At 42.5% G+C, this 1,099,330-nt stretch overlaps 6 protein-coding genes and 3 long non-coding RNA genes across 12 annotated transcripts; 5 read left to right on the top strand and 4 right to left on the bottom strand.

The window, feature by feature from the left end:
- Positions 1-2,479: 2,479 nt before the first annotated feature.
- polr2k (RNA polymerase II, I and III subunit K) lies at positions 2,480-19,767 on the bottom strand. Its single transcript, XM_059971653.1, has 4 exons — positions 19,637-19,767; positions 15,529-15,612; positions 7,279-7,371; positions 2,480-2,742 (listed from the first exon to the last, which is right to left on the bottom strand). Exons 2-4 carry the CDS (start codon positions 15,593-15,595, stop codon positions 2,720-2,722), a joined length of 183 nt encoding a protein of 60 aa, XP_059827636.1. The 5' UTR covers positions 15,596-15,612; positions 19,637-19,767; the 3' UTR covers positions 2,480-2,719.
- A 9,560-nt stretch (positions 19,768-29,327) lies between these two features.
- On the top strand, positions 29,328-44,659 carry LOC132402905 (F-box only protein 43-like). The gene is made up of 5 exons (XM_059986031.1): positions 29,328-29,444; positions 35,082-36,551; positions 39,119-39,221; positions 40,308-40,487; positions 43,888-44,659. The coding sequence occupies exons 2-5, from the start codon at positions 35,119-35,121 to the stop codon at positions 44,134-44,136; spliced, it is 1,965 nt and encodes a 654-aa protein (XP_059842014.1). The 5' UTR covers positions 29,328-29,444; positions 35,082-35,118; the 3' UTR covers positions 44,137-44,659.
- Positions 44,660-54,043: 9,384 nt separating this feature from the next.
- LOC132395275 (regulator of G-protein signaling 22-like) lies at positions 54,044-180,190 on the top strand. Its single transcript, XM_059971626.1, has 27 exons — positions 54,044-54,457; positions 69,577-69,605; positions 71,926-71,988; positions 75,617-75,838; positions 77,482-77,567; positions 78,122-78,257; positions 84,476-84,611; positions 94,126-94,813; positions 99,297-99,458; positions 103,033-103,189; positions 108,513-108,640; positions 112,348-112,459; positions 115,301-115,426; positions 116,071-116,172; positions 120,363-120,557; positions 122,397-122,483; positions 132,057-132,232; positions 133,924-134,086; positions 135,500-135,658; positions 147,560-147,628; positions 148,537-148,698; positions 152,710-152,889; positions 155,120-155,284; positions 161,987-162,145; positions 173,529-173,549; positions 176,699-176,807; positions 180,097-180,190. The coding sequence occupies exons 1-27, from the start codon at positions 54,421-54,423 to the stop codon at positions 180,102-180,104; spliced, it is 3,837 nt and encodes a 1,278-aa protein (XP_059827609.1). The 5' UTR covers positions 54,044-54,420; the 3' UTR covers positions 180,105-180,190.
- A 15,134-nt stretch (positions 180,191-195,324) lies between these two features.
- On the top strand, positions 195,325-204,855 carry LOC132395282 (cytochrome c oxidase subunit 6C-1). The gene is made up of 4 exons (XM_059971638.1): positions 195,325-195,462; positions 195,833-195,950; positions 200,107-200,247; positions 204,753-204,855. The coding sequence occupies exons 2-3, from the start codon at positions 195,840-195,842 to the stop codon at positions 200,233-200,235; spliced, it is 240 nt and encodes a 79-aa protein (XP_059827621.1). The 5' UTR covers positions 195,325-195,462; positions 195,833-195,839; the 3' UTR covers positions 200,236-200,247; positions 204,753-204,855.
- An 11,387-nt stretch (positions 204,856-216,242) lies between these two features.
- LOC132395265 (protein disulfide-isomerase TMX3-like) lies at positions 216,243-348,691 on the bottom strand. Its single transcript, XM_059971602.1, has 16 exons — positions 348,612-348,691; positions 348,410-348,464; positions 336,140-336,179; positions 328,230-328,353; positions 317,158-317,203; positions 314,815-314,895; positions 313,277-313,376; positions 308,142-308,219; positions 287,879-287,945; positions 242,855-242,953; positions 240,876-240,933; positions 235,141-235,194; positions 232,389-232,445; positions 224,024-224,153; positions 223,013-223,081; positions 216,243-221,032 (listed from the first exon to the last, which is right to left on the bottom strand). The coding sequence occupies exons 1-16, from the start codon at positions 348,649-348,651 to the stop codon at positions 220,742-220,744; spliced, it is 1,389 nt and encodes a 462-aa protein (XP_059827585.1). The 5' UTR covers positions 348,652-348,691; the 3' UTR covers positions 216,243-220,741.
- On the top strand, positions 223,117-251,735 carry LOC132395272 (uncharacterized). Its single transcript, XR_009512557.1, has 4 exons — positions 223,117-223,830; positions 246,902-247,085; positions 248,142-248,321; positions 250,083-251,735. It is a non-coding gene; the product is annotated as an uncharacterized LOC132395272 (long non-coding RNA).
- A 144,867-nt stretch (positions 348,692-493,558) lies between the features above and the next one.
- LOC132395260 (uncharacterized) lies at positions 493,559-540,106 on the bottom strand. Its single transcript, XR_009512555.1, has 3 exons — positions 539,848-540,106; positions 513,018-513,103; positions 493,559-494,094 (listed from the first exon to the last, which is right to left on the bottom strand). It is a non-coding gene; the product is annotated as an uncharacterized LOC132395260 (long non-coding RNA).
- On the top strand, positions 528,935-993,595 carry LOC132395248 (coiled-coil domain-containing protein 102A-like). 4 transcript variants are annotated; one of them, XR_009512553.1, is made up of 10 exons: positions 528,935-529,127; positions 541,737-542,420; positions 550,159-550,358; positions 593,919-594,027; positions 648,128-648,244; positions 695,398-695,607; positions 768,890-769,060; positions 812,790-812,893; positions 951,040-951,180; positions 992,366-993,595. XR_009512553.1 is itself a non-coding variant. In XM_059971586.1 (9 exons), the coding sequence occupies exons 2-9, from the start codon at positions 541,806-541,808 to the stop codon at positions 941,402-941,404; spliced, it is 1,542 nt and encodes a 513-aa protein (XP_059827569.1). In that variant the 5' UTR covers positions 528,935-529,127; positions 541,737-541,805; the 3' UTR covers positions 941,405-941,419. The 4 variants fall into 4 exon arrangements, 3 of the variants coding, with proteins under 3 accessions (XP_059827569.1, XP_059827558.1, XP_059827550.1); XM_059971586.1 differs by lacking the exons at positions 951,040-951,180; positions 992,366-993,595 and adding an exon at positions 941,389-941,419; XM_059971575.1 differs by lacking the exons at positions 951,040-951,180; positions 992,366-993,595 and adding an exon at positions 899,412-899,451.
- Positions 742,657-756,833, bottom strand: LOC132395243 (uncharacterized). The gene is made up of 3 exons (XR_009512548.1): positions 752,570-756,833; positions 746,564-747,145; positions 742,657-746,190 (listed from the first exon to the last, which is right to left on the bottom strand). It is a non-coding gene; the product is annotated as an uncharacterized LOC132395243 (long non-coding RNA).
- Positions 993,596-1,099,330: the final 105,735 nt, after the last annotated feature.

The raw sequence follows: 1,099,330 nt of genomic DNA, 5'->3' as shown, positions 1-1,099,330 counted from the left end.
CTCGCAGATTTCCACCAATTTCTCTTTATATGTTACTGTAGTAATCTGGATAAGGGACTGATGGCGTTATGGCCAAGTTTGCAGACAATAGGTGAGGGATAGGTTGTGCCATGGAGTCAGAAGGTCTGCAGAAAGACGGGCAGATTGGGAGGTGGGTAGATGGAATAAGGAAGTGTGGGATCATGCACTTTGGCAGCAAGAATAAGATGTAGGCTATTTTCTAAATGGGAAAAAAATATTCATAAATTGGAGGTACAAAGGGACTTGGGAATCCTAGTTCAGGATTCATTTTAGGTTCAGTTGCAGGTTGAGTCAGTTGTAAGGAAGGCAAGTACATGTTAGCATTTATTTGGAGAGGACTGGAACATAAAAGTCAGGATGTAATGCTGAGGCTTTTTTAAGGCATTGGTCAGATCCTATTTGGAATATCGTCAGAAGTTTTGGGTCCTGTATCTAAGGAAACTGGTACTGACCCTGGAGAGGGTCTTGAGGTTTATGAGAATGGTTCCAGGAATGAAAGGCTTAACCTATGAGGAGCGTTTACATCTCTGGGAATGTAATTGATACAGAAGGATAAGGGGAGGGCTCATTGAAATTGTGGCTTCTTCACTTCCAACAAATGGTGTAAATGTCTGTCTTAAATGTTCTTATAATCACAGGACACTGTTGGGCATTGATAATACTACAAATCCAGTTCTTTGGTGAGACTGGCGGTGGAGAGCTGTGTCGACTCGGTTGCTGCACAGACCAGGCCCCTGTGCTACAGTTTCACCTTTTACAGCCACGAGGGGAGGAGGCGGTTTGGAGAGAACAGAGGCAGGGTGGGCGTGTTGGAGTCGATGTTGTGTAGGGGGCTATCTGCTGCAGGCCGGCTCTCCCTTTAGAACTGATCTCCAGTGGAAGGCAAGTTGGATTGCCTTCATCTGCAGCTGACCCAGCTTGAGACAAGCTGTGTAATGCACACAGCATTTTGTGTGTAATACTTTGATTTCCAGCATCTGCAGATGTTCTCATTTGTGATTTGCCTTCGTCTGTGGCTGATCCAGCATTAGACAAGTAGATTTGCCTTTGTTTGCAGCTGACCCAGCAGGAGATGAGGAATTGCTGTGTTGTTTTTCTTGAAGAAACACACCTGCAGGACAACTTCCCATGTACCATCAGTCTCCAGTCCATGCCACTCAAGGGCTTGTGATGATGTTATTTTGTGACTGTTGTGCTGAATCATATGTCCTTTGGCCCTGGAGGAATGATGTTTCATTTAGCTCTATAAATGTGAATGGCTGAATGACAAACTTGAACAGCCAGGTATAGTGGATCTGGAGAAGTTTTACATCATACCAGCAACTATATTTCCTGTCATTTACCTTATGCACATAAACTCCTTTGCCTAGCAGCACTTTATGGAAATACAGATTGATTGTATATAAGTTATCTTACATGTTTATTATTTTTTTTTATGATTGTGTTCTTTATGTTATTTTTTTCCTACTGCATCAAATCCAGAGTTACAATTAATCATTCTCCTTTACACTTATGAACTGGAAATGACTTTAAATAATCTTGAATCTATTAGGAGAGCCTAGAATTTAAGGACACAGCCTCAGAATAAAGGGATGTACCTTTAAAAGTGATCTGAGGATGGTGATTCAACCAAAGGGCAGTGAATCTGTGGGCAGATATCAACAAGGTTTTTGGTTGGTAAGGGAGTAAAGTACGATGGGGAGGAGGCAGAAGAATAGCGATGAAAGAAAAATAAGACTGTGGTTATTCATGCTGATTCAGGAGCCCGATGGTTGTAGGGCAGTTGCTGTTCCTGAATCTTCTGATGAGGGACCGAAGATTCTTCTAATTCCTACCTGATGATAGTAGTGAGAAGAGTGCAGTACCTGGATGGTGGGGATCCTTGATGATAGTAATTAGTTATGCATTTGCCAACCATTATTGGTGATTGGATAGAACAGGACTGTAGAGCATTGACCTGATCTATTGCTTTTAGGACTGTTCACCTTGGCCAGCATGGATTAGTTTAAGCAAGGTTGCTCCCATACTGGGTGACAGTGGTCAGGCCACACAGTGACAGCGTCATGGAGGACATTGTTGCAGCTTTTCACCTCATGGTTGCCAACTGGAGCTGCTCAGTCAGACTTGAACTTATCCTGGTAGTGTGTAGTAAGGTTATACATATTTCCATCAGCACATTGTTCAGATTAAACACAAGGGCAATATTTTTATGTTGAAATACTTAAGGGTGGCATGGAAGCATAGCTGTTAGCAGCAGCTTTAAGATCAGTGTTCATTTCTTGTCCCGGCTACGACTGCATGGGTTTCCTCCCACATCCAAAAGACATAGGAGTTAGGGTCAGTAAGTTGTGGGTATGCCATGTATGTTGGTGCCTGAAGTGTGACAATACTTGCAGGCTGTCCTCAGCAACTCTATGGACTATGTTGGTTGTTAAAACAAATGACACATTTCACTATCTGTTTTTATGTACATGGGACAAATAAAATTAATCTTTAATCTTGAATGGAAAAGTACAGTGTAGTTGATTATTCAGTGATTGTTCCAACATCACTTTTATACCGTACAATTTGAAACATTCAAGAAATACAATAAATGTTTAATTCTAACGTAGTAAACTAAAAAGGCTTCTCTCCTGAAATTTAGAAGTTAGATTTTGAAAGAAACAAGAATTAGCAGTAAATGCTTTGGAGAAAAAGTTCATCGGGCATCAAAAACAACCACTGTGAATATTCAGGTTAAGGAAATAAAAAGCATAAATAATGAAGCTATCATTAAAAAAAAAGTAATGAGTTTCTTTTCTAACACTCATCACCTGTAAGGGTCACTAATGTTCCACAAGTGGAGAATCCAATTCCAATATGGTAAAGCTGAACTTTCATTTGGGAAAACTTACAACATAATAGGAAAAGAGAGAGCATATAATACAAAAAAAAGTGGTAGCCTTAAAAACCAACAGAAGGTAACTAAAAAAGCCATAAGGAAAGGGAAAAAAAAAATACAAAAGGTAAGCTAGGTGTAACATGGAAGAGGATACCCAGTTGTTCTTTCAGATATAAAGAGTAAAAGAGGAGCATAGTTATCAGTCCGCTGAAAACTGACATTGGAGAGGTAGTAGTCAGAGGTGAAGAAATGGTGGATGAAATTAATAAATAGTGTGCATCTATCTTCACTATGGAAGACATCAGCAATATGCTAGAAATTTGAGAAAGTTGGGCAGAAGAGAGTGCAGTTGCTATTACTAAGGAGAAGGTGTTTGGGAAGCTGAAAGATCAGAAGGTAGACAGGTCACCAGAACCAGATGGACTACAGCCCAAAGTTCTAAAAGTGATAGTTGAAGAGATTATGGAGCCATGAGTAAATTACCTTTCAAGAATCACGAGATTCTGGTATGGTTCCAGAGGACTAAAAGAAGTGCAAATGTCACTCCACTCTTTAAGAAAGGAGGGAGGCAGAAGAAAGGAAATTATAGGCCACTTAGGCTAACTTTAGTGGTTGGAAAGATGTTGGACTCCATTATTGAGGTTGAGGTTTCGGGTACTTGGAGGCATATGATAAAATAAGCCAAAGTCAGCATGGTTTCCTTAAGGGGAAATCTTGCCTAACAGATCTTTTGAAAACAACAGGCAGTATGGACAAAAGTCTGAGAGTCAGTGGATGCTGTTTACTTGCATCTTCATACTAGCATTGATATGCTAGAGTATTTCAAGGTAAAGGAGGAGGTAGTATTGGGTCTCTTAAAGAGTATTAAGGTGGATAAGACCCCGGGGCCTGATGAGATATACCTCAGGTTACAGAGGCAAGAGAAGAAATTCCTGGGGACTTCATCAGTTGTGTGCTCTATAGCCATAGGTGAGGTCCCAAAGATCTGGTGCATAATTAATATTACTCCATTATTCAAGAAGGGAACAAGGGATTTATCTTGGAAACTATAGACCAGTGAGTCTCACATCAGTGATAGGGAAGTTACTGAAAGAATTCTTAGGGATACAATTTATGAGCATTTGTAAAACTATGGCCTAATTAGGGAAAATCAGTATAATTGTGCAAAGCAAGTTGTGTTTTACCTACAAGGTTTTGACGAAGTGACAAAGGTGATTGATGAAGGTACAGCTGTGGATATTGTCTACATGGATTTTAATAAGGTGTTTAGTAAGGTCCCTCATGGTAAACTCATTCAGAAGACTAAGATGCAAAGGATCCGTGGTAAATTAGCTGTTTGGATTGAGAAATGGCTTGCCCGTAGAAAACGGAGGATAGTGGTCGAAAGGACTTATTCTAGCTGTCATCAGTGATGTTCTGCAGGGATCTGTACTGGGACCTCCGCTGTTCGTGATGTACATAAATGACCTTGTTGAAAATGTAGATGGGAGAGTTAGTAAGTTTGCTGATGATATGAAGGTTAGCGGTGTTGTGGATAATGTGGATGACTGGCAAAGAATACAAGGGGATATAGATTAGTTGCAGATATGGATGGAAAAATGGCAGATGGAGCTTAAGCCCACCAAATGTAAATATTGCAACTTGGTAGGTCAAATGCAAAGACAGAGTACACTGTTAAGGGCAAGATACTGAACTGTGTTGAGCAGAGGGACTTTGGAGAGGTTGCTGAAGAAGTTTACCAGGATGTTGCCTGGATTAGAGGGCATGGGCTACAAGTAAAGATAAAGCAAAATTAAATTTATCAAAGTACATACATGTCTCCATATACAACCCTGAGATTCAGTTTCAAGAGGTTTGACAAAATTTGGTTATTTTCTCCAGAGCAACAGAGGCTGAAGGGAAATCTAAAAGGATTACAAGTTTTTGAGGCATAGGTATACAGACAGCCAACATCTTTGTCCCCTCCCCCCAAAAGTGTTGAAATGTCTAATACCCCACGCATTTAAGGCAAGAGGGGGTAATTTCCAGGGAGATGTGAGGAGTAAGTTATTTTACACAGCTGGGTGTGGTGCTGGGGTGGTGATAGTGGCAGAATCATTAGAGACTTTTAAAAGATGTTTAGATAGGCACATGAATGTCAAAAAATAGTAAGTTACGGGCATTCGTGTAGGCAGAAGTGATTAATAATTTAGTTAGCCATTTGATTACTAATTTAATTGGTTTGGCATAACAAGCCAAAGGGCCTGTTCCTCTGGTGTACTGTTCTATGTTCTATTATTCCGGAAATGAAAGGGTTAACATACAAGGAGTGTTTCATGGCTCAGGGTCTGTACTTACTGTTTAGAGGAATGAGAGGGCATCTTATTGAAAGCTATCGAATGCTGGAAGGCCTAGATCAGGGTCTAGGACCAGAGGGCACAGCTTCGGAACAGAGGGATGTCTATTTAGACAAGAGGAGCAATTTATTTAGCCAGAGGGTGGCGAATCTGTGAAATTCACTGCCACAGACAGCTGTAGAGACCAAGTCACTGAGCCTATTTAATGCGGAAATTGGTAAGTTCTTGATTAGCCAGAGTGTCTAAGGTTACAGGAAGAAGGCAGGAGAATTGGGTTGAGAGGGATAATGGGTCAGCCATGATGGAAAGGTGGACCAAAAATCACTGGGCTAAGTGGCCTACAGAACTCTGGTCAGAAGACAAGAGAAACACAAGAGGTACTGCAATCTGCTGGAGGAACTCAGCAAGTCGAGCGGCATCCGTACAAGGCAAGATTGTCAATGTTTTGAATTACAATTGACTGGAGATGTGAGGTGGCCAGTACAAAGAGAAGGGGAGTAGTGAGACAGGAGATCAAACTGATGGATTGACAGAGGAGGGCAGCATTTAAAAAGTAAACTGGCAGGTTGCATCAGGTGGGGGGGGGGGGGTGATGATGAATGTGACAAATGGGTGGTATATTTAAAACATCAGATTTAAAAAGCGACTAGGATCTGTCAGGACTTTCTGTGAGGATTGAATTCATTCAGGTTAATAGGCACCTGGCAAGAGCAAATAAAAAGTCAGGTTTACAAGGAGCGGCTATTGTGGGAGTGGGCCAATGTTAGAGCAAGAAGGCTTCAGCAAGGAGAGGCAGAGGCTAGGTTGAGTTTTGTCCCTTATTAGTGCTGATCTAGAACAGTAATAGATCCCTGGACAGTGGTCTGGGATCTGGAAGAACTCCAATCTCCTTGATTACTACATCTGCAAGAAGTGCATCTAGGTGTAGCTCCTTACAGTCTGTGCTAGGGAACTGGAGCTGAATGAATTTTGGCTCATTCAGGAGAATGAAGAGTTGATAGGAGCTGCAGAGTGTTAGACACCCCCAAGTAGGAGGAGACAGTTAGCTGGGTGAACATCAGGAGGGAAAGGTTATAGGCAGTTAGTGAAGAGTATCCCTGTGCCTATTCCCCTCAATAATAAGTATACCGCTTTGGATACTGTTGGATTGGATAACCTACCAGGGAAATGCCACAGCAACCAGGTCCAGGACTGAGCCTAGCTCTGTAGCTTAGAAGGAATGGGGGAAGAATAGGAGAACAATGGTGATAGGGGTTTCAATTATTCAGGGATCAGACAGGAGAGTCTTTAGAAGTAAAAACATGGTATTTGCCTCCTAGGTTCCAGGGCCAGAGGCATCTCAGATGAGGTCTGCAACATTCTTTAGGGGGAAGGCAAACAGTCAGAAGTTGTGGTACATATTGATACAATAACATAGGTAGCAAAAAGGATGAGGCCCTGAAGGGGTAATATAGTGAGCCAAGAAGGAAGCTGCAAAGCAGAACATTAGGGTTGGTCATCTCTGGATTGCCACATTCCAGTGAATGATTTGACAGATGATTGCATGGATGAACAATTGGTGCAACTGGTGTAAGGGGCAGGGCTTCAGATTTGTGGATCACTAGGATCTCTTCTGAGAAAGGCCTGTCTAGATGGTAACCAGAGTGACAAGTCGGAAGATGGGGCAATTGGTGTAATATGTAGGGAGACTGTGAGAAAGGATCACAGTTGCTAGGGCAAAATAGCAATCAGTGAGTTGGGTTGAAATATGTCTATTTTAACGTGAAAAGCATCAGGAATACGGGTGATGAACTTAGAGCATGGGTCAGTATGTGGAACTACAACATTGTGGTCATTACTGAGACTTGGCAGTCACAAGGGCAGGAATGGATGCTGGACATTCCTGGGTTTAGATGTTAGTACAATCTATTGCAGGACGAAAGTGATTCTAACAATAAAGGTTCAGCTTGCATCATCATGAATAACACACTAACTTTGTAAATTGAGCAGAACACTTAAACATTGTTAAAATTATATTGTATACCACACGCTTAAGGATACATCGTTTTGTTCTCTTCTTGTACATTATTCTGTAACCACATTCTCGGCATCGGATCGGATCTCTTGCTTTAATTTCATTTTCAGTGTGACACTCTGAAATAAGTAAACAACATCTCATTGTTTAACACCACTAAATTACATTTGTGTCAACATTACCTAATTAACCATTTGTGTATATTTATCTGATAAAGGGAGAAACATTGACTTTTTGATAAAGGTTATGTAGCTGGAGGAATGACTTGGAAATTTGCTGGAGAATTACTGCCAGTCAACACTGGCACAATTTTTGTCATTGATATCGGTGTCCATTTTAAACCCTGGTATTAAGTAGAAATATTTGCTATAAACAAAGTATTCTAAAGCTGCTTTACAATTTGCAAAAATAAAAAATCCAGAGAAGTTTGTTTTATGAACCCTCGTGACAAAGCATTAAGCAATCCAGCATTGCTAAGGACTTCAGAATTGATTGGCTTTATGAAATGAATATTATTGTGGATATTATAGTCAAGGCAAAACAGATTGCTATTTGTATAAAAGTATTAGAATTTATTAAATTCCAGTCACAAGCGTCTAAATAAGTTACAGTTTTAAATCACTTGCATAATAGTTACTGCTACAAGAAAATTAGTGAAGGAAATAAAATTTATGTGCAGCAGAATCTATTCAGGTTTCTTTTACTGAATGTATAGTGGGAATAATGACCAGAATCTTAAGCTTGGATTTCACCAATTATCTAGCAAAAGTTGTTTGGAAAACTAACATCAGACACTGAGTGTTTGGTTTTCTCAGGACAGGATTATGCAGCTTTGAAAACATTCTACGGTTCTAATTGTTAGATCCAGTAGATCTATAAAAGTCAGTGACCAAGTAGGAGCTTGTTGAAGTAGATCCCAGTGGAACACGGGAATGCAAGAACTACTTAGTACTTTAACTAAAGGACATCATGGCTGATCCAACTCTATCTCCCATAACAACTTTGCTTCTGTTAACACTGAACCTAAAATTGCAGCAAAAGTATTAATTCCCCTTGGCAGGCAAAGAGTGTTCCAAATTAACCTCAACTTTTGTCAAATACCTTCCAGTAATCCTTACAATGTCCATCTGTCCACAATTTTAGTACCCACTGGGGAAAAAACATTTTTCAACCACTCCTTTCCTTTTTGTGATTCTTAATCAACTGAGTATTTGATGTCCTAAACTATCACCAGATCCAGCAATTTCTCAACATGTTTAGCTAAATGGCCTGTAATTTCCCTCCTTCACATGCCATTTTCCAAATCTGAAGGAGCAGTTTCTGAATCAACATAGTCTAGGAGATTCAGTCACTCATTTCCTTTTGAAGTCTGGAAATCATCTGATCATTTAGCACGTTATTTGATCGGATTTTTTGCATCACTATTTTTATAGAAACATTGATTCAGTCTTAATTTTCTGATATTATTGGGAATTGGCTGTCACCAGTACACCTAAACTCCTTTTTTTACTGTAAATACCAAAGTAAAATTCATTTACTTTTCGCTACAATATCATTTAATGGAGCATTTTGGTCCTGATCACTATTATTTTTATAATGTAATTGGAAAGGATATGTGATATTCTTGATATGCCTTTAACGTTTCCTTTACATTTCACCCAATTGTTGCTCTATCAATGTTTCCCCCCACTTAACTGTTGTCAGGACCTGCACCAGTCTTTGCATTTTCTTTTAATTTTACACTCCTCTCATCTTTTTGGTCATCTTTATAATATGGAACAGTCCTGCACAGGAAGAGGCCCTTCAGCCCATGATTTTGTACCCAATTAAGCTAGATATCAAATGCCTAATAAACAAATAAATCCCTTTGGCCTACATAATGTCCATGTCCCTCCATTCTCTATGCAAGAGAGTGTCTGTAGCTAATAACCTCTTAAATGCCTTTATCATAGTTGCATGCACCACAACCTCAGGCAGCACATTCCAGGCACCCACCATGGTCTGGTAAAAGAAACTTGTCCACACATCACCTTTGAACTACCCCCCCACCCCACACCATGTTAAATGCACATCCTCTATTAGACATTTTGACCCCAAGAAACAGAATTTGACTCCACTCTTCAATCTTATAAACTTTCATCAAGTCTCCCTGTTCTCTCACGGCTCCAGGTAAAACAATCCCAAGTATATCCGAGCTCTCCCTATAGAACATATCCTGTAATCTAGGCGACATCCTGGTAATACCTGGTGCAAAAAAGGTCTTGTCCACAAGGATGCATGGATTGGGAGTAATATATTAGCATGGATAGAAGATTGGTTAATTGAATAGTTAAGATAAATGGATGTTTTGATGATTGGCAGTCAGTGGGAAGTCAACAGTGGGGTGATGCTGGGCCTGCAACTGTACCTGGTATATAGTAACAATTTGGAAGAAGGATGCATGTATAGAATACTATAGGATTCTTTTCAATCTGACTCTCCTTTTCATCCTCACCCCCCCCCCCCCTCACCCCCAGCTCTCCTAATGTTCGAGTTATTTTCTAGCTTCTTTATAATCCTCAAGGGCTCCATTTCCATTTTTTTCCATAAGTAGTTTCTGTAGCACCTACCAACCGCAGCAGTACCACCTCATTTTATTAACAACCCTGCCACATTTCAAGACTTGTCATCAACCGCAATACTGAATAGCAAACATGGTTTCAGTGGGGCATTTCCACTGAAACCAAAGACAAGAGTTCACACTTTTCTTGTTGATGCTATGATTTTGGAAACTTAAAATGAAATAGCCATTCATGATATATATAAAATCATGAATTTTCTCTGCCACTTTGCATTCCTACTTTTCACTGCCCTACAGTACATCCCTAGTTACCATCATTAAGCCAGTCATTTAACTTAATCAAATGTCACTTCTTTGCAAACACACCATTCCCATATCCCTTTACTGGTCAGTATTAGCCCAAAACCTTTAGTTGAGACTGGCAACTTAGAGTTGCAAGTTCCGGTCTTCTATTCCAGAATAGTTGGTGCGGGCAGCGGAGCAGAAGTAAGGAGTGCTCGAGGTCGACAGACGACTGGAGATTGGAGGATCAGCCATTGTAGGTAGGCCGAGACCGTCGGACCTACCTGGAGAGTACCTGAGGAGGAAGGTAAAACTGCGCAGGCGCGGGTGACGTCAGTGGCGAGCGCGGGGTTTAAAAAGAGGCCCACTTTCAAGAGCGGGCAGCGGAGTGCGTGGGAGCAGAATGCTGGGCTTTCGCTTAGTGGGCTTCGGTGAGAGGAAATCAGTGAGCCTGAGTACGTGCTTGCTGAGGTAAAAAGGTAAGGTCAGTAGGTTCTTTTTTCATTTATTCTGACTAATCTGGGATCAAGTAATGGGGGAGACAGTTAGAGCAATGGTGTGCTCCGTATGCAGTATGTGGGAGGTCAGGGTCAACACAGTTGTCCCTGATGACCACACCTGCAACAGGTGCATCCAGCTGCAGCTCCTATCAGACCGAGTTAGGGAATTGGAGCAGGAGCTGGATGAACTATGGATCATTTGGGAGGCAGAGGCAGAGATAGATAAGAGATATCGGGAGGTAGTCACACCAAAAAGACAGGAGGTAGGCAAATGGGTAACAGTCAAGAGAGGCAGGGGGAGCAGACAGAGAGAGCAGAGCACCCCTGTGGCCGTTCTCATCAACAATAAGTTTACCGTTTTGGATACTGTTGGTGGGGATGACTTACCAGGAACAAGTTGCAGTGGTCCTGTCTCTGGCACTGAGGTTGGACCCTCGACTAGGAAGGGGAGGAGGGAAGAGAAGAGAGCGGTAGTGATAGGGGATTCTACAGTCAGGGGGGCGGACAGGAGATTTTGTGGGTAAGATCGGGAGTCTCGGATGGTATGTTGCTTCCCTGGTGCCGGGGTCCGAGGCATCTCAGATCGGGTGCAGGTATTTCTCGAGAGGGAGGGCAAGAATCCAGATGTTGTGGTCCACGTAGGGACCAATGACGTGGGTAGGATGAATGAGGGTGTCCTGCGTAGGGAGTTCAGGGAGTTAGGTGCGAAGCTGAAGAGCAGGACCTCCAGGGTAACAATCTCAGGATTGCTACCTGTGCCACGTGCAAGTGAGGCAAGGAACAGAAAGATTATACAGATTAATTCGTGGCTGAGACGATGGGTGCAGGAGTGAGGGCTTCAGGTTTTTAGATAATTGGGCTTTGTTCCAGGGAAGGTGGGAGCTGTTCCGAAGGGACGGTTTACACCTGAACTGCAGTGGTACTAACATTCTTGCAGGGGAGTTTGCTAGTGCTTCTTGGGGAGGTGGGGATCCAGAATGTGAGAGAGGATAGCAAGATGAAGAACAAAGGACAGGTGGGGACTACACGGTTCCGGAATATTATGTGTGTAGTACAGAAAGGTGAGGCGAAACAAGTGATAAGGAGGACACATGTACAGAGGGATGGTCTGACGGAACATGGAGTTAAATGTGCAGAAAGAATAAGTAAATTTAGGAAGGACAACAAAATTCTAGGGGTGTATAGCCCGATGGGAGTTCGGGGAGCTGGGTTAAGCACAATAGGCAGAGATTCAAACAAAGAGAGGAGAAATGGGCTAAAAATTCTATATCTGAATGCATGAAGTGTCAGAAATAAGGTGGATGAGCTTGAAGCTCAGGTGCGAATGGGTAACTATGACATTGTTGGGATAACGGAGACATGTCTGCAGGGAGATCAGACCTGGGAAATGAATGTGCAAGGGTATACGTGCTATCGTAGAGACAAAAATGTGGGCAGAGGGGGTGAGGGCCCTGTTGGTGAGGAATGAGATTCAGTCCTTTACAAAAGGGGACATAGGATCAGAAGTAGAGTCTGTGTGGATAGAACTGAGGAACAGTAAGGGCAAAAGGACCCTAATGGGTGTTGTCTACAGGCCACCAAACAGTAGCATGGATATTGGGTGCAAGTTGAATAGGGAGTTAACACTGGCATGTGGCAAAGGTAATGTCGCAGTAGTTATGGGGGATTTCAACATGCAGGTGAACTGGGAGAATCAGGTTGGTGCTGGACCCCAGGATAGGGAGTTTGTAGAGTGCCTACGGGATGCATTCCTGGAACAGCTTGTACGAGAGCCGACCAGGGACAAGACTATTCTGGATTTAGTGTTATGTAATGAACAGGATTTGATAAGTGATCTTGGAGCCATTAGGAGGTAGTGATCATAATATGATAAGTTTTTATCTGCAATTTGAGAAGGATAAGGGCAGCTCGGAGGTGTCAGTGTTGCAGTTGAACAGGGGGAACTATGGAAAAATGAGGGAGGAGCTGGCCAAAGTTAACTGGACAGATAGCCTAGCAGAAAAGACAGTGGAACAGCAATGGCAGGCATTCTTGGGAATAATGCACAAGGTGCAAAATCAGTTCATCCCCCAGAGAAGGAAGGATTCAAAGGGGGGAAAGGGGCCACAGTGGTTGACAAAGGAAGTCAGAGATTGCATAGCATTAAAAATAGGAAGTATGACAGAGCTAAGGTGATTGGGAGGACAGATAATTGGGAAATTTTTAAGGAACAACAGAACTTAACTAAAAAGGCAATACGGGGAGAAAAAATGAGGTACGACCACAAGCTAGCCAGGAATATAAAGGAGGATAGCAAAAGCTTTTTTAGGTATGTGAAGAGAAAGGAGATAGTTAAGAACAACGTTGGGCCCTTGAAGAATGAATTGGGTGAAATTGTTATGGGAAACAGAGCAATGGCAGAAGAATTTAATGAGTACTTTAGATCTGTCTTCACTAAGGAAGACACAAACAATCTCCCAAATGTATGGATGGGCCAAGGACATAGGGTAACAGAGAAGATGAAACAGATTGACATTAAGAAGGAAACAGTGATGAGAAGACTGATGGGACTGAAGGCTGACAAATCCCCAGGTCCAGATGGTCTGCATCCTAGGGTACTAAAGGAGGTGGCCCTGGAAATTGCGGAGGCATTGGTAATCATTTTCCAATGTTCCTTAGATTCAGGATCAGTTCCTGAGGATTGGAGAATGGCTAATGTTATCCCACTTTTTAAGAAAGGAGGGAAAGAGAAAACAGAGAACTATCGAACTGTCAGCCTGACATTGGTGGTGGGGAAGATGCCAGAGTCCATTATTAAAGATGAAATAGTGGCATATCTAGATAGCAGTGATAGGATTGGGCCGAGCCAGCATGGATTTACCAAGGGTAAATCATGCTTGACTAATCTGTTGGAGTTTTTCCGAGGATGTAACCAGGAAGTTCCAGTGAGATCCAGGAGATCCAGTGGATGTAGTGTACCTTGATTTTCAGAAGGCATTTGATAAGGTCCCACATAGGAGATTGGTGCGTAAAATCAAAGCTCAGGGCATCGGGGGGAAGACATTGACATGGATAGAAAACTGGTTGGCAGATAGAAAGCAAAGGGTAGCGGTGAATGGGTGTTTCTCGGAATGGCAGGTGGTGACTAGTTGGGTGCCACAGGGCTCGGTATTGGGACCACAGCTGTTTACGATTTACGTCAACGATTTAGATGAAGGCATTGAGAATAACATCAGCAAATTTGCTGATGATACTAAGCTGGGTGGCAGTGTGACATGTGGTGAGGATGTTAGGAGAATTCAGGGTGACTTGGATAGGCTGGGCGAGTGGGCAGATACTTGGCAGATGACGTTTAATGTGAATAAGTGTGAGGTTATCCACTTTGGGAATAAGAACAGGAAGGCAGATTATTATCTGAATGGTGTAGAGTTGGGTAAGGGAGAAATACAAAGAGATCTAGGAGTCCTTGTTCATCAGTCACTGAAGGTGAATGAGCAAGTGCAGCAGGCAGTGAAGAAGGCTAATGGAATGTTGTCCTTTATTACAAAGGGAATTGAGTACAAGAGCAAGGAAATCCTCTTGCATTTGTACAGAGCCCTGGTGAGACCACACCTGGAGTATTGTGTACAGTTTTGGTCTCCAGGGTTAAGGAAGGACATCCTGGCTGTAGAGGAAGTGCAGCGTAGATTCACGTGGTTAATTCCTGGGATGTCTGGACTGTCTTACGCGGAGAGGTTAGAGAGATTGGGCTTGTACACGCTGGAATTAAGGAGATTGAGAGGGGATCTGATTGAAACAAATAAGATTATTAAGGGATTGGACAAGATAAAGGCAGGAAATATGTTCCAGGTGCTGGGAGAGTCCAGTACCAGAGGGCATAGTTTGAGAATAAGGGATAAGTCATTTAGGACAGAGTTAAGGAAAAACTTCTTCTCCCAGAGAGTTGTGGGGGTCTGGAATGCACTGCCTCGGAAGGCAGTGGAGGCCAATTCTTTGGATGCTTTCAAGAAGGAGCTAGATAGGTATCTTATGGATAGGGGAATCAAGGGATATGGGGACAAGGCAGGAACCGGGTATTGATAATAGATGATCAGCCATGATCTCAGAATGGCGGTGCAGGCTCGAAGGGCCGAATGGTCTACTTCTGCACCTATTGTCTAATAGTGAAATCCCCATTTTGTTATGATAAATCAAAGATAGGAAATCTAATGGATAAGAATGCAGAATGTGCAACTTTAAGAAAAACACACAGCATGCTGAACTTTGCAAGACTGTAGGTAATGCCAAGTGATGACATGCATCTTTGAGAGTTCTCCGGATATTGGTGCTGAATACTACCAGGGATTCCGAACCTTTTTTATGCATGGACTCTGACCGTTAACAGAGGGGTCCGTGGACCCCAGGTTAGGAACCGCTGATTTAAAGTCACCAATCGACAGTTATTGCATTATGCCTGTAGTTGCACTAAATAGCTCAAAAAAAACTAACTTAACGACTTAAAAACATTTCAGACAATGCAATCCATTTGAAGAAAGCGGAAAAGAGAGTTGTATCAGTAAAAGATATTACATATTAAGAGTGAGATCTAGATATCCAAATCCTGTCATTTTGAATCAGGTGCATTTAATGTGACAGATATGATATCTTACATTTATCCTTTAAACCACTTGAAGCTTCTTGATTTAGTAAGAATTTTAAAGGTAAATTAAGTACATAAAACACCAGTTTCATCTCACTATAATCTTCATTTTGAATCAGGTGCATTTAATGTGACAGATATGATATCTTACATTTATCCTTTAAACCACTTGTAGCTTCTTGATTTAGTAAGAATTTTAAAGGTAAATTAAGTACATAAAACACCAGCTTCATCTCACTATAATCTTCATTGTAGTAAAATAAAAATGTTGATATTCAGTTCATCAATTGTGATCAAGGGATATCAAAATGATTACCTCCACAAATGTAGACCATAGGCTGTTGCTTTGGAGGCTGCAAGTCCTTCTGGATATCCATTTTCATATGCTGTTTGGTTTAAGCTGGAAATCAAGCACCCAAATTAAGCAGTATTAAACATCTCTGAGGTGGCATAACACAGGTAGAATTGTCACTCTTAGGAAAGAGATCATTGTGAAATTAATACCAATGGAAGGAAAGTGTTCCTTTACTCACAGGATCTCACAGTTTAACTGGAGCAATCATCATGAAGGTAAATACAACATCAAGATATAAATGTAGAGAAGAACTTGAAAACAATGGCTCCAAATGATATCAGTGGAAAAAGAAATTCCACTAGTATCAACATTATAAAACTAATAGAAAAGTATAAAAAAATTAATGATGGGAGAAAGATGAAACTCTGTATCTTCCAAAGCTGCTTCTAAGAACTCAGACTCTTGATGAAGGGTCTCAGCCTGAACTGTCAACTGTTTATTTCCTCCAGCATTTTGTACATGTTGCTCAAAGTATCCAGTAACTGTACAATTTATTGCATCGAAAAAACCCAATAATTTTCTTGGTTTAAAGTAGAATGTTGACTGGTGCAAGATAAATACATTAGAACAAAACCAGTAATGATCTATGTTGGGGTTGTTAACTTATCCAGTTTACTGGAATCAACAATAAAAATATTCAAATTCTATTCAAAACTAAAGATTTGAAAATTCTGTGAGATTTACATGAGGTATTAAAATTGTTCCTGTACCTAAAAAGACCAAGGCAACATGTCTGAACAACCGGTGCCCTGTCACACTCACCTCAATAATAAGCAAATGCTTTGAGAGGCTGATCAAGGAGTACATCTGCAGCTTGCTACCACCCACACTGGACCCCCTACAATTCACTTACAGGTATAACTGATCGACAGATGATGCAATAGCCACAGCTCTACACACTGTCCTTGAACAACTGTTCAGCATTCAACACCATTAATTCCCTCCAGGCTCGACAAGAAGCTCAGAGATCTTGGCCTTCACCCTGCCTTGTGTAGCTGGATCCCAGACTTCCTGTCAAATCACCGACAGGTGGTAAGAGTGGGCCTCCTCACTTCTACCCCTCAACACAGAAACCCCTCAGGTCTGTGTACTAAGCCCCCTCCTTTACTCTCTCTGTTGCCACCCACAGCTCATTGTGCTAATTAAATTTGCTGACAACCCTACACTGATTGGCCTAATCTCAAATAATAATGAGGCAGTCGACAGAGAGGAAGTCATCACCCTGACACAGCGGTGCCAGGATAATAACCTCCCTCCCAATGTCACAAAAACAAAGGAGCTGGTTGTGGACTACAGGAGGAATGCAAACAGGCTAAACACCATTGACATCAATGGATCTGGGGTTGAGAGGGTGAACAGTTTTAGGTTCCTTGGCATACACATTACCGAGGATCTCACATGGTCTGTGGTGAAAAAAGCACAAAAGCATCTCTTTCACCTCAGATGGTTGAAGAAATTTGGCACGAGTCCCCAAATCCTAAGGACTTTCTACAGGGGCACAATTGAGAACATCCTGACTGGCTGCATCACTGCCTGGTACGGAAACTGTAATTCCCTCAATTGCAGGACCCCACAGAGAGTGGTGCGGACAGCTCAGTGCATCAGTAGATGTGAATTTCCCACTGTTCAGGATATTCAGAGACAGGTGCATAAAAAGGCCCGAAGGACCACTGGGGACCCGAGTCACCCCAACCACAAACTCCCAGTTGCTATCATCTAGGAAACTGTACCACAGCATTAAAGCCAGGACCAACAGGCTCCAGGACAGCTTCTTCCACTAGGCCATCAGACTGATATAATTGTATTTCCATGCTATATTGACTGTCCTGTTGTACATATTTATTACAAATTACTATGAATTGCACATTTAGACAGAGATTTTTACACATGTATGTGAAGGATGTAAGAAATAATGTCATTTCAATACTTAAGAGTTGTTGATGCAATCCATTAAAAATTCGTAACTGAAATCAAATATCAGTTGCAAGCAGCTAATTTTAAAAAATCAATTGAACTATATTCATTAAAGCACCAATAAATTGGAATGAAAGTCCCCATTCCTACGATAGATACCCCAAAGCAACAACGTATATTCTGTTATATTTATATTTAAATTTTTTGAAGTATTAAAATGATGGAAGAATTGCAGCCAAATTTTACCAAAAATCTTCTGTAAACATCAATGGGTTAAATAACTAAATGATCCATTTAAGAGTTAATTACAGAACTAAATTTGGCAAGAATACTCGGAGAAACTTCACTTGCCTTCTTTCAAATTCAAAATCTGAAACTAGCAGCCTTTCAAAATATAACATCCATTTGGAATTAAAGTGAGATTACTTCCGTTTAACTTATAATTAACTTAGCTTAATATTAGAGAGTAGTGTAATGTTTACTAATGTCCAATTGGTACCCAATATCAGGAAGGGCAGGCCAGTAATAGTAACCTAGCTCCATCTACCCTTGTCTACGTTGGAAAACTAAAACTGGCTAATATAACCAAGGCCAAATGGGACAGCAGTCCTGTGACAATTTGTTAAAATTGGCTTGGTGCTGGGAGCATAACGGTTGAAAGTTTTTTTTTTACGATTGGTAACCTGTGATCAATTGTGTAGTGGTGGCACAGTAACGCAATGGTTGGCACAATCCCTTTACAGCACCATCGATCACTGATTGGGCTTCGATTCCCACCGATGTCTGTAAGGAGTGTGCACGTTCTTTCTGTGAATGTGTGGGTTTGCACCAGGTGCTCCGGTTTTCTTCCACATTCCAAAGATGGATAGCGAGGGTTAGTGAGTTGTTAGCATGCAACGTTGGCACTGGAAGCATGGCAACACTTGCGGGCTGCCCCCAGCACAATCATTCAACTGCGCTGGTTGCAGACGCAAAACAACGCATTTCATTGTACAGGTGACAAATAAAGCTAATGCAGTATATACTTAACATAGAGGTCAATAGTGGAACCGCCACAGTTTGTTATATGGGAGACGTAACAGTTAGCATAATGCTATCACAGGCCAGTGACCCGGGTTCAATTCCTATCGCTGTTCTTTATACATACTCCCCATGACTGCATTGGTTTCCTCCCACATTCCTAGTAGGCTAATTGGTCACATGGGTAATTTGGCAGCAAGGGCTAGTTGGGCCAGAAGGTCCTGTTATCTTGCTGTATCTCCAAATGAATTATTTAACTGGTTGGATGTAAATGCAGGAGGTGTGACTACTAAATTTCAGAAATTAGCAAATATATTTACTAAGTTTACCACCAAATGCAGTTTTTTTATTGTGACAGATTAGCTATGATTATGATAATTTAGTCCCAAAATACTGCAAGGCAATGCTGTTTCAGAGGACCAATAAAGTCAGGATACACACAATGAATGTTGGGACTCTAAAATGTAACAAGGGACAGAGGGATTTTGATGTACAAATCCAAGAATCCACGAAGTAAGCAACAAGCACATATGGTGGACATTTTCTTGTCCCCATTATCTGAGACACAGAATGTAAGCATACAGCTGAATACACGTGCAATTCTCATCACCACACTATGGGAAAGATGCAATTACACCAGTTCACCAGAATATTGCTATGGGCTATGAGGATAATCTAGGCTTGTTTTCCTTTGAACAGCAAAGCCTGAAGGAGATCCAAACGGAAGTATGCAAAACTATGAGAAGCATAAATTGGGTAGATTATGGAAAAAGTTTCCCTTTAGCAGAGATACCAATCACAGAAAAAGATATATTTAAGAGTTACAAGATTTGGAGAATCAAGATAGGATATTTTTCAATCACTAATGGTTATAATTTGGACATAAGAGACTCTACAGATACCGGAGATCCGGAGCATCACATACAAAATGCTAGGGATTAGGCAGGGGCATCATGAGCCGAAGTACATATTTCAGAGCGGTATTACTCTACAGCTAACATCATTATCAAAGCTTCATGCCACTAAGGCACCCCGGTGAAGAGTCCGCAATCCCCAGCCCCGCAGAAGCTTCTGAACTGACACAAACCGCAGAACCATCTCAGCCCACCACTATTTTAAGAAATGTTTTCCTCACCAAGCTACTGCCAGGGGGTTATTTCCACACAAAAACGATCAAATCCACAAAGCCCTCACATGAGGCCGACAACCGGTCTCCGAATAAGCTCCCGGGGGAGGGGGCCGGCGCGTAACTTCCGGGTGATCGGCAGCAAGACGGCCGGTGATTGGTCCCCTGCGCTGACAAATGAGGAACTTGGACACGAAATTCGAACGCAGTTTGCTGTCGGTCGGTGGCGGGACGTTTCTGTTGGCCTCGGCGTCAATGGATGGCCGGAGGTTCACAGCCGAAGCCGCCTTGGTTTAACCAGTGGTCGTTCCGGGGGAGGCGTCGTCTGTCGAAGTTCGACGGGGTCGTTTCACTTTGCTATTTACTGTGTGTGAGTATCTTTGGCTTTTAATGACTTGGTGAACCCGAGCACCGGGTGGATTCCGTGTTATTGTCTGTGGTCCGCGACTCCTACCTGTGGAACTTGTTACCACAGACGGCTGAGAAGACCGAGTCACTGAACGTACTTAAAGCGATTCTTGATCAGAAGGGCGTCAAACGTTGTGGGAAGAAGGGTTTGAGAGGGATAATAATTCAGCCGTGATTGAATAGACTCGATGGGCCGAATGGCCTGATTCTGCTCCTTTGTCTTATTTTAAGTACGAAGGAAGAGCTGTCTGTTGGTTTCCTTTTTCGCGTGTGTACGACTTGGTTCGTAGTTTTGGTGAAACCCGCCTGTCTTGTGGTTGAATCACAAACACGAGAAAATCTGCGGATGCTGGAAATCAAAGTACTGCTATAAGGTTTCGGTCTGAAACGTCGACAGTTTACTCTTTTCCATAGATACTGCAAAGCCTGCTGAGTTCCTCCAGTATTTTGTGTGTTACATTGTCTTGAGGTTTGAATTTTTGTGTCTGTGGCAAAGGAAAAGTGATCATTCTGAGCACTAGTTCTAGTGACAGTGCAATCCCTGAACCCCTCACTTGCAGAAAAAAGACAGCGACAATAGCAACACATCCCCAACCCTTCCCCCGCAGATAAAACAGCAACAATAACAATCCCTGACTCCCTCACACTAAAAAAAATTTAAAAAACAGCAACAGTAGCATCAAAAATCTGCAACCCCCCCCCCCCCCCCCCATCTCTCACCTGCCAATCGGCCACAAGAAAGAAAATATCAAAAGAACTGAAGGACACCAATATAAAGCACAGTCCACATAAATCTCATAACATTGAATTCTGTGACTCAGAACTCGCTCCTGTTCCTAACCTGTGTCACTGAAGCAAAATCCTTGCCTAATCACCTGTTCTTGATCAGATTAACCATCTGGGAGGGGAGACTGGAGAAGTTATCTATGTCTCTTTTCCTTGGAATAGAGGAGGTTAAGGTGGGACATGATTGAAGCATATACGTGAGATAGGATAAACTAAAGGAGAACTCCTCTCGCCACCCCTCTAATCACAGATGGATAAAACAAGAGGGCATGCCTTAATGTAAGGGGGATTCCTTTTGGGAGGAGATAGGAGGGGCAGCTTCATGCAGATGGTGATTAGTATCTGGAATGCCTGAGAGAATGGTTGAAGCTGGTTTGACGACAGCTCTTAAGTAGTACATGGATGATCTCTTCAAACACTTAGGCGCAGAGTATAATGAACTGCTTGGTGATGGGTGTCCATAGGTTGACATAATGATTTGTGCCCAATGACATATTTCTATGCTGTATTATTGAGTAGGGAAAATAGATGAGGGCATGTGAAAAAAGATGGGTTAAATTTCAACCTTTGAGGTAAGGAGCATCACCCATAGAAATATGATATTATTCTGATCATGAATTTTCCAGCTACTTTGGAGACACCAAAAGTCCAAGGTAGCCTTGTGTTGGGCATGTTTTGTGGATGCTGGAGAGGTAAGAAGAGGGGACATTGCAATATTGATTAGAGGAACCTGTTCAGACATCTTCTCTAATAAGACTATATTGGTAGAAGTTAGAAGTAAGGAAGAAGCAATTACTTGGAGCCTTGTACTATAACCCCAATAACAGTCAGTGGGAGACAAACTGCAGGAAGGCACAAGAACAATTAAGTTATAATCCAGTTTACTCTGTGCACAAGTACAGTGAGGTACAGTGAAAAACTTGTAGCAGCATCCCTGGCACAAAGATTTTCTGACAACACACAAGACACTGCCACAGGACAGTGAAGGAGGAGGATTGGTTACTGCAAATTATGACACATAGCTGTGAGGAATTTTAACTTCTCCTGTATTGACTGGTGGTTTCTTATTGTGAGGGGCTGAGATGGATGTAAATTTGTACAGTGTTTTGGAGCCAATGCCAAAGTGATCATTCCTGAGAAAGAACTGCCCTAGACATAATCTTGAAAAGTGAAACTGGGCAAGTGTCAGTGGAGAAGCATTTTTGGAAATAATTATGTAAATTTCAAAGTGGTTCAGGTGAAAGGTGAGGATGTCCTTCAAGTAGGGGTCCTAAGCAGGGGGAGAGTCAGTTTAGGAAGAGCCAGTTGATTAAGATAAATTAAATTTGTGGGTAAAACAACATCCAGCACTCTTTTCAAAAGGGAGATGGTGAGAGTTCAAGGCCAACTGGTTCCCATGAGATTGTAAGATAAAGATGGCATGATTGGGAACCTTGGATAATGAGCAATGTTGAAGGGGTGGGGTGAAACAGAAGTATATGAAAGGTATGGATTAAAGTTCAAGCTTACCATATACTATTTTGAGATGTGTTTGCTCACAATATTTAGCATTTACAGAAACAAAGAATTGCAATAACATTTTATGAATGTCTATACATAACAGATAAAGATTGACAAGCAACCAATGTGCAAAAGACAGACTGATAATAAAATTAATACTGTGAAGGTAAGTTGTAGAATGTTCTTGAAAGTGAGTCTGCAGGTTATTCACACTTGTTCAGGTTGTAAGATAACAACTTTTCCTGAATCTGGTGGTGTGGGTCCTAAAGCTCCTTTTCTTCCTTCCTGAAAGCAGCAGTGAGAAAGGAGCATGGCCATGATGATAGCTGTTGTGTTCTTGTGACAGGGCTCCATGCAAGTGTGCTCAATGGTGGGGAGTGTTTTTCTGTGATGGACAGTGCTGTGTTCACCACTTCCAATAGACTATTCCATCCCTGGGCATTGGTGTTCCCATGCCAGGCCACGATGCAATCTGACAGGATACTCTCTACAGTGCATCTACGTTCAGTGTTTGGAGATGTATAGCATAGGCAACTGAAAAAAGTGTACCTTTTGGAATATAGAGTTTAGGACATGGAACAGTATGGCCCCTATATCCAACAATATTGTGTTAACCAATAAACTACTTCATGATTGGTCTAACCTTTCCCTCCTACACAGTCCATAACCGTCCACTTCTCTCAAATCCATGAGCTTATCTAACAGTCATTAAAATATCACTCTGCCACCACCACTGGTTGTGTTCAGGTTGCACCTGAGTACCTCCGTTTCCAATTTATGTGATGCACCATCAATTACTCTGAGACGTGGGTTAAGGTAGGCTTTTATTGGCTGGAAGAAAGCACAAGCAGCAAGTGACTACCACACAACATCTTGGAGACTGAGGAAGGGTCTGTGCCTCCAACCGCCTCTATACCGGGGTCTGTGGGAGGAGCCACAGGAGCAGTCAGCGGGGGGGGGGGGGGGGGTGTGGGGGGGTTGTCCAGACAAGGTATATGTAGTTCACCGCATTATGCTCCCCATTTCCTGCCTAATACCATTATAATTAACCCTCCTCCAATCAAATCTCACCAACTTTCTAATTTATCTGCTGCTATCCTTAACCATAGCTATCCAAAAGATCATGAAGTTGTGGTTACTATCCCCAAAATGCTCGCCAACAGAGGTCTGTCGCCAGACTAGGTTCATCGCCTCATGTTAGATGCAGTAAGGCCTCTTCACTAGACTGCCTGTCCACATACTGTGTCAGGAATCTTTCCTGTATGCATTAAACAAATTCTGTTCTAACTAAACCAAGGGTTTCTAACCTGGGGTCCACTGACTCCTCAGTTAATGGTAGGGGTCCTAATCATTTTTAAATGATTAAAAATTTAATCATTTAGTTATTGTCACGTTACTGTGACAATAACTTAATTTTACACTTTTCCAAAACAGAATCTGCCGACTAATCTGCTCCTCAGCGTTTCTTGTGTGTGTGTGTGTGATGTCCATTGATTACTCCCAATCATGTTATTGCTCCCTTCCTGTTTCTGACTTCCACCCACACTGACTCAGTAGAAAATCCCTCCTCAATATCCTCCCTCTCTGCGTCTGTGATACTATCACTGAATTACAGTCACCTCCCCCCCATCCTTTACCTTCTGTCTCTTTTGAAACACCTAACTCCAGAAGATCATGCAGCAAATTCTGCCCTTGTGACAGTCAAGTGTCTAATTGCTTTGTAGGAGAGTGTTTAATCAGGAAATTGGGAGGGTTAAAAAGGCCCCACAAAGTAGTCTTGTATGCCAGTGACTCAGATTCAGATTTATTTCTCACATGTACATAGAGTGAAATGCATCATTTGTGTTAACCAACACCCAAGAATGTGCTGGGCCAGCCCACGAATGTTGCCTCTGATTCTGGTGCTAACATAGCATGCCCACAAGCAACAAAACAAGCCCCTTCCCTCCCTCCCCACCCACACATGGACTGGCTTTTAGTCCTCCAGCCTCTGGCCATCTGGCTTCAACTTCCAGATTTCTGATCAATCTTTGGGCTTTGAACTTTGGCCGATGACAGGAAACAAACTCGGGGCTTATCAAATTGTTATGGGAAACAGAGAAATGGCAGAAGAATTTAATGAGTACTTTAGATCTGTCTTCACTAAGGAAGACACAAACAATCTCCCAAATGTATAGATGGGCCAAGGACATAGGGTAACAGAGGAAATGAAACAGATTGACATTAAGAAGGAAACGTTGATGAGAAGATTGATGGGACTGAAGGCTGACAAATCCCCAGGTCCAGATGGTCTGCATCCTAGGGTACTAAAGGAGGTGGCCCTGGAAATTGCGGAGGCATTGGTAATCATTTTCCAATGTTCCTTAGATTCAGGATCAGTTCCTGAGGTTTGGAGAATGGCTAATGTTATCCCACTTTTTAAGAAAGGAGGGAGGGAGAAAACAGAGAACTATCGACCTGTCAGCCTGACATCGGTGGTGGGGAAGATGCTAGAGTCCATTATTAAAGATGAAATAGTGGCATATCTAGATAGCAGTGATAGGATTGGGCCGAGCCAGCATGGATTTACCAAGGGTAAATCATGCTTGACTAATCTGTTGGGAGTTTTTCGAGGATGCAACCAGGAAGTTAGACGGGGGGGGGGGGGGGGGGGAGATCCAGTGGATGTAGTGTACCTCGATTTTCAGAAGGCATTTGATAAGGTCCCACATAGGAGATTGGTGGGTAAAGTCAAAGCTCAGGGCATTGGGGGGAAGGCATTGACATGGATAGAAAACTGGTTGGCAGATAGAAAGCAAAGGGTAGCGGTGAATGGGTGTTTCTCAGAATGGCAGGTGGTGACTAGTGGAGTGCCACAGGGCTCGGCATTGGGACCACAGCTGTTTACAATTTATGTCAACGATTTGGATGAAGGCATTGAAAATAACATCAGCAAATTTGCTGATGATACTAAGCTGGGTGGCAGTGTGACATGTGGTGAGGATGTTAGGAGAATTCAGGGTGACTTGGATAGGCTGGGTGAGTGGGCAGATACTTGGCAGATGGCGTTTAATGTGAATAAGTGTGAGGTTATCCACTTTGGGAGTAAGAACAGGAAGGCAGATTATTATCGGAACGGTGTAGAGTTAGGTAAAGGAGAAATACAAAGAGATCTAGGAGTCCTTGTTCATCAGTCACTGAAGGTGAATGAGCAAGTGCAGAAAGCAGTGAAGAAGGCTAATGGAATGTTGGCCTTTATTACAAAGGGAATTGAGTACAAGAGCAAGGAAATCCTCTTGCATTTGTACAGAGCCCTGGTGAGACCACACCTGGAGTATTATGTACAGTTTTGGTCTCCAGGGTTAAGGAAGGACATCTTGACTGTAGAGGAAGTGCAGCGTAGATTCACGAGGTTAATTCCTGGGATGTCTGGACTGTCTTACGCAGAGAGGTTAGAGAGACTGGGGTTGTACACGCTGGAATTAAGGAGATTGAGAGGGGATCTGATTGAAACATATAAGATTATTAAGAGATTGGACAAGATAGAGGCAGGAAATATGTTCCAGATGCTGGGAGAGTCCAGTACCAGAGGGCATGGTTTGAGAATAAGGGGTAGGTCATTTAGGACAGAGTTAAGGAAAAACAACTTCTCCCAGAGAGTTGTGGGTGTCTGGAATGCACTGCCTCGGAAGGCAGTGGAGGCCAATTCTCTGATGCTTTCAAGAAGGAGCTAGATAGGTATCTTATGGATAGGGGAATCAAGGGATATGGGGACAAGGCAGGAACCGGGTATTGATAGAAGTTGATCAGCCATGATCTCAAAATGGCGGTGCAGACTTGAAGGGCCGAATGGTCTACTTCTACACCTATTGTCTATTGACTCACTGGTCCTCATGCCTCCGATCCCAGTACCCACCAACCTGGGACGCCCCAAGAGCCACAGATGTCCTTTGACGCATATCCACATTGCTGGCCTTTGAATGTGGAGCATAGACCTAGACTCTGGATGTCTTTTCCCATGTCCATATCACTAATAAATCCAAGAACATTAGGAGAAAGAGGGTAACCAAGAAATGAGCAAGTACATCTTAATCCCCCAAAGTGATGGTGGCATATGTACTGATGTGACCTTCTGATCTATATTTATTGAGGAAAACAACATGGTGGTGTAAGAGTGGAGATATGATAGAATTATACTAAATTGATGAACATTGACAGGAGGAAATGTTTCCCCCATTACTGTCAAATACCAGTGAACGTGGATAGAGGATGAATTTTTCTTTTCCATAATGTTTGGAATCTGGAATGTTATGGCCTGATGGCTGATGGAAATGTGTACTTGTTCATTTAATAATGATCACTTGAATTGCCAAGGCATAGAAACCTACAATTTAAGAACTGGTAAATGGGACTGGTGCAGATGAGTACTTGATGATCAGAATTCTAAAAGCCAACTTGCCATTTGCCTTCCTAATTGCTCACTATTCCTACACATTGGCTTTCAGTAACTTGTGTACAACAGTCATCTCTCTTCATCCATTCACATTTCTTGTTCTTTCAGCATTTACAAAAACAGACAAAGCAGTAGTACCTCATTTCTTAACTTTGTTCATCTATAAGGCATAGGTGCAGATTTAGGCCACTTGGCTCATCGAGTCTACCTTCTCCCCACAGTCTTTGATGCCCTTAATATTCAAGAACCTTTTATCCTCTGCTCTAAATATACCCAATGACTTGGACTCCACAATTGAATGTGGCAATGAATTCCACAATTCACCAGCCAATGGCTAAAGAAATTGCTCCTCATCTCTGCTCTAAAGGGACATGCTTGTATTCTGAGTCTGTGCCCTTTGATCTTGGACTCTTCCCCTGTAGGAAACCTCTTTTCCACGTTCACTCTATCTAGGCCTTTGAATATTCGATCTGTTTTAATAAGATTTCTTCCCCCCCCCCCCCAAACTCCAGTGAGTACAGGCCCCCAAGCCTTCAAACAGTCCTCATTCCCAGGGTCATTCATGTGAGCCTCCTCTGGACTTCCTCCAATGCTTTATGAAGTCTCTGCATTAAATCCTTTTATACTGTGTTCTTACTGCCCATTATGCCACTGGTGTTCAGGTTAGCAATGGAGGTCCTCCATCTCTGGCAGTATTCAGGGCTTGCTTCATCATGCCTTAGCTTTCTCTCTGTTTTCACTACTGGCAATCATGCATGTCCCGGGTGGAGACTCAGGAATACTATTGCACTCAGATGGAGAAGGATTCTTCATTGTTGCTTCCATAACAATTTTATTTTACCAGTCAGAGTTGTTAGCCTTGAGCTGAACCCTTGAACCTAGAGGACCAGTGGCCTCTATTCTTTGACCCTACCAAGAGCAAAAGAATAAAGCCCAAACTCCAACCAAGTCTCTAAACCCAATGACAGGGTTAAGGTCCTCTTGAAATGAATGCTAACATTGTGTTTGCCTTCCTTATACTGACTCAGCCTGCAAGTTAACCTTTAGGGAATCCTGTACTAGGATTCCCAAGTCCCTTTGGACTTATGATTTCTGAATTTATTCCCTCCTTAGAAACACCTTGGTTTTTTCTGACAAAGTGCATGACTATACATGTCCCTACATTGTATTCCAACTACCACTTTGTCCATTCTCCTAATCTGTCCAAGCCTTTCTGCAGGCTCCCTGTTTCCTCATCACCTTCTGGGTATCCACCTATCTTTGCAGTGTCTCTAAACTTGCCCCCGCCCCCCCAAGCCATCAGTCCATCATCCAGATCATTAAATATAATGTGAAAAGAAGTGGGTCCAACACCAAACCCTGTGGAACATCACTAGTTACCAGCAGCCAACCAAGAAAGGCCCCCCTTTGTTCCCACACTGCCTGCTGCCAGTCAGCCATATATCCATGCCAATATCTTTACTGTAATATCATGGGCTCTTAGCTTGTCTTGTTTAGCAGCTCCATGTCGTTGCCCACTCCCTCTGCTCGTCCAATACTTCCAGAATCTTCTTTACATCCTTGTCACTACCCGGATTCTCGACTACTTTATCTTCAGAAATGTTATATATGTTCCCTGCTGCCAAATCATCCACACATTGAATATTTGGCTTCCAGGTACTCCGTTAGTAGAAGTACCCGTTTGTCTTTCTGCCGGCATATGTAGTTCTCGTTTTTCTTTTGAAAGGAGCGTCGCTTCAGAGTACAGTACAGTACCTACTTGAGGTAAAGAGCGGAGTTTCTTTAGAACTTGTCAGTACTTTGGAAGCGATTACTTGGGCTTTTGTCTGCTAGAAACGGACAATTCTAATAGTTTTGTACAGAGTAATTGCTTACGTGACGGAAAGGGCAGTTTTTAATGAATTACTATGCGATGGTTTAAAGAGCAGGGTGTTTGTTGACAGTTGCTTTTTTGTTTGGCGGTCATTTAAACCTCGTTTAGCGGGCAAATGCAAACAGCTGGCTTGCATTGGAGTGGCGCAAAATTCAAATCCAAACGAGGGAACCTGCGGGAAAAAAAGCTTCGCGTGGAGATAGCATCTGGTTCCCAAGACGATGGGCGGGGGTTGGAGCGGCCGAGCGCGTTCTCGGCTCGTTACCATCACAAATTGCCCATTTGCAGCACCGGTTCTCTCTCTACCCACCCGTGCTCGAGGCTCCCGGTGTTACAAATCAACGCAGTGTTCCTCACCAGTTACAATTAACCGTGTCACTCTACGCGAGAGCTCACCGTGTGTGTGCGCTAGCTGCTCAAAGCAGCAATCGGAGCGATTCATTCTGAAAGGTGACTTTCCTTTGGAATTTGTCATTTAGAAAAAAATCAGCTATACTTGGGTTAAATATGTGCCAGTGTGTTTTCTGTTTATTTTCCCTGTTGTAGTGCCCACTTCAATATCTTCATCCTATTTTAAAGGGGTATTGCACTCCAATCGGGAAAAACGGTGGTAATATTGTATACTCGCGAACTTCTCAAAAGTAATGGTTAAATTTTCTAGAAATCAACCTACACGCCCTCGGACTGCTACATTCCAGGATGTTGAAATTCATGTTAAAGAGACGCACTGAAGCTCTCTGCAGCCACCTCAAGGGCTCGGTGGAGAAGAACCCTGAACTGTTCTCCTTCCGCTACCGAAGAGGCAGAGGCCGGGTGGGGTGAGGATTGTTGTAGAAATCTACAATTATTGTAGAAATGTACCCACCCCAGGGGGCCACATGAGTAGCAACAGCCCTATTGGTTTCAAGGAATGTAATATAACTCGACTTGGAGCATTAACAGTGAATGTAAGAATGAAAAGGAAATGAACAGTATTATTGTAAATATTTTAAATTATGAATGGTTTATTTTTATTTTTTTTTAAAGTCCATTAGTATCCCCTTTACCCCTGCTCAGTTTCATTGTTTTTATTGGGATAAATTCAAACTTTTCCACATATGACTTACTCCTGCACCAGTAAGTTTATTAGCAGGTTATTTATCCTCCCTGGGGTTGTCAATATAGACTAGGGAAAGCTGTTCGCCCCATCTGCCCGGCATAGCTGATCACAAACTATCGTTACAGTGCTATCAGGAGTTAATGACTATAAGTCTCTTGGGTGGTTTGTGCAAATAAAATAGCATGTTTGGAGGTGGTCCAGAGATGGGTCCGTAATTAGTCTGCATTTTTCAGAGAGAAGGTTCAAAGAGTAACTTTCCAAAGAGGAAGGGAATTGAAGAGTAGGTGCATGTTGTAAGATCAGTGGGTGTAGGATAGACACAAGTTGGATTGCTCTTTGCTTGTGTTTTGAAAATTAATGCCATATCTCAAATATAACATCAGCATGCAGTTGAAATTGGGCAACGAATGTTAACTTGATGTAAGAGGTGGACTCTCCCCCTTGATTAACATGAGTGATGTAATTTACACAAACTAGCATCAGTTCACTGGGAACATTTTATTGCATTATGCTCATTCAATTCTTGCTTTCCAATCGAGGAGTCGTCATATTTTTAATCATCAATGAAAACATACTATATCTCAGTAGCTTGAAACTGGATCTTGATATTAGTAAATCTATAGCATCTAGGTAGCATATAGATTCAAGGTAGATTTTATTTTCCCTCACTAGGCTTTATTTCCTATCTGGTACCCTAATGAGCACAAATTTAGAAGACTTTGTCTTTTGTGGTAACCAGAAGAAAGGAAAGGGTAGATTTAACGTAGCTTGGTATATTTGGTTAGTTTTAAAAGTAGTCTTGCACATAATTGCATCAGGGTAAGAATTGACCACTTGGTGTGTTTCATTCAATTAGTTCAGTATGTTTGTGGCCATCTCACACTAGACTGGATAATTTTGAAAACACCCGTTTCAGGTAAAAATGATAGGCATCCACACTATCCGTTTTTAAAAATATCTCAATCCACATTGAAACGGAGATATCGGCAAATCTCCTCCTACTGCGCATGCGCAGGACACATCTACCGAAAACAAGCGACATGTTTGGTGTCGAATCTCACCGTGAAAGACGGTGCGAATTTTTATCAGTTACAGACTAGAAAAACTTAAATGATGGGCAGCTGTTGGCTCTTGAGCAGGAGAACTTAAAAGTAAAACAAAACAAATACTGAAGTATATGGCAACAGACAAGGAGTTCATGGACAGATTAACCCAGTTGACGACAAACATTGAAAAACTGACTCTGTTGCATTAATAAAGCACCTTGTTAAATGTGTAAAACATGTCTGCATCAGTATTATCTTGTATTTCCATACAATGTTACATTAGGCTGTTACACATCTATTGTCAGAGAAGTACTTGCATAAATAGGTAAACCACCTTCATACAAGCAAGGACAGAAAACAGTGCAAAGTGAGTACACTTATTTATTAAGTTATGGGTCAAAGTAATTGGTGAGTAGATTTCTAACTCTTCTGGCTTCAGTCTTGTTGCCGTCTGTTCTGAAATTGTTAGGTTGCGTTCAAGAAAACAATGAAATGGCGCGCTTCCATCTGACAGCGTTTTCAAAAGTCTCCAGTTACCCTGTCCACACTGATCTGCCCAAGCAGCGTTTTCAAAATTACACACCCTAGAAAGCGTTTCTGAAAAGCTCCGGTTTTGGGGGATGAAAACGCTGTTTTAGTGTGGCCGGAGGGTAAAAACGAAGAGAAAAAGCTTCGGTTACGGATTTATCCAGTGTAGTGTGGACATAGCCTCAATTACCTTTGCACTTTAGCCCTTCATGCCTGTATATGGACACTTTTGCAACATTCCCATTCCAGGTAGCTAGACACCTTGTTTAAGAAGTAAATCTTAATGGTTCAAACTATTTAATTTTCATCCTCGTCACTGTCACTAATGTATTTCATGTTCTCTAGAGCCCCTCACCCCATGCAGAAGGATTGAGCCCACAAACATTGTTGTGTGAACCAGTAATCTTAAATTGAAGGGCAGTTGAAGCATTTTGTACACAGCAAGTTTTGTAAAGCAATGTCTCAAAGCAGAAATAGTTACAATCCCCACTTGGAAGTTTTCTTTTTTTTTAACAACATTGAATCACAGTAGATTTAATATGGCTTTTTGACACTGATCAACAGAAAGTACTGTGTCAAAGTGAAAACAAATTTTTACAAATTGGTCTAAATTTATTACAATTGTTGAACAATAATTGATTGCATAATTATTACCCCCTTCAAGTCAGTATTTATAAGATGCACCTTTGGCAGTAATGATTGCCTTGAGTCTGTGTAGATTGGTCTCTATCAGCTTGGCACATCTGGACACTAATTTTCCCCATTCTTCTTTACAAAATTGTTCAAGCTCTCTCATTGTATGGGGATTATATGTGAACAGCCTTTTTCAAGTCTAGCCACAAATTCTCAATTGCATTGAGGTCTGGCCTCCATCTAGGCCACTCTAGGACATGTTTAGTTGTTTTTAAGCTGTTTGTATGTAAATTTGGCTTTATACTTGGTCATTGTCTTGCTGGAAAACAATCTTCTCACAAGTTGCAGTTCTCTTGCAGACTGCATCATGTTTTTGTCCTGTATTTTCCTGTATTTTTGCTTCATTGTTTACTCTCTACTTCCACAAGGCTTTCAGGGCCTGCTGCAGTGAAGCATCCCCATAGCATGATGCAACCACCACCATGCTTCATGGTAGGGATAGTATGTTTTTGATGTGCGATGTTTGGCTTATCCCAAACATAGCATTTAGTCTAATGACAAAAAGTTCAATTTTGTTTTCATTTAAACCATAGAACCTTATTCCAGCTTTCTTCAGGGGTGACTCCCACATACCTTCTGGCAAACTGTAGCCAAGATTTCATGTGAGTATTTTTCAACGATGGCTTTCTCTTTCCCACTCTTCCATAAAGCTGTGACTGGTGAAGCACCCTAGCAACAGTTGTATGTGCAGTCTCTCCCATCTCAGCCACTGAAGCTTATAACTCCCCCAGAGTTGTCACACTGGTAGAGCTTCCCCACTGTTGAGTACATCTACACAAAATGTTGCCACAGGAAAGCAGCATCCATTATCAAGCACCCCTATCATCCAGGATGTGCTCTCTCAGGAGTATGAGAGTCTCAGGACCCACACTGCCAGGTTGAGGATTCTCGATGGTCTCTCACTAGTCCCCTTCATGCACGGTTATTCAGTTTGAGGATGGCCTGGTCTAGACAGATTTACAACTGCCATATTCTTTTAATTTCTTGATGAATGACTTGGCTGTACTCCAAGAGATGTTCAGTGACTTGGAAATTTTCTTGTATCCCTCTCCTGATTTGGGCTTTTCAATAACCTATTCACACCATTGCTTGGAGTGTTCCTTTGTCTTCATAGTGTAGTTTTTGCCAGGATCCTGACTCATCAGCATCTTCTACACACAGGTGTGTTTTAATTACAATCAATTGTAATACTTTGACTGCACACAGATCTCAATTTCACGACTTCTAAAACCAATTGGCAGCACCAGTGATAATTTGTTGTGTTGTATTAAAAGGGTAACTACTTATGCAAACAATTGTTTTGTATTTGTAGTTTAGATCACTTTGTAGAGATCTGCATTCAGTTTGACATGAAGTCTTTTCTGATTATCAGTGTCAAAAAAGCCAAATTAAATAGTCTGTGATTCAATGTTGTAGGTAGGCCTCCATCAGTATCGATAGACCATGGATTTGCACCTTGGAAAGTTTCCAGGGCGCAAGCCTGGGCAAGGTTGTTTTTCTGGAAGACTGGCAGTTGCCCAAGCTGCAAGTCTCCCCTCTCCACGCCACCGATGTTGTCCAAGGGAAGGGCATTAGGACCCATACAGCTTGGTACCAGTGTCATCGCAGAGCAATGTGTGGTTAAGTGCCTTGCTCAAGGATACACACGCAGCCTCAGCCAAGGCTCGAACTAGTGGCCTTCAGATATCTAGACAAACGCCTTAACCACTTGGCCATGCGCCAACTTCAATGTTGTAAAACCATCATCATCATCGGGTGCCATGCCCAGTTTGAGCTTTGACTGCCAAGGCCCCCACACTCCTGTTTCAGGTCAAGTGGATCAATTCATTGGTGTTCATTTCCAGTTCTCTGGCTGCTGTCTCCATCATCATTTGTCTTTGCCTTCCTCTTGCTTTCTTCCCTTCAATCTTTCCCATAATTACCGTGCATTCTAACTCCTCTTTCCTAATCACATGTCCAATGAAGTTACGTTGCAATTTCATGATCTCATACATTATTTCTCTTTTTGTGCTTGCTCATATTCATGACATCCTCATTAGATATTCATTTCGTCCATGATATTCTTTGCATTCTCAAAAACCACATCTCTGCTGCTTCAATTCATTTCCTCATGTTACTAGATATTGTCCAATATTCTGAGCCATATAACATAACGTGATAATGTAAAACAATAAAACATGAAAACTTCCAAGGGGGGTTGATTATAGGCATGGTATGTAATTGTTTGGGAAAGGAACTACATGGCAATAGTTCTTTGAGTTCCTTTCAATGCTGCGGTTCAAGGGGGTATGAAAGTTTTTTTACTCAGTGATGGATGCCTGGAATAGCTGCCTGATATGGTGGTAGGGGCTAATCTATCAGTGGCTTTTGAGACATTTAGATAGGCCCATGAATATGAGAAAGATGGAGGAAAGTGGACATTGTGTAGGTAGGAGGAATTGTTTTTTGGGGATTTCTTGATTTACTTTTTAGCTGGTTCAGTACAATGTTAGATGAAAGGCCTGTTCCTGTGCTGTACTCTTCTATGAACCAGCAAAAATATTTGGACTTTTAAAAAAACGGAATTTTTAAAGAACAATTGGTGGAATAAAACCCTATAATTTAATAAGGAAACTATTAAGAGCAACAAAATTCATATCTACCCAATGTACCACAGTTATTAACAAGAATTTACATTTTGGATAAAGATAGAAAAATTAGCTTTATTTTTCACACGTACTTCAAAGCATGCAGTGAAGTGCATTGTTTGAGTCAAATCTGCACGGATTGTGCTGCGGTTGCCTGCAAGTATCTGTGCTTCTGATGCCAACTTAGCATGCCCACAACCTACTAATCCGAACATTGGTCATGTCGTTGGAACATATGAGGAAACCGGAGGAAGGCCACACGGTCACAGAATACGTACAAACCCCGTACAGACAATGGCAGGAATCAAACCCTGATCGGTGAGCACTAGCACTGCAAAGCAATTGCGATAATCTCTACGCTGCTGTGCTGTCAGATCATTGCTGTTATAATAATGCAAATTCATAAAACTGTAACTTATGGAATGATGCAAACCTTTTTAAAATGCGTGTGTTTGTTTCTAGGGACTTCTGGTGACATCGTGTAGCCTGTTGTGTCGAGATGTTGAAGTTACTGAACTACTCATATGATCTGCTGACCATCTCTGACCTCCAAGGAGCTAATCCTGAAAAGTTAAAATCCTCTGACGAAGAACCATTCAGGGAGGGTGGCTATAATGAAGGAGAAAGTGAAGTACACTCACTTAAATATTTCAATGGAGCCATACAAGAGCTTGGTTCCCATACTGTTGCTCTATCTCCAGTAGTGGGAAAGGAAAGACAGTCCTGTAGTGCAAGGGCCTTTTCTATTGAAAGAAGGCTCGATGGGAAAAGAACCAACTCTCTTTCACCAATTTCATTTGAAACTCCTAGGAGAACTGGCAAGACAATCACGTTGCGGCGGAGACTTCTTGAGTCCCACCTCTCAAGTGAAAAAGTGCAGTTGCACAAAACTGTTCAATCCTCCGTGGCTGTTACAGAAGAATGGCCTTACACCGGACCATGTGATAAATTATCCTTTTCAGATAGCTCATTAAATTCTCCTGGAGACTTGAAATTTAAAGGTTTATCAACTAGTTCTCTAAGTGATGAAAGTGGTGCTTCATGTAGAACTAAAAGGTATTTGTTTGCACAACAGCGAACCTCCACAATAGATGATTTAAAGTGTAAAAATTGGTTAATTTATGAAAATGCATCTTCTGATCAATGCACTTCGTTTAGTAAACTTGATCTCAGCAGTTTCTCTTGCTCCGAAGATTGTGGTGAATGCACCCTGTCTGAATCCTTTGTAACACCAGCTAGGCAGGGAAAATTCAATCTGGTCACATCTGGAGGTGACCAGTTTGTTACTCCAGTAAATTTCAATGTAAATCTGTCAACAGGAAAAATGTTACAAAGAACTCCGTCACAGGACAAATTGGATACCTCAACAGAAGACAGTGGGTATAATTCGGTTGGTTTGGAAAAATCATCTGATTCCTTCTCAAATGAGAATTCCTTTCAAGAATTGATGAAAAATCAAAAAAAACCTAAGATGCAAGATTCTAAGAGGTCTGTTAGACAATTGGAAAGAACTAAGCGTCTGTCCACTCTCAGTGAGCGTGGCTCCCAATCTGAGACTGAAGATGAACACAAAGGAATTCTTCCAAAGGGGTCAAATTACAAACTAAAATCTCCCAGTAAAGATGATGAGTTGGTCTTTGAAGAAAGTAATTGGGAGGACTCTCTAAAACTTGGGAATTTGTCTCATACTCCTGCGTTGCAGTTAATACAGGAATTGTGCATGAGGAAAAAAAGGTCAAAAAATATCACCAGTAAGGATGAGAATGGGTTTGAGGAAAAGGCACTAGGTGAATCTATGCCTTCACTGCGTGGACTAATTGGCCGAAAAATGGGCTTAGAAAAAGTGGATATTCTGAAAGAACTATTGAACAGGAACTTGACGCATGTTCTCAATATAATTTTGTATTGCTTCACTATAGAAGATATCTGCAGGTAAGATTGGAGGAATGCAAATTGGTTTCTCCAAGTCTTTAGTCTATTTCCTCTTTGCTTTCCTGCGCCTGCACCCCTTCGTAAGAAGTCCTTCAAAGCATTTTAATACTTTGAGCTTGGATGTAAACTTAATATCATATGACCATAAGACATAGGAGCAGAATCGGGCCATTTGGCCTATTGAATCTGTTCTGCCATTTAATCATGGCGGATTTTTTTATTCCTCAATCCCATTTTCCAGCCTTCTCCTCGTAAATTACAAATATTCAGATACTTGAAGTAATAAAAGGAATGTATATGATCTTTCATACCTTACGTTTTAATCTTGCTATCTATGAGGGGTGATTGATAAGTTCATAGCCTAAGGTAGAAGGAGTCAATTTTAGAAAAGTTTGAAGTTAATAGCTCATCTCCTTATACCTTCGACCACAAACTTATCAATCACTCCTGAGGAGTTATTAACTTCAAACTTTCTGCATAATCACTCAGAGTTGAACTGCATGTGCATGTAACGAGAGCTTTATAACAATCTCCTTCTATCTTTCCATGAACTTATCAATCACCCATCTGTGGACGCTTTCTGGAGGTCCAAGATCTGTATGCTCCACAACCGCTGGACTAAGTGTGTAAATGTAGGAGGGGACTATGTTGAAAAATAAATGTGCTAGTTTTTCTAAAATTGACTCCTACCTTAGGCCACAAACTTATCAATAACCCCTAGTACATTAGGTACCTTTTTATAAGAACTTTTTGCGCTTAGGGCTGCTTCCTATCTTCCTAATTCTCCATCTACTACCCTCTCTAGCTTCCAACTTCAACATTTAGTTAACTGTACTTGTCATTACACTGCTGCAAAAGTTTGGAGACATGGAATAGACGTTTTTTTTAAAAGGAAGATGTAACTAACGACTAGAAAAGATTTTACAAGTTGCATACATCAGCATGAACCTTAAGCCTTTGACATCTTAAAAGGAAGTGATTATCATAGCCTATTCTAAATATTGTTTTTCCTAACTAGACAGAAGTGGTAAGAAAATTCACTCAGTGGCCACTTTAATAGGTACAGGAGACGTGCATTCAGCAGTGCTCGTCTGCACACCACTGTTGTAAAGCATTATTGAGTTGCTGTTTTCTTCATGTCATCTTGAACCAGTCTGACCATATCCCTGATCTCTCTCATTAATAAGGCATTTTCACCCAAACTGCTGTTCACCGGATATTTTTTGTTTTTCACAACATTCTCCATAAACTCTAGACTGCTGTGTGAAAATCTCAGGAAATCGGCCGTGTCGGGATACTGAAGCCACCCCATCTAGCTCCAACAATCATTCTACAATCAAAGTCACTTAGATTACATTTCTGTCCCATTATGATATTTGGTTAGAATGGTAACGGGACCGTTTGATCATGTCTGCATGGTTTAATGCATTGAGTTATTGCTGCGTGATTGGCTGATTAGATTTTTGCAGTAACAAGCAGGTGTGAAACTCCACCTAGTGAAGTGGTCGCTGAGTGTATAGGTCACCTCTGGGTTATGGCCACCCTACATATTAATACATTCACATTTTAAATTGTAAAGCTGAACTCGGATACGTCCATCTCTGGAAATGGCAGAACTAGTTTTCTCTCTCCCTGCCAAAGCGTCTCGGTCCGAAACATCGAATGTAATCTTTTCCACAGATGCTGCCTGGCCTGCTGAGTTCCTTCAGCATTGTTACTTCCTCTCCCATCTGTTTTAGTCATTGTTCAGTCTTGTGTGCATGATACTTTTTCATACCAATACTGTGAAGGTATGGTTACAATTTTGTGTATTTTCTGAGTTGCATACAAAATCATTTTGTGGGTGTCTATAAAGTTGGAAATGGGGACCGTTTTTTAATAACAATAATGCACACTTTTTAAAATGCTTAAAAACAAATCAGTGTTATACACTTGTTTAAATCAGATCCAGCAAACTGGCTGTTGTTCTTGTTGCTCTGGACAAATACAATGTGTCCTGATGAAGGGTCTCGGCCTGAAATGTTGACTGTTTATTCATCTCCATTGAGGTTGTTTGACCTGGTGTGTCTGGCAGAATTTATTGTATTTGATTTGATATCTTTTTGTTAATCTTGAGCACTCTTGCAATACTGGGTTCTTCAGTACTTTAGGTCTCACTGATCTCTCACATAACAGGTTGATGTAATAAACTAAAAGTAGGCTTAATATTTTATTTCATCAAGTCCTCAAACAAAAGTGGGGACTGTAATTGCCATCCATGTTCAGATGAACAAATGCACTTCATATTTCGTCAATGGTTAGAGCGACTCCTGCCAACTCAATAAGTGATAAAATAAATCTGTTCTGCCCATCTGCAGTTATTGTTGATTGATGTGGTTCACTGAGCATTACATCAGGTCCAAAATCATCAATACTTTGCATGACTTGTGCACAGAAACTTGTTTTGTCACTTTCATTTCCCTGTAGACCTTTCACTTTAAATATCATCTGGCAGCAGTGCAGGTTACCCACTAAATGCACAAGTTTTTGTCTTTATTTTTCAAATTAAATTCTTGCCTTCAAATAAGAGTATGGAAAGTGAGCAAAGTCTGGAAGAAAGTCATCAAGCAAGACCAAATGCTGTGTCTCAGAAGAAAGCAGTATCTGAATGAAGTTCAAAATCACAGAATGGTATGTTTCTTTATATAATCTTTGAAGATTCTTTGTAGATAAATCATCTCTTTTAGTTTAGAAAATCAATGAGCTATTTGCTGTAAATGTGTCACTTTTGTCCTTGATGTGAAGCAATGAGTGGTGAACTTGTATTCTTCCCAGCAGGGGAGCATTTCCATACAAATATCAGGAATCCAAAATGAAAACTGAAAATTCTGGATATGCTCAGCTATTCAGGCAACATGTAGAAAGAGATTTTGGCTAGAAGCAGTCTTTGGCCTGAAACATTAACTGAGTCTCTTTCCACATTGTTGGCTGCATGTTCCCATCACATTCTTGATATCCAGTTCATTCAGGGTGGAAAGGAAGTGTAACAGCAATAATTATGACAAATGAAATTAGGCTGCCACTATTCAAGAATCCTATTAACTATCTGCAGAAATCTGATATATCAAGTTGTAAAATAAGCTATTTTGTTCCACAGGAAGTTAAAGTGCATCTGAACATATGATAAATTAATTTCAATCAATTGGATTAGATATTGATGGATAGTTGAAATTCACAGGTCTCTGAACAGTGTTGTCGGGCAATCCTTGGAACTGATTTGATGGGAGGGGCATGTAGGTTGTGTTTAAAACAATGCAACAATCTGATAAACAAGCTTTGAACCAATAATGTTTCAAGGTAATATGAATTTTTGAATGTGTTTTGCACAAGATGGTTCTCTAATGGACTTTTAATCATGGGTATAATGGGCAAAGGGAATGGCACAGGTTTATTGAAATGACCAGCTAAATGCTTATTCCGGACATAGCTAGTCTTGGACTGAATAGCTGAAGATTTTAAATTTGTAAATGGACACCAAGTGCTTCAGTCACTTGGCAAGCTTGTCTGCATTCAATGTGGGAGAATATCAAGAAATGAATTCTTTCTATTACTGCATCAATTCATTATTTAATTTGTGGTGTTTCTACAGGAGAAAGTTATCTGTAAGTGTTCTGAAATGTTTGATTTTTAGATTTGTTAACTGATAAATTGCTTGTTCAAATTTTAATATCTCCAATTGGGAATATAAGACCTGAAAATATATTTTTTTTTCACCAGCATAACCAATTTTGGGCCACAGATGTTGAAAACAGACGTAAACACCTAGATCGCCCTGCTTTGAAATCTGTTCAGGCACAGACAAGGGTCTTCACACCAATTCTCTCTACTCGACAGGAGCTAACCACTGGATACGGTAGTGCTTCCAAGTCAATTAGTAAGCGAGAAGAATTCTTACAGGTAAATGTAAGAAAACCTATTGGAGTTTTTCATAGACAATATTTGAAATTTGCTGAGTTAGCTGGTTTGATAGAAACTGTACTTTCATTTAGATTTGTCTCTTTGAGAGATACTTTTAGTAGTATTTGTATAGCTGGTATGGAATTAGCAAAACATGCGAACAGTTTGCACATCAGTATTTCCAGCTGGCCTACAAATATTGGTGCACAAACAAAAGAAAGTCTGCAGTTGCAACACACACAAAATGCTGGAGGAACTCACTAGGCCAGACAGCATCTATGGAAAAAAGTACAGTTGACGTTTCGGGCCGAAACCCTTCAGCAGGATTGGAGGGAAAAAATGCTGAAGGAGTAGGTTTGAAAGGTGGGGGCAAGGTGAGAGAAACACCAAGCAATAGGTGAAACTTGGAGGGTGAGGGATGAAGCAAAGAGCTAGGAAATTCATTGGTGAAAGAGACAGAAGGCCATGGAAGGGGTGGGGGGGGGGGGGAATGCACCAGAGGAAGGCAATGGGTGGGCAAGGAGAGAATATGAGAAAGGGATAAGGGGATGGGAAATAGTGATTTTGGAGGGGGGGGACGAGGCATTACTGGAAATTTGAGAAATTAATGTTCATGCCATCAGTTTGGAGGCTATCCAAATGGAATATAAGGTGCTGTTCCTCCACCCAAAGTGTGGCCTTATCCCGGCATGGAAGAGGCCATGGATGGTCGTATTGGCAGTGGAAATAAAATGGATGGCCATTAGGAGATCCTGCTTGTTCTCTTGGACGGAGCATAGATGCTCTGTGAAGCGGTCTCCCAAGGCCACACTTGGGTTGGAGGAGCAACAACTTGTATTCTGTTTGGGTAGCCTCCAACCTGATGGCATGAACATTGATTTCTCAAACTTCCAGTAATGCCTTCTCCCACACCCCATCACCATTTCCCATCCCCTTGTACCTCCTTCATGTTGTCTCCTTGCCCATCCATTGCTTTCAAGTCAAGTCACTTTTTATTGTCATTTCGACCATAACTGCTGGTACAGTACATAGTAAAAATGAGACATTTTCCAGGACAATGGTGTTACATGACACAGTACAAAAACTAGACTGAACGACGTAATGGGGAAAAAAACCAGAAAGCTACACTAGACTACAGACCTACACAGGACTGCATAAAGTGCACAAAAACAGCGCAGGCATTACAATGAATAATAAACAGGACAGTAGGGCGAGGTGTCAGTCCAGGCCTTCGGGTATTGAGGAGTCTGATAGTTTGGGGGAAGAAACTGTTACAGAGTCTGGTCGTGAGAGCCCAAATGCTTTGGTACCTTTTCCCATACGGCAGGAGGGAGAAGAGTTTGTATGAGAGGTGCGTGGGGTCCTTCATAATGCTGTTTCCTTTGTGGATGCAGTGTGTAGTGTAAATGTCTGTGATGGTGGGAAGAGAGACCCCGATGATCTTCTCAGCTGACCTCACTATCCGCTGCAGGATCTTGCAATCTGAGATGGTGAAATTTCTGAACCAGGCAGTGATGCAGCTGCTCAGGATGCTCTCAATACAACCCCTGTAGAATGTGATGAGGATGGGTGATGGGAGATGGACTTTCCTCAGCCTCCGCAGAAAGTAGAGATGCTGCTGGGCTTTCTTTGCTACGAAGCTGGTGCTGAGGGACCAGGTGAGATTCTACGTCAGGTGAACACCAAGAAATTTGGTGCTCTTTACGATCTCTACTGAGGAGCCGTTGATGTTCAGCGGGGAGTGGTCGCTTCGTGCCCTCCTGAAGTCAACAACCATCTCTTTTGTTTTGTTCACATTAAGAGACAGGTTGTTGGCTCTGCACCAGTCTGTTAGCCGCTGCACCTCCTCATCTGTAAGCTGACTCATCGTTCTTGCTGATGAGACCCACCACGGACGGATCATCGGCGAACTTGATGATATGGTTTGAGCTGTGTGATGCAGCACAGTCATGGATCAGCAGAGTGAACAGCAGCGGACCGAACATGCAGCCCTGGGGAGCCCCCGTGCTCATTGTGACGGTGTTGGAAATGCTGCTCCCAATCCAGACTGACTGAGGTCTCACAGTCAGGAAGTCTAGGATCCAGTTGCAGAGGGAGGTGTTCAGGCCCAGTAGGCTCAGCTTTCCAATCAGTTTCTGATTCTTTGGCTCAACGCCGACTGTACTTTTTCCCCATTGACGCTGCCTGGCCTGCTGAGTTCCTCCAGTAACCATATAACCATATAACAATCACAACACGGAAACAGGCCATCTTGGCCCTCCTAGTCCATGCCGAACCCTCAATCTCACCTAGTCCCACCTACCCGCACTCAGCCCATAACCCTCCACTCCTTTCCTGTCCATATACCTATCCAATTTTACCTTAAATGACACAACTGAACTGGCCTCTACTACTTCTACAGGAAGCTCATTCCACACAGTTATCACTCTCTGAATAAGTGCTATAGCTACAGAGTGTAGTGCAGAGACAAAACGTGTAAGGTAAGTTATGAAGTTGAGTGAATCTTGTCATGCTAGGGAACTGTTTAGTAGTTTTATAACAGTATTAAAACTATCATTGACCCTTGGGTTGTGTGCTATCAGGGTTTCTTAATGTTCTGCTCCATATCTTCTCCCGCATGACAATGTCTGCAGTGGTTTGGGTCTGTTATTGTGTTAGTTGCTTTACCGAAGCAGTGAGAAATGTGGACAGAGTTCATGGAGAGAGAGTGGACTGGCTTCAGTGATGTGTTGAACTGAGTCCACAACACTCTGCATCTGCTTTCCGTCATGGAGGGAGCAGTTGCCATACTAAGCTGTAGTATACCACAATGGGATGTTTTCTATGTTGTATGAATTAAACATTGGTAAGGGTAAAAGGGGATGTGCTGAAAAGTAGTATTTACTGTGTAAATTGAATGTAAACTGAGTCAATTTCTTCCCAAATGAGGTACTTGATCAATCCCTAGAACTTGGTGTTCAGTTAAATTTGCGATCACTTGCTTGTTCCTAATTGCAATGCAAATACTGGAGGAACTCAGCAGGTCAGGCAGCATTAGTGAAGAGGAATAAACAGTTGATATTTTGGGCTGAGAACCTTCAAGACTCAGCCTAAAACTTTGACTATTTATTCCCCTCAATAGATGCTGCCTAACCTGCTGAGTTCCTCCAGTATTTTATGTGTTAATCTAGACTTTCAGCATCTACAGAATCTCTTGTTTACATTCCTAATTGCTTAATTTGATAGACTTTAGCTAGAAATTAGTTTTGTCCTTGGCTTTGGCTTTAACCACAATATTTTGCAATGCTTATTCATAGATAGAATTATGATTTTTTTTTTCTCCCTCTTCCCCCAACAAAATGTATTTGGTAACATTAAAGGGTGAAAATTTGGAACCTAAACTATAAATTGTTGCTACCAGGTTGCCAAGACGTTGTTTAATGATGAGGCTTTAAAACCGTGCCCACAGTGCCAGTCACCTGCCAGGTACAATCCAATGAAGAAAAGAGGTCTCTGCAGTCGAGAAGATTGCGCCTTTGACTTTTGTACACAATGCTTCTGTGTTTTCCATGGATCCAGGGAATGCAGCAGTAAGTCTGTCAAACACTTTGGCAACAAAGGTGGAACACCAGGAAGTGCTCAAAGCAAGAGGAACTTGCGAAGATTATAAACTTTAAGGAAAATGTAAACTTGTAAATGTAAATAGAACTATGCAGACTCCCTAATCCCTTCTAACACTATACTAACAATGTTTCTTAGTTGTGTGCATATGTATAAACATTTTGAAGACTTTTTAAACTATTTTCAATTTGTACAAATCATTTTTCAGAGTGGGGGAGAATGTATATCCAAGATTACAAGTTTACTGATTTTATTTGCACTAATTTATACATCTGATTTTAGCAAACAATTTGGGGGGGGGGTTGGGTCTTCAGAATAATCATAAGTAATGCTGTCATGACAGCAAGCCTGCTTCAAAATCATTGCAGTTTTTCAGGTTTCTCGAGGGCACAGTTAAAACAAACTGCATTGTAGTAATTAGTAATGGATGAATTAGAAACTAGGCGTGCAAACTGTACCTATACTTATTCTGAGCTCCCTTAATGTTTTCAAAGGCATTGGCTCCATGAATTTCTTCACTGCTTTAAATTCATCTCTCCTTTGTAATTTCTGAAATGTTGACTGCACAAAATCAAGGCAGCAGGAATGTGTCAAGATTCTTAAGACATTTTGTATATAGTTTTGTACATGTTAAGCCAGTGGACATTTTTAAGTGAATTTTAATGTTACATGCTTAATAAAAGTTTTCATGAAATAGAGTGAATGCATTTTCTTAATTGTTTGGCTGTAAAAGAACTTTCTGCCAACTTTCAAATGCATGCACAGGCATTTTGCATCATTGCAGATGTGACTTTAATTCTTTGGCAAAACTAAATGTTCTTAAATGTGACTCATAAATTTGAAGTTGAAGTATGGCCTAACCAATATCTTATACAAATGTAACATGAGGTCCCAGCTCATTCTCAATACTTCTGTTTGTGAAAGTAAGCAATCTACATCCTCCATCTCCATAGTATTTTCAAGTCAGCTAATCTGTATCCTTGGGCAGCCATCCTTACTACATGCTGCTACTCCAGTCTTTGTGTTCCCCATGCAAGTTTGCTGACACTTTCATTCTCAGAAGTTGTGTCTGTGTCCGTCCACAGCTTGGGGCCTAAGCCTCGATGTCTCCTTGTGCAATTGGGTCCTTGATTTCTGCACTTGCTGACCCCAGTCAGTCATCATGTAATAACACATTTAGTCATATAGCCAGCAGTTGTATTGTATTAGGAGGCTGGGGAGATTTGTTATGTCTCCAAAGACTACCAAATTTCTACAGTTGTACCATGGAGAACATTCTTACTGTTGCATCACTCTCTAGTGTGGAGGAGCCATACACAGGATCAGAAAAAGCTGTAAAGGATTGTAAACTCAGCCAGCTGCAATCATGGGTGTAGATTTCATCTTCAAAAGACAATGCCTCTAAAAGGTGGCATCCATCATTAAAGCCCCCACCAGCCAGGATATGCCCTCTTCTCATTACAATCAAGGAAGAGGTACAGGAGCCTGAAGGCATACTCAACATTTTAGGAACAAAAACAAAATGCTGGTGGAACACAGCAGGCCAGGTAGCATCTATAAGGAGAAGCACTGTCGATGTTTCGGGCTGAATCCCTTTGTCAGGACTAACTGAAAGGGAAGACAGTAAGAGATGGAAAAATGGTAATCTCTTAATATCTTTCCTTTCAGTTAGTCCTGACGAAGGGTCTCAGCCCAAAATGTCAACAGTGCTTCTCCCTATAGATGCTGCCCGGCCTGCTGTGTTCCACCAGCATTTTGTGTGTGTTGCTTGAATTTCCAGCATCTGCAGATTTCGTCATGTTTGCTCAAGCAAACATTTTAGGAAAAGCTTTCCCTCTGCCATCAGATTTCATAAATACTACCTCAATATTCTCGCTGTTATTGCACCATTTGTATACTATAGTATAGTTGTTATTGTAATATATTGTATCTATTGTGCTATACTGCTGTCTCAAAAGAAATTGCATGACGTGTGAGTGATAATAAACCTCATTCCAATTCTGATTACTCTTTTTTTTTCCCAAAAAAAAAACCTGTCTCTTCTGACCTTAATTAAGATATCACCATAATGTGGTGAAAGCCCTTTGAAACTCCAAGTACTCTAAATATTTTATTATTATTCCTGTGATTTCATCCAGGTTACTTTTTTGAAATCTTTGATTACTCTCAAATTTCTGGACTGAGATTGCATGACATATTTTGGCATTTGTTTAGAGGACTATTAAGCACTTGTCAAATGGTTTAAAAATAGTAAGTACTTTATTAATCCTGAGTGGGGAAATTATTTCATTACAGAAACATTTAAAAACATGAGGCAATAATAACAAAGTACAGAATAGCAATGTGCAATACTGTACAATAAGTTATGAAATAATAAAACAGACTATTGTACTATGATGAATGTTCTCCTGTTGCACAAGAGAGGAACTGTTATGTGTTATATATACTGTGTGTATGTATAACTGTGAGAAAGCTTTGAGAATTGAGCCTGGGGCTGAGGCTGCACACTATGCCAAATACATTTAGGACACGCACGTGCAATAAAATTGAAATGCCATCAAGGTACCAATACAATTTGGAATGCAATTTTCTTTAGTCTTGTGGCTTTTCCCCATTGTCTTTTTCTTGGCATCATTTGTTCTCTGAGCTTGATCTAGATTTATTTATTGCATGTCCATCAAAACATACAGTGACATGCATTATGTGCGTTAACAGCCAACACACCTACGATGTGAAACTAGAACTATTTACAGCATTGATGTTTAGAAGAATGAGGGGTGATGTCATTCTGCTGGTAAGATGGCAACACATTTTGATGCAACGGCCACTCCAGGTCCAATCAAAGCTGTAATTGTTCAGTTTCATGTCTTTTTTTTTAATGACCACAAGACACTGCTGGCCACTAAGAACATCAAGTACTGTAAAACTATCCCATCAGCAAGTTGCTCAATAGCAATGGAGCTGAACCTATTGTGCACCACTATTGTGTTGTTGCTCGGACTTATTGCACACTGTTGCTGTGCCAATACAGTGTGAGTGATTGTCTTGGATGTTTTTATTGTGCTCACAACACACTGAATATTAGTAATGTGTACTGCAAGACTGGTTCATTGGAAAGACCAACGGCGGGGGAGTTGTGTTGCCTCAGTGGTGGCAGGGTCTACTAGGCCCTCAAACTGTGGGGGTTGCATCTCTCTGCTGCCCTGGGAGAAGATGCCAGAATAGACGTGTGAGACAACAGAGGCCTGTGGGCATGCTGGAATCTGTACTGAGCTGCAGGCTGGCAGCCCCCTTCATTGGTGCTCCCTCTGGTGTTTGCTTGCTGGAAAAACAAGCTGGACCAGAACAACTTACCATCGATCTATATAGGCCATGCCACTCAGACTTGGGCAATACAGTATTTGATTTTCTTTGTGACTGTATGTTTTTCTGCTTGTGTAACCATTTGTGCTATGCCCAGTGTGCTGTTGGTAATGTGTTTTGCACCTTGGCCCCAGAGGAACACTGTTACATCGGGCTGTATTCATGTATGGTGGAATGATAATTAAACTTGAACTTGGTTGAAACCTATCAACTATTGAAAGGCCTAGATAAGGTAGACATGGAGAGGATTTTGCTTCCTATAGTGGGGCAGTCTAGAACCGAGGACACACTTCAGAATATAAGGAAGAGCTTTTAGAACAGATGAGGAATTATTTTAGCCAGAGGTAGTGAATCTATGAATTCATTGCCACAGATGGTTGTGGAGGCCAAGTCATTGGGTACATTTAAAGCAGAGGTTGATAGGTTCTTGTTAATAAAAATGTAAAGGGGAAAAGGCATGGGATAACATCTTTCCTGACTGGGGGATCACTGCTTGGCAGGTGAGACTTGCGGCTGTGAAAGAATCTCATGTACTGGGGCCTCTGTGGTGGTTGTAGGAGCTGACTGTGGGAAGTAGTTCTGACAGCTCCGCACACCTTTAGTTTTTTCTTTCTAGTTTGTGCATCTTGATCTTGGAAAGGAGCATTTGGTTTACTGGAGTATTCTCTTATTAATCCTTCTATTACTCCCTTTACAATCTGATTTCTGCTCTTGGTTTCCTCATCTACAACATTACCTGATGAATCCTCTGCCTCGTATTTCCACATGGAGTTCTACAATAACCTTAATGCACGACGAGTAGATTCTGATTCTTTATACTCACAAAAAATGAATGCTTGCAACATTCCTGAAGCTCCTTGAACTCTCCTCCAGCTTAAAACCAAGCTACATTTTAAAACTAACTGCCTGATTAACATAGCAAAAGCTTTCTCAGGTACGTTGGTTACAAAAACTGTTGTAGTCGGATCCCTGCTTTTGTCATGTTCATGTTTTCTCTGAGCAGCATAGTCCTTCCTTGGTTCAATATGCTTTCCAACCAGAGGCACAGAGGATGGCACCAACACCTGTCTGCCCTCTGTTGGGCAACAGCTCATGGTGTTCAGCATGGAGAGAGTTGTGGTATCATCCAGTACCTTTCTTAATTCACTTTTAGTTAGCTCTATTACAGGGGGCATGGCATGAAAATGCCACTCATGGTCCCACAATGCTCATTCTCCTGTTTTTACCATATTCAAGTCCAATGTGGTTTTTGCTCATTGTTGCATTTTACTGCTAGGGATGTCATTCCCACAGGAGTTAACATTTCTCCAGTATAAGTTCTTACTTGGATATCTGCAAGCTTCAGTTCAGTATCTTTGAAATGCCGTTCAAACTTATTTTGTGAAATGGCTTAAAAAAAGCTGAGCCAGAGTGCAATTTCATTTTTAATTGCTGTTCACTTCTGGTGAAAGCCATATTGTTGTCTCCTGTTAATTTTCACTTCATATATCTCAAGGCTATCCAACCCTGTGTCATTCTCCTCATTATCAGATTTTGCACCAACAGCACTGCAGTTTAGTGTTCTTTTTCCCTTTTCCTCTTCCCTATGCAGTCCATTAACTTCTGTCATGTGCTCTTTGCATGTGTCCTAATTGATGGCATTTTCAGCAAGTTTTGCCTTTAAATCCGCATTGATCAGGTGTATGTGAGGCCCTGCCACAGCGGTAACACAATTTGTTCAACTAAGCCATTTTTTGTTTCGACATTGCAATACTTTCATTCCTGGCTGCAACTCAATTGTTTCTCTGTCTGCTATTTCCATTGATACAGCTAATGCAGCTGCTCTTAAATGAAATTTGTGCTTCAGTTAGGTGCTATTTTTCAATACTTTCTTGTAAGATTCCACAAATGAAACAATCTCCCAGTGCATCATCAAGCCCATCACTGAACTGACAATACTCAGACACCTTCAATTCAGCCATGTATGCTGAAATGGATTCCCCTTTTGGTTCCACTAAAGTCCTCTGTGATCAACAATGGTTTTGGTTCTAAATGTTTCAGCATTGTTTTCACAATATCAGCAAAGCTCATTTCAGCTGGTTTGGTTGTGACAGTCAAACACCTAATCAAACTGTATGCTTTTAAATGCAATACACTCAGCAAAATTGGCACTTGATTCTCATTAGCTATTTCATTTGCTTCAAAGATACTGCTCAATATGCTCAGAATACATGAACCAGTTATCTATTGACCAATGGAATGTGTCAATCTTTCTAATGTAGCTGACCATTTCTGTTTGTTTTTGTTTATTATTATTATCATCCGGTACTCACTGTTTAGGAACCTGTCAGTTCTACCGTTTTCTGCCTTTTTGAGAACTCAATTGTCTTTCCTTTTGCAAAGAAAACGTGCTGCTCTGAAGAAAAAAAATGTGCTGTGCTTTTTAAAAGCCCTACCATTTCTCACTGAGCTTTTCTTTAACTCAAATGTTTCGCTGAACTTCAACAAGTAGGCAGATGTCTCAGGTTCATTTTTAAAAATACCGCGCCACTACTGGAGTTTTGTAACTCCAAAACACAAAAAACTAATTGAAGTAAAAACAAGGGGGTCAGGAATAATATATCTAAGAGCAAACATGAGGAAATCTGCAGATGCTGGAAATTCAAACAACAACACACACAAAATGCTGGTGGAACACAGCAGGCCAGGCAGCATCTATAGGGAGAAGCGCTGTCGATGTTTCGGGCCGAGACCCTTCGTCAGGACTAACCAAAAGGAAAGATAGTAGGGGATTTGAAAGTAGTGGGGGGAGGGGGAAATGCAAAATGATAGGAGAAGACCAGAGGGGGTGGGATGAAGCTAAGAGCTGGAAAGGTGATTGGCGAAAGTGATACCGAGTTGAAGAAGGGAAAGGATCATGGGACGGGAGGCCTTGGGGGAAAGACGGAGGGGGGGGAGGGGAAGCACCAGAGGGAGATGGAGAACAGGCAGACAACTAAATATGTCAGGGATGGGGTAAGAAGGGGAGGAGAGGCTTTAATGGAAGTTAGAGAGGTCAATGTTCATGCCATCAGGTTGGAGGCTACCCAGCTGGTATATAAGGTGTTGTTCCTCCAACCTGAGTGTGGCTTCATCTTGACAGTAGAGAAAGCCATGGATAGACATATCAGAATGGGAATGGGACGTGGAATTAAAATGTGTGGTCACTGGGAGATCCTGTTTTCTCTGGCAGACAGAGCATAGGTGTTCGGCGAAACGGTCTCCCAGTCTGCGTCAGGTCTCATCAATATATAAAAGGCCACACTGGGAGCACCGGATGCAGTATACCACACCAGCTGACTCACAGGTGAAGTGTCGCCTCACCTGGAAGGACTGTCTGGGGCCCTGAATGGTGGTGAGGGAGGAAGTGTAAGGGCAGGTGTAGCACTTGTTCTGTTTACAAGGATGAGTGCCAGGAGGGAGATCAGTGGGAAGGGATGGGGGGGGGGGAAACGAGTGGACAAGGGAGTCGCGTAGGGAGCGATCCCTGCGAAAAGCAGAAAGAGGGGGGAGGGGAAAATGTGTTTAGTAGTGGGATCCCGTTGGAGGTGGCGGAAGTTACTGAGAATTATATGTTGGACCTGGAGGCTGGTGGGGTGGTAGGTAAGGACAAGGGGAACCCTATCCCAAGTGGGGTGGCAGGTGGATGGGGTGAGGGCAGATGTGCGGGAAATGGGAGAGATGTGTTTGAGAGCAGAGTTGATGGTGGACGAAGGGAAGCCCCTTTGTTTAAAACTGGAAGACATCTCCTTCGTCCTGGAACGAAAAGCCTCATCCTGAGAGCAGATGTGGCAGAGACAGAGGAATTGTGAGAAGGAAATAGCCTTTTTGCAAGAGACGGGGTGGGCAGAGGAATAGTCCAGAGAGTCTGTAGGCTTCTAGTAGATATTAGTAGATAGGCCGTCTCCAGAGACGGAGACAGAAAGATCAAGAAAGGGGAGGGAGGTGTCAGAAATAGACCAGGTAAATTTGAGTGCAGGGTGAAAGTTGGAGGCAAAGTTAATGAAGTCGACGAGCTCAGCATGCGTGCAAGAGGCAGCATATAGCTAACTTCAAATATGCTTTAAGCAAGGTGTACACATATCACGTGGTAGCATTGTGACATGCAATTCACTTATTTTTACAAAAAACTTGTAATGAATTATTTAAACAAATGAATGCTTAATCAAACAATACATTTACAATGCTATTCAAATACTGCTGAAGTATTAAATAGACAACACTAAGGAGGGTTTATATTAGAGCAGTGTCATTCAGGTGAAGTCACTGAGAAGACATGGCTACATACAGCAACCAAAGTGTGTAGATCTAGCAATCAGGATAGCCATGTTTACAACAAAGGATCCAACAGGGCCTCTGCCTTAAATTACTTCTATTTCAATGCACATAGCTTGACAGGTAAGGCCAGGCATGGGCAAACTACGGCCCGCGGGCCATATGCGGCCCGTTAAGCTTTTTAATCCGGCCCGCAGAACTTGATGAAATTATATTAATAAACCTTGTTAACGTGTTTTCCCCACAATTCTGGCGTTTTCCCAATAGATCATGCACTCTATATACATTGACTTTTGTTGAGGTGCAGCGTATTACTCCACATTTGCGCTTTACTCTTTGTTCGGCTCGTCCTATTTGTGTGAACAGGCGTTCAGCGTCATGAACATCAACAAAGCCAGCCACAGATCCAAGTTAACTGACCAACACTTCAGATCCATCCTGAGAATCGCCACAACAAAACTAAATCCAGACTTTGATGCGCTGGCTAAAAAGGGAGACCAACAACACTGTTCCCACTGAAATTAAAAATAAGTTTCTTCGTTGTGTTATGTAAAAAATGCATTTGAAAATATTTTTTTCAATAAGCCTTACATGTTACATGTCATTTCTGTTAAGTGATGGACATGAGTAGTGCGCAGGTGCACGTACGTTCTCAAAATAAAAAATGCGCTCCAGATCAAATAACGCGCTCCGCATACTGGCGCGCTGTCACTGTTCTGTCTTTGTGCTGGTTGTTGTTGAGTTTTGGCACAGGGGATGATTGAATAAGAAGGAGCAGGACAAGTAGACCTGCATCTCCTACCGTTTTTGAAATAAAGACAGTCAGCAGGAGAGTGATGATGATAATATCTTGAAGGATAACAGAATTTTCAGTGCTTTAAAATAATAACTGTTACTATTAAAGAAAGCTGTATTTTATTCATTTAATTTTCAATGTTTTAAAAGTCATTTCAATAAATAGCTAAATACCATGGGACTTCAAAGACAGATATTTTGTTGTAATGCATTTGTTCATTTTCAATTGAAATTAAAGCACATGCTTTCCACATATCCCCTGATATTTTATTTTCTCTTATGAGGTGCATTACCAAAACACTCCGTCCATCTGCTCCTGGTCCGACCCCCCTGTCAAATTTTAGAACCCTTTGTGGCCCACAAGTCAAAAAGTTTGCCAAGTGGTACTTTTGAGACTTCTATTAAATTTGAAAAGTTATGGAGACCATTTATTCAACATTTTCATATGATGTAATATGACCCTGTGCCAAGTACATTTGATTTCCCAGCTTTTAGCTTATGTATTTTGAGAGGACCGGAAGTGACGGCATTGATGAATACTTATTTTTGTGAGATATTATAAACAGCCCACTTTTTTTTTTCCTTCTCTTTTGTTTGTTTTTTTTCTTTTATATTACTTATTAGCTATAGTTATTAGATTAGATTAGTTAGTTTTGCATTATATAAATTTTTTTTGTTTTTTTTCTTTCTTTTTTCTGTTTTTTTATATTATACATTATGAAATATTTAGATTTACTATGACCATACATATATCTTATGGCTTATGTCTTGGTAAACTCATTTATATTGTAACTATTATGTATGTTTTTTTTCATATGTAATGGAATGTGTATGTTGGTAATTTCTTTATCAATATATCATCTGTATTCTGTCCATATTATTAATATTAATAAAAAGATTTAGAAAGAAAGAAAGAAAGAAAAAGTTTGCCCACCCCTGGGTAAGGCAGATGAAATGAAGTTGTAGATTGCCTCTAGGAATTGGCTTATGGGGAGAAGGAAAGAGAATGGGGTTGAGAGGGATAATAAATCAACTATGATGGGATGGTGGAGCACACTCGATGGGCTGAATAGCCTAATTCTGCTTTTATGTCAAAGTTGTATTAATGTTTCAGAATTAATTAAGGAAATTGATAAAGTTACTTCTAAAACAAGATGTATCGAGTCTAAATCTGATTCAGAGAGGATTAATTAAGGAAATGGATGATAGCGTTACTGCTAAAACAAGATGTATCGGGTATAAATCTGATTCGGTAATGATTATGTAGATAATATAAATTTTCTTTCCCTTTCCCCTCACTCTTTAAACTGCAACGGCCTTCCTTAGCTCACGAATTGGGGTTGTGATTTGCTGCTTTGTGACGTTTGATTACTTGTTGGTGTTCTCAAATAAAGCGAAAGCAGTGTTGGAAAGATCAGCGGTGAGGGCCAAGGGAGCAACAGATGTTTAGCAGGGCTGGGCTACAGTTTAGGTTACGCGGCAGACACAGATCCCGCTGGCGGTCGCAGACATTGAAATTTGCCTGGTCATATAGATGTTAAGATTGTCAACCGAGGTTAGAGAGTTTTGGTATCCCGGTTAAAGAACGAAGATTGCGAGAGCATTTGTTTGTTTAGGGCGCGATTGAAGTTTCTCTGTCTACCTCCATAGCAACACAAATCGGCACAAAACTGCTGCTCCCATTGGGCGGGCTCAACATCACCCATTTGCCCATTTCCTGCTGAAAATTACAAAAGAAATTAATTGCAACGTGCGATACTCCTCAAGCAGAATTGAAAGCTGAAATTCTTCCTCTTCCAATTGCGTTCTCCTCCCTCGGGAACATTAACAATCGGTGCCGAGATCGCGGTAATCGAGTTTACACGGAACCCAGACGTTGCCGATGGAGCAAGAAAACGTCTCAGGCAAATTGAGCACAGGTAAGGTGATGGCAGGGAACAACACTCCTAAGGAATTAGATTTCTCAGTCCCACCGTTTGATCACCTGTCCCTTTTCACTTGAACTTCAGCGAAGAGTCTGATGTGCCAAATGAATGTTCAGCAAGTTTCCACTCAGTGGCCTCTGGTACCTGAAGTGGCCATTGAGCATATGTTCGTGATTTTCTGCTGCTGTAGTCCATCTACTTCAAGGTTCGACGTGTTGAACGTTCAGAGATGCTACGTATTCTCCACACCACTATTGTAATGCCTGGTTAATTGAGTTACTGTTCCTTCCAGTCAGCTTGAACCAATCGGGCCATTCTCCTCTGACCTCTCATTAACAGGGTGTTTTCGCCCACAGAATTGCCAGTCACTGGATTTTTATTTTGTTTTTCTCACCATTCTCTAAACTCTAGAGACTTTTGTGCTTGAAAATCCCAGGAGATTTCTACCATACTCAAACCACCTGTCAGGCACCAACAAAGTTAAAATCACTTTCATCCCCATTCTGATATTTGGTCTGAAAAAACAGCTGAACCTCTTGACCGTGTCTGCATGCTTTTATGCAATGAGTTGCTGCCACGTGATTGGCTGGTTAGATATTTACATTTAAAAGCAGGTGTACAGCTGTATCTAGTAAAGTGGCCACTGAGCGTAATTACTGATGTGTAACTTCAAGATGGGAAATATCATTAATTTCAATGGCGAATTTTTTTTAATGCTGTTTGCGATTTATCACAAGCTCTTTTATTCATTTGATACATTTTAAGAAAGTCAAAGATTTGACGATATATTTAGAATCACTGTAATTTAATTGTTTCCAATTACTGATTTCCCAATCCCACCCTCTAAGTGACCAGCAATGAATTTAGCTACTCTCTCCCTTTCAATGGAACTTTAGAAACTTTTACCATAAATTATTTTGTATTATTTGCTACTTTTTATTCTTTGCTAGTTCATAGCCATATTCTGTTTTCTTCATCATTCTTTGCCTGTTTCTAAAAAATATTCCAAATATTGCTTGCCTGCCATTAATCCTTACAACATTGTATTGTATGTCTTAAAAAAAAGTGGTGGATATGCCCCAGTCCGTCACAAGCAAAGCCCTCCCCATCAATGAGCACATTTACAAGGAATGCTGCTACAAGAAAGCAGTATCCATCATCAAGGACCCCCATAATCCAGGCCATGCTGTCTTCTCTCATCCACCACTAGGCATTTTAGGTCCCACACCACCAGGTTCAGGAAGCCTACAGCCCTATGACCATCAGGCTCCTGAACCAGAGTGGATAACTTCACTCAACTGAACATTCAATTAAACTCCACAACCTGTGGGCTCATTTTCAAGGACTCTATAACTCATGTTCTAGGTACTACTTATTTAATTTGTTTTGTATTTGCACACTTTGTCTTCTTTTGCATATTGGTTATTTGTCAGTCTTTGTAGTTTTCCATTGATTCTATTGTATTTTTTTGTTTTTCTGTGGATGTCCACGAGAAAATGAATCTCAGGGTAGTATTTGGTGACGTATATGTACTTCGATGATAAATTTGCTCTGAACTTTGAACTCCTTTCTATAGAACTGTAGGAACAACTTTTACCACGTATTTCTTGCTACTATTTATTATTTTCCAGTTTAAAGCCATATTCTATTTTCTTGGTTATTTTGCTTTATCATTCTTTGCATGAGTAGAGTCATAGAATACAGCAGCACAGAAACAGGCCCTACGGTCCATCTAGTCTGTGCCAAACATTTAATCTGCCTAGTTCTATCGACCTGTACCTGGACTATAGTGGCCCCATACCCTTTCATCCATGAACATATCTAAATTTCTCTTACATTTTGAAATCAACTCCACATCTACCATTTCTGCTGGCAGCTTGTTTTACATTCGTCACTTTGAGTGAAGAAGAACTCCCTCATGTTCCCCTCAAACTTTTCACCTTTCACCCTTAACCCATGACCTCCATTTGTAGTCTTGCCCAACAGTGGAAAAAGCCTGCTTGCATTCTATTCACCTTATCTATACTCTTCATGATTTGTTTACCTCATCAAATCTCTCCTCAGTCCCCTATGATCTAGGGAATAAAGTCCTAACCTATTCAACCTTTCCCCATAACTCAGGTCTTCAAGTCCTGGCAACATCCTTTTAGATATTCTCTGCACTCTTTCAATCTTATTTATATCTTAGACATCATCAATGTCTTGTACAATATTCCAACTCCTGTACTCAATACATTGATTTATGAAGTCCAATCTGCCAATAGCTTCCTTTATGACCCTATCTATCTGTGACACCATTTTTGAGGAATTATGGATCTGTATTTCCAGATCCTTCTGCTCTATTGCACTCCTGAGTGCCGTACTGTTCACATACCGAGCGACCTACCCTGCTTGGTCTTCCCAAAGTGCAACACCTCACACTTGTCTGAATTAAATTCCATCTGCCATTTTTCAGCCCATTTTTCCAGCTAGTCCATTTCCAGCTGCAAGCTTTGCTAATCTTCTTTGCTGTCAACTACACCCTCAATCTTGGTGTCATCCGCAAATTAGCTGATCCAGTTTACTACATTATCATCTAGATTGTTGATAGAGATGACAAACAACAGACCCAGCACCAATCTCTGCGACTCTCCACTAGTCACAGGCCTCCAGTCAGAGAAGCGACCATCTACAACCTCTCTCTGGCTTCTTCCTCGAAGCCAATGTCTAATCCAATTTACTACCTCACTGTGAATGCCAAGCAATTGAACTTTCTTGACCAACCTCCCATGTGGGGCCTTGTGAAAGTCTATGTAGGCAACATCTACTGCCTTACCTTCATCAACTTTCTTGATAACTTCCTCAAAAAACAGTATAAGACAGGCTAAACATGAGTTACCATGCAGAAAGCCATGTTGACTGTCCCTAATCAGTCCCTGTCTGTTCAAACACTTATATACTGTATCTGGTTCCTTAGAATACCTTCCAATAGCTTTCCCACTACTCATGTCAGGCTCACCGGCCTGTAATTTCCTGGCTTATTAATGGAGCCTTTCTTAAACAATGGAACACCATTATCTATTCTCTTATCCTTCAGCACCTCACCTGTAGCTAAGGATGCTTTAAATATTTCTGCTAAGGCCCCTGCAATTTCTGCACTTGCCTCCCTCAGGGTTCGAGCGAACACCTTGTCAGGCCCTGGGAAATATCCGCCTTAGTTTGCCTGCAAGACAACAAACACCTCCTTCACTGTAATCTGTATAAGATCATGACGTCACATCTTTAGATTCTGTGTCTGCCTCCTGAGTAAACACGGATGCAAACATTCCATTTAAAATCTCCCCCATCTCTTTGGCTCTCAGCATATCTTCCAGAGGACCAATTTTATCCCTTGCTATCCTTTTGCTCTTACTATATCTGTGGAAGCCCTTAGGATTCTCCTTCACCTTGTCTGCTAGAGCAGGCTCATTATTTTCTTTCAGCCCTCTTGATTTCTTTCTTAAGTGTTCTCTTGCATTTCTTATATTTCTCATGTACCTCATTTGTTCCTGCCTGCCTATACCAGCAAAGTACCTCCTTTCTTTTTCTTAAGCAGAGCCTCAATATTTCTCAAAAGCTAAGGTTCCATGTTATCCTTGCTTTTTATTCTGAACATACACAATCTGTACTCTCAAGCTGTCACTTTTAAGGGTCTCCCCCTTACCAAGTACACCTTTGCCAGAAAACAACCCGTCCCAATCCACACTTGCCAGATCCTTTCTGATATCATCAAAGTTGACCTGTCTCTAAATTGCCGTATATTCTGGAGTATGAGCCGACCCCCCCCCCACCCCATTTTCAGGGTTAAAAAAGTGACTTTTTCATGTTACCTTTTGTAGAGATTTTTGATTTAACTAGAAAAGATCACAAGATCTCTCATGCGGGTACTCAGCTTTGCCATATCGGGACCCTGGAAATTCTGTGAACCAGTACTTGCTAAGAAAACAGGCCTACACATTGTAGAGCATTATAGGCGAATTCTTAATAAATAAATCAGGGAGGGAGATTTTGGATTAGGTTTCCAATGGAAAAAAATCCTCTGAAATGTAACCCCCAGGAAACCATTTAGCACCCATCGTAATCTCTTTAAAACATAACACGGGATGGCGGGATCAGCACGTGCACTCAGTATTGAGTTTGAGACCACCATGTACAAAAGATTGAAACAAATGCGACATGATGCTGGCTTCAAGCTGAAGGTTGTTGATTTTGCTAAAGGAACGAATAATTCTGCAGCTGCTAAGAAGTTCAGTGTAAAAGTGAGAGAGAGTGGAGAAAGGCAGAGGACACGCTGAGGGAAATACCAAAGACGAAATGTGCAAACCTGGAGAAAACATACCAGTAGCCAGAACTGGAAGAAAAAGTTTTAGAGTGGGTGAATCACCAGTGATCGTCTGGATACATTGTTACCAGAGAAATGATTCAAGTCCAAGCATTGAGATGGGCTGAAAAACACCGTGAGGTCTGCGAAAATTTCAAAGCTATGTGGAGTTGGTGCACCCGATTTATGAATTGACGTGATCTTGTGTTGAGACAAAAAACAAAGATTGCTCAGAAAATTCCCGTGGGGTGTTCAAGAACTCTGCTGGATGGACTGGGTTGCTTGAAGTGGGTTAAAGAGGTGTGGCGTCGACGTCCCGAAAGTGCCAGGAAAGAAAAGTCGCTACTTGTCTGGGACATGTTCAAAGCGCACTTGTCAGATGAGGCAAAAGCAGCACTGAAAGCTGAAAATACGGACATTGCAGTCATCCCTGGTGGTTTGATGTCTGTGCTCCAGCCACCAGACGTGAGTTTAAACAAACCAAAGAATTCATGCGTTGACAGTGGAACAAATTTGACTCAAAAACAGCCAATAAATACGACCTGTCTTCCATGTGTTAGTTTTTCCAAAGTTGGCACCCTCTGTATAAGCCGACTCCCTAATTTTAGGACAAAAATTTAGGGCCAAATCCTCAGCTTATACACCTGATTCTCAATCTGAGGACCAGGCCCATCCTTTTCCATAATTACCTTGAAACTAATGGCGTTATGATCATTAGGTGCAAAATGTTCCCCTACAGAAACTTGTCACCTGCCCTGTCTCATTCCCTAATAAGAGATCTTCAGCACATTTGACAACCGCTTTCCCATCCAGCCCTTTTACAGTATGGGAGTCCCAGTCAATATACTGAAAGTTAAATTTGCCTGCTATCACAACCCTGTGTTTTTTTCGATAGTCTCTGATCTCTCTACAAATTTACAGCTCTAAATCCCGCTGGCTGATGGGTGGTCTATAATATAATCCCATTAACGTGGTCATACCTTTCTTATTCCTTAGTTCCACCCATGAAGCCTCACTACACGAGCTCTCCAGTCTGGCCTGACTCTGCACTGGCATGACATTTTCCCTGCCAAGTAACGCCACCCCTCCCCCTTTAATCCCTCCCACTCTATCATGTCTGGGACAATGAAACCTGGAACAATGTGTCCTGCCCCAGTTCTAAATAAAATCTAAATCTACCTGACTGCCATTAATCCTTGCAACATTGTACGTGTTCTTTCAGTCTTCAGTGGGGCCTTTCTCACTGGAATATACCTCTGATGATACTAATGAAGTATCTTCTTAAACGAGTATCACTGCTGACCCAATGTCTTTTCTCTTAAACATATTGCCAGTCCATTTTGTCAACTCTGTCTGCATTCTTCCTCTAATGCCTATGCCTCTCATTTACAAGTGTCATTAGCTGTGTGACTTTGCTCCTAAAACTCTGCCATGTACTGTAGTTAGAATCTTTTCTCTCCTTGACTTCAGTCATAGATTTTCTTTTCCCTTTTGCTCACTTCTATGAGCTTCATTCAGCCAAATTATAATCATGTTTAGAGCCTTCTGCTTCTTCAAAGCCAACTGTGGAATGTAGCTATGTTCTGTAATTTAACACAAAGTCTTTCTCCCCCAACCCTCTACCTTCCCCATCACCTGGTTTCACTTATAACCATATAACAATCACAGCACGGAAACAGGCCATCTCGGCCCTCCTAGTCCGTGCCGAACTCTTAATCTCACCTAGTCCCACCTACCCACACTCAGCCCATAACCCTCCACTCCTTTCCTGTCCATATACCTATCCAATTTTACCTTAAATGACACAACTGAACTGGCCTCTACTACTTCTACAGGAAGCTCATTCCACACAGCTATCACTCTCTGAGTAAAGAAATACCCCCTCGTGTTTCCCTTAAACTTCTGCCCCCTAACTCTCAAATCATGTCCTCTCGTTTGAATCTCCCCTACTCTCAATGGAAACAGCCTATTCACGTCAACTCTATCTATCCCTCTCAAAATTTTAAATACCTCGATCAAATCCCCCCTCAACCTTCTACGCTCCAATGAATAGAGACCTAACTTGTTCAACCTTTCTCTGTAACTTAAGTGCTGAAACCCAGGTAACATCCTAGTAAATCGTCTCTGCACTCTCTCTAATTTATTGATATCTTTCCTATAATTCGGTGACCAGAACTGCACACAATATTCCAAATTTGGCCTTACCAATGCCTTGTACAATTTTAACATTACATCACAACTTCTGTACTCAATGCTTTGATTTATAAAGGCCAGCATTCCAAAAGCCTTCTTCACCACCCTATCTACATGAGACTCCACCTTCAGGGAACTATGCACTGTTATTCCTAGATCTCTCTGTTCCTCTGCATTCCTCAATGCCCTACCATTTACCCTGTATGTTCTATTTGGATTATTCCAGCCAAAATGTAGAACCTCACACTTCTCAGCATTAAACTCCATCTGCCAACGTTCAGCCCATTCTTCTAACTGGCATAAATCTCCCTGCAAGCTTTGAAAACCCACCTCATTATCCACAACACCTCCTACCTTAGTATCATCGGTATACTTACTAATCCAATTTACCACCCCATCATCCAGATCATTTATGTATATTACAAACAACATTGGGCCCAAAACAGATCCCTGAGGCACCCCGCTAGTCACCGGCCTCCATCCCGATAAACAATTATCCACCACTACTCTCTGGCATCTCCCATCTAGCCGCTGTTGAATCCATTTTATTACTCCAGCATTAATACCTAACGACTGAACCTTCTTAACTAACCTTCCATGTGGAACTTTGTCAAAGGCTTTGCTGAAGTCCATATAGACTACATCCACTGCCTTACCCTCGTCAACATTCCTCGTAACTTCTTCAAAAAATTCAATTAAGTTTGTCAAACACGCACAAATCCATGCTGGCTACTCCTAATCAGATCCTGTCTCTCCAGATAATTATTAATACTATCTCTAAGAATACTTTCCATTAATTTACCCACCACTGATGTCAAACTGACAGGTCTATAAATGCTAGGCTTACTTCTAGAACCCTTTTTAAACAATGGAACCACATGAGCAATACGCCAATCCCCGTTTCTAATGACAACTTAAAGATCTCCGTCAGAGCTCCTGCTATTTCTACACAAACTTCCCTCAAGGTCCTGGGGAATATCCTGTCAGGACCCGGCGATTTATCCACTTTTAAATTTCTTAAAAGCGCCAGTACTTCCACCTCTTTAATTGTCATAGGTTCCATAACTTCCTTACTTGTTTCCCACACCTTACTCAATTCAATATCCTTCTCCTTAGTGAATACCGAAGAGAAGAAATCGTTCAAAATCTCTCCCATCTCCCTCGGATCCACACTTAGCTGACCACTCTGATTCTCTAAGGGGCCAATTTTATCCCTCACTATCCTCTTGCTTTTAATATAACTGTAGAAACCTTTCGGATTTACTTTCACCTTAATTGCCAAACCAACCTCGTATCTTCTTCTAGCTTTTCTAATCTCTTTCTTAAGATTCCTTTTACATTCTTTATATTCCTCGAGCAATTCCTTTACTCCATGCTGCCTATATCTATTGTAGACATCCCTCTTTTTCCAAACCAAATTTCTAATATCCCTTGAAAACCATGGTGCTTTCAAACCTTTAACCTTTCCTTTCAACCTAACAGGAACATAAAGATTCCCTCATAATTTCACCCTTAAATGACCTCCATTTCTCTGTTACATCCTTCCCATAAAACAACTTGTCCCAATCCACTCTCGCTAAATCCCTTCGCATCTCCTCAAAGTTAGCCTTTCTCCAATCAAAAATCTCAACTCTAGGTCCTGTCCTGTCCTGTCCTTCTCCATAATTATATTGAAGCTAATGCTATTGTGATCACTGGACCCAAAGTGCTCCCCAACACATACATCTGTCAGCTGACCTATCGCATTCCCTAACAGGAGATCCAACACTGCCCCATCTCTAGTCGGTACTTCTATGTATTGTTGCAAAAAACTATCCTGCGCACATTTCACAAACTCTAAACCATCCAGCCCTTTTACAGAATGAGCTTCCCAGTCTACATGTGGGAAATTAAAATCTCCCACAATCACCACCTTGTGTTTACTACAAATATCTGCTATCTCCTTACACATTTGGTCTTCCAACTCACACTCCCCATTAGGTGGCCTATAATACACTCCTATCAGTGTTACTACACCTTTCCCATTCCTCAATTCCACCCAAATAGCCTCCCTAGAGGAGCTCTCTAATCTATCCTTCCAAATCACCGCCATAAGATTTTCTCGGACAAGCAATGCAACACCTCCTCCTCTGGCCCCTCCTACTCTATCACACCTGAAGCAACTAAATCCAGGAATATTTAGTTGCCAATCACACCCTTCCTGCAACCATGTTTCACTAATAGCTACAACATCATAATTCCAGGTATCAATCCACGCTTTAGGCTCATCCACCTTTCTTACAATGCTGCCAGCTGCCAGCTTGTACTCCCTCCCCCTTCTTATTCTGGCTTCTTCCCACTTCCTTTCCAGCCTTAATGAAGGGTCTTGGCATAAACACCGACTGTTAATTCTCCTCCTTAGTTGCTGCCTGACCTGTTAAGTTCCTCCGACATTTTGTGTGTGTTACTCTACATTTACAGCATCTGCAGGATCTCTTGTGTTTATGATTTGATTTCTTTGTGTTAGTCTTGAACACTTTTGCAATATTCCTTTCTTCAGTGCTTTGACAAGTCTCACTGATCTCTGTGATAAACTAAATGTGTGCTAAATATTGTATTTCATAAAGCCCTCAACACAGAAGTGAGAACTTTTATCGTCATCCACGTTCAGATGAACAAATGAATTTCATAGATAAAGTCTTATCAGTATTGACTCCTCCAAACTCAAAATAAATCAACTCTGCCCATCAGTAGCTCTAATTGTTGACTGGCATGGCTCACTACACATTTCATCGAGTCCAAAGTCACCAATACTTTGCATGACTATGATTTCAAGTTCAAATATCAACTTCAAGTGATTTTAAATTTATGCTTTTAAGTTTGGCTCTTTGGGGCGGTAGCAGTTAGAATGATGCTATTACAGCTCAGGGCGTTGGAATTTGGGCTACAATCCTGACATCGTCTGTTAGGAGGCTGTATGTCTTCCCCTGTGTGTGTTTTATCCAGGTGCTCTGATTTCCTCCCAAAGTCCAAAGACACACCAGCTAATGGGTTAATTGGTCATTTTAAATTGTTCTGTGACTAGGGTAAGTTTAAATCTGGAGTTGTTGGTGGTGTGGTGGAACAGAGGGATCTGAGGATACCTTGAAAGTGGCATCACAGGTAGACAGGGTCATAAAGGAAGCTTTTGGCAGATTGGCCTTCATAAATCAAAGTACTGAGTACAGGAATTGGGATGTTATATTGTAATTCTGGTCATCTATCTACGGGAAAGTTATCAATAAGGTTGAAAGAATACAGAGAAAATGTGCAAGATATTGGTAGGACTTGAGGAACCGAGTTACACGGAAAGATTGAATAAGACCAAAAGACATAGGAGCAAAATTTGGCCACTTGGCCCAATGTGTCCTGCTCTGCCATTCCACCATGGCTGATTTATTATCCTTCTCAATCCCTTTAACGCCCTAACTAACCAAAATCATATTTACCTCTGCTTTAAATAAACTGAATGACTTGGCTTCCACAGCTGTCCGTGGCAATGAATTCCACAGATTCACCACCGTCTGGCTAAAGAAATTCTTCCTCACCTCTGTTCTAAATGCATGTCCCTCTATTCTGAGGCTGTGCCCTCTGGTCCTAGACTCACCCACTATAGGAAACATCCTCTCCACATCCACTCTATCTATGCCTTTTGATATTCAAGAGGTTTTAATGAGATCCCCCCCCCCAATTCTTCTAAATGCCAATGAGTACAGTCCCAGAGCTATCAAACACTCCTCATATGTTAACCCAATCACAAACAAGACAAAATCTGTAGATGCTGGAAATCCAAGTGACACACACAAACTGCTGGAGGAACTCAGCAGGCCAGGCAGCATCTACGGAAAAGAGTACTGTCAACGTTTCAGGCCGAGACCTTTCTGCCAAAGGGTCTTGGCCTGAAAAATCAACAGTACTCTGTTGCATAGATGCTGCCTGGCCTGCTGTGTGTGTTTCTTATACATTAACCCATTTATTCTGGGAGTCAATCTCGTGAAGCTGCCAGGACCATCTCTAATGTCAGCAATTCTTTTCTTCATTAAGAGGCCTAAAACTGCTCATAGTCTGACCAATGATTGTAAAGCCTCAGCATCATATCCTTGCTCTTATATTCTAGTCCTCTGGAAATGGACTCAACCTTCATTAACCTTTAGGGAATCCCACACATGCACTCCCAAGTCTCTTTGCACTTCTGATTTTTGATATTTCTCCCCATTTAGAAAATAGTCTATACCATTACTCTTTCTACCAAAATGCATGACCATACACTTCCCTACATAATATTCCATCTGCCACTTCTTTGCCATTTTCCCAATTTATCCAAGTCCTTCTGCCGTCTCCCTGTTTCCTCAACACTACCTGTTCCTCCACCTATCTTCATATTGTCTGTAAACTGAGCTACAAAGCCATTGATTCCATCAACCAAATAGTTGACATACAACGTGAAAATAAGTGGTCCCAATTGCAAATCACCAATTGTCACCAGCAGCCAACCAGAATAGGCCCCCTTTATTCTGACTCTCTATGTCCTGCCGATCAGCCAACCTTCTCTCCATGCTAGTATTTTTCCTGTAATACCATGGATTCCTATCTTGTTAAGCAGCCTCATGTGGGGCACCTTATCAAAGGCTTTCTAAAAATCGAAGTAAACAACATCTACTGACTGTTATAGACTTTGTCTATTATGCCCGTTATTTTCTCAAATAATTCCAACAGATTTGTCAGGCAAGATTTCCCCTTAAGGCCTACTTTATCATGTGCCTCTGAATACCCCGAAACCTCATCCTTAATAACGGACACCAACATCTTCCCAATCACTGAAGTCAGGCTAACTGGCCTATAGTTTCCCTTCTTCTGCATTCCCCACTTCTTAATGAGTGGAGTAACATTTACAATTTTCCCGTTCTCTGGCATTACAAGGATTACTCCTTCGTGATAATGATCAGTTAGGAACAGAAATAATCTGTATTCACTGAGAAATACCCTTAATATCTCAACAAAAAACTGCATGAAGTTACACAACCAAATATGTGCACACCTTGTAAGTTTCCCTGACCTTCCATGAACAGTCAAAGAATAGAAAAGGTTATACCCGGGAAAGGGGTCAATGCTCCAATGTGGAGTTCTCTGTATCTGCGATCGTTGATCTCTGGAGAGTTGTACCTGCCTCACATTCGAAGCCTCTCCTTTCCTTATCTGTTCAAATGGTGCATTTCAGTCTTGATGGCTCAAGGTCATCTGACCTGTGTCACCTTCCTATTGGCTCTGGTCCAATCCAGCACCCATTTATTACTGGTAATTTATGGCACTTTGTTCTAAATCAGTTACCAAACCAGTAACTGCTTTGAATCCCAAAAGTCTGTGTCACTCAATACTTCATTTTCCTTACCAGTATATGTCATAATAACTTGTGTACATTTAGTCCATTGATGGATTACCTCCCTTGCCTCCTCTACAACTCATGTCTAGTCTGCAGTCAAGTGAGGAATCAGTGGTAAATTGGTAACAACATATTGATCCATATCACTGTTGGATTGTGAGGTTCTCCTTCGTTACCATGTCCACTGTTAACTGAGGCAACTTTTGTCCTCCAATAGTCCGATTTGAAGTCACACTCCCAATGGTGACATTATAACTTTCCAAAGGACACGGTTTCCATCTCTTGGTATAACTTGTAGCTACTGTTGCTATATAATATATCTAACCCACCAGTGCATATTGCATGAAAGACTGATCGATTATTCACTTGCAAAATAGAGAACAAAATAATTTTCTTAAGTACTGAAACCACAATTCGTAACTTTATGCCTTGTTATTTCTTTTGGACAAGACCAGGGGTCTCCCCCTTGATGACTCCCTGTAAACTTTGGTGCTAGTGGTCTCCCAGAGAGACTACCTCTGGATAAAGGTCGATCCCTTTCCCAGTACCATTCATAACAATAGAAAGTGTTGGTGGGTTACTGAAGGATATCAAAGTCTTCTCATGATATTTGTCCACATTGTGAATCCTTTTCAAAGGGTAGGTTAACTGCACCAATATAAGACCTTCATTTACCATCATCGCAGGTACCCAGTAATCTATTGGTTAGAGTAAGACTTTGAAAGTGACACGAGGGTCCGTTTTCTCCAACCCATTCTTTCATCAAGTATCAAACTGGTTTGATACCCAGATTGGTACTTGATGTGCATTAAGTTGTAATGAATTTGTGCCAATCATGGCAAGCATCCAACTAGCATATGTAGCACAGATCTCTTTCTTATGTGTTTCTTTGTAATGTCCATGCTATCAGATTCATTGTATCTTTAAAAGGCTTCAGGAATTTAAGTGCATCCAGAGTTGCCTAGATGCACACTGACCAATTTGATTAGTCTGTATCTGACCATGATAATTTTCTCCAGTAATATCCTACATGTTTTTGCTGAAGGGACTGTATCCGTTTTGCTAATTCTACTATGTATCTGAGGTATTGACCATGGCTACCCCTGAGGCAGAACTTGCTCCCATTAATCCCAATAGCCCTCCCATCCTTCGATTTTTGACTAGTTTAAACTCATTTCTACTTAGATGAGTAAATAACTGTCTCATTGAAGCACCATTAAGGCACCATTATTTCATTTAGATTAAAATATACCTGCATGTGCTGGTGTCCTGGTACCAAAGTGAAAAATTCCCCTGTATAGACCATAAGACCACACGACACAGGAGCAGAATAAGGTCAGTTGGTCCATTGAGCCTACTCCACCAATCAATCATGGCTGATCCTTTTTTCCCCTCCTCAGCCCCACTCCCTGGCCTTCTCCCTGTAAACTTTGATGCCATGTCCAATCAAGAACCTATTGAGCTCTGCATTAAATACACCCAATGACCTGGCCTCCACAACTGTCTGGGGTAATAAATTCCACTAATTCACCACCCACTGGACAAGACCAGAGACAAACTACCTCTGGCTAAAGAAATTTCTGTGTATCTCTGTTTTAAATGGATGCCCCTCTATCCTGAGTCTATGCCATTTTGTCCTAGATTCCACCTCCATGGGAAACATCCTTTCCACATCTACTCTGTCTAGGTCTTTCAACATTTGAAAGGTTTCAATGAGACGCAGCCCCTCCCCCACTCCTTCTAAATTCCGGTGAGTACAGACCCAGAGCCATCAAACGTTCCTTGTATGAAAACACTTTAATTCCTGGAATTATCCTTGTGAACCTCCTCTGAACCCTCTCCAATGTCAGAACATCTTTTCTTAGATGAGGAGCCCAAAATTTTTCACATACTCAAGGTGAGGCCTTACCAGTGCCTTATAAAGCCTCAGCATCACAGCCCTGCTCTTACATTCTAGACCTCTTGAAATGAATGCTAACATTGCATTTGCCTTCCTCACAACTGACTCTACCAGCAAATTAACCTTTAAGGTGTTCTGCACAAGGACTCCCAAGTCCCTCTGCATCTCAGACTTTTAGATTTTCTCCCCATTTAGAAAATAATCCGCACATTTATTTCTTCTACCGAAGTGCATGACCATGCATTTTCCAACATTGTATTTCACTTGCCACTTTCTTGGCCATTCTCCTAATCTGTCTAAGCCCTTCTGCAACCTTTCTGTTTCCTCAACACTATCTGCCCCTCCTCCAGTCTTTGTATCATCTGAAAACTTGGCAACAAGGCCATCTATTCCATCATCTAATTATTGATATACAGCATAGAAAGAAGCGGTCCCAACACTGACCACTGCGGAACACTACTAGTCACTGTCAGCCAATCAGAAAAGAATACTTTTATGCCCACTCACTGCCTCCTACCAATCAGCCAGTGCTCTAACCATGTTAGTAACTTTCCTGTAATACCATGGGCTCTTAACTTGCTAAGCAGCCTCATGTGTAGCACCTTGTCAAAGGCCTTCTGAAAATCCGAATATACAACATCCACTGCATCCCTTTTGTCTATTCTACTTGTAATCTCCTCAAAGAATTCCAACAAGTTTGTCAGGCAAGATTTTCCCTGAAGGAAACCATGCTGACTTTGTCCTATCTTGTCCTGTGTCACAAAGTTCTCCATAATCTCATCCTTAACAATTGACTCCAACATCTTCCCAACCACTGAGGTCAGGCTAACTGGTTGATAATTTCTTTTCTGTTGCCTTACTCCTTTCTTAAAGAGTGGAGTGAATTTGCAGTTTTCCAGTCCTCTGGCACCTTGCCAGAGTCCAATAATTTTTGAAGATCATTACTAACACCTCCACAATCTCTGCAGCTACCTCTTTCAGAACCCTAGGGTGCAGTTCATCTAGTCCAGGTGACTTGTGTACCTTTAGTTCTTTCAGCTTTTTGGGCACCTACTCCTTTGTAACAGTAACCGTACCCACTTCTCTTCCTTCATTCACTACAACATCAGGCATACTGCTTGTGTCTTCCACAGTGAAAGTTGATGCAAAGTACTCATTTAGATCATCTGCCAACTCCTTGTCCCCTGTTCTATCGGAAGTTTACAAATTGAATTTAGTCTGGTTGATTTGAAATGATCTAGTTGGTTTATGCTCCCCTAACTTTGGAATATTTTGTTTTTCAGAGCCTCCTAATATAACACTGGATGACTTTGTAAGTATATCAAAAAGGGGTGAATTATGTGTAAGGGTGTTTTTTTTTCCTTTGAAGGAATGTCTCCAAGCAAGGATCAAGAATCATCTTTATTCACCATACAGATTTATATGTCATAGGAATTTTCTGTGGTATTTTGACATGTAACAAAAAAAAGTACATTCAACAATTATAAAGAATTATTTGAAAATATATCTAGAAGCAGAAGTACAGATGTGGAATAAAATGTGCATAAGTACATAAACAACAACATGTATTTACAATGTAAACAGCATTATAAATAACTGATTTAAGGTGTTTACAGTGAAATTTAGTGATGGGGATAATAGAGGGGGTGGGGGGGGGGCTAACTAGAATGGTTAATCAGATTAACTATCTGCAGCCAAAAACTTTTAAGATGGTATGAAAACGGCAGCCAGAACATCAAACTTCAAACCCCCAACCCCCTTCCTCACAATAAAATCTAACATATAGCTCACAAGGAGAAAAAACAGCAACAATGACATCAAACCTCCAGCCCCCTCTCTTACACACAAAAAAACTAACTGATCGCCCACCCAGAAAAACACCAACAAGAACATCAGACCCCAAATCCCCAATCTCCCCCACACAAAAGAAACTAACATATCGCAAAACTACTATATTAAAATAATACTAATATATTAAACTAATATGATGGCAGTATAGAATTGTACATCCTTTGAATTTGTCCCTAGGGCTAGGGTTCCCAACCTTTCTTATGCCATGGACCCCAGGTTGGGAACCCCTGCCCCAGAAGGACCCCTGGACCTATAAAGAGGCCATCAAAATAATTTGTTTCTTTCCACTAGAGTTACTGTAGCAAAATACTTTCATTGTAAAACTCATTCCTTTCTTGTAAAGTACTTTGTGGAAGTTTTATAGTATTCAGTGTAAAATAAAACTCTACACGGCATGAAAATGCTTGTCAAGACAAAGATGGCGATATACAGGGTAAGTGGCTCAATCTGTTTGGAAGTTGCTTTCTTAGATTTATGAAGCATTCCAAACGTTGTAGAAGTGAAAAAATAAATAGGTCGCCCAAGGCAAATGATGTTTAGCAAAAAGGACGAAAAGAGGTGACTTTTAAAAAAATTGAGATACAGCACTGAATAGGCTCTTGTGGTACTTTGAGCCACGGTGTCCAGCTATCCCCCGATTTAACCCTAGCCTAATCAGTTTACAATGACCAATTAACCTACCAACTGGTCTTTGGACTGTGGGAGGAAACTGGAACACCTGGAGGTCATGGGGAAAACATACAAACTCCTTACAGGCAGCAAAGTAATCTGTACCCGGGTGGCCTGAACTGTAAAGTGCTGTGCTAACCACTACGCCGCCATGCCAACTTGCTAGAGGTTTACAAGATGATAAGAGTAGACAGCCAGAGACTTTCCCAGGGTGGAAATGGCTGATATGAGGGGGTATAATTTACGGTGATTGGAGGAAGATATAAGGGGGAAGGAGTGGATGTCAGATGAAAGTATTTTACACAGAGAATGGTGAGTGCATAAAACATTCTGCCTGGGGTGGGGGTGAGGAATCTACATCATTTAAGATACTCTTAGATATGCACATGGATGATGGAAAAAATCATGTTGGCCTTAAAGAAGGAGAGGAAGGTAGAGAGTTTGGGCTGCATAGGATGTTGATTCTAGAGGATAGGCAGGATATGAGGGGTAAAGAGACAAGAAAGGACGTTCCAGGATAGGATCCTTCAATGGCCCCTACGTTACATATCAAAGCAATCTAACATTCATTAGTTGAGATTCTAAAAGTAAAAAACATGTTTGCAGAGCAATTGGTTAAAATTGGGAATGTGGAACTAATTGAATGGGTAATTAAAGGAGCTGGTATAGCACAGTGAACTAAATTGGTGTCTTCTGTGTTTAGTAAGAATCTATGATCATATGCTTGCTTTATATCCAAAGAAATGTCACTGGTTAAAAACAATGTACCTTCCAGAAAAGATTTACATTTAATTTTGAATATTGCCCTGATTTATGATGGTAATGAGATGTGCAGAATTGTCAATGAAAATGGCACATTGACCCAATTTTTTTGAATTTGGGTTAGGAACATTTAGCATGAGATAGATGTGCTTTTTAAGCTGCAAAACCACTATTTCTCATAAGAAAACAGGAAAGGAGATGAAGAGAGTTAAAAAAAATAACTCTGACTGCTTATTCGTCTCCATAGATGCTGCCTGACCTACTGAGTTCCTTCAGCATGTGTTGCTTAAGATTTCCAGCATCTGCAGAATCTTTTGTGTTTACTATTCCTGTTTCCTTTCTTCTTTCAGGAAGACTTTTTACTAACTGATGACCTACTCGTGGATTATTTCAATATATTTCTTGATTTGCTGGTAAGTGGTTTATTAACTATAACAGCATTACAGGCATTCTGAAACTATGGCGAGTGGCATTCCACAAATAAACACAAAAAGGTCTTCAAATTAATAGCAGGCTTGGAAAGAGATTTGTAGAAGAGGAGCTCTTTGCCGAGTGCTTATAGTGAATATAGGAGCATCTCTGTCCTTGGAGTGAAGTAGTTTTTGTCCAATGTAGATGGCTTGCTATTGCCCATGCATCCATGGTATTCACCTGCCTTTTCCGAATGTGGAGAAGCAAGCAAACTGATTCTCTGCACCTGAGATGCTCCAGCAAGGTATATAAGTGGTTGGTTTAAGCCCCCATTGGTTTATCACTGAAACTCTACCTGAGGTACCTTGACATGAAACTCTTCAGAATTTATCAGAAACCTGAAAATAAATATTCAAATAGATTTAAATACCTAAAATAAGGATAACTTTTCAAATTTAGCTTAGGGATGTGAATCATTGCCGATGAGGACAGTGTTAATTTTCTAGTCCTTTCCACTGGAATCTATTTGTAACAATTGGCTTGTTGGACCACTTCAAATGACAACCAAAAGTCAACCACACCAGGTAACACTGGAAGCATATAGACGACTACCATCTTCCACATTCCTGCCAGGTTGCTGCAAAGTACTTTTAAAGTGCTGCTTTTATTGTGACATTCAAAGATGTAAGTTTAAAGTAAAATTTATTATCAAAGCACATATATGTCACCATATACAACCTTGAGATTCATTTTCTTCCTGGCATTCACTGTAAAAAAAAATAGGGTTTTTTTTGAAGAACTACACACAACAAAGGGCAAGCAACCAATATGCAAAAAAGGCAATCTGTGCAAATAAATCAATAAATAATATTGAGAACATAAGCTGCAGAGTCCTTGAAAGTGAGTCCATAGGTCGTGGAATCAGTTCAGAGTTGAAGTTATTGGTGCTGTTATTGGAGCCCGATGTTTGTAGGGTACTAACTTCCTAAACCTGGTGCTGTGTTACCTGTGGCTCCTGTACCTCCTGCCCAGTGGTAGAACTGAGAAGAGAGCATGGCATGAATGGTGTGGGTCCTTGGTAATGGCTGCTGTTTTCCTGTGCCAGCTCTCCTTGTAGATGTGCAGATGAGCTCACTGGTGGAGAAGGCTTTTCATGTGATGGACTGAGCTGTGTCCATCACTTTTTGTAGGCTCTTCCGTGCCTGGGCATTGGTGTTTGAGAACAAAAAAGCCTTCAAAAAATTGTGACACAGATGAGAACATCACAGGCATGATCACAGATAATATTGAAAGTTTGCACAGCTGGTTCCTTTTTCTTCAGTACCATCAGTCAATTACTTTAAACAGTATATTATCTTACAGTTATTTGATGCACTCAGTGGCCACTTTATTAGATACAGGAGTGGTCTTTAGCTGCTGCAGCCCATTCACTGCAAGGTTCGAAGTGTTGTGCATTCAGAAAGGCTCTTCTTCCCGCCATATTGTAACATGTGATTATCTGAGCTTCTGTTGCCTTCCTGTCATCTTGAACCTGTCTGGCAATTCTTCAATGACTTCTCATTACAGAGCGTTCTTGCTCACAGGAACAAGATGTTTTCTTGTTCTCCCTGGATGTTTTCCATTTATCGCACCATTCTCTGTAAACTCTAGAGATTTCTGTGCATGAAAATCCCTGGAGAAACTCAAACCACCCCACCTGACACCAACAATCATTCCATGGTCAAAGTCACTTAGATCACATTTCTTCCCCATTCTGATGTTTGGTCTGAACAACAACTGAACCTCTTGACCATGTCTGCATGCTTTTGTGCATTGAGTAGCTGCCAGATGATTGGCTGATTAGATTGTTTGCATTAATGAGCAGGTGTGTCACTACCTAATAAAGTGGTCACAGAGTGTAATTACTAGTTAACAAGTTTACATAAGTGGCACATTGTGGTGACAACAGTACTACAGAATATCATTTAATTTCACTATAAGTTCTTTTCCTCAATTAAAAGGTTTCCAATTCTATTGTATATCTACTGTGCGGATAAAAACTATTCTCTGAAAGGCTGACCTTTGTGATGTAAACTGTAGAAATAGAAGTTAGATGAATTTGGTATTTTAATTACACTTGGTATAGTTTAAGTTTCATAGAACAGTGCAGGCCCTTTGGCCCACAATGTTGTGCTAATCTTTTAATCTACTTCAAGATCATTCTAACCCTTCTCTCCTACATAGTCCTCCATTTTTCTTCCAGCCATGTGCCTGTTAGATATGCCCAGAGCAAGAATGACAACAGAGTAATATTATTAAATGTTGTTACTGAGTCACGTTAGTCATGGTGCATGCTCAGCAGCTTACAGTGTGGGAGTTACAAAGCAGGCCCGTCAAGACTAAAACTTCCACACTCAAAACAGAGAGAGCCCTCTGCCAGTAGGAGGCCTATTCATTTCACTGGGTTCTCCTCATTCTTTTCTTAAACGTATGTTCATTCCACAGACCCATCACTCTCTGCATAAAACAAAACTATCTTTGACATCCCCTATATGTCCTTCCAAACACTTCGAAATTACGCCCCCTTTTACTAGCTATTTCCACCCGGGGAAAAGGAGTTTGAGGAGATTTGGTATGTCACCAAAAAGCCTTTTGCAAATTTCTGTAGAGGTACAGTGAACAGGATTTTGACTGGTTGCATCATAGGCTGGTATGGAAGCTTTAATTTCCTAAATCTGTTCATAGAAAAGATATGTAGATATATCAATCGATACTTTATCGATCCCAAAGGAAATTACAGTGTCACAGTAGCATTACAAGTGCACCGATATAGAAATATTAAAAGAGAAGTAAGAAAGAATAAAAAATAAGTTACCTCAAACAGTCTAACAGGAGGGGGGGTGGTCATCACTTCCCCAGCCAAAGGTTGACTCATTATAAAGACTCATGGCCGAGGGTAAGAAAGACCTCATATAGTGCTCGTTGGAGCAGTGCAGTTGTCTTAAGCAAAAAGATGGCATGGCAAATGCATAAGAAGTAGAAGCAGGAGTAGGCCATTCAGCCACTTAAGTCTGCTGGACCATTAAATAATAGATATTTTGCCCCAGCGCCACTTTCTCTGCTAACCAGTGTTGATCTCCAAGGCCTGAAGTGTGTCCAGAAGAAAATCCAGCATGAGATGGAATCTAGAATTTGAAGTAAGTAAAATTATCCAATACAGCATATATGACTTCACTCACCTCAACTCTGAGCTGATACCACAACCTATGGGCTGGCTTTCAAAGACCTCTCAACTCATGTTCTCAGCATTGGCTGTCTATCTATTTATTTATATTTATTTATCTATTTATGTATTTATTTATATTATTTGCAGTTCGTCCTTTACACATTAGTTGTGTTTGATTGTGTGTATTTTTGCAGTGATTTTATTCTATTTTTTTGTTCTACTGTGAATGCCTGCAAGCAAATGAATCTCAAGGTAGTATATGGTGACGTATACTTACATTGATAATAAATCTACTTTAAACTATGAACTTTGAACGTTGAAGTGAAACATTGTTAATTTCTAGATTCTGCTGAGTTGGCAAGCCTGCTGGCGAAAAATAATTTCTTCCTGTGCATAAAACCTGAAACCACTTATTTGCTTCACAGAATTTTCCAATGCCAATTTGGTTTAATAAGGCTACCGGGACATTTGAGATTGTTGACAATGCCAAGAAAAACCTTCGGAAACATTTAAAAAGTCTGGTGCAAGCCCTTTCGCCCGTGGACTCCATCTATAATGTGACGATCAAGTCTAAAAGAAAATATTCTCAGCCCAAACAAAGTGTCACCAATCTGGATGTCAAATTTGATGATACATACATTGTAATGGTAGGTATATAATGCATAGTTTCATTACATTTATTGTATGTTCAATTTCATTATAATTAAGATTAAGAAAAATAATATCAAATATATAATTAAGATAACATATATCAAAACTTTCCATGTGAAATTTGAAATTGCTTTAAATGTGACTTTTTAAAGAAAAAAAGGCACACATCTTGGCTGAACCCTTCACTGGAAATTGGAATCAGTTTGCAGTTATAAACAATCAAACTTAGTGTCTGTGAAAGCTTAAAGCTGGGAAGAGCTCATTGGCCATTTATTGTTAGTACCATGGAGTTTCCCTTCCATCAAAGTGACTGGGGAAAAAACATGTTGTGGATCAGGTAAGTCAGTCAATATGTGGTATGTGTTTCTGGTTACTTTTTTAAAATTGCTATTTTGTGCAATGGTGATCAGGGCAGACTGGCTCTGCAGTCAATGAACGACACAGCACCAAATTGAACTGAACTAAGCAGAACATTTCTAGATTGCTTCAATGACTCTATGGTTTGATGTTTTATATTATGTGGGGTTTCCACTCATTTTTTTTGCCATATGATATAGGAGCAGAATTAGACCATTCAGCATATCAAATCTGCTCTGTCATTCCATCATGGCAGCTCCCGGATCCCACTCAACCCTATACACCTGCCTTCTTGCCATATCTTTTAATGCCCTGAGCAATCAGGGAATGAACAACTTCTGCTTTAAATATATGCATGGACTTGGCTTCTACTGCAGTCTGCGGCAGAGCATTCCACACATTTACTACTCTCTGGCTAAGAAAAATCCTCCTTACCTCTGTTCTAAATGGTCATCCATTCGTGCTATTTGTTCTCTTTTTTGCATGTTGGGCGTTTGATGTTTTCTTTGAATGGGCTCCATGGTTTTCTTTGTTTCATGGCTGTCTGCGGGAAGACGAATCTCAGAGCTACATACTGCATAAATACTTTGATAATAAATGTACTGTGAATCTTTGAACTAGGGCTTCAGTCCTGCACTCCTTCCCACTGACTGGGGCCTGGTTCTTGCACTCCCTTTCAACTCTGTCCACTGGAAAAATTATTATAATACTAAAATGAAGTGAATTAAAAGGGTGTTGGAATATTATTAGAAATAACATCCAGTAGAGTCCAGAAAATCTGCTAGGCATCACCAGCAAAATATAGGATTACAGGAAATTTCATGTTAACATGAGATACAGAAAGTATATTTTGAAAAAGGTTTTAGGGTCCTTAAGTAAAATAACAATGTCCTAAATGATCTAAGTGACTAAGAGCACAATGAGAAGTTCACTGATGGGAGGGATCTGGAGGGCTATGGTTCAGGTGACAGATCAACAGGAACAGGCAGAATAATAGTTCAGCATGGGCCAAAGGGCCTATTTTTTGCTCTACGACTCTATTACAATGCATAAGAGATGGTTCAGAACACCACGTTGAAGGAATATTCTAATATTGAAGGAAGCTTCGGATGTAGACAGTGGTATGGTCTTAAATGGATTTAAACCAAAAGATGAAATTTTAAAATTTGATAATACTTGGAAGGACCAGGACTTAATACAGGACAATAATTAATAATTCAGACCTCGTTATTTGTCTCTTTTCAAAGAACATCAGATTGATAGATTTTGTTGTTAATTTTAGTGCCTCGATCACGAGCAAGGTATGGCTTGGATGAAATCTGAGAGGCTTCCAGCGTTCCTTCGGAGTGACTGTTACCTTGAGTACAGGTAAATGTTCTGAATGAAAGTGGTGTTTGCCAAAGGCTGTAAGCTTCAGATCAATCAGCATCTGTGGAGAGGAATAAAGAGTGGACGCTTTGGGCCGAGACCCTTCGTCAGGTCCTGCTGTGGGCATGAGAGCAATGAGGATCATGATTGCAATGCTTGATTGCTTATCACAGCGTCAATGTCCAACATGTTGAGTTCCATCAAATAAAGCTCCCTGGAGTGCCTCTGTCAAACCGTTAGAAATGTGATGAATTAGGCTCTGATTTATAAACATCTCCTTTATATAGTCAATATTGTTTGGTGTTTGCACAGTTTGTCATCTTTTGCAGATTGCTTGCTTGTCAGTCTTTGTGTCTGGTTTCTGTTGCGATTCAATTGTATTTCTTTGTTTTACCATGGATGCCTGCAAGAAAATGATTCTCAGAGTAGTATATGGTGACATATACTGTACATATTTTGATAAGTATATTTATTTTGAACTTTGAACAAAAAGGGGAAAAAATAATGTCTCTGTCTTGTAAGTATTATGATTTTGTTTCTGTTGCCATTTACAGGATTGCAAAACTGCTGTCTCAACTAGAATGCAGCTCTGGATCTGGCATGCCACATATAGATTCTACGTATCGCCCCTGGGCTACGGAGGTGGAAGAGAAAAGCCTGGCTGCAGACCTGATACCATTGCACCAAGAAGTATGTTTGCCAGTGATCTATCCCTTACTCTTTTATTAAACTTTTCCTAGATCTAATGATAGCTCAATAGCTCTCATCCTTTTTGACAATTGTCATACCAGTTAGATTTTATGATGAAGATTAGGATTTGAATTGGCAACAACTAGCACTGATATACCTTGTGAACACTCTATCTAGGGAACTAAAGATCACACTGGAAAACTGTTTGATCAAGGCACAAAAACCATCTTGTATGTATCAGACCTCCGTGATGTTGCAGTTATATAATACTTATGCTCTGTGATCAGCAAACAGTATAGCTAATGTGTACACCACACAATTCTGCTAATAGATATTAGGTCCATGACCAAGTGACTTACTTTCAGAATGAAAAATTCTGGTAAAAGGAATTCATCCATATTGTTCCTCAGTTAATATTGTGGAATGGGCAGCTGGCCTTTTACCCAATTTTTAGTTTAAGAAGAAGCATCCCCAATATTGAACTGGAGTAAGACAGAAACAAATTATTGCCTCACTGAGATTGGGTCCATGACCTAAAATTGTTTTACTAATTCATCACCCAAATGAGTTGAATGATACCACCCGCTTTCCATCTTCCCCAGAACATACTGGTGCAATTCTACACTGTCATCATGGAGAGCATCCTCACATCAGACATTACTGTCTGGTTTGGTGCAGCACCCTCCCACAATATATAAAAATTACAGCAAACTGTCAGGTTAGCAAAAAAGGTTAACTGTCTGCAGTCTACCATCACTGCAGGGTTTGTACGTGTCCTGGACAAAGAGTAATCACTGCAGACACTACTCACCCAGCAAACTGCCTTTTTGATAAGCTCCCTTCTGGAAAGCACTATAGGGCTATTATAACAAAATCTTTACGCCATCTAAAAAGTTTCCTCCCCAGGCACTAATCTGATCAACCATTCTACTTAGCCTCCCCTACCCCCTCTATTACCCTTGTAACTGCATGCACTGTAAACCTCTTTTTATAATGCTACTTACATCATTAATACATGTTGATATTTTTGTATTTATGCACATTTTATTCCATATTCATTATTTAACCTAACTTTATCTTTATATAATTCTATATTCTTTATGATTGTTGAATTTTTTTTGTTCCACATTGTGCTCTAATAAACACACCCACAGTAAATTCCTAATACATGTAAATATATATGGTGAATGAAGTCAATCTTGTCAAAACAACCCACTTCTCCAGGATTATCCTGGAAGATAAATATAACCCTGTTATTTTTCCCTCCAGTGCCAACCATTTTTCTAAATTCCTCTTCTCTGCAACTTCTACTCACATCCCCTAAAAATATGTACAAAGTATCCTCGTCTGGTACTTGAATAAACCTCACCTCCAGCTTAACACCAGATGAGTCTCATTTTGGAACTCTTTTGCTTCTTCCAAATCTCTTTAGTTTCTTTTCAGTCTTTGAGTCATAGAGCAACATAGCACATAACCAGGCCCTTCAGCCCATCTAGTAAATGCTAAAAATTTACTCTGCTTAGTTACATCAATCTGCACATAGACCGTAGCCTTACATACCTCTCCGAGCAATGTACTTACCCAAATTTTTCTTAAATGTTGAGATCAAACCAGATTTTGACATTTAAGAGAAATTTGGATAGGTGCTTGGCTCAGAGGGGTAGGTCAATGGGTTAGGCAGGGTAATAGTTCAGCATGAACTAGATGGAACAAGCGGTCTGTTTCTGTGCTATAATACTCTATGGGCCCACACCCGCCACTTCCACTGGCAGCATCGTTCCACACTCTCACCACCCTCTTATCCTCCTTAAATATTTCACCTTTCATCCTTAACCCGTGATCTCCAGTTCTGGTCTCATCCAACTTATGTCATCCATAAGAACTGCTTCCTGTGCAATTGATCCTTTGCTTCTGAATTGTTTATCACTCTGATGACCTTCCTGGCCTCCAAGCTAGCTGAGTTGTTCTACTTGGGCACCGTGCCCTTCTTTTAACAAACCATTGCCATACCCTCTTCTCAAGAAAGACATCCTGAACACCATTGTTGTTGCAAATTTGAGTCCTTCATGGATGTTGGTGACAGAATCTCACTATCAAACTATGGAATTTTGGCCAAAGAGATGAGATCTCCTGTATATTTCAGAATCAGAATTCAAATCAGAATTGGGTTTATTATCACTGACATACGTCGTGAAACTTGATGTTTCGCACAGCAGTACAGTGGAATACATAAAAAAGTATGATAATTTACAGTAAAAATTATATGTAAAATAATTCAGTAAGTAGTGCCATAAGTGAGGTTAGTGGTTTATTGGTTCATTGATCTTTCAGAAACCTGATGGCAGAGGGAAGAAGCTGTTTCTAAAATGTTGAGTGTGCATCTTCAGACTCCTGTATCTCATCCTCGATGGTAGTAATGAGAAAAGTGTTACATTAAAGCATTGTTACTGCAAGAAGCAATTCATATCTGGCCCAGTGTAATGGCATAGAAACGATCCATCAAATGCCCTATCCCACCATCTAAAAGCAGATGTTTCAGATGCTGAAAAAGAGAGCTTTGCAACTGGATACTCAATTTCCTCACGTGCAGACACCGGTCACTTCAAGTTGGCAACAACATCTCCTCCACAATCACCCTCAGCATAGGTGCACCACAAGGCTTAGTCCCCTGCTCTATTCATTTTATTCATTTGATTATGTGGCTAAGTACAGCTCCAATGCCATATTTAACTTTGCTGATGGCACCACTGTTGTTGGCCGAACCAAAGGTGGTGACAAATCAGCATATAGGAGGGAGATTGAAAATCTGGTTGAATGATGCCACAACAACAATCTCTTACTGAATGTCAGCCAAACCAAAGCGCTGATCATCAACTTCAGGCAGAAAAAACTGGAGGTCCATGAGCCAGTCCACAATGGGGGACTGGGGGTGGAGAGGGTCAGTAACTTTAAATTCCTTGGTGTTATCATAAAGGAGAATCTGTCCTGGGACCATTACAGAAGTGCCATCACAAAGTAGGCAGGACAACACTAAAACTTTGACAAACTTCTACAGGTGCATAGTGGAGCATGTCCTAACCAGCTGCACACAGCCTGGTATGGAAACACCAATGCCCAGGAATGGAATTGTCTACAGGAAGTGGTAGAATGAGTCCACTCCATCACGGGCAAATCCCTCCCCACCTTTGAACACATTTACAAAGGGTGCCTCAAGAAGCAGACCCCCCCCCCCCAACTTTCCAGGCCAGGCTCTCTTCTCACTACCACCATGGGTCAGGAGGAGCCTTAGTTCCAAACCACCAGGTTCAGGAACAGTTAATTACCCTTTAACCATCAGGCTCCTGAATCAACGTGGATAACTTCACTGTACCGATTTCACAAGCTATAGACTCACTTTCAAGGACTCTTCAACTCATGTGCTCAGTATTAATTTTTTTTGTACATTTTGTCTTCTTTTACACTTTGGTTGTTTGTCAGTCTTTATTTATGTATGGTTTTTCATAAATTCTATTGTATTTCTTTATTTTCCTATAAATGCCTGCAAGAAAATGAATCTCAACATTGTGTATGATGACATATATGTACTTTGATAATATATTTGCTTTGACTTTGACTTTGAATGTACAGTATGTTGACAGATAAAAGGGGAGAAGGGAAGTAAAGAGGTGCCTGACAACTGACGTAAAGGTCAGATTTCAGAGTATATTATTTACATGCAGAAAGTAAAGATACAGATCTTCACAATATAATTGTGTTGTTTAATGCTCCACTGATTTCCTGCTATAGTCCTAAAATGAGTATTTTCCATGCACTAAACATGCAACCACCCCTCCATCTTCCTGTCACTCACACACTCCTACCCCTCCCGTATTATTCCCTCCAGCTGTGCCATCTCTCCTTCCTCCCTCCCTTCAGACCACGCTCCACCTTCTTCTACAATCAAATTCCATCATCTTCAGTCCTTTAACATTTCCACTTATCACGTCCCAGCTTCTAACTCCCCCATGAACCTACTACCCCTCCTTATTTAGATCCAACAAGTGTGGTTGCCCATTAATTGGGACAAATTGGGACCGATATGTTTTGGCCCAATTAAAGAGCTGCCCTAATTGTCCAAAGTTTCATGGAAATATTAAAAAAGGTATAAAAAAGACAAACCACAAACAAGAGAAAATCTGCAGATGCTGGAAATCCAAGCAACACACAAAATGCTGGAGGAACTCGGCAGGCCAGGCAGTGTCTGTGGAAAAGAACTCAGTTCAGTTCTGATGAAGGGTCTCAGCCTGAAATGTTGAAATCTTTTCCATAGATGCTGCCTGGCCTGCTGAGTTCCTCCAGCATTTTGTGTTTTTTGTTAAAAAGACAAACTACCATTTTACTGAGTAACAAAAAATGCATTTAAATAAAATACAGAACAAATTAGAACATTACCAATATTACTACATTACTGTAAAACTATGTATTAGTTCATAATGGTTACCGATGGAGGAGCTCATCCTGTGTATGTTGGCATAGTACTCGACTGATGGACTATTTATTCTTAGCCCCTTAAAGCATCAATAACCAACAATTTATTTTTATCAATTCCTGGCATTTTTGAACAACCCTACAGTTCTGTGATCCACTGCTCTCTTTGAACCTGGTGGTGCTGCGTGTTTGTAGCAAAGGGAAATGCCTCATGTGGCACAATAACGAAAGACTGGTTTCATCTGCACTTACAGCATCAGCACTACCTTTCTCGCCGGGTGCTTTCTTCAGCTTAATGTGGTGCTTACATTTCCATCAAGACAACCTACCATCAGGTGCTTTAAAATCTTATGACTCAGCTTCTTAGCTAGCTCCTCTGATTATTTTTTTAACATTGGTCCCCACACACACACACACACACACACACACACACACACACACACACACACACACACACACTCACATACACACACACACACTCACATACACACACACACACACACACACACACACACTCACACTCACACACTCACATACACACACACACACACACACACACACACACACACACACACTCACACTCACACACACACACACACACACACACACACACACTCACACTCACATACACACACACACACTCACACACACACACACTCACACACACACACACACACACACACACACACACACACACACACACACTCACACACACACACACACACACACACACACACACACACACACACACACACACTCACATACACACACACACACACACACACACACACACACACACACACACACACACTCACACTCACACACACACACACACACACACACACACACACACACTCACACTCACATACACACACACACACACTCACACACACACACACTCACATACACACACACACACACACACACACACACCTTGTCCAGTTACAATGGAAATCCTCTTCAACATCTGGATCCTTACCTTCAGTCTTTTGTTTTTGGAATGTTCCCTGTTGTCCCTTGTGCTACGCCCAGTCTTTTCGCAGTTTATCTTGCTGATTTATTAAGCGCGCAGTTGTAGATTTTGGCACTCCAGTAATCTCTGCCAGCTGACAATGGGTGTGCTAGGCAGATGGCTTTTAATTTGGTCCAGAAGGGTAATTATTTTGGCTGGTATTAAATCTTTTCATGGCAAGGGGCAGAAAAAAATTTTAAAGTCAAATTTTTAAAAACTCAGAAATCACTGCTTTTTGAATCGGCTTCTACTGTCCCGAATGGATATCATAACACGCAATTGAAACAACTGTTGGCCCTAAGCACAGTGTAGTGTCTAACAGTCACAAAAACGCACATGACTGACCACCTCCTGCCCCAAGTAAGCGGAAGAGTGTCCCAAATAAACAAAGGCAATCCCGGCTATTTTCTCGATTTGTTTTTGTCCTCCTGTCCCAAACAAGCAGCTTCCCCGATTAACCAGAATCCACTGTATTTTTCTGCCAACCCTCGCTCCACCCCTTCCCACCACCTTTGTGTACTGACCATCATTCCTCTAACCATCAGTCCAGAGGACTCTCTACTTCCCTCCACAAAAGCTGCACCAACTGTTTGCTTTCCTCCACAGATGCTGCCTGACCGACTGACGTCTTCCATAATCTTGAGCATGGCTCCTGACTTCAGCATCTACAGTCACTTGTGTCTCTGCTGGTAAACTTGCTGTAGAGTGGAATGATTAAAATGATCACTTGTCTGTGTAGGCCTCCAGCGACCTGTCTGAGGTGTTGGTCACAGGAGAAGAGGAGGAGTTTCCAATGCGTAGCACCAAGTCTATCAGCAAAATTATTGCAGGGACTCAACATCCCACAGTGAGGCCTGCAGAGAGAGGGGCTTCAGGTAAGACATGATGGAGTGAACTGCTCTACTTTTAATGAAAATGACTTGAACCACAGAGTTACTGATTATTGTTCAGAATTCTGGCTGACATAACTAGAGGAAAAACACGAATTTATTTTTATGCTTAGGTTGTTGTAAAAACTTGAGCAACAAAATCACAATTTAGAAAGCAGAATTTCTGCAGTCCAGCTAAGTACTTCCAGATGTGTTCAAAACATAAACGTTCCTTCTTACCCCTCTGGGGTTCCCCACCTTCTTCCCACTTCCCATGTTCCACTCTCCTCCCAGATCCCACTCTCCAATCCTATGTTCCACTCTCCTACCAGATTCTACTCTCCAATCCCACGTTCTACTCTCCAATCCTAACAGATTTCACTCTCCAATCCCATGTTCCATTCTCCAATCCCATGTTTCACTCTCCAATTCTACCAGATTCCACTCTTCAATCCCGTTTCACTCTCCTACCAGATTCTACTCTCCAGTCCCATTTTCCACTCTCCTAACAGATTCCATTCTCCAATCCTAACAGATTCATTCTTCTTCAGCCCTTTACCTCTTTCACTTGCCATCATCTCTCAGCTTCTCACTCCACCCCTCCCTCCCCCACTCACCTACCTTCCCCTTCAATCAGCTGCACCTATTACCTTCCAGCTTGTTCTCCCCCCCCCATCCCACGTTTTTATTCTGGCTTCTAACCCCCTTCCGTTTCAGGCCTGATGAGGGGTCTCAGCCCAAAACATTGACAGTTTATTCCTCTCCATAGATGCTGCCTGACCTGCTGAGTTCCTCCAACATTTTGTGTGTGTTGCTATAAATGGGCCAAACACTACTTTACCTAAACAAAAGCAGTTGCCAGTGGTGACTGTGTTGTATGGCAAAGTGTTCAAACAATCAACAGCATTTTACTAAACCTTTTTACCTTGCAAGTGATTTTCCTCATGCATTCAGAATTAGTTCAATTTGTCACTCATGCATCCATTACATTTTGCCATTGTTCAAAAACAGTTTTGTTGAGATTTGTGTAACTAAGCCCCTTGATGCTGAGAACAAGAGAAGTTTTTGTAACAATCTGAAGCTGGTCTGGTTGATCTTCATTGGCTGTTCAATGTAGATTAGCAGCATCCATTTATGCTTGACCGTACAAATCTAAATGCAAGTTTAGTGAACAGGGCATCTGAGTTGTAGAGACCTGGTTGTGTGGATGCAGAAATGACTTGCTTATAGGAGGCTGAGGATGGTTATGGATTTTGCCTGGAGGTTGGGTCCAGTGGTGTTTGACAGGGATCTGTTCTGAGACCCATGCTCTTTGTGATTTTTATAAATGACCTGGATTAAGAAGTGGAAGGGTGGGTTAGTAAGTTTGCAGATGACATGAAAGTTGATGGTGTTGTGGATAATGTAGAAGGTTGTCATAGGTTTCAACGGGACATTGATAGGATACAGAGCCGGGTTGAGATGAAGCTGATGGACTTCAATCCCGAAAAGTGGGACGTGATTCGTTTTGGAAGATTGAATTTCAAGGGAAAATATAAGTTTAATGGTTGGATTCTTAGACATGTGGAGGACCAGAGGGATTTTGTGGTCCACTTCAATAGATCCCTCAAAGTTGGCACGCAAGTTGATAAAGTTGTTATGAAGGAGTATGGAGTGTTGGCCTTCAATAGTCAGGAAATTGAATCCAAGAGGTGTGAGGTAATGTAGCTGATCTATAAAACCTTGGTCAGGAAAAACCTGGAATATCGTGTTCAGCTCTGGTCACCTCATTATAGGAAGGATGTTGAAACTTAAGAGAAGGTGTAGAGGAGAATTGCCTGGATGCTGCCTGGATTGGAGAGCATATCTTTTGAGGAGAGGTTGAGTGAGCTAGGGCTTTTCTCTTTGGAGTCAAGGAAGGTGAGGGGTGACTTGATAGAGTTGTCTGTAAGATAGAGGTCTGAAGAGGCATAGATTCAGTGGATATTTTCCCAGAGTGGAAGTAACTAGTACCAAAGGGCATAATTTTAAGGTGATTGGAGAAACATGGGCAGGATGTCAGAGGTTAAGTTTTCCACAGAATAGTGAGTGTATGGAATCCCCTGCCAGGGATTATGGTAGAGGCAGTTACATCAGAGCCTTCTAAGAAACTCTGAGATAGGCACATAGGTGGTAGAAAAATGGAGGGCTATGTGGCAGGGAAGGGTAGACTGACCTTAGGATAGTTAAAAGGTTGGCACAACATGGTGAGCCAAAGGGCCTGCATTGTGCTGTAATGTTCTATGTTCTATAATCTATTTCATTTTGCTTGATAGTGGATATCTAATGTCCAGTACAGTGAACAGGGCATCTGAGTGAAATAGACTGAGAGGTAAGGAAAAATGATATTTCTGACTGTAACTGAGTACCCAATTCCAGAGTTACCTACTTCAGAGAGAAAATAGGCTAAAATTGACTTAGCAGTATTGATTAAAGAAATTGAGGAAAGAAATGAGGCTACTTGGTGCTTCGTTTAGCATCATTGCACAGAGCTCTGATTCACGGGAGTATTCTTTGTCCCATAGTTCCTGTATACACTGTCACATGCTGCCGGCTGGCATGAACCTCTGCTCTCTGCTGGTCTATAGAGCCAAGAGCAGAAAAACAACTCCCTGTTGTGGAATTACATCTGTAACATTAGGATCAGTAGCCCACCATCCTCACCATAAAATCCCTGAAACTTCTCCCTGCCTGCTCTTATGAACCAACTATAGACTTGCCTATGGCTACGCTCCCCAAAGAAGTCCTTTCCCCCCTCATTAGTATGCAGAGCCCAATAATGGTTGGATATGCCTCAAAGTTCAAAGTAAATTTATTAGTATAATATGCATACGTCAACATGTACTACTTCGATATTCATTTTCTTGCAGGCATTCACAGTAGAGCAGAGAAATGCAATAGAAGCAATGAAAACCTACTCAAAAACAAACACTGACAAACAACCACACAAAATGCTGGAGGAACTCAGCAGGCCCGGTAGCATCTATGGAAATGAATAAACAGTCGTTGTTTTAGGCTGAGATCCTTTCTCAGGACTAGAAAGGAGGTGCCAGAATAAAAAGGTGGTGGGGGGAAGGAGGCCAGCTAGAAGGAGCTAGGTGAAGGCAGGTTGGTGGGAAAAGTAAAGGGCTGGAGAAGAAGGAATTTAATAGGAGAGGAGAGTGGACCCTAGGATAAGTGAAAGGAGGGTGGTACCCAAGGGGAGGTGATAGGCTGGTGAGAAGGGGACTGAGTGGGGAATAGAAGAGGGGAGGTGGAAAGAAGTATTTTTTTACCAGAAGGAGAAGTCAATATTCATGCCGTCATGTTGGAGGTTACCAGGTGGAATGTAAGGTATTGCTTCTCCACCCTGAGGGTGGCCTCATCTTGGCACAAGAAGAGGCTATGGACCAATGTGTTGGAATGGGAAGGGGAATCGGACTTAGAGTGCTTGGCCACTGAGAACTTTTGGCTTTGGCAGATGGAGTGGAGGTGCTCAACAAAGCGGTACCCAAATTTACGACGAGTTTCAGCAATGTAGGGGAGGCCGTATCAGGTGCAATGGAGATAGTAGACTACCCCAGAAGATTCGCAGGTGAAGTGTTCACCCGGAAGGACTGTTTGTGGCCCTGAGTGGAGGTGAGGAAGGAGGCGAATGGGCAGCTGTAGCACTATGGCCACCTACAGGGATAACTGCTGGGAGGGAGATTAGTGGGGAGGGATGAGTGGACAAGGGAATCACCGGGGGAGGGGGTGGAATGATCCTTGGAGAAAGCAGAGAGTGGGAGGTAAAGATATGTTTGGTGATAGGGTTCCTTTAGAGGTGGTGGACATTGTGAAGAATGATGAGTTGATGGCTCATGGGGCAGAAGGTAAGGTCCAGGAACTAACACCGTTAAGGCGGGAAGAAGATTGGATGAGCACAGATGTTCAGGAAATGGAGGAGATGTGGATGAGGGCAGCATCAATGGTGGAGAAAGGGCTCCTTCTGGTAAAAAAATTATTCCCTCCCCTTACCCTCTTCTTGTATTCCCCACACTGGCTTCTTACATCTTCTCACCTGCCTGTTACCACCTCCTGGATCCCCTCCTCCTTCCCTTTGGTTCACATTCTGTGGTGGTTCAGTCCGAAGTCCGTGATCTGGTCCACGGACTCCGGACTCCGGGTTTTCCAGCGGTCCCTTGCTGTGGTTGGACTTAACCAGAAACACCTGAGGCTCATATTGCAACTGGGAATATAAGTGGCCCTGGTATTGAGTATGGTTGGAGGAAGTTGTTAAGTCATGGATGGCTAGAATGGGCTCTTGCCATCCTTGAGGCTGTGTTGGAGACTCATGGCTTCTGGGACCCTTGCTGGTAGTAGTCAGAGTGGTCATTGTGGTATGGATTCAGCTGTTTCCTGGGCCAGCTGGGTGGCCGTCAGCCACTCTGAGTTAGGTAGGGATCCGGTTGTTTCCGTAGCCAGCCAAGGCTGCCAGCTGTAATGGCTACTCGGAGCTACCCCGAGGCAGAGATGGAACTGTCTGTTGTTCTTTGGTGTTGGTCTCTTCCTGTCCTTGCCCCTGTGGGGCAAGTCTGACTGTTTTGCTGTTGCCCTGTGGGGGGATCTGTCTTGTCTTGCCTTTGCCTCTGTTGGGTAGGTCAGGCTGATCTGCTGTTACCTGATGGATGGTCCTGCCTCACCTTGGTGTGGAGTTATAGATGAGTCCCAGCTTGTCGGTGGATAAGTCCTGGCTCTATGCCTGTGTACTGTCCTGTCTCATGTCAGTGCCTTGTTAAAGATGAGTCCTGGCTTGTTGGAGGATAAGTCCTGGCTCCATGTTGATGTACAGTTCCTAGTCTGCCCCAAACTCTAGCCTCGTGTATCCAAGCTCCAAGACCTGAGCCTGCAGCCTCAAGCCTCAAGACCCCAAGTCCCTAGCCTAGCCTCATCACGTCCTCGCCTGTGTTTGGGGGTCTGAGCCCGAGGCAAGACCCAGGTTCTAGGTCCTTGTCCAGTCTGGGGCTTGGAGTCCACCCCAACCTCCTTGTTCCTAGTCCCTTGTCCTGGTCCTGCTTCCCCTGCCTAGACTACATCCTGTCCTGTCCTTGGGTTCTGTCTCATCCTGGTTTTGGGACTCCAGTGTCTGTGTCCTGCAGTTGGGTCCTGATTCAACACCTGACTCATGACACATTCTTCTCCTATCAGATTCTTTCCTCTCCAGCCCTTTACCTTTCCCACCCAAATGGCTTCACCTATCAACTTCCAGCTATCCTCCTTCCCCTTCCCCCAACTTTTCATTCTGTTGTCTTTCCCATTCCTTTCCCGTCCTAAGGAAGGGTCCTGGTCCAAAACGTCGATTGTTCATTTCCACGGATGCTCCCTCACCTGCTGAGTTCTTCCATCACTTTGTGTGTGTGTGTGTGTGTGTCGCTTTGGATTTCTGGCATCTGCAGAATTCCTCGTTAGTGACAGGCAACCAATGTGCAAAAAAAGGACAAACCATGCAAATAAAATAAGTCAATAAATAATATGAGAACACAAATCTTTGAATATGAGTCCAAGGGTTGTGGAACTAGTTTCTAGAACTTGTGTTCTCAGTATTATTGCCGGTGTAGGCAGTGGTCTCCTTAGCTGCCCATACAGTCTTTCTCTCTGGTAGCTACCCACATTCACTTTTGTTTCAGTCTGAATACGCTGCCCACAAACACTCAGCATTGTGGACAGACTGCCAGCACGCAGCTGTTGCTGAATGTCCGAGGCCTGCATCTCGAGATGACGCCACTTCCTGCCAGGCGAGTACCTGGAGTTCCCATGCACAGCAGCAGATTCAGATTGGGATTCATTTATTTATTGTGTGTGTGTGTGTGTATATATATCGAAACGCAAGTGAAGCATTTCACTTGCGTTAACAACTAAACACACCCAAGGATATGGTGGGGGCAGCCTGCAAGTGCCACCACACATTCCAGCACTGACGTAGCATGCCCACTATGCTCAGCAGAACAACACAGAACATAGCAAGTGAAAAACCAACAGCAAATCAAGCCCCATTCCTCCAAACATGTGTTCCAATGCTCAATCACAGACCCCTAACCCCAGGAGACAGGCTGCCTTGGGTATTCAGCCTCCAATGGACTCATTGTACCTTCATCCTCCCCAACAGACTCACTGAGATTTGCAGACTTGGGGCTCCGGCCTTTAGGTTTCGATCGGGACTTGTTATTTATTTATTGAGACGCAGTGTGGAATAGGCCCTTCCAGCTGTTCGAGCCACACTGCCCGGCAGTCCCCGTATTTAACCCTAGCCCAATCAGGGGACAATTTACAGTGACCAATTAACCTACCAAATGGTACATCTTTGGACAGTGGGAGAAAACCGGAGCACCTGGAGGAAACCAATGTGGTCACAGGGAGAATGTACAAACTCCTTACTGCCAGTAGTGGGGATTGAACCCGGTCGCCTGTACTGCAAACTCTTGTGCTAACCACTAGGCTACCATGCCATCACCATGATGGTGATCGACTTTTGGCATCGATCTTTGGTATTCACCCAGGACTCACCTGTGGCAGCAAATGAGGATCCTGGATGAGGGCCGGTTCTCCGGGCCTTGATCTCCAGACTCTATAATAATGGAATCCTGAATACAGGGCTTTAAACTGCACTCTCGCAATCCACATACCAGGGGCTCACTGGCCCTTGTTCCTCAATGGTCTGTTAACATCTGAACACATTCCCATCCCTGACCTTCAAACTCCCTCCACGTCCCTGTTCCTAAACCCTAACTCACCTCCTTGTCCCCAGAACCATCCCCATGACCCTTAAAAAAAAAAGTCAACTGTCTGTGCAGTGTCGTTGACAGAGAATGCAGCTTGGCGCCGTCATGGGAAAAAAAATTATCATAGAAACTGGTCAATGTAGACCATTCGAACTACTGAACCCATCCCAGTTCCATCATCCAAAATTTTTATTTTTTCAAACCCTACAAGTTGCTGCTCCTCAAGTGTACATCTATGTGCTTTTTAATAAGATGAGTGTTTTTCCTCTACTGCACTATTGGGTAGTAAGTCTCAGACTCCAAAACATTCCCTGGGGAGAAACCTATCTTCTCCTGTCACTGACAGATGTGGTTGTACATTGTAATCTGCTTCTGAAATTTGTTTCCTTTGTAGATAATGGAGTCAAATTTCGGATGCAGAGTAGATTAGATGGTGCCTGAGCTGCAGTCTCCATCAAGGTCACAATTCAGACTTGGCTTTTTAAGGGATTTTTTAGTTTTATTAGAGTTTTGGGGACAGAGTTGGGTGCCTGGTTAAAGTTAAGGGACAGGGTTGCGGGGGGAATTAGGGGTCTGCCAGAGTCTGCCTCCAATCCTCACTTGAAGACCAACAACATGGATGATGGGCTGTCAGACCTGTGAAGATAAGGGCTGATGGCAAGTCCAGAACTCGAGGCATGGACTTCAGGTTCTCATTCACCATCATAGGTGAGTTTGAGTCAATGCCAAAGATAGAAGCCTGAAGATCAATTGGAAATCCATTTCTAAGCCCAAAGGTCAATCGGAAGTCCAGGAGTCAAGGACTAATTGCTGGAGCCCTGAGTCTGCTGGAGAAGTTAAAAGCCAAATTTCTGCAAATCCACAAGTCTGCTATAAGCCAAAGACGGCCTGTCCTGGGGTTAGAGGACTTTTAATATGCGTGGGTGGGTGGGTGGGTGGGAGGGAGAGAAGAATGGGGCTTGATTGCTGTTCTTGCTTTGTTGCTTGACATGTTCTGTTTTGATGTGGTCTGCGCTGTTCTTCTGGGCATGGTTAGGATGCCATGGTGGGACCAGAATGCGTGGCAACACTTGCGGGCTGCCCCCATCACGCCCCTGGGTGTGTTGGCTGTTAATGTAAGCAATGCATTTCACTGTATTTTTCAATGTACGTGCATAAATAAATCTGAACATGGGCACTCACTGACATGTGTATTTTGTTGAAGAGACCAGATATGTAGTGGCCTGTCCTGTTACCTCATCCTGTGTTTTGCATTCAAAAACACTATTACTGATATAGGTAACCCCTATGTTACAGTGTTTGTGTAGCAGAAATTCATCCTTTCTGAATTTACAATTCAGTACCAAGAGACTGACATGTATAAAATCCACGTTCATTGAATTTATGTGTCAATTTTTATTTTATTTTCAACTTGCATTGAAGGACATATGTTCTGATGATGTAGCTTCAAGTTATAGAAAATTAAGATAACGAACTTTTTATGGGGAACACAAATCTGTCCCTGCAGGGGTTTCCAGCACTTCTTTCGTTAAGGTGTTCTGACATTTTGCTGATCCTTTGCCCTTTCAATAGAAACTTGAAATGACTCGAGAAGCGGTTTATATCTTAAGGGCATTGAAGATTGAGGATCTGTTTGACAGAAGTGTTCAAAATCTCAATGGAGTAAACAAGAAGAGGTAATTTCCATTGACGGAAGAGTTGGTTATCACAGGACTCAGGCTTAACTTAATCGATGTCAGGAGAAGAACATTTTAAAATATACAATGATTTGGAATCCATTGCCTAACACGCAGTGAAAACATATTCAATACTGTGTTTCAACAGGGAAATGGGTGAATATCTGTAAAAGCTGGTAGGACCTGCTGGGAAAAAGCAATGCAATTTGACTAATGATCCTCCATTAATCTCAGTACACAATGATATTTACACTCAGTGGCCACATTATAGGAAGAGGAGGTACCTAATCATGTGGCCACTGAGTGTATGTTCATGGTCTTCCGCTGTTGTAGCCCATGCATGTCAAGGTTTGACGTGTTGTGCATTCAGAGATGCTCTTCTGCATGTCACTGTTGTAATGCATGTTTTTCTGAGTTATTGTCGCCTTCCTGTCAGCTTGAACCAGTCTGTCCAATCTCTGACTTGTCTCATTAATATTAAGGCATTTTCAGCCACAGAACTGACACTCACTGTATTTTTTTTTGCTTTTCACACCATTCTTTGCAAACTCTAGACACTGCTGTGTGGGAAAATCTTGGGACATAAGCAGTTTCTGAGATAGTCAAACCACCTCATCTGGCACTGCCAATCATTCCATGGTCAAAATCACTTAGATTTCTTTCCCCATTCTGGTGTTTGGTCTGAACAGCAGCTGAACCTCTTGACCATGTCTGTATGCTTTTCTGCATTGAGTTGCTGCCACATGATTGGCTGATTAGATTTGCATGTGTACCTAATAAAATGGCAGATTTCTCAATTGTTACATGTGTGCGGAGCTGGAATGACAAGGGAGTAGTATGATTAAACACTTTTACTGAGTCATTTACTAACGGTACATGCTAGGCAGCGTACAGTGCGGGAGCAACTAATTAGAGGTGCCAAGGCAAAAAAACGTGCGCTCGAAAGCCCATGCCTAAAAGAGAGAGCGCTCTGTGTGTAGAAGGCCCATTCAATTTACTGCATGATCAGCCACATGCACACTCACCACATCCTTGCGATCAATCTGATACGATTCATTAATGATTCCTTGATTTATTGAATCACTTTAGATATTTCGATATTGGATGAAGTTATGCACAGCCTGCAAAGACAGAAAATTCTGGATAAATATGGAAGAACAAAGGTCAAATTGGAACAAGAAAGCTGCACTAGCAACTTAACTAAACCCAGAATTGTGGATGACAAACTATTTGAATTCATTCCTGAATATGCTTTGGATGCAACAGAGGTAGTTTCCTTTGAACATAAGTCAGAGAGTGAAATTAAACGAATGCAAGACATAATAGCGAAGAACAAAGAAAAAGTTGATGCTAGTTTCAATATGACAGATCATAAAGATCAGGTCAGGACTGGCGAAACAACTGAGACCAGTCTGTCCTCTGTGATCCATGAGGCAAAGCAACATTTGGATGGGAATACACAAATAGCTCCAATGCCTAATGTTTCTCAACCTGAGCAAGTCAACGTGGAACAGTCACCTGCATTGAGTAATATTAAGTCTCATGGTTTGACTGAAGGCACGGGGGCTGAAAGTACAGAGTCTGATTATTCGGACGAAGAAAATGGTATCAAAAGTTTCTGTTATGTGACCCCTCATCACAATTATAATTTCAAGAGCAGAAGCGGCATTGAAAAATTCAAAAGCTTTCTCCAAGGAACAGCTGGAGAGAAGTTCTGGTGGCTCTGGATGGACATTGAACGACTGAAGATAACCAGGGATGGTAAAAGAAAGCAAAGGTTTGTCCGTGATTCAGTTCACTAATGAGATTGTTTGTTTTTTTTTTGCTTGAAAGTGGAGACAAACATTATTCCTGCATACTTTGGAAAACTCTGAATAACATTGCATATGATTTAATTCTGAATGGACCATGAACACTTTTTGCGCTCCTTTGGCACAGCTTAGACATTGTTTTTATATGCTCAGTGGCCACTGTAGTGTACCTGATGAAGTGGACACAGGAATGCAACCCAGTGTGAGCTTCTGTTGAAGTGTTGTGCTTTCAAAGATGCTCTTCTGCACACCACAGTTATAACGAGTGGTTATTTGAGTTGCTGTCACCTTCCTGTCAGCTTGAACCAGTCTGGCCATTCTCCTCTGCCCTCTCTGATTAACATATTGCTTTTGCCCCTAGTTCTGTCACTCACTGGGCGATTTTTGTTTCTCACACCTTTCTCTGTAAACTCCAGAGACTGTTGTGTCTGAAAATCCCAGGAGATAAGCAGTTTCTGTGATACTCAAACCACCCCATCTAACCCCAAGTCATTCCATGGTCACTTAGATCACATTTTCTCCCACTCTGATGTTTGATTTGAACACCTGAACCTCTTGCCCATGTCTGCATGCTTTTATCCATTGAGTTGCTGCTGTGTGATTGGCTGATTAGATATTTGCATTAATGGCTGGTGTATCTAATAAAGTATCTAATGTGTGCACATTGCATGTGTTGTAATTCTGGATGGACCATAACCCCTACCTCACTTTTGGCTCTCTTTTTAAATATATTTCTTATAGCCGCATATTTCTTTTAATTCTCTGATGCTGTAAGAAGGCAGAGCAGCAAAGAACCATATAGAGCCTCTATTCTGAGCCACCATTGATTATTGCTGTAGCCTCTTTCTGATCCGTTTAAAGATTAAGATTCAGGATTGTTTATTGTCATTCTTCAGTACGTGAGTGTAACGGAGAAAAAAATGATTCTTACTCCAGATCTGATGCAGCAGAAAATAAAACACAATAAATATAAATACAAATGCAACAGCACAATGTAGAAGTAACAGTTTATATATGTATATGTAACGTGTACCTTTTATTTTTTGTACTGTACTGCTGCTGCAAAACAACAAATTTCATGACATACTGTATATTAGTGATTATAGTTCTGATTCTTCAACCCTAAATATTATGTCTTGTAAATGTTGTGTGAGGCACTAACATTGACTAGATTAGCAGGTGCTTTAGGTTTTAATTATCCGCTTGAATCAACTTTGTTGAATCTCTGATCCAATTCTATTCTGTATAGCTGTAATTCAATTCATCTAGAACTAGTATCATTTTAATAATAATAAAAGCCTTTTGGACTTATATAGAGATTTCAACCACAACTCACTAACCCTAACCTGTAGGTCTTTGTGAGGAAACTGGAGCATCTGGAATAAACCCATGCAATCACGAGGAGAATGTACAAACTCTTTGCGGTCAGCTACAAGAATCGAATCCCAATCTTGTAGGAGGCTTGCTTTAAAGCATTAAGTTAACTGCTATGGTAATCTACTGCCCTTTTTTTCAAATTAAAACAATCTTATAAATATTGCTTAACTTAAAAAATATAAAAATACATTATTATAAAGAATTAAAGCAGTTAAACAAAATTCAAATGATAAAACAAAATATAACTTATCCCCATTGCCCTACAACCTGCATCCAAATCAATGGGCTAGATCACAGAACATGGAAGATAGAACACTACAGCACAATATAGGTCCTTCACCCCACAATGTTAACCTCCTTTAAGATCAATCCAATCCTTCCCTGCTACCTAGTTCTCCATTTTTCTATCATCCACGTGCCTAACTAAGAGTTTCTTAAATGCTCCTAATGTATCTTCCTCTACCATTACCCCTAGCAGGACCTTCTGCACACCCATCACTCTCTGTGTAAAAAAAACTAACATCACCCCAATACTTTCCTCCAGTTAATCTACATCAGGTTAAATTTTGTATTGAATCCCAGAACAAGTTCTGGGGAATTTTGGCAAATCCCTGCTCATGGATTTGGAAAAATCTCTGCAGTGTTTTAACCAGTAGGCTCTGAAATCCCAAGTTACCCCACGCAAGGCTTATTGAGAAAGTAAGGAGGCATGGGATCCAAGGTGACATTGCTTTGTGGATCCAGAACTGGCTTGCCCACAGAAGACAGAGAGTGTTTGTAGATGGGTCATATTCTGCATGGAGGTCGGTCACCAGTGATGTGCCTCAGGGATCTGTTCTGGGACTCCCTACTCTTTTTTTATAAATGATCTGGATGAGGAAGTGGAGGGATGGGTTAGTAAATTTGCTGATGACTCAAAGGTTGGGGGCATTGTGGACAGTGTGGAGGGCTGTCAGAGGTTACAGCGGGACATTGATAGGATACAAAACTGGGCTGAGAAGTGGCAGATGCAGTTCAACCTAGATAAGTGTGAGGTGGTTCATCAAATATGATGGCAGAATATAATATTAATGGTATGACTTTTGGCAGTGTGGAGGATCAGAGTGCTGCACGGGTTGACTCTGTGGTTAAGACGCATACGGTGCATTGGCCTTCATCAATTATGGGATTGAGTTTAAGAGCTGAGAGGTAATGTTGCAGCCATATAGGACCATGGTCAGACCCCATTTGGAGTACTGTGCTCAGTTCTGGTCACCTCTCTACAGGAAGGATGTGGAAACCATAGAAAGGGCGCAGAGGAGATTTACAAGGATGTTGCCTGGATTGGGGAGCATGCCTTTATGAAAATAGGTTGAGTGAACTCGGCCTTTTTTCCTTGGAGCGACAGAGAATTAGAGGTGACCTGATAGAGGTGTATATGATGATGAGAGGATTTGATCATGTGGCTAGTCAGAAGCTTTTACCAGGTCTGAAATGGCTAGCACGCGAGGGCACAGTTTTAAGGTGCTTGGAAGTAGGTACAGAGGAGATGTCAGAGGTAAGTTTTTTCACACAGAGAGTGGTGAGTGCATGGAATGGGCTGCTGGTGACGGTGGTAGAGGTGGATGTGATAGGGTCTTTTAAGAGACTCCTGGACAGGTATATGGAGCTTAGGAAAATAAAGGCTATTGGCTTTTTGATTTAAACTGTTTACAGTGCAGTTACTGAGGTAATAGATAGAGGGGAGTAGGGTTGCTGATCAGATTAACTGCCTGGGGGAAGAATAGAGTGAAGTTCTTTTTTTAAAAGCCTGATAGTGCTTTATAGAAGGGAGCTTTTGGAAAAGGTGGTTTGCAGGGTAGGTGATTTTTTTTGCCCAGTTCTTTGTCCTGGACACATACAAGTCCTGCGGTGATGGTAGACTGCAGACAATGTCCTTTTCTGTTGTTCTCACTGTTCACTGTAGGTTTTATACATTGTGAGAGGACCCTGCTCCAAACCAGACAGTAATGGCTGATGTGACGATGTTCTCCATGATGGCAGTGTGGAATTGCACTAATATGTTCTGGGAAAGATAGGATTTTACCAACTGCTGCAGGGAGTACACATCTGCCAAGCTTTTTGCAGTGCACTTTTCTGTGGAAACAGACCACCAGAAAATCCTGGATGCTCCTAGCATCTGCATTTCCTCTTGTGTCTCTGGTGATATTATTCTGGTAAGTATAACAATGAAAACATTCAAAGTGGATTTGATTAGAATCCATTATTAATTACTCTGACACTGTGTTTATACAGCCATACGATATAGGAGCAGAAGCAGGCCATTCGGCCCATTGAGTCTGCTCCACCATTCAATCATGCCATTATCATCCCTTATAGCAAGTAATAATGTTTTAGTAAAATTATGTTTTAGTTTTAACTTCTACTGCAAATGTAAATAAATGTTGTGCTACCCAGTAAATATCTAGAACTGTATTTATTTTTGTAATATATTTAGAGTTACAGGATGGTAACAGACCCTTCTGGTCCAACAAACCCACACTGCCCAGTTACATCCCTGTAACCAATTAACCTACTAACCTGTACGTCTTTGGAATGTGGGAGGAAATCAGAGCATTTGGAAGAAACCCATGTAGTCAAGGGGAGGACGTACGAACTCCATACAGACAGTGGCAGGAATTGAACCCGAGTCACTGGCACTGTAAAACGATTCCGCTACTCACTCTGCTACTGTGCCACACTCTGCTCCATTTAAAGATGGTAATTTCTCCTCTGCTGCTATAAGGTTACATCTTTTTGGGCATTTGGAGCTTTCTGGAGTTCAGAGTTCAATTCTGGCACCGTCTCTAAGGAGTTTGTGCATTCTCCCATGGGTGCCCTGGTCTCCTCCTTTAGTCCCAAGACATATCGGTTAGTAGGTTAATTGGTCACTGTAAATTGTCCTGTGACTAGGCTAGGGTTAAATAGCTGGGCTGCTGGGTGGTGCAGCTCGTTGGGTTAGAAGGGCCTGTATCTCTAAACTAAAATAAAAATAAATAATTTGCTTCCTATTTGCACTCAGTTTGGAATGTGTCTTCCTTCTTTTGTTTAAAGCTATCTCAACAAGATACGGAGTCGCTACCTGTTCAGCGGTGGTGAATACTGTATGAATGCGGAGATACGGGAAAGGCTGGCTCTGTCAATTATTTCACAGTGGACTGTAGAAAATTTATCCAACATCCAGGCAGACATAGTGGCACCCCTGCTTCTCTACTGGTGAGTACAGACACAATCCCACGGAATTTCTTGAATAAAATGTGTACTTAAACAGAATTATGTTCCAACATTAGCACAGAGATTCAGCATCAACCTGGAAACCCAAAGTCCAATGTCCAAAGTGAATTTTATTATCAAAGTACATATATGTCACCATGTACAACACTCAGATTCACTTTCCTGTGGGAATACTCAGCAAATCTATAGAATAATAACTATAACTGAATGAAAGATCAACCAGAGTCAGAAGACAACAAACTCTGCAAGTGCAAATATAAATAAATACAAGAGGTGATTGATAAGTTCATGGCCTAGGGTAGAAGGAGTTAATTTTAGAAAACCTAGCACATTTATTTTTCAACATAGTCCCCTCCTACATTTACACACTTAGTCCAGTGGTCGTGGAGCATAGGGATCTTGGACCTCCAGGAAGGGTCCACAGATGGGTGATTGATAAGTTTGTGGCCTAAAGGAGATGAGTTATACAGCTCTCGTTACATGCACATGCAGTTCAACTCTTTGAGTGATTATGCAGTAAGTTTGGTTAATAACTCCTCGGGGTGATTGATAAGTTTATGGCCTAAGGTATAAGGAGATGAGTTATTAACTTCAAACTTTCTGCCTCATCACTCAAAGAGTTGACCTGCATGTGCATGTAACGAGAGCTGTATAACTCATCTCCTTCTACCTTAGGTCACAAACTTATCAATCACCCATCTGTGGACACTTTCTGGAGGCCCAAGATCCATATGCTCTATGACTGCTGGACTAAGTGTGTAAACGTAGGAGGGGACTATGTTAAAAAATAAATGTGCTAGGTTTTCTAAAATTGACTCCTTCTACCTTAGGCCACAAACATATCAATCACCCCTCGTAGCAATAAATGATGAGAACGTGAGATAATAAAATAAAGAGTCCTTAAAGTGAGATCACTGGTTGTGGGAACATCTCAATGACTGGGCAAATGAATGTAGACATCCCTTTTTGTTCAAGAGCCTGATGGCTGAGGGGTAGTAACTGTTCCTGAACCCAGAGGCTCCTGTACCTTCTCCTGATGGCAGCAGCGAGAAAAGAGTATGGCCTGGTTGGTGGGGATCTCTGATGATGGATGCTGCTTTCGTGTAGATGTGCTCAGTGGTTGGGAAGGTTTTACCTGTGGTGTACTGGGCTGAATCCACTACCTTTTGTAGGATTTTACAATCAACTCCACAAAATTCTGGAGGAACTCAGCAGGTCAGGCAGCATCTATAATAAAGAGTGGACATTTCAGCTGAGGTTCTTTGTCAGGACTGGAAAGAAAGGGGAATTCATCAAGACTGGTAAGGAAATCCCTTTTCCCGGCCTGGGAAATACCTGTGGTCACAAGTTAAATGTGAGAAGGGAAAAGTTTAAAGGGGATTTGTAAGAAAGTGGTGCCTGGACCATGCTGGTAGTAGAAGCAGATACGATAGCTGTATTTAAGAGACACATAAATAAGTAGAGGGAAAAGAGGAATATAGACCATATGCAGGCAGATGGGATTAGTTATCCAATGATCATGGTCATGGTGGATCATATGGCATGTTCTGTGTTCTATGTTCAAATAGTTTTGTGTAAGTACTGCATATACCTGGAGTGCCGAGAAGAATTTGGTTTGTTTTGGGATCTCAGCAGAACAGACATAAATTCACCGGCAAAATTGTTCTGCAAATACAACTAAATGTTATAGTTACTTAAGCCTATCACCCCGATTGAGGCATAGGCTGTCGGCAGCAACTCCCCAGAGTCTTCTGTCTTGAACCAGTCTTCCAAGTTGCCCCCCCAAGTGTAACCCATCATACATCATCCAGGGAAAGATCCTTGCTCTGCCAGGGATGAGGTCTTTGGAGCTTCAGTTGCTGTTTCTATAGCTGTGGGTTTTTAACAGGATGGAGTTGCTAAAGCCTTGCTCAACCGTCCTCCGTTGGCAGCTAGGCCTGGCATCATTCATGGCAGCGTTAAATACTGTCCCATTCAGGGCCCCAAATAGTCATTCCAGTTGAGGCAACACTTCACCTGTGTGTCTGTTGGGGTTATCTCCTGTATCCGGTGCTCCCGGTGTGGCCTCCTGTACATCGGTGAGACCCACATAGATTGGAAGACCGCTTTGCTGACCGCCTACGCTCCATCCACCACAAATAGCGGAATCTCCCAGTGCCCCCCATTTTAATTCCACTTCCCATTCCCATTCCAACATGTCGGTCCATGGCCTCCTCTACTGTTGTGATGGGGCCACATCCAGGTTAGAGGAGCAACACTTTAATTTCCGTCTGGGTAGCTCCAACCCGATGGCACGAGGATTGATTTCTCAAACTTCCGGTAATGTCACCTGCCCCTCTCCTTCACCATTCCCACTTCAGTTTACCTCTCTCACCTGATCTCCTTACCTGCCCGTCACCTCCCTCTGATGCTCCTCCCCCTTCCCTTTCTTCCATGGCTTTCTGTCCTCTCCTATCAGATTCCCACTTCTCCAGCCCTTTATCACTTTCAACAATCAACTGCCCAGCTCTTTACTTCACCCCTCTCCCCCTTCCGGTTTCACCTATCATCTTGTGTTTCATCATCCCCTCCCCCCATCTTCTTACTCTGACTGCTCGTCTTCTTTTCTCCGGTCCTGATGAAGGGACTCGGCCCGAAACGTTGACAGTACTCTTTTCCATAGATACTGCCTGGCCTGCTGACTTCCTCCAGCATTTGTGTGTGTTCCATGAACCCTACCTCACTTTTTTCATTTTTTCTTTGCTCCCTTTTTGCGCTACTTATTTATTTTTACATATATATTTCTTATTATAATTTATAGTTTTTTAGAACTATAATATATTGCACTGTATTGCTGCTGCAAAGTAACAAATTTCACAACATGTGCTAGTGATAGTAAACCTGATTCTGATTCTGACCTTAGCCTATTTCTTTGTTCTACTGTGAATGCCCACAAGAAAATTAATTTCAGGGAATGAATATGGTGCCATAAATGCATGTACTTACATAATAAATTTACTTTGAACTTTAAACTTTATTAAGAACCTCAAAACAGACAGTAAAGTGCATTATTTGCATCAGCAACCAACATACAGGATCAAACTACAGCGTGAACACAGTTATCAGTTTCTCAAAATAAGCCCACCAGGAGTCAGGTTTCTGGGCCAGAATTCCCAGATCTCAATGCTCCAATTGTGAAATAGTGAAAGGACTACAATTCCAACAATTTGGACAAGGAAGACGGAAAGTGAAACTAATCATCAAAAATAAATGAGCACACACTAAATACTGGAGGGATTCAGCAGGTCAGGCAACACCTGCGGAAAGGAATAAACAGTCAATGTTTTGGGCTGAGACCCTCCAGTTCTATAGATTTCCAGCATCTACAGAATCACTTGCATTGAAAACAAATGAACATTGACTTCAGTAATATTGAGGTGAAAATGCATTGTTGAGGTTAATGGAATATTGATCTTGTATTGCAGCTCCAACTCCAGTGAAGACTCACAGTAGCAATTTCTTCAATGCCTGCATGGCCACTAGAATCCCCATGTATTCATTTTTGTTTCTATTTCAGGGGTCCAAGGTATTGCATCAACCAAGGATACCCGATAAGACAAGCTGGCATTGTACTGAAGGATTGGCAAGACCGCCAGCTCAGGCCTAAACCAGTTGTAGGCCCATTTTCTGTCACACCCTTAGATCAGATAAAAATCGTTTGCATTCCTAAGGAGGTTAGTGTCACTTTGTATTTGCAGAATTCAGTGATTTCTTGAAGTCAAGCGTTCAAAATCTGAATTATACATATGAACGAAACAATTTCCCATGGACAACAACCTATCATTGCACCTCAAACTGTGTATATAAATCAATGTTGGCACGTTGCCATTGCAGGCTGTAAAATGTATTTTTATCTCTTGTAATTTCTCTTTCCTGGAGTCTTTGGGTCTAAAATTTTGAGAGGTATTTGGCACAATAGTGATTTAGTTTTAATATTACAAAAATCTGAGAAGTTAGCTAAAAATGGAGAACTGCAGAGATTCTAAACAACATAATAAGATTCAGATTTATTACATCAAAACCTACAGTGAAATACGTCATTTGGATTAACAACCAATGCGCTCAGGGACGTGCTGGTTAAAAACCTAAAAATCTACTAAGTGTGAGCTGTGACCTTGATGGAGACTGCAGCTCGGTGCCTTCTTGAACTGAACTAAGCTCCAATCAAAATGGAACACAAACAAGCCTAACCACAATTGTGTGAGCGTACATCATGATCAGGGCAAGTGGTGTTATTCTCTTGTTGAGTTACATGGTGTGGTGAACTACATATACCTGTCTGGACACGCCCCCTGCTGTCTGCTCCTGTGGCTCCTCCCACAGACCCCTGTATAAAGGCGATTGAGGCCTGAGCCCAGCCCTCAGTCTCCAGGATGTAGTATGGTGGTCACTCACTGCTTGTTCCTTCTTCCAGTCAGTAAAAGCCGATATCTTGCCTTTACGTCTCAGAGTGAGTTATTGATGGTGCATCACACGGTTCATTTGAATTAGCGCTACAGAAAAGAATAAATCAGCTGCGTGGCCTATCAAGCTGGTTAAGATCATTGACTTGTTAACATCAATTCATTCTCTTAAACATCACCATCAAGTTAAGCTAATAGAAAACTCTTCCTCAACGGGCTGACTATGAAGAAATCCTGCAGGTTTTCTTTCAAAAAACTCATCTTCCATCTTTGACGTTATGGTGGGGAGTGTATCTCATGGGTATTTCTCGGAGGCACACCCATTTCAGATTGCTGTGTGATACAGCACAGAAAAGACCCTTCCAGCTCTACAAGTCACGCCACTCAGCAACCCCAGCATAATCATCAGGCAATTTACAATGACCAGTTAACCTACCTACTGGTAGGTCTTTGGAGTAAACCGAACACTGGGAGGAAGCCCACATGGTCATGGGGCAAGCACACAAGCTCCTCACAGGCAGCGGCAGGAACTGAACCTGGGTCATTGGTACTGTAAAGTGTTGTGCTAACCACTGCACTACCATGCTGCCTATAGCCTTGAAACATACCATCCATCTCTGAGATCGTCTACAATGCCCCCACGTGGTTGTGATACTCATTCAACATACCTTTTTATAGACTAAGACCCCATGGGCCTGTGCACAAGCAGAACAGCACTGGCCCTGTCTTCACACTGTACTGAAGATTGAACAGAGAAATAGCACTTTCTATACTGAATTAACTAGCAGTTACGGATATTGACCACACGGTAAACTATGTATGTTTGATTGCTAACTTGCAAGATAAATCTCCATTCACCATCCAAGTGTTAAAAGTCAATAGAAACTACTAGAAGCTATTTTAAAGTTAGCAAAGCAATTGGCCCTTAGTTGGTCTGTGCTTTGCTCCCTTCCTTTAGATTCTTACCTCGTCACTAAGAGGGACAGTGGCTCTGAGAATCTGCTATGCAAAGGGAAGCTATGCTTTTCAAAGACCTTTTTTGCCTGGGCTGTCTGGATATTATGTTAACCCTTGTCTTACGGCAACTTCCGCAGAAATGTACAATCAAAAGCATCATTTCCATTAACAACCAGCACAAGCCAAGGAGACAGCCCACAAGTCTTCCCACACATTTCAGCACCAACATAGTATGCCTACAATACTCGGCAGAACAACATGGCCCTCAGCAGAACAGAAAGTACCAAGCAGCAAAGCAACAACAGCAAGGCAAGCCCTGTTCCTCCATACACACCCACGTACACAGTCCTCTAATGCCAGGACCGGCCCGTTTTCTTTGGACTCCAGCTGCCAGTGGATTTATAACTCATTGGTGTTTAATGATGCTTCCTCATCCTTGGCAGTGCTTCTTTATGCCATCTCCTTCAGGGCCTTGATCTTCTTTTCTAGGTCACTGAGTGTTTGAACCTTTGGATCTTTGGTTAGGTTGTTAAACGTTTTTCCAGCAAAGCACTTCAATCCCGAGTGATTGCTGCAGCCAATCATCATGGCCAGATGGGCACCTCAAGATTTGGAGGCCTCTTCCAATCCCAACATCACAACGAGTGACAGCTGTTCCATATCCCTGGGTCAGCTCGAGATATAGTAGTACAATATTGCTATTACTTTAAAGAAATAATCAAGCCCGGCTGGTGTTTGGGGTTGGTTGGGGACAGCTGGAGGCAAGCCATTTTTTTTGCCTTCAGGTGAACCTATCCTCTTGTCCCTTGCAAATATCCCTTGGGTCCTAGATCCCTTGGATATAGTACCGATAGAAAATGATGCTGGAGAGATTGTAATGGGAGATAAGGAGATGGCGGAGGAACTGAAAGAGTATTTTGCATTAGTCTTCACTAAGGAAGACATCAGCAATATACCAGACATTCAGGGGTGTCAGGGAAGAGAAATATGCGCAGTCACAATTATGACAAAGAAAGTACTCAGGAAGCTGAATAGTCTAAGGGTAGATAGATCTTCTGGACCAGATGGAACGCACCCTCATGTTCTGAAGGAAGTAGCAGTGGAGATTGTGGAGGCATTAGCAATAATCTTTCAAAAGTCAATAGATCCTGGCCTGGTTCCAGGGGACTGTAAGATTGCAAATGTCACTCCGCTATTTAAGAAGGGGGCGAGGAAGCAAAAAGGAAATTATAGACCCATTAGCTTGACATCGGTGGTTGGGAGGTTGTTGGAGTCGATTGTCAAGGATGAGGTTACGGAGTACCTGGAGGCTTATGACAAGATAGGCAGAACTCAGCATGGTTTCCTTAAAGGAAAATCCTGCCTGACAAACCTAGTGCAATTTTTTGAGGAAATTACAAGTAGGCTAGAGAAGGGAGATGCAGGGGATGTTGTGTATTTGGATTTTCAGAAGGCGTTTGACAAGGTGCCGCACATGAGGCTGCTAAACAAGATAAGAGCCCATGGAATTACAAGAAAGTTACATACGTGGATAGAGCATTGGTTGATTGGCAGGAAACAGAGAGTGGGAATAAAGGAATCCCATTCTGGTTGGCTGCTGGTTACCAGTGGTGTTCCACAGGGGTCCGTGTTGGGGATGCTTCTTTTTACATTGTATATCAACGATTTGGATTATGGAATAGATGGCTTTGTGGCTAAGATTGCTGATGATACAAAGATAGGTGCGGGGCCGGTAGTGCTGAGGAAACAGAGAGTCTGCAGAGAGACTTGGATAGATTGGGGGACTGGGCAAAGAAGTGGCGAATGAAATACAATGTTGGAAAGTGTACGGTCATGCACTTTGGTAGAAGAAATAAACAGGCAGACTATTATTTAAATGGGGAGAGAATTCAAAGTTCTGAGATCCAATGGAACTTGGGAGTCCTCGTGCAGGATACCCTTAAGGTTAACCTCAAGGTTGAGTCAGTGGTGAAGAAGGCAAATGCAATGTTGGCATTCATTCTTAGAAGAATAGAGTATAGGAGCAGGGATGTGATGTTGAGGCTCTATAAGGCGCTGGTAAGACATCACTTGGAATACTGTGTGCAGTTTTTGGCTCCTTATTTAAGAAAGGATGTGCTGACATTGGAGAGGGTTCAGAGAAGATTCACTAGAATGATTCCAGGAATGAGAGGATTAACATATGAGGAACGTTTGACTGCCTTTGGACTGTACTCCTTGGAGTTTAGAAGAATGAGGGGGACCTCATAGAAACATTTCAAATATTGAAAGGCATGGACAGAGTGGATGTGGCAAAGTTGTTTCCCATGGTGGGGGAGTCTAGTACGAGAGGACATGACTTGAGGATTGTAGGGCGCCCATTCAGAACAGAGATGTGAAAAATTTTTTTTAGCCAGATGCTGGTGAATCTATGGAACTTGTTGCCACGGGCGGCAGTGGAGGCCAAGTCATTAGGTGTATTTAAGGCAGAGATTGATAGGTATCTGAGTAGTCAGGGCATCAAAGGTTATGGTGAGAAAGGGGGGGAATGGGACTAAAAGGGAGATTGGATCAGCTCATGATGAAATGGTGGAGCAGACTCGATGGGCCGAATGGCCAACTGCTGTTCCTTTGTCTTATGGGTCATTGACAGGATGCAGAGCGGGGCTGAGAAGTGGAAGATGGAGTTCAATCCAGAGAAATGTGAAGTAATTCATTTGCTAAGGTTGAATTTGAAGGCAGAATGTGGGGTTAATGGTATGATTCTTGGCTTTGTGCAGAAACAAAAGGATCTTGGGATCCACACCCATAGATCTCTCAAAGTTGCCCCACATGTGATAGGGTTGTCAAGAAGGCGTTTGGTGTGTTGGCCTTCATGAGCCTGAGATTGAGTTCAAAAGCCGCAATGTTGCAGCTGTATGAAACCCTGGTTAGAAAGGATGCAGAATGTTTAGAGAGGGTGTAGAGGAGATTTACTGGGATGCTGGCTGGATTTTTGTATGACTTATGAAGACAGGTCGAGTAAGCTAAGGGCTTTTCTCTCTGGAGCGAAGAGGGATGAGAGGTGACTTGAGGTGTACAAGATGATTAGAAATGTAGGTAGAGTGGACAGTCATGTACTTTTTCCCAGTGTGGAAATAGCTAATATAAGGGACATAATTCTAAGGTGATTGGAGGAAAGTATAGGTGGGGGGGGGGGTATGTCAGAGGTAAGTTTTTACACAGTGAGTGGTGAATACATGGAACACCCTGCCAGGGGTGGTGGTCGACGCAGATACATTGGTACTTTAAGGCACAAGTAGTGTCAATTAATATATAAAATAACCCATGTAACATATTTCCACACTATTCCTGCCAATGTCTAAACAAAAGACATTTTGCAAATGCTGGAAATCGTAAGCAACATACACAAAATGCTGCAGGATCTACAGCAGGTCAGGCAGCATTTATGGAGAGGGCACTTTCGTGTCACTGCCAATGTATAATGTTGCTTTTATTATTAAAATGTGCACTAGGGGTAATGAAGAAATTCATGGAAGTTCAAGAAAATCTAATGAAGTCAACACATTTGGGAGAGTTTAAAGATGTCTATTGTGCAGCAGAACCATTTTCGGGCATGAATTAGATATCTATTAATATCTATTTCTATCATTAACAGAAATACCCACCAAAGAACCACAAGCTTCAACAATTCCATAGAAAAGTTTCTGTAAAAGGACAGTTACCAAAGACGTGTGGCACTCAGAACACAGCCGACACCCCTCTCAGTAACCCAGAAGGGAAAGAGTAAGTTACTTCATCATATTCCAGTGGAGAACACCTTATCAGTAGTTTAAGCCCAATGAGGCACTAGTCAAAATAGCTTTTTAGCCGTAATGAGTTTTCAAGGTGATTTTTATTGATAGAAGCGATACTTAAAGGATAAAATCCAGGCCAAAAGCTGGTGACAAGGCTTACTAGAAGGTGACACACACAAAATGCTGAAGGAACTCAGCAGGCCAGGCAGCATCTATAGAAAAAAGAACAGCCAACGTTTTGGGCTGCCTGGTCTGCTGAGTTCCTCCAGCACTTTTGTGTGTCTTTTGGATTTCCAGCATGTGCAGATTTTCTCTTGACTGTGATTGGTTTGCTAGAAAGTGTAAAGTTTTGTACGAGGCACGTGTAACAAAAAATATTTTAAAATTTGTTCTCTGCTTTTCTGATTCAGCAGGCCGAGGTATTCAGAAAGAAAGGAGGTGCGGTCTCGACCAGCACACCTTCCTCTCTTTTTAGGGCACCACCACCCAATAGGCCATAGCTGTAATATATCATCTCCTTTACCCTTCCCAGTCTGCTCCCAAAGTTCCTTGCTTGGTTTTCCGGTTGCTGGCACATAAAACAAGTCCTTTGTGACATCACAGCAGCTGCATTCACTACAGACACTTTAGAACCTCGCTTCCCCCTCCTCTGGTCTACTATCACTGAGTAGGTCAATCCCACTGTTATCCTCAAATCTAAAACTTCCTGGTCAGTTAGGAAGACTGGATCATCCCTACCAGGATTGTCCTACCCTGAATACTCATCATCTGCTTGATATTTATGCTCTGCATGACCCATGGTGGTCTCACCGACTCTCTGAACCTCAAGTGTTATCATTCCCCTATCACTCTCACCTCCCCCCAGCCACTGCTTCACTCCCCTCTTAAAAATGTGATATTTCTCCTTGTTAGTTGCCCAAGTACCATCCACATTCCCACATATTATCATACTACCCCACATATTCTTTAGGCATTTCACTTTTACCAAGACATGTACATCTTTTGAAGATATCATCTGGTGAAGTTCAATCATTTCTTCAAGCTTGCACCAGAATTCTGAATTCCCACAAGTAACTTTAAGTGAGGGCAGCTCAGATAAAATGCCCTGCTTCTCCCTGGGCATGAAGGGTCTGTGACTGGTGGTGATCAGGGTCAAGGGCTGGCTGGGATCGTCAGGATTCTTAACCAGACACTGTCTGACCTCAATAGATACACCTGGGTATATTCATTCACTCAAATACTTCTACCTAAATCCCATTCTAAATCCCACACTAAATCCCATCACATCCCAATAGATACACCTGTGTATATCCATTCACACAAATACGTCCACACTAAATCCCATTCTAAGCAAAACATTGGGATGGATAAAAATTAATCAGTACAAACTTAGGTCAAACCACAGTGTATGTACTCTGCAATCTTCCACTTCTGTCCACTGAACTCATGGTGCCTGTACCACTCCTTCTGTATACAATTCCAAAGCTTCAAACTTATTCTTAAAAAACACACAAATACACTCATAAACAAGTATACCACTATATATAGTGTCCTGAATGTCCAGAGTGTTCACAACTTGTGGTCCTGGGTCACCAAGCTACCCAAAACTGTCTGATAGCTGGTCCCTTACACAAACACACACACCTCTTTTATATCCAGCATCTCAACTGACCGTTGTGTTCTTTGATACTTTGGATCCCTTGGTCATAGGCCTGAATAGATCTAAGTGTGGGTGCTACTCTTAAGAATACTCACCCCTTTGACTGCTTAAGTCACTGCCCACACAGTGGGTCAGGAACTAAGCCCAGTTGAGCCCCCAACTGTTGTAAATGTGATCGAAGTCACCAGAGAGACACTGAAGTTGGTGATGTAGATGTTTATTCATCGCAGCAGGCAAACATTCTTCTGGAGTCTCCCAAACTCCAAAGCACATCACATTTTATACCCTTAAGATCAATGGTAACAGTACAATTCAATACTTACAAAGACATTGTATACTTCAATTCTTTCGGTTGACAATGCTTCCTTTGAAATACAAAAGTAGTGGATACAACCCAGTCCATCATGGGCAAAGCCCTCCCCACCACTGAGCATATCTACATGAAACATTGTTGCAGGAAAACAGCATCCATTATCAGGGACCCCTCCACCCAGGACATACTCTCTTCTTACTGCTGCCATCAGGAAGAACGTACAGGGACCTCAAGACTCACAGCACCAGGTTAAGGAAGAGTTATTAACTGTCAAGCATCAGGCTCTTGAACCAAAGGGGATAACTTCACTCTACTTCACCTGCCCCATCATTGAAATGTTCCCACAACCTAAAGATTTACTTTCAAGGACCCCTCATCTCATGTTCTCGATATTTATTATTATTCTTTCTTCTTCCTTTTTGCATTTGCACAATTTATTGTCTTTTGCACTTGTTGAACAACCAAGTTGGTGTAGTCTTTCATCGGTTCTGTTATGGTTATTAATTATGGATTTATTGAGTCTGCCCACAAGCAAATGAATCTCAGGGTGACATATGGTGACATATATGTATGGGTGGCCCCCGTTTTTCGAATGTTCGATTAACGTCAACTCGCTGTTACGAAAGACCTACTTTAGTTACCTGTTTTCGCTAACCAAGGAGGATTTTCGCTTTTACGAAAAAAAGAAGCCCACTTTTTACGTGTATTTACCCCAGGAAAGACTACATTGACCGTGAAGCCTTTGCAGGCATTTGTTTGCAGATGTGTGTACGTGCGTAGGTATGTATGTGCACATGCGTGTTGGTGCCGATTTTTTTTCTTCTCTGAATTGATTTTGGCTCGCTGTCTTCCCAAGTTTGATAAGTGAAACATCACAGTAATACAATATTTCTACTTTATATAGGGTGTATATTCATCATATCATTCCTGCTTTTACTATATGTTAGTGTTATTTTAGGTTTTAAGTGCTATTTGGTATGATTTTTTGGGTCTGGGAACGCTCAAAAATTGTTCCCATATAAATTAATGTTAATTGCTTCTTCGATTTATGCCATTTCGGCTTTCGAACGGTTTCATAGGAACGCTCTACCTTCGAATAGCGGGGGAAACCTGTAATAAATTTATTTGAACTTTGATTTCTATCTATACAGTGGGAGACACCTGTGAAATTTTAAAAAACCCTGCTGGGCCAAACTAATTGCAAGCTTCCTGAGTTTATTTAATTTACAGTGGTGCAAATTACTTAAACCCATAGATGTCTGGTTTGATGCAGACTTATTAACACAGCCCCAGTGTCTTAACATTTGGCTAATGCATATGCAGATATATAATGGTCACTATTTTGTAAACAATATATCTTAGTCTGTGGACCAGCTTTTGCTTTTAACTTTAATTTACTGCTTGCAATTTATAATAAGAACTGAAGACTGGTTCTTCCTTGACTTAATATCTGCTATATTCACATAACTAAACATGGGCAAAGGTGAATTAAAAATGTGTTAGAATAAATGTCCTGCTAATCTGCTAATCTAAAATCCCAAATTTGTCAGATTATCAGAATTCCATGTATTCTCATAACTGTCCACTTTTTCTTAAAATGAAGCAAATTGATCTGCCAGTAGTTCATGATACATCAGACCAGTTATGGGTTCTGCCTATGTTAAAGATTCCTTGAAATTTTTTATACTCTTTTTTTCTAGATTGTCTCTTATTTTCTTTTCAGACACATTAGCACTTCAAAATGTGATATTTCAACACAAATCTCAGAATCTATGCAAGCTTTTGAAGAGTTGGCATTACGGAAAGCAAAGGAAATCCACAATTTAAAGACATCAGTAAGTACTTGGCCAGAAACTACATTTCACAGTTCATTCTGCTGGTCAAAGGCAGATGTTACTTTGCTAAGATATTTCTCAATCCTGTTCTGTTAGTTGAAGTTTCTGGTACTTATTCTGAGCAAAATCAACATAAATCAAAAACAACTTGAAATCATGTTTAAGCTCCCACTCTATCTATACTAATCGTTTCACAGAGTACCAACAAAATAATTTTAAATATATATTGATTTACAAAGACATACAAGTCAAAAGCTCCTTGAAAGTGGCAACTCAAGAAGATTGAGTGGTAAAGAAGGACCACGGTCTGCTTTTCTTCATCGGTTGGGACATTGAGTATAAGGATGAGGAAGTTATGTTGTAGTTGTATAAAACTTTCACTAGGTTGCACCTCTGTTCTCCCTGGAGAGGAGGGAGGACGTGGAGGCTTTGGAAGGGGTGCAAAAGAGGTTTACCAGAATGCTGCCCAGGTTATTAACTATAAGACAAATTTGGGCAAACATGGATTGTTTTCACTTGAGCGTTGGAGTCTGAGAAGTTTGCAAGAAATCATGCAAGGTTCAGAAAGGCTAGACAGACATAGCTTTATTCCAAGGTAGAGATTTCAGACACTAGAGAGCATTAACGGCTGTTTCTCGCCTGTTTCAGAAAGACAGCTGAATAGATTCTTATTAAAAGTGATAGTTGTCTGGAGGTTTTGGGTGGAATTAAGTCAGATTTATGAAGTTATAATTTTGGAGACACTCAAGAATGGTATTGGCCAGTGGTGTAGGGGCATCTACACCTGACTTCGAGGCAAGTGGTCCCCAGCTTGAAACCAGCCAACTCCCTGCAAGCTTTCCATCTGTGCTGGGTTGAGTGTCGAGCTAGCAACTCGGCCTCACTTCAAACAGACAAAATGCTGAAGAAACAGCAAGGTTGCTGCCCAATGGCTCACAATGCGTGGAGAGGAACAACAACGAGTATGGTATTGGGCTGCTCAAGTGTGTGTATGAGAAATGTTTCAGTGTGTATATCAGCCCCAGGAGCAGGGAACTGAATTTCAGTAAGGTGGATGATGGCGTGATTGTGCAAGTAGGTGGTGTCAGTTACTTTCAGATCAGAACTTTGACAAATTTCTATAGATGCACGGTGAAGGGTATCCTAACTGACTGCATCATGGCCTGGTATGGAAATGCCAATGGACAGGATTACAGAATGTGGTGTTTACAGCTCAGTCCATCACAGGCAAAGCCCCCCCCCCCCCCCACCACCACCACTGAACAGTTACAATGAGTTCTGCCACAAGAAAGCAGCATCCATCCACGTTTTCTTCTGGCAGATTCTATTGTATTGTTTGAAGCACAGGAGAACAACATCCATCATTAAGGATCCCAGCCATCCACACCATGCTCTCTTCTTACTGCTGGAATCGGGCAGGAGGTACAGGGGCCTTGGGTACCACACCATCAGGTTCAGGAACAGTTATTACCCCTCAACCATCAGGCTCCTGAATCAGTGTGGATAACTTCACTCACCTCATCTCTGAACTGATTCCACAACCTACTTTCCAGGACTCTACAACTCATGTTCTTGGCATTATTTATTTATTTATTTTGTTATTTGCACAACTTGTCCTCTTTTGCAGCTTGATTGTTTGTCAGTCCTTGTTTATGTATACATTTTCACAAGTTCTATTGCATGTTTTTCCTCTAAGTGTCTGCAAAAAAAAGAAGCCTGATGATATTATACGTACCTTGTTAGTAAATTTATTTTGTTGCTGACTTTGACTCTGAATTTGAATTAGAAGAACCCGTGGGGTATACCAGCCTTATTCTGAGGGAATTGCAGGAAAACAGCAATGACAAGAGGTCGGGAGTTTTAGATGGGAGCCAGACATCATGGTTTAACCTCTGGGGCCGTGGAATTGAAGGGAATTCTTGACTAAACCCCAAAACCTATGGTGCAGTATGTTGTTTGTTTTAACAACCAACACACCCGAGGATGTGCAGTGCAGGTGGGGGGCAGCCTGCAAGAGTCACCACGCATTCCTGCTCCAGCAGAGCCTACAATGCTCGGCAGAACAACGTAGAACACAACAAAACAGAACACCGTAAAACCATTAAACACAGGAGCAGAATTTGGCTATTCAGCCCTTTGAGTCTGTGCCAGTATTCCATCATGGCAGAGCAGATAACAACAAGCAACAAAACAACACCAGCAAGGCAAGCTCCTTTCCTCTCTTACACCCACCCACCACAGGGCAGGCCCTCTTCAGCCTGCGGTGAACTCAGAGCCACAGATGTTGGGCCTTCAGCTTCTCTGGTAGGCTTACAGAGATTCCCAGCCTTGGGGCTCTGACCGGAGGGCCTCAACTTCCAGACTTCTGATCAACCTTGGGGCTTCGAACTTTCCATCGGCCCCAGGACTCATTGATGATGGCAATGAGGACCCGAGCTACAGGCCCGCCGATGATGGGGCCCCAGACACGAGGCCTCGAACTCTGGTGTCTCTGCTTCACATGCCTAGGGGTTCACTAGCTTTTTTTCAGATTCATCGGAAAGGGGAGGAGGAATTAGGGGTCAGGTTAGGGTTTGGTTCAGGGCTGTGGGGGAATTAGATATCGGGCCAGAGTCTAAGCCTTCGCCCCATGTTCAAAAGTCAGAGACATAGAGACCATATGTGGTTGGATGTCGGGCCTACAGGCCAGCTGGTGCCCTCCCACCCCCGGCTCAGTGAATTGTTAGTGGGTTCCAAGTCTGGAGTTCCATACGGGCAGGAGAAACAAGAGCCACGGAGTTCCATGCAGATTTAGAGCTTTCTGCATAACTAATTAATTAATTCTGATTGTATTTTTTTTAGGTGCATGACACAAAGTATCACGATCCACTGTGTGACTATAAAATTAATGACCTGCTGCATGCCCTTCATAATGAAAGCAGAACAGGATACTTCTTCACAAATTTTTGCAAGGAAACAGGAAATGAGGTAAGTGAAATGAACTTTTTTTTTTGGATAGGTTAGGCACCTCAAACGCCCATCCACCCACACCTCTTCCAGCCTCGTAACATAACCTCCTCCTCGTCAATGAGACCAAGCAAATGCAAGAGATTCTGTAGATGCCGGAAATCTAGAACAACAAACTCAAAATGCTGGAGGATTTCGGCGGGCCAGGCAGCATCTATGGAGAGGAATCAACAGCTGGCATTTCGGTCTGAGACCCTTCATCAGAATGGGGGAAGAAGTCAGAATAAGTTCCTGCAGCGTATTGTGTTCTTTACAAGGCAAATGTTTTCCACAGCACACACACTCTGTCTGCATCAGCCATCTTGAGCTTCCAGTTACATATCATTTTAATTCCCCTTCCCAGTCCCACGGCGATATGTCTATTCTCCATGCCACAGAGAAGCCAAAAAGCAATCTCATATTCTCTTGGGGTAACAATGGTACAAGCATTGAATCTTCCAATTTACCAATTTCAGGTCATCTCCACATGCCCCAACTCTCTCCTGCACACACACTCACTTATCTGTCCAATTTTCTCCTTAAATTCATTCAAAATGAATTCACAGCCCAGGGGCTCGCTACTGCTGTGTGATTGTGAACTAATTTGGCTTCTGCCTGTCTTACAGCTATGGTGTAATGGTGTGGACTTGTGGTTTGAGCTGAAGGAATATCAGCGACTGTTTTATGCAGAGATCTTTCAACCATTTAAGCTCAAGAGGCAAGCACAGGCAAGCATTGAAATATCTGTTGTTGGCGTTCCAATTACTGTTCTGCATGCTTGAGCTTGTGTTGAGGAATATCTTAGAATCATAAATGTAAGTGTAAGTAGACTTGAAATTCCCGGAAAATGGGCCATTCTGAGACAGTTCCAAGTTCGAAGTAAATTTATTATCAAAATCGCCATGTACTATCCTGAGATTCAATTCCTTGCAGGCATTCACAGTAGAACGAAAAAATACAATAGAATCAGTGAAAAACTAGACAAAGACTGACAACCAATGTGCAAAATAAGACAAACTGGGCAAATACAAAAAAATGATAATAATAAGTAAATAAACAATAGTAGGAACATGAATTGTAGTGTCCTTGAAAGTGAGTCTATAGTAAAGTCATAGTCAGGTGAGATATTAAAACTTTCTTATAGGTAAGTCACATGGACATCTCCTCGCCCAGTTCTACAATCAAACACCTGCCCCATGTGATTACTCTCCAGCCAATCACATCCCACGTAATGACATCCCCTCCCCCTCTCCCCAGCTCCACCCTCCTGACCTTTGAAGACATGCTAGACCTATGTGGGGTTGACAAGATTTCTTTTGTTATCTTGGCTAGGTCAGTAAACAACGTTGTATGATCAATACCAGTTTGGATGCTTGTAGCAAGATGAATTTCAATACAAATGCATGTTTCATCAGCGACAGCTAGGGATGGGTCAGACAGGATTGAATCCGTACTCTGATGCTTATGGAAAATGATGGAGACCTGTGGCTAGAATGAGGGCTTCAGTAGATCTCATTGGGGGCAGGGGCTGAAACAACAAGCTCAAACACCACACCACCAACAACGTAATCATCAGCTTGAGGCCGAACACGACATCATGTCCTGGGGTTAGAGGACTGTGTATGTTGTGGGTGGGAGGGAGGGAGGAATGGGGCTTGTTTTGCTGTTGTTTTGGTGCTAGTTGTGCTCTGTGTTATTCTGCTGAACATTGTAGGCATGCTACGTTGGTACTGGAATGTATGAAGATCATCGGGGTCTCTCTTCCTGCCATCACGGACATTTACACTACACGCTGCATCCACAAAGGAAACAGCATTATGAAGTCCTCATACAATCTCTTCTCCCTCCTGCCGTCTGGGAAAAGGCACCGAAGCATTCGGGCTCTCAAGACCAGACTATATAACAGTTTCTTCCCCCAATCTATCAGACTGCTCAATACCCGAAGCCTGGACTGACACTTTGCCCTACTGTCCTGTTTATTATTCATTGTAATGCCTGCACTGTTTTTTGTGCACTTTATGCAGTCCAGTGTAGGTCTGTAGTCCAGTATAGATTTCTCTGTATTTTTTTTATTACGTAGTTCAGTCTAGTTTTTTGTACTGTGTCATGTAAACCATGGTCCTGAAAAACGTTGTCACATTTTTACTATGCACTGTACCAGCAGTTATGGTCAAAATGACAATAAAAGTTGACTTGACTTGACTTGCCCCCAGCACATCCTTGGGTGTGTTGGTTGTTAGCATTTCACTGTATGTTTCAATGTACCTGTGATTAACAAAATTTTGAATCTTGTATCTTGAGAGGAAACTAAAACCTCATGAACTTTATACAGTTTATATATTAATTTATATATATATATTACTTTATATATTAATTTATAGATAAACTTCATAAAGTGTTTGGGATGAACTGTTAACTGAGTATATACACCAAAACGGGACTGAAGCAAAATGGCAGATCTCGACAGGCTTTTGGCTTGGTTTAGTTTGGTCTGGTTTATCTGTCTGTCTATTTATTTTGAGATTCAGCTCTGTAGCAGTCCCTTCTGGCCCAATGAGCCCATGCCACCCAATTATACCATGCCACCAACTAACCCACTAGCCCGAATGTCAAAAGGGTGTGGGAGAAAGCTGGAACACACAGGGTCAATATTACTAGAGAACCGATGCATTATGTTATCATGATCACACTAAAATAGGTGGTGTTGTGGATAACAAAGTAGGTTTTCAAAGCTTGCAGAGAGATTTAGGCCAGTTAGAAGAGTGGGCTGAAAGATGGCAGATGGTTTAATACTGATAAGTGTGAGGTGCTACATTTAGGTGGGAATAATCAAAATAGGACATACATGGTAAATGGTAGGGCATTGAAAAATGCAGTAGAACAGAGAGATCTAGGAATAATGGTGCATAGTTCACTGAAGATGGAATCTCATGTGGATAGAGTGGTGAAGGAAACTTTTGGTATGCAAGCCTTTATAAATCAGAGCATTGAGTATAGGAGTTGGGATGTAATGTTAAAATTGTACAAGGCATTGGTAAGGCCAAATTTGGAGTATTGTGTACAGTTCTGGTCATCGAATTATAGGAAAGATATCAACAAAATAGAGAGAGTACAGAGAAGATTTACTAGAATGTTAACATGAGGAAATCTGCAGATGCTGGAAATTCAGACAACACACACAAAATGCTGGTGGAATGCAGCAGGCCAGGCAGCATCTATAAGAAGAAGCACTGTCGACATTTCGGGCCGAGACCCTTCATGTTTTGTGTGTGTTACTAGAATGCTGCCTGCGTTTCAGCACCTAAGTTACAGAGAAAGGTTGAACAAGTTAGGTCTTTATTCTTTGGAGCGTAGAAGGTTGAGGGGGGGACTTGATAGAGGTATTTAAAATTATGAGGGGGATAGATAGAGTTGACGTGGATAGGCTTTTTCCATAGAGAGTAAGGGAGATTCAAACAAGAGGACATGAGTTGAGAGTTAGGGGGTAAAAGTTTAGGGGTAACACAAGGGGGAATTTCTTTACTCAGAGAGTGGTAGCTGTGTGCAACGAGCTTCCAGTAGAAGTGGTAGAGGCAGGTTTGATATTGTCATTTAAAGTAAAATTGGATAGCTATATGGACAGGAAAGAAATGGAGGGTTATGGGCTGAGTGCAGGTCGGTGGGACTAGGTGAGAGTAAGCATTCGGCATGGACTAGAAGGGCCGAGATGGCCTGTTTCCGTGCTGTAATTGTTATATGGTGATTATCATGTTGTCATATATCTGTGCCACTTCTTCCACAGTGCCTTCATCTTAGGATTTTCATGAGCTATTTCCTGAGTGACAGCTGGCCATTATAGAGTACGTCCTTCAAAGTTCCATCATTAAGGACCCCCCCCCCCCCACACCCGTGCTTCCATCAGTGAGGAAATGCAGGAGCCTGAAGACACACATTCAACATTTTAGCAACAACTTCTTCCCCCCCTCCATTAGATTTCTGAATGGTCTATGACCACTACTTCACTATTTTGCCCTCTTTTGTACTACTTATTTAATTTACTATACACACACACTGTAAATTTTTTATTGTACTTTATAGATTCTTTATATATACTTTATAGAGTATTGCAATGTACTCCTGCCACAAAACACAGTTCACAACATATACCTGTGATGTTAAACCTGACTCTCATTCTGAGGTTTTACAAGACAAGTAACCTTCTTCAACAGGATGCACACCAAGAGTCCGTCCTGTGGCCAGTCTCCTTTGGGTCTCAGCACCTCTGCTGCCCTGCACTAGCACAGAAAACAGGACTGCTGAAGTGAGCTGAAGGCTACTCTTGACTCTGGTCAGCCTGATGGTTGCTATGGAAACCATCAGATCGCTCATCACTGCTGTGTCCAATTAGATGTCCACTCAACCCTAATTAGAGTGAAAGGTCTCCCAGACTGTGACACAACATTCATAGTATCCATATCCCTAGATTGTGGCACACCATCCATTTATCCATGTCCCTAGAAGTTTAGAAGTCTTCCATGTTTTGAATGATTTTACTGAAGTGCACTGCCAGGCTTTATGAGGTTTATTCTTCTTCAGTCCTGGAGTATAATGGGAAGAAAGTTTGTAATTTTAGGGAACAGTGGAAATTGTAACTGATAAGCACAAGAGATCTCTATATGCTGGAAATCCTGACTAACACGCACAGAATGCTGAAGGAATTCTGCAGGTCAGGCATAGTTTATGGAGAGGAATATCAAGTCAACATTTTGGGCTGAGACCCAGTCCCGATGAGGAGTTTGGGTCCAAAACCTCGATGTTTTTTACTATAGATACTGCCTGACCTGTTGAGTTTCTCCAGCACTTTGTACATGAAACTCTGACTGTTTGGACATCTCCAGCTACAAGCTAATCTTTTTTGTGATTCGCCCTCCTGTTTCAGTTTATTTTTGCCAACTACACGGTTGAAGGGGCCCCAGCAGATGTCAAGTTAGATATCGAGAATCAGAAAAGCATCTACAATAAACTGGAGCCACCCTTTGAAGAGCTGTTTGATCAGCTGGAGGAGCATATACTCATCTTGTTACTGGTACCTTGGCTCAAAATGCTTGAAACGGACTCCTCAAAATATCAAAAGGTAAAGCAGTACATTATCATCATTTTAAATTAGACTGCAGAAAATGGTACATAAAGTCATGCATAATCTATTGATATTTAGTAATTCTTGTTCCTACTCTATAAGGAATACATTCAGTAAACAGTCTGAACTGACTGGAGTCCACAAGAGAGGAAACCTAGGATCCAGTTGCACAAGGGGGTATTGAGGCCCAGGTCTTGAAGAAGGAACAGGAAGGACAAAATATCTGCACGAGGACTCCCAAGTCCCTTTGCTTCTCATATTTTTTTGGATTTTCTCTCCATTTAGAAAATAGTCCACACATTTACTTCTACTTCCAAAATGCATGACCATGCATTTTCCAACTTTGTATTTCATTTGCCACTATCTTGCCCATTCTCCTAATCTGTCTAAGTTTTTCTGCAGCTTTCCTGTTTCCTCAACACTACCTGCCCCTCCACCAATCTTTGTATCATCTGCAAACTTGGCAACAAACCCAGCCATTCCATCATCTAAATCATTGACAGACAGCATTTAAAGAAGCGGTCCCAACATTGACCCCTGCGAAACACCAATAGTCACTGTCAGCCAACCAGAAAAAGGTCCTGTTCGCTGCCTCCTACCAATCAGCCAATGCTCTAACCACGCCAGTAATTTTCCTGTAATACCATGGGCCCTTAAGTTGGTAAGCAGCCTCATGTGTGGCACCTTGTCAAAGGCCTTCTGAAAGTCCAAATATACAACAAACACTGCATCCCCTTTATCTATCCTATGCATAATCTTCCCAAAGAATTCCAACAGGTTTGTCAGAAAATATTTTCCTTTAAGGAGACCATGCTGACTTTGTCCTATCTTGTCCTGTGTCACCAAATACTCCATAACCTCATCCTTAACAATTGACTCCAGTATCTTCCCAACAATAGGAAAGATGTTCAATGACATCCAGCCATTGATTCGGGTCTCCACTCTGGATTTGCTATCTGGATTTACACCCATAGCCTTAATCTCTCCCAAGGGTGTCCACAAGGCATTGGGGCTATTTACCCATCGCTGGCGATCTAGTTGGTGAGCACCACGGCACGTCCACACACCAGTGAGTCTGCATGCTACGTGTGCAAGGGTCAGAACACTGCCCTTTCTCTGACCACTGCTTCAACATTCAATCCTGGCTGATTTATTATCCCTCTCAACCCCATTCTGCAGCCTTCTCCCCTGAACCTTTGATGCCCTCACTAATCATACATTGTGTACTGCTGCCAGAATGCAACGCATTTCAGAATCAAATTACCACTGACGTATGTCATGAAATCTGTTGCTTTGCAGCACCAGTGAAGTGTTGGGTGTATGGTTCCTGTACCTCCTCCCTGATGATAGTAATGAGAAGGGGATGTGTCCTGGGTGCAGGGGTCCTTAACGATGGATGCTGCCTTCGTGAGGCATCGCCTTTTGAAGATGTCCTCAACAGTGGGGAAGTTAGTGCCCGTAATGGAGTTTACTGAATTTACAACCTTCTGTGAAACATACTGTATGTCAGAGATAATAAACCTAATTCTGATTCTTTCTTTGAGTCTCTTATTTAGAACATGGAATCAGTCATTTAAGGTGGAGGTAAGGACAATCTCCCTTTTTATGGCTATAACTGTTTGGAATTTTCCATCCTGGAGAGCTGAATATATTGAGGTCCAACATGCAGTGGATGAATTTGGCCGATGAGGAATCAGGGTCCCCGAGAATAGGCAGAAAAGCAAGCTCGAGATCAAGTTCAGAGCAGCCAGGGTCTTATTGACTCCCTCATCCTATAGATCTGCTGTTACTGTTTCAGTAATCATTGATATTAAGTGAAACTCTTTTATCTTATAGGTGGACATAGTAAGAGAGACTCGGCATTTAGATTCAAAATATTGCAAAAAACTTCGGGACCTGCAGAGAAAACATTTCCCCCACAAGGTAATTAAATCATAAGCAAAACCCTGAAGGTGCTAGAATTCTGAAGTAAATATGGAAAGTTCCGGATATATTCACCAATGGAAGTTAATGACTTGAAACTTTTCATCCTTCACAGATACTTCCTGACCTAGAAGCATAGCAACATAGACAACCTACAGCACAAAACAGGCCCTTTGGCCCACAATTCTTTAGAAATTACCTAGGATTACCCATAGCCCTCTATTTTTCTAAGCTCCGAGTACCTATCCAGGAGCCTCTTAAAAGACCCATTTGTATCTGCCTCCATCATAGTCATTGGCAGCCCATTCCATGCACTCACCAAAAAATTTACCCCTGACACCTCCGCTGTACCTGCTTCTAAGCACCTTAATACTGTGCCCTCTCATGTTAGCCATTTCAGCCCTGGGAAAAAAAGCCTCTGACTATCCACACGAACAACGCCTCTCATCATCTTATACATCTCTGTCAGGGTCACCTCTCATCCTCTGTCGCTCCAAGGAGAAAAGGCCAAGTTCACTCAACCTATTTCTGTAAGGCATGCTGTCCAATCCAGGCAATATCTTTGTAAATCTCTTCTGCATCCTTTCTATGGTTTCCATATCCTTCCTGTAGTCAGGTGACCAGAACTGAGCACAGTACTCCAAGTGGGGTCTGACCAGGGTTCTATACAGCTGTAACATTACCTCTCAGCTCTTAGACAATAGACAATAGACAGTAGGCGCAGGAGTAGGCCATTCGGCCCTTCTAGCCAGCACCACCATTCACTGTGATCATGGCTGATCATACACAATCAGTACCTCGTTCCTGCCCTCTCCCCATATCCCTTGACCCCGCTATCTATAAGAGCTCTATCTAACTCTCTCTTGAATGCATCCAGAGACGGCCTCTGCTGCCTCCTGGGGCAGAGCATTCCACATATCCACCACTCTCTGGGTGAAAAAGTTTTTCCGCATCTCTGTTCTAAATGGCCTACCCCTTATTCTTAAACTGTGGCCTCTAGTTCTGGACTCACCCATCAGCGGGAACATCCTGCCTCCAGCGTGTCCAATCCCTTAATAATCTTATGTTTCAATCAGATCCCCTCTCATTCTTCTAAATTCCAGTGTATACAAGCCCAGTCGCCCCAATCTTTCAACATATGACAGTCCTGCCATTCGGGGAATTAACCTTGTGAACCTATGCTGCACTCCCTCAATAGCAAGAATTCCTCAAATTTGGAGGCCAAAACTGCACACAATACTCCAGGTGGGGTCTCACCAGGGCCCTGTATAGCCGCAGAAGAACCTAATGGCATGCATGCCATTAGCTTTCTTCACTGCCTGCTGTACCTGCATGCTTGCTTTCATTGACTGATGTACAAGAACACCTAGATCTCATTGTACTTCCCCTTTTCCTAACTTGACTCCATTTAGATAGTAATCTGCCTTCCTGTTCTTGCCACCAAAGTGGATAACCTCACATTTATCCACATTAAACTGCATCTGCCATACATTTGCCCACTCAACCAACCTGTCCAAGTCACCCTGCATTCTCATAACATCCCCCTGACATTTCACACTGCCACCCAGCTTTGTGTCATCAGCAAATTTGCTAATGTACAATGTCCTGGGTATGTTACTCAAAATGGCCTCTTTGGTTTGTTACAAGTAGGAATGTTTCTTTGTCGGATAAGTGTTTCTCTAGCCGTTGTTTCACTTTAGAATGGCTGATATGGTAATTGTATTCATTTGTTAATCAATGGGGAATGTCATTGTGTCTTGTGATGCTGGGAACTTGGGGGAGGGGTTTTCGCGGGTTTTTTGGGAGAGGCCGAGGAAGACGCTGAGGAAGGTGGACGTGTGCTGGACTGCTCGTAAGACCACTGGGGTGGTCCCAGGTGCAACGGCCGGATGGGTCGATTGGTTCGTTGATTGAGCTCCGACGAGTGCACTAAACAGACTGAACTTTGATAAGTTGGCGCCTTTTGTTTTTTTCCTTGTATATATATATATATATATTGTATTGCCTAATATTTTTTAATTTTAGTAAACTCTTTAAAGTGTATTTCATAACGGTATTTGTTGTGGGTTTGATACTGTTGGCGGGCGTGAGGCATTAACTGGATTCTCACAGCACCTGCGTGTACGGGAGGTGGGTTGGAGAGTGGCTGGATCTCCTTTTTTTTCCCCTAGACATATACCAGCCTGTGGGTAAGGGTTACACTAATGTTACTTTTAATCCCTTCATCTAAATCATTAACGTATATTGTAAACAGCTGCGGTCCCAGCACCGAACCTTGCGGTACCCCATTGGTCACAGCCTGCCATTCTGAAAGGGACCCGTTAATCGCTACTCTTTGTTTCCTGTCAGCCAGCCAATTTTCAATCCACGTCAGTACTCTGCCCCCAATACCATGTGCCCTAATTTTGCCCACTAATCTCCTAAGTGGGACTTTATCAAAAGCTTTCTGGAAGTCCAGGTACACTACATCCACTGGCTCTCCCTTGTCCATTTTCATAGTTACATCCTCAAAAAACTCCAGAAGATTAGTCAAGCATGATTTTCCCTTCATAAATCCATGCTGACTCGGACTGATCCTTCTACTGCTATCCAAATGTGTCGTAATTTCCTCTTTTATAATTGACTCCAGCATCTTTCCCACCACTGACGTCAGGCTAACTGGTCTATAATTCCCTGTTTTCTCTCTCCCTCCTTTCTTGAAAAGTGGGACAACATTAGCCACCCTCCAATCAGCAGGAACTGTTCCTGAATCTATAGAACATTGGAAAATGATTACCAATGCGTCCACGATTTCTAGAGCCACCTCTTTAAGTCCCCTGTGATGCAGACCATCAAGTCCCAGGGTCTTATCAGCCTTCAGACTCAACAGTCAACCCAACACCATTTCTTGCCTAATATAAATTTCCTTCTGTTCATCCTTTACCCTGGTTCCTTTGGCCACTATTAGATCTGGGAGATTGTTTGTGTCTTCCCTAGTGAAGACAGATCCAAAGTACCTGTTCAACTCGTCTGCCATTTCCTTGTTCCCCATAATAAATTCACCCGTTTCTGTCTTCAATGGCCCAATTTTGTTCTTAATTTTTTTTGCTATTCACATACCTAAAGAAGCTTTTACTATCCTCCTATATATTCTTGGCTAGTTTACCTTCGTACCTCATTTTTTCTTGGCGTATTGCCTTTTTTGTTATCTTCTGTTGCTCTTTAAAAGCTTCCCAGTCCTCTGGTTTCCCACTCATCTTTGCTATGTTATACTTGTTCTCTTTTATTTTTAAACTGCCCTTTACTTCCCTCGTCAGCTACGGCCGCCCCTTACTCCCCTTAGGATCTTTCTTCCTCTTTGGAATGAACTGACCCTGCACCTTCTGCATTATTCCCAGAAATACCTACCATTGTTGTTCCATTGTCTTCCCTGCTAGGGTATTGTTCCATTGAACTTTGGCCAGCTCCTCCCTCATTGCTCCATAGTTCCCTTTGTTCAACTGTACTACTGACACATCCGATTTTCCCTTCTCCTTCTCAAATTGTAGGTTAAAACATATCATATTATGGTCACTACCTCCTAATGGTTCCTTTACCTTGAGGTCCCTGATCAAATCCGGTTCATTGCACAACACTAAATCTAGAATTGCCTTCTCCCTGGTAGGCTCCAGTACAAGCTGTTCTAAGAATCCATCTCGGAGGCACTCCACAAACTCCCTTTCTTGGGGTCCAGTACCATTCTGATTCTCCCAGTCTACCTGCATGTTGAACTTCCTCATGACAACTGTATCATTACTTTTGCGACATGCCAATTTAACCTCTTCATTCAACTTACACTCTACATCCAGACTGCTGTTTGGGGGCCTGTAGATAACTCCCATTAGGGTCTTTCTACCCTTAGAATTTCTCAGTTCTATCCATACTGACTCTACATCCCCTGATTCTATGTCCCCCCCCTTGCAAGGGACTGAATATCATTCCTCACCAACAGAGCCACCCCACACTTGAACTCAATCCCATGGTTGATGAAGGCCAATGTACCGTGTGCCTTCTTAACCACAGAGTCAACCTGCGCAGCATCTTTGAGTGTCCTATGGACTCAGACCCCAAGATCCCTCTGATCCTCCACACTGCCAAGAGTCTTACCATTAATACTATATTCTCAGCATTTATACCATTTCTGTGAAAGCAATTTGCTCCTTATTTCTAAAAAGATGCAAAAAGCAATTGAAGTAATTATCTTTCAATCCCAAATAGTTTCTGGTGAGTAATGTGGGTTTTTTTGTCATCTAAAGCTGGGATCTTATTGGCAATGAATGCTTTGAGTTGTTTCTAACACAAAACACTATTTTAAATGCTAATGTGTAGGTTTTTAAACTATATAATGCCAGAACTAAATCAAATCAAATCAAGTTTAATTACCATTCAAACCATACATAGATACAGCTGAATGAGACAGCATTCCCTCGGGGCCAAGGTGCAAAGCATTCAAAATAGCAAGCAAACTTCAAAATAGCGAGTAACATAATTCAAAATAGCAAGCAGAGAATCATGTTCACTCGGGAAAAAGAATCATATATATACCGTAGTCCAAGACCCTGAGCAGCAATGTCTGGCAATTGATGATAGTCTCCCGGCTGTGTGTAGATTCATGCAATCCAGCCTGTCATTCCACCACTTGAACACGGGAGGGCAGCACCTATGGGAGAGGTCAGGATCCAGCTGAGCATGGACACTACGCTGTAGCGCTTCCATGTCTCTCACCTGGTCTGCAGCAGCAATCAAGCCCAAGGCTTGAGGCCTGGTCCTCACTATAACCAAGGACAGCTCCCATGTCGTCTGTCCTCTCCATCTGACAAGGGTAACAGACCTGCGGCAACTTAGGTTATCACTGTCCAGTGGAGTCTCGCGATGTCCGAGACGATCTCCCACGGTTATACTGCACCAACTTCGATGCTTCTGAGTAGCAGACAGCAACATGGTGTGCAGCCAGGTCAGCTCCTCAGTAACCAAAACACCGGGCTCCTCCAATATCCCTACTGTCTCCTTCAACTTACTTCCTCAATATATGAAAATATTTAATTAAAAGAGAAAATGTTATAATAATTTTCTCTTTGGGGATAGTAGGATTCTTCCTGATTGTTCATAAGTAGTTGTCATAAGATCATAAGACCTAGAAGCAGAATTAGGCCATTCAACCCATTAAATCTAGCATGAGAGGAAACAGTCTTAAGGTGCTTGGAAGTAGGTACAGAGGAGATGTTGGGGTAAGTTTTTTATGCAAAGAGTGGTGAGTGTGTGGAATGGGCTGCCAGCAGTGGTGGTGGAGGCGGATACAATAGGGTCTTTTAAGAGACTCCTGGATGGATACATGGAGCTTAGAAAAGTAGAGGGCTATGGGTAAGCCTAGGCAGTTCTAAGGTAAGGACATGTTCAGCACAGCTTTGTGGGCCAAAGGGCCTGAATTGTGCTTTAGGTTTTCTGTGTTTCTAAATCTGCTTCAACATTCTATCATATTATCCCTCTCAACCCCATTCTCTTGCCTTCTCTCTGTAACCTTTGATGCCCTGACTAATCAAGAACTTACCAACCTCCGCTTTAAATATACCCAATGACTTAGTTTCCACATCCATCTGTGGCAATGAATTCCACAGATTCACCACCCTATTCTGAGGCTGTGCCCTCCGGCTCCAAATTTCCCCTCTATAGGACACATCCTCTCCTCTTCCACTCTATCTAGGCCTTTCGGTATTTGTTAGGTTTCAATGAGATTCCCCCTCATTTTTCCTAAACTCCACCAAGCACAGGCCCAGAGCCATCAAACACTCCTCATACATTAACCCTTTCATTCCCAGGATCATTCTCCTGAACTTCCACTAGACCTTTGTCAATGCCAGCACATTTTCTAAGATAAAGGGACCCAAAATTGCTCAGAGTACCGACAGTGTGGTCTGGCCAATGCCTTATAAAGCCACAACATTATATTGTTATTAATTATCGTTAATACTTTCTGTGGAAAAATAGCGGACTGTTCTTGTAAGAATGCCCTGATTCAGGCATTTTGTAGGCAGTAATAAACCCAGAGGTACCAAGGACTGACTTTGTTAATGAGTGGGGTTATTGCAGGAAATAGGTGCTAAAGTAGAAATTCAGTCATGAATAGTGGAGAGAGTACAAGAGCCAAAATGGCTTTCTCCAGTTTTGTAGTTCTTATGTTCATCTTGAATCCACAGAAGCTCAAGGTAAGTTGTTCTGGTAAGATAACCAGAATCAGATTTATTATCACTAAGATACCCTCAGTCGTCACTTTATTAGGAATCTTGAATACTAATAAAGTGGCTACTCAGTGTATGTCCGTGGTCTTCTGTTGCTGTAGCTTCAAGGTTCAACATGTTGTGCATTCAGAGATGCTCTTCTGCACACCACTGCTGGTTAGTTGAGATACTGTCACCTTTCTGTCAGCTTGAATCAGTCCGGTCATTCTCCTCTGAGCTCTCTGATTAACAAGCTGTTTACACCTTCAGAACTATCACTCACTGGATATTTTTTGTTTCTCACATCATTCTCTGTAAACTTCTAACCTTTTATGTCCCATTGACCCCTACCGTGGACCCCATGTTGGGTACCCCTGCCAGAGAGACGGTGTACCTGAAAACCCCAGGAGATCAGCTGTTCTGAGATCCTCAAATCAGCTCAACTGGAATCAACAATCATTCCACAATCAAAGTCACTTAAATCGCAAACAAGAGAAAATCTGCAGATGCTGGAAATCCAAGCAACACACACAAAATGCTGGAGCAACTCAGCAGGCCAGGCAAAGAGTACAGGCCAGGAAAAGAGTACAGTCGATGTTTTGGGCCGAGACCTTTCAGCAAGACTGGAGATAAAAGGATCAGGAGTCAGAGTTAGAAGGACACTTCTATCTTATGTGTGCTATGTGTGCCTTGTGCTGTGTGTGACTGTTGGTACTGTGTGTTTTGCACCTTGGCCCCAGAGTAACGCTGTTTTGTTTGACTGTATTCGTGGGTATTCATGTATAGATGAATTAAACTTGAACTTGAACTCCATGGCCTGATTGTTGCAGGACAATAATTAATAAATAAGCAAATGATACTGAGAAAATGAGCCCTTTAACGTCAGTCTTCAGGTTGTAGAATCAGTTGAGTGTTAAGACAAGTGAAGTTATCCACACTGGTTCAGGAGCCTGATTATTGAAGGGTAATACCTATTGCAGAACTTGGACTTGAACCTGAACTGGACCAGAGTGCCAACACAAGCACAGCATTTAGAATGCACTGGTGTTCTTAAAGCTGAGATTTCAATCTCGGTACAAGTGTGTTGACTGACTAACCAGAAGCTGTGACTGGGTCTTCTGTAGATCTGCTTGTTGGTGTGTTCAATGGTGTGGAGAGCTTCTCCTGTGATGGACTGGGCTGTAGCTACCACTCATTGTCGGCTTTTCCAAAATAGTTTTAATTTCTTTTATATATTCTTTTCTGTTTAGATGAATTAAGATCTAACATTACCAACGGTTAATAGCTCTTGTATGTCAGAGATTCAATAAATATGGTCATTAATACACTTGACAATTAAGGCAACTGAAGATTCAGATTTTAGCTTCAGATTTATTTATCACATGTAAATCAAAGACTACAGTGAAAAGCTTCATTTGTGTGAACAACCAACACAACCTGAGGATGTGCTGGGGGCAGTCACACATTCTGGAGCCAACGTAGCATGAACACAATGTTTGGCAGAACAACACAGAACACAACAGACAACAAAACTACAAAAGCAAAACAAACCCCATTCATCCTACACACACACACACACACCCCACACACACACACACACACACACACACACACACACACACACACACACACACACACACACACACACACACACACACACACACACACACACACACACACACACACACACACACACACACACACACACACACACACACACACACATCAAATCCTGGACAGGCCTCTTGCCTCCAGATACGGAGATAAAGGCTTTATTGACGTTGGGGTTTATTTTGGTCTCACCCATGTAAAAGGGTTTGCTGCCTTGTAAAACCTCTGCAAGATTAGACCATTGTTTGCACATGGGTTAAGGTAGAAGCTTTCATGCACCTCACCGTGCGTGAATGGTGATCTACTCTCCACAAGCTTCAGGCCAAGACTTCTGCTTTTATTTGGGTTGAGAGGAGGTAGAAACTGGAATTAGAAAGCATTACATTCTGGTATTTATAAAAGCAAGCTTTTGCTGTTGAAATTACACCAGATGCATTGTCCGTGCCTGGCACTATTTGGGCTCCTGGCATCAAGTGACACACTATCCTGACCTCACCTTGGACAAGAGTTTTGCAAGTGGAACTCCCAAATGAGAGTTAGCAACAGAGTTGCGCACTTCATGGAGTAGCTCTTCCATTACAGTGGCTTCAATAACAGTTGGACTCAAGTGTGGCCTATTGTGTTTTGCCTCGTTCCATGTTGTCACACACAATGTCAGACCCAATTTCCCCTCGAGATCAATAAAGTATGTCTGTCTGTCTGTATTAGCCAGTCTGCAGTTTCCCAGTGCTACAGCAGGGGCTAATGCTGCCTGCTCATGTTTGTAGACAATTAGATTCACCAAGAGTCTGTGGCTGCAATATGTTGAGTTAACTGCTTATGGATGAGCCAGACTGACGACAGTACAGATGTCCAAATTATCCGAGCTGCAAGAATTACATCTCAAGAGACCCAGACCTAAATCTGTCTTTTGCCTAAAGAGACAAACAAGAAAATCCCTAATCCAAAATGTGGAGGAGTCAGCCAAGATGAAGTCACGGTGAACTTTCCCTTGAATGACACTCAGTAGTCATCCTCTACCTAATAAAATGGTCACTGACTATATGCTTGTGGTCTTCTGCTGCTGTGGCCTATACCCATGGTCAAGAGGTTCAGTTGTTGTTCAGACCAAACAACAACTGAACCTCTTGACCATGTCTGCATGCTTTTGTGCATTGAGTTGTTGCCACGTGATTGGCTGATTAGGTATCGCATTAACGGGCATACAGGTATACCCAATAAAGTGGCCGCTGAGTGTGTCTTTCCAGCCAATGAGAACCATGCCAGATGAATCCACTATTGAGTCTGATTCTTCATTCACCCAAAAACTGCCTACATCTAAATCACCACATGTCCAACAAGGGTTTATACAGAACTGAAATGCCATTGCTTCTATATATTAAACATCATCCCAAGGAAAACCTTTTGGACACAGCTACAACAACATGAAAAGAATTTGTTCAATTTCACGTGATCAGTGAATGTACTTTGAGTGTGGCTTCCCCCAGAGCATTGCCATGCTAATGAAAATGTCAAATATTCCCCTTCCGAGTTTGGTGATTCCAGCAAATTATTCCCACAATTTCTTTCAGTCACAACTTATGTCCAGAGGTTTACATAATCTAAGTTATAACATTAAAACATTCAGATTGACAATTTGTTTCAGGTATGCCAGGAACTTTACAAGAGTTCTGTTGTTTTTGGTCACTGGCTGTATCCCCCGGTTTAATCTTGTCATTCCTTGTCCTAGGACTTCCCTTCTCCTGTCCGTTCAGCCAGTTACACGGAACCTCCAGAGGAACTTCAACGCTCAAGCATTTGGCAGACAGTTCCTGAGGAATTCCGTGATTACACATTTGAAGGACTGCTTCGGAATCGCTTGCTACTTGAGGACTTCCAGGAGTACCTCAAAGAGAACCTAGCGGGGTAAGTGGCCATGGCTCTTTCCATGATGAAGAGACACCCACAGAGGAAGGCTGCACAATGTAGTATTTTCTATGTGGGTTCAGAATTTTGTGCTAACCACCCTTTCACATAGAGGAAACATAACTTTAGCTAATCTGGAACATCGTTGTACAAGATCAAGACATCTTCCTGCTCATCCTGATGCAAATCCCATCTGCCCAGTGAATCTCATGCAAACTACTTGAGAAGTTGTACAGAACATCGAGCATAGAACAGTACAGCACCGTATAAGCCCTGTAGACCACAATATTGTGCCAATCTTTTAACCTGCTCTCAGATCACCACTGGGGAAAAGCCATGGCATTGGAATTGTCTGCCAGGCAGAATTATGCCATCAATAAGCGTGCCAAGTAAAGCTGATCCATTGTACATCAAAGAGCACGGCAGTCAGTGCTTGTAGGTGGCAAGAAGTCAGAGCACCGGTCAGCTGGGATGGGGAGGAATCAGAACCTTCGAGGTTAAGCAAAGGCCTCAGGTCATCGACAAGTTGTGACCAGGACAGAGTTGGTGGAAGTGATTGAGGACATCTACAAGAGGCAGTGGCTCAGGGAGGCAATATCCATCATCACAGACAACCACTATCCACACCATACCCTCTTCTCGATGCTGCCATCAGGCAGGTAATACAGGATCCTGAAGACCTCATTTTTCAACAATAGCTTCTTCGCCACTCACTCCAGGTTCTCGAATTGACTAACCCTAACACTACCTCAGACTATATTTCTTTTCTCTCTAAACTTGCACTAGTGCCATTCTCTGAATTTGTCATGCAAGCTATGTATAATTTATGTTAATATTAACTTCTGTTTGCCATTCTTGTAATGGACTAAACTGTTGCTGCAAAAAGCTAATGCTCTTGGAATGTGTACTTGTTGTATTTATCTGTATGGCAATGGCAAACTTGAGGTCTGATGAGGGAGGAGGCTGTAGGATTTGGGACCAGTGAGGGAATTGTTGTGAGGGTACATGAGGCAGTTGTGACATCGAAATCTGTGGTCAGAGTTTGACCCAAACATCAGCTCCTGTTGCTGACTGTTCATTTACTACCCCCTGACATCTAACTGTCCCTCATCCCTGTCCCTTAAACCTAACCCGAACACTAAATCCCCACTTTGTCTCCAAAACCATCGCTACACATTTCCCTGAGTGTTTCAATGTGCACATGATAAGTAGACGTGAATCTTGACACTATGATTATAACTGAAATGCTACTCTGTTACAAATACATTAGTAGCACTTCTTAATTTATTTTGATGTATTTACTGTATAATATCTATTATTAATTCTGATACAGTTTGTATTAACACAGTGCCGCTGATAAAAGTTAGAACGTTTAAAAAAGGTGGCACAGTAGTGTAGAGGTTAGCGCAATCACTTTACAACGCCAGTGGTCACTGATCGGGCTCAAATTCCTGCCGCTATCTGTTAGGATAGGACGTTCTACCTGTGACCATGTGGATTTCCTCCAGGTTCTCCAGTTTCCTCCCACATTCCAAAGATGCACAGGTTATGGTTGGCGAGGGGCAATCTATGTGGGCAACACTTGCAGGCTGCCCCCAGCACCATCCTCATTGATTTCATTTGATGCAGACTGTATGTTTCGAAGTACGTGTGACAAACACAGCTAATCTTTAATCTTTCCTTTCCCACAGCATAGATCTCAATTGCTGGTTGGACATTGAGAAATATAGAAAGATACCCAAAGATGAGAAGGAAAATAAAGCTAACAAGTCCAAAGAGATTATCAAAAAATATCTAAATCATAAGTATTTCTTCGGACCGAGCAGTCCAGCAACAAAATCACAACAGGAGGAGGTAATGGTCTGAATATTTAATGCAAAGTTGAGTTTTCATTTTGTGGTTTAGCATAGCTAAAAAGGGCAGCCTTTCCCTGTTGCCAAAGTTAGGATTTAAATTTAAGATTTTCTAACTTCCTCGACAGGTTCAAGATAAATTTGTTATTAGTAAATACTAATAAAAACCTGAATCAAGATGTACCTTCTTCCCTTTCTCCCTCCCCCCTTCTGAAACTCAAAGGTGGTGAAGCAATCAAAAATTAACATATGAATGGTAGACACAAAGAAATTATTTCCTTTAAGATAAACTGGGCTAAACGTCAAATGACCTTTTCGGGACCTACCTTAACAGTTTTCTGATAGAAAAGGCGTCAAAGGATGAAAAAAATTGAAGGTAAAATCAGCAATGAATGATAGAATTGGCTTGAATCATTAAATACAAGACCATAAGATATACGGTACTGTGCAAAAGTCTTAAGCACCATAGATTTTCCTCCATAGAGCCCTGATCTCAAAATCATTGAGGCTGTCTGTGATTACCTGGAGAAACAGAAGCAAGCAAGACAGCCAGAGTCTGCAGAACTGTGGCAAGTTCTCCAAGATGCTTGCAACAACCCACCAGCCAATTTTGTTCTAAAACAGCACGATATGTATCTAAGAGAATTGATGCAGTTTTAAAGGCACAGGCTAGTCACAACAGATATTGATTTGATTCAGTTTTTTTTTCCCCTGTTCACTGCTCTTTACAGCATTTTTTTAAATTTCAAAGTTTTTCATTTAATTATTTTTGAAAGCATCTTTGCTTTACAGAATATTTTATATGTGCTGAAGACCTCTACAAATTTCATTACACATGTGGTAATAATAAACCTGAATCAAGAACATAGCAGTTTCTACTTTAAGTATACCCTTGTCTTGGCTGTCACAGATGTCTGTGGCAATGAATTCCACAGGTTCAGCACCCTCTGGCTAAAGAATCTTGTTTACATAAAATCATTTGCTTACTTAGTAGCAGTTTGAAGGACACACTTGCGCATTTTCCTGCTTTAGAACAGAATCTTACCAAACGAATATACTGTAATATATAATGATGAGTTTATTAAAATTATTCATTTATGGAAGCATTAAGAGGCAACTCATCTTTACTAAATAACTTTGAATAATTTATTGTATTTAAAGTGTTAGGGATATAAATGGAGGGATAAATACACAGTTGACTCTTTCAATTTTAACATAAGAAAATCAAACACCAAACTGCCATAAATTCTGCCCCTTCCTTTCGATTCCCGATGAGGTGTCTTGGCTCAAAATGTCAACTGTTTATTCCTCTCCATAGATGCGGCTAAGTTGCTCCAGAATTCTGAGTGTGTTGCTCTGGATTTCCAGCATCTACAGAATCTCTGGTGCTTATAAATTTGGTTTTGTTTTCTAGGTGGTGATGCTGGCCGGAGGACGAGACAAGTTGCTGCATGATCAGTTGTCTTTACTGGTTGGGACTGAGCTACAAAATTATGCAAAGGCACGCTTGGAAAGAAAGTGGCTGCCCAAATACTTGGCTTCACCGGAGTTCCTTGAGAAGAACCACAAACAGGTACAGTAATCCTGGCTTGACCTTCTTCTTAAAGCAGGCTGTATCGAACGTAGAGCATTTGTAAACCTTGGCCAAACATGCAAATTAAACCTTTGACATATTTGGCATGCATCACTTGCAACGATAAAGCATTATTGGAAGAACATTGTTGGAAGAAAAATTAATTATATAGGTGATCAGTTAACCAAAAAAAGTCGCATGAACTATGTGTCAGTTTGTAAAGTAAATTATTTATCTATCATGTGTACATCAAAACGTACAGTGAAAAGCATTGTTTGTATCAACAACGAACAAAGTTCAGGGATATGCTGCGGGTAGCCATTAAGTTTCGCTGTGCTTCTGGTGCCATTTAGCATGCCAACAGCTTCCTAACCCGTACCTCTTCTGAATGTGGGTGGAAACTGGAGCACGCGGAGGAAACCCACATGTTGATGGAGAGAATATACAAATTCCTTACAGGCTGCAGTGAAATTGACTCCAGGTCAGATTCAGATTCACAAGTACATCAAAACATACAGTGAAATGCATCATCTGTGTTAACAACCAACACAACCTTCAAAGTCAAAGTAACATCCTTAGTAAAATCCTAAGGATATGCTAGGGGCAGCCTGGGAACATTACCACATATCCCATCGCCAACATAGCATCTTCTAAGATGGCGGTGTGTCCATTTCAACAGGATCCTACAACTAAGTGTATCTTTACCTTCCTACCCGCTTTCTGCAGAGACCACTCCTTCCATGATTTCCCCGCCCCTCCTGGCTGTCAGGTCAGCAAGAGCTGTTCTTTCCCGCACCATCAGGAAGGCAGAATAGGATTATTCACGACCATTTCTGTGACACCAGCGACACGAGATGCATGTAGCTGGGCATTCAGACAGAGTACAAATCCACCGGCGTGTCAACAATCATGACGCTTCTCTTCCTGATATGCTGAATGTCTTTTAGCTCAGTTTGACTCACAGAACGATGTGCTGGCAAGAAAGCTCACCCCCTTCACCCCACAAGGAGAAGGCATTCTGTCTCTCCACAGCTGATGTGAGAAAGACTCTAACCAGTGTCAACCCATGTAAAGCCACGAGACCCAATAGCATACCTGGTCAGTTAACTATGTATCCCAGTTAACTGAGGTTCTGACTGACATCTTCAACATCTCTCTGAAACAGTCCACTATTATCCCAGATAGAAGAGAGCGACATTAACTTTTGTTAATGACAACCTCCAGTGACACTGACCTCAACCAGAATGCTTTGAGTGGCTGATTATGGATTGCATTAAATCCCATCTTCCTGCTAGACTGGACCCTTTCCAGTTTGCTTATCACTCAAATCGGTCCACTGATGATGCCATAACCTCTACACTCCACTCCATCCTGTCCCACCTGGAAAATGGCATCTTACATGCCAAGATATTGTTTATCAACTTTACCTCAGTGTTTAGTACAATCATCCCTCAGAAGCTGATTGAATTGAATTTCGGTTTGTTGTCATTTAGAAACCACAACTGCAATGCGGTTAAAAAATGAAGCAACATTCCTCCAGAATGATATCACAAAAGCACACGACAGAACAGACTACACCAGAAAATCCAAATAACATTTGGCAATCTCCAAATCCAGAGTTCAGAGAGGCTGCTGCATATTATTATCGCGCTACCATCTTAGTGTGTTCCCCGGAAAGGAGCTCCAAAGCCACCAGACAAAACAAGTCTACCCAGACACATCAAGTCAGGAGACCAACTCTACCACCCAACAAACCAAAAACTAAAGCTACAAGACCTACACAAAACCACATAGTTACAACAGTGCAAACAATACCATAATTGATAAAAAAAACAGACCATGGGCACAATAAAAATAGTCCAAAGATGTTAAACGATTGTAAGCTCGAGAGAAACCACCACACAGTTTCCACAAGTCCTCAGGGTCCCGATAGACTCTTCACCCCATGCCGGTGGCAGAAGGGAATACCCCCGCTATGGACTTCCACGGCACCGCCGGACTCAGCCTCACAGACGCAGCACATAGTGAAAGTATCCCGACCGCAGCGGACTCCGAGTCTGTCGAACTTCCGAGCCTCCGACCATCCTCTCCGGCACATCCTCTGTTGAGCGCACTACGACGCCCCCACCACCGGCCACTGGCAACGCAACCCTGAGGACTGGGGGCCTGTTCTTCTCAGCAGAGACCCGGACCACGCAGCAGCAGCAACGAAGAAGGCCTTCTTGGAGATTTCCAGATGTTCCTCCGTGCTCCCACGTCCATTTTTCATCAGATTAGGATCGTGCACGGCACCCAGCTTGACAAATAACAGATATCAACTCCAGAGAGGCCGCTGCAAACTGCGTCGAGCTACCACCTTGAAGGAACAGCTGGTCACTCCTCACTGTACAGAAGCAACTCCTCTGTGGAGAGGACAAGCTGTTGGGTAAACTGTCCTTGTTGGGTCTCAACACTTCTTTCTGTAACTGGATCTTAGACTTCTTGGCAGAATGGCCACAGTCAGTCCATGTTGGCAGAAATATTTGTAACTCCATTACAATGAGCAGCTGTGCCCTCAGGGCTGGGTGCTCAGCCCACTGCTGTTCACGATGCTGACACATGACTGTACTGCTAGATCCAGCACAAACTGAATCATCGAGTTCGCTAATGACACAACAGCGTTTGGTCTCATCAATAACGATGAGGAGACAGCATACAGAGAAGAGGTAGGGTAGCTGGTACAATGGTGTGAGCACACCAACTTGAGTCTCACTGTGGACAAGACTAAAGAGATAATTGCAGACTTCAGGAAGGTGCAGGCTGGTCACTCCTCATTGTACAGAAACGGCTCCTCTGTGGAGAGAGTTAGGAGCTACGAGTTTATGGCAGTGTACATAATGGATAATCTTAACTGATCCCTCACACCACCTCTTTAGTCAAGAAAGCACTGCAACATTTCCACTTCCCATGGAGATTGAGGCAAGCGAGGCTCCCTGCTCCACCATTCTAACCAATTTGTACAGGAGCACTATTGAGAGTGTCCTGACTGGCTGCATCACTGGTACCGGGATTGCAACGCATCAAACCACAAGACCCTACAAAGGATTGTGAGGACTGCTGAGGGGGATTAACAGAGTCCCTATTCCACTCATCTAAGATACTTACCAGGAGTGCTGCATATGCATTGCAAATGATCTCTCTCATCTGCCCAACAGTGTCTTTGATCCCCTACCATCTGACAGGAGGTACCATAGCATTAGGACAAGCACTGTTAGGATGCAAAACAGCTTCTTCCCCTAGGCCGGGGGTCGGCAACCTGCGGCTCCCGAGCCATTTGTGGCTCTTTCACCTCTGTGCTGCGGCTCCCTGTGGCTTTGGGAAATAATTGGTCAGTATTTAATTAAAATGTATTTTATGTTAGTTTGTTAGCTTTTGAAATGTAATTCTAAATTTGAAGATTATGGTGATCTTGTACAATCTAAGTGTGGTGACACATTTCCTGGCACATCCGAAACGGCTCACAATTAGTCAGCATTCCGGCTAAGGGAGATAGCCTACGGGGGTTTGTGAGTACGCGTCTTTTGCAGCATCTGCGTCCATGGGGGCTGGGTTGAGGGAGGCTTAAAAGCAAGGCTGTTTAGTTCGAATAAAGTTATTCGACTGCAGTTTACTGACTGCGTGTGCACACCGCTACAACGTGTTTTTATCGCTATTAATATACGTCACCACTGCCAATACCTGACACCCGCCAGTGCGCGATTTCTTTAATTTTTCGATCCAAGGTAAGCCAACTATGGAGAATTCTAAAAAAAGAAAAGTGACTGAAGAAAACAGAACGTTTAATGATACGTGGACAGATTCATTTGTTTTCACTGTTGACGAGACTGGTTTACCGGTATGCTTAATATGCAATGAGAAACTAGCAAACAACAAAAAGTCAAATGTCGCAAGGCATTTCCAGAGTAAACACGCAGCCTTTGCTCAAAAATATCCGGATGGAGATGAGAGAAAAAAAGCCGTTTCGGAACTGATGCGGAAGGTTGATCTGAGCAAAAATCATTTCCAGAAATGGATGAAGTCTGGAAAATCAACGACATACGCCAGTTATATTGCCGCTCAGGAAATAGTCAGGCACGGGAAGCAGTTTACAGATGGTGAATATATAAAAGAATCTTTCATTAAGATTTCAGAACATCTATTCACGGACTTTAAAAACAAGAGTGAAATTGTGCAGAAAATCAGGGATATGCCCCTCTCTGCAAAGACTGTCAAAGACAGAACCATAAAAATGGCAGAAGACATCACAAGACAGCAAATTAAAGACATCAATTCAGCTGTGGCCTACTCGATTGCCTGTGACGAGTCTAAAGACAAAGGTGATATTGAACAAATAGCGTTGTTCTGCCGGTATGTAAACTCTGCCGGGCCACAGGAAGAACTGATTGAGTTGATACCTCTAAAAGACCAAACACGGGGGGAGGACATCTGTGAGGCTGTCTTGAATTGTTTAAGAGCCAAAGGAATAAAGACCACCCATCTGGTGTCAGTAGCTACTGATGGGGCGCCGAATATGACGGGAACGCACAAGGGATTTGTGGCTTTACTGCAGAAGTCGCTGGACAGAAAGCTGCTGACTTTTCACTGCATCTTGCACCAAGAGACACTGTGCGCTCAAACATTTCCTCCGGAATGCACAGAAGTAATGGATGTTGTCATTCAGATTGTCAATAAAATAATGGCAAAAAGTTTAAATCACCGTCAATTCCGTTTGTTACTGGACGAGATGGAAAGCGCATATTCTGATCTCCTGCTGCACAACAAAGTCCGGTGGCTGTCCAAAGGGGAGGTGCTGAAACGCTTTGTTGCGTGTCTGGAAGAAGTGAAAACTTTCCTGGGCAGCAAAGGGCTCACCTTTCCTGAGCTGGAACAGCCAGAGTGGCTGGAAAAGCTACACTTCATGGTAGACATGACAGCGCACCTGAACACGCTGAACACAGCTCTTCAACGGGGTAAGGACGTACAGCCCTGCACATGTTGGAGGATGTCTTGGCATTCGAGCGCAAGTTGACAGTGCTTGCCAGAGATTTACAGAAAGGCACATTGTCTCACTTCCCCAATTTGAGAGAGTTCAAACAAGGTCACGACATGATAAATTCGGAGTATTTACATTCTGCAATCATCGCAATGCAAACATCGTTTGGGAAACGCTTCTGTGAGTTCAGAGAGGAAAAAAACACATTATCCTTCCCGGTCACTCCCTTAAGCATCGATCCTTCCCTACTGAATACGACTGCATTGGCAGGTGTGAGTCAACCTGATCTTGAGATGGAACTGGCCGACATAGCCGACAAAGACATATGGGTGTCCAAGTTTAGACGCTTGACAGCAGACCTTGAAGATGTTGCCCGTCAGAAGGCCGTTCTTGCTCAGAATCACAAATGGAGTGATATTGAAAACCTTCCAAAACCGGACAAACTTGTGTTCGAAACATGGAATGCTATGCCCGACATTTATGTAAACATGAAAAAGTATGCGCTTGGAGTCCTGTCGATCTTTGGATCCACATATGTATGTGAGCAGGTGTTCTCCAACATGAACTTTATTAAAAACAAACATCGCGCACGCCTCACAGATGACAGCTTGCGATCCTGTGTAAAGATGAAGGTGACGTCATACAGCCCTGATGTGCAGACGCTGTGCGCTGAGGTCCAGGAGCAGAAATCCCATTAACCAAGTATGATAAATATTTTAATTGCCTATTATTTTATGTATATTCATATTTTTTCATTGTTCAGTGAAATAGTCCTTTTATTTTTCAGGCTGACAGCTGGCTGATGTTATTTTTGGTTTGCTGCTGGCGGCAAATTTAAGTTTGGCGTTTTTCGTAAATACAAGAAGGACTCAAATAGACGTTGAGTATTTTACTTAAAAGTAACCTTCAACCCAACGTCTTTTTTTCGGAGTTCAAAATGTTTTTGTTGCATGCAGAAATGTAATTTCGTTTTCTCTGCAGGAGTTCATCAATTTCATAAATGCAACACATTATAGTTTGTTTATACATAGCATAAAGGCAAAAAAAAAAGTTGTATGCAGTGTTATTTCATTTTAAATGTCAAACGGGTTTTGCGGCTCCCAGTGTTTTCTTTTCTGTGGGAAACGGGTCCAAGTGGCTCTTTCAGTGGTAAAGGTTGCTGACCCCTGCCCTAGGCCGTGAGATGACTGAACTCCCTGCCACCACATAGGTCTCACCACAAATGAAGCACCAGTAGTGTTATACTGTTTACTTCTTTACACGTGACGTAAACGTACTTTATTATTTGTGGCAATGTTACTTTATGTGTTGTGTGTGAGTTATACATACTGTGTTGTGCACCTTGGTTTGGAAGAAAGTTGTTTTGTTTGGCAATATCCATGTATGGTGCCTATAAGAAGTATTCAACCCCCTTGGAATTTCTCATGTTTTATTGTTTTACAACATTGAATCACAGGGGATTTAATTCAGATTTTTTGACACTGATCAACAGACAAGACTCTTTTGCTTCAAAGTGAAAACACATCTCTAAAAACTGGTCTAAATTTATTACAATTATTAAACACAAAATAATTGATTGCATAATTACTCACCCCCTTCAAATCAGTATTTAATAGATGCACCTTTGGTACCGATTACAGCCTTGAGTCTGTGTGGATCAGTCTCTATCAGCTTTGCACATCAGGACACTGAAATTTTTCCCCATTCTTCTCTACAAAACTGCTTGAGTTCTGTCGGATTGCATGGGGATCATGAGTGAACAGCTCTTTTCAAGTCCAGTCACAAATTCTCAATCAAGTTGAGGTCTGGACTCTGATATGGCCACTCCAGGACATTACTTGTTGTTGTTTTTATGCTATCCCTGTGTAGCGATGGCTTTATGCTTGGGGTCATTGTCTTGCTGGAAAACAAATCTTCTCCAAAGTCTCTTGCAGACTGTATCAGGTTTCCTTCCAGGATTTCCCTGTATTTTGCTGCATTCATTTTACTCTGTACCTTCCCAAGCCTTCCAGGGCCTGCTGCAGTGAAGCATCCCCACAGCATGATGCAGCCACCACCATGCTTCATGGTAGGGATGGGTGTTTTCATGATTTGTGGTGTTATGCCAAGCATAGGGTTCAGTCAGGTGGCTGAAAAGTTCACTTTTGGTCTCATCAGACCATAGAACCTTCTTTCAGTTGATGTCAGAGTCTCCCTCATGCCTTTTGCAAACTCCAGCCAAGATCTCATGTGAGTTTTTTTCAACAATGTTTTTCTCTTTGCCTCTCTGACTGCTATAGCACCTGGCTGACAGTTGTCTGCACAGCCTTTCCCATCTCAAATTTCTACAGAGCTTGTAACTCCCCCAGAGTTGACATAGGTCTCTTAGTGGCCTCCCTTGCCAGTCCCCTTCTAGCACAGACACTCAGGTTTTGAGGACAGCCTGCTCTAGGCAGATTTACAGTTGTGCCATCTTCTTTTCATTTCTTGATGATTGACTTAACTGTATTCCAAAGGACATTCAGTGACTTGGACTTGTTCTTGTATCTATCTCCCGACTTCTGCTTTTCAATAATTTTTTTGTGGAATTGCTTGGAGTGTTATTTTGTCTTTGTGGTATAGTTTTTGCCAGGACGCTGATTCAACAGATAAAGGTGTATTTTTACTACAATCAATTTAAACACCTTGACTGCACACAGGTGATCTCCATTTAACTAATTATGTGATTTCTGAAACCAGTTGGCTGCACCAGTGATGATTTAGTGTGTCATATTAAAGGGAGGTGAATACTTATATAATCAATTATTTTGTGTTTTATACTTGTAATTAATTTAGATCACTTTGTAGAGATCTGCTTTCACTTTAACACGAAAGAGTCTTTTTTTGGTAATCAGCGCCAAAAAAGCCAAATTAAATCCACTGTGATTCAATGTTGTAAAACAATAAAACATGGGATGAATGTTTTTTATAGGCACCATAATTACAATAGACTTAACATGAACTTGAACTTGATAGCATGCCCGCCATGCTTGGCAGAACAACACAGAACGCAACAAAGCACAACATCCCAAGCAACAAAACAACAGGTACAAAGCAAACCGCTTTCCTCCCTCCCACCCACCCACACACACATGTGTGGCTCCAACCCTGGGCCTCTAGACTCCAGTCTCCAACCTTTGGCCATCAAGCATTGCCTTCTGGACTTCCAATTGACTTTTGGGCTCCGACCTTCACTATCGTCTCCCCCCCACCGGACTAGCCGATGTTGGGGCACTGAACTCCAGGACAACTGACTCACCAGCCCTCACATCTTCTGCTCACATGGACATCCGATGGAGGTGTCGAACATAGACATGAAACTTTCAAATGTAAACAGCAAGTGCTGAAAATACTAAGCAGGTCAGGCATTTTCCTATGGAGAAAGCAGAATTAACATTCATGTTAATTACCTTTCATTAGAATTCATACGCTAGAAAGACACTGACCTGAAACGTTAACTCACCTGCTTTCCCCACAGATGCTGGTTAAACATCACAATTTTTATTTCAGATATGTAGCATCTTGATTTAATTATTAAAATAACTGTTAAATTTACAATTGAGTAAGGAAAATCATATGGCTACTGTAGAAACTGACGGACATGTGCTTAGTAGTTAGCACAATGCTTTACAGCACCAGCAATCACTGACCACAGCTGAATTCCGCTACCATCTGTCAGAAGTTTGTACATTCTCCCCGTGACCATGTGGGGTTCCTCCAGGTGCTTCTGTTTTCTCCCATATTCCAAAGACTTACAAGTTAGAGTTAGTAAATTGTGGTGATTCTATGTTGGTGCCAGTAGATTAGCAACACTTGTAGGCTGCCCCAGCACAATCCTCGCTGATTTAACTTGATTCAAACAATGCATTTCATTGTATGTTTCCATGCACAGGTGACAAATAAAGATAATCCTCCTTTAATATTTAAGTGGGATTGCACTAAAAAATAAAAGAGAAAATGGGTTTACATACAGAGGCATTTGGGTAAAACATTCAGCAAAGCATTCAGTAAGGAAAATATCTAGCTCTTATACCTGTGGCCAAAGTTGATTTTCCTCCCATAATGATTACAGAAGAAGGGAAGTGATGTAAATAATTCATTGGGCCGGACTGCACAGTGTTTATCAAATGTCGTATAGAGCTTCTGATTTACATTGTGGAATTCTAGCTGGATATTGGGGATAGGAACCTTGCTGATATTCATTGGGGCTAAGATTTTAATGCATATGTTATAATTTTATATGGAGAGTGAATTGTGATTGGTTCATTGATACAGTGGAGGTTAGTACTTCAAGTCAAGTCACTTTTATTGTCATTTCGACCATAACTGCTGGTACAGTGCATAGTAAAAATGAGACAATGTTTTTCAGGACCATGGTGTTACATGACACAGTACAAAAACTAGACTGAACTACATAAAAAACACAGAGAGAAAAAAAAAACACACAACTACACTAGACTACAGACCTACTCAGGACTGCATAAAGTGCACAAAACAGTGCAGGCATTACAATGAATAATAAACAGGACAATAGGGCAAGTTGTCAGTCCAGGTTCTGGGTATTAAGGAGTCTGATAGCTTGGGGGAAGAAACTATTACATGGTCTGGCCGTGAGAGCCCAAATGCTTTGGTGCCTTTTCCCAGATGACAGGAGGGAGAAGAGATTGTGTGAGGGGTGTGTAGGGTCCTTCATAATGCTGTTTGCTTTGCGGATGCAGCGTGTAGTGTAAATGTCTGTGATGGCGGGAAGAGAATGATGATCTTCTCAGCTGACCTCACTATCCGCTGCAGGGTCCAATGATCTGAGATGGTGCAATTTCTGAACCAGGCAGTGATGCAGCCACTCAGGATGCTCTCAATACAAACCCTGTAGAATGTGATGAGGATGGGGGTGGGAGATGGACTTTCCTCAGCCTTTGCAGAAAGTAGAGACGCTGCTGAGACTTTGCTATGGAGCTGGTGTTGAGGGACCAGGTGAGATTCTCTGCCAGGTGAACACCAAGAAATTTGGTGCTCTTAACGATCTCTACCGAGGAGCCGTCGATGTTCAGCGGGGAGTGGTCGCTTGAATTGTAAGCGAGAAATTTGGAGGATTATCTTTCATGGCACATTTGATTGGATTAAGAAATGCACTTCGAGTCATGGAATTATAGAGCATGGAATGAGGCTTTTTGGCTTTACATGCTGCCTTTCTAAGCTAGTCATTTTCTTTCTGTGAAGCAAGGGCAAGAGCCACTTATATAACTCTTTCAAAGAGCTGGCATAGACAGGCTGGGCTGAGTGTCCTCCTACTGTGACTACTCCAAGTGAAGTTCAAGTTTATTGTCATTTCAACCTTATACATGTATACCGCCAAACAAAGCAACTTTCCTCCAGACCAAGGTGCACAACACAGTACACATTCCTCACTCTATTACATAGAGTAATATTAACACAAATAAATTAACATATACTGGGTCTATTTATGAACTCTCTTCTCTCTGCTGTCATCAGGTAGAAGGGACAAGTGCCTCATACCTCATGCCACCAGGTTCAAGAGCAGTTACTACCCCTCAACCATCAGGCTCTTGAATAGAAGGGGGTAACTATGCTCACTTGCCCATCATTGAAATGTTCCCACAACCAATGATATCTCTTTAAGGACTCTTTATCTCATGTTCTCATTATTTTTTGAACAGTTTGTTCTCTTCTACACTCTGGTTGATCTTTCACTGATCCTGTATTGATTTGTTGAGTATGTCCACAGGAAAATGAATCCCAGGGTTGTACATGGTGAAACAGATGTACGTTGATACTGTAATAGAATTTACTTTGAACTTTGACACGAGTCAAAAAGTAAACAATAAAATGCTACGAGCGCTTCATACATGATGAGAACTGGGTGGTGCAGGGAGTTCAGTTGTCTCACGGCCGAAGGGAAGAAGCTGTTTCCCATTCTAATGTCCTAATGCTATGGTACCTGCTGCCTGATGGTAGAGGGCAAAGAGGTAGCTGGATGGGAGGGATTATTGACAATGCAAAGGGCCCTGTGTATGGTCATGCACTTTGGTAGAAGGAATAAAGTCATAGACTATTTTCTAAATGGGGAGAGAATTTGGAAATTAGAGGTGCAAAGGGACTTGAGAGTTCTAATGTAAGGTATCCTTGGAGGTTGAGTTAGTAGTAAAGAAGGCAAATGCAATGTTAGCATTCATTTCAAGAGGACTAGAATACAAGAGCAGGGATGTGATGCTGCAGTATTAGTCAGATTGTGTTTGGAATATTGTGAACCGTTTTGGGCCCCATATCTGAGGAAGGATGAGCTGGTGATGGAGAGAGTCCAGAGAAGGCTTACAAAAATTGATCCTGGGGTGGAAAGGGTTAACGTATGAGGAATATTTGATGGTTCTCTCTAAGTTTGAGGGGAAAATCTCACTGCAACTTATTGAGTATTGAAAGGCCTAGAATAAGTGGACGTGGAGAGGATGTTTCCAGGAGTGGGAGAGTAGAGGGCCAGAGGACACAGCATCAGAAGGATGTCCCTTCAGAACAGAGATGAGGAAAAATTTCTTCAGCCAGAGGGTGGTGAATCTGTGGAATCTATTGCCACAGACAACCGTGGAGGTCAAGTTATTGGGTAAATTTAAAGCAAAGATTGATAGGTTCTTGATTAGTTACAGCATCAAAGTTTATGGGGAAAAGGCAGGAGAATGGGGTTGAAAGGGAATAAAAAAATCCACCATGACCAGATGGGCTGAATGGCCTAACTTTGATCCTGTCTTATGCGCTAAAAACAGTGTAAATAGGGTTTAGAAAAAAATGCATCTAATCTTTTTTAAGATTCTGTTGTAAATACATATCCTGAAGTTTTATTTTTGGTGTCTAAACTATAGATACAGATGGAAGATGTTGTAGAGGACCAGATGTTAATCAAAAGTAAGAAGAAGCGGGAATTAATGAAGGTGAGCTCTTGTACCTGAAAAGCAATATGTGGTACATCATGTGAGTCATCATTATATCTGCAACATCAAAGTGCAATCTTTGGAAATGGAGAGAATTGGAGACATGGAAAGAAGTCATTGAGGTGAATAGAATGCTGGAGGAACTCTGCAGGTCAGATGACAAATAATGGAGAGGAATAAACAGACAATGCTTTGGGCTGAGATGGTCTCAACAATCGTTGACTGCTTATTTCTCCCCATTTTGTGTGTGTTGCTTCTGGAATTCTAGCATCTCCAGAATCTCGTGTTTATGAGAGGAATAGAGGTTTTTTGTTTGCAAAATGATCTAACTTTTTCATGAGTGTTGACACTAGAAGTGCTTTTTGAGAATTAGCTGACATAATTGTGAGCAGTTGTGGGCACCTTATCTAAGAAAAGATGTGCTAGCATTGAAGAGGGTCTAGAGAAAGTTCGCAAGTGATTCTGAGAATGAAAGAGTTAATGTTTGAGAAGCGTTTGATGGCTCTGCACCTGTACTAACTGGAATTTAGAAGGCTGGGGGCAGGGGGGCGGGAAACCTATAGAATATTATAAGACCTGGGTAGTGTGGATGTGGAGAGTATGTTTCCTATAGTGGGAGAGGGGGTGTCTGGGACCAGAGGGCACACCTCAGAGTACAAGCACTTCCCATTAGAACAGAGGATTTCTTTAGCAAGAAGGTGGTGAAGCTGTGAAAACCAAGCTATTATGTATATTTAAAGTGGAGGTTGATCGGTTCTTGATTAGTCAGAGTGTCAAAGATTACAGGGTGAAGGCAGGAGAATGGAGTTGTGAGGTAATAATGGCAGATCAGACACGATGGGGTGAATGGCCTAATTCTACTCCTATGTCTTATTGTCTTATAAACAATGACCACTTGATTCCCACAGCACATAACCAGCAAATGGACCACCTCATCAAAAGAAATCATTGCATTCCGTAAAGCATTGTTAAACCCAGTGACGGCTCTACAATTTCAGAAGTTCGTGTCAACAAAAGGAGAGCTGATGGAGAATAATGTGGTGTTTTGGCTTGAGGTTCAAAAGTACAAGGTAAGTTAAACAGAAGATCATGAAGTCAGATTAAAATGGTTAAGTAAGAATAACTACTTTCAAATGAGTCAGATATTAATTTTGAACCACAGTGAGAACATCGTTATTTAACTCATTTGGGATGTGGTGTTACGACTGTGATCTAAATCACCAGAAAGATAATGAAACTGGTGATGAAAGGTTTTTATTCACCACAACAAGCAGGTATTTTTCCTGGAGATCTGTCAGTTGCACCTTGCAAACTCAAACTACATCACATGTTTATACCTTCAACGTCAAAGGAAACAACAGGTGATTCAGTACATTTTCAGTTGTTACAATGACATCGTTTACTTCCATGTTATTGCGTTGACTTTGTTTCTTTCAATTACCTATCTACAATGGGAAATACCTCTGAACATTCAAACAGCTTTGCTGGGACAAAGTAATTCAGACAGATGGTCTAAAAGCTTCTGGGGACAGAAATCCCAGAGACCCAAAATTAATGTCAGGTCTAACTGAACACACAACTATCCCAGCTATTGGACTTCCGGTGTGGCGCAGATGCGACCAGCAGCATAATCAGTAAGGGCTCCCAGATGGTCTTATTTCCCCCTAAATAAGAAATGGTTATTTAATTAGAAAAGTGGGTCTTGTAGCATGAAAGAGGGAAATGAGAAAGACAAGAGGAAAACCGCAACAAAACCGGAAGACAAATGATAAAATACCAACCGACGGTGAGGACAATAACGTCAGCGCTAGCAACCAAGCTGAACATGAGGAAATGGAGGCTGTTCATGTGAACATCGAGGCTGAAATACAGGCGCTTCGTCCGGACATGAAAAAAGAACTGAGTGATTCCGTGGGTTTTCTAAAGAAGGAACTGGAGGATTTCAGAGAAGAAATTAACCAGAAGTTGAATGCTATTGTTGGTGATTTAAAAGAAATAACGGGCAGAGTTGAAGAGATGAAGCAAAGGGTAACAGAAGTGGAGGAATGGAAGGCTGAGGCCAGGGGGGTTCTTTCCCGTGAACTATCCCACCTATTGATTGATATATGTGACCATGTGATGAACCAAGTAACAATATTAATCTTGACTGCCAACCTCCTTAACTCCATCACAATGGTACAAAATAACTCAGGCCTTGATGCCTGATTTGATGCAGAACAATTAGCATAACCCCATTGATTTACATTTGGATGATGTATAAGAGAATGTCTCTTGGTCACTTCACTTTGCAAACCGTATCTCTTGAGCAGCCAGCATCCAGATTTGGGCCAGCAGCCTGTGCTCTGCAGACAATATCGTTTGCAAAGGTCTTCTTGAAACTTCGAACTGATGATTGGTTACGATTTACATTAAGATTGGTTCTTGCTTGATTTAATTTAAGTTATGTTTTAAGTTCAAGTTTATTGTCATTCACCCATATATCTGTATACCGCCAAATGAAGCAACATCCCTCTGGACCAAGGTGCACAACACAGTACATATAACTCACACACTTAACATATTACCACCAATAAATTAACAAATAATAAAGTGAATTTATGAATCAAGTAAAAAAGTAAACTGCATAATGCTACTGGCACTATGCATGATGAGATCTGAGTGGCAGCAGGAAGTTCAGTAGTCTTAAAGCCTGGGGGTGGAAACTATTTCCCATCCTATTAGTTCTTGTCTTAATACTATGGTCTTTCCTGTCTAATGGTAGATGGTCAAAGAGATTTTTAGAGGGATGGTAGGGATCATTGACAATGCTAAGCACCTTGTGTATGCAGCACTCCTGATAAATACCTTGGGTGGGTGGATAAGTGACCCCGATGATTATCTCAGCAGTCCTCACCGTCATCTGGAGGGATGTCCGGTCAGGTGACTGGTAATTCTCATACCAGACGGTGATGCAGCTGATCAGATGCAAAGCTCTCGATGGTGCTCCTGTAAAAATTGGTTAGAATTGGGAGGGGGGTGGAGGGAAGAGCCTCATTCGCCTCAATCTCCTCAGGAAATGGAGATGCCGCTGTGCTTTCTTGATCAAAGAGGAGGTGTTGAGGGGACCAGGTGAGATTGTTGGTTATGAGCACGCCCAGGAACTTGATGCTCCTAACTCTCTCCACGGAGGATCTGTGTACATGCAGTGAGAGTGGTCAGCCTGCGCCTTCCTAAAGTCCACAATCATCTCTTTGGTCTTGTCCACGTGGAGACTCAAGTTGTAGTGCTTGCCACTCTGCCGCCTCTGTACGCCATCTCATCCTCGCTGTTGCATCATCAGTGAACTTGATTCAGTTTGTACTGGATCCAGCAGTGTGAACAGCAGTGGGCTGAGCATGCAGCCCTACAGCGCTCAGCGCGATGGAGCTAGAGGTGTTTCTGCAACACAGAGTGACTGTGGTCTTTCTGTCAAGGAGTCCAGGATTCAGTTCCAGAGAGAAGTGTTGAGACCCAAACAGGACAGCTTATCCACCAGCTTCTGCGGGAAGATCATATTAAACGCTGAACTGAAGCCGATAAACTGCATCCTGGCATATGAGGCACCATTTTTGAGGTGGACCGGATGGAGTGAAGTGCAGAGGCTAGGTCATCAACAGTGGACCGATTTGAATGATAAGCAAACAGGAAAGGGTCCAATCTAGCAGGAAAATGGGATTTAATGTGATCCATAACCAGCCGCTCAAAGCACTTCATTATGGTTGAGTCAGTGCCACTGGGCGATAGACATTGAGGCAGGTTACTGGTGCCCTCTTGAGCACTGGGATGATGGCGGCCACTTTCAGGCCTGAGAGGTCAGTAGACTGTGCCAGAGAGATGTTGAAGTTGTCTGTTAGAACCTCTGTTAACTGGGCTCAATCCCTCAGCTCCCGACCAAGTACGCTATCAGGCCCCGCAGCTGTACATAGGTTTGACCCTGGCTAGGGTCTCCCTGATGTCAGCTGTGGCCAGACAGACTGCCTACTCTTCGGGGGGAAAGGGGGGCCTCCCTCACCAGCACAGCATTCAGTGCATCGAACCGAGCATAAAGCACATTCAGCCTATCAGGAAGAAAAGTGACACTCTCGTTGACACACAGGATGGACCTGCAGTCTGTTATGGTCTGAATTCCCTGCCATATGTGCCTCATGTGTCTGGTGTCACAGAAACAACTGTATATTTTCTGTGAACGACCCCCTTTTGCCTTCCTGATCGTGCGGGAAAGTGCCGCTCTTGACCTGAGAGCTGTCTTGTCCTCTGATCTGAAGGCAGCATCCCGTTCTCTCGACCGTGGCTGGACCTCTGCTGTCAGCCATGGCTTCTGATTTGCCCTCACAGAGATGTGCTTGATAATGGTGATTCATCAATGAATTTATCTGCTATATTCACATCATCCCATAAGTCTGGAATAATCCCTAACACTGGGAATTCATCCTTTGTGCCCATCCATGGGTTTTCCTTGAGAAGGTTTTGCTGAGCTATCTTGTTGAGTCTCTGCAACACATGTGCAAAAGATAGTCCTACATTTTGGGTTGAACATTTTAGTATTGTGACCAACAACAAAAAAAAGGACAAGTGACACCATCGAGGACATTTTCAAAAAGCGATGCCTCAAAAAGGTGACTTCCACCGTTAAGAATCCCCACCACCCAGAACACACCCTCTTCTCTTTACCACCATCAGGGAGTGGGTACAGGAGCCTGAAGACAAGCACTCAATATTTTAGAAATTGCTTCTGCTCCTCCGCCATCAGATTTCCGAATGGACAATAAACCCATGAACATTGCCTCACTAAATATCTCTGATGAGCAGAAGAGAAAACCACGAGCACACACTAACTTAGGTATTGCACTGTAGGGCTGTCACAAAACAACAAACTTACGACATGTCAGTAATAATAAACCTGATACTGAGGTAAATGCTTGGACTCTTGTTCCAAAGGTCAAAGTCTGGCACCTCGGGGCGGGGGCGGGGGCGGGTGTGTGTGTGTGTGTGTGTTTTTGGAGACTTCTGCTTCTTAAACAGGACAAAGAGAACTCGAGCCTTTACTCTGCTTATTTTCTCAGGACCTGTGTCATTCTCACGCTAGCGAGGAAATGATTCAGAAGAAGATTTGGGTCATCATTAATTGCTTCATCAACTCCAGCATTCCACCAGCTGTGCAGATTGACATCCCGTTAGAGTACGCACAGAAGATTATTAGCCACAGGCAAGAGCAGGGTCCGTACATCTTCAGAGAAGCACAGGTACGTAAGGTGAGGGAGGCCAGTGCATTTTGTGTGCATTATCAATAGCTTCCCTGGGACAAGATGATGGGAAAGCTGGACAATTAGTAAACTGCATAATTTTTGGTCAGTCTCCTCAACTACTAATCACTAATGCAGTAATACACTACATTTTTTGTGTGGAGGGTCAACTTTATAACCCAAGACAGCTTATACTATCTCGAGCTTCATTTTCTTGCAGGCAATTACAGGAAATATAAAAAATACAGTAGAATGTATAATTTTCAAAAGTTTCACTGAATTTTTTAAATTTCCTTTTTATACCTGGAAGAAAATGAATTCAGGGTGCTAGATGGTGACATATATGCACTTTCATAATAAATTTACTTTCACTTTGACTCCATGAGATTCTTAGGAATAAAATGTTTTAATTCAGCAGTAAGTAACCAGGTACTAGTAGAAAAATAGAAAATACTGGGAAAGCTCAGCAGGTCGGGCAGCATCTGTGGAAGGAGAAACATTCAATATTTTGATTCTGTGACCTTCCGTCAGAACCAAGAAAGAGAGGGTGTAGGTTAATTCAGCTTGCTGGGCAGATCCCATCACCTTACCAATAATAAATTGTTATACATACCAAGAATTTTAATGAGCTGGTGATGTCACTATTTTGATTCATCCTGTGTCAAACATTCTCTTTTGTTCTGCATATCCCTCTCCTACTGAAAACTAACTCACTTTGATGGACACGTGGGGTGGTTCCCTGAGCAGTCTGTCCATACCAGTTGGCAGAATGCCTCATCACCAGGCACCAAGACCTTGCTTGGCTGCAGAATCAGAATCAGGTTTATTATCACCGGCACGTGTCGTGAAATTTGTTAACTTAGTGAGAGGCAGTGAGATGGACCCTCCCACTAAGTTACTTCCTGCATGCCAGGAGTATCATTCCCATCATGCTATTGGACTATAGTGGGGATTTAGCTCACCTCTTTGAGGACTGTGAGTTTGCAAAAGAGGGTGTGGAAAAGGATGAGAGGACCTGATTCACGTTTCATCCCGAGCAGCGGCATGACAGAGGACTCTCTGATCTATGGGCTGGTCCCAGGGACGCACGGAAAAGTCAAAGACGCCCTTAGATCTGCCGGTGCATCAAGATGTCCATGGAGGAATGCTGCCAACTGGCACATCCCAGGAGTACGTGCAGAGGGACTCACTGAAGTTCAGTGGGGAATACCACATTATAGGGTTCTTCCACTACTGGATGTGGAGGGGCCGGGTTATGTGAGGAAGCCCCTCAATTACTGTAATAGTATACCACCCCTGGGGCCACATGAATGGCAACAGTCCTATCCATTTTAACAAATGTAATAGAACATGACATAACACATTGTCTATGAATGCAAGAATGAAAGGTATTGTACGGTTTATTCCTATAATTAAAAAAATAATGAATGAAGTTTTAAAAAGCCTTAACTCGCTTTCCCACCTCTGACAAAGCTCAGACTGAAAACGTTGACTGTTTCTCTGATGCTGCCTGAGTTTTCCAGCACTTCCGGTTTTTATTTTAGCTTCCCGGCATCTGCAGTTTCTTTGATTTTCATCTTACTGATCAGCAGATACAGAAACTGCAACATGTTCAGATACACATCTTACAATCTCACTGCTCCACTCCCTGATTCAGATTCAGATTGATTTATCACAGGTACATGGAAACATCGAGTGAAATGTGTCATTCGTGTGAACAACCAACACAATCTGAGGATGTGCTGGGGGCAGCCCACAAGTGGCGCCAACAAAGCATGGCTATGGTGTTCAGCAGAACACATAAAGCAACGTAACAACAGCAAAACAATCTCCACTCCTCCATCCCAATGCACATACATAGTCTTCTAATCTCAGGGTAGGCTGCCTTCGGCCTCCAGTCCCCAGCAGACTCATGATTCATGGACACTGGGCCTTCAATTTTCCCAGCGGACTCACAGAGATTCACAGACTTGTGATTCTGGCCTTGGGCCTCAATCTCTAGACTTCCAATCAACCTTTGGGCTTCAGTCTTCGATATTGACCCAGGACTTTCAGATTTTGGCTGTTGTATTTTAGATGTATTGCTTTTTTGCTCTGTGACATTCTGTTCACTGGAAAGTTTCACTGGTTTCAAGGCGTTCAGTTGATAATATAGTATTTTAAAGTGTGCATTTAAATCATTTGCCTGGGAGTATGGACAGCACAAAACTAATGAAGTTTTATTCCATAGATGGCAGTTTTCAATGTTCTATTCCAACTGTGGCCAGCGTTCTCTGAGTTCAGAAAGGGACTTGATCTTGATGCCACCTTGCCTGTTATGAAGAGAAAAGAATTGAGTGAACAGGATAAACAGAAAGGACTTCCAATGGACGAGAGCTCAGCTGAGAAGATGGAGGTAATTTTAAGTACAGGAAGTGGGTTCATTCTGGGTCCAATGCCAAGATCTTTAGTCTCGGACTGACTCTAAACCTCTCCTCTCACATCTGAGTAGTGACAGGACAGGAGGTGGGCAGCCAACCCACATCCAGAGTATTCAAAGTTCATTTAATAAGCCAATTCCAACACTGTTTTTCCTGATGAAACAGAATTCCTATTTTGCTCCAGTAAATACTAGCAAGCTTATTGAATTGTTATGAAGATTAGATAGTTGTCTCTGAGGTCCTGGGCAACACCACCCCTCAAAGTATTAAAAAGAAATGTCTTTGTCAAATGTTGCTCTGCACAAGCGGTCATATTTCCTAATATACAAACCAACTAGCCCCCTCTTGTCCCAAACTGTAAAATCACTACAAGTGCACTATATGAATACAAGGCTTATTTATTTCAAGAAGAAAATGAGTTTATGCAGTATCATTATAAGCAAATGGCACTAAGGGTGTTCTATTTCACCCTAGCTACCAGGTTTCCTGAGTCTCGTGGAACCTAGCGTCTGCAGCAGTTTAACGGGGGCACGACTGCACAAGCACGTGTAAATCGGACTGTGAGGCAGTGGGAGTATTTAAAGAGAACAGTTTGTGGAAGTAGGTCATTTTCTTCGGCAGTTTAACGGGGGCACGACTGCGCAAGCGCATGTAAGTTGGACCGTGAGGCAGCGGGAGTATTTAAAGAGAACAGTAGATGGAGCGGGCGACGGAGTAGAAGGGGACAGAGTAGGAAGGCTTTGTCTCCAGAGGCTTCGGCGAGCAGAGGCTGAGGACGAGCTTCACTCCAAGTGAGGTAAGGCCAGGTAAGTTCCTTTCAAAGGAGAAAGTTTCAAAAGTTGAGGCAAGTATTCGGTACGTCATGGCAGCTGAGATCGTGGTTTGTTCATCCTGCAGCATGTGTGAAATCAGGGATACTTCCAGTGTCCCTGACGACTATGTGTGCAGGAAGTGTGTCCAGCTGCAGCTTCTGGCAGACCACATTGAGCGTCTGGAGCTGCGATTGGATTCACTCTGGAGCATCCGCGATGCTGAGGAAGTCGTGAATAGCACGTTCAGTGAGTTGGCCACACCGCAGGTAAAGGCTACACAGACAGAAAGGGAAGGGGTGGCCAGTAGACAGCGTAGCAGTAGACAGGTAGTGCAGGAGTCCCCTGAGGTCATCTCCCTCCTAAACAGATATACTGTTTTGGATGCTGTTGGGGGAGATGTCTCATCAGGGGAAGGCAGCAGCAGCCGAGTTCATTGCACCTTGGGTGGCTCTGCGGCACAGGAGGGAAGGAAAAGGAGTGGGAGAGCTATAGTGATAGGGGATTCATTTGTAAGGGGAATAGATAGGCGTTTCTGCGGCTGCAAATGAGACTCCAGGATGGTATGTTGCCTCCCTGGTGCAAGGGTCAAGGATGTCTCTGAGCGGCTGCAGGACATTCTGGAATGGGAGGGTGAACAGCCAGTGGTCGTGGTGCACATAGGTAACAACGATATAGGTAAAAAAACGGGATGAGGTTCTACAAGGTGAATTTAGGGAGTTAGGAGATAAACTAAAAAGTAGGACCACAAAGGTAATAATCTCTGGATTACTACCAGTGCCACATGCTAGTCAGAGTAGAAATAGGAGGATATTTCAGATGAATACGTGGCTTGAAAAATGGTGCAAGGGGGAGGGATTCAAATTTCTGGAGCATTGGAACCAGTTCTGTGGAGGTGGGACCGGTATAAACAGGACGGTCTGCACCTGGGCTGGACTGGAACCAGTATCCTAGGGGGAGCGTTTGCTACTGCTGTTCAGGAGGATTTAAACTAATGTGGCAGGGGGATGGGAACAAGTGCAGCGAGACAGAGGGATGTAAAATGAGGGTAGAAACAAAAAGTAGTAAGGTGAAAAGTAAAAGTGGCAGGCAGGCAAATCCAGGGCAAAAAGCAAAAAGGGTCACTTTTCAACATAATTGTATAAGGGCTAAGAGTGTTGTAAAAACAAGCCTGAAGGCTTTCTGTGTCAATGCGAGGAGCATTCGTAACAAGGTGGATGAATTGAATGTGCAGATAGTTATTAATGAATATGATATAGTTGGGATCACAGAGATATGGCTCCAGGGTGACCAAGGATGGGAGCTCAACATCCAGGGATATTCAATATTCAGGAGGGATAGACAGGAAAGAAAAGGAGGTAGGGTAGCATTGCTGGTTAGAGAGGAGGTTAACACAATAGAAAAGAAGGACATTAGCCTGAAGGATGTGGAATCAATATGGGTAGAGCTGCATAACACTAAGGGGCAGAAAATGTTGGTGGGAGTTGTGTACAGGCCACTTAACAGTAGTAGAGAGGTTGGGGATGGCATTAAACAGGAAATTAGAAATGCGTGCAATAAAGTAACAGTAGTTATAATGGGTGACTTCAATCTACATATAGATTGGGTGAACCAAATTGGTAAGGGTGCTGAGGAAGAGGATTTCTTGGAATCTATGTGGGATGGTTTTCTGAACCAACATGTCGAGGAACCAACTAGAGAGCAGGCCATTCTAGATTGGGTATTGAGCAATGAGGAAGGGTTAGTTAGCAATCTTGTCGTGCAAGGCCCCTTGGGTAAGAGTGACCATAATATGGTGGAATTCTTCATTAAGATGGAGAGTGACTAGTTAATTCAGAAACAAAGCTTCTGAACTTAAAGAAGGGTAACTCTGAAGGTATGAGACGTGAATTAGCTAAGATAGACTGGCAAATGATACTTAAAGGGTTGATGGTGGATATGCAATGGCAAGCATTTAAAGATCGCATGGATGAACTACAACAATTGTTCATCCCAGTTTGGCAAAAGAATAAACCAGGGAAGGTAGTGCACCTGTGGCTGACTAGGGAAATTAGAGATAGTATCAAGTCCAAAGAAGAAACATATAAATTAGCAAAAAAAAGCGGCACACCTGAGGACTGGGAGAAATTCAGAGACCAGCAGAGGAGGACAAAGGGCTTAATTAGGAAAGGGAAAAAAGATTATGAGAGAAAGCTGGCAGGGAACATAAAAACTGACTGTAAAAGCTTTTATAGATATGTGAAAAGAAAAAGATTGGTCAAGACAAATGTAGGTCCCGTACAGTCAGAAACAGGTGAATTGATCATAGGGAACAAAGTCATGGCAGACCAATTGAATAACTACTTTGGTTCTTTCTTCACTAAGGAGGACATAAATAATCTTCCGGAAATAGTAAGGGACCGAGGGTCTAGTGAGATGGAGGAACTGAGGGAAATACATGTTAGTAGGGAAGTGGTGTTAGGTAAATTGAAGGGATTAAAGGCAGATAAATCCCCAGGGCCAGATGGTCTGCATCCCAGAGTGCTTAAGGAAGTAACCCAATAAATAGTGGATGCATTAATGATAATTTTTCAAAACTCCTTAGATTCTGGATTAGTTCCTGAGGATCGGAGGGTGGCTAATGTAACCCCACTTTTTAAAAAAGGAGGGAGAGAAAGACTGGGGAATTATAGACCAGTGAGTCTGACATCGGTGGTGGGGAAAATGCTAGAGTTGGTTATCAAAGATGTGATAACAGCACATTTGGAAAGAGGTGAAATAATTGGACAAAGTCAGCATGGATTTGTGAAAGGAAAATCATGTCTGACGAATCTTATAGAATTTTTTGAAGATGTAACTAGTAGAGTGGATAGGGGAGAGCCAGTGGATGTGGTATATTTAGATTTTCAAAAGGCTATTGACAAGGTCCCACACAGGAGATTAGTGTGCAAACTTTAAGCACAGGGTATTGGGGGTATGGTATTGATGTGGATAGAGAATTGGTTGGCAGACAGGAAGCAAAGAGTGGGAGTAAACGGGACCTTTTCAGAATGGCAGGCAGTGACTAGTGGGGTACCGCAAGGCTCAGTGCTGGGACCCTAGTTGTTTACAATATATATTAATGATTTAGACGAGGGAATTAAATGCAGCACCTCCAAGTTTGCGGATGACACGAAGCTGGGTGGTGGTGTTAGCTGTGAGGAGGATGCTAAGAGGATGCAGGGTGACTTGGATAGGTTAGGTGAGTGGGCAAATTCATGGCAGATGCAGTTTAATGTGAGGTTATCCATTTTGGTTGCAAGAACAGGAAAACAGATTATTATCTGAATGGTGGCCGATTAGGAAAAGGGGAGGTGCAACGAGACCTGGGTGTCACTGTACACCAGTCATTGAAGGTGGGCATGCAGGTACAGCAGGCGGTGAAAAAGGCAAATGGTATGTTGGCATTCATAGCAAAAGGATTTGAGTACAGGAGCAGGGAGGTTCTACTACAGTTGTACAAGACCTTGGTGAGACTGCACTGAGAATATTGTGTGCAGTTTTGGTCCCCTAATCTGAGGAAAGACATTCTTGCCATGGAGGGAGTACAAAGAAGGTTCACCAGATCGATTCCTGGGATGGCAGGACTTTCATATGAAGAAAGACTGGATCGACTAGGCTTATACTCACTAGAATTTAGAAGATTGAGGGGGTATCTTATTGAAACGTATAAAATTCTAAAGGGATTGGACAGGCTAGATGCAGGAAGATTGTTTCTGATGTTGGGCAAGTCCAGAATGAGGGGTCACAATTTAAGGATAAAGGGGAAGCCTTTTAGGACCGAGATGAGGAAAAACTTCTTCACACAGAGAGTGGTGAATCTGTGGAATTCTCTGCCACAGGAAACAGTTGAGGCCAGTTCATTGGCCATATTTAAGAGGAAGTTAGATATGGCCCTTGTGGCTAAAGAGATCAGGGGGTATGGAGAGAAAGCAGGTACAGGGTTCTGAGTTGGATGATCAGCCATAATTATACTGAATGGCGGTGCAGGCTCGAAGGGCTGAATGGCCTACTCCTGCACCTAGTTTCTATGTTAAAGGAAGGTGAGGGATATTGAATGGAAGAGTTATGCCCCCTTCCAGCACTTTGGGTCAAGAAAAGCTGTAATGTTCTCTCCCAGACCACCAAATCTTCAACCATCAAGCTCTTGAACCAAAGGGGATAACTTCACACAACTTCACTTGTCCCATTATTGAAATGTTCCCTCGACCAATGGACTTGCTTTCAAGCACTATTCATCTTGCATTCTTGATATTTCTTGCTTATTTATTTATTATTATTTCTTCTTTTGTATTTACACAGTTTGTTGTCTCCTGCACTCTGAATGCCCTTGTTGGGCGATCTTTCCTTTATTCTGTTATGGTTATTATTCTATAGATTTATTAAGTATATCCACAAGAAAAAGAATCTCAGGGTTGTATCTGGTGACATATATGTACTTTGATAATAAATTTACTTTGAATTTTGAACATTGAAGTTCCTTCACTGCCCATCCTTGGACATCTTCCTCTCCTACCCCATTCACTCAATCCAAAACTTCCAATGCAGAATAGACTTTCTGGGATCTAAACCCAAATCCCAGTCCTGGGGTTGGGAAACAGATAATCCTCTGGGATACCACCACCTTTTGCCACTATGGAGACCAGGAGTTCCCAGCCTGGGGTCCACAAACTATATTTCTAACAACACAAGTCCACAATTTGTGAAGGTTGCTTCTTCACCTCCCAACAAAGTAAGGATTGATGACCTCAGGATTTCTAAGAAATTGACCAACTTAATAGACCTACTACAATCCCTATTCCTCTGTTACTTCCCACACCCTTGCTAACCCAGCCACAGGCTCCCTATCAAGCCACCTTATAACATAGTGGAATAATTTTCCAGGACAAAGCTGACAATTGGAACATACAGTCATTCCAACCCTTCCTTCCTACATAACGCTTCAGTTTTGTATTCATCCATATGGCTATCCAAGAGTTTCTTAAATATCCCTAATGTACCTACCTTTTCCACCAAACCTGGCATGTACTGACCACTCTCCGTGTAAAAAGCTTACCTCTGACATCCTCCATGATTTCCTTTAATTACTTTAAAATGATGCCCCTTCACGTTAGCCATTTCCCCCCTGAGGAAAAAAGTCTCTGGCTGGCTACTTGATCTATGCCTCTTTTCATTTTGTATAGTACTGAGTAAAAGTCTTAGGCTCATATATATAGCTAGGGTGCCCAAGAATTTTGCACACAGCAATATAGTAATTTCATGCATTGCACTGTACTGCTGCTGTTATTAAAAGGCAAATTTCATGGCATATGTGAGTGAAGATAGATCTGATTCTGATATGGGTCTCTATTGTGGACTGGGAGTGGAAAGGGGGCAGGGAGAGGGGAACCATGGTTGGGAAAAGGGGAAGGGAGAGGGGAGGGAGGGGAAGTACCGGAGGCACTTTCTACAATGATCTATAACCCAATTGTTTGGAACCAAATGGCGTTGTGTGATGTCTCAAGGCTGGATGTGTCTGCACCAGCACGACCCACTGGCCCCTGGCACTCCTCTGCCAACTGTCCCACACCCCTCCTACAGTGCCCCAACCTCACCATTCCCACCAGATTTACAAACTCACTCTCCACTTCACGTTAACAATTACAGTACTGTGCAAAGGTCTTAGGCACCCTAGCTACAGTATGTACCTAAGAAGTTGCAGAGTGCAGTATATCTCTATCAGGTCACTACTCACCCTCCTTCACCCCAAGGAGAAAAGTTCGAGCCTGCTCAACCTATAGTGTTGTTATTTCTCACTGGTTTCTGTAAAAATTGCCTCATTGGTGATGACACTGGTATTTCATTTTGCAGTCTGGTCGGGATGCGAGAAGTGCGGAAATTGGTCACCCACGTTACCTGGGGATCAGCAGCCGGTCCAGTGGAAGCCAACACTCTGTAAAAACTGGAAGTGGAAAACTTAAAAGGGACCACAGGATCATAAAGTCCGAGAGTGAAATAGAAAATGAACAGGTCAGACATCTTTGTACAGAGCAACAAAGTTAACATGCTTACTGGGAAGTGGGAATAGGGCATCATTTATGGAAAAACAGTTATGTAATGGCATCATTATAAGATTTCAGATTTGCACTCAGTGGCCACTTTATCAAGTTTACCTGTACACCTGCTCATTAATGCAAATATCTAATCAGCCAATCATGTGGCAGCAATTCAATGCATAAAAGCATGCAGACATGGTCAAGAGGTTCAGTTGTTGTTCAGACCAAATCTCAGAATGGGGAAGAAATGTGATCTAAGTGACTTCAACTGTGGAAAGATTTTTGGTACCAGCTGGGGTGGTTTGAGTATCTCAGAAACTGCTGATCTGGCAGTTTTCATGAACTCCAGTCTCTGGAGTTTACAGAGGACAGTGCAAAAAATGAAAAACAGCCAGTGAGCATCAGTTCTGTGAGCAAACACCTTGTAAATGAGAAAGGTCAGTGGAGAATAGCCAGACTGGTTAAGGCTGACAAGAAGGACATGGTGCCCAGACATCCTCAGTGATTTCACATACCTAGACTTCAGAGCTCGGGTTATATAATAATATAATTTCATTGGCTTGAAACTTACTGAGTGAAAGAAAGCTTCAGCAAGCAATCGGAATACATGTCCTGGCAATGCATGGAGGGAGGAGGTGGGTTTGGATGAGATAAGAGGCTGCTGATTGCAACAGGGAGAAGAGGGAGGGAAGGGAGCTCTTCAGTTCGATCCACAGCACAAGTGATCCTGCGAGAGCCTGGTATAGAATCTGGAGTTTGCTGCTACAGGTACACCATGCACTCATGTGGAAGGGTTCCAGCAATCTTTCCATTGTGGGTCTGCCTCTACAACATTCAGCCATGTCTGCAGTTGAGATTTTTCACTCTACCAAGAATGAAAATGTTGCGCCTGTGACAGGAGCTGCTTCAGCTGGGGAAGAGACAGGGTCAATGGCCCTAGCCTGAGAGGGGCCTGGTTTTTGAGGGTGTTGACAGGTTGTTGGTGGGCAGGGGCAAAAGGAGATTAGGGTCTTCTCTGGAACTCTCAGGAGATCATAATTTCAGAAAATAGGAATAATATGGCCTCAGGAGGGATGGCTAGGTCAAGGGTCTTGGGAGTAAGGATAGCAGCTAAGTATCTGATCATAAGACATAAGACATCGGAGCAGAATTAGCCATTCAATCATGGCTAACTTATTTTCCCTCTCAATCCCATTCTCCAGCCATCTGTCCATTATTTTTGACACCTTTACTAATCAAGAACCAATCAACCTCTGATTTAAATATATCCAATGACTTGACCTCCACAGCAGGCTGGGCAATAAATTGCATAGATTCGCCACTCTCTGGCTGAAGAAATTCTTCCTCATGTCTGTTCTAAATGGACATCCCTCTGAACTGAGCCTGTGCCCTCCAGACTGAGACTCCCCCACTGTAGGAAGCAATCCTCTGCACATTCACTCTATCTAGGCCTTTCAATATTCAATAGATTTCGACGAGATCCTCTCTCATTCCGGGATAGGCACTGCACTATCAAACCTCACTGACCATTGTCACTTCCAGGATAACCATACCTGGATAGTGCAGTCTGATATAGAAACTGCACCAGACATATGTGTGACTACAACAAAAATTGAAAAAGGTAAACAGAACTTGGATCCACAGCACCCACTACATCATCATGTGCCAGTTTCCAACCGCCTAAGATCGAGGAAAAGCTTTGCTACAGTGGAGGAACTACCACACGGAACATCCCCCCGAACATACAGGATTGACTTCTGGCAACAAACAGAAGCCAGAACCCCACCAAACAATACAGTGCAAGACCCCACAGAAATGTTGCCAGACGGGGCACTGCTCGACAGACAGAAGTGGTGCACTCTCAACTGAGCAAGAGTGGGAGTTTGTAGGACGGGAGACAATATGGAGAAGTGGGGTTTAAAGACCAGCAAATCCTGTGAGTGTGGTGAAAGGGTGCAGAACATTGAACACGTTCTGCGCAACTGCCCACTCTCACCTGATTTAGCTGACACTGACCTGCTCAACATCAACCAAACAACATTAGAGTGGCTGGCTGTCTGGTGTGACAAGCTGTGATGATGACTACTTGAACCTCAATGACAAACAAAACAACCTGGAAATGTTTGTAATTGCACCTCACTTTGTCTAAGGTTTAGTTTTGAACAAAGAGCATTGAAATAATCAGTACCATAAATTCTTACTTCCTGCCTCCTAATCTCCCAGAGAAGGCTGCTTTCAGTTCAGTTACTTAAACCTTGGGAGTATTGGCCAGCAAACTTTACATCTGCCTACCTCTTGGCCCACTCTGAGAGTCTGATTTACTTATGTTACTAACATTTTCCACCTGTCCAAGATGTTTTAACATAGAACATACGGTACAGTACAGCCCTTCGGCCCACAATGTTGTGCTGACCCTTAAACCCTGCCTCCCATCTAACCCCCCACCTTAATTTCCTCCATATACCTGTCTTGTAGTCTCTTAATTTTCACTAGTGTATCTGCCTCCACTACTGACTCAGGCAGTGCATTCTATGCACCAACCACTCTCTGAGTAAAAATCTTTCCTCTAATATCCCCCTTGTACTTCCCACCCCTTACCTTAAAGCCATGTCCTCTTGTATTGAACAGTGGTGCTCTGGGGAAGAGGTGCTGGCTGTCCACTCTGTCTATTCCTCTTAATATCTTGCATTCCTCTATCATGTCTCCTCTCATACTCCTTCTGTCCAAAGAGTAAAGCCCTAGCTCCCTTAATCTCTGATCATAATGCATACTCTCTAAACCAGGCATCATCTCCTCTGTACCCTTTCCAATGCTTACACATCCTTCCTATAGTGAACTGGACACAGTAATCCAAGTGTGGCCTAACCAGAGTTTTATAGAGCTGCATCCCTTGACATATGAAAGCGAACACCCCATAAGCTTTCTTAACTACCTTATCTAACTATGAGGCAACTTTCAGGGATCTGTGGACATGTACCCCAAGATCCCTCTGCTCGCCACACTACCAAGTATCCTGCCATTTACTTTGTATTATGCCTTGGAGTTTGTCCTTCCAAAGTGTACCACCTCACACTTCTCCAGGTTGAACTCCATCTGCCACGTCTCAGCCCACTTCTGCATCCTATTCATGTCTCTCTGCAATCTTTGACAATCCTCTACACTATCTACAACACCACCAACCTTTGTGTCGTCTGCAAACTTGCCAACCCACCCTTCTACCCCCACATCCAGGTCGTTAATAAAAATCACGAAAAGTAGAGATCTCAGAACAGATCCCTGTGGGACTCCACTAGTCACAACCTTCCAATCCGAATGTATTCCCTCCATCATGACCCTCTGCTTTCTGCAGGCAAGCCAATTCTGAATCCACCTGGCCAAACTTCCCTGGATGCCATGCCTTCTGACTTTCTGAATAAGCCTACTGTGTGGAACCTTAACAAATGCCTTACTAAAATGCATGTAGATCACATCCACTGCACTACCCTCATCTATATACCTGGTCACTTCCTCAAAGAACTTTATCAGGCTTGTTAGACACGATCTACCCTTCACAAAGCCATGCTGACTGTCCCTGATCAGACCATGATTCTCTAAATGCCCATAGATCCTATTCTAAGAATCTTTTCCAACAGCTTTCCCACCACAGATGTAAGGCTCACTGGTCTATAATTACCTGGACTATCCCTACTACCTTTTTTGAACAAGGGGACAATATTTGCCTCCCTCCAATCCTTCACGCAGACCATCATGATAATGGCAGGAGGTGCATAAATGGAGGGATGGAAACAGTCTATCCCTATTTGAAGGTTCTTAAGACCCCACTATAACCCCATCCAGCTCTCCAGCCTGAGGAGAGTTCATATTGAAACCAGTGTGTCAATTTGAGGACATTTCAACCGAAGCTAGAAATCTAAGAGATTTTTTAAAATAAGGAAACAATAGATTGAGGATGAGGTTGGTGACAAGATGGATGACAAGAATCAGAATCTTAGAGTGTAAGGGTCATATAACAGTACAACACACAAAAATTAGGCACCCTAATCTGCCTAGTCGCTTTGACCTGCACCTGGACCATAGCCCACCATAACCCTCCCATCCATATATACACATACAAATTTCTCTTAACTATTTAATTCGAACCCAGATCCACCACTTCCACTGGCCACTTGATCCACACCCACACCACCCTCTGAGGGAATAAGTTCCCCCTCATGTTCCCATTTCACCGTTAACCCATGACCTCTATTTCCAGTTTCACTCAACCTAAAGTAAGTGGAAAAAACCTGCTTACATTTATCCTATCTACACTCCTGATAATTTTGCATACCCCTATTAAATCTCCTTTCATTCTCCTATGCTCTAGGGAATAAAGTCCTAACCTGTTCGACTTTTCCTGATAACTCAGGTCCTCAAGTCCTGGCAACATCCTTGTAAAATCCCTCTGCACTCTTTCAATCTTATTGACATCTTTCTTGTAGGTAGTTGACCAATTAGGCCCGCAATACTACAAACAATACTCCAAATTAGGCCTCATCAATGTCTTATACAACTTCAACGTAACATCCCAACTCCTGTATTCAGTACTTTTATTTATGAAGGCCAATGTGCCAAAATGTTTCTTTAAGTTGCTACCTAGCTGTGATGACACTTTCAAGGAATTATGTATCTGTATTCCCAGATCCCTCTGTTCTACCACACTGTTCAGTGTCCTACTACTGACACTGTTAAGTCCTACCCTGGTTTGTCCTCCCAAAGTGCAACACTTCACACTTGTCTTCATTACATTCAATCTGCCATTTTTCAGCCCATTTTTTCAGCTGGTTCAGATCCCACTGCAAGCCATGATTGTCTTCCTGGCTGTTCACTACACCCTCAGTCACCCTATAAGGCACTGCTAAGACCTCATTTGAAGTACTGTGTGCAGTTTTGGGCTCTTTATTTAAGAAAGGATGTGCTGACATTGGAGAGGGTTCAGAGAAGATTCACCAGAATGATTCCGGGAATGAGAGGGTTAACATATGAGGAACGTTTGACCTCTCTTGGACTGTACTCCTTGGAGTGTAGAAGAATGAGGGGGGGACCTCATAGAAACATTTTGAATATTGAAGGGCATGGACAGAATGGATGTGGCAAAGTTGTTTCCCATGGTGGGGGAGTCTAGTACAAGAGGGCATGACTTAAGGATTGAAGGGCGCCCATTCAGAACAGAGATGCAAAGAAATTTTTTTAGCCAGAGGGTGGTGAATCTGTGGAATTTGTTGCCACGGGTGGCGGTGGAGGCCAAGTCATTGGGTGTATTTAAGGTGGAGATTGATAGGTATCTGAGGAGCCAGGGCATCAAAGGTTATGGTGAGAAGGTGGGGGAGTGGGACTAAATGGGAGAATGGATCAGCTCATGATAAAATGGCAGAGCAGACTCGATGGGCCAAATAGCAGACTTCTGCTCCTTTGTCTTATGGTCAATCTTGATGTCAGCCGCAAATTTGCTGATCCAGTTTACTACAATATCATTTAGATCATCGATATAGATGACAACCAACAACAGACCCAGCACCAATCCCTGTGGCACACCACTAGTCACAGGCCTCCAGTCAGAGAGGCAACCACTCTTTGACTTGTCCCACAAAGCCAATGTCTAATCCAATTTGCTACCACTTCCTGAACATCAAGTGACTGAACTTTCTTGACCAACCCTCCATGTGGGACCTTATCAAAGATCTTGATGAAGTGCCTGCAAACAACATCCATTGGTTAGCCTTCAACTTTCCTGGTAATTTCCCCTAAAAGCTCTATAAGATTGGTTAGCTATGACCTAACAAACATAAAACCATGCTGACTATCCTTAATCAGTCCATGTCTATCCAAATACTCATATATCTGGTCCCTTAGAATATCTTCCAGTTACGGCACTTACATCAAGCTCTCCAGCCTACAATTTCCCAGCTTATTCTTAGAGCCTTTCTTAAACAATGGAACAACATTAGCTATCCTCCGGTCCTCTGGCATCTGACCCATGACTAAGAATGTATTAAATATTTTCGCTAGGCCCTGCAATTTCTGTACTAGGTTCCCACAGGGTCAGAGGAAACACCTTGTCAGGCTCTGGGGATTTCTGACTCCTCTGAAATTTGTACATGGTTTATGACTTCACTGCGGTTTTGCCTCATTTCTATAGATACAGATGCAAAAAAATCCATTTAAGATCTTCCCCATCTCTTTTGGCTCCATGCATAGATGACCACTCTGATCTTCCAGAGGACCAATTTTGTCCTTTACTATCCTTTTGCTTTTAATATCTGTGGCAGCCCTTGGGATTCTCCTTCACTTTATCTGCTAAAGCAACCTCATGTCTTCTTTTCACTCTCTTTATTTCCTTCTTAAGTGTTCTCTTGCATTTCTTATACTCATTGAGTACCTCATTTGCTCCTTCTGAGATATGCACCTTATGAGGATGTCGTGCTTAACCAGGGCCTCAATACCTCTCAAAAGCCAAGGTTCCATATTCTTCCCTTTTATTGTGACAGGCACATGCAAGCTTTGTACTTTCAACATTTCATTTTTGAAGGCTTCCCACTTAGCAAGTACACCTTTGCCAGAAAGCAGCCCGTCCCAATCCACACTTCTCAGATCCTTTCTGAGACTATCAAAATTGGCCTGTCTCTAATTTATAATCTCAACCTGACAACCAAACCTATCCTTCTCCATAAGTATCTTGAAACTAATGGCATTATAATGCAAAGTTTTCCTCTTACACAAACTTCTATCATCTGCCTTGTTTCATTGCCTAATAGGATATCTAGTATCACTCCCTCTCTTGTTGGAATCTCTGTAAATTGATGACAGAAACCTTCATGAACACATTTGATGAATTCAATCCCCTCCAGCCCTGTTACAGTGTGGGAATCCCAGTTAATATGTGGAAAGTTAAAATCACCTGCAATCACAACCTTATGTCTCTTGCAACAGGCTGTGATCTCTCTATAAATTTGCTCCTCTGAATCCCACTGACTGTTGGGTGGTCTAGAAAATAATCATATTAACGTGATCATCCCTTTCTTCTTCCTCAGTTCCACCCATACGGCCTCAGTAGACAAGCTCTTCAGCCTGTCTTGTCTGAGCATTGCTGTGTCATTTTCCCTGACTAGTAATGCCACCCCTCCCCTATAATCACTCCCACTCTAAAACAATGGAACCCTGGAACACTGAGCTGCCAGTCCTGCCCGTCCTGTAACTAATTCTCACTCATGGCTACAATGACTTAACTCCACATGTTGATCCATGCCCTAAACTCATCCACCTTTCCTACAATACACCCTGCGTTGAAATATACGCAACTAGAAGTATTAGTTCCACCTATCAACCTCTGCTTTAAATGTACCCAATGACTTGGCCTCCACAACCATCTGTGGCAATGAATTCATAGATTCACCACCCTCTGGCTAAAGAAATTTCTCTCATCTTTGTTCTAAAGGGATATCCTTATATTCTGAGGCTGTGCCCTCTGGTCCTAGACTCCCTCAATATAGGAAACATCCTCTCCATGTCAATCCAATGAGAATTGTACAATATATAAAAATAAATAAATAAATTGTGCAAAAAGAGAGCAAAAAATAGTGAGGTAATATTCATGGCTTCATTGTCCATTCAGAAATCTGATAGTGGAGGGGAAAAAGTTCATTCTAAAACATTGAGTGTGCGCCTTCAGGCTCCTAAACCTCCTCCCTGATGTTAGTAATGAGAAGAGGGCATGTGGATTTAAATGACAAGAGGGAGGGTTACGGGACAAGAAATAAAAGGTGTGATTGGAGAATACGATGTAGGAGAAGCATTTTGTACATGTTGATAGAAAAGAATGCTTATTCTAAGCAATTGGTGTTGAACTGAGACTAAAAGTGTCTAAATGAAAATGAGTGATATAATGTTTACTTGTGGCTTGCAATAATTTTCATGGAGAATCTTTTGTGAAGCTTGATTTGGGACTCAATGGGAGTGTATGATGCCTGAAGTTTTACTTCTAGGTCCTCAATAAGGCATTGACTCATATTGACATGCACACTTGGTGTCCAGTGGATGCAGCACTGGCCTGGATACCATCGTTTTTATGCATGTCATTACGCAGGATGGGGGAGTGAGCTGGAACCTGGCTGCACTGAGCTTTAAGAGGCACAACTATAAGTGTGAGTTAAAGTCAGGCCAGATTTGAAGGAAATTACATCCTCAGATTTGAGACAAGCTGTGCCTGGTTGTCCCTTCCATATACAAATGTTTAAAATCACCACTCTTTGACTTCATCCTTGTTGGATCAAATCTGCAGCGCACTAAGCCTTCTACACATCTGAAATTAGCAGAGGCAAAGTCTCAAAGGAAAATCAGAATTAATTTGTTGTCTACCAGCTTGATGTGTCGTGTGATGAATTTCCAGGCCATGGTTTAATTCCATAAGATGGCACTGAATTTGACCGTAGAATCATTACAGTGTGAGAGGAGGCAATACTACCCATTGAGTCCAAAATCAACTGACCACATTAATATAGCATTTTACAAATATCAGTTTGAAATGCACTAGTCGTTATATTGTTAAACACAGATTCCATTTTATTTATCACAAGTTATTTCTTTTTAACAAGGTGATGATGTCAGATGGAGAAGCATTGAACAGCAAAGGTGCTAGATTCTCTGGACAGGTGCAGTACTTGGGGAGATATCTGAGCATTTGAGAAAGATAGACCAGATGTAAGAGACAAAGCAGAACACCAATAACAATAGTTTAGAGGTGAAGAACAGATGAGATCCATCTCAGTCCTGAGAATTAAATGCTCATCAGAAGCTGTTGTAACTAATAATTTCTCATAATGCAAAGAACTGGAAATAATTATGTTTATTTATTAAAAAGTCTGAAAATTTACTGACTTTAAGAGTTAGGTTGTCAAGTTTTATAGTGCTTAAGTACTGAACTTAAAGATTAAGTTGAAAATCGGTTACCATAAGGCATAGAGGCAGAATTAGGCCATTTGACCTATCAAATCTGCTCCATCATTCCTTTTACCTCTTCCACCTATCACCTCCCTGCTTCTTTGTTCATCCCCTCCTCCACCTCCTACGTTCTCCCTCACCTACTATCCCTCTGAACCCCATTCTATTGTCTTGTCCCCATAACCTTTTGTGCCCTTACTAATTGATTTATGCAAGGAGATGAAGATGTGAACTTTCATCTATTTCCTTATGTTGTTGAATGAGGCAATTATGCCCATCATTGCCAATGCTGGCCCTCAGAGCAACCCTATCAATCCCATCCCCCACTTTTGCCCAGTCAACTGCTCCTTAATTCCACCACCCATACATAAAGGTCATATTTACCATAACCAGTCAACCTATCAATATATCTTCAACTGGGTTGTACCCCTCTCTGCTTTCCACTCAGATTGCTCTCTGTGGAACACCTTTGTCCATTCATCTCTCCTCGCTGATCTATCTCCTGGCACTTTCCCTGTAAGTGGGACAAGTGCTACACCTCCCCCTACACCTCCTCCCTCACCACCATTCAAGGCCGCGAACAGCCCTTCCAGGTGAGGCGACACTTCATCTGTAAGTTTATTGTGGTGATCTACTGCATCTGGTGCTCCCAGTGCAGGCTCCTGTACATTGGTAAGACATGACATAAATTGGAGGTCCGCTTCCTCGAGCACCTTCTCTCTGTCCAGAATTTCCTGGTAGCCATCCATTTCAATTCAACGTCCCACTCCCAGTCTGAAATGTTGGTCCATGGGTTCCTTTTCTGCCACAATGAGGCCACTCTCAGGTTGGAAGAGCAACACTTCATATTCTGTCTGGATAGCCTCCATCCTGATGACAGGAATATCATTTTCTCCAGCTTCCAGTGATTTCTCCCCCTCCCTTTCCTCTCTTTTTCCATTCTCTATTCTGGCTCCCCTCTTACCCTTTGCCTCTCCTTACCTGCCTATTACTTCCCTCCTTCCTCTTCTCCTATACTTCACTCTCTTATCCTATCAGATTCCTTTTTCTTCAGCCTTTTACCTCTTCCACCTATCACCTCCCTGCTTCTTTGTTCATCCCCTCACCCACCTCCCACGTTCTCCCTCACCTGGTTCACCTGCCACCTGCCAATTTGTAATCCTTTCTCTCACCCACCTTCTTAATCTGGCCTCTTTCCCCTTCACTTACAGTCCTGATGAAGGGTCTTGGCCTGAAACATTGACTGTTTATTCCTTTCTATAGATGCTACCTGACCTGCTGAGTTCATCCACCATTTTGTGTGTGTTGCTCTGGATTTCTAATATCTGCAGAACCTCTTGTGCCCAAAATTCCTCTCTAGTGATTAAATATGGCTTGCCTTTTCCAGCAGTCAAGTTAAGATCAATTAAACTGGTCTGAATTTAAGATTTATACAAGCTTGATTCATTGTAAAAGTATTCAGATTTTCTAACTTAGCTCTTTATAGTCTAAGTATGCTTTTTGTCTTACAATAGATCAATCACTTAAAAAAAATTCTCCTATGTAGGAAATCTCAAAGCAAGTTGTATCTAAGTTTCTAAACATTGCATCCATGTAAAATAAAAATCACACCATAAACATGAGTAAATTCAAAGCTTATTCTTAGAAATATCTGTGTGACAACGTAATTACACTCAAGTGAAATTAGTTTTTCTTAGAGTCAGGTAAAATGGCAAGAACTCTCAAACAGCTTTGGAATTTTCTGCATCATTACGTGCCATGCCGTATAACGTGGGCAATCATGGTTTATCCATGACTATGACTGTTCTTGGCAAATTGTCCTACAGAAGTGGTTTGTCATTGGCTTCTTCTGGGCAGTGTCTTTACAAGATGGGTGACCCCAATCATTATCAATACTCTTCAGAGATTGTCTGCCTAGTGTCAGTGGTCACATAACCAGGAATGGTGATATGCACCATCTGCTCCCATGGCTTTACGTGACCCTGATCAGGGGGTTAAGCGGGTGCCTACACCTTGCCCGAGGGTGACCTGCAGACTAGTGGAGGGAAAGAGCGCCTTACACCTTCTTTGGTAGAGATGTACTTCCACCCCACCACCCAATTTCTGCATATGAGTATTCTTTAACATGATTGGCTATTGAGCCAGCTTGATGACATTACAGCCACTGGGTGTATAAATCCCACTGATTAGCTGGCAGACGTCAGCAGGTTTTGGAATAATGCAAGTTGTCACCTCAGAATTGTTGGATCATTTTAGGCACTATTTCCTGAACCATACTGGGAGGCTTCTGAATCAAATTCTGGACCAATAATCTCCAAGAAAATGCATGAACAGTTAAAAAAAATCAGTCACTGAACTACTTTTTCTTTAAATTTTCTCTACAGGTTCAAAGTCATGGCCAAAAGGTAAGAAATTACAGAATAATATTCTTATTACCTGCTTGGTTTTCTGATAATATCTGGACCATGCGTAATGGCTACCAGGTTTAGGAAGAAGTATTTACTTCATTCATCCTGATCCAGCTTGGATAACTTCACTTACTTCAACTCTGAACTGATTCCACAAGCTATGGATTCAGTTTCAAGGATTCTCAACTTATGTTCTCTGTATTATTTATTTATTCATTATTATTTGCATTTGCGGTTTCTCTTCTTTGGCACATTGGTTCCTTGTCAGACTTAGTGTGCAGTTTTTCATCGATTCTACTGTATTTCTTTGTACTACTGTGACTGTCTGCAAGAAAATGAATCTCAGGGTAGTATATGGTGATGTATACATACTTTGATAGTAAATTTACTTTGAAGTTCAGCCAATACCATTTAAAATCTGTCTTCCCACCTTGCAACTTGCAAGGACTTTATTCCATTCTTCCTGTTTGTCCAGCTGCTCTATAGTCCCTCTGATTTTGTTAGTTTCCACATTCATGCTTCTGAGATGCCTCAACTCTAGTTTCCTCTCCACTAGATTACCTCATTATGTTTCTTCCTCTGTCGATGCTGCCTGGCTTGCTGAATATTTCCTTCATTCTACTTTCGATTCAGATTTTCAGCAAAAGACCAACATATGAAATATAAAGAATTTCCACTTAGTTGCTGACGCCTGTTCCACCGTTCAACAAGATCATGGTTGTCCTTTTATTTCAAGATCACTTTCCTGCACTAGCCCCATATCCCTTAATTCCATTAGTGTTTAAAAATCTATCCATCTCTATCTTGAAGATACTTAGGGACTGAGCCTCCACCTTCCTCTTGTGTAGAGAATTCCCAAGACTCCTTACCTGGGTGAAGACATAATTTCTTGTCTCTGGCCTGATTTGCTGATGCCCTACCTTGAAACTATGTCTTATGGTCTTAGACACTCTGAGCTGGGGAGTCACTAGCTCTACCCTGGCCCTGTCAAGTTCCTTAAAAATCATTGCACCTATCAAGGTCACTGTTCAGTCTACTAAACTCTTGGGAGCTTCAGCCTAGTACATTTTACCTGTCCTTAAATGACAAACATGCTATTCCACTAATTAATCAACATGAATCATTTGCAAATGTTGCATTATGGCATAAACATTGATTTCTCTAACTTCTGGTCATTTTTCCCACTCTCATTCTCTCTTTTTCCATTCCTCATTCTGGCTCCCCTCTTACCCTTTCTCATCTCCAACACTTCCCTCAAGTGTCCCTCCTCCCTTTTCTTCCACAGTTCACTCTCCTCTCCTATCAGATTCCTTCTTCTCCAGCACTTTACCTTTTCCCTCTTCATTTCCCATCTTCTCACTCCATCCACCTCCCCCACCCATCCATCCTCCGCCCCCCACCCACCCCCCCCGGTCTCACCTATCATTTAACTTGTGCTCCCCACCCACCCCACCTTCTTATTCTGGCTTCTACCCCTTCCTTTCCAGTCCTGATAAAGGGTCTCAGCCTGAAATGTCGACTATTTATTTTTCTATATAGATGCTAAGTTCCTCCGCCATTTTGTGTTTGTTAATGCTTTGCTTCTCTAGTTTATATTTTATAGTTCCAGTGATTTTTTTTTCTTGTTTTTTTCTTGCTCTCCCTTTCCTCTGTCTTCACTTACCTTATTTATTTATCCGTTCCAAACAGAACAACTGCAGTTAACAAGCCTCTATCACCCTTTTTCTGCAGGTGCCCTCACCACAGGTGTCAGGTGTCCATTCTGGCTCTGCACTCCATCAGAAACAGGCTTACTATCACTAACATATGTTGTGAAATGAGTTGTTCTGCAACAGCAGTACAGTCCAATGCATAAAATATAGTATAACTTTCAGGACTGAAGGTAGCTTATTGTCATTCTTCAGTACACTAGAGTAAAGGAGAACAAAGTGGTTGTTACTCCAGATCTGATGAGCATAATGAAACACCAATAAGCATAAAGAATACAATAAAAAAAACACATTAGGTATAAATGTAAAAGCAACCCTATAAAAACAATGTACAAGGGTGGATTAGACCGTTCTATGTACAGTGGTTGCGGGAGTATTTGAGCATAAGGTGGCTCTGACAAAGTGACCAAGTGACTCTCAGCAAGAGGAACAGGTTCTCTGATTAAAGAAGCTTGTTGGCAATTGATACTTAATTGCTTATTAAAAAAGGTCGCACGCCACTCGGTTCAGGAGCAGTTATTTACAGTATTGTCATACAACCATCAGGCTCCATAACCAGTGTGGATAACTTTTCTCAACTCGATGCTGAACTGATTCTACAACCTACAGACTCACTTTCAAGGTCTCTATAACTCACACGCTCCGTATTCCATGCATAATTCTGGAGGAACTCAGCAGGTCAGGGAGCACCTTGGACTCCCTTACTGATCAAGAACCTATCAACCTCTGCTTTAAATATACCCAATGACTTGTCCTCCACAACTGTCTGTGGCAATGAATTTCACAGATTCACCACACTCTGGCAAAAGAAATTTCTCATTATTTCTGTTCTAAAAGGACATCCTTTTAGTCTGAGACTGTGCCCTAGATGCTCCTATTATATCGGAAACATTCTCTCCATGTCCACTCTGTCAAGTCCTTCCAATATTCAGGCTTTCAATGAGACCCCCCCCCCCCCCATACTTCTAAACTCCAGTGAATACAAGCCCAGCGCCATCAAACACTCCTTATACATTAACCCTTTAATTCACATGTACCTCCTCAGGACACTCCCCAATGCCACCACATCCATCCTTAGATAAGAGGCCAAAAACTGCTCACAATACTCTAAGTGCAGTCTGGTCAATGCCTTATAAAACCTTAGCAATACATCCTTGCTTTTGTATTCTAGTCCTCTCAAAATGAATGCCAACATTGCATTTGCATTTGACTCTACCTAGATGTTAACCTTTAGGGAATCCTGCACAAGCACTCCCAAGTTCCTTTGTACCTCTGATTTCTGAATTCTCTCCCCATTTAGAATATTGTCTATGCCTTTATTCTTGCTACCGTACACTTCCCTACACCACATTTCATCAATAATGATGGTCATACAGTAGAAAAGGTTGCTCCTTTAAAAGTAAGCCAATGTAAAATCTTTTACTTTATCCTCTGCAGTTTTCCTGGTCTTTGTCTAAATACGTGGAGGCACTGGATAGGGAGAAGGCACTGATTTTAAGACAAAAGGCTATGCAGCAAGAACCTATATCTACATTTACAAATGCAGGTAAACTTTAAAATTCATCAGTCTTAGGATTGAGAATTCTGCCTGTGCCCTGTATTAAATTTCTCAGTCTCTCAATCTCTCCCTTTCCCTTCATTACTACATTGATTCTCCCCTCCCTCTCCCCTGAAGTAGTGTAGCACTACCCATACTTAACCAGAAAATTGCAACTTCAAAGCCCATCCCTAGACAGAAAGTTTGCTGATAATCCTTTTCAATGGAAATGATAAATATATTTGCTAATGGCCAAATACATCAGGTTACATATATGCAGCCTGCAATATTGCATCTTCTTAATGCATAAGACCATCAGACATAGGAACAGAATCAGGCATTCTATCCATCTAGTCTGCACTGCCATTCCACCATGGCTGATTTATTATGCATCTCAACCCCATTCGCCTGCATTCTCGCTGTAATCTCTGATACCCTTACTAATGAATACCCTTATCAATCTCCACTTTAAATATACCTAATTACTTGGTCTCCACAGCAGTCTGTAGCAATGAATTCCACAGATTCACCACCCTCCAACTAATGAAATTCTTCCTTATCTCTGTTCTAAAGGGACATCCGTCTATTCTGAGGCTGAGCTTTCTGGTCCTAGATTGTCAGTTAATAGTCTTCAGTGACATTTTTGAGTTCTGGGTCATCAAACTGTGTGAGAGTGTCTTCAGTAATAATTTATCTTGTAGCGCTGCCTACTTTCCCCTACAGGTACTTTATAGTAAGTTAACTTTTTTTTCACAGGCTCTTCAAAATACCATATGGCACCAAACAACTTAAGTGAATAATCTAAATATTCAAAACTGTTTTATTACCACTAGCGAGTCCAAAGTGAACTTGCCCAGTATTGAGTAATGCAAACTAGACTTTGGATGGCTTGCACAAGAGTTTGTTGAGATGGAAAAAAACACTTTTGGTCATTCACCTTCATTCTTGGAAGGAAGGAATGGAATTCATGCCATTGGAATGGATTTTAAATATTAAAATCATAAGTGAAAGAGTTTCTGCAGATGCTAAAGATCCAGAGTAACAAACACAAAATGCTGGAGGATCTCAGCAGGTCAGGTAGTAACTATGGAGAGGAACAATTCAGGCTTAGATCTTTCATATCAGGCCCTGATGAAGGGTCTGGGGCTGAAACATTGACTATTTATTCCCCTCCATAGATGCTAGAACCTGTTGAGTTCCTCCTGCATTTTGTGCATGTTAATCTGAATGTCAAAGCCATCCCTGAGACCTTTCATATCAGGTCCTGATGAAGGATCTCAGCTCAAAACGTTAACTATTTATTCCCTTCCATAGATGCTGCCTGATGTGCAGAGTTCCTCCAGTATTTTGTTTGTGTTACTCTGAATATCAAAGTTGTCTCTTTGAAGAATGCAGAAAGAGTAGACTTTGCAATAACTATATTAAACTGCAGTGACGAGGCTTTTTCCAGTAATTATTTGATATATTCTGAAATATCTTACATTTCAGTATAGACATAGAATCTCTAGTTTAAATGACATGGACGTGCTAGATTAGATGGATATTGTAAGGAATTCTGACTCCTGCCACAAATGTAATATTGCCTCAAACTTTAACGGCTCCTCTGGCCCAAAACGTTGTAGCTCTATAAAACCCTGGTTAGACCACACTTGTATTGTGTTCAGTTCTAGCCGCCTCATTTTAGAAAGTATGTAGAAGCCTCAGAGAGAGTGCAGAGGAGATTCACCAGGATGCCTCCTGGATTAGACAGCATGGTTTATAATGATAGATTAAGAGAGCAACTAGGCACGAGGCTTGGTCCTCCACTTGCATCACTGCTGCTTTGTTCAGTGGGGGGGGGGGGGAATTGGGAGAAGTGTCTGATTGGCTAGAGAGAGAAGGAGGAAGCAATCACTGTAAGGTGGGGTATCATGGAGGCAGTGTATAGGGGAATTCCACTGCATCGGAGTAAGGTTGCCAACATAATCCTTATGGACAACTCTTTAGGCATCCATGTCTCAGTAGGATATTAGGAGCAGTTAACTACTACAAATCTTAACAGAGGTCTGTTTGTAGGAGAACACTTATGTCTGATATCATGACTGTGGAGTAGACCACCGTACGGTGCAGTACCTGGTTCGATTTTGCCAGGGTCAGTAAGGAGACTGTGCATTCTCCCCATATTCCTGATGGTTTCCTCCAGGTGCTCCGGTTTCCTCCTACTTCCCAAAGATGCACGGGTTAGTAGGATAATTGATCACGACTGTAAACGGGTGGCGCAGTCTTGTTGGCTGGAAGGGCCTGTTACCATGCTACATCTTTAAATAAAAAAATCACACTGAAACTTAGAAACACTGTCCGCAGTCCACGTGCGCAATAGGCTAGCATAAATATCTTCAAAGCACACATTTCTCTGTGCATGATGCAGTAAATAAAATAAATGTCGCCTTTCTGACAGCCACACATTACAAAATTGTAGAACAGTGACAAAAGAAAAATTTCCATGCTGTTGTGTTTGTGGGAACTATGTCATAGGCACCTTACATATATATTATATGTGGCCTCCCATACGTAAAGGTATCAATGGTTATGGGCAGAATGGGGTTGGGAGAAAATAAATCAGCCTTGATGGAGTAGCAGAACAGGTTAGATGGCCTAATTCTCCTTCTACGTCTTATGGTTTTATGGTCTTAAAATGTGAGTTGCTTTAGTCCTGGGACACTAACTACCAAGGCAGCTGTAGCTGAAGACTTGAAAGTGCCCCACTGCTAATTTTAGGCCATTGTCACTTTGTTCATGCCAATTCAGATCTTTTTATGTCAGTATATTCTCTAATATACTATGTGGAGCATCATCAGTTGTCTAACAGCAGCTTTGGAATTATTCTAGAAAATAAAGTTGTAGTTCTTTCAATTGATTCATTACAGGCTACACCAACCCACTGGAACAGGCTTGTCACAAACAAGAGAAAATCTGCAGATGCTGGAATTCTGAGCAACACACACAAAATGCTGGAGGAACTCAGTAGGCCAGGCAGCACCTATGGAAAAGAGTACAGTGGGCATTTCAGGCCAAAGCGTCGACTGTACTCTTTTCCATAGATGCTGCCGGGCCTGCTGAGTTCCTACAGCATTTTGTGTGTTTTGTGTTGGAACAGTCTTGTGGTGGGCTGGGGTAAAAACAGTGTGAGGTGGGGTATCATTAACACAATAATTGGTGGGGAATGGGGGGGGGTTAACAGACATGATTGTGGTCAGCGGATGTCAATGTCAATATCAAGTAGTGAAAGTTGAGGTAACTGTAACCTTTTCTATTGCAGGAAACTAAACTCATCTAAAGCTGGCTAACTACTGAAAATAAACTTAACCAGACTTGATGGAAGAGATATCCTCCGAGTTGGAATTTCCTTTTCCTTAAATTACAGTAATCTCTTCAAATCCTTATTTATTTGCTTATTTATTTCCAGTAGGTAATTTCCTATTTAAAACAAATGACAATGAGGAACAGCCACGTGTTGGCACGTGGCCAAGTGGTTAAGGCTTTGGGCTATCGACCTGAAGGTCATTAGTTCGAGCCTCAGCCGAGGCAGCGTGTGGGGTCCTTGAGCAAGGCACTTAACCACACACTGCTCCTGCACATTTATAGCCAGTGGCAGTGGTTGGTGCAGTATGGACAAGAGAGAATGATTTGGATGTGTTGTACCCATTTTTTCAGTGCAGAAGAGTTCCAGGCTTTAGCAAATCCATATAGGGATTAGTAGCGGCAAAGGAAACATCCTTGACAAAATCTAGTGGTTTTGATTTCACTTAGACCATTTAGATTCAGATTTATTTATCACATGTCCATCGATACAAACAGTAAAATGTGTTGTTTATGTTAATAGCTTACATACCTAAGGATCTGCTGGGGGCAGCCCACAAGTGTCACCACAGAGTCCGGTGCTAACATAGCTTGCCCATAATGTTTGGCAGAACAACACCAAACACAACAGAGTATACAAGCAACAAAGCAAAACAAGCCCCGTACCTCCCTCACACATACAGAGCTCTCTAACTTCACCCCCCAGTGGACTCGTGGATACTGTGGTGAACTATGTGCCTGTCGGGACACGCCCCTGCTGACTGCTCCTGTGGCTCCTCCCACAGGCCCCTGTATAAAGGAGACCTGCGGCCTGAAGATCGGCCTCAGTCTCCAGGACCTTGTATGATAGACACTCACTCCTGGTTCCTTCTTCCAGTCAATAAAAGCCGATATCTCGCCTACGTCTCAGTGTGAGTTATTGATGGTGCATCAATTTTATTGACTGGAAGTTTTAAAACATGGAACCCGTTTTGCGTCCGGACCGGTTGGATTTGGACCCTCAAGACCCTGACGCAGCTCTCGCTTTTGAACACTGGCTTGCATGCTTCCAATCGTACTTGGCGGAGCTTCGTGCGACTGAACCCGCCGTTATGCACAGAATCCTACTCTCGAGGGTCTCCTCCAAAGTTTACTCCTTTATCCGGGACCTGCCGACCTACGAAGGGGCACTGGACGCCCTCAAACGACAGTACCTGCGGCCGGTGAACACCGTCTACGCAAGACATCGCTTAGCTACCCGGCAACAGCGGCCTGGCGAATCGTGCGCTGAGTTTCTCCGAGCACTACAGACACTCGTCCGAGCTTGTGACTGCAAGACGCTCACGGCAGAACAGCATGCGGAGCTGCTGGTGCGAGACGCCTTTGTGACGGGACTGAGGTCAGTGTACATGCGCCAGCGGCTGCTGGAGAACTCGGATCTTACCTTAAGCTCGGCGATAGAGAAGGCCAACGCTCTAGAAGCTGCGCGGCATAACGCCGACGCTGTCCAGTCGCGCGATTCCCCGCCGGTTTCGTGGACGCCTCAGACCCCGCCACCGCCGGCTCCCGGGAGCGAATTCGCCAACGCCGCCGCCAGTCGCCGTTCCACGAGCTCCCCGACCCAGACCACGGCTGTGGCCCGTAAGAAACTCGTGCTTTGTTATTTCTGTGGCCAAAAGAAACATCCTCGACAACGCTGTCCAGCGCGAGAAGCGACCTGCTCCAGCTGCGGAAAGCGGGGCCACTTCGCCAAGGTCTGTAAGTCTCAACCTCGAGCGGAGTGCAGCGCTGCGGGTGAAACGTGGGGGCCGCTATCTTGCATGCCGGGATGTGGGCGGCCATCTTTGTCGACGTCAGCACGCCCCGCCCCCGATCCTCGGATGCTGACCGGGTACCCCGGATGTGAGCGGCCATCTTTGTCGGCGTCAGCATGCCCCGCCCCCGACCCTCCGATGCTGACCGGGTACCCCGACGGCGATCCAACTCTGGCCACTGTGACTCTCGACCAAAGCGCCCCACACCAGCTTGCAAGGTCCATGATGGACATCCAGGTGGAGGGGCATTGGACTGGATGCCTGTTTGACACGGGCAGCACTGGGAGTTTTATTCACCCGGACACAGTGCAACGCTGCGGACTTGCAACGCGGCCGGTCAGTCGGAGGTTCCATTTGGCCTCTGGGTCGCAGTCCGCAGACATCCGGGCGGGTTGTGTAGCGACTTTGGTGGTGCAAGGCACAGAATATCGGGACTTTGAACTGCTGGTCATGCCTAATCTGTGTGCACCTGTGCTATTGGGGCTGGACTTCCAGAGCCATCTCGAAAGTGTGACTATGGTATACGACGGGCCCCTCCCACCACTCACTGTCAAGAATCCTCAGTTTTGTGGGACTTCTTCACATACCCCGCTACTGACCACACACACACACGGACACACACATCCCATCCAGAACCAGGCCAACAGCTGCGCTACCGACACTTGCAGCCTCTCCACTCTCAAGATCCCTCCCCCACCGCTGTTCGCCAACCTGACCCCCGACTGTAAACCTGTGGCAACCAAAAGCAGGAGGTACAGCGCGGGGGACCGGGCCTTCATTCAGTCGGAGGTGCAGCGGCTGCTCAGGGAGGGGATCATTGAGCCGAGCACAAGCCCTTGGAGGGCCCAGGTGGTTGTTGTTCGGACTGGGCAGAAAAATAGGATGGCGGTGGACTATAGTCAAACCATCAATATGTTTACGCAGCTTGACGCATACCCCCTACCCCGCATCGCGGATATGGTCAACCAGATTGCTCAGTATAAGGTGTACTCGACAATAGATCTGAAATCCGCTTATCACCAGCTCCCCATCTGCCCAGAGGACCGCCCCTACACCGCCTTCGAGGCGGGCGGCCGGCTCTATCACTTCCTGCGCGTCCCTTTCGGTGTCACGAATGGTGTCTCTGTCTTCCAGAAGGAAATGGACCGGATGGTGGACCAGTACCAACTGCAGGCCACATTTCCCTATCTGGATAACATCACCATCTGTGGTCATGACAGGCCAGATCACGACGCCAACCTCCAACGGTTTCTCCAAGTGGCCGCAGCTCTGAACCTTACTTATAACAGGGACAAGTGTGTTTTTGGTACCACCCGCCTTGCTATACTTGGGTATGTCGTGGAAAACGGGGTTATTGGGCCTGATCCCGAACGTATGCGCCCCCTGTTAGAGCTCCCTCTTCCCACCACTCTCAAGGCCCTCAGACGGTGCCTGGGGTTTTTTTCCTATTACGCCCAATGGGTCCCCCATTACGCAGACAAGGCTCGCCCCCTGGTCAAGTCTACCTCGTTTCCCCTCTCTGCTGAGGCCTGCGCGGCCTTCAACTGCATTAGAGCGGACATTGCCAAAGCTACGATGCATGCAGTGGACGAGACCGCTCCCTTCCAAGTGGAGTGTGATGCCTCCGATTTCGCTCTGGCTGCTACCCTTAATCAGGAAGGCAGACCAGTAGCATTCTTTTCTCGCACCCTCCAAGGCTCTGAAATTCGGCACTCCGCGGTGGAGAAAGAAGCCCAGGCCATAGTGGAGGCTGTTAGGCACTGGAGGCACTATCTTGCTGGCAAAAGATTCACTGTGCTGACTGACCAGCGCTCGGTTGCGTTCCTGTTCAGCAACCAACAGCGGGGCAAGATCAAAAATGATAAGATTTTGCGGTGGAGGATAGAACTCTCCACCTACACCTATGATATCCTGTACCGGCCTGGCAGACTCAATGAGCCCCCTGATGCCCTATCCCGGGGAACATGTGCTAGCACACAGCTCGACCAGCTGTACGCCCTTCATGCACAACTTTGCCATCCGGGGGTCACCCGATTTTACCATTTTGTGAAAGCTCGGAACCTGCCGTACTCCCTGGAGGACATCAGGACGATGACCAGGGACTGCCAAATTTGTGCCGAGTGCAAACCGCACTTCTACTGTCCCGACACGGCACAACTTGTCAAGGCCACCCGCCCTTTTGAACGCCTGAGTGTTGACTTTAAGGGCCCCCTTCCCTCCACTGACCGCAATGTCTATTTTCTCAGTGTTATTGACGAGTTCTCACGGTTCCCCTTTGCCATCCCCTGCCCCGACACCACTGCCACGTCCGTCATAAAAGCCCTGCGCCAGCTCTTCACTCTGTTCGGGTATCCCTGCTATATCCACAGTGATAGAGGGTCCTCCTTTATGAGTGAGGAGCTGCGCCAGTACTTGCTAGCTAGGGGCATTGCTACCAGTCGGACCACGAGTTATAATCCCCGGGGTAATGGCCAGGTAGAGCGGGAGAATGCCACAGTGTGGAAGGCCACACTTTTAGCCCTTAAGTCCAAAGGGTTGCCGGTCTCTCGATGGCAGGAGGTCCTCCCTGAGGCACTGCACTCTATCCGCTCTCTGTTATGTACGTCCACCAATGCCACCCCTCACGAACGCCTATTCTCTTTTCCCAGGAAGTCTGTCACTGGGACCACCCTACCAGTTTGGCTGACGTCCCCGGGGCCAGTGCTGCTCCGGAAACATGTGAGGAGCAATAAATACTCCCCGCTGGTGGAGAGGGTTCACCTTCTCCATGCGAACCCCCAGTATGCTTACGTGGTCTTACCTGATGGGCGGGAGGACACGGTCTCCATCCGCGACCTGGCACCCGCAGGTGCAGCAGACCACTACCCTGAAGGCTCTCCGGTAACTGTGAACCCTGCACCAGAGGTGACACCGTACTCACCAGGCCCTACACAGACTCCTCACGACACTTGTATACCGGGCGTTTCGTACGCATTTATACCAGGCGCCTCGCACATGCATGAGGGATCACCGGCGCCTAGTGGGCAAGAACACGCGCAACCCCCGTCCCCTGTGCAATCGCCAATGTTGCCGGCACCTATGCGGTCACAGCCAGTGCTACGTAGATCGCAGCGACAGATTCGACCGCCTGATCGGCTTGACTTGTAAGAACCTTCGCTACATGAGGACTTTTTCAAACGAAGGGGGGGTGAATGTGGTGAACTATGTGCCTGTCGGGACACGCCCCTGCTGACTGCTCCTGTGGCTCCTCCCACAGGCCCCTGTATAAAGGAGACCTGCGGCCTGAAGATCGGCCTCAGTCTCCAGGACCTTGTATGATAGACACTCACTCCTGGTTCCTTCTTCCAGTCAATAAAAGCCGATATCTCGCCTACGTCTCAGTGTGAGTTATTGATGGTGCATCAGATACGTAAACACTGGGCCTTCAACTTCCCTTGCTGACTTACAGAAATTCGCAGAGTTGGGGTTCCGGCCACTGGGCCTCAACTTCTGCATTCTAATTCTCCTTCAAGCTCAATATGGATATCTGATTAAACTTTATGCTTTGAATTTTTGTATCATCTCACAGCACATCAAATCTGCAGTTATCAAGTCCTTTAGGGTTTGGTACCTTTGGACCTGTAGTTATCCCCATATGCATTAGTAGCTTTGCACCTTTAGTTCCCTCCCTCCAGGTCAGTAACTAAGGACCTGTAGTTCCCTCTGCCAACCAGAACAGGCAAAAAAAAAATCTCTGGCACCTCTACTTTCTAAGGAGTTTAAGGAGGTTCAGCTTGTCATGAAACAGCCCAACAAACTTCTACACATGCACTGTTGAGAATTTCCTTACTAATCACATCATGGCTTGGTGTGGCAATTCAGAATCTGATTCATTGTTGCTGATATTTGTGCCAAAGGTTTTGCCTGGATAAACTGATCCCTTCTGCCTGCGTGTGATCATGCCCCTCCATTCCCTGCACATTTGTGGGCCTATATAGGAGCCTCTTAAACACATCAATTCAACCTTAAGACAAAAGAACAAAATAAGGCCATTTAGCCCCTTGAGTCTGCTCTGCTCTTCTATCATGGCTGATTGATTATCTCTCTCAACATTATTCTCCTGCCTTCTCCCATTAACCTTTGACACCCTTCCTAATCAAGAACCTATCAACATCCACTTTAAATATACTTAGTGACTTGGCCTCCACTGCTGTCTGTGGCAATGAATTCCACAGATTCACCACCCTCTGGCTAAAGAAATTCCTCTTCACCTCTGTTCTAAAGGGACATCCTTCAATTCTGAGGCTGTTCCCTCTGGTCCTAGACTCCCCCACTGTAGGAGACATCATCACCCCATCCATTCTATCTAGGCCTTTCAATATACAATGGATTTCATTGAGATTCACCCCCCTTCCCGATTTTTCTAAACTCCAGTGAGTACAGGCCCAGAGCCATCAAACGCTTCTCAAACATTAACCCTACTGTTCCTGGGATAATTGTTGTGAATCTCCTCTGGACCCTATCCAATGGCAGAAACTGCTCACATAACCCCAGGTGCAGCCAGACCAATACCCAAGTCAATTATTGAAGAGAGGCACTCTAATCAAGGATAAAATTGTCCCAAAGCAGCAATTACTTACAATTCTGATATACTGGAACACACATTTAGGTTACAAGCTCTGCAATACTTGCAATTAGCTCCTACTTCCCACTCAAATGTAACAGTGCTTTTTACAACTTACATTTTAGGATCCAAATATTTGCAAGGATTTTTCTGCATCTACAAGGCCCTATGATGGAATATTGTCTCCTTGTCTGGAATATCAGCATTTATTGCCCATTCCTGCTTGGGAAGCTGCCTTATTGAACCACTGCTGCCACTCTTGTGAAACTGTGCTGGGTAGGGAGGTTCAAGGTGAATTGAAGGACCAGAAGCACATTTTCAGGTCTGGATGCTGGAGGGGAACAGATAGGTGATGTTGTTCCTAGGTACACAGTACATTTATGCCTCTTTGATATAGTTGTTGTGGGTTTGGAGCAGCCTTGGAGAGTAACTGCAGTTTGTAGAAGGTGCACGTGTTACCAAGATTGTTTTATCCGTGGATGATGTCAGATTTGCCAGTTGATGGCACTGCAGTGTTCCACACAAGATGTGACTCATAGAGGCATAGACTAGTAAAGCACAGAAACAGACCCTTAGCCCATCTAGTTCATGCCAAACTGTTATTCTGCCTAATCCCATCAACCCGCACCTGGACAGTAACCCTCCATACCCCTCCCGTTCATATGCTTAGCCAAACTTCACTTCAATGGTGCAATTGACCCCCCCCCCCCAATCCACCACTTCCGCTGGAAGCTCATTCCACACTCACACCACCCTCTGAGTGAAGTTCCCCCTCAGGTTCCTCTTAAATATTTTACCTTTCACCCTTAACCTATGACCGCTAGTTCTAGTTTCGCCCAACCTGAAGGAAGAAAGTCTGCTTGTATTTATCCGACCTTTACACCTCATAATTTTGTACACCTCTATCAAATCTCCCTTCATTCTCCTATGCTTCAGGGAATAGAGCCCTCATCTATTCAACCTTTCACTGTAACTCAGGTCTTGGCTACATCCTTGCAAATTTTCCTTGACTCTTTCAATCTTACTGATCTTACCTGTAGGGAGGTGACCAGAACTGCACACAACACTCCAAATTTGGACTCACCATTGTCTGATACAACTTCAACAATACATCCCTAACTATGTGTAATGCTTCTACATTCAAGCAGAGGCAAGCTGATCACAGACAGCTCTACTTCATTAGGAACTTGAGGAGATTTGGTGTGTCACCAAAGACTCTGGCAAATTTCTACAGGTGTGCTGTGGAGATAATTCTAACTGGTGTATCAACATGTGATATAGAGGCACCAATGCACAGGGTTGTGAAAGGTGTTGTAGACTCAGAGAAATCTATCATGGGCACAACCCTCTGCATCATTAAGAACATCTTGAACAGGCTGTGCCTCAAGGCAGCAGTACCCATCACTTAAGGACCCTGAGCTGGGTTACACACATTTATTACTGTCAATAAGGAGGTGGTACAGGAGCCTGAAGATTCACATTCAATCATTCCATCATACTCCTGGCTTAGTGCCTTGTAGACGATAAAACTTTCTCAGGAATTCAGTGGAGGAATTGTAGGATTCCCAGCCTCTGATCTGCACTTGTAGATATTAGTACTTCTCTGGCTGGTCCTTTGGTGACCACAGGATACTGATGATGGAGATTTAATTTTGGTAGTGCCTTTGAGTGTCAAGGGTATGTGTTAAGACTCTTTCTTGATGTAGCTTTCATTGCCTGATAGATAATTTATTGATCCCAAGTGAAATTACAGTGACACAGTAGCATTACAAGTGTATAGTTTTGTGATATGAATGTTATTTGTCATTATTCCCTGTGAGAACACAGTGACAGTGCATAAACCTGCCATAAGACCTTAGGACCATAAGATATAGGAACAGAATTAAGCCATTTGGCCTATTGAGTTTGCTCTGTCATTCCATCATAGCTGATTTATTATCCCTCTTAACCACATTCTCCTGCCTTCTCCCCGTAAATTTTGATACCCTTAACTAATCGTGAACCTATCAAACTGCATTTTAAATAAACCTAATGACTTGGCTTCCACAGCTGGCAATGAATTCCCCATAGATTCCCCACTCTCTGGTTAAAGCAATTCCTTTTCATCTTGTGTTCTGAGGTTGTGCCCTCTGGTCCAAGACTCCCTAACAGTTGGAAACATCCTCTCCACATCATTTCTATCTAGGCTTTTCAATATTCCATAGGTTTCAATGAGAGGACCCTCATTCTTCTAAATTCTAGCATGTACAGGCGCAGAGCCATCAAAACGCTCCTCAAACCTTAATCCTTTAATTCCCGGAATAATTCTTGTGAACCTCCTCTGGACTCTTTCAGCATATTTAATAGAATGCGGTGTAAAATGCTTTTAGGTATCAACATAACTCACGGCTATTAGTCAATCATTTTAGAAGTTGGTAAGGGAAAAAAGGAAGTGATGGGTAGAATCTGATGAAAGAAAAATAAATCAGGCAGAAGCAACTTCTTATTGTAGCAAGCATCTGAAGCTGTAACTGGAATGCCCGTCTTTTCCACAGCTGTGATTGAAGCAGCCATTCTAGAGTAGCAGAAGCACAGTTCCCTGTTTAAACTACACATCTGTGTGGATGTACTCAAAACAGCCTGTGCTGAATAAAAGTGTTAGAACCGTGAATTACTGCTCCTGCTCTACCCACACAGTCACCAGAACTTTCAATGCCACCAGAGGGCACAATGTGAATAAAATTTGTCAGACCACAATGCTTTTATAATGGAATATTTATTTAAACATGAAAGATCTGCAGTTAGAGGGAGGGGTTGAGAGGGAGCCCACTTAATTAACTAGTTTGAACTTGGAGCTTGTTACTTCTATGAATGTTGATCCTCTAATTTACATTTATTTTGAGGGAAGCCTCACAATGAAATCTGCAATTTTTATTTTTTACTGGTTTTACTGGGGAAGGGGCATGGGGAGGTAGCATGGTAGCATAGCTATTGGTGCAACGCTGTAAGATCGGGGTTTGATTCTCATCCCAAACTGTAAGGAGTTTGTATGTTCTCCCTGTGGCCACGTGGGTTGCCCACAGATGCACTAGATTCCTCCTACACAGTACAGATAACTTTTGGGCATGTAGTGTTGGTGATAGGAGAATGGCAACATTTGTGAGCTGCCAGGCGCAACCCTTGCTGACTTGATCTGTCACAAACATCACATTTTGTTGTATGTTTCTATATTCATGTGATAAATAAAACTAATCTTTACTCTTTCTTTACTGTTTTATCTCTGGTGCATAATTATTCACTTACAAAGTTAATAGTCAGTTGTCCCATTAACCACACTGGGCACCAAGGAGAGGCTAACATCTGATATAGGCATATTGTGTTATTTACCAGGATTTTTAAAGTGGTTGTTAGGAATTCAGTTTTTAGACGTTGCTGTGTATTTAATATTTCAGTAATATTTTAATATATTGTTTGATTAAGCATTTTTTGTTGTTTACATAATTGATTACGGGTTATATGTAAAAGTACGTGAATGGCACACGGCATTATGCCACCACATTGTATATGCACACCTCACTAAAGTAAAAAGATGTAGACATGCATCTCTTGGTTCTGTGTTTTTCTTTCGATTAGTTTCTGGCGTTACAAAACATAACAGTGGTGATGAGTAAGTTTTAAAACAAACCCGAGACTACTACCTACCTGTTGAAGTGCAATGAGACATTTGAGCTTTAAAAAAAGCACAGCATGCTTTCTTCTCTAGAGGAGAGAAATGGTTGAGTAAAAAAAAATGAAATTGAATTGCAGACAGGAATGAAAGTGAACATGAATGATAATGTAACGTCTGAACAAAGACCTACAAATTGTGTTACCATTATGGCTGGGGCTCACATACACCAGACCAATACAGGTTTAAAGACAAAACTTGCAGAAAATGCAAAAAGTAGGACACGTACAAAGAGCATGTCAGGCAGACAAGAATCAATGCATAGAGAAGAGAAAGAGATAAAAAGTCAAGTTGCAGTTTCAGAAAGACCACTAATCTGTATGCTGTTGAAGAAAAATCTGATAATGATGAGAATGACACAGGACTGGAAGCCTTGAGATTTATAAGGTGAAAACTAACAGGAGACAATCAATACAACTTACACCAGTAGTGAACAAGAACTAAAATGCATTATCATACATTTCCCAACAAACTGTACTTTTTACTCTACTTGTGAAGCGGCCATTGAATTTTTCTCTTACTAGCAATGACAAATGCCGACCAGCAGGGGGAATTATCCCCAGACTGATGATTAAAATATGCAATCATAAATTACAAGGTCAGAAAAATAAAGTTGTGCTTAAACATTTGAGGGTTTCTATGCAGAAGGGAAACAGTTCAGGACCCTCATCCCTTAGACACAATTTAGTTAAAATTTACATCAAGGCCCCATGAGTTATTCAAGTTTGATATCTGAAGACAGGGTAATGTTAGACCTTAAGATAAAGGAGCAGAATAGGCCATTTGGTTCATTGAGTCTGCTCCATCATGGCTGATCCATTCTCTTTCAGCCCCAGTCTCTTGCCTTCTCCCATATCTCTTCATGTCCTGACTAATCAACCTCTTTCTTAAATATACCAGATGACTTGGCAACCACCACTACCTGTGGCAATGAGTTCCACAGATTCACCATGCTATGGCTAAAATAAATCCTCCTCATCTCTGTTCTATGTGGATGACCCCCTATTGTGAGGCTGTGTCCTCTGGTCTTAGACTCACCCACCAAAGGAAACATCTTCCTCACATCCACTCTATAGAGGCCTTTCAACATTCAATTGGTTTCAATGAAATCCCTTTGCATTCTTCTGAATCCTAGTGAGCAAAGGCCCAGAGCCATCAAATGCTCCTAATACAATAAGCCTCTCATTTCCAAAATCATTTTCTTGGACTTCCTTTGAATCTTCAATACCAGCACATCCTTCCTTAGATAAGTGGTCCAAAACTGTTCCCAATACTCCAGATGAAGCCTTATAAAGCCTTAACATTACATTCTTGCTTTTATATTTCAATCCTTTCGAAATGAATGCTAACATCACATTTCCCTTCCTCACCACAACCCACTTGCAAATCAACCTTTAAGGAAACCTGCTTGAGGACTTCCAAGTCTCTTTGCACATCAGATTTTTTGAATTTTCTCTCCATTTAGAAAATAGTCTATGTTTTTATTTCTTCTGCCAAATTGCATGATCATACACTTAACAACACTGTATTCCATTGACCATTTCTTTGCCCATTTTCCTAGACTGTCTAAGTCCTTTTGTAGCCTCTCTCTTTCCTAGACGCTGCCAGCCCCTCCACCTTTCTTCATATCATCTGCAAACTTGGCCACAAAGCCATTGATTCCTTCATCCACACCATTGACATATACCATAAAAAGAATCGGTAACCTTCTAAAAAGAACTTGAGGAACCACTAGTTGCCAAGAACCAACCAGAAGAGGTACTCTTTATCCTACTCTTTGCCCCCTGCCAATCAGCCACTGCTTTATCCATGCTAGAATATTTCTTGTAATACAATAGGCTCATAGCTTGTTAAGAAGCCTCATGTGTGCACCTGTCAAAGGCCTTCTGAAAATCCAAGTACACAACATCCATCGATACTCCTTTGTCTATCCTGCTTTTTATTTCTTCAAAGAACTCCAACAGATTAGTCAGGCAAGATTTTCCCTTAAGGAAAGCATGCTGACTTTGGCCTACTTTATCTTGTGTCTCCAAGTACCCTAAAACCATATCCTTAACAATCAACGTCAACATCTTTCCAACCGACCACTGAGGTTAGATTAACTGGCCCTAAAATTTCCTTTCTTCGGCCTGCCATACTTCTTGATGAATGGAGTGACATGTGCAATCTTCCAGTCCTCTGCAACCATGCCAAAATCTATTGATTCTTGAAATATCATTACTAATACCACCACAATCTCTTCAGCCATCTCTTTGAGATCAGGGGTGTAGGTCATTTGGTCCAGGTGACTTATCTAACTTCAGACCTTTCAGTTTCCCAAGCATTTTCTCCCTTGTAATCGCAACTTCACTCACTTCTGTCCTCGAAACTCTCAAACTTTTGGCATATTGCTAGTGTCTTCCACAGTGAAGACTGATGTAAAATACTTATTCAGTTCATCCATCATTTTCTTGTCCCCAATTATTACCTCTCCAGCATTATTTTCCAGCAGTCTGATATCTATTCTCACCTCTCTTTTACACTTTACATATCTGAAGAAACTTTTGGTATTCCCTTTAATACTACTGGCATTTATGTTGGTCTTGACTTCTCTTGTTAGCCATGGTTGCATCCATCATCCTGCCTTTAGAATACTTCTTCTTTGGGATGTATCTATCCTGTATCTTTTGCCTTCCCAGAAACTCCAGCCATTGCTGCTCTGCCATCATCCCTGCTAGTGTTCCCCTCCAATCAATTCTGGCCAGCTCCTCTCTCATGCCTCTGTATTTCTCTCTACTCCACTGTAGTACCGATACATCTGACTTTAGCTTCTTCTTCTCAAATTGCAGGGTGAATCCTCTCATATTATGATCATTGCCTCCTAAAGTTTACTTTAAACTCTCTGATCATTGCACAACAGCTGATCGAGAATAACTGATCTCTTAGTGGGCTCAACTACAAGCTGCTCTAAAAGGCCATTCTTGGGTATTCTACAAATTCTCCCTCTTGGGATTCAGCACCAACCTGATTTTCCCAATCCACTTGCATATTGAAATCCCCCATGACTTTGCCTTTTCTATCTCCCATTGTAATTTGTAGACCACAACTTTGCTGCTGTTTGGAGTTCTGTATATAACTCCTTTCAGAGTCTTGCAGTTTCTTAGCTCTACCCACCACAACTCTATACTTCCTGAATCTATGACAGCTCTTTCTAATGATTTTATTTTATTTTTTACCAACAGAGCTCTGCCTATCTGTCAGCCCTTTCAATACAATGTGTATCCTTGGACATTAAGTTCCCGGCTATAATCTTTCAGCCACGATCCAGTGATGCTCACAATATCATACATCCCAATCTGTAACTGTGCTACAAGTTCACCTACCTTGTTCTGTATACAGTACTGCATGCCGCCCTTACCCTGATGACTATTTTTGTGTGTGGCTCCATCAGGGTGTGTGTGTGGAACCTAAATACGTGGGCACCAAGTACCACTACATACTGAAGTTTTTTGTTGATTTCGATGAGTTGTAGAGTCTTTGAAAGGGCCCCCTTCAGCATCAGATCTGATTACATGAAGGTGCTGGGAATCTGGTTCCGGAGGTCCAGGACGTACAACAGGAATTAGCTGGAGAGGGCTGTGAAGGTAACACAGAAATTGGGAGGATGCTCCCTATTGATAATTGGGAAAAACCTGGTCATCAGGTGTGAGACGCTCTCAGAGCTGCTGTACTTGTGGTCTGTCTCCTGCTACTCCACTTTGGAAATCACCCAAGCTGTCCTCAGGTTTATCTGGGATCCAAGCTGGAGTGGTCAGACAGGGAAAAATGCACAAGACCCTGGACAGCGGGATCAAAAGCTTACCCAATGTAACTCTCACCTTGTTGAACACCTCCATCTGCAACCTTGATAAGGTTGTGTGTGGAAGTGGTACCAAGAACCACTTCTGGCCCTGGTGTTGCAAAGGATGGGTCTGGCCTTGTTGCTGTGCAACATCCCAGTCAGCTGGATGGCATCACATCACACATACTTTTGTTGAAAAGTTCTTCCGGACCAACACTTTTGACCACAAGCCCATTAGGCAGTGGTCAGTGCAGAGCGTTCTGCGGGCACTGCAGAAGGACTCAATGGACACAGTGGAGTGGTCTCCCAAGAAGACTGTTCAGACCATCTGGTGGATTGCCTCATCGCCAGGCCTCACTAATAGCCTGGCTGGGGTGAGAGGGGCCCTCCCAGTCAGATCATGCCTGGAAAATCATCCCCACAACCCATGCCTGCGTGATGACTGTAGTGGGGAAGAGACGGTAGCTCACCTCTGTGTGTGTGTTACTGTGGACTCCCTGACCTAAGGGCTACTCCCAGGGAGGCACACGGAGGCGAACATCAAGTGCTGCTGCCGGGTCATCATCTTGCTGAAAGACACTTTTTGGTCTGCTCGAATGGTCTGTCAGTACATCGAGATGTCGGTGCAGGAACGCTGTGGACTGGTACAGTCAAACTGCAGGAGTACGTGCTGAGGGATGCACTGAAACTTGGTGCAGCCACCGCAGAAGGACTCAGTGGGGGAGGACCACATGGTTCTTTGCTGCTGGACAGGGAGGTGCCTGGTTGGGCGAGGAAGCTCAATTATTGTCGTAGTGTACACCCTTGAGAGCTACAAGTGCTATTTGTGTGTAATAGAATGGTGCTGACAGCATCCACTCTGAACATAAAGGATGAATACAGTTGTGTAGTGGTTAGCACAACACTACAATTCCCACCACTGCCTGTTGGGGAGTTTGTCTGCTTTTTCCCTATGACCAAGCAGGTTGCCTCCGTGTGCTCTGGTTTCCTCCCACAGTCCAGAGAAATGCCAGTTGTACAGCTAACTGGTCATTGTAGATTGTCCCATAATGAGACTAGGGTTAAATCAGGGGATAGCTGGGTGGCACAGCTCGAAGAGCTTATTCCGTGCTGAATTTCAATAAATAAATTAATAACGTCTGACATTGGCTTTGATAGAATGCAGGTTCCAGCCATAAACGACAATTCCCTCCCCTCCCCAGCCGAGCTATTACCACGTGGTCCAGGGCAGGCTCTCTGACGTTGAAGTGTCAGTGAGGAATCCGAACCAATGGGCGGAGTCTGAGACGGGGTGATTGGCAGCGTGAGGCGGTGCCCCAGGAACGGAAATGATCGCGCGGTGAGCGGAAGTTGGTCTCAGTCGGCAGCGGGTGTCTTGTTGCCGTGTGAGAAGGACGGAGGGGGTAAGTTTTGGCGCTGGGGCTCGGAGTTTGGGGGCTGGGGGCGGCTTCTCGGGGCTCATGCGGCGGGGGCCGCCAGGAGAATGGTACGGCCGTCAGCCTAACATCATAGCCTTTGTGGGTTCCGGATCGGCGCCGGTAACCTTGGAGCCTGCGGCCAGGGTCAGGGCGGCTGGAAGAGGAAGTAACGGCGGGGCCCCGAACTGAAGAGCTTGTGGGATTGACTGGGCAGGGAATAACCCTGGAGGTGGGGAATCACTGTGTGGGAGAGTGGAGAGGGGGCTGTCTGGGCTATTAACCCATTTTGCTGTTAATGTTAAATTTATTCCGATGTTAGGGCCTGTATTAAGGTTAATTCTGTCTTTTCTTCCAGGTAAACCATGTCTTCTGTGATTGTCAAGCCTGCCATGCGAGGCCTGCTGGCCAAACGCCTGCGATTTCATTTAGCTATAGCGGTTACTCTAGCTTTCTCCGTAGCTGGCGCCTTCAGGGTAATGCATTTTGATGATCTCTGTTACTCCTCACCCCACATCCTTCTTACAGAAACTAACACCATAAAATAGTGGATGTGTCACATACAAAATTGAGATTATTGTCATATGCACAGAGTAAATGAATTACTTAAACACATACTCTGCAGATGCTGGGGTCAAAGCAACATGCACAACACGCTGGAGGAACTTAGCAGGTCGGGCAGCATCCGTGGAAACGAATAGTCAACGTTTCAGACGGCCTGCTGAGTTCCTCCAGTGTGTTGCTTTAAATGAATTACTTGCTGCAACAGAGGAGCATAATATCAGGTACATTCACAAAAAAAATAAAACATACCCAATACATTGAATAATACAGACCTAACTCCAACAAAAACAAAAACAAAAGAAATAGCAGGAGGGTCTGTCAGATCCTTAAGCCTGCTCCACCATTTATTAATCTTATGGCAGATTATCCTTGGCTCCATTTTGCAGCACTATTCCCCTAATCTGTGATTTTCTCAATGTGTGGAAATTTATTCATTGTATGTATGTAATTACTGAGCCCCCACAGTCTGATGGTAGATGGTAAAATTTGAGTTTCTCTAATGATCGTGTTTTTAATTGAAATATCCAAGTGCTGACTTAAGTTCACCAGTTTTTTTTTTCCGCTAAGGCCGCATCTAGACCAGATGTTATGCTGATCAGTTTGTAGTTACTAGGAATGCCCTTAAAAACCTCTGGCACTTTTCCCACTTCTTGAGAGAAAACAATAATGTGGGAAGGATTGGAAGGTCAGAGCATGTTCTGCTTTCTCTATCCTCACTTTCCTTCACATTCTGAGATGCAATCCGCTTTGTACTTGTGATATTTAGTCTTAGTATAGCTAACCTGACCAGTACTGATGAAGGGTTCTGCTGAAAACGTGACTGTTTGTTCCTCTTCATGGATGCTCCCTTACCTGCAGAGTTCCTCCACCATTTTGCTTGTTGCTCAAGGTTTCCACCATCTGCTGAATCTGTTAATGACATAACTACCATTAATTTTACCTTGGTCCACTACCTCTACCCTCTTCTAATATTTTGTCAGTATCTTCCTTAAGAAATACAATAAGGATTTATTGACTTTGTTCCAAGTAGCTCTTGCATTCTGTTCTTCAGGTACCAACCACATGTTTGAAAAAATTCTAGTTTTTGTAATTGATTTACTGGGAAAAGATGAGAAGGTTGTAGTTCTGATAACTTCAGATACCTTGATTGCATATAAAGAGTTTTAAGACACTTCAAGTTATGAATTGATGTTTTCAGTGGCAAGACTAATAACCAGATTAACTGATCAACAACAGTTAAGGAGACTGCAACAAATATTCAGGCAAACTTAGCAAAACAACAACATGTGCCAAAAGCAATTCCAATAATCAAATAGCAACTAAAGTTCTCGTGGAAAAAGGAATAACGTAGTTCCACAAAGATGTAGGTTCAGTGTGACAAATAATTTCAATCTTTTATTCTCTCAACTTCAAACTTTTGAGATTGAGTTTGTTCAAAATATTCTTGAAGGCGTTAGTGTCTGTTGTTGCTGTCAAGATTTCAGTAGTGGTACAATAAAAGAAGAAAACATTTTTGGATAACACTTCAATTAACAAATTTGGATAACCGCTTTCCATAACGCAATTAGTGACAACCCAAAATACTATTGGTGAAGATGCTTCTGGTACATCCGATCTAATTTATGGCTTCATTTCAATTTTTTTCTTTGCTTGTATAATCTCTTTTCAAATTTGTATCTTAGAAAATTAGGTAACTCGTGATGATGGCAATTTTGTAAAAAAGCAAGGGAGAAGTTGTATTTATTTTAGAGATACAGTGTGGAACAGGCTCTCTCTCACTCTGCCGCACCATCCAGCAACCCACCTAGTTAACACTCACCTGATGTAGCTGGTATGTCACTTGACTGTGTGAAGTAACCAGAGCACCCAAAGAAACCCATGCATTCGTGGAAGAACATTAACTCCTTACAGAGCAGTGGAATTGAAATCTGGAGCACCCTGCGCTGTAATAGTGTGCTAACCTCTGTGCTACTGTGGTGCCAAGATGCATTAATCACTGCACTGGTTTTTGTGCTAAAAGACCGAGACCAGTTGGTTAAATTCAACAATATGTGTACAGTATCACTCTAAAACTTACTTATAGGTACATATACTCATTAATGTAAATACCTATCAGCCAATCATGTAGCCTACAAGTGTAACCCTCAGGTTCGGCCAGCACGTGTTCTAGGGAAAGACAGCTGGCCCTGCCAAACTAGGAATCTCGTTTGTGTGAATGCTGCGTGATGTGTTGCCCGGTTACAAATCCACACTGCAAAATAACACAGTACACCATATGCAATTAAATGATTGAACTTTATAAATCTTAATCTGAATATAGGGTTAGTAAAGAAAATAAAAAGGGCCCATTTTAAGGAAAAAGTCAAAAGTGCATGTTGGAGCTCACTGATGTGGCCATTCAGCAACCATCGGCCTCCTCCGAGCGTCACTAACCTTCAGACTCTCACTCCCAGTCTACTCCGTCCAGTGGTCTACTAGCTGTCTCCACACGCGTCTTCCTCCTCCTCTCGCTGACAAAAGACCGTGAAAATCTCTCTTCCAGACCTACAAGGAAGAACGATAGCTCCACATTCCAAAGCCCTGTTTCTCTAGTCATAACCCAAAACATTGCTGTTACAGAGAAACCATTACATTAGCAGTGAAACATTACAGTGTATTACACAAGCATGCAGACATGATCATGGGGTTCAGTCATTGTTCAGACCAAACATCAGAATGGGGGTAAAAAATGATTCAAGTGATGTTTCAGTGGAATGATTGTTGGTGCCAGACACGGGGTGGTGTGGGTATCTCAAACTGCTGATCTCCTGGAAATTTCACACTCAGTCTTGAGGTTACAGAGAATGGTGTGGAAAAACAACAACAAAAACAGTGAGTAAAAACACACAATGCTGGCAGAACTCAGCAGGCCAGACAGCATCTATGGGAGGAGGTAGTGACGACGTTTCGGGCCGAAACCCTTCATCAGGAGTGAAGTAACATGGGATGGTCGAGGGGGATAAGAAGTGGGGGGAGGGATGAAGTAAAGAGCTAGGAAGTGATGGGCTGGGGGAAGGTGGAGAATTATGGGAAATAAAAGAGAAAGGTAGGGCTGGGGGGAGATTATGGGTGAGGGAGGGGAAAAAAGAGTGAAAGAGAACCAGACTAAAATTATAGATAAGGATGGGGTAAGGGGGGGTGGGGGGTATCAATGGAGGTCTGTGAGTTGAATGTTCATGCCGGCAGGTAGGAGGCTACCTAGGTGGGAGATAAGGTATTGCTCCATCGACCTGCACGCGGCCTCACCTTGATGGTAGAGGAGGCCATGGACTGACATATCGGCGTGGTAGTGGTCTGTGGAATTGAAGTGTGTGGCCACAGGGAGATCCCGCCACTGCTGGAGGACTGAGCGCCAGTGTTCGGCGAAACGATCTCCTAGTCTGCGGCGGGTCTCCCCAATGTATAAATGGCCACATCGGGAGCACCAGATACAGTATATCACCCCAGTTGACTCGCAGGTGAAGTGGTGCCTCACCTGAAAGGACTGTCTGGGGCCTGGGATGGTGGTGAGGGAAGAAGTTTGGAGGCAGGTGTAGCACTTCTTCCGTTTGCAGGGATAAGTGGATAAGTGCCTGGAGGGAGGTTGGTTGGGGGGAATGAATGGCCAAGGGAGTTGCGTAGGGAGCGATCCCTGTGGAAAGCCGAGAGTGGAGGGGAGGGGAAGATATGGCTGGTGGTGGAATCCCATAGGAGCTGGCAGAAACAAAAACAGTGAGCATCAGTTCTGTTGGCAAAAGTGCCTGTTAATGAGAGGTTGGAGGAAAGTGGCCAGACTGGTTTAAGCTGACAGGTAGGTGACAGTAACTCAGATAACCAGGCCTTACAACAGTGGTGTGCAAAAGAGCATCTCTGAATGCACAAAATGTCAAAACTTGGAAGTGGTTGGGCTACAGCAACAGCAGACCACATTACACTCACTGGTCACTTTATAGGGCACAGGGAGTATCTAATAAAGCGGCCATTGTGTGTGTATTCCTAAATCGGTAAAATGATAACAATGTAACCTTGTCCTGTTTCTTAAACCTTCAGCAATTTGTGGGCGAGTCCAGGAAGAAAGCGTACGCTGATTTCTACAAGAAATACGACGCTATGCAGGAGTTCGAAGCTATGAGGGAAGCTGGTATATTTCAAAGTGTGCAACCAAAGAAATCGAAGTAAATTTTTGCGAAGGTAACATTTTGTACAGGTTCACCTGCTTCAAAAGCTTTCGTAACAAATTTGCAAGTGGGGCATTTTTACTGCAGACATTTTTGGCTTTAATATCTTGAGAAGGGTGTAACAAGATTCAAGGTTAAACGGAAAAAGGTTTAGGAACTTGGATATTATATTTTAAATGATGTTTGGTCTTTGGCATGTATCAAGAAGGTATGAGTAGAGATTTTCATAAGTCATTAAATGCAGTTTTTTGCTCCATGGCTTGTGATGAAGTAGAATGTGTTGTCACAATTCTTCCCTTAGCCAGTTTTAATGTCAAATTGCGGAAAAGTTCTGAAACTTGAGTCCTTGAACAGCATATGTATGAAGTGTAAGCAAAATGATTAATTGAAAGCAATAATTGCTATGGCGGGCCAATCAACATGGCCTGATATTAAACAAAATATACATCAAAATTGATGCTGTAAATACTACTTTGGGTATTTCGGGAGAAAGTTAGTGGCTCAATGAAGTATTTTCACCAGTGCCAGCAAATATTGGAAAAAGTAAGCTTTTTTGAATTGCAGAAAAGGATTTGGGTAGAATGTCTGATACAGTGCCTATGAAAAGTATTCCCCCCCCCCCCCCAAAAAGCAGTTTTCATGTTTTATTGCATTGAATCACAGTGGGTTTATTTCTGGATACTGGTCAACAGAAAGCTCGTGTCAAAGTGAAAATAAATTTCTACAAATTGGTCCAAATTTATTGCTATTATTAAACAAAATAATTGATTGCATAATTACTGATCACCTTCAAATTGGTATTTAGTAGATGCGTCTTTGGCAGCAATTACAGCCTTTGAGTCTGTGGACAGGTCTCTATCAGCTTTGCACATCTGGGTGTCAATCTGTAACTTTTACCTGCTCATTTGAGGAAAAACACTAGAGACACAAAATTACCTCTGAAATGGTTTTTATTCAGAGAGGAGTTCGCAGCCCCATGCACTTCGGGCGTAAGGTAGCCAACTCCCAATTTGTCGGTTTACAAAGGTCATACTTATACCCAAAAGCGGGGCACTACATTTGCAAATATGGTTACCGATTCAAGTTCATCGATTGATTGGCTATTGCATAGCTAAGCACGCGAAATACTCGGAATAAGTACAGACGCAAGCGAAATACTTGGAATAGTTTTGGGTGCAAGCAAAACACTGGAAATAGTTATATAGCTCAAATACTTAGCCAGACACATTGTCTTGTGGTAAGCAAGATTCCTTTTCTTTGTGGTTGCCTCATCCATCTGGTACTCTATTTTAGTTAGCTGTTCCCTGTCCTCCTACACTTCCCCAATCACATACTCTGTCCCCAGTCCTGTACACGTACTTTGCTACACTTACCCCTCATCCCCCCTTTCTACACGTACCCCTCACCCTCTCCACATTCTCAGTGTGTTTTTCATGTATGGTGCTTGGTCTGATGGCCAAAAAGCTCAATTTTGGTTTCATCAGATCATAGAACCTTCTTCCAGCTGACTTCAGAGTTTCCCACATGCCTTCAGGCAAACTCTAGCCGAGACTTCATGTGAGTTTTTTTTTTCTACAGTGGCTTTCTCTTTGCCACTCTCCTATAAAATTGTGACTGGTGAAGCACCCAGGCAACAGTTGCTGTATGCACAGTCTCTCCCATCTCAGCCACTGAAACTTGCAACTCCTCCAGAGTTGTCCTAGGTCCCTTAGTGGCCTCCCTTACTAGTCCCCTTCTTTCACAGTCACTCAGTTTATGAAGGCAGCCTAGTCTAGGCAGATTTACAGTTGTGCCATATTCTTCCCATTTCTTGATAAACTTAACCGTACTCCAAGGGATTTCAGTGATTTGGAAATTTTCTTGTATCCGTCTCCTGACTTGTCCTTTCAATAACCTTTTTGCGGAGTTGCTTGGACTGTTCTTTTGTCTTGGTGTAGTTTTTGCCAGGATACTGACTCACCAGTAATTGGACCTCCCAGTTATAGCTTTATTGGTACTACAGCGAATTGAAGCACCTTGACTACACACAGTGATCTTCATTTAACTAATTATGTGACTTCTAAAACCAATTGGCTGCACCAGTGATGATTTAGTGAGTCATATTAAATGTGCTGAATACTTATGCAATCATTTTGTATATTTGTAATTTAGATCACTTTGCAGATGTCTGTTTTCACTTTAACACTGATCAACAGAAAAAATACTTTGTCAAAAGGCAAATTAAATACACTGTGATTCAATGTTGTAAAACAATAAAACATTAAAACTCGGGGATGAATGCTTTTTATAGGCAATGTAGCTCAATACAGCTTCAAATTGTTGCTTGTTGGGATTGATTTTGTTTTGCTAGAATTGGTTTGGCACAGGGCACCAGGGACACGGGGTAAGCAATATTGCACTGGCATTGCAGTCAACTGTCAAACAATCTGACTGAAAAATTCAGTGCCAGGTCTGAATACGGTGCAATTTTGAAAAGGTGAAGTCAACATAAAGTCAAAAGCAGAAAGGATTCTAGAACTCTTCACCAAAACATCAGCATTTCTATTACAGGTATAACTATACCACTTCCAGTAGTGATTTAGCAGAATCTTGGGGACAATTAGCTGTAGCTATTAAATAATGTCATCACTGATGCTCAATTTCAATAATTAAATAGATTGAGGAAAAAAGTTAAACTTTTTGGAAAATCAAACTTAACCTGAGGGAATGCCTTCATATTAGTAATATGTGGAGTTACTGGGCTATAAAAAAGATGAAAAATACCGTAGGACGTAATAGCAGAATTAGTCCATCAAGTCTGTTCTGCCTTTCCATCATGGTTAATTTATTATCCCTCTCAAACCCATTCCTTTACCTTCTGCCTGTAGCTTTTGACACCCTTACCAATGAAGGACCTATCAGCCTCTGCTTTAAATATTTGTCCTCCTCACCTTTCACTACTCATTGGGTTTCAATGAGATTCTCATTCTCTTCCCCTTTCCCCCACCACTTGTAAACTCCAGCGAGTACAGGCCCAGAGCCATCAAACACTCCAAACCCTTTCATTCCTGGGATCATTGCTCTGGAGCTTCTCAAATGCCAGGCCATCTTTTTGCTAAGGGGCTCAAAACTGCTCATGATACTCCAAGTGCAGTCTGACCAATGCTTTATAAACCCTCAGCATTACACCCTTGTTTTTAGTCCTCTCAAAATGAATACTGATATTTCATTTGGCTTCCTTAACTACTGACTTCACCTGCACATTAACCATTTGGGAATTCTGCACCAGCTCTCCCAAGCCTGTTGCATCAGTTTTCTGAATTTTCTACCCAGTTAGCAAACAGTCTACACCCTTACTCCTTCTACAAAAGGTACATTTGCAATTTTGCTTGTTTCCATGAGCATTCTAATGTACCCACTAACCTTAGATGGTTTTTGGTTGGGGATTAAAATCAGAGCTCCTGGAGCACTGCCAATAGAACCAACTAGGAGTCCCCAAACCTACTCTTTTTGTTTTCTGTGAATGTCTACTTTATATCCACTGAACAAGTGCCAGCGGCTTATGACATTATATGAGGAGCCATCATTCACAATGTTCTTTTTGTGATACTGAGCATGTGGTACACCTGACAACCTTTTCAATTACACATCCACTTGACCATTGTTTCAGGATATATTTTTTCACTGCTGTTAGACACCATTTTTCTTAGCAGCTTTATTACCATACGTTTGAAGAGCCATGGACATACTTCCTTTTTGCCTTCCCTTCTTTGTAACGTGTAAAGCATCCTCCAAACATAGCATGAGTTGAATATTTAAATAATTTGCTTTTTCTTTCTAAAGTGAATAATCTCACATTTTCCTGCATTTTACTTCCCATTTGGAAGTTATAAATATTTGAGTCCCTGGTGTTAATCTTAATGATATCAAAGGTTTATGAGGAGAAGGCAGGGGAATGGATTAAGAGGGATAATAGCAGATGGAATAGATTCAATGGGCTGAATGGTCTAATACTCTTGTGTCTTGTGATCTTTACAATAGAAGGGGCTAATTCAAGGTGGAGTTGTCACTAGCTTTCACTCTCACCTTTTTTCATTGCAATATGATAAAGCAGCTGCAGCAAATATGTTTGTATTTTCAGTGTAATGTTAATGATAATTCACAAATTGATCAGTTGAGCAAGTTTTATGATTTGCAAGGAACAGTGAACTGTGCAGTGCTCCCCTTTATAGGTGACAAGATAGGGATTCAATTATTTGCTGCTACTAAGAGTCATCCAATTCCAAACTAAATTTTGAGTTCAGAAACAAAGGTCAAACTTGGATCATTAATTTATCAGAAAACATAACTGTAAACTTTGTATTGATTATCAGTCGTTATTAGTTTTTTCATTCTCAAATAGTTCTAAATTTAACTTGTTTTACAGTGTGAGTTCATACGAATTTAATTCCGCAATGAACAGCTTCCCTTTTTAGGTAGATGTTGATTTTGATGCCTCTAAAATTGTGCTAATATAAATTTCTTACTCTTTTGAAACAGGCACTTTGACGGGATTATCCTCTATTCACTGAGAAAAGATGATGAAGATACAATTTGTGTATTTTCCATACTTGAAGATGTATCAATAAAATGTATTAACTTCCTTGTTGACCCTTAAAACTGAGAATTTTCTTTGAGTCCAATAATTCATTGCATTTATTTTGGTAAAACTTTATTGGGGCGGGGACAGAAATATTAGTTTCATACCATTCTGAGTATTAGTGATGACTGATTTTTTTTTATAAGAAATGAATGCATGGGGAAAAACATACGTGATCTAGAATGCATATTAGCATATCCACCAGTTTGGCAAATCAGTTTTTTAAAGAATTCTAGACTTTTTCCCAGGGTGGAAATGGCTAGTAGGAGGGGGCATAATTTTAAGTGATTGGAGAAACATATAGGGGAGATGTCAGTGACATTTTTTTAATACAGTATTTACACAGTGGTGAGTGTATGGAACAAGGGTGGTGGTGGAGGCAGATATACGAGGAACATGTAAGATACTCAATTGGGCACGTGGATGGTTTAAAAAAAAACTATGAAGGGCTATGTAGGAGGGAAGGGTTAGATTGATCTTCGGCGCAACATCGTGGGCTGAAAGGTCTATATAGGTTAAAACTAGTTTCTAATGTAATCGAGACCTACCTTTATAGTGAATAATATTCCCTAAGAGTTGACCCACAGGATTCTATATGCTTGCTTCAGTGGTTAGTAAGTTGATGGAGAAGTTCCTGAGGCACTACTTATGAATGTTTGGTGAGGCATAATATGATTAGGAATAATCAGCATGGCTTTGTCAAAGGCAGGTCGTGCCTTACGAGCCTGATTGAATTTTTTGAGGATGTAACTAAACACATCGTTGAAGGTAGAGCTGTAGATGTCGTGTATGTGCATTTAGGCAAGGCATTTGACAAGGTACCCATGCAAGGCTTATTAAGAAAATAAGGAGGCATGGGATCCAAAGGGACAGTGCTTTGTGGATCCAGAACTAGCTTGCCCACAGAAGGCAGAGTGGTTATAGACGGGTCATATTCTTTATGGGGTTGGGTGACCAATGATGTGCTTCAGGGATCTGGTCTGGGGCCCTTTCTCTGTGATTTTTATAAATGACCTGCATGAGGAAGTTGAGGGATGGGTTACTATATTTGCTGATGACACATGTTATGGGTAGTGTGGAGGGCTGTTAGAGGTTACACTGGTACATTGATAGGATGCAAAACTGGGCTGAGAAGTGGCAGATGGAGTTCAACCCAGATAAGTGTAACGTGGTTCATTTTGGTAGGTATAATATGATGGCAGAATATAGTATTAATGGTAAGACTCTTGGCAGTGTGGAGGACCAGAGGAATCTTGGGGTCCGAGTCCATAGGACACTCAAAGCTGCTGTGCAGGTTAACTCCGATTAAGAAGGCATACAGTGCATTGGCCTTCATAAATCATGGGATTGAGTTTAAGAGCTGAGAGGCAGCTATATTGGTCCCTGATCAGACCCGACTTGGAGTACTGTGCTCAATTCTGGTCGCCTCACTACAGGAGGGACGTGGAAACCATAGAAAGCGTGCAGAGCAGATTTACAAGGATGTTGCCTGAATTGGGGAGCATTCCTTATGAGAATAGGCTGAGTGAACTCGGCCTTTTCTCCTTGGAGTGACGGAGGAGGAGAGGTGACCTAATAGAGGTGTACAAGATAATGAGAGGCATTGAACCTGTGGATAGACAGAGGCTTTTTCCCAGGACTGAAATGGATAGCATGAGGGGGCATATTTTTAAGGTGCTTGGAAGTAGGTACAGAGGAGATGTTGAGTAAGTTTTTTATGCAGAGAGTGGTGAGTGTGTGGAATGGGCTGCCAGCAGTGGAGGTGGAAACGATAGGGTCTTTTAAGAGACTCCTGGATGGGTACACGGGGCTTAAAAAACTAGAGGGCTGTGGGTAAGCCTAGATAGTTCTAAGGTAAGGACATGTTCAGCACACCTTTCGGGCCGAAGGGCCTGTATTGTGTTTTCTATATTTCTATAATCCAAATTTAAAATAATTTAGCTTTTGCATTATTCAGTAAACAAAAGTTGATCAAGGAAAAAAAACTAACTATTCCCAAAATCTCTTGGTTGTGAGGTGACTCGTGCTTTGAAACTGCGTCTTATTTAAATGAAGAAATGCTTCAACAGGATTAAACTAATTCAAGTAATTTAAATTGTGTAGACCTTTATCATTTTATTGAATAGTGCTAGAGAATTAACATACTCCAACTTCATTGCTCCACTCTTACCCCTCCTATCAGATTCCTCCTTATTTCATACCTTGTCCTTTACCTTTTCCACCTATCACATGCCAAGTTGTACTCTTTCCTCTCCCTGCGCCACTTTATTTTGCTGCCCTCCCCCTTCTTTTCCAGCCCTAATGAAGGGTCTTGGCCTGAAACACTGTGCTGTTATACCCCTCCATAGATGCTGCCTTACCCCTAGGAGTTGTGGGGAGGTGAGGGATTGATGTTTGGTGGCAGCCCAGAGTTTCCTGATCTATCAGGACTGCTGGGTGTCATCACCGATTAACTGGACTCTGAACACTTGTCTTTGTTCATCAAACACACTTATGCACAAGGAGAACAGCATAGCTCCTGTTGCCACACTGTTTAAGTGTTTGAACAAATTAATTATCTTTTTACACAGAAATTGATTTGAATACAGATTTTGACCAATTGGAAACCTTCTGGATGTTCTAATTACTTTGCATAATCAATCACCAATCACACTAAGGTACTGTGTTATAGCAATGTTAAAGGCCAATCTTATTTAAGAATTAGTAAAATAACTGACCAATAGTAAGTGTTGCCCTAGAATCCTTCATTTGCATCTTGAATTTAGGAGGAATATATAGAGTGGACAGCCAGCACTTCTTCCCCATGACACCACTGCTCAATACAAGAGGTCATGGCTTTAAGGTAAGGGGAGGGAAGTTCAAGGGGGATATTAGAGGAAGGTTTTTTTTACTCAGAGAGTGGTTGGTGAGTGGAATGCACTGCCTGAGTCAGTGGTGGAGGCAGGTACACTAGTGAAATTTAAGAGACTACTAGACAGGTACATGGAGGAATTTAAGGTGGGGGGTTATATGGGAGGCAGGGTTTAAGGGTTGGTGCAACATTATGGGTTGAAGGGCCTGTACTGTGCTGTACTATTCTATGTTCTATGTAATTTGTTATGCCACGAGTTGCAAGTCCCCATCTGTGCAGAGGGAAGTCACTCTTCCAAGTCCTTTCTTGCCCGGGCTGACTGCACAGCATCTGTAAACTATCCTTGCCTGGATACTACCTTAACTCTCGCCTTGCTGTAACTTTCACACTGGCATCTTAGGAATCTCTAGCATGTGTTTTGGGTTGATGACAATATGGTTATCTGAAATAAAGAAATAAGTGGTGCTGGAAGCTCAGCATCTCAGTGAAAGATGCTCCTTGGCTGGAAACTTGTTGGTCTTCCAGCACATTGAGTTGTCTGTGGAGGAATGCTGCCAGCTGGCACATTCCAGGCTGCAGGGGTATGTGTTGAAGGGTGCACTGAAGCTGGGTCCAGCCAGTGTAAAGACTTCTGTGGGCAAGTGCCACAGTATAAGCTTTTCAGTGAAGGGTTTCATGCAGCACACAAGACGGAAGAGTAGACATTTCTTATGACTCCAGACTTGATGGGGAGACTTACCCAGCCATTAATCAGAGCAGTTGGATCCAATTTCTGGTTCTCCCTAAAACCCAGTTTGGAGAGCATAGCCACCATGTATGGTGTGATATCTTGTTGAAGGCCTTCTCCTGGTCTAAGCTGACCGGGTAGGCATCCATACGACTGTTCTCCACCCCTACTGGCCAGTCATGAACAAGGGTCACAGCCTGAAAAGCTGCTGTTTATTCCCCTTAATAAACACATAAATAGGTTTTGGGGGTGGAATAAGAAATTGCATCAAACTGCTCTACACAGGTATCTGGAGTTCAGTTCAGATTAATGGATGGGAAAGTTTCTCCATCAAGTCTGGAGTTAGGCAGGGATGTCCTCGCTCCCATCTTGCAATGAGTCCTTTGCTGAAGAGCCTACACTGTGGGCTGCTGAGCCTCCAGCATTTTGTGTGTGTTGCACAAAATACTATCAGTTTTTCTTAGCTGGACACACATTTTGTGCTGCTTTTGCATTCATTAGGTAAAGACATAAAGAACCTTGTATTCTTCGATATTCCTCTTCCCCTCCACGCTAATAAAATTAGAATCAGCATTCTTGTATAAATTCACTTTCAGAGCACATTAATTTCAATTCTAAATTTCCTGCGGTTTCTGATAGACCAGATTGCCTAAAGAAGCTGACATTAAATAATCAGATTAAACTGAGGGTGGTTAACTCAAGTCTACACTGACTAGCCTTTCCCTAGCAGTTAGGCAGCCAAATCTAATCTTAAACTCCTCTCAACTACACACAGACTTTTTATCTTTAATGTTGTTATTTTTAGTCTACATTAACGTTATAGTGTCACACAGCATGGAAAGAGGCTCTCAGCCAGCTGTATCTGCTGGTTATCAAGTGTCAATCTACTTTCACCCCATTGAGCAGATCGCGGCTCTTAGCCTTCGAAGTCTTAATGTTTGAAGTATTCATGCAAATATTTATGAAGTGTGGAGAGTGGACCACTTTGGTTGTGAGTATCAGAGTTCAATCGCCTAACCATTGCTAGTTAGGTGAAGGCTCTAGAGTTTGATTTATCATGAGATTATTTATCATTAAACATAGATGCTGAAAATCTGCAGGAAACGAAGGAAATAGCTAACTCAGGCATTTGTGGTCAGAGAACGGCTGTTAATATTTCCGTATAATGATCTTTCATAAAATTGGCACTTGATGATGCAACAGTCAGCAAAATTAGGTTTGGTGAGGGATTTATATTTCTCAGAACATCAACTGCTTTTCATCAGGGTAACAAAGGGATCTTTTCTACCTACTTGAGAAGGAAGAGAGGACTTCACTCTGATGAAAGGTAACTTCTGGATTTCAGCAACTGAAACTTCGATTGTTTATCTCCATATTCCTTGTTAGAGAATGCCTCTTTTGACATGCTAGTGTTACTCTTAAAGTTGATGTCCAAAATATTACTGTGATATTTTTTACGCTGATAGCCGATTTTGATTGTATGTCTAAGGTGCCATACCTTACAAATTCACTGAAGAGTGAAAATTTGAATAAAAGTGACCATGGCAGAAAGGAAAGGATAATGGCTGATGGGTGATTTTGTGGCTTGATAGCCATTACCAGTAGGTGTAGATTTTATTATTTTTTCAACCCAATGAGCCCAATTACAGTCATGCAACCAATTAACCTATCTTCATAAGACATTCCCTCTAGTCTAGTTAGCATTCTGGTAAATCTCCTCTGCACCTGCTCTAAAGTTTCCACATCCTTCCTATAACGAGGCAACTATTATGAAACACTGTAAACTGTGAGGCTCGAAGATTAGATTAGGCTAGGTAGTTCTTATTTTGACTACTGCAAACAAGAGGACAGAAGGACTCCCATAATGTAAACTTTTTGATTTGATCTTGAGAAACCTCATTTCATTCTCCGAATATTCCTCCCAACACTTTTTAATACTTTCTTCCTCTATATTAATATGTGGACACAGATGATTGCACAAAAATTCCAGATTTGATTAGGTTGTGTTGAGGAAGCAGAGTGTCTGCAGAAGGACTTAGATGATTAAGGGAATGGGCAAACGAGTGGCAGATGAAATACAATGTAGGGAAGTGCAGGGTCATGCACTTTGGCAGGAAGAATAAAGGATTGGATTACTTTGTAAATCAGAAAATTCAAAAATCGGAGGTGCAGAGCAACTTGGGAATTGTGCAGACTTCTCTAAAGGTTAACTTGCAGGTTGAGCCAGTGGTAAGAAATGCAAATGCATTGTTAGCATTCATTTCGAGAGGACTAGAGTACAAAAGCAACAATGTAATACTGAGGCTTTATAAGGCATTGGCCAGAATGCACTTGAATTATCGTGAACAGTTTTGGGACCCTTCTCTAAGAAAGGATGTGCTGGCGTTGGAGAGAGTCCATCAGAGATTCATAAGAATGATTCCAAGAATGAAAGAGTTAACATATGTGGAGCATTTGATGGCTCTGTGCCTGTCCTCACTGGAGAGGACAGACCTCATTGAAACCTATTGAATATTGAAAGGTCTGGACAGAGTGGATATGAAGAGGACGCTTCCTATAGTTGGGGAGTCTAGGAACAGAGGGCACAGTCTCAGAATTGAGGAATGTCCTTTTAGAAAAGATGAAGAGAAAGTTCTTTACTCGGAGGGTGGTGAATATGTGGAATTCTTTGCCACAGTTTGCTGTGCAAGTCAAATCATTAAGTTTATTTAAGGCAGTGGTTGATAGATTCTTGATTAATTAGGCTGTCAAAGGTTATGGAGAGAAATCAGGAGAATGGCATTGAGAGAGATAATAAATCAGCCATGATGGAGTGGTGAAGCAGACTCGATGGGCTGAATGGCCTAATTATACTCCTAGGTCTTATGGTGTTAATGTACATTAAACTGGCTATTTGCCTTGATTGATAACTTTAAGATCTAATTCTCACAGTGTAACCAAACTTCATTGGAACAAAGATTCCTGATGAAAGTCTTGTCCCAAAATGTCAACTGTTGATTCCCCTTCATAGATGATGCCTGACAAAACCGAGTTCTTCCAGCATTTTGTGTGTCCTCCATTTATTTTACTTATTTAGAGATAAAGGCCTTCGTTGGTCAGGGTCGTCCATGAATGTCAGGTTGTAGTTGTTTAGATATGCAAGCCAGGGCAGTACGATATGGAGAGCAAGCTGTTGCCCATGTAGCAAGCTCCCCCTCTCCATGCAGCTGATGAAACCAAAGGGACCGATACAGTTTGGCACCAGCAGCATTGCAGGAGTTGCCAGTCAGCTTTGAACCCAGTGTAGGACTGCCTTAGTGAATCCTGCTCCTGATTTTTCCCTCAGGGTTTACTCCCAAAGCCCTCCCCATGACTGGATATAGCCGCAAGGCAGCAGAGGTTTGAGAAGTTTTCCTTCTCTGCGATGATGCCAACCATGGCTGATGAGCCCCATCTGCCTAAAGTGACTGGTCTTAAGGTGCCAGTAGCCCTCCTTTGCCCATTCTCCTGTCAGTAGAGAGATTGTGCTGGGCTTAGTAGCTATACCACATGTGAAGGCCAGGAGCTGGACTTGGTTGTCAGAGGCGATTTGCAGTGCACGCCTTTGGGAGCATTTAGTAGAGAGTAGGAGCTTATATAGAGATACAGTGCAGAATAAGCCCTTCCAGTCCTTCGAACTGTACCACCCAGCAACTCCTGATTTAACCGTAGCCTAACCACAGGACAATTTACAATGATCAATTAATCTAAATATTGGTACTTCTTTGGACTCTGGGACGGAACCGGTGCACCCAGAGAAAACCCATGTATTTCACAGAGAGAATGTACAAACTCCTTGCAGGGGACGCCAGGACTGAACTTTGACACCGTGAGCTACAATAGCATCACACTAACTGTTTCGCTACCGTGGAGCTCTAAAGGTAGTTGCAGCTTAATGGAAGTCTCTTTGTTTTGAGCTCATACCATCCAGCCGTTCCCCTTTTAATACCAAGCTCCAAAGTAAATTTATTAATAAAGTATGTACTTTAAATATGTATGGTAAAGTACATTACCATATACTCCCCTGTTATTCACTTTCTTATGGGCACTCACAGCAAAATAAAGAAATGCGATAGAATCAATGAAATGCTACACACAAAGACTGACAAACAACCAATGTGCAAACAAAGACACACTGTGCAAATACAAGAATAGTAATAATAGATAAATAAATAATACTGAGAACAAGAGTTGTAGTTTCCTTGAAATGTAGGTAATTCTTTCATAGAGTCATAGAGCTTTACTGGATTGTTCTTGGCAATTTTTTCTACAGAACTGGTTTGTCATTGCCTTATTCTGGGCACTGTCTTTACGAGACTGGTGACCCCAGCCGTTATCAATACTCTTCAGAGATTGTCTGTGGATTCCCTTCAGCCCAATCAGTCCATGCCAATTATGGTCCAGACTGTGGTGCCCACCCAGCTAATCCCAATTTCCAGCATTTGGCCAATATTCCTGTAAACCACGACCCTGTATGTATCCATCCTGGTGCTTCTTAAATTATACTATTCCATCTGCCTCAATTGTTAGTGATGAAATGGAAGAATTTAAATCATAAGTGATGACCAAATCCCCTTGCTTATTATTCACTAAAATCTATATTGATTTACCAGCTTGCTGCCTGGATTGAGTTTGAAGGTGGCAGGTGGAGACATGTCTTCACGTTCCTTCCCTCCGCTAGCCTGCAGGTTGCCCTTGGACAAGATGTAGCACCTGCTTAGCCACCACCAACCCCGCCGTCAGGATCATGTGAAACCATGGGGTTAGGTGGTGATGGTCGTATGAGCAGCAGGTGCAGATCACAAGTCCACAAGTGTGACCACTGATGCCAGGCAGACAATCTCTGAAGAGTATTGATAATGGCTGGGGTCACCAGTCTCGTAAAGACATTGCCCTGAATAAGGCAATGACAAACCAGTTCTGTAGAAAAAATTGCTAAGAACAGACCGTGATCACCCATGTCATACAGCAGGCACATAATGATGATGCCTGGGTTAGATAGCGTGGTTTATGATGACAGGTTGAGTGAGCCAGGGCAATGGAGTATGAGAGGTGGCTTGATAGAGGCATTAAGATGATGAGGCAGAAATGGCTAATATGAGGGGAGGAGACATAATTTTAAGGTGATTGGAGGGAAGTTTGGGGGGAGATGTCAAACGTAAGTTTTTTTTAAACAGTGTGGAGGATGCCTGGTGGTGGTAGAGGCAGATACATAAAGGGTATTTAAGAAACTCTTAGGCACATGAATGGTAGAAAAATGGAGAGGTACATAGGAGGAAAGGGTTAGATAGATTTTAGAGTCGGGTAAAAATCGGCACAACATTGTGGGCCAAAGGACCTGTACTGTGCTGTGGTGCTCTATGTTCTATAAAGGTTATTGTATAATACATCCTGTATCTTACAGAATTCTGAAGTTGGCATGGCAAAGATTTTAAAAAAAGTTTAATGATTTAAAAGTACAGTAACGCTTTGGAATAATAATGGCAACCCCACAGCATTCCCCGGAGGATTGTCTTGAAGGCTTCATTTCTTATTCAGATGTATTCAGGTGCATCTTTAGTCAAATGATGTTCTGTCATTTTTGAGTACAGTAGTTATGTTTTTGCTGATGAGTAAAAACCTAACATCCCCCACCTTCTTTTTCCAAAACAAATACCCAAGGTGCACAATGAATTATTAAATAATGGAATAATTCTGGCTTCTACCCCCTTTCTTTCCAGACCTGATGAATGGCCTTGGCCCAAACATTGACTGTTTATTCTTCTCCATTGATGCTGCCTGACATTCAGCCAACGTTTTATATGTATTGCTCTGGATTTCCAGCATCTGCAGAATCTCGTGTTTATAATGGAGTAAATGCTTTGTTGGAATTTCATTTTCAGTATAATAAATTTTAAGATAAGGTCAAGGAGATGGGATTTAGTTTAGGTCCTAGCCTTTGTAAAGCAATCTTGAAGTGTTTTGACAAAAGAATTCCCCACAGCACAAAAGAGATGTGCATGTGCATTGGAGATGCATTTGCTTCGACACCTCCCCTGAGCTACAGCCATTATAAGGTTGTAAATTGTCAGTGATTATCACCCTACAACTATCAGGCTCTTGGTGTGGATAACTTCACTCAAAACAGCTCCAAATTGATTCTATAAACAACAGACTCACTTTCAAGCACTTGACAACACTTGCTCTCAGTGTTATTTATTTTTATTTGCAGTTTGACTTAGTTTGTACTTCAGTTGTTTGTCAGTATTTGTGTGTAGTTTTCAATGATTCCATTGTATTTCTTTGTAATACTAATCTCTGAATAGTATATGACGATAGACACTTACTTACTGCCTGTTGCGCCACTGGCATTTAGAACAGCAATGAAGGTCCTCTTTCTCTGGCGGTGTTCGAGACTTCCTTCGTTGTGTCAGTAGTTTTCTCTTGATTTTCACTACTGTCAGTCATGCAAGTCCCGCGTGGACTCTCAGGAATACCATTGCACACAGATGTAGAAGGATTCTTCATTGCTGTTTCCATAACTATTTTGTTTGACCGGTCAGGGTCATTAGCTCTGAGCTGAACCCCCCCAACCTGGAGGACCGGCGGACCACTCTTAGTCTGGCCTCTACCCTTTGACCTGTTTAGCAAAGGTGACCTTACCAAGAACCAAAGTGCAAAACCCTGACTCTAACCAGCATAGCTCTCTGTGTCATTGAGGCATGCAAGCCTCCAAGCCACGACGAGGTCGTGGTTGTCTTGGAGGATGGTGACATATATGTACTTCGATAAATTTATTTCGAATGTATATAAAAAATGGGACAACGGTTGAACTTCTAGTGAGAGTAATACAGTTTTGAGGATATTTGCAGCTAAAGATTTCACAATCTGGGAAGTCTTGCTTCATTTCCATTATATAAAATGTCTACTTTTTGGAGGGCAGTGACTAAATCATAGTACATTTCCTAGCAGGAGTACCTATTTGTGCTCAGTGGCATACAGTATCTCTGCAACTCCTTGTTTGTATTTCTGTCCTTCTCTGGAAGATGAAGTGAACTTTTCATGCTTCAGATTGGATAGAGGTTTTATTGATTGGGTGGTAAATATACCCACAGTGGCCACTTTATTAGGTACACGTGTACACCTGCTTGTTAACACACATCAATCACGTGGCAGTAACTCAATGCATAAAAGCACAGTCAAGAGGTTCAATTGTTATTCAAACCAAACATTAAATCAGGAAGAAATATGATCCAAGTGACTATGACAATGGAATGACTGTTGGTGCCAAACAGAATGTTTTGAGTTATCTCAGAAACTGCTACCTCCTGGTAATTTCATGCACAACAGTCTCTAGAGTTTACAAAAAATGCTGCAAGAAACACAAAACATCCAGGAAGTGGCAGCTCCGTGGGTGAGAGAGAGAGCTCAGAGGAGTACGAATAGACTGGTTCAAGCTGGTAGGAAGGCCACAATTACTCAGATAACCATGCATTATGACATTGGTGTGCAGAGTATCATCTCTGAAAGCACAACATGTCAAACCTCAAAGTGGATGGACTACAGCAGCAGAAGACCACCCTGGGTTCCACTCCTGTACCTAATAAAGCGACCACCTAGTGATTAATAAATACATGCAAGTTAGAAAAATGTCCTCTTTAAGTTAATGCAGAAAGTTAATTCATTTTCTGCATGTCAAAAGTTAATCAGCAAAGTCGTGCTCTTCACCTCTTCAGCAAGTTTCACCACACATTCAAAAGCGTATAATGCCAAATATAGGATGATTTTAGTAAATTTTAAAATTAAGACCAAATAAAAGTTTTCTGAACTTTATTCATTAAAAAAATGCCAAACGCATATTCCAACTTAACAAAAATGAATTCTTACATCCGTAAGTGGTACTTGACAGTCAACTTGTAACAGTAATTTTTTAATGCAAGTTTTAATTAGGTTACTTATTGGCATTCTATTAACAAACTTAGTGTGAAAAAAAATCAGACTTAACAACCAAAGAAATAGGCAAAGGTTTTCTGTAAATTTAATAAGTGGCTGTCTGTTCCCAGAACCACCAGCAGTTAAACAGTCTCACCACAAATGCTCTTGCCTCATGAAAATGAACATCACAATTTTACAAATTTTAAATTAATATTCATTTGCTCAAGTATGTAATGGGCAGTGGTAATTGCAATCTTTTATTCTTAGATTAATGTAATTCACATTACAGCAGGTATATATCTATCTTTATCAGAGAGAAAAGAATGGAAGTTATGGAACAGATCCATTTGTTGAAAGTGCTTGAATAGGGATTATAGAAACATGATTGTCAACCAATTTTTGGTCTTTATCCAGTATTAATCCGGTATACAACCATTTGAGTAATATGAAAACCTTAATTCAACATATTCTACTGAAACCTAATCCAGAGGCACATTAATTTGATGGAATAACTTTCTCTTTTAAAGTTCAAAGTTCATTTTATTATCAAAGTACGTATTATATGACACCATATACAACCCTGGATAATTTTTCAATGGATAATTTTTTCCATGAGTCCTAACAAATCCATTAAAATTTGTAAAGTAAACCTGGGTTTTATATTCCAATGCTTGGTGCAATGATGAAACACAAGGAACAAGTATGCACAATATCCCATTGAATATTGAAAGGCCTGGATAGAGTGGACATGGAGATGATGTTTTCTGTAGAGGGAGAAGTCTAAGACCAGAGGTCAGAGCCTCAGAATAGAAAACCAGAGATGAGGAGGAATCATCAAGGATGTCTGCAGATGCTGTAAACCCAAAACAACACATACAGAATGCCGCAAGAACTTCTTCAGTCCCAAAGAAGGGTCACACCCGAAATGTTGACTGTTTATTCTTTTCCATAGACGCAGCCTGACCCGAGTTCCTCCAGCTTTCTGTGTGTGTTGCTTGAGATGAGGAGAAATTTCTTTAACCAGAGGCTGGTGAATCTGTGGAAGTCATTGCGACAGGTGGCTGTGGAGGCCAAGTCATTGAGTTTACTTAAAGTGGAGGTTGATAGGTTCTTGATTAATCAGGGCTTCAAAGGTTACGGGGAGAAGATCAAATTCTGCTCCTACAGTATGTCTTATGTGCACATAAGCCACAATGTACCTTAGTTCTTCACCATCAACAGTCCCATTTTTTTTTGAAGACTAATATCTATGATCTTTATATTTAAGTGCGTTTAGCAAATTGACGTTTAGATCTGCATTTCAAGTTTGTTGTAAAAGGTACAATTTATCCTCTTCTTTCCCACTTGCATAGGTTTCTTTTTTTATCTAACCTCTTTTTAGATGCTGACCTGGAGCATGGGGTGCTTGATGATACATGCTACTGCCACAAGAGAGGAAATACAGGAGTCTTAGGTCCCACACCAGTAGGTTCAGGAACAGATACCACTATTTAACCATCAGGCTCCCGAACCAACATGCGTAACTTGACTCACCTCAACTCTGAATTGATTTCAGAAGACATGGACTCACTTTCAAGGTCACTACAACTCATTTTCTCAACTATTTATTATTTTTTTTTGCACAGTTTGTCTTTTGCATATAGATTGTCAATCTTTGTGTGTAGTTTTTCATCGATTATGTTGTATTTTCTTTGTTTTAGTGTGAAGGTCAGCAAGAAAATGAATCTCAGGGTAGTACATGGTGACATCTACGTACTTTGATAATAAATTTACTTTGAATTTTGACTCAGATCTGTTTACCATCACAAGAAATATTCTGCTGTCTCACCTAAGACCAAGAGAGGCAGCTAACTATTAGAGAGGAAATCCTATACCAACCCGATTCTGGTTTCACTCTACATTTATAGCACTGACAAGTCACTGGTTGCCAAACAGGATTAAGGATCCTGACCAGTTCTTCATTTAGTTTAAGAACTTCAAAATAATAATTTTCAACCAGAGGGTGGTGAATTAGTGGAATTCATTACTAGAGACAGCTGTGGGAGGCCAAGTCAGTGGGTATATTTAAAGAGGAGGTTGATAGGTTCTTGATTAGTAAAGGTGTCAAAAGTTACAGTGAGAAGGCAGAAGAATGGGGTTGAGATGGAATGGCGGAACAGACACGATGGGCTGGATGGCTTAATTCTGCCCCATGTCTTATGATGGTCACCTTGTCTTGGTAGAGAGGCTTCTGAGTTCCTGAGATCCCAAGAGCGATGCTGACTGGAGTTCAGCCATCTGGCACTAAGCTCCTAGTAACGGCTACTGCAGATAGCAGTTATGAGGTGGCTAACTTAAGGGAGGCAACGATGGGCGCTTTCTAAAAAAAAACTGGTCCCCATTTCAATAAAGCAATTCATTCAAAACCAATGTATTAGTAGCTTCACATCAAGTTTGGGACATAGCATAATTAACCATTGCAAACAGATAAAAATCACAAGTTTTGCATTTAGCTGGAGATACAATGTAGAAGTCAGAAGCCTGTGGTTTATTTGAGCTACTATAAATTAGATGCAAAGAGATGAGAGTAAATTAGACTGGAGGTTTTCTTTAATAGAAGAAACACATTCTACTATCTTTTGAAGGAAGTGCTTTTTATTTGTAGCTGCCAACTGGCTTAGCTGGTTCTATCACCACTATGCAAATGCAGTTAACAGCCCTCCAGATTACTAATCTGGTCTGCACTGCAATTCTTAGTTTACAGAAGCATTTTATAAAATATGTACTGCACTGACTTTAGGTTCTTCTCTCACAAGGCACAGTTTGGACTACAAATAACGCCACAGTTTAAACATCCGGCTTGAGGATGTGTATATGTTCCTGTAGAAACAAGGTGGGTACTCAGGTACAGATTTGTGGGGATCTTGTTGGCTTCCTACAGTAATTTTATTCCTTAATTGTCCATATTCATTGCTAAAGTTGGCTGTGGAGGGCCGGTCATTAAGTATATTTTAAAAAGTGGTTGAAAGGTCCTTGATTAGTGACGGAGTCGAGGGTTATGGGGAGACAGCAGGAGAATGGGGTTGAGAGGGAAAATAAATCAGACATGATTGAATGGCGGAGCAGACTTGATTGGCTGTGTGGCCTAAATCTGCACTTTTGTCTATGGTCTTGAGGTTTTATAAGAGACAATAAATCCCGGATAATCAACATGGTTGGATTTAAAGCACCCTTAAACCTCCTTTTGTTTGGAAAGATTGGCTAAAGATCCATCTTAATGTGAATCTTAAATATCAACAACTTACACTAGTCTACTCCGAGCTGCTGCAACATTAGCAGTGCACTTCCTATTAAAGCTATGATAGGGACCCAAAAGAGCATGTGCTATAGCAATTCATAAACACAAGAGATTCTGCAGTTGCTGCAAATCCTATGGCAACAGTTTGTTATATCGGAACTGCTCATTTGTGGACATTGCACATCTATAGTGGTATCATTGGATTTTACGTAAGTAATTATCAAACATGAAGTTACAAAATGGTCACAGTTTACTTTCCATTCTTCGTTCACATTGTTCCTATGACGTTACAGATAGTGGAGCTATGGTGTAAAATTAATCATTTAAAAATGGTCACTTGAGGGGACTTGATTTCATTTTAAACCAACATGCATGCATTTAAGAAAAGCTTTAAGTCTTGTGTTCAGATGATAAAGTGGCAGTATTAAGAGGAACTGCAATAAGTTTTGATCTTACTTGACCTAAAAGCGACATCTGCGCAACTTTTAAACCAGTTACCTTCTAAATATAAAACTGCCCGATGTGACAAAGTAAAATACAGTACTCTTCATTAGATTATCCAATTCTTAATCAAGGAAGTGGAAGAAGATTGATATGACTGTGAACAATATAAATCTACTCATAATGTGAACTCTTTTACTTTTGTGACAAATTCAGTGTGAACTTAAAGCTACTGAGTAAATTCTTATCCATCTCCTATTTATTTGGTGGGTCAAAGCCATCATCTAAAACATTAGACTGCAGAGATCTGTTAATGTTTAGTTGTTAACCACATGTGCCTTTGCACCTGAACCTTGGATACTATGGTCAGAAGACCAAACTGCAGGGAATCTTTGATATCCACCAATTTGTATTAACAACCAGAAATCTTCCCCGCAATGGCAGATACCAGGGATTCCACCGAAACTACCTACATCTAAAAAACAAAAGGTAATTTATGTGATCGTTAAAAGTTCTTTGGGCCCAGATGGTCTCTGTAAAAGTACTGGTCTATCTTGGAAGGCAAGTACACCACTTGCTTTTAATTTCCAACATTTTTCACTGATGTTCAAATGTCACATACACTTAATCAATTTGAAATCCTGATGGGAATTCAAATATGTTAATCTGTTTTCTTTTCTACCATGCTTTTTTCTTCCAGTTCTTCATCTTTGAGTGCTTCTAAACTTTCTTTAGTTGCATCATCCTTTTCATCTTCATTGCCATTTTCCTCCTTTTCTCCATCATGGGGTTCTGCATCTCCCTGTTCAATGGCTTCATTCTGGAGGAGTTCTCCTTCTTCAGGTTCATATTCCCCATCTGCCGTCCAGATTCCGTAACACATGATGCTAATAACTCCCAGAGGCAGACCGAAGAGAAAGCAGCCGAGGAGGGGTGAGGCCTTAAACACTGACTGATTAAGCACAAAGGGACACAGTGTCAGGATTTTTTCTATGTGAAGAAGATAGAAAAAACATGGCAAAGAATCATGCATGCATGTTTATCTAGCAAACTTTCTTAAAGTTATCAACTGTATGAGAGATTAAAGAACCAGTTTTACCATAAGACATTGGAGCAGAATTAGGCCACTTGGACCATCAAGCCTGCTCTGCCATCCCCTCCCAGCCCCATTCTCCAGCCTTCTCCCTGAAACATTTCTACTTCTGCTTTAAATATACCCAATGACCAGAGCAATCTGTGGCAATGAATTCCACAGATTCACCACTCTTTTGCTGAAGAAATTTCTCCCCATCTCTGTTCTAAAGGTATCTCCTTGTATTCTAATGCTATGTCCTCTGGTCTTCGACTCCCCGACTATCACAGTATCATATCGAGACTGTCCTACTAATGACACAAATTAACATTCACCATGATAATGACTCTAGAAGCGTCAGAGAAACAAATGGAGGTTTCAGCACCAGTTGGGCTAATTCAGGGGTAAAGCAGGGAACAGAGGTGGACACCCTGCATGTTGTCTGTGTATGCCTCGGACAAGCAAGACTTACAAGACAGATGTATGAGGTTTGTGCAAGATGGAGAAAATGGGTGTCCTCAGGTTCTGTGTGGAAAAAGTAATTTAATATTAATGAATAATGCAGCTGAAGAGAACCACCTGCATGTTGAAGTGGTGTGGGCAAGTCAAAATGTTGGGAGCGAGAAGAGAAATCATTTCAGAAAAATCCTAGACAAGTAAAAATAAAACCAAAGAGAGGCCCCAAAGTGAAACAATGGAGAAAACTGGAAAAAAATGTTGAAAGCGGAAAAGGTATAATTGGCCATCGCTGAGAGATCGAGCCGAGAAATTAAATTATTAAATTCACACTCACCAGACAGAAAATTTTAATGGTACTTATAAAGTAAATTTTTTTATTTTATGCAGGGAATTTCACAGTTGGTTGCAGATAGGGTTGTAAAGAGAGCTTTTAGCACATTTGACTTCATTAATCAAAGTATAGGAGTTCAGATGTTACGCTGAAGATGTATAAGACATTGCTGAGGTCTAGTTTGGAGTATACAGTTCTGGTCACCTACCCATGAGAAAGATATCAATAAGATTGAACAAGTTAGAACTTTATTCCCTGGAGCATAGGAGAATGAGGGAACATTTGATAGAAGGATACAAAATTATGAGGGGGTATAGACAGGGTAAACGCATAAAGGCATTTTCCTCTGAGGTTGGATGAGACTAGAACTAGAGGTCATAAAGGTGAGGTGTTTAAGGGGAACATGAAGGGAGTTTCTTCATTCAGAAGGTGAGAGTATGGAATGAGCTGCCATCAGGAGTGAAGGGTGTGGGTTCAATTTCAATGTTTAAGACAAATTCTGGTCGGTACATGGATGTGTTGGGTATAGAGGGCTATGGTTTAGATGCGGATTGATGGGACTAGGCAGAATAACAGATTGGCACAGACCAGGATGGGTCAAAATGCTTGTTTCTCTGTTGTAGTGTTCTATGATGCTCTCTGACATACAACAAAATTAAGCAGCTTGAGGGGAAAAGGAAGCTGAAGAGGGAGAGTTTGTTGGTCCTACATGGGAGAACAAGATATAACCAGTGACACCTGGATAGTTTGGAATAGTTTAAGTGCAGACAAGGCTTTAAGGGCATGATAACCTGGAGAGGAGAGAGAGGGATAAAAATGAAACTATAGGAACCTACAAAGCAAGGAAAAAGTTGGATGCAGTTTGGAAGCTTGACAGTAAAGTAGAAATTTTTCAAATGGTCTATCTTGAATTGCAATGGCACCCAAACATTTGCTTTGTAAGATCTTAACCCAATGAGCTGTAAATATATGCAATAATCAATGAATCCTTTAGTTTTATTTCTAACTAATAATAATAATTCTAGATTACAAACTTAATTGCAAATGAAACAAAATGTGCAAATACTTACTAATATAGTGGACTTCCCATCATATAACAGTCTTCTAATACGATGATACAAACTGTCTCCTCCCTGTGCCTGAATATCAAGTGAAGGAATAAATGGATTTACTGTTGAACAGGAAGTGAAAATGCAAAAGAAACTAACTCAAAACTACACTTAAGAGCTGGAAACCATCAAGAATTTTAACAACAAATTTCTAAATGTACTCGATAATCAAATCTACACAGAGTAATGGCATTTAGAGCTTGCAGGAATGAAGTGATAATTGTTTTGCGGGGCAACTGTACCATTCTTGCTTCTCTAATTAGCTGAATTATCAAATGGGGAGCAGCTCCTGTGCACTTATTATTTAGCTGTATTATTACAACCAATTAGATTTACTTCTCTCTTTTTCCATTCCCCATTCTGGCTCTCCTCACCTCACCTGCCCATTGCCGCTCTCTGGTGCCCCTCCTCCCATGGTCCATTCTCATCCCCTAACCAATTCCTTCTTTTTCAGCCCTTTACTTTTATCCACCTACCACCTCCCCACTTCTCACTTCATTACCCCTCACCCCTCACCTGGTCTCACCGATCACTTGTAGCATGTACACCTTCTCCACCTCCTACTTTCTTATTCTAACTTCTTCCCCTTCTTCCCCAGTTCTGATGAAGGGATTTGGCCTGAAACATCAACTGTTTATTACTCTCCATAAAGGCTGCCTGACCTGCTGAATTCCTCCAGCATCTGCAGAATCTCCTGAATTTAAGATTTACTTCTGAAATTGGGACAATTTCCTGATGTCCTCCTCCAAGAAAACGGTTACAAATTGAATTTTCATAAGGTAGTTTTTCTTATCATTCTCAGTATTTAGATGCTCCTGTTACCAAATAATAATCTTACACAAATTCTCTTCAATAATCTGCAATGGTTAATAAATCTGTGGTTCAGTGGAATCAGGACGTGGGAGAGGGAAAACATCATAACAAAAATAAAATTAGTCTTTTGTTAAGAATGCCAACTATTGAAAAACTTACTTCTGCTGATCCTTCCATAATCTTATTAATAAATTTGATTAGGTCCTCAGTGCTCCCAATTGGTGTTTCTGGTAAAAAGTATTGTTGGTTTGAGGTGTTCAAAACAACCATGGAAGGAACGACAACCTCACTGAAAGAAAAACAAAGGAATTTCAAGCAAACAGGGATAATGCAAAGCAATGATCTCAAAAATTGGCTCTGCATTTCTATTCAGGGTATTGTTAAATGATATTCAGTATAACTAGCAATAAACATATATGAATAATATATAGTTCAACTTGGTGGTAATAATTATAGTGATCAGAGCTCTCCCAAGCATTGAGCACATCTACATGAAACACTGTCGTAGGAAAGCAGCATCCATCATCAGAGATCGCCAGCAGCCAGGGCATGCTCTCTTCTCACTGCTGCCATCAGGTGGAAGAGACAAGAGTCTCAGGACTTGCTCCACTGGTTTCAAGAACAGTTACTATACAGGTCAGCAACAGTTATTTAAAAAGGGAGCTTTGTGGGCGTTTGTCCATTGTAAGTGGCTTATAGTGGCATCAATAGATCTCTATGAACTAAATAAAAATACAAAGGGGATAAGCGCAGCGGCCATTGTCAGGAGTAAAATCGACAGGCTTTGGTTCAAAGGAGGCTTTGGTTCTGTGTAAAGTGTCTGTTAAGATTTCCTTTCTGTTTTATTTCCTCTCTCTTACTGTACCATTTAAAGGGCTGTGCTGTGCTCTTTGTGCTGGATGTTGGAGAACTCGGAGACCCAGAGTCTCCTGGGGAGCTACATCAGCGTGAAGTGCATCTGGCTGCAGCTCCGTGAAGACAGTGTTAGGGAACTGGAGCAGCAAATGGATGGCTTTCTGCTTGAACGGGAGAGTGAGGATATAATTGATCAAAATTGCAAGGAAGTAGTCACCTTGAAGTTGCAGGAGGCGAGTAACTAGGTGATTGTCAGAAGAATTGGAAATAGTCAGTTAGAGCAGAGCATCCCTGTGGCCATTCCCCTCAAAAACAAGTATACTGGATACTTTTGTCGGGGATGACTACCCAGGAGAACGCCACGGCGACCAGGTGACAGGCACTGACCATGAGTTTGTGGTGCAGAAGGGAAAGAGAGAGAAGAAGGGAGCGGTAGTGATAGGGGACTTGATAGTGAGGGGATCAGACAGGAGGTTCTGTGAATGTGAATGGGACACCCAGTTGATATGCTGCCTCCCAGGTGCCAGTGTCAGGGATTTCTCAGATCACATCCACAACATTTTGGAGAGGGAGGGGGAGCAGCCAGATGTCTTGGTACATATTAGTACCAATGACATAGGCAGGAAAAGCAATGAGGTCCTGGAAAGAGAATTTAGAGAGCTGGGTAGAAAGCTGAGAAGCAGAACCTCGCGGGTAGTAATTTCTGGATTGCTGCCTGTGCCACGTGCCAGTAAGGGTAGAGACAGGATGATTTGGTAGATAAATGCGTGGTTGAGAAGCTGGTGCGGGGGACAGGGCTTCAGGTTCTTGGATAATTGTGATTTCTTCTAGGGAGGTATGACTTGTTCAGAAATGACGGGTTGCACCTAAACCTGAGGGGGGCCAATATTCTCCCAGACAGGTTTGTTAGGGCTGTTGGGGAGGGTTTAAACTAATTTGGCAGGGGGGTGGGAATCAGAGTGAAAGGACTCAAGATATGACGGATGGTAGAAAGGTAAAGATAGCATGCAGTCAGAACTGTCAGGAAGGGCAGGCAGGTGATGGGAGTTGCAGCCAACAGGCTGAGTGTCAAATTGTTAGGGATGCAGAATCAGAAAGGATAGCAAATTCGGTACTCAAGGTGTTTTATCTAAATGTGCATTGTATAAGAAATAAGGTGGATGATCTTGTGGCAATATTACGGACTGCCAGGTATGATGTTGAGGCCATCACTGAATTATAGCTGAAGGATAGTTGTAGTTGGGAGCTGTATGTCCAAGGTTACACATTATATCGGAGGGATAGGAAGGTAAGCAGAGGGGTTGGTTTGGCTCTACTGGTAACGAATGGCATCAAATCAGTAGAAAGATGAGACATAGGATTGGAAGATGTTGAATCCTTGTGGGTTGAGTTAAGAAACTGCATGCGTAAAAGGACATTGATGGCAGTTACATACATACAGGCCTCCCAACAATGGCTGGGAGGTGGACCACAGGTTACAACAGGAAATAAAAGAGGCGAGTCAAAAGGGCAATGTTATGGTAGTCATGGGCGATTTTAACATGCAGGTCAGTTGGAAAGATCAGGTTGGTAATGGATCTTGAGAGCGAGTTTGTTGAATGCCTATGAGATGGCTTTTTAGAGCAGTTTGTTGTTGAGCCTACTAGGGGATCAGCTATACTGAATTGGGTGTTATGTAATGAACTGGAGGTGAATAGGGAGCTTAAGGTAAAAGAACCCTTAGGAAGCAGTATGACTGAGTTCAACTTAAAATTTGATAGGGAGAAAGTAAAGTCTGATGTAGCAGTATTTCAGTGGAGTAAGGGAAATTACAGTGGTATGAGAGAGGAGTTGGTAAAGTAAATTGGAAGGAGCTGCTGGCAGGGATGTCAGCAGAGCAGCAATGATGTGCACTTATGAGAAAAATGAAGGTGGTGCAGGACATGTGTATTCCAAAAATGAAGAAATACTCAAATGGTAAAATAGTACAACCATGGCTGACAAGGAAAGTCAAAGCTATTGTAAAAGCAAAAGAAAGGGCATACAACAAAACAAAAATTAGTGGGAAGACAGAGGTTTGGGAAGTTCTAAAAAAATTTACAGAGAGCAACAAAAAAAATCATTAGAAGGGAAAAGGTGAAATGTGAAATCAAGCTAGCAAATAATATCAAAGTGAATAGTAAAAGTTTTTTCAAGTATGTTAAAAATCAAAGAGAAATGAGAATGGATATAGGACCACTATAAGATGTGGGTGGAGAAATAATAACAGGAGACAGGGGGATGGCTGATGAACTAAAAGATTATTTTGTGTCAGTCTTCACTGTGGAAGACACTAGCAGTATGCCTGATGTTGTAGTGTGTGAAGGAAGATAAGTGGATGCAATTACTGTTACAGAAGGGAAGATGCCCAAAAAGCTGCAAGACCTAAAGATACACAAGTCACCCGGACTAGAGGAACTGCACCCTAGGGTTCTGAAAGAGGTAGCGTTAGAGATTGTGGTGGCATTAGAAATGATCTTTCAAAAATCACTGGACTCTGGCATTGTGCAAATTTCACTCCACTCTTTAAGAAAGGAGGAAAACAGCAGAAAGGAAATTATAGACTAGTTAACCTGACCTCAGTGGTTGGGAAGATGTTAGAGTCAATTGTTAAGGACCATGTGATGGAGTATGTGGGGATACAGGACAAGATAGTACAAAGTCAGCACGGTTTCTTTTAGAAAAAATCTTGCCTGACGAACCTGTTGGAATTCTTTGAGGAGATTACAAGTAGGATAGATAAAGGAGATGCAGTTGATGTTGTATATTTGGACTTTCAGAAGGCCTTTGACAAGGTGCCACACAAGAGGCTGCTTAACAAGTTAAGAGCCCATGGTATTACAGGAAAATTATTAACATGGTTAGAGCATCGGCTGCTTGGTAGGAGGCAGCAAGTGGGAATTAAAGGATCCTTTTCTAGTTGGCTGCCAGTGATTAGTGGTGTTCGGCAGGGGCCGGTGTTGGAACTGATTCTTTTTATACTGTATGTAAATGATTTAGATGATGGAATAAATGGCTTTGTTGCCACATTTGCAGATGATATAAAGATTGGTGGAGGGACAGGTAGTGTTGAGGAAACAGATAGGATGCAGAAGGACTTAGACAGATTAGGAGAATGGGCAAGAAAGTGGCAAATGAAATACAATGTTGGAAAATGCACGGTTATGCACTTTGCTAGTAGAAATAAATGTGCAGCCTGTTTTCTCTTTCTTTCTTTTTCAATCTTTTTATTAAATTTCATATATAAAAAAAAAACAACACAAAATAATGAATAGATTACAGATTCAATAAACTTGAGATTACATTAGTAATAGGATAATAATATCCTATTAAAACATCCATCAACAAAAGGTGCATAAATCAATCAAGTCTATGTAAATATATATGAAAAACAAAAATAATCGTCGAAAAAAGAGAAAAAAAAAAATTGAAATTATATATGAGAAAAAATATATAATGAAAAAAAATACTAAACTAACACTAACATGGGCAATAATAACACTTTATAAATATATAAAGGTGTCAAGAAAAGAACTCCAGAACTCCATACCTGAACAAGTATAAGTAGAGAAAAGGATCTGAAATAAGCCAAATTAATTCATATGAAAGTGTCGAATAAATGGTCCCCAGGTTTCTTCAAATTTAATTGAAGAATCAAAGATAGTGCTTCTGATTTTTTCCAAACTCAAATAAGAAATAGTTTGGGAGAACCACTGAAATGTAGTAGGAGGATTTACTTCTTTCCAGTTTTGTAATATAGACCTTCTGGCAATTAATGTTACAAAGGCAATCATTCGTCTGATTGAAGGGGAAAGTTGATTGCCATCTTCATTTGGTATACCGAAAATTGCAGTAATAAAATGGGGTTGTAAATCGATATTCCATACTGAGGAAATGACATCAAAAATGTCCTTCCAATAGTTATGTAAAGTGGGACATGTCCAAAACATGTGAGTCAATGAAGCCACTTCTAAGTGACATCTGTCACATTGAGGATTGATATGCGAATAAAATCGGGCAAGTTTATCTTTAGACATATAAGCTCTATGTACAATTTTAAATTGTATTAAAGCATGTTTAGCACAAATAGAGGAGGAATTAACCATTTGTAAAATTTTTTCCCATTTATCTGTTGATATATTACATCGAAGTTCTTTTTCCCATTCTTGTCTAATTCTATCCGATATTTCTGGCTGTATCTTCATAATCATGTTATAAATAAAAGCTACTAATCCCTTCTGACAAGGATTAAAAGTAAAAATCAAATCTGAAAAATCCGATGGAGTTGAATTAGGAAAAGATGGAAGAATTTTATGTAAGAAATTTCTAATTTGTAAGTATCTAAAAAAATTAGATTTAGGTAATTCAAATTTGTTGGATAGTTGATCAAAGGACATCAAAGTACCTTCAAAAAAAAGATCACGAAAACATTTTATACCTTTCCTTTTCCATATACTAAAAGCTTGATCTGTCAATGAAGGTTTAAAAAAAAAATTACATAAAATAGGGCTGTCCAAAGCAAAGTTTTTCAGATTAAAGAATTTGCGAAATTGAAACCAAATTCGTAGTGTATGTTTAACAACAGGGTTAGATATCTGTTTATTGAATTTGGCTAAATCAATAGGGAGAAAAGAACCAAGAACGGAAAATATAGAATATCCCTTAACCTCACTACATTCCAAATTTACCCACTGTGGGCACACAGGTGAATCCAAATCTAGTTTCCAGTACATTAGGTTACGAATATTATTCGCCCAATAATAAAATCTAAAGTTAGGTAAAGCTAGACCACCATCTTTTTTAGACTTTTGTAATTGCCTTTTGCTTAACCTAGGATTTTTATTTTGCCAAACAAATGAGGAAATCTTTGAATCAATATTATCAAAAAAAGATTTAGGAATAAAAATTGGTAAAGCTTGGAATAAATATAAAAATTTCGGTAAAATCATCATTTTAATAGCATTAATAGCCTGTTTTCTAAATGGGAGAAAATTCAAGAATCCGAGATGCAGAGGGACTTGGGAGTCCTTGTGCAGAACACCCTGAATGTTAACTTGCAGGTTGGGTTGGTGGTGAGGAAGGCAAATGCCATGTTAGCATTCATTTCAAGAGGTCTAGAATACAAGAGCAAGGATGTGTTGCTGAGGCTTTATAAGGCACTCGTGAGGCCTCACCGTGAGTATTGTGAACAGTCCTGGGCTCCTCATCTTAGAAAAGATGTGCTGGCATTGGAGAGGGTCCAGAGGAGGTTCACAAGAATGATTCCAGGAATGAAAGGGTTATCACATGAGGATCATTTGATAGCTCTGGGTCTGTACTCACTGGAATTCAGAAGGATGGGGGGGGGGGGGGGGATCTCACTGAAACCTTTTGAATGTTGAATGGCCTAGACAGAGCAGATGTGGAAAGGAAGTTTCCCATGGTGGAAGAGTCTAGAACAAGAGGGCACAGCCTCAGGGTAGAGGGGCACCCTTTCAAAACAGATGCAGAGAGATTTCTTTAGACAAAGAGTGGTGAATTTGTGGAATTTGTTGCCAAATGCAGCTGTGGAGGCCAGATCCTTGGGTGTATATACAGCAGAGATTGATAGGTTCTTGATTGGACCTGGCATCAAAGGTTATGGGGAGAAGGCAGGGAAATGGGGTTGCGGAGGAGATTTTACTATGTCTTATGGTCTGTCTGTCTTACTAGCCGTCAACTATCAGGCTCCTCAATAAGATGGTCATAACTACACTTTACTTGCCCCATCATTGAAATATTTCCATAACCAGTGATCTCACTTTCAAGGACTTTATCTCATTATTTATTGTTATTTATTTATATTTGCATGTGCATAGTTTGTTGTCTTCTGCACTCTGGTAAAATTTTCATTGATCCTGTTACAGTCAATATTCTATAGATATGCTATGCATTCCCACAAGAAAATAAATTTCAGGGTTGCATGTGGGGACATATATCTGTACTTCAATAATAAAATTTACACATTTGGATAGCATTCCATATTAAAAATAGACTAGTTCTTGCTAAAGCCAGATTTTAAATGAGCATGGGAAAGAAGAAGACAAACAGGTACAAAATGGAGCATTTCACTTTGCTTTAATGCACATGTGACAAAGCTAATCTAATCATTCCAAAGTGGTCCAATTTAGATTCCTACACACATCACTGAGGGCAATCTTTGTAAATTTTACAGAACTGTTGTGGAAATTGAAGTTATGAACAAAACAAAGTAAACTAATCTAAATAAAGGTAATTAAAAACATTTCAGTAATGAACCAAATCAACTGAAGTAGGGAGGTCCAAGTTGACATGTTATTAACCTGACCAGTATGAAAGTGAAGATGCTATTCCTAATGCTGGCATTTTTGGGGTATGGAGTATAGAGTTCAACGTAAATTTATTATCAAACTACGCTTATGTCAGCATATACTATCTTGAGAAACATTTTCTTGCAGCAAATGACAGTAGAACAGAGAAATACAACAGATTCAATAAAAAAACTACACACAAAGCCACAAGCAACCAATGAGCTAACTAAACAGCACAAATAAATAAATAATATGGAGAACATGAGTTATAGAGTCCTTGGAAGTTAATCTATAGGTTATGGAATCAGTTTCTAAGGTGGATTTAGGAAGAAAATCCATTATTATTGTTCCCCGATTGCTGCCCAGCGATACCACTAAATACGTACAGTATATACAAGCAAGGGCAGGGCCTGATTACACAATTGCAAAATAACCTACTGACACTAAAATTTAATTTGACTTTGTTAATGAAGCAGTTAAATACTCTTCAAGAGGGAAGCTTCAGACAGTATTCTCAGTGTAAATTTGCAACATGAACTTCATGTAGACTCTCAAGATTCAACAATAGTTTCTATTCCTCAGGTCATCACAAAATATGCACATTAGAAGCTATTCCTCTTTATAGTAGGATTATAACATCTTCCACAAATATAAACCCTTCCAAAATATAGATTAATGGAAACTTTAAAAAAATTATTTTTTTTCTCAGTAGCTTATTCACAATGCATAACCAGTCCCTGCATATAAACCACACCCCCACTCATCCCCAAAATAGCTGTGGTATTTTAAACTCATCTAAAGAGAAACACTTGATACCTTCATTCCTCTCTCGTTGTCACTCATTGTTCTCATAATCTCTAGCTTTAGTATTCTATTTTTCTCAGCCTCTGGTTTCTTGTACTATTTCTTTGGTAATTTCTCTGTCTGCATTTCTGTCTTTATTGTCAAAGAGCCACTTTCTTTCTCTCTCCCTCTCACTCTGTAAAGTCTTCCCTTTCTCCATATATGGACTGATCCCAGCTGCAACAAAGCCAAGGGTTGAAAGGTGAACTACTTGTAATTTTATTCATGTTAAACAAAATTATAATTCCCTTTCTCTTCAAGAGCTTGACAACAAGACTTGGAAGTACTGGTACATCATGTACTGATCACAATGAGTACATTTTTTAAAAACGATTCACTCAAGTTATGACTACAAAGTCTCAGACAATAATCAACAATAAATTTCAGATACAGCAATTCTGTTGAAAACACAAATTTAAAACATGCAACTATGTGAAAAATGTCATCACATTTTAAAATTTCACAAATATAACTTTGAGATGTTTAAAAAAAACACTTACTCCATAATGACACTGTTGATGTAATCAGCTCCATCCACATACCCAAACTGGAAATCCCTGTTAATACATTTCAGTTAAATGTTTAATGGAAATAGATTTAGAGATACCTCATTATATTTCAAGAAATGTTTCTTATTTTAGCAGTGAGGGTGATGTAGGTGAGTTTTCTCCAATGGAAACAAACTGATAGGGAGTTGTACTGTCAAAGGGAAAACTTCTAGTTAAAGTAATTAAGGCCTTGCCTGCTCATACACTATTCATTTAATTGGCATGGTAGCATAGTGGTTAGCGTAACACTTTACAGCAACATCGATTAGAAGATTGGTGTTCAATTCCTGCTGTTGTGTGTAAGAAGTTTATACATTTTCCCAGTGAATGTGTGGGTTTCCTCTGGATGCAAAAAAAAACTTTGACATGCTGTCATTGATATAATGCAGGAAAGCAAGCAGAAATTTTACAAGAAATTTTATCCCACAATGTGCAATAAACAATGTGATAATTATCGGTATATTAATTAGGGCCAATTTTTGACCAGAACTCCAAGGCAATCACTCTGTATCTCTTCATAATTATTTCTAAGAAAAATCTTTTGTATCTATCCAAGTGCTGGGTTTAACACATAAACCAAAACAGTTGTGAATAGTTGTAGGGAAGGCAGACATGCATGCTGTGAGTTTTCTAGTGCTTCAGTATTTACACCATATTATAATCTTATTGCACTTTGTCTAACTAATCTACAAGGTTCCTCAAGGTTGTCAAAGCCAGCACTGTAGTTGGGACAAGCTCCCACTACATATTAAGTGCTCTCAATGGCGTACATCTTCAAATAGCCTCTGACAACCAGGTCCAGCTCCTGGCCTTTATGTGTGGCTCAGCTAATAAGCCCAACAAAACCATTTCTACAGAGAGGGAAGGGGTAAAGACAGGTTACTAGCACCTCAAAACCAGTCACTTGGGGAAGATGGGGCTTGTCAGCCGTGGTTGGCAGCGCATCTAGAAGGAGGAAAACTTTAATCTCAAACCCCTGCAACCTTGCAGCTATACCCTGCTTCAGAGTAAACTCAGATGGGAAATCTGGAGCTGGAGTCCTTAAGGCAGTCCTACGTTGAGTTGAAAGCTGACAGGCAACTCCTGCGACACTGCTGGTGCCAAATTCTATTGGTGTCTGCGTTCCTTTGGTTTCATCAGCTGCATGCAGAGGGGGAGCCTGCTGCATGGGCACCAACTCGCTGTCCATATTGTACTGCCCTGACTTGTGTACTGGCTTGAGTACAAACTTCAGCTTGGATGCAACATCTATAGTTGACCTTGGCCAATAGGCCACAAAGATTGTATTAAATGCATGTCAGTATAGAGAAACCATAAGACAAGCCTACCTCAGTCAGTATTATTGCTTACTTGCTCAATTTTTTTTAAAAAACCAGATTCAAAGAGATTGATGACAGCATAACCGAAAATCTTTGTAGTCCAAATGAATGAGTAATAATTATAGGTAATCTCCATGCTAGGATTTTTAAATAGAAACAAACACACGTATACTACCACCATGAAGTGAAATTAAGATTTCATTAGGTTTCAGTGTTAATTGAATCAGAATTATCCAATATATTCAGCTTTTCATGCCAATTATTTGAAAGTGCTACCCCCTCAAATACTCTCTCCAAAACTCACTTGACTTCCATTTCCAAGAATATACTGACTTTGAAAGTCAGTAACAGATTTTTCATGTCATTCATTCCAGAATACCTGTCACCATATAAAAAGCTTTTGGTTTTTCTGTGCCATTTATTTTAAAATTGCAATCACTGGCTACAAGTTATTTGGAATACAATAATTTTCACCTCATGAATTTGCATCAAAATTCTTTATAAATCTGAATTCTCCATTTAGTACTTTGCATTCCAAAGAATAACCCTATTTTCTCCCCTCTAAGCATATAACTGAAGTCCTTTCAGGATAACTTGCAAGGTTAAGTCAGTAAGAAGGACAGCAAATGCAACTTCAGCATTTACTTCAAGAGTACTAGAATATAAAAGCCAGGATGTAATGATGAGGTTTTATAAGGCATTGGTCAAACTTACTTAAGAAAGTATGTACTGGCATTGGAGAGGGTCCAGAGGAGATTCAGGAGAATGATCCCAGGAATGAAAGGGTTAATAAAAGAGGAGATTTTGATGGCTCTGGACCTGTACTTATTGGAGTTTAGGTGATCTCACTGAAACCTATTGAATATTGAAAGGCCAAAATAAAGTGAATAAGGAGAAGGTGCTTCCTATGATGGGGGAATCTAAAATCAGAGGGCATAGCCTCAATATACAAGACTTCACTTCAGAACAGAGATGAGGAGGAATTTCTTCTGCCAGAGGGTGTTGAAACTGTTGCCACAGATGGCTGTGGAGGTCAAGTCATTAGATCTATTTAAAGTGGAGGTTGGTATGATCTTGTTCCGTAAGGGTGTAAATAGTTAAGGGGAGAAGGCAGGAGAATGGAATTGAAGGGGATAATGAATCAGCCATGATGGAATGTCAGAGCATACTCGATGGGCCAAATGGTTTAATTCTGCTCCAATGACTTATTGTCTTATTGCTTATGTCACCACTACATTGCTTATGTAACCACTCATTCTGCTTCCCAAAACACATCAGTTTATATTTGCTATATTAAATTTCACCCGGCATTTGATTCAGTATTTCCACTCTCAAGCTTGGTGTCCTTTTCAGTTTTTTACATATGCAAGCTTTTAGCAACCAACCTGTGAAACTGCTCCCTGTAACCAGTAGCAACATCATGGGTAATGTCCTTTAGGCTGGAAAACAAGAAAACAATGAAAATGAGTTGCCAATTTCACAGTAAAGGCTGGTGTACTGCAGTTTGTTCTGCGTTGCATATCACAGGTAAAATGACTTGAACAGTTAAGTTCTAGTTCAAGTAAACTTATTATCAGAGTACATGCACGTCACCACATACAATCCTGAGATTCTTCTGCGGGCATACTTAGCAACAGTTAACAGTAACTGTAAACAGGACCACAAACTGCAAATGCAGATAAAAATAAATAATGAGCATGAAATATCACGGTGGTGCAAGTGGTGAGGCATTTATGCCTTCTACCTGGCAGAAGCGAGAAAAGAGCATGACCTGGGTGGTAAGGATCTTTGATGATGGATGTTGCTCTTCTATGTATATATGTTATACATATGTATATATGCAGGTATGCTCAATGGTTGGGAGTGTTTTACCTGTGACGTACTGGCCAGAATCCACTAGCTTTTGTAGGATTTTCTGCTCAAAGGCATTGCAATGCAGCCAATCAGCACACACAGCTATAGAAATTTGCCAACGTTTTTGGTGATGTGCCATATCTCCGCAGACTCCTGCAAAAGTAGAGGCACTGCTGTGCTTTCTTCTCAGGTCCCCTGAGATCATGACACCCAGGAGTTTAAAATTACTGACTCTCTCCACCTCTGATCCTTCGATGAGTACTGGCTAATGGACCCCTGGTTTCCCTCTACTGAAGTCTACAATCAGTCCCTTGGTCCTATTGACATTGAGTGAGAGATTGCTGTTATTACACCACTCAGCCAAATTTTCCATCTTTTTGTAAGCTGATTCATCACTACTTTTGATACAACCCACAACAGTGGTGTCATGAGCAAACTTTCATACGGTGTTGGAGTTAGCCTTCACAGTCATAGGTGTAAAGCGAGTAGAGTAGAGTAGAGGGCCAAGCACACATCTCTATGATGCTCCTGTGCTGATGGAGACTGTGGAGGAGTTGTTTTTGCCCATCTGAACTGACTAGGGTGTACAAGAAAGGAAATCCAGGATCCAATTGGACAAGGAGGTATTGAGACCCAGGTCTTGGAGTTTACTGATTAGTAACCTAGAACAGTTAACTGGAATATGCAGAATTTTATATAAATTATCAAACTAGAAGGGGCTTCTTTGAGGAATAACTGGATTAATTACATGTACAATACTCGAGCCAAGTTTGATGTTCTTGCCGGACTGTGCATGACTTTGTTTAATGTGGAGAGGCTGATGCCACTACATAGTCCTTGACAGTTCAAGGTCGGGGTCCAGTGGCATAGAATGCAAGTTGACTGGAGACCATTCCCTGCTGCAGCCTTCCTCTACCTTCACTGCCGTTGTGATGTGCCATCATTTTCCAAGGTTAAATACCTGGTCGGACTGTTCTTTGTCTGGAAGCTCCTCCTTGACCTTACCACTATGGGTGACCCTACCAGGAGATAAGCTCCATATAGCATTGCTCTCAGGAACTCACAATCTTCTCCACCAGGATAAGGTGATGTTTCTCCGAGAAGATATGTTCTATATATGAACAAGTAAGAAGGCAGCAGATGCACAATATAGGGAAATGGTATGTGTCAGCAACATATATATGGAAGAGCAGTAAGATATATGGGGAGTTCATTTATGGATTAGCTTTATTTGTCACATGTAACATTGAAACATTGAAAGAGATAGTGAAATGCATAGTTTTGCATCAACAACCAACACGGTCCGAGGATCGTGCTGGGTGAAGCTGGCCAGTGTTGTCATGGGCCTACAGCTCACACCCAAACTGTATGCCTTTGGACTGTGGGAGGAAAATGCAGCACCTGAAGAAAGCTGATGCAGTCATGGGGAAAATGTATAAACTCCTTGGAGACCAAGGTGGAATTGAACCCTGAACAGTGATCACTGGTGCTGTAAAGCTTTTGTGTACTACACTACCATGCCATTTCTCCCCACCCCCAATTAATAGCATCTCTGTGTTACTTAGGATATGAGGATACTACTGAGATGGAAAGATGTGGGCTAACATTTTAAATCTGAGTCTGCGAATGACTAGATATCTGGTCACTGCATACAGAAGGAAAGTACAGTATACAGGGAAGATTTGGATGAGCTTAAGCTTAGAGAGAGTGAATAATTGGAGGCTGACTAGAAGAACATTAAAACAATAGATATGAAGGTGACAAGCTCACATTGTTGAATTTTACTGTGGTGGCAATGTCTGAGTGAATCTTTAGCATATCATATCAAAGGATCACTCCTGGGACCAACACTTAAGTGCCATCACAAAGGCGGCATGGCAGCACCTCTACTTTCTTGCATAGATTCAGTATGTCAGTTAAAACTTTGACAAACTTCTATAGATGCACAGTGGAGATACCCATCACCGGCTAGCATGAAAACACCAATGCCCAGTCTACAAAAAATAGTGGATACAGCTCAGCCCACCACAGGCAAAGCTCTCCCCATCATTGACCACATTTACATGGAGTGCTGCCATAAGAAAGCAGCATCCATCATCAAGGACCCCCATCATCCGGGCCACGCTCTCGTCTCTACTACCATGGGGGGCAGAGGTCCCACACACCAGGTACAGGAAGTTATTGCCCCACAACTATCAGACTCCTGATTCAGCACAGATAACTTTACCCACCTCAACTCTGAACTGATTAGACAACCCACAGACTCTTCCAATTATTTTACAACTCATGCTCTCAGTATTATTTATTTACTATTTTTTATTCTTTGCATGGTTTGTATTCTTTTGCACACTGGTTGTTTGCTGGTCTTAGTTTATGTATAGTACTTAATAAATTATTTTTTATTTCTTTATCTTCCTGTAAATTCCTGCAAGAAAATGAATCTCAACTTAGTATATGATGACAAATACATACTTAGATAATAAATTTACTTTGACTTTGAAATTACTAAGCTCTAAACAGTGTAGGTCAGTCCATGAGCATGCAAGGGAGTCTGATGGAGTCAGTAGTAAGGGTACAGAGTACACTGAACAGGAATTTAAATGAGGAAAGAATCACAAAATGAGTCAAAGGACAGCATTCCTGTGTGTGTAGAGAATTACCATGAGTGTGCAGACTGTTCTCTGACAGCAGCAGAGGAGTGATTCATGGAAAGTGATAGCTCTTTTAGAGAACTTGGGACCACCCCTTCCATTCTTGCCCCTCCCCAGCATAAGCACAGCCTTGTTCAGATTCTGCAGAAGTCACTCTGTGGAAAAGAATGATGCTGGACATTACTTTGGCATCTGGAACAGGGCTCAAAGACCTGGCACCTTCATCAACTTTGGTATATAATGTAACAAGGGGAAGCATTTATTAATTTAATACTATACTTTTCACAACAAGCTTCTTATATAATGATGGACGGTCAATAACCTTAAATTCCTGGGTGTCACTATCTTAAGAGAATAAGAGGTCCTGGACCCAGCATATCAATATTATTGTGAAGAAAGTATCACAGTGCCTCTACTTCCTCAAGAGACTACAGAGGTTCAGCATGTCATCGAAAACCTTGGCAAACTTTTATAAATGTAGTGGGAAGTGGGCTGACTAGCTGATTACGGCCTGATATGGGAATATTTTGAGTGGAAAATCCTACGAAAGGTAGTGGATTCTGCACAGTACCTCATGGGTAAAACCCTTCCAACCATGGAGTTCATCTATATGAAATGCTGTAATAGAAAAGCAGCATATGTCATCAAAGATCCTCACCACCCAGGGCCATGGTCTTTTCTTACTACTGCCATCAGGTAGAAGGTACAAGAGCTTCAGGACTTGCACGACCAGGTTCAAAAACAGTTACTACCCCTCAGCTGTCGGACTCTTGAACAAAAGGGGATAGCTACACTCATTTAAGGACTCTGCTATATTGTTATTTCATGCTGATTATTTATGGCTATTTTTATATGTATCTGCATTTGTGCATTTGTTTACAATTTACAGTTGCTGATGCTTACTGTTTAGTTACTGTTCTATGCTCGCAGAAAGAACCTCAGGGTTGTATATGGTGACATGTATGTACTCTGATAATAAATTTTACTTTGAACGCTGTCCTTTGACTCATCTTGCGACTCTTTCCTCATTTAAATTCCTGTTCAGTGTACTCTGTACCCTTACTACTGACTCCATCAGTCTCCCTTGCCGAGGTCAAGGACTGACCAGTACTGGTTAGAGGTTAGCGATTTCAAAGTCAAAGTAAATTTACTATCTAAGTACGTATATGTCGTCATACACAATCCTGAAATTCATTTTCTTACAGCAATTTACAGGAACATAAAAATTGCGATAGAATTTGTGAATAACTGTACATAAACAGCCAATGTGCCAAACCAATTAAGAGGAATAGACAGAGTGGACAGCCAGCGCCTCTTCCTCAGGGCACCACTGCTCAGTACAAGAGGACATGGCTTTAAGGTAAGGGGAGGGAAGTTCAAAGGGGATATTAGGTTTTTCACTCAGAGAGTGGTTGGTGTGTGGAATGTACTGCCTGAGTCAGTGGTGGAGGCAGAGACACCAGTGAAGTTTAAGAGACCACTAGACAGGTATATGGAGGAATTTATATGGGATTATATGGGAGGCAGGGTTTGAGGGTTGGCACAACATTGTGGGCCGAAGGGCCTGAAATGTGCTGTACTATTCTATGTTCTAATGTTCCATTGCTAAGTTGCTGAGGCAGCCTAGTGTCCTTAAACCTGACTGATATAAACACAAGAGATTCTGAAGATGCTGGGAATCTAGAGGCAGAATGGGGAATGGAAAAACAGAGGGGGAATAACCGGAAATTAAAGAAATTCATGCTCATGCCATCATATTGGAGGCTACTCAGACGGAACATGAGGGGTTGCTCCTCCAGTGTGCGAGTGGCCTCATCGTGGACAGTAGAGGAGGTCATGGACCAATGTGTCGCAATGGAATTAAAATGGTTGGCCATCAGGAAATCCTGTTTGTTGTGGATGGAGCAAAGATGCTCAACAAAACCAACCCCTAGTGTAAGTCGGGTCTCATTGATGCAGATGGGGCTGTACTGGGAACACCAAAGACCGTAGAAAGCATTCCAGTTGATTACATCAAATGACTAATCCCCCCATACCCTCTTAACGCAGTAAGTTCTATCCCACTATTTCCATTAATATTCAGGGATCAAGTAATTTTATTCATCATATATTAGCATATGTTAAGAATTTGTTATGTATTGGTGCATCAAAAAACAATAATATTCAACAATTAAAAAGAACAAAAAATTATATAAAAATACATTTAGGGATTAAAATACAGATATGGAATAAAATGTGTATAAATACAAGCATGTATTTACAATGTAAATACATTATAAAAAGTAGTTTCAAGAGTTTACAGAGTAGTGTAGTGACTGAGGCAACAGATGGGGGGTGTTGGAAATGGAGTGGTTAACTAGTATGGTTGATCAGATTAACTGCCCGGGAGAAGAAACTTTTAAAATGGCATGAAGTATTTTGTTTTTATTTAATTCACTCATTAATTGATGCTTAATTAATATTTAATGCTTACATTGATAAATTCTGATTTGATAAAGACATTTTTATGCTCTAATTACTTTTAAACGAAGTACAGTATGTCTAGAAGCAGTTAGAATGTTAATTCCCAATTCTTTTAAAGTTTATAACCGTTGTGGAAGGTCAAAAAATCATACCTAGCATGTTCGTCAGATGAATTCTTGCCATCGATCACAGCAACCACCACAAGTTTTCCTGAAGAAATCATGCAGTCATTATTTCACAGGGTTCTCTTGAACCAAAACTATTCGCATCAAATGATTTAACTACCAAATCACCTCAATTCAATGCATTACACCCATAGCACAAGAAAAACTTTTTTTTAAGACCTATGTGGTCTCAGTCAACGTGTGTATTATTTTATGATCAACACTGATTTTGTCATTGAATACAGTTTTTTGTTGCTGTCTACTAATCTTGTTTGATTCTTTGTTACACCCCAAATTTCTTTCGAATGACTGCCTTCTTTCTCATTTCATTTTCTAAAGTCATCACTATTTTTCTGGATTCTTTTATAATCACTGTTTAATCATAAATATTTCTGACTATTTTCTACTACTTGAGTCCATCAAAAAGGTCCTATGATTTATAAAACCCACTCAACTATAATTTAGGTCACTATAAGTCAATTTTAAACAGTTGTATTAATAAATTACCTCAACCAATGCTGGTCAATCCATTTCTATTTTTAAATATTGCTCAACTTTGCAGAAAGCAGTCATGGGATAGACAAAAAAAAGCATTTTGCAGATTATTTCTTCCCCTCCCCAATCAGATTTCTGAATGGACTATGATCCAATTGATGAACACTACCTCACTGTTTTTAGCTCTATTTTTGTCCTACTTATTTAATTTAAATATATAATAACAACAAACAACAAATTTTCCAACATATGCCAGTGATAATAAAATTGATTTGAATTCCAAGATGTCCTATAAATTTGGATGTGACAGTAACTTTAATCAGGTATAAACACAAATGAACAAGGTATTCACTGGATGTATTACAATGCTCATAATACAAAGTCTTGATTTAATTCCATTTAAGAGTTAAACTGTCCCAAAATGGATATTTTCAAAATATCACACAACCTGTTCAAAGAAAATAATATTTCACCAATTCTTGTGTTTTGAGCTTTTAGCTTACTTCCCATCTATTGCTAAGGCAACTTGACACTACTTATTTAAGAGATTAGGAGATGAACAAGAGAGGTAGTGAGATTTTGCCACCTCACAACAATTCATGATAGCTGTGTGATGTTTCCCTACAGAAAAGGACCTAAGAATTCAGGATTGTTAAAGACCTTACTTCCCATCGCATACAGTCAGTGGCCATCTTTTCAGGTGCACCTGTACACCTGCTTGTCAATGCAAATATCTAATCTGCAACTCAATGCATAACAGCATGCAGACATGGCCAGAGGTTCAGTTGTTGTTCAGATCACACATCAGAATGGGAAGAAATGTTATATAAGTGGCTCTGACCGTGGAATGATTGTTAGTGCCAGATGGACTGGCTTGATTATCCAGAAACTGTTGATCTCCTGGGATTTTCACAAACAGTCTCTAGAGTTTACACAGAATGGTGTGAGAAACAAAAAAAACATCCAGGAAGCAGCAGTTTGTGGGTGAAAATGCCTTGTTCGAGGGGTCAGAGAATAATTGGAAGAATGGATCAAACTGACAGGAAGGTGACAGTAACACAAATAACCAGGTGTCACAACAGGTGACCAGAAAAGCTTCTCTGAATGCATAGCATGTCAAACCTATAAGTGGGTGGGCTCCAGCAGCAGAAGACCATAACGTACACTCAGTGGCCACTGAGTGTATTTAGTTTCCTCAAAGCACTTGTCATTTTTAACCAAGGTGAACCACTTACATTAATGCTCTAATACTTCTCTCATTTGTTAACTTAGTCCAGCTGTCAGTTTCTATGCAACCTGTACCTCACACTCCAGGTATCAGAAAATTATAGTACGAGCTTAACAAATATAAACCTAGCAGCAAATCAAATATAAATATTGCAATTTTATCCAGAACCATTTCAAATTAAAAAAAACATTTAAAATATTTTACTATTAAAAGTCCGATACAAAGAAATGAAATGGAAGCGTACCTGTATCTGCAAGTTCATACAAAGTGAAAGCATCAATGTAAAGATATCCCAAGAATCTTTCCTTATTCACCCATGAAGACAAGTCTCCATCTTCATATTCTGAGAGGAGAAAAGTTGAATTGAATGGTCAGTTTTGACAATGAACTCAAGTCATCACAATTACAACTTAAAACAAAAGTTAAACATTATTTCCTTAATCAAAGGTATTGAGTCTACATGAAATACTACCTACTCCTAATGCTTGGTGCCCTGTTTGGTGACGAGATGAGGGTAGAATATAAAGATTTAGGTGAGCAAGGGGGGCATAAGAAAATTGGAATGGAAAAGGCCTATTAGCCTTTCACATATGGCATACAATACTCTTTATCACAGATATTAATTTAGCAATTTTAATAGCTTTGTAAATTCTTTCTCAATATTTAGGAAGTCTGTGTCTTTTTCCATAACCAAACTCAAAGATTAATAGTAAAAATAGTAAAATATCTTATTTCTTTGAAAAAAAGTTGTGCTCAACAGCAGAGTTGGCAAATATTCTCATTACTAAGTTAAAGAAAAAGAAAACTATGGTTCTGTTTGAACTCTATGCTGATCTCAGCTGGAATAGCTCTTCAGCCTCAGCTGTTTAGACACGAGAAGGAAAAATAATATCAGTGTTCCAAGCATCCAAATGTTAGGAAATAGCTGGGATATTGAGTGCATTTGGTTCAGTTGCAATATTCCATTGTCAAATACACCTAGAAGACCAGAGGTGGTGAACTTTCTGGAGAGTGTGTCCAAACGGTGATAATTTTCTAAAAAAATTTCCCACTTGCCACGGTAATTTTGTGCAGAGAATATCATTGATGAATGAATTAGTAACAATAAATACGTACTTTTAAAAGGGAAAACAGGTGTTATAGTCATAGAGTACTACAGCACACAAGCATGCCCCAGTCTGTGCCAAACCATTAATCTACCTAGTTGCATCGACCTGCACCTGAATCATAGTCCTCCAAACCTCGGCCCATCCATGAACCTATACAAATTTCTCTTAAGTGTTGAGATTGTCCCCACATCTACCACTTGTGCTGGTAGCCCGTTCCACACTCTCACTACCCTCTGAGTTATCCCTCATGTTCCCTTTAAACATTTCATCTTTCAACCTTAAACCATGACCTCTAGCTGTAGTTTCACCCAACCTCAGTGAAAAAAACCTTCTTGCATTTACATTAGCTCTACTGCTCATAATTTTGTTTTAGCTTTATCAAATCTCCCCTCAGTCTTCTTTGTCCAAGGGAATAAAGTCCCAACCTATTCAACCTTTCCCTAGAACTCAGGACCTTAAGCCAACTTCTTTATAACTCAGGTCCTCTAGATCACAACCTTGTAAAATTTCTGTGCACTCTTTCAATCATACTTAATCTTTCTTGTAGGTAAGTGATGAATGAATTAGTAACAATAAATATGTACTGGATACAATACTCCAAATTTGCCCTCAGCAATGTCTTACTCAACTTGAACATAACATCCCAACTCCTGTACTCAGTACATTGATTCCTGAAGGCCAATGTGCCAAAAACTTTCTTTACCACCCCATCTACCTGTGTTGTCACTTTCAAGGAATTATGGAACCGTATTCCCAGATCCCTCTGTTCTACCACACTCCTCAGTGCCCTACCGCTTACTGTGTCAGACCTACCCTATCCTCCCAAAGTGCAACACCTTACACTTGTCTGCATTAAATCCCATCTGCCATTTTCAGCCCATTTTTCCAGCTGGATCAGGTCCTGCTGCAAGCTTTGATAGACTTCCTCATTGCCCACTACACCCCAATCTTAGTGTCAACTGCAAATCTGCTGATTCCGTTTACCACATTATCATTCAGGTAACTGATGGAGATGACAACCACGGATCCAGCATACAAGTTCCAGGCCTACTGTCAGAGACGCAACCACTGACAACCACTCTCTGGCTTCTGTGAAGCAATTGTCTAATCCAATTTACTCTCATCTTGAATACAAAGTGACTGAACCTTCTTAAGTGTCCTCCTGCACTTCTTATTCTTGAGTCCCTCATTTCTTCCAGCCTTTCTATACCTGCTATGCACCTCATTTTTCGAAAACTGAGGCTCCATAAACCTGTTATTCTTGCCTTTTATTCTGACAGGAACATACAAACTCAGTACTCTCAAAATTTCACTCTTGAAGGACTCCCATGAACCAAGTACATATTTGCCAGAAGACAACCTGTCCCAATCCAAACATGGCAGATCCTTTCTGATACCATCAAAATTGGCCATTCTCCAATTCCGAATCTCAACTCAAGGACCAGACCCATCCTTTTCCATAATTACCTTGAAACTAATGGCATTATGATCTCTAGATGCAAAGTCTTTCCTTGCATAAACTTCTATCACCTGCCCTGTCTCATTCCCTAATAGGAGATCTGTATCACATTCTCTACTAGGGACTTCTATGTACCGATTAAGTAACCTTTTCTGAACACATTCTCACAAACTCTTTTACAATATGGGAGTCCCAGTCAATATGTGGAAAGTTAAAATCACTTATTATCAGTCCTGTTGCTTATTTATGTGTATTCATTGTTTATTATGAATAAAAGTAAAACAGAGATTGAAATAAATGAAGCATTTTAGAAAACCTACTAAAAATTATTAATGTTAAATTTAAAAAACCTTGAAAAACATCATTTCCAAATAGTATTGTTTTACCTTATTTATAACAGAAGAAATGTAAATATGGAATTATAAACTGATAAAAGATCAAGGAAAGGAAAACACACTCACTCTCAGTCAGACAATTGCTACTGCATAATGATGATAAATATTTTATATCCAGCTTGTATATGGTTGTTTTGAGAACTATATGTGTAGCATTAGTTTCATCAGGAAGTCTACTCCTATAATTAGATGATTAAGTTCACCATCGAAAACAATGCCTTTCATGAACATGTTAATGAAAATACTGTCAATATTGCCACTGGAAGATTTTTCAGTTAAAAGTTAAAAGCTTTCAGAGTTTCAGAACCTCATTGTCTGGATTTTTAATAGTTTGATCTAGTAAATAACCTATCGTTTTCAACATTTTCTAGTTCAGCTCCTAAAAAACTTCGCCCAATCATAAATCTGATAGTGAAAGGGAAGTTCTTGAAATGTTGAGTGTGTGTCTTCAGCCTTCTGTGCCTTCCCTCAGACAGAAATAATAAGAAGAGAGCATGTCCTGGGTGATGTAGGTCCTTAATAATGAATGCCACCATTTTGAGGCATTGCCTTTTGCAGGCGCCCTTGATGGTGGGGAGGCACATGTCCATGATGAAGTTGGCTGAACTTACAACCTGCTGCAGCTTTTTTCAATCCTTTGCAGCGGCCCTTCCATACTAGTCAGTGATGTAACCAGTCAGAGTGCTCTCCATGGTATCCTTGTAGACATTTGCTAGAGTCTTTGGTGACATACCAAATCTTGTCAAACTCCTAATGAAATACAGCCACTGGTATGCCTTCTTCATGACTGCATCAATGTGTTGGGCCCAGGATAGATATTCAGATGCACTAAAGGCGCTTGAAAAAAAACTTAAGGGTCACAGGAATGGACAAGATAAAGTTTTTGTCTTTGTAGGGGAGTCTAGAATAAGGGATAAAACTTTAAAATTACAACTAGGCAATTAACAAAAATTAAATACTTACACACACCAAGGGTGACAGAAGAATGGTACTTTTGTACAAACAAAGCAGTGGATAATGTCAATTAATATTTATATTAAATCACCAGGTTATTGCTATCCAAAGATATTGAGGGAATTACTGAATACAAGTTGCGAGTAAAGTTAGACCAACAGTGATCACTGAATGACACTCTCCTGTTTCTATTGTTCCAAAGATAACCCAAACTTTATCAGTTTATCTAGGTCATGACTTATACAAAACAGGCCTACTAAGCTGTTCAATAACAAAAAGGCACCTCTTAATACTTGGTTTTGTAAATTTGAATTTGCACAGCTCAAACTTTACATGTTCAAGTATACACAGACCAACAAAAATTTCTCTTTCAGTTTTACGGAAGTCTGCGCTCCTCATGGATGAAGCTCATTGGCCAATGCATGCATAGAACTGGAAAGGAAGTAGTTCATGCCAACAGAGTAAGACCAGCCAACGTACTAAAATAAAACTGTCGGGTTGAGTCAATTCCCGATTGGTGAAGTGGGATAAAAAAGTAGTCTCAACAGATTTAATCAGGTAGGTAGTTCCATAATTAGCTTTTGGAAGATATTACTTCAAATATTTTATGGGAAGACTGAAGGCCCAAAAGGCAGTGGGTGTGAATTAAGGTTTTTGTAGTCAAATGCCTGATGTCTGATTCGTACCAAATACATTACCAGGCTGGTAGTGAAGGTATTACTGACTGATCTGCCTTTGGTTGTGGGGATGGGCAGAAAGAAAAATTCTAGGAAAAAACGCAAAGCAAATTTGCTATTACAGATATGTGAATATGGAATAAAGACACGATCAGTTGCAGCACACACAAAATTCTGCAGGAACACAGAAGGTCAGGTAGCATCTATGGAGAGGAATAAACAGTCAATGTTTTGGGCTGAGACACTTCATCAGGACTGGAAAGGAAGAGGGAAAAGGTTGTGACTTGATGTTCCCTAGGTGTTGCTGGCAAGATATAAGAAATGAATGTTCCTTAAAGACAGGAGATCCGGATTCAAATCAGACAAAATAAAATGTAAATATTTTAAAACTGAAGTTAAGTTGTAAAAGCGGCCTGATTCTCCTCCACCGGGTAAGAGGGGAAATACTGTTGGATTAATTATCTGTGGACTCCTTCATTTGATCAGAAATTTTATAAAGTAGGGGCGGAGTCCTTTTCAGAGAATTCAAAGGGTGTGTAGGTGAGGTGTGGTGGGCAGGGGAAGGAAGACTGGCTGCAGGTATGTGAATGTTAAATTTGAAATCCTGCACAATTGGAAACCATCATAGGTAAGTAGGGACAGCCAATTAATACTCAATGGAGGAAAGGACCAGTATCTGAATACACCAAGATTTGCAGAATAAAGTAGCAGTAGGGTGTCTAGCAATGACAAGGTTGTGAACAAGAATTTCAGGAGCAGACGTACTAAGGCAGGAAACTACCCATTAAGATGGTGACTGAGAGAATAGAAAGGTAAACCATCAGCAGGATTTGAGAATGACAAATGTTGCAACCCAAGATGGATTTCTAGAGAGTAAACTACAGCTTGTGTCTAAATCTTTAAGTGAACCATATTTATCATAATTATTGAATTGCAGGTTTATTATGTATGCAATCTTTTCCGTTGATCACATCTTATGCTGAAAGAAATTTATCTCATTGACCAAAATTATAATTTCAAAAATGACTTTGAATTGCGAAATCTACATCTGGACCTAAAAAGAACATCCTCCAAATGACAAAAAGCTGCAAACTGTGGGGGACCAAAACAACTTGAGGTATGTTTACGTATTAATAAAATGTCCAAGCAGGTACAAAAACCCAAAAGGTGGTGAAATTCTGGATGTTATTTCTAGTAAGAATCAGAAGCCTTGCTATAAACTAAAAGTTTAAAAAAAATAGCAGATGCTGAAAATCTTAAATAGAAAACTGGAAGCAACTCTCAGGTCGGCAACATTTGTGGAAAGAGAAATTAATGTTTCAGAATAAACTAGAAAAGAGAAGAAAATACGTTTGTTTAAAAGTGGAGAGGGATTGGATATCTATGTCAATGTAGAGTTGACCAAAAATAGGAACATGTCTGAATGGGGGGAGCTAAAGTCACCATGGGAATAAAATAATGTGCAGTGTTTATCATTCCCACAAATTGATACTAATAAAGAAATTTTTGCTAACTACATGTTTTTTTTTCAGCTTTAACTCCTCTGTCAACAAAAGCAAACATTGAAAATAACCAAGGACAAATAATAAAATTTGCCTTTCAGCTGGTTTAGCACAACACTGGTTCAGCCAGTGGCCTGTTCTGTGCTATTCTCCTCTATGCAATAAACAGCTTTAAGAAACAAAAGCTTTCACTTAAATCTTTAAAATGATTTAATACTTAAATTGCTGTCACTTTGAAATAAATGCATTAAATTAACCTCAAATGCATTTTGAAACTTCTCTTGCTGAGCTTGAACAGCTTAGCATTAGCCATCAAATTACAAACTACAAATTAAATTCTGTCATTTCTAAACAAACCAGTGAAAAGTACTACCTCATTTACAAATAAAATATATTAATATTTTTAGATTTTCTTCTGTTCTTCAAATTTAGGCCAAATTATATATCATTCATTTCTGAAAGGCCGTGATTCTATTTAGTTCTACGTGGCACTTCCATTTCTGAGACAAGTTTTGGTATCAAAATGAAATTGAGGTTAATGATGCTTCATGCATTACAAGCACAAGTATCCTTTAGGTAACATGATAAATGGTAATGACACTTAGCTCTTACTTTTGCTGCACAATCATCATCTTACACTTTCCTCAACTTTGTGGCCCAAGTTTAGTAAAGGAGTCTATATTAGTCGCCTTGCTGCAGGCAAGTTTTGGCCCTTTATCTAAGAAAAAAATGTGCTGGCATTGGAGAGGGCCCACTTGAGGATCACGAGAATGAAAGGATTAGTATATGAGGAGTGTTAATGGCTCTAGGCACATACTCCCCAGAGTTTAGAAGAATGAGGGTGGATCTCTTTGAAACCTACCAAATATTGAAGTGGATGTGGAGAGGATGTTTTCTATGGTAGGGGAGTCCAAGACCAGTGGGTACAGCCTCAGAATAGAGGGGCGTCCCTTTGGAACAGTGATGAGGAGAAATTTCTTTAGCCCAAAGATGGTGAATCTGTGGAATTTATTGCACAGACAGCTGTGGAAGCCAAGTCATTGGGTATATTTAAAGTGGAGGTTGATAGGTTTTTAATTAGTAATAGTGTCAAAGATTATATGGAGAAAGCAGGAGCAATGTGTTAAGTGGGTTGATAAATTAGCAATGATGGAATGATGGAGCAGGCTCGATGGGCTAAATTGTCTAATTCTGCTTTTATGTCTTATGGTCTAACCCATGAATGTATGCTATTTCTATTAAGAATCTGTAACAAGCACATTTGTGCAACATAAGATTCAAAGGATGCTAACATATTGGTTATCTCTGATTGTAATCCAGAAATTATTTCATATGATCCCACTTTTCATTGTCCAGATAATTCTGATGTTTTACAGGCACAGGTATTCCCACTGATTCACTTCATGGCTCAATCACACAACACGGATCATCTTTCTATCACAGTGCATGAAGACGATGTGGAAAGTTCCATGTTTGTTGTTCGGGTAACTTGTTGCAATCACATGCTGCTACAATATTGGTTAGAAAAATCGTATTTTGATAATACTCAAATCAAACAAATCCAAGCTAAGCTTTCAACCACAAATGACAGTATCCAATTTGTACTGAAAGTTGTGTGTCGGTCATCTTCATTGCAAAACTGCGACTACTGGACGCCCTTTGTAATTGGACTCATGTTGGATGCAACGTCAGGAGGCTATCAGCTGCCTTCCAGAACCACGTGGAATGGGGACGTTAGGCAGCTACTGAAAGACAAGGCCATTCTATTGACCAAGTAGCATTTCTTGTATTATGCAAGGAAATCAACTGCTCATCTCTGTTGTACTCCAAAAATATTTCTTGTGGATATTTACCAGGCCTGATTACAAAGGTACTACATGGAAAATTATTTAAATCAAAGATCAACAGAACATTTTGGGAATGGGGTGGAGGAGTTGATGGAGAAAATGTCTCGAACTCCGACCCGCCCTCATCAACATCTTCTCACAATTGTAACCTTAGTCTGTTTCACACTTGGATGCGCCCAACACTAAACAAGAGGGAGTTCTAAGAACTTCTCTGATTACTGATTATATATGGTACTTACTTAAAGTTACCTGAGAGGCTGCAAAATATTAGCTACATTAAGCATCTCTTCTTTCACTATTGATATATTTAATCTGCAGTATACACTCAGTGGTCACTATTTATGCACACCTTAACACCTGCTTATTAATGTAAATATCTAATCAGCCAATTGAATGCTGTGATGACTATTCGCTTGGTTTTTTGCAAAGCTCGCTTTCTAAACACAGCAGCTGCCACTTGCCAAGGCCAAACAATTGTTTAGTTTCTGGTCGTAAACGGGAGTCAGTCTTTAGTTCTAACTATGTAAATAGCAATCATTAATCAACTTGAAGTTATAAGCACAGCTTTGCAAACAATGTCTGTTTATAGCACAGACTTGCTGGTTCCTAGCATCCTGTCTTGCTGCTCAAAGAGGTGCATTATAAGACACTGGGTTTTTAAAATTTGGCTTGTATCACAACAGACAAGTTAACAGGGATTCTTACATATGGATAATATCATTTATAGTATCAAATGACTATGTGTTTATAGTTGAGAGTTATATGTACTCAGAGGTTAGTTTCTAGCAAATGTTGTAAAGTTATGTCTCCAACAAACTTTTAGACTGCTTGTTTAAAAAAGGGTATCTGCAGAAATATCATACATGTTTGAAGTCACCTAAGTGCCAGAATAAGTTCCCCTGGCTTCGGTTTGTGTGACGGATGATTCGTTCATCTGCAGTCTTTTCAGTTTATAGAAATTATACTTGTGTTTTGGCATCCTTTATGCTTTTGAAATGCTTTGTGATTTAGAAATGGTTTGTAATTTGGAAATGTGTAAAATAGAAACCCTCTGAGTTTTAAATGTATTTTGAGAATGTTGTTTGGACTTAAACGTGTTTTGAGAATGTTGTTTGGACTTGAACGTGTTTTGAGAATGTTGTTTGGACTTGAACGTGTTTTGAGAATGTTGTTTGGATATAAATGTGTACACTGAAAATAAATAAACTGTGTTTTAAACTACTCTGTTAGCTGGAAGTATCTTCTCCTTGGTAGGAAGAGAGGACCCATTGCTTCAGTAGTGGGTATTGGCAGCTAAGCTTGGACATGGAGAATAACTGGGTAAGTAAACTAGTCTTTGATGATTGGGTAGTTACAGTATAATCTTCCTTTAGTAAGAGTATTTGCAGCTATTTATATCGGATAGGACTTAAAGTCTTCGCTTGAGTTTAGAACTTTGCAGTCAGCAAATCCAATACCATCACAGTGGCAACAACTCAATGCATAAAAGCGTGCAGTCATGGTTAATGGTTGTTGTTCAGACCAAACTTCAGAATGGGAAGAAAAGTTATCTAAGTGACTTTGACCATGGAATGTTTATTGGTGCCAGATGGAATGGTCTGAGTATATCAGAAAATGCTAATCTCCTGGGATTTTCACACACAAGGGTAATGTGGACAAAAATGCCTTGTTAATGAGAGAGTACAAGAGGAGAAAGGCCAGACTGGTTCAAGCTGACAGGAAGGTGACAGTAACACAAATAACCACATATTTGCAACAGTGGCGTGCAGACAATCATAGAAACATAGAAAACCTACAGCACAATACAGGCCCTTTGACCCACAGAGCTGTGCCAAACATGTCCTTACCGTAGAAATTACCTAGGGTTACCCATAGCCCTCTATTATTCTGAGCTCCAAGCACCTGTCCAGGAATCTCTTAAAAGACCATATCGTATCCGCCCCTACAACTGTCACGGGCAGCCCATTCCACGCACTCACCACTCACTGCGTAAAAAAACTTACCCTGGTCACCTCCCCTGTACCTACTTCCAAGCACCTTAAAACTGTGTCCTCTCATGCTAGCAATTCAGTCCTGGGAAAAAGCCTCTGATTATCCACACGATTAATGTCTCTCATCATCTTATACACCTCTATCAGGTCACCTCTCATCCTCTGTCCTTCCAAGGAAAAAAGGCTCACTCAACCTACTCTCATAAGGCATGCTCCCCAATCCAGGCAACATCCTTGTAAATCTCCTGTGCACCCTTTCCATGGTTTCTACATCCTTGCTGTACTGAGGTGACCAGAACTGAGCACATACTCCAAGTGGTGTCTGACCAGGGTCCTATATAGCAGCAACATTACCTCTTGGTTCCTAAACTCAATCCCACAATTGATGAAGGCCACTGCACTGTATACTTTCTTAACCACAGAGTTAACCTGTGCAGCAGCTTTGAGTGTCCTATGGACTCGAACCCAAGATTCCTCTGATCCTCCAGTGCCAAGAGTCTTGCCATTAATACTATATTCTGCCATCATATTTGACCTACCAACATGAACCATCTCACAATTATCTGGGTTGAACTCCATCTGCCACTTCTCAGTCCAGTTTTGCATCCTATCAATGTTCCGCTGCAACCTCTGACAGCCCTCCACACTATCCACAATACCCCCAACCCTTGTGCCATCAGCAAGTTTACTAACAACCCATCCCTTCACTTCTTCATCCCAGTCATTTATAAAAATCACGAAGAGTAGGGATCCCAGAACAGATCCCCGAGGCACACCACTGGTCACCAACCTCTATGCAGAATATGACCCGTTTACAACCACTCTTTTCTTTCTGTGGGCAAGCCAGTTCTGGATCCACAAAGCAATGTCCCCTTGGATCCCATGCCTCCTTACTTTCTCAGTAAGCTTTGCATGGGATACCTTGTCAGATGCCTTGCTGAAATCCATATACACTACATCTACGGCTCTACCTTCATCAATGTGTTTAGTCACATCCTCAGAAAATTCAATCAGTCTTGTAAGGCATAACCTGCCCTTCACAAAGCCATGTTGACTATTCCTAATCATATTATGCCTCTCTAAATGTTCGTAAATCCTGCCTCTCAGGATCTTCTCCAGCAACCTACCAACCACTGAAGTAAGACTCAATGGTCATGTCGTAATGGACAACACATTGAACATATTGGGATACAGCAACAGAAGACTATGAACATACACTCAGTGGCCACTTTATTAGATACCTGCTGTACCTAATAAAATGTCCACTGAATGTATAGTAGCTCAAGAAATAAGAGTACTTGTTCTTCCATTCAATAAGGTCACTGTTTAACTATGTCAACTCTATGCTCCTAACCTTAATGTATTCCTATATTACTTTGAGTAATGTTATGAATGTACCACAGTTCTGAAGGGTGCGGAGTAGCCCCCTCCTTAGTGAGAATCGCAAGATCACTATTGAGTCCCTTCAGGAGACCCAGGAAATGAGAGAAAGACATGCAGAATTCACAAAGAGTGGAATGTGTCCTGGCCTCCGAGAGGCTATTGTCTCTTGGAGCCGGACTTGTGTATTGCATCCTGTGCGATGCATCAAAGCCCCAGGAAATGAACCAAGGGGAAGGTTGGTGGAGAGATTGCATCATCTCAACCTGATTGACATCTGAGACCCTGTGAGTCAGGATAAAAGAGGGTCTGGGGAACCGCCCCTCAGACGCACCAGGAGAAACGCTAGAAATCCTGTGACAGCATTTAATAGCGACAGCCGGTGGGGGGGGGGGACGACTCGCGTGCATCCTTTCCCTCGCCTGGTATTGGCAGCCTCACCACGGAAGAACGGCTTTAGCTAAAGGAGAGGCCACAAGTGAACGGCCACACTAACGGGACTCCTGACGGATCGAAATCGTAAAGGTTGGAAAACCCGCAGCGGTAACTGTTCCCATTCTATTCCTATTTCTCTCTCTCTCCAACAAAGTGCAACACAGCGACAACCAAAAGGCTGCAGCCTGCATGAACTGAGTGACTTTTATATTTCCATCGGACAATACATTTATCCCCTAGACAACGATAGAGCTTATTTCTTATTGATTATTATTATACCCGCGCTTTAGATTTAGTATTGACGACGTATATTATCTGTATGTTTACATTAATCTTATTTTTGTGCCCTTTATCAATAAATACTTTAAAAAATAGTACCATCAGACTTCAATGGACCTCTCTATCTTTGCTGGTAAGTGATCCAGTTACGGGATTTCGTAACAGAATTGGGGTTCTCGTCTCGGGATTTGACACCAAATTGGGAGGCCAGTGAATCGGGCTTGTAGGTCCAAAACTTGGATCTGGTTACGCAGGTAGCCAGACCGGAAACCAGCGAAAATGGACGTGGATGAATTTATAGAAAACCCCGACGCTGGAGGCGCTAAAGGCGGCCACCAAATCAGACTTAACAAGTTTGGCGAAGGAGTTAAATCTCGTAGGGTTGAGGTTGTCAATGAAAAAGCGGGAGGTGCGAAGGGCAATAACTCAGTATTATATTGGGAAGAATGTGTTTACAGATGAGGTATTGGAAAATATCCCTGAAGAGGTACCAGCTAGTGGGACGGCTCAGTTAGAGGTGGAGAAATTAAAGTTGGAACATGCAATTCAGTTAAAGCTGGAGGCAGCCGAGAGAGAGAAAGAGAGGGAGCATGCGCTCCAGCTAAAGGAGTTAGAGGAGAAACGAGAGCATGAAATGAGGTTAAAACAGCTGGAAGCAGCTGAGAAACAGAAACAGAGGAAACATGACTTGGAGATGGAGAAGTTACGGCAGGAGCCACGAGTTCCGGGGTCAGACCAAGAGGAGCAGTTCAATGTTAGTCGAGAGTTGAGGTTAGTATCTCCGTTCGAGGAGACGGATGTTGATAGTTACTTCTTGCTTTTTGAAAAGGTGGCTGTGAATCAGAAGTGACCCAGAGGTCAGTGGGTGGCGCTGTTACAGAGTGTGTTAAAGGGGAAGGCACAGCGGGCATATACGGCGTTGGCCATGGAGGAGGGAGAGGAGGAGAGTTATGACAAAGTAAAGGCGGCCATTCTCCGGAGTTATGAGCTAGTACCTGAGGCGTACAGACAAAAATTTAGAAATTTAAAGAAAGTTTGGAATCAGACGTCTACCGAGTTTGCCTATGAGAAAGGGGTGCTCTTGGACCGGTGGTGCACCGCAGAGAAAGTGGAAGAGGATTATGGGCGTCTCAGGGAGTTAATTCTGATTGAGGAATTTAATGGTTGTGTTTCGGAAGATATCGGGACGTATTTGAATGAGAAGCCGCATAAGTCCATCTCAGAATTTGCTACGTTCACAGATGAATATGCCCTAACCCACAAGACAAAGTCTTCCTCGAATAAAAGTTCCCAGAGAGACCGTGGGAGCGATCGAGAAAGTCCGCCGGCTGAGGCAGAGGTCCTGCTGGGAGCTAGTGGTAAGGTTGAGGGGGAAAGGCCAGACGGCCAGAGATTTCCGGGCTTGACCTGTTTTAATTGTCGAAGGGGGGGGGCATATTGCATCTCGGTGCTTTGCTCCGAGGAAAGAGACAGGAAAAGGGAAAGGAGCAGTCCTTATCGGATGTGCCGTGGTAATCAGTAAATCGAAAAGAGAGCCCCGGGTAGACAGAGTACGAGAAGGATCTGAAACTTATCTGTCACACGGAACCGTGTCTGTGAGGGAGGGGGACACACCAGTTCCTGTACGGATCTGGAGAGATACGGGAGCTGAGCTGTCGTTGATCAGCAGTAAGGTACTAGAGTTTGGTCGCCAGACGAGAATGGTAGCTGTGAAGGGAATAAGTAAAGGGACAGAAATGGTGCCCTTACATAAGGTCATTATGGATTGTGAGCTGGTATCTGGACCAGCTGAAATAGCCGTGCGATCAAAATTCCCGAGAACTGACGCGGACGTCCTTCTCGGTAACGATTTAGCAGGTGGTAAGGTTTGGGCAGCCATGATGCCGACACACCAGCTGGTGAGTGTTGTGGCCCCGCCCCTAGATTCCAAGATCGATCTCATATGCGCGGTCACTCGCAGCATGTCGAGAAAGGCAGCTGAGAACGAGAGCAGTTTAAATCTGACCAGTTTTGATTTGGCTGAGACGTTTCTACTGACCCTGTACCACGAGGGTTTAGAGGGTGGTAAAACGAAGAGTAATAAAGTGAAAGAGGGTAAGGAAGCGGAGGTAGATCTGCCCTTAGCGAGGAGAAAGGTCCTAGATGCAGGAAATAAAGATGAGGAACCGATAGAGCGGTTAAGAGGTCCAGAGTTGGACAGGGATGATCTGTCTGGTTTGGCAGAACTGTTTGAAGAAATTGAAAATTCTAAAGGTGTTCCTGATAATGAAATGAGGGCAGTCCTAGATGAAAAGGGTGCCCTTGCCTTGAAGAAGTCTGCTGGGTTGGCAGATGAGGTTGTTTCAGCCCGCGGGGTTGAGTTTACTCCGGAAGGGAGTTGCCCAGAGAGTACCTGGGAGGATCGGGGGAACTTAGAATTTGAAAAGGGTACGGGTATTGAAAGCATGGAAGAGGCCAATGTCCCGCTTGAGTGTGTCCAAGATGGTACTGAACCTAGTAACAGAGCTCAGAAAAAGTCTGAGGTATTTGATTCAGTGGAACGAGACGGCCGTCCTTGTGGGTCAGATAGACTTGGTTCAGTGAAGAAAGGGTTAACCTTGGTAATAGTGGGAAGTGAGAGTTCCCAGGTGGTTGTGCTCAAAGGTGTGTTCAAAGTTAATGCGGAGTTCAAAAATGGGGAGATATATATTATCATTGAAGAAAACGGGAAATCTGTAGTTCCCAAATCGAATGAAGAAATTTTAAACCCTGCAGATCACTTACAGATTAAGCCGGGAGATGACGGGGCCCCCCATGCTATTGTTATTCCAGAGTGTGGTGTGAAAAGGCAGAATTTGAAATGCTGCTTGAGCAAAGCGGTCGAACTAAAAACACATAGCCTGAAGGGTCCTGATGAGAGGGTTAGCCACCTGTGTAAAATTGAAGAGTAGGGTGGAAATTCAGAAGATGGTCTAAGTTTGGGGCACAGTGTTGATAAAATAATTCCTGTCTCGCCACATTACCCAAGCTTCCCACGTGGGACCTCACTGGAAAAGAGGCGAAGGTTAATGGGGACGCCATTTTTAAATAGCAAAGCCGGTTGTACGGGATTTCGACACAGCCTGTGAATAATAAAGACAATCCCCTGGAAGCCTGCCTGTTCAGTTTGAAAATGACCGAAAGATTAGTAGTTCCATAAACTTTTGTAGATGCACGGAAGCTAAGATCATACCTCCTTAGTTTTGTTGCTGAAGGAAAGAAATAAAAATAGGTGGTTATTAAATTGAAGTCTGATGCTACAAGACTTTAGTACGGTACACGATGTTAAGATATTAAAGAAAGTGACACTGTAATAGTTAACTGTTTAGATACTGAATTGAATGTATAACTGCATTACTCTGTGAAAAAAAACTTTTGTATTGTGTTAGATTCTAAAACCCTGTAAGACTCTGTACTACTTCGTTTTCACCGCTGGTGAAAACGCTTTGAAGAAAGGGGCTGTTATGAATGTACCACGGCTCTGAGGGGCCGAAGGGTGCAGAGTAGCCCCCACCTTTGTGAGAAACGCAAGATCACTATTCAGGAGACCCAGGAAATGAGAGAAAGACATGCAGAATTCACAAAGAGTGGAATGTGTCCTGGTTTCGAGAGGCGGACCCATTGATACCGGCTATTGTCTCTTGGAGCCGGACTTGTGTATTGCATCCCATACGATGCATCAAAGCCCCAGGAAATGAACCAAGGGGGAGGTTGGTGGAGAGATTGCATCATCTCAACCTGATTGACATCTGAGACCCTGTGAGTCAGGATAAAAGAGGGTCTGGGGAACAGCCCCTCAGATGCACCAGGAGAAACGCTAGAAATCCCGCGACAGCGTTTAATAGCGACAGTCAGTGGGGGCGGCTCGCGTGCGTCCTTTCCCTCGCCTGGTATTGGCAGCCTCACCACGGAAGAACGGCTTTAGCTAAAGGAGAGGCCACAAGCGAACGGCCACACCAACGGGACTCCTGACGGATTGAAATCATAAAGGTTGGAAAACCCGCAGCGGTAACTGTTCCCATTCTATTCCTATTTCTCTCTCTCTCCAACAAAGTGCAACACAGCGACAACCAAAAGGCTGCAGCCTGCATGAACTGAGTGACTTTTGTATTTCCATCAGACAACGATAGATCCATTTATCCCCTAGACAACGATAGAGCTTATTTCTTATTATTATACCCGCGCTTTAGATTTAGTATTGATGACGTATATTATCTGTATGTTTACATTAATCTTATTTTTGTGCCCTTTATCAATAAGTACTTTTAAAAATAGTACCATCAGACTTCAATGGACCTCTCTATCTTTGCTGGTAAGTGATCCAGTTACGGGATTTCGTAACAGTAATCTTAATTGTGATGAAGACACAGTAACTGAACACCCATAAATACGCCCAACCATGCAAATGCATAGGTATTCCATATCTTGGTCCTAAATGGTTAATCTCTTATCCCAAAGCCATGACACTCCAGTTCTTGGCTCTCAAATCAAAAGATACTCTTTTCTATAGCTTTCCTATTAAAACCTTCAAAGCAATATGTTTCAATTAAGATTATCTCTCATTCCTTTATGAATGTATTCTACGTGCTGTATCACATTCAAAAACTCCTCAAACTCGGACTATCCTTAAGTGAGGAAACGAAAATAATAGACAGTATTCAAATTATAATCTCACAAAAATCCAATGTAATTATTCTAGTCCTGCAGTAGGCACCATCATATCCTTTTAACTTCTTTATTGCTTGCTATACTTGCAGATCAACTTGGTAAAACCTTCATACAAGGAACCCTCTCAAATCCCTCTGAAAACTTCACACTGAATTGGTGGGCCGTTAACATCTGCCTCATTGCTTATTTTCTCCATCTGGCATTATCTTGTCACAACACTAGGATTTATTCCAGAATATCCCTCATTGACTCAATAGGAAATGTAAATAACTGATGTTCAAGCATGGAGCTCTGCAGCTTTCCAATAGCTATACATGCCACTCATTTATTTTTGTCTGTTAAACTATTCTTAAATACTAAGTAGATTTCTTAAGCTTCATGTCTTTTTTTTCATGAAACCCTGTTGACTGTCCAAGTGAAGTGTTCATATGTTCTGTACCTATATCTTATGTCTAAGACCATAAGACATAGGAATAGAACAGACCATTTTGCCTATTGAGTGTGCTCTGCCATTCAATCTTGGTTGATTATCCATGTCAACCTTTTTCCTCTGTTTTCTCCCTGTAACCTTTGATGCCCTTACAAATCAAGAACCTATCAACCTCTGTTTTAAATATACCCAATTTCTTGGCCTCCAATGCCATCTGTGGCAAAATATTCCACCAATTCACCAACTTCCATTTAAATAAAATCTACAACTCTGTTCTAAAGGAACATCTTTCTATTCTGAGGCTGGGACCTCTGGAACTAGACTCCCCACAATTTGAAACAGCCTCTCAACTTCTACTCTAATTAACATTTGCTTACTCCTACTGCAAAGGTTCCAAAGGAGGAGCAATTGGCCCAAGTATTAGTTCTGTTATGGTCTCCACAGAAGTTGCCAGACTAGTTGAATATTTCTAACATTTTCTGTGTTTTTTGACATTGGGAGTAAGAAAAATGTAAGCACTATTTTTGAATTGCATATGCCAAGATGTCAGTCAAACTGGGCTACTATTCCCTACTTTGTTTAACCCTTCTTTCAGTAGGTTTATACTTGCTACTTTTCAACTAGGAGGTCCATTCTAGGATCTAGAGAACTCTGTAATGTCAAAATCAATGTACTCATTATATTTACCACCACATTTCAACTCACAACAATATTAAAACCATAAAACATAGGAACAGAATTTGGCCATTTGGTCCACTGAGTGTATAAGTGTTACAGTAGCCACTAAAGAATCAGCACCTGAGTTTTGCTTTGCTGCTCCTCTGATTCAAAGTCCAAAAAATTACATACAATTTACAGCACTGAATGAACAGAGCCAATGAACATCTTTGAAGGAATTCAGAGAGACTTGTAAATGTTTTTGGATCTGGAGCTCAGCATGTTTATTTGATGGTGATGTTCTTCTGGAGCATCGCTTTACAAAATGATGTTATCACTGGTTTGTAGAGTAAATAGTTTTCATTAGAAGGGAAGAAATTGTACTAAATTTGTTCAATAAATATAAGGAATAAACTTGAGTGGCACAATAGTACAACTAGTAAAGCAACTGCCTCACAGCACTTCTGGTCTGTCTGTGTAGAGTCTGCGTATTCTCTGAGTGTTCATGTGTATTCTAAGTGTTCCAGTTTCCTCCTACTTCCAAAAGTCATCCAGGCTGGAGAATTGACCTTCAACCATCATCCTCTACTTACTACTCTGAATCCACCTGGCTAGCTCCCCCTGAAACCCCTGTAACCTTATCTTCCAGATCAGCCTGCCAAAGGTCTTACTAAAGTCCATATAGACAATGCCCACTGCCCTACCTTCATCCATCCCCTTAGTTACTTCTTCAAAAAACTCCAAAAGATTTGTCTAACATTATCTCCCACACACAAAACCATACTGACTATTCCTTACAAGGCTTTGACTATCCAATGGATGGTAGATTTTGTCACGCTGAATTCCCTCCAGTAACTTCCCTACTATTAAAGCCCGGCCTTACCATTGCAGGCTTAAGGTCTGTGGGTGCAATTGGTTAGGCCCTAGGGATTCACCCACCTTAATGTGCTTCAAGGCAGTGAGTACCTCTTTCCTCAGAATATGCAAATGTCTCAAGTCTTTTCTAATTATTACTTAGCCCACTTCACTCCATAAGAGGAGACCTAGTATTGTCCTGACGAATGGTCTTGGCCTGGAACGTCGACAGCGCTTTTCCCTATAGATGCTGCCTGGCCTGCTGTGTTCCACCAGCATTTTGTGTGTGTTGTTGTTTGAAATTCCAGCACCTGCAGATTTCCTCGTGTTTGTTCCTTCCTGAGTAGGTTCTATTATATAATTTTGTGAGGAACCTGTCTTGAATGTACCGCACAAATTCCACCCCCTCCAGGTCCTTTGCGCTCTGGGTCACTCAGTTAATACCAGAAAAATTGAAATCTCCCAGTGCTCCATTTCCCTCTTATATTCCAAAGGCATGTTGTCAGGGTTAGTAAGTTATGGGCATGTTATAACAGGAAGCGTGGTGACACTTGTGAGATGTCCAGCACAATTCTCACTGATTTGATGCAAATGACGCACTTAACTGTAGGTTCGATGTATGCATGACAAAGCTGGTCTTTCACCTTTGACAGTATCCATGTGCAGTTTCTCAACACAAATGCTCAAGTTCCTACTAACTATCGTAGCGGATGTCAAATATATAGCATCTGTGTGTGTGTTACTTTGGAATTCCAGCATCTGCAGAACCTCATGTTTGTGAGCAGTAATGGTCTTTTTTCTATTGTAGAATTCCATAATAAAGATAAAGGCTAACTTAAATCAAGACCAAACACTGTAAATGGAGAACAAAAATAAAACACATTAAAATATATCATTCCAATGTTAAATAAAATACAAACTCTACTTTAAATAAGTAATTAACTCAAATCCAGTTTTGAGGCAAATTAAAGTGTCTTCACACAATGGGCAGTATTTAGTTAGAATATTTGCAGTGGATTTTCACTCAATTGTACTCTAACTTGCTTTTTCCAAAAGAATCAGAGTAATTGAATAACAAATATTTTCCACAGTTTTCCTTGCAACAAGCAGGTGTATGGCAATACAATGCTACAGAAATATGTGAAGCTACAGCAAGATCAAGACTGAATTTAGAGAACAGAGGCACCATCCAAGCCAATTCTAGTATTTACTGATCTCATACCACTTCTATCACTCTGCTGGTACCACAAAATAAACAACAAACCAGAAAAGACAGCAGGGAAATTGATCTGTGCGCCTGGCCCTATACACACCATAAAAACATAAGAGCAGAATTAAGCTATTTAGGCAATTAAATTTGTTACACATGCCATCATGTTGATTTATTAACCCTCTGAACCCCATTCTCCTATCTTCACCCATAACCTTTGACACCCCTACTAATCAAGAACCTATCAATCACCACCTTAAGTATACCCAATGACTTGGGCTCAACAATGTCTCTGGCAATGAATTCAACAGATTCACCATCATCTGGCTAAAGAAATTCCTCCCCATCTCTGTTTATGAATAGCAAGCAGATGGCCAGCTGAGTTAGAAGGGGAAGGAAAACCAGGATGTGGTACCAAACTGGACATGGGCTTGGCATTACTGCAGCTTTTGCCTCTTATTCTGAAGTTACCATACAATATCACAACACAGTCACCACTGAGGAAGTGAACATGTGATTTCAAAGATAATTATTTGATTTTCAGAAGCCCAATACAATTTTCATATTTGTATATTTAATACTTCAGTATTATTTGATTAATGTTGTAAATACATTGCTTGATTAAACATTCTTTGTTGTTTACATATTTCATTAGTGGTTACATGTAAAAGTATGTGAATGGCATATGTCATTAAGGCACCATGTCATATGTACACGCCTCTCTAAAGTAAAATGAAGTACAGGTGGCCCCCGCTTTTCGAACGTTTGCTTTACGACAACTCACTGTTACGAAAGACTTACATTAGTACCTGTTTTCACTAACTAAAGAGGATTTTCGCTTTTACAAAAAAAAAGACACCTGCTTTATACATGTGTTTACCCTGAGAAAGATTACGACTGTGAAGCCTTTACAGTTGTTTACGCATGTGGGTATGTGTGGATGCGGGTATGTGCGCACGCATGTGTGTACGTGCTGATTTTTTTCTCCAAATCAATTTTGGCTCGCTGCCTTCCCAAGTTTGATAAGTGAAACTACACCGTACCTACAATATTTCTACTTTATATAGGATGTAAATTTATCATATAATTCCTGCTTTTACTATATGGCAGTGTTATTTTAGGTTTTATGTGTTATTTGCTTTGATTTGGTAGGTTTTTTTTGGGTCTGGGAATTCCCAAAAATTTTTTCCATATAAATTAATGGTAATAGCTTCTTTGCTTTATGACATTTCAGATTATAAATGGCTTCATAGGAACACTCTACTTTTGGATTGTGGGGGAAACCTGTAGATGTGTTTTTTTGGGCTCCTATGTTTTTCTTTCAATTAGTTTCTGGAGTTACAAAATATAAAAGTGGTGAAGAGTACGTTTTAAAATGAACCAGAGATGACTACCTACCTGTTGAAGTACAACACTTTTTTTTTGCAAGGGGACAGAGACAGTTGAGTAAAAAGAAAAGCAGAAAATGGACCAAATTTTCAGGTTCATAAACAGTGAGTACCAGGTAGTGATGATGATGATGATGATAATAATAATAATAAAAAGGCAGAAATGACGCTAAATATAGACTTGTTTGGTTGCACAACAGATAACAGGATCATGTATATTGAATTAATTGAACAGTATTGTTAAGCAAATGCAATAGCCAATGAACAGCAAGTGTCAGTTTTGCGAAGTGTAATAGCGAGAAAAACATACAGTTTGCTGCTTCGTTTGACCGCCCCAAATAAACCAGCTGGAATGAGCTTTACAGATATTGTGAAAATAATGCAGGAACATTTAGAACCAAAGTGAAAGTCCATTTCAGCTTATTTAGCTGATTTGAAGAGATTGTGCATCGTCAATTTAGTAATGATGCACTGAGGGATTGCTTCATTTGTGGAATCTTACTGGAAAGCATTCAAATATGGCTCCAACATTGTGGAGCTGTAAGTGGTTGAGACAACTCTAACTTGACTGGAGATCCATCTACCATTTGTATGCTACATCTACTGCAATAGAGTTAACTGAAACTGCAATAAGAAAGATACTGGATGATACCACAGTAGTGTTCAAGGATGGCATTGGAAAACTCAACCATACCAAGGGTAAAATAGTGTTAAATGAAAATGCCACACCCAAGTTTCATAAAGCCTGACAGGTTCCTTATACAATCCGTGACAAAGTAGTCAGTGAGCTCGATTGTATGGAGGTTGAAGAAATTGTTTCCAAGGTTGAGTGGAGACAATGCCAGTGGTCCCAGTAACCAAGAAGAATGAGTCTGTTAGGATCTGTGATGATTTTAAGGTCACCATCAGTAATGGAAGTAGATTGAAATCACTCTACCCAGGATAGACGATATCTTTGCGAAACTTTCTGGAGGAAAATACTTCCGCAAAGTGGTCTTAGCTGAGGCCTATTTACAGATAGAGAGGGAAGGAAGTCAAAATGTTTCTCACCATAAACACCCACAAAGGCTTTATCGCTATAACAGACTTATTTTTTGGAGTAGCATCTGTGCATGCACTCTGGCAGAAAGCTATGGACCAGGTTCTGCTAGGCTAGTCAGTGTAACCTGGATGACATCATTGTTACCAGTGAGGATGACAAGTAACATCTCCAAAATCTCAAGACAGTATTCAAAAGGGTAGAAGATTATGGGCTCAGAGCACAATGTGACAACTGTGAATTCTTCAAAGTAAACATTGCTTAGTGTGGTCACACCACTGATGAACAAAGATTACACAACTGCACTGAGAACTAATTATCAAGGAAACCAGAGACAAATGAACCAGTCCTCATCGGAGGATCAGAACTGGCAAGGGTCAGCAACTTTAAATTCATTGGTGTTATTATTTTGGAGGACCTGTCCTGGGCACAGCATGCAAGTGCAATTACGATGAAAGCGTGGCAGCTTCAGAAGATTCGGCAGGAAATCTAAAACTTTGACAAACTTCCATAGATGTGCAGTGGAAAGTGTATTAATTGGTTGCATCACAGCCTGGTATGGAAGCCCTTGAATGGAAAATCCTACAGAAAGCAGTGGATATGGTCCAGTGGATATGGTCCAGTCCAGGGGTCACCAACTTCTTTTGCACCACGGGCCGGCTTAATATTGACAATATTCTTGCGGACTGGCCAACCAGGGGTGGGGGGGGGGGGGGGTGTTAATCATGACTGGAATATAGGTGATAAGTCAACTATAAGTCCCTTTTAAGTGGCTAATCACTCAATTTTGTTTCTAAAAGGGTTTATCTAACAAATTTAATATTAAACACACAGCACATATTTTCCTCTCATGAATATAGTGATGTCAATCATAACTCACTTAAGTCAATAGCATCATAACATTTTAAGTAACGTTTAGATATTAAACACACAGCGCATATTTTCCTCGTATGAACATATAAAATCATTGCAACACACCAGTGAGAGGACAAGGTTGGAAGTCCCTGTACCGGGGCCACGGCGGTTGCAGTCCAGAGAAAGCAATCGACCGAGCGAGGATGGCGACGGAGAGCATGCCTGCCCCCCCACCCCCTGTAGGTGAGTAGAATCTATCGGCCGACAAAAGTTTGGCTCGAGGGATGACTTTCAATAGATTGCAATGAGGAAGCTGCTCTGCTACTTACGAAACCCTGAGCCCGAATTAGGTCATCTGCGAATATTTTAGCACCAGGTTCACCACGAACATTTGGTGTGCTAAACAGGTTTTGAGGCGGCGTCCATCTGTCCGTGCTCCAGGCAGTAGCAATGGTACCTCTCGCCGGCCGCGTCAGGCGGCCGGTTACTGGAGGCCAAACAGTGAACACTGGTGCGAGGGTATCACTGCGTTCATCCCTACCTAAGAAATTACTAGGTTTGCCTATAGCTCTCTATTTTACTAAGCTCCATGTATCTATCTTAAAGCCTCTTAAAAGACCCCATCATATCCGCCTCCAGCACCATTTCCGACAGCAGTGTTCTTGATATTTATTTATTAATTATTATTATTTATTTCTTTTGTATTTACACAGTTTGTGCCTTTTGCACACACCAGTTGAATACCAAGTTGATGTGGTTTTTCATTGATTCTATTATGGTTATTATTCTATTATGGATTTATTGAGTATGCCCACAAGAAAATGAATCTCAGGGCTGTATATGGTGACATATACATAGTTCGATATTCAACTTACTTTGAACTTGGGCATGAAACTGTTGCCGAACAGTTTCTATCACCTGTCACATGTATATGTGTGGCTGTTAAGATACTATACCATGCTTACAGTGAACAACTTTTAAATAGCATCAGTTTTGTGTGGCTGTGTTATGTTATCCAATGGATGCAGACTCAAAAAGGAGTGATTTTTTGTAATTTTGTTTTTACTTTGACATTAAATTTCAGACCCCCGTCAAGATGCCACGTAAAGATTTGACACTAGCCAAAACTATTACCTAAATGGACCAAATTAAAAGCCAGTGGAGTGCTGAAATCTACAATTGCACATCAGTAAGATAAACTGCGAGAAGAATGGGCATAGCAGGAGGGAAAACCGGAACATCCCAAAAACAAAAGTGGGGAAGTAAGGATCCAGATGTTGAAAAGGCCCCCAAACAATGGTTTCCATTATAACTGGATGAGAAGTACATCACAGTGAACTAAAGTTAAAAAAACAAGTCAAGGAGGTAGCTAAAAAGCTGGATCATGAAGATTTTAAAGCAACTGACAATTGATTTTCTCAATGGAAGTGTAGGTATGACATTAAATTCAAGAAAACCCAGAAAAAGATGGCACAGAAAATCAAAATCTATAAAACTCCCCGACTTCCTTAAAAAATTTTGTGCAGATGGTATCTACAATGCCAATGAAACAGGATTTTTAAAAAATCATGTCATGCTGGATGGCTCCCTTTGCTACAAACAGGCAACACTATCCGTTTCTAAGAAAGCAATGGATCGCATAACAGAAAATGTTATTCCAAAATGTCAGGAATAGGTAAGAAGAAACTTTTATCCATTATCTGCACTAAGTGCCTGCACTGATTTTGTTCATTTGTTGTCAATCAAGAGAACATGGCAGCATACACTGAATGAATTTCTCTGTCGATTACTATTAGAAAATAATACAGTTTTATAGTACTGGGGTAATATTGGTAGTGTTTTAATTTGTTCTGTATTTCACTGATATACATAATTGTTACTCAGTTAAATACTAGATTGACTTTTTAAAAATATCTTTTTAACTATTTCCATGAAACTTCAGCTAACTGGGGCAGCCACTTAATTGGGCTAAATTCTACTGGTTCTGATGGTCCCAATTAACTGGAATCCACTGTAATAACATAGGATCACTTGGACTGAATTTTGTTTTAGAAAGTATTGGTGTGATAGGTTACAAGGAAATGTTTGGTGACGCAAATGAGCTGCTACCAGAAAACCACAAGAGGATTTCAAGCCTAATGAAATGACAACCTTTGAATAAAAGCCAAAAGCAGAGAACCAAGCATAAACGAGTATTTCTCTATACAACGCTGTTTTGCACATACTTGGATTGGAACCTCCCTCCAGTTCAAGTACAATGAAAGAGTGTGAATGACAGGAAAATGAAACTATCCATAACAACAAATAAAGAGCATGGATACAATGTTGATTCTCAACTTTCCTTTACATGAAGCTACTGTAACACAAACAATAATTTGGAGAAGGAAACTCCTAGCCCATGATTACTGTCCATTTTAAATTCAGACCAAAAATTTAAAAGAGGAGGCAGCAAAACACAGCAGATTTTCCACACATACACAGAAAGTTCAAAGTACATGTAAGATATGCAACCTTGAGATTCATTTTCTTGCAGGCACCCACAGGAAAATAAAGAAGTACATGAGAAACCACGCATAAAAAAAATCAAAAAAAACATCCAATGTGTGAAGAGGACAAATCATGAAAATAATTTTAAAAAGTAAACAAATACACTGAATACATGAGCTGCAGTGTTGCTGAAGTCAAGTTTGGTGAACAAGTGCTTAAAAAATAAGCCTCATAAAAAACATTCTGCATTGGAATTGACAAAGCTGGCATTTACCTGCTGAACAGAGCCTACTCCCATTTGAATAAGCAGGGCAGCATTGTAAGGATTGTGTTTTTTGATTTCCTTCAATACCTTACAGCCTTCGTTGCCGGGGGGGGGGGGGGGGGAATTTCGTTCAATGCAGACTGGCACTTCCATTGTATCTTGGAAAATGGACTACATGACTGGCAGACTACAGTTTGTACAGCTTCAGAGCTATGTGTCAGACATGGGTATAAGCAGTACTGGAGCCCCACAGGGGACTGTATTGGCTCTCTTCCTGTTTACCCTGTATATATTGACTATAAATACAACATCTGCCGAAATTCTCTGATGACTTGGCAATAGCTGGGTGTATAAAGGGAGAATGGGAGGATGAATACAGGACCCTGGTGGAGGATTTTGTCAAATGGTGCAAGCTGAAACATCTGCAGCTCAATATTAGTAAAACAAAGGAGATGGTGATGGAATTTTAGAACACTAAGCCTGCTCTGCTCCCTGTTACTACAAATGGTGAGGACTTACCAGTATCTGGGGGTACACCTGGATGACAGACCTGAGTGGAGCACCAACACTGAGGCTGTGGTCCTTCGGACATGCAGGTCTCTCCCTCCCATGTTCTACAAACTTGTTGTTCCCAGTACAATCTTCAATGTGTTGTTGTGCTAGGGCAATGGCATTTACACAGGAGATGCCAACAAGCTCAATAAACTGATAAGAAAGGCTGGTTCTCTTATGGGGGTGAAACTGGACACACTGGAGGCCGTGGTAGAACAAAGGTCCCTACAAAAAGTCCTGGCAATTTTGGATAATATTTCTCACTCTCTGTATGCTACCCTGGCTGAACAGAGGAGCACTTATAGTAATAGAGTAAGACAACTGCTGCTCCAAAGAGCGCTCGCTATATGAGGTGATTCTTACCCTTGGCCATTAGGCTCTTTAATGAGTCAACATATAGCTGGAAAAGTGATGACCCCCTCCTGTTACACGGTTTTTGGTAACGCTATGTTTTATTCTTTCTGCTTCTCTTCTAATATTTATATTTGTGCACTTGTAATGCTACGGTGACACTGTAACTTCCTTTGCAATCAAGAAAGTATGTATCTGTCTCTATCTATCTAAGTTATACAAACAGAGACTTAAAATATTTCAGAATCTAATTTTAAATTAAGTGTAAATTACTTGGACAATTTTGAGGGATAAGGTTCTTGACTTTCACTTTTGATTTGTAATAAAATGAAACCAAGCTGATGCAACAGGATTTCCCCTAGACTCTCAGAGAAATATAAAAGCTCCAATACATCTGAAATAGTGACAGTTCAACTGCAGAGAAGAAATGTGGTTCCACATCCTTCTGCTTCTTTCCTAGTAAGTTTTCCCTTTCAAGTACAATATTCTCTTATAATTTGGTTGTCACAGATTGTTGCAAGTAAAATGTTTAACTTTTAAGTGTTAACTTATTTGTGGTTACTTTGTTTTGAGGATAAAAATCTGAGCAACTCATTTACCCTAAACCTGCTTTGTCATTCAGAAAATCTATGATCATCTTACTCAGAACCACCTTCTTGCCCTAACCCTGCATTGCTCTATTGCCTTAATATTTAAAAATCTGTTGTCCTATCATCAATATAAACAGTAATTGAGCCCCTATAGCCCTTTTGGGTAAATGATTATTTTTAGATGTTGCCTGGATTGGAGAACGTGCCTTATGAATATGGGTTGAGTAAACTTGATCTTTTCTCCTTCGAGTGACAGAGGATGAGAGGTGACCTGGTAGAGGTGCATAAGATGATGAGAGGCATTGATCGTGTCAAGAGCGAGAGGCTTTTTCCCAAAGCTGAAATGGCTAATATGAGGGGCTTAGTTATAAGGTGCTTAGAAGTAGGTACAGAGGGAATGTCAGGGTAAGTTTTTCTAACAGAGAGTGGTGGATGCATGGACTACACTGCCAGCGATGGTGGTGGTGGCGGATACAATAGGGTCTTTTAAGAGACTCTTAGGTACATGGAGCTTAGAGAAATCGAGAGCTATGTGGTAGGGTAATTCAAGGCAGTTTCTAGAGTAGGTTACATGGTTGGCACAACATTATGGGCCAAAGGGCCTGTAATGTGCTGTAGATTTCTATGTTTTATGTTCTGTGTTTTAGATCAGTAGTTTCTTGTTAGTTATGAGTCTTATTTTTAGCTAATATACACTCAATGGACACTTTATTAGGTACTATCTACACCTGATAAAGTGGCCATTTAATGTACATTCAAGTTCTTCTGATGCTGTTGCCCACTCACTTTAAGGCTTGATGTGTTGTGCATTCAGACATGCTCTTCTGCACACCACTGTTGTAATGCTTGGGCATTCTCCTCTGACCTCTCTAATTAATAAGCATTTTGGCCCACAGAACTGCCACTCACTGGAATTTTTTTTTTGCATTTTGTACCATTCTCTGTAAACTCTAGACACAGTTTTGCATGAAAATCCCAAGAGATCAGGAGTTTCTGAGATACTCAAACCACCCCACCTGGCACCAACAATCATTCCATGGTCAGTCACTTAGATCACATTTCTTGCACATTCTGATGTTTGGTTTGAACAAAATTGAGTGTCTTGACCATGTCTGCATGCTTTTATGCATAGAGTTGCTGCCATATGATTGGGTGATTAGTAATTTGCATGAGCGAGGAATACAGGTGTATCTAATAAAGTGGCTACTGTGTGTAATTTCTCATCTGTGAAACTACATCCATGACTTTGTGTATTACAAAAACTGTGATATGGACTATTTGAGGAATGTAACCTTCCTTTGATTTAGGACCTGTCTGTATCTGAAACAGAATATGCAAGAGATATTCAGTAGGTCAGATTGCATCTCAAGAGTCTGATAATTTTTCCTAGTTCTGTTGAGGCCAGGGTATTGATGATGGGAAACCAAGGATAGGGCAGAGAAAAACAGTGACACAGAAGGTGTTGGTGCTAGTTACATCAGGATGGTGAAGGCTTGTTAACTATAGCAGATGTGACTGAAAGCAAGGTAAACGGAAACAATCAACAAAAGAGAGAGAGAAAGAAAACACTGGAACTTAAAAATGCAAACTAAATTTATTATTGGAATCTGTATATGTCACCACATACCATCTTGAGTCCTTTTCTTGCAGGCATTTACAGGAAATTAAAGATATACAATAGAATTTATGAGAAAACTATAAAGAGTAACAAACAACCAATGTGCAGAAAAAGATAAGTTGTGCAAAAAAAAAACTAAGAACATGAATCGCAAAGCACTTGAAAGTGAGTCCACAGGATGTTAAATCAGTTCAGAATTGATGTGAATGAAGTTATCCATGTTAGTTTGGGAGCCTGATGGTTGAGGGGTAATAACTGTTCCTGAACCTGGTGGTGTGGAACCTAAGGTTCCTGCCCAATGCTATTAGCACAAAGAGAGATTTGGGGGGGGGGGGGTGGGTTCCTTAACCATATAACAATTACAGCACAGGAACAGGCCATCTCAGCCCTTCTAGTCCGTGCCGAACGCTTACTCTCACCTAGTGCCACTGACCTGCACTCAGCCCATAACCCTCCATTCCTTTCCTGTCCATATACCTATCCAATTTTACTCTAAATGACAATATCGAACCTGCCTCTACCACTTCTACTGGAAGCTCATTCCACACAGCTACCACTCTCTGAGTAAAGGAGTTCCCCCTCATGTTACCCCTGAACTTTTGCCCCGTAACTCTCAACTCATGTCCTCTTGTTTGAATCTCCCCTACTCTCAATGGAAAAACAACCCTATTGATGTCAACTCTATCTATCCCCCTCATAATTTTAAATACCTCTATCAAGTCCCCCCTCAACCTTCTCGACCTAACTTGTTCAGCCTTTCTCTGTAACTTAGGTGCTGAAACCCAGGTAACGTTCTAGTAAATCTCCTCTGTACTCTCTCTATTTTGTTGACATCTTTCCTATAATTCGGTGACCAGAACTGTACACGATACTCCAAATTTGGCCTCACTAATACCTTGTACAATTTTAACATTACATCCCAACTCCTATACTCAATGCTCTGATTTATAGAGGCCAGCATAACAAAAGCTTTCTTCACCACCCTATCCACATGAGGTTCCACCTTCAGGGAACTATGCACCATTATTCCTAGATCTCTCTGTTCTACTGCATTCCTCAATGCCCTACCATTTACCATGTATGTCCTATTTTGATTAGTCCTACCAAAATGTAGCACCTCAAACTTATCAGCATTAAACTCCATCTGCCATCTTTCAGCCCACTCTTCTAACTGGCCTAAATCTCTCTGCAAGCTTTGAAAATCTACTTCGTTATCCACACCACCACCTATCTCAGTATCATCTGCATACTTACTAACCCAATTTACCACCCCATCATCCAGATCATTAATGTATATGACAAACAACATTACAGATCCCTGAGACACACTACCAGTCACCAGCCTCCAACCTGACAAACAGTTATCCACTACTACTCTCTGGCATCTCCCATCCAGCCACTGTTGAATCCATTTTACTACTTCAATATTAATACCTAACGAGTGAACCTTCCTAACTAACCTTCCATCCGGAACCTTGTCAAAGGCCTTACAGAAGTCCATATAGACAACATCCACTGCTTTACCCTTGTCAACTTTCCTAGTAACCTCTTCAAAAAATTCAATAAGATTTGTCAAACATGACCTTTCACACACAAATCCATGTTGACTGTTCCTAATCAGACCCTGTCTATCCTGATAATTATATATACAATCTCTAAGAATACTTTATATTAATTTATCCACCACTGACGTCAAACTTACAGGCCTATAATTGCTAGGTTTACTCTTAGAACCTTTTTTAAACAATGGAACCACATGAGCAATACGCCAATCCTCTGGTACCATCCCCGTTTCTAATGACATTTGAAATATTTCTGTCAGAGCACCTGCTATATCTACACTAACTTCCCTCAAGGTCCTAGGGAATATCCTGTCAGGACCCGGAGAGTTATCCACTTTTATATTCTTTAAAATCACCAGTACTTCCTCTTCTTTAATCATCATAGTTTCCATAACCTCCCTACTTGTTTACCTTACACAATTCAATATCCTTCTCCTTAGTGAATACCGAAGAAAAGAAATTGTTCAAAATCTCCCCCATCTCTTTTGGCTCCACAAATAGCTGTCCACTCTGATTCTCTAAGGGACCAATTTTATCCCTCACTATACTTTTGCTATTAATAACTGTAGAAACCCTTTGGATTTATTTTCACCTTACTTGCCAAAGCAACCTCATATCTTCTTTTAGCTTTTCTAATTTCTTTCTTAGGATTCTTTTTACATTCTTTATATTCCTCGAGCACCTCATTTACTCCATGCTGCCTATATTTATTGTAGATCTCTCTCTTCTTCCAAACTAAGTTTCCAATATCCCTTGAAAACCATGGCTCTCTCAAACTTTTAACCTTTCCTTTCAACCTAACAGGAACATAAAGATTCTGTACCCTCAAAATTTCACCTTTAAATGACCTCCATTTCTCTATTACATCCTTCCCATTAAACAAATTGTCCCAATCCACTCCTTCTAAATCTTTTCACATCTCCTCAAAGTTAGCCTTTCTCCAATCAAACATCTCAACTCTTGGTCCAGACCTATCCTTCTCCATAATTATATTGAAACTAATGGCATTGTGATCACTGGACCCAAAGTGCCCCCCAACACATACCTCTGTCGCCTGACCTATCTCATTCCCTAACAGGAGATCCAACACTGCCCCTTCTTTAGTTGTATTGCTCTATGTATTGCTGCAAAAAACTATCCTGCACACATTTTACAAACTCCAAACCATCCAGCCCGTTTTTACAGAATGGGCTTCCCAGTCTATGTGTAGAAAATTAAAATCTCCCACAATCACAACCTTGTGATTACTACAAATATCTGCTATCTCCTTACAAATTTGCTGCTCCAATTCTCACTCCCCATTAGGTGGTCTATAATACACCCCTATAAGTGTTACTACACCTTTCCCGTTCCTCAATTCCACCCAAATAGCCTCCCTAGACCAGATCTCTAATCTATCCTGCCAAAGCACTGCTGTAATATTTTCTCTGACAAGCAATGCAACACCCCCCCTCTTGTCCCTCCGATTCTATCACACCTGAAGCAACGAAATCCAGGAATATTTAGTTGCCAATCACACCCCTCCTGCAACCATGTTTCACTAATAGCTACAACATCTTATTTCCAGGTATCAATCCATGCTCTAAGCTCATCCACCTTTCTTACAATGCTCCTAGCATTAAAATAAATGCATTTAAGAAATTCTCCACCTCTTACTCTCTGTTTATCCCTAACAGTGCAAACAACTACTATCTTCTTTTTCTTCCTTCTCCCCTACATCTTCAGTCTGAGCGCTCGCCATCTCTATCACCTGCCTTTGTGAACTAACCTCCTCTCTCCTAGTCTCTTCAAGGGGGGCAAACTACCATCTGGGTCACCTGACTGCGTCCACAGAGTCGCCTATCTGACCCCCTAAACTATCGAGTCCCCTATTACTACTGCCTTCCTCTTCCTTTCCTTACCCTTCTGAACAACAGGGCCAGACTCTGTGCCAGAGACACGACCACTGCCACTTCCCCCAGGTAGGCTGTGCTCCCCAACAGTACTCAAACAGGAGTACTTATTATTATGGGGTACAGCCACTGGGGTACTCTCTAGCACCTGACTCTTCCCCTTCCCTCTCCTAACTGTGACCTACTTGTCTGCCTCCTGTGGCCCCGGTGTGACCACCTGCCTGTAACTCCTCTCTATCAACTTCTCACTCTCCCTGACCAGACGAAGGTCATCGAGCTGCAGTTTCAGTTCCCTAACATGGTCCCTTAGGAGCTGCAGCTCGGCACACCTGGCACAGATATGTACATCCAGGAGGCTAGGAGACTCCAGGACCTCCCACATCTGACACAGAGAACAACAAGCTGCCCTCACACTCATAATTCCCCCCTTCCTGAAATAACGAAAACTGAAAACTAAACCTACCTTGCCTCGCCCATTTCTGCCTAAGCCCGTTGAGCCAAAGCCCTTAAGCCTTCATTCTGCTCCTGGCTCAATCTGCTGCCTGCAAACGACACTGCCCGCTGTATAAGGCTGTGCTCCTTTTAAGTATTCCGCGCTTCACTGCCTGACATCATGCACCTCCCTTAGCCCCGATGAGAAGAAAAAATCAAAATGGCTCCCGCAGCACTCCCGTTCTGATTCTCAGACTTCCTTCTCCAAATTCAGTGATGGATGCGGCTTTTCGTTTGCACAGCTTGACTCAGGGTATATATGTACTTTGATAACAACTTTCCATTGCACTTTAAACGTTATGTAGCAGGCAAGTAAAAGTGCAGGTATTGTAGCTCCTGAGGTTGTGTGTGAAGATGACTGTCTTTTTGGAAGCCTGTCATGGCAGGAATGATACTTCCGGTGATGGCAGAAATAGTGTGTGATGCACTGAATATGAAGAATGATTCTATCCTTGAAGTGAGTGGATAGAAAGGAAGTGAGAGAAGAGATGTTGGAATAAATGCATTTAAGAGCCCTTTCAATTATAGGAGAAGTCATAGACAAGAAACACTGCTGAACAAACAGTGTTAAAGAAACTCCCAAAATGTAATGGATTCCTCACAAAAAACAAGGTGAGAGGTGAGGTTCAGTCAAGATAGCTGCAGGAAACTGTGGTTATCCACAAACTTGAGATTTATTGTGTATAGTTCTGGTCACCGAATTATAGGACAGATGTCAACAAAATAGCGAGAGTACAGAGAAGATTTACTAGAATGTTACCTGGGTTTTAGCACCTAAGTTACAGAGAAAGGTTGAACAAGTTAGGTCTTTATTCTTTGGAGTGTAGAAGGTTGAGGGGGGGACTTGATTGGGGTATTTAAAATAATGAGGGGGATAGATCGAGTTGACGTGGACAGGCTTTTTCCATTGAGAGTGGGGAGATTCAAACAAGAGGTCATGATTTGAGAGTCAGGCGGCAAAAGTTTAAGGGTAACACGAGGGGGAATTTCTTTATTCAGAGAGAGGTAGCTGTGTGGAACAAGCTTCCAGTAGAAGTGGTAGTGGCAGGTTCGGTATTGTCATTTAAAGTAAAATTGGATAGGTATATGGACAGGAAAGGAATGGAGGGTTATGGGCTGAGTGCGGGCCAGTGGGACTAGGTGAGAGTAAGCATTGTCACGGACGAGAAGGGCCAAGATGGCTTGTTTCCGTGCTGTAATTGTTATATGGTTATATTATACTGCCTTGAGATTATTATTTTTATAAAGTGAAAATGAGATGGAGGTAAAGATGTCAATAAAAGTCATGTGTAGGTGATTCCAGGCTGCAAAAATGATGGAATTTTCACGTTTGGTATGTGAGCTGGAAGATGAATCAATACAGTCAATGCACTGGAAAAAAAGACTATTGAATACTGAAGCAAGATCTTTATCTGTATTCCTTTAAGGGGAAAAAATAGTTTTGACATACACTTTTGGTTTAAAGGAAGCCTTTAGAGTTCAAAGAGAAGTTGTTTAATCTTAGAATGAGTTCAGTCAACCAAAGGAGGGTGAACGAATGTTGATTAGATTCCTGCTTGAGGAAGTAGCAAAGGGTCATGATGGTGGAGATGCAGTGGCATTGGTCAGCCACGGCAAAAGTAAACACATTCACTGCAGAAACTACTAAAAATGGTACAGGGCATCAGAAGTGTTATAGATGGAAGTGGGAAGAGACTGGACAAGGTAAGGTAGTCAAGTTATGAAGTTCTCAGAAACAAAAAGCAGATTGAAACAAGATGTTAGGGTAGTTTTACTTCTGTATTTTGGGGATGAGGTAGAAGTGAGTTGTGCCTGGTCATGAGACCATAAGACTATGATGTAAAAGGTCAGTGACAATGTGGGAAACATTGAACCAGAAAATGTACGGAATAGTGTAAGGGTGCTGTTGTTGGTGACGATTTGAAGACAATACATACTGATGCTAGAGAAACCAATTGCAAATAACTATTTTGTCTCCAAGGGTGGCCCATTAGCTTCCTGTCATCTGTCCCTTTAAGTCTCCATACCGCTGCTAGTTCTGACATTGGTATTCAAAGCCCAATACATAGTTGAAGATTGGTAAAGAATGGCCTAACTCTGCTCCTATGTCTCACTTTGTCCAGTCTTTTCCCACTTCAATCTATGTCTTACATTGAATTCAACAACCTTGGATGATCAGCCATTCTAATCTGCGTCAGAAATAGCCAATTCTGACGAAAGGCTATCTATCCATACACTTACTCATTCCCCACCAATCCCCAAGATTCTGCTTGAATATTCCAGATTATCTTAATTCCAATAATTGCAGCCATTTATCTAATTTTTCACATTTTTGCTTCCTTCCCCAATTTCATATATGAATTACCATTTGCGTTTTTTCCAAATAATTCAGTTGCAATCTAGAGAAAATTTAGATTTTCTAATATAGTTATTCACAATTTGTTATGTACAATTTATTATAAATGTCTTTAAGAACCTGAATCTCAAGCTAGTAATGGTGATATATATGCACTTTGATAACAAAATTATTTCAAATTTTTGAAAAATAATTTGATAATAGTATATTTAACTAATTTAGACACAGAGACAAGTAACTTCAATTGCCTTTAAATACCTATGCCTATAAAACAATTCTTGTTTTTGTAGCCGGAAATGGTGCAACAGTCCATGTTCAGTATCTATCAGATACAAAGCCACTGAGCAAAAACTGACTTTACAAGTGTCCTGCTACGATCAAGCTATAATTGACATCTTAAAGATGAAGAAGTATAATCTGCCCAACGGCATTGAAAAAGATGTGACTATGGTTAGCAACAACATCGATCTCTCTGTTGAGTTTAATGTCTCACACAACTCATTGGATGTCATTGAACTTTACAAAGGTGAAATTATAAAGCAAACGCTAGAAGTTATGTCAAACCACGGATACAAGTTTAAGTGCAACCACCTCTTCAAGAAGCAATACTTCATACTGGCGTTTGCAAAAAACACTGAAGAATGCCTGAAGAGATTAATAATGACTAAGTGGTAGATCAACTTACTGAAAATACTGATTGCAACAAGGAACATTTTTAAACTCATTGAGATCAATGCTTCAGGAGATCTCTTCAGGAAAATGGATGGACTCTACTGTTGACAATTCCTCATACCTATCCTCCTTTACAATTATGACCTTTTGTCATGAGGAACCCCACAGTTAACTATTTTATAATCTGTTACTTATGTTTCCCAATTTAGAATACAATGGGAGGGAGATATGGATAGATTGATTATAGAGTAGGCTAGAAGCAGAGATCAAATGTATAGCAAGAGACTTTTCCCCAGGCCAGGTATGGCTAATAAGATAGAGCATCATTTTTAGGTGATTAGAGGAAAGTAGGGAAGGGAAGAGGGGCAGGGAAGAGACACAGGTATGCTTTTTTAAAAAAAAACAGAGATTAGTGGGTGTGTGGAACATCATGCCAGGGGTGGTGATAGAAGCAAATACATTAGAAACATTTAAGAAACTCTTATACAAGCACATGGATGATAGAAAACTAGAGGACTATGTGGGAGTGAAGTGTTAGATTGGTCTTAGAGCAGGTTAAAAAGGTTATGGGACGAAAGGCCTGTCCAGCGCTGCAATGTTCTAAGTTCTATGACAGTACTTTGATACCAGTATTAAAATCAGTTTAAAATATACCAGAAAATTCAACTGAAATTGTTATAAAGTTATCTTTTTTATTTTCAGTGAAGCAACAGATTTCAAGAAATTTAAATTATCTCATGTTTCTGTTTACATAAATAAGTCAGTTAAAATTTTGATATCCTGATTTATAGATACAATTTTCTCAGGTTATATTACTCTAAAACTTAATATTCAAGTTTATAATGATTACCAGAAGATCCTTTATTTTAGTATTTTTAATGGATGCTTAGTTCACAATACTAGATTAAAATAGCCCATTTCCAAGATAGTTCCTTAAAATTATTGGTCTAGAGAGATAGCTTGAATATCTTTGAACTTGTACTACAAGGTGCATCATCAATTTGGTTTGTGCAGTTCATACAAAATTATGCTTGTTATGTGATGCACAAAATAACCTTGTCTTCATTTTCTGGCTTTTCGTTACTTCATTCATCCAGTGGCTCTGCTTCACTAGGATGTTGAGGAGATTTGGTATGTCAAAGACTGTTGCAAATTTCTACACATGTATGGTGGAGAGCATTCTGACTGGTTGATCATCGCTTGGAATATAGAGGCTCCAAAATGCAAGATCAAAAGAGGCAGCAAATAGTTGCGGATTCAGCCAGCTCCACCGTGGCACAATCTTTTCCACTATTGAGGACTTATTCCAGAAGTGGTGCTTCAAGAAGGTAGCATCCTTCATTAAGGACCCTCACCATCTTGGACATACCCGCTTCTCATTACTATCAATGGGAAGGAGGTGAAAGAGCATGAAGACCCACACTCAAAAGTTTTAAGGAAAGCATCTTCCTCTCTGCCATCAGATTTCTGAACAGTCCATGAACCTATGAGCATTAACTTGTTCTACCTCTTTTGTACTATTTAGTTATTTTTGGAACTCACAGTAACTTGTATGTTTTGTACTTTATTGCTGTCATAAAACAATTAACTCTATTTGCACCATGAATTAATTTACTTTGTGAAAGGAGTTCTGTGCATTCAGAAATCTTGATCGAGAGTGCTATACTGTCATTATTAACCTCTGTCCTTTCCTGACACAGCCTCATTATTTTAAAGTTAGAATTGCTCTTTTTAATAATAATAAGTAATTTATTGATCCCAAGTGGAAAATACTTTTGATACAGCAGCAACATTTAAAAACACACTTAGCAGTGTGCAGACTTAACTAGTAATAAAACAGAGTAATAATATACACAATAATGTACTAATGTGCGATAATAATGTATGAAAAAAAGCAGAGACTATTGTACTATGACGTGTGTTTTCCTGTCACACAGAGATGAACTGCTGTATATGCTTATTGCATTTGGAAGGGAAGATTTTCTGTAACGATCCTTGCAACAGCGGATCTTCACTCTCAACTGATACTTTATACACCTTAAAGACTCATCACATATAGTTTATACGAGTTTAAAGACAGCAAGAACTCCCCACTATTCTTGATTTACAGCCAAATCACTTGACAGAAAATTCAGATATTCACACTACAGTTCAACTTTTAACTACCTACAAAAATTTGCACTTTGTTCCTTGAAATCAAAATGTTAATGTTTTAAGCTATAATTAGTCCTCAGCAATACCTTGCCACAATTTTATGTATGTGAATAATAATTTCTTTAAATTATAACTTCATAAGTTTATTGTTATTTATGTGTATGTAACTTTAATTACTTTATTATTGAAACTTTGTACAATCAAATATGATACTTTTAGCTTTAACTTCTTAGCAATTGGTATAATATTTAAAATGTTAATTAAAATTTGAACTCTGCTTTCTGATGGAGTATTCCTGAGATTTTTAAAAAAAATGTGTTTGAATGCTAGTATGTTAACATCATAGCTACAAGATGCCATGTATAGAAATTTCCCATGCTGAATAAGGTGATGACATGACAGAGGTGGAGCTTATCACCAACAACGATGAGGCAGCCCACAGAGAGGAGGTGGAAGGGCTCGAACTGGGTGCCAGTCGAACAACCTCTTACTTAATGTCAACAAGAACTTACACCACTCACACCCTGCTTTACATTGGTAAAGCAATGGAAACTGCAAGCAGTTTCAAATTCCTGGGCGTGCACGTCACACACGACCTCTCTTAGTCCCAGAACACATCCCACACAGTCAATAAAGCTCACCTATTCCTCTGCTGAAGAGAACTAGACTTTTCACATCTATACCCATGGCATTCTATCACTGCGCAGTAGAGACATCCTAACAAGCTGCACCCGTTTGGTACAGAAGCTGCTCTGCGGCTGACGGGAAGACTCCACAACTGTTAGTCAGAACTGCCCAGTGTATCACTGACACCAGCCTACCCACCATCAAGCACATATATACCAAAAAGTCAGTAAAATCGTGACGGATCACACACACCCTGCTCATGGACTGTTTCTCCCACTCCCATTGGGGAGGAGGCTATATGGTATCCACACCAGGAACACCAAAACCAGTTACTTTCCCCAAGCAGTAAAACTGATCTACATCTACACCCACTAACTCCACTATTATTTTATTATTTCCCATCAATCACCTTGTGTATAGTCTAGTGTCACTTTATAGACAATTAATCTATGTATTTAAGCTATCTTATGTATTTATATAGAAGCACAGAAAACCTATAGCACATTACAGGCCTCTCAGCCCACAATGTTGTGCCGACCATGTAATCTACTGTAGAAACTGCCTAGAATTTATTGTGTTTTTTTGTTATTATAGTGTTCCTTATTTTTTTTTATTTTTGCGCTGCATCGGATCTGGAGTAACAATTACTTTGTTCTCCTTTGTCACACTGTGGGTTTTGGAAAGGATCCCGTGCCCTTCTGAAGGTGTGGACTTTAAAAAATGGATGGCAGGCCTCAATAACACATTCAGTGCAAAGGTATTTATGGTGAGCCAGAAGAGAAAAACTTAGAACAAGTTCAAAAATATTTACAGTGCAAAAATGGCAAAATAACAAAAAGAGAAAATGCAAATATACACCATCACACCTTTAGGGCTACAATTCCAAAACATCAGTCTGAAGTAATAGACCATAAGAGATAGGAGCAGAATTAGGCCATCTGGCTCATAGAGTCTGCCTTAAATACACCCAACAACCTGGCCTCCACAGCTGCATGTGGCAACAAATTCCACAAATTCACCATCCTTTGGCTAAATTAATTTCTCTGCATCTCTGTTTTGAAAGGATACCCCTCTATTCTGAGGCTGTTCCGCCATGGGAAACATCCTTTCCACATCTACCCTGTCTGGACCTTTCAACTTTCAGAAGATTTCAGTAAGATTCCCCCTCATCTTTCTGAATTCCAGTGAGAACAGACCCAGAGCCATCAAACGTTCCTCATATGATAACCTTTTTGTTCCTGGAATCATCCTTGTGAACCTCCTCTGGACCCTCTCCAATGCCAGCACATCTTTTCTAAGATGAGAGGCCCAAAAGTGTTCAAGGTGAGGCCTCACAAGTGCCTTATAAAGCCTCAGCATCACATCCTACACAATGTCCATATCAGTACACTTTCCTCACATTCATGTGCCTATCTAAGCATCTCTTAAAATTCCCTAGGTACCTTACTCTATTACCACCCTGGTAGTGCATTCCAGGTACTCACTATACTCTGTGTTTTTTAAGAAAAAACTTGTTGCCCTACACATCCCCCTCTCACCTTAAATGCATGCCCTCTGGTATCAGATATTTCAGCCAAGGGAAAAAGATACTGTCTGTCTACTCTATCTATGCATCTCTTAATCTTGTAAACCTCTATCACATCTTCACTCAGCCTCTGCAGCTCCAGAGAAATTGTCTACCGTATCTTTCTCAAATATGATCATACACTCATTGGCCACTTTATTAGATACAGAAGTCAAAACCATGTGTGGTCTTCTGCTGCAGGCGCCCATCCACGTCAAGTTTCAACATGTGTGCATTCAGAGGTGCTCTTCTGCACACTGCATGGTTATTTGAGTTACTGTCACCTTCTTGTCAGTTTGCACAAGTCTGGCCATTCTCCTTTAACCTCTCTCATTAACAAGACAATTTTGCCCATAAAACATCCCACGGGATTGAGACAGCTCTCCCACCCGAAACCCCGGTTTGTGTGGATGCTGTATAATTTGCTACCCTGTTACAACTCAATGCTAAAAAATAACAGACATAAGACTGCTTAAGACTGAAAGAATTATTTTTGAATCGTACTTAACTGAAGGGCTAGTAAAGAAAAGAAAAAAAAACAAAGAGGGCCCATTATATTTAAAGAGTCAAATGTGCATAAGTTGGAGCTCATCTTGAACTTCTCTGTCACTCACACACTGGGCCCTCACTCTGCCTGAAAACACACACCACCTTCTGAACATCACTCGCAATCCTTCTCAAACAAACGGGTCTCCCACCAGGTCATATCCTATGACCAGTTCTCCCCATGGTCTTCTCTCTTCATCTCCTGTCAAAAAAAAATCGATCCAAGACCCTCACCAAAAAACTTTCCCCCAATTTCACCATCCTAATTGGATGGCGCACATTCCTCATCATCCCTTATAATCCAAAACCAAATAGGCTGCAAGCAGAACAGACTGCTCTTAACAGAACTGCTAAATGAAATACCTACAGCAAAACACTAAAGATGTGAACCATGGCATTACACAACCTTTGCACAGAATTCACTAGTAAATGCATAAGTTTCAGCCAAAACTACTGGCATTCACATAATTTAAAATCTAGAGGTTTAATCCTATCTTGCAGTTTTGTCCCACATGTAACTTTGAACTGGATCCTCCCTACCACCCTCTGCCCTCTCCCTAATAATTCTTGAGAAAAAGTAGTGTGTATCTAATTGTACTATATGTTGCTCTGCTTGGGTGACATGAATGCAGATTAACAAATATTCACCCCCAAAAGTTTCTGTTTGTTTCTGTTTAAAGAAAGACTTGGAATTTGAGAGGTAAACAATTTGGAAGACTCAGGCTGAGCATAACCTCTCTTTTCTGCTCTATTCCTATCTCAATGCAGAGGTGCCCAGTTTATTTTACAAACCTAATCAACACAGTGGCACAGAGCCAAAACAAGATTCAACATTGCCAAATAACTTTTGGTGTAGAAGTTGAGGAAAGTACAGAACTAAATCATGTAATAGATGAATATTGGCCTAGAATTTACAGTCAAAAATCAGTGGATCTGACCTTGGAGAGATATAACAATAAAGATTCAAGATTGTTTAATGTCATTTGCTGCACAAGGATGTGACAGGGCAAGTCATAGCTAACAAGGAAATTCAGTTATGTTCCTCAACTCTCAGTAGATGCAATTGAAACCCTGCTCGTCTCCTTGGCTGCATAAGTCTGGGAAAGACGCACTCTAGTCCTGTCAAACAGCCATTTACAGGATGTAGTTTGTTTCTTGTACCTTCTTTGTATACTTTAGAGATTGTTGTATGTGAAAATTCCAGAAGATCAGCAGTAACGTGCGAGTACAGGAGTACCGAATAAAATAGACACTAAGTATACACTGCTTTATTATTTTTGATGTTGAGCTGAGAAACCAATTTTCTCAGTCGGGTGGGTCGGGGGCGGGGCACGTTGACGCCGACAAAGATGGCCGCCCACATCCGGGCATGCAAGATGGTGGCCCCCATGTCTCACACGGGTAGGGGGCGGGGCATGTTGACACCGACAAAGATGGCCACCCACATCTGGGCATGCAAGATGGCAGCCCCCATGTCTCACACGCAGCGCTGCTCGACCCCGCTCATGGTTTAGACTTACAGACCTTGGCGAAATGGCGCTTCTTCCTGCAGCTGGAGCAGGTCGCTTCTCAGGCCGGGCAGCGTTTTCGGGGGTGCTTTTCGAGTCCGCAGAAGTAACACAGCTCAGGCTTTCGCCTGGCCGCAGCCGGGTTCGGGGAGTTTGTGGAATCACGACTGGCAGCAGCGTTGGCGAATTCGCTCGTGGGAACTGGCGGCGGCGGGGTCTGAGGTGTCCACGGAACTGGCGGGGAATCGCACGGCTGGACAGCGTCAGCGTTGTGCAGAGCAGCCTCCACCGTGTCGGCCGTCTCGATCGCCGAGCATAAGGTAAGATCAGCATTTTCCAGCAACCGCTGGCACACATACACTGACCTAATTCCTGTAACAAAGGCATCTTGTACTAGCAGCTTCGCATGCTGTTCTGCCAAGAGAGTTTTGTAGTCACAAGTTCGGACGAGTGTCTGTAGGGCTCGGAGAAACTGGGCGCTCGACTCTGCAGGGTGCTGCCGTTGGGTAGCTAAGCGATGTCTTGCATAGACGGTGTTCACCGGCCACAGGTACTGTCTTTTGAGGGCGTCCAGTGCCCCTTCGTAAGTTGGCAGGTCCCTGATAAATGAATAAACTTTTGGGGTGACCCTCGAGAGGAGAATTCTGTGCATAACAGCGGGGTCAGTTGCACGAACCTCCTCCAAGTATGAGTGGAAGCATGCAAGCCAGAGTTCAAAGGCAAGAGCTGCTTCAGGGTCTTGGGGGTCCAAATCCAATCTTTCCGTACGTAAACCGGTTTCCATGTTTTAAAACGTCCAGTCAATAAAAGCCAATATCTCGCCTTTACGTCTCAGAGTAAGTTATTGATGGTGCATCAATTGGTTAAGATGTGAATTCGTAAACTGCTTTGTTAGGCGAAATAACTTTCATTTACATAATATGCAAAATAATGAGCTTAACCTATTTCTTGGCATTCATGGACCAACAGCAGAAATCTCAGGGGGGAAAATCCCTCAGGTCAGGTAGCATCTACACAGACAGCATTTCAGTTCTACAATGCACCATTAAAACTGCTGAGCACCTGGTACCAAGGAGGGAAATTTATTTTTTATCTCATTGGGGCTATGCACATTGATGGATGTTACCTAATTGCATTTTGATGACAGTTTACGTTTGTGCAGTGCCATTCATCAAGTAAATTGCTGAAGATATTTCACAGCAATATTGCATAAAATACAATGCTGATTTAGATTCATTTATCATCTGTACATTAAAATGTAGAGTGAAATGTGCCATTTGCATTAACAACACACACAAAGATATGCTAAAGGCAGCCCGCAGAAGTCACCACACATTCTGGCACCAACACAATGACTGGCAGAACCATAAAGAGCACAACAAAACAACATCAGTGAAACAAGACCTATTCCTCCATCCCTTCAGCACAGCCATCCATGCACATAAAGTCCTCTAACCTCATGACAGGCTGAATTCTTCAACCTCCAGTAGACATAGTTTTGCAGGCACTGAGCCCTGACTTCCCAGTGATCTCGCAGACCCAAGCTCAGACCATTGACTTCTGCACTTCTGATTGACCTTCAGGCTTTGATTCCAAATCAGATGGAAAACTTAGGACATGTGGTGTTAGAGTTTTAAAAGTATAGGGAGGTGGTGAGGCTCTTGGAGAGAGATCCCGAACTTGGAATCTAACCACCAAGATGAAAACACAAACCCAAAATTGGAGAAATACTGCCTCCAAGGAAAATTGATAACAAGTTTATTAACTGATAGGAGACCATAAAATAGAACATAAAACAATATAGCACAGGAATAGGCCCTTTGGCCCACAATGTCGTACCAAACTGATTAAATTAGTAATCAAATGGCTAATTAAACTAATCTCTCTGCCTACTTGAATGTGCAGCATTGTTGAACCTATTGTACAAGTAGCTATTAGGCAGCACGGATCAAACCAAGCAACGAAGAAGGGATGCTTCAATAGGATATTTAAAACAATCAACAGAACAGGGTACTTTCAGCAGACTGGAATTCACAACAAAGCTTGAATTTGTTGCACATTTCCCTAAGTCTTTTGTGTAAGTTCAGCATTGGAAATAACACTGACGTTGTTCTCCATAGTGCTTCTGAATCTATCATATATAGTAGTTTCAAAAATAAGAAAGGGCATGGTGATTTCAGTTTTTTTCCCTCTCAAGACAAGAACAGGTAACTCAACACTTTACAATGATCAAGCAAATGAACCAAGGAATACACACTAACTTTACATCAAGCTTTTTCCAAAGATTTTTGAAATTGCAAGCAAGGTGAACAAAATAAGCCAGCATTACTTTTGATGAATACCACTAGATAAGGAGACATCCAGATCAGGTATTCTGAATATGCTAGATTGACTTGTAAGTTAGTTTCTCTTGGAGACTGGAAGTTGATGAATTTTAATTATATGGAACTTTTTAAACTGGTACCAAAACTAAGCAATTCTGGCATACAATAGTAAAAGCAAAAGCAATACACCAAAGAGAATTAAAGAATTCATACCACTTATGAACTGAACCTACTCAAAAGACTTATTGGAAATGCGCAACAAATTCAATCAGTATAGATTCACCGCTGAAAATAAATCTAAAAGTGCCATACCAAAACCATTCCAATCATGTTATTTACAGGAGTTCAGAAGCAATTGCAAAGAGTCACACTATTCTTAACACTCGTAATTTCATTAAAGTAATGGACTTTGGTGCTTCACTGTCTGAAAGTACTAAGAAAAACGTAACAAAGCCTAATTTCACTTATTTGCTTTACTTGCATCTTCTGCGTGGTCTTTTCCATAAGAATGGCATTCACACAGCTTTGAAGTAAAAACAAACCATCCCTTCTTTACTCACCATCATACATGTAGTAGGTTCCATCTTTGAACACCAACACAGCGGGAAGCTCCTGAACAGTGATATCCTGGTGGAAAAGTATCACAGTAAACTCAGAAGGGTTTGAATGTTCTGTAGTGAAGTAATAGCACTTCTACAAACCTACAGTAAGAGCCCTTTTTAAAAGGGAGGGAAGTAGACAATGAATTTTGTGAAAACAAAAAACCCAAAGATTTTTAGGAGCAATTCTGATAGAATATGTATGTCACCTTTTTGGGTGGTGGGCATTTAGCAAGGATGCTCTCAACCTAGTTAACCTTGCAGAACCTTCCTCACTGGGGAAGGTTGCAACTCAGCTGGGGGCTGATGTTTAAACTAGGACAATGCTCTATAAAAATCATGATGCGACAGACTGGCATGGGAATCTTCACATAAACATACATGATCATAAGCACAATCCCTGGGAATGTTCCATTTCTCTAGCAAAGCAGAGCCACTAGAGAAGTTGGCACAATGGTATACAGGCACAAGTAGCCCTGACAGTCTCTAGTATTGACTTTGAAGTCCAGAATCAGGAAAAGACTCCTAAAAATGCCAGAAGTAACAGTAGGCCCAAAAAGGTGTCCTAAGAGATTGGAAAAGAAAAGGTATAGAATGAGAGTAAACTGATGGCAAGCAAGAACAAATTATGAAAGACTAGTGAAGGCAAAAAAGCCCTTTATAAATAGGGATGGAATAACTAATAATGCTGAACAAGCAAACAGCATAGAAATTCTTTGCGTCCATCTTCACAGACATAAAAAACCTTCCAGAAGTACAAGACCCAAAAGGTTTTGTGAGAATAAGAAACAAACAGAAAGGAGTATTTGTATTTTACTAGAGATACAGTACTAGAGATAAACTAGATACAAGGGGGAAGGGGAACCAGAGTGTAGGAACAGATGTATGGGAGAAGGAAGAAAAAGATAGTAAAGTTGTTTGCACCGTTAGAGATAAACAGAGAGGAAGTGGAGAATTTCTTAAATGCATTTATTTTAATGCAGGGAACCTTGTAAGAAAGGTGGATGAGCTTAGAGCATGGATTGATACCTGGAAATATGATGATGTAGCTATTAGTGAAACATGGCTGCAGGAGGGGTATGATTGGCAACTAAATATTCCTAGATTTAGTTGCTTCAGGTGTGATAGAATCAGAGGGACAAGAGGGGGAGATGTTGCATTGTTTGTCAGAGAAAATATTACAGTGGTGCTCTGGCAGGATAGATTACAGGGCTCATCTAGGGAGCTATTTGGGTGGAGTTGAGGAATGGGAAAGGTGTAGTAACACTTATAGGGGTGTATTATAGACCACCTAATGGGGAACGAGAATAGCAGAAATTTGTAGAAAGCACAGGGTTGTGATTGTGGGAGATTTTAATTTTCCACACATAGACTGGGAAGCCCATTCTGTAAATGGGCTGGATGGTTTGGAGTTTGTAAAATGTGTGCAGGATGGTTTTCTGCAGCAATACATAGAGATACCAACTAGAGAAGGGGCAGTGTTGGATTTCCTGTTAGGGAATGAGATAGGTCAGGTGACAGAGGTATGTGCTGGGAAGCACTTCGGGTCCACTGATGAAAATGCCATTAGTTTCAATATAATCATGGAGAAGGATAGGACTGGACCCAGGGTTGAGATTTTTGATTGGAGAAAGGCTAACTTTGAGGAGATGCGAAAGGATTTAGAAGGAGTGGATTGGGGCAATTTGTTTTATGGGAAGGATGTAATAGAGAAATGGAGGTCATATAAAGGTGAAATTTTGAGGGTACTGAATCTTTATGTTCCTGTTAGGTTGAAAGGAAAGGTTAAAAGTTTGAGAGAGCCATGGTTTTCAAGGGATATTGGAAACTTGGTTCGGAAAAAGAGAGATATCTACAATAAATATAGGCAGCATGGAGTAAATGAGGTGCTCGAGGAATATAAAGAATGTAAAAAGAATCTTAAGAAAGAAATTAGAAAAGCTAAAAGAAGATACGAGGTTGCTTTGGCAAGTGAGGTGAAAATAAATCCAAAGGGTTTCTACGGTTATTAATAGCAAAAGGATAATGAGGGATAAAATTGGTCCCTTAGAGAATCAGAGTGGACAGCTATATGTGGAGCCAAAAGAGATGGAGGAGATTTTGAACAATTTCTTTTCTTCGGTATTCACTAAGGAGAAGGATATTGAATTGAGAAACGCGAGGGAAACAAGTAGGAAAGTTATGGAAACGATGACGATTAAAGAGGAGGAAGTACTGGCGCTGTTAAGGAATATAAAAGTGGATAAATCTCCGGGTCCTGTCAGGATATTCCCTAGGACCATGAGGGAAGTTAGTGCAGAAATAGCAGAAATATTTTAAATGTCATTAGAAACGGGGATGGTGCCAGAGGATTGGCGTATTGCTCATGTTGTTCCATTGTTTAAAAAGGGTTCTAAGAGTAAACCTAGCAATTATAGGCCTGTAGGTTTGACGTCAGTGATGGGTAAATTAATGGAAAGTATTCTTAAAGATGGTATATATAATTATCAGGATAGACAGGGTCTGATTAGGAACAGTCAACATGGATATGTGCGTGGAAGGTCATTGTGCTGTCTTTACGACAGTTATTTAGTTTATAATATTTTCGCTTAGTAATTCATTCAATAGTATTTTCTAGTTAGAATTAGGAGTGTTTAAAGTATATTCATTGCATGTAAAATATATCGGCATGCGATGACGTCACATCCGGTTTCGCCGCGTCTTGTGGGAAAACACCGGTTTGAAATTAGCGCGAGGGTGGGGGCTTTCCACGAGGCTCACCTGAGCTGAAGTTATTTTGCAGGCATGAGAAATCACAGTGAGAGCAACGCTGTAAGTTAATAGATAATCGATATATTGAACTAAGATGTTAATGCCGATCCTGTTAGAAGTAACGACGGTAGATAATGTTTATGCTTTCGTTAGTTAAAGAGTCGCAGATAGTTTGCATGGAAGTGTATTTAAAGTAGTCAATGGAGCAGGTAAACTCTCCCTGTATACTGCACCTTAGTGTAATGTAGTTATAGTCACCTTTGCAAGTATTTACACTTGAAATGTGATATTAAGGAAGGAACAAATACTGTATCAATCTTGTATTGTTTTATCAACAGTTTTCACCATATGTTAATGTGAAGAGTGAACAGTAAATGGTTAATCTTACTGCGATCTGGTTTGCATTGGCTGTGGTTTATCCGGACGTTAAATTCGGCGTTCGTTACACCCGAAGGAGAACGTTACAGTCATGTTTGACAAATCTTATTGAATTTTTTAAAGAGGTTACTAGGAAAGTTGACAAGGGTAAAGCAGTAGACGTTGTCTATATGGACTTCTGTACGGCCTTTGACAAGATTCCGCATGGAAGGTTTATTAGGAAGGTTCAATCTTTAGGTATTAATATTGAAGTAGTAAAATGGATTCAACAGTGGCTGGATGGGAGATGCCAGAGAGTAGTGGTGGATAATTGTTTGTCAGGTTGAAGGCTGGTGACTAGTGGTGTGCCTCAGGGATCTGTACTGGGTCCAGTGTTGTTTGTCATATACATTAATGCATCGTCTTTCAAAATACTTCAGACTCTAGAATCACTCTTTAGCCTGAAAAAGGTAATAAATGCAAGTCTACTACTTAAGAGGGGAGTGAAAGAGTGAAAATGGGCCTCTATCAAACTATTACTGAACATCAAAGGGGGAGAAAATGCTGGAGTCTACACTTAGTGGCAACATTATTAGGTATAGCTGCTCATTAATGCAACTATCTAATCAGCCAATCAAGAGGCAACAACTCAATGCATAAAAGCATGCTGACCACCAGGGTCAAGAACTGTTACTACCCTGCGACTTTCAAGCTCTTGAACAAAAGGGGATGACAGCACTCATCTACTGAGACATTCCCACAACCAATGATGTCACTTAAAGGACTCTTTATATCTTGTTATTTCATGCTGTTATTTATTGCTATTTATTTATATTTGCATTTGCACAGTTCGTTGCCTTCTATGCTCCTGCTCTTTCATTGATCCTGTTTACAGTTACTGTTCCATAGATTTTCTGAGTATGCTCACAGGAAAAAGAATCTCAGGGTTGTATGTGGCGACATGTATGTACTCTGATAATAAAAATTTTATTTTGAACTGTTGTTCAGTCCAAACATCAGAATGGGGAAGAAATATGATTTAAGTGATTTTAACTGTGGAATGATGGTTGATGCCAGATGAGGTGGTTTGAGTATCTCAGAAACCGCTGATCTCCTGGGATTTTCAAGCACAATAGTCTCTAGAGTTTACAGAGAATGCTGCAAAAAACAAAATAGTAAATGGGATTTTTGTGGGTGAAAATGCCTTGTTAATGAAAGAGGTCAGACTGGTGCAGGCTGACAGGAAGGCAACAGTAACTCAATTACTAAGGAATTACAACAGTGGTGTGCAGAAGAGCAACTCTGAATGCACAACACCTTGAACCTTGAAGTGGATGGGCTAAAGCAGCAGAATACCACTCCTGTACCTAATAAAGTGATCACTGAGTGTATAATGAAATAGGTGAAAACAAAACATATTGAAAAGAATAATGGGATTATGCAGTTAGGATAGACTTTTGAAAATAAGTTTGACAATCCACTGAATTTCTCTTGGAAATGGGGGGGTGGGGAGGGTGGGTTTACTCCCAGTAAAACAGATAAAGAGACACACAGAAAATATGGTATATTCAGGTTTTAGATGGCTTTCAATAAGGTCCAGTAAAGGACACTGGTCAGCAAAGTTGAAGTACATGGAACTAGGGCAATACACTGGCAAAGACCTAGAACTGGTTAACAAAAAGCAAATATTGCAAATAATAAACACAGGAGAATCTACAAATGTGAGAAATCTTGAGCGACACAAAATGCTGGAGGAACTCAACAATTCATTAAGAATCTAAAGAGGGGAATAAACTGCTGACATTTTGGGCCAAGATCCATCACCAGGACCTGATGAAGCGTCTTAGCCCAAAATGCCCACTATTTATTCCCCTCCATAAATAAAGCACATAAATGGGTCTCTCTCATTTTTGCAGACTGTAACCAATGAGGTAACATGAAATTGGTTCACAAATTGTCTTAACTATCTGGCTGACGGAACTAAAAACAATTATTTCTGAGTTTTTTGATTATATAAAGCTAGGTGGGGCTGTGAGTAGGCAGAAGGATGTGAAGAGGCTCCATTGACATAGACTAGCTGAGTGAGTGGGTGATAAAAGAACATCTGGAATATTATCTGGAAAAATGTGAAATCATCCACTTTAATCTGCAAAACCCCATTTTCCAACATCTGGTGACAAATTGATGAGATAAACTGATGTTCAGTGGGACGGGTGTCCTGTACACAAGTCACTAAGGTAACAGGTAGGAGCAGCAAGCAATTAGAAAGGCAAATGGTACATGGCCTCGAGGTCTTGTGGAGACGGCACATGGAGTATTGTGTACAATTTTGGACTCCTTACCTATGGAAAGATATAAAAGGGAATGCACTGAAGATTCTCAAGACTGAATTTTGGAGTTGGCAAGTTTTCAGAGATTGAATAGACAAAGTTCTCAGAGAACAAGTAGACAGCACTGATGTTCAGAAAAATTGAGATGATCTCACCGAAATTGACAATATTCTTCCAAGACTCAACAGGATGGTGGTGGTAGGAATGATGTTTCCCCTGGCTGAGTAGTCAAGAGCCATGTGGCTGAGTTTCAGAGTAAGAATTGAAACAAGGAAAATTTTCTACATCCAGTGAATGAGGAATTCACAGTCAGACAGCTGTGGAGGCACAGTCATTCAAAACAAGTTTGATAGATTTTGGATAAGAAAATCAAAGGATAAGGGGATGGGACCAAGGTCAAAGATGAGCTAGAAACCTAATGAATGGTTGAGCAGGCTTAAAAAGCCAAATGGCCTAAAAAGTTCAAAATAAATTTATTATCAAAGTACATATATGTCACTATATATAACCTTGAGATTCATTTTCTTGTGTGCATACTCAGTAAATCCGAGACACATAATAGAATCCATGAAAGACTACACACAGAGTGGACAAAAAAATCAATGTGCAAAAGACAAAACTGTGTGAATACAAAAGAAAAAAAATTATCTCCCATCAGGTTCAACCCCCAGATGGTGGGGTTTCCTGGTGATGGATGCTGCTTTCCTGCGACAACGCTCTGTGTAGATATGCTCAATGATGGGAGGGCTTCACCAATGATGGACTGGGCTGTGTCTACTACTCTTTGTAGGATTTTCTGTTCAAGACATTGGTGTTTCCATACCAGGCTGCGATGTAACCAGTCAGTATACTCTCCACTTCTATAGAAGTTTGTCAAAGTTTTAGATGTCATGCCAAATCTTCACAATCTTCTAAGTAGAGGTGCTGCCTTGCTTTCTTTGTACTTGCACTTAGGTGCTGTCCCAGCCCAGGTCCTCTGGAGTGATAACACGGAGGAATTCAAATTTGCTGACCCTCTCCAATTCTGATCCCTTGCTGATGGGATCATGACTGGCTCATGGACCTCTGGTTTTCCCCTCCTGAAGTCAATCGACTGCGATTGTTGTTGTGGCACATTGAGTGAGAGCAACATAAGACATAGGAGCAGAATTAGGGCATTCAGCCCAGTTAATCTGCTCCGCCATTCCATCAAGGCTGATTTATTATACCTTTGAACCCCATTCTCCTATCTTAACCCCATTAGCTTTCTCACCCTAAGTAATCACCTGTTCTTGATTTATTTGTTATGCCAAACACATGAAGGAAAGCTTCTCTTGATTATCACCTACCACTTCCTTTCAGCTGATGTATCAATGCATTTCACCAGCTCAGTTTTGAAAAACACTTGGAAGAAATTATGGTAGTGGTACATAGCAAGTATTTTGGGTGATGAACTTCATTGTTCATCATCAAATTGGTTTGGAAGAATCTTAAACCAACAGAAGAGATAGACCTATTTGCCCTCATCCTCACCAGGTTATTCAAGGCAGAATCTATCCAGGATAACATCAGTAGAAATGAATACTATTCAGATCTGCAGAGGTGGTCTGTCCTAACACCAAAGACGTCTTTCGTTATGTTGCATGGCTTCCAGCTGTGTAAATTGGGACAGACTCATTGTAGCTCAGGCAACTCAGAACTGGGTATTAGTGAGCCAACAACAGAAACAATGTTCAGCATGGCAGTTGGTAGTCTCATGCTACAGGATATCTCTCACTTTACTGTCTCCATCATGCATGACACAGAGCTAAATAATCTAACAAAGAGATCCAGTCAAAGTTCTGCAGAGTTTCCAAATCTACTGGAATAGAATGGTGGATAATTAAAATCATTAACAGGAAAAGCCAGTTCCAAAACTCCTGCATCCTCAGTGACAGCAGGGCCCAGGGTGCAAGTGCTAAAGGCTTGGCTGAAGCAGCTACAACTAGGTTCAACCATGCCAATGAACTAACAGAGAACATAGAGCATTACAGATTTTTTAGCCCACGATGTTGTACAAACCTTCTAACCTACTCTAAGATCAATCTGACCCTTCCCTCCTACATAGCTCTCCATTTTTCTAACATCCATGTGCCTGCTAAGAGTTTCTTAAATGCTCCTAATGTATCTGCTCCAACATCACCACTCTCCATATAATATACTTATCCCTGAAATCCACCCCCCGTATTCCCCCCCCCCCCGTCATCTTAAAATCATGCCCCTATGTATTAGCCATTCCCGCTCTGGAGAAAAAAAGTCTCTCTGTCTATCTACTTAACCTATTCTTCAGGAATCCATGCCATCAAGTCACCTAGTCTTTAGCTATTTGGATTCACTCCATGTTATCAAGAAGTGGCCAATCAGTACTGGATATGACAAAAAATATGGGTCCTAATAACTCTCCAGCTGTAGCACCGTAGACCTGTGGTCCTGAACTAGTTGAACCTCCAGCTAAGCTGTTGTAGTGAAGTTACAACTATGGAAATTATTCAACCATGTAGAAGACTGGCATAGTAGGCCCTGCTCATGAAATGAAATCCAATCCAATTTTGCTTGGAGTCCTAATGAAGGGTCTTGGCATAAATTGTCCACTGTTCATTCCTTTCCATGTGTATTGCCTGGCTTGCTGATTTCCTCCAGCATTTCGTGTTTGTTCCAATTTTGCTAATAACCATCCAGACTATTTTCACTCAGCAGCAATGTGACAGTGATGGCATTAACACGGGCAACAAAATGGCATTCACTAACTTAGCAATGTCCTGTTTGAGTTTCAGCAGGATGATTAGGCTCTATATCTAATTACCCTCTTGAAATCCAAACTAGGTGTTGCTAAGCACAGTATTGGTGAATGATTCAAACATGGAAGTGCTGAAGTACAGTGAGAAAGGATTTGATCACGTATGGCATGAAGAAGCTCTGGTTACTATCCTACAACCATCAGGCTCCTGAACTAGCACAGAAAACTTGACTCAACTGAACTCTTAACTGATTCCACAACCTATGGATTCACTTTCAAGAACTCTACAACTCATGTTCTTAGTGAGTTTGTTTGTTTGGCTATTTTATTTAAATTAGGTTTTATTTTATTTATTTTTCTATTTATTTTACAATTTTGTTATTATCTATCTCACTATGTGCTCCCTTGCTTGCTTGTCTTCTTTTGGAGATTGTCAATCTTTGTAGTTTTTCATTAATTCCATTTTTTTTGTTTTACTGTGAATACCTGCAAGAAAATGAATCTCAGAGCAGTATATGGTGACACACATACTTCAATAATAATTTTACTGTGAACTTTAATAAAAGTGAAATCAATGAGCATCATAAGAAAAACACACTAGTCCTTGAAATAAGAAAAAGGACTGCGATTGTTCAAGTTCCACTATCCAAGCCCCGGGCACCAATGGAGGAGAAGTTTAGGGCAGAGTCCAAGATCCAAACACCTTCAGTTTCTTCAATAATGACTGTCTTTCCATCACAAAGTCTTAAGAGGGCATGTTCGCAGATGTTTGCACAAACATACAATTCTCTCCAGTAAATTAAGAGAACAACACCGCCATGCAAAAGGAAAGCAACTTCCATGGTTGAGAGCAACACACAAAAAATGCTGGAGGAACTCAGCAGGCCAGGCAGCATCCATGGAAAAAAGTACAGTCAACGTTTCAGGCCTCCAGCATTTTGTTGATCATGCTTGGATTTCTAGCATCTGCAGATTTTCTCTTGTTCGTGATTCATAGCTGAGAAGTAGCATTTGTATCATAGAATTATCAAGCAAAGATCATCTCCAGCAGAGGGAGAGTAACTATGTCTTTTATAAAGTCCTCACTGTCAGCATCTGAGAAGAATGGGGCATGGGATAGGAAAAAACAAAACTTATCACCTCTCCATAACTAAAAACTAATTACTTGTCACCAGCAATAACAATTATTAACAGTCAAAGTATTCAATCTGCCATACTGAGAAATCCATACAAATATTTAAAGTTTCTGGAGAGGGAGGGCACCAGATATAGGTTAGGAATACCCAAATTTAGGTAACTGAAATACACTGCAATATTATGTCTAAAGCCCAGCTTCTCCAAATGTCTACAATATTCATTAGATCCGAGTAAGAATTGCACCTTCCAGTAACTGGTTTGCATTTGTTTGGTCCTCCTAATTCATGTACCAACTAGCTATAGAAGGTCAATTTAAATTCAGCCTCATGCATCTATCACACCACCAGCAGACCTGTTTACCTCGCCATTAAACATAGGCATGACAGTCATATGTAGAAAATACAACAGTTAAATGCATGATCAGAAGTCTAATTTTTAAGATTTTATTTCAGATTTTTTTCTATTTTTTTCCAGAATCAGATTATAACAGATAACTGAGTGAATTATTCATTTATAAAATATTAAAATATGCCTTTGTATATTTGTAAATTAAAAGTGCCAGAGACTTTTTCCCCCAGGGAGAAAATGGCAAATACAAAGGGGCATAATTTTAAGGCGACTGGAAGAATATTGGGGGGGAGGGGGGATGTCAGAAGTAAGGGTTTTTACACACACACACATGCGTGTGTGGAATACCCTGTGAGGGGTGATGACAAAGGCAGATAAATTAGGCACATTTAGGAAATTCTTAGCTAGGCACATGGATGAAAGAAATATCAAGTCTATGTAGGAGGGAAGGATTAGGTTAATCTAAGAGTAGGTTAAAAGGTTGGCTGACGGGCCTGTATTGTTCATTAGTGATCTATATTCTAAAATTATTGGTTTAAGGGGGTAAGAAAACCAGCAAGAACATATTAAATACTTCCCTAAATATCATTCTGCATAGTCTAAAACAAGCTCAGGCAAATCAACCAAGAGGGATATTGAAACAAAGGTGTATGAGGAAGACTAATACCATTTTCTTCTCCTGTGCAGATCTGTTAACAAACTGAATACTCTTTTTAGCTTAAATAATAGTCTTCAGCATGTTGACTGCCAGTGGGTGTGTCTGTTAAGAAGTGACTGTTAGCCACAAAACCTGTCAATGCATTCTTGATCTATGCTAATGCACAATACAGCACTAACATCATAAAACTGTACAGCACAGAAACAGGTCTTTGGCCCATCACAACAGTACAAAGCATAAAATACCAATCCACGTCTATCCCACTTGCTCCTATTGTAATCTCATCAATCCTCTCCCTTAACATCAGTATTTCTCCTGTAACCCACTTATGCTAGGGGCAATTTAAAGTAATCAATTAACTGTTTTGAAGAGCAATGCGAGGAAATTAAAACTGGAATAGCCACATCAGGATTAGAACCAGAGTGGTTACTTCGAAGACATTTCTGTTAAAAATCAAAGTTTCATTGTTCTATGTACTGTTTCCATGGTTATGAAACCAGCCATGGTTAAGGATGTAATGCTGATGCTTTATAAGGCATTTGTCAGACTGGGGTATTGTGAGCACTTTTAGGCCTATTATCTGAGAAAGGATCTGCTAGAGGGTCCAGAGGTGGTTCATGAGAATGATCCCAGGAATGAAAGGGTTAACAGATGAGGAGTGTTTGGTGGCTCTGGTCCCATATTCACTGGAGTTTAGAATAATGAGGGGAGATTTCATTGAAACCTATTGAATATTTAAAGACCTAGATGGAGTGGACATGAAGAGGATGATACTTATAGGGGGAAGACTAGGGCCAGAGGGCACAGATTCAGAATAGAAGGATGTCCTTTAAACAGAGGTGAGGAGGAATTTCTTTAGCCAGAGGGTGGTGAATCTGCGGAATTCATTGTCACTGACGGTTGCAGAGACCAAATCATTGGGTATATTTAAAGTGGAAATTAATAGGTTCTTGATCAGTAAGGGTGTCAAAGATAATGGGGCGAAGGCAGGAGAATAGGGCTGAGACAGATAATAAATCAGTCCTGATGGAATGGTGGTGCAGACTTAAGGAACTGAATGGCCTAATGTCTTATTGTTATGAAAAAGAAACAAGGACTATGCTAAAGTGTGAAATATTTAAGCAAGAGGTCTGATCATGAAACACCAGGCCCTTGAGAAAAATGGTGACCTTGTATGAATTAAGCATCCAACAGTAATGGTCAGAAGTAACCAGTCACACACTCCCCTGTATCTGATTGTAAATGGAAGGTGATAGGGTTGGCACAAAGTTGGCAGAAATGGATTGGACTTGGACCAGACTGTCAATACAGAACAAAACCACAGGATGAAAACAGAAAGGAGCACAATGGGAGCATCTGGTCCATATGGAATACCCGGTCGAGTACAGAAGACCTGTGCTGATCAACTGGCTGGAGTGTTCACTGACATCTTTAACCCCTCACTTAAAGTACCTACCTGCTTCAAGCAGCCTTCAATTATACCAGTGCCTAAGAATAATGGGGTAACCTGTCTCAATGTGTATAGTCTGGTTGCACTTACATCCACTATGATGAAGTGTTTTGAGAGGTTGGTGATAAAACGCATCAACTCCTGTCTGAGAAGCGACTTGGATCCACTCCAATTTGCCTACCGGCACAACAGGTCACAGCAGATGCAATTGCATTGGCTCTTCACTCAACCCTGGAACATTTGGACAGCAAAGATGCAGACATCAGGATGCTCTTTATCAACTACAGCTTGGCAGTCAGTACTATCTTCCCCTCAAAACTAATCAATAAGCTTCAAGGCCTTGGCCTCAACAGATCCTTGTGTAATTGAATCCTTGATTTCCGCACTCACTGACCCTAGTAAGTTCAGGATTGGCAACAACATCTCCACAAACTCCATCGGCACAGTAGAACACAAGGCTTTGGATTTAGCACCCTGTTTTACTCACTTTACACTTATGACTTCACATGTCATATTTAAGTTTGCTGACAACACCACAGTCAATGGCCGAATCAAAGGTAGTGATGAATCAGAATATAGGAGGGAGACTGAAATTGTTATTGCCCCAATAACAACCTCTCACTCAACGTCAGCAAGACCAGGGAGCTGATTATTGACTTCAAAAGCAGGAAAATGGAAGCTTATAAGCCAGTTATCATTAGGGTTCAGAGGTGGCAAGGGTCAGCAACATTTAATTCCTCGGTGTTATAATTTCAGCGGACCTGGCCTGAACCCAGCACTTAAATGCAATTAGGAAGAAAGCATGGCGAAACCTCTACTCCCTCAGGAGTGTACAGAGATTCGGATTGACATCTAAAACCGAACAACTTCCATAGGTGTGTGGTGGAGAGTATATTGACTGGTTCATCACAGGAAAAACCCTCCTCACCACTGAGCACATCTACAGGGAGTGTTGTCATAGGGGATCAGCATTCATCATCAGGGTCTGTCACCATTCAGGTCACACTCTCTTCTTGCTGATGCTATCAGGTAGGAGGTAGAGGAGCCTCAGGACTCCCGCCACCTGGTTCAGGAACTCCTATTATCCCTCAATCATCAGGCTCCTGGACCAGTGGGGATAACTTCATTCAACTTCATGTGCTCCATCACTGAACTGAATGGACATACAGACCTCCAAACCGTAGTAAGCTTGTGGTCTACAAATTACAATGGGACATACAAAATGCATGCCAAACGGGCAATGTTACAATAGTAATGGGGGATTTAAATATGCAGGTAGATTGGGAAAATCTGATTGGAGCTGGATTCCGAGAGGGGGAATTTCTAGAATGCCTATGAGACAGCTTTTTAGAGCAGCTCATGGTTGAGCCTCTAGAGGATCAGCTATTCTGAATTGGGTATTGTATAATCAACCTGGAATTGATTAGAGAGCTTAAGGTAAAAAGAACCCTTAAAAGAAAATGATCACAATATGGTGTGTGCTGGGGCAGCAGGCTGAGGGTAGCAGACACCAACAGAATTAACAAACTCATTTGTAAGGCCAGTGATGTTGTGGGGGTGGAAATGGACTCTCTGACAGTGGTGTCTGAAAAGAGGATGCTGTCCAAGCTGCATGCCATCTTGGACAATGTCTCCCATCCACTCCATAATGTACTGGTTAGGCATAGGAGTACATTCAGCCAGAGACTCATTCCACCGAGATGCAACACTGAGCGTCATAGGAAGTCATTCCTGCCTGTGGCCATCAAACTTTACAACTCCTCCCTCGGAGTGTCAGACACCCTGAGCCAATAGGCTGGTCCTGGACTTAATTCCCTTTGGCATAATTTACCTATTACTATTTAATTATTTATGGTTTTATATTGCTATATTGTCTACACTATTCTTGGTTGGTGCGACTGTAACAAAACCCAATTTCCCTAGGGATCAATAAAATATGACTGTCTGTCAAATTCACCTTGAATTTTGAAAAGAGGCTAAAGTTAGACATCAGTATTACCAGGGGTGCAGTGCTAGCCGGAGCACACCTGACACACCTTTAAGAAAAAAGCCAAACGAAACAAGCGAATTAATTAGGTGCCGCCCAGGGTGATTTGAATATCTCAGAAACTGCTAATCTCCTGGGATTTTTACGCATAACAGACTCTGGAGTTTACAAAGAATGATGCCAAAAACAAAAAAACATCCAGCGAGTGGATTTAACAAGATGTTTCATTCACAACAGCCACTCGCTGGATTTTATTTTTTTGTTTTTGGCACCATTCTTTGTAAACTCCAGAGTCTGTTGTACGTAAAAATCCCCGGAGATCAGCAGTTTGAGATATTCAAATCACCCCAGGCAGCACCTAATTAATTAGCTTGTTTAGTTCAGCTTTTTTCTTAAAGATGTGCAGAGTGTGCTCCGGCTAGCACTGCACCCTTGAGTATTACAGTTGAGTAAAGGGAATTACAGAGGCATAAGAGAAGAGTTAGCCAGAAGTGATTGGAAAAGACACTGGAAGAGATGACAGCAGAAAAGCAACGGCTGTTATTTCTGGAAGCAATTCAGAAAATACAGGATATATATCCCAAAGAGGAAGAAGTATTCTAAAGGAAAGATGACATCACTGTGGCCAACAAGAGAAGTCAAAGCCAACATAAAAGCCAAAGGGAGGGCATATAATAGAGCAAAAAATTAGTGAGAAGTTAGAGGTTTGGGAAGCTTTTAAAAACTAAAACTAAAAAAATCATTAAGGAGGTTAAGATGGAATATAAAAGTAGGCTAGCCGATAATATTAAAGAGGATACCAAAAGTTTCTTCAGATACATGAAATGAAAAAGAGGCGAGAGTGGATATTGTACCACTGGAAAACTATGCTGGAGAGGTAGTAATGGGGACAAGGAAATGGTGGTCAAACTGAATAAGTATTTTGCATCAGTTTTCACTGTGGAAGACACTAGCAGTCTGGTGGAAGTTCCAGGTGTCATCAGGGATCATGAAGTGTATGAAATTATTAGGGAGATGGTTCTTGGGAATCTGAAAGGTCTGAAGGTAGATAAGTCACTTGGACCAGATGGTGTACAACCCAGTGTTCTGAAAGATGTGGTAAAGAGATTGTGGGGGTATTAGTAATGATCTTTCAAGAATCACTAGATTCTGTAAAGGTTCTGGACGGTCCCCCATGAGAGACTCATCCAGAAAGTCATGAGGCATGGGATCAGTGGAACCTTGGCTGTTTGGACAAAAAAATTGGCTTACAGGAAGAAAGCAGACGGTAGTAGTGGAAGGAAAGTATCCTGCCTGGAGGTCGGTGACTAGTGGAGTGCTGCAAGGATCTGTCCTGGACCGCTGCTCTTTGTGATTTTTATAAATGACCTGGATGAAGAGGCAGAAGGATGGGTGAGTAAGTTTGTGGATGACATGAAGATTGGAGGAGTTGTGGATGGAGCTGTAGGTTGTCGAAGGTTACAAGAGGATATAGACAGGATGCAGAGTTGGGCAGAAAAGTGGCAGATGGGAGTTGAATCCGGACAAGTGTGAGGTGATGCATTTTGGAAGGACAAACCAGAAGGCTGCGTACAGGGTTAATGGTTGGTAACTTAAGAGTGTGGATGAACAGAGGGACCTTGGGGTTCAAATCCATACATCCCTCAAGGTCGCTGCACAGATTGATAGGATAGTTAAGAAGGCCTATGGGATGCTAGGCTTCACTAATAGGGGGATTGAGTTCGACAGTAGAGAGGTCATGTTGCAACTCTACAAATCTCTGGTGAGACCACACTTAAGAGTATTGTGTTCAGTTCTGGTCACCTCATTATAGAAAGGATGTGGAAGCTATGGAGAGGGTGCAGAGGAGATTTACCAGGATGCTGCCTGGATTGGAAAACAAGTCTGGGACTTTTCTCTTTGGAGCATAGAAGGATGAGAGGGGACTTGATAGAGGTCTACAAGATTATGAGAGGCACAGGTAGGGTGGATAGCCAGTACCTGTTTCTCAGGGTACGAATAGCAAACACCAGAGGGCATATGTACAAAGTTAAGGGAGGGAAGTTTAAGGGAGACATCAGGGGTAAGTTGGGTTTTTTTTAAATTTAATTTTTTAAATTTATTTAATATTTATTTATTTATTTTTGCACAGAAGGTTGTGGGTGCCTGGAATGTCTTGCCAGGGATGGTGGTAGAGGCTAAAACATTAGGGGTATTTCAGAGCCTCTTGGACAGGCACATGGATGAAAGAAAAATAGAGGGTTACAGGGTAGTGTCGGTTTAGTACTTTTTTTAAAAAAATATAGGGGTTGGCACATCATTGAGGGCTGAAGGGCCTGTACTGTGCTGTAGTATTCAAGGTCTAGGTCTAGGTTCTGGAAGACTGGAAAATTGCAGTTTTTTTAAGATAAAAGAGAGAGAGGCAGAAGAAAGGAAATTATAGGCCAGTTAGTCTGACCTCAGTGGTGGGAAGGTGTTGGAGTTGACTGTTAAGGATGTTGTTTTGGAGTACTTGGAGGCATATGATAAAGACAACCATTGCATGGTTTCCTCACTGAAAATCTTGCCTGACAGATCTGTTGGAAATCTTTGAAGAAATAGCAAACAGGACAGGCAAAGGAGAATCAGTTGATGTTTTGTACTTGGATTTTCAGAAAGCCTTTGACAAGGTGCCACACATGAGGCCACCTATTGAGCTACGAGCCTATTGTATTGCAGGAAAAGATTCTAGCATGGATAAAGTAGTGGCTGATTGGCAAGAGGCAGAGTGGGAATAAAGGGAGCCTTTTCTGGTTGGCTGCCGGCATAGGTCTGTGTTGGGACCAATTCTTTTTGTTATTTTATGTCAATTATTTGAATGATGGAATTAATGGCTTTGTTACAAAGTTTGTAGATGATATGAAGATAGGTGGAGGGGCAGGTAGTTTTGATGAAATAGAGAGGCTACAGAAGGACTTAGAAAAAATGAAAGGTTTGACTGTTTTCTAATACAAAAAAAATACAAAAGAAAACTGAGGCGCAAAGGGACTTGGCAGTCTTTGTGGAGGATTCCCTAAAAGGTCAATTTGCAGGTTGTGTCTATGGTGAGGAAAACAACTGCAATGTTAGCATTCAAGAGGACTAGAGTACAAAAGAAAGGATGTAATGTTGAGGCTTTATAAAGCATTTGTGAGACTTCACTTGAGTACTGTGAGCAGGGTTGGAACCCTCATCTTAAAAAGGATATGCTAAAACAGCGGAGGGTTCAAAGAAGGCTCCTAAAAATTATTCCGTGATTGAATGGTTTGTCACATGAAGAACATTTGATGGCTTGGGGCCTGTATTCACCAGAATTCAAAAAATGAATGATGACCTTATTGAAACCTATCAAATGGTGAAAGGCCTTGAAAGAGTGGATATGGAGAGGATTTTTTTTATGGTGAGAAAGTCTCAGACCAGAGTACAGAACCTCAGAATAGAGGGGTGTTGTTTTAGAACTGAGATGAGGAGGAATTTCTTTAGCCAGAGAGAGGTGAATATGAGGAATTCTTTGCGATAAGCAGCTGTGGAGGCCAAGTCTTTAAGTATATTTAAGGTAGAGATTGATAGGTTCTTGATTAGTCAGGACATGAGGGGTTAGGGGAGAAGGCAGGAGATTGGGGCTGAGGTGAAATAGATCAGCCATGGTGAAATGCCAGAGCAGGCTTAATGGACCAAATAGCCTAATTCTGCTCCAATGTCTTGTATCTTTCTAGGGCTATTCATCTCATGTTCCCAATACTTACTGCTTATTTATTTATTATTTCTTTTTTCTTTTGTCTTTGCACAGATTGTTGTTTGCTCATTGATCGTTTGTCTGCCCTGTTGGGTGCAGTCTTTCTTTGATTCTATTATGGAGAATGTCCACAAGAAAACAAATCTCAAAGTTGTATATGGTGACATATGTGTACTTTGGTAAGAAATTTACTTTGAAGTTTTGAAATTTGAAGTACTTCCACATTTCCTGCAATGCTGGAATTCAGAGTTAAAACACTATTGATGTTGGAAATATTAAATGAATGAGGATGCTGGAAATTCCCGACAGGTTAGAAACACCTACGTTAGATGTTGATCAACTTGCATCAAATTTACATAGCTAATCTAGCTAGTTGTGACATAAACAGGAAAGGCTGGTTATGTAACAATGTTGAATTTGAGCCATTCATTCATTATGTGCCATTTTGTATGATGTGGGTGATCATGTTCTTTCCATGACCCTGTCTGTTCCTGACAATTTTTTCTACAGAATCAGTTAGCCATTGCCTTCTTTAGGCAGTGTCTTTACAGGACAGGTGACCACAGCCATGATCAACATTCTTCAGAGATTTCTACTTGGCACCAGTGATCGCATAACCAGGACATGTGATATGCACCAGCTGCTTGTACAAACATCTCAACCTGCTCCCATGGCTTCACATGACTCTGATCAGGGGGTCTAAGCAGGTGCTACACCTTGCTGAGGGTGACCTGCAGGCTAGCAGAGCGAAAGATCACCTTACACCTCCTTTGGTAGAGAGGTATCTCCACCCCACCACCCTTAGATGAGGAAGTGGAAGAGTGTGTTAGTAAGTTTGCAGATGACACAAAAGTTGCTGGTAGTGTGGATAGTGTAGAAGGTTGTTGTAGGTTACAACAAGGCACAGATAGGATGAAGAACTTGGCTGAGAAGTGGCAGATGGGAGTTAAATCCAGTGAAGTATGAAGTAATTCACTTTGGAAGGTCGAACCTGAAGGCAGGATACAAGGTCAGTGGCAGCAGTCTTAATAGTGTGGAGGAACAGAGGGATCTTGGGGTTCATGTTAATAGATGGCTAAAAGATGCCATGCAAGTTGATGGTGTAGTTAAGAAGGTATATGGTATGTTGTCCTTCATTAGTTAGGGAATTGTGTTCAAGAGTCGCAAAGTAACCTTACAACTCTATACCACGCTTGGAGCATCGGGTTCGAAGGAGATTTACTAGGATGATGACTGGATTAGAAAGCATATCTTTTGAGGATAGGTTGAGCAGCTAGGGCTTTTCTCCTTGGAGGGGAGGAGGATGAGAGCTGAATTGACAGAGGTGTACAAGATAAGAGACATAGATAGATAGAGGTATTTAAAATTATGAGGGGCATAGATAGAGTTGACGTGGATAGGCTTTTTCCATTGAGAGTAGGGGAGATTCAAACAAGAGGACATAAGTTGAGAGTTAAGGGGCAAAGTTTAGGGGTAACACGAGGGGGAACTTCTTTACTCAGAGAGTGGTAGCTGTGTGGAACCAGCTTCCAGTAGAAGTGGTAGAGGCAGGTTTGATTTTGTCACTTAAAAAAAATTGGATAGGTATATGGACAGGGAAGGAATGGAGGGTTATGGGCTGAGTGCAGGTAGCTGGGACTAGGTGAGAGTAAGCATTTGGCACGGACTAGAAGGGCCGAGATGGCCTGTTTCCATGCTGTAATTGTTATATGGTTATATAGATTGAGTGGTAAGCAAGATACATTTTCCCAGGCCAGAAATGGTTAATAAAAGGGGGCATAACTTTAAGGTGCTGGGAGGAAAGTATAGAAGGGGGATGTCAGAAGCAAGTTTTTTAAAAAATATATAGAGTGGTGGGTGCATGGAATGTGCCGTCAGGCATGGTGGTGGAGGCAGATACATTAGGCACATTTAAGAGAATCTTAAGACACATAATTAGATGGATGAAAGAAAAACTGAGGGCTACTGAATGTAGGAGGGAGGTGTCAGATTGATTTTCGAGTAGGTTATCATGCTGTCACAACATCGTGGGCCAAAAAGACTGTACTGTGCTGTAGCGTTTTCCATTGCCTTTACTCATCATTGTGTTAAATTTGAGTTAACTAAAATGAAAGGTAAGCTCATGACTTATGACTAAAGTTATTTTAGCTTTTTTTTTGCTGTCCTTGTCTATAATGTCACTGATAAAAGTGCCTATTTTTTTTTATATAACAAGTCACCATTCACCAAAAGATCAACTTTGATATCACTATTTACTTTGATTTTTTTCCCCCCAAGAACTTCCACAAGTAGCTATAATGTAAGGTATGGATTGGGTCAGACTTGATAAATCAATATTTAAGCACCCAAATTAAACATCCCAAGCTCCCTGAAGTATCTTGAACTTGCATTGCAGGAAACTTATTTCTTCCACAGTGGTCAGATTTCAATTCATTCATGCAATTCTCTTTAAGTGTTAATGTAGTGGTAATGAAATAATAAATAATGTATATAAAGAATTAAACGCAACATGAATAAATCTATGACTCAAACATGAAAGGTGAGAAACTTTATAAGAATAAAAACTGTTCACCTGTAGAATCACTGAAACCATTTTAAGAAGGGAAAAAGGGCCATAATGATGCTAATATGAGGTCCTTCTAGCTATCTCCCACATAATGGCATTTATACCACTGAACAATTATCACTGGGCTTCCTCAGATAATTTGAGAAGTTTACCTGCGGCAAAGCATCCTCTGAAGCAGAAAAGAAGTAGGTGTACACAATCATTTCTGAGGCCACTTCAAAGAACTTCTCCTGAAGGGAGCAGAATGCCAAATGATTAACAACAGTTCTCCATTTCCCCTTTCCATTAAAAAAAAGCTTAGCAATTTCATAAAAATAATTAACATGTTTTCCCAGATTTACTCATCATTTATTGATTACAACTGTTAAATACATTCATGACTCAGAGACATAGGACCACCAGCATTCCTCAGTGCAAATGCTGGCAAGTTTCTGGAATTATGTGCGTGCACAGTGATGAATTAACAGGGCAAGACTGGTAGCTGGCATCAAGTAGCAGAGAGATATTTGCTGAGAGTTCCAGTACTTAAGGGTAGCACAGTAGTGTAGCAGTTTGTACAATCATTTTAAGGCACCCTTACTATTTAATTCAATGATGCAATGTAATGTTAAAACACTAGAGGAACTGATTAACATTCTGCTACATTAACACAATGAACCATACAAGTCTACAGCATGAGGCCATTTAGCCCAGAATGTTGATATTAGCTTTACTGGAACAGCTGATAGTGATGTAAACTGTTTCCCCCCATTTTTTTTTTGCATTGCTTCAATGGTTTGTATCTCAGCAAGTTCTTGCTACAACATAGTTTCCATACTGCAAACAAATATATTTAAAACAATATTGTTTGAATTCTTCCTTTAGCAAATGGTCAACCTTTCCCCACTCCCACTGTAACACCTCTGCACTGACTTAGTATTTGAGGAATGCCTTTCACCAATCTATTACCAAAATTTTATTTTTCCATTAATAAATCTCCACTTGGTCTTCTCTACTCCAATGAAAATCGTTCCAGTGAATTTCATTGAACCATTATTTCTTATATCCAACAATCAATCTGGTAAACTTGCATGATGCTTTTGTTCCTTTAACAAATTGATCTGTTTTATAGTTATTGTTATCCATTCTTCCCATTTAAAAGCAGAAGATCCTTTTATCATTTTTCAATGTCTAAATTTGTTAGCACTGACCTTCGGGTTCATTCATTCCAATTCCATTCAGCAATACCAATTTATCCAAACCCTGGTTTGGACGTGCTCCTTAACAACAGTATCTCATTGCCAATTTTATCAAAACTTCTGTACTTGTGAACTTTTAGCTTTTTATCAAATGAAATTAACTTGAACATTTCTAAGAAGCACATCAATTTTATATCATGATTTTGAATTCTAAGAGCATGCAAAAAGACCAGACTCACTGTCCTAAAATTACTCAGCTTACAGGACCGGAAGTGTTATAATTGAATGTATGAGGGATATAGAATATAGTAGATGATGTTGTAGCACAGTTTGAGTTTGGCAGGTATGACACGCAGCACCCGCAAAGCTAACAGTATTGTGAAGGACCCCATGCACCCCCCCCCCCCACACAAACTCTTCTCCCTCCTGCCATCTGGCATAAGGTGCCGAAGCATTCGGACACTCATAATCAGACTGTGTAACAGTTTCTTCCCCCAAGCCATCAGACTCCTCAATACATCTACATCATTTATTATTATATTGTAGTTTGTCCTCTACTGGGCCTATTGTCTTGTTTATTAATTATTGTACTGCCCTGCACTGTTTTCTGCACTTTATGTAGTCCTGTGCAGTTCTGTAGTCTAGTGCAGTTTTGCATGTGTAGCCTTGTGCTGTCTCACATAGTCTAGCGTAGTTTTGCATTGTTTCATGTAGGTCCTGGAGGAACACTGTTTCGTTTTTACCGTGTACTGTACCAGCAGCTTATGGTCGAAATGACAATAAACTTGACACAGTACAAGAGAGAAAGAGAAGATAAAGTCAGATGTATCAGTATTATAGTGGAGTAAAGGGAATTGCAGAGGCATGAGAGAGAAGCTATCCACAATTGATTGGAAGGGGACACTAGCAGAGGAAAGAATAACCAAAAGATTGTTCAGATATATAAAGAGTATCGAACTACTAGAAAATTACGCTGGAGAGATAGTACTAGGGAACAAAGAAATGGTGGTTGAACTCAGTAAGTATTTTGCATCAATCTTCACGTGGCAGGCACTGGCAGTATGCCAGTAATTTGAGAGTGTCCATGGGCCTAAGAGAGCATAGTAAGCCTGATTTCACTGGTTGGGAAGATGTTGGAGTCTATTAAGGATGAGGTCTTAGGGTACTTGAGGTACATGATAAAATAGGCCACCAAAGTCAGCATGGTTTCCTCAAGGGAAAATCTTGCCTGACGAATCTGTTGGAATTCTTTGAAGCAATAACAAATAAGATAGTCAAAGGAGAATCAGTGGATGTTGCAAACTTGGATTTGCAGAAGGCCTTTGACAAGGTACCACACAGGAAGCTGCTAACAAGTTAAGAGTCCAAGTTATTACAGGCAAGTTACTAGCATGGATAGGGCATTGGCTGATTGGCAGGAGGCAAAGAGTGCAACCTTTTTTGGTTGGCTGCCAGTTACTAGTGGTGTTCCACAGGGGTTGATGTTGGGATTGCATCTTTTTATGTTATATGTCAATAATTTGGATGATGGAATTGATGTCTTTGTGGCTACGTCACAAAGATAGGTTGGTGGGGCAGGTAGTGTTCAGGAAGTAGGAAGGCTGAAAGACAGACAATTCAGGAGAATGGGCAAAGTTGTGGCAAATGGAGTAGAGCATCAGGACGTGTATGGTCATGCACTTTGGTAAAAGGAACAAAAATGCAGACTATTTTCTAAACGGACAGAAAATTCAAAACCCCAAGGAACAAAGGGACTTGTAAGTCCTCGTGCAGGATTCCCTAAATGTTAACTTCCAGGTTGAGTTGCAGTGAGGGAGGCAAATACAATTTTAGCATTCATTTCAAGAGGACTAGAATATAAAAGCGAGAATGTAATGCTGAGGCTTTATAAGGCACCGGTGGGCCTCACTTGGAGAATTGGGAGCTGTTTTGGGCCCCTTATCTAAGGGAGGAGGTGCTGACATTGGAGAGGATTACTGGGAATGTACTTGCTGGAATTTAGAAGAATAGGGGTGGAATCTCATTGAATCCATTGAATGTTGAAAGGCGTAAATAGAGTGCATGTGGAGAGGATGTTTCCTATAGAGGGGGAAGTCAATCATAGAGGGACGTCCGTTTAGAATTTAAATGAGGAGGAACTTCTTCAGCAAAAGGGTGATGAATCTGTAGAATTTGTTGCCACAGGTGGCTATGGAGGCCAGGTCATTGGGTGTATTTAAAGTGGAGATTGATTAAATTCTTGATTTGTCAGGGTATGAATGGTTACAGGGATAGGCAGGAGAATGGGGTTGAGAGAGAAAATGGATCAGCCATGATGAAATGGCAGAGCAGACTCAATGGGCCAAATGGCCTAATTCTGCCCTTTTTTTTATGGTCTCATGATAACCTTTGATGCCTTGACTAATTAAGAACCTATCAAACTCCACCTTAAATATAATCAATGACCTGGCCTCCACAGCCATCTGTGGCACTGAATTCCACAGATTCACCACCCTCTGGCTAAAAGAAACTCCTCCACATCTCTGTTCTAAATGGATGTCCCTCTATTCTCAGGCTGTGACCTCTGGTCCTAGACTCACCTACTTAGGATGCATCCTCCCCATATTCACTGTATCCAGACCTTTCAATATTCGATTGGATGCAATGAGATACCCCTTCATTCTTCTAAACTCCAGCGAGTACAGACTTAGAGCCATCAAACGCTCCTTATACGTTCTCTTTCATTCTTGGACTCATTCTCATGAACCTCCTCTGGACCCTCTCCAATACCAACACCTCTTTTAGATAAGGAACATAAAATTGCTCACAATACTCCATGTAGTATGATCAATGTCTTGTAAAACCCTCAGTATCACATCCTTGCTCTTAATATTCTAGTCCTCTCGAAATTAATGCTAACGTTGCATTTGCCTTCCTTACCACCGACTCAATCTGCGTTAACTTTTAGGGAATCTTACACAAAGTCTCCCAAGTCCCTTTGCACCTCTGACTTGAATTTTCTCCCTGTTTAGTAAATATTGAATGCATTTATTCCTTCTACCAAAGTGCATGACCATACACCTCCCAATGTTATATTCCATATGATTCTTTTTTCATTCTCCCAATCTGACTAAGTCCTTTTGCAGACTCCTTGCTTCTTCAACACTATCTGCCCCTCCACCTGTCTTTGTAATGTATGCAAACTTGGCCACAAAGCCATCAAATCCGTCATCCCAACCATTGATTTATATTGTGAAAAGTATCCCAATACAGAGCTCTGCGGAACACCACTAGTCACCAGCAGCTGATCAGAAAAGGCCAACTTTATTCCCACCTCTTCCCTCATGCCAGTCAACCAATCATGCTAGTATTTTTCCTGTAATAGCATGGCTCTTGTTAAGCAATCTCATGGAGCCATCTTGTCAAAGGCCTTATGAAAATCCAAGTAAACAGCGTCAACTGACTCTCCTATGTCTATCCTGCCTGTTATTTCCTCAAATAATCCCAACAGATTTGTCAGACAAGATTTTCCCTTAAGGAAACCATGCTGGTTCAGGTGACTCTGGCCTAATTTATCATGCACTTCCAAGTACCCCAAAACCTCATCTTTAAAAAAGAACTCCAACATATTCCCAGCCACTAAAATCAGGCTAACTGGTCTAAAATTTCCTTTCTTCTGCCCCCTCCCTCCTTAAAGAGTGGAGTGACATTTGCAATTTTCCAGTCCTCCAGAATCTAGTGATTCCAAGATCATTACTAGATCCACAGCCACCTCTTAAAGAAACCTGTAGTCTATCTGGTTCAGGTAACTAATCTATCTTCATACCTTTCAGCTTCTCAAGCATCTTGTTCTTAGAAATAGCAACTGTGCTCACTTCTCCCCATTGAAACAGCAAGGTTTGATATTCTCTTGAGCAACACGATGTCCATGAGACAAGAGACACTTGATCCTCTCAATCACACAGGATGGAAATCTTTGATTTCTCTGGATTGGTCAGTGTAAACAGGATAGATCTTGAGCAAAAGTTCTACTTACATTTATATTCCTCAAAGTTTCTAAAGTTATTGCAGGCAACTGGGAAAAGATGATCAAAGCAGCTCTATGTTTAAAATAAATACTATTTTCATACCTTCAGTGGAGATTCACCTCCAACATAAACATAGAAAACCGGATGCCTCTTTTGCCAATGGTCAAAAAGTTGAGGGGTGGTAAGTGATCTCACCAGTGGCCTATTAATAAAATGAACAAAAAATGAATCAAAATAGTAACTTATCAAAGTTCAAGTAAACATTTATTGCTGGTTCCATGTGCCCCACTTACATGCGAATGACTTGGGTGCACAATAAATTGAACTCTGCAACCTTTCCTGATGCAGCCACTGTTTGTATGACTTACATTTCCTTGCTTCTATTTAACAACCATCAAAAACATGTCTATTATAAAGGACAGATCCACAAATGTAACACATAGATTCATTTAGATTATATGTAAAACTAAAATACAGTGAAACTTCATTACTTAGGCAAGCTTGGAATAGAGTCGACTACTGGAAGTTATTCCAATTAACACTAACACTTTTTTTTGGATGTTACTCAGTAGTATATTTTCCAGTCAACCTAGAAAGTTTCACAAGGGAATGCAGGAACAGGGACCTTGGCATGAGAGGGAGGGTGGAAATTAATACCTAGTGAGCCAGATGCCAAAACACAGGGACTTCTGAACAAGTAGATAGAGTATTATTTGAGCATTGCTGCAAATTAAGTGGATTCAGATTGAAAGATCCGGCAGAAATTAGGCATGGACACTCGCCTCCCCAGCATTGAGGACATCTTCAAAAGCCAATGCCTCAAAAAGGCAGCATCCATTATTAAGAACCCCCCACTAGTCAGGATATACCCTCTTTTCATAATTACCATTAGGCAAGAGGTATAGGAGCAAGTAGATTCACAGCCAACATTTTAGGAACAGCTTTTTCTCCTCCATTTCTGAAAGGATAATGTACTGATGAACATTACCTCACTATATTTGCTTACTTATTTAATGTTTTATATACTTTTTATTGTGGTTTATAGTATATTTTATAAATTGCACTGTACTGCTGCAAAATGTTTTATGATATATGTCAGTGATAATAAATCTGATTCTGAATGATATACCTAGGAAAGTGCCATACCTTTACAAACATCCACCCTTCACTGAACTATCTCCATTCACTTTCCATTCAATCTCAAGGACTGTTGGGTTTGAAGACTCATCATCTGACCCAAATTCTGATTTGCTTTGAAACAGCTTTGGCCTGTTCTCAAATTTCAGATCAAAATGTTCAAATTAGGATGATGAAATGAGGAATATTTAACCCTTTTTCATAGCCTTGTATGTGATCTCCATTCATTAAATACAGCTGACACAGATACTTCAGCTTCAAATTCTCCTGCTTCTTCTGATTTGCATGATCTTTACATCCACCCCAGGGGAGTTATGGGGGGAAAATGGGCACCTAATGTGGCATCCAAAAGATTTGGCTTTTGATAAAGCAGCACTCACTAAAACTTGCAGCAGAATACAACATAGATTTTTGTCCTCAGTTCTCTGGGTGGGACAAAAGGCCAAAATGCTTCCAACTCAACTGACCCAAGATTTTAAAAGAAAACTGGTCATTTTACTCACCCTGATACCCTGTTAGCAAATTCAATTATATCTTCTTTTGTACGAGGTCCTCTGTAATTATAGGCAAGATCTCCCTTTAATCTGTCAATACAAAAGACACATCCTGATCAAATGCAAATGCCACAGCTTATCAGGCATCACCCCTTGATGCAGGTGAGTGTTTTTTCAAACGACAAAATCTAGATGAATTCAGAAGTACATGGTTATCAATAATATATACTGAACTCATTCTTTTCATTAGATCTGTACTGCTATTAGGTTATAATAAAATAGATTAATTGTCTTACTTCTCCAACTCAAGTCATACCATGATACACCATGCAAGATGCAAAAGATACACCATGCAAGATACTCATGACCTTCTGCTTCTTTCTAATATTGCTCTGAATGATTTAATTTGCTCAAAGTTAGAGTATGACGCAGGAAAGGTTTTTAACCTAACCAAAGATCAATCTATCCCTTTTCTCTCACACAGCCTTCCATTTTGCTTTCAGCTATCTACCTAAGAGTCTCTTAAATGTTCCTAACGTATCTGCCTTCACCACCACTTGTAGCAGCACATTCTATGCAGCTACCATTCTGTGTAAAAAAAATCTGCCTCTAACATCCCACTATACTTTCCTCCAATTACCTTAAAGATACGTCCCTTGTATGAGCCACTTTCGTCCTGGGAAAAAGTCTTGGGCTGTCCATTCGATTAATATTTCTTATAATCTTGTACTCCTCTATCAAGTTACATCTCAGGTTCTTTCTCTCTGAAGAGAAAAACCCTACCTCATTCAACTGATCTTTATGTTTTTGCATCCAAGTTTCATCCTGGTAAATCATCTTCATAACTGTGAAGGTTCAAAGTAACTTTATTGTTTAAATGCTTATATGTCACCAGATACTACCTTGCCATTCATTTTCTTGCAGGTATTCACAGTAGAAGAAAAACCATAGAATCAATGAACTAAACACAAGGACTGACAAACAACTAATGTGCAAAAGACAATTTGTACAAATACAGGAAAAGAAGAAAAAATAACATTAAAAAAATAACTACATGATACCAAGTCCTTCTGATAAATTATCCACAACTTGTATCCATATCATTTTGAAACTGAACTAAAAGTTGAGTCACTGATGCTCTCATATTAAAATTGTTGCTGGCTTCAATGTATAAGCAAGATTAAAAATGGATTGAACCAAGCTTATAATGTATTACACATTAAAAATAAAGCAGGCAATCTTTAGTCCATCATCAAACTTCTCACAAGTGCTTCATTGTATCTGAGAATTTATTGAAACATGTACTCATTAAAAACACACATTCAAGAAAAGGTAATACTAGATAATTTAATTACTCCCCCCCCCCCCCCCCACTTCACTTGTGGGAAGTTATGAATATGATTCTGGAGTAACAGACAATGTTGCTCAGTGAACTCAGCGCGTCAAGTAGCATCTGTGGGCGAAAAGGAAAGGAACTGTTGATGTTTTGGGTTGGCATTGCATGTATGGAGGCCAGAAGTGTGACCATGAACACTGGTCATGTGTACCTTTGATAAAGTTTGGCACAAATAATAAAAAAATGAACCCACAACTATCAGAGCTAATCTCACAGTACAGCATGGGCCAGAGACACAGAGTATGGAAAACACATGTATTCTCTGTATAGCAGACGTGATAAGCAGTGCTCTTTAACACCTGCATCACGCCTCATATTTTCCACTCTATTTAATGAAACAATAAAATTGTACGTCTAGGTTTGCCCAATAGTGGCATAGTAAGTCATGGAAGAAATGGGAGCAGTTACAAAAAGGCCACAGACAATTTAAATAACTAGGCAAATAGAGTTTAAAAAAAATTTAAAATATGAAGTCATCCACTGACGATTAACAAAAGAAACCTGTGAAACAGTAAAATAAGTTTAGGGTCTAGATATACAAATGAACAGGCAAGCAACACACAGCTTCACAAAAAGTCAATTAAAAAGGTAATTAATCTCAGCCTTGTTGACCTTTAATAAAAACGTGAACAAATGGTTGTGTAATTGCTTTCTATATCCCACTAACATCTGCAATAATGGCAAATTTAACAAGAACTATGCCCTTTGGAGAAGAAGTTAATGCTGATTAGCTGGATTGATGTACAAAACCTATAGTTGGGGCCCCTCTTAAAAAGAAGAGCCTTAGCTTATGTAAAATTAAATCTGAATAGAATATACTTTATAGCCCCAGGAATCTTCTACATGCAACTCAGTCAATTTCCAATTCAAATCAATTCATAATGGAAGCCTTCAACAATATTCTGTCACACCAAAGGCACAATACAATAACAAACATACAACAATTCTTAACTTACAATTTGATAGTTGGATAACCTCGGACACCAAATTCAGAGGCAATACCTGGGGGGAAAGTTTAAAATAGGCTTAAAAATTATATTTCTAAATATATGTATTAGTTTACATGAGTTAATCTTTATTCAATAATACAACAGCACTACTCAGCTTGGAATTGATTGGAATGGTGCTTCACTCAATAGATATTTTATTATTAGGTCCAAGAGTGGAACCTGGAGTCCACCCATTTCAAGCTTCAACAGGTTGTGCATTCAGAAATGTTCTTCTGCACACCACTGTTGTAACGTGCGGTTATTTGAGTTACTGTTGCTTTTCTGTCAGCTTGAACCAGTCTGGAAATTCTCCTCTGACCTCTCTCATTAACAAGGCTTTTTCACCCACAGAACTGCCACTCACTGAATGTTTTTTGTTTTTCACACCATTCTCTGTAAACGCTAGAGACTGTTGTGTGTGAAAATTTCAGGAGATCAGCAGGTTCTGAGATACTCAAACCACTACGTTTATTTATTGAGATACAGCATGGAACAGGCCCTCCAAGCCTTTCGAACTGCGCTGCACAGCAACTCCTAACTTAACCCAGCCTAATCAAGGGAAAATTTACAATGTCCATTTGGACTGTGGGAGGAAACCCACATCTGGAACTAAAAGTCATTCCGCAGTCAAAGTCACTTAGATCACATTTCTTCTCCATTCTGATATTTGATCTGAACAACTGAATCTTAACAGACTTTTATGCATCGAGTTGCTGCCACATGATAGGCTGATTAGATATTTGCATTAACAAACAGGTAGTCGCCAGTGAGTGTATTTTCAAGTAAATTATTTTAATGCAACCGAAAGAAAACACATGAAGAAACTTCAATGCTTATGCCATACTCTGAGCTACAATTTCAGTGAGGTTCATCAAACCATAAAGATGGTGGCTGATGCAATCTGTTATTGGTTATTGTTTCTTATTGATCTAAATACAGGGAGTTGGTCGCTATCTTTCTAAATCTGTTAAATGCTAATAGCAGTCAAATGCAAATCAAAAGCTTTCACCAAAATCAAGGACAGAATGTCAGCATCAGTTAGGCAGTAAATGATTTTTTTTCTGCTTTTTTGGAGAAATTGACTATTTCTGAAGAGGTGCATATTGTCTGCCTACACGTTAAGCTTTCCTTGTGTGACATCAGTCTTTGTTACATTGTAAAACTTTCGTGGATTTGGTGCTATCATTTGAAAACTGTAGATTTGAACAACTAATTTGAAACCAAACTTTCAAATCTAATACCATAGTTAATAATGCATTGAACAGCAAATGTCTTTCACAAAACCCATGGTAGATGCTGAGGCTGTAATGTATGTTTTTATTGCACCATGAATTAAAAACCATATTCAAACTGCAGAGAACATCCTGCAGAGTGGGTGCAAGCTTCTAAAAAAAATGAGTGGGGCCTGTCAGGACTTTCAGCAGTCATGAGATCATTTGTCCAATGGCTAAGAGACATAATAAAGAAGCTCGTTTGATAGGATCCAGAGGTGGTTACACATAAGCTGCAGGACACAGGCAACAGGGTGACTCTCAGGATAGAGAAAGGGGATAGACAGCTAGTGCAGGCTACACCTTGTGGGCATTCCCTTTAATAAATGTATAATGTTTTAGGTAATGTTTCCAGGGGAGGGGTGATTTAGCAAAAAGAAAATCACAACAGTTAGGTCTGGCACCAAATCTGGCTCTGTACTCAGAAGAAGGGTGGGGTGAAGAGAGCCCAGCAGTAGTCATAGGGGATTGTTTGATTAGAGGGACACACACAAAGTTCTGTAGACGAGACAGAGATTCCTGATTGATAATGTTGCCTCTCAGGTGCAAGGGTCATTGACATCTTGTACTGAGCCCATAGCATCCTTTAAGTGGAAAGGTAAACAGCTAGATAACACTGGCAGAAAAGGTGATGAAATCTTGGAGAATAAGTTCAGGGAGTTCGGGGCTAAGGTTTAACATGTGGCAAAGGAGATGGTGCAGAAGGGAGAGCTGCAGATTTGTAAATCATTGGGCTCTCTTCCAAAGGAGACCTGTACAAATGGGATGGTGTACACCTGAACTGAAGGGGGGCCAATATTCCAGGAGGAAGACCATAAGATATAGGAGCAGAATTCGGCCATTTGGCCCAATGAGGCTCCTCCACCATTTCCTCATGGCTGATCCAATTTTCCTCTCCTAACTCCTGCCTTTTCCCCATATCCCTTCATGCCCTGACCACTCAAGAATGTATCAGCCTCTGCCTTAAATATACAGTGCCCATAAAAGTACTCACACCACCGCCCCCCTTTGAAATTTTCATCTTTTATAGTTTTACAACATTGAATCACAGTGGATTTAATTTGGCTTTTTTGACACTGATCAACAGAGAAAGACTCTTTTGTATCAAAGTAATCTAAATGAATTACAAATATAAAACTCATTACATAAGTGTTCATCCCCTTTAATATGACACCCCAAATCATCACTGGTGCAGCCAATTGGTTTTAGAAGTCACATAGTTAGTTAAATGGAAATCTGTGTTCAGGCAAGGTGTTTCAATTGATTATAGTAAAAATACACCTGTATTTGCAAGGTCCAACTGCTGGTGAGTCAATATCCTGGCAAAAACTACACCATGAAGACAAAAGAATGCTCCAAGCAACTCTGCAAAAAGGTTATTGAAAAGCACAAGTCAGGAGATGGATACAAGAAAATTTCCAAGTCACTGAGTCCCTTGGAGTATAGTTAAGTCAATCATCAAGAAATGGAAAGAATATGGTTGTAAAACTGCCTACAGCAGGCAGTCCTCAAAAAGTGAGTGACCGTGCGAGAAGGGGACTAGTGAGGGAAGCCATCAATATACCTATGACAACTCTGAAGGGGTTACAAGCTTCAATGACTGAGATGGGAGAGACTGGGCATACAATAACTGTTGCCCAGGTGCTTCACCAATCACAGGTTTATGGAAGGGTGGCAAAGAGAAAGCCATTGTTGAAAAAACTTAGATGAAATCTTGGCTAGGGTTTACCAAAAGGCATGTGGGAGAGTCTGAAGTCTGAAGTTAGCTGGAAGATGAAACCAGAATTGAGCTTTTCAGCCATCAGAATAAATCCTATGTTTGACTTAAAGCAGACACCGCACATCATAAACACCCATCCCTACCGTGAAGCATGGTGGTGGCTGCATCATGCTGTGGAAATGCTCCACTGGAGCAGGCCCTGGAAGGCTTGTGAAGGTAGAGGGTAAAATGAATCCAGCAAAATACAGAGAAATCCTGGAGGAAAACCTGATGCAGTATGCAAGAGAACTGCAACTAGGGAAAAGTTTTGTTTTCCAGCAAGAGAATAACCCCAAGTGTAAAGCCAAAGCTACACAGGAATGGCCTAAAAACAACTAAGTTAATGTCCTGGAGAGGCCAAGTCAGAGTTCAAACCTCAATCCAACTGAGATTTTGTGACGGGACTTAAAAAGGGCTGTTCACTCACGATCACCATGCAGTCTGACAGAGCTTGAACAATTTTGTGAAGGAGAATGGGGAAAAGTTGCAGTGTCCAGACATGCAAAGCTGATAGAGACCTATCCACAGACTCAAGGCTGTAATTGATACCAAAGGTGCATCTACTAAGTACCGACATAAAGGGAGTGAATACTTAAGCAATTAATTATTTTGTGTTTTATATTTCTAATTAATTTAGATCACTTTGTAGAGATCTGTTTTCGCTTTGACATGAAAGAGTCTTTTTCTGTTGGTCAGTGTCAAAGAAAGCCAAATTAAATCCACTGTGATTCAATGTTGTAAACAATAAAACATTAAAACTTCCTAAGGGGGTGAATTCTTTTTATAGACACTGTAAAAAAAGACTTGGCCTCCACAGCTGCCTGTGGCAAAGAATTCCACAGATACACCACTGTCTGGCTAAAGAAATTCTTCCTCATCTCCATTCTAAAAGGATGCCCCTCTATTCTGAGGCTGTGTCCTCTGCCACTATAGGAAACATCCTCTCCACATCCATTCTATCAAGGCCTTTTATCATTTGATAAATTTCAATGAGGTCACCCTTCATTCTTCTAAATTTTAGTGAATACAAGCCCAGAGACATCAAACACTTTTCATATGACAAACCATTCAATCCTGAAATAATTCTCTTGAATCTCCTTTGAACCCTTTCCAGTTTCAGCAAATCCTATCTAAGGGGCCTAAACAAGCTCACAATACCCCAAGTGAGGCCTGACCAGTGCTTTGTAAAGTCTCAACATTACATTCTTGCTTTATATTCTAAATCTCTTGAAATAAATGCTAACATCACATTTGCCTTCCTCATCACAGACTGTAAATTAACCTTTCAGGAATCCAGCACAAGGACTCCCAAGTCCCTTTGCACTTCCGTTTTTTGTATTTTCTCTCCATTTAGAAAATATGTAACCTTTTATTTCCTCTAACAAGGTGCATGAGATTTCCCAACACTGTATTTCATCTGCCATTTACTTGTCCATTCTCCTCATCTGTCTAAATCCTTCTGTAGCTTCTCTAACATATAATGTATGTTAGATAATATAATATAAGTAACATATAATGTAAAAAGAACAGAGGGCTATGGTTCAAATGCGAGTCGACGGGACTTGGCAAAAAACAGATCAGCACGGACTAGATGAGCCAAATGGCCTATTTCTGTCCTGTAAGTGTTCTATGAGTATAGCAATTTTCCATACTTATTTAGAAAACAATTGCAGCTTTTTTATTCCCCTTAGCTTCAATATTTTCTATTTTATTCTAACATTTTTTTCACAAAAAAAAACACTAAAATACCCTTCCATCCACCCAGCACCCATGTTCAGCCCAGTTTTTCTTCCAGGGGACTGTGTCATATTTTCATATATGCGAAAGTAAGACAGACTTTTGATCAGACCATGTTAGTAGATATTATTAGGTAGTCTCCACAAATGGTTGACATAAGACCAGAATTAGTTTAACTAATAAACTTCAATCTCCCCCTTGAGAAGGATGTGAAAATTACAAGAAGTAACCAAGTACATTTAGTGGACAAAGTCACTGAACACTTCACTAATTGTAAGCAAACAGAACTGTAACACGAGAATACTGTTAACCCAGTATGAAAACACATACTTTACAGAAATTTGGAAACAGTACATTTCTACTGGCTAAAAAGGGCAACTGTGCATAACAGTCAGTTGATTAACCCAAAGATAAATCGAATAAAATGAATTGCAGTTTCTAAAAAATTGCAATGCTTAAACAGAATTTAAACTTTGTGACTACTATAATACAAATCAAAATATGGTTCAAATTCTATTGATATGGAACTCACTCAAATCTTTATTCAAATATGGCACAAATGCCTCTAGAAACTCAAGACAGCAGACATGCAAGCAACACACACAAAATGCTGGTGGAATGCAGCAGGCCAGGCAGCATCTATAGGAAGAAGTACAGTTGACGTTTCAGGCCAAGACCTCTCGTCAGATTGAATTTCCAGCATCTGAAGATTTCCTCGTGTTAGAGTTGACATGCATCTTTTTTTTCGTCCAAAAGGTTAATGGCATGTCATTTTAAAGAAATTGAAAGCTTGCCTGGGGTACTTTTATAAACACGAAATTTTCTGCAGATGGAAGTCCAGAGTAGCATACACAAAGTGTGGAGGAACAGTGCAGGTCAGGTAGCATCCATGGGGGGAATAAATTTCAGGTGGGACTCTTCATCAGGACTGGAAGGGAAGGAGGAAGAAGCCAGAATAAGGTGGTGGGGGGGATGGAAAGAGGAAAAAGAACAAGCTAGAGGTGATGGGGGAATCAGGTGAGGGGGGGTGTGTTGCCTTTATGCCAGTTATTTAGTTTATAATATTTTCGCCTTAGTAATTCGTTTGTTAGCATTTTAGTTAAAGTTAGGATTGTTTAAAGTAAATTCGTTGTCTGTGATATATCGCGGCATGCGACGACGTCACATCCGGTTTCGCTGCGTCCTGTGGGAAAATACCGGTTTGGAGAAACGGGAAGGAGGGAGCCAGACATGTTCTACGCATTAGAAACATAGTGAGGCAACGCTGTAAGTTCATGAGATAGTCAATATGTTGAATTAAAATGATAACGCCAATTCCGTTAAAAGTAACGACAGTCGATAAGGTTTATGTTTTTGTTAGTTAAAGAGTTGCGGATAGTTTGTGTTGAAGTGTATTTAAAGCAGTCAATGGCATAGGTAGATTCTGACTGTATGCTCCACTTTAATGTAATGTAGTAGTTGTAGTTTTAATTTTGCAAGTATTTACGATGTAAATGTAATATCAAGAAGGAAAGAAATGCTGTACAAATCTTGTATTGTTTTATCAACAGTTTTCACCATACATTAATGTGGAAGAGTGAACAGTAAACGGTTAATCTTACTGTGATTCTGTCTTCATTGACAACGGTTTACCTTGGTGTTTAGTTCAGCGTTACCTTATACACTGAGCGAGAACACGACAGTGAAAAGGCGACATTATCAGGTGATTCAATTGCTACAATGACAACTCGATCCAACATCAAGTCGTTGCCATCCAGCGACAGGGGCAGTAGGGCATCATCAAGTAAGGCCGCCCACGCAAGAGCTAAAGCAGAATCCGCCAAGGTGCGAGTGCGCTACGCCAAACGAGAAACAAAATTGAAAATGGAAGCGGCTGCCAGAGAAGCCGAAAACCAGATGAAAAAGGCTGCCAGAGAAGCCGAAAACCAGAAGGAAGCGGCTGCCAGAGAAGCCAAAAACCAGTTGGAAAGGGCAAGGATAGCGGCAGAGTTAGAAGTGCTGACGCTGGAACGAGAAGAAGAAGCTGCCAGGGCGGAAGCAGAGTTAATAGAAGATGCTGAAGAAATGCACGATCTGGTTGACGTAAAATCTACTTCAGAAAAGACCAGATTGGAATGCACAAGCGACTATGTCCAATCTCAAATAGACTGGAAGATTTGTTCTTCCTCTCCATACATACGATAATGCCCCATGTCATGAGGAGCCTCAGAGAGGTCCGACTGCATCACATCCACCCGAGCAAGACAATTTACCCTTGCAACTCTGCGATGAAGTCAAGAATGAAAGGGCTGATGACAAATACTTCTCGACACCAAACTTACCAGATTTGGCGAGAAGAGAGGAAAAGGCTGAATTCAGAACAGCAAAGTCCATAACAGAGGTACGCCCTCGGTCATATACCCACCGACATATTTCCCCAGCCCGCATGCCACTTGCAATTGAACCCCTGGCACAGTATTTAGCACAATGAGATCTCGTCACTTCAGGACTATACCAGTTCGACAATAAACCTGAAAATTACGGTGCATGGTACTCCACATTCACCAACGCTATCGACGGAATCCAGCTCAGAGCAACCCAAGAGTTGGATCTTATGGCGAAATGGCTGGGGAAAGAATCATGCGAACAGGTGAGATGCATACGTTCCGTGTACATCAACAACCCCGAGCTAGCCTTAAGCAAAGCATGGGAGAGACTTCGGGAAGGCTATGCAGCCCCTGAAATTATTGAAGCGGCACTATACCGACGTCTGGAAAATTTTCCTAAGGTGTCAGCCAAAGATCACATTAAGTTAAGAGAGCACGGAGATTTACTCATGGAGATTCAAGGCGCCAAAGAAGATGGCTACTCAACTGGTCTAGTATACCTAGATACTCCATCCGGGATTAGACAAATCATGGACAAACTTCCATTTGGGCTGCAGGACAGGTGGGTGTCTGTTGCCTCAGAGTACAAAGAAGACCACAATGGTCGATTTCCTCTCTTTTGAGTATTTCACTAGGTTTGTGTGCAAGGAGGCGAAGAAGCGAAACGACCCTAGCCTCATGGGTCCAGGAAGCAGTACAATTTACACCAAGCCAGATAAATCCCCTTTGAATAATTTCAACATTAATAAACCCGTCCCAGTGCTTAAGACTGAAGTCTCTACAACTAACCACGACCCTCGCAAGAATTGTCCATTGCATAACAAACCCCACCCCCTCAGAAAATGCAGAACATTTAGGGAAAAACCCCTTGAAGAGAGGATGGCCCTTCTCAAAGAGAAAATAATATGTTTTAAATGCTGTTCCTCGACCTCTCACTTTGCTAGAGAGTGTACGATCACTGTGAAGTGTCTGGAATGTAATAGCATTAATCACGATGGGACCATGCATCCCGGCCCGTTAACGCAAACCGACAACTGTTGTCAGCTCGAGCTGTACAGAAGTTTGCGGTCAAGCTCAGTCAAGCCGTTCTTGTTCAAAGATCTGCCTCACTAAGGTGTACCCTATGGGAGCCAAAGACAAGGCCATCAAAGCCTATGTAATTCTGGACGATCAGAGCAATCGCTCACTAGTCAGTCCAGAGTTCTTTAACTTGTTCAACATTGAGAGTGAGCAGTTCCCATACTACCTTAGAACTTTCTCAGGCAACATGGAAACTTGTGGAAAGAAGGCAGAAGGCTTCCAGCTCGAGTCCCTGGATGGTAAAGTCGTCATCCGTCTCCCCCCACCCTTAGAGTGCAATGAGATTTTGACGAACCGCACTGAGATCCCGACGCCAAGTGCAGTGCTACACCAGCCACATCTCCACCACATCGCCAAGCACATCCCAGAACTGGATCCAAAAGCAGAAATACTCTTGCTATTAGGAAGAGATGTTCTTCAGGTGCACAAGGTTAGGCAGCAGGTCAATGGACCACACGACGCCCCCTTTGCGCAACGCCTGGATCTGGGCTGGGTGGTGGTAGGAGAGGTGTGCCTTAGCAACATACACAAACTGACAGTTAGCACACTCAAGACCAATGTGCTAGAGAGTGGCCGCCATTCAATTTTTCAACCCTGCACAAGTTTCATGTGTACCAGGGAAGCACGACAAGGCTTTAACAAATGTAAAGTAACCAACAAGACGCTGGGTCAGTCAGTCTTCGTTCAAACCGAGCATGATAATAAACTTGCTCCATCAGTTCAAGACGTCAATTTCTTAAGAATAATGGACGCCAAGGTCTTCAGAGATGAAGCAAATAATTGGGTCGCCCCACTACCTTTCAGAGAACCACGCCAGTGCTTGCCAAACAACAAAGAGCAGGCAGTCAAGCGGTTCACGCCCTTGCAAAAAACCCTGAAAAGGAAACCTGAGATGCAGCAACACACCCGATTGACCCACGAGGTACTGTGCACACTAATGGCAGAGGTCACAGCCATTATAAATGCACAACCACTTCTACCCGCGTCTTCCGACCCAGAAAACCCCTTCATACTCTCACCATCAATGCTCCTTACGCAGAAGGCAGGAGCTCCCCCTCCACCAGGGGACTTCTCTGATAAGGATTTATACTTAAAGCAATGGAGACAGGTCCAGGCTCTGGCAAATCGGTTCTGGTCTTGTTGGAGACAGGAATATCTACCTTTGTTGCAACACAGACAAAAGTGGACAGAACCCTGCAGGAATCTTCAAGTTGGAGATTTAGTCCTGCTCAGGGAAAAGCAAATCGCCCGCAACTGCTGGCCAATGGCCAGAATCACTGCTACATTCCCTAGTAGGGATGCACATGTCAGGAAGGTTGAGTTGAAAACTACCGACCAAGGTGATGTGAAAATATACCAAAGGCCAGTTACAGAAGTCATTCTATTTCTACCTAAGGACTGATTTAGAGACTGAAGTTTTGTATTATGTTCATTGTGACCTTATGAAGGTCAAGCGGGGAGCGTGTTGCTTTTATGGCAGTTATTTAGTTTATAATATTTTTGCCTTAGTAATTTGTTTGTTAGCATTTCAGTTAAAGTTAGGATTGTTTAAAGTATCACTCGTTGTCTGTGATATATCGCGGCATGCGATGACATCACATCCAGTTTCGCCGCGTCCTGTGGGTAAATACCGGTTTGGAGAAACGGGAAGGAGGGGGCTCACATGTGCGAGTCCAGCACAAGAAAAGTTGTCTTCTACGCATTAGAAACATAGTGAGGCACGCCGTAAGTTCATGAGATAGTCGATATGTTGAATTAAAATGTTAACGCCGATTCCGTTAAAAGTAACAACGGTTGATAAGGTTTATGTTTTCATTAGTTAAAGAGTTGCGGATAGTTTGTGTTGAAGTGTATTTAAAGCAGTCAATGGCGTAGGTAGATTCTGACTGTATGCTGCACTTTAATGTAATGTAGTAGTAGTTTTACTTTTGCAAGTATTTACAATGTAAATGTAATATCAAGAAGGAAAGAAATGCTGTACAAATCTTGTATTGTTTTATCAACAGTTTTCACCATACGTTAATGTGGAAGAGTGAACAGTAAACGGTTAATTTTACTGTGATCCTGTCTTCATTGACAATGGTTTACCTTGGTGTTTAGTTCAGCGTTATCTTACACGCCGAGCAAGAACACTACAGGGGGAGTTAATGTGTGAGTGGGGAAGAGGGTGGGTTTGAATCTAGGTGGTAATAGGAGAGATAAGGGCTGAAGAAGGAATTTGATAGGAGAGGAGGGTGGACCATAGGAGAAAGGGAAGGAAGAGAGGCACCAGAGGATGTTCAGTAACATGCCAACTACTCTCTTTCAGTCTATATTGCTCTTTTGGTTTCTTAACTTCCTGCCCATTCACAGCATCACAGATCTCCTCTTTCCGACTCTCCTTACCCCAACCTTATCTTTAAACTTTCATCTGTACTTTTCCCCAATTCTAATGAAGGGCAAATGTAAATTGTTAACCACTTCCCTCCAAAGATGCTGCCCTGAACATTTTCAGCTTAATTTTACATTTCCAAGAACTGGTACATTTTTTTATTGAAAAGAATTGAATTGGTTTTGTTCAATATTATTTGGAAATGAATATTATACAAGTTTGTCTCTGAAGCTCCCATGTTATCATACAACAAAAAGTTAAACTATTTTTAAATTATAATATGAAACCAACCACCACAGATTCTCAGGGAATTCTTTTGTGAAGGGACTTTAGTAATTGTAACATAATGGAACTCTTGTTTGAGCCCCTCTGGTTCCATACACAGTCACATTTATTATTTTTTTCTAACAGATGTGGACCGATTATTCAATGCAAAACTCAAAAGCATTGTTCACCTGCATAAATTGTTGCATCCATCTTCCCAACTTTCACAGGAGACCCTATGGAATGCATTTCAGCAGCTACCTCATCCCATATTGGTTCCAATTTCTTGCAGTGGCCGCACCAAGGTGCATAGAACTGAAATAAAAACAAAGCAAAGGTTAGTAGCCAATTCCACTCAGTTATTTAATTCACCTTGGACTTCTTGGGAAATTGCAGAAGTCCTTGTGGAGATATCCATTTAAGATGGCCAGCTTTAAGTTCCTTGGTATACACACCACTGAGGTTCACTTGGTCTGTGCATACTGGCTATGGTGAAAAAAGCACAACAGCGTCTCTTTCACCTCAGACGGTTGAAGAAGTTCGGCATGAGTCCCCAGATCCTATGGACTTTCCACAGGGGCACAACCGAGAGTATCCCGACTGTTGTATCACTGCCTGGTGTGGGAACTGTATTTCCCTCAATCGCAGGACTCTGCAGAGAATGGTGCTGACAATCAGTGCATCTGTGGATGTGAACTTCCTACTATTCAGAACATTTACAGGGACAGGTGCATAAAAAGGCCCACAGGATCATTGGGGATCTGAATCACCCCAACCACAAACTGTTCCAGCTGCTACCAACTGGGAAATGGTACCGCAGCATTAAAGCCAGGACGAACAAGCTCTGGGACTGCTTCTTCCACCAGGCCATCAGACCGATTAATTCATACTGACACAATTGTATTTCTAAGCTATATTGACTGTTCTGTTGTATATCTCACTGTACATACTACTTATTCTAAATTACTATGATTTGCACATTGCACATTCAGACGGAGACCTAACGTAAAGATTTTTACTCCTCATGTACGTGAAGGTTGTAAGAAATAAAAGTCAATTCAATTCATTTCATCATTAATCACAGGTGAAGGCCCTGAAGACTGTAAGGTGTCTAATATTTAAAAAAAGCAGCAAGGACAAGCCAGAGAACTATAGGTCAGTCTACCTGATATTAATAGTGGGGAAGTTACTGGAGGAAATTCTGAGGGAGAGGATCTACAGGACAGACAGAGTCTGAGTTCAAGGAGTCAGCATGGCTTTGTGTATGAGAAGTTGTGCTTAACAAATACTTTAGCTTTTTGAAGAAATTACCAAAAATGCCAGTACATGTTGTCTCTTCGGACATTAGCAAGGCCTTCAATGAGGTCCTGCATGGTAGGCTGGTCTGGAAGGTTCAGTCCATGGAATCCAGGAAGAGCTAGTTCGGTGGTTAGTCAGGTGGGAGAGTTCCTCCAGCATTTTGTGCCTTTTCCCTCTCTCACCTTATTGCCTTGCCTGCCTATTGCCTCCCTCTGGTGCTCCTCCCCCTTTTCTTGCTTCCATGGCCTTCTCTCCTCTCCGACTGGATTACCTCTTCTCCACCCCTGCATCTCTTTTACCAAACAACTTCCCAGCTTTTCACTGCACCCTTCCCCCTCCCGGTTTCACCTATGACCTTGTGTTTCTCTCTCCCCTTTCCCCACCTTTTAACACTACTCCTCCTCTTTTTTTCCTCCAGTCCTGCTGAAGGGTCTCAGCTTGAAACGCCAATTGTACTCTTTTCCATAGATGCTGCCTGGACTGCTGAGTTGCCCCAGCACTTTGTGTGCCTTGATAGTCATTGAAGCAGGTTATCCTGTTCTTCTAGGGCACTGGTATGATTGAAGCAGGTGGGTACCTCAGACTACCGGAGTGACAGGTTGAAGATGGTCATAAACACTGCAACTGCTCAATTAGCACAGGTCTTCAGATTTTGGCCAGGTAGGCCAACTGGGCCAAAAGCCTTCTGTGGATTCACTCTCGTTGAGGATTACCTCATTTCGGCCTCAGAGACGAGGATCACAGAGTAGTTAACAGTAGTTAACACTTCTGCCACACAGCTCCATAGACTGAGGCTTGATTCCAACTTTAAGTGCTGACTTCGTGGAGCCTGTGTGCTTTGATTGTGACCACGTGGGTTTCCCCCAGGTACTGCAGTTTATGGCTACTGTAAATTGTCCGTGGAGTAGGGAAGATAGCAGAAGTATTGCAGTGAGTTTGAGAGCTGATAGGGATGAGATAAGCACGTGATAGATAGGTGATTGATAACCAGTGTGAATACTCTATGTAATGCTGGTACAAACCATTATACTTTCTGAATGAAAGCCCTTCTATGTCCTAGAAAACTGCTAGAAAACTATGAAGGGAATGTAATGAGGCACTTTAAAGAAAAATCACATTAATAGACAAAATTCATCATCATCAATGACCCTCACCATCCAGGCCGTGCTCTCTTCTTGTTGCTACTATCAAAAGGAGGTACAGAATCAGGTTTATTAGCACTGGCATGAGAACTTAGCAGCAGCAGTTCAATGCATTACATAATTTGGAAGAAAATAGTAATAAATAAGTAAATCAATTACAGTATACATATATTGAATAGATAAAAAATCATCCAAAAGACAGAAATAATATATATTAAAAAAGTGAGGTAGTGTTCACAGGTTCAATGTCCATTTAGGAATCAGGTGGCAGAGGGGAAGAAGCTGTTCCTGAATCGCTGAGTTTGTGCCTTCAGGCTTCTGTACCTCCTAGCTGATGGTAACAGTGAGAAAAGGTCATGCCTTGAATGCTGGAGGTCCTTAATAATGGACGCTGTCTTTCTGAGACACCGCTCCGTGAAGATGTCCTGGGTACTTTATAAGCTAGTAACTAAGATGGAGCCGACTAAATTTACAACACACTGCAGCTTCTTTCGGTCCTGTGCAGTAGACCCCCCCACCCCCCCCCCCCCCATACCAGACAGTGATGCAGCCTGTCAGAATGCTCTCCATGGTACATCTACAGAAGTTTTTGAGTGTACCTGTTGACATTCCAAATCTCTTCAAACTCCTCAGCAAGGACCTGGACCCACTGCAATTTGCCTGTTGCCACAAAAGTCTAAAGGCATTAAAGATTACTCTTTTATTCTAGTCATGACCAACTTCTCAAAGCATTTCATCACTGTAGATGTGAGTACTACCAGACAATAGTCATTAAGGCAGCTCACATTATTCTTCTTAGGCACTGGTATAATTGTTGCCATTTTGAAATAAGAGGGAACTTCCACCCGTAGAAGTGGTTGAAAATGTCCTTGAGTACTCCTGCCAGTTGGTTGGCACAGGTTTTCAGAGTCTTACCAGGTACTCCATCAGGACCTTCCGCCTTGAGAGGGTTCACTCTCTTTAAAGACAACCTAAGAACAGCCTCTGAGACAGAGATCACAAGAACATCAGGTGCAGCAGGGATTTTCACAGCTGTAGTTATATTCTCCCTTTCAAAGTGGGCATAGAAGGCACAGGAGCCTTTAGGTCCCACACCACCAGGTTCAGGAATAATATTTTTATCCATCAGGCTCCTGAACCAGCATGGATAACTTCACTCACCTCGACTCTGAACTGATTCCACAACCAACTGTATGGACTCACTTTCAAAAGACTCTTGAACCTACATTCGCAGTTATTATTTATTTATTAATTATTTGTTTATTTTTGTATTTGCCCAGTTTGTATTCTTTTGCACGTTGGTTACTTGTCAGTCTTTGTGTAGTTTTCTATTGATTCTATTAAATATCTTTATTCTACTGTGAATGCCTATAAGAAAATGAATCTCAGTACCATATGATTTTGAGAATTTAAAATATAGTGCCAATAATCAGGGGTGCAAAGCCATTTTGAGGATCCAACAAATCAGGTTGAGAAAGGAGAAACCAATGGATATAGCACATGTTAATTTACGGTATGGTGCCACACAAAAGCTGTCTCTTTAGAGTAAGGATCATGGAATTGGTAGCAAAGTGTTACAATGGATAGCTGGTTGTTTAATTGACAGAAAGGAGAGTTGCTATGAACTTGTGCCGATCAACTGCTTCTGGTCTGATCTGTACTTAGCATTCATTTATTTGAAATTTATTTCAAAGACTTTATTGAGTATAATACATTGAAACAAAGCTTAGTAGGAAGGGAAGCTACAAGAAAGAAGCAAAAAGATACAAGCAAGCCAGCTAGGGAAAAGGACAAATTTACAGTATTAAGCACTAAAATGCTTCAGGGCAAAGAAAAACTACATAGTGCGGGCCAGAGGCTGGAAAACAGAATCTGACAGGTAGATGGATTAAAGTTTTCACTTTGGTAAATAAGTTTAAAGATCAATAAATTGTGGACAGGTTACGTTGGTGCCGAAAACTTGTCAGCTCACCCTTGGGTATGTTGGTAATTAATGCAAATCACACATGTCACTGTATGTTTTGACATATCCTTGATTTCCGCTTTAAATAATTTGTTTGCAACTATTTCTAGTTAAAGTTAAAGATAAAGTTCATTGTCTGTGATGTATCGTGGCATGTGATGATGTCACCCCCCGGTTTCGCCGCGTCTTGCGGGTAAGTTGCAGTTTGGAGTAGGTGGAAAGGTGGGGCCATGATCGTGAAGAGCTCTGTGTCTACCCACAGAGAAACGTTATAGAAGCAATGCCTTTTCACTGTACATTAATGTGAAAGAGTGAACAGTAAACGGTTAATCTTACTGCGACTCTGTCTTCATTGACTCCGATTTAACTTGGTGCTTAGTCAAGAGTTTCAACACACTGCATGAGAACACTACAAGCATTCTTACTGCAGAGGGCCAGAAAGGCACTGGAATAGGATTAAACATTTGCAATGATTAAACTCCTTTTGTCTCTCTTTCAAGATATCCCAAAATGCTGTTTAAGAAGTGATGTACTGAGCTGTTACATTACATAGAGCAGCTGACTTACCCTGGTAATTTTGATTAAGGGATAAATATTGGCTAGAACAGCTGGGACAGGTCACATTCTCTTCCCAGAGACAGAGATTACAAGTATGTGTTTTCTATATATCCAGCAGACCTCAGAATAGTCAGTACTGCTTTGATTTTTGTTTTAAGTTTCTGGAGAGGAACTTAAAGTTCACAGTCTCCAGGGCACTACAAATTCAGTTACAGCAAGTAGTCGAGGGCATCTCTTGATCCTTTAGCCAAGGATAAATCTACACAATCTGGATGGGATGCAACAGTGACTCATTAGTTTGTTTATTGATCAAGCTATCCTACAGGGAGGAATTGCAAAGAATGGGTATTCATTTTCAGGATTTCAGGGCAATTAGGAGGTGATATCATAAAGTTGCAATGATAAAAAATAATTCTTACAGTCTAGTCTTAAGCTAGGGAGCCATATACTCAAGATGATGAGGTCATATTTCTACCCTGAAGGTGATCAGAAATGAGAATTTGTCACAACAGAGAACTGCAGATGTTCAGTCATTGTAAGAATGTCAGGAAAAAGTACTAGGAAACTATCATGGGAAAACAGTACAGGTGTCAGCCACAAACTGACTGAATGGTGTGTCAAACTGTTTTTCTCTGCAATTTGACAACAATTTGATAACTTAAAGTGACATTGTCAACAATCATTTGGTCAAATCAGAGTTGCCAAAGCATAATTCAGAATGTAGAAAGTTGCAATATGCTATGGAAGTTGTGGCAAGACAAGGGTTAAGGTAATGACCAGTCAAAGACAGTTTACAGATGGTGTGCAGTCAGCCCAGGCAAGAAAGAACTTTTAAGAAAAGTCTTTGAAGAGCACAGCTTCCCTTTCCATAGCAGGGGACCAGAGCCATTTGGCACACCAAGACAAAATATGGATGTAATCAAAGGATGCAAGCTACTCACCAGCTAGGGGATAATTAATAACTTCAAAGTATCATTAGTTATTAGCTTGTAACTTCTTTTGACTTTTAAGACAAGTATTGCAAATGACGATTGATCTTGCAAATAAAGAATCTGAACATATACAGTTCACCAAATGGTCAATATCTGTAACTGATAGTTCATTCTGTATGAAAATGGAATTTCTCTGTTCAGACTGCAGAATAGCATGGTGACAGAGCCCATGTTGTTCTCCTTGTATACAAGTAAGTAAAGTCTGATTGAGGAATGAGTGTGAATCTTCAGAGTCCAGTTAATCAGCACCGACACCACCATTCAGAGAAAAACTAAACTGCTCCTTGCGAGAAAGTTAACAAGCATTTGTGCCAATTTTGTGATGCATTTCAAACTACCTCCATTTATCTACTAATTAAACCATTACATTAGAATACTTTTCAACTATTCATTTCATTGTGGCTTCCAACAGTCAGGCCATTTTATTCTGGCCCTGATAATAGCAAATGATAGTTTGATTTAAAAACAAAGAATACAAGCATAAATCCAGATACACATGTCAGAATCAAAAATAACAAGCACTTAGATATTAAGAATTGATCAGGGGAAAGCCCGCATGGGTTTGTTAAAGGAAATTGGCTTTAAACAACTTGTCAATATTTGGTAAATTGGATAGACTGGTGCAGCTGGGATTGATTTCCTTGCAAAAGAGTACATTGAAAGTGGATATAAAACCACATACTGCATTTACATAATATGTATTAAATCCATGCATTTATGACCACATTGGATCTAGGCAGAGTAGAGAAAAACTGATCCCGACAAGAGGCAGAAGAGTTAGAACCAGAAAATGAAATTAACTGACTAATAAAAACAAATGGGATGAGGATTTTTGTTTAACAAGAGTATGAGTAATTAGATTCTTAAGCATATTACCAGAGGAGTGGTGTCCAAAAGGGAACCAAGTAAGTACTTGAAAGGAAACAAATTGCAGAACTATGGAGCAGTTGTGCTATGGGGTAAGGGGCAGAGAAGGTAGGAAGTGGTTAGAAATGCGACTAATTGGCTTTCTTCCAAATGGATCAATGTACTTGCTTCACATGCTGAATGGTCTCCTGTGTTGTAAACTTTGATATAATAAAACCCAATACTACAAACTAATTAAAATAACCCAAAAAGTACACAAGTTCATTTATCTAATGAAAAGGCACGCTGCTATGTTCCAAAACAAGGTCTTAAACAACAATTCTCTCACTAGCATAGAGCCAGCATAAGTAATTAGATTTATTTATCACATGTACATCAGAATATAGAGTGAAATGTGTTGAAGGCAGCCCTCAAGTGTCACCATGTTTCAGGCGCCAACATAGCATGCCCACAACTTACTAACACTACTCCATATGTCTTTGGAATGTGGGTGGAAATCGGAGCGCTCTGTGCGGGGTATAAATTGACTGGAGAGTGGGAAACCTTTCTCTATAACAGAGATACGTGAAACCACTGAGCACAGATTGAAGTACTACAGAGGATTTGAGGAATTCTTCTCCATCAAGAGGGAAGTTGCAACTTAGAACACACTGGCTAAGAAAACAGTGGAAGCAAAGGCTCTCAGAACACTTAAAATGTACCTGGATGAGCACTTGAATTGTCAAGGGACAAAAGACTACAGAGCAATTGATAACATAAGGGATTGTTTGGATGGATAGTTAATAGCTAGCATGGGTGTGATGGGTCAAAGGGCCTGTTTTTGTATTGCATGTACACTCATAATTTGTCAGTACTCAGGTCTCTCTTCCGAAACAACAAACATCAGTTTGTAGCAGGGATGTGAATATCCTAGCTTCATATTGGTGCAATAATAAGCAAAGACCAATTTGTTTATTGATGATCCCATGATGAAGCACTTAGTTAATGGCCCTTTCCAGGGAGTACAGCAAGTAGCTTTGCCCTTCTAGCTCAATAATCTTGTCTACATAAAATAGCAAATAGTACACAGCATCAATGTGAGTATGGAGGTGTCACCTGCATAAACAAGTGAACATTAACTGAAAAACAAGCTGTTCTTAATCTCTAAAGATCACTGTCAAGCGCAGTGTTATTTTTGGTGGTTGAGACAGTCAATTAGCTGTAGTGGAAAATTAACTGACAGCATAACATGGTTCACAATTAATTTTATAATTTAAAATTAGAAATAAGTTCATACTTACATCTACCAACCAAGTGTCATCTTCTCTATTTTCTTTAAACCTGCAATAAATCACCATGGTGTCACCAATGCAGAATTTCAAGACAGATTGTATTCAAGCCAAAACTTTTTGTAATTAAAAATGTTCCTGTCTTTGATATTAACTATGAATGTTAAATAACTTATAATTGATTACCTTCAGAGTAAATTCACATTTATTTCTGAAATACACAATTTTTTTTTAAATAGGCAAGCTGCACATAGCAAGACTTGTACTTGGTCCCACAGTAACTGGGCCAAATTGTGTTTTAACTGGCAGTTCCATTAAGGACCACCAGAGGCATCCTGTGTGTGTGACAGCTTGTCACTGACACACACGCATGCACACACCATCCCGCTTCCTACTCTACTGAGTCTCGCACTAGCATATTTGCATTCTGAACTGAGGGATCAGCTGCACTTTGCAGCTGACCTTTTTGTGTTCAATCAGCCACAGGCAGAGTAAATAATACAAACTCATTCGTTGAATTCATTGATCTTGATTAGAAAGAGCTGACCTTAATTTAGGAAAATGTATGTTATTTTATTTTATAATTGTGTGATTTATTCAGCCTTTAAAGCTTAACTGTTTGGATAGTTTCAAGTCTTAGACCTCTCTCCATGCATTTCCATGTGTCTAGCCAGAGTCCACATTTTCTGAGAATCTTGCAGCTGGATAAGAACTCTTACTGCTTACAATGGGGATTCAATCCTTCCAGATGAGGGAATAAAGGAGGAGCCATGCTGCCTAGTTAAAGCAAAACACAAAACTTAACTGTACTGTGTTGATGCTTGTTTGGAAAAAAATTAATATTCACTTTAATGTTAGCAAGATTTCAAAACTTGAAATGCCTCTTAGTGTTCCAGCCATGGCTACAAACACAGCTTCAAAAAAACCTTTTTTGGAGATTTTAGGAGCAAGGTAACAGTGCTTCATTTTTAAAACTTGCAGTAATTTCTACGCCAAGCACTGAACTGTTGCCGCAAAATAACAAATTCCACAACATTTGTCAATGAGAAAACACCTGATTCTGATTCACCATGAGCCTCAAGAGTCATTCAGACCTGCCACTAGACCAGCACGGAGGGCCAAGTAGACACTGCAGGTGACCTTTTGGAGCAGCCTCCATTCCCATTTATTTTAAATTACAAAAATACATCAAGTATGTTATTTTAATTCTACAGGTTCCTGGTCCTCTTGGAAAATTGTGTGAAACAACCCAGACAGAACCATTACGGCAGAGGCAGCAGCAATTCTGCAACAATACTGGCTGCTTCGTCCAGCTGGTCCAATTTTCCTGCCTTCAAACAATTTTCCCATTTTCAAACCATTTTCCTTTCAGCACCTACTTAATTCCCCACTGATAGCCATGACTCACTCTCTTTTCAGACAATGGGCTCTAAATCATAACTGCAATTTTGCTGCCTCTCTTCACTTTACATCTTTTGTTCTAAGGCAAAACACACAAAATGCTGGAGGAATTTAGCAGGTCCAGGCAGCATCTATGCAAATGAATAAACAGTCAACGTTTCAGGCTGTGACCCTTCATCAGGACTGGAAAACAGAGATGAGAAGTCGGAGCAAGAAGATGGGGGGGGGGGGGGGAAGGAGGGGATGAACAAGTACAAGGTAGTAAGTGATAGGTGAAACCATGAGAGGGGGAAGGGTGAAGTAAAAAGCTGGGAAGTTGATTGGTGAAAGAGATAAAGGGCTGTAGGTGGGAGGGAATCTAACAGGAGAGGGAAGACCATGGAAGAGAGGAAGGGGGAGAAGCACCAGAGGGAAGTGATGGGCAGACAAGCAGATAAGGTGAGAGTTGGTAACGGGAATGGTGAGGGCGAGGGGCAACTACCAGGAGCTCAAGAGCCAAGAAGTAATGTTACGGCTATATAGGACCCTGGTCAGACCCCACTTGGAAGTGCTGTGCTCAGTTCTGGTCACCTCACTATAGGAAGGATGTGGAAACTATAGAAAGGGTGCAGAGGAGATTTACAAGGATGTTGCCTGGATTGGGGAGCATGCCTTATCAGAATAGGTTGAGTGAACTCGGCCTTTTCTCCTTGGAGCGACATAGGATGAGAGATAATCTGATAGAGGTGTGTAAGACAATGAGAGGTATTGATTGTGTGGCTTTTTTCCAGGGCTGGAATAGCTAACACGAGAGGACACTGTTTTAAGGTGCCTGGAACGAGGTGCAGAGTAGATGTCATGGATAAGTATTTTTTTTTACACAGAGTGGTGAGTGTATGGAATGGGTGCAGGTGACAGGTGATGGAGGTGGATACAACAGGGTCTTTTAAGAGGATCCTGGATAGGTACATGGAGCTTAGAAAAATGGAGGGCTCTGGGTAACCGGAGGTAATTTCTAAAGTAAGTACATGTTCGGCACAGCATTGTGGGCCGAAGGGCCTGTATTGTACTGTAGGTTTTCTATGGTTCTAAATCAATGTTCACGTTATCAGGTTGGAGGCTACCCAGATGGAATATAAGGTGTTGCTCCTCCAACCTAAGTGTGGCCTTATTGCAGCAGTAGAGGAGCCAATGGACTAATATGTCAGAATGGAAATGGGAAGTGGAATTAAAATGGGCGGCCTCTGGGAGATCCCGCTTTTTCTGGTAGACGGAGTGTAGGTGCTTCGCAAAACAGCCTCCCAATCTATGTTGGGTCTCACCAATATACAGGCGGCTACACCAGGAGCACCAAATACAGTAGATAGATGACTCCAAACGATCCAGAGGAGAAATGTTGCTGACATGTGGGAGTGGGAATGGACTGACATGTGAGAGTGGGAATGGGAAGTGGAAGTGAAATGAGTGACTATCGGGAGATCCCACTTTTTCTGCTGGGCCTCCGTAGGTGGTCGGTGAAGCAGCCTCCCAATCTTTTGTTCTAAATTTTCTATCAACAGTTCCTGGTACTTGAATCAACAGCTAATATAGCCAACTTTGTATTTACCCTGTCTAAATGAGCCATGATCTTGTACATTTCAGTCATAACAAGTTCACTTACTTTTAAACCCAATTTTTTTATCTGTAATATTTAATTTTGTTGTTTTCTTCTCAAATCTAAACACAAAAGACTTGCAAGAATTATTTTCATGATGAGGAATTCCAACCACAAAATCCATCTGGATTTGTTTTAGGTGGAACAGAAAGGGCTGAGTAGCGTTAATCACAAACAATAGAGAAAATCTACATATGCAGGAAATCCAAGGGGGCACACACAAAATGCTGGAGGAACTCAGTAGGTCAGGCAGCTTCTATGGAAAAGAGTAAACAGTCGACATGTCTGGCCGAGACCCTTCATCAGGACTGGAGAAAAAAAGATGAGAAATCTGAGTACAGTCGGCCCTCCTTATCCACGAGGGATTGGTTCTGGGACTCTTTGCGGATACTCAAGTCTTTTATTCAACCTGTCTCCATGCGGTGGACCTTAGGACCCAGCGGAACCCCAGACCTTATTTAACCTGTCTCAGTGCGGTGGACATTAGGACCCGGCGGTAGATATCTGAATCAGCAGTGTTTCTGCTCACGAAAATAATCACAATCATGATGAAAATAAAGTGGAAATAATAAAGCGATTGGAAAGATGTGAAACGCCATCGGTCATTGGAAAAGTGTTAGGCTACAGTCAGTCAATGATCGGAACAATTTTAAAGGATAAAGTGAGAAAGGCTCTGCCCCAATGAAAGCTACAATTATTACTAAGTAACGCACTGGTTTAATTATTGGGTTCTGGGGTTTTGGGTTTTTGATCCTCCACATCAACCTGACACAGTGGAGAGCACACTCTGGAGTGATCTGTCACTTCCATTCCTGAGCCCGGCGCTAAAACATACGTTCTCAAGCACTTTATATGCATAGAAAGGTAAAATATATCCTATATACTAAGACAAACATTTGACTGACACTAAATAATAGCGGATGTACTTGTTCCAACTTATTTAGTAACAGAACTTATGATTTTTTTCGATCCCGATCCACGATAACCCACACCCATCCTCCCATATACTTTAAATCATCTCTAGATTACTTATAATACCTAATACAATGTAAATGCTACGTAAAATATTCATTATACTGCATTGTTTAGGGAATAATGACAAGAAAAAAAGTCTGTACATGCTCAAACAACAAGTGCTGGGAGAGCACCTCCGGGTTTTCGCGCTTCGTGGTTGGTTGAATTCGCGCATGCGGAATTCACGGATAAGGAGGGCCGACTGTACAAAGGTGAGGGAGGGGAGGAAGAAATACAAGGTATTATGTGATAGGTGAAATCGGGAGGGGTAAGGGGTGAAGTAAAGAGCTGGGAAGTCGATTGGTGAAAGAGATAAAGGGCTGGAGGAAAGGGAATCTGACAGGAGAGGACAGAAGGCCATGGAAGAAAGAGAAGGGAGAGGAGTACCAGATGATGGTCAGGTAGGGAGAGAAGGTGAGAAGGAATTGGGTGTGGTGGGGGAGGTGGGTGCCAATTACTGAAAGTTTGAGAAATCAATGTTAATGCCATCAAGTTGGAGGCTACCAAAATGGACCATAAAGAGTTGCTCCTCCAACCTAGGTATGGCCTCATCGCGGCAGTAGAGGAGGCCATGGACTGACATGTCAGAATGGAAATGGGAAGTGGAAGTAAAATGGGTGGCCTCTGGGAGATCCCACTTTTTCTGGCAGGCAGGGTGTAGGTGCTTGGCAAAATGGCCTCCCAATCTACGTTCAGTCTCACCAATATACAGAGGCCACACCAGGAGCAACAAATACAGTAGACGACCCCAAAAGTCTTGGAGATGGAAGTGTCGCCTCACCTGGAAGGACTGTTTAGGGGCCCTGAATGGTAGTGAGGGAGGAGGTGGAGGGGCAGGTTGTTCCACTTGCAATGATAAGTGCCAGGAGGGCTATCAGTGGGGAGGGACGAAAGGACAAGGATGTCGCATGGGGAGAGATCCTTGCGGAAAGCAGAAAGTGAGGGAGGAGGGAAAGATGTATTTGGTGGTGGGTTCCCGTTGGAGATGGCAGAAGTGATGGAGAATTATGTGCTGGATGCAGTAGCTGGTGGGGTGGTAGGTGAGGAACCCTATCCCTGGTGGGCTGGCAGGAGGATGGGGTGAGGAGAGACGTGCGCAAAATGGAAGAGACGCAGTTGAAGGCAGCATTGATGGTGGAGGAAGGGAAACCCCTTTCTTTGAAGGGGGACATCTCCTTAGTTCTGGAATGAAAAGCATTATCCTGACAGCAGATGTGGCGGAGATGGGGGAATTGAGAAAATGACCCTGTACCTCCTTCACTACCATTCAGGGCCCCAAACAGTCCTTCAAGATGAGGCAACACTTCACCTCTGAATCTGTTGGGGTCATCTACTGTATCTGGTACTCCCAGAGTGGCCTCCTGTATATTGGTGAGACTCGAGATAGATTAGGAGGCTGCTTTACCAAGTACTTATGCTCTGTCCGCCTGAAAAAGCAGGATCTTCCAGAAGCCACCCATTTTAATTCCACTTCCCATTCCAATTCTGACATGTCAGTCCACAGTTTCCTCTACTGCTGCAATGAGGCCTTATATTCCATTTGGGTAGTCTCCAATCTGATGGCATGAATATTGATTTCTCAAACTTCTGGTATTGGACTACCCCCCACCTTCACTATTCGTATTTCCCTCTCTCACCTTATCAACTTATTTGACCATCACCACCTGCTGGTGCTCCTACCCCTCTCTTTCTTCCATGGCTTTCTGTCCTCTCCTATCAGATTCCCTCTCCTCCAGTCCTGTACCTCTTTCATCAATCAACTTCCCAGCCCTCTCCCAATCTCACCTATCACCTACTACTACTTCTTCCACCCCCCCTCCTCCTTATTTTGACATCTCATCTTTTTTCTCCAGTCCTGATGAAGGATCTCAGCCCAAAATGTTGACTGTTTACTCTTTTCCATAGATGGTCCCCAGCTTGCTGAGTTTCTCCAGTATTTTGTGTGTCTTGGTTGAGTAGCATTAATGCAAACTATGAACTGACTCAATAGCAAAGCACACCTACAGCATACAAACTAAATGGAGGTCCAAGAGTCTGCAGATGCTGAAATCTAAAGCAATGGGTCAGGCAGCAGTGGAAAGAAATGGACAGTCAACATTTCAGACCAAAACCTTTCATCCCGATTGAAAGATAAAGGAGGATATCTGATGACGAGGAGGGGGTGAAGAATGCTCCATGAACCCATGAACACTAAGTCACCATTATTGCATTACTTATTTTTATATCTATTACTATGACTTAGATGAAGATCAGTCCTCCTTTTATGAGTAATTAATAGAGAAAACCAGGTATCTGCAAAGAGCTCACAAACTTTTTCTTGCAGCTCTACTTTAAGCATGATAGATATAGATGCCAAGGAATTAATGTGTAATGTTTTAATGGTTTATATATAATCAAGCTGAATCATGGACTTCCATAGCAGGTACCTGAAAGCCCTGGAACCAAAGAGCCTTATGAAAGATTTTGCAGATCAGTTGGAAGGGCAGATGCACTAACATCAGTGTCCTGGAGGAGGCCAACATGAACAGTCTCTCCACCATGATAAAGCAAGACCAACTCCAATGGAAAGGTCATGTCATTTTAACTCACACCTCCCCAAACAGATCCTTTATTCCCAATTAAAGGATGGTCAGCGAGCCCCTTGTGGGCAAACAAACCTCTTCAAATATCAGAATCAGCTTGAAGCGATTCAACATTACACTAAAAAACTGGAAGAGATTGCACTCAGTAGATACACCTGGAGGAAATGTGCTCAAGAGGGAACTGCGCTGCACTGTGCTGTGAGGATTACATTCCTGGACTTCTCTAGTGCCTCTAACACCATCCAGCCCAGGATCTTAAGGCACAAACTAACGGAGATGGGAGTAGACTCACACATGGTGGCTTGGATAAGACTACTTGACAGACAGACCTCAGTATGTGTGGTTGGGAGACTGTAGGTCTGACACGGTGGTCAGCAGCACAGGAGCGCCGCAGGGGACCGTGCTCTCTCCGGTCCTGTTCACCCTGTACACATCAGACTTCCAATATAACTCGGAGTCCTGCCATGTGCAGAAGTTCGCTGATGACACGGCCATAGTGGGGTGTGTCAGGAATGGTCAGGAGGAAGAGTATAGGAAACTGATACAGGACTTTGTGATATGGTGCAACTCACACTACCTGCGTCTCAATATCACCAAGACCAAGGAGATGGTGGTGGACTTTAGGAGACCTCGGCCTCATATGGAGCCAGTGATCATTAATGGAGAATGTGTGGTGCAGGTTAAGACATACAAGTATCTGGGAGTGCAGTTAGACGAGAAGCTAGACTGGACTGCCAACACAGATGCCCTGTGCAGGAAAGCACAGAGTCGACTGTACTTCCTCAGAAGGCTGGCGTCATTCAATGTTTGTAGTGAGATGCTGAAGATGTTCTATCGGTCAGTTGTGGAGAGCGCCCTCTTCTTTGTGGTGGCGTGCTGGGGAGGCAGCATTAAGAAGAGGGACGCCTCACATCTTAATAAGCTGGTAAGGAAGGCGGGCTCTGTCGTGGGCACAGAACTGGAGAGTATGACATCGGTGGCAGAGCGGAGGGCGCTGAGTAGGCTACGGTCAATCGTGGAAAACCCTGAACATCCTCTGCACAGCACCATCCAGAGACAGAGAAGCAGCTTCAGCGGCAGGTTGCTGTCAATGCAATGCTCCTCAGACAGGATGAAGAGATCATTACCCCCTAACGCCATTCGGCTCTACCAGGGGCAAGACATGTTAAAGTGCCGGGGTTAGGACTGAGCTTAAGTTACCACTCAATGCACTTTAGTAACTATTTAAGAACTTTTTAAAAGCTATTTATTAAAGCTTTTTGGGAGGGTGATTTTAGATGCATATCATATCTATATTGAGTTAAATACTTATGTAATTAGTTTTGCTACAATAAGTGTATGGGACACTGGAAAAATGTTGAATTTCCCCTGGGGATGAATAAAGTATCTATCTATCTAAGAACAACCTCCACTGTGAGGTAGAGAACAGCAACTGCAAGACAAGACTGAAGAACCATCAACCACAGCCACCACTTACTCATGTCTACACTGCTCCAGAACATGTGGATCCTGGATCAGTGTCTACAGCCACCTAAGGACCTACCAACAGAGAACCCCTCAGGAGAACATCATACTTGACTGGAGTGATCACACTACTACTATATATAACCACATTGAGCTGAAATCATTTTTTCATATAAACAAATATTATGTTTAAAGAAAGCAGTAAGATAGTTTAAAAAAGGAAGCTAAAACTTTTAAGAGTAACACGCATATTATTGGAGGAACTCAGCAGGTCAGGCAGCATCTATGGAGATGAATAAAAAGACAACATTCAGGCTGAGACCATTCTTTATTCCTTGCCATAGATGGTGACTGACCTGCTGGACTCCTCCAGTATTTTGTGTGTTACGCAGGATTTCCAACATCTGCAAAATCTTTTGTGTGGCTAAAACCTTTTGTTTCAGAAGATTTTAGAAAACAAACATTGGCAAATGTGGTACCCGCTCATCACTTTATTTGTGTTTAAAAAAGTCAGAAACCCAAACATTAAAAGCAGCAAAAATTATACTTAAAAAAAGGATTTTAACAGCCTTTATCATCCTCTCTCAGCTTGCACCTCCTTAATCATTTGGTTTCTCTTGGTCTTCACTCTACAGAAAATGTTTCCTTTGGATTTTTCCTAGCCATCACCTGTCCGTACAATTTACTTCTAACTCTTCCTAGTTCTGAAAGAAGGTCACTGACACAAAATACTAACTCCATTTTTATCTTGTCTGATGCTGTCTGACCTATTTCACCAGTTTTGTTTTACTTTCTGAAGAACACTTCCTGTTTTGCGTCATTGTTTCATTTAAAAATTATATGTTAGTATGCAACTTCCATTCAAGAATGGACATGAAAACAAACACCTCGCAGCAAATTTATAAATAACATAGGTTAAATCTCATATTAGGTTATCCATTATCTGAAATAAATACTTGTAACACATGGGATACGAAGGACCAATGAGAAGTCTGAATCTCACATAGCAAGCCCTTACTCGCTAAACCCTTTGCTTTCATGATTATAATGCATTCAGGATATCCTAAATCAACACTGATACTTTTTTCCTTAGTTCAGCGTCTGAACTAATAATCGTACTGCTGGTTATTTACACTGGAGAACCTAACAATGATGAACAAATTCTTTCTTTTATTGTATACTTAGCTCTATTCTTTTAAAAATGTTTTGATCATGGACGCTGATTAGGGGATTGGAGGTGGAGAGTGTCAGTGGTTTAAAATTCCTTGGCACAATAATATTAGAGGATCTGTCCCGGGACTAGCACACATCTGTTATCACAAACAAGACAAGGCTTCTATTGATGAACAGTGGAGAATATCCTACACAAGTGAGATCACAAGAGAGTCTGGAGATGCTAGAGATCTGGAACAACACACACAAAACACTGGAGTAACTCGGCAGGTCAGGCAGCATCATTGGAGGGGAGTGAACCATTGACATTTCAGGCTGAGACCCTTCATCAAGGCCAGAGAATGAAGGGAGCAGAAGCCAGAATAAAAAGGGAAGATGGGGACAATGCACAAGAAGGCAGGTAGTAGAGGTTGGCGTGAGAAAAGGTTGATATGAGAAACTGAAAGGTACTGGCAGATAAATCCAGGTTTGTGGGAGAAGAGGTTGATGTGAGAAACTAAGGGATGATAGGTGGAAGAGGCAAAAGGTTTGAAAATCTGATAGAAGATGGCAGTAGACTTAGTCCACTACAACAGCCAGGATCTCCCAGTGGCCAGTCACTTTATTTCTACTTCCTATTCCCACACTGACATGCCTGTCCACAGCCTCCTCTACTGCCACATTGAGGCCAGGCAAACGTTGGAGGAGCAACACCTCATATTGTGTCTTGGTAGTTTCCAGCCCGATGACATCAACATAATTTTCCCAACTTCTGGTAACCGCTCCCTTTAGTTCCAAACTCCCAACCACCATTTCCCATGTCCCTCTGGCCCCCTTAACCCTCATATTTCCCCTCCCCCACCCTCACAACCTGCCTATCTCTTTCACCTTCCTCCCTCTGGTCTCTCATCTCTCCTTTATTCCATTCTACTGTTCTCTCCTTGTAGACTCTTTCTTCTTCAGCTTTTTGCCTCTTACACCTACCAGCTTCTCAAATGGACCCACAACATTTCCTCATTGGTCATGAAGGCACAGCAGCTTCTATATTTTCTGAGGAGATTCAGGCATGCAAGGCTCCCCACCCACATCCTAACAACTTTCTACAGGAGACCACTGAGAGTGTCCTGTCAGGTTGCATCCTTGTGTGGTATGAGAGCTGCAAGGCATCAGACTGCTAGGCCCTCCAGAGGACAAAAGAACTGCCAAGAGATCACCGGTGTCTCTCTGCAACCACCCCCGCCATTTGTGACATACACTGGAAGCATTCTAGGTGAAGGGCCCGAAGTATTGTTGAGGATCCCTACCATCCACCCACTACTGTCAGGAAGGAGGTACAAGACTACAGCTGCCAAACTGGGTAACAGCTTCTTCTCACAGGCTGTGAGAGTAATGAATACACTACCACCATGAAGGTTGTGTCATTAGGACCACGAGCTGTTTACTATATTGTTTACCTGTGCTGTGCACTACATGCATTTTGAATTATATTTTATTAACTTATTCATGGTAATATTTTGTTTTATGTTCTGTGTCTAATACATGTTTTGTTCCACCATCATCTAGAGGACCATTGCTTTGTTTGGGTGTATGTAGGTAGTCAGATGACACTAACTTGAACTTAACTCTTCCCTCCTCAGCTGGATTCACCTAACAACTGCCAGTTTGTGCTGCCCCCCCCCCCACTTTTTAAAAAAGATTCTGGCTTCTGTTCTCTTCCTTTCTGCCCACAATGGAGGGTCTCAGCCTGAAACATTGACTGTTCACTTCCCTTCATAGATGCTGCCTGAACTGTCGAGTTCCTCCAGCGTTTTGCATTAGTTGATCAGGACAGAATGGAGATGGATGATAAGCAATATAAAAGGGATGTGTAAAAAGCCAAAATTGGTGACAGATGAACTGAGAGGGGGTGAAGGATGATGTGCAGATGGATCCATTCTCCCAAAGATGTTGCCAGAATTGGTTGCTCTAGATTGCAGCATCTGCTCTCGTGTCTAATATTTGAAGTACATATTGTCCAACAAAATAACTTTTAAAATGTTCCTCAACATGGGCATGTATTCTTTAATGACAATACCAGGTTTCTGCTTTAATAACGTGAAACAGATCACTTATTTCCAGTAAAGACACAACATGAACTTCTGTGATGCGAACACAATATATAGCAACCATGCTTAAACTATTAATACAAGGGTCATACCAACTACAAGACTAAACAGTTGGAACTTAGCACATTCAAATAGCATCTTTATTTTACGGGAAGATATTTCAAATAAAACATGCATACACTGCCTAAAATCATTAGCAAAATCAATAGCATAATCACCAACATACAGTGTACCAAAGACTACCTGTAGCTTGTAAAATTTGTTTTAGATATAATAGCCAAACATTTAAAATACCATTCTTGTATATAAATATGAATTACAGAAACATATCTATGCATTAATATGCTAATTGTTGCCTGTATTCCTAATAAACAGGCATAAACAATTAAATGACCATTACATTCATTATAGAATGCTGACTTGACTACATCAGTTCTACAGAATTTGGTCCTACAAACTCAAATAGGTTAACTTTTTCAAATAACATATATTTAGGTTGACATGAAAGTAACTTAGATACCATTTAAGATAAAAGGAATGAGCTCAAAGTTGATTACTTTAGAGTCATCTGCCTTGACCTAAGTGATAGGAATTTTTAGCTCCCTAAGGAATATTATTTGCAGAATGTTTTCCAACGTTAAGGCCTCGTTATGAATTACATTTAGCTTTAGGAAAAATACCCATAATGCTTCTTTAACACTTTACAGCATCATTTTATTCATTTGACTGTTGGCCAATCCTGCACTCCTCCCAACCCCCTTCCAAAAGAAATAACGTGCCTGGAATTAATTGACATTCAATAAAATGCACAGATTGCACTTTTGACAAATGCATATGGGGATGACTGATTTGCAACTTGTCATCTAGGAATTTACACAGTTTTATACCCGAATCGACAGAGCAGTGACAGTTAACGTTACTGACAACTTACGAGTCATCCAAATCTATAGCAAAGGAAGACACCGCAGCGGTCCGGAAGACTGTAACTGCAACAGAAAAGAAATGAAAATAAACTGTAATCAAAGGCACTGAGTAAACCGATGAATTGCTTTGTTTGTGCCCTTTTCTCCCTTTGATGCCTGGTGGCACTTCATGATGCAGGAAGCACAGAACAGTCGTTAGCGCTCACTCACCTCCACACATCAGCAGGACAAATCGCGCTGCCACTGCCATCTTGCCGGTGGGACTGAGCCTTGGTCTACCGCGCAGGCGCACTCACACCACTGCTCCTCGCTGTCATAGAGACGCGGCCTATTACGGAGGCTTAAACATCCAGTAGATGGTTAATTTTTTAAAAAATAAATTCTAAAACCTATCATACTTTAAAATATATACATATATATTTAAACACTCACGTTTTAGCGTGCTAGAAATTGTCTGCTTTAAAATATTTCGACTGAAAGAGTCAAGAAACTTGGAGCTGCTTCTTAAATATGTGGAAACTTTGCCTTTGAAGATTGTTTAATATAATTTCCAGTACACACGTGTAAAGGAGAACGAAATAATTGTCATTCCGGCTCCGAAGCAGCACAAAAATAACAATAAGGTAAAGAACACAATAATAATAAAAAAGCAAAATAAATACAAATAAACAAGGTAGCTTATATACACAGATTGATTGTCCGTAAAGTGATGCTAGGCACTGGTGTGTCTGTCCTTAAGGTGAAAAACAGGAAATTATAAAGTAGTGGTGGTTGGGGATGGGTTAATCAATCTTACTGCTTTGGGAAAGTAATAGAGGTCCTGGCATGGATGCTACAAAGCTTCCTCTCTGATGGATTGGGACAAACAGTCCATGAGCTGCATGGGTGGGATCCTCATGATGATACTGGCTCTTCTGTAGCACCTTTCTGTATATATGTCCTTGTTGGCGGGTGGGCTTGTGCCAATGATGCATTGCACATTTTTGACTCAAGCTTCCAATCTGGACATTGGAAGTTTGAAGAGGAGAGGACTTAATCAGGTCCATTGCCTGAGGATAAAAGGCAGCTGCAGCAGTGTAATAGATCTTTGACAGTGACCAATCAACATCTGGGATTGATTGGTCAGAGTAAGTTAAAGGAAGGCAGGGTTAAGTGCAGCGGCTGTCATCTTAGTGATCGTGAGGCTTTAGCTCTTAGAGCCTTCCTCAAAGAGAGGCTTCAGATAAAGCAAAGGAAAGAAAAGCTCAATTTTTTTTTCATTCTCTTTATATCTGCTCAGCTAGGGACAGTAGTGATGACAGGCAAGATATTGAAATGTTCTCCCTGCAGGGTGTGGGAAGGCAAGGAGACCTCCAGTGTCCCTGATGACTACAAACCACATAATGGAGTTGGAGCTAGAACTGAGTGAACTCTGGATCATTCAGATCAGTTCTGGATTATTCACAATCATCCCTCAGAAACTGATTGGAATGTTGAGCCTACTGGGCCTGAATGCAACTGGATACCAGACTTCCTGACTGGGAGACCTCAGTCAGTCCGGATCAGAGGCAGCATCTCCAACACCATCACACTTAGCATGGGGGCCCTCAGGGCTGTGTGCTCAGTCCACTGCTGTTCACTCTGCTGACCCACGACTGTGCTGCAACACACAGCTCGAACCCCATCATCAAGTTCGCCAATGACATGACCGTGGTGGGTCTCATCAGCAAGAGCAACGAGTCAGCTTACAGAGAGGAGGTGCAGCGGCTAACGGACTGGTGCAGAGCCAACAACCTGTCCCTGAATGTGAACAAAACAAAAGAGATGGTTGTTGACTTCAGGAGGGCACGGAGTGACCACTCTCCACTGAACATCGATGGCTCCTCGGTAGAGGTCATTAAGAGCACCGAATTTCTTGGTGTTTACCTGGCTGAGAATCTCACCCGGTCCCTCAACACCAGCTCCATAGCAAAGAAAGCCCAGCAGCGTCTCTACTTTCTGCGAAGGCTGAGTAGAGTCTATCTCCCACCCGCCATCCTCATCACATTCTACAGGGGCTGTACTGAGAGCATCCTGAGTGGCTGTGTCACTGACTAGTTCAGAAATTGTACCATCTCGGATTGCAAGACGCTGCAGTGGATAGTGAGGTCAGCTGCGAAGATCATCGAAGTCTCTCTTCCTGCCATTACAGACATTTACACTACATGCTGCATCGCAAAGCAAACAGCATTATGAAGAACCCCATGCACCCCTCATACTCTTCTTCCTGCCATCTAGGAAAAGGTACCGAAGCATTCGGGCTCTCGCGACCAGACTATGTAACAGTTTCTTCCCCCAAGCTGTCAGACTCCTCAATACCCAGAGACTGGACTGACATCAAGAGTGTAGTTCTTTTCTGTGTTGTTTTTATGTAGTTCAGTGTAGTTTTTGTACTGTTTCATGTAGCACCATGGTCCTGAAAAAAGTTGTCTGGTTTTTACTGTGTACTGTACCAGCAGTTATGGTCGAAATGACAATAAAAAAGTGACTTGACTTGACTTGATTTGACTTGAGGACAAAGGGGTGATAGATAGTACATATAGAGAGGTACCAGTGGTATGTCTCAGGAATCTGTTTTGGAACCCCTACTCTTCGTGATTTTTATATATGACCTGGATGAGGAACTGGAGGGATGGGTTAGTAAATTTACTGATGACACAAAGGTTGGGGGTGTTGTGGATAGTGTGAAGGGCTGTCAGAGGTTACAGCAGGACATTGATAGGATGCAAAACTGGGCTGAGAAGTGGCAGATAGAGTTCAAACTAGATTAGTGTGAAGTGGTTCATTTTGGTAGGTCAAATATGATGGCAGAATATAGCACTAATGGCAAGACTCTTGGCAGTGTGGAGGATCAGAGGGATCTTGGGGTCCGAGTCCAAAGGATGCTCAAAGCTGCAGATTGACTCTGTGGTTATGAAGGCATATGGAGCATTGGCCTTCATCAATTGTGGAATTGAACTTAGGAGCCAAGAGGTAATGTAGCTATATGGGACCCAGGTCAGACCCCACTTTGGGTACTGTGCTCATTTCTGGTCACCTCACTACAGGAAGGATGTGGAAACCATAGAAAGAGTGCAGAGGAGATTTACAAGGATGTTGCCTGGATTGGGGAGCATGCCTTATGAGATTAGGTTGAGTGAACTCAGCCTTTTTTCCTTGGAGTGATGGAGGATGAGAGGTGACTTGATAGAGGCGTACAAGATGATGAGAAGCATTGGTCGTGTGGATAGTCAAAGGCTTTTTCCCAGGGCTGAAATGGCTAGCATTAGAGGGCATAGTTTTAAGGTGCTTGGAAAAAGGTACAGAGGAGATGTTAGAGGTAAGTCTTTACGCAGAGAATGGTGAGTGCATGAAATGGGCTGCTGGCAGCTGTGATGGAGGTGGAAACAATAGGATCTTTTAAGAGACTCCTGGATGGCTACATGGAGCTTAAAAAAATAGAGGGCTATGGGTAAGCCTAGGTAGTTCTAAGGTAAGGATATGTTTGGTACAGCTTTGTGGGCTGAAGGGCCTGTATTGTGCTTTAGGTTTTCTGTGTTTCTATGTAATTGCACCCAAGGTGCAGGACACAGGAAACTGGGTGACAGTCAGGAAGGGGAAAGGGGTTAAGAAGCCAGTGCAGAGTATCCCTGTGACAATCCCCCTCAACAACAGGTATATTTCTTTGGATACTATCAGGGAGGAATGACCTAACAGTGGTTGGGTCTCAGGCACTGAGTCTACCCCTGAGAGTCAGTGGTGGGGGGGAAGTAGCGGCATGCTGTGGTGATAGGGGATTCCTTAGGGGAATGGACAGAAGGTTCTGTGGGTGAGAACAAAATTCCCGGATGGTATGTTGCCTCCGACCGCCAGAGTCTGGGATATTTCCGATCGAGTCCTCAGCATTCTTAAGTGGGAGGGTGAACAGCCAGAAGTCGTGGTCCATGTAGGTACCAATGACATGGGTAGGATGAGTGACGACATTCTGCAAAGGGAGTTCAGGGAATTAAGTGCTAAGTTAAAGGGCTGGGCCTCCAGTGTTGTGATCTCAGGATTACTACCTGTGCCACATGCTGGTGAGGCTAGACCTAGGAAGATTATACAGTTTAATATGTGGCTAAGGAGTTGCTGTAGGAGGGAAGGCACAAGATTTTGAAATCGCTGGGCTCTCTCCCTGGGAAGGTGGGACCTGTACAGAAGGAATGATTTACACTTGAACTGGAAGGGGACGAGTGGGAAGGCTTGTTAATGCTGCACAGTGGAATAGAGTTGCAGGGGGATGGGAACCAGAGTGCCAGAACAGTTAGTGGAGAGGTTGTGGAGGCAGATGCCAGTAAGAATTCAAAGTTAGGAATCCAAAGGTTAAGCATGGTGTGACTAGTGTCCTGAGCTGCGTATACTTCAATGCATGAAGTATCATAGGAAAGGCGGATGATAGTGCTGAAGATGAGGGTAGCTGGTTTACAAACAGAGGCAACGTGTAGTGAGGAGAGGCAGCATCCGTTGAAAGGAGCAGTCAATATTTCAGGCTGAGACCCTTCGTCAGGACTGAAGAAGTAGGGGACAGGGGCCCTATAAAGAAAGTGGGGGGAGGGGGAAGATGCAGGTGAAAAACCAATCAGAGGAAAGATCAAGGGGTGGGGGAGGGGAAACAGGGAGGGGATAGGCTGGAGAGGTGAAGAAGGAATGTAAGGGGAAAGTACTATGGGTAGTAGAAGAAGGCAGAATCATGACAGAGGTGACAGGCAGTTAGAAGAGGAGGCAGTGTGATGGGGGAAGGGAGAGGGAGGGAATTACCAGAAGTTGGAGAATTCGATGTTCATACCAAGGGGCTGGAGACTACCCAGACGGTATATGAGGTGTTGCTCCTCCAACCTGAGTTTGTCCTCATCATGGCAGTAGAGGAGGCCATATCCGTATGGACATATCCGAATGGGAACGTGAAGGAGAGTTGAAGTGGGTGCAGCTAATAGGATGAGTTGCAACATAAAAAACAGACAGAATTGAAAAGAGTGAAGGACTGAAGGTGTGTCTGAATGTGTGCAGTCTGCAGAATAAGGTAGATGAACTTGCAGCACATTTGCAGATTGACAGGTATGATATTGTAGGCATCACTGAATCATGACTGAAAGATTATACCTGGGAGCTTAATGTCCATTGTAAAGAAAGGATAGGCAGGAAGATAGAGGGAGTGGCATTGCTCTGTTGGTAAAAAATGAAATCAAATCATTAGAGGTGACATAGTGTTGAAAGGTGTTGAATCATTTTCATGCCTAAAGAACTGCAAGGGTAAAAAGACCCTGATGGGAGTTGTACACAGACCCTCAAGCAGTAGTAAGGATGTGGCCTACAAATTACAATAGGAGATAGAAAATGCATGCCCAAAGGGCAATGTTACAATAGTCACAGAAGAATTCACTATCCAGGTAGATTGGAAAAATCAGGTTGGTGCTGAATTACAGGAGGAGGAATTGCCTACAAGACGGCTTTTTAGAGCAGCTTGTGATTGAGCCCACTAGAAGATCAGCTATTCTGGATTGCGTGTTGTGCAATTAGTCAGAATTGATTGGAGACCGTAAGGTAAAAGAATCTGTAAGGGAAAGTGATCGCACTTATGATTGAATTCACCTTGAATTTTGAGAAGCTAAAGTCAGAAATATCAGTATTACAGTAGAATAAAGGAAATAACAGAGGCATGAGAGAGGAGTTGGCCAGAATTGATTGGAAAAGAACACTGGCAGGGATGACGGCAGAGCGGCAATGGCTGGAATTTCTGGAAGCAATTTGGAAGGCACAGGATATATACATTCCAAAGAGGAAGAAGTATTCTAAAGGAAAGATGACACAACATGACTAACAAGAGAAGTCAAAGCCAACATAAAAGCCAAAGAAAGGGCATATAATAGAGCAAAAAGTAGAACATAACATAGAACATAGAAATCTAAAGCACATTACAGCCCCTACAGCCCACTGTGTTTGCTGACCATGTAACCTGCCCTAGAAACTGTCTAGAATTTCCATACTGCTTAGCCCTCTATTTTTCTAAACTCCACTGATGCACCATCAATAACTGACTCTGAGACGTAAAGGCGAGATATCGGCTTTTATTGACTGGAAGAAGGAACAAGCAGTGAGTGACCACCATACTACATCCTGGAGACTGAGAGGCCGGGCTCAGGCCTCAGATCTCCTTTATACCGGGGTCAGTGGGAGGAGCCACAGGAGCAGTCAGCAGGGGCTTGTCCAGACAGGTATATGTAGTTCACCACATCCACGTACCTAACTAACAGTCTCGTAAAAGACCATATTGTATTCGCCTTTACCACTGTCGCTGACAATGCATTCCATGCACCCACCACTCTCTGTGTGAAAATCCTACCTCTGACATCCCCCCTGTATCTACTTCCAAGCACCTTAAAATTATGTCCCCTTGTGTTAGTTTTTTCAGCCCTGAAAAAAAGGCTCTGCCCATCCACACGATCAATGTCTCTCATCATGTTATACACTTCTATCAGGTCACCTCTCAACCTACATCACTCCAAAGAGAAAAGGCCAAGTTGACTCAACCTATGCTCATAAGGCATACTCTCCAATCCAGGCAACATCCTTGTAAATCTCCTCTGTACCCTTTCTATGGTTTCCACATCCTTTCTGTGATAAGGCGACCAGAACTAGACACAGTACTCCAAGTGGGGTCTAACTAAGGTCTTATATAGCTGGAACATTACCTCATGGCTCTTGAACTCAATCCCGTGGTTGATGAAGGCCAACACACCATATGCCTTTTTAACAACACTGTCAACTTGTGCAACAACTTTGTGTCAGATGGACATGGATCCCAAGGTCTCCCTTGTCACTGAGCGTATATGACAAACTTGTAAGGAAAGTGCATGAATTATTAAACAAAAACAGTTAAACAAAACATTTTTCCAAATGCTTATGAATGGCACATTAAAGACTCCTTCTCACTTGCCTCTCATGCCTTCAGGATGTTCAATGAGTGTCAGCTGATAGACTGCCTGAAAATATGTGACGTGTAATCTACAATTTACAGCATTATGAACCTTTCTGCCTGCCGCAAAAGGTATTTGAGAAGAGATGAGATGGTCTAGGACCTGGACCTTACTTGAGAGCCAAACTTCAGGTGAAGACACTGGACAAATCTGGGAACTTTCCTGGTTTAGGTAGCACTCCTTCTCCTGGTGTTGTGCTGAGGGAGCACCTTATTGTTGGAGGTGCTTTCTTTCAGATCACACATTAACTGTGTTTCTCAGTGATTATTAGATGGCACTGCCGTAAGAGAGCTGTGGCCTGGAAAATACTTTTCATTTGTTGAACGGGATGTGAAAAGAGTTACAGAAGTGCAAATTTGTGTGTTTGTTTCAAGCTGCCAGTATTTTCTTTTGGAAGATCTTCTGTTATTTTAATTATGAAAATATGGTTACTTTAGGAGACTTCCTTGAAATAATCCAGACAGCAGTGCATTCCACACTTACAGAACAAAATTGGCTCACTTCGGTGTCTTTCCCTGAACTCAAAACAATCCAAAGGCAGGAATGGACTTGCTTGCATGAGAGTGTTTAATTTGCTAATTTTAAACAAGCAAATTTTATTTTGAAGTATTTGAATGACATTGAGTATATTATTGAGGTCAAACCTTGGAAATTAAAGCTGATTATTGACCACACCTAAACAGAGTTTGCCTTTTGAAACCTTTGGTTGATAATGATCTTAATCAGAATTTAAAATAATTTCTAATTGCAAATTAAAAGATGAATATTTGTCTTGCGGCTATGGCAGAGAGTGACCCTGGAGATCCTTAGGATGACTTTCAATTATGACAGACTATGGAACTTCCTCAAGTACCTCACTCAGATGATAAATCAATACTACTCTGTGCTGAACAATCCTGGAAAGAAACACTATGATAAAGAAAGTGAAAAGATGTATTCTGTGTGCTACATTTCAGTGCCCATCTCCATGAGTGGCTTGGTAGCTTCACCACTGACCTAGCTGGCTGTGTCCAGAAAGCTGCTGAACGAAATAAAATGTAAAGAATTGAAATGGACCTTAGGCACCATTATACCTGCTGAGATGTATCTGCTCATCTCAGCAGTGATAGAGTTGACCACTACACAATTATTATGGAGTCACAGTCAGCTGGAATTTGAGGACTGAATGTGTGTGTGTGGGTGGGATTTTGTGAGCGAGGGGCTTGTTTGTTGTTGTTGTTTTGTTGATTGTGCTATTGTGCTCTGTGCTGTTCTGTGGAACGTTCTGTGCATGCTGTGGTGGTAACACTTGTGGGCTGCCACAGCACATCTATATGTTGTGTTGGATGTTGATGCATGTGGCACATTTCACTTTATGTTCCGATGTGCGTGTGGTAAGTAAATCTGAATATAAATCTGTTATACTCTCTGGTATGCTGTATCATACTGCCATCGTGCTTGAAAGAATAGAGTGAAAACAGATCAAGGAGTCTAAACTGAATACTTGCGAGGCACAACAGAACTGTTTGCCTCCATGGTCTGTAATTTAGTGCTGCAGAAAGGCCCTCACGCCATCATTACACTAAAACTACTGGCCCCATGCTCTTGTATCTCATAAAGTGGCCACTGATTGTATGCTCATGGCCCAGCCACTTCAAGGTTCATTGTGTGCATTCAAAGATGCTCGTGTAACACTTGGTTACTTAAGTTACTGTTGCCTTCCTGTCAACTTGAACCAGTCTGGCCGTTCTCCTTTCTCCTTTTTAATTAACAAGGCATTTTCGTCCACAGAACTGCCGCTCATAGGATTTTTTTTTTTTTGCACCACTCTCTGTAAACTCTAGAGACTGGTGAGCCTGAAAATCCCAGGAGATCAGCAGGTTCTGAGATACTCAAACGCTTCTGTGTGGCACCAACAATCATTCCATGATCAAAGTCACTTAGATTACGTTTCTTCTCCCTTTTGATGTTTGGTCTGAACAACAATTGTACCTCTCAATCATGTCTGCATACTTGTACGCATTGAGTAGCTGCCACATGATTGAATGATTAGTAATTTGCATTAAAGAGTAGGTGTACAGGTATACCTAATAAAGTAGTTGCTGAGTGTATAAAGAGATATGGAGCTTAGAAAAATAGAGGGCTATGCGATAGGGAAATCCGAAGCAGTTTCTAGAGCAGGTTACATGGTCAGCACAACATTATGGGCTGAAGGGCCTGTAATGTGCTGTAGATTTCTATGTTATTTGTTTTTATCTTGGCCATCTCTTAATACCTAAAAGTATTCACTATTATCCTTTCACCCTTCATCCTTCTCCCTCCCTTATTCCCTCCCTGTTCATAAATTCAAATTCCTGTCTTTTGCTGTCTGTTTCTGTTACTGAACTAATATAGAAGTCTGGCCATATATCTAGAAACAGGAGTATGAATTCCATCATCATCTGGGGAATTCAATTTCAATCGATGGAATAAACCTGGAATAAAAAGCATCAGTAAAGGGTAATTTAAATCCAAACACTGGTAATGCCCATTTTACTTAACTACTTAGTAAATGAATTGAGATTATCTTGAGGGTTACTAAAAAGCTGGTTGTCACTTAACAATCCTGTAGTCATTAATGAAACTGCATGATAGTTCAGTGTTTAATACTTCAACCAACATCCTCTTCTAACAGTGATCAGCTACTTGGGAAGTAAAAATAGGGAAGATGTCACTTACATATGATATTCTTGCTGCACAGTGAGGTTTAATCTGGCTGCGCTGAATTTAAAGATCTCTTTGTGGACCAGTTCAGAATGCTATTTGCTTGTGTTTGTTGTTTGGATGATTTGCTTTTCTCTCTCTCTCTGCACATTGGGTGCTTGTCAATCTTTTTTAAATGGGTTCTTTTGAGTTTCTTTGTTTTGTGGCTGCCTGTAAGGAGATGAATCTCCAGGTTGTATAACGTATACATACTTCAATAGTAAAAGTACTTTGAACATTGATAATCGGAAAGTTTGCTTTTGATCTCATTGTCACTTGTTGCTGGAGCTGTGAAGACTGCATCTGGAAAAACTTTAGAAGTCTCTTAATATTTGAGCAGTAATTATTTTGAAAATTTGCAAAGAGCCCTATCTTAAAAATGTAAGTGCTTCATTATACCACCTTATAAAGCACACCTAGAGAAAGGGACTACTTGATTAAGATATATTGCTACTCCATCCTAATTGGTAGTTTATAGGAGTCACCAAACAAAGTGATGGCTTGGTCATGATTGCCATACTAGATCAAGGTGTGGACGAGGAATGGGATAAGGACAGGCTAAACAGAACAAGCTATCTCAGGAGATGAACTAGAGAAGGGAATGAGGAAGTAGTGGTATCCTTCACCACCCAGTCTCATGGTACGGAGTACATGTCCTTCACTAGGCTTACAAAACTGTCCCTGCAATAATCTGATTTGTGGCACAGTGTACAAAGAAGAAAAAGGAAGTGTTGTTTGATAGCAGTTGTAGTAGTGTGATGCCTGTGCATGGCTTTGTTTAACATGTGGAGGCTGATGCCCAGGCAGGCACCTTGACAGATCAGGGTCAGGATCCAGTTGCACGGAGTGCAAGACGACTGGGATCTCTTCACTGCTGCAGCTTTCCACCACCTTCACTGCCATTGTGATGTGTCATTATCTTCCATCAGCTCCACCATTGAAATCTTGGCTGGATTGTTCTTTGTCTGGAACCTCCCCGTTTGACCTTACCACCCTCAATGACCCTGCTAGGAGCCAATCACCACATGGTAACAGTCTCATGATCTCAGGAACTCACCAGCCTCTCCATCAGGACAAGGTGACCACCATAATACCATAAGATATGGGGGCAGAATTTGGCCATTCAACCCATCAAGTCTGATCTGCCATTCCAAAATGGCTGATTTATTATTCCTCTCAACCACATTTGCCTGCCTTCTCCCTGTAGCATTTGATGCCCTTACTAATCAAGAACCTATTAATCTCTACTTTAAGTATACCAAATGACTTGGCCTCCACAGCCATCTGTGGCAATGAATTCCAGCACCCCAGGTTACATTCTGAAATCTAGTGCTATACTGGTTACCTCCAACATCCCAAATATTTGCTGGCTGATAGCATAATTAACAAGATTAACTTGGTGGCTGTTGGTGTAAAAGAGTATTAATGAGCACGTGGAAGAGAATTGGTTATGGGGAAAAAGTGAAGGAATAGGATTCTGAGAGCTGTTATGTACTCAATGGACCAAACAGCCTCCTACATTGTAAAGAAATATAATATAAAGTATAACTTTGCATTCAAGCACCTGAACAAGGAAGGAAAGTTAGCAACTTTTGGTTTTCATTGAAGCATTGAAGCATCAATATTTTCAAACAAAAATAATTTTACAAGCAAGTAATTTTACTCTGAAGAGTAATGGGTAAAGTTAATGAAATAAGATTAAGTAATGCAGTCTCAGAGAACTGAATGCTCTATTCTTTCTACATTCCAAGTTCAGAGGGAGGACAATACATAAGCTCAAAGATGAAGTTACAACAAAGCTATACTTCAGATGCTTCCCATTCATGGAATTAAATAGCCTATCAATAAATTTCTTCACATCAAATGCTGGAAAATCAAACTTTCTCAAAAGTTGATGATCACTCTCCAATTTATATTTTCAACTCAATAACCATTGTGCCTGGTTCAACACTGAGCTGATACCCCAGTCAGTGTTGCCATTTGAAATCCATGGGACTATCAAAACTACCTGACAAATGTCTCTGGCAGACAGTCAATCAGCATTGTTCTGTAATTTAAATATCTATTTTGATTTATATCACCTCTAACATATGAGATCCTCCAAGTGGACCACAACCTTGTCATAGGGTTTGGAGGCTTACGTGCCTCAGTGACCCAGAGAGCTATGTTGGTTGGAGTCACGGCCTTCTGCTTTGGACTTTGATAGGATCAGCCATGTCAAACAGGTCAAACGGTAGAGGCCAGAGTAAAAGTAGTCCACCAGTCTTCCAGTTTCGGTGCTAACACTCCTTACTGGTCAAAAAAAATTATTATGGAAACAGCAATGAAGAATCCTTCTATATCTGTGAATGATGGTATGGGCAGACCAAGATGGTGGAGCTTCATTGATGCCCTAAACACCAATGGCATAATGGGCAATAAATAAATAAAAGTAAACATAACTGCCCCATTGTATCATGCATTTATTCATCACTGCACCCTCCCCACCATTGAGCACATCTACATGGAGTGCTGCCTTAGGAAAGCAGTGTCCATCATCAAGGATCCGCACCATCTGTGTCATACTCTCTTCTTGTTACTACCATCAGGCAGGAGATACAGGAGCCTTAGGTCCCACACCATCTAGTTCTGGAATAGTTATTACCCTACAAACATCAGGCTCCTGAACCTTTGATGCATTGTGGGCAAAGTGGCAATCAGGACGGGGGCAGTGCCCGTCCTGAGAGATGTGGGAGATCAGAGAACCTTGCAGCCTTCCTGACGACTACATCTGTGGGAAGTGCACCCAGGTGCAGGCTCTGAAAGACCAGGTCAGAGTCCCATTCTACCAGATTCAGGAACAGTTATTATCTTTCAACCTTCAGGCCCCTGAACCGGTGTGGATAACTTCACTCACCACAACTATGTATTGAATCCACAACCTATGGGCACACTTTCAAGGACTTAACAGCTCATGTGCTCAGTATTATTTATTTATGAATTTATTTATTTTTGTTTGCACACATTGTCTTCTTTTGCATATTGGTTGTCAGCCTTTCAAACTCCATAGAGAACGGGTCCTGGAGCTGCAGTATGCAGATGACTGTGCTCTTGTGGCCCATACTCCGGAGGATCTTCAGACTGTCTTTGCTGTGGCGGCGAGAGCATACAGCAGGATGGGGCTGACTGTCAATACCACCAACACAGAAGTGGTTTGCCAATGGAGTAATAGTGACCCACCCACCCTACCTGCCTTCACTGTTGGCGATGAAAAGCTGTCAGTAGCACCATCTTTCAAATATCTGGGGAACATTCTCTCTGAGGATAGCAGCATAGACAACGACATCCAGAGCCACATTAAACAGGCATCAGCTGCCTTTGGGGGACGTTGGCGTAGAGACTTTCAGAACAGGAGCCTTCGTCTCTCCACAAAGATCACTGTATACCAAGCGGTCTGTGTCACCACCCTCCTTTATGGCCATGAAGCTTGGGTAACCTACAGCCATCACATCAAGTCCTTAGAGCGCTTCCACATAAGCTGCCTTCAGTGCATCCTGGGCATTACTTGGTGTGAGCGGGTGCCTCACACTGAAGTACTTGTAAAGACCAACTGCAGAAGTATTGAGGCCATGATCACCCAGCATCAGCTGCAGTGGCTGGGGCATGTGATAAGGATGCCCCCATGTCAGCTACCCTGCAGAATGTTATACGGCCAGCTACATCGACGTTCAGCTGGAGGGCCCAGGAAGCTCTATAAGGATCAGATGAAGAATGCTTCAAGGAAGTGCAAGATCAGACCCAAGGACCTGGAGGATGTTGCTGCTGACTGTAACACTTGGTGACAGCTGTGTAGGGATGGGGTTCATATTCTGGAGATGGAAAGAACAACCAGAAGACAGCAGAAGAGAGCCAGGAGAAATGCAGCCATGGTTGCCATCACTACCACCACCACTACCACATATACATGTCCCACCTGCAATAGATCTTGTGGGTCCAGGATAGGACTGTATAGTCATCTAAGATCTCACCGTTAAAGGAGTGGACGTTGTCATCGGATTCCGATGGACAACCGAAGAAGTTGTTTTTCATTGATTCTATTATATTTATTTGTTTTCCTGTAAATGCCTGCTAGAAAATGTCTCTGAGGATAATATCTGGTGACATATATGTACTTTGTAATAAAACTATTCTGAACTTTGATGTTTTCATTTGGTGACTGAATCCATACAACTCCATAAACCATGAATTAATGACTAACTCAGACCTTACATTTGAAATGCATTATAACCGAGGTTAATAAAATGTCACTAAATTTCCTGACATTCAAGACCTAACTTCTGCAACTACCATGCACATATTATTACCCAGTGAATAATCAGGCTACCAGTAATTGTGGTCATATATACAGCTATAGCACTCTCTGACCCTTAGTCTTATTGGGCCTAGCAATGAGATCAGAAAAAAATGAATTACGCTTCAGATGACAAAAATCACCAGAGGCTTCTTTTGATTATTGAATCATTGCAGTTTGAATTAAATGGCAAGATCTATAAATAACAGTGGCAAATCTATACTTGTATGCTTAAATAGTCTGAGCTAGGCAGCATATGCAGATGTAATTTCTATTGTCTTAGCATTCATGTATATGTGGTAATCTGTCCAAATGAACGACCTAATATTTTCATCATTATGATTTCCTCTGAGTTGTGTTCAGGGTTGATACCAATCTGGAAACCCTTTTCCCAGAATGTTGTTAGCCTTTACGTTTATATCTAAAAGCTGTACTCCAAACGTATTAGTACATGTGAAAGTGTGGCCTTTAGTGGTTTTTATTTTATGTTTACTTGCCCTGTATCCTAAGATTGTATTTGCTTTGACTATCTCCATTTCATGTCATTTGTATGTTGCTTGTGCATGGTAAATGAAATATTGCTTCTAATTATTTAAGGACCTAAGAACCAAGAGAACATACAGATTTTATGGTCTCTTCAGTCTTTCCCAACAGTCAATTTGATCATGATTAATTTTGATCTTTGACTTATTTTTTGCTTTTTTGTCCATTCAATACCCCTTGATTTTCCGGCAGTCTAAAAATCAATTTCATCGCTAAACATAGGAGATTGGTGGGTAAAATCAGAGCTCATGGCATTGGGGGGAAGATATTGACATAGATAGAAAACTGGTTGGCAGATAGAAAGCAAAGAGTAGCAGTGAATGGGTGTTTCTCGGAATGGCAGGTGGTGACTAGTGGGGTGCCACAGGGCTCGGTATTGGGACCACAGCTGTTTACGATTTACATCAATGATTTAGATGAAGGCATTGAGAATAACATCAGCAAGTTTGCTGATGATACTAAGCTGGGTAGCAGTGTGACATGTGATGAGGATGTTAGGAGAATTCAGGGTGACTTGGATAGACTGGGTGAGTGGGCAGATACTTGGCAGATGACGTTTAATGTGAATAAGTGTGAGGTTATCCACTTTGGGAGTAAGAACAGGAAGGCAGGTTATTATCTGAATGGTGTAGAGTTAGGTAAGAGAGAAATACAAAGAGATCTAGCAGTCCTTGTTCATCAGTCACTGAAGGTGAATGAGCAAGTGCAGCAGGCAGTGAAGAAGGCTAATGGAATGTTGGCCTTTATTACAAAGGGAATTGAGTACAAGAGCAAGGAAATCCTTTTGCATTTGTACAGGGCCCTGGTGAGACCACACCTGGAGTATTGTGTACAGTTTTGGTCTCCAGGGTTAAGGAAGGACATCCTGGCTGTAGAGGAAGTGCAGCGTAAATTCACGAGGTTAATTCCAAGGATGTCTGGACTGTCTTTCGCAGAGAGGTTAGAGAAACTGGGCTTGTACACGCTGGAGTTAAGGAGACTGAGAGGGGATCTGATTGCAACATATAAGATTATTAAGTGATTGGACAAGATAGAGGCAGGAAATATGTTCCAGATGCTGGGAGAGTCCAGTACCAGAGGGCATGGTTTAAGAATAAGGGGTAGGTCATTTAAGACAGAATTAAGGAAAAACTTCTCCCAGAGAGTTGTGGGGGTGTGGAATGCACTGCCTCAGAAGGCAGTGGAGGCCAATTCTCTGGATGCTTTCAAGAAGGAGCTAGATAGGTGTCTTATGGATAGGGGAATCAAGGGATATGGGGACAAGGCAGGAACTGGGTATTGATAGTAGATGATCAGCCATGATCTGAGAATGGCAGTGCAGGCTCAAAGGGCTGAATGGTCTACTTCTGCACCTATTGTCTATTGTCTATAATGGATCATAGTCTTCTGGGGTAGGAAATTCTCATGATACACAGCTTTTTGAGAGGAAAAAAATCCTCTACATCTTTATTTTTGAAGAATTGGCACCATGCTCTAAGTCTAAGGATGATTGCTGAGTGGTGTGAATGAGCTGGATCGAAGTGGTGGAGCCCAGGTCCAAGACTGGGGAACAACCCAATGTTGGAGGCAATATGAAATGACAGAAAGAGACGAGGCAGAGTTGAGGTACCAGGGGTCAGGCTCGAGAGAAAGGAACAAGTTGAGGTTTGACCAATTTAAGCACTCAAGAGGAACCAATATACACACCAGGAGATTTACTAGTGCTCCTCAGGAGTGTTTAAACTAGAGTGTCAGAGGGATGGGAATTATGTGGGCAACAGGTGGTAGGGGTGAGGGCAAGAAAGATGGTATGACAAGTAAGAACGAATGGAAGGACAGCAAGGGCCCTCCTTGACTTCTGAAAAGTATTAAGGTGGATAGGTCTCCAGAGTCTGATGGCATTTATCCCAGAATATTGAAAGAAGCAAGTGATCTGGGGCTTTAACAAAGATCTCTGTGCCCTCACTAACAACAGCTGAGGTCCCAGAGGAATGGAAGATGGTAAATGTTGTCCCTTTGGTCAAGAAAGGAAGTAGAGATAATCCAGGTAATTATAGGCCAGTGAGGCTCATGTTAGTGGTCAAATCAAATCAAGTCAAGTCACTTTTATTGTCATTTTGACCATAACTGCTGGTACAGTACATAGTAAAAATGAGATAATGTCAGGAAGCTATTGGAGAGAATATGGAAGGATAGGATTTATGAGCATTTGGAAAGGCGTGGCCTGCTTAGGGACAGTCAGCATGGCTTTTTGCAGGGCTGGCCATGTCTTACAAACTTGATTGAGTTTTTTGAGGGGGTGACAAAGGAGTTTAATGAGGGTAAGGTAATGAATGTTATCTACATGTCATTTGGTAAAATTCCTCAACATATGTTGATTCAGAAGATAAAGATTTATGGGATCCAGACTGAATAAGCACTTTGGATTCAGGAATGGCTTGCCACAGAAGACAGAGTAGCGGTAGAAGGCTGATATTCTGGCTAGAGGTCCATGATCAATGGTGTTCCACAAGGGTCAATGTTGAGACGCCTATTGATTGTGAGATATTTCAGTAAGTTGATGAAGATGTAGATTGATGAATTAGCAAGTTTGCAGGTATTCCCAAGATTGGTGGAGTTATGGACAGTGTAAAGGACTATAAAACAATCTTGAGGGATATAGACCAATTACAGACATGGGCAGAGAAGTGGCAGACGAAGTTTAATCTGGGGAAGTATGAGATGTTGCACTTTGGTAGGTAACTCAAAAGGAGAAAGTATACAGTTAATGGTCGATCCCTTAATAGCATTGAGGTACAGTGGAATCTTGAGATCCAGCTCATTGAAAATGGCTAGGCACTGAAGATGGATAAGGTGGTAAAGATGGTGTATGGATTGCTTGTCTTCATTGGTAAGGGTTTTGATTAAAAGAGCTAGGAAGCAATGCTACAGCAACATAATACTTTAGTCAGATCACACTTGGACCATTGTGTACATTCTGGTTGACCATTATTAGAGGGATATGGAGACAATGCAGAGGACGCTGAAGAGTTTCACCAGGATGCTGTCTGGATTAGAGGATATGAGCTATAAGGAAAGGATGGATAAATTTTGGGTTGTTCTTCCTAGAGTATCAAATGCTAAAGAGGGACCTAATAGAGGTTTTTAAAATTATGAGAGATATAGGAAGTGTAGACAATCAGAATCTATCTGTCAAACATGAGAGAACATGCTTTTAAGGTGTGTGGTGTGGGAGTTTAAAGTCGACGTGAGGAGTATGACTTTTTTTGTTCAAAGAGTAGTTGATGCTTGGAACAGCTTACCAGGGATAGCAGGGGAATCAGGTCGTGTTTAAAAGCCTTTTAGATGGACACGTGAAAATGTAGGGAATGGAGGGATGTGGAAGATGCACATGAGGAGAGCAGTTTGCATAAATTGGCATCAAGACAAGCACAAGTCTTGGACTGAGTGGCCTGTCCAGTGCTGTGCCATTGTATGGTAAGGCTGAGGGAGTGTTGGCTGGAGTGTTCCTTTAGAGTTTGTTTTACTGAATACAAGAATGCACTGCAAAAGGATGCAGTTTTATTCATAACAAAAAAACACACTAGCAACCCATGTACACCCAAGTCTTGAGTAACTCTGAGAAAATGGAATAAACACCTCACTATTATTCCCATCCCCATTTAGGATATCCTCCTGATGGTATTTGGAGTAGCAAGCTCAACACGTGAAATGATGGCAGAGAAATAATGTAAATGTCTATATTTATATATTCTGAAAAGCAATTACTAACTGCTGTATAAAGGCTCTTGAACTGTCATTGATCAGGAGAGAAACTAAAATTGTTCTCATGTTTTTCCTTTCAAGACAATTCTTGAGATCAGTCTTACCTAACTGAAGTTAACTCCATCTGAGTAGATGTGCAAAGTTAATCATGCATATTTTGTGCACTCAGTTTTGCATATTAGACCTTTTATTAAACAGAATACCAGCTTATTGCAAAAGCTGTCTGGATCAGGAACACTTGTGCCAGGAAATTGACTTTATGCACATTTGGGACATGTGGCAGGATGCTGAGTATTATTTCTGATAAGTCCTTACTAATCCACATGCATATTAGCTATCCTGCACTGGCCACTTTTTAATCTCTTATTGCTGCTGCTTCATATATTTATATGACTGTTTATTTTATTCTAATAGTGCCAGTAACATTATATTTTCTTAGATAAACATTCACCCTGCACTTTGCATCAACTGTCAATCTTCAGGCCATTATGATGTGAATGTATGTACTGAACTGTAACTATGCGGTGTGTGAGCTATATGTACTATGCTTTGCACTTTGGTCCAAGAGGAATGATGTTTTGTTTGGCTACGTACGTGTCTATGGTTGAATGACAATAAACTTCATCTTGAACTTGAACAGGCTACTCAGAATTCTGTAATATTATTTATTATATTGATTAATAATTTAGTAGTCTTGCATTCAGTAATCATTTCTTGACTGACAAGCTTAATTCCCGTGTCTATTTTGACATGGATTCTTTTAGGGTAGAACTTTAAAATAATCTCTTTCCAATGATAATATTTTTAAATTGAACATGAACAAATCTTTGTGGTCTCATGTAAATTCTGTTTTCAAATTCCATCCATAGCCAGCTTTTCTTCATATAGAATGTACACTCAGTGAGCACTTTATTAGGTATACCCTGTAGCCACAGATGGTATTCTGCTGTAGTCCATCCACTTCAAAGATCAACACGTTGTGCATTCAGAGATGCTCTTCTGTACACCACTGTTGTAACACATGGGTGTCTGAGTTACTGTCACCCTCCTGTCAACTTGACCTAGTCTGACCATTGTCCTCTGACAAAAAGGCATTTTTGCCCACAGAACTGCCACCCACAGGATGTTTTTTTAAAATTTTTCACACCATTCTCTGTAAACTTTAGAGACTGCTGTGCATGAAATCCTAGGAGACCAGCACTTTCTGGCACCAACAATCCATGATCAAAGTCACTTAGATCACATCTCTTTACTATTCTGATGCTTGGTCTGAACAACAACTGAACCTCTTGATCATGTCTGCATGCTTTTATGCATTGAATCACTGCCACAAGATTAGTTATTTGCATTAACGAGCAGGTGAACCTAATAAAATAACCACTGAGTATATATTAGAAATGAATTAACTACTCAATTGAGGCTTTCTAAACATTTCACATGTCAATAATTAATTCAAGTGCTCTTCACAGGCTACCAAATCATCAGTTAATCTGGTGAATGGTCCTGAAGTAAATTATAAGAGTTAAATTTATGAAGTAAATTTACTTTTTACTTAATTATAGGAGAGAGAAGTTGGTATTTTATTGAGATTGCTATATACATTAATAAATATATGCTGTAAATAAATTATACCTTACTGAACTGTAGCGCCCAATGTTCCACTTTGATTCTCTCATTTTCATAGTTTTCACAATCATCCTTGATTAATATTAATTTCAAATTTCAAATTAGGATTTATTCCATTGCTACTACAGATGTCCCTTCACTTGCTCCTTCTCTCTCCAAAATAAGTGAAACATATCAAACCCAAGGGACACAATAGGGTTTTCAGCTGGTGGGACAATCTTCAACAAAGGGCATGACCACAAGGGGTCACTTAAAGCAAGTGTGTAGGAATTTCTTCTTGCAGAGGGTGGTAAATTTCCAGAATCTTCATGCCGTAGGGCTTTTGGAGGTTAGTTAATTGTGAGTTTTAAAGAGAGGGGATACAGTAATGGGACTGTGGTGCTTACAGCGAGAGGAAGTTTAAAGGAAGCGAGTAGGGGCAGTCAGCAAATTTTGGCTCCACAGTCCTGAGGAGACATTGGATTGAGTTAAGGGATAATACCAGGGTGTGGGCATGACCTGGCAGAGGAAAACCACAGTGGTCATGTTTGTGGCACTGAGTCTGGCCCTATGGCTCAGAAAGGAAGGGAGGAGAAGAGGTGAGATATAGTGACAGGGTAGCAGAAAAGAAGTTCTGTGGATGAGAATGAGATCCCTGGATGATTTGTTGCCTCCCGGCTGCCAGGGCCAGGGATGTCTTGGATTGAGTCCCGAGCATTCTTAAGTGGGAGAGTGAGCAGCCAGAGGTTGTGGTCCATGTTGGCACCAATGGCATGGGTAGGATTGGTGACTAGGTCCTGCAAAGTGAGTTCAGAGAGTCTGTTGCTAAATTAAAGGGCAGGATCTCCAGGGTTGTGATTTCAGCATTGCTGCATGTGCCATGTACTAGTGAGGCCAGAAACAGGAAGACCATATAGTTTAACAAATGGCTGAGGAGTTGGTGCAAGAGGAAGGACTTTAGTCTTTCAGATTATTGGGGTCTCTTCCAGGGAAGGTGGGACTTGAACAGAAAAGGCAGTTTGCACCTGAACTGGAGGAGGACTAATATCCTAGCGGGATGGTTTGCTGGTGGTGCACAGGGTGGGTGGGGCGGCTTAAACTAGACTTGGAGTGGGATGGAAACCAGAGCACCAGAACAGATTGTGGAGTGGTTGTGGAGACAGATGTTGTTAAGTCTACATACAAAGTCAGGTATCACATGGTGAGACTAATGTTCTGAGTTGAGTAGAGTATGTTGACTTTTCTTCATTCAGAAGAATAAGAGAGGATTTTGTTGACATCTATATAAGTTTGAAGGATAGACACAACATAGGCCCGAGGATGGGTTTTAATACTCAGAAGTCTTGTATTTTCTGTTTAAGGCAGAGGTGAGGAAATACTTCTTCACTAAGATAGCTTAGGTTGCTCATTAATTCAGGACAGAGATTGCTAAATAAAGCAAATTTTTGATAATCCACTTTACGATAATTTGGAAATCCCAGTAGTTTAGCACACGAATCACTAGGTAATGTTTGCCGTAATTCCCTTCCACACACTGGTGCCAGGGTTCCTGAACTCTCCCAAACACAACTGCATAATGGGGCTCCTGCACTTCCTTCCCACTCCCAGGCCCCTTGTGTCTGCACTCCTTTTCTGCTCTTCCTTCAAACCTTGGTCATGCATTCCTTCCAACTCAATGAGGCCCCAGTTCCAGTGTTCTCTTCCCACTCAATACAGCCATAATTCCCCTGTGCTGGTCCACTGGATATGTATTATAATACCATTTTAAAACAAAGTCAATTTAAAATGTGTTAAGGTATTAATTGAAGTAACAACCAGTGGTTGAGAAAATCTGCTAATCCAGCTCCTTTCAAAGTGCACCAGATTACCTGAAGTTTACTACATTTAGATGTGATGGGAATCAGTGGTGATAGTGGTGGAAGATTTGTGGTGATAGAAGCTAAGTCATGATTTTATGGAAGAGCAGTCTCAAAAGAGTGAATAGTTCCTTCTTATGTACTTTATCTAATTTTGATTATGAAACATTTTGTACAAAGATATATTGGCACCTATACTCAGTGGCCAATTTAGTAGATACCTCCTGTACCTAATGAAGTGGTTAATGAGTATAGATTTGTGGTCTTCTACTGCTGTAGACCATCCATTTCAAGATTCAATGTGTAGCGTGTTAAGAGATGCTCTTCTGCACACCACTGTTGTGATGAATGGTTTTTTGAATTACTGTCGCTTTCCTGTCAGCTTGAACTAGTTTGGCCATTCTCTGACCTCACACATTAACAAGTTATTTTTTCCACAGCACTGGATGTTTTTTTGTTTCTTGCACCATTCTCTGTGAACCCTAGTGACCGTCATGCCTAAAAATCCCAGGAGATCAGCAGTTTCTGAGATATTCAAATCCCCCCAATCTGGCACCAACAATCATTCCTGGTCAAAGTCACTTAGATCACATTTCTTCCCCATTCTGATGTTTGGTCTGAACAACAACTGAACCCCTTCATCATGTCTGCATGCTTTTATGCATAGAGTTGCTGTCACATAATGGTCTGATTGAATATTTGCATTAATAAGCAGGTGTACAGGTGTACCTAATAAAGTGGTCACTGAGTGTAGATTATGTCTCAGACATTATTATCTTGTCTCTTTATTCTTGTTGGCTTGTCAAAAAAGTAGAATCACATTTATTGATGTTATTTCACATAGCAGGTTCTCAAACATCCCATGAAAATATTTCTTTTAACATAAATATTTATGAAATTGCAGTACATTAGAGGTTTTGTTCATGTATAAACCCTGCTCATGGACTGTTTGTCCCATTCCCATCAGGGAAGAGGCTATGCAGCATACAAGCCAGAACCATCAGACTTAAGAAACAGTTCCCCCAGGCTGTCAGGCTGATTGACACTTCCCATATTAACCCACCCCACCACTACTACTTTATCATTTCCTGTCAGAGTCTCCTTATGTACAGATACTCCTGTACCTAGCATCACTTTATGTGCATATAATCAATCTAAGGACAGTATATAAGCTAATCTTATGTATTGATATTTATTGTGTTCTTTATGCTTATTTTGTTTTCTTTGGATCCTGAATAACAAACAGTTTGTTCTCCTTTACATTTGTGTACAACTAAATAACAATAAACTTGAATCTTGTATTTAATAATTAGATTTATGCTCTATATTGTACTATAGATTATTTACATAATAATTTATAGGGTCACTGTTCATCCTGATTGTGGATCAGTCGGGCTCAATCTAGCTTGAGCAAAAGTAGTTTTTTTTAACCTATAAATGCCAGGAGCTTGTTAATCTTAGAAAGGGTTGAAAGAAGTCATGAATACCCATGATCAACTTTGCACCCTCAAGGAGTGAATGAATCCTTGGTCTAAAGAGATTTTTGCATATGGCATTGACAGCTGCTTAATAGAATTAATATAATTGTCCTGTAGTTTCAAAGAGGAATTGGAATTTGGCATTAGTTTTAAATAAAGTGAAGAAGCTACGAGATTTAAAACTCAACTTTAAGACAGAGTTGACATGAAATGTGAGCACCTGTCTACAGTTGCATCCTTGCTCTCAACTGTAAATCAGCTTTATGTTGAGGCCTTCTGAATGTTGGAGGGATTTTGAGGTTGGAAAGTTCAGTGTTGGTCAAGGTCACGACAATAGCCAAACAATGTAAGAAATAATCAATTATGCAACCTTTGTAACTTGTAAAAATGTTTCCTGAAATGGCTCTGAGAGGAAGATGAAAGGTGCATTACTTCCTAGAAACGTATGTAGACTTTTAATGTATGTTTCGCAGTGGAACATCACGCCATGAATTCTCTGACATATTTATGCCTTGTACTGATAGAGTTCAAGTTTACACCAATAATTCTTCAGTGACAGAGTTCATGATCTCTTCTGAGCTGCAGTGGAGAAGGCTAGAGTATTTGCATTCCTAGCCAGCATATAAATAGCATTCTCTGATTCATTGCTTCTCCCTCTTTGGATCATACTTTTGTCTTTTTACCGTTTTACTGTTATTGTACGGTATTTAATTTTGTTCCTTTTTCTACCCTTTAAAATGTTGGTCTTGCATAATCTCTGCTCAGCCCAGTTCAGTTAGTAACTTTGTTAAACATGTTTCATTGTTCTGCTTTTACTGAAGTCAGCAAAAATATTATGCACTCAGTCAGCACCTACATTAATAAACCATTACATCAGCCTGTGATAATGCAGCCTTCTCCTGGAAACCGAGGAAGGGACAAACAAAGGTTCTTCAAAGCTTCCACTCTGATTTCGTTGATGCCAAGAAACTGAAGTGTCCGCAAGTAACTATAGATATGCAAACAGGTAGTAAAGTGGGAAGAAATCAGAGAAACTCTTGAGCCTGAATAAAGAGCAGAAATTACACTTTTTAAAAGTTTTTTTATCAATGTTATATAAAGACATCTGAATTCTGTGCAGATGAGGCACACAGCACATTCCATAAAAATATTTACTACCGCACTGTAGTTTTCTTTTTGATATTATACATTCAGTGGCACTAAAAAAGCATTCAAAGGTATACAAAATACAGTAACTTCTCGATATAGAGAAAAGAAAAGAATTGTTTCAGAATGGTTAAAATAGTGTCTTCATGGACTGCAGCGCTTAAAATGTTCCAGTTAAATTTGGCCAGAATTTGCAGAATGCAAGAGGTTCACCATCTTTGGTCATTTGCATGGTGCTGCATCAAAAATGATGCAAGTGATTGATAAACTTTGAATTGTAGACAAGTCAGATAGATGTAAATTACTTTGAAAAAATCTGTGGTTGTGTTATTCTATTGGCATGCTAATAAATTACTTTAAGTGATGCACTTGAGTAATATTTAGAGTGCCTGTTACTGCTAAGATAGGCTTTAGGAAATTGTGCATGAAATATAAAAGTTAAGTTTATTGAAGCTGTAGTTAAAAAGAGCCTGCCATTAGCCAACAGGGGGCACTTTTATACTGTGTTTAGTAAAGCTCATACAGACAGATGAGACAAGGCTTGAAAGTATACGACGTGAATGAGATTCAGGTTTGTTATCACTGACGTATGGTGATAACGGTGAGTGGTAATGGCACTGAGCAATGTAGTAAAACAGACGGATCCGGGAATACAGGTCCATAATTCCTTGAAAGTGTTGTCACAGGTAGATAGGGTCGTAAAGAAAGTTTTTGGCACATTGGCCTTTATAAATCAAAGTATTGAGTACAGGAGTAGTGATGTTGCATTGAAGTCATATAAGAGGCCTAATTTGCAGTATTGCGTGCAGTTTTGATCACCTACAGAAAAGATGTAAATAAGATTGAAAGAGTGCAGAGAAAATTTATGTATGATGTTATGACTTGAGGACCTGAGTTACTGTCTAGGGAGAAGTTTAATAGGTTCAGATTTTATTCCATACAGCTTAAAAGAATGAGGGAAGATTTGATAGAAGTATATACATATAAATATATATATATATTGTGGCAAAGTGGCAGAAGCTGTTCTTAAAACATTGTGTGTGTGTATTAGGGCTCCTATACCACCTCTCTGATGGTAATAATTAGATAAGGGTATGTCCTGGGTGGTGGGGGTCCTCAAAGGATGCCACCTTTTGCAGATGTCCTCAATAGTGCCGGGGGTGGGCGGGGGGGGGGGGGGAGGGAGGGATTGGTGGGGAGGCTAGTTCCCATGATGGAGCTAGCCTCTGCAGGTTCTTCCGGTCCTGTGCGCCTCCATACCAAGCAATAAATCTGTAGAAATTTTCCATAGGTTTTAGTGACATACCAAATATGCGGTGTGCTACATGTATATAAAATGATGTTGTTTGGCTGTAGCTACAAGTTGTCCCAGGTAATGAATGGGTTCCATTTTTCTAGACATCTGTAAGTTGATTTTATTCGTAAATTGGAAAATAAACCAAAGTGCACCATATCTTAATGACTGTCATCAAATGCACATAATAGCACATAAAAATTGCTGCCAGTAGGAAGGAGGTACAGGAACCTCATTCATTAACAGCCTAAAGACTCACTTTCAAGGACTCTACAACTCATGCTTATAACATTATCTATCTACCTGATCTTCTATTGCAAATTTGTGTGTAGCTTTTCATAAATTCTATTTTATTTCTTTATTTTTGTGTGAATGCCTGCAAGAAAATGAATTTCAAGGTAGTATGTGGTGACATATTTGTATTTTGACAACAAATTTGCTATGACTTTAACAGGTGACCTTATGGAGGTGTATAAGATCCTGAGGGGTATAGAGAGGGTGAAAGCACAAGTTTTTATTCCAGGGAAAAGGAAATAAAAACAAGAGGGCCTAGGATTAAGCTGAAAGGTGAGAGATTTAAAAGAGAGTGTAAACTTCTTCCCCAGAAGGTGGTGTGTGAATAGAATGAACTGCCAGAGAAGTGGTTGAGGCAGGTAAAACAGCAAAATTTAAAAATACATTTACTTAGAAAAATATATGGTCAGGAGGGGTTTAGAGTGATAATGGCCAAACACACACAAATGAGACTGATTTGGTGGGCACTGTGATAGGCATAGATAAGTTGGGCCAAGGGGCTTGTTTCCATGAAGTAATACATTTACCTTGAACTTTGAGAAAGCTGATAAGAAACAGCAATTATGGAGAGGGAGAGAGGGGGGAGAGAGGGAGAGAGAGAGAAAGATTGTTCTGCTGTTCACAGCATGAAACCTGTGTCTATTCATTGGACTTTTGAATTTAATAAAATAATATTATCAGAACTTGTTTGTGCATAGGGGTTGTCCATCAGTCAGAGACAGCATTTTTAGTGTACTGGTTACCAAATTTTTAAACAATTTTCACAATTGTATCTTAAATTCTTGAAATCGAAGAGTTAAAGGCAAACATTATATTGAGCTCTGCTGCACTATTGGAGATGGTAAAGACAATTACATTTAGTAACATGGCATGTTTGTGCAGCAGATTGATGTTACAGTTTTCTAGTCTCTTTTTTAAATTAAGTGCCTGCCAAAGGGTTTCAGCCCAAAACATCGAATGTACTTTTTTCCATAGATGCTGCCTGACCTTCTGGGTTCCTCCAGCACTTTGTGTGTGTGTTGCCTAATCATACTTAGATTTGAAGCAAGAGAGTGAGCATAAATGTTTGTTTGTCTATTTAGAGATACACCGTGGAACAGACCCTTCTGGCCCGATGATGTGCACCACCTAGCAAACACATATTTAACAATAACCTAATCACAAGACAATTTACAATGTTCAATTACCCTACCAACCTGTTTGTCTTTGGACTGTGGGAGGAAACCGGAGCAGCTGGAGGGAACTCACACAGTCATGGGGAAAATGTACAAAGTCCATACAGATGGCACCAGAACTGAACTCTGAACTCCGAAACCCCAAACTGTAGAAGTGTTGCACCAACTGCTATGCTACTGTGGCACCCATGATAGTACAGGAAATATCAGATGTGATTCTAGAGAGGAAAACAAGAACTCCTGGAGGACTTCAGTAGGTTAAACAGCATCTGTAGAGGCAAAGGGTTGGGTCATTTTGGGTTGAAATCCTACATTAGGACCTAAACCTGATTCAAGGATTATTGACCATTCTTTTGCCTCTGCAGATATTTCTTGACCTATTGAATTTCTCCAGTTTATTTTTTGAGCATTGATGATTCCCACTAGACAGAAAGGGAAAAAAAACCCATGGTACACACAGACATTTTCTATTGGTGATTATCAATAGAATTTCTATTATGGCTCTTGGGAACATCACCAGTTTGTGATTAGTTGCTATGCTTGAGGAAGAAATCTGTAGAAAATTAATCAAGATTCAAATTTATTTGTCATGTGTTGATTGAAACATATAGTGAAATGTGTTGTTTGTGTTAACAGCCAACACCCCTCAGGATGTGCTGGGGGCAGCCCACAAGAGTTGCTGCACATTCTGACCCTAAATGTTCAGCAGAACATGGAATAATACAAGCACGAAACACTATCAGCAAAAGCAAGTCCCGTTCCTCCATCCCACCCACACACAGACATTAGTGAGATTCATAACTAGTAAAACCACCAGATAAAATAATTGTGAATTAGACCAATATGTAATTCAAACCTTCAGTATAGCATTTGTATTTTAATCTTAGAATTCAGCTGTTATAAGGAATATAGTATTCCTGCATCTATGCACTTGAATTACCTATGGTGCAATGAAGAAACTGTGCCAAAAGGACAAAGCAAAAACCCACATCACAGCTGCATGACTCAGTGGGATGAAATTCAGCCATTCTGCATTCATTCCCCAACTTATCTGAAAACATCAAGATGTCAGTCAACTACTCTGCAGAGGTTAGATGTGGGTAACCTAACCTATTGAGAGCTATTGAATTGTCCACCATGCTACTAACGTTACACCCCCGTCATGTTGCAGTCTAGTTACACATGCCATAAGCAGGGTACAGAAAGGGATTGTGGAAACAGAGCAAGTAACAACTTATGGCTTTTCTTCTCCTTCCTTGTTAACTGCCTATAATCCAAGATGTAAGAAAACTGGATAAAAGAAGCAAGAAAAGTTAAATATATGTTGAAAACATGATCTGTTTCCTTCAATTATATCAAAGGTTATTTATTTCACAGTGCTTTTTGTTTATATGTACTTAATACACATCAAGTACAATTTTACCCATAAAATACATCTGATCTATTAACATTTTGCTGACATTTTTGGGGCCTATGCTTTTTTTGGCCTTGCTTTAAGTTAATTTCTCCCAAGAGTATACCAAGACAAGTACTGAGGTGAATATTTGGTTGGGGGAAACTATCTGTAAACCGTGGCCTCTTGAAGTTCATTTGTTCACAGATTTTGGCTTACAGCATCAGAACATGTTTCCAAGGGAGAGTAATGTTTACAAAGAAAACAGAACTTAAAATATTCTGTCTTTCAGCTTTGATTGACAGTCATTGGTACTGTAGACATGAAAGCCATTCCACTCATCATTTTAAAGCATAACACCGTAAGGCAGGAGCACAATTAGGCCATTTGGCCCATTGAGCCTGCACTGCCATTCCATAATGGCTGATTTATTATTCCAATCAAACCTATTCTCCTGCCTTCTCCATATAACATCTGTTGCCCTTACTAATCAAGAACATGTCAAACTGTCCACAGATACACCACCCTCTGGGTCAGTTGTATAATCAAACCCATCAGTTATGCCGAGATTCTATGGGGCAAAGCGTTAATCATAGATGAGGGAGGAGGAAAATACAAGTAATGCTGGGGAGCACCCTTCATCTTCCTGCCTGCCTGGTAATAATTAATGGTGGATCCTTTGAAAAGAATTCATTGACTTTTCATTGGCATTCACAGGTTGCTTAGCGGTTAGTGCAAAGTTTTACAGAGCACCAGCTGTAACATTGAGGTTTAATCCCCGCTGCTACTTGTAAGGAGTTTGTAAGTTCTCCACATGTGGCAGGACTTTCATCTGGGTCCTTCCATTCCCTCTCACATCCCAAACAGGTTTAGGGTTAGGGTTTGTAAGTCGTAGCCACGCTTTGTTGGCAGCAGAAGAATGGGGACACTTGCAGCTGCCCCCCTCCCCCCAGCACGTCACCAATGCAAATGACAAATTTCACTGCAACACACACAAAATGCTGGAGGAAATCAGTAGCCCAGGCACAGCATCCATGGAAAAGAGAACAGTCAACATTTCGAGCCGAGACAATTTGTCAGGACTGGAGAGAAAAGATGAGGAGTCCAAGTAAGAAGGTTGGGGGAAAGGTTGAAGAAACACAAGGTGACAGGTTGGGGGAGGGTAAGGGATGAAGTAAAGAGCTGGGAAGTTGATTGGTGAAGAAGATACATGGCTGAAGAAGGGGAATTCTGATAGAGGACAGAAGGGTATTGCACAGATACAGGAGACGCTTCCCACACAAGTCTGGCGAAGAGCTTTAAAAACCCAGATTCTATAAAAGAGTGGTACTGTCTAGCAGGGCAGTCATCATGGGAGTGGTCTGAGTCAGAGTGGTAAGGCTTTTGCTCAACAGGGCTTCAGCAAGAACAGGTGGAGACAAGGTAAGTAGGTAAGCTCATTCCCTATTTCTGATTTCTTCTTTCTTATTTAACTCTTGAGAGAATAGGGGGTATGTCCACAAGGCCAGTGTTCTGGTCTGGGTGTCGGATGTGGGATTTCCAGGGGGACTACCACCCTCCCCAGTGGCCACACCCACACCAGGTGCATCGAGACGCAGCCCCTTACAGACTGTGTTGAAGAACTGCAGATGCATGTCACTGATCTCCGGGTTGTCAGGGAAAGTGAAGAGGTGATGGACAGGAGCTGCAGGGAGGTAGTCAACCCAAGACTACAGGAGACAGATAAATGAAAGACTGCCAGGAGAGGGAAGGAAGAAAGTCAGATAGTGGAGAACACCCCTGTGGGAGTTCCCTTCAACAATAAGTACTCCATTTTAGTACTGTTAGTGGTGGGGGGGGGGGGTACCTGCCTGGGGTAAGAGCAGGAACTGAATCTTTGGAACTGAATCTGGCCCTAGTAAAAGCTAGTGGGAAGATAGAGGATTGGGAAGCTTTTAAAAACTTGCAGAAGGAAACTAAGAAGGTCATTAGGAAGGAAAAGATGAATTATAGAAGGAAGCTGGCAACTAATATCAAAGAAGATATTTTAAGCTTTTTTAAGTAAAAGAGAGTTGAGGGTAGATGTAGGACCAATACAAAATGACGCCGGAGATATTGTAATGAGAGATACAGAGATGGCAGAGGAACTGAATGCATATTTTGCATCATTCTTCACAGTGGAAGACACCTGCAGTACAACTGATATTCAAGAGTGTCAGGGGAGTGAAGTATGTGCAGTGAAAATTACAACTGAGAAGGTGCTCAGGAAGCTTAATGGTCTGAGGTTGGATAAATCTCCTGGACCTGATGGAATGCACCCTCGGGTTCTGAAGGAAGTAGCTGGAGATATTGCGGAGGCATTAACAATGATCTTTCAAGAATCGAGATTCTGGCATTGCACCGGATGACTGGAAAATTGCAAATGTTACTCCACTATTTAAGAAGGGTGGGAGGCAGCAGGAAGGAAACTATAGGCCTGTTAGCCTGACATCAGTGGTTGGGAAGTTGTTGGAATCAATTGCTAGGAATGAGATTATGGAACACTTGGAGGCACATGACAAGATAGGCCAAAGCCAGCATGGTATCCTGAAAGGAAAATCCTGCCTGACTAACCACCTCATTTTTTGAGGAAATTACAAGCAGGGTAGACAAAGGAGATGCAGTAGATGTGGTGTACTTGGATTTTCAGAAGGCCATTAACAAGGTGCTGCACATGAGGCTACTTAGCAAGTTAAGAGCCCATGGAATTACAGTGAAGTTACTAGCCTGGGTTGCTGATCAGCAGAAAACAAGAGAGTGGGAATAAAAGGATCCTATTCTGGCTGGCTGCCAGTTACCAGTGAAGTTCCACAGGGGTCGGTGTTGGGACTGCTGTTTTTTACAATGCATGTCAGTGATTTGGATTATGGGATTAGTGGATTTGTAACTAAATTTGCTGATGATACAAAGATAGGTGGAGGAGTGGGTAGCGTTGAGGAAACAGAGAGCCTGCAGGGAGACTTAGATACTTCAGGTGAATGGGCAAAGAAGGGGCAAATGAAATACAATGTTGGAAAGTGTATGGTCGTGCATAAGAACATAAGAAATAGGAGCAGGAGTAGGCCATCCAGCCCATCGAGCCTGCCCTGCCATTCAATAAGATCATGGCTGATCTGCCTGTAAACTCAGCTCCATCTACCTGCCTTTTCCCCATAATCCTTAATTTCCTTACTATGTAGAAACCTATCTAACTGTATCTTAAGTATATTTAGTGAAGAAGCCTCAACTGCTTCCCTGGGCAGAGAATTCCACAGATTCACCACTCTCTGGGAAAAACAGTTTCTCCTCATCTCCATCCTAAATCTTTTGCTCTGAATCTTGAGGCAACGCCCCCTAGTTCTAGTCTCATCTACCAACTTTCCTACTTCTATCTTATCTATCCCTTTCAAAATTTTGTATGTTTCTGTAAGATCCCCTCTCATTCTTCTGAATTCCAGAGAGTATAGTCCCAGGCAACTCAATCTCTCCTCAAAGGTTAACCCCTTCATCCCTGGAATCGACCTGGTGAGCTTCCTCTGCACTGCCTCCAAAGCCAGTATGCACTTTGGTGGAAGAAATAAACGGGCAGTCTAATATTTACATAGGGAGAGAATTCAAAATGCAGAGATGCAAAGGGACCTGGGAGTCCTTGTGCAGGATACCCTAAAAGTCAACCTCCAGGCTGAGTCTGTGGTGAAGAAGGTGAATGCAATGCTGGCATTCGTTTCTGGAGGTATAGAATATAAGAGCAAGGATGTGATATTGAGGCTCTATAAAGCATTTGTGACACCACACTTGGAGTATTGTGTGCAGTTTTGGCTCCTTATTTTAGAAAGGATATACTGACATTGGAAAGGGTTTAGAGAAGATTCATGAGAATGATTCCAGGAATGAAAGGGTTACCATTTGAGGAACATCTGGCAGCTCTTGGGCTGTATTCCCTGGAGTTCAAGAGAATGAGGGGAGATCTCATAGAAACATTCCAAATGTTAAAAGTCCTGAACAAATTAGATATGGCAAAGTTATTTCACATAGTAGGGGATTCTACGACAAGAGGGCATGACTTCAGGATTGAAGGATGTCCATTTAGAATAGAAATGCAGAGAAATGACTTTAGTCAGAGGGTGTTAAATCTGTGGAATTTGTTGCCACAAATGGCTGTGGAGGCCAAGACATTGGGTGTATTTAAGGCAGAGGTAGATAGGTTCTTGATTAGCCAGGGCATCAAAGGGTATAGGGAGAAGGCAGGGTAGTGGAGATGACTGGAAGAATTGGATCAGTCCATGATTGAATGGTGGAGCAGACTCGATGGGCCGAATGGCTTACTTCATCTCCTATATTTTATGGTAGTGGTCACTAACCTTTTCAAGCCCAAGATCCCCTACCTCAGCCTTAGTGAAAGGCAAGATCGACGCCAAATCGATTAGTCACCCGCGTGCACACTGGGCAGAAAAGACCGGAAGTAAAACTCCACAACCCGGAAGTAGAAATAATATATGTACACCAGGGGTCACCACCCTTTTATGCACCACAGACCGGTTTAATATCGACAATATTCTTGCAGACCGGCTGACGGGACAGGGGGTGGGGTGTTAAACACGACCGGATACTTGAACCTGGTTCCTTATGTCCAGTCTATTCCACAATTTAGTTTACATGGCTCTCAGCACTTAGCTTCTGTCCCGCTTGCTCACGTTTTTTCCGCTGAAAAAACTCAGTGGGTTTGTCTTTAAGTGCAGGGTGCTTAGACTCATGGTACCGAAGCAGTTTTGAGGGCTTCATTGCCTCATTAGACAGACTCCGGGCCCGAACTCCAGCCTCTGCCTGCCCGCGTTAGCCAGGTGCGGCTGGTCGTGGGTGGGGTGAGAGGACAAAGTAAGGTCCAGATGTCCCCGTCACGGGGCCGCAGTGGTCAGTCTGGAGAGAGTGACCAACCGAGCAAGGAGTGCATTAGGACGCGTGCCCGCCATCCCCCATAGGACCTATTAGCCAACAAAAGTTTGTCTCGAGGGACGACTTTCAGTAGATTGCACTGTAGCTACTTTCACTGTAGCTGCTCTGTTACTTATGAAACTCTGAGCCTGAATTAGGTTGTCTGTGAATATTTTAGCACCGGGTTCCCCACAAATATTTGGTGTGCTGAACAGGTTTAGAGGCGGTGCCCATCTGTCCGTGCTCCAGGCTGGTAGCAACAGCACTTCCCGCCGGCTGCGCGAGGTGGCCGGTTACCCGAGGTCAACCAGTGATCCCTGGCGTGAGGGTGTCTCTGTGTTTAAGCGACTGATGACCTCGCATGGGTACAAGTTCAACAGTGGGCATGACAGGGAATGAGGAAAGGTGCAGCTGACTCATATCGTTTCCTCGTGGCCCGGTGGTTGGGGACCACTGAAGTACACTGTAGTGCGTGGCGGGGGAGCTACACGCATGCGCACTGGGCAGAAAGAATGGAGCTAAAATCCCGCAACTCAAAAACAATCTCTCAACAGTATTTGTGTATTTCTTTTTCTTTTTTTTTTGGGATCTACTGGGCAAGTCTCAAAGATTGACCTGTCGATCGCAATCAATGGGTTGATGATAAATACTAGTCTTATGCAAAGGGAATAAGTGAGTGGGAAGTTGGATTTGGGAAGACTTTAAAATCCAACAATATCAAACAAAAAAGCTATAAGAAGGGAAAAGATGAAATATGAGGGCAAACTAGCCAATAATATAAAGCAGGATTTATAATGTTTTTTTTTCAGTTATATAAAGTGTAAAAGGAAGGTGAGAGTTGATATTGGACCACTGGAAAATGATGCTGGTGAGGTAGTTATGGGGGACAAAGAACTGGCTTTGAACTTAATGGGTACTTTGCATCAGTCTTCACTGTGGAAGACATTAGGAGTGTGCCAGAGGCCTGTGACTGTCAGGGAGCAGGAGTGAGTGCCATTGCTTTTACAAAGGGAAAAGTGTTAGGCAAACTCAAAGGTCTTAAGGTGGATAAGTCACCTGGACCAGATAGATTACATCCCAGAGTTTGCTGAAGAGATAACAGGTGCATTGGTCATGATCTTTCAAGAGTCACTTGATTCTGGCATGGTCCTGGAGGACGGGAAGATTGCAAATGTCACTCCACTCTTTGAGAATTGAGAGAGGCAAAAGGAAGGAAATTTTAGGCCAGTTAGCCGAACCTCAGTGGTTGGGAAAGAGTTGAAGTCTATTATTAAGGGAGCAGTTTCAGGGTACTTGGAGACTAATGATAAAATAAGTCAAAGCTGCATGGTTTCTGTAACAGGGAATCTTGCCTGATAAATCTGTTAGTTCTTTGAGGAAGTAACAAGTAGGGTGGACCAAGGAGAGGCAATGGATGTTATTTGACCTTTGACAAGGTGCCACATATGAGGTGGTTTAACAAGATAAAATCCTATGGCGTTACAGGAAAGATACTGGAATGGCTGATAGGCAGGAGGCAGTGAGTGGGAATAAAAGGGGCCTTTACTGGTTGGCTGCAACCAGTGTTGTTCCTCAGTATTAGGACTGCTGCTTTTCATATTGTTCGTCAGTGATTTGGATAATGGAATTGATGGCTTTGTGGCAAAGTTTGCAGATGATACGAAGATAGGTGAAGGGGTAGGTAGTACTGAGGAAGCAATGTGATTGCAAAAGAACTTAGACAAATTGGCAGAATGTGCAAGAAAGTGGCAGATGGAATACAGAGTTGGGAAATGTATGATTATGCATTTTGGTAAAAGGTACAATAGTGCAGACTATTATCTAAATGTGGAGAAGGTTCAGATATCAGAGGTGCAGAAGGACTTAGGAGTCCTCATGCAAGACTCCCAGAAGGTTAATTTACTGGTTGAATCTGTGGTAAAGAAGGCAAGTGGAATGTTGGCAGTTATTTCAAGGGGAATAGAATGTAAAAGCAAGGAGATAATGCTGACCCTTTATAAAACACTGGTCAGGCCACACTTGGAGTGTTGTCAACAGTTTTAGGCCCTATATCTGAGAAAGGATGTGTTGTCATTGGAGAGAGTCCAGAGGAGATTCATGAGGATGATTCCAGGAATGAAAGGGTTAACATATGAGGAGCATTTGGCAGCTTTGGGTTTGTACTCACTGGGATTTAGAAGAGTGAGGGCGGATCTCATTGAAACCTACCAAACATTGAAAGGACTAGATAGGGTGGATGTGGAGCGGATGTTTCCTATGGTGGGGGTATCCAGAACTAGAGGGCACTGCCTCAAGATTAAGGGGCAACCTTTTGGAAAAGAGGTAAGGAGGAATTCTTTTAGCTGGAGAGTAGTGAGTCTGTGGATTGCTCTGTCACAGACTGTGGTGGAGGCCAAGTCCATGGGTATATTTAAAGTGGAAGTTGATCGTTTCCTGATCAGTCAGGGCATCAAAGGATATGACGAGAAGGCAGGTGTATGGAGTTGAGTGGGATCCTGGATCAGCCATGATGGAATGGCAGAGCAGACTTGATGGGCCAAATGGCCTACCTATGCTCTGATGTCTTATGGTCTTAAGGTTATGGAAGAAAGAAAAGGGGGAGGAGCAGCAGATGGTGGCAAGAGTTTTATTGCTTTGTGTTAAAACACTTTTAGCAGCTCAAGGGCATAAAGAATACACTAAGCATCCAACTTGCAAATCACATTTTCCGGTCTTTTTATGCCAACTATCAACACGTGAATGTGACATTCCGTATAATTAGAATTTTTCCATTTTATTATTCCTCCTCAAGTGTGGAGTGTAATAAATTGGTAGAACTTTGAGCTTTCATGCAGATGCAGAATTCCTTTTGAATATTTCAAGATAGGGGTATATTTTTATGACCTTAAATATTACTAGCCAAGAAGCACCTATTGAAAATTGTGAAGAGCATTAGCTTTAACTTCATTAGATAATTAAGTGGTCTGGTTATCCAGAATAATTGTATTTCTATAGAGCCTTGGGCAAAACACATGAAATGTTGAAAAGTAATTCACAGGTGCATTATAAAACAGTGTTTGATTTGCTGCCATTTAAGAAAGAAGTAAATTTAGTCAAAACCATAGGTTATAATGATCATAGGAGGTACATAGAAACACACAAAATGCTGGAGGAACTCAGCAGGTCAGGCTGCATCTATGGGTTGGGCACGGTGGAATGAACAGTCAGCGTTTCAGGTCAAGGCCCTTTATCAAGTTCTGATGAAGAGTCTTGACCTGTAAAGTTGACTGTTTACTCCCCTCCATTGATGTTGCCTGGCCTGCCGAGTTCCTTCAAAATTTTATTAGTATTGCTCTGGATTCCTGGCATCAGCAGAATTTCTTGCACTTATAGGAGGTAGAAAAGTTTAAAAAGGGAACCCTAGAGTTAAGCACTGGGTAGATGAAGGGATAGCTATCAATAGATGCTAAAGTTGAAGATACTGAAGTAGCTAGAACTGGAGGAGTACAGAGACATCAGAGGGTTATGGAATTAGTGAGATAGGAAGGTGTGAGGCCACAGATTTGTCCTAGCCACTTTAGTTTCAGATTAGTTGGATCTGGAGATATGATCCACAGGCTCTTTGGAAGTCAAGAATGAGGCATAAAACTTGGTTTTATTAGGTGCTATAAGAACAAACGATGAAGAAAAGTCAATAATTAAGAACAAAGAAAACCCAACAAACAAAGAACAAAGAAGTAGTGTCATCTTATACAAGCTAGACAGATATAGCACATTCCAGTGATAAGAAATACGTATGAAATAGTCAGTATCTACTATACTGAGAATCTCTCAGGGCCGCTCTGGCAGGTATATGTTTCCCGGTGCTCTCTTGATTATCCCCTCTCTGTCAGATGTTCCCATACCATACAACCGTCTATTTCTGTATAACTCAGCACTTCAGTCTCAAGTATGTATGTCAATTTTTTCAGGAATTTCACCCTCTTATCTCCAAATAATACAGCTTTTATCTGACATCTGACTCTGTCCCACAAATTCCCTTGCAATTTTTTTCCTTTCCTGCTTTCATTCTCTTTCCTGTCTGGCAACTCCACTTTTGATGAAAAATAATATCTAAAAATCATCAGACTTCCGCTGAAGCTTTAGTGACCATAAATTGAAAAGAAGGAAAATTTTGTGTCTCAGAAAGCACACCAATATTCATTTTGAGGCACAGGCAGACTTCCTTGGATACAGTTGTTGGTATACTACATCCATATGCAATCTAAATTCTTGTCCATGAACAAATGAGTACTTAATCAATACCTTTATTATGAATGCCAGAGAGACTGGTTCTCACATTGTGGTATTTGTAAATATATATTTTTTGTTTAATCTGCACTATTTTTGTTATGCACCCAAATGCACAAAAACCCTTGAGCTGCCTTTTTAGCATCTGATAAAATAATTATCAAGCAACTATCCTGTTGAGTTTCCAAGCTGTATTTCCAAGTAACATTGCTATTCTGGAAGGATATTTAGCTTGGGGGAATATAAATTGCTTTCTGTGCTGACTCCCATTTCTTCACTGTCCATTATTATACACATCTTGGCAAAGTAGGTGTTTCTTTAGAGAAATGATTTAACAGAGGAAAGTTACTTATTTGTTTATTTCAACTTTTAGAAGCAAAAGGGGTCCTAAGTTGTAATCGCTGGCATAAGGCTATCTTGGCACTGCAAGGTTCCATATGGCTACTTGCTAAAGGCTGAACACTAAAGCATCTGTTTCTAATTACACTTCCTGGATCTGTTGCATACCAACGACGAGGAAACAGAGAAAATTCTTGTAACTCTCTAGCTTTGTACCGTCACTGAGGGCGAAATATGACTTTGGAGGAGATGCAGTACAGGTGGTTTTATATCTACTGACAACTCCATATTCTTTTCCATAAGAATCCAATAACTGAGATATCATACAGGGTAGCAGATGGGTTGGTAGCAACTTTCACCCTTACTAAAAGGTTGACCCAGACAGACTCTATTTGAAATATTCAAAACAGTCTACATGAGACAGATATTACTTTGTAATTTCATGTTGCATTTGCTTTTGTTGGTTTTCATTTAGATATAATGTTAGAATAACAAAAATTCTATTAATATTTTTATCTCTTATGTAATTGTAATAGTTGTAAGTTATTGTGCAGTTGCCAAGAATTTGTTTCTCTTAGTAATAAGACTTTAATCACTGGCATCAGAATGTCTAGGTTCAGTTATGAATATGCTACATGTCCATGGGTGGCAGGGCAGAGATATTTCTTTACCAAAGGAGGTGTAAGGTGCTCCTTCCCTCCGTTAGCCTGCAGGTCACCTTTGGGAAAGGAGTAGCACCTGCTTAATTCCCCTGATCAGGGTCATGTGAAGCCATGGGAGCAGCTGGTGGCTGGTTGTATGAGCAGTAGGTACACATCACAAGTCCTGGTTATGTGACCAATGATGTCAGGCAGTCTCTGAAGAATATTGATAGTGGCTGAGGTTGCCGTCTTGTAAAGACCCTGCTCAGAAGGCAATGGCAAACCACTTCTGCAGAAAAATCTGTCAAGAACAATCATGGTCAAAATCATGATCGCCCACATCATGAAAGCATGGCACATAATGATGATGATGATAGGTTTATAGATTAAAAGGTGGAAATCTATGAATTGATATTGTATTCAATTCTAATTTATTTGGTAGAGAGACTAGTGATTCAACTGGTGACATTTCTCAAGGTTCCCGCAAGATTTACTCTCAAAGTCTTCCCCTGAGTTAGTCTAGCTGCAAGGCAGCAAAGGTTTGAAATCAGAGTTTTTCTTCTCCTAGATGAGCTGCCAACCATGGCTGATGAGCCCCATCTACCCGAAGCGACTGGTTTTAAGGCACTAGTAACCATTTTTGCCCCTTCTCCAGTCTCTCAAGAAATGGTTTTGCAGGGCTTCATAGCTAAGCCACACATGAAGACCAGGAGCTGGAGTTGGTTGTCAGAGGCTATTTGAGGCACACGCCATTGGTAGCATTTAATAGGTAGTGGGAGCTTATCCCCGCTACCTCTCCTGGCTATAATGAGGTAGCTGCAAGGAAATCAATAATTCAGCAATTGAAAAACCTCTGCTCAAAGTCGGAATGAGAATTCCTCAGTGCATTTCACCTAAACTGGCTCGTAAGAATATTTTTGAAGGAGAAACTAAGTCAACTTTACAGGTAAAATTTAGTTTTGATGAAGGGTATTGACCTGTAACATTTCTCTCATTCAGATCTGCTATTTCCAGCATTTTACTTGTTTCAGATTTATAGCTACTGTATTTCTTTGACATTCAAGAATGTCGGTCATTGGTCCATTTTGGGATAAATAAATCAAAGTAAACAAAAACATTGCTTGGAAGAGCCAGAACCTAACTGAACCTCAAAGCATTATGCACAAGCTGTGAGAAAATTGGCTCCAGGATAAGCAGTTTGTAGAGAGGAACACATAACTGGGTATGTGGCACAGAAAAGAATGGTTCCATTTTGTGACATATTAAGACCATGGCAGAGACAAAGAGGAATTTTCCTTTTGGAAACAAGTCCATCTGAATCAGGGTAGAACTAAGCTTCTACTTCTAATTGTCAGGAAAGATTTTCCATTGAGGAAACCATACTAACTATGGCCTATGTTATCATGTGCCTCCAAGAATTGAGAGCTCATCCTTAATAATCAAATCCAACACCTTCCCAACCACTGAAGTCAGACTAACTGGCCCATAATTTCCTTTCTTTTTCCTCTCTCCCTTCTTGAAGAATGGAGTAACAGCTGAAATTTTCCAGTCTTCTGCAACCGTTGAAGAATCTTGTGATTCTTGAAAGATCATTACTAACTCTTCCATGATCTCTTCAGCTTTGGAATGTACACCATCTGGTCCAGGTGACTTATCTACATTCAAACCTTTTGGTTTCCCATGAACCTTCCCTCTAGTTATGGTAATTTCACACGCTTCATGACTCCTGACACCTGGAACTTCCACCAATTGCTGGCTTCCACAGTGAAGACTGATGCTGAATATTTATTCAGTTTGTCCACTGTTTCCTTGTCCCTCATTACTACCTCTCCAGCACCTTTTTCTGGCAGTCCAATATCCACTTTAGTCTTTCTTTTACACTTTATATATCTGAAGAAACTTTTGGTACCGTCTTTAATATTATTGGCTAGCTTACTTTCATATTCCATCTTTACTTTCTCAATAACTCTTTTTAGTTACCTTCTGTTACTTTTTTAAAAGTTTCCTAATCCTCTTTCCCACTAATTTTTGCTCTATTATATGCCCTCTCTTTGGCTTTTAAGTTGCCTTTGATTTTTCTTGTAGCCCAGTTGTGTTATCTTTCCTTTGGAATATTTCTTTTTCTTTGGGATGTGTATATCTTGTGCTTTCTGAACTGCTTCCAGCATTTCCAACCATTGCTGTTTTATCATCATCCCTGCCAGTGTTCTTTTCCAATCAATTCTGGCCAACTCCTTTCTCAAGTGTCTGTAATTCCCTTTACTCCAATGAAATACAGATACATCTTACTTTAGCTTCTCCTGGGATGGAACAGTTCAGTTATGAGGAGAGACTGTAAAGGCTTGGTCTGTGCTCCATTCAACAGAGGAGTTTAAGAGGATATGATAGGGGTATATAAAATTATAAGGGGTATACACTCAGTGGCCATTTCATTAAGTCCCTCTTGTACCCAATTGGCCACAGCTTATATTTTATTTTACTTAGTGAAACAGCATGGAGTAGGCTCTTCCAGCCCTTTGAGCCTTGCCACAGCAGCAACCCCCAACAAACCTGATCCACCCTAACCTAATCACGGGACAATTAGCCTACCCAGTACATCTCTAGACTAAGGGAGGAAAACAGAAGACCTGGAGAAACCCCACACACTCCATGGGAAAGGTGGACCAAATCTCCTTACAGAATAACGCCGGAATTGAACTCCAAACTCCAGAGCGTAGTGGTGTCACACTACCCTCTATACCATCATGCCAACTACAGAATGCTCTGAGCTGTAACAGCATCGTGCTAACCTCTAGGCTACTGTGGCACCTGTATGTTCATGGTATTCTGCTGCTGTTGCCCATCAACTTCAAGGTTCGATGTGCTGTGCTTTCAGAGATGCTCTTCTGCACATTACTGTTGTAGTACTTGGTTATTTGAGTTACTGTCACCTTCCTCACAGCTTGAACCAGCCTGGCCATTCTCCTCTGACCTCTCCCTCATTAACAAGCCATGTTCACCCAGAGAACTGTCACTTATTGAATACTTTTTGCTTTTCACTCCACTCTCTGTAAATTCTAGAGATTGCTGTGCATGAAAATCCCGGGAGACCAGCAGTTTCTGAGATAGTCAAAACACCCCATCTAGTAGCAACAATCATTTCACAGTCATGGTCACTTAGATCATATTTCTTCCCCATTCTCATGTTTGATCTGAACACCAACTGAACCTCTTGACCACGTCTGCATGCTTTTATGCATTGAGTTGTTAATTAGATATTTGCATTAACAAGCATATGTAGAGGTGTATCTAATAACAAGCATCTGAATTACTTAAACCTGGAAAGCTATGGGCCAAGGGCTGGGAAGTAGGATTAATACAGTGGGTGTCCAGTGGTCAGTGTGGAGGAGCTGAGCCAAAGGGCCTGTTTCCATGTTGTACGATTCTACTTTCTGAAACATTGAAGAGTGGAAGAAGAGCGAGTGTGGGGAGACACTCAAGTAAAGAAGGTTAAATGATAAAGGTTAACTGTATTTGTCACATGTGCCTGTACATGGCAAGATACATTGTTAATGTCAAATCAAATAAATGTGGATTGTACTGAGCAGTTCTCATGTATTCTCAATGGCTCTCTGAGCCATTGAACTTTACAACACAGAAGTAGGCCTTTTGGCCCATCTAGTCCATGCTGAACTATTAATCTGAATAGTCCCACCAGCTTATACCTGGTCCATAGTACTCCATTATCCTACCATCCATGTACCTATCCAAAGTTTTGAAATCAAATCTGTATCCACCACCTTCACTAACAGTTCATTCCACACACTCAGCCCTCTGAGCAAAGAAGTTCCCCCTTATGTTCCCCTTAAACATTTCACTTTTCACCCTTGACCAATGACCTCTTGTTCTAGTCACACCCAACCATTGTAGAAAAAGCTTACTTGCATTTACCCCATCTATACCCTTCATAATTTTGTATACCTCTATCAAACCTCCCCTCATTCTTCTACACTCTAGAGAATAAAGTGCTAACCTATTCAATCATTCCCTATAACACAGGTCCTCAAGTCCTGGCAACATCCTTGTAGACTTTCTTTGCACTCTTTCAAATTTATTGAAATCTTTCTTGTAAGTAGGTGACCAGAACCATACACGAAACTCCAAATTATGCTTCACCAACATTTCATGCAACTTCAACATAACATCCGAACTTCTGTCCTCATACTTTGATTTCTGAATGCCAATGTCCCAAAAGGTCCCTTTATGACCCTATCTACCTGTGATGCCACTTTCAAGGAATTATGAGTCTGTATTCCCAGATTCCTCTATCTACCATACTTCTGAGTGCTGTACCACTCACTGTGTATGTCCTACCTAGTTTGTCCTCCCAAAATGAAACACCCCACACTTGTCTTCATTAAATTCCATCTGCCATCTTCCAGCCCATTTTTTAGCTGGTCAAGATCCCACCTCAAGCTTCGATAGCTTTCCTTACTGTCCTCTATGCCCCCAGTCTTGGTGTCATCCAAAGATTTGCTGATCCAGTTTACAAAAATATCATCTAGATTGTTGACGTAGATGACAACCAGCAATGGACACAGTACCAATCCCTGCAGCACAGTTCTAGTCAGAGGCTACCAGTCAGGGGGGCAACCATTTGCTACACTCTGGCTTCTCCCATGAAGCCAATGTCTCATCCAATTTACTACCTTATCCTGAATGCCAAGCAACTGACCAACCTCCCATCTGGGACCTCATCAAAAGCCTTTGTAAATCCATGTAGACAACATCCACTGCCCTGCCTCCATCAACTCTCCTGGTAACTTCCTTGAAAAGCTCTGTAAGGCTGGTTAGACACGACTTACCGCACACAAAGCCATGTTGATTATCTCTAGTCAGTCCCCGTCTATCTAAATACTTGTTTACTTGCACCTTAGAATACCTTCAATAACATACCCTCTACTGATGTCAGGCTTACTGGCTTATTTTTAAGAGCCCTTCTTAAATAGTGGTACAACATTCCCTCTACCCCAGCAGTTCAGCACCTCACCTGTTGCTCAGGATATTTTAAATATTTCTGCTTGAGCCCCTGACTTTTTCTGCACTCTCGTCTCACAAGGTCCAAGGGAACATCTTGTCAGGCCATGGGGATTTGTCCACTCTAAGTTGCCTGAAGAGAGCAAACACATTCTCCTCTGTAATCTACAGACCTTCTACTGGATCCATAGCTTCAATGGTGTTTTGCGTCACTTCTATAGACTCGGTGTCTACTTCTGTAAATACAGAGGTAAACAATCCATTTAAGATCTGCCCTTCTCTTTTGGCTCCATGCATAGATGACCACTCTGATCTTTAAAAGGACCAATAATCTCCTTTGCTGTCTTTTACTCTTAATACATCTGTAGAAGCCCTTGGGATTCTCCTTCGTCTTGTCTGCCAAAGCAATCTCATGCCTTCTTATGGTGGCATAATTCCATGCCCACAACTTACTGACCTTAACTGTATGTCTTTGGAATGTGGGAGGAATCCAGAGCACCCCAAGGAAACCCACAAGGCACGGGGAGAACATACAAACTTCCTTACAGACAGTAGCGGGAATCAAGCCCTGATCTTATAGCTGGTGCTGTCAAGCGATTGAGCTAACTTTCTACAGGGGTGCAATTGAGAGCATCCTGACTGGCTGCATTACTGTTTGGTATGGAAACTGTACCTTCCTTAATCGCAGGACTCTGCAGAGAGTGGTGCGGACAGTCCAGTGCGTCTGTAGTTGTGAACTTCTGTCAGGACACTGGAGGAGGGATCCAATCGCAGACCCAGTACTGTGCACATAGTGATATTAATTGAGTAACAAATCCCAAGGCAAACAAAGTCAGCGTCAAAGTTCAGGCAGAGATCAAAACATCCACAGAAATCCAACAACCAGGAAACAGGCAGAGTTGATTTTCAGATGGACAGAGTACAGATACGAATGCTGGAAAGGCTCAGGAAAATTTGCTGGCACAATCTGGCAACAAACAGGTGAAAACACAGGACTGAAGTACACTGAGCAATAAACAGAGAGGCAGATGATAGGTGGAGCACAATGAGACACAGGTGGCAGCAATACAGGTAATAATGAGAAACAGCTGAGAGACGGAGTACTCAGTGATACAAGGGCCGGAGTAGAGCAGGAGCGGGGACAGGGACACATGGCAATACAAAACCACAGACTGACAGCTAGGGGGAAGCACACAAAAAGACAGAGTTCAACTGGAGGTGCTGACAGCTTCCCCTGATTCAGGACATTTACAAGGACAGGTGTGTAAAAAGGGCCATTAGAGAACCGAGTCACCTCAACCACAATTCCACCTGCTACCTTCTGGGAAATGGTACCACAACAAAAAAGCGAGGACCAACAGGTTCCGGGACAGCTTCTTCCACCAGGCCATCAGACTCACTAACTCATGCTGATTTGAGTGTACTCTATATTACATTGACTGCCCTATTTACTATAAATTATTATAAATTACCACGACTGTACATTGCACATTTAGAAGGAGACATAGTGTAAAGATTTTTACCCCTCATGTATGTGAAGGATATAAGAATTAAAGTCAATTCAATTCAATAACCATTATGCTACCCTTCTGTGCAATTTAATAACATAGACCGCAAGCTCGGTGTAATGGTTTCAGTGGACAAATGTGGAGGGTATAGAGAATCACAACCATTCACTAAACAGCAGGGTGTCTCAATTCAACAACACAAGGCTTTGTCAAAACTGCATTGCTGTGTAATCACCAACAATATGGTTGTGATGGTAAGAATCTTGCTCATGAGTGAACAAAGATTCCAAAAGGAACTTTGAAACATGTTGTTGATTGCAGACTTCCTCTTAGCCAAGAGGATATTGGTGAATGATTCTGTTAGGAGGAAAAAGTTACAGATACACACAGTTTCTAACCTATTCACTGTGTGCATTAGAGACTTAGAGACTGCTCAGACTGCAGGTCATTAGTAAACAGCATTGGGCCCATGGAAAATTCTAAGAAACTAAATTTGGCAGTATTTTACTGTGGAAAGAGAGGTTTTTAAAGCAAGTGAACAAAAAAAAAGTCCGTTACTGAAAGGCCAGAACACAGCTAACTTTAATTTGGGGGCCATAATAAAGGGGGCATTATTTTAAGATGTCTGGAGGAAAGTACCGAGGGAAAGTCAGAGGTAATTTTTTTTACAAGGAGAGTGGTGAGTGTGTGGAATGCTCTGCCAGGGGTGGTGGTAGAGGCAGATACATTTAAGAAACTCTTAGGTAGGCGCACGCATGATAGAAACATGGAAGTCTATGTAGGAGGGAAGGGTTAGATTGATTTTACAGTAGGTTAAAAGGTTGGCAAAACTTTGTGGGCTGAAGGGCCTGTACAATGCTGTAATGTTCTGCGTTCTCATTTCTAAAGGATACTGTGTTCCAGGATCAGCAGTAAGGGATGATCAGCCAGAATTGTGAATAACTGAAATGAAAAAAATCATACTTAATCAATTCATCTTTAAGGCTGAGAAGATACGTTTCTTGCAAAAGAAAATGAAAACTATCCTTACACTGAAGGAAAGGAAATATTGTATTGATATAATTAACTTTCTATCCTGATTTCTGAATTTTATCACACATTACCTTGTATGCTCTGAAAATATTCTGGTGCTGGGATTATTTGTGAAAGGAAAGATTTACACATTAACTTGAAGTAAGCTCTGAACCTCTGATACCTGGTTGGAGCTGATGTGGAGGGGCCAGAGCACAGGGTCAGAAAAAGCTGCAGAAGATTACAAACTCAACCAACACCATCATGGCCACAAGCTTCCCCAGCATTGAGGACAGCTTCACCAAGTGATGCCCCAAAAAAGCGGTATCCATCATTAGGGACCCCTCCACCCAGGAATTACCCTGTTCTCATTACTACTGTCGGAGAGAATGTACAGGATCCTGAAGACACCCTCAACATTTTAGGGACAGCTTCTCCCCATCCACAATCAGATTTCTGAACAGACAAAGAAATAACCCATGAACACTACCTCGCTATTTTTGTTTTCATTTTGCAATACCTATTTAATTTAATTATATGTAGATACTTCTTATTGTAATTTATAGTGTTTTTTCATTAATATTTATTTACTTATTTTATTTGTTTGTTGATAATTACACAATTTATCTTCTTTTAGAATATTGGTTGTTTGTCAGTCTTTGGGTACAGTTCTGCATTGATTCTATTGTATTTCTTTGCTTTACTCTGAATGCCTGCAAGAATATGAATCTCAGAGTTGTATTTGTTGATATATATGTCCTTCAATATTGAATTTACTTTGAACTTTGTTTAACTATGTATAAGAATGCTACTGTGATGGAAGTAAAGATTCTTTCATATTCCTGTGGTACATCGGGAATAAAGAAGAAGAAATGGGCACCCAATCAGTGCTCCAGATTTGGGTTCGAAGAAGCCTTTACTGATTCAGTAGCAGTGTGAATTAGAATCCACTTGCTGTTTCAGAAATTAAATTGTGTTACTAACTTCTGGACTTCAATTAGTCTCTGCCAGTGAAGTTTCCAGACAGCTCAGACAGGAAATCAGTGATCAAAATTATATAGATCAGACACAGGCCATTAATATCAACAGTATAGCTTAATCAGAAACCCTTTCCATAGTAACGTTGTCCTATAACTAGGAGACAAAACCCAAGGTTTACTGTAGATCCCAAAGGGGGTATTGTTTTATTGGACTTATGAGGAAAGTAAGAGACAATATTTCAATTAACCCCATTACATTCCCCTCCTTTGTCAGGTTTAAAAAAGATTGTGGCTTCTCAATCATGTACAGTAGATAACACCTCTAGGATGAGAAATGTGCAAGAAATTTAAAAAATTTAAAAAGTCAATTACAAATCTCTATAATTAATGCAAAGAGGCCTGATAGATTGCTGAGCAGGGCAATGGGCTGGTAAGCTGGCTAAAACTCCCTCTTAGAGTTCATGTAATAAAGATTTTCAGGGATTCTTTGCAAATACCAGCAAATTGTCAGTTCAAATGATCTCAGCTTGATTGCTGTGAAGGCAGCAATAATGGGAGCAACTTTGTGATTTCCGGCTTAAACTACACGTTTACACAATTCCCAAGTAATGGCAGCAAACATCCCCAGTTTCATCATCAAAATTCTTTCCCATGTGTTATTTGTCCTGCACTGTCATTAATTGACACATCTTTGAATTGAACAGATTGCTTCTTCAATTCTATCCATTTTGATTGGCTTGTTTCTTTTAAAGTCTCTGTTCAACCAAAACAATATTACAGGCAAGGGGCTTTTAACAGTCTTTATTAACACATAAAAAACATTGGAGGAACTCAGCAAGACTGGCAACATCTATGAAAAGGAATAAACAATCAACATTTCAGACTAAGGCCCTTTGTCAAAACTGGAAAGAAAGGGAGAAAAAGTTGGAATAAGAAGGTGGGAGAGGAGAACGAGTAGAAGCTATAAGATGACAGGTGGGCAAGTGAGGGGGAAGGTAGGTGGGTCAGGGAGGGCCATTAAGTGAGAAGCTGGGAGGTGATAGGTGGAAAAGGTGAAGGACTGAAGAACAAGGAATCTGAAGGGAGAGTGGACTATGGGAGAAGGGGAAGGTGGAGGGGCACCAGGGGGAGGTGATAGGCAGTTGAGGAGTAGGGTTAAGAGGTAAGAGGGGAGTCAGAGTGGGGAATAGAAGAAGAGGGAAGGGGGAGTGGGAAAATTACTGATAGTTAGAAAAATTGATGTTCATGCTATCAGGTTGGGGCTACCCAGATATGAGGTGTTGTCCAGCCAACCTGAGAGTTATTGTGATTGTATCAGAAACTTTTGAAGCATTATCTACCATATTTTCCTGTTGGTAAAAATATGCAAAAAATAGCTGCCACGGTGTTTAGTTAGTTTAGTATTGATATCACAAAATATTCTTGTGCACATTTTAAAATATACATAATTGTATGTTCATTTTCTTTTGGAATAAACTTCATAGAAATCTTTACTTCATGTTCAGGTGCAATTTAGTTCACATAAATAACAGCAGATTGATAATATAATTGGGCCCTATATTTAGTAAGTTAACTGGGGATTATATTTTTAATTGCCTTGGTGAAAAATATTTCGTTTGATAGAATTGACTTTTGGATTGTAATTTAATCCAGGTCAGAATTACTAGGTTGTTCTACAATAGTTACTGGGAGCAGTGAGGAATCAAAGATGTTTCAACTTCAAGCTTTCTATTGAACAGGGATGTCTGGCTTTTATAGTATATAAAAAAAACTAAATAGAACTGATTAAAGTCTGTCACGGTTAAGCCTAATTAAGGCAATAAAATTCTGGTGCCAATTAATTTATCTTCCCTATGCCACAGTTACATATGAAGTGTTAACAGTGCAACTTTCAGCTAGAAAATTCCTGATCATCTGATAATTGGTGAGACGTTAGGTTCTGTTTCTTTAACTGAAAGTCAAAAATGGGAAATATGTGAGTCTTGATAAAAGGTCTCAGCCTGAAACGTTGACTCTTTATTCCTTTCTATAGATGCTGCCTGACCTGCTGAGTTCCTCCAACATTTTGTATGTGTTACTCTAGATCTACAGATTTCCTGAATACCAATAGGCTTAGTGGAAAGTAACAGTAAAGAAAAAAACAGGGAATGTTCAGAGAAACTTAGCAATAAGAAATGGCCATTCAGCCCCTTAAGCCTATTCTACAAATTAGCTAGATCATGACTGATTACATCCAGTCAGTGCTGGTTTAAAATTGTTTTCTTATGTTATTGTGATCTTTGGAATCCATGAGGCAGGTAAAATATCACTGTTGAAACTTCGTATGTTTTTAAAAATACAAATCTTGGCATCGGCAACAAATACATTTATAATAGATTGCTAAAATAGAAGTTAAGCTTAGAGAAAGAAGAGGAATTCAACCTTATTTTGAAAAAGTTTTGCAAAATTAGTGTTTATTATGTTGTATGTGTGAACTGGTAAAATAAAACATAATGTTCACTGAGCTTGTGGTAAAACAAAATGTTTCCAATGAACAACTTTAAAGTAGTTCACATACAGTATAGCAGCTTGAACATCACTACGAATGTTATGGTTATGTGTCTGAGCATTGGTATTATCTAATTTACGTTTTGACCATGTATCATTACTGCCAGTACAGGTTTGCTAAATGTGCACTCATAGTGTGGTGATATGAAAAACACAAGAGATTTTGAAGATCCTGGAAATCTAACACACATCAAAATGCTGGAGGAACTTAGCAGATCAGACAGCATCTATGGATAGGGAATAAAAACGGTTGACATTTTGTGCGGAGACCTTTCATTAGGACTGGAAAGGAAGGGGAGAAGAAGCCTGAATTTGGAAGGGGGGGGGGAAACGAGTACAAGCTGGAAGGTGATAAGTGAAGCCAGGTGAGAGAGAAGGAAGTTGGATGGATGGTAACATGAAGAGTGTGATTAATTAATTGTTTCAAAGATAACTACTCATAATTGTAAAACCAGATACCATTTGGTTCATGTTTATGGGTTTGTTAATACAGCAATGGAGAAAATGTCACTGTGTATCTGTGTAGACAGTTGGGTTTATGCCATGTGAAAAGGGATAGAAATCCAATTATATACAGTATATATAGTAAATAGTTAAATAAAGAATAGCACAATAACAGAATTAATAGAAGTGAAGTAGTGTTCTTGGGTTCAAAGTGCATTTAGGAATCAGATGGCAGAGGGGAAGAAACTATTTCTGAATCTCTGAGCGTGTGCCTTCAGACTTCTGTACCTCCTTCCTGACGGTAACAATGAGAAGAGGACATGTTTCTGGGTGCCGGGTGTCGTTAACAATGGGATTCTTAATTTCTGAGTCACCTCTCCTTGAAGATGTCTTGGATACTATGGATGCTAGTCCCTATGATGGAGTTGACTAATTTTAAAACTTTCTGTAGCTTCTTATAATCCTGTGCAATAGCCACCTACCACCCCCCCCCCCCCCACCAACATACCAGACAGTGATGTCGCCTGTCAGAATGTTCTCCACATCTGTAGAAGTTTTCGAGTGTCTTAGGTGACAAAACAGATCTCCTCAAGCTCCTAATGAAATATAGCCGCTGTCTTGCCTTCTTTATAGCTGCATCAATATGTTGGGACCAAATTAGATCCTTACAGATCTTGACACCCAAGAACTTGAAATTGCTCACTCTCTTCGCTTCCGATCCCTCTATGAGGATTAGTTTGTGTTCCCTCATCCTACCCTTTCTGAGGCCTACAAACAGTTCTTTGGTCTTACTGATGTTTAGTGCCAGATTGTTGTTGTAACACCACTCAGCTAGCTGGTGTATCTTGCTTCTGGATGTCCTCTTGTCTCCATCTGAGATTCTGCCAATAATGGTTGTATCATCAACATAGATGGCATTTGAGCCATATCTAACCACACGGTCATGGTATAGAGAGAGTAGAACAGTGGCCTAAGCACATATAAAGGTCAATGTTGTTCAGAAATTCTTAGACTTTGGATAATATTCTAGTTTGTTAGGGAATATAGGCCGCATGTTGCAGTTGCAATCACAGGAAACTATTGTACTCCACTCTGGTATCATGGAATGTATAGATCCTGTTCTCAATATTATTTATTACTTATTTATCATTATTTTTGCTTGCATTTGCGCAGTTTGTCTTCTTTTGAATATTTATTGTTTGTCCATCTTTTGTGTGTAGTTTTACATTGATTCTATTGTGTTTCTTTGTTCTAAAATGAATGCCCACAAGAAAACATGAATTCATTGCCATGGATAGCTGTGGAGGCCAAGTCACTGAGTTTATTTAAAGCAGAAGTTGATAGGTCCTTGTTTAGTAAGGGTTTATAAGGTTACAGGGAGAAAGCAGGAGAATGAGGTAGAGAGGGATAATAAATCAGTCATGATGGAATGGTGGAACAGACTCGATGGTCAGAGTGGCCTATTTTGGCTCCTATGTGTTAAGGTCTTATGGTCTAAAATGGATCTCAGGGCAACATATAATGACATACATACTTTGATAATAAATTTACTTTGAAAGATTAAAATCAATATGTGAATCACACATAAATAACAAACTGTGTGCATTAATATTAAACATTGTAAGGCTTGGAACAGATTAAACAGTGACACATTGATTAGGATGCAGCCAGGATTTTAGAAGCTTAATGGCCTGAGGGAAGAAACTGTTTCTCATCCTGACCGTTCTTGTTTTTATGCATCATAGTCCCCTACATGATGGTAGCAAGTCAAAGAGGATGCTGGATAGATGGATGGATGGGTTCTTTAATAATACTATGGCTCTGCATATGCAGTGCTGCTGATAAATGTCCCAGATGGATGGTAAGGAGACCCCTATGATCTTGTCATCTGTTCTCGTAGTCCTTTGTAGAGACTTTGTAGATGCTTGACTACTCCCATACCAGATGAAGATGAGCTCAAACTGTAACATCAAATTTCTGGTTGACACAACAGTGGTTGGCCATGTCAAGCACGGTCATGAGATGGCGTATAGAATGGCTGGTGGATTGGCTCTTACCTCATTACTGAATGTTACAAAGTGTCTCTCATTGTTTGAACTACTGAAGTTTGTGTAAGGTGTAAGCTGTGTGTATGTGAGTATTATAGTGATAGCTGATTATATGTATAGTGTTCAGATTCAGATGGATTTATCACATGTACATCAAAACATACAGTGAAATGTGCCATTTGTATTAACCACCAACACACCCCAGGATGTGGTTGAGGCAGCCCCAAGTGTCGCCACACTTACACCACCAATGTTACATGCCTACTCTGCTCAGCAGCGCAACACCAAACAAGCACCTTTCCTCTCTCCCACCCTCCCACCCGTCCACACACATGGACAGTCCTTCAGTTCCAGGACTGGCCCCCAGTCTCCTGAACTCGGCCTCTAGATTTCTGATCGACCTTCATGCACTAATCTTCGCTATCGACCCCAGACCAACCGATGGCTGGACCCAGGCTGTAGGATTGAACTTTGGTCTTTTGTCTCCTGCTTGCACAGACATCTGACCCTAGGGTTCTGGGACAGTCCAACAACCATGGCTGTCCTTCATCAGCCAACCACAACCCTGGCCATCAAGCGTGGAATGGAGGTGTAGACCCTGCATGCCCTATGACACCCATCCACGTCGCTGGCCTTGAACACTGTGGAGGCCTGACCCCTAACTCCATATCTCTAAACCTCAATCTGACCTCTAACTCCCCAATATCACTATCCTTAAACCTAATCTGACCCCCAACATCGCTCTCTGTCCTCCAAAACTATCTCTACTAACTTAAAAAAGCAGCTAAGATCTCAATGGAGGCTGCAACTCAGCAGCATCTTGATTTCCTTAGCCAGGTTTAAGTGTTGACAGGTGCAATAGTTTGATGACCTTGACCCTATGAGTGAGGCTGTTCCTGTACTTGGATTAGGTTCTGAGGATATTACTCCTCCCACAGGCACTTCACCACATATGTCTGTGATACCCTAGTCTCTGAACAGACTCACTCTCTTCCCTCTGTTCCACCAGCATGTTGAGCTCCAAATTAATGTGGGCTGCACACTTTTCCCGCCAGTCCTGCCATTTATTTATTTGCGTTCCAGGCCTCAGAGTTACTTCCAGCAATGTTTGGAGTCACTGATTGCTTTTCCTTTCAAGGGCTTCAGCCCTTTAGCATGGTTAGCTTCAGCTGTGAGTGGAGCAATTGTAACTACTTGCACTCGAATGGTGTAAAGGTGAAAATTACTGCAATTCATGCTGCTGAAATCCATACAGGAAGTATCCCCATGAAAGCACAAGTCCAGATTCTGATCCTGGCAGCACTCCAGATCCCAGCTCTGGCCGAATACTCTACTTGCATTCTGGACTGTAGTCAGTGAAGAAAGTTATCAGAAATTACAGGGGGATCTTGATCAGATAGGAAAGTGAACTGAAGATTGGCAAATGGCTTTCAATTTGTGTAAGTGCCAAGTGTTACATTTTTGGAAGTCAGACCAGAGTAGGAACTTTTGTGAATGATTTGCACTCTGGGAATGTTGTGGAACAGGGAATTCAAAGGTTCAAAGTAGCCTTATTATCAAAATAGCATATGTCACCACATACTACCCTGAGATGAATTTTCTTGCAGGCATTCACTGTAAAACAAAGAAATACAACAGAATCAATGAAAAACTGCACACAATGACCGTCAAACAACCAATGTGCAAAAGAAGACAAACTATGCAAATTATTTAAAAACAAATAATAATAAATACGTAACTAAATAAATAATACAGAGAACATGAGTTGTAGAGTCCTTGAAAGTGAGTCCATAGTTTGTATTCAGTAATCAGTTCAGGGTTGAGGTGAGTGAAGTTATCCACGCTGGTTCAGGAGCCTGATGCTTGAAGGGTAATAATTGTTTCTGAACCTGGTGGGGTGGGACCTAAGCTTCTGTTCTGGGGCATCAGAGTACTCTCCACTGTGCATCCATAGAAGTTTGCCAAAGTTTTAGACAACGTGTTGAATCTGCACAAACTTCTATTAAAGTAGTGGTGTTGCCATGCCTTTACTGAAATGGCATTTACGTGCTGATCCCAAGACAGATCCTCTGCTATGATTAGACCAAGGAGTTTAAAGTTTTATCATTAAAGTGGAAAGCGTGCAGAGAAGATTGCCATGATTCGAGATCCTGAGTAATAGGGAGAGGTTGGCAGAATAAGACTTTGCTTCTTCAAAAGTAAGAGACCCAGGTATTGAGGCCCGTATCTTGAAGCTTGGTGACTAGTTTCTTAGGAGTTTGCATAGATTCAACGTGTTCAAAGTTCAAAGTAAATTTATTATTTGAGGTACATATATGTCACTATGAGATTTGTTTTCTTGTGGGCATACTTAGTAAATCCAAAGAACACAATAGAATCAATGAAAGACCACACCCAACAAGATGGCAAGCAACCAATGTGCAAAAGACACCAAACTGTGCAAATACAAATGAGAAAACAATTAACAGTAACAATGAAGTGTCCTTGAAAGTGAGTCTGTAGGTTGTGAGAACAGTTCCGTGATGGGGCAAGTGAAGTTATCCCTCCTGGGTCATTAATTGTTCCTGAACCCGGTGATGCGAGTCCTGATGCTCCTGTACCATCTTCATGATGTCAGCAGTGAGAAGAGAGCATGGCCTGGTTGGTGGGGATCCCTGATAATGGATGCTGCTTTCCCGTGACTGCGCTCCATGTCGATATACTCAATGGTGGGGAAGAATTTACCTGTGATAGACGGGGCTGCAGCAACTACTTTTGTAGGATTTTCCATTCAAAGGCATTGGGGTCTCCATACCAGGCCGTGGTGCAACCAATCAATATACTCTCCACCACACATCTCTGGAAGTCTGTCAAAGTTTTAGATGTCATACCAAATTTTTGCAAACTTCTAAGGAAGTAGAAATACTGCTGTGCTTTCTTTCTAATTGCACTTACGTGCTGGGCCCAGGGCAGATCCTCTGAAATGATAACACTGAGGAATTTAAAGTTGCTGACCCTCTCCACCTCTGATCACCCTGTGAGGACTGGGCCATGGGCCTCCTGAAGTCAATACTAAGTTCCTTGGTCTTTCTGACATTGAGTTGAGACACCACTCAGCCAGATTTTCAATCTCCCGCCTATATGCTGATTCTGTCAACAACAGTGATGTCATCAGCAAAATTAAATATAGCATTTGAGCTGTGCTTAGCCACACAGTGAAAAGCGTAAAGCAAGTAGAGCAGGAGACTACACACACAGCCTTGTGGTGCACCTGTGCTGATGGAGATTGTGGAGGAGATGTTATTGCCATTCCAAATTGGCTGGGGTCTGCAACTGGAGAAATCAAGAATCTAATTATACAAGATGGTATTGAGACTCTATTCCTAGGTTCCTAGGTTGAGTGAAGAGCCAATGAAATGGCATCGTTGTGGACCTGTGGTGCCGGTAGTCAAAATGGAATGGATCCAAGTTGCTTCTGAGGCAGGAGTTGATGTGTTTCATCATCATTCTCTTAAAACACTTCATCACTCTGGATGTAAGTCCTACTGGATGTTAGTCATTGAGGCAAGTTACCATGCTCTTCTTGGGTACCGGTGTAATTAAAGCCTGCTTGAAGCAGGTGTATTTCTCAGAATGCTGAAGTGGGAGGTTAAAGGTCTCAATGAACACTCCAGAATCTGATCAGCACAGGTTTTTAGTACTTGGCCAGGTACCCCATCTGGGCAGGATGCTTCTCATGGGTTCACCCTCCGGAAGAATGCTCTCATGTCAGCTTCAGAGACTGAATTCACAGGGTAACCAGGGGCTGTGGGAGTCTGTGAAGTTCCTCCATGTCCTGATGTTCAAAGTGAGCACGGAAGGCGTTGAGCTCATCTAGGAGTGGCCTTTTTTTTTCACCTATGTCACTTGGTTTCATTTTGTAAGAAATAATTGCGTTCAAGCTCTAACACAGCTGTTGAGTATCCTTCAGTGATTCAAGTTTGGTCCAGAATTTCCACTTCGCACAAGAGATGGCTCAGAGATCATACCTGGGCCTCTGGTATTTTACTTGGTCGCAGCACCTGAATGCCTCTGACCTGGCCCTCAGCAAAGTGCAGATATTAAGGTTCATCCAGGTTCCTCTGTTTGGGGAAGACTCTAGTCTACAACTGTTTTTATAAAGTCCATGACCACTATGGTGTATTCATTCAAGTCCTCCAATGAGTTCTTGAACATGACCCAGTCCACAGACTCCAGGCAAACCTATAAACACTGCTCTGCCTCTCGCAACCACCTCGTTGTCAGTAACTCGGGAACGTTGCTCCTTGGCCTCTACCTGTCTACAGGTAGCAGAAAGACAGCTAAGCAATCAGATTTCATGAAATGCAGTCTAGGCATGGAACAGTAGGCATTCCTTTTTGTAGTTTTGCAGTGGTGGAGTGTGTCGGATCCCCTGGTGCTGCAAGTTATATACTGATAATAATCAGGCAGAGATTTCTTCAAACAAGAATGATTGAAATCCCTGACTGATATTTGTAATGTATCAAAGGGGCTGTTTCTTGTTTGATGATAGCAGCATTCAATATCTTGAGTGCCTGATTGACATTGTCTTTTGGCAATACGTAAGATCAAGGAGGAGAACTCTCTCAGTAAGTCATTAATTATTAGCTGCTCTAGGTCAGGGGAAGAAGAATGTGACAAAACTGCCACATCTGAGCATTTTGAAGAGTTTATCATGAAACACAAAGCCCCACCTTCTGCCTTCTCCGAATCAGCAGTTCCTAAAACTTTGATGAACTTCAAAGTGAGGCTTGCACAGTGCACAGTAGAGTGTATTCCAGCTGGTTGCATTGCAGCCTGGTATGGAAACACCAATGCTCAGGTTCAAAAAATGTCTTCAGAAAGTGGTAGATACAGACCTGTCCTTCAGAGGTAAAGTCCTTCCCACCATTGAGTGCATTTACAAGGAGTGCTGCCACAAGAAAGCGGCATCCATCAACAAGGACAGCCATCACTGAGTTCACGCTCTCTTTTAACGACTACCCTTGGACAGGATAGCCTTAGCACCCCTAACACTAGGTTCAGGAACATCTTTTGAATTGATGTGGATAAGCTCACTCAACTCAATGCTGAACTGATTCCACAACCTACAGACTCACTCTCAAGGACTCTACAATTCATGTTCTGACATATACTTTCCTTGCACAGTTTGTCTTCTTTCACACATTGATTATATTTTCAGTCTTCATTTATGTCTAATTTACCATAAATTCTATGGCATTTCTTTATTTTCCTGTAAATATCTGAAACAAAATGAATCTCAAGGCACTAGAGTGGGGGTCGGCAACCCGCGGCTCCGGAGCCACATGTGGCTCTTTTACGTCTGTGCTGCGGCTCCCTGTTGCTTTGGGAAATAATTGGTCAGTATTTAATTAAAATGTATTTTATGTTAGTTTGTTAGTTTTTGAAATGTAATTCTAAATTTGAAGATTATGGTGATCTTGTACAATCTAAATAAGACGTTGTGGCGACCCATTTCCTGACACATCCGAACCGGCTCACAATTAGCCAGTGTTCAGGCTAAGGGAGATAAGGGGTTTGTGAGTACGTGTCTTTTGCAGCATCCGCGCCCATGGGGGGGCGGGTTGAGGGAGGCTTAAAAGCAAGGCTGTTTAGTTCGAATAAAGCTATCTTTGACTGCAGTTTACTGACTGCGTGTAGCACACCGCTAACAACGTGTTTTTATCGCTGGCTGTCCAGAGGGGAGGTGCTGAAACGCTTTGTCGCGTGTCTGGAAGAAGTGAAAACTTTCCTGGGCAGCAAAGGGCTCACCTTTCCTGAGCTGGAACAGCCAGAGTGGCTGGAAAAGCTATACTTCATGGTAGGCATGACAGCGCACCTGAACACGCTGAACACAGCTCTTCAGGGGTAAGGACGTACAGCCCTGCACATGTTGGAGGATGTTTTGGCATTCGAGTGCAAGTTGACAGCGCTTGCCAGAGATTTACAGAAAGGCACATTGTCTCACTTCCCCAATTTGAGAGAGTTCAAACAAGGTCACGACATGATAAATTCGGAGTATTTACATTCTGCAATCATCGCAATGCAAACATCGTTTGGGAAACGCTTCTGTGAGTTCAGAGAGGAAAAAAACACATTATCCTTCCCGGTCACTCCCCTAAGCATCGATCCATCCCTACTGAATACGACTGCATTGTCAGGTGTGAGTCAACCTGAACAAGGATGATAAATATTTTAATTGCCTATTATTTAACGTATATTCATATGTTTTCATTGTTCAGTGAAATAGTCCTTTTATTTTTCAGGTTGACAGCTGGCTGACGTTATTTTTGGTTTGCTGCTGGCGGCAAATTTAAGTTTGGCGTTTTTCATAAATACAAGAAGGACTCAAATAGACGTCGAGTATTTTACTTAAAAGTAACCTTCAACCCAACGTCTTTTTTTCGGAGGTCAAAATGTTTTTGTTGCATGCAGAAATGTAATTTCGTTTTCTCTGCAGGAGTTCATCAATTTCATAAATGCAACACATTATAGTTTGTTTATACATAGCATAAAGGCAAAACAAAACGTTGTATGCAGTGTTATTTCATTTTAAATGTCAAACGGGTTTTGCGGCTCCCAGTGTTTTCTTTTTTGTGGGAAACGGGTCCAAGTGGCTCTTTCAGTGGTAAAGGTTGCTGACCCCTGCACTAGAGTATGTACTTTGATAATAAACTTACTGTGATTTTGACCTTTGATTCTAAATTCGAGGGGTGAGTTTATTGAGGTGTATATAATTGTCAGGGGTGCAGATAGAGTGACCACAAAATTATTTTTTCCCAGGGAAGGGGAACTAAAAACAAGATGGCATAGGTTTAAACTGAAAGTTGAGAGACTTAAGATGGACGAGGGGTGAACTCCTTCACCAGAAAGTGGTGCGTAAATAGAATGAGTTGCTGGAGGAAGTGGTTGAGGCAAGGAAAATAACAACATTTGAAAAAAAATGATGCTATAAGTTGTTAGTTAAAAGGGTTTGGAAGGATTTCGGTCAAACATAGGCAAGTGGGACTGACTTTGTGGGCCCTATGGTCGGCATAGGCGAGTTGGGCCAAAGGGCCTCATTCCGTGAAATAATACACTACGGCCCATGACCCAAATAATGAACTAATGAGTGATTCATATGCTGGACTATCAGGATTTCCAAATAATCAGTGCCAGGTTATTGGAGTTTTATTGGAATTGGGACAAAGTTGTACAAGCTAAATATTAGCCCTCAACTGCGGTCTTTGGGGAAAGGCTAAGCAGTCAGGGCCAAACTTCCATCTCTCAGTATGAGAGAGTGTGAAATATTTCAGCTCAAGGCTTAATCCTGATACATAACTGTCAAAATTTTTCTAGCTCTACCCTTTTCTAAATCAACTCATTTTGACGTTAAAAAATTCAGTCTTGACCCACAGAGAAAGATGTTGGAGAATTCAAGAAATAAGACGGAAGCATTTTCCATTTCCATTTACTGTATGTGGAACCAACCAAAGGAAACATCTGGCAAATCTAAACTCATTCTCATTTTATGAGATTTCTAGCCCGTCTGTCTTAGCTTTCACTTTTAAACACACAGTCCCATTCTTGGCTTCACATATAATGTTTGAATCCCAATGAACTACTTGAAAAGTCTTTTTGTACAATTTTAAAAAGAAAAGATAGCTATAATTCCCCATGGAGCCATGAAGAAACTCAAATGCAGGTCTCCTGTCTGCATTCCTTTCTAACGATATGATCTCCTTAATCACCTGCTTCTTCTTCCTTATATACATTTGAACTAAAAGTAATGACTCTGGAGATAACAGGGTAGAAATTATTTAAGTCAAATGTACAGCAGAAAATCAACACAATGGATTTGCATTAATAGGTTTGGTTTGCAGAAGGTGAAGAAAAGTTGATGTTATTCTAAAAGAAAAGATATCAATAATTCCTTGCAGAGTCATAAAGAAGTTATGCCTGATTTTTCCCTTTCTTCTCCTGCTTATTCACGATTAAAAAATAATGGCTTTGGTAAAAGTGGTGGAAGCACATCTACAAAGAGTGTTACCACAAGAAAGCAGCATACACCATTAAGGACCTCCATGCTCTCTTCTCACTGCTGCAACTGAGAAAGAGATACAGGAGCCTTAGATCCCACACTGCCAGGTTCAGGAACAGTTATCAACATTTAACCATCTGGTTCCTGAACGAGCATGGGTAACTCCACTCACCTCAACACTGAACACAAATTGAGGATTGATTTTCAAGGATTCTATGAGTCATGGTCTCAACATTATTTATTTTTATTTATTACTATAAACACAAGAGATCCTTCAGATACAGGAAATCCAGAGCAACACACACAAAATGCTGGAAGGACTCAGGAGGTCAAGCAGTATCTATGAAAGTGAATGAACAATTAATGTAATATTATTATTATTTGTTTGTATTATAATTATGCAGTATTTATTTATTTGTTTATTTAGTTAGTTTTTACAGTTTGTCTTCTTTTACGCATTGGTTCTTTGTCAGTCTTGCGTGTAGTTTTACATTGATTCTATTGCATTTCTTTGTTCTACTGTGAGTGCCTGCAGAAAATAAATCTCAGGGTAGTATATGACACTACATACACTCATTGGCCACTTTATTAGGTACATCTGTACTCCTCATTTATGCAAATATCTAATCAGCCAATAATGTGGCAGCAACTCAATGTATAAAAGCATGTAGACATGGTCAAGAGGTTCAGTTGTTGTTCAGACCAAACATCAGAATGGGGAAAGAATGTGATCAAAGAGATTTTGACCGTGGAATGATTGTTGGTGTCAGATGGGGTGGTTTGAGTATCACAGAAAAAACAGTCCCTAGTTCAGAGAAGAATGGATAGACTGGTTCAAACTGACAAGAAGGTGAGAGTAGCACCTGTTACAATAGTGTTGTGCAGAAGAGCATCTCGGAATGCATAACACACCAAACTTTAAGTGGATAGGATGCAGCAGCAGAAGGCCATGACCATACTCTCAGTGACCACTTTATTTAGTACAGCAGGTACCTAATAAAGTAACTACAGAGTGACAAGCTAGTGACAATAATGAGGATCATAAAACTACTAGATTGTATTAAAAACCCATCTGGTTTACTAGTGTTCCTTGTAAAAAGGATTCTAATTTCCTTGCTCAGTCTGGACCACAGCTATGTAGTTGACTCTTTAGGCATTACTGACTTGTAAAGTGCAATTGGAGTGGGACTTGTTAGGAACTGCAATGCATATACCCAAGAAAATATGCTGCGAGACATTCTAACACTTGGTCACCCAAAAGCCAGGGCTGAATGTCTTTATTTCTTCTAAGTAGTTGTAACAGGGAGAATTAACTTTGAGTAGTTCTGGCATGAAAACAGGTTTTTTTTTCCTGTCTTTGTGTTGGTTTTACAGTACAAAATCAAAACAGTGCAGGTAGCAAATAAATATGCAATCACAAATGTCTGTAACAAAAACAGAAGATGCTGGAGTCAGGAATATTAGCTGTTTCTATTTGTACAGATGCTGGTGGCTTGCTGAGCTTTCTCCTGCATTTTCTCTTTTTATTTTGGATCTCCAGCGTCTGTAGATCAGTTTTGAGTTTCAAATGCTACAAAAGTCTGTAATGTTAATTTTCCACATTGTCTGAGTACAGACTGTACTAGCAACCAGAAATGCCTTTGCTGCATTGCCAGTTTATTCCCATCCTTCAGGTGTGAACAAAACAAAAGAGATTGTTGTTGACTTCAGGAGGGCACGGAGTGACCACTCCTCGCTGAACATCAACGGCTCCTCGGTAGAGATCATTAAGAACACCAAATTTCTTGGTGTTCACCTGACGGAGAATCTCACCTGGTTCCTCAACACCAGCTCCATAGTAAAGAAAGCCCAGCAGCGTCTGTACTTCTTGCGAAGGCTGAGGGAAGTCCATCTCCCACCCCCATCCTCATCACATCCTACAGGGGTTGTATTGAGAGCATCCTGAACAACTGCATCATTGCCTGGTTCAGAAATTGCACCATCTCAGATCGCAAGACCCTGCGGCGGATAGTGAGGTCAGCTGAGAAGATCATCGGGGTCTCTCTCCCTGCCATCACGGACACTTACACTACACGCTGCATCCGCAGAGGAAACAGCATTATGAAGGACCCCATGCACCCCTCATACAATCTCTTCTCCCTCCTGCCGTCTGGGAAAAGTCTTCGAAGCATTCGGGATCTCACGACCAGACTATGTAACAGTTTTTTCCCCCAAGCTATCAGACTCCTCAATAACCGAAGCCTGGACTGACACCTCGCCCTACTGTCCTGTTTATTATTTATTGTAATGTCTGCACTGTTTTTGTGCACTTTATGCAGTCCTGTGTAGGTCTGTAGTCTAGTGTAGCTTTCTCTGTGTTTTTTTATTACATAGTTCAGTCTAGTGTTTTGTACTGTGTCATGTAACATCATGGTCCTGAAAAACGTTGTCTCACTTTTACTATGCACTGTACCAGCAGTTATGGTCGAAATGACAATAAAAGTGACTTGACTTGACTTGAAGTGGTGATCTCCTGATAAAGAATCATAATTCAAAGTTCAAAGGAAATTTTATTTTCAAAGTACAAATATGTCGCAATATATTACCCTGAAATTCATTTTCTTGCAGGCATTCACAGTAGAACAAAGAAACACAATAGAATCAAAGAAAATCTATACAGAAAGATTGACAATAACCAATGTGCAAAAGAAGACAATCTGTTCAAACTCTTGCTTGTACAGGATGGCTGTTCAAAATCGATAATTGCGCCATTGAAATGGAAGAGGATTTAAAGGAATAATGTATTTTTGTTTGCGAATGAGATTTTGCTCTTGGAGTGCACCGAATCACCACATGAGAATCCCATTGTTCATTGCAAGAGGTTAGAAGAAGGCTGGAGATGGTCAAGATGTCAGGCAGCATCAGTGGAGGAGAATAAACAGTCAAGTTTCAATGTTTCAGGCCGAGACCCTTCATCAGGACTGGAATAGAAGGGGAAAGAAGTCAGAAAAAGATGGTAGGGGGATAGAAAGGAGTATGGGTTGGCAAGCGATAGGTGAAACCAGGTGGGGGGGGGGGAGGTGAGTGGGTGGGGGAGGGGTGATGAAGAAAGAAGCTAGGAGGTGATAGGTGGAAGAGCTAAAAGGTTAAAGAAGAAGGAATCTGATAGGAGTGGACCATGGGAGAAAGGAATGGGGCAGGGGGCACCAGAGGGAGGTGATGGGCAGGTGAGGAGAAGGGGAAGGGTGAGAGGGGAGCCAGGATAGGGAATGGGAAAAGAGCAAAGGGGAAGGGGAGAGAAATTGATGTTTATGCCGTCAGATTGATAGCTACTCGGATGGAATATGAGGTGGGTCCTCCAACCTGAGAATGGCTTCATCATGGCAAAGGGGCCATGGAGTGACATGTCAAAATGGAAATGTGAAGCAGAATTAGAGTAGAATTTCTCTTTGCAACTGGAAAGCCATCATTGTTAGTGGATGATGTTAAAATGAAGACTGTCTAAGTCATGAGTTCTTGCTCATGGATCCTGATTGTAAACTCACTATACAAAATAAGAAGGTGGGATGAAGGTAGAAGTAAAGGTCAGAGGAAGAAGGAATTTGATAGGAGATGAGAGTGGACCATCGGAGAAAGAGAAGAAAGATGACCACATGAAGGAAGTGATGGGCAGGTGAGGAGAAGGGAAGTGGAAAGCAGGGAGCCACAATGTGGAATGGAAAAAGAAAGAAGGCAGAGGGGGAGAAAATACTGTAAGTTAGAGAAATCAACGTTCATGCCAGCAGGTTGGAGGCCACCCAGAGGGAATATGAGATGTTTCTCCTCAAACCTGAGAATGACCTCCTTGAGGCAGTAGAAGAGGTCATGGACCAGAATGCGGGAAATGGAAGTCACTACGCATGTTACCTCTTCAATCTATTACCTCCCAGCTTCTTTCTTCACCCCACACCCTTCACCCACCCTCCCCCTCACTCGGTCTCACCTTTCACCTGCCGGCTTGTACTCCTTCCTCTCCCCCACTTTCTTATTCTGGCTTCTTCCCCCTTTCTTTCTGGACCCGGTGAAGAGCCTTGGCCTGAAATGTCAATTATGTCCTCTCCATAAATGCTACCAGACCAGCTGAGTTCCTCCAGCATCTTGGATTGGTGTAATCCATTTTTTTAAGACATTAGTACCTTCCTCATACCTTATCTCCCATTTATATTTATATAACAATAAACTTGCATACATTGCACTTAATTCTTTTGTCTAGGTTATATATATATATATAAAATTAACATAAATAATCAAAGCAGCAGCACTATCCCTGAAGGACCCCATTAATTACAGTTAATGTACCTTATCTCCTAACCAATCCTCTGTTCAAATATGTATTTTACCCCCAGCTTTATTGTGTGCAGTAGCACTTTATTGAATGGCTTCGGGAAATTCAAATTCATTACAATAATTTTCTATCGTGCTCATTATATCCTTAAGGAACTCTTAGGAATTTGTTAAACACCATTTTTCTTTCAACTAAAACCATATAGACTCTGCCTAGACATGTTCTGCTTTTCTAAGTGCCTTCTTGTTATTTACTTAATGGACTCCTGCATTTTTCTGACAACTGATGACCATGAGACACAGGAGCAAAATAAGGCCATTTGATCAGAGAGACTGCCACCCCATTTGATCAGAGAGACTGAATTTCAATGAAATGTCTGTGTATAGAAAATTATAAAATTGCTCTTTAGATATTTACATTTTATGTATTGCAAAAGCCTTTAATCTAATTTCCCAATCTGCTTCATCCAACTCACTCCTCATACCCATGCAATTATCTTTTGTAAATTTAGGATATCATCCTTGAACAAGGTTTATCATTTTCATATTGGTTGTGAAATTATATTGTTTTATTTTTTTCTGGCAATTTTTTACTTTTTGTAGTTCTGCTAGTCTCAATACAGTGATGGACATGGCCCAGTCCGTTGCACATATCTACTTGAAGCACTGCCACAAGAAAGCAGCATCTATCATCAAGGACTCCTATCATCCAGGCTGTGCTCTGTTCTCATTGCTGCCATCTGGAAGGAGCTGCCCCTTCAGTCTCACACCACCGGGTTCAGGAACAGTTGTTGCCCCTCAACCATCAGGCCCCTGAATTCACTCATTTTAACACTGAACTGATTCCACAAATATGGACTCACTTTCAAGGACTCTACGGCTCATGTCCTCAGTGTTACTTATTTACTTATCTATTTATTATTATTACTTGTTTTTTTATATTTGCGCAGTTTGTCTTTTGCACATTGGTTGCTCATCAGTCTTTGTCTGCATTGATTCCATTGTATTTCTTTTTCTACTCTGAATACCTGCAAGAAAAACGAATCTCAGGGTAGTAAATGGTGACATGTACACACTTTGATAATAAGTTTACTTTGAACTTTGAATTATTCTGAGAAATTGTTCTGAATGCATTCTGAGAACTCATCCACAAGACTAACTGCCAGTTTATTTTTCCTATCCTGTATGATGATTAAAGTCCCCCATGCTTATTATTTTTTGATTGATGGTCTGTCAACTGTATTTCAACAGTTAAAGGCCCCATAAACTGCTTCCATTTGTGCCTCCTGTCTCTTGTTATTTCTCATCATCAACAACACAGATTCTGCTTTCTGATGTGAGACAAAATGCCTTTTCCATACCGGGCTAATTTTACCTCTGTAACCTTCCCAATAACCCTGTCCCATTACTTCCCCTATATTCCATTTTTCTGAAATGCACAGAACCCAACCCTGGGATCCTTGCAAACATAGATACAAGGAAATGTTGGATCAAACACATTTGACTAAATTTGTGTTACTAATTCATCTACTTATGAAAGTGTTAAGCATTCAGAGAGAGGACCTGTAATTGCAACACTCCAATTTACCTCTCATTTGACTCATTTTACTACAAAATCTCTTTTTTTTTTAGTTTCACCATTATAATTTGTTCCAACATTTAGCAAGGTAACTGGCTTCTTGTCCCCCCTCCCCTTTCTAAGATCCTGTGTGGGCTTGAGGAAATGTCCCTAACTTTGCAGGTCCTCGACTCTTTAGATTCAATTTAAAGGCTTTAAAGGACGGTTCCTATTCTCCTGACTATACTACGTCTATCACTGCCAAATCCAGTACAGTACCCAAATCATCTGTCATCTTTGTTCATGTCTTTTCAGACAGTAAGTACCACATTGCTGTTATACAAGACCAAAGGCTGAGTCTCCTGGGTCTTCTACCTTCCCAGCTCACACTCATATTTTTTAAAAATCCCAGATCCACTGTAATTGCCTCCTGGTTAAACTGTCCAGGTAATTCCTCTCATCCCAGATGCCTTGTAATATCTTCAATGTGGATTCCAACACGTCCATCCAGAGACATATTTCCTCAAAGAGTATGCACTTACTACAGATTGGAGTCTGGCTGATGTCACCATCTCCCACATGTCATACCTAAAATATTTATTACCAGTCCTGTCTTCTCTGGTTAATATATTCACTTGGTTTGCATTTCTTTTCACTTGATATTTGGTTTATTTTAGTTAGTGAGTTTATCCATTAAAGTTAAGTACTTTTATCTACCATTCAGTCTTTAACAAGCTCTAAACAAAAAGGGTTATGACTCTATGGCCATCAGGGTTCTGAACCAGAATGGATAACTTCACTCACCTCAATGCTGAATTGACCCCACAACCCATAGGCTCACTTTCTGGGACTCAATAACTCATGTCCTCAGTGTTATTTATTTACATCTTTAATTATTTACATGATTTGTCTTCTTTTGCACATTGGTTGTTTGTCAGTCTTTGTTATTTATAGTTCTTCATGAATTTTGTTGTATTTCCTTATTTTTCTGTAAGTACTAAGTAGTGGAAAGCCACAATGCTGAGGTCTCTGGCTCTGTGGCTCAGAAGGGAAGGGGGAAGGGAAGAGGATTTGTTTGTTAGGGGAACAATAAGGAGGTTCTGTAGATGAGAACAAGATTACTGGTCAGAGTGTTGCCACCCAGGTGCCAGGATCTGTGATACCTCGGATTGAGCCCACAGCATTCTTAAGTGGGAGGGTGAGCAGCTGGAGGTCATGGTTCACATTGACATGGGTAGGATGGGTGATATGATCCTACAAAGTGAGTTCAGGGAGTTATCTGCTAAATAAAAGGATAGGACTGTCAGTGTTGTGATCTTAGGATTGCTACCTGTGCTATGTGAAATAAGAAAGATCATACAGTTTGACACATGGCTAAGGAGATGATGCAGAAGTGGGGGGGGGGGGGCTTCAAATTTTCTGGATCATTGGGCTCTCTTCCAGGGAAGGTGGGACCTGTACAAAAAGGACAGTTTGCACCTGAACTGGAGGGGGACCAATGTCCAAGTGGGATGGTTTGCTAGTACTCCATGGGTAGGTAGGGGCATTTAAACTGGAGTTGCAAGGGGGTGGGGATGGGATGAGCACCAGAATAGGTAGTGAAATAGTTGTGGAGAAAGATGTTGGTAAGCCTACGTATAAAGTCAGGCATGGTGGGACTAATGTTCTGTGTTGTGTATATTTCAATGCATGGAGTACTGCAGGAAAAGTGGTTGAACCTAGGGCATGGATCAGCACATGGAAGTATGACATTGTAACCATGAATGAGACTTAGTTGCAAGAGGGGCAGGCCTGGCAGCCGAATGGTCCGAGGCTCCATTGTTTCAGGCATGATAGAGTGGGAGGGATGAAAGGGGCTGGAGTGGCATTACTAGTCAGGGGAAATGTCATGGCAGTGCTCACACAGGACACACTGGCGAGCTCATCAAGTGAGGCTTTATGGGTGTAACTGAGGAATAGGCAAGGATTGACCACAGTAATGGGATTATTTTATAGAGAACCCAGCAGTCTGCAGGATTTAGAAGAGCAAATTTGTGGAGAGATCACAGACTGTTGCAAGAAACATAAGGTAATGATAGAAGGTAATTGTAATTTTAACTTTCCTCCTATTGACTGGGACTCACATTCTATAAAAGGGCTGGATGGGAAAGAGTTCCTCAAATGTGTTCAGAAACGTTTCCTTCATCAGTACCTAGAAATTCCAACTAGAGACGGTGAGATACTAGGTTTCCTGTTAGGGAATGAGACTGGGCCGGTGACTGAAGTTTGTATGGTGGAACACTTTGCATCTAGTGATCATAATGCCTTTAGTTTCAGGGTAATTATGGATAAGGATAGGTCTGGTCCTTGGGTTAAGATTATAAGTTGGGGAAAGGCCAATTTTGATGGTGTCAGAAAGGATCTGGCAAGTGTGGATTGGGACGGGTTGTTTTCTGACAAAAGGTGTACTTGGTAAGTGGAAGACCTTTAAATGTGAAATTTTGAGAGTACAGGGTTTATTTGGTCCTGTCAGAATAAATGGCAAGGATAATAGGTTTAGGGAACCTTGTTTGTTGGGAGATATTGAGGCCTTGATGCCCTGGTTATGAAAAAGAAGGAGGTACAAAGCAAGTATAGGCAGGCAGGAACAAATGAGGTACTTGAGGAGTATAAGAAATACAAGAGAACACTTAAGAAAGAAATCAGGAGGGTTGAAAGAAGACATGAGGTTCCTCAAGCAGACAAGGAGTAGTAGAATCCTTAGGGCTTTGACAGCTATATTAAGAGCAAAAGAATAGCAAGGGACAAAATTGGTCCTCTGAAAGATAGGGGTAATATATGTGTGGAGGCAAAGGAGATGGGGAAGATATTAAATTAATTTTCTTTGCATCTGTATTTACTCAGTGTCCATAGATGTGAGGCGATGAAGCAGCGAGGTCATGGACCCTATACAGATTATGGAGGAGGAGGTGTATACTATCTCGAGGCAAATTAGGGTGGATAAATCCCCAGGGCCAGACAATGTGTTCCCACAGACCTTGTGGGAGGCCAGTGCAGAACTTGCAAGGGCCCTAACAGAGATACTTAAAACATCCTTAGTCATGGGTGAGGTGTTGGAGAACTGGAGGATAGCTAATGTTGTCCCATTGTTTAAGAAACGCTTTAAGAATAAGCCAGGAAAGTATAGGCTAGTGAGCCTGACATCAGTAATTGGAAAGTTATTGGAAGGTATCCTAAGGGGCTGGATACATAAGCATTTGGATTGACAAAGACTGATTATGGATAGACAACATGGCTTTGTGTGTGGTGGGTCATGACTAAACAGTCTTATAGAGTTTTCAAGAAAGTTACCAGGAAAATTGATAAAGGCAAGGCAGGAGATGTTGCCTAGATGGACTATAGCAAGCCATTTGACAAAATCCTGCATGGGAGGTTGGTGAAGAAAGTTCAGTGTCTTGGCATTCAAGATGAGGTAGTAAATTGGAATTTACATTGGCTTCACAGAAGAAGCCAGAGAATGGTAGTAGATAGTTGCCTACAACCTGGAGACTGGAGACTGGATGCCTGTGACTAGTGCAGAGTCGCAGGGATTGGTGTTGGATCTGTTGTTGTTTGTCATCTCTATCAACAATCTGGATGACATTGTAGTAAACTTGATCAGCAAATTTGCAGATGACTCCAAGGTTGAGGGTGCAGTGGACAGCAAGGAAGACCACCTTGGCTTGCAGCAGGATCTGGACCAGCTGGAAAAATGGCTGAAGAGTGGCAGATGGAACTTAATGTAGCCAAATGTGAGATATGGTACTTTGGGAGGACTAACTGGGGTAGGTCTTACACAGGGAGCACCGAAGGAGTGTGGTTGAACAAAGGGATCTGGGAATACAGATCCATAATTCATTGAAAGTGGCATCACATGTTGGTACGGTTGTAAAGAAAGCTTTGGCAAATTGCCCTTCATGAATCAATGTACCGAGTACAGGAGTTGTAATGTTATATTGAAATTGTACAAGACGTCAGTGAGGCCTTATTTGGAGTATTGTGTGTAGTTTTGGTCATCTACCTATAGGAAGGATGTAAATAAAATTGAAAGAGTGCAGAGAAAGCTTACAAGGATGCTGCTGGGACTTGAGGACTTGAGTTCTAGGGAAATGATGAGTAGCTTAGGACTTTATTCCCTAGAGCACGAAAGATCAAGGGGAGATTTGCTAGTGGTATACAAAATTATGACGGCTACAGATAGGGTAAACACGAGCAGGCTCTTCGCACTGAGGTTGGGTGAGACTATAACTAGACGTCATGGGTTAAGGGTGAAAGGTGAAGTGTTTAAGAGGAACACTCGGGGATACTTCTTTACTCTGAGGGTACAAAGAGTGTGGAACAATCTGCCAGTAGAAGTGGTAGATCTAGATTCATCCTCAATATTTAAGAGCAATTTGGATCAGTACATGGATGGGAGCAGTATGGAGGGCTATGGTCCTGGTGTAGATCGACGGGCCTAGGCTGGTTAATAGTTTGGGACAGTCTAGATGGGCAAAGCACCTATCTTTAAGCTGAAGTGTTCTGTGATTCTATGAGTCTCCCTGCAAGAATATGAATCTTAAGGTAGTGTATAGTGACATATATATATATGCTTTTGATAATAAATTTACTTTGAACTTTGAAAACTTATATCAAACATTGAACAGAGTTTAAATGCTTCTTACTGTAAGCTAACACAAACCTTTATAAATATAGAATCAAGACTGAGTACCAAAAATCTAACCTTTCATTCTGTTCATGTGGTGCTCTCTATGGTTGTTTACTAATTGTTTTATCAGAAGCACAGGCTAGTGTCAAATTAGCATGAAGGTCCATCACCTCCTTGGTCTTACAGGCAATTAACCCGTGTTTGTACATATTCAATACTACAGTGAAAGGACTGAAGACGTGTATCTATAATAAGCTGAGCTTGAAGATATAAAAGGATGGCAGCACTCTCTTATTTTCCTTAGAAAACAATTGCCATTATGCTGTAGGAAAATAAATATCGTTGAAGATCATATACAGAGAACTACTCAGGTAACTAAACATGCGAAGTTGAGAACAAGTGATAGCCTCTGCTTTGACATGCATGGAGAAATATATGTCGTACACACAAACATTTACTTCCCCTTGGTAATCCTTCAGGAATGAAGTAGTGGCATTTCCTAAATAATACTTTTCTCTCAGGAAAAATTAGGGTGTTTTATTTCTTTTGAAGAGGACCAAGTTACATTTTTTTGCTCCATAAGAATGGGAAGCTTGCCTTTCTGGCACCTCTGATGTCTCTAACACACCTGCAGGTAGACATTGTAGACAACCCAACAGTACTCTGATCCAAAGTATCATCAATGCTTTTAGTTCAAAACACTCTCTTTTAAAACAGAAATAAAAGTATTTTGTTGGAAGTTCAACAGGGCTGTCAATTAACAGATAGAGCCAGAAAAATGGGGTCCTTAAATAATTAAAATGGCTTCTTTGATTTGTTAAAAGTAGGAATGTTTCTTTGTTGTGAGAGAATGCTGGAAGCTTGTTTGGGTTAAAATTTACTGATAAGGAGAATTGTATTCCTTTGTAAACCAATTGGGGTTAATGTTGTTCTTTCTTCTGAGTCCGTACGCTATTGTTGGTGGGCTTTTGGGTAGATCAGCGCGAAGGGGTGAGAGAGAGAGGACGTGATGCTGTAAACTGGGTGAGGAACGGACCCCAAGTGGGGGTCCAAGGCCAGGAGGTACCCCGAGTAGAGGCGACGAAGATAGATGTGCTTGGTTGACCACTTCGGATGGTCCTGAGCCTGCGAGTCGAGGAGTTCGGAGGGGATCAAATGGTGGCCAGAAGACTCCAGTAATTGAGCTCCAACGGTTGTGCACGAAGTGGTTTGGATTTTGATAAGTTTGGCGCCTTTTCTTTATTTTCTTTTCCTTCATGTACACTGTATCGTTATTAATTACTTAGTTATAGTAATCTTTATAAACTGTAATCATTTAATCGCATATGGTATCCTGTCTGTTCTTTGGCAAGGCGGGCACATCACATAGCATCCACACAAGCTAATTACATAAGAACATAAGAACATAAGAGATAGGAGCAGGAGTAGGCCAATCGGCCCCTCAAGCCTGCTCCGCCATTCAACAAGATCATGGCTGATCCAATCTTAACTCTAGTTTTCACTGAATCCCACAAGGCAACAGTGCCAACCAACAGGGCACTATGCCGCCCATTTTATTTTATTATTCATCCCGCCCAAACCCATGTGATCACCCGGGGAAAAAAAAAGATTTGCCAATTGAGGAGAAAAAAATCTGGAAAATTCCTCTCCGACCCATCCAGGCTATCGAAAACTGGTCCAGGAGATCACATGGCTGATCTAAACCTAGCCTCATGTCCACTTACCTGCTCGCTCACCGTATCCCCTAATGCCATTTTTATCCAGGAAAATGTCTATCTCCATTTTGAATTTATTAAGTGTAGTAGCTTCCACAGCTCTCTGGAGCAGTAAATTCCACAGCCCCACTACCATCTGAGTGAAGAATTTTCTCCTCATCTCAGTCCTGGAACGGCATCCCCTTATTTTAAGATTATGCCCCCTAGTCCTAGTTTCACCCATCATTGGGAACATTCTCCCCGCATCCACCTGATCAAGCCCCTTCACAATCTTATATGTTTTAATAAGATCGCCTCTCATTCTTCGGAACTCCAATGAGTAGAGTCCCAATCTACTCAACCTCTCATCATACATCAACCCACCCATCCCCAGAATTAACCTAGTGAACCTTCTCTGCACTGCCTCGAGAGCCTTTCTTAAATATGGACACCAGAACTGCACGCAGTACTCCAGGTGTGGTCTCACCAATACCCGGTACAACTGCAGTAAGACCTCCCTGTTCTTATACTCCATCCCGCTAGCAATAAAAGCCAGCATTCCATTGGCCTCATTACCCAGTTTGGCGGGGCCGAAGGCTGCTCCCCCTAGACAAGAACGAGCTGAGTGAGCCTGAGGCGACCCGGGGGTTACATTTGATAATAAATTTACTTTGACTTTGAGTTTGCAAACATCTGTCTCACAGATCTTTGCTGCAGTATAGGGTTTGATATACTCTTTGTAACCAGCATTTGCTTTGTTACATTGACAAATGGGGGATGTATTTCTTGCATTATGTGACTGGATTCAAATAAACTTGCTTTGTACCATGAGAACAATGGCATAAGACATAGGAGAAGAATTAGGCCATTTGGCCCATCGAGTCTGCTCTGTCATTTAATCATGGCTGATCCTTTTATCTCCTCTAAGCCCCACTCCCCAGCTTTCTCCCTGTAACCTTTGATACCATATCCAATCAAGAACTTGCCAATCTCTGCCTTAAGTACCCCTAATGACCTAACCTCCACAGCTGCCTGTGGTAATGAACCCCACAAATTCACCACCCTCTGGCTGAAGAAATTTCTCCACAGTTCTGTTTTAAATGGATGGCACTCTATCCTGAGGCTGTGCACTTTTGATCTAGACTCCCGAACCATGGGAAACACTCTTTCCACATCTACTTTGTCTATGCCTTTCAACATTTAAAATGTTTCAATGAGATCTCCCCTCACCCTTCTAAACTCCTGCGAGTGCAGACCCAGAGCCATCAAATGTTCCTCGTATGATAAGCCTTTCATTCCTGGAATCATCCTTGTGAACCTCCTCAGGGTAAGGGGTTGGCCATTCATGTTAGAGATTTCTTCATCTAATGGGTTATGCTCTACCAGTGGCAGTGGATGCTTGGTGGCTCCTCATATCGAAGGCAAAGATTGATGTATTTTGGTTATTAACGGAATTAAAAGATACAGGCTTAAATTTACAAAGTATTTCTACTAATGTTTGAAATTCTCGACTTACCAATCTTTCAAGTATCAATCTTAGCAACATGTCAAAATGATAATCATTGAAGTTTATCATTTGATAATCAAATGTTAGTGTTTACCTGATAATCTATAATGAAAGCGCCGTAAGTGTTATTAGGGTAAATACTATCAGGTTAAGGCGCAGTTATTACCCTTCAACCATCAGGCTCCCTGAACCAGCATGAGTAACCTAAACTATGAACTTATTCCACAACTTATGGATTCATTTTCAAGGACTCTACAACTCATGTTCTCAGTACTTAATTATTTCTTTATGTATTTACACAGTTTATCTTCTTTTGCACTTTGGTTGTTTGTCAGTCTGTGTGTGTATTTTCATTGATTATATTGGCACATCTCTCCCCACTATTGGTAGTATTTACAAAAGGCACCAACTTCAAGAAGGCAATGTCTGTCATCAGTCACCCCACCATCTGCGCCATCCCATCTTCCTGCGGCTACCATCACTCAGGAGGTACAGAAGACTGAATTCCCACACCACCAGGTTTAAGAACAGCTACTTCCTTTCAAACATGCAGTTCTTGAACCAACCTGCACAAACCTAATCATTACCTCAGTATAGCAATATTATGACTATTTTGATCACTTGGTAGTACAATGGACTTATTTATTAATTATTATTACATATTTTCATATTTCAACATTTTGACTTTAGCTCATTGGTGTTTGTCTGCCTGTGTTTGTATTTCTTTATTCTACTGTGAATTCTTTTTTCTTCTTTTTCCTGTTACTCCACTGGCATTTAGGGCAGCAGTGAAGGTCCTCTATCGCTGGTAGCATTCACAGCTTCCTTCATCATGTCCGTAGCTTACTCTCGTTTTACTATCATCATGCAAGTCCCAGGTGGAGACTCAGGAATACTGTTGCACACAGATGTAGAATTCATTGCTGTTTCCATAACAGTTTTGTTTGGCCAGTCAGGATTGTTTGCCCTTGAGTTGAAACCCTGAACATGGAGGACTGGTGCCTTCTACCCTTTGACCTGTTTGGCATGGGTGACCCTACCAAGAGTCAAAGCACAAAGTCCCGACTCCTTCCAGCAGAACTTTCTGGGTCAATGAAGCACGCAAACCTCTGAACCACGACAAGGCTGTGGGCCTCTTCGAGGTTTACTGTGACTGCCTGCAAGAAAATTAATCTCAAGGTCGTATATTGTGACATATATATTTTTTGATAATAAATTTTCTCTGAACAATGAACTTTGATATGGAATGTAATATAACCTAGGATTTTAACCACCCTTTTCACTGTATTTTGACTTCACCCATGAGAGAGAGATCCTACATTACATGCAAGCATATGCTTGTTGATTAATCAGTCTGACTGAAGACGTGCATTAAACCACACACTCAAAATTACAGGTGTTTGATGCTTTTGCTAGTATTAATACAGCACATAGAAAATTAGATTCGATTTTATAAGTTAAAATTCACCATAACTTTATTAATAAATTAAACATGGAAATGTTGGCAAGAGACAATAATGTAATGTTATTTCGCAGGTGTGGAGGCGCTCAAACGTGCTGGGACAGTCAGTGCAGAATCGCTCATCACAGCTTCTCAGCTGCGTTGGACTGGTCATGTCACAAGAATGAGTGATGATCGTATACACAAAGCTGTTTTCTATGGCGAGCTACATGAAGGAAAGGGACAACATGGTGGTCAGAAGCTGTGCTACAAAGATGTGCTCAAGTGCCATATGAAGAACACTGACATGAACGTCAACACCTGGGAGAAAGATGCTTTGGACAGAAGAAGTTGGAGCTGCATTGTCAAGAAGTCAATCCCAGCCACTGAGGAGAAAAGACAGAAGAAATATGAAGCAGGTCGTGAACGCAGACATTCGGTGCTAGACCAGTCACATCACAAATGCAACCGATGTGGGAGACAGTGCTGATCCATTGCTGGTCTTGTGGCCCATGAACATGCCTGCAGAGACTAAACTCTCAGCACAGTCAACATCGAAATCGATGGACAGCTGAAGGAGAATTATTTTGCATAGTTGATAAGCAGTGTCTGTTGACTGGGAGAAAGATAACTGAGGCTTGTCTGGAAATGGAAGTTTGGAACAGAGTCAGACTATCATGATAGATTTGGTCAGCCAATACAAAACATTGAAAACTACAGATACTAGTTGGTGTTAGAATCCTCTGGATCTTCTTCCATGTAATTGAGGTAAGTGCTACACTTAGTTTCCAAATCATTCCTAAGAATTCAAAAGAACCTTAAAAACTGGAGCTATCAAACAGGCATGTGGCGTTAGCATGGAAGGTAGTGAGCTTTCCAGTGCCCTGAACCTCAGCACTGCCACTAGCTGCATTCGCACGATTCTTTCACTCATCTTCTGGTGCTGTGCCCTTTTGCACCGAAAGAATGTAGAGAGAGATACCTTGGCATCCATCCTGGTTCAAGTGCAGCAGTTCAGAAAGAGTGAGCTATTCCTAGTAACATATATCAACGCAGACATCATTTGATGATGTTAGAATCTGATGCTGTTCTAGCAAAGGAGCCATCAACGATTAAAGATGCAGAAATATGTACTGTGTAATGCGTTCATACAGGATGTGGCCTAAACTGAGGTCATATGGGGGAAGGCTGTTCTATAATGTCAGTCTGGCGTAGTCTCCGTTGCACACAGTGTTTGAGAGGACTCGGCTATGTTTAAGTGATATAAGAGATTGTTCAATGTATGATGTAATATATGTTGTGTAGGCTGTGAGTATGCGTTGGGGGAAAATCAATTGATTGAAGAATTGCCTGAAACCAGGCCTATTAAAATCATTAAAGTTTTATTGTTCATCTTCAGTAGAGAAAAATTCTACGTATGTTCCAGCCAATTCTCCAGAGAACAAAGGAAAACATCTATTATTATAAACACAAGAGATTCTGCAGATGCTGGAAATCTTGAGCAACACACATAAAATGCTGAAAGAAATCTTGAATTTCTTTTCAAAAGTAAAATGTTCCAATTTCATTTTTTTGTTTTGGTGACACCTAAGTTGATATTAGGTCAAATGTTGTGCCTAAACAACTAATCAAAAATGGGTGTTATCCATGAACACAAGAGATTCTGCAGATGCTGGAAATCCAGAGCAACACACACAAAATGATGGAGGAACTCAGCAGGTCAGGCAGCATCGATAAACAGTTGGTGTTTCAAGTTGAGGCCCTTTATCAGCAATCCATAGATGCTGTCTGACTTGCTGAGTTCCTTCAGTATTTTGTATTATTTACACCATTTTTCAGTTCATCTTCAGCTAGCTACAGAACAAATATATTAGCAGATGATATCGCATACCAAACTGGATGTCTAATAAGGTATAGGACAATGTATGATGTAATAAGATGTTGAATCATCTTGTGGAATAAATGATAGACATCACTGGTCTCCCCATGATGCTTACAACACAGTCAGTTCACTGTCTCTGAGACAGTCAATAGTATTAGTATTCAGTGACCTTATGATGCCAGCTTGAACTGCCTCAGCACAGAATCAGGCCCTTTGGCCCATCTAGTCCATGCTGCTCTGATCCTCTACTTAGTCCCATCAACTTACACCCTGACCCATAGCTCTCCATACCCCTCCCATCCATGTACTTATCCAAATTTCTCTTAAATGTTGAAATTGAACGCACGTCCACCATTTCTGCTGGCAAATTGATCCACACTTGCACCACTCTCTGAGTGAAGAGGTCCCCCCTCAGATCCCCCTTAAATATTTCACCTTTCACACTTAACCCATGATCACTAGTTGCAGTCTTATCCACCCTCAGTGGAAAAAGCCTGCTTGCATTCACCTTATCTAGACCCCTCATAATTTTGTATACCTCTATCAAATCTCCCCTCATTTTCTTATGCTCCAGGGAATAATGTTCCCTGCATTTGTATGAACTGTGAGTGTACGTGTTTTTCTTGGAAATATTTTCTTTGATCCAATGCATTTTAAAAAACAAAGCAAAAATAATCTTGGCTGGATAAGCAGAGGAAAACATGTGTGTTCTGTGCTGAGATGTTGCATGATCTTAATAAATGAAAATCTAGCAGTAATCTCTGGAGTCATAGAACTGCAGATTTATTAACCAGTGCCAGAACTCAATGAATGAAGAGGAATAGATGTATTCCTAAAGTGTGCACTCTGAATTTAGCAAACTGAAATAAACCATTGCATTTTTCTTTGTAGTCGCTTAAAAATTCGTAATTATGCAGGTGGATTTTCAAAAATTAAATGACCTAGTAACCAAAGACAAAAAAAATTCATGCAATAAAATCTATTAATTTTTCTATTATTACTATTGTTACTATTTGTTGCTATGTTACGATTTCATCCTTTTTTTAGAGAATTCAATTGTGAAGTTTTTAAACGTGCTCCAAAACATCCACCTATATTCAATATGGCTACTTGGCATATATTAAGCCTCTCTTTTGGATCCTTTAGTGGCTAAGAGCATGGGCCATAGAATCCAAAGATTTCTTCCAAGTGATGAACAAAGCAACAATACTGTTTTAATTTGTAACATAAACATGAATTGTGAGTTTTTGTTCTAAGGTTTCGAAGTAGTCCTAGTCATTATACTTCTTTATATGCATTCCTTTGGGATGAATCTGGTATTGTGGGTTCTAAAATGACTAATGAAGTCAATGTGGGAATTGCAGACTTTTCTATATGGAATGGAGGTGACAGATGCAGTGGGCGGGTGTAAAGTGCTGTACTACTATTACATTTACAGGGTAACTGCCGGCTCAAGGTAGTCAAAAACATTCTTCTCCACTCTGAGTGGTCCGAGGTTCCCAGGAATCAATGGGGCTTTGGCACTTTCCAATGACACTTTGAGCGTATCCCTGAATCTTTTCATCTTTTGTGTCTTCTTGTGCTGGAGCTAGAAGTAGAGTCTTCATTTAGGGATGCTGTTTCGGGAGTGTCAGTGCTGGGGATGTGAGCACCCAGTCTATTAACTGAGTGCTTTAATATTGAGGAAAGGCTGGGAAGGACACCGGTGTTTAGTGTTCAATGTACCATGTAATTAGGAAATTAATGAGCTTTGTTGGGCTGAATGGTTTGTTCTTGTCAAAAACTTTCTAATATTCTAACATTCAGTGAATTTGGAGGATTTTTTAGAGATACCATGAACGGTATCTTTCCAATGTCTTAAGGTGCCTGTTGTAGGCAGTCCAGACCTTAGAAGACAACAGAAAGGCAGTGATCATGGAGACTGGAGATATATATCTATTCTGCAGTCATGATTTTCTGTTACTGCGTCTGTCAATCAATTAAATACAGTGCCAGCATGAAGGCAATAATGATTTGGATCATTCTTCAAAATTTAAGACTGTTTATTGTCATTCTTCAGTCCATGAGTGTAAAGGAGAACAACATTTACTTACCCATTAATAATGCACTGGGTTATACTTATGTAGTTTCTTTAAGATTTAGTAGAATATGTATATACAGACATGGACAATTAGTGTTTTGAAAAAAAATATTTGTCGAATGCTACCAATTCTAATTATATTGGTTAAACACATTAGTGTTTTAATTATATCAGCATTTAAATTTCACTACCCTGTTTAACTCTTCCAAAATACTGGCAAAACAGACTTAAACAGCAAAATTTACACAGCACTATGTGGTAAAATGAGATACAGTGTCTTCATATAAAGAGGCACCTTGATAAAGCAACATTTAGTGTGATGATAACCTAGGGCCAAGCAAACATCTAAACTCTCAAGTACAGTATCTGATTTAAAGGGATAAATATCTTACCAGACAGCACTAATACAACACAGTCTCATCTCACTTTATACTTAAAATCCAGCTTTTACTTCTCAAAGTAAAAGGAAAGAAAACCTTACAAATAGTCTATTAAACTAACGTTATTAATGAGATTTTCAGATTTGAAGATGTACTTCTGTCTTTGCTTTGTAAAGTGTATAATTTTCAAGGGAATAATGATGCCTCCTAAAATATAGATTCAATATGTGTAAAAGACTGGAAAGTGAGTTATGCAATGAACTGTAATGAAGTGAGTTGTATGTTGGGAGCAATTTCAATGAAACAGAAAACTTCAGCATTAAGTGTCAAGGAAAGGAAAGAGTAAAATTTGCAGTAGGTTATTTCCAGCTGTGATGTCAATTCTTTAACCCTTGGTTAAATAGAATCTGCCAAATGGCAAATCTTTGATCCATTTAGCACTCAAATCTCAAAATGGTGTCAATCATTAAATACATCTGTGTCACTGAATAGTAGGAAGTATTCATGGAAGTAATTAGTGCTTCTGGTGCTCTGATGCTCAATGTGCAATCTGACTCTGTTCCCTCTGACTTTATGAAGTGCACGTTCCTGCCTTTTTAACCAGATGTTGGTCTCTGGAAGATTTTACTAGAGTAAAACTGTACAAAACAGCTTGGGCATTTCCCTCATCAAATGCAATGCCTTGTCAAGGTAATTTAATGCTGGCAACCAAATCCAATGCTATTGTTTCGAATCAGAACTATAGTCTAATATATCTATGCAGACATGATGATATGTGTCAAGTACAACTTTCTTGTGCAGAATGATCTTTAAATGAGTGATAGTATAATTTTAGCTCCCTCTTCAGCATTTTCTACTTCTGGAAAGACTGTGAAACAATATGATAAAAGATTATCCTTTTGTTGTGAGCAGTCCTAATTCACAATAGCTTCAAGAATGCCTGAATGCAGACTCAGGATGTTTATATTAAGACTTCAGGGGGAAAAAAATGTAACTACAGTCCTGAAGACAGCTGTAGGAACATCTTTAGTTGTGTTTGGTAATTTGTTAAATAAAAGAAGGTTATTTATTTTTCCTAATGAATCAAGAACACATAGCCGTGGGCAGATAAATGTATTTATAGCTTGGTTTTAAGCAGAAACATAGAAAGTTAAAAACTGCATTTAAAAAAGCAGCTTGTTGTATGGATTTTTCTCTCCACAATTCTACATAATTATTTCTGGGCAGTTGCAGGAAAGGCACAGTATTGCTGATTTGTTAGCCTGACTAGCAGCTGTAGCAATGGAATGTATTGCTGAAGTCGGGCTTTGGGTGAAGAGAGACAGAGACTCTCCAGAAACTAAAAAGGCCAGGAAACTACTCTATGTAAGCTGTTCAATTACTTATTTAGAGCAAGATTTAAAGCTGCCGATGTGAACAATATATTTTGAGTCAATTTTGTAAACATGGCTTATATGAAGTAAGATTTTCTACAAGCTTTATCTGTAATACTACAGTAGAGATTGTTTGAATGAAAGCTCAAAATATTAAACAACACTGAATGGAATAGTGTTTAAGAAATGCCTTAAAGGCAAACAGAATTAGGTGGGTAGAGAGGTCAGAGAAGAGAATTGTAGGGCTTAGTTTCTTGGCACCTGAAGGCATGGTTTTGGTAGAGTGATTAAACTGATGGATATACAAGAGGCCAGGATTAGAGGAGCTCAGAGGATTACAGGACTGGATGAAATTAAGGGGCAGGCTGTGGAGAGATTGGAAAAAAAGGATAAGCAATTTTAAATCAAGATGTTGCTTAGCCAGGAGTTCAGAAATCTGTGTGGCGATTGGTGTCTGCACTTGATTGTTATAAAGTCTGGTGACACTTGCCCCCAGCACATCACCGGGTTGTGCTGGTTGTTAACGCAAATGACCCATTTCGCTGTATATTTTGATGAATGTGTGGTAAATAAATACACATGAATTTAGGCATCAGAATGACATCAGATTGACAGAGACTACAACAAACAGGAGTAAGTACATTGAAACATCAAACCCAGTGGTAATAATGACATGGCTGAACATTTCACTGACAGATAACCTGGCTCTGGGGCAGACTGTTGTATGGGGGATGGACACTGACCACAGCATGTGAGTACTCTTGTTCACCTTCAGAGGGCTGGCACAGATAGGGTGCAGTCATTGATAAATGATGGAGCTTTTGATAGAGACTAAAGGCTAGAATAATTAGAACCCTGAAGCCACTGGCTTTAATCCTAGTCAGAAATTCTCTCCTTTGCCAATCATTCAATACCCTTTTCTAGCAATAAACTGAAGCTGATCTGGAGCCTGTTGGTCCTGGCTTTTATGCTGTGATACTGTTTCCCGGATGGTAGCAGCTGGAATAGATTGTGGTTGGGATCGTACAGGCCCTTTTTACACATCTGTCCTTGTAAATGTCCTGAATCATGGGAAGTTCACAACTGCAGATGTGCTGGGCTGTCCGCACCACTCTCTGCAGAGTCCTGCGATTAAGGGAGGCACAGTTCCCATACCAGGCAGTGATGCAGCCAGTAAGGATGCTCTCAATTGTGCCCCTGTAGAAAGTTCTTAGGATTTGGGAGCCCATATCAAACTTCCTCAACCGTCTGAGGTGAAAGAGGCGCTGTTTTTTTCACCACACAGCTGGTGTGTACAGACCACGTGAGGTCCTCAATGATGTGGATACCCTCTCAATCCCAGATCCATAGAGAGTCTTTGTCACACAGTACTACATATATATCGTCTACCTGCTGAACCGTGTCTACGCCCACCTGGACAAGCTGGCGAGCACTGTGAGGGTCATGTTTTTTGACTTCTCCAGTGCGTTCAACACCATCCGCCCTGCTCTGCTGGGTGAGAAGCTGACAGTGATGCAGGTGGATGCTTCCCTGGTGCTATGGATTATTGATTACCTGACTGGCAGACCACAGTATGTGCGCTTGCAACACTGTGTGTCAGACAGAGTGGTCAGCAGCATTGGGGCTCCACAGGGGACTGTCCTGTCTCCCTTTCTCTTCACCATCTACACCTTGGACTTCAACTACAACACAGAGTCTTGCCATCTTCAGAAGTTTTCTGATGACTCTGCCATAGTTGGATGCATCAGCAAGGGAGATGAGGATGAGTACAGGGCTATGGTGGGAAACTCTGTCACATGGTGCGAGCAGAATCATCTGCAGCTTAATGTGAAAAAGACTAAGGAGCTGGTGGTGGACCTGAGGAGGGCTAAGGCACCGGTGACCCCTGTTTCCATCCAAGGGGTCAGTGTGGACATGGTGGAGGATTACAAATACCTGGGGATACGAATTGACAATAAACTGGACTGGTCAAAGAACACTGAGGCTGTCTACAAGAAGGATCAGAGCCGTCTCTTCTTCCTGAGGAGACTGAGGTCCTTTAACATCTGCCGGACGATGCTGAGGATGTTCTATGAGTCTGTGGTGGCCAGTGCTATCATGTTTGCTGTTGTGTGCTGGGGCAGCAGGCTGAGGGTAGCAGACACCAACAGAATCAACAAACTCATTCGTAAGGCCAGTGATGTTGTGGGGGTGGAACTGGACTCTCTGACGGTGGTGTCTGAAAAGAGGATGCTGTCCAAGTTGCATGCCATCTTGGACAATGTCTCCCATCCACTCCATAATGTACTGGTTAGGCACAGGAGTACATTCAGCCAGAGACTCATTCCACCGAGATGCAACACTGAGCGTCATAGGAAGTCATTCCTACCTGTGGCCATTAAACTTTACAGCTCCTCCCTCGGAGTGTCAGACACCCTGAGCCAATAGGCTGGTCCTGGACTTAATTCCCCTTGTCATAATTTACTTATCATTATTATTTAATTATTTATGGTTTTATATTGCTGTATCTCTACACTATTCTTGGTTGCTGCGACTGTAACAAAACCCAATTTCCCTCAGGATCAATAAAGTATGTCTGTCTGTCTGTTAGCCCGTCTCCATTCCTCCTGTAATCCACAACCAGCTCCTTTGTTTTTGTGACATTGAGGGAGAGGTTGTTTTCTGGACACCTCTGAGACAGAGGTGACTTCTTCCCTGTAGGCTCTGTTGTATCCTCCCTAAGCCTTTCCATTACTTTTTCTCTAATTTACCTTTAAGACACTCCTTAAAATCCACGCCTTTTGAATGACCAACCTTTTGATCATAGGGCACTACAGCACAGGCCTTTTGATTTGTCTAATTTGTGCAGAGCTGTCATCCTGCCTAATCCTATTGGCCCACAGCCCTAATGTACACTTAAATAGTTTAACCTTAGTTTTAATTTGATACTGTATTTCTACTGCATTCAGACATTTTGATATATTGAGGGTGATACATAAATGGATGTTGTCATGAAGAAGTGGAACTGACTTATCACCTCTTAATGTGTAGTCCAAAATACAAGTTGTATTTATTACAGCTATAATGCATGTGTACAAAAGAGTATTGTTATAGAACTGTAATTGGCATCAGACATTTTGTACATGAAGCTTTACTTAGATGCTTGGCTAGGCTTGGTTGGAATTACTGTCATGTGGAATCAGACGGTTCTGTGACAGACCTTTGAGTAAAAAGACTCAGCAAATAGTTCACAGTATGGTAAGAATTTGCCATGTGTCTGGTTCACTGAACTCTAAAGATTACATGGAATTGTGATAACAACTGGGTTATAGAGTCATACAACACTACAGCACAGAGGTAGCTCCTACGGGCCTTCCAGTCAATGCCTAAATAGTCAACTGTCCAGTCCCGTCAACCTGCACCCAGACCACCACCCTCCATACCCTTCTCATCTACGTACTTTTCCAAATTTCTCTTAAATGTTGAAATCGAACCCGCGTTCACCACTTGTGCTGGCAGCTTGATCCATACTCTCGCTACCCCCGAGTGAAGAAGTTCCCTTTCATGTTCCCCTTAAACATTTCACCTTTCATCCTGAACCCATGACTTCGAGTTCCAGTCTCAGTCAACCTCAATGAAAAAGCCTGCTTGCATTCACCCTATCTGTACTTCATTCATTTATTGAGATACAGCACAGTATAGACCCTTCTGTCACTTTGAGTCACAATGCCCAGCAGACTTTGATTTAACACTAGCCTAATCACGGACAATTTACAATGACCGATTAACCTACTAACTGGTACATCATTGGTCTGTGGGAGGAAACCGGAGCACCCGAGGAAACCCACACATTCTGGGGGGAGGACATACAGACTAACTAAAGATGACATCAAAATTGAACTCCAGACTCTGAAGCCCCAAGCTGTAATAGCATTGTGCTAATTGCTACACGATGTGGTGCCCATAATTTTGTATACCTCTATCAAATCTCCTCATTCTCCTATGCTGTCAGGAATAAAGTCCTAATTTCCTCAACCGTTCCACATAACTCGGGTTCTCAAGTCCTGGCAACATCCTTGTAAATTTTCTCTGCACTCTCTAAGTTCAAAGTACGAAGTAAATTTGTTGTCAAAGTACATATAAGTCATCATATACAACGCTGAGATTCATTTTCTTGCAGGCATTCACAGACACACAATACATAGACACACCATAGAATCAATGAAAAACTACACACACCAAGATGGACAAACACATATCTGAAAAAGACAACAAACTATGCAAATACGAAAAAAAAAGTTATATTGAGTACGAGATGGAGAGTCCTGGAAACTGAGTCAGTAGTTTGTGGGAACCATTCTGTGTTGGGGTGAGTGACATTGAGTGAAGTTCAAGCGCCTGATGGCTGAGGGGTCATAACTGTTCCTGAACCTGGTAGTGAGGATTGTGAGGTTCCTATCCTCCTTAGACCATAAGACATAGGAAGAAGAATTAGGCCATTCAGCCCACCGAGTCTGCTCTGTCATTCCATCATGGCTGATCCCGGATCCCACTCAATCCCATACATCTCCCTTCTAGCCATATCCTTTGATGCCTGACTGATCAGGAAACTATCAACTTCCACCTTAAATATATCCATCACAGTCTGTGGCCGAGCATTCCACAGATTCACTACTCTCTGGCTAAGAAAATTCCTCCTTAGTTCTGTTCTAAAAGGTCATCCCTCAATTTTGAGGCTGCACCCTCGAGTTCAGGGTAAAACATCCTCTCCACACCCACCCTATCTAGTCCTTTCAACATTCAGTAGGTTTCAATGCTCCTTCACGATGGCAGCAATGAGAAGAGAGCATGGCCCGGATGCTGGGGGTTCTCAATGATGGATGTTGCTTTTCTGCGACAGCGCTCCTTCTAGGTGTAGTCCGTGGTGGAGAAGGCTTAACCCGTGATGTACTGGGCTGTATCCAATACTTTTTGTAGGCTTCTCCATTCAAGGGCATTATGTTTCTATACCAGGCTGTGATGCAACCAGTCAATATACTTTCCACCACACATCTATAGAAGTTTGTCAAAGTTTTAGATGCTGAATCTTCACAAACTCCTAAGAAAGTAGAGCCACTGTCGTGCTTTCTTTGTAATGGCAGTCACATGCTGGATCCAGGACAGATCCTCTGAAAGCCAGAAATTTAAAGTTGTTGACCCCCTCCACCTCTGATCACCTGATGAAGACTGGCTCATGGACCTCAGGTTTCCTCCTGCTGAAGTCAATAGTCTGCTCCTTGGTCTTGCTGACATTGAGTGAGAGGTTGATGTTATGGCATGACTCAGCCAGATTTTCAGATTCCATTCTATATGCTGATTCATCACCATCTTTGATTTATCCAACAGCAGTGTGGAGTCAGCTGTCTTAAATATGGCATAGGAGCTGTGCTTAGCCCAGGGGTGGGCAAACTTTTTGACTTGAGGGCCACAAAGGGTTCTAAAATTTGACAGGGGGGCCGGACCAGGAGCAGATGGATGGAGTGTTTTGGTAATAGACCTCATAAGAGAAAATAAAATATCATGGGATATGTAGAAAGCATGTGCTTTAATTTCAATTGAAAATGAACAAATGCATTACAACAAAATATCTGTCTTTGAAGTCCCATGGTATTTAGCTATTTATTGACATGACTTTTAAAACACTGAAAATTAAATGAATAAAATACAGCTTTTTTTAATAGTAAGTTATTATTTTAAAGCACTGAAAATTCTGTTATCCTTCAAGATATTATCATCATCACTCTCCTCCTGACTGTCTTTATTTCAAAAACGGTAGGAGATGCAGGTCTACTTGTCCTGCTCCTTCTTATTCAATTGTCCCCTGTGCCAAAACTCAACAACGACCCGCACAATGACAGAACAGTGAGAACGCGCCAGTATGCGGAGCTCTGTGCTCGCAAATCCCCGCAGGCTATCTCCCTTAGCCGGAACGCTGGCTAATTGTGAGCCGGTTCGGATGTGCCAGGAAATGGGTCGCCACAAGGTCACAAAGTAAAGCACAAATGTGGAGTAATACGCTGCACCTCAACAAAGGTCAATGTATATAGAGTGTGTCATCTATTGGGAAAACGCCAAAATTGCGGGGAAAAAACGTTAACAAGGTTTATTAATATAATTTCATCGTTCTGTGGGCCGGATTAAAAAGCTTAACGGGCCGCATATGGCCCGCGGGCTGTAGTTTGCCCATGCCTGGCTTAGCCTCACAGTCATAAGTGTAAAGCAAGTAGAGCAGGGGACTAAGCACACGTCCTGTTGTGCACCTGTGCCGATGGAGATTGTGGAGGAGATGTTGTTACCAATCCAAACTGACTGGGGTCTGCAAGTGTGGAAATCAAGGATCTAGTTGCATAAAAAGATATGAGGCCTAGGTCTTGAATCTTATTAATTAGTTCTAAGGGGATGATAGCATTGAATGCAGAACTGCGGTCAATGAAGAGCATCCTGATGTATGTATCTTCACTGTCTCAATATTCCAGGTTTGAATGAAGAGCCAATTAAATGGCATCTGTTGCTGACCTGTTGTGACAGGATCCAAGGAACTCTTCATGCAGGAGTTGATATGTTTCATCACTGGCCTCTCAAAGCACTTCACCATATTGGGTATAAGTGCTACTGGGTGAGGCAGATTACCACGTTCCTCTTGGGCACTGGTATAATTGAAGCCTGGTTAAAGTAGGTGGGTACCTCGGACTGCTGAAGTGAGAAGTTAAAGATCTCAGTGAGCAGTCCGACCAGTTGATCAGCACAGGTCTTCAGGATTTGGCCAGATGCTTTCTGTGCCTTCACCATCCTGAAAGATGCACTCACATCAGCCTCAGAGACAGATGCTACAGGGTTGTCAAGGACTGTGGGAGCTTGTGAAGGCACTTCCATGTTTTGTTGGGCAAAGTGGGCATAAGAGGTGTTAAGCTCATCTGTGAGCAAAACCTTGCAGGTCGCTAGTTTTACTTTTTAAATTCTGCTACAGCTGTGAATCCAGTTTGGTCCAGAATTGCTATATCACCTGTGAGATGGCATTCCAGAGATTGTACCTGGATCTCCTGTACTTAGGCAGCAGACCTGAATGCCACTGTTCCGGCCCTCAGCATATTACAGATCTATTGATTTGTCTGGGGCTTTTGGTTGTGGAAGACAGTAAATGATTTTGTTGGGGACACACTCATCCATGACTGACTTTATAAAGTCTGTGACAAATGTGGTGTATTAGTTCAGACCCTCTGATGAGTCCTTGAACATGGACTTGCAGCAGTCCCATAGCTATAACATCCCAACTCCTGTACTCAGTACTTTGATTTATAAAGGCCAATGTGCCAAAAGCTTTCTTTATGACCCTATCTACCTGTGATGCCACTTTCAAGTAATTATGGATCTGTATTCCCAGATCCTACTATTCTACTGCTTTCTTCAAATGCCCTACCGCTCACCATCCTCCCAAAGTGCAACACTTCACACTTGTCTTCATTAAATTCCATCTGCCATTTTTCAGCCCATTTCACCAGCTGGTCCAGATCCCACTGCAAGCTTTGATAGTTCTCCCCCTGTCCACTATACCTGCAAACTTGGTGCCATCCACGCATTTGCTGATCCAGTTTACCACATTATCATCCAGATCATGGATATAAATGACAAACAACAATGGCCCGGCATGGATCCCTGCGGCACACCACACACCACAGACCTCCAGTCAGAGAGGCAACCATTTACTGCCAGGACAATGTTTAATCCAACTTACTACCTCACCTTGAATGCCAAGTGACTGATCCTTCTTGACCAACCTCCCATGCAGGACCTTGTCAAAGGCCTTGCTAAAGCCCATATAGACAACTTCCACTGCCTTGCCTTCATCAACTTTCCTGGTAACCTCTTTGAAAAACTCTATATGATTGGTTAGGCACAATCTAACATGCACAAAGACATGCTGTCTATTGCCAATCAGCCCCTGTGTATTCAATACTTATATAGCTGTTTCCTTAGAATACCTTCCAAAACTTTCCAACTAATGATGTCAGACTCATCTGCATACAATTTCCTGTGTTATTTTTAGAGCCTTTCTTAAACAATTGTCACGCCATCAGGTTCAAGAACAGTTACTACACCTCAATCATCAGGTTCTTGAACAAAAGGCATAGCTACACTCATCTTAGGGCTCTTTTATCTTGTTATTTCATGCTAATTATTTATTCCTATTTATTTGTTACCTGCATTTGTACAGTTTGTTTACAGTTTAGAGTTCCTGATGTTTACAGTTTACAGATCCTGCTTACAGTTACCGTTGTATAGATTTGCTAAGTATACCCACAGAGAAGGAATCTCAGAGTGTACGTGGTGACATGTATTGACTCTGATATTAAATTTTACTTTGAACTTTGAACAATGGAACAACATTATCTATCCTCCAATCCTCTGGCGCCTCACCGTTGCTAAGTATATTTTTAAATGTCTCTGCTAGGGTCCCTGCCACCTCTGTACTAGAGTCCCGCAAGTTCCGAGGGAACATCTTGTCAAGCTCTGGGGATTTATGCACCTATTTTTCCTCAAGACAGAAAGCACTTCCTCCTCTGCAGTCTGTATGACCTCCCCTGCTGCTTTGCCTCACTTCTACAGACTGTGTGTCAATCCATCTATCTACCCCTTCTCTTCTGGTTCCATGCATAAATTACCACACTGATCTTCAAAGGGACAAACGTTGTCCCTTGCTATCCTTCTGCTCTTTGGCATTCTACTTCATTTTATCTGCTAGAGCAACCTCATGCCTTCTTTTAGCTCTCCTATTTAAGTGTTCTCTTGCATTTCTTATACTTCTCAAGTACCTTGTTAGCTCCTTGCTGCCCACACCTGCAAAATACTTCCGTTTTCTTAAACAGGACCTCCGAATCTCTTGAAAACCAAGGTTCCCTCACACTTTTCCACCTAATCTTCACAGGTGAAAGGCCACACAGTAACTGAAATGTTCATGCACATATAGCCTTTGTTGTCATGCAGCCAGAATTTTCTTTTATATAATGTCAGTATAATTTTGAAATGACGCTAACATAATTTAAAAATTTATGTGAATATAATTATGAAACACCCAGTCATTATGTTTTATGAATATAATCTGTATACTTTCTGAATAATAAGTGTACCTCAACCTCTAATTTGAAATATTTTAGAGTTTCAACATATTTACAGTACATTGTTAGTGTTTCAAGTTACAACACTCTTACAAATTGTAACAATAAACACAGAAGGGAGGTTTGACTCTCTGACATCGTTTACTTGTGTTGTGAGTTGTGGTTAGAGTTTGTTTGATATGCATTTTACAAAAAAAAGCGTTTAAAGTGTCACACAGTTTTTCAGGCCAAGTACAAATTTTCTGCTCAGAGCAATGGCTTGTCTACACAGCTGTAAGAACATTAGAGAGAATGGTGTTCCCTAAACTTCTTATTCTTGCCGTTTATTCTGACAGGAACATGCAAACTCATTACTCTTAAAATTTTATTTTTGAAGTCCTCTCACTTACCAAGTACACCTTTGCTAAAAAACAGCCTATCCCAATCCACACTTGCTAGATCCTTTCTGATAACATAATAATTGGTCTTTTTCCTGTTTAGAATCTCAATCTGAGGACCAGACCTATTCTTTTCCAAGATTATCTTGAAACTAATGGCATTATGATCACTAGCTGCAAAGTGTTCTTCTAAACAAACTTCTGTCACCTGCCCTGTCTCATTCCTTAACAGTGAATCTAGCATCACACTCCCTCTTGTTGGGAACTCTATGTACCAATTCAGAGAAATTCCTTCAATACATTTGACAAACTCTATCCCATCTGGCTATTTTACAGTATAAGAGTTCCAGTCAATATGTAGAAAGTTCAAAATCACTTTTTATCACAACTTTATGTTCCTTGCAAACAGTATACAATCTCTCTACAAACTTGCTCTTCTAAATCCTGCAGACTGTTGGATGGTCTATAATATAATCCTATTAATGAGATGAGCTCTCCAGTCTGTCCTATTTGACAATCTACGGGACATTTTCCCTGACTAGTAATACCACCCCTCCCTCTTTAATCTCACTTGGTCTATCACATATAAAACAATGGAACCCTGGAACATTGAGTGGCCAATCCTGCCTCTCCTGCAACCAAGTCTCACTAACGGCTACAATGTCATAATTCCACCTAAACTTGTCCACCTTTCCTTCAATACTTCTTGCATTGAAACATACACAACTCAGAACATTAGTCCCACCATGCTCAACCTTTCGAGTCCTGACTTTTTATGTAGGCTACATAACATCTTTCCCTCTAACAATTCCGGTATCTGCTCTGGTGCTATATTCCCCATCCCCCTACAACTCTGGCTTAAGCACCATCACCCCCTCCTGTGCAGCACTAGCAAACCTCTCCAGTTCAGGTGCAAACCATCCCATCTGTACAGGTCCCACTTTCTCTGGAAGAGAACCCTCCCTCCTGCACGATCTTCTCAGCCATGTTTTAAGCTGTATGTTCTTCCTATTTTTGACCTCTAAGCATCAGGTAACAATCCTGACATCACAACCCTGATCATTAACTTAGCAGTTAACTCCCCAAGCACACCTTGTAGGACCTCGTCACCCTTCCTAGCCGTGTTATTGGTACTGACATGGACCACAACCTCTTGCTGTTCAGCCTCCCACTTATAAATGCTGTGGACATTGATCCAAGATGTCCGTGACCCTGGCACCCAGGAGGTACCCTACCAAGCAGGTCAGCAGGTCAGGCAGCATCCTTTGAAATGAGTAGTCAACGTTTCGGGCCGAGACCCTTCATCAGGACCTGACTTGTCCTGATTTGACCCCAGGATCTGCAGTGTACTTTGTGGTTAGGTAACATACCATCCTGGAACGTCATTTTCGCCCACAGAACATCCTGTCTGTTCCCCTAACCAATGAATCCCCTATCACTATCGTTTGCTTCATCTCCCCTAATCCTTTCTGAGGCACACAGCCAGGTGCATTGTGTTGCTGCTGCATGAGTGGCTGATCAGGTGTTTGCAATAACAAGCTATTGAGCCTAATAAAGTGGCCCCAGTGTGCATAGTGGCATTGGTACAATAGATTGTGTGCCAGTGTTTCATTTAACATTTACTTCCCATAGCTCAGTCAAGTATTCATTGTAAAGGTTTCTGCATGTTTTGAACTTCACACTTCAATAGTTTTGAATCTCTTTTCCTCAATTTTGTTTCAATGTGGGAGAAGTCTATTTTATATGAAGTGATGGATGGTAATTTGCAAGACTCCAAATTGTATAGCAGCTCTCAAACTTTCTGTCGGGTAATAATTTACTTCCAACACTTATTTATGCAGCCCCAGGATTTTACAACAAGATTATGACTTTAAAACCAAGTTACTGAGAACTAATTATTGTAGGCTCTAACTATCTGCAGTTTCCAACAGTTATCAGCGGAAACTGAAAGTACAATTAAAAAGATATCAACAAGTAACAAGCTATTTGTATGATATCTTTGCAATCAACATAGATTGTAAACTTTAATTATCATTAAATACTTGTAAATTGTGTTGACTGACTGAGTAATGTTACATAATTAAGTATCTGATAAGTAAATGGTTTGCTGAAAAGATTAAAATCTTGCGCTGTGAGTTGTAGGCTTAGACTTGTCATTGAGGAATGCTGGCATTACCTCAGAAGAATCAGAATCAGGTTCATTATCACTGACGTGTGTCATGAAATGTGTATTTTACTACAGCGGCTCAGTGCATACAAAAAATACTATAAATTATAATTAAAAATATGAAGTACATGTGTAAACAAATCAAATTAAATAAGTAGTGCAAAAACAATGAGGTAGTTTTCATGGGTTTATGGAGTGTTCAGAAATCTGATGGTGGAGGGGAGGCATACGTCCCTAAACCGCTGATTGTAGTAATGAGAAGACAGCATGTCCTGGGTGTTGGGGGTCCTAATGATGTAGGCTGCATTTTTGATGTATTGCATTTTGAAGATGTCCTTGATGAACTGTAAGGAAGTCAAGAACTTTGGCAAATGTGTTTATAAATATGGTTGTCATGAACTTCCTGAGGGTTTCCTGCTGTTCACATTTCTGATGATGGAGTCCAGCAACTTTCTTCAGTTGATCAACAGTTACACTGGAGAATGTATCCATAGAACTTTCCAAATTAGACCTTTATTCATTTCAGTAGAAAGGAACAGCTGAAAGGGTGAAAGAAAGAGAGAGATAAGTTTAAATAACATGTTTTCTTTGACTTAATTCACTAAAATACATTTAACTAATGAGTAAACTCCAAGACCTGGGCCTTAGTGCCTCCTTGTGCAATTGGATCCTGAATTTCCTCACTTGTAGACCCTAGTCAGTTTGGATTGTGAAAAGACACCTCCTCAATCTCCGTCTGCACAGGAGCACCACAGGGATGTGTGCTTAGCCCTTTGCTCTACTCACTGTACACCTCTGACTGTGTGGCGAAGTACAGCTCCAACACCATATACAAGTTTGCTAACGACACTGCTGTTGTGGGGCCATATCAAAGGTGGTGATGAATCAGCATACAGGAGGGAGATTGAAAATTTGCCTGAGCGGTATAATAACAGCAATCTCACACTCAATGTCAATAAGACTAAGGGACTGTTTGTAGACTTCAGGAGAGGGAAACCAAAGGTCCATGAGCCAGTACTCACCAGAGGATCAGTAACTTTAAATTCCTGGGTGTCACTATCTCAGAGTGCCTGTCCCAGACCCATGTAATTGCATAGTAATCACAACAGTACCTCTACTTCCTTGGGAGTCTACGGAGATTCAGCATCTCATCAAAAATCTTGGCAAACTTTGATAGATGTCTGGTAGGAAGTGGTTGCATTACGGTGTAGTATGGGAACACCAATGGAAAATCCTATAAAAAGTAGTGGATTCAGCCCAGTACATCATGGGTAAAGCCCTTCCAACCTTTGAGCACATCTACAGGAAACAATGCCATAGAAAAGCAACATCCACCATCAAAGATCCTCACAACCCAGGACTTGCTCTTTTCTCACTGCTGCCATCAGGTAACATTAAATTCCTGGGTGTCACAAGGTACAAGAGCCTCAGGGCTCACACCACCAGGTTCAAGAACAGTTACTACCCCTCAACCATCAGGCTCTTGAACAAAAGGGGATAACCACACTCAGTTGATTCCTGGTTTCCCACAACCAATGATCTTACTTTAAGGACTCTCTATCTTGTTATTTCATACTCGTTATTTATTTATGTTTGCATTTGCACAGTTTGTTGTTCATTGATCCTGTTTACAGTTACTGTTCTATAGATTTGCTGAGTATGCCCGCAGGAAAAAGAATCACAGGGTTGTATGTGGTGACACGTATGTACTCTGATAATAAATTTTACTTTGAACTTTTGAACTCTGACTTAACATATTACAAGTTATCACACACAAGACACTGGAGGAACTCAGCAGCTCAGGCAGCATTTATGGAAAAGAGTAAACAGTTGACATTTTGGACTGAAACCCTTCTTCACAATTATTACATGTATTTTCTAATGTATGTTTCAATTCTTAATTCTTTTAATATTTTGGGGTTTTAAAGTACCTGATCAATGCAACATTCAGACCTATTGACATCTGTAAATCATTGAGGGCATGGGAATGGGGGAAAAGGTGCATTTTTAAAGTACATAGACAATGGTTTTCTGTGGGCAGGGCTTGTTGTTTATAGTGGACCAAGCTGACCAAGGTTTAACATCACTGACATAAGTTGTGAAATCTAATGTTTTCCCACAGCAAAACAGTGCAACACATAAAAATACTATAAACTACAATAATTAAGTAAGTAGTGCAAAAATAGAGTAATAATAGTGAGGTACTGTTCATGAGATGGTTCATTGTCCATTCAGAAATCTGATGCTAGAGGGGAAAAAGCTGTTCCTAAAACATTGAGTGTGTGTTTTCAGGCTCCTGTACCTCCTCTCTGGGTGGCGGGAGTGCCTAATGATGAATGCCTCCTTTCTGAGTTATCGCCTTTTGAAGGAGTCCTTGATATGAGTGAGGCCAGTACTCGTGATGGAGCTGTTTGAGTTTGCAACCCTCTGCAGCTTTACCCGTTCCCGCTCCAGAGGGTGATGCAACCAGTTAGAGCGCTCTCCATGGTATATCTGTAGCAATTATAGTCTTCAGGTAAATGTAGGTGTATAGATTAGGAGCAGCAGGTCCAGGCAGCTCAGTGTCACTGGGAGTTTTCAGGCCAGTTCCTTGTGATTACCTGACAGTATTAAACTAGAATACATCTTAAAACTGCAATTGAGCTGATGCACCATCAATAACTCACTCTGAGACGTAAAGGCGAGATATCGGCTTTTACTGACTGGAAGAAGGAACAAGCAGTGAGTGACCACCATACTACATCCTGGAGACTGAGAGGCCGGGCTCAGGCTCTGATTGCCTTTAAACAGGGGTCTGTGGGAGGAGCCACAGGAGCAGTCAGCAGGGAGCGTGTCCAGACAGGCACATAGTTCACCACATGAGCGGGATTCAATGCAGATTATTTGCTTGGATTTGTGACTGCCCATTATAGCTTGGGCTCTCATTGTGGAATGCCTACTGGCAATTTATCTGCTGCCAAATACCAAATCATCAGAGGAACCTAACCAATCTGTAAAATAAACATAAAACTATAAAGGGCACTAAAAATGATAGGGATTATGCATTTCCAGTTAATTCCTGCAACTGTTGATTGTGAGGTGTTGAGCAACTGAAGCTGAATTTGGATGAGACAGACTCAGATGCAACCAATAGCTTGTGTGTGACCCTCAGGTTCGGCTGGCAGCTTCATCTAGGGGAAGACAGCCTCCGCCCTGCCAAACTTGAGAAATCTTGTTTGGGTGGATGCTGTGTGATGTGTTCCCCTGTAACAATGCAGTACCACGAAATAACAAGCAGTACACAATATGCAATTAAACTATCGAGCTTTATAGTTCTTAATTTGACTATATTGTTAGGAAAGAAACAAGAAAAAGAAGAGGGCCCATTGTCATGGAACAGTCTAATGTGCAATGTTGGTGCTCACTGTTCCGTCCGTCCATTCCCCGTCGACCTCTGGGTGTTGCTGACCCTTGGACCCTCGGTCCAAGTCCACTCCGTCCAGCGGTCTACCAATTCTCTCCATTCGCATCTCCTCTCTTCATCTCTCACCAATAAAAGACCACAAATCCCTTCTCTCAGACCCACAAGAAAGAAACAACATGCCTCCCATTGGATGGCGCACATTCCAAAGCCCCCGTTTGTTATGGTCCGGTCCAGAGCCCGCATTCTGGGTCTTGATCCGGTCCGCGGACTCCGGACTCCGGGTCTTGTAGCCGTCCCTCCTTTTGCCCTTGAGCCCAATTAGTCACACCTGTGGGTCATTGTGGCTTTTTGGACTCAAAGAGGTGTACCTGATGCCCATCAGCTGGCGGCGTATATAGGGTTCTCTGGGTCTGAGTGGAGTTTGGGGGGGGGGTCCTGGTCCCGGTCCCGGTCCCGGTTCTGGTTCTGCCCTGGCTTAGAGATCCCCTCTTTAAAGATGAGTTCTTCGAGTAAGTCTGGCAGTCACACTGGACCTAGTTCCCTTCCTATCCCTTGCCTCTGTTGGGCAAGTCTGGCCAGTTTGCTGTTGCCTGGCAGGGGACTCTACCCCTTTCCATCCCTTGCTGCCAATGGGTTGTGCCCTGCAACGTACCCAGGTGCCCCGCGACCTGCTCAGGCCGCTGTGTTCCTGCCTGGGAGGACTGGGCCCTACCCAGGAGTTATGCGGCCCACCCAGAGGTCTCTGCCCCTACTTATTCCTTGCTGCCAAAGGGTTGTGCCCCACAACCTACCCAGGTGCCCCGTGACCTGCTCAGGCCCCCGTGTTCCTGCCTGGGAGGTCCAGGCCCTGCCCAGGAGTTATGCAGCCTGTCCAGTGAACTTCGGGATCCTGCCTTGCCTGAACTCCGGGATCGGTGTTCTGCCAGTATCCTGCTGGACATCAGTGGTGGGGAAAATGCTAGAGTCGGTTATTAGTCTGACATTGGTGGTGGGGAAAATGCTAGAGTCGGTTATCAAAGATGTGATAACAGCACATTTGGAAAGAAGTGAAATCATCGAACAAAGTCGGCATGGATTTGTGAAAGGAAAATCATGTCTTTTGAATCTTATAGAATTTTTTGAAGATGCAACTAGTAGAGTGGATGGGGAGAACCAGTGGATGTGGTATATTTAAATTTTCAAAAGGCTTTTGACAAGGTCCCACACAGGAGATTAGTGTACAAACTTAAAGCACATGGTATTGGGGGTATGATATTGTTGTGGATAGAGAATTGGTTGGCAGACAGGAAACAAAGAGTGGGAGTAAACGGGACCTTTTCAGAATGGCAGGCAGTGACTAGTGGGGTACTGCAAGGCTCAGTGCTGGGACCCCAGTTGTTTACGAGATATATTAGACGAGAGAATTAAATGCAGCATCTCCAAGTTTGCGGATGATACGAAGCTGGGCGGCGGTGTTAGCTGTGAGGAGGATGCTAAGAGGACGCAGGGTGACTTGGATAGGTTAGGTGAGTGAGCAAATTCATGGCAGATGCAATTTAATGTGGATAAATGTGAGGTTATCCACTTTGGTTGCAAGAACAGTAAAACAGATTATTATCTGAACGGTGGCCGATTAGGAAAAGGGGAGATGCAACGAGACCTGGGTGTCATTGTACACCAGTCATTGAAGGTGGGCATGCAGGTACAGCAGGCGGTGAAAAATGCAAATGGTATGTTGGCATTCATAGCAAAAGGATTTGAGTACAGGAGCAGGGATGTTCTACTGCAGTTGTACAAGACCTTGGTGAGACTGCACCGAGAATATTGTGTGCAGTTTTGGTCCCCTAATCTGAGGAAAGACATTCTTGCCATAGAGAGAGTACAGAGAAGGTTCACCAGATTGATTCCTGGGATGGCAGGACTTTCATATGAAGAGAGACTGGATCGACTAGTCTTATATTCACTGGAATTTAGAAGATTGAGGGGGGATCTTATTGAAATGTATAAAATTCTAAAGGGTTTAGAATCCAGGCTAGATGCAGGAAGATTGTTTCCGATGTTGGTCCAGAACGAGGGGTCACAGTTTAAGGATAAAGGGGAAGCCTTTTAGGACCGAGATGAGGAAAAACTTCTTCACACAGAGAGTGGTGAATCTGTGGAATTCTCTGCCACAGGAAACAGTTGAGGCCGGTTCATTGGCTATATTTAAGAGGAAGTTAGATATGGCCATTGTGGCTAAAGGGATCAGGGGGTATGGAGAGAAAGCAGGTACAGGGTTCTGAGTTGGATGATCAGCCATGATCATACTGAATGGCGGTGCAGGCTCGAAGGGCCGAATGGCCTACACCTGCACCTATTTTCTATGTTTCTATGCTCCTTGCCTGAACTCCGGGATCCTGCCTTGCCTGAACTCCAAGACTCTCCCGGAACCCCAGAATCACCTTGAACATCACGTCCCTCACACACACCATGGTCACCACATCTTGTCTATTGTTTAGTTGTTCCCATCCCGCCCCTAGTACTTCAGTGCCTGCATCCTGCACTTGGGTCCAGCCTCCTGTCCCCATATGACACCGTTATCTCTAGTCATTGCTGCTACAGAGAAACCATTACATCAGCAGTGAAACCTTTCAGCGCATTACATGTGTAAAAGATTGATTTTTTTTCAAGTACTAAATTCTATACTTAAATTCAGATAAGAGTTAATGAGTACTTCAATGCTCTTTTCCGTGGAGCCCCTTGGAAACAGGAAATATTATATACAGACTATTCCTTCATCTCCCCTCCTGTCCTGTCCTTCCATGAAGTCTTTTAACCTGTATGAATCTTTCTTCAATATGCCAAGTTTTATGACTCTATCCACAAGCAAACACCTAAGTTCTTACACAGAGACTGGTGGGTGTGTGGCTGCTGGTAGAGACAGATACATTAGGGACACTTAAGAGACTCCTAGAGGGTCACATGGGTGAGAGAAAAATGGAGGACGATGTGGAAGGGTAGGGTTAGTGTGGTGAACTACATGTGCCTGTCTGGACACGCCCCCTGTTGACTGCTCCTGTGGCTCCTCCCACTGACCCCTGTATAAAGGCGATCAAGGCCTAATGCTCGGCCTCAGTCTCCAGGATGTAGTTGAGTGGTCACTCGCTGCTGGTTCCTTCTTCCAGTCAATAAAAGCCGATATCTCGCCTTTACGTCTCAGAGTGAGTTATTGATGGTGCATCAGTTAGATTGATCTTAAAGTGGGTTAAAAGGTCGGCACAACAACACAGGCCCAAGAGTCTGTTCTGTGCTGTAGTGTTGTATATATGGTCTTTAGCAGGAACCATATAATTTTATTGGCTTAATGGTCAAAACACAAAGCAGCTGAAAGCATCAGGTGACTTTTTAGCGGCATCCAGGTCAGTGCCTCACGGTAGTTCAGTTAATTTGTACCACCTTGTCCTTTCAGGCCTCCAGTCTCATGAGCAATTGATCATATCCCTTTACCTCAATCAACTTCATGACTATAAACTTTATTCACAACCTTTCTAAATAGCAAACCAACAAATGATTACACTATGTCATCACATAGATTTAATGCATTTGATTAGTAAGAGTGTTAGAAATAATAGGGGAAGGCATGAGAATAGGGTTGATAGGGATAATAATCAGCAATGACAGAATGACAGAGCAGACTCGATGGGCCAAGTGGCCTAATTCTGCTCCTATGTCTTATGGTCATATAGAGCAAATGGTCTTTTACAGTGCATGTGTTAGTTCTGCAGCATCTCTTCAGATCATTAAAAGGAGCCGTACTTAATAGAAACACCAGCACATGCATAGTTTAAATATTAACTATAAACTTCTTTAACCTTTAACTGATTTAGCAAAACTTTCTTAGGTGTTTTATGATTACTGTTTTAAACTATTCATGAATAAAGGATCAAAAGAACTTTGCTGAATACTATAGGATTGTAATATAGGACATTGTCACATTTTTTTCTTGAGCCAGTTGTGTTTTGTACATCCAAAACCCATTTCTGTTTTTGAGCTTATGGTAGGAGAATATGTAATACTATAATCTGATGAGGGAGAATGTCTGCATTATCCAAATCAGAATTGTCTTAATCGAGAGGGAAAGATGTGGGATTGCCAAAAATAATAAATAGGGTGCATTTTTTAAAACTCTACTTCTAATGTGAAGCTGTTATAGTGCAGATGCCATCTGGGCCCAACCCAGATCCAAAGTGAAGGAGAGTTATGCTCATGGTGTTTGCTTTAGAGTGCATTTGAGCCTTGACATGTAATTCACACAGTTTGGCGCTAGAGCCACAGCATCACTTTCTAATTACTAATCTCCATGTGGCAAGGGTGGGGCCTTCTGAATATTTATATAGTGTATGGCAGAAATACACGAGAAAAGTCTACGTTGTTTATTTTTGAATTTGCACTGGAATTATAATAAAAGCCTGTGGAAATTCTACTCCCTTCATTTTGGTGCCCCAGAAGAGTATAATTGTGCAAAGAATGTGAAAATTGAGACTGACCTGCTGAGTTCCTCCAGCATCTTGTGTGTGTTACCCTGGATTTCCAGCATCGGCAGAATCGTTTATAACTCTAGTTAGGCCACGCTTGCAGTATTGTGTATAGTTCTGTGCACCATGTTTCAGGGCAGATGTCATCAAACTAGAGAGGATGCAGATGCTACCTGCATGAGTTATACTGTAAGGACACACTGGATAGTCTGGGATTGCCTCCTCTGAGGCAAACTAGTTTGAGAAGTGGCATAATAGAGATATATAAATTTATGAAGTGCAGTTTGGGAAGGTCGCCAAAGTCTGTTTCCCATGGTAGAGCTGACTAGAACTCCAGGGCATAGCCTTAAAGCGAGATAGAGGATTTTTCTACTCAATGCTCTGCACTGAACTGAGGCTGAACCTGTGGCCTGCTCCGGCTGCTCTGGTCTTTGTGTCTATGGGCTCACTTCCGTTCTAAATGCTATTTGCTTACGTTTATTGTTTGTACAATTTGGTTTATTTTTCTCTCTGCTCATTGGGTGTTTGGCAGTTTTCTTTTTAATGTGTTCTTTTGGGTTTCTTTGTCTTGTGGCTGCCTGTAAGGAGACAAATCTTGAGGTTGTATAATGTTTACCTACTTTGATTATAAATGTATTTTGAACTTTGGACTTGTAGGGGATTGGAGGTGTAAACTCTTAGCACAAAGAGCAGTTGATATTTGAGCATACAATAGGACAGCACATAGATTCCTTCAGTCTAATGGTGGCCGTGTCTCCTGGTTAATCTAATCCTATCTGTCTGCACAGAGGAGGGATTGGAAGTAAGAACGTATCTATGAAGGTTCTCGGTCATCCAGGTCATTGTATATCAGGCAGTAGTAAATCAAGGCAACTGGACTTGCTGTGTGTCTGGAAGACCACTCATCTGAGAAGTTTCTTCAGTTCTGATCCCCGAGGGGTAGTTCTCCAGTTTATAAACTCTGTGAGTTGTCTAAAGGTATAGCAATCCCATAATGGTTGCTAAGAGTTGTAGTGGTAATGAGAGGGTCACTAATTAGTCTTATCTTTGCATGAATGGAGGTGTGAACTTGCAGTGGATGCTAGGGTAGAGATGTTAGGGCTGCATTGTAAGTAGCTGATAGGTGGTGTTGTACCCCACCCCCTCTGTTCAGGGATGGGTTTTCCAGTTTGACAAAGAAGGTCTCTTTAAATCCTCTTTCCAACCACCTGTCCTCCCTCTACAAAATGTCCACATTGTTATCATCAAAGCAGTGTCCCTTGTTTAGGTGTAGATATACAGCCCAGACTCGACCAGAGGTGTTAGCCCTCCCACGTTGTGGTTGTTTTCTCTCGCCGATATGCAGATCTGTGCAGTTCTCATTGTGTTGGATGGCATATTCGGCATTGCTCCGTTTATGATTTGGGTGTAGGATCCTTGGGGATAAGCATAGTCATCCCATATGTAGCTGGAGTTTCAGAGAAACTGGGAAGGATTTTCAACAAACAGCGAACTCCTGTGTTTCTTAAACCTACAAACACACTCAGACAGAAGCTCGTCTATGCCAAGGATAGAAGGCAAGTGGGATTAGTATAGACAGGCATGATATTGGTGAATGTTCATGTATCTCTGTGTGTGTTACACTGGCTTAGCAGATTCTGGCCATCAGCTGCCTTGGATCCCTTTGTGACTGCAGCAAGACTTTGCCTGGTCAAGTCCGTGCGGGAAGGGATGTACGATGACTCCACATTAGAACAGACAGAAGGATTCTCTTTGGGAGCATGAGGAGGCTGAACAATCCATTGTACCCACACAGCAACCTGTCAGCTTCTTCCTTCACTACAGGTTAGTCACTTCAGAATCGACAGAGATAGTGGGATCCCTGGGGACCGCCTCAGAATGCATACATGCTAAGTGTTATATATCTTAATCTGCTGCCAACAACATACCTAGATGGATGCTCTCAAGTCTGCAGCAACTTAGAATGTAAAGCCTGCTTCAATCAGGTGTATAGCATATATACATTCCATAGGATGGTTAACAAGACATGGAGGACAAAATGAAGTGAAAGTAGGTGTAGCACAGTGTTGTTGTGGGTAGCTTAACACTTTACTGCTGTCTGTAAGGAGTTTGTGCACTCACCCCGTGACCGTGAGGGTTTCTCCCAGGTGATGAGGTTTCCTCCTACGTTCCGAAAAACATACGTATGGGTTAAGATTAGGAAATTGTGGGGAGGCTGTGTTGGTGCCTGAATGGTGGCAATATTTGCAGACTTCTCCCAGCACATCCTCAGACTATTGGTTGTTGATGAAAAAGTAACATTTCACTGTATATTTCTAATTACATGCAGCCTTTACCTTCACCTTTAGAGGTTGAGCGGGGGATAAGAAGTTTGTGTGGAGCAGAAACTGGCATGGGACATATGGGTTGAACAGATCAGTTCACTTGAATTTTATGTTCTGTACCTAAATATATTGAGCATGTTGACTTTTCACATCGTGTAATATGATGTGCAAGTTGACTCAACCTGAAGCGGATGATGCAGCAATTTATTAGTTTTTGTTATTTTATTAAAAATGAAATGCCGTATTTTATTCTCTGAATGTTTTGCCTTTTATCTTTGCAGTGAATTTTATTTTGATTATAATATTATGCATATTGGTCGTCCATCGTATCCAATGACAGTTGATTTGTGCAGTTCTTATGATGTGAACAGCAGGAAGAAGCCTGTGCAGGAGAGTTTTTAAAGAGGAAAAGCTGTTGCACTGGGGCAGTTCCACTCTCTCGATTCTGGGTCCAGTGGGACAAGTAGTCAACACAACTGCAGCCTTCCTGGGTTGTGGTGGATAATCATAACTTCTGTTCATTGTCATGCCTTCAGTCTCCATGAAGCATCGCAGAACTGCTTTCCTGGCCGTTGGATCTCATCTGGAGCTGACTTCACGTACATGTCCCTATCTCGTGCAGGTACGATGCCTCACCCGGTTTATCCTGCCTGTCTCGCAGTGGTTTACTGGGATGCGGCTGCCGTCACATGTAAACAGCTACTTGGAGTCAAGGGTGAGAGCTGAGTGTCCGGCGGGGACCAAAGGTGAACGAGCTGCCCCTGCATGGACACGGAAAGCTCCATCACCAGAGGTGCTACCCCTCCCTAGACACACCATACACCCCTTGCAATGATATATGTTTGTATGATAATACATTCAATATGGATATTTATCCGGATACTGGCATATTTTATTTGTGATATACAACAAAACAATAAATCAAAAATGACACAGTGAACTTATAACGGAGTGATGTCTATACAAATTAATTATATACCTCACTTTTCAGCATGGGTTAAGAAAAGTGAACAAATTACTTTTTAGTCAAACTTTGTGTTCTTGACCCAACATTGACTTGCCTTCACAAGAAGAAAACTAAGTCAGTCCTGATGGAGGGTTTCACCCTGAAACGTTGACTGTTTACACTTTTCCATAGCTGCTGCCTGGCTTGCTGAGTACACCCAGCACGTTGTGTGTCTTGCTAAGAATACTATGTACCTCTGCAGGTCAGCATCACGGTGGCATGTGGGCAGCAGGGTAGTGTAACGGTTAGCATGACACTATCACAGCGATAATGACCTATGTTCAATTCTCACCCCTGTCTGTAAGGAATTTGTGCATTGTTTCTCATGACTGTCTGGGCATCTTCCGCATGCTCGGGTCCCCCTCCCACATTCAAAAGACATAATTGGTCACGTGGATGTAACTGGATGGATCAGACTCATTGTGCTGAAAGGGCCTGTTACTGTGTGTACCTTGAAACAAAATAAATAAATTAGTAAAATGTTTATGTAACTCTCACTTCGGCTAGCAGCTTAATATAGGGGGTGATAGCCCCTGGCCCGGCCAAACTTAAGGAATCTCATTTGGGTGGATGCTGTACAATGTGTCCCCTGTTACAAATCAGTACCCCAAAATAACAAACAGTACACAATGTGCGATTAAACGATTGAGCTTTATAATTCTTAATTTGACTATATGATTAGTAAAAAAAAAACAAAAAAAAAAGAAACAGGGCCCATTCTCCTGAAACAGTCCAATGAGCAATGTTGGAGCTCACTGATAAGGCCATTCGTCCACCACGACTTCCTCCGATCGTCACTGACTGAGGTCTACCAATTCTCTCCATTCGCGTCTTCTCTCCTTGTCTCTCCCCAGCAAAAGACCGCAAATTCCTGGCTCCCAGACACACAAGAAAGAACAACATTCCACTCATTAGCTAGCGTGCCCCATTATCTCTAGTCGTAACCCAAACATTGCTGCTACAGAGAAATCATTCCTCAGCAGTGGAACATTACAGAGTAGCCATTACGTTAGCAGTGAAACCTTACAATGTGTTACATTTATCTTATGAATGAATTATACTTTGTTGGAAAAAAAATCACTATTTAATTAAAAAAAAACACCAACTGAAGGGTCTTGTCCCGAAGCATCTACTCTTTCCATAGATGCTGCCTGGCCTGCTGAGTTCCTCCAGCATTTTGTGTGTTTTGCTTGGATTTCCAGCATCTTCAGATTTTCTTTTGTTTGTGATTGGACTAACTTGTAAAAGATACATTGAAGTACGCCTAAATCCGTATTTGTGCAGTTTAAGTTCAATGTCACTTTCAGTAATATTTAATATTTTTGGTATTTAATTTAAGTGACCATGATTACAAGATCCATGAAAATACTCCAGGGAAAATTAGGTACTATAAATCAAAATTATGATATTTGCAGAGAAATCCTATATTGCTCCAAATTAATGCCAAAAAAATCTTACAAATGACGGAGAACAGCTGATCAAATATTTTAAAGAGTGAAGTATTAAAGGAGCAGTTATTCTTTTGTCTTGTGGGAGAATTCAGAACAAGGTGTCACTTTTTAAAGATGAGCATTTAAAACGAGTGCTGCAAAACTTCTTTCCCTCACTGTGATGCGAGTTTTTCAATGGGCCTTAGAAATGGGTTTTGGATATTTTTAACATTCAGATTCAGATTTGTTTATTTATCACATGTACATCAAAACATACAGTAAAATGTGTCTGACAGCCAACACAGTCTAAAGTTGCACTGGGGGCAGCTGCAAGCTGTCTCTGGACCTCCTGCCCTCTTCCAGACTTCTGATCAACCTACGGGCTTCAGTCCTTGGTACCAACCCCAGGACTCGCTGATGAAGGCCCCCAAACTTCAGGCCTCGAACTCTGGTGTCACCAGTGAGGGAACCTGGGGCTCAGATTCCAGACTCTCCAATGAACAGGATCCTGAACACTGGGCCTCGAACTGCAGTCCTGCCATCTTGCGTACCTATGGGGTCACCAGCTTCTGCACTGCCTGTTTGCATGGAACTCTAGTCCACAATCCACTGAGCTGGGCTGGGTGGCTGGAGGCGGAACCAGCACCTGTCTGGGAACTGGGAACCAGTTAAGATGGTGTTATTACAGAAGGATGTAAAATCATAAGAAATACTAACAAATATACACCTTGCGACCTAATAACTATTTGATCCCATGAAGCACGAATGCAGTTATTTGTGATGATAGTAAATGGCTGAGGGGCTGAATGATCTACTTCAGTTCATAATTTGTATGTTTGTATGGTCATGAGTTACAATCAATCTTCACATTAAGATTACTACATCCTATTGATTTAAATGATTCTGAAACCACAGACTATGTCTGGGACCTACTTTCAATGCTACTGTCCATCTTATGTGGTTTTAATGAGCCTCATATTCAGACCAGAACACACTTGTGCAACTCTACATAGAGAAAGCATCCGCACATCAGCCATTACTGTCTGGTTTGGTGCAGCGTTCTCACACAATACACAAAACTAGAGCAAACTGGCAGGTCAGCTGAGAAGGTCATTGTCTGCGGTCTACCACCATCGTAGGACTTGATATGTGTCCAGGACAAAGAAGTGGGCAGGAATAACCATTGCTGACAGTAATCATTGCCAACACTATGCTCCCAGTAAACTGCCTTTTCCAAAAGTTCCCTTCTGGAAAACATTAGGGTGTTATTAAAACAGAAACTTCATGCAATCTTAAAAGTTTCTTTATCCAGGCAGTTAATCTGATCAACCATTCTAATTAATACCCCCCCCACTCCCCTCTGTGTATTACCCCCTCCCCCATCACTGCACTGTGCCGTAAACAGTTTAAACTACTTTTTATAAGGCTATTTATACTCTAAATACAAGCTGGTATTTATTGATTTATGCATATTTCATTCCATATTGACACTTCTAAGTTTATTTAATATAATTCCTTATTCATCATGATTGTGGAATGTTGTTTTTTTGTTGCATGTTGCACCAATGGGCCATGGCACGTTCCTAATACCTGCAAATGTATATGGCGAGTAAAGTTGATCCTTGATCCTTGAGATGTTACAATTAATCTTCACATCAAAATTATATATCATATTGATGTACAGTGGATGATTCTGAAGCTACAAACTAGGGTCTTCTCCCAATGCTACTTTCCATCTTGAGGCTTCAACAAGCCTTCTTCATTTGTGATAAACACAAGAGATTCTGCAGATGCTGAAAATCTGGAGTAACACACACAAAATGGTAAAGAAACACACACATAAAAACACAAAATGCTGGCAGAACTCAGCAGGCCAGACAGCATCTATGGGAGGAGGTAGCGATGATGTTTCGGGCCGAAACCCTTCATCAGGTTTTCGGCCCGAAATGTCGTCACTACCTCCTCCCATAGATGCTGTCTGGCCTGCTGAGTTCTGCCAGCATTTTGTGTTTTTATTTATTTCCAGCATCTGCAGATTCACTTGTGTTGCCAAGGAACACACACAGTAGGTTAGGCAGCTGTTGTAGAAGGGAATAAATAGTCAGCGTTTTGAGCCAAGACCCTTCATCAGGACTCACCTCCTTCCCTGTAACCTGTGGTCGGTATTGGATCTGATAATTCTTCCCCACAAAGCTGACACAAAAGCAAGCCTCATTCTGATTCTCCATCTCACAGCCCTACCCCAACACTTCCCCATGAAAGACTAGCTCTTCTCAACAGGGAATCCATCAAGTCATTCAATATAATTACAGAAGGACCTAAAATCATAAAAAAAAATACAAGCAAGTATGCACCTTGTGGCCCTATACATCTATGCTGCTCTTCAACTGGATATCAGCCAATAATCTACCAACTCTATTTGTGTACATTATCCTAATATCCCCTTTATAAATACATGAAGCTCACTCACCAGGCTCGTATAGAAATTTGGCTCATTAACTGGCCCTGCTAACAGCCACTGGACTCAGCGGCGAGAAGACCACTTTTCTCACGGGGTGATTAGGGTCGGCATGATTTGGGTCCAACCAAACAAGAAAGCTGTGATGTTTCGATTAATGGAACCCTGATTTGAATGAAAACTGTGAAAATACTGCCCATATACAATTATCCATCAGAAAGAAATAACAGATCTTCATCACATATAGTTATAAAGAAGGTATATTTACTAGTTTCATCTTTATCAAACAGAGGAAAAGAAAAACAGAAGTTCTCATCTTGGACTCCTTCATCTTGTGAAGCACTTCTTGCAATCATGTCTTCCCATTGGTTTGAATTCTACAGCCGCCTCTCCTGATCTTCTCCTCTCTCCATCTCACGCCAAAGAGACCACAAACCCCATCAGTGTCCATCATAAATCTCTGTCTGTGCAGCTTTCATTAGAACCTTCCCCCAATTCCACCATCTTGAGTGTCTGACACAACATTCCTAAGATGAACATGACAGCCCTTTATCTTTAACCAAAACCCAAAGACGATCAGCAGAACACATGCTTCTACAGAAAGTGACTAAATGAAATACCCTATAGCATTAGCAGTACAAAATTTAACCAGGGCATTGTGTACAGAAAATATTGAAATTGGGCAATTAATTTAACAGTATTCATCCATTTTGTTGCAAGTTAACTACAGAAATCTAACACCATGAGATATAGGAGCAGAATTAGACCATTGAGTCACCTCTGCCATGTGATTATGTCTGACTTATTTTCCCTCTCAACTCAATTCTTCTGCCTTCTTTGCAACTTTCTAAATGACTTGCACAAAGGATCGGATACTGTACTTTGGCTGCATAACGTGAGTGAATTTTCAATCTCTCCTCATGCCAGGTGAGCTGTATGCAGGGTCCCATGAAATTCAAACAGGGTCAGAGTATGAATTTGGGGGAGGAGATATGGGCAGGAAAAAATAGAACCATTGTTTGCACCTTGGATTGGGGAGAGACAGGTCTCAGATCAGAGGTGATGATTGATGCAAGACTGGAGGTGTAAGGAGTGTGGACAGGGTCCCAGGACCAGAGTAGTATATCAGCCAAGGAAATGTAGGAGTGCCAGGATTGGTGCAATTAATTGGTTAAGGATGGTGGAAGATGACTTGGGATTAGGGCATCAGTTGATCGTTGCTGGGGGGCAAGCCCTAAATTAGGCCCGTTACTTATTGTGCAGAGCAAAATCTACAATGGTGTAATATGACTAAATTTTGTTACTGTGTCTTGCATGTTGGGTAACTTAGTGTGGGAATGAGGCCCACCAAGACGAAAAACATGCAGACTCGAAAGCTGGCATCCCGAAGACAGATACCCCTATGTGTAGGTGGCCCAATCAATTCTCTACGTGGTCAATCAGATGCATGTGCACTCTCAATTGATATGATACAGTACAAGGTTGGCGTCTGTCGGAGGGCAGAGCACAAGTCCAGAGCTAGAGCTATGATCTGTTGGCTGACAGTAGAGAGGAAAGTGGATTTTGTAAGGCTATCCTCTATCAGGAGTCTTGGTGAGTTGCAGAGGGTGGAAGTGTTGTTAGTGATGTTGACAGCCACATTGAATTTGCAGTGTAGATGTGGAGGTGGTGATGGTAAAAATTAAGAGATTTCTTTGGCTTGGGCTTCAGTCCATCATTGTGTTGTGAAGATAGCTAAAGACCATCCAATGGTAGATGCATTCAAGTTATCTGAATCCAAATTCCCTCACGTTGTTCAAAGGAGGACACTTTATAAGGGATGGCATCATGCCAAAGTGCCCAGTTGAATCTCCAGAGTGAAATGACCTAAAAATAATTGTTATTGCAGTTCTTAAAATTTTGTCTTCCCCAGGACATACTGGTGGCCTTCTACACTGCCATCATAGACAGCATCCTCACATCAGCCATTACTGTTGGGTTTGGTGCAGCATCTTCTCACCGTGCACAAAAACTACAGCGAACTGTCAGGTCAACAGAAAATGTCACTGTCTGCAATCTACCATCACCGCAGGAGTTGTATGTGACAAGGACAAAGAAGCAAGCAGAAAAATTGTTGCAGACACGACACTCCCTACAAATTGCCTTTTCCTGAAACTCCCTCTGGAAAGCACTATAAGGCTATCAAAACAAAAACCTTAAACAATCCTAAAAGCTTCTTCCCCCAGACAGTTATATGATCAAATGTTCTAGGTACACCCCATCCCCTCTATCTATTACCCCTGTCACTGAACTATTAACACTTTCATCCACTTTTCATAATGCTCTTTACATTGTAATTACATTCTGGTATTTATGTATTTAAGCACATTTTATTCCATATCCATACCTTAACCTCTAAATTATTTTATATACTTCTTTATTTTTATAATTGCTGAATGTTGTTTCTATTTGCATGTTGTGTCCTGACTAACACACTATAGCAAATTCCTAATACACGTTGATCCTTGATACCATGTTCCAATCAGGGAAAAGAACGATTTACAATGGTATAATGCTGATTCAACAATATTATGGTATTGAATTTCCAAACAGTTTATGTCTCTTTTGCGACCTTCAGGGTCATTAAGAGCAAAGTAAAACAAGGAATATTTTCTAGTTTGTGCAATGGCACCTCTTTTCCTGTCAACTAACATCTATCAAATAACATTTCCTTGTTATTCATTTATAAATCTAACCTTTAACATACACTCACCCTTGTTTGTGAGGCATGTGGTTGGATGTTTGTGTTGCAATTAGTTCTGCAAATCAAGTGGATTACAGAGCAAAATGCACCGGAACGTAAATGTTAATTATGATCCTGAGCAAAAAGCTACCATTTACATGAGAAAGTCTGCCGATGCTGGAAATTCAAGCACTGCACACAAGATGCTGGAGGAACTCAGCAGGCCAGGCAGCATCTATGGAAAAGAGTAAACAGTCGATATTTTGGGCTGAGAACTGAGCCCCTCTAGTGTTTATGTGAGCTACTATTTCCATAAGACAAAGGAGCCATTCGGCCCATCGAGTCTGCTCCGCTGTTTCATCATGAGCTGATCTAATCTCCCCTTTAGTCCCATTCCCCCGCCTTCTCACCATAACCTTTGATGCCCTGACTACTCAGATACCTATCAATCTCTGTCTTAAATACACCCAATGACTTGACATCCACTGCCGCCCGTGGCAACAAATTCCACAGATTCACCACCCTCTGGCTAAAATTTTTTTTCACATCTCTGTTCTGAATGGGCGCCCTGCAATCCTCAAGTCATGTCCTCTTGTCCTAGACTCCCCCACCATGGGAAACAACTTTGCCAAATCCACTCTGTCCATGCCTTTCAACATTCAAAATGTTTCTTTGAGGTCCCCCCATCATTCTTCTAAACTCCAAGGAGTACAGTTCAAGAGTGGTCAAACATTCCTCATATGTTAACCCTCACATTCCCGGAATCATTCTAGTGAATCTTCTCTGAACCCTCTCCAATGTCAGCACATCCTTTCTTAAATAAGGAGCCAAAAACTGCACACAGTATTCCAAGTGATGTCTTACCAGCGCCTTATAGAGCCTCAACATCACATCCCTGCTCCTATACTCTATTCCTCTAGAAATGAATGCCAACATTGCATTCGCCTTCTTCACCACCGACTCAACCTGGAGGTTAACATTAAGGGTATCCTGCACGAGGACTCCCAAGTCCTGTTGCATCTCAGAACCTTGAATTCTCTCCCCATTTAAATAATAGTCTGCCCGTTTATTTACCCTTGTTGAGTTGTCAATAGCGGCACGTCAAAGGGATTAACTAATGTGTTATTTTGTTTAGAGATACAGCACAGTACAGGCTCTTCCAGCCTACTATTTCACCCAAACCTAATCACAAGAGAATTTACAATGACCAATTAACCTACTAATTGGTATGCCTTTGGATTGTGGAGGAAACCGGAGCACTCGGAGGAAATTCACACAGTCACGGGGAGAACATACTTGAAGATGGCACCAGAATTGAACTGCGAACTCAGGAACGCCCCAAGCTATAATAGTGTTGCGCTAATTGCTATGTTACTATGGTTAATGTGATCAAAGATTAGAGGATTAGGAGACTGAGGTGCAATTGCAGATCACAAGCTTTGAAAAGATTATGCTGTTGACCAATATGGACATTGCACTTGTCCTTATAAATAAAGTTTGGGCCCAGCAAAGTTGAAGAAGCAGTTCCTTGCAAAACAGACGCAGAAAATATATGCCATAGAGTTTTGAGATAGAACATTACTGTCAGATTGTATTTCATGAAAAAAATAAAGTTATGAGATTTAATGGCAAAGTATAAAATAACAGTAATTATTGAATTTTGAGTGTGTGTGAGACATTCTGCGGTTTATAATGAAAGAGTCATGGGTGATTTAAAAAAAAACATTTGAACTTCTCTATTGAAATATTATGGATGATTTGAACACAGAATGTTACTGTTAGATAATCCATACAAATTGTAAAAAGATGCAAGAACTTCATGTAGTTATATGGAGAGATATATTAGAACTAACCTTGGCATCACCCCAAAGGTTAATTATGTACAATAGCTTGTGGTTTCTGTGCAAATTTTGACTGATACATTGTAGAAGGTGTAAGATTTATATCAGCCCCGTACTAGGGTAGGAAGACACTCAGGCCAAGAAATTTGTCCACACAGTTTCCAAAAATATTGTTGCAAAAGCCAAGTTAATGTGGGATTAATCAAGAGGGCACATGTTTCTTTGTGATTTAATGCTGGTCTTTGAATCTGCTTGCAGGCTGTCTAATCTAATTCAGTGCATCAGCCAGGTAACACCATCCAATTTATTTGATTTTGAGAAGAGATGAGGCTCATTTGCTCGTTACTATCATTTCAGGTGACTGATAGATTTCCTCCACGATCTAAGTGTAAATTTTGTTTTGATATATTTTTTCTTCTTGTTGGCAGTTTGATGTTTATTTTTAGAAACTTTTTTCCCTCACTTTTCTTGCTTAGTAGGGTTTTTTTATTCACAAAAATGTTCAATCTTTAAGATAATTTTTTGTGAGGCATTTTAAGTGTTGTTACTTCGATGTGCCTGTGTATTTTTGAATAATAATAATAATAATAATAATAAAAAGATTTGAAAAGAAAAGTAACACCATCCCTACTGTGAATATGGTGGAGGCTATGGGATGCTTTTCAGCAGCAGGGATTGGAAATCTGGTCAGGGTTGATGAGAAGATGAATGCTGCTAAATACAGAGAGATCATGGATAAAAAAAAAACAGCTAGCTTCTGCCAGAAAGCTTAAACTGGGGAGGAAATTCACCATTCAGCAGGACAACGACCCAAAGTACACTGCTAGTGCAACCGTGGAGAGGGTTCAATAAAGAATATTGCTGTCCTTTAGTGGCCCAATCAGAGTGCTGACCTTAAACATTTCTGGCAGGACCTCAAGATCGCTGTCCACCGCACGTCCCCAACTAACCTGGCACAGCCTGAGGAATTTTGCAAGGAATGGGTAAATCTTGCTCCACCATATTGTGCAAAGCTAACAGTGACTTATTCAAAAAATAAATTACTGGCTATAGTAGCTGGGAGAGGTGATTCAGCTACGTTACTGAGCAAAGGGGATGAATACTTTTGAACTGCTGACATTACAGTTTTTCAAGTTTTAGTTTCTCGTGCTTTACAATTTTCCCTGTTTTCTGGGCTCTACTGTGAAAAAAGGAGCATGGGATCCACAAATAAAAATTCTCAGTTAAATTGATCAAAATATCTGGTTTAATACTCATTTTCGTGAATAAAAGGTTGGGGCTGAATATATTTTCAAGGCCCTGTACATGCTTTTGTTTATGTATTTATACAGATTTAATCCTTACCCGAACCTCTATTTTTATATACAATAATGCTTTTTATAATTGTTGAATGTTGTTTTTTTGCTGCATGTCACACCATGACCAGTACTCTACAGCAAATTCCTAATACTTGTCAATGTATATGGTGAATAAAGTTGATCCCTTGATCCTTAATCCTTAAAACTATGGGCTTTTGCTGGCCACTAAATTCTTGCTCCTTTTTAACTAGAGTTTTATTTCCTATTCTTTGACTGTTTATGGTAGATCAGGGAAAGTTTAGTACACAGGTTGTGTAAGTTGACGTGTTCTGTTGAGATAATAAAGATGCTTATCAGTATTTATAGATTCTCTCTGTGCCTCCCTACTCATTATTCCAAGGGGTAATTCTTGTATCAGAGCCATGTAACCTGTTTTAGAATACTGACCAAGATAAATTTCTTGGCATTTTTTCCAACATGTGTTTGAGCTACGGTGCTTCACTAATTGGCAAAATAGGGTAGTGGTTAGTGTAACACCACTCACAGTGCCAACAACTGGGGATCAATTCCTGCACTGCCTGTAAGGATTTGATATGTTCTCTTCATAACCACATGGGTTTTCTCCAGGTGCTCTGATTTCCTCACACATTTCCAAAATCGTACGGGGTTAGCAGGTTAATTGGTCGCATGGGTGTAATTGGGTGGTGTGGCCAGAAGGTCATACTCTATCTCTAACTAAAAAGTAAAATAATTAGTGCCAAAGTACTGTGGAGCAGAACAACTACATTTGATTAACAACAACACACACAAAATGATGGTGGAACCCAGCAGGCCAGGTAGCATCTATATAGATACATATAGGTGCTGCCTGGCCTGCTGTGTTCCACCAGCATTTTGTGTGTGTTGTTGTTTGAATTTCCAGCAGCTGCAGATTTCCTCGTGTTTGCACATTTGATTAACAGCTATCTAAAACTCATTAGAGCCTTGTGCTTTGAATAATGGAACCATTTTTCACAGTCTTCAGATTTGTAAAATACGAATTACTCAAAATAGCCAGCTACGATTATCTTAAGGTCTGTAGACTGTGGGTGTGAGCCAGCAGCGGGGAAGGTGGTTCTGCAATGCTTCATGGGGAGCAAAGGGCATGACAGGGTGCAGAAATAGTCATGGGTCATCCACTGCAATGAAGGAAGACCCCAGTTGTGATGACTACTCACACCACCAGACCCTGACTTCCAAGGTCAAGAGAGTGGAACTGCCCCAGTGCAACAGTTTTTCCACTTTAAGATCTCTCCAGCACAGGTTTTATCTTGCAGTTCATGTCATGTCATCCAAGGAAGGCTTTAGCAGTAGCTCTATGACCAGTCCCAGGACAGTTTCATGTCCTTATTGTGGACATCCATGTCACTCACAACTTGGACTCAACAGACACCTTCGACGGCACAACAGAAGAACTACACAAAACTAACTGTTATCAGCAGATTTGACACAAACTAATCACTCGATCTATCAGTCTAACTAATCTATCAGTTGACCCAAACTAATCACTGATCTAACTAATCAGTCGTGCTATGGGTGACACTGAAACATCAACCATTAGATTTTAAGTTTCATTTTGGATAACTGCTTTCATATCTAGGAGGTGACAACCCTGTGTCTCAGCTCTGAGTATCATTAGGCAGCATTAGCTTTGATGGGTTTATAAAATAGTCAAAAGCAGATTGTCCATTTTTTACACATTGTGTCCATTACACAGATTAGAAAGTGAATCTGGTTGGGCTGCTTGATCTCCGACTGCTTGTGTATGGCTTCACCCAGAAATAATTTTGATTGAAATTGTTGTACCACAACATTGACTGACTTTGGTGAAACATCAGTTTTATATTCCATTCAATATTACAGTTCTTTAATTTCAGTGGAAATTAAAATCAGTAGGTTGTAAAAGTAGGCTTTTTCGGCACGGACTAGAAGCGCCGATATGGCCTGTTTCCATGCTGTAATTGTTATATGGCTATAGGCTCCTACTAGATCCCACCAGTGTCCTGATGAGAGGGATAGGTTAAACTTATCCTTATGGTGTTTCTCTACTGATCTAAAAAAAATCAGAATGGTACTTACAGCGGAGGAGCAGATCACCTAGACTAGCATGTATGAGCTGTTTTTATCCTGCTCATGAACAAAAGGTTATAATAGCCCTGTACGTCATCACCATGGCTTCCTCCCACAATCCAAAAGCTTACCAGGTAGGTTAATTGGTCATTGTAAATTGTCCCATGATTAAGTTAGGGTTAGTCGGGTTTTTCGGGGATCGGAAGGCTGGATGGGCCTACTCCACAGTGTATCAATAAAATTTAAAAAAAAACTATTAGTGACTCATATTTACAACAAATTGTCTGCTCTCTTTTTAGCTCTATCCTCTCAAACTATCTCATTACTTTGAAGTCCTACCCAAACTTGCTTTTCTCATTTCCAGGGGAATAGAAGAATTTTGTCCTACTTAATCTTTCACAGTAAGTATTACTTTATGGTAAACTTCCTAAATGGCCACGATATTAAGCGTATAGAGTTAAAGATGAAAGACAAGCTTTTTTTGTTACATGTACATCAAATTACGTAGTGAAATGAGCTGAGTTTGCATCAGATCTGTGGATTTTGTGCAGGGCAGACTGCAAGTGTTGCCATGTTTCCGTGCACAACTCCCTGACCCGAACCGTACATCTTTGTAATGTGGGAGGAACTCAGAGCTCCTGAGGAAACCCATGCGGTCATGGGATGAACAAACCTTACAGAATCAGAATCAGATTTAACATCACTGGCATATGTCGTGAAAATTGTTATCTTTACAGCAGCAGCGCAATGCAATACATGATAAATATAGAGAAAAACGCTGAGTCACATTAAGTAAATATATTTGTTCATTAAATAGTTAAGCTAAAATAAGTAGAGCAAAAAATAGTGAGGTAGTGTTCATTCGTTCAATGTCCATTTAGAAATCAGATGGCAGAGGGGAGTAAGCTGTTCCTGAATCACTAAGTTGTGCCTTCAGGCTTCTGTACCTCCTTCCCAATGGTAACAGTGTGAAGGGGGCACGTCCTGGTTGCTGGGGGTCCTTAATGATGGATGCTGCCGTCCGAAGGCACCACTCCTCAGCAGCAGGAATTAAACCCCAATTGGTGATTGCTGGCACTTGTAGCAGCCTTATCGTGCAGCACATGAAATAGGTACAGAAGAGATGTCGGGGGTAAGTTTTTTATGCAGAGTGTGGCGAGTGCGTGGAATGGGCTGCCAGCGACAGTGGTGGAGGTGGATACAACAGGGTCTTTTAAGAGACACCTGGATAAGTACATGGAGTTTAGAAAAATCGAGGGCTATGGGTAACCCAAGGTAATTTCTAAAAGAAGTACATGTTCGGCACACATTTGTGCCCAGAACTCACTAACGCTAACCCATACGTCTTAGGAATATGGGAGGAATTTGAAGCAGAGGAAACCATGAGGTCATTGAGGAATGCACAGACAGCTGTGGGAATTGAACCCCAATCTAAAAGCTAGTTCTGTAAAGCACTATGCTATCTGGCGGCGCCGTAGTGTAGTGTTTAGCACAACACCTTACAGTACCAGCGACCCAGGTTCATTTCTTGCTGTTGTCTTTAAGAGTTTGTACATTCTCCCCGTGACCGCATGGGTTTCCTCTGGGTCCTCCCACAGTCTAAAGACGTACCAGTTGGTAGGTTAACTGGTCATTATAAATTGCCCCGTGATTAGGCTAGGGCTAAATTGGTGTTGCTGGGGGGTGTGGCTTGAAGGGCTGGCAGGGGCTATTCTACCCTGTATCTCAATAAAATAAAAATTTCAAAACTATTAAGCTATCATGCTACCCCACACCTGTTTTTATTGATCGCTGTAAATCCTTGCTGTCTCGTTATAGACATCGCTGTTACTGGCAAAAGTTTTCCACCATCCTGTCTTTGGCTTTCATAATTTTGCATACCTCTATTGGGTCTCCCGCTCACCCTACTCTTCTCATAACAAACACTCTTTTCTAGGCAGCATCCTGGTGAATCTCCCCTGAATCACCTTCAGTGTGTTCATGTCCTTTCTGCATGGTGAACAGGGAGCTTGAAATGATCGGTGTAAATATAATTCACCAGCACTTTTCACAGTAGGCTTGCATAGGTTGCAACAATTTTAACAAGCATTTGCTGCTACCTTATCAGATACTCACCTGCCATATTAACTCAACTTGCTTTGCATATGGTCATATATTCATAGAATAATGACAGAAACAGATCTTTTAAACACATATCTTTTAAACACATCCCCTTCCTCTATTCCCCATGCTGACCTTTTACCTCGTCTCAGCTGCCTATTACTCCCCCGGGTCCCTTTCTCCCTCCCTGCCTGCTCTGGTCCACTCTCCTCTCCTATCAGATTCTTTTTTCTTTACCTTTCTCCTTTACCTTTACCTTTACCTTTCCCACCTGTGCAGCTTCACCTTTCACCTTCCAGCTAGCCTCCTTCCACTTACCCCATCTTTTGATTCTGGCATCTTCCAACCTTCCTTCTCAGTCTTGAAGGAAGATCTTGGCCCGAAACGTCGGCTGTTAATTCGTTTTCAGAGACGCTGCCTGACCTGCTGAGTTCCTCCAAGCGTTTTGTGTGTGTTTCTTTTAAACATTGTTATTCTTTCTGTCACAATCACTTCCTCTTCTTCCTGATTCTTATTAACATTCTGATTGATGACTTCCTCCTGGCCTTCTAAACAACTGCAGGGCTTGTACCCTGTTGCATATTTAATTCTGTTGTTACTTTTTGTCCCCACAAGTTGAATTTCCCCTTGGGGATGAATAAAGTATCTATCTATCTATCTATCTATCTACTAACGTTCAGAGCCTCATTTGGCACTTGAAGTTTGGTTTAGCCATGACTGCATGCCTCTCTATATGTTAGAGGTATGTGTTTTGCTTACAGGTATTGCAGGAGGCTATCAGAACTATCCTTTGCACTCTGAGAAAATCACCTGTATTGCAATATTCTGTAATGTGACTTAACAGCTAGGATCAACATTATGCTTGGGATGGCTGGGGTGCAGAAGTGTGGCTGGAGGAGGGTGGTGCAAAAGAAAGAGCAAATTTTGTCAATCTTTATTTTTAATTCCTGAGTGCTGTTGGGCATTAAGATTTGGATATGACATCGTCTGGGCTGGCAGTCATGGCCTAGTCCCACTTTTGCCATGCCCCCTCCTGTCTGAGGATCTGGGGGCAGTCATCTCAGACTGCACATGGCTCGTGGATTAGGAAGGGGTTGACAAACTGCAAGTAAATCCTGAGGGGAAGGGTCTGGGCCTGAAACGTCGACTGTATTCCTTTCGATAGATGCTGCCTGGCCTGCTGAGTTCCTCCAACATTTTGCATGTATTGCTTGGATTTCCAGCATCTGCAGATTTTCTCTTGTTTGATATTAGGGAGAGGCATGAGGTTTGAGGATCAAGGATCATGGGAGAGTATAAGTGTAGGAGTTAAGAGGATTCAGTGGAAGTAGAGTAACAGCCAAGGAATTACCTTATGGAGACACAAGAGCCTGCAGATGCTGGATCAGCTGTGGCTACTGAAGCAGCATGTTGGAGAATTCCATAAGGATGAATTTCTGTAACGTATCAGCTGTATCAAGTCACAGAGAGAAACAGCACATATACACGCTTTAGCACAACGCTTTACAGTACAGCGACACAGGTTCAATTCCTGCCACTGACTGTAAGGAGCTTGTCCATTTTTCCCATAACCGTGTGGGTTACCCCTGGGTGTTTCAGTTTCCTCCACGGTCGAAAGACGTACCACTCGGTAGTTTAGTTGTTTATTGTAAATTACCCTGTGGTTAGGCCGGGTTAAATCGGGTGATTGCTGGGCAGTGTAGCTTGAAGGGCAGGATGTGCTTCGTTGGGATGCAGGATGGAACCGCAACCAGGAGAAATGAATGGGCTACAGGGAGAATGTAAAGACCACACTGAGGCCAGGACCAAACGCAGGCCCATGCTACTATGATGCAGTACTTCCACCAGAATTATTCTGTATACCACAAATGAAGCAAATAGAGACCTGTAGGTTTTCATAAATAAAGCAAGGTAAGGCGTTTTATGTTTAGAGAAGCCCATAATGCATTTTCTTGAACTTCAAAACCTAAACAGAAAAATGTGCTAAAAACCTTTACGTAATAATGTCATCACATCAGACCAACCTCTTAAAGTGAAACCCCAACTCAATGTCCCTGGCTGTGAATTACATACATTTCTCCCAATTATATTCTCCTACACAGCCCCACACCCCAGAATTCACTAAAACTGACATTGTGAGCCAGTCTGGAGCTATTCATGACTGAATGTGTGATATGATTACAGAGCTTCAGTCTGAACTGTTGATCGTTGGATCAGCAAACTGTTCTTGGTGCTTACCCATCCTGTAATCCCGCATCGCAGCTCCACTAGGCTGGCATCCTGTCACCTTTGCCCGCAGCTGCCCTTGGCAGAGTCAATAGCCAGCGTCTGAACTGAACTGTGCTCTTCAAAAGATTCAAAACCAGTTAGCGTGCAGTTAGACTGCTGATCTGCAATAATTTATCTTCTGCCTTTTGAACAGTATCAATTTCACCACCATGTAGTTTTCCCAGAGGAATAACTGAATTAAACCATGAAATAAAACACTATTATCACGGTCTTCTTTTATCTAATGACATTTTATTTAATAAAATGAAATGTTATCCTTTTTGTCTTAGTGTTTGATCTATTGAGTAATACTGTAATAAAATGGAAATGCCTAGAAATTGTTGTTGTCATTATACAGTAGAAGCACCTCAGTGACTGGGTCTTGGCAATTATTATTAATGATAACTTGTTTTCAGACCATCACAGAGGCTGTGGAGCGAGCCCTCCAGATGGTTATGCATCAAGAGGTATGACCCATGGACCATCACATTTGGGACACAAGCTGGGACATGATTAACCCCGCCAGGTCACCTGAACGAGGGTGTCTGATATTGAATGACTTGAAACACCTGAAGACTCCGGGTTACCTCACTGATGATGTGTCTCCACACATCCTTGGATATATCTCAGCATCATTGCATTGTAGTTTAATTATTAAAGTGTCTTAGTGATTGATTCGTGGCACTCAGTTATTAATGATATTGACCTGGAGGAGGGGTGAAATGAAAGTTATTGAAATGTGCTGATGGAAGAGCATATTGTAATGAAGATGTTATGACCTTGCAATAGATAGATTGAGTGATTGTGCAAACTATTGACAAATGTAACAAAGTGCGAGGTAATGCAATATGGTAGGAGGAATCAAAAGGCAGATTATTATCTAAATGGAGAATTTTTCAGTCCAAAATGTTGACTGTTTATTACTATCCATAGATGCTGCCTGACCTGCTGAGTTTCTCCAGCATATTGTACGAGTTGTTCTTGATTTCCAGTAACTCCAAAACCTCTTGTGGTTGAAAATGGTGGGAGATAGATGTTCAAGTGGTGTATCACCAAAAGTTAGCAAGTAAGTCCACCAAGCAATGAAGAGTGCAAACAGTAAAGGGTTTGGTGTTTAATAGGGGATTATGATGTCACACCTGAAGTATTATGCATTGTTTTTATCCCCGTAACTAAAAATAGCATGTAATAGCAGGGAGGCAGGCCAAAGGAGATTCACCAGACAAATTTCTAGGATGAGAAGGTTGTTATATTAAGAGAGATTTAACAATTTGAGTCTGTGTTCTTTTTTCATGTAGGATTATGAAGAGTCATAGTAGGATAGATGTTGAGATCTTTTCACTAGTGGGAGAGTTTCAAATGAGCAGATATCGTAACAAGATAAAGGACTGGTCATTTAATACTTAGAGTAGGTGGTAGAAATTTTCACAGGGGGCATTGAATCTCCAGAATTTCCAACCCAAATTCTTGTGGAAACTAGATTATTAAAGTTCAAAATTTAAGGTAAATTTGTTATCAAAGTACGTATATGTCACCATATACTATCCTGAGATTCATTTTCTTGTGGGCATACTAAACAAATCTATAGAATAAAAACTATAACAAAGTTAATGAAAGCTGCCCACTTGAACGTTCAACCAGAGCGCAGAAGACAACAAACTGATACAAAAAGATGAAATAATAATAATAAATAAATAAATATGCAATAAATATTGAAAACATAAGATGAAGAGTCCTGATAGTGAATCTACTGGCTGTGGGAACATTTCAATGATGGGGCAAATGAAGTTATCCCGTTTTGTTCAAGAGCCTGATGGCCGAGGGGTAGTAATTGTTCCTGAACCTGATGGTGTGAGTCCTAAGGCTCTCGTACCTTCTTCCTGATGGTAGCAGTGAGAAGAGTGCATATCCTGAGTGGTAGGGGTCCCAGATGATGGACACTGCTTTTCTGTGACATGTAGATGTGCTCAATGATCAGGAGGGCTTTACCCGTGATGGAATGGGCCATATCCACTACCTTTTGTAGGATTTTCTGTTTAAGGACTTTGGTGTTTCCATACCAGGCCGTGATGCAGGCAGTTAATATAGTCTCCACCACTCATCTATAGAAGTTTATATGTTTTAGATGTCATGCCAAATCTTCGCAAACTCCTAAGGAAGCAGAGATACTGAGAGCTTTCTTTGAAATGACAGTTACATGCAGGACCCAGGACAGAAATGATACTCTGAAATGATTCTGATTGTAAATACTCCAATACAGAGGTATTGGTAGGGTCTGGGCCCAAGACAGTTCCGCCAAAATAAATAACACCTAGGCACTTAAAGTTGCTAACCCTCTCAACCTCTGATCGTCAGACGAGGACTGGCTCATGCACCTCTGGTTTCTTTCTCCTGAATTCTATAATCAGCTCCTTGGTCTTGTTGATGTTGAGTAAGAAGTTACTGTTATGACACCACAGCCCGATTTTCAGATTATTAGAAGTACTTAAAGCAAAATTAGGTCAAGTTTGAAAGGCTGGGAAATTGACTGCTATTGAATAGTAAGACCATCCTGGTAGGTACCAGGTAGCCCACCTGTGTACCTATTTCCCAGTGTTCTTGTGATTTTTACTTTCCAATGAACATAGAAGAACGTGAGCAAAGTGAATACTTTGTTAAATAAATTGATTATAGACTTGGGCCTGGGCATTCTTAATGAACTTCCACGTTGAAGCAACTCTGCACAGCAAGTCTGTGTCAGTTGTATAGTGATGGGATATTTTAGACTGATTTTGCCTCTTCCAATTCCTGTAATGATGGAAATTCTTACAGAGGTGTTTCCCGAAGCAACTTTTCCGTTGAGTGCTTGGGACAGAGGAGGGAACAGACATAGCCAGGATCTCACATACTTCTTACAGCTCTGACTTCCAGGCTATTGAAGATGGTGGTAGGGTCTCCAGAGAAACAAAATAAAAGACCTGAACCCACTTTAATATAAAGAACAATCATTCCTGCTGGAAACTTTATACCCAGGCATCTCCAGTGATAGCTTGAGTAGGTTAAGGTTAAATGATGAAGGAACAGGCTTGAACCATCAGCTCAGGTTTTACTCCTGGCCATTAATGTACCATGTATCTGTTGGAAGAAAAGTTACAATGGTGGCATTGAACACAAAGTGGTGTCATTCAATATGCACCCAGCCACTCTGTCTGCAAGGATATCGTGCCAAGAAGAGTGATGGTTGGAAGGTTGCAGGCTGCAGGGAGACACTATAGGGCTCGTAAAACAAAAGCTTCACGACTTCTTAAAACTTTCTTTCCCCAGGCAGTGAATCTGATCATCCATTCTCATTAGACGCCACCCCCATCCTCTTTTATCTCGGTCAATATGCAGCTCTCTGAACACCAAGCCTCATTTTATAATGCTGTTTACATTGTAAATACATATCGGTATTTATGTAATTATGCATATTTTACTCCATATCTGTAGTTTAACCTCTAACTTTAATTTCTATATAATTCTTATTCTTCATAATTGTTGAATGTTGCTTATGTTGTGTGTCACGCCCTGACCAAGACACTACAGTAAATTCCTAATACTGTACATGCAAATGTATATGATGAGTAAAGTTGATCCTTGATTCTTGATTTTAGGCTGTTCAGTACACACTCTCTCTCTCTCTCTCTCTCTCTCTCTCTCCCTCTTTCCCTCTCTTTCCCTCTCCCTCCCTCTCCCTCCCTCCCTCCTCTCTTCTCTCTCTCCCTCTCCCTCCCCTGAACAACCTGCTGGGCTTTACATGGATTTCAGTTGGACATGTGACTGTCATTTCATACAACGGAATTTCTAATGCAGCATTAACATAACCAGGAGGAATATTTTGTTATGTCACTGAAAAATAATTTGTAACTTTAAGTGTTAAAATTCAAGTTTATTTGTCGTGTGTACTTCAAAACAGAGTGAAATACATCACCTGGAAGTATGCTGATGACTGCCCCACAAGTATTGCCATACATTCTGGCAGCAACATAGCAAGTCCACAATTACTTTTCCAATTGGCCTGCCACACTATATGTATCGTCCAGAAAGAGGCAGCCGGTTTGTCAAAGTTTGAATCATGCTGCAAAGTGTTAACAAAAAAAAATTCCAAATATTACAGAGATTCTCTTATGTAGCATCTGGGTTTCAGATTTACAATACCATTCAATACTACAATTGTCTATAGTTTTGTTTATTTAAATAAATGGCTTTTTGTATGTGGTCCGTCTAATTAGACATCTGTAATGAATTACTTCAAGTCATCTGTGTAGCCTTTTCTTTTCCTGCCATATTGAGGAGGCATAAGTTAATTTTGTATCTATTTAGCAGTTATTTTTTCATTATTGCAGAAATTATTTATTAAATTTCTAAAAAAATGATATAGAAATTGACCATAGAAAATGCCCTCTGCCTAACCTCTGAAGCTTAATGTGGTTCCCGTTACAATACAGAAATAGATTTAGCTTCTTAAAGTTACAGATTTATTTGAAGAATGTAGCCTTCTTTGTGCAGTGTGGATCTGTCTTCCCTGAAAGAAAAGTTTGATCCACTGAACCTGCGTCAACAGTTCTCGTGAGATGTATTTGATGAATTTACAGAATGTGAGAATATGTGTTCTATTTTATAAATTCTTTGAACTGAAACCGCAGCTGCATAACATTCTTTCCATATTGACTTTATGAAGATATGACAGTTCTGGGCCACTAGTGGGAAACAAATTATTGCAGCTTTCTTTAGCTGTTTAAGAAGAGTCACTTACGAAAATGTATTAGCATGCAAAGTTAATACCCACAACTTTCGGAAGGATTTGCGGAAGATAAAGCAGTTTAACAGAGTATGTATAAGAATTTTTCTTTTTCTGGCAATAATCTATTCAGAACATAGTGCTTCTAGTTATTCTGTGAAAAAAAAGAATGCTTTAAATTACTAGATATTTGCTTGCAAAGTAGAAACTAACTTAAATAGCTTATATGAATACAAGAAAACCCGTTGTATGGGTCAAATTTTTGTGATCAGAATACTTTTAGCCAACTGAGTCTGTATATACTAGAGCTCTGAAACATCCTTCTCCTAAAGCTGAATGAATTTTGTTGTGTAACTTACATATTAACAGGTATTTTGTTGGACGTGCTTTTGTCAGTCATACTTTTATACTTCACATCTTAATTTGACATTTGCTCTTTTCTATTTAACATCTGATTTTGCTTTGGTGTCAACCATTTTTGCACGTGCAAAATCACTAATACAAGAACTTTGAAAATTTTATAGATTATTTGTGTCAATTTGCCTCAGCCATAAGTTGATGCGTCTCAAAGTTCTGGAATGTCAGCTTTAGTAAATTTAGTTTTCACCTAAGAAAGGGCTCCTATTTAAAAATTTGGTGCCTTAAATGAAACATTTGCTGGCTACTGAGGGGCTTGAGATAAAGGTGCCAGAAAAACTTCAAATTATTATAAATTGGGCTGGTGTCATCAGGTTGAGAAGACATTTTATTTATGTCTGGCCTCGAAGAAGTGCTGAAGTTTCCATGGACCACGTGGAAAGAAGCTTAAGATAAAGTTGAATGTAGTTTTCCCATTGTCATTTAGAGAAAGGGAGAGCGCTGAGTATTAACTTGGATCAGATTCAAGCCTGTTTAAGTTTGGACTGAAAGCTTGTAAACTGATTAATTTTTCCTGCCTTCATCTAGTGATTTAATTGGGAAAATTGGAAATCTCTTTACATATCTTAAGTAGGAACAGGACCCTCAATTTCCTCACTTTCAGACTCCAGTCAGTTCAGATTGTCAACAGCATCTCTTCCACAACTTCCCTCAGCACAGATGCACCACAAGGCTGTGTCCTTAACCCTCTGCTCTACTCAGTTTACACTCATGACTGTGAGGATAAGCAGAGCTCCAAAACTTAGAGTTTGCCAATGACACCACTGTCATTGGCTGGTGAAGAATCAGCATATAGTTCAAAGTTCAGAGTAAAATTTATTATCAAAGTCACCATGTCACCACACACAACCCTGAGATTGTTTTTTCCTGTGGACAAACTCAGCAAATCTATAGAATAGTAGCTATAAACAGGATCAATGAATGAAGAATGGGTCTCGGCCCAAAACATTGACTCTTTTTTCCTTTCCATAGATGTTGTCTGACCTGCAGGGATCTTCCAGTATTTTGAGTGTGTAACTCTGGATTTCCAGCATCTGCAGTATCTCTTGTGGTTACCCTGTTCATTTTTTTATACCATTTCTTTATTTCTGTAACCTATATATTGTGCCTTTGCACTGTACTGCTGTTGCAAAACACGAAATTTCACATCATATCTCAAATCAATCAAAATCAAATCAAATCAAGTTTATCATTTAAACCATACATAGATACAGCTGAATGAGACAGTGTTCCTGTGGAGTCAAGGTTCAAAACAGCAAGCAAACATACAAAAATAGCAAGTAAGATAGTTCAACTATTGAGCAAGAAGCATATTCACACAAAAAAAAACATATATAGTCCAAGATCCTGAGCGGCAATGTCCAGCAGTTGATGTTACAGTCTGCCAGTGGTATACGGACACATGCGACCCAGCCTATTGTTCCATTGCTCAAACACGAGAGGGTAGCACTGATGGGTGAGGGCAGGACCCAGCTGAGCTCAACCACACTGCAGTGCTTCTGCATCTCTCACTTGGTCTGCAGCAGCAGGCAAGCCCGAGGCTTGAGGCCTTGTTCTCACCACAACTGAGGCTACACAGCACCCATGTTGACTGTCGCCCCACCAGACAAAGGCAACAGACCTGCGGCAACTTACATTGTCACTGTCCAACAGAGGCTTGCAGTTGCAAGTGAAATGTCCGAGACAATCTCCCGCAGTTATACTATACCAACTCCAATGCTTCCAAGAAGCAGACAGCGACACTTTGCAGCAAGGCCAGGTCCTCCAAGCCCAACCAGGATCCTCCAACATGCTGGCAGGCTCCTGTTCCATCCCAACTGGCTCCTCCGATATCCTGACTGGCTCCTTCGACACCTCGGCTGACCCCTTCGCATTCTCAGCCAGCTCTGCCACTGACACCAATCTAGCTACTCTGAGCAACGTGCAGCACACTGATGGAATAGACCTGTAGTACCCGATGTTCTTGGAGTAGAATTGTCTTTGGATCATAAAGAAAAATTATAAAGAGAAAAGAGCCTTTTGTTGGCCCCTGAGAGGCCACTGTATTCATCTTACGCCAAGATATTTATCACAAAGATAAATAAAAATTCTGATTATGGTTCTCAATGCCATTTTAAGGAAAGAGAAAGATTAACAAAAAAAGCTATTGAGCAATTAGTTTTTCCTGTGGATACCCAAGGCAAGGATGTGGGGTTGGTACTGTAATACTTGTGAACATTGAGCTCACTGTTGTTTGGGTTAGTTGCCACTGGTGATTTGTGATAATTTATTAAATAACAAAACTAATAAGACCTAGATACTGTTGGTAAAATATCCATTGAGAACTTACCTTGTCACACCAACCCTCTTCACAGCTTTCTTTCCAGCAATTTTTCAATTTCTCAACAAACTACCTGCAAGAGTGGAATTAATTTTCAGGAACATCAAGAAGATATGCAACCTCAGCCACCTCTATTCTATTCTTACAAGGTCACTCCAACCTCAGTTCTTCAGTTACAGTATAATTCTCACATGACGATGATGGCTGGTTCTTCATTTGTGAAGATCAGGAGGGGACTCCATCGCTGTAGAGTTTTTCTTCCTGCCTGCATAGGTTTATAGTGAGGATCAGTGAGCGTGGACCTATTCCTCTCTTTAGGCCGGGGGCATCCCACAATGGCACAGTGAGCTACAATGACCACAAGGCTGTAGGCTGAGTATCGGAATTTTCCATCTCCTAGACAGGTTGCCTGGCAAGGCCAACAAGTTCCATCTACTGGGTTTGGAATCAGAGTTGTCCTTCTCCTAGGCTAGCTGCCAACCAAGGCTGATGAGCCCAGCCCGCCCATACAGTTACACCGCTGGACACTCGGTTGTGCCATGACAGTCTGTAGGTTGTCGAACCAATTCGGAATTAAGATGAGTGAAGTCATCCATGCTGGTTCAGGAGCCTGATAGTTGCAGGCTAACAACTGTTCCTGAACCTGGTGGTGTGGGACCTATGGCTCCTCTCCCTCCTTCCTGATGGTAGTAGTGGGAATACAGCATGGACCGGTTGGTGGAGGTCCTTCATGATAGATGCAGCTTTTTCTGTGGGCAGTCATGCTTGTAAATATGACTTTCAAACTGTGCTGCAAACTACCCTGACTAAAATTTTGGAGGGAGATGTGTCTTACACTAAACAGATGGAAGACAGAAGTCCTCTACCATTCTCTCCCCACTGCATAACTCAATCCACTAAAAGCCATAGTCCACAATGGACCTTTTTACTTTCCAATAGTCATTTCTTACTGAAGACAGTCACTGATGACAAAATACACTATTGTGTTTGCTATGTCAATGTCTTCAGTTACCTGTTAGAAAAGGTGTACAAAGACAAAGACATGAAGATGAAGACTAAATTGGTGGTCTACGGAGTAACAGTGATCATCATCTTCAGTAATCTTTGGAGAATAACACACACAAAATGGTGGAGGAACTCGGCAGGTCAGGCAGAATCGATGGAGAAGAATAAAGAGTTGACTTTTCAGGCTGAAACCATTCATCAAGACTGGAAAGTAAGGGGAAAAAAGGCCAGAATAAGAAGGTAGGGAGAGTGGAAGGAGTACAAACTAGAGGTTATAGATGAGCCAGGTAATGGGGAAGGTACGGTAGATGGGTGGGGAGGGGAGGAAAAGAAGCTGGAATAATCTTTGGAGACATAGGTAACTTACATTAAATGTCTCAAAGCATTAGCGAAGTACCACCAATTCTCCCTCTACAAAATTCTCCAAAGCCATCACAATGATAGGCAAATCAATGTAAATGTCCTCTCCAAAATTAAGGCTTAAGGTGCAAAACCTCCAAAGCAACCAGTTTCATCTGTGCTCTATTACATGAGACTTCCTGATCTTATGCTTCATAAACTGGAGTACCAGGTAGGGCATTGTGCCAACCAGCTGACAGCTTTAATCTCCCATTGCTCGTTGCTGGTTCTCAACTGCCTCAAAAAGGCATCAACCACACCAGAGTCCAAGAAGAACAGGGTGAGCTTCCTCAAAGACTATTGACCATTTGCTCTGACACCGACTTGATGATGTACTTGGTGAGGTTGGTCATGCCTAGAATTAATCTAAACAAGCATTTGGACCTGCTGCAATTTGATTACCCTTGCAATAGGATGTCATCTTACTGAGCTCCACTCAGCCTTGGACACCTGAACAACAGCAATACTTATGCCAGGCCTCTGTTTATTGAGTACAATTCAGCATCCAATAACATTATTACCTCAGAACTAATCAACTACATTTAAAACCTGGTCTCTGTACCTTCCTCTGTTGATAGATGCTTGACTTCATCATCAGGAGATCACAGTCAGTGCAGATTGGAAATAGAGTTTCTTCCTTGCTAACAATCAACACCAGTGCACCCCATCAATGCTTGCTTAGCCCAGTATGCTCCTCTCTCTACACCTATGACTGTGTGGACAAGCACAGAACAAGTGCCTTCTATAAGTTCACCAATGACACAATTGTTGTCAGCAGGATCTTAGATAGTGATGAGGTGGTGCACAAATTGAGTTAGATCAGCTAGTTAAGTGGTATCATAACAACAGCCTTGCACTCAATAATACCACAGAATTGATTGTGGCCTTTAAGAAGGGGAGGTTGAATGAACACACATCAGAAATCATTGAAAGGATGGAAAGGATGAGCAGTTTTAAATTCTTGGCTGTCAACATCTCTGAAGATCTATCCTGGTCCTAACATATCGATGTAATCTTGAAGCAAGGCATGCCAGTGTTAGGAGTTTGAGAAGATTTGGCATATCACCAAAGACTCCAGTAAATTTCTACAGATGTACCATGGGGAGCATTCTAACTGGTTGCATCACCATCTGGTATGGAGGGGCCCCTGCAGAGGGCTGTAAGCTCCATCAAGGGGTCTAGCCTCTCCGCCATTGAGGACATCTTCAAAAGGCAGTGCTTCAAAAAGATGGTGTCCGTCATTAAGGAACTCCCTCCCCCTTCCACTACCCAGGACATACCTAGTTCTCATAACTGCAATCAGAGAGGAGATACAGAAACCTGAAGATGCACAATCAGTGTATTAGGAGTAACCTCTTCCCCTCCACCATTAAAGTTTTGAATGGACAATGAACCCAGGTATGCTACCTCACCATTTTGCTCTCTTTTTGCACAACTTATTTATTTTTCAATATTTTTCATTTTGTAATTTATGTAATATTTTATATATTGCTCAGTACTGCTGCTGCAAAACAACAAATTTCATAACATATGTCAGTGATATTAAACCTCATTCTGATTCTGATTCTGAATATTCTGGATTCACGATTTGGCCATTATTTTCAGAAATGAATGTTATTTTTATTATATTTTGCCAAGATGTCAATCATGTTCAATCATTGCACATACTTAAACAACTATCTGTAAATCAGATAATTCACTTGGGAACAAAGGGCCAAGTGTCAATCAACATAATTCTTAATACACTCAATCTTCAAAACTAATGTATAGAAGATATTACATTGCAACATTGCTTCCATGGCCTCTTTGGCTCTGTTGGTAATAAGCCCTTTGCTGAGTTAGAAAGAGAGAAAAATGTATCTTTATTTACTTTTGAAGATCTTGGCATCAGTGGAAAGTCATTCCTATTTTCCCTTGAGAAGGTGGTGGTGAGCCACCACCTTAAACTCCTGCATTCCTTCTGTGAAGACACTCTGGCGATGCTGCTAGAGAGTTTCAGGATTTAGACCCAGCAAAAAAAGACCATTTGACTAAAGGACATAGGAGCAGAATTAAGCAATTCAGTTTATCGAGTCAGCTCCACCATTCCATCATGGCTGATTTATTATTCCTCTCAACTCCATTCTCTTGCCTTCTCCACATAATATTTGACATATTGACTAATCAAGAACCTATCAAGCTCCACTTTAATGACTTGGCCTCCTCAGCTGTCTGTGGCAATAATTTCCACAGATTCACTACTCTCTGGCTAAATAAATTTCTCCTCATCCCTATTCTAAATGGACATCCCTCTATTCTGAGGCAGTGCCCTCTGGTCCTAGACTCGTACACTATAGGAAACATCCTCTCCAAATCCACTATATCCAGGCCTTTCAGTATTCAATAGGTTTCAATGAGATCCCTTCTCATTCTTCCAAACTCCAGTGAGTACAGGCCCAGAGCCATCTAATGCTCCTCATTGGTTAGCCCTATCATTCCCGGAATAATTCTCGTGAATCTTCTCTGGACTCTCTCCAATATCTGCACATTCTTTCTTAGATAAGTGGCACAGAACTGCTCACAATACTTCAAGTATGGTCTGACCAATGCCTTATAAAGCCTCAAGTGTTACATCTTTGCACTTATATTTTATCCTCTCGAAATAAATGATAACACTGCATTTGCCTTCCTCACCACCAACTCAACCTGCAAGTTAACCTTTAGGGAATCCTGCATGAAGACTCCCAAGCCCCTTTGCACCTCTGATTTTTGAATTTTTTCTCCATTTGAAAAATAGTCTATGCTTTCCTTCTACCAAAGTACACTTCCCTACACTTCTTTGCCTATTCTCCCAATCTAAGTTTATTGGCAGACTTCCTGCTCCCTCAACACTACCTGCCCCTCCTCCTATCTTCATATCATCCGTAAACTTGGCCATAAAATCATCAATTCTGTCATCCAAATCATTAACGTATAATATGAAAGGAAGTAGTTTCAGCACCAACCCCTGTGGAACACGACTAGTCACCGGCAGCCAACCAGAAAAGGCCTCCTTTGTTCCCACTTTTTGCCTCATGCCAGTCAGCCAATCTTCTATCCATGTTAGTATCTTTCCTTGTAATGCCACGTGCACTTATTTTGTTAAGCAGCCTCATGTGCAGCACCTTGTCAGAAAAAAAAGTCATACGATTTTCAATTTTCAAAAATTGGGGAACATTATAGGGTGCCACTTGTTGTGGAATCTATGGTGGTGGTGTCCTTATCCTTGGTGGTAGAATTGTGGGTGTAGAGGAGTTGTCAGAGTGGCCTGGCTGTCTTGTTTTATAGAAAACTATGATGTACTTACAGTAATTGATATTCGACACATCAGCCTTACCATTATTACACCTTGGCTTCAACCTAGCTGATATTGACCTTGCATGTTGTTGGAGCTGTACTCTTTTAGGTAAGTGGACAGTAATCTTTTGCTCTCCTGAATGTCAAAAGGCCTAGGAGTGTGTGGCAGTAATCCCTCACTTCAGTTACGCAATTTCCTGACCCTTTTTGGAGCAGCGGTATTTTGTGGCTGGTCAAGCTGAATTTGTGGTAACTTCCAGGATTTTGATAGTGGGGATCTGGTGGTGTTCATGCTATGGAATGTCAAGGGTTGGGCTTGTTTCTGTCAGAGGTGCGGTCTTTCGGACAAATTAGTAAACTGAGATTCCAATTACTCTTGGAAGTTCTTTAAAATATCATATGATTCTGTTTAAAGGGTTGAGCAGGGGAATTATTTGTAGTATATGGAAATATTTATCCCTTAGTCAATGGTGTAAAGAGATAATCAGGTCATAATCATGTTGCCAGTTGGCGGAACTTGCTAACTGCAGATTGATTGTGATGTTGCCTACAGGAATGTACAAAGTACATTTGCTATAAAGCACTTTGGGATTTCCTTGTGATCGTGATAGCATTACAGAACTACAAGTCTTCCATTCTTTCTCAAATTTGATGAAAAAATCCTGTACATGATGATTATCCAAGTACATTTTTAACCAAAGGCATCATTCATCCTGTGAATAAATGCGTTTGTAATTTGATCATCCACACTAAAAGAACATAAACATTGTGCTCCTCGTGTTTTGATATAATCACAGTACATGAACATTTCAGTGCAATAAGATCCAGAAACAACACAGATATACGCATTCAAAGTATTTAGATCTATTTTCTAAGTACGTATGTTTCACCGTATATTACCTTGAGCTTAAGATTCACTTTCTTGAGGGCATTCACAGTGCAAAAAGAATCCATGGAAACTTACACACAAAGACTGATGAACAACCAATGTGCAAAAGAGACAAACTGTGCAAATAAAAATAAATAAATCAAAGAATGAATAACACTGAGAACATGAGTTGTTGAATCCTTGAAAGTAATTCAGTAAGTAGAATCAGTTCAGAGTGAAGAGAAGTTATCATGGTGGTTCAGGAGCCTAATGGTTGTAGGGTATAAACTGTTCCTGAACCTGGTGGTGTGAGACCTAAGTATACAGTATACGCACTCAGTGGCCAATTTATTAGATACTTCCTGTATGCTTATGGTCTTCTTCTGCTGTAGCCCATCCACTTCAAGGTTCGATGTGTTGTGCATTCAGAGATGCTCTTCTGCACACCACTGTCGTAACGTGTGGTTATTTGCGTTACTGTCGCCTGCCTGTCAGCTTAAACTATTCTGGCCATTCTCCTCTCACCTGTGTCATTAACAGGCATTCTTGCCCACAGATGTGCTGTTCACTGGAAGTTTTTTGTTTCTCACGCCCACCTCTATAATCTCTAGAGACTGTTTTGTGTGAAAATCCCAAGAGATCAACTGAATCTCTTGACCATGTTTCAATGCTTTTATACAAGGAATTACTGCCACATAATTGGCTGATTAGATACTTGCGTTAATGGGCAGGTATATTAGTGTACGTCATAAAGCGGCTACTGAGCGTATGTCTGAAGATTGTTATTATTGGACTACATCATGTGTTGATCATTTGGCTGCTGTTTCACCAGTTGGTTATACATTTTGGCAGTACCATAGAGTATTAAAAGAAAGATACTTTTCTTGCAACACCTAGAATTTGGAAAGTATCCAAATTTGTAAAACCTGGTTTAGATCTGTCATTTAATCATTAAACTAGTTTTAATAGTAAATTGTTTGAGTTGTTTCAAATTAATTAAGCATTGAATGCTATTTATGTATCAGGCCAAAGATTAGACAAGTAGAGTTGTAGAGTATCTGTTAGGCTGCATTGAGCAGCAAATGGAAGATATTACATGGACCGGCAGCCTCAGTTGTTTGGGAAGTTCCTGAACTCAGGAGGTTCAGCGTTGCTCTATTTTCTAAGCTTCAATCTCAGAACATTTTATTTTCAGTTTGAAATATCTGGAGCAACTGAATGCACTACTGCACTCAGTTTTATATTTTTATTTCACACTTAATAATATGTTTCAGCCTGAATGATTGGAAGACTAATTGGCTTTCGAATACCATGAGAAGCCCCATGTCTGGATTTTCTTTATTTGGTCTTTTCCTTTTAAAGATAATAAATGTTTCATGAGGGTAACTTGAATATGACTTCTGTTTTCTCCAAGTGTGACTGGATGTCAACTGTGTAAAACTTGCATCCATTTCCTTTTCTATAAATACATTAGAATTCAGTAGGGGTTGTATAAACCATGTTACCGTGTACAGTATTAGTAGTGTGATCGCTTGACTCGATTATGATGTTCTCCTGGGGGATTGTCTATTGGTGGGTCCTCAGGAGGTTGTTGAGACTGGTCTGGGACCCACATATTCTGGTGCAGTGTGGGCAAGGGTAAGTGGTGGCTCTGGTTGGTGGTTGGGGCATTTGGTTGTCAGTCTCTCTCTTCACAGTTGTAGCTTGTTCTATGTGGTGCCGTGGAGATCGCTGTCATGTACCGCTGCTCCCTTTTGAACAGATTTCCGCCAGGTTTATTTATTGAGTACAATGTCTTCCCAGCTCTTACTTGTAATGTTGAATTTCTTTGGGCTGATTTTGATGCCATCTTTACAGAGTTTCCTTTACTCGCCAGTGGCTCACTAACCTTCCTTGAACTGGAAATTGGAACCAGCAAGCAACATGACCAAGGATATCACCCTCTAAATGGTTCACAAAACTACTTCTTTAATTTCTTTAATGGCTTCTTTTTCTTTCAAATGTGGTTCTGCTGTTGTTGAAGCTTGTCATCTACCTGTTGCTGGTGTGGTTTTGGGCCAATTGGGTGATCTGGTGCTTTGCTGTTTCTGAGAGGGTTCCCTGAGGCTGCAAGCAAAGCATTCGGTCTCGAGGCCAAGAGGCCTGGAAACGGGACGTGAGGGCATGATCAACTCCACTTCTCAGCAACCTCATCTCTTAAAGTACTAAGGAAGATTGAAATCGAGATGAGTGCAGAAGGAAAGCAGATGTTTGGCATCATCTACCAGCCTCTCACTCACTGCTGCTAGAGGAAGTTGTCTGCATGTGAGTGTCTCTCTCTCTCTCCCTCTCAGTTGCTGTTTGCAAAAAAAGGTTCTTGTGTTGAAATGGTCTCTCTCTCCCTTGATGCTGTTGGAGGATGGTGCCAGATTCCTGTGTTTTGGGCAAGGGTTAATCGACGTGGTTTGTGGACCAGACTCTGTAGTTCACGTTGTGATGTGTTTCTGGTTTCTGGTCACTCCTTTTTTGTTGCTAGTGTTACGTGACCACTGTTTTGTTTACTGTGGGTGTCACCTTAAAATGCCTGAATGAGGCGGGACTAGGATGTCAGTATAACAAGCTGCAGATAGACCGCTGGGACTTCCAGAAGGAGAAGGAAAGAGTGTGGAAACTTTGGACAGCAAGCTGCTGGCAGGAGCTTGCAGTGACAATGGGTAAAGTCTGATACTTTCCCATGCCCAAAGGATTGGGTTGATTAATGGCACACTGCACATTGGATGTGTGACTGTCACTTTGTATGATCCATATGTGGGTTTTGATGGAGTATTCTGTGGCGACCACTTTTGTCAATCCTTACGTGGTTTTGGGTGTGTTATGTTGGTACCACTTGTGCTAAGGAATATTCCATGACTGTCACCTTGTGCCATTTCTACGTGGATTTCGGGACAACTCGATGGATAAGATCTTCGGCAACTGTTACTTCGTTTTTCCAGCATGGAACCTGTGGAATTCTTTGTGATCTTCCTCTCTACACAATAACGGGGATTTATAAGTTTCTCCCTTCACTTATTCCGTGGATTACTGGACCTTTCTAGTTTGCCATCTTAAGACTTTAAGAACTGATCCTGAGCTTTTCAGTTTGGGAGCCACACACACATAACACTTAATTTCCGTTTATTTTGTTTAATTTTCTATATTTTTGATTATATACTAATAAATATAGTGGTTTTAACATTTAAACCTGACTCAATTTGTGATCTACTACTGCTGGTATGTAACACTAGCATGGGCGATTTTGATGGGGGCAGCATGCAGGTAACAAACACTGAGCTGAACTGAGTACGCCTGTACTCTATCGATTTTGTGTTTTATATTCTGTGTTTTTCATTTGCTTTTTTTGCTGTTTGCATAGTTTGTTTCTATTTGCATGTGGCTGATGTTTTTCTTTGAACGGGTTCTATGGTTTTCTTTGTTTTGTTCTGTGGGGAAGACAAATCTTTAGGGTTGTGTACTGTATACATACTTTGATAATAAATGTACTTCAATCTTTGAGTAAAGGATCTGTTTGGGGAGATGTGAGTTAGGCGTCTGGATGACGTGACCTGTCCCTCAGACCTGGTGTTGCTTTATCGTGGAGGAGATTCAAGATTGAAGATTGTTTAAATGTCATTTCTTATGCACAAGTGTAGAGGAGAACAAAATAATTATTTCTCCTAATTTGATGCAGCTCAAAAAACACAAAATATAAAGAATACAATAATAATAGCGAAGCTCAATAAACATGCAGTACTGTGCAAAAGTCATAAGTACATATATATATATCTATATATATAGCTAGGGAGCCTAAGACTTTCGCACAGTACTGTAATAATTTTATGTATTGCACTGTACTGCTACTTCAAAAGCAAAACAAATTTCATGACATATGTGAGTGATTCTGATATGGGTCTCTGTTGAGGGCTGAGAGTGGAAAGGGGGCAGGTTGAGGGGGATCTTGGTTAGGAAAAGGGGAAGGGAGGGGAGGGAGTGGGAAGCTGTATTGACATTCTGTAATGTCAATACACCAATTGTTTACAAAGAAATGACTTTGCCTAGTGTGCCAGGGCTGGGTGAGTCTGCACTCGTGCCACCACCAATCCTGGCACTACTTCTCGACTACCTGTCCCACACCCCACCTGCGGTTCTCCACCCTTGCCATTCTGAACATCTTTTGCTCCCACCAGATTTTCAAGCTTACGCTCCGCTCCACGCTGACAAATACTGAACTGCGCTTCTCAGGTTTCTGATGGCATTGTGGACCTCTTTTATACTGGAAGTTTCCCCCATGTCCTCTCTCGCAGGTCTCTGGAGGATTTGGTTAGTAACCTCTGGTCCAGCAATGCTGTCATGGCTAAGAAGTTCTTGAAAGTGCTTCATTAATCGTTGATATCCTTCCAATCCTTTAGCAAGTTCTTCCCATTCTTTGAGTGCAGGGGGTTTAATCACAGTAACCTGAATAACATATAATTGATTTTGTGGCACTGAAAAACACTGTAGTCTCATCAGAGTCTGCCAGTCTCTGGATTTCAGGGTTTTTGAAGTCTACTGTAAATTCTTTAGCTCCCTCACCCTTGCGCTGGGCATCTTCCTTGGCTCTGGAGTTAGCTTCTCTTTTGGCCTCATTGCCAATGTCATTTTGCCAGGCAGAAAAGGCTTTCCTTTTCCTGGAGATAAATTGTTCTGGATCCATATCATTATCATCAGGCCAATCCTGATGTTTTCTGGACTTGAACCCAAGAGTGTTTTAGCAGGTATTGAAGATGGTGGATTTAAGCAGACCCAATGTTCTTCAATATTCGCTGAATATTCTTGTTGGAGTTTTTCCCAAACAAAAAGCCCTAAGTGGCTGTTGGGTGGCAGTGTCAAGCAGGCTCGTGATTTTTAGTCTTGGCTTGGCCTGCTTGTTATGAACCCTTCTCTTTTTCATGAGCCTAATGGATGTGGTGGAGCAGATCAGGCAATGATCTGTCCAGCTGTCATCCGTGCCAATCATAGCCCTTATAGTATTAACATCATGGCAGTCCCTAGCTTGGACAATGACAAAGTCAATGGGATGCCAGTATTGAGATTGGGAGTGCTGCCAAAATGTCTTGAATTTGTTTTTCTGGTGGAAGGGAGGGCTTGCAATGTGCTCAGACCATATGGTGAGAAGTAGTACTCTATTTGAGTTGATGTTGCCAATGTCTTCCTCTCCTATGGTACCCTTTCAAAAGTTGAAGTCAAAGTTTGAAGTAAATTTTATTATCAAAGTACACATATGCCAGCACACACAAACCTGAGATTCATTTTCTTGCGAGCATTTACAGTAAATACAAAGAACACAATAGAATCAATCCCCAACAGGATGGACAAACAACCAATAGGTAAAAGACAACAAACTGTGCAAATACAAAAAGAAAAGGAAAAGAAATAATAATAATCATAAATATCAAGAACATGAGGTGAAGAGTCCTTGAAAGTTCATAGGTTGTGAAAACATTTCAGTGATTGGGTAAATGAAGTTGAGCGAAGTTATCTCCTCTGGTTCAAGAACCTAAAGTCCTAACTGCCGCTGGCATTGAAGTCCCCTAAGAGAGTTATTGTATACTCCTTGGGAATGCTCAGCAGTCATTCATAGTTGGTGTATAAGCTCTCATGATGGTTTCCATCTAACTGTTGGTAAGCACCAAATGTATTATCATGAGAAATTCACTGATCTCCAAGTTGGTTCTTTACTGCAAACCCAACACCATGGATCCTGGGCTTGTCAGCTGCTTCCCTTTCCCAAAGAAGGTGTAACCACCCTTCTCCATCAGTTGCCCTGTGTCTTCCAGACAGATTTCAGAAATACCAGCTAGGTCAATCCAGCATCTCCTCAGTTCCCTGACGATGATTGGACTCTCTCTCTCTGGTCAATCACAAGTTGCCCAATTTATCAGAATGTGCATATTCCAAGCACCAAAGGTCATGATTTATTTTGTTTCTGACCACATATGGTGATCCCTCAGGACATGGAATCCAGCAGGAGGTTTTGAGGTAGGCTATTTTTCCAGCCCCTTTCCCAAGAGGTGTAAGCAGAGTGGATCCTCAAAAGGGCTGCTGCCAAAGTCTTTCTGCTTCAGTCCAAGTCCAACAGTGACTGATTGAAACACCCATGTTCCAGCTTACCTCCTGTTAACAGTCAATAACAACATATCTCTCAATATTATCAATGATCAAAATCCATCATACATCACCTTTATCATCCCAAAATAGTTCAAAGTGTTTCACGTGAGATAGAAGTTGACATCAAAATACAAAAGGGGTGAGAATAAATAAGCAAAAGTGGCAGATGAGCTGAACATTGTGATATGTCCTGTAGTGGTGTTTATTGCATTTGGGGTTTAGACACAACAAATCAGTAAGTGGAATTAACTGTTGCTCTATTCAAGCAAAGGAATATCACGATAAAGAAAGAAGACCAAAATAGAAACTCAAAATTTCTATCTCTTTCAGATTTTAGATCACTGGTGCCTTTGTAACTTCTAGATCTGTCTACTCCAATCCTCCCCAGTGTATCTCCATAGAGATCTCCTCTATCCAGATCATTGTAAAATGGTCGGACTTGCATCAGGTTACTTTGGAATCATATTGTCAAAAGAGGCCCATGTCTCCCCTATGTTTAAAGATCTACTCTTGTTCTCAATTAGATGTTATCCACATTTGAAGCATATTCTTGTTTTCAGATCCCCAATTGGTCTGCCTCTCTTCATCTTTATAATTTCTAATTCTTCTGTAATATCTGTGCCAGTCTCATTCTGGCTTTGTGAACATCGTGAAATTTGATTATTTCACCATTATTACTGCATAATTATTTAACTGCCAGCCCTCTGGAATTTCCATTTGTGAGCAGTTTTGGGCTCCTTATCTAAGAAAGAATACCCTGGCATAGGAGAGGTTCAGGAGAATGATCCCGGGAATGAGTGGGATCTAGGATCAGCCGTGATGGAATGGTAGAGCAGACAATAGGCCGAATGGACTAATTCTGTTCCTATGTCTCATGGTCTTATGGTCAAACATCCGAGGAGCATTTGATTCCTCTGGTTCTGTTCCCGATGGAGTTTAGAAGAATGAGGGGAGATCTCATGGAATCTGAATGAGAATTAGAATCACTTTATTGCCAGTATGTGTAACATACCAGAACTGGTGGTGCTTCAGAGCCAAGTATAAAACACATGACAATACCATAACAGACAACACAATAACAAAACAACAGTTTACAAGACAATAGTGCAAACAGTTATGAATAATCAGCAATTAGCAGAGCAGTCACATGTACAGATGTCAACATATGAATAATTATCAAGAGAATAATGAGAACAGAAAAGACCATTTAACAGATGTTGTGCAGGGATATTTAGGGTATTACACCTGCGTGAATTTTGTTGTGAAGCTGGATAGCTGCAGGAAAGAAGCTTCGGAGATGATGTGTAGTCCTTTTGGCCATGGGCTTATAGTGTCTCCCTGATGGTAATTTGGAGAATAAGTGAGACTGCTAGGGTGGGTGAAGTCAGCAGTAATTTTCCTCTCTTTTCTTTATGCTGGCAATGAACAGATCTTTGAATGTTGGTAACTAACCGCCAATGATCTCTGCAGACTGAAACACTTGGTGCAACCTGGACTCGCAAAAGGAGGAGACATTGGGAAATCAAGCAGATGGTCACAGCAGTCTCTATGATGGCTGAATAAAAATTCATCAGGATACATGCTGTGATGTTAAGTTTCTAAAGCCGGCATTAAGAAACACCATTGTCATTTCCACTGTCCTGTTAGCATTAAACTTTAAGTTTTTGCAAGCACACTATTTTGCAAGATGGTCCACCTCTATTTGGTAACATCATTATTAGAGATGAGACCAACTACAGTTGTGTCATCCATGTACTTTAGCATTTTAATGGATTCATCTGTGGAGGAACAGTCACTTGTATAAAGTGAGAACAGAATGAGTGAAAGAGCACAACCCTGGGGAGAACCTGTGCTTAGAGACATTGGGCCTCTTATGTGTTATGGTCTTATGGTCTATGAACTTTCCTCCCTAAACTTAATCTCCTTTGTACCTTTCTTTTCATCTTCAAGACACTTCTTCTAACATAGCTCTTTGACTGAGCTTTTGTCAATTTTAACATTACAATCGTGGTCTTAAAAGACATGATCTACATCTTATGGTCTTATGGCCGAATGATCACCAAAGTGAGACAGATGACACTTTTAGTGTAGCACTGCTGTGTGTGACTTTTCCAGTGCATCTTTTACCTTTATGAAGAGTAGTTTGATAATGTTTCGTTGGAACACTTTGGATTCTTTATACTTCATTTAACATAGAGAATGGTGTGAAAACCAAAAGTTAACATCCAGTGAGCCGCAGTTCTGTGGGTAAGAACACCTTGTTAAAGAGAGAAGTCAGAGGAGAATGGCCAGACTGGTCCAAACTGACAGGATGGTGACAGTAACTCAAGTAACCACACTTTACAACAATGGTATGCCGAAGAGAATCTCTGAATGCATAGCTCCTTGAATTTTGAAGTGGATGGGCTACAGCAACAGAAGACCACAAACATACTCTTCCTGTACCTAATAAAGTGGCCACTGAGTGTATATAACTTGTTGATCTTGTTCTTTGCATGAGTAAAGGGTCTGTTTTAGTTCTAATTGTTCCTTTCAGCAGACATCCTAATAGATGTCTTATTTCATCTGTAAGTAATAGGAGAACAGTATGAAAATAGGTATAGATGACTCATGTGAGTGGTTTGAAAAAAAAATATAAGCACGTATTGAACTATGAATTGGTTTCTAGGAATTTTACACTGTCTGTGAAGGAGTTGTAAATGGCTTCCAGCTCCAGTTTTGGAGAAGACCAACAATATTGTGTTGCTCATGAGGCCCAAGAGGTGTTGTGCTGAATCGACTGGACTATTCTTTCAGAGGAAGCTAGCTAGATATCACAGATAGGAGGAGATAAAGATTAGGAGGGTAAAATAATGGAATAGAGAGAGGACTGGAGTTTGGAGACATTTTGGGGGGTGTATAAAAGGTTTGGGCTAGATTGGGGGTGAGGGTCAGCTGAAGAGAATATTGGGTCAGTAGTGGAGTTGGTTGACAAAATAGATAGAAGTGTGGCTTGGGTGGAACTGAGATGGGGGGTTGTGTGGGAGGAAGAGATATTTGGGAACCTAGAAGATGTTTAGATTGTGTGGAACCATGAAACAAATGACTTACGTACATGGAGAATAATAGATAACTTTGAACTTCCCAACAGAAGTGGATATAAAGTCAGGCTCTATTTAAGTCATGCTGAAGCATACCTCAAGCCTTCAGTTCATTCCTGTTTTAACTTAGTTTCATTTATGCCTTTTGATGTTTTTGCATCTACCTGTTGGTGTCTAATTTAAAGCCATGCACCACTATTACACCAAGTATGTGAATGTTTTTCTGATTAATTTCAGTAAGGTAAAGCCCAAGCTATTGTTGTCAGAAAATACTAACATTCACCATGTTTATAAAATAACCAATATCATTCATTTGTAGAAAATATTTTTGCAAGCTTATTTTACACAGTGTGGGTAATGCCCTTGGAATTTTTGAATGAAGAGTCCGACTATGACTCACAAACTAGCGCTGGACTTTGGAATGTAGTGTAATTTGGACAGCAGTGCATCAACCTGCGTCGGCTTTGAATCATTTGTGGAACTCATGGTATTGGTATTACCAATAAATCCACATTGCAACCACAGATTTCTTTATTTGCAGATAGTAGTCCGCTTGTAAAAGTGAAAGGCCTAGTAAATCCAGGGTTTGTTCACTGCCAGAAATTGACCAGATAGCCCAATTCCATTAATCTCAACGTTCGAAGTAAATTTATTGTCAAGATATGTATATTTCATCATATGCTACCTTAAGATTCATTTTCTTGCAGGCATTCATGGTAGAACAAAGAAAAAAATGGAATCAATGAAAAACTACACACTATGACTGACAAACAACCAGTGTGCAAAAGAAGACAAACTGTGCAAACACAAACAATAAATAAATCATACCGAGAACATGAATTGTAGAGTCCTTGAAAGGGAGTCTGTAGGTTGTGGAATCAGTTGAGTGTTGAGGTGAGTGGTTATCCATGATGGTTCAGGAGCCTGATGGTGTACAAACTATGTTACGTAAGGTCAGAGAAGGAATTCTGTGGGTGAAAGACACAGCTGGAATTGACTCACAGAGTCACACAGTGTGGAAAAAGGCCCTTTCAGCACACTGGAAAATGTGCTGTGCAATCTGTGCAGTTGCACACTGCAGAGGTGCCAGTCAAAATTGGCCTAGCCAAAAGAATAATTTGATGACTTCATATGGCCTCTTACAAAGATTTAATCTTTCACACCCTTACTTGAACTTTCTTCAGGCCCTTTATTATTGGAAACTCATTATCTGTGGCCAGTATTATAGATAAATCTGGTGAATTGGTGCACATCACCCTGTTTTCAATAAGAATCTAAGGAGAAGAACTCATTACTTAGACTGTCTTCATTTTAACCTTATCCACTAATAATGATGGCTTTCCAGGTATAAAGAGAACTTCTACTCCAATCGGTTTATCAGGCCATGATCTGGGTTGCTAATTTTAATTCTACTTCCCATCCCATTCCAACATGTTGGTCCATGGCCTCTTCTTTGCCATGATGAAGGCATTCGCAGGTTAGAGGAGCAAAACGTCATATTCCATCTGGGTAGCCATCAATCACCGATTTCTCTAACTTCTGATAATTTCTCCCCCTTCCCCTTTTATCTTTTCTCCTTCCCTTTTCTGGTTCCCCTTTAACCCTTCTCTTCTCTTCTCTTCGCCTGCCCATCACCTCACTCTGACGACCTTCCTCCATTCCTTTCTTCCATGGTCCACTCTCCTCCCCATCAGATTCCTTTTTCTTCATCCCTTTACTCCTTCCACTTATCACCTCCTAGCTTCTCATGTCATCCCTCCTCCCCCACACACCCACCTTTCCCCTCACCTGGTCTCACCTACCACTTGCTAACTTTCCCCACAACTCCTTATTTTGGCTTTTTACCTCTCCTTTCTAGTTTTGATGAAGGGTCTTGGTCTGAAACATAGACTGTTTATTCCCTGCATGGAGGCTGAGTGACCTGCTGAGTTTCTTCAGTATTTTGTGTGTGTTGCTCAGGATTTCCAGCATCTGCAGAATCTTTTGTGCCCAAATCCTTTTTAAACTTTCTGGTAAAGAATTTTGCACTGGAAAGCCTACTCTTCTTGGGCTTCTGTTTACGGCGGCAAATACTCTGAAGGCAAGAGGCAGCATAAAACTTACTTATTCTTACGAACAACTGGATTAAAATTTTAAACTACATAGCTTTACAGTGGGATATAATGGGGAATTTCTGATGGGGATAAATGCTAATGCAATTGTTTCAATTTCTGACCGATCTCTATTTTATATTGGGCTCTTTTTCAAAGAATTATGCTCAAATCTCACAAGTTTGCACCTCCTTTGAATACTTTTTTCTGCACATTTATGTTAGTAATTCATATGAATGCCTCCCAAAGTCAAAGGTTTCACTAATAAGGTTTTTTATCAGCAAAATTAATCAAATTAAAACAAAAGATGAGACATTTTAGGCATAAATTCCATCCAGTGCAGGTCTATTTCCCATGAATGTCTGTGCTGGTTTAAATAACATTACATTATTGTCAGTACATCCATAGTCAGTTGATTATCACTGAGTCCTGATGAAGGATCTCGGCCCAAAACATTGATAGATTATTCCTTTCCATAGATGCTGCCTGATCTGCTGAACTCCTCCAGCATTTTGCGTGTGTCATTCTGATTTCCAGCATCTGTAGAATCTCTTGTGTTTATGATTATCACAGTGACTTTTACTGAATGAATCCATTTACGTTTTTCATCAGGGGTCATAATGTTGAGTGTTTTATTTGTTCATGGACAATATGAAGTGACATCTTTAAAAATTGTTGAAATGCATAAAAAGCAAAAACTCACTGGGGTACCATAATGCATGAACAATTCATTCTCAGTTGCTTGTTCAGTTATTTAAAATTTCTTTAGCCAGAGGGTGATGAATCTGTGAAATCCTTGTCGCAGGTGGCAGTGGAGGCCAAGTCACTGGGTGTATTTAGATCAGAAGTTCACAGGTTCTTGAGTTTTAAGGACATCAAAGATTACAGGGAGAAGGCAGGTGAATAGGGCTGAAAGAGATAATAAATCAGACATGATGGAATGTTGGACCAGACTCGCTGAGCCAAATGACCCAATTCTGCTCTTATGTCTTATGGTCTTATTGTCTGAAATCAGATTACTCACAAGAGCTGATCAAGCCCTCTTGTTAAGTGCTTATGTCTGGCGATAGACTGTGGTGATAATTATCACACAAATAGCAATAACATTCTACTTCACTATTCAAGCATCTAGTTTTCAAATGAATTAATATTTAAATCAGTCTGAGCAGAAACTTGAGAGAAAAATTACTTCTCATAACTATCAGTTTCGAGCAATGATAATTTTTGCATCAAAAGCAAAAGTCCTTCTGTCTTTTTGCTTTGAGGTGATCTGCAGCTTTCTAAATTCCAGTATTGGAACCAAGAGATCTGTAATATCCATTTACAATACAATAATTGTGTCTCTTACATCTGCTGCTATAAGCAATTCTGAAAATATATTGAAATAAAAATAATACATAGTAAGATTAGATTAATTGCTTTACAACTGAATATGCGAAGAAAAAATAGACTCAACTTGTTTAAACCTGACTACATCAACTTAACGGAAGCAAACCTGAAACAAATCTTTAATTATCCTCCCATATTCCAAACTTTGAGCTTTTTCCAACTGCATCCATAAAACTTTTCATTTTAAGTGTGTTATTGTGGAAAGTTTTGGGCGGGTTACAACAATGGAGGGGCTGGAGGGTTGTTGTGTTGTGTATGATTGTGGTTTGAATGGAGGGTCATGTCAGACGTCAAAGTATGTATGCTATATTTACAACTTTGAGATTCATCTTCTTGCAGGCAGCCACAAAACAAAGAAACTCAATAGAATTCACAAGGAACTGCGCACCACAAACACAATCAGACATCTAATGTGCGAAATAGGAAGAACAAACCGTGCAAGCCATTAAAACAAGCAAACAAATAATCCACAGACCATGAATCTCAGAGTCCCCAAAAGTAAGTCTACAATTTCAGAACCAGTTCAGCGGTCCAGCTGGTCCAGGAGGCCGATGGCAGTATCCACGGCTGCGGAGCCAGATTCAATGTTGAGGAGGGTACCAACGCTTACAGGCCACAGCTGCAGAGTCAGTTCAGCGCTGCAGCTGGTCCAGGAGGCCGATGGCTGTATCCACGGCTGCGGAGCCAGATTCAATGTTGAGGAGGGTACCAACACTTACAGGCCACAGCTGCAGAGTCAGTTCAGCACTGAGGTGAATAAAACCTCAAGGAGTAGTGAGCTGAGCACTGGTGCTTCCATTACCCTTGGCCTTGACGCCTTAATCATTTTAATCTGGCTTGGTGCTCAAATCAGCCGAACATCAGTTCGTTATCTGTTCTTGGCCCTGGGCCCTGCCACTTCAGTCTGGTCCCAGGTATGCTCCAGAAATGGTTGCTGCCACCATACCTGCATAATTGAGAGTCCAGTCCACTATTTCAGGATACCACAAAAATGCCAGATCAAAGAGATGGTTCAAAAACACGTCATCCAGTGGGATATTACAGCCTGCAGATTGTGTTGATCATAGTCCAGATAAAGTTTATTAGCATCGTTAGTAGTTTTGTTAGCTACCTGTAACACGTCGCCGTTTCTTGCAGCACTATCTTTGCTGTAATCTTTGATTACATGTTGTAATCATGACCAATCCAAAATGTTCAGTGACTTTCAAAACTCACTGAACCATCACAAAGTTATTCAGTACTTTTTTTTGCATTGACTTATTTTCTAACAAAATTCTTACTGTTGATTAAGTTTTCATGAATCAAACTTCTAATATATGATTTAGTCTCATGTTTCAAGAGAATTCCTGTATTTTGCAATAAGAATGTGTTCATTTAATTGGAAACTTGTGTCTGCCAACTCCACACAATTATGTAATTATTTTATTGTTTTATATCTCTGTGTGTATAATATACATATGTATTTCAGAAAAGTAGTCAGTTCCCACCTATCTGAATTTTTTCTTTTGGGATTAAAACAGATGAATGATTCAACCCATATGAAATCCCTTTAGCATTTCTTATTAAATGTAAAACATCAGGAATTCTGTTGGGAAGAATCATACACATAGTTTTAGTTTTTGAAGATAAATTTGGAAGGAGTCATAGACAGATATTTTTGTGGCTGAAATACGGACATCCAATTAATACCTCAGCATTTTGTTTGGGTCAAAGATAAATTTGGAAAAGAACAAAGAATTGGATTTGTAAAATTCACATCTTCCTTCTTTTTTAAATTTGACATGCTTCCAAGTAGTTGAAAGAGGAATTCCAAGTTTGGGATTAGTTCCATAGCTCCTGGAAATGTAAACAATATTGACAAACTCTGCTGCAAGTTTTGAGCAGATTAAATAGAGGAAGATGGGTTGGCTACATACTATTAGGCAAAAGCAGAAATTAGCATCCTTCCTAAACATATACATACTATTGACTTCAATGTGGCTGAGTTTTGGGTGAATGAGAAGCAAACAGCCACAAAGGTCGAACACTTACACACTCATGCGTACATACATGGTTTCAACTATTTTTCCATTAATTTAAGATGGTTAGCTAAAGGTTTTGTTTCTAGACCTGGTGAAATTTCTTAAAAATGTCTTAAAATGCAGACTTTGAAGAAGAAGGTTTTAGAAAGTAGGAAGATATAGATTTTGCAGTCAGTTTTGAATTTGTAGATAATTTTGTCAGGAACATTCTTCGGAAGTCAAGAATGAGGTGCTAATCTTATGGTAACAGTCATTTTATTAAATGCTCAGCACAGCACAGGTCAGACTTTGAATATGGAACGATTGTTGGTGCCAGACAGAGTGGTTTGAGTATCTCAGAGACTGCTGATCTCCTGGGATTTTCATGCACTACAATCTCTAGAGTTTACAGCTAATGGTGTGAAAAACAAACAAAAAAAATTCAGTGAGTGTCAGTTCTGTGGGCAAAAACGCCTTGTTAAGGAGAGGTCAGAGAATGGCTAGACTGATTCAAGCTGACAGGAAGGCAACAACAACAGTGGTGTACAGAAGAGCATCTCTGAAAATACACCATGTTAAACCTTGAAGCAGAAGACCGTGAACCTACACTCAGTGGCCACTTAGTAGAGTACAGGAGGTAACTAACAAAGTGGCCAATTAATGTAGTTGTAGGTGTAGTTGTGGGTTTGTAACTTTAATGAATGCTGCACATGCAATGAGTAGTAGTTCTCACACAGAGTAGCTCGTCAGCAAAAGTCTTAGGAAAAATGTACTGTGAGAGTAAAGTCCACCCCAACATACACACTTAACAAATTTATTTTGAAGAAGTACAACTTGTATCTTACCTAGGTTATTAACGTAAGTACATACAAGAGACTTGCAAATGTTGGATATCCGAAGCAACAGACATAAAATGCTGGATAAACTCAGTAAATCAGGCAGCATTTATGGGAAGGAATAAACAATCGACATTTTGGGCCAAGGCTTCCTGGTATGCTGAGTTCCTTCAGCATTTTGTGTGTGTTTTTACCTAAGTGCTATCACTGTCTTTCAAAAGTAAAATTTTCAAACATTTTCATAGTAGAGAAGGTTGCTGGTCCATAAACTGCATATTTCACCTACTTGCATATTTTGTGCATTGCTGCCAGATTTTCTTGCAACTGCCATGCGATGAGACATTTAACCAGTGCTTTTAACTCTGATGTGAGATTTTTTGGCCTTGTTACTTAAACGAGAATGAGTTACTGCAAAAGTTGGATTTTAAAAGGAAGCTAATAAAATGGGAAAATAAAATGTTATTGTGGGAAACTTTAATATTCCTTTCTTAGTGACTATAAATAATAAAGAATTTGTTGGCCAGCTTGGCAGTTGATGAAAGAAGCCAATTGTGTTGGCAAGCATTTGGTCCCTTTCTGGTTGATTGGAAACAGAGTTGGGCACAGAAGCAGGTTCACCAAACCTGAAACCTGTCGGGTAACACGAACGGAAGGGTAATGGTTAGTGTAATGCAGTAATCTGGGTTCGATTCCTGTCATTGCCTGTAAGGGGTTTGCACGTTCTCCCCGTGCCTGAATGGGTGCTCTGGTTTCCTCCCACATTCCAAAGACGTTTGGGTTAGTAGGTTAATTCGTTACATGGATGCAGCTGGACAGCATAGGTTCATTGGGCTGTAAGGGCCTGCTACCATCCTGTACTGTATCTTCAAATAAATCAAAAACTAAAATAAAAAAGGGGAAGCCTTGGCCAAAACATAGAACTTAATTGGGTACATTTGTTGTTTCATATCAATACACTATTAGAAAGTAGACCAACAGAAGTAAACAAATCTGAAACTACTTCATATTTTTTTATTTCTTACAGCTTGAAAGCTTTAAAAAATATGGTAGAAGATAATATCATGTGCTTTTGGGTGTTCACTAAACTTGTACACCTGCTTATGCATTCACATAGTTAAAATAAATATCCCTGACATATGAACACCTGGCTTAAAGGTGTACTCACCGACTCTTTCTCCACCACAGCGATGACCGCTCTGGTCCATGCAGAGCTTGTCAATTTCATCAGCTTCCACCCTGCCCTCCAATTCATTTCTGAACAGTCCATCAACCAATGAACACTATCTCACTTTTTCTGCTCCTTTTTGCACTACTTATTTATTTTTTAATTATATATATTTCTTATTGTAATTTATTGAATAGTATATGTTTTGCACTGTACAGCCTCTGAAAAACAACAAATTTCAGGGCGTGTTTCATTGATAATAAATCTGATTTTGATTCTGGTCCATTTGTGATGCCTCTTTCCCTTTTTAAATCTCGCTATCTTCATCTCAGGGGACAGATTATAACACACATCTTTTACAAACCCACTGACTCCCATAGTTAACTCAACTTCATATCTTCCTACTCTGTCATTTGTAAGGATGCTGATATCTCTCAGTTTCTCTGTCTCTGCTGCATCTGTTCTTATGATGAGGTTTTCCACTCCAGAACATCCAAGATGTCCTCTTTCTTCAGAAAATGGGGGTTTCCCTCTATTGCTACCAATATAGCCCTCAGCTGCACCTCTGCATCCAACATATAACTCTGTGTAGCCTCTACCACCTCCAATAGGATCCTAGGACCATGATCATATTCCTCTTCTCTGGCTAGTTTCTGCCATGATTATCTCTCTGTGACTCCCTTCTCTGCTTGTCCTTCCCCACTGATCTCCTTCCAGGTACTTACCCCTGCAACTATGCCCCCTCCCTCAACACCATTCAGGGTGCTAAATGGTCCTTCCAGCACTTGTGAATCCATTGGTGTCATTTCTTTCATCTGGTGCTCTGGGTGAGGCCTTCCCTACATCAGTGAGACCAGGCACAGTTTGGGGGGTGGTTTCATTAAGCACTTTTCTTGGCCTTACCTGCCAGGATCTCCTGATGGTCTGTTATTTTAATTCCTCCTCTCATTCCCACAGTGATATGACTGTCTACTGCCTCCTCTGCTACTAAGCTGAGACTAAATGCAAATTAGAGGAACAATACCTCATGTTCTGATTTGGCAGTCTCCAATCTGATGGCATTATCATCAATTTCTCTAACTTCTGTTAACCACTATCCTCTGGCCCCATCTTTTCTTCCCCCTTATCCCTCTGACCCCTTTACTCTTTTTTTTTCCCCTACCCACCCTCATGACTTGCCTACCACACATACCTTCTTCATTCTGGTTCTCCGCCTCTGTCCTCTGCCACCTGATTCCATGTTGTCATCCCTTTGCCACCTCCACCTATCACCTCCCAAGTTCTCACTTCATCCCCACTTCCCTCTCCCCACCTACCCACCTTCTCTCTCTCTCCTGTATCACCCTTCAGATCATGCTACTCCCTTTCTCCTTCCCCCTCTTATTCTGAATTCCACCCCCTTTCTTTCCAGTCCTGACGAAAGGGCTTGGCCCAAAAATGGACTCTTCATTTCCCCCCATAGATTCTGCTTCAGCTGCTGAGTTCCTCCCACAATTTTGTGTGTGTTTGTCCACGTTATGAACAGTTCACAGCAATGGAAACCTCTTGTGACCTGGGGAGGGCCTATACACATTCACATGGCTATACAGTATATTAGGCAGCTGCATATCAAAGATTATCTTTATTCACCATATACTTTACATGCACTAGGAAGGTGCTGTGGTGTGTTGGCACGACATGTAACAACACCAACAATTGTTGAGAATAAAGACATATATAAAATAAAGGTTAAAATATGGATATGGAATAAAATGTGCATAAATACATAAATACCCAGCAAGTATTCACAACGTAAAGAAAATTATAAAATTTTAAAAAGCTATTGAGGTAATAGATAGAGGGATACACACAAAATACTGGAGGAACTCAGCAGTTCAGACAGCATCTATAGAAAAATTAAACAGTTGACGTTTCAGTCGAAACATCGACTATTTATTCTTTTCCATAGATGCTGCCTGACCTGCTGAGTTCCGCCAGCATCTTGAGTGTGTTACTTTGATTTCCAGCATCTGCAGATTTTCTCTTGCTTGTAATAGATAGAGGGGCTGGCCGGGGTGGTGGTGGGGGGAAGCTAATTAGAATGCTTAATCAGATTAATTGACTAGGGGGAAGAATCTTCTAAAATGGCATGAAGTTTTGGTTTTAATAGCCCTGATGCACTTTCCAGGAGGGAACTTTTGATGTTACGATCGTCTCCATCAGCATAAAATGATTGATCTGCTTCCAAGTAATTGCACTGTGTACATGAGAAGATATTTTTGGCAATATCCTAACATTGTAACTTATAGTTTCAGCAGGATAAGAATACAGATGTTAACAGCTGACCCACTGGTAATATGCTCCCTTCTCCACATACTTGATTTGCATTCCCTTGGAAATTGTGTGAGGCCAAAGCTTTCAGAGTGGGAGGTTGACTCTTTTAGTGAGAGCCAGTAAAGTCTAAAACAACAGTTGTAACAACAAATAGTTTATGTTTAATCCTTTAGAATGACAGGGATGTGGGCAGGGTACACAGATCACTCCGTGGGGAAGAAAGTTTGGAAATCTCCTACAGAACAGTGTACTTTATTGGTTATCCCACCATCCCACAGTACAACACCGTAGCATAGTGGTTCATGTAATTTTATTACAACACAAGTGATCACAAACTGGTGTTCAATTCCTTCTGCTTCTGTAATGCGTTTGTATGTTCACTCCTTAACTGCGTGGGTTTCCTCCAGGTGCTCTGGTTTCCTCCTATATTCCAAAGATGTATTGTTATGGCTAATGAGTTGTAGGGATGTTATGTTGGCGCTGGAAGCATGGTGACACTTGTGGGCTGCTGCCAGTATATCCTCACTGACTTGATTTGATACGAGCAATGTATTTAGCAGAATGTTTCAATGTATGTAAGGCAAATAAAGCTAACCTTTAATCCTTCCTTCTATTCTCTGGAATCTGTGGAATTCTCTGCCCAGTGAAGCAGTGGAGGCTACCTCAGTAAATATCTTTAAGACAGGGTTGGATAGATTTTTGAATAGTAGGGGAATTGAGGGCTATGGTGAAAAGGCAGGTAGGTGGAGATAAGTCCGTGGCTGGATTAGCCATGATCTTATTGAACGGCGGAGCAGGCCCGATGGGCCGGATGGCCGACTCCTGCTCCTATTTCTTACGTTCTCCTTGATTGAATTGCCTCCCCTGTATTTCATTTGGATTTTGGACCTTTTAAGTTTGTATATTAACAGCATTTAAAAGATGACATAATTAAAAATATTTAAAGTTGTAATGAATTAAAACAACCCAGGAACAGAAAATATCTGGTTCATCAACACAAATATCGGAGAGGGGAAGGAATATCAGTCTACAGTATTATAATAGGAGCATCTCCGTGGGTACTTTGAAATGTGGACTTGCTGTCAGAGATACTCAATCCCTCCACAAGGTACAGTATGTTATAACAGACCATTGCTGATTCCATGTGGCATTGAAATCAGTGAAACGGGGTGAAGAATGATTACATCTCATGATTTAGCCATTAAAAAAACTGGAAAAAGTAGTTGTGATAAATGTTAATTACTGCCAAAGAGCCTCCCTACCCTTGAAAATGTAGTGATAAGTTGTGTTATTCTTTAGAAGTTTATAAATAATAATAATGATGATTTAAAAAGTAATATCAGAAATTGGTGGGCCGCTCCTGGGAGTTGACTGTATTGTTAATCCTACCCACTAACCTTGGATGGTATAAACTGGAAGGTTTTTTTTTAAGGTGAACCACAATGAGGGTTAGCAAACAGCCGATTCTATGTTATGAGCCTTAATCTTTCAAATTTTGTGCTCGTTGCTGCCCATGTTACTTGCTGCTGTACGACAGCACTTCTTTTCATAAGCACCTCTCTACCACTATAAGGTATTTCAGCGTTCACACATTTGAATCTTCATGCTTTATTTTCTATATTTAGATTATTAAAGTGCCATTTAACGGGATGATTGCTGAATATATTCTAATCAGAATGTGGTATGAGATCTGTTGCCTCTCAGCTGGGCTCTGGAGATAGCTCTGTTAATCCCTCCGAGTCTCCTCCAGAAGGCAGCTTCCTGCATCAGGGACCCCCACTGTCCAGGCCATGCTCTCTTCTCACTACTACCACTGGGCAGAAGGTACTGGGCCTTATGCCCCATACCACCAGCTTCAGGAACAGTTATTGCCCTTCAAACATCAGACTCCTGAATTAGTGTGACTAAATTCACTCACCTCAACTCTGAACTGATTCACAATCTATGGACTCACTTTTAAGGTCTCTACAACTCAGGTTTCAATTAATTATTATTTTATTATTTTTTTTTAGTATTTGTATTTGCACAACTTTTTGTCTTTTGCACAATAATTGTTCATCAGAATTTGTTTGTTTGAAGTTTTTCATTGATTCTATTGCACTTCTTTGTTCCACTGTGAATGCCTGCTAGAAAATGAATATTCATAGATATGAATATATGATGAAATTTATGTACTTTGATAATAAATTTACTTTGAATTTTGAAAACAGGATAGCTTATATCCAACATTGAACCAAGTTTAAATGCTTTTTACTCTAAACTAACTTAAGCTTTTATGTATGGAAATCAAGACCAAAAAACTATCTATCTATCTACTATTTGTACTGTTTGTGTATGTTGACATATACAGTGCTTTAATAATAGATTTACTTTGACATTTTAAAAACAAATTATTTGTAATGGTCCAATCTGTCAACTGAAGTGTTTGGCAGTAAGATTTGTATTTTATCTGGTAAATTACGTCAGGTTTTCAGTATAATATTTATGATGGAGAAATATCAACATGATTAACTGATCACGTTTTTACAAAGTTGTCCTCGTATAACTGAATTGTGTTATTTCAAAAACAGTGGCAAATAAATCATGCATTCCGCTTGTATGTTTGCTAACTGGTAAGAATGTGTGTTTTAGGACTCATAATCCTAATCTCATAATCTCATAAAGCCTTCATTAAATAAATTGCGGTTTTCTAGAAACACATGTAAGCACCTGTTTACTGCATTGTATGAATGTTCTAAGCTGTAACATGGCCAAGTAAGACGAGAACCCCAGTCACTTGTGGGTTTGGTATCATAACTGCAGCAGTTACAATAGTACACTTATCTGCAAACCCTAACTAGAAACAGGAAACTGGTACAATCTTACAGTAGATAGGAAATGAAGATTAGGCCATCTGATAAGAAGCTGCTGGTGAAGGATATTGTGCATCCTAAAGGTGTGTTTAACTAGTTTTGACCCCTTATAAACTCATCTGTCCATAGTACTGAGGCATAGTCCATAGTACCTGTTGCTTGATAACAGATCATTGTTTCAGGAACATGTACATGACTGGGTGCTCTCGTTTCCTCCCAACATTTCAAAAAGACTTACAAGTTAGGGTTAGTGGGTTGTGGGCATGCTATGTTGGCACTAGAAGCATGGGAATACTTGCAGGCAGCCCCCAGCACATCCTTGGACTGTGCTGGTCATTGATGCAAACAATGCATGAAAATACTGTACGTTTCGATGTACATGTGGCAAATAAAGCTAATCTTTAATCTTTTGCAAAGTTTTGACATGGCTCTTGATTGCAATAGTGCCCTGCAGGCTGTTGATATGATAATGCACTCCTTACCTTAACTAATCTCTGTCATCTGTGGAGTATAAAAATAACAAAAATATTGCAGAAGCTGGAAATTTGGAACAAACTCAGAAAATTCTGGAAACACTCAACAGGTTAGGCTGTGGAAAGAGGAACTTTTTTTAGTTTCACAATATATACTTTATTGATAAAAATGCAAAACAGGAAATGCAATCAAAGCACAGCCTTCTTTGCATTCATCATCAAAACAGCACATTCTCTTACCAAAGCCAATCATATAAGCTTCTCGATTAAAAAAAGTTGATGGTCTGGTTGGAGTTCATCAATGTTTCTGTAATCCACTGTACAGGAGATTGGCCTATACAGCTTCACCAATGCCCTGTTGGCCATCCTTACCCATTCCCACCTCTCACTACGGGGAATCAGGGTTTCACTTTGAGAAGCATCAGTACTCTGTAATTGACTCTACACTATCATAATAACCACATTTTGGTTCACTCGCAGCAAAGTGCTTTTGGATGGCCTGAAGCAGTGGAAGATGATATATAAATGCCTCTTTTTTTTATTCGGTAGTTTACAAAGGCTTGAGAAGTGTATCTGTTAAAATAGACCGTAGATTTTCCAGGAAGGAGATATCAAATATTAGTAGGCATAGCTTTAAAGTGAGAGGGGGAAAGCAGGACGCGAGGGCCTGTTCGCTGTATCTCTAAATACAAAAAAAAAGCTTAAAGGAGATTTACAAGGCATTTTTTTTTACACAGAGAGCAGTAAGAGCTTAGAAAATGCTCCAGGGGAGGTGGTGAAAGGATTAAATTTATTCACTGTATACACTGTGGCCACTTTATTAGGTGCCTCCTGTGGTCACTGAATGTCTGTAGTCTTCTGTTGCTGTTGCCTAAAATTAGCCAAGTAGTGGTTAAAATTAGCCAAGTGGTGGATCAAACATTTCAAGGACTTACTCTCTCTACAACAAGTAAACAACTTCAATGCTGGACTGCATTAATTTAAATTACCGGTAGGTAAATCAGTTTATTATTGTCACATGGACCAAGAGAAAATTTTGTCATGCATATCGTTCACAGAGATCAATTCATTATAACAGTGCATTGAGGTAGTACAAGGTTAAACAATAACAGAGGGCAGAATCTACACCCAGTGGCCACTTTATCAGGTGCCTAATGAAGTATGCTTGCAGACTTTTCCTGATGTAGCCCATTCATTTCAAGGTTCGATGTATTCTATGTTCAGAGATGCTCTTCTGCACACCACTGGTGTAACATATGGTTATTTGAGTTACTATTGCCTTCCTGTCAGCTTGATCCAGTCCAGCCAGTCTTCTCTGATCTCTCTCTCTTTACAAGGCATTTTTGCACACAGAACTGCCACTCGCTGGATGTTTTATTTTGTTGCGCCATTCTCTGCAAACGCTAAAGACTGTTGTGCATGAAAATCTCAGGAAATCAGCAGTTTCTGAGATACTCAAGCCATGCAGTCTGGCACCAACAATCATTCAACGGTCATAGTCACTTCGATCACATTTCTTCTCCATTCTGATGTTTAGTCTGAACAACAACTGAATCTCTTGACCATGTCAGCCTGCTTTCATGCATTGAGTTGCTGATTAGATTGGCTGATTAGATATTTACATTAACGAGCAGGTGTACAGGTGTACAGGTGTACCTAATAAGGTGGCCACTGAGTGTAGTGTTACAGTGCAGCAGACAATAAGTTGCAAGGTCATAATGAGGGAGATTGTGAAGTCAAGAGTACATTTTAAGCAGATGACACAACAGTTGGACAGATGACACAAGGTTTGGTGGTGTTGTGGATAGTGTAGAAATTCATCATATGTTACAACAGGACATTGATAGGTTACAAAGCTGGGCTCGGGAGTGGCAGATGGAGTTCAATCCAGAAAAATGAGAAGTGATTCACTTTGGAAGATCATAACTGAAGGCAGAGTTAAAGATAGGATTCTTAGCAATGTGGAGGAGCAGTGAGATCTAGGAGTCCATAGATCCTTCAAGTTTGAAGTGGTTAAGAAGGTGTATGGTGTGTTGGCCTTCATTAGTCAAGGGATTGAGTTCAAGAGCAGCGAGGCTCTCTAAAACTGGTTAGGCCACATTTGGAGTGTTGTGTTCAATTCATAGGAAGGATGTGGAAGTTTTAGGAGAGTGCATGGAGATTTGCGAGGATGCTGCCTGGATTAGAGAGTGTGTCTTATGAGGATAGGTTGAGTGAACTCAGGCTTTTCTCCTTGGAGCAAAGGAGGGTGAGAGATTGCTTGAAAGAGGTGTATGAGATGATCAATGGCACAGATAAAGTCAAAGTCAAAATACATTTATTACCAAGTATATATACAGAATACAACTCAGATTTATCTTCCTGCTGGCAGCCATGAAACAAAGAAACACCAAGGAACCCTTTCAGGAAAATGTCAAACACCAAATGCATGGAAACAAATAACAAATTGCACAAACAATGCATGGAATACCAACGCCAAACCAAGAGTCCAGGAGTAGACAGTTTAGTTCAGTTCAGCACTACACTGGTAGCTGCCTGCAGGCCGTAGAGTCAGACTTCACTCTAAATCAATTGCCCTGATCAAACTACTCAAAAACAGTAAAGAAATGAGAAATGGAATCCAGAAATGCATGCAACATGAACCTCAAAGTCCTTCAAAAGAAGTCCACAGCCACAAGCTTCACCGATCAATCTTGCAGCATGGATTGCAAGACCCCTGCACATTACCCTAACAGTACCTCGCGAGAGGGAGAGGAAGACCAGTCAAACGTGGGTAGATGGTGCTGAAAATGCGCCCGTCTCCAATCCCATCTTGGTCAACTTCAACCTTTCTCGCCACGTCAACTAGAGGAAAGCAATAGAGCTGATCATGGGCTCACCCCCTGCATCCAGGCTTCATCCAAGCTCACCAAACTCCCTCGGAGACAGCAAAGCACCGGATCACTCAACTGGCCCAAAAACACACCCTTAAGATGTAAATCACAGGTTCCAATTGCATGCAGCTTAGAAGTGGAATCATAGTTAAAAGAAGTAAAAGAAATAAAGAAGAGAGAGTGTCTGGGGTGGATAGGCTCTTTGACTATGCTGTCTGTTTTACCAATGCATTGAGAAGATTAGACAGAGCCCATGAAGAGGAGGCTAGTCTGGTGATGTGGTAAACTGTGCCCACAACTCTTGTTTCTTACAGTCAAAGGCAGAGCAGTTGCTGTACCAAGCGGTGCTACATTTGAATGCTTTCTATGATGGGGAGGGTCAAAGGAGACAGGCTAATCTTTTTATAGCCTCCTGAGAAAGTAGAGGCATCTATGAGCTTTTTGGCTGTGGTGTCCACGTGGTTGGACCAGGACAAGCCTTTGGCTTCTTCTACTGCCATGATGAAGCCATACTCAGGTTGAAGAAGCAACAGTTCGTATTCTTTCTGGATAACTTCTAACCTGATAGCATGAACATTAATTTCTCTAACTTCCAATTTCTTACCCAATTTTGGCTTCTCTCCTATCCCTTCACCTCTCCTCATCTGTCTACCACTTCCCTCCTCCTTCCTTTTCTTCCATGGCCCACTCTCCTATCAGATTCCTTCTTCTTCAGCCCTTAAACCTTTTCCTCCCAGCTTCTCATTTCATTACCCCTCCACATTTCCTCTCATCTGGCTTCACCTATCACCTGCCATCTTGCACTCCTTCCCATTCCCCACTTCATTTTACCAGCATCTTCGCCCTTCCTGTCCAGTTCTGATGAAGAGTCTTGGCCTAACAAGTTGAATACTTACTCATTTCCCCAGACACTGCCTGACCTGCTGAGTTCCTCCAGCACATTCCTTGTGTTCCTCACGATTTCTAGCAGCTTATGAACCTCTTGTGTTTATGATCTAATGTTGATTCAGACCACATTTGGAGTACAGTAAGCAGCTTTGAGTGTTATATCTAAGGAAGGACCCACTGGTGTTGAGTAGGTTCCAGGGGAGGTTTACAAGAATGATCTCGGGGATGAAAGGGATAACATAAGTGGAGTGTTTGATGGCTCGGGACACTAATCATTGGAGCTTAGAAGGATAAAGGATGATCACATTGAAAGAACTGGATAGAGTGGATGTAGAGAGAGAATATTTCCAGTCATGGAAGAATCTAGGACCAGAGAGCAAAGCCTTAGAATAAAAGGATGTTCCTTTAGAACTGAAATAAGGAGGAATGTATTGGCCAGAGGATGGTGAATCTATGAAATTCATTGCCACAGACAACTGTGGAGGCCAAGTCATTGGGCATATTTAAAGAAAAGCTTGATAGGTTCTTGATTAGTAAGGGCATCAAAGGATACAGAGAGAAGGCAGGAGAATGGGGTTGAGAGGGACTCAAACATGATTGAATGGAGAGGCACTCAGTGGGCCAAATGGCCTAAATCTGCTTCTATACCTTATGGTCTTATGATCGTATGGACCAGCTTCTTGAAGCATTTCATGATAGGGAGGTCAGGCGCTGCGCAGCAGTCTTTAAGGCATGTTATCTTGTTTTTCTTGGGTACCGGGTTGATAATGGTCTTCTGAAAGCAGGTGGGAACCTTATATATAAGTAGGGAGAGGTTGAAAGTGTCTGCACCAGCTGATCGACACAGGATCTGGGTTAGATGTTTTTCCCAGATTCAGTCTCCAGAAGACCGATCTTATGTTGGCAACGGCGCCTGTGGGTTTCGGAGGCTATTGGGTTTGGTAGAGACATTCCAATCCTCTCATGTTTAAACCGTTCATTGAAAGCGTTAAGCTAATCAGGAAGGAAACGCTGTTGTTGGCAATGCTGTCTGACTTTGTTTTGTAACCCATTATAGCATTTAAGTTCTGTCATAACTGATGGCTGGAAGTAGATGCAAGTTGGAAGTTGTATTTATTTTTGATAACTACTGGGGCAGCGCAGTAGTGCAAGGCTTTACGATGCCAGGAGTAAAATTAATTGGGGTTCGATTCCTGCTGCTGTCTGTAAGAAGTTTATACATTCTGCCTGTAATTGAATGGCTTTCCTGTAGGTGCTTTGGATCCCTGCCACATTACAGATGTGTATGGGTTGGGGTTGTGAGTAGTGGGCATACCATGTTAGCATAGGAAGCATTGAGGCATTTGCAGGCTGCCCAGAACAATCCTTATCTAATCTACTGACTTCCATGGCAAATGACTCTCTGCGTAATATAGTCAGACTTATGAAAATGAAAAATAGCACATGGTCATCAAAGTTTGCCAAGGATTTGCTCAATGCTTTCCTTGATGGGGACCACCCTTTGATCTTTAGAGACCACTGCCTATTATCAAGTTCAACTGCGGATACTCCAAGAAGTTGCCTGATCTCCTGATACTTTTGCCTAAAGAGGATAGAATCTATTGTCTTGAATTATTTCACCTCTTAGTCTATACTTGCACCTACACTTGGTGACCACTTCGTTAGGTACACCTGTACACCTGCCCATTAATGCAAATATATAATTAGCCAATCATATGGCAGAAACTTAATGCATAAAAACATGCAGACATGGTCAAGAGGTTCAGTTGTTGTTCAGATCAAACATCATAATAGGGAAGAAATGTGATCTAAGTGACTTTGACAATAGAATGATTTTTGGTGCCAGATGGGGTGGTTTGAGTATCTGAGAAACTGCTGATCTGCTGGGCTTTTCATGCACAACAGTCTCTGGAGTTTACAGGGAATGGTGTGAGAAACAAAAAAGCATCCAGTGAGCAGCAGTTCTGTGGGCAACAATGTCTTGTTAATGAGAGAGGTCAGAATAGAATGGCCAGACTGGTTCAAGCTGACAGGAAGGCAGCAGTAACTCAGATAACAAAGCGTTACAACAGTGGTGTGCAGAAGATCATCTCTGAACACACAACATGTAAAAACCTAATAAAGTGGCCACGAGTGTATGTCCTTATTTTCTAATAGGTAAGTCAGTAACTCTGTCAGGGAGTTCATTGCCTGGCTTCCAAATGGAAACCAAGCTTACCAATTTGTTTATTTAATCCTCAACATTACTCTAATTCTTTTACCGACCACAGAATGATGAAGAAAGCCATTCTTTTGTAATAGCAATAGATATACCAATTAGTGATCCAGTGAAAAAGAACTCTTGGTATATTCCAGAATCTTTTCACCATTACATAGAATTACCAACCATAATTGTTGTGTACTTAATATTTCTGTTTTTTTGAGTAATCTTGTGTGTGTACATACGTATATGTTGATTAAGCATTTTTGTTCGATTAAATCATTAATTATGAGTTATATGTGAAAATATGTTAATTGCATACTTCATCAAGCTAGCACATGATACACGTGAACCTTGTTTAAAGTAAACAGGAAGTTAGACTCACTTTTCAGACTTCCATCTCTTCTTTTAAATTATTTTAATGTTTTAAAGTTATAGAGCATAACAATAATGTGGGTAAATAAAAGTTTGTTTTGCCTGACTATAAAAATGTTCTTTAGTTAAATAATGGTTCACAGTCTAACCTCTGGATCTCCAAAAAGAAACTGAAGAGGCAAATATTTAAAATCATAGTTTGCATTAGCTTTAGGCTAGTTTAAATCTGATCCAGATTTAAATTCTGGAAACAGCAAGTTGTTTACAGGAAAATTATAGAAAATGCATAGTATATAGACTACACTTTATTACTTGTACAAAGGTGAAGTTTATAACCACTGTTGTTTTCAACCCTGGAGTGCTTTTATTATATTGAGAGTCTCTTATCTGATTGCTTCTCATGTAATGAAATGACAGTGAAGGTTTCATGATATTTACTTAATGTTCTTTGGATTCTTGCTATCTTGAAGTGGAAAAAGAAGTTCAAAGTAAACTTATTATCAAAGTGCATATACGTCACTATGTACTCAAGAGATTCTGCAGATGCTGGAATTCCAGAGTAGCATTCAGAAAATACTGGAGGATCTCAGCAAGTCAGACGGCATTTATGGAAAGGCATAAACAGTCAACATTTTGGGCTGAAACCCCTCATCGGGGCAATGAGGGTTCTCAGCCTGAAACGTCTACTGTTTATTCCTTTCTGTAGATGCTGCCTGGCCTGCTGAGTTCCTCCAGCATTTTGTGTGTCACCATGTTCTATTTTGAGATTTGTTTTCTGTCAGGCATTTACAGGGAAATATAGAAATTCAATAGTATTTATGAAAAATAATAAATAAAGACTGACAACAAACCAATGTGCAAGACAAATCATGCAAATAATAAAAAAGTAAATAATTACTACTGAATTGTAGAGTCCTTGAAATTGATTCAGTAAGCTTTTTCAAGAGACTGATGGTTGTAGGATAGATGGTTATAATAGTCTTTTGGTTGTAGAGTCAGTTCAGCGTTGAGGTGTATGAAGTTATCCACACTGGTATTTTACATATGGCATTTTATGATCAACCATAAGTGAGGTATATTTATAATAATTATAAATCATTAGAATTGTATTTTAGTGGTATAGGTCAGGGTACTATTAAAGTGCAAAAGTCTTAGGCACATGTATAGCTAGAGTGTCTAAGAATTTTGCACTGCATTTGTCAACGTGGAGTGGACAGCGAGTATATAAATCTAGCAGGAGCAAAGGATGTTGGGAATGGCAAGATTGGAGCGCCACGGGAGAGGTGTGGGACAGGTAGCAGAGAAGGAGTGTCGGGGAGGCGGGGTTGGCACAGGTGCAGATTCACCCAGCTCTGAGACATGAGGCAAGGTCATTTGATTCCAAGCAATTGGTTTATTGATCATTACAGAAAGTCTCACTGGTGCTTCTTGCTCCCTCTCCCCCTTCCCCTTTTCTCAACAAAGATTCCCCTCCCCGCTCCCTTCCATTCTCAGTCCACAGTAGAGACCCACATAAGAATCAGATTTATCATCACTCACATAGGTCATTAATTGTGTTTTTTTTTGCGGCTGCAGTACAGTACAATACATTAAAGTACTACAGTACTGTGCAAAAGTTTTAGACACCCGAGCTGTATATATGTGCTTAAGACTTTTGCATAGTACTGTACTGTAGAATAAGTTGAAGCAATAATACTCATTATTTCTTAATTTGTACAGTAGAAGGTGGCTTAGCAGTGCAGCGGTTAGCTCAATGCTTTATAGTACCAGCGACTTGGGTTCATTTCCTGTTGCTGGCTTTAAGGAGTTTTTACGTTTTCTCTCTGTGACTGCGTGGGTTTCCTCTGGGTCCAAAGACCTACTGGTTGGTAGGTTAATTGATCGCGGTAAGTTGTCCCGTGATTAGGTTAGGGTTAAATTGATGGTTGTTGGTTGGTGTGGGCTGGAAGGGCCTATTCCACACATTATCTCATTGGATAAATAAATAAATAAAACTACAATTATTTCCAACTACAGATTAAAATCTTTGGCTATTTAAAAGGTCTAAAGCTTATCTGGTTTTGTTGCATTGATGCAAATTGTAATTCCATGTGAATGGCCCAGTACAAAGGCTTCTATTCATCAATGGAATGTACAGAAACACAAAGCATAACTAACTTTTAATTGAGTAATTTTGATACATTTCCTGTGTACATGCACATTGGCAATCTGTGCCTGTTTGAGAAATGACCTTGTCGTAGAGGAAACTTATGGCTGTCATTTATTTCTTTGTAAAGGAAACAAGAAAAGTACCGAAAGGAGGGAAATGGGAATAATGGTAGAGGGAAACTGTAAGGTTATGTAATTTTTTTGGTAATTATACAAATGTTTGAGTGAAATTTTATGTAATGGGTTTGGAGGTGCTATGAGTTGGTAGCATTCCTGAAAAGTAATGTAAATCAAACAATATCAGTAATGATATCTCTTACTTTCTTCCTATATGATAAAACATTCCCAGGACTCTGGTGGGTTGTATGTAGACCACTGTATATGCAACGATGCAGATGGCAGGAATCTGAAATAATAACAAAGTGCTGTCAAAAAATCAACTGATCAGGTAGCATCCATGGGCAGAGAATCAAATCAATAACATTTCATCAGAACTGCAGTTGTTCTGATTCTGTTTGTTTTACATTGGGGTATTTGGGCCCAGCAAGTTCCTCACATCACCATCTCAAAGGCCTGGTTCAGTCAGGAATGTGGAAGGTACTCTATCCTCCGATATCAGCACCATAGCAGAATTTTAACTGGTCCATCAACTTATATAATATAGCTACAAGTCTGTGTGTGATTTGACAATGACTTACCTTGTATCATCTAAGGCCTCTTCAAAAGCTACAAAAACAAAGTCAAAGTAAATTTATTATCAATGTCATCAATGAAATTTCTTTTCTTGCGGCCATTCACTGGAAAATAAAGAAATACAAAAGAGCTTTTGAAAACTTTATATAAATAAGGACTGACAAACAACCAATGTGAAAAAGTGGACAAATTGTGCAATATAAAAATTAATGCTGACAACATGAGTTGTAAAGTCCTTGGACGTGGTCCTGAAGGTTGTGGAGTCAGTTCGGCATTGACGTGAGTGAAGTTATCCTTACTGGTTCAGGAACCTAATAGTTGTAGGGTAGTAACTGTTCCTGAACCTGGTGATGTGGGATGTTATGCTCCAGTACCTCCTTCCTGATGGTAGCAGCAAGAAGAGAGCATGGCCTGGATGGTGGGTGTCCTTGATGATGGACGCTGCTCTCTCATGACTCTGCTCCTTGTAAATATGTTCAGTTGAGTCCAGCGGTCAATGGTATATTCTCCACTTGCCTTGATCCATGTAACTTGAATAAGCTTCAAGCAGAAACCAACATAGTGTAGGACAAAGCAGCCTACTGGCTCACACTGTATCTGTCTTCTTAAAACATGCACTCTTTTCATCACAGCACAGCAGTTTCCCACCTACAAGATATGCTCCAGCAACTCTTTATGGCTTCTTTGATGTCACTTTGCAAACCAGTGACTTATACCACTAGGCAATGGAAAACCACCATTGCTCTGTTCCTCTGCAAATTCACAACATGCCTTTATTGACATTCCATAAAAATCCTCAAACTCCCCACCCGATAACATTTTCTGGTGTGCAGATATGGATGGGAAATAAATGCTAGCCCTTCCAATAATATTGACGAGTACGAAATAAAGACAATTAAATAATACAACTTTTGAGCTCGCTTTATTTATTAGAACACTTACCATGTGTATAAATCTTTATGAATAATATTTAATTTCTAGCATAGGACAAGGTTCCTTAAGATTGTCATAGCCAAGGGGAGTAGTCAGGATATGCTCCCAATGGCGTGTGTCTCAAATAGCCTCTGGTAACTAAGTCCAGTTCCTGGCATTCACGTGTGGCTTAGCTACTAAGCCCAGCAGAACCATTTTTACTGACAGAAGAAAGGACAAAGGTGGGTTAGTGGTGGGTTAGTCACTTCAGCTATATGGGGCTCACCAGCTGTAGGAGAAAGAAAACTCTTAGTTCAAACTCCTGCTGCCTTGCGGCTATACTGACTCGTGGGGAAGGCTTTGGGAGTAAACTTTCAGAAAAACCCGGAGCTGGAGCCCCTAAGGCAGCCCTACATTGAGTTCAATGCTGACTGGCAGCTCCTGTGATGAAGCTGGTGCCAAACTGTATTGGTCTCTGCCGTTCCTTTGGCTTCATCATCTGGGCAGAGAGGGGCAGCCTGCTGCATGAGCAACAGCTTGCTCTCTATATCATACTGCCCTGGCTTACAGAGACAGCTAGGACGCAACAAACCCTGCTGAAAGGAGGGACTGCCTTATAGAACACCTAGATGATATATGCTACAATGCCATTATCATCTTGAGTAACACTTAGGGATTCGGAAGAGTTTTGATTGACAATATTTTGAATGGTATTTAGGCTGCGTAGTCAACACAGTGGATTTAGCGTTTTTGTGCCAATAGATTTTTCCATAAAATTTTGGGTACTAAACTTGGCTCCATCGTGTCTACCTTTCAATCTGCCAAAAGGGTAGAATTTGTCTTGGAGGAAGACAAGTTTGTAACTTATGTAGTACAAGATTTTAAAATAGTTATATTCTCTGAGGTAATCAAAATTTGCATGTCTAAACATATACTGTAAGTATGTGCTGACTGGGCATGTTCGGAATGGGCTGATTACAATGCAACCTGGTCTTTGGTTCACTCAGTAAATTACTGTAGTTTATTTTGACTTTAGAGTATAATGTAAAATTAACCCTATTTACTCAGTTGCGCACATTACACCATCTCATTTTCCTTTCTTTTGAAGTCAATAGAAACAAAAATCAAGAATGTTGTGTAATATGTGACTGAATTTGTAACCGTTCTCTTACAGAGCTCCCAGCAAGAAAAAATGTCTACACTCACTATTGGTCCTTAATTGTAATTCCTGCTGGTAGGTTGACAGAGGGAGCTTTTAAATGTAGACTAGGTAATAGTGTGATTTGTAGTTTGCTGAAGCATGTTCAAGCAGATATTGCTGGGATGATTTTAACAAATCAACTAGCAGGATAATAATAAGATCAAACTAATTGTCTTACAGTGATGTCCAATATTGCTTCTAATCAGCTTCAATATAAAGTAAAGTTGTGAGGGTTAGTTTGAAGTAAACCAATGATTTTTTTTTGAAGTTAGTATTTGTTGTAATGTGAGTATTATTAAAAGTAAGTTAATACTAATCGGGGAGCTGTCTGTAGCAAGAGGCGGGATCCGGGGTTGGCGGGGTCTTTACTTCCGCTCTTTTTACTCCCAGTATGCATTGTATATAGTTCCTCCACTCATGCCGCACGAGGTACCTGGAAGCCTCTGTATTGTAAATATTATTTGCCGTCCCAGATAAAGATGCTCTTTTGGCCATCAACTTGTCGAGTGGTTTTTTTAGTAAAGTAGAAGTTACCACATATTTATGGTGACGAGGTAAACTGGTTTTGTGGACGGGCCGGCCCCGTTTTCGATCAGGAGTTGTGAGCGGGCGAGGAGCCTTATGCTCGGTGTGTTTGACAAGCAAATCGAGGAGTGGCCGGAGTACGAGGAAAGGTTGGCCCACTTTTTCCTGTGCTAATGGAATTACTGAGGAGGCTAAGAAGCGCTCTATTCTCCTGAGTGCGTGTGGGGCAAAGACGTACAAGCTGATACGGAACTTAGCTATGCTGCAGAAACCGGGAGAAATTCCATACGACAAACCGCTCAAGCTCGTGGGGAACCACCACAATCCAAAGCCTTCGGTAATAGTTCAACGGTTCAAGTTTGACAGCCATGTCCGGAAGCCAGGTCAGAGTGTGGATGATTTTGTGGCTGAGCTTCAGCAGCTATCGGAGCATTGCGATTTCGGAGCTGTGTTGGATGACATGCTCCGCGATAGATTGGTGTGTGGCATTAATACTGACGCTGTACAACGCTGCTTGTTGGGGGAAACCCCACTGTTGACTTTCAAGACAGCCCTAGGGATTACTCAAGGCATGGAGTTGGCTGCTGCTAATGCCAAGGATATACAGAAAGGATATGGGGGGTGGGGGGGGGGGGAGGGTCGCAGTCGACAGCAGTGCTCCAAGTCAGGAGGGAGACTGGTAGACAGGAAAAGCGGGTGGAATGTTTTCGGTGTGGAGGAACGCATTATGCAAATGTTTGTAAATACAAAGATACTGTCTGCCATGCTTATAGCAAGAAGGGACATTTAGTTAACAAGTGCAGGAGCATAAGGGGTGAGGTTAAGCCTGGGAAGGGGAAAGCTCCACAGTCTCAGGCAGCCACACACCACCTAGGAGAAGCAGACAGAGAGGCAGCGTGTGCCTACAACATGTTTGGGGTGGAAACGGATGAGGGACCACCTGAACCACATTATGCCACAGTCACTGTCAAGGGAAAGGACATTAAGTTCGAGATTGATTCAGGGACTACTGCATCGGTCATTAGTGAAGAGACCTACAGGAGGACATGGGGATCCAACCTGCCTCCCATCAGACCATCTAATCTCCAACTCAGGACCTATATGGGGCAGCCCATACCTCACTTAGGGGTGTTATATGTGGATATTTCGCACGGGGGCCAGAAGGCTGAAGCCAGGTTGGTGATAGCTAAGGGCAGTGGGCCCAATCCTTTGGGCCGTGATTGGCTTTGCAAAATCCGGCTCAGCTGGCATGAAATTAAGTATGCACACACGATGGAGGACATTCTGCAGCTGTATAGTGATGTTTTCAGGGACGAGCTGGGCGCACCGAAGGGCGTGACCGTGAAACTCCATGTCGACCCTGAGGCCACACCATGTTTTTTAAGCCCAGTTCGGTGCTCTATGCCATGAAAGGCAAAGTCGAGGCGGAGCTGGAATGATTACAGGGGCTGGGCATCATTGAGCCCGTCCAATGTTCGAGGTGGGCGGCTCCCATTGTTCCAGTTTTGAAGGCGGATAAAACGGTGAGGATATGTGGGGATGACAAGCTTACGGTGAATCAGGTCTCTAAGCTGGAGGAGTACCCATTGCTAGGGGTGGATGACCTGTTTCCGACCCTGCAAGGGGGTAAGCTGTTCACAAAGCTGGACATGAGTCACGCCTACCAACAGCTGCTGCTCAACAAGGATTCAGAGGAGTACGTCACCATCAATACGCACAAGGGATTATTCAAATACAATCGCCTGGTGTTTGGAGTGACATTTAGCCCCGCCATTTTCCAAAGGACAATGGACTCTTTGCTGCAGGGGATTCCACATGTAGCAGTGTATCTTGATGATATTTTGATCACGGGAGCCACGGAGGGGGAGCATCTGGCTAATTTAGAACAGGTGCTGAAGAGACTCTCAGATGCAGGGCTGCGGTTGAAACGCGGAAAACATGTGTTCCTGCCTGGCTCCGAGTGTGACCGACCTGGGACACAAGATTACAGCTGAGGGGCTTTGCCCAGTGGAGGACAAAGTGAGAGCTATCAAGGAGGCCCCAAGCCCCAAGAGCATCACTGAACTCAGATCATTTTTGGGCATGGTGAATTATTATGTTTCTTCCGGACCTCTCAAAGGTTTTGGCCCCACTGTATAAGCTGCTTCACAATGACACTAAGAGCGAGAGGAAGATTTCAAGAAAATGAAAGAATTCCTCCACTCAGCGAAGCTGCTCGTTCACTATGACCCAGATAAGGAGATCACCCTTTCATGTGACACTTCACCCTGTGGAGTCGGCAGTTCTCTCACATGTAATGGAGGACCGTTCAGAGAAGCCTATTGGTTTTGCTTCACGTACCCTGATGGCTGCTGAGAAGGGATATTCACAGCTAGACAAAGAAGGTCTTGCCATTGTTTTTGCGGTCAAACATTTTCATCAGTACCTCTATGGATGTGCGTTCACAATTTATATGGACCATAAACCACAGATGAGCCTTTTTAGGGAGACCAGATGCATCCCACCGCTAGCCTCAGCCAGGATATAGCGTTGGGCTCTCACCTTGTCAGCCTACTGGTATATTATCACGTACAGAGCGGGTGAGGATTATGCAAACGCCGATGTGCTGAGTCGACTACCTTTACCTGAGATGCCTGTTACTACATATGTGCCTCCAGAGATGGTGTTTTCATTGGAGAGGCTGTCAGAGACACCTGTAAAGATGACCCAGATCAAACAATGGACAGAGAGGGACCCAGTCCTGTCTCAAGTCAAGACTTTTCGTTTACAAGGTTGACCCAGAGTTGAGGAAGGAGAGGAACTGAGGCCTTATGCCAAATGCAAGACTGAAGTGAGTCTGCAGGATGGCTGCATTTTCTGGGGGACGAGGGTCATTGTGCCTCCCCCTGGCCGTTCACAGATTGTGGAGGAAATTCATGAGACTCACCCAGGGGTGTCTCGAAAGAAAAGCCTTGCAAGATCCTACGTCTGGTGGTCAAGAATGGCTCAGGATCTGGAGAACAAGGTAAAATCATGCACGCAATATCAGACCAATCAGAACATGCCACCACCAGCTCCTTTGCACCCATGGGAGTGGCCAGACCACCCCTGGTCTGGGCTACATTTGGACTCTGCTGGCCCCTTTATGGGACAGATGTTTCTCGTAATGGTGGATGCTCATTCCAAATGGATCGAAGCTCACATCATGAGCAACATCACAGCCCCTCAACCATAGACAAACTCAGGCAAGTGTTTGCAGTCCACGGGTTGCCTGACACTCTGGTCACTGATAATGGCCTGACGTTCACCAGTGAGCTGTTCGGTGAGTTCATGTGGCAGAATGGCATTCGTCACATTCGGACGGCCCCTTTCCACCCACCCTCAAATGGTTTGGCTGAGCAGGCTGTTCAGACAGTGAAGGAAGGCCTGAAGCAGATGACAGGGGACTCTCTTAGTACCTGGCTTTCACATTTCCTGTTTAAATACTGCCTCACTCCATAGACTACGACTGCAAGCACTCCAGCAGAGGTGCTGATGGGGCGTAGGCCCAAGCCAAGATTGGACCTGCTGTGCCCGGACATGAAGGCAAAAGTGGAGAGAAAGCAGGAAAAGCAGAAGGAGGGACATGATCAAAATGCGCGAGACAGACAGTTAGAACCGGATGACAATGTCTATGTGAGAAACAATCAGCAATGGCTACCTGGTATTATTCTTAAGCAGAGTGGTCCAGTCTCCTATGTTGTTAAGCTGACTGATGGGCGTGTTTTCCGCAGACATCAGGACCATATGCGCCTGCGTCATGATTCCGGCTCAGAGGTAGACAGTTCCATGGAGTTTCCAATGGTGAGACAGACTACTGGGGAAGCATGTCCACCAGTGAGTTTGCTAGAGGGAGACACACTGGCAGAGGGGGCGGAGTCCCCTGAAGAGGATGGACGTTCTCACACGGACACACAGGCCCCTCGTGTCACCAACACCAGATCCACCCAAAACACCCTCACCAGCAGTGCCTGCTGGGTCACCGGGGGTAGTATGTAGATCGCAGCGCCCTCGCAAACCTCCTGACAGACTGAGTCTTTGATTGGATATCTTAGTATCTCTCCTTTCAGTTAGTTCTGACGAAGGGTCTCAGCCCGAAACGTCGACAGTGCTTCTCCTTATAGATGCTGCCTGGCCTGCTGTGTTCACCAGCATTTTGTGTGTGTTGCTTGAATTTCCAGCATCTGCAGATTTCCTCGTGTTTGCTCTTTGATTGGATAGTTTCTTTTGTTGTTAGATTGAATGTTGAATTTGCCATTTTTTTTTAAATAGGTGTTTTGTATTGGTAACCTGTTGCGAATGATACGACTGTTTTTATTTCCCGGTTCTTCTATGTTTGGGGAATGTTGGATTTTAAAGGGGGAAGAAGTGTTGTTGTAACGTGAGTATTATTAAAAGTAAGTTAATACTAATCGGGGAGCTGTCTGTAGCAAGAGGCGGGATCCGGGGTTGGTGGGGTCTTTACTTCCGCTCTTTTAACTCCCGGTATGTATTGTATATCGTTCCTCCGCCCATGCCGCACGATTTACCTGGAAGCCTCTGTATTGTCAATATCATTTGCCGTCCCAGACAAAGATGCTCTTTTGGCCAGCAAGTTGTTGAATGGTCTTTTTGTAAAGTAGAAGTTACCACAGTATTATTTACCATTCTTAGATTCTCGGAGCTTGAAGTTGCAACCTCGTAGATCAAAGTCACACGTAGGCATCAGGTCACTGCAGTGGACTCAGTCAAATGTTTTGATGCTTTGCAGTTGGACCCAATCCCCATAAGATCTTGGAAACAATGGGAGCATGTCAGGAACATAATTCTGGGACTCTTCAGGTTCCACTCTATGAATTTCTTGATACAAAATGCTGATGGAGTGTGGTGAACTACATATACCTGTCTGGACACGCTCCCCCTGCTGACTGCTCCTGTGGCTCCTCCCACTGACCCCGGTATAAAGGCGATTGGGGACACCACCCCGGCCTCAGTCTCCAGGGTGCAGTGTGATGCTCAATTGCTCCTTGTTCTTTCTTCCAGTCAATAAAAGCCAATATCTCGCCTCACATCTCCCAGAGTTATTGATGGTGCATCAATTTTATTGGCTGGAAGTTTTCAAACATGGAAAGCATTTTACGTCCGGAAAAATTGGACATTGATCCTCAAGACTCAGAAGCAGTTCTTGCCTTTGAACTCTGGCTTCCAATCATACTTGGAACAGATTCCAGTGACTGAGCCTGCTATTATGCACAGAATCCTCCTTTTGAGGGTCACCCCGAAAGTTTACTCCCTTATCAGAGACCTGCCGACCTACCAAGGAGCACTGGATGCCCTTAAAAGACAGTACCTGCGGCCGGTGAACACCGCCTATGCAAGACATCGCTTAGCGACACAGTGGCAGCGACCCGACGAGTCGAGCGGGCAGTTTCTCCGAGCCCTACAGACACTCGTGTGAACTTGCAACTGCAAAGGACTGATGGTGGAACAACTTTCGGAGCTGCTGGAAAGAGATGCATTCGTTACGGGGATCAGGACAGTGTACGTGCGCCAGCGGCTGCTGGAAAATGCCGATCTTACCTTATGCTCGGCAATCGAGACGGTCGACACGCTGGAGGCTGCTCTGCACAATGCTGACGCTGTCCAGCCGCACGATCCCCTGCCGGTTCTGTGGTTGCTGCAGACCTCGCTGCCCGCTGCTGCTACCACCACTGCTGCCAGTAGCGAGTCCACGAACTCCCCGAAACCGACCACAGCTGCTGCCAGTCGCACGTCCGCACAGTGTTACTTCTGTGGACTCAAAAAGCACCCCCGAAAACGGTGTCCGGCCCGAGAAGCGACTTGCTCCAGCTGCGGAAAGAAGGGCCATTTCGCCAAGGTCTGTAAGTCTAAACCACGAGTGGGGTCGGGTAGTGCCGCGTTTGAGGCATGGGGGCAGCCATCTTGGTCCCCTCCATCTTGCCTCCCCGCCGCGTGCAAGGCATGAAGGCGGCCACCTTAGTCATCGCCGTCTTGCCTGCCCAGCGCGTGCGAGGCATGGGGGCGGCCATCTTTGTTGGCGCCGCCTCGCCCTGCCCCCGACCCACCGGTGCTTACCGGGCACCAAGATGGCGGTTCAACTCTGGCCTCCATAACCCTCGACCAAAGCGCCCCACACCAGCTTGCAAGGTCAATGATGGACATCCTGGTGGAGAGGCACAGGACTAGCTGCCTGTTTGACATGGGCAGCACTGAGAGTTTTATTGACCCGGACACAGTGCAACGCTGCGGACTCGTGACACGGCCGGTAAGCCAGAGGGTCACCATGGCTTCTGGGTCGCATTCCACAGACATCCGGGGGGGGGGGGGGTTTGTGTAGCGACATTGGTGGTGCAGGGCACAGAATATCGGGGCTTTGCGCTCTTGGTCATGCCTCAACTGTGCGCGCCTGTGCTATTGGAGCTGGACTTCCAGAGCCACCTCGAAAGTGTGACTATGGCATATGATGGGATCCTCCCACCACTCACTGTCAGGAATCCTCAGTTCTGTGGGACTTCATCATATACCCCGCTACTGACCACACACACACACCAACCCGCACATCCCACCCAGCACCATGCCGACAGCTGCGCTACTGACACCACTTGCAGCCTCTCCACCCTCAAGATCCCTCCCCCACCGCTGTTTGCCAACCTGACCCCTGACTGTAAACCTGTGGCAACTAAAAGCAGGAGGTACAGCGCGGGGGACCGGGCCTTCATTCAGTCGGAGGTGCAGCGGCTGCTCAGGGAGGGGATCATTGAGCCAACCTTGAAGGCCCAGGTGGTTGTTGTTCGGACCGGGTAGAAAAATAGGATGGTCGTGGACGATAGCCAGACCATCAATAGGTTCACGTAGCTTTATGCGTACCCCCTACCCCGCATTGCGGATATGGTCAACCAGATAGCTCAGTACAAGGTGTACTCGACAATAGATCTGAAATCCACTTATCATCAGCTCCCCATCCACCCAGAGGACTGCCCCTACACCGCCTTCGAGGCGGGCGGCAGGCTCTATCACTTCCTGCGTGTCCCATTCGGTGTCACAAATGGTGTTTCGTTCTTTCGGAGGGAAATGGACCGGATGATGGACCAGTGCCAACTGAAGGCCACATTTCCCTATCTGGATAAAATCACCATCTGTGGTCACGACTGGTCAGATCACGACGCCAACCTCCAATGATTTTTCCAAGTGGCCAAAGCCCTGAACCTTACTTATAACAGGGACAAGTGTGTGTTCGGAACCACCCAACTCGCTATCCTTGGGTATGTCGTGGAGAACGGGGTCATTGGCCCTGATCCCGACCGTATGTGCCCCCTGTTAGAACTCCCTCTTCCCACCACCCTCAAAGCCCTCAGACGGTGTCTGGGCTTCTTTTCCTATTACGCCCAATGGGTCCCCCATTACGCCCCCTGGTCAAGTCTACCACATTTCCCCTCTCTGCTGAGACCTGCGCGGCCTTCAGCCGCATTAAAGGGGACATTGCCAAAGCAACGATGCATGCGGTGGATGAGACCATTCCCTTCCAAGTAGAGAGTGACGCCTCTGATTTTGCGCTGGCTGCTACCCTCAATCAGGCAGGCAGGCCAGTAGCATTCTTTTCTTGTACCCTTCAAGGCTCTGAACTTCGGCACTCCGCGGTGGAGAAAGAAGCCCAGGCCATAGTGGAAGCTATTAGGCACTGAAGGCACTATTTCGCCAGCAAAAGGTTCACCTTGCTGACCGACCAGTGCTCAGTTGCGTTCATGTTCAGCAACCAACAGCGGGGCAAAATCAAAAATGATAAAATTTTGCGGTGGAGAATAGAACTCTCCACCTACCACTATGATATCCTGTACCGGCCTGGAAGGCTCAATGAGCCCCCTGATACCCTATCCCAGGGAGCGTGTGCCAGCGCACAGCTCGACCAGCTATACGCCCTCCATGCACATCTTTGCCATCCGGGGGTCACCCGATTTTACCATTTCGTGAAAGCCCGGAACCTGCCGTACTCCCTGGAGGACATCAGGACGATGACCAGGGACTGCCAAGTCTGTGCTGAGTGCAAACCGCACTTCTACCGTCCTGAAACGGTGCAACTTATCAAGGCCACCGGCCCCTTTGAGCGAAGGAGTGTTGACTTTAAGGGCCCCTTTCCCTCCACCGACCGCAATGTCTACTTTCTCAACATTATCGATGAGTACTCGTGGTTCCCCTTTGCCATCCCCTGCCCCGACATCACTGCCACGTCCGTCATAAAAGCCCTGCGCCAGCTCTTCACTCTGTTCGGATACCCCTGCTATATCCACAGTGATAGAGGGTCCTCGTTTATGAGTGACGAGCTGTGCCAGTACCTGCTGGCTAGGGGCATTGCTACTAGTAGGACCATGAGCTATAATCCCCGGGGTAATGGACAGGTGGAGAGGGAGAATGCCACAGTGTGGAAGGCCACACTTTTAGCCCTTAAGTCAAAGGGGTTGTTGGTCTCTCGATGGCAGGAGGTCCTCCCCGAGGTACTCCACTCCATCCGCTCTCTGTTATGTACGTCCACCAATGCCACCCCTCATGAGTGCCTATTCTCTTTTCCCAGGAAGTCTGCCACTGGGTCCACCCTACCAGTTTGGCTGACGTCCCCAGGGCCAGTGCTGCTCTGGAAACATGCACGGAGCAATAAATACTCCCCGATGGTCGAGAGGGTTCACCTACTATGTGTGAACCCCCAGTATGCTTACATGGTCTTACCTGATGGGCAGGAGGACACGGTCTCCGTCCGCGATCTGGTGCCCGCAGGAGCAGCAGACCACTACCCCGAACACTCCACGGTAACTATGAACCCTGTACCCGAGGTGACACCACGTACACCGAGCTCTACACAGACTCCTCACAACACTCCTATACTGGGTGTTTCCATATACCAGACGCCTCGCACACGCATGAGGGATCACTGACACCTAGTGGGCTGACACCTGCAGTTAGGCCGGAACCAGCACAACCACCGTCTCCGGTGCAATCACCACCTGCACCTGTGCAATCACAGCCGGTGCTACGTAGATCGCAGTGACAGATTCGACCACCTGATAGACTTGGATAGACTTGACCTGTAAATATACTTGTAAGAAACTTCACCCCATGGGGACTCTCTTTTAAAACAAAGGGGGGGGGGGGTGAATGTGGTGAACTACATATACCTGTCTGAACATGCCCCCCCCCCCCCCCCCCAGCTGACTGCTCCTGTGGCTCCTCCCACGGACCCCGGTATAAAGGCGATTGGGGACACTGCCCCGGCCTCAGTCTCCAGGATGTAGTATGGTGGTCAATTGCTGCTTCTTCTTTCTTCCAGCCAATAAAAGCCTATATCTCGCGTCATGTCTCTGAGAGTTATTGATGGTGCATCATGGGGTTATAAAATTCCAAAGTCCGAACCACTGCAGACTTGATGCACAGTGTTAATGGCAGTATGGGTGCATGCTCATCACTCACAAGTTCAACCTATCTGCTGACTGAAATTGCATTGTTTAGTGTTCGAGTAGCCTCAGGGTGCTATGGAGATCACAAGTTGCTTCCATCGCTTTTGCCGGGAGTCAATGCCATTCTGATCAGATTTTGTAGGCATTTGCTACTCACTAGTGTTGTGTGCATGTCCAGGCACAATTCACTCCATCTACTACCACCCTCTCTCTTCTGTGGGCCAGTCAATTCTGGATCTCTGTGGCCAAGTTTCCCCGAATCCCATGCCTTCTGACTTTCCGAATGAGCTTACCGTGGGGAACCCATCAAATGCTATATTAAAATTCCTATACACTGCACATACCAGCCTGTCTTCATCAATTTGTCACCTTCTTGCAAACTCAGTTTGCCTTTCACAAGACCATACTGATGATCCCTAATAAGACTATGCTTTTCCAAATGCTGGTAAATCCTGTCACTAAGAATCCTCTCTACTGACTGGGTTATCATACGAGGAACGTTTGATAGCTCTGGGTCTGTACTCGCTGGAATGTAGAAGGATGGGGGCCAGAGGGGATCTCATTGAAACCTTTCAAATATTGAAAGGCCCAAAGAGAGTAGATGTGAAAAGGATGTTTCCCATGGTGTGGAAGTCTAGAACAAGAGGGCACAGCCTCAGGATAGAGGGGTGTCCATTTAAAACAGAGATGCAGAAAAATTCCTTCAGCCAGTTGCTGGTGAATTTGTGGAATTTATTAGCACAAGCAGCTGTGGAGGCCAGGTCTTTGGGTGTATTTAAGGGAGAGCTTGATAGGTTCTTGATTGGACGTTGCATTAAAGGTTATGGGGAGAAGGCTGAGAAAGGAAAGGGATCAGCCATGATTGAATGATAGAGAGACTCGATGGGCCAAATGGCCTAATTCTGCTCCCATGTCTTATGGTAAGACTTACTGGTCTGTCATTCCCAGGATTATCCCTATTACTTTTCTTGAAGAATATTTGCCAGCCTTCAATCTTCTTGCTCCACTCCTGTGACCAGGGAGGACACAAAGATCATTGACAATACCCCAGCAATCTCTTCCCTAACTTCTTGTGGTGACCTGGGAGATATCCTTTCTGGCCTTATCTATTTTACTTTTTCAGAAACTTCAACACTACCACTTTCTTAAACTCAACGTGCTTCAGCACATTAGCCTGTTCTATGCTGACCTCATATTTGTCAAGGTCCTTCTCACTGCCGAACACTGAAGTATTCATTAAGAACCTCCTTCTTCAACTATGTTTCCCCCTTTATCTGTGAGTAGTCCTATCTTCACTCTAGTCTTCTTCCTGTTCTTCATGTGATTGTAGAATGCCCTTGGATTATAGCTAATCCATCTCATCAAAGCCCTCACATGCCCCCTTCTAGCTCTCCTAAGTCCCTTCTTAAGTTCATTCCTGGCTACTTCATTTTACTCAAGAACCTTACCTGCATGCTTCCTTCTTCCTCTTGACTAAATGTTCCTTCTCTCTTGAGTACCATTCCTCAGTGGGACAACCTGTCCCGAATCCCACACAAGTGCTCCCTAAACAATCTCCAAATTTCTGCTGTGTATTTCCCTGAAAATATCTGCTCTCAATTTACATTCCTCAGTTTCTGCAAAATACCATCATAACTAACCACCTCAATTAAATTCTTTCCCATGTTCCTTTGCTTGTCCATGGCTATTTCAAAGGTCAGGGAGTTGTGGTCACTCTCTCTGAAATAGTCACCCATAGAGAGGTCTGTCACCTGACTGGGTTCATTGCCTAGCACTAGATCCAATGTGGCCTCTCCTCTAGTTGGCCTGCCTGCATAATGTGTCAGGAATCCTTCCCAAACACACCTAACAAACTCTGCCACATCTAAACCTTGGGCACTAAGGAGGTCCTAATCAATGTTAGGGAAGTTGAAGTCACCCATGATACCAGCTCTAATTTTGGACCTTCCCAAGATCTGAATACTTACTGTATCTGCTTTTCAGTGTCCTTGTGGCTATTGTGGGCCTCTGGAATACTCCCAACAGAGTGGTCATAACCTTCTTGTGTCTGACCTTCCAATGACACTGAATCAATAGACAATAATATCTTCCCTTTTTCCAGGTGTCCCTGACCTACCCCTGATTAGCATTGCCATAACTAGCATTTCCCCCCCATCCCTTTTGAGATATCTAATCCCTGGAACATTGAGCTGCCAGTCCCATCCGTGCAACAACCAATGAATTCCATGTACCGATCCCTGCTGTAAGTTCAGCATTTTCATATATGCTGATTTACTCATTGGAGACAGAGCCTATTTACACAATAAGATCATTTCACCAATGATTCTCTGATGAATTTTGATTTGAATACTGCTTAAATACAGCACAACACTGTTACATTAATGTAATCCTGCTAGCAGTTTACAAAGTGCCATGTATATTTTGATACTTTATTATCTAGAAACTGAATTGGCTATATTTCATCATTTTATTTTGATAATGAGGTCAAAAGTTGTTAGTTCCGTAACTCTCCTGTAAATCTAGGTAATAACCCCACAGTTCACAGGATATACACTATAGGACCACATGATGGATTGTTGAACTTCAGTGAGTCATGATGGGATGTGACTGGTGGAGCCCTTCCATATTTCCAAGGGGCATATAAAATTCACGAAACAGAGCTCATTCTGCTTTCATGGGTTTTGAGTAATGTCCTATCCCTTTATATCCAGGCATCAGATATAAACCTAGTTCAGAGTAACAGACAAAGGGGCAAACAGGCTGGCAAAAAATTAGCCCGCTGAAGGCTCTCGGCCCGAAACATCGACTGTACTCTTTTCCATAGTGGCTGCCTGGCCTGCTGAGTTCCTCCAGCAGTTTTGTGTGTGTTTCCAGCATCTGCAGATGTTCATTGTTTATGATTGTAAAAAAATAAGCCAGTACTTTAAGGGGAATAACAGGGGCAGTGTGAATTGCAAATTTTCAGAAGTCACTGTCTGACATCTTTGTGCCACTGTTTATTTCCCTTTAAAAAATTCGCTTAACCCTTTTGGTTACTTATATGGCACACACGAATTGCCCTGTGTTTCAATTTATTTATTTACTTAATTATTTATTGTTATAGGTTTCTTTTTGTATTTGCACAGTTTGTCAGTCTTTGCTTGTGTGTAGCTTTTTCATTCTTTCCATTTTACCTCTTTGCTCTACCGTGAATGCCTGCAAGAAAATAAATCTCAGGGTGGTATTTAATGACACAGGCACTTTGATAATAACATTTACCTTTAAGAAAGCGGATGCCCCACTTTAGGCAAAGAAGAGGGAAGTCCAACATTTCTGGGCATTAAATAAAGTGTAAGGCGTAAGGCCAGTGCTTTGAGTTAGCTTTTTAAACTCCCGAACATGCGTGCGGATAGGTCGTTGAAATTTAAACAACTCCAGAGCCCTCCCGACCCGCCCACTTCCAGCATCGGATCGGATCGGATCGGAGACGGGACGGGGAATGGGTGGGCGGGCGGTTCGCTCTCAGGACACCGAGGTAAAATCCCGGAGTCAGTGCGCGTCCACTTTTTTTTTCACGGACTTCTTGTTCTTTCACTGTTTCTGCTGGGTATCTCGGGACTCGGGAATTAAAAGGAGGCGCGCAGGTTCGGATCCATGATGTAAGTGCGTTTACAGCACAGTTTGAGAAGCGAAACAGCAAAGGGCGAATTCCGGCTTGCCTGCCAGTGACCGAGGTACCCCCTCCCTCCCTCATATTCATGATCACCGATCCCTCTCTATTCCTACCAGACTATCCCTGCTCCTTGCTACTGTCCCGAACTTCCACAGTCGCCTTCCCTGTCCACAGTGCTCCCAGCTCCCCCGTACACACACAGCTCCGCAACCCTGGATACTTCCTCCCGCTCCTCATTGTTGCAACAGGCCACGATTCCTTCCTCAAACGATCCATCTCCGTCAGCCCGCATTGCCCCAGTCCCCAATCTCCCCCCACCAACTCCAACCCTTTCCAGAAGCTGCCCGCTCCCGATTCCTTGCTCCACGTCGTCTCTTTCCTCCGGCCGCTGAGCGCCGGCTTGCCGCCTTCCCCTACCCCTCCTGTCAATAACTTGTCAATCAGGCAACCAGTCCGGTTGTGCAAGCGTGCAAAATCCGTCCTGTAGATCCGAGATCCGTACTGTTGGCTTCCTCACCGTAACCGTGCGAACACACCATTTGCTTTTGGAGTCGACCCATTTTTTTTTGATCAGGGAAAGAAAGTTGCTCGTAAATGCAGAATCTTCAATGATAAGTGTCACTCATCCTGTTTCTGTGTGGATATTCCTGAGAATTTGAAGAATTTTGTACCAGAACGTTACTAGTTGAACTTTTAACCAGTGAATTCAAGGATGGCGACACAAGTTTTAATTTCATATTTCAAAAATGTACAGCACTGCGTTTATGCTTATACATAGGCAGTAATAAAACGAGTATGATACATTCATTAATTTATTTTTAAAAACCATATTAATATGAAGCCTTAGCCTAGAGTGAAGCTGCATTTTTCAATGCCAATACGTCCCTTTTTACATAAATGACATAACAGATAATTTTACTTCCTAATTTCTTGTAACAAAACATGATTCTGAGCATTGTCTTTGACAATAGGAAGCAGGATTCATTAATGTTCTGATTAGCTGAGGTATTTCTTTTCTTGATAAAGAGAAAATGTCGTGGAGTGCTGTTTGTGTGATCTGAAGCATCACATTGAGAACATCCAATGTGATTGTGTTCTTTTAACAGTAGTTTTTGTGAAGGGCATTTGACATGGTCCTTAAGGTCTTCATTTTGACTATATTCAACAAACTGGTCTGAAGGTCATACTTATTTAAAAAAACACAAAAAAATGGCTTATACTGCAGCTGTAAGATCAATTATCAAAGAGGAAAAGGAAATCTACTAAAATTAGGATTGAGTAAATGGCATTGTTATAACTGCATTAACTGCTCAAGCTCTTGGATTTCAGACTATATCTATCTGACCAAGTGCAGATCACTAATTTGCAGTGTATGCGCTCATATTGGCAGAACCTAGTTGGCATCAGTATCAATTCTGTACCTACGAAAGTGGCCACTGAGTATTCTGCTGCTGTTGCCCATCCACTTCAAAGTTTGACATGTTTGCATTCAGAGATGCTGTTCTGCACGCCACTGTTGTAACACATGGTTATTTGAGTTACTGTCACCTTCCTGTCAGTTTGAACCAGTCTGGTCATCCTCTGACCTCTCGCATTAACAAGGGCATTTTGTCCACAAAACTGCCGATCATTGGATAGTTTTCGTTTTTTTGCACCATTCTCAAAAAAACTAGAGAATGTTTTGCATGAAAATCTCAAGAAGTCAGCAGTCTCTGAGATACTCAAACCTCTCCATCTGGCACCAACAATTGTTTCATGGTCAAGGTCACTTAAATCACATTTCTTCCCCATTCTGATATTTGGTCTAAACACCTATTGAATCACATCTGCATGCTTTTATGCGTTGGGTTGTTGGCATGTGATTGGGTGATTAGGTATTTACATTAACAAGCAGGTGTACAGGTTTGCCTGATTAAGTGGCCTCTCAGTAAAGATGTGAAAGGAAACTCTTTGAAGAACTATCAGAAGGTGTTGACTAGGGTAATGCAGTTTGAACTCTACATTTGTGGCTATAACTCAGATAACTCTAAGTTCATACTGAACCTTGTTTGTACAGGAAGTTGAGAACTAAGCAATGGGTATGGAAATGACACCAAAGGGGTAGTAAAGATTAAGGATTTTACTAGAATTCAATCAGTGTGACTGTTAGTTAAGGGCACTTGAGAGATTGTTAATTGGAAAGGAAACAATCAGGAAGACACTTTCTAAGATCATTAAATTTATGGAGGAGTTTGATAGGATGGAAGAGATCACCTAAATTTAGGAGGAAATTGTTGACAGTTTGGAACATATCATGTGAAATAGTTGATACAGATTTGAGAAGTTTTGATGGATGTGTAAAGGAGTGAGGATTAGAACGTAGAAAGTACAGTATATTTCTATAGATATTGTGACGAGCATTCTGACAGGCTGCATTACTGTCTGGTGTGTGGGGGGGGGGGGAGTTTCTGCATAGGACGGAAAGAAGCTACAGGAAATCGTAACATTAGTCAGCTCCATCTTGGGTATTAGCCTCTAGCAACCAAGGCATCTTCAAGAAGTAGCGCCTTAAAAAGGCTGTGTCCATCATTAACGATCCTCATCACCCAGGGCCTGCCCTCTTCTCACTGTTACAGACAGACATACTTTATTGATCCCGAGGGAAATTGGGTTTCGTTACAGTCGCACCAACCAAGAATAGTGTAGAAATATAGCAATATAAAACCATAAATAATTAAATAATAATAAGTAAATTATTCCAAGTGGAAATAAGTCCAGGACCAGCCTATTGGCTCAGGGTGTCTGACACTCCAAGGGAGGAGTTGTAAAGTTTGATGGCCACAGGCAGGAATGACTTCCTATGACGCTCAGTGTTGCATCTCGGTGGAATGAGTCTCTGGCTGAACGTACTCCTGTGCTTAACCAGTACATTATGGAGTGGATGGGAGACATTGTCCAAGATGGCATGCAACGGACAGCATCCTCTTTTCAGATGTTATAGTTGAACTTGCCTCTACCATTTCTGCTGGCAGCTTGTTTCACCCTTTGAGTAAAAGAAATTCCCCATGATTCTCCTTAAATATTCACCTTTCACCCTAAACCTCTGACCTCTAGTTCTAGTCCCACCCAACCTGAGGAGAACAAAGTGACGTGACATTTATTGTTTTGTGACAGCAGTACAGCACAAAGTAATAAAATTGCTATAACTTATAAATTTTATAAATAATGTAAACAAAGAAATGGCAAGATCGTGTTTCTGGGTTCATGGACCTATCTGGCTTATTGGTTGTTTGCTAAAGATCCTATAGAGCAGGGGTGCCCGACTGTTTTTTTTATATTGCATGGACCAATACCATTAAGTAAGGGGTCTGTAGACCCTAGGTTGGGAATCCCTGGTACAGAGGAATTTCATCTTTTGCTGTTCATGGTGTCGACTGTGATGTAAGTGCATTGAGCTCCACTTCTAAGATTTGATTCTACAAATTATGGAAGTAGAATTCAGTGTGGACACGTTACTCCATAAGCAAGCATCTGGGCCTCTAACTCTGAAATTCAATGGAAATTTTATTGCTTTTCTGCAGCAACTATTGACAAAAATCATGAGCAACACCAGCCTCCCCATTTAAAATTACTTGGTAAAGCCAATGCACTAGTTGTACCAACTGTCCGGAGAAATCGGCTGCCAACATATGTCCCACAGGCATAACCACACTCTCCAGATGGAAGAACTGTGAGACACATCTAATGCCAAGGGGAAAATATCTCATCACTAACTCAAATTAGAGGTATGGTTTTAACCTCCCCTTGAGCAGAACCACTCAGGCTGTGAGCACTATACCAGTCTGCTCCACAAGTAGGAGAACCCAAAAGGCAACATGGTTTCAAACCATCGTGCACCCCATTTTAAGATCTCATGTAGGAAAAATCTCATTTCTCCATTTAGCATCTTCGGAGTTCATTGACTGGATGAGGCTGTCCATGGGACATGAGAATAAATCGAGTAACTTCGGCAGAAAGCAGCCAAAATCAACACACGTAGCCATGCATTCTTTCCTTATTTGTCAATGAGTTATGGGTGGTGGGTGGAAGGGAGGGGAGGAGCTTGTTTTGGTGTTGTTTTCTTGCTGTTCTGTTGTTATTATTTGTGTGTTCTGCGAACATGGTGTACCAATGGATTCACTTTCAAGGACTCTACTACTCATGTTCTCAGTATTATTTATTTGCTATTTTTATTTGCACTGTTTGTCCACTTTTACATATTGGTTGTTTGTCATTCTTTGTGCGTAGGTTTTCAATGATTTTGTTGGCCTATTGTGAATGCCTGCAAGAAAATGAATCTCAAGATAGTATATAGTGACGTGTACGTAACTTTGATAATAAATTTACTTTGAACTTTGGTGAGCATGCTATGTTGGTGCAGGAATAATGTGGTGACGTGTGTGCCTTCCCCAGCACATTGTTTATTATATGTCAAACAATATTTCATTTATGACTAATACATACAGATGACTGGAGTTTAGAAAAATGATGGGGGGATCTCATTGAAACCTATCAAATATTGAAAGGCTGGAGTTGATGTGCAGAGGATGTTTCCCATCATGGAGGAGTCTTAAGACCAGAGCGCACAGCCTCAGAATAGAAGGGCATCCCTTTACAGCAAAAATGGGCCAACTAGCCTAATTCTGCTCTTAATTACTCATGGTCTTACTAGTCCCAGAATTCGAGCATGGGGCCACCAAACTCATTGTGAGATGGAGAAAGGGGTGAGGGGGAGCAGTTGTTGCTGGAGCATTGTAAGACTTATTACATGGATCGGGTCCACATATCACATTTGGGACAGTAGAGAATACAATGTGTGATCCTGCTCAAAGGTAAATAGATTCTCAAAGGTCAGAATCTCAGAATTCTTAGAATATGAAAGAAAGGATATAATGTTGAGGTTTTATCAAGCACTGGTGAGGCCTCACTTGGAGTATTGTGAGCAGTTTTGGGCCCCTTATCCCAAAACATTAGAGAGGGTTCAAAGGTTCATGAAAATTATCCTGAGATTAAAAGTAGTGCTTGATGGCTCTGGCCTTCCACCCAGTGGGATTCGGAAGAATGAGAGGTGACCTCATTGAAACCTATTAAACGTTGAAAGGCCTCAATAGGCTGGATGTGAAGGGGCTATTTCCTATGGTGGGGGAGTCTAAAATGAGAGGATACTGCCTCATACTAGAGGAATGTCCTTTTAGAATGGAGATAAGGAAGAATTTCCTCAGCCAGGCAGTGGTGAATCTGTGGAATTCGTTGCCACTGGCAGCTTTGGAGGCCAAGTCATTGGGTATATGTAAGGCAGAGATTGAGAGATTCTTGATCAATCAGGGCATAAAGCGATACAGGGAGAAGGTGGGAGATTGTGGCTGAGAGGCAAAATGGATCAGTCTTGATAAAATGGTGGAGCAGACTCAATGGGCCAAATGGCCTAATTCTGCTCTTATATCTTATGGTCTAATTATAAATTAGGCTACATTCAAGTAGCATTCATGTCTGACCTGGTAATTTTAGCGACAGGAAGCATTTTCACTCTATTAGTGCACAACTAATGAAATATTTGGCATTAATTTATTCCAAGCATGTGATCAGCTGTAATATTCTAGTATTTTGTGTTGGTTATATTCCAGGCCTTCAGCATTCAGGCAAATTTGGAATAAAGCCATGTCAAGATGGCTGTTTGAGGGCCCAATGATACACCTTTTCCTCACAGAAAAAATCCATACAAATGCCTCTGCAAGCAAACAGAGGAAAGAAAACTATAATGGTAGTGTGGCCACCTTGCTCATCAGGGCAAGTATCTAATTAGCCAATCGTCTGGCAACAACTCATGCAGACATGGTCAAGGAACCAAACATCAGAATGGGAAAGGAATGTGATCCAAGTGATTTTGAGCATGGAGACATTGTTGATGCCAGACACTGGGTTTTGAATATCTCAGAAACTACTGATCTCCTGAGATTTTTAGGCACAACAGTCTTTAGAGTTGACAGAGAGTGATGCAGACATCTTAAAAAAATAACATCCAGTGAGTGGCATTTCCATGTGCAAAAATGCCTTGTGATTGAGAGAGGTCACAGGAGAACAGCCAGACTGGTTCAAGCTGACAGGAAGGTGACAGTAACTCCGATAACCACATGTTGCAACAGTGGTGTGCAGAGGAGCATCTCTGAATGGACAAGTCGGTCATTGAAGCGGATAGGGTACAGTGGCAGAAGACCACAGGCATACAGTCAGTGGCTGCTTGATTAGGTACGGGAGGTACCTAATAAAGTTGCCACTGAGTGGAGATTCCAGCTCTTTAGCATTCATGGGAATTTGGAATGAAGCAACTTGTCAGGATAGGTATTTAAGGGCCCAATAACACACTTCAACCTCACAGCAACCTCATGCAAACACCTCTGCAATTAAGCAGAAAAAAATGTAACTATTACTAAGTAGTATGATAATATATGCAAGTAAGATTGGCAACTAAATATTCCTGGATTTCGTTGCTTCAGGTGTGATAGAATTGGAGGAACAAGAGGAAGAAGTGTTGCATTGCTTGTCAGAGAAAATATTATAGCAGTGCTTTGGCAGGATAGATTAGAGGACTTGTCTAGGGAGGCTGCTTGGGTGGAATTGAAGAATGGGAAAGGTGTAGTAACACTTATAGGGGTGTATTATAGACTACCCAATGGGGAGCGAGAATTGGAGGAGCAAATTTGTAAGGAGATAGCAGATATTTGTAGTAAGCACAAAGTTGTGATTGTGGGAGATTTTAATTGTCCACACATAGACTGGGAAGCCCATTCTGTAAAAGGGCTGGATGGTTTGGAGTTTGTAAAATGTGTGCAGGATAATTTTTTGCAGCAATACAAAGAGGTACCAAATAGAGAAGGGACAGTGTTGGATCTCCTGTTAGGGAATGAGATAGGTCAGGTGACAGAGGTATGTGTTGGGGAGCACTTCGGGTCCAGTGATCACAATGCCATTAGTTTCAATATAATTATGGAGAAGGATGGGTCTGGACCCAGGGTTGAGATTTTTGATTGATGAAAGGCTAAACTTTGAGGAGATGCAAAAGTATTTAGAAGGAGTGGATTGGGACAATTTGTTTTGTGGGAAGGATGTAATAGAGAAATGGAGGTCATTTAAAGGTGAAATTTTGAGGGTACTGAATCTTTATGTTCCTGTTAGGTTGAAAGGAAAGGTTAAAAGTTTGAGAGAGCCACGGTTTTCAAGGGATATTGGAAACTTGGTTTGGAAGAAGAGAGAGATCTACATTAAATATAGGCAGCATGGAGTAAATGAGGTGCTTGAGGAATATAAAGAATGTAAAAAGAATCCTAAGAAAGAAATTAGAAAAGCTAAAAGAAGATATGAGGTTGCTTTGGCAAGTGAGGTGAAAATAAATCCAAAGGGTTTCTACAGTTATTAATAGCAAAAGTATAGTAAGGGATAAAATTGGTCCCTTAGAGAATCAGAGTGGACAGCTATTTGTGGAGCCAAAAGAGATGGGGGAGATTTTGAACAATTTCTTTTCTTCGGTATTCACTAAGGAGAAGGATACTGAATTTTGTAAGGTAAGGGAAACAAGCAGGGTAGTTATGGAAACTATGATGATTAAAGAAGAGGAAGTACTTGTGCTTTTAAAGAATATAAAAGTGGATAATTCTCCGGGTCCTGACAGAATATTCCCTAGGACCTTGAGGGAAGTTAGTGTAGAAATAGCAGGGACTCTGACAGAAATATTTCAAATGTCATTAGAAACGGGGATGGTGCTGGAGGATTGGGGTATTGCTCATGTGATTCCATTGTTTAAAAAGGTTTCTAAGAGTAAACCTAGCAATTATCGGCCTGTAAGTTTCACGTCAGTGGTGGGTAAATTAATGGAAAATATTCTTAGGGATGGTATATATAATTATCTGGATAGACAGGGTCTGATTAGGAACAGTCAACATGGATTTGTGTGTGGAAGGTCATGTTTGACAAATCTTATTGATTTTTTTAAGAGGTTACTAGGAAAGTTGACAAGGGTAAAGCTGTGTATGTTGTCTTTATGAACTTCAGTAAGGCCTTTGACAAGGTTCCGTACGGAAGGTTAGTTAGGAAGGTTCAGTCGTTAGATATTAATATTGAAGTAGTAAAATGGATTCAACAGTGGCTGGATGGGAGATGCCAGAGAGTAGTGGTGGATAATTGTCAGGTTGGAGACTAGTGGTGTGCCTCAGGGATCTGTACTGGGTCCAATGTTGTTTGTCATATACATTAATGATCTGGATGATGGGGTGGTAAATTGGATTAGTAAGTATGCAGATGATACTAAAGTAGGTGGTGTTGTGGATAATGAAGTAGGTTTTCAAAGCTTGCAGAGAGATTTAGGCCAGTTAGAAGAGTAGGCTGAAAGATGGCAGATGGAGCTTAATGTTGATAAGTTTGAGGTGCTACATTTTGGTAGGACTAATCAAGATAGGAGATAGATGGTAACTGGTAGGGCATTGAGGAATGGAGTGGAACAGAGTGATCTAGGAATAATGGTCCTTGAGCCTGTGTGTGAGAGTTGATTTTAGATGCTTGAGTCTGTGAGGTGAGGTGATTTTAAATCCTTGAGCCCGTGAGGTGAGGTGATTTTAGATCCTTGAGCCTGTGAGGTGAGGCGATTTTAGATGCTTGAGCCTGTGAGGTGAGGTGATTTTAAATCCTTGAGCCTGTGAGGTGAGGTGATTTTAGATGCTTGATCCTGTGAGGTGAGGTGATTTTAGATGCTTGAGCCTGTGAGGTGAGGTGATTTTAGATTCTTGAGCCTGTGAGGTGAGGTGATTTTAGATGCTTGAGCCTGTGAGGTGAGGTGATTTTAGATTCTTGAGCCTGTGAGGTGAGGTGATTTTAGATGCTTGAGCCTGTGAGGTGAGGTGATTTTAGATGCTTGAGCCTGTGAGGTGAGGTGATTTTAGATCCTTGAGCCTGTGAGGTAAGGTGATTTTAGATCCCCTACATGGCGCCAGTTGTAGATTCATTTGTTTATTGAGATACAACACAAAGTGGCCCTTTTGACCCAGGCCGCACAGCAACCCATCGATTTAATCCTTGCCTAATCACAGTACAATTTACAGTTCCCAATTAACCTACTAACCAGTTCGTCTTTGGACTGTGGCAGGAAACCAGAACATGCGGTCATGGTGAAAACGTTCCAACTCCTTACAGGCAGAGGGAGAAATTGAACCCGGGTCGCCTGCAATGTAAAGTGTTGTGCTAACCACTACACTACCATGCCACTCCTGGTATCCTGTTGTGTTCTCCACAACTTCACAATCCAGCTATGGCAGTGGACTTTCTGCAGGAAAAGGGAAATGATAGGTGACAGCACAATATGGCGACTGAAACTGTTCCTCAGATGAGAAGGACTGAAGCCAACAGCTCTATTGCTGTCATGCCACTGATGACAGTGAGGCAAAATTCTTTCTTTTACTATAATGTTACAACACTGCCATCAATTGTTCACATGAACTTCCTGATTATGAACCTGCACATATTTTTACAATTTCTTTCTTGCTTGCCATGCAAGTCGCTACATAAATCACTCCAAAAGTTCTCACTCCTGGAGCAGTGGCATTGTTGGAACTTGGTATTCTTGTTCCCCATTGTCTGTTCCCACTTACACCCCTGATACAGGTGTTAACAGATGGAGGTGTGGCACATACATAAACAGTTTGCCTTGGCTTCTTTACGTGTCTTCCCCTGTCTACTCGTCCCTCCCCACTGATCTCCTTGCTGGTACCATCCCTGCAAGCGGATCAAGCACTAAACCTTCCACTATACCTCATCCTTAGTCTGCATTCAGGGCCCCGAAATGTCCTTCCAGGTGCAGTGACACTTCTGTGAGTCAGTCAGGGTCACGATGAGGCCACCTTCAGATTGGAGCAGCAACACCTTGTATTCCTTCTGGGTAGCTCCAACCTACTGGTATGAACATCAGTTTCTGTAAATTATGGCAATTTGTCCCTTACCCTATCTATTCAGCATTTTAGCCCCTCTCTTACCCCTTCACTTTGCCTTATCTGGCCATCACCTCACTTTAATGCCCCTTCTTCCCTTTCTCTCATGGTCCACTCTCCTCTCCTATCAGATTCCTCTTTCTTCAGCTCTTTCTCTTTTCAATTTATCCCTCCCAGCTTCTCACTTCACCCTGGCTTTCTCCCCCTTCCTTTCCAGTCCTGATGAAAGAAGGGTCTCGGCCTGAAGCAATGACAGTTTCTTCCTCTGTTTAGATGCAGCCTGACCTGCTGAGTTCCTGCAGCATTTTGTGTGTCATTTCCAGCATCTGCAGAGTCTCTTGTGTTTATGCCTTGGCTTCTTGAAGAACTTGCTAAACTTCTACCTGCACCATAGGTCTGTAATTTAATAAAGAACCATCCAGTGCATACAGTACCCTGGATAGGTGCCCAGCTCCAAATACATTGAGCCGTAAATCCCACCCCTATCTTGCAACATCATGCTCCTGTTCTTCAAAGTTCAAAGCAAGTTTATTATCAAAGTACATATATGTCACCATATACTTCCTTGATATTCATTTTCTTGCAGGCATTCAAGGTAGATACAAAGAAATGCAATAGAATCAATAAAAGCTATGCACAAAGGTGGACAAATGTTCAAAAGAAGGCAAACAGAATGCACAAAAGAACCCAGTAATGATAATAATAATAACCACTTACTGCCTGCTACGCGCGCCAGTGTTTAGGGCAACAGTGAAGGTCCTCTGTCTCTGGTGGTGTTCAGGATTTCCTTCATCATGTCAGTAGCTTCCTCTCGTTTTTCACTGCTGTCAGTCATGCAAGTCCCTGGCTGAGACTCAGGAATACCATATGTAGGAGGATTCTTCATTGCTGTTCTGTAACTATTCTGTTTGACCAGTCAGGGTTGTTAGCCCTGAGCTGAACCCCCGAACCTGGAGGACAGGCAGAGCACTCTTAGTTTGGCCTCTACCCTTTGACCTGTTTGGCATGAGTGACCCTACGAAGAGCCAAAGCATAAAGCCCTGACTCCAGCCAACATAGCTCTCCTGGTCATTGGGGCACGGAAGCCTCCAACCCCTACAACAAGGTTGTGGTCCTCTTGGAGGAATAATAGTAAATAAGTAATAAATATTACTGTGTTGGCACGTGGCCTAGTGAGCAAGGCATCAGACTAGTAACGTGAAGGTCACTGGTTCGAGCCTCAGCTGAGGCAGCGTGTTTGTGTCGTTGAGCAAGGCACTTAACAACACATTGCTCTGCGACGTCACGGGTGCCAAGCTGCATGGGTCCTAGTGCCCTTCCCTTGGACAACATCGGTGGCGTGGAGAGGGGAAGGCCTGCAGCTTGGGCAACTGCCGGTCTCCCATACAACCCTGCCCAGGCCTGCGTCCTGGAAACTCCAGGCGCAGATCCATGGTCTCTCGAGACCGACGGATGCCACCACTAATTACTGAGACCATGAGTTGTTGAATCCTTGAAAGTGAGTCCATAGGTTGTGGAATCAGTTCAGAGCTGAGGTGTGTGAAGTTATTCATGCTAATTTAGTCCTTATAGGATGTTTGTAGGACTTATAACTATTCCTGAATCTGGTGGTCTGGGACTAAAGACTCCTTTACTTCCTTCCCATTTCTTTTCCATTCTAAAGCAGATGCTTGTTGCAGCATAATTACTTTGTAGGATTAATGCCCCACCGGAAAATAATAACGTTTTAGCTACAGCTAGAGTACAACTCTGGTGACTGACTTGTAGAAAGTACACTTAATGTTTTAGGCTACTGACCTTTCACTACACGGAAATGACTGATGTTAGCGAAGTAACAATGTACTGAGCAGGGAAGATGGGAGGATGAGTAAAATAAAAGGGCGATCTGTGATAGGGTGGGAGGCAGCAGACATTGAATCCTAGTAGGAGATAATAATGAGAAATGTTAATTTCAAATAGTGGTTGTGAATCCTTGGATTTGAGGTGAATTTATAAAGAATCTCTCTTACTTAAGGTCTGGCAACAATTATGAAAATCATAACCATTCCTTTTAAACTCATTTTGTATTTGCAATTTCAAGATGTGCACAATACAAAGAACTAATTCAGAAAATACAGTGACTGTCTGTACTCTGCTCTTGACTGCTAAGGAAGGGACTGCAAGGGGAGCGGCCAACAGGTTTTGAATTACTGCTTGGCAGGCTTGATTGAAATCAGTGTGCTGTCTAATGCTGATAAGAAATGGAAGCATATAAATCTGCAGTAAGTTTAGATGACATTTGTTCTGTAAAGTTTTATGTATTAGTAAGGATGTCAAAGATTACAGGGAAAAGGCAGGAGAGTGGGGTTAAGAAGGAAAATAAATCAGCCATGATTGAAGGTATAATTCTGCTCCTATGTCTTATGTTTTTATGGATCAGCTTCTTGAAGCAGTTCATGATGAGGATGTCTGAGCCGTCGGGCAAAGGTTGATAGGTTTCTTGATCAGTAAGGGGAATTACAGGTTACGGGGAGAAGGCAGGAGGATGGGGTTGAGAGAGATAATAAATCAGCCATGGCCTAATTCTTCTCCTAGTTAAAACTTTCTTCCTTTTGTTCTTTCTGCAGAAAATTAAAGATGAAAGGCTTTAGTAAGTGGAAGAAAAGCTGATTGAAAAAGCATTTGAGAAAGAAATAATGAGCTCAAATCCTACCGCCAAACGAGGAGACGGGGCACAGACCCCAAAAGTTCAACAGCCTCCAGCTAGACAACTGTATGGTCAGTTTGGCCAGAGCAACCAGTCTGAGAGGATGCTGACCAGCGACTCATCGGCTCACAGTTTTCCATCTCCATCTCCTTTGCCACAGCAGCTGAACAAGCAGCACGTGGACGTGTGTAGTGACTGGGACAGCATTGAAGGTTTGTACCATCGGGAGCTGGAAGAGGTTCGAGCCAGAGCTGCGCAGATGGAGAAGACCATGCGCTGGTGGTCGGACTGCACTGCGAACTGGCGGGAGAAATGGAGCAAGGTGAGGGCGGAGCGCAACAAGGCGCGTGAGGAAGTCCGCCAGATGCGGCAGAAGCTGGAGTCAGTTGCGAAGGAGTTAGCTGCCATGAAACGAGAAAAGCAGGAGCTGTTAGAGGAAAATGAGCGGCTGAGAAGGGCGGCCAAGCCAACAGAAACACCGTCAGCGGCTCTGGTCAGACTGGAGGAGTACGAACTCAATGCGCTGGAACAGGAACCCGTCAAAGATGTTAAAAATAATAAAAACCCATCATCCCCAAACAAATTCACTGGTTCACCCAAGAAGGTAAGGAAGACAAAAGCTCTACTTATTAATACAGCAACAATACATTGGTGTTTATAAATTACAGTAATTAATTCTACATATAATGGAACATCTTTAGGTACCACTAGTCCCAACCTCTGCCCTATGTTTTATTATAAGGCCATAAGATATAGGAGCAGAATTAGGCCATTCAGCCCATCAAGTCTGCTGCATCAGTCTATCATGGCTGATTTATTATACCTCTCAAGCCCATGCTCCTGCCCTCTCTCTGTAACCTTTGATGCCCTTACCAATCAAGAACCTATCAACCTCTGCTTTAAATATACTCAATGACTTGACCTCTACAGCTGTCAGTGGTAATGAATTCCACAGTTTCAGTACTCTCTGGCTAAAGAAATTCCTGCTCATCTGTTCTAAAGGGGCCCCCTAAGCCAGTGCCACACCTTGCCCAAGGGTGACCTGCCAGCTATTGGAGGGAAGCAGAGCCTTGCACTTCCTTATAATGCACAATAACCAATAGTTGTCAAAGGTACTTCAACTAAACATAAGAAGTTCATTTAAGAGGGAAATCATGAGGACAAAAAAAGAGGGCATGAGATGAATCTGGCAGGCTAGGTTGGGGAAAACCCGAGGAGATTCTACAGGCATAATAAGAGTAAAAGGGTGTCTAGGGAAAGATTAGGTCCACTGAAAGACTAATAAGGTCACCTGTATGTAGAACCACAGGATACAGGTGAGATTCTTAATGAATTTTTCTCATCAGTCTTTTACTGTGGAGAAGGTTATGGAAGCTGAAGTTTGGTGCAAATAAAATATGATGTCATGAACCATTTATAAATTGCTAAAGATGAGGTGTTGGTGGGTCTAAAGCACATTAAAGAGGATAAATCCTTGGGATCTGACTTCAAGTGTGTTCTAGACCTCGTGGGAAGCTGGAGAAGAAATTACAGAGGCCTTTGCAGAGATGTTTGAATCATCTTCAGCCAAGGATAAAGCTCTTAAAAATTGGACAATGGCTATTGTTGTACTGTTAACTAAGAAGAGCAGCAAACACAGTCCAGGGAACTACAGGACAGTGAGTCGGGCATGATTAGCGGGCAAGTTGTTGGGGGGAATTCTGACAGATAAGGGTTTGGATGATACAAGGCTGTTCAGGGATAATCGGAATGGCTTTGAGCATGTAAAATCGTGTCTCACAAACCTGTTAAAGGGTTTTGAAGAGGTAACCAAGAAGAGTGATGGGGAAGGCAGTGGGTGTTGTCCATGTGGACCTGTAGAAGAGAAGGACCGCGGAGTAGAAGTACATAGCTCCCTGATGGTAGAGGGGATGGCAAAGAAAGCATTTGGCATTTATCAACATGTACAAACAAGCTGGATGAACTCAGCAGGTCGGGCAGCATCTGTTGAAAGGAGCAGTCAATGTTTCAGGCCAAGACCCTTCCTGCTGAGTTCATCCAGCTTGTTTGTACATGTTGATTTAACCACAGCATCTGCAGTGTACTTTGTGTTTACTATTTGGCATTTATGCTGGCCTTCAACAGTAACTATAGGAGCTGAGATGTTATTTTACAGTTGGACAAGATATTCAAAAATCAGAGGTGCAAAGGGTCCTGGGAGTCCAAGTACACAATTCCCTAAAGATTAACTTGCAGGTTCAGCCGGTATTAAGGAAGTTCAATGTAATATTAGCTTTCATTTTAAGAGGATGTGGTGAACTACATATACCTGTCTGGACACGCCCCGCCGCTGACTGCTCCTGTGGCCCCTCCCACGGTCCCCGGTATAAAGGCGATTGGAGCCTGAGCCCTGCCCTCAGTCTCCAGGATGCAGTGTGGTGGTCAATTGCTGCTTGTTCTTTCTTCCAGCCAATAAAAGCCGATATCTTGCCTCACGTCTCAGAGAGTTATTGATGGTGCATCAGAGGACTAGAATATAAAAACAAAGATATAATGTTAAAGCTTTATAAGGCATTGGTAAGACTGCATTTGGAGTATTGTGAGCAGTTTTAGGCCCCTTATCTGAGAAAGGATTTGCTGGCATTTGAGAGGGTCCAGGAGAAGTTCATGAGAATGATTCTGGCAATGAAAGGGTTAATGTATGAGGAGCTCTTAATGGCGCTGGGCCTAGTCTCACTGGAGTTTAGAAGAGTGGGGAGGGGGGAATTCATTGAACCTTTGGAATATTAAAAAGCCTAGATAGAGTAGATGTGGAGAGGATGTTTCCAATATTGGGGTAGTCTAGGATCAGACCGTGCAGCCTAAAAATAGAAGGACGACGCTTTAGAACAGAGTTGAGGAGTAATTCGTTTCGCTAGAGGGTGGGGAACAAGCCAGTGTTGGCCATTGCTGGAGGTGAGGGGAGGAAGAGTTGATGTGATAGGGTCCGGGCTTGAAAGCGAGGAACAAGCTGACGTTTGACCAATTTAAGCACCAGGCCAGATTGAAAAGTGCGGGCATGGGCCGAATTGAGACAGTGGGTCCTGGGCCTGAGAACACATCAAAGCTGCAGGGCACTGGTCCAAGATCAAGGAATGACCAGCTGGTTGGCCGATTTGAGTGCCAAGCCAGATTGAAAAGGTTGGGAGTGTTGGGCCTGGGGGCGAGGGGCGTGCGTCAGTGACCTGGGAAACAGCAGTGAAGAATCCTCATACATCTGAGTGTGACGGTATTCCCAAGCCTCCACCTGGAGCTTGCGTGACTGAGGGTAGTGAAAACTGAGTGACCGACATGGTGAAAGAAGCCCTGAGCCCCTCCAGGGATGGAGGACCTTCATTGTTGCCCTAAAGACCAGTGGCATGATGGGCAGTAGAGAGAGTGACCATTCAGAAAGCTGATGGTGGAGGGGAAGAAGCTGTTCCTTAAATGTTGAGGCTCCTGTACCTCCTCCCTAATGGTGGTAATGAGAAGAGGGCATGTCCAGGGTGGTGGGAGTCTTTAACGCTGGATGCTGCTTCTTTTGAGTCATTACCTTTTCTACTTGTATTTTTAATTGTTGCTTTATTAATTCTGGTCTTCTTGCATGGGCTCACATCCAAAAGCATCTGAAGAGAATTCGGGTGTCGCTGACTCTTTACTCCTCCAGTGAAAGGGATGTTGGAAATTTCTGAACACCGCTGGCTTTTCTGGGTCAGTAACTTAAAGTGCAAGGGCTCTCCACTGTGAATTTCACTCTCTACCAAGTGAAACTGCTTATAGTGTGGTGGCTACCTTCACGGTAAAGGTAGTTGGTCCACGAACTGGCTGGCAGTGATTCATGCGAGAATGCTTTTGGTAATAACCTGCTTCAACTCAGTGACTGATTTGCTCCCCAGTTTGTACTGAAGTACATGGAAATAATGTGGCCTTGTTTTCAAATCTATCTGCCCCTGAGAGCAATCTCGGGGGTCCCGGAGTGACCGGTTTCTGCCCTCTGAACAACTGCAATGGATCTGGCTCTTGACAATATTCTGCTTTAAAGGGAACTGGTTCTGTTAGCCCACTCCCACACAACTTTTGCTTACACCCACAAAGCAGTGAAGGGAGTTTGGGGGGGTGGTGGGGGGAAGAAAATCAGTGCAGACACTACCCGCCCTGCAAATTGCCTTTTACAGAAGCTCCCTTCTGGAAAGCGCTATTAAACTAAAAACTCCATACCATCTTAAAAGTTTCTTCCCTAGGCAGGTAATCTGATCAACCATTCTAGTTGGCCCCCATCCCCCCCGCTCCCTCTATCTATTGCCCCATCGCTGCACTGCCCTGCTCTGTAAACAGTTTAAACCACTTTTCATAATGCTTACATTGTAAATACATGCTGGTATTTATTGATTAATGCATACTTTATTCCATATTCTTTAACCTCTAATTTCATTGGTTTAAGATTTAGACTGTATGTACTTCTTCATTCGTTATAATTGTTGAACATTCTTGTTTTTTGTTGCTTATTGCACCCTGACTGACACACCAGAGCAAATTCCCAACACTTGTAAATGTACTGGTGAATAAAGTTGATCCTGAATCATAGGCCCCGCTTCTAAAGGAAGCTGCATTTTTAGATGTTTATCCAGCTCAAAATCTTTGTGATTCTCACCCTGTGATACAAGCTTTGTTTATAGTGTGGTAAACACATAAACAGGAATGCCAAGAATACAATTCAGTAATACAGGCAGAGTATGCGCTGAAATTAGAACAATAAAATACTCATGTCCAGGGACCACATTGTTATTTTTTTCCTTCCCCTCCCCCCCCATTCTGCTGTGAGTACACAAATCTGAGTGAAGGCAGCAGTGTTGGCATCCATCGGTCTCGAGAGACCATGGATCTGCGCCTGGAGTTTCCAGGGCGCAGGCCTGGGCAGGGTTGTATGGGAGACCGGCAGTTGCCCAAGCTGCAGGCCTTCCCCTCTCCACGCCACCGATGTTGTCCAAGGAAAAGGCACTCGGACCCAAGCAGCTTGGCACCGGTGACGTCGCAGAGCAATGTGTTGTTAAGTGCCTTGCTCAAGGACACAAACACGCTGCCTCAGTTGAGGCTCGAACCAGTGACCTTCAGGTTACTAGTCTAATGCCTTGCCCACTAGGCCACACGCCAACACGAAGGCAGCAGTGATAAGTATTAAATTACTTAAAGACCATTGTAAAAATCCAAAGAAAAATTACCTGACATTTTACAGAGCTAGAAAATAACTAAAATGCTGCAGGTGTTGGAAGCCTGAACTAAAAACGTAAGGTGCTTGAAACACTTGGCATGCCAGGTGGCGACTGTGGAAAGATAAACAATACTATGGTTTCATATTAAACAAACTTCCATCAGAATTGTACTGGTAGGGCCAGAGTATTCCCTTGAAAATTCCCAGCCGTAGTGAAAAATTTAGTTGAAGTGAATAATATAGATATATTTCAGAAAGCTTATGAATAAGAGGGGGAGAGAGTTGATGTGATAGATTTAGACCAGGGAAGATGGGAGGAGGAGTGAGTTAGAGCAGAAGGCCCAACATGGAGTAGTTGGGCTGAATAGCTGTTTCTGAGCTGTCGAACCTGAATATTCCAAGTGTTAATACATGGAAAGTGCCAGAGGGACTCAGCAGGTCAGATGTGATCCATGGAGGGGAGTAAACAGTCGACGTTTCGGGCCAACACCCTTCATCAGGACTGGACCGGAAGGGGGAAGAAGCTGGAATAAGAATGCAAGGGGAGGGGCAGGTCATAGGTAGAAGGTCGTAGGTGAAAGCAGGTGGGGGGAAGGTGGGTGGGTGACAGAGGGGGTGTGTAATGGGAAACTGGGAGGTGAGACGTGGAAAAGGTACAGGGCTGAGGAATCTGATAGGAGAGGAGAGTGAGAGTTTGAGAAAGGGAAGGAGGAGGGGAACCAAAGGGAAATTGATGGGCTGGCGAGGAGAAAAGATAGGGTAAGAGGGGAGCTAAAGTGGGAAATAAAAAAACAGAGGGGGGAAGGGGGGAAATTACTGGAAGTTAGAGAAATCAATGTTCATGCTGTCAGGTTGGAGGCAACCCAGACAGAATATAAGGTATTGCTCTTCCAACCTGATGGTGACCTGATCGTGGCAGTAGAGAAGTCCATGGACCAACATGCTAGAATGTGTGTGTTGCATTGAATTTAATAGTGGTTTTTCACTTTGCCTGATTTCATTTTTAATGAGGTAGTATTGTGAGTTGTTAATGGAGTAATTTAATGTGGGGAGAATAATATTACTACTACCTCACGAGAATGCTTTCTATCCAGTTTCTCTGATAGAGGACGTGGAGAGAAAAATATTACTATTGCTACATCAAGTTACTTCATCAGCTACTCACAGTAGTTGCAGTTGTAGCATCTTCATAGAATTAGAAGTCAGATTCAGAAAATGTTTTTTTCTGTCATAGGATCTGTTGGACCCTGATGCCTTTGTGATCCAGAGGTTTTTCAAAAGTCAAGAATGAGCCGTGAAACTTACTGCTAGCAATTTTGTCAAGTCTTACACGAGCAAAGAAAGAACAAGAAAGGCAAAAGAAAAAGTAGTTGTGTTGTCTCATACTCTGATTAGAGAGAACAATAATTCAGGTGATAGTAATTAACCCATGAAACAGCCAGATTCCAGTGGTGTGACACCTGCTGCTGATGGCTAAGAAGTTTCTACAAAAATGCAAGAGCACCTGCATCGTAATTACGAGAAAAATCACTGAACGATTAGCTGTGTACAGGTGATTATATAAAATTAGAAGCAAGCATAAAAAAGTTAAACTACACGAAAACCGACAATTCTATATCCCAATCCAGCAGATCTGAGCATATGTGTAAAGGCTTGACCATATAATGTGATTAGAAATATTAAGCACTGTTTTCTTTAGCAACAGTATCATACAGCGAGGCATTGGTCAGAATTAATCAGAACAGCATGTCACGTACTTAAAAATAAATTGGATTTCTTGTTAGTTAAAGGCTACTTATCCTATTATTCCTTAAAAATGATTTAAAAAATTAACTTAATAGAGTAATACTACCTGTTCATTGGTATTCTTGGATGAATAACAATAAAATCACTAAGCCGACAAAGGTTGAGACTAAGTATATTGTGAACAAAGTAGTCATGTTGAAAAGAGCTTCCCAGAGGTACCACGTACTGCATTCAGAAGTACTACATACCGTGTTTCATTTGTAAATGTTGACTCCTTTTTCCTCTCCATGGATGCTACCTGACCTGCTGAGTTTCTCCAGCGTTTTGTGCATTACTGGGGTTTCCAGAGTCTCCAGAATTTCTTTTGTCCAGAAATACCACAGTGCTCTTTTTTGAGTTATGTGCAAATTACCAAAGCCGACAAGATAGGTGGCCCTTTGGGAACAAGCTCACTTGGGTAAAGTTTTCTGTTTGTAACACAAAGGACATTAGGCAACAGTCAGATATTTTTCAGCAATTTCCCTTACTAACACCTTAAATGACAAAGGGCTATTACATAACCTGATGGTCCTTTGAAAGTCACATTTCGGAGGCTGGAGTACTGGCAGTATCTCTCAAAGATGTGACAAGGTGTGACACAGCGAGTACCCTTTCTATAGTTAGTCCTTAATTCCGAATGGAATCAGATGTAACACATTTTTTGAGAAGTCCCTTTTTAACAATTGGAAAATACACTCAGTGGCCACTTTATTAGGTACACCTGTACACCTGTTTGTTAATGTAAATACCTACTCAGCCAATCATATGGTGCCTACTCAGTGCATAAAAGCATGCAGGCATGGTCAAGAGGTTCAGTTGTTATTCAGACCAAACATCAGAATGGGGAAAGAAAGGTGATCTAGCTGACTTTGACTGTGATTGTTGGTGCCAGACAGGGTGGTGTGAGTTTTCCAGAAATTGCTGATCTCTTGGGGTTTTCCACGTACAAGTCTCTAAAGTTTACAGAGAGTGGTGCAAAAAAGCAAACAAAAAAAAAAACAGTCATTGGCAGTCTGTAGGTGAAATTGCCTTGTTAATGAGAGAGGTCAGAGGAGAATGGCCAGGCTGTTCTGTTACTGTTCAAGCCTCCAGGAAGGTGACAGTAACTTAAGTAACCACGTGTTACAACAGTGATGTGCAGAAGAGCAAATCTGAATGCACAGCACGTTGAACCTTGAAGTGGATGGACTACAGCAGAGAAGACCATAACTGACTCCACCCCTGCACCAAATAAAGTGGCCGCTGAGTGTAATCCAGTAAAACAAGGTTTAAAAAAAAATAATGCTATCTCTTGTTATTTCTATTATAACTATGGTTAATGCTGTAAAGATTCCATGTGGCTTATTTTCAGGATATTGATATAATTGAGAATATACTAAGAGAGAAACAAGATGGAGGAGGACAAAGTCTGGAGTCTTCAACCATCTGCTCTGAAAGACCCAAGCATCTGCTGGAAGATACTCTGCAACCTTTTGAGGACGACTCCATTAAAACCATGGCTCTGCAGTTTCGTCTGGATGAGTCACAGAAAATCCTGCAGAAAGAAAGAGAGTAGGTGAAAGCTATAATAATATTATTGGTGCTCTTTCGTGCTTTAGACCTGAACGTTACACAGTCCAGCAGACAGCTGGACTGCATGAAGAATGGTTTAGATATGTGAGTCATATTCAGGAAGTTTTGTGAGTGATATTTGTTGATGGCTTGTCAAAATAACAGTAATGTCAACCACAGAATGCAGTCGTGGAAAGAGATGTATATAAATCCTTGGTCCAATATGCAGATGGAGTGGTCTAATATGTTTATTATGTGTTGGATAACTGTATAGTTTGTTTGGTTAATAAGTTATTTATCAACACGAGATTCTACAGATGTTGGAAATCCAGAGCAACACACACACACCCCCCCCCCCCCCCCAGAGGAACTCAGCAGTCCAGGCAGTATCTATGCAGAGGACTATAAGCAGTTGACGTTTTGGGCCGATACCCTTCATCGGGACTGGAAAGAAAGGGGGAAGAAGCTGGACCACGAAGGTGGAGGATGGAGAAGGACTACAAGCTGAGAAATTATATGTGAAACGAGATGAAGGCTTCCACCCATCTTCTCCCTCACCTGCTTTCATGCATCACCTATCAGCAAGTACCCTCCCTCCGCACTTTATTCTGGCTGCTTTCCCCTTCCTTTCCATTACTGGTGAAGGGTCTTGGCCCAAAACATTGATAGATTACTCAAAACCCTGAGCTGAACACTCAGTGGCAAGAGGGGAAGGAGTGACTCAAGAAGCCATTGTGACAGTGTCTGTCTTGTTGTGGAGTTGGGACTTTCATGGGCATCATAGACCTGATGTGTCAGGTACCACTGAACAGGTCACCCATTTCTTGTTGCACACTGCACTGATATTCAGCGCAGATGGGATGGGGGGTGGGGGAGTCCAAGAGCTCAGTGTTGGGGGTCGTAGGGCAGGGGTTCCCAACCTTTTTTATACCATGGACCAATACTATTAAGCAAGAGGAAGGCTACTCATTGAGGGAGGGGGTTGCAAACGTGGATAGGTTTTCGCTTATCAATCACAGCTTTCTTGGGCAGGGAACATACAAGAATGAATTATTTATATTTGTGTGCCAGAGCACTGAGGCCACAGGGTGGATTTGGCATAGAGGCTAAGGTCCTGGGGAGACTGAGGGCAAGGGCTGGGGTTTGATTCAACTGAGAAACATAAGTTCAGGGAGAAGGTGTCTGACAAGAGTAAGTTAACTGTCCTGATTTCATAACCTATGGACTTGCTTTCAAGGCCACATGGGTGTAATTGGGCAGCATAGGCTTGTAGGACTTGTTACTGTTATAGGACAGCATCTTTAAGGAAGACTCCACAATTCATGCCCTTTGGTAATACTTATATATTTATTTATTTATCTATTCGTCGGTTAACCAATTAATTAATTTTTGTATTTGCACAGTTTGTCTTTTATACATTGGTTGTTTGTAAGTCTTTGTAGTTTTCATTGATTCTGTTACATTTCTTTGTTCTACTGTGAATGCCTGCAAGAAAATGAATCTCAGAGTAGTATATAGTGACACATATATACATTGATAATAAATTTACTCTGAAGTTTGAAGAGGAGGTGAATAAATAATGGGGGCATACCTGTGTTAATATTAGCTCTGATTCTGGAATGGTTCAGGAGGACTTGGAAAATTGTAAACGTCACTCCGTTCTTTAAGAAGGGAGGGAGGCAGAAGAAAGGACGTTATAGACCGGTTTTCCTGAATTCAGTGGTTGGGAAGATGTTGCAGTCCAATATTTAGGATGAAGTTTCAGTGTACTTGGAGACACATGCTAAAATAGGCTGAAGTCAGTATGGTTTCCTTGAGGGGAAATGTTGCCTGATAAACCTTTTGCCATTATTTGAGGAAATACCAGGTAGGATAGACAAAGGAGAATCAGTGGATGTGGTTTACTTGGATTTTCAGAAGGCCTTGGACAAGGTGCCACGCATGAGGTTACTTAACAAGATAAGAGCCCGTGGTATTATAGGAAAGATGCTAACACGGATGAAGCAGTGGCTGACTGACAGGAGGCAAAGAGTGTGAATAAAGCTTGGATGCCAGTGATTAGTGGCATTCTGCATGGGTCAGTGTTAGAACTAGTTATTTTCACATTACTGATCAATGATTTAGATGATAGAATTGATGGCTTTGTGGCCAAGTCTGCAGATGATACAAAGATCGTCGGAGGAGCAGATAGTGTTGAGGAAGCAGGGTCTGCAGAAGGACTTAGACAGATTGGGAGAATGGCAGATAAGTGGCAGGTGACATATCAATATGCAATATGGCAGAAGGAATAAAGGTGCAGACTATTTTCTAAACAAGGAACAAAATTAGAAATCAGAAGTGCAGAGGGACTTCAGAGTCCTCGTATAGGATTCTCAATAGTCAATGGTAAAGAATGCAGTGTTTTAACATTCTGTTCAAGAGGACTAGAATATAAAAGCAAGGATGTATAAGGCATTGATAATTAGACTGCACTTGGAATATTGTGAAGAGTATTGGGCCCCTTATCTTAGAAAATATGTGCTAGCATTGGAGGGAGTTCAGAAGAGGTTCATAAGAATGAGTCTGGGAATGAATGGGTTAATGTATGGGGAGTGTTTAGTGACTCTGGGCCTGTACTTGCTGGAGTTTAGAAGAATGAGGGGAGATCTCATTAAAACCTATTGAATATTGGAATGCCTAGATAGAGTGAATATGGAGAGGATGTTTCCTATAGTGGGAGAGTCTAGGGTAAGAGTGCACAGCCTCATAATAGAGCAGGGGTTTCCAATCTGGGGTCCACAGATGGAAGGGGTGAATGGCATTAAAAAGTTTGGGAACCCCTGAAATAGAAGGACATCCCTTTAGAACAGAGATGAGGAAAAATTCCTTTAGCTAGAGGGTGGCAAATCTGTAGAATACATTGCCACAGATAGCAGTGGAGGCCAAGTCATTGGGTATATTTAAAGTGGAGATTTGTAGGTTCTTCATTAGTAATAGTGTCAAAGGTTATGGAAAGCGGGCAGGTGAATGGGGTTGAGAGGGATACAAAAAATCGACCATGATGGAATGGCAGAGCAGGATCAATGGACTGAATGGCCTAATTTTGCTGCTTTGTCTTATGGTCTTGTAGAATATGTTGATATGATGCATCAGTAGTGATACTTCCACACTCCTCATTATTGCACAATACACAAAGTCAGGCCACGAGCAGAATCACTTCGCAAAAGTCGGAAATCACGTGGCAGTGAAGTGTTGTCGAGACCGTCTGTCTGTGAATGAACTACACCAGACCTTGCTCTACGGCTATGCAAATTTCCACTGTTGCTTGAGTCACTGTCAAGAGCCTCTGTTAGCGTACTGACGTAATTCTACGCACACACAGAGCAGAAAGATCATATTTCCTGCACTGATGCCAGATGAAGTATAGAAATGTAATCCCAAAATGAAGTAACAGCTTGTCTTCATCCAAACAAAATCAGTTTAACTGAGGAGATTCAACTGTGTGTGGTAATTCTGAAGTTTGATAGTTTCTTAGAAATTTCTTCCAGGTCGATTATTGTATTTTATATACATTCATCTTTGCATCCATTACTATGACATCAAAATCTGTAACAGAGAAAAGAACTCCCACAACTGCACTTAGTTAGACATTTACAAATCATAAAGATATGATCAATAGCTTGTTGATTTCAAATTGAGTTTTAAAAAATGTAAATACATGAGGGAATTGTAAGAATTAAAGTTTAAAGCTCAAAACAAATTTATCATCAAAGTACGTATGTCACCATATACAACCCTGAGATTCTTTTCCTTGTGGGCATTCACAGAAAATACAAGGAAACAAGTAAAATATAAAAAATTGATAATAACAAATAAGTAAGCGGTAAAGAACATAAGGTGAAGAGTCCTGGAAAGTGAGTCCATTGGTTGAGGGAACAGCTCAGTGATGGGGCAAGTGAAGTTATGCCCTCTGGTTCAGGAGCCTGGTGGTTGAGGGATAATAACCGTTCCTGAACCTTGTGGTGTTAGTTGAAAAGAAAGCATGGCATGGAGAGTGTTGGTCGTTGATGATTGATGCTGCCTTCCTGTGACAGGTCCGTGTAGATGTTCTCATTGGTGGTGATGGCTTTACCTGTGATGGGCTGGGCTGTATCCGCTACTTTTTGTAGGCGTTTCCATTCTAGGCCGTGGTGCAAGCAGTCAATATACTCTGTACTGCACATCTATAGAAATTTGTTGATGACTTGCCAAATTTTGTAAACTCCTGGGAAAGTAGGGGTGCTGCCGTGCTTTCTTTGTAATGGCATTTGCATGCTGGACCCAGGACAGAAATGATCCTCTGAAATGATTGTGATTGTACAGAGTCATATAGTAGCACAGCTCAGAAGCAGGCTGTTTGGCCCATCTAGTCCATGCCAAATTACTAACCTGCCCTGTCCTATTGCCCTGCACCCAGATTATTTGCCTCTATACCCTTCCCATCCATGTACCTATCCAAATTTCTCTTAAATACTGAAAATGGACTAGCATACACCACTTATGCTGGCAGCTCATTCCGCACTCTCATCACCTTCTGAGTGAAGAAGTTCCCACTTATGTTCCCCTTAAACATTTCACCTTTCACCCTTAACCCATGATGTGTTCTAGTCTCACCCAACCTCAGTGGAAAAGTACTGTTTCACTTTACTGTATCTATACCCCTCATAATTTTGTACACCTCCGTCAAATCTTCCCTCGTTCTCTTTAGACTCTGGCAAATAAAGTCCTAACCTGTTCAACCTTTCCCTATAACTCAGGTCCTCAAGTCCTGGCAACCTCCTTGTAAATTTTCTCTGCACTCTTTCAATCTTGCTGATCTCCTTCCTGGGCATGTTACTCTAAATTGGGCCTCACCAACGTCTTGGACAACTTCAACATGTTTATTCTGAACATGGGTGTGATAGTTATATGGTCACCTGTACAACTTGGTCAGTGTTTTGGTGCCAAGCATGCAGACGGGACACATTAGCAACTTTGGCAGATGAGAAGTCGTTATTATAGGGAATGATTAGGGTCACTGATCACCGGAAAGGATCATATCCCACCTTTCCTCATGCCCATCTCTGGTAGAAGCTCCTACTGCGATTCACCCCCATTGTTCTGAGTGAACCACAGCACAGACTTCATTCCCTCTTGCACGGACCCATGTCTGAGCAAAGCCATGGATGTAATCAGATCTACAGTGCCCGGCCATGTCTTCCACCTTGTTCCTGAGTAGCATGCAAATTTCCCTGTTTAGTTCTCCCCACAGCCTTCAATGCACTGGAATTTTCAGGCCATGGTTCAGTTGCCTTCTCTTTTGCATTGTGGGAGTGGTGACCAGTGAGTACCTCAAACTGAGATTCACTTCAGATTTATGCATGAACATTGTGCTTAGTAATATGAATTGTATTAAAACGTTGTATGCCCTCCAGAGCTATGTAAAACACACACCGCAGAGCAATGTAAAATTACTCAATTGGACAGACTATAAGTGATTAATTAAAAGTAGTAGTTGGATCACTCGAGTCGAGTGTGGTATTTTCCTAAGGAGTTGTTTATCGGTGGGTCTTCAGGTGGCTGTAGATGCTGATCTGCCCCTTTGATATGTGCTGATCTCCGCAGGACTTAATCTGGGGGTGGATTCCATTACTGGAGAATGCCTGCATGTGACTTTGCTTAACGTGTGTCAACACATTGTCCTTGACAGAGCGGAATCAGGGTCTTGTGTCATGGAATGCAAGGCGACTGCAGACCCTTCCTCTGCTTTCACCGCCGTTCTGATGTGTCATCATTTTTCTCCTGTTCCACCTCTGAGGTTTTGTTTGGAACCTTCCCCTTGACCTTAATACCATGGATGACCTTACTAGGAATTGAGCACTAGATAGCTTAATTCCAGATGACGTCACTCTCGGGATCTCAGGAGCTCACGAGCCCCGCCACCACATCAAGGTGATGACCCTTGGAGAAGATGAAGTGTTATAAAGTGATGCAATCGGAAGACAAGCGATTATTAAGAGCTGTTTGACCTTCTGGTTGGATGTTACTTGTTTTAAATATGCGGAGCATCAGTGTTGGGAATGCAGCTGTGTTTTCAATTAGCAGGTATTAAAATTTCATAATGCCTAAAGCAACAAATGAATCTGATAACCAGTGTCTGTAACTCATATATGGAATGCCTAGCAGCTCTCAGAAAGGACCATGCAACATTCTGCTTTCATGAAGACTCTAGACCTCAGGCCAATTCTGTTTAAGTTATTCTCATCAATTTTATTAAAATAATAGTTGTAAGCATCATGGGAAATAAAGAATTAGAAAGCTAAAGGAGGGGTAATATTACACTGGGGAATTTGCTACCTCCTACAGTACTATGTACACTATAGTCTGAGGCTACTTTATTAGGTATCTCCTATACTTAATAAGTGGCTACTGAGCGGACGTTCATAGCCTTCTGCTGTTGCAGCCCATATGCTTCAAGTTTTGATAAATACCTAATCAGCCAATCATGTGGCAGCAACTCAATACATAAAAGCAGGCAGACATGGTCAAGAGGTTCATTTGTTGTTCAGAACGGGGAAGAGATGTGATCTGAATGCTTCAGCCACAGTATGTTCTTTTCTGTGCCAGACAGGGCTGGGTTTGGGCACCTGACTTAAAATGGCAGACGGCGTTTTCCTTCCTTGGTTCGTAAGTATGAGTTGCCTGTAAGTCGGAAATTTGTAACTCGGGGACTGCCTGTACTACATTCAGTTCCTTGCTTCCTGCTCCTGGTGTCAGAGACTTCAATTGCCTGGACCATACACAACCTCTTTAAAATTCTTCTCTTTTCTTTGCTTTTGGTTTTCGCTCATATTATCTTACTTCCAGATCAGAAGTCTGTATCTCATTTTCAATTTCATAAAGTGACGTTGATACTAAATAACCGGCGGTTAAAGATACCAAATAACTGGCAGTTTGAGGGCATTTCAGAGAATCACTGTACCTGTGACACAGGATTTATTCACTGGTTCTTGTAGTTTATTATGTCTCATCACCCAGGATTACCATCGGGACAGAGGCACGGAGCCTGAAGGCATACAGTTATTGAGCATAAAAACTGTATTTATTTTGTTAACACTTGTAATCCTAATTGGGAGAGGTTTTTTAAAAAAAGATGCTGCAAATCTGTTATTGTCAACTCTATTCAGAGGTTGAATGACAACAGAAAATAAATGGTTTTGTCTTCAACAACGTGTCTGTTCTAAGTGTGCTCAGTGCTCAGGGTTATAGTCAGGCTTTCAGACCCCAGTATTCAGATTAGCAACACAGAAGACCAGGATGAATAAGAGAAGTAAAGATCGGCTTTATTGGTCACGAGTACATCGAAACGCAGTGAAATGCGCCAACAAGCAGCACAGTCTGAGGGTGTGCTGGAGGCAGCCCGCAACTGATGGAACACCTCCAGCACCAACATGCCATTGCTAACGGTAACCCATCCATCTTTCGAGTATGGGAGGAACATAAATGATCACAGGGAAAACATACGGGCAGTGGCGGGAATTGAGTGATCGGCGGTGCTGTAAAGCGACTGTGCTAACCGCTATGCTACCTGACAATGTTCATGCATGTGCTGATAGTTGGCTAGTAGCATTCATGTCACTGGAGTGTCACACACTAATCTTCTCCATCTCAGTAGAGTTTGACATTCGTTGGCATTGCCATTATTGAGATCCCATCGTCAACCACCTGGATATCACCACTGACCAGGAACTTAATTGGACCCGATTAAGCTGGAAGTACTCAGCAGGTCAACCTGCATCTGTGGGAAGAGAAATAGAGATAATGTTTCAGGTCAAACATTTGTTGAGCGCTGAGATAACTGCTATGTTGCTGCAGCTGCCTCAAAATACTGTAGCTGAGGAATGGATCGAGCTATTCATCAGTGGCTATGATTCCATTATGTCTGGGACAAAGATACCCAGATTTACTATTCATGCATAGGAACAGGAATAAACGGTTTCACTGCTCTGGCCTGTTCTAACACTTGATTAGGTCGTGGCTGATGTGAACCTTAATTGCATAACTATTCCAGACAGCTGCCCAAAAAATCTGCCTCTTTGTTTCCTTTCGTGTCAGGATCAGGCAGATGTGGAGAGGTTATCTCAGTATTTATTCTGAAACATCATTAGAAATTCCTTGCTCTTTCCAAAGTGTTTGATGAGCAGTATGTGAAGCCCCCAGAATGCTTTTGTTTTGAAACGTTTTACTAAAGGACAGGACTGTGATAACTTACTAATTCACTCAGTGGCCACTTTATTAGGTACCCCCTGTACATACTGAGTGTATGCTGCTGCTGTGGCCCAACCATTTCAAGGTTCAACATGTTACACATTCAGAGTTGCTCTTCTGCACACCACTGTTGTAACATGTGGTTATTTGAGTTACTGTTGCCTTCCTGTCAGCTTGAATCAGTCTGGCTTTTCTCATTTGACTGCTCTCGTTATCAAGGCGTTTTCATCCACAGAACTGCCGCTCACCAAATGGTTTTAATTTTTAGCGCCATTCTCTGTAAACTCGAGATACTGTTATGTGTGAAAAGACGAAAAGCCACAATGTCTGACCCCAACAATCATTCCACAGTCAAAGTCGCTTTGATCACATTTCTTCCCCATTCTGGTTTGGTCTGAATAACAATGGAACCTCTTGACCATGTCTGCATGCTTCTATGTGTGGAGTTGCTGCCACATGATTGACTGATTAGATACTTGCATTAATGAGCAGGTGTACAGATGTACTAGTAAAGTGGTCACTGAGTGTAGGTGAAATAATTCAAGACAATAGATTCTGTCCTGTTTAGGCAAACGTACCAGGGAATCAGGTGACTTATTGAACTATTCATATTTGAACTATCTATTGTTGTAGGCTAGAATTGAGGATAATGTACTTTTTTCTTTAACTGAATTTATTTTAGTATTGCTACCATTGGCAGTACTGAATATAAGTACATTAGAAATCAATGGACTATTATTTAGGACATGGAACACTTAGGAGTTGCCAACAATGGCATTGTTCCAAAATTTTAATAGGAATTGATTTCAGTAAAAGATACTGATGACTTCCTGAATATCTCATCATTTGAAAGAAGAAGCTCTCAGCTTGCTAGTAACATTTTGTTTGATTTTTGTATAATTGGGCTAGAGAGTCAGAAAAGCCTAATGATAGCCATTTCCTGCCAAGATCAAAGTTCATAAAGTTGAGCCTTCAGCATCCATCAAATGGATTACATTTTCTTCAAAATAAAAACAATTATTTTGAGTTGCTTCTATGGTGAATGATGTATCTTTACTACATTTCTTTCAAAGGTTTTTTGCCGTATTTACACCGCCTTGGATTAACACTTCAGAATGAACATTGACAATGACAGATTTGGATTTCAAATCTGTAAAATGCTGTGCTGCTTCTAATAAATCAGCATGAAGCTTCATCCCAGTCATATCACACAAAGCAATATCTTGCGTTTTGCTGTTTCTTTAGAGGTGGTGCCAAGTTATAAGTCAAGCAGTTTACCACAGGGTGAACCAATGTGTGCAATCACCTGGAACTGAGCAGGTACATCTCTTGGTGGCTGATTGGTACACTGGAAGTGCTTGCCGAATTGTTCATGACATCAGGGGATGATCAGTGGAACAGCTTTAAGTAGTGGATACAGCCCAGTCCATCACAGGAAAAGACATCTCCACCGTTGAGCACATCTACAAGGAGCACTGCCACAAGAAAGCAGCATCCATCATCAAAGACCCCCACCATCCAGGCCATGCTCTCTTCTCACCTTTGCCGTCATGAAGGAGTTACAGGGGCCTTGGGTCCCACACCAATAGATTCAGGAACAGTGATTACCCTTCGGCCATCAGGCTCCTGAACCAGCTTGGATAACTTAACTTACCTCAACATAGAACTGATTCCACAACCAATGGACTCGCTTTCAAGGAATATACAAACCATTTTCTCAATAATATTAATTAACTAATTATCTATTTTTTCATATTTGTAGTTTTTTCTCTTTTGCTTGTTGGTTGCTCGTCAAGTCTTTGTGTGTAGTTCTCTTGCCTGTCTTTGTTCTACTGTGAAAGCCTGCAAGAAAATGAATCTCAGTGGCATATGGTGACATATATGAACTTCGATAATAAATTTACTTTGAATTTGAACTTTAAGGGGAAAAGAGAGATGAAAAGTAAAAGAAGGACTGAAGTGTTTTTTGAATGGTTGAGTAACAAATCATTGATCAGAAAGGCTGCCATTTTCACTGGCGTTATGATGCATTGAATTTGCTCATTTCATCAGGAGAGGACAAGGGAAGATAACATTCATATTAACATCTCTGATCCATGGAAAGGGTAAAATGAGACTCGATTCCCACCCCAGCCTTTCTACCATCGAGGAAATCTCCAAAAGGCAGTGCCTCAAAAAGGTGGCATCCATCATTAAGAACTGGGCTATACCGTCTTCTCAGGACCATCAGGGAGGTGGTACAGAATTCTGATGACATCTACTCAACGTTTTCAAAACTGCTTTTACCCCTTTGCCATGAAATTTCTGAACAGCCCAGTTTGTTGCACCATTCTCTGTAAACTCTAGAGTCTTGTGCATGAAAATTCCAGGAGATCAGCAGTTTCTGAGATACTAGAACCACTCTGACTGACACTAAGATTGATTTCATGGTTAAAGTCACTTAGATCACATTTCTTCCCCATTCTGATGTTTGGTCTGACCAACAACTGACCATGTTTGCATTCTTCTAATGAATTGAGTTGCTACACACAATTGACTGATTAGATATTTGCATTAACAAGCAGATATACCTAATGAAGTGACCATTGAGTGTGTGTGGTGTCTGTATATTTTATATTTTATGTATTGCACTGTCCTGCTGCCCCAAAACAACAAATTTCACAACCTATGTCAGTCATAGTAAACCTGATTCGGATTCCCTAATAATGGTTCTGTTCTCTAGCCTTCGCTGCCCATTCACAAACACATATCACAGAAGCATATGTGTATGCTAACGTTATAGCCCATGTCACTAGCTAATTCGAAGCAGTGAAATATTGGACAGGAAGTAGTCAAATGAAATGGCATCAATGTTTTTATTGCTAGATCACAAAATATCAATATCCTTTTATGAATTCCTATTTTTATTTTTTTTTAAAAAGATGCAGCGGGATACCAGGCTCTTCTGGCCCAATGAGCCTGCACACCCAAATAGGCCAGTGTGACTAATTAATCCACTAACCCTTACAGCTTTGCAATGTGGGAGGAAACCGGAGCATGTGGTCACGGGGAGACAAATGTGGTACGAACTCCTTATGGACAGTGGTGGAAATTGAACCTGAGTCGCTGGCACTGTAAAGTGTTCTGCTAACTCTATGCTCTTGTGCTGCCACTCATTCTGTTGTCTCATGAGAAGAAATTTGTAAAAGGAGTGCTCCCTCGACAAGATAATGAGTAGAAAGTTATGAGCTGTGTACCGTCAATTCCGTGCAATTAAATCAGCCGTTGCCATGTACTGTTATGAGTATAAAGCCTTAGACACTGCCCTGAGAAGCTTCAGGTCAAGGATATTATTGATATTTGTCGTACATAGAATAATGTTTCTAAGAGCTTAATGAAATAGGATTTGAATTTGAAAATAAGGGTATAAGGGAATGAACTAAAACTGAGTGTTTGAAAATCATTTATAAACCGCTAAAGCTCAATTCTAATGGTCTATTGCACTACCTAAATCCTTGAAAAAGAGTTTTTGTTATTGGGTATCTCTGAAGCCGTCTGTTACATTGTACATTAGGCACTGTATCTAGTCATTTCATTGTCAGAATACTATGGCCTTTCAATGAGTCAGGAGGATGTAGGCATTTTAAAGCTTCTTGTGGGGACGTTGAGGATTCTTCTTTGAGACTGCAGCTGAGACGTGCAAAACTAAATCTCATGGTAACAGCTCTTTCCCACCCATTGAGAATGTCAGGTCAGTAATGATAGCCAGCTGTACGGCTTTTCTGAAGCTGCAGTGTACTTGGTTATTTACTGCTAAGTGTTTTATAATCTTATATAACATTCCCATTGCAGTCAGATTAACCACTTAAACAGATAAGACTCAAAAAAATATACTGCATGTCTCTGTTATACATTATTTATTGTCAGTCAATATTGGATTAATATTTTGCCTTTAAATTTCTGGTATGTCTTTGTTCTTGGGTAGTTCCTTGTGTTCGAAGATGGCTTTTGCTCTGCCAAATGTGCTATGATGCAGTAGACCATGTCAATATATGGTGTTATTCCTAATTGCAGCGGTTATTGTGGAAGTGATGGGGATATTATAAACCGAGCCTGCTTGTTGCCTCCTCAACCAAGGCACTTGGTGTCATACCCAGAAAATTCAGAGCCATTCCATTCCTGTTTCAGTTGTCTGTTTCCCATTCAGACTGACGTTCGGAATGATTTCCAGCACTTCCTTCGACCACAGTACTTCTAGTGCTTCCTTCCTTCCCTCCTGAAGTGGCATAGACCGCCTTTAAACAATGTAGACTAGCTTTAAATAGAACATTACAGTACAGTACAAGCCCTTCAGCCCTCCATGTTGTGCCAACCTTATAACCTATTTTAAGATCAATCTAACCCTTCCTTCCTACGTAGCCTTCCAATTATCTGTCAGTCATGCACCTGTCTGAAAGTTCTTTTAATGTTCCCAATGTATCTGCCTCTACCATCCCCAAGGGGATAGGTGGAGCATTCCCCTTGCCATCGCTCTTTGCGTAAAAAAAACTTACCTCTGACATCCTTTTTACTTTTCTCCAGTCACCTGAAAATTATGCCCCTTGTATTTAGCTTGAATGCATTAAAGGTTACACAACAGGTCATCTGCAAGTTTTCCAATGGGAATACAAGGAAATCTAGTGTGAAAGTAAGGAATATTAATAGAACATCAAACATTACAGCATGGTACAGCCCCTTTGATCCATTTTTCTAGCACCGAAGAGTCTCTCAGATGTCCTCAATGTATCTGCCTGTACCACCATCCCTGGCAGGTCATTCGAAGCATCTATCACTCTCTGTAACCAAAGCTCACCGGGATAGCTGGAGGAAGATGACTCGTCACAATGGCAGTGAAGGCAGAGGAAGGCTGCAGCTGTGAAGAGTCAGCAGTCATTTTTATGCTTTGTGCCCCTGGACCTTGACCCCGATCTGCCAAGGATGGTGTGGTGACTGCCAGTTCATCGTTCTCCCCATGTTGAACAATATCATGTACAGGAATCCATCCTAACATCCCAGATTAAATCTCAGTGTGGGAGAACATCATACTCGACTTGAGTGACTGTATTACTACCACAACGGGATATTGATAGGATGCAGAGCTGAGCTGAGTTGTGGCAGATGCAGTAAATCTGGATAAGTGTGAAATGATCATTTTGTAAAGTCAGACTTGGAAGCAGAGTATAGGGTTAATGGAGGGATTTGTAGCATTGCGGAGGAACAGAGGGATCTTGTGGTCCAGGTTCATAAACCCCCCAAAGCTGCTACGCAAGTTGATAGGGTGGTTAAGATGGTTGATGGTGTGTTGGCCTTAATTATCAGGGAATTGAGTTCAAGAGCAAACAGGTGATGTTACAATCCTATAAAACTCTGGTTAGATCACATTTGGAATACTGTGTCCATTATTGGATGAATATGGAAGCTTTAGAGAGGGGCAGAGGAGATTTATCAGGATACTGCCTGGATAAGATAACATGACTTATGAGAATAGTTTGAGTAAATTAGGGCTTCTTTCTTTGGATCAGAAGAAGATGAGAGGTGTCTTGTAGAGTTGTATAAGATTATAGGAGACAATGACAGCCGGAGACTTATTCCTAAGGCGGAAATGGCTAATACAAGAGGGCATAATTTTAAGGTGATTGGAGGAAAGTGTAGAGGAAGATATTAAAGGTGAGTTTTTTCCCCACAGAGAGTGGTAAGATGTGTCAAATGCACTGCTGGGAGTGGTGGTAGATGCAGGTACCTTAGGAAGGTTTAAAAGACTCATAGCTAGGCACATAGATGAAAGTAAAATGGATGGATGTCTATACATATATATTATATCAGTTTACAAAGACCAATTAACCTACCAACCAGTACGTCTTTGGACTGTGGGAAATAACTGGAGCACCTGGAGGAAACCCATGGGGTCATGAGGTGAATGTGCAAACTCCTTACAGGCAGCAGCAAGATGTAGGACAGATGTGTTAGATTGAAATGTGAGTTGGTTAAAAGGCTGGCACAACATTTTTGGATGAATAGCCTAAGCAGCCCTGTTCAATGTTCTGAAATCAGGGATGGAAAATTAAATATTGGAAAGGAAGAACGGGATTAAGGGGGGAAAATCAAGAGAGATGGACAAGAGAGTTAATAAAACTTAAGTCTTATTTCTTTTCAATCTTAAACCATAATTCAGATCTGAATAAGTGTAACTGCATATTTGCAAATGTAAGTTTTCAGAACAAATGAATTTGTTAGATAGACGTTAAGAAGAATTGTACCATTAAAATTCATGCTGACTTAAATGGATGCTTTCCATGGTATTCAGAGATGGTGAAGTAGTTCAACCATCTTCATAGCTTTTTTCACTCAATGCCTGACGATCAGAAGCTGCTGGATCAGGAACTTCTGCATTTGCAGGGTATCTCTGCGAGGCTGCTGGGGAAGTCAAAGGTCCAACATCACGTGAGTCTATGTGTGTTGGCGACGAAGAAGGCCTGCCCAGGGTTGGAGGACTATGTGTGTGCGTGTGTGGGTGAGTGGGTGTTTGGGAGATAGGAAAGGGAGCCTGTTTTGCTGTGTTACACCTGCAGCCCCCTCCTTTTTGAGAATCGCAGGATCGCTATTGATTTGGGTCAGGAGACCCAGGAAATGAGAGAGAGACGTGCAGAATGTCTGGACCCCCCCCCCCCCCCCCCCCCCGGCGATATAAAGCTACGGGATACGGCCATTGTCTCTTGGAGACGGACTTGTGTATTACAATACTGTGCTACGTGGAAGCCCTCAGGCAAAGTGGGCTGGTTGAGGGAGGGATTGCATCACCCCCACCTGATTGACATCTGAGACCCTGTGAGTCAGGATAAAAGAGGGTCTGTGGGAACAGCCCCTCAGGCGCACCAGAAGAAATGCTAGCGATCCCGTAATAGCGGAAGCCGATGGGAGGAGGCCACGTGTGTTCGGTTCCATTTGCCCCAGAACCAGCGGCTTTTACCACGGAAGAACGGCTTTTAGCTAACAACGGGGAAACTAACTCCCAATGACTCTCGAAGGGTTGACATCATAAGAGTACTGGGCAAGTTTTAACCCGTCTTTCTCTCAAACCAAAACGCTACAGCTTGAACGAACTAACAGTGACTTTTATATTTCCATTGGGCAATACATTATCCCCTAGACAACGATAGAGCTATTCCTTATTGATTATTATTATACCCGCGCATTTAGATTTAGTATTGACGACGTATATTATCTGTATGTTTGCATTGATATTCTTTTGTGTATTTTTATCAATAAATACTGTTAAAATAGTACCATCAGACTTCAACGGACCTCTCTATCTTTGCTGGTAAGTGACCCAATTACGGGGTTCATAACAACTTGTGATTCTCGTCTCGGGATTTGATACCAAATTGGAGGGCCAGTGAATCGGGCTTGTAAGTCCAAACTTGGATCTGGTTACGCGGGTAGCCAGACGGGAAACCAGCAAAGATGGACATGGGTGAATTTATAGAAAACCCGACTCTGGAGGCGCCAGAGGCGGCCACCAAATCAGACTTGGTAAATTTGGCGAAGGGGTTAAACCTTGCAGAGGTAATGTTGTCAATGAAAAAGCGGGAGGTGCGAAGGGCAATAACTCAGTATTATATTGGGAAGAATGTGTTTGCAGCTGAGGTATTGGAAAATATCCCTGAAAAGGTACCAGCTAGTGGGACGGCTCAGTTAGAGTTGGAGAAATTAAGGTTGGAACATGCAATTACGGTAAAGCAGCTGAGAAGGAGAATGAAAGAGCCGAGAGAGAGAGGGAGCATGCGCTCCAGCTAAAGGAGTTAGAGGTGAAACGGGAGCAGGGAAGAGCTGAGAAACACAAGAGAGCATGAAATTCAGTTAAAACAGCTGGAAGCAGCCGAGAAGGAGAGAGAGAGAGCCGAGAAGGAGAGAGAGTATGGGGAGGCAGAGAAACAAAGGAAGCATGACTTGGAGATGGAGAAGTTAAGGCAAGGGCAAAGAGATCAAGGGTCAGACCGAGAGGAGCGGTTTAATGTTAGTCGAGAGTTGGGGTTAGTATCTCCGTTCGAGGAGATGGATGTTGATAGTTATTTCTTGCTTTTTGAAAAGGTGGCAGTGAATCAGAAGTGGCCCAGACATCAGTGGGTGGCGTTGTTACAGAGTGTGTTAAAGGGGAAGGCACAGCTGGCATATACGGCGTTGGCCGTGGAGGAGGGAGAGGAGGAGAGTTATGACAAAGTAAAGGCGGCCATTCTCCGGAGTTATGAGCTAGTACCTGAAGCGTATAGACAAAAGTTCAGAAATTTAAAGAAAGTGTGGAATCAGACATATACCGAGTTTGCCCATGAGAAGGGTGTGCTCTTGGACTGTTGGTGCACAGCAGAGATAGTGGAAGAGGATTATGGGCATCTCAGGGAGTTAATTCTGATTGAGGAATTTAAAGGTTGTGTTTCGGAGGATATCCGGACGTATTTGAATGAGAAGCCTAATAAGTCCATCTCAGAATTTGCTAGGTTCGCAGATGAATATGCCCTAACCCACAAGACAAAGTCTTCCTCGAATAAAATTTCCCAGAGAGACCGTGGGAAAGAACGAGAAAGTCCGCCGGCTGAGGCAGAGGTCCTGCTGGGAGCTAGTGATAAGGTTGAGGGGGGAAGGCCAGACGGCCAGAGATTTCCGGGCTTGACCTGTTTTAATTGTTGAAAGGGGGGGGGGGCATATTGCATCTCGGTGCTTTGCTCCGAGGAAAGAGACAGGAAAAGGGAAAGCAGCAGTCTCTATTGGATATGCCGTGGTAATCAGTAAATTGACAAGAGAGCCCCGGGTAGACAGAGTACGAGAAGGGTCTGAGACTTGTCTGTCAAACGGAACTGTGTCTGTGAGGGAGGGAGACACACCAGTTCCAGTACAGATCTGGAGAGATACGGGGGCTGAGCTATTGTTGATCAGCAGTAAGGTACTAGATTTTGGTCGCAAGACGGGAATGGTAGCTGTGAAAGGAATAAGCAAAGGGACAGAAATGGTGCCCTTACATAGGGTCATTATGAATTGTGAGCTAGTCTCTGGTCCAGTTGAAATAGGGGTGTGATCCAAATTCCCGAGAATTGACGCGGATGTCCTTCTTGGTAACGATTTAGCCGGTGGGAAGGTTTGGTCAGCCATGACGCTGACAAGCCGGCCGGTGAGTGTTGTGGCCCCGCCCCTAGATTCCAAGATCTATCCCGCATGCGCGATCACTCGCAGCATGTCAAGAAAGGCAGCTGAGAAAGGGAGCAGTTTAAATCTGGCCAGTTTCGATTTGGCTGAGACGTTTTTACCGACCCTGTACCAAGAGGGTTTCGAGGGTGGTAAAACGAAGAGTAGTAAAGTGAAAGAGGGTAAGGGAGAGGAGGTAGACCTGCCCTTAGCGAGGAGAAAAGTTCTAGAGGCAGAAGACAAAGATGAGAAACAGATAGAGCTGTTAAAAGGTCCAGGGTTGGACGTGGATGATCTGTCTGGTTTGGCAGAACTGTCTGAAGAAGTTGAAAATGCTAGAGGTGTTCCCGATAATGAAATGAGGGCAGCCCTAGTGAAAAGGGTGTCCTTACCTTGAAGAAGTCTGCTGGGTTGGCAGATGAGGTTGTTTCAGCCCGCGGGGTTGAGTTTACTCTGGAAGGGAGTTGCCCAGAGAGTACCTGGGAGGATCAGGGGAATTTAGAATTTGGACCGGGTATGGGTATTGAAAGCCTGGAAAAGGCAAATGTCCCGTTTGAGTGTGTCCAAGATGTGGATGCACGTGGTACTGAACCTAGTAATGGAGCTCAGAAAAAGTCTGAGGTATTTGATTCAGTTGAAAAGGAAGGCCGTCCTTGTGGGTCAGATAGATGTGGTTCAGTGAAGAAAGGGTTAACCCTAGTAATAGTGGGAAGTGAGAGTTCCCAGGTGTTTGTGCTCGAAGGTGTGTTCAAAGTTAACATGGAGATCAAAAGTGGGGAGATAAATATTATTATTGAAGGAAAGGGGAAATAGGTAGTTCCCAAATCAAATGAAGAAAATTTAAAGCCTGCGGATCGCTTACAGGTTGAGTTGGAAGATTACGGGGCCCCCCATGCTATTGTTATTCCAGAGTGTGGTGTGAAAAGGCAGAATTTGAAATGCTGCTTGAACAAAGAGTTCGAACTGAAAACTAATAGCCTGAAGGGTCCTGAAGAGAGGGCTAGCAACCTGTGTAAAATTAAAGAATTGGGTGGAAATTCAGAAGATGGTCTAAGTTTGGGACACGGTGTTGATAAAATAACTCCTATGAAAGAAGCTGGCGAGAGCCTATTTCGCCAGGGTACCCAAGCTCCCCACGTGGGGATTAACCGGAAAAGAGGCGAGGGTTAATGGGGACGCCATTTTTAAATAGCAAAAGCCGGTTTTATGGGATTTCAACAAAGCATGTGAATAATAAAGACAACCCCATGGAAGCCTGCCTGTTAAGTTTGAAAGCAACAGAAAGATTAGTATTTGCATGAACTTTTGTAGTATACATGTAAGCAAAGATCACAACTCCTTAGTTTTTGTTTGCTGAAGGAAAGAAATAAAAATAGGTGGTTATTAAATTGAAGTCTGATGCTACGAGACTTTAGTAAGGTACAAGATGTTAAGATATTAAAGGAAGTGACGTTGTAATCGTTAACTGTTTAGATGTTGAATTGAATGTATAACTGTATTACTCTGTAGTGAAAAGGAAAAGCTTTTGTATTGGGTTAGATTCTAAAATCCTGTAAGACTCTACTACTTCGTTTTCACCACTGGTGAAAACGTGTTGAAGAAAGGGGGTGTTACGCATGCAGCCCCCTCCTTTTTGAGAATCGCAGGGTCGCTATTGATTTGGGTCAGGAGACCCAGGAAATGAGAGAGAGACGTGCGGAATGTCTTGACCCCCCCCCCCCCCCCCCCCCGGCGATATAAAGCTACGGGAAACGGCCATTGTCTCTTGGAGACGGACTTGTGTATTACAATACTGTGCTACGTGGAAGCCCTCAGGCAAAGTGGGCTGGTTGAGGGAGGGATTGCATCACCCCAACCTGATTGACATCCGAGACCCTGTGAGTCAGGATAAAAGAGGGTCTGTGGGAACAGCCCCTCAGACGCACCAGAAGAAACGCTAGCGATCCCGTAATAGCGGAAGCTGATGGGAGGAGGTCACGTGCGTTCGGTTCCATTTGCCCCGGAACCGGTGCCCTTACCATGGAAGAACGGCTTTTAGCTAACAATGGGGAAACCAACTCCCAATGACTCTCGAAGGGTTGACATCATAAGAGTACTGGGCAAGTTTTAACCCGTCTTTCTCTCAAATCAAAACGCTGCAGCTTGAATGAACTAACAGTGACTTTTATATTTCCATCGACAATACATTATCCCCTAGACAACGATAGAGCTATTCTTTATTGATTATTATTATACCCGCGTTTTTAGATTTAGTATTGATGACGTATATTATCTGTATGTTTGCATTGATATTCTTTTGTGTATTTTTATCAATAATTACTGTTAAAATAGTACCATCAGGCTTCAGCGGACCTCTCTATCTTTGCTGATAAGTGACCCAGTTACAGGGTTTGTAACAGCTGCTATACGTCATTAGGAGTTTGAAGAGATTTGGCACGTCAACAAATACATTCAAAAACCTCTGTAGATGTACCGTGGAGAGCATTCTGACAGGCTGCATTACTGTCTGGGATGGGGGGTCAGGGTAGGCTACTGCACAGGAACGTAAGAAGCTGCAGAAGGTTGTAAATCTAGTCAGCTTCATCTTGGGTACTAACCTACAGAGTACCCAGGACATCTTCAGGGAGTGGTGTCTCAGAAAGGCAACATCCATTATTAAGGACTTCCGGCATCCAGGGCATGTCCTTCACTCACAGAAGCCTAAAGGCACACACTCAGCGATTCAGGAACGGCTTCTTCCCCTCTGCCATCTGATTCCTAAATGGACATTGAACCCTTGGGCACTACCTCATTTCATTTAATATACAGTATTTCTGTTTTCTGCACATTTTTTAATCTATTCTATGTATGTATACTGTAATTGATTTACTTATTATTATTTTTCTTATTTTTTTCTCTTCTATGTTATGTATTGCATTGAACTGCTGCTGCTAAGCTAACAAATTTCACGTCACGTGTCGGTGATAATGAACCTGACTCTGATTCTGTTGTTATTTTGTCACTTGCTGTTTTCCGTTTTGTTGAGTCCTGTGTTGCACTCTGGGCATGCTATGCTGGCACCAGAATGTGTTGTGACCCCTGCGCGCTGCTCCCATTGCACCCTCGGGTGTGTTGGCTGTTAGTGCAAGCGACACGTTGTGCGGTCCGTTTCGATTTTACGTGTGTTAAATAAATCTGAATCTTTAAATTGGATTTCTGTAGCTAGCTTTGGGTTTGCGGGTGTCTGAGGAGAAATGTCCAATCTGCTTCTCAGTGATGTTAACTTCACTGCTCGTTCTTCTTCCACATCCATCTCAATCGGTCATAGAACGATGTGAGCTTGAGCCCACTGGAAGATGTGGAGATGTTTGCTGGGCTGACTTCCACCATAGCTCTGAGAGAACATTGTATGCCTCGACATACATTGCTCCTTTGACTAAAATCTTAAGCTGATCCCTGTATACTTGCTGCTGTAATTCAGGTGAGCATGTTGTTATTTGAAGAAAAATAAGAAAATAAGTAAAAATAAGTCAGGCGTCACAGCAGTGTGGGTTAGAATCAAAATCTGGTTTATCATCACTAACAAGTGTTTGAAACCTGTTCTACAGCATCGGTGCAATGCAAGACATAAAATATATCATAAATTATAATAAGAAATATACATATATATTAAAAGTTACCATAAACAGTAAAAAAAACCTAAATCAAATCAATATTTGCTGTGATTAATTGTTCCATTGGTTAATTAAGGCAGATGCTTATTTAGGGCAACTTTTAAAGAAGAAAATCTAATTGAGAAAGTAGCCGGGATTCCCTTAATTTATTTCAGACTCTTTGTTGCCTATTTGGAGCCGGACACTGTTGCCGAGCAGTTTTCTGAGGAGGTTCAGTCGTGTGAATTTGTGTGGCCGTTAGACGCTGTGCTTGGAGCGTCAGTTGTGTTTGAAAGAGCAGTGATTTTTGTCACTGATAGTTGGTGAGATATAAGCAGTATGACAATTTAAATTTGTTTTGCTGACTGCATTTCAAGATGCCAGAAATGGCCGGGAGTGAAAATGAAACAATATTACTACTTCAACAAACATGAGAGATTTTGCAGATGCTGGAAATACAAACAACACAAACACAAAATGCTGGAGGAACTCAGCTGGTCAGATAGCAGCAATGGAAAGGAATAAACAGTCAATGTTTTGGGCTGAGACCCTTCTTCAGGACTGGAAAAGAAGTGTGTGGCCTCATTGCAGCAGGAGAGGAGACCATGGACCGATGTGTTGGAATGGGAATGGGAAGTGGAATTGAAATGGGTGGCTACCAGGAGATTCTGCTTTTTGTTTTAGGCAGATGGAGTGTAGGTGTTTGGCGAAGTGGTCTCCCAAACTACGTCAGGCCTCACCAGGAGCACTGGATACAGTAGATGACCCTGACAGACTCACAGGTGAAGTGTCAACTCACCCGGAAGGACTGTTTGGAGCCCTGAATGGTAGTGAGGGAGGAGGTGTGGGGTCTGGTGTAGCACTTGTTCCACTTGCAAGGGATGAGTGCCAGGAGGGAGATCAGTGGCGAGGGACCAATGAACAAGGGAGTAGCGCAGGGAGCGATCCCTGCGGGGGAGACGAAAAGATGGGATGGTGGTGATGGGATCCGGTTGGAGATGGCAGAAGTTTTTGAGAATTATGTGAATTAAGTGTTAACTTGTTGAAGAACAGTAAGAAAAGTAAAAATAAGTCAGGGGTATGGTAGCGTAGGTCAGAGTCACAGTGAAGTTTGTTGTCACTGACAGATATTGTGAAATTTATTATTCTACAGCATCAGTACAGTGCAATACCTAAAATATGTCATATATTATAAGAAAAAAGGTATATATCAAAAAATTTACTATAACGAGCAACTTCAGTAGGTTAGGAACTATGAAGAATTTGAAGGTATTGACAATCATTTTGAATGTTACAATGAAAATTAAGATTTGGAGATGCAATTATAATCAAAAGCATTGTATGAAGGCACTAGGTGTCTGCGTTAATTTTGTTCATTTACAGTCCATCAAAAGAATGTGGCAGTGTGTTGGTTGTCCGTCGTATCTGATGATGGCAGCAGGAGGATTTTAAAGTGGAAAAGCCAAACTGGAACAATTTGACTCTCTTGACCTTGGAAGTTTGGATCCAGTGGTACGAGAAGTTGTCACAAACTGGTTGCTGTGGATAATCATGTATTCATCTGCGCCTTGTCATGCATGTTGCTCTCCTTGAAGCGTTGCAGAATCGCTTTCCTGGCCGTTGGATCTCACTGTTGATCTCATCCGCCCAGTGCGCTGGAGCTGACTTCACATGCTAGGGCAGACATTTCCCTATTTCGCTGGGGTCTGAGGCTCGCCGGCTAATTGATCACCACTCATTCTTCTAAGCATCAGTGATTACTGGCCCCGAGCCATCAGACGTTCCTCACACCCGGAAGAATTCTCCTGTTCCTCCTCTGGACCCTCTCCATTGCCAGCACACCTTTTCTTAGATAAGGAGCCCAAAACTGCTCACAGTACTCCGTGTGGTCTGACCGATGCCCTTTAAAGCTTCAGCATTGCTCTTATATTCTAGTCCTCTCAAAATGAATGCTAACATTGCATTTGGATTCCTTACCACTGACCTAGCCTGCAAATTAACTCGTAGGGAATCCTGCACAAGGACTCCCAAGTTCCTTTCCTCCTCTGATCTTTGAATGTTCTCCTCATTTAGAAAATAGTCTGTGCCTTTAATCCTTTAACCAAAGTGCATGATCATACACTTCCTGACCCTGTATTCCATCTACCACTCCTTTGGCTGTTTTCCTAATCCGTTAGGCCCTTGTGCAGACTCCCTGCTTCCTCAACACTACCTGCCCCTCCACCTATCATTGTATCGTCTGCAAACTTGGCTACAAACCCACCAATTCCGTCATCCAAATCATTGACATGTAAGATGAAAAGAAGCTGTCCCACTATGGATCCCTGTGGAATACCACTAGTCACTGGCAGCTAATCAGTAATTCCCACTCTTTGCCTCCTGCCAATCAGCCAGTGCCCTATCCATGCTAGCATCTTTCCTGAAATACCATTCGCTGTTAACTTGTAAGCAGCCTTATGTGTGGCACCTTGTCAAAGGCCTTCTGAAAATCCAAGTACACAAAATCCACCGATTCTCCTTTGGCTATCCTGCTTATTATTACTTCAAAGAGTTCTAACAGATTTGTCAGGCAAAATTTTTTCTTTTGGAAACCATGCTGACTACAGCCTATTTTATCATGTGCCTCCAAGTACCCCAAGATCACATTCTTAATGACTCTAGTATCTTCCCAACCACTGAGGTCAGACGAACTGGCCTGTAATTTCCTTTCTTCTGCTTCTCTCCCTTGAAGAGTGGAGTGACATTTGCACTTTTCCACTCCTCTGGAACCATACAAGAGTCCAATGATTCTTGAAGGATCACTACTAATGCCTCCACAATCTCCTCAGCTAGCTTGTTCAGAACCCTGGGATGTACACCACCTGGTCCAGATGATTTATCTACCTTCAGGCATTTCAGTCTCCCAAGCACCTTCTCCCTAGTATTGGAAATTACAACCACTTCTGCCCACTAATGCTATTGCTGCTAGCTTCTTCCACAGCACCCAACCAGGTATGTTACTGGGCCCCGCAGCATTACGTGGGATGACCTTGTATGGGGTCTTCCTCACATCAGCTGTGGCCACACAGTACCTGCTCCTCAGGTGAAATGGAGGTCTTGCTCACTGGCACATTGTTCCATGCATCAAGCTGTGTGCAAGAGACATTCAGCCTATCAGGAAGCGAGGTGTCACTGTTGTTTATCTGCAGGGCGGACTTGTAGTCTGCAGTGGTTTGAAAGCCCTGCCACATGCCTCTAGTGTCACAGAAATGGCTGTATGTTCTCTGACTTACCACTCTTTGCCTTCCTGCTAGCGTGGGAGAGTGCAGCCCTCGCTGATCTGAGAGCCACCTTATCCCCCGGTCTGAAGTCAGCATCCCGATTTCTCAGCCATGCCTGGACCTCTGCCGTCAACTTTGACTTCTGATTTGCCTTCACGTAGACGTGTTTAATTACAGTGGCATCCTTTTTGCATTTCTCTCTGTAGCCAGTCACAGATCCCACGTACTCATCAATGATAATGTGGTGGTCATAGGTAGCCACCTCCCTGAACGTGTTCCAGCCTGTGATTTCAAAACGGTCCTGTAATGCTGAGGTTGCTCCTTCTCACCAGGTCTTTATCTCCTTTTGAACTGGTTTGACCAGTGCTGTATATGCAGGAATTAGCATAACAGATAAGTGGACTGGAGTATCCAAGGTGGGGTGGGGAGCAGCTTTGTATGTACCAGGGATGTTGGTATAAACCAGGTCTAATGTGTTCTCACCTCCAGTAGCAAAGACACCCTGCTGATAGAATTTGGGCAGGACTGTTTTTTAAATTAGCAAGGTTGAAGTTGCCAGCAACAATGACAAAAACCTTTGGGGTGCTTGGGTTGGAAGTCACTGACGGTGCCATGGAGCTCACACAGCACCTCTCCAACACTGGCACAGAGACGTGTACAGCCACAGTCACACTGTTCAGAACACCGCCAGAGGTGAACAGTGGGTTGTTACTCCCGAAGTGTTCACACACCAGTTTTTGTAAAAGTGGATACACAGCCCTCCTCCGTGGGTTTTTCCAGAGGTCACGGAATTTCTATACTCCCGAAAAGAGATAAAATCTGCTAGCTGAATGGCCGCTTCAGGGGTGGTACCCTGGAGCGTGTTTCATTCAGGATGAGGATGCAGTGATCACTTGTCTCAATCATAGACGCAGGTGATCTAGTTCATTTTCTAGCGGTCGAAAGTTTGTAAGCAGAATCGATGGGTGAGCTGTCTCACCTTTAGTCTTGCATGAATATCAGCTCATTTACCGTGCTTCTGTTTCCTTGCATACTGCTTCCGACGCCGTCTCCCCGGGTTTGATGACGATAAACCTATGCTGCACTGCTCCTCTGCTATCTAGCCACTCACCAGTGAGGTAGACCTGCAGTACCTGTTGTTGTTGATATCCAGCAGTGTCTTGTGATCATAAAGGATGAACTATTACATCATTAGTTGGAGCCAGAGTGGCCACTGCGATTGGGCGTGCCACCATTTTGGAACGTTGAATTGCGTTGGGCTGAGCTTGTCTGGGAGGCTGGAGTTAATGTGTGACAAGACCAGCCTCTTCAAGCACTTAATGATGTCAGATGGCAAGGCCACTGGGTGATAGCAAGCTTAGAAACGTTGAACTACTAGAAAAGTAACAATTCAACATACCTCAGATTGCACCTGTCGTTTTAAGCCCTGGTTGGATGAGCTACAGGGTAAATCTGGCACAAGTTTTATAAGCAAACCTCTGACGGTTCAAAAAAAACCCCACACAAAGGAATGTGAAAGGGCAGAGCAAGATAAAAGCGTTTATTCATTGCTTGACGATATTTTTGCAAAAAGGGTATTTCAATATACTATAGATATGTAATTGCAATATGAAGCTGGGCCATGCATTCAGTGAAAATTTCTTAGGTTTTATTGAATTGTTTTACATCATACTTTGAGTGATTATGGTAGCCCTATGAAAAAGGTGATCAAGCTAAAGATTACCTTTATTTGTCACACGTGTCACATGTACATTGAAACATCGAAGCATAGGGTGAGATGTGTTGTTTGTGTCAAAGCAATGAAGATGGTGCTGAGTATCAAGGTGTTACCACGCATCTGGCCCCAGCATAGTATGCCCACGACTCCCTAACCCTAACTGTACACACTCAGAATGTGTGTGGAGATCCCACCCAGTCGCGGGGAGAATGTTAAAAACTCACAGTGGATCGGTGATCACTGGTGCTGTGCCAGTTTCTATTCTACTGTGCTCTTTCTAGTTGCACCCCACGGGTACAGGTCGAAAGATTCAAATCCGTTACTGAGGACCACAGTGAATCTGCTGAAGAGTGCACACGATGCAGACGTGTTTAAATCAACATATTACGATGCAACCCCAGCCGCTGTACACGATGAACTGGTAGTGTTAGTGATCATGTGCATTTAGCAATTGGCTTCAAGAAGTATTGTGACCTGAGACATTCAGGGTTTTTCTCAATGTGATCAGTAGAGTAATAGCCGTGGTGATTCAAAGCATTGGTGAAGGTAGAATCGATTCGAAACTCTGCTGTAGACAGGATATAATGGAGCCATCTGGGAGGTGCACAGGTAGTTGAAGATCCATGGAATCACCTTCATGGTCTGGGAATGGTGGGAACTAACAGCAGCATAACTAGGCTATTCTTTTTCATTGTTGTTGATCAATGTAATTTTCACTCCATAGATTGGGTTTCTGTACTTTTGAAAAGTAAAGCTAATTTATTTATTATCAAGGTATATGATAATCAATGTTTATTTTCTAGGTATGTACAGTATATGTCACCATATGCTACCTTGAGATTCATATGAGAATGCGGGGGGATTTCATTGAAACCTACCGAATGTTGAAAGGACTAGGTCAGGTGGATGTGGAGAGGATGTTTCCTATGGTGTCTCCAGAACTAGAGGGCACAGCCTCAAAATTGAGGGGCAACTTTTAGAACAGAGGTAAAGAGGAGTTTTTTTTCCACCAAAGAGTAGTGAATCTGTGGAATGTTTTGCCACAGACTTCAGTGGAGGCCAAGTCCGTGTGTATATTTAAGGCGAAAGTTGATAGTTGCCTGATCGGTCAAGGCATTAATGGATATGGTGAGAAGGCAGGGGTATGGGGTTGAGTGGGATCAGCCATGATGGAATGGCGGAGCAGACTCGATGGACTGAAGGGTCTAATTCTGCTCCTATGTCTAATGATCTTATGGTCATGTATCTTGCAGTCATTCACTGTAGCACAAAGTGATACAATATAATTACTGACAAACTATACACAAAGATGGACAAATAACCAAGGTGTAAAAGAAGACAAACTGCAAATACAAAAATTATAAGTAAATAAGTAATACTGAGAACATGAGTTGTAGTGTTCTTTAAGAGTGATTCAACAGATTGTGGAATCAGTTCATTGTTGAGGTGAGTGAAGTTAGTTGGTTCAGGAGCCTGATGGTTGAGGGGTAATAACTGTTCCTGAGCTGGTGGTGTGGGTCCTAAGGCTCCTGTACCTCCTGCCCAATGATAGTAGCAAGAAGAGAGCATGGTGGGGTGGGGGTGGGGGGTCCTTGATGATGGATGTTGCTTTCTTGTTTCAGTGTTCCTTGTAGATGTGCTCAGTGCTGGGGAGGGCTCTGCCTGTGATGGACTGGGTTGTTTCTTTGTACAAGCTGTTCATGTTATAATTGGTTTATTGGTTTTCCAATGTTGGTCCACAGCTTTGAGAGATCTCCTCATAGCTCTTATAGAGCTAAACACTGTTAAACCCATTTATTCAGAAATTACTGTTCTTGTATTATTTCTGCATGTAATTTTGTACAATTTTCAGTTGTGGCATCAATAACTGATGTTCCTTATTTGAGAAATATCACGGAAAATGAGTTGCTGACCCGTGAAATTGTATTTTCAATGACCAGCTGTCTGTCTGGTTGAACAATCTGAGGCCATGTCTTCACCACTGTGACAGTTGTGGAATTTAATGTCCACAGTACTAATGGATTATCATGCTGACACAATTAGTTTGCTAATGTTCTGTGGGGAGGAGGTCTGCCATATCTCCCTAGGCTGACCAGCGTACAAGTCCAGATTGACAGGAAGTGGTTGACTCTGAAGTACCTGATGCAGCATCCTTGTTAAATGAAGAAAGAGAATATTGTCCGGCATTGACCAGGGACCAGACTCACAGCCTGGGGTTGTTCATCCAGGCAGACAGCTGGTCTTTGAAAATACAATTTCACGGATTGGCCACTCATTTTTCATGCCATTTCTCAAATAAAGAATAAAATGTGTTAAGGTGACTGTGACTGTGAAGAAATGGCTATGGGGGAGACTAGAACCAGAGGGCATAGCCACCAAATGCAAGGATGTCCCTTTAGAACAGAGATGAGGAAGATATTTTTTAGCCAAAGGGTGGTGCAGCTGTGGGATTCATTGCCACAGAAGTCTGAGGAGGCCAAGTCATTGGGTATACTTAAAATGGAGGTTGATAGGTTCTTGATTAGTAATGGTGTTAAAGGTTACTGGGAGAAGGCAGGAGAATGGGGTTGAAAGTGATAATAAATCAACCGTGATGGAATGTTGGAGAAGACTTGATGGGCCAAATAGCCTAACTCTGTTCCTATATCCTACGGTCTTCTGGTTAAACTGGACACAGAAGAATCATTCCCAGAACAACTGACCTTACAATGATCTCCTCACAGGAATCAGCTACTGGTGTTTAACTTTAAAGAGATTTCCCACACTTTGGTCACGTAGCAGTCTACATGGTAGTACTGAGAGAATCATACATTACAGATGGCATGACAGTTTCCTCCGTCACAGTCCCTGGGTATGTCCGACCCCACTGGCAGGGCTTACCTTTCAAGGGACAGTGGTGCAGAGGCAAGAGAGACATCTGTGGGTCTTCAATGTTGATCCCACACTCATAGTAGCAGTTAACCCATGGGCGTGGAATCAAGGTGCCAGTTGTTATCTACTGTCCTCTGTCAACTGTCAGATCACCATATTCTCTCTCAGAAACCCATCAAATTCCCTGTGATATAATTTCTCACTATAGGGTGATTACAGTAACCATTTAAACCTCTGTCATATCTTTGGTATGTGGGAGGAAACTGGACACAAAACGAACACTCACACAGTGACAGAGAGAATGTATACATTGCACATATACCGCACCAAGGCCAACATTAAACCTTAATTATTTATTTAATATGCATTTAATTATTATTTGCGCAATTTGTCTTATTTTGCACATTGATTGTCTTTGTTATGCATAATTTTTATTTTCCTGTGAAGACCTGCAAGGCAATGTATCACAAAGTTGTATATGGCGAAGTACAGTAAGTGTACTTTGATAATAAATCTGCTCTGAAATTTGAAAGCCAGGTCCCTCGAGCTGGAACGCTATCTGCTGTCTTGTTATAGCCACAGTTATCTGTGGCTCTTCACCCCCGGAATATTGATGGTAGAAGAGTCTTATCAACTGTTTATTCTTCTCCCTAGATGCTGCCTGACCTGCTGAGTTCCTTCAGCATTTTGTGTGTGTTACTCTGGAATTCCAGCATTCCGCAGAATCTCCGGTGTTATTGATGCTGAAGGACTGGGTATTGGTAATGTTAAGGAATGTCAAGGGTAGTAGTTCGATTCTCTATTTCCTGGCACTTTGGTGACATGGTTGTTACTTGTCACTTAATCAACCCATGCCTGGTTGTTTATTTGGAGATACAGCACAGAATAGGCCTTTGAGCTGTACTGCCCAGCAACCCTCGACAACCCCTGATTAACCCTAACTTGATCATGGGACAATTTACAATGACCAATTAACCTACTAACTCTTTGGATTGTGGGAGGAAGCTGGAGCATTCGGAGAAAGTCCACACATTCCATGTGGAGGACATACTGTCTCCTTACAGAGGTTGCTGAGATTGAATTCTGATCTCTGACTCCCTGACCTGTAATAGCATCATGCTAACTGCTACGCTATCGTGTCAGAGCCTTGCAGGCAATGGATTGCTTTATTTGTTGTGGAGTTGTGAATAGAACTGACCATCGTGTAATCATTAGCAAACATTGCCATGCTCAGCTTTCGATAAAAGAAATGCCGTTGTTGAAGCAGCTGAAGATGTTTGGGCCCACCTAGTTCAGTGTTACCCATTGGGGCCAGGGTGAATAATTTCCTACAAGCAAAACCACCTTTCTTTGTTCTTAAAAAAAAATTATTTAGAGATACAGCACAGTAGCAGGCCCTGAAGGCCCAACGAGCCCACACTGCTTAATTACACCCATATGACCAATTAACTGACTAACCCATCTGTCTTTGGAGTGTGAGAGGAAACCTGAGCTCCTGGAGGAAACCCAAGCGATCACGGGAGAACATACAAACCCTTTACAGTCAGCGATGGGAATTGAACCCAGGTCACAGGTGCTGTAATAGCGTTATGCTAAACGCTGTGCTACCGTGCCGCTCCACAGTTGTGAAGTATAAATCCACAAATGGAGTGCTTACTCCTTAATGACCATTGTCTTTCATTCAGAGCCCCTTGATTCCACGTGTCTTCAAATGCTGCCTTGATGCTAAGAGGAGTTACTCACACTTCATTTCTGGGATTGAGCTCTTTGGTCCATGCTTAGGCAAACGTTAAGATGGCATGGTAGCCTAGTGGTTAGCACGACGCTTTACAGAACAAGTAACCTGGGTTCGATTCCAGCCACTGCCTGTAAGGAGTTTGTAACGCTCTCTCCGTGACCGTGTCAGTTTCCTCCCACAGTCCAAAGATGTACCGGTTGATAGGTCAGTTGGTCATTGTAAATTGTGATTAGGCTCGGATTAAATTGGAGGATTTCTGGCTCAAAGGGACAGAAGAGAACATTCCTCACTGTATCTCAGTAAATAAATTGGAATGGTCCCGAGAAAATATAAATTATTAGACCTGTAGTTTAGTCTTCTGGAAGCCACGGTAAAACCATTTTATCGTACTGTTGGAATGGGGCAGCATGGCAGTGTAGCAGTTAGCTTAGAGCTAATACAGCGCCAGAGATGACCATTTGGGGTTCAATTCCCGCTGCTGTCTGTAAGGATTTTGTATGTTCTCCCCATTACCGTGTGGGTTTCCTCCCGATGTTCTGGTTTCCTCCCACATTTCCAAGATGTACGGTTAGAGTTAGTGTGTTGTGGGCATATTATGCTGTCATTGGAAGCATGGCTGCCCAGCCCAGTCCATAGTCCACGCTGATTTGATTTGGTGCAAACGATGCATTTCACTGTGTGTTTCGATGTATTTGTGACAAATGAAGCTCGTCTTTAAAGCCTTTGATCTGGGGAATGCTGAACTTCTACAACGAGATCATGGACCACAATGTTTGGGGCTCATGCTGGCACTGTGTATGATTAATTATAACTGCTTTAATTTGAAAATGAATTTTGCTCAGATGACTCAAAAATAAACACTCCCGGAATCAATGGTCCAGGGAAAAAGGGGAAATAGGGAGACTGTACTGCTGAAGAAATGTGGGCAGATCCTGGGTTACATAAGGGTTCTGTTTCTGAAAACTGCCTGTAAGCCAATTTCTTTGTAGCCAGGGACGTTTGTCTTCTATAGTTGCTCATATCATATCACTCTACACATACTTGCAGTACTCTCCCATTGGATAGTAATAGTGCGATACTTGAGTGGCGGGTGGTATTGCCTTATGGAGTTGTCTACTGATAGGTCCTCAGGTGACTGAAGCCACCGATCAGGGATCCATAAAACTCTGCGATGTTAGGGTGGATTTCCTTAACAGAGAGTGCCTGTGCGTGACTTTGTTTAATGCGGAGAGGCTGAATCACAGCCAGTGGCCACACAGTCCTTGACAGAGCGGTGTCAGGGTCCAGTGGCATGGAGTACAAGACGACTGCTGTTGTGATGTGCCATCAGCTTCCAAAGGCTCCACCACTGAGGTCTCAGTTGGATCGATCTCTACCTGGAACCTCTCCCTTGACCTTACCAGCGTGGGTGACCCTACCAGAACCTAGGCTAAACTGCAGAGAGCATCGCCCTCGGGGCCTCAGGAACTCACAAGCCTCTTTCTCCAGCCTCACGATCCTTTGGAGAAGACTCATTCTCAGTCAATAGTCACTCTGATGCTTCTCATAATTAAAGTACTGGTTTAGATACTTTATTCAGTCATTAATGGATGTCATGAAGCCTTTTATTATTGTTATTACTGGCTAAAACGATGTTGGGCCAGAAGGGCCTGGTCCGTGCTATACCTGTAAATAAAATAAATTTTCAATAGACAATAGGTGCAGGATTAGGCCGTTCGGCCCTTCGAGCCGGCACCGCCATTCAGTGTGATCATGGGTGATCATCCACAATCAGTACCCCGTTCCTGCCTTCTCCCCTTATCCCTTGACTCCACTATCTTTAAGAGCTCTATTTAACTCTTCCTTGAAAGCATCCAGAGAATTGGCCTCCACTGCCTTCTGAGGCAGAGCATTCCATAGATCCACAACTCTCCAGGTGAAAAAGTTTTTCCTCAACTCTGTTCTAGATGGCTTACCCCTTATTCTTAAACTGTGGCCTCTGGTTCCAGAGCCCCCCAACATCGGGAACATGATTCCTGCCTCTAGTGTGCCCAATCCCTTAATAATCTTATATGTTTCAATCAGATCCCCTCTCTTCCTTCTAAATTCCAGTGTATACAAGCCCAGTTGCTCCAATCTTTCAACATATGACAGTCCCGTCATCCTGGGAATTAACCTTGTGACCCTCCGCTGCACTCCCTCATAGCAAGAATGTCCTTCCTCAAATTTGGAGACCAAAACTGAACACAATACTCTAGGTGTGGTCTCACCAGAGCCCTGTACAACTGCAGAAGGACCTCTTTGCTTCTATACTCAACTCACATACTACACAATACATACACTGGCCTGCAAATAACTTGCAATAAAGTAATGTAGACAATTCCTTTTAAAGAAAATATTGCTGATCCTTATCAGTGAAAGTGCACCAATTCCTGTGACACACACAACATGCTGGAGGAGCTCAGCATCTATGGATAAAAATAAAGATTCATTCTTAATTCCTTCATTCCGTGACCCTTCATTATTCCTGTGATGTGGAGCAAAAAACAATAAGGAATCTAAGAAGTCACTGGTTAGTTATTTCCAATGTAATACAGTGTGGAATTAGCCCTTCTGTTCCTTTGAACAATGCTGCCCCAGTAACCCCACAACCCTGATTAACCTTAACCTAATGACGTCAATTTACAAATACCAGTTAACCTACACGTTATGTCTTTGGACTATGGGAGGAAACTCATTCCACAGGGGGAACGTACAGAGACTCCTTATAGAATTGAACTCTGGAACGCCCCGAGCTGTAAGAGCATCGTTAGCCGCTGTGCTACCGCGATGCCCAGTTACTTGGCTTTATATTGTTAAGCTGGTCTTCAACTTATAAAACTTATAATATTTTCTGTAGGAAATCGTTTCTACTGTGCACTGTTGCTACAGTGTACTTCAGATAGGAAATACCAGGAATGCCTGCAATCAGAGTGGGAGTCACAAAAATCCAGCTGCATAGTATTACACTCAGGAACGACAGTTTGAAGAAGATATTTTCACGTGGTTCCAAAACTACCATTAGACATTTGCTTTCTGCACAGAAACTGCTGGAGGAACTCAATGGCCTTTCAAGATTACTAGTCTTCATCACTGGATTAGTTAGCCGAGTAATATAACCCCTGTTCATGCTGAAGAAGGCAATACATTAGATTATAAGACCTTAAGACATACTGTAGGATCAGAATTAGGCCATTTGGCCCACTGAGTCTGCTCCACCATTCCTTCACAGCTGATTTATTATCTCTAACAACCCTATTCTCCTGCCTTCTCCCCGTAACTTTTGATATCCTTACTCATCGAGAAGCTAACAATCTTTGATTTAATTAATTAGCTAATTATTTGAGCCACACTGCCCATCAACAACCCTGATTTAACCCTAACCTAATCACTGGACAGTTAGCGATGACCCGTTAACCAACCTGGGACATCATTGGACGGCAGGAGGGAGAAAACCTTGCAGAGGATGCTGGAATTGAAGTCTGACGACCTGCGCTGTGGTAGCATTGTGCTGTTATAATTACAAAATGATATCAGCCCCCGCTTCAAATAGATCACTTCTGCGAAAGGAACACTTTCTGCAGATTCAGCAGACTGTTGCTAGGTCTTGTAGTCAATTAGATGGCCTTCTGATTCTTTCTGAGCAGCTCATCACTTCAGTTCTCATCACATACCCATCAGCATTCTTATGTTGGCCAGACAGTGAGAGAAATGCCATGATTATAACTTAATTATCTACCATCGATCCAATCCCAGTGCTCACTGGTTGTGTGCAAGGTAAGCTCCGAATTCCACACCCTCCTCCCCCTTGGCAATCATGAATTTTGCATATTTTAAATTCATTTTTGGGATGTGGATGTTGCTGTCATGGCCAGCATTTATCGGTCGTGCCCTTGATGAGCTAGTGGTCTGTCAACCTCTTCAATGTAGCAGTTCACCAGGTAGGTTAGTGGGGCATTACCGCTGACGTCAGCTCGTGAACCGTCTGGTATCCTGTCTTCCCTTAACGTGAATATGGGCTGTGCAAAATGCACTTGCAGGGCCAGCTTGTGGGACTTGCCTGGGTACTTGGCAGGCTTTATGAGAATTTATGGGTGGTGCGATAGTGTAGCAGTTAGTGCAAATCCGTTACAGAGACAGCGATCACCGATCAGGGCTCGACTTTTGTTGTCTGTAAGGTGTCTCTACGTTCTCCCCATGACCATGTGGGTTTCCTATGGGTTCTTCTGTTTCCACTCACATTCCAAAGAGATACGGGAAGGGTTAGGGTTAGTGAGTTGTGGGCATGCTACATTGGCGCCAAAAGGATTTGCAGGCTGTTCTCAGGACACCCTTGGACTGTGTTGGCCATTGACACAAAGCAATACATTTCGCTGTATGTTTCAATGTACATGTGACAAATAAAGCAAATTTTTATCTTGAAAAATTGCCAATTTGTACATATTGTTGCTGAAAACATACGCTGGATGACAGCCAGTCATTGGGCTGGACCATTGAGCTCAATAATTTGATCTCCAGAGAACTGGATTTGTACAAACTCTATAGTTCTCAGCTAGTAAAGGAAATACTGAAAATGCTCCAATTCAACAGCATCTGTGGAGAAGGAAGCAGATTAAAGTTTCAGGTCATTTATGTTTTTTTTGGCCCATTGATCTGCAACTCACCTATTCAACCCTATCCTAATCACAGGCCAGTTTACAATGATTAATTAACCTACTAACCAGTACACCTTTGGACTGTGGGAGGAAACCGGAGCACCTGGAGGAATAACACACGTTCACAGGGAGAATGTATACATTCCATTAGAAATGCAGCCACAATTGGACTTCGAACTCTGGAATGCCCTGAGCTGTAACAGTGTCACATTAACTGCCACACTGCCAATACCCAACTCAAATTTCAAAAGTAAAAACCTCATAGTAAATTCATTATCAAAGTATGTATAGATGTCATTATGTACTACCTTGAAGTTCATTTCCTTGCAGACAATCACAGTAGAACAAAAAGGTACACCAGAATCAATGGGAATCTACATATAAACAAGACTGACAAACCACAATGTGCAAATGACGACTAACTGAAAATGCCAAATAAATAGTACTGAGAACGTGAGCTGTGGAATCCTTGAAAGTGAGTCCATCGGTTGTGGAATAAGCTTCGAGTTGACATGAGTGAAGTTATCCTCGCTGGTTCAGGAGCCTGATGGTTCCTGAATCTGGGGGTGTGGGACCTAAGGCTTCTGTAGCTCCTTCCCAATGGTAGCAGTGAGAGAGTGCATGGACTGTATAGCCTTTTATGAGAACTGGCAGGAGTTGGAGATGTTACAGATTTTCAGTATGTACAGAAAGGGGAGAAGGAGAACAGATGGATAGGCTTATTTTATTATAGGACATCTGCATTACTGCAAGGTCAGTATTGATTGCTCAGTTCAGCTTGAGAAAGAGGTGGTGAGTTGTCCGCTTGAGCCTTTTTGATTTTTGGTGAAGGTATTGTCAATGCATTTCTGTATAGGGAATTCTGGGATTTAAAGTTCAAAGTTCAAAATAAATTCATTTCAAAGCACATATGTATCACCATTTCAGAATCAGAATCAGATTTAATAACACTGGCATATGATGTGAAATTTATGGCAGCAATGCAATGAATAAATATAGAGAAAAAAACCTGAGTTATGCGCTTGCACGTATATATGTACATTAAATAGTTAAAATAAGTAGTGCAAAAAACAGACATAAAATAAACTTTCTTGAAAATAAAATATACTATGTTGAGATTTATTACATTGAGATTTAGGCCCCAGTGGTGATAAATCATCACTATTGTGACTTGGATGAATAGTTGATTGATTAGTCAGTGCTGCCTGATAAACTGCTGACAACACCTTCCATCACTTTGCTAAAGTGGCAAAAATTAACTGGATTGAGCTTGTCCTGTTTTGTTTGTGGGTGGAACCTAAGGCCAGATTTTCATCTCGTTGGTTAAATGCCGGTATTGTAACGCTGCTGGGACAGCTTGGCCAGCGACATTGTTAGAGCTGGAATGCAAGTCTTCAGTGTTCCTCTTCAGAGGAAAAAATATAGATGTGTTGCTCTATTCAGTACTGTCATCCATTTTCTGATATCATGCAGAGTGAACTGCTTGAAGACTGAGTTCTGTGATGAGCTACTGCACACATCAGAAGGTAAAGTGTAAGGTAGACAATCCACTTGGCTCTTCTCACTGAAGATGGTTCCAAATGCTTCCCTTTGGTTTTGATAAACTGGGCTCTTGTATTATTGTGGGGTCTCAGTCATGCTGTTAACTGTTTGTTTAGTTACCACCATTTACAGTGGTAGATGTGGCAGGACTGTTACCTTTTGGTCAGCTGGTGGTACGTTCGAACACAGCAACTTCTACGGGGTCAACAAAAGGTGTTATTGTCCTTTTTAAACAAACTTTTAGTGAGCAGCTCATTGACGGAGAAACTGAAGGGGCTGGATTTGGTGGGGATCACGCTGCTGCCCACATCAGAGAGGTGTCGAAGACATCCATGCGCAAAAGAAGTGTTCAATCTAATGGCAAGTGATCGTCTTAGTTGCTTTTCTTTAGAACATTAGAAAGTTTTTGACAAGAACAGGCCATTGGCCCGACAAAGCTTGCCAAATCCCTAGTCACATAGTGTGTTGAAATAACTATTGAGTTTAGATTTGAAAGTCTCACAAGATGCTGTTGGACATTGTTAATGTAGAGAGCTGCAAGTTCAATTCAATGATTTATTGGCGCATGGTGTGGGAGCTGCGAGGCCTCAGTCATAGGGAGGACTAGGCCTCGAGCCTTGGTGTCACCTGTTTACAGCCGCCCAGAAGAGAGGCGTCTGGTTTCCCTCTCCTGAAGTCTACACTTAGTTTCTTGGTCTTGCTAACGTTGAGTGAGAGGTTGTCCTGACATATGCTGTGACATTTTTGCAGACATCCCACCTTCCCTGAAAGTTCCGGGGATCTCCTGCATATTGATAGCAGCTCCCTGATGCCCGCAAATTATGTACAATATCCTGGAAATTAATTTTTTTGAGAGGGAGAGGAAGAGCGAGAGCGAAAGGGAGCATCCTGATAGGTCTACTTGGCACGAAGAGAGACCAATCAGTTTTCTCTGTGGGCGGGCTTTACAGTCGACCTCAAAAATAATGACAGTGTTGCTCACTGCACTGTTTGCAACAGTGACTTTTCTGTTGCCCATGGTGGGTTAAATGTAAAAGACACGTTGAGATGAGTTTAACAGGTGTCATTCGTTCATTGACATAGCTAACGTTATTTAAACTATCTGGCTAGCTGCTCAGGAACTACACTATTGATGTCCTACATGATGAGGCCAAACTCCCTGTTGACTTGCTTAAAGTTGTAATAGAATATAAAAAAAACAACTCCATGATAATATAAGTGCATATTTTAATGTCACATTTTCAGCATATACCCAACTTGGTTTACAAAATCACTAAACAAAGAATTACATTCACCCTTGGAGGGCGACCGGGGGTTGGGGGGCGGGGAGGGAGGGATATGGGGCTGCAGGGGGTGGGGGGGGGTGGTGGCAGTGGTGGTGCTACCTCCCTGAAGTGAGTTTTTGCAGGGTGGGATGTCTGTTTTTGTGGCAGCAGTACAGTGCAGTAGATAAACATTCCATAAATTGCAATAAGACCCACCTCACCACCACTCCTTTATCATTTCCTGCAGAGTCACCCTATGTACAGATACTCCTGTGCCGAGCATCACTTTATGTACATACAGTCTATGGATATAAGCTAATATTTCATGTGTTGTTTATTACGTTCTTTATGCTTATTGTGTTTTTTTATGCTGCATCAGATCTGGAGTAATAATCATCTTGTTCTCCTTTACACTTGTGTTCTGAAGAATGACAGTAAGCAGGCTTGAATCTTGAATGTCAAATATTGAAACAAGTAGCTTGCTTGAGTCCATGTTGGATGGTCCGGCTGATTTTATTCCTGATTGTGTTTCAGTCTAGCTGTATCGACAGAGCTGATTCATTTCAGATGGTATTAAGGAACGTTACTGTGGATCTGCTCACTTGCCCTGCAGTCGGGCTGCATCCTCAGGAATGAGAATGCTGGCGGAGGCAGTGCTTAAAGGGGTAATTATTGTTATTGGACATGCTACCCACAGCAATTGTATGCCGAGATGTGGTGAGTGTGCTCTGTTTCTGGAAACCCCGGTGGTGGCTGCCCCAGGTGCATCACTCCAGTCAGGTAGAATGGGCTCCCTCATGTTGGGGCAGAGTCAGGCTGGCTGTCACTGACCTGTGTGTTGAAAGTTGTCGTCTTCGCAGCTGCAGTACAAAGCAATACGTAATAATACAGAAAAAACGGGATTAGAGCTGGTATATATAGACTGTATACAGTAAATAGTTAAATAAGTGGTGCAAAAACAGAAATAAAAAAGTAGGGAGGTAATGCTCATCAGTTCAATGTCCATTTAGAAATCGGATGGCAGAGGGGAAGAAGCTGTTCCTGAATCGTTGAGTGTGTGTTTCAGGCTCCTGAACCTCCTTCCTGATGGTAGCAATGAGGAGAGGTCATGTCCTGGGTGATGGGGGTCCTTAATGAAGGTTGCTGCCTTTTTGAGGTGTTGCTCACTGAAGATGTTGTGGATACTATGGGGGCTAGTGTGCATGTTGGAGCTGACTAAGTTTACAACTCTCTGCAGCTTATTGCGATCCTGTGCAGTAGCTATCCAACCCCTCCGCCCCCAATACCAGAAGCTGATGCAGCCAGTTAGAGTGTTCTCCATGGTACATCTGTAGAAATTTGCGAGTGCTTTTGGCGACAAACCAAATCTCAAGTTCCTCATGAAATATAGCCGCTGTCATTCCTTCTTTGCAGCTGCATCAATAGGTTGGGTCCAGATTAGATCCCCAGGAACTTTTAAGTTCCTCACTCCTTCCACTGCTGCTCCCTCTGAGGACTGGTGTGTGCCCCCTCATCTGATGTTGGATTAGAGTCAGGTTTAATATCACTGACATAGGTTATGAAATCTGCTTTGCAGCAGCACTACAGTGCATTACGTAAAAACACATGAAGAAATATACACTCAGTACCCACACCCAGTACCTCCATCACCTAATAAAGTGGCCACTGAGTGTACGTTCATGGTCTTCTGTTGCTGTAGCCTATCAGCTTCAAGGTTCAACGTGTTGTACATTCAGAGCTGTCCTTCTGTACACCACTGTTGTTAAAGCGTGGTTATTTGAGTTACTGTCACCTTCCTATCAGCTTGAACCAGTCTGTCCATTCTCCTCTGAGCTCTCTTATTAACGAGGTGTTTTTTGTCCCCAGATCTGCTGCTCACTGGGTATTTTTCGCACCATTCTCTGTAAATTCCAGAAACTGTTGCATGTAAAAAAACACCGGATCAGCAGATTTTGAGGTATTCGAACCATCTCCACTAGAACCAACAGTCATTCCCGGTCAAAGTCACTTGGATCACATTTCTTCCCCATTCCAATGTTTGGTCTGAGCAACAACTGAACCTGTTGGTCACATCTGCATGCTTTTATGAACTGAGTTGCTGTCACATGATTGGTTGATTAGATGTTTGCATTAACGAGCAGGAGTACAAGTTTACCTGATAAAGTGTATACTGTATATTAAAATCTTAAATTCAATAATTAGTGCAAAGGAGAGCAAAAATAGTGAGGTAGTGTTCATGAGTTCATTGTCCATTCAGAAATCTGATGGCAGAGGGGAAGAAGCTGTGCCTAAAAAGTATGTATCTTTAGGCACCTGTACCTCCTCTCTAACAGTAGTAATGAGAAGAGGGTGGTGGGGGGGGGAGGGTCCTTTATGATGGATACCACCTTTCTGAGGCATCGTCTTTTGAAGAGGTCCTTGATAGTAGGGAGCCTAGTTCCCGTGATAGAGCTGGCTGAGTTTACAACTCTCTGCATAGTTTTCTGATTCGGTTAAGTGGCCCCTCCGTACCAGATAGAGTGCTCTCCATGATACATCTGTAGGAATTTGGTGGACTCTTTGTTGACATAACAAATCTCCTCAATATTGTGAGATCTGATGGGCTGTAACTGAAGCAGTATTGGTCCTGATGAAGGGTCTCGGCCCAAAGAGTGGGCTGTTTACTCTTTTCCATAGATGCTGCCTGGCCTTCTGAGTTCCCCAGCATTTTTTGTGTGTTGCTTGGATTTACAGCTTCTGCAGATTTTCTCTTGTTTGTGATTTGCCCCCTTTCCTTGTTTGGCTGCGTGAGTTCAGTGGCTGGTTATCACCGCAGAGGTAATTCTGGGGTCTGCAGAGCTGTACAGTGGAGGGGAGCGGGAGAGAGGAATTTTCATCATATCCAGTTGCTGGTGAGGAGAGACAATCAGACCAAAACACAATGGATGCTGCCATTTCCTGGTCATGGTTTGTAGTCTGCATGCTGGTTTGGGTGCAGCCCTGAGCCTCAAGTTCTCGTGCTGACTGTCTACGTCACTCATCCTGGCATGTCCATCACCGGCCACCCCACGGGCAACTTGGATGATTCTTTGCTCCGGGAACACCAGTACTGTGCAGGGCTTTGCAAGATTAGAAGTCCAGATGGAAGCACGCAGGTCGATCAGAAGTCCCGATCGAAGCCCGGACTTTGACTAGAGGTCCAGAAATCGAGGCCTGGACTTTGACTAGAGGTCCAGAAATCGAGGCCTGGACTTTGACTAGAGGTCCAGAAATCGAGGCCTGGACTTTGACTAGAGGTCCAGAAATCGAGGCCTGGACTTTGACTAGAGGTCCAGAAATCGAGGCCTGATGGCTGGAGCTCCAGATCTGCAAATCTCTTCAAGTCTGCTGGGGGAGTCGAAGTTCGATATCTGCAAATGGATGAGTCTGTTGGAGGCTGGTCGCCGAAGAAGATGACTTCTCCAGCAGTGAAGGGAATGTGTATGTGTGTGGGAGGGATGAATTGATCTTGGTTTGCTTCATTGCTTTGTTATTTGGTATGTTCTGTTATGTCTCTGTTGTTTTGCTGAACATTGTGGTCATGGTGCCAGAATTTGTGGTGGCACTTCAAAGAATCGAGAAATTCTATCGACAACCATTTGTGATTGGAAACACTTTAATCTCTATGGAAGGATTGTGGACAGCTTTATGAATCTGTAATGGACTGGCATCAATCTGTAATTGACAGAATCTGTAATGGACCACCATCAACAGCTATGTGTATCTGTAATAGACTGGCATCAATCTGTAATTGACGGAATCTGTAATGAACTGCCACCAACTTGTAATGGACCACCATCGACAGCTTCGTGAAGCTATTATGGACTAATGTCAATCTGTAATGTACTGAATCTGTAAAAGGCCACCACCAACAGCTTTGTGAATCTCTTATGGACTTACACCAAAGCTAGGTTATCCTTTTATAAGTAAGAGTTCCAGATCTATACATAGTACTGTAGGTGTGACCTCACCGAAACTCTGTACAATTCTATATTTCCTTATTTCTGTATCCTGAACCCCATCATGCCACTTGCGTTTTTAGCTACCTGTACCTGTACCTGGTGAAGTTTCATCTGCAACACCTGGACCCCCCTGTACTCTACTCATTTGCTATTCTTAGAGAATAATTGATTTGAGCTCTTTTATGTGAAAGATCGAATACCTCAGAGGAACATTGTACCCATGAAATCCCTTTGAAAGAACTGTGTGATCGGTTTCTCAGGCAGGTCCTGTTTCAGGTGATTTAATTTACTGTGAAGTGCTTTGGGGCTTCCTGAAACTATGAAGGAGGAACACATAATGACAATTATTTTATCCAGCTCTTCAGAATGGACTGTTAGAAGCATATTCATTATTTGAAACCTTGGCAGATACTGATTGCTAAAGGAATATTTCTAAATGGTAATAAAATCTGGGTGGTAGAAGAGCAGTGTCCGTGGAAGAAACACGAGAGATCCTGCTGATACTGGAATCCTGAGCAATACACATAACCCAAGCACCTTTGCTCCATCTGCCACAACAGGTGACATTTCCTGTTTAATTCTACTTCCCATTCCCACTCCAACACGTCAGTCTGTGTTCTTCTGTACTGCCACGATGAGGCCACTCTCAAGTTGGAGGAGCAACACCTCATATTCTGTCTGGGTAGCCTCCAACCTGATGGCATGAGCATTGATTTCTCTGACTTCTAGTAGTTTCTCTCTCCCCCCCCCCCCCCACCCGCCGCCTTTTATTCCCATTCTGACTCTCCACTTATCTCCTCCCTTTCCCTGAGCCACCCACCAATTCTCTGGTGCCCCACTTCCTGCCTTTTCTCCCATGGTCCACTCTCTTCACTTCTAAGATTCCTTCTACAATCCTTTACATTTTTCACCTATCACCTCCCAGCTTCTTACCTCTTCCCCCCACCTGGTTTCACCTATCACCTTCCAGCTCGTCCTCCTTCCCTTCCCCCTCACCTCCTTATTCTGGCCTTTTCCCCTTCCTTTCCAATCCTGATGCAGGGTCTTGGCCCAAAATGTTAACTCTTCATTCCCTTCCATAGATTTTGCTGGACCTGCTGAGCTCCTCCAGCATTTTGTGTTCTCCATTGAAGAAGAAGATTTAAGTTGAAATTTTGGATCTTAGATGCTGCTTAATCCACAGTTCTTCCAGCTTCTGTTTTTTAATTCCAGTTCCAGCATGTGTAGCCTCTTCTGACTTTGTTTCAAAATTGCGTATTGAAAATAAGATTTAAGTAATAATTTATTAGTTGTTTACATAAAATATAAACAACTAATATAAAATTTGGGCATGTAGAGACATAAGTATTCATATTACATAATTATTGTTGGCTGCACTTCAATTATTGAACTATAAAATTCTTTTTAAACCTTTTTTCCACACAGGGACAAAGCTGCGCTTGGAAGGCAGATTGAAAGACTAGAAGCTGATTTATCTCAGTGGAAGATCAAATACGAAGACGTGAGCAAATCAAAGCAGGAGGTCCTTAAACAGGTGTGATACTATAAGAGGGCAGCGAATGTTCGCTTAGACCATTTACTGGATATTGGCCATTTTATTGTTCTCTTTAACTGCCTGGGAGTCTGGCAAAGAAATGTGTCTCAAGAAATTATGGGGCAAAACTAGGGCGTCACGGTGGCATAGCTGTTACAGCTCGGGGTGTCGGAGTTCGGAATTCAGTTCTGCCAGCGAAGAGTTTGTTTGCCCTCCCCATGACCACATGGGTTTGCACCGGGTGCTCTGGTTTCATCTCACAGCCCAAAGACAAGTAGGTTAATTGTCCTGTGATCAGGCTAGCGTTAAACTGGTGGGCTGATGGGTGGTGCTGTTCATTAGCTGGAAGGGCCTGTTCCACACTGTATCTCTAAAGAAATAAAAATTGGATAATAAGCTAATTAATTTCTGACTGATGTTTGAGGATAAAAGTAAGGTTTTGTTCTGCTCTGTTTAAAAATACACTCAGTGATCACTTTTAGTTACCCTCTGAACTTAATTAAGTGGCCACTGACTGTATATTTTATTACGAATACTATGTGTGAACTCTGAGATGTAATTTACGAAAATGACAGTGAGCTGTCAGGTCAGCTGTAAAGATCATCGGCTGCAGTCTATCATCACTGCAGGACTTGTACGTAGATTGTGTTACCAACACTGAAGTGTAATTTTGCTGTGGGACTGAGCCACGTTTTATACCACATTGAACATTAAGGTCAGTGCATCATTTGCTGCAATTGTGTAGCTTTACCTATTTTCTAACCTAGAACCTGTGTGCTTTGTACAGGCATCTGGTGATGCATTTTTCATGTACTTCTGCATAAAGGCTGACATACAAAAGAAAGAAGGATCAGCTTTATTTGTCATGCACATCAAAACATACAGTGTAATGTCTCGTTTGCATCAAATCAAATTTGAGAGGTTTGTATTGACAAGTCGCAGTGCTGCCCCACTCTTGGTGCTCGCAGCTCACTAACGCTAACTCTAGCCTTTAGGTGTACAAGATGATGAGAGGCATTGATCATGTGGATAGTCAGAGGCTTTTTCCCAGGGCTGAAGTGGCTAGCATGAGAGGGCACAGTTTTAAGCTGCTTGGAAGTAGGTACAGAGGAGATGTCAAGGGTAAGTTTTTATGCAGAGAGTGGTGAGTGCGTGGAATGGGCTGCCAGTGAAGGTGGTGGAGGTGGATACAACAGGGTCTTTTAAGAGACTCCTGGATAAGTACACACTCAGAAAAATAGAGGGCTATGGGTAATCCTCGGTAATTTCTAAAGTAAGTACATGTTCAGCATAACATTGTGGGCTGAAGGGCCTGTGTTGTGTAGTAGGTTTTCTGTGTTTCTGTGTTAGCCATATGTCTTTGGAATGTGGGAGGAAACTGGAGCACCCGGAAGAAACTTACAGGGAAAATGTGCCGTTTGGTTTCCCGCTGCCTTCTCCAGACTGCTGGGAGTTGTCTTCTCATTGGAGAAGGTCATTGGCTTTCAGTTACTGACATTAAAAGACCTGTTTACTGCCAGAGCGAAGAAAAGAGCTGAAAAGGTTACTGCTGACTCCATCCACTGTAGCAATCACCTATTCACCGAATTGTCATCAGTGAGACAGTGCAAACCCATCAACACCAGGATTACATGTCAACTCCGAAGCTTATTTCCTGTAGCTATCCAGCATCTCAACAAAACTCACTCAGCTGTTATACCCGACTCCCGGCACAACATCTGTTAAATGGTCTTTCCTGTTCTCGTTGTTCTGTTGGTAATTATTGTGTGTGTTCATATTTATTTAAGTTTGTTCATTAACATTTATACATGTCATCATTCTAATTGTTGATTACTCATGGCAGTTTACACTACTGTCTTGTAAACTGTCGGTCGCTGTTGTGTTGTCTGTTATGGTATTGTCCTGTGTTTATGCTTGGCACTGAACTGCAATTAATTCTGGTATGGTTCACATACTGGTAATAAAGTGCTACTGATCGGTGAATGGCGGTAACACAGAGGCTGTGTACAAGAAGGGCCAGAGTTGCCTCTACTTCCTGAGGAGACTGAGGTCCTTTGGAGTCTGCAGGCCTTTCCTTCACATGTTCTACTAGTCTCTTATCACCAGTACAATCTTCTATGCATTGTTGTGCAGAGACAGTGGCATCAACACAAGTGATGCCAACAGGTTCAATAAATGGATTAGAAAGGCTGGCACCGTTATAGGAGTCAAACCGGACACACTGAAGACTGTGGTAGAACAAAGGACTGTTACAAAAATTGTTGCAATTCTGGATGGTGTTTCTCACTGTCTGCATGCCACCTTGGCAGAACAGAAGAGCACTTTTAGTAATAGACAATTGCACTGCTCCAAAGAGCGCTATATGAGCTCATTCTTAACCTTGGCCATTAGGCTCTATAATGAGTCAACCTATAGCCGGGGGAGTGATGACCTCCTCCTGTTAGACTGTTTGAGGTAACTTATATTTCTTATTCATTCTTACTTCTCTTCAAACATTTGTATATCTGTGCACTTGTAATCTTACTGTGACACTGTAATTTCCTCTGGGATCAATAAAGTATCTATCTATTTATCTATCTGATTGCTGGCGCGGGGAAGTGATGCATTAACTGCTACCCTACCATGCTGCCCTTTGGTAACTCATGGTGACACCTTCAGGGAGTGCAGTTTCTGTGGGAAAAGAGGTCACCATTACTATAAAGTATTGGGTGTCATTCAATGTTTGTAGTGAGATGCTGAAGATGTTCTATCGGTCAGTTGTGGAGAGCGCCCTCTTCTTTGTGGTGGCGTGCTGGGGAGGCAGCATTAAGAAGAGGGACGCCTCACGTCTTAATAAGCTGGTAAGGAAGGCGGGCTCTGTCGTGGGCACAGAACTGGAGAGTATGACATCGGTGGCAGAGCAGAGGGCGCTGAGTAGGCTACGGTCAATCATGGAAAACCCTGAACATCCTCTGCACAGCACCATCCAGAGACAGAGAAGCAGCTTCAGCGGCAGGTTGCTGTCAATGCAATGCTCCTCAGACAGGATGAAGAGATCATTACTCCCCATCACCATTCGGCTCTACCAGGGGCAAGACATGTTAAGTGCCGGGGTTAGGACTGAGCTTAAGTTACCACTCAATGCACTTTAGTAAACTATTTAAGAACTTTTTAAAAGCTATTTATTAATGCTTTTTGGGAGGGTGATTTTAGATGCATATCATATTTATACTGAGTTAAATACTGTATGTAATTAGTTTTGCTACAATAAGTGTATGGGACACTGGAAAAATGTTGAATTTCCCCTTGGGGATGAATAAAGTATCTATCTATCTATCTATCTTTGGAATATTGAAAGAATTTGGTATCAGAAGCTGAAGGAGCAGCGGTGGTCAGAGGGGGCCCTCAGCTGGCAGCGCTGTCCAACAAGGGACTTCAGGAGAAAAATCTCCTGATGTACTTCAGATGTCTGCAGGGCAGTAGGAAGCTCTGCACTGAAAAATGTGGCATACTGTGATCATTATTACATTCAGAGCTTTGTCAGTAACCGTGAAGGCCATAATGGCCATGAACTGTGCATGACACATATTTCTAAGACTGTTGATACAAGCAGCAAATGTTGAATAAGAAAAACCACAGACATCCCCCTACGTTCCATATTACTCAGTACAACTCATTGTCCTACGTGCACCAAAGGCCGGTACCACAAATATGCAGTATACCAGGTTTGTACATTTCCCATGGCGCAGGATGCCCTCAGATCTCTATCATCGTACAAATGTCATGAGTGAACTTGGAGATATAATGCAATATACAAAGACTATAGTGAACTGTCAGGTCAGCTGTAAGTACCCCTGGCCACAGTCTACTATCACTGCAGGACGTGGTATGTGCCCAGGAGAAAGAAGGAGGCAAGTAAAATCATTGTGGGCACTTACCCACCCTGCAAACCATCGTTTCAAAAAGCTCCTTTCTAGAAAGTGCCATAGGGCTATTAAAACAAAGCTTCACGCCATCTTAAAAGTTTCATCACCCATACGGTTAAGCTGGTCAACCATTCTAGTTTACCCACCCCCACCGCTCCCTCGGTAACTGTAAACACTTTAAACCCATTTTTAAAAAAATGCTGTTTATATTGTAAATGCATGCTGGTATCTATGCACATTTAATTCCATATCTGTACTTTAACCTCCAAGCTTTTATATATATTTCTTGTAATTGTTGAATGTTGTTTGTTTTATTGCATGTTTTGCCACCACACCACAGCAAATTCCCAGTACATGTAAACTGTGAATAAGGTTGATACTCCTTGGTCTTTGCATCCGTGGAGGTTTAATCTGAAATTCAACTTCCTACGTGTGCAGCTTGTGTGTGATCATATCTTGCAGCTTGTGCAGGGTAGTGCTCGTCATCCAATCGGTTGTCCTGATGGTAAATGGTGGTGTGTTACCTGTCAGTGTCCTGGATCAGAGTGTAATGTGTAATCCAGGCACGTGTACACTAGAGAATCCAGGGAGTGTGGTCGAGCAGACCAGCATACTGAAATAACATTCCCATTGTCTGAACCACACCAGAGGAGCTCAGCTGGGAGACCATAACATCATTAGGCATAGGAGCAGAATTAGACCATTTGGCTCTTTGAGTCAGCTCTGATGGCTGATTTATTATTCCTCTCAATACCATTCTTCTGACTTCTCCCGTGACCCTTGACTCCCTTACTAATAAAGGGAATATTAACCTCTGCTTTAAATATTCCAATGACTTGACCTCCAATGCTGCTTATGGCAATGAATTCCACAGATTCAAGACCCTTCAGCTAAAATTCCTCCTCATCTCCATTCTAAAGGGCTGTTCTTGTATTCTGAGGCTGTGCCCCCTGGTCCTAGACTCCCCCACAATTGGAAATGTTCTGTCCACACCCTCTCTAGGGCTTTCAGTATTCGATGGGTTTCAATGAGATCTCCCTTCATTATTCTAAACTCCAGCGAGTATAGGCCCAGAGCAATAAAATGCTCTTCATATGCTAACCCTTTCATTCCTGTGAACCTCTTCTGGACCCTCTGCAATGCCAGCTCATCTTTTCTTAGGTAAGAGGTCGAAAGCTGCTCACAATACTCCAAGTGCAGTCTGACCAATACCTTATAAAACCTCAGCATCACATCCTTGCTTTTATATTCTAGTCATCTGCGTGCAAGAATGAGACTCCAAAATCAAAAGAAACGTTAACAAGAAATAATTAAGCCATAAATATCCAGACCATGAGATGAAGAGTCCTTGGAAGTGAGTACATAGGGTGTGGCAGCATTTCAATGATGGGGCAAATGAAGGTGAGTGAAGTTATCCCCTTTGATTCGAGAGCCTGGTGGTTGAGGAGTAATAACTGTTCCCGAACCTGGTGATGTGAGTCCTGAGGCTCCTGTACCTTCTTCCTGGCGGCAGCAGTGAGAAGTGTGTGTGACCTGGGTGGTGGGGTCCTTGATGATGGATGCGGATTTCCTGTGACAACACTCTGTGTAGATGGTGGGTAGGCTTTACCTGTGATGAACTGGGCCGTATCCACTATATTTTGTAGAATTTTCCATTCAGAGGCGTTCGTGACAGGCTGTGATGCAGTCGGTCAGTATGCTGTCCATTAAAAACCTATAGAAATTTCTCAGAGTTTTAGGTGTCAGCTGAATCTTTGTAAACACCGTTCTTGGAGCACTTTTTTTCATTGTTGTACTTAATGTGCTGAACCCAGGACAGATCCTCTGAAATAATAACTCAGAGGAATTTATTGTTGCTTACCCTCCCCACCTCTGACCCTCCGGTTTCTTCCTCCTGAAGTCTATAATCAGTTCCTTGGTCTTGCTGACATTGAGTGAGAGGTTGTTGTTATTTAACTATTGAACCATATTTTCAATCTTCCTCCGATGTGCTGATTGGTCACCACCTTTGATTCGGTGTCGGCATGCTAGAATGTGGCATTGGAGCTGTGCTTAGCCTCACAGTCATAAGTGTAAAGCGAGTCGAGCAGGGGACTAAGCACACGTCCTGTTGTGCACCTGTGCCGATGGAGATTGTGGAGGAGATGTTGTTACCAATCCGAACTGACTGAGGTCTGCAAGTGTGGACATCAAGGATCTAGTTGCATAAAAAGATATGAGGCCTAGGTCTTGAATCTTATTAATTAGTTCTGAGGGGATGATAGCATTGAATGCAGAACTGCGGTCAATGAAGAGCATCCTGATGTATGTATCTTCACTGTCTCAATATTCCAGGTTTGAATGAAGAGCCAATTAAATGGCTACCACCTACCACCTTCTTCTCAAGGGCCGTCAGTGATGGGCACTAAATACAAGCCTTTCCAGTAATGCCTAGATCCCAAGACATGAATCAATCTATGTGACTTGAATGGAACTAAATGTTGCAATTGAGTAGGTTAATGCGACAGTATTTCCTGTTGAGTATATACTGTTTAGGTAAAGACAACTTTTACCACAAGGCCTCCACCTTGTTTTCAGTTTGTAATGTGAATTGCAATCCTCTGAGTATGTAGCAGTGTTACTTAGCTGCATTGAAAAGTCTCTGGTATTTGAGCAAAAAGAACTGTAAAGTTTCACTGAAACAAATCTTTTTTACTGTATATGCTTTCTCTCGTGAGCCAGCGAGTCTAATCTCACTCTGTTACATGTTACCTGCACTCTTAAAATCACCCTTCTTCCACAATAAATTTTTGACTTACATTTTCAAACTTACGTAAATGCTAGTATTTACAAAAATATGCTAACTGTGGTAAAAAGCATCCCATCAGTCTGTGCGTTTTGAAATTAGAACAAGAAGCACTATAGCACAGTACAGGCCCTTCGGCCCACAATGTTGTGATGACCTGTTAGCCTACTTCCTGCATTTTCCTTCCACATAGCCCTCCATTTTTCCTTTCGTCCATGTGCCTATCCAAGAATTTCTTGAATGCCCTTAGCAGGGGGTTCCACACACCTGCTGCTCTTTGTATCAATAACTTACCTCTGACATCCCTCCCCGTCACCTTAAAATTATGTCAATTTTGATGGGTTTACCTAATCTCTTTCTCTGTAATCAGTAAAATGTGATTTGATATTGTTCTGTTTCTTTGGCAATTCCAGCCTCCAGAAGAGCAAGTGATGTTGCTCTGCATGTTGAAACTATTTTAGCAATCAAAGCTATCTCAGTGTTGTCAACTCTATGCATACTTTGATAATAAGTGCTCTTTGAACTTTGATCATGTACTTTAGTATTTAACCGATTATTCGTAAGCCCTCCAAGCCGCTGCTGACAGCAGCTCACCAGTCCTCTGTCCTGGGCCTGTCTTTCGGGTCCAGGTGTAGCCCATCTAAGTGAAAGTTCTCCATCTGCCAGGGGCGCGGTCTCTGGAGCTTCTGTTGGGCTTTTTGTTGCTCTGGGTATTTGAAGGGATGGAGTTGCTAATTCCATGCCCAACCCTCCTCCTTTCATAGCTGAACATGTGATCATCCATGTTGGAGTTATTTAACTGATTGGGCCTTCCTTATTTAACAATATTTGCTCAGATTAACTCATTTGTTAATCTGTTTTGCCTGATCCTATCAACTTTTGGATTATTTTTGTTTATCTAGCAGCTTCTCCCTCTGCCGTCAGATTTCTGAATGGACCATGAACACTACCTCACTTTTTGCAACTACTTATTTATTTTTCAAATATATATACTTAAAAGTTCGAAGTAAATTTTAATATCAAAGTACATAAATGTCACAGTAAACAACCCTGAGGTTCATTTTCCTGTGGGCATACTCAGCAATTCCACGGAATAGTAGCATAACAGGATCAATGAAAGGATAACCAGAGTGCAGAAGGGAACAAACTATGAAAATGTAAATAAAAGTTAATAGCAATAAATAACGAGAACATGAGATAATGAGGTAAAGAGTCCTGAAAGTGAGATCATTGGTTGTGGGAACATTTCAATGATGGGACAAGTGTAGTTATCCACTTTTATTCAACACAAGATGGCGCCAGCGATCATCAGCGACTATCTGCGGGCTGCAGAAAATTGTTCCAAAATTCCTCTTAAATATTTATTCCTTATTGTAACAGAGTATTTTTTCTTTCTTTCTTTTAAAATCTTTTTATTAATTTTTAAACAAGCATAAATAAAACATCGTGTACAAAGCTTGAGAGTACGTAATTAATAGGTTAAAGTACAAATTCAAACAGTTGATAATCCACATATAATAACTTCCCAAACTCATAGTGGTTACAGAAAATGGAGAAAATAAGAACCCCCCCAAAAAAAAACAGAAAAAAAACTAATCAAACTGACATGGGCCATTGCATTATATCAAATATACAGAGTGGTGTCAATAACTCCGCATCTCTATCCAAATAATTAAAGATGATAAGAATAAGGTTTAGGAAAAGTCAGTTTACCTCATATGAAAGTGTTGAATAAATGGTCTCCAAGTTTCTTCAAATTTAACTGAAGGGTCAAAAATGACACTTCTAATTTTTTTCCTAAACTCAAACAAGAGATAGTTTGAGAAAATCACTGAAATGTAGTTGGAGGATTAATTTCTTTCCAGTTCAATAGGATAGATCTTCTAGCCATTAAGGTAACAAATAGAGTATTTTTTAATGTATTGCACCAAACTGCTGCCACAAAACCAGCAAATTTCACAACATATGTCAGTGATAATAAACCTGATTCTGATTTTGATTTTAAGCCTAATTATTCAATCAAGGAACAGATACCTTCCTTGTGGAAACAGAAGTTGGAACAAGGGGGAGGGAAAAAAAGAAAAGCCAATACATTATCCTTTATCTTTGTTTTGATTAGTGTACTAGTCAAGTTCCCACACTCAGTACATGGTGCGTCTATCCCTTCTGGCTCAGTAGAACATCCTCTGCCAATACACAAAACCATAGTAAATTAAGCAGTAGGAGTTGTATGTGTCTGGGACAAAGAGATGGGCAGAAAAAATTATTGCAGACACTATCTACCCAGCGAACTGCCTTTTCCAAAAGCACTCTTGAGGAAAGCATTATAGGGTATTAAAAGAAAAATCATACTATCTTAAAAGTTCATTCACCCAGACAGTTAAGTTAATCAACCATTCTATTAGCCCCCAAACTGCCTCTGTCTATTCCCTCAGTCATTGCACTATAGACACTTTAAACCAGTTTTTATAATGCTGTTTACATTGTAAATCCATGCTGGTATTTATGCTCCTTGATTCCATATCTGTACTTTAACCTCTAAGTATTTTTAATATAATTATTCTTATAATTTTTTTATTGCATGTTTTGCCACCACACCACAACAAATTCCCAATACATGTAAACGGTAAATAAGGTTGATACTCCTTGGTCTTTGCATCCGTTGAGGTTTAATCTGAAATTCAACTTCCTACGTGTGCAGCTTGTGTGTGATCATATCTTGCAGCTTGTGCAGGGTAGTGCTCGTCATCCAATCGGTTGTCCTGATGGTAAATGGTGGTGTGTTACCTGTCAGTGTCCCGGATCAGAGTGTAATGTGTAATCCAGACACGTGTACACTAGAGAATCCAGGGAGTGTGGTCGAGCAGGCTGAAGTACCGTTTCCACTGTCTGCACCACCCCGTATTTCGAACGACTTTAATTCTTTGTTCTGAATCTTGATCAGAATCAGGTTTATTATCACCGGCATGGGCTGTGAAATTTGTTAACAGTTTCTTGATAATTGTTGAACGTCGTCGTTTTTTGTTGTGGTGTATGTCACACCAACACACCGCAGCAAAGTCCTATTACCTGTAAATGTACATGCGACTGAAGTTGATCCACGATGGTGAAGAGATTCAGTTGTTGTTCAGACCGAACACCAGAATGAGGAAATGTGACCTAAGTGACTCTGACTGGGGAAAGATTGCTGGTGCCAGACGAGGTGGTTTGAATATCGCAGGAACTGCTGACTACCTGGTATTTACATGTGCAGCAGTGCCTAGAGTTTACGGAGAATGGTGCGAAAAACAAAAAAAGAATCCAGTGAGTTGCAGTTCTGTGGGCAAAAATGCCTTGTTAATGAGAGAGGCCAGAGGAGAATGGACAGACTAGCTCAAGTTGACAGGAAGGCAACAGTAACTCAAATAATCACGTGTTACAACAGTGGTGTGCAGAAGAGTGTCTCCCAACACACAACGCATTGTACTTTAAAGCGGGTGGGTTACTGCAGAAGACGACCACAAACTTTAATAAAGTGGCCACTACAGACCATAAGACACAGAAGCAGAATTAGGCCATTCGGCCCATTGAGTCCACTCCACCATCCCACCATGGCTGATTTATTATCCCCCTCAACCCCATTTTCTAGCCTTCTCCCCATAACCTTTGACAACTTGGCTAATCAAGAACCTATCAACCTCCATTTTAAATATACCCAATAACTTGACCTCCCCACTGCCTGTGGCAATGAATTCCCTCTGGCTGAAGAAATCCCTCCTCATCTCTGTTTTAAATGGACGTCCCTCTATTCTGAGGCTGTGCCCTCTGGTCTTAGACTCTCCAACTGCAGGAAACTTCCCACATTAAGAGGAACCTAATAAAGTGGTCACTGTGGATGTTGCTTTAATATTTCTTGTCTCGACAGCCACAACCAGAACACCTGTAACTCTGAAAATCCAATACCCCCCTGTGATTAGGAGATGCTGTTAATGTTTTAGGGTTTTTTTTTTGCATGCTTGTTCCTTTCAGGCCCTCTGGCTCGTTTTCTTTCAAGATGGTGCCAAGCTGTGACCTCCGTTCGCAGTTCACTGTGATCTCAGTTCCCTTTTAGACTTCTTAGGGTTTTTTTTTGGGTTACTGGGGCTGGTTCTAGGAACAGTGGCGGGAGATTGGAGTCAGGTCAGGGATGTGGTGGAATTAGAGGACAGGCCAGTTCCACTCCATGTTCAAAGGCCGGCGACGTGGACATGGGGCATCTGTGGGCCAGGCTGTATTGTTTGGCTGGATGTCGGACTGGCAGACCAGCTTATGTGAAGGCTAACACAAAGTACACTGCAGATGTTGTGGTCAAATCAACACGTACAAACAAGCTGGATGAACTCAGCATGTTGGGCAGCATCTGTTGAAATGAGAGGTCAATGTTTCGGGCCGAGACCCTTCGTAAGGACTGAAAAAGGAAGGGGCAGGGACCCTATAAAGAAGGTGGGGGGAGGGTGGAAGGTGCCAGGTGAAAAACCAATCAGAGGAGACATCAAGAGGTGAGGGAGGGGATAAGCAGGAGAGGTGAAGACGGAATGTAAGGGGAAAGCACTATGGGTAGTAGAAGAAGGCAGAATCATGAGAGAGGTGATAGGCAGCTAAAAGAGGAGGCAGAGTGAAAGTGGGATGGGGGAAGGGAAGGGTAGGGAATTACTGGAAGTTGGAGAATTCGATGTTCATACCAAGGGGTTAGAGACTACTCAGACGGTATATGAGGTGTTGTTCCTCCAACCTGAGTTTGGCCTCATCATGGCAGTAGAGGAGGCCATGTATGGACATATCCGAATGGGAATGTGAAGGAGAGTTGAAGTGGGTGGCAACCGGGAGATCCTGTCTGTTGTGGCAGATGGAACGGAGGTGCTCGACGAAGCGGACCCCCAATCTGCGTCGTGTCTCGCCGATGTAGAGGAGGCCGCACCGGGAGCACCGGATGCAATAGATGACCCCAACAGACTCACAAGTGAAGTGTTGCCTCACCTGGAAGGACTGTTTGGGGTCCTGAATGGTGGTAAGAGAGGAGATGTAGGGACAGGTGTAGCACTTACCCTTGCAGGGATAAGTACCAGGTGGGAGATCTGTGGGGAGGGACATGTGGACCAGGCAGTCGTGGAGGGAACAATCCCTGCAAAAAGCAGAGAGAGGTAGAGAGGGAAAGATGTGCTTAGTGGTGGGGTCCTGTTGAAGGTGGCGGAAGTTGCGGAGGATAATATGCTGGATCCGGAGGCTGGTGGGGTGGTAGCTGAGGACAAGGGGAACACAGTCCCTGTTGTGGTGACGGGAGGATGGGGTGAGGGCTGAAGTGCGGGAAATGGAGGAGATTCGGGTGAGGGCATCATTGATGACGGCAGAAGGGAAACCATTTCTTAAAGAAAGAGGACATTTGAGATATCCTGGAACGGAAAGCTTCATCCTGGGAACAGGTGCGGCGGAGACAGAGGAACTGGGAATAGGGAATAGCATTCTTGCATTGGGCAGGGTGTGAAGAGATATAGTCAAGGTAGTTATGGGAGTCAGTGGGTTTATAGAAGATGTCAGTGGACAGTCTATCTCCAGAGATAGAGACCGAGAGATCGAGAAAGGGGAGAGAAGTGTCCGAGATGGACCAAGTGAATTTAAGGGCTGGGTGAAAGTTAGAGGCAAAGTCGATGAAATTGACGAGCTCAGCATGGGTGCAGGAAGCAGCACCAATGTAGTCGTCAATGTAGTGAAGGAAAAGTTGGGGAGCAGTACCAGTATATATTTGGAGCTTAGACTGTTCCACATAACCCACGAAGAGGCAGGCATAGCTGGGGTCCACGTGAGTGCCCTTAGCTACACCCTTGGTCTGAAGAAAGTGGGAAGAGCCGTAAGAGAAGTTATTAAGTGTGAGTACCAGTTCCACCAACCGGAGGATGTGGTGGAGTTCGGGAACTGGTGAGGTCTATTGTCAAGAAAGTAACGGAGGGCTTTGAGGCCTTCTTGATGGGGAATTGAAGTGTATAAGGGTTGGACATCCATGGTGAAAATGAAGCGGTCGGGACTAGGGAACTGGAAGTTATTGAAGAGGTGGAGGGCATGGGATGTATCCCAGATGTAGGTGGGGAGAGACTGAACTGTGGGTGACAAAATGGAGTCCAGCTAGGCAGATACAAGTTTGGTGGGGCAGGAGCAGGCCGAAACTATAGGCCTACCAGGACAGCCAGATTTGTGCATCTTGGAGAGGAGGTAAAACTGAGCAATGCGGGGTGTGGGAAATATGAGTTTTTTGGCTGAGGATGGAAGGTCTCCGGAGTTGATAAGGGCAGTGATGGTATGAGAGACAATAGTTTGATGTTTTTTGGTGGGGTCCTATTCCAGGGGTAAGTAAGAGGAGGTGTCAGAGAGCTGCCGTTTGGCCTCAGTCAGGTAGAGGTCCATCCGCCAGACTACTACGCAACCATCTTTGTCTGCGGGTTTGATGGTGAGGTTAGGATTAGTGTGGAGAGAGTGGAGGGCAGAGCGTTCAGTGCTTCCCCTCCCCCACCCCTTGATCTTTCCTCTGATTGGTTTTTCACCTGGCACCTTCCACCCACCCCCTGCCCCCTCCTTCTTCAGTCCTGACAGTCTCAGCCCGAAACGTTGACTGCTCATTTCAACGGACGCTGCCCGACTTGCTGAGTAAATGTTTGTATGTGAAGGCTGGTTGCCCCAACACCCCCACCCTAGCTCCCAGGGTCAACCTGTCTTGAAGCCTGTTAAGAAGGCATGGTTATTATATTGATGTTTAATTCTGTCATGTTTGTTTTTATTTTATGGATAATTTTATGTTTTGTAAGCTATGGTTTACATAATTCCAACACTGACTCAAGGGTTCAGGGAAAATTCTTTTTAGAAATAAATTTTATAGAAGATAGCTTTTTTTGGGTTAGTGCCTGTGTGTGTAGTTGGGGGTTGGGAGAAATGGGGCTTGTTTTATGATTGTTGTATTGTACTTGTGTTCTGTGATGTTCTGCTGAGCATCGTGGGCATGCTTCATTGGCACTGGAATGTGCGGCGACTCTTGCGGACTGCCTCCCGCACGTCCTCTGGGCCTGCGCTGGGGTTTGGAGGACTGTGTACAGTATGTGTGGCGACTCTTGCGGACTGCCTCCCGCACGTCCTCTGGGCCTGCGCTGGGGTTTGGAGGACTGTGTACAGTATGTGTGGCGACTCTTGCGGACTGCCTCCCGCACGTCCTCTGGGCCTGCGCTGGGGTTTGGAGGACTGTGTACAGTATGTGCGGCGACTCTTGCGGACTGCCTCCCGCACGTCCTCTGGGCCTGCGCTGGGGTTTGGAGGACTGTGTACAGTATGTGTGGCGACTCTTGCGGACTGCCTCCCGCACGTCCTCTGGGCCTGCGCTGGGATTTGGAGGACTGTGTACAGTATGTGTGGCGACTCTTGCGGACTGCCTCCCGCACGTCCTCTGGGCCTGCGCTGGGGTTTGGAGGACTGTGTACAGTATGTGCGGCGACTCTTGCGGACTGCCTCCCGCACGTCCTCTGGGCCTGCGCTGGGGTTTGGAGGACTGTGTACAGTATGTGTGGCGACTCTTGCGGACTGCCTCCCGCACGTCCTCTGGGCCTGCGCTGGGGTTTGGAGGACTGTGTACAGTATGTGCGGCGACTCTTGCGGACTGCCTCCCGCACGTCCTCTGGGCCTGCGCTGGGGTTTGGAGGACTGTGTACAGTATGTGCGGCGACTCTTGCGGACTGCCTCCCGCACGTCCTCTGGGCCTGCGCTGGGGTTTGGAGGACTGTGTACAGTATGTGCGGCGACTCTTGCGGACTGCGTCCCGCACGTCCTCTGGGCCTGCGCCGGGGTCTGGAGGACTGTGTACAGTATATGCAGCGACTCTTGTGGACTGTGTCCCGTACGTCCTCTGGGCCTGCGCCGGGGTTTGGAGGACTGTGTACAGTATATGCAGCGGCTCTTGTGGACTGTGTCCCGTACGTCCTCTGGGCCTGCGCTGGGGTTTGGAGGACTGTGTACAGTATGTGCGTGGGTCGGGAAGAGGAGCAGGGCTTGATTTGCTGCTGTTATTTCATTGTGATGTTCTGCCGAGCATTGTGGGCACCGGGTGTGTTGGTTGTTAACACAAACGACACATTTCACTGTATGTTTTCATGTACGTGTCACAAATAAACACGAATCTTGAACTCTGAACCTCATATCCTCGGGACATCAGCTACAAGCTCTGGTGCTGGCTTGTTTTCCTCCACCCAGTGAAGGCTGAAGTGAGCCGTATTTGTTCAGCCTGATACTCAACATTACCTTACAATTTCAATACTAGTACGGATCAATGATGCACAGATTCCGTCAGAAGGGGAGAGGTCTGAGAAAATGCTGGAGATTTAATATCCCTTCCTCTTTCGGATCTGAGAGCCAAGCACACCCCAGACATATACCCTTAGTGCTGACTTTATTAGTTACAGGAATAGTCTTCTGCTGCTGTAGCCCGTCCATTTCAATGTTCAAATGCTGTGCATTCAGAAATGCTCTTCTGCACACCACTGTTGTAGTCTGTGGTAACTTGTATTACTGCTGGCTTCCTGTCAGCTTGAACCAGTCTGGCCATTCTCCTCTGATCTCTCTGGTTAACAAGGCGTTTTTTGCCCACAGAATTGCCTTTCACTGGATGTTCTTTTGTCTTTCGCACCAAGAATATAAAGAAGGACACGAGGAGATTTTTCGGATGCATGAAGAGTAAAAGGGAGATGGGGGCGGATACCGGATTGCTGGAAATAACAGCGGAGCCTTTCGCTGTTCCATTGTTTAGTCAATTTAAGCATCAAGCCAGTTGACTGAAAAGACGGGGTGAGGTGAGAGCTGATTTTGCTCGGTCTCAGTGATGATCTCTCTCTCCATGGTGCTGTGGCTATGCAGGCTGCCCTGGCTGCTGTGCTTCATGCCCACTAATATGATAAACTGATAAGCAGGGCTTTGGGCCTGCTCTGGGCTGCCCTGGGTTTCGGATCTAAGGCCTCAATTTGCTTTGGAATGTTGTTGACTTTTGCGCATCAGGTGTTGGTCTTTTTATTTTTTTTCTTTAACTGGATTCTTTCGGGTTTCTTGTTTTGTGGCTACCTGTAAGCAGACAAATCTCAAAGTTGTGTAGTATACACATTCTTTGCAAATAAATGTACCATGAATCTTGTAGAAATGGTAATTGGTGATAAAGAAATGGCGGATGAAGTTAGTAAGTGTGTAGTAAGTTAGGATGTGTCAATCTTTATTGTGGAAGACACCAACAGTGTGCCAGAAATTTGCAAGTGCATGGAGCAGAAGGGATTGTAGTTTGCTATTACTGAGGCGAAGGTGCTTGAGAAGCTGAACAGTCTGAAGGTAGATAGGTCACCTGGGTCTGTACTCGCTGGAGTTTAGACAAATGAGTGTGAATCTCATTGAAAGCTCTCAAATATTGAAAAGCCTAGATAGAGTAGATGTGGAGAGGATGTTTCCTATCGTGGAGCAGTCTAGGACCAGAGGGGACAGCCTCAGAATAGAAGGATTTCCCTTTAGAACAGAGATGAGAAGGAATTCCTTCAGCCGGAAGATGTTGAATCTGCGGAGGCCAAGTTGTTGTGTATATTTAAAGAGGAAGTTGATAGGCTTTTGATTAGTAAGGACATCAAAGGTTCAGGGAGAAGGCTGGAGAATGAGGTTGAGAGGGATAATAAATCAGCCAAGATCAAATAACAGAGCAGACTCGATGGGCCAAGTGGTCTAATTCTGCTGCTAAATCTTATGGTCTCTAGTCTTATCTTTGCAATCTCAGTTTGTTGGTAGAGTATTCTGCTGTTGGCTTTTTTTGTATTCTGTGTGTTTTATTAATTATAGTGCATTGTTGCTCTTTGGGTGTTATGTGTTATAGTTAGGTCTTCTGTGGTTTACATGTAAGTTGCTGTTGTTCTTGGATAATTCCAATTAATTCTCTCTGAGACCTGCAGGTGTCTAAGTATCTTTGGGTATTTGCCTCTTATCTGAATGGTTACTTGTAAGCTTGTCAAGAGCCTGGCGTTGTAATTAGCCGGCCATGAATTTCTTTGCGTCCTGGAGGGTATCTAAAGCGATGGTGCTAACCCCTGGGGGGGGGGGTCAATGGTACTGATCCTTGCTAATGGCCGAGTTATTCTGAGTTATCCAAGACCTTCTAAGCTTTACTATTTTGTTTTGTCTCTTTTGTTAATAAAATTAGTTGTTTTATTTAACCCTTCCAAGCCTCCATGTGATGTTGCGCTTGGGTCCGAAGGTGCGGTGTGACATACTGCCTGATCTGCAGAGTTCCTCCAACTTTTTGTGTGTCTTACTCTTGTCAGTGATTATTCCCAATGTCACTCATATGCCTACCACAACATAATCTTCTGTTCTGGTCTTTCAAAATAAGTTTCCAGTTTTCTCTCTGAGTTCAAAAGTTGAGAGGTAATGTTACAGCTGTATAGGACCCTGGGCAGACCCCATTTGGAGTACTGTACTCAGTTCTGGTCACCTCACTACAGGAAGGATGTGGAAACTATAGAAAGGGTGCAGAGGAGAGTTACAAGGATGTTGCTTGGATTGGGGAGCGTACCTTACGAGAATAGGCTGAGTGAATTTGGAGCGACAGAGGATGAGAGGTGACCTGATAGAGGTGCATAAGATGATGAGAGGCATTGATCATGTGGATAGTCAGAGGCTTTTTTCCCAGGGCTGAAATGGCTAATACTAGAGGGCACAGTTTAGCATGCTTGGAAGTAGGTACAGAGAGATTGTCAGGGGTAAGTTTTTTTTATACAGAGAGTGGTGAGTGTGTGGAATGGGCTGCTGGCGATGGTGGTGGAGGCGGATACAATAGGGGCTTTTAAGAGGCTCCTGGATAGGTACATGGAGCTTAGAAAAATAGAGGGCTATGGGAAACCCTAGGTAATTTCTAAAGTAAGTACATGTTTGGCACAGCATTGTGGGCCGAAGGGCCTGTATTGTGCTGTAGGTTTTCTATGTTTCTATGTAAAAGAAATAACTTTGGATTTACCCTTTGAGTTCTTGGTGACTGTCTTCAACTGATCAGCTTAAATTTCCTCCTTTTCAAAACTAGCCACATACAATTTCAATACTCCTTGAATGAAAGTAAATATTGCTTATTGTCTATTATAAGTGGTGTATCTTTTTTCACTAAATTCTTTGAAGACACAATGTTTCAATGTGTTTCTGTATAAATATTCTGTAAGAGAAACTACTACACCTGTGTTTTAACCATTATAAAATTTGGAAAATAGAGATAATGTGTATTATTTGCATTATAAATAGCTCATTCCTTGTGTTTAAATTAGTTGGTGCAACATTAATGTGTGACCTGCAGAGGGCAGTACAGACACATTGTTACTTTATCTAACCAGCACATTCCAAAAATGCAGCCAATTTATCCACAATATTGCTTTTAATATGAATGAACAAATCTGCATTTTGCTGACAAATGACCAAAATGTGACATTTCTATATAAATTTATGATATCACACACCTAATCTCAGCCTGGCTTTGGCAGTTCTGACTGTGAGGTGTTGATTGGACTGTCTTAGATGTAATGGCTTTGGAAGTAATTGAAATCTCTTCTGTTCAGACTTTGTTGCTCTGCCTCCAGCTACGGAGATTCGGCATAAACAGCAATAAAACACGAATGCAGTTTTTCAGAGGCTGCCGTCACAGCTGTGTAAAAGCCATGCCCAGGGTCTGTTTGACAGATGTTACTTGTATAGTGGGGATGTAAAGGTGTTCTTGGGCACTGTACAGAAGAACAAAAGAGTAAGAGAACTGCATATCTTTAATTGAGCCTGTACTGCTTTCTGACCATTAATATAAATTTAACTTAAAAAAACAACAATCGTACAATTTGCCCACAAAAATTGATTCCTGACTTGATTACTCTGCACTGCAAAGGTTCATGAACAGTTATTACCCTTCAACCATCAGGCTCCTGAAACAGCGTGGATAACTTCACTCACCTCAACCCTGAACTGATCACTGAACACAACCCATGGGCTCACTTTCAAGGACTCTACAACTCAAATTGGCAGTATTACTTATTAATTAATTATTATTATTATTATTATTAGTTTTGCTTTTGTGTTCCAGCTTGTCTCCTTTGACACACTGCATGTCAGTCTCTGTGTGTCGTTTCTCACTGATTCTATTGTTTTCTTTGATCTACTGCAAATGCCTGCAAGAAAATGAATCTCAGAGCGGTGTATGGTGACAACTGTATACATGCTTTGGTAACTTTGAACTGGGAAGAATTGTTAAATTGGAGTGCATTAGAGACGGTTAAAAAAAAAAAGTATTGTATAATCTGAGAAATGTGGTATAATGGGAGAGTAATGGCCTGCTCTTCCGGAGAACAGAAGAGGGTCATTTTTCATTCCTTTGTTCCTTTAGCCACAAAGTTCAAAATAAATTCATTATCAAAGTATGTATACGTCACCATATACTATCTTGAGATTAATTTTCTTGCAGGCATTTGCAGGGAAACAGAAATACAATGGAATTTCTGAAAAACTCGAAGTACCAAAGACTGGCAAACAGCCAGTGTGTAAATGAAGGCAACTCAAGTTCAAGTTGAATCGCCATTCAGACATACCCATGGATACAGCCAAACGAAACAGCATTCTCTAGGGCCAAGGGACAAAACACAGTACCAATAGTCACACAGCATGTAGCACGTATGGCACGCACAATTGCAGTAGCAAAAGACATACAGTTGCATATTTATATAAAATCATGCAAATAATAAAAAAAAAGTAAATAATACTGAAAAGATGAGTTGTAGAGTTCTTGAAAGTGAGTCTATAGTAGTGGTCACCAACCTTTTTAAGCCCAAGATCCCCTACCTCAGCCTTAGTGAAAGGCAAGCTTGACCCCAGCTTGCTTAGTTACACGCATGCGCACCGGGGCAGAAAAGACCGGAATTAAAACCCCGCAACCCGGAAGTAGAAATGATGTCTGTACACCAGGGGTTACCATTCTTTCTTGCACCGCAGACCGCTTTAATATTGACAATATTCTTGCCAACTGGCCGACAGGAGGGAGGTGTTAAACACGACCGGAATACAGCGATACTCGAAGCAGGTTCCTTATGTCCAGTCTATTCCACAATTTAGTTTACGTGGCTCTCAGCACTTAGCTTCTGTCCCGCTTGCTCACTTAAAAAACTCAATGTCTTTAAGTGCAGGGAGTTTGGGCTCAAGGTGTGGAAGCAGTTTTGAGGGCTTCATTGCATCAGTAGACAGCCCCCGGGCCCGAAAGCCAGCCTCTGCCAGCCCGCCGCCAGATGCCTTGGCCAGGTGAGGCTGGTTGTGGGTGGGGTGAGAGGACAAGGTCAGGGCTGGAGGTTCCCGTACTGGAGCTGCGGCGGTCGCAGTCCGGAGAGATCAAGTGACCGACCGAGTGAGGAGTGTGACAGGGCGCGTGCCCCCCCGCCGTAGGATCTATAGGCTGACAAAAGTTCGGCTCGAGGGATGACTTTCAGTAGCTTGCAGCGAGGTAGCTGCTCTGTAACTTAGGAAACCCTGAGCCCGAATTAGATCGTCTGCAAATATTTTAGCACCAGATTCCCCACAAACATTCGGTGTGCTAAACAGGTTCAGAGGTGGCGCCCATCTGTTCACGTTCCAGGCCTGTAGCAACGGCACTTCCTGCTGGCCGCGTGACGTGGCCGGTTACCCGAGGCCAACTAGTGATCGCTGGCACGAGGATGTCACTGAGGTCAGGCGACTGATGGCCTCACATGTGTTCAAGTTCAACAGTCGGCGTGACAGGGAATGAGGAAAGGTGCAGTTGACTCGTATCGTTTCCTCGCGGCCCGGTGGTTGGGGACCACTGAAGTACACTGTATAGTGCGTGGCGGTGGAGCTACACGCAAGCGCACTGGGCAGAAAGAACGGAACTAAAACCCCGCAACCCGGAAACAATCTCTCAACAGTATCTGTGTATTTATTTTTCATTTTTTTTGGGATCGACTGGGAAAGTCTCCAAGATCGACCAGTCGATGGATATCGACAGGTTGGCGACTACTAATCTATAGGTTATAGAGTCAGTTCAGCTTTGAGGTACATGAACTTATCCAGGCTGGTTCGGGAGCCTGCTGAGGGGAATAGCTGTTCATGAACCTGATGGTGTGGGACCTAAGGCTCCTGGACCTCTTGCCCTGTAGGAATAACAAGAAGAGAGCATGGTCTGGATGGAGAGTTTCTCGATGCTGACTTTCTTGTGGCAGCTTTCCCGGTAAATATGCTCGACGGTGGGCGAGCTTTGCCTCTGATGGACTGAGCTGCAGCCACCACTTCCTGTAGACTTTACTGTTCCTTAGGCATTGGTGTTTGCATACCAGGCCTCGATATGCAGCAAACTGGGAAGTGAAAACGGTAACAAAACCAAAGTAAAATGGTAATATGCTACCATAATACTACCTTGAGATTCATTTTCTTGAAGGCATTTTCAGAAAAATAAAGAAATACTGTACAGTCTATGAAAAATTACACATAAACAAAGACAGTTAAAGAAGCAACCACTGTGTGAAGGTAGATTGCAATACTTTCTAGCAGCATTACCTTGGGGGGAGTTAAATTGTTTAAAACTTATGTTAATAAGGACTGATTTTTTTCAATTTATGCTAGTGAGGATGATTTTTTAAAAAAAGATTTGTTAATTTCTAAGAAGCATTTTATCATAAAATGCTTCTTAGAATTTAACATATATCGAATAAAAGGAAAAAAAATTGTAAGGGTAATGGTGAATCTTGCGTGAAATTTTCATACACGGTTAAGTCAGTGTAGTTTGTTTTTGCCCCAGAGAATGGTGCAGAAGCAGCTGGCGTATTTTTGGGAATAACATTTGGCAACAGTAAAGTACACCGCTTACATCAGACAATGATTTCCGTGGTTATTACTCCATCAGCAACCCAAGGGACTCTGTTGTCTTTGTGATGACATTTTCGTCTTATGTATTTCTACATCCCTGCCAGGAGCAAAGTGGTCAGGGTCAGACCAGTTAATAGCAGCACACATAGAGGCTGCAGTTATGTCTAACCGAGTCTGTTCACCTCAAAACTGCGAAGTGCGTCTGCCAGCATGTACTCCTTCCCCCGGTCCCACCACGTTTTTCTGGCTTTCCAGTCGTGATGAAGGGTCTCAGGCCTGAAACATCGACCCTTTATTCCTTCCATAGGTGCTGCCTGAACTGCTGAGTTCCTCCAATATTTTGTGTGTGTTGTTTTGGATTTCCAGAATCTGCAGAAACTTTGTGTTTATGCTATTCCTGGTCTCATGATTTGGATTAGTAACAGCATGATCTAATTCTCATTGAACCCCAGTATGATACTTAACTGTACTTTGACTTTCTATAATCATATATGAAAATACATACAGTGGCCATTTTATCAGGCACGCCTGCTCATTAATGCAAATATCTAATCCACTGATCATGTGCAGCAACTGAAAGCATGCAGACATGGTCAAGAGGTCCAGTTGCTGTTCAGACCAAATATCAGAATGGGGAAGAAATGTGATCTAAGTGACTTTGACCATGACATGTTTGTGGGTCACAAACGGGGTGGTTTGAGTATCTCAGAAACTGCTGATCTCCTGGGATTTTCATGCACAACAATCTCTAGAGTTTACAGAGGACGGTGTGAAAAACATTGAACAGCAGTTCTGTGGATGGAAACGCCCTGTTGATGAGAGAGGTCAGAGGAGAATGGCTAGGATGGTTCAAGCTGAGCTGACAGGAAGGTGACGGTGACTCAAATAACGACGCATTACAACAGTGGTGTACCAAAGAGCATCTCTGAACTCACAGCTTGAAGTGGATGGGCTACAGCAGAGAGGAGGTGAGGAGGTACCTAATAAAGTGGCCTCTGGGTTTATAGCTTTGATTATTAAGCCACAGTGTTGCCCAAATAAACTGGGAATCAAACACAGGGTTACTCTGCAACTTGGTCAGTAGCAGGGTATTGGGTTTCTCTCTGTCTGTCTGCACAGCTAAGTTCTATAACGTGTGCTATTGTCAGAACTCTGTAATTTGCACCAATTCACTGGTTATTGGTGCTGACCAGAATTGCTCCAACACAGGTGATATACAGGAACAGTACCCTCTCCTCCCCCTGACTTGGAAATGGGGGCTCCAACAGCAAGGTTTTGTTTAAAGTTCCAAGCGGATTTATTATCAAAGTACTTATATGTCACCATATATTACTCTGAGATTTTTTGCAGGCACTCTTAGAACAAAGATATTCAACAGAATCAATGAAAACCTACACGTAAAGACTGATGAACAAATAATGTGTAAAAGAAGACAAACTGTGCAAATTCAAAAAAAAACAAGTAATAATAATAACATTAATAGCAATAATAAATAAATGATATGAGAAAACGAGGAGCTTAAAATAGGAGATAAAATGGCAGATTATTTAATTATGACTCTTCAGAGTCCTCTTGATTCAATTAATTCACACTTTAATTTGAGAAATTGTGAGTTTGACCCCATTACTTAAGAAGGGTGGTATGGGAAAATCAAAAATTTTAACGTATTTAAATTAATGTATGAGCAGTGTTTGATGCTTCTGGGCCTTTACTGACTTAAGTTTAGTAGAATGAAGAGGTATTTCATTGGAATCCATTGAATATTGAAAGGGCTAGATAGAGTGGACATGGGGAGGATGTTTCCTATAGCGGGGGGAGTCTAGAACCTCAGAACAGAGAGATCAGAGAGATGTCCCTTTGGAACAGAGATCAGGAGGAATGTTGTTAGCCAGAGGGTGGTGAATCTGTGCAATCACCACACCACCCCCCCCCCCCCCCCCCAGAACGTGGATAACAGAGGCTGTAACAGTGGCAGAGCCACATCTGAAGTAAAACAAAGAAGTGAAAGGAGTTGCTTCGTGACCTGTCTAGATGATGTTGCGTTTGGTGGCATTGTTTGCTGGCACCATGTACTTCTGGATGGGCATGAAGCAGAGGCTGATAGGTTCTTGATTAGTAAGGATGACAAAGCTTAAAGGGAGAAGGCGGCAGAATTGGGTTGAGAGGGAAAATAGATCAGCCATGATTGAATGGTAGAGTAAACTTGGTGGGCTATGTAGCCTAATTCTGCTCCTAAGTCTAATGGGCTTATGGTCTTATAAATCAATTAGTTTAGCATCTGTCTGGAAAGTTACTAAATCTGACATGAGGGAGAGAGTAACTAAGTGCTTCAAAAAATATGAACTAACAGCCAATATAGATTTTTGATGTGTACGTCTTGTCCAAGTTAGTTAAATGGACTTCAAGAGACCAAGCAAAAATGGAAGAGCAGGTAATTGGACATTGCCATTTGTTTTTCGGGGATTAGTTATGAAACTGGAGACGGGAATTACAATAATGGTTGACATGGTGGCGCAGTGGTTAGTGTAATGCTTTACAGTGCCTGCTTGAGGCTTCAGTTCCGCCGTTGTCCGTAAGGAGTTTGTAAGTTCTCTGGGTGCTTCAATTTCCTCCCACGTTTCAAAGTTAGTAGGTTAATTGGTCAAGATGCAATTGGGTGGAGTAGACTCATTGAGCATGGCCAAGCTATATCTCTAAATATTAAGAAATAATGGAAATAATAATTGTACTCTAATGAGCAGGATACAACTTGCATTCCCAGTGATTGAAAAGTGAAACTTAGATTGTCACTATATTTATCCATGACTTTAATAGAATAGTGGGACGTATATTTAAATATTCTGATGATGTTAAGTTGGGCTGGTTTGGTAAATAACCTCAACAAACTGCATCGAGACATACTGATAGGTTAAGTGCGTGTGCTGGTTTGTATCATATGGGATTCAATGTGAGGAAGTTCACTGGCAGCAGAGGAAGTAGGTTTAAGGAAAGATTATCTACACATTCTTATAAGGCCCAGAAAAGCACTAAGGACTTGGACAGATTGGGAGAATGGGCAAAGAAGTGCAAGGAAGTATGTGGTCATGAACTTTGGTAGAAGGAATAAAGGTGTAGACTATTTTCTAAACGGGGAGCAAACTCAGTAATTGGATATGCAAAGGAACTTGGGAGTCTTAGTGCAAGATTCCCTAAAGGTTAACTTGAGGTTGAGTCGGTAGTAAGGAAGGCAAATGCAATGTTAGTACTCATTTTGAGAGGAGAAGAATATAAAAGCAAGGATGTGATGATGATGCTGAGGCTTTATAAGGCAATTGGTCAGACCACACTTGGAGTATTGTGAGCAGTTTTGGGCCTCTTATGTAAGAAAGGTTGTGTTGGAATTGGAGAAGGTGCAGAGGAATGAAAGGTTAACATTTGAGGATTTTTTGATGGCTCTGAGCCTGTACGCACTGGAGTTTAGAAGAGTGAGAGGGGGTTCTATCGAATTATGTTGTGGTTTGCAGGCATGTGTGTTTCAATGACCCAGATAGCTACATTGGCTGGAGTCCGGGCTTTATGCTTCAGCTCTTGGTAGGGTCACCCATGCCAAACAGGTCAAAAGGTAGAGGCCAGGTTAAAGGCCACTGGTTCTCTTAGAATGGAGGTTCTGCTCAAGGCTAACAACCCTGACTGGTCAAACATGACTGTTATGCAAACAACAACGAAGAATCCTTCTCCATCTGTGTGTGATGAAATGTCCAAGGACAGTGATGGAGTACCTTCACTGCTATCCTAAGCAAGTGGCAGCAGGTGTAATGGGCAGTAAGTAAGTAATAGGTCTGGGCCTGTACTCGCTGGAGTTTAGAAGAATAAGAAGGGACGTTATTGAAACCAATTGGAATATTGAAAGTCCTAGGTAGGGCGGAAAGAAAAGGATGTTTCCAAAAGTGGGAGAATCCAGCACCAGAGGGCACAGTCTCAGAATAGAAGGACGTTCCTTTAGAACAGAAATGAGGAAGAGTTCCTCGACCCAGAGGGAGGTGAATCTCTGGAATTCATTGCCACAGATGGCTGAGGAGGCCAAGTCATTGGATACATTTGAAGTGAAGGGTGATAGGTTATTGATCACTGCAGGTGTCAAAGGTTGCGGGGAGGAGGCAGGAGAATGGAGTTTAGCCATGATTAAATGGAGAGGCAGATTTGATGGGCCGAATGGCCTAATTCTGCTCCTGTGTCTTGTGGGCTTATGGTCTTAGTCTTCATCATTCTCTTGGTTCTTTCAGAGGAATGTAAATTGTTGCCTTCCTGGACCTTGTCAAGCCCAGGTTTTCTTCTGATGTGCTTCAGTCTGGCAGGAGAGCAGAACTGACTTTACTGCATGAGCCTGAGTTAAAGTTTCTCCGAGTCCTTCAGGCACAATCGGTCCTTATTCCTCCCCCCTCCTGCATATCATTTTTGGGGAGAAGGAGTAATGAGATTCAACATTAAAATTGTTTTGGCTGCTTAGAGAAGCCTGCTGTTAAGTTAAATCATTCCTGAGCCTTCGTAAAGACTGCCAAAGGGTTGAGATGACTTTTGCGACTTTGCAAAAGCTGTGAATGTTCTTGCTACTTTATTGAGACATATACACTTAGACCTAGAAATTCATCTGCTCAGTGTCCCAAAGAATTAGATTATAGATGAACATTACATTAACATGGAAGTAACAGAACATAGAACATTACAATACAGTATAAGTAACTTTAAAACTAGCTTTTACAAAAGCAATGCAAACTGTGGTTTTAAAAAATATTGCATTAGCATGGTATTAACCAATTTGGGCATGCTTTTCTGTGCATAAATCATCATCATCTTTATGTGCCGTGTCGTATGATGTAGGCGATCGTGGTCTTTCCAAGCCCATGATTGTCTTTGGCAAACTTTTCGAGCGAAGAGTCTTGCCTTTGCCTTCTTCTGGGCAGTGTCTTTACAAGACGGGTGACCCCAGCCATCAACAGTGCTTCACAGACTGTCTGCCTGGTGTCAGTGGTCGCATAACCAGGACTTGTGATAAGCACAACTGACCATTCACCACCGGCTACCGTGGGTTCACATGACCCCGATTGGGGGAGGGGGGGCTAAGCAGGTGCTACACCTTGCCTAAGGGTGTCCTGCAGGTCAGTGGAGGGAAGGAGCGCCTTACACCTCCTTTGGAAGAGACGTATCTCTACCCCGCCACCCGTTGATACCAGTGTTAATAAGGTTCTTCTCGTTTGAGAATATCATGTATCCAGCTCTGCTCTGGTGTTTAGCTGACCCAACTGATGTTAGGAGTTTTCCAGAGCCCAAAATTTATTTCTGTTGGGATTTCTAATCTGATTGTTGTGAATCACAACTGAAGCTATGGACTCGCAGAAGAAACAGATTTCTGTATCTCTAAAGGGTCACAATGTACTTGCACGCAACCTGAGACACTTAAAGATGCAGACACATTTCACCTACAACCACTACATGAACGCTGTACATATGGCATTGTGAAACATGCCTGTGCAAATTGACCCAGACTAGAATCACCTGGAGTTTTCTGCCAGTTGTCCCTCAACATTAACCAGAAGGAAATTCTACAAAATTGGAAGTGGTTTTGTGTTTATCAGATCGGTAAACATAGAGCATAGAACTTAGAACATTGCAGCACTGTACAGGCCCTTTGGCCCACGATGTTGTGCCGAACCTTTTACTCCAAGATCAATCTAACCTTTACCTCCTACGTAACTCTCCTACATGTGCCCATCAAAACGTTTCTTAAATGTCCCTAATGTATCTGCCTCCACCATCACCCCGGCAGCACGTTCCACTCACTCACCACTCTCTGTGTGAAAAAAACTCTGACATTCCCCCCCTCCCCTATAACTTAGTCCAATCACTTTAGAATTATGCCCCTTGGTATTAGAGATTTCCACCCTGGGAAAAAGTCTCTGGTCATCCATTTTATCAAAGGTTCATAGATTCATGGTCCATTTGTTAGCGAGGTATGTATACAGAATATAACTCTGAGATTCATCCTCCCCCAGGCAGCCACGAAACAAAGAAACTCCGTGGAACCCATTCAAAGAAAACATCAGGCATCCAATGGGCGAGCAAGAAACAAATCACCCAAATGGCAGAGCATGAGCAGGTATCACACAGAGTGTTAAACACCAAACAGCAGAGTCCTTGAAACTGCAAATTCCTAGATCGTTTCTGTGCGGAAGCGTCCCAATCAAAATTGTGCAAATTAACAGTAAAAAAAGAGCAACCAGGAACCAGAAACACATGCAATAAGAGCCGCAGATTCCTCTGAAAACAAGTCCATAACCACAAGCCGCACTGATAAAACCTTGCCCAAGACCCTGGACTCTTACACCTACCTCCGGTGGCAGTGAGTGGGAGATAGGTGGAGACTGGTTAAATGCAGACAGATGGTGCTGGACACCTGATTGCATTCTGCTCTCCTCCTTGTCAATTTCAATCTTGCTTGATGCCCTTATTGGCAAGATGGGTGAGTGATGGAGTTGATCGTGGGTTCGCACTCTGCCATTGGGCCAAACACACCGCTCTCAACCTCGCCCAATTCCCCCAGAGACAGCAGTAGTGCCAGATTGCTCAGTTGGGCCTAAAACACTTCATCAACCTATAAATTACAGGCTCCATTTGCATGCAGTTTAGCAGTAGAAGCATATTTAAAAGAAGAAGGAGAAAAGAATAAGCAAACACGAGGAAATCTGCAGATGCTGGAAATTCAGGCAACACACACAAAATGCTGGTGGAACACAGCAGGCCAGGCAGTGTCTATAGGGAGAAGAGCTGTTGATGTTTTGGGCCGAGACCCTTTGTCAGGACTAGAAAAGAATTAGTTTTGTGAACTGTTTAGAGGATGTCGCCGTTGGTTGCTGGTGCCACTTTGATTCATTCCTCTTGTGCACCTCTATCAAATCGACTCTCATCTCTTTGGCTCCAAAGTGAAAAGCTCCAGCTCACTCAACCTATCTTCATAAAACGTGTCCCCTCCAGTCCAGGCAGCATCCTGGTAAATCTCCTCCACGCCTTTTCTAAAGTTTCCACATCCTTCCTGTAATGAGGAGACCAGAACTGAACACAATATTCCAAGTGTGGTCTTAATTGGGATTTATAGAGCTGCAACATTACCTCATGGCTTTTGATTCCCCTCTCCCTGCTCCCTTCCCACTCTCAGTCCATAGTAGAGACCCATGTCAGAATCAGGTTTATCATCACTTCCCTGTGTCATGAAATTTGTATATTTTTGTAGCAGTAGTACAGTGCAATACATGAAATTACTACAGCACCGTGCAAAAGTCTTGGGCACCCTGGCGGTATAGATAAGCCTGAGACTTTTGCACAGTGTTGTATTTCACATACAGCACATAAAATAATGTTAATACAATAATGAAAAAACTATTTTGTCAATGTTCAAGTTGACATGAAATAAATATGTAACAGTATAGTGCTACTGTGAAATAGTGTGCACTGGGTGGTAGCAGCGTGTTCACAGCCCTAGGGAAGAAAATGTTAACCAGCCTACCAGTCCTTTTTTTAATACGGTGGCACCTTTGTCTGATGGTAGGAGGTCAGAGAGCTGATTGGATATCGTACCTATAGGATAGCTGAAGATATCATAAATTAGAAAGCAAGTGTATCTCCAAGTTAGTTTACTCTTTTACTGACATTGATTTTGAATCTGATTGTGGAGGTTGCTGATAACAAACTTGGTGAAAGCTTGTTATTGTGGTCCTCACTGAGGAAAATGCTTCTACACAGCAAGGAAGTGCAATGTGAACAGGAAATGAAATAAAAATTGAAATAGGGAATAATCCAAGGTAAAATAGTAAGGAAGGTTTTCATTTTGAAGATCACTTCAGAAGATTATCAAGTAGCATCTAAGAACCTCCTTTGAGTGGAGTAGAGAGGAAAAGGAATGCAAATTAGTCCAAGATGGTGCCAACCTGTGATCTCCATTGAGTCACAACTCAGATTTAGTTTGGAAGCAACACCCACAAAATGCTGGAGTAACTCAGCAGCCCAGGCAGCTTCTAGGAAAAGAGTAAAGTCGACATTTCCGGCTGAAACCCTTTGACAAGACTATTGTTTTTTTATTGTTTAATTTTAATTTTCTTTAATGTTTGTAATGATGGTTTGGGACCAAGAAGAGAGTTTAGGTGTCAGGTTAGGGTACAGGAACAGGGATATTGGGCTCTTACACATCAGGTTGGAGCCTGTCTCCACTGTTTGCTCAGAGATATCAGACACCTATGGTAGATAGTAGACGAGGGCAGTGCCAGGTTAGTGAGTTGCTGGTGGGTTCCACGGTCAGACTTCTGCGCAGACAGGAAGTACGCAAACCCCTGTGTTTGCGAATTGGTGATACCGCAGTCTGCAAATCTCTTCGAGTCCACTGCAGAGCTGAAGTTTGGTGTCTGCAGGCTCAAGTCCATGTCCACTGGAGACTGGAGAATAGACTGTGTCTGTGCCAGGGTAGTGGTGGGGGTGGAAATGGGGCTTGCTTTTGTTGCTTCTTGTATTTAGTGTTGCTGTGCTGAGCATTGTGGCTATGCTAGGTTGGGGCTGGAATGTGTGGTGACACTTGCTGGTTGCTCCCAGTGTACCCTCGGGGTGGTAGTTGCTAATGCAAATGGCATATTTCACTGTACGGCTGGATTTACATGGTGACCAATAAACCTGAATCTTGAGCCGTCTAGAATCTTAATCGTAAACTGTGAATGATCAGAAGAGAATTTGTGATTGAAAATAATTTTCCTTTGGAGTGAAGTGCACCTTGCTTGAGATCAGTCTGTGGAGATGCATCTGTCTGGTAGAGCTTGGTCAGGGTGAGTTGAAGGGTTTGTAAAACCTTAAGAAGAAGACATGGACTTCAGCATTCAAATCGGCTGGATCCTCTAAAACTTAGAGGTGGATAAGCCACAAAAAGAACACATATTTGAAGTCCAGGATGTTATGAAGCTGTGGATGAAGTGCATAATGCAAGAAATCTTAACCAAGAACAAACTCCAATAGTAAATCTTCCTGTGTGTGGATTTGAAAAAGATTGAATGAACTATACACTTAGTGGACACTTTATTAGTTACTTCCTGTACCTAATAAAATAGCCACTTAGTGTACATTTGTGGTCTTCTGTTGCTGTAGCCCATTCACTTCAAGGTTCGATGTGTTGTGCAATCAGAGATGCTTTTCTGCACACCACCTTTGTAATGCGTGGTTATCTGAGTCACTGTCACCTTCCTGTCAGCTTCAACCAGTCTGGCCATTCTCCTTTCACCTCTCTCATTAACAAGGTACTCACTGGATGCTTTTTGATTTTCATACCATTTCCTGTAAACTCTAGAGACTTGTGTGTGAAATTCCCAGGAGATCAGCAGTTACTTAAACTGCTCTGTCTGGCCAAAGCAATCATTCCACAGTCAAAGTCACTTAGATCACATTTCTTCCCAATTTTAATGCTTGGACTGAAAAACAACTGAATCCTTTGACTATGCCTGCATGCTTTGGTGCATTAAGTTGCTGCCACGTGATTGGCTGATTAGATATTTGCATTAATGGGGAGGTATACAGGTGTACCTAATCAAGTGGCCGCTGAATGCACGCACTGAAATTCTGTAGGTTCTGACAAAACTATAAATGCAGACCTAGATCATGTGGTTTCCAGAATCTGGTCCACCATTAAGACCTTTTCTCAGTTCACATAGAACACTACAGCACAGTAGAGGCCCTTCAGCCCACAAAGTTGTGCAGAACTTTTACTCCAAGATTATTCCAACCCTTTCCTCCTATATAGCCTCCAATTTCTGTCATCCATGTGTTTAGGTTAGTATTCCCTGCCCTGCTTCTCTCTTTTGTCATTCCCCATTCTAGTTGCCCTCTCACCTTTCCTTTCTCCTTTCCCATCCTGAAAACCTGCTCATCACTTCCCTCTGGTGCCTTTCTCCTTCTCCGTATTCCTTGGTCCACTGTCCTCTCCTATTTGAATCCTTCTTCAGTCCTTTACCTATGTCCTGACTGTTTAACATGGTTTTGTTTGGCAGTATATATGTGTGCAGTTGAATGACAATAAGTTTGACCTTCCACCTATCACCCTCCAGCTTCTTATATCATCCCCTCCCCCTGTCGCTCACCTTCCTCCCCACCCTTCTCTCTCAATTTCCACCTTATAGTCGCCCTCCACCTCACCCCACATTTTTATTCTGGCTTCTGCCCCCTTCCTTTTCAATCCTGATGAAGGGTCTTGCCCTGTTTATTTCCCTCCATAGATGCTGCCTGTTCTGCTGAGTTCTACCAACATAGTGTATCTCCTACCATGTTCCTGGCCTTTCTCCAAAACCCCTTGAATCTCACAGGGTACAGAAATCTATTGATCCGTTGATGAAATATATCATCCCAGGAGTCTAAACAAGTGTTTAGATGGAACCTTATCATATATCTTTTGAAAATTCAAATGCATTATGCATTGAGCACTCTCAATTTCAGTAGTTAATGATGAATAACCCTTCCAGAAGACTTTTTTTTCTCATTGGAATGTCATATCTAATGATGTAAGTGATTTTTGAGGTACTCTGAGTACTTGGGTTCAAGACTGTAGCTTTCAACCTGGAATGTGTTAAGCTCCAATTCAATGTTAGATGCATGCAGTTGACCCCCCCCCCCCCATTATGGGATTACTTACTTACTCTGAGTCAGTAAGCGAGAAAATTATCAAACTGTTCCCTAGATGGATTCATGGTCTGTTGCTCCAGGAAACTGTCCCAAATGTTTCAGCTGTACTAGATAAATGTTTGTTTGTGTTTCATTACAGGCCTGCATTGATACTCTAGACTCACTTTTAAAGACTCTCCAACTCATATTCTCTGTATTATTTACTTACTTATTTATTATTATTATTATTTCAAGATTCAAGATTGTTTAATGTTATTTCCAGTGCACAAGTCTTAAGGAGAACAAAATAATTGTTACTGTAGATCTGAAGCAGCATATAAAAACACACTAAGATAAAGAGTAGAATAATTAAAAAGCCCAATAAATATAAATACATATATAAATACAATATACATACATATAAATACATATAAATACAATGTAAAATATAATATACATACATATATAAATACAATATAAATATAAATACATATATATACATAGATTGATTATATGTCCATAAAGTGATGCTAGGCACAGGTGTCAGTGACAGGAGATAATGAAGTAGTGGTGCTGGGGGTTGTGTAGAGTAGGTTAGTGGGTGGAGGTGTTGATCAGTCTTACTCCTTGGAGAAAGTAACTGTTTTTGAGTCTGGTTGCTATGTAGCCTCCTCCCAGATGGGAGTGGGACAAACAGTCCATCAGCAGGGTGGGTGGAATCCTTCACGATACTGCTGCCCTTTGTCTGGCACCTTTCTTTGTTTATGTCCTTGACGGCAGTAGGTTGGTACCGGTGATGCAGTGGACAGTTTTGACTGTCTGCTACAGTGCACTTTCTGTACCATGCAGTGATGCAGCTTGTTAGGATTCTCTCGACTGTGAATGTGTAGAAGGTTGTCTTACCGTTTTATGACCTTACACACTTTAGCATTTCAATTTTTCTTCCTCAAGGTCTTCTCTTCCAATCTTTATTGAGACAGTCAATTAATTGATGAGAACAATGTTTTATTAGTTATGCTCTCTGTGAAATAAATGAAAAATGTGCCTGCTTAAATGAAGAATAACTTCATTTTTAATGACATACAGAGATGTAATTATTGCTGAATAACCTCGTGAGCCTGAGAAGTATGTGGTTTGTTTCTTCCAAAAAAAATAATTACTTGCACATTCTATAGATCTAAAATAATAATGATTTACTATTTTTGAGTTTGACCATAACACATAGAAGAAGAATTAGGCCATTCAGCCCATTGAATGTTCCACCATTTGATCACAACTGTTTTCTTTTATCCCTTTCAATCCCATTCTCCTGCCTTCTCCCCATAACCTTTGATGCCTTTGCTAATCAAGAACCTATCAACCTATCAAAACTCCACAGCATGCTTGACAATGAATTCCACAGATTCACCAGCCTCTCATGAAAGAAGTTCCTCCTCATCACTGTTTTGAAGGGATGTATTCTGGGGCTGTGCCTGTGGTCCTAGATTCCCCCCGAGACCAAACGTCCACATCGCATACACTCTACCTAGGACTTTCAATATGTGATAGGTTTCGATGAGTTCTTCCTGCATCCTTGTAAACTCCAGCGAGTGAGATGAGGCATAGTATTTTTTTAAGTAGTTTTGTTTGCTATACCGGTTTGCATTATTTTAGATGTTTTAAAAGGTAATTACTTATTTTTGTCCTGAAGAGTCTCCGCCCAAAACGTCAACTGCGTATGCCTTTCCACAGATGCTACCAGACCTCCAGCATTTTGTGTGTGCCATTCCCTGTTTTATTTTGAATTGTTTATGTACGTTTCTGAATATTAGAGGCACTGCAGAAGGTTGAGAGCTCTGACAGCCAGCATATTTCACCACGAAGCAGTTCTGGCTCAGGACCAGGTTCTGCATCCATGGCATATGTGGCAGCAGTCTGTGCTGGCTGCCTGACAGGCTGCTGCGTGGCGAGTGCCCGAGTGCCAGCAGTTGGAATACTCGTGAGAGAAGGCACCAGTTACTTGGCTGACAAAGCGACTGGCACTCTCCCAAGGCCTCCCCTGGAGGATCGATTGCTGGACTACTCTGTGCCCTTTGTAGGCTCCCTTGAGCGTGGCGTGTATAGCCTTGATGTTTGGTATCTTAGCTACTACAAGTCTGAGTCCTAGTGCGACATTGAAATGCTCACATGCTGGAATGTAAGCCGAAATCCTGGTGTTTGATGCTGCTTTATCATTGGCTTTGCAGAGGTGCTGATTGAGTTCCCTGCGACTTTCACGAAGGAAAATATTAACCCACTACTTTACTCTCTCTGTGTGGCTAGGCGCAGTGCAAGTACCATCTATAACTTTGCCGATGACACAGTTGCTGCCAGCAGAGTATCAGACAATGATGAGGAGGCGTACAGGAGTGAGGTAGATCGGCTGGCTGTGTGGTGTTATTGCACCAGCAACCTTGCACTTAATGTTAGTGAGACCAAGGAATTGATGCTGAACTTGAGCTAAATAATAATCAATAATAAATTTGAGGAAACACACACTGATCGAGGAGTTAGCAGTGGAATGGGTGGGCCCAACATATTGATGCAATCACGAAGGAGCCCTGCCGGTGGCTATATTTTATTAGGAGTTTGAGGATGTTCGGTATGTCAGTAAAGACTTTAGCAAATATCCACAGCTGTTACCATAGATAGCATTGTAGCTTGTTGCATCACTGTCTGGTATAGAGAGGCCACTGCACAGGATTGTGAAAATCTGTAGTAAGTTACAAACAGCCAGCTCCATCATGGGCACTAGCCTCCGCAGCATCAAGGACACCTTCAAAAGGCGATGCCTCAAAAAGGTGGTATCCATCATGACAGACCCGCTGGAAGCTTTCCTTACCCTTTTTGGTCCACTTTGATATAATAGTATTGCACAGTTGCTGTGGATCAGTTATTCTGCTGGAAGTTGTCATAAGAAGATTGGTAGACTGTGGCCATAAAGGGATGTACATGCACAGCAACAATACTCAGGCAGGCTGTGGCATCGACCTTAAGGGGCCTAATGTGTGCCAAGAAACAATTCCCCACACTAATACTGCACCACCACCAGTCTGAACAGTTGATACAAGGCAGGTTAGGTCCAAGTTCTGAGACTGTTGCAACTGAAATCGAGGTTCACTAGACCAAGCAATGTTTTTCCAATCCTCAACTGTTCAGTTTTGCTGAGCGTGTGCCCACCTCCAGCCTCGGCTGACAGGAGTGGAAGCTAGTGCGGTCTTCCTGCTGCCTGTCCACTTCACTGTTTAATGTGTTGTGCATTCAAAGACGCTCCTCTACAAGCCACTGTTATAACACATGGTTATTTGAGTCACTGTTGTTACAAGCTCGAAGTAAGTTGCAGAAAGTTGTAAAATTGGTCAGCTCCATCATGGGTACCAGCCTCTGTTATATCCAAGAAATCTCCAAGGAACGGTGCCTTAGGAAGGCACCACCAAGGACGTGCCCTCTTCACAGTGTTACATTCGGGAAAGAGATACAGAAGCTGAAAGCACACATTTAGATATTCAGAATCAGCTTCTTCCCCTCCGCCATCCAATTTCTAAATGGACGTTGAATCCATGAGCACTATCTCGCTACTTTTTATTTCTGCTTTTTTTTGCACTACTTACTTTAACTATTTAATAGACATAAATATACTTAGCGTAACTCGGTTTTTTACTTCTATTTATCATTGTACTGATGCTGTAAGGTTAACAGATTTCACGACGTATGCTGGTGATATTAAACCTGATTCAGATTCAGATTTCAATTCTGTTGCTTTCTTGTCAGCTTGAGTCAGTCTGGCCATTCTCCTCTCACCTCTCTCATTCACAAGGTTTTTTCATCTACAGAACTGCTGCTCACTAGATTTTTTTTTGTTTTATGCACCGTTCTCTGTAAACTCTAGAGACTGTTGTGCATGAAAATCCCAGGAGATCAGCAGTTTCTGAGGTACTCAAACCGCTCTGTCTGGCACCAGCAATCTTTCCACGGTCAGAGTCATTTATAGGTCACATTTCTTCCTGCATTCTAATGTTTGTTCTGAACAGCAAGTGAAACTCCTGACCATGTCGGGATGATGGGTGGAGTTGCTGCCGTGTGATTTACTGATTATATATTTGCATTGAAGGGCAGGTATGCAGGAACATGTATATAAATACAGTTCCAAGCTATGCACAAATCCTTGTTTGAGATTGGTGCTAGACCACATGCTGCTGGCTTTTTGGTGGGCAAGCCAATGTACCCGGCATTCCACATGTCTGTCAACGACCTTATTCTGTAGTCTGCCACATTAGTCACATCAAAGTCCTCTGCAGCAGAACTCGCGCAGTCTCACTCTGGACAGGCTGGAGTGAACTTTTACCACCTGAGCTTTTATCTCATTTAGCAATACTGCATGGTAACACGCCTGTCCAATGAGCTGGTGCCGCCAAATTACACCCATGTGACCATTTATCCTGCTAACCCACATGTCTTTGGATTATGGGAGGAAACTAGAGCACCTGGAGGAAACCCATGTTGACATGGGGATAAAGTATAAAACCCTAAACAGACAGCAGTGGGTTTTGAACCTGGTTCGCTGGCTCTGTTATAGTGTTACGCTAACCACTACACTGCCAGTCAGTGGCTGAAGAAATGAATCCCACTGTGTCCTTTTTGCTGACTTCTTGCCGATCTCACTGCAGGCACGTTGCAGTTATTGTGTATTTGATAGGAGGAAGACATGAGACATAATTTTGTGATGAAGCGAAGGGTAAGGGGTGCAGGGGAGGGGTGTCCCTCCCTCCCATCACTTGCTCATTACAAATCCAAAGAAATGGTGAGGCGTGGGCAAAGCAATATGTGAGAAGGAGCACGGCTGTTTAGAGGACACCGTCACTGTCAGTGATTTCTGATCACAGTGATCACCGTTGAAAATTGTGATTCTTCAGTACAGGAGTGTAAAAGGGAACCAAGTGATTGTTACACCTGAAAATACACAATAAACATTAAAGAACACAAAAAGCAAAAAGAAACCATGATAGATACAAATATAAAAGCGATCCAATAGTAGGCAATTTGTGCAAGTAACTTTTCTATACATGACTGATTGTATGTAAAGTGATTCTAGCTGAAGTGGTAGTGGGAGGTGGATGAGTGGGTGGAGGTGTTGATCAGCTGCTTGGGGAAAGTAACCATTTTTGAGTCTAGTGATCCTGGCGTGAATGCTGCGTAGCCTCCTCCCTGATGGGAGTGGGACAGGCAGTCCATGAGCAGGGTGTGTGGGTCTTTCACGATGTAACTGGCCTTATTTTCCCAGCAGGTAGGTGGGTGCTGGGGATGCTTGAGGCGGTTTTGACTACCCATCAGTAGCTGAAGGGGTTTGATGATAGCTGGGGGGGGTGGGGGGAGGGATGAGGATGAATTGAGTGGTTGCTGAGTCAGGTGGTGGAGCTGGTGCATAGAATTTTGAGGATACTCTCACTGACCTTGATGACATGTTTGAGATCATCCAACTGCTGGATTTCTAGTTTTGAAAAACAGCCCCTGTTGGATTGGGTTGTAAAATTGTTAATTTTCTTGTAGTTTAACTATGCTTGCTTCTATTTTTATATAATCAGCTGTATGCAGGTAATTGTTCAGCGAGTTTTCCAGTAATTACAGTACAATTGCTCCTGTATTTTTCTAGAAAAGTAATAATTTTTCAGTAGCAGGTGTCACGCTACATGAATCTGGCTATTTTATAGGTTAAATGCAGAAGAGATGGTGCAGAAGCTTTAAATCCAGAAAAACACACTCAAATGCTGGAGGAACCCAGCAGGTCAGACAGCATCTATGGAGATGAGTCGAGTCCCTTCATCAGAAGTATTTTGTAGGTTAATTGTTAACACTGGAATTTTTGTTATCCCCAGTCTGAGTATGAGATGGCCACAACTACTTTTCCTTTGTCTTTATTTTGTTAAGATCGTAAGTCCGTAAGATATAGGAGCAGAATTAGGCCAGTTTGCCTGTCAAGTTTGCTCCACCATCCCATCATGTTTGATTTATTAACCCTCTCAACCCCATTCTCCTGCTTTCTCCATTTAAACGTTGACACCCTGACTAGCCAAGAACCTATCAACCTCTGCTGAAAATATACTTAATGACGTGTCACTAAAATATACTTAATGACTGTCCATGGCAATAGATTCCACAGATTCACCACTCTCTGGCTAAAGGAATTCCTCCCCAACTCTGTTCTAAATGGATGTCCTATTCTGAGGCTTTGCCCTCTGGTCCTAGGCTCATCCACTATCGGAAATATCCTCTCCACATCCGCTCAGTCTTGGCCTTTTAGTATCTGATAGGTTTCAATGAGATCCCCTTTCATTTTTCTAACCTCCAGTGGGTACAGGTCCAGAGCCATCAAACACTCCTCAGACATTAACCCTTTCATTCCTGGAATCATTCTCATGAGTCTCCTCTGGACCCTCTCCAATACCACCAGATCTTTTCTTAAATAAGGCGCCCAAAGGAGGCCCTTCATTGGTCCTTCATCCTTCATCCTTCATTGGTGGATGTTGCATCCTACCTGTCAACATGATAGGCAATCAGGGCAGAATGATATGGAAAGAAAGCTGCTGCACATGCAACAGGCTGCCCCTCTCCATGTAGCTGATGAATCCAAAGGAACGGCAAAGACTGATACAGGGACACAAAATTGTTCATAATACTCCCAAGTGCAGTCTGACCAATACCTTATAAAGCCTCAGTATCACATCCATGCTCTTATATTCTTATATTCTAGTTCTCTGAAATGAATGCTAATATTGCATTTCACTTCCTTGCTACCGATTCAACCTGCAAGTTAACTTTTAGGGAATCCTACACAAGGATTCCCAAGTCCCCTTGCACCTCTGATTTATAAATTTTCTCCCAGTTTAGAAAATAGTCTGTGCCTTTATTCCTTCTGCCAACATGCATGACCATAAACTTCCCTAAACTATATTCTGTCTGATACTTCTTTGCCCATTCTCCCAATCTAGTTAAGTCCTGCAGGCTCCCTGCTTCCTCAGCAGTATCTGCCCCTCCACCTTTCTTTGTATTTGTCTGTAAACTTGGCCACAAAGCCATCAATTCCTTCGTCCAACTCATCGACACTCAATGTGAAAGAAGCACACCAACCTCTGTAGCATGCAATTAGTCATGGGCAGCCAACCAGAAAAGGCCCCCATTGTTTCCACTCTTTGCCTCCTGCCAGTCAACCAATATTCTATTCATGCTAGTATCTTTCCTGTAATACCATGGGCTCTTATCTTGTTATGCAGCCTCACGTGCAGCATCTTGTCAAGGGCCTGAAAATCCCAGTAAACAACATCCACTGAATCTCCTTTGTCTATCCTGAATGTTATTTCCTCAAAGTTCATTTTCCGCTCTTGTAACCGTTAATAAAACGGCCATAAGCAACATTTTATGCCACATTCCTGACTTCTTAAGAACCTTTAGATAACAAAAGCATCAGGATGCGATACTCTGGAGGTGCCAGGAAGCAGTGGAGATGGCAGCACCTTTAGGTCTTTGACAAGTTGCTCCCATCTTCACTTCACAGTCCAGTTTGCCTTAATTTTCATCTTCAGTCTTTGAAATTGGGACCCTTGAGCAATGAGGTGTTCAAAGTTCAAGGTACATTTATTATTGAAGTATGTACATGTATGTCACCATATACTACCCTGAGATTCACTTTTGTACAGGTATTCACAGTGGAACATAAGAAGTACAGTAAAAGCAATGAAAAATGACACATAAAGACCGCCAAACATCCAGTGTACAAAAGAAGACAACTGTGTAAATAGAAAGAACAAGTTAAATAAGAGCAAGAACATGAGTTGTCCAGTCCTTGAAAGTAAGTCCATAGATTGTGGAATCAGCTCAGAGTTGTGTGAGTGAAGTTATCAATGCCAGTTCAGGATCTTGACGATTGAAGGGTTATAACTGTCTCTGAACCTGGTGGCGTGGCTCCTGAACTTCCTGTACCATCTGCCCAATAGCAGCAGTGAGAAGAAAGCATGGCCTGGATAGTGGGGTCCTTGATGATGGATGAATGCTGTTTTATTTTGTGGCAGCATTCCTTGTCGATGTGCTCTAGAGTGGGGAGGGCTTTTCTTGTGATGGACTGGGTTGAATCCACCGCATGACTGTGTGGCTAAGCACAGCCCCAAAACTATATTCAAGTTTGCTGACGACACCACTGTTGTTGGCCAAATCAAAGGTGGTGATGAATCAGCATAAAGGAGGGAGATTGAAAATCTGGCTGAGTGGTGCCACGACAACAACCTCTCACTCAGTATCAGCAAGACCAATGAGTTGAATATTGACTTAAGGAGGAGGAAACTAGAGGTCCATGAGCCAGTCCTCATCAAAGGATCAGAGGTGGAGAGGGTTAACAAGTTCAAAATCCTTGGTGCGATCATTTTGGAGAATCTGTGCTGGGTGCAGCATGTAATTATGAAGAAAGCATGATAGTGCCTCTACTGCCTTCAGAGTTTGCAAAGATTTGGCATGAAATTTAAAACTTTAGCAAGCTACTATTGATATGTGGTGGAGAGTATATTGACTGGCTGCATCGCAGCCTGGTATGGAAACACCAATGCCCTTGAAATGAAAATCCTGCAGTAGTGGATTCAGCCCAGTCCATCGTGGGTAAAGCCCTCCCCTCCACTGAGCACATCCACACAAAGCATTGTCAAGGGAAAGCAGCATCCATCATCAGGGACCCCCATCACTCAGGTCACACTCTCTTGTTGCTGCCATCAGGGAGAAGGTACAGGAGTCTCATGACTCACACCAACAGGCTCAGGAACAACCTCAATCATCAGGCTCTTGAACCAGAGGAGATAACTTCACTTGTCCCATCACTGAAATGTTTCCACAACCTATGGACTCACTTTCAAGGACTCTTCATTTCATGTTCTCAAAATCCAATGATGTTTATTCCTTTATCTATCTATCAATGATTTCTTTTTGTGTTTGCAGAGTTTTTTGTCTTTTGCACACTGGCTGAATGTCTTAAGTTGGAGCAGTCTTTCATTGATTCCATCATGCTTGAATTTCTATTATGGATTTATTGAGTATGGCCACAAGAAAACGAATCTCAGGGTTGTATATGGTCATATATGTGTACTTTGATAGTAAATTTACTTTGAACTTTGATTTTGAGGGTTTTTTCTGTTCTTGGGCATTGTGTAGCAGGCCTTGATGCAACCAGTCAGGATACTTACCACTATAGAGGTTTGTCAGAGATAAGGACAATAAAGAGGTTGTCTTGGGAGGCAGCAGAGCGGCTGTGCGTTTGCGTTGAGTCAGTTGATTGGGCCGTGTTGAAGGAATCATTGAAAGTTGGGAATGAATACACCATTGTTGTCACAGACGTTATAAAAACAATGTAGATGAGTATTTCCTCACAAAATCATTCAGAATCTTCTCTCACCTGAAGCCCTGGATCTGCAGTCTGCTGAGAGTCAGGTCAGTGGCATTCACATCTGGTGACCAAGTAAAATACATTTCACGTGCGAAAGCCAGCTCACATGTGAAGTGGCAATTCTGGACCTAACTTGGATCACTGAAGAATGCTCAACACCTGTGACAGGGCTTGAATGTCTTCACCTTTTACAAAGTGAAACCAAACGACATGGGTGACAAAACTGTTTTGCTTCCAGGCGAACTCAATGCATACTTACTTATTCCCCTATCTACCTGTTTATTTATCCTGTGCGATGAGTGTGTGCCTACGAGAACTTACTGTACATACTCAAACCAAAAGCCGTGGATGAACCAGGAGATTTGTAGTCTGCTAGAGGGCTAGATCTGTGGCATTCAAGTCTGGCAACCCAGGTCGGTACAAGAAAACCAGGTATGACTTGCGGAGGGCTATTTGAAGATCGACCGAACAATTCTGTATGAGGTTGGAGGCGGAATCAGATGCACATCAATTCTAGCAGGGTTTCCAGCCTGTTACTTCTTACAAAACGAAACCCAACACCATGAATGGCTGTGATGCTTCACTGCTTTTCTGCTCATTTTGAAAGAGAGAGTAAAACTACAGCCATGAGGATCCCTGCAGCACACGGTGACCCAGTGATCTCGGTCTCGGAGGCCGACATCAGTCTGTCTTTCAAGACGGTGAACCCTCACAAGGCAACAGAGTACCGGGTACAATGGAGTACCTGGTAAGGCTCTGAAAATCTGTGCCGACCAACTGGTGGAGGTGTTCAAAGACATTTTCAATCTCTCATTGTTACAGTTGGAAGCTCCCAGCTGCTTCAAAATGGCAACAATCATACCAGTGCCCAAGAAGAGCAGGGTGAGCTGCCTTAAAGACCACTGTCCAGTAGCACTCATATCTATGCTGGTGATGTGCTTTGAGAGGTTGGTTATAGCTAGAATTAACTCCTGTCTCAACAAGGACCTGGAACCAATGCTATTTGCTTATTCCCACAATTAGCATATAGGAGACAGATTGCAAATCTGACCGAGTGGTGCCACAACAACCTCTTACTCAATGTCAACAGACCAAGGAGCTGATTATTAACTTCAGGAGAAGCAAGCAGGAAGTTCATTAGCCAATCTTCATTGGGGCATTAGAGGTGAAGAGAGTCAGCAGTTTTAAATTCCTTGATGTTGTCATTTCAGAGGATCTGTCTTGGCTCCAGCACATAAGTGCCATTTTGAAGAAAGCACGGCAGTGTTTCTACTTAGGAGTTTGCGAAGATTCAGCATGAAATTTAAAACTTCGACGAACTTCTACAGATCTGTGGTGGAGAGTGTGTCGACTGGTTGTATCACGGCCTGGTGTGGAAATACCAATGCCCTTCAATGGAAAATCATTCAAAAAATAGTGGATACCCATCATTCCATTGTGGGTGGTGCTCTCCTCACCTTCAATCACATCTACGTGGAGTGCTATCGCAGGAAAGCAACATCCATCATCAAGAACCACGACCATCCAGCCATGCTCCTTGCTGCCATCAGGAAGAAGGTACAGAAGCCTCAGGACTCACAGCACCAGGTTCAGGAACTGTCATTACCCCTCAATCATCAGGCTCATAAACTAGGAGGGATAACTTCACTCAACTTCACTTGGCCCATCAATGAACTGTTCCCACAACTTATGGACTCATTTTCAAGGACTCTTCATCTCATGTTCTTGATATTTGTTGCCTATTTATTATTATTATTATTTCCTTTTTTTGTATTTGCAGTTTGTTGTCTTTTGCTCTTTGGTTATTTGTCCTATTGGATGTGGCCTTTCATTGATTCTACAGTGTTTCTTGTATTTACTGTGATATTGCAAGAAAATACACCTGAAGATACACGTACTTTCATAATAAATTTACTTTGAACTTTGAAGTTTTAGATGACATGTGATTTTGCATAACCTTCTCAAAAATACAGACTATGTCAGATAGTTGGTGTTAGCTGGATGGACGGACATTATTAGTATGTCAAATTTGATTTAGTGTCTGATTTGCTCTGATTGGACAGGAGTTAATTATATGCGGTGATCCCAGCATGTGGCTTTAGGGGCAATAAATTAGCCTCTTCTCCCACAGTTATATCGTGAACTCTGGCACTTGCTAGAAGCAAGAAGATTTAAGTTATAAAAAAAGCGATGGCATTTTCACTGTGAGTTGTGTGGTGATGGGCCACTTGCTGAATGTGCCCGTAATAGCTATCCATGCATTTTAATGTCTAAAATTTTATCAGCAAGTCTGGATGTGTTTCAGTTAGCTTTTCAGTAGACTACGTTTTTCAATTTATCTATCTTGCAACACCAAACATCCGATGGTACGAACACAACTAAATTAATGATTATAGTGGTTTTATATCTATAAGCTTTTCTGCAATTATAATTTACAAGGCATTAATCTAGTTAAAAATTTTGATTTTTTTTCATCCTTTATTGCCTATCTGAACTAAGGGCCATAGTTTAGCTGGTAGAGTACATCTGGAGGCTTCCTTTTAATGATTTGTAATCAGCTATCAAGATATTTCAGTAACCAAATTCTTAGAGGCATTGAAGGGACACAATTGTCAGACAGGCTGGTTTGAGTATCTCAGAGACTAGTCTCCCAGGGTTTTCACGCACAGCCGTCTCTAGAGTTTACAGAAAATGGTGCGAGAAGCAAAGGCATCAGTTATGTAGGTGAAATTGATGAGAGAGGCCAGACTGGTTGAAGCTGATAGGAAGGTGATAGTAACTCAAATAAGCAGGCGTTACAACAGTGGCGCGCAGTAGAGCGTCCCTGAACGCTAAACATGTCGGACCTTGATGTGGATGTGTTACAACACAGGAAACCACACTGGTTTCCATTCCTGTATCTAATAAAGTGGCCACTGAGTGTAGTATTGAAGATGGAGCTGTAATCTATAAAAAATAGTCGAATGTCAATGTCTTTACTGTTAAAATGTTCCAGAGATGAGTGTTGAGCCAGGGACATGGCATCCGCCATGGACCTGTTTTGGTGGTAGGTGAACTGCAGTGCCTCCAAGTTGTCTGGAAAGCTGATTTAATGACCGGCCGCTTGAAGCAGTTCTCGATGGTGTTTGTCAGAGCCATTGGGTGGTAGATATTAGGGCACATTACCTTGTTTCTCAGAGAAGTGCAGTGAATGGGATAACGGAAATGAGGGACAGAACTCCATGGGCCTTGGCAGATTGCTGGGTTAGCTGATTGTGAGATTGTGATATCAGAGATTTGTGATGGAAGTTGGTGCAGCTATCAGGAGAGGTTGTAAAGGTGAGGGCTAAAACTACTAAAGGTAAGTTTAGAAACTTAATTAAAATGGGCCCAAGTTCAGTGCAGTGTTTGGGTACCCCGGTTATTACCCAGGTAATCTATGACGGGTGCTTTCAAATTCATCTGCAGTGCTCCTACGTAAATGAATGCTGCATTGGCAATGACATAGTTGCTTGTGCTTCTGATTGCATCGTGGTTCTAACTGTTACTCATGTTCAAGAGAGCCCGTTTCAATTTATTTGAAATGGTTTATTTCTCATGACCCATTTGGCCGATTGATTTACTGTTGGCCCGGAAAGCTGGATAGCCTGTTTCTTTAGTTTTATATCATTGAAAATTGACCAGTAATGAGAAGGGCCCCCATTTCCCAGAACATGCCCTTTTCATTGCTACCATCAGGGAGGAAGTACAGGATCCTGAAGGCACACATTTAATGTTTCAGGAACAGCTTCCGCACCCCCCCCGCCCCCACTCTCAGATGTCTGAATGGACAATGAACCAACCCATGAACTTTGCCTCACTTGTTTTGCTCCCTTTTTGTACTGCTTATTATATACACATATATTTCTTATTTTAATTTATAGTTTGTTGTTACGTATGACACTCTACTGCTGCCACAAACAGGAAATTTTACCACGTACGTCAGTGCTATTAAATCTGATTCTGACCATTTCAGCCCACTGCAGACTTTTGATGGCGTGCTCGTGAGTGTGCCATCTTCCCACGGTTTCTTTGTCAATTACTCTGCACCAGGTTAGTTTCCATAACCTAACCTGGTGCAGCCACCCTGAGGAAGATAGCTAACTTGAAGTAACTGTACATACTACTTTAAAATTAATTGAGTTAATTTAATTAATTTTATTAATTTAAATGGTTCAATTGACTTTGCACTTTTTGCTACAATATCTGAAAATTTAATGTTATTTTAATACTTTTAACAGGCTATTTAATTTAATATTTCTCAGTGTTTGTGTGAAACTGTGAACCAGAGACTCCAGGTCTTTTGACCTTCGGTCAGCGGGTAAGCTTGGAGTCACAACACCATCAGCTGTCAAAGCTTGTTGAGATCTGAGGCTCATCACTTTCAGTGGGAATGACCTGAACTTTGTCAATTAGGAATGCGTTTTGGAAACTAAGTTAATTCCACTGGAATTAATAAAGGCTAATTAGTAAACTGGTACTTAAGGGACCATTGTGAAAGAGCAATCATAATATAATAGAATTGCATTTGTACATTGAAAGTGGCTGTTCAGTTTGAAACTAGGGTCTTGCATCTGAATAAACTCCGTTGGCAAGAGGCATGGGTTTGAAATGGTAGATTGAGAAATTATATTAAAGACTATAATAGAACACAAGCAATGATTAGCACTAAATCAATTAATGCACAGTTTATGGGCGATATATTATCTCAAAGGCAAAACAAACAGCATGACAATAACAATCAATGGAACGCTATTCCAGCACCAGTTGTAAGGTCGGGATTCAGTTCTTGCTGTTTGTAAGGAGTTTGTAAACTTTCCCCGTCACTTTGTGGGTTTCCTCCTGATGGTTCCTTCCACATTACGAAGATGTCCGGGTTAGGATCAGTGAGTTGGGGGCAGCACTTCAGAATCCTCGCTGATTTGATTTGATCTGATGTAAATGGTGCATTTCACTGTATTCTCATATTTTTTGATGTACTGTACATGTGACAAAGTTAATTTAAAAAAAATCTCAAATCAATGAAATAAGTACATCTCATTGCAAATAGTGGCATTGTGAAAAACCTGCACATCACTGAGCTGCTCGTTAACAAAAGGTTAAAGCTGACATTTTACATATGTGACCCCAGGAAAGACTGATGCTATTTCCCTGGACAGACGTTATTCCCTCAGGCTGACATTGGCAGATTGCTGAATGTTGAGAGTTCGATTGGTCCGATGTGGATCACTACAGTGTACAGATTGCTTTTGTCAGTAATGGATAATAAAACCTAGCCTTCTCTATAACAAATCTTATGCAGAATATTAATTGTATTTTTGTTGGAATGTTTGGATGACCGATCTGACCTGGTAGTTGACATTACCTCAAATGCCTCTGTGGCTGATATATCTTTTATCAGAGGCTCACTCTAATCGTCGGGACACCATCCGCGGATCAGCACTCTCTATCTTTGGAAGAAAGACCACAAAGAGCAATGGCTGGTTTGAGGCAAAGTCCAACATCATGACTCCTGTCATCGAAGCCAAGCGTGCAGCTCTCACAGAGTACAAGCGCTCACCATCCAACCAAACACTCCAGGCTCTTCGAGCTGCTAGAAGCAAAGTGCAACAGACTGCAAGGCAGTGCGCCAATGAGCACTGGCTCCAGCTCAATGAGGACACTCAGACAGCAGCTGTGACAGGCAACATCAGATCGATGTATGATGGTATCAAGAAGGCCCTTGGCCCATCGCAGAGCAAGACAACACCCCTGAAGTCATCCAGCGGTGAAATAATCACCAATAAAAGCAAGCCGATGGAACGCTGGGTAGAACACTACTCTGAACTCTACTCGAAGGAAAATGTTGTTAGCTCAGCCATTGATGTCATCGATTGTCTACCAGTCATGGATGAACTCAACTCTGTACCAACCATTGAGGACCTCAGCAAGGCAATTGACAGTCTGGCCCCAGGGAAAGCTCCTGGCAATGATGGGATTCCTCCAGACCTGATCAAACACTGCAAGAGCTCACTCCTCCAACCTTTACACGAGGTCCTCTGTCAGTGCTGGAAGGAAGGAGCCGTACCACAGGATATGTGCGACATCAAGATCGTCATTTTGTACAAGAACAAGGTTGATAGGAGCAACTGCAACAACTACAGGGTTATCTCCCTCCTGAATATTGTCGGCAAAGTCTTTGTTTGTGTAACTCTGGCACGTCTACAGACTCTGGCAGAACGAGTCTACCCTGAGTCCCAATGTGGTTTTTGTGCCAGGAGGTCAACTGTCGACATGATTTTCTCACTCTGTCAACTCCAGGAGAAGTGCAGGGAACAACAGAAACCCCTCTATGTCGCTTTCAGCGACTTGACCAAAGCATTCGACCTTGTCAGTAGGGATGGGCTCTTTCAGATTCTCCTCAAGACTGGCTGTCCCCCGAAACTCCAAAGTATCGTCAAGTCTCTCCATGATGGCATGAGGGCTACTGTTCAGTATGATGGCAGCTCATCAGAACCCTTCACTGTTCGTAGTGGAGTCAAACAAGGATGTGTGTTGGCCCCAACATTATTCAGCATCTTCTCTCTGCTATTGAAGCATGCGTCTGGGACGTCGACAGAAGGCATCTACATGCACACCAAATCTGATGGGCGGCTGTTCAACCCTGCACGCCTGAGAGCAAGAACAAAGGTGTGAAAGATCTTAATACGTGACATGCTCTTTGCTGATGACACTGCTATAACCTCGTACACCAAACAGCAACTACAAACTCTCATGGACTGCTTCTCTAAAGCATGCAAGGACTTCGGGCTTACCATCAGCCTTAAGAAAACAAATGTCCTTGCCCAGAATGTAGTGGAGACACCAGGCATTACCATCGACAATTACGATCTAGAAGAGTATTGGCACTTCCTCCCTTGAACTACTCATCTGTACAAAGCACTTCTTACAGTAGGGTCTCTCCTTCGGCTGGGATCCACTGAACATCTTGTGCTCTGCATTGCAGCCTCTCCCACTAGACCCCAAACCAGACTATTGTCCTTCAGAAATCTGATCCCGTCCAGCTTTCTCAAATCTTCCAAGGCATCCACTGGAGAAAAAGTTGCAACACATTGCCAAAACAAACCTGAAAGGCTGACACAACATTCCTAAGTTGGACAAAATGGCTCCTTATCTTTAGCTGAAGCCAAAACACTCTTACTAACAGGACACACTGCATTTGTAGAAAACTGCTAAAATATAAATACCTCACAGCATTTCAGTAGGAATCTTAACCAGGGCATTACATATAATTTATAGTGCATTTTATGTATTGCACTGTACTGCTGCCGCAAAAAAAAACAGGTTTAACAACCTAGGTCAGAGCAGATTTAGGCCATTTGGCCTATTGTGTCTGCTCTGCCATTCCATCATGGCTGATTAATTATTTCTCTCAACCCTATTCTCCTGCCTTCTCCCCATAACCTTTGATGCCCTTACTAATCAAGAGCCTATCAACGTCGGCTTTAAATATACCCAATGACTTGGCCTCCACAGTTGTCTGTGTCAGTGAATTCCATAGATCCATAGATCCATTGCCTTCTGGCTGAAGGATACCCCTCATCTCTGCTGTAAAGAGACACCCTTGAATTTTGAAGTTTACCTTCTTGTTTCCTGTGTTTTCTGCTCCTTGTCCACCCTGACTGTTCGACTGAGCTCTGCAGTTTGCAAAGCTTCTTTAACATTTTCCAAAGTGTCCTGGATGATATACTTGTATCCCTGAAGGCTGTGGTTCTGTAGTGCACAGCACCTCTGTATCTAGCTGTTGTTTTTAATAACATTAGCCTATACAAAGCCTTGAAGTAATACTTGACTGAGCACATCAATATCGATTCTGTTTGCTTTCAGCAACTACAATGTTTGCATTTTAACTCTAATTGTATAATTGCATGAAGCCCTTACATCCAATCGAAGGACATCTGAGAAATTCTTGTGACATGTTTCACCATCTTCATTCTGCGATCCCTCAACTTTACTCTCATCAAGGGTTACCCATTTGTGCTTTCTTTCAACCACATTGATGTTTTACTCTCTCTGAACAATAGAAGTGATTCTTTGTAAGGCTAAGGAATTTTAAAAAAATCTGTCGCACCTGATGACGATAGGAGAGTTTCCTCCTGTGTGGGAGAGTTTTTAAAGCAAAAAAAAAACATTGCACTGGAGCAGTTCTGTTCTGTCAACCTTGGAAGTCTGGATCTGGTGGTATGAGTTGTCATCACACCTGGGGTCTTCCTCGTTTGCAGTGGAGGACCATGACCACTTTGCCGTCCGCAAAGCCATGCAGAATGGCCTTCCTGGCTGGTGGATCTCACTTTTGTTCTGATCTGAAGCTGACTTCGCATGCTAGGGCAGGCATGTTCCTATCTTGCTGGGCTATGGTGATTACTGGCTAACCTCACCTGGTTTAGCCTGCCTATTGAAATGGTGTACAGGGGTGTGGCTGCTGTCACCTGCAAAGGGCTAATTGGAGCCACTGGTGAGAGTTGAGTGCCCAGTGGGGACCGAAGACGAGTGAGCTACCCCAGAATGGACACGACATGCCCCTTCTCCAAAGGTGCTACCCCTCCCTGGATACAATATACACCCCAACTTATTAATAGATAAAGCCCAAAGCGTCATGTGTATCAGTTTTTATCTGACATTTCATTTTAATTTTGTTTTGTGGCTGAAATTCATATTCCTGCAACAGGCTATGAACTTTACTCCTCTACTTCCCAATCAATATTGTTCAGTCCATCAGAGTTCAGTCCTGACGCTGTCTGTGAGGAGTTTGTATGTCCTCCCCACGTTTACTCTGAGTGCTTCAGTTTCCTCCCACATTCCAAAGACGTAACGGTTAGGGTTAGTAAGTTGTGGGCATGCTCTGTTGGCACAGGAAGTGTGGTGACGTTTATGGGGTGCCGACCCACAATTCTCAGTGTGATAGTCGTTGATGCAGAATGTCTTAACTTGCTCAAGCTGTAGTCATAAGACATGTTACCTAACCCAGGCAGTGTCCTGGTAAATCACTTTGTCAGTCTTTCTAAAGCCTTCACATCCTTAATATGAGGTGACCAGAACTGAACACAATACACCAAATGTGGTCCAACTAGGGTTTTATAGAGCTAGAACGTCAAAGCTCCTAGACTCAGTGCTGACCAATGAAGACCAACACAGCAAAGATGAACAAATAACCCATGTGCAAAAGAGACCAAGTTCAAGGTCCAGTTCAGTTTATTGTCATTCAATAATATACTGCCATACAAAACAGTGTTCCTCCAGACCAAGGCGCACAACCCAGTACATATAACTCACATACAACACATAAAGTAATATTACCACTAGTAAATTAATAAATAATGAGGAACATTTCCGACACAAGTTAAAAAGGAAATAGTGTAATGTTACTGGAGCTACAACTTGTGTATTTATAGAAAAGTGAAAAAAGTCATAAATATCAGGAAGATGAGTCCTAAAGTCCTTGAAAGTGAGTCAATAGGTTGTGGAACCATTTTGGTGATGGGGTGAGTGAAGTTATCTAGGGCCTGATGGTTGATGGGTAATAGCTGTTCCTGAACCTGGCGGTGTGGGACCTGACACTCCTGTACCTCCCTCTTGATGGCAGCAGCAAGAAGAGATGCCGGCTTGGATTCTGGGGGGCTTCGATCATGGATGTTGCTCTTCCGTGACAGCGCTCCTTAATTATCTGCTCATGGGACAATTTTGTTTTCATTTTTTCATTTCTCAACACTCTATTCTGTCACTTGGTTAGTTCCTTCAAAAAGGAACTGCAGTATCTTCCAGTCCAGGGGTCTGTGAGCTATCAATCCATTGGAGGCTCCTTGAAAGAGCTATTAATTAGTCCCACATCCTGAATCTTTCCTTCTAACCATTCAAACCATGTTAGAAACTTAATATTTCATCTACTATCACATTTCCAGCTAGTATATTCTAAATCAGAATTATTTGCCTGTAAAGCAACTCACCTTTTGCCTAAATCAGTTCTAATTGTTTATTATCATCCCCAATTCTCTCTGTTCCTGCACCCATTTAAAAAGTGCTGTTTAGTTAATACTTCTTCAGTTTATCTTTCCAAGGTATTCCGTACATTGAAAAGCAGAAAAGAAAAAAACCTCAAAGCTCAAGTAAGTTTATTATCAAAGTGCATAAATGTCACCATGTACTACCCTGAGACTTGTTTTCATGAAGGCATTCACAGGACGACAAAGAAACATGATGGAATCATTTAAAAACTACACACAGTCAAAGACTGACAGACAATCATATGAGGGTATAAGAGCAGAAGATCCTGGAAATACTCAACAGGTCAGAGTTAACATTTCAGATCAGCAATAGGATTTCAGTCCAAAGTCTTAATTTTAATTCTCTCTCCACAGATACGGCTTGAGCTCTTGAGTATTTCTCACCTGCAATTTTGAGCCATTATTACACATACACTCGGAGACCACTTTATTAAGTACTTACTGTGGCTACTGAGTGTATGTTCATGATCTGCTGCTGAAGCCTGTCCACTTCAAGGTTCTATGTGTTCAGAGACGCACTTCTGCAACTCACTGTTGTAACGTGTTGTTATTTGAGCTCCTGTCAGCTTGAACCAGTATGGACATTCTCCTCTGATCTCTCTCATCAACACAACATTTTTGCTCACAGAACTGCCACTGACTGCATGTGTTTTGTTTTTCACCCTGTCTGTCACCAACAACAATTCCACGGTCAAAGTCACTTGGATCACATTTCTTCCCCATTCTGATGTTTGGTCTGAACAGCAACTGAACCTCATGACCAGGTCTACATGCTTTTATGTATTGAGATGCTACCACATGATTGGTTGAGTAGATATTTGCATTAATAATCAGGTGCACAGGCATACCTAATAAAGTGGCCACTGTGTATATGTTGTGCTGTCATGTTTCCCATAATGTTTGTTATATTTTGGACAAGTTTTATCAATGGAAGTGGGCCGACATTGTAGTCTGCAGGGCTTGTACAGTGCAGTGTTGTTCTGTGTGGTAAATAGAACAACATATTCCATTGTTTGTCACATTGGCTCATTGCTTTTATTGTTTTTTCCTTCCTTCCTCCCTCTGTCTCTTCCTCATTCTCTCCCTCCCTCTCTTCCTCCCCCTCTTCCCTTCTCCTCTCTTCCTCCTCCTCTCTTCCTCCCTCCCTGCCTTTCTCCACTCCTTCCTCCTTCTCTCCTCCCTCCCTCTCTTCCTCACCCTCCCATCGTTCCTCTTCCTACCCCCCTCCCTCCATCCCTTCATCCCTTCCTCCCCCTCCCTTCCTCTGATTCTCTTTCCCACCTCCCTTCTGGCCTAATGAGCCACACCACCCAGAAACATACCTATTTAACCCTAGCTTAATTGCAGGAAGCTTTACATTGAGCAATTCACCTACAATCCAGTACGTCTTTGGACTGTGGGAGGAAACTGGAGCACCTGGAGGAAACCCATGTGTTCACAAGGAGGATGTAAAAGCTCCTTAGAGACCGTTCCAGAATTGAACTCTGAACCCTGAACTCCAACCCGGAGTTGTAATAGCATCGCGCTAACTGCTGTGCTAACATGGCGCCCTTGGCAAGTCCTAATTAAATGCCTGAGGGACAAAGGTTAGTCCAAAGTAGACACTGTTGGCTTTGCAAAGAAAATCTTGGCATTTTAGGTAAATCAAAACTACATATTGAATCTAGACGTTCCAAGCTGTTTTGTGTTGAGTAAAACACACACTGCATCTCAGGGCTGCCATGCTAAGTTCATCTTCATTTTCAAGCTTGTGAATTATTGTAATATTTCTATTTGATATGATGTACGTAGATAATGTCAAGTCATGGTAGCATGGCGGTAGGCATGATGATATCGCAGCTTGGGGTATTGGAATTCAGTGTTCATTTCTGACACTGTCTGTAAGGAGTTTGTACGCCCTTCTTGTGAATGCATGGATTTCATCTGGTGCTCTGGTTTCATCCCACGTTCCAAGGATGTTAGTAGGTTCATTGGTCACTGAATTGTCCTGTGATTCAGCTAGGGTTAAATATGTAGGCTGCTGGGCACTGCGGGTTGTTGGGCTGGAGGGGCCTGTTCTGTACGGGATCTCTGGAAGTAAAATAAAAAAACAAAAAAATACTCATTTTACTAATGCAAAACAAGTTATGGAATTAATTTTAATATGAATTATGAAGCCATACTCTGCAAAAGGAGGAAGTTGAATATTTTACATAATTGTGTAAAAAAAAATCAATGTGAATAGAGGAAGTATACTGTGATTTCTTTGGGGAATTGGATGATAAATGTTTAGAACATTCTCCTACAGAATGTAATTAATTGAGGTAGACCCTGGTGACTGTATTAAGAATATCTTGTTCACTCTGCTTCTCAGTTGACCCTTCTCCGTGATGCTCATCAGAATGAGCTCGGGCGAATCTCGGAAGATCTGGAGGATGAAGTCGGAGCACGATCAAACATGGACAGGAAACTGGCTGATCTTCGTGCTGAGGTAGTGTTAGACCTTTGTTTTAACTGGTGGCTTAACATGAAAATGCAATTTCCAATTTAAAAAGTTGTCGGAGTGAATTTATTTATCAGCAAAACCGTATTTTTTCTATTAGGACTCTTGAGTTAAAAATTTCCATTCATAAATTCCAATCTGTCAGGGGTGGCACGATAGCATAGCAGTGGGCACATTGTTTTACAGCTCCAGCGACCTGGGTTCAATTCCTGGCGCTGCCTGCAAGGAGTTTGTATGTTCACCCTTTGATCCCGTGTGTTTCTTCCCACATCCCAAAGACATACAGTGGGTTAATTGGTCACATGGATGTAATTAGGTAGTGCAGGCTCATTGGGTTGGATGGGCCTGTTACCATGCTGTACTTCTAAATAAGTAAATTAAATAAGGACCTCCAGCACCCAGGGCATGCTCTTTTCTCACTGTTACCATCAGGTAGGAGGTACAGAAACCTGAAGGCACGCACTCAGCAATTCAGGAACAGTTTCTTCCCCTCTGCCATCTGATTCCTAAATGGACATTAAATCCTTGGACACTACCTCACTTTTTAAAAATATACAGTATTTCTGTTTTTGCACGTTTTAAAAAATCTATTCAATATATGTAATTGATTTACTTGTTTATTTATTATTATTTTATTTATGATTTTTTTCTCTCTGGTAGATTATGTACTGCATTGAACTTTTGCTGCTAAGTTAACAAATTTCACGTCACATGCCGGTGATAATAAACCTGATTCTGATTCTAAAACCTAGTAAAGAAAGCTACTCATCTGAATATTTTATGAGGGCATATATTCTTCCACCATTGGTAGGATTGTAATGCATCAATTTTGTGATCTTAGATCTTCAATGTACCATGGAGATACAGGTTTATAATAATCTGTGTATTGTTCAAATGTTGTTATTCAAATTTACAAGGCTGTTGCTGGGGCTTGAGGATCTGAGTTGTAGGTAAAGGTTGAGTAGGCTAGGACTTTATTCCCTGCAGCGTAGGAGAATAAGAGGAGATTTTATAGAGGTATAAAGAATTATGAGGGGTATGGATAGGGTGACTGCAAACAGTCACCCTATCCACTGAGTTTTTGTGAGACCAGAACTGAGATTAAGGATGAGATGCCAGCCCAGAGAGACTGGATAGGCAAGATGTGGGGAGTCTGGTGAGGTTGGATTGCTCTAAACACTGAGCCAATTTGGACAGGTTGATAATGGGTTCTTTGGCAGTGAAATCTAGGCCTAGAGTGATTTGTCGTGGTGGGGCCCAGTTCCTAGTGTGAGATTTGGACAATTTAAATGCCGGTCCTGATAGACCAGAGGCTCACTCTCTGCGACACTAAGGCTATGAGACTGCCCCAGCTGCTGCGCTTAGTGTCTGTGAACTATGTGGTGACTTGCTCTGCTAATATGATGAACTGAATACCAAGGCTCTGGGCCTACTCCGAGCTGCTCCGGGGATTTGGATCTGTGGACTCAATTTGTTTCAGAAGCTGTTGCCATTTCTGGCTTCTGTTGTTTGCATGGTTTGTTTTGTTTTATTGTTTTCTGTGGGCACTGGGGGTTGGTTTTACTTTTAAAAAATTGGGTTCTTTTAGGTACCTTGCTTTGCGTCTGCTTGCGAAGCAAACAAATCTCAAGGTTATATAATTTATACATTCATTGATGATAAATGCACTTTGGCCTTAACACCTGGTAGGTAGGTAACCAGCCCTTATAGAAACTATTCACTTTTCATTTCCACTGAAATCAATTTAAATCAATCTGCAAGAGTTAAGGACTTTTAAGCATTTACATGTTAGGTTGCAAGCACAGACAATTTGGAAGGTAAAGGGCAATAGAAAGAGTGGTAATTGAAGAATGAAATAAAAATAGATTACAGGATCTTAAAACTGAGGAGGCGTCTTCAATTCAGTTTTCGATTAAATTCAATGGACAGAGGCCAAGACGATTTAATAAGAAATTTAGCAAAACTCGGAGGAGCTAAAGACAGGAGGAATTATTGAAATACTCAATTGGAAGTTGTGTTCTTGTTGTCAGTATTGCACTACAATAAAACTCCAGCATCTTGAATACTTTAATTTTAATTATTGATCTAGTAGTGACATTCGACTTTTTTTTAGACAATGCATCCAATAATTATTTTTTTGTTTAAATAGGAGTTTAAGAATGGCAATTAAGATTAGTAAAGCAAGACCAAACACTATTAAAAAAAATGAAAAAGAAACAAAGATAGTGTTAGATGCTTATTAGCTGCTTTTTGTACCAATTTATTTGGTTTTTGAATTCATTAAACTTATCTTCAACTGAATATTCAAATATAGGAATGTCAAACTGTATTGATTTAAAAAAAAGTTTAATTCTAATGGAAAATAAAGGCATTTGATAGAAACTGCAGCAACAACTAGAACATTTATCTATGCTTGCCATTGTTGTGAAATTTTCTTCACAGATTTATCGATTGCTAAAGACCTATAAGAAAGTTCCTGCAGGGTTGTAAATTAACTCTATAAAGGTTCAGGTTCAGATACAAATTCATTTATTTATCACACGTACTTTGAAACATACAGTGAAATGCATCATTTGTGTTAACGATCAACGCAGCCTAAGATGTGTTGGGAGTAGCTCCTAAGTCTCGTCACACATTCTGGTACCTACACTGTGCCCGCTATGTCTGGCACAGCATTGCAGAACACAATAAGTGACAGAACAATAACAGCAAACCCAGTGTTTTTCCTTCCTCCCTCCCACCACACACACTGACAGTCCTTCAACTCCAGTTCAGTCTTCCAGAGATTCCAAACAGTGCATTCTGCTGCTGTTTCTTATTTCCAAACCAGGATTTAGATTCCCATTCAGATTTATATATTTATCACTTGCACACCAAAACCTACAGTGAAAAGTTTGCGTTAGCAGCCAGCACAGCCTAAGGATATTTGGGGTTGAGAGTTGGCATGCGAGCCAGTTCTAACAAGGTAAGCCAGTTTATGCAGCATGCCACAACAGTTCAGCTAAAATCTTCACTATCTTTGTGATGGAAGACATCTTACTTTTAAAACTTTGACAACTCCTTTCTGAAGGTCACTGTTTAATTTGTAATCATTGTGTGTCGGATTTTTATGGTCAAAGTACAAACGTGTATTTATAATAAGACATAGGAGAAGAATTAGGCCATTCAGACCATCAAGTCTGCTCCAGCATTCCATCATGGCTAATTTATTAGCACTCTCAATCTATTTTCCTGCTTTTTCCCCATAACTTTAATGCTTTTACTGTCGAAGAACCTATCAGTCTCTATTTTAAATATACCCCGTGACTTGGCTTTCACAGCAGTCTTGGCAATGAATTCTTTTCACCAACCTATGGCTAAAGAATTTCCTCCTCATCTCTGTTCTAAAGGAACATCCTTGTATTATGTGGCTGCCCCCTCTGGTCCTAGACTCCCCTACTACAGGAAACATTCTCTGTGCATCCACTCTATCTGGGCCTTTCAGTATTCGATAAGTTTCAGTGAGATGCCCCCCCGCCGCCCCCCATTCTTCAAAACTCCAGCAAGTATAGGCCGAGAGCCATGAAATGCTCATCATACATCAACACTTTCATTCCTGGGATTATTCTCGTGAATCTTCTCTGTAAACTTTCATATGCCAGCACATATTTTCTTAGATAAAGGGCCCAAAATTGCACCCAATATACCCTGACATTTAAATTCCATTTAATATTGTAAACCTGTTTAGGCACCAAAAAATATATGATATTCTATAGCCTCCCATACTAATAATTTCTCAAATATAAATATTCTGCTCCTTACTTTACACTTAAATATTCTGGTAGCAGTGCCCTTTTCATTTTCCCTGTGCCTGCTTTTTGATATCAATCGTGGGTCTCCATTATTTTGTGAACAGCTATCTTCTGATCTTCTTCCTGTTCTGTGTAATAATAATTCGGGATTGTTTTCTTTGTAGTGGAGGAAGCTGAGGGGTGACGTGAAGGAGGTATCTTAAATGACAGCAGCATAGGGTGGACACTCAGAATCTTTTCCCCATGGTAAAGGCATGAAAAACAAAAGAGCCTGATTGGAAGGTGAGAGGGAGTACTTTTAAAGGAGATCTGAGGGGTAAGTTCTCTATACAGAGGATGGTTGATATCTGGCAGGTACCACCAGAGGAGCTGGAGGAGGAGATACAATCTTTGTGTTTAAGAGGCGTTTAGGCAGGCGATTGAAATCATAAAAAGATATGGAACTGTCCAACATGCCTAACCATGGGACAATTTTACAATGATCACTTAACCTACCAATCAGTATGTCTTTGGATTGTGGTAGGAAACCGGGGCAGCCAGAGGAAAACCATGTAGTCATGGGGAGAATGTACTGGCAGTGGCAGGAGTTAAACCCCGGTCACCCGGGCTTTAATACAGTGAAGTATTGAGCTAACCGTTCGGCTACTGTACCCTTATTTTAAGAGGCTCCCCATGGTAGGCTCCCCTAGAAAGTCAGGAGAGCATGGGATCTAGGGAAACTTGGCAGTGGGGATTCAGATTTGGCTTGCATGGAGGTTAGTGACCATGGAAGGTGGAGGGTAGAAGTAGGTGGATTGTATTCTGCCTGGAGGTCAGTAACCAATGTTGTTCTGCTCTTTGTGATTTTTATAAATGACTTGGATGAGTAAGTTTGCAGATGACACAAAGGTTGGGGGAGTTGTGGATAGTATTGAGTTCTGTTATAGGTTGTACCAGGGCATTTTGTTTCTTTACAGTGTGGAATAGGCCCCTCTGCTCAGTAAACCCCGATTTAATCCTAGCCTAATTACAGGGCAATTTACGATGACCAATTAACCTAACAAACAGCACATCCTCGGGCCGTGGGAGGAAACCCACACGGTCACGGAGGGAACAAACATACTCCTTTCAGACAGCAGTGGGAATTGAACCTGGGTTGCTGGCGCTATGAAGCGTTGTGCGTTGTGTCACCGTGCCGACCTCGACAGGATGTAGAGCTGGGCTGAGGAGTGGCAGATGGAGATCAGCCCAAAAACGCGTTCAGTGATTCGCTTTGGATGGATGAATTGGAAAGTAGAATGCAGGGTTCATAAACACAAGAGATTCTGCAGATGCTGGAAATCCAGAGTAACACACGCTGGAAGAATTTAGCAGGTCAGGCAACATCTATGGAAATAAATAAACAGTCGACATTTTGGGCTGAGACTCCTCTTCAGGACTGGAAATGAAGGCAGAATAAGAAGGTGGGGGAGAGGAAGGAAGACAAGCTGGAAGTTGATGAGTGAAGCCAGGTGGGTGGGAAAGGTAAAGGGCTGGAGAAGAAGGAACCTATTAGGCAAGGAGAGAGGACTGTAGGAGAAAGAGAAGGAGGTGGAGGTGAAAGGCAGGTGAAGAGAAGACATAAGAGCCCAGAGTGGGGAATAGTAGAAGAGGGAAAGGGGAGGGAAAAATACTGAAAGGAGAAATCAATTTTCATGCCATCAGTTAGAGGCTACCTAGATGGAATATAAAGGGTTGCTCCTCAACCATGACAGTGGCCTCATCTTGGCATAACAGGAGGCCATGGGCCGACATGTTGGAATGGGAATGAGGATGGGAATTAAAATGATTGGCCATTGGGAAATACCACTTTGGGCAGCTGGAGCTGGAATGGAGGTGCTGGACAAAGCAGTGCCCCCAGATTACGTCAAGTCTCACCAATATAGAGGAGGCTGCGTCGTGAGCACCAGATATAATTGACGACTGCTACAGATTCACAGGTGAAGTATTACCTCACCTGGAAGGACTGTTTGGGGCCCTGAATGGAGGTAAGAGAGCAGGTGTAGCATTTTGATCGCTTGCAGGGCTATGGGCCAGGTGGAAGATTACTGGGGAGGGACGAATAGACAAGGGAGTCTCGGAGGGAGTGACTCCCGTGGAGAGTTGGGGGAGGTAACATTGTGTTTGGTAGTTGGACTCTGTTGAAGATGGCAGATGTTGCAGATATTGATGTGTTGGATGCAGAGGCTCATGGGGTGGTAGGTAAGGACAAGAAGAACTCTATCCCTGTTAAGCGGTCAGGAAGATGGGGGGAGCACAGATGTCCAGGAAATGGAGGAGATATGGGCGATGGCAGCATCGATGGTGAGGAAGGGAAACCCATTCTTTGAAGCAACCTGGCATCCCGGAAAGGAAAGCTGCATCTTGGGAACAGATGTGGCAAAGACAAAGGAACTGAGAACAGGGAAGAGCATTCTTCCAGGAGCCAGGGTGGGAAGAAGTATAGTCAAGATAGCTGTGGGAATCAGTAGATTTGTAAAAGATGTAGGTAGATAGTTTGTCTCCAGACAGCTGTAGTGCAGGAAGTGCTGGAACCCATTACCATGGAAGGCTTGGAAAATGGACTGTTCTGTGTAGCCAATGAAAGGGCAGGCATAGCAGAGGTCCATGTGGGTGCCCATGGCTACCTCTTGAGTCTGGAGAAAGTGGGAGGAGCTGAAGGAGAAATCGTTGAGGGTGAGACTAGTTCTGCCGGATGGAGGAGGGTGGTGATGGAGGGGAACTTGCTGGGTCTCTTGGTGCGAAAGGAGCAGAGATCTGTAAGGCCTTCCTGATGGGGGTTAGAAGTGTATGGGGACTGGAAATCCACAGTGAAAACGATGCGGTCAGGGCCAGGGAGTTGAAAGTTTTTGAGGAGATCGAGAGCATGTGAAGTGTCACAGGAGGGACTGAACCAAGGGGGAATGTAAAAAAAAAATGATATCACTGTACTTTCCTCGAATCACCTTAAAATGATGCCTCCTCATTAGCCAGTTCCACTCTGGGGGGGAAAGTCTCTGGGTATATACTCGATCAGTATGTCTTATCATTTTGTCAAGGCATTTCTCATCTTCCTTTGCTGCAAAGAGGAAAGTCTTAGCTCGCTCAGCCTATCCTCATAAGACATGCTCTCCTGTCCAAGCAGCATCCTGGTAAATCTCTGCACCCTCTCTAAAGCTTCTACAAGCTTCTTTCAATACAGCAACCATAACTAACTGCTGTTTTCCAATATGGTCTAATCAGGATTTTATAGACCTGCAACATTACGTTGTCGCTCTTGAACTCAATCCTCCGACTGATGAAGGTGAACAGGCCACATGTCTTCATAACAACACTATCAACTTGCATGGCAACTCTGAGAGGTCTATTGATGTGGACCCCAATATTCCTCTGTTCCTCCACATTACCAAGAACCTTGCTATCATCAAAGTACATATACATTATGTCACCATACATTGCCCTGTAATTCATTTTCTTACAGGCATTCACAGGAAAATGAAGAAACACAATAGAATTTATGAAAAACTATACATAAATAAGAACTGACAAGCAATAGAAGATAAATTGATAGTGAGAACGTGAGTTGCAGAGCCTTTGAAAGTGAGTCTGCAGGCTGTGAATTCAGTTCAGAGTTGAATTGAATGAGGTTAATCGCGCCGGTTCAGGAGCCTGGTGGTTGTAGGATGATAACTGATGGTGAACCTGGTTGCTGTTGGCCGTAAGGTTCCCGTACCTCCTGCCTGATGGTTGTAGTGAGAAGAGAGCATTGGCTGGATGGTGGGGGTCTTTGGCGATAGGTGCTGCGTTCTTCGTAGATGTGTGGAACGGTGGGGAGGTCTTTGCCTGTAATGCACTGGACTGTATTTGCCACTTATCTGATCTTGGGCACTGGTGTTTTCATATCAGGCTTCAACTATTGCCAGTTCTAGTGAAAGGCTACCAATCTGAAAAATTAGGTTAAGGCTTCTTATTACAGAGGCTGTCTGACCTACTGCACAGTTTCTGTTTTTAATCACAGAATATCTTCTCTTTTTATCTCTGAAAGTTAAAGTTTCAGCTTATTCAACCATTCTTCATGTCTATTAGGCATGGTATGTTTAAAAATCTGCAGCTGGGAAAAGTTTTCAGTTCTTAATGTGATTTATCCTGAGAGCATAACAACGAACTTAAAAATATAAACTGCACAGCAGATCTCAGAAAGACCAATTAAAAGAAACTCAGTATAATTGCCGTGGAACACCCGAAAGGTGGCTGTTCCTTGCCAAACCTTATAATCTAATCATACTTTAAAGAGAAATTGGAATTTCAACCTTTATTTTAATAAGGAGTGGATGTGGATGGCATCTGTTAGTCTCACGAGACCATGGATCTGCGCCTGGAAAGTCTTGCTTCATTTTCAAAGTCTTGTTTCTCTCCAGGGTGTAGGCCTGGGCAAGGTTATATGGAAGACCGGCAGTTGCCCATGCTGCAAGTCTCCCCTCTCCACGCCACCAATGTTGTTCAAGGGAAGGGCAAGGGCCAATACAGCTTGGCACCAGTGATGTCGCAGGAGTTGCCAGAACAAGGTTGAAGGCAACGTCGGACTGCCTTAGGGACTCCAGCTCCAGATTTGTCCTCAGGGTTTACTCCTGAAGCCTTTTTCATGAGTGGGTATGGCCACAAGGCGGCAGAGGTTTGAAATCAGTTTTCCCTCTCTTAGATGGACTGCCTTCCCAGGCTGATGAGGTCCATCTACCCGAAACACTGGTTTTAACATGCCAGGACCTGCCTTCACCCCTTCTCCTGTCAGTATAAACAGTTCTTTTGGGCTTAGAGGCTAAGCCACACGAGAAGGCCAGGAGCTGGACTTGGTTGTCAGAGGCTATTTGAGGTGCACGCCATGAGGAGCTTGTCCCCACTACCACTCCTCTGCTTGACAACCTTTGAACCAATACAGGAGTAGAAATCTGTAAATAGAAATGAGGAATCATTCCTAGCCCATTTATTGTATTAAAATGATAAACATATTATCATAGAATTGCAGTTTTTAAAGTAGTTTAAGGGTGTTTTAAAACAGGTTCATCACAGACACAGTAAAATGTCTACTTTTTGAGAAATTCCTCATTCAGCCTGCAAAATAAAACATTCCAGAGTATCGTTCTAAATATACAAAAAATTTTTATTATTTCATGAGAGAGGGGAAGCACCATCTCATTCCATCCATTGACTGTTATCTACTTTGTCCTTATTATGTGTTAACTTAGATGGTTTCAGTTGGCAAGGTAAAGTTTCTTGACCTGTGTGGAAGTTTGTAAATCGGAAGGTATTGCAGGATTGGGGCAAGTAGAACATACTGTTGAGGTTAGCTGCAGGTAGATTTAGATTTATTTATCGCATGTATATCTGGACGTGCTGTGAAATGTGTCATTTATGCCAACAAACAAGAGAACCCAAGGATGCGTTGGGAACAAGCTGCAAGTGTCACCAGCACAGCATGGCCACAATGCTCGGCAGAACGAAACAGAACGTACTACGTAGCAAAGCAATAGTGAAACAAGCTCCATTTCTCCTCCCTAGGCGCATGTCCTTGATCTATACTGTCTCCGTGACAGACCACCTTCTTCATCCTGCAGCGGTCTTGTGGATTCGCAGACACTGGGTCCTGACTTCCCTAATGGACTCGTAGAGATTCTCAGACCCAGGTTCCGCCCAGCGGGCCTCCACATCTGGACTTCTGATTGACCTTTGGGATTCACCTCAGACCTCCATTCGACCTTTGGGTCTCAGTCTGGAGCTCTCATTGCCTGACAGGCTTTGATCCTCAGTATAGATCAAGGACATGCAGATGATGGTGAATGAGGACCCTGGATAAGGTCTCAAACATAGGCCTTGACCGCTGCACTCGCCAGTGACGGGATCCCGAAAACTAGGCCTTGAGCTCCAGTCTTGCTGGTGATGGGACCCTGAAGTGGTCTGCTGTCTGGACATTGGTCACACCCTCCCTGCTGGCCTTCGAACACAGAGCGGAAGGTTAGACTCTGTCCTGTCCTCTAATTCCCCCACTTCCCTGTCCATAAACTCTAACCTTACCCCTGATTGTGTTGCAAAAAAACCTAAAATAAATAGCTATTTCTGAGCTGCAACCTCACTGGAGATCGCAGCTCAGCGCTATCTCTTCTCCTAGGCCTCTGCCCCTCCTGAACCAGTGCTTTCTATTATACATTGATCGCAAAGATCTTCTCCTTTGAACCAATTCAGCCACAGCCATTCCATCTACTGTTCTTGAGTGTGGTCATGTGACACCTATACCTGAGAGGGAAAGGGAAACGTGTTAGTGAGGTTATTACATTGTGCTTGAGTAGTGTGTTCTCCTTAGCTGAAACAAAGGCAGCGTGTAAAAGTTGGGAGATGAAGGAGTTAACAGGCAAAGGAGTGTTCAGTGAAGGAACGTGCACTGGAGTATATAAATACCATTAACACAAGAGATTCTGCAGATGCTGGAAATCCAGAGTAACACACATAAAATGCTGGAGGAATTCCATAGGTCAGGCATCATCTGTGAGCTGGAATAAACAGTCAATGTTTCAAGCCTTCGAAGGGATTGGAAAGGAATGGGGAAGAAACGGGAATAAGAAGGTTGTGTTCCTCCAGCAGTTTGTGTGTACACACTCAGCGGCCACTTTATTAGGTACACCTGCTCATTAATGCAAATATCTAATCAGCCAGTCGTGTGGCAACTCAATGTATAAAAGCATGCAGACTTGGTCAAGAGGTTCAGGTGTTCTTCAGACCAAACACTAGAATGGGGAAGGAATGTAATCTAAGTGACTTTGACCATGGAATGATTATTGGTGCCAGATGGGGTATCTCAGAAACTGCCGATCTCCTGGGATTTTCATGAACGGTGGTCTCTAGAGATTAAGAAAAAACATCCAGTATGCAGTAGTTCTGTAGGCAAGAATGCCTTGATAATAAGAGAGATCAGAGGAGAAAGGTCAGACTGGCTCAAGCTGACCAAATAACCAAGTGTTTTAACAGTGGTGTGCGGAAGAGCATCTCTGAATGCACAACATGTCGAACCTTGAAGTGGATGGCCTACAGCAGCAGAAGTCCATGATCATACACTCAGTGGCCACTTTACTAGGTACCTAATAAAGTGGCCACTGCCTGTAAATGTCATTTCTGTGTCCTGCTTGATGAAGATTGTTATTATATGAGCGAATGGAGATGCATTTCAATGAGCTAGTGCTGTATCTGAGCCAACTAAAGGTGAAGTCACCTTGACCACACATGTGAAGACATTAACCTGCACAGGAACCCTAGATTCACTCTTGACATTGACTTTGTTCCTGCTGTTGATTAACTTGTGCTCTTTGTGAGCAGAGCTTATCTCTCCTTCCAGCTTTACGTACATAAGAATGAGCCTGGGAATGAAAGGCTTAATGTATGAGGAGCGTTCGAGGGTTCAGAGATTATTTTAGCTGGAGTTTAGAAGTTTGGGGGGGGGGGCATCTCATTGAAATCTATTGAATATTGAAAGGCCTAGATCAGGGGTCGGCAACCTTTACCACTGAAAGAGCCATTTGGACCCGTTTCCCACAGAAAAGAAAACACTGGGAGCCACAAAACCCGTTTGACATTTAAAATGAAGTAACACTGCATACAATGTTTTTTTTTGCCTTTATGCTATGTATAAACAAACTATAATGTGTTGGATTTATGAAATCGATGAACTCCTGCAGAGAAAATGAAATTACATTTCTGCATGCAACAAAAACATTTTGAACTCCGACAAAAAAGATGTTGGGTTGAAGGTTACTTTTAAGTAAAATACTCAATGTCTATTTGAGTCCTTTTTGTATTTATGAAAAACGCCAAACTTAAATTTGCCGACAGCAGCAAACCAAAAATAACGTCAGCCAGCTGTCAACCTAAAAAATAAAAGGACTATTTCACTGAACAATGAAAAAATATGCATATACGTAAAATAATAGGCAATTAAAATATTTATCATACTTGGTTAATGGGATTCTGCTCCTGGACCTCAGCGCACAGCGTCTGCACATCAGGGCTGTATGATGTCACCTTCATCTTTACACAGGATCGCAAGCTGTCATCTGTGAGGCGTGCGCGATGTTTGTTTTTAATAAAGTTCATGTTGGAGAACACCTGCTCACATACATATGTGGATCCAAAGATCGACAGGACTCCAAGCGCATACTTTTTAATGTTTACATAAATGTCGGGGATAGCATTCCATGTTTCGAACACAAGTTTGTCCGGTTAGAGGAGGTTTTCAATATCACTCCATTTGTGATTCTGAGCGAGAACAGCCTTCTGACGGGCAACATCTTCAAGGTCTGCTGTCAAGCGTCTAAACTTGGACACCCATGTGCCTTTGTCGGCTGTGTCGGCCAGTTCCATCTCAAGAACAGGTTGAGTCACACCTGCCAATGCAGTCGTATTCAGTAGGGATGGATCGATGCTTAGGGGAGTGACCAGGAAGGATAATGTGTTTTTTTCCTCTCTGAACTCACAGAAGCATTTCCCAAATGATGTTTGCTTTGCGATGATTGCTGAATGTAAATACTCCGAATTTATCATGTCGTGAGCTTGTTTGAACTCTCAAATTGGGGAAGTGAGACAATGTGCCTTTCTGTAAATCTCTGGCAAGCACTGTCAACTTGCGCTCGAATGCCAAAACATCCTCCAACATGTGCAGGGCTGTGCGTCCTTTCCCCTGAAGAGCTGTGTTCACCGTGTTCAGGTGTGCTGTCATGTCTACCATGAAGTGTAGCTTTTCCAGCCACTCTGGCTGTTCCAGCTCAGGAAAGGTGAGTCCTTTGCTGCCCAGGAAAGTTTTCACTTCTTCCAGACACGCAACAAAGCGTTTCAGCACCTCCCCTCTTGACAGCCACCGGACTTTGTTGTGCAGCAGGATTTCAGAATATGCGTTTTCCAGCTCGTCCAGTAACAAACGGAATTGACAGTGATTTAAAGTTTTTGCCATTATTTTATTGACAATCTGAATGACAACATCCATTACTTCTGTGCATTCTGGAGGAAATGTTTGAGTGCACAGTGCCTCTTGGTGCAAGATGCAGTGAAAAGTCAGCAGCTTTCTGTCCAGCGACTTCTGCAGTAAAGCCACAAATCCCTTGTGCGCTCCTGTCATACTTGGTGCCCCATCAGTAGCTACTGACACCAGGTGGGTGGTCTTTATTCCTTTTTGCTCTTAAACAATTCAAGACAGCCTCACAGATGTCCTCCCCCCATGTTTGGCCTTTTAGAGGTATCAACTCAATCATTTCTTCCTGTGGCCCGGCAGAGCTTACATACTGGCAGAACAGCGCTATTTGTTCAATATCACCTTTGTCTTTAGACTCATCACAGGCAATCGAGTAGGCCACAGCTGAATTGATGTCTTTAGTTTGCTGTCTTGTGATGTCTTCTGCCATTTTTATGGTTCTGTCTTTGACAGTCTTTGCAGAGAGGGGCATATCCCTGATTTTCTGCCCAATTTCACTCTTGTTTTTAGAGTCTGTGAATAGATGTTCTGAAATCTTAAAGAAAGATTCTTTTATATATTCACCATCTGTAAACTGCTTCCCGTGCCTGACTATTTCCTGAGCGGCAACAAAACTAGCATATGTAGTTGATTTTCCAGACTTCATCCACTTCTTGAAATGATTTTTGCTCAGATCAACCTTCCGCATCAGTTCCGAAACGGATTTTTTTCTCTCATCTCCATCCGGATATTTTTGAGCAAAGGCTGTGTGTTTATTCTGGAAATGTCTTGCGACATTTGACTTTTTGTTGTTTGCTAGTTTCTCATTGCATATTAAGCATACTGGTAAACCAGTCTTGTCTGCAGTGAAAGCAAATGAATCTGCCCACGTATCATTAAACGTTCTGTTTTCTTCAGTCACTTTTCTTTCTTTAGAATTCTCCATAGTTAGCCTGCCTTGGATCGAAAAATTAAAGAAATCGCGCACTGGCGGGTATCAGGCATTGGCAGTGGTGACGTATATTAATAGCGACAAAAAACACGTTTTATTTAGATTGAACAAGATCACCATAATCTTCAAATTTAGAATTACATTTCAAAAACTAACAAACTAACATAAAATACATTTTAATTAAATACTCATCATTTATTTTCCAAAGGCACAGGGAGCCGCAGCACAGAGATGAAAGAGCCGCAGGTGGCCTAGATGGAGTGGATGTTGAGAGGATATTTACTGCAGTGGATTAGTCTAGGACCAGAGGGTGCAGACTCACAATAGAAGAATGTCCCTTTAGAACAGAGATGAGGAGGAATTTCCTTAGTCAGAGTATGGTGAGCCTGTGGTATTCTTTGCCACAAATGACTGTTGAGGTCAAGTTATTGAATATATTTAAGGTGAAGGTCGATAGGTTCTTGATTAATAAAGGTGTCAAAGGTTACAGCAGAAGCTGAATTGAGAGGGATAATAAATCAGCCATGACTAGATAGTATAGCAGACTTGATGGGCTGAATGGCCAAATTGTGATCTTGTGTTTTATGGTCTTATCCATCAGTACCTGAGCAATACCTGAAAATTATAGAGAGGAGAAGTGAGAATTTGTCTGAAGGTGTTAGTTCATTTCTTTTCTCTGTGCTCCCATCTGTGAAATGATACCTATTAAATATTTGCAGACACAAGACGCCTTTTGATATAAATCCTATCATTGACAACCTCTGAGTGGCACTAGCCACTCCAGAAACTGAGGATAGGCCAGCAGTAAGTGATTAGTATTGGGTGGTTGCTATAGTCACGAGAATGAGATCTGATATAAATTTTATGTGTTAACTCCACTGGCTTGTGTAAGCAGTGTTTTCTGGCATAACCATATTTCTCTTACTTGGTTTTGGTAGATCCAGATTCATTTTATTTATCACTCTTATATCAAAAGAAGTGCGTTGATTGCTTCAACAACCTACACAACTTAAAGGTATCCTTGGGCCACAAGTGAGGCCACACATTCCGGCCTCAACAGAGTATTCCCCTAATGCTTGGCAGAACAACACCAAACACAATAAACAGAGCCCAGTAAGCAACAGAACAGCAGCAAAACCAAGTCTTGTTTCCCCCTCCCACCCATCCATCCACACACATAGACAGTCCATCAGTCCCATTATAGTCCGTCTACTGCCTCCTGCCTCCAGTGGACTCGCAGAGTCACAGATCTTGGGCTTTGACTTCCTCAGAAGACTCAGTGTTCTGGCTATCGGGCTTCAACTTCTGGACTTGCGATCGTCCTCTGTGCTTCAATCTTCAGAATAAACCCCAGGGCTGAGTCATAAATAGCATCTCTTGTTGAGGATGTACTGCTTTGAAAGTATTCGTCCTGTTTTTTTTTCCCGAATGAAAATTAATGAAGGCTAACAGGTGATGTGTTTTAGTTGTTCCATCTCTTCATGTGGCAATTAAATTCTTGCTTATGTCCTGTGGGGTTATATGGATTACTCAGTGCCTGAAGAAAATCATCATTCAAAGAATGAGGAACCTTATCGCTGTGCTTGCATAATCAAACTTCCACAGATTAATTTTCTGTAGTTTTTTAAAATGTACTGTTTAAAAACACTGCATGAACGTTAGGAATTAATTCATTCTTCTGTGGAATTAGTGTGAACATCTCTACAGATATGAATCATAGGTGATACATTACTCAGAGATCTTCTGCTTAATTTCCTTATCCCCTCGACATTAAGTTTAGTGCCATCAGAACTCCATAATTGGTGAATTATTTTAGTGCTTACAGGATGCTGAAATTCACAGGAACTTTACTCTCTCATTTTGACACCTCATTTTTCACGTTCACCTAAACAGATCCATTAACTAGTCTAAGGAAAAATAATCTACACTCAGTGGCAACTTTACTAGGTACACCTGTACATCTGGTTATTATCGCAAATATCTAATCAGCCGATCGTGTGGCAGCAACTCAATGCATAACAGCACATAGATGTGGTCAAGAGGTTCATTTGTTGTTCAGACCAAACATCAGAATGGGGAAGAAACATGATGTAATTGACTTCAACCGTGGAAATGGTTGTTGGTGCCAGATGGGGTGGCTTGAGTATCACAAAAACTGCTGATCTCTTGGGATTTTCATGCACAACCTTTACTAGAGTTTAAAGAGAATGGTGCAAAAAAACAAAAAAAAAAAAAACACCCAGTGAGCAGCAGTAATGTATGTAGGCAAAATATCTTGTTAATGAAAGATATCAGAGGAGAATGGCTGGCATGCTTCAGGCTGACAGGAAGGCGACAGTAACTCAAATAACCACAGGTTACAACAGTAGGGTGCAGAAGAGCGACTCTGAATGCTCAACATGTTGACCACTTGAAGTGGATGGGCAACAGCAGCAGAAAACCATGAACATACACTCAGTTACCACTTTATTAGAAACAGGAAGTAGCTAGTAATGTGGTCACCGTGTGTACTGAGTACACCACTTTCTTCAAGTGGAAGATATTCTCGACTTTCTTCCTGAAAAACCTGACTCAGGTTTTAATGCTTCTTTTCCTAGTTTCGATTGCTAAGCCAGGGATGCAGTTTGTCTCTATTTACTGTATTAGTGCTCCTTAATATCTTGAGAACATTCATAAATCATTCCCTTAATATTCTTAAATGCTAGGTTGAAACTCATTTATTTTTGTGAATAACCCTTGGAATCCATGCATCACTTTAGTAAATCAATGCTGCATTTCATCAAAGGCAATATGTTCTTCCTAAGATGTAAAAGGCAAAAGTGAGCACTGATCCCCTGATGTAATGCTGTTGCATCTCTTCCAACCCGCTATATATTTAATCCTCATGATATAATGGTTTAAACATGAGATTCATTAAACAAATCCAGATTTATACACACAAAATGTGGGAGAAACTCAGCAGGTCAGGTAGCATCTATGGAAAGGAATAATGAGTCGACATTTAGGGTTTGAGTCCTGTTAAGGGGTCTAGGCCTGAAACAACAACTCTTTATTCCTTTCATAGATGCTGCCTGACCTGTGATGTAAAGGGCTTGCTTCCATGACCCTTTTAAATGTTTTTGTACCTACCCACTTCATTTTATTTTCTTCAATTTCAAAAATACTTTTTATTCATAGAACATAGTAAATTTAAATGATACCTTTTTCTCAACATTTATGGAATATTAGTTTCATAATTCCCCTACAATACATCACAGCCATTGGATTTTAATGATGCTTGTACATGATGGTGTTTTTGGATCAATGAACTCTTTCACCCTTTGTAAATGTTCTTAAGATCAAAGTGAGTGAACTATATTGAAATCAATATGCCATAATTCAGCCTATTCTTTCAATATATTAATATTAATTTCCATGATTTTATCTATATTGCTAAAATACCATCTCTCCTGTGAGGTGAGCAGACTTAATGAACTCAACTGAGTGAGCATGGCCTCAAGGGCCCTCATCATCCAGCCATGTTGTCTTCTTGCTGCTGCCATCAGGTTCCCATACCATAAGGTTTAGGAACAGTTATTACCCTACAACCATCAAACTCCTGAACTAGCATGGATAACTTTACTCACCTCAACACTGAACTAATTCCACAACCTGGGGACTTACTTTCAAGGAATCTGCAACTCTATTTCTCAATATTTATATATTTATTTATATATTATTATTTTTTTTTTCTTTTTGCATTTGCACAATTTGTTGTCTTTTGCACATTGGTTTTGTGATAGATATTCTATGTTAAAGATCACTGGGGGCCTCTTGTTTTTTTTTTACCAAGATCAGATTTCTAAACACACGTAAGGATCAAAATGATATTTTGATGAAGTTAAGCTTTCATCTAATACTTTTTGTTTAGCTTCCGGTCATAAACAGGAACTAGTCTTCAGTTCTTAATGTAAATGGCAGGCAGAAGTCAGCTTGAAAGGACAGATTTGCAAACAAGCACTTTCTGTAGAACAGACTGCAGGCTACAGCAGTGCTTATTGCTGAAGAGATGCAGTATAAGTCAATGGGTTGTTTAATATGGCTTGTTTTTAACGAGACAACATTGGCTAAGTTGTTTAGTTCAAGGAAGCTTGCAGACCAGATGGATGATATCACATAGCATATTAATAGTTGATCTGTTTATACTTAGAAGGTTTGAGTCCTAAAAAAGTCAGCTACACATGGGATCTCTGGCTCCGGAAGCTTTTTAGACCATTTGTGTTAGAAGGCATCTGAAAAACTGTTGTGTGTGGTCACCTAAGTGGCAGAACGGCAGTATAAATTTAGAAAGCAGTTTAGCCTTATTAGGAATAGTCCAGAAACATCTTGAAACATGAAAGAAACCTGGGATGAGCGAGAATCCATCCCCTGGCCTTTGATTTCTGTGACAGACGACTAGTTCATCTGTTTTTTAGCATAGGAGTTGTACCTGCGTTTTGCAAATTCTTTGTGTTTTAGAAATTGTTTGTAATTATTACAAATTATTAAGGACCTCCAGCACTCAGCACCCTTTTCTCACTGTTACCATCAGGTAGGCGGTACAGAAGCCTGAAGGCACACACTCAGTGATTCAGGAACAACTTCTTCCCCTCTGCCATCCGATTCCTAAATGGCCATTGAACCCTTCGACACTACCTCACTTATTTTTAAATATACAGTATTTCTGTTTTTGCACAATTTTTATCTATTCGATATATGTATAAAGTATACTGTGTAAAATTTACTTTTTTATTTTCTTCTATTTTATGTATTGCATTGAAGTGCTGCTGCTAAGTTAACAAATTGCACGTCACATGTCGGTGGTAATAAACCCGATTCTGATTCTAATTTGGAGATCTTTTAAAAGACAGAAATCCTCTGTGAGTTTTAAATGTGTTTTACGAATTTTGATTGGATTTAAATGTGTGTCACTGAAAGCAAATGAGCTGAGTTTAAATTGATTTGTTACTGGGAAGTATCTCTTCCTTGGCAGGGAGGGGGGAACCCACCAGTCAGATGGTGGGTAGTTCAACTAAACTCACTATGGATGTGTAAAGAGGGTTTCTTCTTTTTGTTAACTAGCAGGAATGCTAATTTACTGATAACGAGAATGGTATTCCTTTGTAAACCAAATGGGGATTAATGTTCTTTCTTCTGAGTCTGTAAGCTTTTGTTGACGGGCTTTTGGGCAGATTGGCGCGAGGGGGTCGAGAGAGAGGACGCAATGCCCTAAACTGGGCGAGGATCGGACCCCAAAGGGGGGTCCGAGGCCGGGAGATTCTCCGAGGGGGGGGGGGGATGAAGCTAGATGTGCTTGGTTGACCACTCGGAGGGTCCTGAGCTGTTTGGAGAGTCCGAGGAGTTTGGAGGGTCCTGAGCTGCGAGTCGAGGAGTTCGGAGGGGATCGAATGGTGGCCAGAAGACTTCAGTAATTGAGCTCCAACGGTTGTGCACGAAGTGGTTTGGACTTTGATAAGTTTGGCGCCTTTTCTTTAATTTTCTCTTCATATATACGGTATCGTTATTAATCACTTAGTTATAGTAACCTTTATAAATTGTACTCATTTAATCGCATATGGTGTACTGTCTGGTTTTGGGCGAGGCGGGGACATCACACAGCATCCACACCAGCTGATTACCCAGTTTGGCGGGGCCGAAGGCTGCTCCCCCTAGACGAGAACGAGCTGAGCGAGCCTGAGGCGACCCAGGGGGTTACAGATGCTAACCAGGGAAGTGAGCTAGTCTTTGAAGAGTGGGTAGTTACAGCGTCACCTCCCTTTAGTGAGCGTACCCAGGGCTGTCTATATTAGATAGAGCTTAAAGTCTTCATTTGAGTTTGGGACTTTGCAGTCAGCAAACCCAATACAATCCCAGTTGTTCATGTACAGGTTTATTTATTGATCCTATAGCATTTCTTCATGTTTACTGTGAGTGTGCACGAGAAACAGAATCTCAGGGTCATATGTGGTGACACATATATGTACCTTGATAATCAATTTACTTTGCACTTTGAATTTTGAGTTCAATCCTGAAACAGATCCCTGTGATGTGTCGCTCGTCGTGTTGTGTAGGTAGGTTAGCAATCTGATGAAGTAACTCATCTGTGGGAGGAAAAGAATTCTTGGTGGTTCAGGTCGAAGCCCTGCAACAGGTCGACCATTCCCTTCCTCCCGCAGATGTTGTTCAAACTTGCTGAGTTCCTCCAGGTTGTTGCTCCAGATTCAAGCAGTTTCTTGTGTCCCCTGTGAAATTAGTTCTTGCATATATCACTGATCTCCACTTCTGCCACTCAGCAACTCTCCAAAATGGCTAATATCTCCTGCAAACTTCTGCTTTTACCATCATCATCCTAATGAGGACTTTATTGAAGGCCTTCTGATAATAACCACTATGGACAATTCCCTGTTGACCATTCATAGATATAAATTGGGTTCATTGTGCATAATCTGCCACTTTAAAAGCATGCATTTCTGATCAACTGAAAACCATAAATGTGTTTGTTCACTCTCATACAGACTTCTAAAGCTTATTGACAAAAGATGCTAGTATGGAAATGTTTTTCAGGGTAATAGAAGATGGATCAGGTTGCTGGTACAGTACTTAGTGCTGCGGTATATGAACTAGATAATATCGAAGACTGCAGGGAGTTAGTGACAAATGTCAAGTGTCCTCTCATATCACGGATCCCAACTGCAAGCTTGTACCATGGGAGGCCAGTTCATGGAATTTCTGCTTGGGTAAATGTCCCTCACCTCAGCAGTGTGTGAAAAAACTTCTGATTTTCTGTGTGAGCGAAAGGAACCCTAGCTACTGTAATTACTCCCTATCACAGCTTAGCTCTCTGGTAAACATTTTTTGCTGAAGTTAAAAAAAGGTATTGGATAATCCTTCAAATCTGAAAATTTAAAGGACTAATGGTATATTCCAATTGTTCCTTTTATTTTTATTATTAAAAATAATCTTTGTACATTTACTTAACACTACTGTGGGATAAAATCCTGTTTAAGTATTTGTCCTGGAAAAGATCCACTCTAGCTGAAGTACTGTACCCTGGGACATTTTCCACATTCACTCCACTCCGAATCCTGGAATCTGTAAGCACAAGTCCATTGACAGTGATTTCAGCTGTTGTCTGTTTCCTTTGAGGTCCCTCAGAGGCCTGGCCGGCTTTCGATTGTTTGTATTTCAACAATTGCAGCCACTTACCTATTTATGTATGCTAAACAATTTCAAGTGTGCTTATGCAGTATGCAAAAGTGTATACTTTTGCTTCATTTCTTGCAAAAGTCTGTACCTATTTTTTTCCAAAATATTTCCTATGGATACTTTCAAAGAGAATTAAAGATCAACTTTATTTGCCGTATACATTTACATGTATTAGCAGCTTGCTGTGATGTGCTGGCATGACATGCAACAAAAATAGCCTTCAAGAATTATAAAGAATAAAGAGTTGTATAGAATCAAATTTAGAAGTACGGATAGGGAATAAAATGTGCATAAATATTTAAATACCAGCATGTATTTACAATGCAAACAGCAGTATATAAAGTGGTTTAAAGTGTTTACAGTGCAGTACAGTGACTGAAGTAATATGGGGTGGGGGCTAACTAGAATAGTTGGTCAGCTTCACTGCCTGCAGGAAGAAATTTTTTAAGATGGCATGGTTTTTTTTGTTTTAATAGCTCCTTTCAGAAGGGAGCTTTTGGAAAAGCAGTTTGCAGGGTGGGTGATCTTTCCTGCCCACTTCTTTATCCTGGACACATACAAGCCCTGCGGTGATGGTAGACTGCAGACAGTGACCCTTTCTGCTGACCTGACGGTTTTTGTATATTGTGAGAGGATGCTGCACCAAACCAGACAGTAATGGCTAATGTGAGGATACTCTATGATGACAGAGTAGAATTCCGCTGGTATGTTCTGGCGAAGATAGAGTGTTACCAATTGCCACAAGGAGAAGTGCATCCTCTGATGAGGGTTTTTGTTAATGCAGGGATCTCCCTCAGAAAGAACGATGAAATAATGATGCCCAGGAACCTAAATATTGAAATGGCGCTAACTGTAGAATTGTTGATGGTGAGTGAGTGGGTGGAGCAGAGACACATTTCTTCGGAAGTCAATATCAAGTTTGTTCAGTTTATTGTCATTAACTGAATACATGTATATTGCCAAAAGAAACGATGTTCCTCTGGACCAAGGTGCATAACATTGTAGCTATAACTTACACATGTACTGTAGCACATAAAGTAATATTACCACAAATAAATTAATATATAGTATAATAAGGTGCCATTATGACACAAGTTAAAATGTAAACAGTATAATGTGATTGGCGCTTCATATGTGATGGACCTGGGCGGTGGCAGGGAGTTCAGTGGCCTTACGGCTGGGATGTAGGAAGTTGTTTCTGAACAGTTTTTGCTCTAATACTATGGTACCTCCTGCCTGGTGTTATGTGGTCAGAGAGAGTATTGGAAGGATGAGGGGTACTATTGACAATGTTCGGGGCTCTGCACGTTGCCACACTCCTGATAAATATTTTTGATGGGTAGGAGGGAGACCCGGATGCTTCTCTCAGCAGTCCGTGCAAACCGTTGTAGGGTTGTCTGGTCAGATGCCTTGGAATTTCCATACCAGATGGTGATGCAGCTGGTCCAGGATGGTGCTTCTGTGAAAATTGGTTAAAATGGGGGCGGGTAGAGGATGAGCCTCACTCATCTCAATCTCCTCAAGGAGTGGAGACGCTGCTGCGATTTCTTGACCAAGGAAGTGGTGTTGAGGGACCAGGTAAAAGTACCTGTTATTTACATGCCCGGAAACTTGCTGCTCTTAACTCTTCTCTGCAGAGGTGCTGTGTATGCGCAGTGAGGAGAGGTCAGCCTGCCTCTTCCTGAAGTCCACAATCATCTCTTTGGTCTTGTCCACGGGGAGACTCAAGCTGTTTTGCTCACACCATTCTACCAGCCGCTCTGCTTGCTCTCTGTACCCCATCTCGTTGTCTTTGTTGATCAGGCTGACCACCGTTGGGTCATCAGTGAGTTGGATGATTCGGCTTAAACTGGATCCAGCAGTGCAGTCATGCGAGGGCAGACTGACCAGCCGCAGGATGAGCACACAGCCCTGGGGAGTGCTGCCAACGCAGACTGCCTGTGGCCAGAATCCAGTTACACAGAGAAGTGTTGAGACCCAGCAGGGACAGTTTACCCATCAGCTTCTGAGGGATGGTCGTATTAAACATCGAGCTGAGGTCGATAACCAGCATCCTGCCTTATGAGGCACCATCTTCCAGGCGGGACAGTGCGGAGTGGAGAGCAGAGACTATAAGATCATCAGTGGACTGATTTGAGCAATAAGCGAACGGGAAAGGGTCCAACCTGGCAGGAAGATGGGATTTAATGTGATGCATTACCAGCCACTCAAAGCTCTTTATTACTGTTGAGGTCAGTGCCACTGGACAGTCGTCATTGATGCAGGTTACTGTTGCTCTCTTTAAGCATCGGGATGATGGTGCCACCTTGAAGCCAGAGGAGGCAGTGAACTATTCCAGAGAGGTGTTGAAGCTGTTTGTTAGAACCTAGGTTAACTGGGAATGTGCATTCTAATGATAGGACTCAGTCACACCAGTAATAGGAATCCTTTGCAAATTTCAGAGTGCCACAAGAGAAGGATGCAGCATGGTTAGATACTTCCCAGTACGGTGAATATTATAGTAATCAGTACAGCAATTTAGCAATACTTCTGCAAATTTGATGTACAAATTGAACCATTATTTTAAATAATAAACATATGTTGGACCTCTCCTACCACAGGGAGGCTGCTGTCAGGTTGGAGGAGCCACACCTCCCATTCCATCTGGGTAACCTTCAACCTGATGGCATGAACATCGATTTCTCTATCTTCCAGTAATTTCTCCTCACATCCTCCTCCTCCTCTCTTTTTCCATTCTCCATTCTTACCCCGTCTCACCTCCTCACCCGCTCTTCACCTCCCCCTGGTGCTTCCCTTCTTTCCCTTTCTCCCCTGGCCCACTTTCCTCTCCTATCAGATTGCTTCTTACTCAGCCTCTTCTTTTTCCACCTATCACCTCCCAGTTTTTCACTTCATCCCCCTTCCTCACCCGCCTACCTTCTCACTCACCTGGCTTCACCTGTCAGCTGCCAGCCTGTCCTCCTTCCCCTCCCTCCACCTTCTTGTTCTGGCTTCTTCCCCCTTCCTTTCCCATCCTGATGGAAGGTCTCGGACTGAAATGTTGGCCCTTTATTCCTCTCCTTAGACGCTACCTGACCTGCAGAATTCCTCTAGTATTTTGTGTGTTACTTTAAATAATAGATATACAAATATTTCTGTACTTAAAAACACTTCAGCATTTGCAGTATCTGTAGTAAATTAGCTCAGACTTCTGTATGTACATTACATTTCTGTTCAGATTAGAAAAATAGCCACTGGGAATTTGTTGTTGCAGCCAGTACTTTCAGTGATTGTACTTTCCAGCACTTTGAGTATTCCTATTTTCTAAGCAGTCACTGTACATACAGATTTTGAGATGTGTCATTTGTAATGGTATGAAGTGTACATGCATGAGTGACTAAATAGTGATGGTTGCTGAGTTCTGACCTCTCAGCTGGGACACCTCAGTTCAAATTTCAAGCATGTTCTGACATTTGCCCCGAGGCCTCGCCTGAGGTTTTCAGTCTAAGTAAATATAATTTTGGAAAAGATCCCTTTTGCTATGTTAAGTAGAGTAACAACAACTTATATTTATACAGTGGCTTTAATATAGTGTAATATCCCTAGGTGCTTCTGTTTGAGCTGGTATTTAAAGTCACACTTCCATTAGAGGCATTTGAAGAGCTCCTTCCCCTCCCCTGCCTTCTTATTCAGGCTTCTGCTCCCCTTCCTTTCCAGTCCTGATGAAGAGTCTCGGCCCGAAATGGTGACTGTTTATTCCCCTCCATAGATGATGCCTGACCTGCTGAATTTCTCCAGCATTCTCTGTACGTTACTCTGGATTTCCAGCAGAATCTCTTGTGCTAATGGAAGAATTTTGCAGCTTCTGTCTTGCCATCCTGATGTCCCAAGTTTACAGTGTAGGGGTTTCATCAAACAAAATTTGACAGCCTTCAATGGATATTAGGCCATTTGACTGTAAGTTTAGCCAGAGAAGTAGGCTTTACTGTCTGAATGGAAGAAAGAAAGGTTCAGGGTGAAACTTCCACAACGTCTAAAGGCAAAGTTGCTCATTGTAGAGCAATTAATATCAGAGATCTTTGCCAAAGGTTGCCACCTTATCATGGCGGAGAGGTTTGTGAGATCCTGAGAGCGATGCCATCTGGAGTTTAGCTCCTGGCTGGGACAAGGAAGAGGTTCCAGATAAAGAGTGATCCAACCAAGCCCTCAGTAGCGGAGCTGGTGGAAGGTGATGACACATCACAATGGCAGTCAAGATGGAGGAATGCTGCATCAGTGAAGGGTCCCCAGTTGTCTTGCATTCCACGGCACTGGTCCCTGACCCAGATTTGTCAAGAACTCTGCGGTGCATCAGCCGCCCCACGTTAAATGAAGTCATGTACAGATGTTCTCCATTAAGGGATTCCGCTTTATACAACCCCTTAGGAGAACATCAGACTCGACTTCAGTGCTCACACTGCTACTAATATCAGAGATGCCCCGTAATCCTAATTAACCAATTATGGATATTATGCAGAGCCCCAGGTCTGAGGCCATTGCAGAGCTAAGGATGTACATTTACTCAGTTACTAGAACTTAAATTCATTAAGCCGTCGTGATAGAATTTGAACGCGGACCTCCACTCCAAAATTGAAGTCCATTGGATTCTAGTTCAATACTGGAAATCTTATACTCAGTGGCTACGTTATTAGTTACCTCCTGTACCCAGTAAGTAGCCACTCGGTGTATGTTCATGCTGCTGTACCCATCCACTTCAAGGTTTGATGTGTTGTGCACTTAGAGATGCTCTTCTGCACACCACTGTTGTTCTCGTGGTTATTTGAGTTACTGTTAACTTGAACTAGTCTGGCCATTCTCCTCTGACCTCTCATTGACAAGCTGGTTTTTGCCCCCAGAACTGCCACGCACGGAATGTTTTTGTTTAAACGTGAGAGTTTCTGTGATGCTATAAATCCAAAGCAATACACACAAACACTGAAGGAACTCAGCAGGTCAGACAGCATCTACGGAAATGAATAGACAGTCCAGGACTTTGGCCGATGCCCTTCTTCAGAACTGAAAACGAAGGGGGAAATGCCAGAATGGAAAGGTGGGGGAAAGGGAGGCAGGACCAGCTGGAAGGTGATAGGTGAAGCTAGTTGGGTGGGAAAGGTGAAGGGCTGGAGAAGAAGGAACCTGATAGGCGAGGAAGGTGAACCATGGGAGGAAGGGAAGGGTAAGAGGCGCCCGTGGGAGGTGATAATCAGGTGAGGAGAATTTTTTTTTGTTTTTCTAGATGTTCTTTGTTTTTCGCATCATTCTCTCTAAAACTCAGTTGTGTGAAAAATTCTCAGGAGATAAGAAATTTCTGAGATACTCAACCCACCGTGTCAGGCACTATCATTCCACGGACAAATCACTTAGATCACAGTTTTTCCCCATTCGGATGTTTGGTCTGTACAACAACTGATCCCTCTTGACCATGTCTGTATGTTTTTAAGTATTGAGTTGCTGCCACAAGATTGGCTGATTAGATAATTGCAGCAATGAGCAGGTGTACCTCATAAAATCAATACTGAGTTTGTATGTCACTATATTCAGTGTAAAAGACTGTGCTAGTTTGGGTAGGGCAAGTTTTGAAAGAGGAGGAGAAAATTCCTTTGGAGCAAGGGGTTATCACACTTCACCTAGGTTTTTGTCAAGCTACGATGTTGATGCAGTGATCTACAGTATGTTTATGGAACTGACTAGGGCCTTTTAATAAGTGAGTGGACAATCTACGCCAGTGGTTCCCATCCTGGGGTCCATGAACCCCTTGGTTAATGGTAAGGGTCTGTGACATAAAAAAAACTTGGGAACCCTTCAAATGCACTTCAGATTTCCAGCATCTGCAGAATCACTTGTGTAAAAAATAATGGACAGTTTTCTCCAGCACCCCATTTCATCCTACTTTTAGATGTTGTCATTGTTAATACTGAGCATGTTTTGTTTGTGAATATTAATTTTTTTTAACTACAAACTTGCTAATTATTAATGATAACAACAATTATTATAATTATCATTATTCACCTGCGTTTGCTGGGAGTATTTTGTGATGCTTTTTGTGAATTTTTTTGCACAGAGCTGAGGAAATCTTTGCAGGATAAATAAACATTTATACAGATTTACAGTTCACATTAAAAGCCAAGTCTTTGGACTTGAGTGCTGTCAATTGAAAATGACTGACACCTCTAATGGAAGTGGTATAGTAACTCAAATTTCTCCTTGCAATGAAGCATAGTTCAATGTTCAAAGCAAATTTGTTATGAAAATACATATATATCACCATATACTACCTCGAGAATAATTCTGTTGCAGGCATTCACAGTAGTTACAAAGGTTAAGACGGTGCTACCGGACGCGTGCGGCAGTTGTCTGGTAGTTGAAAAAGTTAAGGAGTCGTACTAAAATCATCACTAAAGATACCTTTCCTGAGGTAAATTGTGTTAAATTATGACCGCCAACAGTGAAGGCAATGTGAGTTCGAGGGATGACCCAAGATGGTGTGTTGCAGAACCATTGCAGATGGAGTTTCGATGCCCATACAACTGGCCTGGGAGCGAGGCTCAGTAGTTCAATAGTTCCATTTAATATCAGAGAAATGTATACAATATACATTCTGAAATTCTTCTTCTTCGCAGACATCCGCGTAAACAGAAGAGTGCCCCAAAGAATAAGTGATAGTTAAAACATTAGAACCTCAAAGCCTCCCTACTTCCCCCCTCACATACAAGCAGTGGCACAGTGACAAGCCTTCCTCACCCCCACCTGGTCCTGCAAGAAAGCATCAGCACCCTCCACCCACCAAGCAAGCAGTAGCAAGGTCCCCAATAAAGATCATGATCTGCCGTACAATACAAACCGATCGTTCACTGAACAATTTGAAATTCCACAGGCTCCCTCTTTTCCAAAAAAAGGGAAAAAGAGCTGCCCCCTTTCACAGCAAGGGGACAGACATAACAAAACAACTCGCTGATTTACACTGTTGAAAGTTTGCCGCACTGCTTTATTTTCCTGACTTTTGTGACCTGAGAATTGGCAACAATCTCTCACCCACCAACGAGGGAGAGCGCACAACCCGCCGAGTACAGACCCCCGGACAGTTGATCCACTGTTCCCGATGTTCCGTTCTCTCCAGTGGCGCTTCACTCAGCGGCACAAGCTTAGAATCAGCCCATCCACAGGGCCGTGGAACCTCAGAACCCTGAAGGCGTGCTGGTCTTCTAGGCCACGTCCTTGGGATATCGAAAAGCGGTCAGTCATGAGATCTTGAGAGCAGGACCCACCACCACAAAGAACTGAAGTCTTGAGTGTAACTCCAGGTCAGGGTCTTCAACAGAACCCCATCCACTTGGCAAGGGAAAAGGAGAGACATCAAAGGTAGAAATTCAGCTGTTTTTGCAGATGAAAATGAAAGAGTCTTAACTTAGTGCCATCATGACTCTGCCTCCGCCTGTGTATAGATTGCAGATTGCTCCAGGCATGGAGCTGTTTTAAGAGTTTGAGAGTGGCTTTGGCTGAGAGGCAAAATCTGGGCCCAGAGCGAGTCACTGGATGGCGTTACCTAGGCCTGGATTCTTTCACTGCGGCCAAGTCTTAGTGCGAGGTACGATTCACAATTTGGACAATTTACACATCGGCCGAAATCGGAGGTGAAAGCCGATTCCGCTTGCTCTGCACGATGTTCAGCCTGCTCTCCTGAGCCGCAAGGCCTTTCACTGTCCATTGTTGGTCAATTTAAATGCCTGCCCAGATAGACTGAAAAGACAGGGTGTTAGGATCTGGGACAAGAGCTGATTACGCTCGTTCTCTGTGATGGTAACTCCTCTCTCCATGGCACTGTGGCTATGAAGACTGCTCTTGTAGCTGATTGCAAATCATTAAAAGGAAGCCTTCAGACGTACTGTACCAGCAGAACTATGGCTCTTAGTTCAGAATGATCTGTAAAAGGATAAAAAAAAATCAAAACTTTTAACTAGATTAATGCCTCATAAATTTATAAACTTATAAAACTACTATCATCATTGATTTAGTTGGGCTCGTACCATCTGATATTTGGTGCTGTATTATCGATAAATCGAAAAATGTAGTCTACTCTAAAACTAACTGAAACTCATCTAGACTTGCTGATAAAATTTTAGACATTAAAATGCATGGATAGCTATTACGCAAAGATCACATTCAGCAAGCGGCCCATCACCACACAACTCACAGTGAAAATGCCATCGCTTTTTTTTATAACTTAAATCTTCTTGCTTCTAGCAAGTGCCAGAGTTCACTATATAACTGCGGGAGAAGAGGCTAATTTATTGCCCCTAAAGGCACGTGCTGGGATCACCGCATATATTTAACTCCTGTCCAATCAGAGCAAATCAGACACTAAATCAAATTTAACATGCTAATAATGTCTGTCCATCCAGCTAACACTAGTTATCTGACAGCGCCTGTACTTTAGAGAAGGTTGCACAGAATCGCATGTCATTTACAACTTTGACATTCAAAGTTCAAAGTGAATTTAGTATTAAATTACATACATGTCACAGTAATATAATCTTCAGATTCATTTTTTGCAGGTATACACAGTAAACACAAGATACATGATAGAATCAATGAAAGCCTTCATCCAACAGGGCAAACAACCACTCAGCAAAAGACAATAAGCTGTACTAATAAAAAAGAGAAAATAATAATAATCAAAAATAAATAAGCAATAAGTATCAAAAATATGAGATGAAGATTCATTGAAAGTGAGTCCATTGGTTGCGGTAACAGTACAGTGATGGGGAAGTGAAGTTGAATCAAGTTAATCCCTCTGGTTCAAGAGTCTGATGGTTAAGGGGTAATAATTGTTCCTGAACCTGATTGTGTGAGTCCTGAGGCTTCTGTACCTTTTTCTTGATGGCAGCTGTGAGAAGAGACCATGGACAGGGTGGTGTGGGTCTTTGAAGAAGGATGCTGGTTTCCTGTAACAGTGCTCCGGTAGATGTATTCAGTGGTGGGGAGGGTTTTACCCATGATGGGCTGGGCCGTAGCCACTACTTTGTGTAGGACTTCACGTTCAAGGACATTAGCGTTCCATACCAGGCTGTGTTGCTACCAGTCCATTTACTCTCAACCACACATCTACAGAAGTTTGTCGAAGAACCTTTAACTGTCAATAACACAAGAGATTCTGCAGATGCTGGAAATCAAGAGTAACCCACACAAAATGCTGGTGGAACTCAGCAGATCGGGGAGCATCTATTAGAGGGGAATAAACAGTTGATAGTTTGGGACTTGCGTGTTACTTTAACCATGAAAATAATTTGAAACTATCTCAATGAGGTCACTTGGTATTGGCAATGCCAAAATTAAAGTAAGTATCATAACATTTTTAAGGATTTCGTCTTAGGTGATTTTCACATTTCCATAAAACATTGGAAGCATTCAGTTAACAAATCCAGAAGGTTACTGGATGAAAGTTGTGAATACAATGTAGATCAATTCATTATCTATACTTGCCAGTAAGTCCACTGGGAGATTCTACACATTGATTTCAATGGAACTGATTTAAAACAATTGTTAACTCCATAGGGCCAAAAGCGTTCTGACTAAAATCGGCACATGACTCAGTTTAGAATGCTGAAAGGTGCACAATATTTGACAATTGCAGACTTATTAAATTTTGTCAAGCGCCAGCTTTCTTTCGACATTAGAAGTGTAGCACACTTGTGGAAAACTGCTTCTTACATAAAATATAAACTAGGTGACTGCTTTATTAGCTACCTCCTTTGCTGAATAAATTGGCCAGTGAGAGCACGTTCATGGTCTCCTGCTGCTGTAGGCCAACTGTGACAAGGTTTGTGTGTTGTGTGTTCGGAGATGCTGTTCTGCACGCCACTGTTATAACGCCTGGTTATTGAAATTACTGTCGCTTTCCTGTCAGCTTGAATCAGTCTGTCCATTCTCTTCTGACCTCTCTCATTAACAAGGTTTTTTGCCCACAGAATTGCCACTCACTGGAAGTTTTTTTTAAAAAAATTGTTTTTTTACCATTCTCTATAAACTCTAGAGACTATTGTGCATGAAAATCCGAGGAGATCAGCGGTTTCTGAGATGCTCAAACCACCTCGTCTGCTGTCAACAATCATTCCATGGTCAAAATCATTTAGATCACATTTCTTTTCCATTCTGGTGTTTGGTCTGAACAACAACTGAACCTCTTGACCATGTCGGCATGCTTTTATGCATTGAGTTGCTGCCACACGATTGGCTGATTAGATACTTGTATTAACGTGTAGCTGTACAGGTGTACCTAATAAAGTGGCCACAGAGTATATTTTTCAGTACTTCCATTTGTACTTTTGGTGTAGTTCAATTGTTTTTTTTGGAATTTTACCAGAGTTCAGCAAAATTAGATATGCTTGGTTATTAAAAAATATAAATTTAGGTGATAAATCTACTACTATCTCTAAAGTCCAACTGAATTGAAATTGGAAATTATGCCAACACGTGCATATTCAGAGTTATTTGACTTTAACATATATATTGGTAAGTCAGGTCAGTACCATAACACAAATAATAAGCGCACCCCTCAAACAAATGGGGTGGTCAGTGGGCAACATCTGCATTTTGAAGTAAAGATGATGAAAATAAGATTTGAGATCAGAATTAGGCCATACAGCCCATCCGGTCTGCCTCAGTGTTTGATCAAGGCTGATTTAATATCTCTCTCAACCCCATTCTTCCACCTTCTCCCTGTAACCTTTGATGCCCTTAGTATTAAAGATCCTATTGACCTCCGCTTTCAATATACCCAATGACTTGACCTTCACAACTGCCTGTGGCAAAGGATTTCACAGATTCACTATTCTCTGGTGAAAAATTTCTTCCTCATCTCTGTTTTATAGGGTTATCCTCTTGCTGAACCCTCTGGCCCTGGGTTCTCCCACTACTGGAAATAGTACTACTCTCCACGTTGACTTTATCTAGGCCTTTCAATATTTGATAAGTTTAAATGAGTTTCTTCCCCATTCTAATAAATTCTAGCGAGTACAGGTCTAGAGCCATCAGACACTCCTCATTTGTTAACCCTTTTGTTCCCGGGATCTTTATTTGTGAACGAGTCTGGGCCTTTCCAATGCCAGCCCCTTCTTTCAAAGATAAAGGGCCCAAAACTGCTCTCAGTACTCACATGTGATCTGAATAATGCCTTATACTGGCTCAGTAATAGATTTTTGTTTTTATATTGTAGTCCTCTGGAAATGAATACTAATAATTGCATTTAAAATATACATGGTTGACATTTAATGTTTGCAAGGAGAATTATTGGTAAAGTAAGCTGAAGACAAATTTTTCCTACTAAGCCTTCAAGGATATTCTTGGTTCTTATAAGTTATCAAATTTAATTAAAATCTAAATGTTAATTCCTCAACACTTTCATGTTCCTGCCAAACTAAGGCAGGAGGGAGAATAATCATATGCAGCTTGATATTAGTAGATTTTTGGGTACTAAGGGAATGAAGAAACAATACGATTGACTTGCAAAGTAGACTAGATGTACCTGATCAGTTCCTAATTTACTGAATGGCAAATCAGCTTTTGGGAGCTGCATGGCCTACCTGTGTTTATATTTCTTGTATTCCTATTTTACAATTCCACTGACAAATATTTCTAACAGTGAAGTACACTCAAGAACATTGCCTCCTGTCAGTCAGCCATCATTGTCCATACTAGTATTTTCCCTGTAATAACATGGGATCTTGTTTAGCGGCCTCATGTGCAGCACCTTATCAAAGGCTTTCTGAAAATCCAAGTAAACAATATCCTTGGTCTCTTTCTTGTGTGTCCTGCCTGTTATTTCCTCAAAGAATTTCAACGGATTTGTCTGGCAAGATTTCCCTTTAAGGAAAACATCGGGCTTCTATACAAATGCTGTCTGGACCAGATTAGTTACAACATTAGCATCCTATTTAATGCTTAGCTGAGCTTCTGATCTTCTGTGTTAAATGCACCATCTTCTTCTGTCTTAATGTCGTCAATTTTTTATCCTGCCTCATCATAAGTGCTGCACAAGCCTTTGTGTATGTTTTCATTTCTTCAGATTTCATTACTCCAACACTCTCCCAGCTGGGCTTTCACTTCCAGTCTTCATTAACATGCAGTTTTATTGTTTGCACCCTCATTTGAAGATCAATTTGATCTACCCACCTTATTAGGCAGTCACTTCCACTAAAGTTCTCTGGATTCTGAGGTGTGTGACCTGTCCAATGAATGAACTGCAGCCTTGTCCAGAGAAATGGTAGGGTGGTTTTGGGTGATGGTGAAGGCAGATGGGCTTTTGGCACAGCAGAAGTTTAGTCTGAACATTTTTCCAATCAGTTTCAATAGGTTCCGTAGGTACATTTATTGTCAGAGAAGTGTATACAATATGCAACCTGAAATTCTTTTTCTTTGCAAACATCCATGAAAACAGAGGCGTGCCCCAAAGAATGAATGACAGTTAAATGTTAGAACCCCAATGCCCCTCAGATCCCCCCTCCCACGCACAAGCAGCAGCAAAACAGCGACCCCCACTCCCCACCAGCAAAAAAGCATCAGCACCTCCCCACCGAGCACTCAAGCATGTAGCAAAGCATCAATAAAGACACAGATTTGCAGGGCCCCAAAGTCTACTCATCCACCTGGTAATCCACCTTAGCACAGGCTTTCCCTCTCCATAATAAGGGAAAAAAAGTGAGAGGGGAGACATAACAAAAGAATTCGCTGATTTATGGTGTTAAAAGTCTGTTGCTTCGCTTTTTCCATGCTCTGTGCTGAAGGAACTCACGTCTCTGGGCACACAGCCAGCTCACTGCTTTTGATCTTCCATGTACTCCCACGACACATCAGGCGACGGCACCGGCTTTGAATCTGCCCGCCTCCAGAGCCACGAAAATTCGGCATCCTGAAGGTGCACTAGTCTTCTAGGCCACGTCCTTGGCATATTGAAAAGCAGCTGGTCATGAGACCCCGAGAGCGGGTCCCATTTCTGCAAAGAACCAAAGTCAGTGTGTAACTCCAGCTCAAAAAGAACCTTGAAAGGGGAATAAAGGAGATAACAAAGATAGATATAGAGCTGTTTCTGAAGATGCAAGCAAAGGAGCTGTCATTAGGTGCCATCCTCCTCCTACTGTCCTGTTGAATTCTTCCACAACTTCAATCCTTTCCAGAACTACAAGCTTCCTCCAGCTCAGCAATCTCCCAAACACTGGTTGTTCTCCCAAAGTCTTTTGCCTCTTAATTTTTGACTGTAGATCAATACATCCATACTCCAAATTCTGGTATTCGCTCCCTGGACTTCCGCAGGTGAATTCAATGCATGTTTACTGGGAGATCATCCAAGATTTTTTCTTCTCTGTGAAAGCATTGACTCAGTCATTTGAAGTAATGTCTGCCTCCCACTAGCATCATAAATGATGACTCAATTTATGATTTAGATTTATTTATGGAAACATACAGTGCAATGTGCCATTTTCGTTAATAACCAACACACCCAAGGATGTACTGTGGTCAGCCCGCAAGCATTGCCATAGATTTCAGCACCATCATAGCATTCCCACAATGCTTGGCAGCAACAGAGAACACAATAAACAACAAAAACAACAATGGTGAAACAAGCTGCTTTCGTCCCTCTGACCTTCTCTCCGACCCACCTACACACATGGACAATCCCCCAACTCCAGAACAAGCAACCAGTCTGTCATCCAGGCTTTGGCAATCAGGCTTCAAATTCTGGACTTCCAATTGACTGTCGGGCTTTGATCTCTTTTTCTTTTCTTTTTAAATCTTTTTATTAATTTTCAAACAAGCATAAGAAGAAAAACATCAAGTACAGAGAGCTTGAGAGTACATAATTGATAGGCTAGAATACAAATACAAACAGTTAATAACCCAAATATATTAACCTCCCAAACTCATAGTATGTTACAAAAAATGGAAAAACGGAAACCAAAAAAAAACTAACCTAACCGATATGGGCTATTGTATCATATCAAATATAGAGTAGTGTCAATAACTCCGCACCTCTATCCAAATAATTAATGACGATAAGAAAAAGGTTTAGGAAAGGTCAGTTTAACTCATACGAAAATGTTGAATAAATGGTCTCCAGGTTTCTCAAATTTGACCGAGGGGTCAAAAATGACACTTCTAATTTTTTCTAAACTCAGACAAGAAATAGTTTGCGAAAACCATTGAAGTGTAGTTGGGGGATTAATTTCTTTCCAGTTCAATAGGATAGATCTTCTAGCCATTAATGTGACAAATGCAATCATCCGCCGAGCTGAGGGGGATAAACGACTGTTATCCACCATTGGTAAGCCAAAAATTGCAATAATAGCATGAGGTTGCAATTTGATATTCAAAACTGTTGAAATAATGCCAAAAATATCTTTCCAGTAATTTTGCAAACAAGGGCAAGACCAAATCATGTGAGTCAATGAGGAAACTTCAGAGTGACATTTGTCACAGATTGGATTAACATGAGAATAAAATCGAGCAAGTTTGTCCTTGGACAATATGAGCCCTATGTACAACCTTGAATTGTATTAGGGCATGTTTGGCACAAATAGAAGAGGAGTTAACTAACTGTAGAATTTTCTCCCACTGCTCTGTATGTAAAGGACAATGAAGTTCTTTTTCCCATTCCTTCTTAATTTTATCTGACATCCCTGGTTGTATTTTCATGATCATATTATAAATGACAGCTACTAAACCTTTCTGACAGGGATTCAAACCTAGAATTTTTTCTGTAATATCAATTGGGCATAAGTTTGGAAATGACTGTAACATATTATTCAAAAAATTCTAATTTGTAAGTATCTAAAAAATGGGTTCTAGTCAAATTATATTTATTGGACAACTGTTCAAAGGACATAAAGCAATTATCTAAAAATAAATCACGAAAACATGTTATACCTCTTGTTTTCCATAGCACAAAGGTTTGGTCCCTAAAAGAGTGCCGAAAAAGAAAGTTAGATATAATAGGGCTTGATAAGATGAACTTATTCAAACCAAAAAAATTAACGAAATTGAAACCATATACGTAATGTATATTTAACTATAGGGTTAGTTATTTGTTTATTCAGTTTAGATAAAACAAAGGGAAGTGAAGATCCTAAAATAGAGAACAATGAAAAGCCTTGTACAGATTTACACTCCATATTTACCCATTGTGGGCTTTGTAATATCATCGATTCCTGTGTCCAAAATATTAAATATCAGATATTAACTGCCCAAAGTAAAATCTTAGGTTTGGCAAAGCCAAACCACCTTCCTTCTTAGACTTCTGTAGGTATTTTTTACTTAATCTAGGATTTTTATTCTGCCGCACATAAGAGGATATTTTGGAATCAATAATATCAAAAAAAGATTTAGGAATAAAAAATTGTTAGTGCTTGAAATAAATATAAAAATTTAGGTAAGACTATCATCTTAATAGCATTGATTCGACCAACCAATGACAAAGACAATGGGGACCACCTAGTAACAAGTTGCTTGATTTGGTCGATTAAAGGTAAAAAGTTAATTTTAAATAAATCCTTATGTTTCTTGGTGATTTAAATACCCAAGTAAATAAAGTTAAATATATCTACTTTAGATGGTAGATGTTTATAGATTGGAACTTGCATATTTAATGGGAATAATTCAATCTTATTAAAATTCAGTTTATAACAGGAATAGATCTCTCAGGATCAGAGATGTACAGTAACAAATCATCAGCATAAAGTGATAGTTTATATGCTCCTTCCCCACGGGTGAAACCAAAAATGTTAGGTGAGTCACGAATAGCAATGGCTAAGGGTTCCAAAGCAATATCAAATAGTAGAAGACTTAAAGGACAGCCTTGCCTTGTGCCACAAAACAACTGATAAACGGGAGATCTTTGATTATTGGTAAGAACCAAAGCCAAAGGCTCATAATATTTTAATTTAATCCATGATATTAATGTTGGGCTGAAGTTAAAATTTTGCAGCATATTAAATAAATATGGCCATTCAACTCTGCCAAACGCTTTTTCAGCATCTAAGGAAATGACACATTCTGGGATTCTAGATGAAGGAGTGTAAGCTATATTACTTAATTTTCTAATGTTAAAAGATGAATAATGATTTTTAATAAATCTGGTCTGGTCCTCAGAAATAATTTGAGGTAATATATTTTCCAATCTAGTGGCCAAAATTTTGGTAAAAATCTTGGAATCCGTATTCAGCAAAGTATAGTCCGATATGATGCACATTCAATAGGGTCTTTATCGTTTTTAAGAATTGAAAGAAATGGAGGCATCATAAAAAGATTGTGGTGGTTTACCTACAGTTAATACGTCCTTAAAAATTTTATGTAACCAAGGAGAGAGTATAGAGGAAAAAGACTTAATGAGTTCCACAGTATAACCATCAGGACCAGGGGCTTTACCTGAATTCATTGAAAAAATAGCCTCTTTTATTTTGGTTTCCGTAATAGGTGCATCTAATGATACATAATCCTCAGCTGTTAATTTCGGGATATTCGGTTTCTTTAAAAATTCATCCATTATGGAAGAATCATCAGAAAATTCTGATTGATACAGAGAATTATAAATATCTTGAAAGATTTTATTTATCTCTTTATAATCAATCGTCAAAGTGCCGTCTGGTCTACGAATCTTAATGATTTGCCTTTTAACGGAAGCAGTTTTCAATTGATTGGCCAATAACCAGATTTGTCCCCATGTATATAAAACTGAGTCCTAGATTTAAGGAACTGATTTTCAATCGAAGAGGATAATAGCAAACTTGTGCTCCATTTGAAGTTCAACTCTCTTTTTATAAAGTTCTTTACTAGGGGTCGCAGAGTAAGTCTTATCAATTTCTTTAATTTTATCAACCAACTTAAGTATTTCAGTGTTAATACTCCAGCAGAGTATGAAATAATTTGTCCACGGATAAATGCTTTAAAAGTGTCCCATAATATTCCACTAGAAGTCTCTTTTGTAAAGTTTGTTAAAAAAAACAATCAATTTGTTGTTTAATAAAGTTGAGAAAGTCTGAGTCCTGAAGTAAAATAGAGATGAACCAGGCTTTGATTTCTGTTATCGAATCTTTGACTAGCCAATGCTGTGACCCTAAACTTTAGGCTCGAGCCCTGGACTGACCAGTCCTCCCCATTCCAAATAAGTTTGGTATGGGCCCCCAAATCATAAGAACTTTCTACAGGGGCACAATTGAGAGCATCCTGACTGGCTGCATCACTGCCTGGTATGGGAACTGTACCTCCCTTAATTGCAGGACTCTGCAGAGAATGGTACGGACAGCCAGCGCATCTGTAGTTGTGAACTTCCCATGATTCAGGATATTTACAAGGACAGGTGTGTAAAAAGGGCCCGAGGAGTCACCCCAACCACAATCTATTCCAGCTGCAACCATCTGGGAAATGGTACCACAGCATAAAAGATAGGACCAACAGGCTCTGGGACAGCTTCTTCCACTAGGCCACCAGACTGATGAACACACACTGATTTGAGTGTACTCTATATTACAGTGATTGTTCTATTTATTATAAATTACTATAATTGCACATTGCACATTTAGATGGAGATGTATCAAGGCAAATCAATTCAATCCAATCCTCTTGTCTCTTCGTTGCTTCTGTTTGTGTGAATATCTGATCCTGGGACAATCCAAGTGTTTGTTATGACTGTTCTTGTTCAATGTCTGTTTATTTGCACATATGGAACTGTAGAAAGCGTGGTGGCAGTAGACATTAATTCCATCAGGACTGAGGGTGACACCTTCGACTTTCATGGATACTCACTCTACAGTGATTGCCAGTTTATAACCTCAACTCACCTCACTTTGCAACTCGTGCGCTAAGCATTATTTATTTGTCTATCTAGCTGTGTATCTGTCTATTTAATTATGTATTTACATATATTTATTTATCTATTTATTTGCACAGATTTTCTTGCACATAGGTTGTTTGACAGTCATTGTGTAGAGATTTTCTTTGATTCTATTCTACTTCTTTGTTCTACTGTGAAAGCCTGCAAGAAAATTAATCTCAAGGTAACATACACTCAGTCAACACTTTATTAGGTACATCTCTATCCCTGTTTGATAATATACATATCTAATCTGCTCAATATATGGCAGTAATTCAATACATTAAAGCATGCAGACATAGTCAAGAGGTTCAGTTGTTGTTCAGACCAAACAACAGACTGGGGAAGAAATGCGACCTAACTGAATTTAACCGTGGAATGATTGTTGATGCCGGATGGGGTGGTTTGATTATCTCAGAAACTGCGTATCTCCTGGGATTTTCACACATAAGACTCTAGAGTTTACAGAGAGTGGTGTTAAGAACAAAAAAAGAGCACCCAGTGAGCAGCAGTTCTGTGGGGAAAAACGCCTTGTTAATGAGAGAAGTCAGAGGAGAATGTCCAGTCTGGTTCAAGCTGACAGGAAGATGACAGTAACTCAAATAATCACGTAGGACACAATAGTGGTGTGCAGAAGAGCATCCCTCATCACACATCATGTTGAAAATTAATGGGCTACAGCAACAGAAAATCACAGTCGTACTTAGTGGCCATTTTATTAGTACAGGTGGTAGCTAATAATGTGAATTTCAACTGATAATTCACCAATCTGTCTTTATTTTCCTCATAGTTGAGTAATATTTCCTTGTTTTATTATGATTGTGAAGCTTTTTTTTAAAAAGGATGTGGTTTTGCCCCAGTAATGGATTAAGCAGGATTACCATAGACCATAACACATAGGAGCAGAATAAGGCCATTTGGCCCATCGAGTCTGCTCCGCCATTCAATCATGGCTGCTCCTTTTATTCCCCCTCCTCAGCCCCACTTCCTGGCCTTCTTCCCATATCATTTGATGCCATACCCAATCAAGAACCTGTCAATCTCTGCCTCAAGTACACCGAATGACCAGGTCTCTACAACTGCCTGTGGTAGCAAATTCCACCAGGGGAAACATCTCTTCCACGTCTACTCTGTTCAGAGCTTTCAGCATTCAAAAGGTTTCAATGAGATCCCCTCTCATTCTTCTAAATTCCAGTGAGTCCAGGCCCAGAGCTATCAAACGTTCCTCATATGATAACCCTTTCATTTCCCAGAATTATCCTTGTGAACCTTCTCTGAACCTTCTTCAATGCCAGCACAGCTTTTCTTAGATGAGGAGCCCAGGACTGTTCACTATACTCAAGGTGAGGCCTCACCAGTGCCTTATAAAGCCTCAGCATCACATCCCTGCTCTCGTATTCTAGACATCTTGAAATGAATCTAACATTCCCATTGCATTTGCCTTCCTCACCCCCATCTCAACCTGCAAGTTGACCTCTATGGTTTTTTGCACAAGGACTCCCAAGTCCCTTTGCGTCTCAGATTTTTGGATTTTCTCCCCATTCAGAAATAGTTTGCACATTCATTTCTTCTAGCAAAGTGCATGATCATGCATTTTCCAACATTGTATTTCATTTGCCACATTTTTGCCTAGTCTCCTAATCTAAGTCCTTCTACAGCCTTCCTGTTTCTCAACACTATCTGCTCCTCTATCAGTCTTCATAACATCTGCAAACTTGGCAACAAAGCCATCTATTCCATCATCTACATCACTGATATACAGCATAAAAAAAAGTGGTCCCAACACTGACCTCTGCAGAACACCACTGGTCACTGGCAGCCAACCAGAAAAGGATCCTTTTATTCCCACTCACTGCCTCCTACCAATCAGCCAGTGCTCTAACCATGCCAGTAATTTTCCTATAATACCATGGGCTCTAAAATTGGTAAGCAGCCTCATGTGTCACCTTGACAAAGGCCTTCTGAAAATCCAAAGATACAATATCCACTGCATCCCCTTAATCTATCCTAAATGTAATCTTCTCAAAGAATTCTACCAGGTTTGTCAGGCAAGATTTTCCATTAAGGAAACATAGAAAATCTACAGCATAATACAAGCCCTTTGTTCCACAAAGTTGTGCCGAACATGTCTCTACCTTAGAAATTAGTAGGCTTACCTATAGCCCTCTATTTTTCTGAGCTCCATTTACCTATCCAAAAGTCTCTTAAAAGACCCTATCGTATCTGCCTCCACCACCGTAGCCGGGAGCCCATTCCACGCACTCACCACTCTGAGTAAAAAAACTTACCCCTGGCATCTCCTCTGCATCTTAAACCTGTGTCTTCTCATGACAACCATTTCAGCCCTGGGAAAAAGCCTCTAACTATCTACACGATCAACACCTCTCATCATCTTATAAACCTCTGTCAGGTCACCTCTCATCCTCTGTCGCTCCAAGGAGAAAAGGCTGAATTCACTCAACCTATTCTCATAAGGCATGCTCCCCAATCCAGGCAACAACCTGGTAAATCTCCTCTGCACCCTTTCTATGGTTTTCACATCCTTCCTGTAGTGAGGTGACCAGAACTGAGCACAGTACTCCAAGTGGGGTCTGACCATGCTGACTTTGTCATATCTGGTCCTGTGTCACGAAGTACTCTATAACCTCATCCTTAACAATTGACTCCAACATTTTCCCAACCATTGAGGTTAAGCTAACTAGTCTATAATTTCCTTTTTGCTGCCTCCCTCACTTCTTAAAGAGTGGAGTGACATTTGTAAATTTCCAGTCCTCCGGCACTATGTCAGAGTCCAGTGGTTCTTGAAAGATCATTACTAATGCCTCCACAATCTCGAAAACTACCTCTCTCAGAACCCTAGGGTGCAGTTCATCTGGTCCGACTAACTATGTACCTTTAGATCTTTCAGCTTTTGGAGCACCTTCTTCCTCGTTATATTAAGTGCACTCACTTCTCTTCCCTCAAACCTGTCAACATCTGGCACACTAGTGTCTTCCACAGCAGAGACTGATGCAAAATACTCACTTAGTTCATCTGCTGTCTCTCCTTGTCCCCCATTATTATTTCTCCTGCCTCATTTTCTGATGGTCCTATATCCATTCTCATCTCTTTTATTTTTTATATACTTGAAAAAGCTTTTTTCTATCCTCCTTGATATTGTCTGCTAGCTTGCTTTCATATTTCACCTTTTCCCTCCTGATGATTCTTTTAGTTGCTTTCTGTAGGTTTTTAAAAGCTTCCCAATCCTCTTATCTTCCTACTAATTCTTGCTTTGTTGTACATCCTCTCTTCGGTTATTACATTAGCTCTGACTTCCTTTGCCAGCCATGGTTGTACTATTTTCCCATTTGAGTATTTCTTTGTTTTTGGAATACATCTATCCTGCACCTTCCTCATTTTTCGCAGAAACTCACACCATAACTGACTTGCCTCTGCTGACCCAAAGCTGACTTTATAAAACTACATAATTACAGGTACCAGAACAGAACTATTGCAACAGTATCACGAGGAAGAGAATCATTTACAGATGTTCACCTTCTTAACAGCGGCTGTAAAGGATTGTTGTAATTTTGAAATCACATTTTCCTTTAACATGAATATCTTCCCTTATGAAACTATCTTTGGTGATATCACTTCTGTCCACATAACTGATTTCTAATGAATGTATTATATGTTGCAATGATTTTATTGGTTTGACTTATAAATACAGTAGCAATCATGTCGTGCATTAAGTCTCAGCAGGTTAAGTTTGTAGTGCGTAAACACTGTTTTCATTCGAGACCTATTGTTACATGCATCTGTGATGCAGTACTGTGTGAAACAAAATAAAAGTCAATTTTCTGCCTTGATTTTGAATTATGGTGTTGTAGTTGAAGTATGATAAATGGTTTATTAAAAGAGTGTGTGAATCATAGCTGCCGTTAAAAAACACATGATAAACTAACTTTTTCATTAAATTGGGTTCTTAGTCATTTGGCTTTTGTCGGTATATTTTGAATTAATCATTATTAAAAATATAACACAATTTAATTTTACAAATACCCTCAGTGGTCACTTTATTAGGTACCTTATGTACTCTCGCATCCTCTCACCTCTCTCACTAATAAGGCATTTTTGCCCACAGAAGTGCTGCTCACTCAATTTTTTTCCCTCTCTGGAAACTGTTGAGACGATGGTGCACGAGCATCCCAGTACATCTCAAACCAACAATCATTCCACTGTCAAAGTCACTTAGATCACACTTCTTGCTCATTCTGATGTTTGGCCAGAACAACAACTGAAACCCTTGAGCATATCCTTATGATTTCATGCATTGAGATACTGTCACGTGTTTGTCTAATTATATATTTGCATTAATGAGTAGATGTACAAGTGTACTAATAAAGTGGCTGCTGAGTATACATTACAGCTTCTCATATTGTGCAGAGAAACATGTTACCACATTTTAATTTTACAAATACACAGAGGATTTTATTCTCCGGCTCCTGACTTGCCATAATTGCATGATGATTTTGCGGTAAACTCATAGATCAGTGTGATTAATACTTTGAGTCATTTTGTGGGCTCTGGGCTGCAGGGGCTCTGATTTGATCCTGATTCCTGGTGCTTTCTCCGTCAATGACACGGGTTTCCACTATGTGCTCCAAATTCCTTCACATCCCACAGGTGTGTGCTTGGAGGATAACTGGCGACTGTTGTCCTCGGCATAGGAAAGTGGCCAAAAGATACAAAGTTCACAGTAAATTTATTATCTAAGTACATTTCACCATATACTAAATACCAAGATTAATTTTCTTACAGGCATTTACTGGAAAATAATGAAATACAATAATATTTATGAAAAACTACAAGTAATAATGACTGACAAACAACTAGCATGTAAAAGATGACAAATTGTGCAAATAGTAAAAATGAAGTAAATAAATAATCTGATAACACAAGGTGTAGAGTCTTTGAAAGGGAGTCCATAGGTTGTGGAATCGGTGCAGAGCTGAGGTGAGTGAAGTTATCCACACTGGTTCAGGAGCCTGATAGCTGAAGAGTTATAACTGTTGCTGAACTTGGTGATGTTGGACCTAAGGACTAGTACCCATTGCCCCAGTGGTGGTAGTGAGAAGAGAGCATGGCCTGGATGGTGGGTGTTTGTGATGATGGATGCTGCTTTCCTGCGCCAGCACTCCTTGTAGATGTGCTCACTGGTTGGGAGGACTTTACCTGTGATGAACTAGGCTCTAATCAACACTGGTTACAGACTTTTCTATTCCTGAGCATTGGTGTTTCCATGCCAGATGGACAGCTGATGGGCATTTAGAAACATAGAAAACCTACAGCACAATACAGGCCCTTTGGCCGACAATGCTGTGCCAAATGTATGTACTTATGAAATTACCCAGGGTTACCCGTAGCGCTTTATTTTTCTAAGCTCTATGTACCTGTCCAGGAGCCTCTTAAAGGACCCTATCATATCCGCCTCCACCACTGTTACCTGCAGCCCATTCCACGCACTCAACACTCTGCATAAAAAAAGTTACCCCTGACATCTCCTCTGTACCTGCTTCCAAGCACCTTAAAACTGTGCCCTCTTGTGCTAGCCATTTCAGCCCTGGGAAAAAGCCTCTGACTATCCACATGATCAACACCTCTCATTTTCTTATACACCTCTATCAGGTCACCTCTCATCCTTCGTCGCTCCAAGGAGAAAAGGCCAAGTTCACTCAGCCTATTCTCATAAGGCATGCTCCCCAGTCCAGACTACATCCTTGTAAATCTCCTCTGCACCCTTTCTATAGTTTCTACATCCTTCCTGTAGTTAAAAGTAAGACTTTGTTGGTAGTATATTGGATGAAATTCACTTTTTAGCACGAGATTTTACTTCTGATATTATTAGCTAAAAGAATTTCTGAAGGAAAAGCAAAATCAACTCCCTAGGACGGCACGGTAGCATAATGGTTAGTGTAATGCCAGTACAGTGCCAGCGATCACTGACCAGGGTTCATTTCCTGCTGCAGTCTCTCTCTGTGACTGGGTGGGTTTCCTCTAGGTGCTCGGAAAGTTGCCTCCCACTTTCCAGAAGATCTAGGGTTAGGACTGGTGAGTCGTGGGCATGTTACGTTGGCTTCAGAAGCATGGTGACACTTGTAGGCTGTCCCCAGCACAGTCCTTGCCGATATGATTTGATGCATTTCACTGTATGTTTTGATACACATATGAGAAATAAAGTTAATCTTATTAGAAGGACAAAAGTAGAAATATATTTCAATAAATGACAAGAAACATGACAAAAGAAGCCCCATGTAAGGTATAAATACAGAGATTATCTAGTTGGGCTAGAGGACAGACTTCTAGACTGTGAAGGCAATGCAAAAATTCTGCCTGGTGCCCAGGATGTGCGATTACCCTTGAACTATTTTAGTGAGGCTAGCATCTCTAATCTCAGTCTAGTCTGCAAGTTTACAGAGCTGAGGAGCCCCAGCAGCTGAAGGTAATCAAGGACAGTTATGGGTTTCAGGCACTGGTTACTACCATAGCTGCAGGCTTCCACCAAAAATCAAATTCCCTCACCAAGTTCACTAGGTTACTGGTTATGGGTGAGTTTTCTACCGTCAGTGACATTGAGCACTGCAACACATAGATTGGTTCATATAGTCCGTGCTCAATTGTTACTCCATCTTATCCCATATGGTTCCACTTGGACCGAAGCCCCTCCGCACCCCTCATGTCCATGTACCTATCCATGGCAGCTTTTTCCACACTCGTACCACCGTTTGAGAGAATCAGGTTTAATATTACTGGGGATATGTTTTGAAATTCGTTATTTTTTTGACAGCAATACATTATAATATGTAATAATAAAAACTGTAATTTACAATCAGCAGTATGTACTATAGAAAAAAAAGAAAATTAAGTAAGTAGTGTGACAAGAGAGGAGAAATCCTGAGGAAGTGTTGATGGGTTCATTTGTCCATTCAGAAATCTGATGGCGGAGGGGAAGAAGCTGTTCCTGAAGGCTTGAGTGGATGTCTTCAGGTGCCTGTACCTTCTCCTCGGTGGTAGCAATGAGAAGAGGGTGAGTCAGGGAGGATAAGGATCCTTAATGATGGATGTCATTTTTTTGAGGCATTGCCTTTTGAGAATGTCATGCTGGGGAGGCTAGAGCGCATTAAGAAGCTGGCAAAGTTTGAGCTCCTCCTCAAATATTTCACCTTTTATCCTTAACCTATGACCTGTAGCTCTAGTTTTACCCAACCTTAGTGGAAAAAGCCTGCTTGCATTTACTCTATCTGTGGAATGGGTACATCCTTGAATGGACTTTCTGGCTCAAGATTAGAGCTCCAGAGATCAGATACCCTTCTGCTCCCTCATGCTTGTAATCTGTAAAAGCAAACAGGGATTTGTGTTAATCCTCCCCATTTGTGCCTGCATATTAAAGCAAACTCCTTTCTGTCCGACGTGAAGCTAAGCCAGTTAGTGAGGGTCACTTCCAAGCAGGTAATTTGTCAGGCAAAGAGACATTTACTGTAGATTTTTAACTCCACCAGCCTAGATAACTAACTTTCCAGTCGAACACTGGATCATTAGTTTATCCCAGTATCCTAACGTTGAGCTAAGGATAACCTAATGAAGGCAGTTCCTTAACACCATACACTAAATTATTGATTCTGGGTGAGTTACAGGTGGGCTGCTGACTCTTATTGAGCATTGGCTCAAAAGAGGAGAAAGAGGAGGGTCACACACAAAATGCTGGAGGAACTCAGCAGCTTAGACCGCATCAATAGAGGGGACTCCAGAGTAACACAGGCAAAATTCTGTTTTCGGGGAAATAAAGAATGAGTGGTTTGTGCTGAGACCCTTCATCAGGACTGAAATGTCAGCTGTCCCTCTCCTCACCTGCCTATCACCCTATCTGCTGTCCCTCCTCCTCCCCTTCCTCCTCACCTATCGGATGCCTTATTTTTCAGCCCTCTACCTTCCACTTATCACATCAAACTGTGCAAATACAAAAAAGTAAATAAAATCAATGACAATCAATCAACCGACCAATTAATTAATACACACAAACTGGGACCATGATTTTCCATGCTGATTCAGGAGCTGGATGGTTGGAGGGTAAAAGCTGCCCTGAACCTGGTGGTGTGGCACCCAAGTATCCTGTGTCTCCTTGACGATGGTCACTGGTTTCTAGCGGCAGCATTCTTTGTAGATGTGTTCAGTAGTCGGGAGAGCTTTCCCTGTGATGAACTGGCTGTACCCAATAAAATTGAAGAGCTTTCTCAGTGCTCTGATCAGTGACTGAAATTGTGCTCTTTTTGTTCGCAGTTGGAAAGACTTCAGGTCGAGAACACTGCGGAGTGGGGGAAGAGAGAGCGGCTGGAGACGGAGAAGCTGGGTTTGGAAAGGGACAACAAAAAATTAAAAGCCCATATTGACGAGCTGGAGAAACTGCTGGCAAAGAGAAGTCAACAAACCACAAATTTAAATGATTCGGACTTCAAAGCTATGCAGATTGAACTATTTGAGAAAAATAAGGTAGGAACAGCATGTACTGGTGGATAATGGACTTAAAACGGTTACCATAGAGTACACACAGTTATAATCTGTGGATGAGTAACGAAGGGAAAATACCTATGTGGAAAATTTTAGGGGCTCTCATGGGAATTTCCTAGTCTGGGGGGTGGGTCTGTGGAACTGTTTGCTGTGGGTGGCTGTGTAGTCCACGTTGTTGGGTATATGTAAAACGGAGGCTGATAGATGCTTCATCATAAGGGTGCCAAAGGATACAGGGAGAAGGCGGGAAAAATCGTTTCAGAGGGATAATAAATCAGCCAGGATCAATTGGCAGAACAGACTTGATGGGTTAAATGCCCTAATGCAGCTCTTATATTTTATGGTCTTACGATTATTAAGGGCGTGAAAGTTTACAGACTGAAGGCAGGAGAATGGGTTGAGAGGAAAAATAAATTAACTAAGATTGAATGGGGAGCAGATTCAATGGGCTGAATGGTCTAATTCTGTTCCTGTCTTTTACAAAAACACTGCATGGGAATGGGATGATGTTGGGATTGACTTGATGATACAGTACCTTTAGTTGAAAGGCTACTAGTTTGTTTTATGAATATTTTAAATGCCTCTGTAATATAAAATACCTCACGCAGAGAACAGAGAAAATGAAGCAGAATAGAGCTCAACATCTGGTTAAGTGATGTCCAGTTAGAGCAATTTGTGCATCTGTTGGAAACGTGGCGTGCCACCTGCTGAACAACATCACAACTTTCTCCGAGGACTTGTAATGCATGCTACAGGGATGTTGGAAGATGTTACTGTGTACTGAGAACATGTAATTGATGTGTTTCCTATTGCATTACTTCGCTCCTGGCCTCTAATAAAGGCAATGCAACCACACAGCTAGTTGACATGCTTGTGAAAGTTGAAAATATTGCCTTTGCAAATGGTATTGAATATCCTGCCCTTGTAAATTATTGAATTCTCATTTATGGAGTGTTTTCTGTACGTATGGAATTCCCCAAAGAAATTTGGCCAGTTATCCCCCCTCTGTGAAGCAGACAGTTCCCATTCTGGCTCCCCTCTTATCTCTTCTCTTTTCCTTAACTGCCTATCACCCTTCTCTGTTGCCTCTCCTCCTTCCCTTATTTCCATGGTCCACTCTGCTCTCCTATCAGATTCCTCCTTCTTCAGCCCTTTACCTTTTCCACCTATCACTTCACAGCTTCTCACCTCATTTTCTCTCCCTCCACCCATTTTTCCCTTCACATATCACTGTACTCCTTCCTCTCTACCCACTACCTACTGGCTCCCCAGCCCAATCCTCATTGATTTGATTTGATGCATGCAACACATTTCACTGTATAATTCTATATACATGTGACAAATAAAGCTAATCTTTATATTAAAAAAATGCTGGCGGAGCTATCAATCAGGTTGAGGAAATCTCACAAACAGGAAACAAAGAACATTTTGTTAATACTTTTATGTAATAAAATTATATGGATTGGTACAAAATATAAAATTGGAACAGAAGTACAAAATTAAGATGTTCTCTGCATTAATAACTTGTAAAAACACTTAAGATCCATTATATTTTAGAATATTAATATGTAAGAATTGACATTTTGGTTAGTAACTTTGGCTTAGCTTTTCTTAAGTTTTCAAAGAAGTGTATTAAAAACAAAATGCTGAAACCTCTCAGCAGATCAGGCTCCATCTGTACAAACTGAGGCAGGTTTAATGTTTCCAGTTGAAGGCCTTTCAGGAAAGCTTACAGCTTGGTAATCTTCTCAGGTTTTCGAGCGTTGACGATAACTTCCATTTTTCCCTTAATTGGTTCAAAACTCATTGTTGTGTTCACTTTTAGGCTTAAATAAACCACTTCTTTTTCAAAGTAACTTTATTATCTAAGTACATATACGTCGCCGTATACAATGGTGAAAGGTTTGTTTTATAGTGGCGATTCTCAGTAATCTGAGAAACACAATAGAATCAATAAAAGACCACACCTAACAGGACAAACAACCAACGTGTAAAAGCCAAACTATGTGAATACAAAAGAAAACAATAAATAAGCAATAAATATTGTGAATATGAGTTGTAGAGTCCTTGAAACTGAGTCTATAGGTTGTGTAACAGTTCAGTGTTGGGGTGAGTGAAGTTAAGTGAAGTTATCTTGTCTAGTTCAAGAGTCTGATGGTTGAGAGGTAATATCTGTTCCAGAACATGGCGGTTTGAGTCCTGAGGCTCCTGTACCTTCTTCCTGATGGGAGCAGCAAGAAGAGAGCTCGGCCTGGGTGATAGGCGTCCCTGGTGGCGGATGCTGCTTTCCTGCAGCAGCGCCTTGTGTAGATGTGCTTCACCTGTGATGGACTGGGCTGTATCCACTACTTTTTGTAGTCCTTTTGTTGCACTTTTTGTGAGAGTCAGTTGCTCCTTCGGAGCTTAATGTCTTCTAAATATCACTGATGCTCTCAGGATATATCAGAATCAGGTTTAATATCACTGGCATATGTTGTGAAATCTGTTGTTTTGCAGTGGCAGTACTTCGCACTACATATTAAAAAAAAACCATAAATTACAATAAGAAATATATACAGTAAATTTAAGTAGACAAAAAGAGCAAAAAATAGTGAGGTGGTGTACATGAGTTCATTACCCCTTCAGAAATCTGGTGGCAGAGGGTAGGATGCTGTTCCTAAAGTATTGAGTGTGCGTCTTCAGGTTCCTGCATCTCCTCCCTGATGGTAGGAATGAGAAGAGGGCATGTCCTGGGTGATGGTTTTCATTAATGATGGATGCTGCCTTTTTGAGGCATTGCCCTTTGAAGATGTCCTTGTTGCTGGGGTGGCTAGTGCCATGATGGAGCTCGCTGACCTTGCACCTTTCTGCAGCTTTTTCCAATCCCGTGCAATGGCCCCTCCATTCGAGACGGTGATGCAACCCGTTCGAATGCTCCCCATGATACATCTGTACAAATTTGCTAGCCTTTGGTGACATATCAAATCTCCTCAAACTCCTAACGAAATACAGCCACTGACATGCCTATATTGGGCACAGGATGGATCTACAGAGTTGTAGACACCCAGGAAGTTGGAACTGCTCACCTTTTTCCACTGCTGATCCATTGATGAGGACTGGCGTGTGTTCCCTTGACTTGCCCTTCCTCAAGTCCACGATCAGTTCCTTAGTCTTACTGACACTGAGTGCAAGACTGTTGTTGCAACACTGCTCAACCAGCTGATCTATCTCACTCCTGCGCGTCTCCTCGTCACCATCTCAAATTCTGCCAACCGTAGTTGTCATCATCTTATTTATAGATGGTGTTTGAGCTGTGCCTAGCCACATAGTCATGGATATAGAGAGAGTAGAACAGGGGGTTACGTACTTATTCTTGAGTTGCGCCGGTATTGATTTTCAACAAGGAGGTGCTATTTCTGACTTGCATGGACTGTGGCCTCCCAGTGAGGAAGTCAAGGATTCCTGTTGCAGAGGGAGATACAGAGGTCCAGGTCTTGGAGCTTGTTGATTAATACTCATGGTATTGAACACTGAGCAGTAATCAATAAACAATAATCAATATCTTTTTCACGCTTGGCAGTTGCAATTGCAGCATTGTCTAGGTTGAATCAATAGCTTTGGACTACCTATAAGCATCTTGTCCATGGTAGCGTAGAATATTTTGGATAATGACCTGATGCGCCAGGGCAGCTTGTTAATAAAGGTACATGGGGTTTTTGGTTAGACAGTGCTGGCTTTCTTTATTCATTGTACAAATGAATGGGACAGGTCCACCTAGATAAATATCTTGGTCTTGCTAATTCAGTATACAAATTTTACACTGCTATCAGTAGGCATTGCTTATCCTTCACGTGTGGCATGGCAGCGTAGTGGTCAGCACAACACTTCATAGTACAGCGACCCAGGTTCAATTCCTGCTGCTGCCTGTGACCACATGGGTTTCTTCCAGGTGTTTTGGTTTCCTCCAGGATGTACCACTTGGTAGATTAATTGATCATTATAATTTGTCCTGTGATTTGGCTCAGATTAAATTGGGGAAATTGCTGGGTGGTGTTGTTTGAAGGGCCATAAGGGCCTATTCCATGCATTATCTCAAAAAAAGTTTTATTGTGGTTTAGTCAAATATCTTGATTCCTTTGGGCATGATAGTTGCCTTAATCAGGTAATCATTTCGCTCTTCAGGAAGGGAGGGTGACATAGGACAGGAAGTTACTGCCGGTTAACCTGACCCCAGTGATTGGCAAGATGTTAAATTCCATTACTAAATATGTAATTTTGCGATACTTGGAGGCACACACTCAACTCGGCTCAAGTCAGCATGATTTCCTTAAGGGGAAATCTTGTCTAACAAATCTGTTGGAGTTCTTTGAGGAAATAACAGGCAGGATAGACAAAGAAGAGTCAGAGGACGTTGTTTACTTGGATTTTCAGAAGACCTTTGACAAGGTACTGCACAGGCTGCTAAAAAAGATAAAAACCCATGGCATTACTTGAAGATTATTAGCATGGGCAGAAGATTAACTGATTTGCAGGAGGCAAAGAGTGGGAATAAAGAGGGCCTCTTCTGCTTGGATATCGTTGACTAGTGGTGTTCTGCAGGAGTTGGTGTTGGGAACTCCTGTTCATGTCATATGTTAATAATCTGGATGATGGAATCAATGGCTTTGTGACCAAGTTTGCAGATGATACAAACATAGGTGGAGTGGCAAGTGGAGTTGAGGAGGCAGGGGATCTGAAAAAAGAATTGAAGTCCATCAAATATTGAAAGGCCTAAATAGAGTAGATGTGGAATGTATTCTTTAGTGGGGGAATCTAGGACCAGAGGGCACAGCCTCAGAATAAAAGGATGTCCCTTTAGAACAGATGAGGAGGAATTTCTTTTGCCAGAAAGTGGTGAATCTGTGATCTCTGCTCCTATGTCTTATGGTCTAATACATAATCATTGGATGCAAAATTGACAAACAGGTTGTGCTGTTTTGAATTTTCTCTACTTGTCTGCTTGAGCCTTCAACACACATGATTGTAGTCAATGCATTTCAATTATATTTTGTTGTGTAACAAATCTTTAAATGTACTTCCAATATGCTCTAAAAGCTTATAAAGAACTGTTTCCAATGTGCTCAGATGGAGTATATTCATTCAGTCTAGATTTAATTCCCAAACCATTTCCTCCTAATAGATCTGGTCTGTCTGTTGTAATGCATGGTAGTTTCACTTCTTGTACAAGGGCAGACTCAGATCACATTCCTGACAGCATATGGGTTTTGACTGCGAGGACGATGGGGGCAGTGATTAAACGCCATTTGCTTAGAGCCATGGCTCTGGCTCCTGTGTCCCCACATTACCTATCATGTCATGGTCTTTGTGGGAAACCTGCAGGCAACGATCCTGAGCATGTTTACTGTGGAACAGTGCACACCATATGGCTCGAGTTACCTCTTCAGCCAATATATTACATGTGAATGTGCATGCACTCCCTGAATTGCTGAGAAAGAAAGAAGAGACTAGCTTTACCTGTCACATGTACATTGAAACATACAGTGAAATGCATTTGATCAAACATTCAAAGTTTCATTTTTTTAATTGAAGTATGTATGTGGAATACAACTTTGAGGTTTGTCATCATCTCCAGATAGCCATAAAGTACAGAAAAAAACATGAAAATTGTTGAAAGAAAACCTGCCCCCATCCCCGCATGGAAAAGATTAGCAGAACTATTTTGTGTCAATATGGACAGGAAAGGAGTGGAGGGTTATGGGCTGAGTGCGGGTAGGTGGGACTAGGTGAGATTAAGGGTTCGGCACGGACTAGGAGGGCCAAGATGGCCTGTTTCCGTGCTGTGATTGTTATATGGTTATAATATATCCTCTGCAAACATAAATAAAATCTATCAATGCTTATCAAGTAGTATTTTCCATCAATTAGAGAGACTTGCAAGGAATGTCAGTGGAAAAGCTCCACCGACCATCTTCTTGAATTGCCTTCCTGTTAGCCTCATCATTGTGTTGCCCTCGCATCTGAGCTGAGGGACAAGTAATATGCAAGTTATAGGGAGAGGTTGATGGGTTAGAATGTTATTCCCTGGAGCATAGGAGAATGAAGGGGTGATTTGATAGAGGTATACAAAATTATGAGGGAGTTATGGGCAGGTATTTCTCATTGAGCTTACGTGAGACTAGAGAGAGAAGGTCATGGGTTGAGGGTGAAAGGTGGAATGTTTATGGGAAAACTGATGCGGAACATCTTCACTGAGAAGGCGGTGAGAATGTGGAATGAGCCACCAGCAGAAGTGGTAGATTTGGGTTTGATTTCAACGTTTAAGAGAAGTTAGGACCAGTACCTAGATGAGAGGTGTATGGAGGGCTTTGGGCCAGGTGCAGGTCAATGGAACTAGCCAGAATAGTAGTTCACGATGGACTACGTTTGTAGATAGGTCAGATAGCCTGTTCTGTGCAGCAGGGCTCGGTGCCTGTAGTGGGAAGTATGTCGAGCAGTGCCACTGGAAGGAGGCTGACATGGTAGCTGAATCATCCAGTTTTTCTTCCCTCCCCACTGCCTTTAGAGAGAAAAAAAACTTTTTGGTGAGCTTGTCAAAAAATTAATGCACACAAATAAAACTTATTGAAATTTTAAAGGGCTCAGTTATTTGTCAATGTGTACTAATCAGGTTGGGACTGGATAAAGGTTATGAATTAAAATGTGTTTCTCTCCCCCTCTTACCGCTCCATCCTGTAAAAACCACCAGTAAGTGGGTTAGGGTCATATTTGAAACTTACGAACGCTAACAACACCAGGCTCAAATCCACCAGTTTTTCAGATTCAGAATCAGAATTAAGTTTATGAAATTTGTTGTCTTGCGGCAACGGTACAGTGTATTACATAAAAGATGCTATAAAGGACAATAGGAAATACAGCTGTGTACAGAATAAGCCACTTTGTTAGGTCCACTTATATACCTGCAGACATGGTCAAGAGGTTCAGTTGTTAATCAGCCCAGCAGCAGAATGGAAAAAAAATGTGATCGAAGTGACTGAACGTGGAACGGTTGTTGGTGCCAGATGGGGTGGTAACTCAGATATAATGTACCTTTCCTCTATTTTGCACTATATACACAAAGAGGAAAAATACTGAGGTAGTATTCATTGACTGTCCCGAAATCTGGTGGCAGAGGGGGTAAGCATTGAGCGTGTCTCTTCAGGTTCCTGTTCCCAACTCCCTGATGCTGCTAATGAGGACAGGTCTTGGGAGGTGTGGGCCCAGGATAGATCTTCATAGATGTTGATACCAGGAACTTGAAACTGCTTTCCCTTTCCACTACTGACCCCTTGACTTCTCATATAACCATATAACAATTACAGCACGGAAACAGGCCACCTCAGCCCTTCTAGTCCATGCTGACGCTTACTCTCACCTAGTCCCACTGGCCCGCACTCAACCCATAACCCTCCATTCCTTTCCTGTCCATATACCTATCCAGTTTTACTTTAATTCTCCTTCCTGAAGTCTACAGTCATGCTCTGTTTGGCATACTATGTTGGTGCCAGAATGTCTGGCAACTCTTGCGGACCCCAGGACATCCTTGTGTGTGTTGGTTGTTAATGTAAACACATTTCACTATATATTTCAATGTATACATGATAAATAAACTTCAATCTCATATCTTGGATATTATTGTTCTGATACCACTCTACCAGCTGATACACAGTTCACCCCCTTTGGAAGTTTTCATGTTTTATTGTTTTACAACATTGAATCACGGTAGATTTAGTTTTGGCTTTTTTGACCCTGATCAACAGAAACAACTCTTTTGTGTCAAAGAGAAAACAGATTTCTACAAATTGGACTAAATTTATTACAATTATCAAACACAAAATAAGTGATCGCATGATTACTCACCCCCTTCAAGTCAGTATGTAGTAAATGCACCTTTAGCATCAATTACAGCCTAGAGTCTGTGTGGATAGGTCTTATCAGCTTTGCACATCTGGACACTGCAATTTTTCTCTATTCTTCTTTACAAAACTGTTCAAGCTCTGTCAGATTGAATGGGGATCATGAGTGAACAGCCTTTTCCCAAGTCCAGCCACAAACTTTCAATTGGATTGAGGCCTGGACTGACTTGGCCACTCCAGGATATTAACTATGTTATTTTTAAAGCTCCTGTGTAGCTTTATCCTTACGCTTGCGGTCATTGTCTTGGAGAACAACTCTTCTCAAGTCACAGTTCTCTTGCAGACTGCATCAGGTTTCCCCTCCAGGATTTCCCTGTATTTTGCTGCATTCATTTTATGTTCTCCCTTCACAAACCTTCCAGGGCCTGCTGCAGTGAAGCAGCCCCGCAGTCTGATGTAGCCACCACCGTGCTTCACAGTGGGGATGGTGTGTGTTTGATGATGTACAGTGTTTGGCTTATGCCAAAGATAGTGTTAAGTCTATTGGTCAAAAAGTTCAATTTTGGTTTCATCAGATCATAGAACCTTCTTCCAGCTGACTTCAAAGTCTCCCATATGCCTTCAGGCAAACTCTAGCCAAGATTTCATTGGAGTTTTTCTCCCCCCAACAGTGGCTTTCTCTTTGCCACTCTCCCATAAAGCTGTGACTGGTGAATCACCCAGGCAACAGTTGTATGCACAGTCTTTCCATCTCAGCCACTGAAGCTTGTAACTCCTACAGAACTGTCTTAGGTTTCTTGGTGGCCTCCCTCACTAGTCCCCTTCTTATATGGTCACTCAGTTTTTGAGGGCAGCTCACTCTAGGCAGATTTTCAGTTGTGTCATATCCTTTCCATTTCCTGATTATTGACTTACTGTACTTCAAGAGATTTTCAGTGACTTGGATACGTTCTTGTATCCATCTTCTGACGTACTTTTCATTAACCTTTTCTCAGAATTGCTTGTTCTTCAGTCTTCATGGTGTAGTTTTTGCCTGGACACTGACTCACCAGCAGTTGGATCTTCTAGATACAGGTGTATCTTTACTACAATCAATTGAAATACCTTGCCTGCGCACAGATGATCTCCATTTAACTAATTATGTGACTTCTAAAACCAATTGGCTGCACCAGTGATGATTTAGTATGTCATATTAAAAGGAGGTGAATACTTATTCAATCAGGTATTTAGTGTTTTATATTTGTAATTAATTTAGATCGCTTTCTAGAGATCTGTTTCAACTTTGACATGAAAGAGTCTTTTTCTGTTGATCAGTGTCAAAAGAGCCAAATTAAATCCAGTGATTCAATGTTGTACAACAATAAAACATGAAAACTTGTGGGGGGGAGGGGAGAATACTTTTTATAGGCACTGTATCTCATTCCTTTATGCCTCCTCATCACCATTTGAGACTTCTTGATGGAGTGATTGGGGTTGTGGAATTAATTTTAATTTATCCCAATATATCAATTTCTACCTGTTACCGTGGGACGGTTGACTCCGATTTCCACTGGCTCATCTTCCCCCTCTCCTCCACACAGTCAGGATTAGGGGGAAGATTTGTCAAGTAACCTTTCATGAAGTGAGTGCCTGTTGAAATTTGTCCTTGTTGGTTTTACAAAACGTGTTTAGTTTATGACCTCAGCTGAGCTTTGTGTTCTTTCAGTTTATTTCTGTGGGTGAAGTGATATCATTGTAGAGAGGGATTAGTATGGAGCTGCACCCCAGGGACATATTACATTTTATTGATGTCTCTCTACAGCAGACGTAGCTTTCAGTGTCACTTTGGTTGACTTTGCATGCACTATCAACTGCAGAGTGACAGAACTCTCTTTCTCGATTGAATATCTGTGAAGGACAAACCATCAACTCACCTGTTAAAGTTATTCAACGTCTTGTAACGTAGTGCCATAACACAAGAGCAACACCCTCTAAAACAAATGCAACCTTGCAGTAACTAATGCTACAGAAAAGAGAAAAAGCTGGAGCCCAAATTAGAAACATTTAGAATGTCATGAAATTGATATATTGATTTTCTATCTCATCTGGCAGTGACAGCCAACTGTGCAGGAGAATTATTTAAACGGAAAAGCCATCACACTGGGCAGTTCTGCTCTCTCAGTCTAGGAAGTCTGAGTTCAGAGTAGTCGTCACAACTGGAGACTTCCATGGTTGCAGTGGATGACCATGACTTCTTCTGTGCCTTGTCATGCCTTCTGCTCTTCACGAAGCATTGCAGAACCACCTTCCCCGCCATTGGATCACACTGTTGATCTGGGTCCACCACAGTCCACTGGAGCTGACTTTGTATGCTAGCGCAGGCGTGTCCCTATCTCACCAGGGCATGAGGCCCGCAGTTACCCTCAACTGGTTTATCCCACTTGTGGATGCAGTGTACTGGCTGTCCCACGTAGACAGCCACTCGGAGCCTCAGCTGAGAGCTGAGCGTCCAGTGGGGATGAAGATGAGTGAACTGCCCCAGAATGGACACAAGTGCCTTCACCAGAGGTTAACATTCGTTTTCAGAGGACTAGAACATTTTAGCAAGGATGGACAGTATTATTGAGGCATAATAAGGCATTGGTCAGACCATACTTGGAATATGGTAAGCAGTTTTGGGCCCGTAATCAAAGAAAGGATGTGCTGGCATTGGATAGGGTTCTTGAGAAGCTCATGAGAATGGTTCCAGGAATGAAAGGGTTAATTTATGAGGAACGTTTGATGGCTCCAGCTTTGTACTTGCTGGAGTTTAGAAGACTGATGGGTGGGGGGGGGGGGGGGAAGAATCTCAAAGAAATCTGTCAAATATTGAAAGGTAGAGTAGCCGTGGAGAGGATGTTTCCTATAGTAGGGGAGTGTAGAACCAGATGCCACAGCCTCTGTATCTTCAGAACAAAGATGAGAAGGAATTGCTTTGGAGGGTAATGAATTTGTGGACTTTATTACCATAGAAGGCTGTGGCGGCCAAGTCGTTGGGTGTACTTAAAGTGAAAGTTGATAGGTTCTAGATTAGTAAGGGTTTCAAAGGTTACGGGGAGATGGCAGCAGAATGGAAGTGAGGGGGAATAAGTCAGCCCTGATGGAATGGCAGAACTGACTTGAGGTCTTATGGTCTTGCAATGCTGAGGATTGTCAGAAGGTCTACTGTTTGGATAAGATGATATCCTGAGAACTCAAGGAGACATGAGAAATCCTTTTGTGGCATTCAGAATAATGTTCTCCATTACCAATACAATCAATTAGGCTGTGCTGTTTATAAGAGCACTTTGGGGCTACATGTCTCAAGCAAAGTCAATACCTGACTGCAATTCAAAAGTAATTTATTATCAAATAAGTGCTTTGAGACATCCTAATAACATGAAAGGCACAATGTTATTGAGAATTCTTTCAATGCAAGCTGGAAATTTGAAACCCAGATTTGGTGTACTGTGTCCTGTTGGTGTGACAATCACCCCACCTCTGCTGATCGAGTATCCTGAAATGCCATGATATGATTTATTAAATGTTTGGTATTACAAACAGTATATTTTCCTTTTCACTTAATAGTAATTTCATTGGTGTGTTTGATTTCCAGGGAGGGCTAGCACCTATAGATCATAAGGCACCGAAGCAGAATTAGGCCATTCAACCTGTCGACATTGCTCCACCATTCCATCACGGCTGATTTATTTTCCCTCTCCACACCATTCTTCTGCCTTCTCCTCGTAACTTTTGGTGTCCTTACTGAACAAGAACCTATTACCCTTCACTTCAAATAGACCCAATGACTTGGCCTCCACAGCCAAATGTGACAATGATTCCATAGTTTCACCACCTTCTGGCTGAAGAAATTTCTTCTGATCTCTGTTCTAAAGGAATATCCTTAAATGTTGAGGCTATGCCTCCCAGTCCTAGACTCTCCCACTATCGAAGACATCATCTCCACTTCCACTCGATCTAGGGCTTTCAGATTTTATAGATTTCAATGAAATCCCCCCTCATTCTTCTAAACTCCAGTGAATACAGGCCCAGAGCCATCAGACACTCTTCATACATTAACCCTTTCATCCCCGGCATAAGTTAAGTGAGCCTCCTTTGGACCCTCTACAAATGTACTGAAATTGGGTGGCACGGTACATAGAACATAGAAATCTACAGCACATTACACGGCCTTCAGTCCACAATGTTGTGCCTAGAATTTCCCTACCCTAGAAACTGCCTAGTATTTCCCTACCACATAGCATTCTCTTTTTCTAAGCTCCATGTACCTATCCAAGAGTCTCATAAAAAAACCTATAGGTAGTGTAACAATATTACAATACCCATGACCCAGGTTCAATTCTTGCCACTGTTAATAAGGAGTTTGTATGTTCTCCCCGTGACTGTGTGGGTTTCATCCTCTGGGTGCTCGGGTTCCTCCATTTCCAAAGATGTACGGGTTTGTAAGTTAATTGGTTACGTGTGTGTAATTTGTGTAATTGGACGGTGTGGGTTTATTGGGCTGGAAGGAAGGGCCTGTCACTGTGTTGTATCTCTAAATTAAAATGGCAGCACACATTATGAGGTGTTGGGATGAGAAATTTATAAATTTGGCTTATGGAGCAAGAGCAGCCACATTCACACCCGATAATTATAACTTCATTTACAGGTAACTCAATGTTATTCTCTGGTTGGGTGGGTAGACAAAGTAATTTTATGACATGAGATTCACCTCAGAGAGAAAATAGCCCAGCAAAAAAGATGTGCTGCAGATATGCAGGAGGTGCTTTAGCCTATAATCCTGTTTTGCACATTGAAATTAAAGTTGGGACGGTAGCATAGTAGTTAGCCCATCAGATTAATGCGATCACGGACCGGGGTCCAATTTCTGCTGCTGTCAATAAGGAGTTTATCCGTTGTCTCCTTGGGTTGCATGATGGTGTGGTTTTCCTTTGATTGCTCTGCTGTCCTCTCACATTCTAAAGACATAAGGGATTAATGTTAGTGAGTTGTGGGCGTGCTGTGTTAGTACCAGAAGGGTGAGAACCTTTGCCCTTAGCACAATCCTCGTTGATTTGATTTGATGTAAATGACGAATATCACTGTAACTTTTGTGATGTACCTGTGACAAATAAGGGTAATCTGTAAAGTTAAAGGAAAAGTAAACAAATAAATTTATTGAGATCAGAATAAATAAATTAAATAAATACGCGATGATTGTTGTTGGTGTCTCCGCTCAGCGGTACTGACACCAGTCATCATGAAGTGCTTTGAATAGCTGGTAATGGCACATATCGAGATATCTTGCCACACTGGACACTCACCAATATGCTTACTGACAGAACCACTCTTTGACAGATGCCAGAGCATCAGTCATGCACCTGGCCCTGACTCACCTGGAAAACAAGGACACTTGTGTCAAATACTGTTTCTGGATTTCAGTTCAGCATTCAACGCTATTGTTTCACAGACCCTGGGGAACAAGCTCCTACTTCTTAGTATAAATGCACCACTGTTCAACTCAGGGTTGGACTTCTTAACCTGCTGACCAGGATAGTCCTCCCGCCCCATCATCCTCAACATGGCTGCCTCCCAGGGCTGTGTCCTGAACTCTTTGCTGTACACTCTGCTCACACACGACTGTGAATGTGGCTTAAGTAATCATACTGTCTATTTCGATGATGACACAACGATGGTGGGGCTCATCACCGGCAATGACAAGGCAGCTTATGGAGAGAAGGTGGAAGAGCTGGAGGCCTGGTGCCAGGCAAGCATCCTCTTCCTCGATGTCAGCAAGACAGAAGATATGGTTCTGGACCTCAGGAGAACTCGTACCGATCGCACCCATCTGGACATCGGTGGCACAGCAGTGGAACTCCTGGGAGGGCACATCTTGCACAGCCTCACATGGTCCCAGAACACATTCTACACAATCAGGAAAGGTCACCAACACCTCTGCTTTCTGAGGAGGTTGCAGAGAGCTGGACTGTGCACATCTATACTTATTTCAGTCTATAGATGTGCAGTAGAGTATCCTAACATGCTGCATCACTGCATGACATGAACACTGCATTGCGGCGGGCAAGAAGGCTCCACAATGGGTAGTCAAGACTGCCGAACGCATCACTGGCACCAGTCAACCGCCATGAAGGACATATTTACAGACAATGGCTAGTAACATCATGAAGGATCTCATGGACTGTCTGTCCCTTCCTCACCAGGGAGCATACAATCAACGTATACAGTCGGCCCTCCTTATCCGCGGAGGACTGGTTCCGGGACACCCCCGCAGATACCAAAAAACGGGGTTGCTCGAGTCCTTTATTTAACCTGTCTCAGTGTGGGTGGACTTATGACCCAGGGGAGCTTCTGTCCTGCTGCCCGCAGTGTTTCTGTTCCGTTGACGGAAAGTGATCACAATTGAAAATAAAGTGGAAATAATAAAGCGATTGGGAAGAGGTGAAACGCCATCGGCGTTTGGAAAAGTGTTAGGCTACAGTCGGTCACCGATGGGAACAATTTTAAAGGATGAAGTGAGAATAATGGAACATGTGAAAGGCCCTGTCCCGATGAAAGCTACAATTATTACTAAGCAACGCAGTGGTTTAATTATTGAAATACATACGTTTCTTAAGTGTACTATAAAATAAGACAAACGTTTGACTAACTGACACTAAGTAATACCAAATGTACTTGTTCCAACTTATGTGCAATGCTCAAACAATGAGTGCTCCAGAGAGGACTACCGGGTTTTCCCCGTCTGCGGTTGGTTGAATCTGCGCATGCGAAACCCACGGATAAGGACCGACTATATAAGCTATCTTATGTATTTATACTTATTGTGTTTTTAATTATTGTGTTCTTTATCTTACTGTGTTTTTTGTGCTGTGTTGGATCTGGAGTAACAATTACTTTGTCCTCCTTTACACTTGTGTATTGAAAATAAAATTGAACAATCTGGTATCTTGAAAAAAATGATGTTTTCCCTTTGTATTTGTGCCATATTTATCTGATTATTCATTTTGCATCTCAGATAAAATGATTAATAACTCAAGAGATTCTGCAGATACTGGAAAATCAGAACAACACTCAAAATGCTGGAGGAATGTAGGAGGTCAGGCAGCATCTCTGGAGGGGAATAAATAGTCGACAGTTTGGGCTGAGACTGTTCATCAGGACCAGAAAGGAAGGTGTAAAAAACCAGAATAAGAAGGTGGTGGGAGGGGAAGGAATACCAGCTGGAAGGTGATAGGTGAGACGAGGTAATAGGGAAGGTAGATCGTTGGGAGAGGGGGTGAAGTAAGAAGCTGGGAGGTAATAGGTGGAAATGGTTAAAAGGCTGAAGAAGAAGGGATCTGATTAGAGAGGAGAGTGGACCATGGGCGAAAGGGAAGGATGAGGAGGGACCAGAGGAAGATGATGGGTAGATGAGGAGAAGAGAAGGGGTGAGAGGGGAGCCAGTAGGGGAAATTGAAAAAGAGAGGCGGGAGAGGAGGCAGAAAATACAGAAAGTTAGAGAAATCACTATTGATTCCATAGATCGATTCCTGATGAAGGGTCTCGACCTGAAACGTCGACTGTACTTCTTCCTATAGATGCTGCCTGGCCTGCTGCGTTCCACCAGCATTTTGTGTGTGTTGCTTGAATTTCCAGCATCTGCAGATTTCCTCGTGTTTGTGCTATTGGTTCCATAAACTTTGCTTTCATTAGAAAAATGATTAATAAATGTTGTTTTCATTTATCTCACTTTCATTTTATTTCTATTTGCGAAGTACTTTCTGGAAAGATCAGCTGAAATAGAACTATTCAAATTCATTCTCCTCATTTTACTGTTGGTGTTTCAGTGTGGTCAAGACTACATTTTCACTGTAGCCATTGGCTTGTATCAAATTATGCTCTCTGCATACTATCCTTGTAATGCCGTAGAATGAATGATGCTTGATAAACATTGATCCAAACAGAAGTAATCTGAAACCAGGGGTTGCACTTTTCTAAGCACTGACCGTCTTGGCTATGAATGGTCAAGGCACTTGAAACTCTACTCTGACAGCAAGGACTTCTGTCAGTGGGACTTTTATTCCATGTACTTCCAAATCATTAGATTTTTAAGTGCTACGTTTCTCATGACATGCTGTCAAACTGAAAGTCGATCTTAATCGATAACTGTGTGTTTTAAATTTTTTATTAGTGTATTCTCCAGGGCTGCATACATTTACAGTTAACAATCAGTAATTCCTTTGGATGAGGTAATGATGTGGAATGGGTTTTAAAAATTGATGATATTTTAGACCCTGACATCTTGGTGCCAGTCCTGTCTCAACACAAGCTGCCACTTGAGGAAAATCTTAACAGCAGGTTTTTGTAACATCTTTATTTCATCTATTATTGAATCCTAGATGAAGAAATATAACCAAATATTTATTTTAAATAAATAATACTCATAACGTAAATAAATCATTTGTGATGGCTCAAAATTCTGTCCCAGTTCAATCAGAACTATGGGGAATCCTTACCAGAGTGCAACACAGAAATAGATTCTGAATAACCTTGAATGATTCCTGTATTCAAACTACACTCAGTAGCCACTTTATTAGGTACACCTGTACACTTGCTCGCTAATGCAAATATCTAATCAGCCAATCATCTTCATCGGTTCAAATGTTCATTTATTATCAATGTATACAGCTCTTAAAATTCTTCAGTTCTCCGCGTAGCCGTGAAACCAAGAAAGAAAAATGGGGCGGCATGATCATCAACCACACCCCCCTTCCCCAACACCCCCTTCCCACACAAAAAACAAACAAAAACACAACAGATACATCAAGTCCCAAATTCCTGCTCCCCACACAAAAGAACAATAAAAATAGAATAGGCACACCGACCCCCAGATCCCCTTCCCCTGTATAAAAAACCGAGAAAGATTGGGCGAGAAACACAGAATATAAAAAACTATAAGACTGGAAAAAAGTCTATAGTCCAAGTCCATATCCAAAATGCAGAAAACCTGGATAACATTCTGTGGGCATGGTGGCAGGCTTTCCCCTCTTCGGTAGCAGGGCGATCAAAAGGCAGGCAGCGGACACTCACCTTCCTCATTCACCTCCTTCGTTGCTTTAATTGGTGATCAATGGCAGCTTTAATCGTCAAAATTGAGTCCAACATTGGTTTGCACCCTGTCCCGCAGTTTGCCAGCCATGAGCATCACGCATGTTGCCTCTGTCTCCCAGAATCCTCTTGGAGACTGCAGAGTGCCGAAATGCCCAAATGATTTCTGAACTTACACATTCACCTCGACGTTTCAATCTCCCTCATTGCGTTAATCGCCAAAATGGTGTCAAGTATCGGCTTGCGCCCAGTTCTGCAGCCTGCCCGTGCTCAGCACCTCTGCCTCCTGGAGTTCTCACGGATTGCAGAGGACTGAAACACCCAAACGATCTCCAAACAGCAAATCACAGGGCTCCAACAGTTCCAGAATCACATCCAAGACAAAAACAAAGAATTTGTAAAAGAAGTGAAACATATAGTTTCATGATCTATCCAGAAGATGTCGACCAAGGGAGCATTGTATGCAGGCACCATCTTGACCAGAAGTGGCAGCAACTCAGTCCATAAAAGCATGCTGACATAGTCAAGAGGTGCAGTTGTTGTTCAGACTGAACATTAGAATGGGGAAGAAAGATAATCTCAGTGACTGTGGAATGTTTGATGGTGCCAGATGGGGTGGTTTGAGTATCTCAGAAAATGAGATGATCTGGAATTTTCACATACTACAATCTCTTGAGATGACAGAGAATGGTGTTTAAAAACAAAAAAAATATATATATACAGTGAGTGGCAGTTCTGTGGGTGAAAACACGTTGTTAATTAGAAAGATCAGATGAGAATGGCCAGAGTGGTTCAAACTGACAGGAATGTGACAGTAATCCAGAGAACCACATATTACAAAAGTGGTGTGCAGAAGAGCATTTCTGAATGCACAGCACATCAAACCTTGAAGTTGATGGACTACAGCAGCAGAAGTCCACGAACAGGAGGTACTGATTGTATATATAATAAAATGTCAATGTATAACATATATAAAATACATGTTGAGTACCCCTTAAATAAAATTTGAAAATCTGAAAACACCCAAAATCCAATGTGCTGATAATGCGTCACAAATGGGAAATTTCACAAGGCACTGGGAAGGTTCCCAGGCAACGAGCAGGTGTTTGAGCATCACAGCCAGTCCTGAGAAGTGACCTCACATGCATATGAACAGAAGTTAATGAAAAGTAGAAAAACACTGCATAAAGCAAAATATGAAGGTCTTGATCTTCAGCATTGCAGTGAATGTCTGCTGCTTAATGGTATGCCGATCGTGAAATGAGCAAAGATCTATCACGACGAAATGAAAATTGAAGGTAATTGTGAATGTTCAGCAGGCTGGTTGCAGAAATTTAAGAAGCGGGATGGCATTAAATTTTTGAAGATTTAAATTTTAAATGATAAAGCATCTGCTGATCACGAAGCATTAGGGAAATTCATTGATGAGTGCGCGATAACTAGGGTGCCTTGGAGTTTTGCACAGTACTATGGTAATTTTATGTATTGCACTTTGCAATTGCCCCAGGAACAATTCATGACATATATGAGTGGTGATAAACCTGATATGGCTCTCAATGATGGACTGAGAGTGGGAGGGGAATCATGGTTGGGAGAGGGGGGAGCAGGAAGCATAAAAATGGTACTCTGTAATGATCAATAAACCAATTGTTTGGAATCAAATGACTTTGCCTTGTGTCTCAGGCTGGGTGTGGCTGTAGCCGTGTCCTACTCCTTCTCTCCAACAACCCTCCTGTGATGTTTCACCCTCATCATTTCCAACATTCTTTGTTCCTACCAGATTTACGAATTCGTGCTCTGATCCACTATAGTGCTGTGCAAAAGTCCTACATGCCTACATATATAGCTACTGTGTCTAAGGCTAATTTAGTATAATGATAATTTTATGTATATGTATTTAGTATTTAATAAAAAGGCATTTGCTTTCTAACAATTTAATATATGTCAATTCAGCATGATTTTGAAACGTGTGTGGACTGTGAAGTTCACTAGCTGGCATAGATTGTCCATGTGTACGGGTCATTGCTGGATAATTTAACTATCATCATTCATGTTGGCACTAATTATCTACACTAGTTGTTCTCAGGGCTGAATTGATGAATTAACTAAAGCTTAACTTCTTTAAGTCAATGTTGAAAATGTGTCTGAGGCATATCCCTGAAGAGCTCTGACATTGGTGTGGCCAAGAAAGGATACGTCAGAATGGGCCCAAATTCATTTGATCTAAGAACTTTAGATCTCATAGAAGCTGAAAATGCTAATCAAGCAAGAATATATTTTAACTTCCTGTACAACTCTACTTTAAAATGATTGTGTAAAGATTTGCAATTGTAAACAACAGCAGACCCGTTGAGAAGTGCTAGTGGTTCCAGATTGTCTTTTTACACAAAGGCAGAAATCCTGAACCAGCTGAACCCAATTGGCTTGTAGAATCCAGAACCTTCTGCAGTTCCCTAGTAGCTGCACTGGTGAACTGCAAAGGAGTCTTTACGAGAGTAGACCTCTGTAAACGAGTCTCTCCCACATCAGGCTTGCCACAGGAAGAAGATTCCCTTTTGTTTGAATGGGGACTTGGGGAGTAAAGCCTGTGTGAAAGAAGAGTTAGTATAAAGTGTTTTAATTTTTTTAATGACTTTGCTTTGAAGTTCTTGATTGTTTGGATGTGATTTTATTTATTATTTTTCATTTTTAATAACTTTATACAATTTTAATTGTTTAATTCCTTTGGAGAGTTTAGGTGCTTCAGGGCAAAACTTTTGTCTGGGGTTTTCTCAGTCATTCCACCCACAAGTGAGTATTATGATGCACAGTGCGTTATCATCTTACTGATTTGGTTGTGGGAAGTTCTGGCCCATTAAGATCAACAACGTACTGGTTAACATTTGTTCCATGTATTCAATGTGTCCTTAAAATAATCTAATGTAGGAGGAAATTTTGATGGCTCTGGGCCTGTACTAGCTTGAGTTTAGAAGAAATAGTGGGGGGGGGGGGCATCTCATTGAAACATATTGAATGTTGAAAGGCTTTGAAAGTGTGGATATGGAGAGGATGTTTCGTGTAGTGGGTGAGTCTTTAACCAGAGGGCAAAGCTTCAGAAGGCAGGATATACCTTTAGAAAAAAGATGAGGAGAAATTTCTTTCATCAGAGGTTGGTAAATCTGTGGGCTTCATTGCCACAGTGAGATATAGTGCCCAAGTCATTTAGTATATTTAAAGCAGAGTTTGATAGTAAGGGCATCAAACTTTATGGGGAGAAGGCAGGAGAATAGGGTTGAGAGGGATAATAAATCAGCCACGATGGAATGGCAGAGCAGACTCGATGGTCTGAATGATCTAATTCAGTTTCTATGTCGTATGGTCTTCTTACTGGTCTTCATCAATCACTTTCACCAAAATAGCTGAAGTTTTATCATGATAGAGTCATCTCTTTGTAGAAGCAGTTTTTTTTGCTGTGTTGTATAAAACACAGTGATTGATCCCTCATTATTGCTGTCACATATAAAGGTTGCACCATCGATCAGAAGGATGAAACTCTGTGCACAAGGAAGTTGGTGCCTCTGTTCATTGAAGAACGATTGTGAACTTGGAGTTTCAGAGGGAAAACGTAAGTGACACTGGACACGGCTCTACAGTGTTCTGCAGTACAAGGACAACCTGGATATTTTATTTTTATTGAGAGATGCATTCAGACACCTGTTTCCATTTAGCTGGGATTTTAATTGTTGCCAGTAGGTGAATAACTAATATGAGACGGACACAAAAGAACAGTCACATCATTTAATTCTCCTTTCTGTGTTAATTATCAGTATCCCAATCTTCGAGACCAGGGCTTTTGCTTTGCTATAAATACACGTAAATTGGTCTTAAGGTGGGAATTTCAGCAAAATGAGAGGGAGAATCAGTCGTTTCTTGGATTTAAGAATCATAGAGTCAGTCTGCATGGGAACAGGCCTTTCGACCCACATTCTTTGTATAATCCAAATGTACTGCTTTAAGATTTAAATATAGAGATACAGCACAGTAACAAGCTCTTTCGACGCAACAAGCCCGCACCACAAATGATTCCCCTGTGTCCAATTAATGTGCTAACTCATTCATCTTTGGAACGTGAGGGATAACTAGAGCACCCTGAGGGAACCCATGTGGTCACGGAGAATATACGAACTCCTTACAGACAGTGGCGCGAACTGATCCCTGCTTGCCGGCTTCGTAATGGCATCACACTAACCGCTAGGCTAATGTGCCACCCTAGCGTGTCCACAATTTACTAATCCTAACCTGTAAATCTCTGGCATGTGCGAGGAGACGGTAACATATGGAGGGAACCCACGTGGACAAACACCTTTCAGACAGCAGCAAGAATCGAACCCAGATGGGCTGTAAGGGTAACTGCTGTGCCACTGTGCCACCAGAGGTTAGCTTTACACATTGAAATGTGCGGTGAAATGTGTCGCTTTCCATCAAATCAAAGCTTGCATCGGGCAGCCCACAAGTATCATCATGCTTTCAGCACCAACAGGGCACGCCCACTTGATAAGATGGGCTGAATTTCACTGTTATCTTGACATAGAATAAAGGGACATCTTTTGTCCATTGTTGTGTCACTGGGACTGTGTATTTTTAATAGGCGAGTACAATATTAATCTTCATACTGAAGATTAAGTTCCCACCCCATACGGAATAGTCTGTGAAAGTTTATTATCTGGAACTACTCATGAGGAATGCTTGCTTACATTGCTACTGTGGGCCACCTACTGACAATGAAGCAAATGAATCATAGTTTTAGAGGCTGTGCTTTCAAGAGAGGAGAAACTGGGATGTCAGAAATGAGCTACTTGCCATTCATTTTCAGAATGAGATAAATTTCAGACTAAATTATGCATTGTGAAATCCAGCTGGAGGAATCCTTTTATTTGAACAGTGTATGTTGTATCTTAATAATATACTTCTGAAAGCAGAACTTACTTATAAAAGAAAAGGTTATTATCTTTGAGAGTTAACAGAAAATGCGGCAAATACAGAGCCAGTCAGTCAGCATCTAAAAATGTGGATGGATATTAAAAATACCATCCCCTTCTCTTAATTCATCCATCTCCACAGCATCTAGTCTCAGGATGAGGCTTTGCATTCCAGAACTATTGAAATGTCCTCTACCAATGCTGTGATCACCCGAATCTCTTCTATTTCGCGCATGTCTGCCCTCACCCTATCCTCCCGCCACCATACCAGGGATTGGGTTCCTCTTGTCCTCACCTACCACCCCACTAGCCTCCACATCCTGCACATAATTCGCTTCAACTTCTACCATCTCCAATGGGATCCCACCACCAAGCAAAACTTTCCCTCCCCTCCCCCACCTTCCACAGTGCTCGCTCCCTACGCAACTCCCTTGTCATTTCATACCTTTCCACTGATCTTCCTTCTGCTACTTATCCTTTGAGTCTGTTGGGGGTCATCTACTGTATCCAGTGCTCCCAGTGTGGCCTCCTGTATATTAGTGAGATTGGGAGACCGCTTTGCTGATCCCCTAAGCAGAATAATAGTTTTGCATGAACTAGATGGGCCAAAGGGCCTGTTTTTGTGCTGTTGAACTCTGTGACTCCAGACGTGGATGAAGATTTCATTGAATATTTATCACCTGTATTCATTAAAGTGAAATACATTGAAGTCAGAGGTCTCAGTTGCAAAGGTAAACTTCTGAAGCATATTAAGATTAAAAAGGAGGAGGTACTAAATATCTTAGGAAAAGTAAAGGTGGATAAATCCCCAGTCTGAGGAGATGTATCCCAGCTTGTTATCAAAGGCAAGCAATGAGAATGCTGGGACCCTGTTGGGAATCTATCAATCTTTGCTGCAGGTGAGGTACGATGTGACTGCAAGACAGTATATTTGGCAGCTGTTGGAAAAGATCAGAATGGTAGTCAAGCCATACATATGGTGGGCGGTCATAGTCTTTTTCCTCAGGTAGGGATGCCTAAAACTTAGAGGGTGTAGATTTGAAGTGAGGGGGTGAAAAATGCTTATATGGTTCTTACCTTTGTTAGCTGAGGCATTAGAGCATGACAGCTTGGCCACACGTTTAAGGGCTCTGCAATTCATGTTTTCAGTATTATTCATTTATTTGCATATTGTTTTCTTTTGTATATTGTTTTTCAGTCTTTCTTTATAGTTTTTCACGAATTCTAATGTATTTCTTTAAAATGCCTGCAAGAAAATTAATCTCAAAATAATATATGACACCATATATGTATCTTGGTAGTAAATTTACTTTGGCTTTTGACAGTGTAAAATTAAGATTTGTTAAGAATTAGCAATAGATTTTAAAATATAAATGCTATACAATGCAAATGCTAAGTATATATCATGGCACAGCAAATCTGTCCAATCCCTTACAAGTTATCGGAACATAAATGGCAATTTCTTGTTATTAATTTTAAATGTGAGATTAATCAATATTTGGTAACAAAGGCACCAGAGTATATGTCAGGATGGGAGTACGAAACTGATCACAGATAAGCCATCACCTCACTGAATGGGCAAGCGGGCTCGGAGACAAATACCCGACTCGTGTTGTTGTATTCCATCAGCTGGATAAAAGGAAATCTCTGACACTATTTGCAAGAAGTGTCATGGGCAATAGTCCAATCTCCAACAACACCCTGTAGAATAAATTAACCATGTGTTTTTTTTCCATTTACTGCCACATTTTTATATTGCTACAGAGACTACCTTTCCTAGAAGTATGCAACTGGTTAGTTTTGTGTTTTTGGTCATTGCTTTGATGTGATAAAGTTCAAAGTAAGTTTATTATCAAAGTACGTATATGTCACCATATACTACCCTTATACTAACTACCCCAAATTCATTTTCTTGCAGCCATTCACAGTAGAACAAATAGAATCAAGTCTAAAACTTTGTTTACTTCCCACTGCCCTGTCATCTTGGTATTTCTGTGCACATCTAGGCCATGTGTTAATGAGAGAGTTGCAGGAACTCTGTGATCATTTTTATGTTTCTGCCCTGTGATGATGGAACATCACAGTTGATCTTAACCCACCCCCACCTCTCAGAAGCGCAGTAAATTTGCTCTCCAAGTTCCCCAAGTTGTTTCCCACCTGCAGATGCCAGAAGCTAATCATTGTAGGTTTTAGTTGAGAAAGTGTTAAGCAAATTGGAATTAATCTAGTCAGAAGAATTATAGAACATTACAGCACAGTACAGACTCTTGAACTACTCTCAGACTAATCGAACCCTTCCCTCCATTTTCCTATCATCTACATATGGAACTGTCATTGTAGTTAATAACTAAGAGTTTCTTAAATGCCTTTACCATCATCTCTTGCAGGGCATTCCTTGCATCCACCTCCGTCTGTGTAAAATATTTATCTCTGCCCTTCCCACGGTATGTTCCTCCAAACACCTTAAAATTGTGCCCACTCATATTAGGTTTTTCTCCCATGGGAAAAAGTCTTTAGTTATCCACTTGATCTATGTATGTCTCTTTATCATCTTGTACAGCTCTAACAAGTCAGCTGTCATCCTCCTTCCCTCCAAAGAGTAAAACCATGCCTCGTTCAGCCTGTCCTCAGAGATCATGTTCTCTAATCCAGGCAGCATCCTGGTAAATGTCCTCTGCACCCTCTCTAATCCAGGCAGCATCCTGGTAAATGTCCTCTGCACCCTCTCTAATCCAGGCAGCATCCTGGTAAATGTCCTCTGCATCCTCTCTAATCCAGGCAGCATCCTGGTAAATGTCCTCTGCATCCTCTCTAATCCAGGCAGCATCCTGGTAAATGTCCTCTGTACCCTCTCTAATCCAGGCAGCATCCTGGTAAATGTCCTCTGCACTCTCTCTAATCCAGGCAGCATCCTGGTAAATGTCCTCTGCACCCTCTCTAATCCAGGCAGCATCCTGGTAAATGTCCTCTGCACTCTCTCTAATCCAGGCAGCATCCTGGTAAATGTCCTCTGCACCCTCGCTAATCCAGGCAGCATCCTGGTAAATGTCCTCTGCACTCTCTCTAATCCAGGCAGCATCCTGGTAAATCTCCTCTGCACCCTTTCTAATCCAGGCAGCATCCTGGTAAATGTCCTCTGTACCCTCTCCAATACAGGCAGCATCCTGGTAAATGACCTCTGCACTCTCTCTAATCCAGGCAGCATCCTGGTAAATCTCCTCTGCATAATCTCTAATCCAGACAGCATCCTGGTAAATGTCCTCTGCACTCTCTCTAATCCAGGCAGCATCCTGGTAAATGTCCTCTTCACTCTCTCTAATCCAGGCAGCATCCTGGTAAATGTCCTCTGCACTCTCTCTAATCCAGGCAGCATCCTGGTAAATCTCCTCTGCACCCTCTCTAATCCAGGCAGCATCCTGGTAAATCTCCTCTGCACCCTCTCTAATCCAGGCAGCATCCTGGTAAATCTCCTCTGCACCCTCTCTAATCCAGGCAGCATCCTGGTAAATGTCCTCTGCACTCTCTCTGAAGCTTCTATATCCTTCCTATAATGAGATGATTGGAACTGAATGTAATCTTCCAAGTGTATCTAAAACCTTTTCAGAGTTTTTAATTTACTTTATCTTTGCTGAGAAATCAGACCACAACCTCTTATCTGCTTTCACCAATCACCTATCTGTGGTTCTCATCTCCCAGCAACCTATATAACCATTGTTAATCAGCCTCCCATCTATCACTTATTAGCCCCTGTCTCCTCCTCTTCCCCTCTCCTCTTTATACCGGATACCTTTCCCCCTCTCTCAGTCCTCCTTCAGTGTCTCAACCTGCCTCCCCCCCACCATCCGCTCTGTAAAACTATTGTTATTCATCCTCCCAGTTCTGTCTATCACTTATGAACCCCTGTCTCTCCTGTTTATACTTACAGTGTCTCAAGATTCAAGATCCAAGTTTACTTATCATGTGTACATTGAAACATACAGTGAAATGTGTCATTTGTGTTAACAACTAACACACTGAAAGGAGTGCCAGGGTAGCCCGCAAACGTCTGCTCATCCTGGCACCAACATAGCTTGCTCACAATGCTCGACGGAACAACACAGAACACAACAAAGTAACAGCATTACAAGCCCTGTTCCTCCCTCCCATCCACACATATAACAGTCCTCTATCCCTAGGTCAGGCTATCTTCGGTCTCCAGCAGACTCCGACCCAAGCTCGCACACATTGGGCTTTGACTTCCCCGGTGGATTCACAAAGATCCGCAGGCGTGGGGCTCCGGCCATCGGGCCTCGGCTTCCGGACATAAGATTGACCCTCTGGCCTTGATCCTTGGCATCGCCCCCAGGACTTGCCGACTCAGTAGCATAATGATTAGCACAATGCTTTACAGAAAAGGGAACCCAGGATCAATTCCTGTCGCTGCCTGTAAGGAGTTAGTACGTTCTTCCCGTGACTGCATGTGTTTCCTCTGGGTCCTCCGGTTTCCTCCCACAGTCCAAAGACATACTGGGTGGTAGGTTAATTGGGCCTTTGTAAATTTGCCTGGATTAAGTCAGGGGGTTGCTGGGCGGCAGGGCTCAAAGGGCTAGAAGGACTTATTCCATGTTGTACCTCAGCAACTAGAATTGAAAATTGACAGGGCCCAAACAGTAGGCCTCAAACCCCATTCTCACAAATTTATGGACCTAGGACGTCATCAGATCTCCTGTCTACATAGAACTCCAATTCTGCAACACACTGACAGTTCACTGAATTCACTGACCCAGGGTGGGGGTTGGGGATGCCAGCAGCCCTTATCAATGCTCATCTGCCTACCTGACGTCTGACCACAGAGGTCCCACGTCCATGCCACTGATCTTTGAGCATGGTGTGGAAGCTTCAACTCTGGCCTGACCGCAAATTCCCCAACATTCCTGTCTCTAAACCCTAACCTGATGCCTAGCTCCCCTATCTGACCCCAAACCATCCCTACAAAGCTGAAAAAATCAACTAAATCTGAGCCACAACCTTGACGGAGAATGTAGCTCGGCATCATATTGAATACGTTTGAAAAGTCGATGGTTCCTTTCCTTCCACAGATACCACTCGATCTGTTCAGTTCCCCGGCAGTTTTCAGCATTTTCAGTCTTGTACGCCTCCAAGAAGAAAACTGACCCTAGCAACAGCTCCAGCATGCTCCTGTGTTCCATGACAGTGACACATCCGAGCCTTTGCCGCTCCCTATCCCATCTGCACTACTGCTCAGGCAGGCTGTCATGGCCAGGACTAAGGCTCTGTAGCCAATGTCACTCATGACTTTGATGAAGGCTATTAATCCTGAGTATATGGTGACCCATTGGAGCTACGCCAGTCTCATGGCACTCGAGCCACAGGAACTGAGGGATCATTTCACACAAATACCCGACTAGATCACATAATATGGCAGGTATGAAAACAGTGATTGCTGTGTAGGGTCTTCTGCAAATTGAAGAAAGTAATAGACAACATCCTGATATTTAAGGAAATCAAAACATATGGGATAAGTGTCAAGTCAAGTGAAGTCACTTTTTATTGTCATTTCAACCTTAACTGCTGGTACAGTACATAGTAAAAACCAGACAATGTTTTTTCAGGACCCGACAAGTATTTTCAGGACAATACTCAGGCCATTTTCAGGACAAATACAGTATAGAAAAACTGCGAGCAAATGATCAGTTTTCATCTTTAGAGGGCAGTGGGGCACTGGCAATCATAAGCCACAGTATCTCATTCCTGGTACAGGTGTATCATAAGACCATCAGACATACTGTAGAAGCAGAGTTAGGCCATTTGGCCCATCAAGTGTCATGTCATGGTTGATTTATTATCCCTCTCAACTCCGTTTCCTGCCTGCTCCCCTTTACCTTTGACGCCCTATCAAGACCTCTCAGCCTCCGCTTTAAATATTCCCAATGACTTGGCCTACTTGCGCGTCAGTGGCAACGAATTCCATAAATCCACCAATGTCTAGCTAAGGAAACTCCACCTCATTTCTGTTCTAAAGGAACTTTTTTTCTAATCTGAGGCTGTGCCCTCTGGTCCTAAACACTTAAAAAATTTTTGTTCAGTTACGCTTATTTTCTATTTCAATACACATTACCTTACATAATCTAGAAAATACATCATAACTAATGACTTCATCCAAAAATCATAACATACCATTAGTTTCACAGTTTGGTTTCATTAACAAATATTATATATATATTTTCTCTTTCATATAAATCAGGATTATCATAATCCTTTGGAGATTCAGAAGTCCAATTCAAAACACCATGTGATAGCTTTTCTTTTAAAGCCTCTAAATTCCTTCACAGGAGCAGTTTGTCTAGGGTAAACTTTACAAATCGAATGCCTCCAGCTTTGGTCAACTCTAGAGGACTAGAGTTGGAGGGCAGCCAATCAGACAAACTGATTTATGTGTATGCTAGTCCAATCTTTCTTCCTGTCAAATAAGTTTCCCACCAGGAGTCCTGGCTTGTAAAATGTAGCCCTGCAACATTTCACCATGATCTTCACTTGCAAAACTGGGCATTTTTGTTTTACAAAATGTTACAAGGTTAGACCTGACCAGCAGTTTTAATGCAGAAAACGCAGGATAGGGTAGTGGGTTAATGCCAGGACAACATTTATGATTGCATGGTAAATCAGAAAAATGTACTTTGGGGTAGAAACATTTTCTGTTGTATGTGGTATGTGCATGTGTTCACTAGACTGCTTCTGAAATTGCACTCAGTGCCCACTTTATTGGGTAGCTCCCATACCTAATAAAGTGGCCATTGAGTGTATGTTCATGGTCTTCTGCTGCTGTAGCCCATCTACTTCAAGGTTTGACACGTTGAGTGCACAGGAATGCCCTTCTGCACACCACTGTGATTCTTTGAGCTACTCTCACCTTCTTGTTAACTTGAACCAGTCTGCCCGTTTTTCTCTGACCTCCCTCATTAACAAGACATTTTTGCCCACAGAACTGCTGCTCACTGGATGTTTCTTTGTTTTCACACCTTTCTCTGTAAACTCTGTAGAGACAATAATGTGTTAAAATCTCAGGAGATCAGCAGCTTCTGACATACTGTCTGGCAACAACAGTCATTCCACAGTCAAAGTCATTTAGATCACATTTCTTCCCCATTCTGATGTTCGGCCCGAACAACAACTGAACCTCTTGACCGTGGTTTTATGCATTGAGTTGTTTCCACATGATTGGCTGATATTTTCACTAACATGCAGGTGTAAAGGCGTACCTAATAAAGTGAGTAGATTTGTGTGCGGGAAAACAAGTAGGAGGCCTTGCCATTTTAAAATTATGCACAAATCTACCTTATTCCTTTGCTGGCCTTGTACTTGCTCAGATATGACTACATTGGTTGATTTACATTTCAGAAGCAAAGGTTGTTAGGGTGTGATATCGTAGCTGAAGAAACAATAATCTGATCTTGTGAACCAAGAACACAAATATTCTTCAATGAAATATGTTCTGCAGTTTCATTGAGTTTTGATCCAATATTTGTTTTCTGTACAACAGTACTAATCTTTATCTTCTGAATTATTTATCTAAGGAGAAAGCTAATTCCAAATATGAGAAATTTTACTTTGAAGTGAAAATGTTTTCTTAAGTGCAGCAGCAAGTGATTAGTACCTCGGTTTGATTGGTGATCCTGTTGTCTCTTTAAGACAACCTCCAAAGTATTACCAACGGAAATCCAGTTAACTAATGTTAATCAACTTGTGAAGTCAAATATTACTCTGCACATTTCAGTCTGCATCATACAAGAATCTGGTGATAACGGCAAAGCTGTTGAATTACCACAAAACCTAATTGCTTTCCTGATTTTTATTAAGGAAGGCAATTTAGCTTTGTTAGTCAGTCAGACAAATATGGTTGTGTCTCTCAGCTGGGCTTGTCAAAATGCAGAATGTGTAGGTATTGATCTTTAGAACATGCTTGCTGTATTTTTGAATAGAAAATCATAGTGGCAGGAATCTAACCACAATCAGACAGCACAGCAGGTACTTGAAGATATGAAATTCAGATTTAGCAGTTAGATATTTAGAAATCAGAATTTGTCCTTTTCAATGTGCTGAACGAAATTCTGCGCCATTTGGATGAGCTGAAAAATAATATTGTTGAAATTGGCAAAGAAAGTAAAAACAAATAATTCAGGTGATTTTCACCCTGAACTATGCATCAAATGTTTGGTGCACAGCCCTGAAGGCAGCTGTCATGTCCTGTGAAGGACGGGAATTGAATAAAAGCCTCAGAGACCCTCTCTGCATGGCAGCTACCAAGCGCAGAAAAGTCTACCGTGGATGAGAGGAGAAAGGGAGGGGGACTCAGTTTACAATGTCTGTTCTGCCCCCCTCCTCTAAACAGCATCACGATCACCTCCAGGAATCGAGTCCTGTGCTGCGAATTACCTGTACCGTGACACAGCACAAACTCATCATCTAGCAGAGATCACGGACTGTAGCTCGTCTGTGAATTATGTGGAAACACGGCGATCAGTAATGAAACCACAGACAACGCTATTGGAAATATGCTGAGCAGCAAAAGCTGAGGGTGGTAAATGCGGAGTGCAGTACATGAACGGGAGGGCAGGGACTCGTTAAGTAATTTCTCTTTGATGCTCTGCAGTGACATTTGCTTCCAGTTCAAGTGCAACTTTATTGTCGTTCAGCCATACACATGGATGCCGCTGCCTGTAAGGAGTTGGCATGCTCTCCCCATGACCGCGCGCGAGGCTGCTCCTGTTCTCTCCCACAGTCCGAAGACGTACCGGTTGGTAGGTTAATTAGTCATTGTAAACTGTCCTGTGATTAGGCTAGGATTAAATTGGGGGCTTGTTGGGTGACACAGCTTGAAGAGTCCTAAGAGCCTATTCCGCTCTGTACCTCAACAAACAAATAAATGAGTGCACTCTGCTAAATGAAATGTTGCTCCTCGGGTGCTAAGGTGTAAAACACAGTACATCGTCACACACAGCACATATAGCTACTATCCAGCCTAAACAGGCACAAAATACTATCGGCACAAGTCCCGGAGTGGCATGGCCTGAAGGCTGATAGGTTGACGTGAAGTGTGAGCTGCATGTTTATCTAAGACAGTATAATGTAACTGGCACCATTAGAAAAACAAGCAGTTGTATAAATACATGAAACAGCAGCAATAAAAGATGACCAGTGCAGGATGAGAGTGTGCCTGTGAGTTGGGGAGCAGGAGGGGGTGAGGTTGGGGGTCTTTTGTAAATGTGTAGTGGGTGGCAGCTAGTCTATCAGCCTGGGGGAAGAAGCTATTACCCAGCCTTACAATTGTGGTTCTTATGTTGCCAATCCTTCAGCCTGACGGCAGGAGGTCAAAGAGATTTTTATATGAATAATAAACATATGTCATAGTTCATACATTCAATAGCCATTAAATCCAGTTGCTATGTACCCAGATGATGTTATCTACAGAGCTGATACTGGACACACTTCAGAGGCAATTTCCTCATGGTTGTTAATTCATGCAAGAATGAAAGCTGATGGAATTTTAACAGGAACAAAATAATTTTGAATGAGTAAGAAGCAGAAATGAATACAATTTCTCTGCATTTATCTGAAATGAACAACAGTAATGGCATTGTGGACAGACTATCTCTGTTATAATGCCTACATTTACTGGTACCGGTACTGCCATTAGCAGCTGACCTGTACAGAACTAAGCATTTGTAGGAATAATAAAATGCTTTAAATAGCTGATTAAAGCAACGTGTTCAAAACACAAAGAGAGTTTGCAGAATATGGCTGCATGCATGGTCCTGAAGCATGCATAAAATTCAACATTAGAAGTAATTTATATGTCAGTTGCCAGCTGCAGTGACAAATTTGGCTTCAATCCAGATGAAGGCTCTCAACCCAAAACAATGACCGTCCGTTTCCCTCCTTAGATGCTACCCAGCATGCTGAGTTCTTCCAGCATTTTGTGTGCTTTCCCCTATCAATCCATCTGTTGTGACATTTCATGCAGTAGTGTTTCTCTTTGCCTTCCTGACAAGATAAGGCTCGTCAGGTTCAAGGAAGCGAACAAACTTCAGGCAGTTCAGATCAGGTTTAGAACATGGTATTAGAGGTTAAAAGATTAGCTTTATTTGTCATGTGTACATTGAAATATCAAAACAATCAGTGGAATGTGACATTTGCGTCAAGCAGCGAGGATTGTGCTGGGCAGCCTGCAAGTGTTGCTGTGCTTCTGGTGCCAACACGGCATGGCGACAGCTCACTAACCCCAACCGTACCTCTGTGGAATGTGGGAGGAAACTGGAGCATCCGGAGGAAACACGCACGTTCACGGGGGGGGTGGGGGAACGTATAAACTCATTATAGACAGCTGGTCACGGAGTATGTAGGAGTGACTCGTGGCACTACGATTTCAGCCTTTGCTCTCTCAGGTGACATGTACACCCCTTCATGTGTTGGATATGTTTCTGTGATCCATCCATACACTTGGTTCACACCACATTTAGAGATGGAGTCACAGAGTGCTAGGTTGTCTTGGAAACCATCTCACTTCTTAAGGATAGCAAGTTCAAGTTCAATTTTAATTGTCATTCAACCATGCACATGTATAGAGCTAAATGAAACAATGTTCCTCCAGGGCCAGGGTGCTGCACACACTAAATGCAGGACATGCGCATGCAGTCTCTAAACAGCATTAGCACGAGTCCCTGTGTAGCATGGCCTGAGATTGTTTGTGAATGGGATGTTGTCCTGGAGCCACGTTTCAGCAAGAACAAGTATGCAACGTTTCCTCAACCTGCACGGTGTCAGCCGCAGTTGAAGGGAGTCCAGCTTGTCTTTCAGGGAGTGAACACTGGAGAGCATCACCGATGGGAAGACGGCCTGCAGGGGCCAGCCCACAACCCAGCACGGATTCCAGTGCACCCATCATGCCTCTGTTCTCTTCCATGCTGCCTCTGGCACCTCTTCCCCTGGGTGGCTGTAATAGACGGACGGCCTGGTTCACTTAACAACTGAGGTCACTCATCTGCGCCATCGGTCTCACCAGTGAACCAGACTTGGTGGTGTTTTGTATTACCAATGTCCAACAGGGTCTTTCAATCACAAGAAGAACACTTAAGACAAGCATTTGCACCATTTGTTGGACCGGGAGAGGCTGCTGTGACCAAGCTGCCACCATCTAATTGGAAGAAGGTATGAGAACCAATAATAGGACAATACAACTGTCATCAACATGATAGGAGTTGGGTCATGTATGAGAACTAACAAAGCAATTCTGAATGTGACATATTGTATTTTCAAATTCTAATGGTTGGGCTAGAATTATTAATTAATAAATATAGAATAAGGTTTACTTCTAGCAGCTTTGTGCTTTTGTGTGACACTTGATAGAATGATTGAATACTTTTACTTCCAACAGCGACTGTATGACCTACTTGACCATTTCAGCCTGCTTAAAGAATAACTTTGGAAAGTAGTAACAATAAATTAGTATTCATGCACATACACATACATGGAAAATACACTCGGTGGCCACTTTACTAGGTACACCTGCTCATTAATGAAGATATCTAATCTGTGAATCACGTGGCAGCATCTCAATTCATAAAAGCATGCCAACAATGTTGTTTCAGTTATTGTTCCGCCCAGATATCAGAATGGGGAAGAAATGTGATCTATGTGACCTTGACCGTGGAATGATTGTCAGTACCAGATGGGGTGGTTTGAGTATCTCAGAAACTGGTGAGTTCTTGGTATCTTCACACAGGAGAATGGCTAGATTGTTTGAAGACTTAACCAAAATAACCACTCCTAGCCTAATAAAGTGGCCACTAAGTGTATGCAGAGTCTGCAACATAGTGAACAGGACAAGACACTTTAAAGTTTGGCTATGAGACTTATAAGAGGAAATAATCAGAAATTACCACAGGCCTTGTCAATGATGTAGTGTATTAACAAAGCAAAGAAAAACAAAAGGATGAAGAAACTGAAGGAGTGAATTTATACAGGTAAATTTGTTACAAAAATTCAAGATGAAATCAGGACTAGGATTGAGGGAAGCCGAGTGCAGTTTCTAGGTTAAAGGACTACACTCCAAACATACAATAAAGGTTAGAATGTGATCTAGCTAAATGAACACTACCTCACTATTTTGATCTCTTTCGCACTACTTAACCAAATAAAATTATCCAAAATGGTGGATTTCATTTTAACGCCACGCATAAAATGCTGGCGGAACTCAGCACATGCGGCAGCATGTATGGAGAAGAAGTAAGAGTCGACGTTTCATGTTGAGAACTTCCTTCAGGACTGTAAGGAAAAGGGAAACAACAAGCTGGACTAAGAAGATGGAGGAGGGGAAAGAGTATAGCTACTAGGTGATAGGTGAATCCAGGTGAGCTGGAGGTGGGCGCATGGGGAAGGAGCGAAGTGAGAAGGTGCGAGGTGATAGCAGGAAAAGGTAAAGCAAAGACAAGAAACTCTGCAGAAGCTGGAAGTCCAGAGCAACACACACAAAGTGCTGGAGGAACTCAGCAGGTCAGACAGAACCTACGGAAAAGAGTAAGCAGTTGATGTTTTGGGCCGAGACCCTTCATCAGGACTGGAAAGGAAGGAGGGAAGTCAGAGTGAGAAGGTGGGGGGAGGGGAGGAACAAATACTAGGTGGCAGGTGATAGGTGAAATTGGGAGGGGGAAGTGGTAAAGAAAAGAGCTGGGAAGTTGATAGTTGAGAGATATAAAGTGCTGGAGAAAGAGGAATCTGATAGAGACTAGAAGAGCATGGAAGGGGAAGGGGAGGAGCACCAGAGGGAGGTGATGGGCAGGTAAGGAGATAAGGTAAGAAAGGGAAACAGTAAACTGGAATTGGGAATGTTGAAGGGGGGGCAATTACTGAAAGTTTGAGGGGGGAGATCAGTGAGGATGGGTGGATGAGGGAGTCACATAGGAGTGATCCCTGCAGAAAGTGAAAAGTGGTGGAGAGGGAAGGATGTGCTTGGTGGTGGGATCCCGTTGGAAATGGTGGAAGTTATGGAGAATTATGTGCTGTACGTGGAGGCTAGTGGGTTGGTAGGGGAGGAGAAGAAGATCCCCATCCTTGGAGGATGAAGTGAGGGCAGATGTGTGCGAAATGGAAGAGATGCAAGTGAGGGCAGCATTGATGGTGGAGGAAGGGAAGCCCCTTACTTTGAGGAATTAGGAACACTCAGTTGTTCTGGAATGAAAGGCCTCATCCTGAGAGCAGTTGTGGTGGACACGGAGGAACTGAGAGAAGGAGATGTCATTTTGACAAGTGACTGGCTGTGAAGGGGTACAGAGGTGAAGAAGAAGGAGTCTGATAGGAGAGCAGAATGGACCCTGGGAGAAAGGGAAGGAGGAGGGGTACTAGAGAGGGGTGAAAGGCTGGTGAAGAAGAGCAAAGGTTAAGGGGGTAAACAGATTAGGAAAAGGAAAAGGAGATGAGAGGGAGAGGGGAGAAATTACTGAAGCTGGAGAAATTGTTGGTCATGTTGTCATGTTGGAGGCTACATATACGGATTATGAGGTGTTGCTTCTCCAACATTTTACATGTGTTCCTCCAGATTTCCAGCATCTGCAGAACTCTGGTGTGTATGATTTCATCTTATTCCCTTGTTTCCACTTGTTTTGCAACCCATCAGGAAAAAATGTTTAATCAATGATCCATTGATATTTAACAGTGGAGAGATGGGAGTGAAATCTGCAGTCATTTTGTAACCCTTTCTGCTGCACCGCTACAACTTTTTGGAAAAATCTGTGATTTGTAAGGACTTCATAAACCATTGTTGATGAGTTTTCAGGAACAGACATGTCAGTGTTGCTGGGAGAAATTAAAATAATAGCTCACCTGCTGAACGGTAGTAGCGTAATTAAATTCTTTTTCATTCTGTGTATTTGACTTGGACTTCATTATAGATGTTTTATTAGCTGCTGAGGATCAGTGTCTGCATGTGATTCTAAATAGATCTCATCAGTTTGCTGTAGCTTAAACTGACAACTTGTTGGGGTAGGGCTGGCAGCATAGTGGTCAGAACACTTGCTTTACTCTGACTGGGGTTCGATTCTTGCCGTTGTCAGGAGTTTGTAGGCTCTCCCTGTGACTATGTGGGTTTCCTTCAGGTGCTCTGGTTTCCTCCCACATTCCAACGTCCGATGGGTTAGGTTTAATAAGTTGTGGGCATGCTTTGTTGGTGCTGAGAATGTAGCGGCTTTTGTGGGCTTCCTTCCAGCACATCCTCGGACTGTATCAGTTGCTGATGCAAAACAATGCATTTCTCAGCATGTCTTGATCTTTCCATATGACCGTGATAAATAAAGTGAATCATTTTTACCTTTAAAAGAATCTTTAAATTCTCTGACGAATTGCATTCAACAATTTAATCAACTGAACTGCACTGAAATGGAAGTACTTGAGCAATAACCTTCTTGAAAAATTCGGGTATAGTTGCTCCACGATATATTTCAATTTCCATCAATAGGAATCAAAAATCTCAAAGTGTGAATGCTGCAATCAGTTACAGGTACCAAGAGGGATAGAACTAAGCAAGAAGTTATTTTCCTTGTGTCAGAAGAAGGTTTAAGGGATTTGTTTATACAGTCTGTAAGGAGATTACTATGTGTGGAGTGTATACAAAGATTACTGAGCCTATTCACCCACTCGCGTTTAAAAAAAATGGACCTGACATAGTAATGCCAATGCATACAATCATAGAAATTAGAGAAAATCTTCGAAATATTTAGGAGTTATGAGGTCCACTGTGTTTACACTTGTGTTTGTGCAGAATGATAACCAAGCCGAATCTCATCATCCATCAACAAGTCTGTAACTCTGTAGGTCGTGGCTCTTCAAGTTTACGTCCAGGGTCCTGTCTGACTGCTGTTGAAAGGCAGTAATTTCCACCACCTTTTCATGAAGATCCCTCTCATTCTCCAGTGAAATCCTCACCTTCCCTCTGAACCTCTTTGCAATTACTTTATGCCTACGTCCTCTTCATTTTGGTGCTTCGACTAAGGGAAAAAAAGCTCCTTTCATTTTGTTCTATCTGGGCCCCTCTTGATTTAATACGCCACAATTGAAGGTCCCGTTTTTGTCTCATTTCCAAACTTCAGATTATTCAATTTTTCTTCAGTACCAGAAGTTTCTATTTCTGGCAACATCGTCATAAATCTTCTCTGCATCCTCTCCAGTGCATCCCATTCTTCTGTAAAGTAGTAACCAGAGCTTATATAAGTTACATGTATGTATGCAGCTGACACAAAATTCTATTTTGGAAGTTACAAAGACAAAATCCAATGCCCTGTCTAACTGCTGAACCTGCCTTCTCCAGCACCAACCGTTTTGTTGCAGATGTACAGAATAAACATGCTTAGATGAATGGAGGTTTGCACCATGAATGGAGGTTTCAAAGCTCAAAGAATGGTAAGAAGATTTACATTCAGTGGCCACTCTGTTAGGTACACCTATACACTTGCTCATTAATGCAAGTATCTCATCAGCCAACCATGTGTCAGCAACTCAGTGCATAAAAGCACGCAGACATGGTCAAGAGGTTCAGTAGTTGTTCAGATTGGGAAAGAACTTAGATCTAAATGACTTTATGGAATGATTGTTGGTGCCATATGGGGTGGTTTGAGTATTTTAGAAATGATGTTCTCTTGGGATTTTCACACACATCAGTCTGTAGTGTTTACAGAGAATGATGCGAAAACAAAGAAATGCCCAATGTGCAGCAGTTCTGTGGGCGAAAATGCCTTGTTAATGAGAAAAGTCAGAGGAGAATGGCCAGATTGGTTCAAGCTGACAGGAAAGTGACAGTAACTCAAATAACCACATCTTCTTCTTCTTCTGGCTATCCATCCCATAGGATGACGATGGTTCCTTTCAGTCAGTTAGTGGGGTTTGATATGTGCGTCCTGAAGACTGAAATCACAGGTTATCAGGGCTGTGGGAGTTTGTGAACCTCTCTCTCTCTGACTATCCATCCCATAGGATGACGATGGTTCCTTTCAGTCAGTTAGAGGGGTTTGATATGTGCGTCCTGAAGTGTCTGTACAGGCTGATCCTTGACAGGCACTGTTTGCCACATACTTGGCAGGTGAGGCCTGGAGGGGCAGCAGGGGCTGTGGGAGTTTGTGAACCTCTCTCTCTCTGGCTATCCATCCCATAGGATGACGATGGTTCCTTTCAGTCAGTTAGTGGGGTCTGGATACCCCACTGCTCAGAAAGGAACAGCGTGTGCGTGAATGGATTTTAGGTGAGTAGGGGTTTGCACAGGTTCAGACCCACCCTCTCGACATCCCCTCCCAGATCCAGCGGCATGATGGGGTCCCAGACGGCTGGGGGAAGTTCAGTTGCAGTGAATGGCCAGACCAAGCTTTGATGCAAGGGATGCCCTTTCTGCACTTCACGGCACGTGTTTGCTAGATGGCTGTTGACCCCACGAGAGGGTTCATCCGCCCTTTAACAGGTCTTTGTTCTTCGTCCTGCAGGGTGTCTAGCCACCCTCCTCACCAGGCAAGCCTGATGGGGGAGCTGGTTTAGTCGCCGACCACCCGACCACGCGACAGGTAGTACTGGGTTACATGGTACCAGTAGCACTCAGATGAGTGAAATAACCACATATTACAACAGTGGTGTGTACACTCACAGACATTCGCACACTGACTACTGGACTTCCGATTCGACTCTCGGCTATGATCCTGGGCATTGACCCTCGGACACACAGAACACCAAATACTAGACCTTGAAATTCAGTCTCAATGATTCATAAACCCAGTGGGTCATCGGAACATGTACTTTCTGCCTACAAGGAACTCCAACTCTGGAACTTGATGACCTGAGTGGGTCCTTGGTCTCTCAAACTCTCAGGATCAATGATCATGAGTTACCACAGCACCTTCACGCTCTACGTTGCTTCATTATTAAAGTCTTCTTTGTATATAGCCAGGCACTTGGTCATCAGTATTGTCAGTCCCATTCATACACCTTAATGAACACCAGATCATGAACTCATTTCCGCTGTCTGCCCTCAAGCACACAAATTCAGTGGCTGCCTGTCTGGTCAAGCACACAAATCTCCAGTTGAAATTGCAAGGTTGAAATTTCTGGAAGTTTTGGAAGTTACTGAGATTTTCTATTATAGAGGAGCCACTGCACAGAATCAGCCAGCTCCATCATGGGTACTAACCTCCCCGGCATTGAGGTTATTTTCAAACAATGAGACATGAAAAAGGCAGCATCCGTCATTAAGTACCCCACCACCCAAAACATTCCCTCTTCTCATTACCCCCATCTGAGAGGAGGTACAGGAACCTAAAGAAAGTTACTCAATATTTTCAGAACAGCCTCTTCACTGTGCCATCAGATTTCTGAACGGTCAATGAACCAACCCATGAATGCTAACTCACTATTTGTTCTCTTTTTGGCATACTTATTTATTTTGTTATATATTCCTTGTCGTAATTTATAGTATATTTAATGTAATGCATTGTACTGCTGCCACAAGACAACAAATTTCACAATATGTCAGTGATATTAAAGCTGATCCTGATTCTGAAGGTTGAAATTTCAAAAAGTTTTAAAATTCTGCACATAAACTTAGAGTTATTGAGGTTAAGTATTTGGAAACTGGAAGGATAAGTATTTGCCCTTTATGCTTCAGGTGGCATTTAATTTATCGGAGCATACCATTACATTACATAACAACGACTGATTGATTTTGGTGTAACAGATTGACTGAGCAAGTTGAGTGGGTATTTCAGCAAACAGAAGTTCGGAGAGCTGGCTAACAGAAGTTGATTACCATATGGAGACTAACCTTCTTTAGAGAGTTATGTTAAATGCCACAAGTATGAAGTGACCAAACTGATATGAATGTTGTCTGACATTTGAAGTGGCCATTAGTGAGGAAACCATGGCTTTATGGCATTATATTAATTGGATTATTATTTTCACATCTAAGTTACAGTGAAAAACTGTTCTGCACACTATGTGTACAGGTTATTTCATTACAACCATATATTGAGGTACATAGAACACAGAAAACCTTCAGCCCACAAATGCTGTGCTGAACATGTAGACACTTTACTTTAGAAATTACCTTGGGTTACCCATAGCCCTCTGTTTTTCTAAGCTCCATGTACCTATCCAGGAGCCTCTTAAAAGATCCTATCATATCTGCTTCCACCACTGTCGCCAGCAGGCCATTCCACACACCTACCACTCTCTGTGTAAAAAACTTACCCCGGACACCCCCTCTGTACCTACTTCTAAGCTCCTTAAAACTGTAGCCATTAAAGTTAAAGTCTGTCCTGACCCTTATAGGCTCATCAGCCCAGTGCTTCTGCCAGTTTCCGTGGCGTGAAGCGAATGAGAGTGTGAGACTCCCTCCCCCCCCCGATAGGATGCCAGTCTATCGCGAAGTTAAACCCCAGCATTTTGCCTGTACCTGTTTTCAGCTGGGTGGACTGGAGCAGTGTGTGGTTAAGTGCCTTGCTCAAGGAGACAACAGGCTGGGGCTCGAACTCATGACCTTCAGATTTCTAGTCCAACTCCTTAACCACTTGGCCAGGTGCCACACATTAGCCATTTCAGCCCTGGGAAAGAACCTCTGACTATCCACATGATCAATGCTTATCATCTTATCCACCTCTATCAGGTCACCTCTCATTGTTCATCAAGGTAATACAAGAAAAACTGACAGAACGTAGAATGAAGTGTTAAAGTTACAAAGAAAGTTCAGTGCAGGTAGACAATAAGATGCAAGATCATAACATAGTAGATTGTGAGGTTAACAGTCTGTCTCATTGTAATGGAGGACCATTTATTAACTATAACAACGGGATAGAAGCTGTCTTTGAGCTTGTTTGTACAAACTTTCAGGCTGTTGTTTCTTCTGCCTGATGGGAGAGAGAGAGAGAGTATGTCTGGGGTGGATGGGGTCTTTGATGAGTTTGGATGCTTTAATAAGGCAGCGAGAAGTGTCTAGAAACTATGGAGGGGAGGCTGGTTTCTGTGATGTACTGAACTGTGTCCACAACTCCGCTCAGTTTCTTGCGGTCACTAGCAGAGCAGTGGCCATACCAAGCCATGATGCATCTGAATTGGATACTTACTATTGGTGCCTCAGTAAGAATTGATATGGGTCAACAGGGACATGCCAAATTTCTGTAGCCTCCCAAGGAAGTAGAGGAGCTGGTGAACTTTGTTGGCTGTGGTGTCTATGTGGTTGGAGCAGGACAGGCTATTGCTAACATTCGCTCCTAGGAATTTGAAGATCTTGGCCCTCTCGACCGCAGCACTTTCATATAGCCAGGAGCATGTGGAATGCCCCATTCTTGAAATCAGTGATCTGTTGTTTCGTTTTGCTGACATTGAGGGAAGGGCTGTTGTCCATCTGTATCTTTGTTAACAGTGTTGCCTTGATGTTCTGCCAATTAAAGATTAAGATTTGCTTTATTTGTCACATGTACATCAAAACATACAGCAAATTGTGTCAAATTGGGTCAAATCAAATCAACGAAGCTTGTGCTAGGCAGCCTGCAAATGTCACCATGCTTCTGTTGCCAACATACCATGCCCACAACTCAGTAAGCCTAAACTGTACACCCTTAGAATGTGGGCAGAAAGTGGGGCACCCGGAGGAAACCCACGCAGTCATGGGAAGAACATGCACACACCTTACAGACAGCAATGGGAATTGAACCCGATCTTACAGCTGGCTGCCGTAAAGCATGCAAACCGCCATCCTACTATCCCACTCCACACACCTTGCCACTAGGTGCTCTCTCTCATTCCTGTGCTTCTATGTATATTCTTGTGATGTCTGAATTTGTCACTATATGCCTGGCACTGTGGTTTCCTGTTAAAGATAACATATTGGAAAATGTAAATCTTTTGTTCAGCCATTGGGGGAGAACGGATCAATGCTATAGGTGGTCTTGCCACATTTCATGTTAGTGTTAAGATATCAGTGATAATAAGCAAGTGTTGCCATACTGATGTCCAGTTTCAAAGCTTTGTGTTCAAAGCAACGTCAACTGGAAACAATTCAATGTTCACAGTGATGGAGAGTCATAGAGTTATACTTTATGGATACAGTCCAGAAGAAGAAGGAGAAGAAGAATAGCTCTTAACTTGGCAGTGGAGTTATCGTGCCACTGTCTTTTGACGGTGTTTCTGTAGCAAGCTATTCTTGTTTTTACGAGGCCGAGTTGCTAGCTCGACGCTCAACCCAACTTGGATTCGAACTTGGGAACCTTCACTTCGGAGTCCAGCACTCATATTGTTGCGCCACCAAGCAGGACATACGGTACAGAGTCAGGTTTCATATTACCGGCCTATGTTGTGATATTTGTTCTTATGCAGCAGCAGTAGATTGCAATCCATAGTAATAAACACTATAAATTACAATAGGAAGTATGTATAAAAATAAATTAAATATGTTGTGCAAAAAGAGAGACAAAAAGGTACCTGAGGAAGTGTTCACAGGTTCATTGTCTATTCAGAAATCTGATGACAGAGGGGAAGAAGCTGTTCCTGGAACGTTGAGTGTGTGTCTTCACTCTCCTGTACCTCCCCATTGATGGTAGCAATGGGAAAAGGACACGTCCTGGGTGATGGACTCCTTAATAATGATGCCACCTTTTTGAAGCATTGCCTTTTGAAGGTTTCCTGGATGCTGGGCAGGCTAGTGCTTATTATGGAACTGGCTGAGTTTATACCTTTCCGCTCCTCTGCAGTGACCCCTCTGTACCAGATGGTGGTGCAAGCTGTTAGAATGCTCTCCATAGTATATCTGTAGAAATTTGTGAGTGTCTTTGGTGACATACCAATTCTCTTCCGTTTCCCAATGAAATATGGCTGCTGTTGTGCCTTCTTTATAATTGCATCAATATACTGTGCCCAGAATAGAAACGTTGACACCTTTGAACTTGAAACTGTTCACCTTTTCCACTTCTGATCCCTTGAAGAGGACTGGTGTGTGTTCCCTCGACTTATCTGTCCTGAAGTCCACAATCAGTTCCTGGGTTTTACTGATGATGAGTGCGAGATTGCTGCTGTGACACCACTCAACCAGCTGATCTACCTCACTCCTGTGTGCCTTCTCGTCACCATCTGAAATTTTGTGTTGTCAGCAAATTTACTCTACTCTCTCTACATCCACGGTTGTGTGGCTAGGCACACCTCAAACACCATCTATTAATTCATGGGCAGTAATGTAATGGCTCTGTCTCTCGAATTAGACGATGGATGCGCTCGGTTTAGGACTCAAACCTCTCCGGGGTGCAGACCTGGGCAATGAATATGGAGATCCTGGGCTGCCCAGACATCTCGGCCTTGCGGATGTGGTCCAAAGGAATGTGAAGCAGTACATTTGGCATCAGCTTGGCTGCAGGAGCTGCCGAGAGGTGACGTGATACGTCATCCAGCTGCCTTAGGGGCTCCACTCCGGATTTGTGTAGGGTTCACTTCTTAGCCTTCTCCTCCCTAAGATACCCACAAGGCAGTGGGGTCGTAACCCTGGATAGGGGTCCATACCGGGTACTGTGAGCCGGAGCCAGCTGAGCCCGGGACTCGTGTAAGGCAGGGTCATCATGTCCTGCACTAGTGACATATGGAGCCACTAACCAGTATCTCAGCCAGGACAGCTACAAAATGTGATGCCTCAAAAAGTCAGCACCTATCAATAAGGACCCCCATCACCCAGGACAGGCCCTTTTTTCATTGCTAACATCAAGGCGGAGAGTAGCGCAAGAGCCTGAAGACATGCACTCAATGTTTCAGGAACAGATTCTTCCCCTCCACCATCAGGTTTTTGAATGGACAATGAACTTATGAACATTACCTCAGCAGCACACCTAGCAAATTCTGCTCCATCTAAACCTTTTGTTGTAAGTGGCTGCCAATCAATATCAGGCAAGTTGAAGTCCATGATGACAACCTTTGTTATTTTTACACCTTTCCAAAATCTGCTCTGTTGCTATTGGTGTGGGGAGGTTTATAGAAAATTCCCAATAGGATAATCGCTCCCTTCCTTCCTCTGACCTCCACTCACACTGACTCAGAAGACAATTCCTCCAAGACATCCTCCCTTTCTGCAGCTGTGATACTATCACTGATTAGCAAATAATTGAATCTGTCCTCACAAATAAAACATTAAAATTGAAAATGACTTTGAGGAGTCATTGAGATTTACATGCTGTCCATTTGTAATGGCTTTTTAACTATTGCAATGTAATTAATTACATTTTCTAAAATGCTGTAATAATCTGTGTAGCAATAATTTGAGTCATGAGTATTTCATAATTGCAGTAGTGAGCTGACCAGATGTTCTTTGCATTTTATTGTCAAATTGATAATAAATACAACTTTCTATAATCCCAATCTGCTTTCACCTTTGATTACACTGTGCTCATGTGAAACTTATCGGGGATAATACATCCAGTGGCCACTTTATTAGATCCAGGAGTGGAACTCGATGTGGTCTCCTCTTGCTGTAGCCCATCCAATTCAAAGTTGGACATGTTGTGCATTCAGAGATGCACATGGTTATTTGAGTCACTGCCACCTTCCCGTCAGCTTGAACCAGTCTGGCCATTCTCATCTGACCTCCCTAATGACAAGCCGTTTTCACTGACAGAACTGCTGCTCTCTGGGTAATTTTTTTTGTTTTTTTGCACCATTTTTTGTAAACTCTAGAGACTGTTGTGTGTGAAAATCAGAGGAGATCAGTAGTTTATTAGAAACTCAAACCATTCATCCAGCATCAACAATCATTCCACAGTCAGATTCTCTTAAATCACATTTCCTCCCCGTTCTGACATTTGGTCTGATCTTCTTGACCATGTGTGTATGCTTTCATGCATTGAGTTGCTGATTAGATATTTGCATTAACAAGCAGGTGTACCTAATAAAGAGGCCACTATACATACACTTTTCAATTAGAATTAGCAGCTTAAGTTAATTCTGTTTAACACCCATGATCAAGTTACTGTAGCGGTGTGCTACACGCAGCGCTGAAATAATGACACGGAGTCGGTAAACTGCAGTTAAAGAAGATTTTATTCAAACTTTGCGGATTCGCTTTAAAGCCTCCCTGATCCCGCCCTCCCCGGGCGCGGATGCTGTAGGGGGCACGTATTCACAGTCCCGCATGAGCTTTTCCCTTTGTTGGTGAAGCAGACCTGGCGCCCTTTTGGGACTGGCCTTTATACCGGCGCGCTGGCTGTTTGTGAGCCGATTCGAGTGTGCTAGGAAGTGGGTCGCCACATTACATCCATTTTTCTTGACCACTCTAAATGTTTAGTTTTTCAAGAATTTCACTGAACAGGCTGAAAAAATATGTCTCAGTCTTTCACTGAAAAATCTTAGAACATTAACTGTACTCCACGCTGTATCCGCAAAGGAAACAGCATTATGAAGGACCCCATGCTCCCCTCATACAATCTCTTCTCCCTCCTGCCATCTGGGAAAAGGCTCCAAAGCATTCAGGCTCTCACGACCAGACTATGTAACAGTTTCTTCCCCCAAGCTATCAGACTCCTCAATACCCAAAGCCTGGACTGACACCTTGCCCTACTGTCCTGTTTATTATTTATTGTAATGCCTGCACTGTTTTTGTGCACTTACTTTATGCAGTCCTGTGTAGGTCTGTAGTCTAGTGTAGCTTTCTCTGTGATTTTGTTTGTGGTTTTTTTAACATAGTTCAGTCTAGTTTTTGTACTGTGTCATGTAACACCATGGTCCTGAAAAATGTTGTTTCAGTTTTGCTATGTACTATACCAGCTGTTATGGTCGAAATGACAATAAAAGTGAATTGACTTGACTTGATGAAAGGAGAAGTTTTTTTTTTATACTTAACTGTTCTGGAAAATGATCTTTTCACTCTTTCATGCCAACTGTAATGAAGCCATTCATCACAAATTAAGGAGATCTCAATCCGTATTGGATCAATTTATATTAATTAGGGTAAAACAAGTTTTTAACTGTTTTGGAAGAGGTGATCCCCAAAAACATTATTGGCATGGGATTCATTACACATTCTAAAATAGCGTAATGAATTGTCTGGCAACAACAAAAGGGATGGCTGGCATGGGGGGGCATGGTAGAACAGTGGTTAGTGTAACGCAATTACAGCATAGCAACCTGGGTTTACTTCCTGCCACTGTCTGTAAGGAATTTGTACCTTCTCCCCATGAACATGTGAGTTTCCTCTGGTTCCAAAGACAGATGGGTTAGCAGGTAAATTAGCCACATGGGTGTAATTGAGTGGTGTGGGCTCGTGGGCCAAAAAGGCCTGATACTGTGTTGTATCTCTAAATCAAACTAATCTTTGGTATGCATAGTGTGCCTAATTAGTTTCCTACTGTGTATGTGTAGAGGGTTAATCACTGGAAGAGAGCACTGAACAGAGTGGGTATTCTGGTGGGAAGTTTTTAACTCTTGTTGGTGCTGTGTGTGGACCACAAAGGGTAGGATAGACTGGAACTGTCAAGCTCAGCTAGGTTGTCTCTGAAACTTGTTTGGTGTTTCCAAAGAGAAAAGACAGCTAGGTGATGAGATGGGGCAATATCCCACAATCAACTAGGTGGTCCTAGACCATAAGACATAGGAGCAGAATTAGGCCAGCTGGCCCATTGAGTCTGCTCTACCATTCAATCATGGCTGATCTTTTCTTCTATCTCCTCCTTAACCCCAGTTCCTGGCCTTCTCCCCGTAACCTTTGACATCATGCCTATCAACCTATCAATCTCTGCCTTAAATACACCCAATGACCTGGCCTCCACAGCTGCATGTGGCAACAAATTCCACAAATTCGGCACCCTTTGGCTAAAGAAATTTTTCTGCATCTCTGTTTTGAAAGGGCGCCCTCCTATCCTGAGGCTGGGCCCTATTGTCCTAGAGTCTCCCACCAAGGAAAACATCCTTACCACATCTACTCTGCCCAGGCCTTTCAACATTCGAAAGGTTTCAATGAGATCCCCGCCATCAAATGTTCCTCATATGATAACCCTTTCATTCCTTTTTCTTTTTACAATATTTTTATTCAGAAGAAGAAAAAAAAACAAGATTTACAGAGTGCAACACATAGATATATCTCAACATAACTTGTGTACATTCATATATTGTAATGAAATTGATCAAAATGTTACAGCTTAACACATAAAGGTATACCATTCTGTAATCAAAAATTTAAAGATAAGTCATACATCATAAAAGAAATTTTTTATATAAAAATAAGTCAACCCCCTACCAACTACCAAAGAAAAAAGTTGATGGATAACAATGGATACTTAGAAAAAAAAAGACATATTCACTTAAGAAGAGAAGATAAAAATATACATAAAAGTCTGTGCACTGTTAAACTTTATAAATTGGAAAAGTAGTTTAGGAAAGGTCCCCAGATATCATAAAAAGATTGTTTCAAATTTAAGACTGAGCAGCGGATCTTTTCTAAATTTAGATAAGACATAATATCACGTAGCCATTGAAGATGTGTAGGAGGATAGACTCCTTCCATTTAAGCAAGATTGCTCTTCTTGCTAAAAGAGAGGTAAAAACTAAAACCTGTAGGTTAGGAGTATTTAAAGTTATATCTTCATTTGCAATAATACCAATCAAGGCAGTAAGGGGATTTGGGTCAAATTGGACCCTAAAAAGTTGTGAGAAGGTATGAAATACTTCCCGCCAAAACTTTTCAATTGTAGGGCAAAACCAAAACATATGAATTAAAGAGGCATCAGCAGAGTTGCATTTATTACAAAGTGGAGAAACATTCGGGTAAAAACTGGACAGCTTCTGTTTAGAACTGTAAGCTCTATGAACCACTTTAAATTGTAGAAGAGAATGATGAGCACAAAAAGATGATTTATTAACCTGTTTAAGAATTTTATTCCATCTATCATCAGAAATCTGACAATTTAGGTCAGATTTTTATAAAATTTAGGTCTAAATTTTTATATCTTTTTCAGGCCTTTCCTATTTTTATTCCTAAGACATACTTTGATTCTTTAGATTCAATTTTAACCTCATATTTGAAATAATAAACAAGCTTGTTTAAGTAAAGTTTACTTACAAAGAAATAAAGAGATGGGTGGACTAGCCCTACCCAATTTTAGGTTTTACTAATAAGGAATATTACTTTCTGGTCCTATTATATTTATCGTAAAGATTGCCCATCATGGGTCTCCTTAGAAGTTAATTCTGTAAAAAAATTCCTCTATTGTCTCTCTTCTTGGATCATACTCTTCCTTTTCAGCAAATAAAACAACAGATAACATAATTGTTAAGCAAACTTTAAGGATCTGGTCTCAATTTAGAAAATTTTTTGGTTTAGTGAATTTTTCATTATCATCTCCCATTCTCCTTAATTTTCTTTTCCTTTCCTTGACTGATAAAGTCTTTAAAGATTGGGATGAACTAGGTATTAAGTGTTTTTGGGGCCTGTTTATCTCAGGATCTCTTGCTTCATTTGACCAATTGTCAAATAAATCTGCACTCCCAAAAACACATTTTTACAGATACCTTCAAATTAGAGATTTTCTATGTTTCCAATTAGCTACTTTTCCTATAGGTCCTGATAAAAATTTACTGGACAATCTTTTAAATTTAAAACCTTTTGTTAATGGTTCTATTACTGGTATCTATAATTTGTTGATTGATTCTAGACAAGACTTTTTAGATAAAATAAAAAAAACCCTTTCATTCCTGAATCATCCTCGTGATCCTCCTCTGGACCCTCTCCAATGCCAGCATGTGTTTTCTAAGATGAGGGGCCCAAAACTGTTCACAATACTCTTGTGTTCTTCTTGGGCCCTTGGCTCCCAGTGGAGTAGAGGCCATCGATGACCTCCCGTTTCTATCCTCCTCTGTTCTGAGTCAATTTCTGGAGGCTGGAATAGGAGTATCTCCATCGTTTAATTTTGACCTTGATGTCTCACCTCTATGTGTCTTTTGGATGACCCTTTGTCCTCTTTCCTTGGGGAATCCATTTTAATGCCACCTGGTGAAGTTGTTTGGCTTCCTCAACCTGCGGCCAATCCACTTCTATTTCCATTTTCATATTTGCATCTCTATGGATCCCTGGTTAGTGTTGTCCCACAGTCTGGTTGGTTAACTTGTCAGTCTATCTGATGTCTGGATTCCTTCTCATGCACCGCCTGTTTTCGTAGTGTTCTCGTGGTTGTCTTCCAGCTGTCAGAGCCATATAGGAACACTGTTTTAACATTTGAGTTGAAGATTCTGTTTTTGGTTTTCCTTGATGTGACTCTGGAAGCCCACTCTATCTTCAAGATGTTGAAAACTACTCTGGACTTCTTCATCATGGCTGTGACATCATCATCTGTTCCACCACATATACTGACAATGCTTCCAAGATAGACAAAGGAAGTCACTTCTTCTAGGGTTGTATCTCTCATCACTATGGGTCTGTTGCTGGTGCAGTTTATCAATTTTGTTTTATTTATATTTGGTCATAGACCCAGCATGGCAGGTGGTCTTGTAGCTGCTTGGTTACAAAAGGAGGCTCAGGGGATATGAAGGAGCTTACATAGCAGAAGCTGAGATTTATCTCATGGGGCCCATATTTGGTCCCCTGTGCCTCACTGGAAAAGGTTTTTCATTCCGGTCTCCAGTTGTCCTCCTGATTTCCCAATAACTGCACCTGGTAGGGAAGACAAATAGATAAGTAGATACTTTATTGATCCTAAAATAAGTTATAGTGTCACAGTAGCGCTACAAGTGCACAGGTATATAAAATGCAAATATTAGAAGAGAAGTAAGAAAGAATAAGATATAAGTTACCTCAACCAGTTTTAACAGGAGGAGGTCATCACTTCCCCGGCTCTAGGGTGACTCATTACAGAGCCTAATGGCTGGGGGTAAGAATGACCTCATTTAGCTCTGTTTGGAGCAGTGCAGTTGTCTTTGGAGACACCCTCCTCAAAAAATTATTTAGAGATGACAGAGGGTCCTATATGCATTGTAGGCAATAGCTTTAACCATTCTTTAAGATTCAAGCTTCAAGATTGTTTATTGTCATTCTTCAGTATACAAGCACAAAGGAGATCAAAATTATTGTTATTTCAGATCTGATATAGCTTAAAAAATACACAATAGGCATAAATAACACAATTAATAGAAATACCTAAGTTTAGCCTAAATACATAGACTGATTGTATGTAGGTAGAGGAGTGTGTGTACACAAGGTGACTGAGAGGAATTGATATAGTAGTGTTGGTGAGGTGGGTTAATGGGTAGAGATGTTGATCAGCCTGATTAGCTTGGCAGAACTAATCTTAAAAATAAGATTGATTGAGTAGCATATTGGTGGGAGACTTGATGGGGGGGTGGTGTTGGTGGCAGTACATGGGGCAGACACAAAGCCATATTATTCTAACTGCAAAAGAACAGCAATGCAACAAGAATGTTTTTAAGGAGAAAATACAAACTGCTGCAGAATGCAGATATTGTGCTAGGTCATGGTTAAGTCAGCTAAACCATAGAAACGTGAGCTGAATAGCCACAAGCCTCTTCTCTGTATCTTCAACACAAGTTCTGGTGTCATCATGGTTTTAAGCCTCTAGCAAAGAAATTTGTTCTTCAATCTAAAAAAAACATGAAATGAAGATAGGTTTAAGAGACTGCAGTTGCTAGAATCTAGAACAAAAAAAAACAAACTGCTGGAGAAACTTTGCTGGTTGAGCAGCATCCTGGGAGGGAAGTAGATCTGCCAACACTTTGGGGTTAAGACCATTTCTCAGGATTGAGAGTCGGAGGGCAGAGATAAGATTGCCAGCGTAAAGAAGTGCTAGAAGGGGTGAGACAGGGTAGGTGGGCAGATGGAGCCAGGTTGTGGGGGTGGGGGTGGTGATGATGGGGATGATCAGGTAGTGGCGGGGGGGGGGGGAGGATGGTGTTGAGAGGCAGAGGCAAAAAAATGATACACTCAGAGGCCATTTTTTTAGATACCTCCTGTACCTAATGAAGCGGCTACTGAATGTAGGTTTGTGGTCTTCTGCTGTTGTAGCCCATCCACATAAAGGTTTGACGTGTTGTGCATTCGGAGGTGCTCTTCTGCACACCTTTGTTGTAATGCACATTTATTTGAGTTACTGTCGGCTTCCTGTCAGCTTGAGACAGTCTGGACATTCTCCTCTGACCTCTCTCATTAACAAGGCGTTTTCACCCTCACTGGATGTATTTTGTTTATCAAACTCTCTGTAAACTCTAAAGTCTGTTGAGTGTGAAGATCCCAGGAGATCAGCAGCTTCTGAGATACTGGAAACACTCTGCCAGCCACCAGCATCATTCCACGGTCAAAGTCACTTAGATCATATTTCTTCCCCTTTCTGATGTCTGGTCTGAAGAACAACTGAACCTCTTCTTCTTCCTGTTCCTCCTCCTCCATTTCTGGCAGTTCAGATGCACCTAGGTGTATTACTGCCCTCTGCAGGATGTACAATCAGTTACAGAGTTTCAGGAAACTCAAATTCTTGAGTCTCCTCCACCAGTCGCACGTAGAAACAGAATAATAAACTTTTCAATCAGATGGTGGTTCTCCTGGTGACCAAACAAAGATTTAACAGAAAAACAAAATACATTTAAGTCAGACAGCCTCTTGAACAATATGCTTCTCTCAATTTTATATTGATTACAGCTCAGCAAAACATGCTGAACTTTCTCTGGACTACCACAGTCACATAATCCAGTAGGATGTCTTCCTATTATCTTTAAGTAATAGTTTAGCCCACAATGCCCCAACCTAAGTCTTGTTAATTTCACAATATCTCTATGATTTGAAGAGTAACAGTCTGAGACCTTTTTAACTAGTGGGTGACTAGAAAAGAAATGCCTTCCCTTTAATTTATTTTTCCAATCCTCCTGCCATTGATTTTCTATATCTTTTTTTTAATCTTACTTCTCAATTCTGCTCTGCCTAAGGGTATTCTAATTCCTACTTGCCCACTCTGTAAGGAAGACTTTGCAATGCCCTCCACAATTTAATTTCCCTCCTCCCCAGCATGCCCAGGTATCCATGTAAATCTGACTTCACAACCCATCTTCCCTATTCTAAACAAAACTAAGAGAATCTCAATAACTATGTCGGGATGAGCTTTTGATTTATTCCCTTTTGTGGCCTCTAAGGCAGCAGCAGAATCCAAACGGATGACAACCCTGCATGGTTGAGAGTCTTCTATCAACTGAACCTCTTGACCATGTCTGCATGCTTTTATGCATTGAGCTGCTACCACATAATCAGTTGATTAGATATTTGCATAAATGAGCAGGGGTTTCTAATAAAGTGGCCACAGAGTGTGGGTAGAGTCAGACAAGGGAAAGAAAAGAAAATAGAGTAGGGCAGGTGGAGCCAGAATGAGGTAGGGAGGGGTGAGGGGTGAAGACTGGATGATAGGGACGCAAAGGCTACCACAGCTGGAATCCAAATGGGAAACATTTAAGGAAGAGATGGTCAGATGAACCCAGATGGGGGAGAGGATCTGGTGGGTAAGGTATGAGGGCAGTAGGTGGATAGGACCGAGAGGGGAAAGGGGCTAAATATGGATCACTGGGGGGGGGGGTATAGAGGGATGTATGGGAAATGGAACAAAAATGGGAGGACTACAGGTGGATCAGAATCTGAGGGAGAGAAAGAAAGAGGGGAACACAAGGTAAGGGTTACCTGAAATAGGAAATTCAGGATTCAAAGTTCAAAGTAAACTTATTTATCAAAATATGCATGTCACCATATACTATCTTGAGATTCATTTTCTTGCAGACATTCACAGTAGAATAAAGAAATACAATAGAATCAATGAAAACCTACACACAAAGATTGATAAACAACCAATGTGCAAAAGAAGATGTGTACAAGTGCAAAAAAAATGTGAATAAATAATATTTGGAACATGAGTTGTAATGTTGAAGGTGAGTCCATAGGTTCTGGAATCAGTTCAGTGTTGAGATGAGTGAAAATATCCTCGCTGGTTCAGGAGTCTGATGGTTGAAGGGTAATAGCTGCTCCTGAACCTGGTGGTGTGGGACAAAAGGCCCTTGTGCCTTCTACCTAGTGGTCGTAGAGAAAAGATAGTGTGGCCTGGATGGTGGAGCAGATGCGGCAGGAATGCAGTAAGGGACGGTGTCCTTGCAAGATACATGATGGGAGGTGTTATTCAGGCAGCTCTGGAATCAGTGAGTTTATAGTTAACACCAGCGGGTAGTTTGTTTCCCAAGGTCCAGAAGACAGAGAGAGGTGTTGTAAATGGTTAAAGTGAATTTGAGAATGAGATGGAAGTTAGTAGTGAAGGTGATAAAATTGACAAGTTCCACATAGGGGAAGGAAGTAGCACCAATACAGTCATCAGTTTAGCAAAGAAAACAATGGAGATAATATCAGGATAGTTCAGGCTGGAATATTAGCTTTAATGGACATTAGAAGAATTCTATAAAATCCTGGACATTCATGAAAGAAATGGGGTGTTTGGGCCATATTAAGAAATCCTTGTTCTAAGAGAGAGCAGTATTATGGATCTGGTATTTAAATCTCAACAGAAGTCAGGATACTTTAATAATGTAAGCATAATTAAATATTGTAATAATGAAGGTGTGGACTTTGATATCTCATGAGAGTCCAATAACGCTCTCGAGATGTCATTCCTCTGCAAGTCTCCCACCTAGTGTCTGTCTGAAATCAGGGACGAGTACCAAGTCTCGCTCAGGGTTTATTTATTTTTGAGCTCATTTAGCTTATCTATAACTTCCAGATCATTTACAACAAAATGATTTCTTTGACTTTGATTATGTCTGTTTCTGGAGGCCATGCTAACCTTTGTTAACAACTTGGAGGAAGTAATCATTTAGAATATTGGCTGTCTTCTGCATTTTATCAGTTTTGATGCTATTTGCATTTTTATGGTTTTTACCTAATCTCTGTTATAGCATTTTCAATTTTTATGTTTATCTGCTTCTATATCTTTCCTTTCCTCAGATTATTTAATGTTTTAATGTATTTTCTTAGGTTTTAGTGCATGGTTTAATGACCTCTTCTGTTACTTTCTGCAGAAATTTTAGCCACCAGTTTTCTAGTAATCTCACTTAAATTGCTCTTTCAAACATTCTAATTCATATTTGTTCAGACTAAGCTGGTTGATTCTTGTTGTGTACATTCTGTGTTTTTGACCTTTTTCTTTTATTTTAATAGTACCACATCTTCAAATAATAGGTTGAGCAATCTCTATTTGCTATCGTTTTTGCCTTTTCCTTATTTTTAATTAGCCTTTTAAATGTTACTTAGCTTGCTAATTGTCATATGTATCCAGATGAATAATTCCGAGACAAGGACTATGAATGCAGGCAATGTGCATTTCTTTTTGGAGATACAGTGCAGTGACGGGCTCTTCCAGCCCCAAGAGCTCGTTTGGCCCATGTGACCAATTAGCCTACTAACCTGTATGTCTTCGGCAGGGGGAGGAAACCAGAGCACCTGGAGGAGTACCGTGCAGTCACGGGGAACATATGCAGACTCCTTACAGGGGACAGTAGGAATAAAACCCGGGTTGTTGGTGCTGTAATAGGGTTATTATCTGTTATGCTACCGTTCGCAGTTTCAAGAAAGCTTTAAAATAATCTAGAGAGTAAAAGATGGTATCAGGATTCAAATTTCAAATTCATTGATCATGTGCACATGGAGACGTACAGAAATGTGTCATTTGGTGTGAACAACCAACACATCTGAGGATGTGCGAGGGCCAGACGGGAAGAGTTGCCGCACGTGCCATCGCCGATGTAGCATGCCCACAATTCTCAGCAGAATAATACAGAGCACAACAGGCAACAGAACAGGCTGCTTTCGGCTTCCAGCACCAGCGGGCTCATTAATGAAGGCTCGCTAATGTCCTTCAGGAAAAGGTAAGTATGTCCCACATGGATCCCGAGGCCAGCAAGCCAGGATAGCTATATCAAACTTCTGCAGGAGTTCCTGAAGGCCTTGCAGCAAGTGGGGACAGACAACAACTGCTGTGCCAGTGATGGCATCACTGGAAAAGAAATGTAAAAGAAACAACTTTGTTCCATATGATTATTGTATAATTACTGCTCTTCAGATATAATAACTCATTGTTCCCTTCTCCCCCATCTGAAACTTGAGCTTTCGTGCATGTAGTGCCTAAAAAAAATAAAATTTCTACCTCCAGAAACAAGTATTCCAATCCTTTCTCAGTCAACGTCTTTCACCTAAACCCAAGTCGGGCATTGCCCTTTTGCTTTTTGACTGACATTGCCTCCCAGGCAATGGATAATGGCACTTTGAGTTGTCTAGCTTCCCTGTTTTGAGCACAGTGCTTTACAGCATCAGGTGGAAGATTAGGGTTTGATTCCCGCCACTGTCTGTAAGGAGTTTATACATTCTCCCCGTGACTGCGTGGGTTTCCTCTGGATGCTCTGGTTTCCTCCCACATTTCAAGAACGTTTGGTTGAGGTTAGTGAATTATGGGCATGCTGTGTTAGAGCTAGAATAGTGATGACATTTGTGGGCTGCCCCTCCCACAGTCAAAGCTGATTTGATTTGATGCAAATGACACAGTTTACTGTAGTTTCAATGTTTTGATGGACATGTGACAGACAGACGTATTTTATTCTGTCTGTCTGTCACATGTCCATCATTTATTTGTGACAAATAAAGCTAATCTTTATTTTTACATTTCCACCTCCTTGCATTTCTCTCCTCTCTCAAGCTATCCCATGTAAGAAGTAGTGCGATCGCTCGAGATGGCTATGATGTTCTCCTAAGGGGTTATTCCATAATGGAGAATGCCAGTTTGTGACTTTCTTTAATGTGAGGAGGCTGACGTACGGGCATCCACCACAAGCCCCTTGACAGATCGGGGTCAGGGCCCAGTGGCAGGGAATGCAAGGTGGTTGAGGACTCTTCCCTGCTGAAGCCTTCCTGCACCTTCACTGCCGTTGCGATGTGTCACCATCTTCCATCAGCTCCACTGCTGTACTCTTGGATGAGTCTGTCTTTGTCTGGAACCTCCCCTTGACTTTACTGCCAAGGGTGACCCTACCAGGAGCTAAGGTCTGGACAGAATCGCTGTCTCAGTCTCAGGAACTCACAAACCTCTCCACTACGTCAAAGTGACCTTCCTCAGAGAAGATTCTTATAAACTATTGCTTTAATCAAACATTTGGCCACATGATCCAACATCTCTTCATGCATCTTGGTATCAAATATTAATCGATGCTGCACTGAAGCCCTATCATATGACTTTCTACATAAAGGGTGCTATATAAATGCTAGCTGTTGTTTACCATATATATTAGGATTATTTATACCCTCAGTGGCATCTTTATTAGGTAGCTCCTGTTCGTGGTCTTCTGCTGCTGTAGCCCGTCCATTTCAAGGTTCGACATACTGTGCATTCAGAGATGATCTTCTGCACTCCACTGTTAAAACACGCGGTTATTTGAGTTACTGTCGCCTTCTGGTCAGCTTGAACCAGCCTGGCTGTTCTCCTCTGACCTCTCTCATTAACCCACAGAACTACCACTCACTAGATGTTTCTTTTTGTTTTGGCACCTTCCCTGTAAACTCCAGGGAGCCTTGTGCAGGAAAATCCCAGGAGATCAGCAGTTTCTGAGATACTCGAACCACCCAGTCTGGCACCAACAATTGTTCTATGGCTAAAAATATTTAGACTGTATTTCTTCCCCGTTTTGATGTTTGGACTGAAAAATAACTGAACCTCCTCCCTCTCTCTTTCTCTCTCTCTCGTTCTTGTTTTACGGCGGTTGGCACCCAGCTTAATGGTGCATTACTGCCACAACTGAACTTCCTGATAGTGCTTACATATTTTAATGCATTGAGTTGCTGCCACCCGATTGGCTGATTAGATATTTGTATTAATGAGCAGGTGTACCTAATAAAGTGGCCACTGAATGTATACACCTTATCAAGATCTTTCCCAGTTCTGATGAAGGGGCTTTTACCTGCAATGTTAATTACTTCTCTTTCCTCACGTGCTGTTTGTCCTGCTGGGCATTTCCAACAACTGGGGGACCACTTCATCGAGCACCTTTGTTCCATCCACCTGAAGAAGGGTCTTGACCTGAAACGTCAACTGTTTATTCATTTCCACAGATGTTGCCTGTCTGGCTGAGTTCCTCCAGTATTTTGTGTGTGTTACTTTGGATTTCCAGCATCTGCGGAATCTCCCGTGTTTATGTTTCCAACATATTGTTTCCGAGCATTTCCATTTATATTTTGTGTATTTCAAGACCTAATGTCCAGGATATTCATTCTGTCATGAATTGTATTCAGTGTTACTGAATGAAAGCTCTTTGCACTTTACTATCTCGTGGATTTAGGACTTCCCTTGCTGTTTATGGACTAAGTAGGAAGTGGAGATGGCAAGAATGAGGGCATGGAGTGGCTGTTGTGGATTGGGGTTTATTGGGGGGGGGGTGCACATGCATTGCATTCATTTGGTCAGCAGCAGCAAGTGTTCCAAATACTCTGAGAGTTAATGATCAAGAGCTCAGCCACATTAGGATATTTGAGCATCTCATCTCCTGCTCTTCCTCAACACTGCGACAGCTCAGTTGATGGTGAGCCTCCCCACAGAGCTCAGCCTTAGCTCGCAGTTGGCCATCCTGTGTTTTGAAGGATTGCTTTGACAGTGGCTGCCTTTTTTGCACATTCTGGTGTTCTTGAGTCTAATTTCCATTCATTGAAAAATTCCACCCTGCAGGATTTAATGGCTAGATGCAGAAATGAAAACAGAAAATGCTGGAAACAATAGGCAGGTGTGGCTGTATCCATGGAGAGGGGAATGGAATGGATTTTTCATGTTGACCTTTTCTCAGAAGAGATGGAGATGCACAGGTTTTATGGTGCAGAAACGGGGAGGGAAAGAAGGAATGAAGGTGAAAAGTGGAAGATGGAAAGATTACAGATTATTCCCTTTAGAGATGCAGCACAGTTACAGGCCTTTCCAGCCCAATGAACCCGCACCACCCAGTTACGCCCATGTGACCAAGTAACCTACTAACCCGTACATCTTTGGAATGTGGGAGGAAACCAGAGCACCTGGAGGAAACTGCCATGGGGAAAAACATAGTAACTGCTTCTAGGTAGTGGCAAGAACTGAAGCTGGGTTTCTGGCACTGGAACAGTGTTATGGCAATTGCTACCCTACCGTTTGCAGTTTGAGGAAAGCTTTAAAGTTATCTGGAAAGTAAAAGGTGGTATCAAGATTCAAATTTCAAATATATTTATCATATGGTGTGTGTGTGAGTGAGTGAGTGAGTGTGTGTGTGTGTGTGTGTGTGTGAGAGTGTGTGTGTGTGTGAGTGTGTGTGAGAGTGTGTGTGTGTGTGAGTGAGTGTGTGAGAGAGTGTGTGTGTGTGTGTGTGTGTGTGAGAGTGTGTGTGTGTGAGAGTGTGTGTGTGTGTGTGAGTGTGTGTGTGTGTGTGTGTGTGTGTGTGTGTGTGTGTGTGTGTGTGTGTGTGTGTGTGAGTGTGTGTGTGTGAGAGAGTGTGGTCGACCATGGTGTACTGCGCCTCTGGTAGTCACTGGTTTGTTGAGCAGTGTCGACTGTGGCTATTGTGGCCGATCCTGGAACGGTAGGCTCTGCCACAGTTGCTGCATGCGTAGGGCATTGTGGAATTGTTGTCTGCTGTGCTCTCCGTTTAGCTCTCCACTCCTCAAACTGACTCAGGATCACTCTTTCACCTTGCTCTAGGTGTTGCTGAAGAGTACCTCGCCATTTGTCACGGTCATCTGCTGTGTCCTGCCAGCACTCTGCATTGATTTTTAAAGCTTTCATGTCACACTTGCAGAGGTCCTTGAAGTGAACACCCACTGTATATCGAAACATATAGTGAAATGTGCCTTTTGCATTCACAACTAACACACCCAGGGTCTAGGGCTAGCCTGCTAGCGTCACCACACATTCTGGTGCCAATATAGAATGCCAACAGTGCTTGACAGAACACAACAAGCAACAGAATAAAACAGCAAAACAAGCCCCTTTCCTCCCTCCCTCCTTAACCTATGTATGTTTTCAGATGAAAGGTCAAAAATTATTAGGAATGATTCTCAACAATTTTGACCAATGGGAGCCATTGTTTTGAAGTAAACTTGCTTAGAATTGCACTTCCTACCATTAAACTTTTTTTTCAAACATTTGGAAATGTGGAAATCTTGGTGACAGTAATTCTGAAGCTATTACAAGGATTCTATGTGAAGATACTTGTGGATAAATAACTAAAGAGAAAACTCACAGGTTAAAGCTTTCATTCGTGTGCCGTTCTTTGGCATGGAGTGCAAGATGACAGGGGACCCTTCACTGCTGCGGCCTTCCTCCACCCCTCACTGCCGTTGTGATGTGTCATCAGCTTCCGCCAGCTCCACCGCTGAGGACTTGGTTGGATCGCTCTATCTGGAACCTCACCCTTGAGCCTACCAGGATGATGGGTGACCACGGTGACCCTACCAGGAGATGAGCTTCAGTCGGCAGCACTTTCCGGATCTCAGGAACTCACAAGGCTCTACACTACGACAAGGTGACGGTCCTTGGAGAAGAGCCCCGACTTGTATGGCACATTGGAAGATTATCATGCCCATACGCAGCCGTATCGCATTCTGGGTGACTGCACTCACGTATTGTTGATGTGCTCAACCCAGTCTGTGTTCCTTGTGAAGGCAATTGCCAGAAACGTTCCTGAAGAACCCTGAGAAATCTCAGTAGGTAGCAGTTGGCTGAGTACAGCCGCCTGCTTGACTGTATTTTCCGGATCACACTGAGAGAGTGGCACTGTGTTGTAGTGGTTAGGGTGACACTGTTGCGGTGCCAGTGGCCCAGGTTCACTTCCTGTAAGGAGTTTCTCCCCGTGGCCGTGTGGATATTTTTCTGGGTGTTCCGGTTTCCTCCCATGTTCCAAAGGCGTACAGGTGAGTCAGTTAATTGATCACATGGGTATAAGTGGGCACCGCAGGCTCGTTGGGCCGAAAGGGCCTGTTACCATACTGTCTCCTAAATAAAAATTAAAATAAATGCCTTTTCTAAATATAAAAATATGTGATCAGTTGTGCAAAGTGCATTAGTGATTGATAAGGGACTGAGCCTTGAAGCAAATTTTAATGTGTTTTCAATTGGATTGAGTTGAGTGTAGGTGGAGCTCGAATGAAGACCAGGTGCCTGTTACAACTACAGATCACATGTCCGTGCACCAATAATGTGGCTGTGCACTTGTCAGTTGTGCAGTACCCTCTACCGTTGTAGGCTCTAGTGGAGGAGGCAGGACTTGTGAGCAACTGTGAAGGACAAGACAAATAAGCAGGCAGGAGAAACCATTGCAGATGCTATTCTCCCAGATGCTGCCTGACCAGCTGAGTTCTGCCTGAATTTTGTGGGCGAGTTACTTGGATTTCCAGCACCTGCAGATTTTCTCGTGTTCATGACAGATTGCCAGGTTGATCTGACGTCCAGTCTCTCGGTCTCTTCAATCGATCTAGAGGAGGGGTTGGGGTAGTCACGATTTGAATGGTTTGCAAGGACCTCACCCCGGTGGCATCCCCTCCTGTGTGTCCCTTCGATCACTGCCCAGCTCATTTGTGTTCACTCTCCATTCAGGCTGGAGTGGTTTTCTTCAGATACTAGGGTCAGCTTCTCTTTCTCAGCGTGCCTTGTCATCAAGGTAGGGCAACAAGCGAGGGATGGAACCTGATATCTCTGCCATAAATCAACTCCCTCCCATTTATTTTCCCAAAATCTTTCTAATCTAATCTATATAACTGTTCGTCTACCTTCGTTATAGAGTACCATTACCCTCTTATTTGCTGGAGGAGCCATGTATTCTATGCTGAGCGTTTATTATGGTCATGGCTAGCTGTCATACTCTGTCTTCTGCATTCACATTCCCGTTCCTCTTCATTCACGGGTCTTCTTCAATCAGGAGGTTGATGGTTTTATTAAGTTTCCTGTAATGAGATTGTCAGTGGGCTGACACATTTGATCTGGCCTTGTCCCTCTGGGGAAGAAGCAATTTGCATTTTACCCTGCATGCTGAACTGTGTCTCAACTTTGCAAAGTTCTGTACAAAAGAACTGAAACTCACTCAGTGTGTTGACAGAACCTGATGTATATATTTTAACCTTCTGGAATATTCCTGTTAGGAAAGCATTGTTTTAGTTCATTCCCCACGTGTTCCAGTCTCAGACACACATGCTTGCACTTTACTTCCTTCAGAGCTTTCCAAGTAACTGCACAATTTAGAACAAACAGTAGAGAAATAGAACACATTTTCCAAAGAACAAAGGGAAAGAAAAGGTAGGCCTCCAATGCATTAACACATTCACACAACCACTTAAAAGGCACAGCTCTCTTAAACAATAAGAGCTCCTGCAAATTCACTTCATCGAGTAGCAAAATGTTTCAATCTTTGCTGAAGATTTCTTCTTTGCTGAAACATAGGACTAATTCAAACACCCTTCCGATACAAATTTAACACATAACAGACTCACTCTCACACACACACTCACACACTCACACACTCTCACACACACACACACACACACTCTCACACACACACACACACACACACACACACACTCACACACTCTCACACACACACACACACACTCTCACACACACACACACACACACACTCACACACTCTCACACACACACACACACACACACACACACACTCACTCACACACACACACACACTCACACACACACACACACACACACACACACACACTCTCACTCACACACACACTCACACACACACACACTCACACACTCACACACTCTCACACACACACACACACACACACACACACACACACACACACACACACAGAGTCAAGTGGCTACACCTCATGCAATATTTCTCAAACTGAAGCCACTCACATTTTACCGTAGGGAAGGTTCGGGCCACTGTAGGGTGCAGGGTGGGAAAGCACCACCCACTGCCTGACCCCTGTCACTGTTGAAGTGTAGTTTGCAGAGCCACCGGCAGGGGATACAGAGAACCCGGAGAGGAATGCAGGGAACCCTGCGGAGGACAGAAGGAGCCTTTATTGGGGGACGTTTTGGAGCATTACCCTTCCCCCTTAATGGGCTCCTTGCCTCTCCTCTCCTGGCACTGCTCCCTCTACATGGCACAGAGTGTGGGAGTGGGAATCCCACCCACCTGCTCCTTTGGGACCCCGGCTCTGAGCATTTCACTAGGGGCCACATGGGGCCTTCCACCTCTTGTCGAATTTATGCACCAAACTGTGGAGATCTTTCCTCATGTATTCCAATCCCTTTAAAAATATGATCGGGGGTCTACAGTCCCCCTGTTGCTGGTCCTAGTAAGGGCAGCATTACTCCTTTTCAACCAGGAGCCGCTGCTTTAACTAATTACACCATGACTGAGATTAACCCATGGTTGTTGCCATCCTGATAGATCCCTGTCACCGGAGCCCACTGACTAAGGTACTCAACTGTGCTCGACTCCCCCTGAGGGCAACAAACTACACTTGAAGAGTTAGGGATATCTGACCTTCACTGCCACTATCACTCTGACCCAGAGCGATTCATCACGCTTGTCGGAAGCAGGTGGCGCTCCATGGATGCTGTTAATCGCGTGGTGGGACGGCCCTCCCAGAACACCGACCTCCCTACTAGATAGACTCAGTCCAGCACTCCCCACAACCCAGACCCTCAGCAACCACGTGGGCAGAGGCTCCCCTAGCTTCTGCCTCGACCTGTCTCCATGTTCCACCAGCTCCTAAGCAGAGTACTCCCTAATGGCAGTCACCTTGGTCCCTCTCCCCCAGCCTGATGCTCTCATCCACCCTGTGGCAGGGGTGGGCCACCGGCCTAAAGCCCCTACAGTCCTGGGTCTGGGACTGTGTGGCCACCAGTCTGGCCTGTGCTGGTACGGCTGCATAGGGGGAAGGGTGCTCACTTAGATAGGGAAACCCGCAGCTCCCTTCTAAACTGTCTTCCCCATCCACTCATGCACGCATTTGGGTTGCCTCCCCGTAATATCAGGGCTCAGACCTTAGTGGGTCTGGTTGCCGGTTAGCCCTGCGGGCAAACTTTAACTGCTGCACCTTTACTAGCTGACAGGCCATCTCTGTGCTCTCATCTTCTAACTCTCTTGGCTGCGACCAGGCAACCTCTCCCATGGCAACACATCGCTGGCCTAGCAAATCCACTTTGTTCCTCAAACTACCTACCCCTTTCTCCTTCTGTAAGATTGCCTTTTGCTGCTGCTTTACGGTGGCTGCTGGCAGCCTCTGACTCCCCCTGCTCTTGGAGAATGCTACCTTATTCAGAACAAACGCAATGTGGTGTCCCATTTCCACCGTGCAGGAGTCCAACATGTCTGACCAACTGGGAGTCCTCCAGTAGGTTGGCGATACCCCCAAATCTCCACACTGTTGTCAGTCCATCCCGTACCTCGGCACTCCTCACAAGAAGTGGGTTGTCGCTGTTAAATTTCATTCCAAACATATTAATCTGCGGTTCAATCATCGAACTCTGCTTGCAGCAGCAGTTGTGTGAAATCAGGTTCACTGGTTTGGTGAGTGGGGACATAAGAGGCTCACTACCAGTAAACAAGTTAAACTACTTATTTACAGGACAAGACAGACACTAAACATTCAGTAGACCCTTCAGGCTATGCTGAGTAACAAATATTTATCTAAATTGAGTGCCCGAAGTGACAAGACAAAGCAGACATTAAACATACACCAGTGGCAAATACTTAACTAAAATGTGCATCTGTGCCCTCTTTACTGCAACGCACCTCCACTGTTTACCGTTTCCGTGACACCCTTAACTATCTGGCCCATGGTGACACAGAATGCAAAAAGAGGCTGCATGGTTACTGCGCGCTAGATTTAAACTCTACTGGTGATGTGCTGTCATCACCTGAATGGCTGGTAATGGGAGAGAGTGCAATGATCCTTACATGGGCAAATCCCTAGCACAGGGGAGTGGCTTCCGGTAAACAGATAAGATGGATACTTGCTGCAACAGAGAGTGTTTTTATGCAAGGTTCAACTTGGCTGGTATCGCTCTTGTGAGTGGTTGCATCCTTTTTGATCAATGATTTAGCCCATTCTGGAAATCCAATCAAATTATATTTCAAAAGATTTCACAAAGTGACTCTGCAACCTACAAACTCACCTTCTGTGTGACTCTACAACTTGTGTTCTAAGTATTATTTATTTACTTTTTATTATTTGAACAATTTATCTTCTTTTGCACACTGATTGTTAGTCAGTTTTTGTTTATGCATCATTTTTCATAAATTTTATTGTATTTCTTAATTTTCCTGTAAATGCCTGCAATAAACTGAATTTCAAAGTAGTATATGGTGACGTACACTGACTGGCCACATTAGGTACTTCCTGCACCTAACAAAATGGCCACTGTGCTCTGTTGCTGCTGTAGCCCATCTACTTCATTTGATTACACTGTGCTCATGTGAAATTTATCAGGAATACACTCAGTAGCCTCTTTATTAGATCCAGGAGTGGAACCCGGTGTGGTCTCCCCTTGCTGTAGCCCATCCACTTTAAGGTTCAACATGTTATACATTGAGAGGTGCCCTTCTGCACATCACTGTTCTAACACGTGGTTATCCGAGCTACTGTTGCCTTCCTGTGAGCTTGAACCAGTCTGGCCATTCTCCTCTGACTTCTCTCATTAACAAAGCATTTTTGCCCACAGAACTACTGCTCATGGGATGTTTTTATGTTTCTCGTACCATTCTCTGTGAATGCTAGAGACTGTTGTCTCCAGAAACATCAGCAGTTTCTGAGGTACTCAAACCATCCTGACTGGTACCAAGAATCTTTCCACAGTCAAAATCTCTTAGACCACATTTGTTCCCCATTCTGATGTTTGGTCTGAACAACAACTGAACCTCTTGACCATGTCTGCATGCTTTAATGCATTGAGTTGCTGCCACATGATGTGGCGAATTAGATATTTGCATTAACAATTAAGTGTACAGGTGTGCCTGATAAAGTGGCCACTCAGTGTATTTTGTTGAACGTTAATGATTCTCCTCTGGTTTGGGTAATTAATTGCACGTGGGACTGGTGTAGTGATAGGGATTTTTAGGAACAGCACAGAAGGGGACTCGTTAGCTCATAAGGTTGTTTTTGGGTCCCAGCTGAATAGTCCAGTTCCCCTGATTTCCGTGATGCACCCCCTACAACATTTTTCTCTCACATGCCCATCAATTTCACTGGGAGAATATGCAAATCACACACACACACACACACACACACACACACACACACACACACACACACACACACACACACACACACACACACACACACACACACACACACACACACCAAACCAAATAGGAATATAAATACTTTCCTATGGGTTGTATTCTCTCTCGTTATGACACCCGCTTGTGTTGGGTAGATAGTAGGTCTCCAGCACTTTTCCCAATTCAAGTTAATTTATTGTCAGATCGACCATGGTGTAGTGAAATTCCTTGCTTGCATAAGGCTCACAGAGTAAACAGTGTACTATACATGGTCGTAATAAATACCTTAACAAGCTCAAAACAGCAGAATTTTACAGATTACAGCAGGGCAAATGAAATTGTACAAAAAGTAATGGTGAAGTGACAACAACCGAAGAGATAGATTTAAGGGTTCAGGAAGGTGGTAACACCACCAGGAAGGGGGTATGAGGGAGCTGATTGGTTCCGGAGTCTGATAGGAGTGAGCAAGAGGCGATTCTTGAGTCTGGTTGCCTGAGAAGAGGGGAAAGGGAATGACCAGTGTGGCAGGCATCCTGGTGGTACTGTTAGTCATGAACCAGGAAGCTGGATTGGCTGGTAGGATGTAATGGGCCACTAATGAACTGGACAGTACTTTCCCACATTCTAAAGTTTCTGATGGTTCAGAGCAGAGCATTTGCCATGGAAAACTGATATGCAACCTATTTCAAGGGTACATCTGTAGAGGTTCAAGAGAATTTCCTGTGGACATGCTGAACCTTAGCCTTGACTGCAAATAGAAACTTAGAAAACCTACAGCACAATACAGGCCCTTTGGCCCACAAAGTTGTGCTGAACATGTCACTACCTTAGAAATTACTAGGCTTACCTACAGCCCTCTGTTTTATTAAGCTCCATGTAAAAGCCTCTTAAAAGACCCTATCAAATCTGCTCCCAGCACTGTTGCTGGCAGCCCATTCCACACACTCACCACTGTCTCAGTAAAAACTTACCCCTGACATCTCCTCTGTAGCTACTCCCCAGCACCTTAAACCTGTGTCCTCTTGTGGCAACCATTTTAGCCCTGGGAAAAAGCCTCTGACCGTCCACATGATCAATACCTCTGTTTTCTCCTGTTTTTTGACAAGACCAAGAGGCATGTCAAGTAAGTCCTGTTCTTCTCATCTGTCTCCCATAGACTTCTGGCAGTAAATTCAGTGCAGTGATGCAGGGAAGCCACATCTTTTATGTATATGTATGTATGGAGAGGGAGAGGGGGGGGGGGAGAGAGAGAGGGAGGGAGGGAGGGAGGGAGGGAGGGAGGGAGGGAGGGAGGGAGGGAGAGAGAGAGAGAGAGAGAGAGAGAGAGAGAGAGAGAGAGAGAGAGAGAGAGAGAGAGAGAGAGAGAGAGAGAGAGAGAGAGAGAGAGAGAGAGAGAGAGAGAGAGAGAGAGAGAGAGAGAGAGAGAGAGAGAGAGAGAAACACATGTGCGTATAAACTTAAAATGGCAAATATGATGGGGACATTATTTTATGTGGACACTTTCATAATGCCATGCTGTTGTCTGCAATTTTGGAAGTTGTCTGTCTGGTCCAAGTTACCTACATCTAGTGGGTCATCAGCTGTAATATAAAAGTTGACATCCAATAACCTGATATAAACATATCGGAGTTATCTCTATGGGGGTTTAAATTTTCCACATTTTATTGCTTTCAGCATTTTTGGAAAAGTAATGCTCTTCAGACATACTGTTTTGTTTGAATATCTTAAAAACTAGCCTGTGGTTTTTACTTCACAAGAAAAACATGCCAACAGTTCTTAATTATTGCGATTTGAAAATGAGGTCCTTGTTAATCAACTTACACTCATTGTGCCACTTTATTATGTACACCAGTACTCCTGCTCATTAATGCAAATATCCAGATCTGATCAGCCAATCAAAAGCATGCAGACATGGTCAAGAGATTCAGTTGTTATTCATTTTGACCAATCGTCGAAGAAGAAATGTAATCTAAGTGACTTTGCCTGTGGAATGGTGGTTGTTGCCACTCAGGGTGGTTCCAGAACCTCTCCTGCTATTTTTGTGCACAACAGTCTCTAGACCTTACAGAGAGTGGTGCGAGAAACAAAAATAAAACGTACAGTGAGTGGCTGTTCGGTGAGCAAAAATGCTTTGTTAATAAGAGAGGTCCAAGTTGAATGGTCAGATTGGTTGACAAGAAGAGAACAGCAGCTCAAGAAAACCATACGTTACAACAGTGGTGTGCAGAAGAGCATCTTTTAACCCCCATTATGTGGAACTTTGAAATGGATGGCCTATAGCAGAAGATATAAACATACACCCAGTGGCCACTTTATTAGGTACGTACAGAATGTATGTAATAAAGTGGCCGCTGAGTGTGTAATGTTAGCTTCTAAAGTTGTGCCATTGAATAATAGACTTCTAAATGTAACTGTTCACTTATGTCAGATTGATGTTATTGCATTTGAGTAGTCAAGTATATCTTAATAGTAGCATGGTCATTGATAATTGATACTTTGGAAATAGGAGATGGCAGTGTGGTTGTGAAGCTGCAGAACTGACTTGTTCAAGCACAGATATAGCAACGCATGGCTGAGAAATGTGTGTGCTGTCAAATCCGGTTCCACTTGTCAGTCTTGCTTCCTTTCGCTTTGTCTGCCTGGGAGTTGAAGGTCAAAGCAAATAGGCATCCCGTCGAGGCAGAAGGAAGATTAATCGTATCTGCAGTGTGGTTTCTTATCAGACAAATATTTAGCAGAGCTGAACTATAAATGAAAGAAATGAACTGATTTTGATAGAAGCCACCTACAGTAAAATTTTAGTTACTATATGTCTGTCTAAAATATTGGCCAATTTTTCTATTCTCATTGTATTACGAACATTGAAGTTGCAAATGCTGCAATTTGATAAAAAGTGGAGCTGACATTTGGGTCATGTCCATCAAAACTGAGATCCATATGATACCTGAAGCTCCACTTAGTGGCCACTTTATTAGGTACACCAGTACATCTACTCATTAATGCGAATATCTAATCAGCCAATCATGCGGCAACAACTCATTGCATGAAAGCATGCAGACATGGTCAAGAGGTTCAGTTGTTGTTCAGACCAAACGTCAGAATGGGGAAGAGATGTGAACTAAGTGACTTTGATTGTGGGGTGAATGGAGGTTGTAAAATCTGATTGTCCTATGAATAATTAAGACTGTAAACATTACGGCAACACACAAAATTGCTGAAGCAGCTCAGAAGATCAGACAACATCTGTAGAGGGGAGTAAATTGTCAGCATTTCAGGTGGAGACCCTTCATCGGGACTGGAAAGAAAGCCCTTTACCTTTCCCACCTATCACAACCCAGCTTCTCACTTCATCCCAGTGTCCTTCCCCCTCACCCAGTTTCACTGATCACTTGTTCTCCTGCCCCTCACCCCACCTTCTTGCTCTGCTTCTTCCCCCTTCCCTTCCAGGCCTGCTGAAGGGTCTCAGCCCAAAACATCGACTGTTTCTTCCTCTTCATAAATGCTTAGTTCCTCCAGCATTTTTGTGTGAGTTGCTCTGGATTTCCAGCATCCGCAGAATCTCTTGTGTTTACCATCGTGGCAAGTGTCTTTTGTATGTTGCACTGCATTACAGTAAGTTTGTACATCTTTACACCAAAGATAAAGATTTGAGGGAGATTGAAAATCATACTTAAACTTCCGGTTTAAGATGATGCTGGTGATGCTGGTGACTGCTTTCGGTCGCTGAAGCACAATACAAAGAAAACCATTAAATATCTTGTCAATAACGCTTTATTGTTGATGATCAGTGCTAACAATGGAGAGTAAGCAGTGGCGGAGATGCAGGGAAGGCACGGATGAGGAAAGCGAAGGCGGAGGCGGGATTGAAACGGAGTCAAAGCAGAGTTGTGGCATCCTCGAGAGCGAGGAAGGTTCCGATGCCTGATTGATTTAAGCGCAGGGCCAAAATGGAAAGGTCGGGTACAGGTCAAATGGTGGTGGTGAGGTTTAGGCCTCAGAGCGGTCTGACCTAAGGAATGACCCAATGTTTGGGTGATTTAGGCGCCGGGCCAGATGGAAAAGGTCAGGGTGTCAGGACCAGAGGCTAGGGCGGGTTCTTCAGGCTTCTCCGCGATGATTATTACTCAGCTCTGCACTGAACGGAGGCTGTGACCTGCTCTAGTCGCAGTGATGCCTGGCTTCGTGTCTTTCGTAAAACTTCAATTCTGAAGCTATTTGCCCTAGGTTCCTTTAGCGGCTTAACCTAAGGGAAAGACAGACCCCAGCTTTTTGAGCACCTTCTCCCTTGTAATAGTAACTTCTTCTCTCACTGCCTTCAACATCTGGCACACTGCTAGTGTCTTCCACAGTGAAGACTGATACAAGGTACTCATCTAGGTTGTCTACCACCTCCTGGTCCCCCATTATTTTGTCCTCCTGTTCTAAGGGTCCTATATCTCTCTTTTATTTTTTATATTGAGATATAACACTGAGTACTGTATTTGCTACCCTTTTTGATTCTGCATTCCTAATACAACTCACCTTGCTGGCTGAAATTTTGTCCTATCATCTGCCTGCCCTTTCTGATAGTCTGACTGCATGCTATTTTTTTTATACCATCCATCCTATCCTGAGTCCCTTCATTCTGGTCCTTACTGCCCCTCCCCCGCCAAATTAGTCAAAACCCTCCCCAACAGCTCTAACAAACCTGCCCGCGAGAATATTGGTCCCCCTTGGGTTCAGGTGCAACCCGTCTCTTTTGAACAGGTCATATCTCCCCCAGAAGAGATCCCAATGATCCAAGAACCTGCACCAGCTTCTCAGCTACGCATTTGTCTGCCAGATCATCTTGTTTCTACCCTCACTGATGCATGACACAGGTAACAATCAAGAAATTACAATACTGGAGGTCCTGCTTCTCAGCTTTCTGCCTAGCTCTCTATATTCTCTCTTCAGGACCTTTTTGTTTTTCCTTCCTATGTCATTGGTACCAATATGTACCAAGACATCTGGCTGCTCTCCTTCCCTCTCTAAAATGCTGTGGACACGATCTGAGAGGTTGTTAACCCTGGCACCTGGGAGGCAACATACTACCTAGGTGTCCCGTTCATGTCCACAGAATCTCCTTCTGACTGTTGAGTCCCCTATCACTTCCGCTTCCCTCTTCTCCCTCTTTCTCTTCTGCACCACTGACCTGGTCTCTGTGGTGTTCCCCAGGAGGTCGTCCCCCATAATAGTATCCAAAACAGTACATTTATTACTGAGGGGAATGGCCACAGTGGTGCTCTGTGCTAACTGCCTATTCACCATCCCATTCCTTCTCTTGACGGTCACTTTGCTACCTGCCTCCTGCAACTTAGGGGTGATTACTTGCTTGTAACCCCGATCGATGATCTCCTCACTCTGCTGTACAGGCCGAAGGTCATCCAGCTGCTAACACGGTCCTGAAGGAGCTGCAGCCGGATGCACTTCACGCAGATGTAGTTCCCCAGGAGACTCTGGGTCTCCCAGAACTCCAACATCTGGCATGAAAAACACACAATGCACATTTAAACTACACTGTACCCCTGGTAGAGTGAGAAAAAAGAGAAACTTCACGTAAATTTACCTGGAGAACTTACCCAGAGCCAAAGCCTGACACTCCCACTCTCACCACTGGCTCACTCCCAACAATGGCCACTCCACTTGTTCCTTCTGTACTTCTATTTACTCCTGTCTGCACTGCTCCCGCTGCTGACTGGGCCGCCAGAATGACACTGAGTGTCCATTTCCTGTTTTGTGGCAGCCTGTAAGGAGATGAACCTCGAGGTTGTATAATTTATACATACCTTGATAATAAATGCACCAGGGGATGTTGAATGTAGCTTACTGCTGTGCTCATTTCAAGCTGAGATTCTTATTGTAACAGAACATGCAGCATTCTCCTTTTCATCAAACCGTCATTCACTCAAACCTTGAAGTATTGAAGCTCCAAATGCAATTGTATTTTATTGCAGTGAGTCCAGTTCACCCCAACTTATTTTGGTAAAATATTTCTTACTGTAAGTCATACTTATCATCATGAAACAAAGAATTATGCCTGAGTGCAATTCTCTGATCAATTCAAATCTGGCTGGCAGAGTTCAAGTAAATGTATTAGCAAAGTACGAGTATGTCACCATATACTATCCCGAGGTTCATTTTCTTGTGGGCATTCACAGTAGATACGAAGAAATGCAAAATAATTAATGAAAAACTACACACAAAGATGGACAAGCAATGCGCAACAGATGACACGTTGTGCGAATGCAAAAATAATAAATAAATAAACAAACAAACTGGGAACGTGAGTTGTAGAGTCCTTGAAAATGGCCCCATATGTTGTGGAATGAGCGTTGAGGTAAGTAAAGATATCCACGCTGTTTCAGGAGCCTGAGGGTGGTAGAGTAATAGCTGTTGTTGAACTTGGTGGTTGGGGCCTAAGGCTATGCCTCCTTCCTAATGGCTGCAGTGATGAGGGGCCTGGGCTGGATGGTGCAGGTCCTAGATGGTAGATGTTGCTTTGTTGTGGCAGCATTCCTTGTAGATGTGCTTAATGGTAAAGGATGCACTCACAGGGCAATTGTTATTCCTGACGTGACCTGTTACCATCCATGTTGCAATTCTCAGCACAGATCAGACACTGATTGTTAATCAAGTGTTGCATACTAATTGACACCCTGATCTGTCTGCGCTGTTTACTTCTGACGGGCACTGGCATTGCGAGCACGGTTGCCCTCCCCAGTATGCTATCCCTCCAGCTCACGCTATTAAGTGCATGGGCACCTTGACTGTCCCTGTGAACCAGTTTGGTGGTCAAACTCTGGTTGTTACTGAGCCCAACTTTGTGGCCTCTTTGTAGGGCAATGTTCCACCCAAAGAGAAAGGCAGGTTTAGATGAATATTTTTTTACACCTCAGTCAATACAGCACTTCCTTAGTATAACACCAAAATTTCTTAGATTATGTAATTGTCTTGAAATGGAACACAGACCCCCCCATATTGGTATTAATGTTGCCAACTGAGCCAAACAAAAAGATTAAAAAAAAAGAAATTGATGGATTCTTGATCAACGTGGTAGAAAAAAAACCAAAATTGAATGTTCTTAATACTGAGCTTTGGTGGTTATTTAAAGTCATACATCATAAAACCATAAGCCTTAGGAGCAGAATTAAGCTATTTGCCCTTCAAGTTTGCTCCATTATTCTACCGTGGCTGATTTATTATTCCTCGCAACCCCATTCTTCTGCCTCCTCATCTCCTCCCCGTACCCTATGATGTGCTTACTAGTCAAGAACCTATCAACCTCTGCTTTAAATACACCCAATGACTTGTCCTCCACAGCTGTCTGTGCCAACGAATTCCACAGATTCACCACCCTCTGGCTAAAGAGATTCTTCGTCATCTCTGTTATAAAGGGACATTCTTCTGTTCTGAGGCTGTGCCCTCTGGTCCTAGACCCGTCCACTATAGGAAACATCCTCTCCATGTCCAATCTATCTGGGTCTTTCAATATTCAATAGGTTTCAATGAGATCCTGCCCTCTCCCGCCACCGCCATTCTTCTCAACTCCAGCAAATACATGCCCAGAGCTATCAAATACTCTTCATACAGCACATTAACCCTTTCACCCCATGATAATTCTCATAAACCTCCTTTGGACCCACTCCAATGGAGTGAAACAATATGGAAACAGACCCTCTATCCCAACTTGTGCATGCTGACTAAGCTGCCTACCTGAGGTAGTCCCACTTGCTGCCATTTGGTTCATATGCCTGTAAACGTTCCTACCCATGTATCCAAATATCTTTTAAACATTGTAATCGTACCTACTTCCAGAACTTACCCTGGCAGCTCAATCCATATACTCACCACCTGTTGTGAAAAGGTGCAAAATTCCCTGCCATTTTCTTATAGACCTTTGTGGTGAACCTCAGTAGTGAAGTCAGTGTCATTGGACTCTGTTTGGATTTCTAAGTATTATGTTCATGTTGTTTTCTTCTGTGATTCCAGGAGCTGTCTGACCTTCGGCATGCCCTCAATAAACTGAAGAAGCAATATCAAGAGAAAATGGCAGAACTTACTCATTCCAATAGGAGGGTAGAGCAGCATGAATCTGAGGTGAAGAAGTTAAGACTGCGTGTGGAAGAACTGAAGAAAGAGCTGGCACAAACAGAAGATGAGGTACGTGGCCATAGCTGGTGTTAGAATTTCAACATTTTTTTTATACTTGGATAATCATTTTGTGTTAGTAGGTGACGCAGTTCGGGTTAAATTGTTCCAACTCCAACTTGCGCGTACAGCAATTTCTGACTCTGAAACCTTGTAATTCCTAGTCACTCACCACCAGGTTTCACAAGGTACTGAGTGTAACATGGTCCATTTCCACACGGGAAGCTGGTCCAGAAGCTTAAAGCTCTGGGCATTCAGAATGAAGTAGTAAATTGGATTCGGCATTGGTTTAGTGGAAGACGACAGAGAGTGGTAGTATATGGTTGTCTCTCTCTCTGACTGGAGGCCTGACTAGTGGTGTGCTGCCGGGATCTGTGCCGGGTCCATTGTTGCTTGTTATCTATATCAACGATCTGGACGATAATGTGATAAACCGGATTAGCAAATTTGCAGCTGACACCAAGATTGGGGGTATTGTGAACAGCCAGGAAGGCAATCAAAAGCTTCAACATAATCTAAAGCAGCTGGAAAAATGGGCTGAAAATTGGCAAATGGACTGAATGCGGATAAATTGCGCTTTGGCTGGAGAAAACAGGTCAGACTTATACAGTGAATGGCAGGGCTCTGAGGTGTGTATAGAACAAAGGGCTCTGGGAATACAAATCCATAATTCCCTGAAAGTGATGTCATGATAAGCTGGAATTGTAAAGAGAACTTTTGACACATTGGCCATCAATCAAAGCATTGAGGTGGGATGTTATGTTGAAGTTGTGTAAGATGTTGGTAAGGCCGAATTTGGAGTATTGTGTGCTTTTCTGGGTCACCTTCCTACAGGAAAGATATCAATAAGCTTGAAGAATACAGAGAAAATTTACGCAGATGTTGCTAGGACTTGAGGATCTGAGCTAGAATGGAAGAATGACGGTGTGATTTTATCGTGACATACAAAATTATGAGGGGATAGATAGGGTAAATACTGGCAAACTTTTTCTCCTAAGGTTGGATGAGATTAGGTTTAAGGCGATAGGTGAAATATTTAAGGGGAATCGGAGAGGGGGATTTCTTCAGTCATAGAGCTGTGCGAGTTTGGAGCGAGCTGCCAGTGGAAGTGCTGGATACCGGTTCAACTGCAACATTTAAGAAAGGTTTGGATAGGTATATGAGTGGGAGGGAAAAGGAGGGCAACATTCTAACTGCAGGTTGATGGGATTCTGCAGAAAAACTGTTTAGCATGGACTAGATAGGCTCTAGAGCCTGTCTCTGTGCTGTCGTTCTCTATCACTCCATGGTTAGTGGAATCCAGCTGCCTCAGGACTGGCTGAATGGAGAACTGGGAGTTTTGCATGTCATTAAGCTTATTGCACTTCCTCCCAGTTATGAGAAAGATCGTAGCTCAAGACAAATCTGTTCGGTTCTAATTGGAAGATCTGAGTCATTATGGAGAATGCTATAGAGTACTAGCATCTGATAGCATCTACTGAAATATCATCTCTGGGTGGGAAATACGCACTAATACAGGTTGAGTACCCGTTGTCCAAAATGCTTGGGGCTGGAAGTGTTTTGAATTTCAGATATTTTGGGTTTCGGAATATATAGTGAGATAGCTTGGGATCGTTGCCATTTCCAACTCTGAATTTATGTCTTTGTCTTACACTTGTTCATCACACATATGCACTGATACAGCCATTCAGCATGCTAGATTTTCACTAGCGACAATCTCATCAAACTTATAAATTAATTTCTCCGCTGGTTTGTGATCAGCAGACGCTTTATCACCATAAATCTTTAAAAATGTAATGCCATGCCTTTTCTTAAATTTCTACAACAAGCCTGCTGAATATTCACACTTACCTTCAACCTTCAGTTTATTATCAGAGTTTTTTACTTGCTTCACGATCAGTATACCGTTAAGCAGCATATGTTCACTGCAACGTTGACTAAACCACTTTTTCAATATATGTTTGAGATGAATAAACTCTCCTTGAGCTTCTAACTGGGTACAGGTAATGATAATAACAGATGCTTTATTGTCCTTGAAGAAGATGGCAGAGTTGATCATCGAAACGTCGGGTATAATCAATACCTGTACCCAGCTGGATGCTCGAAAAGAGTTTATTCGTCATATATACCAGAAAGCATTAGATCCTTTCTCACTTGTTTGAGACCTTCATTTTTCACTTTATGCAGTGTCTTTTTCAATTTTTCATTAACGTCTGTTCATTGCATGTGTGAGGTCACTTCTCAGAACCGTCTGTGGTGTGTAGAGACCTGCGCATCACAGACCTCTAGAGATTTTCAGAGTTTGGAGTTTCGAATAAGGTTTACTTAACCTGTAGTAAATGTAGTCAAAAGGTTTTAGGAGATGAAATGGTATGGCCATAAACATTACCTCAGCATTTTTAAGATTCTAAACTAAAGGTTCAGATTTATTTGTCACATGTATTTTAAAGCCTGCAGTGAAATGCGTTGGTTTGTGTTAACAACCAACATATCTGACGACGTGCTGGGGCAGCCTGTAAGTGTTGGCACACATTCTAGCATCAATATAGCTTGCCCACTATGCTTGGCAGAAAAACACAGAATACAAACAACAAAACAAACACCGTTCCTTCCTTCTACTTCCACACGTTAACAGTCTTCCAACTCCAGCAGAGGCTGTCTTCTTCAGCCTCCAGCCTCCACTAGACTTGGATTCAGACTTGGACATGTGGACATTGGACTTCAACATCCCCAGTAGACGTGCAGAGATTCACAGACTGGGCTCCGGCCAACGGGCCTCAACTTCCAGACTTCTGAACTTCTGATTGGCTCTTCAGCAAATGTTCTCATTGCTTACTCATTTACATATGATCCATAAGGCCAGATTTGAGATTCAACATTTTTACAGTTTGAGAAATACTCTAATTTTTTTCACGTAATGCTTGCTAAAATTTCCATAATGCAGCCTTTGAAAGAAGCCAAAGTCTCTGGGTTGCAAAGCTTGGGCATCTCATCTAATCTTCAGCTGCTTCAGTATGGTTTTGTGCTTGACTTTCAAAAAACTGGGAGTGCCTAATGAGCAGAACTTCACATCTGCTTTAGTGCTGTAATCGCAAGGGAAGCTGGAGGCTTTGCAATGATTTGTTCAGCTACTGATCCCAAGAAAACATCTATACCAATTAATTTAGGTGTATGATGGAATACTTGTCATATACTTGGATGGGGATGGCTATGATAATGCTTAATCAGCCTTGTAATGGTGGAAAAGATTTGTTTGTTGGACCTAATTCTGCTCCTGTGTCTTATGGTCTATATGCAATACCCTTTCCTGGACACCCCATACACTAATGAAATTACTATGAACTTAAAAGGACAATTTGCTGTTTGTAATAGCAAAAAATCAATAAATCATATCATGGAATTTCAGGATACTTGATCAAAGAGGTGGGATGATTGTCACAGCTACAGAGCATGGCACACCAAATCAAAGTTTCAAATTTTCAGTTTGGTTTGAAAGAATTCTCAATAATGTTGTTCCCTTCACACTGTTAAGATGTCTCAAATAATTTAATTGACAATAAATTACTTTTGAAGTGGAGTCAGGTATTGAATGGGGTTGAGGGGATAATAAATCAGACATGATGGAATAGTGGAGCAGACTTGATGGGCTGAATGGCCTAATTCTGGTCCTATGTCTTGTGGTCTTATGTCCGTTGTGGGTTCTGAGGTAGCTGATGAGGCCAATACTGGACTTGCAGGTGGCTTGCACATTGCTTCACTATGCCAGCTGTAAGTTTGGACTTCAGCAAGGGAGGTTGTACTTCCTCCCTGTGACTGTGTGGGATTCCTCCACTTTAACACCACATTTCAAAGAGAGACGAGCTAGGGATAGTGAGTTTTGGGTATGCTATGTGGGCACTGGAAACTTGGCGGCACTTGGAGACTGCCCAAAACAATCCTCGCTGATCTGATTTGCTGCTACAATGCATTTCACTGTATATTTGGAATTATGTGTGACAAATAAAGCTAATCTTTAATCTTTCTTTATGCCTTCCCAAAAATGAGTTGTTAAACACTGTGTCTCCTGCTTTGGTTTCAACCTTCAGTTAAGTATCAGAGACCCGTGTGTGATATTTTTTGACATCAGTAGGAGCAAACACTTAATCAATTGAACTGTTTGAAGAATTAGAACTTGATAAACTATAGGGAACCATCACAAATTGGCACACTATGGGCATTATTTAAGGTTGGGGAGTGTCATTCTGGTTAGACATGCCATAATGTTTCATAATCTGCACCCCACCCCAGCATATTTCCCTGAATTTGGTCAAAATTTCAAAGGTTCAAGGGCACAACTTAATGTCAGAGAAACATATACAATATACATACTGAAATGCTTTTTCTTTGTAACCATCCACAAAAACAGAGGTGCCCCAAAGAACCCCAAAGTCCCCCCCCAGCTACCCCCTCCTGCATGTAAGCGGCAGCAAGCAACAATCCTCCCTCCCCCCCAGCAAAAAAAACATTGGCACCACCACCAAGCACTCAAACATGAACAAAGCAATAGCAAGACACAGACTTGCAGTTACCCCAAAGACTTTGCGTTTCACCTGGTATTCAACATACCACAGGTTCTCTCTCTCCCTAATAAGGGAGAAAGAGGTATCTCCGTTTTCCCAGTGAGCGGGGAGACATAACAAACAACTCGCTGGTTTACGATGTTAAAAGTCCGTTATATTGCTTTTCTTCGAGCTCTATGCCTGAAGATTGCAAAGATCCCGGGTCTCCAGGCACACAAATTGGCATACTATGGATATTTTGACTCTCCCTGAAGACACACGGGTCTCCTGTTGTGTCACCACCATCTGCCTCTCTCCAGAGCTTTGAGGTCCTGGACTTGCGAATCCGAGCCAGACTCTCAGGCCATGCCCTTGGAAAGCTGAACAATGGCCAGTTATGGAACCCCGAGAGCAGGTCCCCTTCCCGCAAAGAACCAAAGTCAGTGTGTAAATTTAATCATAAAGTTGCTTTTTTTTGCCCTTTCTCGGTAACAAAACTGATTGACTTCAGCTGTCATAATTACTCATGAGGTAACTCACTGCCAGTATCCCCCAGAAGGCCAGATGAAAGAGATACCAGTTAAAATGAAGAGCAATGTAGTGGTGGTTGCAAAGGACCTTTGGGGAAATCTTTATTAATGGTACAAGTAGCCTTTGATGAAATAATTTACATTTAAAATTAGTGTTTAGTGATGAAAGGCAAATGTCGTGTAGTTAATTTTTTTTCAGCAAGGACAAAATTATACCATGCACAAATATTTCTTCCTCTGAGACAAAGATATTGAATGTGAGATTATCATAATGGTAAAGCTGATATCACAGACTGTTGCATTAGAAGACTTGAATGATGTGAGGTGGAAACATTGACTAATTGATGTTGTTTCAAATACAAGGAAAGTAATTAGCTTTCTCAGCTCAGTCTTTTATGTTTTTATACATTGTTAACAAATTAGCCGACTCTGTAGGCTTACTTCATTGGTAAATACAGTACATTCCTCTGAGAAAGCACACTGCTTAAAGCAATTTCTAAAATTTGACCTTTCCTTTTCCTTGCAAGCTAGTCAGACTGAGAAAGGAGTCTGACTTATTATGGTGTTCTTCTCCCTAAATACTGAAATTTAATTGCAAATGTAAACTTTCTTTTGCTAAATCCAGAATTTCTCGCTTTTAAAATTAATATTGAAAAGGTTAGCTTAGGTTTAAATTAAAAGTTGCATGCTGCAGTGTACCTTCAAACTCAAGAACTGCAAGGATAATGCAGGATAAGTATAATGCTGATTCCATCCTGATGAAGGATCACCGCCCAAAACGTCAGCTCTTTATTCCTTCTCCATAGATGCTGCCTGACCTGTTGAGTTCCTTTCATACTTAGTGTGTTGCTCAGGATCTTCAGCATCTGCAGGATCTCTTGTGTTTATAATATTGATCCCATCAGACTTGGACATGCATTGACATTGAAACTGGACTAACCTGAGCAATGAAAGGACAAAAGAATGTTTGGATATAGCTCCCCTGAGTATCTTAAACCAAACTGTAGCAGAAGGAAAGGAGTTATCGGACAAATTTCACTAACTTATACTGTAATTCCAATCATGCCTGGCTGGGTACATAATCTGATATCAAGCTCTATCGAACCTGTGCAATTATCCAGAAGGAGGTGCTGAAGCACGTACCATCAGATTAGGGCAGTGGATTTGGATTTGAAATTCTACTCAATCATCCTATGAAGCTTTAAATAATAATTTTCTAATTGTTGCTATCGCAATATAAACTGCCATATATTTATAAGTAAACCCTAAACAATTTTCTTACAATATTTTTAATGGTAAAATTATACATTGTGATTTCATCAATAATAGAAATTAATTTTGTTATATAATTTAATACTGTGTGATAAAATAGGACTGTGAGGGTGACATGGTGACATAGCCAAGATGGCACAGCGACTGTCTGTCTGATTGGGGTTTGATTCGTGCCTCTGTCTGGAAGGAGAATGTGTATTATCCCCATGACCCATCAACTTCAACACCCAAAATACTCGAAATTCACAGGAATAAATATCAGTGACCCCTCGCAGGTCACCATCCATGGCATTGATGTTCTAGTTACACTCAGCAGGCTAAGTTGGGCAGACTATATAATGCAACTGCTTGACAACAGGTTCGTAAAGTAGACAGTCCATTTTGAACTTTGTCACAGGAAATGGATCCCATGTGGACAGACAGCATCGAAAACATAGAAACAGGCCCATCAGCCCACTGACTATACTAATCCTAATTGGTTGCTTTAGAACAGAGAAGAACATTACTCAGGCTTGGGGCAATGCACAGGACGATTCCGGTTCCTTCCACAGACTCAAAGCATTTCAATACACTTCATAACTGATGAAGTAAAGGGAAAATCTTGAACACCCAGCAGGCCAGGCAGCAGCTGTGGAAGGAGAAATTTGTGTAAGACTCTTTGTCAAAACTAGGAAAGTGAGGACATAATTTTTAAGTTGTATAGAAAGTGATAGATGGGACAAAGGGCATAACTGTGGAAAGATTAAGACTCTGGTTGCCATAGGGGTAAAATAACTTTTTATTGAGAGTAGCAATTAGTAAGAAGATGCAGACAAAATGTATAAAATGATGTACATGTTCAAATGCTGAAGCAGGTACAATAACAAGATTTAAGATATTTGGACACGTGGATGGATAGGAGAGATTTAAAATGCTCTGGTTGGATGCTGGTGAATAGGACCAGCTTAGATGGTCATCAGGTTCGTGTGGATAGGTTGGGCTGAAGGGCCTGCTTCCATACTGTGTGACTGTGAGTCTAAATACAGGTTCTTCGGCCCATGAAGTTGTGCAAAGTTTTTAACCTAGGATCATTCTAACCCTTCCATACTACATAGCCCTCTATTTTTATCCTATACATGTGCCATTAATTTCTTACGTCTCTATGCCCTGTTTATCCAAGTACCAGTCCATATCTCTCTTAAATGTGTTACTATTGTTGTCTTCACCATCTCTCCCGGCAGCTCATTCTGTGTACCAACTCCTTGTGATAAAATTCTAACCCCCAGGTCCACTCTAAAGCTCTTCCCTCTCACCTTAAACCTGTGCCCTCTAGTTCTAGACACCCCTACCAGGGGGAACTGATTCTACCCTATCTAGGGCTCTCATAATTTGACAAACCTCTATCAGGACACCTCTCACTCTCCTTTGCTTTAAGAAAAACAGAACCAGCCTATTCAATCTCTCCCTACAACATGCCATCCAATCATAATTTTATTTTATTTAGAGATGCCATAAGAATTTAAAACAGTAAGATATAGGAGCAAATTAGGCCATTCGGCCCAATGTATTCTATCAATTATGTTTCAATAGGTGCATTTAATGTCAGAGAAATGTATACAATGTACATAATGTACATCCTGAAATTCTTTTTCTTCGCAAACATCCACGAAAACAGAGGAGTGCCACAAAAGAATGACAGAAAGTTAAACATTAGAACCCCAAAGTCCCCCCAGCTCCCCTCATACACACAAGCAGCAGCAAAGCAATGACCCCCCTCCCCCACCAGCAAAAAAACATCGGCGCCCCCCCTCCGAGCACTCAAGTGTGTAGCAAAGCTTTAATAAAGACACAGACTTGGAGAACCCCAAAGACTATTCGTTCACCTGGTAATTTGACATACCACAGGCTCTCTCTCTCTCTCTCTCTCTCTCTCTCTCTCTCTCTCTCTCTCTCTCTCTCTCTCTCTCTCTCTCTCTCTCTCTCTCTCTCTCTCTCTCTCCGCTTAAAAGAGTAAAAGAGGTGTCCACACTTCACAGCGAGAGAGGAGACATAACAAACAACGTGCTGACTTACGATGTCGTTCAAATCAAGGAAGCTGTCGGAAAACCAATCCTCGTTGAACATAGGCAGCCAGCCAGAGCAAGCCCCTTCTATTCTCACACTTTGCCTCCTGCCAGTCAGCCAATCTTCCATCCGTGCTTGTATCTTTCCTGTAACACAATGGGCTCTTATCTTGGTAGCATCAAGTGCAGCATCTTGTCATATACAGCAGGGTAAGGGACCCTACCGTCCCAAATTACCCATGCCTCTCCATTACACCCATGCAACCAATTAACCTACTAACCCATACATCTTCAATAGAAAACCAGAGCACCTGGAGGAAACTCATGTTATTACAGGGAGAACAAACAAATTGCTTACAGGCAGCAGTGGGACTTGAACCCCGGTCACTGGTGCTGTAATAGTGTTGCACTAACCACTACACTACTGTGCCTCCCCATCCCTGTGTATTTTTTCTGCAGCTCTTCTATCTTCATCACATCTTTCTTGAACTGCTCACGGTACAAATGTTCAAAACCTTGAGAAATATCAACACTCCCTCTGATTCTTGGGAATTCCTTGTATAAATTGGAGAAGAAACATTTGAGACATTATTAAAAGTGCATCATCTCACTTCCATCAAGCACTTCCTGCCTCATTTGTGGAAGAATCTGCAAGTTCAATATTGACCTCATCAGAACCCACAAAGTCCATAAGTCTATAGGACAGAGGAGCCCCTTCACATCTACTTTACCATTCTGTCATGGCTAATCTTTTTTTTTTCATCTCCCTCAACGTTGTTCTCCTGCCTTCTCCCTGTAACCTTTGACACTTACGCTAATCAGGGACCATGGAGGAAAGGGAAAGGGAAGACTGAAGGAGTTGATGAGCTGGTGAGGAGAAGAGTAGGAGTAAAAGGGGTAGGGGTCTACTGTATGTGACCCCTTACCTTCTTGAAAACAGCTGCAAAGTATCATTTGGTAGCATGCAAGTCTTTCACCTTCCACAGGCCATGGCTTTCCTCTCAAATGTGCCTACTCTTTCTTTTGTTATCCTCTTTTCTTCTCTTATTTATATATAATTTTTTTTCATGCTCCCTTTTTGCCTTCCTAATTTCTATAGTGGCGTGCTGTTGGTTTTTGTCAGAAGTCTCCCTTCAGTTTGCCTTACCCCTTTCATGTTTCCAACATCTGTGAAGGCCTAGGTTTGTGAGCTTCCTCGATTTGTTTATGAAGACCATTTTTGCTTTCACATTTTATTTTCAAATACTTTCCCACAGTTCGACTCTCATTTAACTTCCAGTAGCTGTTTCTCATTTACTTTTAAATATTTTAGTCAGGTGTAATTGGCCTTATCCCATTGTTGAAATTTTATACAAAATTGAATGGTATTATAATTGCTGTTACCACGCTTAAGTTTGCTTTGGTTAATTCCTAAAACTGAGTACAGCACCACTGCTCTTGCTATGTTCTGCTTTGAAGAAAAATCTCCTGAATTTGTTTCAAGGATATCTGCTTTTTGTGTTCCCGTCAGTGCAAGACTAACTTGGTGAAATTCCTCCCCCTCATATTTGTTACTCTTGTATCTCACTCCACATGTAATGAGAACTATAGTAAATAAAGCAATTTAATATTGCATTTCTTTTTACCTTCGTTTAAAGTATACAGTTTCAATAGCTGATATCTCTGACATATTATTCCTCCTCAGAGCAGCAATTGTTTTCTTAAGAATATTCATTCTCTTTTGTTTTCCAACTCTGTTGAACTTCTTGAAGACTGTACCCTGGCATTTTTAACTTCAGACTCTTTCACCAATCCATTTTCAACACTCTACTTATGCCCAAGGCAACACAACTCTTGGCACTAACACAAGAACTCACTTCAATGCTCAACTAACTCCACAACCTATAGACTCACTTTCAAGGACAACATAGTTCTAAAACATTCCTTTATCCATCCATCTATCTATCTGTCTGTCTGTCTGTCTCTCTATCTATCTATCTATCTATCTATCTATCTATCTATCTATCTATCTATCTATCTATTTGTCTGTCTGTCTATCTATCTATGTCTTAACTATCTGTCTATCTATCTAGCTGTCTAACTATCTGCTTATCTATCTATCTATTCTATCCATGTATTTATTTGCTTATTTGCCCATTTAATATTTATTTGTTTATTGTATGGTTTAACCATTTTTACACATAGGATGGTTTTCAGTCTTTATTAAGTGTAGTTTTTCATGAATTCTGGTCTATTTCTCTATTTTCCTGTAAATGCCTGCAAGAAAATGAGGGTAGTATATGGTGACATATATGAACTTTGATCATAACTTTTCTTTGACTTTGACTTTGAAGAATACAAGAACGGAAGAAAATGGGAGGAGGAATAAGCCTCTTCAGGCTGCCCTACGATTCACTATCATCCAGGCCTCAATTCCTCTGCTATACCTGTCATACATGCTTTTTAAATTCAGTGATCCAGCCCCCACAGCCTTATGGGATGGAGAATGCCAGAGATCTCCCCTCCCCCCCGCCGAGAGAAGAAATTCTCATGCACCTAAGTTTTAAATGGCCACTCTTCTATCTTGTAACTATGTCCCCTCTACCACTAGTGGAAACTTATTGACATTTCTGTCGGTTCCCGTAGGATTTTATATGTTTAAATATGATCAACTATGTTTCTTCTAAACTCTAGAGAACACAAATCTAACCATTTAACTATTCATTTAAGGACAACTCTCTCATTCCATAAATTAACTTAATAGGTCTCTCTGGACCGAGGTCAGTATATCCTAATTAAGTAAAGGAACCAGGACAATTCTCTAGTTTTGGCCTTAACAACTCCCTCAACAATTCTAACACTGCTTCTATCTTTCCAAAGATAGGAGCAGTGTTAGAAGTTCCTGCAATAAAGAGAAATGTGTCATATACCTTCAGACCTAGTTGTCACATTTGTATATTAATGTGCTCCATTTTATGTTTCATGCTAAACAGCTGCATGAACACTAGACTAAATGAAAGAGTACACAGAAACCTCATCAAGATGTTGCTGGGACTTGAGGACTTGACACTTAGGGAAAGGTTGTTTAAGTTCAGTCTATATTTCCTGGAGTGTAGAAGAATGAGAGGAGATTTGATAGAGGTACCGGTGTACAAAATTGTGAGAGTATAAATAGGGTAAAATCTACAGGCTTGACATTAGGAGAAACAAGGACCAGTGGTCATGGGGTAAGGGTCTAAAGTGGAATATTTAAGGGGAACATGAGGGAGATTTTCTTCACTTAGAGGGTAAAGTGTGAAGTGAGCTGCCTGCATTGGTGATGGAAGCGGGTTGGATTTCAACATTAAAGAGAAGTTTAGATAAGTGCATGGAAGTGCATCCAAGTGTGGGTCAAAAGGACAAAGCAGAATCATAATTTAGCATGGACTAGATGGGCCGAAGGGCTTGTTTCTGTGCTATATTGTTCTGTGACTCTGTGACCTAGACCCATCTGCCATAAACTCACTTTTGACGTGTCTCTCCATTTAGATAAGGCTTTCTTTTGATTTCTCTTATGACTTCACATTTTCCTACATCAACCTTGTTCACTATGGCTTCACCTACACATTAATCCATTCTGTTCCTGAATGCAGATATCCTCATCCATTCATACCCTCCCATCTACTTTTGTGTCATCAGCAAAGGTGTAAACTTCTGCATGGTTACCTGAAGCACTTGGCTTTTACCTCCCATTACACCTCTGTACATTCTCAGGTTGGCTAAGCTTCTTGTTCATCTTAGATGTCCTACATCTAAGTACTGAGAAGACAGAAATCACTATTCTCTCCTCCACTGCCAGACCAGGACCTACGCATAATTTTCAGCTCCTTCACCAGTTATTGGTTCAGACTGATCAATATTATTTGGTTCCATGCTGTACACTCTGGGCCATTTTATTAGGTGCCTCTTGTACATAATAAAGTGGCCACTGAGTGTATGTTCATGATCTTGAGCTGTTATAGCCCATCTACTTCAGGTTTTGACCTAATGTGTGTTCAGAGATGCTCTTCTGCACACCACTGTTGTAACACGGTTATTTGAGTTACTATCACCTTCCTTACTGTTGAGCATGACCTGGGTGGTGGGTCCCCTACCACCCAGGTCATGCTCTCTTCTAGCTGCTGCCATCAGGAGGAAGGTACTGGAGCCTCAGGACTCACACCACCAGGGTCAGGGACAGTTACTACCCCTCAACCATCAGGCATTGAACCAGAGGGGATAACTTCACTCATCTTCACTTGCCGTATCATTAAAATGTGCTAACAACCTACTGACTCATTTTCCAGGACTTTTCATCTCAGGGTCTTGATATTTGTTGCTTTTATATATATATATACTTATTTATTATTATAATTTCTTTCCTAGTGTGTTTGCACAGTTTATTGTCTTTTGAACACCGGTTGAATGCCCAAGTCGGTGTGGTCTTTCATTGATTCTATTATGGCTGTTATTCTGTTGTGAATTTTTTGAGTATGCTCACAAGAAAATGAATCTTAGGGTTGTATATGGTGATATCTATGTATTTTAATAATAATTTTACTTTGAACTTTGAACTTTAAACTCTGAATCAGTCTAGCCATTCTCATCTGACCTTTTACTGACGGAACTGCTGCTCACTGGATGTTATTTTTTTGTTCTCACACCATTCTCTGTAAAGTCTAGAGACTTGCTGATCTCCTGGGATTTTCATGCAGTTTCTGAGATAATCAAACCTCCCCATCTGGCATCAACAATCATTCCATGGTCAAAGTCACTCAGGTCACATTTCTTCCCCATTCTAATGTTTGGTCTGAACAGTAATTAAACCTCTTGACTTTGCTTGCATGCTTTTATGCATTAAGTTGCTGCTACACGATTGGCTGATTAGATGTTTGCATTAACAAGCAGGTGTACCTAATAAAATGGCCACTGAGTGTATTTCCATCCATTATGTTAATACCATAGTATCATCGATATGTTCCTCAATATCATTTGCATCTTTATTTTCCTGTAAATGCCTGCAAGAAAATGAATATCAGGGAAATATATGGTAACATATACAAACGTTTGTACATACTTTGATGATAAATTTACTTTGACTCGATATAAGCTCATCTGATCTGTTCACATCCCATGCTCTACCTTGGTGCCCGAATGTGGAGATCTATTTCTCCATTTTCCATCACACTCTTTCCCACTAACTCTCTTGCCAAATGTTCAAATTATATGCTGTTGACTTTGTCTTTTAAATGCCTGCCTTCTCCAGCACTACTTTTAAACACCTCACTACGTTACACTCATTTATTCCCTCTTTCACCTAACAAATGACAACAGTCCTTTTAGTCACTAGGGTTTCATTCTCTGGAGCATGCTTGTCTTTCAAAACTCACCGGCTTGCCCAAGCTTTGGCTCACTGTTGGGAACAGACATCCACAAGACTCTGAGGATTCCTGGATGGTATGTTCACTCCCACATGCCAGGGTCGGGAACATCTTGGAATGAGTCCATAACATTCTTAAGTTGGAGGGTGACTAGCCAGATGTTGTCATCCACTTTGGCACCATTGACATAGGCAGGAAGGGTGACAAGGACAGAACCTCCAGGGTAATAAGGAAGGAGGGCTTCAGATTTTTGTATCGTTGGGCTTCCTTGCAGAGAAGGTGGAACTGATACAGATGGGATTGTTTACACCAGATCTTGAGGGGGAGTTTACTAGTGTTGCACTTGGAAGGGTATAAACTATACATGCAGGGACATGGATGTCACCTTTTTGAGGCATCACCTTTGGAAGGTGTCCTGGATGCTGGGGAGGCTAGTGCCCATGATGAAGCTGGCTGAGTTTACAATTTTTGCAGCTTTTTCCGGTCCTGTGCGATGGGCACTCCATACCAGATGGTGATTCAACCAGTTAGATTTTTCTCCACGGTACATCTGTAGAAATGTACTAGTGTCTTTGTTGACATACTAAGTCTCCTCATATTCCTAATGAAATATAGCTGCTGTCATGCCTTCTTTGTAATTGCATCGATATGTTGAGTCCAGCATAAATCTTCAGTGATGTCGACACCCAGGAACTTGAAGCTGCTCATCTTTTCCACCTCTGATCCCTTGATAAGGCCTGGTGTGTGTTCCATTGACTTCCTCTTCCTGAAATCCACAATCACTTCCATGGTCTTATTGATGTGCAAGCTTGTTGCTGCAACACCACTCAACCTGCAAATCTGTCTTGCTCCTGTACATCTCTTCATCATTGTCTGCAAACAATGGCTGCTCCGTCAACAAATTTGTTGGTGCTGTTTGAGCTGTGCCTAGCCACACAATCGTGGGAGTAGAGAGAGTAGAACGTTGAGGTGCGCCAGTGTTGATGATCAACGAGGACGAGAGTTTGTTTCTGATTCTTTTAGGCTATGGTCTCCCAGTGAGGAAGTCAAGGATCCAGTTGCAGAGGGAGGTACAGAGGCCCAGGTTTTGGAGCTTGTTGATTAGAACTGGGGGTATGATGGTGTTGAACGCTGAGCTGTAATCAATAAACAGCAGCCTGACATACGTATTATTATTGTGCAGGTGATCCAAGCCATGTGGAGAACCTGTGACATTGCACATTGCTTCCGCTGGAGATCTGTTGTGGTGATAGGCAAACTGCAGTGGGTCCAGGCCCTTGGTTAGGCAGGAGTTCATATTGGGCTGAAAATGGCAGATGGAATTTAATGCAGACAAGTGTGAGAACAAACCAAGGTAGAACTTGCACAGTGCAGATCTGGAAATACAGATTCATAAGCCCGTGAAAGAGGCAATGCAGGTTGATAGGGTGGTAAAGAGAAGTTTTTGGCACATTGTCCTTCATAAATCAAAGTATTGAGTACAGAGTTGGAGAATTATATTGAAATTGTCAAACAAGTTAGTGAGGCCTAATTGAAAGTATTGTGTGTTGTTCTGGTCACTTACCTATAGGAGGGCTAGTATAGGATTGAAAGCGAGCAGCGAAGATTTACAAGGATGTTGCTATTGAACGGTTGGAATTTGTCATCATCCTGTTATGTGTTCGGTTCAAGCTATTGCTCAACGCTATCAGCAAAAAAAAAATGGTTTCATTTTTCTGCATTTGCTGAGTGGAAGATTGTTTCTGTGCACAAAAGCCAGCAGTTGGAATTTAGCTGGACTTAGACAGTTTGGATCAATTGTGAAACGTGTTAGGTTCCAGCATAGAGAGTTTTATTTTTAATGTAATAAATGACAGATGTACTTGGCTCCCTTTATAAACGAGCCAAGTTTGTTCCAGACATATTCAGGCCACCAGTTTAAATGCTTCTGGTGCATGGCTCGTTCCCTGCATTTTGCATTTTTAAACATTCAGACACCTGTTTCCATTTAGCTTGGATTTTAATTGTTGCCAGTAGGTGAATAACTAATATGAGACGGACACAAATAGCACTGTCACATCACTTAACTCTCGTTTCTGTGTTAATCTTCAAGAACAGGGCTTGTGCTGTGCTATAAAAACACATAAATTGGTCTTAAGGTGGGAATTTCAGCAAAATGAGAGGGAAAATTGGTTGTTTCTTGGATTTAGAATCATAGAGTCAATCTGCATGGGAACAGGCCCTTCGGCCCACATTCTTTGTGCTAATCCTAATGTACTGGTTTAAGATTTAAATTTAGACATGCAGCACAGTAACAGGCCCTGCCAGCCCAGTGAGCTAGTACTCCCCAATTACTCCCATGGCGCCAATCTGGTTCTTTATTTATTGAGCTACAGCACAGTGTAGACCGTTCTGTCACTTCGAGCCGTGCCGACCAGCAATTCCCCCAGCTTCATCCTAGCCTAATCATAAGACAGTTTTACAATGACCTACCAACCAGTATGTCTTTGGACTGTGGGGTAATCAGGGGGGAAACACGCACAGTCACGGGGAGAATGTGCAAGCTCCTTACAGAGCACAATGGGAACTGAACCTTGGTTGCTGGCACTGTAATTGCATTATGCTGACCACTACACCATCCAAGAGAAGGCATCGAACATTTTGGGGTGAAGTTGAGTTGGATGAGACAGGAATTGGACCCTGATTTTGCAGCTGTCTGCTGTAAAACATTGTGTTAACTGCTTCGCTCCCGTGAAGCCTCTGCCTGTATTAGCTTTGCCTCTATAATTTTTTATTCTTATAATTGTTGAATGTTGTTGATTTTTTGTTTCATGTCATGCCCTGTCCAACACACCATAGCAAATTCTAATACATGCAGATGTATATGATGATAAAGTTGATACTCTATCCAATCTCCACACTGTAGATCACACTGTAGATCAGTCCTCTGGAGAGTGAACCCATGGAAGTATCTGGCCCCAATGGTGCTCCTGGCCGTGACTTCACATCCTGTGCAGATCAGCTGGCAAGAGTATTTACAGACATTTTTAACCTCTGCCTGCTTCAATCAGAGGCTCCCATCTGCTTTCACAAAGCCACTATCAAACCAGTACCAAAGGAAAAGAAAGTAATGTGCCTTTTTGACCACCACCCAGTGGCCCTGACATTTACCATTATGGTGTGCTTCAGAGGCTGGTCATTACGCATTGAACTCCAGCCTTCCAGGCAGCCTCAACCCACTGCACCTCTCTTATAATTGAGATGGGTCTGTGGAAGCGTCATCTTCTTGGCTCCACACGCATCTCTGGAACAACTCAACAGTAAAAACACTTACGTTATAAATTGTTTACTGATAGCAGTTTAGCCTTCAATGCTATAATTCCAAGCAAACTCAACTCCAATTGCATTGGCCTTCACAACAGACCATCACCTCTGCCATTACTATCCTCAAAACTGGCACCTATAAGATTCAGTTCTCAGTTTCCTACTCTACTCCCTATACACTCACCTCTGCGTGGTCAGATTCCGCTCTACAAGTACACCTACGAGTGTAAGAACAATCGGATATGCCCCAAGTGCGGAGAGACACTGAAGTGGGTGGACAGTTCGCTGACTTTAATGAGAACTGTTGCAGATCTTAAAGGAACAGAAAAAACATTAGATGCTATGTCAACGGGGCCTTCAACTAAACTCACAAACTGAAAGTTAAATGCCAACACCACAGCTGGAAGCAATACCCAAGTACTAAATGAATACTGCTGCTTTACAGTGTCAGTCGAAGTGGTAGTCCTCTTTCCCAGAAAAGGACCGCCATAATGGAACAGTAATTAGCTGGAATAAATGCGCTCATGAGTGCGATTGCCGAACTTGTTGCACAGCCTGCCTGCGCAGTCGCGTAGGCCTTGCAGCAGAGTGCGTGTTTGTGACAACAAGTTTGCATCATAGTGGGCTATATCTCAAATGACAATGAGTCAAAGTATAGGAAGGCGATAGTGAGTGTAGTGAGATGGTAACATGAGAACAACCTTTCCCTTAATGTCAACAAAACCAAAGAGCTGGTCATTGATTTCAGGAAAGGTGGGGTGCACATGCCCCTGTTGACGTCAACAGTTTTGAGGTTGGGGGAGTTGAGAGACTCAATTGCCCAGAAATCCTGGTCCAACCACATAGACACCACAGTGAAGATAGGTCACCAGCATCCCTACTTCCTCATGTATCCGTTGACCGTCACTTTTTTATTAATGCACCATAAAAAGTAACTTATGAAAATAACACATTGATGAAGGTAGAGTAATGGGTGAAGTGTATATGGATTTCAGTAAGGCATTTGATAAGGTTCCCCATGCCAGGCTCACTAAGAAAGTAAGGGTCCAAAGAAACCTTGCTTTGTGGGTCCAGAATTGGGTTGCCCACAGAAGGCAAAGGATGGTTGCAGATGAATCGTATTCTGCATTGAGGTTGGTAACCAATGGTGTTCCGCAGGGATCTGTTCTGGGACCACTTCTCTTTGTGATTTTTATAAATGATCTGGATGAAGAAGTAGAAGGGTGGGTTAGTAAGTCTGCTGATGACACAAAGGTTGGGGGTGTTGTGGATAGTCTGGAGGGTTGTTAGAAGTTACAGCAGGACATCGATAGGATGCAGAACTGGGCCGAGAAGTGGCAGATGGAGTTGAATTTGAAGACAGAATATAATATTAATGGTAAGATTTGACAGTGTGGAGGATCAGAGAGATCTTGGGGTCTGTGTCCATAGGACACTCAAAGCTGCTGCACAGGTTGACAGTGCTGTTTAGAACACATATGGTATGTTGGCATTCATCAACCATGAGATTGATCCATGAGGTCATGTTACAGATGTATAGGACCATGGTCAGTCCCCACTTGGAGTACTGTGTTTGGTTCTTGTCGCCTCACTACAGGAAGGATGTGGATATTATGAAGGAGTGCAGAGGAGATTTACAAGGATGTTGCCTGGATTGGATAGTGTGCCTTATGAGAACAGGTAGAGTAAACAGCCTTTTCTCCTTGGAGCGATGGAGGATGAGAGGTGACCTGACAGGGGTATATAAGATGATGATAGGCATTGATTGTGTGGATAGCCAGAGGTTTTTTCCCAGGACTGAAATGGCTAGCGTGAGGAGGCATAATTTTAAGGGCTGAAATGGCTAACATGAGGGGGCATAGTTTTAAGGACAGAAATGGCTAATATGAGGGGGCATAGTTTTAAGGGGTTGTCAGAGAGATGGAGAGTGGTGGGTGCTTGGAATGCACTGTCAGTGACAGTGGTGGAGGCAGATAAAATAGGGTCTTTCAAGATACTTGGATAGGTACATGGAGCTTAGAAAAATAGAGGGCTATGTGGCAAAGAAATTCTAGGCAGTTTCTAGAGTAGGTTACATGGTCAGCACAACTTTGTGGGCCGAAGAGCCTGTAATGTGCTGTAGATTTCTATGTTCTACATGGAATATAACGGTTGGTATGGCAACTGTTCTTGCAAGTGACCGCAGGAAACTGCAGAGAGTTGTGGACACTGCTCTGCTCATCAAGGACACCAGTCTCAACTCCATGGACTCTGTCTATACTGCTCATTGTCTCACTAGAGCAGCCAGCGGAATCGAAGACCCCACCCTCCCCAGGCACCCTCCCCAGGTACCCTCCCCAGGCATTCTCCCCAGGCACTCTCCCCAGGTACCCTCCCCAGGCACTCTCCCCAGGTACCCTCCCCAGGCACTCTCCCAGGCACTCACCCCAGGTACCCTCCCCAGGTACCCTCCCCAGGCACACTCCCCAGGCACCCTCCCCAGGCACTCCCCCCAGGCACTCTCCCAGGCACTCTCCCCAGGCACTCCCCCCAGGCACTCTCCCCAGGCACTCTCCCCAGGCTCTCACCCCAGGCACCCTCCCCAGGCACTCCCCCCAGGCACTCCCCCCAGGCACTCTCCCAGGCACTCTCCCCAGGCACTCACCCCAGGCACTCCCCCCAGGCACTCTCCCAGGTACACTCCCCAGGCACTCTCCCAGGCACTCACCCCAGGCACTCTCCCCAGGAACCCTCCCCAGGCACCCTCCCCAGGCACTCTCCCCAGGCACTCGCCCAGGCACTCTCCCCAGGCACTCTCCCAGGCACTCTCCCCAGGCACTCTCCCAGGCACTCCCCAGGCACTCTCCCCAGGCACTCTCCCCAGGCACTCTCCCAGGCACTCCCCAGGCACCCTCCTCAGGCACTCTCCCAGACACCCTCCCCAGGCACTCCCCCAGGCACTCTCCCCAGGCACACTCCCCAGGCACTCTCCCAGGCACTCACCCCAGGCACTCTCCCCAGGAACCCTCCCCAGGCACCCTCCCCAGGCACTCTCCCCAGGCACTCGCCCAGGCACTCTCCCCAGGCACTCTCCCAGGCACTCTCCCCAGGCACTCTCCCAGGCACTCCCCAGGCACTCTCCCCAGGCACTCTCCCAGGCACTCCCCAGGCACCCTCCTCAGGCACTCTCCCAGACACCCTCCCCAGGCACTCCCCCAGGCACTCTCCCCAGGCACTCTCACAGGCACTCTCCCCAGGCACTCTCCCAGGCACCCTCCACAGGCACCCTCCCCAGGTACCCTCCCCAGGCACTCCCCAGGCACTCCCCAAGGCACTCTCCCCAGGCACTCTCCCCAGGCACTCTCCCAGGCACCCTCCCCAGGCACTCCCCTAGGTACTCTCCCCAGGCACTCTCCCCAGGCACTCTCCCCAGGTACCCTCCCAGGCACTCACCCCAGGTACCCTCCCAGGCACTCACCCTAGGCACACTCCCTAGGCACTCTCCCAGGCACTCACCCCAGGCACTCCCCAGGCACTCCCCCAGGCACTCTCCCCAGGCACACTCCCCAGGCACTCTCCCCAGGCACTCTCCCAGGCACTCTCCTCAGGCACTCACCCCAGGCACTCCCCAGGCACTCTCCCCAGGCACTCACCCCAGGCACTCACCCCACGCTCTCCCCAGGTACCCTCCCAGGCAGTCACCCCAGGCACTCTCCCCAGGCACTCTCCCAGGCACTCTCCCCAGGCACTCCCCCAGGCCCTCTCCCAGGCCCTCTCCCAGGCCCTCTCCCAGGCACTCTCCCCAGGCACTCTCCTAGGCACTCCCCAGGCACTCCCCAGGCACTCTCCCCCGGCACTCCCCTAGGTACTCTCCCCAGGCACTCTCCCCAGGCACTCCCCTAGGTACTCCCCCAGGCCCTCTCCCCAGGTACCCTCCCAGGCACTCACCCCAAGCACTCTCCCAGGCACTCACCCCAGGCACTCTCCCCAGGCACCCAGGCACCCTCCCCAGGCACTCTCCCAGGCACCTTCCCCGGGTACCGTCCCCAGGCACTCCCCCAGGCACTCTCCCCAGGCACTTCCCCAGGCACCCTCCCCAGGCACTCTCCACAGGCACTCCCCCAGGCACTCTCCCCAGGCACTCTCCCAGGCACTCTCCCAGGCACTCACCCCAGGCACTCTCCCCAGGCACCCTCCCCAGGCACTCTCCCCAGGCACTCTCCCCAGACACTCCCCCAGGCACTCTCCCCAGGTACTCTCCCAGGCACACTCCCCAGGCACTCTCCCCAGGCACTCCCCCAGGCACTCTCCCAGGCACCCTCCCCAGGCACTCTCCCAGGCACTCACCCCAGGCACTCACCCCACGCTCTCCCCACGTACCCTCCCAGGCACTCACCCCAGGCACTCTCCCCAGGCACTCTGCCAGGCACTCTTCCCAGGCACTCCCCAAGGCACTCTCCCCAGGCACTCTCCCTTGGCCCTCTCCCCAGGCACTCCCCTAGGTAGTCCCCCAGGCACTCTCCCCAGACACTCTCCCAGGCACTCTCCCAGGCACTCTCCCCAGGCACTCCCCAGGCACCCTCCCCAGGTACCCTCCCCAGGCACTCCCCAGGCACTCCCCAAGGCACTCTCCCCAGGCACTCTCCCCAGGCACTCTCCCAGGCACCCTCCCCAGGCACTCCCCTAGGTACTCACCCCAGGCACTCTCCCCAGGCACTCTCCCCAGGTACCCTCCCAGGCACTCACCCCAGGTACCCTCCCAGGCACTCACCCTAGGCACACTCCCTAGGCACTCTCCCAGGCACTCACCCCAGGCACTCCCCCCAGGCACTCTCCCAGACACTCCCCAGGCACTCTCCCAGGCACTCCCCAGGCACTCCCCCCAGGCACTCTCCCAGGCACTCTCCCAGACACTCCCCAGGCACTCTCCCAGGCATTCCCCAGGCACTCTCCCAGGCACTCTCCCCAGGCACTCTCCCAGGCACTCTCCAAAGGCCCTCTCCCAGGCACCCACCCAGGCACTCTCCCCAGGTACCCTCCCCAGGCACTCCCCCCAGGCACTCCCCCAGGCACTCTCCTCAGGCACTCTCCCAGGCACTCTCCCCAGGCACTCTCCCCAGGCACTCTCCTCAGGCACTCTCCCCAGGTACCCTCCCCTGGCACTCCCCCCAGGCACTCCCCCAGGCACTCTCCCCAGGCACTCTCACAGGCACTCTCCCCAGGCACTCTCCCAGGCACCCTCCACAGGCACCCTCCCCAGGTACCCTCCCCAGGCACTCCCCAGGCACTCCCCAAGGCACTCTCCCCAGGCACTCTCCCCAGGTACCCTCCCAGGCACTCACCCCAGGTACCCTCCCAGGCACTCACCCTAGGCACACTCCCTAGGCACTCTCCCAGGCACTCACCCCAGGCACTCCCCAGGCACTCCCCCAGGCACTCTCCCCAGGCACTCTCCCCAGGCACTCTCCCCAGGCACTCTCCCAGGCACTCTCCTCAGGCACTCACCCCAGGCACTCCCCAGGCACTCTCCCCAGGCACTCACCCCAGGCACTCACCCCACGCTCTCCCCAGGTACCCTCCCAGGCAGTCACCCCAGGCACTCTCCCCAGGCACTCTCCCAGGCACTCTCCCCAGGCACTCCCCCAGGCCCTCTCCCAGGCCCTCTCCCAGGCCCTCTCCCAGGCACTCTCCCCAGGCACTCTCCTAGGCACTCCCCAGGCACTCCCCAGGCACTCTCCCCCGGCACTCCCCTAGGTACTCTCCCCAGGCACTCTCCCCAGGCACTCCCCTAGGTACTCCCCCAGGCCCTCTCCCCAGGTACCCTCCCAGGCACTCACCCCAAGCACTCTCCCAGGCACTCACCCCAGGCACTCTCCCCAGGCACCCAGGCACCCTCCCCAGGCACTCTCCCAGGCACCTTCCCCGGGTACCGTCCCCAGGCACTCCCCCAGGCACTCTCCCCAGGCACTTCCCCAGGCACCCTCCCCAGGCACTCTCCACAGGCACTCCCCCAGGCACTCTCCCCAGGCACTCTCCCAGGCACTCTCCCAGGCACTCACCCCAGGCACTCTCCCCAGGCACCCTCCCCAGGCACTCTCCCCAGGCACTCTCCCCAGGCACTCTCCCCAGACACTCCCCCAGGCACTCTCCCCAGGTACTCTCCCAGGCACACTCCCCAGGCACTCTCCCCAGGCACTCCCCCAGGCACTCTCCCAGGCACCCTCCCCAGGCACTCTCCCAGGCACTCACCCCAGGCACTCACCCCACGCTCTCCCCACGTACCCTCCCAGGCACTCACCCCAGGCACTCTCCCCAGGTACCCTCCCAGGCACTCACCCCAGGTACCCTCCCAGGCACTCACCCTAGGCACACTCCCTAGGCACTCTCCCAGGCACTCACCCCAGGCACTCCCCAGGCACTCCCCCAGGCACTCTCCCCAGGCACTCTCCCCAGGCACTCTCCCCAGGCACTCTCCCAGGCACTCTCCTCAGGCACTCACCCCAGGCACTCCCCAGGCACTCTCCCCAGGCACTCACCCCAGGCACTCACCCCACGCTCTCCCCAGGTACCCTCCCAGGCAGTCACCCCAGGCACTCTCCCCAGGCACTCTCCCAGGCACTCTCCCCAGGCACTCCCCCAGGCCCTCTCCCAGGCCCTCTCCCAGGCCCTCTCCCAGGCACTCTCCCCAGGCACTCTCCTAGGCACTCCCCAGGCACTCCCCAGGCACTCTCCCCCGGCACTCCCCTAGGTACTCTCCCCAGGCACTCTCCCCAGGCACTCCCCTAGGTACTCCCCCAGGCCCTCTCCCCAGGTACCCTCCCAGGCACTCACCCCAAGCACTCTCCCAGGCACTCACCCCAGGCACTCTCCCCAGGCACCCAGGCACCCTCCCCAGGCACTCTCCCAGGCACCTTCCCCGGGTACCGTCCCCAGGCACTCCCCCAGGCACTCTCCCCAGGCACTTCCCCAGGCACCCTCCCCAGGCACTCTCCACAGGCACTCCCCCAGGCACTCTCCCCAGGCACTCTCCCAGGCACTCTCCCAGGCACTCACCCCAGGCACTCTCCCCAGGCACCCTCCCCAGGCACTCTCCCCAGGCACTCTCCCCAGACACTCCCCCAGGCACTCTCCCCAGGTACTCTCCCAGGCACACTCCCCAGGCACTCTCCCCAGGCACTCCCCCAGGCACTCTCCCAGGCACCCTCCCCAGGCACTCTCCCAGGCACTCACCCCAGGCACTCACCCCACGCTCTCCCCACGTACCCTCCCAGGCACTCACCCCAGGCACTCTCCCCAGGCACTCTGCCAGGCACTCTTCCCAGGCACTCCCCAAGGCACTCTCCCCAGGCACTCTCCCTTGGCCCTCTCCCCAGGCACTCCCCTAGGTAGTCCCCCAGGCACTCTCCCCAGACACTCTCCCAGGCACTCTCCCAGGCACTCTCCCCAGGCACTCCCCAGGCACCCTCCCCAGGTACCCTCCCCAGGCACTCCCCAGGCACTCCCCAAGGCACTCTCCCCAGGCACTCTCCCCAGGCACTCTCCCAGGCACCCTCCCCAGGCACTCCCCTAGGTACTCACCCCAGGCACTCTCCCCAGGCACTCTCCCCAGGTACCCTCCCAGGCACTCACCCCAGGTACCCTCCCAGGCACTCACCCTAGGCACACTCCCTAGGCACTCTCCCAGGCACTCACCCCAGGCACTCCCCCCAGGCACTCTCCCAGACACTCCCCAGGCACTCTCCCAGGCACTCCCCAGGCACTCCCCCCAGGCACTCTCCCAGGCACTCTCCCAGACACTCCCCAGGCACTCTCCCAGGCATTCCCCAGGCACTCTCCCAGGCACTCTCCCCAGGCACTCTCCCAGGCACTCTCCAAAGGCCCTCTCCCAGGCACCCACCCAGGCACTCTCCCCAGGTACCCTCCCCAGGCACTCCCCCCAGGCACTCCCCCAGGCACTCTCCTCAGGCACTCTCCCAGGCACTCTCCCCAGGCACTCTCCCCAGGCACTCTCCTCAGGCACTCTCCCCAGGTACCCTCCCCTGGCACTCCCCCCAGGCACTCCCCCAGGCACTCTCCCCAGGCACTCTCACAGGCACTCTCCCCAGGCACTCTCCCAGGCACCCTCCACAGGCACCCTCCCCAGGTACCCTCCCCAGGCACTCCCCAGGCACTCCCCAAGGCACTCTCCCCAGGCACTCTCCCCAGGTACCCTCCCAGGCACTCACCCCAGGTACCCTCCCAGGCACTCACCCTAGGCACACTCCCTAGGCACTCTCCCAGGCACTCACCCCAGGCACTCCCCAGGCACTCCCCCAGGCACTCTCCCCAGGCACTCTCCCCAGGCACTCTCCCCAGGCACTCTCCCAGGCACTCTCCTCAGGCACTCACCCCAGGCACTCCCCAGGCACTCTCCCCAGGCACTCACCCCAGGCACTCACCCCACGCTCTCCCCAGGTACCCTCCCAGGCAGTCACCCCAGGCACTCTCCCCAGGCACTCTCCCAGGCACTCTCCCCAGGCACTCCCCCAGGCCCTCTCCCAGGCCCTCTCCCAGGCCCTCTCCCAGGCACTCTCCCCAGGCACTCTCCTAGGCACTCCCCAGGCACTCCCCAGGCACTCTCCCCCGGCACTCCCCTAGGTACTCTCCCCAGGCACTCTCCCCAGGCACTCCCCTAGGTACTCCCCCAGGCCCTCTCCCCAGGTACCCTCCCAGGCACTCACCCCAAGCACTCTCCCAGGCACTCACCCCAGGCACTCTCCCCAGGCACCCAGGCACCCTCCCCAGGCACTCTCCCAGGCACCTTCCCCGGGTACCGTCCCCAGGCACTCCCCCAGGCACTCTCCCCAGGCACTTCCCCAGGCACCCTCCCCAGGCACTCTCCACAGGCACTCCCCCAGGCACTCTCCCCAGGCACTCTCCCAGGCACTCTCCCAGGCACTCACCCCAGGCACTCTCCCCAGGCACCCTCCCCAGGCACTCTCCCCAGGCACTCTCCCCAGGCACTCTCCCCAGACACTCCCCCAGGCACTCTCCCCAGGTACTCTCCCAGGCACACTCCCCAGGCACTCTCCCCAGGCACTCCCCCAGGCACTCTCCCAGGCACCCTCCCCAGGCACTCTCCCAGGCACTCACCCCAGGCACTCACCCCACGCTCTCCCCACGTACCCTCCCAGGCACTCACCCCAGGCACTCTCCCCAGGCACTCTGCCAGGCACTCTTCCCAGGCACTCCCCAAGGCACTCTCCCCAGGCACTCTCCCTTGGCCCTCTCCCCAGGCACTCCCCTAGGTAGTCCCCCAGGCACTCTCCCCAGACACACTCCCAGGCACTCTCCCAGGCACTCTCCCCAGGCACTCCCCAGGCACCCTCCCCAGGTACCCTCCCCAGGCACTCCCCAGGCACTCCCCAAGGCACTCTCCCCAGGCACTCTCCCCAGGCACTCTCCCAGGCACCCTCCCCAGGCACTCCCCTAGGTACTCACCCCAGGCACTCTCCCCAGGCACTCTCCCCAGGTACCCTCCCAGGCACTCACCCCAGGTACCCTCCCAGGCACTCACCCTAGGCACACTCCCTAGGCACTCTCCCAGGCACTCACCCCAGGCACTCCCCCCAGGCACTCTCCCAGACACTCCCCAGGCACTCTCCCAGGCACTCCCCAGGCACTCCCCCCAGGCACTCTCCCAGGCACTCTCCCAGACACTCCCCAGGCACTCTCCCAGGCATTCCCCAGGCACTCTCCCAGGCACTCTCCCCAGGCACTCTCCCAGGCACTCTCCAAAGGCCCTCTCCCAGGCACCCACCCAGGCACTCTCCCCAGGTACCCTCCCCAGGCACTCCCCCCAGGCACTCCCCCAGGCACTCTCCTCAGGCACTCTCCCAGGCACTCTCCCCAGGCACTCTCCCCAGGCACTCTCCTCAGGCACTCTCCCCAGGTACCCTCCCCTGGCACTCCCCCCAGGCACTCTCCCAGGCACTCCCCAGGCACCCTCCCCAGGCACTCTCCCCAGGCACTACCCCCAGGCACTCTGCCCAGGCACTCTCCTCAGGCACTCTCCCCAGGTACCCTCCCCAGGCACCCTCCCCAGGCACTCTCCCCAGGCACTCCTCAGGCACTCTCCCCAGGCACTCCTCAGGCACCCCCAGGCACTCTCCCAGGCACTCTCCCAGGCACTCTCCCCAGGCACTCTCCCCAGGCACTCTCCCAGGCACTCTCCCCAGGCCCTCTCCCAGGCACTCACCCCAGGCACTCTCCCCAGGCACCCAGGCACCCTCCCCAGGCACTCTCCCAGGCACCTTCCCCGGGTACCCTCCCCAGGCACTCTCCCCAGGCACTCCCCCAGGCACTCTCCCCAGGCACTCACCCCAGGCACCCTCCCCAGGCACTCACCCCAGGCACTCTCCCAGGCACTCACCCCACGCACTCTCCCCAGGTACCCTCCCCAGGCACTCACCCCAGGCACTCTCCCAGGCACCCTCCCCAGGCACTCTCCCCAGGCACTCCCCCAGGCACTCTCCCCAGGCACTCTGCCAGTCACTCTCCCCAGGCACTCTCCCAGTCCTCACCCCAGGCACTCTCCCCAGGCACCTTCCCCGGGTACCCTCCCCAGGCACTCACCCCAGGCACCTTCCCCGGGTACCCTCCCCAGGCACCCTCCCCAGGCACTCCCCAAGGCACTCTCCCAGGCACCTTCCCCGGGTACCCTCCCCAGGCACTCACCCCAGGCACCTTCCCCGGGTACCCTCCCCAGGCACTCTCCCCAGGCACTCTCCCCAGGCACTCTCCCCAGGCACTCCCCCAGGCACTCCCCCAGGCACTCTCCTCAGGCACTCTCCCCAGGCACTCCTCAGGCACCTCCCCAGGCACCCTCCCCAGGCACTCTCCCCAGGCACCCAGGCACCCTCCCCAGGCACCCTCCCAGGCACCTTCCCCGGGTACCCTCCCCAGGCACTCTCCCCAGGCACTCCCCCAGGCACTCTCCCCAGGCACTCCCCCAGGCACTCTCCCCAGGCACTCACCCCAGGCACCCTCCCCAGGCACTCACCCCAGGCACTCTCCCAGGCACTCACCCCACGCACTCTCCCCAGGTACCCTCCCCAGGCACTCACCCCAGGCACTCTCCCAGGCACCTTCCCCAGGCACTCTCCCCAGGCACTCTCCCCAGGCACTCCCCCAGGCACTCTCCCCAGGCACTCTGCCAGTCACTCTCCCCAGGCACTCTCCCAGTCACTCACCCCAGGCACTCTCCCCAGGCACCTTCCCCGGGTACCCTCCCCAGGCACTCACCCCAGGCACCTTCCCCGGGTACCCTCCCCAGGCACCCTCCCCAGGCACTCCCCAAGGCACTCTCCCAGGCACCTTCCCCGGGTACCCTCCCCAGGCACTCACCCCAGGCACCTTCCCCAGGTACCCTCCCCAGGCACTCTCCCCAGGCACTCTCCCCAGGCACTCTCCCCAGGCACTCCCCCAGGCACTCCCCCAGGCACTCTCCTCAGGCACTCTCCCCAGGCACTCCTCAGGCACCTCCCCAGGCACCCTCCCCAGGCACTCTCCCCAGGCACTCTCCCAGGCACTCCCCAGGGACCCTCCCCAGGCACTCTCCCCAGGCACTCCCCCCAGGCACTCTGCCCAGGCACTCTCCCCAGGCACTCTCCCAGGCACTCACCCCAGGCACTCTCCCCAGGCACCCAGGCACCCTCCCCAGGCACTCTCCCAGGCACCTTCCCCGGGTACCCTCCCCAGGCACTCTCCCCAGGCACTCCCCCAGGCACTCTCCCCAGGCACTCCCCCAGGCACTCTCCCAGGCACCCTCCCCAGGCACTCTCCCAGGCACCCTCCCCAGGCACTCTCCCAGGCACTCACCCCAGGCACTCTCCCAGGCACCACCCCAGGCACTCTCCCAGGCACCCTCCCCAGGCACTCTCCCAGGCACTCACCCCAGGCACTCTCCCAGGCACCTTCCCCAGGCACTCTCCCAGGCACTCTCCCCAGGCACTCTCCCCAGGTACCCTCCCCAGGCACTCTCCCAGGCACTCACCCCAGGCACTCTGCCAGTCACTCTCCCCAGGCACTCTCCCAGTCACTCTCCCAGGCACTCTCCCAGGCACTCACCACAGGCACTCTCCCCAGGCACCTTCCCCGGGTACCCTCCCCAGGCACTCACCCCAGGCACCTTCCCCGGGTACCCTCCCCAGGCACCCTCCCCAGGCACTCCCCAAGGCACTCTCCCCAGGCACTCTCCCCAGGCACTCCCCTAGGTACTCTCCCCAGGCACTCTCCCCAGGCACTCTCCCCAGGTACCCTCCCAGGCACTCACCCCAGGTACCCTACCAGGCACTCACCCCAGGCACTCTCCCCAGGCACTCTCCCCAGGTACCTTCCCAGGCACTCACCCCAGGTACCCTACCAGGCACTCTCCCCAGGCACTCTCCACAGGCACTCCCCTAGGTACTCCCCCAGGTACCCTCCCAGGCACTCCCCCCAGGCACTCTCCCCAGGCACTCTACTAGGCACTCTCCCAGGCACTCTCCCAGGCACTCACCCCAGGCACTCCCCCCAGGCACTCTCCCCAGGCACTCTCCCAGGCACTCTCCCCAGGCACTCTCCCCAGGCACTCCCCAGGCACCCTCCCCAGGCAGTCTCCTCAGGCACTCCCCCCAGGCACTCTCCCCAGGCACTCTCCCCAGGCACTCCCCCAGGCACTCTCCCAGGCACTCTCCCCGGGCACTCCCCCAGGCACTCCCCCAGGCACTCTCCCAGGCACCCTCGCCAGGCACTCCCCCAGGCACACTCCCAGGCACCCTCCCCAGGCACTCCCCAGGCACTCTCCCCCGGCACTCCCCTAGGTACTCTCCCCAGGCACTCCCCTAGGTACTCCCCCAGGCCCTCTCCCCAGGTACCCTCCCAGGCACTCACCCCCAGCACTCTCCCAGGCACTCACCCCAGGCACTCTCCCAGGCACTCTCCCCAGGCACTCTCCCCAGGCACCTTCCCCAGGCACTCTCCCAGGCACTCTCCCCAGGCACTCTCCCAGGCACTCTCCCCAGGCACTCTCCCCAGGCACTCTCCCAGGTACTCTCCCAGGCACTCACCCCAGGCACTCACCCCACGCACTCTCCCAGGCACTCTCCCCAGGCACTCCCCCGGGCACTCACCCCAGGCACTCCCCAGGCACTCCCCCCAGGCACTCTCCCAGGCACTCTCCCCAGGCACTCTCCCCAGGTACCCTCCCAGGCACTCACCCCAGGTACCCTCCCAGGCACTCACCCTAGGCACACTCCCTAGGCACTCTCCCAGGCACTCACCCCAGGCACTCCCCCCAGGCACTCTCCCAGACACTCCCCAGGCACTCTCCCAGGCACTCCCCAGGCACTCCCCCCAGGCACTCTCCCAGGCACTCTCCCAGACACTCCCCAGGCACTCTCCCAGGCATTCCCCAGGCACTCTCCCAGGCACTCTCCCCAGGCACTCTCCCAGGCACTCTCCAAAGGCCCTCTCCCAGGCACCCACCCAGGCACTCTCCCCAGGTACCCTCCCCAGGCACTCCCCCCAGGCACTCCCCCAGGCACTCTCCTCAGGCACTCTCCCAGGCACTCTCCCCAGGCACTCTCCCCAGGCACTCTCCTCAGGCACTCTCCCCAGGTACCCTCCCCTGGCACTCCCCCCAGGCACTCTCCCAGGCACTCCCCAGGCACCCTCCCCAGGCACTCTCCCCAGGCACTACCCCCAGGCACTCTGCCCAGGCACTCTCCTCAGGCACTCTCCCCAGGTACCCTCCCCAGGCACCCTCCCCAGGCACTCTCCCCAGGCACTCCTCAGGCACTCTCCCCAGGCACTCCTCAGGCACCCCCAGGCACTCTCCCAGGCACTCTCCCAGGCACTCTCCCCAGGCACTCTCCCCAGGCACTCTCCCAGGCACTCTCCCCAGGCCCTCTCCCAGGCACTCACCCCAGGCACTCTCCCAGGCACTCTCCCCAGGCACTCCCCCGGGCACTCACCCCAGGCACTCCCCAGGCACTCCCCTAGGTACTCACCCCAGGCACTCTCCCCAGGCACTCTCCCCAGGTACCCTCCCAGGCACTCACCCCAGGTACCCTCCCAGGCACTCACCCTAGGCACACTCCCTAGGCACTCTCCCAGGCACTCACCCCAGGCACTCCCCCCAGGCACTCTCCCAGACACTCCCCAGGCACTCTCCCAGGCACTCCCCAGGCACTCCCCCCAGGCACTCTCCCAGGCACTCTCCCAGACACTCCCCAGGCACTCTCCCAGGCATTCCCCAGGCACTCTCCCAGGCACTCTCCCCAGGCACTCTCCCAGGCACTCTCCAAAGGCCCTCTCCCAGGCACCCACCCAGGCACTCTCCCCAGGTACCCTCCCCAGGCACTCCCCCCAGGCACTCCCCCAGGCACTCTCCTCAGGCACTCTCCCAGGCACTCTCCCCAGGCACTCTCCCCAGGCACTCTCCTCAGGCACTCTCCCCAGGTACCCTCCCCTGGCACTCCCCCCAGGCACTCTCCCAGGCACTCCCCAGGCACCCTCCCCAGGCACTCTCCCCAGGCACTACCCCCAGGCACTCTGCCCAGGCACTCTCCTCAGGCACTCTCCCCAGGTACCCTCCCCAGGCACCCTCCCCAGGCACTCTCCCCAGGCACTCCTCAGGCACTCTCCCCAGGCACTCCTCAGGCACCCCCAGGCACTCTCCCAGGCACTCTCCCAGGCACTCTCCCCAGGCACTCTCCCCAGGCACTCTCCCAGGCACTCTCCCCAGGCCCTCTCCCAGGCACTCACCCCAGGCACTCTCCCCAGGCACCCAGGCACCCTCCCCAGGCACTCTCCCAGGCACCTTCCCCGGGTACCCTCCCCAGGCACTCTCCCCAGGCACTCCCCCAGGCACTCTCCCCAGGCACTCACCCCAGGCACCCTCCCCAGGCACTCACCCCAGGCACTCTCCCAGGCACTCACCCCACGCACTCTCCCCAGGTACCCTCCCCAGGCACTCACCCCAGGCACTCTCCCAGGCACCCTCCCCAGGCACTCTCCCCAGGCACTCCCCCAGGCACTCTCCCCAGGCACTCTGCCAGTCACTCTCCCCAGGCACTCTCCCAGTCCTCACCCCAGGCACTCTCCCCAGGCACCTTCCCCGGGTACCCTCCCCAGGCACTCACCCCAGGCACCTTCCCCGGGTACCCTCCCCAGGCACCCTCCCCAGGCACTCCCCAAGGCACTCTCCCAGGCACCTTCCCCGGGTACCCTCCCCAGGCACTCACCCCAGGCACCTTCCCCGGGTACCCTCCCCAGGCACTCTCCCCAGGCACTCTCCCCAGGCACTCTCCCCAGGCACTCCCCCAGGCACTCCCCCAGGCACTCTCCTCAGGCACTCTCCCCAGGCACTCCTCAGGCACCTCCCCAGGCACCCTCCCCAGGCACTCTCCCCAGGCACCCAGGCACCCTCCCCAGGCACCCTCCCAGGCACCTTCCCCGGGTACCCTCCCCAGGCACTCTCCCCAGGCACTCCCCCAGGCACTCTCCCCAGGCACTCCCCCAGGCACTCTCCCCAGGCACTCACCCCAGGCACCCTCCCCAGGCACTCACCCCAGGCACTCTCCCAGGCACTCACCCCACGCACTCTCCCCAGGTACCCTCCCCAGGCACTCACCCCAGGCACTCTCCCAGGCACCTTCCCCAGGCACTCTCCCCAGGCACTCTCCCCAGGCACTCCCCCAGGCACTCTCCCCAGGCACTCTGCCAGTCACTCTCCCCAGGCACTCTCCCAGTCACTCACCCCAGGCACTCTCCCCAGGCACCTTCCCCGGGTACCCTCCCCAGGCACTCACCCCAGGCACCTTCCCCGGGTACCCTCCCCAGGCACCCTCCCCAGGCACTCCCCAAGGCACTCTCCCAGGCACCTTCCCCGGGTACCCTCCCCAGGCACTCACCCCAGGCACCTTCCCCAGGTACCCTCCCCAGGCACTCTCCCCAGGCACTCTCCCCAGGCACTCTCCCCAGGCACTCCCCCAGGCACTCCCCCAGGCACTCTCCTCAGGCACTCTCCCCAGGCACTCCTCAGGCACCTCCCCAGGCACCCTCCCCAGGCACTCTCCCCAGGCACTCTCCCAGGCACTCCCCAGGGACCCTCCCCAGGCACTCTCCCCAGGCACTCCCCCCAGGCACTCTGCCCAGGCACTCTCCCCAGGCACTCTCCCAGGCACTCACCCCAGGCACTCTCCCCAGGCACCCAGGCACCCTCCCCAGGCACTCTCCCAGGCACCTTCCCCGGGTACCCTCCCCAGGCACTCTCCCCAGGCACTCCCCCAGGCACTCTCCCCAGGCACTCCCCCAGGCACTCTCCCAGGCACCCTCCCCAGGCACTCTCCCAGGCACCCTCCCCAGGCACTCTCCCAGGCACTCACCCCAGGCACTCTCCCAGGCACCACCCCAGGCACTCTCCCAGGCACCCTCCCCAGGCACTCTCCCAGGCACTCACCCCAGGCACTCTCCCAGGCACCTTCCCCAGGCACTCTCCCAGGCACTCTCCCCAGGCACTCTCCCCAGGTACCCTCCCCAGGCACTCTCCCAGGCACTCACCCCAGGCACTCTGCCAGTCACTCTCCCCAGGCACTCTCCCAGTCACTCTCCCAGGCACTCTCCCAGGCACTCACCACAGGCACTCTCCCCAGGCACCTTCCCCGGGTACCCTCCCCAGGCACTCACCCCAGGCACCTTCCCCGGGTACCCTCCCCAGGCACCCTCCCCAGGCACTCCCCAAGGCACTCTCCCCAGGCACTCTCCCCAGGCACTCCCCTAGGTACTCTCCCCAGGCACTCTCCCCAGGCACTCTCCCCAGGTACCCTCCCAGGCACTCACCCCAGGTACCCTACCAGGCACTCACCCCAGGCACTCTCCCCAGGCACTCTCCCCAGGTACCTTCCCAGGCACTCACCCCAGGTACCCTACCAGGCACTCTCCCCAGGCACTCTCCACAGGCACTCCCCTAGGTACTCCCCCAGGTACCCTCCCAGGCACTCCCCCCAGGCACTCTCCCCAGGCACTCTACTAGGCACTCTCCCAGGCACTCTCCCAGGCACTCACCCCAGGCACTCCCCCCAGGCACTCTCCCCAGGCACTCTCCCAGGCACTCTCCCCAGGCACTCTCCCCAGGCACTCCCCAGGCACCCTCCCCAGGCAGTCTCCTCAGGCACTCCCCCCAGGCACTCTCCCCAGGCACTCTCCCCAGGCACTCCCCCAGGCACTCTCCCAGGCACTCTCCCCGGGCACTCCCCCAGGCACTCCCCCAGGCACTCTCCCAGGCACCCTCGCCAGGCACTCCCCCAGGCACACTCCCAGGCACCCTCCCCAGGCACTCCCCAGGCACTCTCCCCCGGCACTCCCCTAGGTACTCTCCCCAGGCACTCCCCTAGGTACTCCCCCAGGCCCTCTCCCCAGGTACCCTCCCAGGCACTCACCCCCAGCACTCTCCCAGGCACTCACCCCAGGCACTCTCCCAGGCACTCTCCCCAGGCACTCTCCCCAGGCACCTTCCCCAGGCACTCTCCCAGGCACTCTCCCCAGGCACTCTCCCAGGCACTCTCCCCAGGCACTCTCCCCAGGCACTCTCCCAGGTACTCTCCCAGGCACTCACCCCAGGCACTCACCCCACGCACTCTCCCAGGCACTCTCCCCAGGCACTCCCCCGGGCACTCACCCCAGGCACTCCCCAGGCACTCCCCCCAGGCACTCTCCCAGGCACTCTCCCCAGGCACTCTCCCAGGCACTCTCCCCAGGCACTCTCCCCAGGCACTCCCCAGGCACCCTCCCCAGGCAGTCTCCTCAGGCACTCCCCCCAGGCACTCTCCCCACGCACTCCCCCAGGCACTCTCCCCGGGCACTCCCCCAGGCACTCCCCCCGGGCACTCCCCCAGGCACTCCCCCAGGCACTCTCCCAGGCACCCTCGCCAGGCACTCCCCCAGGCACACTCCCAGGCACCCTCCCCAGGCACTCTCCCCCGGCACTCCCCTAGGTACTCTCCCCAGGCACTCCCCTAGGTACTCCCCCAGGCCCTCTCCCCAGGTACCCTCCCAGGCACTCACCCCCAGCACTCTCCCAGGCACTCACCCCAGGCACTCTCCCAGGCACTCTCCCCAGGCACTCTCCCCAGGCACCCTCCCCAGGCACTCTCCCAGGCACTCTCCCCAGGCACTCTCCCAGGCACTCTCCCCAGGCACTCTCCCCAGGCACTCTCCCAGGTACTCTCCTAGGCACTCACCCCAGGCACTCACCCCACGCACTCTCCCAGGCACTCTCCCCAGGCACTCCCCCAGGCACTCACCCCAGGCACTCTCCCAGGCACTCTCCCCAGGCACTCTCCCAGGCACCCTCCCCAGGCACTCTCCCCAGGTACCCTCCCAGGCACTCACCCCAGGCACTCCCCAGGCACTCCCCCCAGGCACTCTCCCCAGGCACTCTCCCCAGGCACTCTCCCAGGCACTCTCCCCAGGCACTCTCCCAGGCACCCTCCCCAGGCACTCTCCCCAGGCACTCACCCCAGGTACTCTCCCGGCACTCTCCCCAGGCACTCTCCCAGGCACTCACCCCAGGCACTCTCCCAGGCACCCTCCCCAGGCACTCTCCCAGGCACTCTCCCAGGCACTCTCCCCGGGCACTCACCCCACGCACTCTCCCCAGGTACCCTCCCCAGGCACTCTCCCAGGCACTCACCCCAGGCACTCTCCCAGGCACCCTCCCCAGGCACTCTCCCCAGGCACTCCCCCAGGCACTCTCCCCAGGCACTCTGCCAGTCACTCTCCCCAGGCACTCTCCCAGGCACTCACCCCAGGCACTCTCCCCAGGTACCCTCCCAGGCACTCACCCCAGGTACCCTACCAGGCACTCACCCCAGGCACTCTCCCCAGGCACTCCCCTAGGTACTCCCCCAGGTACCCTCCCAGGCACTCCCCCCAGGCACTCTCCCCAGGCACTCTCCCAGGCACTCTCCCAGGCACTCACACCAGGCACTCACCCCACGCACTCCCCCAGGCACTCTCCCATGCACTCCCCCAGGCACTCCCCCCAGGCACTCTCCCAGGCACTCTCCCAGGCACTCACCCCAGGCACTCCCCAGGCACTCCCCCCAGGCACTCTCCCAGGCACTCCCCAGGCACTCTCCCAGGCACACTCGCCAGGCACTCCCCCAGGCACTCTCCCAGGCACCCTCGCCAGGCACTCCCCCAGGCACTCTCCCAGGCACCCTCGCCAGGCACTCCCCCAGGCACACTCCCAGGCACCCTCGCCAGGCACTCCCCAGGCACTCTCCCCCGGCACTCCCCTAGGTACTCTCCCCAGGCACTCCCCTAGGTACTCCCACAGGCCCTCTCCCCAGGTACCCTCCCAGGCACTCACCCCAAGCACTCTCCCAGGCACTCACCCCAGGCACTCTCCCCAGGCACCCAGGCACCCTCCCCAGGCACTCTCCCAGGCACTCTCCCCAGGCACTCTCCCCAGGCACTCCCCCAGGCACTCACCCCAGGCACTCTCCCAGGCACTCACCCCAGGCACTCTCCCAGGCACCCTCCCCAGGCACTCTCCCAGGCACTCTCCCAGGCACTCTCCCCGGGCACTCACCCCACGCACTCTCCCCAGGTACCCTCCCCAGGCACTCTCCCAGGCACTCACCCCAGGCACTCTCCCAGGCACTCTCCCCAGGCACTCCCCCAGGCACTCTCCCCAGGCACTCTGCCAGGCACTCACCCTAGGCACTCTCCCCAGGCACCTTCCCCGGGTACCCTCCCCAGGCACTCACCCCAGGCACTCTCCCCAGGCACCTTCCCCGGGTACCCTCCCCAGGCACCCTCCCCAGGCACTCCCCAAGGCACTCTCCCCAGGCACTCTCCCCAGGCACTCCCCTAGGTACTCTCCCCAGGCACTCTTCCCAGGTACCCTCCCAGGCACTCACCCCAGGTACCCTACCAGGCACTCACCCCAGGCACTCTCCCCAGGTAACCTCCCAGGCACTCACCCCAGGTACCCTACCAGGCACTCACCCCAGGCACTCTCCCCAGGCACTCACCCCAGGCACTCCCCAGGCACTCCCCCCAGGCACTCTCCCAGGCACTCCCCAGGCACTCTCCCCAGGCACTCCCCAGGCACTCTCCCCAGGCACTCTCCCAGGCACTCTCCACAGGCCCTCTCCCAGGCACCCACCCAGGCACTCTCCCCAGGCACTCTCCCCAGGCCCTCTCCCAGGCACTCTCCCCAGGCACTCTCCCCAGGTACCCTCCCCAGGCACTCCCCCAGGCACTCTCCCAGGCACTCTCCCCAGGCACTCTCCCCAGGCACTCTCCCAGGGACTCCTCAGGCACCTGCCCAGGCACTCTCCCCAGGCACTCTCCCCAGGCACTCTCCCAGGCACTCCCCAGGCACGCTCCCCAGGCACTCTCCCCAGGCACTCCCCCCAGGCACTCTCCCCAGGCACTCTCCCAGGCACTCACCCCAGGCACTCCCCCAGGCACTCTCCCAGGCACTCTCCCCAGGCACTCTCCCCAGGCACTCTCCCAGGCACTCTCCCAGGCACTCTCCCCAGGCACTCCCCCAGGCACTCTCCCAGGCACTCTCCCAGGCACTCTCCCCAGGCACTCCCCCAGGCACTCCCCCAGGCACTCTCCCAGGCACCCTCGCCAGCACTCCCCCAGGCACACTCCCAGCCACCCTCGCCAGGCACTCTCCCAGGCACTCTCCCCCGGTACTCCCCTAGGTACCCTCCCCAGGCACTCTTCCCAGGCACTCTCCCAGGCACTCACCCCAGGCACACTCCCAGGCACCCTCCCCAGGCACTCTCCCAGGCACTCTCCCCGGGCACTCACCCCACGCACTCTCTCCAGGTACCCTCCCCAGGCACTCTCCCAGGCACTCACCCCAGGCACTCTCCCAGGCACCCTCCCCAGGCACTCTCCCCAGGCACTCCCCCAGGCACTCTCCCCAGGCACTCTGCCAGGCACTCTCCCCAGGCACTCTCCCAGGCACTCACCCCAGGCACTCTCCCCAAGCACTCTCCCCAGGCACTCCCCAGGCACTCTCCCAGGCACTCACCCCACGCACTCTCCCCAGGTACCCTCCCCAGGCACTCACCCCAGGCACTCTCCCAGGCACCCTCCCCAGGCACTCTCCCCAGGCACTCCCCCAGGCACTCTCCCCAGGCACTCTGCCAGTCACTGTCCCCAGGCACTCTCCCAGTCACTCACCCCAGGCACTCTCCCCAGGCACCTTCCCCGGCTACCCTCCCCAGGCACTCACCCCAGGTACCTTCCCCGGGTACCCTCCCCAGGCACCCTCCCCAGGCACTCCCCCAGGCACTCTCCCAGGCACTCACCCCAGGCACTCACCCCACGCACTCTCCCAGGCACTCTCCCCAGGCACTCCCCCAGGCACTCACCCCAGGCACTCTCCCCAGGCACTCACCCCACGCACTCTCCCAGGCACTCTCCCCAGGCACTCCTCCAGGCACTCACCCCAGGCACTCTCCCCAGGCACCTTCCCCGGGTACCCTCCCCGGGCACTCACCCCACGCACTCTCCCAGGCACTCTCCCCAGGCACTCCCCCAGGCACTCACCCCAGGCACTCTCCCCAGGCACTCACCCCACGCACTCTCCCAGGCACTCTCCCCAGGCACTCCTCCAGGCACTCACCCCAGGCACTCTCCCCAGGCACCTTCCCCGGGTACCCTCCCCAGGCACTCACCCCACGCACTCTCCCAGGCACTCTCCCCAGGCACTCCCCCAGGCACTCACCCCAGGCACTCTCCCCAGGCACCTTCCCCGGGTACCCTCCCCAGGCACTCTTCCCAGGCACTCTCCCAGGCACTCTCCCAGGCACTCACCCCAGGCACTCTCCCAGGCACCCTCCCCAGGCACTCTCCCAGGCACTCTCCCCGGGCACTCACCCCACGCACTCTCCCCAGGTACCCTCCCCAGGCACTCTCCCAGGCACTCAGCCCAGGCACTCTCCCAGGCACCCTCCCCAGGCACTCTCCCCAGGCACTCCCCCAGGCACTCTCCCCAGGCACTCCGCCAGGCACTCTCCCCAGGCACTCTCCCAGGCACTCACCCCAGGCACTCTCCCCAAGCACTCTCCCCAGGCACTCCCCAGGCACTCCCCCAGGCACTCACCCCAGGCACTCTCCCCAGGCACCTTCCCCGGGTACCCTCCCCAGGCACTCCCCAGGCACTCTCCCAGGCACTCCCCAAGGCACTCTCCCCAGGCACTCTCCCCAGGCACTCCCCTAGGTACTCTCCCCAGGCACTCTCCCCGGGTACCCTCCCAGGCACTCACCCCAGGTACCCTCCCAGGCACTCACCCCAGGCACTCTCCCCAGGCACTCCCCCAGGCATCCTCCCCAGGCACTCTCCCCAGGCACTCCCCCAGGCACTCTCCCCAGGTACTCCCCCAGGCATCCTCCCCAGGCACTCTCCCAGGCACTCTCCCCAGGCACCTTCCCCAGGTACCCTCCCCAGGCACTCTCCCAGGCACTCTCCCCGGGCACTCCCCCAGGCACTCTCCCCAGGCACTCCCCTAGGTTCTCTCCCTAGGCTCTCTCCCCAGGCACTCCCCTAGGTACTCCCCCAGGTACTCACCCCAGGTACCCTCCCAGGCACTCACCCCAGGCACTCTCCCCAGGCACTCACCCCAGGCACTCACCCCAGGCACTCCCCTGGGTACTCCCCCAGGCACTCTCCCCAGGTACCCTCCCAGGCACTCACCCCAGGCACTCTCCTTGGCACCCTCCCCAGGCACTCTCCCCAGACACTTTCCCCACTCCCATCGTCAGAGCACACAAAAGCCCAAAAGCAGATATACCACTGGGCTGAAGGACAGTTTATACCCCACTGCGTACAGACTATTGAACAGTTCTCCAGTACGGTAACATGCACTCTTGAGTTCATAGTCTACCTTGTTATGAACTTGCATCTTATTGCCTACCTGCTCTGAACTCTCTCTGCACGGTAGCACTTTATTCTGCACTTTGTTGTTTTCCCTCGCCTCAACTCATGCATGTTGTAATGAATTGACCTGGACAAACGGTATGCAAGACACTGTATCTCAGTACATGTGACAATAATAAATAAGTTTACCAATTTACTTCATTGGTGAGGGGCTGATGTGTCTTTCCAAGAGCTGGAAATGAGTTATAGTCCAGAAAGTGGAGGAGGAGGTTTGTGGACACAAAAGCTTTACCAGAAGAGGCAGAATGAGCTGAGGGAAAGTTACCTTGGTCAGGAGATTCTTTAGGGAACACTGGTTATGTTTTCCACAGAGACTTGAGATTCTCAAAGGCATTAGCCTGTCTACTATGTGCAAGCTGAGCCTCAGCCACAGGATTGTGTCTGGAGCACTCTGTCCATGGCATTGTCTGAGTCTTGTGTTTACACTCAGTGGCCATCTTAATAGGTATACTTGTTCACCTGCTCATTAACACAAATATCTAATCAGCCAATCATGTGGCAGCAACTGAATGAAGAAAAGCATGCAGGCACTGTCAAGAGGTTCAGATGTTGTTCAGACCAAACTTCAGAATGGGGAAGAAATGTGATCTAAGTAACTTTGACCAAGGAATAACTGTTGAGGCCAGTAGTGGGGAGGAAATGTCCTTGTGGACTGTGGGCTTGCGAAGAAGGTTGGAAAAGGATGCAAGGGCCTGTGTGATAGTTCATTGTGAGGAGCTGCGTGACGGAGGACTCTCTGATCTGCGAGCTGTTATCAGAGACGGACATCAAGTCCTGCTGGAAGTTCAACTTGGTAAAGGATGCCCTTTGGTCAGCCTGAAACTTATTGTGGTGCTGGCACGTCAAGATGTCCATGGAGCAATGTTGCCAACTGATATATTCCAGACTGAAAGAGTATGTGCTGAGGGACGCACTGAAGTTCGGTGCAGCAACTGCAAGGGCTCAGTGGGGTGACAGGAAGGATCGCAGCATAGGTTTCTTCTGCAACTGGACAGTGAGGGGTTGGGTTGGATGAGGAAGCTCCTGAATTATTATAATAGTGCCCCACTCCAGGGGGCCACATGAGTGGCAACAATGCTAAGGTTTTAAGAAATGTAATAGAACTATATAACACATTGCCTATGAATGTAAGAATGATCAGGCATTGCACGGTTTATTTGTGTAAGTACATTTTATGATGAATAAAGTTTCTTTTGATTGAAAACATTGAGAGCTTCTTTGCGCAGAAAATGGGACGAAACCTCCTTTCTTACCTGATGTTTGTGAATTTTTGTCTGCCGTAACAGTGGCTGTGACGTAGCTGAGGAAAGCTATGTGTAGCTTTGGAGGGTGACTTCACAGGCTGAGCTCAGGCTCTACCACCTCTTCACGGGCAGGAACAAGGAGCTGCCAGATCAGATCAAAGGAACTAGTGGAGTGGCAGTTCCTCTGCTGTTCTCGCTACAATTCCAGGCAGATGCTGGAACAGCTGTCTTAAACACTCGTATCCACACCCATGAGGCAATAAGCTACCTTAATTGGCAAAATGCTTATGGGATTGAAAGGCTTATCATATAAGGAGTTTTGATGGCTCTGAGCCTGTAGAATTCTCGGTAGAATGAGGGAGGATCTCATTGAAATCTCTGAACTGTTGAAAGGGCCTGATGGAGTGGCTGAGTAAAAGAAAAGTAGTTTCCTATGGAGGGGGAGTCCAAGACCAGAGGACACTGTCTCATAATAGAGGAAAACCCATTTAAAATGGAGATAAGGAGGAATTTCTTCAGCCAGAGTGTGGTGAATCTGTGGAATTCATTGCCACGGGTGGCTGTGGAGGCCAAGTCTTTGGGTATATGTAAGGCAGAGGCTGGTAGATTCTTGATTAGTCAGGGCATGAAGAGATACAGGCGATGACAGGAGATTGGGGCTGAGGGAAATGGATCAGCCATGATGAAATGGCAGAGCAGACTTATTGGGCCAAATGGCCTAATTCTGTTGTATAACCTATGGTCTTATGGTCTCTGAAAAGTCTCTAATGCAGAGCTAGGACCTGAGTGAATCATCTTCCCTGATATGGGATGCAGGGCTTCTGTAAGTTTCAGATCAGATCAGATTGGACATTTTGCATATTTTGGAAAATGAGTCAGGTGGTAAGGGAAGGAAGGGGAAGGAATGGGAAAGAAGAGATTGTAGGAGGAGAAGAAGTGGAAAATGAATCAGAATCAGGTTTATTATCACTTACCTATGTCGTGAAATCTGTAGTTTTGTGGTAGTAGCAGAGTGCAATATAAAAAAGTAAGAAATTACAATAAGAGATATATTTTAAAAACTATGTAGTGCAAAATATGAGGAAGTGTTCATGGGTTCAACGTCCATTCAGAAATCTGATGGCGGAGGGGAAGAAGTTGTTCCTAAAACATTCCATGTGTGTCTTCAGGCTCCTGTACTTCCTCCCTAATGGTAGCAATTAGAAGAGGGCATGTCCTGGATGGTGGGGTACTTAATGAAGGATGCTGCCTCTTGAGGCATCACCTATTGAAGAAGTCATAGATGGTAGGGAGGCTGATGATGGAGCTGGCATTTTTGAATCCTATGCACTGGCATTTTCATATCAGACAGTCTTGCAACCAGTCAGATTGCTCTCCACGGTACATCTGTAGAAATTTGCAAGACCCTTCGGTGACTACTAAACCTCCTCAAGCTCCTAATGAAATATAGCCACTGGTGTGTCTTCTTACAAATGTAAGGGAGGATTAAGACTGAACAGTCAGCCTCATTGCTGGCAATAATCTCTATGCTAAACCTTGTGATCTTAGGCAGGACTGTTCCTCCGTGCTTAGAACATGTAGATTCATTTTGGCTAATTCCTACTGCCTCCACCAGGAGTATGCCATCTGCCTCATCGTACCTGCTTCAATAAGATCATGGCTGATCTGACTGTAGACTCACCACTGTCTACCTGCATTTTCTCCATTACCCTTGAATTCCCTGCTATGCAAAAATCTATGTCTTGAATATATTTAATAAGGTAGCCTCCAAATGAAATACAAATTAGAACACACTAGTATACTACAGTACTATAAAACAGTGTGTTAGTTTCAAATAGTTATCAGCAGAAGAATTTATCCAGTGTATGCAATGAATAAAATCAGTACAGCCACCTAGTGTAGGTAGTGGACTGCCTTCATACAATGTTATCAATAATGCATCCTCCAAATCCTCATATTCATTGTAACATTTAAGATGATTGTCAATACCTTCAAATTCATCACACCTCCTAACTTGCTGAAGTAATGAAATCGCTTTATTCTTACTCCTGGCTGTTTCTGGCATCTCCAAGCCTGAATGTTTGAAATCACCATCAGCAAAACAGTTCAGAATTGTCCTACTTGCTGACAATCTGTGAGAAAAATCACTTCTTTTTGAACACAAACAAACACAGCTGACACTACTTCAAAAGGGTATGCTCTGAGCATGGTGTAATGTCTAATAGCCACACAAGTGTGTGCGACTGACACTAGTTAGAACCTGTTCGACAACAGTCTCTTGCCCTAGTTAAGTGTGTCTTGCTCTGGATTTCCAGCAACTGCAGACTCCCTTGTGTTTATTATTCAATGAATCATTTCCTCTGCCACTGTTCTATTTATGCACTTAGGACAAGGAACCTTATGATAAAGAGCTAAGAGCTCAGACTTGATAATGATTATGTTTTTTATTTATGTTGTTGTAGTTGGATGACTCACTGAACCAGATCAGGAAACTGCAGCGTTCATTGGATGAACAGACAGAACTGAATGACAATCTTCAGGTCCAGTTTGACCACCTGCAGACCAGGTAAGACATCAAAAGGGAAAGTGGGGGAGGGAAAGAAATTTAGGCTTAAACACTTCATATCATCAAACTGATCTGAAGATTGATGGAAGATCTTCCAGAAGTTGAAGACTTTTGTGGGAAAGAAGTGGCTCAATAAAATAATTGTTTCCAGCAATGAAATATGATGGATGGCATTATTAAAATAGTGACGTGCTTAGGATGAACAATCAAACCATTCTTCCTCTTAATTAAGAAGTAAGGAACATGCCTTGCACAATCACTGAGAAGTTCTCAGCAAGTATTTTACGTTGTTTTGTGTTCTGTTGTGTGATTTGAAGTTTCTTCCAGAAGCCCCATACTATTCTATTACTAATCATAATCATTTCACTCTGTGCAGTCTTTCATTGCAGGAAAAAAACAAAGTATCTGTGTGTTTCCTCATTGCAGAGAAACTGGAGCCAAGCACAAAGTGAAAATTTTGTACAAGTTTAGTAAAATATTCTGCCATGTAACCTTCAATAAAAAAAATTCCATTTGCGAGGTAAATTTTAGCTCAGTTGATTAAAACTTTTTAACATGAATATCCACTGAGTTTGGGTGAGACTAGAACTATAGGTCAGGAGTTAAGGGTGGAAGGTGAAATGTTTAAGGAGAACTTGAGGGTAAACTTCTTCAGTCAGAGGGTGGTGCAAGTGTGGAACAAGCTGCCAGCAGAAGAGCTGGTTACAGGTTTAAGGGAAGTTTGTGTACGAACATGCATGGGGATGGTATGGAGGGCTACGGTCTGGGAGCAGGTTGGTAGGTTCAGGCAGCATAACCAGATGGATCAAAGGGTCTGTTTTTGTGCTGTCCTGCTCTAGGACTCCATGACAATTACTGCTTTCATTAAGAAGCCTGTGATTTAATTTCAGTTCAGATTTCTATTCAGTACATTGAGAGATAGAGCAGATTCCTGTTAACCTTACTCGGAAGGTGTAAACACAAACAGAAAATATATATTAGTCTCTCAATCAGTGTATTGAATATAACTTAACAACACATTTAACTCTTGGGCAAGGGCCTTACTTAAGTGCAGTGTATATTAATAATCAGTAACTTGTGATTCTGTGACCCAGCTGTTTAGTTCTTTAATCCATGTTTTCATTTACTTGAGTTTGTTTTAGATGTCCTTCATCTCAAAAAAAATCACCCTCATCATTTTTATCATTATAGTTGCTGGCAGCAGAAACTCAATAGAGACGATTGAAGAAGCTCTTTGCAAATATCTAGGGGAATTATCTTTTCCTCTTTTGAAGTTGAAAAGCAGAGGCAGGAAGTTGGTTAATGTTGGACAGACAGGGTAGAGCATATTCACTGTAGTGGGGTATAGGAATGTTAATTAGTGGATATGCTGACAAAGGGTTTTTACAGGATTACAAATGATCAAAGGTTATTGAAAATTACACTCAGTGGCCACTTTATTAGGTACACCTGTACACCCGACCTGCTCGTTAATGCAAATTTCTAATCAGCCAATCGTATGGCAGCAACTCTGTGCATAAAAACATGCAGACATGGTCAGTTATTGTTTAGACCAAACATCAGAATGGGGAAAAAATGTGATCTAAGAGACTTTGACTATGGAATGGTTGTTAGTGCCAGATGGGGTTGTTTGAATATCTCAGACACTATTGATCTCCCAGGATTTTCCCACAGGACGGTCTCCAGTGTTTACAGAGAAGGGTGCGAAAAGCATAAGCAGTGAGCGGCAGTTCAGTCTGCAAAAATGCCTTGTTAATGAGAGAGGTCAGATTGGTTCAAGCTGACAGGAAGCCAACAGTAACTCAGATAACCACACGTTATAGCAGTGATGGGCAGGAGAGCATCTTTGAATATCAAACTCATTGAACCTTGAAGTAGCTGGGCTACAGAAGTACAAGGCCACACATATAAACTCAGTGGCCACTTTATTAGGTAGAAGAAACGGCTACTGAGTGTCCAAGCAAGTTTTTTTGTGTGCATGGAGAAACAAATGCAGCAAACGTCACAGTGTTGATACAAACCCAGCTTCTAATTTGATGTTACTGTTTAAAAGTATGATTTTTCCTAATTGTAGCTGCACCAAAAGCAATCAATATTTAAAGCTTTAAATGTTTTGAATATTTAAATAAAGATTCAACATTAAAAATTAACATCTAATTTTAAATCTACATTTGCATGTCTACCTGCAGACATAATTAATATATCTATCTGGGGCATACCTTTAACCCACTGGTAGCAGTCACTTGTGAGCTAGATGTTTGTGGAGATGTTTCCAGTGGTGGGGCAGTCTTGGATCAGAGGACATAGCCTCAGAATACAAAGAACTCCCTTTAGAATTGAAGGAATTTGTTCCACCAGACAGTGGTGAACCTGTGGAATTCATTGCCACAGATAGCTGAGGCCAAGTCATTGGGTGTATTTAAAGCAGAAGTCTGTACGTCCTTGTAAGGATGGCAAAGCTTACAGGGAGAAGGGAATTGAGAGGGAAAATAAATAAGGCATGCTTATATGTAGGATTATACTTGGTGGGCCAAATGGCTTAATCCTTTTCCTATGCCTTATAGTCTTACGTTTATCATCTGACATGACTGATTAGAATCTGTTCTCTATTCTGCTTTATTTCTCTTCCAAGTTTTTTTGAGTTTTTCTCCTGTAGCCTGTCATACAAAGATATTTAAGTACTCTAATGGGTTGTGGATGTCATTGGAAGGTGATCATATTGCTTGAAAAGGTGGTGCTGGCTGCAGTAGTCCTTACAATAAATGCATTCCCACAGTGCTGCAGGTCAGTAACATCAAATGGATAGCAGTGTACTTTAACAAAGTGATATGTAACTTGGGAGGCAAATGGCCGACGTTGGATGCCTACGTAAGTGTTTAGTCATTGGCGGTTCATGGGTCGAGTTGTAAATGAAAGGATCGGTGATGAAGTGCTGCAGTGAATTTGCGAATGGTATGTTGTTGGAAGAAGACGTGATTGTTCAGGATGACAAATGGGGGTCCAGTCAAGGTGGCTGTACTGCCCAGTGTGATACTGAGACATCTCATGGTTTTTGGAAATCTCTGCTTTTCCAGACAAGTCAAAAGCATTCCATCACACCGCAGTGCCTTGTGGGTAGTTGAAAGATTTTGTATGTCTCTTGCCACAGAATATGTGGTCTCAGATCTTGAAGCTATGCTGTTGTTTTGGCTGGTGTTATATAGCTGGAGTCAGAGGGTGGTAGATCTGGAATTGCCAAAGACCAAGCCATTGGGCATTTTGGGCAAATTAGCCATGATGGAATGGTGAAGCAAACTAGATGGGCTGAATGGCCTAATTCTGCTCATATGTCTTATGATGATGCCCAGCATGTCAGTGGTGAGATATTTCTCATTGATTCTCATAGGGAGATGATTGGAAATGATTTTGACTTGCATTACTTTGGCATTTATATTACTAGGCACTCATCAGCCTATAGAGGAATGGAACTGGCATTGCAAAGTTATCAGCAAACATCCTCACTTCCATCTTAATGATGGAGAAAGATTCATCAATGAAACTGCTGCAGATCACTGAGGGCTTATGACAGAATATTAGAACAATTGAAATGAACTGTATTAAAAATGTTTTTCTTTGGAGTGAACATGAAATGCTACTTCACCTGAATATTTGTGCTTGTAGTATTTAACTGTTCTCTGTAATTATCTGTTGACCATTCAAATTATTGGCTTTCAGAAGAATATTAAATGGATAATTATCAAAACATACACTCAGTGGCCACTTTATTAGGTACAGGAGTGGAGCCCGGTGTGGTATTCTGCTGCTGTAGCCTGTCTGCCTCAAGGATCGATGTGGAGTGCATTCAGAGATGTTTTTCTGCACACCACTGTTGTAATGTGTGGTTACCTGTGTTAGTGTTGCCTTCCTGTCAACTTGAACCAGTCTGGACATTCTCCTCTGTCCTCGCTCATTAATAAGGTTGTATTGTCCACAGAACTATTGCTCACTTGATATTTTTGTTTATCTTTTTGCACCATTCTCTGTAAACTCTAGAGACTATTGTGTGTAAAAATCCCAGGAGACCAGCAGTTTCTGAGATACTCAAACCACCCTTTCTGGCACCAACAATCATTCCACAGTCAAAGTCACTTAGATCACATTTCTTCTCCATTCTGATGTTTGGTCTGAACAACACTGAACCTCTTGACCATGTCTGCATGCTTTTATACATTGAGTTGCCGTCATATGATTAGCTGATTAGATTTTTACATTAATGAGTAGGTGTACAGGTGTACTTAATAAAATGGCTTCTGTAATATTTTATATGTTTCACAAAAGTCAGTTAAACAGATGAAAATTACTTTTATTTGTAACACCGGTGTTAACTGTGGGCCCCTTATCTAAGCAAATAAGTGTTTGCATTGGAGAAGCTGCATAGGAGTTTCACAGTAGTGATCCTGGGAATGATAGGGCTCATGTATGAAGAACGTTTGATGGCTCTGGCCCGTACTTAATGAATGAGGGGGGATTTAATTGAAACTTATTGAAATTGAAAGGCCCATATAGAGTGAACATGGAGAGCATGTTTCCAATAGCGGGAAAGTTTAGGACCTAGAGGCAACAGCTTCAGAAAATGAAGGATGTTCCTTTAGAACAGAGATGAGGAGATGAGGAAGCGTTTCTTTAGCCAGTTGGTGGTGAATCTGTGCAATTCATTGCCACAGGCAGCAATGGAGGCCACTCATTGGGTATATTTAAAGCAGAGGTTGATAAATTCTTGATTAGTAAGTGTGTCAAAGGTTACAGGGAGAAGGCCAGAAAACAGGGTTGAAAGGGATAATAAATCAGCCATGATGGTATAGGGGGAGCAAATGATGGATCAAATGGCCTAATTCTGTTTCCGTGAATATGGTCTTATGAATATAATATAGGATATATAGGAGGCAAAATGCTGGATCAAATTCGTGATGCCGGAATGTAATTGTAATTACATGCTGAGCTCAGGACAGGTCCTCGGAAGTGGTAACATTTAAAGTTGCTGACCTTCTCCACCTCTGGTCCCCAGTGAGGAATGGCTTATGGATTTATGGTTTCCTCCTCCTGAAGTCAATAATCCGCTCCTCGGTCTTGCTGACATTGAGTGAGAGATTGTTGTTATGATACCACTCAGCCAGATTTTCAGTCTCACTCCTATATGGTGATTCGTCACCACCTTTGATTCGGCCTGTGACACAAACTTGAACATGCTATTGGAGCTGTGCTTGGTCACACAGTAATAAGTGTAAAGCGAGTAGAACCGGGAGCTAACAACACAGCTTTGAGGTGCTCCAGTGCTGTTGGAGATTGTGGAGGAGATGTTGTTGCAGGTGAGGAAATTGAGGATCCAATTGCACAAGCAGGTATTGAGGCCAAGGTCTTGAAGCTTACTAATTAGTTTTGAGGGGGTGATGGTATTGAATCGTGAGCAGCAGTTGATAAAGAACATCCTGATATATGCATTTTTGCTAATCAGATGTTCCACTGTTGAGTGAAGAGCCAGTGAGATGGCATTTCCCTGTAGATCTATTGTGCTGGTAGGCAAATTGGAGCGGATCCAAGTCACTTCTCAGACAGGAGTTGATATATTTCATCACCAACTTCTTAAAGCACTTCATCACAGTGTATGTACTGGATCATAGTCACTGAGGCAGGCTCCCACATTCTTATTGGGTACCGGTATAATTGAAGCAGGTGGGTACCTCAGACTGGTGGAGCGAAAGGTTAAAGATCTGAGTGAACAGTCCAGCCAGTCGATTAGCACAGCTCAGCTCTTTTGTACTTGTCTTGACCAGGTACCCCGTTGGTGCTGGATGCTTTTTGTGGGTTCACCCTCCTAAAGCCTCTCACACATTGGCCTCAGGGACTGAAATCACAGGACCCTCGGAGCTGACAGGAAGGCAACAGTAACTCAAATATCCATGCATTACAACAGTGGTGTGCAGAGGTGCATCTCTGAACACGTAACACATTGAACCTTGAAGTGGAAAGGCTATAGCAGCACAAGACCACAAACATGCATTCAGTGGCCATTTTGTAGGTACAGGAGGTTTAGTATAGTGACATTAGATTATTTAGAATATACAGCATGGGAGCATATCTATGATTCTTTGGCTGTAAGTCTTTGGTTTCATTTGGTCTGTGCTTGCATTGACATTTTATATTCACCTTTGAAGATTGTTTATTGTCCTACTTCAATACACAAATGTAAAAAACAAAATGATTGTCACTCCAGGTCTGATGCAGAACAAAAAAAACTCAGTAAGCATAAAGAACCCAATAAAAAAGAACAAAAATAAAACACATTAAATAACATGATTGAAGTCTGCTGCAATTATGAAGAGATTGTCCTTATGCTTGCTTTGTAGAGAGCTGACAGCTTTGTGAAGTTCTCCCAGTGCGTCCGTGGGAGCAGTGGGGGTGGGGGGAGGAATGCAGATAGCCTCGATGAACACAACAGGAAACTCCCTGAGCAGGCAATGTGGCAGCATTTATTTGTTTGATGTTCAATTGTTACAGAACATAGAACACTACAGAAGAGCTTGGCAACCAACCCTTGTTGGCGTACACACTGAGCCCGCCTGCTCCGGATTTATAATCCTTTTCCCACCATTGGTTACCCAACACCATAATAATTTCTTCTATTTGTTTTGCCCATCTGTTTATCTGGTTTCTTTAAATTTGTTCATGCTATTTGCCACATCTGTTCCATATCATTGCACTTTGTAACTAATCTCTCAGTAGCCACTGCAGGTGATCTAAAGAGGAATAAAATTGCCTTGGGCTGTTTCTCCTCGTTGTTGTTTATAGATCTCTGCTGGAAAGTCTGTGTGGATTGACTTTAATTGAGGCAGTGATGAACCTGGTCGAAAGGCTTGTCAACACTCACTGCTTCGACCTGTGTGTGTAGCCTCGGAGGGTAAAAAGCACCCGAGAAGCAACACAGCATGATATAGCACCTTCAGAAATAGGTGGCTGAGAGGAGAGAGCAGTCAGCCGTGTACAGGCGATTCCGGTTAATTGGGACACATTGGGACTGGTGCATTTTGACTTAGTTAAGCAGCTGCTCCAATTAGCCGAAGTTTCATGAAAATTTTTAAAAAGGGTATAAAAAAGACAAACTACCATTTAACTGAGTAACAAAGTATGTATTTAAATGAAATAGAGAACAGAGGAGAAGACTATCAATACCACTGCAGTACTATAAAACTGTGTATTAGTGTGTGGCCTCCTTCTTTTGATTGACTGCAAATGAACAAAATCACTGCAGATACCTAGTGCCTGCCTTAAAACAAGGTTTTTGATGAATGCATCCTCCAAATCTTCATTTTCATTGTGACATTCAAGAGGATTGTTGGTACCTCCAAATTTTTCATAGTACCTAACTTGTTGATGTAGCGAAGTAATGTCATTTTCACTCCCGGCTGTTCCTGGCAACTCCAAGCTTGAGACTTGAAACTGCAGTGAGCAAAAAGTTCGGAATTGTATTACTGCTTATTTCTCACCAACTATCAGTGACAAAAATCACTGTTTTTTCAACACAAATGCACACAACTGACGCTATTTAATAACTGCTTGCTCTAAGCACAGAGCAGTGTCTAATGGCTATACAAGTGCATGTGTCTGACGCTGGTTAGAAACTGTTCAGTAACAGTTTCCTACCTCATTAAGTGACAGAGTGTCCCAAATAAATGAAGGGAATCCCAGCTATTTTCTTGATTAGTTTTTATTCTTTAAGAGTTGTCCCAATTTAGCCGCTGCTCCAATTAACCAATAGCCCAATTAACTGGATTCCACTGAATAACAAAGTAAGCACACAAAATCAAATTGTACTTGAAATTTTAATTGGATTTGCATTGACAAGGGGTGTCTTGCTGTTGTAATCCATTAGCCTCCTTCCCAGGAGCCTGATTTTACCTTTCTTTGGAAGAATGAGGTGGGATATCATTGATACCTGCTGAATATAGAAAGGCCTAAATAGAGTGGACGTGGAGAGAATGTTTCCAATGGTGGGAGAGTCTGGGACCAGAGAGCACAGACTTTAAAATACAAGGATGTCCCTTTATAACAGAGCTGAGAAAGCAGCTATGGAATTCATTGCCTCAGGTGGCTATGAAGGCAAAGTTATTCGATATATTTAAAAATAGAGGTTGATATGTTCTTGATTATTAAGGGTATCAAAGGCTACAGGGAGAAGGCAGGAAAATGGGGTTGAGAGGGATGATAAATCAGCCATGATGGGATGGTGGAGTAGACTTAGTGGGTCGAATGGCCTAATTCTGCTCCTATGAGTTATGGTCTTATGGTCTAGGAGTCCAGTACCATTACGATGTAGTGATGTAGATTTGAAACAATCCCAGCTCCTAATGTGATGTTGCTGTTTAAAAGCATGATTTTCTTTCTAATTGTAGTTACACCACAAGCTGTCTACATTGGTCTTATGGTCTTATTTCAGTGCTAATTGCTCAGCACTAAACTGACCCCAGCTGACACAAACTGGCTGAACAGCTCAGGTTTAAAGTCACGGCAGTGCTCTGAGTGAAGGGAACCGAGGGGCTTGCTTTTGTTTATTGTCATTTCCAGTGCACAAGTGCAAAGGGGGACAAAATACTTGTTACTCCAGAAGATGCATTGCAGCACAAAAACACAATAAGATAAAGAACACAATAGTAAGCAAATCAATGTTTATAAGCCATCTTATACTTCTATATTTATATTGATTGTCTATACGTACATAAGGTGATGCTAGGCACACGGGTATCTGTACATAAGGTGTCTGACAGGAAATGATAAAGTAGCGGTGGTGGGGAGGGTTAGTGGATGGAGGTGTTGATTAGTCTTAGTGGGGAAAGCAACTGTTTTTGAGTCTGATGGTTCTGGTGTGGATGCTACGTAGCCTCCTCCCCGATGGGAGTGGGACATCAGTGAGTGGGTGGGACCCCTCATGCTGGTCTTTTTCCGACACCTTTCTGTATACATGTCCTGATGGTGGGTAGGCTGCTGCCAATGATGCATTGGGCAGTTTTGACTACCATTGTAGAGCTTAGCATATAACTAATCAGTGAACCAGCTTCCCCTTCCTTCCATCACTCTCCACTGGAGATGTCACTGCTAGTTTTCTAACAGTTATAGGCCGGTTCCCAGTGGGAAAGAGCTCACAGCAGGAAATTACACTCTAATTTAGCACAGCTGCTATTAAATTGAGATTTTTTGCTGAGAGAGCCCGAGAGCCAGAAAGAAGCATAGTGTGTGAAATGGAAATGTCACGCTGATGCACTTGTGAGGATGGTGGTGAGGCATACTGTCATTGTAGTGGGATCTCCACTATGCAGCTTTCTGGAGACGAACCGGATGCTGTCAATCTGCGGTAACATTGAAATCTGTTCCACAGCATTATTATTTAGTTTCCTGTAGGCAAATGACAAAGCTCTGAAGTTAAATTATAGATACAGACGTGCGGAGAATTCACAAATGGAGAACAACAGGGGAAATAATATAGAACTTATCTTAGATGCTGTTCACTTTTTAAAGTATGTATAATGTTTTGCTAAAGGCTTTGTTCTCTGCTGTGAGGGCAAATTTGAAACACTGAACCTGTGCTCTGATATAAAGCCAAAGCATGCCAGAGCCCTTGTCTGTACTCTCCAGAGGAATTGTTGTCTTGTCTTTCTCAGCTTTGAGGGGCATAGATAGGGTAAATGTAAGCAGCTTTTTTCCACTGAGACTAAAACTAGAGGTCGTGGGTTAAGGATGAAAGGTGAAATATTTAAGTGGAACATGAGGGGGAACTTTTCTTCACAGAGGGCAGTGAGAGTGTGGAACGAGCTGCCAGTGGAGGTGGTGGATATGGGATTCTTTTCAACATTTAAGAAAAATTTGGATAGGTACATGGATGGGAAGGGTATGGAGGGCTATGGACCTGGTGCAGGTCGATGGGACTGAGGCAATTAATAGCTCAGCATGGCCTAGATGGGCTGAATGGTCCAGTGCTGTCCTGTAGTGTTCTATGACTGACTCTAAGGGGACTAGGATATAAAAGCTCATACAGTAGTGTACTGTCTTCCTGGGGGATGTGGGCGATCAGGGCCATTCCTGCAAAGAGCAGTAGAGCTGTGGTTCGATGGGCTGTGGTTCAGGTATAGACAGAAAGGAGAGGTGTGGGCAGCTTAAAGTGTAGTGGAGTAACTTCAGGCCACTCTCACTCAAACAAGAAACCATATTGAATGCTATTGGGGGTACTGTTGCGTCTAGGAGGAAAAGCAACAAAATCAGTCGAATTGTAACACTGCAGTTTGTGGGTCCGGGTGGCGCGTGGCCAAGTGGTTAAGGCTTTGGACTGATGATCTGAAGGTCGTTAGTTCGAGCCTCAGCAGAGGCAGTGTGAGTGTCCTTGAGCAAGGCACTGAACCTCACACAGCTCCTGCATGTTTATAGCCCAGTGGCGGCGGTTGTGCAGTTTGGACAAGACAAGACAAGATGCATATTAGTGGAGGGAAAAGTCTCGGCATGTAGCAGTGGTGGGAGATTAGTGAGGGTGTTTCTGCAACCAAGAACAAAACTCCTGGATGCTATCTTGCTTGCCTGGTGACAGGGTCATGAATATGTCAGATCAGGGGCAGTGGAGCAGTGGTTAGCGCATCACTTTGTAGCGCCAGTTGAATAGAAGTTGAATTTGCTCCGCTGCCTGAGAGGAGTTGGTGCATTCTTCCCGTGACCAGGTGGTTACCATATGTTCGTCAGGTTTCGATGTGCACTATGACAAATAAACCTAATCTTTAATCTTCAAAGCTCTTTAGGTAGAGAACATTCTGAAAGGGGAGGAAGAACAGACAGGGGATGCGGTGCATGTTGGCGTTTATGCCATCGGCATAAAGAGGGCCAAGTTCCTACAAAGTGGGTTCAGGGACTTAGGCAGAATGTTACAAAGTGGGATCTCTTTGGTCATAATCTCAGGATTGCCCCCTGTGCCACGTGGTCTTGAAGGGAGAAATATAAGATTAGGACAGATAAACGATTGGCTAAAGAGCTGGTTCAGGAAGGAGGACATTCAGATAATTGAAATTTCTCTTGGGCGCTGTTGGACCAGTAGAAGGACAGGTTGCATCTGAAGTGGAAGGGAATCAGTATCCTTGCAGAGAAAGCAGGGCAGCAGTGCAACAGGTGAGGAGGCTGCCTGCACTCAAGGACATATAAGCAGAAAGGTGCCTGAAAAAGGCCAGTAACATCATGAAAGGTCCCACCCACCCTGCTTATAGGCTGGTTGCTCTTCTCCCGTCAAGGAAGAGAATACACGGCATACATGCCAGGAATACCAGACTCAAAGCTGTCAGGCTGATCAACACCCCCACCTGTTTACAACACCCCCACCCGTTTACTCACCCTACCACTACTTTATCATCTTCTTTCAGAGTCACCCGCTCTACAGATCAGGTGACTCTATATTATGTCTTTTAAACATTGATTGTTTGTCAGTCCTTGTTTGCAGCTTTTTTCATTAAATCAGTTGTATTTCTTTGTTTGAATGTTTAAAATTGAATCTCAGGGTAGTATATGGTGACATATATGTCCTTTGGTAAAAAATTTACTTTGGACTTTGATTACACAAAAAAAATCATTTAAGGGTGAAGAGACAGTAGGCTAGACATCACTACAGGAGTTCCTCAGGCAATTTTTGAGGCCTAAGCATTTTTAGCTGTTTTATCAATGAACTCACCTCTATTATTTTACAAATGATAAAGGAAAGATGGGTTGCACCTAAAGTGGCAGGGAAAATTATCCTTGTAGGGAGGGTGTGAGTACCTTGCACTACTCTACAGTATGTACTGTACATACAGCCAGTCTGTGTGTATAAGCCATGTATTTATATTTACTGTGTTTTTATCATTGCAGCCTTTGTACTCACTGTATATTTTTAAGCTGCTTCAGATCCGGAGTAAGAATCACTTCATTCTCCTTGACAGTTATGCACTGATGAATGGCAACAAACAATCTTAAACTTGAATCTTGATTCTTGAAAATCAAACAAGTCCACGGACAAAGCAGATTAGGTTAAGGAGCAAGGGAGGGCTGGTGGGGTCAGTCAACTACGTTAACTTCAATGCGAGGGGGTGCACAGCTGGAAAGCCACCAACCCTGCACCGCTCCACTTCCCACCAAAGCCCCAGTTTATTGTCATTTTAACCGCGTGCATGTTTTCTGTTCAACAGAGCAACGTTCCTCCGGACCAAGATGCACAACTGAATACATGTAGCTCACGCATATAACACATAAAGTAATATTGCCACAAATAAATTAAGAAATAATGAGGTGCATTTACGACTCAAGTTAAAAAGTAAATAGAGTAATGCTACTGGTGAGACCTGGGTGGTGGCAGGGAGTTTAGTTGTATCACGGCCTGGGGAAGACTAGCAGACCCTGTCCTAATGCTTCAGTGCCTCCAGTCTGACGGTGGGGGGAAGGGGTCACAGAGACTGTGGGATGGATGGGGTGGGGGGTATCATTGCTCTGTGCCCTAAAACTCTTATGACTCTTCAGCAGCCTAACCTGCAATTTTTGAAGTATACACCGGGCAAACATCAGCAAAATTGTGAGATGGTAATAGCAAAATATTGACCAACCATTTTAATTCCCATTCTCATTCCCATTCTGTACTTCCACGATAAGGCCACCCAGTTGAAGGAGCAGCATCTTATATTCCATCTGCGGAGTCTCTAACCTGTCGGCATTGACATTGATTGCTCTAGCTTTTGGTAATTTATCCCCTTGCCCCCTTCTCTCTTTTTCCATTACCAATTCTGGCTCCCTTCTTACTCCTTCCCCTTTCATCACCTGTTCATAATCTCCCTCTGTCTCCTCTTTCTCCACACTCCTATCAGATCCCTTCTTTTTCAGCCCTTTACCTCTTCCACCTACAGTATCATCTCCCAGCTTCTCACTTCATCCTTCCTCCTCCACCCACTCAGCTTTACCTATCACTAGCCAGCTTGTACTCCTTCCCCTTCCCTTCCCTTCTTATTCTGGTCTCTTCCCCCTTCTTTTCCAGTCCTGATGGGAGTCTTGGCCCAAAAAGTCAACTCTTCATTTCCCTCCATATATACTGCCTGACCTGCTGAGTTCCTCTAGCTTTTTGTGTGTGTAGGATTGTATGGTTTTTTTAAGCCACAAAGCTGGAAGGATCAGAAATGCACAGTGTATTCTTGTGGTCTGCACTTGCACACTGTCTGCACTGTCAACACCCTTGCCAGTCCAAGCTGTTATGAAGTTGTTGGTCCAGTAGCTCTGGATGAAAAACTTGTCTTCAAAAACTCACTGGAATAACAGACAAAGCCCTAGGTGGTAAATGTAACACATTGAATTCACTCCTGGTAGATAAGCTAGATAGCCTTTGTCTGCAGATGACTCACCAAGAGATGAGGAACTTCTGCATGCTTGTTCTTGCAGAAACATGGCTCTAGGACAATACCCCATTCATCACTAATCTCCAGGCCATGCCACTCAGGGTCTTGTGCTAATGTTATTTTGTGTCTGTATGTGCTGTCATAACTATGTGCACTGTGTGCTGTGTGTGCCTGTATTTACTGTGTTTTACACCCAGAGGACCACTGTTTCATTTAGCTGTATACATGTGTATGGTTGAATGACAATTACAATTCAAAATGATTCAAAATTCAAAAAACAAATGTAACTTTTAATCATACAGGAAAGTAAATGGATCAGAGCAGAATAATTTCGGCAACATCAATGTGATTTTTTTCATTGTTAATCCTGCTCACTCAACAAAAAGGATTAAGGCATACCATTATTCAGTGATCATTTTGTGCATAAGATGAAGATTTAAAAGAGGCTTGAGGGAAAACTTTTTCACGTGAGGCGTGGTGAATATACGAAATGAGCTGCCACAGGAAGTTGAGACGGGTACAATAGTATAATTCAGAGAGCACTTGGACGGGTACAAAGAGGACAGGTGCTTAGAAATTGGGACTAGACAGGTGGGCACGAGCATGGACTCACTGGGCTATGCACTATGACTCTGACTTCATGATGATAATTAAACTTGAACTTGGATATGCCACCAAATGGTTTGCCCCCTACTTAATTGTATGTTCTGCAAAGACTACACCATCCCCAACCCCATGCCAACCCTGATATTTATGCTTTTAGCATGGATTGTTACATGATGATCTAGCTTTATGTTCTTTTTTTGTTACTTCATGACACATTTTATATTTTTCACACGGCTAACTTTCATAACAAAAGACAGAAATTGTCCTGAATGACTTCTCAGTTGAATAAGGTCACTCTAACATCAATACATTACCAATAACCTTGTGGGAGTTCTGCGTGAGGCAAAATTAGACATCAACTTCTGTCAAAAAGTTCTGAGGGTATTCATTTCTATGAAGTATTTATCTTACTTTAAGACTGATGCTCCTAATAAATCATAATCTGAACTAACATGCAGTTACTGTATTTTTGTGAGTTTCACTTGTCTGATGTCAGTGACTTAAATAAGCAGTTCCATATTTTATGATCACCAATAATTGGTTTAGAAATAACTGTGACTGTTTGGAGTGATCCCTTCACTTATAAATTATAGAGTGAAAAAGCTGGTGTTCCTGTACACTTAGAAATGTATCATGATATGAAATTGTTCATATTCTGTGAATGTTGACCAAACAGGACAAAATTGTGGTGGTGTTCCGTAAGGCTACAATGTCTTTTTATGATTCATTCTACATTTGCAAGTAAGAGGGCAGTAAAGCTGGTTCATTATCAAACTCTTCAGCATTGTTTGCTGTTCCTTTCTGCAGTTTGTGGTACATCAGGTGGCAACCTCGCCGTTTCTTTAGCATTTGTTAGTTTTTCACCGAGGCCGAGTTGCTAGCTCAATGCTCAACCATGCATGGATGGAGTGTGGACCAAAGTCCAGTGCTGATGCCACTACACCACCGGCTAGCATGAACTCTTAAGCAGAAAAAAGTCTTGTACACAAGGCAGGTGTAGTCTGTCTGTTGGCTCACGCCTGTTTCCCATGGTACGTTCAGAATGATCAGTCTGGCACCCACCTCATCACCATTCAACCCTCGAGGATCATGCTGCTATAAGGTTGCTGAGTCTATGATGTTATGCATTTCTTCAGGGAGCAAAGATATGTCAAACAGAGTAAATATTGTACTTCATGAAATTATTTAACTGACAGCTGTGAGTGATTAAAGGGGAATAATCACAGTGAGGGGCTCTGATGATCTCTCCTGCCAGAGTTTATAACCATCATCCATATTTTTGGCTGAGATTAAATCCTTACAATTACAATCCTTCACAACTTCTATAAATTTTGCTTTATAAACAGAAATTGAAGTGTTTGTCAGTCATTTTGATTAAGCTTCAGGAGAAAGAGAATAAAATTAAGAAGAGCATAGGTGCTGAAAATCAGAATTAAAAATGAAAAATGAGGAAGCAGTCAGAAGGTCAAGGTGCATCCATGGAAAGGCAAGCAGGTAGCATTCCCAACCCCAGACACTTCATCAGAATAATTTCTTGACGATAGTCGGCTTTATGAAAGGTGTTAACATGTATAGGTAGAGCAATCGTCTTGTAGTATAAGTAGAAGAATTAATAATAGCATCATACTCATTCTACTTTGCAACTGATTGTCAGTAGTTTATTACTGAAAAACACAATGACTCAAAGTTCAAAGTAAATTTATTATCAAACTACGTATGTGTCACAATATACTACACTGAGATTCATTGTTTGCAGGCATTTATAGGAAAATAAAGAAATACAGTTGAATTTCTGAAGATCTATACATAACAAAGACTGACTAACAACCAATGTACAAAAGAAGATAAATTGTGCAAAGAATTTAAAAGAAGTAAATAAATAATATTGAGAACATGGTGAAGGGCCTTGGCCCAAAGTGTCGACTGTTTATTCATTTCCATTGCCCGGCCTGCTGAGTTCCTCCAGCATTTTTGTGTGTTGTGCAGTTCCAGCATCTGCAGATTTTCTCATATGTGTGTGTGACTGAGAAGATGAACTGTCTTCTGCTGCTGTAGCACATCCACCTCAAGGTTCGACATGCATGTTCAGAGATGCTCATCTGCACACCCCTGCCTTAATGCAAGGTTATTTGAGTTGCTGTCAGCTGGAATCAGTTTGGCCATTCTCATTAACAAGGTGCTTTTGTCCACAGAACTACTGCTCATTAGATTGTTTCATTTGTTTCTTTGTAGCATTCTCTGTAAGCTTTAGAGACTGTTGTGTGTGAAAGTACCAGGAGATCAGCAGTTTCTGAGATACTCAAACCATCCTGTCTGGCACCAACAATCATTCCACAGTCAAAGTCACTTAGATCACATTTCTTCCCCATTCTGATGTTTGGTCTGAACAACAACTGAACCCTTTGACCATGTCTCCATGTGTTGAGTTACTGCCACATGATTGGCTGATAAGATACTTGCATTAAAGAGAAGGTGTACCAAATAAAGTGGCCACTGAGTGTATATAGGGATCGAAGTGGGGGAAATAGCAACACCTGTATTCTAGAAGACCTTGTTCATCACCACCACATTGATTTGACAGTCTTTCTTTTGCTCACTGGATGTTTGTCACTCTTTGTTTATGTATTGTTTTCATAAATACTATTGTACTTTATTTCCCTTCAATTGTCCACAAAAAATGAATCTCAAGGTAGTATATGGTGACTTTGATAATAAATTTACTTTGATTTTGACTTTACGGAATTTAGTCAACATCTGCATGGCAGCCTTAAGATCACTCCTAGCAGGTGAGGCAGGAGAGGAATCCTACAAACACGAATGCTGAAGAATTACTTGGGGATTAGTGGGAGCAGACTTGATGGGTCAAAGGGCCTCTTTTGATGGTTTGATTCAGTGGCAGCCAAGCAGAAGTACTAATGGGGAAGAAATCCTGGTCGGGCAACTGTGCAGGCAGGTGATCTTCTTGCAGGTGAAATCCTGGGGCTTCACCTTCCACCCCATGGGCTAGACAGCGGTGTCAGGTAAAGGTGAAGGCAGCCACATTTGCTTCATGGTGGTCTTGTCTCAGTCCTCCCCCAACCTGGAACACCTAGTGGTCAGGTGTCAGTTATTCACAGCTGAACAAAGAACTACAACAGAATCAGTGGAAAGCTACACACAAATATGCAAAATGAGACGCATTGAGCAAATACAAAAGAGTAAATGATAATAAATAAGTGAATTCATATACATACATAAATTCCAAGAATATGAGCTGGAGAGTCCTTAAAGTGAGTCCATGAGTTGTGGAATTGAGGTGAGTGAAGTTACCCATGGTGGTCAGGAGCCTGATGGTTGAAGTTTGCTGAATGTGTGTGTGCATACTACAAACACAGGATGCTGCAGATAATGGTGATCCAAAGCAACATACATAAAACACTGGAGGAACTCAGCAGGTCAGGCAGCATCTATGAAGGGAAGTAGACACTTGACATCTTGTGCCGAGACCCATAATAACTGGACAGTCCAGTTTATTGAGATTGAACTGTGTAGTATGATGCTGAGGCATAGTTACGATGTTTGGACATAAGTCAGTTAATATCAGCTCAGTCTGCAATAATTCCCATCAGTTGAATACAAAATTAGATAGCTTCCTGTCCCTGCTGATTTTAATAGTATCCCTGATGAAAGATGTTGGCCCAAAATGTCAACTGTTTATTTCCTTCCATAGAGGAGCATTTGATAGCTCCGGCTCTATACTTGTTGGAGTTTAGAAGAATGAGGAGGGATCTCATTGAAACCTACTAAATATTGAAGGGCCCAGATAGGGTGGAAGTAGAGAGGATGTTTCCAAAAGTGGGGGGAGTCTCAGAATACAAGGATGACCCTTTAGAACAGAGATGAGGAGGGATTTCTTTAGCTAGAGGGTGGTGAATCTGTGCATTTGATTGCCACAGATGACTGTGGAGATCAATTCATTAGGTATACTTAAAAACCCAAGGTTGATATACAGAGTGTCAAAGTTTACAAGGAGAAGGAAGAAGAATGGGGTTGAGAGGAATAATTACGTCAGCCATGACGAGACTCAATGGTTTGAATGGCCTAATTCTACACCTATGTCTTATGTTCTTATGACCTGCTGAGTTCCACCAATATTTTGTGTTCCGTGTGTACATATTATTCAGGATTTTTCCAGAAAACTGTCAGGAACAGAAAGCTAATTTTGCCTCCAACTGATAGGAACTATTGTTGTCTGAGCTGATACTGACTGACTTATCTCTAAACATTTTAGTTATGCCTCAGCATCACACGACATAAATAAAATAGGCTAACGAGTTATTATCCACGCAAAATGCCACTGCAGAGTGGCGAGTCTATGCATGCAGCTCCGAAGCAGGAAATCAAATATTCCCTTTAGGACTACTATAGCTGAAATCCAGAGTCTCATTCATGGGAACTTCAGTCAGCAACATTGTTTAAAAAGTCTGTCAGTCTTGAACATTGGCAGGCTCTGGACTGCAGACCATTCAGGTCACAAGTGCAGGTTCACTTAAACAAAACGCTGCCAGCTGGGCTACAGGTAAAACTGGCACAGAGGACCTTGAGGCCTGAGGTCCCTACCATCCTCCTGCCTAATGTACAGTTTCTGGACAATAAAATTTAAGAGTAATGTTGCAGTACCAGAAGGAAATCAGGGACTGCTGTGTACTTGGCTTCACAGAGACATGGCTCACTCCCAAAACACCGAACATCATATTTCAGCCCGAGGGGGTCCCTTCCTTCTGCACGGACCTGACAGTGGCAATAGGTAAAGGCAGGGATAGTGGCATTTGCTTCATGATTGATTCATCGTGGTGCACAGACATGGCAGTTCTGTCTACTCTTTGCTTACGGACCTGGAAGATCTGGCGGTCAAGTATCGTCCATTCTATCTGCCGAGAGAGTTTTCTGCCATCATCCTGGTAGTGGTGTGCATTCCAATCCTGGCTAAATTCAAGCTGGCACTGCAGGAGCAGAACATCATGATAAGCAGTTACGTGTCAGCACACCTTGAGGCCTTCCCAATCATTGTGGAAGATTTCAATTAGGCCAACTTGAAGAGATCTCTGACACATCCATCAATGACGCTTACTGCGCCATCACACGCCCATTCTTTGGCAAGTCAGATTACTGGGCAAATGGTCCCAGCATATAGGCAGAGACCGAAAACCACAGCACCAGTGGTGAGGAACTCGAAGGTATGGTCAAGGGAGGACGAGGAGCACATAGGATTGGTGGATTGAATCTTTGAATGAGTGATATTCAGGAGATATTCACTGTAGGAACTCAACCATCAGTTTTCTCCCTAAAAGATAGATCAAACACAGTAACCCCACATTCTACTTACCCCGCCCCATTAGTGAGAATGGAGTTCAAAGCCTAGTTTTCAGTGTCCCGTCATCGGCAAATCCAGGGTTCGAGGCCTGGCATTCAGACACTCATCCAGAGTCCTCATTGGTCATCATCCGTGTGTCATGGTTCAGTACCGAAGGTTAATGTCTGAAGGGTGATCGGAGTTCCAGAAGTTGAGGCCCGGTGGCCAGAGCCAGGGTCTGCAGATTTCTGTGAGACTGTTGGGGAAGTCGGGGCCTAGTGTCTGCGAAACCACGGGCCTGCTGGAGGGTGAAAGGTCTGCCTGCCCTAGAATTACAGGACTAGCATGTCTGTGGGTTGGTGAGAGGTAGGGATGGTGGAATGGGGCTTGTGTCACTGTTGTTGCTTGCAGACTTCTGTTCTGTTGTGTTCTGTGTTGTCCTGCCAAGCATGGTGGACATGCTTTGTTAGCTCTGGACACTTGTGGGTGTTGGTTGTGAACGCAAAAGACACATTTCTTTGTATGATTCCATTCTGCAAGCGAGAAATAAATCTAAATCTGAGTCGGAATCTGAACATTGCACTTTAGACAAAATGGCTGGTTTCCTCTGCCAACATAATTTCGTCCCTGCTGCCGTGCATAACCTCTTCACTTTGTCTGTAGCTCAGTGGTTGTCTTTCTGATGCTTTCATCTCCAATAGCTTTATTATAGCTGATCTCACTGTGTGTACATATTTCACAGTTAATCTCCTGCACCTAGGTGATGTCCCGCTGTACTAATAGAAGTTTGATTTATCATCCCAAGTACAAACATTTACAAAATCATTTATGCTCCCAATTTAATTAATGCCCTTACTCTTGTGATATGTCATGTGGAGGGGAGAAAATAGACATTAAACATTTTTCCTGCCTTTCCATTAAGACCTAAGGAAAAAAAGTGCTTTCAGAAAAAAAATCCTTATGCATGTAAATTATATAGATATATGTGCACATGTCAATATAACACATTATTGAGCATATATTACACAAGTATCGCACAAGTATTTGCTATTCTGTTGAATGCTGCTTGGATCTGGATCATGGAAGCAGATAAATGCTTCATTTTTTAATTAAAATTCCATAATTGGGTAATTTGTACATCCCAGTCACAACTATTATACTACACTGAGTGGCCACTTTATTAGGTACAACTCTACACCTGCTCGTTAATGCAAATATCTAACCCCCAATAATGTGGCAGCAACTCGACCAAACATCTGAATGGGGAAAAAATGTGAACTAAGTGATTTTGACCGTGAAATGAGTGATAGTTGGTGCCAGATGGGGTGGTTTGAGTATTCTCCTGGGGTTTTCATGCACAACTTTCTTTATAGAGAACAGTGTGGAAAACAAAAACATCCAGGGAATGGCAGTTCTGTGGGTGAAAAAGCTTTGTTAATGAGAGAGGTCAGAGGAGAATGGCCAGACTGAATGAAGCTGACAGAAAAGTGACATTAACTCAAATAACCGCACAGTACAACGGTGGAGTGTAGGAGAGCATCTCTGAAGGCATAACATTTCGAGCCTTGAAGTGGTTGGTCTAGAGCAGCAGAAGACCACAAACATACACTCAGCGGCCACTTCATTAGGAACACTTCAATATTCACACCTTCCACCATGTCCACAACTTGCTTCTATGGCAAAAAAAACCCAGCAAAAACGCAATATCATTTCTGAGAAGGAAAAGTGCAACAGGCCCATAGAAACACCACCACCAAGTTTCTCCAGTTTCAATTTATTTATTGTCACTGAGTTAAGATCCTATCTATCAACACTGGGAAGTACTTAGCCATGTGGTCTAGGTGATTCAATAAGATGGGGCGACATGCTAGCATAGCAGTTAGCATAATGCTGTTACAGCACCAGTGACCCAGGTCAATCCCCTCCACAGTTTGTAAGAAGTTTGTACATTCTCCCTGTAACTGTTAAGTTTCCTCCAGGTTTTTTGATTTCCTTCCATATTCCAAAGGTGCATGGGTTGGTAGGTTAATTGTCACTTGGGTGTATTTGGATGGTGTGTTACCGTACTGTATCTCTAAATAAAAATAGTTTATCACTATTTTCTCCAGGAAAGTCAAGAATGGACCATGTATTCCGAACAGACCAATGATGCCCAGGTCACAGGAATTAATAAAAATGGCCTGGTTGATGATAATGAGGTCTAAGGACTAACTTTCATGCCAACTGGTTCCTGTGTTTAACTTAAAAAAGTTGCAATTTTTTGAAGAGTTTGTATTAAAGTAGATAAAGTTGTATTTATTACTTGCTTAGTCAAGTATGAGGGACAAAGAATACTTTTTGTAGTCTCTTCCAACGTCTGTATGCACAGCACATACTTTTACCATATGGCGAGGCATCCAGTGTGTCTAAACCAACTCCAAACAACAATGTAGCTCTGAACTTTAGCAGATGAGGTGGGAAAGAAAGTAGTGATAAAATGAAATGTGCAATGAAGAAGTTATAAGAATCAGGAAAGACAGAAGTGGTTGAGACAGAAACAATAACAACATTTAAAAGACATTTATTTGGACAGAAAGATGGATAGGAGAAGTTTAGTAGGATCAAGTCAAGTCAAGTTTATTGTCATTTAACTGTATACATGTTTAGTATCCAACGAGACAATGTTTCTCTGGACCAGGGTGTAGAGCATTCTAGTACACATAACACACTTTAAGTTAGGAAAGTAAGGTTAAAATCTACAGATTGATACACATAAACAAACAAAGTGCATAAATTAAATATTGTAAGGTACAGAACGTATTAACTGGTCACACTTTGAATACAAATTGGCAGGGAGTTCAGAAGCTTAATGGCCTGATGGAAGAAGCTGTTTTCCATCCTAACTGTTCTAGTCTTTATGCATTGGAGTCTCCTACCTGATGGTAGAAAGTCAAAGAGGATGTTGGATGGACGGGCAAACATCGCTGATGATATTAAGGGTCCTGCATATGCAGCATTCCTGATAAATATGCCCGATGGATGGTAGGGAGACCCCTATGATCCTCTTGGCCGTTCGTTCTCACCATCCTTTGTAGGGACTTCTGGTCCAATACTCGACTGCAGTTAAGATGGAGGGTTAGGACCTTACTTGCCTCATTCGCCTTCGGAAGTGGAGGCAACTCAGTGCCTTTTAGTTCAAGGAGGTGATATTGAGGGTTCAGGTGAGGTTACTTAACACTCTCTACGGAGGCACAGTGTACTCACAGAGGGGGTTAGTTCATCTGCTCCTTCCTGAAGTCAGCACTGATTTCCTTGGTGTCCCCTACATTCAGACTTAGATTGTTCTTCCCACACGAGTCCACCAGCCACTCCACTTCCCCTCTGTACTTAGATTCATCGTTGTTGTTGATGAGGCCAGCCACCGTCATGTCATCTGCAAACTTGAAGACAAGGTTTGAGCTGAATCCTGCAACACAGTCATCCATCTGCAGTGTGACCAGCGGTGGGCTGAGCACACCGCCCTGGGGAATGCCAGTGCTCAACGTGATGGGACCGGAGATTTTGCTGCCCACATGGACTGACTGTCACCTTGCCATTAAGGAGTCTGGGATCCGGTTACAGAGGGAGGTGTTTGGACACAGCGAGGACAGTTTCCCTACCAGTTTCTGGGATGTGATGGTATTAAATGCCAAACTGAGGTCTATAAACAGCAGTCTGGCATATGAGACCCCATCTTCCAGGTAGGACAGGACAGAGTGCAGGGCAGAAGCTATTGCATCGTCAGTGGATAGAATGGAATGGGTTCAATGTAACCAGGAGAAAGGCTTTAATACACTCCATGACCAGATGCTCAAAGCATTTTATAATGGTTGCTCTTAATGCCACCGGACTATAATCATTTAGACAGGTTCACCACCTTTGGTACTGGAATGATGATTGCTGCTTTGGAAACTGAGGGGACACTGAACTGTGTCGTAAGCAGGTAAATGCGATACTGACTTAGTTCTTGGTTGGCATGGATAAGATGGGCCGAAGAGCCTGTTTCCAAACTGTGTTACTCTATATAACTCTGAAAAATCAATTAAGTAACTAATGTGAGTTTCCTCTGAAAGGAAATAAGCAAGGGGGATTGCTCTGTGTTCAGGTTCAAGGTCTGCAAACATTCTGAAGAATTATTTCATACTTATTTGTGTGGGTGGTATGGTAGTGCAGGGTTATCAGAACACTTCACAGCATGTTCAGTTCCGCTGCTGCCCTTGAGGCGTCTGTACTTTTTCCACATGGGTTTTCTCTGTGTTCTCTGGGTTCCAGATTAGGGTTAGTAGGTTGTGGGCATGCTCTGTTGGCGCTAGAAGCATGACGACACTTGTGGGCTGCCCTCCAGTACTGTTTATCCATGGACTGTATTGGCTGCAGATCCAGACAATACATTTTACTGCATGCTTCAGTGTACATGTGACAAATAAAGCAGTTCTTTATCTAATCTTAGCTATGGCAGAGGGAAGGGTTGACGTTGGCATTGAGTAATAAATATATCCTTGAAACCCAAATCTTGCGGAGCAGAGGAAGATTGAATGACCACACCGAGGCACACATAATATACAAACCGCTTCCCTGCTCATTTATTATGATTTCCTACATATCATTTATTAACCTCATGGCACTAAAAGAGCCGGAGATGAAAATCAGATTTGGTGACAGTAATGAGAATGAATAGAAATCGGCTTTGGCCTTAAAGGCTTGTGGTTTTAGGGGTATTTTGAAGAAAAAGGTCACTGACACATTTATATTTATTTCTCGTTGACATTCCTAGAGAAAATTCATTGCACTTAGAGTGGATGGCATGCCTTGGGAGGGTATATTAAGCATGAAGAGCAGAACTGCCAATTCAACAACACCCCCCTCACCCCCATCCTCAGCCCCTACCTATCCTTCTGATTCTCATTGTACTATCTCTGCGTGTCTGGTTTATTGATACCGTTGCGTCTGTCATCGTAGTTCAACACACAATCTAGAACCCAAGGTTGAAAGGCTTGAGTGAGCCTTTCCCAAAGTTGTTGTCTCCTGCCGACAGCCACTAGGTGTTCTCCCAGCTATCGTGTCTCAGTCGCGTCAGGGAAGGATACAGAAGTATGCTGTCCCCAGGTCGCTCATGCTGAAAAGTCCTCTTTATTTAGAGATGGATAGGGTGAGCAGTTTCATGTTCATGGATGTCAGCTTCTCAGAGGATCGATCTTGGGCCCAGAATCTTCGCACTGTCATGAATGAGGACTACCAGCGGCTCCTCTTTATTGGGTGTTTGAAAAGATATGGTTTGTCACCGAGCACTAGCAAATTTTTACAGCGAGCATTCTGACTGGTTGCATCACCGCCTGTTATGGAGGCTCCGTTGTGTAGAATCGAAAGAGGCCTCAGAGTGTTGTAGACTCAGCCAGGTCTGTCACAACACAGCCCTGCTTCCCGTTCAGGACATCTTCTGGTTGTGGTGCCTCAAAAAGTTGGCATCTATCCTTAAATACCCTCACCATGCAGGACATGCCCGCTTCTCATTTCTGCCATTGGGGAGAAGGTACAAGAGCCTGGAGACCCACACTCAGCCTTTTAGGAGCAGCTTCTTGGCCTCCACCATCAGATTGTTAAGTGCTCCATGAACACTACCTATTTATTTAGTCTAGTAACTTACAGTAATTTTTATGTCTTGCATTGCAATGCTGCTGCAAAGCACCAAACTTCATGATGTGTGTCATTGTAATAATAAGCCTGATTTTGATTGGAAATTTGGCTGAGTGATATCATAATAACAACCTCTCCCTCAATATCAATACGACCAAGGAACTGAGACTTCAGAAGATGGAACACTAAAGTCCATGAGCCAGTCCTCATTGAGGATCAGTGGAGAGGGTTAGTAACTTCAAATTCCTTGGTGTTCTAATTTCAGAGGACCTGTCCTGGATCCAGCACATAAGTCCAATTGTGAAGACAGCTCGGCAGCACCTTCACTTCCTTAGGAGTCTGTCGAAATTCAGCATGACATCTAAAACTTTGACAAACTTCTATAGATGTGTAGTGGAGAGCATATTGACCGGCTGCATTGTAACCTAGTATGAAAACACCAATGCTATTAAATGAAAGATTCTACAAGTCAGCGGATTTGGCCTAGTAGTTCATGGGTAAAGCCCTCCTAACCACTGAGCACCTCTACATGTAACATTGTAGGAAAGCAGCATCCATCATCAGAGATCCTCAGCACCCAGGTCATGCTCTCTTCTCGCTGCTGCCATCCGGGAGAAGGTACAGGAGCCTCAGGACTCACACTTCCAGGTCCAAGGTCAGTTACTCAACCATCAGGCTTTTGAATAGAAGGGGATAACTACACTCACTTGTCCCATCACTGAAATGTTCTGACAACCAATGATCTCACTTTAAGGACTCTTTATCTCATTATCTCATGTTCTTGTTATTTATTGCTATATATTTGCATTTGCACAGTTTGTTGTCTTCTGCACTCTGGCTGATCTTTCACTGATCCTGTTATAGTTACTATTGTGTAGATTTGCTGAGTATGCCCACAAGAAAATGAAGCTCAGGGTTGTATATAGTGACATATATGTACTTTGATATAAAATTTACTTTGAACTTTGAATACAGAATGAGAGATTTTGTGACTTCACCGGACAGTCAAATGCCATAAATTTGTCTGAAGTTCAGTTATCACCAGGACTGGTTTACAAAGAGCAATGTAGCTACTTTGGATGGGAAGTACCTATTTTAAACATATTTCTGTAGGCATGCAACCATTTTGAGATATTAAATTCGGCATTCCTCATAAAATTGCTCTTTCCTTTTCAAGGATCACTGAATTCATTGTACAGTGAGAAGCAACCCTTTCTTATCGAACCATTGCTTTCTGAAGAAGATCTCATCTGACACAGGCTGTTTGGTGAACTCTGTGTGTGTATAGAAAAGAGTAAACATTTGATGTTTTGGACCAAGACCTTCTTCAGGACAGAGAAGGAAGGGAGGAGATGTCAGAATAAAAAGATGGGGGAGAGGGGAAAGAGGCTAGCTGGAAGGTGACAGGTGAATCCAGGAGAACGGGAAAGGTCAAGTGCTAGAGAGGAAAAAATCTAATTGGAGAGAAGAGTGGACAATAGGAGAAAGGGAAGTAGGAGGAGACTAGGGCAAAATGATAGGCAGGTGAGAAGAAGTGAAAGGTCAGAATGGGGAACAGAGGAAGGTGGGGGAGCATAGAATTTGCTTAGAGAGAGAGAGAGCGATGGAGTTTCACTGTTCCTTCAAACAGCACTATAATATTATCAAGGACGAACAACACAGCGATAATTAAATGACTTCTTTAACACTTTGGCAGTGAGTTCAGGATTTCTATTGAAAATTGGCAGTGGGCTTTCGGAAAGGTTACAGTGAAATGTGCAAGGACGTATGAAAGTGAGGATATTACATACGGAAAGGTGGAACTGCAGGCAACATACCATGAAGCAGCTGCTGTTTTGACTAAGCCTGAAGGCTGTGGCAGCAACAACCCTGAACCTCTGATGCGAGTGAACATTTATTAGAAAGCATTACATTTGTATGTGGCTTTTTATAAAACTTCAAAATAAAGCAGTAACTTCCCATGTGCAGTAGTTCAGAACGTCAGAGCTCACAGGCTAACTGTGTATTACCCACATGATTATGATGACGCTGACTCAGTTCTGAGAGGCCAGCATCAGGCATTTTCATGCCTTACGAGGCGCGGAACGAAAGACTGTGTAGTGTGCCACTCCTCACACAGACATTTTGCAGTATTTTTCTTCATTTTATGAGGTCGAGTTGCGAGCTCAACACCCAACCCGGCTCGGATGGAAAGCATACTCAGGAGTGGCCACGCTGGATTCGAACCCAGGAACCTCCATTCCGGAGTCCGGCGCTGATCTCACTGCGCCACCAGCCGACATGATTAGGTTGCATGTAACACGTACAAAATGTTGGAGCAACTCAGCAGGTCAGGTAGCATCTACTGAGAGAAATAAATAGTGGATGTTTTGGGCCGAGACCCTTCAGCAGGACTGGAAAGGAAGGGGGAATAAGCCCCAATAAAAAGGGATAGGGAACAAAAGTAGTGACAAGTGATGGGTAAAACCAGGTAAGGCAGGAGGTAGGTGGATGGGGGAGGGAGAATGATGTGAGAAGCTGGGAGGTGATCCATGGAAAAGGTAAAGAGCTGTAGGAGGAATCTGAAAGACAAAGAGATTGCAAGTAAAGTACCTCGGGTCTTGGTGGAGAAGCTGACTTGGTGACTGCATCGGAGGAGTCAGTGCGCAAAGGCGATGTGCAGTCCAACAACGAGCGATCGTCTCAGTCGCTTTCTTGTTATTGGTGGACAGCAGGGGAGATGTGTGGCCTTGGTCATAGCAAGGACAAGGCCCCGAGCCGTGGTGTCGCCTGTTTACAGGCGTGCAGGAGAGAGGTGTTGAAGTCAGTGCACTCTACTGGAGTGCCAAGGGCAATGTGGCGTGCGTCCAAGCTGGAATTGGTGCTGCCCCCCAGTGTTTGCTCGGCAGAAGACAAGCCATGTTGCGTTTTCCTCTGTGCACTGCTGTAACATTCATAGACCCAGGGTCTTGGGCTATATTTTTGATTGTGTGATTTTATTTTACTGACATATCATATGAGCTTGCTATCTTATATGTGCCTTGTGCTGAACGTGGCTGTTGGTACTGTAGTTTGCACCTTGGCCTTGGAGTAATGCGGTTTCATTTGGCTGTACTCGTGGCTATTCATGTGTGATTGAATGAAGATTAAACTTGAACTTGAACGGACCATGGGACTAAAGGAATGAAGAGGGGAGCCAGAGGGAGGTGATGAGAAAGAGTAAGAGGGGAGCCAGAATGGGGAATGCAAAAAGAGAGAAGACTTCAACAACCATTTTAAAACCTAAACTTAATTTGCCTCAACACTGTGATGGCTGTTTTATCAATGGGTTAGCTACATCTTATTTTGATTCTATTAGTGTCACAAACAGCCACTTACAAAATAAGCGCTCAGTTTATTAAAGTCCTTACATTGCCAATTGTTAATTTAGCCTCATTGATCTGATGGGAGATGATTTTATTAAAACATAGCTGATATATAACATTTATTTACAGTCATTTAACAATATCTACTTATCATAATTATGTATAATATATACTATGTAATTGTCAAGAATGCATTTTGGCGGAGGTTGTAGGGAGTATATTCACCTTATTAATTTGTTTGCCACAAGTCTTTTGATCGCTGTGGTGCTATCTGCAGATGACAAGAAAAGAGCAAAAGGGAAACGTCCTTACTGACTTAATTTTCAGAAATAACAGGTATTGATCAACATGACTTCAAATGCATTCTTCCACAGAAACAGGTAACTACACAGAGACTTTACCAGCTTGCAGAGCTGTTCAGATTATCTGCAAGGCAAAGAGAGCACTGGAGAACCATAAACACGAGATTCTGCAGATGCCGGAAATCCAGAATAACACGCACAAAATGGTGGAGGAACTCAGCAGGTCAGGCAGCATCTATGGAAGGGAATGAAGAGGTGATGTTTTGGGCTGAGACACTTCATCAAGACTGGAGGACGTATACACTTATTGGCTATAGAACTGCTACTAAGTGGCTCTTTTGTTTTTCACACAATTCTCTATAAACTCAAGAGACACGCGTGAAAATCACAGGAAATCAGCATTTTCTGAGATGCCCAAACCACCTTGTCTGGCACCAATAATTATTGCACGGTCACAAACATTGAGATCACATTTCTTCCCCATTCTGATGTTTGGTCTGCCTTGTTAATGAGAGAAGTCATAGGACAACAGCCAGACAGTCTAAGCTGACAGGAAGGTGACAGTACCTCTAATAATCACGTGTTACAAACGTGGGGTACAAAACAGCTTCTCTGAATGCACACCGTGGCAAACCTTGAAGGAGATGTGCTATAGCAACAGAAAAGCACTCAGTGGCCATTTAGGAGGTATCTAACAAAGTGGCTACTGAGTGTATTTGTTGCAAAGTTTCCTTTTTAAAGTGTGTACAATAATGTTGTTAGCATCAACTCTCTTTGGAATACAGTGACAATAACTAAGTTATTATTCAAAGTTTGTTGCAGCTTTTGGCTAGATTACATGTGAGATTACATTCACCTGCACAGAGCAACTCAGTTCTATCTTTAATTCTCTACCCATCTACTTTCTAAAGAGGGCTGCTGGATAACAGCCTGCAGCTGCCACAGATTGCTTTAATTTCCTTCTCATTTTACAGGGTACTGAGTTGACAGATCCAAAATCCTTTTGCTTATATAAATTATATTTTTGGATGCTAGTGTTAGCTCTAAATTCGAAGGTGAGTGCCTACACAGGGTTATTGATCGCTGTACCTCTGCAGAAAATCTCAGTTGAGCCAAGTGCCCACAGTGTCCTTCCTGCCACTCCTGGTGCATGCTGGGTGCAGACTGATTGATTATCACAGGTTCAGCTGAGTCAGCAGTTTGTGTAGTGAAGGAGATGTTGGGATCAGCAGTTTCTATAGTGATGGTGGGGACGCAGTAAAATCAGTCATAGTTTTCAATAGTGATAGTGAGCTAGGTGGCCTTCAGTTTTAAAAGCAATGGCAAAGGATTGAAACTCATGTTTATGTTACTGGTGACATGCTGTGGAGGGGGAGTCTTTTTTTTAGTGGTGACAGTGAGGGATAGAGGGACCAACAGTTTCAGTGGTGAAGTTTGGGGAGCAGGAACCGGTGGATTAAGTGATGATTGTACAGATTGGGAAACGGCACTTTTAATCATGATGATTTCCTGGTCAGTTACTGATCTGGAAATGGAACTCAAGATGATCATCAAGGTCAGGGTCGAGGTGGTGGCTCAGTGCTCTGCGTTGCATAAGACCCTAAGAAATACGAGCAGAATTAGGCGATTTGGCCCCTCGAGCCTGCTTTGCCATTTGATCAGAGCCGAATTATTATCCCTCTCAACCCTATTCTCTTGCCTTCTCCCTGTAATCTTTAACACCTTCAAATAACAGATTAATCTTTAAGCTGTAATCTAAACAAGAAGCTATCCACCTCCACTTTAACTACACCCAATGACTTGGCTTCCACAGCTGTCTGTGACAATGAATTCCACAGATTCTCCACCCTTTGGCGAAAGAAATTCTACCTCATCTCCGTTGTAAAGAGACGGCCTTGTATTGTGAGACTGTGCCCTCAGGCGCTAGACTCCCCCATTATCAGTCAGAATGCTGAAGGATAAATGTTCGCTTGTGAGCAGGTGTCCTGGTCCAGGGAAGCCTGGAAAGATCAGTTCCTACCAGGAGCACCTAATAACAAACACACCCACTACAGCCGGGTACAAAACACAGCATAGCATCTCATCTTGCACATTCCTGACACAGGACTCACGTAGGAGAAACAAGGGAAATTCACGTCTGTAAGTCTTCTGCCACAATGAGCCTTCACTTAGGTTGGAGGGGCAGCACCTTAATTTCCCTCTTGATAGCCTCCAACCCGATCACATGAACATCAATCTCTTGAAATTCCAGTTGCCCCCTCCCCCTTCACCATCCCCATTCCTGTTTCCCTCTCTCACCTGTTTCTTTAACTACCTCTGGTGCTCCTCCCCCTTCCCTTTCTTCCATGGTCTTCTGTCCTCTCCTGTCAGATTCCCCTTCTCCAGCCCTTTATCTCTTTCACCAATTGACTTCCCGGCTCTTTACCCCCTCTCCCTCTCCCTGCTTCACCTGTCACCTGCCACGTACTTCAGCCTTCCCTGCCCTCACCTTCTGCTCTGACTTCTCCTCATCCTTTCCAGCCCTGATGAAGGGCAAACTAGCCAATAGTATAAACCAGGATACTAAAAGTTTTTTCAGTTATATAAAGAGTAAAAGGGAGATGAAAGTTGATATTGGACCACTGGAAAATGATGTCGGTGAGAGGGTAATGGGAGACAAAGAAATGGCAGATGAACAATAGCTGCATTGCAGCCGTCTTCAATGTGGAAGTTGCTAGCAGTGTGCCAGAGGTCTGTGAGTGTCAGGGAGCAGGAGCGAGTGCCATTGCTATTACAAAGGCAAGCTGAAAGGTCTGAAGGTGGATAAGTCGCCTGGACCTGATGGACTACATCCCAGAGTCGAGAGAGAGGTTGCTGAAGAGATAGCAGATGCATTGGTTATAATCTTTCAAGAATCATTTGATTCTGGCATGGTTCCTGAAGGACTGGGAAATTGCAAATGTCACACCACTCTTTAAGAAGGGAGGGAGGCAAAAGAAGGGAAATTATAGGCCAGTTAGCCTAACCTCAGTGGCTGGGAAAGTGTTGAAATCCATTACTAAGGGTGAGGCTTTGTGGTACTTGGAGACTTATGATAAAATAAGTCAAAGTCAGCATAGTTTCTGTAAGGGAAATCTTGCCTGTCAAATCTGTTAGAGTTCTTTGAGTAAGTAACAAGCAGAGTGGTCGAAGGAAAGAGAGTGGATGTTCATTTACTTGGATTTTCAGAAGGCAGTTGATAGATACGGTGCCACACATGAGGCTGTTTAATAAAATAAAATCCCGTGGCATTGCAGAAAATATACTGGCCTGTATAGAGGAAGGTCTGACAGGCAGGAAGTAGTGAGTGGGAATAAAGGGGGCCTTTTCTGGTTGGCTGCCAGTGACTAATGGTGTTCCTCAGGGGTCAGTTTTGGGACCGCTATTTTTCACATTGTTTGTCAATGATTTAGATAATGAAATTGATGGCTTTGTAGCAAAGTTTACAGATGATACAAAGATAGGTGGAGGGGTAGGTAGTGCTGAGTAAACATTGCAATTGAAAAGGAACTGAAACAAATTGGGAGAATGGGCCAAAACGTGGCAAATGGAATACAGTGTTGGGAAATGCATGATAATACATTTTCGTAAAAGGAGCAATAGTGCATACTGTTATCTAAATGGGGATAAAATGGGGATCAGAGGTGCAGAGGGACTTAGGAGTCCTCGTGCAAGACTCCCAGAAGGTTAATTTTCAGGTTGACTCTATGATAAAGAAGGCAAATGCAATGTTGGCATTAATTTCAAAAGGAATAAAATATAAAAATAAGGAAATAATCCTGACGCTTTATAAATCACAGAAGTTAGGCCACACTTGGAGTATTGTCAACAGTTTTGGGCCCCTTATCTCAGAAAGCATATGTTGTCATTGGAGAGAGTCCAGAGGTGGGTCATGGGGATGATTCGGGAATGGAGGGGAATATGAGGAAAGTTTGGCAACTTTGGGCCTTTGTTCACTGGAATTTAGAAGAATGTGGGGGGATCTCTTTGAAACCTACCGAATGTTGAAAGGACTAGATGAAGTGGATGTGGAGAATGTCTCCTGTAGTGGGGGTGTCCAGAACTAGAGGGTATTTCTTCAAAATTGTGTGGGTGACCCCTCAGAATAGAGGTAAGGAGGAAGTTTTTTAACCAGAGAGCAGAGTATCTGTGGAATGCTCTGCCACAGACTGACTGTTACTGTGTTTAAAATGAAAGTTAATCAGTCAAGGCATCAAAGGTTATGGTGAGAAGGCGGGTATATGGGGTTGAATGGGATCCAGGATCAGCCATGATAGAATGGTGGAGCAGACGTGACGGGCTGAATGGTCTAATTCTGCTCCTATGTCCTATGGCCTTATGGTCTTGGCCCAAAACATTGACTGTTTACTCTTTTCCATAGATGCTGCCTGACTTGCTGAGTTCCTCCAGCATTTTGTGTGTGTTGCCCATGTCTCTAAGTGTTGAATTCCCAGAGTGATGTGAAGGTGTTAGCAAAGCAGTTAGCACAATCACTTTACAGCGATCACCAATTAGTGGTTGCCACAGTCTGTAAATAGTTTGTACGTTCTCCCTGCGTCCACATGGGTTTCCTCCATGCGCTCTGCATTCCTCCCAAATTCAGTTAGAGTTACTGAGTTGTTGGCACGTTAGGTTGGCAGTGGAAGCATGGCAATATTTGCGAACTATCCCAACGCAATCTTTATTGATACGATTTGGTTTAAACCCCGCATTTCACTGTACATTTTGATGTTTCAATGTACCTATGCCAATTAAAGTAACTCTTCTATTTAAAAGTGACTGTTGAAAAATATTGAGCTCATTTGCAAAATGCAGCATTGTGCAATGGAATTTTTTTTGTCATCTGTACATTATATGTGGTTATCATGTTGAAACTGATAGCTATCCAGGTGTGATCACCATTAGTAGTTTTATAAAGAAGATTCAAGTAAGGTTTCAAACCACTATGCTGTATTGGCATTTATGTAAGAATAGCAACTGCACATCTAGCTAATTATACAGCCTTTTCTATAATGTGCAGCAATTTAATACGTAAGATGTGTATGAAAGTCATTGATTTGCATCGTTCTGTAAACCTTGTAGTGAACTTTTAAGTGACAGTTTTATTTAATTAATACATTTAGCTGAATGTAATGTTAGTTTGAAAGCAGTGTTGTTGATCGCAGCACACAATTCAAACAATGCAACACACACAAATACCAAAGGAACTCAGCAGTTCAGGCAGCATCTATGGAGAGGACTAAACAATCAATGTTTCGGACTGAGATCCTTCACCTGAACTTGGTCTTGGCCTGAAAAATCAACATTTTATTCCTGTCCATAGATGCTGCCTGACCTGCTAAGTTCCTCCAGCATTTTGTGTGTTTTGCTCTAGATTTCCAGCATCTGCAGAATTCTTAGTGTTTCTAATTCAAACAATGCACCAGGTACAATTAAAGGTTAAAATTTTATTTTCTGTTTAATTGAGCGAATATATGGGTTATTAAGTTATTTTGTTTGAAACTATGGCAACAAAATATATGAATAAATTTCAATGAACTCTTACTAGAGAATCTAGATTTGTTACTTTGAAGATCCTTGCTAATACCTCATGCATGAAAAGAATGACTGATTACTGTGATTATAATTACAATACCTGCATTGACCGTTTGAAATCTCAACAAATAATTACAATGTACTGACAATGGCAGCTTTCAAAAGGTTTTCAGTAATATGCTAACTTCAAGTTCAAGTTCAGCAGCTTACTCCATATTCCACTGGACGGCTAAAACTTCAAATGGGGGCTCCGCAGTAGTGTAGTGGTTAGCATAACACCATTACAGGGCCACTGTCCCAAATTCAATTCCACCGCTGTCCTGTAAGGAGTTTGTCTGCTCTCCCCGTGACCATGTGTGTTTTCTCCGGGTGCTCCAGTTTCCTCCCACATTCCAAGCTTCAAAGTAAATGTATCTATCACTACATTCTACCCTGAGATTCAATTTTCACAGTAGAACCAAGAAATACAATAGAATCTGTGAAAAACTACACTCTCACCATTACTCTGTGTAAAGAACATAACTCTGACAGCTCGTCTATACTTTCCTCCAATCAGTTTAAATTTGTAGTTATGCTGATTGAAGGACTGCGCAGATGCAACAGGATCATTCCTGCGCAGGTCCGACAAGGATTTTCAATGCAAAGGAATGGTACCATCCGGCGGATCGGTCATCGTCGGGGTAGTCTGAGTCAGAGTAGTAAGGCTTTTACTCAAAACAGGGCTTCGGCAAGAACAGGCGGAGTCTAGGTAAGTTCATTAATTATTTCTTACTCAGCTGTAGAGAGAGTAGGTGTATGGCTACAGAGCCAGTGTTCTGTTCTGGCTGTCAGATGTGAGCTTTCTGAGAGACTCCCAGCCTCTCCAGTGGCCACATCTCTGCTAGGTGCATTGAGATGCAGTTCCTTAGAGACCATGTTAGGGGACCGGAGCTGCTGTTTGATGATGTTTGGTTGGTTCAGGAAAGTGAAGTAGTAATAGACAGGAGCTAGAGGGAGGTAGTAACCCAAGCTACAGGAGACAGATAAATGGGTGACTGTCAGGAGAGGGAAGGGAGAATCTTAGATAGTGGGGAGCACACCTGTGGCCGTCCCCCTCAACAATAATTACTCCGTTTTAAGTACTGCTGGGGGGGGGGGGGAGGGGGATGGAATAACCTACCTGGGGGAAGCAACAGCGAACGTGCCTCTGGCATGGAGTCTGGCCCTGTGGCTCAGAAGGGTAGGGAACTGAAGAGGATGACAGCAGTAATAGGGGACTTTCTAGTCAGGGGCACAGACAGGCGATTCTGTGGATGCAAAACGGAAACACAGATGGCAGTTTGCCTCCCAGGTGCCAGGGTCCAAAATGTTTCTGGACACGCCCACGGTATCCTGAAAAGGGAGGGTGAGCAGCCAGAAGTCGTGGTACAAATTGGTACCAATGACATAGGAAGAAAAAGGGAGGAGGTCCTGAAAAAAGAATGCAGGGAGTTAGGAAGGAATCTGAGAAGCAGGACCTCAAGGGTAGTAATCTCGGGATTGCCGCCTGTGCCATGCGACAGTGAAGATAGGAATAGAATGAGGTGGCAGATAAATGTATGGCTGAAGACTTGGAGCAGGAGACAGGGATTCAGATTTCTGGATAATTGGGACCTCTTCTAGGGCTGGTGGAACCTGTACAAAACAGATGGTTGCACTTGAATCTGAGTGGGACCAAATTTGTTGCAGGCAGATTTATTGGAGCTGTTGGGAATGGTTTAAGCTAATATAGCAGGGGGATGGGAACCAGTATGATGGAGCTGAGGATGAGCCAGCAGGTTTACAAATAGATGATGGGTGTAACATGAATATAAGGAAGGACAAGCCAATGACTGGGTACAAATGCAGACAGAGCAAAGAGTTACAGAGGCAAAATTCAAAAGGGTGAAGAGTGCAGGACTGAAGGTGCTGTATTTAAATAGGTGCAGAATAAGGTGGACGAATTTGTGCCACAATTAGAGATTGGTTGGTATGACATTGTGGCCATCACTGAGTCGTAGCTGAAAGAAGGCCATTGTTGGGAGCTTAACATCAAAGGATATACTTTGTATTGAAAGGACAGGCAGGAAGGCATAGGTGGCGGTGTGGCTCTGTTGGTAAGAGGTGGAATTACATCTTTAGAAAGAGGTGACATATGGTCAAAGAATGTTTAATCTTTGTGGGTGGAGTTACAAAATTGCAAGGGTAAAAAAACAATTATGGGAATCATATATAAGCTTCCAGATTGTAGCCAAGATGTGGGGTTGAGATTGCAAAGGGAGCTGGAAAAGGCACGTAATAAGGTTAATGACACAATTGTAATAGGAGACTTCAATATGCAAGGGGATTGGGAAAATCAGGTTTGTGTCAGATTGCAAAAGAGGGAATTTGTTGAATGCCTTCAAGATGGCTTTTTAGAGCAGCTTGTAATTGAGTCTACTCAGTGCTGTTAGATCTTATTAGGAACTTAACGTAAAGGAACCCTTAGGAGACAGTGATCATAATATAATTGACAGCCAATAACATAAAGCAGGATAGGAGAAATGTTTTTTCAGTTATATAAAGAGTAAAAGGGAGGTAAGAGGTGATATTGAATCACTGGAAAATGATGCTGGTGAGGTAGTTATGGTGAACAAAGAAATGGCAGATGAACTTAATAGGTACTTTGCATCTGTTTTCACTGTCAAACACACTCGCAGTCTGCCAGAGGTCCATGAGTGTCAGGAAGCAAGAGTGGGTGCCATTGATATTACAAAGGAACAAGCGCTAGGTAAACCCAAAGGTCTTAAGGTGGATAAGTCACCAGGGCCAGATGAACTACATCTCAGAGTTTGAGAGAGGTTGTTGAAGAGTTAACAGATGCATTGGTTATGATCGTTCAAGAATCACTTGATTCTGGCATAGTCCCAGAGGCTGGAAGATTGCAAATGTCACACCGCTCTTTAAGAAAGGAAGAAGGCAAAAGAAAGGAAGTTATAGTCCAGTTAGTCTAACCTCAGTGGTTCAGTGGTTGGGAAAGTGTTGGAGTCTATTATTAAGGATTGGGTTTCGAGGTATTTGGAGACTAATGATAAAGTAAGTCAAAGTTGGCATGGTTTCTGTAAAGGGAAATCTTGCCTGACAAATCTTTTAGAGTTCTTCAAGGAAGTAACAAGCAGGGTGAACAAAGGAGAGGCAGTGGATGTCACTAACTTGGATTTTCAGAAGGCATTTGATAAGGTGCCACACATGAGGCTGTTTAAGAAGATAAAATCCTATGGCATTACTGGAACTATCCTGGCATGGACTATGGAATGGTTGTCAGGCAGGAGGCAGAGAGTGGGAGTAAAAGAGGCATTTTCTGGTTGACTGCTGAAAGCTAGTGCTGTTCCTCAGGGGTCGGTATTGGAATCACTGCTTTTCACATTGTTTTTGATAATTTGGATAATGGAATTAATGGCTTTGTGGCAAAGTTTGCAGATGATATGAAGATAAGTGGAGGGGTAGGTAGTCTTGAGGAAGCAATGCAATTGCAATAGGACTTAGAGAAATTGGAAGAATGGGCAAAAAAGTTGTGGATGGAATACAGTGTTGGGAAATGTATGATAATGCATTTTGGTGGAAGGAACAATAGTGCAGACTATTATATAAGTAGGGAAAAAGTACAAACATCAGAAGTGCAGAGGGGCTTAGGAGGTCTTGTGCAAGACTCCCAGAAGGTTAATTTACAGGTTCAGTCTGTGGTAAAGAAGGCAAATGGTGTTAATTTCAAGGAGAATAGAATATAAAAAACAAGGAAATAATGCTGAGCCTTTATAAGACACTAGTCAGGCTGTACTTGGAGTATTGTCAATAGTCTTGAGCCCCTTATCTCAGAAAGGATGTGTTGTCATTGGAGAGAGTCCAGAGGAGGTTCACGGGGATGATTTGCGAATGAAGGGGTTAAAATATGAGGAGCATTTGGCAGCTTTGGGCCTGTACTCACTGGAATTTAGAAGAATGCGGGAGAATCTTATTGATAGGGTGAATGTAGAGAGGATGTTTCTTATGGTGGAGGTATCCAGAACTAAAAGCACCACCTCAAAATTGAGGAGCGACCCTTCAGAATAGAGGTAAGGAGGAAGATTTTTTTGGCCAGGGAGTAATGAATCTGTGGAATGCTCTGCCACAGGCTGTGGTAGAAGCAAAGTCTGTGCGTATATTTAAGGCAGAAGTTGATCATTTCATGGTCGGTCAGGGCATTAAAGGATATGGTGAGAAGGCAGGGCTATGGGGTTGAGTGGGATCTGGAATCAGCCATGATGGAATGGCGGAGCATTCCTATTGGGCTGAATGGCCTAATTCTTCTCCTATGTCTTATGGTCTAAAATTACGCCCCCTTGTATTAGTTATTTCTGTACTGGGAAAATGTCTTTGTCTATCTACTCTGTCTATGCCTTTTTATTCCTTGAACCTTTCATTCTTTCAAGTACATTTGGTATTCTGTGGTTTAATTGAACGGTTTATATGAAGATTTGCATAGCCATCCACCACTATCAGTGTAAAAAGCTTACATCTGCTATCCCTCCATACTTAACTCCAATCATCTTAAAATTATGCCCCATCGCATTACGCTACAAATAAAAGTGAATTTTGTTAGTATGTTTAGAATATTGAAGGCTATCCAGTGCACTTTACAATTTTACGAGACAAACTGGTCCGGAAGCTCAAGGGGATCCTAAGAGGATGTTGGACGTGAGTTTGAACAAGGGTCAGACCAAGTTTAATGTCACAGGCATATGTTGTGAAACTGGTTGAAATACATACAAATAAAAAACTTAGTGAAATAGTTTTCATGGGTTCAATGTCCATTCAAGAATCTGATGGCAGAGGGGAAGAAGCTGATCCTCAATGTGATCTTCAGGCTCTGTACCTCCTTCCTGATGGTAGCACTGAGATCAGGGCTTGTCCTGGAGGATGGGGTCCTTAATGATGGGCACCACATTTTTTGAGGCATTGCTCCTTGAAGATGTCCTGGACACTATGGAGGCTAGTGCCCATGATGGAACTAGGTTTACTACGCATAGCTTACTTCAATCCTGTGCATTAGTACCCCCCCCCCCCCTCCGCCATACCTGATGTTGATGCAGCCAGTTAGAATACTCTCTACATTACATCTGTCAAAATTTGTCAGAGTCTTTCATGACATGCCAAATCTCCTCAAAGTCCTTATGAAATATAGCCATGGTGAAGGAGGTATTAGAAGATAGGGAAATACAGGATAGGGGCACTGGTTTTTAATGTCTCAAGGTCTGAATGAGAGAGTGAATAGAGTGGGGGATGAACAGAAGGGCAGAGTTGGAGCAACGCATTACTGGATTGGATAAGTGGAGTTTGAGGGGGGTTGAAGCAATTTAAAAACTGAGGTGGAAAATGGCAGAATGAAAAGGCAGTGTATGTGATGAATGGAAGTCACTGTGAGTTTAGGTTATTGCTGACTGAGCTTATTCCAAGCAGTGAACTTCCCTTTGCATAATCAAACAAAATAATGCATTTGTTACAGTTCTCAGTTTGACTGGAATGACTTACTTTAATTTAAACTTAATGGGGTAGAAATCCATCTTCAGCCATTCGTGCTATGTGTGCAGAAGAGGGGGCTAGGCACTGTGCAAATCTTTCAATGTTATACTTTTAGGACAAGTATCTGCTTTTAAGTTTGAATGTACTGTGTTCTCGTACCTTCCTAAATGAAGATCTTACAAAATAGATTTCCAATCATGGCTCTCTTCGATCTACTGCCTTTATATATCTACTTATTTTTTAATCAAAACCTTTATTCAAACAGGGAAGGAGAACCTAATTCAGTTGCATAACTTTGTGAACAGAAAGGCCTTGGATTATGAGTACATGGTTCCCTACAAGTGGTGTCTTGGGTGCACCACCCATGGTGGTGAAGAAGCCTTTTGACATGCTGGCCTTCATCACTGAGGGCATAGAAGTTGGGATTAATGTTGTAGTTATACAAGACGTTGATGAGGCCACATTTGGAATATTTGGAATACTACCTTAACAGTGATAGAATTTCTCGTCTGTACCTACCACCCCACGAGCCTTTGTATCCAACACATCATCCTCCACAACTTCCACCATTTCCAAAGGGATCCTACCACCAAGCATATTCAAATATTCTTTACCTCTCTGTCTCTCCACTTTCTGTAGGGATCACTCCCTCCGTGACTCCCTTGTCCATTTGTCCCTCTCCACAAATTTCCCTTCTGGCACTTATCCCTGCAAGTGTCTGAAGTGCTACACCTGCCCATTCACCTCCTCCCTCACCTCCATTCAGTGCCCCAAACAATCCTTCCTGATGAGGCAACGCTTGTGAATCTGCTAGGATTGTCTATTATGTCTGGAGCTCCTGATCTGGCCTCTTCTACATTAGTGAGACCCTCATTGAGGGACCAATTGAGGGACCAATTAGGGACCACCTCATTGAGCACCTCCACTTCATCCATCAAAAGCAAAACTTCCTGGTAGCCAAACATTTTAATTCCCATTCCCATTCTGAAATGTCAGTTCATGACTTCCTTTTGTGCCAAAATGAGGCCACCCAAAGGGTGGAGCAGCAACACTTTATATTCCATCTGGATAGCCTTCAACCTGATGGCATGAACATCAATTTTTCCTTTCGGTTAAAAATAATCCCTCCTCCTTCCCTCTTCTTCTATTCCCTGATCTGACTTCTTATCTCTTCTCACTGTCTATCACCTGCCCCGGGTTCCCTCTTCCTTCCCTTTCTGTCCTATCAGATTCCTTCCTCTCCAATCCTCTACCTTTCCTACCCAGCTGGCTTCACCTATCTCTTCTAGCTATTTTCCATCCCTACCCCATCTTTTTATTCTGGTATCTTGCCCTTTCCTTTCTATTCCTGAAGAAGAGTCTCCACCTGAAACACTGACTGCTCATTCATGTCTATAAATACTGCCTGACCTGCTAAGTTCCTCCAGCATTTTGTACGTGTTGCTTTGGAATATTCTGGTCAGTTTTGGTAGCCCTGCTATAAGAAAGATGTCCTTAAGATGAAATGAGTGTAGAAGAGATTTACAAGATGTTGCCAGATCAGGAGAGACTGAGCTGTGGACAGAGGTTGAGCAGGCTGGGGCTGTATTCATTAGAGTAAAAGAGAAAGGGCAATGATCTTATAGAGGTAAATTGGTTTATTATTCTATCATGTACTGAGGTACAGTGATGGTGGCTATGGATTCTGATGCATTGGAGACTGTCAGGGTCAGTGCTGACATTCCAATCCCTTTCTGTTCATAATGTGCAAAGAATTCATTAAATTCATTTGGAAGGAATGCACTGTAGTCAGCAATGTGCCTGACTTAATTTTGTTGGCAATTATTGAATGTAAACCCTGCCACAACTGGCAGCTGGCTCAGAGCTTGAATTTGTACTGGTATAATCTGTTGGCAACTCTGATAGCTTTATGGGGATTGTATCTTGTTTTCTTATAAAGGACAGGATCACCTGATTTGAGCACCACAGTCCTAGGCTTTAGTAGGGAGAGGATTTTCCAGTCCGTTGATAGTGTCCGATTTGAGAACATTCTGATTGTTCTCTTATAGGGGTATAAAATTATGAGGGCATAGATGACTGTTTCAATATTCAATGTACCAAGGACGCGGCCTAGAAGATTAGCACACCTTCTGAGTTCCGGTATATCATGGCTGTGGAGGTGGGCGGACTCGTGGTCGTTGTCTCTGCAGGGAATTGGTGTGTCGTGGGAGACGGAAGATTGAAAGCAGCGAGCTGGCTGCTGGCTGTGTGCCCAGAGACCCGAGTTCTTTGGGCACGAAGCTCAGAAAAAAGCAATGCAATGGAATTTCAACAGTATAAATTAGCAAATTGTTTGTTATGTATCCCCTCTTGTTGTGATACGGAGCCACCTCTTTTCCCCTTATTCCCTCTGTTTTCGTGGATGGTTGCAGAGAAAAAGCATTTCAGAATGCATGTTGTATACATTTCTCTCTGGCATTAAATGTAGCTTTGAAACCTTTGGACCAATTGGACAAATTGAAGAAATAGAAATTTAATACGAAGCTGAGGGACAATCTCTTCACCCAGTTGCTCAATGAAATGGTTGAGGCAGGTACATTATCAACATTTAGAAGATACTTGGACAGGTGCATGGATAGGTAAGATTTAGAGGGACATGGGGAAATTGGGAGTTTGGTTAGCATGGACCAGTTGGCTTGAAGGACCCATCTTGAATAGGTGAAGCCTCAGGAAAAGACCCGCACCATCCAGGACATACCCTTTTCTTACCACTGCTATCAGAGGGGAAGATACAGGAGCTCAAAGACACACACTCAGTGCTTAAGAAGAGCTTGTTTCTTTCTCTATCAGATTTATGAACTCTGAACACTGCCTCATTTTTTCCTCTCTTTTTGCATTATTGTTTTTCATACTTAGTAATTGTGACTATTGTACTGCTGCTGAAAAACAACAAATTTCACGACATATGTCAGTGATAGTAAGCCTGACTTTAGGCTGTAGGACTCTATGTGTGCCTACTCTGTGAGACAGCTCATCAGATATATGAGGGGTGATTGGTAAGTTTGTGACCTAAAGTAGACGGAGTCAATTTTAGAAAACCTAGCACATTTATTTTTCAACATAGCCCCTCCTACGTTTACACACTTAGTTCAGCGGTCATGGAGCATACGGATCTTGGACCTCCAGAAAGTGTCCACAGCAGGGGGTGATTGATAAGTTCGTGGCCTATTGTAGAAGGAGATGAGTTATACAGCTCTTGTTACATGCACGTGCAGTTCAACTCTTTGAGTGATTATGCAGGAAGTTTGATGTTAATAACTCATCAGGGGTGATTGATAGGTTCATGGCCCAAGGTAGAATGAGGTGAGTTATTAACTTTAAACTTTCTGCATAATCACACAAGGAGTTGAACTGTATATGCACGTAACAAGAGCTGTATAACTCATCTCCTGCTACCTTAGGCCACGAATTGATCAATCACCCATGTGTGGACACTTTCTGGAGGTCCAAGATCTGTATGCTACACGACCAACGAACTAAGTGTGCAAATGTAAGAGGGGACTATGTTGAAAAATAAATGTGCTAGGTTTTCTAAAATTGGCTACTTCTACCTAGGCCACAAATTTATCAATCACCCCTCGTACAATCTGTTCTACATTTTCCAGGCTCCCCCCACCACCCCAGGGATGTTTATGATCAGAAGGTACATAATTGTCACCATATGCTGCCATGAGATTCATTTTCTTGCGGGCATTCATGGTAGGTACAAAGAAACACATTATATTAGATGAAAAACTACACACAAAGATGTACAAATTGCCAATCAACATTCCCCTTAATTTTATTACAGCTGTGTGGACCAACCATTGCGCTGAGCAGGAAACTTCTACACAGCCTGAAAATTGTGTGGCAGTTAATTTTATTTGTAATATGAATAATTCGAATGAAAATTGAAAAATCACATACCTTTGATTGTGTTTGATAATTGAAGGATTTAATCTTTCACATTGCATTTATTATTTATGGCCAACGATTTATAAACCATGAGCTACCAACTTCCAAATCTGTGTTTATCGTTACAATTTGTAACAGTGTAGTAAACATTATATAAAAGAAAATTCCGCTTGAATGGCAACAGGAGCATTTCATCTATCCCAGAGCCACACATCTGCATAAACAGTGCAACCAATGCGCAAAAGCAGAACAACTATGCAAATACAAAAATTACAAATAATTATATTACTAATAACAAGTAATAGATAAAATTGAGAACATGAGATGTAGAGTCCTTGAAAGTGAGTTTATAGTTTGTGCAAGAAGTTCATTGCTGAGGTGAGTGAAGTTGTCCAGGAGTCTGATGGTTGAGGGGTGATACCTGTTCCTGAATCTGATGGCGTGGGACCTAAGGCTTCTGTACCTTCTTCCTGGTGGCAGCAGTGAGAAGAGAGCATGGCCTGCATGGTGGGGTCCTTGATGATGGATACTGTTTTTTTGTGGCGGTCTCTGAGCATGTGCATGCAACAAGACCACCTACTTAGACTCTTCAGATGTCACACAGTTGTTCTTCTCCCCATTCCAATTTTCCTTCCTTCAGCAACTGATAAGATGGCATCAATACTGTTGCAAGATCTGAAAAAAATCCAAAAAATGCTGTACTCTGCCTAATAATGACCTAATGTGATTTAGTATTTCCAGGGTTCCTTGTATTTACAATTACCTTCAAAATTTTCTCATTTGTTTTAATCCATTAGCATTAGCATTTAGTGCAAGATAAGCCATCTCTTTTCATACAACTACACACTTGCTGTTTTGAACACAAGCGATCTGCAGATGCTGCAAATCCAGAGTAGCCCACTCAAAATGCTGGAGGAACTCAGCAGGTCAGACTATGAACTGAACTGAGCTAGGAAAATATTTCTACTGCTTTGAGCAGCCAGTTGCACACTGCACATCTTTGACAGTTATCTCATTTGGCACTTATTGCTAATAGTACATCATCTTGATTGAATGGACAATAATCTATATCTTGTAGTATCTCGTCTGTGACAACTTGAAAGATCTTCAGTGAAAATTTTGCACCTTAAATTAAATTTGCTTATGAATAAAGACCCTTGTGTTTATTAATTGTCAAGTGTTGCTGACTGTCCTTGACCATGTTCAGCTGAGCATATGTATGTGACAGATTTAGTTGGGTGAAAACCTCAGCTCTTGCCAACACTGCATATGAATCCAAGGAGCAGGCGACAGGCATTCAGGGCTCTCATTCACCCAGTTCAATGTTGTCTTTCAACTGTTAGGTATAGTATTTTGTTGTATTACTTCATTCTTGTGCCCCAGTCTAAATGGATTTTCGATTAAAGATTAGCTTTATTTCAAATTTTAAAATAAATTTATATTCAAGGTACATATATGTCACCATATACTACCCTCAAATTCATTTTCTTGCAGGGATTCACAGTAGAACAAAGAAATACAACGGAACAGAGGAGTGTCCTTTTAGAACTATTTTAAGGAGGAATTTCTTTAACCATTGAGTGGTGAATCTGTAGAATTCTTTGCCACAGGCAGCTGTGAAGGCCAAGTCTTTATGTATATTTAAGGGACAGGTTGATAGATTTTTGATTGATCAGGGCTCGAAGGGATATGGGGAGAAGGCAGGAGATCAGGGCTGTGGAAAACTGGATCAGCCATGATAAAATGGCAGAGCCGACTCGATGGGCCAAATGGACTAATTCTGCTCCTGTATCTATGGTCTTATGGTTTTATGGAATCACTGAAAAGCTACACACAAAGACTGACAACCAATGTGCAAAAGAGGACAATCTGTGCAAATATAAATAAATAACTAACTAAATAAGTAACGTGATACTGAGAACATGAGTTGGTGAATCCTTAAAAGTGAGTCCATAGGTTGGGGAATCAATTCAAGAGTTGAGGTGAGTTAAGTTATCCACACTAGTTCAGGGTAATAAATGCGGCTGAACTTGGTGATGTGGGACCTAAGGCTGCTGTACCTCCTTCCCAATGGAAGCATAGAGAAGAGATTATGGCCTGGATGGTGAAGGTCCTTAATGACAGACGCTGCTTTCTTATGGAAACACCATGATTTGTCACATGAACTTCGAAACATACAGTGAAATGTGTTTTTGCCTCAAATCAAATCAGCGAAGATTGTGCTGGAGAGTTCACAGGTGTCGCCACACTTTTGATGCCAACATAGCAGCTCACAACTCACTAACCTACAAACCCCTAACCTGTACGTCTTTGGAATAGGAGAGGAAACCGGAGCACCCGGAGGAAGCCTACGAGGTCATGGAGAGAACATACAAACGCCTCACAGTCAGCAATGGGTATTGAAAGCCGACGGTGTATGCTGGTGCTGTAAAGTGATTGCACTAACCGCTACACAACCATGCTGCCCCAATTCTAAATCTCGTTTGTCAAGGCAAAAGATGTATGTCAATTAATTTTGGTCGAGTTCCTGCATCGGGACTGGAAGGCTACAGGAAAAACTGCTAGCATGTAGTAGCACATAGGTGGAATGGGACATATGGGTAAGGTTCTATCTGCCTATATGACCCCTCCCTGTCTGGTTCAACCTAGCACCCACAGTTGCTATCCTGCCCCACTATGCACTGGCTCCGGTTTCCTCCCATATCCCAAAGGTTAGGGGTCAGGGTTAGTGAGTTATGGGCATGCTGTGTTGGCGCTGCATGCGTGGCAATAGTTATGGGCTGACCAGCATAATCCTCACTGTTTTAATTTGGTACAAATGACACATATGATTATATATTTTGATATTGTGGTAATTAAAGCTAATCTTTATCTTAGAACTCTTATGTAAGATTCCCTGTGTTTAAACACTTGATTGAAATCACCCCCATCAATTAAACTACAAACAAACCTGTCACTGAGTTTTCATTGCTAAGACAAACCCTTTAATGAGATGATGTATTTCCTAATATTCAAAACTGACTCTTTGATCCAAATGAGCAGCCCTCCCTAATTCCTGAGTGTTTAGATTGAAGTGACCCACTAACTTTTCAGCTTTTTTGTTAACTGAAGTGTTTTACTTTCTGTAGTATGAAAAGCTTTGCAGATGTAGTGTACTTTTCAGAACTCAGTGCGGTTCATCTCTTGTGCTCCTCATACTTTTAATATTGCTTATTCTTTATGGTCATAGAAGAGGTCACTTGACTCATTAATTCCAGGCAACAATCTCACTAATCACATTTCTGTACTTCCCTGTAACTGGTTCTCTCTTAATGCCTTTCAATTCCATCTGGATACTCTGACACCCACCTATACTTACATGGGTGATTTGCAGTACACAATTACAATTACTGTTGAGTAGGAGGTACAGAAGCCTGAAATCCCACTGCATCAGCTTGAAGAACAGTCATATTTTGAAAGCGGAGAAGCCTTTGCACTGGGACAGTTCCACTCTCTCGACCTTGGAAGTCAGTGTTCAGTTGTACGAGTGGTTGTCTCAAACTGGGGTCTACCTTGCTTGCAGTGGACAACCATGACTTCTTCTGTGTACGTCTCTCTGCACGAGACAGTGCAGAGCCATTTTCTTGACCGTTGGATCTCACTGTCGATCTCATTCGCCCAGTCTGCTAGAGCTGACTTCACATGCTAAGACAGGCGTGTCCTCATTTCACCCGGGTATGAGCTGCTCCGGCTACCCTCACCTGCTTTAGCCCACTTGTCGAAGTAGTGTGCTGAGCCGTGGCCACTATTGCATGCAAACAGCTACTTGGAGCTACAGGTGAGAACTGAGTGTCCACTGGGGACCAAAGCTGAGTGAGCTTACCCTTCCCTGGACTCCCCATACACAGCATCATGTACTGGATGGTTTCCTCTGTCGTTAACTATTAGGAACTAATACACAGTTTTATAGTGCTGCAATAGCATTGTAGTGTTCTAATTTGTTCTATATTTCATTTAAGTACATAATTAATAACTCAGTTAAACAGTTGTTTGTCTTTTTATACCTTTTTAACTTTGGCTAATTGGGCCAAAATGTACTGGTCTTGATGTGTCTCAACTAACCGGAATCCACTGTATTATAAATACTATTGTAATTTATAGTATTTCTCATTATGTATTGTAATGTACTGCTGCTGCAAAACAACAAATTTCACAACATACGGCAGTGATATTAAACCTGATTCCGATGCATTCAAAGAGTTTATTTTCTATTGCCCCCTTATCTCTTTTTTGTTGGTCTCCAGCCTTCAATGTCAGTGTGATGTTTCTGCCCGGGAGGGGCTGATGGGCAATTAGGGTTTGGTTTATTGAACCACTGTGTTACACTCTCCGTGGATGCATATAATACACATCATTTATTTCCATATAATGCATCATCCAGCAAAGGTCTACTTGATGAAGCGTAAGGACTGCTGACTACCCAGTGCATCATCCACACAACACCACCGCTGTTTAGGTGACTCATTGTGCATTCGTTAAGTTTGCCACACTCCCATCAGGGAGGAGGCTATGCAGCATCCCCAGCAGGAGCACTCGACTCTAATACAGTTACTCCCCCAAGCCGTCAGGCTAATCAACACCTCCATGCATTAACACTGCATATGCATCACCCTGTGGCACTTGATGGATATATAATCAGCCTATGTGTATAACAGTACATTGTGCATTATAAGATTGCGTTTATATTTATATCTGAATGTGTTTTTTATTGTGTTCTTTATGTTTATTAAGTACTTTTATACTGCATCAGATCTGGAGTGACAACTATTTTGTTCTCCTTTACTTGCGTGTGGGGAAGAATGACAATAAGCAATCTTGAATCTTAAGCTGCCTCTAATTAACCTGATCGTTCTTTGATAAAGTCATTTGGTTGTTCGAGCACCATAAGATACAGGAGCAGAATTAGGCCACTGTGAACTTCAAATGCAATTTCATAATCACCTTCAAAGATGATTGCCAGCTAAAATTAACGCTGTTGAGTTGGAGAGACCCTCCTTGAGCATGTGGGAAGCTGGCTCACTAACAAGAGGCAGGCACTTGTGTTAAATTAAACATTTTAGAGTATTGATTCAGCACTGGGGTTGCGGGTGGGGGGCGGGGGAAGTTGAAGCACTTGTTCTACATGCAAAATAGCCAGCATTTTGAAGAGGACCAAATCTTAGTTTTCAGTAGTGACTGTCCTGGGGTTAGTGGACTCTGTGTATGCATGGGTAGGAGGGTGGGGGTGGGGAGAAGCAGGCTTGTTTTGCTGTTGTTGCTTTGTCCCTGTTCCGTTCTGCCGAGTACAGTGGGCATATTTGGAAACACTTGCGGGCTGCCCCCAGCACATCCTTGAGTGTATTGGTTGTTAACGCGGATGACACAGTTCACTGTATGTTTCGATGTATATGTGCTTAATAAATCTAAATCTGAATCTCAGTCTAAAGCTGAAAATATTGAATAGAATGAACAATTAACTCAGATTTGGAATTTTATCACAAGGAAGGTGATATGCGAACATGTTCTTAAAACTAGAACTAAGAAGCTAAACATATGGGATAAAATTCCAAGAAAAGTTTTTTTAAAATGTGGAATCAACTAGGATATTTATGAAGGCAAATATACTAACAAAAGCAGTAATATCACACATGAATAATGATCAGGAACTGAAATTAAAGAGGTAATATCACAATGAGTGTCGGAGTTGTGGAGCTGGTTTGTAGCAGAGAATGACCTACAGTGTATTTGCTGCTCTGCCGTTTTTTTTGGGAAAGTCCAGGCTTGTGCTTGTGTACAAATATTTGAGTGCCGAGTGGCAGAATTGATGACTTCAAATAATACTCTCTGATTCAGCTAGCTATTTTCATAAGCACCTTGTTCAAAAATAAGTAGTAAATCTACCTGTATCACTTTTGCTCATTTTCCATCATCCAAAGTTAAATCTGATCCCATTCATTGTTATCCAGTGTCCATATTTGTAACCTTCTCACTTGCAACCATCCAATAACAATTAATTGCAGGAACACAAGTCCTTCCCAGGCCTATCAGCACAGCGCAGAGCCACAGCTAAAAAAAGGTCCCACTCCTGCTTACATGTAAAACAAGTTGTTGGATAGAATGTCCAAAAGCATAAGGGCAAAGAAACTCAACGATAGGTTAGATACTTACACACAGTGGCAACTGTATGAGTTAACTCCTGTACCTAATACAGTGGCCATTGACTGACTGCTCGTGCTGCTGCTGTAGCCCATCCACTTCAAAATTCAACCTGTTGTGTATTCAGAGATGATCTTCTGCACACCACTGTTGTAATGTGTGCTTATTCGAGTTACAGGCAAGACTCAGCTAATTTTTGTTAGGAGTTTGAGGAGATTTTATTTGTCAACTAAAACACTCTAAAACCTCTACAGGTGTACCGTGAAGAGCATTCTGACTGGCTGCATCACCGTCTGGTATGGGGGTGGGGGAGAGGGGGTAAATTGCTGAAACTTGTAAAATTAGTCAGCTCCATCATGTAGTATCCAAGACATCTTCAAGGAGCAGTGTCTTAGGAATGTAGCATTCATCATTAAGGACCCCCACCACCCAAGACATGCCCTCTTCTCATTGTTACCATCAGGTAGGAGGTACAGAAGCCTGAAGGCACACACTCAGTGATTCAGGAACAGCTTCTTCCTTTCTGCCATCCTATTTCCAAATGGACATTGAACAAATAAATACCAGCTCACGAGTTTTTTACTGCTGTTTTTGCATTACTTATTTTAACTTAACTATTTAATAGACATATATATACTTAATGTAACAGTTTTTCCTCTATATTTATTTATCATGTATTTCATTGTACTGGTGCCGTAAAGTTAACAGATTTCATGACACATGCCAGTGATATTAAACCTGACTTTGATTCTGATTCTGTCAACTTGAACCAGTCTGGCCATTCTTCTCTGATGTCTCTCATTAACAGGGCATTTTTGCTCACTGGGTGCTTTTTGTTTCTGGTACCGTTCTCTGTGAACTGTAGAGAGTGTTGTGTGTGAAAGTCCCAGGAGATCAGCAGTCTCCTGTCTGGCACTAATTGTCGTACCACAGTCAAAGTCAAGTAGATCACATTTTTCCCCATTCTGACGTTTGGTCTGAGCAACAGCTGAACCTCTTGACCATGTCTGCATGCTTTCATGCACTGAGTTGCTGCCACATGATTGTCTAATTAGATACTTCTATTAATGTGCAGGTATACAGGTGTACCTAATAAAGTGGCCACTGAATGTATATTTAGTGGAAGGTTGATAGGAACCCTGCAGAGATAGCAATATCTGCTATTTAAACAATACCTTCTGCTCCTCCTAACCTTAGAGATGAGTGCATTTATCAAAGTACCTACAGAAGGATATTTGAAAATAGAAGTTCATCAAATTATAAATGGAGCTAGGGAGGTTTAAGGGGAGGTTTCCAAAATTTAAGAAATCCCGGACAAGGGGATCTCTATCCTTAGGAGTGGAATTAAAATGGTTGGCCACGGAGAAATTCTCCCTGTTGCGGATAGGTGGAAGGTGCTTGAAAAAGCTGTTCTCCAATTTACGTCACGTCTCGCCGATATAGATGGGGCTGCACCAGGAACATCAGATACAGTAAATGACCCTGACAGACTAGCAGGTAAAGTGTAGTCTCGCCTAGAAGGAATTTTTGGGGCTCTGATTGGTAGTGAGGAGGAGATGAATGGGCAGATGTAGCACTTTTCCTGCTTGCGGGGTAAATGCCAGGAGTGAAATAATTGGAATGGAGAAAGGAGTCACAGAGTGAGAGCGACCCCTGTGCAAAGTGGGAAGTGTGGGGTGGGGTGGGGTGGTAAAGATGTATTTGGTGGTAGATCCTGTTGAAGATGACTGAAGTTTTGAAAAATGATGTACTGGATGAGGAGGCTCATGGTGTGGAAAGTGAGGACAAGAGGAACTCTATCCCTATTATTGCTGCAAGAAGATGGAGTGAGGGTGGATGTCTGGGAAATGGAGGAGATACTGGCGAGTGCAGTATCGATGGTAGAGGAAGGGAAACTTCAGACTTAGAAGAAGGAGGTCTCAGATGTTCCAGAATGGAAAGTCTTATCTTGAGAAAAGATGGCAGAGGTGGTGGAAACTGAGAAAAGGGAATATCATTTTTACAAATTGTTTGAGACCAAGATTCTTGGAGGCAAACCTCCAGATGTGAAGGGAAGCCAGCGGGAGGTATATAAGACTAATGAGCTAGAGGAGTGTTGTGGAGTTAGAAAAGGCCCCTAAGTGCGCAAGGAGTGCCCCCTTAGAGCAGACCAACTATCTTGTAATTCCACTGCTGCTGGATGAGATTATGAGTGAAAGGAGGAGCATAACCTCGGCTGTTCAGCCTGCATCTATGGGTAGTTGATGTTTTAGGCCACACCCTTTCATCAGGACTGGAAAGGAAGGGGAAAAAAACTAGTATAACACAGCAGGTGGGGCAGGGAAAGGACAAGCTAGAATAGTGGTCACCAACCTTTTTAAGCTCAAGATCCCCTACCTCGGCCTTAGTGAAAGGCAAGATTGACCCCAGATCAATTTGTTACACGCATGTGCACCGGGGCAGAAAAGACCGGAAGTAAAACCCCACAACCCGGTATAGAAAGAATATATAAGCACCAGGAGTACCCACCCTTTTTTGCACTGCGGACCGGTTTAATATTGACAATATTCTTGCGGACCGGCCAACGGGGGGGGGGGGGGGGGTATTAATCACAACCGGAATACACCAATACTCAAAGCAGGTTCCTGATTCCGCAATTTAGTTTTCGTGGCTCTCGGCACAAACCTCTGTCCCACTTGCTCACATTTTTTCTGCTGAAAAATCTCAACAGGTTTGCCTTTAAGTGCAGGGTGCTTGGACCCAAGATGCCGAAGCAGTTTTGAGGGCTTCATTGCCTCGGACAGCTCCCCGGCCTGAACTGCAGCCTCTGCCCGCCCGCTGCCAGACGCCTTGCCAGGTGCGGCTGACCGTGGGTGGGGTGAGAAGACAAGGTCAGGGCCGGTGGTCCCCGTACCGGGGCCACGGCAGTCGCAGTCCGGAGAGAGCGATCGACCGAGTGAGGAGTGCGACAGGACGTGCCCGACCCCTTGTAGGATCTATCGGCCAACAAAAGTTTGCTTTAGTAGATCACAGCGCGGTAGCTGCCCTGATACTTACGAAACCCTGAGCTCGAATTATTATAGTACCGGGTTCCCCACGAACAGTCGGTGTGGTAAACAGGTTTAGAGGCGGCACCCATCTGTTCGTGCTCCAGACTGGTAGCAACGGCACTTCCCGCCAGTGGCCTGAGACCAACCAGTGATCCCTGCCGCAAGGGTGTCACTGCGTTTAGGTGACTGGTGACCTCGCGTGTATTCAAGTTCAACAGTGGGTATGACAGGGAAAGAGAAAAGGTGCAGCTGACTCGTATTGTTTCCTCGCAGCCCGGTGGTTGGGGACCACTGAAGTACACTGTGCAGTGCGGGGGAGCTACACGCATGCGCACTGGGCAGAAAGAACGGAACTAAAACCCCGCAACCTGGAAACAATCTCTCAACAGTATTTGTGTATTTATTTTTCTTTTTTTTTGGGATCTACTGGGAAAGTCTCAAAGATCGACCAGTTTATCGCGATCGACGGGTTGGCGACCACTAAGCTAGAAGGTGATAAATGAAGCCAGGTGGGTGGGGGAGGGAGACGAAGTGAAAAGCTGGCTGATGATAGCAGGGCTAGATTAAGCTAGTGTGGGGCCTGCAGCATATGTTATAAAGGGTTATAAATTTTAAAAATGCACATAAGTATTAAAACATAAATTATTTACTTGCATAGTAAAGTTATTCAATTTTTTCATTTGCTCTTCAGCCAGATAATATGATAAATGTCTGACTCTTCAGTAATAGTATTATTTACATGTAGGTATCAATTTCAAATGTCAAAAGTAACAAAAAATGCAATTTAAAAGTTAGATTTTCTAGATTTAGCATGAGCAAATGTGTTGATGGTACTGGAAATGTCTTTCACGCAGAAGTTCGTGTTCAATGCTCATTAGAGTGAGATTGTTCAATCTATTTTGACCCATGGTGCTCCTCAGTTCATTTTTAATCCTTTTCAGTTTTGAAAATGAGTGTTCTCCACTGCAGTTGGTAACCTTGAGTGACAAATAGATACACAAGGAATTTTCTGCATTTGGAAAACATGACTCCAAAGAATTGTCAGTTATCAAATGGTACAACTGTAACTCTACAAGGTCTTGTTTGGCGCCAATATGAAAAGCAAGATCAGTTTTCAACAGTCAGTAAACTGCACAAATTCTTCATCCAGACTTCCTTCCAGATCTTCTGGATATGATTTATTAAGATTTGATGACTTCTTTATGATCTCTTCAGGTGTAAACAACTGTAACTGATGAAAGAATCCAAAAGCACCATTCACCTTTAGATAAGCTTTCTGCCTTTTTGACAGGGCAGAAAGCAAGCTGTAAATAATGGCAAAAAATGTTTGGCTTTCAAACTTCTGAGAAGGCGTTTGAGATTCAACAAGTGGATCAAGAGTGCTGGAACCACTGAAATCATCATATGTGCAATTTCGCTTGTGTTTTCTTTGATTTTGCTGTTGTTAATCTTCACACTTAGTCAGATCCTTGGTTTTTTGTTCAACTTCTGAAAAAGTAGACTGCATAGCTTGAATATATCCATGCAAAGATTCATAGAGTGCACAAGCTGTGTTCAAGTCTTGGCCAGAAGATTGCAAAGAAGCACTGGTCATTTGAAAACGCTGTAATACTTGAACCCACAATATAACCATTATTCCTTTTTCCAACTTCATCATGGTTGAAAGCAGTCCACGAGCCTGTTGTCGACACTCTGCCTTCTGATCATTGTTATTTGAAATGTCATCCAAGACTTGTTTTATTGCAGAGAAGCTGTGTAAAAGTGCTTTTGTTGCATCTGCACGAGCTGATCACCTGGTATCTGACATTCTTTTCACAATGGGCAAATAAGCACCACCACCAGGTAATGCAGCAGAAAGGAGATCCCACCGATAAGTAGAAGCAGAAAAAAAATGTGTACAGGCTTTCTACAAATTGAAAGAAAATTAATGCTTCTTGACAACATTCAGCAGCGCATTTTGCAACCAAATTTAGAGAATGTGCAAAACATAGAAAGTAATCTGCAAACTCATTCAGCTCTTTAATTCTTGCTTGTAAGCCACTATACTTGCCACACATGTTGCTGGCATTGTCATAACTTTGACCACGGCAGTCTTTTATATTAATGTCATTTTCCTTTAAAAATCAAGTAAACTTTGAGCGAGCTGTTCAGCACTAGGACCTTCCATATCCAAAAACTTCACAAATCTTTCAACTGATCCAGACGGCAAAAGATAGCGCACAGTCAAAGTCAGCTGGTCCACATTAGATATATCTGGAGTAGAATCTAATGAAAGAGAATAATATTTGTATTTCTTCACTTCACCAATAATGTGATCCAGTATGCTGGATCCAATCAGACTGATGAATTCCTCACATGTTGTTTTAGATAGGTATGATTTATATCCCCTTCCTTTGTTTGCATGAGCAGTTATATGTCTGCCAGAAAAGGGTCAAACTTGGCCAGTAATTCTAACAAGCCCAAGTAATTTCCATTATGAGGACAGCCAACAGTTTCATCACTACCACGAAATGCAAGTCCTCGTTCTGCTCAAAACTTTACAACTTCAATTATTTGCTCTAGAAGTGCACGCCAATACTTTTGTTCAGTCTCCATTTCTTTCACAAGGTGGGAACCGACATGTTAAGCGACACGGAACGCACAGTCTAATCTGATCTTGTATGTTCCTGGGCTGGCTCGGACTACCTAAAATCAGGAAAAATAATGAGGAATCATGAACTGGGTCACATAAAACTGTGAAGTCGCACATCCTTTGTTGCAGGGTCACCACGTCAGTGCACCCTCCAGCGGCATAACAGCGCACGCTGCAGCGGCTTGGGAGCGTGGGAGATAGCACAAAGGTCACCACGACACAGCAAGGAGCCAACACACGCCTGCACACACATACCATGCAGCTCCCCCAACATGAAAACAACAACGTTGCCAGATCATCGTGAGAATAGGGTGAGATTTGCCGATTTCACCGGACTGCAGCTTGTAAGCATTTAGTGCGGGCGGGGCCCGTAGCATGCGCTACTTTTGCTACTAGGTTTATCCGGCCCTGGGTGATAGGTTGAAGAGCTAAAGTGCTGAGGAAGAAGGAATCTGATAGGAGGAGAGTGGACCATGGGAGAAAGGGATGGAGGACGGGCAGCAGGGGGAGGTGATAAGCAGGTGAAGAGAAGAGTTGAGAAGGCAACAAGGGGGTAGGAGGAGGAGAGGAGGGCAATTATCAGAAGTTAGAGAAATTGATGTTGATGCTGTCAGGTTGGAAGCTACCCGGAATACAAGATGTTGCTCCTCAACCTGAAAGTAGCCTTGTGGCAGTTGAGGAGGCCATTGACTAGAATGTCGGAGTGGGAATGGGGATTCTGGATTTTCAGCAACTTTCAAACCTCTGGTGTTTATGAGTGAAAGGAACTTGCTGTATGCTAGGATCTATATGTTTAGTAGCTAATATATATTTATATCCAGGCACTTTTCTATTGTGGTGCTTGCAATTTTCCAGTTTTCTACACTGTTGCACTGGACTGATGCCACATAGAGGGATTTGTACCATTTTTAAAACTGTAGAGTTGGATCGGAGAGGCACTCAGTTACCCCTAGCTGTGAATGTCAACTGTTTCAATGAATCCATGAAATAATATCAGAGTCTGTTGTTTAAATAATCCAATAATCATTTCAAACTGTGTGGGGCTTCAGCTGGTTGCATCTTCAACGTACTAGAGGAAAATAGAATATTAAAGAGATGCTGCCCAGGAGACATTTTGTAATCTTACTCCTTAACTGAAAAAAGGTTACAGTAAGTTATAAGTCAAGTTAGGTTTCAGGGCAAGGATGTCAAGGAGGTAGAGGTCAGGCTGGAATCTAGTCCTCTGCTTCGCTCTTCACATTCCACACTCAGCAGCCAGCAATGGGGACATGGGACGGAGGATTTCCTTGGTCATAAGTCAGGCTGGCAGTCCAGCGAGGATGAGGGCTGGTGGCTCCCCCACGTTACTGAGTCCTCGGCAGTTTCTGGTAGGAAGTGACCCCCTAGATACCCAAATCGACAAGGTCGGAGTTTGAGGCCCAGTTTTCGGGGTCCTAGTTATCAGAGTTCAAGACCTAGAGTTCAGGGTCCTTATTCGTCACCTTCGGTGAGTCCTGATGGGTCAGTACCGAAGATGCAAGCCTGACGGTCAATCTGAAGTCCAGCAGTTGAAGCTCGAAGGCCTGAGCCCTGAGTCTGCGAGTCCTCTGGTGGCTGGAGGCTGGAGGCATCCTGATCTGGGGTTGGAGGACTGTGGGCGGCGAGAGGGAGGAACGGGGCTTGTCTTACTGCTGTTGCTTTGTTGCTTGCTGTGTTCTGTGTTGTTCTGCCAAGCATTGTGAGCATGTTACGTTGGTACCAGAATGTGTGCCAACACTTGCGGGCTGCCCCCAGCGCTTCCTTAGGTTGTGTTTGGTGTTGACACAAATGACAAATTCCATCATGTATTTCAGTGTACGTGTGATAAATGAATAAATCTGAATCTGAACATTGGGTTGCCCTCCATCTAACATAGTAAAGGGATTTTCCTTTGGTTATTATATTTGGAAGCAGTACATATAAGTTATCTATTAACTATTTGCCATTAATTAACCTGTAATACCCTTGAAAAGCAATGATTGATCAGTGCCTTTACTTGATATTACTGCAGTTGTAATGGCAATGTGTAAGGTGGAAGGAGATTATAGTTTTATTGTGAGATTTGAAGGTCCTGCTTGTTTCTAATGACAGCTTATACAATGCTCCTATAAAAATGCTAGAGACCTCAATGCCAATGGGAACATAATACATAGAGGCATAATTAGGCCATTCAGTCCACCAAATCTGCTTTGCCATTCTATCATGGCTCTCTCAACTCCATTCTCCTGCCTTCTCTCTGTAACCTGTGACACTCTTACTAATCAACAACCTGACTGACCAATGATTGAAACTGCCATTTCTCATTCACTACCAACACCATTTCATCCTTCGATTCCTGTCCCACAACCATCATAAAACTTCTACTCCCACCCTCCCTGAAAATAAGGTTGCACCATAACCTGTCACCAGTAACTAAACTGTGAATTTCAATCCCTTGCCATTTCTTTTGATGATGGCCGTCTACCCCTCCTGTCTATCAAAAACTATGACTGAGTTTTCTGCAGCTCTCCTACCTTCTCTATAGAAACTCTCCAGCATCTCCTTCACTCTCCGAACTGGCTCAACTGAGCCTGGGCCACATATCAACCTCGACACTGCATAGAAGAAGAGTGGCAAGAAGCACATTTTGGGCATTTGGCACAACTGAGGCTTTCGGAAGAGGGACAAAGATTAGGATGTAGGGTGAATCTGAGGGCAGTAGAAAGCTGGAAGCACAGCACCCAAATTATCTTGTACCAATACAGAAAGAGACCACTTGACCATTAAGTCCTTTTTGCCTCTCATGGGAACAATCCCACGAGTCTCATTTGCCTTCTCCCATTTCTCTGTACTCTTTGGAGCATTGCATTTAGTCCTTGTCATCTCTTTCGAGGAAGGACGTGGAGGCTTTCAAGAGGGTACGGAAGAATTTTTCATACTGCTGCCTGGGTTAGAGGGCATGTGCTCCTAGGAGAGGCTGGACAAACTTGGGTTGATCTCTCTAGAGTGGCAGATGCCAGGAAATGAAAGGGTTAATGCATGAGGAATGCTTGATAGCTCTGTGTGTGCTTGTTGGAGTTGAGAAGAATGAGCGGGGATCTCATTGAAACCTATCGAATATTGAAAGACCTAGATGAAGTGGTAGTGGAGAGGATGTTTCCTATAGTCAGGAAGTCTAAGATAAGAGTCACAGCCTCAGAATTCAAGAACATCCCTTTAGAATAAAAATTAGGATGAATTTCTTTAGCCAGACGGTGGTGAATCTGTGGAACTCGTTGTCATAAAATGGTCTAATTCTGCTCCTGTGTCTTATGGCCTGTGGGAGATCTAATAGAGGTTTATATGATTATGAGGTGCTTAGACAGAGTAGGCTGTCAGTATCTTTTTGCCAGCATGGGAATGTCTGATATCAGGGGCCATGAATTGTGCTAAAATCAAAAATGTACAGGGAAAGTTTTTTTTAACACAGAGTGGTGGGTGCCAGGAATGCACGGCCAGGCGTGATGGCGGAGGTAAATAATATTAGAGGTGTTGAAGAGCTCTTAGATAAGCTCATGATATACACAAGAGTTTCTGCAGTTGCTGGAAATCTAGAGCAACACACACAAAATACTGGATGAATTCAGCAGATCGGGTAACCATATAACCAAATAACAATTACAGCACGGAAACAGGCCATCTTGGCCCTTCTAGTCCGTGCTGAACGCGTTCTGTCACAAGCATCAATGTAGGGGAATAAGCTGTCATCATTTTGGGCTGAGACCTTTCACCAGGACTCACGGGATGGGCACATGAATGTGCAGAGAATGGAAGGGATTAGTTCAGTTGGAATAGTAGAATTAGTTTGGCAAACATGAAGAGTCCCGATGAAGGGCCTCGGCCCAAAATATTGACTCTTTATTCCCTTCCATAGAGGTTTTCTGACCTGCTGAGCTCTTCTAGCATTTAGTGTGTGTTACTTCGGCAAATTCCATGGGCCAAAGGTCCTGCTCCTGTGCTGTACTATTTTATATCTGTGTTCTTGCAGCTTATTCTCACACACCTATCAAACCTCCTTTGACTCTTGCTACTTCAAGCTTACAAAAATAGTGCAATTATCCCGTTAGAGATAAGAGCAGAAAATACTGGAAACATTCATTAGATCAGGTGGAGTTTTCATTTCATCACAAAGACCCTTCGAGAGAACAGAAAAAGAAAGCCAAAAAAAAGATACTTTAAGTTGTACAGGTTTGAGATCTTCAAACTCAACTTTGTTTCTCTTTCCATCGGTGCTTTGTCTGACTTGCTTAGAGTGTCCAGCATTTTCTTTCCATTTATGTAATATTTACAGTGGCTGCAGTGTTTTTTTTTACTTTCAATTATACTATCTTTATATTATACATCTTTAACATGTGGGAGGAAACTGACACAGTGACGGAGAGAATATACAAGGACAGGATTGAATTTAGGTCATCAGAGCTATGAGGCATGATTCCCTGAGGGTTCCAATTTTAATCTGTAAATTGTTTAACAATGTATTTAAAACTTTTGCTTTTATTTGCTGATTTAGACCACATGACCATAAGACGTAGGAGCAGAATTACGCCATTTGGCCCATTGTATTTGTTCTGCCATTCCATCATGGCTGATTAATTAACCCTCTCAACCTTGTTCTCCTGCCTTCTCCTGGTAACCTTTGACACTCTTACTAATCAGGAACCAGACCGGCCAGTCACCATGATTGTAACTGCCATTTCTCATTCTCTATCATAACCATTTAATCCGTTGGTTCATGCCCTCCAACCATTACCATTGAAACTTCTAGACCCACTCTCCCTCAAAATAAGGTTCCACCATAGCACATCACCAGTAATGAAACCATGAGTGTTCAACCTCTGCTTTAAAGATACCCAATGACTTGGCCTCCCCAGCCATCTGTGGCAATGAATTCCACAGATTCACTGCACTCTGGTTAAAGAAATTCCTCCTCATCTCTATTCTAAATGGATGTCCTTCTATTCTTCATTTGTCCTGTATGAAATATCTTCAAGTTGATTGCCTCATTTAGTGGTCCGATGGCATCACTATTGCTGGTCATCAGGGATCTGGTTTCTGGCTGCAATCAACATCAAGAAAGGGGAAACCCACATCATAGAGAGAACCAAATCTTTAAGAGCATATTTCTTCAACGTTAACAGGGAGCATTTTCACGTTGCCACTGATGGTAGAATCCAGTGCTATCTTGATACTGCATCTGTATGTTAGGTCCTTGTTTGCCTTGTGCAATACAGGAGTGTTTGGGAACCAAGAAAGATAAGTATCTGCTTGCACGGTTTTCTTTAGTGCTAGTACACAAAGCAGCTGTTCATAATGTCACATTATGAATATTTAATTGCATATATTGAATAACATACACTAAATGTGAATGAAACCCAATAGGTCAGGCAGCATCAATGGACAGGAATATAGAGTTGACATTTTGGCCTGAGACATTAACACTTTGTTGTTCTCCATAGAGGCTGCCTTACCTGCAGAGCTCCTCCTGTATTTTGTTACTCTGGATTTCAAGTGTGTGTGTGTGTGTGTGTGTGTGTGTGTGTATTGATCATTGTTGCTGCTGTCTGTGAGAATGCGCATTTCTTGGGAGAGATTGAGCTGACTGTATTTGTTTTTGATAATCGATCCAAATTTTGAATGATGAACTGCTCATGGTAATTGGGTCACTGCTTGCTTGTAGGGTCTGAAATAAAAGGATTAATACACCAACTAAGAGCACCTTGTTTTGTGTTTGGTGACATTCCAATTCTATTTTGTTCAAACCATACATAGAATGCTTTAAGCTCATCGAGAAGGGATGCGCTGTTGTCATCGTTGCTGCCTAACTTCTTCATGTAGCCCATTCTGGAATGTAGGTGATGCCATAACTTATGGCTGCTCAGGGCCTTGACTTTGGACTGGGATTGACTCTTGGCATCTCTAATAGCATTAGGCAGGAAATATGTCAATTTCCTGTGAAGTCATGTTCGGTGAGTGGGGACAGAAAATACTCACTACCGGTAAGTAAGTTAACGATTTACTTACAGGAAAAGACAAACCGTAAATATCCAATAAACTCTTCATTTTACACCCAGTTATTTATCTGAAGTGTTCACTGTGGCCATCTCTCACTGTAGCACACTTCCACAGCATCGGTCACAAACCTGTCAATTGGCAAGCCCCTGAAGCAAAAGACTAGCTGCTTTTAGCATGGTAGATTTATACTCTGTTGGTACCATTATGTCATCAGCAGGCGCCATGCCGCCAGGTGGCAACCAGTAGAAGGGCTGCAATGCTCCTTAAAGAGGCCAATCCCTAGCTAGCATGGGGAAGCGGCTTTTGATGAGCAGGTAAGATTGGCACTTACTGCAACAAGGTCAGAGTCACCTGATTTGAATGCATGTTAAGAGTGTTCATTGGTTTGCAGTGGTTTTGAATTAAAAATTGTCTTTTTATGGACCTCACTTTATGTCTAATACAGTGGTTTGGCAATTCATTCAGTGAATTTCTGCTCAGTTTATTTGCTTGTGTTATTCTTGTACACTTGCATTTCAAATGGAATATTATTTAGCAGCTTACAGTTCAGCTCGCTTCTAGTGCATTCTTTGGAAAGACATGAGATGGTAAAAGGAAAATTTACTGGCACAGTGCCGCAGCTAATATAGTTCTTGCCTCACAGTTCAAACCACATGGTTCAATCAGACCTCTATTTCTATCTGAATTATTTTGCCATAGTATGTAGTTAATCCATTAAATGCAGAAAATTTGACTCACAGATCTTAATGGAATTTTAAATTCAGACAAAATGTAGACTTGAAAATAAAATATTGTTCCGTGTAACCTCTCCGCAGTATTCAGGCACTATTGTCCCTTAAGTGCACAAGCTGCAATTTACACCACAGGAGGCCACTTAAAGAGAGTTACATTGGAAACTGACAATCGCTTCCATTGATACTTGTGCAGTGATTGTTCAACTATGTACAATGCATGGATATTTCAAGCCCAACGTCCTGATTTTGTACCATGGTAACTAGGTAGAGTATGACAAAAAAAAATCATGGTATTAGGCCCTCATCAACACTATTCATTACACCCTGTGGAGATACGGTTACTGTATTCAGTGATTTTGTGTATTTCCCCACTTATGGACGAAATTAACATTTGTATCTCTGTAAAAATGTAAACCATTTATAAACAGGATGGCCTATTATGCATTATAAATCGGATTGGCTTTGGCCAGATGCTCAGGTGTTCCATATATGAATGGTTGTACATTGTACTCCTTTCAATTTCTTTGGTGTACAATATTGGTCATTTCGTACATGCAAGGCAAGAGAACAGAGGGAAAGTAAATTAGCCACAATCGAATAGCAAAGTAGACACAATGGGCCAAATGGCATAATTCTGCTCCTAAGTCTTATGGTCTAGTAGCCTGCAAAATACTGCCTGCCCTGGAATGGTAAAATATTTATTTATATATTGATTGAATGAGTTGCAGTAGAATAATCCCTTTGAGTCGCACTGCTCAGCAAACACCAATTTAACCCTGGCTAATCATGGGACAATTTACAATGATCAATTAACCTACCAACAAGCACATCTTTGGATGTACCATCATCTGAAGATAATAGACAATAGACAATAGGTGCAGAAGTAGACCATTCAGCCCCTCAAGTCTGCACCGCCATTCTGAGATCATGGCTGATCATTCACTATCAATACCCAGTCCCTGCCTTGTCCCCATATCCCTTGATTCCCCTATCCATCAGATATCTATATAGCTCCTTCTTGAAAGCATCCAGAGAATTGGCCTCCACCGTCTTCCGAGGCAGTGCATTCCACACCTGCACAACTCTCTGGGAGAAGAAGCTCTTCCTCAACTCTGTTTTAAATAACTGACCTCTTATTCTCAATCCATGCCCTCTGGTACTGGACTCTCCCAACATCTGGAACATATTTCCTGCCTCAATCCTATCAAATCCTTTATTATCTTAAACGTTTCAATCAGATCCCCTCTCAATCTCCTCAATTCCAGCGTGTACAAGCCCAATCTCTCCAATCTCTCGGCGTAAGACAGCCCTGCCATCCCAGGAATCAACTTCGTGAATCTACGCTGCACTTCCTCAACTGCCAGAATGTCCTTCCTTAAACCTGGAGACCAAAACTGTACACAATATTCCAGGTGTGGTCTCACCAGGGCCCTGTACAAATGCAAAAGGACATCCTTGCTCTTGTATTCAATTCCCCTTGTAACAAAGGCCAACATCCCATTTGCCCTCTTCACTGCCTGTTGCACTTGCTCATTCACCTTCATTGACTGGTGAACTAGGACTCCTAGGTCTCTTTGCATTTCTCCCTTACCTAACTCTACACCCTTCAGACAATACTCTGCCCTCTTGTTCCTGCTTCCAAAGTGGATAACTTCACATTTATTCACATTGAATGACATCTGCCAAGTATCTGCCCACTCACCCAGCCTATCCAAGTCTCCCTGTATTCTCCTAACGTCCTCTTCGCATGTCACACTGCCACCCAGTTTAGTATCGTCAGCAAACTTGCTGATATAGTTTCAATGCCCTCATCTAAATCATTGACATAAATCGTAAAGAGCTGTGGTCCCAATACAGAGCCCTGTGGTACCCCACTAGTCACCTCCAGCCAGTCCAAGAAACACCCATTCACTGCTACCCTTTGCTTTCTATCTGCCAACCAGTTTTCTATCCATGTTGAAACCCTGCCCCCAATGCCATGAGCTCTGATTTTACTCACCAATCTCCTATGTGGCACCTTATCGAATGCCTTCTGAAAATCTAGGTATACAACATCCACTGGCTTACCCTCGTCTAACATCCCTGTTACACCCTCAAAAAACTCCAACAGATTAGTCAAGCATGATTTGCCCTTGGTAAATCCATGCTGGCTCGGCCTAATCCTATTTCTGCCATCTAGATGTGCCACTATTTCGTCCTTAATAATGGACTCAAGCATCTTCCCCACGACTGACGTTAGGCTAACAGGGCGATAGTTCTCCGTTTTCTCCTTCCCTCCCTTCTTGAAAAGTGGGATAACATTAGCCACTCTCCAACCTTCAGGAACTGATCCTGAATCTAAGGAACATTGGAAAATGATTACCAATGCATCCGCAATTTCCTGAGCCACCTCTTTTAGAACCCTCGGATGCAGACCATCTGGACCCGGGGATTTATTAGCCTTCAGTCCTACCAGTCTACTCATCACAGTTTCTTTCCTAATGTCAATCTGTCTCAATTCCTCTGATATCTTATGACCCTGGCCCATCCATACATCTGGGAGATTGCTTGTGTCCTCCCTGGTGAAGACAGATCTAAAGTACGCATTAAATTCTGTTGCCATTTCCCTGTTTCCCATAACAATTTCTCCCAATTCATTCTTCAAGGGGCCAACATTGTTCTTAACTATCTTCTTTCTCTTCTCATAGCTAAAAAAGCTTTTGCTATCCCCTTTTATATTCCTGGCTAGACTGAGCTCATACCTGATTTTTTCTCTCCGTATTGCTTTTTTAGTTAAGATCTGCTGCTCCTTAAAACTTTCCCAATCATCTGTATTCCAACTCATCTTAGCCCTGTCAATCTTCTTTTTCTTTAATGCTATACAATCTCTGACTTCCCTTGTCAACCACTGTGACCCCTTCCCCCTCTTTGAATCCTTCCTTCTCATTGGAATGAACTGCTTTTGCATCTTTTGTATTATGCCCAAGAATATCTGCCACTGCTGATCCACTGTCTTTCCTGCTAGGGCAACCGCCCATTTAACTTTGGCCAGCTCTTCCCTCATGGCTCCGTAGTCTCCTTTATTTAATTGCAACACTGACACCTCTGATCTGCCCTTATCCCTCTCAAATTGTAGATAAAAACTTATCATGTTATGATCACTACTTCCTAATGGCTCCTTTACTTCAAGATCACTTATCAATTCCTGTTCATTACACATCACCAAGTCCAAAATAGCCTCGTTCCTGGTTGGCTCAAGCACAAGCTGTTCCAAAAATACATCCCTTAGACACTCCACAAACTCCCTATCCTGGGGTCCAGCACCTACCTGATTCTCCCAGTTCACCTGCATGTTGAAATCTCCCATAACGACTACATTACCTTTAGCACATGCCAATGTTAACTCCCTAATCAACTTGTACCCAATATCCACGCTACTGTTTGGGGGCCTGTACACAACACCCATTAGGGTCTTTTTACCCTTACTGTTCCTCAGCTCAATCCACACAGACTCTACTTCCCCTGTTCCCAAGTCACCTCTTGCTAAGGACTGAATCTCATTCCTCACCAACAGGGCCACCCCACCCCCTCTTCCCATATTTCTGTCTCTACGATAGCATGTATACCCTGATACACTCAATTCCCAGGCCTGATCCCCTTGCAGCCATGTCTCCGTTATCCCAACAATATCGTAGTTCCCCATTTTCATCTGAGCTTCAAGCTCATCTTATTTCTTATAGTGTCTTATTTCTGACACTACGCGCATTCAAGTATAGAATTCTTAGCCCATTCCTCCTCTCTTTGCTTAAAACACTGTCTACTGTACCTAACCCAGCTCCTTGAACTTCCATCGGGCTACTTGCACCCTGAATTTTGATGACCTTTTCAAGATCACCCAAACCTTCTACACATTTAACCCCATGCTCCTTCTGACCAACCCTCTGGATCTGGATCCCTGCCCCCTGCACATCTAGTTTAAACCCCCCCGAGCAGCACTGGCAAACACTCCTGCAAGAATGTTAGTACCCCTCCGGTTCAGATGTAGACCGTCCCTTCGAAACAGATCCCAATGTCCCTGGAACAAAGACCAATTATCCAAAAACCTGAACCCTTCCTTCCTGCACCATGCTCTCAGCATATTAAAGTGCATAATCATTCTATTCTTCGCCTCACTCGCACGTGGCACAGGTAGCAATCCCGAGATTGTCACCCTGGAGGTCCTGCCTTTCAGCTTCACTCCTAACTCCCTGAACTCTCTAAGCAGGACCCCCTCACTCACCTTACCTACATCGTTGGTCCCTACATGGACCACTACATCTGGGTTCATGCCCTCGTTCTCAAGAATAGCCTGCACCCGATCTGAGATGTCCCGGACCCTGGCACAAGGGAGGCAACATACCATCTGAGACCCGATCTGCCCCACAAAATCTCCTATCTGCCCCCCTAACTATAGAATCCCCTAAAACTATCGCTCTCTTCTCTTCCCTCCTCCCCTTTCTAGTTGAGGGTTCAACCTCAGTGCCAGAGACAGGACCACTACAACTCATTCCTGGTAGGTCATCCCCATCAACAGTATCCAGTACGGTATACTTATTGTTAATGGGAATGGCCGCAGGGGTGCTCTGCTCTCTCTGCCTGCTCCCCCTGCCTCTCTGGACCGTCACCCATCTGCCTACTTCTTGGTTTTTTGGTGTGACTACCTCCTGATAACTCCTATCTATCTCTGCCTCTGCCTCCCGAATGATCCGTAGTTCATCCAGCTCCAGCTCCAACTCCCTAACTCGGGCTGATAGGAGCTGCAGTTGGACGCACCTCTTGCAGGTGTGGTCATCAGGGACAACTGTGTTGACCCTGACTTCCCACATACTGCATACGGATCACACCACTGCTCTGACTGTCTCCCCCATACCTGAACTGGATTAATAGAATAAGTCTAAAAAGCACCTAGCGACCTTACCTTCTTCCCCTCAGTGAGCAATCACACAGCCTTACCGAAGTCCCCTTACGCCGAAGCCAACTTAGCCAAAGCCCAGGACTCTGCTTCCATGGTCTCCGCTGCCTGCTCTGACAAGAAGTCCTGCCTTTTTGTAGAGGAAAAGATGTAGAGGAAACCCCACTGGGAGAATGTACAAACTCCTTACAGGCAGTGGTGGGAATTGAGCCCCGGTTGCCTGTGCTGTGTTGTGCTAACCACTACGCTACTGTGCCGCTGAATGACGTTGAATATTTACTTAATGTCATTTAGCTCTGAATAATCACTTCGGATTATTTATTAAAATACCAGCACAAAATACTTGATTTAATCTGCTTAATTTACAACAACACAGCAAGAGCACAAGTTAGGGTTCTGGGTATTGACCACTGTTGAACGTTGACAGGATGTCATCAATGAGCATTTGCATGCAGACATCATTCTTGAATAACAAGAGAATTTGTCTCCAGTAGTTTGACAGTATGGGGCAGAGATATCTCCATGATGGCCCACAATTGACCGAAGGGTCTCTGGTTAAACCACAAGTACAAACCCACTTTCTCTCTTTACTTGCTGTAGGAAACACAGATCTTGTATGGCAAGGGAAAGGTAAACTGACTAGGCATGGAGATCCTGTCTCTGCTTAGGTACTGCTTCCATCGAGCCACATTTACAGCGTAAAAAAGTCCTAGGTCTGGGAAACATTGATAAAAGCTGGCGAGAAGGCAGAAATCCTGCCATGGTGATGAATACATTTCTATAGAGCTGCAGTAATTACTTTGGAAAAAAACACAATTTCTCTGCAGTTGCATACTCCTTGAGACAAATGACAATAAGCAATGGAAATAAATTTGTAAAATACGAAGATTGTGTTTTTAAGTCAGTCCTGTGTAAAATATTGGTTATAAAGTTTGTTTTACATGGAAAATAGAATGTTACAGTACAGGCCCTTCAGCCCACGATATTATGCCAACTGTGTATCTATAGAAGTTTGTCAAATTTTAGATATCCAAATTAGGTTTGATGGAGGAATGTCTATCTGTCTTTTTTTATCAGCAGTTCATTGTAATTATTTGGAGTAGGTGATTTTTTTTGCAGATGTCTGCTTTTACAGTATGTCTTCACAAACATCCATCGGAATGATCTGTGTTGACAAGGTGCATAACCCTGCACAGGTATTCTCCTTCCTGTGCTGTTAACTCTACCATTGTTACTGGCATTCTTTTCCAACACCTCACACTATACAACAGTCTGCCAGCTGCTCCCTCCAGCAATCTAAAACAAGCACAATGCTTTCCTCATGGAACAATTTAAAACATAGAACATTCCAGTACAATCCAGGTCCTTCAGCCCATGATGTTGTACTGACCCCTTAATCTACTTGAAGATCAATCTAGTCCTTCCCTCCCACATAGCCCTCCACTTTTTTCTATCTGTGTGCCTATTTAAGATGCCCCTGAAGTATTTTGTGTCTATTTGTGTGTACATTAATGGGAGGAGTCATTGCTGTTACTTCTGAATACATATTAAAATCTATCAACATAATGGGGTAGAAGCATAATATAGCAAGTAGAAAAGATGAAAAGATTTGTAATTAGATACTCACCTCAAAGACGAATTTTTTTTTGAGGTGTACTGTGTTCATGCCTATTACTTCTCCACCCCTTGCAGAAAAATGTGCTTGAAAGTAGCCAAGAGCACAGCAATGTTAAAAATTCTCTGCTCCTCAAAGATCAATTTACTGCTTCCTTCCTACATAGCCTTCCATTTTTCTACCATCCATGCATTTTTTAAATGTCCCTAATCTATCTGCCTCAACAATCACCCCGTCAGACTTTTCCCAAGCATCTTCGACTCTCTGTGTTAAGAAAACTTATCTCTGACATCCCCCAGTACTTTCTTCCAATTACCTTAAAATTATACCCTCCTCCTATTAGCCATTTCTGCCCCAAGAAAATGTCTGAGGCTGTCCATTCGACCTATGCTTCTTATCATCTTGTACATCTCTATCAAGTCGCCTTACTTCTATTCTTCCCAGTGGAAAAACATCCTGGCCTTCAACCACTCATGAACTAGCTTTATCTTAAGCTTCCTCAGGTGAAATGGGGACACCTCTTTTTCCCTTTTTTTACGGGGAGAGAGAGAGAGCCTGTAGTGAATTTCTGGGTGAACAGGTAGTCTTTGTGGTACTGTAAGTCTATGTCTTTATTGATGCTTTGCTGCCCGCTTAAGTGCTCAGTGGAGGGTGCCGATGCTTTTTTGCTGGTGGGGGAGGAGAGGGGGGCTCGTCTTGCTGTGCTCATGTGTGGGAGGGGGAGCTTGGGGGGCTTTGGGGTTCTAGCGTTTAACTGTCACTCGTTCTTTGTGGTACTCCTCTGTTTTTGTGGATGTTTGTGAAGAAAAAGTATTTCAGGATGTATGTTGTATACATTTCTCTGATATTAAATGTACCTATTGAAACCTAGTATTTTTGAAGTTGATATTTTCTGATCATTCATTCTGTAATTACTATTCATTTTGTAATCATTTTAAAACCCAGAGTCAGACATTTCTGCTCTACACTCCATTCTTAGCATTCAGATGATATAGTATTCAGATCAGATAGCATTTAGATTCAGATTTATTTATCACATTATATTGAAACACACAGAGGAATGTGCCATCTGCATCAACAACTAACACAGCCTAATCTATTAACCTAATAAAATAAATTTAATATCGAAGTATGTATATATCATTATTTGCTATCCTGGCATTCACTGCCTCAAGGAAATAAATCTCACTGGTGTATGATGACATACTGTATATGCACTTTAATAATAAAATTTATTTTGAACTTTGAATTTTGTACCAAAAGTTGTGCTAGGGGAATCCCCCAAGTGTCACTGCACATTCGGTGCCAGCATAGCCTGCCCACCTTGTTCACAAAACAACACAAACAACAACAACAACATCAAAACAAACCCATTGGTTTTATATTGTAAACCTCCTTCAATCATTGTGACCATTTTCTCAAGGTTCAAGTTCCTGTTATTCTCAGGCTTTGAACTCTGTTCTGGAGCTAAGTTGTTTTCTGGAAATATTCTTTTCTATTTTGCACACAAGTCTCTTTCTGCTGTCTTTTCTCAGCACCACGTTGCCAGCTGGGGTGAGTATGAGGTTGTATTTAAGGCTGTTTGTGAAGAAGTAATCGTTTGCAATTAACTGGCGATTCACATTTCTAGAAATAATCTCTACTAATAATTAGTCCTCTGGAAATGGCATGGCACAGTAGTGTAGTGGTTAGCACAATGCTTTACCTTACAGACAAGCTGGGTTCAATTCCTGCCGCTGCCTGTGAGGAGTTTGTACGTTATCTCTGTGACCGTGTAGGTTTTCTCTGGATGCTGCAGTTTCCTCCCACAGTCCAAAGATGTACCGGTTGTTGGGTTAATTTGTCACTGTGAATTGTCCTGTGATTAAACTTGGGTTAAATCGAGGGATTGCCAGGCAGTGTGGCTCAAAGGGCCAGAAGGGCCCTTTCTGCACTTTATCTCAATAAATAAAAATTATAAAACAAATAAATAATCTTTGATCAAGTGATAATTTAAAAATATTTGGAATTATTTCAGACGGAGAGGCATGAAACCAAATTAAAAGGTAAAATGATTGGTGATTAACCTATAGCATAGATCAGTACATGGAACTATGATGTTGTGGCCATTACAGAGATTTGGTTGAGAGAGGGACAGGAATGGTGCTTAATATCCCAGGGTGTTGATGTTTTAGAAAAGATGGAGAGGGAAGTGAAAGAGATGGAGGAATTGCACAACTAATCAGGGACAATATCACTACTGTAGTAAGGGGGGGGGGACATAATGGGAGGGCTCATCTACTGAGTCTATATGAGTGGAACTCAAAAATAGGAAGGTGCAATCACTCATGTGTTTATGCTACATAGCTCCACCCCCCCCCCCACCCCAATAGCTACCGGGAGTTTGAGGAACAGCTATTTGGGCAGATACAGGGTTGTAATAATGATCATAGGGTTGTTGTCATGGGGGTCTTCAGTTTCCCTAATATTATCTGGAACCTCTAAGTACAAGGGATTTAGTTGGGGAAGAATCTGTTTGGTGCATCCAGGAGGGTTTCCAAAGTCAATACATAGAACGTCCAACGAGAGAAGGGCCTGTACTGGACCTCCTGTTGCATATTAAGCCTGGCCAAGTGACCAGCCTTCATTGGGTGAACAGTTAGGGAACGGTGAGCACAATCCTTCAGTTTTAAGGTAGTCATAGATAAGAATAAGTATAGACCTTGTGGAAGGGTATTAAGCTGGAGCAGGGCAAATTACAAGAGCACTTGTCAGGAACATAGGGAGAGTTAATTGGGAACAGATGTTTTTGGGCAAGTCCACATCTGACCTGCGGAGCATATTTGCAAGTGTACAGGACAGGTATATTTCAGTATGCAGGAGGGACAAGGATGTCAAGGGAAGAGAATCTTGGATGTCGAAGGAGATGATGAATTTACTCAATAAGTATTAAAGAAAAGTATGTAAAGCTTAAGGACCTGGAATTAAACAGAGCCCGTGAGGATTACAAAGAAACCAGAAAAGAACTCAAGAAGGGTATTAGGAATGCCAGGAAGAGCCATGAAGAGTCCTTGGCGAGAAGGGTTAAAGAGAATCCCAGGGCATTCTATACATCAATCAAGAACAAGAGGATAACTAGGGAAAGGATTTGACTACCTTAGGATAGGGGGAGAACATGTGCTTGGATGCAGAGGATGTGGGTAAGCTCCTTAATTAGTACTTTACATCAATATTTACCAAGGGGAAGGGCATAGAGGATAGATAGGACTGGGGAAATATCATCTGCTGGATCTCCAATGGCCAGAGCAACAATTACCATCTGTAAATTGTGCCTCTTTTAAAAATAGTATCCTAAGATTTGAATGCATATTCTAAATTTCCTCACTGTAGGTTCCTGCCTTCACCAATTTCTCCAGCTCATTGGGTCTGTGTGCGTTTGTTGTCTTCAAGAAGAATAAAGAGTAGATGTTTAATACAAGCAGTAATGAAAGGATAATCTTTTCCTTCTCCAACTCCTTCAGTGGGCACTTCATTTGGATCAATTGGGTCATATTGCCAAAAGGAAAAAGTTATTGAGAATTTGCCTTTTTTCCTTGTTAAGTACATTCGCTGCTTGCGTACAGAATAGAAAGTCTAAGAAGTTTAAATTGCAAAATGTGCTAGTTAATTTACAAGTAAATGTAAATCAATAAAACTGCAAGGGCTGGAAATTGGAATTGAAATCTGCATTTCTGGTGAAGGATCTTTGATCTAAAATGTTAACTGTTTCTCTTTCCAGCATTTTTTAAAAAAAATATTGTTAATTTAGAGTTAGCTGTAAATTGATTGTGATAATAGATAGGGGGCAAGAATACATAAGGGAAGTTAAATCCTCTAAGCCAAATTGAACAAATTCTTAATATGAGCTGGCAGGGACATGAATACATATACTCAATAGCTACTTTATTAGGTATACTCGTACACCTGCTCATTAATACAAACAGCTAATCAGCTAATCATATGGCTGCAACTCAATGCATGAAAGCATGCAGACATGGCCGAGAGGTTCAGTTGTTGCTCAGACTAAGACCATAGGATAAAGGAGCAGAAGTTGGCCATTCGGCCTATTGAGTTTGCTCCGCCATTTCATCATTAGCTGCTCCATTCTCCCATTTAGTCCCACTCCCCTGCCTTCTCACCATAAAGTTTGATGCCCTGGCTGCTCAGATACTCCCCCCGGAAAAGCTCCGCCTGGCGAAGGAGGAGTTCAAGAGGATGGAGGAATTGGGGATCGTATGGAGGTCCGACTGCCCATGGGCCTCCCCCCTGCACATGGTGCCCAAAGCAGCTGGGGGTTGGAGACCATGCGGCGACTACCGCAGACTGAACGAGGCTAAAACTCCAGACCGCTACCCCATGCCGTACATACAGGACTTTGCAGCAAACCTGCATGGGGCAAGAATATTTTCCAAAGTAGACCTCGTCCGGTGATACCATCAAATCCCGCTGCACCCTGAAGACATCCCCAAAATGTCACTCATTACCCCGTTTGGCCTGTTCGAGTTCCTCCGAATGCCGTTCGGCCTGAAGAATGCCACACAGACATTCCAGCGGCTAATGGATGTGGTGGGACGCGGCATGGACTTTGCGTTCATCTATTTGGATGGCATCCTTATAGCCAGCAGTAGTCGCCAGGAGCATCTGTCCCACCTCCGCTGGCTCTACTCCCGCCTGAGTGATTTCGGCCTCACGATCAACCCGACCAAATGCCAGTTTGGTCTCGATACCATTGACTTCCTGGGCCACAGGATTGCCAAAGATGGGGCAACACCTCTGCCCGCCAAGGTAGACACGATCCGCCACTTTACCCGGCCCAACACGGTCAAAGGCCTGAAGGAGTTCATTGGTATGGTGAACTTCTATCACTGTTTCCTCCCCTCAGCAGCCCGTATCATGCGCCCTTTGTACACCCTGATGTCGGGTAAACGCAAGGACATTACTTGGGACGAGGAGGCCGCGGCCGTTTTCGTCAAAGCCAAGGAAGCCTTGGCAGATGCCGTGATGCTGGTGCACCCCAGAATGGACATTCTGACCACCCTCATGGTGGACGCATCTGACACAGCAGTCGGTGGGGTGCTGGAGCAGCTTATAGAGGGGCGCTGGCAACCCCTGGCGTTCTTCAGCAAGCACCTACGACCACCCGAACTCAAGTACAGATACAGAGCTGTTGGCACTGTATCTGGTAATCCGGCATTTCAGGTACTTCTTAGAAGGCAGGCCGTTCACCGCGTTCATGGACCACAAACCGTTGACCTTCGCATTCACGAAGGTGTCCGATCCCTGGTCGGCTCACCAGCAGCGGCATCTGTCCTACATCTTTGAGTACACAACGGACCTCCAGCATGTCTCAGGGCGGACACCGGGCGCTGCTACAGCGGCCGTACAAGGGGCCGTTCAAGGTGATCAACAACAACGGGTCCATGTACGTTCTGGACATTGGGGGGAAAGAGATGGTTTTCACGGTGGACCGACTCAAACCAGTCCATGTGGACTTGGCGCAGCCGATCGAGGTTCAGGCACTGTGGCGCAGAGGCAGACCTCAAAAACAGAGGCTAATCCAGACTGTGGACATTGGGGGGTGTATCGCCGGTTCTGGGGGTGGGGTGGGTGGGTTATGTGGCGACCCACTTTCTGCGCAGGCGAACCGGCTCACAAATAGCCAGCGTGCGGGGGGAGACTTTGGTAATGCACCCCTGATGTCATTTCCCCCCGGAGAGTGCGGGCACTAGGGATTAAATGCCAGCGCCGCGAAGTTTGAATAAACTAGTCTCGAAATGACTTACAGACTGCGTGTTGTTATTTCTGTGCTGTGTGTAGCACATCGCTACAATCCTTTCTTAAATAAGGAGCCCAAAACTGCACACAGTACTCCAAGTAAGGTCTTACCAGTGCCTTATAGAGCCTCAACATCACATCCCTGCTCCTATACTCTATTCCTCTAGAAATGAATGCCAACATTGCATTCGCCTTCTTCACCACCGACTCAACCTGGAGGTTAACCTTGAAGGTATCCTGCATGAGGACTCCCAAGTCCCGTTGGATCTCAGAACTTTGAATTCTCTCCCTATTTAAATAATAGTCTGCCCGTTTATTTCTTCTACCGAAGTGCATGACCATACACTTTCCAACATTGTAATTAATTTGCCACTTCTTTGCCCAGTCTCCCAATCTATCCAAGTCTCTCTGCAGACTCTCTGTTTCCTCAGCATTACCAGCCCCTCCACCTATCTTTGTATTATCAGCAAACTTAGCCACAAAGCAATCTTTTCCAAAATCCAAATCGTTGATATACAATGTAAAAAGAAGCGACCCCAACACGGACCCCTGTGGAACACCACTGGTAACTGGCAGCCAACCAGAATGGGATGCCTTTATTCCCACTTTCTGTTTACTGCTAATCAGCCAATGCTCTATCCACATATGTAACTTTCCCATAATTCCATGGGCTCTGATCTTGTTTAGCAGCCTCATGTGCGGCACCTTGTCAAACGCCTTCTGAAAATTCAAATACACAACATCCACTGCATCTCCCTTGTCTAGCCTATTTGTAATTTCCTCAAATAATTGCACTAGGTTTGTCAGGCAGGATTTTCCTTTAAGGAAACCATGCTGAGTTCTGCCTATCTTGTCATATGCCTCCAGGTACTCCGTAACCTCATCCTTGACGATCGACTTCAACAACTTCCCAACCACCGATGTCAAGCTAACAGGTCTATAATTTACTTTTTGCTTCCTTGCCCCCTTCTTAAATAGCGGAGTGACATTTGCAATCTTCCAGTCCTCCAGAACCAGGCCAGAATCTATCGACTTTTGAAAGATCATTGCTAATGCCTCCGCAGTCTCTGCAGTTACTTCCTTCAGAACACGAGGGTGCATTCCATCTGGTCCAGGAGATTTATCTACCCTTAGACTATTCAGCTTCCTGAGTACTTTCTCTGTCACAATTGTGACTGCGCACATTTCTCTTCCCTGACACCCTTGAGTGTCAGGTATACTACTGATGTCTTCCTCAGTGAAGACTGATGCAAAATACTCGTTTAGTTCCTCCGCCATTTCCTTATCTCCCATTACAATTTCTCCTACATCATTTTCTGTCGGTCCTATATCTACTCTCACCTGTCTTTTACTCTTTATATACTTGAAAAAGCTTTTAGTATCCTCTTTGATAATACTTCCTAGCTTCCTTTCATAGTTCATCTTTTCCCTCTTAATAACCTTCTTAGTTTCCTTTTGTAAGCTATTAAAAACTCCCCAATCCTCTGTCTTTCCACTAATTTTTCCTTCCTTGTATGCCCTCTCCTTTGCTTTTACTTTGGCTTTGACTTCTCTTGTCAGCCAGGGTTGCATCCTTTTTCCATTCAAGAATATATTGGAATATATCTGTCTTGCATCTTCCTCACATCTCACATAAACTCCAGCCACTGCTGCTCTGCCATCCTTCCCGCTAGTGTCCCTTTCCAGTCAACCTTGGCCAGTTCCTCTCTTATACCACTGTAATTTCCTTTACTCCACTAAAATACCAACAGATCGGATTTCGGCTTCTCTTTCTCAAATTTCACAGTGAACCCAATCATGTTATGATCACTGCCTCCTAAGGGTTTCTTCACCTCAATCTCTCTAATCACCTCTGGTTCATTACAAAATACCCAATCCACTACAGCCGATTCCCTACTGGGCTCAATAGCAAGCTGTTCTAAAAAGCCATCTTGTAGACATTCTGCAAATTCTCTCTCTTGAGATCCAGTGCCGATCTGATTTTCCCAATCTACTCACATGTTGAAATCCCCTGCAATTATATAACACTGCCCTTCTGGCAAGCCTTTTCTATTTCCTGTTGTAATTGTAGTCCACATCACTGCAGCTGTTAGGAGGCCTGTATATAACTGCCATCAGGGTCCTTTTACCCCTGCGATTTCTTAGCTCAACCCATAAAGATTCTGCACCTTCCAATCCTATGTCACCTCCTTCTAATGACTTAATATAATTTCTTACCAATAAAGCCATGCCACCCCCTCTGCCTACCTGCCTATCCTTCCGATACACCGTGTATCCTTGGACATTCAGCTCCCAGAGACATGCATTCTTTAGCCATGACTTAGTGATGGCCACAATATCATACCTGCCAATCTGTAGCTGTACGACAAGATCATCCACCTTATTTCTTATGCTGTGTGCATTTAAGTATAACACCTTAAGTCCAGTATTTGGTACTTTTTGCTTTGATTGCACTGCAACTCGTTCCAATGGCTGTAAATTTGCCCCATTACCTGCCTGTCCTTCCTAGCATCTTTACTGCTCACTATCTTAAATTTATTTCTGTTATCCCCCTCCTCCGCTCTATCATTCCGGTTTCCCATCCCCCGGCCAAATTAGTTTAAACCCTCCCCAACAGCTCTATTGAACCTTCCCACCAAGATATTAGTCCCCTTCGGGTTCAGGTGTAACCCGTCCTTTTTGAACAGGTCATACTTCCCCCAGAAGAGATCCCAATGATACAAGAATCTGAAGCACTGCCCCCTGCACCAGTCTCTCAGCCACGCTTTCATCTGCTTATTCCTACTATTCTTGCCCTCGCCAGCACGTGGCACAGGTGACAATCCTGAGATTACTACCCTGGAGGTCCTGCTTCTTAGCTTCCTTCCTAACTCCCAAAAATCTCTCTTCAGGACCTCCTTCCTTTTCCTACCTATGTCATTGGTACCAACATGAACCAAGACAGCTGGCTGCTCGCCCTCTCCCTTCAGAATACTCTGGACCCAATCTGAGACATCCCGTACCCTGGCACCTGGGAGGCAACACACCATGCGGGTATCTCTATCAGCCTCACAGAATCTCCTGTCTGTTCCCCTGACTATGGAATTCCCTATGACTACCACATTCCTCTTCTCCCTCCTTCCCTCCTGCACAACAGCACCAGGCTCAGTGCCAGAGACCCGGTCACCGTGGCTGTCCCCTGTCAGGCCATTCCCCCTCAACAGCATCCAAAACGATATACTAAATGTCAGAATGGGAAAGAAGTATAAACTAAGTGACTTTGACTATGGAGTGATTGTTGATTCCAGACAGGCTGGTTTGAGAATCTCAGAAACTGCTGATTTCCGGGATTTTCATGCACAACAGTTTCTACAGTTTGTAGAAGGTGGTGCAATGGAAAAGAAAACACCCAGTAGGCAGCAATTCTATGGGTGAAAGTGCCTTGTTAGTTTAGTGAGAGAGGTTAAAGGAGAATGGAGAAACTGGTTCAAGCTAACAGGAAGGATAACTTCAGGTTGTGTGTAGAAGAGCATCTCTGAAAACACAGCTCATCGACCCTTGAAGTGGATGGGGCTGTAGTGGCAGAAGACCAGAAACGTAAACTCAGTGGCCACTTTATTAAGTACTCCCTGTACCTAATGAAGTGGCCAGTTGATGTATATCTGGTTTTATATATGCTTAGTTTTGTAGAGAATTGAAATGTGTCAAGAATAATATAAATATTAATTAAACATTTTCATTAAGTGTTTGGGACATAGATATATAGATTTTTAAAAAATAGAATAATAGTCTGCTGTTGTTTGGGAGTATTTTTTGGGATTTCAGATCGGCAGTGGGCCATCGGTTAATTGGGGGCAGCTGTGTATTTGGGACAACTCTGAGAGCAAAAGCTAATTAATGAAATACACAGGATTCCCTTTGCTTACTTTCACCACTTACTTGGGACAGAAGTATGTGCCCGAAAAGTTTCTAACTAGCATCAGTTGCGTGCACTTGCGCAGCCATTAAGTACTCCACCGTGGTTCGAGCAAACAGTTTATAAATAGCATCAAAACACAAAAAAATACAACTGCAGATGCTGTGGATCAAAGATACGTTGTTACGTACCCCATAACTGGGTCACTTACCAGCAAAGATAGAGAGGTCCGTTGAAGTCTGATGGTACTATTTTTAACAGTATTGATAAAAATACACAAAATAATATCAATGCAAACATACAGATAATATACGTCATCAATACTGAATCTAAAAGCGCAGGTATAATAATAATCAATGAGAAATAGCTCTATCGTTGTCTAGGGGATAATGTATTGTCCGATGGAAATATAAAAGTCACTGTTAGTTCGTTCGAGCTGCAGCGTTTTGGTTTGAGAGAAAGACGAGTTAAAACTTGCCCAGTCCTTTTATGATGTCAATCCTTCGAGAGTCGTTGGGAGTTGGTTTCCCCATTGTTAGCTAAAAGCCGTTCTTCCGTGGTAAGGGCACCGGTTCCGGGGCAAATGGAACCGAACGCACGTGGCCTCCCCACCGGCTTCTGCTATTACGGGGTTGCTAGCATTTCTTCTGGTGCGTCTGAAGGGGCTGTTCCCACAGACACTCTTTTATCCTGACTCACAGGGTCTCAGATGTCAATCAGGTTGGGGTGATGCAATCCCTCCCTCAACCAGCCCACTTTGCCTGAGGGCTTCCACGTAGCACAGTATTGTAATACGCAAGTCCGTCTCCAAGAGACAATGGCCGTTTCCCGTAGCTTTATATCGCTGGGGGGGGGGGGGGCGGTCAAGACATTCCGAACGTTTCTCTCTCATTTCCTGGGTCTCCTGACCCAAATCAATAGCGATCCTGCGATTCTCAAAAAGGAGGGGGCTGCAGGCGTAACAACTTACACAACGCTGGAAGAACTCAGCAGGTCAGGCAGCATCCGTGAGAAAAGAGTAGCCAACGTTTCGGGCCAAGATGATTCCTGATGAAGGGTCTCGGCCCGAAACGTTGGCTACTCTTTTCTCACGGATGCTGCCTGACCTGCTGAGTTCTTCCAGCGTCGTGTACGTATTCTTATAAATAGCATCCCTTGCATGTATTTGTGTTCAAAAAGCAGTGATTTTGTCACTGATAGCTGGCTAGAGATAAGCAGTAAGACAATTCAGAATTGATTTTGCTCACTGCAGTTTCAAGCATTCAGGCTTGGAGATGCCAGAGACAGCCTGGAGTAAAAATGAAACTGTTTCAGTATTTCAACAAATTAGGAAATATGAAGAATTTGAAGGTATCAGCAAACTTCTTGAATGTTACAATGAAAATGAAGATCTGGAGGATGCAGTCATCAAAAGCATTGTATGAAGGCAGTCCATTACCTGCACTGATTTTGTTCATTTACAGTCTATCAAAGCAAACAGCAGAGTACACTGGATGAATTATTAGGAATAATTCCAGTGTCCAGGAATAATTATTAGGAACTAGTACACGGTTTGATAGTACTGTATTAGTGTTGGTAAAGTTCTGATTTGTTCTATGTTTCATTAAAATACATAATTTGTTACTCAATTAAATGGTAGTTTGTCTTTTTTGTACTATTTTAAATTTCCAATAAACTTTGATGAATTGGGGCAGCTGCTTAACTGGGGCCAAAATGAACTGGTCCCAATGTGTCCCCATTGACCAGAATCCACTGTATTTATTTTAGCCTCACCTGGGAAAATCAATAATGATATAAGTTGCGGTGAGTACATAAGCTTTTATGTGTGTACGTTTTCAACAGAATCAGTCAGTGGGCAAGCACAATGGTGCCTCTGCCTGAGTGATACAAATTCATTGGCAAAATAAGCAAAACAGTTCAGCTCCATCTGTTTACATAATCAGCAATGCGTAGTTTTTATTAGCAAAGGAATTTGATCATTTTAACCTGAAGCCTTGTCATTTTTGTGCTCACAATGTGTGACTTGATGGAAACAGAGCTGTTTGCTGTGTTCAGTAACATCAGCCAAGACACGTTGCAACACAGTCTGCTGCATGCAGCCAGCGATGGAAAGTGGGTGCATTCAAGTGTGGAATCTTTTTTCTTTTTTATTTTCAAGGATATTTTCCCCCTCTTGAAAAATGCCGAACTTGTCACAGCATTCCATCCCTTTGCAGGTTTGTTGTGCTTGGGTCAAGTTGCTTCTAAAGGTTAACCTCAAAACTTCAAAGGTAACTCGATATAAATGTTCAGTTCGATTCTGCAAAACGCAGTAATTATGTGCCTTATGTTGAGCACAAAGCTGTGAGCGTTATAGCAGATTTCATTACTGCCATGTCACTTCATTTAAGTTTGAGTGCCATTGATTTTGCTACTTGGATGTCAAAGGTACCGTTTAGATACAGTCGTCTCATCAGCAGCAGAGAAGTTGACTATTAAATTACTTCCCTCTGCCAATCATGATAAAGGTTTAGAAGTAACAATAAAGCAGAAAGTTGCGCCATGCTCTGGACACCAGATGAAACAAAATCTTCACGCCTGGAACAATGTCACTGGTAAAGAGGCAAATACAATGTCAGCGTTCATTTTGGGTGTATTAGAATATAAAAGCAAGAATGTAAAGCTGAGGCTTTATAATGCATTGGTCAGACCGCACTTGCAGTATTGTGAGCAGTTTTGGGCCTCGTATCTAATATGCACTGGCATTGAAGAAGCTCCAGAGGAAGTTCATAAGAATGATCCCAGGAATGTAAGGGTTAATACATGAGGAGCATTGGGCCTGTATTTGCTGGAGTTTAGAAGAGTGAGGGGAGATCTCATTAACATCCATCGAGTATTGAAAGGCCTAGATAGAGTGGACATAGGGAGGATATTTCCTATAGCAAGGGAGTCTAAGACCTGAGGACATTCCTCAGACTAAAAGGATATCCCTTTATAACAGAGGTGTGGAATTCATTGCCACAGATGGCTATGGAAGCCAAGTCATTGGGTTTGTTTAAAGAGGAGCTTGATAGGTTCCTAATTAGTAGGATGTCAAAGGTTAAGAAGAGAAGGCTGGAGAATGGGGTTGAAAAGGATAATAAATCTGCCATGGTGGAGCCATGGGCTGAATAGCCTAATTCTGCTCCTATATATTTTTGGTCATTGGTCTATCTAGGTCTATTGCACCAATACCAATAAGTGCAAATGGAGGCATGACTTCTCTTTGTTAAGGCATCTCGTTTGTTTGCTAGATCTCCCAAAATGCTTCGCAGCCAATGAAATTGAGTCACTGTTGTAATAGAAAATATAGCAGCCACTGTGTGCGAATCAAGTAAAATAACAAGAAGCACAAAGTGCTGGAGGAACTCAGCAGGTCAGGCAGTTTCCACAGAGGGGAATAAACAGTCGACGTTTCTGACCAAGACCCTTCATCAGGTGGAAGAGGTCAGAATGCAAAGGTGGGTAGAATGGATGGGGTACAAGCTCATAAGTGAGGCAAGGAAGGTGAGTTACAAGCAAATTTGGTGAAATTGACAAACTTGGCGTGGGTTCAGAAAGCAGCACCAATGTAGTCTCAGTGTAGTGTGCAAAGAGTAGGGGAGCTTTACTAGTCTAGGCTTGGAACATGGACTTCCCAATGAAAAGACGGGCATAGCTGGGGCCCATGCAGGTGCCCATGGCAACACCTTGGGTTTGGAGAAAGTGGCAGGGGCCCATCAAAGGTGAGGACCAGATGGATTTGGGGGGGGGTGGGGGGTGGTGGTGGATGGAAACTAGTTAGGCAAGTAACAATAGTATAAATTACAAGGACATTATTTTAGTGGCACCATTTGAAAGATGAACGATGTCGGGGGCTCTTGGAGAGGTCTCCCCATCTCACTTAGATACCTCCACAGCATGCTTTACATTTCATAGGGGATAGCTGGCTTTGCAGTTTAACAGGTTATCGTTGATGGTATATGACTCCCACCGTACTGATTGTGTACGGGTATATTTGTGGCATGCTGATAACACCATCGTGTTGAGGCCTGTTGACCAGAGCCTGGTCCACGAAACTGTGCGAGTCCGCTGGGGAGGATGAAGCCCGGTGCCTGCCGGCCTCAGTCCATGTCCGCTGGAGGCCAGTCCTGGGGTTAAAGGACTGTGTATGTGTGTGGGTGGGAGGGAGGAATGGGACTTGTTTTTGCTGTGGTTGCTTTGTTTCTGGTTGTGTTCTGTGTTGTTCTGCCAAGCATGGTGGGAATGCTCGGTATGTTCAGTGACAATGCAGGCTTTCTCCTCCAGCTCACCTTTGGGCGTGTTGTTTGCAAACGCAAATGATGCATTTCACCATACATTTCAATGTGCACATGAGAAATAAACTTAAATCTTGAGTCTTGCCTCAGAAGCAAGTGAACTGCCTGTGAACCAAGGGCAACACGTGAGTTAATTAGAATCATGAAGTACACATAAGAGGTCAACCAGAACACATTGTGGAATGGAGATTATTTGCGTGCCGGTGAGATCACGGTCTCGCAACCCGGAAGAACAGATTTCTCAATCTTTGAAGTAGTACTGACAGCATTTTAGCATCAATGTCCACTGCTGAGTCTGTTTGGTGAAGTAAATAATAACTACTGTCTGTTTTAGAGGGAATAAAATATTAGCATAGCAATGGCCATTAAATCTTCTCTGATCTGAAAAGCACAACTGCATTTTATATTATTTGTAATTCATGAGTTTAATGTCCTGTCTCCATAATCATTTGTTGCAACAACAGTAAATTAACTAACAAATGATAGTACTTCTCCTGCACCATTATTATTATGAAAGCAACAGCAGTTCATGAAAAAAATATAATACAATATTTCACACCTGTATAGAGGAGTGTACAATATTCACCAGTAGATTTGCTGCAGTTTTGCACTCAGCTGTCATTTTATTATGTACACCTTTCACCTAATTATTAATGCAAATATCTAATCAGCCAACCATGTGGCAGCAACTTAATACATGGTCAAGAGGTTCAGTTATTGTTCAGACCAAACATCAAAATGGGGAAGAAATGTGATCTAAGTGACTTTTTCAGTGGCATGATTGTTGGTGCCAGACAGGGTGGTTTGAGTATCTCAGAAACTGCTGACCTCCTGGGATTTTCACGCAGAACAGTCTCTAGGGTTTACAGAGAATGGTTTGAAAAATCAAAAAAAAAAATCCAGTGAGCAGCAGTTCTGTGGGTGAAAATGCCTCGTTAATGAGAGAGATCAGAGGAGAATGGCCAGGCTGGTTGCAGCTGACAGGAAGGTGACAGTAGTTTCAATAACCAGGTGTTACAACAGTGGTGTGCAGAAGAGCACCTCTGAATGCACAACATGTCGTACTTTGAAGTGGCTGGGCTACAGCAGTCGGTCACTTTGCTGTTCATGAGACAGGCAGTGGCTGTTGGTGTGATCAAGTCAGTTTATAGAATGAAATTTCTGCAAATCTACCATGGCTGCCACTAAAGAATCAAATTTAATATCACTGACATAAGTCATGAAATTTATTATTTTGCAGTACAGTAAAATAATAACTATATATTACAATAAATAATGTAATACATTTTTAAAAATATGTATAGGTAATGCAAAAAGAGAGCAAAATAGAGAGTTAGTGTCCGTAGGTTGCTTCATTGACTATTCAGAAATCTGATGCCTAAAGTGTTGAGTGAGTGCTTTCAGGATCCTATGCCTCCCCTCTGATGGTGTTAATATGAAGAGAGCATGTCCTGGGTGATGGGGGTACTTAATGATAGATGCTGTGTTTTTGAGGTATCACCTTTTGAAGATGTTCTCAGTGCTTTGGAGGCTGTGCCTATGATGAGTTTGCAGCTCTCGGGAGCCTTTTCCAATCCTGTGCAGTGGCCCTCCCGTGCTATATGGTGATGCAACCAGTTAGAACGCTCTCCACGGTAGACACGTAGAAATTTGTGAGACTCTTTCTTAAAATATCAAACTCCTGATGAAACGTAGCTGTTGGTCTGCTTTCTTTTGGAATTGCATGATTATGTTGGGCTCACAATAGTTCTTCAGAGATGTTGACACCTAGGAGCATGAATCTGATCACCCTTTGCACTGCTGACCGCTCTGTGGGGACTGTTGTATGTTCTTCTGGTCCACAATAAAATCCTTGGTGTTACTGGCGTTGAGTGACACCACTCAACAGGAGGGGTGTCGCAACATTAGGCATTTGAGAAGGTTTTCTATGTCTCTAATGACTCTAGCAAAGAATTGAACAAGAAATGAACTGGCCACCAATACTGAGCAAACCCTGAGACTGACAGTAAGATGCTGGCTTTTGGCTGTTTCTTGCAAGTAATTTGCAGAGCTGTTGTAAGTATGGGATTACAGAGTTGGCAGTTCCATTACTGTTTTTCTACTGGACTCTAGCATGGGATCCAGTAGTAGGTCACACTCTTGTTGAACTACTCCAACATTTCATTGGGGAATCAGTCTCTAGTAGAATGGGGCCACTTAGGCATAGATAAAGTGGATAGCCAGAGACATTGTCCCAGGACAGAAATGGCTAATACAAGGGGGCATAATTTTATGGTAATTGGAGGAACATTGCATTTACCTCAATCTCAATCTGCAAGTTAGTCTGAAGGCAATTCTGAACCAGGCCTGCCGGCTGCCTTCTGTAACAAGGAATATAATGAGAAGGCAGTTTGCAGGGTGGGTAGAGTCTGCAATGAATTTTCCTGCCCATTTCTTTGTCCTGGACACGTACGAGCCCTGCAGTGATTATAGACTGCAGTCAGTGACCTTTTCTGCTGTGCTGACAATTTGCTGCAGTTTTTATATATTATGAGAGGATGCTGCACCAAGCCACAGAGAAATGGTTGAAGTGAGGTTGCTCTCTGTGAATCTCAGTGTGAGTTATAGAGAGATATAATGCAGGTCCTTCAGCCCAACAAGACCTTACCCACTTACAGTAGTGTCATAGAGTGAAGGAATAATTCAGCAAGGAATAGGCCCTTCTGCCCAACTCAAACCAAGATGTCCACCTCAGCTGGTCCATTTGCCCCTGTTTGGCCCATGTCCCTCTAAGATGGAATACAGTACCAGGAAGTGTATGGTCACACACTTTGGAAGAAGAAATGAAAGGGTAGACTATTCTCTAAATGGAGATGAAAATTCAAATAATTGAGGTGCAAAGGGACTTGCGAGACCATGTGCAGGATTCACTAAACCTTGGTTGAGTCAGTAGTGAGGAAGGCAATTCAGTGTTAACTAATTTTGAGAGGACTAGAATATAAAAGCAAGGATGTAACATTGAGGCTTTACAAGATACTAGTGAGGCCTTATTAAGTTTTGTGATCATTTTTGGGCTCTTTACCTAAGAAAGGATGTGCTGACATTGGAGAGGGTTCAAAGGAAGTTTGTGAAAATGATTCTGAAATTGAAAGGCTTATTATATGAGGAGTGTTTGATGGCTCTGGGCCTGTACTCACTGGAATTCAGAAGAATGAGGTGGATCTCATTGAATGTTGAAAGGATGTGGAAGTGGAGAGGATGTTTTTGATGGCGGGAGAGTCTGAGACCAGAGGACGCACCCTCAGAAGAGAGGAACATCCATTTAGAATGGAGGTGAGGAGTTTCTTTAGCCAGGGAATAGTGAATCAGTAGAATTCATTGTTGCAGATGGTTGTGGAGGCCAAGTCATTGGGTATATTTAACGCAGAAGTTGATTGGTTCTTGATTAGTCAGGGCATGAAATGAAATGGGGAGAAGGCAGAAAATTGGGTTTGAGAGGGAAATGAGTGTTACAGACCTGATGGGTCAAATAGCCTAATTCTATATCTTATGGCCTAAACCTTTTCTCTCCATGTACCCACCAGACTGTCTATTAAATTTTATTATTGTATTTGCTTCAATAATTTCCTCTGGCAGCTCATTCATATATAACCTACACTAATTACTTTTTTTATTCTCCCCACATCATCTTAAACCTTCCTCAGGTTCTGCCACTCATCTCCTCATTAGCAGCAACCTACTGGATTCCTGCATGAAACAGGGAGAACGTGCAAACCCTACACAGGTCAGAATTGAGCTCAGGTCTCTGGCGCCTAAATAATGAAGAGAAGAGATTCTGCAGATGAGGGAAATCCAGACATAAAATACTGAAAGCAGTCAGCAGGTCATACAGCATCAATGGATGGGAATAAATGGTCGACCTGATGAAGGCACTCAGTCCAAAATGTCAGTGGTTTATTCGCTCCTTAGGTGCCACTTCAAATGTTTTTAGTTTCTTTGTATTATATGGATTTTAAAGTGTGTTACTTGTTAAAAATATTTAATATTCCTACACATTTAATATTTTAATACTTTATCATTATCTTAGTTGACACGGTCCCAGGAGTTACTAAACATTTGTGAATGTCAAGGTATACACAGCGTTCAAGCTTTGACTTCTGTTGAGCCTGGGGGTTACAAAGCCTCTTGCCAAGGCCTTTCTATGAGTGGGACCAGCTGTTTGCGTGGACAGCCCTTCCTTGGCTGCACATTGGCATCCCAAAGTATTGAAAACCGGGCTCTCTCTAGAACCCTGTGCTGGAGCAGGCACTGTGGCCCAGGAAAAGGAGGGCAGCGATTCTGGGAAAATAGAAGATCTTCCCTATTACGGTGGGTTCCTCTTACCCCCATATGGGTGGGGAACAAAAAACATGCAGCTATAGTTTTCCCATCTCCTGGCAACTGGAAATGTAGAGCTGGAACTTCTCAGTGGAATGATTATTTTATTTAAGGGAAAACGTGAGGGGTAACTTCTTCACTCAAAGGGTGGTGAGAATCTGGAACCAGCTGCCAGTGGAAATGGTAGATATGGGTTCAATTTCACTACTTAAAATAAGTTTATATAGGTACGTGGATGGGCGGTGTATGGAGGGCTATGGTCCAAGTGTAGGTCGATGAGACTAGGTGGAATACTAGTTCGACATGGGCCAAAGGACCTGTTTCGGTGCTCTGGTGTTCTGTGACTCTAAGTAAACAATAAATGTTCTTTCCTCATTGGTTTTAATGAGAATGTACACCAGCCTCCACCTCTCTGCCCTTTCCTAACAGCATGTCTGAGAGTGAAAAATATCAGGGAAATAAACTTGAACCTTGCACTGCTCTTGTAGGGAGCATTTAAGCTGCTGGTAAATCAGCAGGGTCAGGGCACATCTGTTTGCAAGTAAATTCCCTGTGGGACAGGCAGAGAAAACTTGCTTGCTGCTCTGGCTGTAATCTATTAAATAGACACATTGAGATCTTCTCTTGTAATCAGCTAAAATAGTAAGCAATGCAACTAATATATCTGTGCAATTCTTAAATATTTGACTTCGTAAGTTCAAAGGCCCATCCCCATGCACAATAACAATTACTGGGATACTTCTAACCCATAAAGTGGTGGAAGTATCTTTCCAGGTCAGACACCGTCTGGGAAGAAAGCATTATCTTTTAACTCATCAGGAAAAGCTTTTAAAAAAGAAGAAAACAAGATCATCTTTCTTTGTCACTCTAACATTGAAGCAGACAGTGAAATGGGTTGTTTTGCGTCAAATCAAATCGGTGAGGATTATGCTGGGGCAGCCATGCTTTGGGACCAACATAGCATGCCCACAACTCACTAACTTCTAACCATAGGCATTTGGAATGTGGGAGGAAATCAGAGCACCCTGAGGAAACCCACTTAGTCACAGGGAGAACATACAAGCTCCCTGTAAATAGTGGTGGGGATTGAACCCCGATCAGTGACTGCTGCGCTGTAAAGTGATTGCGCTGACCGCAAAGCTACCATGCCACCCCTAAAGGTAAAGGTAAAATGTAAATGTAAAGGTAAAGGTAAAATGTAAAGGTAAAGGTAAAGGTAAAATGTAAAGAATGCCCAGTGTGAGTTATGAGAGAGGAAGGAATAAATTGGAAAGTCTGATAGATTGAAGTCAGTGTGCAGCAGACAGGTCAGACTGTGACCTGTCTGTGCAGAATACTTCACATCAAATGCCAAGCAAGACAAGGTTTCAGACACACAGATTCTGACCCAAACAAAGCTCCCTAGCATTTACACATTGCTAGAAAAAAATCACAGATCAGGTGGGCAGGGCATGTCAAAGATTTTGGTGACACCATACTGAAGCAGCTATTTAAGGGGAACTTACCAAGAGTGAATAGTCATGTGGGAAAGACAGAACAGAGTCAGCAGAGGCTAGAAATCCAGAGCAATACACACAAAATGCTGGAGGAACTCAGCGGGTCAGGCAGCATCAATGGAAAGGAATAAAGAGTTGACGTTTCAGGCTGAGACCCTTTATCAGGACTCATCAATTCTGATCAACTGGTGATCACATAGTCCTGATAAAGGCTCTTGGCCTGAAACGTCGACCGTCTGTTCCTCTCCGTAGGTGCTGCCTGACCTGATGAGTTCCTCAGCATTTTGGGTGTGCTACTGTTACAGTACGTGGGTTATGGCCAAACAAAAATGATGGCTGGAGTTAGGTATAACTTTCGAGCAAGGGAGCATCAAAAATCAAAGTTGCAAAAATTAGTGAAAAGAAAACTGCCGATGTTTGCAAAAAGTTATCTACCTGAAAACACAATAAATATCCCCATAGAATACCCAGTGTGAACTCCTGGCATATCTATCTCCTCGTCTGCCCCCACCAAGAGCAAACCACCCTGTGTTTTTAGACATCAGAACGTACTATCTTTAATTACCCACAAAGTTAACTAAAGACTACACATAAATTAGAATATGATGCACCCCACAATGTAGTTACAATCATATTACAAAATTAACAGAAGTATCTACATTAACTACAGTATACAAACAATATATACACATTTACACAACCCCATTACTAAAGAAATGGAATATTCAGAAGTGTATGGCAGGAAAGCAACCTAAAGCGAACCCATTATAAAAATATATCTATTGAAGTGCATACACTTAGCGCAATGACAGCAGAATAACAAGGAAATGTTTATTGTTGTGTGTGTGTGTGTGTGTGAATATGCATGTATACAGAGTGTGTTTACTGAGTGCTCGCTATCACAGTTACAAAGAGGTTCAAAGACTGATAGGACATCTAGATCACTGAACTGTACCACTATTGCCCCAGAGGTCAGTGTTGAAACCTCTGATGTTCCAAAGTCATGTTAATGATTTGAAATGCACATGACACGATCAGCAAGTTTGCTGACGATACTAAATTTGGGAGTCTTGTTAATAATAAAGTAGATTACATTGAATTGCAATGCGACCTTGATCAGTTAGGGAGATGTGCTGAGGAATGATGAATGGATTTCAACTTAGTTAAGTGTGAGGTGATGTATTTTGGACAGTCAAACCAGGGTGGACTTATACAGTGAATGGCAGAGCACTGAGGAGTGCTGTGGAACAGGGGGGCTAGGAGTACAAGGTCATAATTAACTAAAAGTGACTGCAAGGGTGATGCAGAACGTTTGTAGTGTGCTGGCCTTCACCTGTCAGCACATTGAGTTTCATAGTAATAGGGACTAAATGTTATAGTGATTTAAGCCATTGGTGAGTTTGGACTTGGAGTATTGTATGCGGTTTTGGCCAGCTGTTAATAGGAAAAACATTGATTGTCAAGCATCGTCATTGACAGTGAATAGCCATCACAGTGCAGTGCCTCTACTTTCTTAGTTATTTGCATAGATTTGGCATACCATCTAAAATTAGATGCATAGTGGAGAGTATCCTGACTGGTTGCATGATGGTCTGATGTGGTAACACCAATGTCCAATAATGAAAAAGCCCTACCAAAAGTAGCAGATACAGCCCAGTCCATCACAGGGAAAGCCCTCCCTGAAATTGCCCACATTTACAAGGAGCACTTGCCACAAGAAAGCAGCATCCATCACCTGTGACCTGGACCATCCAGGCCGTGATCTCTTCTTGCTACTGCCATCAGGAAGGAGGTCCCACACCACCAGATTCAGGAGCAGTTATTACCCTTCAACGATCAGGCTTCACTCATCTCAGCACCAAACTGATTCCACAGCCTGCACAGACTCACTTTCAAGAACTCTACAACTCATGTTCTCCACTTTATTTATTTAGTTTTCTATTTGCAGCTTGTCTTCTTTTCCACATTGGTTGGTTGTAAGTCTTTGGGTGTAGTTTTTCATTGAATCAAGGGTGTATCTTTTGTTCCACTGTGATGTGATTGCATGCAAGAAAGCGAATGTCAGGGTAGTATATGATGACATACTGTATATGTACTTGGATAATAAATGTACTTTGACTTTAACTTTGACATGCATTTAAGGTGAGCAGGAAAAACTTTAAAGGAGATGCTCAGGACAAGTTTTTTTTCACACAGCGTGTGGTGTACCTGGAATGTGCTGTTTGGGGTGGTGGTCAAAGACAATATGATAGAAGCATTTTAGAGGCATTTAGATAGACACATGAATATGAAGGAAATGGAGGGACATGGATCATGTAGACAGAAGAAATTCATTTAATTTGGCATCATATTTGGCACAGACATTGTGGCTGACGGGCCTGTTCCTGTGAAATAAAGTCGTGTTTGCATGACCAACCAGTTTATAAAGTGGGAGAGTTTTACCAGCAGGACTCAGTAATGTTGTTGGTTCTTGTAATCAGTCTAAAGCATGTGGTATCCTAAACAAGAAGATTTTAATTAACACAAAGACATCCTGTTTCCCAATGTATGCATCTCATGGCTGACTGCCATTAACTCCCTGCTGTCTGGAGAGGAAGTCTGTGTTCTCTTCAGGCGACTGAAAATGTATCTTTATAACACGGTAAAATGGAGACAGAAAACAGTAATTAACACAATCATTGATCATTTCAAACAGAGAGTCTTGTTCATCTCCTCCCATCTGCATTTGGGTTGGGTTTGCACTGGATAGTCTGGCTATAAAGGTCGATACTTTTGTGCTGTTTTATGTTCCGCACCATCGCTATTTGAAGAGTTGTAAAAAAAGAAGTTTTGCATCCGTAACACAAGTGACTTGCCAGACACTGGAAATCCAGAGAGACACACTCAAAGTACTAGAGGAACTCAGCATGTCAGGCAGTATCTATGGAGAGGAATAAAGAGTCAACGTTTCAGGACGTAGCCCTTCATCAGGACTCAGCTATTTATAAGCTAGTGTGATATTTAAACTGTCACCTAAAAACACATCATAAGTTCAGCACACCTCCAGTATTATAGATTTGAGACTTACAGTATGGGAGGATCAACCCTAGAGGCACAGAACACTAATAAGATGACTGTCTTTTTGTGGAAGGTGAAATATTACTGCATTTTACCTTGGCCCCTCGCCAACATTTCCTTGATGCATTCCCAAACGATTCCTTCAAACATCTCCCCAGTCAGTTGCTTTCCTTGGTTTCCCCACCAACTGCTTTCTGCAACTTACAGTCAGCTCCTTGCCCATTCTTCAGATTATCTCCCCACTCGCTTCATCTTCTTTATGTGCTCCAACTTCTCTCCCTGTCAGGATCATTCCTCCACTAGCCCTGGTTTTCCCCAATCGATCATCTCTCCCCACTGTCAATTTGCTCGGTTCATTGATTCTTCCATGATGTCTGCCCTCCGCAGTTGCATCTGAACTCAGAGGCAAGGCCTTTTTTTTTGTATGTACGAGGCCTATACTTGCCACCTACAAACCTGGGCTGGTGCACGGTATAATATTGTGTAACCCTCTCACTGTGGCTCGTTAGCTAACTGTGACTCAGTGGTCAGAAGGCCACTTTCGATAGGCAACACCCGTCTAGGGTCAGTATGATTTGGTTTCAACTAAAGTTGGATGTTCTGATGAGGGAATGAACATTGTGGAGAATGCCATGTAAACACTGCCCCATGCAAGGTTATTATCCATCTGCATAAAGCACTCTTTATAATAGGATCTCCCCTTTGGGTGGCATCCTCCAAGCATCTTCCCTTGTACTCTTCTTGGCAACTCATCACAAAAGACCCAAACCAGGCTACTGTCCTTCAGAAATCTGAACCTGCACAGCCCTTCCATTGCATCGCAAAGTTACAATACGTTACCAAAACAAACATTCCTAAGTTGGGCAAATGGCTCCATATCTTTATACAAAGCCAAAACACTAGTCTATTAAGCCTAACTGGCAGGAATCAATCGAACCTGGGGTCTTCCTCGCTCTTGGCAACAGGCCTGTTGCCTCGCCTCACCTTGGTTCTGCCACAATAAATTGCCTCCAAGTCCAAAGAGAAGTTTGCCAGAAAAATAGTGATTAACAAAGTATTTAGCTCCCCTCCCCCTTTCTTTCTCCCTAGGCCTCCCGTCCCATGATCCTTTCCCTTCTCCAGCTCCGTATCACTTTTGCCGGTCACCTTTCCGGCTCTCAGCTTCACCCCTCCCCCTCCGGTCTTCTGTCATTTCACATTTCCCCCTCCCCCTCCTACTTTCAAACCTCTTACTATCTTTCCTTTCAGTTAGTCCTGGCGAAGGGTCTCGGCCCGAAACGCCGGCAGTGCTTCTCCCTGTAGATGCTGCCTGGCTTGCTGTGTTCCACCAGCATTTTGTGTGTGTTGCAAAGTATTTAGTTTCATTAGCCACCAGTCAGAAGTTGTTGAGATTCACCAGTGTCAGCTTAAACCCGAATTTTCTTAAATGCATTGAAGTATTCCTAGCCGAAGCTGTTTTATTGCCTTTGGTCAAGAGGTAAATATTGGTCAGGAAATTCGTCAGATTATGTCTTGCAAGCAAGAGATTTTGCAGATATCGGAAATGTTGAGCAACGCTTATACAAATGCTGGATGCACTCAGCAAGCCATGGAGGGTAATCAACAGTAGACATCTCAAGCCAAAACCCTTCATCAGGTCTCTGATGTCTTGCAGCCTCTTCCTCCCCAGCAGACGAATCTACAGTCACACACAGTGCAGGATTCCCCTGGCACTGCACACGATTATTAATGTGAACCGTTAAGTCTGAAGTACCACTTGAATCCACAGTCTTTAACTCAGATTGCTACTACTGAGCCAAGACTAAGTAGAATTATCCTCTGCACTTAAGATGGTTCTGAGTTTATTTGATTCTGGGTTGCCACATGACTCATCCCTTTCCTCTTCCTTTCTCTCCTGACTCTGTAGTTGCTCCCCCATATAAGTGAAACTCCCTTTCCCCCATGAAGGAAGGGCCTCACACAACAGACTGCCGCTGATATGATGCGCACAGCCGAATGTTGCATGTATCCTCCAGCGTGTGCGGGGAACAGGGTGGTGGCCCTTTTCTTTACTGGCCGAATGTTCAAATATATTTATCAGGTGTCCACACTATGATATCTTGCTTGGGAGCAAGGCATTGGCTGTACGCTTGTTGCATTTGAAGAACCACATGTTCAGCAGGTATTCCCGCTCACTTCATAGCCTCTGCTTTCCTCGTCAGGGTGCTCAGCTACAGAAGACGCACAGTCTGGTAAAACACAATTACTTTGTGACAACTCCCAGATCCAGGATTAGGTTGATCTCTATTGCTGCTTGTTAAGACACTAATTATAATAACTTGTTAGTTTCATGCAGGCAATGTAGATCAAGGTGCGTAACAGTGGGATAAAGTGTAAACATGAAAATAAAAGACAAAAAGATGTGAGTTAAACAATCAGGTTTTGAGCTGCCGTTTAAAAGTGTCAGTGGAGTCTGCATCCCTTATAGTTTTAGGTACTCAACTCCCATAGTTTAGGAGCGTAGTTCAAAAACGCTGACCAGCCAATTGCCTTTAGAGGGAGATTGTTTGAATTTGAGAGACCGGCAGAAGAAGGTCTGAGAGCTCGAGCAGGATTACGGAATGAAAGCAGTTCTGTGATGTACTCTGGTCCTAGACCACTGAGAGCTTTAAAAACAAGCAAGATTTTCTGAAAGACACAGAGTAGCTAGGCTGGGGTGATATGCTCCCTCATTCTGGTTTTAGTTTAAAGTCCCAGCAGTGGTGTTCTGAATGAGTTGACGTTTGTCAGCGTCAATAGGTTGCTGTGAAAGGCCTGTAAGGAGTACATACCGGTAATCTAGTCTATTCAATATAAAGGCGTAAATTAGTTTTTCAGCGTCATTACATGACAGAAATGGACATACGTTTATAATATTTCTTATGTGTAGAAATGCCACTCTGCTCACTTCCTTTATGTGGGATTCGAAATCCAAATCTGAATCAAGGGTAACAAACCCAGGCTTGTGACCTCTGTTTTCACAACGGGAGTCAAGTTCCCAAGTTTATCTCTTTTGGCTTTCAGGCCAATCAAAAATATTTCAGTTTTATCTTCATTTAGTTTTATGAAATTTTTGCTCATCCATTTTGATTATTACAGCCATACCAAGAGTCAGAGAAGATAGAGTGTTATCATCATCAGGCTCAACCGAGATTTACCATTGTGTGTCATCTGCATAACTGTGGAAATCAAGTTTATGCTCTCTAATGATGACTCCTAAGGGGCGTGTACAGAATAAGGAGAAGAGTAGGGTAATAAGACAGCTTCCCAGAGCAACACTAAAAGGTACATCATATCTCTTAGAAAATTGATCTCCAAGACAGCCAAAGGACAAGGATAAAGTTACTAAAGCAAATATTCTTTATTGACAACAGTATCTGGTGTCTGGGTAGCTGTCAACAGTCAACCAATTATAATGAGTCAGAACTCACTCCACATGGTGTACAGAGAATATAAAGCTTGAGTAAACACTCAGTGAAAGCCACGTGGGTTTTTATTCTTTTAAAACATAGCAAACTCATTAAATCTCTACATAGATTCGATCATTTAGTCAACGTTGTCCAAGGGCCATAAGACATGTGAGGAGAAGTAGGCTATTCAGCCCTTCGAGTCTGCTCTGTCATTCCATCATTGCTAATTTATTATCCCTCTAAACCCCATTCTCCTGCCTTCTCCCCGTAACCTTTGTTGCCCTTACTAATCAAGAACCTATCAACCTTGGTGTTAAATATACACAATTATTTGGTTTCCACAGCTGTATGTGGCAATGAATTCCACAGATCCACTACCCTCTTACTAAACAAATTCCTCCTCATCTCTGTTCTAATAGGATGTTCTTGTATTCTCAGACCATGCACTCTGGTCCTGGACTCCTCCACTATAGAAAGCCACACTGTCTAGTACTTTCAGTATTTGGTTTCAATGAGGTCACTCCTCGTAAATCTGAACTTCAGTAAGTACAGGCCCAGAGCCATCAAACACTCCTCATTTTAACCCTTTCATTCTTGGATGTTACGTTAAAGTTATACAAGACATTGGTAAGGCCTAATTTGGAGTATTGTATGTGGTTCTGGTCACCTACCTACAGGGAAGATACAAATAAATTTGAAAGAAAGCAGAGAAAATTTATAAAGATGTTACTGGGAATTGAGAACCTGAGTAACAGGGAAAGGTTGAATATATTAGGACTTTCTTTTTTTCCTTGGAGCATAGGAGAATGAGTTGAGATTTGAATGAGGTATGTAAAATTATGAGAGGTATAGATAGGGTAAATGCAAGCAGGTTTTTTCCACTGAGGTTGGGTAAGACTAGAACCAGAGGTCATAGGTTAAAGGTGGAAGATGAAATGAGTAAAGGGAATCTTCTTCACTCAGACGGTGGTGAGAGTGTGTAATGAGCTGCCAGAGAAAGAGGTGGATGCGGGTTTGATTTCAACATTGGATAGGTACGTGAACGGGAGGGTCATGGAGGGCTTTGCTCCAAGTGCTGGTTAATGGGACAAGGCAGAATAAGAGTCAGGAACAGACTAGAATGGGCAGAAGGGCCTGTTTCTATGATATTATGACTATGGTCTCTAAAACACCCACCATATGGAATGATATCTTAAATTATAAGTTAATTCTGGACAATTTTCTATTAAACTTTAAAGTTAAACATGGTAGGAACAGTGGCTTTCATGTCATATATTTTCTCTGGTGCTCAGACTTTGAATAAAGTTCTGCTGCTTCTTCTCTGTTTCTTTTGTTGTGGTAATATATACTCCGTGGCCACTTTATTTGGTACCTCCTGTTCTGTAAAAAGAGGCCATCGCGTGTTTGTGATCTTCTGCTGCTGCTGCTGCAGTCCATCCACTTCAAGGTTCGATGTGTTGTACATTCAAAGATGCTCTTCTACACACCACTGTTGTAATGTGTGGTTATTTGAGTTACTGTCACCTGTCTGTCAGCTTGAGCTGTCTGGCCGTTCTCTTCTGACCTCTCTCATCAACGAGGCATTTCCACCCACAGAACTGCTACATATTGGATTTTTTTGTATTTTTCATACCATTCTCCGTAAACTCTAGAGACTGGAGATGTGCAGTTTCTGAGAGACTCAAACCTCCACCTCTGGCACCAACAAACTTTCCACAGACAAAGTCATTCAGATCACATTTCTTCTCCATTCTGATGTTTGGTTTGAACTACAAGTGAACCTCTTGACCCAGTGTGCATGCTTTTATGCATTGAGTTGCTGCCACATGATTGGCTGATTAAATATTTGCTTTAATGAGCAGGTGTAAAGTGGCTACTGAGTGTATTTTCGCTGGCCCCATAACTTTTAATCTGATGTTCCTTCACTCTGCTTCTTTTCTTGCTGAAGTATAGTATTTGTAGTTTATTCTTTGAAACAAAAAGTAATTCCAATGGCAAAACGAAAGATGCCAGAGGGTTTAGGAGTGGATCCCAATTGAATGTATTATTTAAGCACAATAATAATGTCTTGGACTCATTAATTCATGTATAACAACCAAATCAGTAAATTGGAGAATTAGGCACAGAATAGATGTTTCAGATATAATAAACCTGCATAACAATGGTTAACAGAGTAGCCTGATCCCTCTGCTGAGACAGTTAATAATGTTTGAATTTCCATAAGGTTTTATCTGTAATAAAATAGCTTCTATTTTTCTCTACCACTGAGTCCGTTTCATTGGAACAATAATAAGATATTATTTATTATACCACTCAAGTCAGGGTTGCAATAACCCCAAATAAGACCATTTCCCTTTTTAGCTATAATAAGAATTCACAATTAGATTTCAGCATAATATCCTTAGACTAATAGCTAATTAAACTATGAGATGCCAACCTTCACATAAATTTAATTGAAGGATAATATTTTCCCATGGTCTACTATGAGCCTGTTTTGAAAATGTCCGAGATAAACGCCTTGAATCTCTTGTTTATGTTGCAGCATTTGCTTCAGTCTGACAATATGATTTTAAGATGTATTTAGCATTACATACTGTGGCCAGTACTGATAAATTGACTTTGAAATCATTTCATTTGTGTAAAGGTCACTGGTTGATACTAAATAAACTGCAGTATCAGGAAGACGTGTGTGGGTGGGAGGGAGAACAGAGCTTTTTTTCTGCTGTTTTTTTGTGTTCTGCTGAGCATTGTGGTCATGTTACACTGGAGTACGTGGTGACACTGCAGGCTACTCCCAGAATGCCCTCAGGTTTTGCTGGTTCATAGAAATGACGCATTTCCCTCCATATTTCAATCTACACGTGACAAATAATCTTGACTCTCAAAATTCAGGTGTAGAAATTCTTGGTGGCTTCCTCAGAAAGCAGTGAATCCTCTGAAACTGTAAGCTTGGTCCCAGGACCAATTATTGAGATGCTTAATTCGGTGTCCTTTTTAGTGGCCAATTTTCTGACAGTTTTGAAAGAAAAACTAGGTTTTTCTGAGTAAAAACTCAGGTTTTAAAGAAGCCAGTTTGTGTTTCTTGTTGTTTTCTAAGTTTTCGTTTTGTTTTGTCCTTTCATACAGGGATATCTGCAATGTTTTCACACCACTTGGTCTTTGTTGCTGTGGCTTTGCATGGCACAACTCCCGTTATAGACGTATTTTCCCTCAGCTCTGTTGCTGACAGCAGCTGCCTCCTTGGCAGTCTTCAGCACAGTTCATCCCATTAGGTTTTGAATGTGGCATCAGCCACTCTCATTTCCTCTGATGCTATAAAAACATGACACAGGAGCCTTGCTTGCTGGAGAAAATACGATTCTATTGTAAAATATTCAGAGCATGATAATTTAATGGAATACATGATATCATCATTAGTCTTAGCAGTAATCCTATGGAATATATGAAAATATATTCAATGCACTGTATCATAATGAATTTTATTTTTAGAGATGCAGCTTGGTAACAGGCTGCCATCACTTGCAATATTCTGTTAATGTCATGTAAGGATTTTCGATCAAGTTATATGCTGCCTTTACTGTTTAAGCCAAACTGGTAAAACACCAAACTAAGTGTTATCAGTGTAAACTTGAACGGTTAAGTCTGAAATTGTTCAATAACATATTTTGACTATGCCGCATTATTCAACCCAACCCCAAAATCTGTGTTTCTCTCTAAAAGACATCAACAATTAACACAAATGCACAAACCATTGCATTAATCTTTTTCTTTTCACGCCACTGGAACTAAACTGATAAAGAGACAAGAATCATCATACAATTACTAGAGAAGAGCAGAGCCTTATACTGTTTTGGTCTTGACTGTTAAACAATTTTGAGAGAAGGACATTTGTGTTAGACTACACTCAGTTAGCAGTTTACTAGTTACACCTATACATCTGCTTGTTAATGCAAATATTTAATCAGCCAATCATGTGGCAGCATCTCAATGCATAAAGGCATACAGACATGGTCAAGAGGTTCAGTTGTTATCCAGACGAAACATCAGAATGGGAAAGAAATCTAAGTGGCTTTGACTGTGGACTGATTGTTGGTGCCAGATGGGGTAGTTTGAGTATCTCAGAAAACTATTGATCTCCTGGGATTTTCAGACACAACAGTCTCTAGAGTTTACAGAGAATGGTGTGAAAGACAAAAAACATCCAGTGAGCGGCAGTTCTGAGGGTGAAAATGCGTTGTTAATGAGAGAGATTAGAGGAGAATGGCCAGACTGGTTCAAGTTGACAAGAGATAACAGTAGCTCACATAACTGTGCGCTTACAACAGTGCTGTGTAGGAGAACATCTCTGAATGCACAACACGTTGAACTTTGAAGTGGATGGGCTACAGCAGCAGAAGATCATGAATGTACACCCCATTGCCACTTTATTAGGTACCAAATAAAGTGTTTCTGCTGCTACTGTGACATTGCAATCAGAAATGTATTATTGTCACATGCAGCGAGATACAGGGAATAGCTTGTCTTGCATGTTGTTCACACAGATGAAATCAGTCCATAGTGCACTGAGGACATTAAGTATAACAGCTACAGATAAAGTGGAGTGTCGTGCAAGATCATTACAAGGTGGACTGTGAGGACAAGAGCCTATCTATTGTAGTCGCGATCCATCAATTGTCTTGGAACAGCAGAATAGAAGCTGTCCTTGAACCTGATGGACCATCCTTTCAGACTTTTATATCTTCTGCCAATGAGAGAAGGGAGAAAAAAGAATGTCTGGAATGTGTGGGGCCTTTAATTATGCTGGCTGTTTTACTGAAGCAGAGAAGTGCAGATGGAGACTGTGTGGGTTTCGGTAACGTGCCCAGCTGTGTCTGAAACAGTGTCACATGCAGATCAGTTTCTGTACCAAGCCATGATGTATCTGGATAGGATGCTTTCTATGGTGCATCAATAAAAACTAGTGAGGCTCAATGGGAACATGCCAAACTTCTTTAGCCTTCTAAGGGAGCAGGTGAAAGTAACAGTATGGAAACATTTAGACCTCAGCTTGCAATATATCTTGTGTACCTAAATTTTAGCCTTTTACAAATGCAACATTTCTGAAGAGCTACCCTGGGCCCGACATTTTGCTGCAATTACAAAGAAGGCACGACAGTGGTTATGTTCCATCAGGAGTTTGAGGAGGCTTGGTATGTCGCCAAAGACTCTCACAAATTCCTGCAGACGTACCGTGCTGAACATTCTGACTGGCTGCACCACCATCTGGTACGGAGAGGGCCACTGCATAAGATCAGAAAAAGCTGCAGAAAGTTGCAGACTCTGCCAGTTCCATCACGGACACTCGCCTCCCCAGCACTGCGGACATTTTCAAAAGGTGATGCCTCAAAAGGGTGGCATCCATCATTAAGGATCTCCATCACTCGGGACATGCCCTCATCAGAGAGGAGGTACAGGAGCCTGAAGACACACTCTCAATGTTTGTAGGGACAGCTTCTTCCCCTCCGCCATCAGATTTCTGAATGGGCGGTGAACATTACCTTACTTTTTTTCTTCATTTGATTTTTTTTTATATATCTTGCTTATTGTAATTTATATTTTTTTATTATGTATTGCGAAGTACTGCTGTCACAATACAACACATTTCACAACATATGCCAGTGACAGTGAGCCTGATTCTGATTCTGACATTCATCATCTGTGAACGATGTTACCTTCAGGTACTGTTGTGTGACTTCATTCTGCATTATGCCGGATCTCACTGACTGTTGCCAGGAGCTCTAATTGGAACTGCTGGCATTCAGCTGTTGAAGGTGGAGTTAAACTGCAGACGTCTAGGCGAGCACCAGTGACGGTGAACATTCAGAACTTACAGACCAAAATCACTGCATGTGTACTGCGTTTGGATTCCTTGTGGGATCTAGTGGTAGAACCCTCACTTGTGCCATGGCCCCCCATAACCGTCCCACTCATCCATGTACATTGCAATTGAACCTGCATCTACCACTTCCACTGGCAGCTCACACTACCCTCTGAGTGAGGAAGTTCTCCCTCATACGAGGAAATCTGCAGATGCTGGAAATTCAAACAACACACACAAAATGCTGGTGGAACGCAGCAGGCCAGGCAGCATCTATAGGGAGAAGTGCTGTCGACGTTTCGGGCCGAGACCCTTCATCAGGACTAACTTTTCAGTCCTGAGATTCATTTTCTTTTGGGCATTCATAGTAGATACAAAGAAATGCAATAGAGGCAAAAAAGGTTGCACATAAACAAAAATGGAGAAACAACCAATGTGTTGAAGAAGACAAACTGTGCAATTGCAAGAAAAAAACCCCATAAATAAATAGATGAAAAAAGAAAAAAGAAGAGAGCATGAGTGTAGAATGTGAGTCCGTAGTATTGAGGTGAGTGAGGTTATCTGCGTTAGTTCAGGCACCTGATGTTTAAAGGGTAATAACTGTTCCTGCACCTGGTGGTGTGGGACCTAAAGTCCCTGTACCTCCTGCCTGATGGTAGTAGTGAGAAGAGAACATGTCCTGGATAGTGGGGGTGCTTGATAATGGATGCTGCTTTCTTGCAGCAGCGCACCTTGTTCATGTGCTCAGTGACGGGGAGGGCTTTTCCTGTGATGGACTGGGCTGTATTCACTTTTTGAAGGTGTTTCCATTCATGGGCATTGGTGTTTCCATACCTGGTCCTGATGCAACCAGTTAGGCTATTCTCCACTGTACATCTGTAGAAGTCTATCAGAGTTTTAGATGACATGCCAAATCTGCGCTACTACCTAAGGAAGTAGAGGCGCAGCTGTGCCTTCTTTGCAATGGCACTTACATACTGGTCCCAGGACAGATCCGGCTGAAATGAAAATGCCGAGGATGTAGGGTTTCAGCCTGAAATGTGGATAAATCCCCCATCCCACAGATGATACACAACCCATTGGCACCCAGAGGAATCCCATCTGGTCACAAGGAGAATGTATAAAGTTATTTCAGACAGCAGTGGGGAATAGACCCAACTTGCTAGCACTGTAATAGCATTATACCAGCCAGTAGGCTACCGTGTCCGGTTCTGAACCGGAACAAGTGGGAAATATGGCCATGAGCTAAGTTTTCCAAGTGGCAGAAAATGCACGTGCCCCTGGCAGATCCTCCCTGATCGTCTCCAAAGGCTCAGCCTTCTAATGCTTGTGAGCTAGGGAAAACGGTAACCTGTAGAAATTGAAAATGCTGAATATGTTTACCACGTATGTTCTGAGGTCTAGCTCTGGAAAATATCTGCAGAAATTCTAATGACTTACTACAAGTGGATGGTCCATTTCCTACTCCAGACGTGGTGGGGCACTTTCAGTGGGGTTATTTGAAGAGAAAATTGATGAATTTTTGAAAGATTAGGGAATAAAATGCTATGGAGATCTGACACCGAGGAGAACAAAAGAGGCCTGGGGCAGCTGAGCTATGATCACGTTGAATGGTAAGGCTGCTTAAGAGGACAGGTGCTGACTCCAGCTTCTATTTCCTTCTGGTCTTTTGATGGAGCTCATGGCTATATTTTCCATATTGCCATGTTAATCATAGTCATCTGAAGACATTGTTGGCATTGCTCCAGAGCCAATTATTTACCTTTTTAAAACTGCCCACAAAGCTTCGTCCCAAGAGAAATAAAAACAATGAAAGGACAGTAATGGTGCAGCAAATTAAGATATTTAAATAAAGAGTTTACAAATTCAGTAAGAAATAATTGCTTATATCTACCCAGGAAATACAGTTCTATAAACTTCCCTGATGGATTTGGTATTGCTTCATAGGTTAAAAATCACAATGGAAGTAAAATTACAGCTCTGCAGGTCAGGCGGCAGAGATGGAGAGGAATAAAGAGCTGGCATTTTGGGCCAAGACCCTTCATCAGTCCTGAGTCCAGTCTCGGCCTGAAACTCCAGCTCTTTGTTCCTTTCCACAGATGCTCCCTGGCCTGCTAAGTTTCTCCAGCATTTTGTGTGTGTTCGTCTGGATTTCCTGTATCTTCAGAATATCTTGAGTTGAAAATTACAACTTACATCTACAATGATAATTTGGTTGCTTGCTTATTTCAATAATGATGAAATCACAGGCCAGGTTTGCATTAAAGAGCAGGTGTACAGGTGAACCTAATAAAGTGGCCACTGAGTGTATGTTCATGCTAATGGAGTTTGCAGAAATAAATATAATATTGAAAAACATACTTAAAACTATGGAATTAATTTGAATTTTAGTGCATTAAAGCATTCAGGAACATACTGGAAATGTGTTTCTGTGCCTGAAGCATTGATTTATGTATGTTACTCGGCAGTAATGATTGCCATTTCATGCTGTGAAGTAAATAATTGTGAAGCTGTTTCCATCTATTTGGACATGAACCATTACCATAATAGTACAGAACAAGGAAAAACTTTTCATGACAATATTTTTTAGCAAAGAAGTTGAGTTTCTCGGTAATACTACCTTATTATGATTTGTCCTTATTATGTATTTACATATTAAATTATGTATTATATTTATTATTATTTATTATGTGTTTACCTTATAATGAAATGACAGTGCAATTGCAGATGGTAATGGTAATTGGTTTATTATTGTCACAAGTATCCGGGTACAGTTTTACAAACCATCCATATGGATCGTTTCACCCCATCAGTGTCCAGGAAGGGAAAAAGCAAGGAGAGAATACAGAATAGAGTGTTACAGTTAGAGAGAAAGTGCAATTCAGGCAGACAATGAAGTTGCAGGGTGGCATGGTAGCGTCGCGGCTAGCGCAGCGCTTTACAGCACAAGCGAACACCAATCAGGTTCCATTCCTGCCGCTGTCTGAAAGCAGTTTGTAGGTTCTCCTCGTGACAACATGGGCTTCATCCAAGTGCTCTGGTTTCCTCCCAAATTCCAAAGACATATGAGTTAGAATTAGTAAGTTGTTCACATGCCATTTTGGCACCGGAAGTGTGGGAACACTCAGTCTGCATCGATTGTTGACAAAATTGATATATTTCACTGTTTGTTTCGATGTACTTGTGACAGAAGCAAATTAAGTTGAAAGCTAATCTTCAGGTAACCAAGAGTTACAGTGCCTGTAAAAAGTATTCACCTCCTTAGAAGTTTTCATGTTTTATTGTTTTACAACATTGAGTCACAGTGGATTTAATCTGGCCTTTCATGTCAAACTGAAAACAGATCTCTACAAAGTGACCTAACTTGATTACAAAAATAAAACACAAAAATAATTGATTGTGTAAGTTTTCACCCCGTTATATGACACACCAAATCGTCAGTGGTTCAGTCAATTGGTTTTAGAAGTCACATCATTAGTTAAATGGAGATCACCATGTACAGTCAAGGTATTTCAATTGATTATAGTAAAAATACGCCTGTATCTGGAAGATCCATCTGCTGGTGAGTCAATATCCTGGCAAAAACTACACCATGAAGACAAAAGAACACTCCAAGCAACTACGCAAAAAAGGTTATTGAGAAGCACAAGTCAGGACATGGATACAAGAATACTTATGCAATCAGTTATTTTGTGTTTTACATTTGTAATTAATTTAGATCATTTTGTAGAGGTCTGTTTTCACTTTGACAGAAAAGCGTCTTTTGATCGGTGTCAAAAAAGCCAAATTAAATCCACTGTGATTCAATGTTGTAAAACAATAAAACAAGAAAACTTCCTAGGGGGATGAACACTTTTTATAGGCACTGTACTTGTGCAATATTCACACCAGTTTTGAAAAGCAAATGGGGCCTCTGGGGCATTCTCTGTGGAGCGGAGGATCACAGAGGGAGTTGGAGATGGTTCCTTGTGGAGTTTACGTGCCAGTTTAAAAAGCCTGCAGGGCCTATCAGAACCTGTCTGTGGAGTAGGAGATTGCTTGGGTTAATAGTAATTTAGCAAGGGCCAATAAAAAGAAGTGAGGTTTAAGTGGAGCAGTCATTGTAGGAGTGGGCCAGTGTTAGACTGGTCAGGCTTTGATGCAACATGCTTGGGCGAGAACAGGTGCAGGCTGGAACTTAAACTTGAGAAGTTAGAAGCATAACAAATGTATCATAGTTCAGGCTGTAGAATGCTCCTCCTGTTAGATGTGGGATTTCATGGTACCTAATGGTCTCCCTGATGACTATATCTGCAGGAAGAACCTGAAACTCCAGCTCCTGACTGACAGGGTCAAAGAACTGGAGCTGGATGTATTCAGAACCATCTGGGGGGGGGGGGGCTGAAGGTTTCATAGGTGAGACTTCTGCTGAGGTTGTTGTATCTAGAGTTCAGGCTTCATCCCAAAGATGAAGAAGTATTCTTAAAGGAGGATAAGACAACGTTGGCTGAGAGGGGAGGTCAAAGACAGCATAAAAGCGAAAGGGAGGGCATGTAATATAGTAAAAATTAGCAGGAAGCTAGATTATAGAAGGAACAAGATGAAATATGAAGGTAAGCTAGCCAATAATATCAAAGAGCATACCAAAAGTTTTTTTTTCAAATATACTGTATAAAGAGTGAAAGTGAGTCAAGAGTGGATATCAGACCACTACAAACTGATGCTGGAGAAGGTACTAATGGAGGATCAATTAATGACTGAAAAACTTAAGTCTTCACTTAAGTCTTCATCAGTCTTCACTGTGGAAGACTCTGGCAGCATGCCAGAAATTCAAGCGTGTCAGGGGGCAGAAGTGAGTTCAGTTGCTATTACTAAGGAGCAGGTGGTACTTAGGAAGGTGAAAGATCTAAAGGTGTAGTTAAGTCACCTTGACCAGATGGACTACACACCAGGTTTCTGAACAAAAGATAGCTGAAGAGACTGTGGAGCCATTAGAATCACTATATTCTGGAATGGTTCTGAAGGTCTGGAAAATTGCAAATATCACCCCACTCTTTAGGAAGAGAGGGAGGCAGAAGAAAGGAAATTATAGGCCAGTTAATCTGAGTTCAATAGTTGGGAAGATGTTGGAGTCCATTATTAAGGATGAAGTTTCGGGGTACTTGGAGGGACATGATAAAATAGGCCAAAGTCAGCCTGGCTTCCTTAAGGGGAAATCTTGCCTGGCACATCTGTTGGAATTCTTTGAGAAAATAACAGGCAGAATAGACAAAGGAGAGTCAGTGGATGTTGTTTACTTGGATTTTAAGATGGCCTTTGACAAGGTGCTGCACATGAGGTTGCTTAACAAGATAAGAGCCCATGTATTACAGGAAAAGTTACCAGCATGGATAGAAGATTGGCTGATTGGCAGGAGGCAGAGTCGGAATAAAGGGTGCCTATTATGACTGGCTGCCTGTGACTAGTATTCCACAGGAATCAGTATTGGGACTGCTTCTTTTGACATTATTATTCTAGTCCTTTCAAAATGAATGGTAACATTGCATTTGCCATCTTTACCAGCAACTCAACCTGTAAGTTTGGACGTCTAATTTCTCACTTTCTTCCACGTTTAGAAAATAGTCTTTGCCTATATTCCTTCTGCCAAAGTGCATGACCGTACACTTCCCAATGCTGTATTCCCTCTGCCACTTCTTTGCCCATTCTTCTAATCTAAGTCCTTCTGACGACTCCCTGCTTCCTTAACACTACCTGCCACTTCACCTATCCTCATATCTTCCATAAAGCCATCAATTCCATCATGCAAGTCATTGACGTGTAGCATGAAAAGAAGTGGTGCCAATATTGACCCTGTCAGAATTGTTGTGGGGAGGGGAGGGAACAGTGAGGAGGGAGCACCATGCCATACAGAAGCAATGAGGTGAGATGGATGGGTGGGGAGGAAGGAGCACTGTGTGACGGAGGGGGTAATGAAGAAGCAGCACTATGTTGGGGACAGGGTAGTGAAGGGGGAGCGCTGTGTTGCGTACAACTTTGAACTTTGAACTTGCCAAGGTCCAACATTCCTGTCCACTTGGCCTAGTCCCAGTCCCATGTTCCCATTTGCACACCTGGTTCAGTTTCCCATGATTCCTTGAAACTTATGGGTTCACGGAAATGTAACCGTGTAACATCTTATAAGAAGATTTAGGAGAAAGATTAGCTTTATTGGCCACATGCATGTTGAAATATCGAAACCGATTGAAATGCATCATTTGCATCGAGGGTACGCTGGGGGCAGCCCACTGGTGTCGCCATATTTTGGGCACCAACATAGCATGTCCACAGCTTACTAACCATACCTCATACAGCTTTGAAATGTGAGAGGAGACCAGTGGACCAGGGGAACATCCACAGGGCCACAGGGAGAACTTATAAACTCCTTCAGGCAAAGCCAGGAATTGAACCCCAATCTTACAGATGGTGCTGTAAAGTGTTAAGCTAACTTCTATACCACGTTGCTGGACCAACAAGTGAATGAAGTGTGTATTGGAGTAGTAACTAAGTAACATTAAAAAAACTGTTATTCCAGCACCACCAAGGTCCTGGGTAAACCCAAATGAAGGGTTTTAACTTGAAATGTCAATTGTTCAATTCCCTCCATAGGCATAGATCAAATGGACAGCAGAGACTTTTTTTCCCATGTTTGAAAAGCTAATAGGAGGGGGTATAATTTTAAGGGAAGTATAGGCAAGATGTGCATTTTTTATTTTACAGAGAGCGGTGTGTGTGAAACGCCTTGCCAGAGGTGGTGATAGAGGCAGATACACTGGGGACATGTAACAGACTCTTGTGAAGGCACATGGACAGTATAAAAACAGAGAGCTATGTAGGAGGTAAGGTCAGATGGATCTTGGACTGGGTTAAAGGTCTGGCGCAATGTCATGGGCTGAAGAGGCTACATGCGCTGAAGTGTTCTATGTTCTATATTCTAAATTGTCACATGAGCAAGACACAGAATACATGGAGAGAGGAAAGCAGTGTGCTTGATTTTAGATTGCCGGTGGGAGCAACTGGCAGACTGTTGTACAGGGAGAGGTGTTGAACAAGAATGCAGTAACAATGGTAGAAGCAACAGCAGAAGAAGGAGGATACTTGTGCAGGATTATGCACTTCGTCACCAAAGATTATTCTGATTAAAGTCCACAAAGACATGCTATGTCCTATGCTCTAAGCTGCCTGACCTGTTGAGTTACTCCAATACTTTGTGTATTCCACCCAAGTTCTTACCATGCCAGATTAACAGAGTGGTACTGGTTTCAGATTTGCAGGAGTGTCCATTAGTCCCCCATGCTGGGGAGATTTAGAGCTTTGTCTTTGGATAAGTTGGGGCCAAAGGTGGGAAAGAAAGAAGGTATTTGTTGGACTAGGAAGAAGATTCCTGATTTACGTCACTCACAAGAGTGCTGCTAAGGCATTTAAAAAAAAAATTCTGTAAAGCTGTTTGTGCATTCCTTCAGTTTCCCAAAACCTAAAAACCTTAGTCAAACATAAACAGTAATTGATGATTTAAACATTTGGTTGACAACTTCATTATAATATTTAATTGAAGAGAAGAATTTTGCAGCCTCTTCCCAGGGCTCACACTTCAAGTGAGTGAGTAAAGATGGGTTTAAGAATTTTTAAAATTTTTGGACCATAAGACATAGGAGCAGAATTAGGTGATTTGGCCATCAAGTCTGCTCTACCATGCCATCATGGTAGATTTATTCTTCCTCTCAAATCCATTCTTCTACTTTCTCCCTGTAACCTCTGATGCCTTTATCATTTGAGAACCTGTCAACCTATACTTTAAATATATCTAATGACTTGGCCTCTACAGCTGTCTGTGGCAATGTATTTCACAGGTTCATCACCTTCTGGCTAAATAAATTCCTCATCTAGAGGGGCATCCTTCTATCCTGAGGCTGTGCCCTTTGGTCTTAGCCCTTCCCATTACTGAAAACACCTCCACATCCACTCTGCAGGTTCCCCTCATACAGGCTGAGGGGCATCAAAAGCTCCTCATATGTTAACACTTCCAATCCCAGGATCATTCTCTTGAACCTCCCCTGGGCCTTGTCCGATGCCAGCATTTCCTTTATTAGATATAGGGCCCCGAACTATTCACAATTCTTCAAATGTGGTCTGACCATTGGCATTATATCCTTGCTTTTATATTCTAGTGCTTTTGAAATGAATGTTAACCTTGCATTTGCCTTCCTGCTACTGACTCATCCTACTAATTAACCCTTAGGTAATTCTGCACGAGGACTCCCGAGTTCCTTTGCACCTCTGATTTTTGAATTCTCTCTCTGTTTAGAGAACAGTCTTTGCCTTTAATCTTTCTATCATAATGTATGACCATACCCTTCCCTTCGCCATATTCCATCTGCCACTTCTTTACTAGTTTTCCTAATCTGTCTTGAGTCCTACAAATTTCCTGCTTCTTCACCACCTTTTTTTTAGTGTTATCTGCAATCTTGTCTTCAAATCACCCATTCCATCATCCATTTCATTAACATATAATGTGAAAGTAGTAGATCCAACAATGACTCCTGTGGAATGCCACTAGTTGGTGGCAGCCAACCCGTAAAGGCCCACTTTATTCCTACTCTTTGCCTTCTGCCTGTCAGCCTTTCCATGCTGGTACCTGTCCTGTAATATGATGGGCTCTGATTTGTTCATAGACTCATGTGGCACCTTGGCAAAAGCCTTCTAAAAATCTGAGCGAACAAAGTTCAAAGTAAACATATTATCAATGTGTGTGTGTGTGTGTGTGTGTGTGTGTGTGTGTGTATAATATGCCACCATATAAAACCCTGAGGTTCATTTTCTTGTGGGCATACTCAAAGAATCCATAGTAGAATCAATGAAAGACAGCACCAACTTGGGCATTTAACCACTGTGCAAAAGATAACAAACCGTACAAATACAAAAAGAAAGAAACAATAGTAATTAATAAATAAGCGATAAATATTGAGAACATGAGATGAAAAGTTCTTGAAAATGAGTCCATTGGTCTTGGGAACTTTCCAATGATGGGGCAAATGAAGTTGAGTAAAATTATCCCCCTGGGTTCAGGAGCTTGATGGTCGAGGGGTAGTAACTGCTCCTGAATCTGGTGGTGTGAGTCCTTCTTCCTGATGGTAGCAGCGAGAAGAGAGCATGGCCTGGGTGGTGGGGATATCTGATGATAGATGCTGCTTTCCTGCTTCGTGTAGATTGCTCAATGGTGGGAAGGCATCCACTGACTATCCTTTGTCTATTCTGTTTGTAACTTCATTAAAGAAATCTAACAGATTTGTCAGGTAAAATTTCCCCTTAACATCCTAACTAAGCTCAAACCCCATCTGATAGCTTTGTAGTTAAAATTGCCACGATCGTCCTTCTTTTGCCATTGTTGCCAAGTGATAATGCGATCCTTGGATTATATTGCAGTAGCCGTAGACTTGGATGCGCTTAATAAGTGAGGAGCAGAAGTCACCAGGCAAAGCTGTGATCTCCTGCTGCTGTTTTGTACCGAGGAGGGCACTCTGACTGGTGACATCACCATCTGGTATGGAGGGGACACTGTGGAGCATCGGTAAAAGCTGCAGGGATTTCTAAACTCAGCCTGCTCCCATCATTGGCACAAGCCTCTCCACCAACCAGGACATCTTTAAAAGGCAATTCCTTTAGAAAGCAGCATTCATCATAGGATCCTCACTGTCCAGGGTATGCCTCCTCTCATCACCAGCATCAGGGAGGAGGTACAGGAGCCTAAAGAAACACACTCAGCATATTAGGAATAACTTCTTCCCCTCTGCCATCAGATTTCTGAATGGATCATGAACACTACCTCATCTTTTTCAGTATTCTTTTCAAAATATGTGTCTTATTGTAATTTATAGTAATTTTTTTAAGTATGACACTGTACAGGTGATGCAAAATAGCAGATTTCACGGCATACTGTATGTCAGTGCTAATCAATCTGATTCTGCTTTCGGTGTCACTAATTGCCGGGGTGAAGGCCCTTGTGTGGTGCAGTAGCAATCTCAGTGTGATAATGTTCACAGGGATTAATCTAGACAGGGCTGTTTTAAACTTGCCTCTTTTGCCAATTATCGAGGAAGTTCAGATCCAGTTAACATGGGTCACACAGCTGTGTATGAATGGTTATGTGTCAAAGTCATTTGAAATCACAATAAGACTAGACTGAGCGGCCTGTGGTATCCCAGACAAAAGGACGAATGCATGGCACTTATTTCAACTCTGTCTCCCATTATCCTGTCTGAGAATAGCTGGGATAAAAAGAAGATTGACCATTCTAAAATATTACATTGTAAGAGGTTTTGCTGAGGAAGGAAGGGGCATGTTTTGACTTCTGAATTACACATCTTGGTGTAATCCATTAATCTCACATGCTCACAACCTCAGAGGTGCCACACTCGCTGATCTTCCAGACTATCAGATGCTGTTTAATTTATAACCCAATACAATTTTAATTTTAATTTTAATTAACATTTCAGTGAATCTAACATGTTTCTAAGGAGTGCAGCCAATGGAACCAGATGAGTTCAAAGGGAGCACAGTTATGGTCCCCTGGCAGTTAGTCTGGGTGTGCCAGACCCAAGCCTCAGCAAATGGTCGGAGAGCACAGGAACAGAGGCGTGCCTTCAGCATTCGGCAGAACAACACATGCAACAAGTCCCCTTCCTCGCTCTCACCCACCCACTCACACACACGCACACAGGCAGACAGGCCTCCAACCCCACGACAGGCTGTCTGTAGGCCTCCATCCTCCGGTGCGCTTGTAAACTCACAGACACTGGGCCTCCAACTTCCCCAGTACACTTGCCACTGTTCTCATCTCCTCAACTCAGCCCTCCCTTGTGTCCACTAATCACCTTCCAGCCTCTGTCACTATTTCCACTCTTACCTCCTCCATCTGCTTATCCTGCTCCTCACCTGGATCTTGTGACCCCTCCCCCCCCAATTCTTAATACTGGCTCCCTTCCCCTCCCTCCTTTTACCTGCATATCATCTTCCTCTGGTGCCCCTCCTCTTCCCCTTCAGGGCAGTATATGGTAGCATATACGTACTTTGATAATAAATTTACCTTGAACATAAGGCATAGGACCACAGAAGATATCAAAGCATAATGGCCCGTCAAGCCTGCTCCACTATTGCATCATGGCTGATTTATTATCTCTCTCAAACCCATTATCTCTGTAACCTGATGCCCTTACTAATTTAGAACCTGTCAGCCTCAACTTTAACTATACCTACTGACTCAGACTCAACAGTCAACTGCGGCAATGAATTCCCCAGGTTCACCAGCATCTAGCTAAAAAATTACCTCCACGTCTCTGTTCTAAAGAGACATCATTCTATTCTGAGGTGGCGCCCTCATGTCCTAGACTCTGCTTCTGCAGGAAACATCCTCTCCATGTTCACTCTGTGGGAGCCTTTTACTATTTGTTAAGTTTCATCAAGAACCCGCCCCTCATTCTTCTAAACTCCAGCAAGTACAGGTCCCGAGCCATCAAAAGCAACTCATACATTAACCTTTTTATTCCCAAGATCATTCTCGTGAACTTCCTCTGGACCTTCGAATGCCAACATATCCTTTCTTAGATAAAGGGCCAAAAACTGCTTCCAAATTAGGCAAGTGCAGTCTGACCAATGCCTCAGGAAGCTTTATACATGATTCATTGAACCAAAGTTAATCCTCTGGCTTTCTGCATGGTTATAATTGAGGAAATATTTGGAGATGAGATTGTAGAATGTGATAGATTACCATTCTGTCAAATTTGATAAAATGCTCTCAGAGTTTTAAGCTCTTTGAACTTTTCTGAATACATCATCCTGGGACAGTGTTAGTAATAAACAACAAAATTTAAGTTGTCTCCCATATGTCAGATGGTGGCTGTGGAGAGGAATGGGGATTGGCGGCTAAAGTATTACGTATTGGAAACTCTGCGGATTTAGCTGATTAAATTCCATCAGCATGTTCTTCAGAGATCATCCCAGGCACTGCTAACCTCTGCTTAAGTTGTGTCCATGGGGACAGAGAGTACATTCTGTATCAAACAAACATAAAGTCTACCAATGTGGATTTTGCTGTACCTTGGTGATATGTTTTCACTTGGCTGAGCAAATAAAGCTACTTCTTGGAAGATTAAGCCAAAATATTGCAGTGATTTTAATCCTTTTTACATAGGTTAAGAAGACAGCAGACAAGCTCACTGTTTGGGATAAAGCGAAGCTCGGTGTATAGCCCTGATGACTCTGCAGAAGCAATTAGTGAGGAAGATGAACTGGAACTCGAAGTGAAATAAGATGACAGTTCGAGTGTAACCTCTGTGAAAGCCGGAAAACTGGTAAAAGATCGAAAATAAATAGCTCCTCTCCAGGGTCAAATATCACACAAACAACATCTGTCAAGGGAGGGAAAAAAATGAAATGGCAAGACATTTGGGATGAATTAAATCAAAGCTCTTAGATCCTTTAGAGATTTACTCTTCAGCAGAATGAAATAATAATTGTTCAAAACATTGAATGCTAATAAAAAAAGCTGTATACATCACTGGTGTATGAAATATGGCAATATATTTTGAATTATAAAATCATGTACTTTTGTATTCATAGATACTAGAGTTGTACAGTTACCTTGATGCTGAATAACATGTAAATTCTAATGTCAGAGAACCAAAGCGATATATTTGGGCTTCTGCTCAACAGAAATAATCAGAGTTACAATTTGCAATTTAAGAGAAAAATGTGTTTATTTTTGTTCCTGCTAGTTTGTTATTGGGAGCAAATATTTTTCAAGGGAGGGAGTATAAAATATTAGGGGTGGGAAGTGAAACGTGATCGGAGGCTGATGCAAGGTCATGCTCAGGGAAAAAAAATAAACGGTATGTTTCCAAGTCAGGTTGTTGCTGAGTTCCCTTCAGTGCCAGGCTTTGTATCTGACCATGACTAAAATGTTCTCTGTGAGGTATCATGCATATAAACCCACTTCCAACTCACTTTTGTGCATCCCTAGTCAACTGTGTCATCTCTCCATTTGCTATTACTGGTTTGTATGAACCACGTGCTCATAGAGCAACTTTGTTTATCCAGTTGTCACAAGGAATACTCTCTGGAATCTAAAATGCTCTCTCTATTCCTCTTTAATGTTCCATCGGCAAAAGGCATAGATCAATTGGATAACCAAAGACCTTTACCTAAGGCAAAATGGCTAATACCAGCAGGGGGGCATAATTTTAAGGTGATTGGAAGAAAGCATAGGGTGGTGTCAGAGATAAGTTTTTTACACAGAGAGTGGAAAGTGTCATGGGTGTTGGTAAATAATAGGGACATTTAGAAAAAACTCTTAGATAGGCACATGGATGATAGAAAAATATGGGGCTATGTAAGATGGAAGGGTTAGATCAGGGGTCCCCAACCTTTCTAATGCCTTGGAACTTTAGCATTAACCAAAGGGTTAGATTGATCTCAGAGTAGGTTAAAACGTCAACACAACATTGAGGGCCTGCACTGTTCTATGTTCTGTCACAATTGCCACAAGGAATACCCTCTGGTCTCTGGAATATTCTGTTTCTGGTGTGCACAGCTATTTAACCCTCAAGTTCAGCTGTTAAACACCACTTTACACCTGCATAGTTATTAAATTCTGTTGTCAGTGCAAGATCAAGCTTTTATTACCAAGTTAGAATTAGCTTCCCCATTATTAAGCCTTTTCTGCATTACTGATCTTGTTATTTATTATTAAGCATGACAGAGCATTTAGAACATAGAACAATACTGCAAAGTGCAGGCCCTTTGGCCCACATTGTTGTGCTGACCTAACGTACTCTAAGCCATTCCTCCTACATAGCCCTCCATTTTTCTTTCATTCATGTGCCTATCTGTTAAATGTTCTTGCTGTATCAGCCACTACCACCACCCCAGACAGCACATCCCACACACTCACCACTCTCTGTGTATAAAACAACCCTGCATCTACATCTCCCCTATACTTTCCTCCAATCACTTTCAATTTATGCCCCCTTGTGTTAGCCACTTACACCCACAAGTATCTAGAATTACCTACATCTACAAGTACCTGATTGGGTGTGTACATTCAGGTCTGCTTGATGTTGTACCTTGTATTCAGAGGGTGAGAAGATGTACTGTAATCTATAAGACATGAGAACAGAATTAGGCCATTTGGCCCATAGAGTCTGCTCTGCCATTTCAACATGGCTGATTTATTATCCCTGTCTACCTCATTCTTCTGCTTTCTCCCCAAAACCTTTGACACCCTTATTATTCAAGAACCTATCAATCCCTTCTTTAAATATACCCAGTTACTTGGCTTCCACATCCGACTGTGACAATGAATTCCACAGATTCACAACTCTTCGGCCAAAAAAACGAACTCTTCATCTCTTCTGAAGGGATGTCCTTCTATTCTGAAGCTATGCTCTCTTGTCCTAGACTCCCCCACTTTAGGAAACATCCTTTCCATGTCCACTCTATCTCGGCCTTTCAATATTTGATAGGTTTTAATGAGGTAGTCCGCCTCTTCTAAATGGCAGCGAGTGCAGGCTCAGAGCCATCAGGAATGACCAGCAATGGCGCCTGCAGCTTAGTCAGGTGCTGATTGGTCTCCATCGGCCCGGAAGCCAGGTCTTTGGACTCTGTCTGAGAAGACCTACTTTCACGGTGTCTAAAGGAGGTACTGTCACTGTTCTCCCTCACACTGGAAGCTGAGCCACAAGGGCACAGCCTAAGTTCTCAAAGTCAGCATTGAATCCAAGTATTTTGTGACTGAATCTTTTCAAAACGTTCATTTCTTTATTTAGGGCTATAGTGTGGAACAGGCCCCTCTGACTCAACAACACTCCTATTTAACACTACCCTAATCACAGGACAAATAACCTACCAACCTGTACGCCTTTGGACTGTGGGAGGAAACCCATGTGGTTCATGGGGAGAATGTACGGACTATTTACAGACAGCAGTGGAATGAAGCTCCAAACTCCAGAACTCACCGAGCTAAAATAGTGTTGTGTTAATTGCTTCATCTCCGCGGTGGCAACAGTTAACGGTGGTGTTTACGCTATATCAATGTAAGCCCATGTAGTTATCAAAAACTAACAAAATCCCCGTGTCACATCCCATCACTGTGCACGTAGTGCTGAACCTCAGAAGCAAAAAGATGCAGCTGGATGGTGAATCTGCATGGTGCCTCCCATCAAAGGTTCCCGCTGTGACAGAACCTTCTTAAAGGATGGGTAGAAGGGGCCAGCTGGCTGCCAGACAACCAAATTTACTTCCTGAAGTACTGGCTATTGATAGCTGTGTAGAATTCCAAAACTGGGGCAGGCAGGAAATGCAAGATTCATGTCCCGTGCGGATTCAGTCAAACACAGGTGGTATATCGGAAAAGAATCTGCTGTTCCATCGAATCAGGTTCTGGTCCACTCTCTTTGGAAAATCACTCAGGTTAATTATATTCTGTGGCACCCTGCAGCAAGAAGGAAGAACAGAAGGTGGAAAAAGCTGATGTACAGCCAAAAAAATCAGTGTGTGAATACTTTGATTTCTCTTAGAAACTGTCTGAAACAACTTGTAACAATCACACCTACTGCTCATGAAGGACTGGCACAGTCCTGCGGTGTTTCACAAAATACAATGACCCTATTAAAAATCTGTTTTACATTGCTGACCTATCATCAACAGGTCTAGGCTAGGCAATTCACTACACAACTCTTAATTAATCAAAACCCACATTTTATTGTCACTGCACAAACATCAACATAACTATGTTGACCCCAGGCCAACAAGTTAACCCATGAATTCTACTTCTCCCTCTGTACCAAAACAACCGAAAAGCACTTCTCCAATTTATAACACTGAAATTGGGGATTTCCCGTTGTCCAAATGATTGATCCTTCACCTCATAGGCCCTGACATGGGGGTTTTGCGATTGTTAATCCCCAGAGTTCAAACCATATTGCATCCGAAGCTCCTCATTCTTCTTCCTTATCAGTTCAAATGCTGTGTTTCAATCTCATTGGCTCCGATTTATCTGCTGACATGCATCAGCTTTCCAGTGGCTTTTGTCCAAACCAGCATCGTTTTATTGCCCTTCTTGCAAGTAAGACTTGTAATTAATGTATCTCTGTTCTGAATCAGAGCAGATCAGCCAGTTGCTAGGCTCAAGTTATTCAGGACTGACACAGGATATCCTATTCGTGAACCTGCGTGTTCCATCTTACCAATTCCTGAAAAAACCCATGGCTTACTCAGCTAATCAAAGCAATTCACCAGTTCACAAAGTGGAGGTTGCAGGAGCAGTTTCACAAAATAGCAACCTCCATTCCTTCAAATACATGGCAAGAACAAAGATATTTGTTTTGTCTACTTTCACTGTCCTTGACCCATTCCAGTTGGACGTTTACCTCCATATTTTAATTCCTTCATTACCAACAATGATTGATGTTACTATGTTTTATAGATAGTGACAATTAAAAAACTCTTAGATATGCACATGGATGATAGAAATATGGAGGACTATGTCAGAGAAAATGTGTTGCTATGCAGCAGCAGTACTTTACAATGCACACTAATAGAAACTATAAATAAAAATTAGAAGTTATAGCCTTGTAAAAATATTCAGCCCCCAACCCTATGCTCACATAAATGAGTACTACAATCAAGGATTCTGATCAATTTAACTGAAACTTTTTATTGTGAATCACAGCAGAGCCAAAAAACAAGGAAAATTTTAAAATAAAAAATTCAAAAATTGAAATGTCAGAAGTTGAAAAGTATCCGACCCCCTTTGTTCAGTACTTAGTTGAACCACCTCTTGCAGCTATTACAGCCAGTAGTCTTTTTGGATAAGTCTCTATTAACTTTGACCAAGGAGATAAAACGAGATTTGCCCATTCATCCTTGCAAAATTGCTCAAGCCATGCCTGATTATTTGGGGAGCTACAGTAGACAGCAGTCTAGAGGTCTTGCCAGAGATGTTCAATCAGGTTCAGGTCAGGACTCTAACTGGGCCAATCAAGGACATCAACTTCCTTCATTTGAAGTCACGCCATGTTTGCTCTGGCAGTGTGCTTTGGGTTGTTGTCCTGCTGTAAGAGTGACCTCCTCTCCAATTTCAGCGTTCTGGAAGAGGCTCGTTGTTGTCTCTGTATTTAGCAGCATTCATCTTCCCATCAATCCTGACCAGATTTCCAGTCCGTACTGCTGAAAAGCATGCCCACAGCATGATACTGCTCCACCATACTCTACAGTAGGGATGCTGTTACCTGGCTGATGCACAGAATTAGACTTACACCACACACACTGCTTTGTGTTGAGGCCATCCGACCACAAGACCATCTTCCACATCTTTACAGTATCTTCTAAGTGATGCTTTGCAGTGCCTTTATTGCCAAGGTTGTCTTTTCTGTTTTAGCCAGGGCTTCTTCCTTGCCACTCTTCCACAAATAACTTCTTTGTGCAAGGTCTTAGAGATTGTGGAGCCATAAACTTCATCTCCAGTTGCAGCCACTGGCTTCTGCAGCTCACCCAGAGTGACTGTTGGCATCACAGTAGCCTCTCTTACAAATGCCATTCTTCTCTGGCAACTAAGTTTAGAGGGGCAGTAGGGCTGAGGTTTCATATTTTTCTCCACATTTTCACGATGGACTACACTGAGCTCCAAGGTGTGTTCAGTGCCTTTCAGTTGGTCTTGTACTGTTCCCCAGATTTGTGCTTCTCTATTATCATTTCCCTGATTTGTATTGAATGCTCTTTTATCTTCATTTTGGATTGATCTACTGATAATCTACCATATAGTTGACCTTACCGGGATTGGGGGGGGTATTTATTCTTATGAATTAATTGAAAACAGGTGATCACCCAATTTTTTACATTAACAAATTGAGTGAGTTAGTAAGTTAAAATAAAGTATTGCATCTGAGGAAAGTTAGTGTAGTAATTACAAAGCAGATGAATACTTCTTCAGCTTCACGATTTTGGTTAGTAATCTTTAGTAAGTTATTGACAGGTTTTGGAAATTTTCTTTTGATTTGACATGATGCACTCTGTGTAGTAAATTAACGTGAAAAAATTCTACTTCAATTTAGTTTAAATTTAGAAAATGAGACAGTAAAATGCGATAATGGTTGTGGAGGCTGAATAATTATTCAAGGCACGGTGTATCTAACAAATAGGTAGTGCAAAATGAGGAAAAATAGTTCATAGATTAATTTTCCATTCAGAAATCTGATTGTGGAAGGGCAGAAGCTGTTCCTGAAATGTTGAATGTGTGTTTTCAGGCTCCTGTGACCTTCTCCTTGATGGTAGAAATGAGAAGAGGGCATATCAATAGACAATAGGTACAGGAGTAGGCCATTCGGCCCTTGGAGCCAGCACCGCCATTCACCATGATCATGGCTGATCATCCACGATCAGTACCCCGTTCCTGCCTTCTCCCCATATCCCTTGACTCCACTATCTTTAAGAGCTCTATCTAACTCTTTCTTGAAAGCATCCAGAGAATTGGCCTCCACTGCCTTCTGAGGCTGAGCCTGGGTGATGGGGGTCCTTAATGATGGATGCAACTTTTTGAGGCCTCAACTTTTGGAGGTATCCTTGATGCTAGTGAGGCTAGCTCCCATGACATTGTTGACTGAGTTTACAACTTGCTGCAGAGTTTTCCCAGTCCTGTGCAGTGGCCCCTCCATACCAGATGGTGATGTAACCAGTTAGATTGCTCTCCATGGTACATCTGTAGAAATTTGTGGGTATCCTTGGTGATATACCAAACCTCCTCAAATTCCTGATGAAGTATAGCCTCTGTCATGCCTTCTTTGTAATTGCATCGATATGTTGGGCCTAGAATAGATCTTCAAGGCTGTTACACACCCAGGACCTTGAAACTGCTCACACTTTCCACTTCTGATCCCTCGATGATAACAAGTGTGTGTTCCTTTGATTTCTCCTTCCTGAAGCCAACAATTATTTCCTTGCTCTTACTGACGTTGAGTGCAAGGTTGTTGTTACGACACCACTCAACCAGCTGAACTATATTGGTTCTGTTTGTCTCCTCATCACCATCTGAGATTCTGCAATTGTGTCATCAGCAGATTTCTAGGTGGTTTTTGAGTAGTTCGTAGCCACATAGTCATGGGTGTAGAGAGAGTAGAGCAGTGAGCAAAGCACACAAACTTGTGGTGCGCCAGTGTTGATTATCAATCAGGATAAGATATTATTTCTGATCCTTATAGACTGTGGTCTCCCAATGAGGAAGTCAAGGATCCAGTTGCAGAGGGGGTACAGAGGCCCAGGTTTTGGAGTTTGTTGAATAATACTGAGGGTGTGTTTGTGTTGAACACTGAGCTGTAATCAATAAACAGCAGTCACACCGTAGGTGTTATTATTGTCCAGGTGATCCAAGGCCTAGTGGAGAGCCGGTGGGATTGTATTTATGCAATATATTTATGAATAATCCTAAAGTATTCCTAAGTCCTTTCTGAGTACAAATAACCAAACCTTAAGTCAGCCCACCCAGTCAGCAATTCCTGTACTATTTGTTGCCTTCGACAAACTCTGATAATTATCTGCATCAGGGAAAAAAAACTACTCATAGCTATGTAATAATATATGTAGACAAAGGCCTGACTTTAACAATCAGCAGATAAGGAGACTGTGGCAAATCCTAAACACAAGAGAATCTGCAAATACTGGAATTCCAGAGCAGCACTCACAATGCTGGAGGAACTCTGCAGTTCAGGCAGCATCTATGGACATATCAGCTGATACCCTTCATCAGGACTTAGCCTGTCCCGAAGCCAATACAGAATATAGAACAGCACATTACAGGAGCAGGCGCTTCAGCCCACGATGTTGTGTTGAACTAATTAAACTTATAATTAAATGCCTAACTAAAATAATCTCTCTGCCTGCACAATATCCATGATCCTCTCTTCTCTTCACATTTATGTGCCTGCCCAAGGGCCTATTAAACACCTCTATCATAATGACCTCCACTACCTTCCCAGGCAGCGCATTGCAGGCACCCCTCCACTCACTGGGTGAAATACTGGCTCTTTAGGTTGGGGGGACCTCTTCATCAAACACCTTCGCTTTGTCCAATACTACAGCGAGATTTCCCGGTGGCCACCCATTTTGATTCTACTTCCCATTCCCATTCCAACATATTGGTCCACGGCCTCCTCTACTGCCACGATGAGGCCACTTTCAGGTTAGAGGAGCAACACCTCATATTCCATCTGGGTAGTCTCTAATCTGATGGTATAAACATTGACTTTTCTAATTTAAGGTAATTTCTTCTCCTTCCCCTTCTCTCTCATTTTCAATTCCCCAATCTGGCTCTCCTCTTACTCCTTTTCTTCTATCTGCCTGGTTCCTCTCCTCCTCCCTTTTCTCCAATGGTTCAGTGTCCTCTCCAATCAGATGCTTTCTTCTCAAGTTCCTTACTTCTTCCACCTATTACCTCCCAGCTTCCCACTTCAACCCCCTCCCCCACCTATCCACCTTCCCCCCTCACTTGCTCTGGCCTATCAACCGCCAGCTTGTACTCCTTTCCCTGCCCACCTTTTTATTTTGGCCTCTTCCTCTTTCCTTTCCAATCCTGATGAAGGATCTCATCTCAAAACCTTGACTGTTCATTCCTCTCCATAGATACTGACTTACCTGCTGGCTTCCTCCAGCACTTCTCGTGTTCCTCAGGATTTCTGGCAGCAGCAGAAACTCTTGTGTTTAACTTAATAGCTCTCTTTCTGGATCAGATGCAGATGCTTCAGCCAGCAGATCTTTCTCCCTAAACAAAGCTCCTCATTAGTAGGAATATTTACTGTAATCAAAAACATTCTTTCCCTCCCTCCATGAAGCCTGGACTGTCTATACCAGGGGTCAGCAACCTTTACCACTGAAAGAGCCACTTGGACCCGTTTCCCACAGAAAAGAAAACACTGGGAGCCGCAAAACCCGCTTGACATTTAAAATGAAATAACACTGCATACAACGTTTTGTTTTGCCTTTATGCTATGTATAAACAAACTATAATGTGTTGCATTTATGAAATTGATGAACTCCTGCAGAGAAAATGAAATTACATTTCTGCATGCAACAAAAACATTTTGAACTCCGAAAAAAAGACGTTGGGTTGAAGGTTACTTTTAAGTAAAATACTCAACGTCTATTTGAGTCCTTCTTGTATTTATGAAAAACGCCAAACTTAAATTTGCCGCCAGCAGCAAACCAAAAATAACGTCAGCCAGCTGTCAACCTGAAAAATAAAAGGACTATTTCACTGAACAATGAAAACATATGAATATATGTAAAATAATAGACAATTAAAATATTTATCATACTTGTTCAGGTTGACTCACACCTGACAATGCAGTCGTATTTAGTAGGGATGGATCGATGCTTAGGGGAGTGACCGGGAAGGATAATGTGTTTTTTTCCTCTCTGAACTCACAGAAGCGTTTCCCAAACGATGTTTGCATTGCGATGATTGCAGAATGTAAATACTCCGAATTTATCATGTCGTGACCTTGTTTGAACTCTCTCAAATTGGGGAAGTGAGACAATGTGCCTTTCTGTAAATCTCTGGCAAGCAACGTCAACTTGCGCTCGAATGCCAAAACATCCTCCAACATGTGCAGGGCTGTACGTCCTTACCCCGTTGAAGAGCTGTGTTCAGCGTGTTCAGGTGCGCTGTCATGTCTACCATGAAGTGTAGCTTTTCCAGCCACTCTGGCTGTTCCAACTCAGGAAAGTTGAGCCCTTTGCTGCCCAGGAAAGTTTTCACTTCTTCCAGACACGCGACAAAGCGTTTCAGCACCTCCCCCCTGGACAACCATCAGACTTTGTTGTGCAGCAGGAGATCAGAATATGCAATTTCCAGCTCGTCCAGTAACAAACGGAATTGACGGTGATTTAAACTTTTTGCCATTATTTTATTGACAATCTGAATGACAACATCCATTACTTCTGTGCATTCCGGAGGAAATGTTTGAGCGCACAGTGCCTCTTGGTGCAAGATGCAGTGAAAAGTCAGCAGCTTTCTGTCCAGCGACTTCTGCAGTAAAGCCACAAATCGCTTGTGCGTTCCCATCATATTCGGTGCCCCATCAGTAGCTACTGACACCAGATGGGTGGTCTTTATTCCTTTGGCTCTTAAACAATTCAAGACAGCCTCACAGATGTCCTCCCCCCGTGTTTGGTCTTTTAGAGGTATCAACTCAATCAGTTCTTCCTGTGGCCCGGCAGAGTTTACATACCGGCAGAACAACGCTATTTGTTCAATATCACCTTTGTCTTTAGACTCGTCACAGGCAATCGAGTAGGCCACAGCTGAATTGTTGTCTTTAATTTGCTGTCTTGTGATGTCTTCTGCCATTTTTATGGTTCTGTCTTTGACAGTCTTTGCAGAGAGGGGCATATCCCTGATTTTCTGCACAATTTCACTCTTGTTTTTAAAGTCCGTGAATAGATGTTCTGAAATCTTAATGAAAGATTCTTTTATATATTCACCATCTGTAAACTGCTTCCCGTGCCTGACTATTTCCTGAGCGTCAATATAACTGGCGTATGTCGTTGATTTTCCAGACTTCATCCATTTCTGGAAATGATTTTTGCTCAGATCAACCTTCCGCATCAGTTCCGAAACGGCTTTTTTTCTCTCATCTCCATCCGGATATTTTTGAGCAAAGGCTGCGTGTTTATTCTGGAAATGCCTTGCGACATTTGACTTTTTGTTGTTTGCTAGTTTCTCATTGCATATTAAGCATACCGGTAAACCAGTCTCGTCAACAGTGAAAGCAAATGAATCTGTCCACGGATCATTAAACGTTCTGTTTTCTTCAGTCACTTTTCTTTTTTTAGAATTCTCCATAGTTGGCTTACCTTGGATCAAAAAATTAAAGAAATCGCGCACTGGCGGGTGTCAGGTATTGGCAGTGGTGACGTATATTAATAGCGATAAAAACACGTTGTAGCGGTGTGCTCACGCAGTCAGTAAACTGCAGTCGAATAACTTTATTCGAACTAAACAGCCTTGCTTTTAAGCCTCCCTCAACCCAGCCCCCATGGACGCAGATGCTGCAAAAGACGCGTACTCACAAACCCCCGTAGGCTATCTCCCTTAGCCGGAATGCTGGCTAATTGTGAGGAAATGTGTCGCCACACTTAGATTGTACAAGATCACCATAATCTTCAAATTTAGAATTACATTTCAAAAGCTAACAAACTAACATAAAATACATTTTAATTAAATACTGACCAATTATTTCCCAAAGCCACAGGGAGCCGCAGCACAGAGGTGAAAGAGCCACAAATGGCTCGGGAGCCGCAGGTTGCCGACCCCCGGTCTATACTCTCCCAAGTCGGGCCTAAGCCAGTGATCTCTGCTTGAATGAATGAGAAGCATCTCAATCAGGCTGTTTTCAGGGCAACTACCTCCCTGATTTAAAGCAAAGTAGGTTACCCAAATTCTCCATTACCCATAAGACACAGGAGCAGAACTAGACCATTTGGCCCATTAAATCTGGCCTGCCATTCAATCCTGGCTGATTTATTATCTCTCAAGCCCATTCTCCTGTCCTTTCACTGTAACTTATGACACCCTTCCTAATTAAGAACTTATGAACCTCCGCTTTAAATATCCCCATTGATTTGGCCTCCACAGCCACCTGTGGCAATGGATTCCACAGATTCACTACCCTCAGGCTACAGAAATTCCTCCTCATCTCTGTTCTAAAGGGATGCCATGAGGCTAAGGGTGTGCCCTCTGGTCCTAGACTCCCCCACTATAGGAAACATCCTTACCATGTTCACTGTATTTAGGCCTTTCAATATTCGATCTTGAATAAGATCCACACCCAAGCCAATTCTTCAAAACTCTAGGGAGTACAGGCCCAGAGCCATCAAACTATTGTTGTATGTTAACCTAAAACTGCTCACAATATTCCAAATATGTTCTGACTAATGTCTCTTAAAGCCTCAGCATTATATCCTTGCTTTTATATTCTGGTCCTTTGGAAACAAGTGCTAATGTTGCATTTGCCTTCCTTACCATCAACTCAACTGCAGGTTAATCTTCACAGAATCCTGCAGTTGGTCTCCCAAGTCCCTGTGCACCTCTGATTTCTGAATTCACCCCCTGTTCAGAAAATAGTCTACACTTTTATTCCTTCTGGCTTTCCATTCATCTTGCCAAGTTCAGATTTTCCCCAATTTGCCATCTCGTTGCTGTTTATTTAATGGGGTTATATTTCTTTACAGCCTCTTTGTATTCCCCTTGCAGCTTGGCTGTGTACTGTCAGAAAAGCTGGATATATACAACTCGGTCCCCTTGACCGAGTCTGTAAAATGCTTTTGTCCTACCTCAGCTAAACATCACTCAGGATTCAGTGCCCATTAGGGCCACCAACTAACCTGTCGTCCTATGTAATCAGCTCCCTTGCTAACACTCAAGCTCTTTAGGTCCAAGCTTTAAATGTAGCAGTAGTGTGAAATCCATGTACCACTACTCCTTCCCGGTCTAGTGCACCTGCTAAATGCCGTCGCTGTGCAACAGTAAAGCTTGTGCTCAAATCCTGTGACAAAGCACAGTCAGTCTTCCTTTTTTCCACGGTCGAGTATTTGCTGGCCGTGGCCATGCCTCCTTTGTGATCTTGCAGCAGTAATTAGCTGGATGCTCCACCACCCTGGTGGATAATGTGTCATGTCTTCCACGTCCTGCAGTCCAGCTGCTGATTCAGATTCAGAATTATTTATTACACGTCCATCAAAGCTACCCTCACAGCCTAATGATGTGCTGGGGGCAGCCTGCAAATGTTGCTACACATTTCAACAGCAATAGAGCATGCCCACAATGCTTGCCAGAACATCACAAAATAGAATACAACAAACAATAAAACAACAACAGCAAAACAAGCCCCTGTGACAAAAAAAAACTATATTCATTAATTCCATTGTGGATTAGGACTTAATTATCCTGGGAAAGGTTTAAACTTAGAACACTACGGCACCGTACAGGCCCATGATGTACCAACATTTTAAGGTCAATCCTATTAGGTAAAGTGCTGCTAACCAAATAATGGCATGGTGGAGTAGCGGTTAGCTCAATGCTTTACGGTAACGGTGACTGGGGTTCAATTCCCGCCACTCCCTGTAAGGAATTTGTAGTGTCCCCCTCGTAACCGTGTCGGCTTTCTCCACACTCTGAAGACGTGGTAGGTAGGTTAATTGATCATTGTAAATTGTCCCGTGGTTAGGCTAGGATTAAATTGGGAGATTGCTGGGCCAGGCTCAAAGGGCCAGAAGAGCCTACACCTCTCTGTATGTGAATAAATAAAAAAAAAGACTTCTCTTGCATGGAACATAGAACATCACAGCACAGAACAGGCTCTTCAGCCGCAATGTTTTAAACTAATCTAACCCTTCTATATAGCCCTCAATTTCCTTGCCAAACATATACCTATCTAAAAGTGTCTTAAGTGTCCCTAATGTACCTGCCTCCACCACCACCCTAGCAGGACATTACATGCACTCACCACTCTCTGTGTAAAAAAACATGTTGTCTTGGACAAGGGGGATGGTGGGGTTTGGAGGGTGGTCTACGCTGTGTCACAGTGGGGTTTGTATGAAATGTTCTGATACTATGACAAGAAAATTGTCATTCATTCCACCTACATTGAAGGAACTGGAAGGTTACCTGTGCTTACTGGGATCACGCCGATTTACCAGCATGAAAACACGTGTACCCACTTTCGCACAGAAGTGGATTCAGTCCTTGTATGTAAACATCTGTTATTCAGAAACCTTAATATCCAATCACAACTTCTTTTCAAAAATCATGTGAATTTGCAAGTATAACATTATCTGTACCCCAGTTTAAGTATGTGCGGGTTAGCACTTATTAATGTACATTTATAGTGTATTATAGAAGGTTTGTTAAACTGGTAAAGGCTACACTGTATTCCTGCCATTTTATCATTGTAGCTCAAGCAAGTACAAGTGCCTGTTTTGGTTAAATAAATTGACCATTTTTGGCTGTGTTACAGATAATAAAATATGGAACTCAGTTGTGTTGATTGGTCATTCCATCTTATTGGAAAGCACTATAATTAGTTTCATTAATCTCTTAAATTTTGCAAAGTGAATCATAAGAATGATTGGATCATTTAATAGATTATCCAAGGAGACTAGAAGGGCAGTCAGGTGAAAAGTACACGCAGGTACAATGTCCTCCACCAATTTATCAAGCGCGAATGTATTCACTTTCACTTTAATTCAGCCACACTGAAGATTAATCATTTTTACAGTGGCAATGGTTATTTCTCAAAATATTTAATAAAACATTCATATGGCTGTTGCTGGAAGTATCCGAAATGGGAATAATGTTTGAGAAGTGATTTCAGAACTTCTGTCCCTGGGCAATAGGACAGGTAGGTAGCTGCAGAATTTTTCTGGTACGTTTCTTAGAATGCAATTACTGGCCGAGTTAGTGAGCTGTCTCTCTAATCAGTATGAAGATTCGATCGAGAACCTCTGTGCAGTTGGTCTCAAACCATCCCTCTGAACCGTATCGGATCGATTGCGAGAATGTGGGGAGAGGGTGTGTGGCCGATTGATTGCACTGTGAATTGTTTGCATCTACCACGTGCAGGAGGATTTTTCCTTTTTTGTGCAGGCTTTTGAGTGCCTGTGCTTTTGTCTCGGTGGTCCCAGTTCCATGCTGCAGATTGCCCAGCATGCACCGTTACTAACAAGACTCAGTAAAAATGCTTAAACATACTACGGTGTTGTTGTTCTTGCTGTGCACACACAATCCACCAGCAAATAATTCCAAGCTGCTGAAGAAGGAAAGTAACAAGTTATCAGCAGTAAAAGTTCACAGCTTCCAGAGGACAATTATTTTTGCTTACCCACAAGTTGAGTTACAGTCACTTTCATTTGATTGAAGAAAGATGCCCAACATTTGCAGCAGCAGTAACCTTAGCAACCAGCAGTGATTATGAATAGTAGAATACGTAAGGTTAACAGGGCACCTCATAAGAGGTTGGTTCATTTTGAATGGGCAATGGCCAATTTTATGAATGCATTTGAGCAGACATCCAAAACAAGGGCAGACCATTCTAGAAAAATTACTACAGGCCTCCATGGCCTGGTATCTCCTGGACACATAGCCACGTTTTGGCAGCTGCTGTTAAAAGAGGGACACTTTTGCCGAGAGGGTCAGTTTGACTTCTGAGGTCCACTTATACCAGGGGTTCAAAATCTGGGGTCCATGGATTCCTAGGTTAATGGTAGGTGTCCATGACATAAAAAAGGTGGGGAACCGCTGACTTTCACAGTTCCCGAAAGAAAGGCCTGTGAAGTCCTCACTACCATCACACTCGTACACCAATTTCCTGTGGCTTTGCAGCCAAGAAACATGGGTGGTCTTCCTTTTCAGCTTGAACCTGATCTAACTGAGCAATTCCATTCATTACAGAAGAGAGGTGGAGCTGCATGGGAGCTTGGTAAGTTAGAACGAAATTGCATGTTTCAAATTAACTGGATTTAATTGTTAGAAATGAAATGGATTTACATGCACTTATGTTTAAATTATTTTAAAACTTGAAGCTAATAAAAATAAAAATAATTTGAAATGTTTCTATTACGAATGCTGGAGACTTGACAAAAGGTAAGCCTGGTGATGCAGTTTAACATTTTGTCTCTGGGCCAGTGCCCGCTGGAATTTAGAAGAATGACGGAGATCAAAATGAAATCTACCGAGTATTCAAAGGGCAAGACAGAGTGGACATGGAGAAGATGTTTCCTATATTGGGAGAGTCTAGGACAAGAGGGCACAGCCTCAGAACAGAGATAAGAAGGAGATTCTTTAGCCAGAGGGTGGTGAATTTGTGGAATTCATTGCCACTGGCAGCCTGTGGAACCCAAGTCATTGGGGATATTTAAAGCGGAGGTTGATAGGGTCTTGACTAGTAAGGGCATCAAAGGTTACAGGGAGAAGGCAGGAGAATGGGGTTGAGAGGGATATTAAATCAGCCATGATGGAATGGTTGTGCAGACTCAATCGGCTGAATGATCAAATCCTGCTCCTATGTCTTATAGTCTAAACAAATTATTTCTGAGGTGTGGGGTTGATCATTTACAAGGGGAAGGACCTGGCCAGTCAGAAGCTAGCTGCTAGAAGCTTGCTCCAAATATGTACATTTAGCAGAGTGATGCAGATAGGTGATCTGTTACTCACCTGACAGGCTGGATTTGTTCCTCAGGTGTTGTGCACCTGTGTCATGCCGTAAGATCCTTCTGCTCTGCTTCAGATAGTTCTCACAGCTACCAGTCTGCAGAAGGCAGCTGTATTCAGTAACTCACTGATTTGCAATTGACCAGGAGCAACCTTTCTCTGTTACTCCAGCAATTAGAAAGAGAGGGTTCTGGGTTTGCAGTAACAGTGCTATGTGCATTGTGCTGTATGTGTTGATGTTGTGTTTTGCACCTTGGCCCAGGAGCAGTGCTATTTCGTTTGGCTGTATTGATGTGCATGACTGAATTACAATTAAATTTGAGCTTCAACTTGAATCCAACCAAGGCGGTCACCTGTCTTCAAGGATAAAGTTTAAAGCTTGCTTGACAGCCATTTGAGCTCCTCTCCATATTCACTCAATATTTGAAAGAAAGCAGTTATTTCAATTCCAACGTCATCTATAAGGAGTCTGTATGCATGCCCATTGGAATGTGTGGGTTTTCTCCAAGTGCTCCAGTTTTCTCCTACAGTCCAAAGATGTGCTCGTTAGTAGCTACTTGATCTTTGTAAATTGTTCCGCTATTAGGCAAGGAAGAGTCAGGGATTGCTGGGGGGTGCGGTGACATTGGAGCTAAGTTTTCATGCTCCAATTGACTAACAGCAGCCACTTTAGGTTCCTCACCCTTCATCTTCTACTGGATCTATAGAAAAAAAATGTATCAGGTGATGTATGGAATAGAAACAGTTTAAAGTTAGAATGGTGATAAAGTGGAAGTGAGATCCAGAGGTTAGAAAAGTCTCATGCTGGCCATTTGATGTTTATTTTACTTAGAGATACACCATGATAAGACGCAGACATGCAGAGGTACTGGAAACTGGGCTCCTAATGGAAAAATATGCTGGAACAAGCACTGAGGCCCATGAGAAGGAGAGCAGTGATTTTGGGACAACAGGAGATCTGACCTATTATGACGGTGAAATAAAAGAAACATGCAGCTGCAGTTTTCCTCCTCCTGACAGCTGGTAATGTAGAGGAGATTTTCTCAATGAAATGACATTTTTGTTGTTAAATTGTTTAGAGGTACAGCATCGTAACAGACCCTTCCAGCCCAGTGAATCCCCCCCAAATCATGGGGAACCCTGAGATAAAATCAGGGCTTAACTGTCTGTACCTCTGATTGTTGGAGGCCATCTCGACAGCCTCTTCATTTCGGTGATAAACTGGCTGAATATCCATCACAATATCATTGTGCTCATAAATAGAGTTGCCACTATAGGTGAAACCATCGGAAAATATCCTTTTGGGCAACCTCATGGGAGGCTAGTGCTGAAATCGCAGGGGCCCTGTCAGAGATATTTAAGATGTCCTTAGCCACAGGGGAGATGCCAGAGGATAGCTAATGTTGTTAAGAGTAAGCAAGAAAATTACAGGCTGGTAAGCCTGGCATCAGCAGTGGGTAAATTAATGGAAGGTATTCTAGAAGACCAGATATATAAAGATTTGGACAGACAGGGAGTGATTAGAGAGAGTCAACATGACTTTGTGTGTGGTAGGACATGCTTAACCAACTTTTCGAGGAAGTTACTAGGAAAGTTGATGAAGGAATTCCAATGGATGTTGTCTACATAGATTTTGACCAAGTCTCATATGGGAGGTTGATCAAGAAGGTTCAATTACTTGGCATTCAGGATAAGATAATAAACTGGAGTAGATATTGGCTTCACAGGAAAAACCAGAGTGGCAGAAGATGGTCACCTCTCAGGCTGGAGGCATGTGACAAGTAGTGTGCTGTAGGGATCGGTGCTGAGTCCGTTGTTTGTCTTCTATGTAAACGATGTGGACGATAATGTGGTAAACTGGATCAGCACATTTGCTGTCTTGAGGAAATTTAGGGTGAATAAATCCCCAGGGCCTGACAGGATGTTCCCTCAGACTTTGTGGGAGGCTAGCGCAGAAATTACAGATGCCCTTGCAGAGGTATTTAAAATGTCCTTAGCCGAGTGTGAGGTGCTGGAGAATTGGAGGATAGCCAACGTGGAACCTTTGTTTAAGAAAGACTATAAGAAGCAGGGTAATTAGAGGCCAGTGAGCCTGACATTAGTTATTGGAAGGGACTGGATATAAAATTATTTAGATAGTCAGGGACCGAATAGGGATAGTCAATGTTGCTTTGTGTCATGTTAAACAAATTTTGTAGTTTTTTTCTAGAAACTTATGAGGAAAGTTGATGAAGGAAATCCATGGACCTTTGACAAGGTCCAGAATGGGAGGTCAATAAAGGAGGTTCAAATCACTTGACATTCAGGCTGATGTAGTAAACCGGTTAGACATTGGATTCACTGAAGAAACCAGAGAGTAGTGGAAGGTGGCTGCCTCTCTGACTTGAGGCCTGTGACTAGTGGCGTGCCGCAGGGATTGGTGCTGTGCCCATTGTTGTTTGTCATTTAGATCAACAATCTGGATGATGACGTGGTAAGATAGTTCTATGTTATAACATAATACAATATGATATAACCCACCCAGTGGCCACGTCATTAGGTACACCTATACGTATACCTGTTGCTTAATGTAAATATTGAAGCAGCCAATCATGTGGCAGCATCTCTGTGGATAAAGCATATAGACATGGTCAAGAGGTTCAGTAGTTGTTTAGAACATCAGGATGGCCAAGAAGTGATTTTGACCATGGGGCAATTGTTGGAGCCAGACAGGGTGGTGCGGTATCTCAGGATCTGCTAATTTCTTGGGATTTTCACACAGTCTCCAGTATCTGTGTCTAGTGAATCTGTGGAATTCTCTGCCCAATGAAGCAGTGGGGGTTACCTCAGTAAATATAAATATATTTAAGACCGGGTTGGATAGATTTTTGCATCTATCTAGTAGGGGAATTAAAGGTTATGGGGAAAAGGGAGGTAGGTGGAGATGAGACCATGGCCAGATCAGCCATGATCTTATTGAATGGTGGAGCAGGCTCAATGGGCCAGATGGCCTACTCCTGCTCCTATTTCTTATGTTCTTATGTATTTACAGAGAATGGTGTAAAGGACAAAAAAAGTCATTCTGTGGGTGAGGGATGTCAGGAGAGAAGGATGGGCTGTTTCAAGCTGACAGGAAGATGACTGAATCTCAAGTAGTGAGGCGTCACAACGGTGGTGTGCAGAAGAGCATCTCTGAGTGCACAACACTTCAAACCTTGAAGTGGATGGGCTACAGCAGCAGAAGACACAGACATACCGTACAGCCAGTGGCCACTTTATTAGGTTCCTTCTGTATTTAATAAAGTGGCCACTGAGTCTAGTTCTATGACACTATGACTCTAATAGTTCATTCTGATTAAGGAAACGGAAAGTGAGGCATTCACTGTTGTCCAAAACTGTGATTGGTTCAGTTGATAAAGGTTAATTGGATTGGTATTGAACTAAATTCCACAAGGTTTCTGCATAGATGAGGTGCTGTAGTTTCAAATTAAAGCAAGTTGGCTGGCTGACAATGGAAGTGCAAAATAAATCTGTCTGATTTTTATATGGCCATATGTTGAAAAAAAGATTATTGCAGTAATCTGAAAAATAATTTGGTTTAGCAAAACTGAATCCCAGAACTCTAAGGAGTTGTTACCATCTCTTCTAACCTGCTGCTGTGATACTTTGATCAGTACCAGCAGTCCAGTCAGCATGACCTAGATTACTTGCAGTTCGGAGATCATAATGTTTCTTTGAAACATGTCAATGGGACTTTAGATTTCACATTGTCTGGTTAGCAAGAAGGTCACCTGCGTTATGCTTACTGTCACAGTGAACTGGGCAGGAGTCTCATAAATAATTCATGTACTGTTGGGACTACATGAATAAATTACTGTTCCGTGATTTGCTTTTCCATGCAAATAACCCCGCCCCCACTCTGATGAGTCAGCTGCAAACTTTGTTTTAATAATATATGTGTGTGTGTGTGTGAGAGAGAGAGAGAGGGAGGTGAGAGGAAGAGAGAGGGGGGAAAAAAACAGTACCTTTGGTACACATGGAGAGTTGAGCTGATGCACCATCAATAACTCACACTGAGACGTAGGCGAGATATCGGCTTTTATTGACTGGAAGAAGGAACCAGGAGTGAGTGTCTATCATACAAGGTCCTGGAGACTGAGGCCGAGCGTCAGGCCGCAGGTCTCCTTTATACAGGGGCCTGTGGGAGGAGCCACAGGAGCAGTCAGCAGGGGCGTGTCCCGACAGGCACATAGTTCACCACATGAGCTCAAGGCAGCTGAGAACAGGAACAAAAATTGCTGCTGGTGTGCTGAAATTAATTAAAACTCTGAGGAAGTGAAGGTTGTGTATGGACAAACCAAGTGATCAGTCAGTTACAATATTCCAAGAGTAAGGCTGGTGGAAAATGGTATTTTGTTTTTGTCTCTTCGCTCCCTTTTCATCCCAAGTGGCCTGCCACTCATTTTGTCTGTTACCCTGTTCCTGAACAGGCCAGCCAGGAAATAAAGCAACTCTGCAGGTATCCTGCAAAACAAGTTAAGGTTCTTGCCAATAGTCCATTTGGAAATAATTTCCATAGATCTGCACTGCACCGTGAACCAAAGTTAGAGAAGGTTGGAGTAACACACGGAAAATGTTGGAGGAACTCAACAACTCAGCAGCATCTATGGAGAGTCAACGTTTCGGGCTGCAACCCTTCACCAGGACGGGAAAGAGGATGAAAGAAGCCAGAATAAGGTGGGAGGAGGGGAAGGATTACAAGCTGGAAGGTGATTGCTGAGGGGGGAAGATGGGTAGTTGGGGGAGGAGAAGTGAACTAAGAAGCTGGGAGGTGATAGGCAGAAGAGGTGAGGTGCTGAAGAAGAAGGAATCTGATAGGAGAGGAGAGTGGGCCATGGGAGAAAGGAGAGGAGGAGAGGTACCAGAGCAAGGTGGTAGACAGGACAGAAGTGAAGGGGTAAGAGGGGAACCAGAATGGGAAATGGAAAAAGGGAGAAGGCTGAGGAGGGAACTGCTGGAAGTTATACAAATAGATATTCATGCCATTGGTTTGGAGGCTACCTAGGTAGAATTGGAGGTGTTGCTCCTCCAACCTGAGAGTGGCCTCATTAAGACAATAGAGGAGACCATGGACCACATGTTGATCTGGGAATGGGGAGCAGAATTAAAATGTATGACCACCTTTTGTGACAGACAGAGCAAAGGTGTTCAGCGAAGGTGACGGGGAATGACGATATTAGCTTTATTTGTCACATGGACATGGAAATATCGAAACACACAGGGAAATGCATTGTTTGTGTCAATGACCAACACTGACCATAAATGCGCTGGAGCAAGCTCGCAAGTGTCACCACGCTTCCAATGCCAACATAGCAAGCCCACGTTTCACCAACCCTGACCCAGATGTCTTTTGGAATGAGGGAGGAAATCAGAGCAGCCGCAGGAAACCCTTGTGATCACGGGGAGAACATACAAGTTCCTTACAGACAGTGGTGGGAATTGAAGCCCAATCTTAGAGATAGTTGTAAAGCATTATGCTACCACACCACCCAGGGGAGAGGAGGATCTTTGTAAACATACCAGACCCACCACCTCACTCCAACTTCTGAAGTTTAGATAAGAATATGAAGGTTGTAGAGTTGCGGTTACTGCAGTTTTATACTGATAATTTATTTTATGTCCAATTCAATAAGTTTCACCAAATCCAAGCTTGTGTTTGCTTCTGACAGTAGAACTTATTTTTCAATTTACAGCAACATTAAAAGTCTTTACTTTGCCAATGAACTGGCTGATTTATAAAATATAAAACATAGTTCAGGCCCTACAACCTATGAAGTTGTGCTCACCTTTCAACCCACTCTAAAATTAATATAAACCTTTTCTCCTACATAGCCCTCCATTTTTCAATACCCATGTGCATTTCTATAAGAGTTTCTTAAATGTCCCTAATGTACCATCTCTACCATCACCCCTGGCAGGGTGTTCCATGTACTCACCACTCTCTCTGTCAAAATCATACATCTGGCATTCCCCTTATGCTTTCCTCCAATCACCTTAAAATTCAGCCCCCTCATATTAACCACTTCTGCCCTGGGAAAAAGCCTCAGGCAGTCAACTCAATCTATGCCTCTGTCATCTTGTATACAAGAGGTTTGCCAGAGCTTTTACAATGCAACTACACTGCTCTGGGTCTGTGGTCCTCTAGACTAGACCAGGATGGCAGATTAGTGAGCAGTACAGTTGCGAAGCAGATGTCCAGAAGATTCATAGTTTCCATTACTGCTGCAATATTTTTTAAAGATTTTGGACAATCTAGTTAATTGTATTTAAATTTAGGATTTGAATATGTATCTTTGGATCAGTATCCGATATGATTAATGCTCCAGGTTACGCATCTGGAGTTCTAAATAATAGCTGACGATTGTACCTAATAGCTGTGCTCTATGTGGCAAGATACAGGAAGTTTTGGATAGGTTGAGAGAGCTGGGGCTTTTCTCTTTGGAGAGAAGGAGGGTAAGAAGTGACTTGATAGAGGTGTACAAGATGGTAAGAGGCATAGGATGAAAGGACAACCTGAGACCCTTTCTTCTAAGGTAGAAATGGCTAATAAAAAAGGGCCTAACTTAAAGTGTTGGGAGGAGAGTATAGGGGGGATGTCAGAGATAGGTTATTTTACATAGAAAGTGGTAGGTGTGTGGAACACGCAGCTGGGGTCAGATTCATTGGGGACATTAGAGAGGTGCTTAGATAGGCACATGGACAATAGAAGAATGGAGGGCTATGTAGGTTAGATTGATCTTAGGGTAGGTTAAAAGGTCAGCACAATATTCTGGGTTGAAGTGACTGTACTGTGTTGTACTCCCCATCTATCTCCTATCACCATGGGCTTTAAATTTATGTGTGCCTCATTTAAATCCGATCACTAAGCCTGGACTAAGATGCAAGGGAGACTGCAAATGCTGGAACCCATCAGAATATTATTTTGCAATTTGTTATGTTATTTCCCAGTTTGACATTGAAAATTGTTACATTGTAATTCCATAAATGTGTGCCAGTGACTTCTACTTCACCTAGTTTCTGATTAGCTTAAAATGAACACAAGTAAATAGGTACACGAATAAACTACAAAAGTTCAAAGTAAATTTATTATCTAAGTCCATATATGTCATCACATGCAATCCTGAGATTCATTTTCTTGTGAACAATCACAGTAAATACAAGAAACACAATAGAAGTAAGAAAGACCACACCCAACAGGATGGGCAAACAATCTGTGGAAAAGACAACAAACTCTGCAAATACAAAATGAAAAAATATAATAATAAATAAGCAATAAATATTGAGAACATGAGATGAAAAGTAATTGGAAGTGAGTCCATAGGCAGTGGGCACAGTTCACTGATGTGGCAAGTGAAGTTGAGTGAGGATATCTCCTCTGGTTCAAGAGCATGATGTTTGAAGGGTAACAACTGTCCCTGAACCTGGTGGTGTGGGTCCTGAGTCTCCTAAACCTTCCTCCTGATGGCAACAGGAAAGGAGAGCATGGCCTGGATGGTGGGTCCTTGACGACGGTTGTTGCTTTCCTGCAACTGTGCTACATGTAGATGTGGTCAGTGGTGGGGAGGGTTTTACCCATGATGGACTGGGCTGAATTGTAGGCTTTTCCATTGAAGGACATTGGTGTTTCCATAGCAGGGTGTGATACAACCAGCCAATACACTCTCCACCACACATCTATAGACATTTGTCAAAATTCTAGATGTCATACCGAATCTTCGCAAACCCTAAGAAAGAAGAGACACTGTTGTGTTTCCTTCACAATGCCACTTAAGTGCTAGGCCCAAGACAGATCCTTTTTTGGCATGCATTTCCTATCTCCCGCTACAGTAGGCCACATCCTACTACTGTTTGAGGGTAGGGGTTTGTATACAACTCCCACCAGGGTCTTTTTTTCCCTTGTAGTTCCTTAGCTCAATCCACAATGATTCAACACCTTCTGACCCTATGTCACCTCTTTCTAATGATTTGATTTTTTTTGCCAATTACTCAATCTATTCAAAGTTCAATGTAAATTTAATATCAGATTACATTTTTATTACCTTATACTACCTTGAGATTCACTGTCTTTCAGTCATTTCAGGAAAAAATACAATAGAAGGTTATGTAGGAGGGAAAGGTTAGATTGATTTTAAGAGTTGATTGAAAGGTCAGCATAACTGGTACTCGCTTTACTTTTCTGTGTTCAAATAGAATTTTATGAAATACAGTACATAAACAAAGGCCAACAAACAACCATTGTGCAAAAGACAATAAACTATACAAATAAAATAATACTGAGTACATGAGTTGCAAAAGAGTCTGTGAGAGTGAGTTTGTATGTCATAGATTCAGTTCAGAGTCTTGGTGAATGAAGTTATCCATGGTGATTCAGGAAGTAATAACTGTTCCTGAAGAGTGTGGGACTTGAGGCTCATTTACCTCCTGCTTGATGGTAGTAGCGAAAAGAGAGCATGGCCTGGGTGGTGGGGATCTTTGATGGTGGATGCTGCTTTCTTGTGACAGCATCCCATGTAGATGCACTCAATGATTGGAAGGGCCCTCCAACAGGATTGTAGGGTTGGGAGACTTGCATGCCGCAATGACCTGGAGAGCTATGTTGGCTGGAGTCAGGGCTTTATGCTTTGGCTTTTGGTAGGGTCACCCATATCAAACAGGTCAAAGGGTAGAGGTGTGACTAAGAGTGGTCCACTGACCCTCCAAGTTCAGGGGTTCTGCTCAGGGCTAGTAACTCCGATTAGGAAAACAAAATCATTACAGAAACAGCAATGAAGAATCTTTCTGTATCTGATCATGACAGTATTCTTGTGTCTCCAGCTGGGACTTGCATGTCTGACAGTAGTGAGAACCGAGAGGAAGCTACTGACATGATGAAGGATGCCTGGACCACCATCAGAGACGGAGGACCTTCATTGTTGCCCTAAACGCCAGTGGCATGATGGGCAGAAAATAAGTAAGGTAAGAAAGTTTTTGTTTGTAAACACAAAGTACACTGCAGATGCTGTGGTCAAGTCACACATACAAACAAGCTGGATGAACTCAGCAGGTCGGGAAGCATCCGTTGAAATGAGGGGTCAACGTTTTGGGCCGAGACCTTTTGTCAGGACTGAAGAAGGAGGGGGCAGGGGCCCCATAAAGAAGTTGGGGGGAGGGTGGAAAACCAATCAGAGGAAAGATCAAGGGGTGGGGGAGAGGAAACAGGGAGGGGATAGGCAGGAGAGGTGAAGAAGGAATCTAAGGGGAAAGCACTATGGGTAGTAGAAGAAGGCAAAATCATGAGAGAGGTGATAGGCAGCTGGAGGAGGAGACAGAGTGAAAGTGGGTTGGGGGAAGGGAGAGGGAGGGAATTACCAGAAGCTGGAGAATTCGATGTTCATACCAAGGGGCAGGAGACTACCCAGACGGTATATGAGGAGTTGCTCCTCCAACCTGAGCTTGGACTCATCATGGCAGTAGAGGAGGCCATGTATGGACATATCCGAATGGGAGTGTGAAGCAGAGTTGGTGGGTGGGAACCAGGAGATCCTGTCTGTTGTGGTGGACGGAGCAGAGGTGCTCAATGAAGCAGTCCCCCAATCTGCGTTGGGTCTCACCGATGTAGAGGAGGCCACACCGGGAGCACCGGATGCAATAGATGACCCCAACAGACTCACAAGTGAAGTGTTGCCTCACCTGGAAGGTCTGTTTGGGGCCCAGAATGGTGGTAAGAGGGGAGGTGTAGGGACAGGTGTAGCACTTATGCTTACAGGGATAAGTACCAAATGGGAGATCTGTGGGGAGGGACGTGTGGACCAGGCAGTTGCGGAGGGAACGATCCCTGCGAAAAGCAGAGAGGGGTAGAGAGGGAAAGATGTCCTTAGTGGTGGGGTCCTGTTGAAGGTGGCAGAAGTTGCGGAGGATAATATGCTAGATCAGGAGGCTGGTGGGGTGCTTGGTGAGGACAAGGGGAACATGGTCCCTGTTGTGGTGATGGGGAAATGAGGTGAGGGCTGGTGCAGGAAATGGAGGAGATGCGGGTGAGGGCATCTTTGATGATGGCATAAGGGAAACCACGTTTCTCAAAGAAAGAAGACATTTGGTATTTCCTGGAATGGAAAGCCTCATCCTGGGAACAGATGTGGTGGAGACGGAGGAACTGGGAATAGGGAATGGCATTTTTACATTTGGCAGGGTGGGAAGAGGTATAATCAAGGTAGTTATGGGAGTCAGTGAGTTTATAGACGATGTCAGTGGACAGTCTGTCTCCAGAGATGGAGACCGAGAGATCGAGAAAGGGGAGAGAAGTGTCCGAGATTGACCAAGTGAATTTGAGGGCTGGATGAAAGTTAGAGGCAAAGTCAATGAAATTGACGAGCTCAGCATGGGTGCAGGAAGCAGCACCAATGTAGTCGTCAAAGTTTTTGTTTGTGATGGACTGGGCTGAATCCTTCACTTTCTGTAGAATTTTCTATTCCAGAACATTGCTGTTTCCATACCAGGTTGTGATGCAACCAGTTAGGATATCTCCACTGTGCATCTACTGAGGCTTGTCAAGGCATATCCTGGTGAATCACAATGTTCTCATTGTAACATATACTTTCACCATTTTTTTCTCTCAACAACCTTGGAAGTCTTCCAATTCTTTCCCTCTTCCATGTCATTAAGGAAATAAGTAAACAATTGAAGACCTAGAACTGGTCCCAGGGACACATGGTTAGTTGCATCTCTCCAGGCTGAAAAGGGCCCACTTATTGCAACTCTGTTTTCTATGCAGCAGCCAATTTTCAAGTTGTGCTAACACACTTCCTCCAAAACTTAAACATGAGAAAATCTGCATGCTGGAAGTCCAAGCAAAACCTACAAAATGGTGGAGGAACTCAGCCAGGGAGCATCTATGGAAAAGAGAACAGTTGATGTTTTGGGCCGAGATCACCTCATCAGGATATCCTGATGAAGGGTCTCATCCCAAAATGTCAACTATACTCTTTTTCATAGATGCTGCCTGGCCTGCTGAGATCCTACAGCATTTGGTGTGTGTTCCTCCAAAATTTATGCTCCAATCTCATATATGGCAGTTCATCAAATGCCTTTTAGAATTCTAAATACACTGCATCTTCAGGTTCCCCTCTATCAATCCTCTCTGTTACATCTTTGAAGAATTCATGCCAATTTGTCATGTGTGATTTACCTTTCATAAAGTCATGCTGAGCAAGTTTGATTATCTGCGCATTTCCTAAATGATTAGGTATTTCCTCTTTGATTATTGACATCATCTTGCCAAGATAGATTTTAAACTAATTGGCCAGGAGTTCAGTGCCTTCTGTCTTACTTGGCTGTTTTCCAATCTGTTGGTGCCCTCCCAGAATTTAGTGAGTTTTGAATTGTTTTGACAAATAAGTCCACTGTCTTCACAGCCTCTTCCTTTAAAGGCCTTGGTTGCAATCTCCAGGATTTTTCCACCTTGAGTTTCTCTAATTTATGAATCAGGATCAAGTTTATTATCAGTGACGTATATTGTGAAATTTGTTGTTTTGCTGTAGCAGTACAGTGTAACACATAAAAATCTATAAGTTACGCTAAGAAATATAAAAAAATGAATACTACAAAAAGGGAGCAAAATAGTGAGGTAGTGTTCAGGGTTCATGGACTGCTCAGAAATCTAATGGCAGAGGGGAAGAAGCAGTTCTCAAATCATTGGGTGTGTGTTCTTGTGCTCCTGTACCTCCTCTGTGATGGTAGGAATGAGAAGAGGCCATGTTCTGGGTGGCAGTGATTCTAAATGATGGTTGCCACCATTTTGAGGCATCACCTTTTGAAAAGCTTTTGCAGCTTTTTTTCGAATCTGTACAGTGCCCCCTTTACACCAGATGCTGATGCAAGCAGTCAGAATGCTCTTCATGACATATATATAAAAACTTGCTGGAGCCTTTGGTGACAAGTCAAATCTCCTCAAACTTCTAATGAAGTATAGGCACTGGCGTATCTGTTTCATAATCACATCAAAATGTTGGGCTCAGGATAGATCTTCAGAGATGTTGACACCTAGGAACTTACAACTGCTCACCCTTTCCACTGCTGATCCCTCAATAAGGACTGGTGTTCCCCTTCCTGAAGTCAACAATCAACCCCTTGGTCTTACATCTGTCTGATCTTTATGATCAGATTTGCATGCTAAATGCACACAAGTTGAATATCCCTGACTGAGAAGAAAAATGTGCCCTGTACCTTCACCTCTGCCCATTTTCCATAAATAGATAATTTCTGAAACCGATTTAAATGCTGTAAGGCGGGCGTGTTATTGTTATGATGTATGGCAATGTCAGATTTTAGCTGTCACTGTTTGGGAATGGTTGTGGGAGTTGTACACTGTATTGTTGGCTCAGCAGTTTCACTGTCACGTGATCTGCTTGCCTGTGGGGAAAACATATGGAGGGGAAGTGGAGGACCAACCAAGGAATACAAGAACAGATCAACAGCACAAAATAACTTCATTCAATGCGGCACACAAGAGAGACTGCAGATGCTTGATATCTGGATGAATGTGCGCAAAATGCTGGAGGAACTCAATGGGTCAGACAGCATCAATGGAGGAAAATTAATATTCGCTATTTTGGGATGAGAGCACTCTTTCCATGGTTCCGTAGAGAGAGAGGAGTGACCACCGTGGAGAACGAGCGAAATCGGCTCTCGCCCCAGATTTGGACACCTAGTCTTTTCAGTCTTTCTGGGCCAACATTTAAATTGACCAAACAACAGAAGAGTGAGAGGCTCCAGCACCATAGAGAGACGAGAGAAGAGAACATCATGGAAAGCAAGTGAAAATTGGCTCTTGCCTCCGATCTGGACTGGCGCTTAAATTGTCTAAACAGCATATTGTACCTCGCACTAGGAGCAGGGCACCACTGCAGCAAAAGGCTCCAGGCTGAGCTTATGCCACCCAGTGGCTAACGCTGGGCCCAGATTTTGCTCTCTCAAGCTCTTCAAATCAGCTGAGCACCCAGAGTGATCCAACCTCACACCCGAGGCCGTAGTATAGGCATAGATTTTGCAACACAGCATATGGGCTCATCCCCTGAAATCGTCTCGCCATCGCTCACCCCTCCACTGTTTGTGGCAATAAATTAACACAATTGATGAAAGGAATGTGCATACTCCTTACAGACAGTGGTGGAAATCCATCTCTGATTGGTAGCTGCTGATGCTGTAAAGCGATTGTGTTAACCACGAGGCTACTGCCCAAAATCCTGCGTAACAGAAAGTGCAGAGCTGGTGAACAATAAGGTGTAAGATGCTAAATTGTGAAATGAAGAGTTCATCTTATTGTACTAGGAAGCCATTCAATAGTCTAATAACAGTGGGGTAGAAAGTGTCCGTGAGCTGGTAGTATATGCTTTCAGGCTTTTGTATCTTCTGTCCATTGGAAGAGGGGTGAAGAAGGAATGTCCAGGGTGGGTGGGGTCTTTGACTATGCTAGTTGCTTCACTGAGTCCACAGAGGGGAGGCAGGTTCCTGTTGTGTGCTGAGCTCTGTCTACAACTCTCTGCAATTTCATGCTTTCGTGGACAGAGCAGCTGATGTACCAAGCTGTGGTGCACCTGGATAAGGTGCTTTGTTTGGTGCATCAATAAAAAGTGGTGAGGTTCCAAGGCGACGTGCCAAATTTTGCCAGCCTCCTGAGGAAGTTGACATACTGGTGAGCTTTCTTGTCCGTTGTTGGACCAGGACAGGTTTTAGAACCTGAAGCTCTCAACGCCACTAATGTAGAGAGCAGTGTGAGCATTACACCCTCACCCACCCCTTCAACCTCCTGCTGAAGCCAATGACCAGCTCTTCTGTTTTACTAATATTCAGGGAGAGGTTGTTGTCATGATGCCATGTCAGTAAGCTCTCTATTTCCTGTACTCTGACCCATTGTTATTTGAGAATCCCCCACGACGGAGTATCTACAAACTTGTAGATGGAGTCCGAGCAGAATTTGACTTTGCAGTGACGAGTACATAGACAATAGGAGGCTGAGGATGCAGCCTTGTCAAGCACCAGTGTTAAGAATAATCATGGTGGAGGTGTTGATGCCTATCCCTACCAATAACGTCAAGAAAGTAAGGATCCATTTGAAGAGGGAGATGTTGCCTCCCGGGGTCCTGACAGTAAAGCTCCAGATCTGACACAGATTGGGAGACTGCTTCATGATCAGCTTTGCTCCATCTGCCTGAACATCTGTATACTTGCTTCCCCATGCTGCAGAGGTGACCCTGACACTGTTGCTGCTCTTCGCCACAACAGAGGCGGCGATCTTGACTGATACCTTTCTCAGAATGCCATATAAATATGCTCATCAAAATGTCGGGTGTGTTCCTGGATTCTGATGCACTCAGGCAAGGGAGCGCTAATCCTCGTCCCTCTGAATAACACCAAATACCGTCCCTGGAATGAATCCCTCATGAACTTGTCACCCATGTCTGGTGATGGGACTGTAAAAGGGGCTCCATTTAAGGGATGGTATGTGCTGGCATATGATCAGAAAAAGACCAAAGTATCAACGTTGAATGTAATACCGTGATCCAGGAATAATTACCATTGCCGTTATGATGGGCGGGTTCCCATGGGGGATAACTCATTCACCTCTATGCACCTTAATGATACAGAGCGGTGTGGCACTATGGTGAGAAGGTTTGTTTCCCACATTGAAAGGCATGTACTGAGTGTGCGGCTCTTGGGCCTACCCTTGGCTCCCTACAGGCTGGTCGGGCCGCTGCTACCAGGGCTATGTTGTGCCATATGAGTATCACATTGATAATCTGGCTGATACCCAACCCACAAGTCAAAACATCAGAACAGGGGTGACACAGAGGCCCATTGGTTCTGGATGATTGCTTTTCCCCCTATGGTACTGAGCAGTTATCAATCCTGATAGCCTCAGCCAGAAGAGAAAGGCATTGCTTTATATTCTGGCAGAGAAAGGAGATGCCTTTGCCATAAGACACCAGGAGTGATGCACATACATCTTTGATGAGTCAGAGAATTTAACAGATTTGGCTGACCATGTCCAACGGTCAGTAGATAAGAAACTTAATATAGGGAATCAGTTCCATAAATATTATACTCCAGGAGGGAATTAGAGGCCCTTTGGAGTGCGAGGAGACCGGTGGACTACTGTAGTCTTCTGGGGTGTTACTGTAGCCATTTTGCTTTTATGCTTGTAGTATGGTGAGTCATCCATGGGGGTTGTACTTAAGACTGTGGGCCGAACGTAATGGAGCTGCAACATTCGGGGAGTGGATGGCATTGTAAAGGGTTAATCTTTGTGCTTGCCAAATGTCTTACCACACTATGGCCTTGAATGTAACAGACTTTGATCACCACAACGGGAATGCAACCATTGGAATGTAATACTACTTTGGGAATGGCCGTGGGAACATGAGAGTCAGATGAGCTCAGGAATGGGATGGGACTTGTGAAGAGTGATAATTGGTTCTGATTCAGTGGTTTCAGATGGTGCTATGTATTGGCCCACTTACTGCGACATTTCATATCAGTGAACAAGGTATAAAATAGAGTTCAGGGGGCCCGGGGATAGTTCTTCGAGGCCTCACTATGGGCTGGTCGTGAACAGCGCCATGGATCAGGTGGGAGGTATGCTGCAGTGAGACGGGCCCGTGCCTAGGTAAGTACTTAATGCTTGGTCTGTTCTGCCCTAATAAACATACTTCTATCATTCTTGATAGATAATTTGTGAATTTGTGTCTCTCTGTCCATCTGTGCTGCTGTTGAAAACCTATTGGTGTAACAAAGCAATCTCCCATTGGCCAAGCACTTCAATTCCATTTCCCACCCCCACATTGACGTGTCTGCCCACGGACCCCTCCACTGCCACAATGAAAGCAGATATATATTAGAGGATCAATACCACATATTTCCTCGGTAGACTCCAACCTGACAGCATGAACATTGATTTCTCTTAACTTCTGATAGCCACAGCCCTCTTTTCCTTCCTCCCCTTCCACTCAAACTCCTCCCTGTTTTCTCTTATCTGTCTTTTCTCAACTAATGCTATCAGCCTCCCTTAAACGTGTTTACACACTCAGTGGCCACTTTATTAGGTACCTCCTATATCTAATAAAATGTCTACTGAGTGTATGTTTGTGCCTTCCGCTGCTGTCGCCCATTCATATCAAGGTTCAACATGTTGTGCATTCTGAGATACTCTTCTGCACACCACCATTGTAATGTGTGATTATTTGAATTACTGTCACCTTCCTGTCAGCTTGAACCAGTCTGGATATTCTCCTCTGGCCTCTCTCATTAACAAGACATTTCACTGGGTGTTTTTTTTTTAGTTTTTCACACCATCCTCTGTAAACTCGAGAGACCGTCGTGCCTGAAAATCTCAGCAGATCAGCAATTTCTGAGATACTCAAAACCCCCTGTCTGGCACTAACAATCATTCCACAGTCGTTCAAAGTCACTTCGATCACATTTCTTCCCCATTCTGATATCCGGTCTGAACAACAACTAAATGTCTTAACCATGTCTGATTGCTTTTATGCAATGAGTTGCTACCATATCAATGGCTGATTGGATATTTGCATTAACGGGCTTGTGTACTGGTGTATCTAATAAAATGGTCACCGAGTGTGCTGTTCTTGTTCTAGTAAATTCCATGTTCTCACTGCTCTCTTCCCAACACCCTATTGGAGTTCTTGGTGACTATCCTATAATGATAGCCTCTAGTTACCCTTATCTCCACAAATGGAAATATTCCAACTTTATCTGCTCTGTCAAAATATTTCCAAATTTAAAATTCTGTTAGATCACCCCTCAGCCTTCTTTTTCATCAAGAGAAAAGACACAATCTGATCATCTTTTCCTGGTGTGTCTACCCATACATCACTAGTATCACCGTTCTGAATCTCCCTTGCACTTTCCGCTGCCGTAAAATCTATTCTTTATGACATGATGGCCTGAATCATATGCAGGAAGTGAGGTTTAATAAGATTCAAAACACAGAAGAAGATAGAGCAGTATATCACAGTATGGGCACTTTGGCCCACGATGTTGTGCAGATCTATATAAACCTACTCCAGTATCAATCTAACCTTTCACTCCAACACAGTCCACAATCCTCCATTTTCTTACATCCATGTGCCTAAGTAAGAGCCCTGAGACATCCCGATTGTATCAGCCGCTACCATCACGCCTAACTGCATTTCTGGCACATAATACTCACTGCAGAAAAACTTACCTTTCCCCAAAATTTTCTGCCACTCATCTGAAACAGATGCTTGCATGGTCTAGATGAGCTGAAGGGCCTGTTTCTGTGCTGTACTTTTCTCTGACTCTGTGCCTGTATGTCTGCTGATATTGCCCAGTGCCAGCATGGGAAGAAGTTGCTGGCTATTCACTCTATCTATGCTTTTCATAATCTTACTGTATGCAACTCTTTTAAAGTGCCTCTCATCCTCCTTTCCTCCAAAGAGAAAAGCTGTAGCTCGCTTAACTTTTCCTTGCGTGACTTTGATCTCTAATCCTGATAACCCTTCTGTAAAGCTTCCACATCCTTCCTTTCATGAAGCAACCAGAACTGAACATAATACTCCAAGTGTAATCTGACCAGCGATTTATTGAGCTGCAACATAACTTCTTGAACTCGGTGCCCCAACTAATAAATGTCAACACACCCTCTGTCTTTTTAATGTCAATACACTTTTTTAAATAGCCTATCAACTTGGAATGGGAACTTTAAGGGATCTATGGACCTGGACACCAAGATCCCTCTGTTTCTCCACACTGCTAAGAACCCTGCCTTCAAATTCGACCTTCCAAAGTGTATCACTTTACCTCTGGATTGAACTTCATTTGCCTTTCTCCACTGAGCCCTGCATCCTGTCAAATCTCTTTGTAGCCTGTGACAACCTTCTCCGCTATCCACAAAACCATGTAGCTCTTTGTCATCTACAATCTTACTAACCCACCCTTCCACTTCCTCATCCAAGTCATTTATAAATACCACAAAGAGTTAGGGTTCCAGAACAGATCTCTACGGGGCACCTCTGGTCATTCACCTCCAGGCAGAATATGCTCCTTCTACAACCACCCTCTGCTTTCTGTGGGTAATCCACACAACCAAATTTCCCCGGATCCAGTGCCTCCTGCATTTACCAAGGGGAACCTTATCCAATACCTTACTAAAATGCATATACACCACATCCTTTGCTCTAGCTTCATCAGTTTGTTTTGTCATATACTTGACAAATTCAGTCAGGCTCGTGAGGCATGATCTGCCCCTCACAATGCTTTATTAACTATCCCTAATAAGATAAGCTTCTCAAATACTCGTAATTCCTCTCCCTAGCTATCCTGTCCAATAGTTTGCCTGTCAATGAAATAAAACTTAGTGGTATATAATTCCCAGGATTTTCCTATTATCTTTCTTGAACAATGGAAAAGCATCCTCTGGCACCATTCCTGTGGCCAGGGAGGACACAAAGATCATCATCAACACCCCAGCAATCCCTTCCCTCTTTTCAAGTAGTGACCTGGCATATATCCCATCAAGCCCTGGAGACGTAACTACCCTAATGTCTTTCAGCAGCTCCAACAATAGCCTCAACCTGCTCTAGCGTATTAGCCCGTTCTACTGTGTTCTCACATTTGTTAAAGTCCCTCTCACTCCTGAGTACTGAAGCAAAGCATTCATTAAGGATCATCCGTCTCCTCTACCTCCGGCCCAATTTCTCTCTTTATCCCTGATTGGTCCTACCCTCAATTTAGTTATCTCCCTGTCCTTCATGTACGTGTAAAATGCATTGGGGCTTTCATTAATCCTACTTGCCAAGGCCTTCTCAAGTCCTCTTCTTGCTCTTCTTCTAAGTCCCCACTTAAGCTTCTTCCTGGCTACCTTGTAAGTCTCAAGAGCTCCATCTGATTCTTCCTTCTTCAGGCTTAAGTATACCTTCTTCTTCCTCTCAACTAGTTGTTCCACGCTCTTTGTCAAAAATGGTTCCTTCACTCTACCATCTTTTCCCTGTCTCAGTGAGACAAACCTATTCAGACCCCCATGTAAGTGCTCCCTAAACAACCTCCTCATTTCTGTTTGTATATTTCCCTAAGAATATCGGTTCTCAATTTACGCAAACACGAACCAGCCTAATATCATCATAACTGGCCCTCCCCATCTTAAGTACTTTTCGACATTGTCTGTTCCTATCTTTGTCCTTGATGGAGGTTTGATTTGATGTCCCTACTATTCAGGTTCTATACAAACCAAACTCTACCCCAGTTTGTTGATAGGCGTGTGATAAGATGATAAGACATAGGAGCAGACTTAGGTCGATTAACCCATCAAGTCTTGTCCACCATTCAATCATGGCTGTTTTGTTTTCCTTTTCAACCGCATTTTTCTGTCTTCTCCCTTACTAATCAAGACCCTATCAACCTCCTCTTTAAATATACCCAATGACATGGCCTCCGCATAATAAGTATTCTCATGAAGGTGGAGGCAGGCTGTCTCCTTAACTACCACAGTCTTTTAGGTGAAGTACTGACATAATTACAATAAAAATAGACTTCCAGGTAATTTTATACCATTCCTCTCCCACCTCACCAACTTGTTCATAAATTCAAACCGGCTAATCCAGTCTGTTCCAAAAGAAAACTACTTGTCCTGCTTGAAATATTCATATTTTATGGCAATTGTTCCCTAGCCAGGAACCACTGCAGATTTAATCCATTGCAATGTAGGTGTTGAAGAATAAATTAATTTGAATTTTCTCCACTGCCTTTGAGTTATTTAATATAGTTGACATTTTTGCATTTGTTTTTCTATTCCCACAGTACAGATCCAATTAAGGTGCTGAAAATGTGGACTCAGTAAAAAATACATGAAGGACACAATCATGACTTTGCTATACAAAGTGCAAAGTACATTCTCTCCAATGTTCTTGAAGGTACCAACCTTCAAATTGGGCACTAGTTAACTCATGGGATAGCAGGAATGAAAGTTCTATTTATATAATTTCTATAACACAGCAAAATGCTCCAAGGACCCGTGTAAAACAAAAATGATGCTGAGCCCCATAAGGAGATGTGAGAAAGACGCCTGAAAGAGGTTGGTTTTATAGAAGAAGAGACGTAGGACAGAGAAGTTCGCACAACAGCACAGTAACAGGCCATTCAGCCCATCTAGTCTATGCCAATCTAATATGATGCCTATCATATTGACCTGCACCCGGACCTTTGAGTTCCATACCCTTCCCATCCATGTATCTATCCCAATTTCTCTCTATGTTGAAATCAAACCCGCTTCCACTACTTCCACTGGCAGCTCATTCCACACTCTCACCCACCATCTGAATGAAGAAGTTCCCACTAATGTTTGACTTAAATACTTCACCTTTCACCCTTAACCCATGATCTCTTAGTTCCAATCTCACCCAACCTCAGTGAAAAAAGACAGCTATACCCTTCAAAATGTTGTATACCTCAATCAAATCTCCTGTCATTGTCTTACACGTCAGTCAATAAAGCCCTAGATTATTTTTTCTTTCTTTCCTTTTGTTTCGGGAAAGGTTGAAGTGAGGCTCTAGCAGCCAAAAGCAAGACCACAGAGGAAGACTTTGGAGATCATCAAATCCTCTATATCCTCTATAAATGTGAGGACAATAAACTAAAATTAGAATATTTATCTACAAATATTTAAATGAAGCAAGGCAAAGTTAAACAGGATACTTTATTAGTCAAGGCACAGAACGAAACAACAGAACGGTTTACAAACAAGATACGAGAGGAACTCAGTGGGTCAGGCAGCATCTGTGGAGGGAGATATATACTTGACATTTTGGGTTGAGAACCTTCATCCTGTTTGTTGCTCCAGATTCCAGCATCTGTATTTGTAAGTGTGGCTGATGGTGGGAATTTACTGGAACCATATACAAACAACAGTTAGGCCATGGCTTAAGTGCTGTGCATATTCTGGTCTGTGGTCACTATGTTACAGCAAAGATGTGATTTCACAGGTGAGGATAGAGACAAAATTTACAAAAATGTTGCCAGGATGGAAAGAGTAGGTAACGCAAGGTTGGTTTCTCTGTGTTACGAACCCCGTAACTGGGTGACTTACCAACAAAGATAGAGACGTCTGTTGAAGTCTGATGATACTATTTTTAACAGTATTTATTAGCAAAACTACACAAAAATAATATCAATGCAAATATACAGATAATATACATTGTCAATACTAAACCAGAAGTGCGGGTATAATAATAATCAATAAGAAATAAGCTCTATCGTTGTCTAGGGGATAATGTATTGTCCGATGGAAATATAAAGTTCACTGCAGTTCACACAAGCTGCCGTCTTTTTGGTTGTTGCTGTGTTGCAGTTGTTGGAGAGAGAGACAGAAATAGAATGGGAACATTTACCGCTACAGGTTTTGCCAACCTTCCTTTATGATTTCCATCCATCAGGTGTCTCGTTGTTGTGGCCGTTCAATGGTGACCTCTCCTTTAGCTAAACCATTCTTCCGTGATGAGCCCGCCACCCAGGCAAGGGAGGACACACATGAGCTCTCACCGGCTTTGGCTATAAAACGCTGTCCCTGGATCTCTAGCATTTTTCCTGGTGCATCTAAAGGGGTTGTTCCCCAGACCCCTCTTTTATCCTCACTCACGGGGTCTCAGATGTCAATCAGGTTTGGATGATGCAATCCCTCAACCAGACCACTCTGGTTGTCCCCTGAGGGGTTTCAATGAACAGAACAGTACTCAATATAAGGTAATGATCATGATGTGTATCTCTCTCATTTCCTGAGTCTCAGACCCGAAATAATAGTGATCTTGCGATTCTCAAAAAGGAGGGGGCGACTTTGTACCCTTTGGCCCCTCAGAGTTGCTTCACCTTCGTAACATCTGGAAAAGGTAAGGCTGGGGGAAGACTTAATTAAGGTGTGAAAAATTATAAGTGATCTTGATAAAATAAACAGGAGGGTCCTCAGTAGAGGGAGTCAAAAACCAGGGAGCATAGATTTGGGATGGTAGGAGGAATCATGCCTCTGGCTGAAAGATGGTAGGGGACTTGAACTGAGTGCATGAAAGTTCATTAGAAGGAGAAGGGTTCACTATCTTTAACACAAGTACTTGGTTGGAAGATGGGAGTAGACTGGGTACCACTCCTTCTATAGATCTGGACTTGGTGGAGCAAGTAGCTATTTCCTTCATTTTGTACTGTCAAGTGTTTCTCTGAGGATCATTACCTTGTCGTGCTGGAGAGGCTTATGAGTTACTGTGATCTCAAGAGTGATGCCACCTGGAGTTTAACCATCTGGCACTTAGCTCCCGGCAGGGTCACCCCTGGCAGTGAGGTCAAGGGGAAGGTTCCCGACAAAGAGCGATCCAACCAAGATCTCAACAGTGGAGCTGGATACGTCACAACAGCAGTGAAGGGTTCCCAGTTGTCTTCTATTCCATTCCACTGGACCCTGACCCTAATCTGTCATTAATCATTTAGTGACTCCCCAAGCAACAGCCTTTCCATGTTAAGTCAAGTTACACATTCTCCATTAAGGGAATCTGCCCTATCATTCCAGATATATGGATCCCGTATCAGCCTCCACAGTCACCTGAGGACCCACTAATACCTGGTCCCTTAAGGGAACATCATTTTGGATTCGAGTGATCATGCTACTCCTTCTACTGGTGTTTTCATCTTCTGCAGTCCATCTTCAAATGCATATGTATTCCCTCACTCAGCAATGCCATCTGTGCAATGGAGAAGTTGATGACCTTTGTGAATGATTACCAGTATTTTATATCACATTCTGTTCTGCGGTAGCTGTAGGTAACTTGTCTCTGTGTTGAAAGTATCCCAAATGATTGCATCGTGGTCAGGTGGAGAAATAAATGAATAGAGTGGACTCAGCCCATTACATCAGAGAAACATCCCTCCCCATCATCAAAAGTATCTCAAGAAGACAGCATCCATCATCAAAGACCTCCACCATCCACCTACCCACAGCTAACATCCAGCAGGAGGTACAGAAGCCTGAAATCCCACACCACCAGGTTCAAGAGCAGCTACTTCCCTTCAACCATTCGGTTCCTGAACCAACCTGTACAGTACAAGTCACAACCTCAGTGAGTTCCTGGGACCCAAGGACCCACCAGTAGTCAACCCTTTAGGAGAGCATTGTACTCAGCTTGAGAGATCGCACCACCACTATAGCAATACTGTGACAAACTTGTCTATTTGGCAATACAATGGATTTTTTTTTCTTTGTTCGAAATGTATTCTTGCTTGTATAACTTATATTTACTTTATGCTTTCTCTTGTGACACTGTGTTTCTAATGTTATGTGTTTGCGGTGCTGCTGCGAGTAAGTTTCTTTAGTGCACCTTTATAAACATGTACTTGTGCATATGACAGATAACTCAACTTTGAACTTGGCCTTGGAACTATGGGCACCTCACACATACTTTCTTGATGAGGGGTACAACAGAGACTTCTTTGCAAAATCCGTCTTTCTCCTGCTATGCCTCCCTCTCAGCAGCTTGAATAGCTCCATATGGTCTTTGCTCCATTTAACAGAGAGGCAGTGGAACAATCCTTTATTGGTAGCAAGTGGGTATTCAAGGAGCCCTGAATCAGTACATATGCCAGGAGCTCCTGATGCATACTCCCTGTAAACCCTACAAACTCTGGAGAAGCCCAGAAGGAGCAAGTTTGAAGCAACATGATGCAGAAGCCCCTCTGCAGACCTACGAGTACTTGATGATGTCTTGTAAGTGTGATGGTATTGGGTACCCTGTCTGAAAAGCCCAAACTCAAAAGGAGATTATAAACCCTAGATGACAATGGGACCCACACTATAGAGAGGTGACATTATATCCACCTATTCTTCAAGGATTAAATTACTTCCCTGTTTAGCCTCTGCAGTGGGGTTTAGTTGCCAATATCCGCTGCTTGAGTGGTAGGTCCCCCTCCATATTAAGGAGAAGATACTTCACACTAACGAAGCAATTTGTTGTTATTTTTCCTTTCTGCACTTTGTAGCAGATCAGGTGGCAACCTTACTGATTCTTTAGCACTTATGTCTGTTTTCTCATGAGTCCGGGTTGCTAGCTCATTGCTCAACCCAGCATGGATGGAAAGCGTGCAAGAAGCTGGCTGGATTTGAACCCAGGAACTCTTGCCTCAAAGTCCGGTGCAGATGTCACTATACCACTGGCTGATGAACGAAGGAGTTTAAACATTGTTTATTTTACTTTTAATGATATGTTAAGAATTCCTAACACACACTTAACCCTCAGAGAGGATTTCTAATTTACAAAATATTTGCAAACTAGAAAGCATTTCCAAACACAGCTATTGTACAATTCTCATTAACTAAAAGGACATAAGACATTGGTGGAGAATTAGGCCATTTGGTCCATCAAGTCTGCTCCACCATTCCATCTTGGCTGATTCCATTATCCCTCTCAACACCATTTTCCTGCCTCATAATGCAGGGTAAGTTCTATCATATTATTCACTGACTCCTAAGGTCTCCTTTAACTTAAGGTACCTAATCAAATCTGTATTATTACATAATGTCCAATCTAGATTGCCATTTCCTAGTGGGCTCAACCATAAACGTTGCATTCTCGTAGGCATTCAACAAATTTCCTCTCTTCAGATCCAGCACCATCTGGGTTTTCCCAATCTACCTGCATACCTGAAGTCCATAGCGGGGGTATTCCCTTCTGCCGCCGGCGTGGGATAGCGAGTCTGTTGGGACCCTGGGGACTTGTGGAAACTGTGTGGTGATTTCTTTTGAACTTATAGTCCTTTAACATCTTTTGGACTATTTTTACTGTGCCCATGGCCTGTTTTTTTAAAATCAATTATGCTATTGTTTCCACTGTTGTAACTATATGGTTTTGTGCAGGTCTTGTAGCTTTAGTTTTTGGTCTTGTTTTGTCTGGTGGTTTTGGAGCTCCTTTCTGGGGAACGCGCTAAGACGGTAGCGCAATATTAATACATAGCAGCCTGTCCAGACTCTGGATTGGGGATTGCCAAACGTTATGTGGATTTTCTGGTGTAGTCTGTTTTGTCATATGTTTTTGTGATATCATTCTGGAGGAACATTGTCTCAATTTTTAACTGCATTACATTTGTGGTTTCTAAATGACAATAAACAGAATCTGAATCTGAATATTGAAATCCCCCATGCTTATTCTATTATTGCCCTTTTGGCATGCCTTTTCTATCTCCCTTTGTAATTTACAGTCCACATCCTGGGTACTGTTCGGAAACTGTATAAAACTCCCATCAAGATCTTTTTACTCTTGCAGTTTCTTAACTCTACTCATAAGGATCATACATCCTCTGAACCTATGTCATTTCTTTCTAAGGATATGATTTCATTTTTTTTATCGACAGGGCCACCCCTTCCCCTCTGCCTACCTGCCTGTTCTTTCCATGTAACACATATCCTTGGATGTTAAGCTCCAAACTATGATCTTCTTTCAGCCATGACTCAGTGATGCACACAACATCTTACCTGCCAATCTCTAACTGCGTCACAAGATCATCTACCTTCTTCCGTATACTGCGTTCATTCAAATATAACACTTCAGTCCTGTATTCATCACCCTTTTTGACTTTGGTCCCCCATTGCACTTTAACTCGTCCCACTGACTGCAATTTTGCTTTATTGTCTGCCTCTCCTTCTTCACAGCCTCACTGCACACTGTATCTAGTTGTGTACTAACTGCCCCATCCTCAGCCCTATCACTCCCCAAGTGTTCTAGCAAACTTGCCAGCAAGGATATTCTTACCCCTCAGGTTCCGGTGTAACCAGTCCTACCTGCCACACCAAGCCACACAGTGATAGGCCACTCACAGAATCCTTCTCAGCAGCGATCAAAAGGCAGGCAGTTGGTGCCAACCTCTCTCTTGTCTTCTGCACTTGCCTCCATGTCTTGATCTTCCTCAGCGCTTTAATTGGAGATTAACGGTTGCTTTAACCGGTGAAATGGACTTGAGCATCGGCTAATGTCCCATCTGGAAGTTTCTTTGCATCGAGACCATTCAAGTGCGTGCTCACTTCCTGGAACCTTCTCGGAGACAGCAAAGCTCTGGGTCACTCAAGTGATCTCCACACTGTAAATCACAGAGTCGAGTAGTCCCAGAAACACATTTCAGGTGAAAAACAGAGGTAAGAAAAATAAAAAAAGACATTTTTGTGAGCTATCTGGAAGATGTCAACAGTAGCCATTTTGACAACTGGTTTCAGTACAGGGAAATCATCATATTCTTAACCTCTCTGGCACATGGCACAAGCAGCAATCTAGAGATTAATAGCTGGAGGGCACTGCTTTTCAGATTGCTTTCTGATGCCCTACATTCTCTCTTCAGGACCGCCCATCTATGTTATACCAATGTGTACTGTGACTTCTGGCTGTTCAGAATCGTAATCAAAATCAGGTTTGATATCACAGGTTTGATGTCATGAAATTTGTTAGCTTTGCAGGAGCAGTACAATGCAATGGATGATAATATAAAATGTATTAAAAACTGTAAATTACAGTAAGTATATTTATGTATATTAAGTAGTTAAATTAAATAAGTAGTGATGAAGTATTCATGGATACAATTCTATTCAGAAATTGGTTGGCAAAGGGAAGGAAGCTGTACCTGAACCACTGCGTGTGTGTGCCTTCAGGCTTCTGTACCTCCTTCCTAATGGTAACAATGAGAAGAAGGGCATGCCCTGGGCGGTGGGGGTCCTTTATGATGGACGTTGCCTTTTTGAGGCACTGCTCTTTGAAGATAACTTGTTCATGCTCCCCTTTTAGAATGCTGTGGAGCTAATATGAGACATCGTGGCCCTGGCACCTGAGAGACCATCCAGGTGTCTCTTTCACATCCACAGAATCTGCTTTCTGTTCGTCTAATTGTGGAATCCCCTGTCACTCCTCCTCTTCCCCCTTCCCCTCTGATCCATAGAGCCAGACTGCATGCCAGAGACCTAGTCACTGCAGCTTCGCCCTGGTAGGACTCCCCCCCCCCAACAATATCCAAAGAGGCATACCTATTATTGAGATGAATGGCTGCACCGGTCCTCTGCACTAGCAATCAGTTGCAGATGAACAATTTGACCATCGCAGAAGATGAAGGCTGAGAAATGAATTTTAGTTCTTTTTCCTGTAACCACAGCTTTCTGTCATTCTCCTTGTTATTCCTAACAATCCCCAATGCTTTTGAAATACTACTTTCTACAGGGTGATATCATCTGCATATGATGTTTTCCAGATATGTTTGCTGGGACAAAGTAACTGACACAGATGGTCTTAAAGGGTTTTGGAGACAAAGATCCCAAACATCCACAGGCAATGCTGTGAGAACTGACCCTCTTGTGTCCACAAGTATGCCAAATTGTAACCATCCAAGTGACACAACCCCACTGCCTTGTGTTTGGCCAATGGGGATATGAAGTCTCCTGGTCACCTCACTTTGCAAAGACGTACCTCCAAGTTGCTGCTAGCAAGTTACGTTAAGGACTGGAGACTGGTTCTTGTTTACAACAAAAAGATGAGCAAAGAACATTTGTTAAAATCTTACCTTCATCACCAACAATTCTGGCCCCTTGGAAAAGTCTTGCCACTGTGCAATAAGTCTCTCAGGCCTTGAAAAGTGAATGTCCATCACAGTTGCCTGAAGGTTTGGGTGAAGGGGAGGGCTTTGATGGATGCAGAACATGTTCGATTCACTCCCCTGCTAATCAGCATTCAAGATGAAATGTGATCATGACATGGGCTAGTCTGCATGGAGCTGTGAGGTACAGAGGGAAATCACTGCGCTGGTGTTGGATTTCCAAGGCACCAACACAGTTACCTATTTGCAATTATGTTGTTCTGTGCACATGCCAATTCCATGCCTCCCCCACATTTGCTGCTGCTCGAATCCTCAGTCCCTCAACATCTACATCCTAGCCTAGCTCACAAGGTCTATCAGAAGATCCCAGACTAATCTCGCACCTCTCCTTCACAAATGGTGGCTTGGACATTCCCCAACAAAGACAGGGGTCTCTGAGACCTTTCCTCTACTAGCACCCCAACATAAAGAATGAGTGCAGCTAAGTGCCCAGTGCAAGGTCTCCCCTTTGTGCCACAGCCATTTTAAGATTTTTTATTTGTCATAACCACATTGGAAGATACAGTGAAAAGTGTAATTTGCACCTGATCAATTTATCAAGGACTGTGCTGCGAGAAGCCCACAAGTGTTTCCACATTTCCGGCACCAATACAGAGTGCCTACAATTTGCTAATCTGCACCATAACTCTTTGAACTATGGGAGGGAACTGGATTACCTGGATAAAAACCATGTGGTTACTTGGAGAATGTACAAACTTCTCACAGACAGTGGCGGGAATCGATCCCTGACCTTACAGCAAGCGTTGAAACGCATTACGCTACCCGCCACACTGCCAAGTCACTCAACTTCTGGCTCCCAGCCCCAGCTTTGGGAACGGTGACAGAAACTGAAAATGCTGGAAAATCTTGGCAGGCCGGGCATCATCCGTGGAAAGAGAAAAGTTGAGGGCTTTTACTCAGAACAGAGGAAGAGGGAAAACAAGTTAGTTTAAGCAGCGCAGAAGGTGAGGAAGGTACATGGATGAAAGACAAATGGAGGACTATGTATGAGGGAAGTATTAGAGTGATCTTAGAGTAGGTTAAAGGGTCAGCACAACATTGTGGGCTGAAGTATTGTACTATGCTGTTATACTATATTCTACCTACAATGTTTAATGTTCTATGTCCTATCTTCCAGCAAGGATGAGCTGGCATGACATAGTTTAAACTGAGCTGTAGGTGACTGACTATATCTCTATATAAAAATCCCTGCTCTGCATATTGGGTTGTGTGGAAAGGTTACTGTGGCATGCTATTATCTTACTGTTGTAGGTAATATCTTTTCTACTGTTATTGGTAGTCCTTTTCCTTAAGATGGAGCCTGCCCTAATATTTCTTCAGACTGGCACCCAGTGCTGCTGATTTCATCACTGTTATCCAATATGCTTTCAATATTACAAGAAAATGCTTGTCATCTCTAGGGCATTTTAGCAACTGTGTTTCTCTCCCTCTGTATTTAATCACATTATTGCCCTCCGTGCCCTTCAGCAATTCAAACAGCAAATCTCAACAGCAAGCTAATCAACTTTGTCTTCCTCTCTCTCACACAGCTTGTGACCAATCTTGCACTTGGCTGATTTCACGCTAAGTTTATGACCCTTGTAGGTGAGAAGCTAAAATGGTTCAATGGACTCTACTTACTCAATCTCCCATGATACTATTGCCATTTCATCAGAGAACTGCAAAACCTTTTTTGAGTATAACTTCCTTTTCTTATATAGCAATCTGCTTTTTCTCCTCATCAATGTAGTTGTTGTGTCCGCCAGTTGGAACTTTAATCAATAATTGTCTCTTTCATTGTGTGAAGTCCACCCCCTGCACCTTCAACTTCCTTAAATCCATTCTGAAGACTCAACATCAATGTCATACCAAGTTACACGTTCCTTCTGTGCATCACTTATACACTATGTATAAGTGTTAAGTGTTAAAGACTAAATTTCAAGTTCAAAATTCAAGATAATCATATACTACCCTGCAGACATCCACAATAGAACAAAGAAATAAAATAAAATCAATGAATATCAACACACAAAGGTTGACAAGTAAAAAATGTGCAAAAGAAGACAAACTGTACAAATACAAAAAAAATAGTAATAATAAAAATAACCCATGAGAGGTTTACTGTGCTTCCAGGAGGTGGATTGGGGAATGCTCTGCGGATATGTAGGGCAGATAGGAAATAAAATAGCATTTGTGGACCAAAACAAGAACGAATCCAGGCACATCTGTACCCAGACTGAGTGGTATTCTGGTCAGCATCTGATCCTCATACTGGAAGTAGTTGAAACCAAAACTTGGCTGTAGATGTTAAAAACTACACCCTTTCACTTTAGACATGGAGAGATGTCAATGGAATGAAGTGATACAGATGCTGCCTGGGGATTGCCAGGTTGTGCCTGAATGTAGCACTGGGCACGACAGTAAGCAAACTGCTAGTGGTATACTGCTGAATAGGTGGGCAAGCACTGAGAAACCCGAAAAAGATATAGCCAGCTTTCAAAGTAGCCCACTAGCACCACAGGCTGGAAATGCTGCAGGTCTTTCTCAGGGGAGCAGTCTACTTACATCTGAGATCACTCAAGCAATTAAGAGAAGAAAGACGCACATGAAATAGTCATTAGAAGTAAATGCATTCATAATGCATATACGTTACTGAGTAACAGAACCTGAGACTGACATGACAGCACACAGGGACAAACTTTATCAACAGTTTATAGTGCAATATCCCTTCATGCAAGTAATTGCACAACAAATGGCAGATCAACGTATTGTGATAATAAAAGAAACTTAATCCCCATAGCACAGGTTAAACTAAAGAAAACTAGGAGTAGCACAACAGCTACAAAGAAACCAGCCAAATCAATACTATGCAACGAAATAATGAAGATTCCACCCTCCAACCCCCCCCCCCACCCGAAGCATGGATGAAAATAGAATTAGTTCAACAACTGCTTTACAACCTGACACTAATAGCAATGACACAAATGTGGAGCCTCCGCAGAATGCTGATGACAAAGCTGAGCTAACAGACAAAATTAACCTAACATTTAACATGATACGAACACAGTACATGGTGATGCACCATCAATAACTCACTCTGAGACGTAAGGCGAGGTATCGGCTTTTATTGACTGGAAGAAGGAACCAGCAGCGAGTGACCACCATACTACATCCTGGAGACTGAGGCCGAGCATCAGGCCTCGATTGCCTTTATACAGGGGTCTGTGGGAGGAGCCACAGGAGCAGTCAACAGGGGGCGTGTCCAGACAGGCACACGTAGTTCACCACACATGGGCACTGACTCAACCCTACATACCCAAAGAAGACATGTCGTCAAAATTTGCAAATATTGTTAGCAATCTCAACAACATTGTGAAAAGTAATCTAGAGCTTTCCTGGTGTATATGATGCATAAACTCTTCTTGGGATTCTAACAAGGTCCAGATATCAAGTTTAACTGACTTTTCAATCACAAGCTCTGCTATCTTCATCAGGAATGATGCCTAGGATGTCTAGTCCAGTGGTAAATATACTTAACACCTTTCTTCTGTCCTTCCTGATTGGTTAGTCCTCAACCAATCAGGTTTCTGCTGTCCCACCTTGTTTAAAATCATATTCCAGTGCTTACTTAAAGTGAGACCTTTATCTTTGTTGAAATTCTTATCCTTTAGTCTTATTTCAATGGCTTCCTTCTCCAGACAGTCCCAAAAACTATAGGCAAGACAGGCGGTAGCAATGGAGTTGCTACCACCAGATTAGACATACCTAGACATCATCACTGATGAAGGTGGCAGAGTTTGCCATTGAAAGATCAGTTCAAATCGACACCTGGGCTTGGCTGAAAGCCTGAGAAGAGTTTATGCATCAACAACATTATACCACACCTATATTTAGGAAAACTTAACACATTGGAAGAACTACACACAGTAACAGACTGCACAGCATCAACAGCAGTGCAGAGCAATGGCTGGCTCCACAATAGTGGCACTCATTAATGGAAACCCAAAACTGAGTAATGAAATGAGAACATTGAAATGGCAGAAGAGATTAAGAAACAAAATTGAAACCTTAAGAGCAGAAATTGTTTGTCTAATGGAGTATAAAATGGATAACCCAAGCAAGGAAGTGAACAGAAAAGCTAAGGAAATGTAAGGTCCATACAAAATACAATCAGCCTAACAAAAGCACTGTAGAATTTAAAGATACACTATAACTAAAGCTTGGTGGATAAAAGATACTTGAAATGAACCAGATGAAGAAAACCAGAATTACCAGTTCAGGATCAATGAAAAAGCTTTATATTTAGGACATTGAAACTAAATTCAACACACCAAAACATCTGCAACCCTAGCATGAAATTACCAACAAACAGAGATAGTGAACTTTTGGTCTAATACCTGGTCAAACAGGGCGACTCACAATCAAGAAGCAAGCTGGATTAGGGGAGAAAAAGAATGCACAGACACAATTGAAGACATGAAAACACCCTGAAGTTTTAATGGATATGCTAAAAGCAATTATGGAAAATGTCCACAAGTGGAAAAGAACTGGCAGTGATAATATTCATAATTATTGGAAAAAAAATTACTTGTCTTCATCCATACCTATTAATGCATATCAACAATTTTCTTAAAAATCCTGAAAAAGTGCCCACATTTTTGACAGAAGGTAAAACATATCTCTTACTTAAAGGAGAAATCACAAATACTTGTTAACAATCTATGTATAAAATTATAACCTCATGCATCTCACAACTAATCACCAGCCACTTAGATAAGCACGATATACTTACAGAAGAGCAGAAAGGATGCTGTAAAGGTATGAAAGGATGTAAAAAACAGATAATAGATTCTATAATTCTAAATCATGTCCAGTGGAAAAGCAGAAATCTATCATGTTGTTATAGTGACTACCAAAAAGCATTTGATTCTCTCCCACATTTACAGTAAATAAACTACACCCAATACTTGTGAAATTCCTTCAACGTCTGATGAAGCATTGGTGTACTAAAATCACCCTATCTATTAACATCCAGAACTGAACAACCACTGTTATCAAAGTGAACAGAGGCATTTTCCAGGGCAACTTTCTAATCGTACGATGTGTTTGTCTAGCTCTAAACCCACTCTCTAATTTACTGAATCAGAAGAAAATAGGGTATCAATACAGAGACAACCAAATGGATTATACCTTGACACACCTTTACATGGATGATTTGAAATGATAAGCTCCTCCATCAGTAAAAGTGATTGAATTAATTCAAGTAGTCTCTTACAGGTATCCTTGATGGTGGGGAGAGCTGTACCTGTGATGGAACTGGCTAAGTCTATTACTCTCTGTATCCTCTTGAATTCCTGTGCATCAGAGTATCTATCAGAGGCTGTGATACAAACAGACAGAATGCTTTCCACTGTACACCAACAGAAGTAGCCACATATACTCTACTGCTGGAATTTACAATGAGAATACAGGCAAAGCCAGCAGCACAATTAAAAGGGATATCAGCAAACTGCTACCACGAGGGATTCTACAAACATTGGAAGTCCAGACCAACACACAAGATTCTGGAGAAACTCAGCATGTCAGGCATCATCTATGGAGGGGAATAATCAGTCAATGTTTTGGGCCAAGACCTTTCAGCAGGACTGGAAAGGAAGGGAGAAGAAGCCAGAATAAGAAGATATGGGGACAGAAAGGAATACAAACACACAAGTGAGAGGTGAAACCAGGTGAGGGGTTGGTGGGTGGAGGTGGGGGAATAAAGTGAGAAGCTGGAGATAAAGAACTAAAGAAGAAGGGATCTGATAGGAGAAGAGAGTGAACCAAGGGAGAAAAGGAAGGAGGAGGGGAACAAGAGAGAGGTGATTGGGCAGGTGAGATGCATTAACAAACAACACAACCTAGGGATGTGCTGGGGGATGCCCGCAAGCGTCACCATATATTCTGGCACCAAGATAGCATGCCCACAACACTCAGCAGAACAACACGGAACACAGCAACAACATCAGCAAAACAAGCCCCTTTCCACCCTCTCACCTACTCATGCACATGGACAGTCCTGCAACCCCAGGTTAGGCTGCTGGGTTTCCAGCCTTTAGTGAACCTGCAGACTCACAGATAATGGACCTCTAAATTCGCCAGCGGACTTCAGTCTCATAGACCAAGAGCTTTAGCCATCTGGCTTTGACTACTCAGGTTTCGATCTTCAGTAATGTCTCCAGGACTCACTGATGATGGGACCCCAAACTCCAGGCCTCAAACTCAAGATTTGCCAACTTAAGTACCAAAGGGTTCACTGGCCTTCGTACTTCCTGCCTGCATGAACATCTGATCCCGGGACCCATTGACTTGGTGGGACTCACTGACCCAGTGAGCCACCAGCTCTCGTCCTTGCTGGTCCTTGTCCAAAATCCATGTCCATATTACTGGATTTCAAACATGGAGCAGAGGCCTAGACTCCGGAAGTGCTTTCTCATAGATCCATGTCGCTGGCCTTTTAGTGTAGCGCACAGGATTAGACTTAATCATATGTCCACAACACTCATCTTCAACTTAATAGAGATTCATAAAATATTCACCATAAATAAAGCAAAATATTTTTAATGAGTCAAGTAAAATTGGGATAAATGCTTATTTCCGCTTCCTAGATTATATGTTGGTGCAGGAAGTTACTCAAATACTGAAAAAAGCAAGGTTTATTCAAAACATTTAATCATTTGAAGGATTTAAGTGATAAGTAACTCCAGGAGTTAATGGTCCATCATAACTGAACTATCAGGAGGCCAAATCATTAAATATATTTAAGCTGGAGACAGATAAATGTTTTAGAGATTGAAGCATTCAGAGTTACAGAGAACTGACACAAAAGAAGAGTTCAGGCCAGAATAAATTTGCCATGATGATTTTAAGTAGTGGAGCTGTCTTGAGGGGATGAGTGGCCTACTCCTGCTCCTATTACCTGTGCTCAGGTTCGACTTGGATGATCTGGATGACGGAATTGGTGGCTTTGTGGCCAGGTTTGAAGGTGGAGGGGCAGGCAGTGCTGAGGAAGCAGAGAGGCTGCAGAAGGACTCAGATTAGGGGGTGGCAGATGGAATATAGGATCCAAAAGTGTATGGACTTTGGTAATAAAAGTATAGATTACCTTCTAAATGGAGAGAAAATTAAAAACTCTGAGTGGAAACGGACTTGGGAGCTCTTCATGCAGGATTCCCTAAAGCTTAATTTGCAGGTTGGTTGGTGGTGAGGAAGGCAAATGTGATGTTAATGTTCATTTTGAGAAGAATAAAATATAAAAACAAGGATGTAATGTTGAGCCTTTATAAAGCACCGGTGAGGCTTCACTTGGAATATCGTGAGAGGTATTGGGCCCCTTACCTAAGAAAGAATGTGCGGACAATGGAGAGGGTTTAAAGGAATTTCACAAGAATGATTCCCAGATTGGAAAAGTTTTCTTATGAGCAGTGTTTGATGGTTCTGGGCCTGGAATTCAGAAGAATGAGCAGGTATCTAATTGAAACCAATTGAATGTTGAAAGGCCTTAATAGAGTGGATATGGAGAGGATGTTTCCTGTTGTGGTAGGATGTAGGTCTAGCAGGCAGAATGGAGGCATGTCCATTTAGAATGGTGATGAGGAGGGATTTCTTTAGCCGGAGAGCGTTGAGTCTGTGGAATTTGTTGCCTCAAGCAACTGTGGAGGCCAAGTCATTGAGTATATTTGAGGCAGAGATTGATTGATTCTTGATTCGTCAGGGAATGAGGGCTATGGTGAGGAGGCAGAAGATTGAGGGAAATGGATCAGCTATGATGAAATGACAGAACAGACTCAATGGGCCGAATGACCTAATTCTGCTCCTATATCTTATGGTCCTATGGTCTTAAAACACTCAAAGTTCAAAAGTTCACAGTGAATACATTATCAAAGTACATACTGTATATGTAACCATACACTACCCTGAGTTTCAATTTCTTGCAGTCAATCACAGTACTATTGAGCCAATGAACAAAATGACACATGAAGAGAGACAAAGAAAACAAACTATGCAAATGCAAAATAATATGAAATAAATGAATAATACAGAGAATATGGCTTGTAGTGTCCTTGCAAGTGGGTCAATAGGTTATGGAATCAGTTCAGAGTTGTGGCTGGTTCAGGAGCCTGATTGTTGTAGGGTAATAACTGTTCCTGAACCAGTGGCGTGAGACCCAAGGCTCCTGTATCCTTTTCCTGATGGTAGGAGCGAGTGGAGAGCATGGCCTGGAGGGTGGGTGTCCTTGATGATGGATTCTGCTTTCTTGTGGCTGTGCCCCTTGTACATAGATGTTCAGTGGTGGAGAGACCTTTGCCTGTGATGGCCTGGACGGTTTCCATGTCTTTTTTGTAGACTTTTCAGTGCAATTGAAAATAAAATGGAACATGCATCAAAAGGTGACACCTGTGAAGAGATAAGCTATTTATACACTGTGTGTCCTTCATCATATCTTTGATGGATGATGCCAATCAAAAAAGCCAGAACCTCCCTTTTATCTTTACAGATGCTGATTGACCTACTGCACATCGCAACCCTTTCCTTTATTATTCAACGCATGAACTTGTATAGGTGGATAGGAAATTCAAATGATTTATTGTTCATGAACATGCAAACATTCTGAAAAGTCAACTTGGAGCCCCATTTTGATTTAAAGTGAATTATAAAAAAAATGAAAACAAATTCTGATTTGGATATTGTGCAAATGGACTGACCTGAATCTTAACAAAAGAATTGAAGTATTCCCCCAATAGGGATAGGGTTATCTTGAGTGAAAGCAGAGTTCAGACAACACTTGCAAATGAAAACCATAAATTAATGACATTTTTTACTGTTATTTTATCAACTCACATTTGAGCATTGAGTCTGTCCAGCATTCCATCCTGTCCGATTTATTATCCCTCTCCTTCTTCCTTCTTCCCACAAAAATTTGACCCCCTTGCTAATTGAGAACCTATCAAAATTCACTTTAAATATACCCAGTGACTTGGCTTCCACCTAAGGCAATAAATTCCACAGATTCATGGCGAAAGAAAATTCTCCTCATCCCTGTTCTGAAGGGATGTCCTTCTATTCTGAGGCTGTGCCCTCTGGTCCTAGACTCCCCTGCTATAGAAACATCTTCTCCTCATCCACTCCATCTAAGCCTTTCAATATTTGATAGATTTCAATGAGGTCCCCCCCATTCTAATTAACAACATGTGATGTATTTGTTTAAGTAAATCTCTTATATTTAGAGAACATTAAGAAACAAACTACAGGCCATCCATTAAGGGGAAAGAGAATCAAGTTTAGATCCCACTTTTCAGCTGGAAAACCCAAATCAACTGTGAGGTAAGAAAGCTACAGCCAGTGATGAACATGACTAACTAACATCTATCCAGAACAATATCTGCCTTTTCTTACCAGTCTGGCCAAGAGCAGAGTTCAGGATGGCTGACTTTTAGCTGACCTTGGAATGACTGAGAGAAGAACCGGGTTTAAAGATTAATGCTAGATGAGGAACAAATGCTATCCTTGCAAGTAGCATCTTTGAGTTCAAATAAAACAACAACCTACTGTCATAGCTCTGTCACATTTACCTCACTCATTCACTCAGTGAAATTGCAGTTTTTTTCTTGTAGATTATTTACATCTTTATGCATTTGAATGTCCAAACTTACAGGGCAAAATTTTTCAACCGAAAAGCAGCTCTCCTGAACTTGAATGTTTCTCTTTGGTTCAATGAAGATTTGGAGAATTAAACTTAGAGACTTACAGCATGGCAAAGAGGCCCTTCTGGCCCAATGACCACAGGATGCCCAATTACACCTATGTGACCAATTAACCTACTAATCTATAAATCTTTGGAATATAGGAGGAAACCCGAACACTGGAGGAAACTCGTGTTCTAACGGGGGAGAAAATACAGACTCCTTACAGGTTGCGGTGGGAAATGAACCTGGGTCATTGACACTGTAGTAATGTTATGCTGACTGCTATGTTACTATGTCACCCTTATAGCATGCATTATCTGAAACAATCAGGGTAACCTATTATTCCACATCTTATGATTTTTTTATTTGTGTGATTTGTTTTCTTTTGCACAATGGTTGTTTCTCAGTCTTCATTTATGTAGTTGTTCATAAATTCTATTGAATTTCTATAATTTCCTTTAAAATGCCTTCAGGGTAGTATATGATACAATATGCATAGTTTGATAATAAATTTGACTTTGATTTTGACTTTGCTCTAAAATAATCAAGCACAATACTTTAAGTGGTATGGTGAAGGAACAGAAGAACTAACAATTCCTGACGCAAATCTATTGATTCACATTAATATATTTGTCATATGTATAGCAAAGCATACAGTGAAATGCACCATTTGAACTGCAGAAGTGATTGTATTTCTGTCAAAATCAATGAAAAGAGGTTTTAAAAACCTCCAAAGGGAAAAACATGATAACTGACACTATTCTGAAAAGCAGCTTTTTCGTTCACCTTTAGTCATTCTAAAGAAGGCTTTTGGATGGATTCACTGTGCGGCCTTGTGTGATGACGAGTACCCAGAGCCATTGATTCATAGAGCACTATCACTCAGAAACAGGCCCTTTGATCCTTCTCGTCCATGCTGAACATATTCTGCCTATTCCCATTGACTTGAACCTTCCATAACCCTCCCATCCATGTACTTATCCAAACTTCTCTGAAATATTTAAATTGAACTCACATCTACCTCTTCTACCGGCAGCTCATTGCCCACTTGCACCACCCTTTGAGTGAAGAAGTTCCCCCTCATTTCATCTTCCACCCTTAACCCATAGCATCGAGTTCTAGTCTCTCCCAAGCTCAGTGGATAAAGCCAGTTTGCACTTACCTTATATATCTCCTTCATAATTTTGTAAGTCTTGAACAAATCTCCACTCATTCTCCAATGCTTCAGTAAGTAATGTCCTGATCAATTCAACTTTTCGCTATAACTCAGGTCCTCAAGTCCTGGCAACATCCTTGTAATAGTCTTCCATGGCTATTGCCAAATGCATAGGGAAGCTAGCAACAACAGGCAGATTTTCTTTAACCAGTGTGGAAATTGTTTAAGCAAGTGCTTTCTGCTCTAAGTGATAGTCTATCTGGATTATTGCATGAATCATCACACACTGTTAGTGGCAATTCAGTTTTTTCACGCTGACTTAGAAAGGATAATTTTTCAATATCAAAAACTTGAGATTGCTCAGGTGACTTAGCCAGAAGCATTACTAAACCAAGGCAAGAAAATCAGCTTGAAAAGATGGACAAACCTAGACAATTGCCTCAATAAAGTTTAACAGATATTCTAAAACAGCAGGTTTTAATTGTTAACTCAGTGATTTCAAACAGAAGCATTGGAGTTTAAAACATTTAAAGTTTAGCTTTATTTGTCACATGTACATTGAAACATACAGTGAAATAAATGTGTCATTTGTGTAAATGACCAACACAGTATCACTATGCCTCTGGTGCCAACATAGCATGTCCACAACTTACTAACCCTTACTGACCTGTATGTCTTTGGAATAAAGACATACAGGTCACAAGACATCCAGGAAGCAAGAACATCTGGAGGAAACCCACATGGTCATGGGAAGAGCAAACAAACTCCTTACCAATAGTGGCAGAATTTAACCCTGAGTCATTGACACTATAAAGCATTACGCTAACTGCTATGCTGCCATGCCACATTTCCGCAGTCATTCCAAATGTTTGAAGGTAAAAATTTGTAGATGACGTCCTGCTGAACAGATTGAAGGCCCCAACATGAATGAGTTTTGTGTCTTGGATAAATATTGACAGAGTTGAGAGAAACAATACCCATTTGTAGTTTGCCTGCACTTCAGATCTGTATCACCCTAGACACCATTACAATCACAAACATGACCAGTTCAACTATTCGATGGCAGAAGTAGTGACCTTTGTCAAAAGGGTATAGATCAAGGGTTCCCAGCCTTTAGTTATGCCATGGACCAATACCATTAAGCAAGAGGTCTGTGGACCCCAGGTTTGGAACCCCTGTTATAGATCATTTAGTTATGTTTATCAGCACAGCTGGGGACTACCACTGAAGAGCTGGAGTGGGAATTCACTGCACTGGTAGAACTATTGTCCAAAACTAGACAAATATTCACTTTGTATTTCTCTGGAACTTTGTTACTGAGTCATAGAGTCATTGAGCAATGCAGCACTGCCCAGCCAATCCATGCAGACCATGGCACCCACCAACCTAGTCCCAATTTCCTGCATATGGCCCATATCACTCCAAGCACTGCCCCTCCATGTACCCCTGTAGAATTTTGCTAGACTCTTTGGTGATATACCAAATCTCCTCAAACTTCTAAAGAAGTATAGCTACTAGTATCCCTCCCTCGTAATTGAATCAATATGTTGGGCCCAAGATGGTAGGAACATTCAGACCATCAGGTATATATTGGGTCTCAGTAGAATAACCCTATCAATCCTAATCCCTCCTCCCGCCCCTATTACTTTCCTCACGCCCTTCCATATTACTCTCCCATATGCCTCTTCAATTGTGCTTTGAATGTACTCACTGATTTTTATTTTGTCCAGCATCTCAGCGGATAGCAAGTTCCAGATCAGATTAATTACCAAGTCTCCAAGCTACTTTCTGCCTAAATGTCTGTGCTCCTTGGTTCTTGAATCAATGGCTAATGAGAGCAACTTCTCTTCTTTTTGTATTCCCAAACCAGTCATGATTTCAAAGTTCAAGGTAACTTTATTATCAAAGTATATATATGTCACCAGATACAACCTTAAGATTTTTTTTTGTGGGCATATTCAGAAATCCAAAAAACATAATTGAATCATTGAAAGACCACACTCAACAAAAAGGACAATCAATGTGCAAAAGACAACAAATGGTATAAATATAAAAGAAAAATAAATAAATAAACAAATAGGCAATAAAAATTGAGAGCATGAGATGAGAAGTCCTTGAAAGTGAGTCAGGAAGTTGTGGGAACAGTTCAGTGATGTGGTGTTAGAGAGGTTGAGTGTAATTATCCCCAATGCATTCAACAGCCTGATAACTGAGCGGTAATAATGATACCTGAACCTGGTGGTGTGGGTCCTGTACCTTCTTCCTGATGGGAGCAGTCAAGAAAAGGTCATGATCAGGGTGGTAGGGGTCCCTGATGATGGATGCTGCTTTCTTGTGACAGTGCTCCATGTAGATGTGCTCATTGGTGGGGAGGGTTTTACCTGTGATGAACTGGGTTGTATCCACTACTTTTTGTAGAACTTTCCATTCAATGTCATTGATGTTTCTGCACCAAGCTGTGATTCACCCAGTCAAAGTGCTCTCCACTATACATCTATAGAAGTTTGTCATAGTTTTAGATGTCGTGCCAAATCTTTGCAAACTTCTAAGGAAGCAGAGGTGCTACTGTTCTTTCTTTGTAATTGCACTTAAGTTCTGGGCCCAGGTCAGGTACTCTGAAATGATAACATTGTGGAATTTAAAGTTGCTGGCCCTCTGTACCTCCAGTCCCCTAAAGAGGACTGGTTCATGGACCTCTGGTTTCTTCCTCCTGTAGTCAATAATCAGATCTTTGGTTTTGTTAACGTTGAGTGAGAGGTTGTTGTTGTGGCACCATTCAACCAGATTTTCAATGTCCCTCCTACACGCCGATTTATCACTACCCTTGATTCAGCCAACAACAGTGGTTTAGTCAGCAAACTTAAATATGCCATTGGAGCTGTACCTAGGCTGACAGTCATGAGTATGAAGCAAGTAGAGCTAAGCGCACAGTCTTGTGGTTCACCTATGCCAATGGAGTTTGGAGGAGATGTTTCTGCAAGTGAGGAAATCAAGGATCCAATTACACAGCAAGAGATTGAGGCCTAGGTCTTGGAGCTTACTGATTAGTTTCATGGGGGCGATATCGTTGAATGGTGAGTGTTGAATGTTAACAGGCTTTGAAAGAAGCCTGAAGATGCACACTAAATGTTGTAAAATAATTTCTCCTGATGAACATTACCTCACTATTCTGCTTTAGTATTATTTATTTGGTTTTTGTAACTTAAAGTGATTTTCTATAAATTGTGATCTACAGCTGCCAGAAGACAAAAAATTTGTTGTCATATGTCAGTGATAATGAACCTGATTCTGATTCTGATAACCTGAGTTAAGGTACAGTCCCACCATTCTATAATTGAACTGCACTATTGGAATAGTCCATGTCAGTACCTACGTCCAAGTGTACTGTATATGAAGGTGATTTGCATGCAATTTAAAATAAATTTGATGCACGGAAGGGTGAATCATCAGCAATAGACCTGGATGCTGTGTAGGAAGGTCATTGATAAGTGAGAAAGAACAGATGGGGAGAGGAAACAGAACCTTGGATATTCAATGTGACCGAAAAAGCATCTGGATGAGCCATTATTTACCCAGTGGAATGACTGATTTGAATAGAGTAACAATAACTATAAAGAAAACTTTAGTGGGAGGAGATAAGATGGCCTTTAGTTTAAATATGCATCTTCATCAAGGTCTTCGAAGAAGGGCAATTGAGTCAGTGAAGAACTCATTTGCAGAGCTCCTGCTACGTGTAAAGGTGGAATTGTAAAACATACAATGAGTCACCACTTTATTAGATATCTCCTGTGCCTATTAATGTACTTTCATGGTCTTCTGCTGCTGTAGCCCATCTACTTCAAGGTATATTCAGAGATGCTCTTCTGCACACCACTGTTGTAATGATTCAAGGTTCAAGTCCATTTATTATCAAAGAATGTACAAATTATATAACCTTGAAATTTGTTTGCTCTCAGGTATCCATAAAACAAGAAACTCAAAAGAAATCAGTTAACAAAAAAAGGATAAAAATAAAAATAAAAGAGCAAGAGAAAGGTAAAAAAAAACACGAATTATGCAAAATAGTGAAGTAAATTGAAAGCATGGTTATTTGAGAAACTACTGCTTTGTATCAACTTGAACCAGTCTGGAATTTCTCCTCTGACCTCTCTCAATAATCAGATGTTTTCACTGGATGCTTTTTGTTTTTCGTACCATTTTCTGTAAACTCTAAAGACAGTTGTTGTGAACATCCCAGGAGATCAATAGTTTCTGAGATGCACAAATCACTCCATCTGGCAACAGCAAACATTCCACGATCAAAGTCACTTAGATCACATTTCTTCCCCATTCTGATGATTGGTTTGAATAACTGAACCTCTTGACCATGTTTGCATGCTTTTGTACTTTGAGATGCTGCTACATGTTTGGCTGATTAGAAATAATCGTTTTAATGATCAGGTGAACAAGTGTAGCTAATAAAATGATTACTCAGTGTATTTCCAATTAAGAGCTAGGATGTTAAAGATAATGGTCCATTTGGAAGTTACTGGCCTCAGAATTAATTAAGATCATAACATAGGGAATGGAACTGATGTTTGCTCTCTCCACCAGCCTGGAATACTCGCCATGTCTCTCTTTCCACAGATGCTTCTTGATCCGCCGAGTATGTCCAGCATTTTCTGAACTTATTTCAGATTTTCAGCATCTGCAGAACGTTGCTTTTCAATCTCTATGAGCTTCTATGAGCAATTAGATAATTAATCCCAATGTCTTCATGCCAGTTTATCCATATTATCTTTTAATATCTAGAGAAGCTTCTGACCATATACTTTTCAATACTTAAGTATACCTGTGATTAAAATTATAATTTGCATTGTAGTTGAAATTTCAATGACCCAGACTTTTATGTTATAATCAGTACATTAAATGCTTATAATCGATTAATATTAAGTGATTATATAATTATTGATCTGTCAAAGGAAAATGGTAATGTGCTGTTTTATTTTGTTTGAAGAAATATGAAAGTGGTTAGATGAGGAAACAGCTCAAAGTGAAATGGTTTTGAAAGTAATATTCTTGAAGCAACTTATCCCATTATTTCTTAAATTTTAAGCACCTAAGTAATCAATACTTGTTCCCATAATAACTTATTCTTTGTGATTTCAGGCTCTCCTTATTTCTTCTCTATAATAAATCAGGATTAATCCATGCTTGCAATGTCAGCATGCTTCCACCGTGTGCAGCTGACAATAATTCGGTTAACTGACTTCTTTCACTTTGCCCTTCATTTATGTTAATCTCTTTTGTGAAAGTGGTTTCTACTCCCTATCTCTTCCATTCTTCTTCCCTTTTGGCCTCAATCTCAGCCTACTTTTGTTCTGTGTGTAAGCTCTTTTTCCATGTGTAAGCTCTGTAAGCTATCTCCCCTCCTCTATCCTTAATGACTCTTGCCGCATCTTCCATTTTGTTTTGAGTTTGGTCATGGGTACTCAACTGATTGGGCTTAGCTGGTATTATAGAATGTAGAACATTTTAGTACAGTAAGGCCCTTTGGCCCATGATGTTGTGCTGACCTTTTAACCCACTATAAGTTCAATCTAACCCTTCCCTCCATCACACTTTTCTAGGTTGAACTCCTTCTGATACTTCCTATCACTGTGTGAAACAAAACCCTCGCTACGCAGACAAAATCATTAATACCCTACTTCCTCTACTACCATGAGGAGGCCACTCTCAAGTTGGATGAGTAACACCTCATATTCCAACTGGGTAACCTCCAACCTGATATGGCATGAAAAATGATTTCTTCATCTTCTAGTATTTCTTCCCTCTCCCCCTTCTCTCCTTTTCAATTCCACATTCTGGCTCTCCTCTTTGGCTCTTCTCTTCTCCAAACTTGCTTATGACCTCCCTCTAGTGCACCTCCTCCTTCCCTTTCTTGCATGGCCCACTCTTCTCACTATCAGATTCCTCCTTCTTTAACCCTTTGACCTTTCCATCTATCACCTTCCAGCTACTCATTTCATCCCCCTTCCCCCAGCCACCTACCTTCCCCTCACCTGGCTTTACCTATCTTCTGCCAGCTTGTACTCCTACTCCTCTCCCCACCTTCCCATTCTGCCTTCTTCCCCGTTCCTTTTCAGTCTTGAAGAAGGATCTTGACGAGAAACATTGATTGTTGATTCCTTTCCATAGAGACTGCTGAGTTTCTCCAGCATTTTCGGTGTGTTGATCTTCAAACCATTCTTTATGTGATGTTAATTTCTGTTGTTAGTTTCCCCTATTGTCACGTGGAACAATCCAGAGTTCAGTTGTTGATGAGCAAAGGGAATGTCACACCAGTGTCTTTATTAGGTACACCTGCTCATCTGCGTGTAAATGCAAACATCTAATCAGCCAATCATGTGGCAGCAACTTAATGTATAAAAGCATGGTCAAGTGGTTCAGTTGTTGTTCAGACCAAACACCAGGATGGGGTAGAAATGTGATCTAAATGATTTTGACTGTGGACTGATTGTAGGTGCCAGATGGGGTGGTTTGAGTATTTCAGAAAGGGCTGATCTTTTGGAATTTTCATGCAGAACAATCCCTATAACAGGGGTTTCCAATCATTTTTATGCCGTGGATCCTTACTATTAACTGAGGGATCTGTGGACCCCAGTTTAGGAATTCCTGCCTAGAGTTACAGGGAATTGTGCAAAAAAAAATCGAGTGAGCAGCAGTTCTGTGGGCAAAAATACTTTGTTAATGAGAGAGGTCAGAGGAGAATGGTTGGAATAGTTCAAGCTGATAGGAAGCAACAGTAACTCAAATAACCATGCGTTATAACAGTGGTGTCCATTTTGATTGCACAATATGTTGGATAATCTACAGCAGTGAAAGACCATGAATAAACACCCTGTGGCTACTTTATTAGGTACAGAAGGTATGTAATAAAGCAGCCATTGATTGAGTGCCTGTGACTATAATTCCAAGCTGTCACTCTCTGTCCTTCTCAGAGGCTGGATTAAATCAACGAGACGCATCCAACTACAGTCAGAGCAACAATGGGTGGGCAATAGGCACTGATCTTGCCAATACTTCTCAGACTGATGGATTAAAAAAATTGCTTTGTGCGTTTATTCAGATTTTCCTGTAATTCATGAGAAAGGTGCAGTGAGGAATTGAAATAAAAATGGTGTAGCCTTAGTTCTCTTCATTGTGACAAGATAGATTTAGAGATCTACAGCACGGTAACAGGCCCTTCCAGCCCAATGAGCTGGCACCACCCAGTTATGCCCATGTGACCAACTAACCTACAAGCCTGTACATCTTTGGAATGTGGGAAGAAACCAGAGCACCCAGAGGAAACCTATGTGCTCATGGGGAGAACGTAGAAAATCCTTACAGCCAGCAGCGGGAATTGAATTCAGTTCACTGGCATTGTAATTATGTTACGTTAGCCACTGCGCTGCCCTAAAATAGCATTGTCTGGGAGAGGATACAGGAATGAGATAGGTCACACCAATAATCTCGCACTCAACCTCAGCAGGACCAAAGAATTGATATGGACTTCAGGAAGAGGAAAAGGGAGAACTTGCACCAGACCTCATTGAGGGGTCAGTGGCGGAAAGAGTGAGCAGCTTCGAGTTCCTGGGTGTTAGCATTCTGGAGGATCTGTCCAAGAGCCAACATACTGATGCGCTCATAAAAAAGGCACCCAGTATCTCTATGGCATAAGGAATTTGAAGAGTTATGGCATTCACCCACGACTCTTGCAAATTTTTACGTATATCTGTCTGGTGGCATCACAGTCTAGCTTGAAGGATCCAATGTGCAGGATTGGAAGAGGCTGCAGAAACTTATAGTTCCATCATTGACAAAACCCTCCCTGCCACTGAGGATATCTTCAAGAGGTGTTGCCTCAGGAAGGCGGCATCTCTCATTAAGTGCCCTCACCATCCAGGTCTTGCCATCTTCTCATTATCACCATTGGCGAGGAGGTACAGCACACTGAAGATATGCATTTGGTGATTCAGAAAGAGCTTCTTTCCCTCTGTCATTAGATTTCTTCATAGTCCATGCGCACTACATCATTATTCTGTTTCTTGTGGCACTGTTTATTTATTTGTAATTTATGACTTTACCCTGTACTGTTGCTGCAAGATATCAAATTTCATGCCATTGAAAACAATGATAATTGACCTGATTCTGATTCTGATCCTGAACCATCTCTGCTTCATTAGATTTCAAGGAATTGGAGATAAAAATGCTGCTTGATCGGGTAATGAAGAGATATTGGAGATGGATTTCATTGGCTGAAACCTTTGGCAATGCATCCAATTGGAAATGGCAACCCTAAAATAATCAAATATTTAATTGGTAAAGAAAATATGCCAAGAACAGGATTTAGGACTAATTAATAAAACTCATAGAGAGCTGTTGGATCCACCAGATGCAGAATTAATAATCTGTTATATTGTAGGTATTCTTGTTCATATTTGTGGTAAACATTGATTAGCCCTCAATTAAAATAATGGCCCAGACATACCTCTTAAAAGCCAACAAATCCACTGGGATCTGTAGCAATTAAGCCCTTAATATGTGGAAGCTCAAGGCATGTAGCTTAAATGAAAGTGAAATTACCAGCAGTGCTTATCTCTGCCCCAAGGCCAATGCACTGCTTTGCTGGACTTCAATAGTCCAATAAAGTAGCGGAGTTGAGAGAGCTGCATGTAGCGATGCGGAGTCTGCATCAGGCTACATGTGGCACAAGGGCACTTACCCTTCGAACTAAATGGGAAGAAGCAACGGCCAGGAAAACCAGCAGTAGAACAAAGGGATCTGGGAATACAGATCCATAATTCGTTGGAAGTGGCATCACAGTTAGAAAGGGTTGTAAAGAGAGCTTTAGGCACATTGGAGCTGGGATGTTACGTTGAAGACATTGGTGAGGCCTAATTTAGAGTACTATGTACAGTTCTGGTCACCTACCTACAGAAAAAAGATCGATTTTTAACAAATCCTGTCTGATCATCAGATATTATAGAAAGTATTATATTTTCGAGTCTACGGGCCAGAACTTTAGATAGGATCTTAGCATCAACATTGAGTAAAGAGATTGGTCTATATGAAGAACGTTCAGTGGGATTTTTATTCTTTTTAAGAATAAGCGAAATGGAACCTTCATAAAAACACTGTGGCAGCCTACCGACCTTGAAGGACTCAGTAAGGGTGGAACATAAATAACGTTTAAACCAGGGGTCGGCAACGTTTACCACTGAAAGAGCCAATATGGACCCATTTCCCACAGAAAAGAAAACACTGGGAGCCACAAAACCCATTTGACATTTAAAATGAAATAACACTGCATACAACGGTTTTTTTTGCCTTTATGCTATGTATAAACAAACTATAATGTGTTGCATTTATGAAATTGATGAACTCCTGCAGAGAAAATGAAATTACATTTCTGCATGCAACAAAAACATTTTGAACTCCGAAAAAAAGACGTTGGGTTGAAGGTTACTCCATAGTTAGCCTACCTTGGATCGAAGAATTAAAAGAAAGCGCGCACTGGCGGGTGTCAGGCATTGGCAGTGGTGATGTATATTAATAACGATAAAAAACGCGTTGTAGCGGTGTGCTACACGCAGCGCTAAAATAAAGACACTGCAGTTAACTTTATTCGAACTAAACAGCCTTGATTTAAAGCCTCCCTCAACCCGTACCCGTGGGCGCGGATGCTCCAAAAGACACGTACTCACAAACCCCCGTAGGCTATCTCCCTTAGCCTGAACGGTGGCTAATTGTGAGCCAGTTCGGATGTGCCAGGAAATGGGGTCTCCACAACGTTTTTAGATTATAATATAATAATATATAATATAATATATTATATAATATAATATATAATAATATATAATATATATAATATATAATATATAATAATAATATATAATATACCATAATCTTCAAATTTCGAATTACATTTCAGAAACTAACAAAACACGGGGAGCCGCAGCACAGAGATGAAAGAGTCGAATGCAGCTCCGGAGCCGCGGGTTGCCAACTCCTGGTTTAAACAATGAAGAAAAGCCTTATAAAATTCTCCGGAGAATCCATTGGGTCCTGGAGATCTCCCAGAGTGCAATGAATGTACAGCCTCAGTGATTTCCTCCTGAGAAATAGGTTGATCCAACTGCTTTTGATTATCAACTGAAAGTCCAAGAATATTTAATTGATCTAAAAGTTGTTCATTGCAGTATTATCTTTAATAAAATCAGAACTATACAATTTAGAATAAAATTCTCTAAAAGTGTCATTTATTTCAAAATGGTCAGTTGTCATATCACCATTGATTTTGCAAATTTCTTTAATTTGCCATTTAGCTATAAAGGTCTTCAATTGATTAGCCAATAGTTTACCATGTTTTTCATCCATATATATAGAATTGGCTTCTATCTTTTAAAAGTTGGCTTTCAATTGGATATGTTATAAGAAGATCATATTTAGTTTTAATTTCAATACATCTTTTGTACAGTTCAGGGCTGGTGCCAAAGCATATTTCTGGTCTAATTGTTTTAATTAATTAAGTAAATCAGTTCTCACTTTATTAGCTTTTCTCACAAAGCTTCTCAGTTTTTCTGCAGCAGGTGTCATGCCACTTAAATCTGCCTTATTTTACAAGTTAATTACTATCACTGGAATGCTGTTTATCTCTACTCTAGGACTGAGATTACTACAACATCTTATTGTTTGTTCATTTTCTGTTCTTGCGACACTTAATCAAATGGCTGTAATCAATACATTTTCCGAAGAACTTCTGGATCAATAAGATAGAGTGTGTACAGATAAAATTTAAAATGATGGTGTTGTTACTTGAGGACCTGAGTTACAGGGAAAGGTTGACTCTTTGGACTGTAGAGGACATTATTTCCTTTAGTTGTCCCTCATCGTTCTACCTCCTAATTTCAGGCCTTGGTCCTGAGAACAAGGAGCAGGCCAATGTTTGACTGATTTAAATGCCGGGCCAGTTTGGCAAGGTCAGGAATGGGCAGAACCAAGGTGGAGGGGCTGGGCTCGACAGTGTATCGAAGTGGCAGCGCCCAGGTCCAAGAGCAAGGAGCAAGCCAAGGTCCGGCCAATTTAAGCGCTGGGCCAGTCTGAAAAGGTCAGGATGTCAGGGCTAGAGGCAAGGAATTGGCCAGCATTCAGCTTGCTGCTCAGTAAGGTTTACTCATCTTTGAGCTGAAATCAGGCTGCGACCTGCATCTCTTAGGGCTCCTGACCTGACTGAAGTGTTTACTGGCCTCATGGCTGTGGACTCACTTTGGTGTTCTTTAGTTCTGAATGTTATTTGCTTACTTTTTATTCTTTGTACGATTTGTTTCTTTTTTGCACATTGGGTGTTTGATGGTTTTCTTTATTATCAGGTTTGACTGGGTTTCTTTGATTTCTGGCTGCCTGTAAGGAGATGAATCTCAAGGTTGTATATGGAACATATACTTTGATAATTAATGTACTTTGCACTTTGAACTTTGAATAAAGTCCTAACCTATTCAACCTTTCTGGATAACTCAGGTCTTCAAGTCCTAGCGGCACTCTTGTAAATTTTCTCTACACTCATTCAATCTTTTTCACATCTTTCCTGTAGGTGGGAAACCAGAACTGCATCCAATACACCAAATTAGCCATCAATGACATCTTATATGTATTATATCTGTATATGATTTTAATAAGTTCATATCATCATTTTATGAGGAAAGCAGCTTCACAAAATTAACCACTCGAGGATTAACTCCACCTTTGATGGAAGATCATGCCATTTTCTGTCAACTCCTTTCCATTGTGCGGAAGGTACAGAAGCCTGAAGACCGATATCATCTGGTTCAAGATCAGCTATTTCCCTCCAAGCACTTGAACTAATCTGCACAACCATGATCGCTACCTCCATATAGTAACACTTTGACTACTTTGAACAGTTTACACTGCAATAGACTTTGATTTGTTTTTGTTCTAATTGTGATCTTTCTTGTGAAAAGTGTGTATAATTTATGTTTTTCTTGTGTATGTCGTCTATCGGATGTTATATGAAATCTACAGTGAACTGTCAGGTCAGTAGAAAATATCACTGTCTCCAGTCTACCATCACCACAGGACCTGTATGTGTCCAGGACAAAGAAAAATCATTGGGGATCCTACCCACCCAGCAAACTGCCTTTATAAAAGTTCTATTCTTCAAAGCACTATAGAACTATTAAAAAAAACTTCACGCCATTTTAAAAGTTTCTTCCCCTGGGTAGTTAATCTGATCAAATATTTTAGTTTGTACTCCCCCCAGTCCCCTCTATCTATTACTCAATGACGCTGTAGACACTTAACCACTTTTCGTAGTGCTGTTTACAATGTAAATACATGCTATTATTTGTGTATTTATGTGCATTTTATTCCATATCCATCCTTTAACCTCTGTTTATTAGCTTTTTATTATTTAAATATTGTTGGCACCTGGCCTAGTGGATAAGGCATCGGTCTAGCGATCTGAAGGTCACTGGTTTGAGCCTCAGCTGAGGCAGCGTGTTGTGTCCTTGAGCAAGGCACTTAACAACACATTGCTCTGCGACGTCACTGGTGCCAAGCTGCATGGGTCCTAGTGCCCTTCCCTTGGACAACATCTGTAGCGTGGAGAGGGGAAGGCCTGCAGCTTGGGCAACTGCTGGTCTCCCATACAACCCTGCCCAGGCCTGCACTCTGGAAACCTTCCAAGGCACAAATCCATGGTCTCACGAGACTAATGGATGCCTATAAAAAATTTAGATATAATTCTTTATTTATTATATAATTCTTTATTCTTATAATTATTGAATATTGTTTTTGTTGTACATTTATGCACATATTATTCCAAATCTGTATTTTAACATCTAACTTTACTTTTATGTAATTCTTTATACTTAATAAATGTTGAATGTCATTGTTGCTTGTTGAATGTTGCACCTTGACCAACACACCGTGGCAAATTCCTATTACATGTATATGCTGATTAAAGTTAACCTTGATATACCTGTGAACGCTGCTGCAAGTAAGATTTTCACTGCATCTGCACATACATGTACTTGTGGATATGACAATAAACTCAACTTTAACTTTTGACTTTCAACTTTCATCGACTGGGGGGGATCCTATACAGAGCTCATTGATGCCTGGAAGATTCCTGTTCAGGACTGAACTGGGCTAGAACACTTCCTGCAGTCACCCAAGCTCTATTGCAGGGCAGGACAGTGATACGGCTAGCAGTCACTACCACACACCTAGAAGTTCTGATTCCTCACTACAGTAGAGGCCCAGATTCAAACCTGACATCCTATGCTGTCTATGTGGAGTTTTCACAATCCCCCTGTGACAGAGAAAGGTTGAACAAGTTAGGTCTTTATCCTTTGGAGCATAGAAGGTTGAGGGGGGACTTGATAGAGGTATTTAAAATTATGAGGGGGATAGATAGAGTTGACGTGGATAGGCTTTTTACATTGAGAGCAGGGGAGATTCAAACAATAGGACACGAGTTGAGAGTTCGGGGGCAAAAGTTTAGGGGTAACACGAGGGGGAACTTCTTTACTCAGAGAGTGGTAGCTGTGTGGAACGAGCTTCCAGTAGAAGTGGTAGAGGCAGGTTCGATATTGTCATTAAAAGTAAAATTGGATAGTTATATGGACAGGAATGGAATGGAGGGTTATGGGCTGAGTGCAGGTCAGTTGGACTAGGTGAGAGTAAGTGTCTTGCCCGGACTAGAAGGGCTGAGATGGCCTGTTTTCGTGCTGTAATTGTTATATGGTTATATATACATAAGGATTGACAAACAAATGTGCAAATGAAGACAAGTCATGCTAATATAAATAAAAAAAATAATTAAATAAGCAATGAACAAAGAAAGAAATAAAAAATCAAACAGATAAATAAGTATTTAAATAAATAACTCTGCAAACATGAGTCCCTGAAAATGAGTCTGTAGATTGTGAGATCAGATCCAAGTTGCCCAATTTGGTGCATACATACTTAGTGCTACCATGGGTACGAGCTTACAAATCTTAATTCAAAAACCATAATTGATTGTTCAAAGACTCTTACAAATTTCTATTGATGAATGGTGGAGACCATTCTGATTTGTTTATTCTCAGCTGGCTATGCATAGAATTGCAAAAGGCTGCAGGGAATTGTAGACCCAGCCAGGTCCATCACAGACTCAAACGTCCTCTGCATTGAGGACAGCGTCAAGAGGCAGTGCTTCAAAATGGTGGCATCCATCACTAAGGATGCTATTTTAGTGAGATCTGGAACATACCCTCTTCTTGTTACTACCACTGGGGAGGATGTACAAGATTCAGACATAATGGTTCATAAACAGCTTGTTCTCCTCCACTGTCACATTTCTGATTGGTCCTTGAATCCATAAACACTATCTTGTTATTACTGCTTTGTCACTATTCATTTACTTTTATAAGTTACTGTGCTTTTATATCTGTGTTTTTATACTGCTGCCACAAAACAAGCTTCATATGATCTAAGACAGTGATAATAATTCTGATTCTAATTCTGAAAAGCAGAGCAAATATTTCAAAAAACCTTAAACCGTGCACCTAACATTGAAGTAATTCCAGGCAGTTATTAAGATTATGTATCCTGCCACCCCCAAAGAATAGCATTTGTGTGTTACCCTTCAGTATTTAATCCAGCATTGTGTCGAGAGTATAAGCTGGTTTCTCCTTTTCTTGTGAAATTGACCTTGGCCAAGTTTATTTGAGTACTTAAGTTTACTGAAATCTCCAAGAATACTAAAGAGAAGGATTTGTTTGCCATGAGGAGATTGAGTCCAAAAGGTAATTGGTAACCCAAACAATAAATCTGAAGGTGACCTGTCAATCACCACTAGTTTGTTTACTGTATATGTGACTACCATCCAAAGATATCACTATCTGTCCTCATCAATGGCTGGAGTAAATCAACAAGATGCATCAAACAATATCAGACTAACAAACGATGGCCAATAAATGTGATCTTGAAATTACTGCTCAGATTGATGGATTGAAATAAAACATTCTGTGTGCTTATTTAGACTTTCCTATAAGTAATTCATGAGAGAAGTCATAAGGGGAATCAGGGTACAAATGGTTTAGCTTGAATTTTACTTAGTGTGTGGAGATGGAGGGCACAGGAGTGAGAAAGATCATCTGGCTGATTGGTGTCACAAACACATCACACACAATGTCAGCAAGAACAAGGAACTGGTTCTGGACTTCAGAAAGGGGAAGTTGGGAGAAATTGCACTAGTCTTCATTGAGGGTCAAAAGACCATAAGATACAGGAGCAGAAGTAGGCCATTTGGCCCATCAAGCCTGCTCCACCATTTCATCATGGCTGATCTTATTTCCCTCTTAGCCCCAAGCTCCAGCTTTCTCCCAGTATCCCTTCATGCCCAGACTAATAAAGGATCTATCAACCTCTGCCTTAAATATACCTATTGACTTGGCCTCCACAGTTGCCTGTGGCAACGAATTCTACAGATTCACTACTTACTGGCTAAAGAAATTTCTCCTCATCTCTATTCTGAATGAATGTCCCTCTATTCTGCGGCTGTGTCCTCTAGTTTTAGACATCCCTACCATAGGAAACATCCCAACCACATCCACTCTGTTGAGGCCTTTCAACCTTCAATAGGTTTCAATGAGATTCCTCCCCCCACCCCCCGTTCTTCTGAATTCCAGTGAGTACAGGCCCAGAGCCATCAAACACTCCTCATATGATGTCTTTCAATCCCGGAATCATTTTTGTGAACCTTCTTTGAACCCTCTTTGATGTCAGATAAGGGGCCCAAAACTGCACACAATTCTCCAACTGAGGCCTCAGAAGTGCCTCAACATTACATTCCATCCTTGCTCTTCTATTCGAGTCCTCTTGAAATAAATGTGAACATTGTATTTCCCTTTTTGACCACTGACTCAACCTGCAAATTAACCTTTCAGGAATCCAAGTCCCTTCGCATCTCAGATTTTTGTATTTTCTCTCCACTTAGAAAATAGTCAGTGCTTTTATTTCTTCTTCCAATGTGCATGACCATATAATTCCCAGCATTGTATTCCATCTGCCTCCTCTTTTCCCATTCTTCTAATATGTCTGAGTCCTTCTGAAGCCTTCTGCTTCCTCAAATCTACCTGTGCCTACAACTATCTTTGTATTATCTGAAAACTTTGCCACAAAGCCATCAATTCCATCATCCAAATCTTTGACATATAATGTGAAAAGAAGTGGTCTCAACACAGACCATTGTGGAACACCACTAGTCACTGACAACCAACCCGAAAAGGATCCCTAATTCCCATGCTTTGCCTCCCACCAATAAGCCAATCTTCTAGCCATGGTAGTAAATTTCTTGCAATGCTATGGGGTCTTATCTTGTTTAGCCACCTCATGTGTGCACCCTTGTCAAAGGCCTTCTGAAAATCCATTGATCCATCAGTGGATCCACACAACATCCATAGATTCTCCGTTGTCTATCCTGCTTGTTACTTCTTCAGAATTCCAACAGATTTGTCAGGCAAGTTTTCCCTTGAGGAAACAATGCTGACTATGGCCTATTTTATCATTCACCTCCAAGTATCCCAAAACTACATCCTTAACAATCAACTTCAACATCTTCCCAGAACTGAGGTCAGACTAACTTCTTGAAAAGTGGACTGACATTTGCAATTTTCCAGTCCTCCAGAAGCATACCAGAATCCATTGACTCTTGAAAGATCATTACTAACGCCTCCACATCTCTTCAGCTGCCTCCTTCAGAACCTTGGGATGTAGACCATCTCGTCCAGGTCACTTATCTATTTTCAGACCTTTCGGTTTCCCAAGCACCTTCTCCCTAGTAATGGCAACTTCACTTCTTTCTGCCCACTGATACTCTTGAGCTTCTGGCATACTGCTAATATATCTTCCACAGTGAAGACTGATGTAAAATAATTATTCATTTCATCTGCAATTTCCTTGCTTCCCTATTTCCACCTCTTCAGAATAATTTTCCAATGGTCCGATATCTACTCTCCCCTCTCTTTTACTCTTTATATATCTGAAGAAACTTTTGTATCCTATTCAATGTAATTGGCTAGACTACCTTTTCAATTTTTCAATTTTTTTGCTTCTTTATGACTTTTTAATTGCCTTCTGTTGTTTTTTAAAAGCTTCCCAATCCTCTAACTTCCCTTTAATTTTTGCTCTATTATATGCCCTCTCTTTGGCTTTTATGTTGGCTTTGATTTCTCTTGTCAGCCATGGTTGTCTTCACAATACTTCTTCAGCATGTATCTATCCTACACATTCTGAATTGCTGGTAGAAACTTCAGCCATTGCTGCTCTGTCACCATCCCTGCTAGTGTTCCCTTCCAGTCCATTTTAGCCAGCTCCTCTATCATGCCTCTTTAATTCCCTTTACCCACAGTAATAGTGATACATCTGACTTTAGCCTCTCCTTCTCAAACTGCAGGGTGCGTTCCATCATATTATGATCACTGGCCCCTAAGGATTCCTTTACCTTAAGGTCTCTAATCAATTCTAGTTCATTGCATGCTACCCAATCCAGAATAGCCGATCCCCTAGTGGGCTCAATCAAGAGTTGCTCTAAAAACTCATATCATGGGCATTCTACAAATTCCCTCCCTTAGGATCCTATACCAACCTGATTTTCCCAACATTTCTGTCACGGAGTGGGGACAAGGGTGCTGGGAGAGGACCCACATGCAGGACACAGACACGTCTTTCTTAGGTTCAGTAAAATCGCGTTTATTATTTGCTACACAGAAAATTGGGAAATCAAGGAGGACAAGGAGGAAGAAGAACCTTGGACTAGGGGACAAGGGACATGGACAGCCGCGGACCTTGTACTTGGACTGTGGGAACATGGACAGCCGCGGACCTTGTACTTGGACTGTGGGAACATGGACAGCCGCGGACCTTGTACTTGGACTGTGGGAACATGGACAGCCGCGGACCTTGGACTTGGACAGTGGGAACATGGACAGCCGCGGACCTTGGACTTGGACAGTGGGAACATGGACAGCCGCGGACCTTGGACTTGGACAGGGGGAACATGGACAACCGCGGACCTTGGACTTGGACGGGGGAACATGGACAGCCGCGGACCTTGGACTTGGACAGTGGGAACATGGACAGCCGCGGACCTTGGACTTGGACGGGGGAACATGGACAGCCGCGGACCTTGGACTTGGACAGTGGGAACATGGACAGCCGTGGACCTTGGACTTGGACGGGGGAACATGGACAGCCGCGGACCTTGGACTCGGACAGTGGGAACATGGACAGCCGCGGACCTTGGACTTGGACAGTGGGAACATGGACAGCCGCGGACCTTGGACTCGGACAGTGGGAACATGGACAGCCACGGACCTTGGACTTGGACAGGGGGAACATGGACAGCCGCGGACCTTGGACTCGGACAGGGGGAACATGGACAGCCGCGGACCTTGGACTTGGACAGGGGGAACATGGACAGCCGCGGACCTTGGACTCGGACAGGGGGAACATGGACAGCCGCGGACCTTGGACTCGGACAGGGGGGAACATGGACAGCTGTGGACCTTGGACTAGGACAGGGGGAGCATGGACAGCCGTGGACCTTGGACTCGGACAGTGGGAACATGGACAGCCACGGACCTTGGACTTGGACAGGGGGAACATGGACAGCCGCGGACCTTGGACTTGGACAGTGGGAACATGGACAGCTGCGGACCTTGGACTTGGACAGTGGGAACATGGACAGCCATGGACCTTGGACTTGGACAGTGGGAACATGGACAGCCGTGGACCTTGGACTTGGACAGTGGGAACATGGACAGCCGCGGACCTTGTACTTGGACAGTGGGAACATGGACAGCCGTGGACCTTGGACTTGGACAGTGGGAACATGGACAGCCCCAGACCTTGGACTTGGACGGGGGGGGGAGCATGGACAGCCGTGGCCCTTGGACTTGGACAGTGGGAACATGGACAGCCGCGGACCTTGGACTTGGACAGTGGGAACATGGACAGCCGCGGACCTTGGACTTGGACAGTGGGAACATGGACAGCCGCGGACCTTGTACTTGGACTGTGGGAACATGGACAGCCGCGGACCTTGTACTTGGACTGTGGGAACGTGGACAGCCGCGGACCTTGGACTTGGACAGGGGGAACATGGACAGCCGTGGACCTTGGACTTGGACAGGGGGAACATGGACAGCCCCAGACCTTGGACTCGGACAGTGGGAACATGGACAGCCGTGGACCTTGGACTTGGACAGGGGGAACATGGACAGCCCCAGACCTTGGACTCGGACAGTGGGAACATGGACAGCCCCAGACCTTGGACAGTGGGAACATGGACAGCCGCGGACCTTGTACTTGGACGGGGGGGGAGCATGGACAGCCGTGGACCTTGGACTCGGACAGGGGGAACATGGACAGCCGTGGACCTTGGACTTGGACGGGGGAACATGGACAGCCGTGGACCTTGGACTCGGACAGGGGGAACATGGACAGCCGTGGACCTTGGACTTGGACGGGGGAACATGGACAGCCGTGGACCTTGGACTTGGACGGGGGAACATGGACAGCCGCGGACCTTGGACTTGGACAGTGGGAACATGGACAACCGCGGACCTTGGACTTGGACAGTGGGAACATGGGCAGCCGTGGACCTTGGACTCGGACGGGGGGAGCATGGACAGCCGCGGACCTTGGACTTGGACAGGGGGGAACATGGACAGCCGCGGACCTTGGACTTGGACAGTGGGAACATGGACAGCCGCGGACCTTGGACTTGGACAGTGGGAACATGGACAGCCGCGGACCTTGGACTCGGACGGGGGAGCATGGACAGCCGTGGACCTTGGACTTGGACAGTGGGAACATGGACAGCCCCAGACCTTGGACTTGGACAGTGGGAACATGGACAGCTGCGGACCTTGGACTTGGACGGGGGGAGCACAGACAGCCGCGGACCTTGGACTTGGACAGTGGGAACATGGACAGCCGCGGACCTTGGACTTGGACGGGGGAACATGGACAGTCATGGCCCTTGGACTCGGACTGTGGGAACATGGACAGCCGTGGACCTTGGACTTGGACAGTGGGAACATGGACAGCCGTGGACCTTGGACTTGGACAGGGGGAACATGGACAGCTGTGGACCTTGTACTTGGACAGTGGGAACATGGACAGCCGCGGACCTTGGACTTGGACAGGGGGAACATGGACAGCTGTGGACCTTGTACTTGGACAGTGGGAACATGGACAGCCGTGGACCTTGGACTTGGACAGTGGGAACATGGACAGCCGCGGACCTTGGACTTGGACAAGGGGAACATGGACAGCCGCGGACCTTGGACTCGGACAGGGGGAACATGGACAGCCGTGGACCTTGGACTCGGACAGTGGGGACATGGACAGCCGCGGACCTTGGACTTGGACAGTGGGAACATGGACAGCCGCGGACCTTGGACTCGGACAGTGGGAACATGGACAGCCGCGGACCTTGGACTTGGACGGGGGGGGAGCATGGACAGCCGTGGACCTTGGACTCGGACAGGGGGAACATGGACAGCCGTGGACCTTGGACTTGGACGGGGGAACATGGACAGCCGTGGACCTTGGACTTGGACGGGGGAACATGGACAGCCGCGGACCTTGGACTTGGACAGGGGGAACATGGATCGTCACGGCCATGACTGGGACCCTGGGGACTAGTACCACCATGGCCCTTGGACTTGGAGACTGGGATCCATGGATCGCTGCAACCGGGAACAGGGAACCTGGATTGTCGCAGACCCTGGACTAGGAGACTAGGACCTTGATTCACCACAGCTAGAAACATGGACACCATGGATTGCTGCAGCCAGAAACATGGACACCAAAACACAGGAGAGGAACATTGAGCCAGGACTCCTCCTTCAGGTCATGCATCGAGCCAGGACTCTTCTTCAAGGGGACAGACGCGGACACAGGGCATGACATCGAGCCGGAACTCCGCCTTCCACTCAGGCACCGAGCCGGGACTCTTCGAGGGGTAGACATGGACAATGGGCATGAACATCGAGCCGGAACTCCGCCTTCCACTCAGGCACCGAGCCGGGACTCTTTGAGGGGTAGACACGGACAAGGGGCATGAACATCGAGCCGGGACTCTTTGAGGGGTAGACACAGACAAGGGGCATGAACATCGAGCCGGAACTCCGCCTTCCACTCAGGCACCGAGCCGGGTCTCTGCGAGGGGTAGACACAGACAAGGGGCATGAACATCGAGCCGGAACTCCGCCTTCCACTCAGGCAACGAGCCGGGTCTCTGCGAGGGGTAGACACGGACACTGGGCATGAATGTTGGGCCAGGACTCCACCTTCAACTCAACCCTGGTAGATTGACCTTGCCCAGACCCACTCTGGCGAAGGAAGGTGAATTGCTGGCACTCCGATGCGGGCTGGATAACTCTGGCTTGTCATAGCGACGGCAACTTGCTAAGGCTTCTTAACACTCTCGCCCCGATTGGCTAAAGCCAGGGGCTTATAAGCTGCTGGTTCAGGTCGAGAGTAGATCACCTTAATTGCCAACCTCAAGGGACACATGAAACGGATTTAGAAGGGAACAAAGAATCAGTGGTCCGGATCATAACGCAACCTAACTGAATTTAAAGGGGAACTGATCCGGACCATGACAATTTCTGCATATTGAAATCCCCCATGACTTTTGTAACCTTGATCTTTTGACAGATATTTTCTATCTTGTATTGTACTTTGTAGATCACATCTTTGTTACTGTTTGGAGGTCTGTATAAAACTCTATTATGGTCCTTTTACCTTTGCAGTTTCTGAGCTCTATCCACCATAATTCTACACCTTCCGATCCTATGTCACCTTCTTCTCATGATTTGATTTCATTTTTTATCGACAGAGCCACCCCGCCCCACCCCTTCTGCCTTACCCGTGTGTCCTTTCGATGCAATATATATCCTTGGACGTTAAGCTCCCATCTATAATCTTCTTTCAGCCATGATTCAGTGAGGCCCACAACATCGTATTGGCAATCTGTTACTGTACTACAAGTTCATCTACCTTATTTCGTATACCGTGTGCATTCAAATATCACACCTTCAGTCCTGTATTCATCACTCTCAGGATGAGCAGGTTCAAGTTCGTAGGCGTTGACATCTTTGAGTATCTGGCTTGGGAACAACACATTGATGCATTCATGAAGAAGGCACACCAGTGGCTCTACTTCATTAGGAATTTGGGGGGATTTGGTATGTCACCAAACACTCTTGCAAATTTCTATACATGTATGATGGTAAGCATTCTGACACTTGCATCACTGGAGACTCCGATGCAAATCATTGCACGAGGCTTCAGAGGTTGTCGTCTCAGCCATTTCCATCATTGACACAATCCTCCCCGCCACCAAGGGCATCTTCAAGAGGTGGCATCTCATGAAGGTGACATCCATCATTTTGTCCCTTCAGATGGTCCCTTATCATCTGAGACAGACCCTCTTTTCGTAACCACATGGAGGAGATACAGGACTCTGAAGACCCACACGCAGTAATTCCAGAATAGCTCTTCCCCCCCATCTTAAGGTTTATAAATGGTCCATGAACATGAACACCACCACACTATTCCTTTCTTGCTGTGCTATGAATTTATATTGTAATTTATAGTACTTTTTTGTCTTTGTACTGCTGCTGCAAGATAACAGACTTCATGCCATTTAAGACTGTTTTAATAAACCTGATTCTGATTCTGAACTCTTTCTGTTTAATTAAGTTTCAAAGAATTGGAGGCCAAGAGGCTGCTTGATTGGGTAATGAAAAGATATCAGAGATGGATGTCATTGACTGAAAGTTCCAGGATTAATTTCAATTAGAATTGGCAACCCTAAGATGATTAAATACTTAATTGGAAAAAAAAATATGCCAAGAAAAGGAATTAGGATTAATTAATAAAATCAGAGAGAGTTGTTGGATCCACTAGCTGTAGAATTAATAACCAGTTATATTGGAAGTGTTCTATTTTGACTTGGGTGATGATCCAGAGAAGTTTCACCTCCATGATCTGGGGAATGAAAGGGTTAATGCACGAGACTTTGGATAGCTCTGGGCACATTCTCGCAGGAGTTTAGAATAATGAGAGAGAAAATCATTAATACCTATCAATTATTGGAAAGCCTAGACAGAGTGGTCATGGAGAGGATGCTTCTAATAGTCCTGGACCAGAGTGCACAACCTCAGAATAAAAGGATGTTCTTTTAGAACAGAGATGAGGAGGAATTTCTTTAGCCAGAAGGTGGTGAATCTGTGGAATTCATTGTCACAGACGGCTGTGTATGCCAAGTCATTGAGTATATTCAAAGTGGAGGTCAATAGGTTTTTGATTAGTAAGGGCGTGATTGGTTATGGGGAGAAAGTAGGAGAATGGAGCTGAGAGGGATAATAAATCAGCCATGGTGGAATGGCGGAACAGACTTGATAACCCAAATGGCCTTGTTCTCTTCTTATGTGTTATGGTCTTAAACCTTGATTAACCCTCAATTAACATAATTGCCCAGATATTCTACTTAAAAGCTACCAATTCCACTGGGAGCTGTAGCTTCTAAGCACTGAACAGTGTGGAAGCTCAGGGCTTGCAGGCTTGGATGAAAATGAGATCACCAGCAGTAGCTACCTGTGTTACGATACGCACCCAACTGCACCAGTTCCTGGGGTTTAGATGCTCTCTGGAGCTGGTGTGGCCCCTTTAAAGACTCAGGCAGCTCCCACCACTCCCCCCCCCCCACCCTGCTAATTGTCAGCCAAGTTTTGGCAGCAGGATTCTAATATTTAAAGAGCACCTGAGCTAAGGTTTGGTGCTCAATCATCAGCTCTATTTTCGATTCTCCTGTATTGTGCAGCTTAGAACCCTGTTCTTGTTTCAGTATCATGTCTTGATTCTAGTCTCAGATACTGAGGCACTCGGGTGCTGTCCCTCTTCACCAAGCTCTCTTGTCACAGTACAATTGAGCCTAACGTAAACCAGGTGGGGTATCTTGTCAGCGGAGAGCCACAGAGCCACAGAGCCACAGAGCCAGGAGATACACAACCTGCCGTGCACCAACTGTCACCAGGACGAGGCCACAATTGCTCCGTCAGTCGCTCTGTGGAGTCAGTCTACCAACCGACCCCAGGATCCTGCTGTGGCTTCCTCACTTGGTGTTATTGGTGTTTGCACTCCAGCCGTCCCGGTTCCCTCGGAAATTGGCCTTCCTGACCTGGAGAGCCCTGGCCTGCTCCACTGTGCATTGGGAATGGAGGTTGGAGATCTGCTCTCAGAAAAAATCAAGAACACTATTAAGAGAGTGGTCCATCACCCTGCTGGAGTTAACAGAGCCTCAAACCATCCATTTCATTCAACCTCCGAGCTTCAATCTGGACCTTCATTCAACCTCCAGGCCTCAATCTGGACCTCCAATTGACCTCCAAGCTTCAATCTGGACCTCCAATCGACCTCCGGGCCTTAATCTTTGATTTCATAATGTGGGATTAAGCCACCCTCCAAATGATAATATCAGTGACCTTGCTTTGTATAATCATCTCTCTTACTCATTTGGAGGAGAAGGCTTTACACAATGGGGTAATTTGATTTAGGTATGTAAGATAATAATAAAAGAAGACTGTACTTGTATAGAGTCATGAGGAACAGGAGATGATAGAAATCTGGAGCAACATACAAAGGAGCTGAAGGAATTCAGCAGGTCAAGCAGCATCTAATGAGCGAAACGCACAGCCAATCTTTTGGGTTCATCCTGCATTTATTGGATTTTGGCCCGAAATGTTGACTGTTCATTTCCCTCTATAGATGCTGTCTGTCCAGTAGAGTTTCCCCAGCTCTTTTATGTGTGTTGTACCTACACTTAACTAGGTACACCCTTGCTCATTAAAGCAAGTACATAATCAGCCAATCATGTGACATTAACTCAATGTATAAAAGCATGCAGATGTGGTCAAGAGGTTCAGACCAAACATCAGAATGGGGAAGAAATGTGATCTAAGTGACTTTGATCCTGCCAACCAGGGTAGTTTGAGTATCTCAAAATGTGCTGATCTCCTGAGATTTTTGCATAGAGCAGACTCTAGAGATGAGAGAAAATGATGCAAAAACAAAAATAAACATCCAGTATGTGGCAGTCTGTGGGTGCCTTGTTAGTAAGAGAAATCAGAAGAGAATGGCCAGACCGGTTGAAGTGACATTATAATAGTGGTTTTCAGAAGAGCATTTCTAAATGCACAAGACGTCATGGGCAGACCATGAACGTATACTGAATGACCACTTGGTTACGGACAGGAGGTACCAAATATTGGAAGTTTTTCAGGTAAGTTGGACTGAGAGGGTTAGAAGGTACTTGTCAATCTAAGGAAGGTGTTACCGAGGTCAGGTATTTTTTTCCCAAGTGAACTATGGAGAGTGGCTACAAATTACAGGCTTCTACAGGTCGACAATCCCTTATCCAAAATCCTTGGGGCCAGCTGCTTTTCGGAATTCAGAATTTTTCGGATTTCAGAATTCCTCCTAATTAGTTCCGGGACCCCCGGCAGATATTAAAAAACACATACGCTCAAGTCTCTTATTTAACCTGTCTCAGTGCGGGTGGACTTTAGGACCTGGTGGAGCTCCAGATCTATGCACATCCTCCCGTATACTTTAAGTAATCTCTAGATTACTTATAACACCTAATACAATGTAAATGCTATGTAAATAGTTGCTATACTGTATTGTTTAGTGACTAGTGACAAGAAAAATATTTTAATTCCTACAAAACATTTAATAAAACATAAAAATATACAGCTTCAAACGAACCGAATCAAACACATGGTAAATGACTTATTGGAATAAATGTAGAACATCACTGTCACTATAAAACCTCAGTAACTTGTCTTTCTGTTTCTTTAAATCATATACAGTGGTAGTTCCGATACCATATTCTTCAGTAAAACGCCGCACAGATACACCACGATCAAGCTTCTGCAATAACTCCACTTTCTGCATTACTGATAATGATAGATGCTTCCTTCTCTCTTTCTCTTTATTACCCATAGGGGTATCTGCAGCTCTTTTTGACATTTTCACAGTGAAATTAAACACAAAGTCAACAGTGAACACAAAATATCAGCGAACAGGAAACACATGTGTAACCAGTACGAGCGCTGAGCCACAACTGACGTCTGGCGGCCTCTGCTAGTGCTGCCACGTCACACCTGAGTAATGTCAGCTGTTGCTGAAAAAAAGCTTCAGTTTTCGGAGCTTTTTAGGTTGCAGAATTTTGGATAAGGGATTGTGGATCTGCACTATAAATGCTAATTCACTAAACTTTAAGCAAGTAATGAATCTATTTCTACCTGGAATGGATGTCACCGTGTATAAACTTTAAGTGCTGAATAACATTTATCGTGGAAAGAGGAAGGCCCAGCACTCAAGTACTTAGCCTGAGTAATTAATGCCCCTTTCCTTTTCCATGAAATTAGATGGATGTTGGAAAGGAAAGCTCGTCAAGCTATAATGCTGTACTCAACATCATAATAGTGCAGAGCACATTAGATATCTGCTCTGTTTGTTATTGCAGTTAAAGGATTAGACTAGGAATCTGTGAATTCAATTGCTTTGAAGGTACTTTGGATCAATAACAAGATTTATTGATCGGGTGCAATTGTACAATTACAGTGAAATGAAATTGATTTCTGACTGGGTTTCTACTTTTAAAGATAGATTTTACTGTGAAATAATCTGCGGGTTCTGGTGATGAAATAACTATTCCCAGAAATGAGCTATCAAATCACTCCTGTATACTGAACCACAATAAATAAAGCACAGTACACTGTGTTTAATACAGGCACTACCACTTTCAAAAGTCAACTCCACCTTCTAATAAGGCCATAAGACATAGGAGCAGCATTAGATCATTTGACCCATCAAGTCTGCTCCACCATTCTATCATGGCTGATTTATTTTCTTTCAAAACCCCAATCTCTTGCCTTCTCCCTGTAACCTTTGACACCCTTAATAATTAGGAAGTTATTAACCTCCACCTTAAATATATCCAATGACATTGGCCTCCGTAGCCCTCTATGGTAATAAAATACCACAGATTCTTCACACTCTGGCTGAAGAAATTCCTCATAACCTCTGTTCTAAAGGAAAGCATCCTTCTATTCTGAGGCTGTGCCCTCTGGTTCTTGACTCCCCCACTATAGGAAACATCCTATCCATTTTCACTCTATTCAAGTCCTTCAATGTTTGATAAGTTTCAGACAGAGCCCCCCCCACACCCCCATTCTTCTAATCTCCAGTGAGTACAGGTCCACAGCTTTCAAATGCTCCTCATACATTAACCCTTTCATTGCTGAGGGTGTGAAAAGAACCAGCTTTCCCAGTGACCTGCACATTCAGTGAAAGGAAACATAAAACAAATAAATAAACCTCTGTTTATCATTTCTGTATGAATACTTCTTCTTTCAGAAAGACCAGATTGTTCCTGCTGTCTAATTTGATGTCAGCTTCTATTCATTTATTAGACAATTCTGCCAGCCTAGGCCGGCTTATCTGCTTTTCTGTACAGCAGGTGTGAAGGCTTTAATACATCACAGCCCCAACTATGGAACTCAGGCCACTGCTGTCATTTGCACTGATGTCTTCCTCATGCTACATGCTGCTTAACTGATTTAACAGCTTTGTTTCTGTTACTTTACTTTGCCAGGATTACACTTTGAAAAGCTTTTGGTGATCAGTTAGATTACTGTCTGCAGTTTGTTGTTAACGGAGCTGCCAGTTTTGAGGATTTTTAAGGACTTAGAGCAATAGGAGCAGGAGTAGGCCATCTGGAACATTGAGCCTGCTCCACCATTCAATAAGCTCATAGGTGGTCTGGTTGTGGACTCCACTCCAACTACCTGTCTTTTCCCCTTAACCCTCAATTCCCCTGTTACCCAGCAAACTGTGTCTTAAATGTATTTAGTAAGGTAGACTCTACAGCTTCTCTGCTTAGAGAATTCCACAGATTCACTACTTCCCCAGAAAAGCAGTTTCTCCTCATCTCCATCTTAAATCTGTTCCCACGAATCTAGTTCTACTTACTCCAGTGGAAACAACTTTCTTGCTTCTAACTTACCTATCCCTTTCATAATTTTATATATTTCTAAAGATCCCCTCTCGTTCTTCTGAATTCCAGTGAGTACAGTCCCAGGTGACTTAGTCTCTCCCCATAAGCTAACCCCCTCAGCTCCAGAGTCAACCTGTTATTATTGGGCACTGTTGGACAGCACAGCATGCTGTCTGGTGGAGCTGCAGTCCCTCAGCTCAACGGGTGTGGTCAGTCCTGAAATCTGGCGAGCTCTTCTGCTTTCCTCCGACGTCTTACATACATGTGGGTCGGCTACAGCATGTTGACCTTAGTGTGTAGGGAGGTGGTAGACTCTGGGAAGAATCAATGCTGTCAATAGGTGTGTGATGGTTGATGTGGACCAGTGGGACACAGGGTTTGCTTCTGTGCTGAATATCAAACACAGGTTTTCACTTCTTGTGCCTGTGAATTTGAGCCTCATAATGATGCAGCGTCATTTGATTCTGACCAGCTTCATGGCAATTAGAATCAAAATCAGAATCAAGTTTATTACCACTGACATAGATCATGGAATTTCTTGTTTTGCAGCAGCAGTAGTATAGTGCAATACATAATACATGCTATAAATTACAATAATAAATAAATTTTAAAAATTAAATAAATAATGCAAAAAGAGAACAGAAAATATTGAGGTAGTGTTCATGGGTTCGTTGTCCATTCAGACGCTTGTGGAGGGGAAGAAGCTGTGTGTTCAGGCTCCTGTACCACCTGTCTGACAGTAGTAAAGAGAAGAGGGCTTGTTCTGAGTGGAGGTGACCCTTCTTGATGGATGCTGCCTTTTTGAGGCATCTCCTTTTGAAATTGAACTCAATGCTGGGGAGTCTGGTGCCCATGATGGAACTGACTGAGTTTACAACCCTCTGCAGCATTTCCTGACCCTGTGCAGTGGCCCCTCCATACCAGATGGTGACACAGCACATTTGTAAAAATTTGCTGAATTCTTTGGGACATACCAAATCTCCCTAAACTCCTATTGAAATATAGTCGCTGGTTGGGCCCAGGGTAGATTTTCAGAGAGGTTAACACCCAAGAGCATTAGCTACTCACTCTTACCAGTGCTGACCGCTCAATGAGCACTGTTATGTGTTCCTTGACTTCCCCTTCCTCTCGCCCACAGTGGTTTCCCTGGTCTTACTGGTGTTGAGTACAAGGTTGTTGTTGCGATCCCACTCAACCAGCCAGTCTATCTCTCTACTGTGTGTCTGTACACAACAAATAATTGCCAGACTCTGAAAAGCAAGCAGTCACTTAAGCACAGGACTATCGTGGGCATGTGTCGGCAGATCCAGGAAATTGGCAAAGAGAGAAACAAGCCAATGGTTGCATGTGACTACCTGGTCCAAAAGGGATAAGGTCTTTCCTTAACAACATTAGTTCAGGAGCCCGATGGTTCCAGGTTCAGGAACAGTTACTACCCTGATGATCTGGAATCATCTCAAGAGTGAACTGTTTCCTCAATCTATAGACCTACTTTCAAGGACTCTGCAACTCATATTCTAGGTATTATTTATTTAGTTATTTTTATTTTTCACGCTTATCTTCTTTAGCGCATTGGTTGTTTGTCAGTCTTTGTGTGTAGTTTCTCATTGATTCCATTGCATTTCTTTGTTCTACTGTGAATGCCCGCAAGAAAATGAACCTCAGTTGACATATAGTATACGTACTTTGATAATAGATTCTTTTTGTGTTGTGTTCTGTATCTTGAAAAAAAAATTGAAAGAAAAATGCCCAGGAGAATGTGTTTACTTAGTTCAAACAACACTCACAAAATGCTGGTGGAACACAGCAGGCCAGGCAGCATCTAAGATTAGATTAGATTAGCATTAGATGCTGCCTGGCCTGCTGTGTTCCACCAGCATTTTGTGTGTGTTGTTTGAATTTCCAGCATCTGCAGATTTCCTTGTGTTTACTTAGTTGTTACTTTAGTATACACACACACTTAACACAGTGGCGTAATGATGTATGTCATTTATGTACTTTTACATATAAGCTGTAATGCATAATGTAAGCATAGAATGCTAAATCAAACAATATATTTACAATATTACTGAAATATTGAATACACTACACTTTGAACCTTAAACTATGAACCTTTATGAAACTGAATGATGGCAAAGATACACTAGTTAAGTCACATTATCCATCTTCAAACGATGCAACCAGAATTGAGAGTAGTCAGTTAACGTTGTTACAGAGTCTTTCAAGAAACAACTTCACAAAGAATGTCCAAATCTCCGATGAATAAATATACAGTATGTTATTCAGACAGCTACTGTACATACTTTGATAACAAATTTACTTTGAACTTTAGGAGGCCATGGAGGTTTATCATCAACTAACCCTGAGAAAACATTGTTTGGTTATGTTAAAGGAACTCAGCTTCTGTCTTTACACCTTGTTTAGTGACTAATGCCTCCAGGTGCTGCACCTCTCTACTTCTCCTCTTCCAGCTTCAGATGTGAGGCCAGCAGGCTGCTAATGATCAAGATGCTCTTTAGTCCATCAAACCATAAGACTAATAAGCATAAGCAGAATTAGGCCATTTGGCCCATCAGGTCTTCTCAACTTGGCTGATCCATTTCCCTCTCAACCCCATACTCCTGCCTTCTCCCCATAACTTTTCACACCCCAGCTGAGCGAGAACCGACCAACCTCTGCCTTAAATGCACCCAGTGACCTGGCTGCCACAGCCGCCTTTTGCAATGAATTCCACAGATTTGCCACCCTCTGGCCAAAGAAGTTCCTCCTCATCTCTGTTCTAAATGATTGTCTCTCTACCTTGAGGCTGTGCCTCTGGTCCTAGACTTCCCCACCAAAGGAAACAACTTCTTCATATTCACTCTATCTAAGCCTTCCAACATTTGATAGGGTTTCAATGAGATCCACCCCTCATTCTTCTAAATTCCAATGAGTGCAGGCCCAGAGCTCATATGGTAACCCTTTCATTTCTGCAATCTTTCTCATGAATCTCCTCTGAACCTCTGTAATGTCAGCACATTCTTTCTTAAATGAGGAGCCCTAAACTGCTCAAGATTCTCTAAGTGAGGAGTCAACAGTGCCTTATACATCCTTGCTTTTATAATCAAGTTCTCTTGAAATGAATGCTAGCATTATATTCACTTTCCTCACTATCAATTCAACCTGCAAATTTACCTTCCGGGAATCCTGCACAAGGACTCCCAAATCCCTTTGAACCTCGGATATCTGAATCTTCTCCATATTTAGAAAATAGTTTATGCTTTTATTCTTTCTACCAAGGTGTAGGACCATACACTTCCCAGTATTAAGTTCCATCTGCCACTTCTTTGCCCATTCTCTTAATCTGTCTAAGTCCTTCTGCAGCCTTTCTGCTTCCTCAACACTCAATGACCTTCATCAGGTAAGGGAAGCGAGGAGGTGATAGAGAGGAGATATAGGCAGATAGTCATACCGGGGCCTGGGGAGACAGATAATTGCATAACAGTCAGGAGAGGGAAGGGCAGGAGTCAGAGGCTAGCGAGTACCCCTGTGGCTGTACCCCTTTACAATAAATACTCCTGTTTGAGTACTGTTTGGGGGGACAGCCTACCTGGGGGAAGCAACAGTGGCTGTGTCTCTGGCACAGAGTCTGGCCCTGTCGCTCAGAAGAGAAAGGAAAGGAAGAGGATGGCAGCAGTGATAGGGAACTCTATAACTATGGGCCAGACAGGCGTTTCTGTAGATGCAGGAAAGACATTCGGATGGTAGTTTGCCTCCTAGGTACCAGGGTCCACGATATTTCTGATTGTGTCCACAATATCCTGAAGTGGGAAGGAGAACAGCTAGAGGTCATGGTACATATTGGTACCAACGACATAGGCAGGAAAAGGGAGGGGGTCCTGAAAACAGACTACAGGGAGTTAGGAAGGAAGTTGAGAAGCAGGACAGCAAGGTAGTAATCTCGGGGTTACTGCCTGTGCCACGTGACAGTGAGTATAGGAATAGAGTGAGGTGGAGGATAAATGTGTGGCTGAAGGATTGGAGCAGGGGTCAGGGATTCAGATTTCTGGATCACTGGGACCTCTTTTGGGGCAAGGGTGACCTGTACAAACAGGACGGTTGCTCCTGAATCCCAATATGACAGAATATATTATTAATGGTAAGGCACTTGGCAGAGTGGAGGATCAGAGGGATCTTGGGGTCTGAGTCCATAGGACACTCACAGTTGCTGCGCAGGTAGACTCTGTGGTTAAGAAAGCACATGGTGCATTGGCCTTCATCAATCGTGGGATTTAGTTTAAGAGCTGAGAGATGATGCTACAGCTATATAGGACCCTAGTCAGACCCCACTTGGAGTACTGTGCTCAGTTCTGGTCACCTCTCTACAGGAAGGATGTGGAAACCATAGAAAGGGTGCAGAGGAGATTTACAAGGATGTTGCGTGGATTGGGGAGCATGCCTTGTAAGAATAGGTTGAACGAACTTGGACTTTTTTCCATGGGGTAACAGAGGATGAGAGGTGACCTGAGAGAGGCATGAGAAATGTTGATCATAAGGATAGTCAGAGGCTTTTTCCCAGGGCTGAAATGGCTAGCACAAGAGGACACATTTTTAAAGTGCTTGGAAGTAGGTACAGATGATATGTCAGGGGTAAGTTTTTCACACAGAGAGTGGTGAGTGCATGGAATGGGCTGCCAGTGATGGTGGTGGAGGCGGATAAGATAGGGTATTTTAAGAGACTCCTGGGCAGGTACATGGAGCTCAGAAAAATAGAGGGCTGTGGGTAACCCTAGGCAATTTCTAAGGTAAGGACATGTTCGGCACAGCTCTGTGGGCCAAAGGGCTTGTATTGTGCTGTAGGTTTTCTATGTTTCTATGTCTAACACTACCTGCCTACCTGCCCTTCCACCTATCTTTGTATTGTCTGCAAATTTGGCCACAAAGCTATCAATTTCATCATCCAAATCATTGACTTACAATGACAAAAAGCGAACCCTGTGGAACACCACTAGTCACTGGCAGGATCCCTTTATTTCAGATTCAGATTCAGTTTATTGTCATTTAGAAACCACAAATGCAATGCAGTTAAAAATGAGGCAACGTTCCCTCAGAATGATATCACAGAAGCATATGACAAAACAGACTACACTAGAAAATCCACAAAACGTTTGGCAATCCCCAATCCAGAGTCTGGAGAGGCTGCTGCGTATTAATATTGCGCTACCATCTTAGCGCGTTCCCCGGAAAGGAGCTCCAAATCCACCAGACTAAAACAAGACCCAAAACTAAAGCTACAAGACCTGCACAAAACAATAGCATAATTGATAAAAAAAACAAAACACCCTTTGCCTCCAGCCAATCAGCCACTGTTCTATCCATGCTAGTAATACCCTGGGCTCTAATCTTGTTAGTGGCCTCATGTGTGGTGGCACCCTGTCAAAGGTTTTCTAACAATCCAAGCACACAATATCTATTGATTTTCCTTTGTCTAGCCTGCTTGTTATTTCCACAAAGAATTCCAACAGATTTGTCAGGCAAGACTTTCCCTCGCGGAAACCAAGCTGACTTTACCATATTTCATTCATCATGTGCCTGCAACTTGCCTGAGATCTCATCCTTAATAATCAACTCCAACATCTTCTCAACCACTGAGGTCAGGCTAACTGCTCTATAATTTCCCTTCTGCTGCCCCCTCCCTTCTTGAAGAGTGGAGTGACATTTACAATTTTATAGTCCTCTGGAACCATGCCAGAAACTATTGATTCTTGAAAGATCATTACTAATGTCTTCACAATCTCTTCAGCTACCTTTTTCAGAACACTGGGGTGTAGTCCAGCAGGTCCAAGTGATTTATCTACCTTCAGACCTTTCAGTTTCCCAAGCACCATCTCCCTAGTAACAGCAACTGCACTCACCTCCACTTCTTGACCTCTTGAACTTACAACATACTACTAGCGTCTTCCACAGTGAACACTGATGCAAAATACGAGAGGGAGTGAGATATGTCAACTACTGGAGTGGTGTCGCAGCAACAACCTGGCACTCAACGTCAGTAAGACCAAAGAGCTGATTGTGGACTTCAGGAAGTGTAAGACGAAGGAACACATACCAATTCTCATAGAGGGATTAGAAGTGGAAAGAGTGAATAGTTTCAAATTCCCGAGTGTCAAGATCTCTGAGGATCTAACCTGGTCCCAACATATCGATGCAGTTATAAAGAAGGTAAGACGGCATTTATACTTCATTAGGAGTTTGAAGAGATTTGGAATGTCAACAAATATGCTCAGAAACTTCTATAGTTGTACCGTGGAGAGCATTCTGACAGGTTGCATCACTGTCTGGTATGGAGGGGCTACTGCACAGGACCGAAAGAAGCTGCAGCAGGTTGTAAATTCAGTTGGTTCCATCTTGGCTACTAGCCTACAAAGTACCCAAGACATCTTCAAATTGTGGTGTCTTAGGAAGGCAGCGTCCATTATTAAGGACCTCCAGCACCCAGGGCATGCCCTTCTCTCACTACGATTCAGGAACAGCTTCTTCCCCTCTGCCATCCGATTCCTAAATGGACATTGAACCCTTGAACACCATCTCACTTTTTAAATATATATTATTTCTGTTTTTTTCTCATGATTTTAATCTATTCAATATATGTATACTATAATCTATCTATCTATCTATTTATTTATTATTATTATTATTATTATTATTGTTTTACTTCTATATTATGTATTGCATTGAACTGCTGCTGCTAAGGTAACAAATTTCTTGAAACATGCTGGTGATAATAAACTTGATTCTGATTATTCAGTTCACCCACCATTTCCTTGTCTCCCATTACTACCTCTCCAGCTAACCTTCATATTTCATCTTTTCTCCCATTATATTTTTTTAGTTGTCTTCTGTTGGTTTCTAAAAAATTCCCAATCCTCTAACTTCCTACTAAGTTTTGCTCTATTGTATACCCTCTCTCTCACCTTTATGTTGGCATTGACTTCCCTTGTCAGCAAAAGTTATGTTATCCTGCCGTTAGAGTACTTCCTCTTGTTTGGGATGTATTTATCCTGCGCCTTCCGAATTACTCCCAGAAACTACAGTTATTGCTGCTCTCCTGTTATCCCTGCAAATGTCCCCTTCCAATCATCTTTGGCCAGCTCCTTTCTCATGCCTCTGTAAATTCACTTTACTCCACTGCAATACTGATACAAATAGCTTTAATATTTTCTTCTCAAGTTGCAGGGTAAATTCTATCATATTATGATCACTCACACCTAACTGTTCCTTTACCATAAGCTCCCTAATTATATCTGTTTCACTACGCAACATCCAATCCAGAATAGCTGATCCCCTCATGGGCTCAACCAAAAAGCCATCTCGGAGGCACTTCACAAATTCTCTCTCTTGGGATCCAGCATCAGCTTGATTTTCCCAATCTATCTGCATACGGAAATCCCCCATGACTAACATAACACTCATAACACTGTCTTTTTGACATGCCTTTTCTATCTCCTGATGTAATTTGTAGATCACATCCTGGCTACTGTTCAAATTCAAAGTCTTCTTACCCTTGCAGTTTCTTAACTCTACCCAGAAGGATTTTACATCTTCTGATCCTATGTCACCTCTTCCTAAAGATTTGATTTCATTTATTTTTACCAGCAGATCCACTCTTCCTTCTCTGCCTACCTGTGTATCTTCTGTATATTAAGCTCCCAACTACAATTGTCTTTCAGCCATGACTCTGTGATACCTGCAACATCATACCTGCCGACCTCTAAATGCACCGCAATATCATCGACCTTATTTTGTATATTGCATGCATTCAAGTATAAAACCTTCAGTCCTATATTTGTCACCCTTTTCCATTTTGTCCCCCTTTAACGCTGCAGCCCATCTCACTGACTACAATATCATCTACCTATCATCTGCCTATTCTTCCTAACAATCTCATTATACACGCCCTCTGCTTGTAAAGCAATATCCCTTTCCTTAGCCCTATCATTCCAGTTCACATCCCTCTGCCAAATTAGGTTAAACCCACCCTAAACCTACCCGCAAGGATATTGATTCTCCCCATGTTCAGATGCTGCCTCCCCTTTTGTACTAGTCATACCTTTCCCAGGAGTTTAAGACATAAATGCACACTCCTTAATTTGACCAAGCACTCTTCGGATGTGCAGAAAATTAACACATTAAAAACGCTGAAAGAACTCTCCTAATCACAGGTAGCCAATAGCTGTGCATACCGACCATCTAGTAGTCATCTGTATTTGATTTATTCTTACTACATATATTGAAGTGCAGTGAAAACTTTATTGTGCATACTATTCATTTAATTTAATCAGTGCATTGAGGCAGTACAAGGGGAAGACAATAACAGAATAGATTGTTACAGTTGCAGAGAAAGTGCAGTCATTAAGGTGTAAGGCCATGCCATGGTTAATTGTGAGGTTAAGTATCCATCTTATCATACTAGGGACAGTTCAGCAGTCTTATAGTAGCAGGATGGAAGCTGCCCTTGAACATGGTGTATGTCCTGCTTGGGGAGAGGTGGGGGGGAGAAGAGAGAATGCCTAGGGCTGATGAGGGTCCTTGATTATGTTGGCTGCTTTACTAAGGCAGTGAGAAATGCTGACCAAGTCCACTGAATATGGTACATTCCATGGTAATTGATCTTGCCTTCTCAGTTGCTGTTATGTGCGGATCTTACATGGTACATTTCCTGAACCACATCAAACTGACAGTTCCGATATCAAAGTCAAACATTTTTGTCCATGCTACTCCACTTGGTGAATTAAATTATGCTAATTGGCAAACTGCTTTCCTAGGAGGGTTCAATGCCCAGGGCTTAATATCCTGGAACCATTTCTCCAATGTGCTTTCAATTTCCCTGCCTTTCCAGACTTCCCATATCTAACCCATGTGCTCCAGCTTATTAAAATACATGTTGTTGAATCAGAACTTTAATATTTAATGAGACAACTGGAATGCAGATCACCTGTTAATAATAAATGTTAACTTACAGGAGAAGCCACAGAATGAACTTCACTTATCTCCACGTACTGAACCAATCACTGAACACAACCTATGAACTCACTTTGCAGAACTCTACAACCCATTTTCTCAGTTTATTTGATTCTTTTTTTGTATTTGCAGTTTGTCTTCTTTTGCATACTGGCTGCTTGTCAGTCTTTGTGTGTGGCTTTTCATTGACTCTGTTGTATTCCTTTGTTTCCTGTGAATGCCTGCACGAAACAAATCTCAAGGTAGTATATGGTGACATTTGATACTTGAAAGGTATCAAGTATTTGATAATGAATTTAGTTTGAACTTTGATGAAGTTGGGAAGAAGGTACACTCAAATGTCACTATATTAGGTACCTTCTTTACCTAATAGGTTAACCTCTGAGTGTTATGTCCATGGTCTTTTGTTGCTGCAGCCCATTCACTTCAAGGTTTGATGTGTTGTGTGTTCAGAGATACTCTTCCGCACACCACTGTTGTAACATGTGGTTATTTGAGTTACTGTCACCTTCCTGTCAGCTTGAACCATTCTCCTCTGTCCTCTCTCATCAACAAGGCACTTGAGCCCACAGTACAGATGCTCATGGAATTTTGTTTTTGGTTTTCACACTATTCTCTGTAAACTCGAGAGGCAGTTGTGTGTAAAGCTCCCAGGAGGTCAGCAGTTTCTGAGGTACTCAAACCATCCTGGTCAAAGTCACTTCCATTCCGATGTTTGGTCTGAACAACAGATGAACCCAGACTACGTCGGCATGCTTTTATGCATTGAGTTGCTGCTATATGATTGGCTGGTATGCCAATCTGGTCTGGTGTGTGGTGGCTAGCACACAAGATCAAAATAAGTTGCAGGACTTGTATAATTACTCAGCTTTATCTTGGGCACTGGCCTCCATGGTATCACAGACATCATCAAGGAGCGGTGCCTTAGGAAGGCAGCCTACATCATTAAGGATCCTCACCACCCAGGACTTGCCCTCTTCACACTGTTACCATTGGGAAGGAAGTACAGAAGCCTGAAAGCACACACTCAGCGATTCAGGAACAGCTTCTTCTTCTCTGCCATCCAATTCCTAAATGGGCATTGAATCCATGAACTCTATCTTACTACTTGTTAGTTCTGTTTTTTTTGCTCTACTTATTTTAACTTAACTATTTAATAGACACATATACACTTAATATATCAATTTTTCCTCTATATTTATTTATCATGGATTTCATTGTACTGCTACCATAAAGTTAACAAATTTCATGACATACGCCTGTGATGTTAATTCTGATTCTGAATAGAAATTTGCATCAATGAGCAGGCATACAGGTGAACCTAAAGTGCCCACTGAGTGTATTCTCACAAGCTCATCACCTGATAAGGAATATTGGAAAACTATGTAAAGGCTGGAAAAGGGCAATGTTAAAAGAAATGTGCTTAAAAATAGTTTGAGTTCCAGGCATTGTGGGATGCAGATCCACTTGGTACTGCTAGCTTTGACAGCTAGGTTGTTGTGCAAACTTAGTGTATAATGTCAAGGAAATTCACAAGTGAAGGTATCACACCTCAAGATTTATGTATTCCATTTTCTTTTTTTTTTCAGTTCACTAATCAATTCACCTGGATCTGATCCTCCTCAGAACTTGGCCTCACTTCCTGGTCACAAGTTGCAAAGTTCCACCAAAGGTTTGGAGAGGTTAGACATAGAACATAGAACAATACAGCACAGTGCAGGCCGTTTAGCCCACGATGTCATGCTGACCCTTTAACCTACACCAAGATCAAGCGTGAGATATACACTCGCTTATCCAGCAGTTCTGCGCTTCACATGGAAGGAAAGAACAAGTTCTTTACTACTGCTGTCGAAGCAGTGAAATTAATTCAGGAAAAGTGCGACGCTGGCATTGACTGAGAGACGGTAATAGGTGGAGATAACTTTTTAGGTATAACAGGGTGGGTGGGGAGCTGGATAAAGCAGTCTGTTTAGTGCTAGGCTTACTAGCTGGCACTGTACTTCGCGCACCATATCATGTGTCTCTTTCTTTTCTGTTTCTTTGTAGAGTTTGTCCTGCCTATTTGCTTTTATTTGTTAGCTAATCTGGCAGGAATATATTATCACTATATTTTTGGGTTATGTTGGTTGTTTAATTGTTTGAAAGCACAGCATTTGCAGTGTTTGTTGGTAACAATTGAGCATGAGGATAGAGTACAGCAGGTTTTTCTTTGGATTTTTTTTTTGGAATTATTGCATTCCAGACTCAGTCATCTGGGAAAATGTATATTTTTGCACGTGTGCATGAAGTTTAGGACATGAAAAAGGTTAATTTCATATCATGGACCATTAATGGGTGTGGAACCCCAATCAAGAGGAAAAAGATTTTATCTTACCTTAAAGGTAAACAAATTGATGTTGCATTTATCCAGGAAACACATTTTAAAGGTGCTGAAGCATTGAAATTTCGAAGAGATTGGGTGGGCCAGGTTTTCTATTCATCATTTAATAGCAAACAAAATGGGACAATGATTTTAGTTAACAAAAAACTTAATTTTGTATTGCTTGGAGAATTTAAGGACAAGGAAGGCAGAATAATTTGTACTTATTAATGGGGTGAAGGTAGTACTTGGTAACATATATGCACCTAATAAGGAAGACCCAGACTTTCTTAACAAGGTGAATGAAATTTTAGGTGTCAAGGAAAGGAAAATAATTTTATCAGGAGACTTTAACCAAGTAATGAACCCTGTTATTGATAAAAGCAGATTGCAGACTTCACATTTACCTAGGGACAGGGCAACCTTACATCAACTTATTGAGGATATCGACCTGGTGGATATATGGTGATTGGTAAGTCCATTCGGAAAAGAATATACGTTTTTCTGTCATCGACATAAATCCTACTCTAGAATAGATTTTTTTTCTAATATCCAACTCCATTGTTGAACAGGTGATAGACTGTAAAATTGGCCCAATGGCATTATCAGACTGTGCACCAGTTGAAATTCAAATTGATTTAAATACTGAAAGGGGAAGGAGGGGTAGATGGTGAATGAATATTATGTTGTTAAAAGATGAGGATTTCAGTGATAAGCTGGCTGATGATCTAACTTCGTTTTTTGAATTGACCGTAGGGAGCACAGTAAAGCTGTCCTCAGTATGGGAGGCATCCAAGGCATATATAAGAGGGAAATTAATAGCACAAACATCTAAAAGGAAGAAAGAAAGTATGGAGCAAATAAAAAATCAGGAGGCAGAAATAAACACATTGGAAAAGGTCTTATCAAGACAATATACCGATGACTTATACAAAGATCTGTGCAATTTGAAATTCCAGCTAAATAACATATATAACAAAGAAGCATAAAATGCATTATTTAGAAGAAAAACAACTTTCTATGAAGGTGGTGACAAAGCTGGTAAACTGCTGGCACGATATTTAAAGCAGCAGAATACGAATAGTGTTATACCTGTAACTAAGAAAGGGGATACATTAGTGTCATCATCTAAAGAAATAAACAAAGTCTTTCAACAGTTCTATGAACATCTATATGCATCACCATTTAATCATGACCAGGAGGAGCTGAATCAGTTTTTTTGCTAACATAAAATTGCCTACATTATCCCCACAACAAGCTGAGTCCTTGGATTCCCCAATTATTGAGAATGAGGTCAGACGGGCTATTGCGGCTATGAAAATGGGGAAATCTCCAAGTATGGATGGCTTCCCAGTTGCATATTATAAGAAATTTCCAGACATTTTGGCTCCTATTCTAACAAAAATCTATTCAGAAGCATTTAATTTGGAATCTTTACCTAATACACTGAATGAAGCATTAATATTGTTGATCCCAAAAAAAGACAGGGATGCAATAGATCCTTCCAATTATAGGCCTAGAAGCTTAATTAATGTGGACTGTAAGATACTGACTAAAATACTGGCTCTGTGATTAGAGAAATTATGGCCATCTATAATTAACACTGACCAGGTTGGCTTCATTAAAGGCAGATCCCCAACTGACAATTTAAGGAGATTACTGCACTTAACATGGCTGAACTCCCCAAGTAGTGTCCCAGTTACTGCCATCTCCCTGAATGCTGAAAAGGCCTTTGACAGGGTTGAGTGGGGATTATTAACCACAGCCTTGTCATTCTTTGCATTTGGCTCTATCTTTAAATCATAGATTAGAATTTTGTATAAAAACCCTAAGGTTGCAGTTATTACAAATGGTATCATATCCCCATTTTTCAACATTTCACGGGGTACACGCCAAGGCTGCCCCTCTCCCCACTGTTATTTATGATTTTTTGGAAACGTTGGCAGTCATGATTAGAGCAGATCCAAATATTAGCGGGGTGAAGGGAGGTGGAAAGGAACATAAATTGATGCTGACGATATTTTATTACGGATTAGTGACCCTCTTAATTCCTTACCCCCACTAATGAAAACAATTCATTTATATTCTGAAGTGTCTGGTTATAAAATCAACTGCAGAAAATCTGAGGCTATGCCAGTGTCAAAACTGTGTTATTCAAATTCATTATCTCAGTTTAATTTCAGATGGGTGCCAGTTGGAATGAAGTATCTAGGGGTCAAACTCAGTCAGAATTTGGATGAAATAATTACTTTAACTTATGATCCATTATTGAGTAGGATAAGAAATAGTCTGGATAAGTGGGGGGCACTGCGACTGTCACTCTAGGGTAAAGTCAATGTAGTTAAAATGGTCATAGCACCTCAGTTTAACTATCTTTCTATGATGTTTCCTTTAAATATTTCAGAATTGATCTACAAGCAATACAACAAAATTATTAATGACTTTCTATGGGATAAGAAGAAGCCCAAAATTAGAATGAGTAAGATGTGTATGTCCAGGGACATGGGTGGGCTCAGTCTACCGGACGTCAGGGCATATAAATTATCCTTTGAAATGACCAAGTTAGCTAAACATTGGGACAGGGCTGATGTTCATTTAGATTGGGTAGTTATAGGATGGAGCTTGTCTGCACCACATTCTCCCCTTAGCATTCTCTCACAACATGTGGAAAACAAGACTAATCTAAATCCTATACTATTTCACTCAAGGAGTGTGTGGAGTACAATTCATAAAGCTTGTAAAATGTCACATTTAAATCAGTTATACTCCTCGCTCTGGAATAACCCTGCAATATGCATTGGGAAAAGAATGGTGTACTGGAAAGAATGGAAGATTAAAGGTGTAAATACAGAAGGTGATCTCTATGAGAATGGGATTTTTACGTTGTATGTGGATTTGCAGAGGAAATATAACTTTGTAGATAAAGGGAATTTCTGGAAGTATTTACAAATAAGACGTTGCGTTAGTAGCATATTCAAGAATGGTGGCCCACAAAGTAACCCTTTAACTGAATACTTTACACTACCACAGGAAGTTCATAAAGCATCAGTGTTTTATAAAATGTTCAAGCACTCTGTGGGTGAACCGTGTAACAATCTCAAAGCCGTATGGCAGAAGGATCTTGGAAGCGATATTGAAGATAATGAGTGGTCAAATATTTTATTAAATTTGGGTAGACATATTAGGGATGCAAGAGGGAAATTTATTCAGTATAAGATAGTACACAGATATTATTGGACACCAACTAGACTCTACAAAATGGGGATTGTTGATAATCATTTATGCTGGAAATGTAAAAATGAGGTGGGCACATATTTTCACATGATTTGGGAGTGTTTCATGGTCCGTCCATTTTGGTGTAAAGTTCTTGATTGTTGGGGAATTGGTCGGGTCCTACACTGCCCTTGTGCCCACAGCTCTGTCTCCTGGGTGACAGGACAATGATACCCAATGTAAACAATGACAAATTTACTATTTTAAAGGTGGGTCTCATCATAGCTGCAAGGATTATATTGCAAAACCGGAAAAAACCCAGATGTCCCACTGTGAGGGAATAGACTGAGGAAATGGTTAAGATTTCATCATATGAACACATGTTGGGAAGAATTAACAGTGAGGGAAAAGTGCAAGATGTGTGGGATCAATTTTAGTTGTATGTTAATTTAAACTTAAATTGTAAGTTTTTTTCTGTTTCTTAGTTTTATATGTTTTCCTGTCATAGGATGGCTGTGTACGTATGCTGTGCTGTATCTGCTCTATGATATGCTGTGCTGTTTTGTAAAATAAGAATAAATAATAATAAAAATTTGAATTACCAAAAAAAAAGCTCCTATCAACTTCCGCTTTAAATATACCTGATCACTTGACATTCACAGCTGTCTGTGGCAATGAATTCCTCTAGCTTCTCCTCATCTCTCTTCTAAAAGGACGTCCTTGTACTCTGACTCTGTGCCCTCTGGTCCTAGTCTCTCCCACTATTGGAAACACCCTCTCCATGCCCACTCTATCTAAGGTCTTTCAGTATTCGATTCATTCTCAGAACCTCCTCTGGACCTTCTCCAATGCTAGCATGTATTTTCTCAGAGGAGGGTCCCAAAACTGCTCACAATGCTCCAGTTGTATTGGACTGGTGTCTTTCCACTGCCTTCTTACACTCACAAAGGGTCTATAACTTCGTTACACAGAAGGTATGACTAGGGACTCTGATAAACAATATTACCAGGAAAATAATCTTTTCCTTAATGTCCTCAAGACAAAGGAGATAGTTATTGAGAACTCACAGCACACACTCCTCTCTGTAAATTGGCGGCACAGCAGTGGAAACTGTGAGCAGTTTCAAACTCCTGGGAGTGCACATCTTCCGCAATCTCTCATGATCCCAGAACACATCGTACGCAATCAGAAGTCACCAGTTTATTGAGTTTTTGTCGCATGATTGGCTGATCCGATATTTGCAGGTACACTGGTGTACCTAATAAACATATATGTTCCAGGTGGTCAAACACAATGCATTACACTTTTCAATTTGTTGGAGATCTTCAGGTAGGAAGGCAATTTAAATGAATATGCAATAGAGCTACATTTTAGGTCAGTTAAGTATAAGGTTCAACATTTGTACATCTGCATCGCTTCCTTGAAGTTAGTCAACTGTGTGTCAAAAGTCATAAGTGCTCCAATTATCCCAACAAAGTGCAAAGGAATATTGCACAAGAAATAATGGGAATAATGCAAAAGAAAAGGCTAACTAAAAGAAAGCAGAAAGATGTAATTTAGATGTAATCAGTGTAAAGTGGAATATCTCAGGGGTCTGTGCTCAGGCCACAATTATTTGGATGAAGGGTCTAAGTTTACTGTTGCAATGGTTGCTGATGATGCAAAGATAAGCATGTTAGCAAGTTGTGTGAAGGCTGCAAAGAATCTGCAAGTGGATTTAGAAAGGTTAAGTGAGAATTCTGCTGCTAGACTATATTGTGAGGAAGTGTCAAGTTATAAACTCTGGAAGAAAGAATGAAAAATTAAATACTTAAATGTTGTGAGATTGGAAAATGTAAATATAATAGGATTTGAGAAGTCATGGTACATGAAACGTGAAACACTATCATGAAAAAGTGAATGTAATTATGAAGGCAAATGGTATGTTGGCCCTTAGAACACAGACTATATTTGCCCCATAGATTCTGCTCCACCGTTCAATTGTGACTAATATATTATCCTTCTCGACCCCATTCCTGTCTTCTCCCCATAATCTTTGATGCCTTTACTAATCAAGAACCTATCAATTTTCATTTTACATATTCCCGAAGACTTGGCCTCCACAGATCACTATAACAATGAATTCCTCAGATTCACTACCCTCTGGCTAAAGAAATTCCTCCTAATCCCTGTTCCAAAGGGATGTCTTTCTATTCTAAAATTGTTCCTTTTGGTGTAGGCTACCCAACTATAGGAAACAACCTCATCACTTACACTCTATCTAGGCCTTTTTAATATTCTATCCTCCCTCATTCTTCTAAACTCCAGAGAGTACAAGCCCAGAGACAACAAATGCTCCTCATACATTAACCTTTTCATTCTCAGAGTCATTCTTGTGAAACTCCTCTGGATCCTCTCCAATGCCAGCACTTCCTTTGTTAGACAAGGGATCCAAATTTGCTCACAATACTCCAAGTGCAGTCTGACTAATGCCTTATAAGGTCTTAGAATCGCGTTCTTGCTTTTATATTCTAGTCCTCTGGAAAAGAATGCTAACATTGCATTTGACCTCTTTACCTCCAACTCAACCTGCAAGTTAACCTTTAGGAAATCCTGCAAAAGGACTCCCAAATCCTTTTATACATCTTATTTTTGAATTTTCTCTCAGTTTAGAAAATAGTTCTCGCCATTATTCTGTTATGAACCCCGTAACTGGGTCAATTACCAGCAAAGATAGAGAGGTCCGTTGAAGTCTGATGATACTATTTTTAACAGCATTTATTAGTAAAAATAGACAAAAATAATATCAATGCAAACATACAGATAATATACATCATCAATACTAAATCTAAAAGTGCGGGTATAATAATAATCAATAAGAAATAGCTCTATCGTTGTCTAGGGGATAATGTATTGTCCGATGGAAATATAAAGTTCACTCAGTTCATGCAGGCTGCAGCCATGGGGACCGCTGTGTGGCAATAGTTGGAGAGAGAGAGAGATTTTGAGAAACTTGCCGATTCCTTTTATGATTTCGATCCGTCGGAGTCTCGTTAGTGTGGCCGTTCACTTGTGGCCTCTCCTTTAGCTAAGCCATTCTTCCGTGGTGAGCCTGCCAACCCAGGCAAGGGAGGACGCACATGGGCCCCACCAGCTTTTGCTAAGAAACACTGTCACTGGATTTCCAGCAGTTCTCCTGGTGCGTCTAAAGGGGTTTTTCCCCAGACCCTCTTTTATCCTTACTCATAGGGTTTGAGATGTCAATCAGGTTGGGATGATGCAAACCCTCAACCAGCCCACTCTGGTCGTCCCCTGAGGGCTTCAGTGAATAGTACAGTACTCAATACACAATTCCATCTCCAAGAGACAATGGCCGTTATCAGTGGCTTTGTTTTGCTGAGGCCAGGACACATTCCAAACCTTGTGGATTCTCTCTCATTTCCTGGATCCCAGACCCGAATTAATAGCGATCTTGCGATTCTTAAAAGGGAGGGGGCGACTTTGTACCCTTTGGCCCCTCAGAGTTGTGGCACATTCATAACAATTCTTTCTACCAAAGTGCATGACCATATACTTCATTACGCTATATTCCATCTGCTAATTCTTTGCCCACTCTCCCAGTCTGTCTGAGTCCTTCTCCAGACCCCCTGCTTCCTCAACATTACCTGCCCCGCTACCTATCGCTAACTTGGCCACAATGCCATCAATTCCAACATCCAAATCACTGACATGTAACATGAATAAAAGTGTTGGATAGATTATTGCAATGGATGTGTGTATATATAAAATGTAGGGAGTGTTGATATTCTGTAACTTCACTAGATGCTGAGAGATCTCATCTGGAATGCTATGCACAGGTTTGATCTCTGGTTTATGGAGTGAAATACTGGCTTGGAGACCTTGTATAGATGGTTCACTTGGTTAATTCCTTGAGTGAAGGTGTTCCTGTATGAAGGAAAATTGAGTAGAGCTTAGAAGAACAAACAATAGTCTTTATGAGACATCTAAGATTTTGAGGAGAATTTACTTGATCTCAAAAGACGTGATGAGGTGGATGAGAATATATTCAAGTTTGAGGTTGTTATTGTTGAACTTTTTGGAGAGAGCATGAGAATGAGGTGAAGATTGAATCAGCTATGATAGTGAAGCAGCCAGGAGGGGAATATTGACATAGTCCTGCTCTAGATTCTCATGTGCTTATATATCACCCTATCTCATAACTTCCACATCTCAGAGTCTTGGTTCTGCTACAACATGTTGGAATATTCAGTCAGAAAGCCTTACTGTTTGCCTACTCTTCCTGAGGGCAGAATCATACTGAACCCCTTGATGCCTGTCAATCGAGATGGCTGCCTGGTTTTATAACCAGGACACCTAGTACTGTGTCTGTCCAACTATGTATCAAATAAAAACATGCATTCTGAGAAGAAGTTAATGTATACACAATATTCACTTTGCAGAGAGAGCAATAAATCGATGCACACTCGTAAGTCATCAGCTAATAATTAATGCTAAGGGGAGTCATTGCGCTAAAAGAAATAGTTCCATACATTACACCTAGCCCTATTGTTACTTACCAATCAGAATCAGGTTTATTATTTCGGACGTATGTCATGAAATTTGTTGTTTTGTACCAGTAGTGCAAACACACTACATCATAAAAAAACTCTAAGTTACAGTAAGAAACATTTAAAAAGTGAGTACGCAGTGCAAAAAGAGAACAACATAGTGGGGTTGATTTCATAAATTCATGGACTGTTCAGTAATCTGATGGTGGAGGGAAAGAAGCTGTTCCGAAATGTTGAGTGTGTGCCTCCAGGCTCCTCTACCTCCTTTCCGGATAATAATAGAAAGAGGGCATGTTCTGGGAGGTGGGGGTCCTTAATCAATAATGCCACGTTTTTGTGGCATCGCCTTTTGAAAATGTCCACAGTGGCGGGAAGGCTAGTGCCCACAATCGAGCTGGCTGAGTTTACAACCCTCAGCAGCTTTTTTCAATCCTGTGCATTGGTGCCTCCATACCAGATGGTGTTGCAACCAGTTAGGATGCTCTACATGGTACATCTGCAGAAATTTGTTCAAGTTCTTGATGGACATATCAAATTTCCTCAAATTCCAACTGAAGTATAGCTGCTGGCGTGCCCTCTTCAGAACTGCATCAAGTCAAATCAAGTCACTTTTTATTGTCATTTTGACCATAACTGCTGGTGCAGTATGCAGTAAAAATGAGACAATGTTTTTCAGGACCATGGTGTTACATGACACAGTACAAAAACTAGACTGAACTATGTAAAAACAACACAGGAAAAAAAAACTACACTAGACTACAGACCTACCCAGGACTGCATAAAGTGCACAAAACAGTAGAGACATTACAATAAATAATAAACAATAAACAAAACAATAGGCATGGCAGAAAGCAGTAAGTTGATGTCAGTCCAGGCTCTGGGTATTGAGGAGTCTGATGGCTTGGGGGAAGAAACTATTACATAGTCTGGTCGTGAGAGCTCAAATCCTTCAGTGCCTTTTCCCAGATGGCAGGAGGGAGAATAGATTGTATGAGGGGTGCGTGGGGTCCTTCATAATACTGTTTCCTTTGCGGATGCAGCGTGTAGTGTAAATGTCCATGATGGCAGGAAGTGAGACCCTGATGATCTTCTCAGTTGACCTCACTATCCACTGCAGGGTCTTGCGATCCAAGATGGTGCAATTTCTGAACCAGGCAGTGATGCAGCTGCTCAGGATGCTCTCAATACAACCTCTGTAGAATGTGATGAGGATGGGAGGGTTGGGAGATGGACTTTCCTCCGCCTTTGCAGAAAGTAGAGACGCTGCTGGGCTTTCTTTGCTATGGAGCTGGTGTTGAGAGACCAGGTGAGATTCTCCGCTAGGTGAACACCAAGAAATTTGGTGCTGTATACGATCTCTATTGAGGAGCCGTCAATGTTCAGTCGAGAGTGGTCGCTCTGTGCCCCCCCCCCCCCCGAAGTCAACAACCATCTCTTTTGTTTTGTTCACATTCAGAGACAGGTTGTTGGCTCTGCACCAGTCCGTTAGCCACTACACCTCCTTTCTGTATGCTGACTTGTTTTTCTTGCTGATGAGACCAACCACGGTCTTATCATTGGTGAACTTGATGATATGGTTCGAGCTGTGTATTACAGCACAGTCATGGGTCAGCAGAGTGAACAGCAGTGGACTGAACACATAGCCCTGGGGGCCCCCGTGTTCACTGTGATGGTGTTGGAGACGTTGGGGCCCAGGATAGATTTTCAGAGATGTTGATACTCAGGAACTTGAAAGAGTTCACACTTCCCACTGCTCATACTTTCCTTTATGAGCACCGATGTGAATTTTCCCAACTTCCCTGTCTGAAGTCCACAGTCAGTTCCTTGGTCTTAGTGACAGCGAAAGAAGGTTTGTTTTTGTGACATCACTCATTGTGTAGGATTATCTCTGGCCAATGTACATGATCAACTTTTCCCACAGGCAAGACAGAGGGAGATCAAAAGGATGAACTCAGAATGTGATTTAATTTATTGGTATCACCTATCAAATGTAATGTTCATAACCAGCCTGACTAGGAGGCAGTTAATAGATTTGACTCCGTTCATCTTCATTTATCTTCTACCCCTCCAGTCTGGTTCCTGCTCCTTGGCTACTTGCAAGTTACAGAGGCTAAGTCCTTCAGACCAAGGATCAAATTCATTCACCATATACATTGCATGTGTTAGGAATTTGCTGCGGTGTTTTGGTCAGTGTAACATGCAACAAACAACAAAAACATTGAACAATTATATAAAAAAAAGAAATAAAAATAAATAATTATACTTCAATAATAAAAAACAAATAAAGGTTAAAGGACTGATATGGAAGAAAAAGTGCAAACATAAGTCAGAAGCAGAATTAGAATCTGGTGTATTATCAGTGGCATGTTAAATTTTTAAACATAGCAGCAGTGGTTGAATGCAATACATAATCTAGTAGAGAGAGAAAAAATACTACTAATAATAAATAAACAAGTAAATCAATGACGTATATTGAATAGATTAAAAAATGTGCAAAACAAGAAAAACTGTATATTTAAAAAAAACTGAGGTAGTGTCCAAAGGTTCAATGTCCATTTAGGAATTGGATGTCAGAGGGGAAGAAGCTGTTCCTGAATCACTGAGTGTGTGCCTTCAGGCATCTGTACCTCCTACCTAATGGTGACAATGAGAAAAGATGCTGGAGGTCCTTAATAATGGACACTGCCTTTCTGAGACACTGCTCCTTAAAGACGTCCTGGGTACTTTGTAGGCTAGTGCCCAACATGAAGATGACAAGATTTACAACCTTCTGCAGCTTCTTTCGGTCCTGTGCAGTAGCCCCTCCATACCAGACAGTGACACAGCCTGTCAGAAAGCTTTTTATGGTACAACTGTAGAAGTTTTTGAGTGTATTTGTAGATATGCCAAATCTCTTCAAACTCCCAATAAGGTATAGCTGCTGTCTTGCCTTCTTTATGATTACATTGATATCTTGGGACCAGGTTAGATCCTCAGAGATCTTGACACCCAGGAACTTGAAACTGCTCACTCTCTCCTCTTCTGATCCCTCTATGAGGATTGGAATGTGTTCCTTCATCTTACCCTTCCTGAAGTCCACAATCAGCTCTTTCGTCTTACTGACATTGAGTGCCAGGTTGTTGCTGCAGCATCATTCCACTAGTTGGCATATCTCACTCCTGTACGCCCTCTTATCACCACTTGAGATTCTATCAACAATGGTTGTATCATCAGCAAATTTCTAGATGGTATTTGAGCTATGCCTAGCCACACAGTCATTGGTATATAGAGAGTAGAGCAGTGGGCTAAGCACACATCTCTGAGGTGCGCCAATGTTGATCGTCAGCAAGGAGGAGATGTTATCACCAATCCGCACAGAATAAGTACCAGCATGTATTGACAACATAAACAAATTATAAAACATAGTTTAAAGTGTTTACAGCACAGTGCAGTTTGTGGGTAATAGACAAAGGGTTTTGGGGGTAACTAGAATAGTTGACCAGATTAATTCCATGTAGAAATATAGAAAACCTACAGCACAATACAGGCCCTTTGGCCCACAAAGCTGTGCCGAACATGTCCTTACCTTAGAACTACCTAGACTTACCCATAGCCCTCTATTTTTCTAAGCCCCATGTACCTATCCAGGAGTCTCTTAAAAGACCCTATTGTATCCACCTCCACCACGCTGCCGGCAGCCCATTCCACGCACATACCACTCTCTGCCAAAAAAACTTCCCCCTGGCATCTCCTCTAAGCCTGCTTCCAAGCACCTTAAAACTGTGCCCTCTCGTGCTAGCCATTTCAGCCCTGGGGAAAAGCCTTTGATTATCCACACAATCAATGCCTCTCATTATCTTGTACACCTCTGTCAGGTCACATCTCATCCTCCGTCACTCTAAGGAGAAAAACCTGAGTTCATTCAACCTGTTCTCATAAGGCATGCTCCCCAATCTGGGCATCATCCTTGTAAATGTGAGAAGAAACATTTATGAAAGTGTGAATTTTTTTTGTATTAATATCCCTATAGAACTTTCTAGAAGGGAACTTTTGGAAAAGTTAGTTTCCTGGATGGGTGGTATCCACAATGTTTTTCTCCCCTGCCCGAAATTTTTTGTCTCCAACACCTAAAAGTCCTGTGGTGATGTGAAGCTGTGCCATGTAGATCAGACTACCTTTGAGGAATATTTCAGGCAATCTTTATTTTCTTGTAAGTGCCTACAAGAAAACCAGTCTAAAGTTATTGTGACATATGCAGTACGTACCTTGATAATAAATTTACTTGACTTTGACGTGTGTGTGTGTGTGTGTGTGTGTGTGTGTGTGTGTGTGTGTGTGTGTGTGTGTGTGTGTGTCTGTCTGTCTGTCTGTCTGTCAGAGTGTGCCATACTGAAGCAGTTCAGCACTTGAAAGCCAAAAAAAGAGTAGAGACTGGACTGATCTACTATTAAGTTGCCCTTGCTTGATGACTACAGATAAAGAGAATTTGTTCTCCATCACTGCTGCCTGGCATTCAATAAACATTTGCCGCTTGACATCCCATGGTATTATCCACAAAATACCAGTGGATTACAATTGAGGGATTTCATTTTTTTTACAGCTGCCAGGCTTTTTGATCCTGTGAAATGGATCTCAGAATGGAAAAGTGAACACTAAATACAGAGCAAGTTACCTGGCCACTCAATGATACATCTAGTGTAGTTCAAAATTCAAAATAAATCCATGCTCAAAATAAGTAAATGTCACCATATGCTACCCTGTGATTCATTTTCTTGTACAAGGAAATACAATAGAATTGACGAGAAACCTCTCACAAAGATTGACAATGTGCAAAAAGAAGACCAATTTTGCAAATACAAAAAGATGCAATAATAATGCTATTAAAAATAGTAACTAAATAACACCGAGAACAGGATTTGTAGAGTCCTTGAAAGTGAGTGCTACAAGATCAAGCTAGAATTTAATCACATTCAGCATAAGGACACGAGAAATGAGAAAAGGAGTAGGTCATACATTAATGACACTGTCCATCATTCAACTAGATCTACCTCAACAATTTCTTGTCATATTCTCCCATATCCCAAAATGTCCTGATTCCCCCAGAGTTTAACAATCCATCTATCTCAGGCTTAAATATACTTATGAATAGAACATTCACAGTTCTCTGGTGTAGAGAATTCAGAGCCCTCTGTTTTACCCCTTTCAAAATCTGACTTCATATTGGTTCTAAAGTGTCCATGCATAGTAAAACTGCCCTTCAGCATCTGTCCCGATACAACCTATAAACTTAATGTTTTCTGCTTGCTTGAAGTATAAAGCAGTTACTTCACACTTCACATTGAACAAAATCACAGATTTGTTATAGAACATAGAACATTACAGCATAGTGCAGGCCCTTCAGCCCACAATGTTGTGCCAACCTTTTAACCTACTCCAAGTTCAATCTAACTCTTCCCTCCCGCATACCCCTCCATTTTTCTTTCATCTATGTGCCTTTCTAAGAGTTTCTTAAATGTTCCTAATATATCTGCCTGTACCATTACCCTGGCCACCCTCTGTGTAAAAATCCTACCTCTGATATCCCCCCAATGCATTCCTCCAAACTCCATGAAGTTACACACCCTCGTATTAGCCATTTCCACTTTGGGAAAGCAGTCCTGGCTCTCCACTCAATCTATGCCCGTTATTATTTTTGTACACCTCTCTCAGATCACCTCTCATCCTCCTCCTCAAAGAGAAAAGCCCTAGCTCACTTAACCTATTCTCATTAAGGCATGCTGGGAAATCTCTTCCACATCCTTCCTATAATAGAACGGAACACAATACTCCAAGTGTGGTCTTAGCAGAGGTTTATAGAGCGGCAGCATTACCTCATGGCTCTTGAACTTAACTAATGAAGGCCAACATACCACACACCTTCTAAACTGCTCCATCAGATTGTGCTGCAACTTTCAGAGATCAATGGATGTGAACGCCAAGATTCTTCTGTTCCTTCAGACTGTTAAAAATACTGCCATTAACTTTATAGTCCGCTATCAAGTTTGACTTTCCAAAATGAATGGATTGCATGCAGTCTATTCAGCTCACTGAAGGCCCACTTGCTCTTTCTGAGAGCAATCTGGTCAGTGTCTTCGGCCTGCAATTTGTCTGTAGACCTATTATCTTCTTCAAGCATTTATCTACACTCGGTAGTCACTTTAATAGGTACTTCTTATATATTTGTGGTCTTCTGCCACTGTAGCCCATCCACTTCAAGATTCGATGTGTTGTGCGTTCAGAAATGCTCTTCTGAACACCACTGTTGTAATGTGTTGGTTATTTGCGTTACCATCGCTTTCCTGTCAGCTTGTACCAGACTGGCCTCCCCTCTGACCTCTCCCATTAACAAGACATTCAGACCTTTTAGATACTCAAGCACCTTCTCCTTAGTAATAACAACTGCACTCACTGCACACACTTTTGCCCCCAACACTCTCAAATCTCTGGGATACTGCTGATGTCCTCCACAAGGAAGACTCTCTCATTAACAAGGCATTTTCTCCCACAGAATTGTGGCTTAGTGGAATTTTTGTTTGTTTGTTTGCACAATTTTCTGTAAACCCTAGAGATGATTGTGCATGAAAAGGTGATCAGCTCAAAGCACCCCATCTAGCACCAACAATCATTCCATGGTCAAAGTCACTTAGATCTCATTTCTTCCCCAATCTGATGTTTGGTCTAAACAACAACTGAACCATGTTTGCATGCTTTTATGAATTGAATTGATGCTACATGCTTGGCTGATTAGATAAAAGAGCAGGTGTAAAGTGGCAACTAAGTGTATCTCCCTTCTGAGAGGGATGAATGAATTTGCTTCAACCACTTTGGCAAGCAGTGATTTTAAGACCATGACACTCTCACTTTGTTGAAAAACTTTTCCCTTATTTCATCACTTGCCCTTCAGCCAATTACCTTAAGTCTGTCTCCTCTGGTTCTTGACCTTTCTGTCATAGGAACAAATTGTCCTTTTTCATTCTATTTGACCCTCTATTATTTTGACCTTTGTCAAACTTTCTCTTAATCAGAGAAATCAATTTCAGCATCTCAAGAACAGCTACAGACCTGAAGTCTTTCATTGCCAGAGCATTCCACTAAATCCCTCCTGCCTTCTCCCTGGGACCTTCACAAACTTCTCATCATCTCTCATTATACTAACCGGAGAAAAATCACATCGTACTCAATCGCTCTTATATTTTCCAATTTTTTTAAATCACAAAGCATTGTGGGAGGTTTGAAGCTGTGAAGGTTGCTGTATAAATGCAAACCTTCCTTTTACAGGAATGCATTTTCATCCCAGAAATCAATCTGATGAACCATCAGTGTAAACCCTCTATGATTAGTAAACCCTTCATTCAATAATGAAGCCAAGAGCATGATATATGTTCACTAAATGCAGTAATATAAGAGTTATTTATTTATCCATATGAAATTTGAAGGCAATTGGTAAGCAATATAACTGTAACTTGGAATGAAAGAGTGGGAGTATACCTTTTATTTATGCTCAAGCTCTGTTGACGTAATTTCTCTGTGGATGAGAAGAAGATATAGTTTGTGGGTCCGTGGTTCAGTCCAAACCTTGGGGAGTCTTCACACTCTCCTTTACCGTAGATTTCCTCAGCATGCTCTGTTTTGCCCCCATATCTCAAAGGTGTGTTGGTAGAAGGTGCATTGATAAACATAATACATTATGGTGACATTGGTTTTGTTGTCTGCCCAGTGTCATGTTTCATAAGATCTCCTTGTGAATGGGGTGGGACTTGAAGGGGAAGGGGCAGAAAGAGGGTACATCAGTGCCTGTATTCCATTAGGAGTTTGAGGAGATTTGATATGTTACCAAAGACGTACCAATTTCTACAGATGCACTGTGGAAAGCATTCTAACTGGTTGTATCACTGTCTGGTATGGAGGAGCAACTGTGCAGGGTCAGATTAAACTGTAGAGGTATGTAAACCAGGCAGCTCCGTTGTGGGCACTAGCCTCCCCACCACCATCACAAGGCAATGTCTCCAAAAGGCAACATCCATCATTATGGACCCCCTACCCCCTCCAATCACCCAGGCCATGCTCTCTTCTTATTGCTACCATCAGAGAGGAGGTACAAGAATTTGCATACACACTCTCAACAAGTAAGGAACTGCTTCTGCCCCTCCGCCATCATGCATTATGAAAGGAGAAGGATGTATGAGCATAACAGCGCACCTGCAAATAGTGTCAGAGTAAATAAAACCTGAAATAAAGACGCTGGGACTGAATTTACACAGCTTTACGACGAGGTTAGTAAGAGTTGGGAAATAAATAAGTAAGAGATGTTAGCCATTACAGGGGAATGATTGCAAGGTGACTATGATAGATTGAGCTGAGCGAGCTTTTGGAAAAGTCAGCTTGTCGGCACTACCCACCCAACAAACTGCCTTTTCCAAAATCTCCCTTCTGTAAAGTATTATAGGGTTATTAAAACAAAGACTTCATGCCACCTTAGAAGTTTTTTTTCCGCTAAGCAGTTAATCTGATCAATTGTTCTAGTAAGCCCCCCAACCCCTCTATCTATTACCTGAGTCACAGCACTATAAAACACTTTAGACCAGTTTTCATAAAGCTGTTTACATTGTAAATACATGCTGGAATTTATGTACTTTTGCACATTTTATTCCATATCTGTAACTTCTAACTTTATTTTTATATGCCATGGATACTGATTAATTGGGGCATCGATTAGTCAGAGCAGTCACTTATTAGGGGTAACTCCTACAGAACATAAACGAATCAAGGAAATAGCCAGGATTCCCTTCATTTATTTGGGACATAATGCTGCTTAATTGGGACAGGAAACTGTTTCCAAACAGTTTGTAACTACCATCAGTCGCATGTACTTGTGCACCCATTAGACACTACGGAGTGAACAGATTTTAAGTAGTGTCATTTGCGTGTGCTCCATTTGGACTGATGGACATTGATTCAAAAAGTAGTGATTTGTGATCCATATATTTTTTTAACTTTTACTTTATGCAGGAAGGCAATGAAGGCGGTCCATTTTCTGCCTTAGGTGTTCGCGCTGATTTTTTACATTTACAGTCAAGCAAAAGAATGCCAGATGAATTCCTTCATCTATATCTGTTAGGAACTAATATGCATTTTATTCAAACTGTGGTAGCATTGGTAGTGTCCTAATTTGTTCTATATTTCATTTAAATGCATAACATGTTTCTCTGTTAAACAACAGTTTGTCTTTATTATACCTTTTATCTATTTCCATGAAACTTCAACTAATTGCGACAGCCTCTTAATTGGGCCAAAATGGTCTGCTACCAATGTGTCCCAATTAATTGGAATCACCTGTAATTCTTCATTCTGTATAATTGCTGAATTTTGTCAAGTTTTGCAGCATGTTGTCAATTTTTATTGCACATCGTGCTGACACACCACAGCAAATTACTGATACATTTAAATGTATATGGCAAATTCAATCGGTATTTGAGTGATGATTAGGAATTATGTATTCCTGGGTACCTGGCTTTACGGAAGGATAGGTGGAATAGAAAAGGAGGTGGGATAGTTCTATTATTAAAGAATAAGATCGAACTACTGAAGAAAACTGATTTGAGCTCAGATGATACCCTTGCAAATTTACTTTGACGGGAATAAAACAAAGAATGACTTAATAACTGAAGAGAGGGAGAGAAATTAGATGTTGAGAATAAATTAGCAAGAAATATAAAAACAGACAGTAACTGATTCTACAATTATAAACAAAATAAGAAATAAATTAATTTAATCATAATCCTTTACAGCAGGGGTTCCCTCAATTAATGGTAGGTGTCCATGGCATTAAAATGTTTGGGAACCCCTGCTTTAAGGCTGACTTATACTTGTGTGTCGCATCTATGCCGTAGGTAATGCGTACCCTACGCCGTACCTACACCGTATACTAGGCCGTTGGGTGAAGTGCACCTCTCCAGACAAGTTACTCAGGCGTCGTGGCGATACAGACCGCAACAACTGTGATTAGTCCACTTGGTAGCATCGCTTTTCCTCTTGCGCATTTCCGGTTGCTTCTTCTCCGCCACGTCTGTAGGCTCTGCGTACATTGATGCAAAATAAGTGAACCGAATCGTCAAATCTACCTGCCGACATGCAAAAATGTTTGAAATGTATTTCCTCGTCCATGTCTCTCGCAAAGAAACTCAACACAGTGGCATAGAAACCCCTCCGCTAACTAGTGTTTTGGCGCACACCAGCGCATGCTCACTATGGTGTAGAGCAACGCAGAAGTGAAAATCAGGGTTACGGCGTAGGCTGTATGCACAAGTACATATCAGCCTTTAGAGGATGACAGTGAAATTATTAATAGAAAATATCTTTTAAGCAAATTTAAAGAACTAGTGTGCAAAAATCTCAAAATGTAGATAAGAAAAGCAAAGGAGGGGAGTAGCTTAAAACAACCATTGTCGCTAGAGTAAAAATATTGAGCAAACTAATGGGGCTGAAAGCTTACAAGTCTCCTTGCAAATGAAGGCTGTCTGGCATCAAAGGGTCTCAAAGAAGAGGCTGCCTGGATACTGGATGCTTTGGTTATGATCTTCCAAAATTCCCTGGACTCTGGAAAAACCCTATCCAGTCAAGAAAAATCATAAATGTAATCCTCCAATTTGAGCAAAGGATGAAGTGGACAACAAGAAGCTCAAGATCAGGCAGGATAACATCTGCCTTCAGAAAAAGCCGAAAGCTATTGTTAAGGAAATAGCAGCTGGAGCTTTAGAAAGTCATAACAAAAATGGGTTTTTAGAGAGAAAAATCAGTTCAGCATTTTTAAATGAGTTTCTCTGAGATGGAACCAGTATATATGATGTATTTTGATTTCCAAAAGGCATTTGATAAAAGATATGAACTTATGGAGTTCAGGTAATATATTAAGATTGATAAAGGTTTAGCTATCAGGAAACAGAGTTGTGATTAAAGTCATTTTCATGTTGGCAACCTATAAATGTTATTACAAGAGTCAGTATCACCCAGATCAGACTATTTACAATCTACATTCATGACTTGATTGTAGGAACTGAATTTATCGTAGCCATGTTTACTAATGATACAAAGATAGCAGGGAAAGCTGGCTGCTCTCACAAGTGAAGTGTGCAGTGAAAGCTGGTGTTTAAGAAAGCAAGTGGGATGCTGCCTTTAACAACAAGGGTGCTGTGTACAGTTCCGGTGTCCTCTTCTAAGGAGTGACAGTTTGCATTAAAGGCCTTTCAGACAAGATCCACTGGGTTGAATTCTAGTCTAAAGTTCAACTTCAAAGAAAATTTATTAACCAAATGTGTATATCTTACCATATTCTACCTCAAGATTCACAGTGAAGAAATACAATGGAATCAGTGAAAAACCACACACAAAGACTGACAAACAACTAATGTACAAATGAAGACAATCTATGTAAATAAGAAAGTAAGTAAATAAGTAAACAGATAGATATATAAACAAATAATACCGAGAACATGAATTGTAGGGGCCTTGAAAGTGAGTCCATTGTCTGTGCAGAAATTGAGGTGAGTGAAGTTATCCATGCTGCTTCAGGAACCTGATGGTTGAACGATAGTAACTGTCACTGAACCTAGTGGTGTGGGATGTAAGGGTCCTGTACCTCCTTCCTGATGGCAGCAATGAGAACAGAGCATGGTCTGGATTAGTGGTCAACAATCTTTTTAAGCCCAAGATCCTCTACCTCGGCCTTAGTGAAAGGTGAGATCGACCCCAGCTCGCTTAGTTACACACATGTGCACTGGGGCAGAAAGGGCCGGAAGTAAAACCCCACAACCCAGAAGTAGAAATAATGTACAAACACCAGGGGTACCCACCCTTTTTTGCACTGCGGACTGGTTTATTATTGATAATATTCCTGCTGCCCGGTCGACAGGGGGTGATGTTAAACACGACCGGAATACAGCAATACTCAAAGCAGGTTCCTTATGTCCAGCCTATTCCGCAATTTAGTTTGCGTGGCTCTCAGCACTTAGCTTCTGTCCTGCTTGCTCATGTTTTTTCCGCTGGAAAAAACCTCAATGGGTTTGCCTTTAAGCGCAGGGTGCCTGGACTCAGGGTATCAGAGCAGTTTCAAACTCCAGCCTCCCGCCTGCCTGCCGCCAGATGCCTTGGCCAGGTGCTGCTGATCGTGGGTGGGTGAAAGGACATGGCAGGGCCGGAGGTCCCCGTATCGGGGCGCAGCGGTCACAGTCCAGAGAGAGCGAGGAGTGTGACAGGGCGTGCGCACCCCCCATAGGATCTATCGGCCAACAAAAGTTTGGTTCAGTAGATCATAGCGAGGTAGCTGCTCTGTTACTTACAAAACGCTGAGCCCGAATTAGGTCGTCTGCGAATAGTTTAGCACCGGGTTCCCCATGAACATTCGATGTGCTGAACAGGTTTAGAGGCGGCGCCCCGCTGTTCACGCTCCAGGCCAGTAGCATTGGCACTTCCCACCGGCTGGTTACCTGAGACCAACCAGTGATCCCTGGCACTTTCCGGCGACTGGTGACCTCACGTGAGTTCAAGTTCAACAGTGGGCGTGACAGGGAAAGAGAAAAGGTGCAGCTGACTCATATCGTTTCCTCGTGGCCCGGTGGTTGGGGACCACTGAAGTACACTGTGTAGTGCGGCGGAGCTACACGCATGCGCACTGGGCAGAAAGAACGGAACTAAAACCCTGCAACCCGGAAACAATCTCTCGACAGTATTTGTGTATTTATTTTTCTTTTTTTTTTGGGATCTACTGGGAAAGTCTCAAAGATCGACCAGTTTATCGCGATCGACGGATTGACGACCACTAGTCTGGATGGTGGATACCATTGATGGTGGATGCTGATTTCTTGTGGCAGCATTCCTTGTAGATTTCTGAGAGAGTAATTCATGATTTATAATTAAACAAATTGACCCTATAGTCACTGAAGTTAAGAACAATAGTATTGAAATATTTAAGAATAATAGGGCTGACTCGAATGATTCTTCAGTGAAGTTTCTCCTGTAATAAAGATAAGGTGAAGAGCAGATGAATACATGAAATTATTGAATTGTAGATATTTATCCTGAAGGAAATGATTGTTGCAAGGTTGCTCAGTCAGAATATACACTTGCATTAAAACGTAACAATGCAAAATACAAATGTGCAATGAAACCATATACTTAAATACTTAAGGAGGAGGAGTTATAGAATCTTATAACCACAGGGAGGAAGGATCTCCTGTGGTGTTCAGTGGTGCTCCTCGGTGGTATCAGTCTGTTACTAAAGGTGCTCCTCTGTTTGTCCAGTATGTCATGGAGAGGGCGAGAGGGATTGTCCATAAACCTCAAAGGGAGACATGACCTATTCTTGAGATTAGATTATTAGATTATGAGGACATTCAGTCCTTGTTTATTGTCATTTAGAAATGCATGCTTGCATTAAGAAATGATACAATGTTCCTCCAGAGTGACATCACAAAATAAAAAAAGGAAAAACCAAGACCCACACTGACAAAACCACATAGTTATAGCATATAGTTACAGCAGTGCAAAACAATACCGTAATTCGATAGACGCAGACCACGGATGCAGTTTAAAAAAAAGTCTCAAAGTCCCGATCGACTCCAATAGTCCAGTATCCGGCAGCAAAAGGGAGAAACCCTCCCTGCCATAAACTTCCAGGCACTGACAATTAATGCGTTGGAAGCACCCGACCACGGCAGACTCTGAATCCGTCTGAAAACTTCAAGCCTCCGACCAGCCCCTCTTTTACAGCCTCTCGAGCACCATCCTCTGCCGAGCACCTTCGACCTCGTCCCTGCTGCCAAAACAAGCAAAGCCGAGGTCTCGGAGGCCTTCTCCTCCGGAGATTCCGGACCGCAGAGTAGCAGCGGCAGCAAAGCAGGCATTTCAGAAGTTTCTCCAGATGTTCCTCCATGCTCTCACGTCTGCCTCCATCAAATCAGGATTGTGCTCGGATCCCTACTTAACATGTAACGGATATCCATTCTCTGGAGAGGCCGCGCGCGCTGCGTCGCGCCGCCATCTTCTCCTCCTCCTATTTTATATTGCTGCTATTTTTAATGCCCTTACATCCTAACATATTATATACCTTCCTAATTGTTCACCAGATCTGCATGTTACTTTTCAATGATGCACATGCTCAAGGTCCCTGTGAGTTTCTCTCTGGGTACTGTGGTTTCTTCTCACACTTCAGAGATGTACGGTTAGGGTTAGTGAATTGTTTGCGCCAGAATCATGTCAATATTTGAGAGCTGCCCAGCACAATGCTCACTGATTTGATTTGATGCAAACAACTCACTTCACTGTATGTTTCAATGTTCATGTGACATATAGTTAAAATAAAGCTAATGTTTCTTTTGTTCTCTTTCTTTCATAAAACTCTCTAAATATTGGTGTTCACTGGATCTGTAATTCAATAAAAATGTTCTGTTTTCCTATTCATTTTGCCAAAATGGAAAATTTCACCTTTTCCCTTATTTACCATTTTTTTGCCCTTCATTTAATGGGTTTATATCCACTTACAATCTCTTTGTACAGTGTTATCCATGTAGTATACTTTGTAACCTAGGTTTATATTGTCAGAAAGAGTTCACATACACCCAGTAGCCAACTTATCAGGTACACCTGTACACATGTTCATTAATATCTAATCAGCTGATCATATGACAACAACTCAATGCATAAAAGCACGCAGACATGGTGAAGAGGTTTGGTTGTTGTTCAGACCAAAGCTCAGAATGAGGAAGAAATGTGAGCTAAGTGACTTTGGCCATAGCATGATTATTGGTGTCAGACAGGGTCGTTTGAGTATCTCCAGAGATTTTCACACACAGCAGCCTCTAAATTTTGTAGAGAATGGTGTGAGAAACAAAAGTAAAATCCAGGAAGCGGCAGTTCTGTGGGCAAAAATGCCTCTTTAGTGAGAGAGGTTAGAGGAGATTGGCCAGGCTGGTTCAAGCTGACAGGAAGATGACAGTAACTTAAATAACAACAGTGGTATGCAGAAGAAAGAAACCCTCATATCAATGCTGCAGTTAACTCCCAAAGCACTGAGGTCTGTGGTCCAGAGCAGGCAGCTAAGTCCTGCTCAAAGATCTGTCCTCCGAAAGTGTACCCTCAAGACCACTGTGAGAAGTAACGGTAACTCAAATAACCTTGTATTCCAACAGACCAGCTCTGAATGTACAACTAATCTCACCTTGAAGTGGGTGGGCTTCAGCAACAGGAGACTACAAACACACATTCAGTGGACACTTTATTACCGGAGGTACCTAATAAAGAGGCACTCAGTCCCTTGTCTAAATTTTCAAATTGCTATTGTGAAGCACTGATCCTTGTGGCAATCTAGTGATAGCCTGCCATCAGAAAAATTGTTATTTATTTCTAGGCATTGTTTTTTAACTATTGACTAATTCTCAATTTGTGATACATTTCCCTCAGATGAATGAAGCCAACTTTGTGTAATTCTCTCCAGTCTTGCTGCCCGTTACACCACTGGTATTTAGGGCAGCAAAGAAGGTCCTCCATCTCTGTCTGTTTTGCCCTCTCCTCTATTGCACCCCAGGTGTGGTTCAGGGTCCTCACTTCTGCCTCTACGGTACGGCACCAAGTTGTCTTTGGTCTCCAGTGTTTTCTGCTCTCTTCAGCAGTCCGGTGAAGTGCTGCCTCGACGATGGAGTTGGGTCCTCTTCTCATCGCGTGTCCAATCCATTTCCACCATTTTCTCATGATGATCGTGGCCATGCGTGGTTGGAGATCTTTCTTGGCCAGAAAATATGGAGGATCTTCCAGAACTCATGGTGTGGAATGATGACAGCTTGGCAAGATCATGCGCCGGCACTCTGACCCATACAGGAGTGTGGACAGAACAGAGCTTTGGTTCAGCTTTACCTTGGTGTGGACATTGGGCACTCTCCAGTATGACACCAAAAATCTAAATATTCCAGATCTGCTGGTTCCTACTCATTTACTGTTTGCATCTCCAAAACCTTTCACAAGCCTAAGAGACATGATCTCCACCCACTTAATCACACTTTGATCACCTTGCACTAAAATGGACAGTTTCTTTTCGTTCTCGTGGTGCCCTTCTAGTAAAAGTTATGTATAATTCATGCTTAATTTATGCTTCTCTCTTATATGATGCCAAGTGCCTGTGGTGCAGCTGCGCCCATACAAACATGTAATGCTGAGGCTTTACGAGGCATTCATCATGCTGCATTTGGAAAATTGTCAGCTAAGGAAGGATATGCTGTCATTGGAGAGTGTCCACAGGGGGTTCATGAGAATAGTCCCAAGAATGAAAGGGTTAACATGTGGCTCTGGGCCTGTACTCTTTGGAGTTTAGGAGAATGAGGGGGGGATCTAGTTGAAACCTATCGACTATTGAAAGCCGAGATAGAGTAGACATGGAGAGGATGTCTCTTATAGAGGGGGAGTTTAGGACCCGAGGAATGTCTGGGATCAGAATAGAAGGACATCCCTTTAGAACAGAGATAAGGAAGAAATTGTTTAGCTAGAGGGTGATGAACTTGTGGAATTCATTACTGCAAATGGCTGTGGAAGCCGTCTTTAGGCACCATGGTAATGCAGTGTAGCACACCGCTGTTCCAGCTCAGGGAATCGGAGTTTGGAGTTTAATCCTGGCATCTTCTGTAAGGAATCCCTGAGCATCCTCCCTGTGGAACCCAGCAGGTCAGGCACCATCTATGGAAAAGAGTGAACAGTGGACATTTTGGGCTGACCACTGTTCATCAGGACAGGAGAAAAAGATGAGAAGTTAGAGCTGAGTTCCTCCAGCATTTTGCGTGTGTTGCTTGGATTTCCAGCATCTGCAGATCTCCTTGTCTCACGGTGGCATCAGTGAGTTTTCTCCGACTGCTCTGGTTTCCCCCACATACTGGGTTGGTTCATTGGTTATTATACAATGTCGCCTGATTAGGTTAGGGTTAAATCAGGGTTGTCGGGGGTTGTTGGCTGGCACAGTTCAAAGGGCCAGAAGGGCCTATCCCTCGCTCTATCTCTAAATAAAAAAAAATAAAATATTTAAAATGGAGGTTGGTAGGGTTCTTGATTAGTAAGAACATCAAAAGTTATGGGGAGAAGGCAGGAGAATGGGTTTAAGAGGGAGTGAATAAGCTAAATCTGATCCTATGTCTTATTCCTATTTCAAAAGCACGGACTGGAGCATGTTCAGGGAGGCAGCTACCTATGATCAGTATGTCAACTTTGATGGATACGCGGTATCAGTGACTGGCTACATAGACCAATGCATTGAGGATGTTATTGTGATTAAACACTACACTGCCAGCGCAAATCAGAAACTTTGGCCGACTGCAGAGGTTCGTCCACTGCTTAGGGATCGTGACGCTGCCTTCAGATCGTGGGGGGTGGGGGGGATAAGACAAATCTATGGTCAGTAAGAGCTGCATTTTCCCATGCCATCAGGAAGATAAAGTGATAGTACTCATAGAACATTCACAGCCAGCTTTGTGACACCAGGGACAATTGGCAAATGACATCTGGCAAGGTATTCAAACTATAACAGATAACAAGTCCACCTTACGTGTCAATGACCGTGGTGCCTACCCTTCTGATAGGATGAATGCCTTCTGTGCACGATTTGATGCATTGAGTGAAGTGACATTGAGGAAAGTCCCCTCTCCTCCTGAGGAACAGTCACACTGTCTGGCTGTAGATGAGGTGAAGAGGATCCTAGTCAGAGTAAACCCATGCAAAGCTGTGAGGTTGGACAACATACCTGCTCACGTGCTGATGAATTGTAACAGCCAAGTGATGCACCATCAATAACTCACTCTGAGAAGTAAGGCGAGATATCGGCTTTTATTGACTGAAGAAGGAACCAGCAGTGAGTGACCATCATATTACATCCTGGAGAATGAGGCAGAGGATCAGACCTCGATCGCCTTTATACAGGGGTCTGTGGGAGGAGCCACAGGAGCAGTCAGAAGGGGGCGTGTCCAGACAGGCACACAGTTCACCACATTCACCCTCCCTTTGTTTGAAAGAGTCCCCATGTGGCGAAGTTTCTTACAGGTCAAGTCTATCAGGTGGTCGAATCTGTCGCTGCGATCTACGTAGCACCGGCTGTGATTGCACAGACGCCGGCGACATTGGTGATTGCACAGGAGACGGAGGTTGTGCTGGTTCCAGCTCATGCATGTGCGAGGCACCTGGTATAGAAGTGTCATGAGGAGTCCATGTAGGGCCTGGTGAGCGCGGTGTCACCTCGGGTACAGGGTTCATAGTTACCGGAGAGTGTTCAGGGTAGTGGTCTGCTGCACCTGCGGGCGCCAGGTCGCGGATGGAGACCGTGTCCTCCCGCCCATCAGGTAAGACCACGTAAGCATACTGGGAGTTTGCATGCAGAAGGTGAACCCTCTCGACCAGCGGGGAGTATTTATTGCTCCTCACATGTTTCCGGAGCAGCACTGGCCCCGGGGACATCAGCCAAACTGGTAGAGTGACAGACTTCCTGGGAAAAGAGAATAGGAGTTCGTGAGGGGGGGGTGGGGCCACCATCCGACCACCTGGGCCCTCCAAGGGCTTGTGCTTGGTTCAATGATCCCTTCCCTGAGCAGCCACTGCACCGGTTTACAGTCGGGGTCAGGTTGGCGAACAGCGGCGGGGGAGGGACCTCGAGAGTGGAGAGACTGCAAGTGGTGTCGGTAGCGCAGCTGTCGTGCTGGATGGGATGTGTGTGTCGCTGTGTGTGTGTGGTCAGTGGTGATGAAGTCCCACAAAACTGAGGATTCCTGACAGTGAGTGGTGGGAGGGGCCCGTCATATACCATAGTCACACTTTCGAGATGGCTCTGGAAGTCCAGCCCCAATAGCACAGGTGCGCACAGTTTAGGCATGACCAGTAGTGCAAAGTTCTGATATTCTGTGCCCTGCACCACCAATGTCGCTAGACAACCTCCCCGGATGTCTGTGGAATGTGACCCAGAAACCAAATGGATCGTCTGACTTACTGGCCGTGTTGCGAGTCCGCAGCGTTGCACTGTGTCCGGGTGAATGAAACTCTTAGTGCTGCCCGTGTCAAACAGGCATCTAGTCCTGTGCCCCTCCACCCGGATGTCCATCATGGACCTTGCAAGCTGGTGTGGGGCGCTTTGGTCGAGGGTCACAGAGGCCAGAGTTGAATCGCCGTCGGGGTACCCGGTAAGCATCGGAGGGTTGGGGGCGGGGCGTGCTGACGTCGATAAAGATGGCCGCCCACATCCGGGGTACCCGGTAAGCATCGGAGGGTCAGGGACGGGGCGTGCTGACGTCAACAAAGATGGCCCCCCACATCTGGGGTACCCGGTAAGCATCAGAGGGTTGGGGGCGGGGCATACCGACGTCGTCAAAGATGGCCGCCCACATCCGGCATACCCGGTAAGCATCGGAGGGTCGGGGGCGGGGCGTGCTGACGCCGACAAAGATGGCCGCCCACATCTGGGCATGCAAGATGGCGGCCCCCACGTCTCACCCGCAGCGCTGCACTCCGCTCGCAGTTTAGACTTACATACCTCGGCGAAATGGCCCTGCTTTCCGCAGCTGGAGCAGGTCGTTTCTCGCGCTGGACAGCGTTTACGAGGGTGCTTTTTGTGGCCACAGAAATAACAAAGCACAGGCTTCTGACGGGCCGCCGCCGTGGTCGGGTTCGGGGAGCTCGTGGAATCGCGACTGGCAGCGGTGATTTCGCTCGTGGGAGCCGGCGGTGGTGGGGTCTGAGACGTCCACGGAACCGGCGGGGAATCGCGCGACTGGACAGCGTCGGCGTAGTGCAGTGCAGCTTCCAGAGCGTTGGCCGTCTCGATCGCCGAGCGTAAGGTAAGGTCAGCATTTTCCAGCAGTCGCTGGCGCATGTACACTGACCTCAGTCCCGTCACAAAGGCGTCTTGTACTAGCAGCTCCACATGTTGTTCTGCCGTGAGCGTCTTGCAGTCACAAGCTCGGATGAGTGTCTGTAGTGCTCGGAGAAACTTGGCGCTCAATTCTCCAGGCCGCTGTCGCCAGGTAGCTAAACAATGTCTTGCATTGACAGTGTTCACCGGCCGCAGGTACTGTCTTTTGAGGGCGTCCAGTGCCCCTTCATAGGTCGGCAGGTCCCGGATAAGGGAATAAACTTTTGGGGTGACCCTCGAGAGGAGAATTCTGTACATAACGGCAGGGTCAGTCGCACGAAGCTCCGCCAAGTATGATTGGAAGCAAGCAAGCCAGTGTTCAAAAGCGAGAGCTGCGTCAGGGTCTTGAGGGTCCAAATCCAACCTTTCCGGACATAAAACGGTTTCCATGTTTTAAAACTTTCAGTCAATAAAATTGATGCACCATCAATAACTCACTCTGAGACGTAAGGTGAGATATCAGCTTTTATTGACTGAAGAAGGAACCAGCAGTGAGTGACCATCATATTACATCCTGGAGAATGAGGCAGAGGATTAGACCTGAATCGGCTTTATACAGGGGCCTGTGGGAGGAGCCACAGGAGCAGTCAGAAGGGGGCGTGTCCAGACAGGCACATAGTTCACCACACCAAGCTAACAGAGGTCTTAATGGACATCTTTAACATTCTCTGCAACAGTCCACTGGCTCTGCAGGCTTCAAGGTAGCCACCATCATTCTGGTGCTCAAAGAGTGACGGTACTGGACTAACTGATTACTGCCCAGTGGTACTAACCTGAACTATCATGAAGTGCTTTCAGTGGCTGGTAAGGGATTGCATAAAGTCCAGCTATATTGGACCCTTTCCAGTTTTCCTTCTCCACAACCTAGCCCACCTGGAAAACAATGCTTTGTGTGCTCATTGACTTCAGCTCAGCGTTGAGCATGATCATCCCTCAGAGCCTGATGGTGACTGAGTCCTTGATGGGACTCATGGGACTCAACGCTCCTCTCTGTACCTGGATCTTGGACTTCTTGATGGAAAGACACAGTCACTTTGAGTTGGCAACAACATCTCAAGCTCCGTCATGCAGAGCAGGGCTGTGTGCTCAGCCCACTGCTGTTCATGCTGCTGACTCACGACTGCACTGCCTTATCCATTTCAAACAGCATCATCGTTCACTGATGATACAACACTGGCCGGCTTCACCAGTAACAACAATGAGTCAGCATACAGAGAGGAGGTAGAGGGGCTTGTCAGAATGGTGTGAGAGCAATAGCCTGAACCTCAATGTGGACAAGACAAAAGAGATCATTGTAGACTTCAGGAAATCGCAGAACACTAATTTCCTTGGTATGCTTATAATGGACTTGAACTAGGCTCATTCATCATTCGTCAGTGAGGCACCATAGTGTCTGCACTTTCTGGGGAGAGCAAGCTCCCCACTCCCATTCTAAAAACTTTCTACAGGAGCCCCACTGAATACTGAACATAGAACATTACAGCACAGTACAGGCCCTTTGGCCTGTCTAACCCATGCTGAGCCATTAATCTGCCTATTCCCATTGACCTGCAGTCAGACCATAGCCCTCCATACCCCTCTCATCCATGTACCTATCCAAATTTCTATTAACTATTGAATTTGAACTTGCATCCACCACTTATGCTGGATCTCAATCCAGACTCTCACTACCCTCTGAGTGAAGAAGGTTCCCCTCATGTTCCCATTATACATTTCACCTTTCACCCTTAACCCATGACCGCTAGTGATAGTCTTATCCAAACTCAGTGGAAAAAGCCTGCTTAGATTTACCCTGTCTATACCCCTCATAATTGTGTACACCTCCATCAAATTTCTACATTCTAGGGAATAAAGTTCCAACCTATTCAATCTTCTCCTATAACGCAGGCCCTCAAATCCAGGCAACATCCTTGTAAATTTACTCTGTATGCTTTTCAATCATATTGATATCTCTCCTGTAGGTAGGTGACCAAAAGTGCACACAATTCTCCAAATTAGGTCTCACAAGTGCCTTATGCAGTGTCAACATAACATCCCAACTCCTGTGCTCAATAACTTGATTAATGAAGATCATTGTGCCAAAAGTTTGCTTTATGACCTTATCTACCTGAGTTGCCACTATCAAGGAATTACAGGTCAGTATTCCCGATCCCTCTGTCCTATTGTACTCCTCAGTGGTCTAGTGCTCACCGTGTAAGTAGTGCAAAATCAGAAAGAATAAATACGCTCAATGGCCACTTTATTAGTGACATCTATACACTTGCTCGTTAATGCAAATATCTAATTAGCCAATCACGAGGCAGCAAGACAATTAATAAAATATGCAGACAAGAGGTTCAATTGTTGTTCAGACATCAAAATGGGGAAGGAATGTGATTAAGTGACTTTGACCAGGGTCTGAATGTTGGTGACTGACATTGGAATATCGCTGAATGTTATTGATCTGGCATTTTCATGCACAACAGTTTGCAGAGTTTACAGAGGATGGTGCAATGAACAGAAAACATCATGTGAGTAGCAGTTCTGTGGGTGAATATACCTCGTTAATGAGAGAGCTCAGAGGACAAAAGCCAGACTGGTTCAAGCTTACAAGAAGGCAACATTAACTCAGATAACCATGTGTTACAACAGCAGTGTTCAGAGCAACATCTCTGGACAGACAACAGATTGAACCTTGAAGTGGATGGGCTACAGAGGCAGAAGACCACAAACATACACTCAGTAGCCAGTTTATTAGATACCTCCTGCATAACCTGGCCATTGAGTGTACATTTCTTTCTCAGAGCATCTTACATGTATATGGTGAATAAAGATGATCCTTGATCCTTAGAGAATTTTTGTCTCTGTAAAGGTTGTTTTTCCTTAGCTGGATACCATGCAGATCAGTGAGGCTTTGCTCAATTTCAAGGAAAAAGTGGCAATTGTAATAAATTTCAGCTCAAGTTTGCTTCTACACTCTATATTCACAAAACAACATTGAACTGCCTCAGAATCTCTGACCGAGATCATTATTATGGGCACTGTCAGTTATAAGAGATTTAGATTGCTCTATTGTGCTGCTGGACTGTTTAAATGTGATGAGCATAGTGTTGAATCTTCCAGTGAGCTGTTTGAGCTCGCTACCTACAAGCCCCTTGGAACCTACTATGGTCAGTAAGTACCCTTTGCAAACACTTCCAGTGGGAGCCCAGCTCCCTGTAATGGGCATTGCCAAATATCAGTGGGCAGCTCCATCTCTGAATGACCTTGGCAAGCAGAAAGACCCTGCTCCTAACGCACCGGCTGTCAATTTTGTAAATAACTGACATCATTGTATAATTCGACAAAAAGCATTCAATAAATGCCACATTTATAATCCTAGCAACTCACACAAAATGCTGGTGGAACACAGCAGGCCAGGTAGCGTCTAAAGGAAGGAGTACAGGCGATGTTTTGGGTCGAGACCCTTCACCAGGACTAATGGAAAAAAGAGATTGTAAGAGACAGTAAAGGCCCCATACGGTCCTTCCAGGTGAGGCGACATTTCACCTGTGAGTCCGCTGGTTTGGTATACTGTGTCCGGTGCTCCGAGTGTGGCCCTTTATATATTGGTGAGACCCGACGCAGACTGGGAGACCACTGAATACCTTCGGTCTGTCCACCAGAGAAAGCAGGGTCTCTCAGGGGCCACACATTTTAATTCCACGTCCCATTCCCATTCTGATATGTCAATCCATGGCCTCCTCCACTGTCAAGATGAAGCCACACTCAGGTTGGAAGAACAACACCTAGTATTCTGTCTGGGTAGCCTCCAACCTGATGGCATGAACATTGATTTCTCTAACTTCCGTTAGTGCCTCTCCTCCCCTTCTTAACCCATCCTTTTCTTTTACTCTCTCTGTCCCTCTCACAATAACTCCTTGCCTGCTCTCCATCTTCCCCTGGTGCTCCCCTCCCCCTTTTGTTCTTCCAAGGCCTTCCGTCCTATGACACTCCCCCTTCTCCAACTCTGTATCCCTTTTGCCAATCAACTTCCCAGCTCTAGGCTTCATCCCTCCCACTCCTGTCTTCTCCTATCATTTCAGATCTACCCCTCCGCCTTCCACTTTCAAATCTCTTACTTTCTTTTCTTTCAGTTTGTCTTGACGAAGGGTCTTGGCCTGAAACGTCGACTGTACTTCTCCCTATAGATGCTGCCTGGCCTGCTGCGTTCCACCATCATTTTGTGTGTTGCTTCAATTTCCAGCATCTGCAGATTTCCTCGTGTTTACAATTATAATCCTTATAGTTTATTCTTAAAAAGAAAAATTGATGGCCAACGAATGAGGCCTGCTTCAATAAATTCAGATTCAAATTCAGATTTATTTACCATATGACGTGCATACGGTGAAATGCGTCATTTGCATTACCACTGCTGCTTCTACAGAGATTGTACGTTCTCCCCATGACTGCGTGGGTTTCCTAAAGGTGCTCCAGTTTCCTCCCACTTTCCAAAGCTGTATGAATTAGTAGGTTAATTAGTCTCATCAGTATAATTGGGAAACATCGGCTTGTTGGGTTGGAAGGGCCTGTTACTCCACTGTATCTCTAACCAGAAAAAAAATTAAGGATGTGTTGATGGCAATCCACAAGTGTTGCCACACTTTCCAGTGACTAAATAGCATCCCTGTATAATTATCCTGGTCAGAGATTTTAATGTATGCCTAACTTATGACCACTTTATAAAGTTTTTTTTATATGATTCTACCTATCAGAGGTGTCAGAGCCACTGGCACCAAACCCTGTTGGGATGGTAACATGTCTTTAGTGTGTGAACTCTGATTCTGATCACAATCTCAGGCAAATCAATGTCTCAGAATTGGTTCAATGGACCAACACATTATCGTAGTTCTTCATCGCCAACTGAATTCTTTGTCAAATCCATCAGGAATTACGTTGGCACAAGAGGGATGATAGTATCAGACCGCGAGTTCACTCAGATAAAGCTGCCCTGTACCTGACTGGTATTACCATCTTCTGCTCAATTTGCAAATGGGATACATTGATAAGAAATGGAACTATGTGAAGTTAGGGCGTTACTCTTTGGATCAAGGGAAGATGAAGGTTGAATTGATGGCAGTGTAGAAGATAGGAGGCAGAGTTGGAGTGGACAGAATCATTGAACAGTATAGCACAGAAGCAGGCCTTTTGGCCCCTCTAGTCTGTGCCAAGCCATTTAAGTTGGCTACTTCCATCGACGTGCATCAGAACCAAAGCCGTCCATACACCTACCATCCAAGTACCTATCCAAATTTTTCTTAAGCATTGAAATCAAGCTCACCTGCACCACTTGTGCTGGTAGCTTATTCCACACTCTCAGTAACCTCTGAGTGAAGAAGTTTCCCCTCATGTTCCCCTTAAACATTTTACTTTTCACCCTTAACCTATAACCCCACCCAATCACAGAGTAAAAAACCTGCTTGCTTTTTACCCTATTTATAACTCTAACATAAACCTCTATCAAATTTCCTCTCAATCTTTTATGTTGCTAAGATTAAAGCTATAACTTATTCAATCTTTCCATATAACTCAGGTTCTCCAGACCTGGCAACATCTTTGTAAATTTTCTCTGTACTCTCTCAACCTTATTTACATCCTTCCTGTAGGTAGGTGACCAGAATTGCTCACAATACTCCAAACTAGGGCTCATCAATTTCTTACACAACTTCAACACAACATTCCATCTCTTGTACCCCGTACTTTGATTTATGAAGATCAATGTGCCAAAAGCTTTCTTTATGACCCTATCAAATTGTGATACCTATTTCAAAGAAATATTGACCTGTATTCCCAGACCCCTTCGTTCTACTGCACTCCTCAGTGTCCTATGTTTCACTGTGTAAGACCTACCCTGGTTGGTCCTACCGAAGTGCAAAGCCATGCATTTGTCTGCACTAAATTCCATCTGCCATTTTCCAGCCCATTTTTCCAGCTGGTCCAGATCCCACTGCAAGCCATGATAGTCTTCCTTGCTGTTCACTATGCCTCCAATCTTGGTGTCACCCGCAAATTTGCTGATCCAGTTAACCACATTATCATCCATATAGATGAAAAATAACAACAGACCTAGTACTGATCCCTGCAGCACTCCACTAGTCACAGGCCTCCAGTCAGAGAGGCAACGATCCACTACCACTCTGATGTTTAATCCAATTTACTACATAATGAAAGCCAAGCGACTGACCCTTTTTGACCAACCTCCCATGTGGGACCTTGTCAAGTGCGTTGTTAAAGTCCACGTAGCCACTCCCTTGCTTTCATACACTTTGCTGGTAACTTCCTTGAAAAACTCTATAAGATTGGTCAGGTGTAACCTATCATGCATGAAGCTATGTTGACTATCCCTAATCATTCTCTATCTACCCAATCTATCCCATCCCTTAGAAAATCCTCCAATAACTTTCCCACTACTGATGTCAGGCTCACTGGTCTATGATTTCCTGGTTTATTCTTAGAGCCTATCTTAAACAACAGAACAACATTCGCTACCCTCCAGCACAACACCCGATATTTATTGTTATTGCTTTCAAAGTTTATTACATATTTTTCCCTTTTTGGAATTGCACAGTTTGTTGTCTTTTGCACATTGATTGTTTGTCCTGTTGGCAGTGGTCCTTCAATGATTCTATTGTGTTTCTTATATTTACTCTGAATGTCTCCAAGAAAATTAATCTCAGAGTTGTATATGGTGACATATATGTACTTTGATAAAAATTTATTTTGAACTTTGAACTTCTGGCCTTTCAGTTTCCCAAGTACCTCCTCCTTAGTAATAGCAACTACACTCACTTTTGCCCTATAAGGCATAGGAGCAGAATTAGTCTACACGGTTCATTGAGTCAGCTCCATTATTCCATCATGGCTGATTTATTATCCCTTTCAACTCCATTCTCCTGCCTTCTCCCTGTTACCTTTGACACCCTGGCTTATCAACAATCTATCAACCTCCATTTTAAATATACCCAGTGACTTGGTCTATGGTAATGAATTCCACAGATTCACACCTGCAGGCTAAAGATATACCTTCTCATTTTCGATCTAAATGGAAACCCCTCTATTCTGAGGCTGTGCCCTCTGGCCCTAGACTCACCCGCTATAGGAAATATCTTCTCCATATCACTCTGCCTAGGCTTTTCAATATTTAATAGGTTCCAATGAGAACCTCCCCTCACCCATTATTCTAAACTCCAGTGAGTACAGGTCCTGTGCCATCAAATGCTCCTCATACGTTAAAACTTTTATTCCCTGAATTATTCTCGTCAACCTCCTCTGGACCCTTTGAATACCAGCACATAAGGGGCCCAAAACTGCTCACAATAATTCAAGAGTGATCTGACCAATGCCTAATAAAGCCTCAGTAATACATCAGTGCTTTTATTTTCTAGTCCCCTAGAAATGAATGTTAACATTGCATTTACCTTCCTTTCCACTGACTCAACCTTCAAAGTAATCTTTAGGGAATCCTGCACAGGGACTCGTCAGTCCCTTTGCACCTCTGATTTTTGAGTTTTCTGCTCATTTAGAAAATAGTCTATGCCATGATTCCTCCTACCAAAATGAATGACTACACACTTCTTTACACTATATTCCAGCTGACACTTCTATGCGTATACTCCCAATCTATCCAAGTCTTTCTGCAAACAGCCTGCTTCCTCAACATTACCTGCCCCTCCACTATCTTTCATCACAAGGTCATCAATTGCATCATCCAAATCTTTGGCATGTAACTTGAAAAGAAGCAGTCCCAGTATCCAACCCCGTGGAACCCTACTTGTCACCCGCAGCCAACAAGAATAGGTCCCATGTATTTTAACACTTTACCTCCGGCCAATCAGCCAATCTTCTATCCGTGTTAATATCTTTCCTGTAATACCATGGGTGCTCATCTTGTTAAGCAGCCTCATGCTTGTCACCTTATCAAAGTCCTTCTGAAAATCCTAGTAAACAACATCCACTGACATTTCTTTGTCTATCCTACCTGCTATTTTCTCAAGGAATTCCAAAAGATTTGTCAAGCAAAATTTCCCCTCGAGGAAACCATGCTGATTTTGGCCTACTTTATCATGCACCCCCAAGGGTTCCAAAACCTAATCTTCAATAATGGATTTCAACATCTTCTCAGCTACTGAATTCAGGCTAACTGGTCTTTAATTTCTTTTCTTCTGTCTCCTTCCTGCCTTTGCAATTTTCCAGTCCTCTGGAATCACGTCAGAATGTTGTGATTCTTGAAGGATCATTATTAAGGCCTCCACAATCTCTTCAGCTACTTCTTTGAAAACCGTCTGGTGTAGTCCATCTGGTCCAGGTGACTTATCTACCTTCAGACTTTTCATGTTCCCAAGGACCTTCTCCTTAGTAATAGCAACTACACTCACTTTGAATCTCTAGTATACTGTTGGTGTCTACCACAGTGAATACTGACACAAAATACTTTTTCTGTTTGTTGTCCCCATTACTTCCTCTCTAGTAGTACAATAACCATTCTCACCTCTCTTTTACTCTTTATATATCTGAAATATATCCTCTTTTGCATCCTCTATTCCACTATTGGCTAGCTTACCTGCATCTTTATACTCCTTATGGCTTTTTGCTTACCTTCAGTTGGTTCTTAAAAGCCTCTCTATCCCCTAACTTCCCATGAATTTTGTTAAATTATGTGCCCTCTCTATTCCATTTATGCTGTCTTTGACTTCCCTTGGCAGCCACTGTTGCCACATCTTGTTCAACATTGGGATGTATCTATCCTGTGCCTTTCAAGGCCATTGCTGTTCTGCCATCACTCCTGCTGTATCACCTTCCAATCAACTTTGGCTAGCTCCCCTCTCATGCCACTGTAATTTCTTTCACTCTAGTGTAATATTAAATATCTGACTATCTTCCTCTCAAACTGCAGTCCTCTAGTCCTTCTATCATATTATGTTCACTGCCATGTGAGGGTTCATTTAGCTTATGTTCCCTAATCAAATCTGGTTCATTACACAACACCAAATCCCGAATTGCCTCTTCCACAGTGGACTCAACCACAAGCTTCTGTAAAAAGCCATCCCATAGTCATTCTACAAATTCCATCTCTTGGGACCCAGTACCAACTTTATTTTCCCAATCTACCCACATATTGATATGCCCATGATTATTGTAACATTGCCCTCATTACATGCATTTTCAGTCTTCCATTGTAATTTATATCCCACACCCTGGCTACTGTTCAGAGGCCTGTATATAACTCCTATCCGGGTATTTTTACCGTTGCAGTTTCTTAACTCTACCCATAAGGATTTTACAACTTCTGATCCTCTATCACCTCTTCCTAAGAATTTGATTTGAATTTTCATTGAAAGAATTGCCCCACTCTTTCTACCTATCCTTTCGATAAAATGTGTATCCTTGGATGTTGGTCACCTAACTATGACCTTGTTTCATTCATGACACAGTGATGTCCACAATGTCATACCTGCCAATCTGTTAACTGCGCTACAAGATCATCTACCTTATTTGGTATACAGTGTGCATTCAAGTATTCCATCTACAGTCCTGTATTTATCACCCTTTTTGATTTTGCTCCCATGTTACACTTCAATTATCTATCCCACTGCCTGCAACTTTGTCTGTGCTTCCTTGTAGTCTCATAACACATGGCGTCTACTTATATATAAACTGCCCTATCCTCAGCCCTATCACTCTGGTTCTCATTTTTCTACCAAATTAATATAAACTCTTCATAACAGCTCGATTAAACTTGCCCACAAGGATTTTGGATCCCCTTGCTAACCTGTTCTTTTTGTTCAGGTCATACCTTTCCCAAAAGATCCAGGAGTTTGAAACCCTGCTTTCTGCACCAGTCCCTCAGCCACTCATTCATCTGCATTATCATCCAATACCTGCCCAGACTAGCATGTGGAACTGGGAGGAATCCAGAGATTACTACCTTGTAGCTCCTGCTCTGGAGACTCTTCCCTAACTCCCTGTATTCACTTTGCAGGATCTCTTCCTCTTTCTGCCTATGACATTGCTGCCAATGTACAGCATGACTTCTGGCTGCTCATCTTCCCTCTTGTGAATATTCTGCAGCCACTCTGCATCATCCTGGACCCTTGCACCTGGGAGGCAACACACCATCCAGGCGTCTCTTTCACGGCTGCAGAATCTCCTGTCCATCACCCTAGCTATTGAGTCTCCTATCACTATCACTCTACCTGACTTTACCCTTCCCTGCGGAGCCTCAGAGCTGGTCACAGTGCCACTGGCCTGGCTGCTGCATGCCCCCAGCAGAATCCAAAAGGGTACATGTATTGCTGAGGGGAAAGACCACATGGGAATCTTGCACCGACTGCCTACTCCCCTTACTTCTCCTAGTGGTCACCCATCTTCTATCAGAAGCGTGCACTCTGGGTGAGACCACCTCAGTAAAAGTCTTGAGATTCATTTTCTTGTAGGCATTCAGATTAAAACAAGAAATACAACAGAAGCAATGGAAAACTACACACAAAGACTGACAAACAAACAGTGTGCAAAAGGCAAACTGTGCAAATACAGAAAATAAATAAGTAAATAAATGGTACAGAAAACATGAGTTGCCGATTTCTTGAAAGTGTGTCCATTGGTGGTGGAATTAATGCAGAGTTGAGGTGAATGAAATTATCCCATTACTGATGACCTAAGGTCTATTCCTGTTTATAGTTCTTTTGTTTTTATGCCTTGAATGATATGAATAGCTAAGCTGTAGCCTGATTAGATGTACAGTGAAGAATTAAAATATCTCTTTTGTTAGTTTTCTTAGTTTCTTCAAGTCACAAGGAGTCATTGTTACCAAGACAAAAATGTCCGAGAGGATCTGTGGAACTCATTTGACATTGTCTGGACCAGAGTCACAGTACAAGTGACCTCAGCCACCCAACAGCATGATCAGATGGTAGGTAAGCAACAATAATTCAAGATCCAAAGTTATTTATTGTGTGTATATTAAAGCACATGGTGAATTGTGTTGTTTGTGTTAATAACTAATACACCCAAGGGCATACTAGGGGCAGCCCGCAGGTGTCACCACACATTACGGTATCACCATTGTGTGCCCATAATATTTGATAGATCAATACAGAACACAACAAGCAACAAAAACAAGCCCCATTCTTCCCTCACATTCACACCCATGAACAGTCCACTAATCCCAATGTCAGGCCTGCACAGCCAAGCAGCTGCCAGTCTTCATCCAGCTACCACAAGTCACCTGCCACTCATTTCCAACTCATCACCGGCAGCTAATTTAAACCTAGCTCTCATCCACTCTTGCTCCCCCATCGAACCAACTGGCGTCAACCATCAAGACCACATCTGCCATGTCCATTCAGTCCTTTAGCGTCTCTTCAAAAACCAACTGCACTGCAAGTTACAGAGATACCAATTCTACACTCCAGTCGTTTCCTTCCTGGGTTATATCCTTGCTCCCAAAGGAATAACCATGGACCCAGTGAAAGTGCACACTGTAGTTGAATGGCCCCAACCACGCTCCCTCAGACAGATGCAACACTTCTTGGCTTTCTCCAATTTCTTTTAGAGACTACAGCTAAATTGCTACTCCTCTCACCTTCCTCACCAAATCACCTGCCTCATGGATAATCTGGACTGAACTGAAATAATTTAATTGCTTACATCCTTCATACGTATGAGGAGTAAAAATCTTTATGTTACATTTCCTTCTAAATGTGCAATGTGCTATTTATAGTAATTTATAATAAATATTATATACAACAGGATAGTCAATACAACACAGAAATACAGTTGCGTAAGCAGTCTGATGGCCTGGTGGAAGGAGGTCTCATGGAGCCTGTTGGTTCTGGCTTTTATGCTGCAGTGTCGTTTTCCAGATGGTAGCAGCTGAAATAGTTTGTGGTTGGGGTGACTCAGGTCCCCAATGATCCTTCTGGCCCTTTTTACACACCTGTCTTTGTAAATGTCCTGAATAGTAGGGAGTTCCGCACCACTCTCTGCAGAGTCCTGCGATTGAGGGATGCACAGTTCCCACGCCAGGCTGTGATGCAGCCAGTCAGGTTGCTCTCAATTGTGTCCCTGTGGAAAGTTCTTAGGATTTGGTGGCCTGTACCAAATTTCTTCAACTGTCTGAAGGGAAAGAGGTGCTGTTGTACATGTTTCACCACACAGCCGTTATGTACAGACCATATGAGATCCTGGGTGATGTTTATGCTATGGAATTTAAAGCCATTCACTTTCTCAACCCCAGATCTATTGATATCTATAGGGTTAGCCTGTTTCCATTCCTCCTGTAGTCCACAACCAGCTCCTTTGTTTTTGCGACATTGAGGGAGAGATTATTTTCTTGACACCACTGTGTTAGGGTGGTGACTTCTTCTCCGAAGACCACCTCATTATTATTTGAGATTAGGCCAATCCGTGTAGTGTCATGAGCAAATTTAATTTGCAGATTGAAGCTGTGGGTGGTGACACAGTTATGGGTATACAGAGAGTAAAGGAGGGGGCTGAGTACACAGCCCTGAGAGGCTCCTGTTTTGAGGGGCAGAGGAGAAGGAACGCACTCTACCACCTGCCGACGATCTGACAGGAAGTCCGGGATCAAGCTGCACAAGGCAGGGTGAAGGCCAAGGTCTCTGAGCTTCTTGTTGAGCCTGGAGCGGATTACATTGTTTAATGCTGCATTGTAGTCCAAGAACAGCTGCCACTGACCAAGTTTTTGAGGAGCTCAAGAGCTCAAGACACTGCCAGTTCCTCAATGTCCATGTTTTCTCATCACCATGAATTTCTTCACGAGTCTGTCACCTTCCAATGGGGCCACAGTGATCATGGCAGTGGTGGACCAGTTCTCCAAGGCGATCCATTTCATTACTCTCTCCAGACTTCCATTAGCCGCTGAGACGGTAAAACTAGTTCTCCAACATGTAGTTCACCTCCATGGCTTCCCCAAGAACATTGCGTCAGGCCGGGACCCACAATTCATTACGCACTTCTGGTGAGCATTCTGCTCCCTTTTCTGCGCCTCAATGAGTTTGTCACCTGGCTATCATCTGCAGCCCAATGGACAGTCAGAGAGAGCCAGTCAACAAGTGGAGAAGTTTCTGCGATGCTTTGCCATCTGTAACCCTTCCACATGGAAGAAGTATCTGCTTTGGGCCGAGCTGCCCCACAATCTATACCCCCCCCCCCCTTCCACAGGCATATCACCCTTTGAAGTGCTTCATGGCCACCAACCCTGTTGTTTCCCATGGAGGAGCCAATGGTGGAGGTCCCGTCCATCAGGGCTCTGGCTTGTTTGTGCTTGAATTCTTGGAAGAGGGCAGGGGGGCAATCCTAGCTTCCAACCATACCTACTGCCACCAGGCTAACAACCTGTGGCACCCAGCCAGACTACTTTGGCCTGGGAACCGTGTCCAGCTGTCCACCTGAGATCTACTCCTACATAATGACTCCAGCAAGCTCTCGCCCCAGTTCACTGGTCCCTTCAAAATTACCTACTGCATCAATCCAAATAATTATCATCTCCAGCTACCATCCCTCAGGATCACACCCACCTTCCATGTGTCCTGCTTCAAGCCCATTGTCCATGTACCACCCAACCCACCTGAGTCTGCACCTCTAGAACCTAGGATGGTGGAATATGCTCCAGTGTACACTATTCATCAGTAGGTGGATTCATGTCATTGTGAATGGTAGTGCAGTACCAAGTTGACTGGGAAAGGTATGGCACACAGGAGATGTTTTGGATGCTGTCCAATTTCATCTTGGATCCATCACTCATTGAAGTGTTCCACTGGACCTGTCCAGATCCCCTTGGGCCGTTGACTGTCTGCTGTAGGTGGGGAGTACTGTGAGGCCTGCACAGACACCCCCCAGTCTCCACCAGGAGCCACTTGCCATTCATTTCCAAATCATCACCTAGGGTCTATTTAAACCCAACTCTCATCCTCAATTGGTGTTCACTCATTTGAACCAGCCAGCCTCAACCAGTTGCTCCTAGCCTTCAGCTATCTTGTTACCTTGTCATGTTAATTATCTGATCTCTCTTGTCTTGTGGCCCATTATGGCTTGCTAATTTGTAGTTTATTATTGAAGTGTTTGTTTAAGGCTAAATCATCTCGCATCCTCAATGGATGTCTGGCTTGAAGTAGCTGTATTATTTGATTATCATAATTATAAATAACGGACAGTATGTTAAGCAGGGTTTTACTATCATTAAGTTGATTATGGTAGAAATGTGAAATAAGGAGTTTATATAGAAGTCAGGCACTGGCATGAACCGATTGGACCAAGTACCTTATTTACTTCACAAACATGAGAAAACCTTCTGATGATGGATATCCAAAGCAACACACACAAAACGCTGGAGGATCTTAACAAGGTCAAGCATTATCCATGGAAAAGAGTAAACAGTCAATGCTGAGTCCATTCTTCAGGACTGGAAAGGAAGGGGAGAAGTCAAGGAAATTTGCTATTGTCCATTTAGCAGTTTAAATCTGAATATTTAGAATTTTACTCAGATTTGAATTGCAGAGTTATTTTAAGTATTTATTTGCTAAAAGATCATTCTTTTCTAATTTCAGAGGCTTTCTAGTGCTTTAATAACTATTTAACAGTTAGTTGGTTTGTAAGTTCTTTTCAATTATCCAAGTTAAAAAGTGTAGTGCAAAGTGCATCTCCGGGTGGTTTTAAAATCAAACATGAGGAAACGTTATGAGAAATGTGTGACTAATGTCCTGTCTGAATTTGTCGTATTTATCATTATGGTTGGAAGTTAAATTGTCATTAATCTCTCAGTAGCTTTGGATATTGCTAACGAGGGACATTATTTGATAGCAAGTCTTTCTGTATGATTTAAATGAACTTATTACCAGGGATAATTTGGAATAATTTGAGTTGTAGGTTTTATAGTGTCAGGCAGTTTACACCAAACAAAAATTACATGGTGTCCAGTGTAAAATATATTATCCTCCATTTATATATTTATTTTTGATTTGTGTATTTTTATTTCTGTTGTTGGTTGACCTTGACCCAATATGCTGAGAAGTGGTAAGCTCACAGTGCTGGTTGTATCATTGCAAAAGGCATCATGGAAAATGTTAGGTAGCCCTAGATCAGGGGTCAGCAACCTTTACCACTGAAAGAGCCACTTGGACCCGTTTCCCACAGAAAAGAAAACACTGGGAGCCGCAAAACCCGCTTGACATTTAAAATGAAATAACACTGCATACAACGTTTTGTTTTGCCTTTATGCTATGTATAAACAAACTATAATGTGTTGCATTTATGAAATTGATGAACTCCTGCAGAGAAAACGAAATTACATTTCTGCATGCAACAAAAACATTTTGAACTCCGAAAAAAAGATGTTGGGTTGAAGGTTACTTTTAAGTAAAATACTCAACGTCTATTTGAGTCCTTCTTGTATTTATGAAAAATGCCAAACTTAAATTTGCCGCCAGCAGCAAACCAAAAATAACGTCAGCCAGCTGTCAACCTGAAAAATAAAAGGACTATTTCACTGAACAATGAAAACATATGAATATACGTAAAATAATAGGCAATTAAAATATTTATCATACTTGTTCAGGTTGACTCACACCTGACAATGCAGTCGTATTCAGTAGGGATGGATTGATGCTTAGGGGAGTGACCGGGAAGGATAATGTGTTTTTTTCCTCTCTGAACTCACAGAAGCATTTCCCAAACGATGTTTGCATTGCGATGATTGCAGAATGTAAATACTCCGAATTTATCATGTCGTGACCTTGTTTGAACTCTCTCAAATTGGGGAAGTGAGACAATGTGCCTTTCTGTAAATCTCTGGCAAGCAACGTCAACTTGCGCTCGAATGCCAAAACATCCTCCAACATGTGCAGGGCTGTACGTCCTTACCCCGTTGAAGAGCTGTGTTCAGCGTGTTCAGGTGCGCTGTCATGTCTACCATGAAGTGTAGCTTTTCCAGCCACTCTGGCTGTTCCAGCTCAGGAAAGTTGAGCCCTTTGCTGCCCAGGAAAGTTTTCACTTCTTCCAGACACGCGACAAAGCGTTTCAGCACCTCCCCTCTGGACAGCCAGTGATAAAAACACGTTGTAGCGGTGTGCTACACGCAGTCAGTAAACTGCAGTCAAAGATAGCTTTATTCGAACTAAACAGCCTTGCTTTTAAGCCTCCCTCAACCCGCCCCCCATGGGCGCGGATGCTGCAAAAGACACGTACTCGCAAACCCCCGTAGGCTATCTAATTGTGAGTCGGTTCGGATGTGCCAGGAAAAGGGTCGCCACAACCAATTATTTCCCAAAGCAACAGGGAGCCGCAGCACAGACATAAAAGAGCCACATGTGGCTCCGGAGCCGCGGGTTGCCGACCCCCGCCCTAGATCCAGAGATGTTTAAAGATGGTTCCAGTTACAGGGATGGTTAAAGAGGTCAGCAGGTAGAGGACAGGGTTGGATCAACTAGGGGTAAAGTTAAGGAGTCAGAGCTATGGCAAAACAAGGGAGTCAAAGATAGGGGCCAGGCATAGTGAAAGCCGAAGACCAGAGTCAGGGTGTGTTTGGGAGCTGGGAGTCAACTGCAGAGTCAGAGAAATGGGGGCGCAAAATGGAGTGGTAGGGGGCAAGTGAAAACTCTGGAGTAATGTGGAGATTTGCATGTTTGGGAGCCTAGGGATAGGCACACCTCAGAACAATAATTGAGAGTGCAGCACAGCAACTTGCCTCATTCCATGTATAGCTGGTGTGGAAATTGTGTCATCAGCACAGAGCCAATTTACAACAGAAGTGCAAAGGAGTGGAATGTTTTCCCCTGAAGATTGCCAAAATTGCACTCCACTTAAAAGTAATCAGTTTTCTTACTGATGGACTAAGAAATAAAGCATCAATATCTATTCAAATCTCTCGGACACTGTTTCACACGTTCCAATATAGAGCTGTCCAATATATTGAGTAATATCCCATAAATAACCAGGAGATCAAGCCTAGGTAATTGTATTTGTGAGTAGTATTAGAAGATCTGTTACTATTTTAATATGACCATAGAGCTCTTGGCCTTTCCCAGCAACTTGCTTAATGAATGCCCAATGGTATCCCAACAAGTATTCAAATATACATTAGAATATATACTCGGTGGCCATTTTTAAAGGTACACACATACACCAGCTCGTTACTGACAATATCTAATCAGGCAATCATGTGCCAGCAACTCAATGCATCAAAGCATGTATACGTGGTCAAGACATTCAGTTGTTGTTCAGACTGAATATCGGAATGCAGAAGAAATGTGATCCAAGTGTCTTTGACTTGACTGTGGAATGCTGTTGGTGCCTGATAGAGTGGATTCAATATCTCAGTAATTGCCGATATCCTAGAATTTTCTCGCACACCAGTCTCCGGAGTCTGCAGAGAATGGTATAAAAAACAAACAAAAAAAGGCATCCAGTGAGCAGCAGTTCTGTGGACAAAAGTGCCTTGATAATGAGAGAGGCCAGGGGAGAATGGCCAGACTAGTTCAAGCCAACAGGAAGGTGACAGTAACTCAAATAACCACGCATTGCAATAGTGGTGTGCAGAAGAGCATTGCTGAATTCATAACACATCAGACATTGAAGTGGATGGTCTAAAGAATAGAAGATCATGCATGTACAGAAATACGTTCAGTGACTACTGCATTAGGTATAGGGGGTACCTAATTGAACGGCCACTGAGTGTTCTTTAGAATACTGTATAAGAATAGGTTAATTCGAGTTCTAGAGTAAAATTCCTTTCAATTTCCATTAAAAAAGCAAATGCCAATCATACAACACAACCTAGGATCAAAAAGGAACATTAATTCCTTAATTAATAGGCTGCCCTTTCAGATGTGGTTTCATTGTTCATTACTACCAATCCTTGTACCCAATAACACAGTTACTGAGTTATAATTACACTCATTAATTGTACTCTAAACCTCTGTTAAATCTAAGCTTCTCATTCTTGTAATATGTTCCCAAATAAAATAAACTGTTTTTTTTTAAGCACAGCAAATCACAAGATTACCTCAACTGCTACACTGATGGGGTCTGAATTGAAATGGCCAATCAGTAATGGTCACTTTTTTAAAGTGCATCTTCCATTTATCCTGCCATTTACTTTGTACTCTGCCTTGGAGTTTGTCCTTCCAAAGTGTACCACCTCACATTTCTCCGGGTTGAACTCCATCTGCCACTTTTCAGCCCACTTCAGCATCCTATCAATGTCTCTCTGCAATCTTCAACAATCCTCTACACTATCTACAACACCACCAACCTTTGTGTCATCTGCAAACTTGCCAACCCATCCTTCTACCCCCACATCCAGGTCGTTATTAAAAATCACAAAAAGTAGAGGTCCCAGAACAGATCCTTGTGGGACACCACTAGTCACAACCCTCCAATCTGAATGTACTCCCTCCACCACAACCCTCTACCTTCTGCAGGCAAGCCAATTCTGAATCCACCTGGCCAAACTTCCCTGGATCCCATGCCTTCTGACTTTCTGAATAAGTCTACCATGTGGAACCTTGTTAAATGCCTTACTAAAATCCATGTAGATCACATCCACTGCACTACCCTCATCTATATGCCTGGTCATCTCCTCAAATAACTCTGTCAGGCTTGTTAGGCACGATCTGCCCTTCACAAAGCTATGCTGACTGTCCCTGATCAGACCATGATTCTCTAAATGCCCATAGATCCTATCTCTAAGAATCTTTTCCAACAGCTTTCCCACCACAGACGTAAGGCTCACTGGTCTATTATTACCTGGACTATCCCTACTACCTTTTTTGAACAAAGGGACAACATTCGCCTCCCTCCAATCCTCTGGTACCATTCCCGTGGACAACAAGGACATAAAGATCCTAGCTAGAGGCTCAGCAATCTCTTCCCTCGCCTCATGGAGCAGCCTGGGGAATATTCTGTCAGGCCCCGGGAACTTATCCATCCTAATGTATTTTAACAACTCCAATACCTCTTCTCCCTTAATATCAACAGGCTCCAGAACATCAACCTCACTCATATTGTCCTCACCATCATCAAGTTCCCTCTCATTGGTGAATACCGAAGAGAAGTATTCATTGAGGACCTCACTCACTTCCACAGCCTCCAGGCACATCTTCCCACCTTTATCTCTAATCAGTCCTATCTTCACTTCTGTCAACCTTTTGTTCTTCACAGAATTGAAGAATGCCTTGGGGTATTCCTTTACCCTACAAGCCAAAACCTTCTCATGTCCCCTTCTTGCTCTTCTCAGCCCCTTCTTAAGCTTCTTTCTTGCTACCCTATATTCCAAGATGAGGCCATCCTCAGGGTGGCACAGCAACACCTTATATTCCATCTGGGTGGCCTCCAGCTTGTTGACATGAATACTGATTTCTCCCTCTGGTAAATACATTTTCCCCCTTCCTCTTCCTCTATTCCCCACTCAGACCTTTCACCTTTTCCCACCTGCCCATTACTCCATCTTGGGTCCCCTCCTCCTTATCTTTCTTCAATGGTTCCCTCCCTCTCATATCAGATTTCTTCCTCTCTAGCCCTTGACCTTTCGCACCTAACTGACTTTGCCTATCACCTTCCAGCTTGCCTCCTTCCCCTTCCCCCACCATTTTAATCTGGCATCTTCCCCTTCCTTCTCAGTCCTGATGAAGGGTCTCGACCCGAAATGTTGGCTATTTATTCACTTCCATAGATGCTGATAGACCTGCTGTGTTCCTCCAGCATTTTGCGTGTGTTGCTTTGGATTTCCTGCTTCTGCAGACCTTCCCTTGTTTAAGGCTGACCTAACAGGGTTATAAGATTATGGGAGACAACCTGTGCATAGGATAGTCAATATCTTTCCCCCATGGTGGGGATATCATAAACAAGAGTGCAGAGGAAGGAGCTTTGAGGAGGTGTTTTATTTACACAGAGTATTGTTCATATGTAGAACATGCCAGAGGTGGAAGTGGAAGAGTCAGATAAAATTACTACATTTGGGTGGTCTGTAGATAGGGAAGACAAAGAAGGACTGAGGTCTAATGCAGACAATTAGGATTAATGTAGAATGGCAAAGAAGTCAGAATGGATCTCGTGGGCCGAAGGGCCCATTTCTGTGTACTGCAACCCTGCAACTCTCTATGACTCTACGTCTCAAAGAGCAAATTTTCCATATCCTTATCAAAGTCTGATATTTATTATATTGTACTATATTTCCATTTACTTTATCAGCCACCAAGCACTAAGTCTGAGATTCCCATTTCTGCTTAATTTAAACTGTTCTGTAGACACAGTCCTACTACTAAGGATTAGATTAAATCTCATCAAATCAATATTACAACTTCAGTTAACCTTCAGCCTATTAGACTGAACTGATTTTTCAAAGACCTGGTGAAATATTTCAAAATTGGCAGGCTTTTCCCACTGAGGCTGGTAGAGGTCATCGGTTAAGGGTAAAAGGTGAGCTGTTTAAGGAAATCTGGGAGGGTGCATCTTTACTCAGGGGGTGGTAAGAGTGTGGAATGAGTTGCCAGGGGAAGTCGTGGAACTGGGTTTGATTTCACCATTTAAGAGAAATTTGGTAAGTACTTGGATGGGGTGGGTATGGAGGGCCATGGTCAAGGTGCAGCTCGATGGGAATAGGCAGACTACTAATATACAGTGGAATAGGTGGGCCAACGAGCCTGTTTCTGTGCTGTAATGCTGTATGACTCTATGGTATGTTTATTTCATTTCTGTGTTTGGCATGAAACCACACCAGGTATCCCTCAGATGAAGTAAGTCAAAACTAAAGTTAATGCAGAGGATTCACTCTGAGCAAGTTTTATGCAGGACCTACATGTGATGGTACCACACTCACTGTAGCTAACCTACCTACAGCAGTCAGAGAAGAATATTTGCCTTTATAGACAGACTCCCATGGCAGTCACCCAACCACAGCACATGAGATAGAAGCAGACAGAGGGTGGGAAGAGGGATAAAGAGGATTCTATGATTTACTCAAAGGATTTCTGTCTTTGTATATCCAAGTCATGCCGGGAGAGAAAACTCAGCATTGGTACCGGATGAGTAAGCAGAATCACCATACAGCAGTGAGATGGATTGGCCGGTTGAGTGGTATCACAACAATCATCTTGCACTCAACTTCAGTAAGATGAAGGAATTGATTGTGGAATTCAGGAAAGAGATGTCGAGGGAACACACACCAGTCTTCATCAAACTTCAATGCAGCTGAATGCCTGGGTGTGCAGTTTCAATACCTGTGTCTACATCTCTGAAGATCTAGCCTGCACCCAGAGTGTCTGTTTTTTTTTTTAAATTTTTTAATTGAATTTTCAAATAGGTTACAGAAAGAAAAAAGAAAATTATCAACCCTTCCCCCCTCCCCTTAACCCCTCCACTCTAACATATCCCTATAGAAAAAGAAGAAGAAGAAAAAAGAAAGAAAGAAAGAATGCTTGGATTTCAAAAGATCCCCACATGCTCCATGGAGTTCATAATAGCTTTAATATGTATATTTATTTCTTTCCCCAAATAACCAATAATTTTATCTTTGGAGCACCTACATATTTAATCCTATGTTTTGTAAATAAGGGTGCCAAGTTTTCAGAAATATTTCATATTTCCAGAATGTTTGTTGATGTAATTACGAGGAAGGCACATCAGCGACTATACTTATCAAGGAATTAGAGGAGATTTGGCTTGTACTAAAGACTAACAATTTTTTGCAGATGTATCATGGACAGGATTTTGACTGGTTGCATCACTGTCTGGCATAGAGGTGCACTGAATAGGATCAGAAAAAAAGGCTGCAGAAGCTTGTAAACTCAGCCAACTCCATCACAGGCACTAACCTTCCTGGCATCAAGGACATCTTCAAAAGCTGATGCCTCAAAAATGGTAGCATCCTTCATTAAGGATCCCTTCACCCAGGACATGCTCTCCTCTTAGTACCATCAAGGAGGATGTACAGGAGCCTAAAGACACACACTCAGTGTTTTAGGATTGTTTCTATCCCTCCACCATCAGATTTCTGAATGTAAAACGAACCAATTTATGAACACTACACCACTATTTTTGCTCTCCTTTTGCAAAACTATGACTCTGCATCAGGACCTCCAGCACTGGGAACTCCTGCGCAGTGGAGCAGTGAACACAGAAATGTTACGAACACACGAGATATGTCAAAGTGAACTGTGCAGCAGTAAAATGCTCATTTCCTGTTCTTTAAAGTGTTTGGTATTTAAGGGAACCCTTTATCACTACATAGCCGCCTGCACTGGTGGGATGTCAGCAATGATGGCAAATCCCAGTGAAAGCTTTTCTTCACTAATGTCAAGATAGGTGAAATAACCTGTCCAGTGCCCAATGATCTCTCATGAGACATGGCAGAAATCTACTGCGGACACTCAGGAAGATTCTGCAGCAAGGAATGGGACTTTGACCTTACTGGAGAAAGATATCACAGAGCTGTACAGTACAAAACAGGCCCTTCAGCCCAACTGGTTCATGCTGACCAAGATGCCTATCTAAGCAAGTTCCTTAAGTCCAGGCACCGTGAGTGTAACAAATGGTCTTCCCACGGAGCGTCACATGTCGACAAGCTTGGAGGATCATCATATATGATTACATTGTTCAATAGGTCAGTTAGTTTATCAACTCAAAAAGTTAATCAGAGTCATGAAACATCAACTAACAGGCTGAGTTCCTCCAGCACTTTGAGCATGTTGCTGAAGGTTTCCAGCATCTACAGAATCTCTTGTGTTCAAGATTAGTTTGTGTGATGTGTTTCAGTATTCTTGGGGGGGAAGTCTATATTCTGACAAGGATGATGTTGCTTCTTGTCCTGGGTTACCAGACAAGGCCACAACAATGGAATGCTATGAGTAATATCATCACTGAACATGGAAGGAGCTTCTCGTGCACCCTGTGGTGGAGAACACAACTTGTCACATTTAACACACTAAAAACTTTATAAGGATCTTAAGGAACATGTGGTCAGATCTGGAGTTGGTCATCCTGATCTTCCAACATCACCAGATTGTCCCTTTAAGTAGGGAGGAAAAAACTGACCTGAAATGTTCCTTGTCTTACACATTGCTTGCACTGAACACAAGAATGAAGTCCAGAGCTCAGTGAGTCCGGAGGTAGAAAGCCTGAAAGGTCAAAGGCTGAAGTCGTCAAGTCCAGTTTAGAGGCTTGGGGTTGGAGGCCTGAAGTCTGTAAGTCTAGGAGTCCATGTTGGAGACTGGAGGTTAGAGGCCTAACATCTGCAAGTTTGAGAGTCAGAGGCCAAATGCTGGAGTTCCGGTGGTAACCTGTCCTGGGATTGGAGGTCCAATCCAGAAAGAAGCAGTTTCTATGTTAGTTTTAAGTAATCTATCCATTACTTCGTAGTTATGTGCCTTGTTCTTGACTCTCTGATGAGTGGAAATATCTCAGCATCTACCCTGTCAAGGCTGCTTTGGATCTGGTACACGCAGAGGTCAGTTTATTAGGTACAGGAGTGGAAACCAGTGTGGACTTCTGCTGCTGTAGTGAATCCACGTCAGGTTTTGTCGTGTTGTGTGTTCAGAGATACCCTCCTGTGTACCAATGTTGTAATGCAAGGTTATTTGAGTTACTGTCAGCTTGAACCAGGCTGGCCATTCTCCTTTGACTGCTCTCATGAACAAATTTCAAAGTAAATTTATTATCAAATCTTTGCAAATGTCTAAGAAGGTAGAGGTGCTGTTGTGCTTTCTTTATAAAGGCACTTAGATGCAGGACTTAGTACAGGTCCTTTAAAATGATAACACTGTGTTATTTAAATTTGCTGACCCTCTGCTCTCCTCTTCCCCCAGTGAGGTCTGGTTTCCTTCTCCTGAAGTCAATAATCATCTCCTGGGTCTTGCTGACATTGAGTGAGAGGTTATCTCCCTCCTATATTCTTTTGAGCTTCATGGAAATGATTCCAGGAACAAAAGGGTCATCGTATAAGGAACATTTGATGGCTTGCTCCTATACTCAGTGGAATTTAGAAGAGTGAGGAGGGATCTCATTGAAACCTGCTGAATACTGAAAGGCTTATGTAGAGCAGATGTGGATAGATTGAAGTAAGGTGGTCTATTCACATCAATACTCAGGGCCTTGTCTGGATGTGCAGTGGAGACCATCTGAACATTTTGCATCACTGCCAGGTATGAAACTGCACTGCAGCAGACAGGAAGGCTCTATAATGGGTAGTCAAAACTTCCCAATGCATCTCTGGCCATTAAGGATGTATATACACAAAAAGGCCAATGGTATCATGAAAGATGCTGCCCATGCTGCTCATGGACTCTTTGACCCACTCCTATCAGGGAGGAGGCTATGTAGCATCCACGCCAGAACTCAAAAACAGTTCCTTTCCCCAAGCCGGAAGGCTGATCAATACCTCCACCCATTAACCCACACCAACACCACTACTTTATCATTTCCTGTCAGAGTTCCTTTAAGCATAGATAATCCTGTACCCAGCATCACTTTATGTCCAATCTATGTATGTAAGTTATTTATTGTTTTTAAAATTATGTTCTTTTTCATATATTTATTTTGTGCTGCATCCAATTTGGAATAACAATAATTTTGTCCTCCTTTACACCTGTGTCCTGGAAATGATATTGAACAATCTTGAACCACGAGACAATAGTCCAGAATTTGGTCTCTTCTCCTGAAGTACATGATGTCACATTTCTTCACATTAAAGTACACTTTCCAAGTTATCACCCAGTTATTCAATCAATGAATGACAATCAGAACATGCCCTTTCATCAGAAAACTTGGGATTTCCTGGTGGCTACCCACTTCAATTCAACCACCTATTCCTATTCTGACTCTCTGCTGCCAGTCAGCCCTTGGCCTCCTCTACAGTCATAATCAGTCCTCAATCAAGCTGTAGGAACAATAGATCATATCCCATCTCAGTACCCTCCAACCTGACGGAATGAAAATTGACCTCCAACTTTCGTTTGTCTCTCTCCCCTTGCCCTTCTCTCTTTTTCCATTTCCCATGATGTTTCCTCTCTTAGCCCCTCCCTTCTCACCCAACCATCACCTCCCTCTGGTGCCAATCCTCCTTCCCCTTCTCCCATGATCCATTTACTTCTCACTTCCCAGCTTCTTACTTTCTCCCCCACCTTTCTCACCCACCCACCTTTCCTCTGCTGGATTCACCTGTCAGCTGCCAGTTTGTACTTTTTCCCCCACTCCCCAGCTTCTTATTCTGGGTTCTTCCCCTTTCCTTTCCAGTCCTGGTGAAGGCCTCAGCCCAAAACATTAACAGTTTATTCCTCTTCATTGATGCTGCCTGACATGCTGATTTCCTCCAGCATTTTGTGTGAATTCTTCAAGATTTCCAACATCTGCAGAAACTCTTGTATTTATGTCCTTTCACCTATTTTCATATCATCAGCAAACTTGGGAACAATCCATTTTATTCCTTTTTATGGATTTTTGATGTAAAGAGTAAATAAATGAGCGCCAAAACTCCTTGCACATTTCATGAGGGATATTATGACTGGAGATGTTCACGGGCACAGGTCTGATACTGAGGAACATTTACAAGCCCCGATGTGAATGATCATGGCCAGAAATAATGGGGCAACATAGTAGCATAGCGGTTAATGTAACTATCACTGCACTAACTTTAAGACTGGGGTTTGATTCCTGCTGTTGTTTGTACGGAGTTTGTACGCTCTTCCTATGCTAGTGTGTATTTCCTGAGGGTGCTTCGGATTCCTCCCACTCTTCCAAAGACGTTCTGGTTAGTGTGCTGTGGATATGCTGCTTTGGCGTTGGAAGCATGGTGACGCTTGTGAGCTGCCCAGCACTACCCTAGGTGATTGATTTTATGCAGAGTGTCTCAACATGCTTTAATGTACCTGTGACAATAAAACTATTCTTTTTAAAATAACCCGGTTCAATTTTACAAACTACAGTTTTATCCACAAGTGGTCACCAGTGCATTCTGCTCCAGATCCAATCAAAGTATGAGCAGTTTTTGCTTAAAAAATGTGAACTTTAATCAATTTTCTACATTATTTTTACTATCAATTTTGCTTTGATTCCATTTTTGTTATCATGCACTACCCGCATATTTTACAAGACCATAAGATCTTTGGCTCTAAGTTCTTAAGCTTAAATCCTACAATCAACTAAGTGACTTCAAAAGATTCAGCACCTTTAGCCTGTGCCCATTCTCACTTCAGAACCAAAGCCTGACCGCTCTCTCACTGGCCCGCTCACACAGTGGCTGCTCCACCTGCACCTTCTTTGTCTTGACGGGCTCAAATAAGACTCACTCCTGTAGAGACATACCGTTTACAAATGGCTCTCACCCTGCAAGACATTATTCTCTCACTCACGACTTCAAAAAATTACTTGCTCCCAATGAGACTTGCTGTTATCAAATGGTTCCTGGCCTGTAAGATGTCACTGTCTCCCTCGGTACTTCAAACATGTTTACATCACATCAGTGTCTATAAAATCCCGAGGGTGTCAATGCTGTTATAAAAATAGAAGTCTATTTCTTCTCTCTTTTGCCTCATGCTGGCACAACAGGGAGAAGGAATCAACATGAGATCTCAGGAGTAGCAAAGGCTAGAAACTATAGCTATAGCTTGTGTTAATTTAGAAATGTTTAAATGCATCAGGATTTATCACAGCTGCCATCAACTTTCCCTGCGTTAGAGGTGTTCTTGCAGTCTTAATTCTGCCTCGTGTGTGCGTGTGCATGTGCGTGTGCGTGTGCGTGTGTGTGTGTGTGTGTGTGTGTGTGTGTGTGCATGTATACATGATTGTGAGTGAGTGTGTGTGTGCGTGCGTGTATGTGTGTGTGCGTGCATAAGTGTGTGTGTGCACATGTATATGTGTGTATGTGTGTATGCATGCATGTGCACACATGGGGTGTGCACGTATCTGTGTGTGTGTGTGCGTGTATGTGTGTGTGTGCATGTGTGCATGTATACATGATTGTGAGTGATTGAGTGTGTGTGTGTGTGCGTGTACGTGTGTGTGTGTGCGTGCATAAGTGTGTGTGTGCACATGTATATGTGTGTGAGTATGTGTGTATGCATGCATGTGCACACATGGGATGTGCACGTATCTGTGTGTATGTGTGTGTTTGTGAACCTGACATTCTCCTGCTATCTGTAATGACTCATTGTTTGAGATATTGACCTCTGGCACTGACTATTGTCAGTGTAACATATAAGGCTTCTGCAGTGTTACAGACTGCTCAGATGAGCATTTTGTTTTCTGCTTCATCACTATAATGAATCTCACTATCAAGCTGGTGCAGGCGATTATCTCTGACCTTACATATATATTCCACCATGAAGGCTTCATATGGGGTATCACTCTGGACAAGAATACATTTCATTTGGCATCCTCTGTGAGGCAAAACAATAATGACTTATTGAATCTGGAATTCTCAACTCATTTTGCCGTTTATGAATCATGTTTAAAAATCATTTGGCACAGAAAGACAACACATGTTAGAACTTTAGTCTCAATTTCTTTAACTGCCCAAAATTTCCCCTCCCCCCCCACACTTCTCTCTATTCCCATTCCCTATTCTGGCTTCACATTTAACCTTCCTCTTCCATCACCTGCCCTTCACTTCCCTCTGGTGTTCTTCCTCCTTCCCCTTCTCTCATGGTCCACTCTCCCCTCCTATCAGATTCCTTCTTCAGCTCTTTACCCCCTTCCTCCTCTCACCTCCTTGCTTTTCACCTAATGCCCTACCCCTCCACCCACCCACCTTCTACTTCATCTGGTCTCAAATTTTAACCTGACAATTGGTACTGCTTGTCCTCCCACACTGTCTGCCACAGGCTTCTTCCCCCTTCCAATCCAGTCCTGATGACGAGCCTCGGCCCAAAATGTTGACTGTTTATTTATTTTCATAGATGCTGCCTGATCTTCTGAGTTCCTCCAGCCTTTTGTGTGTGTTGCTCTGGATTTCCAGTATCTCTTGTATTTATAGAGTTTATCCAGTTAGTACTGTTAAGTACTCCTACCATTTTGATTTTACCATTAAGGACAAAATGGAGTAGATAACCATTGTAATAAAGCAGTGTTTCATGTGACACTTGAAGGATATCAGCACAGATGGACTTTGTCATTAGATACTGAATGCAGGAAGGTGCTGCCAGACGACTCATTTCATCAAACAAATGCAGAAGCTACTCAGTAGATCAGAGAGCATCTGGGGGGAGGGCAATAAATGGTTAACATTTCGGGATGAGACCCTTTATCAGGACTGGAAAGGATAAAGGTGCAACACGCAAAGTTCCTTTGTAGACATAATTTTGACCTCATGGGTTTGGGGAAATAGCTGTTTTATTTACTTATAGAACAATTGGGATCTCTTAAATTTATTTCTCCTAACCTGTTATTTAAAGAACTCAATCGCCTTTATACCAGGGTCTGTGGGAGGGGCCACAGGAGCAGTCAGCAGGGGGCGTGTCCAGACAGGTATAGGTAGTTCACCACAGAACTATGACTCATAATTCACTCCTTGCTCCTACGGAGATATGTAAATCCACAGTGACTTCATTTACAATTCCCACATGTGCCTTGATGGCTTTGTCTATGGAAGTCAGCACCTTGGCCAGAGCTTGTCTCAGTTTCCTATCCTCAGGACTATCCCAGGAATTCTCTCTCCCACTACTTGCAACAGTGCTGTTGTTTAGTTTTACTTGGTATACTACAGCACAGTACAGGCCCTGTGGCCACAATGTTGTGCAGACCTTTTAGATCATAGATCGTAAGACATAGGGCAGAATTAGGCCACTCAGCCCAACGAGTTTGCTCTACCATTCTATCACTACTGATTTATTATCCCTCTCAACCCCATTCTCCTGCCATCTCCCTATAACATTTGATCCCCCAGCTAACCAAAAATCTATCAAACTCCACTTCAAATATACTTGGCCCCCCACAGCTGTCTATGGCAATTAATTCCACAGATTCACCACACTCTGCTAAAGAAATTCGTTCTCATCTCTGTTCTGAATGGACGTCCTTCTATTCCGAGGCTGTGCCCTCTTGTCCTAGACGCCCACTGTAGGAAATATCCTCTCCGCATCCACTCTACCTTGCAACACTCCTCTCAGGAGGAGGGTCAGCTCATTGTGCTATCTGCGCCAAGAAAGGATGCGGAACGCAGCTCTGGTAATGCGTTCGTACTCGCATAAATTGGCTGATCTACTCGCATTTGTTTTCTCTTTGCTCCAGTTTTCAGTCCTTGAAGCTAATTTAAGATCCCCATGGCTTCAGTTGGTGAATTGACAAATTCTAAGAGGCCACTGCTAGCTGATTTGGTCTTTGGGCATCAGTGGTTTAATTCAATTTCTGATAGAACAGCTCTTCCATGCCCTTAGTGGAACTAAACCTGTAAATCTTGGATAAAGTAGTATACCTTTACTCCTCGTGGAAATTGCTTCTCATCTGATGCAGAGCTAAACCACCAAGGCCCAAAAACTTAACCAGGTGAGCAGTCCACAATATGTAATTTTCTGAACTCTGGTTATTTATTTTCACCTGGTTCAGCAGTACTTCTGGAAGCTTCTGCTTGATGGCTAAGGCAATCCTACCTTCTAGAATAATCCTAACTTATAGAATAGTCAGGGAACTAAACTGGTGATGTCCTTGAGAATGTTCATCTAGATAAAAGCAGAAACATAATTTGCAAGTAAGTTGCTCACTGTGCAAGGAGAATAGTTTCATGCACAGCAGTTTAAGATACACATTTACTAGAAATAAGTGCAGTCACAAAGCATTTTCATAGAACATCACAGCACCTTACAGGCCTTTCAGCCCATCTAGTTTATGCCGAGCTATTATTCTGACTAGTCCCATCAACCTGCACCTGGACCACAGTCCTACAACCTCCCCCCCCCCCCCCCCATCCATGTACTTATTCAAATTCCTCTTAAATGTTAAATTCGAACTCGCATTCACCACTTCCACTGGCAGCTCATTTCAGGTTCTCACCACTGTCTGAGTGAAGAAGTTCCCTCTCAGGTTCCCCTTAACTATTTCACCTTTCACCCTTAACCTATAACTTCTAGTTCTTGTCTCATCTAATCTCAGTGGAAAAAGCCTGCTTGCATTGACCTTGTCTATACCCCTCATAATTTTGTATACCACCATCAAATCTCCCCTCATTCTTTTATGTTCCAAAGAATAAAGTCCTAAGCTATTCAACCTTCCCATATAACTATAGTCCTCAAGTCTTGGTAATGTCTTTGTAAATCTTTGCTGTACTCTTACAATCTTACTGATGTTATTCCTCCAAAGAGAGAAGATGGCAATGTGACTGCAGGGCGCAGCGGCCACTCCAGGATGAATATCTGTTATCTGTTAAGTAGGAAGCCATGCACAATCCTGATTTGATGGAGACGGACGGGTGAAGCATGGAAGAACATCTGGTGAAACTTCTGACATACCTGTTTCGCTGCCACTGCTACTGTGCGATCGAAAAATCTCCAGGAGGAAGGCCCTGAAACCTCGGCTTTGCCTGTTGCTTGGCAGCCGGTGCCGGGGTTGAAGCGCTCGGCAGAGACGGTGCTCGGTGCTCGGTGTCGGAGGGCTGGTCGGAGGCTCGAAGTTTTCAGACAGACTCAGAGTTGGCTGTGGTCAGGTGCGTCCAGGGTGCTGCATCGGCAAGTTTTGTGGCGCTGGAGGTTCATGGCAGGAAGAGCTTTTCTTCCTTCTATCGTCTGCGTGAGATGATGGGCTGTAGGGACTTTGAGACCTTTTTTTACCAAGCCCATGGACTGCTCTTTATCAGATTATGGTATTGCTTTGCACTGTTGTAACTTTATTTTATAATTATGTGGTTTTTGTCAGTTAGTCTTGGTCTGTCTTGTGTTTCTGTGATATCATACTGGAAGAACATTGTATCATTTCTTAATGCATGCATTACTAAGTGACAATAAACGAGGACTGAATAGATGACCAGAATTACACACAACAATTTAAATTAGGCCTCCAGCATCTTATACAACTTCACATAATGTCCCATTTCCTATAGTCAATACTTTGATCGATGGCCAAAGTGGCAAAAGCTCTTTTTCTATGGCCCTCTCTGTGATGCCAATGCCATCACACTTGAAATGTTCCATGGCACCAGTGTTGTTTGGCTCACACTTAAGACCTCATCATTTCCAGTAAATTATGCATCTGCTCACTTTATCTGCTTTATTATGTTGTAAATTTGCTTCTTCGTATGACCTCCCAGCCACTGAGCACATCTACGTGAAAAGCAGCATCCATTATCAAAAACCCTCATCACCCAGGCCATGCTTTTTTCTCACTGCTGCCATCAGGTAGAAGGTACAAGGGCCTCAGGACTCACACCGCCAGGTTCAAGAACTGTTCCTACCCCTCAACCATCAGACTCTTAAACAAAAGGGGATAATTACAGTCACTCTATTTCTGGTGTTCCCACAGCCAATGATCTCACTTTAAGGATCCTTTATCTTGTTATTTCATGTTCCTGTTAATTATTTCTATTTATTTATATATGCATTTGCACAGTTGGCTGTTCATTGATCCTGTTTACAGTTACTTCTCTATAGATTTGCTGAGTATACCCACAGAAAAATGAATCTCAGAGTTGTATGTGGTGACTCTGATAATAAGTTTTGCTTTGAGCTTTGAACTCAAGACATATCAACCTGAGGTCTTAGGTAGGCAACGTTTGATAACTCTTGGAAGTAGTTTATGGGAGCAGTAATTAGCTATCATCAGGAAAGTTCATTGGCTTAAATGCACTTTCTTTTCATGAAGTTGGGAAGCTAAACCACTTTTGAGCCTTACTGCAGCTGTGAGAATATTTTAAGACAATTTGAGGTTAGCAGGAGTTTTTTTTAATCTCTCTGGTCCAAACATCATACTTGTAGTATTTGCAAGGTTTTGCTCTTTAATATCATGGCCTCATTGTGTCATGGAAGGAGAAACAGAGAAATAAGCAGGAAACTAAATTCTTACCAGTATTCTGTTACTTTTTTAAGAGTATTTACAGTCAGAGTTAGATCGGAAATAATAAAAATAGGAGTAGCGAAAGTGTAGACTTTTGCTACTTTTAATAGTAGTTTCTTGTATAATTTCAAATGCCTGGATTATATCACAGTGAGGTTGGACTGAAGTGAGGAAAAGAATCAAAATGGCACAAAAATACACAGAAAATGTGGATGAAAAATAAACCTGCAGATACTGGAAACCTGACAAAAAATGGGAAGTGTGGCCGACACTCAATAGGGCAGGCAGTAGCTGTGGAAAGAGAAACTCATTTGGGTCTGGGACCCAGAGTAGTGAGACGGGAAATACTAAATGCCCTCTTTCCACAGATACTGTCGGACCAGCTAAGTGTTTCCACTACAGCGGATTTTGATTAATTGATACACATTGGCGCCTGTACATTTCAGCCCAATGCAGCAGCTGCCCAAATTAGCCAAAGTTTTGTGGAAATAGTTAAAAGGGTATAAAAAAAGACAAAGTACTGTTTAACGGAGTAACACATTATGTACTTAAATGAAATACAGAAAAAATTGGAACACTACCAGTGCTACTGCAGTACTGTGAAGTTGTGTATTAGTCCTAATAGTTATTGATGGAGTCATTCATTCAGTTTACGCTGCTGTCTATGAGGTGTCCAGGGAGGGTAGCACCTCTGGTGAAGGGGCTTATCATGTCCATTCTGGAGCCTTTGGTCACTCTTTTTTTCACTCACCTTTGGTCCCTTTGGTGACCTTTGGTCACTCAGCTCTCACCTGTGGCTCCAAGTAGCAGTTTGCAAGTAAGAGCAGCCACACACTGGTACAGTGCTTCAACAGGTGGGCTAAACCAGGAGAAGGTAGCCAGTGGACCTCAAACCCCATGGAATAGAGACATGCCTGTCCTAGCATGTGAAGTCAGCTCTAGTGGATCGGGCAAATGAGATCCAATGGGCGAGAAGATTGTTCTGCACCGCTTCCAGGAGAGCAAAGAGCAAGGATAAGGCTCAGAAGAAGTTCAATTTAATATCAGAGGATGTATAAGGTATACAGCCTGAAATTCGTACTCTTTGCAGACATCCACAAAACACAAAAGCCAAAGAATGAATGATGCACAAGGATTACACAAGTGTGATTGGAAAATTCAAACAGTGGTGAAGGCCCCTGGGCCAAAAGATTTGTCACTGTTGTGATCCTTCTAAGGATTTGTCAATTACTAGAGCAGGTTTCTGCCAAATCCCTTGAATTTATTACTACAGAGTGGGAAGAAATGGCAATGGACAAAGCAGAGAGAGGTGGTTTCCCAAAAGACAAAGGATATGGTGATGTCAGGCACTGTATTCACACATTATCATCCACATTGTCCAGTGAAGCTTGACCATTCACAGGCACAAATTTCTTCGTAGTAGTGGATGCAGCAAGAAAGTAGCCTGAAGTATTCCCAGTAGCTTGCACTACAGCCTCATACATATTCTGTGAGAAGTATTTTCTTAAGAATTGCTGTTCCAGAACATTTAATCAGTGATGGTGGACCACAGTTTGTTGTGGAACAGTTTCAGTCATTCCTGAAAATGAATGGTATAAGACATGTTACGTACATCTGCACTACTCTACCCAGCTACAAATGGTTTGGCAAGTGGAGATTTGAGGCTTTGACTGGAGAGATTCTGGCAGTTGGACTGTGCAATCAAGTCAATCAAGATTTGAATAGCTCAGCAGAAAGCCATTGATTAGACAATCAAGATTTGAATAGCTCAGACTCAGCAGAAAGCAGCTGATTGGGCAATCGAGTTCAGGTGACTAAGCAGTTTGAAAAGCTCAGACAAATAAATAGAGGGTTACCTCAAGCAGAGCGGCCTGTGGAAAGCGGTCAGTCAGTGAGTGGGCCAGTGAAGGAGTGGAGATTTGAGGCTTTGACTTGAGAGATTCTGGCAGTTTTGGCAGTTGGACTGTGCAATTAAGTCAATCAAGATTTGAATAGCTCAGCTGAAAGCCGTTGATTAGACAATCAAGATTTGAATAGCTCAGACTCAGCAGAAAGCAGCTGATTGGGCAATCGAGGTCAGTAGAGTGGCCACTGAGTGAGTGGGCCAGTGAAGGAGTGGAGATTTGAGGCTTTGACTCGAGAGGCTTCGACAAGAAGAAGATGAGCTTGTTCCCAGTTAGTCTTTACAATGCCTCCTGAGACGGTGATGTGCCTCTCCTGGGAGATGTGACAGTCTTGGGGGAACTCCCCTCTCCTGCAGAGTCACATCTGCCAGAAGTGCTTGTGGCTGGGCGATCTGGAAGACCGTTTGAGGAATCTGGAGCAGCAACTGGATGACCTTCAACCATAACAGAGAATGAGGCAGTCATAGATGAGAGCTACAGGGAGGTAGTCACACCTAGGCTGCCGGAAGCAGATCATTGGGTGACAGTCCGAGGGGGCAAAGCGAAGGAGAGTAGACAGGTTGTGCAGAGCACCCCTGTAGCTATTCCCCTGAATAATAAGTTTACCGTCCTGGATGCTGTTGGCGAGGACGACTGACCAAGTGTGAGCCACGGTGGCAGGGCCTCTGGCACTGAGTCTGACCCTGTGGTGCAGAAGGATGGGACGGAGAAGAGGAGAGCTGTCATCATTGGAGACTCTATACTCAGGGGAGCAGACAGGAGATTTTGTGGACGTGAGAAGGAAACCCGTATGGTCTCTGACCGGGTGCATGACATCCTGGTACGAGAGGGAAAGCAACCAGAAGTCGTGATACATGTTGGGACCAACGACATAGGCAGGAAGAGGGATGAGGTCCTGAAGTGTGAGTTTCGGGAACTAGGCAGAAGGCTGAAGAACAGGACCTCAAGGTTGGAGTTCTCAGGATTGCTGCCAGTATTACATGATAGTGATGGTAAGAATTGGAGGAGATGGCAGTTGAATGCATGGCTGGGGAGTTGTTGCAGGGTCCTGGATTTCAGTGCTTTAAAAGGGATAGAGAGGGGCGAAAAGGGGAGGAGGGGTGGCATTACTGGTCAGGGATACTATTACAGCTGCAGAAAGGGTGAGTAATGTAGCAGGATCCTCTTTTGAGTCAGTATGGGTGGAAGACAGGAAAAGGAAGGGAGCAGTTACTGTACTGGGGGTATTCTATAGGCCCCCTGGTAGCAGCAGAGATACCGAGGAGCAGATTGGGAGGCAGATTTTGGAAAAGTGCAGAAATAACAGGGTTGTTATCATGGGTGACTTTAATTTCCCTAATATTGATTGGCACTTGATTAGTTCCAAGGGTTTAGATGGGGCAGAGTTTGTTAAGTGTGTCTAGGATGGATTCCTGTCACAGTATGTTGACAGGCCGACTAGGGGGAAAGCCATACTAGATCTAGAATTAGGTAACAAACCGGGTCAGGTCACAGGTCTGTCAGTGGTGAGCATCTGGGGGACAGTGATCACCGCTCCCTGGCCTTTAGCATTATCATGGAAAAGGATAGAATCAGAGAGGACAGGAAAATTTTTAATTGAGGAAGGGCAAATCATGAGGCTATAAGGCTAGAATTTGCAGGTGTGAACTGGGATGATGTTTTTGCAGGGAAATGTACTATAGACATGTGGTCGACGTTTAGGGATCTCCTGCAGGATGTTAGGGATAAATTTGTCCTGGTGAGGAAGATAAAGAATTGTAGAGTGAAGGAACCATGGGTGACAAGTGAGGTGGAGAATCTAGTCAGATGGAAGGCAGCATATGTGAGGTTTAGGAAGCAAGGATCAGATGGGTCTATTGAGGAATATAGGGTAGCAAGAAAGGAGCTTAAGAAGGGGCTGAGAAGAGCAAGAAGGGGGCATGAGAAGGCCTTGGCGAGTAGGGTAAAGGAAAACCCCAAGGCATTCTTCAATTATGTGAAGAACAAAAGGATGACAGGAGTGAAGGTAGGACTGATTAGAGATAAAAGTGGGAAGATGTGCCTGGAGGCGATAAAAGGTGAGCGAGGTCGTCAATGAATACTCCTCTTCGGTATTCACCAATGAGAGGGAACTTGATGACGGTGAGGACAATATGAGTGAGGTTGATGTTCCGGAGCATGTTAATATTAAGGGAGAGGAGGTGTTGGAGTTGTTAAAATACATTAGGATGGATATGTCCCCGGGGCCTGACAGAATATTCCCCAGGCTGCTCCACGAGGCAAGGGAAGAGATTGCTGAACCTCTGGCTAGGATCTTTATGTCCTTGTTGTCTATGGGAATGGTACTGGAGGACTGGAGGGAGGCGAATGTTGCCCCCTTGTTCAAAAAAGGTAGTAGGGATAGTCCAGGTAATTATAGACCAGTGAGCCTTATGTCTGTGGTGGGAAAGCTGTTGAAAAAGATTCTTAGAGATAGGATCTATGGGCATTTAGAGAATCATGGTCTGATCAGGGACAGTCAGCATAGCTTTGTGAAGGGAACATCGTGTCTAACAAGCCTGATAGAGTTCTTTGAGGAGGTGACCAGGCATATAGATGAGGGTAGTGCAGTGGATATGATCTGCATGGATTTTAGTAAGGCATTTAACAAGGTTCCACATGGTAGGCTTATTCAGAAAGTGAGAAGGCATGGGATCCAGGGATGTTTGGCAAGGTGGATTCAGAATTGGCTTGCCTGCAAAAGGCAGAGGGTCGTGGTGGAGGGAGTACATTCAGATTGGAGGGTTGTGACTAGTGGTGTCCCACAAGGATCTGTTCTGGGACCTCACTTTTTGTGATTTTTATTAATGACCTGGTTGTGGGGGTAGAAGGGTGGGTTGGCAAGTTTGCAGATGACACAAAGGTTGGTGGTGTTGTAGATAGTGTAGAGGATTGTTGAAGATTGCAGAGAGACATTGATAGGATGCAGAAGTGGGCTGAGACGTGGCAGATGGAGTTCAACACCTCAAAGTGTGAGGTGGTACACTTTGGAAGGACAAACTCCAAGGCAGAGTACAAAGTAAATGGCAGGATACTTGGTAGTGTGGAGGAGCAGAGGGATCAGGGGGTACATGTCCACAGATCCCTGAAAGTAGCCTCACAGATAGATAGGGTAGTTAAGAAAGCTTATGGGTTGTTAGCTTTCATAAGTCGAGGGATAGAGTTTAAGAGTCACGATGTAATGATGCAGCTGTATAAAACTCTGGTTAGGACACACTTGGAGTACTGTGTCCAGTTCTGGTTGCCTCACTATAGGAAGGATCTGGAAGCATCGGCAAGGGTACAGAGGAGATTTACCAGGATGCTGCCTGGTTTAGAGAGTATGCATTATGATCAGAAATTAAGGGAGCTAGGGCTTTACTCTTTGAAGAGAAGGAGGATGAGAGGAGACATGATAGAGGTGTACAAGATATTAAGAGGAATAGACAGAGTGGACAGCCAGCGCCTCTTCCCCAGGGCACCACTGCTCAGTACATGAGGACATGGCTTTAAGGTAAGGGGAGGGAAGTTCAAGGGGGATATTAGAGAAAGGTTTTTCACTCAGAGAGTGGTTGGTGCGTGGAATGCACTGCCTGAGTCAGTGGTGGAGGCAGATACACTAGTGAAGTTTAAGAGACTACTAGACAGGTATATGGAGGAATTTAAGGCGGGGGGGGGGTTATATGGGAGGCAGGGTTTAAAGGTCGGCACAACATTGTGGGCCAAAGGGCCTGTAATGTGCTGTACTATTCTGTGTTCTATGTAAAAAGTTTTGCCCAGATTTTAAAGAATACACTCTGAACAATGTCAGCAGAACACTTACACTGAATCACAAGCTCACCAATTTTTTTCTTGCATATTGTAATGCAGCACACTCCACAAACAACAACTCACCAGCCATACTTCTCTTGGCTTGTCCTTTGCATTTACGTTTGGATGTCCTCAAACCCAATCCAGCAGTATGCAGGACAAACAGCTGAGACAAATTGAAGGGTCTTCAATCAAAGAGCTTTAATGTTTCACTCCTGGAGAAGCAGTCTTGCTGAAGGTCTACAGCGGTGATCAGAAGTGGTTACTTGGAACAATTAAGATAAGAACTGGACTACTCTCCTACGCAGTGAAGATTGTGTCTGATGTCATCTGGAGGCGTCACATCAATCAGTTGAGGAGAGCAGAGTCAATTGTTAAAAGTGCCCAGAGATGTCAGAACGACTTCCTGGGGTCTCAGAGTCAACTCCTACAACCACCACAGAGGAGGGCCCAGAGCCTGAGATTGTTTCTCAACCTCAACCCCTCACCCCCAGGTCAGGAAAAACTTTATTCTATAAGGGTAAAGAATCCTCCACAACAATTAAATACTTAAGCATGAATGGAAGAATTAAAAATTCACTATGCTGTGGATGTCTATGTAGTAGTTGTATTATATAGTTTACTGTGTATGTGTTGCAAGGTCAAGGCTGAGGACAAACCCAAGTGCAGGACACAGGCACGGAGGCAGAGTCGTGAGGCGTTAGCGCCGTCGCGAATGGGGAACCGGTATCCAGGAGAGTCTTTACACGGAGTCAAGCTTTACATAGAATTTCTAGGAAAGGATGCAGGGCTTAGAACTGACAGTCCTAAGGAATCAGAAACAAGGTTTACTCACACTAGAGTTGACCAACGAACTGGCAATGCATGGCTGTGATACCCAAGTTTTATCCTATGTTTACTAATAGGAACCAGGTGTGCAGTAATTAACGAGACTAGCAATCATAGGGAATCAGCCGAAAGAAATTAAGGCACAATCAATGAGATAATGGAAAGATGGGGAATTGCCAGTCGGGACCATGACAGTATGTATCTTTGGATATAGGTGACTACAGAGCAATATGTTACATATTTGAGTTGAAATGCGTTCTACATTGAGTTGGAGTTTATAGTCAAGCAGGAAGGAGTGTAGTGTATTCAATATGTTAGTACTATTTGAGTAATATTGTAAATAAGTTATTTGATTAACCATTCTTTGTGTGTTTACTTAATTCATTATGTACAAAGTATGTGAATGGCATATGTCATTATGCCATAATGTCAAGTGTGTGCCCCTCTCTAAAGTAGAATAGACACATTTAATCCTGAGCTCCTGTGTTTTCCTTTCAATTAGTTTCTGGAGTTGCACAAGATAATATTAATTAACCAGAATTAAAAGGTATTTACTGTTTTTATTTCAGTAGCCCATAAAATTGACCAAAGAATAAAGATGGGGCAATTGTTCAATGTCCAACATTGTTTTGAATTTTGCTGTGTTTCCATGTTATAGTCATTTTGATTTATAGTTTGCACTAAAGGCACAATTTATTTATGTTGTTACTTCTGTCAAGTTATGATATATGAATTACAAAATGGTGGGCAGGTAGCCAGAGCCAGTGGTGAGGAGGGCAACCGGCGCATTGGAGGCCGAGAGACTGTAGATGCTGGAATCTGGAGCAGCAAACTATCTGCTATGGAGGCTCAGCGGATTGAGCAACATCAGAACACGTGCAGGGCTTCGATGTGAAATGCTGACGAATGGCATATAAAAGCCAAACAGTCTAGATTGCATAAAGTTTGCAGTTTAAGATAAGGGATGTCTGGTTACAATTGTACAAGGCAATAAGAAGGTCATAATGAGAGTACAGTGTACAGTTTTGATCCGTTTGTTTCAGAATGAATGTACTGGAGATAGTTCAGTGGAGATTCACTGGGCTACATTCTTGGCTAAAGCATTGTCTTACCTCAAGCGTCTAAGAAAATTGGAACCTTTCTTGGGTGGTTAGAAGAATGAGGGTTAGATCTTAATATCCTCGGAGGGTATGACAAGGTAGACTTCAAAATTTTTAAATTAATGGGACATTTTAAAAGGTAGCAACATAGTTAAAACGTTAACGGGTGATCATTTAACACTTCCCTCCTCTCTCTCTGCACCAATCCCAATCTCACCATCAAACCCACAAGGGATGTGCTGTTGTAGAATATCCCTATCTTGCTGAAGCCAGGCGGCAACTCTCAGATGTCTTCCTCTTACTTCCTGCCTGAAAAGGACTCCACTAAGGAATACCACACCATTGTTTCCTGCACCATTGTCTACCTAAATTATTTATTTGGAAGAGACAAACTTAAATTTCTCATGGCATTTATGTATAAAAATGCTTTCTAATTCCTGCCGGAATGACTTGTGTGTAATTTTAAAATACTTATATCTTATCAACCATGAAAGAGATGATCCTAGCTGCTTCGAGCTATAATGCTGCTGAGATACATCCTAGGATGCACTGGGACACGTCGTCAGTGAGGGAGCCTAGGTCGTCAAGTGTTTTTTGTCCTTCAACATCAGGGACTCTCGCCCAGGTGACCCAGTCAGGTTTGATCAGGCGCTGGCTTGTGTCCCAAGGGCATTGGTCCACAGGTCACACCTCTTGTTCCACAGCCATCCGGAGGCTCACTCAGCAGCCTCTGTGGTGGACCTGGTGGCTCTTCTCTTTGCAGCCCCTGTAATGCCAAGGAGAGAGTAGGTTCTGCACAACAAGCAAAAATTATTGAACAGGATTAGTGCAGTAAAAAGCATAATTAATAAAGAAAAAGAAAGAAAAGTTTCTAATGAGAGAATTCCTTGAAGCACGGGGATACTTGCAGGCTGGCCAGCACAATCCCCACTGAGATGATTTGAAGCCGGCGATGCATTTCACTGTATGTTTTAATGTGCATGCAAAAAATAAATCTAATCTTCTATCTATAAAGAAAAAAAACTATTTTTCGGTATTAATCTTGTTAAATTATTTGCTTCCAAACAGCTAGGCTAGATCACTTCTTTTATATTCAAAGAAATAAAAAAAAAGTCTCTGCAAGATATCCTCTTCCTTAATGCTCATTATTTTGCTACTTCTGTGTTCTTCTCCCTTTGGTGTAGTGTACCAGTTTTTGAGCAATTCTCCATCAGGGCTCAGGCGAAGGCTGTAACAAAACGACTTTTCCTTTATACTGCAACTCCCTTGAGATGAAAGCCAACGTTCCATTAATCTTTCTGATTACTTTTTGTGCATGTGCCTCAGCTTTCAGTCTTAAGAGTTTTGTTCCTTCATTGAATGTGGGTGTTTCTGGCAAGGCTGTCATTTAACGATCATGCCCTTGAACCGAATGGTTTGCTTGGGAATTTCTGGGGTAGTTAAGAGTGAACCACTTTGACATGGGTTTAGATTGGGTCTGTTTGTGTAGGGCACAGCCACACGGTAATGCAATGGGTTAGTGAGTTTTGGACATATAACTTTGGTGCTGGAAAATGTCTTCGATTCTGAGGAGGCTAGTGTGCATGTTTGAGCTGGCTGAGTTTGTGAACTAATATGTTTTGTAATTCCAAAACATAAAAGTAATTGAAAAGAAAACAAGGGAGACCGAGAGATGCATGTTTTAGTTCGTTTTTACTTTAAGCGAGGAACGCACATATGATATGGTGACATAATGACGTATGCCATTCACGTACTTCGTGAATTATTTATGAATTATTATTATGAATTAATAATTATTATTTATTATGATTTATTTACACAAACAAATGATGTTTAATCAAGCAATCAAAGTTCCGGCCCGGATAGACTGGAAAGGCAGGGTGTCGCGAGTTGGGTGAGGTTGGAGCGCTCTAAGTGCTGAGCTAGTTTGAAGAGGTTGAGAATGGCTTCCCCAGCAGTGAAATCTAAGCCCAGAGTGATTTGCCACAGCAGGGCCTGGTTCCTACTCCAAGCTGCTCTGGGGATTTGGATCTAAGGACACAAGTTGGTTCAGAAAGCTGTTGCTGTTTCTGGCTTCTATTGTACGCATGATTTGTTTTGTTTTTTTATTTCTCTTTCTCTGTGGGCACTGGGGACTGGTCTTAATTTTTTAATTGGGTTGTTTCAGGAACATTGCTTTGCAGCTGCCTGTAAGCAAACAAATCTCAAGCTTTTATTATTTATACATTTGTTGATAATAAATAAGAACATAAGAACTTAAGAAATAGGAGCAGGAGTAGGCCATTTGGCCCATTGATCCTGCTCCGCCATTCAATAAGATCATGGCTGATCTGGTCATGGACTCTTCTCCATCTACCTGCCTTTTCCCCATAACCCTTAATTCCCCTACTATGCAAAAATCTATCGAACCTTGTCTTAAATCTATTTACTGAGGTAGCCTCCACTGCTTCATTGGGTAGAGAATTCCACAAATTCAACACTCTTTGGGAAAAGAAGTTCCTTTTCACCTCCATCCTAAATTTACTCCCCAGAATCTTGAGGCTATGTCCCCTAGTTCTAGTCACACCTACCAATGCACTTTGAGTCTTTGAATATTTACAAAATTAGGCCATAGTCAGAATGGTTTCCTTGAAGGAAGATCATGCCCGACAAATCTGTTAGAATTCTCTGAATAACAACCAGGATAGATAAAGAAGAATTGGTGGATGTTGTGTACTTGGATTTTCATAAGGCCTTTGACAAGCTGCCACACATGAGGCTGCTTAACAAGTTAAGATCCCATGGTGTTACAGAAAAGACACTAGCATGGATAAAGCATTGATTGATTAACAGGAGGCAAAGAGTTGAATAAAGGGAGCCTTTTCTGGTTTGCTGCTAGTGACTAGTGGTGTTCCACATGGGTATGTGTTGGAACAGCTTCTTTTTACATTATATGACAACGACATGGATAACAGAACTGATGGTTTTGTGGCTAGGTTTGCAGGTGATAGGAAGATAGATGGAGGGGGCAGGTAGTTTGAGGTGGTAAAGAAGGACTTAGATGGATTAGGAGAATTGGCAAAGAAGTGGCAGATGGAATACAGTGTTGGTAGGTGTTATGGTCATGCACTTTGGTGGAAGAAATAAAAGTGTAGATGATTTTCTAAATGGTGAGATGTGCAGGGATGAGGTATGCAAATGATGGGTGGATCTCCAAACAAGTTGTAGTTGTTTCAGCTAATCACATCCCCATAATGCTAGCCATCCTATTATTTTTACCAATACAAACCCAATGTTGCTTGTTGTATTTCACAGATACTAATAATGTTATTCCCAGAGGAGTTATCTTTTCTCAAGCAGAAGTTCTTAGTTGGATATCTACATTCAGTATCTTTGAAATGCTATTCAAACACACCTTATGGAATGACCAAAACATCCGAGTCAGTGTCAAAATCCATTTTAATTAATCTGCCATTCTCTACTGGTGTGAATTATATTGCTCGTCTCATTAGTTTTCACATTGTAAATCTTAAAGCTACGCAGTCCTGTATCATTCTCAGCATTATCAGATTTTCCATCAACAACATGCAGATTAGTGCTCTTTATGAAACTACAACTTGATTTTTTATCTTTTTCTCTTTCTCTATGCAGTCCATTTATTTTTGTCTACCTGACATAATCTTAGTATGCATCCTAGTTTGTTGTTGTGTTTTCTGTAAGTTTCACCTTTAAGCAGGCTTTGGTCTGGTGTATGTGAGACTTGGCCACAATGGTAATATAATTTGGTCAGCCAGGCAGGTTTCTTTTTAGACATTTCAATTTTGTTCCTGACTGCAATTCAACTGTGTCTTTGCCTGCTCAATGTTAGTTGTGCTTCAGTTAGGATTCTTTTTCGAATGCTTGCTTGTAGGATTCTATGAAGTATAGGATCTCTGAGTGCATCATTAAGCCCATCACCAAGTAGCAATGCTTGGACAATCTCTTCAATTCAGCCACGTAAGCTGAAACAGGCTCCCCTTCCTTCTAATTCTGCTTATGAAATCTTAAGCATTCTTTTAGTTCTAAATGTTCCCACATTACATTCAAGATATCAGCAAAGCTCATTTCAGCTGGTTTGGTTACAGCAGTTAAACTTCTAAGCAAATTGTATGCTTTTCCAATCAATGTACTCAGCAAAACTAGTCCTGGCTTTTCATGGGCTACTTCATTTGCCTTAAAATACAGCTCGATTGCTCAGTTTACATCAGTCAGTTATGCATTGAACACGTCTATCTTTCTGATGTAGCCAGCCATTTTTGCTCTATATTATTTATGATTATTATCAGTCAGTACTAATTTTGAACATGATTTCATCTGTCTTTTCCCTTCTTCTAACTCGAATATCTTGCTGCATGTTTTAAAAAATTCAGAAGTCCTGCTGCCCCTCAACGGATAGGTAGTTTGTTTTGAATCCCATCCTTGTCACCACTCATATGTTTTGTAAATACAAAACATGAAGCTAATCAAATGAAAAAAATCAGAGAACCCAAGAACTGCATGTCTTTGATTGTTTTTACTTTAAGCGAGGTGTGCACATATATGATGTGATGACGTAATGATGTATGCTATTCGAGTATTATACTTTCACATCTAACACTTAATGAAATATTTAAACAAAGAATGCTTAATTAAACAATATATTTACAATATTACTCAATTATAACTGAAATAGTAAATACACACCACAACCTTATGTAGCTTTTTCTGATCCTGGGCAGTGGCCCTTTCACCCAAGGGTGCACTGGGGTCAGCCCACAAGTGTCAGCACTCATTCCAATGCCAACATAGCATGTCCACAATGCTCATCAGAAAAACACAGAACACAACAAGCAACAACCAATAACAGCAAAACAAGCCCCTTTCTTCCCTCCTCCCTCCTTCACACCCACCTACACACAAGGACAGTCCTCCAGCTCTAGGACAGGTCTCCAGTGTCCAGTCTGCAGGCTTCGAACATTGTCTTTAATTTCTGAACTACCAATCAACCCCTGAGTTTCAATCATTGGTATCAACTCCTGGACTAGCTGATGACGGGACACCAAACTCCAGGCCACATTGTCTGAGTGGCCCTTGCATCCCCTGTTCACTCAGACATCTGATCCTGGGACAGCTGATTGTCCACGGATGTCCTTCATCACCCATCCACATCACTGGCCTTTCAACTTGGAGCAGAGGCTTGGACTGTTGATGTCCTTCATCAAACATCGACATCACTAGACGTTGAATACAGAACACAGAGCACAGAACAGAGGCTTGACCTCTAACTGCTCCACATCCCTGTTCTAAACCATAATCTAATCACTGACTTCCAAACAGCACTGTCCGTAAACTCTATCCCGACCTCTAACTCCACCCTCTTTCTTCAAAATCATCCCTGCGAATTTAAAAAATGAACCTTGATCTCAAAGGAGATTGGCACCATCTTGGAGAAAAAAATCACTGCCTTGATGATCCAGGTGCTTCTTTAGGTACTCAGTAAGATTGTGAAAATCTCTGCCTCCTCCACCTACTCAGATAGCATGTTCCGGATTCCAGACACCCTATGGGTGAAAAATATTTGATCAAGTCCCCTGTGAACCTTCTAGCTCCTTATCATAAACATGGCTTTTTAACTTCAGGCACCTTTGCCAAAAGGAAACATTTCTTTATACTGACTATGAATGGCGGCAAGAAAATGAACCTCAGAAATTTACATAAATGAACACATAAATTTACTTTGAACTTGAAGTTAAGCTTAGGCCATATCAGCCATATCTTATTCAGAAGCAGAAGTGGCTTGAGGACTGACAGGATTTGCTCGTTATAATAAAAAGAAATATGGAGAAGGCATGATCAAATGGTGGCACAGATTCGATGGGTCTATTGGCCTAATTCTGCTTCAATGATAAAATAATAACAATAATAATAATAATACACTTAATAATAAAAATCCTCCTGTTGACATGGTGGAATTTGAACTGGAGTTTTCTTGTACCACATAGTACACATTATTTATAAGTGCAACAATAGCATTATACAGTTGTATGTTTAACCATGTCATATATGCACTTTATGTGAACTTGAACATCTATAGAATATTTTATTATTATCTGTTAATATTATTGTTTTAACAATATTTTAAGTGCTGTATGTGATATATATATATATGTATGAGACTTCATATCAGTGCAAAACGTATGCAATCTTAAGTCTAAATTCTGTGACCGACAAGCTAATTGATACGTGCAGTAGTCTGAGAACATAGACTAGCACAACACAGAATAGGCCCTTTGACTCATAAGACCATTGGACATTAGAGCAGAATTATGCCACTTGGCCCATTGAGTTGGCTCTGCCATTTGATCATGACTGATCCATTTCCCTCTCAACCCTGTTCTTCTGACTTCTTCCTGTAACCTTTCATGCCCTGACTAATCAAGAACCTGTCAACCTCCAGTTTAAATACACCCAATCACCTGGCCTCCATAGCTGACCATGGCAAAGAATTCCACAGATTTACCAACCTTTGGCTAAAGAAGTTCTTCCTTATCTCTAAGTGGAAGTCCCTCTATTCTGAGGTGATGCCATCTGGTCTTAGACTACCCCATTATAGGAAACATCCTCCCCACATCCACTCTATCTAGGCCTTTCAATAGTTGATCGGTTTCAATGAGGTCCACCCTCATTCTTCTGAATTCTAGTGAGTACAGGGTCAAAGCCATCAAAGGCTTCTTGTATGATGCCTTTCAATTCTGGAATCATCTTCCTGAAGCTTCCTTGAACCCTCTCCAAAATCAGCACATCTTTTCTTAGATGAGGACCCAAAACTGCACAAAACACTCCAAGTGAGACCTCACCAGTGCCTTATAAAACCTCAGCATTACATCCTTGCTTTTATGTTCTAGTCCTCTTGAAATGAATGCCAATATTCCACTTGCCTTCCTCACCACTCACTCAACCTGCAAACTAACCTTTAGGGAATCTTGTACAAGGTCTCCCAAGTCCCTTTGCACCTCAGATTTTTGAATTTTTTCCCTGTTTGGAAAATGGTCTATGCTTTCATTCCTTTTACTAAAGTACATGACCATATACTTCCCTAGACTGTATACCATCTTCAGCTTCTTTGCAGTAACCTATGATGTTGTGCCAAACCTTTAACCTACCATTCCTATCACTGCCATTTGCCGAGCAGCTGGCACCTCCGCCTGTCAACCGCTCCCAATCCCTTTCTCTCTAATGCACCCTCTCTTGGGTTTTCAGCCCACAATATATACTAACCTTGGCCCCAGAACAAACCTGATCTCCTCTAATGGTTGAGTGTGCAAAGGTAATGTCTTGATTTGTGCGAGGTAAGATGAGTAACTCTACACTCCTTGGACAGTGTAGTATTTGAAGATCAGGCATCAAGGATCAATGTTATTCAGCATATGCATTTACACAAACTAGTAATTTGCTGTGGTGTGTTGGTCAGTGTGTGACAAACAAAGAAAACCAATAACATTCAACAATTATAATTAATAAAGGATGATATAAAAATCAATTATTTGGCCCATAGTGATCAGTTGAGTAATGTGCTTTTCCGGGCAGTTACCAGTTTCTATGTTAACTGATTCTCCTAACATTGAATTACCTGCAAGCAAGAATCTGCATTTTTCATGAGGCCATGAAAATCATGAGCAGAAAGACTGAGAAAAATAACTTCCATTACAGAGCACAGGCTGAAAATAAAGATCTGGCCTGGCTGTCAGCCTTTATCTCAACTCTGCCAATTTTCTAACAGTGAACATTTCTCTACAATACCATGATTACTAATATTAACACCTCGGAGTTCGATGAACCGCATCCATTTCCTTCTGAGTCCTGATGAAGGGTCCCAACTTGAAATGTATTTCTGTATTCCCTTCCCCAGACGCTGCCTGACCTGCCGATTTCCTGCAGCATTTTGTCTGTATTACTCTGGATTTACAGCATCAGCAGAATCTCTTGTGTTTATCCTTTTCCTTCCTTGACCAGACATTTTGGTTACATGTTGAAAATTCTTTGATCATTTCAGGATTGATCATGTTCTATCACTGCATTATAAATGATGTATTGTAGAAACTTCTACACTGCTGACATTCAGTTGACAGAGGTCCATTAAAAGCAGTTACCAACACATTCCCCACAGTCTACAAAGGGAATTGTATATTAAGTATCTAGAAAACATTTCCTTTGACTTGAGGCTGACTACAGACCACACAGAGCATGGAGCATCTGGATACGTGCTCTAAACATTCAATACTTTGTAATGTAGCACACAGCAATGATGCAGCTTAAGTTCCAATCTATATTAGTATCAAAGAAGCATTTAATCATTTCAACAAGAATATTAATCAGGTCTATAATCACTGGCATAGCATATGTTGTGAAATTTGTTGTTCTGCGACAGCAGCATTTTACAATACACAATGGTTGAAAAAATTCTATAAATTACAGCAAGAGATATATTTAAAAATAAATAGTGCAAAAAGAGAGCAAAAGAAAGAAAAAATAGTGAGTTAGTGTACATGGGTTCATTGTCGATTTGGAAAACTGATGGTGGATGTCCTTCATGATACTCCTTCTTCAGACCAGTTTGAAGTTCATCATGGAAGATCATAGCTTTATAACCAGAACTATTTCTTGGTTAATTTTATCAACAAGAATACCATATATACTGCTCTCTATTTTATTCTAATCTCCAGCAAGTACAGGTCCAATGTTCTACGTTTATTCCCCTGTTGCCATGTAAGGAAACATTCAACGCATTTTGTAGTCCTATCACATGTCTCACTAATTAGACATTTGAATGATTACTTCACTTGTTATGAAAGGGGTTCTTTTTCTCAGCAGTCTTCATTTTGAAGTGTCATTCACAATATCATTTATAATATTTAATGTTTATGATTTTTGTAATAACACACGTTGTATATAGTTGAACGTGTACAAATGGTGACTGTTCTCTAAGACAGCATGAGTCACAGTGCTTTTACGGCCTTATCTTGGGTCACTTGTCTGAATTTTTCGTGGTTTCATTTTGGGTTCTCCATAAGGACTGTGTTTTCAGTCATGTGCACATGGCAGTCTTAATGAAAATAAATAAGCGTCCTTAAAGGACAAACTTCAGCCACAACCTTGTTTTAAGAATATAGAACATGAAACACTACAACACTGTACTGGCCTTTCGATGTTCTGCCAAGCTTTCAACCTATTCTAGGATCAAACTAACCTATCCCTCCTATATCAGCTCCCAGTTTTCTATCACCCATGTGCTTATCCTAAGAGTTCCTTAAATGCCCCTAATCCATCTGCTTCTACCACACTCCCAGAAGGGTGTTCCATGCACCCACTGCTCTGTGGAAAAATCTTACATCTGACATTCTGCACCCATTTTCTCCAATTACCTTAAATTTATGTCCATAAGACCATAAGGCATAGGAGCAGAATTAAGTCATTCGGCCCATCGAGTCCGTTCCGCCATTTCATTCCGGATCCTATTCAAATCCATACACTTGCCCTCTCACATTAACCCTTGATGCCCCGATGAATCAAGCATCTATCAACTTCTGCTTTAAGTATACCCACGGATTTGACCTCCATCACAGTCTGTGGCAGAGCATTCCACAGATTCACCACTCTTTGTCTAAAAAAATTCCTTCTTACTTCTGTTCCAAAAGGTCACCACTCAATTTTGAGGCTGTGCCCTCCAGCTTTGGATACCCTCACCAGAGGAAACATCCTCTCCACATCACCCTATCTAGCCCTTTGAACATTCGGTAGGTTTCAATAAGAACCCCATGCATTCTTCTAAATTCCAGTGAGTACAGGCCCAAAGCCTCCTGCATGTCAGCCATTCCTCCATCCATGCCAGTATATTTCCTGTAACACCATAGGGTTTTATCTTGTTAAGCAGCAAAATGTTAGGCACCTTATCAGATGCCTTCTGAAAACCCAAGTAAATGACATCCACTGCATCTCCTTTGTCCTTGCTACTTCCTTGAAGAATTTTACCAGACTCATCAGACAAGATTTTCCTTTACAGAAGCCATGCTGACTTTGACTTATTTTATCATTAGTCTCCAAATCTCCCAGTACCTCATCCTTAATAATAGCCTCAACACTTTCCCAACTACTGAGATTAGGCTAACTGACCTTTACTTTACTCCTTTTTGTCTTCCTCCCTTCTTAAAGAGTAGAGTGACATTTGCAATTTTCCAGCATGCTGGCACCATGCCAGTGTCCAATGATTTTGAAAGATCATTACCAATATCTCCATAATCTCTACTGCTACCTCTTTCAGAACCCTATGGTGCCATTCATCAGGATTGGATGACTTAAGTGCCTCTAAATCTTTCAGCTTTTTGAGTGCCTTCTCCCTTTTAATAGTAACTGCACTCACTTCTCTTCCCTCACACCCTTCAACATCAGGCATACTGCTAGTGGCTTCCACAGTGAAGACTGATGCATAATGCTCATTTGGTTCATCTGCCATCTCCTTATTCCCTGTTATTATTTCTCCAGCCTCATTTTCTACTGGGCCTATATGCACTCTCACCTCTCTTTTATTTTTTATATATTTGTAAAAGCTTTTACTATCCAATTTGATATTGCTAGCTTGCTTTCATATTTCATCTTTACCATTTAATGATTTTTTTAGTTGCTCTATGTAGGTTTTTAAAAGTTTTTCTATCCTCTACCTTCCCACTAATTTTGGCTTTGTTGTATGCCCTCTCTTTAGTTTTTACAAGAGCTTTGACTTCCCATGTCAGCCACAATTTTACTATTTTGCCACTTCAGTGTTTCTTCATTTTTGGAATACATCTTTCCTGCACATTCTTCATTTCCCCCAGAAATGAATGCCATTGCTACTCTGCCATCCCTGCCAGAATCTCCTTCCAATGTACTCTGGCCACCTCCTCTCTCATACCGCTGTAATTTCCCTTACTCATTTGAAATACTGTTACTTTAGACTTTATTTTCTCCCTATCAAATTTCGAGTTGAACTCAGCCATATTATGATCACTGCTTCCTAAGGGTTCTTTTACCTTAAGCTTCATAATCACCTCCAGTTCATTACAAAACACCCAATTCAGTATAGCTGATCTCCTAGTAGGCTCAACAATAAACTGCTCTAAAAAGCCATCTCATAGGCATTCAACAAATTCACTGTCTTGAGATCCATTACCAATCTGATTTCCCCAATCGACCTGCATGTTAAAATCTTCCATGTCTATCATAACACTGTCTTTTGACATGCTTTTCTATTTTCTTTTGTAATCTGTGGTCCACATCCCAGCTATTGTTGGGAGACCTGTATATAACTGCCATCAGGGTCCTTTTACCCTTGCAGTTTCTTAACTCAACCCACAAGGATTCAACATCTTCTGATCCTAAGTCACATCTTTCCAGTGACTTGAAGCCATCTTTTACCAGCAGAGCCAGGCCCCCCTGATATTGTCCATTTCCTCTCTGGGAAAAATTCTCTGGCTGTCCACTCCATCTATGTGAACAGATCTCATCTTCTTGTATACCTCTATTAAGTCATCTCTCATCCTCCATCGCTTCAAAGAGAAAAGCCCTCATTCACTCAACCTATCCTCATAATAGCTGCAGATTGAGATATAATATACTGTCAACAAGAATTGTTTTCCCTTACTGTCAGGAAAAATTTAAAATAAACTTTTTCGAAAAGAAAAGTTGT

This window comes from Hypanus sabinus, chromosome 1, assembly GCF_030144855.1.
Source record: "Hypanus sabinus isolate sHypSab1 chromosome 1, sHypSab1.hap1, whole genome shotgun sequence".
Lineage (NCBI taxonomy): Eukaryota > Metazoa > Chordata > Chondrichthyes > Myliobatiformes > Dasyatidae > Hypanus > Hypanus sabinus.
This window is presented reverse-complemented; position numbering and strand designations above follow the sequence as displayed.

Excerpts from the sequence above, each read along its gene's own strand:
- polr2k (XM_059971653.1), bottom strand. The coding sequence starts at position 15,595 with ATGAAAATGGATATCCAGAAGGACTTGCAGCCTCCAAAGCAACAGCCT. Across the intron at positions 7,372-15,528 it reads TATGGTCTACATTTGTGGAG|AGTGTCACACTGAAAATGAA; the intron begins GTAATCATTTTG and ends TACTTATTTCAG. Across the intron at positions 2,743-7,278 it reads CAAGAAGAGAACAAAACGAT|TGGTTGTTTTTGATGCCCGA; the intron begins GTATCCTTAAGC and ends GAATATTCACAG.
- LOC132402905 (XM_059986031.1), top strand. The coding sequence starts at position 35,119 with ATGTTGAAGTTACTGAACTACTCATATGATCTGCTGACCATCTCTGAC. Across the intron at positions 39,222-40,307 it reads AAGTTCAAAATCACAGAATG|CATAACCAATTTTGGGCCAC; the intron begins GTATGTTTCTTT and ends TTTTTTCACCAG. Across the intron at positions 40,488-43,887 it reads AGCGAGAAGAATTCTTACAG|GTTGCCAAGACGTTGTTTAA; the intron begins GTAAATGTAAGA and ends TGTTGCTACCAG.
- LOC132395275 (XM_059971626.1), top strand. The coding sequence starts at position 54,421 with ATGGAGCAAGAAAACGTCTCAGGCAAATTGAGCACAG. Across the intron at positions 71,989-75,616 it reads ATATATTTCTTGATTTGCTG|AATTTTCCAATGCCAATTTG; the intron begins GTAAGTGGTTTA and ends TTTGCTTCACAG. Across the intron at positions 103,190-108,512 it reads TCGTTTGCATTCCTAAGGAG|AAATACCCACCAAAGAACCA; the intron begins GTTAGTGTCACT and ends TATCATTAACAG.
- LOC132395282 (XM_059971638.1), top strand. The coding sequence starts at position 195,840 with ATGTCTTCTGTGATTGTCAAGCCTGCCATGCGAGGCCTGCTGGCCAAA. Across the intron at positions 195,951-200,106 it reads CCGTAGCTGGCGCCTTCAGG|CAATTTGTGGGCGAGTCCAG; the intron begins GTAATGCATTTT and ends TTAAACCTTCAG.
- LOC132395265 (XM_059971602.1), bottom strand. The coding sequence starts at position 348,651 with ATGGCAGTGGCAGCGCGATTTGTCCTGCTGATGTGTGGAG. Across the intron at positions 317,204-328,229 it reads GGATGCAACAATTTATGCAG|GTATTGCCTCTGAATTTGGT; the intron begins GTGAACAATGCT and ends CTTTCCCCCCAG. Across the intron at positions 223,082-224,023 it reads TTATGGAAGGATCAGCAGAA|GCACAGGGAGGAGACAGTTT; the intron begins GTAAGTTTTTCA and ends CTTGATATTCAG.
- LOC132395248 (XM_059971567.1), top strand. The coding sequence starts at position 541,806 with ATGAGCTCAAATCCTACCGCCAAACGAGGAGACGGGGCACAGACCCCA. Across the intron at positions 542,421-550,158 it reads TCACTGGTTCACCCAAGAAG|GATATTGATATAATTGAGAA; the intron begins GTAAGGAAGACA and ends GCTTATTTTCAG. Across the intron at positions 648,245-695,397 it reads TGGCTGATCTTCGTGCTGAG|TTGGAAAGACTTCAGGTCGA; the intron begins GTAGTGTTAGAC and ends TTTTGTTCGCAG.